The sequence below is a fragment of the Stegodyphus dumicola genome, chromosome X2 (genome assembly GCF_044657685.1).
Source record: "Stegodyphus dumicola isolate Sdum_Otavi_A_Nest chromosome X2, ASM4465768v1".
In the NCBI taxonomy this organism is placed as follows: Eukaryota; Metazoa; Arthropoda; class Arachnida; order Araneae; family Eresidae; genus Stegodyphus; species Stegodyphus dumicola.
Window position 1 is genome coordinate 41,179,265 of NC_140781.1, and position 1,140,625 is coordinate 42,319,889.

Here is a 1,140,625-nt window from a genome sequence, read left to right on the forward strand (position 1 = left end):
TCAATACCTTCTTAAGGTTGCCAGCTCTACGTAGCAACAGAAAGGACAAAAGACTTTTTCAGCAATTTTTTATCTATTTTTGAGTTATGCCTTTTTTTTTTTTTATTTCATAAAATGTATAAGAGAGCGCCAAAATTTGTTTCTTCTGGGGTGATTAAAGCTCTAGATGTTGGTAAATAAACTGTTTCCAATATTTATAGAACTAATATTAATTATTTAGATATAGTTAATAATTCAATATGAATAAAACTCTTATTATTTCAAACAGATTATACCAGATTACACAGGTGTTAAATACACACTTTTGGCTTGAAGGATTTCTTAAGGAAACGTTATATCACTTATCCAAAAAGAAGAAAAAAAGTAGTTGGTTTACTAAATAACCGCAAGATTATGAAGAAAAAATTTGTATTTGCAGCACAAGAACTATATCAAATATACTTTAATGTCAACCATTATAGTACAGTACACAGTCTTTATCCGGAATGATCTATAATCTGGACCTCAAAGCTGCAAACTTTCTGTGCATGCGTAAACACAATACCTTTACGCATGCTCATAATATGTTTATGCATGCACGTTTAACGTATAACGGACAGTATAAGCTAGGCTAAAATTATCTATTTCAGTTAATGTTGCAGATTGTGTTGTTCCTTAATCTTCTAATTGCATCCGGCTTATTAATTTTTGCAGACTGTTAGAGCAATTTTATAAAAAGTAAGCTTGAACTTTCCATTATGTCAAAAAGAGTTTCCGATTCTGGAGCTGCCAAAGGATCTACAAAGCGAAAGCATGTTTCGATGTCTATCAAACAAAAAGGGGAATTGCTTCAAAAAATGGATAAAGGCATATCTTTTGTTTCTCTAACCATTCCGAAATCTGTTTATCGATTTCACGCTGGCGTATTCACGTGGCGCGTAATGAACTGGAAGTTGATCTGTCAGCACTATCCTCATCTTCAGGGCAGATGTTTTTATTTTATTCAGCTTATAATTCCTTACTAAATGTAGTATTTCACCTCGATGTACTCCGTCTTTGATATGATTTAAATTAAATTCCTTGTCATTATAAATATCACGAATACACATCAAATAGTTTTCTAGTTGCAATTTTCTAATTTCGACTATGTGTAATGTATGCTTTACGTATGCGCGCATTGAAAGAAATGTTTAATAAAGTAAACAAATAAATATTAAATTTTTTTTGTAAATTTTGATACCCTTTAGATCATAATTGCTCTTTATTTCATAAATTATGGTTAATGCTCTTTATTTCATATTTTTAATTTTATAATTTCTGCATGTCATCTTACCAGATTTAAATTGATGATCTATAATCTGGAATCGCCAAAGTTCCGACGAGTCCGGATTAAAGACTTTGTACTGTATAACCAAGCTGCCAGTAGTCTATTTAGCCCTACAGTTAGGGTGGTTCAGTTTCTATAATGCTGTGGCGCTTCCAATTTTAGAAATTAAGCTCTGGGCAGGTGCATACCAAAGGGGAGGAGAGACTGTCTTGGGCCTTCGAAGAAACTTAAGCTTTTAAGTATATGTAGCTATATATAGGAATGCAAAAAGGTTGAAACTAAAAAGTGGCAGCATTGAAAATGTTAAAGTATATTGCGGAAATTGATTTCCAAAATCACTCTGTAACTTATATTTCACACTAAAGATGTTTCTGACGATATGTGTTTTATTTCCTTTTTGCAAAAGGCAGCTTTTCAAAGTTGAATAAAAGCTATCTTTAATCAAATGTTAGCCAAGTAAAACTTAACAGTTTGGCAGTCACTTCCATTGGAAATGCAGCAGCTAAAAGCATCAATTTCGATGCAGCTCTTTATATAAAAAGTAAAATAAAATAATAATTAAAAAAAACTCTGTTTTAGACTTTTTTTAATTGACAGAAATTTAAAAATACTTTTTAAATTATTAAAAATGGCAGATACTAAGCTGTTCTGAATATTGTTTCTCTGCTAGATTTAAGTTACTATTTCTTTAGTCTTAAGATTGTTTTACTTTCCAGATCATATTAACTATTTAAAAACTGATAAACTTTTATTGGGGTTAAATAAAATGGCCTTTTACACCTTTTGTACATTTCATCTATTTCAGTCTTTATCTGGTTTGCCCATATTCTGTTTATGAAAAATGATTTCTATTCCATTTTCTAATCAGAATGGAATTTTCCAACATTCTGACTATGAAATAATGATTTTGAAAGCTCTTTCTCTTCACCAACCACATATGTATTAATACTTATTTCACGATGTAATTAATTTTAAAATGTGATTTACAAAAATGCTTGGTTTGTTACACTTCAAAGAAGATACATCTGTATCATACTACCTAAAATTGCATAGAGAAACTTCTCTTAACTTAATGTCAACATGAAATAGAATTTTGTCTAATTTTAAAGCTCATATGTCCTCTACATCTGTTATTTTTTCTTATATATCTTAGAAGTTATCTATGGCTTAATAAAAATGAATTAACTTTGGAGGGATGCCATAAGACAAATATTCATCTTGGAGAATCGGTTATTAATATACGTTTGTTATTTCTTTAATTTTAGCAATGTAATTTTTTTTTTACTGTTAAGAGCATTATTGCAATGCAAACTGTTATTCAAACTGCAGATAATTTATTCAGCATGAATCATATAATGATATTTCATAACATGAAATTTAATTTATATATATGAATTACAGGACATGTGTATGAACCCCTCTCATACTCTTGATGGCATTAAGCCTATAATTTTAAACCAAAATTCACATGCATTTTCTTCTTTAAATGTAGCAATTGGGAAAAAGAAAAAAAAAAAAAAAAAAAAACTACTATTTAATTATATTTTCTTATACATCTGAATCCTTTCAAGGACTTTTTTAACTAAGTCAGGAATTGAAATTGAAATTTAATGGAATTTTATGCTTAGCAGAAAATATTTAAAAAAAAATGGTGAAGCGGACCTGAATGAAATTACATTATATCCCTTAACTATAGTAAATATAGTAAAAATGCAAAGTCTTAAAAAATGAAAGCAACGAAGACTAATGATTTAAAAATGCAAACAATAAAGCCTCATAAATTAGCGGATATTTTAATAATCTCTAGCTGACTGAATGAATTTCTGAATTTTAAACAATTTATTAGAAAGATGACAAATATTTTGACAAGTATTCCAGAAATATCTCATACATTTGATACATATACTAGAAAAATGACCTTATTTCACAAATATTTTTATACTTAACGTACTTGTCAATCGTGAAAATTGGCGGATATCTCACCAAAGTTATGGCAGTCATTCCTGTAGAATTTTGAAATAACTGATGCCTCTTTATTTCCACTGACTTTTCTAGAAGAGCATGAATTTTTGCTTTCTGCATTTCCCAGTATGGGCATCGGGCATTTTATTGCTATGGGAAGAGCTGCCGAGTTTTATGTTAAATCATTGCTAATCAGTTAAATTTATATTTTATATGATCTCAATGCATCCAAGTAAAAAAATGCTTTTGTAATTTTTATTTTTCAGAAATTTTTAAATTGCTCTATGCTTGGATATAATTTGGTGATGTGGGGAAGGGAGTGCCGGGCATCATCCTAACTACATGCCTGTGCAACTAACCTGTTCTTTGGTATGTCTTCAGGTCAAACTACCAATATTTAGCTATCTTAATCACACAGGCATTACTGAGGTGAAACACATTTTTTTTCAATATATACTTGCACGAAGGTTGCTCGAATATGAGCGAGACTCCGAAGTGAGTAAGCCTAATGGCGATGATGATTCACACATGGATGAGAGTGGCCCCGTAGCCACAGTTCCTCTGTATGAAAGCTGTGTTGGGTTAATTCTTCCTAAAGATGAATTACCAACAAAAATTTGAATATGGATGATTTACCAGAAAAACTCAGCAAATTGTACTTCAGAATTGACTACATGAAAGCCTCCATCCAAATTTCTCAGCAGATGCGTGCAGTTACGGATAATGACACATTTCACAAGATGCTGATTTATCATATGAAATTTAATTGAAGAAGAGCTGTTTCCATACTGGTCAGAATATTCAAAGGAGTCACAATGAGGTTTCAATAACTTCACATTCTTATTATGTTTTTAATACTCCATTGCAACATTTGAATAAAACATACAAATATTAATTAAATTATGACCACAGTAATATAAATAAGGAAGAATTCTTTCCTAAGAGAGAAATATTTCAGATTTAGGTAAGTCGGCAAAATAGTTATGAGGCAACCCATAATGTTGGTGAAAAGTATTTATATGGCAATCCAAGTATGCACATAGAAATGGTCTGTTTTGGCCAATGCACAGTGGTGAGTGTATGCAATTTTCTGACTTTTTATAAAAGTGAAAACACATCCTTTAGTGCATGGGGAACAAAAACAAAAGAAAGGATACTTAAAAATAGATAAACCAAATGTTCTATTATTGATGATTTTTCCTTTTTCAGTTTTATTGATTGATTGCTCTTGTATGAAATTCTCAGTGTACTGCCATTTTGAAACTAGCCACTGCCTTTTGTGCATTAACTTGAGGAAAAAAAAATTGGTCACCATAGAGTTCACAACTTTTTAATTGGGAAGGGGGACAATCATAAAGTACTAAGTTTTATTTCTGTTATTGCAAAGAGGTGGACTGACAATTGTTTCAATCTTCTGCAGGTTATTTTAAACACAGTTCTAAATATTGTAATACTACTGCAAATTTTCTCACAATAGCTGTAAGTGTTATTTACTATGGGAGGAAATTTTTCAATATACAGATCAATTAAGAAGCATCTGATGTCTAACAACGAGCATTTTGTGTTTCAGAAATCTTACTATACTGTTTATAGAGCAACAATTAGAGTAATGAAACAAACTTCTATATCATCAATGATTTTGCTATCAGAAAAACATAAAAATAGCACTTTAGAATGTTAAAGTTTATTTAACAAGTAAACACATAGCTTTTATTTATTTTTCTATGTCACTTTGACATTTTATAGACTTTCTGGTGTTTGCTGAGAGAATCAGTAAACAGATCACCCCTAGGTGGCACGAAGTCTGAAGTGATAAAACCTCACTGAACCACCCGCTCTTAAAATTATTAATAATTAGTGCATTCCTTCATATAACATAGATAGAGAGGAGGGAATAAACATTGAAATTCCAATAAACTGAGGTTTTCCCATAAATAATCTATTGCTACTCACTGCGTACATAAATTGAATACATTAACTCCTACCCACCAGCTGCCGAGCAGTAAAGTTGCTAAGCGCTGCTAGTTTGACCTGGGTTCAATTTCACACAAATGTGCTGGCTGCATGGACATTTTTATGGTTTCCCTCATGTGTAACATGGATACCTGAAATCTTAGAAAGTCCTCCACAAAGGTGTCCCTTCCTTTAGGCAGACTGCCCTTGAGTGCTTTGCCATAATTAAATAAATCAAACTATTAGCTGCTGTTCCATAAAGAATTTAGCAAAGAAATCATGATACTCAAAAAGTCAGTAGCTAATACTTAAAACATAAGTCTAAATGCAAATTTATTAGAAGCTTATTGAATTTTAAATAAAATCATATACATGAAATTAAAGCTACATATTGCCATATGTGAAAAGGAAGTAGTTTTCCAAAAGATTTCTTTGTAGTAATAATGTGACTATGATTAAAAACCTACTCATATTACTACCATACAGAAATGTTCTTAATTCCTAGAGCAAAAGCAAATATCAGCACATGTTCTCAGCTAAAAGCTACAATAAAATTTGATATATTGATTCATTTCCTCAGCTACTAAGTATACAAAATCCAATTTTAAACTAAAAGGTCAATGATATGAAATTTGAGTGCTTAAAACATATAACTGAATTTACTAGAAAAATTACACAAGAACTTCTTTGTCTTCAAAATTCTCTTCACTGTTTTCAGTCTGAGGAATAGAATCTTTACATGAAACAGTATTTGTGATATCAAGAGAATCAGAATCATTGCGTTTCATATTTAGCAACTGAAATGGTTTGATATGAAGGAGATCAGCTAAATGTTCAGCAATAAAAAGTGCACTTTGTAATTTCACTTTCTCATTTCCATTCGAAATTTCAACACAACGTTTCTTGAAGTCCATCAATAATTTAATTGCTTTATCTTTTTCTTCCATTTCATACATAAGAAGAGAATAATTTAAAGGAATAAAAGGATCAACGTGATCAAGCTTTAGAGCTTGTTCATAAGCCTGACATGAGTTTTTAACATCATGCAGATATTTTAAAGCAACAGCTAATAGCATAAATAATTGACCGCTATGAGAATTCAGGTTCATAGCAGCACTTAGAAAGTGGAAAGCAGATGCATACTGTTGCATTGTCAAATGTACTAATCCTAGATTCTGAAGTATTTGCCAGCTAAAAGGAGCAAGGTAAGTAGCACGCTTTAGACAACTAATGGCTGCAACATATTTCTTTTTACCAAAAAAACACATGCCGATATTATTCCATAGAGCAGGACTTTCAGGAATTTTAGCAACTGCAATACGGTATTTAGTAAGAGCAACATCAAAATCACTGTGATTTTGTATGATACTTCCTGCTGCTAATATAGCAGGAACACAAGATGAATCAAATGTCATTGCTGTACCTAATTTCTCAAATGCTTTTTGATACATTCCATGTTGTAGATAAAGAATACCTAACTTTGCTGCTAAATCTGGATTTTCAGGTGAATATTCTACTGCTTTACGAAATGTTGAAATAGCTGCCTTAATATCACCTTCTAGAATATGGAGTTCTCCTAAAGCGGTAAATGTTTCATCATGAGGCCTAATTTGAAGAGCTTGACGGAAATAATCAGATGCTTGTTTATAATTTTGCACTTGCATATAACATACACCCAAATTGTGACATAGTTCCCAATCTTTGCAATTCATTCTAGCAGCTTCTTCATATACATCAATTGCATTTTTATGCCGTCCTAACAGAAAAAGAGATCTAGCAACTTGTTTCAGATTTTCTGCTGATGTGTTCAAAATTGAACAAGTTTGAAACAACTCTAAAGATTCCTGAATTCGGCCTTCATGACGAAAAATAAGTGCTTGGACATACAATGCATATTCACACATACCTTGAGTTTCATCCAGTTGTTCTTTAATTATTGCTTTACATGTCTCATATTCTTTACGCGTGAAGTGCAAGTGTATCAGCCAATTACGCCGCTCTAAAGTAGGAAGATCCGGCGGCTTTCGAACTTGGCCTTTTTTGCTAGTATTAACAGGTTTAACAGTTTCAACCATTACTGATTTTGAGGGATTATCAGCTTCGGTTTTGGCACTGATGCTGGAATTTTCAACATCTCGTTTAATTCTAATGCTAGACTCTGTATCAGTCATTTTATATATTGAATGAAATCAGTTCCGTATTGGTTTTCATACGAAATATTCTCATAGCATCTATCAAATTTAAGATACAAATGTCAACGTGATTCAGCCATGTTACTTTCTGGAAGATAATAATCCGTTGTCATAGCAACAGAGAATGACTAGATACTATCACTATTGCCATGTCTTAATTTACAAAAATAGTGCCAATATAAAATGAAGTAACTTTTAGACAGATAACAAATAAAGTGCAATTTTAAAAAGAAAAAAAAAAAAAAAAAAAGGCACATGCCTTCAGAACAATATTCTAGTATATTCTAAGCCATTTATGCACTTTATTGCTTGATTAAAAAAAAAGGAAAACTGCAATACTGCTTGCCATTCTTGAACTATTACTTAAACTAAGCCATTCTTTTATATAAACTATAATTATATTTGAAATTTATACACAACGAATGTTTTCAGTAACTGTCTTACAACTATCGAAATTCCAGGGAGTTTCATTGCTTTTTAAATATGTCGCAATGATCATATGCAACTGATTGAACTAGCGAGTTAATTTTTTTTAAATACCTAAATAAATTTATATTTCCATTTCGAAACTTTAGTTTTTGTATTCTTTTAATTTCAAAGTTAAATATTGTCTTCTTTAATAACTGCTTCATATGAACGTAAGCGTTGAACATTATATCGTATTTATTAGAGCTAGTCAGAAATTGAGTTTTGTAAATAAAAGACTCATCATTTTTTCACTTTTTTTTTTCTTTTGTGAAAGTAAAATTCTACATTATTAACAGTGTTAATAAGTTTCGATATTTAAGAAACTGCAACCGAAGTCTTTAATCCGTTATTTCCAAAATGCAGCTACTGTTTACAAGTTCTTCCTTCAATATCATGTATATTAGCTTTATGTGTTCGATTTCTATGGAGAATGACAAACTGAGGCATTAAATTTTCGATCAGATTTAAGTACAAATATTGTGTTGTATGTTCTTCATACTTTATTTTAAAAGGGAAGCTAACGTCGGCTGTTACAGTGAGTTGAAAGTCCCCCCCTTAAATGTTTCTTCTTTAGTTATATGCTTGGGTATTGAAGTTTCATTTTATAAATGTTAATTAATGTTAAGTGAAGTGTGACTTTAATTTTTTATTTATCATTTGAGAATGCTCTAAATAAAGATTTAAATTTGGAAAATAACATTGTATTTCTCCGGTTTTTAAATTTGTTACATTTATCAGTACTGGACATGAAAAATTTACTGTCGGTAATTTCGAATATTTAACAAATGTGAAAGTTGAAAAATTTGTTAGTTGTAAATCGAATAAAATCTTGTTTAATTTGTTTTCATAAGGTATTGATGATTTTTTGTTTACTTCCAATCAAAAGATAATGCTGCCAAAGAGGGAAATAGTTTTCGTATAATTAAAAAGTCTATTAAAATGGAAATTGTAGTTTTTTAAAAAAGTTATAAAAATTATTTATATCTTTCTAGAATTTTAATCTAGTTTTTATTTTAATAGTATTTTAGTTTTCTATTTTAATCTAGTTTTTATTATTCTTTCCATACCTGGTCATAATTATACAGTTTTTAATGAATACAGATTTATTTTTAATTTTTGAATAAAACTGAAGCAAGTCTTTTGCTCATTTATTTTTCAGATTTTTGAATAATTACATTACATATGCATTATTTCAGGTCTCATATATTTAAAATGGTTACCTGTAATGATAAAGATGTAAAACTCTGGCCGTTGGTTTGCAGACTGAAGTAAGAAATGAAAATATTGTATGCTTTATTTTTGTTTGAAATTTTAGATTTATTATTTAAACCTAAAATGTTTGTTATAAATAATATAAGAATTTAAAATTAAGCAGAATTCAATTTTGGAAAGACTGATGTTGATCTGATTTTGTGTTTTGTTTTAATTTTGAATTTCATATTGGTGGTTTTCTTGCCTTATATATAAAAGTATGTATATTGGGAGAAAAGCTTTAAAACTTCCCCTTTTATATTGAATGAAATCATTCAATATAAAAGTTTAAACTATTCTTCCCCTAGGGCTGCACCTAAAGCAGTTCTAAAGCAGTTTAAACTATTCTTCCCCTAGGGAATAATTTTATATTAAAATATATGCTCTTGCAGCATTGCTAAAACCTTTTTTAATCTCTTACTCTTATTATCTTGATCTCAAAAAGAATTGGCAAACCTAAACATATGTTATTTAAATTTATTAAGGAGCCTTCTCTCATTTTTTGTTGTAGCAGTACATTTGTTGGGTATTATCTTGATCTCAAAAAGAATTGGCAAACCTAAACATATGTTATTTAAATTTATTAAGGAGCCTTCTCTCATTTTTTGTTGTAGCAGTACATTTGTTGGGTTATAAGTGATTATTAAGTTATTGTTGAAAATGTAAAGCATTTAAGACTGAACAATGTTTATTTTCTATATTTTTTACTAACACATTTATGATACTTATTTGTGTTTTGACTTTAAATCCTATCCATGTTTCTTAATAATTTTGAAAAACCTGCAGCTTTCACCTTACAATAATATACTTATACAGCAGAGTCTCATAAATTTTGGTTGATCTTTACATTATGGTAACTTGGCGTTTTTTTGGCGAAAATTTGGCGACCAACTCTCCTACAGCAACCCTCTATTTTTTTTTTCCTGCCACTATTTTGTCTTCACAAAGTAAAGACATGTTTCTTTTCTTTTTATCTACTGAACACTTCTTCCAACAATCTACTAGCCGAATTACACTTATGCTAGAAATTTTATCTAACAAAACTGCTTAATCATGACAAATATTCACTGCAAAATTGGGAAAAAGTGCACAATACCATACTTCTTACGTGTTTTTCAAAATAACACATACACATAAACCATGTACACACCGACTTATTTTTACTTAAAAAAACATCCAAGAATTACACAAAAATGGCACTGCGCACACTCTTCACTATATCCATGTACACTGCTTTTTTCTCATAAATTAGAAAAATTTCACGAAAATACATGACAATTTTCTGAATCTTTAAACCCGGTAAAAAGAACATATATGAAATTACCTGATCGAGAAAAAGTATATACCCTTTCCAAATATGAACATTTCCACATATAAAATAAATAAAATATCCAAAAACTTTTACCTCTAAATCATCTATTATATTATACACGTCACCAATGAATTCATACCGCAAGCATTACAAATACTTAGTGTCAAATATTTAAATTATTTTCATGCACGTTTACTTCAACTTAAACGTATACCAAATTCCTACAAACATAAAATTCACAAAATAACTATCATTTAATTAAAATATCACTAAACCATGTACACGTCGACTTATTTTTACTTAAAAAAACATCCCAGAATTGCACAAAAATGGCATTGCGCACACTCTTCACTATATCCATGTACACTGCTTTTTTCTCATAAATTAGAAAAATTTCACGAAAATGCATAACAATTTTCTGAATCTTTAAACCCGGTAAAAAGAACATATATGAAATTACCTGATCGCGAAAAAGTACATACCCTTTCTAAATATGAACATTTCCTCGTATAAAATAAATAAAATATCCAAAAACTTTTACCTCTACATTATCTATTATATTACAAACTCACTAACTAATTCATACCTTTACTTCATTACAAATGGTTACAAATACTTAGTGTCAAATATTTAAATTATTTCCATGCACGTTTACGCAAATTACTTTACTTCCACCTTACATTTAGAACAATGCATAAAAATAATATCCTCAAATAATTAAAAATACTAACTTACCTATTCTTCTTCAGAATCTTGATTACGTGTCCGATAAACTTTTCTTATTTCTGTTTCAGGATCTTCAAAATCATACTTATAGTTCACACCAAGGTACCAGGTAAAATAAATAACTTAATAAAACATATTTACTTCTATCTTGCACAACCTTAAAGAAACACTTATTACCCCTTTCAATCCCACTAAATACCCATTTCGAATTCACTTTAGTTAGGGCCATGGGATCCAATAATTAACGAACACTGTTTCACACAACACAGAATAAAGGCAAATACAGAATTTCCAGATTTTTTCCCGATTTCCCCCTTTTTCTGATTAAAGAACCGTAATTCGTCCATTAATATCACATGACATATCACATGATCTCTCATTTTCCTCACACAAAATAATGCGTAATCGGAACTGAGTACTGCTCACATTATTACCAAAGACCCAGGACCTTTATCGCCTCCAAAATGTTGCCAAACTACCAGTTACCATATTGTAAAGATCAGCCAGGAAAAAAATTGGTAAAATCCTAGTATACGGTGCAGCCTTGGCGCAATTTTTGAAAATTATCGTCAACACCAAAATAACCCGTTTAACTACTCATCGTATGTGTCCCGTTTACTGCTCATTATAAAGTAGCCAAATCCCTTGTGCACCGGATACTAGGATTAAACCAAGAAATCTGTTATCAGTATGGGTCCAGTTGAAAAAACTAATGAAATACTATAACTGAAATTTATTACTCTAAAACTTGTATAATGAGTAAACTTGTATAATGTTTGCAAGTTTGTAATTAATAACTAAATTTGTCTGTTATTCCAGTGTGACAGTGTTCATATTGTAGTATGCTTTCTGTGTTTGATAAGTGCATGTAGACACATACTACAGATAACATTTTAAGAATTAGCTGACATATGTATATAAAATAAGAACAGAATCTAGCTTAGTATTTATAAAGATTCTAGTATTAATTTGTTAGTGACAGAACTGCTGCTGAATTTATAGGTATGTAATAAATTCATACTAAGTAAGTTTTTTGAAAGATTTCTAAATTATTGACATTTATCATAAGATGGCAGATATTATCAACATATCAAAAGAAAACATTCTTTTGCAATTTAAAATGCAAATTTTAATTATTAAATACAGATTCTATGATGCATTAAATCAATAAAACACACTTTGCATGCCATATATTGAAATGGTTGTAATAATATGTAAGTATCCTTAATTTATATCCGATTAGTTAAAGTACACGTTACACATGATTTTACTAACATTAGCTAAATAGTATATGTAAAAATAATATTGTAGAATATAGTGCTAAGGAGTGTACCCTGACTTGTTAACTGAAATTATTGTTATAATCATAGATGCCTAATGAACAAAGTAAAAAAGTACATTTTTATAACAGTATATATTAGTGGGGGAAAATGTATTTCAGGGTACGCCTTGGCGAAAATTGCTGAATTTTTTGGCACTATTCCTGTTTATGTGCAATGCCCTCCCACGTAAAATGCCATCCAAAACATGAAAATATTATAATCTCAATAAACTACATTTTAAATTAAAACAAAATGATAACATAAAAAGGAAAATGCATATCTAATCTGTGCAGTACAAAAAGGAAATGTCAACTTACTTATTTAGAAATTTCTGTGTCTTCAGTGTGTAGCACACATAATTCCTTAACAACATCCAAAAAGTGTTGAAAATTATCTGAACTAGAATCTGTATACTGCCATCGGCACATAAATTCCTAAAAGTAAGAATAAAAAATATCCTCCATAGTGTTGGATTGATTGTCAGAGACATTTCTTTCAAAAATCCCTGTTTATTATGCTCCACATACATTGGATAATATTCATATGAGCTCCGGTTTCTGAATATCACTGTGTGTTCTTAAATATCACTGTGTAATTTACTTTGAGGTGAAACAAGCCATTTAAACCTTTATTTACATACCAGTCAATCAGTGTTTTACAATCTGCTGTATAATTTAAAAATCAAGAAAGCAAATATATATATAGGTAGATCTGATTTATAAAAATTACTCCTAAAAGAATCCTACTCACTACTGAAAAAAATGAGCTCTTAAATAATATTATATATTTGATAGTACTTCCATCTGTAACACCACAATTTTGACCACAAAGATTATTAAAATTGAGAAAGAGATTGACGCAGTAGTGTCAAATAGTCTTTGGATTAAAACAGCAGAAATAAATAAGGAACTGCAGAACAGAGATTACCTGGCACAATACTCATCATTTAAAAAGTAACTATAAGATTTAAAAGTATAAATGTAAAAAAATTGCTACATGTAGCCTGTGCAATATTAAAGGCATAATCACCACCACCTAAACAAGTTATAATCAGCTGTTAACAATTACAATAATCTGCATTTGTAATATTCTAAACTACAACTACTAAACAATGTCTACTCCTTTTAGAGTAACCTCTATCAAACCTACCGCTCAATTACTTTGAGTCTGAAGTTACTTTATTAGTAATCTGGCTAACTTTTTAAAATTTGTTACTTTTGATACGTTTTTTGACTATTACCTGTTGTAACAGGAGTGGCCAAATTTCATGTGAATAGGTGTTGTTAAAAAATTAGAGTCACAACTAGGTTATGTTATTTTAAAAGCAGCATGGCAGTTTTTGAATAGGGGGAAGTGAACTAATTAAGATATTGTATATAAATATGGCTATCTCATAAATATAAATAAATGAATTTTGTTGGTCTCTCTGTGTATTCAAGTATATAGTGTTCCTACGGTGCATAGATTTTTTAAACTTTTATGTGATGTACCGAGTACTTTTCTCTGACAGAAAAAACAAACATTTTCTTTTTTATTTTAATTTTTAACCTATATTGATGAGAGGAAACTAAAAAGGGAAGTAATCTTTACAATAATAGAGAAAGCTTTTCATTCAAGTGAAGAATAATCCCCGAAAATTAAATCAGATAGTTTCGTTTACTCATATGCATTCCTCTGGAAATAATAAAACAAAAGAGCAGGGCTAAAGCATGCTGCGTAGAAGCTGCCACTAAACATATGAAAGTTATTTTGGAATATGCTGTAAACTTACTAAGTTATTTTGTACAAAAATAATTTAAAATTTATGCAGCTACACAAGCGTTAACATGTGGAGACTAGACCTGTCTTCAGACCTATCTCATTTAACTAATTCATTAGATGCAAAATGGATGTTTTGCTGCTTCCAGTTCAAGTTATAATTATACATATGTATAGTGTTATTCTTTAATATATGATGTACATCATCACTGCCACACGTAACCAGTGTATTTATCTTTTCTGTTTTCTGACTGGATCTTATGTGTTCTGAAAGTAACATCACCTTGGTAAGTCATAGAAATTAAAAAATAGCACCCTTGGTTTCTTTTAAAATGATAATCATTTCTCAAAAGTAAAAGTGCTGTTTGTTTGAACATAAGCCACATTTAGGAGCCCAGTGGGCTGCAGTATGCCTGTTACATAACTTCACACTAAGGAAAAATGTTCATTCACTGTACTATTTATTACATCAGGTTTGATTTATTATCTCTTCGCATGTAACTTCATATCTTATTAATTGCACATTGGGAATCTGAAAGAAGATGGCTTGTTATCCCTCCCGTGCTGTGCTGCTGGTTGTGAAGAAAATGGTTACAGTCAGGAAGGCAGACATTTATTGGCAAGTTATGACCATTTTGGCATTGGTTAATCCAAATTTGCCAAATAAATTTAAAATAAGAATATATAAAAAAATCATCTTTAGCTGCTGTTTTTTTTTTTTTTTTTTTTTCTTTCATGATGTACTTTGTTATGTGGCTGAAGCAATGTATTTTAATGCATGTGTGCATCATACCTTAAACGAATGACATCTTTTCAGGCCATCTCATTAGAACAAGCTTTTGGCAGTGGGGATCAGAAAAGTTGGTAAAGAAGTGTGGAAAGTCATGATCGGAGGTGATAAATATAAACAAACAAAAGATAAAAAAAGGGGGGTCATTATGTTTTGTATTGGTCCTGAACTGTGGAAGAAACCAAGAGGTACTTAATTCATCAATAAGCAGTAGGAATGGGATTTTCAGAGTGGCATTGTAAATGTAGATACACATATTTTGTTAAATTTATCAGTATTCTTGAAGGAATTGGTGCTATATAAATGTCCATGGGTTATGATTCTGTTCAGATGGCCCTGCATCAGAGCATTATCTACACCATTTAAATCATAATAAACAATGGGACATGAACTCCACAAAAGTCTGATACCAGTTTCAGAATATTCATCTGCATGGTAAACTGTATCTACTATTATAAGTTTTCATCCTTAAGTTGAATTTAAGATTCCTTACAGCACTGATAAGCAGTAAATAATAGTAGAGGATCTCAGTATATCTCTAGCTATTTAGGTTTTCTTTTTAACCGCCTCCCTTACAAATTTTTTTGAAAAAAATTGCAAAAAATCATCAAATTTTTTAATTTTATTATTAAATACAAGAAAACGAAACAGAACAAAATATATAGGTTTTAAGTTGAATTTTTAATTTTTACAGGTGTAAAAGCATTTAGTTTTAATATTAGTTTGCTATAATGATTTATCACGGGCAAATAAAAAAAATAAATATTGGTCGTTGTATGATACTTTTTTAAACAAGGGACAACAACACAAAGTGATACCTTACATTCTGTACACTGGTATCTGGTCTCTTTTCTTACTGGCTTACCTCTGGAATCTATTCTACGGGAGCACAAAGGCACTGTCTCATTGGATTTGATTGATTTTTTTTTTCAGTAGCAGGAATAACATCTGGAAAATGCCTTGAGGTTATAATCACTATCTGAAAAATCATTGCTTTCGCTATCTTGCATCATCGCCATTATTTTACTTTTTTCAAAGCAAATATCATACTTTATACATTACTAATTCACAAGCCGACGTATACGAGACGATAGGGAAAACTTCCAATAAAAGCCGAATATTTCCTTTCATTTCTTCCGGGCTGAGTAAAACCGTAATAAAACTAATTGCACTGACAAATTTTCCTTCGCCCGAGTTTTCTCGGAATAACAATTAACTGCAATATATACGAACTCAGGATAATCAGGCAAGCGGTTAAACATGTTAATAGGCTATGTGTAAACTTTAAATAATATCATCAAGCCAATAATAGACTTGTTAACCCTCTCAGCGTTACGACTGGAAAATTCCATACCGAAGGTTGTCTTCCACATTCATTATACATGAAAATTTCTGCTAGCTTTTAATGTATCAGATTTCAGTTTGGATGTATATTGGAAGAAAAGGAATCAAGGTACAAAATGAAAGAGTCATTTTTTAATTAAAATCAAGAAAGTGTCACTTATTCATGACATTTTGAGGAACTTTGAAATTTCAGGGCTAAACCTGTAACGCTCGGAGGATTAAACAATTACGTATACAATATGTAGCCCAGCTGTTGTGTCCAAGTATTATAATTGCTGTAGTTTAAATGCATGTAACGGAACAATGAAAATGTACAATACGCTTAATTCAGTCATCTTTAAAACACTGTGCTAGTAGGCAGTCTTTTTTTTTTTTTTTTTTTTTTTTATGTGGGTGAAAAGGTTTTCACAAGCTTCCTTGTACAATTTCTAGCAGTTGGAAGAAAATAATTTTCTTATGCTGGTGATATAATCTTTAAGCATCATATGCTAACTAAGCATTACTTGATATTTTTGCATTGTTAACAATTGCCTGTATTTTAGAAGAACATAGCCTGAAATAAACTACTCTTGGGGCAACAACCAGTTCATGTCAACTGGAATTTCATTATAATTCTAGTACTTAAATTATCAGTTTAAATACTCTCAGCAATATTTACAAAGTAGAAAAAAACTAATATCAGTCTGTTATAAATCAGAACAAATCTCACTGTAAATGCTAGTCTATAGTGTGATTGGTTGATTTACCTATGATTATTTCTATATAAAAGTTAGTAACAGTTTTTGAATAGGCTAATATAGCTGAATTTGAATTAAATGTTTGCAATCTGAGAAAACTTTTTCCAAGGAGGGGAGATAAATCATTATCTCTTAAATATATTCAACTTCTTTATAAGAAATATTGCTCAACAAAGCTTGAATTTTGTCAACTACCAACCTTATTTGTAATTGAGATTTAAAAAATTATGAAATATTTTTCAGGTTATTCAGTAATCAAAAGAAAAAGTAACTTATCATTGGTGATGCATGCTAAAGGAATTGTAAGAGCTTTGAGTCATATAGATTTAATATGGAGAAATACATAAAAAACAATGTATATGCATGGCATCCACAGAAATCCTTACCCAACCATTATTTGGAGAGCTGTTGGTCATAGACATATGCTTCCCATTGCAAAAAAAGTTTCAAATGACACAAACAGTCATGTTTTGGCATTTTAAAATTAAAAATATATTTAGGAAAATTTTATACTCATTATAAAAACTAAATTACAAAATATTTGACTTGTATAAAAAAAATTTTTATAGTGGGCAAATGGAGCCACTGAATCAAGTAGTTCAGCCTGGTTTGAATTAAGGTCAATGGGCAGGCTACATGGTTGGTTTTCAGGGTGTTACCCTAGTGCAAGGTGAATATGAGCTAGTTTTCCTTTTAAAATCATCCACAAAGGCATCCTGTCTTTTAAGCATATAGCTTTCATGTGCTTTGCCATACTTGAATAACCTAACACAGCCTGAAACTGATTTTTTTTTTTTTTTTTAATTTGAAATGCCAGAGTAGGAGTATCTGCATCAAACAGTTTTGTAATTGGAAATATACTTCTACAACTTACAGTGATGAAAATAAAAACTGGGTAAGGACTTTTGTAGATGTGGTATATGTAGATTTTACAAGTTTGATAATTTATGTTGAAAAATTTGATATTTCTGCTTTATGTAAGTGAGCCATATCAACTGATACCTGTTTTTATTTGTTTATGTAAGTGAGTCATATGAACTGATTCTTGCTTTTATTTCTTTTTGTTACAAAACAATAATGTAAAAATATATTTTAAAATTTTATTTTTAAAAGAGAGGGGGTTTTTTCAGACATAAAGTGTATTATGTGAAAATACTTGTTTCATTATATAAAACATAGTAAAGGCATTTCAAAAATAAATTTTTTGCAGTTGTCTAAGTGGTAATGTGCTTTAACTGAAGAGAAAAAAATGTTTTCTCCATGTGCTGTGGAACTGAGCTAATATAGCATAATTAATTTCTAATAAATATATGTTTTAAAAGTTGTAGCTAATATGTTAGTGACACATGAAGTTCCTCACACACATATGTAGTGTGACAGTGATGCAAAACATACTACATGTGGGAGTGGCACTTGTATTATGTTTTGCCATAGTTAACTGATATACCTTTTGTTGAAGAATAAAAGTTAGTAATAAGTGCATTAATTCATTATCTAATACCATTTTTATTTAATTTTAGGTCTCAATAGATATTTTTCTGATTGTCCAGAGATCTTTTGTGCAGCATTTATCTGCCAATACTCTGAGAATACTTCTTTAAAATGGCAGATGTAAGAGCTGAAATACTGGCTGCTAGTCGATCTCGCACAGGGTGGCTTGATGGTACTGTGCAGACTACCGAGAGCCAACCTTTTGTGAGTAAAGTCAAATCAAATTTTGAGGAGAAAACTATAAATCAGGATAATAAATTATCTTCAAATGCTTGTAAATCTGAAGCTGTGCGTAGATTAGGAAGTAAAGTTAGTTCCATAGCAACTTTATTTCAGTCTTTTTCGCCTCATCGAAATGATTGTTCCAAATCATCTAATGTTGCACTTGTAAATAGAGGAGGATCTGAAAAGAATGTACAAAAGACTACTATTTCTGAGCAAGCTAATAAGATAGATTCTGATTCTGAATATAAATGTTTTACTCAAGGTGAAAATGAAAGTCACCAGAAACGGTTTAACAGTGCTCGTGCCATATTTGAACAACTTGGGGAAAAGAGTAAAGAAAATAGCAGACTGTCTGATTCTTCTAGAAATGATTCCCTTCATTTAGAGGATGCCAGTTCATCAAAATATTCCATGCAGGAGAAAGATAATGTATCATCTCAGTCAAATAGATACTCTAGTCAATCTTCTCCTGATGAAGAACTCTACAGCACACCATTTTGTCATAATTCTTTTGTTCATAGTGCAGGAGTACAATTTGAGGATGGAAGGAGTTCAAAAACTGTGTCTGAAACCTCATCTAGTCTACACAGTGAAAGACAAAATCATAAATTTTTGTCTGACTGTACAAGTAACTTCTCTTCACAATACTCACAGATTTATGAAGAAATTCCTCCCAAAGATAGTTCCAAAAATTCTAGGATTTTGACTCCAAAAACTTGTGATCATTTTGATAGTAATATGAAAGCAAAAGAAGATAAAAATGCCAATACAACTAATTCTTATAATGAATGCTTCGTCGCCCATTCTAATTCAAATTCTATCGAAGCTGATGTTGATTCATCATTTCCTATATATGCCAAAGTTGTAAAGAAGCGTTCTAAAGTAGTATCAAACTTTAACCATGATACAGAAGCAGAACAAAGCAGTGCTGCACCTGCTAATGTGGATGTCGTCAAAACTGCAGGCTATAAATCAGGTAAATTTTCATATGTTTATTTATACCTGCATGTGTATATAAAAATGCCAATTCTACTAACTGAGACTATATAGTCACTATTATTAGAAAATAGTAATTTTTTACTTTGTGAAGTTTGAAAAAATTTAGTAATTACTGAGTGTTCTTTTCAATGGTATTTGGATTTGAAAGAATTCTTTTTAATTCAGATATTGACTTAAAAAGATAAGAAAAATTACCAGATTAATGTTATGAAAAGTGTTCTTAAATGAAGCCCATATAGTTCAACACCTAAAGTTTATCTTCTGACCTTTCTGAATTAAAAAAATGCAACATTTACATGTGTTTTGCAGATCTGATATCAGAATTGTCTATCACACCCAGTGGCAGCTTTGTTAAACTCTCATATCCTCTTCTGAATTCATAAAGCTGATATTTCTTTTCTAATGTTTTTCTTTCTAATTCAGGCACCTTTTCATATTTCGTAATTAAATGCTTAGTTGGTAGGTTTTTCTCAATTTCTTCTAGTGGCACTTTCATTTAAAAAAAGTTTCAGAATTTCATAACTTAAATTCATTAAGGTTTTGAGAGTGATGTTAAGATCTGTATTTGCAAACCATCTGGTACAAAGTTTTAGCATACTTGGAAATTAAACATTAGATAATGTTTTCTTTTATATATTGAAATTGAAGAAAGAGATCACTACTTTTTTTAATAAATATGATGTGTTTTCTTAAAGTAATTGTTAACAAATACTGGGGTTGGCTATGGAGATTCATTCTTGCTTATTATTTTTATGTAATTTTTTCTTCTTGTAAATAATCTTGATTTTAGTTTGCTGTACTTGTAGTATTAAAGTACAATTACTTTTTTTGATGGCAGTAAAGAAGCAGTAATTGAAGTATTATATATTAAGAACATGACCTCTCCTGCTCTTCAACTTATTCATTTCACCTTTTCAAAATTTTATATAAATACGAGAGTCTACTTTTGGTATTTTAGTATATTTAAAAACTTTTTTGATTGGCTTTTTCTCATAAATGGAATCTCATTTTACTAAGTATTTTATTTTCTGTGGGTGCCTTCAGATCTGTGGTTTTTACATCTGTATTTTGTCTTTCAAATCTGTGGTTTATCAGGAACCTAATATAATTATGTTGCTGTCCCAGAAGCCTTTCAACTCTCCGTAGACTCATTTCATTGGTGAAGTATTTACTTCACACATATAGTGAATTGCACCAAGTGTAAACTATATGTGAGGCAACTCTGATAACCCTCTCTATTTAAATATTTGGGGAATTATATGATTGTATGTGGCTCGTGATTGTTGAATCTGCTAAGATGACTTCCTGAGGAAGACGAATTTTTATTTCCCATAAAGACTAAATAGAAAGAACAAGTTGTATAACCTGTAATTTCTTTGCTGGTGATGTAATAGAAGGGACAGCTTGGTAGTTTTGAAATAATAATCAAAAGTGTTATTGGCAAATGCAAAGAACTTTTGTCATTACGTATATTGCATATTCAGTAATATCTAATCCGCTAACTTAGTCACAATGAAAGGAGCATTTTCTGCAATTGATTTATCACAAAGCTGAAAATTGGCCTTGATGTTAAAACAGTATCTTGCGTTTTAACCCTCTAAGTGGAAAGGCCGTATATATGTGGCCTAGAATATTTCTTGTGATATCTGTAAGAACGTACATATACGTACATATTAAAATATGTCAAAGAAATTAAGGCAATATATCCAGGTATGAAATACCACCACAGTTTTTACATTAAAATCAAAAAAATAAATTGTTCTCATAGTAGTTTTGGGAAATTTGTGCTTTTTTAGTGAAGGCTTAAGATATTGTTTATTATGAAAGCCAAAATAATCTTCAGTTAGTTATTTAAATAGCAAATAAAAATATTTCTGTAGCATGAATTCCTTTAACAAATAAATAATTTTTATTGTGAAAAATAAACATTTTAAGTACTTTATTTTCTGTAAATTGTCTGGTACTGTTGTGTTATCAGACCAGAGTCATCGCCAGGTGGTTTACTAGACTCACCAAGAAATTGGGCCATACGAAATCGCTAATGTTTCCTTTTTTATAAAAAAGTAAAAGAATGCCTTTTTTCATAATGTGCAACTGGAATACAAATTCTAAAGATATAATGTTCACTGGTTTTCTTTCTGCCAAGCATCACTTGGAGAAAAGTTTGTATTCATTTCTTGAAACTCGGAGCTTTATAATTTCAATTTTACTACACTTGAATTGAAGAGAGCATTATTGGATATACATAGGTATATGGGGCATAGGTGGGCTGCCCATTTCACTCTTTATAATTGAATACGGAAGATCATACCTTTCCCAGCACATGGAAGAAAGCTATAGTCATTCCTGTAGCTAAACCAGGGAAAGACCCAAAGAATCCCTCTAATTATCGGCCCTTTGCACTTGCAAGTTGCATATGCGAATTACTGGAAAAAATAGTAAATCATCGAATAGTCTATTACTTGGAAAGATACAACGTGATTTCCGCATATCAAAGTGGTTTCTGTAAAGGTAGAACAACGGATATTATGATTCTTCTGGAAATTTGCATCCATGAAGCCTTTGTCAAGAGAAACCACCTCGTATCAGTTTTCTTTGACATTGAGAAGGCTTATGACAAGACATGGCAGTACGGTATTTTGTGAGATGTTCATGCCAGTTGCTTGCATGGCAACCTATCAATCTTTATTCAAAAATTTATTAGGGCTAGAACCTTTCAAGTTAGGATTGGCTCTGTTTTGTCAGACAATTTCAAACAGAAGGAAGGTGTGCCTCAAAGGTGCATTTTAAGTGTGACTTTATTCAGCTTGAAAATAAATTCTGTTTTAAAGGAACTTCCACATATAGTCTCGGTTTCTTTGTATGTTGCAGACTTGCAAGTGTTTGACTTAAAGATCAGTTGTCAGGGTGCAAATATGAGATATGTGGAGAGACAGATGCAAATCGCTCTGAACAGGATCCAGACATGGTCTAAGAAATTTGGATTTAGTTTTTCAAAACAGAAGACTGTATGAAAACGAAATCGCCATCCTGACTGAGCTTTAGCTTGAAGGCTCACTAATTCCAGTGGCATCTGAAGTGAAATTTTTAGGAGTAACGTTCGACCGAAAGAGTCTTTCGTGCCACATGTCGTATGTTTGAGGAGAAAGTGCTCCAAAACTCTTAATCTTCTAAAAGTCTCTTGGGGAACACCTTCTTATCTTCACCAACAAACCTCATGCCTTGCTAGATTTGTATGGACTTAAAGTTGTTAAATAGAAAGATTTGTGCTGTGGAAAAATCAGTAATTTAATAAATAAGCAGTATGTAAAAATATGAAAAGAACATTTTGACTGAGCATGTACTGTAAGGGGGGGAAATGTAATACACTGTTAAACTCAAAAGTAATTTTAAGAAATTGCCAGTCAAGGCATAAGAAGAAAGACTGCACGCCTGTTTGGAACGTAACTTAAGCTTATTGATGATGCAGCTATTTTTTTTTTTTTTTTTTTAAATAATAGTAAGAATTTAGAGGACATAAACTTACCCATTTTAAAAATACTATAAAAGTTATTGAAAATACTGTTGCCAAATTAATAGTTCCACATCGATTTGATTGCTGTATTATCTAAACAGGAAAATGAATGCATTGCAATTTAATTATAGGATAAAGAAACAGGAATATAGTATTGTATGAAGTTTAAAAGAATATTTATGCCATAATATAACTTAGCTTCCATAAGATATATTGAGGCTGAATTTATTATTGCATAATTTAAAAAAAGAAAAAAAAAACTGTTCCAAAATGATATTAATAAAACCTTTTTCATATGTATATTAAATGACTTAATATATCAGAGAAGTTACTTAAAATGAGAGATCCAGATGTGTGTTATGAATATTCAGAGTTAGAAGAATATTAAAAAAAAAAAGTATAACACATTTATAGTAAATATAGATTCGTATAAATTTACAACTTGCAAATACACTGATGATCTTTTAATTCCTTATTTGGATAATGATTTTCCAGTACAGATATTTAGTACAAATTTATGCAAGTTGTAGGGTTTACTTTAATTTTCTAATAGTTATTTTTATTTTAGAACAAGCCTTTCCTAAGCACTTCAAATTTCCACTTATGTTTCCCTGCCAGAACGAGTTTTCGTGTTTATGATTTATGCAAATGATGTAGAAACAAGTATTTAAGCTGAAATCTGTGTTACTTCAGTAGGAGAACATGTTCTGCCTTTCGGCACGTTATTGCTCTTAATATAAGTTTACTGTTCTATGGCCATACTTCTACGTGCCTGCTAATATACGCCGGTGATCTTTAAATAAGGGCCAACTCCATTAGTTGATTCTGTGCAGCTTCAACTGGTTTATGTTATTTAATATTAGATTATCATATTTTCAATTTTGAGTTAAAGCCCAAATGGAGGCTTATTGTACACCTAAGAAGGGGGCCACTGTTTATTTATTTTCTTAGTAGGAACCCTTCTTGGATTTGTTACTTACAAGAACTCGGCAAATAATCGCTATACAGGTCTTTAGTATTCTAACTTTCAAAAAACTTGAATTTATCTAGGATATTAAAAAATTTCATGGTAAGGTTTTAAAGCATGTCTTTCCCCCCCCCCCGTATATGACTCAGTATAAAATTGATACATATGTATAAATGTAACAACCTTTATGTAGTTTGATGTTTATTTAATGAATAAAGGAATGATTACTAATAAAATATTCATAACATGTCTACATAACATTATTGTATTTGTATCTTAGTTTTTATTAGGTATTTCTCATGAAAAGCAAACAATAAAGCTACTTAGAAGCTTTTTTTCTATTTTGTTTTCGTGGAAATAAATTCAGAATGATACTTGCCTTTAGTGATTTTAAAGCAAAATACTCTGTTCTTGCAAAATATTTGACATAGTTTTTTTTCATTGCAGGCAATAAAATTTGAGTGTAAGATAAACTATATCATGGTTTCTCTATAAAAACAATTGGAACTTGGAATGAAACAAAAAGAATCCATATGAAAATAGTGATGTTGCTTGTTAAAAACTGAAGAATTATTATGGGCATACTGGTCAAAGTTTAACATAGCCTTAAAATTTGGTGACATATATGAATGTGGTTGTGTTCATATGGAAGTACCATAAAATCATTAAAATTACACCTTCTTGCATGCAAAGTTATTTTTATAAATAATATTCCTTTAAATTTCATACAGTACTATACTCCTATATCTTCAGGCCTGTAACTAGACTGTAATGCATACATTTTCCTGTTTTTGAAATGAGGCAATCAAACCCCAATTTGGGAAGTTTATAGAGTCTCACCTTCTTGGGAAGCATGCACTAAGTCAAAATTCTGAAGAATTAAATGAATTATTGCTATGTCTTGTTAATCAACATAACACGGAGAACATAAGAAGGATGTAAAAGACCCTTTTATTAAAAATTGAAATAGTTTTACCAGAAGGCACTTCTTGTGCTTACAAAACCAGCCAGCATTTATGGCATAACTCAAAAGTAATGAATTTCAGTTTAACTGAATTAAATTTAAAGTTACTCCTAATGGCTATACAGAAAGGATTAGTATGCAGCTTGACTCAAATCTAACCATTGAGACAAGTACTTTGGGCAAAAATAAAGCAATGCTGAAAACAAACTGGTATCGTAGAATTTCAATTAGTAACATGGCCTTCAGCAAGCAGAACACACTCTGACTAAGCATCAGAAACCTCACTTTAAATATTATCTCTTTCTACTCCATATGAATGCACGCAAACTAAAATTAGCAATCTGGCAGGAAAGTGGAAAGGGAGATTGAAAATAAAGATACTTAACGTAATGTAACTGGTTAGATAAAATAAATAAATACTTTGCAAGTTATCATTAGGATATGAGGAACTAGGTATGTACGACCACATAAGATATTCTTTTTTTAGGAGTTTCTTTTATTTATTTGAAGTCTTTGTTTGGCATGTCTTATCTGTAAGCAATAATATAATTTTAGCAAATTTATGCAAATTTTCACTTCACTGAAACAGGTGATCACTGCAAATGGATTTTGTAAAGAAATGTGGAGAAGCAATAACAATTGAAGATGATACAACAGAAGTTTTTCATAGTGATAACAATGCCAAAATCATCAATCATTTAATGGACGACAAAATCTGTAGTATGGTTCTAGATCCGGAAAATACCGTTACCAATAGTGAAGAAAGTGACAGAGAGGTTATTGAAAATGAAAAAATTCCGATTGATGTTACTGGATTTAAAACAAAATGAAACTTTGTAACTGAACCAAAATTTAAGTCTGTCTATAGAATTAAAGAGAAAGTACAGTCAAAAGTCTTTAATCCGGACTCCTTGGGACTTCGGCGATTCCAGATTATCGGTTTTTCCGGATTATAGATCATTAGTTTAAACCTGGTAAGATGGCATGCAGAAATTATAAAATTAAAAATATGAAACCGTAATTTATGAAATAAAGAGCAATTATGATCTAAAAGGTATCAAAATTTACAAGAAAAAAGTTTAGTATTTATTTGTTTACTTTATTAAACATTTCTTTCAACGTGCGCATGCATAAAGCATACATTACACATAGTCAAAATTAGAAAATTGCAACCAGAAAACTATTTGATGTGATATTTATAATGACGAGGAATTTGATTTAAATCATATCAAAGACGGAATACATCGAGATGAAATACTACATTTAGTAAGGAATTATAAGCCGAATAAAATAAAAACATCTGCTCTGAAGATACGGATAGTGCTGACAGATCAACTTCCAGTTCATATCGCCCCGCAACGTCCCCCCCCTCTCCCCGCACAGCAATGTGAAATTGATAAACAGATTTCGGAATGGTTAGAGAAACAAAGGATATTCCTTTATCCATTTTTTGCAGCCACTTTTTGTTTGATGGACATCGAAACATGCTTTCGCTTTGTAGATCCTTTGACAGCTCCAGAATCAGAAATTCTTTTTGACATAATCGAAAGTTCAAGCTTACTTTTATAAAATTGCTCTAACAGTCTGCAAAAAATAATAAGCCGGATCCAATTAGAAGATTAAAGAACAACACAATCTGCAACAGTAACTGAAATAAATAATTAGGTAATTTTAGCTTAGCTTATGCCGTCCGTTATACTTTAAACGTGCATGCGTAAAGGTATTATGCACATGCCTAAACGCATATGCGCATGCGTAGAAAGTTTGTAACTTTGAGGTCCGGATTAAAGACTTTTGACTGTATTAGCACAAAAATCAAACCAACTTAAACAACTTACATTGAAAGAAATGTTTAATAAAGTAAATAAATAAATATTGAGCCTTTTTTTTTTTTCTAAATTTTGACACCCTTTGTATCATAAATCAAGATTTCATAGTTTTATTAATTTTTTAATTTCTACATACCATCTTACTAGATTTAAACTAATAGTCTAATGTCTGAAAAAATCCCAAATCCGGAATTGCCGAAGTCCTGACGAGTCCGGATCTTGGACTTTGTACTTTATCTTGGAATTATATTTAAAAAATAAAATAAAGCATTTTTATTTTTTGCTGTCATGTTATAAAGTTTCATTTTGGCAACTTATACAAGATTTTGAATGTGAAAAATAAACAAAGTATAATTCTATAAAGTACAATTAACAAAACAGTTCTTAGCAAAAACAAAATTAGCTATGTAATTAATTAAAAATGTTTTTTTTTTAATTTTTCATTGTAAGGGTTTTTCCTATGTAATTGTCGTAGAATATTCAGAATTCTCAGACTATGCATCAGTTTTCTCTATAAAATTAATTTTGCACTTTTTCCTCTTTTTTTTTTTTTTTTTTTTTTTCCCCCAAAATATTTCTGGCTGTTTGCTGTTACAGAATTGGTAGGGATAATATTTCTTTAGTATTTTAGACATTGCAGTTTGGAAAGTTTAGATAGATTTGAAGGCAAGATTTATAGACCCATGATTCCAGAACTATGTGACAAAATGAAAAATGTCTCCACGGTATTAACACGTAATGGATGTATTTTACAGAAAGTTTGCAATGGATTTCTTACTTTTTGGAGAAAATCTGGAAGAGCAATGAAAACATAATATTTGTATGTTTTGCTTCTGATACTAGAATCTTTATCTTAACATGTTTATCTTCCCTTTATTTTCTCTACTTTTCACTAGACAGAAGCATGGAAAACATCAAAAATGCTTCTAATTTTATCACATGGATAGGCTGTATAGAAAGGAATATTTTTTTTATTAGTGAAGAAATTGAAAACTTACAATTTAAAATATTCATCTAATATGTCTTAATGCATCAGACACATAGCTGGCGCTAGGCATTTTCCCACCTGATGTGATCTCTGTAGATCCTAAATTCTGCTGCTTAGTGCCTTTCTAAATTTTGCTTCCAATGCCTGATCTAATTTCTAAAAGTTTTACCATTTCTAGATTTTGTTGCTCGGTGTGTCATTAAATTCTAAAAATTCTGCCACACCAGCTCTGTAACTGGCCCTTACCATATCTATTTCATATTTCTTCTGAATGTTCATATTACTAAAGAAACAAAATTAGCAGCTTTTTTTTTTTATACATTCTAATTTTTTTTTTCGAATAACAGAAATTAATTAAATCCAAAAATTCTAAAATGAAAAGAAAACATGTTGAAGAAAGAAACTGAATACATGAATAAAATTATTCTTCAAAGATATGTACAGTTATTATTATGTAAATTATCCAGTTGTTTATGATTTCAGCCTTTACTATAATTTCCTATTTCTGTTTCCTGATATAATAGTTACTGAGCCAGTTTAAATTAAAATTAAATTGTGTAGTCTTTGACCACTAGTCCATATTTTTAGTTTGAATTTGACTGTTCTTGTTTAATTACATCACCATGAGCTGTAATTGACTTTGTTACCATCAGAACATGCTTTTATGTTCAAAGTTCTTTTTAAATAGGAGTCTTATTTAAACCTTTGTCTGACATTGTAATTACTTTCAGACACAGAGATAATTTGCTCACGTCTGTCAGGGAATTTAGGACTATTTAACTATTTTGGACCAGATCAAGTAAACCTTCATAGGTACATCGTGGAGAGGTTGACAAGTTAAGAGATAAAGCACACAGAAACTAGTGAGAACATTGGTTTGCATATTGAGACAAATTTCTGATTGTTAAAAAAGATGCTTAAAGAGAAGGAAATTGATATAAATTAGCCAAAATGTGTGAGAAGACTTCAAATTAAAAAGACTCATAAATAATTTGTTGAGTGTTGTTATTACAAAACATAAATGTTTTGTAGCTTTTAATGTGTAATTATCCTAAAATTGTTTAAGAATCAATGTTATAAATTACATGTATTTTAAACTGTGAAATTTTATTAGATTATGATTTTAATAGGTTTTTTTTAACAAATATTGTTAAAATATAAATAAAATTTAATAGTGGTCATGTAAATCCATAATGAGTAAGGTTACCTAACTACCTAATTTAATTATTAATAATTAACTGCTTAACCTTGATAATTATCTCTGCATATTAAAGTGAGTTATTGAATTTCATTAATCCATACTGCAGTCACAAGATAAAACACAAAAATGTAAAAATTTCCATACTGTAGTCGCAAGGTAAAAAACAAAAATGTAAAAATTCATGTAAAACTTATTCTTTGCATCTAATGAGACTGGTGCTTTAGTGGCTTATTGGAACCTTAAAGTTTATTAACTGGGTTACAATCCCTGGAACTCTACAGGAAGCTATGACATGAACTGCATCAAGCAGAGCCCAACTAACTTTCGAAACTTGTAATCAGGCTTTTCAGGTTTGTTCTAATCAGCAGGTTTCTCTCTAGATAAGCAACAGCAGTGACTACAACCAGTCTTTTGTTACGAATCATTCTGCTTATCATCTTACTTCTCATTTTAACCTATGCCGCTTGACATAAAATAATTGCTATTTACTAAACCTCTAGACTGAGGAAGTTTGTGACAAAATGAGACATTAAAAAAATAAATAAAGCTGTTAGTAAATAAAAAATATCACTTATCTTCTTTCAAATATGTCCAACTATTATGAGTGTAAAATATTTAATACTACTTGATAAATTCATAAAGTTTATTTTATTCTCAAACTTATTAATAATTAAGTTCATCTTTTATAATAATGTATCATACTTCCGGATCTATTTTGTTTTTAGGATGGCATTACAAAAGTGAAGTTCAGGCATAGATAATAATTTTAATTGAATTCATTCCATTCCCATTTGCTCATAGGTCCTTAATTTTTTTTTCACTAATGGTCCTTAAAAGTCCTTAAGGGGACATGTGACATATTGACTGGCGAAGTGCAACTATTTCGGAACAAAAGTTATTATGGTATAACTTTTCTCAGAATAAGCGTATACTCTAAATTCTTTATTTCATTTAAAATAGGCAGCTTGTAGATTATATAAAACATATGAGATGTAAATTTAAAGCTAATGGTTTTAAAAACCAGTTGTTTAATTTGTCTTATCTTTGACAAATCCTTTGTGACAGTGTGCTAGTTTGGTACACATTTTCTTAAAAAATACTGCATCAAACTCCTTCAGATGTTGCATGATGGTTAGAAACATATCATTTAAGAATAATAAGCAGTATTTTACATTTTACTTAAAAAGAAAAAAATATTAAAAATAAATTAGTAAAATATTTCCAAAATCATAGAAAAAAATGGTATTAAATTTTTAATATATCCAGAACTAATGATCATAAATTTTATATCCTGTGTAGTTTCAAAGAAATAATTAAAATAAATAACTGGAAAATTTAAACCTTCTAGGCTGAATAAAAAAGTGTACTGAAATTAAAAAAAAAAAAAAGTTTTGAGAAAAACTGAAGAAACCATTTAAACACTAATATTTTGTAAAAAAAATCATTTTAATATTTTCCTGTACCATAATCATCTTCAATGGCATTTCTGCATCTAGTTGTTTTTGTTTCGTTAACTTATGTTTCTTTCTGGCCATTTTAGAAAGCTTTTGGTAAGCGAGATGAGCCTCACAAATTCTATTGCAAGCTTTTTTGGTAAGCGAGATAGGCCTCACGAATTCCGTCGCATTCTATTTTCATAAAAACTTTATCGTATAAAATCCTGGTGGTATTCCTAATAATTCCATTATTTATTGAGGCTTTGTGCACCATCATTAAAACATATTACCACATCTAATGAACCTAATTTTAATGTGATGACACTCACAAAAACAGTTTTGGATATGCGTGTTCAGATGCAATTATTAACACTATAAAGACTGAAACGTAGTACGTACCTATATTGCCGAAAACCATTCAAAATGACTGCATTATGAAAGAATGACTAATTTGTAGATAAATTTGTTTAAAATTAATTTTTAATATTTTTATATTATTTACAGTTATTAGTAAATATTAACAATAAAAAAACTACTTCACTTGGAGAAAAAATAATTTATGCATTATTATTTGTACATTTTTTGCAAATGAAAGTGGAAATCTTTTTTTTTTTATGTGTACATTTTCCGCAAACATACTTTTGACATTTTTCACATATACGAGGGCCATCCAGGAAGTAGATTACGTTTCCGTCTGTGTCCGCTAGGGGCGGGGCTAGCGCGGCCATCTTGGGGTCAGAGCGTTGCGCAGCTCAGTCTGCATCTAGCCGTGCTAGTGAGAGGTTCGTGCTGTGCTGCGTTCAGATACTGTGACGGTTTGAAATGTCTGCGTTAATTGAAAATCCCGCGAGCTGCGAGGTGCGCTCAGTAATAAGGTTTCTGACTGCAAAAAACTGTAAACTGATAGAAATCTATCGGCAGCTTCGTGAAGTGTATGGGGACAACATTATCACTGAAGGTGGAGTGCGTCAGTGGGTCATAAGATTTCAAAATGGCCGAACCAATGTTCACGACGAAGATCGAAGTGGGAGACCCAGCATAGTGACCACCGAACTTCTCGAAAAAGTCGATGCTAAAGTCCGTGAAAATCGAAATTTCACAATAACGGAACTTTCTTTGAGTTTTCCACAAATTTCGCGAAGTTTGTTGCACGAAATCATCAGCGAAAAGCTTGGTTACCACAAGTTTTGTGCAAGATGGATTCCAAAAATCTTGACAGAGGACCACAAAAATCAGCGAATGGCTGCAGCGTTGAACTTTTTGGACGCTTACCATAAGGATGGTGACTCTTTACTCAATCGCATCGTTACTGGTGACGAAACATGGGTGAAACATGGGAACTGTGAAACGAAATTGCAATCAATGCAGTGGGGGCACACAAGTTCTCCCCAAAAACCCAAGAAATGCATGCAAACAATGTCGGCAAGGAAGATGATGGCGACTGTTTTTTGGGACAGAAAAGGTGTAATTTTGGTGGACTTCCTGGAAAGAGGCACTACAATAAACTCTCAAAGGTATTGCCAAACTCTCCAAAAACTCAGAAGAGCAATTCAAAACAAGCGCAGAGGAATGTTGAGCTCTAAGATCTTGTTGATTCACGACAACGCCCGGCCCCACACGGCAAATGTCACTCGTAAAGTTCTTGAATCTTTTAAGTGGGAGTTGTTTCCTCATCCGCCGTACAGTCCCGACCTGGCACCGAGCGACTTCCACCTATTCCCAGCAATGAAGAAGTGGCTGGCTATGCAGCGTTTTGATGACGACGCACAGCTGCAAGAAGAGGTAACGAAGTGGTTGAAGGCGCAGGCGGCCAAATTTTTCGACGAAGGAATTTCCAAGCTCGTACATCGCTACGATAAATGCCTTAATTTGTATGGTGACTATGTAGAAAAGTAGTATTTGAGTGTGGCTTTCATCTGTATATAATAAAATTTGTTTCCTATACTTTGTTTATTTTTTTATTCCAAAACGTAATCTACTTTCTGGATAGCCCTCGTATTATTTGTTTTGTTGCTGTGGCAAAGCCGTACTTGACAAATTTTGCGTTTGTTAAAATGGGTTGCAGTAGATCATTGTAAGTCTGCATGTTCTAATGACTTTTTCTGTCTTGTAGCTCTGTATTTGGTGCAAAGCTGTTCTGCTAATTGAAACAAGGGAACTACTCTTGTATGTGCCCTCAAGTCACCAAATTTCTCGCCAAACATTTTTGGTGAGAAACTCAATGGTGCCATATTACTATCCAAATTTTTTGTCTATATTTCGAATTTTTGGTGTAAATTTTTATATATTTAACATTTATACATTAAAATGTATAAAATTTTTTATACGTTTTGACATTTTAGGCTCTTTCCCAAAATGTGGTTTTCGCACACGCAAAAACCACGTTTTGAACACACAATTTAAGCTAAAAATCCGAAACAAAAACAAAAAATTTATATAGCAAAAATGTAAAATTTCTAACCAAAAATATTTGACAAGAATCCATGTACACAGTGATGTGTTTTAACTTTAAAAAAAATCTACAAATTGCACAATCTAGACAGCAAAAGAATCTACGAACTACGCACACCGCGCTTTAATAAATTAACATAACAACAATAAATTTCAAAGAATACTATGTACACAGCATTCTCTTTCAACTTTAAAAAACATCTACGAATTGCACAATCTACACAGTGAAAGAATCCAGGAACTATGCACATCTCTCTCTAATAAATTAACATAAAAATAAATTTCAAAGAATACCATGTACACAGCGTTCTGTTTCAACTTTAAAAAACATCTACAAATTTCACAATCTAGACACTACGCACTAATCAACAAAATAAACTAAAATAACTAAAGTAAATTTCAAACAATTCAACAAAACAACAATAATGACAGAAATTCATACTAAAAGAACAATGAACATAACATTCTACAAAATAAGAACAAGAATAAAATGCACTTACCACGAATGAATGCTTCTTCGAACAGCAGAAAGACCAATTTCATGCCTTCTTTAACATGCCGCCATGTAATCACTATCGTATTTATATGACAGCCAGACACAGTATTCTGAAAATTCATACTATGGTTCACAAATAAATGTTCAAAACCTTCTTATCCTAAATCCTTGTAAGATTTCCAGCCATCCGAAAAAATAGTTGTACAAGACTCGATCCACTCTTTAATACACTGCATCAGCGTTTCCTTACTTTTATCATGCACAGCCACTAAAAATAATCTCCCAAACCCTCTTGCAACAACATCTCTCATTGCAACATAGGCCACTTCAAAACATGCACGACACAAACCAACGAGCAATTAAAACACTCCAGGGAAAGAATATTCAACGTCAAAAGGATTGCCATACAACACGCAATCATTCCAAAAACCAGCACAGAATACATATCGCCACATTTGGTGATCTTAGGGCGCATATAAGAGTAGAGCCGAAACAAGAACTCTTTTTGTTGTATTTGTATTCCTGTCATTTCTTTGTAAAGGATCCAAGCATTTATAGCAGCCAAACCTAAAATATTTGGAGGGACCATCTACAAGAACTAGCTTTTACTGTATATTTTCTGGCTATTTGATCCGTCATATCAACTCCAAATTTTATGCTTTTATAAAATTGAATATATTCCAGTAACATTTTTTTATTACTTTTATCAATTTTCACAAATTTATGCTTAGAACGCTACTCTTTTATTTGGGTTGCTTCTATATATTGTAAGAGCACAATTCTCTGATTTATATAGCAGAGTGGAAAAACGAGGCATGTTATCCTTCATTTGTTTGGCTGATTTGGGTTGTTCTCTTTTGTTTACCGTAATAGTACCAACCAGAGTTGTTTTTTTTTTTGGCCAATAATTTTGTTGCGAGTGACGTACTAGTGGAAAAGTTATCAGTCATGATATTTCTTCCACCGCTTGTATATGGCTCGACAAGTTTCAGAACAATGTGCTCACTTAGATTCGAATAACAAGTACTACTTTAGCTTATTGCGAAACTGCAACTTATCAAGTATATGCCCAAATCGACAATTTATCATGTAGTTGACTGTTATCATGTGACGGTAATCGAAAAAAAAATGAAAACTGTTATTTCAATACAGAGCCGAACTGCTTATATAAGATATTTACTCAATTCAATAATAAAAGTCATTTGATTATTTAAAATTTCCCAAGCAGTCGAAAATGATTGCTTTTGGGCAATATAGGTATAACACACACATATAGTATATACATATATATATGTATTATATATACATATATATATGTATATATACCAGAAATGAAAGAAGGGGGTAACTACAGTTATTAATAAACGCATTTATATGTTATGCAAAAAGTCACAAAATTCTAAGAAATTGAGTCATTATATACATAATTGTTTTTCTAATTGAAATATCAGTCAAAATGACTTCCTTGGGCAATCTAGTGTTAAAACTTTCATTTGAGTTGTTGAGTTGTCTGACGTATAGCAGAGCAAGAAGCACCTGTTGTTGACAACAGCCTTGAGCATTTTGCAGGTGACAGTGCGATTTAGCTCAGTTCTGCCCCGATTTTGATGGAGAACACTCCAAAGTGGACAGCTCCGAAAGCCTCCCACCCTTCTTCCCCTACCATCCACCTCTCGAGAGGACTTTCGGCTCACCACATATTTCGAGTGCTTTCATGCCACATGGACTCTATATATTTAGAAACATCAATGACTTCTCCAGGATTCGAACCCGGTCCCTTCAGCATGGCAGTCAGCGATGCTAACCACTACACCGGTTGAGAAGCGGGTTTTGACTTCTTCCATGAATGCAATTTGACAGTAATTTTTTGTCAGAGAGACTTCTAAACACTCGACTAATAAAACAGGTTCTAACAAAGAATGTTTATGAACATACTTTTTACCAGTTGATATGACTTTATTGTTGCCACACCAGACATCTGTCCCTTCTCAACTGGTGGGCTTGCTAGTGCTTATTTAAATTTTTTAATGAACGATTTCGGTCTTAAAATTTTGAAACGTGCATAAATTATATATTTTTGTAATCATCTTAGGCTACTTTATTTTTTTAGACCAAAATAAAAAATTTGAAAATTTTAATGTCCCCTTAAAAGTACTTAATTTCTGTGTGCAGAAATGTGTATGAACCCTGACTACAGTATCTTTCACATAACATACTTAGTAATGGCTGGGCTCTAGCATGACAGTTTTCTCAGTGAAATCTCTGTCAATCAGTGTTTGAGTAAAGGTACATTTTTTAGGAACAAGAAGAGGTGAAATGAAGATAGGCTTATCTATGCCCTCAGTAATTTAAGTCTTAACTCAGACAATTCCGTTTACATTGTTGAAAAGATGCAAGTTTCAACTAGAGGTTTCATCAGGGAAAAACACAGCTTGCGCATTCTGAATGAGAAGAATCTGAGCATTTTCAACCTGCTACATTAAAAGCTGCTCTAGCATATACCTCTAGCTAACTGCTACCTCTAGCATCATAACCCAATCTTATGTTATTTATAAATCTCAGAATCCATGTAACCATTCTAACTATTAAATGGAAATTTGAGAATTTATTAATATACTAGGGAATTTTTTCTTCTGACAAATTAATATTACATAGCTTAACCTTTCTCCTTTCAGATGATATTTTGGGAGTTTCCATTATTAAGTATCCAGGTATCAGGCCAGTTGTCTGTTGTTTGTAACAACCATGTTGGGTCTTTATACAAAAGGGTCCTCCAAAGAGCATTTACCACTTTTTCATGTTGACACATCAAAGGTCTGGTCTGATTTTTGTAGTGATACTGTCCTCCTTAATTACTGATTGATGAGGCAAAAAATGTCTTCTATCAACATTATCAGTTACATTTTCAGTTATACTGAATTTTTCCCATTCCCTGTGTCAACATTATCAGTTACATTTTCAATTATACAGTCAAAAGTCGTTAATCCGGACTCGTCGGGACTTCAGCGATTCCGGATTATAGATCATCAGTTTAAATCTCGTAAGATGGCATGCAGAAATTCTAAAATTAAAAATATGAAACTGTAATTTATGAAATAAAGAACAATTATGATTTAAAGGGTATCCAAATTTACAAAAAAAAAAAAAAAAAAAAAAAGCTTAATATTTGTTTACTTTATTAAACATTTCTTTCAATGTAAGTTGTTTAAGTTGCTTCGTTTTATGTGATAATACTTTCTCTTTAATTCTATAAACAGACATAATTTCTTGTTCAGTTACAAAGTTCCGCTGTTCGAGTCCCGTAATTACTATGTCAAAAATGCCGACTAACTTGTCAATCGAAATTTTTTCGTTTTCACTAACCTCTTTGTCACCTTCTTCATGTCTTTATCCATTTTTTGCAGCAATTCCACTTTTTGTTTGATGGACATCGAAACATACTTTCGTTTTGTAGATCCTTTGGGAGCTCCAGCATCGGAAATTCTATTTGACATAATCGAAAGTTCAAGTTTACTTTTATAAAACTGCTCTTACAGTCTGCAAAAAATAATAAGCCGCATCCAGTTCAAAGATTAAGGAACAGCGCAATCATCAACATTAACTGAAATAGATAATTTTAGCTTATACCGTCAGTAATACATTAAACGCGCATGCAAAAACGTATTCTGCGCTTGCGCACACGCATATGCGCAGTCGTAAAGCTGTTACACGCACGCGTAAACGCCTATGCGCATGTGTCAAAGTGGCGCACGTGCAGAAAGTTTTTAGCTTTGAGGTCGGGATTATAGATCATTCCGGATTATGGGTGTCCGAATTAAGGACTTTTGACTGTACTGAATTTTTCGCATTCCCAGAAAATCTCAGTATATTCTAAAAATGCTTATCTTGTGTTTGCTGGCATATCCTTTTATGCCACTTCTAAGCTAAATCTTTATTTGTTGACAAGTCTGTCATATCAGATTAAAAAGGTAGAAAAAGTTCATACCTACATCCAAAAGAATTTTCACTTTATTTTTGAACTCTTCCAAAACTCTAGAATATTCTAAATTCTTTTTATTATTTTCTGTTGGGTCTAAAATCCTGATAGACTCTAAAGACCATAAATATTTTTCAAAGAATTGTATTCAATGAAATTACATTATATACAATGAAATTACATTCAAAATAGTATCATCATTGCTATTTCCAAATGACTTATTGGCCCCCGACTCCAAATTAATCTTTATAATTATAACGCCGTTTCTTTAAATAACTTTAATCTACATTTTAATTCAAAAATAATCTTTATTAAAGCTCTTAGCAACCATACACAATTTTTTTAGAACAACAAAAGTGAATAATCTTTTCGTTGCCATTCCAAAGCAACAAAAAACAAATAAAACAATATTAACTATTCTTTAAAATTTCTTGTAAAAGTTGAAGCCACAACAGTACTCCCTTCCTAGTAACTAAGTTACGGTAGAGCATATTTCTGCCTTCAAAACACACAAACACTTCAAAACAAATTTGCAAAAAATATTATAGATATGTAAATACTAACTCTGTAGTCGCACAGAGGTTTTTATTGGCTATCCTATATGGAACTGTTTTGCAGGAAGCTTTTTAATTTTAGGAGGTATGTCTGTTGGAGGTTGTCTTATTGACGTTGTTGTGTCATAGTAATTTCTGGTATTTTCAAGAAATATGCAGGCTTTAATTTATCAATAGACACTGTAACATCTTTGTGTTTGAGTTTTTACAGTAAAAAATTATCTTTTTTGTCAACCACTTGAAAAGGACCATTGTAAGGAGGTTCTAATTGCTTTTTAACTCTGTCTTTGCGAATAAACACATGATTTTTTTCAAGTCCTAAGGGACGAATATTTTTTGGACATACATATCAGATGCTGTTCTTGGTCTAATTTGTTCTTGAAAAAAATTCTCCTGGTAATTGTATATTTTGACCATAAACCATTTGAGCTATGGTTAATGCAGAGTCTTCTTGCATAGCTGTGCGTAGGCCAAGAAGAACGGTTGGAAGTGTTTCGTTCCAAGCCAAGCTATTGTGTGCCATAAGTGTGGTCTTGTTCATGGAAGTGCATTAGCTTGGGGATGGTAAGCCGTTGTATGTTGCAATTTTATTCCACACATTTTTTGATAGGTTGTTGAATAACTCTGAACTAAACTGCGCTCCACAATCTGTGACTATGCGACATGGCTTATCAGATCTTGAAATCCAGTTAGAATAAAATGCTTTGGCAACTGTGTCTGCTGAAATGTTGTTAAGCAAAATCCACTTCCATCCAGTTAGAGTACCGGTCAATGCAAGTGAGACAGTAAATATTCCCATTTGATGGCAGCAGGGGTACAATGAAATCAATATGCATGTCATGAAATCTTTCTGAAGGCAGTTGAAAATCACCGAAATTTGATTTTGTGTTCCAATTAATTTTACTTTTTTGGCAAGCCATGAAAAATCGAGTCTAAAGCTGCACATCTTTACAGATACTCGGGCAAATAAATATAGACGATAAGAGCTTTACAGATGACTTAATGCCGGGATGGTCTGCGTTATGCATTTGATGAAATATTTTCTTGCAATAACTGTCAGGAATATATGACCTGATATTATTTGTTAAAGTTTCACACCACAAAGACTTTCCAGAAGGTAGTAGATACTGCTTGAAGTTCAGAGAAATTGCTGCTGTCTTTAACTTTTTCAATTCTTTATCCATACTTTGCTCAACTGCGATTTTATCATAGTCGATCAAAGAAATTTTTTCAGTTCTAGATCTGCAAAGTATCTGTAAAGATGTTGTCTCAACCTTCTATGTGATGTATATCAGTTGAAAATTGAGAGATGTAAATGTCTAAGTTGACGAGGTGATGCTTTTTCTGGCTTTTGTTTAATTGGCAAAGTTTATGGGTTTATCGTCTGTGAATATTCTAAATGTTCTTCCTTCCAGTAAAAATTTGAAGTGTTTGATGGAGAGGTAAATTCCTATAACTCTCTATCGTAAGTACTGTAATGATTTTGTCCTTCTTTTAGTTTTTTGAAATAAAATGCAGTCGGTTTCCGTCCCTTACCTTCAAATTGTTTAAGTACCATTCCAATCGCCGAGTCTGAAGCATTTGTATGTAATGACCGAGGTAGTTCATGATTCGGAAATGATAAGAGTGTTGTATTGACTAAATCATCTTTGCATCACTGAAATTGTTCCTTAGCTTCATCTTTCCTCTGAATTTTTTGTTTATCTTTTTTCCATGCTTCTTTGAGGTAGTTGTGTAGGAAAGATTGTTTTTTGATACATTTTTTTATGCATTTTTAAATATCTCTGATAAAAATTAATAGTGCCTAAGAATGTTCTGAGTTCGTGAATAGTTGTTGGAAGTTTTTAATTAGCAGTAGTTTGGACTTTGTCAGGTAAAGGTCGTGATCCCTGTGGTGTAATTAAATAACCCAAGAATTCTATTTCTTGTGTGCCAAAGATTGATTTGGAAATGTTAATGTAGAGTCCATAGTCATTTAATATTTCAAACACTAGCTTTAAATAGATACTGTGTTGTTCCTCACGAATAGATACTATCAGAATGTCATCTAAGTAGGGAAAAACAAAATTTAAACCTAAAAGAACTGTATTTATATATCTTTGAAATGTTGCTGGTGCATTTCTGAAACCAAAGCTCATTACATTGAATTCATATAATTCAAAAGGAGTAATAATAGCAATTTTACATCTGTCTTCATCGGCAATGGGCACTTGAAAGAAAGGCTTTAAATAAATCTGTTTTGGAATAAATATTTGTACTTTTTAAAATATGATGAAAGTCCTCCATCCTAGGAATAGGATATCTATCAGAAACTGTTCTATCTTTTAACTGTCTGTTATCTCCACACGGGCAAAGAGCACCACCTTTTTTCAGCACCACATGAACAGGACTTGCTCATTGACAACTTGAGGGTTTTATTATGCTATTATCCAACATAAATTGGAACTCTTGCTTGACTACTGCAAGCTTTGGATGATTCAAATGTCTTGCTTTAGAATGCACAGGTTGACCATGTGTTATAATTTGATGTTGAACATTGTTTTAAATCTGGTAGAACAAATTTGGTTAGCATAAGTCTGGGTATTGTTTTAGAAGAGTATGAAATTTTGTCGAATAGTTTACTGTAATAATATCACTATTTTTGCTGATGAAATCAACTTCACCAGTTACCTTTAGTTGAGTTACACCAACAATCAATTTCTTGCCATGCAAATCAATTATTAATTTAAATTTGTTAAGGAAATAAGCTCCTAAAATACCTGTATTAATTTTGGCCACTATAAATGGAAATTGGAATTCACACCTAAGTCCCAAATCAAGTGATAAAATTTTTATACCATATGTTTCGGTACCATTCGCTACCAGCAACTTGAAATCCATGGATTGTTGTCTTGAGTTGATGACGTTTGCACCACTATCCACTAAGAATTGCACTTTTGACTTTTTGTCTATTATAAATAGGCGAAATTGTGACACTCTGGACCATTATCGACAGTAGAGCTTGCTGCCTCCTCTACTGCACATTGTTGTTTCCCTGATTTGACCTATCAGTTGACCAACTGCACAGCCAAGTACATGCTTCCTAATGACATTTGTTACCCAAATAAAAATAATGGAAACAATATTTTTTTTAGGATTAAATCTTCTCCTAGAAGTACTGCGAGATCATCTGCTGGACTGAGAGTTATTCCTGAATTGTGGTCCCGATATATGAAGAACAGTTATATGGGCAATTCGCTGTTCAAGGGATTGAATTGAAATTTTTTCGTTTTCAATAACCTCTGTCACTTTCTTCGCTATCGGAAGCGAATTATAATGATGAGGAATTTGATTTAAATCATATCAGAGTACATCGAGATGAAATACTACATTTAGTAAGAAATTATAAGCCAAATAAAATAAAAACACCTGCCCTGAAGATAGGGATAGTGCTGACAGATCAACTTCCAATTCATTGCGCGCCGCAGCGTTAAAGATAAACAAACGTTAAAGTTTAGATAAACAAAGGATATGCCTTTATCCATTTATTGCAGCAATTCCACTTTTTGTTTAAATGACTTCGAAACATACTTTCACTTTGTAGATCCTTTACATATTAGTAAATATATGTGGCGTTCCGACAGATACTTCAACTTCTATTCATGAGATGGCGCCACGTGTAAAATCCAGTTCTTAATCGGAGCAGCAAAGCGACATCATTACTCACTCAGACTTCTCGTCAGACAACTGTACGCGACAGTAGCATGAACTGTGTTCCGAGCTCTGCGTTGATCTCTGCAATGTAATTTAAATTGTAATTTATTACTTAATATATTCTTTTGTTATAGGAGATTGTCTACTCTTATTTTCTTTAATCATATCATGCATTAAGCACACGACCACCAAAAGTGGTGACCTTTTGACTGAGCACGCTACTGATAATGGATTTTCAACGACCCTAAGCCACGTGCATCCAAGGCATTCTGAAGAACTGACTAAAAATAACAACGAATATGGACATTAAACGTATGCTACAACGTACCCCTTCTATTATTTCTAGAAGTATTGATATATATTGCTTGTGTTTTTTTTCAAAGTCGTGCATATCATCGCAAGGAGCTTCAGCAAATCATCAATGTGATCTGTTCCGTTCCGCTGACTTCGCCAGTCGTGCAATAATTCTTCGATCATTCAACTTTTGTGACAAATGTGATACAATAGTGATTTTCGCTAAATGTGCTACATCAGTAATTTTTCTGCAACGTGCTACGGCAAAATTCTTCCCTCAGTGTTCGAAAGTAGTGAATTTTTTTCCCATGTGCTACAGGAGTGATTTCCTTTTTCCTTCGAAAGTGTCTTAGCAGTGTGAAGTGGTGATTTTGTGTGTGTGCGAAATACAAAATGAACGCATAATTTTTTTTCTCAAATAGGGGTTTCTTTTCAAATGCATTTTGGTAAAATGTTATTTGTGTGTGTAATTGCTGACCCTGTCTTATTTGTGTGTGTATCGTTACGTAAATTTTTTCTGCATGGTTAAAATATTTATTGTTATCATGGTAAAATATCAATAGTGTATCCTCATGCTACAATATTTGTGCTGTTAAGTGTTTATTAATTAAAGTGAAAATTATCTATCAGTATGCCCGACGATATTCCACCAGAGCCACAAATCAAACGTGTTGCGGTGAAGCCACTACCTTTCTGGAAAAATAATCCTTCATTGTGGTTCGCTCAGATCGAAGCACAATTTTCTATCGCTCGCATTAGTGAGGATTCTACAAAATTCAACCATGTAGTTGCAGCAATTGAGTCTGATATTCTGAATTCAGTGCATGACTTAATTCTCAAACCACCTGATTGTGATAAATACTCCAAACTGAAACAGCGACTCATTGAAATCTATTCAGAAAGTGAATCTTCAAAAATACGTACTTTACTACAAGGACTTGAACTTGGAGATCAGCGACCTTCATACTTGCTGTCACGAATGCGTGATCTGGCAGGAAGCCATTTTAGTGACGACTTGTTGAAGTCACTATGGCTTTCGCGTCTCCCTAATAACATACAAATAATTCTTGCTGCTTCCAATGAAGATCTAACCCGTTTAGCAGCAATGGCTGACAAAATTAATGAACTTGTTACTCCAGCTTATGTCAGTGCTGCTAATGCTGCACCTTCCAGTTCATCCCTCGAACAACAAGTGGCTGAGTTGACCAAAAAAGTATCTGAACTCTCTACAAGTCTTCATGCTTCACAGAGATACAATCGATCAAATCAGGGCTCACGTAATAAATTTTGTGGCCGAAGCAGGAGTCGATCTCGTCACAACACTCGAACGCAGTACAAAGAACCCACAAGTGGCATATGTTTTTATCATATGAATTTTGGCGCTCAAGCTCGCAGGTGTGCCCCTCCATGCACTTTTGAACAAGCGGGAAACTAAATGGGCGGTCTTCTGCTGGTCAACAGAATGTCCGCCACATCGACAGAATAGTACTGGCTGATCGTTCAACTCAGTTATGTTTTCTAGTAGATACTGGAGCTGACATATCAGTGCTCTCGAAAACTAAAACAAATGCTCACCAACTTAATAAACTTGTACTGTATGCAGCCAATGGTACCCAAATTGCAACCTACAGCACCAAACTATTGACACTTGATTTAAACTTGCGCCGGACTTTCAACTGGCCTTTTATTATTGCGGATGTAACTCAAGCAATTATTGGTGTCGACTTCTTGACACATTTCCACCTTCTAGTGGATGTCAAGAATAATTGCTTAATTGATGCTACAACTCAGCTGACATCACAGGGCCAAGCTTCTCACATATCGAACGTACCTACCAACATAAGTGTTGTATCGGGCAGCACACGGTTTCATCGGTTATTAGCAGAATTCCCTGACATTTTAAACCCATCCAAATCAGGGCAGCATACTCATCAGCCAGAAGTGTATCATCACATTGAAACACATGGCCCACCTGTATTTTCCAAGCCTCGTCGTCTTTCTTTAGAAATGCTAAAAGCTGCTCGCAAAGAATTTGAATTCATGCTAGCACAGGGAACCATTTGCCCATCTAAAAGTCCATGGGCCAGTCCACTTCACATGGTTAAAAAGTCTACTGGTGACTGGCGGCCTTGTGGAGATTATCGTTGACTTAATGCCGTCACAGTCCCTGACAGATATCCAGTCCCACATATCCAAGACTGTACCCATCTTTTTCATGGAACAAACACATTTTCTACCCTCGATCTTGCCAGAGCATATCATCAGATCCCAGTGCATGCTGAAGATGTGCCCAAGACCGCAGTGACTACACCATTTGGTCTCTTTGAGTACTTATATATGCCATTTGGCCTTCGCAATGCTGGCCAAACATTTCAGCGTTTCATACACCAAGTACTGTCTGGCCTCAATTTCTGCATCCCATATTTTGATGATATCCTGGTTGCATCTACAGATGCGGAAGAACATTTTCAACATCTGCGTCAGATTTTCACTCGCCTTAAAGATCATGGATTAAAACTAAATCCATCCAAATGTGTACTTGGTCAACCCTCAGTTTCCTTTCTTGGATGTCTTATCACCCAGAATGGTGTCAAACCTTTACCGGAAAGAGTCAAAGCAATTAACGACCTACCTCAGCCCAAAACCATCTCTGAACTGAAGCGTTTTCTAGCAATGTTAAATTTCTACCGACGCTTTCTGCCAAATGCCGCAAAAACACAAGCCTGCCTACATGAGTTTCTGAAGAATAGCAAAAAAAAAAACGATCAATGAGCTGTCCCTTGGACTGAATCTGCATCTGCAGCATTCGTGCAATGCAAACACGATCTGTCAAATGCAGCCACACTTTCTTATCACTCACCTAGTGATCAGCTCTCTATAATGGTAGATGCATCTGACACGGCCATAGGAGCAGTGCTTCAAGCCCATACCACTAAAGGACTTTCCCCAATGGCATTCTTCTCCAGAAAACTTACTACTGCAGAAAGGAAATACAGCACATATGACAGGGAGCTACTTGCTGTGTACTGTGCTGTTAAATACTTCCGGCACAACTCGGAAGGACACGACTTCATCCTTCATCATTTTCACCAATCATCGACCATTAACCTTCGCTTTTAGAAAAAACTTTGACTCATGTTCTCCTCGTCAGCTTCGACATCTGGATTTCATCGCCCAGTTTAGTACAGATATCAGATATGTCTCTGGTACTGATAATTGTGTCGCTGATGCCTTGTCTCGGGTAAACAATATCAACCTCACTACCCCAGATTTCTCTGAAATTGCAAAAGCTCAATTGCATGATGAGGAACTCAAGAACCTAATCTCAAATCCACAAACCTCCCTTCAGTTACAACCACTGCACATTGATCTAATGCTTAAAATTTACTGTGACATAGAGAACAATAGAATACGTCCCTATATTCCTGTCAATTTTAGACGGGAAGTGTTTAATGCCTTGCACAATTTGGCACATCCTGGAATCCGTGCCACCAAAAAGCTGATCGCAGACAGATTTGTCTGGCCAGCAATGAATCAAGACATCACAGAATGGACTCGTTCATGTATTAGATGTCAACGGTGTAAAGTATCCTATCACACTCACAGCCCCATTCAACAATTTAACCTTCCAGCAAGACGCTTTGATCATGTGCACTTAGACTTAGTTGGCCCATTACCTCCTTCAAATGGTTACACTTACCTCCTCACTTATATTGATCGGTACACAAGATGGCCTGAAGCCATTCCTAATGAAAATATATCCGCTGAAACTGTAGCTCGAGCATTCATCTCCCAGTGGCTTTCAAGATTTGGCATGCCTACCACCATCACTACTGACCAAGGCCGACAATTTCAATGTCACTTGTTCGCATCCCTCACCTCTCTTCTTGGCATTCGCCATATTCGCACAACACCATACCATCCATCTGGAAATGGGATGGTGGAACGCTTTCACCGATCTCTCAAACAGGGTCTGAAGTGCCACAGTAGCACACACTGGACAGAAGCCTTACCCCTAGTCTTGCTTGGTCTTCGTACAGCATTCAAAGAAGACATTGGTAGCACTTGTGCTGAAATGTTATATGGTGCAACCCTCCGTCTGCCAGGTGAATTCTTTCACCCAGAATCTACTCCAGTTATCGACCCTCCAACATTCCTTCAACGTTTACGTGAGACCATGAGCAATATCTCGCCAACCCCAGCATCTTCGCATAACCAGCCAAGCTATTTTGTACATCCTGCGCTTGAGAGATCTTCACACGTATTCGTGCGCAACGATGCAATTAAGCCAACTTTAACACCTTCATATGATGGTCCATTCAAAGTTGTCAAACGAACACCGAAACATTTCACCATCATCTGCAATGGCAAATAATCAGTGATTGGAATCGATCGTCTCAAACCAGCATTTCTAATGCAAGATCCAACAACTTCCTCATCCAACAACTCCCGGAAGAAAGCTTACATCCCGTTAAAGAGCAACCTAAAACTACCAGATCTGGAAGAAAGGTTAAATTTAACCCAAAGTACTTATAACGTACCGATGGTACTTGGGGGGGAGTACTGTGCCGTTCCGACAGATACTTCAACTTCTATTCATGAGATGGCGCCACGTGTAAAATCCAGTTCTTAATCGGAGCAGCAAAGCGACGTCATTACTCACTCAGACTTCTCGTCAGGCAACTGTACGCGACGGTAGCATGAACTGTGTTCCGAGCTCTGCGTTGATCTCTGCAATGTAATTTAAATTGTAATTTAGTACTTAATATATTCTTTTGTTATAGGAGATTGTCTACTCTTATTTTCTTTAATTATATCATGCATTAAGCACACGACCACCAAACATATATCAGAAATTCTATTTGACATAATCGAAAGTTCAAGCTTACTTTTATAAAATTACTCTAACAGTCTGCAAAAAATAATAAGCCGAATCCAATTCGAAGATTAAGGAACAACGCAATCTGCAACATTAACTGAATTAGGTAATTTTAGCTTAGCTTATACCGTCCGTTATACATTAAACGCGCATTCGTAAACGTATTTTGCGCACGTGCACACGCATATTCGCAGCCGTAAAGGTCTTACGTGCATGCGTCAACGCTACGCATGCGCAGAAAGTTTGTAGCATTGACTTCCGGATTATAGATCATTACGGATTATGGGTGTCCGAATTAACGACTTTTGACTGTATAAAATTAGCCATTGAATGTAATGCATTGCTGGTACCTAAATCTAAATAAATTTAAGGGGAAAATATTTGCCTCAATCAAATCTCGCCTTAAATAATTATAATGGTTGCAAAAATTGATTTAGTTATGAACTACGTTTTTTTCATGTGAGGTTTCGAAAGGTGATAAAGACGGAAAAGAATTTTTAGTAGTAGCATGTGATAAAAACTTGTTGCTATATGAGGTTTATCTGTATTGCAAAAGTTAAAACCTAGTGCAAAGGGTAGATGTGATAAATATGATAAATCCTGAATTAAGCAAAACCAAAATCTTTAAATTACTCAAGACTTATATAACAGAACTGGAAATTGAAATGGTTTTGTTTACTTTATTAAGTTAAAAAATAAGAACTGTAGCTACAATACAACTTTGTAAGAATATTTTACTTCAAATTTTAAATTTTTTTAAAAAAAGAGCTGATCAGACTGGGAGAAAAGGTACTAAAGATATTAACTAGTCTGCAGAATTTGTGTATTCATTAGTTGGAGCAAGGGGTTGGTGGTCAAAATGGAATGTAGAATCAGAATACTTTTAAATCCTCAATAGTTTAATCAACATTTCTTGAGAGAACATTATTGTATACCTATTTTGGTTGAAATTTCAACTTGGATGCCAAATAGAAAAGGTTTTAATGTTTTAGATATAAATTAAATATTTTGTGAAGCTGTTAGAATCATATTGTGAATCATTTAATGTTCTGTGAGATAGATATTTTTTAAGTTTGGCTTTTGGATTATGTTAATCACCAGCTTTTCATGCAAGTTTCACTAAAATTTTGGTCATATGAAAAAATTTCAGATATATATGGGTTATTTATTAGTTGGGAGTGAATAAAAAATAACATGTTAATGTTTGAGCAAGGTCTAGAATTATGAGTGCTAGTATCCTAATGGCAGTAGCAGTTAGAGACCTCAGCCTCATCATTGCTACCTTGGGAATTGCTAGAGATGACATTTAATCTTAAAGCATATACAGACTGTCTAGTCTTCTATATTCATAGTATTATTTGCAGAAGCCCTTCCTGTTGCTGGGATATGCACTGTCTTGCTGATACTGACAGGTCTGTTGAAGAATTTATAAGTTAAATGATGTGTACCAGACAGCTCCAGAAGTTACCAGAAACACATTTGGCTAGCTTTTTCATGAAGTTAGAGCTCTTTTGATCACCAGAAACGGACTGCGCGGATAGTGGCAGTGTACATGAAAACCTGCCTTGGAAAAAGATTTTGGTCACATCATTAAGCAAATTAAGAAAATTCAAACCAAGAAATGGAAGAAAAGAAGCTGGACATTGAACTGAGTGATGGTTCTTTTTGGAAATTTGTGGAGAACCTTAAAAACAAACTAAAGTGTGCTGAGCCATTCATAGAACCATCCAAGATTGTTTTTTCAGATGTTGAAAAAGCAGTAACTTTTGCTGACTATCTCAAAAAACAGTTTCTATTTCACAAGAGTTAAGTGGATCGAGTATTTATTGCAGATGTTGTCAACGTTTAGATTCAAACCCAGTAGCTAACTCATTTATTGAATTTACGTAGCCAAATGAAATGTAGGAAATCATTAAATGATGGAATATTAAAATAGCTCCTGGCACTGATGGAATAACTAATATATGCTGAGAAATCTGCCCAGATATGCAGTCATCAAATTCACTGGTATTTTGAATGCTCATTTGACTTAATAATTATTCAATTAATACAGTTTTGCTTATGAATATAAATGAATAATATAAATTCAAAATGCTTTATTGTTCAATTATAAACACGAATTAATTTATTCATCACCTTAAACAAGCAATCACATGGCTAAAGCTGCAAAATATTTGTTTTTTGTCTTCAAAACTACTTCTGGCTTTTGTTAGGCTGGTTGCATGATATCTTCATGATTTTCATTTAGTGCATTATAAATATGAGCCAGTTTTTCCCTCGTGCCAAGGGTTCATAAAATATTTAAATTTAGAAACACATAAATGAGAATAAAAATATATGTACCATCATGAAAGTGTTTTCATATTAAAAATTAATGCATCCTGAATGGAGTGTTTATAATCGAACAATAAAGCATTTTGCATTTATATTATTCATTTATATTCATAAGCGAAATTTTTACATAATAATAAATTATAAATATAATATATATTGCAGTAATGAATAATAGTACATAATAGCAAATTTGAAAATTTTGTATAGACGAGGATCAAAACAATAAAGGAGTCTCTTTTATTGTAACCACTTTCAGTATTAATTCAGAAGTCAAACAAAAATCAGCGTTATATTAAAGCCTGGACAAGAATAAGCAAGTGGTGCCATCTGTTGGTGAAACCAGAACTAAAACATAATTTCTTTAAAGGCCGAAGGCAAAGATGGATTGGAAATACGATCGTTAACTAGAACAGAAAGATTTTTTTTAATGTGAAATGCCTCTAGAAAATCCAGTTCTCCAATGGAAGATGTTTTTTGAATAATTTTGGCAGCAGAAAAATTGAAAGTGTGATTTTTGGACCAACAATGTTGAGCAACAGAAGACTTCCGTGTTTCCTTTTTTCTAACAGCGTCATGTTCCTTGACGTGAAACTTTAAGGCTCTCTTAGTTTGGCCAATGTAAATTAAACCACACTGGCAAGGAATCCTATAAATACCCCAGGAATTCATATCCGGAATGAGGTCCTTGAGTATGGAACTTGGAATTTTATTGGTGGGAGAATAAACAACCCGAAAGTTAAATTTCTGTAAAATATGTGCAACTTTATAGCTAATTGATGAAAAGAAGGGAATGACAACAGAATTTTTATAATCTCCTAAAACAAGAGTGTGTCTTTTAGTGTGTTGAGATGAGAATTTTTTAACTGCTTTATTAATAATGTTGGGTGAAACCCTCCTGTCAATAGCTATTGCTTTTAAATAATTTAGTTCTTCATCAAGGGCTAGTTTGGAGGAGCAAAGCTGAAGAGCACGGAAAACATAGGAATAAATTGAAGCTAACTTTTGTTTAGTTGGATGACACGATTTAAAGTGTGGTGGAAGGCGAACCGATGAAGGTTTACGGTAAACCGTAGTACTGAAGTTGGATGTGTTACGTGTGACCAGAATGTTGAGAAACGGAAGAGAATTGCAAGTCTCAAGTTCAAAAGTGAACTGAATAGCAGGATCAATAGAATTCATTGTTGAAAGAACTTTATTTAAATCATCTTTATTACCTTCAAACAGGGTAAAATTATCGTCTATGTAGCGGAACCATGCTGGGAAGTTTAAAGTTTCAAACAATTTTGATTCATAACAATGCATGTAGATATCAGCCAGGATGGGACAGGGGGCTTCCCATGGCTAATGCCTCAGTTTGCTAGTAATATTTATTTTGGGAAACAACATGTGTTTGTTTCAAACAGATTTGAGTGAGAGAAATTAACTCATCAATTTCGATGCAAGAGAAATGAAATTCATGAAGTCTGGTTTCTAGACATCTTAATGCACCCTCCACTGGAACATTGGTGATTAATGATTTTACATCAAAAGAAACCATGAGTAAATTTCTAGGAGAAATGTTTTTAATCTTTTTTACAAACTCTATTGAATTTTTTATGGTGTAAATGTTATTGTCTAATAGAGTTGAAAATCTAGAAACTAAATATTTAGCTAATGAATACGAGGCAGTACCTAAATTAATCTTGTCCAGGCTTTCTTATCTTATCTAATCATTATTTCCTGTCTTGTTCATTTGCGGTTTTGCAGCTGAGGATGGTGGTTCGGTAAAACCATCAAAACTAGTCCTGTGAAAATTTTGAAAATATAACGCTGATTTTTGTTGTTTGACTTCTGAATTAGTATTTATTCGGCATGTTATTGTGTCTTAATCACTTTTAGTATGTTGAATTTTATCTTCATCAATTTCAAGTGAGCTTCAAGTTGCAATCATGTCTTGTATTTATTTTTAATTAATAAAATGGCTGAAAATTCAGTTTTGTAAAGGTATGATAAGTTGAAAGGCATTAAAAATTTTATTGCTTTGTTAGAAGTATATGTACACTCATCTTTTCTTTTTAATCAAAAATTGCTAAGTTATCTTTCTTGAACTCATTTGGAAAATGTTTATCACATGGAATAGCTGAAAATTGATCACTTTCTTGAACTGAAATATTATCCAGCACAGTGTCAAACAGAAATTGGATTTCTGATCCAACTTTCATTTTCTAAGTTTTCAGGAAAATAGAAATGAAATTTAGTAATGAGTCCTGTTCAGTAAAAAAAAAAAAATAATAATAATATCATGTTTGTTGAGTTTGTGACATTATTTTCCAAGAGCAAATCTTCAAATGTTAGTAAAGAAACAACTTTCTTGCTTTCCATGTCCTTGATTAGGTATTCTAGTTTGTTTCACAACCTGATTTATTTTGTCATGTAGAGTAAAGATAGTTATGTTAGAAGCTTATTAACTAAAATTCAGTTAATTTGTTTTTACAAATTATTAAAAAAATATGGGATGAATCCTCTAAATAGCCAGAGTTCCAGAGTTCATCAGTATAACAATAATGGAGCTCAGATTTAGATTCTGTCAGAAATATTTGGACCCCTGACCATAATTCAAAGAATCTATTTAAAACTTTTCTACTTGACAACCACCACAGTTAAGTGTGTAAAAGGTGGTTAATGAGATTACTACACATTTCATTGAATAAAATTGTAAACAGTAATAAATTACCTGTCCAACTTTTAATAAAATTCAAAAAATCATTATATTCACAGATTCATCTAAAACAGCCTTTAGTCCTGTGAATATTAATTTGGTAGATAATGCTTTGTAATGTATGCTGCAGTGTGTGAACTGTGCATCTAGTGCACTTTCTGTGGCAAAAACTCCATCACAAACCTGCGATTGAGCGTTCACTATTAGCAATACTTTTATACATTTTTTCCAGTGTATTTCATTGCTGGTGATAAACTCATTAATTTTAATAAAAATTCCATCCTTTGTATTATGATTTTGAAGAGACAGAATAAGAATTCTTCATTTATGACTTGTTCTCATTCAAATCAAATGTAAGCCATCAACTGTGCAAAGTTGATTGCATCTGTCCTTTCATTGAACTTAATCGCAAAGCATTTGCTTTAGTTTCCCATTGTATTTTTGATTAGTGTTTGTTTGACCTTGAACTGTAATTTCATTTATTCTTCATAAAACACTGTCTTTCGACACAGAAACAACATTCAGCTTGTCTGCAGGAGTAGGGCCAGGAATAGATGTCACAGTGTCTTTGGCTGCAGGTAATATTAAAAATTCTTCAATAATATTTGATTTTGCACTTTGTGCAGTGGGATGGCGAATGTGATGGGCGGACTTTAGTGGACACTGAAACATGTAATGTTCAGGGAAAGCGGAAACCCTGAACATTACATGTTTCGGTGTCCTCTAACATCAGCCCAGCACATTTGCCATCCCTCCGATACTGGAATAGAATTTAGAAGATTCATCATTAAGCACCATAAAGTTTTCCAAAACATCAAAAATTATATTGATTTCCTATACTGCCAAGGACTGGACCTGTGTCATCCTTAGCTTACAACCCATAATAATCCTCTAAGTTCAGAAAATGCAACAATAAGAATATCCACTCTCACCCTCATATTATACAGGAGTGCCTTTAGAAAACACACTTAAATTACTCCATTTATTGAGACGACTGTGACTTTTCTCATACTACTCAAAAATGAACTATGAACTACTTCATACTGTGCAGTGTGTAACAGATACACCAGTACTACATACTATGTACCATGAAATGAATTCATAAACTATGCTGAACTATGAACAGTATCATGAATGAACTTATAAACTGTGAACCGTGTGAAACAAAACAAAACAAACAACGAACCACATTACCTTAATCACTCTCCCCCCCCCTGCCAACAAATCTCCAAACCGAAACACAAAAGAAATATATATATACATCTGTAAGTAACTTACCATATTTATCCATTGTAATTACTGTATTTATCCATGCAACTGCAAAGTATCCGTGTAAAGTATATCTTAGTCAATGTTGTCTGTAATGCAAATTACGCACCTTTAATATGTAACCATTATGAATGCTGCAATGTAAACAAATGCCCGAGCATGGCTTTAGCATGCCCCGTGAGAGTGCACTTCCATAGATGGTTAGTGCAGTGGGGCGATACCAGTTTTGCCCATGGCGATGTTTTAGTGATCCATGTACTTCTTTCTGTCTGTCTGCTCATCAATAGTAATTAAGGAATGAAGTAATTGCATGTTAGTTTTTATTTCGATTTTTTTTTTTTCATTTAAAAAGGCCAAGCACTTTACCTATTAAACTGGTATTGTTTTTTTGAAAATAACCATAACAGAAGCGGTGGTGTAGCGTTGAGTGATTTGAAATTGTTAACACACTTGAGCCTGGGGTCATTTTCATCCTTGTTCTAAAAAAGAAAATCTACATTCCAAATAATTTTCATTGTATTTTTTGTAGCAGTAGCATTTCATTTTCTGGATGCTTTTCAAGGTTCAAGAATGTCTTTGTTAGTTATGCTCTGTGTCATTGTCATTCTAGTTGTGCCAGTGTCTTCTGTCAGCTGTTTCCTCATTATTATTATTTTTTTTTATCCCCAACTATTTGTCCATTACAACAGTATTAGACCTTAAAAGTAAATAAATAAAATATATGAAAATTTGACATGGCCAACTCTGATTATTTTTTGCTGTGTGAGTGTGTAGTAGCCAAAGTTTGTGCACATGTGTTTAGCTATCGGTGTACAAAGTAAGAGAACAGACAAATTGGAGTAAAGTTATGATTCACCAAGTTAAATTCTTGGAAATGTCTACTGCTTATTTTAGTATTGGATCAGTGGGGAATAATCATTAGTAACTCGGGACATCGTCATAGACCATATAGATGCAAAATCTTGACCTACAGGGGTTGGACAAAAATATGGAAACACCTTTAAAAAAGACATGTTTCTTTGCTTAATAGGGTGTAGGAAACCCGTTGGCATCCAAAACAGCTTGCAGTCTTCTCGGAATGGATAAATATAGTTCCTGTATGTTTGCTAAGAGAATATTATACCATTCTTCCTGCAAAATGGTGGCAAGTTCAGATAACGATGTTGGCAGTGGATAACGAGAACGCACTTTCCGTTCCAATGTAGACCACAAAGGTTCGATAATATTCAGATCTAGAGACTGTGGTGGCCAGGGGAGATGGGACAACTCATCCTCGTGCTCAAACCAGTCCTGGACAATGTGAGCTGTGTGAACAGGGTCATTGTCGTCTTGGAAGACACCATCACCATCGGGGAACAAAGTTTGTACCATGGGATGAACTTGATCAGCCAAAATGTTCACATAAGTCTTGGCAGTCATGTGCCCTGACACAGTTATCATGGGGCTAGCAGAGAACCACGATATGGCTGCCCAAAACATAACAGAACCCCCGCCATGTTTCACTCTTGGCAACAAGCAGTCTGTATTATAGGCTTGAGATGGCGTTCTCCAGACGTAAACTCGGCCAGAAGTGGGAAACAATGTGAAAGAAGACTCGTCAGACCATATTACTCGCTTCCACTAGTCTATAGTCCAGGCTTTATGACTTAACCCTTTGCGACACGCATATTTAAAATATATTTTAATCTTTAAAAAAATGCCTTAGAATAAGTCAGATGAACTTACTTAAGTGCCTTTAAGGCTTGAAAAAAATTCTGCGCTTTTATTTTTTACGGGGGAAGGTGGGATACCGTTTGTCCCACCATGCAACTAGCACATGTCTTATAGCATATTGGTGTATAGCAGGAAAAAAAAAATCATATGGGGAATGAATAAACAAAATAAAGCGTGCATTCTAAAATATTCTTAATAAACACACTAAAATGCATTTCGTACTTATTGCATATATGCATGACTTGTAAAATTTTGCATATGCACATTTTGCATATATATATTTAATATTTTTAAATTTTAGGCACAAAAGAAAATATTTTCTTGAATATTATTTTAAGATTAAAATTTGATACACGTACATATGATACTAAATAAAATATTAATATTGGCACTTGATTCAAAAACATTTATATATGATTAAAATTGAAAAAAAGTCATTTTTCATGAAACTTTGAAGAACATGTTGTTTCATTCTTTTGTAAACATAGAGGCACTTCACATGTTTCACACATCCAAAATGTTCGTCGTTCTTCTTTCGATGTGCTGCAATATGCACATCTTCTCCTGCTCTTTCTCTTTGGCGTATGACTTACATTTTTTAGTCTCTTTTCTGGTTGTACGAAAGGGGGTTTTAGTTTTTATTTGAACTGGGGATTTCAGTTTTCTTTTCTGCTCTTTCTTGCCTGCAAGTGCCGTTAGACCTTCTATAACTGAGAGAAGAAAATCTTTCATTGTGTTTACATCATGATTGGGTTCGCGAACAAACTTAAATAGAATAAATGCGTTAAATATACTCGCATTTAAAAAGTAAAACAAAAAAATCATGTGCCACCATTTCTTGCTTTTGCGGTATATTTCATATAGTCCTTTCAGTTGATCAATCAGTCGACATATCCCATGTTCTTATTGTATGAAATAATGCTGTTTGGGCACAGTACTTTTTTTGGTCTTTCCATCTCGTTCTTTTCTATCAATTTCTTTTATTTCAGTTGACTTTTCCAAGCAAGACAGGATAGAAATGGATCTTTTATCCTTCCATTTTGTACAATAAATTAAATCATCGCTAATATTATATATTCTCTTGACATATATTTGTGGGTAGATACTTCCGATTCATATTTACAGTGCCACATGCATAGATGGGTCTGTGTCTTTTAAAAGTGAAACAAATTATAGCTACTTCCCTTTCTTCTTCAGCAATAACTTCAACCTCAGTTATTCTCTCTTGGATTTCAATTTCATAAGAATCAGAACTGACATCTGAAGCATTTGAGTCAAAATCGGATGGCAATTCAGCAAAAAGATTTAAAGCTTCTTGAGTTGTTAATTTTTTTCTAGACATTTTAGCACATCAGAGCAATACAACGGATGTAAAAGTGCGCGCAATCACGAAAAAAAATAGATGCAAAAAAGAAAAGAAAAAATAATCGTGAGTGCTGCCATCTATTGAGCGGAAATTCAAGTGTGTGGTGGGACAAATTTTAACCCACTTATTTCAACTGCAAAATTAATGTTATAAAATATTGAATCCAATTCAGATTTTTGAAAATAAAATACCTTTGAATATTAAAAAGAATCATACATATCATAAATTGTATACCAAAATTTTTTAAATATTGAAAAATGCGAGATACATGGATATCACTCTTGTGATCCTATTTTGAATATTTTTTGCTTATAAACTTAAGCCCTGGTATTGTAGTGACATCTACTGAGAAAAATAATAACTAAAATAGATTTTTTTTAAAAGATTAGAAAATTTCTAACGGAAATAGCTAACTGAGAAAATAAATATTAATTAGGTGGGACATATATTGACCCACCATGCCGCAAAGGGTTAAACACCACCTTTTCCTGTTACGGGCATTAGCATCACTGATGAGTGGCTTCTCAATTGCAACACGGCCAGCAATTCCTTGTTTATGAAGCTCCCTTCTAATTGTTTTGGTACTCACAGGGTTCGGTAACACAACATTCATTTCAGCAGTAACTTTTGCAGCTGTGGTCTTCTTATTTTTCGTCACAATTGCCCTTAATGATCGTCTGTCACGATCACTCAGGACACACTTTCGTCCGCGCTGTGATTTAGCAGATGATGTTTTTCCACTTTTCAAATATGCGGAATAAATCTTCGATACAGTACCTCTTGAAACACTAAACACCTCGGCTACCTTGCTTACGGAAGCACCTACCATACGTGCTCCAACAATTTGCCCACGTTCGAAGTCTGTTAACTCTGACATAATGCAATGACAACCTCACATAACAGTACTCCGACAACAACTGAACTGTTTAGCACATTTACGAAGTTGTATAGGTGGCGTCAGTAGTCAAAAACGCCAGCGCCACCTACATATTTCATTAAAATCAATCTTTCTTTTCAAACATGCATTTCACAAGGTGTTTCCATATTTTTGTCCATCCACTGTATGTCCTGATGTATAACATATCAGTTAAGAAAAGTTCATGACATGAGACTATAACTCAAAAATAAATTGAATGTGAGAAATGTTGAAAATATATTTACATTCATGAATATACTTATATTTACCCACTAAAGAAGTCCATATTTGTCATACTCATACTATATTATAAAAACTAGCATGTAACTAGCATATGCCAGGAAGGCTGTTGCTGTATGCAGTTTAGGGAAAGGGCACCAAAATTGGAAAACATGTATATGTATTCTGAATAATAGAGATTGGAATAAAATCTTAAAAGCGTGTCATTTTACTTTTTACCGTCAAAAATAATGTAATGTACCATAGTTTTAGAAACCTTGCCTTAGGCAAATACCCTTAATGTATTCTGCCATAATCAAATATTCCAGTTTAATTTTAGTAACTGCTTATAATACTTTCTTCTTTCAAGTTGTCATTTTCCTCCTCTTGTATTACATGTTGCATCTGTTCCTTGTCATTAACTGTTAATAACAAACACATGTATAGATTTAAAAACAAATGTATTTGTCATTATTATTGTGAGATCATCATTGTGACTAAACTAAGAATGATGGCTAAAGATGCAGGGCACATTTAATAAACAGCAAAATTTTACATTCATTTGGCATTTAAATATAATACAATAGAAAGTTGAATTTTCTTTTTAATTAAGGAAGTGTGCTATCAGAATTGAGAGCTAACAACATTAAATTAAAAATGTTGTATGGTAGTATTTATTTTAAATAAAATTTTTATTCAAAAACTGCTTGTTTGTAATTTTCAGCAGAGGCAGAAAAGTTTGAAGTACCTGATAGAAGATCTGAAGCTCATCAGAAGAGTTGGGAAAATCTTGGTATTTCTAGTTCTAATGTCTGGAAAAAGAAAGCCTCTGAAAATTCCAGTGATCAAGATGTAAGTATGAGTTGAGTTTAATGTAATACATAACCAATAATGTATTGAGTTATTTATTTTGTGTTGCATTTAAAGTATTTAAGTATATTTTCTATATAGTCAAACGTCTTGAGGCCCTTTGAAATTTTAGACATACTTTTGAATTTCCAGAGGAAAGCTTAAAAATTAGAAAGGCCAGATGAATTGAATGGAAGAAGAAATTTCAATCTAAAATTATGAAAACAGTCTATTTCTTATTAAAAGCATATACCATAATTTCCAGAAGAAAGGCCGCATCAGCGTAAACTCCGCACTCAAGAAAAATGGTGGAAAAAACTAAAATTACGCAGAAAGGATGCAATAGATTAAATCACGTGTGACATCGTCATGGACCATATAGATGCAAAATCTTGACGTATGTCCTGATATATGACATATCAGTTAAGAAAAATTCATGACGTGAAACTATAACTCAAAAATAAATTGAATGTGAGAAATGTTGAAAATATATTTATGTTCATGAATATACTTAATATATTCAACCCACTAAAGAAGTCCATATTTGTCATACTATATTATAAAAAATGTTGCAACAATGAGATATTAATTTTGGATGACAAAAGAAAATTTTAAATTTTACTTACAAAGGAATTATAGTAAACTGTACATCAAACGAAGCCATCCAAATCTGATTCTTCACTACAGTACAAAGTCCGAAATCTGGACGTCCATTATCCGGAGTGATCTAAAATCTGGACCTCAAAGCTAGAAACATTCTTTTTCATTAATGCTTTACACATGCGCATTTGATATTTTCTTCCATAATAAAACATGTGGAGATTTCCATTTAAAAATTCTGATTTTTAATTTCACTTAGGCACTAAATAAAATACCTCGTTACGGAAAAACAATCATATAAGCATAAATTTGTAAGATTAATAATTTGGCTCCTTAGCTGAGGATCTACTTGGCATACATCTCAAACTGAAAACTATTTTATATCCCTGATGCCGACCTGGCGAGTCATTATCTATTATATTTTACTTTCATCACCGCATGTTTATCAATACATTGCTTCAGTAATAACTCATGCTGTAATATCTAAACTTTTTTTTATAGTATTAATTGAATAACTAGAGTATGACAACCTTTTATGCTAACATTATGCTTGACAATGATTATAGATTTTTAAGTGCTCTAAGAAATGTTGAGGAGGAAAAATTCAACAAAAATTTCTTTTCATATGTTTTGTTCATGAAATTAATAGGCCAAAAGATTACACTTAGTGCTGTTTTAATTAAGAATAACCAATATGTTATTCACCATAAAACCAGAAGCGGCAGTAGAATATGTTTGCACCGGACAGCAGATTTAGGGAAGACGAAATTTTTGGAATTTGGGGAAGAACCGAGCGGCAAAAAAGTCATGAGAAGTTTTTATGATTTAGGGAAAGCACTGGGATCCAAAGTTTAGGAACGGTGAAAATTTAGAACTTAGGAAAGCACTTTGTAGCAGAATTTAGGACCTGTAGTGACTGCACCAAGCGGTATCGTACGCCAGCCCTAGATAAAGCCTTAAGTATATGGGGGAGTTTATTCAGGACTCGGATTAGTTTGAAGCATGTGCAAGAAATAAACATAGGTATAGTAAATAACTAAACTAATACAATTCAGGCTCAATTCAGTATGCAATAGGATGAAGACAAAATTTAGCGAAACAACTTGGCTTTCATTGCCAATCTTGTGATACACAGCAGATAATGTATAACTGATGCTTTTTAGCTAGGCTAAAATTATGTGTACTGATTCTAAGGCATTTCAATAAATGTAGCAGACTGCACTGCTCCCTAATCTTCTAATTTTATCCAGCTTATTATTTTTTGCAGACTGTTATTATTACAGCAATTTTATAAAAACTAAGGTTGAACTTTCGATTATGTCAAAAGGAGTTTCCAATTCTGGAGTTGCCAAAGGATCTACAAAGCGAAACCATGTTTTGATGTCCATTAAACAAAAAGTGGAATTGCTGCAAATGCCGCACTCGCTGAAAATTTAAGTTTTAAACACGTAAATGCCACAGTGTTTCTTCTGGAAATTATGGTATTTAAAATTATGTAAGATACTGAAAAATTGCATTTCACATATAAAAGCAGGTATATTTTTGTAGGCACTGAAATATGTAAAATACCTTAAACTGTTATGAAGTTCTTTCCGTCATGAAATTTACCAAAGACTCTACCAAACTTCTGCCAACCATACTGGCAGAAGTTTGAAAGAAGAAACTACTCTTTATTTAGTCAGATATCAACAGTTACAATTCATGGATATAACATATGAAAATCTTAAATTGCTTCTCATAATTTTTCATCTTGTATTGCTATTGTTTTATGTTCAAATAAGATGGCCATTAACTTATTTTGTTGCTAGAATCCTGTAACTGAAAATACTTCACAGAATGTTATTCCATAAAAAGGGGTCTCAGATCTTAATCAGTTTTTCAAAATGGAAAAGAAAAACAGATAAACAGCAATTAACTTAGTTATTCTTTATAAAAACTAAATCAAGAATTACAAAAAAAAATATAGCAGAAAACTAATAATATTTTCTGATATCACGCTTATCCATAGTTGGTGCTGAATTGTAGTGTGTGCCTGTGGTTTTTGTTTGCTGAAAATATTTCAGTAGTATTTCAATAAAAAACATTGCATGTAAGATTTTCATCATACATGCAATGTTTTTCTTTGGTAGAATGATGTAAACTGTAAATGATGTAGTTTCATTGATGCAGAATTCCCTTTGCTTATTGGTTATGATCAAATCTTTAAAAAGAAATTGTAGAAAATCTACTTTTGAATCATACATTATCCATAAGCTCTAAAACATGCCATCAAATAAATTCATGTTTAATTAATTTTAAAATTGGTGTGTTATAGTGGGCCCTACAGTTACCTGCCATTAGAATATATATTTCTGTCATTGCTTAGAAATATTAGAAAGTGCTTAGACTGTTATAATTGCTTAGACTATTAAAATGTGTGGTTCTTTTCTAAATTTCTGCTCCAAAACTTTTGGTTTCACATGGAATAGCCTTTTGTTCATTTCATATGGGATAGACATTAATTTGACATTCTTAAAGCAATGCCAACTTTCTGAATCACCAACAAGAAAATTTCTTAGAGCCTCAAAGAGATTTTTTTTTCCATTGTTGTAATGTAGCAATGCTTCTTCAGCTTTCCCCCCCTTAAATTATAATATATACTGTGACTGAAATCTGTAAATGCACTTGTTACTGGAGACAAAATTCGCTTTGCTTAATTATTTAGCAGTTTGTGTTGTTTTCCCCTTCAGAATAGGATTCAGTAGTAGGATATTTAGGCTTCTTTTATGTTTCCAAATATTAAAATATATTGGCTTTTAATTTTTTTTTCATTACTACCTGTAATGAAAGATTCTGATATAGAAATTTTATTCGAGGAAGTCCGTAAAATTCCAAAAGCTTTACAAATACTGCTTTTTGAGAAAGCTTTTTCTAAAATTTCTTTTATTTTCAAAACTTTTTTTTTTTTTTTTTTTTTTTTTTTTTTTTTGCATTGGGGAAGCCATTATGTAATAAAAACTTAAGCTGAAGTCAATATTGATTTTGCAAAAATCACTTGACAATGATTCAAAAGAATCACTTGCTCAGTCTTAATTCTGTGACAATATCAAAAGCGCACTTCATTATTTTATTGCTCATCTTCACTTCAGTTCAATAGTAAAAGGGCAGTGGAAAGGATAATAGTATATATAAAGGAAATAACGAAGCTCAGAAAAGAGCAGCAATTAACACTAGGAGGATTTCTGTTTCACTAAAAGGAAAATTTTGAACAAAATACTGAAATCTTTAATAGACGTGCCGTAGGCTTATAAATTGTTGTGACACTATAAACTATACTGATATTTGAAATCTCATACTGTATGCAGTAAGTACAAGCTTTACAACTGTATATACTTGTCTAAAGTTTAACATGTGTCTCAGGAAACAAAATGACTCTATATCTGAGTAACCTTAGAAAATTTGACCGTTTATAAATGTAAGAGAAAATTCCCTCTCTCGTTTCCTGCATTTCATTATATTCACTAGTTTCTGTGAATGTACTGGTGACTTTATATTCACTTTTCCATGGAATTCTGTTACTGCTGATTTTATAATCTGTGAATGTCATCAGGCTCTTTGTTATCAATTTTGTATTGATAATTTTCATGTTTAAAAAATGCCCATTCTAGTTTTTGCATTTGCATCTTTATTTCAGTATTTTGATAAAACTATAGCTATGTACCGATTCTACTTCTGTACCTCATTTCACATGTTTCATTCCATTTATTAAGTATCAGTTGCAATACCGGTGTATGCATTAAAACTGGTGAAGTTCTTAGGTTTTATTAATTCTCCTTACTGTTTATGTATTGACTAATTGTAGTTATTTGTTTAGTTCTTTATGTTTTTGGAGTTCTGTTTTCCCATTTGACACTGATTGCTTTAGATGCTTTTTTTTGGGGGGGGGGTAGATGGTAGAAAACTGTGATTTTTTTCCCCTCATATTATGTTTATTGCTTCATTAAAATTTTTTTGACTGTTTTTTACACTTTCACGTTTTATGATTGAATTAAAACTGACATCATCATACCTTTACTAATTTAGAGAATGTTAACAAACAAATGAAAATAACGTATTAGCATACACAAATAAAAGTGCATTCCGTCCCTTTACTCCCTATACAAAATACCATAATATCAACCTCTGTTATGGAAATAAACTTCAAGTAGAACTGATGTTACTACTTCTTTTGGTGTTCATCTGGACTCAAAACTGTACTAAGTAGCTTTGATAGGGACAAGTCAGATTTGGATTTCTGAAGCATATGAAATCACCTTGGGCTCGAATTAAGATTTTTTGTAAACAGCCTACAAAAATATTGTGCATATTGCTGTTGAATATGGCAGTGAGATCTTAGTAATGACCTTTGAATCAAATAAGACCTTACTTAATATTTTTCAAAACATTATGCTGTGCTTAGTTATCAGGGGTATAGTGTGGACTCACTTAGTTGCAGTGGAGCTAGAAGAATCCGTAAGTCTTGCAGAAAAGAAGCAACTACCTAACTAATTGTAGACCAGTTTGTGAAAGATTAACAACTTAAATTTCCTCTCTGTTAACACTTAAATAATTATGTGATGCCTGTGACATCTTTATTCCTGATACCTGATTTTCTCTAAAACATGGAATCACCTTGAAAAGCTGGTACTAGTTGAGAGTCACTTGGAACTAGTTTTGAGGATAATTAAACAGTACTTCATGCAATCTGATCTAAAGAATGCTGCTTTGACTGATATTACAACAGATTTCCCTATGACAGCTGGCTTCATGTGTATGTAAATGGCCATCCTGAAAATGCAACTAAAAATACTGGGGATGGTGTTTATTCAAATAGTTTCGGTATAACCTTGAACTTAACATTGTATTGTTTATAGATTCTGTGGCTGCCATTATATCTTGTATTACTCTTGGTTATAACGCTAATGTCATAATCCTTTTTTTTAATGAAATTCAATTATCTTTTGATGTCTAAAGAAATTTTATTTCTTAACCATTCAAAGATGATAAAGTTTGGAAAGGTTTCACTTAAAAAGACATAATAATGATTTTCCACTTCTTTTCAGCTGCCACTGCAAAAGGAAACTACTACTCTTTCAAAACATTTCCTTTCAGGGGTTGCCTTTGTTAATTTTCAGATAAGAAATTGGGGAATACAATGGAATTTTTTCACTTTTCTGCTGCCTCTCTTCCTTAAACTAGGGAAACAAAGATGCAATTTCGTAGCTGAAGTAATTGTCAAATAATGGAATATTAATTTATGTAAACACTGCATTATAATGAAAATAGACTTTGGTAGCAAATACCTTCTGGACATGCCTAAATAAGTACGTATACTGACCTGTTTTAGTTTGTTTTTCAAACTGAATATAGTTTATAATTACATGTTTTGATTAACAGTTTTAATTTTTACTCGAAATTAATGTTTGACCATCTGTTTCTTGCGTAAATCAGCAATTCACATTAATTTCTTAATAAATACTGTGTAGCAACTTATATTTATATATTAAACAAACCTCCTTGTATATTTGTAGTATTCACTTCTTTGCCCTTGTTTCATTAGTATTTTTATTAATTTTTTAAGGGAAAAATATATGAATCCCCCCAATGTATTGTAAGTGTTTTATCCAATTATATCACTGTTCATAGTCCCTTCTTGCATTTTGTGATAATAGCTTTTTTTTAAAATCTTTTAGCATGTTTTAATATTCTTCTTTAGTTTTTTTCTTTTTTTTTAATGGTTATGTTTTCATTGTGTTGCATCTTGTGTGTTTCAGACAGCAATATGAGATGTAAGAAATAGCAATAAAGATGGAAAATATAAAAAAAATACATCTTTGAAGAAACTGAAAAACTAGTGAAATTAATGCTAATATCATAAAATTTCAATTGGATTTACTAAACTTTCTTTCTTTATTGATGTAGACCCACCAAATGCTCACATGGTAAAACCGATGAACACAGGTAGTTGGATTTTATACACATTTTGATGAACAAACTGGCTGCATGTGGTCTCATGTGTGACATGAATACCAACCAGTTTCCCTTAACCCTTAAGTACAAACATTCATTTTCTGTTACATTAACACAGAGGAGGGGTCTCTTAGACCACACTCTATTTTATGCATTCTAAAAATATAAAATTTTAAAATAATGTACTATTGTTATTATATAAGCATTAATACACTTTGCTTGTTATATTGAAGTAATTAATTCTTTTTAAAACTCTAAAATTAATTTTTAAATCACATACGAAAAAGTACGAAACACTTAATCAAATAAATAAAATAAACACTACTTACTTGCAAATGCATACAAACTAAATTATTTAATAAAGTTTCCATCTACAGAATCTGGGTTGTATAAAATAATACAAAAAAGTATAATATATAAAGAATATTAAAAAACTGCAGCACAATATGTTAAGCATTTTCAACACAATTTTTGCAAATTCTCTTGGCACATTCATTACATATCGGATTCTTGAAACTGAAACATAGATAGGTAGTTTTTCTTCTCAGTGTAGGGAGGACAAAAAAGCATGTTTTATGCTTTTTAGGGGGTATCAGTTACACCTGAGCTAGAATAGATTCTGCTGGAAACTCCTAGCACTGTCTGAATGCACATTTTTATTTCTTGGTTCACAAGTTGGCTTTTCAAGCCTCTGTTCCATATGCGGTTTCACTAATTCTGATGATAACTCCATAAAAAATTTGATTTTTTTCAATATGTCATTCTCTCTTAATGATTGATGTATTACATTTGCATTAATTCCACTTACATCAAGTGACCTAAAGAATATCGCCTTGTAGAATGTTCAAAACATTTTTCATTCAGTGCATCTACATCTCCTTTAGTCACATTGTAAAATGTTATTATTTCTGGTTTCTCAGTTTCAAGGTCTTCTGATTTTGAATGATGCATTGAAGAAATGACAATAACACTTTTTAATTTTTGAGGCACATATGAAACAAGTCATTCTATCTGTGAATGCATAAAGATAATTCACTTTTCATTTTATTTGGAAAAAATTCACCTGGTATTTCTCTTGTACTTTTTCCATAGTATTGACATATGTCAAACCTCTAGAGTTAAGTTCTTGTACAAGTTCGATGCTGAAGTAGTAATAAAGCCATTTCCCCCTCGTGCCAGGAAAAAGTAACGTAAACGCAGAGCTGAGGTTTATATGACCAACGGCCCAATTAAAAAAATTATTTAAAAAAACTAATGGGTACAGTTTAATAAAAATTTAGGAATAGTTATATTTTATGTCAACTTGAAAGTACTGAAAAGTAGAAGAATAACTATATAACTTATAAGCAGTCTCTCGGTTTTAAAATACTGGCACGGTCATGTAGACTTCACCTCTGTGTTTAAGGGTTAAAAAGTCCTTTAGGAAGCCTCACCTCTCTTGAACAGATAGTCCTCTGTGACTTTTTTCATAATCCAATTTTTATTTATATATGCATATAAAGCTTGGAGTTTTCATGAACAGATAGGTATCCTGTCAAAATATAAATGCTGTTATGCACATCTCTTCTACTAAAATTTAGCTCACATTTTTGTTATGCATAGGGTTATATGTGAGAAATATTGAGCTTCCAAATGTTCAGGAAATAGTATTCCTCATTAATACTTCACCTCAGTGACAACAGTTTTGTTCTTAATTTAATAAGATCAAGAAAATTTTATTAAACTGGTATTCAGCCTCAAAGCAAAATATAAAATGAGATAAATTAGATAGTAGATTGGATAGTATAGATAAATTATATTGTGTAATTATGCAAAAGATGCATCTACATATATATCAGTTACCATATACACGTGATACTTACGCATACGTAGATGCATATGCCTTTATCTGCATGTGCATATAATATGCATATGTACAAAATTAACATATATACATATTACATATTCACATTTATGCTGTATATGCATGCATACCTTATATACCATATGCATATCTTTATTAGTATGGATAGTTACTTGAGCATGGCTAAACACAGAAAGAATGCCTTAACCCCTTAACTGCCGCGGGCGTATATATACGCCTTGCTCAGCCGATGCGTTAACTGTCCCAGGCGTATATATACGTCCTTCCAAACTGCTATCATTTGCTTTGCGCTGCTACACCTAAAATTATTCGCAAAGTTAACGCATCGGCTGCGCATCTGGGGCAGTTAACGCATCGGCTGAGCAAGGCGTATATATACGCCCGCAGCAGTTAAGGGGTTAATGGGGACTTTCGAAGGGAAACTGGCTCATATCCAGATTACAATGGAGGAATCCAGCCATGAAGCCAGCCCGATCAATGAATTTTTTGCTTGAGTCAAACTACCAGTGTTCAGTGGTCTTAACAACTTGGCCACTTGGTTATGCATTTGAGTGTTTGGCATATACACTTGCTGGTAATATGTACATTATATATGGGGGTGTGCATATAGGTTGGTTGATAAATATATATAAATCTTATTTTCAAATTTTAGCCCAAATTATGTGGTTTTTTGGGAAGGGTTATTTTCACATTTATGTATTTGACATGATAAGCTAAGTCTCCTGCACTTGAATTAAATTTGTATATCTGTCCCTCTTCTTGTGTGATAAATTTAAAAGCGATTTATACATAGTCCATTGAACACATTAAAAAAGTCTGGTGACAGTTTGATGTACGGAACATTTTTCTTCAGTGTCTAAAACGTTATCCTTTCCCAGATACATAGATATGTTGATGGTGTGTCCATTTTTACCTGCAAGTTCATATACCGTAATGCTGAAACATTAAAATTTTTTGGGGATGTAGTAGCAAAAGATCACTCAACCTTTTAAAGCAACAATAACTTCATTTAGCACAATTTCTTCTGTGGGATTATATACGTCATTGAAACAAGAATTTAATATTTCAAAGACATTCCGAATTTTCTGCACGCAGTCATACTCAGGATCAGTGTGATTTGGTGCTGTTTTATTATCAGAAAAATGATGAAATCGAAGAATGCTTAGATATGGCTTGCCATGGTTTTTCCAAAAAATTATATTTTGGGCAAATCATCAGTTGATCAGTAGTCTTTTAAACTTTCTTTATTAATGTACCCCATAAGCAAAGTTAAAGCTAAGAAATTCCTCATTTCCAATGCACTCACTTTTTTCCATTTAGAAGAATGAATGTTTTTAGAAATATTTTCACATAATCTGGGAAACTGCTTGTAAATATCTAATTGTAACAAAAGTTTTCTGCCAAAAAAACGTTCTTAATAAAATTAGAAAAAAAAAAAAAAAAACATGAAAGCAGTATTTTTACCACCCAAATGCAATTCGGACCCATATTTCTGCTGCCCTCTTCTAAGGGGGATTTGGGGCTGTTGTGAGACATCTGCATACAAGTTAACAGGCAGATAAAGCTTCATCTCAAATTCCTGAACCTTATCTTCCATTACCATTGCAAAACATAAGTGGCTTAGTATTTCTAAAGTCAAAGAAAGCAGACAATCAAGACACAATGTTTCGAGTATGGAATATACTAATGGACAAAACTAAGTGCATTCATAAGGGCTGCTGGGGTTACATGTTAATCTTTAAGCATCACTATTTACAAAAGCATTTAAACCACGAGTGAACAAAAGAAACTGTTTGTTCTCTATATGGGGGAGGAACATAGCTTAAAACCACACCAGAGACTGCCAGTTATCAAATTTATTTTTGATCATCCCTTAGAAGCTGACTTTGATTTTAACAACTTTCTATTGGACTGCTTGTTGTCTAATGCCAAAGATGCCGCTGATAGACATAGAAATAAAAAAAGAAGAAAGATATACAATTGAAACCAAAATAAAATTCTAAACTTTGTTATGAATTTTTGTTAAATTACCTTGCAATTTTCTGCTTTTATAATGGTGTTCTTGTAATTTTAATAATTTTGTACTTATAGGAATTGAGTGGATTATTTGCTTTTGCTTTGTTTAATTTTTATTCCTGCTATTCCCCCCCCAGCTGGAAATATTCTATTAGATATTCTACTTATTTATTTTTACTTTACTTGCAGCATTTGATTCTGATTAATTCATAATATTATCGCAGGATTAAGGTTTGTGTAATTTCAGTTTCTGTAAAAGTTCTGAAAATAGCTGAACAAGTTTCTTAAAAAATAATTTTGGGTGAAGCTTGTTATGCAAAATTTATAAGCATCTAAACTTTAAAAACTCCAGATTTAATAAATTGAACCAACAAGAATTATTGTTTTAAAAGTTAGACTGTAAAAATATAACTTTGTTCGGGTAAACTAATGTTCCCATTCATTCAGATGTTGTTATTCTTAAGCTTTAAGCTGCGATTTATAATAATTAACCCAAAATGTTTCATTTATTATGCTATTGAATTTCTTAATGGTATTTTTTAGGACAATGAAGCTGAAGGATTTTATGGAATATCTAGTGATTTACGAGATGCTGCTGGGGAAACATTAGCAGAATTTGAATCTAGAGAGCATGAACTATTCTTTGTTGAAGCTGTGTTAAGATCTCAGCATCAAGGCAATTTAGTGAGTGAACTTTTTTTTTTTTTCTTTTTTTTTTTTTGAAATGTTTTTATGGACTTTCAGAAAGCTTCTCATGTGGCTGTTGAAAAAGTAAATATGTTAGCCATGTGGTGACTCGATAACAGACATGTTTCATTATTTTGAAGCTCTGATCATAACTACATTTTATCCCTTTTCTATTTGCAAAAATTGCTGTTATGAAAATTATTATAGATCTATGCAATTTTATGAGGCGGTGTTCATAGTTTCATATATTTATATGAATTGAGCTTTTATTTTCACTGCAATGATTAGGCTGATTAATAAATTATAAAACACATGCTTTTAAGCTATTAAGCCAAAAGGAGGGATATTTTTGTGCATGGCACTGTGTAGGAAATTTGTTTATATTCGTATTACACAGAAGGCCAATTGCAGAGTCCTCAGTTTGTACAGTTTGATAACTTCAGGCACTAAGCTTTGTTCTGGTTATCTACTTTAAGTTCTAAACATTTGAAACATAATATTACTTATGGTTGTTTTTGCTTACTCAGTGTCTTGAGATTTTCTCTGTTTTACCAAGAGCTACTCTGTTTTTGAGTGAGTTAAGACATCCACATTACCCAGGCACAGTCTGCTGGTTTCTTCAAGTGCCAGGTTCTTGTATGCACACATAATAAAATTTATAGCTTTTTGCATTATTAAGATCTGTCTATAGTTGTTGTCACAACATGTGCTAAACAGATGTAAAGTTTTACTTTTAATGTATTTCCACTCATTAAATGTTATTAAGTTGATGTAATATCTCTCTCAGAAAAAAAAGTCCTAGGTATAATGATATTCAGCTCTCTTTTACAGCTTGTTGTACCAGTTTAATCACAATCTCTAGTAATGTTTTTAAAAATAAAGCAGAAATTGTTATGAAAACAATTTCAATATTGTGGTAGGAAGAGCGTAACTATAAAATATAACTCTCTGTATAGGCCCCTAGAACAAAAATTTTAATAAGTAAGGTAGTTATATTATGACTGCCATTTAGCAGCTAAATCTACAATTGTGTGATAGAGCTTGTATGAGTGCAAACTTGGAGAGGTTTTCTTATATGCTCCTAGGTGCCGTTTTTTTTTTTTTTTTTCCTGCATTTATTAAAATTACTGTTCTAGAGACTCAAAATCAGAGAGAGAATTATGAATAATTCTGTATTTTTGTGGTGTATTTAAATGTGAGTTGTAATAAAATATTAAAGAAAGATTTTCTATTTGAATAGCATTGGCATTTAAAAAAATTCATTGATCAAGTTGTTTTTTTTTTTAATTATAATCTTATCGTTAAAATCTTTTTGCAGGATGAACCATTTCCAAATCATAAACATAGCACTTCTTCTGACTCAAAAGTAGATTTCATGACACAGGAAGAAGCTGATCACTTTTTGAGCAGCAGGTATTGGTAAAATTCCTATAGATTGTTTTTGCATGTAAGATATTAAGTCGATTCATAAATAACAAAATTATATTAATTTATTTAAAATCTTTTTTACCTTTAAAAGGTCTTAATCAAAGTCAGAAGAATGTCCTGCCCTCAGTTCATCCTTTAAGTTTGTATCTCCAGAGCAAAATTTGACAAACTAATTTTTAACTGCTGAATTAATTATTAGTCCTTTGCTGTATACACTGCATATATTAAGCTGTCTCCATAGCACCATAGCCTTCTTTAAATTCCCAAAGCATCACATGATTAATATGCTCTTCTTCATTCTCCATGTTATGAGTTAGGAACAACAGTTTAGTGTTACACTTTAAGTGACGTATCTTGCTATACTGTTTTCAACGCAGCATTTGGAGTAATTAAAAAAAAAAAAAAAAAAAAAAAAAAACTCTTATAATGTTACTCACAATTTTGCTAATTAAAAAAAAATGAAAACAGCACTTTTTTTTTCAAAGTTCTTTTTTTCAAAAGAAGGTTTTTCTTCAAAAATTAAAAATGTTTGCATTTATATATGTCATTTTGGAAATTTTATAGATATTTTTGTTATCACTGAGATGGGCAGCAAATGTTTTGGCTATGTCACTGTTAATTTCTAATTCCATACGTAAATAAAGACAATTTGACTGTTTAATATTGTCCCACATAACTGTAAAACCAGTACGTCAGATATGGAAGTAACTATGGATTTTTTATTTTTACAACATGAGATGTTTTATTCTGTAGGACCAGTGGAAGACTATTTGGCAATATCTGAATTATAAATTTCATTGAATTTTCATTTCAGCAGCGAAAAATTGTGTTTGCTGAACTTGAATTCAAAATTTTGGCAGTTTCTACATAGTTTACTTATATATATATATATATATATATATTTGTGTGTGTATGTATAAAGTTTACATAGACTTGATAAAAATATATTTTATTTAATAACTTATTTATTTTAAAGGCATAACAAATATGAGGTAATATTTCTTATAAAAATATTGATGTGGTTATTTCAGTGGAATTGTGTGTTTCACAGTGAAATGAAACTCACTCTTGACAAATATCAGGTGAAGACACATTTAATTAGAATCTGAAATATTTTAATGCAGTTTTTTCGTCTGCAAATGGAAAAATACTTTATTATCACTGATGTATTTTTATGTGTACTACTACTTATACAAACTTGTTTCCACAAACAAAATAACAGATTTTAATTGCGCAAAAGTTTAATTTAATAAATGTGATAGTTGCACTTGATGAATTGATGCATTAAAAAAATTGGCATAGAATTGCTTAACCTAATTCTTAAATCCCCTTCAGATGTCCACCCTTCTTATATGTATTTTGTTTTGTTAAGCAGTAGTAGTTTTCTCAATGGATGTAGTAACATGGTGCAATGGTTTCTTCTTGTGCAGCAAAAAAAAGGGGGGGGGATGGTGGCTGCACCAGTTCTTTTTTAATGTAAAGCGTATACTTACATATTGGGGATGTAATTGCTATTTGACCAGAACTTAACAAATTTCAGTGGCTGGCATGAGTGAAAGAATAGGCAATGCTTTTTGTTTATGATGCATTTATTGCATAAAAAATTTACATATTTTTTAAAATATTTATTTTTAAAATAGTGAGTTTAAAATAAATGTAGTGTGTTTTCCCCCTTATATTTGTTTAATGTGATTTCTTTACTGCATGATATGTTATCTTTATTGAAATAAGTAATTAATTATCAATTTTACTAATTTTTTTTGTAATCAGTGGGATCTTCATTATGCTGATCAATTGCCCATGCATATTTGGCTGTCAACCTCAATTAGCACTTTGATCATCACTAATCCCAAATGAAATTTAATCGACCACATGGCATCACAATGCCACCTCATTGGCAATTTTTTTTTAATCATCTTCAGGATGGTCAGTGAAAGTCAAGGTGAAAACATTCGCAACAACAGCTTTGGCACACAGTGGCAGACATATTTAAAATCAATTGTTAGCTTCAGTAGGGCAGCCATAAATATTTTGGCACCACAATGAAGTACAGTTTTAATGTGCATTTCTAGTTAAGTTTGTAGTTAATATGTTAAAAGCAGAATAAATTAATATCTCAGCATCTTAATAGAAAATCACTTAATGTACATAATGGTGCAAATCTCTTATTATGTTACTCTTAAGTATAATCAGGTTTAATGGTTTATTATTATTATTCTAAAAGCGACACACTACTGTTAACAAACGTTAAAGTTCTGTGCTATTAATTTGAACCAGGGAACCAAAATCTGCATTAGTTCTATTGATATTTAATAAAAAATATATGTAACCTTTTTTTAACTTAGAACATGAATAATTGGCATTAAGTTCTTATTTTTGTAGGGTTATATATGCACTATGTATATTTTACATGAAAAGTTTTAAATAGCATTTTAAACAAAATAAAACAACAACAACAAAAAAAAAAACTTTGATGTTAAAAACATTAAGCATTTTTTTTTTTTTTTTTTTTTATCAGCCATTCACCAAAATTCAAAGAAAACACTTTCTGACGTGTGTATCAAAATATCAGTAATATGCCTTCACTATTTCCAACTTTTACATTGTATTTGCTAAGGTTTTGTCATGAATGCCTAATTTTCTCATAAGATATGATTTGTTTCATAAAACAAAAACAGATTGTACAAAAGAGATTATGTGTAAAAAGTGTGAGATGATTTCAGATTAACATTACAGCCCATTCCATATATATATATATATATATATATATATATATATATATATATATACATATACATGTGCGTGTGTGTATGTAAAACATAAAATATCTATCTTTCAAATTATAAGTTAATAATAGCTCCTTAACTTCCATTTTTATTCTAAATAACAGAGCAGTAATTTTTCTAATTAAACTCCCTGCAGTTCTGATGTGCACTTATTGATGAAATCTGAACCCAACATCTGTACATTAAACTGTCATGTGATCTGAAATGTATCCGGTATAAAAGGTCAGTTGCGTAACAACACTTTCTCTTTGCTCTTCACCTCTGCTTCTTTTTGCTGGTTCACCTTACTGCTAGTTTTACTTTTCGAATTGTCACCACGCGACCCTGTGCCTTGCACTGCAAGACCTTCTCTCCACCCATGCAAGATCATGCTCTGTATCTGGTGGACTAGTCGCCAAGTGGTCCACTATGAGCTCCTGCCAGTGGGCCCAACCATCACGGCAAACCTGTACTCGCAGCAGTTGTAATGTGTGCATTAAGCACTGATGCATAAAGAGCCAGCATTGGTCAATCGTAAGGGTGTACGTGTACTCCTCCTTCATGACAATGTGAAGCCGCATGTGGCTCGGGAGGCCAGGGACTGGGTGGGGAGACACTACCCCATCTGCCATACTCCCCAGATCTCGTGCCAACAGACTACCACCTTTTCCATTCCCTGGACAACCATCTTCATAGGAAATCCTTCAACAACCCACAACAAAAGGCCCTCCCGGACCTCTTTGGGTCCAAGACTCCCAAGTTTTACTGCAATGTCTCGCACAGCTAGCCACTTGTTGGCAAAAGGCACTGGATACCATTGGTGATTACTTTGAGGATTAGCGGTGATTGTTATTTGTTTTATGAATTTTTCTTTCTTACTGTCCAAAACGACTAGAATGTTTTTGGTTAACTTGTGGCATCTAACAATAGGTATTTTGACACCAACTCGTACTTTTTCTGAAATGACATGCCTATTTTGTTCCATATTTCGATTCTACGACTCAAATTATGCTTAAATATTAAATTTTGTAAAATTTGATACGAAATTTACGGAGAAATCAAATATTTAACTTGGTTAATTTTTTCAGTTTGTGCCAAGAATAATTCACTTGGCGAACTTCTTAATTTATAGCAACCTATTTTCCTTTCCATTTTTTCATTGCAGACGAGCAGAAAGAAAGTCATCGTTCATACTTTCAGATAATTTTAACAAACTGCGTAAGCCACATTGGCATTATTATCTTTTCTAACAAATATGTCAAATTTCAAAAGGCGCCAATATGTAAATTCCTGTATATCGTAGACAATTTTGAATTAGAATCTCTAATTTTTTGCAGTGTGCTCACATCTACTTTAAGATGATTTTAAAAATTTTGTAGGTTATAATTATAGATTTTTTCAAAAAATTTATAGAAATTATTTTAAAATACAAATTTTAAAAATAAATCATAAAAAATGGGCGAATTTTATTTGGAATAAACCTAAATTTCGAAATCTGAAGAAAGAATCAAATAAGTTTAATAAAAAAAAAGATGTTAACAAATAAAGGGTGTCCCAAAATTAATGCAAGATTTAAATTTGTCACCATTCGTGCAGTAAAGTATTGGCAACCCTATTAAAAAAGTATTTGACAGCTGATAGTTTAGGGTTAGTAGAAAAGAAACATCACACAATGGAACAACATGTTTCTATTGTTGAAAAATATTTCAAAAATAATGAAAGTCTTTCAGTCACAGTTCTAAAATTTCGATGAAGCTCATTTTCACCTTTATGGTTTTGTGAATTGTTAAAATTGCTGCATTTGTGCTTCAGAGAACCTATATGTGATTGTCTAAAAACAAATGGATCCTCAACATTCACTGTTTGGTGCGGAATTTGGGCAGAAGGCATCATTGGACCATTAAGCTGATCAAGCAGTGAGTGTTGCTGGTGCTTGCTATTGCAACATGATAACACAGTTCTTTTTGACTAAATTGCATGATAATGATGTGGACGACTTGTGGTTTCAACAAGATGGTGCCACATGCCATACAGCCCATGAAAGAATGAAGTTACAGCATAAAGACATTTCCTGGATGTGTACTCTCCTTTCAGTGATAAAAATAATTAGCGTCCCAAATCATGGGATTTATCACCATTGGATTTCTTTTTATGGGGTTATCTGAAGTCAAACGTCTATGCCAACAAGCCCACTGGCTCGTGTGAAGGAGGAAATTCAAGGCTGCATCAACGAAATTCAGCCACATTTATGCAAAACGGGCATGGAGAATTTCGACAAAAGAGTGCATGTGTGACAACAAAGCCATGGAGGCCATTTGCCCTATGTGTTATTCCATACATAATAACCCTGTCCTGTGTACTTGACGATTCAATAAAAAAATAACAATTTAAAGGGAAAAAACATCTTTTTTTTTTTTTTTTAATTTAAATCAGGTCTTCCATTAATTTTGGGACACCCTTTATGTATCAAATTCAGTTAACATTATGGAGCTAAAATTTTGAGTGCTAATTTTTTAAAAATTACTTGTGCGATTTGTACTAAACTTGGTAGTTTGGCATAATTTGAGTCGTAGAATTGAAATATGGAAAAAAAAAATAGGCATTTCATTTCAGAAAAAGTCCGATTTTGTATCAGAATACCTGTATTATATAATATGCTATATATAAATCTAATACATATCCTAAGTAGCACTTTTGAGGCATAAAAAGCGCAATTTGAATTTCGTCAATCGGACCAGTAGAACGGGAGATATTGAATTGTCCTCCCTTTTTTTTTCGCAGTGTACTTCCATGAAACATGCAGACTGCATGTGTGATGTATGCTAGGTGAAACATGAGCATGTATAAGCAGTGGATATTATTTTTATTGAAGTACTTAAAGCCCAAATTCAATTGTTTTTGGTATGTTATTTAGCTCATGGAAGCTGCTTTTCTAAAGATTGGAAATAACAGAAAACAACACACAAGTAAATCCTTTTGAACTTCAAACAGAACCCATGTTTTCAGTTATTTTACTCATTTGACTCATAATTCTGTAGAACTTAATAAGGTACATTTCATTTTTATAAATTGCAGACAAAATTAGAACTTCCCTAAGAACACTAGAATTTCATTGTTAGAATATCCGTTAGTGTATACATATAAAATACTGTCTGTACATAGTTCCGCTCATCTGTACATATAAAATAAATATCCACATAGAAAATTTCATCAGTTGTATTAAAATGTTTTAGTAGTTTAAAGATATTACTTTTTTCTCATAAAATATTTAGTTTTTTATGTATATATTTTCATTTTTATGTAGCTTGATATACAGAGAAAATAATGTAAGAATATTTAGAAAATATAACATTCAATCATTATTTTACTAAATTAGTAATAATATTAAGCAGTTATATGTGTTTAATTACTTTTTTAGTATTTAAGCACTGGTAGTGTTTTAGCATATAGATATGTAAACAAAATTTTAGGGACTTCGTAAAATTTGCTGCCAGGGGCCCAGCTCACTTGCACAACCAAATAATAAAGCAGCAGTTCAGTGAATTAATGTCTAACAGGGTGTAAAAATGACCATGGGCCATTTTTCTTTTGTTTTACGTTAGATGATTGATTTTATCAAATCCGGATTTAGTTCTTTTGGAATCACTAATCAAAGCTGGTTTTGTAGTTTGCATATTCTCAATTTCTCAATTCAAATTGACAGATTCCTGTAGTAACTAACTGTGGTTTTCGTGTGTTGTACCCAAAAGTTTCGTTTGCTTTGTAAGGTTATACTTGGTCTAGTGCTGCTACTTTAGTCATGTAACTATAACAGGCATATAGAGAATTATCACCATGTCTGAAATCGAACAACAATGTCTTGGGTTATGAAAGCGAACCTTGAACATTCAAACATAACTTTGAATATAAATGCACAATTTTGTGCTACAATGACCACAACTCCATGGCAGTGGAATTAAATAAAAGTAATCAGTTAAATTTAAACATTGATCAGTTGTCTAAGACTGTGCAGTTAAATACTAAGGTACAAGGTGGCTCAATATACTACCAGCTCATCAATTAAAGTAGTGGGTGCAAAAGAGCACAAAACGAAGATAAATTACAACTGCTAGAAAATAAGCACACTACACTTGTGCCAGGAACGTTTTCTCAAGATCCAAAAACCTGAGCTGAAATATAAAAAAAAACTAATTTGCATTCTAGCAAAGACTATGGAAAGAAGAATTTAAAAGTACATATCCAAATCATAACTGATTAGTTTAAAATAATAACCTTACACTTTTTCTTACCAGAATTTCAGTAATTGCAACAAAAGTCTAAAGACCTTGCTTTTAAATTATGAACTTAACAACATGAGCCATCCTTTACAATCATCAAGTTAAATGTCTAAAATTCTGTTGTTACAAAAGGTGGAATTTTCTTTGAACACATTTCATGCAATCACTATTCAGTTCAAATATCATCTCCTTCAAAGAATATGAAAGGAAAAATAGTTTAGTGAAGGAATGTTAACATTTACATTTTTCAACTGTCCACTTATAATATCATAAAACCTTTTAACATTTTGCTTTCTGTAGATTCAGTTTTCCCTCTTGATGTCCAGCATTGTAATCCATGACCATTTGTGTAACTTTGTGCAGAGTTTCAACAGCTACCTACTAACCAAAATCGTACATTGTTAATGGACACACTAGATCTCATAAACCCCTATTTCCAGACACTGTACCTAATGTTCTATGCTTAATTTTTATTAAATATGTAAGTGTTGGCTGAAGAGCTTAACATTTAAGTAAACTCAGTTACACTATGTTAGCTTTTACTTTAATTCAAGTCCTTATCATTTGCTAGCTTGTACTTTAAATTTACCTTACATGACATCAGAACACACTTTTACTAAACAATTAACAGAACATGCTTCATGGAAAACATTAAAATTCATTTATATGATATAATTCAGAAGATTACTCAGTTTGAGCTTTATATAAATATTTACAGAAGTTTGCTAATATTTATTTTGCAACTATGCCAAAATTTTAATATGCATAGTCTATTGGACTAAAATCGCAGCATCATATTTACACTAAAAATAAAAGTCCTTCAAGATAGATACATAGTTAAACTGAAAAAGCATCTTGATAAATAAAACTGAGATGTCTTGCTTAAAGCAAAACTCAACATTATGTAGCAACTGTTGCCCAAAGATATAAACTGAATATTTAATCTAAAGTATGTAAAGTAACTTTTTACTTAACTTTGTTTCTTTTAAAGTGTACCATCGTTTTCTGTAGAAATTCTTCCTGGGATGAGAGAGCACTTGTGTGATGAATATATATTTTCCTAATTCAGAAGTCAAACAACAAAAATCAGCATTATATTTTCAAATTTTTACAGTTTCTTCACACTGTGAAAATTTCAAAATACAACGCTGATTTTTGTTGTTTGACTTCTGAATTAGTATTTGTTCGGCGTGTTATTGTGTCTTAATTATATATTTTCCTGTTAGGCCAAAGATTTTCCTGTTCATCCACTAATCACTTACATTTTTGTGACTGTTTCCTATATATATATTTCTGTGTAGCAGGCCGTTTCGCTAATTTGGTTCTGCTGTAATGAAACTGCTTATGAATGTTAATGCACTTTCAGATCTAATATTTTATAAACTACTCGTGCGAAAATGCTTTCAGAATGCCAAATGCAGTAAAGTTATAAATTAAAGTTTTATGTGCTTTAATTTATCTAAGTAAATCTCAAAGGAACATCATTAAATGACATTAAATCAAAGGGAGAAATTGACCTGAAATTATTCTAGTGTATTTTTTATTCATCTCATCTAGGAAAATAAAAAAGGGGGGCAAAAATTCCCAGCTCTAAAAGCAATATTGTCAGTATTTGTCATATCGGAGTCAAAATATTTTATTTTTTATAATATGTATTAAATTTAATTAAATATAATTATAACAAACGATTGAAGAATCTTATAAAAAATTACATTTTGTAATAATGTTTCCTGTATATATATATATATATATATATATTTTAATTTACAAATTTCAATATATAAAAGTTGCATCAGTTAAAACAATTTTGTAATTGGAAGTGTATGTCTATGACCAATGGTTACAAAATTGAAGGCTGCATAAGGACTTTCATAGATGTGTATACTTAGGAATGCACTTAACCACTTGCGCTAAAAAGACATGCCACGCACGTCGAGATGCTTTTGTCTCAAACCGCGAGAGACGTGAATACCACGTCGATAGGCATTTATCACAAAAATGAAAATAACATGGTGCACACGTCGCCTAACAACGTGATTGTTTATTTCTCAAGTTACAGCTCTGGATTGCACTCGCAGACACAGAGTGGCGTAAATGAGGCACTTTACCACTTGTTTTATTGTAGCGCACGCCACCGCAACCGTGAAGTTTAGTCGTAGCGCAAGTGGTTAATTAGATCCATGGAAGAAGTTAATTTTTGTATATTTTTTCTTACTTAAGAAAACAAAAGCAAATTTCCTTGTGTTCAACAATGTGGTAAAAATAAGTAATTAACTCAGTAATACGAAGGAGATAATTCATAATATCTAGCTCTGGAGATAATAAGGGATATTACTATACTAAAATATACTATAAATAATAAAACTATGATAATACTTCTACAAAAAAAAATCAAAATAATAATAAAATACATAAAAATAATACCAGTAAAAGGGAGATAAGATGCAAAAATAATGCAGTACCTAAATACCTAATGTAATCATATATAGATAAAATACAATAACACATAAAAGGATAATAATGCAATAATGTATAAAAATAATAATAATAAAAGTTTAAATAAATTTGCACAAGGCAGCTAGAGCTTCAGAACTCCTGACAAGGTTCGAAAAAACAGGAGGCCTGCAAATATAGAGATGCCTTAAGCTCACTTTGAATGTAGTTCTGGCACTCGCATATAACCTGCAGTGCAATTAAGATACACTCTACATCTTCTACAGCATCACTGCAGGAACAAAGTCCACTGGTCACAATATTAAAATGAAATAAGTCATTTCTAAAATTCCCTTGACCAGTTAAAATCCAAGTTAGTGTATAATCAGGTTGAATGTGCTTACACTTAAAAATCTGAAAAACTGTTTATCTCTTATCTTTTATCTCTGGGCCTTCCAAGAAGAAAGGTATTAAACTTTCCAGTCAACCATAGTTTTATCCCAAGCAGCATGCTTCCAATAAGACTTGGGAAGAGATGATAAATCATTTGCTTAGCCAACTGGTTAGCCTTGTCATTACCAAGAATACTTTTGTAGCCTCAAACATAAGGAAAATCAGTATCTGCAATTTGTTTAAATTCACATAATATGGAGTGAATTTCCACCAACTATTTCTCTATTGATAGTATATCACATAGAAGAAAGTGAATCTGAACAAATAAGATATTTAAATGTCTCATTCTTATGATAAGAGTTTTGTATCCAAGGCAAGATTTAAGCTCAGAAGTTTTGCTTGAAAAACAGAGCATTCATCTGGTATTCTGTGTTGGATGTTACATTCTTTTTGCCTTCTTCATAGGTAAAAAACACAAGGCCAACCTTTCCATTTAACTTATATCATCCATAAAACAAAAAGTTCTACATTCTTAAAAAGCATTGTTATCATAGGTAACAACTATCACAGATTTTGTGTCTGAAGGTGAGGCAAATCTGAAAAGAAAGCATCCCATTCAAAGCATTGCAAGTGTTGTAACTTTAAAGTCAACCTCTAACATCAACATCATTGAATCTGTAGGTGGAAGACCAGAAGTAACGAATGCTGCCTCATAACTAATAGTCTTGCAACTCCAAATAATGTGAAAGAACCTCTTTTTGAACTCTTCTAAGATGTTTACAGTTTATTTTCTTTCTGAAAGAATTTCCAGAAGCTCTTGAGACATAGGAAATGCCTTACCCATGTATCAATTCAAGAATATCAGTTTAACCCCATAAGTGTTCTTTGAAATTTGTTGTAAACCAAGAACTTTTTCACTTTTACTGGGTATATAAGAAATATGCTGCTTCACCTGTAGTTTATTCTTCATAATATTTCCTAAATATCTCATCTATTGCACTTCTTCAATAGAGTGAAGCCAATATAATGAAAAGACACTGAATTTTTATATATCATTATAATTGTTAGATGTGACAGTAAATGTTCACCATTTTGTCCATTCATAAACTCGTTTCTGCCTAAATAATTTCTGTAAAAATTTTAAACACAACCAAACAAGTTTATTCTACCAAAATATAACATTTTACAAGTGTTGCCATTCAAAGCAAAACTAAAGGGAAGATAACACTGCACTGGTTGAATGTATATGAAACAATGCTATACTGTACATACTCCCACCTTTTGATAGCAGGATTTTTATCAAAACAAATATTTAATTAAACTAAAATTTAACCTAAAAGTCCATTTTAAAGTTCACTTAAAAGTCTATTTTCAAGTTCGAAGTCCTTGAATCTAGAAGGCACATTTATAGCTCGACCACATCATAATTTAATCTATAGCACTCATCTAAATAGTCATCAAATGTTTTGCCATCTGGATCAAAAAAATGGTTTAGGTTTAGAAATTATTTATCAAATAAGGATTTCTTTCTAACCTTTATTCTTCGTGTGAGTTGACTCAATCATTTCTTTCTCAAACTGTGATTTAGGATAACTTTTGGAATTTGTAATCTCAACACCTGATGTTTCAGATGCACTTTCTTCAAGCTGTTCTTCACCGCACTCATCACTTTTACTTGGTCCAATCCAGTGGTCCCAATCATTTTCTTGAATAGCATAATAATCATCATTAAAAAGCTCTTTCATTTTCTGGTCATGTTTTTCAGGGTCAAAATCGCTTTCAATATCATCATCATTAAGTTTCAATTCATCTTGATGAGGCACCTCTTCAATTTTAAAAACTTTTCTTCAAGTTCTTTTCTCTTTAAATGTTTCAAATATTTTAGATCTTCTCTTTTCTGCTCTTTCTTCCCCTTTTTTTCTTTTAACGTATTCTTCATGCTGCTTCTTTCTTTTATTATCAACACGTGTAAGAGAACCTTCAATCATTCTTGGATATCATTTAATGAATTTTGAATCTGGTTCTTCAAATCCGAACATATACTTACATTGAAACAATTCTTGCCTTTTCATATCATTATCATCATCATTTAGTACTGCAATATCTGTTTCTTCATAAGTTGGAATGTCATCATTTTTATATTTTTCTTTACACTTCTTGTCTAAAATAAAATCTCTTAATAATTTCTTATTCTCATCCAGGCGTGGATCATTCCTAAACATCATCAAAAAAAGACATTTCTCTCTTATCATCTTTTGGTACTTCTTTTTCTTGACCTTTTAAACATTTTAAATTGTCAGCCCCTTCATCTTCTCTTAAATTTGCCATAAAATGATCACGTACGACCTTATCAATTGCACTTTTAGATTTCAATTCAAAGGGATCTGTAATGCGAATGGCTTCTAACTCCCAGAGGTTTCTGATCTCTTGATTGTGAACTGAGAGAGAGGTAACTACAGCAGCAGTAGCACCTCCAGTTGTTGGCGATTTACCCATCAGAACCCATCCGAGCAGTGTTTCCATGGCAAAAATGCCTGTACTTAATTTCTGTATTTTTCCTGTATAAATATTTCCTACAAAGTCTGAACCTATGAAAAGATCAATTTGCGGATTGACACAATCAACATCTGTGATATGAATTCCCTTTCCAGCTAATTCTGATATCCGAGGTCCTTTCTGTGGACTAGGTATAGATCCACAAATTATAGGCTGATCTAAAACAGGAATCTTGCAACTATAACCCATTGTGCAGATTCACAACATTTATGATTCCATCAGATGTCCTTCCTCCGAAAAGAACGTGTGTTAATTTTTTATGAGCTTCTGATCTTATTCCTAAGGATTCTACTGTTGATTTTAAAACATAAAATATTCAGATCCAGTATCAATCAAAACTCGGAGATGAAGTTTCTTTCCTTCATGTTAAATGGCAACCATTAATGTTTGAAGCAAAACTCTTCCTGAAGTACATGTTGAAGAAAGAGCGCTAATTTCACAATTTTCTTGATTGCACTCAACAGAAACTTTTGATTTCTGCTTAAATTCTGGACAACAAATGATGTAATGCTTCCTATCGCAAAACATGCATACAACTTTGCTTTTACAATTATTAGCTCGATGGTTTGTTTAAACATGTAAAGCAAAATTTTTTCTCTTTCACAATTTTCAATTTTTCATCATGACTTAACTTTTGTGCTTTGTAGCAATCTTTACTTTCATGAGATTTTTCACAGAATAGACAATTTATTACATTATTGTTATTTATTTCTTTTGCTCCCGAAAACAAGTTGTTTGCAGTAGGTACAGTAATATCTTCCCTGTCCTTATGAATGTTTTCTGTAGGGATCATTGTGCTTCATACCTGACTTTGCTAGAGACATTCTTTCTTCCTCTTCGACTTCAGCCCTTAGAAAATTTAAAAGTTGGGTCAGTCTTGCACTATATAATTTCTCTTCATTTACTGAGTTTCTCAACTGAACTGTCAACATGTCTTCTGGAATACATGACTCCACAAGTGGGAAGAGCATTGCAGAATATTTGTCTGAGGTCATCCCAATGGATTCTAATGAGCTGAGGTGAGATTCAAGTTTATCATATAACAGAGTGATATCAAGCCTTGATTTGGTAGCATTTTTAACAACTAAAGTTAATAGTTCACGAACATAGTATTCCACTAACAATTCCTCATGGCCAAATCTTGCTTTGAGGCTTTCAATTGCTTTTGTATAATTTTCTGCCGTGGGTGGATAGCTACCGGTGATGTCTTTCCCTCTTGTACCTGGTGACATGCATTGTATTAAATATTGGAATTTGTCTTCCAACTCCATTTCTTTATGATTGTGAATTCGTTTAAACTGACTCCAGAAATGCAACCATTCTTTAACTTCACGGCTAAATTTCTTTAGTTCAAGTTTGGGAAGTTTTATTTTTGATTTCTCATTAATTAATATTCCTGTTTGGTTGTGATTTACTTTCTATAAATGAATTGATGCAAACTATAGCTTCATCAAATTTGACTATATTCTACAGATTCAAATTCGTTCTGCACTTAAAGCAAGTTTTCAAAATTTGTTGTCAAGAATCATTAAATCAGCATTAATGCATTCTTAAGTAGCTAATTTAATCTTAACATCACTAATTTCTATATTTTCATCATCAAGCAGAGACATTAAACTTTTATATGTCTTAGTAAACAATTTTCTTAAGAGCTATCGCTTCTTGCAAACCAAAACCAAAAATTCAATTAAGTATTTCTTAGATAAAGTACTCACCTCTTATATTTTAATCACATACTGAGGGTCATCAAATGTTAGATACGACAGTAAATGTTCACCATTTTGTCCATTCATATAAACTCATTTCTACCTAAATAATCTCTATAAAAATTTTAAACATAACTAAACATGTTTATTCTACCAAGATATAACGTTGTACAACTGTTGCTACTCAAAGCAAAACTAAAGGGAAAATAACACTGCACTGGTTGGATGTATATGAACAATGCTATACTTAATAATAATTTTCAATTTTAAACGATTAAATTCAAGCTCATAAAATTTTGACCATTCATAAATATAGTTTAAGATATTCTGAGAATGAACACTGGCATCATTTATGTTTTTATGTTATACATTAACAAGTAAATCATCTGTAAGAGCGATCAGGTGACTGTTCTTCATTGCAATGTATGTGCAAAGAAGATGCAGGCATAAGTGCAAAAATCTTAATTAATGGTTTAACAATGCATATTATGCTAATATAACATGCAACATCAGCCAATAAAACAAAACATGAGAGTGAACTTGCAGTGCTTAGAAGTTGATATTGAGTATGTTCAAAAAGGTTGCCATTGGCTGCAATGTACATTTGTATTTGAGGAACTATCATATGTCTGTATACACATTGATAAACATGAAAGTTATACTGTAGCATTTACTGCTGCTGAATAATTGCTTTGTGGCCAACAGTAGTTCAAACTAATAGTAGCATCTATGAGAAAATTTCTGGATGAATTCTATCAACAAGTAATATATTGTATGTATTTATATGTTTAAATTTATTATTAGTACTGAAATGTTCCGGTAATAATTTGTCGTGCATATAGGTTAGTTAAATACTACATTTGGGATTTTATACATGGTACATATGTTCCTGATAAATAATTTTTGCACATGGAAAATATCTGCTTGTAATGAAAGTTTTCTATCAAGAAACATTCTTAATAAAGTTAGAAAAGAAAACATAAGAAGCAGTACCTTTAGTGCAGGTAGTAATCACCATCTAAATCTTTGATTTTCTGCCAACATCTTGTTACTTTTTCAAAGCCTTCAGCACAGAAACTTGGTAGTCATAAAACAGATCAACTGCATTTCAGACATCCTGTGCAGAATGGAAGTTAGCACCAGCAAGATGTAGCTAGCTGCAGATATGAAAAAATGTAGAAGTCCGAAGGAGTGATGTTGTGTCTTATAATGATAGGTGTAGGAAATGATCCCATTTCGAGTCTGTTCAGATTCCAGCCGGTGAATGCAGACACATGTGGTCTTGCATTACCCTGATGGAACATTACCTTTTTGTGCCGGAACTGAGTTTGACATTTTTCCTTGATATCAGCGTCAACATGGACTAGCATCTCACTGTACAGCTTGCTGCTGAGGGTTTTACCTTTTTCAAGATATTCTTTGGGGATAATACCATGGCAAATCCCATCAGATGAAAAGCATGATCTTTTTGTAAGTCAAATTGATCTTCGCGATGCTGCCGACAGGCTGACCAGGCACAGTAGAACCCCCTTTTCAGCCTGTGTTGTTGGAGTAAATCCTTTTCATATCACAAGTGATAATCTGGTCCAGAATTTTGTCCTTACATTGATATTCAAGCAAATTAGTGCAGGCCCGAAAACATCTGTCCTTGTCTGCTTGACTCAGCTCGTGTGGCACCCAAAAATTGAACTTGTACATCAAGTTTATGCAATGCATCTAACATCTAACTTCTTAGCAAGCTCTTGATTGGTTGCATACTGATCTTCTTCCACAAGTTCTTGCGGGCGGGCCTTATCACCATCAATAGGCTGGCCAGAGTGCTTTGCTTGTTGAATGTCATAGTCCTTGTTTTTGAATTTTCGCTACCAAATATTCAGAATGTCATATGATACAATAAAGTACCAAAAGCTGTACATGTGATTTGGTAACATTCAGTGGCTGATGTTTTGCAACTGGAAGTAAATGATGGTTCTAATCTGGTAGTGCGATAGTTTCATTTCAGTAATGATAACAATATTTTTGTACAAATTTCACCATACAGTGTTCTAAAGCAAGTCTCTTTCTTTCAAATGCCAAAAGTCATTAGACAAAATATGACTAAGCATCCCAACATGAACTGTTTGAGGAGATAATATTTGTGGTGGCGAGAAGCTTTCGTTAAAACCCGACATTTTGTTCCACTTGTTAGTAACAAATAGGTTGATGAATTTCGTATATTTCGTTGATGATTTCTCGTATATAGATATTTTTTAGCCAATGTACTGAGTTAATAAAAAGTATATATTTAACAAGTTTTGCAGGATCTTCAAGTAATTTTACTCTGTTAGCATAATGTTATTCTAGTTGTGTCACACGAGATTGAATAAAGAGTTTTTTTTTTTTTTTTTTTTGTTTTTTGTTGTGTATGTGTGTGTATTGTTGTATAAGAAGTTAAAAAAACTCTTCTTTTCTGTGTAGGCCCAAGGATGTTAGCAAAGACAAGCATGATCTACAAAGTACTATAAACTCTCAAAATGTGGATAGTGATCAGTCTGAGACTTGGTCTGTTCCTAATTCTGTAACAGGTGAAATAGATGAAGATGACCTTGGAAGTGAAAATTGCTCACAAACAATTGCATTTCCTCCTGGTACTAATGTTTTATATGAAGATGTTAATTATCATATCTTACCTGATGGTCATTTTGTTACTGAATTGCCTGCTTTGGAGGAGGAAAGTGAAGATGAAGATATCTTTTGTCCTGTACCACCAAAAAAGAAGACAAAAGTCAGATTTAATTATGAGCCCATCAAGGTAATTGTTGTCCAAATCTTTTTATGTTATTTCTGTAGTCAGTATTATTTCATAGTTATTTCTCAGTTCTACTTTTTGATATTTTATCTCTTTTGAAGAAATGCTAAAGTGGTTTCTTACATGAATTTATTAAAACATTGAAAAATATGTAAATTATTTCTCATGTTAGTTTAACTAAACAAATTTTGTATATTTCACTAGGTATATAGTACATATTCTGTGGATGATTATGATCGTCACAATGATGATGTGGATCCAGTAGCTGCTTCAGCTGAATACGAGTTGGAGAAGCGTATTGAAAAAATGGATGTTTTCCCAGTTGATTTAGTGAAAGGTAGTAGCATACCTTTTGCTATCTGAGAAAAGATTTTCAGTTTATGATGCATAACAATTAAACAAAAAAGAAAATTTTTCTCAGAATATGTAAATAATTATTACTGTAATATTTATTTATTTTTAATATCTGTAATTTTTTTAAACTATTTTAAATTAGTTATTTTCTTTTAAGGAGGGTTTTATAAAGTTGAGATTTGATAACATTTATTAGCAAAGCATTTTAATTTCTGTTCCTCCATATGTCAGCAAAATTTTTTTCCCTCCTCTTTTTTTATATACTGAGCAATAATTATCGATAATTATTGTGTCCCCCCTTAGAATTTATCATTTGCATATGATGATTCATAACTATTTCTTAATACTGTAGTAGTGGTAATATCTGTATTCTTTGTTTACAATCCTCTGTGTATAAAATGCTGTCATATCTCTTGTTATTAATTTATGCCTTTTCTAAGGATCTGCTATAAAGTAATTTGCCATAGAGGCGAGACATTTGTAAATCTTGAAAATAAATTTATGCAGTTAACATTATTTAATCAGTGCTTAATCTTCTCTGACATAAATATAATTGATAATGTGGGGGGGGGAATATTTTTATTTTAAACAAATGTTCTTGGCTGCAGATTCATGGCTATCTCCTTAAATAATCACTCTGGATGTTGAAGAAGAAATTGAAAATATATTACAGATAATAATGTCTTTCAGCACAAAATAGCTGTAAGTAGTTCAAGGAGAGTGTGGATAAAGCAGTTTCTCCTTAGCATGCAAAAAATATCATTAACACGTTGAGCGCCATGTCAGCCATCTGTGGCTGACACTAGACTTTCCGTTTAGGCCGTTTCAGCCATCCGTGGCTGACACTAGAATTTCTGTTTAGGCCGCGTCGACCGCTGCTGGCTGACAGCGTGTGACATGATATATAACTATATTATTTACACTGTTTTATGGAATTACAGAAAAATTATTTAAAATTTACTTAATTGTGATTCATTACATGTCTAATGGATTTCATTGAAACACAGTTCTCCATTACAGCTATTACAAATTGTGACAACTGTCTTAGTCTTTTTTCTTTCCATTACTCTACCAGCTTCAGTTGCATTTTTATCATAGTGTACAATATTTCCGTACTTCAGAGGCTTTTTCCGGTTTTTTTTTAGTTTATGCTGTCGTTTTTTAGATGTTTTTGCATTTCTGTTCGATGGAATATCTTCATTTTCACAACTTGTAAGGGATAGTGCTAATTCTTTCCGGACTTCAGTAATGCTAATTATCTGCTTCGTAATATCTTTGCATAGAATGTAACTATTTACAAAACAGACTTGGAGCGTAATGTGTTGAATGAATACCTATAGGAATCATGTTCCAAACGTAAACTATCTTCTACTGCGATAAGAATCGCTGGCCCTACAATGCCAGCGCTTTTAAGTGGCACACATGGCCTGAACGGGATTGCCTAAGAAATACGCTTGGCGCTCAACGTGTTAAGTTCCCCAAATCACTAAAGATTAAACTCTTAAATGCGAGTCAGCTAAAATGGTGATCAGCTAAATCTCTTTTAACCATTAACTCTCATAGCTGTTTAATAACTAGTTCATTTTAACTTTCGGAGCCTTATAGTATATGCATAGTCTTCTGAAGCTTCAGAAAAAATAAGTTATAGGGCTAAAAAATCTGCTTTTCTAAATCTGAGAAAACTTCTTAAATGATAAAAAGCAACACCAATCATGAACAACCGTGATTTTCTCACAATGTATGTACACCTTCAGCAGAGACAATATGACCAAGATAGCTAATTTCTTAATGAAACAATTTGCATTTCAAATGATCAAGCTCTAAATTAGCCTGAGTTTTTGTAGCACTTTTCTGATAATTCCCAAGGGTTCTACAAAATTGCTTCTGACTATAATAATGAATGTGATGGATGTGAATCTTCAAAATGTGATGTTCGTATGAGGTTCCTTTCAGTTTTGTGTATTAGATGTTTACATGTTGCTGAATCATTACACAGTCCGAAAGGCATTCCTTTAAACTGCCAGAGTCCTTGACTGGTAGTAAGTGCAGTCTTCATTCAATCTTTAGGATCTATTTCCACTTAGCAGTTCTTCAAATCTGGATTGAAAATCCATTTATTCCCTGATAGCATGCATGCAGTGTCAACAGTTTTGGACAAAGGGTAACTTTTCTTTGTAATATCGTGTAGGTGTCTGTAGTCAACACAAAATCCCGTGGAGCCATCTATCTTTCCAAAATGATAGGTGATGCCCAAGCACTAGACGAAGACTCAGTAGTTGTTTTCTCCTGTATTTTCCTCAGAGGTTTCTCAACTTCCTTCTATTTTGTGAAGAGAAAAATCCGAAAATGTTACTAGATAGGCTATGACTTCTAGAGCTGTGTCACATCACTGTGCGGCCAACATCAATGGATGAAGCTGAGCTGTCATCTTTAACCCTTTGATGAGCGTCCCACCTTTTCTATCAGTTTTTATCTCCCAGATGAAAGCTGCAAAATTCCATTTAAAATACATACAATTACACCTTTTAGTTCTCTAAATGTATAACAGAGGGCAGCACTAGTATTCATTCATGGAAATAATGTAAAATAAAAATTCTTTGCAGGTCTAATTTTGAAGCAGTTTTTTTTTAAAGCAACTTTTGGTGTTAGAATGAATATTTTTATGTGAAAGTTTCCTTTTCTTAAAAAAAAATATTTAAATTCATATATATTAACTAAGAATGGTTGAAATTAAAAGGTGGGACCAAATACTTCCCACTGCGCATGTAGGAATTATTAATTGCTGCTACTAGATGGCAGCACCATTCAAGTATTTTTAAATTCAAGTATCATGTTCGTTTTATATGTTGATAATGCAAATTTATATTTTTTAAATAAATTGGAATAATGTTAAAACTTGAAAAATATTTAGTATTTTCTCCAAAAGAAATGAAAATATAACTCTGTAACATGAAATGTCATTGAATACTGAATGGATATGTAAGTGTGATTTACCATAGAAAAATATCCTAAGCAAAGGAAAGAGAGGTGAAATATAAATCATGACGGCCTTCTAAATACAGTAAACTCCCGATTATCCGCGCCTGCTGCACAAAGTTCCCTTTTTTTAACAAGCATAAAGCAAAGAAAATTAAAATGTTCACAAAACTGAGCGAACTGTTCAATTTGCTAACATCATGCTTTTTTATAGCAAAAATATCCCAGACCTTCTCGAAACCTTCCCCTCTGATGAGTAAGTGATTTCTTACTCACCCTTGCAGTGCCCGCTCCACCGCCCTCTCTCGTCTTACTGTCACGTCCACTTCCTCCCACTCGCCATTGTTAGTTTAAGCCTGATAGTGTTTGCGAACTGGTCAGAGTTAATTTCTTATCTTTTATTGTGTTCAGTGCTTGTGCTTTTTGGTTTTGTGTTTTTTGTTACTGATTTAAAATGTCAAGAAAACGAAAGAAGGTTGTGTTGATGATTGCGCAAAAACTAGAATTAATTTCCAAAGTAGCAAACGGCGCTACAAGGCAGCAGATGGAATTTGATTACAGAATATCGGAAATAACAGTGCTTAACATTCTAAAACAAGGCAAAAACCTTTTTTGAGTTGTTATGCCTGAAAGGAAATTTTGATGCGTCTTCTAGCTGGTTGACTCGTTTTAAGCAGCGACATGGAATTCGAGAAATTGGACGTCATGGGGAGAAACTTAGTGGTGACCGACAAGGAGCCGACGATTTCCACCATGAATTTGAAGAATTTGTTTTAAAAGAAGAGCTATCTTTTGAACAAATCGGGACTTTTGTGGAAATGTCTTCCTATTCGCACTTTAGCATTTGAAATTGAAAGTAAAGCGGCGAGTCATAAAAGCAGCAAGGAAAGGATCACTATCATATCTTGCAGTAATGCTACCGGTGGACATAAACTTAGATTTGTTGTCATTGGAAAGTAAAAAAAAAAACGAGATCTTTCAAAGGCACAAGGATAGAAAATTTGCCTGTTGATTACTTTAACCAAAAAAAAAAAAAGGATGGATGAACCGAAACATTTTTCAAGAAGGATTCAAAAAATCTTTGTTCTTCAAATGTGTAAACATCTTAAATCGAAAAACCTGCTTGAAAAAGCTGTGCTGTTGATTGAAAATGCATCTTCTCACCCAACAACAAGCGTGCTAAAGTTTCTGATGGACAAATTTTTGCAAAGTTTCTCCCTCCAAACATTACTGCGCTAATCCAACCCATGGACCAAGGAGTCATTGCAACAATGAAGAGAACATACCGAACCAAGCTGCTAATGACCAAAACTGAAGAAGGTTATGATCTGAAAGAGTTTTGGAAACACTGCACAATCTTGGCAGCATCTACGATATTGCATCTGCATGGGACTCGGTGAAACCGTCAACCCTCATAAAATCATTGAGAAAACTCATGCCTAATGTTTAAGCCAACAACAACCTAACCCCTTTGAGTTGTGAAGAAGAGAATGAAGATGTAGACACGCCCATGGCAACTCTTGCCAATATGGTGAAAACAGTTCCGGGTGGTGAGAACGCCGATGCTGAAAACATTAACGAGTTGTTGGAGTGTGACGTCAACGAACCTGGCTTTGAACGCTTGACAGATGACGAAATTGTGAAGAAAGCAAGGGGAGAGACCGAGAATGAAGGCGAAGAAGAGCCCACTATGCAGATGCGGAAGACTCATGAAGGGGCTTTGCAACAAGTTGACGGACTGCTGAGCTATTTGGAAGAACAAGATGACGCGGAGTTGGCCGAGAAAACTTATGCTACGAAAAATGCAATCTCGGATCAAGAGAAAATGCTTCCAAAGCAAGAAGCAAACACAAATGACTGATTTCATCAAAAAGGTGTAGTTTTACAGTTATGCTTTTGTAATTACATAATACATTACAGTATTAAAACAGTACATGCGTATTAATTTTTCTGTGTATCCTTGACGCCTCTCGTAAGTATGCAAAGCACTTTTCTGTTTTCATTAACAAAATGCGTTTTAGGTTAGTTTTGAGTGATATACAAAATATTAAATGTTAGTTAAACATTTCATGCTGTTTTTTTTTACGTTCTATTGTACATAAAACGATTTTTCAAAGTTGGTATGACCGTTTTCTCTTTTGCTATACCCGTTTTTAGCTTTTTTCGGATTATCCGCGATTTTTGTTATCCGCAGCGGCCCCGCCACCCAGTTCCGCGGATAATCGGGAGTGTACTGTATCTTCCTTTTCAAACCTGTAGCAAATAAAGTACTGGAGTGAAAATCATCTCTGTTTCAAAAATCTATTATGAAATCATTAAAAAATATCTAAAAAGTTGTACAGAGAGCGATTTTTTTTTTTTTGAATTATGCAAATTTGTTTCGAAAAAATTTTTTATTTTGCGCGTATATGATCAATATTTTCTAGATAATTATTCAAAAGCATTTTTTATATCTTGCATATTCATTTGGTTGCTAAAACTAGCACTTTAGATAAGCATGTTAGGAGAATTTACGCTGTGGCAAAGATACCATTTTACTGCTCTAGGTGCACGGTGGGACAAGCAGTATCCCACCATGTCATGAATTACCTTAAAAGTTTACCTGTTTTTCCCCCCCCCATGAAATAACATTGTATTAGGGGCTAGTTATTTATGTGTAAAGTTATTTTTTTCCCAAAAAAAATTTTTTTATGTACCAAAAATCAAAGGGTTAAATTTTTCTGGTAAAAAAACTTGCAGCTTTAATTTGATGAGCATTTAATTCTGTAGTTGCAAGTAAAGCTTTTAATTAAGGTAGACTCTGCTTCACACAACCTTTGTTCCAGGGATACTGCTAACTCTTGCAGCTGATTGATAACTAACTGTTCTTAGCTTTCAGAGCTGTATTTATATAGTGTTGTGCAGGCATGGGTAAGATTTAGAACAGGCTGGAAGCTTCAAGGAAAATGTGTCATTAGAGCTTTGAAAATGAAATTTCCTAAATCTTTCAGAATGTCACTATGTGAAAAGTTGCTATTTGTTGTGAAGCAACTTGAGAGTCATAAGCAAACATCATATTTGCCCACATGTTCCATTCTACTTGAGCTATTTTTTACAGTTTAAATGTTATACTCAGAATAGAAAAATCTGCAATTCTGTGTAGGAAATAAACATTTATACACAAAACATATGTCCACAAACTGAATTACACACAGAATAAACCCAAAAAATTATCGCCTTAAAACCAACATAGGAATAAATTACTTCTACTTATGCAAAACTTTTCTATAGCAGTCATAAATATAAAAGAACAAATATGTTTTAGTTGTAGGTAAACTTGTAAGTAAATAAGTTTGGAAAGAGTTCAGTTTCAACTTTTATGAATTATTATAAAGAATAAAGCTTATCTGAACAAATAAGAATCATTACTTGCTTTAATTTACACGAGTAAACTAATTGAGAAAAATTCAATATGAATAGTAACACAGATAAAGATGAAATTTGTTGAAATTCAGTTTAGCAATATGAAAGAATAATTGTTACACTGGTTCGGTTTTGGTTTATTTAACCTCTTAACTGCTGCGGAAAACGTAGAAGATTCACTTGACGGTGCCACCGTTTTTTACACAGGCACGTGTACTTATGTGATATATTAGGGGAAAAATAATTGCTCAAATTTTTCTGTCTAAGAACTGTTTACTTTCACAAATTAAAGAATGAAAGGGAAAATGAAAATACAAAATTTAATGCTTAGAGTAAAAGTATAATAAAAAAAGACGTAAGTATAATAAAAATGATGTCTGTATAATAAAAAACGTGTAATAAGAAAGTAATAAAAAAGATATCCAAAAATGGAGTTTTGATTAATTTATTTTTAGACAAGTAAAATCTAATATCAGATTTCAGTGTTATTGTAAAATTAGTATACCTAAAAAAATATGCTTTTTCTGAATTGGTTGGATGCCACAATTTTGTTCTTGATTTTTTTTCTTTTGCAGAATGTTGGTCTGCAAAACCGTTAGTTTCAGTGACAATAATGAAGCATGAGCAGTTCATCAAAAAAATAATTCAAAAAAGATAAGTGGATTTGAAACATCCATTATATATTTTATTCCTGGCACCTACTACAAACAGTGAACGAAAATGGAAGACACAGAATTAAAAAAATACGTTTTACTCAAATAGAAACACAAGCAATAATCGTGCAGTCATTACTTTCACCGTTTCAGAAACATCCCCCTCTCCAGTTCCTCCCCTCCTCTTCTCTGAAGTAGTATCATCCTTCGCATTCTCTATCAAAGTCATTGGGGTGTTGCATTCAAAAGCTTTGCAAATAATTTTACTTTTAGCTGCACGAAGCAAATGATAGTATTTCAGAAGGGTGTATATATATGCTCCGGGCAGTTGATGCATCAGCTGAGCAAGCCGTATATTTACACCTGTGGCAGTTAAGGGGTTAATCATGGCAAAGCACTAGAGAGTGTCTACCTAAGGGGGGATGCCTTTGTGGAGCACTTTCTAAGGAAAACTGGCTCACCCATTACACGTTACCCATGGGGAAAACCATGAAAACGCCATGCAGCCAACCCATTCGCTGGTATTCGAAACCTATAACAAACTATCGGTGTTCAATGACTTTAAAACTTGCTACAGCGAACACTTACAGTAGAAGTTGTCCTGTATGTGGAATTCAGAATGTTTGGTCAGAAAAGAGAGTGGTGGGGCTCAGAATAGGCTTTTATATGCTTCTGATTGCAAATTTTGCTGTAATGACACTGGTTTGATATTGGTCAACAGAATACCAAGCAATAAAATTTCGTGCTTCTTTGTGCTGATTCTTACTTTGAATTTTATTTTTTCCCTGGTAAACTGCACAAAGCAATTTTTTTCAATTGTAAATTACTTTGTTTCACATCAGTGTTAAAAATTTTTATTTTTATTTCTTGTAATGGTAAGCTTTTTCTTAAAAGATTGATGCTATAGTATAATTCTTCCAGCATGCAAAAATTTCCTATCTTGGGCATTTGAATGTATAATACATTAAAAATTAACTAAATGAATGAATTCTATTACTTTGCTTTTTCATAAAAAATATGAAGTAATTTTCTTTTAATGGAATTGATAGAATGCTTTTTTGTAAATAGGTTACACTTTGGTGTAAAATATAAATTTGCTTGAAATGATTTTTAAAAAACATTTATTTCTATTTATCAGGTCCAGAAGGTTTGGGACTCAGTATCATTGGCATGGGTGTTGGAGCAGATGCTGGATTAGAAAAGTTGGGCATTTTTGTGAAATCAATTACTGTTTCTGGAGCCGCATATAAAGATGGAAGGTAATATTTAAAAAGTTCTTTTCTGTCTGTTTTAGAATTAGATTGAGATCTAATTCATTCATTTAATTTTGTAGCAATGAAGCAATAAAAACTAATGCTAAAATTTCATAGGGATATTTTGTTAGTTTTCTAGTCTGTAAAATAAGTATGAGCTTATAGAAAACTTTTCATAAAGGCATTCTTTCTGAGCAGTTAGCTTGCATGCTTTTTCATAATTAATAACCAGATAGCTTTCTGAAGAAATAAAAACATTTCAAAAAATGATTAAAGCAGCAGAGAAAGCTAGATGTATATTTATACAAGATGTTTGTCAAAAGTGATCTCAGCCTTTGTTCTGTCAAATAGATTCTAGGCATGTACTTCCAATTATAATGTTTCTTAAAATTATTTAGAGAATTTTATGAAAGAAGAAAAAGTTTAGTAGGCTTTATGCACTAAGATAAATCTTATATTTTCAAAATTCTTATATACTCATTGCTGAAATAATTCTCATAAAATTTTCTACCTTTAGAGAAACTTTGTTATGGAACCAATCAAACCAGAAAAGGGTGTTCCAAAAATAAAATATGTAGCCATCTTTTACAAATATTGTTTTTATATTTGTATAAATTTAAATAAGAATTTTAAATATTGCAATTTGTAAAGTAGTATTACTCTGCAAAACTTGTCACAAATATTTCAGTCTGTAACATAAGGATTTGATTTGTTTAGTGTAGCTAAGACCTTAAATTTCTGAATTAAGTGCCATGCTTAAAATAGGTAAAACTCAGCAAATAATTACCCAGATAGAGCTACAGATTTGTCAGTTAAATTAAATTCTACAGTTTTTTATTAAAAAAATTATTTATGCTTTGCATTATTAATGGAATATTTCAAGAATTGATCTATTAATTCATTTCATTGAATGATTTTCAAAAAATTGGTAATCTTTTTATTTATATATCTCCATTTACCCTTCAAATTTTAAATTACGTTATAAGTAAAAATGTTTATTAAAAAATTTGTTTGATGCTCCATATCAGTGCCGTTTGTTGTATTGCTTTAATCATTAATCTGTGATACTAGGTGCTTTCATTCCTATATTCCAATTTTTTTTATTATTGCTGACACATAAGTTTTTTTTCCCCCGCCTTATTCTTGCTGTCAGCATTTGTTATCTCCTGGCATCTTCAGCAAGATCTAAAATTGTTAAACATTGGGAATACGTACATGTATGTGTTTTAATTAATTGCCAAAAGCTTCTGATGATGGGTTTATTTTAGAATGTATGGTCGTATTTATGATTACTGTTGTTATTAAAATGAAATATTAAAAAAATGTCATTAAGAAATTGGTAGTATTTTTGTAAGTTGTATATTTAAACCTTCTATAATATATTTCATGTATTGGTTGCCTATGAATTGTCTTATACATCTTTCCATGGCTTGTAACAGGACATAAAAGTCTGTTGGCAAGCATGAGATTTCATTCCTTAACGATTAAAAATGATTGCCATTTCCCTCCTCTTTCCAAATACAACATCAATGCTTTGTGCTTGAGGTGTTAAAAAAGCAGTATTACAAAAGGCACTTTTTTCTATAGATCAAGGTCCAGTAATAATTTTCCATTCATCAAAAAGTGTTCCTTGTATTTTTATTATTATTTTTTTTAATTGATAGCATAGTTTTTAGAGCTTACAGAAACTTTTGTGAATTCAATGTTTTGGAAGTAGTATTTTTTCAGCGCAGACTTTTTCCGCATTAATTTGCCTAGTAACGTGAGTTTCAGATTCATTTTACTCAGTAACTTTCAGCTTCTTTTATTTTACTGAAACCAGTTGCTGTAAATGCTTTTTTTTTTTTTTTTTTTTCCTTCAAATTCAAGTTCTGAATGGGGGAACAACTTAAATGTGTTCACAATATCTGAGTCTCTCGTTTGATGTAAAGACAGCTGAGCATTGGTAATTTGACATGGATCAAATCTTGGTGAACAGGTCGGTTATATGAACATTTTTGTAATTTTCTTCATGTGTTATGTAAATAAGAGTCAGTTTTCTTTAGACAGTCTGCCCCACCAGTGGACAAGTGGCTAAAACCACTGAATGCTGGTAGTTTCTCTTAGGCTCAAACCCAGGCAAACAGGCTGTTTCATGAACATGGCTTGTTTTCATGATTTTCATGTTTAATGTGAATATGAACCAATTTCCTTTAAATTCCTCCATAAAGGCTGCCTTAGGCAGACAGTCCTCATGAACCTTAAAGAAAGTTTTCTACAAAGACATCATTCCTCTTAGGCAGGTAGCTATTGTGTATTTAGCTGTGATTGATTAAACAAGTACACTTGCAGTCTAATGCTTGAAGTTTTGCTTTTGGAGCTAGAATTAAAAACTTAATTTCAAATTTTCAGCACTAAATTTTATAACAATAGCACTGTAATCCACAAAAAATATTACTTTTATCCTGTTTTCATTTCTTAAGTATACCAGATTTGAAATTGTATGAAATGCAGTGACTTGAAAAAAGAGAAAAAAAATCATATGAAGCAGGAAATTTTATTGATTAATGCTGCAAGTAACATCAAATTGTATAATGCTTTTGAAATAAGCAGCTTTGAGACCTAACAATTATTAAGCGCAATGCAGATATTATAAAAAGCAAGTATGTATATTAACCTCTGTAAAATGTTTGTGTCAGCATGATTATTTGCTATGAAAAATTTAAGCAATTTGAATTACCGCATTTGACGGCATATAAGATGCACCCTTATTTAGAAGGCCACACACATGTAGTTATGTGTGTCTAGATCTTTATCTAAGCTGAAAATAGCATTCAGTATTGAAAGTTAACCTGTGTTTTTCACGTATAAGACGCAGGTAACTTTTTTGAGACCAAATTTAGGAAAAAAAGTGCGTGTTATATGCCGTCAAAATACGGTATGTGATCTTGAATTACTTATTACTGTTTTTGTATTAAGTTACTTAAGGTTTATATTTTTTATTATGAACTATTATGTTATTGTTTGCTATAAATGACAGACTTATGAAGTGTTGTAAGTAGGAGGGGGGAAAAACTTTATATTTTAAAAAAATTTTTTAAATATGTTTTAGACAAAATAAAATCTTTTGATGAATGAAAATAGTTATATGAGGAACAATTAAACAATCACTGAGCTCAATTTGTTTCATTAAAAGTCTGAACTGTATACCAAATAGTTCATGAAATGCAAAATATTCTGAAAATAAATAAATCTTAGCCATTAAGTTGTTTAAAATCATAGTTAAATTAGCTGAGTTAATTTTTTTTTTTTTTTTTAATTTTTATAGAATTGCAGTAAATGACCAAATCATTGAAGTTGACCAGAAATCACTTGTTGGAGTTACACAAGCTTATGCTGCCTCAGTTCTGAGAAATACATCTGGTTTAGTGAGGTGAGTTTTATTGAATTTGTAGTTCAAGTCTCATTCTATTGACAGTAGAGTATTTAAACAGTTTGAAAAACATATGGCCAAAATTTTAAGACAGAAATTTGTTTTTCTGTGAAGATATATGTAATAGTGTGCAAATTAATTTGAGCACATCCAAGAAAAGCACAGTTTCAATGAAATGTTCCAAAATTTTCTCAGGAAATCCAATTTTCACCAGGCCATAAATTTGTCAGACGTGGAATACTTTTTTTTCTATGCAGTATCATTTGTTTTTTAATTCCTCATACCAGTAATGGGTACAAATGTCTCGTCACAATAGATAGAAGAAAAATGCAGAACTATTTTTTATTGAATGTTTCAGTGTGGTCTATGTGCTTTGTTGAAAACTTTTCTGTTTATTGTTTCCTACCATGAATGCAAGTACTGACCTATAGAACGAGTCTCATCAGGGCAAAACACATATTTTCATTTCTTAATGAATATTTTTTTTTTCAAAAATTTACCAATTTTTCTTCAGCTGGGTTGGTAACAGTTGCTTTTTCATAGGTTGGACAGCCTTATCGCTGATTTTTGAGAAGTTATTGTTAAACTGTAGAAGCTTCCGCATGGACTCCAGAATGAGCCAGTTCATATTATAGATCATAACTGTTAAGCCGAGTGGCTGAGTGTTTCCTATCGATTTCTATATCAAGATGCTGGATCTTGTTTGTAGTTGTGCACTTTCAGCAACATTTTCCAATGCTTTTCAGATTAAGTGTTTGAGTTGAGTTGTAAAATGAGATTTTTGAGATTGTATTTAGTAATCCCGCTTAATTGATGGAATGGGCTTGTACACCTGGGTACCTGGACTACAAGGTCCTGTCAAAGCCAAACAATATTTATTAGCTATTATGAATAATTTTTTCAAAGTAACTTAATTTTTATATCTAAATTGTGAAAGAAATTTCATAAAAAATTAAAATTTTCAAAAAAAGTATCAAGTTGCACCAAACTTGAGAATTAATGGATTGTGCAGAACTGTCAAGTAGGTGATTGAGACTAAAAGCAAAACATGAATTAAAAACAAGAGCTAAGTGCAGTCTTTGGGTGCATGTTATTTAAAATTTCTATGTATAAAAATAGTCCTCAATTTATTTTGATGTCTAAAGAAACAATAACCATATAATCGACAGCTTAAAAATGAAATAAAAGAGGTTAAAAAGGAAAATTATAATGTTTACGGGAATATGCAAATTTTGTTTGTGACGTCGGAAACTATACGTTTAGATAAGGTGTTAAAAGCAGCCTGCAGCATTCCTTCTGTAGCAGGAGATTAAAAACAACTGACATTCTTTGAACATTTTGTAATAGTGAATACAATTTCTCAGCAAGATGACATAGCTGAATTTGTAGCGTGGTGGTCATTAAGAATCAGGTCAAACACAATCCATTGTAGGGGAAAACGTTAGGAGTTTCTCCAAGTTTCATTTCCAGACTACGAAATCAGGTTTTGGAAACTCGAAATGTTCTGCAAAGATCAGGACAAGGTCATTCCCCTGCAGCAACACAAAATGATGATCGGTATTTAATGTTAATGGCCAGAAGAAACCACACTATGAATGTTACTTTCCTACAAAAGCACATTCAGAGGGCTACTGGTACCAGAGTTTTGACTTGGAACTGTTCGAAATTGACTCCACCATGTGGGTTTGAATGCTCAGAGACTTAAGGTTTGTGTTCCGTTGACACAAGACTGCTGCCCACAGAAAGTGAGCCCAAGAGAATCTCAGATAGGAATGAGATGAGTGGAGCAAAGTCTTCATAACGGACGAGTCCTACTTTAATGTACAACCTGACAATAGACAGGTTCTCACCTGGAGAGAGTGGACCTTTGAATATAATCTTCAGTTCTTTCAGAAGCATGATGATGTTGGCAAAGTATACATAGTTCAGAATCCCCTGACTGATTTCTGGTATTAACATGGTTATTTCATGATGCAGTTGTGTACTATACATCTGGTATAACTGTGGAGGGTTTACTTGTCAAAATTGATGCTATTGTCCTAAAGCAGCCTTGCATTCTCACTTTTGAGTGGGTTATTTAAAGGAAATTTGGGGCACCTATGGTAATTAGTGGTGTATCTTAATTGGAGGCAATTAGATAATTTAACAGTACTTAATTGCTTAGCACTGCAATCTGAGCTTCTGTGCAGTCTAATGCTCTTCATGCACCTAGGCTTCAAAGGACAAACTTCTGAAGAATGATTAAAGTGCGGGCAGTTGTTGCACTGCACACAGCCACTTTTTATTTTGTATACAGTTACAGAGGTATAAAAATGAAGAAAAAAAAATTAATTTCATAGACCCGTTCAACCCCACTTCATTTGCGAGCTGGCTTTAAAATAAGGCCGTGATTAATAATCCCAAATTTAGTCCACATAGTTTTGCTATATTGTTTTTAATCAAAGTATTCTGGTGACTTAAAATAACAGTCTTCTGTTTCTTAATGTGATATCTGTTGCAAAAACTGAAGCAGGTCCATCAATAAAATGTAAAAATTTGACTGTAAGGTAAACAAGCAAAAACACATGACTTTGCCAAAATATGACACTTAGAAACTTGAAACAGTGTTCAGAACTACTGCAACTATGAAATGACATAAATTGGAGAGAACCTTCAGATTTTAAATAGTTGCTTTTCGCAGAAAGTGAAGTAATTTGAAAATAACCTTGCATTCGTATAAAATTGCACACTACTTACATTCAAGTGTTGTTTTGGGTCATCCCAAAAATTATGCAATTTTTCAAATATAGTGCATTTTCTTCTAATTATTTTGTTACTGCTATTGAGGAGAGACCTTGATTGAAGCAAATGTGTGAATTTGCTCATTTCTGCTTATGTTGCATAATTTTAACTTGTAGCGTAATGTTTTTTCACCATAGTGCCAATAATTGAAAACTCAGAATTTCATTTTCAGCGTATTATACGCTTTTGTGTTAAAAAAAAAAAGAGAAAAATATTAGAATACTCATAAAATTTGGGCTATATGTGTACAAAGTGCTGTTTCTAGTAACAAAGTTTGAAGGTGGTTTCAGAAGCACAGAAATTTCAGTTTTGAAGATGATGCCCACTCTGGACAACCATGCTTTGTAAAGAAGGATTAATTAAAAAAAGCTGTCTCTGAAAATCTATGTTATACAGTTAAGCAACTGATAGACAAAATAAAGAAAAGTGCAATATATGATCATTTGAAGACTGATGTAAATAACTATGATGTATGGGTACTCATACAACAAAGCTGAATATGGTTACTTGAGTTTTGGCGTGTGATTCTTTGATGAAACAAAATAAGAAGCTCATTTTTTTTAATGTCTGATTATTAGAGGTGAGAAGTGGATACAATTCAGTAATGCTACCAGAAATGGTTACCTCCTTTAGTAACATCAAGAAGGGGGCTGCATTCCCCAGAAGTAATACTTTAGTATGGCGGGACAACAAATGAATAACATATTATGAATTGTTGCCACCAAATCAGACAATAAATTTGAAGAAATATTTTTCCAGAATTGTAATTTTGAAAGCAGAAGTCATAGCATAGCATCCAAAATTGGCCAAATGTAGAGATGTTGTCTTCCATTATGATAATGTTGGGCCCTTCATTTCAATGAATATGAAATAGACTTATTGAGTATGGCTGGGATGTTTTATGTCATCTCACATAGGTACTCACCTTGTCTACTCAGATTTTCATCTCTTTAGGTCATTTCAAAATTCTCTAACAGCATGGATTTCATTACTTTGGAGGCTGGCAAACAGCACCTCGACAATTTTACAAATAAAACCAATGACTTTTTTTTTTTTTTTAAATGAATTTTTTGGTTGCTGGATAAATGGCAAAAAGGTTGTAGAACAAAATCGTGCTTATCTGATTCAATTAAATTTTCTCATGTTTTTGTGCTGCTTCATTTCTATTTATCATCAAAAAATCACAGTTCTTTATAAATGATCCAATAATTAAATTAGTCCTATTTCTATTTATATTTCTATTTATCATCAAAAAATCACAGTTCTTTATAAATGATCCAATAATTAAATTAGTCCTATCCAGACCTATGCAAATCCTGCTCTGGATGATGACATATTTCTCATTTAAACTTGGTTATATGGAGCATGGGAACATTGTATGAGTCATGAGGAAAAGAAAACTGAGATTATTGATAGTACTTTAAATCACCAGATCGCACTTTTCATGCAATGTCAAAGTCCATTATTTAAATTAGAAGATCTTTAAAATGCCCTTAAAGAAGGAAAATCAATTGAAGTTGCTTTATCAGACATGCTATAAGTGAGTAGCTGCACTGCAAGAAAATCTATGTTTGAGAAACTTGCCAAAAAGGCCTATGAGTACTAGAATAGTTTAAAAAAGATAATTACCGAATTTGAGTTATGATTGACAAGAGCTAAGTGCTGGTTTAGTTTCACACGATTTGTCTATCTCTTGTTCAACAGTACAAAATGTTCTGCATTCTATTTTAAAATGATATCTGTATAAGATCCACATGATGCAAAAGCTACACCCGCAAGACTTGCATCAGTGTATTGATTTTGCTTGCAGGTTTTTGGTGCGATTAGCCATTAACAGTGCATGGTCTTAGAACATTTTGTGGTCAGATATGGTGCATCTTTGACAGAATAGAGCAATGAATACGTAGAAGTGTTGCATGTGGTATACTGCAAGTTTCAATATGTACATGAACAACTTTTGCAATCTGATTGTCACTGTGTGATATGGTTTTACTGCTCTTTTCATTTTTGACTGCTTTTACTTTAAGGAGAGTACTCATCAAGGCTATAAAAGTTGTATCATCAATAAGTGCCCATTATTGCAAAATTTTGCATCAGCAAGCCATTCTTATAGTGCAAGAACAAGAATATTTAGAGACTGCTATATATGCTTTCAAGGTGATTATGGGGATACCTGATAAATCATGTCTATAGAAAAAGCATATGGACTCAGCCTGAGTTGAAAGCAAGTACAGCCTGTACTTGAATTGAGTCTGAATAGTACTTAAATAGTTCTGAATAGAGTCGCTTTTAAACTACACTGTATTTGAAAATTTGTGTGTTGTGCATATAAATGCTGTTCTGAATTAATAATAATTAAGAATGTAATTGGATCATACAGAAATGATTCACACAACAGCTCTCACAATGAAACTATTGCACTATGTGACAGGAATACTAAGTGGGGGAAAGCTACTCAGAATACATAGATGGTGCTGGCCACAGGAAAGAACAATTTAAGTCAGCACCTGTCTCTTTTCCCATCATCATTGAGAGCGTGGACAGCAATGGTGGAAGGAGACTATCACGATCAGTGTTGAACAGGTTGGTTCCTTTGAAAGGAATGGGTACAAGGTAGTGAGATCCATCGTTGCATGGTGTTGGTTTGTGGGAACAAAGCACCCTCAAGGTGTACCATATCCCGTTGGTTGGCCAAGTTCAGCAGTGGAGTGGAGACTGCAGCCAAAGGTGTCAGCGCAGGGTGATCAGCAACATCGCATACAGCAGCAAATGTAGCAGTCGTGTTGGATTTGATCATGGCAAACAGGTGCTTAACATTTAATAAGATGCAGGAAGAGACAGGGCTTGTGCAAGGAACATTGTAGGCAGTTGTGCATGGTGATTTGGAGATGACAAAGGTGTGTGCAAAGGGGGTGCCTCATGCACTCACACCACAAAAAAAAAAAAAAAAGGCAAAGCACGTTAACATCTGCAGAGAACTTCTTGCACTACATTATGCCTATCCGAATGACTTCTTCTCCCGCCTAGTCATGGGGGATGAGTCTTTATTTTTGCACAACACTCCCGAAAAGAAACAGCTCCATGGAGTGGAAACATGCATCAAGCCCACTTCCCAAGAAGCCTAGGCTGTCATTGAACATGTGGAAACAAAGGGCAACCGTGTTCTAGGATGTCCAGGACATTCTCCTCGTGGACTGGCTGGAGCCTAGGTGCACCATCATCAGTGACCGGTACTGTGAGTTTGGCAGGATGCAGTCAAGGTCCATGTTGAATCTTCTTCTGAATTGCATGCAATTGTCCGTAGGTGGTGCACCAACACTCCCACAAGACTGGTTTAACAAAATCCTCCGGGACTTCCCAGCCAGATGGCAGAAGTGTATTAAATTGAGCGGGGATTATTTCTAACTTCGTACTATCAGTTTTTTGTTAATAAATTGTGTTCCGCTCTGTAGCAGCATATGTGTCATTCATTTCTGTACGACCTTAATATTTATGTTTCTACACATTTCAGAATTGCATGTATCAATTCTGAATCTTGTCAAAAATTACATATGCCTTTGGAAACATTATTTTTCAAATTTTAAGTAATTAAATATTATTTAAAGCTTCATATTTTATTGTAATATTAAAAATTAATTTTCAACTGAAATTGAATTTATTTTGAAATTTTGTTGCCATTAGGCAATACTTTTATACTAAAAAATATTGTTATATAATATTTGTTCTCTTTGCTCTTTTAGTTTTCTTATTGGTCGTGAAAACAATTCAGAGAATAGTGAAATAGCTCAGTTAATATCACAATCAATTCAAGCTGATAAGGAACAACAAAAGTCATGTAGCTATCAGGTAAATTTTAAGTACATAATTGTTGAAAGTTTATTGTACATGTCACGCAGTGACTAAATCTTAATGCAATATTGGCAGTTTTTCTTCTGTTCAGTTGGCGGTAGTGGCATGAACTCGCCATGATCTTCATATTAGTATATCCTGTGTGTACATAAATGCTAACCAGTTTCACTGAAAAGGAAGGGACTTGGCAGATAATATTCAAGTGCTATGCCATTATTTTGTAATAAGTCTAGTTGAAGTCTGTTATTTTAAAAGGAGCATTTCAAAGTTATTGCTTAGGTCCTTCAGTATACAACTATTGACATGATCATATGCACCACTCATTATTTTAATTTGCAGCCTGTCTTTAAGGCAACTCTGGGATATCATTTAATAATGTGTGATCAATTATGGGATTTCAGTGTTAGCTTCAATTAGAGTATAAATGATTATGAGCTTAAGAAAGATGATTGTTTTTGAAATTTTTGAGCAAAAACTAACTTACATTTCAGATCAATATACATTTCTTTTTGTTTTATATTAAGAAAAATTATATCAAAAATAACCCTGCAGTATATGAATGCTAATAAATATATTTTTCACTGAAACATTTTTTATATATTAATTATTTGTAAGTTTGTATTTGATATATTCATTTTATAATTTTCTTATGATCTGAAAAGGGTTATAGTATTGTATTTTATTTCCAAAAAATTTTTTTTTCTATAACCAGAAATAAATCTTACTTGGTAGAATACAGTACTAAGTGTGAAATTCAGAATTGTGAGGACTTTGATGATTCCAGATTTCTGAAAACTGTGGAATTTTAGATTATGATTTGAATCAAGTAAGATAAATAGTTTATAAAATAATGAAGCATTTAATGATATTAAGGGAATCAAAATTTAAAAAAAATATTTGCTTTGTTAAAACTTTCTTTGAATGTAAGCTGTTTAAGCTGTTTCCTTTATTGTGCTAACACTTTAATTTTATAAATCTAAATAAGGTTTTTTTTTTTTTTTTTTTTTTTTAGTTAAAAGTGTTCAAGTCCCATAACTGCTGTGTCAAGAACTCCCTTTAAACTGGCTGTCAAAAACTTAATTCTCAGACACTTATTTATCATTTTATTCACTATTGGTAGTGATGTTTTCTGAATTTAAAACCATAATATGAATTTTGCTGTCTATAAGATGTTTGGGGCCTTGTCATGGCAAAGAAAAACCTGCTATACCATCTTTCTTTGTTATTACTTCTCGTGATTTCTTCATTAATTCCATTAATTGGAAAATCTTGCCTTTTGCTTGTTATAACAAAAACCTTCCAAACTGCAGCTATCATCATCATCATCACCACCACTGTGAATTATGGTAGCTGACCTTAAATTATGTCAGATTTTTATTTAAATATCTGCAGACACATCCACATGATTTGCATTGCTTTCCACTGCAGATATTGAGTTAAAATATTTGAAAATTTTGGAATGATTCAGAAAATTAAGTGTGGATTATAAAAGGTACTTTATATCTACATTTCACCACACACAGCACTCTGATATCCATTAGCTGGAAGATGAATGTGCAATTTGAAGGAAAGAATAAAATGGAGACCTTATCATTTACAGAGTTGCCTACTCTCCCGATTTTCGACCGCTCTCCCGCCAACCCGATTTACAATATATTTCTCCCGACTTTTTCTTATTCTTAATATTTCTCACAATTTTTATGGAACTTGGCTTAATACTTCATTATATGAACAAAAAAAAGTGATTTTGGACGTCTCAAAGCAACTGAATTTTCTCTAGATTATATCTAAAATGAAACCTTGCGAATCAGATGAGAATTTCTGCTTTGTGATTGACAGCATACGTATCCAGAAACGTCCTTCTCCAGTTCTCCAATGGGCTCCACTGCGTGTCATCTGGCATATACACAGTCCAGTCATATTAATGTGACCACCTAACAAAAGCCAAAATAACCGCCTTTCGCAGAGTGGACTGCTGCAAGTCGTGCAGGAAGAGAGTAAATTAGGTTCTTGAAGGAGTTCACTGGATGTTGAGCCATGCAGACTCCAGTGCAGTGACCAGCTGCGCTAGGTTACACAGTTGAAAATCCATGGCACGAAAAACTCGATCGAGGTGGTCCCACAGATTCTCGATCGGGTTTAAGTCCGGGGAGTTTGCAGGCCAAGGGAGTACAGTAAACTCATCCTAGTGCTCATCGAAACACGCACGTACACTGCGAGCTGTATGACACTTCGAATTGTCCTGCTGCTGGATGCCGTCATTTTGCAGAAACGCAATAGGAGTGGACATGGTTCGCAAGGACATATGCGTATTTCCTTTGATCCATCGTGACTTCCTTAAGGTACATAATATTAAACTTGGAATTACCGCTAAAGCGGACAACACACAACGGCATACGAGGAATGTTACCGAACAGCCAAACTTCCTTAATGATGAGTTCACCCAGCGAATGCCACAGAAACAGCCTCCAGACCATAATGCTTCCTCCTTGGACCCTTCCAGAAATTGTTGCAGGGTGTTTACTTTCCGATGTTTCATGCCATATACATCAACATCTAACTGTCCAATGGAGCATAAAATGTGATTCATCAGAAAAAAACGCCTCAGTGGAAAAAAACGCCTGTCGCGCCACTCAGTGGACGTCCAGTTGCGGTACTGGCATGCAAATTCCAGCCTTCATTGTCGATGAACTACAGTCAGCATGGGTTTTCTAACCAGGCATCTGGTGCTGAGGCCCATACCCAGCAACGTTCGCTGAAGCGTCGTTGAGGAGACATTGTTGGAAGCCCCTTGATTCATCTGGGCGGTCCAGTTGCTCAACAGTTGCACGTCTATTCCCCTAAAAGCATCTCCGCAGCAGCCGTCATTTACCTCTGTGATCTATTGCCAGTAGTGCACCACATTTGCCACGTCGCTGATTTTGGATAATGCCATTTTGCCATGCACGGTATACTTTTACCATGGTGGTATGCAAACAGTTTACAAAATTAGTCGTTTTGAAATGCTTTCACCCTTGGTCTGAAAGCCAATGACCATGCCCTTTTGGACGTCAGATAAATCGCTGCGTTTCTACAGTACACCAACGACTACAATGTTTTATGATTGTTTCGGACCCCTTATATATATATATACGTCCACTGCAATGTGCCGCCACCTATCTTCTGTGATTACTTGTTTAACGTTAACGTCAAAAGTAGGTGGTGGTCATATTAATATGACTGGACTGTGTATTAGCCAATGAGCATAAAGCAAGCTCAAGGCCGTTGGCCGTTCTTTGGATGTTCTTTCGCTATTTCATTCATCTTGTCCTGAGTTGTGTGAGTACACGTGCCTTTAGGAAATAGTTTTAGAAATTATCGTCTTTTGATATGTCTGCGAGAAAGGTGAAATACTCGTGCACGTTTCAAAAATCGTACACAGTTGACTTTCCTTCCATTATTTCTTCAAGGAAATGTAATAAATTTGCGATGTGTACCATCTGTCGTTGCGATTTTTCGATTTCGCTTGGTGGAAGGGCAGATGTTCTCAAACATGTGCATACACATAAACACAAGGACAACATGAGTTGTTTTGAAAAAACAAAAAATTAAATTTTTCTTCGGAAACAAAAGACCAAAAAGTGATTAATGCAGAATGTCTGTTCTCTGCCTTTTTACTGGAGCACAACCTGCCACTGAATGCATCGGATCACGCTGCAGCTTTATTTAGAAAAATGTTTCCCGATAGTGAAATCACTAAGAAATACTCAAGTGCAAGGGCCAAAACAGGTGCAATTGTTAAAGAAATGGGTTTGAAAAATAAATCTTCAGTTATTGATTGCATTAAAACAGCTCCGTTCTGCCTCTCTACGGATGGAAGCAATAATACCAATTCAAAACTGTATCCAATTGTTGTTTCTTTTTTTAATCCAGAGTCTTCAGAAATTGAGTGCAGTTTACTTTCTGTCCCCACTTTAGAAGGACATTCGACAGGCTTTAATATAGCACAGCTAATTATTAAAACTTTAAAATAAAATGCAGTCCCTCTGGATAATTGCTTAGCGCTTGGTGCCGATAATGCACCAGTAATGGTAGGCTTGATGACTGGTGTTGCAGGCATCTTAAGAAAGGCAAATTCAGATTTGCAGATTATAAGGTGCACCTGTCACCTCTTAAATTTAGCAGCTGAAAAAAGGGCAGCTTCTTTACCATTAAATGTGGATGAACACATTGTTGATATTTATTATTATCTTGAAAGGAGTTCTAAAAGAAAGGAAAAATTGAAACAGTTCCAACAACTGCATAATACTGAAATGAGAAAAATTTTGAAACGTGTGTACACGCTGGTTGTCTTTAAAGAAATGCTTATCTAGAATCCTCGATCAATGGAACCCACTTCTTGCATTTTTTAAAGAAGAAGTAAATGCTTCGAGAGTTAAGATAAAAGGCTATATTGAAAGTTATAAAGTACCTAAAGTAAATGAAGATGTAGTTACTACTTCCATTGTTAAAAATGGGTTTGAGAAAAATAAAGTAATTTCTGCATCATTCAACAATTCAACTGGCAGTTCTCAAAATAATACTGCAAAATATAAGCGTAAAGCTAATACAAATTTCTCTCAAAATAAAAAAAAAATTGCTCAACACACGAAACATTTTCCGATTACTGTAAGTTTATCCTGTGAAGAACGAATATTTATGTTTTTTTCTTCGGACCTTAACAAAGCTTTTTGCTTTTTTTTACAATTCATTTTGCCAGCATTCGATGTTCTGAACACAATTCTACAAAGCAGAATTCCATTAATTCATGTTTTGAAATCAATGATTTATGATCTGTTTAAAGACATTTTATCAAAGTTTGTAAAACCAGTCTGTGTTTTGTCTTGAAATTCTATATATGATGTGATTTATGGTGAAACAGAAAATCAGAAGAAAGATGAAGATTTGGTAATAGGAGCTGCAACTACAAAAGTAGTGGAAGAACTTTCAGAAGAAAACAAAAGTAAGTTTTATCTTCATGTTAGAAGTTACTTCTTCGAGTATGTGATTACACACTACATAAATTTCCAGTCAACGATGAAGTGATTTTGCATGCTAAAGTTGCTGATATTTCTGCTCTAGCAAATGCATCTTTTTCTGATATAAGGTACTTTTTGAACAGATTTCCTGTGTTACTTCGTTTAGTCATGAAAGATGATGATATTGATGTTGCTACTGATATACTTCAGTCGCAATTTTGCAGTTTACAATTAGAAAACTTGGATGAAATTATAAAATCAGCTAGGATTGACACCCAGTGGAGGTTAATTGGAAAATTGAAAGGTGCTGATGGAATTTTAAAATATAGTGAACTCTCTAGAATTATGTTGGCCATCTTGACAGTTCCCCATAGTAATGCGGGGTGTGAGAGGATTTTCAGTGTTGTTGCGAAAACGAGAACTAAATTTAGATCTAATATTAGTGATGACACATTAGAAAAACTTTTATTAGCGAAAGCAGGCCTATGTGGCAATTGCTATGAACAAAATTATGAAGTTTCTTTCTTAATGAGAGCAAAATCTGCCACTGTCCATAGCATTTGTATGAAAACTGATTAAAGTGCCTTTTTATTTATTTATTTATTTATTTTTATTTATTTATTTATTTATTTTTTAACAATGAAAGTAATAAAAATGTTTTTTATGTCTAAGGTATTTTTGTTTTGCTTGCATTTAAGACTTAGTAACTATTTAAAGTTAATTCATTATTAAAAACTATATTTTTATCATTTAAAAAGTCTTTTTAACATTGTGAAAAATCTCCTGATTTTTGAGTGTCATAGGTTGGCAAGTATGCATTTAGTGATGCTCAAGGTGAAGCATGCATCAAACAGTTAATGTTTCAGTCATCCATGCTCTTTTACTTGAATGATAGATGATGAGGAAAATCTCACTAATTTAAATGCTTGCAGATGTGTATTTTCTCTGATTATGAAAGGTTTATATTTGTGCTCTTGGACAGCATTTGCTCATACCCAAAAGTATTAGTCCTGCTTTGAAATCTTTGACACCATTTGGAGCCTTTTCTGAAGAGGTCTCCGAGATATTTTTAGCCACATATTGCCACAAAGCCTTTTTATCAGCATAATAAATATGTTCTGGGGGTAACTTTTTGTCATTAATGAATTTATAAAGTTTTAGTTAATTTACATGTCTTCTATTCACTGGTCTTCTTACAACTCTTAATATAAATCTAAAAAAGAATTAAAATACCCCTTTATACACTCAAAGAAATAATACCTTTTGGGCTTACAGGATAGCCTCCCCTTGGGTTTTAACTTAAGAGAGAAAATAAGGAACTAAACTAATTCTAACTAGCTAAACATTCGGTGAAGCTGTGCAAAAATAACTGTCTGAGTTGGCCCATAATTAAACCTCACTAATGTATACTAATAGGCACATAAGACTACAGCCAAGCATTTAAGATACGCTTAAAGCAATGACGTGGCCCAAAGGCAGAACATGCTCTGCGAAGAACTTTTGAGCTCATCTGTGGAAGTGATAAAAGTTCCCGTTAAATACTGATTCTACTTCATTTACATGAAACGCAATGCAGAAATTTCACTCTGGCAGAGAGTTGTAGGCGAAAAACAAGAATTTTAAGGAAAAGGTTTCAAAATAAAAAATAACTATTGGAAAATTTAAATAATCCCTACAACTTCAATGAAATCAACTGCAAATAGTCAAGTACTTCAGTATCACTTGTAGCTTATTCGCCGGAAATTTTTCACTGCCTTTTGCCGTGGTGATTTTTAACCTTAAACTTTTTTTTTTTTTTTTTTTTTGTCTTAAGCCATTGTCATTCAACTTGACAATGGCATGCATGCCTTTACTCACATTCACTCGCGACATTTTCTCACCCATTCAGTCTGCACTCTGTCATGATCATCATTTTTAGCATTAATGTTTTCTTTTTAGGTTCTGTTCTGTTGATACCCAGTGTTGCAACCACCTGGATTGGTATTATCATAACCACATCACTAAGAATGAAACCATTTAATGTAGTGGGAGCTATGTTTCCAATAATCTCCAAGGCAATCAAAGTTTGGGCAATTATTAGGGGGATCATACTTAAAAAATAGGCAAAAGTGCTGGTCATTCTTTTAAATTTTTATGTTCGTAGCCTCTAGTATTTTCAGTCATTGTGTGTCTTATGCTTGCAAAAAAGTATTCCTGACATGGACAATAATGCAAGATGGGACCTGACGGGAATGTTTCAAATAAAACGTTTATAACCATGAACATGATATGAGTTATGCAGGGTTGCCACGCTACCTGGAAAACCGGGAGAACCGGGAAAAGTCAGGGAATTCGAAAATTGACCAATCAATTCAGGGAAAAGTCAGGGAATTTAAGTATTTTTGTCAAAATCTGGAAAAGTCAGGGAAGTTCATACAACGATCCTGCCAAAAAAAGCGATTTTTGCGCCGACGTCGGAAGAGATAACTTTTTTGGCGAATTATGTATCACGTGAGCGTCATTCGGGTAGCTGGCATAGAGCCAATTTTCGCAGCTCCAATTTGATTGTCTTTTAGAAAGGGAAAGCAACTTTCCCGCAACTTTTGGTTTCCAGTATTCTCGAGAATCGCATGTGCAGTGCATGAACTAAAGAAAGTACCTGTTCTCGTATAAAACAAAATGGGTTTAATCCTAGTATACGGTACCATGGAGGTTAGAATCAAATAATATGTATTGTAAAGAAGGAAAACCTCACTGCAACAGGCGTGGCTCCGTTCCATCATAGAGGGAAACAGCTGTGCATGTCATATCTGTTGCCAAAGCTCGAAGGTCACGTTATCAAGAGTTCATAAAATGAATATCGTTTAAAATTTCTTTAACGACTTGCGCTAAAAAGACGTGCCATGCACGTCGAGATGCTTTTGTCTCAAACCGTGAGCGATGTGAACACCACGTCGATAAGCATTTATTGCAAAAATGAAAATAACGTGGTGCACACGTCGCCTAACAACGAGATTGTTTATTTCTCGAGTTACAGCTCTGGATTGCACTCGCAGATGCGGAGCGGCGTAAATGAGACACTTTACCGCTTGTTATATTGTAGCGCACGGCACCGCAACCGTGAAGTTTAGTCTTAGCGCAAGTGGTTAAACTCTAGGGGAAAAAACTACGAAAATCCGTTTTTAAAATTATTGCGTGGAATTTTCTCAATAATTTTAAAAACGGATTTTCGTAGTTTTCTTTTTGTCAAAGAGCGTTTCTTCTTAACACGTGTTTCTCAATTTCCTGTACACATCGCGGAGAGGGAAATTCTGGCCGCCAGGTTCCGTCGCCATATCCCTTGGCAAATTTTTCCTCCGCATTCTAACGACGTAATAGCATTTTACTTGTATGGAACCTTTTCTTCTTTACATAGACGTTCTTTGGTTAGAATAATAATGAGATTTGGCGACATCATGATGCGCAGTAAACGGGTCATTTTGGTCTTGGCGACAATTTTCAAAACCGTGCCAAAGCCTTACCGTATACTAGAATTTTACCGCAAAATCTTTTTAAACCTTTTTTTTTTTTCTTTTTAATAAATACCTTGCCATTTTGCAGTAAAATAAAAAAATAGTAATCAGTCATCTAGGCTAGCCATGTAATATAACTATATTCGCTAAAATATCGTTGATTATTCTAATTCAATTTTTAAGTAATTATTTTTATGTTATTCATATAATTTAATGTTGCTTCTTCCCTCTAAATTTATTTATTATTAGTAAATAATATTTCCAAATTTCAGGAAATTTTCTCTGGCATAATCCATAAATTAATTATAGCAGTATGATGACATACCATCACGGAATTTAATGCACATATTTTTTCATTATGTATGCTGCGAAATAAATATAAAATACCTCAATTTATTAAAATAGATTTCTTTCTTCCGTTTAGCTGCAGAATGTCTGAAAGAAAAAAAAAAAAAGCCTTATTTTGTTCCAGATTGGGAAGATTCTAATCTCAATCTTCAGTGGAGAAAACAACAACTATTATAATTATATTTGTGTTTTCAAGTGTTAAGGTGCCTTTTAAGAACATACCTCACGCAAATTAAATTTACCTAAAATCTAACCTAACTATTTAGCATTGCGTTGTGATTTATAAGGACCGGATTAGCCTCGTGTTGAACTGCTGATGATCATGAGTAATAATTAAATAAAACATACATTTGTTATCCAATGTATATATCTTAAATTTTATTAAGTGGAAAACTAAACAAAATTATCAAACAAAGTATACCAAGAATAATTAAGAATAAATGTCCTCTGGGATTTATTGAATAATTAAGTGAATTTGCTACACAATACAAGTAATACCATAATTAATTTACCTCTTAGCACAGCCAACGTACATTACGCGGATAGACTGGAATTTTCTTGAAACACACCTGGAAAACCTGGAAAAGTCAGGGAATTTCATTCTCCTGTTTGAGTGGCAACCCTGGTTATGATTTTGTGTAGACTGCTCTTCACTATGCCCACTCCATATGCTAAAACTAGATTTTGTGTATGATACTTGTAGGCCAAAACATTACATTTAGTGTTCTTTGAATTAAGAATAATTGATTTATTTTTCATATAAACCCAGAACTGGCACCAGAGATTGTATGTTCTCATTTAGGGTAGACAAAATCTTTGGAATTTATAGAAGCATCGAGCAACAAAATGAAGGGATGACAAAATTTTTAGAATTTAGAGAATGCACTCGAACCCAAAATTTAGGGGTGGCAAAAATTCAGAACTTAGGGAGACATTTGGAAGCAGAATGTAGTACCCGTAGAGATTGCATCAGGAGGTCAGCTATCTAGCATCGGCCCTCGATAAGCTTTAAGTATATGTGAAAATTTATTTGTTCAGGACTCGGATAAGCCTGCAAAAAATAGAAAAAGATTCGGGTAAAAAAAGTTTCTGCTGATACTGAATCTGCTGAGCTATTTGCAGGTGAATTCATTGAACTCATTAACAGTGAAATGTTATCTCCAGAAGAGATTTATAACCCTGATGAAACTGGTACTGTGAAATACCTTGGCAATCTCTACAGAAAATGCTGTGGCTGGTGTCAAAGATGCCATGCTGCAGGCATAAGTGTAAACTTTTCATAATCGGAACAAATACATGACCTTGATCATTTAAAGGAGTAAAGATTTACCTTGTTATGTATTGTCCAAATAAAACAGCATGGATGACACAGGCGTTAACGAATGATGGCTTGAAAATCATTTCTCGGCAACATTTAAATTCAGTTGGTTTACCTAATGATGCGAAAATTTCCCGATTGTAGACAACTGTTCGGCTTACACTTCATTTGCTGTTTTAGTGAAAGAAAATGTATCCGTACTATTCTTTTCACCAAATTGTATGTCCATCATTCAGCCTATGGATATCAGAATAGTGCATGCATTGAAATGCAAATGTTAAGTAGCACTTTTAAAAATCCATGTTAAATTTCTTGAATAATGGCAAGACTATTCAAGAATTTTTGAAATATTTTAGCATAAAATCTGCTGTGGGGAGCATTGCAAGACTGCAGGAGGATGTCTCCAGTGCTTTAAAAATTGTTTGGCATAATTTATGGACTGCTACCATATTTTGTGGTGGATGATGAAGATGATAGTCATGAATGTGAAGATTTTTGCATATTGGAAATCAAAGGTGAAATTTTCCACTTGATGTATTTCACAAAGAATTGTGAAGGTGATATAACAATTTTTTTATTGCAATGACACCCCCAATCATCAGTCAAGGAACAGATGGCGAATAATTTTCCTATTAAGAAGTACTAATAAATGAAGATATAACAAAAGTTTTTCATTGCAGCGACAATGCCCCGATAGTCGGTCAACAAATGGATGGCAAAATCTCGAGTATGGTTCTAAATCCTGAAAATACCGCTACAGATACTGAAGAAAGTGACAGAGAGGTTACTGGAAACGAAAAAATTTCAATTGACAACTTAGTCGGAATGCTTGACACAGCAATTACAGGACTTGCACAATGGAACTTTGTAATTGAACAAGAAATTATATCTGTCTGTAGAATTAAAGAGAAAATATTAGCACAAAAAACGAAACAACTTACATTGAAAGAAATGTTTAATAAAGTAAACAAATAAACATTAAGCATTTATTTATTTATTGTAAATTTTAATACCCTTTAGATCATAAATGCTTCATTATTTCATAAATCACTCTTTCATATTTTTAATTTTAAATTTCTACATGCCATCATACTAGATTTAAACTAATAAACTCCCAAATCCGGAATTCCTGAAGTCCCAACGAGTCTGGATCTCAGACTTTGTACTGTATATCAGATAAATAAGGAAATATTTATTTTTCTTTTCATTTGATACCATTGATCATGCTGCTATTGGAGGGTTTTTTTTTTTTTTTTTTTTTTTTTTTGTGTGTGTGTGTGTGTGTGTGTTTGTTTTACATTCAGTCATTTCTTAAAAACATCTTAGAATCCCTTTACTTCTAATTACATCTTACATTTCTTCATTTGTCACAGCTGCCAATTCTCCGAGTTTTACCGAGAGGTCTCGCCTTTGTCAGCACATCTCCCAGTTTTTATATTTTCAGCCTTTACTGAGGAAAAGGTTTCCAAGTAATAAATTTGTTGAATTAATGAAACTTAAATAAGGCAAGTTCTACTCCCCCACCTCTAATAATTTTCTTATAAAATTTTATTTCATCGGAACTCTATTTTTTTTTCGTATAAAATTTCATTGATTTAATTAAAGTTTTTATCTTAAATTTTATTCGATCTGACATATCTTAATGTTGTGTAGACATTTGCAGATTTGTTTATGTAGGTTCAAGCAATCTTAAATCATTTAATTTAGTTTACTTCAATATATGATGCATTACTATATTTATCCATACAAACATTAATTATTAGTTTAATTTATATCATATTTAAAAGTTTTTTGATAAATAAAAGCTTTCCTTCATTACTCAGGATTCTCTTAACCCCTTTGCGCCGACTGTCACGTCTACGTGCCAGCAAGGAACACACTCACTTCCCGACCGACACGCAGCCGTGTCGGAGCATTTTCCCGTTCAGCCCCGACTGTCACATATTTGTGCCAGTGTAATGGAACGTTTTAAAAACTATAATTTCTGCCACAAGATGGCACTGTATGTCCATATGGTTTCAGATACATGTACATTAGACCTTCTACTCGAAATGAGAGAAGCATGACTCACATACACGTGTTTTTGATTATATAAACAAAAGGGGAAATAAATGTTTCCGAATGGCGTGATTTATGACGTCTCTTTAAGTCCGCATGTGGTAGTTTTTTATTGTAAGTAGAGAAGTTTTATTTTCGCTAAAGCGTTGGGTATTTCGGTTTGAGTTCAGTTTTTAGAAAATAATTAGATCTTGTTAGACGTGAATTCTTTCTGCTTTTACTGTTGCAATGTCAAAGCGTCGAAAATGTTTAACTGAGCATGAAATAGCAGAAATGATGCAAAATATTTAATCAGTATTCCTCTAAAAGCACCAATGTTAATATCACACCAAGATCAGCAGAATCATTAAATCCGCTCAGATTAACTGAAAGACATTTTCCAAAACTTTTTTCAGAAGAGACTGATAAGAAAATGAAACGACGATGCTTCGTTTGTTCACATTCCCGGAAAAATCCTCCAAAACGGCAAATGAGTTATTATGAGTGCAAGCAATGTAACGTAGGACTGTGTGTAGATCCCCGTTTTCAAATTTTTCATACGAAAAGAGAATTTTAAGTAGTATATTTAGTTTTCAGATGTAAAATGTTAAAAGTCATAAAATGGTGAGTAATGAAAATAAAATGTGTAAAATGTGCATTTAAACAAGAAATAAGGTAATTAAAGTATATATAAAAATATCTATAAAGCATAAACCGTTTAAATACTCTATAGAGCATTATTAAACGATGCGTTGATACTTCAGAAATTTCATGGATTTAGGCTTAATAGCAAAAAAGCCCCCGGCCCTGGACAGACGCTCGCGTAAGACACTGCCGGCCTCCGCGATATGCGCGCATTTGCGCTACTCGGCGCGAAGGGGTTAATATAAAAATGCTAATATATGTTATTTCAGAATTGAATTACAAATAGTTCAGTAACCTGAATGATACATTAGAAAGTGGATTAAAAGCAGTTTGGAGTTTCTGTTAAATGGTGTTGCCATGCAGTGTAAAAAATCCAAAAATCTTCCACTTTTTTTTTTTTTTTTTTTGAAATTTTATGAAGCAGTCTTACCAGCTGAAGAGCTTGTTTATTACAAAAACAAGCAATGTTTCCCATCCTGTTACTATTAAAGTAAGATTTTGATCAGTATTAAATGCTATTGAATTCGTTTTGACATCTGCTTCAATTCTGTTATCTTCCACGGTTAATCTAGCCGTTAAATATTGTCATGTTTAATCACCAGTTGGCACTGATTCCCACGCACTAGTAAGACATTTATCTTTGCGAAAATTTTAGAAATTAGTGTGGAAGACCAAAATTCCACCAGCACCTGGAATCAGCACAGTCTCTCAAGTGTTATCAATGGTATGCATATAGTTTTGGTGATACCTGATTGTATTTGAAAGTTATTGGGGAACTAATTTGAAAAACTAATTTGCACTATTTAAATGGAGTAGGATTATAGTAATTAGAATTTTGTCAGTCTTCCTCAGGAGCAGTTAAAATGTGCAAAATCTTGCATTGTAGAAATGATAAACCTAGTTTATTTAATAATAATAAATAACCTAGTTTATTTTGACCCAGGGATATTCTTCAGTCAGTATTTTGACAGGGGAACCGAAATGGATTCTTCTGTTTATCAGTTACTAAATGATGAAAAATCCACCATTGTTATTCAGGAAAATGAATTAAGAACATTTTCTAATAATTATAATTACCATAATTTCCGGAAGAAACACCACAACGTTTATGTGTTTAAAACTTTAATTTTCAGCGGGTGTGGCATTTCTACCCATGCGGCGCTTTGGTGCACTAAAAAAATATTTCTTATGATGTCATTGTGCATAGTTTGAATGACCTCGTTATTGTACATAGTTTAAATGACCTTGTCATTGTACATAGATTGGTGCTGTTCCCACACTAAAGACGACTCAGTTGCTTTCTGTGAACTTTATTTTGCTTACATTCTGTCTCTTGAACAGACCTACCTGCCTTATTCACCCTAAATGGGATATAAAAACAATAACATTGTTTCCTCTTTCAAATCAGCATTCTCATCAGTTTGAACAGTCTCTCTTCTCTGCCATTTGATGAATCTTCCAGGACCCGTCCTCTCCCCACCCCTGCCTTTTCCATTGTAAATCTACTGCAATTTTTTTCAAAGCAGACATCACCTGCATTGCAATAACAAATTCTGATGTATTTCCCCTTCAGCACGAATCGGTTTTTCTTGGCATTCTGCCAGATACAGATCCCATCAGTTTGGGTACAAGTACTTGTTACATAGTTTTTAAGTAAGACAGGAGTGAAAATTTTTTTAAAATGGCACCTAAACCGCGCAGAAGCTATACTGCTGGTTTTAAGCTTAATGTAATTTCACGTGCTGAACAAATTGGAAATAGAGCAGCAGCTCGAGAGTTTGAAGTGGATGAAAGATGCATTCGAGGTTGGAGAACAGAAAATTTGTACGATCAGTAATTTGGCTCCGTTGCTGCGTATTTGCTTGGCACGCATCTCAAACCGAAACATTCCACATAGATACATCGTTGATCTGACGTCAACCTGGAGAATCATTTTTTATTATACTTTCCTTTCATCATCGCATGTTTATCAAAACATGACAACTTAAGTAATGACTCATGTAGTGATGCCTAAACAATATTTTTATGTTAGTAATTGAATAATAGCAGTAATTGAATAATAGCATAACCTTTTATGTTGACATTATGCTTGGCAATGATTACAGATTTAAGTTAAATGCGCTAAAAAATGTTGACCAAGGAAAATTTTCTTTCCATATGCTGAAAATAGATTTTGTTGATGATACTCATAGAAAAATTTGTCGTTAGTCGCCAAGCTCATGATACAAGGATAGCTAAATTTGATGATGACAGTCGCTAATTTTAAAGGTTTTTGGACATAGCAAAACAAAGGTGAAATTTTCCAGTTAACGGATTTTGTAAAGAAATGTGGAGAAGCGATAATAAATGAAGATGATATAAAAGAAATTTTTCATTGTGATGACAATGCTTCTCAATCATCAATCAATTAATGAATGGAGAAATCTGTAGTATGGTTCTAGATCCAGAAAATTCTGCTACCGATAGTTAAGAAAGTGACAGAGAAGTTACTGAAAACGAGAAAATTTCGATTGAAAAGTTAGTCGGAATTCTCGAAACAGCAGTTACAGGATTTCAACCATGTATCTAAACAAGAGATTATGTCTGTCTACAGCATAGAACAGAAAGTATTAGCACAAAAAAAGAAGTAACTTTAAACAACTTACATCGAAAGGAATGTTTAATAAGGTAAACAAATAAATATTAAGCTTTTTTTTGTAAATTTTGATACCCTTTAGATCATAAATACTTCGTTATGTCATAAATCGTGATTTCATATTTTTAATTTTATAATTTCTACATGCCATCTTACTAGATTTAAACTGGTGATCTAGTATCTGGAAAAATCCGGAATCGGCGAAGTCGGGACGAGTCCGGATTTCGGACTTTGTACTGTATTTTGTGCCAATATTAATGCTTGGTAGTTATTGTTAGGGTCTGTGTAGTTTCACAAGTGGCAGAATTTAGGGGTATTAATTTTTTTAGAATTTACAAATGGATGGCAGAATTTCAAAATCACTCAGTTTGTAACAGGTGACAAAAAACACAGTGCCAGCCTTGATGACTGCTGCCGTCTTATTGGAAAGTACCAGAATTTTTTATATTTATTACCAGTAAAACTAAAAATAATACTTTTCTGTCATATCGGAATGGCACATTCTAAATAAACTTGCCGTTTTCTTTCAAATGCTACCAAAACGAATTACTTTAGAGCGTCAAAACCTTATGACTGATCATGAAATAATTACAGTTTGTAAATTGAGAGGAGGAATATTCAAACTTGAATATTCTGAAGTTTTGAAAACTGTAATAACATCTTTGTACGTATGTAAAAAATGATTTTTTGTATACTTTGTCTGTATTATTATTATGCATAAAATTATGTTTAGTATGTAAATATTTTTTTCCTTAAAAAGTCATTAAGAAATTGAGGGTTTTTGTGTGCTTTTAAAATTTATTATTATTTAAACTTCCCTTTTTTAATCTTAAATTTAATGATTTCTAATTTATAAACAGAAATCTGCACAGCCTCATTTTCCATGCAGTGTGAGTTTTTAATCTTCTGCTGTATCATTTTTTTCATCAGTTTATTGATTGAGTGCGTATAATTAATTTGCTGAGTGTTTTATGTCTGTAGGCAGTTACATTGTTTAATATTTGAAATATCTTGAAATAAAGTATATTTTTATCAATTAGACTACCCTCATGCAAAGTGTAGTTTATATGTGTATCATTGTGCCTTTATTTGTAAAAGAAATTGTATATATTTTGAACTGTGGTATCTTTTTGAATCCATTCTAATTTTTTATGTACATCTTTCATGTCACTTAAATTTTCGTCTTCTGTTGTTATGTTATACAAAATGGACAAATAGTGCATGGAAGTGTCACTGTATTAGAGATAGACTGCATTATGCAAATACAATGGCACTGCTGTATTATTTTTGTAAGTGTAAATACACTGCCATACGATACTTATAGCTGACTATGTAGCTCTTTCTAAGCAACTGTAAAAAATAACATGATATGTAAAATTGCAATTTAGATGCATTTGATTGAGAGCAAATAGTATCTCTATTACATCATCCAGTTTTTCAGAGCTCAAGAATTGGTGTCTTCTCATTCCACTGTATGAACAGTATGGTAAGTGTACACATTGCAGAAAAAGAAAGCGCAATCAGGCAAATTGCAAGGGACAAGCAATCTTTGAAAGATCCTGATCTTCAAAGATTCGTGGGTTGTGGGTTGCCAGTGATACCAAACATTAGCTCAGATGACCACCCAGCTAAATTATGGGTCCAGTTGGACAGTAAGTAGACATGCTGTGCACCACTTCTTTTGTTGTATTGGTTTTAGAAGCTAAAGACTCACAAGACTACTGATCTCACTATATGCAACCATGTTTAATGTCTTAATGAACCTTAGAACACTGTGGCTGGAGCATTGACAACTAGAAATGAGTAATGTGGAGCGAGTCTCAATTCTAACTGCATCATGCTGATGGTAGTCTAACCATAAAGCACCTAGTCCTATGAAACCATACATCCAGCATTCAAGGTTGAACTGTACCTGGTGATCCAGATGTTATCTGGGGTGTTTTTTCATGACAGTCTTTCTTTTGGCAGTTTACTTGTGTTAAGCACCCTCACCCCATGTAAATGCAAAGACATGCTCTCTGATCACTTGCATCTCTTCATGCATATCAGCTATCTGTATGGAAATGAAATGTACCATCAGGATAATTACTTCTGTCACAGATCCAAGTTGGCTGTCACCTAATCTGAGGAGCATTCCACAGGATTCTTCATGCTGAAATTGCCACTGAGAAGCTCAGCCTTAAATCCCATTGAACGCTTTTGTGTTACTCTGGAAAAAAATGTGCAAGTAAGTCATTCACCCCCAAGATCCTTAACTGATTTATAGGAAATTTTGAAAAAAGTTTTACAGGCCATATTTGTGGAGGAGTTCTGTAGACTTGTTCAATCCATGCCTCATCATGTAGCAGTCATTATGAAGGCAAAGGAGTAGCAACTCATTGTTAATCAGTTATCCCTAATTCAGGCGCATTTCAATATATTATTCAACTTTCATAGCTGGAATGAAGTAACATCTTTCAACCTCTCAATATAATTACTGTCATTTTTAATCTTCAATTTATTGCTCTTACTTATTCTAGAACATTTATGTCCAAATAAATTCTTCACAAATAACTTTCTTATAAACCAACTTTTATGTACATTTAAATCACCTTTCATCTAAATCATTTGAGCCCAAAATCCTCTTAATAATTTCAGCCAGTGGATGCATACATTTTTTTTCTTATATAGGGTACTTCAGCATAACAGGAAAACTACAACAAAAACATACAATTATGTTCGGGAGACGTCATTGATTTCATGTGCCATTGTAGACTTTGACATGTCCGAGACGTGAAGAACTGTCTTCGGCGAATACCGTGCAGTATATTATTATTGTTATATGGCAATGTAAATTTGAAAATTAAATGTTCTGTTTTTAAGCTTGCACATGAGTGTCCAAATTGAATGGTATTCTTCATCAGACGCATATTTTATTTGTGTGTCAAGGGGTTAAGCTTCTTTGTCACTAAAATGAAATGTGTAAAGTGAATGTAAAACTAGCTTTTCTAATGAAGAATTTGTGATTTTTAAAATTTATGTGTATATTTAGAGAGAAGAAGATCAAAGTGGAGATAGCTCTCACTTATCTCAGGGTTCTACTCCTGAAGAGGGAGAAGATGCGCCTACTGTAGAAGTTTTCGATTTGACAAGTGGAAGTAGTGGATCACTATCTCCAGACACAGATGTAGAAACTTTGCGTACCAAGCTAAAAGAGGTATGCATGTGAATTTGAGTTATAAAATTAGCTAATTATTAATTGTGAACATTTTTATGCAGTACAAAATGAAATTTTGTTCATTCAGATTTTGTGGTTTTTATGGTTTTGTAAATAATGAACATATTGTGCCCATAGTAAGAAAAAATTCAAACCTTTTCCTAATTTTATGAGCACTGCGAATTGCTGTTCATCGGAATAATTATTTTCTGTTTTTTATTTCTAATTATAAAAATTAAAATTCTTTGATTGTAAAAACTGAACAGCTAATTTAAGATGATATTTATAAGTAAAATATTGATAAAATATTTGTAGTTAATATCTAAGTAACAAAATATTCTGCTGAAATTGCTACTGATAACTTTTTTTTTTTTTTTTTTTTTTAATGCAGAAAATACGTAATCTTTTAAAATTGTAATTAATTGTTAGAATGGAGATTTAGTATAAAATAATAAACAGAAACACATGCAGAGAAGATAATTCATGCATGTTGCAACAACTTTAAGTATAACCTGTATGATGAAAAATGTACGGGCTGACAAGGACCATTAGCTAAGCCTGTAAATCTTACACAAGAAACATCTCCCAGAAACCCTTAAGGGCCATTCCCACTAGGGTTTATCTGAGCTAACGGAATCAGTTCCATGTGTCGCCTAGGTCCGCTATGCCTGCAGTTAAGATTTTTCAACTTGCTGCCCTATGGGGGGAAAACTGGTTTTGGAGATGGGTTAACTACGTCAGCTGTGTCCGTTAGCTCAGATAAACCCCAGTGGGAATGGTCCTTTAGAAATTAAGTACATCTTGCAATGTTAGAATTGTAGATGTCATCAACGGCTTTGCAATGCATACTATACAAATATCTTTATGCAAGCTTTAATGGTGGCAGCTGTTGCATTTGTTGAATATCCAGGATCACAATCTTTATTTTCGGTTCTATATTAATTTTCTAGAAAAGCTAGAGGAAGATGATATAGCTGAGAAAGGGATTTTTGTGTTGAGACTTTCTCCATGTATTTGGCTTACATCATAATTGTATGCATTTGAGGCATAAGAAGGATCTTGTAGTGATGCGACATACCTATGATTCCCCTAAAGTAAATGTGTATTGTATTGCTTCTTTTTAGAAAGTATATGGGTCATTTTTCTTTGTGCAGCAAACTGTTATGGCTGCATGTTGAAATGCTGCAACTGTAGCTAATGCCACACTTCCATAAAGATAGCGAGGACTTAAAGGAGTTCCCTCCCTCATTTTCATGAGGGTGTCTGCACTTAATTTCTGTGCTAAGATCCTGGACGTAGACTGGATTGCTCAAAATAATTTTCATCTTCTTACATGACCTCCATGCTCCCTGACTTTATCCCAAACTTTTTTTTCATCTGACATTATATCCTGAATTGTTGCCCTCTTTGCCATATGATTTAGTACAACTGTTAGGCTTATGCAGGCTGTCATTGGTATTAATTGTGGCATGGTAGGACATTGAAGGCATGAGCTTGAAATCAATATTGATGTCTATTGTGTCACCAGGGATGCATATATTGTGCACTTGTAAAGTACATATAAAACTTAGTTTTTTTTTTATATACTGATATGCACACCCCTGCTGTATTTTTTATAGTTATTGTATGATAAACTTTGAAAACTGGAGAAATATGAGTTACCCTGCAATCTCCTCTCAGCTATTTAGATAAGTTTATTTTCCTGTGAAATTCCCAATTAAATAATAAGTCCAAAATAAAGTTTTCCCAATTTATCATTCCTATTTCATAAAATTTCTGTCTGAGATTTGCTTTCTGTCATTTACAAACTTAACTTAGACCTTTTATAATTTCTGTTATGTTATTATATTGCTTTCAGTAAGTATACTTTAAAGCCGCTTCATTTGCAGTTTTGCTGATGAAAAAAATTAATATTAAAAGTTATGAAGAGATAAAAATACGTTATACAAATACATCATTAGTTAATCTACATTAATAAAAAAATTGTGCCAGATAAACAGATCACTGATGTATATATATTAGTTACAAAGCTCAAAATCCTGATGTCCAGTATCTGGACCTCCAGGCCACTAGCATTTTTTTTCACAAAATTTAGAAATGGGAAATATTCCAGAAAAGGGTGGGGTGATATAAAAGCAATTTTTCTCCTGTCTAAGATTCCTGTATATCATTTTCAAACATCTGCTGGTTAGGAAATCTTTGTAGCCAATAACAATGCATTAATTGATGTTAGCTGTGACCACACTCCGCCCCTTTAGTGGTTGTGGAGGGGCAGTAATATTTTTCTTTCTAGACCCAAAGGAGGCCACTAGGAGTTTAGTAAGTAAAACTCCAAGTGGGATGTTGCTAATACTGGTTTCCTTTTGTTGGTATAGCAGCCAGAAGAGAGAACTATATTTGGAAGAAATTAAATTCAATTAATATAATAAATTGGGTTATTCTTTAACTAAGATTCAGCATATTATTTTTTGCAGGTTGCTGTTATTACAGCTATGCTATAAAAATTAAAGCTGGAATTTTTAATTATGTTGGAAGGATTCTAATTCTGAAGCTGTAGCAGGATCTTGCAAAGTGACATGGTACTTGTCTTTTAAGTGGCCTTGGCGCAAGAAAATGGCATCAGCACAATTTGCGATTAAGAAATTACAATTTCAAAGCTTGGGAAGACAGCAACCTTGTTTTGGTGTAGATTTGGAGAAGTGATAATAAATGAAGCTGATGTAATAGAAGTTTTCCACTGTGATAATGATGTCTCAATCAATTAGAGGACAGAAAAATCTGTAATATGGTTTTAAATCCAGAAAATACCACTATGGATAGTGAGAAAAATGATAGAGAGGGTGTTGAGAATGAATAAGTTGCAACTGAAAATTTCATGGGAATTCTTAACACAGCAATTTCAAGACATGAAGAATGCAATTTGTAGTTGTATAAGAAATTATGTCTGTCAATAAAATTAATGAGAAAGTAGCATGGAAAACAGCTTAAAAACAATTTGCATTAAAGAAATATTTTATTAAACAAAGTAATAAATATTGAGGGTTTCTTATTTATTTATTTATTTATTTATTTATTTTTGGTACTTTTAAAATCATAAATCTTCCATTATTTCACAAAGAGCTATTTCACGTTTTTAATTGCATATTTTATACACGCCCTTTTACTAGATGTAGCAAAATCTCTGGTATGGCTCTTAAATCCAAAAAATATCTCTATGGATAGTGAAGAAAATGATAAAGAGGGTGCTGAGAATGAATAGGTTGTGATTGAAAATTTCATGAGAGTTCTTAAAGCAGCAGTTTCAGGTCTTGAAGAATGGAACTTTCTAGGTGAACAAGAAATTATGTCTGTCTATAAAATTAAAGAGAAAGTAGAGAGAAAAAAAAAGCTTAAACATTTTACTTATAAAAAGTTTCATGAAACAAACTAATAAATAGACTTTTTGTAAATTTTGGTTCCTTTAAAGTCATAAATCTTTCATTATTTCATAAACCATTATCTTACATTTTTAAATTCATATTTTGTACATATCTTCTTATTAGATTTAAACTGATAATCTAAAATTCAGGAATTTCTGGAAACAACAGTCCCAACAATTCCGGATCTCGGACTTTGTACTGTGCATGCGCTCATAAACATGTTCTTATATAAAAGTATTTTTTGTGCTTTTTAAAATTTTTATTAACATTTAATTGAAATTAAATACTTAGGTGCAATACCGCAGTGCAGTTGCTGAAGCTGATTTGCAACAGGCCAAAGAGAAGGTAATTATCCCCCCCTTTTTATACATGTTCAAGCTTTTTAAGTGTTACTCATAATGGTCTCGTCTTTCCAAAAACTTTTTTTAATATTTAGAATTTATAAAATGATTCTGTAATTTCATATATAAAAATTATATTTTTATGCATGTTAAAAGAATTAAAAATGTAAAAGCTAGTTCTCATATTAGCAGATATGAGAGCATTTCAGTCTGGCATTGGCTGATAAGTAATTTTATCAGTTATTTAACTTTTTGACTTTGTAAGTATAAGCATGCAAACATGTTTGATTGTTTTGTCTGCAGTTATGGCTCAAATGCCTTTTTCTTCTTTTGAGTTAATTCTTAAGGTGTCCACATGACTACACTGGCATTTTAAATTGGAGAATGAAATGCACATACCCAGCAAAATGTTATCCAAATAAAGATTTGAGTGAAGTTTTCTCTAAATATATATTACACATATAAATTAGAAGAAAACGTTTATCCAATAAAATTTGTTGCATATTTAAATTTAATATCTATGGAAAAAATTACACTCACAGCAAAAAGATTAAAATGAAGTAACTTTCATTTTAAAAAGAATTAAATATGCCTTTTTGTGTAAAAAAATGCAAATATGCTAAAGTATTACTTTTTGATTTATAGTGCTTCTAAGTCATTTCTTATTTTTATAAACTGAAATGCCACCAATTTTTGTATTAACTTTTCAAAATAATATTTCCGAATTAATATGCTTGAAATTACTGTAAAACACAACTCGATAAATATATATGCCCCTGTGAGTATCACATGAATAATAACTCTTTCATTTGCATTCATTCTATTAAAAGTTTTCTTAGGAAACGTGGTTATAATTATTTTGCTATTTTTCTTTTTGTTAAATATATAAGATATTCAAGGTATGATTAAAAATTTTAAGTAATATTAAAGTTTCTGATAATTCTAATAATAATATTCTTTATTCCAAATATTAAGTGATTAAATTCATTATTTGTCATTTTTTGTCTTAGCAGACTATTTTTTATGACACTTCACAGGCTTAAAGCAGAATATTTATTGTCAGTTGAAAGTCGATGGTTTTGATGTGGCCTAATTAATTTCATTATCTGTGTATATTTTGTATTTTTGATATTAGGATGAGGTTCAAACTTTGGACGCTTTATCTAAAATTATGTACAGAATAAAATATGCAACAAGGTAAAAATAAAGAGCTAATTTATACAAGAGGTGTAGCTATATCATTACATAATGTGTTACTAGTTTCTATGTACAGTGCACATAAACTAGAATTGGAAATAATAATAGGTAAAATAAGATTTATTTACTCATGATTAAATATAAGAAACATATTTCAAAAATTGAAAAAAGCTAGTGATTCACAGAAGTATAAAATAACTTTGAATTAGTGGTTAAGATTGAGGACCAAACTCACAACCTTTCCCCTTGCAAACCAGCACAATTACCGATCAGATAGCTGTAAAAAATAATGGAACAAGAAGTCACAGCAATGATAATTTAATTAATATTCAATAAATGAGTGTCATATGGCCCAGGTTATTACTCTCCTCGAAAATTTCATAGCCATATTTTATTGAATACTCTTTCACAGTTAACTACTTTATTTTAGAAATTCTTATTTTCTTAAAGTTAGTTTTTGATGTATTTGATATTGAGATACAGAACTTCTTGTTATGCTTGAAATTGCTGACATTTGTAATAATTAAGGAGAATTTTGTAAGGTAGAGAATTTGATTTCGTATAAAATGTAATTTATTTAGGCTTCTAATGCTTATGGTGTTCCATTTATATGGAACCATAAGCAATAGAAGCATGGTCATATGGATATATGGCCAGATCATTACTTTATAAATGTGCAGCTTCTTTTTAATGAGAACTTGAAATTTCTACAATTATATGGTTTGAAAGAACTGAGGAAGCCATAAACAATGCTGATGATTTTATTGATGTTGTGAACAATTACGTTCCCTTTAAATAAAAATTCACTGCTGTGTGGTTCCAATGCCATTTTAGAAAATGTAAGCAAGAAGTTTCTTCAGATTATGACAAAATAAGAACTTGATCAGCTGTTAGCTGTTCATTCATGTCACCGACCCCAAATGCTGAACACATACTAACTCTGGTTTATATCCTCTTATATCCTCTGCATAATGTGAATTTATGACGGTGAAAAAAATGGTGGCAACTACATCACAAGCGTACTCATGTGAACAGGTCTTTATTGTTAGATTGTTCAAAAAAGGCTCTCCGTTAGAAAGTCCTCCACGAAGGCATCCCTCCCCTTAGGCAGATAGCCCTAGTGTGCTTTGTGATAATTAAATAAACCAAACCAGAAAAGCTCTCTTATTTCATCACATTACACAAGAAGGGAGTGAGATAACACCATAGTTTGAGCTGCATTTTAGAAAATAGAAATGTAAATAATCAGCACTGCAAACCTGTGATATTCAAATTTAGGGTCTGTTTTCGTGTTTTTCTTTCAAATTTGCATTTAAGTATGAAGTAATTTTTATTACTTGCATATTGAATAGCAAATGTATGTCAGCTTGTCAATTTTCTTAAATCTTAATTTAAAAAAAGGCCTTGTAGCACAGTGGCTAGCGCATTGTGCAGCAGCACCACAGGTCTAGGATTCAATCCCCACCCTGGGAAAGGTCGACTCAGCCTTTCATCCCTTGATTTTCATCCTTTGGTTCGATAAAATGAGTACCAAGTTCACATGGGGACTAAACAATGGGAGTCCTGCGACATGCTGCCCACTAGTTCAGGGCATATGCTTATGCACTCCGGCACATTGAAGAAAGCAGATTTCAAGGCACTGCAGGCATTGGCCCATTAGGGCAGTTACGCCACTCAGTTTAGTTAATCTAAAAAAACCTTTTAAAATAAATTTTTTTGTAAAAAAATTTTTAAGAAGCACATAATCTGCATTGTTCATTACCACTTGATACTATTTAGAGTGTTATTTCTTTTTTCATAGAGCATCATTTTTATAAACAATTTCAATGCAGAGGGGTACAGAGAAAGACTTGGTTGCTAATAGTATAATTTTGTTGCTATATTTTTAACATTGCTTTCAGATTATGTTTGTTGTGAGTAAACATTTTTTATTTATGATTTTCTTTCCATTATTGATGCAGAATACTAATATTCTGTACATATGGTGGTTACCAGGTAGACCATTCATACAGAAATTTAAAAGCCACCATGTTAGAAGTGAAAATGCTCAGATTCAGAATTTTTTAATATTTCAATTTTTTTTTTTTTTTTTTTTTTTTTTTTTTTTTTTTTTTTTTTTTGTTTTAGGAAGATTTCTGGTTTGGGATGTGACCATGTGTCTTTAAACGATTATCACATCTATCACCTACTCTCAACCATGCGTCAAAAGAAACTTTTCCCAGAATTTTAACTTTTGGGTTATCTAATTGGTTGACTTGCATGGAAACCAGTTTATTCTTTGTGGGGAAGTTACAAAAGGCAAAATTTCAAGCAAAGCATTTTCATCTGTAATGCAAAAGGCTTCACATAGCTAGTCAGGGCATTGGTTCCAGTAAAACTGTATCAGCTAGGAACTCTCCAATGATACAAGGGGACACTTGTGTTTCTCAGAAAAATTTATGCTAGACTTAGTCAGCCTCATGCCCTATTAATAAACTTCACTGACTGACATTTTTATAAGGGTGGAAAAGACACGATTGGTTGTCAGAAAGAGGAAATGAAGATTCAGCTAGATCAGAAGAGGAAATGAAGATATATGAATTTAGAAAATTCATATAGCTGAGCACTGGATTCTAGTGCAAGCATAAAATGTTTCTGAAAAGTATTTCAGAAAGTTTTTTTTACTTCAAACTTGAAATGTGTGATTAATATTTTAAATCAAAATATCGGTCTACCTTCTGTGGTGCACTCTGGATATGTTCTAAGTGATGAGACTGCTAAATGAAGCTGTAAGCTAGCGTTCAGCCATCCTGCCCCAAAATAGCTTTAACTAAAGATTCGTAAGGGAGTAAATTTCACTGTTGCTTCATCTGTATGTGATTGTGCATTCATCTTGTGTGATATTTATTATTCAATACACAAGTGTTAGATAATGAGACAATAGTTTGTTCATGGCTTAATATAGAAATACTGAAAACTGGTTCAGGAAAAAAAAACAGCAATTTAGCTATTAATCTTCTGTCTGCAGGATCCATGAATAATGCATTCACCATATACTATAAATATATGCGAGCAACATTAAAATTTGCACATAAATTTTGATATCAGTTTTTCAAAGACTGGAATTAATATGCAGAAATTAATTTCAACTGCAATTAATTTTGCAGAAATAAAAAAAAGGATATGTATTTTTTATATTTTTATGAAATTTGCTTCCATCATCAGAGAGTTAAAGTAAAAAAAGCACCACACCAGTGCATATCTGTACAAAGTGAATCGTCAAATTAGCAATAATGAAGTTGTTTGCTTTGTTGCTGTTTACCATTCAGTTTTAGTTTATCAAAAGCATTTACAGAATAATTTTTTGGAGGAGGATATGAATTTTAATGTAATAAAAATGTTACTTTTCAATTATTTCATGTGTATATATTTCTTTACATATCAAGTACTATTACTATTTTTTCAGTTGCACTGTGTTGAAAAAATGGAAGCAGATCGTCAAAAAATGTTGAAGAAAATTGAAAGTTTACAGCATCAAGTAAATGAAAAAGAACTATCTGTACAAAGTGCTAAGCAGCAAATAGAAGAATACAAGTTTAAAGTTAGTAAAGCCCAACAACAACTGCATGATTTAGAACGCAAATACAGTAAAGCAAAGAAAATCATTAAGGAATTTCAGAAACGGTAATTACAGTTACTTTTAATTATTACAACTATGCTGTGTAGTGCAATGATATGTCAATAACCCATATTAGTTTTAAATATTCATAATTAAAATTTTAATTATTTAACTAAAGCATTGCAATAAATTTAGTATTGTGTTATTATTTTTATTTGTATTCAAAGAACTTTTTTTGAAGAATTTTTTTTGCATTATTTTGATTTGTGATTAGTAATGAATAGTGGTTTTCTTTCTATGTTAAGTAGCAATTATATTCTCTTTATTTCCATATTTATCTGTAACACCAATTGCTTTGTTTCTATTAAAATTATAGATTTTATAAATTATTAGAAATGTTGTAAAGAATAGCTCACCAGTGAGCGAGTGCTAAAACTGCTGAATACTGGTGGCTCAATCCAAGCTCAAATCTTGGCAAATAGCTTAACTGCATGAGAGTTTTCAGGACCTTCCCCTGGTGTAACATGAATACGAACCAATTTCTCTTAAAATCAGCTCTTCATGAAGGCTGTCATCTCTACCCTTAGGAAAGGTAGCCCTTCAGTGATTTGTCTTAATTCAGTTAATCCAATCCAGAATAAGACTGGTCTGTTAAAGAACTCTCAAGCTAATGTTTGTTTTTGATGCAGTCCATTTTTGAACATTAGTATCCCCTAGAATGCATGCCTGTGCTTCAGGTTGAATCAGTTTGAATTAATAAATAAAAAGTGTACAGTAGGTATTATTAGCACACAAACACTGATGGTTTGTGTCATGGCATTGAGAGTATGAAGAACAGTATTCAGTTTAAACAATTTAACACGTTGACTGCCGTAGGGGTCACCAATAACCGGCACTCAACTTGGCTACAGCGCCATTGGTGCCACCGGTGACACGACCAATAGTAAAATACATAATTATCGGTACTGATAAATTTTTAAATAGGACCGTTGTTACTACAGTACAGAGTCCATAATCCGAATGTCCATTATCTGGAATGATCTATAATCAGGACCCCAAAGCCACGACCTTTTTTTTTGTATGCTTTACGCATGTGTGTACGCATTTGTATGCTTTACGCATTTACGCATACGCATGCACATTGCGAGGATGTGTCCAGATATGATAAAAAATGTTTGGCACAATTTATGGCCAGCTACCATATTTCATGGTGAGGACGATAAAGATGATAGCCACGAATTTAAAGGTTGTCGGACATTGCAAACCAAAGGTGAAATTTACCAGTTATTGGATTTTGTAAAGAAATGTTGAGAAGCGGTAGTAAATGAAGATGATATAACAGAAGTTTTTCATTCCGACAATGCCCCAATCATCAATCAATTAACGGACAACAAAATCTGTGGTATGGTTCTAGATCCAGAAAATAATCGCTTCCGATAGTGAAGAAAGTGAGAGAGGTTATTGAAAACGAAAAAATTTCGATTGACAAGTTAGTCGGTATTCTCGACACAGTAATTACAGGACTTGAACAGTGGAACTTTGTAACGAACAAGAAATTATGTCTGTTTATAGAATTAAAGAGAAAGTATTAGCACAAAAAATGAAGCAACTTAAACAACTTACATTGAAAGAAATGTTTAATAAAGTAAACACATAAATATTAAGCCTTTTTTTTTTTTTTTTTAAATTCTGATACCCTTTAGATCATAATTGCTCTTTATTTCATAAATTACGGTTTCATATTTTTAATTGTATAATTTCTGCATGCCATCTTACCAGATTTAAATTGATAATCTATAATCCGGAAAAAACCCTAATTCGGAATCGCCGAAGCCCCGATGAGTCTGGATTACGGACTTTGTACTGTATAATGGTTTGAAGAATAATAAATTTTAATAATTTAAATTATAAATCGTAAAAATGGTCTACAGATGTTTGGGGGGTCACCGGGGATGCCCAGCACAAAAAATGCATTAAGCACAATTTTATAACTCACATTATCGTCTGCAGATAATATTTTAACATAATATACATTGCATAATAAAAAGTCCAAGTTAGCGTCATGGGCAAACCAAGTCAGATGCGTGCAGCAGTCAACGTATTAAACATGCCATTCCAAAACTGAAAATTAGATGATACAGTAACCTTACGTTAGTGTAGATTTTAAATATAACTTTGTTGATTTCAGTAAAATTTTACTAGAAAGCCTCTGATTATCTATTGAATCGAATAAGCGAATGTGTGAAACTCGCTACGTTATTAATTGCATGGGAATGAAAATGGGAGAATTAATAAGTTGAGAATAAATCCAACTTTAAAGTTGTATATACATTTTGAGACTTTGTAATTAAATTAATATGAAATTAATAAGTAAATGATGTTAATTAAAGATTAAATGAAGGTGGGCAAATTATTATATTTTTTTTGTTTTACAGAATAACCCAGATTTTGCTCTACCATAAGCAATAAAGTTACAAAATAAATTAACTCATGCAGTTAATTCAAAAACTTCCCAAGGTACAACATACTATTTTGGGTAAAACAAATGTTAAGAATTAATACTGATGCCTAAGATGTAATAATAGATTGTGCCATATTTAATGCTAAAGAACTTTTATGTTGGGGGAAGACAGGAGTGTTACTTTATAAGATAAATTGAGTGCATCCATACCACATACATTGTTTTCCTCTTAGCTTTTTCTGATATAAGATTAGAGTTATCAAATATTTTTGGCTACTTGAAAAGAGGGTCCTGTATCTGGTAACTCTCAAAATCAATCAAGTTTTATTTTTAATCTATGCTAAAATTAGGTTACTCGTACCTAATTTTTCATATTCAGTTCACCGGTTATTGTGATTGAAGGCAGTTGCAATTATCTGATGATATTTGTGTTCATGTGTAATACCAGCCTATAAAAAAACTAAATAAATTGGTTTTATATGGAAAATTCTGATGCTCATTATTGATATTTTAAAAATTTACTAACCTTCCTGTACATCTGAGACTTTGAACCCCTGTTTACTATATTAAAAACTGAAAGACAAGTTTTTGATGCATTTGTTCCTTCTTTTTCCCTACATTATTGACTTGTATCTTATTTCTCTCAGATGCCCCAGTCTTTTGCATATCACTCATAATTACAAAATTAATCTCTGTTCCCAAATGTTGCCATGATTAGGTTGGACATTGCAGCTTGAAGTTAGGTATTCGATTTAAACGATCCCTGACCTGAAGCAAAGGAACCAAATCCAAGCTAGGAAATCAATGCCAGATGTTATGCTGTTACTATTAAATTTAACCATTGTGTAGTTGTATTCACAGTGCATCTGCCAGAATTTCTGCAGTATTACTAATCATGTGTGCAATCATTGTACTATCTTCCCTTGATCCACAGTACAATGACAGCATTTTGCATCATTCCAAACAAAATTATGCATTTTCTTGTGTTTTGGATGCTTCATTTAATGTCTAGTGATCTTGTAATCGAGGGGATATAGTCAAACAAAAGGTGGAATCTTGATTGTAAGCTACCAAGTTTTATAAAACTATCCTATAACTATTGAATTAGATAGTTCACGGATTAGCTATTTAGCATGCCAAGAAATGACAGCTGAGGATTGCATTACCAGCTGTAGTGACTTTCAATCTTGATAAGCATGACAAGAAACATTGCTGTGTTAACATCAGGAGTTACAGTGGTAGTTTTATGATCATAGGTGTATTGTCAACGATTTTTCCGATTACATCACAACCAGAAAGATTTAACTATGAACCAGTGTGTAATTCTGTGTAAAACTGGGAATAATAGGTCAACTTATAAATAACTGATAAACATAATTTTGTTTGGCCTAGGTGCTCCAAAGGCAGAACATTCTTTAAGATGACTAGTGAGCTGGAATATTTTTCATGATTATCACCAACAAAAATGTGAAACAAATTGATAACTTTCGCATACAGAATATAAAAGGATATATCAACAACTTTATGTGCATTTTTGGTGTTACACAGGTTAATTTTAACATTTTGAACATACATTATGTACATTGGATTCTTTGTGACAATATTACACCCTGATACTGAGCAGCCTTTTTCCCGAGTTTTTTTGCCAATCACAGGATATTGTGGCTTCCACATTTCCTCTGCTTGCCAGATATAACTTCTGCTGGCTTCGCCCTCTTCCTAATGATGAAAAACGTCGCCATTTTCATACCATTGCCAAGATCCAGTGTGAATTGCATAAGCTTATTGATTTGTTTATGCCAAATGACTTTGAGGCTACATTCCAATGGTGGTAGGAATACTGGAATATATGCATTGCTGCATGACATGATTATTTTGAAGGACATTATGTTCAGTGGAAGTAATGTACTCTTGTCAAGAGGTTTTTCAGGAACTTTGATCCATCCGTGTACATCTGTGTATTTTTGCAAATCTAATTGTATCAGTTCTGTTTCAGTAACATATTCCTTCACTTTTAAAATTTAAATTTCTTTTCTTTTTTAGTACGTTTGGCATTACCTATTACATATACCTAGGAGTACATATTTTCCATATTTACAATTCAGATGCAAATAAATGTGAAAACGTTCAGTATTAAAGACAAAATGTTTTTACTGACTTTTTTTAAATGAAAAGTAGCTATCTATAGGTACAGTCAAAAGTCGTTAATTCGGAATGATCTATAATCCAGACCTCAAAACTAAAAACTTTCTGCGCATGCGCCGCATTGACACATGCGCATAGGCGTTTACGCGAGTGCGTAAGACCTTTTACGACTGCGCATATGAGTGTGCGCAAGTGCAGAATACGTTTTCGCGTGCGTGTTTTATGTATAATGGACATTTAAGCTAAAAATATCTAATTATCTATTTCAGTTAATGTTGATGATTGCATTATTCCTTAATTTTCGAATTGGATCCGGCTTATTATTTTTTGCAGACTGTAAGAGCAATTTTATAAAAGTAAGCTTAAACTTTTGATTATATCAAATAGAATTTCCGATATATATTTGTTAATATGTAAAGGATCTAAAGCGAAAGTATGTTTTGAAATCCGAAATCTGTTTATCAATTTCACGCTGCTCGGCGGGGGGAACGCCGCGGCGGGCGCGTAATGAATTGGAAGTTGATCTGTCAGCACTATCCTTATCTTCAGCGCAGATGTTTTTATTTTATTTGGCTTATAATTCCTTACCAAATGTAGTATTTCATCTCGATATGCTCCGTCTTTGATATGATTTAAAACAAGTTCCTCGTCATTATAATTCGCTTTCCGATAGCGAAGAAAAGTAACAGAGGTTATTGAAAACGAAAAAATTTCAATTGACAAATTAGTCGGTGTTCTTGACACAGCAATTATAGGACTTGAACAGCGGAACTTTGTAACTGAACAAGAAATTATGTCTGTTTAATAGAATTAAAGAGAATGTATTATCACATGAAACAAAGCAAAACTTAAACAACTTACATTGAAAGAAATTTTTAATAAAGTAAACAAATAAATATTAAGCTTTTTCTTTTTGCAAATTTTGATACCCTTTAGATCATAATTGTTCTTTATTTCATAAATTATGGTTTCATATTTTTAATTTTAGAATTTCTGCATGCCATCTTACGAGATTTAAACTGATGATCTATAATCCGGAAATGCCGAAGTCCCGACGAGTCCGGATTAACGACTTTTGACTGTATTTTAACTCATGTGTGCTTGTAGTCCAACAACCTGCTACATGTTTTTCAGAGACTTGACTCCTTTCTTATTGACACATCCGAGCACTTGCTTCTCTTCTGTGTATACCTACATGCTTGCCTTGAACCAGTTAGTTCAGTCATCTCAGAAACTGTAATAAGCATACATTTCTGGTTTTATCTTCGAAATACATAGTTGAATTTAGTAATCATGAATTTTTATCAGAATGGGTCATCATAAAAAGAAAATAATTGACAGAATAAAGGAATTTGTTTAAGAGGGTTTGTACTCAAGTGATGCACTTACGTATAAAAATTGTAAGCTAATTAGAAGGTCATAAAAAGAATATCCTAATGCAGTGGTACCCAACATTTTGACATGCAGAGCTCTTTCTATAATTAATTCATATGGTGGATCCCCTTTATACTTCACAGGTTAATAATGCTAAAGATAATGTTACAGGAGTAGAAAAGGGGATAGATGCTAAGAGAAAGTAAGGAAATATCTAAAAAATTGTGCAAGGTAAATAAAATAGTGAAGGAAATAAAATACAATGAAATAAAATTGTATTTTAAAATTTTTTAATTTGCTATCATATCTTAATGTATTTTTAAAAATGATACTGTCAGAAGTTAACTGCACATAAAATTTATTTCTTACAGAATTCAATAAGTAAAACCAATTTGTGTTATAATAAATATTTTGCATCGTGGCATAAAGCAACATTAAAGTCATAGCAATAAATTTGGCATCCACAGGTTAAATCTTTGCATGCAGTTTAGTTCAAATATATACTTGTTCATTACTTATTTGAAATTGCATATATATACACTTTGCCTAGTAAACCCATTAATTGCCTCAGGCATAAAAAATATGCCTATACCAAATACGATATTTTGTAATTTCCTACTAGCTATATATCTATTCAAACAAATTTGGAATGCAACCATTTGAGTTTGAACTAGTGTACCCAAGATGTGCTGATTTCATAAAAGAGAAGAGAAACCGTGCGTCTCCTTTTTCCCAAATGTTCCACACTTATCCGAACTACATCACTGAAAAAAATGGTGGCACTGGGGAGTGACTCACGGATTTCTTCAGCAGTTAAGGGGTTAGTGGTTGTATTTTTGTGCATGATTTCATGGTTAGGTTCATCTGATGGGGGCTTTAAGAAAAATGTCTTATTCTGCATTGAAGGAGCTGATATTGTTTCGATATCTATACAGGTGGAAAATCCTGTTTCACTGGATATGTAGTTGAGAAAGGCAGCAACAATAATTTTTCTTTCTCAAACAAAACTTAGAATTTATCTTGTATGCAGCTGAAACTTCAGTAGACTTTCGTTTTGAAACACGATTTTTAATTCACTTTGTTCACAATGAGGCCTCCTGTTCTGTTAAGCTTTTTCTTTCTTTTTTTTTCCCCCTCTGAAAAACTTCAGTATCCATTCAGAGTCATCAAGCACCTTCTCTTCAGTAGCTGAAAAACAAGGTGTTTCAGAGTTTCGAGATCTACCGAAATATTTTTACTGCTTCCCCCCCCCCTTGAATCTTCATGTTATTTCCTTTCAAGAGGGGCTTTGCAAGAGGTTTTGATGTCTTCCTTTTCTATGCACTATAACATAAATTTCTTCTTAAAAGAAAGAACATTAACATTCATATCAAAAGCTAGAATTTTTCCTTAGCAATCATAGATTCATTCTGTTCATTTCGGTAAAAATTTTGCCATTTCATTATTTTACACAGTGGCAGTGTTCCTAATTTTAAATCATCAATGCATCAATGTATGAAAAATGCCATTTCTTGTGCATTCTGCTTCATCAAGTATGTCAATGCTTTTCCTCAAGATAACCACCTTACTTCAATGTGCAACAAGAAATACTGGTGGTGGCTTCCCATATTCATCACAGATAAATATATATCTGCTTTTAAGAGGTCACAATTTTATGGCATTAATTATTATTCCTATTATTATCTTTGTTAGTGAACCATCAGCTACACAGCTAAAACTTACAAAGAAACCAAACACCAAAAAACTACCAGAAGAATTGCTTAGAATACACGATGTTATCGCTTTGACTATTCATTGTGAAGTAACTCTAAAGCAACTAGCCAACTGTGTTTTAAAGGGGCTAAGTTTTGAGAAGCTTTGTTCAGATTCCAGTAATGTTTGAGTGATCAAGAATGAGCAAAAGTCTTCTCCCATGTGCAGTTCCAAGGAATAGCCAATCATTGTCTACTAAAACAGATTCAGCTTGGCGAATTTCCATGTTCAAAATGTAAATTCCAGTTTTCTTGTTTTGTCTCTTAATCTTAAGTCTCATTCAATTTTTATTTGTTCCTGGGGCAGACAAGGAGGCCTTTTTGCAAGTGCTTATGGAGCCCTTAGACCTCTACAGAGCATAGATTGGATTGAAAACTGCTGCGCTGTTGAAATATATAACTAGTTTTAATTATTTAGAGAATAAAAATAACCCAACTCAGATACATACCAAATAAAGTAGCATACTACAATTATCAGTAGGATTCAAGTGTAAAAATATGAATAGGAGAGAGAGAATTATTGAGGATATGGTGAGATTTCACTGCTTAAAAAATGCCAGTATTCTGATGCATATATACTTTTATGTGCTTATTTAGTACTAAAGGTTTAAAGGAATACTTTGAGGCATAAATTTGTAATACTTTGTTCATGTTCTGAAAAAGAAGCAATAAAAGGACAACTGAAAGAGTATTTGTTTTGGCCAGTATGATGTCTTCCAAAAAAGTAAGGTGTGTACTTACAGTTTTGTTGAAAATGTGCTTCAGAAACAATACAGTAATGTTTTTGGGCAATATGTATTTTTTAGACAATATTACTTGTTCCTAAGCAGTTGTTGACACCTTAAAGGAATCTGAAATAGAATACTTCCACGTGAAATGCATAGTATAAGATTCTGCATTCTACCTGAATCCCTGATTAAAATTAGAGGAAATACTTGTTGGAGACTATTTTGCATTACGAATATGGAACACATAAAGTGAATTTTGTTGGTGATGCATTTGTGAATGAAATCAAATCCTTTCCTGGCCAAAACAAAATAGCTTTAGTCCCCAACTTAAAAAGGTGAAAAGTTGAAAATAAAAATTTTCAAGGTACTTAAAAGAAAAGGCCCCTTACTGGCAACAGAATTGTATCCCCCATTTGTTATTTGTGGAAAACCTGACTTTGCCATTTGTGTGAACATATTTAGTACATTGTTGCTTTTCTCAATGAATATGAAGATGACAACTCAAATATCAGTTGCTTAGAGATATGTTTTATAAAGAAATTTCTCCTTCGTTAGTTCAAATGGCTTTTTTCTGAATTTTGTGCAAAAACTATGAAACTAATTAAAACTTAAAAGAATGAAAATATGCATTCATTCACATCTTGTGGGTTTGTCAGATGATTTGATGTCTTCTCTAGAGTGCCAAAGTAATGGTTATTTTAAGGATAAGACAGAATGTATTTTGACTTGAGAAAAGTGAAATTGATCAAAAGTCCAAAGTGATATCAATAATGACAGCAGAGAAGAATTTAAATCAATTGACCCTATTCTTGTTATCCAATGCAACAAATGAATCTTATAAGCATATTTGTAGATTATTTTGTTCATCTGTAGCCACAGGTAAAATTTATTATTGGATAGATTCGCTAAAATATCATTTCTTAAAGGCTGACTAAAAGATCAGCTTGTTAATTCATACTATAATTTTCAAATTTTCATAAATAACTTCTCACAGTGGTCAATCAAAATACTGACATTAGTGTCATTGAGATTTTTAAAACAACATTGTCACAAAACTTCAGAAAGGCATCCAAAGCTCATTAATAGAATGGATGCTGAGGCGTATTTTAATATGGGTAATAATATAGTTATGAATGGAAGGTAAAAGCAAGAGAATAGTGAAACTGCAACAACATAAGCCTTTTTTTGAGGGGGGGTATGTGTTGTTCATTAGGTTTAAAAAACAGTTATTTGTATTTTTCTTTTTTCCTTTCTTTGGGTAAATAAATGCAGAATTTTAATTTTTGACTCTTTGTTTTACTGAAATTTCTATTTTTTTAATGTGAAAATTGTGTGTCTCTAATTAAATTTTATCCTCAATAATAGGAAATACATTACTGTTATCAATTCAGGTATTAGATATTTGTTTAATTGTGTAAGTACTTAAGGTGTTCAGGAATGTCAAAGAAATAAGTATGCCAAAAGATAATTTTACTGTTTTACAATTTTTCACTAAACTTTTTAAGCATTAGTGTTTTAGATTTAATTTTCAATTTAAAATTACGATCTAAAGGAGTAGCCATTCAACATTTACTGAAAGAAGGGGCACTGTGTAACAGTCCTTTCGCAATGGTTAAGATCAATGAATCACTCTCTAGGCAAGAATCTGTCAGGTGTAAGTTCTTTGTAATTGGCTGTTATAGTACTGCAGTGGGATGAGAGATGAACACAGTTCAATTCAATCATGACTTGCAACAAAGAAATCTTTAAACAACAATTATTGATTACTGATAATCAGTTGACATTCAACCGAAGCAAAATGTGAATACCAGTTAGTTTTCGCTATTGTTTTTCGAGAAACGGTTGGTATAATGCATTTGAGCTGTATAGTCAGATCATAACTAAATCTACATGCTGTAATCATTATGGAAGACACATATCAAATAATTTTAATTACAGCAGCATCTGCTGTTATACACTAGTTGGTCATGAGTGGTCTTGACTACGTCTAATTTAAGATAGTGCAAAATTTCACTTAATTTTAAGACTCTTATAGAAATGCAACAGCGTGGTTGAAAAGATTTGCTTTTTCTTCCTTATTTTATTTCCTTGATATTTTAATAATCGATTGCCACATTTACTGTTTTTGATGTTACTACATTGTAATGTAGTTATGTGTGTTATCACACATGCATTATTTGCCAAGCTTTTAAAAAAGAAATTCAGACATTTTTACCTTTAAAATGAAGTACTTCTTTACCATGGAATTTGTATGCTGTGAAAAATGTTAGTGTGGATGATAATAGAAACTTATTTGATAAATAAAATTTGTTTTAATGTGTATTAGATATTTGTGTTCAATTTACTCATACTAATCAGACAGAATTTTTTTTTACTTTTATTGCATGTATCTAATTAATGATTGTTTTATTACAAATTGCTCTTTCCTTGATAGTATATATAATGCTGCATTGTATATTTTGGAGACGTAAATTAGGATAATGATAAAAATCTTAAATTTATATTATATATTTTTAGAGAAAAAGACTATATCCAGCAAGAAGATTTCCACTTACAGCAAATGCAAGAAAAAGATCAGGAATACAATGCATTAGTGAAAATACTGAAGGATCGGGTTGGTTTTCAACTTTTGTTTTTTTTAAATACATTATTGTTGATAAATTTAAATTAAACTTTCCATATATTAGTAGTTGAGAAGTTAGTGAGCATAAAGTAAAATAACCTGAATTTTAAGCAGCTGCTAACCAAATCCTTTTCCGCAACCCATTGTACATATACAGTATGTGTTCATGAGAAAATTACATGCACAAAAAATGATACAGTTTTGTAATTAGTTTAATCTTTAGTGCATCCTGAAGTAAAGGAAAGGAAGTACAGGCCAGGAATCAACTATCTGTGCATGTAGTTAGTGTCTGTAATTCACATTTGATTGCCATTTTCCCTGAATCAAAGACTTTGTGTTACTTAAAATCATCCTTTTGTTCTGGGTTCACGAATGTTGTGTTTTTTTATATATTGTGTTCTAATTTCCGACACTGTTTTATCTGTGTCGTATTGAACATTGAAAATGCCGTGGTTTGAAAAACAAACATTTATTATCATGCAGAGATACAAGCAGAGAGTGAAAAAGTTTACAGAGGTTATACACATAACTTTACATCAGATCATGGTTTAACAAATCACAAACAAGATACAATAAACAACCACTCAAAAATAACAAAGAATGGGATTTTAGAGTCATTAGGTTAATTGGAAGCAGAAAAGATGAAAAATATGCAACCGCCTTCACCGGGAATCGAACCACGGACCTCTGAAATACCAGCCCAGCGTGCTACCGTTACACTATGAAGGCATGCTACAGATGTGGGAGAAATTTCTTATATACTCCCCTTTTTAAAGGGCGATTAGGGTTTTAGGCGACCTAGTCGCCAAATCCTGGGTGCGAAGAATCATCATCCACAGCAGTTTTAGTTAGGGCGCCACTTGTAGAGACATTAGGAATTTTTGGAAGCCAGAGAGATGAAAAATATGCAACTGCCTTCGCTGGGAATTGAACCACGGACCTCTGGAATACCGGCCCAGAGTGCTACCGTTACACCACAAAGGCACGCTAGGGAAGTGAGAGAAATATCTTATATACCCCCCTCTAAAAGGCGGCTAGGTTTTTAGGGTACCTAGTCGCCAAATCCTGATAGCGGAGAATCATCATCCACAACCCCCCTAGTTCGGGCACCATTTGTAGAGCCATTAGGTTAATTGGAAGCAGAAAAGATGAGAAATATGCAACCGCCTTCTCCGGGAATCAAACCACGGACCTCTGGAATACCGGCCCAGCGTGCTACCGTTACACCACGAAGGCATGCTAGGGAAGTGGAGAAATTTCTTATAGGATTAAATTTCAGAATATATCGTACCTGACAGAAAGCTATACTTTTTAACCAATAAGAATGTGATTACAAATATCTCAACACTCCCCCTTAATTGCACATTATAGAAAATATAAAAGAATTACACAATTTTTAAACATCTCAGTGATAACAGTTAATAGAATTTTGTTTGGGACAGAGTCTTAGTTAACATACTGCGATTTGTAAACTTGATTGTACATATTCAATTTTAATATTTTCTTTAACAGTCTTACGAGTGAACTTTAATTTTGATATCTATATGTTTCAACCCACCTGAAAAGTTTTCATTAACAACGCTTTTAATACATGACTGGTTATCTTCAAAAATATAGGCATTTTTAGAACTGGAAATTTCATTTACTACATTCTTTATCCATAAAATATCTTGAATACCTTTGCATAAAGCAATTATCAGCTTCTGGTGATGAAAGTGCGATACACTTTTGCTTGTTACAGCACCACATAATAGGACAGTTTGAAAACATTATAAAGTAAACAGTAATTCATTTCCTATCATGAGTATTCCCACCAATCTGCATCTACAAAGGCAAACATAAGTTTGCCCTTTCCAAATCATCCTTTTTGTATATCAATTTTAAATTTAAGGTGTTTTTCAAATACTTAAGAATTCTCTTTAGAGCACACCAGGCAACATCAGTAGGATGCTTCTGCAGTTGGCTTAAGCAATTCACTGCAAATAAAATGTCTGGCCTTGTAATATATGCTAAGTAAAGTAAAGATCAATTAATTATTTATAATGGCCATGAGTTGCATTTACTTTCTGAAAATCAGCTGCTGTAGATTTTGGTTCAATGGGAGTTTGGGCAGTTTTACAATCAGACATTTTAAATTTACCAAGTAATTTTTCAATATATGGTTTCTGATCTAAATATAAACAACGAGACTCAAACTTGAGTGTAATGCCTAAAAATTCTGAGACAGTTTCAGATTTTGACATTTGAAATTCTTTAGATAACAATGATATTATAATACTTGTTTCTTTTACATCCGAACCTGCAATTAATAAGTCGTCCACATAAAGAGCCATAATTACTTTTTTACAATTTAGCTTTCTGATGAAAATGCATGGTTCAGAGTCCAATTGCTTAAAATCTAATTTAATAACAAAATTAAGAAGTTTCTGATACCATTGTCGAGGAGACTGTTTAAGACCATACAAACTATTTTTAAATGTACATTTCTTACCACTCATATCATCATATTCTTTGCGCTGGTCCATGTAGATGGTTTTGTCTAACTTAGCGTTCAAGAAAGCTGTCTTGATATCTAAAGTAAAAGTTTGTAAACCTTCATTATTAATAATTACCAGGAATAAACGTAAAGAGCACATAGTAATTACTGGAGAAAATGTGTCTGTATAGTCTAGGCCTTCCTTTTGCATGAAGCCACGAGCAGCAAGCCTGGCTTTATAAGTTCTATCTTGTTTTTTACTTAGAACCCATTTGCAGGAAATAGCTCTTTTATCAGGGGGTAAACTTTGTAGATCCCAGACGTCGTTATCTTCCATAAATTTCAAGTCCTCGTCCATAGCTCTTTTCCATTGTTCTTGTTCTACTTATGGTAGATTTACAATATCTTCAAATGTCAGAGTGTCTTGTTGTGCAGACAAGTCTCAGGATTAGGATACCTAACTGGTTGTGTCTTTTCTCTTGTTAATTTCTTTGTTCCTCCTTCTCATTCACAGCATTTAATTCGCCGTTATCAGTGTCTGAAATTGATTTGTCTTCATTTTTAATGTCATCATTGTCATTTTCACTCAAATCAGAACTATCAGGAATGTATTTTTGCTTTTCTACTTTCTTCTTTTCTTCTTAACATTTCTGGAAACAATAATGTGTCTTGTTTCTGAAATCACTAAACTAACTATTGTGTAACCTATAAATATGATTCTGACAGATTTTTCATCTAGTTTCTTTCTTTGGGATGGTGGCACAAGAATATAAGCATTACAGCCAAATATGCGCATGTTTGTCAAATCAGGATTTTCACCATACTTCAGAAAATGAGGAACACAATTGTCAATTGAACTATTTGGGAGTTGATTATTTATATAAGCAGTCGTAAGTACTGCTTCACTTCAAAAGAATTTTGGTAAATTTGCCTCAAGTATCATTGCTCTAGCTTTTTCCAGTACAGTTCTATTTCCTCTTTCAGCAGCACCATTTAGAAAAGGTGTATAGGGAGTTGCAGGATCTATTTTTACACCTGCTCTTTTAGCAATATCATGCAATTCTCCACTGACATATTCTTTGGCATTGTCACAGCGCAGTTTTGTAACAGTGGGATTCAATTTAAAGAATAGCCTGAGTTAATCGGCAATGTCACTTTTTCTTTTGAGCAGTCTTATTTCCATAAATCATGAGTAGTCATCAATTATAGTCATGAAATACTTTTCCCCATGGAGTGTTTGACGTTCTATTGGACCACATATATCAATGTATATAGTTATAAACGGTTTGGATTCTTTTATGCGAGGACCCTTTCCTATAGATAATACACGAATTTGTTTGGCACGAACATATACTTCACAAAATGGTTTTTTTTTTTTTTTTTTTTTTTTTTGCAGGAAGATTCATTACTTTTAATTTTTGATCACAATTGTGTCCTAATCTTCTGATGTAAACTATTTCATTTTTAAAAATTACGCTCAAACCTGCTGCTTCAATATTTTTGACAGAAATCAATTGTCCGTTTAATTTCGGAACGTAAAGAACATCTTTTAACATTATTTCAACACCATTCTTAGTTTTGCCACAAATATCACCAACGCCTTGCATTTCTAAAACCGTCAATTTAGACGTGCATTTAACAGTTTCAGTCTTAGGCTTAATTGAGGTAAACCATTCCTTGTGAGAAGTTGCACCGGAATCGATAATAAATTGATCATGCACAAGATTTCCAGACATAAAGGATATTGCAGGTGATGCATACTTATTATTATTTGAATTTGCCTGCTTTAATTTAAGCTAGTTTTTATTTACATGGTAATTTCACTTTAAGTTGGCTTTTCCAGAGAACTGACACAATTGGGAAGAACAATTTGCAGAAAGGAATGTTAGTAAAGAACAAGCAATTATAATACTTATATTTACTATCCTTTTAAAACTGAGCTTTTGTGTGTTTAATTGTTTAATTCATCAGTTTAATGAATTTGCTGCAACCATTTTTAAGTCCGTTTAACCTTCAAGAAATAAATATAATAAAATTAATATATTTTTATTTTGTCCATATTCATTTGTGTCTTGTTGATGTTCGTTTGTAAAAGAGCTCGCATCCTCTATCTCTGAAAACATATTTCAACTTTCTAAATTGAGTCATCATTTAAAATTTAGAAGGCTATGAAATTAATTTTAAAACATGGAGATAAGGATAGTCCGACATGGAGATTAAAATAGCTTTGAACAGCACAAAAGTATCAATTTCTTTTCTTACTTGTTTTTCTTTGACCGTTCTTTTTTTGAGCAGCAGACAAAGCACTTCCTCTTTGATTTCAATTTCTTGTTGGTGGGAGCAATCACTTCTGTAAAGTGACTTTCGGTCATTTGTAAGGGTATAAGGTATTTCTCCCGCCTTCCTAGCATGCCTTCATGGTGTATGGTTCTGCACGCTGGGCCAGTATTCCAGAAGTTCATGGTTTGATTCCTGGCGAAAGCGATTGCTCATTTTTCATATTTCCTGCTTCCCCCCCAAAAAAAACCTAATGTGTCTACAGTGGCACCCGAGCTAAAAAGGATGTTAGGCGATGATTCTCCTCATCCAGGATTTGCCGATTGGGTCCCCTAAAAACCCCAGTCACCCTTTAAAAGGGGAAGTTTATAAGGTATTTCTCCCGCCTTCGTGGTGTAGTGGTTCTGCACGCTGGGTAGGTATTCCAGAGGTCTGTGGTTTGATTCCCGGCGAAGCCGACTGCTCATTTTTCATGTTTCCTGCTTCCAAAAAAATACCTAATGTCTCTACAAGGGAATGGGCAGAGCTCCTGTTGGTCCTTTTTTCTTATTCACTGTTCTATGTCTTTCAATCAATCAATCAACTAAGTCATGTCTAAAATTTCTATCAACACCTTCCATAATATTATTATGCTGCATTACTACTTTTGGTTTTTGGTTTCTTTCTGACCTCATCTTTCTGAGGCAACACTTCAATCACTTCAGGATTTGGTGTAGTAGGTAACAAAGGTACAATTTTTGTATCAATCCACTGGATGTTGCATACTTTTCTTCTTTGGTAAGCATGGATTTTGTATTTTGTGTGTTTTTATTGTAATTGTTTTGGAACATCTCTTCTACCAAGTTTGAGTGTTCCATGCATATTTGTATATTTGTGTGCTTTGTTAGAAGAATATCTGCCAATTGTAAAGATGTATATTAATTGTTCATCATTTTGGGCAATATCTATTCATTAGTGGCTGTATAAAAATCATCACTCGAGATACTTTGCACAGATACAGGTGATTACAATTGAATTGTGTGTCTTTTCCAATGTATCTAGTAAGTTGATATATGTAATCAGACTTCTATTTACCAAAAAATAAATTAATTAATTAAATAAATAAATAAATAAAACACCTTGTTCTATATCATGATCTTTTTAGAAGCATTTATTGTTTCCAGTGTAACCATCCTTTGAACAGCATCAAGCTGTCATCAATTGTTTCATCTTTTTCAAGTGTGATAATTTATTGTTAACTATGCTTGATTACCAGCTCTGGTTGATTATGAATAATTTTGGGCTGTAATTTTGGATATTTATGTGTTTGGAAATCAAATTTGGAGTTAAGGAAAATGTAAATACTAGTGAATGAGTTAATAATAAGACATAATTTTTGAAAAGAAATATGGTGTTGATATTGAATGTCTCTTTCTCCAGTGTTACTACACATAGGCTCATTTAAAGTTCCTAGTAAGGTATTTAAAATGAGAAAAACTTTAATTTCATTTTTCACTGTGGGTTCCAGTGTTATTGTTTATCATAGATTACTATTTCAAATGCTTTAATTTACATATTTATTAGTTTCAGAAAGTTTGATTTCAAGGAAGTAATCATCAAAGAATATGTAAAAAAGACTGTTGAGTTCTATTAATATAAATTTTTAAATGAACAATAGGATTTGCTATTATGAATATTGTGCAGTGATGAAGAAGTTTTACTAGTGTCAGTTTCACAAAAGCTCCAAAACTGAGTTAAGTCCTCTAAATGTTTTTCCTCACCACTAAAGAAGTCCAATAATGTTTTTGTACAGCATATTTTGTGCTTTCTCAGTGTAAAATATTTTTAGCTGTGCATCCCATAACATTGGGTTTACTCATATGTGATTTTTCAGTTGATGGTACTAGATGATTAGAGAAAAGGCTTATCATAAACTGCAAGTGAAATTTCAGTAAATCATAAGGCTAAATTTCTTATGTAATAATTTGAAGAGTGGATAACTTCTTACTCTTAATTTCTACTCAGCACTAATAATGAACCATTTCTAATTTGTTAATCATTCATCATATAGTATTTTAGCTTTAACCTTTGTTCCACATAAATGTTTGCTTTTCCCTGTTATCAGCAATCCTGTCATCAAGTGCTGCAAATGCATGGTAATATGAAACACTTTGTTTTTCTCGTATTTCTTTTCTGTTAGCCAAAAGTTCTGGTTTAATGGGATTTGGTAGTTTTCTCTTTAAATGATATTCTTTCTTTAAGCTTGTAGCTCAGTTGTCCATTAGTAACATTTGTTAGATTAATCAGCCTTATGATTAACTTTTACATTCTGACTCTAAAGCTGCGTTTATACAACTAGTGTTCTCTTTCTGAAGTTTGTTCATTTGTTTGTATGGTGATGATAAAATTTTTGCAGTAATTTCACTTTAGTCATGAATAAAAGTAGCATTAAATCTTTATGTGTTATGATTTTGCAGGGTTTGATTTTTTAGTTTCAGTTATCTTTCTGAAAGCATTTACAAATTTTCAGTGAGCAGTTGTATGAATTGTTTAATTCATCAGTTTAATGAATTTGATGCAACCATTTTTAAGTCTTTTTAACCTTCAAAAAATAAATATAATAAAATTAAGATGTTTTTATTTTGTCCATATTCATTCGTATCTTGTTGATGTTTGTAAAAGAGCTTGCATCCTTTATTTAGACTGAAAACATATTTCAACTTTCTGAATTGAGTCATCATTTAAAATTTAGAAGGCTATGAAATTAATTTTCTTTTTGTGATTAATTCCGATTGTGAAAATAATAAACATTCTTTAATAAGTGGCTAGATGTGCAGGTACAATGCAACCTATAAGTGTGTGTATATATTTAAGATAATACTATGTAAATGACATTGTCACAAACACATTTTCATTTTGGAAACAACGTTTTTGCATATTCTGCAAATAGTATATGTATTATTACAAATATAGCATTTTAGGAGGTATAATAGGATGAAAGTTAGATTTAGCTTTGCATCATTAATTTCATTTCTGTCATATGTGCTAACAGAAGAAAGATGAATAGTCATTGCATTGGCTGTTGAAGGCCTCTTCATGACAGAAGATTCTATTAGTTTTATTATTGTATGTTTTCATCTGTTCTGTTATATAATGGAAGGAAACCTCAAACAGAGCTCCAGAATAATTGGATATTTTAATTATAAAATATTAATATAAAGTAATAATTTTATACATTCTCATGAATGAAAAATTTTAGAGATAGGATTAATTGTAATAAATGCACAGTTTTTAGAAACATTTCCAAGCATGGGACAAACCTGTTAAAGCTAACATTTCCTAGTGTTAAAAAAAAAAAAAAAAAAAAAAAATCATACTCCAGTTAGCTTTTTAACTGATTGATTAATATTGCATTTTGTGAAATTCAATACTTAAATCCTATTGCAGGTAATCTTGTTAGAGCATACTTTATCTGAAGTACAGAAAGCTGCTGGCCTACCCATTGAACTGCCATATGATGTTCATCAACTTACCCCTGTTTTAAGGAAGAAAAATGGAGTTCAATCAGATTCAAAGCTTGGTATGTAATTTTGGTGCTCATTTGTTTGTTTTATGAATTATTATAAAATTGTTACTGTAAAGTTGTGGACCTCAGCAGGCAACATTCCACAGAACCTCAGAGAAATATTCAGGAGCCTTAATGCTGCAAATTAATAAAGGCTTACAGTAAAATATTTGAGTTGTTAATGACGCTTGTTGTTTCTTACAAAGAAGTCCATTATGTGATGGGATTAAAGTTAAAATCGCTTTCATTTCTGTTCTTTTATGCTATTAGTGCTGAAAAACACTTGCCACAAATAAACAGATGAAAATGTAACATCTGCTTTCCCTGCTATTTCTTTGTATAATTCAAAATATTAAAATTGGAAGTTCAGCATATTTGAATTGTAATTCTATTTTTTTAAGGAAATTTTGGTGTAGAAGTATTTAAATGTTGTTGCATATTGATATTAATGCATATCGATTTTAGCATTGGGTTTATTATTTTGTATGTATCCATAATAACGAGACATATTTTAACATAGAGAAAAATATTTCGTAAATAATTTGTCTAAACCTTTTAAGTTAGTAAAAGTATCTTGGTAAAATATAAAGTATTTAGTTTAGGATTGTACGAATTTTCTGTATTCATTCTCTTGAGGAGATACAACAAATTAATTGGCATCCATGATAAAAAATTTGAGTAACTGAAAAATAAGCAAGGTATTATTTGAATTTAAACTTTAAGCATTTGTGCTTTTAGTTTCTCCAGAGCTTTGATAATTTATTATGGATGCTTAACTTTACATACAATATTTTTGAATACAACAAAGACTATTACTGAAGAAATTACAAAACAAAAGTGAATGTTTTCAGACTTTACGAATTGAATTCTCTGTTACATTATAAATTCCAGTGCTTAGAAAGTATTCAACATGCAATTTCTGAATTATAACTTGGCAAGGCAACAAAAAACAATAAAGAGGATTCTTTAAGTATTTCAGTGAAATTGAAAATTTTAGAGTGCTTTGAAAATTTTAGAGTGCTTGGCAAGGGCAATAACCTAACCTGACCTTTCTAAAAGTCCACAGTCACTTTTTAAGTATAACTTCTGATGGTGTGAAAAATTGCTTTTTTTTTTTTAAATTTCATGTTGTGTATTCCTTGATCAGTCAGTGTCTAATTGATAGAATTTTATGTAAAATCTCTATGAATCTGAATTCCCCCCTTTAGAGATAGCATTTCATTTTATGTGTTGGAGAGCTTTTACTGCATGTTTAATAATCCTGCTATGGCTTTAGGTAGAAAATAAGCTCTGGTATTTCTCCATATTCACTTTCTTCATATCCACTCACCATATTCATAGTTTAGTGTTTCATGAATGTGATGGGAAGAAGTTTGCATTTATCATTATGAAAACAGAGGTACCTACTGTCAGTAGTTTTTCAGTTTATTTTCAAATCTTAATATTATTTATAATACTGATTGAAACTGTGCACTAACTTAGCAGCATGGAAAAAAACTATTTTTTTTTTTTTTTTTTTTTTTAAGTTTTTATTGTGTAAGCATCTTTGGAACTATATTCAAGCATTTTTTTATTTTTTAATATAGTATTTATGTACATTTCTCAAAAGTGAAATTGCAACGCCAAGAAAGAATGCATGTAGCTTCATGCAAATTGCAGTAGTGAGATTTGTGAGGTGACTCTCACTCTTGCAATAACAAAAGCAAATGACCTAAGCATTTGCCTGCATAAGCAAATGACAAAAGTTGTGCGTGCATTAGGTCACGTGATATGCATATGCAGGCTATAAAGGTCAGCCAGTTTCCCTTCTCATAAACAGCATCTGAGGGTTTACGCAGCATTGGAGATGTTAGAAGAAGCATAGGAAAAGCCCTCTGAGATGTTGGCGAGCTCATTCGGCTCAGTACCATCAGTTAAGGTATTATCGAACTTCATGAACTTGGTTTGTTGCTGCACACAATAGCCACTCATGTTGGGCACAACGTGAATACCACTCAACGTTGTGTTATACGATGGATTCTAGGAAGGTGTATGTGCTCATCAAAGAGGAAATGGTGCATACAGGTGCACTTCAGAGAGCACAGACTGGTGTATTTGACGTTCAACTATTGGAGACCATTTCTGCACGTCACATGACATCTGAAGCCGGGTTCCTGCAGAAGTAGGTGGATCTGTGTCCACTCAAACTATATGCAATAAATTGCATGAAGTACACTTATGTTTATGGGTACCATTGACTGCTCAACAAGACCAGATGCCTGGTATGGTGTCAGCGTCATAGTGCATGGACCATCAAATGTCATCAGGTTTTGTTCACGGATGAATCTCATTTCCATCTGTTGAGAAATGATGGCCGTCAACGGATACAGCAGCAACCTGGAGAGCGGTATGAAGCAGCCCATTCCACCGAGCGTCACACGGGTCCTGCACTGGACATTATGGTTTGGGGTGGTATCATGTTTGATCACAAGATGTTCCTGGTACACATTAACGGCAGCTTGACAGCAGACTGCTACATTATGCAAGTTGTGGAGCCTGTTGTTCTGCCCTAGTTGCAGAGCACACCCAACACGGTATTCCAGCAAGGCAATGCCAAGCCGCATGTCGCATGGTGTACTCTTAACAGCCTGACTGGGTTTGACATCCTACCCTGGCCGGCAGCCTCTCCAGATCTGAATCCCATCGAACACCTGTGGGATGTCATTGGATGTGACATTAAGTGAGGACCACAGCTGCAAACCCTGGATGAGCTGCATGCATCAGCGGATGTGGCTTGGCAAAGGCTACCTTGTAGAGACATTAGGTATTTTTTTGGAAGCAGGCAAGAGGAAGAATATACAACGCCTTCGCCAGGAATCGGAACACAGACCTCTGGAATAAGCGCCTAGCATGCAGACCACCATACTAGGAAGGCAGGAGAAATACCTTATATATTCCCCCTTTTTTAAAGGGTGACTGGTTTTTAGGGGACCCAATCGCCAGATTCTGGGTGTGGAGAATCATCTTCCACTACCCTCTTATTTCAAGTACCACCGTAGAGACATTAGGTATTTTGGAAGCTGTAAAGATGAAAAATATGCAACGCCTTCACCAGGAATCGAACCACGGACATCTGGAATACGCACCCAACGTGCAGACCCACCACACCAAGAAGGCAGGAGAAATACCTTATAACCTCAGGCAACCATCAACTCATTGATAGCATGCCTAGCCGGATTGCGACCTGTATCACTGCCCGAGGTGGGCACCACCCAGCATGCAGACCACCACACCACGAAGGCCTGCCAAGAAGGCAGGACAAATACCTTATAACCTCAGGCAACCATCAATGAACTCAATTATAGCATACCACGGCAGATTGAGACCTGTATCGCTGCCCGAGGTGGGCACATTAAATACTGAATAAATTGGTTTATAATTTATGTGTCTGTTTTTTTAATCATTTGCATGTCCATCTCAGAACTCTCGATCCTGCAATTTGCATGATGTTATGAGCATTCTTTCTTGGTGTTGCAGTTTCACTTTTGAATAGTGTATGTGCATAAATATGGAGAATGATAGAGGACAGATACATGCGAACCATTTTGATCATTTCTTTTGTAACTGTAGTATAAATGACACTGAAATATTTTCATGCTAATAGTAAAATTGCTTGTTAATTATGAGTTGTTAATAATATAACATTTTATCCTTCAGCAAGAATGCTTGCTTTCACTTAAATAATTATAATTTTAAAGAATGACATTAAACTTTGAATTACAATTTAAATTTTATGAGTTAGAAATGAGATAATTAACAAAATTTTTGCAAAACAGTCACCAATTCTTCTGAAATTTAAAATATGTCATTTTAGAAATTAAAAGGAATGCTTATGAATTCAGTTTTTGAAAAATTTGCACCTATTATTTTACTTGAATGACATACATTTTTTGAAGCAGTTAGACATGAATTATTGATTGAATGAATCATTGTTATTAATAAGCAATAAATAAAACAAAAATGCACATGATTAGAAGCAAATGATTTGAAACATCTTGTTAAAAAAATCTGTCTAATAATGAAAACTCTAAGGATGCACCCCTTTTCATTTCCATATCTAGCCATTTTACTGTTAGATATTGTTGATCATGTAAAAAACAGAATATTTTCTTATATGATAAAGTGAATGGATAAATAAATAGTGACCAATATAGTACCAATTTAATTACATTTACCCATTCAATTCACAGGAAACATTCTTAATCATATGTTTTGTTTTCAACAAAAATCACTAAAAAAGGAGGAATTCTAAAAATTTAGTTACTATTTAATAACTTTTCGTTTAATTGTCGTTGCACAATACAGCCTTCTCTATTCGTAAATGTGATTATATGAAGTATGGGACAAAAATGAAATAATAACATAGAATTGTATTGAAACAATACTTTGCTTTATAGATGTAGAAACTGTAAACAGTAATTTCTGTTGTATATGCATTTCTCAATCATGTATAGCACTTTTATGGAATACAAATTGAAGGCAATTTTGGCTGTATTTTTCAACCCTGTCCCATATGTTTAAGAGATGGAAAAAAAATTTCTTTCCTCTGTCCCTGGGAGCAAAACCATTTTGAGACACTCTGAATGTTGAGATGAGAGCATTTTAAGGCAAAAAGGTAAAAAAATTTGTGAGACATTTTTGTCTGTTTAATTAGTCAGGATCAAAACTGGCAATGAGTTACCTTCCATCAGAACTGGCCACTTTCATGTTACACAGTTACCTTCTAAAAGCCCAGAAAATTAATTTTCTTATACTGTAATGCTTCTTTATCAGTGTATCACATTTTAATAGAACACTCATATTTTAAGAAACTTCATTTAAAGTATTTTGGTAGCTGTGACTTACCTCTAGACTGTTTAGTTGGAAAAGAGGTCAGTTTCAATATATTTGAATATTTTAAAGAAATTGGTTGTTATTATTTTATCTGAAGTAGTTTAAAAGTAGCTTAATGTATTTTGTATATGAAGATTTCACCTAATTTTATATTTTAATTCATCTTGACTCATCAGCTCATTAATCAGCATCAAATAATATTTTAGAAATTTGCTGTGATTCTTTTTTTTTAATAGTCTGATTCATTAAAAAGTTGTCACAGTATAATTTTATATTATTATCCACACTTTGAATGAGAAAAAGTGGATTCATCGCATTTTTTCTGCATCGTAACAATTTAGAATATGTGCCATAAATGTACCAGTCAACTAACTTAAGTAGTGTAATTACACTCTCTCCTTAGTTCTTTACTAAGATTTTATTATTATGATATTAATATGTTATCAATTTAAGTCAGAAACCTGTAGCAGTATTCTGTACAAGAAAGTTACACTGTTCTAATGTCTATACTTAAAGGTCGTACCTATATTTAACAACACAACACGATAAAGAAATCAATAAAATTATTGCATGTTAAAATATAGAAATAGTATGTAAAAAAATTAATGGCAGAATATGGTTTTTCTGGACTTAATGAATAAATAAATTCTCTTTTTCATCTTGTCAAAGTGCTCCTGTCTTGAACATCTGCTTTATGGCTCATGCTTGTAGGGTAGAGTTATACAAAAGCAGTGAGGTAAGCAAATGGTCAATTAACTGAATTGAATAGACTTTTTGATGATCTTACAAGAAGGAGCCAAATAAAAGAATGGTCATTTTTAAGACAATTTCAGTTCTATCCAAAGGAAAATATCAGGAAGCACAGTTCTTTTTGCCAGATATTTTCAAATTGTAAAGAAAATAAAATGCTGGCCTTCAAGAAGGTTATGTGATCCTCATTTTTAAATTCATTTTGCTAAACACTGAATACTGTCCAGGCTTTATCTTATCTTTCATTATATCCTATCTCCTTCATTTGTGCTTTTGCAGCTGAGGATGGTGGTTCGGTATAACCATCGAAACTAGTCCTGTGAAAATTTGAAAATATAACGCTTGACTTCTGAATTAGTATTTGTTCGGCATGTTATTGTGTCTTAATTATTGAGTACTGTTTATGTGTATTTTAATTATGTGTCATGTTACTGTCAACATCATTTAAATTTACATTTTGCTAAATATCTGAAGTTTATTACTAAAGAAAAATGCAAGAATTTGTAAATCAAACTGTGTTCAGTGGTTTATTTCAAAATCTCAGATTTTTACCCCCATATTTTCTTGCAGCTTTTAAACAAATTGAGGTGGATATGTCTGATGGCTCTGATTCAGAGTTGGGAAGACGAACTCAAAGCCCGGATGCTGCAAGCGAAGATAGTGAGAAAAGGTCAACAGTTGAGCGTAAAATTGTAAAAGATGAACATTTAAGCCAATCACATCCCCTTCCAGACTTGCTTGAGGCTAGTTCAGCAAGGTCATTTGCTGAAAATGATGTAAAGAGTAATGCTTCTATGGTAAATAAATAATGAATATTCACTCTTTGTTCTCTCATTATGTGTAAAATTATGATTCAGGATATATGTAAATCCACATAGCTGTTTTCATTTTGATGTTATTAACAGTAGTAGTAATTAACGTAAGAGTAATAATTACATCCTTTTATTTGCATATTTATATATATTTTACAATTGTTGCGATTGAATTTGGTGCACAAGAGAAATTGGGTTATAGCTATTCTCTGATTTTGGAGTGAAACCAGATTCATGTGTATATTCTTGTTTGTTTCCATTAATGTTAAGGTGTACTGAACTTCATTTTCTTATCTATGTTACTGTAACCATAATGCCAGTATTTTAGTAGTTTATCTAATTAAAAGATTACATTTTCCATAATTTAAAAATGTTTTCATTTGTTTGTGGTGGGGTATTCTGGAAATTAATCTATTTAATATAAATATTAGTGGGTGTGCATTTTCATGTTTCACACTTAGTTTATATGCTGAAATCCTTTTTTAAATTTTTTACATTAATTTTGTAATTTAATTCGTCTGTTTTACTAAATTATGTTCTTTCTTAGGTTTTTTTTAAATGTGATGTCAGTTTATGTCCGTAGTCCGTAACATATTTCATCATATAAAAAGAAAGACATTGCTAGTTTAGAAATCCATATCAGTTTGCTCTTTTAACAAATGTATAAATTTAAGGCTAACTGTGATACTGTAACTTGAACCATAACTGATAAGTAGAACTAAATGTTCAAAATGCAAAATTTGAAATTATTGGTAACCCTTTAAAAAAATTACACATATATATACTTTTAACAGTTTTTGCTTTGAAAGCTCAGCTATATAAAGCAAAAGAAAATGTAAGACTAAACATTTGTCTCTGTGGTATTTAACATAGTTTTATATTTCTAAAAGTGATAAAAGGTGTAAGGGAGGCTGTTTAGAGTGATAAAATACTGAATACCTGAAATACTTTGAGCTGCCTTCTTTTTAATGAACAAAGGAAATTTCCTTTTTTATCAGTGACTAAAATATCTGCCAGTTTTAAAAATTGGATGTATGCTTCTTTTTCCAAACTCTTCTTGACTGTGAAAAATGTCTGCCAGTTTTAAAAATTGGATCTGTGCTTCTTTTTCCATTTTAAAATTTGCTAGGAGGCCTGTCATAAATTAAAATGGTATTTTATGCCTTTTTAAACTGGCCATCAAAATTTCGATAATTTTGTGAAAGCAGTATATCGGGGAAAACATCAAAAGATAAAAATTTCAGCGATAAAAAAAAGCTAGGTTTGGCATATTTTTGGTTACTGCATGATTATTATTACTTTGCATTTTAAAAATTTTAATACTTTCATAAATGTAAGCCTTTGATACTTTCTGAATTTTATAAAGTGAGTAATTGAGTTTTACCCCTGTATCCTTCTGGGTATTTTAAAGAAATTTCTGTAGTATTTTAACCATATTGCTCTTTCAGAATTTATGGAACAGAAAATATTAGAAGTATGCAAAAGTAGAACTTAAGGAAAACTACTTGGATTATGCTAGCATCCATTATTTCATTCTCTCATAGCAGAAGTTGTATGATGAGCAGATGTATGCTTTTTTGTTGCTTCATGAACAAATATCATTAATATTTCGATTGTTGCATTAATTTATTTTTATCTGCCATGGCAATGGGCAAAGAAATATAAGAATTAGAAATTGAAGAAGAATTATGTATCAAAATTATATGCTAAAACAAAGGCTTGTGAAATTTAAAAAAAAATTAAGAATGCAAAAGACTTGAGGAATTTATTTATACATTTGTATTTCATCCATAAAGGTAAATAATTAGTTTTGAAAATGTGTATTCAGTTTTTGATAGTATGAAAAATCATTAAATATATTTTACATGTGCAAAAATGTATTGTAAAATGAAAAGTACGCTTAAAATGCATGCATTTGAATTATTGCTCCTATTCTTTTAGTGATTTATTACTTTTTTCCCTGTTAATTTTAATTATTGTTATTCAAATAGTGTCTATATTTGGAGCCAAAATTTCCTGTTTGATATTGAGCCTGCACCAAAATTATTTAAATTTAACATTTCTATGTGATTCAAAATTTAGAAATAAATATTTAAAAGTTCATATTTATGCATTGCTAACATAAACTTGTATTAATAATACACTTCATTATATTTTTTACTTATTAAATAGGATAATAAAGCAGTAGAGAAAGGTGCTATTGCTGGTCTAGACAGTTCTAACTCTGATGCTTCATATTTAAAAGGGAAGATAGACAATGGGTTTTCTATGCCTCCTAGATCAATCTCATTTGCAGAAGAGATAAAAGTTGCTGTGTTAGAGTGGAACTCTAAAGGTAAATGTAGAATCATGTCTAATTAGTGACTATTTGAAATATTACATGGGAAAAATTTTTATCTCACATAAAAATGTGCCACCTAATCTTCAGAAGCTCAGCAATAGCCGCGTAAGCAAACGTTTCTAATGTTGATACAGTACAAAGTCCAAATTATGGGCCTCCAGAATTTCGTTAACCCAAAAGGGCTGTTGGTCTCGAAACAGCATTTTGCATTGAATCACTAAAAGTGTTTTATCACTTTTCAAATTATTGATACTGAATGTTATCATCCTGTGTTATAATGAAAGAAATTAAGTAATTAAGAGTCTGCATGACTGTATGTACGTTTCTAGTGTTGTGAAAAAACAACAGTATCTAGAGTTCTCAAATTTTGAATAATGTAGTCCTCTAGTAGTTAAAATATGTCATGACAATAATTTAGTTCTGTGAGTGCTTTTTTGCTTGGCATACATCTCAAAGCAAAACATTCTTCAATGAAACATGGTTGATTTTACAGGTATAGAATAATTTACTCTGGCGAATCATTGACTCATTGTTTGTTGCTTTCATCATTATATGACTATCAGCGCACTGCATCTTGAGAAATGACTCGCGCTACAATGATTAAACATTTTTTTTTTAATATTAGTAATTGAATACCAAAGAGTGTAATAACTCTTTACAGGGTGTTCGGGATAAATTTGACAATTTCGTAAGGAAAAAGAAAATCCGATTGTATGAGTAGTAGTGAAAGTCTTTATTGAGTACAAGCTTCATAGTAGAGGCTGCATCATTCATTTTGCACGACAAAGCCCGAATTCCAATGCCAGGGTTCTTCAACATCTGTTCCTGCAGATTTGCAAGGAATTCTGCTGTTCGAACGCAATCAGATCGTCTGCTAGGATCTTTCTTCTTGCTACATCCTCATAGTCACCATTGCAATTCTCTAGTTCATGCCTGATTGTTTTTACTGTGTTCAGGGAGCATTGGGCAGCAGTCATGATATCCTTATTTTGATGACCGGCATGAATCATCATGAAGCAAGTTATTCTCTTCCATGATTCAGGTGGGTTCCAGTCATTCATTCTTTCCGACATCTTGTATATGAATGAAGAAGGGTCCAAACTTTTAAATGGCAAGTAGTGTGTGTCAATAGCTCCAACCTACGGAAAAATATAATCAATTATATATATGTCAAATTTATCCCGAACACCCTGTATATGAGGGACACGCATAATAATCACTATCACATCCTACTTTAGAATCATCAATACAGAATAACATTTAAAACATGTTGTAAAAAACATTGTCTGGTTATAACGGAGCACTGGTAGAGTTGTACGTATACTGGATGATCCCAAAGTCCCGCACATCAAACTTTCGAAAATTCTGGAAATTCCAAAATGCAATTAATTAAAGGCAAGCTTTTCAGTGGGTGATATCCGTAGGCTTTCACAAGTAATATATCACTTGAGGTTTCACTTGCAAGTTTATGGTGTTAGCTTTAATACCGTCTGCTTGGCTAAGTTGACGGAGATGAGTTTTTCACTGGCAGAACGAATTTTTATAGAGCAGTACTTCGCAAGGAATAAAGATGCCATCTTTCATACGCTCCTTATTTGTGAGTGCAGTTGGGTATCATCCACTGAAACAATTTGCCACTGATATCCATTATGGAATTTCTACACACTTTTTGGAAGTTTGATGCGCTTGACTTTTTGATCTCCCTGTATATACACAACATCGAAAAATATGTAATGTTATCCATAATAAAATTTTCAAGGTATTGCTGTTGATTCTCGTTTTCCGATTAATCCATAACTAATATTCGAGTAAAATCTTTCAAAATTAGTAATTTAAAATAGTACCTCCAACCTATGGAAAAATATAATCAATTATAAATATGTCAAATTTATCCCGAACACCCTGTATATTACACTTGGCAATATTACAGACTTCAACTAACTGTGCTGCAGTGTTGAATGCCCTGATTAGGAGAAATTTAATGGGAATTTCTCATAAGAAATCTATTTGTAAAAAATGCATATAGGGCAAAAAATGACATTTAGTGATGTTTGAATTGAGAATAACTGATTATTTATTCAGTTAAAGCCCAAGACCAATGCCAGAGCTGATGCATCTGAACTGGGAAAATTAGGGAAGGCAAATTTTTTAGAATTTGAAGAAGGACCGAGCAGCAAAATTAAAGTATGGAAAAATCTTTACAATTTAGGTAAGGCACTGGGATCCAGAATTTAGGGGCAGCAAGATTTTAGGATTTAGGGATACTCTTGGTAGCAAAATTTAGGACTTTGCAGAGACTGGGCCAGACCTGGATAAGCCTCAAGTATATATGGGAATTAATTTATTTATTCACTACAAATATAAACCTTAAGCATTTGTGGAGAATAGGGGTAAGTATAATAAATAACTGAACTAATATAATTTTTAGGCTTAACTTTGTCAATGTGTGATATAAGCAAAAAAAAAAATTTACAAGAGCAACATTTCATTAGTCACCAGTCTCATGATACATCACCAATAATTTAGAGTGGATGCTAGCTAAACTTTATGATGATAGCTGCGAATTAGAGGGTTTTCAGATGTTGCAACAAAAAGCAGAATTTTCCTATTAAGAAGTACTCATAAATAAAGACGATGTAACAAAAGTTTTTCATTGCAGTGACAATGCCCCGATAATCAGTCAACAAATGGATGGCAAAATCTCGAGTATGGTTCTAAATTTAGAAACTATCCCTACCGATAGTAAAAAAAAGTTATGGAGAGGTTGCCGAGGAAAAAAATTTCGATTGATAATTTAGTAGGAGTTCTCAACACGTCAATTACAGGACTTGATTAGTGAAACTTCCCTAATTAAACAAGAAATTATATCTGCGTATAAAATTAGTATAGGTGAAAAAAGAAAGAATGAAAGAAAAAGAAACAACTTACATTAAAAGAAATGTTTAATAAAGCAAACAAATAAATAACTGAGCCCCTCTTTTTTTTTAAATCTTATTTGTAAATTCTGATTCCCTTAAGGTCCTAAATGCTTCATTATTTCATAGGCCACTATTTCATATTTTTAATTTTGTAATTTCTACATGTCATTTTATTAAGTTTAAACCGATGATGAATGTAAAGGAACAAAAGCCAGAAAAATCCCAAATCTGGAATCGTCAAAGTCCTGACGAGTCCAGATCTTGAACTTTGTACTGTATTTAGGAAAATTTGATATTCATTATGAAAAAGGAAAATTGAAAAGTATGCCTTTCATGTGACAAAAATTGACCAAGCTATTTAATTTAAAGATTTTGGATATTTGACTTAAGTTTCAACTTGCATTGAGGAAATAAATTAGGAAGTTATTAAATAAATTGGAATATCTTAAGGTTTGCTTTCCCACCTTAAATACCATTCAGTGATATTCTTTTAGGATTTACTAATGTTTAACATGCTTTAATTTATAATTTTATTACAACTGGTATGAAGAAAGAATTTTCACACAAATGATTTATGAATTTTCAAACACCATAAATTCATTATTAATATTCTTATTAAGTTTTGTTTCTTTAGAATCATAATATAATAATTACGTAAATTCAGTCAACTCATATTCATTACTTTTAATTTATGGCAGTAATGCTAAGAATTAGCTATGTGCCAATGTTGAAGCCTGCCATGTTTTATTCCCCCTAGAACATGAAATCTCTATGATTCTGTGAATAATATCTCCTTTTTGAAAAATGTATCTTGATGAATAATTTTCACTTTTACCTGCATAGAATTGCTTCTCACTTAATCTGTTATCATCAGGAATGTTTTTTGAATATTTTCGGTTATGTAAAATTGCAAACATTTTGCTTTTCAATTTGTGTACAACCCCTGAATATGATTTCCAACTTTAAAGTCAAATGCCTTGAGCACTTTTTTGGGTTGTATTTTATAATGATTGTGCAGAAATTAAGATGCTTTGATTGCAAAACATGTTGTAGGTCATTGAGATCTGACATTAGTTGTGAATCAATTAATTTAAAAAAATTTTAATGTTATTACTTCTTAAGTTATATTCTTCACACATCAGAGTGGCTTAATTTGGTGTTATCAGCTTGATGCGACTTAGGTGGCAAATGCGTGTAAAGATTCTTACCTTTTAATGGATCATGTAACTCATCTGGATATGCTACTTTCTAGTGAAATAGTAATATAACATGTAGAAAGAAAAGAGAATTGTTTCAAGGAAATTATTATTGTCCTGACAGTACAAAACAATCTTTGTACTGTCAGGACATTTATGAGACATTAAAGACTCATAAGAAGGCTAAAGTAGGGTAACATCAAATACACATATCCAGGTTAGAATCTGCCACTTCTCATTTATTTGGTTTATTGAAGCTATAAACTCTAAAACTAAGTTTTCCTTAAGAGCAGAACAGCTTTATCAACACATATCTGTTTTCCCAGGAAGAGATTTTGTGTAAAATTTTTAATCAAGACTGTGTACAAAATTTTTTATTTTCAAATATCTAATTCTCAACACCGTTAGTTTTCAAAGTCAAACAACGAAAATCAGCATTATATTTGCAAATTTTCACAGGATTAGTTTTGATGGAAACTAGTCCTGCAAAAATTTGCAAATATAACGCTGATTTTTGTTGTTTGGCTTCTAAATTAATATTTGTTGGGCATGTTACTTTATCATAATAACACGCTCAACAAATATTGTTTATTGTGTGGTCTTATTCTTTTTTTAGGTCTAAAATATTAAAATTTGCATAAAATAGAGTTATTAAATATCCCTTCATAATCTCAACAGTGACTTTGTAATGATTCAAGTCCACAGACATTTTGCAATCAACACATTTACTCTTGTTCTGTCTTATAACTTTCTATATGACATTTAAGCAGTGTGGTAGAGTTTCATGGGTATGTCCAGAGGTGACATATGACTGATAAGGTTTAACTATTTGCTTAAACTGAACTTATTGTTCATAATTATTTTCCGTCAGTTTGAATGTCTGTCTTATGTCAGTTACACCCTGACATGTGAATTTTTTAGCGTTTCAAAGAAATATTTTGTTTTTTCATTTCTTATAAATTCATGCCTTCTTTCTCTTTTATTTTTACTCTTTTTGGAATTTTACTTAATAATTGCACATGTACTGCCACAACTTCTTGTCTTCATGTCCCAATTTTTATATCATTATTTGTAAGAAATGCCCTTTGATTCTGGCTTTGTCAGTGAATTAATAGGATTATTCAAGTTTATTCTGTAGTATACTTACTGTATCACTAACTTCTACGGTAAGTAAACCATCAAATTTCAAATATTTTTGCAGACATGCGAAAGTTTCTCTCAACATTGTCAACAAGAATTTTCTATTCTGCTCCTCCAGGGCCTCAGAATTCTTTCACATTCAGATGAGTATTTGGCAGCTCATTCACATGAGACTAACTGTTTGAATGATGCAGAAGAAGTAGAAATAATTTCATTTGACTTAGCTCTGTACACTTTTCTAAAAGCTTCGTCAAATAGTTCCCTGAAATCTCCTGAATGTAAAGATTAGTGCGTTTGTTTCCTTACAGTCTGCAGTTGATAAGCCATTATTTATTGTAAATTGTTTCCAATGCACAAATTAGAAAAAGCATATAATCATAAGTGAGATTTTTATTTTAGTTTGTGAAATAGAGTAGCAAATCTCCCCAAAAATCTTTTCTGTGAGGGTGTTTGTGCCTGTTGTGTCAGACACCCAAGCACCTGTTGTAGCAGATATCACTGAATTAATTAATATTATTTAGGTAAAAGTTATAATGTAAACTATAAGCTATGCAAAATCTAAAATACATAAATTTATTTGTTTTGAAAAAGTTACATGTATGTAACTGTGGTGTCTTTTGAGGTATCAGCACTAAAGGGTTAATAAATTTAATTATGATTTACACTTTTCAAGAGTTGCTTCTTTAGTTATACAGTCAAAAATCGTTAATTCGGACACCCATAATCCAGAATGATCTATAATCCGGACCTCAAAGCTAAAAACTTTCTGCGCATGCACCGCGTTGGCACATGCGCACAGGCGTTTTACGCGTGTGCGTAAGACCTTGACTACTGCGCATATGCGTGTGCGCAAGTGCAGAATACGTTTTCGCCTGCGCGTTTAATGTATAATGGACGATGTAAGCTAAAATTATCTAATTATATATTTCAGTTAATGTTAATGATTGCGTTGTTCCTTAAACTTTGGAAAATTGGATCTCGCTTATTATTTTTTGCAGACTGTAAGAGCAATTTTATAAAAGTAAACTTGAACTTTCGATTATGTCAAATAGAATTTCCGATGCTGGAACTTCCAAAGGATCTACAAAACGAAAGTATGTTTCGATGTCCAACAAACAAAAAGTGGAATTGCTGCAAAAAATGGATAAAGACATGAAGAATGTGACAGAGAGGTTAGTGAAAACGAAAAAATTTCGATTGACAAGTTAGTCGGTATTCTCGGCACAGCAATTAACGGGACTTGAACAGCGGAACTTTGTAACTGAACAAGAAATTATGTCTGTTTATAGAATTAAAGAGAAAGTACTATCACATAAAACGAAGCAACTTAAACAACTTACATTGAAAGAAATGTTTAATAAAGTAAACAAATAAATATTAAACTTTTTTTTTCGTAAATTTTGATACCCTTTAGATCATAATTATTCTTTATTTCATAAATTATGGTTTCATATTTTTAATTTTAGAATTTCTGCATGCCATCTTACGAGATTTAAACTGATGATCTATAATCCGGAAAAATCGATAATCCGGAATCGTCGAAGTCTCGACGAGTCCGGATTAACGACTTTTGACTGTATATGTATATCAAGAGATTATAATTAAATCAAAAAAGGAGGTCAGCTGTCTGACAAGAAGTGTATGCATCAAAATTTAAACAAAAACAAAACAGTTTAATAAAATGTCTTAATTACATCAAACTGAAACAAAAACAAAACAATGAAATAATATGATAAAAACAATGTAACAAATTGTGAAAACTCTTTGGTCATTTTCAAGAATCAGCTGAAGAATTTTGAAGAACAGGGCCACATTTATATATTATATTTGTATAGTAATACATTCTTGAAATAATTCAAAAGAAAGTGCCAAATAAAAATTAAAAAATTAAAGGCCATTAGAAATGCAATAAACTATAAAATAAAATTAAAATTTTTTTTAATTAAAATTTTATCATCAAGGTATATATAATCTGCTCCTGTGCAAATCTAAAACAAGTAATACTGCAAAAATAAACAGTATAAAACCAAAGAAACCGCAAAACTGCTAAAAAAAAATTAAATCAGAAGCAACTATTGCAGAGTAAAAGTTTTTAAAGTCAAATTTTGAAAGACTGAACAAGTTTATTCTAGAAGGAAATTTACTTAAAAGTAAAATAAGAAGCTTTAAAGATAATTTATACACAAAAGTTTTGAAATTGAGAAGGAAACGGAAAAACCTTTCAAATGAAGTAGCATCCTCTATGTTTCCTCTTCATCTTACCTTTCATTTCTGTACATTTGAGTTTTCATAATATGGCAACATAGGATTGTCGCCCAGCAATAACTGGTAGATTATTTGATTTGTTTTGATGAAAAATAAATGAGTAGGGTTCTTTTTTCTTAAAAATCATCGTATGATCTAATTTTATTAATTTAAAGAGTTAAAAGTTTATTACAAGTATAAAAGATTAACATAAAATATCCACATCAGTAATTAAAAAAGGCAATATGCCTAAAATTTGGGGGGGGGGGAGAATGAATGAAATTTTAATTCATTGAAAAATGAATTTGAATGGTGTGTGAAATAGAAAAAGAACACCTGAATAAAGTAATTTAAAAGCACATAGGTAATTCTTCACCAGACTTTTGAGAATACTATTATGAAGTGTGGAGTCGAGTTTAATAAGAGGGAAGTTTGATAAAATAGAAATAATAAAAGTCAAGAGCTGAGTTGATTTGTAAAGGTGCAGCCTGTAAAACTGAAGAGTGAAAATACTGAAGATTATAAACCAAGTGATAAAATTCTGAGTTTTAATTACAGAAATGAAATAGTTTTAAAATGAAAAAATTGTTTAAAATTGGGAAAATGGTAAAAATTAAAAATGAAGGAAAAAAATTAAAATTAAGCAAAACTTGAAGAATAATTTTGTAATTTGGGGGAAAGAAGTTAAAAATTTATAAATTATTTAAATTAATGTTTTTTAAGTGTGTATAAAAAAGGAATTTTAAAAAGATTTATATATAGATAATGGGAAATAGAAACAGTTGTCAAAAGGAAAAAAGGGTGTAACAGTAAAAGGTCTCCACCTATTTGGCATGTATAGGACTAGGATAGAAGAAATGGCTATTTGTTACTAGCAGACAGAGGGACTAATTACATGTTTACATGGGTATTTACAATGGTAATGCATCCAGTAAATACTTCCAAATCTGATTTAAGTATTACCTGTCATAAGTGACAATAAAACTTAAAATGACCTATTGTGCAATTTTTGGAGAAATGAGTTAATAAAATTAGAAAGAATTTGATTATTAACCCTTTCGCCATCCTCTCCTGTCCACGAATATATTCTCCCCAGCGGCCCTATGTTTTTCGCAGCTTGTAATGTTGTTTTCTCTCTACATACATAACTTTCGTAGTGGAAGAATGTAAATGAATATTAAGTAAAATTATAAGGAAATAAAGCATAATGGGAAAGTAATAATATCTTTGGCTTATTTCTAACAGCAGGATTAATTTGATAACATCTGATCCAGGTGTTTTGTTGTTGTAATCTTTTACAATTATTGGTTTTTTTACAGTTCTTTTCCATGTTTCAATATCAATCATAGAGTTATTATGGACTGTACTCATCAAACGTATTTCCTTCTTGCCTTTCCAATTCACAACCTCATTTTTTTCTCTTTTTCTGCTGAATAGACGTTGCAGATCTCTCACTGTCTTGTATCTTATGTAAAATGGTGCAAATATTCATAAAACCCAGGGGGGGGAATTCAATTAGAAATAGAATGCCTGATTAGTACTGCCCTCTAGGAGGTATTAGAACAAACAAAAACAAAAACTCAAAGAAGTAAACATTTAGAAAGCGTTTTAAACGTTTAAAAGTTTTAAAATGTAGAAGAACACTTGAAGTGCATTACGGCCACCCTGCAGAAATTTCCCTTGAACGCACTAGACTACGGACGACGAAGAGTCCATAGTCTAGCGCGTTCAAGGTATTTAATAAGTATAATTTTGGGGTATTGAATTGCTTGATTAGTGCCTTGAATAGAAGTGCAGGTATTTTTCTCTCTTAGAATCTGATTGATTAGCAATTAATTTTTTATAAATATTGGAATGTATGATTTAAATGGTAGGACAGTTAAAAAGTTTTTTTTTTTTTTTTTTTTTTTTTTTTTTTTTTTTTTATCAAAGTGTTAAATTTCTTGAAGTTGAGAATTTTAAGGTCAAGGTAATCAATTTCATTATTATTGAACTGGTTTGAAATATTTACAGTAAATCCAGAATTACTGAAATAGGTAAGGTCATTTATGTATCTAAAAGTAAGATTAATTTTTTTTTTCTTTTTAATCACAATATGCATAAAATTGAACTCTGAAAAAGAAATAAATAGCAAATTGAGGTTGAATAAGTCATACAATTTATAATCTTAATTTGAAATTTTGAATATATAATTGTAATAAGATGTAATTAGGACTTTTAAAACAAAAATCAAATGCTAAAGCAGCTTAGATTAGGTATACATTGTAAATTGAGAAAATAAATCACTACTCACCAGGGCAACATTTAAAAAATTACTTAGGAATAGTTTTAAATTTAAGATCTTACTGCTGTAAATAAAAACAAACTTAATAAGAGAAAATGTGTGAAAATGATTGATTTGGTTTATTTGATCACGATAAAGCACATTAGGATTATCTGCCTAGGGAAATGCTTTTGTGGAGGACTTTCTAAGAGAAAGTGGCTCATATCCACATTACATATGGGGAAAACTACAAAGGCAGCCATACAGCTAGCCCATTTGTCAGGATCCGGACGTAGGTCTAATTGCCAGTATTCAACAACTTTACTGCTCAACTACTGGTGGGTAATGTATGAAAATGAGCCATGGGCTGAAAAATCTGTTAAATATATATAAATAGGCAAAATTGCTAGCAGTTGAAAGTAATTGTAACAAATAGAAACTCTAAATATACATCATGAGAGGGTAAATATTTTAAAGTCTTTTTTTCTCTTTGTTACATTTAGAAGTTTGATCCAAATTTATTGGACTTAAGTTTAATGAACATTATAAAGTTTATTGGTCCTCTAGATGTGTTTTTTCATTTAAAACAAAATTTGAGTACCATCATATGTTTTTGTACAAAACTTAAAGCATACCACTCACGAGTTTTTCCGTGTTTTGCACCCCATCTGTTAATGGTCACTTACAAGTTTTCTCATTTTTCCCATGTCATCTGTTAAGTACTACTCATGAGTTTTCTGTTATTTTCAACGCTATCTTTTAAAGACCACTCACAGGTTTTTCTCATTTTTCACAAATGAAGGGATCTCTTTGGTGGAAACCATGCAGGTCAATCTAAGAAAAACTATATAATTGTACTAGCCCATAAAGCATTGCAGTTACGCTGCATTTTGGTCATTCGAATAATCTTCAAGTTCCTGGCACTTTTAGAAATGCTTTCTCTCAGTAAAAGGAAGGAAACCAATGACTCTGGTACACTTTCTGAAGTATTTAATGACAATTTATCAGATATTCTTAGTGAGTTCGAAGATGTGGATGACTATTTTGATGATTTCGGAGACGATTCTGCTGACAGTAAAATTGTTAGACCTGTAATGAAGCGCAAGGTGGTGGTGCTTTTAAGTGATTCTGACACTGATGAAGCTACTGATAATTGTTGGTCTAAAATTGACACACCACCATGCTTGCAAATGGTTGAAGGTTATGATGGGGTCACTACATTTCCATCTCAGTGTGACTCTATATCCTCTGTAACCAGTCTCTTTTTTTGGTGATGAATTGTTTGAGATGTTGTGCAAAGAGCTGTATAACCATCATGATAAAACCATGATGAAATGTGAAACACCATCTAGAACACTAAAATGGTATCCAGTTATACAGAAGGACGTCAAGAAATTCCTTGGCCTAATTATTCTGATGGATGAAACAAGAAAATATAGCTTGAAAGACTATTGGTCAATGAATCCTTTGATGTGTACCCCTATATTTGCACAGACAGTGAGTTGCCATGGATTTGAGCAAATATGGACATTCTGGCATTTTAATGATAATGCCAAAATGGATAGTCGCTCGGGGAGACTTCAAGATCCATCTGTGTTGGATTACTTCCTGCATAAATTTCAAATAATATGCAAACCAAAACAGCAGTTGTCTGTGGATGAGGGACTGATTCCATGTTTTAAAATTTTGCATGTATAACTAGCAAAAATAGTAAAATACAGTTTACTTGTTTAGATGGTGTGCGAGAGTGACACTGGCTATATTTGCAATATGGAGATATACACTGCTGAAGTAAAGAAACTGCAGGAAAGTGCTCTTTCAGTCCTTGGTCTCTATCTTGCCATATAGTACCATATTTACCAGGATAATTATTACAGTGCTACATCTACTGCTAAATTTTTGCTACAGAACAAAACTAGAGTCTGTGGGACTACTAGGAAGAGTAGAGGTTTACCTCCATATTTGAAAATGAAAACATCAAGAATGAAGAAAGGTGACATTTTTTCTAGAAAAGGAGAAATTCTTCTCCTTGCATGGAAAGACAAGTGGATTGTGCAAATGATATCAACCATAAATGAAACTTGTCTCGACAACAGGGAAAACAAATAGAAAAGTTGGAGAGAATAGTGGTAAAATTTACCTGCATCAAGGAATACATTGTCCACATAAAAAGCATTAGCTGTGCAGATCCAATTCCTTTCATGTTTCATTCTAAGGAAAATGATGATATGAACAAAAATAAATAGTGCTGTACCTTATAAACTGAGGACTTTTCATTTCATTACAAGTTCCTCAATCCACAAGCAAAAATGAAGTATAACCAGTTCCTGCTATCAGTTCAGAGAGACTGGATAATGAATGACAATAATGAAGGCTCTCCAGCCAAAGATAAATATGTCCAGCCTTTCTCCTGGGGTTTGCAAGAAGAGCACCTCGTTGAGATCCATCCGAAAGGTTGCCAGTTGATGTGAAGGAGCATGACTCTACATCTATTCCAGTGAGTCGGGGGGAAAAAAATCCTACAAGAGCCTGCAGAGTTCGTGCCGCCCATGGAAAAAGGACTGATTCTAGATGCGATTGTAAATTTTATTTGGTCCCTTTTCATGAAGCAAAATGTTTTATGTAGTACTATACATTAAAAAAAGTACTAGGAACTTGAATTGCTTATTTTTTAAAATTTAATGGTTATTGAAAAACAACACCTAAAGTGCATTATGATTTGTAATTATGATGATTTGAAGAACTTGCAGTTTGCCCAAAAACGTGGAATGTCTTAGTGATTTCTATGCAGTATGCAATGTGTTAAAGAGCACAGATTGTTGCATATATTAATATGTATATGTCATTTTTATATTTTATTATATCATAGTGGCTATATGAATTGGAGTGTACTTACTTACTTCTCAAGATAATTTTAACTGTTGTCAAGCAAATTGTTTCAATTTTCCATTTTGAATAAAATTATTTTAAATTTAAACCAAGAGTAGGTTAATCTTTTTTATTTTTAAGCTATATATGTAGCAATCATTTTTTTAAGTACTAATCTTAAAAATATGTTTTTTGTCAGTTGGAGGATCGAGTGAATCTGATCTTACAAGAAGCCCTCAAAGTATGGATCAGGTTATGTCTAATGGCAGTTTGATGGAGAAATTCATTGATGACCAAGTTGTACCACCAAGTTATCAGCATGCTACTGGGGAGAATTTTGGTTATCCTAATTGCAATGCTCTTTCTCCTGTAGCTACAAAGGAAGATAGTTCATCATCTCACATTCCATGTACACCTCCAGTTGAAATTCCGCCTAAGAAAAGAAATATAATTCAGACAGACAATGCTAGATTATCTGCAAGTTTGGGTAATTATATGTTGGTATTTTTATTTTTAAAAGGCTAGTCATTCATAAAATGTATGACTTTGTTTTTACCATTTCAAATTTTTCTGATACATCTTTGAATTAATATTTTGTCCTTTCATGTAACTTGGATCTTGAAATCTATATATTTACAGATAATAAGCTTTTTTTTAAATAAATTCTTCACTAAAATGAAGGCCCTTCCTCAGTTGAATAAAGCATGTGTTTATAAGTTTATTTCCACACTAATTGTAATTTTGGAATACGTATATAATGAATTACTTTTTATGTTTCCTAGTTGAATATGTGCCTGCAAAAAGCAACTAAATATTTTATAGTCAAATACCTTACAGTCAATAAAATCAATAAGAGGGCCCTTTAATAAGTGATACAATTTTGGAAACATTTGTAATAATTTTCTATTGTTTATTGTCACAATCCTTACTCAAAATGAGAAAAGGAAAAAATTGGTAAAAGATAGTGATGAAAACTTAATAAAGTATCATTAGAGATCACTTGAAGTGACCATTCCGTGTCATTATAATGAAAACAAAAAAAAAGAAAAAAGAAAAAAAAGGTTTGTGGATAGTTTGTACATCCTGTCCTTCCTTTTGATGATGGATGATAATTTGCACTGTAACATGATTTCTATAGAAATTTTCTCTGAATACAAGGAAAACTCGTGTATAAAATATAATGAACTATTGCAGCAGTTTTTTTTTTGTCTTTGTGTGTGACTCTAATTTTGTTTCAGTTAACATTTGCAATGAAAGTAAATGCTGAAAATTAATGAATTAAACGATATTTTGAACCAACTTATCAGTAGTTGTAATTTTTGGGAATGATTAGTTCCAGCATGTCTGAGACAAATATAACTATATTTTCAGCATGTCTAATTCAACTATTAATTAAAATTAAGTCAATTTGGAATTACCACTGTGTTATATCTATTGCATATTTCTTTTTAAAAAAGACTGGATAGATTAAATGAGAAAGTAAAATCTGTTTAGGATATTAGATTAGAGCAGGGTTTCTTAAACGTTTTTCAATCGCAACCCCTTTTTATCACTGAGATTTTTTCGCAACCCCCAGGACCCCATAATATTTATAAAAATTTTGTGGAACCCCATAAATATTGCACAAATACAACACAAACGTGAGTGAAACTGTCAATTTTTTCACTTGTGCTGTAATCTACTATTGTAGTTTTAGGAGGTCATTAACTTTAATTTCTAATTTTAAGATGTAGAACAATGTGAAAATTTTAAATAAGTAACAGACGAAATGACAGCGTCATGTGCAAAGCAAAGAAAATGAATATTTATATTATAAAAAGAATGCATCAAAGCGTTTTCGTTTTTTTTTCCTTGTCTGTATTGTGTCTTATCTTTATCCATTTTCAGATACATTGTGTAAAAATATTTGGTAATTGTGAAATTATTATATATAATATATAGTTAAAGAAATATAAAAACTGCTAAAGTTTTTGGTGACCCACAGTTTAAAAAACCTTAGATTGGAGCATATCCAGCAAAATTGTTAAAGTCTGCTACTGCGAGTTAAATTTCTGTGATCATTACAAATGATACCTGAATATGAAATATGAAGCATATTTGAATTCTTTAAACAAAGAAATGAGAGTAAAGCTTGACTTTGAGAAAATTAAAGATGATTGTCATCGATTTTACTTTTAAAGAAGTGATTTCAGCAATTCAAGTACTATTACCTTCTTAGCTGAAATTAAATTAAAGGCAAGTACCATAAAGAAGATAAATTCAAGAATTTACAAGAATATGATAGTAGTTAACCATGGCACCCACTATAATGAAGTAACGAAAAAAGAGAAAACAAGTGGTGCCATCTAAGGATTGAAAATGGAATCAAAAATTACATTAGATAACTTAGAATAGTAATAAATTTTTAAATATAATATTCATGTTCCTTGATTTGAAATCTTTAAACTTGTTTTGTCCAGTGTTTGTTTATTGACAAGGAGTTATATAAAGAAACTAGGTTAGGAACCGGACATTTAAGGACAGAATAGCATATTTTATTGACAGGGAAAAAAATGATAAAATGAGAGTTGAGTTCTGTAAAATGTGCACTGTTTTGTAACTGACAGCAGAAAAGGAAAGGATTTGCAATCATAGTTGTTGTTAGGAGCAAAAGAAAGCGGTTTTTTAAATTAGAACTTAAAAGAAATTAACTGCTTGGTTGATAACTGAGACAAGAAGCCTTTTTCACTAAAGTGGCTCTCAAATAGTTCAGTTCCTGATCAAGGGCTGATTTAGTGGAGCCAATCATTAAGTGCATATAAAACAAAAGTGTAGAGAAAGGTTGACTTTGAATTAGTAGAGTGGCATTGTCTGGTATGCAGTGGGAAGCAAAGTGAGGAAGGTTTCTGATACATCGTAGCATCGAAACTAGAATTGTTTCATATGACTAAAATATATAGAAATCAGAGGGATCTGGACATTTCAATTTCAGAAATAAGCTGGCTAAGATCTTTGGAATTCATAATGGACGGTACTTCAAATAAATCATCTTTTTTGCCATTAAAGAGAGCGAATGTACTGTCGACATGATGAATCCAAAAGAAAGGTGTAATTTTTTTAATATTTTTGACTAAATTGTGACATTTTCTTGAAAATGCATCAATTTCTTCTGCTTGTAGTACTTGTCTTTTATTTAATTGCAGCTGAAGAAAGTGTTTGAATCACTGAAAATTAAAATCTGTAGCAAATGTTTGCTATAGATTTTGCAAATTGTGCTAACTTAAAATCTGCAGCAAATGTTGTTGGCTTTCTTAGTTTTACTTGGCGTGTTGTTCTTTTCCTTTGTGTAATTTCATTACTGCATTTCCTCACCTTTTTTCTATTTCACATGACAAACCCTAAAGAAAATAATCTTTCTTTCACCTTACAGATAATAATGAGTAATGGTGATGTGTTGAAAAGCAAATTTTCATAGTAATATTACTCAGGGGCACTCCTGCATTTTCGTGAAATGCATGCTGCTGAGCAGAATTAATGAATCGAAGTTTGAATTATATGTATTTGAAAGATGACTATAGTATTTGTTTACCAATATATTGTTAAATATTGGGTAAGGTAAACTAATGAATTGCACATATTCACAAAATTTAAGACCACATTTAAATTTTACTTGATTTATGCAGATTGCTTTTGTTTCCAAGTATAACACTACGGAAGAGCAGTTTCATTGTCTTAGATATGTCACTTGTTTTTGACTAACTTTTGACCTCTCTCTGCCAGGCTAACCTTTAACTTATATTACAATAATTTTTCTTCTTGTTTGGGTTGAGTCTGTCTTGAAGTTTCGATTCTTCTTCCTTGAGCTAGCTTTTAACCCGCGAGCACACGCACCGGGTATGTCATACCCATGTGCATTTTTCTTTTTGTATATTTCTCACCCATTCTTTCATAAAAGGACGAAACTTGGTGTAGCTGAGTTCAAGGTCACATACTTAAATGGGGGAAATTCCTGAGGTGACAGGTGCAACGGTTTTTTAGGAACAGCATTGTTCAGGCATGTCATACCCGCGCGTGTACTCTCATTTCTCAGCGAGTCTCTTTGCACTTCTCGTTTTCAAGCTTTTAGTATAGGTTTTTCTTGAGTTGTAAGCATAGTGCCGTATATTCCTTATGATGAAGATATGAAAAAGATTGAGAAATCTTGAAACAGTTTCTTCTGATGAGGATTCATTTAGTGAAGACGATGAAGATGTTGATGACGAAAAATATAATAGTAATCATGATTCATCCATCGAGAGTAGTGATTCAGATACAGAAACAGAAAATGAAACTTTGGAATGTAGCAATGAGTTTTATGTTGGAAAAAAGGGAGTAAAATGGAACAAAAATAAATTCCGGACTAATGTTAGAATTGGCACCAAAAATATTATAACTAAACTCCCTGGAAATACGAAGTGTTCTAAAGACGTCTCAACACCTTTAGATTCCTGGTCGCTGCTTATCGATGAAGATATGTTAAAACATGTAGTCGACAATACAAATATTTATATTGGTTCAGTACGTGGAAATTTCACTCGTGAACGGGATGTGAAAGCAACAAATGAGTTGGAAATCAAAGCTTTAATTGGATTGCTGTATTTATGTGGAGTTTATAAATCATCCCATGTGAACGTAAGAGATTTGTGGTCAACAGACGGAACGGGAATGAACATATTTCGTGGAAACAATGTCAGTGAACCGATTCCTCTTTGTTTTATGATGCCTCCGTTTTGATGACATTAGAGATCGTCCCAGTAGAAGAGACGTTAATAAATTAGCTCCGATCAGAGAATTTTTTGGAAATTCTGTCACAAATTGCCAAAAGGCTTATACTGTAGGAGAGTATGTGACCATTGATGAGAAGTTGGAATCATTCAGAGGTCGTTGTTCCTTCAAACAATATATGCCCAACAAGCCAGCAAAGTATGGCATAAAAATATTTGCTCTATTTGCTTCTATTCTAGTCTATTATTGCTCTTGTAGATGCAAGGGTATTTTATACCTGGAGTATGAAAAATTATGCTGGTAAACAACCAGATGGGTTATTTCAAGTTGAAAATGGTGCAAGAGAAAGTTGTCAAACGTTTAATAAGGCCCTTATACAACTCTGGTCGAAATTTAACAGCTGATAATTGGTACATGGGATATGAATTATCTCAAGATCTCCTAAAGAAGAAAATTACGATAGTAGGTACAATGCGTAAAAATAAGAGAGAAATCCCACCTGAGTTTCTGGCAAAAAAAAGAGAAGTATATTCTTCAATTTTCGGTTTTCGGAAAGAAGCAACACTTGTATCTTATGTGCTGAAAAAAAATAAGAGTGTGATCCTGTTATCCACAATGCATTCTGACGATCAAATCGATGAATCTACTGGGGAATCTAAAAAGTCTGAAATCATTACATTCTATAAAATGACAAAAGGAGCAGTCGATGTTGTAGATGAGATGGCAGCTGCGTATTCTACAGCAAGAGTAGCACGTCGATGGCCTCTGGTGATTTTCTTTTCAGTGTTAAACGTGGCTGCCATTAATGCAAGAATAATTCTACTATCAAAGAAGGAACCATCAAAGGAATACCATACCAGGCGTACTTTTCTCAAAGCCTTAGGGATGCAGCTAATAGAAAGTGTTCAAAATGAACGACGACGAGCATCTGTAGTTCCTGATTCTAGACAAACACTGACCACCGATGAACATGTTAACAATGAGCCACCTCCCAAAAAACCTAAAATTACTTACAAGAGGTGTACAGAGTGCCCAAGAAAAAAGATAGAAAGACTAGATGCATTTGTGAAAATTGTAGCAAAAGTATATGTATGGAATATATGACCTCATTTTGTAAGCAATGTTAAAAAAATTTTAAGTAAATAATGTTACCTCTCCTTATTCTTTCATATTTTGTCTAAAATGAAGTATTAACTTGGTTTTACATTTGAATTTCTTTTAAAAACCGATTAATTTTATTCGGCAAATTTTTAATTACAAACTTTTTATTCTTATTCGGGTATGACATACCCGGCACGTGTTCGTTGGATCTGTGCGTGTGCTCGTGGGTTAATGTACAAAACCTTATGTCATTTTTGAGCTTAACAAAGTTTTAAAAGTCACTAATTTTAATTAAATTTTTGCTATGTCGAAAAGACAGAATATGCTGGGGGAAAATGTGGGCAGGAAATCAATGATTTGCATGCTGCATGTTATTCTTTTTTTTTTTTTTCCCTTACCCTGACTGCTTTCCATAAAACTATGAAGTCCATTGTGCAAGTGTTTTCCAACAGATTGAATAAATCGCTATATTTTACAACATTCGTTTCTTTAATCGGAAACGGAAACGCCACGGCGCGCAATGAATTGGAAGTTGATCTGTCAGCACTATCCTTATCTTCAGGGCAGATGTTTTTATTTTATTTGGCTTATAATTCCTTACTAAATGTAGTATTTCATCTCGATGTACTCCGTCTTTGATATGATTTAAATCAAATTCCTCGTCATTATAATTCGCTTCCGATAGTGAAGAAAGTGACACAGAGGTTATTGAAAACGAAAAAATTTCGATTGACAAATTAGTCGGTATTCTCGACACAACAATTATAGGACTTGAACAGCGGAACTTTGTAACTGAACAAGAAATTAGAAAGTATTATCACATAAAACGAAGCAACTTAAACAACTTACATTGAAAGAAATGTTTAATAAAGTAAAAAAATAAATATTAAGCTTTTTTTTTTTTTTTTTTTTTGTAAATTTAGATACCCTTTAGATCATAATTGTTCTTTGTTTCATAAATTATGGTTTCATATTTTTAATTTTATAATTTCTGCATACCAGATTTAAATTGATGATCTATAATCCAGAGTCGCCGAAGTCCCGACGAGTCTGGATTAACGACTTTTGACTGTACTTTAAACATCCTCCTTCAGTTGACCAAGCTTTAAAAAATTCATAAACATAGCATAATGTAAAGATGATAGCCAGTTTTATATGCAGAGTTGGAAATATAGTGTTTTCTCTATCGACAAGTGACTAATGCAGAATGTTTGGTTCACTAGGTTTCAGGTCAGGTCTTGGCAGACAATTCAACTGCACCCAGTGCTTCTCATTAACTCTGCTGTCCCACATGAAGGGGGGAAGAAATATATATATATAGGGATACTTGGTATATCTGCACTACTGGCCAAGGAGGAAACAAACTATTTAAAGGTCTACAAAGATGCTGCGATGGTGCATGTGATATTGCAGCAAATCAGTGACTCTCGTTATGTCTTCATATTCTTCACACAAATAATCTGAATGGCCTAATGGGACTGCACCACATAAATTTCCATTGTGGAGTAAGACACACTTCAATCTCCCCTTTGAGCTATCAGTGAAGTCTTCATTGATTTGCTCTGTAGGCTGAATTTCCGAGCTCTTCCACTAACCATGTATGTTTTAGCAATACAATACACAAATCCATCAACACTTCAAAAGTATTGCAGAAACACACTTTCTCTTGGTCAAAAGTAAGATACCTTAGCTCCTTTTTCAAGCAAGTTTTTCTTTTGCAATCTTGATGCTAACAGCTCTGAAACTGTTTTGGACCGTCCCGAATATCATGCCAAATTATTCAATCTATGCTGGTCCATGCTCTTATGAACAAAATCTTTTTCACTTTCAAAATCTTCATTGTTGCAGTCAATTCGATGTTCACAAGAATCATTTTTTTATTTTCAAAGAGGGTAATTCTTTGAAAGCTGGTGCTGAGAGTTTAGCTGAGTGAGGCACTAGCCATATAGTTTTGATGGTAAACTAGGATACTCTGTTTAACATTTGTTTTTCTTGTTATATCCTGACATTTTCACTGTACAAAAGTGACAAATACTTGAATGATCTTTGTGCTCTCGTCAAGTCATTGGTACACAAAATGGAAATTTGGAGTGTGTTTCCTTCATCCACATCTGTAAATTCTTTACATGCTGCTTGCACACTTCCTGTGAGATCCGTGATTTATCTGGATTACCAATTTTCATTTTAAAATAGACTTGCCTGACAAATATACTATTGCTTGTCCTTTGACTGGGAATGATCAAACTGCCACATATATAAGAAAACGAATCAGGGCTGTTAAAGCATTTATTTGAACTAGTAGAGGCAAACCTCTGTACAAACAAGAATTTAGATTCCACGCCAGAATGTTTTCACTATATCAGAGTGACTGACACATGACATCTCACCACAGTATCTCAGATGTAACTGAACTAGTCTAAATGGGTATACACCTGCTGCTGGTTTCCTGTGGTGTCATTCACCTGATGCCAATTGGAGGGGTTATGTCAGCCAATAAGAGAGCAGTAGTACTCCTATGATCGAAACTCGATTCCACTGAGTGGTTGCAATCACAAAACTAACTTCATTTTTGAAACCAGCATGTCCATTTAACTCTAAAACAGCTCAAAAATCGAACTCAACACAAGTTGTGTTACAAATTGTTCCCCTGTGCGATTGGTGAATACATATTACAGTTTTATAACACAGGTAAACTGATTTCGCATTTTTCAATAAAATTTGGGGGCTTATGCATATATTTTCTTGAATATTGGCTTTTTGTGACTCAGGACTTATTTTTTGATGGAAATATATCGAAAAATTGCTATTTGCTTTATATGGTATTTATATGATTTTTAAAATGCACTTTATAAAATCATTGTGAGCAGTAAGAAAAACCCATGCTAAATTGTGCCTACAATTTTTCAATTTAGTTAAATTTATTACTTTTATGTAATTTTATCTAATTGTGGAATCAGTAGACTAATCAAGGCTCCTAAACAATCTCTTGTATTATGAAGGCATGTATATAATTTATAAATCAATTTAATATTTCATTACCTTTTTATCATATGTTTATGAAGTATAACAAGTGTTTTTAATTGCTAATTTTACTAAAGATGTATTTTCTAGTGTTCATATATAAAAATCTGTCAGGGTTCGTAGCGGTTCTTATAAGTCCTTATATTTGAAAATAAAATATAAAGGCCCTTATAGGTGCTTACTTTTTCTTTAAAGCCCCCCCCCTTTTTTTTTTTTTTTTTTTTTTTTTAAGTGCTTATTTTTTGCTTTTAGTGCTTTTTTTTTTTTTTTTTAATGAATGCGCTATTTTTCCCCGTACCAAAGCTGAAACTAAATAAACAACTTTTCTTTCTAATATGGAATGTCAGATGGTGAATCATACTCCCATAAATAGCTTTTCCCCCTTTCTCTGCATTAACATAACCTTTGGTGTGCACGAGGAGTACAGAATCGTTCTATTGGTCAAAGAATTGCGAAAGCAGTAAAAAATTCCGGTACATTCGGCATTCTTTTCCTCCCACCCAAATACTACACACGTGAATTTCTATCAAGATCTTAATAATTTGCATTCTCGTTCCACTTGGTCAGTTCATATTCATGTTTATTATGATCATTATGCTTATATTATGAGCATATGTATGAATGTTTATAATAACATAGTTGCCGTAACTGCTGAAATATAGTAAACTTCCAAAAATGGTTGTGTTTTAACACAGATTAGCTTTCTAAGGAATAATATTCGGAATGGGTTAAATAAAGTTAAAGTAATCGAATAGTCAAAATAATTTCAATTTTTTGGCCAATACATTATACAGTACGAAGATTGAGAGGTTCTCCCCTTTCTCCGCAAAATCTCGAATATTGAAACTGTTACAGTTCGCTGCAAAACAAGCAATAGGGCTAAAAGTTCTGCGGTCTACCAACCCAAGTGAAGAATGATTCTATTCCGGAAATTTAACGCCGCCTGTTGAAAATTAGAATGAAAAACACCCCAGTTATTTAGTTCTTTAGTCTCCCAATACCGGCAGCCGTTGATTCTGATTGCGTAATATCACGTAGGGAAGAATTACGGCGCACGTATTGCGCAATAACGTTTGCGATAATTCATTTTGATGTTCTGTCTGAGATTTGTTTATGAACACTTAAAAGAGTTTTACTGTGCTTGCTAAGCAGAATATTTTTCAGTTCCATTGGTTTATTTTTATATGATGCACATATCAAAATGTCAAAAGCATTTATTTAGCGGAAAAATCTAAAGAGCGGCTACAGTCTACCCCCCTTCCGCTCCTCTTTTCAAGTTAATCTCGACTGTCCAAATATTCGCCAATTTCCAAGTATGCGGGTTAGTTAAGCTTTTGCTGTTAAAGGATGGCTGCATGAAGCAAATTTCTGTCTTCTGATTTCAGAAATGTTCCTCTTTTTTACTTAAATTACTTTGCTTGCAATATCTGTTAAGGGAAAACTCATATGCAATGAAAATTTAGAAAATGTTCAGAATTTAGATTTAAATTATTTAAATATCAATATGAGTGGAAAAATAAATTGTATTATTAGGTTCCAAGCGAATACAATAAATATTCCTTATTATTATTTATTTTCTCTATTTTGAACTGAAATTTCATCATTAAATCTTGTAATATAGTTTAGTTCTGCATAGTTGTTTTTCCTCTCATTGTAAACTAGTTCTGTAAATTGAACTGTTATTTAAAATTTTAAAAAAAAAAAAAAAAGTAATTATTTTCCATGGTTGAGGTAATTCTTATTCTCTCTTAATAAATACTGCACTTCTCATTATTTTAAATTACAAGTCTAATTTTTAAGGTTATGCAGTTGTGTATAATGTAATTAGACAGGTGCTTATTTTTTTCTTAAAATGTGTTGAAAAGTGCTTATAGGTGCTTATTTTTTAAATGTGGCTATGAACCCTGTCTGTATGCTTCTCCTGATCTCAAACCAGGGCTTGATTTCTAAAAATGGAAGTTCTAGAGCTCTACAGAATGCCATTTGGAACAGGAACAAAAATATATAAATAAAATAAGGGATACAGTAATGAATAATGGGTAATTAAAAACATAAAGGGATAGAAATATTAATAAATAAAATCAATAATAATTAAGTAAGTAATGAGTTAAAATTTATGAATTAAATGAAAATAAATTAATAATAAAGTTAAACAATTAAGTAAAATATTTAAACAAAGGAACAGTAATTTTATAGCAAGAAGACATGATATAGAGTGGTTCTCAACATTATGCACCCATCTTACCATTGCTTAATCATTCCCCCTTTCTTTTCATTACTTGTAAAATACTTACATGCATTTATTTAGATTTAAATTATTTTCTAATGTATTTTATAAATTAAACAAAAAAATATCAAAATTATTGATAAATACCAAAACGCAGAGAAAACAATACAAGGGGAAAACGTCATGGTACAAAACATCCTGGGACAAAAGAAAGCCAAGAGAAAGCATTGTAGTACGAAATATCATCATCAAAAATAAAACAGTTAAAAAATTTTGCAGTTTAAAAACATCATCATCGAAAATATCATGGTACCAAAATAAAGCTCCTACAAATCGTAGCATGACAATAACATTGCAGATCATGTCTGTGATGACGTCATGCAATGATTCAGGCTTTAAAAGTTGTAAATGCGTACTCGCATAATGATTTTTGAGTGAAAAAGAAAAGAGGAATATATTTATAGTTTTCAATTAACTAATATATTTTTGCTGAAAAAGTGAGAAGGAAACCTGAGCATTAAAAAATTGAAAATGAGTAAAAAAATTAATGCAAATCACAGCACTTAATAGAAGTTTTAAACTTACATAGTTAACTAATAAAGATCATAAATAAATTAATCTTCTTTATAAAGTTTTACTGATAATTTTTCGTGGAAAATATATTCTAAAAAAGTTCAGAAAAAGGAAGATCAGTAACTGTATGAGATTACATCTGTAAAAATTGTTTAATTAATTGTGAAATTATTTACTTTCATATTTATTAATCTCATATACTTTTATTGAAAATTATATGTTTTGGTTCCATTTATTCTTAGAGTGCCGTTAACATTTTCATGTATAGCGTGTAGTCAATATTTGGATGTCAGTTTGTTAGTTATGATGAAAATCAGCTACATAATATTTCAGCAGGGAGTTTGGATTTATTGAATTATACAAAAACACATTAGGATTATCTGCTTAAAGAAAGAAATGCCTTTGTGGAGTACTTGCTGAGGAACTGGTTCATATCCACATTAAACACTAGGAAAATCCCGAGAATCTCATGCAACCAGCGTGTTCGCCATGTCCAAATATCAGTGTTCAACGACTCTACCGCTCAGGCATTGGTGCCAGTTCAGCAGCGGAATATTAGCAAAAACTAGTTTTTTTACATCAGTCATTGGTAAAAATTATACCAAGAAAATTTAAACCTATTTTTTTAAAAATTTTTTATTTATTTATTCATTTTTTAAGAAATAATATATAATTTAAGTGAACCCTGGTGGGAAAAAAGTTGAATTTTCTCCTTAAGACAACGAATGCTTCTGAGAACAGAAATAAATATAGGTTTTATTCATTATGCAAGATGACCACATCCATGCAAGATTGGAAAGATATGGTATCTTGAGTGGTTGCTTTGTAGAAGATTCTTTGTGCTTAACTTTATGTTTAGAGATTTCTTATAAGCACTTTAAAAGTGTTATTTAATTTTGAGGATATATTTTATTCAAACATTTTTTAGTTATTGAATGAACTGTTATAACATATGGAGAACCATTTTCTTAAGATGAACACCTCTGTAAGTGACCAGTGTAGTTTTGAAACTTTGGCATTTAATCTCCTCTTTCTAAGATGACCAGCTTCATAGAAGAGAAAATCACTTCGAACCGTAAATGGTCAGCTTAGAGAAGGTTAAATGAGCTTTCACATTTAGGTCTATTTATATCCTTTAGTAAACATTTAATTTTTTTATTCCTTTATGTGAAGAAGGTAGAATTATTTCATGTTCTTAAGACATAATTAATCATTTTGTAGCAAGTGACCAGTAATCAGTTTAAAGTGAAAAGATTAGTCTACGTCTTGATAGGTAAATATTTTATCATGGTTGCTGCTATACTGTTGTGGAGTTATCACTTAGGTTTTCTTTGGTTTATTTTATAATGGCAAAACACACTAGGGCTATATGCCCAAGAGGAAGAATGCTTTTGTGGAGGACTTTCTAAGAGAAACATGCCTGCACATTACACATTTTGCTATTTTCTGATGGTTTTAAATAGTTGCAATTTATTTCTGCCACTGGCAGGGCAAAAGTTTTTTCCTGACCATTCTATGAAAATAAAAGAATTTTTATAAAATGTATCTGTTAAACCAACTACTGAAAACTTATATTTAAATAATAATGTACACATTTGTGGATTTATTGGTACGCTGTGAGAATGATTTTATCTTTTATTTTTGTTCTGTCATCAGTATTGCTACTGTTAATTTTTCTCATATCTATTAAATTATATGACGTATTTATTCACTCATGTGTAAGTGATTTTACTTTTTTAAAACTGTTAATGATATAACAATGCTGATCACAATAATTTTACACTTCCATTTTTTCATCATATTATTAAGTTTAATGAAGACATTCTGTTTAAATTATTTTCCATCTTGAAATAAAACTGCGTAATTTTGGGTAAATATTGTAAATATTCTTAGTAAATATGCATACTGTTTTCATTGATAAGGATGCTTTTTTATCTGCATTTTCTTTATTTGTATTCAACTATTTAGATGGATCTCGAGAAGATTTGATGAAGGAAACAAAATCAGCTTTTCCTGCCAACATAAAATCTCAAAAACCATCCATTTTGCCACCTAGAGTTCCTGTAAGTTGTTAATAGCCTGGTTTTATTGCTGTAATAGCTTCCAAACTCTGATGATGTTTTATTAGACTTGATATTTATGTTTGAAAACGTTTGTTTAGAAACATCTTTGCAATTGTAAATTGTTAAGTGTAGTTTCTGTTTTCTAATTCTTAATAATAGAGCAATGAGCATTAAATTTAAAAGTACAAGGTATTAAATGTTTAAAATAAAATGTTCATCAAATAAGCAAATTAGATTTATTCCATATTGAATTGTATTGTGTGGTAATGCAAGAAATGATACACATGGGAAAACTGCAAGTCATTCATTAAATTTCAGTTTTGATTTAGATAATGTGTATTGAAGAATAAAAACTAATTTATATGCAATCTTTAGAGTTACAAATCTCAAAGCTTTTTTTCTACCCCCCCCCCATTTTTTTAGATAGTTTTCATAAAATGATATTTCAACATAAAAAATTATGAACTATCTCATGTGAAATTGTGATATATATAAGTATTAAAATTAATTAAATCAGGAGGGTTTTTATTTTTTGAAATGCAAAATAGGAATAAAAAAAATCTAAAAATGTAAGGCAAAATTAACATAGATGAATGAAAGTTGTAAATAAATGCATAGTTCTGTACCGGTAATTTTTGGGTTATTTTTGATAACACAGTGACCCTAAAATTACTTAACTTCACTAAACCAAAAAACCTATTCATGGCTAATTTTCTTTTCGAAATTATATCTGCTAGCAATGTAACTATTTTTTATGGAGGAAAAGAGAACTAAATATATATCCAGAAGACATGCAATGTATAATGTAAAAGTTCACCATATTGTTAATTATAATTAATAGCTAATCATTTAAATGATGATGATGATAGTAATATGCAAATCTGTAACAGCTGAACAAAAAACGTTAAATGGTGATTTATGCATTTCCAGTTATATTATTGAGCGATCAAAAATTGCCAGCTTGGTACTTATGTTAAAATGTAAGCAATGGTTTGAATGTTATATATTTCAAACAACTGTTTCAAAATCTGAAACTTCTGTTGATTTAAAATTTTATGCATGAAAATGTGGGATTAAATTTATTATGCATTTCAAAGAGGCATTTTTGATTTTAAAACTGTAGTTAAATTTTTAAAGCTATAAACTGTGTGGAATTCCGTAATTGAATAAGATTTTTTAGTGTGCTGAATGTATCTCTAATGCTCTTTTTTTCTTTTAAAATCTCACATAATTTAAATGTAGAAACATTTGATATTCAAGTTGTTAAGAAGTAAAGTCACTTTTTTAAATAATTTTAGAACAGAAATTGTTTCTTCCATTATTCATTTGGATTTTCTACTGTGAACTGCACTTTTTCATTTCTTGAGCTTTTACATCTTTTTAAGTGAAACCTTCCCAAACTTTACTCTCTTTTAAAGGTTAATTGTTCATGTTTAATCTTTTAAATAATTATCCTCTGACAAGTCTATTTGAAGCATTAAACTGTGAATAATTAATATGCATTTTTCAACTGCAGATTTTCATAGGTTTAATTTTTATTTTTTACTCCTTTTAAAGAAATCTTTAACTGCTTTAAAATGCTTTAGTAGTTGCTTACTGTTAACTTCATCTAAATTTACAGTTGAAATGTTTCTCAAACATTCCAAGATAAGTATAATTTTCACATAAATTTATATAAATTCAATCTTTAGAAACTTAAGTGCTTGATTTTATTATAATTTTTAGTGCTTATTTTATAACTTTTAAAATAATTATTTATATACGTATATTTCTGCTTGCTTCTATGTTTGCACGAGACATTTTCTCCTTTATTGAATACATAATATAATACTGCATTTCTGTACCTGTTCTTTTATTTCTTATGTGTATGATTTGGTTATTTTCCATGAGTAATTTATAGTAGTTAAGACACAATAACATGCCGAATAAATACCAATTCAGAAGTCAAACAACAAAAATCAGCGTTATATTTCACAGGACTAGTTTCGATGGTTTTACCGAAGCACCATCCTCAGCTGCAAAACTGCAAATGAACAAGATAGGAAATAATGATTAGATAAGATAAGAAAGCCTGGACAAGAATAAGCAAGTGGTGCCATCTGTTGGTGAAACCAAAACTAAAACATAATTTCTTTAAAGGCCGAAGGCAAATTTGGATTGAAATTAAGATCGTTAACTAGAACAGAAAGATTTTTATGAATGTGAAATGCCTCTAGAAAATCCAGTTCTCCAATGGAAGATGTTTTTTGAATAATTTTGGCAGCAGAAAAATTCAAAGTGTGATTTTCGGACCAACAATGTTGAGCAACAGAAGACTTCTGGGTTTCCTTTTTTCTAACATATGCCTCATGTTCCCTGATGTGAAATTTTAAGGCTCGCTTAGTTTGGCCAATGTAAATTAAACCACACTGGCAAGGAATCCTATAAATACCCCAGGAATTCATATCCGGAATGGGGTCCTTGAGTATGGAACTCGGAATTTTATTGATGGGAGAATAAACAACCCGAAAGTTAAATTTCTGCAAAATATGTGCAACTTTGTAGCTAATTGATGGAAAGAAGGGAATGACAACAGAATTTTTATAATCTCCTCTTTTATAATATATAACACATTTTGTTTTCCAAAATAAATATTACAAGCAAACTGAGGGATTAGCCATGGGAAGCCCCCTCAGTCCCATCCTGGCTGATATCTACTTGCATTATTATGAATCAAAATTGTTTGAAACTTTAAAATTCCCGGCATGGTTCCGCTACGTAGATGATACTTTTACCCTGTTTGAAAGCAATAAAGATGATTTAAATAAAGTTCTTTCAACAATGAATTCTATTGATCCTGCTATTCAGTTCACTTTTGAACTTGAGACTTGCAATTCTCTTCCGTTTCTCGACATTCTGGTCACACGTAACACATCCAACTTCAGTACTACGGTTTACCGTAAACCTTCATTGGTTTGCCTTCCACCACACTTTAAATCATGTCATCCAACTAAACAAAAGTTAGCGTCATTTTATTCCTATGTTTTCCGTGATCTTGAAGTTTGCTCCTCCAAATTAGCCTTTGATGAAGAACTAAATTATTTAAAAGCAATAGCTATTGACAGGGTCTTTTCACCCAACATTATTAATCAAGCAGTTAAAAAATTCTCATCTCAGCACTCTTGTTTTAGGAGATTATAAAAATTCTGTTGTCATTCCCTTCTTTCCATCAATTAGCTACAAAGTTGCACATATTTTGCAGAAATTTAACTTTCGGGTTGTTTATTCTCCCATCAATAAAATTCCGAGTTCCATACTTAAGGACCCCATTCCGGATATGAATTCCTGGGGGTATTTATAGGATTCCTTGCCAGTGTGGTTTAACTTACATTGGCCAAACTAAGAGAGCCTTAAAATTTCGCGTCAAGGAACATGAGGCATATGTTAGAAAAAAGGAAACCCAGAAGTCTTCTGTTGCTCAACATTGTTGATCCGAAAAGCACACTTTCAATTTTTCTGCTGCCAAAAAAAATTATTCAAAAAACATCTTCCATTGGAGAACTGGATTTTCTAGAAGCATTTCACATTCATAAAAATCTTTCTGTTCTAGTTAACGATCCTAATTTCAATCCAAATTTGCCTTCGGCCTTTAAAGAAATTATGTTTTAGTTTTGGTTTCACCAACAGATGGCACCACTTGCTTATTCTTGTCCAGGCTTTCTTATCTTATCTAATCATTATTTCCTATCTTGTTCATTTGCGGTTTTGCAGCTGAGGATGGTGGTTCGGTAAAACCATCGAAACTAGTCCTGTGAAAAATTTTGTAAATATAACACTGATTTTTGTTGTTTGACTTCTGAATTGGAATTTATAGTAGCTTATGTTTTTCCAGCACATTTCAGCCACTCAGTAATTGATACCTGCTTATCTTTAGCAATTAAATTCATAAATCTTCATTTTCAGAATAATTTATATTTCTGTTATTGATCGTTGTTGTTCAGCTTCATGACTGCTTATTTTTATAACTTGCAGTCACTTCTGCTTACAATTTTAAATGTGCTAAGTTAGTTTCATTTTGCTTATGAAAGTAAGCTTGGTAATTATTTATCAGCTATCTGTTGAATTATTAATTTTGTACTACTGTATTTTGTTTTTATTACATTTTTGATTGCATATGTTGACATGAGAGTTCAGACATTGTAAAAGATGTCTGGGATTATGAGGCATTTTAGTGATTAGTGAAGTGAGATAAGGATGAATAAGTGTATTAAGCTCATTAAAGCAAACTGGATGCAGACAAATAGCTAATCATTTGAATAGTAATTCGCAAATATCTTTAGTATGTGGTATAAAGAAATGTACATGATTATATGGAGAATAATATGTTTATTATTACAAAAACAAGAATAGTAAGAATTGTGCAGAGTTGCCTATTGACATTTTCATTCAATACATAACAAGCACAATTTCAAGTACTATTGAAGGTATCAATCTATCAGTGAGTCTATTTAACAGCTTATTAATCAGTATTTTTTAAAGCAGCTTTACATGTCCACATTAATAGAAAAATACGTTACTGTTTACTAAATTTAACTTAAGTGAAATATTTTGTGTATTTTATCAAAAATGAATTTTATGTAAATGAAGCATATAGTAATTTTCATTTTGACCACAGGATGAATATATATATTTTTTAAAAGAGGTTTATTTGGTTTATAGGTATCAGTGAAATGATTGTTGCCATGTAAAAACACTAACATTTTGCATTATAATTTCAGAGGGAAATTTTTCAAGTTATTTAGTGAAAACATATTGTAAAATTTGACAAGTTTGTCAGAAATATTAAATGTATATCACAAGAAAAATCTTTTGCAATAAAAGAAGTAAAAATATCCTAATAATTGTTGTGTAATATTTGAGTCATCATTCATTTTAATTTTATCTAGCAGCCTTTGCCCATCTGAATTAATAAATAAAATATGGCAAAATGTTGAACATTTTAAATAATATGTGTAGAATTATGTTCTGTAGCTATCTGAATTATTAATTCTAGTTTTACTATCTCATCTGCAGGAGCGAAGCAGCAGTCGGGATCGCCGTCCTAACAATTGGCAAGGTCGACCTGTACACTTGTGGACAGCAACGCAAGTGGGCCAGTGGCTGATGGTTCTGGGAATGGAGCAGTATATTAAAAGTTTCCAGGCACATGACATAACTGGCATTCACTTACTTAATCTTGATAGTGCTAAACTTAAGGTAGTTACCTTTTTTTGAATTTTGCTCATGAAACACAAGAATTCTTGTTTCCCTCTTTAACTATTAGCCTCACTTCTTTCATTCTAGCCTTTAGATATATATGTCTTATGATATACCTGCCTACAAGATTAGAAAAAATACCATGATCTAATAAGGAAAATTAATATATCTACTGTAGCCAAAAGAATGAATAAAAAATTGATCTGATAACTGTCTGCTAGTTTTTATAAGAATTGAACAAAAGCATTATATGAGATAATAACTGTTGGCTGTATTAAATAGAAATTAATTCATAATTTTCTTCACTTGATGCACTGCTCAACTTTTCACGTTCATGAGCATTATCCCAAATTAAATCTGAAATAAAGTCAACTGTAGCATTTAAAATTCTGATGTTCTTGAAACTATACATAGTTATTACGCAGGAAATTATCTCCCTGATTCATTCACACATCATTTTTATACTCAGTCATTTATTTAACCTTAGGGTATCAAATTGTTATTTTTAGCCATTCACTTTATGTAACCTTTGAATTTTATTTTTGAGTGGTTCATTAACTGAGACATTAGATGATTGTTAAGCTGAAGTTAAACATACAGGAATCACAACTCTAGGAATCAACTTCATTCGCCATGAACACTTTGTACTTCATTTTTCTTATTTGTCATTCTTCATTTTCCATGAGAAAAGTACTTAAAATTATTTCTGTCAAAAATATGACATGAAAATAAGGATGTGAAAAGATACATATATATATATATATAGGCTAGAATTTCTACTATGTGGAAATCCAGAACTCCAGTTATCCAAATTGTTTATTCTTCATTCTAGTTAAATAACAGTAAAGTATTCAAGTAAAATTAAGACTGTTACATTGCGATGAAAAATTTGAAGAAATAATACTTATTTTTTAAGAAGATATTAAATTAATCCTTTGGTCGTCATGAGTGAGCTCAGCTTACAAAAAGATTGTATGCTAAAATGGTTACAAGTTCCTCTTATGTTATGCATTCTGCCCAAATTTTTCCTTAATGCACACAACCAAACTGATGTCATCTTTGGAAAAAATTATTCTTCAATTTATAGATGAGTATGAATTGGAGAAACTATTTGATTTTACTATTTGAAAACAGATGGCATCATAGGTATTGCATAATTTCCTGAATGATGGGGGATTTCATCATGCATCCTTGAATTACTTATTTTGCATTTCAGCAAAAATATTGTTAATGAAATGTTGCCAAAAAGAAACTGTTTAATAGTATTTCTCTTTATTTATGATTACATTCAGATGAAGATGGAATTTTAAAAAGTGATCATGATAACATTTAATTATTCTATTGAAAATGTGGGTATTTGTTAGATGAAGAAGTTAAACTAAGAGAAAGAATAATATTGAAAGTGCAAGTAATCATGTATAATTAATGAAAGTTTGCTTATGCAAATTTGAATCACATTCACAAGTGCTATTGATGTGCAAGTATGAGTAATGAAGATAGAGTATTTTTGTTTATTTCATCATGAACATCTAAATTAAATTTTTTCTGAAATGCATCACTGTACAACTGAAAATGCAATTTATCCAAGAATAAATGGCATCCATATACTCGTCAACAATCTGTATCAAAATGGAGTTATTTAGCCCTCAGTATTAATAATGCAAGTGCTTTATTATTAATAATTTTATGTACTTTTCTCATGGAAAATGAAGAATGACAAATAAGAAAAATGAAGTACAAAGTGTTCATGGAGAATGAAGTTGATTCCTAGAGTTGTGATTCCTGTATGTTTAACTTCAGCTTAACAATCATCTAATGTCTCAGTTAATTTGTTAAAAATTTAATTTCAAAACTATGAAAGAAATAAAATTTTAAAGAAATATTCCCTAATGTTTCATAATGTTTAATATTATATGTGATAGAAATTTATTTTGTATGGTTACTCTTCAATTGCATCAAAGTATAATTGCTAAAATTCTTAAAATCATTTCAATAGTTAAAGTTCTGCTAATAATTTATAAATCTTCATCTTCCAAGAGATCTGTTTTACATTTTGCAGTGTTGCTGAAAATGAGAACCATTTAAAAATAAAAAACTGGGCGAAAAACGGGTTGCATTTTTGAATGCCACTGTAATGGAATATTGCATGTAAAAGGAAAGCAATCACTACTGATTCTGATAACCTCCAAAGCATTAAATTAAGTAAATGTACATTGCATGTACACTGGCATGAAATTTTCAAAGTGTAGCTTACAAATATCACTGAAAGAGCAATTATATACTGTAAATGAGTTGCACTGTATTTATTTTGTCATGTATTAGTTGACCATAACAAGTTCTTTTCTGAAAACCATCTAAGCACATTTAGTGATATGTAAATGTTGTCATTGCACAAGAAATTTTTATCTTATAAAATTCAGGTTAACTATAGTTACTTTGTGTTAATCTTTTGATGTGTATCATTTTGTTTATTATGTTTTATTTTTATTCTTATGGTAAAGAACCATGTTCTTTTACCACCAGAGCAGTAGACAAAAGAATAGAATTTCCCAGTTGTGTATCTAGACTGTAGTAAAGTATCTGGATTGTGGGAACAAAGACAACTCATTTGTCAGATTTTATAATTCCCTCCCTTTCTCTCTCTCTCTCTCTCTCTCTCTATATATATATATATATATATATATATATATATATAATATTGAAAAACACAACTGCTTTATCTGTGGGATAATCTGGTAGGTTATTGAGCAGTCTACTCTTTGTTCAAAATTTTTTTCATAGAGATGTTTTTTAGTTATTCACAATTCTGAGATATGCATTGAGAATGTAACTCTAAGCGAAACTATCAGTTATTTCACAATTTTGTGATATACATTGAGGAGTGTAATTCTGTGAGTGAAACTAACTATCAGTTATTGAGTTGTGCAGCATCTGTCATTTCATTACAGAGTTGCCAACTCTCCCAATTTATGAAGAAGACTCCCAATTTCCGACCGTTTTCCCATAACCCAATTTATAAGATATTTCTCCCGACTTTCTCTTGTTCTTAAAATTTCTCATATTATGTAGCTTAGCATAGTACTTTGTTATTTGCACCAAAAAAAGTAATTTGGGAGGTCTGAGAGCACTTGGTTTTTCTTTATATTACATATAAAATAAGACCAAAGTTGTTTCATCAGTGAGAAATTACAGCACACTTCTGCTTTGTGAATGAGAACATATGTGTCTGAAAACATTGCGTTCTGGTTCTCCAATAAGCATCGAAGCGCCACTGCATGTCATCTGGCATATATTAGCCCAGTGAACACAAAGCAAGATCAAGGTTGTTACTTCGTTCATCTTACCACTAAGTGGTGTAGTGCGCATGCTTTTGCAAAATAGTTTAAGAAATTACAATCTTTTGTTTATGTCTGCAGAAGAGGTAAAATACTCAAGTAGTTTTCAAAAATTGTTCACAGGTGATTTTCCTTCTATTATTTCCTCTAGGAAATGGAATACATATATGATGTGGACCGTTTATCATTGTGATTTTTCGATTTCGCACGGGGAAAGAGATGATGTTCTCAAACATATGTGTACACAAAAACATAAGGACAACATAAGTTCTGTTGGGGAGAAAAAAGAAAAATCAAATTTTCTGTGGAAACAAAGGACTACAAAGTTAATAATGCAGAATGTGTGAATGCGTGTTCTGTGCCTTTTTAGTGGAGCACAACCTGCCATTGAATGCATCAGATCATGCTGCAGCTTTATTTAGAAAGATGTTTCCGGATAGCGAAACCACTAAGAAATAAATACTTAAGTGCAATGACCAAAACGACCACAATTGTTAAAGAAATGGTTATGAAAAATAAATCTTCAGTTACTGAATGCATTAAAACAGTTCCATTTTGCCTCTTTACAGATGGAAGCAGTACTACCAGTTCAAAAATGTACCCAATTGTGGTTTCTTTTTTTAATCCAGTGTCTTCAGAAGTTAAGTGTAGTTTACTTTTGTCCCCACTTAATATATCACAGCTAATTATTAAAACTTTAAAATAAAAGGCAATTCCTCTGGATAATTGCGTAGCACTTGGTGCTGGTAATGCACCATTAATAGTAGACTTGAAGACAGGTGTTGCAGGCATCTTAAAAGAAGGAAAATTCAGATTTGAAAATTATGAGGTGCACCTGTACCTCTTAAATGAAAAATTGGCACCTTCTTTACCATTAAGTGTAGATGAACACATTGTTGATTATCTTGAAAGGTATCTGAACACATTATCTTGAAAGGAGTTGTAAAAGGAAGATTGAAACAGTTCCAGCAGCTGCATAATGCTGAAATAAGAAAAATTGTGAAACATGTATGTAACTGCTGGCTGTCTCTAAAGAAATGTTTATCTAGAATCCTCGACCAATGGAATGCAATTCTGACATTTTTTTTTTAAGTAAGAAGTAAATGCTTCTGGAGTTAAAATAAAAAGCTGTGTTGAAAGTTATAAAATACCTAAAGTAAATGGAGATGCATTTACTACTTCCACTATTAAAAATAGGTATGAGAAAAAGTAATTTCTGTGCCAGTGAACAATTTAAAGTTCTCAAAATAATGCTACAAGTTATAAGCATAAAGCTAATACAAATTTTTCTCAAAATTAAAAAAAAAAAATTGCTCAACAAGGGAAAAGTTTTATGGTTACTGTAAATTTATCTTGTGAAGAAAGAGTATTTATGTTTTTGTCACCTTAACAAAGCTTTTTGCTTTTTGTTTTGTACATTTCATTTTGTTATCATTCAATGTTCTTAACACAGTTCTGAAAAACAGAATTTCATTAATTAATGTTTTGCAATCATTGATTTATGATCTGTTTCTTTCTATGAAGACATTCTGTCAAAGTTTGTAAAACCAATCTTTGTTTTGCCTTCTAATTCTATATGTGATGTGATTTATGGTAAAACAGGAAATCAGAAGAAAGATTAAGATTTGGTAATAAAGCTGCAACTAACAAAGTAGTAGAAGAACTTTCAGAGGAAGACAAAATTATGTTTTATTTCTGCATTTTAGAAGCTACTTCTTCTAAGTATCTGATTACATACTACATAAACTTCCAGTCAACTATGAAGTGATTTTACATGCTAAAGTTGCAAATGTTTCTGATCTCTCAAATGCATCTTTTTTTGGTATAAGATTTCCAGTTTAACTTCATTTAGTCATGAAAAATGATGATATTGCTGCTGCAAATGTTAGATTACAATAGCAATTTTACAGTGTATAGGTAGAAATCTTAGATAAAGTTATAAAACCAACTAAGATTGACATCTACTGGAATTTAATTGGAAAACTAAGAGGTGCTGATGGAATTTGAAATTATAGTGAACTATCTAGAATGATGTTGGTCATCCTGACAATTCATCATATTAATACAGAGTATGAGAGGAATTTAAGTGTTGTGGCAAAAACAAGGACTAAAAATTTAGATCTAATATTAGTAATGACACACTAGGAAAACTTTATTAGCAAAAGCAAGCCTACAGGGCAATTGCTGTGAACAAAAATATGAAGTTTCTGAACAAAAGCAAATTCTGCCACTGTTCAGAGCATTTGTGCAAAAACTGATTATTTTTTATGTAAAGATGCAAGTAATATTTTTTAATGTTTATGTATTTTTGTACTATTTGCATTTAAGAATTAGTAACTGTTTAAAGATAATTTATTATTAAAAATATATTTCTATCATTTAAAAAACTTTTTTGTTGTTGAGAAAAATCTCCTGATCTTTGAATGTTGTTAGTTGGCAAGTTATGACATTACCACAGATTCCACACTTGGAAGGAATCTATTGAGTATATACTTTTACTCTGCTTAGGCAGTTCAAGAAAATCTGTTATTCTCAGCTTCCTCTCTAGTTGCTGGTTTGTGTTGATTTATAATAACCAGAATTAGACAAGATCCCAATCTTTGTAAGGAGCTCATCAAGATCAAGGAAGTACACATATATATAATGTGAAAGCAATGTACGTAGGTAAGTTGAAAAATAAGTTTCCCCTGTCGACTGTGGTCAGAGTTGTGTATGAAAGTCAAAAAATAGAATGAGACATTAAAGATATGACATACCTTTATTTTTCCACATAGGTACCAAGTACATTGAGACATTTGTCATATCGCTTGATAAGCTTCAAAAAGCCCTCCAGGAAAAAATCAGGGCTTTGCATATGGAAGCCATTTCATGCCAGAATCGAAGGCCGCATCTATGGAGTGGAAATATCCGTCGTCACCTGTCCGAAAGAAGTTCAAGACAACTCCCTCTGCAGGTAAAGTGCTCCTCACAGTTTTCTGGGATGCCCAAGGAGTTTTGTTGCTGGACTTTTTGGAGGTTGGAACCATCAATGCTACGCGCTACTGTGACACCCTGTCGAAATTGAAAGAGGCGATTCAGAAAAAGCGGCCTGGCCTTCTCACATCTGGCGTTCTGCTGTTGGATGACAATGCCAGACCACATTCGGCGACGGCAACGCAAAACCATATTGCAACTCTTGGTTGGGAGCGCCTACACCATCCGCCATACAGTCCTGATCTTGCACCAAGCGACTTCCATCTGTTTCCGGCTTTGAAGATCTCAGGGGAAGGTGCTTTGGAAGCAATACTGAAGTGAAACAAGCCGTTCAACGCTTCTTCCATATGCAAAGCCCTGATTTTTTCCTGGAGGGCTTTTTGAAGCTTATCAAGCGATATGACAAATGTCTCAATGTACTTGGTACCTATGTGGAAAAATGTCATATCTTTAATGTCTCATTCTATTTTTTGACTTTCATACACAACTCTGATCACAGTCAATAGGGGAAACTTATTTTTCAACTTACCCTCGTATATAGCCTTTACTTCATCATCAAAAGTAGTTTTGAGTTTACTAAGAGATAATTAGTGGGAGGTGGCCTTACAGATAATTCCAGCTTTACATCTTTTGACACTGTTAGCTTGAATCCTACCAGTATAAAGCCCAGTTCACACCAACGCATTGACCAATCAGAAGCGGTATTTTTCAAACGACGGGAGACCACGTTAGTTGGCGTAACTTCAACTTTTCACTGCTTGACGCATCAGTTTCAGGCATCTTTGTTTCAAATATCCAGTTTATGCTGCAGTTTTTAAATGATTGCACTTTCAAAAATTCTTCTTGGGGGGGGGAAATGTCAAATAGACTAATCTTAATAAAAATGTCAGATAATAATAAAAAATGCATATGCTAATAGAATAGCTTTATAAATTATTTAAAGTAAAATGCTCAAGTTTATTAGCAGTAATAAACCTTAATAACTAACCATAAATGATATATTCTTGGTAATTTTTACTGAATAGTCTAAAGCAATAGATTGTTATGAGAAAATAATGATATATTTTGAAATCCCAAATTTTGAATTTTTCTTAGAATCGATTTAAGGTTGCTCTTGTTGCCTAATTGATAAAACGTTAGCTTTTGGAGTTTTGATTCGAAAAGATTTTGGATTCGAACCTCACCAGTATTGGTGTTGTAATGAAGTTGGTATTTTTAACCCCTTAACTGCCGCTGGCATATATATACGCCTTGCTCAGCCGAGGCATTAACTGCCCTTCCAAACTACTATCATTTTCTTTGAGCTGTTACCCGTAAAATTATTCGCAAAGCTTTGGAATGTAACACCACAATGACCTTGACAAAGTATGCGAAGGAGGATATTATTTCAGAGAAGTGTGGGGAGAAATTGGAGAGAGAGATGTGTCTAAAGCGGTGAAAGTAATGACTGCGCGGTATTGGCTGGTGTTGTTTGAGTAAAACATATTTTTTTTATTCTGTGTCCTCCATTTTCATTTACTTTTTGTAGTAGGTTCCAGGAATAAAGAAAAATATAACGGATGTTTCAAACCCATTTATCTTTTTTGAATTATTTTTTTGATGAACTGCTCGTGCTTCATATTGTTACTGAAACTAACCATTTTGTAGACGCATATATGAACCAACACCTTGCAAACGAAAAATCAAGAACAAAATCATGGCATTCAACCAGTTCAGAAGAAATGTATGTTTTTTTAGGCATACTGACTTCACAAGGTATAACACTGAAAACTTGCTTTACACTTTACTGGTCTAAAAATGAACTGATCGATACTCCATTTTAGGAATCTTTTTTATTATACTTACATCTTTTTATTATACTTTTACTCAAAACATTAAAATTTTGTGCATTTATTTTTTTTCTTTTATTCTTTAATTTTTGAAAGTAAACAATTTTTAGAAAGTAAAACTTGCATTTATTTTCCCCGTAATACATCACATAACTATGCACACCTGTGTGAAAAACCGTGGCGCTGGGAAATGAATCTTGTATGTTTTCCGCTGCAATTAAGGGGTTAAAAAATATTTACCAAAAAATTTACCACTACTTTCAGAGTACCCCAAGCGGTTCTTCAATTTCTAAAGGTGAAGTATGAAAACATAGTTTCCCGCGAGACACCTTAGCGCAGAGGTAACATGCTCATTAGAAAATTCAACTGGTGCAAGGGGCTTGTATTGCGGGTTCAGGCCTTGCTTTCTCCCACCTTTCATGATGGTACAAATACACCAGTTTTTTTTTTTTTTTTTTAATCTACTGCGACTTTTTTTGGGGGGGGGACACAAGAAGCTTGCATTACATTTTCATTGACTTTAAACATAACTTTCACTTTGCGTTGTGTGCATTATCCTTCTTTTGACAATGAGCCTTTGGCATAATTCATAAGATGATCTGACTATTATGATCTGATTCTATTTCGCTGACATGAGAGTAACAAAAGCGATATTGGTATTACTATAAAGTTTCTGTTTTAACCTAATTTAAAAAAATTAGGCTTCTAGGCATACTTCTATACTAAAATACTTCTAAGCATTTTAATGGTTTCATGTTTGTTTTTCTGAACATGCATGATCATTTTTTGGAGAACTCGTACATGAACATAACCAGAAGTTTAATCTTGATGATAATTTTTCATAAATTTAAAGAACTTTTGCGGGAGCATTAGCAAACTTTCTAATTGTGGAATTCAGTTTTGAACACAGAAAAGAAGTATTATGTAAAATGCAGTTCCTTCAATATGGTTTATATAAAAGTGTTTTTATAAAATAAACCTGTAGGTAATGGCTCTTCATTAATACATAAATGACCAACTGGAATAATTACAGTTACATTTAAGGTAAAAAATATGTGCATGATATTAAGTTTAGTAATGCGGTAAATCCTACATATATTTAAACAAAATATTCTTTTTATTGCATTATTTAAACCAATTAAGGGAAGTTCATACATTATGCAGTTACAAATTTTTAATTATCATTCAACAAAATTCATAAATAGAATCTACCACGGGCATATAGAATTTTTCCGAAATTTCTAAGTAAAAGCTATTAATTAAATAAATAGGGAAACAAAAAGCATTTTACACAAATTAAAAATATATATATATAAACTAGGAAAATAAAAGAAGGAAGGAAGGAAATAAATAAATGTTAATTTAAACTTAAGGGAAAATAGTAAGCAAAAAACTTTCGAATGATTTTTTTTCCAGTCACTAAACAAAATACTGATTTGTTGAGAAATGGAAAAACTCATACAATCTAAAACTGTCAAATTATGTGATTTATTTTGCAAAACCTTTAGTTCATACCACATTGAACACTATAAGACCTGATAATACTCTATATGAAAGCATAGTTTTGTAAAACTGATGAAATCTTCTATGCATTATGGATCCTACCAGTATCCATTATGGATCCTACCAGTAAGTAAATTAGTTATATACAGCATTATATATATACAATGATCCTTTTTTGGGGGTATCCTTTTCCTATCTTCCAAATGATTCTTTTCTGTGATATTCTGACAAAAATTATTGTTCTGCTTTTGGATAAATGGTTCAATGAGGGGTAGAAATTCATTGAAATGATGAGGTGTCCTGCAAAAGTAATTAAAAGAAATTACAATGTGTTCAAGTGCATTTCTTCAATTAAATTATTTCCATCTCCTTGCTGCAATCATCTTTCATATATTAATATAAAACACTGCATTCTGCTTGTCTTACATAAAGCAAGAAGTAAAATAAGTTTTAATCTAGCAGAAATTAAATTAATTTTAATTAAGAAAAGGTAATTATAAAAAGTCAAAATACTACACGAAAATTCACGTTTTTTCCCCCAAATTTAGATGTCAAAAGCCATCTAGGGTGCACGTGTGACAACTTTTAAAGCAAAATTTTCCACCCTGGTGTGAATCGACATATGTGGAAAGCATTTTTTTCTAAGTTGCCACATTTTGCTTCAACGGCCCAATGTGAACTCAGCTTAAGAAAGGTAACCAAGTGTCAAGAGCATATCTGCTTCTGATTGTATTCATTGCCATAGAATGTAGAGCACCAAAAAACAGTTATTTTAAAGGAGCCCTAGTGGGTTTTAAGTATATGCGGTCCATTAGCATGCTGTTTCAAAAAATCACCAGAGGGGGGTGTTTCATCAGTTTTGCATAGTGTTTTAGCAGCTAAAGAGATTCCTTCCCTGTGCAAAATAAAATTTTCTGAACTGGAGTAATCCAGATGGCTCTCGTAAAGATCCTTAAATTCTGAATGGGTTGTATAGTCTCTTAATTTTTTGACTGAAGTAGTTGTGTTTAGTTTATAAAGGGGCCTTAACATTTTTTAACTGGTCTTCTCAGAGATAATAAGGATAGATCATACACAACCCCATCTAGCATCGACCAGTCTTTTAAGTAATGTTATTCAGTTAGAACGCCCATCTTTCAATCAAAAGTAACTGCTAGGTAACTGAAGCTCTGACAGTGTTGTACATACATATAATTATAAAAGATATCAAGCTGAATAGCCTTGTGTCACTTGTGGCTGAGGGGTTAAGACCGTTAAATACTGGTAGTTTGACTGAACACAGGCAATTTGAATGCAGGCCAACAGGCTGTCTGCATGGATGTTTGTCATAGCTTTTTTCTTACATGTAATGGGAATATGAGTTAGTGGCCATAGAAAATCCTCCATAAAGGTGTCCCTTCACTTAGGTAGATAGGCCGGGTTTGCTTTGCTATATCAAAATAATCATAGCCAATAAGCTGTTTGCAAAGCAAGAAAATATGGCATGCCATCCTGTCAATCTTGAGTGTCATATCAGTTTCGGTTGACTAAGAATGTATTCCTCAAGTACCTGATTAAATGCTCTCTCAAAACTCATCTACTAGCTCTTATTTTTAGACTGAAGTAGGCAAAACTAAATTGTCAGGATGTATGAGAGCTTCGATACTTTCAGATTTTAAAAGGTAATAAAATAATTTCTTACCTTTTAAATAAGTAAGTAGTAGCTGCTCTACTGTGTATGGTAGACCAATGTTAATTTAATTAAAATTATTAAATAAAAGACATGAAAAAATGCAATAAACATTTTTTAATTGTAATCATCAAGATATAATCTGCTGTGACATGATCGCAAAACAAAAATTTCTGCAAAATTAACATTATAAAAAGAATTCTCAAATAAGAAAACAAAATAACAATTCCGTAAATCGGAAGCAATGTACTAAATAAATGCTAATTAAGTTTCACCCAAAAAAAAGGGGGGAGAAGAATGCACGAAAAATTATTTGCAAATCAAAAGCAAATATATTTCAAGTTCAACCTTTTTTTATACATATAATGAAGTTTTTATTTTTTCCCCAATAGACCCTTGGTGTTAACAGCAGCAGTGATAGGTCAGTAATCAAGAAGAAACTGAAGGAAATGAAAGCACTACTGGAAAAAGAAAGGAAAGCTCATGAAAAAGAACAGAAAGCTCTTGAAAAGCTGCAAAAGAAAGCTGAAAAGGCTAGGAAAAAATAAGTCATTTTTTTATTTTCATATTGTGTGTAAAACTGAAACAAAATATTTTTACTTCGCTGCCACTTCCTGAAAAGTGCCAAAAATGTTCTCTTGAATTATTTGTACTCTCCTATGTGAATTGAATTGCTCATGAGGCTTTTACTTTACTGTTTTTATGAACCTGTAGAGCTATTTTAATTTTTTGTTACAACTTGCCCAATTAGTCATATTAGTTCTGTTGGAAATTTTATAAATTATTTATATTTTAGTATTTATAAAAAGTATTTGTTAGGTTTTTATCATTTGCTATCTCTTTATTTGTAAATAACAAAATGTGACGTGAATTACTGATATAAAAAATGACCATTTTATAACTCTTTTATATATTTATACGCCAATGCTTGTGTAGGATTATACACTGATATATATGTTTGTGGTTTGTATTTTTTTTAGTGATATTTATGCAGTCATTGGTCAGTTTTTAAGCAGTATAGTAATAGAACATTGGTAACTGCTGCCTGTTAGGCAAAGGAAGTTTCTTGAAAGTAATTTGCTGTTAAATTACACAGTGAAAAGACACCATATTTATGCATTCACTGCCATGGTACTCAAGTTTTGTAACTTAACTTTAAATGTTCCTGCTTGTGGGTGGGAAATTTTCTTTCCCCCCTTTTTTTCTGTATTTCATTAAAGTTTTCAGTTTTTATTTTAAATGTGCAATCAAATTTAAATTTCTTGTATTTTTGTATATTGAAATAGCTCAAAAGGACAAATTTATTTCCAGACAGATATTAAAGCTTAATAGATTTTTAGCACTTTCGTAGTAAGGAATTCAGAAGTTTGTGAGGAATGTGTTACTGTAGTCTTTCAAATTTAAAAGAAATGTGTTACCATGCTGTATGAGAATAAGCTGTTCTGCCAAAATCAAATACTTCATCTATTTGAAGAGAAACACATGAAAGTAAAATTTACAATTAGGCAAAAATGCAGCCTTAAATTGACCTAATTTTGAGTAAAACTTGATTGATATTGAGCGTAATAAAATATCATCTTCAGGAGCAAGAAGGATTTTTTAAATCTGTGATAATTTTTTTTGCCTAATTTTAAATCTGTCTGTTCATTTCATTGTATTTCTGCAAAATGGGAAAGGCAAAAGAAAACAAAGGAATCTAAGTTTATTATTTAATTGTGAAGACAGAAGTATGATTTACCTTAAAATATAAGTTTGAATTTTAGTTATAGATTTTTTTAATAAAATATACTTTTAAAACTTGTCAATCTAATTCACTGTTTGCTTTTCATGAATGATTGTAGAACTGCTTGTAATGTAATTTCATATCTATCATATATTATTTGCTCTTCTGAGCAAGAAGTTGCATTTTTTTTAAGTTTATTTTTTATAATTCGTATGTGTACATTAACAAAATGATTTTGTGCTGTACAATTCCTAATGTAAGGTAGTAATTACAATTACCTTTTTGAGAAATTAAATTTATTGCAATTGATATGATGCATATTAGATAAGACTGGCACATTTCTTCATTACTTATATTAGGTGTTGTATGGCAATTTTTGTTTCATATGAACTTTTACATCATTAATAGACTGCTCTGCTGAACAATTAAGGTTTCCTGGTTTCATCAGAATAAATTTTTACTAATTTATTGGAATTAGTGTGGAAAGGAAAATGGTTTAAATTTTTAGAGTGCTTTTCAAAAAATAGTAAATGAAATTATTTAGTGTATATGTAAATGCAGTATGAATTCTGCAATCCTTGTGTAGTCAGTTAGTTCAAGGGAAATGGGTGCTTTTTCTCTGTGTGCATGGATAAATTAATGTGGAAAACAGAGATAATATAAGGTGTTTTAGATCTTTTAGCTCTAAAGAATAGCTGTAGACATTGTCAATTATTTTATTTTTACAAGGTATTTACTGAAATCACATTGAAATAAGTCATCTTGTTAGAATTATGTGACATATAACTCCCCACATACAATATTTTAAAATTCATTTCTACTTTACACTTGTGAGTTTCATAGAAATATTATTATAACATTTCAGTTTAAATTGTGTACCTCTATATCTTGGTATGTATAGGGGGTATGTATATATACACTGAAGAGCCAAAACACTATAACCACTTACTTGAAAACGCATTTTGCATCCTTTCATGTGCATAACAACTGCGACTCGTCCCGGCATGGATGCCTTAAGTTCTTGGCAGATGACTGGAGATAGGTTGTACCAAATGTCTAAGCAGCAGTCACACAAAGTCTATATATTCCAATGGTGGTGTTTGAGCTCTGAGCTGCCAATCCATGACATCCCAAATGTGCTGTATTGGTTTAAGATCCAGCAAGTTAGCTGGCAAGGTATTTAATTGGAATTCATCGTCATGCTTCTCAAACCACTCCAACACAATCTGAGCTCTGTGACAAGGGACGTTGTCCTGCTGGAAGATTCCATTTATAGTTAGGAAAACAGATACAGTGCAAGGGTGGAGCTGATCCACAGTTATGTTGAGATAGTCTGCAGCTTCCATGGTCTGTTCTACCACAAGTAAGGGTCCCAGAATTGCCCATGAGAACATCCCCCAAATCATACCACCACCACCAGCAAACAGTGCATGACCTGCTGTACAGGGGAAAGCAACTGTTCACAGACATGACTGTTGACATGATGAATAAGAAATTGTGATTCATCCGACCAGGCAACTGTCTTCCACTTATCCATTGTCCAGTTTTGATGTTCCCGGGCCCATTGTAGATGTAGTTGACGAATGATGCTTGGTCAACAGAGGCACATGAGTGGGACCTGTGCTGCGCAGTCCTATATTCAACAGTGTCCAATGAACTGTGTGTTCCAAAACACGTGCACTTGGACCTGCATTGTATTGTGCTGTCAGCTGAGCCACTGTCTGGAGCCAATTTTGCTGTTCCAAGCACGACAATCTCAGACACCCTTTTTCTTTGATGACAGGTTAACATCTGACACTGACATCTGTGGCTGGTTTCACTGTCATGTATCCACTTTGCATAAATACTAATAATGGCAGATTGTGAACAAGCTACCAATCATGCAGTTTCATAGATGCACGTCCCGAGTCTTCCGGCAATTACAATCAATTACAATATCAAATTCGCTTAGATTAGCAGCCTTTCCCTTCACTCGCAAAAGTAAGTGCAAGAATAGTTCTTTACCTTCTGTAGCAGCAGTTTAGTACCATTCCTACTTAATAACAGGCCCTCCACATCAGCCAGACATGTTCATTGAAATATATGAGAGTAGTGATAATATTTTGACTCATCAGTGTGTATACATATATGTGTGTGTATAAATTGAAATTAAAAGCAAATTGAAGTCATATTTACAAACAAAATTTTGATATGAGTGAAAACATTTTTTAAATGTAAATAATTTTGTAGTAAAATTTAAAATAGATGACAAATTCAAAAAATATATTCAGATACAGCAAAGCTAAAATAAAATAAAAATCTGAAAGCTTTCAGATTTTATATTATGCCCAAAGGGACTTTTTTTAATATTTTGTGTATTACCCTTACTTGTTAAATATCATGTTCTTCGAACTTAAAGCATAAAATTCGACAGTAATATCACAAAATATTTAAAAGAGCATATTTTTAGAATATACGATCCACAGTTTCGTGCTCTGGAGATAAAAAAATTTTTCCGTACAGTGGGGCTTCCAAATGCCCATATTCGAATGGAGGACTAAATTATTCAGAATTGGATGTCTCTAAGTACTGTTGTTTCTTCACAGTGCGAGAAACATACATACATTCATGCAGATTCTTCATTATTTATTTTTTTAATATAATGCAGAGCTCTAATATTTGGTGGTAACAATTTGAAAAGTCAACTGACACTGACAGTTAACCGACGAAAAATGCCAAAATGAAATTAACAGCTCTTCTGGGCAAATTGCCCCTTTGGGCTTTAAAAAAAAATTGATCAAAATAATGTGAAGAACCCTTCTATAAACCTGATGAAAGAGTGAAACAAAATTTATAAAATATTAAACGATTTTACATTTCTTATGACATCTTCATCAGGGGGTTAGTTGCCCAAGGAATGTAATTTTTGAATTTCATATTATTTTTTTAATTATTGCCTCTAAATTGCAGCAGCTTTTGGTGCACAATTTGGCCACTGATTTATTATATTTTTCCTTTATTTTTATGTTATTGTAAATTTATATATATATTATATGTGTTTATATTAATTTTAAATTGTGTGCTTCTTCAATTGCCTTTTCATGGCAATTGTGTGCTGCTTCTTCAATTGCCACACCATCTTGTTTCATGTGAAGTGTAAAAGAGCATATGCTAATGAATTTTAGTCATGAGATGGACAAATTCTGTTTTTTATTTTAATCAATAATCTGCATGGTCTGTATCTGGATAATCACTTCAGAGCTTAATGTGCTTTATCTGTGTAATTATAAAATCAGTATTTGTTACAATCAACATGGTTTTTAAATTTACTGTATTGCAATTATGTATTATGCAACTATTTAACTTCTGGATATGTTTTAATAGTTTTTATTCTTTTTTACAAATGTAGTACAAATTAAAATAATCTTTATAAGAAAATGATTCTCAGCAGATGTATGTTTGATTTTTTAAAGAATTTTTTTAAAAAAGATTTTAGTGTTTTAAATGTTATGGTAATGTTAAATTTATTCATCTAATTCATGGACTCTGTATTCATAAACAAATGAATAGTGCATGGTGATTTGGGCTGAAAATTCCTGTCGGTCTCATATCTAATGCCAAGCAGGTGAAATATTGAATGTTTTGGATGTCTTTTCCTGTTTATTTTCAAATATTTAGATGAATCTTTTGCTTTTGTTTCCTAAAGTATAATTTAAGAAAAAAATTCTTAATTAAAAGTGATATAAAATATCATTCTTCAGTTTACGTATACAGTCAAAAGTCGTTAATTCGGACACCCATAATCCGGAAGCATAAGATGTTTACGGCTGCGAATATGCGTGTGCACATGCGCATAATACGTTTACGAATGCACGTTTAATGTATAACAGACGGTATAAGCTAAGCTAAAATTATTTAATTCAGTTAATGTTGCAGATTGCGTTGTTCCTTAATCTTCGAATTGGATTCAGCTTATTATTTTTTGCAGACTGTTAGAGCAATTTTATAAAAGTAAGCTTGAACTTTCGATTATGTCAAATAGAATTTCCGATATATATTTACTAATATGTAAAGGATCTACAAAGCAAAGGTATATTTCAAAGTCCATTAAACAAAAAGTGGAATTGCTGCAAAAAATGGATAAAGGCATATCCTTCGTTTCTCTAACCATTCCGAAATATGTTTATCAATTCCACGCTGCTCTGCGGCGGGGGGGAACGCCGCAGCGCACAAAGAATTGGAAGTTGATCTGTCAGCACTATCCTTATCTTCAGGGCAGATGTTTTTATTTTATTTTTTATTTTTTTGGATTATAATTCCTTACTAAATGTAGTATTTCATCTCGATGTACTCTGTCTTTGATATGATTTAAATCAAATTCCTCATCATTATAATTCGCTTCCGATACTGAAGAAAGTGACGCAGAGGTTATTGAAAACGAAAAAATTTCGATTGACAAATTAGTCGATATTCTCGACACAGCAATTATAGGACTTGAACAGCGGAACTTTGTAACTGAACAAGAAATTATGTCTGTTTATAGAATTAAAGAGAAAGTATTATCACATAAAACGAAGCAACTTAAACAACTTACATTGAAAGAAATGTTTAATAAAGTAAACAAATAAATATTAAGCTTTTTTTTTTTTGTAAATGTTGATACCGTTTAGATCATAATTGTTCTTTATTTCATAAATTACGGTTTCATATTTTTAATCTTATAATTTCTGCATGCCATCTTACCAGATTTAAACTGATGATCTGTAATCCGAAAAAATCAATAATCCGAAGTCCCGACGAGACCGGATTAACGACTTTTGACTGTATATTAATAATAATGGAGGTAATATTCAATAGTACTTTTATGTTAGTGTGATAACTTTTTTATTGTAAAAGAGGTGAATGAAAAGGTTGAGAATAATTACAGACTAATATTAAGTACTGCATTTTGTGTTTATTTGTATTTTACTCGTATGTGATTTCTTACTTGCTTTATTTATTAAGCAATGAAGTGATACAAATTTTTGAGTATATTCATTTTATTTATCCTTAAAGGATGTGTGATATCTTTGTTCAGTTTCTTGTTGAGCTTTAAGATAAATTTGTCTGTAAATGCTGTAGAATTTTTCAAGTGTAACTTATTATTGAAAAAATAAGTGTTGAATTATTTATGATTAAGTGCAATCAAGCAGCCTCAAACAAGAAAAAATTTTAAGATAATAATGTTAAATTTTTAATTGTGACTGTTATATTTTTCAAAATAACAGACATTTTCAAGGAATTAAAATGTGCCATTATGTTTGATCATTCTTATTGTAAAATTTTGCTGACTTTCAGTGACCTCATATTTTTTAAATGTGAATAATGTTAAATTTTATAGTCCCCCCTCTGTGATGTAACCTAATGTGTTCTTGTAAATAAATTTTAAAGCGGTTTTTGTCCTATATTTTAAATAACATGAGTATTTGGGCATTTATTTTAGTGCTGCTGTAAATTTTGATGTAAGATTGTAATTTAATATTTTATTTATTTATTTATTATTTTTTAAAGTTTTGTGTAATGCAAAATTTGAAAGATTGTCACAGTCATCAAAAATTGCATCTATAAATCTGAGGCTTTGAATGAGTTTTAAAGCATGGAATGAAACTTGATAAATTATAAAATTGTATCTTAAACATCTGACTTTTTAAAGATATCTTATGTTTTAATTGACTTATTTCTTTTTAAAAAAAAAATATGTTGAATTCTCCAAAATACTGCTTCTTTCATTTGTTTTAAATTCTAAATTATCATGAGCTGTCAACTTATGCTTTTTATTACTAAATCAATCTATAAAAATTGTGAACAAATATATATTAATATGTCAGCAAATCCAGCAGCTACCAGGGGCCTTCAAATTATAAGATCTCAAAATGGCTTTTTACTAATAATAATACTGTCAATATAAAAATTAATTTCAAGATGAAAAGATTTTATTGTGTACGTGTTAACTGCTGGCATTTTCATTTTCTTCAGTAAAAGGAATTTAAATCACTTTCTCAGTCATATCTGCCATGGTCATCCGACTCTTACATCATTTTTTATTGTTATTCTGTATATAGCATTAACTGCCACAATAGCTGCAGTGCATCCTGTCATTTGCTTTTTATTCCCCCATAATCTTTTTGACTTATATGTATTATTGTTATAACTAGCTCATTAATGCTGTTTGCTGTAAAAATAAGCTTATCAGCTTAATACTAGCTCATAAATTAATATCATAAGCTTTCAGATCAAAGAAAAAGTTTTACTTGAAATGCATGTTCTGGTAGACAATCAAATTTCATTTTATATTTATTTTATTAAAACTATCACATGCAGCAGTGAACAGTCACCAGGCTTCTGAATGCATCATGATTATATCAGTTCCATGGCTTAGGGATGCATGCTTGTATCTTCACATTTTTTATGTACGTATGCATGTTTGTATATATTGTATTACTACAGCTACTCTTATAGGGCTCAGAACTCGTAACCATTGGGGGCCCACATATTTCTTGATTTTTTTCTGATTGTAAATAAACTAAAATTTAGTCAGCTATTTCATAAAAATGTCATGTTTCAAATGTAATGAAAATAAGGTATAAAAAAATCATTTGTGGAAGTCCTTTTCAATAAAGTGACATCAGATATTTTTAGGCTTTTATTTTATTCAGTCTAGAAAACTAGTGTTGCATTTTGCCATCTTATCTTATTCACATTTTTTCTGTCTAAACCAAATGACAGCCCTTGTATGCTTTGCTTGAATTAAATAATGCAGTCCTAATACAAACATAGTTATTAAACTTTTTGCCTCCCATCTACTTAAAAAAAAAATTGACCTTAATCTGTAAACAAACTGAATATATATGCACTTGAGTGATGTAATATGCCAAGATCAGAATAAGCATTGTGCTCCTGTCTTTCTGTTGAAAAGCTCCATAGTTTGGTAGTGCTTCCTAAAGATGATCGTATATGGCATAGTTATGGAAAGGAGATTGCAGAACTTTGTTTCCTCATTGAACTGGTAGTTTAATCGAAGTTCAGATTATGGTCAACTGAAGGTATCCCTTCCTTAGGCATATAGCTCTTGTTTCCTTTATCCAAAGAAATGAACCAGTAGCTGAACTTGATTACAAACTATATAGATGTATGAATTATGTATAATGTGTCTACCACTTAAAGGTTAGCATTATACATTTACAACTTATAAATTTTCTGTGTTTACCACAAAGAATTAATGTAGTATGAATTCAGATAAAAAATAATCTGCTCTTATCATCACCATGAAGAAACAATCACAACACTGAATGTGTATACTATAGGATATTAAAAAAATTAGTATAGCCTTAAAGTTATAGGAATAAGAAAAGAAAGCCTGTCTTTAGACCATGCTGATAAATGGAATCCATGACTGTAGAGAAGTTGAATCAACAAAGCGGTGACATGGTGACACAGCCCTGGGTTACATGGGTTATTTGCTGGTTGAGTACTTATTTATCTATTGATAATGGAACTCTTAAGGGTCATTCACACTGAGACTTATCTGAGTTAATGGAGTCCAGTTCCATGTGTTTGCTTAACTGCACTACATGCAAAGTTCTGATTTTTCAACTCGCTCTGCTACGAGATTTTAGAGCTGTGTCGGCTATGCCAGATGTCTCCATTAACTCGGATAAACCACAGTGAGAATGGCTCTTTGGTCTTCATTGGCTTCATATAGGAACTTTTATCTAGGACAAATAATGACCTTTCAGTAGTTATAGTGCTCTTATAGCACAGGAAGTGTCTGCATATGCCACATTTACTTATTCCACCAAAAATTTGAAGAAATAGATTGCTCTTTAATTAGATATTCAGCATACATAAGTTGCGGCCATAACATATAAGAAACTTAAATCTCTTGTCATAATTTTTCATGTTGCACAATGTTTATCTTTTTTCACATAAGATGTATTTTTCTTGATCCTGCAACCTAGAAAATACTCTACTGCATGCTTTTCCATTGAAATTACGTCCTAAATTTTTGATAATTTTTTTTCGTCTGAGAAACAGATAACTAGCAGTTAACTTGCATCGCTTTCTACAAAAGTTAAACCTACATATCGAGAATTAATCAAGTTTGCATAAAACAAAGGCGAAGATTTATGAATGAATTGGGACGTCACACTTCCATTACTGGTGATAAATCTCACAGTTTGGTGATAGTTTCTGTTCAGTTCTATTCAAGTTGTAGTCCTATTCGTGATTTTGCTCAGGTTTTGGATGGCTATCTGTGACTGTTATTCTGTGCAAAGTGAATACATATCCACAACTTGACAGTTATAGCTGCATTTGATGACATATGAGCCAACCTTCTAGTAGTTTGTTGCATAACTGTTATAGTTAAATGTTAATTAGATGAATTTGAAAACACCCTCTTAAATGTAGTAGCCAAACGGTCTCAGTTCTCATTTCTAACGCTCAGTATCGAATTCCATATTTTTAAGGTGTTGGGATTTATCTCTGCGAATAGTGACTGATTGGGAAAGCATTTATTTGGGACCTGATGTTTTCATTTGAATAACAATATCAAAATTGAGCATACCATTGCTTCTTGGACTGACTTTTCATAAACATGTTGAACTAGATTTCGAAACAAGTAATCTACAGAGCAAAGAGGCGACACGAAAATGAACACTAAAATATATTGAAACATAACTTGACTAACAAGTTACGTAATTAGTCTTAACATTGAGTACGTAATTTTCCACTGCTTATACAAGCAATCATTCCTTCACATTTGGCGGTTTCAAAAGTCTAAGCTAAACCAAAACTTGCACCAGAAGAAAATTGAGGTGTTTCTCAAACATAATAATTATGCAGCAAGTTTTTAAGGCCCTGTTTTCAATAGTTTGGTTATGCAGCAGAAATGCATTATGACAGCTTAAATGTGAAGTTTACTTACAGCACACATAAAACAACCAATTTTGATCAATCATAACAGTATGATGCAGAAAGAGAGGGCTAGCCTCATCTTTGCGAAGAACATTGAGTTTTCCAGAATTTATGTGCTACTGTACAATGAGCTCATGTGTAACCCAGTTTTTTAACCTTATCTGATGCTTCAGGTATTTGGAGAATTTCGCTGTTGATATTAGCTCGGCGCTGAGTTTGCACACCATGGATGTTGGTTTGCTTCCCTTTTAGTTTCTGCGAAAATTCTTTATCTTTTTGGCTGTACTTTTATCATGCCACTGACAACCGGATGATTGGGTCGTGGCCTGTTGTCAGTATCAACATGATCAGCATGGAACTTTGAAAACAGTTCTTTATTGTTTTGGCCAAACTAGCAATTTTAAGATTTTAAATTTATATTTCATATTATAAAAATATATTTGGTATAGTGTGTAAAAGAAAAGATATGCAAACAATGTACGATTTTCTTAATTTCGTGTTTAATGGCGCACACACAGAACGTTTCTTGACCTTTAATGCTAATTTTTTCAACCAATCTGGGTAAAACTGCCAAATAATAACTAGTGGTAGTGAATACTAGCCCATCATAAGTTGCTTTCATTAAAATATCGTCCACTTGCAGAACTAAGTTTCAAAGGAACTGCTGATTCGACTTCATGCAAATATCATCTTCCATTACTAATTCAGTGAGTAAACAGCGAGACACAAGAAGTTTTTCTTCGATGTGTTTCATATGTAGCATATTTCAAACAGAATTTAGCTACTTTTTATCATCAACCTTACTCGTAAGATTTGGTACATACGAATTGCTTTCTGTAACTTGAAGGGAAATCTAACACTGAAGGACACGATTTTGAGAGCATTTCAGTATTTCAGAAAAATGTAATGGAAGTGTGTTCCAACAATTGAATTCTGTAAAAAATTCAGAAACTCTCCGAAAGTGTTAAAACTTATATAGCACCAGGAAGAATGAATGTACACAGAAGGTTAAATAGTTATGACTCAAAGAGATTTCAGCTTTTCATAAATTCAGCCTTAAAACTTCATAGCCGCAGTTTGTCTACTTCATGAAATTTATAATGCATCAAAATAATAATTTTTATTAAGCGCTTAGAATATCAGTGTAGTTAATAAAAAGATAATTCTAAAGTCATATGATATAAAATCGGCTGCAGAATGATAGTTTAATTATTCCCTAAATACTGTAAAATTTCATAAGAGTTTCATATATTTTATCTTTTAAACTCCTTCGCTCGGAGTGAAATATTCTGATTTTTGACTTTTGTACCGCGATATCTAGAACATTCTCCCTTTCTTCACTATTCCGTGAGCTGTAGCTAGAGTTTTCAGTGCCTAGGAGCAATTGAAAATTTTAGGCTCCCTCCTGTTTACCAAAAATGGAAAACATTTCATTTTTAAAATTCGCAACATCAATTTGGCGTACCCTGGATGCTGCGCCCTAGGACAGATATCTCTCTTTTCCCTCTCTGGCTATGCCCCTGTCCCTACCGAGAAGTCATTTTCGATGGGTATTTTGTTCCCAGCGCGAAGGCGACCAAATTTACATGATTATCGGACACCACTTTCTACTCTTGAATAGGTTGCTCAGTTTGCAAATTTTCCGACTTTTATTTTCTTTAATTTAAATTAACCTCAGCTGTTTATTTCGCTATTATTAATTATTTATTAAACAATGTTTCCTTTCTTTGGAGCTAATGTATACCTACGATTAGAGCTTTGCTGTGTATTTCAGAAGAAAATGATAAAAATTTTCCATATTAACTATAAATAGAATGACTCCAGAAGGGCAGAATTCCTTTACTCATAGTATTAAAAATGTCAAAAATTGTATATATCATTTGTCTGCAAAATTTGATCATGAGGGAGAGACATTAATTTAGGTACTTTCAAAATACACTATACTTTTAAGTTCATTTTTATTTATTTACTACCTGTTTGCCTATAACAGCTTTTACAAGTGTGTATCGAAAAAGAGATTCATAATCTTTTTTACTTTTCTCATTTCTTCATCTCTCTCTCTCTGTGCGTATGTAACTCTCCGTTTTGGTTTGTTTCTTTTCCATTTTGAAGGTGATAGCTGCTCGCTCTGAGACGCGTTATTTCAAAATTGGTCCATGTCCATATGTGTCTAGCGTGGCGCTCACGACGCGATATACTTTGCCAATAGTGGCTAAAAGACTGTGAACCAAAACTGATTATTGATTCAATGGGTATTTATCTAGGCTAAAGCCGATTCATTTTGGACAGGGCTTTCGCTTTCGGCATGTCGCATTCCTTCTCTTTCATGCTGTCCTGCTAAAACGTTGCTGCTCCTCTCTTTCATCAATGGTATCGTCATGATGGGTATAAATGTGATCAGAAACGGTAGTGCAGATTGCAGCCTTTACAAGGTGGTGTTGAATTTATGAATGTGCTTCTCAATAAATAAAATATGTTTAATCGGCCTAGACGACTGCTGTTATCAATATATGATGAAGACTCATCACTCCAGTGTATGAGAAGAAACAATAACTTCTCCAGAAGCAACTACATTCCATTCTTTCTTTTTTTTTTTTTTTTTTTTTTTTTTTGAAGTTTTAAAAATAATCAGAATCCCCCCAAACAAAAAGCACCGGGTCAGGATAGGATTGATAACTAACTCGTTAAGATCTTGCACAAGAACTTTCCTTATCTAATCTCTAATCTAATGAATAAATGTCTACAAACAAGCCCCTTCCCAAAAAGTTTTAAAATAGGCCAAGTAGTCCTTTTAATAAAAATGCCAGAATACATCGAACCCAAGTTCTTACCACCCAATAAAACTTTTTCCTGTAATAGAAAAAGTGCTGAACGAACCGCCTCAGGCATTATATAAGAAAGTCCAACACAGCAAGCCTGTACCAATTCTGGTTTTCCCCGAATAAGAGCACTGTACATGTAATCACTGAAGTTTTAGAGCAGATAAAAAGAAATAAAGTACAAAATCAGCATACAGCTCTATTGTACCTAGACTTCCAAAAAGTCCCCGATTTCTTCTGGTGGCTGTAGGTTCTATGCACACTGAAAGACATAAACTGTCCAAAAAAATCATCTATGGAATTTTTCATACTTCACCAACAGATGCAGCGTAGTTGTAACTAGCAACTTGAAAAAGTACAAGTCAGAAGCTCGTACCTAAGTGCAGACTTTTAGAACCTGACTTTAATAAAATCATAAAAAACAAAGGGCTCCCAACACTTTAAATGCATAGATTTCACTGATGATGCGGCTTTTGTTGTGAGAGGTAGCTCCAGAGACGAGTTACAAAGAAATATAAACAACACTCTATAAAGTTTCAGTTCTCTATGCAAACAGCAAAAGCTAATAATTTCTTAAGAAAAATCTCAAGCCCTAATTATGCACAAACCCTCACTAGAGATAACAAGACTTCCAAGATTCGAAATCGAAGGAAATAAAATAAAAATAAAAGTTATCTTCCTAAAATACGTGGGCGTCATCACTGATAAAAAGCTCAACTTTATAGACCATTTAGACTGTATTAAAAGCAAGACCTCCGAAATCACAACTAGCCAAAAACGAATGAACGGAATAGGATGGGAGATGGACAAAGCAACCCAAAAACTTAACTACCGTAATCGAAAAGATTGCACCATACGGAGTACCCATATAAGCAGAAATGAGACATATGACAAAAAGAGAGCAAATAACTTCATGCAGTCAAGCGGTTCTTCCTTCTCAGCTATACAGGAAGCTACAAAACAGCATCAAATGCAGCCTCTTTCAAATCGCTAAAAGCCGACCACTTTTTACACGGATAGAACAAGTCAACGGTACTGCAACTATGAAAGAATAGCCACTACAACTAGGTCATTAGCTAGGATCAAAATGCACAAAACTTATCGGTGCCATTGCCTGGCTCGCACCTCAGAAAACTCATTAACCAACGAATCTAAAGCTGAATGGTAGAACTGGTGGGATAACATCGAACAATTAAGAAGGACCTACACACTGTTTCCAAAAGTAGGCATTACAACCAGTTCAATTACAAGTGTAATAACTGGGTTCATATCGAAGAATGGCCCCTTTCACGCGTACTATTGTAGAGAAATATGACGTTATACGGCGATAGCAGCGCCCTCACCTGAAGTAAAAGTTAGATGCTAGACGGGAATGGCGCATTAAGCCATATCCTTTGATTTGTAGAATTTTCCATATGTTGATTAATTAACTGTATATGATGTAAATAAATATTTAACTTAACCTTTGGTTTGAGTCAATCATAGATATAGATATGATGTTCTTCATAACGAAACACAGATTTTAGATACGGTAGAAGTTTCGACTTAGAATAATAACCCCTTTCGCGACATGGTGCATTCTGGCCATAAACCTTTGGCCAATTTAAAAATTTGTGTTTTTAAATTTCGGATTAGCACTTTGAAGTGTGCGAAAACTGCCAAGGTAAGCCTCTGTTTTCTATTTTTGGTATAATGGAAGATCATATTGTTAAACTGAAATCGAAACGAAAGGTATTGAGGGCCGCAGTGTCCAAGATATTAAAGAAAATTGAAACTGAATTTAGTAAAGATGATAGTAGTATAAATGTACATGTATTAGAAGAAATTTTAGACTAGTTAAACGAAAAATCAGAAACCTTGAGTGATTTAGACGCTCAGATAGAACGAAATTTGAAAGTCGAAGCGGACGAATTTGAACTTGAAATCACATCCGTTTCGGAATATGAAGCGAAAATTCAAGTATGGAAATTTAGATGGGAGAAAAAGTTGAAGGAACTGAATAAGCTCGAAAATTCGGACAGTGCAAGTAGGGACATTTCTAATGAAACCGTTACAGATTCCAAAAACGAAAGTAATAAATTAACTCGTTTTCCAAAATTAACCATCTTTCCAAAATTAAAATTAACCATTCCAAAATCAAAATTAACCATTTCCATTATCAAAATTAACCATTTCCAAAATTAACCAACCAAATTTTATGGTGATCCTTCGGACTTCCTTCCGAGAGTTCGGTTATAGGTCAGTTCGAAAATGCGATTGATAAAAATCCGAATTTATCAAAAATAGAAAAATTAATTTACTTGAAAAGCTTTCTTGATGGCTCAGCCGCCAAAGCTATTTCTGGTTTCGCTCATATTGAAAATAATTACGAATCTGCTACGTTCTACGAAAACTGTTACGTTCCAGATTCGGGCAAACGAACATCTTAATTAATTCGCATTTAGGACAACTCTTAAGTATTTCACCTGTTAGAAATCCTAATGATGTAAACGGATTAAGAAAACTCCTCGATGACACCGAAGTACAGATAACAAATCCTGAAACATTAAAAATAAACTCTGATTCCTACAGAAATCTTTTAATTCCTTTAATTTTGAAATTACTTCCTAATAAATTCGTTCTTGATTATAGCCGAAAAATTAAAGACGAAAATTGGGATTTAAAATGTCTATTAGACTTTTTGAGGAACGAAGTATTCAGTAGAGAACGCTCGGCTTCTGTTAATTATAACTCTAAAGAGAAATTTTCGCTATTAGAAAAGCCACTGCCTTTCAAATCTGAACATTCTCCCGCCATAACAAGCAAGCCGTCTACAGTTGAATTATTAGCTGCGTCAGCCGAGTCACAGTGTCTGTTTTGCGGAAACGGAATTGCGAAATTTGAAGTGTGGAAAAGAAAAAAAAAGATTTTGAAAAAGCAAGGCATGTGTTTTTTATGTTGGATAAAAAGCATAGAATTAAAGACTGCAAACAAAAAAAATAAACCGTACCTTCTGCTATAATAAACACTCGAAAGCCATTTGTTATTCTTTCGATCAGAAAAAAGATAATGATAAACGTGAAAAGAAAACGTGGGATTCGAGCGTTATTTCCGCTGTTTCGTCATATAATTCCGATGAAAATAGATCTACTAAAATATTATTACAAACTGCTTCTGCATTCATTCGAAATAATGATAAATCTGAAAATGTGAGAATTCTTTTTGATAATGGCTCATGGGATCTTCCATAACTAAAGATATATCTAGTAAAATGGAGCTTCTGATTGTTAGAAAAGAATCACTTTCTGTTTATTCATTTGGAGATAAAACTGCGTTAGGAAAAAACCTTTAATGTTGTTAAAGCAAAACTAGATAATGTCAGCGATCCCAATCTTAGTATACATATTGAGCTTCTTAAAACCGAAAATATATCCAGTACTGTTACCCCCCCTCCAGATTTGAACTTTGCTAAGGAAAGTAAAGTTTTACAAAATTTACAATTAGCAGACTGTTGTAGACAAAGTGACAAAACTGATATTCTCATAGGGGTAGATTTATACTATTCTATAATTAGTGGTAAAATTAAAAGAATTTCAAGAAATGTAGTAGCCACAGAATCTTTATTTGGGTAGTGTTTACAAGGTAAAGTAAATAATGGTCTTAATGAATTATTAACTTTGAAAGTAATAGTAAATGAAAACTTGATATCAGATCGATTACAACAGTTTCGGAAGCTAGAAAACTTAGGCTTAGAAAGTGATACTCAAAACAACAAAACTGTTGATTTAAAAATTATGAAATTTTTCGAATCTGATATCAAGTATAAGAACGGCAGACACCAAGTAAAATTACCTTGGAAACCGAATTCAAAACATTTAATGGAAGATAATAGAGATATAGTACTTGAAAGATTTAAGAAATTAAGTAACAAATTTAAAATTGATAACCCTTTGTTTGTTCAATATACAGAGGTTTTAAAGGATTACGCGTTAACCCTTTCCGGCAGGCTACCTTTTAAAGTCGGAGTTTTGATTTTTAAAAAAAGGTAGGCAGTCTAATTAGGCCTAGAGGAGTACACAAGTAAAATTTTGTGAAGATAGCACTTATTGTTTTAATTATGTGGGTGTGCCCAAAGTGGCACACTGATTGAATAGAGCTTCGAAAAGAGTGCTGAAACGAGCATTTTTGTCAATGAACTGACCGATGAGATGCGGAGAAACAAAGAATACAGACTCTCAGTTGTCCTAGATTATCGGTGAGCCCGGTCTGGAAACACCTAGGCTTCGCTGTTTCATTTTAGGCAAGATTTCAAGGTAAAAATTTAAAACTAATATAGTATAAGGAGATTAGCTTACAGCCAAAAAAATAACATAGAAATTTCTTTTCAAACAATTCCTTTTACACCCTTAAAAAAATCTGGAAGATTTCTTTGAAAAATGAGGGTCTTAAAAAACTAAACATGGCTAAAATATATGGACTGGTTTGTGTTGAGCTGCCATCTGCTATAATAAAGAAGGTTTAGAGTAACCTATAGTAACCTATTAATCCTTTTTCATTCAATTTTTCTGTGGGTACAGAAGGAAATTTTTAGGTGTGTCCAGACTGGGCACACTGTGCCGCAAAGAATTAAAACATATTACTGAACCAGTTCAGGAAGACAATCGAAATGATATGACCCTATTTTATTTACCTCATAGGGCAGGCATAGAAATGATAGACCAACAAGCAGACTTAGAATAGTTTATAATGCTTCAGCCGACAAACCAAAGACACTTTCTCTAAACGACTATTTATATACTGGTCCGAACTTATATCCTGATATTTTTGATTTAGTAATAAAATTGAGACAAAATTAGATAGCCTTTAAGGCTGACATTACACAAGCATTTTTACAGATAGAGTTAAATGAAGAAGACAGGGACGGTACACGATTCTTTTGGAAAGATGATCCTGACGATAGCAATGAAAATTTAAAAACCTTTAAACCCTTATCACTTCTATTGACGCGCGCGGCTAGGCGGGACATTTCCGAGATACGAGATTCTAGTAGCACTGGTTTATACGGGAGGCTTCCGAGAAATGTCTCGTCTAGCTAGGTGCAACATGCCCCAGCTATGAGCAACCTTTTGAAACGTTCCCGAAAATGTTCCGTCTGGAGACGTGCTCCGCGTACGTTCAACCAATCAGACGAAAGTTCTGCTTCTAAAGGATCACAGGTAATTTTCAATATGGTGATGGCTCTCGTTGTCAAATCATGGACGGTGGAAATAGATGCTGATTTAATTGAAGAAATACGGAAAAAGCCGTATCTATATATATAGCTGTTTTGTTGTAGTATAACTGTCTAAGTCATTTTTAAATGTTTATATATTCATTAAATTTAAAATCGTAGAAATTTCAAAGTAGACAATATTTTGTGACGTGCTATTTCTGATGATTTGTTTACAAATTATTCGTCGCCAAAAGTTCGCCAAATTTGTCCTATTTCGGGCTGATCGTCTGAAAAGAATGTTATTGTTATATAATAGAATTCTTTTTATTAAGGGGAATAATTTTTTGATATACGTTTGTATATGCGCGACTTTACTTTTCTGCTAATTACTTTTAAATTGAATTTGCATGATCAGCGATTATGTATATTTATTAAAACATAGATTATTTAATAATGAGGATACACATTAAATTTGTATGCTATTATCTTCATGTTATTAATGAAATGCTTTTGGGATTATAAACGCATTAAGAACTATATTTTTATTATAAATGCTACATATTGAAACATTGGAAATTTATGAATTTATTATTATGAATGACATTTGTATATACATTCATTAAAAAAAATAGGCCCACAAGCGGCCGAGCGGTAAAATCGCTGAACACTGGTAGTTCGGTCCGAGGTTCGAATCCGCGAACGCGCTGGCTGCATGGGCGTTTTCGTGGTTTTCCCCATGTGTAACGTGTATACGAGCCAGTTTCCCTTAGAAAGTCCTCTACGAAGGCATCCCTCCTCTTAGGCAGATAGCCCTCGTGGCTTTGCCATAATCACATACACACACATTAATAAAAATCTTATTCATTATATTAATACTAATAAACATACATCAACAACTTCTAAACCATCGCATCTCTCTCGCTATGTGTAGGTAAATATATGACTTATTAGATGTGTGTGTATATATATATATATATATACACACACATCTAATATATATATATATATATAAATGGTATATATATATATATATATATATATATATAAATGAAAAAATGAACATTGCCAAAAAGTTTATTTGAAGTTACTTCTAATTCATATAACGATTATGTAATTGTCAGCAACTGTAGTCATCAGTTTTTTGCACATTATCATGGATATGGAATGCACAGTTGCAAAATAAATGAACTGCATTTTGTGCATTAGGCTAGTCATTAAAATTCACCCACTTACACACAACCTTTGCATTTGTAACTGTACTTGGGAATTTAAACAAAAAAATATTGAGCAAAAAGCCTTTATAAAATATTTAACATTTTTGGGATAAAATAAAAATTTTTGATTCATCACAAAAGAGATATCAGTAAATGGTATTATATCATGTACATAAAAGTTATTAAATAAATATATGAATACAAAAATAATTAATTACGATAATAAAATCAAATATATACAACAGATCATTACAAAGAATAGGACTTCTCTTTGCACGTTTTTTCTCTGTAGCTTTTAGAATCGCCAGAAACGAGATAAAAGTGATTTACTTAATAGCCATTACCTTTCTATTATTTCCCATAACTAAAAATAAAGTTTAAAACGAAAAGAGTGTGCAGGATACAAAATATAACACGGAAAAGCAATCGTCATATGAAAGGAAACGTCACTTTCACCAATCTGGGCGATAACCGATTCTTGTTTGGCTTCCAGCCTGTTTACTAAGTGAAGATGGTAACCCGATTTTGCGGAAGCTCACTTTCCAGAATTGTTCCTCCAAACGTTTTGTTCCGGCAACAAATACCATATATGATAACAGCATTAGATTTACAAGACTTTTGTTTGGAGTAAAATTTAGTCCCTTTCTGCTGGCTGCTACGATTAAGCATCACCTTAAAAAATATTTAGACATATATCCTAAAATAGTAGAACTCTTAAAGAACTGCCTGTATCTTGATGACATTAGTGGTGGTCAAGAAGATTTAGAACAAGCCCTGAAAACAAGTTTAGAATTTGTGAACATTTTTAATGAAGCTAGCATGTCCCTACATAAGTGGCATACTAATTCAAAAGAACTTAAAGACATTTGACATCACAAAGAATTTTCGATACAAGAATCTCCTGAAGTTGTCCCGATCAAAGTGTTAGGAATTAACTGGGATATGTATAATGATAGTTTTTATTTTGACACTCTGCACTTTACAAATTTCATTTCCTCGTTAATTAACTCAAAACGTTTTCTATTACAAACCGCAGGCCGTGTTTTTGATCCTGTCGGATTTTATGGCCCTTTCATCACAAGAATAAAGTGCGTGATTCAGGAAATCTGGTCTGCCAAAATTAATTGGGAAGATGAACTGCCACCTGATCTTAGTTATAAATGGAAAGCCTGGTACGAAGAAATTGAAGAACTGAAACACCTCAGGATTCCTCGTTACCATTTAGAGGGAATATTAGATGTAGATGTGAAACAAGTAGAGCTCCATAGCTTTTCTGATGCTAGTTTGAAAGCTTATGGATGCGTGGTATATCTAAGAATAGGTTTGAACAATGGAACTTTTCAAACAGTTTTTGTTGCTTCCAAGAGTAGAGTTGCACCTCTGAAATTACTTACACTTCCTAGATTGGAGCTGTTGGGCGTACTTTTATCCGCCAGATTGAGTGATAAAATGGCAAAATGTTTAAAATACGAAGTAATCCCCTTCCACTGGACTGATTCTCAAATAACTTATTTTTGGATTCATGGAACTCCCAAAAAAAATTTAAAACTTTCGTCAAACACAGAACTTATGAAATTCAGAAACTAACTGAAAGCAATAATTGGCATTATTGCCATGTTAAAGATAACCCTACAACCCAAGGAGATTAGAATACAAGGAGAGAGGGTTCGCAGTTTCGTTCACTATCGGAGAATGAAACTCCACCGAACAAGCGGCGTCCATGTTTGTAACTTCAAACATTGCATTACGGCAGTGAAACGTACGTGTTTCTAAGCTGTTCCGTGCATGTATTTTCCAGTAAAAATATGTTAAATTTATAATGAAATGCTTAGCTATTAATTGTTTGTTTTAAAGTTATAAAGATGATATCAGTAATTTACTACGCACAGAAAATCATTAAGAAACAGTTCGAAATCTAAATGTATGCAAATAACATTAAAACCTTTAAAAATGATGTTTCTGCATATTTCAAGAATTTGTTTAGGTTTTATTAGCAGCCTGTTGGGTTTACTTTCCAATTTTTTCTTTAAGAAGTGATATTTGTAATTTATTCACAATATTATCATTATTTATTAACGAATCATTTCATATACAAAATTTAAGAGATAGGAGAGAAAGTTATTTTAATATGCTAAAATACTTCAGCTTTAAGTTGTAATACACGAAAACAGAAATTCACATATTATTTTATTTTATTGGCTATAGGAGTTGTTGTAATAGCTAATTTCAGGAGAATAGTACTTGATGCAAATAGTATTTCATTTTTAAAGCATTTATTGGCTTACTTTAAAAATTTAAATAATTCCTAATTTCAATTAAAAAACACATTGTAACTTTTATCCATTTATCAATTTTTAGAAGTATTTTACGGGAGGGGAAGATTGTTTTTGTGGAAACCTGAGAAAAGTGTTAATTTTGATTAGCTACAGTAAATGAAATAACTTCATGGAATCAGAAAATCTAAAATACTAAACAAATTGAGATAACAATAAACAGCAAATAGATTTGCATTATACAAGTCAAAAGTGACAGCTTATTAAGGGATGGTGGATTTAGATGGTTGCTCAGCTCAAAGCATCTCCAAGTTAAAAAAATTAAAAGCTTATTTAAATTCTTTTCTGACTTATTTCTAATGCTTTTCTGATCAGAAAATTTCTACGCATAATGGGAAAATGTCTTTGCCTGATATTGAATAAAAAATGCAACAGTGAAAAAAATCTTGCCCATTTTTATTAAAATTATAACAGTACGCACAATACTACAGTACAGCTGTTCCTAATATATTGCATAGGTATCTAAAGATGTTTATAAAAAATAAATTATATTCAATTCTATATCCTTGGCTATTTAAGCGAAAAAATGATGTTTTAAAGAGAATTCAGAAGAAAACTATAAAAAGGGAATAAATATCCTAATAATTTTATATACAAAATAATAAGCCTTCAGAAAATACATGAATCAGTAAATTTATAGCAATCTGAAGCAAATTCCTTTCGTTGACTTTTCATGAAAATTATGAAAAGAGTTACCTAAAACGTTAACATTATACAGTTTAAATCCTAGCATATGTTATGTATTAATCGTTTTATTTTCAAGCTTAAGTTGTTTTGCTTAGTATTTCAGTTTTGATTTGTAATTGAAGTTCTATTTTCTGTTGTTGTTTAAAATTGGTTGTAAGTTTAAATTGTAACTTTTGTAAACTTTAAATTTTTGGTTAAGTTGCTTTAAAAGTTTTCTTGAGTTGAAGTTGTTTAATTTTAATTTGAGTTAGGAACTTAAGATTTTTGGTTTTTGTATCTTGTTTTGACCTTTAAGCTTTAAGGTTGTTTAACTTTTAACTTTAATTATTTTTAAAGACTTGCGGTTGCACTTTTGGTGTGTTAATTTTTTTTTCTTAACCTTAAGTAACTTAATTTGTATCCCTCTTTCTTTTAAAGTTAAACGAATACATATTTTCTGACTGGCGGTAGGATAAATTTATTGTATTTGTATTTCAATTTGGGTAATGTGTGTGTATACTTTAATTGTGGCTGAAGAAACAATTATTACAGTGCTGACATTTTTATTATGAATTATAATGTTGTGTAATTAGTAGTTTCATTTTTTTAAATTTCTCAAAGTCATTTCTGTATTAACTTGGTTCAGAGATTTTTCACCCCTTGCCTTCGGCTTGGATTTCATTCTCGGATTTCATTATCAGCGGTTTTACTGCACCTCAAAATTCCTTTTCCCAAGCGAAACACCATATGTGGGGGGTGAAGTGCTGGATGGATACACCATATGGTTTTTCACGAAAAGAGGACCATGTTTTGCTCGACAGGCGAGCATGGAGTTGTTCTACAGCATATTTTATGGTGGGGGAAAATATTCGTTGAGTTAGAAGACTTGCATTATCGACTGGGACCTCGAGCGAGGCTAGTTTCTTCCCCCCCTTGTTTTTCGTCTGCAGATCTGATGACACATTGGTGTGGCCTCGGAAGATGAATGATGGAATAGCGAGAAACGGCTTTTCTGGTAGTCGGGAAACCCCTTCCCGTGAAGATCGCTAGTGTTCAGGTTGCTGGTTTTGGCTTCCTGCTGATCAACATCTACGCCAAGTTTTCAGAAAACGCGCCAACTATTAAAGTGGCTGCGCAGTGTTTTCGAGAGGAGGAAGACGAGGAAACCATTTTTGAATAACACCATACTGGTCTAAAGGAGATTATTTTTGCTGTTTCCGATGACTTCCAAGATGCAGAGAGGGGACCAGCCGACGGCGTGCCATGGCAGTCTAAGAAATTAGACAACTTGCCCGACGGACGCAGTGGTAGCACCTGAATCGCAGAATGGCCAACATCTTGGTGAGTCCTGCCAGACGGAAGCGGCTGCGGGGCGGAGAGCCTGGCCTCCGAAGGGGTTGCACATTATTAATTCTCATATTGTCTTTTTTTACAGAAGTAATCTACAACGAAAAATTGTTATTACCTACTTCGTGAAAGTGTCCATCTGAGTTGTATCAAGTACCCAAAATTTTATTTGATGCCTCCCAAACGGGAAAGGTGAATTGTTAAATTTGTAAAGAAGGTATGTAAACTTCAGTTGTTTCTTCAGATATAGGGCTGACTAGTCGCCACCATTTTAAAATGTAACTATATATATACTACTTACTCCTTAATAAATGTTAGATTGATTTTACCTACCTAGCCTTGTAATTATTGTATTTAATTCCTTACACTGGACCTTAAACTAGAATGGGTTTTATTTTTCACAACGCAACTTCCTGAAAATTTAGAATTGTTTACATATTTTGTTCTTATGTTACACTATGATAACTGCTCACATACTTAGTATGTTATTGATACAATATTGGTTGAAATGTTCTGCTATGTTACATATAACACACAGTTACCTACCTCATAATCTAGTATGAACATTGACAAATGTTATTTCACAGAAATGATGTTCAGTAGTAAATATCACGTATGAATTTCTATTATGCTATAATGATATAACACATATATCATTGTATGTTAAGAAACGAAAATACCAGTTATAAACAGAAACATTAAAATGTTTTTAACATATTTTGATTATTATTAAGTTTTTTTTTCACATCTGGAAAGAAAACAACATGGCATTGTGATATTTTTTAACATATTTATCAAATTACATAAAAAAAGAAAACCTATACTTACACGTGAAAAGTAATCCCAGGAGTCTTTTTCGAAAATCTATTTGTGCATCCATATGCAACACAAGCAAACATGCTTCAAAAAGAAAATGGAAAAAAAAAAGTTGCAATTACAGACTTCTTTGCACAAGTCACAGCGATAATAGTAACATGGCTGGCAAGCTTCACCGTTTGACTCGAACCTTCCCTCCTTCTATTCTAACCTCCTTGCTACGACCTCATATCACAAGGAACTACTATCGCTAATTTAAGAAATTGCCAACTTTGGTGGCCGGCATGAACCACCCTAGCTTTTACAGTCTTCAGAATTTTGGCCCTCTGGTAATGTAGACGTTGTTGAAAAAGAAAATTTAGAATACAGAAAGAAGTTTGCTTGTGCCTAACTGTATAAATGTATCGTACAAGAGAAGGATGAATTATTTAATATTTCCAAGTACAGTAATTTTATGAAAATATTAAGAATGACAGCTTGGATTAAACACTTTACTTTGAAAACTAAGAAACTTGAAAACTTGACAGATGTTAATACAGTTGAAAAGCTTAAAGACGCAGAAGAATTCTGGATCCGTAGAATTCAAAGAGTAGCATATAATTCAGAAAAATTTCGGCATTAGAAACTGATAAAAGCATATATAAGAAGTCGTCCATATATTCCTTTTCCCCGTTTTTAGACGATAAAGGAATCTTACGGCTTGGAGGAAGATTACAATTCTCCGGTTTCAGCACCGAAGAAAAACATCCTATCCTCTTGCCTCGAAATTCAAAATTTACGGAACTAATTATTGAAAGATAACATAAGTTAATGCATAGTGGAGTTACAGCCATTTTGACCAGCCTTCGAAAAGAATACTGGATACCGAAAGGCCGACAGCTTGTGAAGAAGATGCTTAGAAACTGTCTTAGTTGTAGAAACTATGCAGCAAAACCTGCTCAACAGATGACCGCACAGCTGCCAAAAGACAGAAGAGTTCAGACTCAACCATTTTGTGTTTCTGGTTTGGACTTTTCGGGCCCTATTTGGGTTAGATCAGCAACCGGAACTGAGAAATCATACTTAGTTCGTTTCACCTGTGCCGTTACCAGAGCCCTTCATTTAGAGCTAGTCTCCAGTATGTCAACAAAAAAGTTTTTGATGGCTTTTAGATAATTCGTATCAAGACGAGGACATTGCGACATAATTTACTTGGATAATGCCAAAACCTTTCAAGAGGTAAACTGAAAATTCGAGCATTTTCTAAAATACTGAAGGATTCCAAATTTCAAGATTTTATTGCCTGTAAGAAGGAAAGCTGGAAATTTATTGCAGAACGTGCTGCATGGTGGGGAGCTTTTTACGAACGTTTAGTGAAGTCTGTGAAGGACTGTTTGAGAAAAATACTTGGATAAGCCCAATTAAATTTTCAAGAGTTGACTACTATTTTGACAGAAGTTGAATATGTCATAAATCAAAGACCTTTAACTTACAGTTACAATGACTTGGAAGAACCAGAGCCTCTCACACAAGCACACTTTCTCAACTTTGGTTGAAAAAAATCATAATTATCCACTTCATTTTATCGATATGATTGACAAGAATTCGAATAGAAGTTATCTGATGAAAAGACAAGTGTACCAAACTGCACTTTTAGAATGTCTCTGAAAAAGATAAAAAGAACAATATCTACTTGACTTGCGAACGGCTCACCATTCGGGTACTCCTAACCCAAGAACTAAAAATTGGAGATATTGTTCTTCTAACAATGTCCAAACTCTTATGGGAACTTAAACCCTTGGTGAGGTAGTGGAGGTATACAGAGAACGAGATCAACACATTCGTTCGTGTTTAATTAAGACGTCCAAAGGACAAATTAAGAGACCCATACAACTCTTATATCCTTTAGAAGTTGTAAACCAACCTGAAAAATATTGATTGAACTATTGACTTCTTCCAACATTTGATGAGAACTTTTTGAACTTATTGATTATTCAGTAATTTCTTATGTTTAATTGATTGATTTGCTTTATTTTATATTGTAGTAGATGTTCAAGATGATTTTTTAAAAATTTGTTACAGTAAGTAATTGTAAGTATTTTTATTTTATTTGGATTTAATTGTAATTCTGCTTAATTGTGTGAACTCTATGAGTTCAGGTGGGGAGTGTAGAGAAATATGACGTTATACGGCGATAGCAGCGCCCTCACCTGAAGTAAAAGTTAGTTAGATGTTAGATGCTAGATGGGAATGGCGTATTAAGCCATATCCTTTGATTTGTAGAATTTTTCATATGTTGATTAATTAACTAATTAACTGTATATAATGTAAATAAATATTTAACTTAACCTTTGCTTTGATTCAATCATAGATACAGATATAATGTTCTTCATAATGAAACATAGATTTTAGATATGGTAGAAGTTTCGACTTAGAATAATAACCTCTTTTGCGACAACTATTATACAAGTAACTTAATTACATCAGATCAGTGTATATGTAGAGAAAATGGCAGGCCTGAACACTACTTACATAATTCTCCCCTAACATTAAACATATCTAAAAGTTCCGAACTTAGAAAGTGAAATAAATCCTTTTATATTGTTGTTACTTACGCTCACTTGTCAGAAAGTAACGTCAGCCCAAAGCCCACGAAATTCCTCGTGGCAAGGAGCGCAAGATGCGTCGTTGGCAATATTCTTGAGCGCCTTACAGGTGAAAGTGCGATTTAGCTCAATTTTGGCCCCAATTTTGATGGAGAGCACTCCGGAGGAAAGGACGGTGTCCGAGGGCTCCAAGCCCTCTCTCCTTCCATCAAACTACATAAGAGGACTTTTGGCTCTCCGCATATTTAAAATGCCGCCATGCCGCGCGGGCACTATACATTTAGAAATATCCATGCCTTCTCCGGGATTCGAACACGGGCCCTTCGGCATGACAGACAGCGACGCTAACTACTATACAGATTGGGCTTCAAATCCCTTTATAAGATATACTATCAAGAACAATGATCTCGGGAAGGATATAAACATAATGAGCTTCCTGCCCACAAGAGGCACTGAGCTATGCAACCCACCGTAAAACAGCATAATGAAGATACTCCTTGAGCAAGAAGTGAAAATGAAAGAAATAACATCGCATTTTCAAAAGTGGTACAGGATTTACTGTAAGAGGAATTACATTTAACTACAAAAAAACAAGCGAGCAATATAGATAGCAATGAGACTCTTAACAATAGAAACCTAATTACAACCTTCTGACTTATCAAAATTCTAAAATTCTATCACAAGAACAGATGTGTATAAAAACATAATAATCTCATGCAAAACTGTAGAATGTAATCTCAAACATCGCACCTAAATTCATTTTTTTTTTCACTTTGGCAGCTAAGGAAGATGGTTCGGTAGTCAAACCATCGAAACTAGTCCTGGAAAATTTTCAAACATAACGTTGATTTTTGTTGTTTGACTTCTAAAATAATAGCACCTAACCTCAACAGAATAAAAATGCAAAGAGAACTAGATCTATAACTCCATAGCACGTGAGTGTGAGAGGCACCAACTGTGAAAGCATCAATGTAAAAAACTGTATTGTTTCTTTCCAGATCTGACAGGCACCTGGTCTATAGAGATCGGTAACCACCAGATCGGTAACGAGATCTAATACCCACCAGAAAGGGCAGAGTCCGCGGTGTGGAACGTACTAAATACAACGCATTGCACACAACGCCTGGCGGGGCCTATTGTGGGCTCTAAGGAGTGCAGTTATCTGGATAATTAGTGCGGTCGGACAATACCCAGATTACTAGTGATTAAACAATGGGCGCCCACCGCACTTCACCAAATCCATATCCATATTACCTATCTGTATGCATTGAAACTGGACGTCAAGCAACATCAATAGACTGTATAACCAACCCTGATAAGGTAAACATAAAAATAAAAAAAAATAAAAAAAAAATAAAAACATATATATATGCTCAATACATACAAATTTAATAAAATAGTTAGATATTTTTTTAATTTGAAGTTTCTTGTCACTCTCTTTCACGGAAGGGTAGAGGGCAAACCCAACAAACAATCAGCCAAATTCAGGTCACATTTCTGAGCTGTAAAACGAGTAGCCCGAATGAAACACCGATGGCCTAACAAATGAATACGTATGCATAGGAACAGTAAATAGTAAGCCAGGGTATAGGCAGCTGTTCCGCTGTGAGCTCTCAGCTGAAAGTAGATTTCGATTGGTACATATGGTATTGCTTCAGCTTCTTTTTTACCATTCATGTCCTGGTGCAGATAATGAAAAGGAATTACTCATCATATCCTCAATAATAAAAATGAATTTATATAGATAACTTCATTTCAGGTTGCGGTAATAACCAAGAAGAAAGCATAACTGCTAAGAAATTATCCGAAGTGCTGTATGTTAGAGGTTTTCATTTGAGAAAGTGGCGTTTAAACTCAGACTATCTATTCCGATTCTGCGTTAAGTCACCTGAAGTAAAGCAAATTGGAGATTCATCCTGATGAGAGCAAAAAAGCTGTAGACTTACTCTAGAACACTGGTACGTGATCTTTTATTATCCAAAGATGATAAAATGAATTAATTAATAGAAATTTCCTATCTCAATCAGCAAACCTGTTCGGTCCTCTTGGTTCGCTTTCTTCGTTTTTTATAACTATAAAAATATTTTATCAACAATTGCAGTTGCTTAAGTTAGACTGAAATAGTCCTCTTCCTGAAAGTGGAAACTGTTCCAAAACGAGATTAAACACTTGAATTTCGTGAAAACTTCCGGTTGGATTCATACAACAATAAAAACTGTGACAGTTCACTGTTTTTGCGATGTTTATCGTATGCCATACAAATTCAAGGGGATGTGTTTCTAAAGTAGAACATCTCGTGGCTAAAAGTAAAGTTTTGCCACTCAAACCTATTTCATTACCTCTATTGGAGTTTAACAGAACATTTTACTTGCTAGACTGTATGTTGTAGTATCTAGAATACTTTCGGAGTATCGACTAACTTTTCTTACTTGGACTGATTCTCAAGTAGTGTCGCCATAACTGCATCCCATTACCTGGAAAACTTTTGTTGCCAGTCGAACTGCAGAAAGCCTTGACTTAGTATCACCTAACAGTTGGGATCATGTTTTATCTAAAAGGAAATTCTGTTGATTTGCTTGAATTATCTCTCAAACTACTTTTGAATTGTGACCTGTAGTGGAAGAGAAAGAGCCTAGGTGTCAATGAATAAATCCAGCTGGCCCCCAAAAGGGCTGTGAGAGCTGACTATTCTAGTGACTTTAAAATTATTTGTGAAAAGAAGCAAAATATTCTGCTTCCTGTGACTTCATCGCATAATTAAGTTGTAAGGTATATTTTAATTTTATAACAGTTATTTTAATTTGAATAACCTTTCCCATCAATTGTTGTTTCCACTTACAATTCTTTACCAGAATGAGTTTTTAGAATCACATTGAATGCAAATGAGTTGGAAGAAGTACATAAGGAAGGTTCAACTTTCTTCGTGAGAGAGAGCTAAGAATCCTGAGTACCGCGTGTTTACCTTCGAGCTAAGTCTCTCTTGAAGCTGTTATGCTCAGCCGTTTTATTACGTGCTTTTTTATGTTCGCCGGCTAGTTTAAATAAAGGTCCAATTACGTTAGATACTTGTGTTTAGCTTTAGCTAAGTCTTTTTAGTTAGTTATAGTTTAGTTTATATTTCTTATTCTGAGTTTAAGCCCGAGTGGAAGCCCAAGAAAGGGGCCAACTATTATTCTTATTTGAGTGAAATAAAGGGTAGTTTAAGTCTTCTTGAGTCTACATCTTTAGTTATCTGAACTCAGCTATAAGTCACTAAATAGTTCACTAGGTTCCTCGACGTTTACTTTAGACAAAAAGAGGGAGGAACCCTACAAAGTCATTGACTTTTATTTAACATATTTTCATTATTATACAAAATTATTAATGCGGTAGCATATTGTGCTAGATTTGTTTTAAAATTTAAACCAAATATTGGTAACAATAAGGATCTGCCAAGCGGAGTTTGTAAATATGTCTCACTAAGTGCAGCACAGCGGAAAAGAGCGGGCAATGTAATTATACCTAATGTTCAAAACTTGTAGTTTTCTGAAAATTTGCAATGCTAAAAGATCTTAATAACCAGTTCATGGGTGCTATTCTAGAACCTAAAGTAATATATGAGAGACTATTTTTAAACAACCCACCAGCTACCGAGCGGTAGAGTCGCTAAATACTGGTAATCCGGGTTTCGAATCTCGGCGAAAGGGCGGTCTGCAAGGGCGTTTTCGGGGTTTTCCCCCATGTGTATAGAGCCAATTTCCTTAGAAAATTCTCCACAAATAAAACTCTTCCCTTACTCAGATATCCCTCGTATGCTTTACCTTAATAAATAAAATAATATACCAAACCCTTTTTAAATTATTGTTTAGATTATGCTGGTCCAGTCACTTTAAAATTTAATCAAGATCGTAGTATAAGCATTCCACATCGAAGGAGTGAGTAATATGATCTCAGAAATATTTATTGTTTCTCTGAGAAAGGTTTTTGCTAGAGGGAGGTGTACCCTCTAGCATATACTGAGGTATGGGCTCAAATTTTATAGCAGCCAACGGAAAATTTCAGAATTACGGAATATCTTAAGATTTAATTAAAGTAATGTAGATATTCTGAATTTTCTCTCAAAGACATCAGTTAACTGGGAAATTGTTTCCCCTCTATGCTTTGAAGGAATTTGGGAAGCCAAGGCACTTAAATTGCATTTAAGAAGGGTAATTGGAGAAAGAGTTTTAACTTTTGAGGAACTGTCAAGTTTGCTTAGCCGAATTGAAGCCGTATTAAATTCTCACCCTGAAAAGATTAATGATTCAGATGTAATTACCTTACACGTATTAACCCTGTCATGTATACCTAAGAGAGATGACATTACAAGTTTACCAGGTAAAGAGAGAATTCCACAAATTTAAATTTGTTTTTTTTCTTTAGATGGGAATTGTTCCAGCAAATAAGGATATTTTTGACAGAAATATCATTAAGAATATCCAAATACATTACAGTAACTGTCTAAATGGACTAAACAGCATTGTAATTTAATTATAGATGAATTATTACATTTTTGAGAAATTTCTTTGAGAATCTTTGAACATACCTCCTGGTATGTGGCCATTAGGTAGGGTTATAAAAGCCCACCCAAATCAGGATCGGTTAGTTGGAGTAGCCAAAGATTGCTTCACGTGATGTTGAAAGGCCTATTGTAAAAGTTGCACCCTTACTGCTATATTAATGAAATTCTTGAGGGTGGGAGTATATTCGAATACTCATTTTCTCTCTTTTTCACTTTCTTGCATATGCAGGGGTTGGAGCTCTGCCATAGCTAACAGTGCGAATAAATATATGGAACTTTAATTTCATAAATATGCTTGTTTGTTATGCAGCCGACTGCAGATTTATTATTTGCTTTGATATTATGTTATTTATGTTACTATATGATTTCGTCTATTAGTCGATGAAATAGTTACGAGTTGTTCTCCTTCATATGTTACTTAAACAGTTTAAAGTTTAAAGGCATAGAGCACGCTCAGTTGTGAATTCCTGAGGTTTTAATGTAACGTAAGTCTACCTCATTTTGTTGACTTCAGACCATTAAAATCAATGGACTGACATTGAGTTCGGGCATAGACTCGGAGTTCAGATGTACTACAGAACTGTCACAAAACTGTTTCCTTTTATACGTAAAAAATTGTGATTATTCGTGTTCTTGTTAACCTACTTGTATTGTATAAAGGTAGTCGCAAATATAATATATATTGGTATCTTTTTACCTTTACTTAGTGTTAATGAATATTTTCATCCGAATTTTTTGAATCGACTGCTATGTTCTACACAAATAAGATCTCTGTTTGTGTACAGCTCAAATCTCATGCTGTATTCTTGCGTAAGTATGGCCAGGAAAGTTCTTATACTTGTATTTAATTATATTTGTAACTGTATACAGTATATCATACCTTGTAAATTTGTGTTCTTATCGATTTAATAACTTTCAGAAACTGCACATATGAGTTTCGAACAACAGGCACCTGCAGGTCTTCTCCCTATTTTTATAAACTTTGAATTTTGAAATAAGCTATCTTTTTTTCTCTTCAGCAAAGAGTCTTGTACCAGTCGGAGCATTACTTTGCAACTTTCGTCTAACTTAACAGTATGAGAAACAAAAAAACAAAAAAAAAAAAAAAAAAAAAGCACTTTTTTGAAGATTTAGATAAATGATTGCCTTCTGACTGCAGGCGTATAGTGACATATTTAAACTTCGTGAGACTGACCAAGTCCTAGGGTTTCTGGTAGTGTCAGTGTTTGTGTATTTTATATATCATATTGTGAACTGGATATCAAAAGCGAAACCGCACTGTAAAAAAAAATCTGTAAGGTTACTAAGAAAACTCATGGAAACTGGGATGCCATGGGTTATTTGAGTAACAGCAACAGGTGTTTTCTTTGTAACTTTACAAGAGTTTTGCCTGTAATGGTTACAGATCTTTTTCTTGTAATATCACAGCATATAGTTATGTAAGTAGAACATATTTTTCTTATGTAAAATCCCAAACGATATATCTGTAATGGTTACAGATTATTTGCGTGTAATATTACATCAAATAATTATGTAAAAATAACATGTTTTTCTCATGTAAGATCTCAACAGATATATCTGTAACCGTTACAGGTTATTTGCTTGTATTATTACAGCACGTTATTATGTGAGTAGAAGATACTTTTCTTACGTAAAATTCCAATGGTTGTATCTGTAAAGGTTTCAGATTATTTCCTTCTAATATCTCATTAAGTAATTACATGTGTGTAGAATATATTTTTCATAGATGAAATATTAAAGGATATGTCTATAAAAGTAATAGATTTTTGGTCTAAAATAATGCTTATTATAATAAAATACATTGAAATGCATATAAAGCAATGATATCTGTAGGTATATATATCATTTTGATTAATAATTGATTTGAGCTTAATTTGATAATTAAGTTCAAATTGATATGCTACTCCTTACATTAAATTACATGTATATCCTTTACATAAAATAATGGAAAGTCATCTGGAATTTATATTTGGCCTGTAAAATAGCTGAAAAAAAAACAGTATGCTTTATTTGCGTGTTTTAGTGTCAATTATTAAGATATATTCTAGAACTTTCTTTTTAGTAATTTTAGTTAAAATAGACACATGTTCCTTTAGATTTAACTTATATGAGTAAACGTGTTGCATGTTGATATGATCATATTATTACAATAAAAGACATTTTGTGAAATATTTCTATGAAGAACTCAGAACAGCTGTTCTTTATGTTTCAAAAATATTATATTCTATCCTTCTAAAAAATGACATTTTCAGTAAATTAAAGAATTCAACACAGCAATGAACTTTATTTTGTGACTACAAGGAATTCAAAATTTTGTTCATAAGCTTGAATTACAACGTCCAACTAACCTTTTTATTCTTATCTGCACTCAGTGTTTGACAACAGTCTGCTATTGTTTGAAGTAATAGATGGCAACTGCATAACGTTTTTACCCTACCTTCAAATAATTTCCTTTGAATTAACAGATAGAAGTCTTTCATTAAAAACCTAATATCATGCTTTTTGAATAAGCATAAAACTTCACCAACTGACCTTAATTTTTAAAGCCTTGCTTACATTAAAATTCTTGATGCTTAATACAATTATGCCTTTAACAAATTTGTTTCAAAAATTAATACTTCAGTTTAACTTAAAATTTAATGCATTTTAATTTTACCTATAATTTTTTACAAACGTGATATGTAATAAAACTTTAAGCTTAATAGTTACCATTTAGAAAGTGATACTAAAAAGTATTCTTAGTTATTATAAATTTCGAGATTTGCATACAAAATTGTGAAATATACATGTGACAACAGAAAACAAACTTTATGCTCTCTCTCTCTATATATATTACAGCATGTTAATTATGAAGTTTATTGAATTCATAATTTTATTGTGAAACATTATGAAGCAAATAATATGCTAATTAAAATACAGAAGTAAAAATAATTTATTACTTAATTCATAAACTTTACATAAAACCTTAAAAAAAGAATTAATTAAAAAATAACACAATATAACATTTCATAAAAATTCGTTTCGACTGCTTGGAAAAAATGAATGGTTTTTCCTCTTCTTTGTAAACCATGTCTCCTAAATAAAGAAAAAAACATTTCTTTTAAAATCATAATCATGCTCTTAAAAAGCTTATAAAAATTATTTTAATAGATGTTTTAAACATGTGCTCATATAACACTTTTAATCATATTTCTTTATAATATCTTAAGTAATCAGGAACAGCTTAAATACTTTAAAAAATTGCATTACAGTGAACCGTCTCATTACTACAAGCTACCTCAGTCAATCACTTTTTAAATTTAACCAGCATTCCTCATAAAATAACTAATTAGTAAACATAACTTCTCTAAGATGCCCAATATCATTAAAGATCAAAATCTTCAGGAATCACGCATAGCTAGCTTAGAGAAGGTTCATTGTACAAAAACAGCCAATATGCAAATCTTTTCATAAATGAAGCCACCATAGTTATTAAATATAATATACAGTATACTTATATTCAGAATTCAGAACTTGAATAAATTTCTCGAACTGTTTTAGCATTCGAAAAATATTATATTTATTACCTTAAATTTCTAAAACAATATTACATATTGGTCCAAATGAATCACTGGGACTCGGACAACATTTTCCCCCAAGCTTTCTTTTAGCAACAGGATTCTGAAATTGTTTTAATGATTTAGGTAATGTTTGTCTCTCTTAAGGCGCTCACAAAACAAGTTACCCTAAATTTTTCGTCAAATTAGTCGGTATTCTCGACACAGCAATTATAGGACTTCAACAGCGGAACTTTGTAACTGAAGAAGAAATTATGGCTGTTTATAGAATTAAAGAGAAAGTATTATCACGTAAAACGAAGCAACTTAAACAACTTACATTGAAAGAAATGTTTAATAAAGTAAACAAATAAATATTAAGTTTCTTTTTTTTTTCTTTTTTTTTTTTTTTTTGTAAATTTTGATACCCTTTAGATCATAATTGTTCTTTATTTCATAAATTACGGTTTCATATTTTTAATTTTAAAATTTCTGCATGCCATCTTACCAGATTTAAACTCATGATCTGTAATCCGGAAAAATTGATAATCCGGAATCGCCGAAGTCCCGACGAGTCCGGATTAACGACTTTTGACTGTACTAACAAAACCAAACATCATATTCCCATTCTGCACAGTATAAAAATTCTTCTGCAAAACTGCAAAAATTACCAACACTTTGGCTTATTTGATAACTTTCAAATTCACTCCTTTGTTTGCATTTAGAATTTATAACTTTAATTTTCCACAGAAATTTGTTTTTGATTTTAAAAAATTTCACTGACATAATTTCATTCACTTCAGCATATATTAATAGATGCAGAAGGTTTTTGTACCTTACATAATTTTAAATCTTATGTAACCTAACGTAATTAATAACAAAATCAAAACGTAGATCAGAAACTGCATAAAATTTAATAAATAATTTCTACTAGTGTCACACGAAATGCTATGAAATTAATCAATAAAATGAGATAAAATATATAGAATTAATATTGCACATGTGTGAAGCTGGAAGTTTTACGTTAAATACTTTTTTTAATTAAGTATTTTTAAAAATGACCCCTTAGAGCATGGGACCTTTCGTAATCAGAACTTGCAAATCCACTTCGCTAGTCTTTCATAACATTGCTTTTCTTTTATTAACAAGAAATATTGCATTCAGTTATTTAATTTAAGATTTCCAAAAATAATGCTACTGAAAGGCATGAATACTTACTTAAATTTGAAATTAATTTAGTTGACTTAAAATAATATTTAAAAAATAAATCTTCATATATACGTCTAACAGTCAGACCTTATTAATTTTCTTTTATTTGAACAATATCTGAATTCTGCATTAGTTTGGACTAGTAAATCATTGGACAATTAAATACCAAGCTATAAGAGAACTAATGTAGTTTACAAATGCACTGAATTTTATTTCCTGCATTAACTTTCAAAGAAAGTAAAATTTTCTGCATATTTGCATCATTTGGATTGATAGAATATGGCAAAGCATGCAAAGGCTATCTATCAGTCTAAAGGGAAGTATATATTCATGGACGGCTTTGTAAGGAAAAGTAACTTGCATTTCCATTTATTCATGTGTGAGTATATATATATATTTACAGTTGTTAATCCTAAAATCAATGCTTCATTAAAAATTTATTATTATTTTATTTTTAATACTAACATATAAATACAGAATTGTGTTAAATTCCAATACACAATCATAATTTATTTTAAAAAAAACTTATTTTATGATTTATATATTATATTACATGAATAAGAGAAACATTTGTCAAGATATATATTAAACTTGTATTAGCAGATTCATGCTATCCTAGTAACAAGACTATCATACTTCAAAACTGTATTAAAATTGGGCAAAATAAAATCAACCTAAATTCTACATTAAATGTTTAAAAACTTATAAGTATGCAATGGTAGTTATATATACAATATAATAAATTTTGCAACTTATAAAATATTAATGGAATATTTTTGGAAATAATGTACAAAACTTTAGTTTTCTTTTATAACTAGTTTAACGAATTTTTAGAAAAATATTTTAGGTCATTTCCATCTTTTCCCTGTTGATATTGGTATATTAAAATATATGGAATAATTAAGTTGCATCTAGTTAGTAAACCAAAACATTACGAAAAGTATGATGCGACATATTTTTAATCAATATAATTACTTCATTTTGGAATTATAACATATTCGTAAGAAATTAATACCATTGAAAAAATAATATTATTACACTAAAGAATAAACGAGATTCTCGACCGCATTGTTCAAGTTTTTGTAATTTTACTTCATAACACACTCGTATATAAACATATTAGACTGAATTATAAACCAAGTATAATTAATTAGGTAATCCTAGAAAAAGAATAAACTAAACCTAGTAAGCAAAAAAAAATATATACATTACATTCAGAATTCTAAATGTTTACATAAACTTTTCTCGCAAGGCCTGCCGGGAAAAAGATGTCAAACGTTCTTTGGTCAGACGATTGCAAACGAACGCTAACATGATTAATTTTGTTTTCAACAACCACATTACCCTTTCAATTAAATACCACAACAGTGATTAAATTTTGGAATAATTAGTTATAAATAATAATACGGGCAATTTAAGGCGTAATTTATCGGATGCGCAATGACAAAATACTACTATTAGATCTGCATTTGGAATAAATATTCTGCACTCTTTCAACTCATTACGAACACTGATATTAATTAATCGCAAAGCTTAAACGTTTAAATACTTACTCACTACATATAACAGTGCAAAGTGCATGAGAATAATCTGCATAAAATGAACAAAAAATATTTCAAACGTAATTGTAAACATTTTCTTACTTACCTGCGCTATACAACCAACATGCATTCAGCCATGTTTTTTTCTGCAACTAGCTTTCAAACACTTTTCTTCTGATTGGATGATTTCCAGTCAGTCACGTGATTCTTCCGCGCGGCTACTGAAACATTATCTGTAATGTTACAGGCAAATTAGCTGTACCAGCCACAGTTTGCTTTCAACCTGTTACCATTACAGGAAATTCTTGTGTAACTTTTTGATTTCTGTAACTTTACAAAACTTTTGCCTGTAAAGAGCGAACTTTTTTTTTACAGTGCGGTGTGATTTTTTGGCTGAGATATTGGATTACACCGAATTTAACTAAAACGGTATATTTGGCGGAAATTTGACAAATTGATGCGAATATGAAAATAGGAAAGATGTTTGTGTGACATTAATACAAATTTGAAAAATACAAATTATTTGATCATGTTTTTATTGGATTTAATGACATTTAAACTAATAAGAATTTTGTCCGTTAAAATTTAAAAATAAAACACTGAAAATTATGCAGTAGAGTCCCGCTCATCCGATTACTCCAAAACATAACTTACCGGAAAATGATATCATTTGGGGGAAGTAACACTGGAAAATAAACTTTTATGTAAAAACTAATTTTTGAAGTTGTAGATTAAGGTTATCACTTCTTTTAGCATCCATCTGAATACATTTCTTCCTAGTACACGAGTTTTACACAATGCACTAAGCATAATAATCATAATACATTTACATTTCTTTGGGATTAGTTTACAATGTTGGACATAAAAGAGTAAAATTATGTACTGATTTCAGTGTGTACTATTTGTGTGTCTTTTGCTGTAAGTTTGCATTTACACTTGTTTTTTTTTGTTCAGAAGGTCTATTTTAATAACCGATTTTCGGTACTTCTAGTTATCCGGCATTCTTGGTTATCCAAAAAGCATTCACTCTCGTTTACGTCAGATACTTGGGACTCTACTGTATTTCATATCACATAGATGGACTAACGAAAACATCCAGAAATTAGAATAATGCCACGAAAGAAAGAAATGTTTTGAAGTAGGTTTTGGCGATATTAAAGTGTAATATACAAATTATATAATATTAAATTCTAGTTTGCTGAAATTAAAGTTAATAAATTCCAAAATTTTATTATTGACTTACAACCCTCAATCATCATTATCATTTGCAAATTAACAGCAGCTGGTTATTAATAATCGTATGATCGTATGATTATTTATTGGTAAAAGAGCGAAAAAGAATTGATTTGTATGAAAGAGGAAGAAAATTGTTTACAGAAAGATTTTTCATAGATATTGTTATTAGCTTCTAATTTTGTATATTATTTTACAGCTAGACAGTCACGAATAAAACATTAAATAAAACTAAGAATACAGACACTGAAGACTTTATGAATTTGTTCAAATATTTTATTAGCTACCAAGTCTTTTATTCTTATTATATAAATATGAATGTAAAAAGTAAATTTGCCAAATTTTTCTCTTTCTTTCGTGCATTATTCGATATTTATTAAAATTTAGATTTAGACACATTGAAATCTGTTCCGTGAGGAAAATTTGTAAAAAATTTGTAATAAATAGGAAATGTTAAAATATAAATTAAATATTTTATGACATGTTACATTTATATTTATTTATACAGTTAACTTCCTGTTTTTAAATAAGAAATCAGAGATAATAAAAGCCTAATTTAGTCTTCAGAAATTATGAAAAGCAAGCTCATTTCTGCCACTGCTTTAATATAACATATTGTTCTAACAAAACGTTGCCTGAAGGGAATTTCCGTATATTTTATAGCTCACAGCAAAAATTTTAAAAATGTGTGTTTCAGGTATCAGTTTTATAAATCAAAAAGACTGCACTTGCAGTGTTCTGCAAAAACAATAAATATATCCTTGTATATTCGGTATAATAATTATTTAAGAAAGTAAATTATGCATATAATTTTCGTATAAAAAGCTATTTGCTTTAATATATAAATTTGTAACTAAATATTCTTTCCTTAACAGTCATTAATTATATGTTATATTGTAAAATTTGTAATAAATAGGAAAATTTGTAATAAATAGGAAATGTTAAAATATAAATTAAATATTTTATGACATGTTACATTTATATTTATTTATACAGTTAACTTCCTGTTTTTAAATAAGAAATCAGAGATAATAAAAGCCTAATTTAGTCTTCAGAAATTATGAAAAGCAAGCTCATTTCTGCCACTGCTTTAATATAACATATTGTTCTAACAAAACGTTGCCTGAAGGGAATTTCCGTATATTTTATAGCTCACAGCAAAAATTTTAAAAATGTGTGTTTCAGGTATCAGTTTTATAAATCAAAAAGACTGCACTTGCAGTGTTCTGCAAAAACAATAAATATATCCTTGTATATTCGGTATAATAATTATTTAAGAAAGTAAATTATGCATATAATTTTCGTATAAAAAGCTATTTGCTTTAATATATAAATTTGTAACTAAATATTCTTTCCTTAACAGTCATTAATTATATGTTATATTGTTTTTGCGACGCAAATATTTCTTGTACATAACTGTAATAATTTCATAATAAAGAAAAACGTTTTCAATCTACTAAGTAAAATCATTGTAAATTTATGTAACATTAATATCCTAGAGAGAACATGTAAGCTAGTTTACTCTTCAGCTGCTCCCCACCGTTCTGCTGAACTTTTTTAATAATCATATAAATTACTTTACGTATAAAATATTTAAGCTATTTTGAATTAAAACCGTTTCTACATAATAAGTTTTCCTTCAAATTTAAAAATTAAATAAAACTCAAACTTATATTTGCGTGAATTTTCTGAGAAAGCTCTGAGCATTTTTAGAAAATCTGATGTAACTCATCCTTCTTCAAGAAGCAAAAGTTGCTTACGGAAGTATTAGTGTGGTCTCAGATGTGTAAACGAATTTTGATATTAAGAAAAGGAAATGCTGCTCAAAGATGCAGCATGTTTTTTGTACTTATTTCTAATACTTATATCACAAATTTTTACACATTAACATTAAACCACCATTAAATTACTCGGTTTTGAATAAAAACGATCATTTAACTAAAACTTGGAAAGTAAGATTTTCTTTTTGTCATTTCTCAGACCTGTACTAGTATTTTTCTCAAATATAGTCCTAAGAAATTATAATGTTTAAGTTGATTGTGTAATGATGTGTTAAAAATAATGTGGCAAAGCTTTAACATTTATGTTACAAGCGTGACTTTCATCTCTAAAATATTCATATAGGATATTTTAAATATCAGAACACATGAAAACTAAAATAATTTACAGCAGTGAAAGCTTTGGATGCACTGTTTCTTGCAACGCAACAACAATAAGGAATTCATACACACATTCTGTTACACGCCCCATCAAATTTTTACATGACACAACATTATTTACAAAAAGTTTTAAGAATTTTTTTCGTCTATTCAATCAATAAATGTCAAACAGAATTATTCGCAGACGTTATCGAATACTCACATAAAACACTTCACTTTTGAACACCTAAGAATAACACATATTTTATAAAATAAACATAGGATTTCAGACACACCGTAAGAACTTACAACTGACTGTTAAACACTTAGAAAAAATATAATTTTTTTAAAAAAGGAAAACATTAAACAGGTCCACAGGAATTTTTATGTAGGCTTCAGCATCATATAAGAGTACATGAGTTTATGAAAGAAGAAGAATGGAGGGAGATGGATCCATTAACGATGTTCTATTCCTTCATGTAGGATATCATGAAGAGGGCTGGAATCAAAACGGACTGCATGCTGTCCTCTGTAACGAGGAAGATGTATAAAGAATACAACAAGATCAAAATTGTTCTCATGCTTTTTCTTGAACCCTGAGGAAGATGTTGTGAACCTTAGCAAGCCCACTACCCACAACACTGCTTGTACTAGATGAAGTGGATGTAAGAGATGCACGAGCAGTGGACTCGGATTCCGTATTCACGGAAGCTAAGGAAGAAGTTCTTCTCGGAAGGCGTGACCTTGTATATGGCGAGGGCTTGATTGCATTCGTGTAGGGGCATACTTCAATGATTGGGTCATTCGTCCATAGCTCCTATGTTTGAAGAAAAATGTAATTTTATATTCACGAAGCAAAACATACAACATACATAGCAAAAAAGACAGTACAGTACCCCAGTCATCAATTTTATTAACAGAATAATATTAAGCTTCACGGACTTTACTAGTTCTTTATTTCTCGTTGCATTTCGTTTAAATAGGATTATATTCATGCAGCAAAGTGCTCTCATAAAGGCTGAACTTATGTCTTCCCACCCATATCTCTTTATTAGACTAAAGAACTAAACATTTGGCTGCGGAGAGGAAAACATCTTGTTTTGGTGTTAAGATAACTGACGTTAAAAATGCAGCAAATTTAAGCTCAAACTAGAAAACCGTATGAAATAGTGTTGCTCAAAATAAATGCTTGGACCTTGGAGAGGGGGGCACTGGGCATCAGGCGTTTGGCAGAGGATATGTTGGTAGCAATAATGGCAATAATTTATGATGATGCTTTTATAAGGTTAGCCATAAATTATAAAAAAAATTAGCGTATTACATGAAAAGTAGCATCGCATTTTATTCTTTTACCAAATTTTAATCCTAATATGCATTAGTTAACAACTCTTTACAACTCGTCCAGCGTACTGATTGAGTGTTAAAATATTATTATTACAATTATGATGCGTATTACTATTGTATAATTGTATGTCTATGCAGTTATATTACAAAGAAATTACAGCATAATGTTTCCTGTTGCTTTTACTGGTTTGTCTTCTTATACACATTCTTTCACATATGTATAAGGTTATCAGGACTTGTATTTCTCCTTATCTGCTTCGCGAACATGACGTGTCCTGATTAGACAGTAAGTTTGACTACAAGCTATGTCCTCTGGAGTGTAGAAGAGATGACAAGATGAGAAGGGTTTAATTACCCTTTATTTTCCACGATATTACAGGCGTTCCTGCACTTAGGGATACAACGACCAACCACTTGTGGTCTGAACGTAAAAATATAAAAACTACTAACTAACTAAATTTTAAATAAGTGTTAACTTTGAATACTTTACACAAATGACTAACACTAAGACTGGCCTTTAAAACTATTACGTATGTAGAACGCACTGCGGAAAACTACAATACGTCTTTAGCTTTCAAGAGGACTAAAACCTCTGGCTTTAAGACGGACAGCAACTGACTGCAAGCTCGCGTGGAGTATAGGGGCAAGAAGGCTCACTCTCTTCCCATCTAATTCTGCTCTTGGCAAAAAGCCACAACTTAAGTACTTAAGCGTTAGCAAGTACAATTTGCATAGACATATTCACGCGCTTATTCTGGCCGGAAGTGGAAAATAAGAGAGGACAGTACAGTTTCAAAATAAAATAAATGTTAGCAAAACTTAAGATCCTTACAAATTGACCAATCAAATACTTAACCTTTCCTGAAATTAAATGCAACTTAGGTGACACCCCTTGAACTACCTCCGTGTCAGGCTGGAAAGCAGGGTGATGCCCACAGAAATTCTCAAAAGAGGGATTATACAGGCCTGCTTGCTACGCTACGGACTCAATCTCGCAACGCAGACTTCTTAGAAGAACTCTCTCTTTCAACTCTCAAAGCTCAGCCGGGCGCTCATCAAACCTCGAGTGCTCGGAGACCAGCAAGGACAATCTATAGATTTCGTGTTTCTGGCATTAACCCACTCGGATGGCCAGAGCCACTACCGTCCGGCACAGCATAAGATGCCCTTTTTGGTAATAGAACGAGGTTCGTGTTATTGGCTCCTAGGGCCGCTGAGTCAAGGTATAATACAAAACAAGTGTATGCAACCTCAGGAGGTTTGTATAAGGTAAGCCGAGTTTCAAAAAATAGTTCGACAAGAGATCAATGGCTCAAAATGCTTTGAGAAAGACCAGTATAAAATCTTGATATTCTGTTATAACGGAGGAGGAAGTTACATTATCAGAGTTCTCGCTTAATACCTTACTGACTGGTTTGTGTACTTTTTTAATACGAGAACAGGCGATAAATTGTTACCATGCAACGAAGACAGTTACATAATTATTATTTTCTCTGTTGTCAAAATATAGAAGTTTGCAATTCGAGCAGCCTGAATCAATATTAAATCCTCCAAAGTTGTATTTGAAGCTCACTGGTAATAAGGTAAAATTTTATTTTCTATATTTAATACTGTGTGACAAAGAAACCCGAATGTTTATTTTTCACAAGTGTTTTTTAGCTTTACGTTTTTTTATTTATCTCCCAAAAGTGGTCTGTTTTATATTATTATTTATTTAATTTTTACTTTTTTATTTTGTAATTACTTTTATTTATTTTTTCCCTCATTACCTTGAATAAAAAATTTAAACCCAAGACTCTAGAAAATTTGGAAAGTGTTACTGCTCTCTGTTATTGTTTTGCGCTTTATTTTAGAAATTATATTAAACGAATTTATATTAAACAGCCTATCATTGTTATTCGGTAACATTCATTATTGTCTATATTACTTCTAACCTGCTTGCTGTGATATTCTAAATGTACGGATAATACAGCTGAAAGAAGCATTATTTAAGAAAACTTTTCTTCATAAAAATCTGAAACAAAGTTTCTTACTTTATAATCTTACGTTAGTAATTTTATTATTGCAAATGAAATGGCTACTGAGCGACGGCAGGTTGTATTGGCAATGAAAGAAAGCTAGAGCTGAGGTTCATGCAAATTTGTTATGCTGTGTGACAAAGTCACACCTGGGTGATGCAACTGTAGTATTAGTTTCTTTCAACAAGCATTTTACATTGAATATTATCGACATCAAATCAGTCACAGAAGCCAGTGCATTAAGAGTGTTATGCATTTACGAGTTCAAATTAAAAAATTTCTGCAGTTAAAAAAGTCATTAAAGCATTTGGTGGAGGAACAACTAATGAAAATTCCACTAGCTGTTGGCTTTCGAAATTTAACCTAGCAGATTTGAGAAAACAAAACAAATGATTTGGCTGTAGCCCTTCCTACATTGATCGGAATAAGTTAAATGATATAATCGAATCAGATCTACCACAAATTATGCGAAAGATCCCTCATACAATAAACGTCCACTTTTCAAGTATTTCACAGCACCTGACGTCGGCTTCCATAAAAAGGCTACACCGCATTATAAAATTATTACAATACAAAGGTAAATGTTTCAATTTCATGATCCAGTCTTTATGCAGTAACCATTCATAAAAGTGTCTTCTGTAGAAGCATTTATGGTACAGCAGCATCTGGCAATGTATACATCCTTTGACAGAAAATTTCCCGGACAGCAGTTATTGAAAGAAAGACAGTTATATAACTGTGCGTATGACATCAGAACTGAATTTGCATCGTGATGTGTGTCATAAGATTTTATGCGAAGATTTAGGAAAACGGAAACTAATGCAAGAATCGTCCCTCACTCACTAACACAGAAACAAAAAGAGGAAAGAAAAGGAACAGAAAGAGGCAAGACGAAGAATTTCTGCTGAACTATTGGATAAAGCCAGACGTGATCCCACATTTCTATCAAAGATTATTGTGATTTTTCTTGTTTACGTGAGTGAAAAGGTGACTGAAAGGAAAGCTTCATCAAGATTATTGCAGACATCCAACGGACTACGACAAATAAGCTTGCAAGCATCGCAGATCAAGATTTCCCTGCTTGCTTCCAAGATCTCCAGAAACGTTGTCAGTTGTGTATAGATAACATTTCCCTGCTTGCTTCCAAGATCTCCAGAAACGTTGTCAGTTGTGTATGGATAGCCAAGGAGATTACTTTGATATCACCTGGGATCATTACTTGGTAAACGCAATTTTCTATTTTTACGACCTTTGTCCTAGAACTTTTCTGACAAAGATTGTATTCATTTAAATATTTCGCGTCTTATTGATTTCTTCTGTACATACTAGATTTAATCTGCTGTCAAAATTTAGAAAAATGATGATTAGATATTTTTCAAGACGTATATAGTTCCCCTAGCATATGTCCGAATATGTGCGAATGTTACTTACTTCGTCTCCTACTTTGGTCCATTTAAGCACAGCTTCGTCATCTCCATAACAACCGGCGCAGCTTATGATGGTAGGTTCACCAGCACATCTACACAGTACGATAGAAAAATGTTAGATTTTATGCTTTCAGTTTATAAAATGAATATATCTAAGTTTCAAGAAGATTTTAAAATGTAAGTCTGTGAGATACAAACAATAAATATAGTACAAAACCTTATATCTTTTTTCATGTTTTATTTTATCTTTGCTCCTTACTTATCAAATAATTATTATTAGTCTTTGTAGCCAGAGCATTAGAAATGCCAATTTATATAACTAGCAAATTAGCGCAAAATTAAAATATGATAAAATGCGTATGTGTAAACGTAAGCTTATGAGTTTTCCCTTCCCCCTCATATATCGGTCAAGGTTTTAGTGAGTATTTTCTAATATTTTCTAGAGCTGTGCTTAAAAGTTGCGAATAGTTGGAACTGGGCTGTTAAACATTAAATATATTTCTTCTGTTGTGCATATTTAAACATTTGTGTTCTTCAGACATCGCAAGTAGTTGGAGATAAATTTTATTAAGTGTTAGGTGTACCTACAAGACGTAATGTTAATAAACTTTTAGATTAGATTTACCTCCTGTATATGTTCTTAAAATTTTAGATTTCTTATTAAGAGCGAAAATGATAAATCGTTTGAAGCACAAAATTAAGTAAGGAGTAGTTTAAAAAGTTAACCGAGCTTTAACGTTAGATACTTACTAATTCAGAAAATGAATACATTTAACTTAATAATACGCTATCAATTAAAGCTAAAGATCAGATGATAAAAATGTGAAAATGCAAATAAAATTAATCCCAGTTTCAAACAAAAATACTATTTTGTAAAAATTAAAGCAAAAGACCGAAATTCCATATAATAATAAACCAATATGAGATGCATAACCCAAAAATTTAAGTCTTCATCTCATGGAAAAATTACTAAAATAAAAGATAACATTTAGTGTATAATATAGGTACTATAATGAAACCTGGAGAAATCGCCAGCATGAAATACAAGTGATAAAAAATGAAACTGGACTTAACCTTGTTCTCTGGACAAGGATATGCACAATTTCATTTCTACGTTTTCTTGATTTTTCAGTTATTCATTAATTATGAAAGCATTTAAAAATATATTTAAATTTTAATTGTTTTTTATCTATTTTTTATATACATATACCCACACAACAACAAGTTTCTAGGTGTGCTAGGGTACTACGACTCGGAATCACATAGCAATACAGACTCGGAATCACATAGCAAAGCAGACTCGGAATCACAGACCAATGCAGATTCAAAAACACAGTCATAACGAGATAGAGGGTGAATGATCAGAGTTTTAAGTACTTGTTATGAAACTGAAAGTGTACATGTATTGTAAATTATCGCTAAATAAAGAGTTTTTCAACCCATTATTGGCTTATGATTCCTGTACCATTGTTTATCCTGCAGCTTATCAGAGGTAATAGGGAAAAAAATTTGCTGGAATTCATCCTGATTGCAAACCGACATTTACCCAAGTAGCACACGACGTTGCAAACTGGTCCGAGAGGTTGCAAAGTGGTCGTGGTAACTTTTACGATGTCTTTACAACGTTCCGAAGACGCAAAATTTTTTCCGTTGCATCTTGGCAATTTGTCGACGTCGCTGAAAACGTCATGATATGACCGCTTTTAGACGTGGTCGTTTTAGCATAATTTTCATAGTTCATCAGCTTTACATTTAGAATGAAAAGAGACTAAATCTGCCCTTTCAAGAATCTGAAGTCCACATAAGATTTATTTAGCAATGTTTCATTGCTTTATTTCATCTAAATATATTAATCTAAGATTCATCTAATGAAATATAAATTAATATAAATATTTTTGATTTATTAAATTTAATTAGTATTAAAATACGTGTAAATTATTGTTTAATTTTTTAAATAATTAATACTTGAAATATTTATTTATAAATATTATAGCAAAATATTTATAAATGAAACTAATCTATAAAGTAAGTTATTAAGTTATGCATTTTATATATTTTAAAAAATCATATTTCCGAAATCAATGCAAATTACATGTTAGCGATTATTTCACTACTGAAATATGACTTTATTTATTATTTTTGAAGTAAGGACGAACTTATTTGAACTAATATGGTGACATAATATGAAATACTATATCTATTTTACCGCTTAACTATTATTTTTATTTTTTATGATCTATTTTACCGCATACAGTGCAAAAAGTAAAGTTTTCGCGAAAATATGATAGTGCGTGATAAATTATTAATAAATGTTGACATCGAAATTAAAGAAACTGTGATCAAAAATACGAAATTCATTACCTATAAAAATTCTGATGAACTGTTTGTTATGTTTTCACGTTTTTGTCCATCTAAATGCATTCAAAAATGCGTGGTTTAATCCTAGTATACGGTACACTCGGGATTTGACGACATTGACATTACAAATATTTTAGCGAGCCCGATGAATATTTTTTTGTAAATATAATCTTGCGAACATTGTTCGTAATTCTATTAAGTTGAAATAATTCTTCTAGGCCATTTAAAAACGATTCTATTAAATTATCAGAAGAACCGTCGAAAGGTTTAATGCAATCGTATAAATCGCTGAAAAATTACACTGAAATGCTGTTCAACCGATTGACATTCCATGTATGTAATTTACTGGATGATTATATATACGAACATCTGAGCTCGAGGCTTGCGCGCTTTGGCTATCTGCCAAATTCGAACACGTTAGTTAACTGCGCAATAAATTTCAGACTCCATCTTATTTTCAGGAATGTTTTCTTCATGGTTTTGCAATTCACCGTCGGAATTAAATACTGGAGAGCTTTAATACAGAAAGAGAATGATGCACAATAATATAATGATGGCAGTTTATTTTGAATTGAGGAGAAATCCTCTTGGTAATGCCGAATTTCTGCTTATTTTGTTTGTGAATATCTGCTCTACAAGACCACACCAAAATTTTGAATTTTGGAGGCATCGTTTAAAGAAAATATCGGATGCAGCTTGCTAAAATCGTCCCATACAGTGAAATAATGTTCTGTTTTAGTGTTTTATATGTTACCAGTGATTAAAATTATATGGTGGCTCTCTCCAAACTTCAGTGGCCCTAGCGGTGCAAGATTTGGGTACACGGATTAGCGATTCAGTTATAACGTCCTAAGTGCTATATCGTATATCATTCATATTAATCGACTATTGTGTTGGTGCTTAGAATTAATTCATATAAAACCAAAAACAACATACAACGTTAAGGCATTTTCTGGTTTTGCTGAAAATGCAATCAATGCAGAAGCAACAACAATTCAAGCTGTTATGGTATGTTCATTAGTTTCAAAATACAAAGAAATTATTGGACTGATATCAGTACTTAATATGACTGCTGAAGATGAATTAGATATATGTAATAACATATTAGAAAAGCGCAAGGAATACATTAAAATTAATAATAATGCACATTCTATATTATGTTGTCTTTTGTATAGTATGAAGAAAAGGTTAATGAATTTAAAGTGTATGAAATGTATGATTGAAAAAATAGTGTTAAGGAAACATTAGCATTAGTATGAAATATTATAATCTATAATTATGTGATATTTAATTGTGTAATATTAACAAACACTAAATATTTTTTATTGATTGGAAATTGCAGTTCTATTACTACTTTTCGTTTGGTATCTATACTTCCAAACAATGTGTAATTCGCGTTTTTTTTAAATATTGCCGTTATGTATGTTTATTAGATTATCTCAATAAATGAATGTTGGAAATCAGGTTTTATTTTCTATTAAATTTAATTATATTCTATTTTCTTCGCTTACTTTTTATGTGCTTGTGATAACAAAGAAATTCATAATAAATAGAACAAAATGTTTCATCGTGTGCTAATTAACGAAGGACTATTTAACGTACTTAGCTTACTATCGTACTATACTATATTATTTAAATTATTTCTGTACAGTAACAAAAGGAAAGTTATTGATTATATAAAGTGCATGAAATAATCATTGTAGTCTTATCACTATTCTAAAATGTAGAAACTAAAAATAAGTAAATACATTAACATATGATCGAAAGAAATGGTGTTAAAAACATCATCATTATTAGTAAATACTGCAAACCATAATTATTGCACTTTTAATTGCTTACTATTTAAAAAACACAAATCATTTTTATTAATTGGAAATTTTAGTTCTGTTACCTTCCTTCTGCTTCTTTATACTTTCAAATACTGCTAGTTCATATTTTTTTCTTAAATAGTGCTGTCATGTATGTTGTTAGTGTTTCATTTGCATATTTTGGAGATATAGAAGTTAATGGTTATATTGTTTACTATAAAATGCGAATAAATTTATACTTGAGTTCAGGTAAAATACTGATTATGCTACCTTAAGAACCACTTCCTAATTTATCATGACGGGGCAATTTTCAATGTCTCAGATTTAACAGAAATAAATGTGATGATGCTGTTATAATCAAAAATGCTTTTTTTTTTACCCACCTATATATCTTTACTTTTATTCATGTCTGATTGAGTTTTATCTACTTAAAACCTACTATTAATGTTATATATTTATAATAACCACTTTCATAATTATTCTCACTTACATACTAAAGGATTAAGGGAAAAAAATTGCCCACCAGCGGCCGAGCGGTAAAAGCCGCTGAACACTGGTAGTTCGTTCCGGGGTTCGAGTCCCGGCGAACGGGCTGGCTGCATGGGCGTTTTCGTGGTTTTCCCCATGTGTAACGTGGATACAAGCCAGTTTCCCTTAAAAAGACCTCCACGGGGCATCCCTCCCTTTCCGTGTAGTGCCTAAGGGCAGAGCACGTAATAAATAAAAAAATAAAAAAAGGGGGGGAAATGATGAAATCTTAAATAATCGTGACTTGGAATTTAAGTTATTTAAAAATATAGTTTAAAGTACTGAAACAAAGTAAGGCTATTATTAATTATGCATATTTATTCTAAAGAGAAAAAATTATATTATCTTCTGGTTTTCAGGAAATAATAAAATATTTAAACTTTAGAAAAATACAAGGACTACAAAATTAAAAAAAAAAAAAAAAAAAAAAAAAAAAAAAAAACATTAATTATTAAGCTTATTTTTCTGCATAAATCAATATGTAACACAAGGACATAATAATGACGTTTTCACAACTGTTGCAAAAAGGTCGAATTCTGTGAACGTATGAAAGGCGTCGTTAAGACTCCGTGATACGATGCTTTCACAACCGAAATATAGTAACCTAATAAAGACGCAATAACGACGTCTGTGCGACAAAAACCTCATCTACAAAGACGTAATAAAGACGTCTTTGCAACGGTTGCAAAACAGTGGAATTTCGCGGATATCTGGGCGTTTTAAAGACGACATTTTGCAACGTTTTTGCAACGACATCCGCAACGAGTTTGCAACGTCGTCACGACGTTGCTGTGCTACTTGGGTTAATAACAATAAAAATAAATCCCGACTTTCTGATGAAGAAGGTCTCCGACATTTCATAACTTAGTATAAGGTATGGAATATCGGACGTTTTGAAATGAACTTGGGTGTTTCGAAATGGCGCCTCTTCGTGGCTGATGACCTGCGTATTTCAAAAATTCGAGATTCCATGCGAAGCTCAATTTGCGGAACTTCGGGCAACTTCATTACCAAGAAAGTCATGACTTATTTTAAGGGACTATAAATGTCAATTTAAGATCATGATGTATTCATGCTTTTTGTCCCAATACCTTTTCTGTCAACGGTTTTCCTGCGAGAGCAAGCTATTTCGTTAGGATTGCATTTCCGACCCTATATTTCTATGCGAGTCCGAGGCATTCTAAGCGTACCCTACAAGTTTGTTCCTCTAGTTTTGAATCACTTTGTATACACCATTTCCATAAAATCCCTTATGTTGCCTTTATTTTCACAATAGTTGGCTGTAGACATATACTAACAAAAATTTTTAAATAAGAAAAATATACATGTTATGGAATTTTTAAGTTTAAGATATAAATTTTATAAAAATTAGAAAATCAAATTTTCTACATGGCTTTACGCTCCTGAAGTTATATTTAGTAAAATTTTATACTTATTCTAAAAAACGTACAACGTTTGATTCCTGCTCGACAAAAAGAGACCGAGATATTTAAAGTCTGATATCATATTCAGAGGTCATACATATATGAAACACTCGAGTATTTAAATTTATGTGTAAATGAAAATGAATAACAGTTAGTTAATAGATTAAGCGACGAGTTTTGCTATGCAGGCTGTTATAAAATGTTTTAACCAATACAGATCTCCTCAACCCCCAAAAATATTTATTTTATTCATAGAGTTTTTATAAAATTTTCATGTTCCAAAAAACAATGACAGGCTTCAGAAATGGTCCTTAGCCAATCCAAACCGTTATATGCATATATTAAAGGGGAAGAATATTTCCAATCCAATGATTTTTTTTAATATGTCTGTTAGATCAGTCTCAAATTGGAGACTCGCGAGCCGCTTCGGCCCCCAAAACAATTTTACTCTACCCACAGGAATATTTCTATTATGTACTTGTTTCGAATACAGTGCTTATGGCTTTAGAGATATACAAAGCTGGACTGAACTTGGGTGCGTAATTGCTGCTGAAGGAAAAAGAGGTAGAATGATTAGGTTGGGGCTTTGTATTCTTGCACGCTAGGTGACATGTACCTGTATTGCATGCCTAAACCCGCAACTGGGGTAAGTTGAAAGAACTCCCCACATCAATGTAAATAATAAATTTAATTCTCCAGCTGACAAGTGACAGCGGTTCAGTATTCTGCTCTCTCTTCTTTTTTTGTTTAAGTTGGTACTTCTGATATATATTTTCGTTCAGTCAGTCACTAGTTTGCTAACTGAATGCACAGCTGCGCGATGAAAACAAGCAATCGTATAGCTTATGAAACATGTTTATTTGTGAAGAGAGAAGCGAAACAGGCCAAAGCAAAATTTAAAATTAGGTAAAAGAACAACCTTGTGTTTGGGGTAGATTTAAATGAAACTCTCGATTTAAAGGACGAACAGGTACAGGTCCCTCTTCGGCAGGACCCCCCCCCAAAAAAATGCCCAAGAATAAATTCCATACAAAAATGTTTTTGCTTCTGACGAAGAGGGACCTGTATATATTCGTCCTCGAAATCGATAGAGTTTCAGTTAAATCTACGCCCAGCGCAAGATTGTTCTTTTGCATAATTTTAAATGTTTATTTGTTTTTTCGTAAGATCTTCATTATATCAAAACCTACTGCAACTACTGAGTGTCGCTTTTATACGAAAACTCATTTTGTTAAGTTATAAGTAAAATGGGCTAAGCACTTACGTTGAATTCAAAGGCGTAAAGAATAATAAAGGTCAGATTCTAACATTATTTATGAAATTTAAATAAAAAAATAATCCTTGGAATTTTTGCAATACAATAAATAAGCATACTCAGTGAAAAGTTGCAAAATTTGCTGGTGTACTTTCACTGTAGTTTACTTTTCAGCACATCCGATCAGAAATAGATTTCTGAATATTGAAATATGAAAAGTAAAAACAACAGATCGCACAAAATCAAATAAAAACATATAAATCAAATAAAATAAATTACAAATGATGAAAAAACAAATTAAGAAGTTTGGTTGGTGTAATGAAGCAAAATAATAATAGTAGAGACATGATCTCAACTCAAAATTTTATTAGGAGATAGAATTTTCATTCTACCATTCTTATTAGTTGCTTTACTTTAATAGATTTTATTTTTACACATTTGCCTTGTAAAGTATCATTTAAGTTTCTAAGCAGTTACTTTATGTTAATATCCTTTCCTGTCGATCTCATTTCTATTTCCCTGCCGGAATGTAAATTTCTAGATCGCGCTAAATGAGGTAAAAAGTAGAGAGTCTTTAAAGGTAGGATTTTAGAGGATAAAATCAGAGTGTGTTCTGCCTGCTTGAAGACCACTTTGCTAAATTTGACTCTCTCGCGATTTATTCTGCGAGGTTGAGTTATTCTTGCCATTAGGCTTGTTTATGCCGACTTAGGTCAGAGTCAGCTTGCGCAGTACCTACTTTAATTCAACTAAGGGGAGCTAAAATAGCTTTGATTCGACAGACACTTTACTCAAGATAGACGTAACATGGATAGACTGAGAACTCTTCGTTTCAAAATAACAAGTGCATTGAGACTTTATTTGGCCTTCCCATTTTCAAGCATATTTAAACTATACCTTGGTCTATTTTCATTTATCATATGTCACTATTATCTACGGCAGAGCTACAGCGAGGAGGCCATCTGATGATCTCAGTAACTTGGTAAGTGTGTGTTAAAAACAATAGTACTAACCATTAACTCTAAAAGAATAATATATTTAAAAAATTTGAGATGAGACGAATCCTAAATTTTTCCCGAATCTGAGTCCGAAATGTTCTCGAATCTTAAAGCCTTCATGTAGTAATAAATAAAAGAAGAAAAAGAAATAGCGGTAACTTAATATTAGAATTTTTTAATTAAAACAAAATTCCAAATATTCCTTCAATGAAATGCAAATTTAAGTCTACAAGTGAAGATATAAATGAAGTACATAAGTGAAACTTTTGAATCTTGATGCTCTTTTTTTCAATGTAATGTTTTAAGAAATACTTGAATAACAGTTCAAATTTTAATTAAACGTTACAAATTCAGCAGCCGTAATTTTTAAGATATTTTCTCCCTCTTTACCGTAGTGTAATTAGAAGCACGTCTGGCTATCATTCGGAAGGTTCAGTTTTCGAATCCGGCGGGGGCATTGCTTCTTTTTCATGTTTTTTGCTCTGATAAAAATCCTAATGAATCTACAAGTTGAATAGTCCAACTAGTAGGCAAATGGAGTCATTTGGGCTAAACAGTCTTCACATACCAAAACATGAATTGCAAAAAGTATCCAGGACCTATGATGAATAGGTTATGCATGGGCAGAACTAGCGATACAATCGAGCACATATGATAAAGCACAAATACTTCAAAGTTTTGAGATTTCACTAGATAACATACTGAAAAAGTGTCGTCCTCAGGGTCGCCATGAGGTAATACTGTTGACAGCAGGTACCACTGAAATTCTAATAGTATCTTTGCTCCTCTCATCTTAAATAAATTATCTTATTGGACGTCAAAAAACTAATCTTTCCGAAGTTCTGAGTTCAAATGATTAACAGTATTTTTAGTAAAAGATGCAAATGATGAAAAAAAGGGAAAACTCGAAATTTTAAATTGCTAATCTTTTCCAAGATCTGTGGTATTAATTCGAAAGTTACATCTCTGTTAAAAACAATATTATCTTTTATTTTTCTTTAAACTCTGAAACATGGTAACAATAAATTTAACCACAGTAATCTACAATAATTACATTTTATGCTGCAATGATCCAAAGTTAGAAAAATAAAAGTCTGTAATAAAAAATACGAATACCTACTTTGTTTCTAGCAAGCATTTTATTGGTTTGTCCGATATTTTGATTTTCTCTTGCAAATTCAGTTCAAAAGCGTAAGGAACTTCAGTGGAACTAAAGGAAACATTGCTTGCAGTCTCACTGCTCTTGTGAGTACTCCAATCTCCAAGCTGAAGAATATCTCGATGAGTACCACTGACAGGTGAGTCCGTTACTGAATCCTCATAACTAAGGGAATTCAGGCGAGCTTCTGTAGTCTCACTTTCAGTCATCATATTGCACCAAGCTGGAAGCTGAGACCGAATATCCGTAAGACGCGGATATCTGCAGCCGGAGGATGAAGAAGCCGTATCCATCCATGGTGACCTTATATCGCTTAGCCATTGATCAGTTCTTTGAGATAAAGCAGAATTTGTACCAGAGTAGTCGAGCAGATTGGACGATCGACGCCTACTAAGAGCTCTAACCCGAATAGATTCTTTGACGCCATCTGTTTCTCGACTAGCTTTATTTCGATTGGAGGAATCATCTTCTGTGTAAGCAACGAAGACATCGTCGAAATCATAACTATCACTTGCAAGAGACGATGTTAAAGTCTCTTGAGATTTCACCCACTGAGTTACATCATCCGCACTTATAGCTCTTAAAAGGACATTATTCTTAACAGCTGTTACGTTTGGAGGCTCAATTTGTGAAGAGCCAGTTGAAAGTAATGGTTTCCGGATAGGCGCGTCATCTTGAGAACCATCATTAGATATACTTGGAGGTAATTCCACAGAACTGTCTGACCATGCACAATCTTCAGTGCCCCCTTCTAGTTTTGGAGTGCTTATGGCATTATTCACAGAAACCTAAAGTGAAAACAGAAATACATTTTATGCATGCTTAAGCGAAGCACAAATAAAGTGAATAATATTGTTGCATATAAATTATGAATTTGCCTCTTCACATTTCGTAATTGTACTACTCAAATTTCACGCAGCTCTATTTCGAAATGATAATAATTAAGACATTTTGTAGCTTTTGCATTTTTAAAATATATGATTTTCGTTATTTATTCAGCTATATAATATAACTCAATGCATTTAAACGTCTTTTTTCCATAGTTAATAAGTTCCCCCCCTCCAGTACTTACCAGATTTTTAAAAATTAAAATTTTGTAATGATGCAAACAAAGACAATATGTTTCTGCTATTTTCCTTGGTGCTTTTATCATATCATATATGCATGTAGTATACATCTCATAATTAATTAATAAATAATTTCATATCATCTTACTGTCATAACTCATTCTAAATAAGCTAAGATACTATAACGAAATGCCCAGCTGCAGTAAGATAGCTTCCCCGCAAGGCGGAATTAGGATTGCCAGCAAATAGCAAGGGAAGGCAGGATTGCCAGATTTGGCGTGAAATCGCCCATTTGGCGACAAAATTGGCGATATGCCATAGACGGATGGAGAACATTCTAGAACAAATTCTTACCGGTTTGGCCCAGAATGTTTGGCCCAGAAAGCAATGTAAACCCTGCCTGTACGCGGAGTAGAAGTCTAATGTCTCGTAGTTCATCGACAGTGTGCGTCGTTGAGGCTATCGAGTTCTATCTTGAGTATGCTGAGCTTCGACAACGACCACTGACGACAACGACTCCACTGTCATTGTCGAACCTCTCACGTATTCGAAAATCGGCATGCTGTTACACCGGGTTAGCGATCAAACGCGGGGGCCCATTTTTGCGAAACTCTTCGAGTTTGCCTGAGTCGACAACGACCAAACCCAGTCGGGAGCTGTACTCTAGTGCTTTGCCATGAAGCTGTCTTCACCGTTATAGCCTGATAGCCTGAAGGCTGTGCTGCTGATTGTTTCAGCTTGTTTGTCGTAGTTTTTCGACTACTGTAAACGTGTTTTGGGGGCTGTCTTGAGTAATATTGGGTAATAAATTGTGTTTTCATTCTTCATCAAGTGTTGTCGTTAATCACTCCAAAGTCCACGAACCCGTAGAAACACAACAATATTAAAGGTAGAAAGAGAATATATGATATATTATTAATATCAGGCTAATTTATATAATGGATAAAATTATATATATTTGGTTTAAAAGAAGTTCTGATCATGCTGTTCATGAATGGCAGCAGAACAGGTTGAATCACCAGACTGACGTATAAATTTGCAGTCAGGGTGCGTGAGATAACCACGAGAGTGCTCCTGCTGTCATACGATATTGCTCCCCAGACCATAACTCCAGGTGTCTAAGCCGCAGGCCGTAGACAAGTTTGTTGCAGGCGCTCACCTGGCTTCTTTCTAATCAACACACAGCCATCACTGGCACCAAGACAGAACCGACTTTCATCAGAAAACATAACAGATCTCCACTCCGTCCTCCGATGAGCTTTAGCTTGACTAAAGTCAGCTGAATACACGCTACGCTACAGAGCGTCTGGCTCGGAACTGGTCTTCAAGTAACCGATTTTAATAGTTCGTTGTATTACTGTGGTGCCAGCTGCAGCTTGAATTTCTGCTGCAGACGCAGTAGAGTGCGCCACAGCCATATGCCGAATGCGGTGGTCTCCCCTCTCAGTAATGCTACGTGGCCGCCCGGAACCCGGTCTTCTTGAACCAGTGCTGCCAACAATCATGCACACTGCTGGCCACTGCTGCCAACAATCATGCAAAATGGATACATTCCTGCCAAGTCTCTTTGCAGTATCGAGCAAAAAAAAATATCCACATTCTCGTAGCGCTATTACACAACTCTTTCAAACTCACTGCGCTGTTGATAAAAGCTTCTTCATCTTCTTTAAGGCATTCTTGACTAACATCAACTCACTACGTCAAATCTCAATGATAAATAATGCTCACGAACTTTACAGCGCGTATTTAAAGTGTTAAATTATTCTTCTGTGTATTTAAAGTAACAATTCATAGTGGAGCTATTAGCGTCATACTTATGCGCCTAGCGAAAAATTTGTATAAACGTCATCTTTCAGATGTATAAACACGCCCACCAAATTTCGTTTATCTAGCACAACCCCTTCTTGGTGTTGGGATGCGTTTTTCTGTCAGTGTAAATCTATTGGAAACATCCCCCTCATATACTTCTCCCATTTTGCAGTCCTGCACTTTAAGTAATTTTACAACCATTCAATTAAAAGTAATAGTTTTTCATTCACTAAAAATACTCTGAACTTTTTTCTTTTTTTCTGATGTGGAAAAATGTTTATAAACTTTATTGTTTTATTTTAACATTGCTAAATAGCTTTTGATATTTATATCTAATTAAGAATAAATTATATAAAACCACATTTCAAGCAATATAATAAACGTAATTCCAGCTTGTATCAATAACCACATATATTATTATCTTCCGTTTGAATTAAAAACTTGAGTTCGATTTACGGATTTCGTTTGCAATTGAGAGATTTCAGAGACTGCATCCCAATCATTAATAATAATAATAATAATAATAATAATAATTTGGAAATCTGATATATGGTACTTACGTCTTCCCCTTTATTTAAAGTTTTGTCAACATGTGCAGCTTTATTACGACTGTTATTTAAAAGATTCTGATAACGGGCTGTGTAGTCCACGTGATTTGTAGAATTGATGGTCAAACTGTACTTATCAAATAGCTTGCGAAGAGCTTCACTTGCTTCAAGGAGACAATGCCGGCATTTCACAGAACTGGAATTTAGATGATGACACGTGCATAGTTTCTTAGGAGGTGTGGTTTCAATCACTTTTCCTTGTGCAGAAGATGATGACTGGCCAGAGTCGTCTCGATCTGTGTCTATCTTCTTAGCGTTATCTTCTGTCTGTTCTTCAGAAAACTGTAATTCGGGGGAGGTAAGTGAAGATCTTTGTGTTTCTCCAGCTCTTTTCACGGTAGAATGGCTAGTTGCCTCGCTTCTGTCCTCAGGAGAACTGCTTTCTTGCTCTTCCTCCTGAGCTGTTAAAGGAGCTGCTGCTATGCCGCTGTCGCTGGCATGAACACTGCCGCTTCTACTCTGTGCTAATAATGGTGTTCTGCAAGGAGTTGAGTAACAACCGCTATCGAGTCGATTCCGAACGTCGGAATTTCCTTTATCATCGCGTTTTTTCTCCATCAGTAATTCCTAGGGGAAAAGTGATACACATTAAAAGAATATATTAAAGAACAGGAAATATATGCTCGACGAACTTATTTAAACCTAACTAAATATCACAACATAAAAAAAAGCTTAGTTTTGTGGAACTAATAAGAGATGGTTTTCTTTTTTAGAAAATAATTTTATGAAATGTGCATTGTTAAGCACACTGCTCAAAACAGTTAGGGGATGTTGTAGAGTTCGGTATGAAAGAATTTTAAATAAAAATAAAAGTAAAGTGATTAATTTCTTAACAAAAATAAAAGTAAAAGAATTAAAAGGAAAACTATTATATTTGCAAACTTTAGATTAAGCAGATTTTGAGATGTAAAAAATTACGCATTTTAGATAAAAAGAAAAAGCGACTTGTAGCATCCTTTATGTAGGTGGAGATTAGAAAAAAAAACTGACATGCGCTGAATGCTTTGTAACAGTTTATGCGATGTTTAAAAAATATGATTAGCCGAATACTTAGCCTGGAGGGCCATCTTCATTTAGAAGCAGGCCAAACTCAGCCTGTTGTAGCGCAAGGCCTTTGGAATGTCATAAAGCGGCGTTTTAATGCTATGGTATTGTTTACAGAAACTGGAACGCTAAGCGGAAATCCAGAGAAAATCGTAGGTGTGAAAAAACAGAAGATCGACTTCTTACACTAGCGGTCAGAAAAACTGCATTTATGATTGTAATTCTTTTGCAGTGGCAGGTTTTGAAGGTTACTGCAACCATTGTTTCAACTCGAACTGTTCGAAACCAACTCTACAGCGATGGCAATGTATGCTCGCAGACATATGGTTCGCGCTTTTTTTAACTGCGGACCACCGTGTTTTTAGCAGAAGATGGTCACAAGAGCACATCAGGTAAAGAAATGAACAGATCAATATCCCCTTCTCAGAGAAGTCCTGCTTTGTTAGCAACCTGACAATAGATGGTTTATGATTTGGAAACCAAACTCAGAATAATCTGATTTATGAATGAAACTGGATGATTTGGAGAAGCGGAGTGATGACCTGAGCTGGTATCTATTAACTGCCGTACCGACCTATAAATCCCAGAAATGGATTACTAAGGATTTGCAACATAGATAACAACATGAGATATCTAGACCTTTTATGGCCCTCACTAGGTAAAAATTTGGGATGAATTCATTCTCACGGATGATACCCTCGTGTCTTGTGCTCGTTTATTACGGCCACCTTTTCTTTCAGCCACCTTCTTACGGCTAGCTCTTTTCCTGGACGACTTTCTTTTCTACAAAAGATAATCGTTCTAGTGGATTAACCAGCGTGTTCGTAAGACATGAACTCAATTAAATATGTTTTTGACATTCTAGTGAGAACGGCCGGTCGCTTATCATATCTAAAAACAATTCAGCAGCTAGAAACTGTTCTTCTAGAGCTCTCCTAGAAAGTGGGAGAAAACACACTTCCTTAGTAAATTCATTCTTCACAGTGAAGCAATTCTACAGTTGTTCAAGGGAGATCATATCCTTTATTGAAACTCATTTTAAATTTATTTTGAGAAAATTTGAATTATTGAAATTTAGTTTAATAAATAAATTTCAATTTATTTATTATTTTTATTTCTTTATTGAAATAGTTTATAATTTTTGTTTTAATATTATTCTTTTATTTTAATATTATTATTTATTTTAATTAATTAAAATTATGAATTTTTTATTTAGAATTAAAATTTTTTTATTGAAATTTATTTTGAGAAAATATCTATCAGGATTTTTTCTCGTTTTTATGACATTTAAAAAAATGAGGCTTTTCTATTTTCAGAGAAAAAATAAAATGTAATTATTCCTTGTTCCCTATGTAATTCTTTTTCTTCCTAGCTTACAATACTTATGCTGTAGTTATTAAGAAACATCTGCAGTTATATATATGCAAAACGAAAATAAAATGTAATTACTCCTTGTTACGTACGTAATTTTCTTTCTTCGTAGCTTACTACATTTATGGATCATATATCACCTAACTAAACATTTCTTCGTCTGCAGTTAATATCCAAAGTAAAAATATCACCTAATTGTTTTGAGCGGTATATTAAAATCAATAGATCTTTGTAATCAAATTAGGATGAAACTTGGTTGTATCGTACTATAGAGGACTATAATTTTCTTTTTATACGTATTACTCATTATATCAAAGTTAAGTTTCGATAATTTCAGACGTATTATTGTACACACCCACGTACTATTCTCGGTAGAGAAATGATGTTATTATTAAATATAACAAAATTGGCCGCATGTATATATTTTAGCATTTTTATTAAAAAAGAATCGGGTGTTTCTGAATAGTAGTTTTATATATTCAAACCATGTCTATCTCACCATTACGAAAAAGAAATCGATGGGAAACTGTTGGATCATTCGGAATGTTCTTCTGTTTTTTTTTTTTTTTTTTTTTTTTTTTTTTTTTTTTTTTAAGCCATCTCTTAGACAGCTGGAAAAGTGGCATTGTCATGATGGAAGATAAACCTCGAAGACTGGTCAGTTCTGCCGCTTTGCTTCGATTTCTGCATTTAAAACTGCCTTTTGGGAACAGTATTTTTCAGAATTTATTGTCTGATTTGGTGGCAACAATTCGTAGTATATACAGTTCCTTTGCAGTCCCACCATACACAAAGCCTTACATTTTTATGATGCAGTCCCCCTCTCCATGTTACTAAAGGAGGTTTTTTTGGCTTATCTTATGATCTTTTTCTTGTAACATTATTGTATAGTTCAGGGGTTCTCAACCGGTGGTATGCAAAAAAAAACAAAGTATTTTTAACTATTAAATTCAAAAATTAAAACCCCAATATCCTGATTGATTTTTTTCTCAAATACTCGTAAACTTATGCGATCTGAGCTTTGTTCAAGAGTGGTGGTGGTGTAGTAGTACTTTGTAGTGGTGGTACTAGATGTTTGTAGTGGTGGTACTAGATGTTTTTATTTTTGTTTAGATAGTACGCGTTAGTCAAAAGGTTGAGAACCGCTGTACCACTTCTCATTTCCTATGATGAACCGTTTCAGAAAAGAGCTTCTTTATTTCTCTTTTAGCAAAAGGATCATGTGCCGAAACTCGAGCAAACATATCCTGCTCTGTTAAGGTATGGGGTACCCATACGGTGTAACAAATAACATTACCAGTCTCCTTCAAATGATAATTTTTTCTTTTTTCTTTTCTTTCTTTCTTTCTTTCTTTTTTTTTTTTTTTTTTTTTTTAATAAAAGAGCACAATATGACGAAACTAAATTTTGTGTTCACTTAACTAAATTTTTTTACCAAACTTAGCACTGCAGTGAAACAAAAATTATGTCACAAGATAATTACACAGCGTGAGCAGAAAAGGCATTTTTTAAACATCTGCCTTGATTAAGATCACTCCTTAATAGCAGTAAAAAAAATGCACTTCAATTTGAAAAACTACAGAACCTTTCGGATGACCCAATATTTCGAAACTAGGTTACTTCTAAAACCATCAAAGTATTTTAAAATGAATTTTTCAGCTTTACTGCTTTTACGTGTACATAATCATTCAAATTTCAACTTAAAAAATCTTAATAATAATAAGAAGAATAACTGTTTCAAAATAGTATATATGTAGAAAAATTAAACTAAAGGTATTGCCATCTGAATATAAAGAATGTACACATTGATTTATCACAGAAAAATTGTTTCTTACGAAGTTCAAATGGTGTCAAAAATTATGCTTGTCAAGGGCAAAAATGCTCTGTGTGTAGCACTGGATTAAGGGATTGGGGGGGAGGGGCTCTACTTGTGACTAACTATGGCGATTCAGCCCTAAATAGCCCTTGTATGCTTTGCCGTAACAAACATGGAGTGCATTTTTGTGCTTAATTTGAACGATTAAAAAAAATTAAACTCCTTTAATTTTCTCAAAATTACGATTTACTGTCTACGGACCCTCCGTTTCTCCTGCCTACCCCACAAAAAAAAAAAAAAAAAAAAAAAAAAAAAACAATGACATACCCCCTAAAGAAAAGGGGAAGAATTTCTCTGCGCAGGCGCAGGAAAACTCTACACCCGGGATGCGAAAATATCTTTACAGGACACATTCGAAAACTTGCCGTTCTTTTTAGAAAAATTTTCTCATTTATCAATTGTAGGATTATATCATTTTCCAATTAAAATACATATTTTACTAAGCCTTAGAAATATTTAAATAAATCAGTGAAAAGGTCCCACTGGAAAACTGCAGTTTTTCTGCGTCAACTGTTAACGAACGGTCTTTAAATGCAATATTCTTTCAAAACTGCTGTGTGCTGCCATCTACCGTCGCTTTCCTAAACATTTCGGTATTAACGAAAAACTAAGCTAAATTTAGGGCCTAAATTTAGTTGACTCCGTAACTTCGCAGAATTTTGGTGAAATTGCAATTCCATCCGGAGTCCCAGACATGATGAACGAAAGGAATTTAATTAATTATTTAACTATTTGTCATCATATCTAATTTATACAGTTTGTAACTTTTCTTTTTATATTTCGTTAACTTTAAATACTATTTATTTATTATTTTATTCAGAGCTTAAATTGCGCCGAAACCTACCGGAGTTCAGCTCCAGTACTTCTCAGTTTTCGGTATAAGTTATAATTTGATTCGGAGCGAACTGGAACCTTAAATAAAAGGGCTTCGGCACTTCTTTTCTTTTATGTGAATCATAATTTTAGCGGATAAATTTTGTTTTAATAGTAAACATCCGTTAAAAATCAATTCTAATTTCTGAATGCAGGCTTGTCTTTCCTTCGCACTCAGGCCTTGCACAGAGGTTGAAAGTTTTAAGAAAAGAAAAGCCCCCCAAATCATATGTAAAAAGTTTATTCTCCAGGATGTACAACGAACTTATGAAAGCATGCAAATTTTGTGTTCCTCAAAAGTACTCAAAGTAATACCCTGGTCACGCACGTTCCACGATAGTGACTTCTCTTGCAGAGCTCTTGTAGGATTTCTGAATGATGTAACCAAACGAGAGGACCACTGTTTTCACTTGTTACATTTATTCTCACGTTGTTACCGAATCGTATTCAGGAAAAATTTCTGCTTGACGGCTAGAAATACATCGACAGAGCATCGCGATCAGAAAGTCTTGAACTCTTTCCTCTTTATTTTCAAAGCTACATTTTTCTGTTAAAATTTCCTTCCGTATCCTCATACTGTTTCTAAGATTCTCCTAAGATTCTCTTTATTCTCCTTAGTGGAGCTGTAATCGTTTTATCTTTTTTCGTTGATGTGCTGCAAAAAAACAGTAGTACCTGTCATCCCTTGGAATAGTACATTATACGTATAATCAGGACTTAAACTTAGATGGAGATCAGCTGAGCTGCTTGTTAGCTTCTAAGAAGTAGCTCAGCCAATGCAATAAAACAAACTCCGATATATTTTTTTTCTATTTAATGATTTTAAACTAAATTAATAATTTATTAGATTTCTCTTTGTCTCTTTACATTTCTCTTAATTTAAATTTAATTATTTTAATTTTTGTTATTTTATTTATTTATTTTTCTTTCCTTCCTCGCAGTCTTGCATAGACACTTCTAATTTTAGAAATTAAGCCCTGATTTTATTGGTTAATTTTGGTCACCTTTGCGGACTTCCAATAAGGCTGAGGCGCTTCTAATTTTAGAACTTAAGTCCTGAATAAATCTATCTAATAACAAAACACATAAAAATTTTAGGCCTAATTTATGCCCCCCCTAATATTAAACAACTGAAGTGCAATATTATAATTCAGCTACAAATCACTGAATGATAACTGTTTAAAACTTACCATTTTATTCATTCGAAGCTCGGACAAAAAAGGCTTCAATGTTATTATTTGCTTCTTTCATTAGAGAGAAGGGGAATAAAGGATACGAAACGAAAGGGGTGTTTATAGGAACTTACGAGAAAACTTGGTATTCTCCAGTTGGTGCAAATAATCGTATTTTTTTATACTTCTATCAGAGAGTTTTCGATTTAAATAATTCACTTTGAGATTGCTAAATACTGCTTTTAGTCTGATGTCATAATCAAATGAAAATAACAAAGGATGTATGCCATTATTTAACATATGGCTTCTCTTGAAATTTGGTATGTATAAAAAATCTCAAATAAAGGAAGAATATATTATGAGAATAATAGGTATATATTTTTATTATTTTGTTCGTTTTACAATTTTTCCCCCATCTTGCATCCTCCGTTTTAGACCTTTCTGCTCCGACGAATCTTACATACGATCATGCGATTTCAGGTATACCCTGACTATTGTATACCTATTTACTGAAGTATTTTAAAATTCCTCTCTATGTATTTGTTCTTTCTAACGTACCTGTATCTTTTGTTGTATGTGGTCCACCGCTGGCTGCCGTCTGTTCAGTGATGAAGAAAATTCCGCAGAGCTTGGGCTTCGAGATAATTTTGTCACGACATCATAAATAATTAGAGATCCTTCTGCAGTGCCGACCAAGACACTGCCAGAGAAAGGAAGAAGGGCAGTTATTCGAGATCCTCCCATTTCATCCTCTCCTATCTGTTAGATAAAAATAATAAAATAAAATTTTAAAAATTTGTAATCCGTACATTTCAGATGACTGTCGAAACACTGTAGGGAGTAAACATAAATACCTACTATTTTGGTTCCGGTAAACTTTATGGTAAATCAAATTAAACTCATCTCAATTCAATCAAAAAAATAACTAATAATAATAATAATAATAATTAATAAATAAATAAATTTTCGACATTTATTTTTACACTTCGGTTTTAATTTATCTTAGTGAACAACAAGAAACTAAATGGTATCAATAGTAAACTATTACATTACTAAAAAGTACTATATCGTTTGAAACAGAAAATTGCTGTTTGGATAAATTCAAGAAACGAAATACGTACTGAGAGCTCTGCGATCTAAATGTTACTACAACATTTCAACGCTACTACTACATTTTACTTTCAATGCAGATGATAGTGTACATAAGAAGTAGATTTGCCGTAGACATGTGAGGTCAGAAACTGTTTTACTTGAATAGAAGAGAAATATGCAAATGTAAAATTTAAAATTAGATCCCCTCCCTAAATAATCAGCCTTATTGCGGGGCAGATTTTGAATAATATATTATCGATTTCGAGAACGATCAAATTTACATTCCTCTCCTTTAGAAGTAATTTTCTTTCTTTTTTTTTGGGGGGGGGACTTAGTTTTAAACTATTTTATTCATTATAGTAATAATGTAAAATAACACCTGTTACATACTATTGTTAGGAAAAGAAGGCAAAATTGCTTTTTAAACTATCTACCTTGCTTTGCTGAGGAGCAATGCAACTTTAAAGCCTAGAAAATAAATTTAAAATCTTGTAAATCCTAGAGGTAATGCTCGCAAAATCTTTTTTGACACTTCCCATGGACCTCGCGCTTAAAATTTTTAAAAAGAAAATAATTGAAACTAAGTTCTGTTGTCCTCAACAGAATTATAAATGGTCTTTTACTCGATAACGATATGTCAGATTAATATTAAATTAGTAACAGTAGAATTATTATTTTGAATGGGGAAGTTTTAATTTAGATCCAGATCAGTGGATAATTAATATCTGTCATTAAATTTAATTTACTGTGCAACTTTATTAATGGAATACATTTTCAATGAAAACATAAGACTTATATGAATAGCACTGAAATTCTGCTAAAAGGTAGCGAATTCAGAAAAATGTATAAAAATCTGTGAAAATTAAAGAATTTAATAAATACATATAATGAAAAGTCTTCAAATTAATAGGAAACCATTTTTTCTCCAGTCTCTGAAATATAAGCAATTTACGTCAGCAACGAGCATGCGAACTTTCTCTCTACATTTCTTATTTTTTTTCCTATCATAAAGAATTAACTTGAATATATGAGCCAAGTCTATTAGTGTCTTGGTTACATGAAAACATCTATCTTGTGATATAGAATTTGAATAAAAACTACTAATTAAAGATATAGATTTCTCAAATCTATGTTTTCATTCTCAGTTAATATTTCATATTATTTTCATAACGATTTGATATTAAAAACACTGAATAAACTTTATCACATGTCTGGTATTATAAATTTTCTAGTACCCGCGTATTACACTTATGGAGCAGTCGCGTTTTTCCAATTTATAAATGTCTTTAAGGATAATAATAATAATGCTCGTAAGAAATGGCAGGTAGAATGAACATTGGTCAATGATGACACAAATTTTTCATAACATGTAGTAATGCTAACTATATTTTTTAGCTGTCATAGAAACATAAATATAATTCTTTTATGTTGGGATATTTCACTGGAGTAATTACGTAGAAGCACTGAACGTCTGCGCGATGTTTCTCTATGCAGAAATTTGCAAGTTTTGAAGAGTTTATAACCTTGTAACGTCTGGTGTATTTTGCAATCCACCAAAGTATTCATATTCTTGGTAGACGTTAAGCAAATTATCGCTGAGTCTAAATTAACAACTGAAACTTGAGAAGGGTCTAAAACACCATTTATTTAAAGCTAAATAAGTACAAAAGGCGTGTTTTGTGCTTACAACTCAACCAACCGTTTATGGCGAGAAAAGATAGATACAGAAGTCAAATGCAAAATTTAAATTCAAATAAACTAGTAGCCAAAGGCTACACAGATCAATTAACACGAAGTTAACTCAGAAACTTGACCGTTATAGATATCAGTTATTGGCAGTTACAAATGCAAAACCGAAGAGTACAAATCTTATCTAAGACAGCAACCTAGTAACGTGGCCTCCGAGAGTCAGAACACGCTCTGTCTTACAATCTAAAAATCTCATCTTAAAAGCAAGAGAATGCATTCTGGTAGGAAGATAGAAGGAAGAAGTGATCCAAACCATAAAATAACTGGTTAGTTAACGTAAAGGAGCCTTACAATCTAAAAATAACTTTCGCGTCAAGATATAAATTTCTTCTCGTTTTCTAAATTCAACTCAGAAAAAGAATCATGTTTGCGTATTTTACTGGCTAAAGTATTCTTTCTGACAATTGTTTTCATTATTACGGATATTTATTAACAGATTAATATGTTTTCATCATGAAGTTCAACATATTTTTACATAATATAATAAAATGTAACCAATAAGACTTTTTGATCCAGTTAATTTTCCTAAATTTGATCTAAGTAATATTTCTGGAGAAGTTTCGCGCAGAAAATGCAGTATTAGAGAGTTTTATTTGCAAAATCTCCAATATGAGTGAGTGCAGTGGGAGTTTTATCTACAAGTAGATAAAGGTTATTATCTATTTCTTACCTTTGGTGAACGTGGGTACTTGTTATCTTTCACGTCAAAAAGGAGGCGACAGGTAAGGGTATTGGGGTCCCACAGCTGAAGAATAGAAGAACCCCTTATGGTTAACCAAACTCCTCTGTCATCCGACACGAGCATCGATATATAATCCAGGCAACTGGAGGACGTTTGGAATTGGTCAACAGCGTCAAGGGTCCTTGGAAGAAAGAAATAAGCTTAATAATCCACATTTTATTTCCGGTTTTAGAATAAATATTATACATTCAAATTTAATAAATGAATAAGCATAGGATGAATTGTTTAGTTGCTTTATGAATAAAAGTTTCTTCTGCAGAAGTAACAATTAACTAAAAAACTAATCTTTTGCAGTGTTTTATATGGCTGAAAACAGAAATATTTTCAAGTAAGATAGCCTCACTTTTTTGGAAGATAAAAGAAAAAAATATTTAAAAACTAAAAGGGGTATATTGCATTTGAATAGAGGAAATCTGTTAAGTGTTAGTTTGTGAGAACCACTTGCTTATTTTCTAAGTGACAGCTGTACGTGTAGTAAGTTCTTGTAGGAACTACACAGGAGAAGAGTTAAAAGTACCCTTTATTAAACTCTTTAAAATTCACAATGCGTCGACTTGACGCTAGCACACTACGCCTCACTTGGGCGGTAACTAAAATCATAAAAACTAAAATAAAAAGTCGAAGATATTCACAAGTAGTAGGAATCACGTTACAGGGCTCAGAAAACTTCTGCTACTTAAAACCGCATCGAAACTAGTGGCAGCAAAGTAAAAGCTGTTATGACACGTAAACTAGAAATAACTGCGGAAGTAGAAGCTCACGCTACAAAGGTAACAGCAATAGCCCACTCTCTCTAACTTTCCTTCTAAAACTCGGTATTTAAACGTTTTCTCCTCAAAACAAACCAGAAATAACTGCGGAAGTAGAAGCTCACGCTACAAAGGTAACAGCAATAGCTCACTCTCTCTAACTTTCCTTCTAAAACTCGGTATTTAAACGTTTTCTCCTTAAAACAAACCAGAAATAACTGCGGAAGTAGAAGCTCACGCTACAAAGGTAACAGCAATAGCCCACTCTCTCTAACTTTCCTTCTAAAACTCGGTATTTAAACGTTTTCTCCTCAAAACAAACCAGAAATAACTGCGGAAGTAGAAGCTCACGCTACAAAGGTAACAGCAATAGCCCACTCTCTCTAACTTTCTTTCTAAAACTCAGTATTTAAACGTTTTCTCCTCAACGTAGAATTTGCATTACTTCACGCGCGCTACCAAATTTAAATATTCTGGTATTCACAATTAGGGGGATGAAGGCTTATAGGAAAGAATTTAAAATTAAATAAACTTGGTTATTTAAAATAAATATAAATCCATACAAGTTATTCTGAGGAATCAGTGTACTGCTACTTCGAAAGTAAACCAATTAAGCCTGTATATTTTACAAGAAATAATGTTGCTTTAAGTATCGTAATTGAATTATTTTGATTATTGTAAAGCCTGCGAGGGCTATTTGCTTACGAGGAAGGATGCCTCCGTGGAGACTTTTTTAGGAAAACTGACTCGTACTCGCATTACAATTAGCGAAAATCTACAAAATTTCCATATAACCAGCCCGTTCGTTCACTGGGAAATTAGCCCAGTTGAGATAGATAGTGCAGCGCTCTTACCGTTCCACTTCTGGTGGGCTTCTGAATTTTAGCTACAAAGCATTCACAGTGTCGAACCTAGAAATTAACTAACTCAGGCTGAAACAGACTTAATGATTAGACTAAAAGTTTGGATAAAAATATTTCCTTGTCGTAACATTACCTTATATTATTCCACTCATTATAGTCATATTAAATATTCTCTTAATTTTAATAACTGGGAAAATGTTTCTTTACTTTGATTTAAATTCCAAAATAGTAGTTAAAAACCTTGGAATAATTTCTTCGAGCAATAGAACACATATCTCTTTCTGCGAAAACGTTTTTTTCGGTAAAATGGGACTAGAAGCATTATAGGTCCATTTCTTATGCGTTGAATTTCATTGGCCTTCTTTTTATTACCCTCAAAGCCACTCAAATACTGAATTTTGTCAGTTTATTACAGTTCGTTTTCATTCCTTTCATTTATACGCTTGAGTTATTTTTAAAATTATACCATTTCAATGCAGAGCAAAACTTTTAACCACTTGCTGAAGATAAAGTTTCATACTCTGTTACTAAGAAATTTTAATTAACTACTTTATATTTTTATCACATAAGTTTTTATTCGCTTTAGTTGAAACTAAACATTAAATATTTTAAGTATTTGGCTGTTATGGTATTTATTTAACTGCAGAAAAATATAATAAATACATAAGAAGGCACGGATATAAAGGTAAGTTGTTAATAAAAACACATTTCAGCCTACAAGAATTTGGAAAGACATTAGGTAATTTCGAGGCAGGAGGTATGAAAAATGAGTAGTCCTCTCGCCGGGTCTCGAACCACGGACCTCTCGAATACGTGTCGAGTGTGCTGACCACTACACCACGAAGGCATGCTAAGAAAGCAGGAGGAGCACCTTATATACTCCCCCCTTTTTTTTTAAAGACGACTGAGGTTTTAGGGGACCTAATCGCCAAATCCTAGTGGTGAAGATTCATCATTCACCACCTTTTAGTTCGGGTGCCACTGTAGTAGACATTAGGTAATTTCTAAGCAGAAGGGCTGAAAAATGAGCAATGCCCTCGCCGGAACTCGAACCATGGACCCCTCATATACACGTCGAGCGTGCTGACCACTACACCACGAAGGCATGCTAAGAAGGCGGGAGAAATACCTGATAAGGTCTCTAACAAATCATTCACATTCTACCAATCATTCCTAGTTTTATAGTTAAACATAAAAACATCATCAGAATTGACCCTAGTTTTAGCTTTAAGTATGAAAACATCATCAGAATCATCACTATTTTTATCTTTAAATATGAAAACATCATCATACGCTAATGACTTTGAAGCAATAGCTAGTAAATGAAACAAAAGTCAGTCAGTAGCTGCATAATATCAGAAACGTGATATTCTTCAAACAATAAAAAAAATAGTTAACATTTAAAAAATAAATATTTTTTAAACCTAGAGTTTCCTTTTTTAATTTCTACAATTTTTTTTTTTTTCTATTTACTTACAACTAATCTGCCAGTTGCAGAATGCAGCTTGCAGAATGCAGCTGTTCAATTTGCCTGAAGCACATATTTTCAGCGAAAAAATATCTTACTTTTCGTGATTAAATAAATAAATAAAAGCTTAGAATGATTGATTTACGGTAATTAAAGGTAGAATTTTTGAAGGTGATATCAAATTAAAGGTAGAATGGTATTTAATTCTCAGAACTTCGAAATCTGACAAGATAAAAATGAGATTCTATGTATATTGTTATACGCATCGAGAATTCTCTCCCAGAATACATATCCTGTGAGAATAAATGTCACACTATTAAATACACATGACACAGTTTATGAACCATATTTAAAAATTCTTAGATGAATTTTCTTATTTGTTTGAAAAGCATTTAGGGGAAAATGGCTATTTTTTTTTACAAAGTCTTGAAAATAATTCTTTTGAAGAATAAATGAATCAAATTACTAATACGCTGAAAAAAAATAAAAGATGGATAGCAAAAGACAAACAATAAGGAATATTTGGAATCCCCAAATAATAAAGGCTGGATGTTGAACGAATGACTTTATTAAACATGTGATTAAGTGAATTTTCAGAGTAAATCATTCAGTCATTTGTCCCAAATAAGCGTTTTCGATGTCATACATTAAGTATTAAACATCAAGTAATCAAGAAGCGTTTCAAGTCGTACTGACAAAAGGTCTCATTTCATCAATAACTGTCTTCATAACATCAAGTCTACCGTCCTGATTAGTAAAGGGGTTAACGTTGCTGGCTGCCGTATCAATGGGCTCGGATTCGAATCCTAAAGAAAGTTCTGATACTTGTAAGCGTATAGCATGGGGAGGAGGCACTTAAAATACACGGTAAACCGAAAGTCCTCTGTAGTCTTTTGGGGATAGGGTAAGAGGGGTAGAAGACCCTTGGTCACACACAGCAGTCCCCGCGGAGGATTTTCCATCGAAATTGGGATGAAGCTCAGTAAACTCTCGCTGTCATCTATAAGATGCCCGTTGCTCATGACAACGGCAGATGCAATCCTGCGCCCCTTGTTACGATGAAATTCGAGAACTTACTAATAAAACAGAGGACTAAATACTGTCAGACAATTGAAATAAGTCACAATAACAACAAGTCTATGTATATAAATTCACCTCATAAATCTTTGTAATTTTTGCGTTTGATTTCATTAATCTTCCCTGTAAATCGTTTCTTAAAACTGCATTACAATCTTTCATCTTATACAGCATCAAAAAAGATCTTTGCTTATAAAAGTTAAATGCAGTGTCAGTTTTTATTCTGCTTCCAAAAAATATCCTAATGACTCTACAGTGGCGCCCGAACTAAAAGGATAGTGGATCATGATCCTCCACACCCAGGATTTCGTGAATGGATCAACTAAAAAAAACCAATCGCCCTTTAAAATGGAGAGTATATAAAGTTTTTCTCCCGCCTTATTAGCGTGCCTTCGTGGCATAGTGGTCTGCAAGCTGGGCGCGTATTCCAGAGGTCCGTGGTTAGATTCCCAGCGAGGATGTTGCTCATTTTCAAGTCTCCTGGTTCAAAAAAATACCTAATGTCTCAACACCGTTTATGCCAGAATGTAGATTAGTTTGCGTGTATTTAAACTGAGGCTTTTAATATTGTAAAACAGAGCATGTTCTGCCTCTCAAGTCTACGTTATTATGTTGCTGCAAATTCAAGTAAGATTTGTAGTCTTCGGCCTTGCATTATACTAGCCTATATTTAAATAGCTATGCCAGTTTGGTTTGTGAGCCAACTTCGTCTTAAACTGATTTGTGTAGCCATCGGCTACTAGTTTACTTGAATTTAAATTTTTACATTTGACTGTTACTTTAAATTATCTCGCAATAAATGCCGGCTGAGCTAGCAACCACTAGATCTGGCTTCTGTTCTTCCGTAGTTTAAAATAAAGGGTCTTTTACATCCTTTTCAAGGCTCTGTTGTTATTTTAGACTTAGCAATAATTCGCTTAACGTCTACTAAGAGTTTGGACAGTAATTGAGGATTGCGAAGCATACGAAACTTTATAAAGGAACTGTGTGGAATCTGAAAAATTCTAATGCTTTCCAAGCGTTGAATTGTCGATTGTAGATTTACTTTCTAGTGCCTCAGTATTTGAAGTGTCATAACAATCTTCATAAGAAAGTCTTCATAAGAAAAAAAAAGTCTTCATAAGAAAGGAAGAATTCTGATGTGGTGTTCCGTATGAACTGTTCGAGAAGCTGTTAAACATTTAACAATGATAATAAAGTTGTCTTTAATATTTCTGTGTGGTACTAGGGAACTCAACAGCATAAAAAAGAACCGTGATTTAAGACCCATGCCTGGAAAGCCTCAACAGCTCTCTAATAACGCTTGACAAAAATGATGCACCACGCCATAAGGCTAAAATGTGTACCAAAACTTCATCAGGAAAATAAAATTAATGATTTTGCATTGCTGGGAAACAGTCCTTGCATGAATTCGTTAGGAAATGTATGTCCTATGATAAAGAAAAGTTTAAAAGATCGAGAGGGGGTAAAAGCATAATAACAAAGATACTAAAAAAAAATTATATGGCCTTAAAAGCCTTATGCTTATGAAGATTATAAAGAGTAAATGTATGTGTACGAAGAATCAGTTTGAATGTAAAATATAAAGATCATATTTATGCTAAAACAATAATTCGCAGACTTTTGTATGTATTTCAATGGTGGAAGAAATTCGCGTCCTCATCTACTGTATTAATTATTTAATAAATAAATAATTAATTAATAGATACTAATTCAGAAATCAAACAACAAAAATCAGCGTTAATTTGGTTCATCGAAACTAGTCCTGTGAAAATTTTGTAAATTAACGCTGATTTTTGTTGTTTGATTTCTGAATTAGTATTTATTCGGCGTGTTATTGTGTCTTAATTAATTAATAGATACTTGATATAATAGCTGACACACTGAATGCGCTTATGATGCTATTATCACATTTTAATCGTTATTAACATTTATTTTGAATAAATATCTTTTTCTTTATTAAATTAAAAATTTTCTGCGGTGATTGACTTGAGAATTTAACTTGCACTTAATGAATTTTATTCTATTGACAGTTTATTTATATATAGGATGCTTATTTTTAAACTGACACTACTCAAAGCCATCTGTTGCTCGATGTCTCGATCTATCAGCTGGAAGGCCACCAAATTTGATAGACGGACTAATGACGAAAAAAAAATAAATGGAAAAAAGGTTCTGAAAGTTACCTATAGGGGAAAATGTAGCGCTGTTCTAGTCTACACAGCTGAAACTAGACAGATCAATAACAAAGAATAAATTTCAGTGCAACATCGCTTTAATGCAGCAAATGAAGTGCCGAAAGGCTACAGAGACGCTAGTGCACTATAGCATTTTACCCTATTAAAACACTTTCTTAGCGAGGGACTAGACCTCTTGCAATGTGACCACCTTTCTAGTGGATCACATATTGCATCCTGTACACAACATCCGTGACGGCCAAACGTAAAGTGCCACCAGGAATGCTCAGTACAGCCAGTGATATGTTGTCCTTTAAAGTCGTCAAGGTCAGGATACCGCCAAGAGAGACCTTGAACTTCATATAACCCCAGAGAAAAAAGTCACATGGGGTTAGTTCCGGGGAACGAGGCGGCCATGCAAGTGGAAAAAAAACGACTTATGATCTCTTTCCTCTAAAGTGATAGCGCAAAAGCCGCTGTACCAATATACCAATGTGCGGTAGTACTTCATCCTGCATAAAAGTTACCTGACACAGCAAATGGCTCTGCTGAAGTTGCGAAGTGACAACGCTAGTCAGCATACCACGATATCTTTGCGTGGAAACGTAAAAGTCATTAAAGTAATGTTCACAAAAAAGAATGGTCCGCTGATGAAATCTGCTGTAAAGGTACACCTAATAGTGACTTGAATGCAGTGGGATTTCCTGAAATGTATGAAATTGTTCGGATGCCTAAATTCAAGAATTGTGAGCATTAACAGTCCCATTTAGCTGAATGGGGATGATCGCTCCACAAAATTCTCCCCAGCCAAGTAGCGTCAGCTTCCGTCCTGGCAAGAAATTTCATTGTAATTCGCTGCGTACGCGGCTTATTTTGTACGGGTCAAAGTGAAGAATTTTCTGAAAGAATTGCCATACCGTTGAAAGCTTCAAATATAACTGTCGCGCTAATCCCCGATAACTGCTACCATCAACAATGGTCCCTTGGGTGCCGTCAACAACTGCAGTCGCGATATCAGTAACTGTCTGTTCTGACATTGGTTTTTGCTCTCTGCCAAACCAAACTGATAAGGATTTTGTTTTTCAAATATCTGAATCATACCTTTCAATGCATTGATTGATAAAGCGCCTTTACGAAGGTTGTTATGACTTCTAAACTCACGAAGAGCCGCAGCTGCATTCAATTGATGAAGATAAAATCACTTCACAAGTAACGTATGCTGAAGTAAAGTGAGACGCATGTTATGTTGAATCCAACTAATATCTCGAATTTGTTTCGGTGTTTTTCTTTACCTTTATAGACTGAATTACTCATACTGCCGTCGCTTACATAACCGAACATTCGCAATTTCAAATTTTATCGCGTTTCATGTAAATTTTTAGTTGTGTGGACTAGAACAGCGCCACATTTTTCCCTATCGGTAGCTTTCGGAACTATTTTTTTCTCATAAAATCTTTTTTTTTTCCATGTCATCATTAGTCCCCCTTACTAAATTTGGTGGCATTCCAGCTGAGAGATTGAGCTACAGGGGGCTCTCCGGAGTGTCAGTAAAAAAAAAAAAAAACCTCTGCATATATACACTTGATGCACGTCTGTTTTTTTTTTTTTTTTTTTTTTTTTAAATAATATTGTGTAATATTTAACTGACTCAGAAAGTGAGCGGGGATAGGAATGTTTCACACTGTAGGAAATCGGATGATTCAAGCAAACTCTTCATTAGGAAGATGGCACAATGATCCTGAGGGCAGGGCAGACGCTCGCCCCATGAGAGCGAGACGCCTCGAGACCTTCACAACTAATCATTTCACTGTTTAGGCTGAATTTTAAGAAGAATATGGGAAAGACATTTCGCTAGTGCCATGGTATTTAGGATGTGTTTTATGAAGAATATATAAAATAATGTTCAACGGACTAATTAGATTTTTAATGTAAATATAGCTCTTTCCCTAGGCAGAGTTGATAAAACTTTTTAAATAACTTTATAAAAGAACTCATTTTGAAACTGATTCTTAAATTCTAAGTACAGAATGAAGTCTTGAAGTTGCATATTTATTTAATAGTTTTTTCTCAGATCATTTATATATAATTATCAATTATTGCGAAACAAAAAATTTGATTACACATACAGCTTCTTGGACAAAATGCTAGACTCCTGACCCGGAAAAAATGCTAGACTTAATGCTCCTGACTGTTTCAACATAAAAAGTGAAAGAGATGATTTAGAGATTTTTAAGACATAATAAGGAAGCCCGCTTAAATCACCAGCAAATTCATTTTAATGATTTGCGTAGACGCATTTCATGTGTTGTGAATGTAATTTTAAATTACTTCACAAAACGTCTGTTTTTTATTTGTTACGCATTTCATCAGACGTGCCTGAAAAATTTTATTATTAAAAAAAAATAGAAATAAAGGATAATTTTTATCTCTGTTGGAAATATTTTCCAGGTTAGGAAAAACAAATTCCTGCACGAAGGAGCTTAAAGGAACTTTTTTTCGCCTTCATAATTGAGGAACATGAAAAGAAGAAAAATGTTGCAGAACTGCGGTATTTAGAAATAGCTTTCGCGGAAATGAAAAGACTCGCAGTTGCTCAACTAGTGATAAGTTAATCAGTCCAATCTATTGGATTCCACGCCCGTAATTTTCAAAGGAAGATGAGGAAAGGGGGAAGTTAGGGGCAACTCTCTCTCACTTTTCTTTCTTAACTCCAGGATTTAATGAAGAGGGATTTTTCAGACTGCTGAGGTAAGATGCTTCAAATGTTGGTAGTTGATGCAGTCTTGGATAGCAGTTTTATATTTTGTGATCCGAATACTTGCAAGATATATGAGATATATTAAGGTGTTAGCCACTGTTTATACTTTGATAGCTTTGGAAACACTCGTTAACTATATATTAACGATCGTTTCAGGGCTTAATGTCTAAAGAGTAGAAGTGTCTGAGTCCTACGAAAGACCGTCAGGAAAGATGGAAAAGAATAAGTAAATAAAATCATTAGTAAAAATTTAAATAATTAATAACTAAAACAATTAAATAAGAAGTAAAATCAAAGAGGAAAAAAATTTATGATTTTGAGTAAATATTGAATGCTGAGAATGATGAGAACTTACATTTACAGACGCTATACATGATATGAAAAAAATAACTGATTATTAGCTGCAGTAAAGTATAAAAAAGAAATCTGAAAGCTTTCAGATTTTACATTACGCCCAAAGGGGCGTTTTTTTAACGTTTTGTGTGTTACCTTTATTTATTAAATATCATGCTCTTCGCACTTAAACCATAAAATTCAATTCAACAGTAATATCGCAAAATAATTTTAAAATGAGCATATCTTTAGAATTTCCGATATACAGTCTCGCGCGCTGGAGATAATTTTTTTTTCCTTTCGTACAATGTTGCCATTCCTCGCTTTGAAATCGTTGAGTTTGTTAATCAAAAATTCTTTAATGCCTGACAAAATATGAAATAGATAATAAAAACAAATTCCAAACTAGGGCTTCCAGATGCCCATATTCGGTGGAGGATTATGTTATTTAAAATTTGATGACTGTAGGTACTTTTGTTTTATCGCAATGCGAGAAACATACGTACATTTATGCAGATTCTTCATTATTTAATTTCATTAAATATAATACGGGACTGTAATATTTAGTGGCAACAGTTTGAAAACTGAATCAACGCAGAAAGTGAATCGACGCAAAATGCCAAAACGAAATTAATATCCCTTCTGGGCTAACAAATGATAATTAAAGTTATTAAATAATTAAAATTTATTAAAATGTAAAGAGATAAATTAATATTTAATAAGTGATTGTTAATATAATTTTATTACTAAAAATAAAATTTTTGAGATCAAAATTCTACTTAAATTGTTCAGTTACATAAAAAAGTGCCGGAGACTTCTTCTTATTTAGGGTTCCGATGTGCTCCGGCTAGAATTATGATTTATCCTCAGAACTAAGAAGTACCGGAGCCTGGCTCTGGCGCAATTTAAGCATGGATCGCTTTGGAAACGCTCACGCAATATTTCAAAACTGTCGCTGAGTCGTGTTTTTAACTGATTACAAGCTTCCTATTCTTATACAATTGCAGGTATTATTTTTTAAGTTTATAATTAAACACACACACACAAAATGGCTGAAAGATTTCAGATTTTAAATTGCGTCCAAAGGGGCGTTTTTTAAACATTTTAAGTGTTACCTTTATTTATTAAATATCATGTTCTTCGCACTTAAACCATAAAATTCAGTTCAACAGCAATATCGCAAAATAATTTTAACTTGAGTATATCTTTAGAATTTCCGATACACAGTCTCACGCGCAGGAGATAAAAGAGATTTTTCTGTACAACGTTGCCATTGCTCGCTTTGAAATCCTTGAGTTTGTTAATCAAAAATTCAAAACGTTTTACAAAATAAGAAATCGATAATAAAACAAATTCCAGATTTCAAATTTGGGCTTCCAGATTTCCATATTCGTAGTAAGATTACGTTATTCAAAATCTGATGGCTCTAGGTATCGTTGTTTTATTACAATGCGAGAAACATACTTACATTTATGCAGATTCTTCATTATTTAATTTCTTCAAATATAATACAGAGCGATAACATTTCGTGGCAACAGTTTGAAAAGTGAAACGGACATTCAGAGTGATTCGACGCAAAATCGCAAAACGAAAACAATAGTCCCACAGGGATAAAGCCCCTTTGGACTAATAAGCCGAAAGCAAATCATAGCAAAGCAGAAAATTTTATTTAACTTTAAACTCTGACAATGATCTTCCCTTTTCTTAGTAACAGAATTTTTAGGCGCCGATATTGTGTTTCTGTAATTAGTAGTTATGAGAAGATCTTCATGAATTATTACCTCGCATTAAGTATTACAACCCGATTCCCCGTTCCGCACCAAAGTCTCTTGTCAACAAGACGCAGGCTAGTAACAGGACTCGAACCAATCATGATGTAGAAAGTCTCTGGTTTCGGTGAAGAGCCTTCGATATTCTGAAAGAAAGTAATTGATATTTTGTAGATAATAATAATGGCTTTCAGTTCTTTTACACGATTGAGACATTTCAGCTGTGCTAAAACAGACGTTAAGACACATTAAGACACATTAAAACACTAAGATTTATTTTTTTCAAATTTTAAAATATAGATCATATGGTTTTATACACAAAAGATTTGAAATTGCAATTCATAATTTTTTTTTTTTTTTTTTAGAAATTCACGGTATATCGCTTATATAACTTATAGAAATGGCTATGTGCAAAGAAATTTCGAGGAAAAGAATCCTGAACGTATTGATTGGCAAGGTGTTATAAGAAATGTGAGTTTAGGATACCTTCCAGCTATTTCTATTAAACAGGCTATCAAGAAGCACCGCTGGTGGCCATGTCAGTTGCTGTTCTACAGCCCGTTGAAGACGAAGGGGGAGCCTGGGGAAGCACTGAAAATGCCCTCCCTCGAGCAGCCATTCCACACATTTTTGCTTTCGTCATTGCAAGTCATGTACGTAGTTCGATTATTAACTTTGCTTGAAATATGGTGTTTAAAAACATAAAGCAATGTATAAATGCAATTAATGCATAACAGAGTTTAAACTCGTGGGAGAATAAAGAGTATAATTACTAATATTTATATATAAATTAACTTAATTGATGTGGTAAGTAGAAGCTGTGCGCTTGTATGCATATGCTAAATATTTCTTTGTCTATTTCACAGAATGAAGAGAGGTACAGAAAAATAGTCTTTCTTAACTACGAGTATATTCGCTATTTTCGTACTATTATCTCTTCTCTGGAAATGCTTTTAATTATGTTCTGCCTTTCCATATTTTTTTTTTTTTTTGAAGTACATTCTCTCGTATTATAAGTAAAATAAAATTGTTGACCTAGTCGTCATTAACCAGTTAACTGTGGCGCTCTCGTTTAAAAGTGCGCACCGTTTTGTGATGCCAGAATCGAGCTATGACGAGTATATTCGTCAATCACAGAGTAAGTTGCGCTAGTAAGATATTTGATGAGAAAGATGGGTTTATTTTATAAAATTGACAATTTTTATTACTAATATTTACTTATTTGGTTAACATAAGCATATATTACGTATATATTAAACTAAAAACGCAATAAATTAAATTAAATATTATACATATAAAAGTAAGAATTTAAATTCCTGCTGTGGAGTGATATACAGCGAAACAGGGTACTATACACAATGGGACTTTGCAAATCGAACACCAGTAACGCGATTCCTTCCTGATCTTACGCTTGTAGCAATGCGAACACCTTCGCGTAGGGTTTTTTTTTTTTTTTTTTTTTTTTTTTTTTTTCGATGTTCCGGGTATATAATCCGGAACATGATTCCCTCCTAATTGGCTTAAATTACGTCTAAATGGCCGAGTTTGCGTCGATTTATTTCTTTCAACTGGATACGTCGGAAAAGTGTCTTCAATAAAATTGAGCAAAAAGTTGATACGCGATAATGTTCCATTATTTTTTTTTATATAATATGAATGCATTCAGACACATAATGTCTAAAAAACGGAGAAATATCTTTTTGTAGTACTTTTTGAGTCGTTTTCTTGCTGTGGAGTACGCTATGATGAATCCATCGCTCATATCCACTCCACCTAATTTTCTTTATTATAATCAATCACTAGCTCCGGTTTCTTTGTTATTATTTTTCTTTCCTCTGTTTTTATTACGTTGTCATTATGTACAGTGCTTACTAAATAAATCTCCCTCTTATCTTTCCATTTCATTATACGCATGACGAGTATACTCGTCAACACACAAAATCGTGCCGCTTCTCCATGACGAGTATACTCGTCAATCACAGTTAACTGGTTAAAAATTTTCAGCCGACGCAGAAATCAAGTGACAAGTCGATAGCGCCAACATTTCCAGGGGCGGGTTAATAAGTAAGTACGAAATATTTTTATAGAAAGTAAAGCTGTGAGTTGCCTTACTTGAAATATCGAAGCTTCATTAGCTCTTATATCTTCACAGGAAACTATGAATACCTTTTATAGCAGCATTTACTATTAACTCTTTTGTTGAATTTGTAAAAAAAATTATTGCAAGGTATGCATAGAGAATTATAATAGTTATATGAGCATTTACAAAAAATGACTTAAGATAGTGTAAGTAATGTTAGAATAAAAAGAATTATATTAATAAATCAACAAATAAGCTTATGCAGTTAGCGCGAAAAGAAATTAAAAGCTTTTGAAAAATATCTTGTTATAATTTATTATTTGTCTTTTCTTGGCAAGTGTTTATATCTAGAGTTTTCAGTAAAAAAAATTACCTTTATATAGTTTGTATTAAAAAAAATTAAATTCCATAAAAAATACCTTTTTATAGTTTTCTTTATAGTTTGACAGAAACATTACTAGCACGTGAATTATTTATAATGCCTTAAAATATTTATCTCATTATTAATACTTATTACAAATCTATTGTTCTCAGATTTATTAGAACTCAGTGAGCTTTAAGATTCTTTTAGAATGATTTTAAAATATACTTCAGGTTTATGCTGTATACCTAATATGACAGTTGTAAAGGAATTTAATTCCTATCTATCGGTTATCTATAGGACCTTTATCATATTCTTTCATCTATTAACATACGTTGGTTTAATCCATGAAAACTAAAACTATATGCTTAAAAAAGGTAACACAACCGCAAAACTAACCGAGATTTTAGATTAATTAATTAAGGTAAAGTGACTCCAAGACTGTCTGCCTAAGGAAGATACGCCTTTGCGGAGGCTTTTAAAAAGAAACCAGCTCATATCTACATTACACATCGGAAAATCCAGGAAAACTCCTTTCCCGACAGCCCGTGATTCGAATTAAAGGTGAACTACCAGCGTTTCGCGACTTTACCGCTCGGCCGCTGACGGGCCAACCAAGATCTAATGCAACTTTTTGTTAAATTCATATGTAACCCCTGAATATATTAGGCAGCTCTATAACAACTGAGTTTCTTCTTCAGATACGACCTCTTATGTAGGTCTTATTTGAAAGAGAAAATTGCAATTTCTGCATTAAAAATTGTTTTCCACGCTTATAGACATTTTAAAACTGCTCTTCTGTAGTTTCATGAAAAATTACTATACGCAATTAGCTTTTAATTACTTAATCTTTGCGAGAAATTATGATATTTGAGTTTTATCACTCCATATTTGTAGTTTGTAGCTAATATCTTTTTTTAACTTGAAACACGTCAAACTAAATAACAGACAATCACATGATGAACAATAATGTTAATATGAATCATAGTATGCAGAGCTTCTTTTCCGAAGATTTATTCTAAATGACCAAAGTAATAGGTTCCTGAGGTGTTTAAAACACGCTCTTGTTGAAGAAAATCTGGTATATACTTGTCTTCTTGATCCCTTACACATATAGATGATTCATTATAATTATTCAAAGCAGGAATTAAATACATTAATATTATTTAGAGCTATAAAAAGTTGCAACTTCCTTCAGATCTATCAGGTTTCTTAAGAAGTTTACCAGAAACAGTGAGGAAAAAAATCGCTTATATATTACAGTTATAGACTAATATTGCAGGAACTACTGAGTTTTCGAAGAAGGGAAATTTAAAAAATCAACCGTAGTCGCATCGGAAAACTAGCCATGGACCTTCCAGTTGCTTTCTGGAATGTGCTAACCGCTAGACATTAAATGTCATGTAGAAAGAATGCTTCTAATTCCTTATAACAGACGCTATTAATTATTTGTAATTATTTTATTTAAATTTCCGAATATTTATAATTATCTTAAATTTTAAAAGTTAACATTCAAAATATGATCCAACAGACCGATATCTTTAATTAATAGTTCACTCTCACTCCCACATGACAAAAATCATTTTCAAAAACGATCGTCTGTAATACACCAATGTTGCCGTTCCGGAAGGAATGCATTATTTAGTAAAGTCAAGTGCTATTTCGTTATGCTGGGGGTTTGAATATTTAAGAAGACGTGAATGTGTCTAAATTATAAAGCTACGCCCCAGAGTGTTTGCGGCATGAGATCGTTTACATGCATTAAGCCGAAGTGTCCTGTAAAGGTTGTCAGGGAAGAATGGTTCCAGGCCTTTACCAGAAGTATGGTTCTGGTAATCATATGTACCAAAAATATGGCCAGAACCATATTCTTGGCTGTCCTTGATCAAAAGTGGAGTCGAACTGGGCACAGCCATTCTGTCATCATAGGTGCCAAAGTCTCCCGTCAACAGGTGTTTTCGCCCATGATTCCTGAGTATATGACTAGGATAAGAGGAGCTGTTTAACAACAACATTAATCATAGCAGAACGCCTAGTTTGCAGGCTAAAAAATCTTGAAAATAGTATCTGCAGTTACATAAGAAATAATGATAATACATTATCAATAATTATCTGTGTGTAAACTAGCAACTATTTTGAGGAACTAAGACATTGAAGCCAAGTGCACTTTTAGATCACTATATCGATCCGGTACTTCAAAAAGACCCGACTTTGGTTTAAAGCAAGGGCATAGGGAATTTTCAGCGATTTCTGAATCTGTTATCATCATCAATGATTCCTCACATTTGAAACGGGGTTGGAATTAGAATAGCGGTTGCCATAAAATTGACAAATGATTGAATAAAGTACTATTTCTACTCATCTGAGTAGAAATAGTACTACATTCAACCATTTGTGAATTTTATAACTGTCCCTGACTTTTGATGACTTTGAAGGAAATGGCGGAAAATTTTAATTTTAACTGAAATTAAGATAAATTTAGGCGGCTAGTGCCTTTTTGATCAAAGGATTAGCATCTTACCTCAATAACAGCCACCGTACCATCAGCAAGACCCGCATAAACCTGCCTTATGCCGTCTTCCTCATGAGAAGCTAAGGTCAGTACTGAGTCATTGAGCCTGATTTCCCATAGCAGGCGTCTGGAATTAAGAGATTATAATTTTGATATTTATATTCAGTTAGATACAAGTTATGAACAATAACTTAATAGTTCAATCCAAAACAGTGTGCGAAATATCGAAGGCAAAATTATCGAGCATATGATGTTGCTTTTAATATTCTGTCACGTTAAAAAGTTGAAACACGGAATGTTAGAATTGAAATTCCTATTTTTTTACCACACTTTTAAACAACAAGAAACATGCATATTGTGCATAATGTAGCATACACATATACATAATCTCATAGTCATAGAACTAATATACTTCAAAAAAATCAAAATAGCGAAACATACTTCCTACTTTTATATATATTTATGTTCATGAAAAATTGTACAAAGTTTTTATACATATTTTGTCCTGTGTTCTTATAGTTAGATTCCTTACGCATCAAAATTACACAGAGATATATAACCTTTTATATAATTAATTTGTATCAAACTGCGAACAAAACTATGCATGGATTTAAAAACAGGAAGAAATAACTCTGAGAAATAACTTATTCCTTGCATTTGATGCGTTTTGTCAGCTTTTAACTGGTTATTATTTCACGAAACATTTAATAATGAATATTTTTCTTAATATAAATATTAAGCATTAATAAATAATTAATTAAATAGTAATTAAATTTCTTAATATAATATATATTATTTCTTAATATAATTATATCTTAATATATAAGAAAATAGCATTAGGATCATAAAAATGATATATTATAATTCACTGTTTAAATTTAATGCGCAAGGAACAACATAAACAGAAATCTAAAAACGTAAAAAAATGTATCATTATTTTATTTTCCTTGAAATAATAATTTTAAATTTTAAATTGTGACAACTTAAACTATATGAAGATCTTTTTTATTCTTATGTATTTGAGCTAGGAGACAAAAAGCTTAGAATTTAAAATGACTGCTTTATTGGTTAATGTAGGATTTCTAAATCATTTCTTACCTAGATTTAGTTGAATATGAATGTACAAAATGAGACAGAGTTCCCAGTAACATCGTATCATCATCCAATGCATGCATACACATGACTCGAGATTCCAGCTAAAATTAGAATATTTCGAAAAATGACAGTATTAATTCAATGTGCATTTCCTCAATAACGCACAGTAAAGTAAACGAATAATTCTACATCTTCTTTACACTTCAGTCATAAAAGTGATAATTCATAAAACTGATAATTCAGTCATAAAACTGATAATTAAACTGATAAAAATGGTTTAAAATTTTGATATTTGCTGATTTATTTAACGAATATCCTACTTACCTCAATATTAAGTCTGTACATAATATTTTCTTCACAATTCACTTTGGTAATGTGAGCTCCATTCTGATGTCCATGACAGAGCCACAATTTGTCTGCGAAATAAGAATTTCGGCTGTCAGTCTGTTGTGTAACATTTTTTTAAAGGGGAAGAGATGTAAATTATAAGTAAATAAAAGGGAATTTCCTTCACTTTCGTTTTAATAACATTTTAAATTTCATCCATTCCTACTGCGATGTATATTAATTCCTTCTTGTTCCTATCCTTCACAGATTTTCAGGGAATTTAGAATTTACTGCTAAATCCTAAATTCCTATTAAAACTTAGTAATTGGGCCTGAGTGAGAACAGGTTGTCTTATTCAGTTTTATCAGATTTCCCCCCGAAGAAGATAAAAAAGTTTAAGTATTGAAGGAAAACTGAAACTGGGGATTTGAAGTTATCTAATTTCACTGAAATTAATTTTGATAATACTTAATAACAGAGCAGATTTGTCTTTATAATAGTTTCGTAAACTAGAAAGAATTTAAACAACTTATATAGGCCTAATACAGGCATTAGGTAATTATAAGTACAATTAATTACACTGTATTATTTAAATTTCAATTCACAGACGCTCGTGTACTTTGCCACGTTTAAATGACTTAACCCAACCTAACCACTTCAGAAATAAATTCACAGAGAAACAAATAGTATGTATAGAAATTTAAGCGACTGGATATTTATAAATTGCACTGATAAGAAATTAATAGTTAAAACATTACTAGAGTTACGTATATTAATACATTAATACGCACATTAATAGTTAAAACTTCTTCTGTGTATTAAAAGTCTTTGTAAATTTGTAATTTACAGTAAGAAGACGTACCTAGAATATGACACAATTTAATACCTTGCATAAAATTTACATTTGAAAAATAGTTCCCACTTATAAGTTATGAAATATATATCTACCATAATCTTGAGAAGTAAAAAGACTCCATAAACCCAATACACTTCAATACCTTTGCACTATTATTTTGTAACTAATTAATAACTTTGCAGCCTCGCTTTCCCGTAAATAATTACTTGGAACTGTTGAATGAATTTGATCAAATCTTTATCGAACAAGACATTGAGTCCTGTTATTGTCAAAAAGTTCATTTAAAACGTCTTAGTTAGAAACTATTTTAAATCTCAATTCTTCATCAAGAAATTTCATATAAATATTCATTTGGATTGATGTGTCAAAATTGATAAGAAGACTTAAGAGGGTTAAATAATATCTATAGGCTATATGTTATGTGTCCATAGGCTATGTTTAAGGCTATATGCTTGGAGGTCATTATCTTGCGTAAAAACGCAATCAAAATCGAGGCCCATTTTCATCGCTCTATAAAGGAAATTAATTGGGATTAATTAATTATATTTATGATTTATCCTTCCAATAATTATGAATAAACTGGAAGTAACACTGGAAGTAGTTATACAAATCCGAACGAAAACAACGTCTTTCCCATGTTTTACTAAATGAAATTAAATTCTTCGGATATATCTCTCTGGGTTATGTTTCTTACTGAATTTACTCTATCTTTTCGTTAGGGGAATTGTTTTTTAAAAATCGGAAAATAGCATTTTCCACAAAAGCCCAAATGCAATTTCGAGTCTTTTCACTGATGACAGGACTAGCAAGACCTAATTTGAGTGCATGCATTTCGAACTGCAGTACTTACGAGCTCTGATTTTCAATTTTACTGCATTTAGAGAAGCATTTAATCTTGGATTTTGCTTTAAATCCTAAATTGGAAACGAAATGACTGTATAGTTACGAAGAAATGGTTTACAGCAGCGATGTTGATTAAGCAATGACAAAAGGTCATATTTACAATATTTAAAAAATTGTAAAATGGGATTTCCCATGCAAAATTGAAACCTACTAAAAGTTTTTTCATTCTCTTCGGGAGTCTTTAAAATTATGTTCTTTTCATAGAAATAAGTGTCTTTTGCTTTAAGATCAATTTCGAATAATTAAAAAGTTTCTGATTGAAATCTGAGATTTAAAAACAGAAATAATATATTACAATTTAAAATTAAATAGGAGAGGGGACTTATGGAATTAAAAGAAAACTCTCTATCTAAGCTGCATCGCAATATTGAGCGAATGCCCTCGTAGTACGGAATCCAAGCGTCTTGTAACCCTTTTTCCTCTGTCACCAACTGTCAACAACAAGAGTAAACAAAAAAGAATATATTAACTGATTTAAGCCAAAATTACCTTTATCATAAACAGCAGCACATTCAATGACTAGTTGGTTCACACTGAAGAATTCCATTTCGGACAACTGGAAAGACATAGAAACGTTCCTGTAAGTATTTCAAATCTTACAGACAGGAACACAATAATAATCGAAATTCGATGCCTACATTCAGAAAACTGAGTTAATTTTACAGATTTATGTAGTTTTCAATAAACTAGTATTAAAGTCTGCCTTTTATTTCTTTATTTCCCATTACAATTTATCTTGTTAAAAGTACATATTATGATCCAAAAATTTCAGATATTTGGTAAATTTAGATTACATAATGTGGTAGCGAAATTATTATGTCGAAATATAAGATATATTTGAGAATATTTAGATTTACCATTTTTTCTCTATCTTTCAGAGCAATCTTTTCCATATCCATTTTCTTAGCATGTTCTTTAAGTGTTTTATAATAACAGGCTTGCTTCGCAGCGATATCTTGACGTCTGGTGAAAGGTTTCAGAACTTCAAAAGCAGTCTGCCAAAAAATGGCAATAAAGTAAGTAAACAATGAAAGAAAAAGAGAATAAGACATCCTTTAATTGAATTCTAAACTAGGTAATAAAACTAGTTCTATCTTGATCTCAGATTTAACGAAACGCAAATTTTTAAGGGGACTCATACACCTTAAACCCCTTATGATCTTCGAATATGTGACTGTTGCAAGAATTTGGATAACTTATTTATTTTAAAAGCAACGACTTCCAACTTTTTACAGATGACTACATAATATAGCTGCTTTCTGAAATAGTAATCAGAAAGTTTGTGTTGCCATAAATATTTTTATAATTTAATCTGCTTAGTTACAAAATTTTTCGTCATGTTTCCACCTTGCGCGCACAGTTTAAAACATTCTGTCGCATAATTTAATTCCATATTTAATATGTAGCTTTTGTAACATTTGGAAACTACTGTGAACCAAAAATTCTGAGAATTTCATGTTAATTTTTTTATTTTATTTGGAGTTGAGTTTATAAAATGCATTTTATTAAAAAAATCAGTAATGTTTTCGTGCATAAAATTTTTGAATATTAAAATATTCGTCATATTTTGGTTCCGTTAGAAGATAGTGCCCATATAAAGAATTCTATCAAATTTGATGTACCATTGACTATTTTTAAAATATCATGCACGCAAGGTGGAAACATGGCGAAAATTTTTGTCACAAAGCAGATTAAATTACAAAAATATTTGTGGCAACACAAATTTTTTGGTTAGTAGTTCCTAAAGCAGCTATATTATGTAGTCAGTTGTAAAAGGTTGGAAGTAATTGCTTTTAAAATAAATAAAATATCCGAATTCTTGCAACAGTCACATATTCGAAAATCATAAAGGGTTTAAGCTGTATGAGCCCCCTTAAGCCTCATTCCCTGTTATAAAGCAAAATGCCCAAATAATTCAATATTTATGACAATAATCTTTAATCAGTTTAATGATGTTTTTCCTATTTGTCTAAAAACTTCATACCAGAGAATGAATTATAGTACCTACTACTTTACATAGCACACATTTTTTATGCCATCGACATCTTATAGTATGAGAAATAATGAATAAATGCATGATTATTGTGAGCCAGCTTGAGCTTAGTAATAATATTCAAAATGAGCTCAATGTAAATCAGTAATATTTGAAATCGCTGCACTGTGAAAAATGCAACATCAATGGTCAAGGGTATCACAAACCACTTATGGGCTGTTAATTTTGATAAGGTATCAATCATCACAAGTAATGAGCAAATTTAAGGGGACTCATACACCTTAAAACCCATAAGATGTTCGAATAGGTGACTGTTGCAAGAATTGGGATAACTTATTTATTTCAAAAACAATTACTGTCATTTTTTATAGCTGACTACATAATATAGGTGCTTTCTGAAATAGTCATCAGAAAGTTTGTGTTGCCACAAATATTTTTATAATTTAATCCGCTTTGTGACAACATTTTTCGTCATGTTTTCAACTTGCGCGCACAGTTTAAAACATTCTGTTTCATAATTTAATTCCATATTTAATATATAGCTTTTATAACATCTGGAAACTACCGTGAACCTAAAATTCTAAAAATTTCATGTTAAATTTTTATTTTATTTGGAGTTGAGTTTATAAAATGTATTTTATTAAAAAAATTTGTAATGTTTTCGTTCATAAAATTTTTCAATATTAAAATATTCATCAGATTGTTGGTTCAGTTAGAAAATAGTGCCCATATAAAGAATTCCATCAAATTTTAAGTATGTACCATTAGCCATTTTTAAAATATCATGCGCGCAAGGTGGAAACATGGCGAAATATTTTGTCACAAAGAGGATTAAATTACAAAAATATTTGTGGCAACACAAACTTTCTGGTTACTAATTTCCAAAGCAGCTATATCATGTAGTCAGTTGTAAAACGTTGGAAGTAATTGCTTTTAAAATAAATAAGATATCCCAATTCTTGCAATAGTCACATATTCGAAGATCATGAGGGGTTTAAGGTGTATGAGTCCCCTTAATACCAAAAGCTTATTTTATTTTTAAATACAAGATATTTAAAATGGAAATATATCCAAACCAATCCGCAAAGCAGGCTAATTTGATATTTGGTTGGTATTGTTAGGGATATCCTGTTTAGCGTATTATTTATTTTTTGTTAATTCTGAGAGTAGCAAAGTAAGGACCTGAGTTCGAATCCTGGCGAATGGGCTGACTGCATGGGCGTTTTCGTGGTTCTCCCCATGTGTAACTTGAGCCACTTTGCCTTAGAAAGTCCTCCGCGAAGGCATCCCTCTCCTTAGGCAGATAGCCATAATGTGCTTTGTCATAATATACTAAACCAAACGAAGTAGCATAATAAGAAATATTGTTAATAATTGTGCCTGTGTATGTTTTTCTCCGCCTTTGACATGAGGCAGTAAGGAAACATAAAATATAAGAAGATGATGATAATACTGAAGGCAAAGAATGTTTTTCGTATTGTCGTATGCAAAGTACATCTTGGTTATTTGTCAAGGTAAATTTTCAAGCTAAATTTTGTTAGCCTTTGTCTCTACAACAATCAATTTAGGATTACAGTCCGAGTTCTGAAGGAAATAGTTAATAATTTTAAATTAAGTATTTGCATTTTGAATTTAGAAACAAATGCCTGTATTTATTTTGAACAGAGAGAATGAAATTTTCTTCCAAAAATGTAAGGTAGGCCCACCAGCGGCCAAGAGGTAAATTCGCTGAACATTGGTAGTTCGGTCAGGGGTTCGAATCCCGGCGAATGGGCTGGTTCCACGAGCGTTTTCACAGTTTCTTCATGTGTAACGTGGATGCGAGCTAATTTCCCTTAAAAGTCCTCCACTGGTTATCCCTCCCTTTGGCGGATACCATTATGTGAGTCGTCTTAATCATTTAAAAAAAGTGTAAGATATAGTCGACGCCTGTTGTAACGACCGCTCTCTCTAATGACAGTTTCATTGCAACGGCCAGTGCAAAATTTCCATATCTAATAATAATTTATTAAATCCACTTTCGTTATAGTGACTATTCATTATACTATCATTTTTCGTTAGGATGCGAGTGATCTTTATAATGAGTTGTCGACTCCATAAGTCTTTTGCAATGCGTACTTTTAAATCTTTTTCTTCTAAGCAATCTGCATGATAAGGTGCACATTTTATGAAGAAAAATTCTAATGTTTGAAAGATGTGGCTAAAACCTTATGTTATCAATAATACTTGAAAAACCAATTTTACCTGAAAAAGATGATCGACATCAAAACATAGCTTGGCTGCTGCTTTTAGTTGCCTCATTATGGACACTGTGTCATTCTTTGCTAGCAGAGATCTTTCATTCATTTTCAGAACGGCCAGAGAAAAACGAAAAAGTACTTTAGGTCCTTCGAGCAAAAAGCAGTCCCAGATTCGAAGCAAAGTCTGCAACAGTACATACATAGTTTATTAACAAGAATATTCTAGTTGATAAAACTCGATTGAAATTGAGTAGTGGTACAGTGAATAATGGAAATAGATGCTAAGAATAAATTTCGAAATTTAAATGAAACAGCACATAGTTATATGATTTTGCAAAGAATTGAGATTTTGCCAGGGAAATGGCAGCAAAGATTTACGTGAAATATTTTTCAGTCCTATTATATGAAGGAAAATTACCCAAATAGGATGATATTCTGAGTATGAATATTAATAGCAGATCTTAATAACAATATTAGTGATTGTCATTTTCTATGTAGCCTTCATAAAAGTCTTGCACTACAGCAAAATTTATTAGAGGTTGCTCATTTTTAACGTATTGCTACAACAACTGAAATTTAGCAAATTCTATGCTTCAAATGGCCACTAAATTTAAAGATATTACTTTTAGCTCTCTTGATATTTTAAACGCAATATTAAAATGAGCTATATAAATAATATTAGCTGTTCTGTACCTGGTGAGCTCACTAGCGGTCGAGCGGTAAAATCCCTGAACACTGGTAATTCGGTCCAAGGTTCGAATCCCGCGAACGGGCTGGCCGCATGGGCGTTTTCGTGGATTTCCCCATATGTAAACATGCATATAAGCCAGTTTCCCTTAGAAAGTGCTCCATCCTTCTCTTTAGGCAGATAGCTCTCGAGTGCTTCTGCCATAATCAAATAAACCAAACCTATAACTGGCGATGTCAGTGCTTACAGTGTTTCGGAGAGATCGCCATACTTTATTTTACGAAGTAACGTATCTTATCAACGTACCTGAAACCAGAATAAAAATTAGCAACTGAGAGGATGCAAGCATTTATTAAAACTTTTCCTTTGGGTGACATCATTTTAGAATATTACATGTGCATAAATAAATCTAAATTTATAAGCTAATTTTTGTTAGCCCAAAGAGACAATTTGCCCAGAAGGGCTATAAATTTTGTTTTGACATTTTGCGTTGATTCACTATAAACGGCGAATCACTTTTTAAATTGTTGCGACTAAATATTAGAGCCAGAGCTTAAATTGCGCCGGAGCCCGGCTCCGGTACTTCTTAATTTTTGGAATAAATCATAATTGTAGGCGGAGCGCCCCGGAGCCCTAAATAAGAAGGCTCCGTCACTTCTTTTATGTAACTGAACAACAATTTCAGTAGAAATTCGGTCTCGAAAATTTTATTTTTTACAATAGTGGTGTATTTAATTACGGCAAAGCACACTAGGGCTATCTGCCTAAGGGAAGGGATGCATTCGTGGAGGACTTTCTAAGGGAAACTGGCGCGTATACACTATTTTTTACAATAAAATTATATTAAAAATCGCTTATTAAATTTTACTTTATCTCTTTACATTTTACATAATTTTAATTATTTAATTGCTTAAATCTTTAATAATTTAAATAAATAATAATTAATTGGTTTTTATTTAATTAAATAATAATATTAATTATTCATATAATAATATGAATAATTAATAAAAATATTAATTATTAGTATTGATTAAATAATTAATAATTACTTTGATGATAATTAACTATTTAATTTTTTAATTATTAATGATTTTAATAGTCATTTTATTTATTTATTTACTTTTGTTCCTCTTTGCTGACTGTCTTCCGGCTCCGGTACTTCTAATTTTAGAAATAAAACCCTGATTAGAGCCCTGTATTATACTTAAGGAAATTAAATAATGAAGAATCTGTATAAACGTATGAATGTTTCTCGCACTGTGACAAAACAACTGTACCTAGAGCCATCAAATTTTGAATAACGTACGTCTCCATCTGAATATGGGTATCTGGAAGCAAAAATTTGGAATTTGTTTTATTATCTATTTCATATATTGTAAGGCATTTATGAGTTTTTGATTAAGAAACTCAGCGATTTCAACGCGAGCTATTGCAGCACTGTACGGGAATGTTTTTTTTTTTTTTTTTTTTTTTTTTATCTGAATATCGGAAATTCTAAAGATATGCTCTTTTAAATATTTTTTGATGCTGCTGTTGAACTGAATTTTATGGTTTAAGCGCGAAAAACATAATATTTAATAAATAAAGGTAACACACAAAACGTTAAAAAAAAAGTCCTTCTGGGCGTAATATAAAATCTGAAATCTTTCATTTTTTTTTTTTTTTTTTTAAATTTAGCTGTTAAAGAAAAGATTGTTATTATACACTTTTGCTACCTAGATATTATACATTTGGAATCGTGGCCAGAATCACTGTTAATAATCCGAAAGACTAAAAATGTTACTTTGAGGTTAATGTGATTGCGTTGCCGCATACATCAGGTTTAGAGATACTTGGCTGAGAAGAATTAGGCAAAATGTTATAATTGTTTGTTTACAGATAACTTTCTGTGCTTATTCGCAATCGAATGCTGACAAAGTAATACAGGAGACAAAATGGAGCTGTGGCTCCTATTGTAAATGGAATTTATATTGAGAACCGAAGACTGCGCTTCCGCTTTTTGTTAGCTATCGATTTTCATTCTCTTTATATTAGACATCAAAATATCCAAAAATTCAAAACTCCCCAAGGAAGCACACTAGAAGACAGATCACCGTCCCTAATAGATAGAACTTGACTGAGATTGATGGATCCGTAACATGAGCTGCTAGTTGGGATCGGAATGACCCCCAACATACTCGGGTCGCGGTAACTGACTTGCAGCAGGCGCCATTTGTGATGACGTGAGTGTGAGGAACCGCAGACATAAATCGCAGGTCAAAAATGTTACGAACATATTTGACATTTGTGTGTGCAAATCTTCACACTCACTTTATTACTTTTCAAAAAAGTTGTCAGAATATTTATTAATTGTATTGAAACAGAACACACTACATTGCTATTATAACGTTAAGTCTAAATACGTATTCATCAAACAGAACACATTGGGACTAGATTTTATTTTTTATAGGAATACATTCATTAAAGTATATCAAAACTCCAACGGGAATAATCCTATAGCAAGAAATCATAGAAGAAAAAATACCACACCTTTCCTCGAATTGATTTGTCACAGAACTCGGCTCGTTCGCTTTTAGTAGATATTTGGTAATTAGTATATCAGTAGATCTTAAAGCTATACTCTAAATTTATAATTAATAATTAGAAAATTCGGCTTATGTTTGGTTTGATTTCAAATGAAAAAGCTCAATACAGAAAACAAGTGAGTACCAGCTGCACGAAATGTAAATAAAAAGCTTCTTGTATATGTGCTACCTATCTGCAAGAGACCAAGAAATAACAGCCAACTTTTCCATCCTTCATATTAATAAGCGAAGGTTAACCTCAACAAAGTAAACGAGAGAAAGACTGTGAACTCCGAGACTTTGCCTTTGCTTTCCCCTCTTTTAATAAGAGCACGAATTTTCAAGAATATGTTTGCTGGAAAAAGGTCATTTATTTTTATAAATGGCACAATTGCTTGAGACTGCAAATCGCTATTTTTATCTTTCAGATATTGTGGGAACAACTATGTGTACAAAACAAATAATAAATGAAAACTTGGTGTGCTCTAAAGTAGAGATCTATTAAACCAGCCCTCGTGTTATACTTTTATAATGTTTAAAAGAATCATAAGACAGAACTTGTTAGTGCTCTCCAGAGATTTAATACCTTCCTCCAAAATTTTAAAGTCGTAACTTTTAGATGCTGACATAACGTTGTAGAATCAATAGGTTATTTGTGAAACAGGAGATGTGAAAAACGTGCAATGTCCTAACCGACACTCGAACCTTGACCTCTCGAATACGCGCAGAGTGTGCTACCATTACACCACGAAGACATGCTGGAAGGGAAGAGAAAATACCATATAACGTATTTACTAGCGTATTTTCCCTAATTTTCCAACTAATTTTGCCGCTTGAAAACCAGGAGGGAGGAATAAATAGTTTAGTTACTACTTAAGAGTATAAACTATCATTTAAGACGAAGAGATGGTTGAAATGACAAACTTAGACAAACTTAGACCGTTGAATGACACATAAAGACACACTAATATTATTATTATACTGCGAATTTCAAAAGATTTACTAATTTCAATAACTCTTTACTTACACAAAACACTTTGCTGGTTTTGCTTACATTTTATAGTGTTACCATCTCTCAGAACTTTCTAAATCATATACTGAAAAAACTAGGGATGTAATAATAAAAAAAATCTGAAAGATTTCAGACTTTACATTACGCCCGAAGGGGCATTTTTTAACGTTTTGTGGGTTACTTTTTTAACATTAAATATCATGTTCTTCGCACTTAAGCCATAAAATTCAGTTCAACAGCAATATCGTACAATAATTTTAAAATGAGCATACCTTTAGAATTTAAAATACACAGGCTCGCGCGCTGGAGATAACTTTTTTCCCCGTACAGTGTTGCCATTGCTCGCTTTGAAATCGTTGAGTTTGTTAATCAAAAATTCGTTAAAGGTTTACAAAATATGAAACAGATAATAAAACAAATTCCAAATTTGGGCTTCCAGATGCTTATATTCGGCTAGAAACGTACGTTATTCAAAATTGGATGGCTCTAGGTACCGTCGTTTTATCACAATGCGAGAATCATACATACATTTATGCAGATTCTTCATTATTTAATTTCTTTAAATATAATACAGGGCTGTAATATTTGGTGGCAACAGTTTGAAAAGTGAACCGACATTTAAAGTTTTCAACGCAAAATGCCAAAATGAAATTAATAGCCCTTCTGGGTTAACGCCCTTTGGGCTAAAAATTACAGGAGGGAGAGAAATATGGGAATAAATATGGGACACATAATCAGTTTTGACATGCATAAAACTGATAGGTTACTTATTTATGTATATGCAATCAACATATCAATTACTGGATGTAAGAGAAGATGCTAATATTAATTTGTAGACTAGTTTATATAAGTTTTCTTTTCTAAATAGATATCAACTATTTTTGCTTAGATATAATGGTTTTAACTTATTTCATAACTATTTATATAAGTGGTTCTAATTTAATTTAAAAAATTCTCTTTAATAAATTTAAAATTTCGGTTTGTTAAACTGTTCTTAAATTTCACACCAATATTATTGCCATGTATTGTTATTGTTAAGCCCTTATTTACCTTTCCCTTTTTTAATCATTCAAATCATTTTTAAATTACTTAATTTTCTTACAGGTTCATTTTGATAATATTAGAGACGTTTAAAGATTTATTTATAATTTTAATTACTTCTCGATCTGATATAATTTGAAACACTTTTAATTTATAAAACATCGAGTTAAAGCATTTTCATAATTAATAAAAAAAATTTCTAACTTCGTATGTACGTATCTCGAGCTTTCTAATTTCCTTAAACCTATATCATATATTTGTTTTTCTGCATACATTATTGTGATTTAGAATTTGCATATTGCTGTTTTGTATTCATGTAAGATATATTTAAATAATAACTTTTATAAAGTTTTGCATCACAACCTCTGTTAGCAGATGGCCTTGGCACGGATTAATCTGTAGTATGCAACTTATTTTCAAGTGTAGTTTTAGATTTGAATGAAATTATTTGTAAAGAGAAATGGACGCTAAGTCATGCTAAGAGTATCTCTAAATGCTTCAACTTATAATACAACGAATTCGTACGATTTATAATATACCTCTTTTGAAATTTTTATAAAATTTTTCAGTAGCATTAGAATTAATAGAGGATGCTCCTAATGACTATATATTTAGATAACATTTTCTTCTTCATTAATAATTTTATGATACGATCATAATATTTCAGAATGGCATAGATGAATTTAACACATTTACAAAACATTCATAATTCAGCAATCGTTTTTGTTTACCAGTACCGTACCTTCTTTTTTCTTTGATCTAGTGTTCAACATATAGAATTTCATTAAACGAATTTCAAGAGCTCTTCCGTCGACCAACGACCAATGCACCAACCGACACTACTAGTGTTAAGCGAAGTCGCTTAACACTGGTAATTCGATTCGGGGTCGCACATAAGCATTCTGTAAGGCGCTGCAATGCACCGACCGACACTACTAGTGTTAAGCGAAGTCGCTTAGCACTGGTAATTCGATTCGGGGTCGCACATAAGCATTCTGTAAGGCGCTGCGAGCATAGGGAAAAGTCCGTGCTTCCTGCATATTTTCCGGTGACATTATTTTCTCTTGGCGTAGTGACGTTTAGGCGGGATTCTTAGAGTTTTGTTTTCGTTCAATGACGCGCATGAGTGATACGGAGGCGTGAAAATGATTTGTATTCTTTGAATAATAATGCCACACGAAAAAACTGACATGTAGCCTTCTGCAGATGGCATCCTGTTTATGGAATAATAACATTATAAAATTCTCCAAAGATGTTGTTAATATGAGAAGGAATCTTAAATGCTTAGATTATATAAATAACTGAGTTCATAAATTTAGTGGGAAAAAAAAAAAACACATTGGATTCTACGGCAATCTAAACTCAAATATAAAGGCATATGTTCTAGTAAGTATATTATTATTGAAATTTTGTTGCATTCTGTTCCTTTCACATTGCAGAAAATATTTAATTTACAATTGTAATATATGTTATTTCCATGTTAATATCCACGTCTTTCACTCTTCTTATATTCTGTTGCCTTAAATGAAAGAAAAAAGTACATTCAGCGTATTCGCTGAATACACGTGTATAAGAAATGAAACTTTTTTTCTCGGATCAACACTATTTTTATACAAAGGTACAAAAGAATTTACAGATTATACAAAACCTTTAATATGAAGGCTTTTAAATTAAGAATACATTTATTAAAACCTCTGCACCTAATACTAATACACATTTACGGAGTTAGCGCACTAGAAGAAATAGCGATTTTCCTCGCTATGAAAAAAGCACTACATGTTTTATATTAAATTCGCCATGCTACAGTGCCTGAATAAGTGTAATCGGCAACAAAAATACAACGCATGTCATAACCGGTAATAATCATTTCGGCACTGCTATCGAAATGTAAACAAACGACATGGAGGTGTACTTTCGAGCCCAAGCAATGTCAAGGCGTTTCTAAGCGTAGAGGAAATGATGTCATCGGAAACTGTATCCAATCACGAGGATAGATTTTGCCCTATGCATGTGGCGGTACAGAATGCTTATATGCATCCGGGTCCAAATCCCAGCGAATGGGATGGCTGAGAGAGTTTTCGTGATTTTCCTTATGTAATGTGAATGCGATCCAGATTCTCTTAAAAATTTCTGTCCGAAGCCCTCCCTGTTCATAGGTAATTCCGGCGAACATGATGGCTATATGTCGATTTTTCCGTGTGTGACATAGGTACTAGTTAACTTCCCTCAGAAATTCCTCCATGAAGGTATCCTTTCCCTTAGGCAGACAGCTCTCGCGTACTTTGCAATAATTAAACCAAACAAAACTATACCTTTCCTATAGGCAACCAAGTAAACCAAAGTATCGACAGCGTATGTGCTTTTTTGTGCGTGAGTGTGTGTGCTATCGTGAACTTTGCCATAATCCAAGTAAGCTCTTCCTTTTTCTGCACATATTTAATATGAAAATAATGCTTTTATTAAACATGGTAAAGAATTCACTATTGTGATAATTGATATTTTTTAAAATTTCTCCTTTAAAAATGCTACAAAATTTTATTCATTGGTAATTTTCACCTATTCCTTAGCATATCCTTGAATAATAGAATAATAAGCATATAAATTAACTCAGTCTATATGACTGATAACTCGAGGAAATCTATCTATAAGTTTTTCCAAAGAATATCGTTAGAATATAGATTAATTCCATTTAGTTTGTTTGCGGCATTAATTCCAGAATTTTCCTTCCATATTGCAAGCGTTTAACTTTATGTGTTATTCTATGCTTTATATGGTTTGAGCTACAAAGGATTTACCCTTTACGGAAAGCTGAAACATGTTTGGGGGGCAGAATCAATTTTTGTAAAATAAGAGCTCCCTTTTTTGTTTGGTAATAACTGATTTGGATAATCTTTCATTGAGTATTTAAAATTATTTTAGAGTTCAAATGTGCTGCGATTCCATGAAAATTTTTTACCTAAAATAGCTAATAATTTAACAGAAACGAATCGGCACTTAGCTGTCCGACAATATTCTTGTTTGATACCTAATCATTTGGACTGCACGTCGCGACTTAGGAGATACGCAATGGAAGTGGAAGAGAGAAAGCATTTCGGTTAACATACAAGCTTAGCGGTTAGTACACGAGCAAAAGCACATTCCTGCAAAATTTCGTTTTGCAAGAGGGAATTGTGAGATCCGGTACAGCTATAATTGTCAAGCCTTTTTCTGAGTGCGTGGCACTCATCATAAACGAGAGGGGAATTGATACTTTTTAGATAATAATACTGATTATGGCGTTGTGTATTAAGAAGAGCGTATGTGTTTACCTAGGTAACAGACATTTTTATTTGACGTTTTTCAATAATCTTTATGATTTATGCTTGCTCTTATTAGTACTCACACAATGTATTGCCTCTCTTGGCTCTTTAATTGTTCACCTGAAGGACTATACTACTACAGCTAAACATAAAACGTGAACAAGGCTGCAGAGTTGTACAAGGCGATTTTAAATTGTGAGCTCGATATAGCATTATCAAGTGAGAGAATGAAAATGTAACAGATCATGAGATTTGCTGGACTTCAGAGCACTAGATTAAAGAGATATTAACAGTAATAGTTAAGTTCCGGGTTTGAGTCTCGATGGGAAACGGCAGAATTTGATATAATTCTAATTTAAATCCATTATTTTAATTTATCTAATTTAAATGCTATCCATTAATCTAATTTAAATTATCATATTTATTCTCATTATATTATTCTAATTTAAATGCTATGAGTTAGTTCCTTTAACAAATCTATCGTACTCTTGAACAAACAACCTGAGGATGCTGCGTCATAATTAGTTTATAAGGTATTTCTTCCGCCTTCTTAGCATGCCTTCGTAGCGTAGTGTGTTCGAGAGGCCCGTTGTTCGAGTCCCGACGTTGCTCATTTTTCATCTCCCCTGCTTCCGCAATAATCTAATTTCTCTACAGTGGCACTCGAACTAAAAGGGTGGTGGATGATGATTCTCCACCCCTAGGATTTGGCGCTTGGGTCCCCTAATGTCCAGTCGCCCTTTAAAGGGTAGGTATATAAGGTATTCTCCCGCCTTCTTAGTATGCCTTCGTAGTGTAGTGTTCGGCACGTATTCCAGAGGCTCGTTGCTCGAGTCCCGGCGAAAGAGTTGCTAATTTTTCATCTCTTCTGCTTCCGCAATAACCTAATTTCTCTACAGTGGCACTCGAACTAAAAGGGTGGTGGATGATGATTCTCCACCCCTAGGATTTGGCGCTTGGGTCCCCTAATGTCCAGTCGCCCTTTAAAGGGGGAGCATATAAGGTAGTCTCCCGCTTTCTTAGTATGCCTTCGTAGTGTAGTGGTCAGCACGTTCGGCACGTATTCCAGAGGCTCGTTGCTCGAGTCCCGGCGAAGGAGTTGCTCATTTTTCATCTCTCCTGCTTTCGAAATAATCTAAAGTCTCTACAAGTTTACTAAATCTTACTGCTCTTCCAAGTATGTCTATCATAATATGAGAGGTAAAATTTTAAAAGAAAAAAAAAAAAAAAAAGGGAGGGGGGGGGGAAGAAAGAAAAGGAAAATTAAGACGACTTGTGGCAGCCACGCTTACTTATAACCAGTTGAGTTAATAATAGCTTAGTATATTTGGAATGCAACACAGTGATACCCAAGATTTTTATTCCAGTGCTTGCTCGAATGAAAATAATTTTAATAATACAACCACGTTATTTCAATAATGCTATGCAAATATATTGGTTATTATATGCATTAGTTCCAGTCTGCAAAAGGGTGTAATAAATTATTAATGCATTTCCGCTAACACATATTAAAATAAAACATTTAATTTTCTCCAACAGGAAGAAAAAATTGTTTTATGCAACTATAATGATGTTTTAAACGAAAATCTTATAGTCAAACAGTAGCGACATTATTTTGTAAACTGTAGTCCAAGATAAAAGTCAAGGGCATTAAACCTGGAACTGAAGTTAATTAGCGCAACGTGTCGGCGTGGAAAGAAATGAGTATTACTTTTCACCTGCTTTACACAAAAAATTACTGTGTAAAAAACTGAGTAATGCTATTCGTTGATTGGGGAATCAATGGCTTCCGCCCCTTTCATTTTTGTCTATTATCGGAATTTTTACTCTAATTATCTACGACTAAAAAAAATGGAACCGACTGGACTGACTATAATGAGTACGGCGGCGGCCTTCACGGATTTCTCAAACAGATGGCATCACCTGTCGTCCACGCGCTCCCTGCCGGCGGCGACAGTTAAACACTCTCAGGAATGCACACCGACCGAATTTGTATTCGCCATCATTTCCTTTAATGTTTCACGTAGACTCGAATGGTCTCAGCCACTCAGGGCACCCTTGGCGATTTTTGGCGCGCTTTACAGTGATATCATTCATTTTCTTCCTTGATAGATGTACTCCATTCAGGATTCAAAACTAGATGCAGAAAGTGGCGGAATATCCGTCGTTATTGCTTCAGGCCTGGCGGTAGTAAGGACATAGCCCAAAAACACAGCAAACAGAATTTTGGGGAAGATGACTATATTTAATATTTCTCAGAGAACCTGGGGAGCGTTAGGTTTCTGTTTCGTTTATTTGATTATGGCGAAACACTCGAGGGCTATCTGTTTAAGGGAAGGGATGCCTTCGCGGAGAATTTTTTAAGGAAAACTGGCTTGTATCCCGGCTACACATGGGGAAAACCACGAAAAGGCCTGACCATGCAACCATGCAGCAAACCCATTCATCGGGATTCGAACCTCAGACCAAACTACCAATGTTCAGCGACTTGGCTCGACCGCTGGTGGGCTGATTAAATGAATAGAAGGCATTGCTTGTCTGCTGTTAATTTAAATACCCTCAAGTTAAATACCGGAAATGTAATACATTTTAAATACCAGCAAGTGTTGCCTATGGTTATTTGAAATGTAGTCTGAGACTACACACAAAATTACCTACTTAAGCTGATTCAAAATAGCTAACGACGCATATTTTAAACATCGGCTAGCAAGATGCTAAAGCCGGAAGAAATTTTGTCTGAGCTGGAAATAATAAGAAACAAAAAGGCGAAGCTGCCAAAAGCTCGAATTCTTAGCATTCAAACCTCGGCTTAAATAACCAACAACTAATTTGCACTCCGGTGAGGATTGCGGAAAGAAGAAATTAAAGTAAAAGTTTAACTCATAATAACTGGTAAATTAACATTAAAATCATAAAAATGTTTTTATTTGAAATAGTTGAATTCTGAAACATAATTCGCACATAGATTTTTGACATGTTATAAAAATAAATGCTATGAAATAAATCAAATATTAATGATTTTAATTATTTTGATTTAAGTGTTTAATTCATTAAACTTATGTAAACTGCTTATTTGATTTAAGTGTTTAATTAATTAAACTTATGTAAACTAATAATAGAATAATAAGCATATAAATTAACTCAGTCTATATGACTGATAACTCGAGGAAATCTATGTATAACTTGTTCAAAAGAATATCGTTAGAATATGGATTAATTCCATTTAGTTTGTTTGCGGCATTAATTACAGAATTTTAAAATTATACTCGGTAATTAATAAGGTATCGCAAAATTACTAAAAAGTACGTATTAATTATTACCAATTTTTTTTTTGAAAAATGTGAAATAGTGCAAGAGGTAATGAACAATGTAATTCACCTTTTTAAATCACCTTTTTAATCACGGCGAATCACCTTTTTAAATTGTTTCCGCCAAGTATTAGAGCCCTGTATTAAATTTAAAAAAATTAAATAATGAAGAATCTGTATAAATGTATGCATGTTTCTCGCATTGTTATAAAACAATAGTAACTAGAGCCATCCAATTTTGAATAACGTACTTCTCCACCCGAATATGGGCATCTGGAAGCCCAAATTTGGAATTTATGTTATTATCTATTTCATATTTTGTAAAGCATTTATGAGTTATTGATTTAGAAACTCAATGATTTCAAAGCAAGCAATTGCAACACTGTACGGAAAAAAGAAAAAAAAAAAAAAAAAAAAAAACTACAGCACACGAGACTGTGTATCGGAAATTCTAAAGATATGCTGTTCTAAATATTTTGCGAGATTGCTGTTCCTTTGAATTTTATTGAAGTGCGAAGAACATGGTATTTAATAAATAAAGGTAACACGCAAAACGTTAAAAAAACGCTCCTTTGGGCATAATATGAAATCCGAAAGCTTTCAGATTTTTTTCTATAATTACTATTCAAAAGACGCAGAGATTTATTATAAGCATGTTACTATTTTTAGGATAGAAAGAGGAAATAACCAAATTCAAAAAGAGAGTTAAGGGGCTATTCTAAATTAAATACGTTATCTTACATATAAATATAAGATAAAAATTAAGCTATAATTTTTCATAGCCCTAAAGCATCTTTTTTAATTTGGTTATTTCCTTTTTCTATATTAGAAAAAAGAAATAAAAAATAATAATAATTAAACAAAAATTTTATAATCCAGCAAGAATAAGACGATATTATGTCCTTCTATCGACAAATAAAGTAAACTGATTTTACACCTAACTTCGTCCAAATGATGTATATTCTGCTGTCTCTCTGTATGTTTGTTTATAATACTCTGTAAAACCTATGCTTGTAATGGTTGAATAACCAGCGAGCCTCTTGCGCTAATTTAGCTAAACATATTTACTTCAAATGCCACGCTAAAAATAAAGAACCGATCAATCGGCCATAAGTGATCATAAACTATCTAAATCCATTATCCTTATCATCTTTTACATTAGACGCAAAATTTCACTGCATATATGAGTACAGTAAAATCCGTTTAAGAAGTTGCCGTTTTAAAAAAAAAAATTCTGTTAAGTTTGCTTCACAAACTCCTAACTATTTTTTTTTCTTATTTTCATAATGTTAAATTTTCCCGCATTAAAAACGTTTCACATTGAAAAAATCCCCCCGTGTAAAGAATTCGCTTTAATCTTTCAGAAAATGGATTTAAAAAAAAAAATCTTTTTAAAGCAAATTTTATTGAATGCATTTATTTCCCGAGTTTGAATTAGAATCGGAAATCATCATGCTTGTTTTTCTTAGACGAATGATGGTTTGTTTCTATTGTTGTCTCGACTGACTGCCTCTCGACTGACCGCATACCACTTGCCGCTACCATAACGGTTAGCAAGATTCCTAAGCGAATTTGTTATTTAAGGTAGGGAGGGATAAAGGCCGCTAAGTTTCGGTCAGTTACCGTTCATCTTTCATTTACCAACCATAACATGAAAAGGAAGATCCCTTAGAACAGGTAAAAAGGGCACCATTAGACTATCTTTTCTATTTCTTTTAAAACTGCATCGTCCATTTCGGAAACATTACATAATTTTCACTACAAAATTAATAAATAATTATTCTTTTAATTAATGAATAAAAATTTTATTTAATGAAAGATCTGAAAGAAAACTGTTTTAAAAAAATATCGCACGGCGTTTGTTTCATACGAACAACTGTTTCGGACAATTTTTCTGCCTGGTTTACTATTGAAAGAAAGACGTGCGACTTTTTCCTTCCTTTCGAAAAAAGTTGCAAGTTGTTCGTTTTCAACCAATCAGCTATCAGCGCTGAATGCTGTTAGCTTGTTTGTAATGGACAACCAGTTTCCCCTGTGTTAACCCCAAAGCGAGCTGTGGTGATTGGCTGTTGTGACAAAGCAGAAAAATTGTTCCAAACAGTTGTTCTTTCGAAACAAACCGACGTGTGATAGCAGCCTCGTGAACTACGAATCAGTCTCGATAATTATACTGCTTACTGATGTACTTGGTGCTTTATAATTAAAACATGTCCTCTATAATAACTCCTTTCTTTATTCCCATATTTATTGAGCAAAATGTATTACAGGAAAATATAAGTATAGTGTTTCAAAATGAAAATTCGTAGGATACCTTATTAATTTTTTCCGAAGCAAATCAGAAAATAATAGGGTCATAAATACCAGTTAAAAGCGAAATTTGCTAGCGGAATGGATTTTAACCTTGCTTTTGGGGACCATGTAAATCAACATAAAATCTAGCTTCTTAAACACTAACATAGAAATTAATAATAGAGATTTAAAAGAGTTTTCAAATAAATATTTGTAAAGTAATCATTAAGAAAATGTTTACTCATGAAGCGGTGAGATTTTCTACTAAATCATGTTTCACAGATTTCTCCTTTCATTCATTGTCAAAAATCGATCGCCTTTTCTTTCTGATAGCAATGACACGAGAAATTTCTTTATCGCTACCCGCATTTGATGTTAAAATTTTATTGATTCTCCGTGTGCAAGCATTATATCCATAGGCATAAATGAGAAAATGATTGCTACATGTGACAATCAGTGATTCCGCAAATTACTTGCCGGGAGCTGTGTAAAACATTCCACAAGTAAAATACTGTGATAAGTCGTAGCGAGCAGCAAGCTTTTTTATGACAAACTGATGTGTTAATCCACAATAAAGATGCGTTAATTAAGAATTCTTATTTATCAATTTCATTATGCATTTAGAATATGACATTTAAGTATTCATTTTCCATTCAGATTTATTCATTTAGGTTCTTCTTTCAAGCATGGCCTCAACAAGTACTCCTGTAGAAGAGTTTCGGCAGTGGGAGACAAGTAGTTAAGTCCATGAATGCTGTCTTCTTAGAACGAGAGGAAGGGCCCATAAAGGGGGAAATTGTTATGACGGCAAGTGATCAGAAGAGAACGTATAATATACGAGAAAAAATCCAGATCTCGAAGTAGCTTACCCCCAGGCGTTTGGATAAGACCAATTACTAGTTGGTGGGGCTCATTTAAGTGTATCTCGAAAAAGGAAATGTCCACAACACACACTCGCAGAAGGTAGAAACCGGGATGAGGAAATATGCGGATCTTGATTGAAAAATTCAGCAGCTTGCTCATCAAGACTTAGGGGTGCCTTGCTTTTGAAATATGACTTCAGCCTCAGAGCAGCTTGCTGATTTAACTCTTTAATATAATAAATTCCTTTCGTTACTTGAGATCTACTCGTAAAGGTGAAACTTCGATGTTGCGGAAGCTTTTAGATCATAACCGGATAATTTCTATAGGATACCACGAATATGAATAATACTGTTTATGTCTCTTTATTATCTTTAAGGAGGAGTAACAAATTATTTTATCCCTCATCACAGGTAGGTCAGAAAAGTAAATTATAAAGCTGAAAAGTACAATTAAAGTTTTTGTTGATCCTTCCGAAAATCTGGAGGAAAGTTATAACCCCCAAAAAGTTACGGATATCTTGAATATCTAAATATTGTTCTCCTTTATAAGGATCCAGAATGGCATACTACACGCTTTCATAAAATGGAAAACTTGCAGTTAAAGTTACAAAAATGTAAAATCAAATTATATCGAGAACTGCCTTCTCCAAAAGAAAAAATGTCCAATTAGATAAAAACAGCAATCGGTAGGCATAATTTATTAATCGCCTTCGAAAATGGGATGCATAACAGTTTAAGAACCAGAAACCAATCAAACATTGCCAAACAATAGGTATACGTTGCTTTTTAACAATCCAATAATAACACTTTTAATATATAACCAGAAACCCATATATATTCAACGTATAATTCATTTTGCCGTCCTATTTCTTCAAGTTCTGCAAATTTAAAGGGAAGCTTTTACACGTTCTTACGATTCTTTTGTACACATAAAATATGTTATTGAATTTTCACAAGAAAATAACGTAGTTTGCACTATTTAACTATTTATGTTTTTGTGCAAACAAAATACGCAGTTAACCTTTTAGTGGCGTCATTTTTTCTAAAAAAACAGCTTCTAAAAGTGACTAATATTTCTAACAGCATGAAAAAACATCGGTACTGAACATCTAAGACGACCATCTCCCCAGAAGACCGAAATCATGAGGAACTGCATGGGAAGACAGTGGCCTTTTGACAGTTTCCAGTTCTCGGTTCAACTGTAGTACCTAACCCGTCGAATAAGTTGGAAGATGCTTTATGATTATATTCTTAGCTACTTACAGTTTTTCGGTTTCTTGTATTGATGAGTTAAAATTTTTAATATGCCAATGTCATTTGAAAAACTTGGATATGTCATATCTCTCTACTAGAATCTAAAACTTTGACGAACTAAATTAGAACAGTATTCATACTAACTTACGGGCATCAGATGACATTATTTTCGCTTTCTGAGAAATAGTTCTCACAGTTTGGCTGTCACTGTTGCTAGTTATAGTTTGGGTAACAAATGACGTGAGGATCATTTTCTTTGAATTTGTTTTTCATATTTATTTTAACGAAACGATCTGTATTCATAACCGTGTTCAGATCTTCGATAAAACAAGTAAATCATAGCAGTATTTTATTAAGTTAATAACATGTTTATGTTAAAAAATATCCCAATTTCTGCTATTCGTGAATTGGGAATTTGATATTCGAAAAGAAGTAATAATTTCTGACTGGGAGTATAACATATGAAAATACTTAATCAGCATCTGAGAATACTTAACTAAGTTCGACTGAGGTCATCCGACACTGCAGTCAAAAATAATTTAACGCTTACCTGTATTAATTTTTAGGTTCAATTCATTTATTTGCTTTCAATTCATTTAATTGCTTAATTATATAATTCAATTCATTTATATAATTAAGTTACAAAAATTTATTTTTCTCATAGCATGTTAAACTAAGCTACAAATTGATCGTAAACTGTAAACGGAGGCTTCTAAGCCAAGAGCCGGTAAACGGAGCATGCCCGAGATGCAACGCGCAGCCACAACTAACTGATAAGGAGAACTGTAAAGTAAGCAGATAAATAAACATTTACCTGTTTGAGAGGATTCAACCTTATAACAAAAGAAGTTCAGAGAGTAGTTTTATAACAAGTTGCTTCAGAGTATTAACTCGATGTTTCTAGTGACTTACTGGTAATAAAATTAATGTGATAAAAATATTTTTTTTTAAAATCTGTTCCCACCTCCAACCGACTCAATCGTAGCACCTCGACAATCCCGGAAATTTAAACTTCCTGCATAGCTTTATATTAGCTTTCAGTAACTTTTTCAACAGGCCGCATAGGTAATACTATAATAAAAATAATTATACACAAATAAAATTAGGTACTTGCGTATTAGCGGAACCACCTTGGCTCAGTTAGGCGATTTTTTACAGAAGGTGTGTGTGTGAGATTATGGCAAAGCCTCGAGGGCTATCTGCCTAAGCGGAGGGATGCCTTCGTGGAGGACTTTCTAAGGGAAACTGGCTCGTATACACGTTACACATGGGGAAAACCACGAAAACGCCCATGCAGCCAGCCCGTTCGCGGGATTCGAGCCTCGGACCGAACTACCAGTGTTCAGCGACTTTACCGCTCGGCCGCTGGTGGGCCATTTGCAGTGAGAACTTAAAAATTAAGTTAACACTAAATTTAAAGGTAGAGATGTAGTACTAGCCTACACAATCGAATTTAATCTAAAAGGCTGACTCAAAAACCTACACTGGCGATACACTTACTAGACCACCATAACGCATAGCTACAACAAAGATTTAAAACCGTATAACAAAATAGCAAACATGCGCTTTACTAGCGAAATTACGCTCCGTCAAACCGTTTCATTAACAACGTCTAAATACTCTCTTTCGTTCACCTTCTTCATTGAATCCTGGCGAGGAAATGGAAGGGGAAATAAGAGAATCTAGGAAAGGTTTAAAGAAAAAGGTGACTCGGTGAATTTTCGGACTGCAACCTACAGTGGATATGGTTACCTAAAGAACTGCCATGCGCATGGTTGCCAGAGTTTGGCGACTTCTCAAAATTTGGCGATTTCTACTAAAGTAGATACGATAATACGTAATTTCCCAAAATTAAATATACCAAGCATCATGAAACGTAAAAATAAAAAGTCAGTCTCAAATGCAAAAGATTAAGAAACTCAGTTAATAAAAATAGTTATATATGTAGCTGAAATCAAATATAAGAAATTTCTTTAACATGACTAAATAGGAAAACCACTTAAAGTTAAATATGTATAAAATTCATTACACTTAAATGTAAAAAATAACAAAAAAAAAAAAAAAAAAAATTATACGCAACTGAAAATAAGTGCGCAGAATACATTAAATATAAAAATAAAAAGTCAGTTTCAAAACCAAAAGATTAAAAAAAAAACATATAATAAAAATTAAATACATAAAACATGAAAAGAGAAAATAAATACAATTTTAAATAGCATAATGCGCTTGGCGCTATCGAGAAGATAACGTTCATCACAAAAAGTGGACAGAGTCACTTTGTTAGCTTCAGCAGGGTACAATTTTTGTCTTTCATCTGGAATGCGAAATTACGTATCACGTGTACGTATTTCGTTGAAAAAGCATTCTTTATAATTTGAATATCTAACATATATACATCAACACTGTTTTTTTTGGCTCACGGCTGAATATCTTCAACACTGTTTGGCTCACGGCTTTAGCTGTACCTTCTTCCGCAGGGAGTGAGAAGCGATTGCATTTTTTGCTTTTAGTCCAGCGAACTCGCCAGCAGGAGCCCTATTCAGTTCGTTTTTGAAGCCTGCAATTCTTTGGAGTTTATTTGAGATTTTTAACGTAAATTTTAATCCTGGGCTCAAATCGCCGGATTTTTTGACCATTTGACGTAACAAAATTGCTGGAAGTAAAAGGGCGAATAATCGTTGTTGAAAAATGGTTTTGATTGATAAGGTGTGATTGAGACTACGAAGATGAAAATTCAAAAATTTTTTTTAAAAAAAAAGGGTTTTTAGAAGATAAGCTTTGATTTAAAACTCACAAAATAATTAAAGTACTAAAAGGAGAAAAATAATTTATTATATAGTTTACTAGGAACAAAAAGTTATATAATTCTCTATACAAAATTCCTTTGAAGTTATATATCACGAATAATAAAAGTATGGGAGCCTAAATAACGAAATCGAATAATTGAACCGCATCGTCGCTGACGATGCGGTTCAATTATTCGAGTGCAAGGCCATTACTTTTATCATTACCTTTTTACAAATTTATTAAGGACGCCCCACGTTTTTATTATTCGTGATGTATAACTGCAGATGAATTTTGTAAAGAGAATTATTTATCCTTTTGTTCCCATTTAATTGTATGATAAGTTATTTTTCTCCTTTTATTAATTTATTAATTATTTTATTTTTAGTTTATTAATTATTTTAGGAATTTTAAATTAAAGCATATTTCATAAAAAAAACTTTTCTAATTCTTTTTTTTTTCCCTCTCTTGGTTCTGCTCACTATAGAGGAGGTGCTTTTTACCGATAGTTTCTGTTTTATATAAATGTTCTCTTTTTATACGGAATGAACCAGAATACTTTTGTAAGATATTCTGACAGTTTAAAATCGTTCCTTCAGGGGAAACAAAATATTACTTTCAGTCAATATAATATAATTTTCGAAGTTTTCGAACTGCCAGTAAGAGAAAAAAAAATCAGTCATGAATATCGTACATAGCTTAAATGCAGTCATAGTGCTGTTTAATCGTCGACGAATTTAACAACTGTCCATTAACGCACTTAATATAGTGTAAGCTATGCTGTGACGACTGCAAAACCAAGAAAAGAAGAGAAACCCAAGAAACGATGCAATGCTATGCTACTCGGTATACATAAATAAGGTTTTATGACACTAAGAAAAAAAAAAAAAAAGACTCATTACAGCTTTTTATTTATGAACTGAATAAATTTGCTTTTTATAAACTGCTACTGCAGTTTAAAAATATTCAGATTACTTTTAAACCCTGAGAAACCAATTTCAGAAACCCTGAGAGGGAAATTTGTGTTAAGTCTGTGTTTAAAAAATATATTCTTTCCTCTCTAATGCTGTAGTTTAATAGTAAAGTCCTTTGCAACCCGTATTTAATATGAATAATCTCACTGTGACACGAAATCGTGACATGGGCGATAATAATTCTACAAGACTATCATTCTGCCATGCGACCTTCAGATTAGATAGGGGAAAACACCTGTGCAATTTGCTGAAAAATACCAGCTTAAGACGAAGCTGGAAAACCCAGATGGAAATACACTTTCACTACAACGCAAGCAGCTGTCTCACAAAGAAAAAGATGTCAACAAAAATATCATTCATTTTTCCTAACCACAACACACAGCAATAATGTTTGATATAGTCTGTTAATAAAATTAAGAAAACGAACAATGTGGTATATAACAAGAAACGTAGAGAATCAGTGAGAAATTTCACCGAAGAAAACGATAAGCGTGAAACTATATTATGAAATACAATAACAATATTTACAAAGCTTAAGAATTATACATTTAATTTAAACTTATGGTACAACTGCCAAATAAATAGAGAAGAGTTAAAAGTTTTTGATACTAAAAACTATCATATGAAAAAGAAAAGATATGATTCAAATGTACTATTGTAACCACAGCACACCTGAGAGGCATTAACAATTTTGGATCATTCAGGAGTTCTTGCCGTAGCCTTAACCACTTCTGCTGACCATTGCGCTCCAATTCAGCAAATATCTGTGAGAGTGGTACGGGGTTAGTAGTTCCTCGTCCTACGACGGCGTCAAACATGGCCAATCAAATTTAAATCTGATCAGTACGCAGGTCATTACGCTTGTTCCACGTCTTGAGTTTCTAGTACATCTGCAATCATTTGTGCTCTTTGTGGATGCGCAAGATGGAAATAATTTCTGAATGCTGTAGGATCGAAAGCCTCAATATTCCTTCTTCGTACCTTGCTGTCGTTAGTGAACTTTTCCTGATTAAATGAAGATCCCGCTCTAAGGTGAGTTTCAGTTCATCCGTCAAAAGAACAGATTTACATTCCTCAACAATCCAATCTCTAAGTTCTATCCACAAACCTACATAGATTTGTTAATATAGGGAGCAATAACAGTCTATAAGCTTGCAGCTAAACCCTATATGAAGATGACAACGAGACGTTAACCTCTGTTTACCTGCGAAGAAAACCTATCACAATTTTACGGTATTCGACGACTCTGTTGACAACTTTGCCGACGACTTATTGGAAAATAACAATCTTTCCTCAAGACTATTTTTAAGACCTCGCCTTGGTCATTTTATGCGGCGTTTCTTCATTTTTTTAAACTAATTCTACAGTTTGCTGAAGTCTGCAGAACTCCAACGTCTGCAGTAGTCTAATGGATTCGACCAGATTTCAGCACGCCTGTACTCCGGAAAGCTATTAAGTTTGGTAAATTATGCTAATGATATAATCTGAATACATCAAGGGAAAGAAATTCTTCGCTAGGTGATAGGGATACACAGCTGAGCCTTGAACTTAAAGGCAATTCCTATTAGTTATAATTGCACACATGAAACGTTTCATACGCATATCAGCAGTGGCTCAGTGTGTCGATTAAGCCCTTTCTCAAAACGTTTGTTCCCGTTTGAGCCTTTGAGGAGAGGACTCAATAATTTTGTTCCCTATTCAGCCCAATCGGGAAATATTCGTTCATTTTACTTGAAATGCAGCCTTTGGTTTTACACCCCCTTCTATAAATAAGAAAACGTTAAGTTAGTGTTTTCAATGGCACAATACTCCTTCATTTTGTAGTATTTTAGCAGCATCTTTTAACTTCGTTTTACACGTTTCCAAGATATACCATCAGGAAGCTTGTTACCCTTTCTCAAAATCTTAACCATTAAAAGTATTTTATCATAGTTTTGAAACTACAATATAACTTTGTTTAATTTTGTCTTGTCTTTGTTTACTTTGTTTGCTATTTTCAAAATTAAAATGTCGAGTTTCGAGAGCTTTTTCATATTAGAAGTCTAGAACATCAGAAAAGCATTAGAAGTTCAGTGCAAAAAACTGCTCCTAGAAATTGGTCTGAAAGGTGAAATCCGAAGATAGGCAAATGAAAATCACTTGATTGTTTTGGTATAACAAATTGAGGGGGAAGTGTCATAAACTCATCCTCCTTTCCAATTATACGAAGTAGTACTTGAAGTACAGCTTTTCATAGCAATAACCAATCGTTTAGCGCTTGCTTACATAATTTTCCTAAAGATTCTAAATTGACTAACCACGAGAGAAAATTTTCGGCCAATAGCAAGTGATCTCAAATAACTGAGTTCATTAGCAAACAAAGATTCTGAGGAATAAACTGTGACTACGCGAAATACATAATAGTAAAAAGGAGCCTTTTTTTTTTTTTTTTTTTGTATAGCTGGAATGCATGACTTAGCATGATGAGATAAACAAACAGAAAAGGGTTTACGGTAAACAGAAGTTCTGAAATCAGCTTCATTGCGGATTATAAGAATATTGAGGAAGGGAAGGGTATTGTCAAATTCTTCTTCAAAAGTCAACTGGATGGCCGGATCAATCAAATTTATAAAGATAAAATCTGGGATGCATCTTCTTTCATTACCATCAAAAAGCACGAAATTGTATTCTAAGCAGCGAATCCTGAGATGAAAAGATAGTTTCTCAAATAATTTGAACCCAAAATAATGCATGTAAATGTAAGCAAGTACAGCACTGAGGGGTTTACCTATAGCTAATCCTTCAATTTGGCAATTATATTCATTTTGGAAAGCAAAATGGGTTACTTAAAGAGACTTCAGTAAGAGAAATTAACCCTTCAATTTCAGTATTTGTGAAATGGAATTCCCGAAGCCTAGTTTCAAGACATTTTAGTGCGTTCTTTGCCTGAAACACTAGTAAACAGTAATTTAACATCAAAAGGAACCAGAATGGAGTGCAGGGAAGAAATATCTTTTAAGTTTATCGACGACTTCAAAAGAATTTTGAACAGTGTGAATATTGTTAAAACGTAAAGCAGAAAATATGAAAATTAAATATTTGACCAATTGATAGGATGCTTTTCTTAAATTGAAAACTATAGGTCGAAAAGGAATTTCAATTTTATGTACTTTGGGGAGAACATAAAACCCCTAGCACAGTTAACAATAAAAGGAATGAGTGATTTTTTTAAACTGTGTTGGGAATACTTGAGAAGATTTAACAGCTATTTTAACTTTATTGAGGTCATAAATTGGAGGATCTTTAGGAATCGAGAAATATGGGCCTTCGTTAGTCAGGTTCGTGATTTCATCAATGTATACGTGTTTGTCCATACCAATGATTTGTCCACCTTTATAAGCTTTGAAAGTTATAATAATGTAAGGTTTAAAATGAATTTCACGCAACGCCTTCCTTTAATATCGGTTAGGGTTCGAAATCAATTTGTTATTAAAATTCACGTTATGAATAATTAAGATATACGGTATTTTCTCCTTTCTTCCAGTATGCCTTCATGGTGTAACGGTCAGCACACTCGGCGCGTATTCGAGAGGTCTAGGTTCGAGTCCCAGCGAGGGCATTTCACATCTCCTGCTTCACAAATAACATAATGCCTGTACAAATGGCACCCGAGCTAAAAGGTGGTGGATGATGAATCTTCACCACCAGGGTTTGGCGACTAAAATACCCGAAATACAGAAAAACTAATTGTATAAAATCACTGCCGAAGTTAGCCAATCCTTCTCTGTTAACACGTAAATTCCAAATTGTTTTGCTCTTGAAGGGAAAAAAAAATCTATTCCAATAATTTTCGAAATCGATAAAATTTTATACAAAATCTAGTTACTTTAAGGACCATTACCTCTATTTGAGATGGTAATCTTGCTAAAGAAGGCTAAAAAAATACTGCATGAAAGATTATGAATAAACACAGGATAATTTACTTTTGACGAATGAATATAAAGGTATCACATATTGCGATGACTTTAAAATTATTTGAAATAATTACCCTTTAAATATAAAATTTCTTATAAAAATCCAGGTAAATGTAAATTTTATGATTGCCTCCAGGGCATTTAGCTACAGCTCAGACGTCAGGAGAATATATGTATAAAAAACGTTAGTATTTCCCTCGAAACCCTGCCTAAATTTTAAACAGTAATTTTTTTTTTTTTTTTTTTTTTTTTGTCTTTGTAAGGTAAAGTAAGGACAAAAATATTATAAACTCACGAAAACTGGAAACACGGGTTCTTAACTTATGCTGGGAGGTCATATCCCGAGTGATATCTCTTTAAAATGCATAAGATGAAAATTTGCGTTTAAAAAAGGGTAAAATGAAAACATATACATTTTAGTATTCTGGAGAACATGTACCCACATGCTACTGCAGTTTATCAAGAACATCGGAACGCTGTTTTTTGTTAAGGCGGACCACCAACCCGCATCTAATGCGGGTAAAAGCAGGTGTTAGACTTAGCAATAGAAAGAAAAAAGTTTTCTATTAAAACAATGCGGCACCTGTAGGCCTCCCGTCCTTCAGTAGCACCTGCTCTATCGAGCATGCGCACATCTTCTTCCGTGTCAACTGAAATTAGATATCAAGACTCTATTTAAAAAACATTGAATTGGGTTACAAGGAGAACAGGATTGAATAGCAGAATACTCCTTGCTTAGCTGGACAATGAAATTTCAAAGACACTTTTAATTTCTCGAAAGATATGGCCTCAACACAGTAAAGTTTGCATAAAGTTAGATTTATTTTGGTTGGGAATCCTTTTCTAGCAGCATAAATTTAAAAATTATGTTTAGTAGCTGAGTGCTGTCTCAATACTATCTTCGAAATGCACCAGGGTATAAGGGAGTTATTTTTAGATTACTATGTATTAATAGAAACAGTACTATCTTATTGTCAAATGACATTTCGTTTATGTTAAGTTATTTTTAGCAGTTAAAGTTATAATTAACATAATTAGCTCTTCATAAACCTATGATTGGATTTGGAGTTTTCAAACCAAAATTTACTATAGCCATTGATGCACAAATATGGACTGTAAACTTATCTTGATATAAAATATAATTCATTCAAATTTGGCAGTAGTAATTCATAGTCCATAAGAAATTTAATACATTCATTCATGAAACGTTTAACTAATAAGATTATTTATTATCTGGTAATAACAGGGATAATTCATTACATAGTCACTTTACAATAGTGTATAGTAGAATAAAATAAAAAATACCACTTCTTGAAACATTTATTTTACTCCATAGCGTTTCTAAAGAAAAAAAAAAAAAAAAAAAAGGCTGTTTCATAAATTAAAACTTGTTATAAATTCCATTTAACTTCAGTATTCTGTGGTGAAATGCATTGAGTGGTCTGGGAATTCTTAAGTTCACAAGGCTATGTGTATCATAATTATTCATTCAACTTTTAAATACAATTATTAGCAGCTGCAACTTCCTGCTTAAATTACATTCTCTTACCATAAATTTAAGGATTTACATTTAAAAGAACTATGGTTTCTTAAAAAAGGTGATTATTTCCATTTTGCAACTTTCTTGTCTTTTCCTTATTGTCCAGACTTTTAGGCAATAAAATTGTCAATTGAGCAGTTAAAGTTCTTAAATACTAATGCGTTTTTAAAAATGAAAGCATTTGAGCATTTTGTAAAAAAAAAAAAAAAAAAAAAAAAAAAAAAAAAAAAAAAAAGCGGTTAGTTGTCAAATTTATTTTGATAAAGTATCGATAGGTATGAGAAAAACATAAGCACTTTCAAGAAGCATGGTAGTTCCTAAAATCAAATATGCTGAATTATTTGGACATTGCATGCACTTTTGTGCAGTTCTTAATTACAATGGGTATAAATTTTGCATAATCCTTTTCAGTTCCTGAAATGAGAATCAGCTTACAGTAACGTTTAACAAAAGATCTTGTAGTCACGTGAAGAAATTCCACATTCATCAAAAGAATTCATCAAAAGAAAAGAAAACGCTTAACGAAAGAGATAAGAAAAAGAAATAGCCGACTTAACAGTTAATTAGAATTTAACTTCTTTTTCGGTATTTCTAAGCCATTTCTATAATTATGGGAAAACATGAATATTTTGACAGCAAAAAATTCTATACAAGATTTTTAGGATGCTTTCACCGAAAAACACCTGCGTTTCAGCTTACAGTACTCTTTTGCCAATGTTTTAATTTCTATTGTCCATTCATAAAGCTAATCTCTAGAATGTCATTTACCAAGTAATTAAACAATTACTTGTTAAATGAAATGAGTAATTTTTTAGTTACTTAGCAATTAACAAGCTATTATTAACGAATTTAAAGAAATTATTATTAATAATTATTTTGGTTTATTAGATTACGGCAAAGCACTCGACGGCTATCTGCCTTAAGGGAGGGATGCCTTCGTGGAGGACCTTTTTAAGGAAAACTGGCTCGTATATACGTTACACATGGGGAAAAACACGAAAACGCCCATGCAGCTAGCCCGTTCCCGGGATTCGAACCTCGGACCGAACAAATTCGAACCTCGGCCGCTGGTGGGCCAATAATTATTTTGAATCAAGTATTTATTTTGACTTTGAACGAAATTTACAGAATATTAGAGGTCCTAGAAATGAATATTTAGAATAAATAATGATGTACTAGTTTTCCTTGAAATAAAAATAAGCAATTTCACTCAAGCGCTAATTGCATAAAACTGCTTTTAGCTAGAAACCTAGATAATTATTAATTTTTTAACAAATGTTCTCGTTTGGGAGCATCCACAGGTAAAAGATGAATGTTTGTGAGTCCTCAGTTTCTGCGTAAATATTTACCGAAATCATTTGATAAAATCAAGAAATGCAAGCATTTTTTACCGGAGGGAGCTTAAAACTGCTAACGTTTACCGGCAAAGCCTAGGATTTATTCATTCTTCTCTTCTTTTTAGCCCAAAGAGCGTTAGCACAGAAGGGCTATTAATTTCGTTTTGGCATTTTGCGTCGATTCACTTTCTGCGATAATTAACTTTTCAGGCTGTTGCCACCAACTTTCACAGCTTCGTATTATATTTAAAGAAATTAAATAATGAAGAATCTACATAAATGTATGCATGTTTCTCACATTGTGATAAAACAACGGTACCTAGAGCCATCCAATTTTGAATAACGTAATTCTCCAGCGAACATGGGCATCTGGAAGTCCTAATTTGGAATTTGGAATTTGGTTTATTATCTATTTCATATTTTGTCAGACGTTAAAGAATTTTTTTATTAATAAACTGAAGGATTTCAAAGCGATGAATGGCAACACTATACGAAAAGAATGATCTCCAGCTCTGGAGACTGTGCATCTGAAATTCTAAAGATATGCTCATTTAAAAATTATTTTGCGATACTGCTGTTAAACTGAATTTTATGGTTCAAGTGCGAAGAACATGATATTTAATAAATAAAGGTAACACACAAAACGTTAAAGAAACGTTCCCTTTGGGCGTAATATAAAATCTGAAAGCTTTCAGATTTTTTAAATCTTTTTTTCTTGTTTTGGTTTTACAATAACATATATATTTTTCATTGCATTCAGACATGCATATTTGTTAGTAGTGCAAGGAATTCATTATATGAAAATCGTTACCGTGGGTAGGCCTAAACTAATATAAATGTAAAATTTCAGAAAGCATGTATTACCATCATTGATTGAAGCCAAAGAAAAGAAATTCCTAAGGAAATCTGCCTCATCGTATGCAGCTCACAAAGAAAAAAAATAAAAAAATTACAAACTCCTAATGCAATTAGACTTTTCAGCCTCAAAAATTACATCAGAATTTAATATTTATTGCATTAATCTTCTAAGTATTGCATGGTATTTTTCAAAATGTTTTCAAGTGTTTGTCTATATATCTTATATTTTACGTCACTAGAAAAATCTTAAATTACTTTGAAGTAGGCAGAAAGTATTACCTTTCTTTGAAGTGCCTCAAAGTAAATTGACTTTTCAGTTTTTCTTCTTACAATCTAATTATGCGCTCCTTTCCTCAAGCGCTTAGTTTAAGTAAAGATAAAATATTTTAACTTGCCAAAAGTAATCAGATAAATTTTTTGAGCAATCACATATCTCGTTTTATTAAAAACTATATCTATCCCAAGAGTTTCAGTTCATGAAACTTCAACTCTAATTAATAATAACTGACGCTTAACTTAATAATTAACAGACAACTGAAAAAAGTTGAGGTTTAATTAAAAAAAAAAAATGCGAATGCATTTTTAGATATCTATGACGGCGTTTTTAGTGTAAATCAAAATATATTAATAAAAAATAACGTATTTAAACAAAAGAATTAAAAAAATAAGATTTTTGAAAGATTTCAATTAGAAGTTAATGAACACTGAGATGAGTGAATTAAGATTTCTTTTATTTTTTTACAGCTTTAAATAATAAAATTTATTAATTTAAGACGGAAAAAAGGTATTTATTAATATTCGTGTTAAAGTCAGACGTTTTAAACTAGATTTTGAACTTGAAAACACTGAAAATAATATATATGATAATTTCTGACTAAAAGGATTAGGCAACCATCAGAGGATAGCTGTGATGGTAAATATACGTAAATGCTGTTTGTTTAAAAGCAACGACGCAACTTATGAGCTTAAAAATGAGCTTTTTCATTATCAGATAAAAACAAATTACTAAACTAAATTATTAAATAAAAAAAATTATTCAACTACAATACTATTAATTTTCATCATCGGATAATTTTTAAATCGGATAATTTCCTTTACGTAAAGCATATTAATTATTGTGTTTTCATTCTTTCAGAGAAAACAGAAATTCCTTCGGGTCAGAAGTGCGTTCTTACCCAAAATTACTCTCTTTTCTCAAAACACAAGAATAGCATTTTTGCGCACGTCTGCATTGAATACAACCCACCACCCTTTGCAGAATTATTTACTCCCTCAAGCATTTCCCCCACACATATATGGTTCCTAATATCGCTTGTCAGTTCAGTATTCCATTGTTCCAAAGACTGGGGAAAATCTTCCAATGAATGACTTTAAAAGATAACAGCATCGCAAATGGTATCTCTCGGATTTCTTCTTAAAGAAAAGGGTGCGCGTGATAAGGCGAATACCTATTAAAAATGTAGTTTGAAATTACAGGTGTTTATTATAAGCCGGAACATACGGTATATACTATCCTTAATACTTTTGTTTTATACTCTCATCTTCTAAGTAAATTTTACAGATGGTCATTCAGAACTTAAAAGCTTAATTTTTAGGTTGCGAAGGCACAATAGTTGTTGTTTTACTTAAATACCGCTTAAAAGCATTTTTCAGAGTTTTACCGGAAGGGGCTTAAAATTGCCAATGTTTACTGGCAAAACCTAGGATTTATTCATAATTCTTTTCGTTTCTTTATTCTTGTTTTGGTTTCCCAATAACATATCTATTTCTCAATGCATTCAAATATTCATATTAACTTAATTGTACAGAATAGTTGTCGTCCAGCCACTTAAATTTTGATCTTTTTCTTTAATATTTAATTATTTAATATATTCAGTATTAAAATGTTGTTAAGTAAATCTGTTTATTTAAAATCGCACTGCGTACTTAATTTTAAAAAAAGGCAGGAAGGGAAAGTAAAGATTGAAGCAACGCAAAGAAATACCTGTTATTCGGAATAAGTAATGAAGATATTTGTTAAAATTTATTTTAATCAGTTGTTTGAATGAAATATATTGGTTCTGAAATGAAATTCCCCTTTTTATCTCTCCCCAACCTACATACATAAGGTAAGGAAGGTAATGTTTCTTGTCCAAAAAAGTCAATATTGAGTTTTCATCAATAAGCTCGAATTACGGTCTCTGTTTACGTACCTCGTATTAGAATGGCGCCGACATGGATGACGCAGTTTCGACTTTGATTATACTTAATAAATTCAGTCACTCTCGGTCTGTTTCAACCAAACTGAATACATTTAATAATATAACATTCACAGGTAAACATTTAGTAATAATTCAGAAGTACAGATCAGCATAAAATAAGAATTACAACCATTACAGGCCAGCTACGCTTTTAGCGACCGAATCCTACGAACGACAAATCTCAAAAACTTGTTGCCAACGCAGGGCAACGAAAAGGTAGAAATTAATTCGACAGGCGTGGACGTGAACAGTCCCCACACCTTTTTGCTATAGTTACAATGATGTATGTTTGTCCATATGTCTACCTGTGTGTAAAGATTTTTTCGTCCATGATAACTCTTACATCAAACTTCCAAAACTTTCTATTTTCGGTATGTAAGCATTTTGTATTCATGTAAAGTGTTTATTAGATTATAAGGTATTTCTCCCGCCTTCTTAGCATGCCTTCGTGGTGTGATGGCCAGCTCACTCGACGCGTATTCGAGAGGTCCGTGATTCGAGTCCCGGCGAATGCACTGTTCATTTTTCATGACTCTTGCTTCAAAAAAATCCTAATGTCTCTACAGCGGCGCCCTAACGAAAAAGATGGTGGATGATGATTCTCCACCACCAGGATTTGACGACTGGGTCCCCTAATCTCCAGTCGTCCTTTAAAAAGAGGAAGTATATAATGTATTTCTTCAGCCTTCTTAGCATGCCTTCCTAGTGTAGTGGTTAGCACACTCGGCGCGTATTCGAGAGGTCTGTGGTTCGAGTTCCGGCGAGGGCATTGCTCATTTTTCATGTCTCCTGCTTCGTAGTAACCTAATGTCTATACAAGATTCTGGGTATAAGTGGACAACCGGAAGTAGTACTTAGCCTGAAGACAATAACAGTTTGGAATGGACAATAGGAAGTAGTACTTTACTTGAAGTTCATAACAGTTTTTAATGAAAAACTATATTAACACAGAGTCCAAAACTTTTCAGTTTTACTCTTTAAGACTTTTATATCAATGGACTAAAATTAATAAATCGGAAGTCGTACTTTGTATTTAAAACTCATTATATGCATATACAATCATGACTGAGAATAACATATTGAATTTTGACTATATGTGATAAACCGGAAGCGATATTTTACTTGGAGCTATTAAAAGATTTCCATGAAAAAATGTAGAATGATAGTAATAAGAGTTAGTCTGAAATAATACAGCGCATATTAAGGCTATGTCTATTATATCTAGATAAGATATTTATTTATATCAAGCCACAGAAAGGAATGATTTCTGTGACAGCGCTTCTTTCCTGAACATCAAACCTCTTGTAATGCAAGCATACCCAAAAATTCACTTGTTATTCTCTTTCACTTTTAATGATGACAGCAGCATATAGGCAAAGTCGAAAACACCTATCGTTTACTTCTTACTGATCCCGGAACTCACGGTTGCCACTTAGCTGTAATTTCAAAAACTAAACGGCATTGTTGACTGATAAATAAATATTGCAAGTATGTACGTGAAAATCAAACTGAATTTAGATTTGTTGATACTATTGAAATAAAACAGGAGAAAATTAAATTATAGTATTTGTTTCAAAGTAATTATTTTAAATATATTAAAAATACCTAACTTTCTTTAATTAGAAACCAATTAAATTGTATGTTATTCAACTGCTCAGTAAAATATAATTTCTAATTAAAAAAATAAAGCGACACACGTTTGATTATGTTGATATTAAATTTAGAAAAACCAGTTTTTACATTTAATAAACTGGTCTATTATACTTAATAAAATATTATCTAAAATTTCATATTACAAACCTCTCTATTTATTGGAACAACAAATTAGAATTTGTTTACAAACGATTGACCGGAAGTGAAACTTATAAAGTTCGTTTGCTATTTAAAACATGGAATTGGAGGAAGGTCATGTACAGGCTACAAAACATTTTTAGCCCAAATGAGCGTTAGCCCAGAATAGCTATTAGTCTTGAAACAGCATTTTGCATAGGTTCACTAATAAACGGAGTATCATTTTTAAGCTGTTGCCACCAAATATTATCGCCCAGCTTTATATTTAAAGAAATTGAATAATGAAGAATCTGCATGACTGTATGCGTTTCTCGCATGGTGAAAAAGAGCCATCAAATTTTGAATAACGCAACCCTTCACCCGAATATGGGCACCTGGAAGGTCGAATTTTGAATTTGTTTTATTACTTATTTCATATTTTGTAAAACTTTAACGAATTTTTGATTAACAAGCTCAACAATTTCAAAGCGAGCAATGGAAACACTGCACGAAAAAAAAAAAAAAAAAAAAAAAAAAAATTATCTCCACCTCCTCGCGGCAGTGTTTATCGGAAGCGCTAAAAATATTTTGCGCTTCCTGTTTTTAAATATTTTGCTCTATTGTCGTTGAAATGAATTTTATGCGGCTTATTTAAGTGCGAAGAACGAGATATTTAATAAATAAAGGTAACACACAAAACGTTAAAAAAACGCCCCTTTTGGGCATAATATAAAATCTGAAAGCTTTCAGATTTTGTTTTTGTTTTTTATTATTATTTTGGTGTGTATGTGCTATTTTCGAATGAAGGTGTTATTGATCCATGCGAAGATGGTTGGGACTTTAATTAATTCACACACCGGTTTGGTTCACAGTTACTCCTCGAACGATCATAATAAAAAGATTCTATACAACAATTCCGAAACGGGTGCTTTCTTATAAGAAACTGCAGGTTTTTAAATGGTGTTTTCGCTACGGGGTTCGGGGCAGAATACCTCTGTAGTTACTCCTCCAGTCCTCTTCACTTCAAAGCGGTGACGTAGGGAGACACCTGGCAATGACCCTGCTCTCCATTCTTCAAGAATCACTGTCACTAGTTTGAATTCGTGTCTTGTGCCAGCACGCGTATTTCCCCCCCCCCTCCAAGAGTTTATCCCCGCTTCTTTCGCGGACGGATGGCTGCGCGTGCCCGAGCCACCACCTGCTCATTTCTGGAAGAAAGATCAACCATCTGTCTGCAGATGCTTGGCAAAACAAGCCAACTTTTCCGCAATTTTTTTTATTTCATGCTGGTCGTGTCGCCGACTGTGGAGTAGGAAAAGCACTTCCTTTTTTCTCTCAACTTGGTACAAAGTGGAAGTTTGAAATCTGATAACATCTGCGGAATATGCTATTCAGACAGCCGTGGTATTACTGTTAGAATTTAACCCAAGTCCCTTCTTTCTTTCTGATTCCTGTAAAAAAAAGAGTTGTAAGAAGGAACCTGAAAGGGTAATATATGTATTATTAAAGTAATTTTTCTTGCATTCGCTAATACATTCTGCAGTCATCCTCTTACAGACTCGACATGATACGGTCCAAAATATGCTATTCAGAACTGTTAAAAGAACATGCATAGGTATAACATAGGTTAGTTTCACTAATCGCAACCAACTGCATTCTGGGTATAAACTGATCTACGGAGCTAAAATTCGATATTAATTAATCTGCGAATGACTGAATTATGTGAAGATAAACTAGGAAAAGGTCATTGGTTTGCTGTTATTTAGCCCACAGAAAATCAGGACATAAATTTTATTTCGACTTTTCTTCTAAAAGGGTAGTATTTTTAGTAAAATATTCTCGAATATAAGGGCATGGTTATGAATCAGCAGAGAAAAGGATACAGGTCTGTTCTCTACATGTAACATCATGTTCAACCAGGCGTGCGCTACCACTGAGGGCGCACCGACCGGCAGAATCTGGTCCCGGCAAAATTTTTAGAATTTAGGAAGGAACCAGAGGTAGAATTTCGGTGGCGCGGAGTTTTCACTGGGATGCAAATTGTCTAGCGCCCTCCCTGTCTTCATATGTCTTTTAAATAGCTTCACATGTAAATGCATGCATACGTATCATAACAATGCCAATGATGAACTGCGAACTTCTATATAGCCTATGTTACGAATATTCCGTACTTAAATGTAATGTCCCATATGAATATCAACATACGAGTTCCTCGGTTTACGAATAAGGTACACGCTTGATGACGTCTGTAAGTCGGATATAAGTGTAACGTGATTCAGGAAACAAACAGAATGAAGTCATTAACTTCTCCTTGTTTAATCATAACTCTTCAAAGTGTTGCATTGGAATGATAGTCTGGGAAACATCTCGTTTATGGCTGTGATGCTCTCTGATACGTATGTCACTTTTAGCAAGACAGTGTGCTTACTTACCGTGCACGATTGATCTCGAATTGGATTGAAAAGCATGACTCAGAGCTCAAATTGCATCCGTGGCTTGCTGAGTCTTCTGGTCTTCTGGTCCGTGGCCTCAGCATTCGGTGGCGAAGTGGAAAGATCACTTTGATAAGCCTGGAAATACCACGATCTAATCCTAGCGAAATTACAATCTGTCCTCAGACCAGAAATTCCAGATTTTCAGATGGAAACGAAATGGGCAATAAATATTGTTCGATTTTCATTACAGACACGTCAAACCATAGTAATTTTTACTCTCGGATAACCAAACAAATTACGGGTTCCCTCCGAAAAAAGTAGATGGACAGTGAATTATATTAATATTTCTAAGTTTGCAGTAAATTTATCTACCAAAACTCCTGAGGACCAAAGAAAAAATAAGATAGATGTACGCCTTTTAAAGTTCTGTCATACAATGGATACTGATTAATCATAACACAATACTTAACCAGTATGAATATATAGTATTATATTTAACATGTCTGCGGAATATTTCACAAAAACGAGTTAAGTTATAAATGAACAATAATCATGATACGTGATGTGTATCAGCACCAGTGCATTTAAAAAAATTTCATAGACTGTTATTATTAATTCATTCATTTTATTTCTCGAACTATTGTAAAGTGTGATTATAATAAGTGGTAAAGATTTTATAAAAACATACCCTGTTTTGACAGTCTATATCTGTCAAGTTTCTCATTTGAAAATATTTATTAAAAAAATCATTGGACTTGTTTTCCTTTTCAAATTTTATTCAATAATTCATTAATTTTAATTATTATTCTAGTGTATTGCATTTTTATGATAATTTTCTTCAGGAAAAATAAAAGTTTATTATTTATCATTCACAGATCTGTTGGAGAATCTTCTTTTCCTTTCCACAATTTCTAAATATCGAAGGGGGAAATGAAAGGCAAATTTATATAATAGTTAGTTACTGGCAATCTAGAGACTATATTTCAAAACAGGCAGTACATATAAATGCATTAGAGAAAGGATATCTGTAAGTTAGATATGGCTTAGAAACACTCTTCCTGTAATCCTTCCCAAATTGAAACATGGCAAAGAAAATGGAAAAAGATTTTTTCTGGATAATTACTACATTTTTTGTTTAAGTGTATGCTAATGAAAGAGCTGGCGGGAGAAGAAATAGTGAATTTTTGAAAGTTGGTAAACTTGGCATGTAAATATAAGTTTACCGAGAGTACAATTAAAAACTTTCCGTTGGAGAAAACAGTAAAGAGGTAATTTTCGCTTTTTATCAATTTGCAAATGCATTAGCTTAACTTTGGGAAAATTATTGATTATAATTCTTATGTACTTTTATTATTATTATATTTAGTTTTTACATTAATCAGAAACTTATTGCGAGAAACCGAAAAGGTCTGTTAAAATGAAAACATTGATCATTATTTAGAAACTAACAGTAAGAAATGTGAAAGAAAACACTATGTGCGTTCATTCACTAGTCTCTCTAAAAATGACGACACTTACTACGTGATCCCTAACCGGAAAGATCCAATTAACATGCTGATGAAATAAAAGCTTTCGCATAGCATACGACAGCACTTCAGTGCAAGGTGGATAGAATTTATGATCGAAATTTAACGCATTAATCTTTAGAAAAAGTCATCAACGCCTCTTCTTTCGATACACGAACATTTTATATCAGTTATTACGTAACAGAAAATGTCGTAATGATTCCTTGATCGCGTCTGATCTCGTATTTCGTTTCTCTTGGAATTCAGTAGAAAACAGGGTTGCCGATTCTGAAGCACATATATTGGCCCATTGGATGAGCGCGTAGAAAAAGAGTAGATTTCTTACGACGGACTGCTTCTTTGTTCGATAACTTGTTGCTTTGTTTGTTTCATTGCTTGCTCAGCTCATAAATCTCATTCATAAAATCAGAATTCTTCTATAGAAAATCATAATTTTTCTAATAAAACTTTTTATAACGTTTAATTCTAAAGAAAGTGGATAATGAAGAATTCCTTTTACAAGTTTATACAAGAACGAATATTAATAAGAAAAATTTCACAGCGGTCGGCTACTCAGAAGAAACTCACGGTTAGGAATAATAGTGAATTTCTGGAAAACTCTTAAAAAATTACAAATCGTATTTTTATCTGCACAAACATTTTAGCACCCATTATTTGACATAATAAATGGACTTTTCAGAAATGTTTAAATTAACATAATACAAAATAAAATTCAAAAGAATAATCATTATCCTTTTTTAATTTAATGGACTAATGAAATTTACAACTCCGCAGTTGTTAATTCTTCCACTTTTTGGATCATGCCTTTTTAAAAAATATATTAGGTATTATTGAATGTGCTATCCAGGCTGACAGAAAAATTCTGATGTGGTCAGTAAGGTAAATTTTTTATGTGATTTTACAAAAATAAGAATTTTAGAGCTCAGATTTTTTTTTCCGGTAATGAACCAATGCTGATTTTTCAGTGCAGTTGTAAGTAGAGAAATTGAATCTGCCCATAGAACAAAATGCATTCAAATTAATGTTAAAATTATAGGCTTGCATCTGATGTCAAAGATCTTAAAGAAACAAAAATAATACATTGTTTAACTTTGATGCATTATTTCTCTTTTTGCAAATCTTTACCATAAAAACATCCTCCACGGACTCTTGAGTGCTTTGTCGTGATTCCTAGAACTGTTTTTTGGAAGTTTTAGAACGTCCGTTCGTCTAGCTCTTTATTTCCGCCTTAAAAGTTCAAAAACGAGAATCCTCAAAATCTTCGTTGGACTTCCGTTTTGCCGTATTACGACTTAAAAGGTTTAGGTTATAAAAGAGAGAGAGATAGAGAGAGAGAGAGCGGGAGGAAAGAAAGAAAGAAAATACTCAATGGCTACTTTTGTTATAAGTAGTAGGGGATTAAAACGTATGCTGTACTGAAAATCTGATAAATAACTCTATTGAGATCTATTTAATGAAAATAATTTTGTGATAAATGCATAAATATGGAATCGAAGTCAATGCATTAAAATGCTTAAAAATATATGGACCGAAAGATTTATTTGATAATGAAACTACAAAGAACACAAAGTGTTAGTGATTGCTTAAAGGAGTATTAAAAAAGTTCATCACTGAGTGATTTTGAGAAAAAGGAATAACCTGGATGATGTTTGTGGATGAATCACCCCTGTAAGTAAGCTACCTATTTTAAGGCAGAAATGTTCAAAGTTGTGTACTACTGCTAAAACACCGGAATCACACATATAATTACTATAAATAATTGAATTCAGTCTTTCAGTTAGCTGGGCGAAGAAAACAGATTTCATGAAATTTATGAATAGTTTTATGACATTCATTCGTTTATAGAAAATATTACATTCGTAAAATGATCGAGAATACGAAATTTCTACTCGAAGCAGGGGCGAATTTTACGATGTCTCACCTCGCCTGAACTTTCGGAAGCCCCTTGAAATGCTGGGCCTCTTGCGATTGGAACTTTCATGACCCCATAAATCTATCTCTGACTTTGAAGTATATTTCATAGTATATCTTCTTTTTATCTTCGCGTCTTTTGCATATTATCAGAGGTTTAAAGGCTAAGATGGCAACATGAAATTTGCAATGGAATGAATCATGAACTAATAAGGAAAACAGAAAGAACAGCATGCAGTTGAAATGCTTATTAAATATAAGTAAGGTCTGAAAAATAGCCAATAAAAGTGATAAAAATAATGATATATATATATTATATATGTATGATATAATAAAAGCACAGGAAAAGACAGAAGCAGTGTTGATGCGTACTTAGATCCATATTGAAGAATTCTGATTGCGTAGTATGCTAATATGTTGACTTCGTAATAGCTAGGCAGTCGAGGCGGTTTAAGTTCCATTTTTATTTTCCAGTTGACGTTTGTGGCCACAATCACTTGGCACTATTCAAGAACATTTACATTTTTGATATTATAGCAATAGCAACCAAGACAGTGAAATTACATCGTAGCGGGGCAGAGATCGAAGCTGAAGTGCGTAATTATGCAAGAGGGAAGCACGTGAAGAGAAAGGTTTCGGTTTGAACTAAAAGTTTCAGTTCACAACTATTACGTCATCAGCGCTGCGCAGGCCATAGAATGATCTAGAAATGGCGCAATCCCGAGAAGTTACTATAATTTTTAAAACAGAGATGGAGAAGTAATGTTTTACAGTTAGTTTAAATTATAATTTTTATTTATATATATTTTTATCTTACACACATACATATATATATTATAATAAAGTTCGATGTAATAAGGTATTTCTACGATTAGGTGTATATGTCTTTTACAGCTTGTGCCATATTGTTATCGCTTTACTTGTTTGTCTAATCTTAGTCAAATACAGCAATGCATGACAGGATTTTGGTTTGGTTTATTTGATTTAGGCAAAGTTTTCGTGAAGAACATTCAACTGGCATCGAGCCCATGTGTATTCAGCGAATTTACCGCTCTGCCACTGGTGGGCCGAAGCATGACAGGACTATCTGCCTAAGGGCAGAGATAGCGTCGAGAATGAATTTTTGAAGTAAACTCGCTACAATTCACGTTACGCATCATAGCAACACTCAAATTGACTGCCCATTCACCGAGATTCGAGCATTAGTCAAATTACTATTGTTCAGCTATTTTAGCCCCTCGATCATTGATGGCCATTTTTGTCTTGAGAAATAAAGAGCCTTACACATTCATACATAAATAAAAGGAAATATATTTGAAGAATAAATAAGAAGTATAAGTAATGGGAAGAATAGGAGATATATATGTGTATGTGTATAACGCACATATTTTTGAATACATGTTATGCAAATATATATATGTACTGGAGAGAAGATAGAGAGAGAGATGCCCACATACATACACACATACATTAGTTTAAGTTTTCATAGAGAGAGAGAGATAGATGTTTACATACATACACACATACGTAAGTTTAAGTTTTCAGAGAGAGAGAGAGAGAGAGAGAGAGATGTCCACATACACACATACGTAAGTTTAAGTTTTCAGAGAGAGAAAGATGTCCACATACACACATACGTAATTTCAAGTTTGCTTTCAAAGCAGGAAAAATACCAGATTCGGTGTGAAAAATTATAAAAATGAGTTAGCGTCAGAATAAAATAAAAATAAATAATAATAATTAAAAAATAAAAAATGTGTCAGACTAGGAATAAAAATTGTAAAGAAACCGATTTATATGAAAGAGAAGGCAAAAAGCCAACACCACGCAATAATAAAACAATAAAAATCTACATATATTCAGTGTACGTATGGTGTATACACTTAATACATGCTCATTCAAATATATGCAAACCTCATAGTTAATGTGGTAAAATATGGCTCAGATAAAGTAAAGAGAGAGCGCAAGAGAGAAGTAAGGAGTTTATTTACTATAACTGTTTTTTTTTTCTTCTATTTCTTCGATAATTATTACTTTATTATACATTCAGTGCTTCTCCTTAATATAAGAAGAAAACTTCTTTTTAGCATGAAATTATCTGGAGGTAGAAAAAGATAATATCAAAAAAAAATTATAAAAACGGTGTCTTACTATTTATTTGTATTGGTTCTGCTATTGATGTACTACTTTACACTCATAATGAGAGTTCGTTGAACATTCAGAAGATATTCAAGTAAAGAGATGAGTGGCCAATTGTGGAACACCGCTCCAATTTGACTAAAGGCGCGTGTCTGAGCAGATGGTCTGAGGGGCAGGTATGTGTTGATAGCCCCAGGCCTTTCCATTCCAGCTGCCCCCTGTTAATCCAGTTCACTCTTTTCAACAGCTGCCAAGCCTTCCGCCTTGAAACAGCACCTTTAAATGCTTCTTTCCCCCCTGAAGTTATGCAATTTAACAATGTTCAAAATTTCTTATCAAACTAGCAAGAGTGTAATAATTTGAGAATAAAATTTGTATTTTTCATCGAATCTGACAGCAAAATTAGCATCTACAGAATAGTGGACTGAATTCATAAGTTCTGAATTCATGATTCGGCATTCAGCAGTCTAAATACCACCTGTTTCAGAATTATTCAAAGTGCATATATAGATTATTAAAGGACTTTTGTATTGAATTCCGAATATATGGAAGGCTACTCAACACTTATACGAAATCATTTATGACTGTCATTTCTAATTTTATCAGCTAAGGCAGTGAAGTTAATATCATAAGGGAAAATAATTCACCTAAACATCGTGCGTCCACTGAAAAAGAAAACAGAAATCTTTTGTTTTGAAAGAAAAGAGTACAGTATTAAAATTATTAAAAAAGCATTAAAGGGTATAGCCGATTAAGGACTTAAAAAACCTGCCTTTTATTCTAATTACGGAGAACAATAATATTCGATTAGTTAGTAAACGAATCAATGTCTTTCTGAGTGAAATCTTAGAACATCTAAAAAAATCGTGCCTTGGTTTCAAAGAATTACCATGTAGTTAATTTTTATGCTTTGAATCGGAAGCTTATGGGTTCATTCCCTTTGCATTTAACAGTGCAAAGAACTCCTATTTAATCATTTTAATAATAATTTTGTGAAGGTAGCACTTATCGTTTTAATTCTGTGGGTGTGCCCAAAGTGGCACACTGATTGAATAGAGCTTCGGAAAGAGTGCTGAAACGAGCATTGTTGTCAATGAACTGACCGATGAGATGCGGAGAAACAAAGAATACAGACTCTCAGTTGTCCTAGATTATCGGTGAGCCCGGTCTGGTCACACCTAGGGTTCGCCGTTTGATTTTAGGCAAGATTTCAAGGTAAAAATTTAAAACTAATATAGAATAAGGAGATTAGCATACAGCCAAAAAATAACATAGAAATTTCTTTTCAAACAATTCCTTTTATGCCCTAAAAAATCTCGAAGATTTCTTTGAAAAATGAGGGTCTTAAAAAACTAAACATGGCTAAAATATATGCACCGGTTTGTGTTGAGCTGCCATCTACTATAAATAAAGAAGGTTCAGAGTAACCTATAGTAACCTATAATTTTTCATTCAATTTTTCTGTGCGTACAGAAAGAAATTTTTAGGTGTGCCGCAAAGGGTTAACGCAATTACTTTGATTTGTTTATACACGCATTCATGGACAGGAAAATTCACAATTCTCTTTCCGATTTTGATATTTGAATTACTGTAAGTATTAATAAAGCTTTAATCAATATAATCATTCTAACTATCAATTGAATTTTTAATTAATTAATTAGATTAACATTCCTGATTATTCAATTATTGCAAAATATTATTTTCTTATGAACTAAATTATACTTATCCCTTTTTCTGTCTTTTCCATTTAAAGTGCGTTTTATGCAAATAACTTTTCTTTTCTTTAAAAATGCATTGTGAATTCAAATAACAGTTAACAAGTTAAGTTACTTATTATATATATTAACACTTTCAAGCAGGGCCAGCCACAGGAGATGCGCAATGAATGCAAAGGAACGGATTATGGACTGTATAAGAGCCAAAGGGAAAATGGGGCTGGAAAAAAAAATGGATTAAATTGATTCAAATAATTCCCTTTTTAAAACTCTATCTGAATTTCCAGTTCTGAAAACAAAACTAAGAATACTACGAACGTAGGAACTTTGAATCCATACGTTGTTACGAGAGTTGAATAATAATAATATGAATGAAGAATATAGCCCATATTTAAGACAGCTTTCCTCAGAAACGAATTTTGACTAACGTGAAACGAACCAAAAGTATTTTATGGCCTGCAAAAGTATTAAAAGATTGGGTAGAAGAAGATAGATTCAATACTTTTCAGTATAATACTAACCCCGGTAGGCCGCCCAGGCGGTATAGTGGTTAGGGAAGCCGACTGACATGCCAAAGGGCCAGGGTTCGAATCCTGGAGAAGGTGTGGTTGTAACTGTCCGTCCCTTCAAAGGAGGTAGAGGTGGCCAACCTATTAGGTGCCTCCATAATAAAGTGATCACCACTCCTGTCCTTAGTAGTGGCCAAGCCGAAGTCGGCTGAGGGCCCGCCATTGGTAAAAAAATAATTCCATTGTCATTATACAGTCACTGGTTAAGTAATTGAAAGTTTCAAAAGCGTTATTAAAATAGCTTTTAATTTCAAGTTACCAACTGATATAAAAAGTTTAAAATTTTCAATCAAAATTTATTATATTTCCGTGAAGAGCAAGAAGTTTCAACCAAACGTGATACCGAAATTAATACATATCATAACAGCCGTTAAATAAAATTTGTTACATCAATTAAACTAATTTTGCAATTAGTTCTGACAACCATTAGCTAAGTTTGTAAATCAGCTGTTCCCAGAATGTAGTTAGGAAATAGTTTATCGTGTTCGCGAAAATTTTTATACTATTTCAGGCTCATATTTTTATTGTAGTTACATATGTTTATTTACCTGTAATTGCGAATTAATTTGTAATTACCAATAAACTGTTAATCGATAGCAAACAGATATGCATATTTATTACTTATCATAATATTGTTTTCTTTCAGGAAACCCATCCTTTTCCTAAGTAATTATGCGCATGTGGATCGCGATAAATCTCAACTGTGTATGTCTGAGAGTCGCGAGAATAAAATTTTTCAGAAAAACTTGAGCTGCTTTAGAAATTAAAGAGGAAAGTGAGAAAAATGTTTTAAAGGAAAGTAAATTTTTCCCATGGACTTGTACAAAAGCAAATAACGAGTTTCAACATTTTCTTTCATGTATGAAGTGCCCCTTTACCATGCCTTTTCTGTTAACATTGATGCAGAACTGAAAGGAGGTGATCTGCATAGGAAGGAAGTCTTTTTCGCATGTGTGTGGGCTGAAAAGTGAAATGGACTTAGCTTCAAAGAATCCACGGTGGTGGGCCCAGATACAGAGTTGAAGATGTCATTCTAAACGGACATTTCTATAGGGGAGGGTCAACGGTGCTCAGACAATAGGTCATCTAGCACAGAACCCACTAATGCACATTACACTTCGCGAACACATTTGAGTGAGATGATGGATAATTTCTTTCCTAATGATATCTGTGGCGCCTCACAATGAAACCAGATGATGGTCACTTAGCTATGCAATTATTCCTGAGCAGCTTTCCTATTGTAGAACTGCCTACCTGAGATATGTCAAGAATAAACCTTTAACTAGAGGTTTAGTTTGCTTCCTGTAATGACCTGTAATTTTTCACCGACCGGAACTATGTTTGCATAATTATAACAATCGAATTTATAAAGAATCCATTATATGAGAATTTTATATTGCTGTCAAGTAGATAAAACTGCTTAGAGAGTCAGCTTTATGAAGGCTTCATGATCATCTCCGTTTGCAAGGTAAATTTGAGCATATTTCCTTAAAAAAGTTTACCAAGATATGCCATTTAGGCTTAAGATTACTGCATTTTGTGACCTATAATTCAAACCTCGCATTTCTGCTACTAAAGAAAGGTAAGAATTCTAATAATTTTCGTACTCTATTTATTTATGAATCTGTAACATCTCGATCATTCCTGAATTAATTATGAATGCGTGAACATATTTACATTCGTCTGTAACGAAGCCATAATGTTTTCTTGTAAAATTATGAAGCTTTATGCATAGTATATAATTATAGTTACTGCTCAAGGTAGTCTCTAAATACCAGACGAACTAAAATGCACCGAAAGTGTAAATAATTTAATTTACGAGTTCTGTTTATCTATAATTAAGTTAACCATTAAGTAGCTTAAGAAGCCTATGCAAGGATTATTTTATCGGTTACTGAATTAATACAAACACAATCGTCCAAGCACTTTTCATATGTTTCGACTTCATTGTAAACCTCTCCCCAAGTAACTGTACAGAAACTGCAACTTTGGATTTAAAATTAGTGACTGGAAATGGAAAAAAAAACTGTATTACACTCTCTATAAGCTTTAATTTTTATGTTAAAAATTTAAAAAATGGCAAGAGGAAGAAATGATTTGAGACATTTAAATCATTTTAAAATCATCAACTTTTTTAGGGGGGGATGGGTGAAAAAATGAAGCGCTTGTGGCCGATGAGCTGGCTTTTCAAAAGGCTTGTAGAGTCTACTTTAATTTTCTAATCGTTATTTTTATTTTGGAACAAGCCTTTCTCATAAATTTTCATTTCTCACCTATGTTTCCCTGCTAGAATGACTTGTCAGGGTTATGATTTATGCAAATGAGGTAGAAACGAGTATTTAAGCTGAAGTTTGGGTCATTTCAGTAGAAGAGCGTAGGACAACGTGTTTTGTCTTTCGGGCGCATTTTTCTGCTAGTCTGAGTATATTGTTTTACGGCCGCACTTCTGTGTGCCTGCTAGTATGCACCGGTGATCTTTAAAGAAGGGTCAGCTCCGTTAGTTGATTCTGTGCAGCCTCGGCTGGTTTATCTAATTAGCACTAGTCGCTAGGCGGCAGGCCTTGGTCTGGCTTTTAAATGTACCGGAAAAATGCCGAAAGAGAACACCAAACTTTAAATTTAAAAACTACATATATAAAAAAAACCAATAAAAATGTATTATATGTAAAAAAATTACAATGAAATAAGCAGTATTCCTTAATACAAACATTAACTATCTTGATAAATAAATTAACCAACCTCCCGTTGCAAATAAAATCATGCTAAACTTTTCAGTATCTTAAAAAAAGTAAAATAAGCAATAAATAACATGACAGAAACACACACACAAAAAAAAAAAAAAAAAAAAAAAAATTCTGGAAAGGAAAGTATAATTAGTAATTTTTTATCTCATATTTTCAACAGTCAGCAGTCCAGTATACAAAGCATTGAATGAAAAACTGTTGCCAAAACCACATTTCTAAAACAATGAAACTATTCAAAATGACGCGATTTCATCGAAAAAGATAGAATATTAAAAAAAATTCTGCTTCGAATTAAAAAAAAAATCACTTCAAGGTGCACTGGCTCTTGTTTAGATGCATCTATGTACCAAATTTCGTAGCCCTGGGTCTATTAGCTTAAGCGCAGCACGAACGAAAGACACACACACACAGACAAACAGACTGATTCTTTCTTTCATTATATGTAGAGATTAGATTAGTTTTGCATATTCTATCTTGAGTTAAACGTCCAGTGGAGGCTTATTGTAAGCCGCCCGAGAAGGGGCCATTTGTTCATTTACTTTGAGTTAGAATAAAGGTTGATTTAACCCTACTTTGGACTTGTTACTTACAAGAACTCAGCAAATAGTCAGTTCACGGGTTTTTTTTTTTTTTTTTTTTTTTTTTTAAGTATTCTAGTATTTAAGAAACTCTAATTTAGCTAAAATATTACAGGCTTATGAAAATGAATAAAAATTTAAACACAAATCCTTTAGTTTTGTAGTCTATAGAATTAAAAAAAAAAATTTAAACACAAATCCTTCAATTTTGTAGTCTATAGAATTTAAAACCAGACAGAAAGTTAACGTACAACAGCTTAACATTTGTATATAATTGTATAAGACATTTTTCTTCATTCGTAGATTTTTTTAAAGGATTCTAAATTCTTGTTTCTATTTTACGAGTTTAATAATGCAAGACCAAGATATGCGACACCTCTTAGCTATTCGCGCATTAGCTGTCCACACGAACTGACACTTGGCTGTTAATGCTCCACACGCACTAGCATTTGGTTATTAACATTCCTCACGCACTAGCATTTGGTTATTAACATTCCTCACGCACTAGCATTTGGTTATTAACATTCCTCACCCACTAGCTCTTGGTTACTAACATTCAGCAGTTCATAATGAACTCAAGTAGAAAGGAAACTGCGATTCTTGATTTAAAACGTGCTAGTAATAACCTGAACACGTTTAAAAATGGTACATGCCAGCTTTCAAAACGCATAAAAATAATGCTGAAAATAAGAGTTTTATTATTTCAGTTTTTTTTTTTTTTTTTAATTTTGTATCTTTATTTCAGAGATTATTTATTTTATATCTTTTCTGACATACGTTATCTATTTCCAATTATATTTTCGGTTACTTAATTCCCCCTGAGAATTCTGAATTAATTATTTAGAAACAATATTATAATCTTAAAGAAAAATGTCTTAACAATTTAGATATATGCATATCTTACATATGTTTGAATTTATCTCAGATTTTATATGCAATTAACTTTTATTAACGTCACTTATTTATTTCATGAAAATGTGTTGTTCATTAAGCATTTGCTGAGATCTGCCAAAAAAAAAAAAGTGTTCATATACTGCAATTATATTAATCTAACATCTAATTCACTTTCACTGTCACTGTTATAATCAGCAAGTACTATAATCTGCTGATTTCAGATAAACGAAACATTCAAAACGCGACGTAACGCACAGTTGAATCCGTGAAGTTCCTTTATCTAACAGGTTGACAATATTTCGACATGACAGAACATACTATCTTCAGTTAATTCTTGTAACAGACGTACAAACTGGCAGGGTATATCAGTGGCCCGGAAAGCACGCAGCTCTCGAAGCAATTTTATGCGGCCCACAATATAAGTTTAATTCTATCATCAGTTTATTCATCTTCAATTTATTCATCTTTCGTTTCTACATCTTCAGTTAATTCTTGTAATAGACATACAAACTCGCAGGGTACATCAGTTGTCGGGATAGCACGCGGCTCTCGAAGCAATTTTATGCGACTCACAACTTTAGTTTTAATTCTATCATCAGTTTATTCATCTTTAATTTATTCATCTTCCGTTTCTACTACATCAGTGGCCCGGATAACATGCGGATCTCGAAGAAATTTTATGCGCCCCATATCTTTAGTTTGATTCTATTATCCGTTTATTCATCTTCCGTTTATACATCTTGAGTTAATTCTCGTAACTTGAAGGTACATCAGTGGTCCGGTTAAGCACGCGGCTCTCGAAGCATTTTATGCGGCCCACATCATCAGTTAATTTTATCATCAGTTTATTCATGTTCAATTTATTTATCTTCAGTTAATTTTTGTAACAGACATACAAACTGGCACGATACATTAGTGTTCCGAGCAGCACGTGGTTCTCGAAGCAATTTTATGCGGCCGACGGGTACATTTTATTTATGTATTTGTTGCAACTACGATGTTGCAAAGATTTTAAGATGTTAGTTATTTGAAGTCCAAGTTTACATGATTTTCGTTACCAATAAAAGCGAACATGAATAATGCATTGAAAAACAAGGAAGGAAGTTAATTAATTTACAATGTAATGAAGATGTAGATTTTATTGATTTAAAGCTTCATCAAACTTATCGTACTTAACAAAAATTAAATAAGCTCAGTTACGAATGTTTGAACTAACAATAATCGCTTTGTTTGGAAGTACATTATATGCGAGCAGTATTATTCCACAGTTGAAAATGAATACGAAAGGACACGATTAACTGATGAGAATCTACAATCCGTGATGAAGATAATTTATAGTTTCATTTCTCTCCAAGCCTACAAATTTTATCAGAATCGAAACTCATCAAGTGTTAAGCTGTAGTTAGAAATAAAGAAGTTTATAATTATTTACATTAAAAAATGCGTATTGTTATCAATGCGTCGAACAAAAATTTAATAAATAAGAAAAATAAACTAGACTGCTATTATTTATTTTCAAGTTTGAGAGCACTTGGAAAATTTTCTCTGAAAGCATAGAACTTTTTCATAATTTTTTCTATTTTTAGCTTAAATTAAAGTCATTTACTTATTAATTAAACATATTAGAATTAATTAAGACACAATAACACGCCGAATAAATACTAATTCAGAAGTCAAACAACAAAAATCAGCGTTAATTTACAAAATTTTCACAGGACTAGTTTCGATGGTTTTACCGAACCATCATCTTCAGCTGCAAAACCGCCCAATTTTGTAAATTAACGCTGATTTTTGTTGTTTGACTTCTGAATTAGTATATTAGAATTACTTAAATCTCGGTCTGAAAGTTTAGTATTTAGCTGCATATATACAAAGTATTTGAATTACAACATGTAACCATTAAAAATGTCTTGCAGATGCCAAACTTAAGATTTCAGATAGGAAATAAATATAAAACTTTCCTATGATTGTTTCAAAAGAATAAATTGAATTTAAATACAAATTTAAATTAATTCTTTGCGCCATTGCTGCAAGGAATGAAATTTAAATTTTAAAAAACATGTATATACGTAAAAAAGCAAATTTAAAGTTAAATAATTAAAAAAAAAATGTGCAAACATATAAAAGATTTAATTTTCGAACTAATCTACAATATCATTTAAATTCAGTTAGCATAAGTAAATCAAGTGCAAAACCAAACCATGAAAATGGAATGACATTTATGGAAATTTATGTGATTGATACGAGCCATAATAAAAGTAAAGAGGGAGCTAACCTACAATAAAGTGAATTTTTAAAGTAAAAATTCTTAACTCAATTTTTGGACAGGAAAATTTTAAAAAACTGGGAATTTAAATGTTATTGCTAATTAATTCACTAAAATTAATTAAAATTGAACTATTGTATTAAACTATTTTAAACTAAATTATTTAGAGAGTTTAAAATTAGAATTAACTAAAAAGAAAACAAAAATATTAGAAATTGAAAGTTGTATTTAAAATTTATAATAAAAAGAGAATCAAACCAGGTAATTAACGCTAAAGCTGCTAAGTACAAACAAAATTGTTTCAAAAGAATAAATTGAATTTAAATACAAATTTAATTAATTCTTTGCGCCATTGCTGCAAGGAATGAAATTTAAATTTTAAAGAGATGTTTTGTTATTCTTTATGTATGTTTTGATAAATATTTAGTAAGTGACATTTAAAATTGGTTTAAAATATTTTTTTATTTTGTTAATAAAAAATTTTTGTTTTCTTTAAAAAAAGGAAGAAAAAAGAATATCTGGCCTGTCACCTGTTTTTAGGTTATGCAGACTGTACTACACCATATAAATTTCTACGCATTTTTTTTAATGGGCATGGTCATTGATAGTCTACAGCAACATTTTTACTAAAGCTATTTCCCATTATTATTAGCTATAGTACTTTTTAGAATAGCTTAATTTTAATTAACGGGGCAGACAGTACAATGAAACTTCACGCCATAGGAAATGCAGTTATTTGGTAATAATAATGCTTTGAAACAACATATGCAATTTACCCCAACGGATAATTTCAACATTTATAGTCGAAATTGAAAAATTTAAATAGCTTTACCGTAACACTCTTTTCAGTAAAATCTAAGTGGTTCTCGATATCAGTTTATTGTATCAAAAGGAAATTGAAACTTCGAAATGTTACCAGTTCATTAATATTAAATGATGACAATTTAAGAATGCGAAATTTTTACTTCTCATAAGCAAAGATGAAAGAAGTCATCAGTTAACCAAATAATACTGTGATCGATGCACCAGTCATGTAACTTCAAATCAATAAGTCAAATTATGTGAGTTTCATGGTTAAGTAGAATTTATTTATAAGTCTTCTGATGGTAGAAATTAGTAAAACGTCTGTCCGGTGCGAGTAGGTCCTGGTTCGATTACTAAACAGGTAAAGGCCTTTATTTGAAACACTGAGTTTCCTTCTCTCTGGAGAGAAAGCATTACCTTTCAATTCATGAATTCAAATGTAGGATATCACATACTTTTTATTTCTAGGAACGTGATTCAGTCAGACAGTCTTTAAAAACTATACGATCGAGATTGCACTTTCAACTTTTTAACTATCAGTATTCAATGGCATAAGATGGCTTTAGTGTAAATTGCCCTAAAATATCGATCCCAAAAGAGGTATGTTTTCCTTTTAAAAGACAGCATTATTACAGTTTAGATGCCGTTAATTTTTTTAAATAAAAAAGCAACGGTTATTGCGGAGTTCCGAGTCTCCCGAGAGCACAAAATGTTTTTCCAGCGAAATAATGAGCCTCAGCTATTTTGAAGCTTCACTAGGAGCAAGATATCTGTACTTGCAATTCCTTCCACGAGCAGATTTTGCAACAACAAAATAGCGGAAAAAATGACTAGTCTCTTTTGTGGATGACGTTGGTCTCTAGTTCGAAAAAAGTAAGAAAAAATGATGATGCCCTCGGATGTGGAATGTTGGTTCAACAAGAAATATTTCAAAATTCGAATAAATAACAGGACACGGAAATAAACATGACATACACAGCTTTAAAAAAAATATAGAAGCCAAGCGAACATTCTGCAGTTAACTTCTATAACCGGCGAGAAATGTCGCTTAAAAACAAGCGGCGATTGGCAACTATCGTGTAAAACCTGATTTTGTATAAAGATTAATTCTTATTTTCAGTATTTTCATAATTAAAAAATATGAATCTGAGCTAAGAAGTGTATACAGCACATTTAAAGAGTTTATGCTTGAATTCATTTAAAAACAATTTTGAAAAGCTCTCATGTTGTTATTTTCAGCTTTTGAGTTTTCAATTAAACGAGATTGCATTTTATTATTATAATTAAATTATTTAAGTCAACATACATTTTTTAAACCTCTTAATTAACAAATAATGGTTTTAAATGCAATTATTTTACTGCTTCACCGTCATGATTAATCCTTGAAAATCTCCACTTTTTAAAAAAAATATGAATTTTAAAGAGCAAAGGCAATAATGAAAAAAAGGGCAAATTTGAATTAAGAACATCTTAAGGATCAAGCACACAGCTAACTCAGGAAAAGCGTGTTTGTTAAAGAATTTTTTTTTCCAGTGAAAGATAAAAATAATCCGTTAAGTGCTAAAGAAGATTTTATCAAACTTTTTGTTTTAGAATAATATTTTTTCATTCCAGTTATTTATTTCATGATTCATTTACGTGAGAGAAATACATATGGACAGCGTATTGAAGTTTTTTTTCCCTTATTGGACGTTTCTGTTTGGGAGCATGTTAAAACTGCGGTTTACAGTTGAAAATTCGCTCGTTTTGGAGATTCGATTTTCTAATGCGATTAGTGCAGAACGCGCAGTTTTGAGTAGAAGACTTCGATTTCGCTTTACATCAACAAGAAAAGGGATGTCATTACAAGGAATTAAATGCAGTGACACCTGAATTTCTTCCTTTCATTTACAGTTTGCTAGCATTACAGAAATATCTGGCACATTAATTTTAGAGTATCAAGAAACAGGAGTTTTGGGCATTTTAGTGAACACAATTATTTTGCAATGATTTTATGTACTTAAAAAATGCAACTGAGTTTTATACTGAAATATTCATTCATTTTTCTTAAGCATTTGATCTGATTAAACGTATTATTAAATAAGGTTATAATTTTATTTCTCAACCATCTTCATAAGCCATGATATGTTGTAACCTGTAAATATCGTCCTAAATTTGTTGGTTGATAAATGCTTTTTACTGCTTTGTATTTCTAAAATGAATGCTTTCCACAAATTTCAATAAATACGCTTAAACAGTATTTGATTAATGTAAGGAAACGTCTTTCTTAAATCATGAAAGCTTACTTCATAAAGCAGAAAAAAAACGCAGCACTTGCTGCCGTGATAAGTATGTAATTAGTAAAAGAAGCAGTCCAAGGTGAGACAATTTCATGAAAATACGGGAATACTAAGTGGAACGCCATTTTGATGTAGTTTGCGGGAGCATATAATTAGTAAAAGCGGTTGTCCAAGGTGAGACAAGTTAAAGTAAATGCATGATTGCTCATATGTTATGTTAGAGCTGAATGCAGAGATTTCGGAGCAGTTTATGGGATTATAGTTGAAATGCATTCTAGAAATAGACGTAATTTTCTAAGCACAAAATCTAAAGCTGCGATATGCTTATTTTTTTACAATCCAGACGGAAATACCACAGAAGAGATAACGCCAAAATAAATATCGAACCCAAATAAAAATTCCTCACAAAACGTTGAAAAGAGTACATTTCAATTCCCCTAGTATTCGAGTGACATAAAGATAACAGTAATATAAAAATATGATAAGTGGATGTGATAAAAATAATAACTCTATTGTGCAGAATATATTTGATATTATATGTTATATAAATACGTGAGTAGCCTGAATAGTATGGATAGCGATGCAGTTTCATTCAGTATCAAAAAGTACCCGAATGGGCGATCATTTCCAAACATATTTCAAATTTTCTTTATATGTATGCTTCACACAAAGTGGTAAACGTGCTCCTTACTTACATCAATGGGATATTAAAAAAAGTGTGAGGCGACAGTTACTCGACTATTGCGATAAAATGAACACGAAGGTAGAATGTGAAGGGGGAAGAGAAAGAAATATGTATATATATAGATAGATAGATAGATTGGAAGATGTTGGTTCTAGAGTATCGTTTTGAACAACTGTTTCCTTTCAATTTTCTTTTACAATCCGTTGTCGAATCAATTATTTTGAGAGACCGGGCAAATGCCCCTTTTCCTCTCCTCAAATTGGGGATCCCTACGAAACAACTGGCGTTGGCATCTGCGACTTAATAATAAGAAACACGAAATGCAGAAGAAAAAATTGAAGGAAAGGAAAACCTGCACAGCGTCTTGGTATTGAAGAAACGTGTAGTAGGGGAGTGGGGGGGCTAACATCCTCCGGGTAGCAGCTGTCGGTTGGGGCGGGATAAAGGGGGACATCTGAGATGCTGCCGGCCACGTGGGGCATAGGCCGATTAGAAAGCGGCAGCTGCTCTACACGACCCACTTACTTTATTCTGGATCTTGAGACGGCGTTCTGAGCAGCGGCTCGCAAACGTACTCCTGTTTCAGATGTCAGTTGTATCTCCGAGGACAAGCTCTTCTTTTCATCTTGTGCTCAGAAGATGTTCTTCGCAATCGGAAACGTAGCCGTGGATACTTCGGTCAGTTGTGTGATTCAGTGAATGCTATATAGTTCGTGTATATCTGATTCTTTTTGAATTCTGCGTTTATAAAAGAAGGGAATTCACAATAATGGAATAAATCGTTAAGAGTTGAACATCGCGAATGTTTAAATCAATGGTTTTATTATTGTTCAGATTAGATATGAAACACTTTGCATTAACTATTTGCTTATAGAGATTTTAATTTAGTTTCATGACTTCTGTTTTTATGAAACAGCTCTTAAACGGAGAAGTCATTTATTGAACTCTTAGACAACGAATGTTTCAAAGTTATAACTTTTTCTGCAAAATGAAGAATTGTATAATTTATCATTCGACGATGCGCTGGATACTTGTAACTGTTATGGCTTTTATCTTAACTTCTGTTAGTTCTGAAAATTCTGAGTCTTTGAGCGTTGAAGATATTGTCAAAGGACTCCAAACAGAGTTGAAAGAATTACAGAAAGTTCGACAACAAGACAGTGAAACTATTCGGAGATTAGAAGAGAAAGTACAACATTACGCCCCGACATCTTCGCCAAATGAAGATTCAGCTTCTGAATTCGTGAGACTGACAGAGGCTTTCTCGGGAATGGCTGGGAAAGAAGCATGGAGGAATGTAAAGGCAATGAACCATGATGCGACTCAGGTGCAGGGTAGGGACTCGAAAGAGATGACTTCAGGCCGTCATCTCCGTACCCTTCTGTCATCTTTATTGACAGCCTCTGAAGCAGTTGAAGATCACGAACCGGAACTCAGAACCGATGCAATGTTTTTAAGTCAAGAATTGTTCCGGCTTCGGAAGCAGGTAGAAGAAAGTGAAGCTCGGCGGAAGAAGGAAGAGTTGGCATCATCCGGCAGAATTGCTGTCCGGTGGCTTCAGAGGACAGTCGAAAACTTACGTCATGAAATGAGGGAGATGGCGTCATCTCTTAATATGAGTGCTACTTTGGCAGAAAGAGAGAAGACCAAAACAAGCTTGACTCTTATGCGGTCAGATATGGTTGCTCTTGGACATCGCATGGATAGTGTCCGAGTGGATCGCGAAAGAAATGCTGCTCTTATACAGCAACTGAGGCAAGATATGGATGAACTGAGAACCAGACTTCAGGAGTCTGCTGCAGGACAGCAAAGAATTTTAGTTGAGGTGAGTAAATGATTTTTCACTTTTTTTCTTTGTTTTTGTTTTGTTGTTGTTGCATTGTATTTAAATATAGTTTACTTTGGAAGGAAATATTTAGAAATGATGGTATGGTGTAATTATGATTAGCTTCATTTTAAATGTATTAGGTGATATAAGAGAAATATCTAGTAACGCAATAAAACATTTATCAAAAATATCTGGAAAAAGGTTAGGCTAATAATTCCAGTGCATATATATTCGTGGAAGAATGCGAGCTAAGTTACCTTAAATGTAACCAAAGTAAAATTACTCTTTGCGAAAACAGGGATGTTAAAATCGTACTCCTTAACAGCTTGAAAGTTTAATCATATGACGGATTATCACAATCTGACTAAGCATCGACCTTTTTACTTTAAAATACATTCATTTCTTGATATGTTTAAAGTAATGGGCAAAAAAAGAAAATTTTCACTCTTCCTTTTATAAGTATTTAAACCAGCTAGTTATCTACAAAGTGTCCATTTTTTCAACGGAGACAAAACTTTTCTTACGCTTATAAAGCTTAAAAAATATACTTATAAATGTATTATTTAATGCGTCACCATTTCGGTGGAATATGAAATGAATATTTTTAATTGCAATGAATATTTTTAATTGTACATTAAAATGCAATGCAGAAAATATATTGTAGAGACATTAGGATTTTTTTCGAAGCCAGAGAGATGAAAAATTAGCAATCGCCTTCCCCGGGAATCGACCCACGGACCTCTGGAATACCGTCCCAGTGTGCAGAACCACTACACCACGAAGCGGGAGAAATACCTTATAATATATTAATGTGCAGAGGCGACATTAACTAATATTTACCAACAGATTTGTTATATATTGTTTTAATGTATAAATGTGTAATTCAATGAACAAGTATTATCTATTTTCATGTACAAGTACATATCTGACAATTAAATTTGATCTCTATTTAAAACAAAGCACATCCGATTTAAAGCACCTGCAATAGATATTTTTTTAACTATGCACTGAGACCATCGGCCGAGTGGTAAAGTCCCTGAACACTGGTAGTTCGGTCCAGGGTTCGAATCCCGGCGAAAGGGGCTGGCTTAATGGGTGTTTTCGTGGTTTTCCCCATGTGTAACGCATATGCGAGCCAGTTTCCCTTAGAAAGTCCTCCACGAAGGCTCCCTCTCCTTAGGGAGACAGCCCTCGAGTGCTTTGCCGTAATTAAACATACCAAAACATAACTATGCACTGAACTTATGAAATGCATACTTGCAGCCTTTTATGCTTTGTGATTAAAATTAATACCACTGAATATGCATTTTACTTACTAATACATAAAAAGTGTACTAAACCTGTTGCATTTTGTTGGTATCTCATTCAGTTTATCAAAGTTGCCTTTTGCTGATACAGATAATTTATAAAAACAATTAAAATAAATTTTAAAACCCTTCATAACGAGCGTTAATTAAGAATTTATCACTGTCTTATTCAAGTAAGCGTATAGATAACTAAAAAAACGTAAGCGTAAACGCAACTAAATAAATGTATGAGTACTGAAATATTTTAGTCCTTAACTGATAATGCTTTGATTTTAAGCCATATTTAGTAGAAAAAAAAAAGTTTTCACGACTTAAAAAATGATGTGTTCAATGTTTTCATCTCGTATGTGCAGATTAGTTTAAGGGAAATGAAACTCTTTACCCTTAACCGGAAAACCTCGAAGTTAATACTGATATTTACAAACATTAATAAGGATTCAGCTCTGAACTTGAACAGTTGCGATTTCTGACAGTATACTATTACTTATCAATTTAAATATTATGAATATAAAGAAATGGCATAATCATGCCTTTTCAGTAAGCTTGTAAAGAATTTAGTAAGCTTTTTAGCCTTCTTATGTACTATGTTGTGGTCAACACATCCAACTAGAAGGTGAAAAATGGGTTCATTTCTAAGCTGAATATATACTAATCGTTACACCACAAAAGCACATGAGAATATCTAATTTCTTTTAAGAATTTTAAAAACAAAAATTATTTTTATATGCTATGTATATAACATACGTATAAGATTGTCTGTATCTAATATAACTGAGTCCGCGTTTTAAAGTGCTGTATAATTGTTTTCAATGCTAAACTGTCTCTGAGTAATATTTCATCTGAAGTTAACGTTAAGAGTTAATTAGATTGAACAATACTGAACATCAAGCACAGCACATACAGTTTTGCTTTATATACCAATTCCCAACACTGGCTCAAGCTCTGTTTTCTCACTACGGGTTTAAACGTTGTTTACTGATGTTCGTTATATATGTATATATATATACAACGTATTTGCAACAAGGGGCTTTGCCGTATCACTGAAAATGATACAAATGTGGAAATGAAGTTTTCAAAAACATTTTGAGAGATAGGAATGGTGTAGTTATTTGCGAAAGAGCAAAAATGCCAACTTAATAATTAGAACCAGATTTCGAGGAAAAGCTGATCTCTTGTCTTCAGTTCCGCGAAGGCCACTCACCGTCGCTGGCCTTCAAGAACGCTTCCATTGGAAAGGTTAAAAATACCTTCCAGGATGAAAAAACCTATACTTTCCAGCAGCAAATTGCGCCAATATCATAAAAAAAGAAGGAAAAGAAAGGGGACACAAGTTCCTCAAGAAAGCGGGTTTCTTCTCTAGTCAATGAGACAAAGGCAGCACGAAAAGAATTCAATAATTATTGATCGGTAGAAAAGAGAGTGTTCATTTGTTCAATCCTTGCACAATTCCGCGTTTTTTTACTCCCTGAAAGCATATGATTTAAGTCTGATTTCATGGTTTGGTTCTTTATGTTGTACACGATGACATACCATAATTCATTCTTATGTTGAATTAGTAGAATTTATGATTATAGACACCAAAAACTTTTCTGAACAACTTGTAACGTATTTTAGGCAATTTGAAACAGTTATTAAATAGCAGTTTAATCAGCTAGCAAAATTTTCTCAAATTAGTCAATTGTTATTTCTCTGCTATTGATACGCGCATCAAGATGCTTAAAAATATATAAAGTTTGCTAGGAATGCAAATAAATTGACTTAATTAGAGTTTTTCCATTGCTATTTTTGTTCATACTAAAGTGTTAATTCATTCAGTTTTTTCATGAAAAAGTGAGTGTGCATCAGAAATTAATTAACACGAAAATATCATTTCAGGGATTAGAAGATTGTATACGCGATTATTTTTCTGCAACGTAAATAACTGTTAACAGTTATTTATCAATAAATAATGATTATTTTATTATTATTTGACACACTTTATTGCATTTCTTGCAGTAAGTACTAAATGAACCTTTGTTTTAGTCGTCGCACTGTTTGCTTGGTGATACGGGAATAGGTTGCTGTAGCAGCTTTGGGTCCGGGTTCGAATCCCGGAGAAGGCATTTATGTTTGTATAATGCCTTTGCGGCATCGAGGCACTTAAAATACTGACGAAGCGAAACTCCTCTGGAATGGTTGCTGGAAGGGGAAGAAAAGTGGGTGGGTGACCTTTGGATCTGTCAGTTGGGAGATTCTTCTTCAAAACTGAGCAAAGCTGGAGAAATTCCTACTGTCACCTACAAGATGCTAAAGGCTTAAGCCACCGACAGGCGCTAGCCTTGCCTTTCGGTCACAATAAAATTCATGGACTTGGTCTAACGTTACTGTCAGACACGAGAGATTAACTCACAACGTGAGATTTAGTACTTGTTGCACTTTAGTACTTATTGCAGTAAGTGCTAATCTTTGCCAAAGCATGCATGCGAGAAGTTTAGCAAACATTTTCTCATGTAAATAAATTACCTGTTGCTTAGTTAACACAATAAGTTGATAACTGATGTCAGAAAAGGTTTTTTTTTTATTTAAATGAAGTCCTTTTATATTTACTAAACATGAAATTTTTATGAGATTGTTTTCGCATTTATTTGGCATTCTTAAATGTATAGTATATTTTAAAACCGAATGCCTATCGTTATACTTTTTAACTTGTTCTGTGTTTCAGCTTTCTAGAAGTCATCAATATTTAAAGAGATGACTGCAATTTCAAATGTTTGTAACGTTTTACGCTGAGCTTGTAAAGTTATTTTTAAAGAAAGCCAATTAGTTTTGAGCAAGTATAAATGCTTGTTTTAGGCCAGACGACTAAACTCGGAAAATCTGTTCTTAAACACGAACATTTCCAGCCTATGAATAAAAAAATTTGCTCGCAATATTTTCAAAATAATGGGAAAAAACTGTTACAACAATTTTTAATAGACAGCTCTCTTCAGCATTTCGTCACTTCCTTGACATTAAGACTGAAATATTACCTGAGTAGGACGAAAGAAATTTTAAAAAAAATCAGACTTTAACACAGGCTTTAAAAGTTTTTTCATGACGGTTTTTGTGATGTTGAACGAATTAATAAAGTGTTAATAAAAAAGGCAAAATTTCTCAATTTCATATTCCGCTAATATCTAAATTTATTTATGAATAATGACTCATCTACCAATGCTGTTTAGCAGTATTTTTTTTTGGGGGGGCATTATCTATTATGACTGAATTATCTATTGCGTAACCTATGGCGATTCTTATCACGTAACGAGCAATTTAGTACACACATTCAAAAACTTGAAATACATTTAAAGATAAAACACAGGTATTGAAATGTTAATTTATCCTAGCTACATTTTAAGTTAAATAATTCTGCTGCCACCTCCAAGTTGAAGGTAACATTATTTCTTCAGTTAAAATACATATATTTTAATTACAAAAATTTTACATAAAATTTAAGATGCTGGAAATAATGATCGTAAGTTTAAGCGATTAATAAAAATTTTCTAGTTAATTTTTATTTGAAAATTTTTAAAGGAAAGCGTATTCTCTTGGGACTACATAAAATCTGAGCATTTCCTTAAATAGTATTTTCTAGAGCATTTAAATATTTTATGAATACATTTCTTGTTATTTATATTTTCTATGTGAATCAAAAATTGACAAAAATGAATATTAAAATTAACAAAAGTTCTTTTTCTCAACAGATGGATGCTTTGAAAGAAGAGTTTAAAGAACAGATTTTGCTTTCTCAGAAGAGGGTAAGTACACATGCAACTGATCAAACTTATAAATTACTACATTATGCACATAGTGTAAAAAAGATAAAAAAGAATTTTTTATATGCATCATCCTGAGCTTTCTTATGGGTATATAAAAGATTATATTTAAATTTCATTTGTTATAATTATATTTTTATAGATATACCTATTATAGACATACATTAAAGCACTTTTTATATTTATCTATAAGGGAAAGTAATTTAAAGGTTTACTTAACATCGAATTACGATTTTTTCAGAATTCTTTTACATGCATATCGTGTTTTCGAAAAGCCTAAAATTGAAAAACAAGTTGGAAACGTATTTAGGTGAAAACAGCAAAAGATGTAAATTCATCATTCTGACCACGTTCTTCTATTCTTGCATAGGAATACGTATGACGAAATGCATGAATTTTTAGAAAAACTATTAACATTTAGAAGATAATATACTAAAATAAATTAGAATAAACGCAACTGGACTGAAAATCGCTGAGCTTGTAAAGTGTGCATAGTATACAAAACAATAAACATTCATAATTTATGATTAACAAAACTATCGAATTTTTATTTCACAGTTTACGGTTTTTAGGTGACATGTATATGTGTACATATAGTATAACAGCATCACAATTTTTCTTCTATTTTATACTTAACAAACATATATGGATATGAATCCACCTATATATTTCGAAAAAGTTAACAATTAGAGTTTTCTCCACGTGTATTGTGATTTTATTGAATGTCTTCTTAAATTTTAATTTCTAAAAATGCCTTCATAAAGTCATTGTTTTAGAAACTTCTGTGAAAGGTTGAGTGAAAAATAATAAAGCAAAATGGTGACTCATTAAATTTACATTTTTAGGTATAATAAAAGTCTAAGTGATTACTTTAAACATAAAATATATATAATTAAAATAACAGGGAAAAGGAATTTATTTAAGATTCTAAATATTCCTTTTTATTTTTTATTTTTGAGGAGGATTATATTTTTTTCTACCGAATAAAAATTCTTGCTGAAAATACATATGGACGTTTTTGCTTAAACTGACACTTAATGGCGTTGAGTTCATTTAATCTTTGTGTTCTTTGTTTCCCTTTCTTTTAATGCTTTTGAAACTGAGACTTATATTAATGGCCCGGTTTAATTCCCGAGTTCTTGGTTTCTCTGCATTTTCTCTTACTTAATCGTATGAGAACACGTTAAGACTTGTCAGCATTTCGGTAATTACGAGGAGGAAAGAAATGAGACAGTAGAGAAGGAGAAAAGAAGTTATTTGTGGAAACCAAAAGTCAGCATTCTTGGGAAAACATTTTCTGCATCTCGGTATCACAATTAACGGGCTAATGCCCAAAAGTGCTTTATCTATTTTATTTCAAACATATTATGAGTTAGGTTGTGATCGTCATTTGTTGATAGATAGACAGTTTGTATTCTTCAAATTAATTATATCGGGATGAATTTTCCTTGTTTGTTTCACAAATATATTAACATCACCATTGGAAGAGATATATTTTTCTTCCATAGTTTACTTTTAGTAAGCGAAGTATTTAATCAAAAATTTGAGCTTTTTAATCTGCAAAATGCTCATAGGATATTGCGGATTTTTTGTTTTAAGAAAGACAATTTTTTCATAATTTGTACGAAGTTTAAACAAGACTTTCACTTTGTAAAGAGAGACATTACTGCCATCGTTACTTTGAGTAAAGAAATTTAAGATGGATTTGAGATTTATTTTATCTTTCTTTCTTGAGGATAAAGATAGAATATTTCATACTACAAATAGATTTATTAGGCTGATAAGTGACGTTAGAGAATGAATAGAAATGAATTAAAGATAAAAGCACGTCGGCAAACTGAAATGCTGGATTCTATACGAGCTTCGTTCAAAGGTGAGGCATGTTCACACGTCACAAATTAAAATGTAAGATATATTAGCTTAAGAAAATACATTTTTAGAGTTTAGAGAATAATCTGAAACAAAAGAAGTGTTCCTAAATGTGTTACCATTAATTCTTTGCTATGCAAGCTTAACAAATTCACCTTTTTCCGTTAAGTAAAGCTTTGCAAAATTTAACGATATGTTGTAATGTCAAACACGAGTTACTTTGTTTTATTATTGTATTTGAAGCTTACTATAAATTAGCAGAATGTGTCTTATTCGTTTCTGATTTCAATTATATATCAAATCGTGCAACCCCATCCTGCAGTAAAATAGAAAGCATTAAATAGGACGATCAAATAGGTCTTATTTAAGAACACAGGTAATTACAAAAGTAAAATGTTTATCACCCACTAAAATTATTTAACTTCTGTGTGATTTGTTTGTGTTCTGTTCATTATTCCCATACAGTAGTTTCTTGTTTAAAATATCATACTTTTTTTATTTCAGAGTTTAGAAATAGCAAATCATAGAGACTCTAGCCGAGAAAACAGAACAGGTAGGCAATTATGCTGTTATAATAATTTATCAACATTTTGATAGTCAGTAATCTCAAAAGAGTTGTAACATTTTAATATTTCTAAAGAGGTATTTAGTTTTTGGTCTAGTTTAATGCAGTTAATGTCTAATTGTACCAAAAACACATGTATGATTTTTATATAATTACTTTAACTCCATAGTTCTTACAACTTTAAATAGAGAATGAAGAACTTGTATTCTTCACAAATTAGAACTAGGTTGCTAGTATTTGATTAACATGAAAATTTTATGAAACAGAAAAATCTTCAATAATATTTTTTTTTACTGGAATAATACTTTGATTTCTTTTATGAAACTGTTTGAAAGTACAAATTGGGTATAAATTATTTCAGATGAAAATCATCACCCAAGACTTCGCCATGGACACTGGAAAGCAGAAGTAGATCATTTGCAAGACATCATAGATAATCTTGAAAACAGACAAATAGATCTTTTGGAGCAAGTGCAAGATATAAAGCAAAATCAGGCTTCTTTTATCTTGAAATTTAATTCTTTAGAGGAAATCTGTTTAAGATTTGCAAATAACTGCGATCCTTTGCTATCGGAGCAAAGAAAAACCAGTCAAAGGCTCGAAATTCTCGAAGGCATAGTAAATAAGACTGAGAGCCAAACAATGGACATACAATCTAGAGTAAATAATATCACTTCTTCGGGTATTAAAAAGCTTCATGGCTCAACAGTTCAACTTTTCAAGGCTCTGGAGCATTTAGAAAGTAATTATGATAAGACAACTGCTGACATACGAAGAGAAATGTCAAAATTGGACTATAATCTTTCGCAGACACAATCTGATTTGGAAGAATTGCGTGACAGACAAATAGTCTCTGAACAAACTATGTCAAACATGAAAAATGATATCTCAAGTGTTGAAACCGATTCAAAAAGAAATCATTTTCGAATACTCCTTGTGCAAAATGCTGTGCTAAATAGGACGCTAGTAGGTAATCAGAACAGTAATATGATGGCTATGCAAGACATTCGGATATCTTCTCTGGAATCTAAAATAAAATCCTTGTCAAACAGCGTCGACGCCGGCAGAACAGAACTCGAATCTCTGCATCGTCAAGTGATGGAAAAAGCTGATGATCGAGAGCTATCAAGGTGGGAGAGAACACAGCGAAAAGTCCGAGAAACGATTTTAGAGCTCAAAGAAGATTTACCAAAAATGAAACGACAGCAAGAAAAAATAGCAGAAGAGTTAGAATTGTTTGCTCAAGAACTACCTCAAGGTATGTAAAATTTTAATATCTAAAAATTTAAATAAGGATAGATTATGAATACTATAATATATTTACTACAAAAATATCACCATGAGCTATTTTAACTGCTCATTTGAGGATATTAGCATTCAACTGAGGATTCGCTGAAAAATAAAATAATTTCTTTGTTTACTTATATTAATTTCATCTCTTCTTATATTAAATAATCAAAGCAGAAGCTTTTGCTAATGAAAATAAAAGAATAAATTTTGTTTTAATTATAATTAAGTGAAATCAAATAAAATGCATACTTAATTCTTTCATGAAACCTTAAAACTTGTCTTCCTTGTGCGTAGCTGGTTTTTGTGATAAATATAACATGTCAAATATAAAAGAAGAGAGATATAAGTAAATTAAACCTGGCAGGAAGGAAGCATTATTGTGATTATAGATTTTGCTTAATGCTAAAATTTTGCCAAATTTATCGAATGTGAACTAATATACCTTCACCACAACGTTTGACAATTTATTTTTAGAAAACTCAATTTCAGCATGAAAACCCAGACCAAGGAAGGAGTATAAATATTATTTAAAACAAATTATGGTAAATTACCTTAAAAAAACCTTTAACGCCTACTATAGGAGAGTTAGAACTGAAATTAACCGTGGTTGAAACGTCTTTCGTTTCCTTTTGTAATTAGATTACTATACCATTTTAATCTAATTGGATTTATGTGATACTTATAAAATATGGCTGAGGGGAAAATTATAATCATTTTAATATTTAATTTTTGGCATTAAATACAAATAGCGTTATTTTGTGGCTGAGTAACTTCTTTATCTTTTTACATGCCTAGGTAAATATATTAAAATAGAATACAAAATTTATTCTGAATGAAAATTTATTTTAAAAAATTACTCACCATTAAATTAAAAAACTCTAAACTATGAAAAAATGCCATTATAATTGCAAAAATCTTTAATTTTGAAATTGTAAGGAATTCAAATGGAGTTTTACATAAACTTCCTATTTTTGAAAATTTATTTTTGTTTCAGACTGCTCTGGAAATTCGACCTTAGAGCATATTTTGGAGAATAAAAGTGGCACATACCTAATTCGACCTCCTGCTGAGCTTTCTCACGAATCTCCTGTGAAAGTTTACTGTGACATGGAGACGTCGGATGGCCAATGGACAGTTATACAGAGGAGAATGAAAGGGGATCAAAATTTCAACAAAGACTGGAGCTTCTACAAGAAAGGCTTTGGGGATGTTTCTGGTGGTGATTTTTGGATGGGAAATGACCTTCTTCACGATCTTACTTCTTCTGAGGATTATGCTCTACGTATTGATATTTGGGATTCTGCGGGACAATACAAGTACGCTGAATATAGTACGTTTCGTGTTCTTCATGAGTCGGACAGCTACAGGCTGGTGATCGCAGGATACCGAGGGAATGCTAGTGATGCTATGACGTACCACAATGGAATGGCGTTTAGCACACCAGACAGAGACAACGATGCTAGTGAAGCCACTCATTGTGCAGACTTCTATAATAGTGGATGGTGGTATAACCATTGTCAATATGTTAATATAAATGGCAGGTATAATACTGGCATCACGTGGTACGATATTGATGCACATGAATGGTCAGAATTAATGAGGGTAGAAATGAAAATTAAGCCTCGAAAATTAGTATATATATAAATGTGAACTAGAACCAAGAAAGATATTTTTATTTTAAATGTAAGCTTAACAATTCTAGTCTATATCACCTCTCGCTAACTGCGAAATATACGTATTAAGTACATTTCAATTTATCAACAGTGCTCAAAGTTTTATGATGAAGAACAAAGGAACGAGAACTCAGAAGGACAGATCGAAATGAAAGATTTCGAATAAATAATAAAACCACAGTCAAGAAGGAGTTAATATATTGGCTTTATTATTTTATTACCAAGGTATTAATTTATTTCTGAACATGTATATACGTAGAATTTTTTCATTGTTAAAATATTTGACATATTTTATGCTTCTTGCAGTAATAAATGTATATAGACTTTGACAATATTCAGAATGGATTATGTAAGGGAATAAATTTCCCAATAAATATATTTCCATAAAATCTATTTCATTTTTAAATCTCTTGGTCCTGTTGCTTTAAGCTATTTAAATCTAGTCATGAATTCTTGTATGTATTGTATATTTCTAAACTGAATTTGTATAACTAAATGCTAATATTAAATCATACACTCATTGAATTATTGCACAGATAATACATTTTTAAAGAGCAGAATAGCTATTAAGAAACGGTTTTGACGTTTATTTGAATGCACTTAGCTTGAAAAGTAATACATCAGCTGAAGAAAGATAATAATATAATAGTATTTTTTATAGAGATATTAATTGTAGATTATGTGATGAATCCCTTGTGAAGGTCTCGGAAATTAGAAGCATTATTATCAAAAGGATGTAGGAAATTTTTTTCTACTTTTGGTAAAGCACTTAGATTTTGTCTGTGTTCTTTTCATTATTACCATTATGGTGAGACTTTTTTTAATTATAAACCAATTTAATTTGTATTTAAACTACAGATGTTATCTTTTTTTTTTTTTTTTTTTACTGAGTCTTATGCTAAAATAAAACTGCTGGCAGCTTTATACATTGCTAAAGTTACTGATTTGTTTTTATTGGGACTAGTTCAAAGAACGTGAAAAAGACATGTAAAAACATTTACAAACAAACTATGTTAACTTTATGCATAAAGCGAGAAATGAATATTACATTTAGATGCAAGGACACTTTTAGTAAATGATTTCTTCAAAAGAATATTACATGTATACTATTATTTACAAATAAATCAAGAGAAAAGTTACGATACTATTTAAGTTGCATTAATGTTTTCTGTTGGCTTTATTATTTTTTTTTTATTTTAATATTAAGAACGTCTAGATTTTCTTATTTTCAATGCCGGTTTATAATTTAATAGACACTAGAACAAATTAAAGAGAAAATTCTTTAACGTAGATTTTTCTTGTTCTTTTTGGTGTGCATAATATAGTTTACTTCTAAGTAAGTAATAGTAATGGAAATGAAAGAAATATTTCATTAACTTTATGTAATATTTGAAGAATGATGTATTAAATGGAAATGTTAATTCATAATAAGAAGTAATTTATTTAACAGAACACTATCAAATCTAAGGCAAGCGAACTAAATAGTTAAAACTATTTAATCAGTCTTGGTTGCGTTGTCTAATGATTTTTACTTATGTTAATTATTCATCTTCAGTATTTGTGAAGAAAATTTTAAATAGTAATTTATTAAGTCTAATGTATGTGAGGCCCCGTAGTGATTTGTATAAATATCTGATAACTTGTAGTCGTGCCTTGTATAGGTAAAAGAGGATTTAAAAGTAACTTGCTAACTTTGAAACTAAGCAAATTTCAGCTTTTATTTAGTTTCAGATAAAAGGCTGTAGAGCACTAATGTTTTATTTAATTCTGATCAAAATATAAAAATGAATTTGCAGCATTCTATACAGCATACTGCTTCTTGATGAAGAGAGATCATTATAAAATCGACTCTCGAAATGCATAGAAATTTTTTTTTTTTTTTTTAAATCAATCTAACTTTTGTAGAGTCTGAGACTTTTCGAAGCAGGAAACACGAGACATCAGTTGCACCCTCGCCGGGATTCGAAGTCCAGATCTCTTGATTGCTAGCTGGGCATGCTGCCATTTATTTCACGAAGGCACACAATGAGGAAGGAGAAAATTCCTTACATTCTTCCTAACTTAAAAGGCGACTAGGAAAGGAAGATAATCTCCAAGTCCAGGTGACGAATTATCATACACCACATTTTAGTCAGATGCCACTGTAGAGATATTAGGAATATATATAGAACATGAAACATGAAAAATCTGCGATTCTCTTGCCGAGATTCTAACTCCAGACATAGCCATTGCTATCTGAACGTTTTTCAATTATTCCACGGAGAAAATTCCTTATAGGTTGTATTTTGCAATAACTTTTCAAAATACTGCTCTTTAACAAGGAAAATTTTGATTTCATTGTCTTAATGTGCAACTTTTTATGCCAAATAATCGTCAAATTACTTTTAGATTTCGTACAGGTTTAGGGTCGTATACATGTTATATATACTAAATGACTCGAAAGTAAGTGACCAGCATAAAAGTTTTCATAGCGGAAATTCTTATCCATTTGCGTTTCACGGAATGAAAAAATAATTATGAAGCTTGGGTATCTTAATATAGGATTCTTATACATTTTTCTTCATAAATCATTTTAAAACAAATTATGGTTACTGAACTTACCTTGGAAATTATTTTCATCTTTATGACTGTCTGTATCAGTAATAAAATTAAACAGAGACTAACTCTATCAGTAATAAAAGTAAGCAGTTTATGACTGACTCTATCAATAATAAAAGTATGCAGATAATTATTGGCATTTTTTAAATAGAAAATGTCAACATTTTATTATTTCCTTGCCCGCATTCAGTTCGCCATTGAAAAATCATTCTCACCTCATCGTTAAGTAGAAATTATCCATATTTGATTAATGGGTCCGGATATTTCATTTGGTGAGAACACCATCCGAACTATAGAAAGTCCTAGGTTAAATTTCCAGGTAGTGGCAGATGGTTAAAATGCTACCAGTTTTACTGGTATTACTTAAAATTATTCTTTATAAACTACTTGTTTAGAGCATTGACCATAAACTTAAAACTGTGTCATTGAGAGAAAACATATATTCGGAGATCCTGGAATAAATAATTGAGTTAGGAAAATATTAAAATAAATCTGCGTATGCATAAAGATACGAGATGTAGCAAACGTTTGGAAACAGTAAATTTGTAATGTTGTTGTATTAATATAGGGAATTATTGTTATGAGAATAAAAATTTTCATGCACTTCATGGACCTAAAAGCGCACTTTACCGTAACATTTTTAACCATCGTAACAAAAGCAGAAGTGCCTAGAAAAGGTATTGCAGGGAAAAAAAAAAAGTAAAGTGAACAATTTTGCAATAATCATTGGGATAATTGCGCAATTGTTCTCTTTCGAATGCAAATGTATTTAAAGCATAATATTTACGGCTTATAACTTATTTTTCACCAAATCGTAAATCTACTTAATATCCATTTAGAACATAGTATATAAGGTATTTTATACCGCCTTCTTAGCAAGCCTTCGTGGTGTAGTGGTCAGCACACTCAGCGCGCAAAATTGAGAGGTCCTCGGTTCGATTACCGGCGAAGGCGTTGCTAATTTTTCATCTCTTCTGCTTCCAAAAATTACCTATTGTCTCTACAATAGCGTCCGAACTAAAAAGTGTGTTGGATGATGATTCTCCTCACCCAGGATTTGGCGATTGGGTCATCTAAAAACCCCAGTCGCCCTTAAAAATGGGAAGTATATAAGTATTTCTCCCGCCTTCGTAGTGTAGTAGCCAGCACACTCAGAGCGTAAAATTGAGAGGTCCACGATTCGATTCCCGGCGATGGCATTGCTAATTTTTCATCTCTTCTGCTTCCAAAAATTATATAATGTCTCTACAAGTATTACTTCTTATAACTATTATAAGTATAAATAAATAAAATATATGCGAGTCCCCAAGCTATGTTATTAGACTCTGTTTAATTTTCTTCTTTAAAACACTTTTCGAAATTAATCCACCTAATTTAAATTTATATGACCTTCGTAACCAAATACTTTGTAATGTATATGCGAATAATCCAAAGAAAAACGCATAGTTTTGTACAATTTTCATAAAGTCCTGGTTTTGAATAACCTAAAATATTTTTGTCATATAAGATAATACTATAGTCGTTATAATTACAGTCCTTTATTTTACTTCATTTCCTTTACATTTCGCGTTGTTCATTATGGCAAGGCACTAGATCAATACATTTTAGCAAAGGTGCAACATAACTTTCATATAAAATGACATCAAATAAGCAGTCCTTTTTGACTTTAATTCTTTTCACCTATCACTTAATTTTATTAATATCTCATGTAGAAAAATTCTTTCATTATTACTCGTCAACATTAAAATAATTCTTTCAACGATGTGTCAAGGTAAAATGTTATTTTACTTTATTAAATGTCAGGAAAAATTTGCTGAATATTTTACCTTGTTACGTACATCGTCATGCTTGTCTTATATTTCAACATGCAGCTCGGATTTGCAATACATATAAATTTATATAATGAGCTGCAAGTATATGCTATTAGAGACAGAAAAAAAAAAAAAAAAGAATAACACCGTATCTATGTAAATCTCAAAAGGATAATGTACTTTTGCTGACGAGTGAGAAAAGGAGTTGCAAGACAACAGCAGTACACGAATCTTTTTTGATGAAGTTACCTGGGAGTTAAAAAAAACCGGTTATGCGTTTCGAATCAGGGGGAAAATTTATTCCTTTCTATATTTACTATTTTTCTTTTAATAAGGTAGCTTCAAAGAGGTCGTTGCAGTCCAACTTTTAAGAAAACTAAATTAATGACAATTCCCAGAGCAGCTACTTTAATATTTCTAGCGAAACCTTCCACTAAATATTTACTTAATATTGCTAAATAAACGAAGCTGTATACATGTACATAAATCATATTGCTATAGATTAGATTTCAGGTTTTCAACCTTTTCGATCCGCGGCCTCCCCTGACCAAGCACGTTTTTTCCACGGTCCTAGTAACTTGGCGGATATCACGAAAGAACTTGCACTGTATTAACAGTTTTAATAATTCTTGCATTAACTAGATAAATATTGCTTAAATTAGGGGACAAAAACATAACTGCAATCTTATATAGTAGCGTGGAAGGAAACATACAAATACAGTGCACTTAAAAAGGGCTTTTTACCAAGGAAATAACACTAGTAAATGTGCAATTTTGATATGTGCCCCAAAAGCGGTCACTGGTATACTACAGTGCTAACGTTGTATTCATATAGATATATACTATATAAATTATCGTTTACTTTTAGCAAAATTATCTTCACATTTTTTAATTAGTGTGAAATCGGAGATCGTTTCGTCTTACACATCTTGTTAATTAATATTTATACAGATGAGTGGTCGTTCATTTCTTTATCCAGATCAAGTTTCGATTAGTTCGGGTTAAGTTTCAGCCTCACACAGATATATTTAGGGCTTTCTCACAAAATATTAGGCATTTCTGTTGTACTGAATTGGGCAAAGACAAGTATAATCTTTACTAATGGCAAACAGTTCGATGCAAGATGTATCAGATTCTTGGTTTCTAAAGTACTAAAATGCGAGTAAATGTAAGAAATTTTAAATGAAATGCAGGAATGTAGTTGTCAAAATATACAATGAGCTTACTGCCACTGAATTACAGAAGCAATAGTTGAGGTAAACATTATTATTCTTTTCCTGTATTGAACTGCTGCAGAAGTAAGAGCAGGACTGGGTAAAGATTTTTATCCACAGATCAAAGAGCTCTTTTTCAGTCCACCGTGCAGGCAGGGCCGTCGCAAGAGGCGATGTTGCTTGTGTGATAATTTATTGCAGTGCCCTTACTGTTTGCTAGGATGACATGGGGCATTCTTTCTGGCATATCTAGTGTTCTCAATTTAGGCTGACCGCTAGTCTAGTCAGGCTTTTATACGCCCTTATACACTGTAACAACAGATGAGCACTTGCGCTGCTGATTTCGGCAGTTTGCGTAAAAATCGGATAGGAAAGATATGAAAATGTCGATGCATAAAATTACACAACGGGTCGGATTAAGCAATTAAAAGGGCAGAGACTTGAGAGAGAGTAAGTTAGTTTCTCCTTCATTGGTGTATGCAGTTTTTTGCGCCAGAAAGCATTTACTATTGATATGGATTCCGTTGTTAAGAGAAGTACAAAGTTCCTGCCCAAGTTCAAAAATACGAGATACAGGGGAAGACAACTGACTGTGCTGTGAAGTAAAAAACTCATATGTTCATCCCCGTACTTTGACACATTTTGCAGAAAAACACCTTGCTCATACCGGATTTTTATTAAATTTGCTATGTTTATCAGAAAGTGCAGGATGTTTTCAAATTAGCACTCAAATATTGAGATGATAGACGTCCCTGTGGATAATATAATGGTTAAGAGCATTCTCGAGGATAAATACTCTTAGGCCACTGTAACAGCCTAATAGCGAAAGAGTAACATGACGTTACTCAGTTAGTTCCTCTTATTTTATTTGTCACTATGAAGTTATCTAACATTTCAAAAAGATCTTTGCCTGCTGCTCTTCCGCTGCGCTTTTAAACTAAAGAGCTTAGAGTAGATTAACGACTGTCGAAGTTTCACGGAAAAATGCGCCGCCTAAGGCTAACAAACGGAGACTTAATGTATTTTTTGAATGTATAGTAATCATATTTGGTCGTAGCATCCTTCACCATCCTTTAAGATGCATCGGTTGGAGACCACGGGATTATTATAAAATAATAAGAGTTAACTTCATTTAGACTTTTAGCTTTGTCATGCAATTCAACGGATATTGTTATTGTTCACCTACTTCAAAACTACACATAAATGAAAAGTAATAAATAACTGCTTGAATAGGATATCCAAAAATGCCACTTTTCCTTCAGATCTTCCTTCAGATATATATATATATATATATATATATATATATATATATATATATATGAAGGATTTGTCTACAGTATTTACTTCATAAAAGCAGAGCTAGAGCTAGTCGCCGCTAGATTCTGCTATCCAGCTCCTTTTCTAAATTAAAAAAATTCTGCCATCTCTAAATTTTGTTGCACGTTACTTGCCTAAATTCTAAAAATTTGCCTAAATTCTAAAAATTTGCCACCCGGAGTGATGGCACCATCTGCACCAGCTCTGGCGCCTACCATGCAAAAGCAATTTTGCAATGCTTTCTGCTCTCCCCCTTATTAAAACTTGATTAAAGGAATTAAACATTTAAATGTTTCCGGATTTATCTGCAGCAAATACTCAACTTTAATAAATATTAAATTTAATTCCATTGTTATTTTGCATATATGTTTATAAATTTTTAGCATACAATGATTACAAATTTACAATTTACAAGACAAGTTTTAATAACAAAAAAAAAAAAAAAAAAAAATCATCTAACATTACGAAAAAATAAAGTACACAACAGTAGTTAATAAGCAAGCAATTAAGGAGATTAATTTCTTTTTTTATAATTTACAAACAGATGAAACATCAAATTTCTCTAATTGTTCAAAACAGTGCAAGCAACGCAGCGCAAATCTCGTACTAAGCAGGATTTAGAAAAAATAATAAATATAGCCAGGTTTAATGTCATAAACATTCTTTTTGCGAAAAATATTTAATATTTAAAAAAAAGTTTACTATCTTCTTCATAAAAATAAGAATTTTTTTTATTTATATACATTTTTTATTTATTTGATTGAACAACTGGATTAATATATAGCAGATTCATTTTTTCAAATACTAAATTTCTAAGTGATTTATGTGAGTAAGAAGTGTGCAACGTAAAAACTCGCAGAAAGTTTGCTTGATTCCAAGATGTAATCCCATGGAAGTGACTATGTCTAAGGTATAGTTTTTGAATAAACACAATATACGATATGTGCAGCTAACACTAGTTTTCCTCCTAAATTACTTGCTTTTTCATAGGCATTAGTAAAAATTTCTGTACATATTGAACAGCATAATACTTTTAGGATTTTACCTGTGAACGGCCCTATTTAGAAGGTATCTATGTGATACTGACTATCTGAGGTTACAGTAAAAATCTGCCTAAGGTAGCTGATACCTGAGCTGAGTAACCGAGCATCTGCCGCAAAAATTTTTTCTCTCGAGAAGGAAAGACCTATGTCTCACCGCCTTCAAAACCGATAGAGTTTATTCAAATCTACCACACCTAAAGTTGCTTTAATACCTAATTTTATATTTATATTAAATTTAGTATTAAGATAAATAACATGGTACTTGTTCGTAAACTTTCTCGCTGTGTGCCACAGGAGCCGTCTTGGTCGAATAATAAGATTTTACTAAAACATAGCTGCATGTTTTCATTTAATTGTTCGTGTCGGCTACTAAACGTGCTCTCTACTAAATATCCTGTCCGCTAAAAGGAGATGGTGACTAAATGTTTTGCCAGCTAAACAGACTTGTCGGGTAAATGCTCGTTCGGCTAACAGCTGTCGAATTAAGTATCCTCGACCTTTCTAGGAGATCTCTCATGCAGCAAAATTTTTGGAAAGCTACAATTTGTTGTTCTTGTAGCGAATGCTTTTAGCATTACCTGCTGTCAGCAATAATAGACTTTAATTCGGCTGGTCAGTTTTTGCCATATAAACAACCTCACTTTCTTTTAAAAACATTTCGGAAAAACTCTTTATCCTCCATGGAAGCAACGAAAGACTTTGTATATTTGCTATAGCTCAAACACCGAACAAAATTAATTAATGGGCTAATTTTATGCATTCGGTAAAGTTTGAACTTAAACGGTAATCGATAGATATTCAACTCCTTAAACATTTTCAACAGGAATTCTCTTTTTCATATGATTATCCGAATAAAAGTGAACTCGTAAAAGCTTTCGACTGGATTTGCGAACTTAGCCATCAGAAGTTTTATTGAATGGAGCGTCAAGGTGTTTGTTATTGCGCATTAGACTTCAATCTTGACCCTTCAGAAAGTTCCTTCTCAGGAAAAGCTTTAAATTCATTACTATAGCTTTGCTGAACCATCAGTATTCGTCTTCGTGATGATATTTGGTTCCGAGTGACAAGGTCATCACGTTTTTTCGAGTAGTGTGTGTATCCGCTGCTGTAGCATCAAATATCTTACCCTTCTCGTCTCAGCTGTTCCCTCTTCCTTCCAGCTGTTTTGTAATTCTATTACATGTATCTGAGTAAACGTTTCCTTTGCAGAATATCTCCAGTTTCCCCTTATCTTGGGTTTAAGAGGGAAAAGTGTTTTTTATTCTTAATACTATCTGCGGTTGCATTTTACACAATAGCCTAACCTCTGAAAAATACATTTAGTTTAGAATAAGAACATTCGAAAATGACATGGCTTTGAAGCATAAATTTACATCTTTATAATTGAACTATACTGCGATATTCACTCGGATTCTCACTGTTTTCAGCGAATTATATATAGCATATCAAATAACAGAAACTTAGTTTTAATCCTCACACAGCAGAAAGACTTAAATAAAGTAGAGAACGTTCATATATCAATGAAAATACACTTGGTGATTAGATTTTGCATTGCCTTGAAGCATACATGATCATACATTAATATATTAATTCCCATGAACTTTCATTTCCGAATTAGGTTACGAATTACTTATATATATATTTCTCTAAAATTTCTGGAACTACGTCAGCAGGTTAAGTAAATAGATGTGAATCCAAGAATTTTCACTAAAGATTAAATAAATAATGAGTTTTTAATTAATAATTAAAAATTAAACTATTTTAAATAAATAATTCTTATTATTGTTAAATAGTCATTCGATAAAAATATAAGAACTTGGGTACACTGCAATACAAAAGGAGAAACACACCAGTAAATGAGAACTATGGAGAGATTTTACCTATTATCGACTTTTAATTATTTTAAATTCTATAATTATTAAGTAAGTTTTAATTTCAATGACGGGAGGGAAGGAGAAACCCGATTTTTTCAAATGACAAGTTTTCTTCTGTCCATTAACTTAACAATTTATTCTTTACTTAAAAGGGTTAGGGTCCAGTTTAACTCTGAGCGCGATTAACTTGCTATAGGTAGCCGACCTTTCATGTGCATATATCTATCTCAAAGGTATAATTCTTCCGTTATTGCTTTATATAAAGAGGGGGCTGTCGTTGTATCGATAAACAGTTAAAGACATTTCAAAACACTATCATTACGCAAAAGAAAAGCTGGGATTGCAGTTTTGAAACGAGGAAATTATAAATCTAGAAGATGCAAATTAAGCTATGACATTAACCATTATGATAAATGATTTACCTAATACTTATAATGGCTATAACAAGAAACCAATGGCAAAAATGAAACAGAGCTTTAACTAGCTTCCCTCTTTTGCCCCCTTCCCCCTTCCACCCCCCAAAAAATAAAAAAAAGGAAAAAGGAACTTCAGGCCGATAATCTTTGTGTAATATGTTAGCTTTTTAAGGGACGGTTAAGAACATAAGTAGAAGAAAAAATAGAAATCTTTTCCATATTTTGCTGTAGCTTCATATGAAACTACATTGATGCATATGTTTGAGCAATATGATACCATTATTTTATTCCTGTGTTTGAAAATTTGGTAAAAATTAAAATCGACTTATCTGGCAATAAGATTCGTATTTTGACTACTATAAAACGTTCTGTGACAGATTATTGTATTATTTATGAATTCTATTAGCCTAGGACATTTTAAATACTTCTGATACGCATAAAATAGAGGCTTTCCCTCAGTTTCGACTATCACTTGCCCCCCCATTTTTGAAATTTAATTTTTTTATGAATTCTGATATATAATACGATAAGATCTATTAATAACAAAACATTGCGGAAATATACAGTTTATCCTAGACTTTTTAAAGAAAAGAAGTGTACTAATGGGATAAAAATATCTTGTAGAAACCATACGTGATTCAGAAGCTTTCTAAGAGTAGTACCAAGTGTTACTTGCACATACCACTAATATAGATACTTAATAATTGAACAAGGTACTTAACGATGATTTTCGATAAAAACTGTCGCCAACATTAAGATTCAGCAACAGTAATAGACAAGCGTGGCATCCCAGCAGACTCATGTGATCGTTGCCTTGATTTTATACGATTTCGATTAACCTTTGACATTTTAATTTTTGTAAAGAAGGATGTAATTTAACTCTTAACTGTCGCCAACATTAAGATTTAGCAACAGTAATAGACAAGCGTGACATCCCAGCAGACTCACGTGATCTTTGCCTTGATTTTATATGATTTCGATTAACCTTTGACATTTTAATTTTTGTAAAGAAGGATGTAATTTAACTCTTAATTCTCTGTTTCCCCTTCGCATTAAAAACCAAATGAAAAAGATTAAAATTTGAAACTTTCTTCTACGTAGCAGCATGCAGTAAAATAAATTGCTCGCCACCAAAAATGATACTCATGAAGGAAGCAACCAAACAGCATAAAACATATGTTATGTGTAAACCGCGACAGAATATGCAAATTATTACGATTTCAAAGCACTCGCAGATCACTGGCGACTGCAGCGATCCTTTACAATCCGCATATAAAGGGAGGAAAGACTGCCGTTTTGAATAATGTGAATTGCTCTCTCGAGAAGTTTTTTTTTTTCTTTGGGTGTGTGTGTGCAGCTTCAGTACGCCTCGTAGAAAAACACGAGCATCACTCGGGGACGTTTCTGAGTTTGACCAAGGCAGATTCGTTTGAGATAGAAATTGCGGAGTTTCCTTCCGGGAAATTGATCATCGTAGGACGTAGCCAAGCAACAGTCATGCATGCGAATATGGAATCAGTGGATGCAGGAGGGAACGACTGACGGACAGGAACAATTGCAATCGCCTTGTCGTACCACTCCATGGGAAGGCAGACGCATAACACTAATGAAGCGCACTTCGACGTCCGCAACCAATATCATAACGAATATAGTTTGTTATACAACAATCGGTGTCTGCACGAAAAATTCGACATCGTTTATATTGATTCCAATGCTGCCCGCTAGGCGTCCATTGCTTCGCTTACATTACACCGCAGGCGTTTGTGTTTGCAATGGTGTACTGAACGGCGAAGATAGACATCCGAATGGCCTGAAAGTGGGTTTTCGGAATCACGCTTCTGCCTGCAGTACCACAATTGTCGGATTAGAGCAATACCGCAACTGTCAGCACAATTGCCGGTTTGGAAACACTGTAGAGAGAGGCTGTTCGACTGTTGTGTTATGCATTGTCATAATGGACCTGCGCCCAGTGTTATAACCTGGAGGGGTATTGGATTCCCCTTAGTACGCATTATCGGAACACTTATCAGCCGACGCTATATCTCTGAGGTTTTGCAGCCTGTTCTTCTTCCTCACTTTCAGTGCTTACCTGCGACCATACTCCAACAGGACAATGGTCGATCACACATTGCACGCAACAATCAACCTTCATTCTTAACCCACTATATTGCATTGTTACCCTGGAATCCTGGTTTCCAGATCTATCGCCCATCGAACACATCTGGTCAATGATTGGAGAACGCCTAGCTCAGCATACCGCACGCGCGGATACACCGAATTAACTTTGGCTATGTGTGGAGGCAACATGGGCAGCCATTTCCCGACAACATATCCAAAGCCTCATTCAATCAGGGCCGCGGCGTGTAGCAGGGATTATTGCAAAAATGGAGAAAACACTCATTACTGATTTTCTTGTCTTCTTCACCTCAAAGGAGGCTGTATTTCAAACTAATTAACATTGATACTACGTGTAATCTCTGAAACAAATTTGGCTTTGATATCTCTTGTCCTTTTTCGTACTGCATTTTGGATGGCCAGCAGTATATTTTTAAAGTTACGGGATCCTGGTGCTTTGATTGGTATGATATAGGACGTTATTTGAAAAAGGTAAGCAATTGGCCTGAAACGTGAAAAAAATGTGACAAGAGAATACCCACTTGTAAAGGAGTGTAGGACAACTAAAATATCATATGCTTATATGCGCAACTTGTATTTGCTGAATATCTAACTAAATAATTGCTGAATATCTAACTAAATAAAGAGCAAATATTTCTTCAAACTTCCTTCGAAATGATGGGTACTAATTTGGCGACATCTCCGTCAAATTTTATAATTGATGTGAAAGCACATAACTCAGATAGTCATAATTTAAATCTGGCTTTATAGTGTGATTTCGTTTGCCTTATTCTTAAGATTATGGCTCACTGTATTTTTCTATCAAACATAAAGATAAATTACATTTAATTTACTGTTATTTAAAACTAAGTATGTATTGATTTGCGTGAATAATATTTGTAAAGTTCGAACAATGGTTAGTATTCTTATTTCCAGCATGAAAGATCATTGCAATAACTCTTGAATTTTCAAAGACTTCTTTGTAAGATCTGCAATAAAATTGCAAAGTATTTGATTTTGTTTTGAGTTCAAATGAGTAATATTACGAATTTGTGAAATTTTTGTATTTTTCTTCAGAATCTAATATGAAAAGCTTCAAAGAAACGATGTTTTGTCGAAAAAATCAAAATATAGGGGCAAGTCTATTTAACATTGTGTAAATGGCTACCTCACTGATTTGGCGAGATATCGGAAAGCTGGCAAAGTGTTTGGCGACTAATTTTCGTCACCAAATTTGGCGAGAAATCGCCTAAAGTTGTTAAATTTGGTGGCCATTTGGCGACATTTTGATCCGGTCCCTGGATAATTGTAATAGATATTGTAAATGAATAATTGTAATTGATTCCTATAATAGCTGCATCCGGCCCTCATGCTTTCCAGTAATTTCGAGAAACAGAAAGTACCAGAAATTTCTTGGCGGCGGAGGGGGGGAATTATGGAAGACTCGAGAAAGCATCAGTTTCTCATTTGTTATTTGTTAGTTCAGAACGACTTCGGAATATTGAGATATTTGCCTTTTAGATGAGCTTCGCATTTTGTTGTGTTTAACGTTTCTAATAGTCTGAAGTGCAACTATTGCTTGTTCTCTGTGATACTGTGAAGAGCTGTACAAGTTCTTTTGTGGAAAGTTCTAAAACTGTGAAGTGTTTCTTTGGATAAAATAAATTTTATCAAGCTATCATCGGTTCTGTGTGCATTCAATTTATTACGAATTCTTACGCACGCAACAGTGCATTATTCCTGATATTCTACAATAATGCGTTTAATCAATGAAGAAAAATATGTATTAGTTAACTGGAGAATATGCAGTAGTTTAATAGGAAATGAGCTAAAAACCAACGATTGTTTAAGTGCAATGATAGTCTAATATACACACAATTTTTGTAACCTTTATGAAAAGTTAATTTTGAGTAAATAATTCACTTACGATAAAATAAATTCAACGTAATGACTTTAATGCCTGCTTTTTATTAAAACTATATTAATGTTTCGTAAGTTGATTAGCTAACAAAGCTATGAGTTACGTTTTTAATCTGCTACAAAACTGCTCAGTCTGCTAGATTTGAGGACTTTCAGAAAGAGTGAAAGACTGGTACAAAAATGCATGTACAAATCTGCATTTTCATGCAAATTTTCATCGCGAAAATTGCATCACGAACTCGAATCAAAATTAAGAGCTTTAGAGACATCGGGATAAATATTGAGACAGAGATAAATATTATGCGATATTGTATCCACTGGTAGAATCAACCAACTAGATGAACAAGCAATTCAGTAAACTAAGCACATGATTAGGGTATTAAGGAAAGGGTGTTTAGGGACACAAGAAATGGGCACTACACAAATTTTCCTTTGCAAGGTTTCTTGTTTAGCTGCACCATACATCAGCTAAACAAGATTGAAAGAGAAGAAATTAAGGGGGGAATGGTGTAAATGCATGCGGGTGCACCAGAATTCTGTAAGTGCTTACGACCTCTGGAAGTCTTAATCAGGTCCTCGAAAGGATTTCGATCGAAGTATAAAAGGTCAGAAAATTCAACTGGTAAAAACATTGAATTAAAGGGCATAAATCTGACTTTGGGAAGCTTTTGAATTTGTTGCGGCGTGAAGTCGAAAGTGAGAAATGAATTTTTTGGCAGCAAATGTCTTGACTGATTAGCTTGTGGTATCAAAAAGAAAAATTCAAGTTCAAAGGCTAGAGAATCTCGTTTAATACTTTCGGCAGCAGAATTGATAATTTCTTTTCGTAAAAGTCGAAAAAGCTGCATGTTCTGCTCCAATATAAATCGCAATCCTGGGAGTACTGGCAAGCGCGCAACTTACCATTACCCAAGAGGCAAACTTTGGTCGAAAGGACATACTGCTGTTTCTTGTGTTTAAAATCCGGACATTAAAGCCATAAAATAAGTAAAATTAAAGTGCAAGTAACTTAACAGCAGGAATGAGAACCGATTTCTCTTAGAAAATCCCCGAGGAAGGCATTTCTTCCTTTAGTGAGGCAGCTTTAGCTTGCTCTGCCATAACTCAGTTCATCTCAAAGGGAAAACTTTCAACCCAAACTCACAAAGAATGTTATATGTCCTTTCTGTATTGCATTGTTATTCAGTAATACACTTCCGTATGTTACTTTTTTACATTCTTTCATGTTAATATATACTCTTTAATGCTAATAAATATTTTAAACACTGTTAACACTCTTTAATGCTTGCAGACTTTTCACAAACTTCAATCAATTCAATTACACAAATATGACCGAATAATGCAATTAAATTCTTTGTCAGTTTAATAATTAAGCGTATGACCATGCTTATGATAATCAAATGACTTTCATATCATGTGATGGCATATGCTTCTAAAGCGGGGATCAGACAATAGCAGATATTAGCTAACTTTAGTTTACAAATCAATGCACAACTAAACGACATCATTCGCCTATGAGTATGAATGAATGGCTCAGTGTCTGAAGTGCTATGAGTATGAATGGCTCAGTGTTTTGAAGAAAGACATAAATAAAAAGACCAAAATGTGAAATTAAAAATTTTGTTTTGCTTTCTAATTCAATATTTTTAAAAACCTTGAGCTGAAAAAAGTGTGTAAAATTTATATATTTTAAATATTATGAAAGGAGTTGGGAGGGGAGGTTTGGAGCACGTGTAATCTTTGTCCTTGCGGAAATCAGACTCTGTTACTTAGTCTCCATTTAATTTCTTCACTTTCGGAAGGAAATGATCGATTCCTGCAAATATTGTTGAACAGGAAACTGGAATGTGGAATCGATTCGTGTAGTTTATAGCAATGAACTTGTCTTCCGTCTTATGGTCGCCGAATCCACTTGATTATGCAATGCAGGCAACTAGCGCAGTCAACCAATATGTTGTTGTTAAACGACATACGCCCAAGTCTATTAATCTGTCAAGGTGTCGAAGATCATGCTACTTTTGAAGGCCCCATTATAGCTTGAAAAAAATTAGTTCTGCTGATTTATTATTCCCTCTCCCTCCCAGTCAAGTTTAAAAGAGATCAGTGGAAAGTTCGATCATAACTGTTTTTTTCAAATACAGCCGGACTCGGTTATAACAAGCATGAAGGGGTTGCGATAGTTGTTCGTTATAACCGAGTGCTCGTAAAAAACGGTTTCGTGAAAAAATCCTAAAAATTCACACAGATATATTACTTTATTTGTTGTTGTTGTCTTGTCCATATTACATGAAATAATGTTTGCCAGAGCCTACTACGAAGAGAGGTTGGACTTCTATTTTCCATCCCCAATTTTTAGAAAAAGCACTCTGGGGGGAAGATCCGAGGGTCTCCCACCCCTCTCCACTCCCACCAATCCACACGAGAGGGCATTTGGCTCGCCGCACATTTAGAGTGCCGCCATGTCGCACCGACACTATACATTTACAAACATCCATATCTTCTCCTGGATTCGAACCCGGGCCCTCCGGTACCATGGTAGGCTCTCCTAACCACTATACCGTCTGGGTGACATATATTTTATTTTTTATTTCTGTACAGTACAAAACAAGTTGGTTAATTTGCTTCGAACTGCCTTATTGTCTCTTTCTTGTGTTATTGTTCTTCGGAGAAGACTCGTGGCACGAGAAACATCGCAATTTGCACCCGTAGCTTCGAAAAATAGTTGGAAAAAGGTTTTTCTGTGCACTCAAATGCCACTGAGTACGTTGGGGGCGGTTCAACGTGAAGTTCTTCACATTCATTGATATCATCGTTGCTTTCATTATCTTTTTTCATCTGCTTTAGCTTGGATTTCAGCTACAATATTCTCAGGAGTAGTTATCTCGGAAGTGATAATATAGGCGTCAACAGATACATGATTTTAAAATTCTTCTCTACTCATTTCCAAAAATTTCTAAGACGTCTACTTCTTCTTCCATAGTGATTTGCCCCTAATGAGAAATGTCCAATTCATCTATAAGGTGTATGTTAATTTTGAAACCCTTTCCGTTCAATTCTTGTTTCCCACTTACAACTCCCTACCAGAATGAGTTTTTAGAATCGCGTTGAATGCAAATGAGTTAGTAGTAGTATTTAAAGGAAGTTCAACTTACTTCAAAAGAGAGTGCTTAGGAAGAAAGGATTAGCTGAGCTGGAGAGATGGAAGTCAATACAAATTTTATGAATCACAAAAATATTGCTCTCTATAACCGGGTTTACTCGTTAAAAGAGAATTATGTTCTTATTGTACTAACCAAGTATTTTCAATTTCCTCGTTAAATCAGGGCTCGTTATAAGTAATGTTACGAAATGTAAAGGGGTGGTGAGATAGCTTCCCCAGAAAGCAGTTTTAGGGTTGCTATAAAATGACAGGGAAGGCAGATTGCCACATTTGGCGAGAAATCGCTCACTTGGCGACAAAATTGGCGATATACCATGGACGGATGGAGAACCTTCTGAAACGAATTCTTACCGCAGAATGTTCTCGAACACAAGCCGAAAGCTATATAAACCCTGCTGGTCCGCAGTCAGTGAGTGTGTGCTTCATCGAGAGGGCGAGTGAATGTGCCTCGTCTAGTCAGTATCGAGTTGGTGTCTCGTCTAGCGAGTCAATTCCTGCGGAGTCGATCGAGTTGACAGCCGGGCAACGAATGCCGAGTGGGTCGTCGAGTGCACCGAAGGAGTCTCTTAGTCTATAGCGGTTAGTGCATCGTCGAGAGCGTGTTGAGCTCCGGAAACGACTGAACCGAAGAGTCGGGAGCCGTGCTCTGGTGCTTTGCGGTGAAACTGTCTCCATCGTGATAGCCTGATAACTTGAAGGCTGTGTCGCTGATTGTGTCAGCGTGTTTATAGTAGTTCTTCGACGACTGTAAAGTGATTTTGGAGCTGTCCTGACAATACTGGCCAATAAAGTGTGTTTCGATACTTCATCAAGTGTCGTCGTTATTCACTCCAAATCTACGAACCGCGTACGAACGTGAAGGAAGAAAATAACGTAACAGTAAGTTGTACTGTATGTAGTTGGGCAAAAGTCCTGGGATGAAGCACTTTTATCAAAAATGTATGAAAACAAATTCTTCTAACACTTTTATTTTCGCAACCATTTGTCATCTTCGATTATTGGCAGCGTTTTATACTGATTTTAATGCCTTTTCTTATATTCTATCCTTGTCTGAGTCTCAGACATACATTAATTAATATTTATCTTGTTTCACTTATAAACAGGGTGTCCGAAAAGATGATTATAAGCCTTCGCTCCCCCTTAAATAGTGATCTTAAACATATATTCCCAATTACATAATTTCTCAAAATAGGCCAGAGAATTAACTTTAGGGAATAGGATTTTGTAAAAATACAAACTTTAACTTTTTTATATGGTTCCCGTTGAGCAGAAAATCTGGTTAATAGAATGTCCATTGTACTTTTATAAGATAAGCACAAAAAGTTCCATACTTTTGCATGCAAAACTCACGAAATTGTAACAGAAAGAATTTGATGACTCAAGTCTCTTTTTAGCGATGTCGCCGAACAAATATGAATACATTTTTATCCAGATTTAGTGAGAAATAATCGAGCAAAAGCTGCTGGTTTTGGCAATTAATGGCTCCAAATTGGATGCAATAGCAAATGTTATTTTAGCTTGCTCCACGAAACTAATAATTATAAATTTTTCAGCAAATTTTACATGCAAATGCATAAAACTTTTTGCATTCAGTTTAGGAAAGCATTTTACTAATCAGTAATTTTATTCAAGATGACCATATAAAAAAATCAAATTTGTTTGCGCATATATATTATATAATGCTATTATTTGAAGAGTTTGTTGATTTTTAATATTGAAGACAACTCATATCCGAAAAGAATTACGCAAAAAATTTTTAGTTCAAGGACCTCCTTTTATTTCTTTTTTTAACGTGAAACGATACTGTTATGCGTACATTCTAACTTTTGACAAAGATACGACGACACAGCTTAATTTAAAGCCAAGAAGAATAAGTAAGTTTTCTGTTAAATTCAATTTCAGTTTTAATTAAGTTATATATTTTCCAGTAAAAGGAACTCTGCTAATATCAGTTTTATTGGTTTAAAACTAGGCTGTGAAACATTACTGTACAGAATATTCGCGCTATTTTTAAATTTTATATAAATAAGCCATATAAATGCGAAAGTTTTCAAAAGAAAACAATCAGGCAAGAAGTTACGTGTGAAGTAAATGACACAACAGAGCAGAAAAAGTACTATTTCCAAGGTGCTTAAGAGGGCAGAAAATTCTTAAAGAAGAATTAATGAATTATGTTTTAAGTGCTAGTAAAATTTTTATGTCTGGTTTATTTAAAGTAGACTGGAAAAACAAAAACCTAATACATATTTTAATCACTAGTAATTTTTCGGAAAAAAATCAATTTTAGAATTAAACATTAAATAAAAACCATATAAAAGTGCTTTTCGTTTTCTTATGGATAAAAGCAGGATTTCCTGGTTAGTTACGGTCATTAATTAGGTCGACGTTAAATATTGAATGAATGAGGAACAAGAGTATTAGATATAGTAAACTAGTATTTGAACTTTGAGCATTTTTTTTAAACACGAATATAAATTTTCCCGTTCAAATCGAATACTGGTTTTTACTTCCTTGTTTCTAAATACATATTCTTAGGGTAATTTAATTTCCATGGGGAGTGAACGAATTAGCGTGCAGAAATTTTCAGCACGTTTTTCAAGGTCTACGAAAGAAACTATAATTTTCTACAGAGAATAAAAATTACATTCCACCCATAATAAAATCTTAAAGAGTCATTCAAGCTTTACATATCCGTTAGCTTTCGTATCTAGCTTTTATATAAAAAAAAAAGAAATAAAAAAAAAGGAGGAAATTCATATTTAAACTTTCAAACAGTCTTGCATAGTAGCGCCATCTATTGGCATACAATATTACTAAATTGGATGATTAATATCGATTAAATTTTCTGAAACATACTTTGCAGAACCTTCATATCAAACCCTGTCATCGAAGAGCATTAGAAACAGAATTTCTATGCATAATCACACAGATAATAGGTTTTCGAACCTTTATAGTCCCAAATAAGATATTTGTTACTTATTAGCTAGGCATTAAAAGCGCGGTACTTGAAAGAGTATAAACAACTTGGTATGTCTAAATTTTGAAATCTGATATGCATTAAGAAGTCAGTGAACGGAGGTAAAATACTGTAACCCACATGAATAGTTTAGAAATTTCACTTTTCCTTACCTATATTTCCAAATAACTCATTGGTTCTCTGGCAAGAGCCTACACAGCAATTGCCCACAGGAAAAAAAGACCACAGAAGAAAATCCGCAATCATAATTTCCCACATGAAACACGGTCATACAAATAAAAGCCCACGAGAAAAAAATGCCTATTCAGAAAAACTACCTTTAGGGATTCTAAAAATTTTCCTATAATCATTAAAATAATTGATTACGCTTGAGATTTACTGATGTTAAACTATGTAAAAGCATAACAGTTACAAATTAACGAAGTTGCATAGGTTTCTGCTTAGGGCGAGGAGAGAAAGAGAGATTGATTCATATTGAAATGAGAGAGCGAAAATTTTTGGTAGCATATTTCATTTGATATTCAGAATTTCTACATAGTATTGCTTACTATCTGACATTTAAGAAGAAAATTTTCACATTACTAAGCTTTTATCTCAGAGTTTACATGTGAGATTTAAATAAGTTATGGACTTTTTTAGTTCGTAATTTTGAAGTTCAAACTGAAAATTACTTCGCCATGCTGTTTTGGTTTGCAACATTGTTTTGCAACAGCTATTCTATTTTGTCAAGAAAGACGATCGCCAATTATTTAGTAAATATATGTGAAAACCAGATGATACCAAACTGAGATATTTTTTAAACATACAAGTGGGAGTTGTTTCCTCATCCGCCGTACAGTCCCGACCTGGCACCGAGCGACTTCCACCTATTCCCAGCAATGAAGAAGTGGCTGGCTATGCAGCGTTTTGATGACGACGCACAGCTGCAAGAAGAGGTAACGAAGTGGTTGAAGGCGCAGGCGGCCGAATTTTTCGACGAAGGAATTTCCAAGCTCGTACATCGCTACGATAAATGCCTTAATTTGTATGGTGACTATGTAGAAAAGTAGTATTTGAGTGTGGCTTTCATCTGTATATAATAAAATTTGTTTCCTATACTTTGTTTATTTTTTTATTCCAAAACGTAATCTACTTTCTGGATAGCCCTCGTATTTCTTAGTACGTTACTTTTTAATTCTTTTCAATGACAGCGCAATCATTACAACTTTAAGTATTTCGTGAGCACACATAGTCTTGAGAGGAAACCATCAGTTAGTGACTAACGAGAGTGAATTTTCCTTCAAATTTTAAATGATCGCATTCTTGTATCGGAGTTTTGGATACTTCGCTACTTATTGAGAAAATATCATGAGATTGGTTTGAATATGAAAGCTCTTCGCTACAGCCTGATTAAAATAGTAGGCGAGGATCGTCATAAAGCGGCTTTTGAAGAAATATTTGCTAAATATTTTAACATGGGCGAATTTGCAAACAAATTATTATACAAAGAAAAAAATGCAGTGCAGTGAATTATCGTAAAAGTTCCCTGCAACGGAGTCTTAGATCCCTGGACTTTTGTGACGCTTTAGTGCTTTTACCTGCACCAAATCTTTCAGAACATAGCAAATTTTAAAAATGTGAGGTTGTAAATGTATATTTCTGCAATTCCGGGGCAGTGCCTATATGTTTAGATGGCAATTAACTCGGGTTTTAAGCACTTTTTTCAAGGCTTCCAAACACCGACTTTCTTCGCTTTTATAAGAGGAAAACAGGATTATGAGGAATTATAAGATGAATTTCGGTAGTGTCCGGGTAGGGTCATGCAGTTCATTTTGTCATCTCTGTCACTCGGTGCCTCCAAAAGTTTCCTGCAAAGTGCGGTCGCCTTGGTTGCATCCACTCTGCCGCGGCCTTCGGTCCTGATTTCGATATCTCGGAAGCATCAAGGTGACCTTACCTTAAGAAAAACTGCAAACAATGCGCATCTAGTTTTGTGGATAATTTGTGGAGCAGAATTATAAGTTTTTCGTTTGCTTAGCGTCACTTTGTTCACCTTAGAAATATTACGATACTTTGTTTCTTGGTCCAGTGCCTCCTTTTTTTGGCAATTAATCCTTATCCGCTCCCCAGCGACGTTTTTTTTTTCCTTCAGCAAGCCAAAGCTAAGCTTTGGCAACTTAAGCCGTTGCAATGATCGTAAAAGTAAGTTGATAGTCTAATAACTAGACTATTATTACAATACACTTGCGCTGTCCGCGCTGTACAAGTAATTAAACAATTAGAAGTAGTGTAATTACATGTGTTTTTGATTAATAAACTAGAAAATTGTAAAGATCTAATATCAAGGCAACAATTCAAAACAGACTTAGCTTTCATTACAAATATTTAGCAGATGAAAGCTATCCCAGAGAGCGATCCTGTATTTTTTAGAACAGCAGGATGAAGAAATCAGCATATTAGTTTTTAACAGGTAAATTAAAGCTCGAGGAATGCAAGTAACAGTGCAGATGCTTTTATAATTTTTCATAGTCCTGATTGGTATTAAGACTCGATGCACTAAAATACATCTCAAATTTTTTAAACCCGCTTGAAAGATTTGCTTCTCATGACGGAGCAGTGAACGAATATTCCTTCTAAATAGATCTCAAGATCTACATTACTCCTAGCGCCATCTAGTAGGAGAAAGAGGGAAACTATGAAATTAGTCATTTTCATAAGTAAAATGCAAAGGATGCGGAACGATAAAAATCTCCAAGAGAGTTCAACCACATCAGTAAGAGAGAGAAAGAGCAAGTGTTATTTTTTAGTTTAAAAATAATGTATCAAATATAATATGTAATTATTACTAACTGATGATTAATATGTAATTATAACTAACAAGTAATAAATACAGCAGACCGCGTCTTCATCAATCGAAATTTTCATTAACCGAGCCCTCAGTCAATTTAAAAAAGCTCCTGGGAAAATATAATAACATTAGAGAGTGTACAGCGAATGTTAGTAATATTCGTGAATTTTCTTATCAGAGTTGTCAGTTGGCCATTCTTATAACAATGACGGAACATTCACTGGCCTTCCTTTTTCGCGTTACGATGAATGATGTGGTATACAAATGTTTAAGACGTAAGCTATATTATAGTGCATTGGACAGTGCACTACTATATTACAGTGCACAGCTATATTACAGTGCATATTGGACATATATTACAGTGCATATTGAACATTATTTGCATTGGACAGTATCGATGTCCAATGCAAATTGACAATGAATTCCTAAGCATAGTTTAGAAGGATAAAAGGATACAAAGACATTGCCGAAGGTGACGTTTCGAAACGGATAAATAAAGAAAACAGCAAACCAAGTTTTCAAATTCTGAGTGATGAAGAAATCATATGTTCCTCAGATCAGCAGAGCAATAAAGTGATGAAATTAATGATTCTAAGGATGACGATGTAACGGAAATGGATAGAGTGAAAATCAGCAGACTCGAAATCAAGTATCTTTACATTTTAAAGCAACATTCCGATGCTTTTCCTATGACACATTTGTTGATAGAAATGCGGTGCGACAGTGCTGCAGCTAATTAGAATTATAGGACTATCACGGAAAAGGTAATCATTAATAGTTTAAAAGGTTAAAAAAATTTTTGAAGTCTTTCAGATTTTACATTACGTCCAAAGGGACGTTTTCTTAACGTTTTGTGTGCCACCTTATTAAAGATTATGTTCTTCGCACTTAAACCATAAAATTAAATTGAACAACAATATCGCAAAATAATTTAAAAACGAGCATACCTCTAGAATTTCCGATGCACAGACTAGCGCGTTGGAGATAAAAATGTCCCCCCCCCCGCGCACGGTAGTAATTGCTCGCTTTGAAATCGTTGAGTTTGTTAATCAAAAATTCGTTAAAGTGTTACAAAATATGAAATCGATAATAAAACAAATTCCAAATTTCAAATCTGGCTCTCCACATGCCCATTATTGGTAGGAGGATTACGTCATTCAAAATTCGATGGCTCTATGTACCGTTGTTTTATCACAATGCGAGAAATATACATACATTTATGCAGATTTTTCATTATTTAATTTCTTTAAATATAACACAGGGCGATAATATTTGGTGGCAACAATTTGAAAAGTGAAACGGACATTCAAAGTTTTTGACATAAAATGTCAAAACGAAATTAACGGCACTTCTAAGCTAATGCCCTTTGGGCAAAAAAAAGAGGGGGGGGGAAAGAAAAAAAAATTAATGCCTTATAAAATTTCATGTCAGAAATTTCACAAAATTTCCCAAGTGGTGAAAATTTTGATGCAGTTTGTAATTCCAATTTTTTCCTGACTATTTTGCCCGAAATTAAGTCTTATATTAATTATTGGTTAAATCAAAGTAAATAAATTGTATTCACTAATAAAATAGTTTATCAAAATATTAATTGTTAGAATTTCGAATAAATAATTTCAGAAATACCGTGTCGGGAAAAATAAAAATAAAAATAAAATAAAATAAAATAAAACTGGTATGATTTAATCACTATTAACCGACATTTCGATTTTCCGAGGTGGTTACGATTCTAGTTACTCAGATAATCGAGGATCTAATCCAGTTAATTTAATTACTGGACATAGCTTAAGTATTAGAAGTTTGTTTGAATAGTAATACGTAGCAATCATTAATGAAATAACGACTAACCCTCGAGCAGAGATTCTCTCAGCGGCTTTAAGTTAAGTATAATATTAAAATATTAATTTCATTTACGACGAAAACATATTATTACATACTTAAACCCATATTACACATCCACAGTCTAGAATTTTGTAACTCAAAAATTAAAGAAAAATTATAAATTTTATTTACCAACTTTCATTGTTAAATATTAATCGGTTTCATTTATAGAAAATGTGCAAAATTTTTTGCATTCTTTACAATGAATAAAGGGCGTTTGTATTTACATCAGGGCTTAAATTCAGCTACAACCTACTGGAACCACAAAAAAGAGAGCTTCCATAATTTCTTGTATACCGCATGTAAATCGTATGCATATACATATAGATGTATATACATATACATATACATGTATATACATATACCGCATGTATATACATATAAATCAATCTACAAACATAAAAAAATATCTGAAGTGTTTCATATTTTAAATTACGTCCATTACGTGTTAGATTTATTATTAAATATTACGATCTTCGCACTTAAACCATAAAATTCAATTCAACAGCAATATCGCAAAATAATTTTAAATTGAGCATATCTTTACGAATTTCCGATACAGAGACTCACGCTCTGGAAAATAAAAATGTTTTTTCTGTACAACGTTACCATTGCTCGCTTTGAAATTCTTGAGTTTGTTAATCAAAATTTCGTTAAAGTTTTACAAAATATGAAATCGATAATAAAACAAATTCCAAATTTCAAATCTGGTCTTCCACATGCCCATATTGATAGGAGGATTACGTCATTCAAAATTCGATGGCTCTATGTACCGTTGTTTTATCACAATGCGTGAAATATACATACATTTATGCAGATTTTTTATTATTTAATTTCTTTAAATCTAACACAGAGTGATAATACTTTGTGGCAACATTTGAAAAGTGATTTGCCGTTTGTAGTGAACGACGCAAAATCGCAAAACGGAAAGAATAGTCCTTCAGGGACAAAGGCTCTTTGGACTTAAAAAAAAAAAAAAAAAAAAAAAAAAAAAAGTTTTAAAAACAGGTATCTTGATTATGCAGTTGTTATTCGAATTACAACTACGAATGTAATATCAGAAAAAATACTAGCTTAAAAAATGATTAAAAATACTAGCTTAAAAAATAATTTTCATAAATAGACTTTATTTAAAAAACAAAAGTATAAATTTTATATTATCAAACATACGAAAAATAAGCTTTATTTTAGAAATCAAACAAAAAATTTCTTTAGGAAGTAAAAACAAAAATAATCTTAATTCGAAATTTATCATATTTAATCAACTTCCATTGCCGCTGAAACTTTATCGTTATCCTGATCACGTAGGCATAAAAATTAGCATAAAACTAGTTTTCGTGGCTCGATTTTTTCCTATTTGACTTATATGTCCGACGTCATAAAATTCCGCAAAATTTATTTACCTAAAATAAAGCCTCGACTTGTACGCAGGAGCACTGATACGGGAGCTTAGACTAACAGAACATACATATTAAAAGAAATGTTTGTTATAACTGCAAATACTTTATTTAGCAGGTGATAAAATTAATGTTCATAGAGATACTAAATTTATGTCTCACTTTTTGTGAAAAACAAAATACTCGAGAAATCTTGACCAGCTGAGGAATAAAATTCCGGTATCAAAATGCGATTCTTTAGGAAAGAGGGGTATTTATGAGTTCTACCCATTTGGTCAGGATAGCTGGGCTTTACTGTTGTACTCTCTAATTGAAGAAGGCTTTAAATGAGTTAGAAACCCAAATAAGACACTCGGCACCATGTTTTGTTACAATTAATTTACCCATATTTCGTTTGCTTTCCCTTAATTTTGATGATACTTTTTAAAAATTTATTACTAATATACTAATTTACATTTGCTTTATTTTATTTAATTTTTATGACATTTTAATTTATTTTACCCAAGTTTTTATCAATATAACTTAATTTATTAGAATCTTCATAAATCTTTTAACATTTTATTAAAATTTTTTGTAAATGTGCATTATTTTATTTATTTATTTATTTTTATTCAGCTATTCTGAAAGACCTACCACAGGGATCCGGCATTTCGAGTTTTAGAAATTAAGTCCTGGTTTGTTTGCATTACTTTTCTGTAGTGAATTTTAGGTTCATTGAAAAAATAAGCAATAATACAAATTCTGATTAATACTTCTCCATTCGCAACTGAATGGATATTAATTTAAGAAATAAGAGTTTGAAAATATTGAGCCACTCAGAAAGGGGGCATAATGAATTTCTGTTGGGATTCGGAACATTTGTACTAGCCTGTTCGCCACCCAAGAAGCATGTATTCTAAAACCGAAGTTTAATATGGAAGAGTATTCACTCAGCTTTTGACAGCACAGTTCTATCTTTATAATTTCTTGCTTTATAATGCGTTTTGTCTTTTTAAAAGAAATCTAAAGTAACTGTCAATGCATATTCAGATTGCATTAAACCTGACAGTTATTTCTTTTATGACAGCTTAGCACAATTTTTCATTCGTTCACTGCACAAATACAGTCCGTGACAATTTTTCCTGTTTCGGAAACTTCGAAAGTGTTTACGTTTCTGCTATGCAACATTTTTCCGCTTTGGAAACTCCAAACTCGTTGAAAATGTGGTACATGTTACTGACTTAAACACTTATCTATCGGATCTATCGAAGGGCAACTCAGAAAGAAACATTTCCGAGAAACTTGTTCTTCTCAGAAGCACAGAGGAAGACTTCTCAGAAGTATATAAGGTATTTCTCCCACTTCCTTAGCGTGCCTTCGTGGTGTAACGGTAGCACGCTGGGCCGGTATTCCAGAGGTCTGTGGTTCGATTCCCGGCGAAGGCGGTTGCATATTTTTCATCTTTTCTGCTTCCAATTAACCTAATGACTCTACAAGTATATCTGCAGAAACTAAGCCTTCGTCTGATTAGTTTCTCTCCTACGCAAAACAGAGCTGACGGTGCAGCCCCCTCCCTCCAGCATGGTACAATGTTGCGGTTACACACACGAAACAGATTGCTAAACACAACCCTTGAGGCTAGTAACCTCTCAATCAAATTAGTGCTGGAAGAAATAACTTTCTCACAAAAGTTTCTTATTCCACCGCCCTTCGCTAGATGTGATAAGGCCATTAGGCACATAGAAAAGAGTGCAAAAATGCAATTAATCATATATTAGGTTTATTGTTATACTATGCTAAATATAGTTTTATATGCATCAATACTCTTACACATATACCGGGTGATAAAAAAATGTAATAAAAAAAAGAAAAAACTTCAGTAATACAAAAAGTATAGATGACAGCAGGATGTAGTTTTTACAGAAATGCGCGCGCGGCGTTGGAGTTCTTTTTTTTTAATAATAAAATATTTATTGCTACACTAGTTATAAAATTTTCAACGACAGGTAATCCTTCAGCTGTGCCAGAAGCCCGTAGACTGTCGCAGTACATTTTGCAACGTAGCTAAGATTACTCATATTCATTGTGGTGATCAATATGATGGGAAAAGTCCATTCATTCATAAAAATGGCCTTTCGATGTGGCATGACTATCTGCGCAGCATCGAAGATTGCTCAGCTTTAATTCCTGTCGCATGATGTCCAATAGCTTCTTTATATGGTCAACAACGTTGACCAATCTGTGTACATTTGTGACAGAATTTAACTATTATGTTAGTAAAATCTTTCGACTATTGCCAAGAAACTTTCAGGGGGTGATCAAACAAGAGAATAAAACAGCAGGTGCATGTGTGGTATTTGGCATTCACTTGCAACTTCCAAAATAGAGCGTATAAAGTAGCACTCGCGTCTGCAATATTTGCAGCTACAAATTGGCAAGAGTCATTTTTACTGTCCATAATTTTTGACAAGACCTGATAGCTACAGTGATTGGCTACCATGCACTTTTTTCTGCACTCTATTCGATTTGTAACATTTTTCATGCAGAATAGAATTTTGTTCTGAATATTAATGAAACTAAACCGCAAATTAAATGAAAGAGATATCTGAAAAAGATTTTTTAAAAATTCCGAGATATAGTATTTTAACCTTAGAATTCAATCTAATCCGTCTGTTAATTATCTTATTGGAAATTAAACAAGCAAAAAAAGTTACAAGATAATCTAATACTTTAACTGTTATCCATTTTTAAAAAAGTCTGAACTCTTCATTCTGAACTACATTGAATTTTTATTTAGGTGATGTGAAGGTACTGGCTTTTTTGACCACTGACTCCATTAATTAATTCACCTTGGTCTAATGAGAAACTCGAAAGTTAATATAAGTAATAGGCATGAATACATTTGCACTGCATCTAATGTTTATATATGCTACCTAATAAAATTGATTTAGTAATCAAAAACGCTTAGCCAAATATTAATATTTTCTAATTTGTGGTGACTTTTATTAAGTTAGGAAACTCATCAACGAAATTAGATGAGTGCTTTTGTTAAACTATTTTATGCACAGCAGTAGAGCAAAATGTTATTGAACTGTTAAAAGATTCTTCGCCGTTACGAAAAGACTGATGCTGAAAGCAGTTCGAAATCCAGATTACCAAAAGTTAAAACCGACGTCGAGGCGAAAATTATATAAAAGTGGCTTTTTTCAGGTTTCCCCTATAAATTCACACACTGCTCTCTCGGGTTTGCATTTGCCTCACGTTAGTACGTCGAATTATTACAAAATGCCAAGAACTAATGCATGACGAGCCCTAGGAAGACTGAAAGTCCGTCGAAATTAATGAATCATGTCTGCTTCTGGAGTGAGACGAAGTATAATTGTTCGCTTGTGGATTTGTTTCCAAGAAATGGAAAAGTGTTAAGATTTTTCACTAGTTGTCACCTCAAATGATGACTATTATGTGTCACTAACAGTTTTTTGGAGGAACAGGTGCTAAAATGCCTTTCTGCTGCAAAGATGACTTTTAACAACTACTGAAAGAAGAACACAGACACAAAAGATTTGCAGGCGCCCTTACGCATGAGAATTGCGTGCACGTATAGGCCAATTGTTTATGTCCCAGTGACTTCCTATCAATATAGGGCTCGAAGAAACTAGGATGAAGTAATACTATGAGTGAGAATCTGCCGAATGGAGCTAAGTTGCGTTCTCTGAGGAGTCCAGATTCAGCCGAAAGCCAGGCAATCGGGGATTCTGATGTGTGGACAATGTGGCACTAGCCGAGTTCAGCGCATGCCGAAGAAAGATTGCGGTTGGTTTGGGCAGGTTGGGCCGCACTGAAACGTACATCATGTATGGGCGCCACTGATCTGCACATCATTCATAATGTGTCTCTGGTTATTCAAAGATATAGGGGAAAATATTTTAAGGCCCTTGGTCGGGACTTGTTGCTATCTGCGATTCAGCCGTTTTATGGATGAAAACACCCGACTTAATGCAGTGCGCCTTGTGAACAGATGCTTGAAAAAGAAACCGTAGAGCGTACGGTGTGATGGCATGTCTCCGAATTTGAATCTGATAGCATACGCTTGGGAATATTAGGAAGACACGTTGCTGTTACACCACAACCTCTATCGATGCACCTTCAGCAAAATGCCTTCAGTTGCAAAAGTACTGAATATCTGCGAAAGCCTCCTGGAATGCTTCATTAATTCAATTTCTTGGAGGTATAAAGGCCGCCTTGCACTTTTGATGTGGCCATACGCTTTGTTAGACAGTTGACAAAGTTTTTCAATGTTTAGTTTTCCTTTCCCAAAAGGTATGGATGATATGATTTTTTATCACAACAGGTAAGATCAAATAAAATGATCTTTTCACTAAAACATAATTTTTTAAGGGAAAAGAAATTTTGAAAGGATTCTGCTAAACTACTGGCTCCTCTAATTTTGTTACGCGGTGAACATACTAAAACTACACACCCAATGATTAACGTGCACCCATTTCTTCCTAGGAGAAAAAGACATCATTGTGATCTTTTCGGTAGTTCTAATTATAAAAGAGCTTGTTGAAAAAATATTTACCTCATATTATTTACTCAGCATGTACTCAATTAAAATTGAGCACTAGTGTGAACAACTACTGCATTCTTAGAATCGTTATAACAACAAATCTTTACTGATTTTTGGTACAACAAAATAAATACCAACTTTTAATAAAATATTTCTATTTTGATTAGTGAGAAATTTTTGGACAATACTTCCAAACAAAATTTTTATTGAGAAATAAAAATAAAGGAACTGTACCTCCAAAGGAACACAGTCGAAGAATATAGCTAGAAACCAGTTCAGCGTGACCGTACAAAGTTCTATATCTAATTGGGCAAAATGTTGCCACAATAACGGCATTTTCTCTCGAAGCAGATCCTTCAGAACTTCTTGATCGGCTTGAGCACCAATAAGGTTCTGGTCGAAGTAATTAGGTGTAAAGTAACGTTCAGTTACAGCAACTAGGCACCTGAAGCAATAAAAACAAATACAAAAGTTTGACATTAAAAATAATTTTAATTTCTTATAAAATTTCAGAACTAATCAAATAATTCATTTAAAGTAAAGAAATACATGTTCTTTTGCTATATCCATTTCTCTTTAGCCAGTGAAAATGCAATTTTTGAAGAACATTAGCTCTGACTATGACCGGGTACCACTTTGGGTCCGTGTGGATCCCTTAAACTTTCGACTGGAGTATTCTAGAGCTGCAGCTCTACATAGATTCATCTTGGCATAAAGTAGTAGTGGAGTGATAACGAGGTCTATCGATATTGGTGTAGTATTTAATTACGGAAGAACAAGACAGCCATATAACTATGTCAACATTGACTTCAAAGCCTGAGATTTAAAAAAAAAAAAAAAAAAAAAAAAAAAAAAAAAAAAAAATGCTCCTTTCGGATGCCATCTTCGGAGACAATGAAATCGTGTTTTCAAAAGGCGGTGTCACAAACAAACAAAATGCTTATAACAGTATTCTTCAGAATAACAGAATTTATAGAACAACAAACTAAGCAGAAAAATACGCTCTATTTTAAATTCTGCACTTTAAAGTTTTCTTTTATCTACTAGTTTCATTTTCACAGCAGAAATTTTAAATTATCCAATTCTTTTCTAAAGGAACTACAAACTTTCTTAACCGTCAGCGTACAATCGCTTTCCTATTTATAGACTCCCTAATCTAAAATGTTTCATGATCTCTAAAATGTTTCGTGATCTATAAAATGTTTCATGATCTCGAAAATGTTTCATGATCTCTAAAATGTATCATTCGGAAGTTAAAGCCCTAAATAAAGACGTAAGAAGGAACCCTGTATGCATATTTAATTAAATAACGCTGGTTTCAATTGCAGGACTTCCCTTACACACGGAGGTTTGCATTGAGTATATTAGTAAGTTTTTGGCAGTATACAATAGTTTGATAAAACCTAGCAAATTAGAAATGCAGAAAAAAAATTGGGAAAAATTTAGGTTTGTTATGAAGTATTAGACACAATAATTAATCTATTTTACCATTCGTTATCATAAAATATACACATACCTATAGCAAAAAGTTTTATTTGTGATGCCTACTTATAGCATATAGTGTTTCTTACAATGCAAGGTGATATAAAAACTGACAGAGAGACGTTTCATTTCGCAAATCTAGGATGAAATTCTAGGTATCGATAAGTTCTACAATGTAATACTGCAATTGCATTTCTTCTTTCTTATGATTTTTCGCATAATATTGCAGTGAATAAAGACAGTCTTCATATCTGCGCTTTTGGTGCCAGCGGTTAGAATACTGATCCAGCACTCCCAGGATCGTGCATTCACATTTAAGACATCATCATCGATGCTTAGATCGTAAACCTAAGCATCGATAAATGCAGTAAAATATTGCGGTTGCATTTCTTTTCCTTATGGGTTTCTGAGTAGTAGATTAGAACATGAAGGCAATCTCAAGAAACGTCTTTTGGTACAAGGGTTAGGTTATTGATTCAGCAACCCCAAGATTCCATACTCAGCGCCGAGTGACAGTTGGTTTACTTCAAATATTTCCCTTGCAATTCCTTTTCTCTAGCTTATTTTGGCAAGATTGTAGCATGTGATACGTATAATACATATAAAAGTACATTTTAATCGACTGTTTTATGTTATCGGTTAAGTTTATACTTGGTAATAATAATAAGAGTTTATAATTGGTAATAATAATAAGAGTTTATAGTGGATAATAATAATAAGACTTTATAGTTGGTAATAATAAGAGTTTATAGTTGGTAATAATAATAAGAGTTTATAGTTGGTAATAATAATCGGTTAGGTTTATAGTTGGTAATAATTCACAAGATTGGTAGCTATGCTTATAATGAATCAAAATTCATACGAGAATTTTCAGTGGCGTGTGTAGGAGGGCTTGATTTTCCTATTACACTCGGATATCAGAGATCAGTTGCATATATATATTTGAAAAACATAAAAAATGATCTATATTCTTTGAGAAATCAATTTCTCAAAGTTTCTTTTTAGTGCTATAATTTATACCATTATATGTAAAGTAAATTAATTAAAAACTGAAATTATTTAATTTCCATTTCAAGGATATTATTTTTCTTTATTAATACGCATCAATCATATACTGAACAGCTCTTATGAAATGCATTCTGACAAATATTTACTAGAAAGCGCAGTAGTTAACAAAACAGGAAGAAAGCAATATTGAGAAATGCATAGTTTGATATGTTCCAAATTTAGCTCCAGACATTTTATTAATGCACACAAATTGATATTCTGCTCTGTCAAAATTATAACAATAATATAAATGAAAATCATATAAAAAATTGACTAAATTCACAGCTGATTTTTTAAATCAGCTTATTACAGTATTTTTCATGCTACTTTCAGACTTTGCATATTGTTTTTAACTTTACACCTTTTTGAATGCGTTAGTATAAATTAATTCATAAGATGCAGTGCCACATGTTCGTTCTATAATTCACCTTTGTTATATAACGAATCAAAGATAATACTTTACTAAATAAATTTGGAATATATATATTCAAAAACAAAATATGAAAATAATTATATTAATTTATATGAAAAACATTTTGGTTATTAGATAATAAAATAATGAACCAGACGTGGATCTAGCAAATTTGTTTGCGAAAGATGTGAAACTTATCTCATCTGCAGTGTAAGAGCATTTAGTAATCATTTGCATTTAGTAGTCTAGCAACTCTTCTTGATCCACATCAGGTTATGTTTAGATAAGCTTAAATTTGTAGGGGAAATAACATTTACCAGAAGGCATCTTCTGGTTCTAGGAATAGCAAGCACATTCCAACAAGGAAGTTCATTCCTTGACAATAGCCTAAGGCTGGATTGTGTACGCAGAATGCTTGAAGAACCTCTTGCATTTTACGAACCTGGGGAAAAAAAAAATCCTACATAAGGACATGAAATTACTATCTGTTACCTCAATGAAAACAGTGAATTAATAAAGCTGATAAAATTCAGTTAGAATTCAACAATCAGATTGTCAAGTGATGGAGTGATGTGAATATCCTACAGTGGAGATACTTCTTTCAATGCGGGACACTTTATGCTCACTGAAAAATATCTGCTAAAAACTGATTATGCATCAATTATTTTGTGTCTGGTTTAGACACTGAAACAGTGTTATGGGAAAAGCAGATTTAAACGTCCAAAACAAACACATTAATGCTCTCAATACATGTAGCTCTAAAATTCTTCATGAAGTTTGAACTTGTAAAGCATCTCAGGGCGTAGCAGAAGCATTAAATACTGTTTTATGGAGAGAGCTTACAACTGCACAAATTTAAAAATACCCCAAAATGCCAATCTTAGTTTGACGTAGATTTTGAATAAAACTCAATCGATTTCGAGGGCCATCAGTCACAAGTCAATCTTCTTCAGGAGCGAAAACATTTTTGCTAAACTTTTCGCTCCTGAAGACTGTTGGACTTCCGAAATCAGCACAGTTTTATTCAAGATCCATATTTGCTTTTTTGCCTAGTTTTAAGCTTTATACCGCCGTGCTTCTCTTCCAATTTAAATTGCAAAAATGTCGACCTACGAGAAATCTTTATTGATAATTGTATGAAAATATTTCATCAAAATTACTTTATAATATATTTAAATGAAATATTTTTATACAATTAAGGAATATTTGCAATGAAAAGCAAACGCATAAGTTACTTTTGTATCCAATTCTCCCAAATTTCATGTATAAAGGTACTTAGTTTCTTTCTCTTCATCGCTCTTCTTCTTCCCCTTTCCTTAGGAAACAGTAACTCCTTTAATGTATCTTTTCAGAAATAAATGTTACATATTAAAAATGATTTAAAAACAACTGTAGCTGACAGTTAAAATTTGCGACAAATAATTCATTTTTAAAAATGTAATTAGTTTAATGCACTTATATATATATACAGTAACATTTGTCGTACCCGACAATTTCAAAATAGTGGCACTTTTGAAGGTCTAAATTTTAATTCGAAATTTAGGCCTATGAGATAAAGAAAAAATATGTAATTGGCTACAAATCTGGTAACACTCACCTCCGTAAAACAGTATTGCATGCCTATACGACTGGCATGCTCATGCAGCTTCTAGTCGTATTTTGGCATTTTTTAGTCATTTTAGTCACATTTTCTACTCATAATCATTTATAGTCTTCATTTTGTCTCATTACGCGTATTAGTCGCAATCGTCATATTTTAGCATATTAGTTAGTCATATTTTGGCATGCGCATGCTGCGGAGCATACCAAAATATTCGTAGGACGTTCTCTCTCACAATGTGTACCATTTTGAAGGTCGAATCCATTATTTTAGAAACGATTCATCTCATTGCTGGACGCCATATTTACTTAGTCTTTTGCCTGGAAAAATGGAAAGAACACTACTTCTTGTTATTACAATGTTACAAAGAACTACAATGTTGGCGTAATTTGTAGCCTGCAAATATATACGTAGAATGATAAGTCCAGTGACGAAGACCATCTTAGTTTTAAAACAGGTCTAGTGCCCGTGCCCGTCATCTTGGATTAAGTGTGTGTTCGGAGAAAGTTAGTGTTAATGAAGAGGAGGTGCAGTCTTGGGTGGATGTATAAAATTCAGTTCGCATCAAGTTTCCTCAAGAGGACTGCTAAATAATCAAACATATACTGGCGACATGAAAAAGATGTTGATAAAGAAAGGAAGGGGAAAGTGCAGTCAGCATGCGGAGCAAGAAAATTACGTGAAGGTAAGCTGATGCAGGCTTGTTTTGCCAAGCAGTATTAATCTATGTTAGCCTATGACGTTATGGCGCATTATTGTACGCACATCGAATTTTTATAAACTCCGAAAATAGTCTTGTAAACAGGCAACCGTTGGGAATTATATATCGTCACAATAAGAAATTCATAACTTTCATGAGGTAATAGATATGCCAATTTTAAAATGTTACTTAATTTTGTTTTTTGAAATGTAAAACTCCTGCGCATGCGTTTAAATTAAAAATAATCTATACGATTTTCGATGTTGTTTATTTAATCGTTTCCGATAAATAGAAAAACATATTGAAATTTCTACGAAACATCATCGGGTAAATTCTTGACATATAAGTAGTAGAAAAGCGTTGGATCAGCAACATGATTCAAATTCACAGGTGCAATGCACAGCTAAAGAGCCCGCAGGGGGTGCAGGTTGCATCATGCATGCCTTCATGGTGTGGTGGTCTGTACGCTGGGTGTGTATTCCAGAAGTTCGTGGTTCGACTGCCGGCGAAGGCGTTTCTCATTTTTCAAGTCTTGCTTCTAAACAACCTAATGACTCTACAATACAGTAAGTTAACTAATAAGGAGGTCGACTGAGATAAACGTCGCAATTTGATAAGAGATTACATTTTATTTATTTTCAGAAGTAATTTCCTTTGTTACATAAATTTTAGGATTTTTAGCCGTTGCATTTTTTTTTTATATATATGTTAACCTGCAATTTTTTATTCATATGTGCCCTTAATAATTTCCAATCTTATTTTCGACACTGCTTATCTACATGAACTCCGCTTAATTTTAGATGTAAAATTTTATAATTTTGTCCGTACATTTTAAACAATTATAGTTTCCTACGTACCTTAAATTATTTCTTATGGCTTCTGTTTAAAATGAAATAAAACAGTAAAAATTAGTAGCATTAAGTATTAAGATTACGAAAACATCATTATAAACAGAAGATATACGAAATAGATTAAAATTAAGAGTACATAGGAAACTAAAAATTTTCAAAATGCACGAAGAAATTAAAAATTTAAATCTAAAATTAAGTAAAGTTTACGCAAATATTCAATGTCGAAAATGAGATGGAAAATTCGTAAGGGTACATATGAATAAAGAAATTTCAAAATAAGATATCTAAAGAAAAATATAGCGGCCAAGAATCCTAAAACTTAAGTAACAAAGGAAATTACTGCTGAAAAATGAACAGATAATCTCTTATCAAATTGCGACGCTTATCTCGGCCTTTCCTCTTATCAGCTAACTCACTGTATATTGCACACCTGTACCCCCCAACGAGCTCTTTTGCATTGAGCCTGTGAGTTTGAGAGTCTGTCGCTGAACGAGTACTTCCCTAATATTCATATTGTTGCATTCTACGGTTTCGTGGATTTGGAGTAATTGATGATAACACTTGATGAAGAATCAAAACACAATTTATTCGGCAGTGTTACAGGACAGTTCGAAAGACACATTTACAGTAGTCGAAAATCTACGTTAAACACAGCCTTCTATAACAGTGAAGACAGCTTCACAGCAAAGCACTAAAGTACAGCTCCCGACTCGGTCGATCTCTCTCAAGCTAATTTCTAAACTCAACCCACTATTAGTGTCTCCCAAGACAAGCAGAATATATATATATATATATATATATATATATATGTATAATAATTAAAGAAAAGATAACAAATTAAAAGAAGACCTTTGTGGTCAAGAACTGTCCGCATTAAGCTGCAAAATTTAGAAAACAAGTTAAAAGAAAATTCTTAGTGCTTACTCTCAAAAGTGGCTTAGATACTGTGGTTCCGGTGATAATTTTAACATAAGTAAATTAAGTGCAATGAAAAGTGTAAACATTAAATAAACAATATTAACACTAGAATATTTACAAATGAAATTCAAAACTAATTGTAAGTAATATGCTGATCAAGGTAAGGCATACTTTTAATAAGAGAATAAAAGTGTGACATAAGACTTAAACAAAGATACAAAAACAAAAAAGCGGTAAATGGTAGATTAGCCCAATTCGAATCTCATTACCGACTCTTCCGGGGAAATTTTATAATGATTTTCGAATTCAGCTAATTCCATATCGCGTTTCGTCGAAACAGAAAATTGAAAATGAATACGAAACTCTTTTTGAATATTAATTGAAAAAAACTTAGTCATAAATTTTAGCCTCAATTTGCTGTTCCAGTTCCCGACGCGTCCGCTTGAAAAAACACATTAAATAGTAAGAAAAAACTATACATAATGGTCTTGTGATGCCAATGTACAAAATAAAATAAATAGCGATTTGCTATTAGTCAAGTTTACAAGATTTTAAGGGAGAACCTACTAGCTTATAGAGTTTAAACTTTGTTAACGTAGATAAAAAATTTTAATTTTAAAATTTTAATACAAAGCGAAGAAGACTAGAAAAATATTAAAATTATTTTTATTAAAAGGGCCTTGCTAGGACCAAAAATCATAACATGTGAAAAAAAATATTTTTTAAAACAGACCTGGAACGTCGATGTCTTCTTGCTGGGAGAGAGCTTTAACTTACCTTCGAGAATATTCCCGAGAAAACCGCTATGAATGCGTTTTAGAATGTTCTCGCTCCGTCTATGACATATCGCGCAAAATATGCAATCCTGCCTTTACCTGCCACTTTCTGGCACCCCTAACTCATCTTTGCGGGGAAGCTATCTCACAGCAGCTGGGCATTTTACAACAATATATATTCATATATCCGGAATCGAGGACATCTCGTTGCTACCGGTTAAGAGAGATTCGACTGTATCATGAAAGTGTTAAAGTTTAATTTTATTTAAAGAAAGAAATTCACCGTTCTTGAAACTTAACAACTAAGAATCTTAATTAAAACCGGCACAAGGTTGAAAAGGATTAATCAAAGAAAGTCTTGCTTGATAAGTCGCGAAATACTTGGTTTTCAGGGTATGAAATTAAAACCTCTATTGTTTGATATACAAAAATATCTTTAAAATATATAATTACATGAACTATTATTATACAGAAATGGTAGAAACTTACTATCAATAACTGAAAGTGGTTACTAAGTGCACGATAGAAAAAATAAATAGACATATCTCATTAATGTAATTAAGGAAACTTAGTTGACTTACCCCATCAGCATTGGAATCTGCAAACCGGATATTATCGGGCATTGTTCTAAGAAGGTCCAAAGCAATTTGTCTTTTATGTTGGGAAACTCTCTGTAAAATTAAAATTTCAGTGATACACAAGTACCCCAAAATGGTTGTCTCACATTTGAATAGAATTTTTTATCTCTTCGTAATATTTAAAATGCTTACACAAGCCCCATAATATAACCTGGATCTGCCATTTTAATTTCAGCGAATTTCTGTGCATGGCAGTAAGGGGAAAAAATGAACAAATCTAGTAAACAGTAATTAGAATATTTAGTACTTTTCTATTAAAAGGGTGCCACTTAGCGCCAAACATAAACATTGGCTCGAAATCTAACTGGATGGCGGCAACCTTAATTGTACATAAAGCTTCATGAAAAGATTAATTGTTTTATGTATAATAAGTGTAATATATATTCTTTTTAGTGTGCGTAATGCAAGGTTGTGGGTGATGACGATTTATGAAATTCTTTGACTTTTCTTTAGAAAAACCGATCGCTCTACACATGGGGATTGTTTTACCATAAAAAGCATGCTAAAGAACTGCACAAATTCCCATAACGCACAGCTCTGGCACTGCGCACATTATACATTCTGTGTGTTATCATTGCGCAGCTGCTCATGACGCAATCTAAATGGGCTACCATATTAAGCACTTTGGCGACTGCTGCCTTGTTAACAGAAAAGTATCAACATTTCTTATTGATAGAGGAAATATTACAATAAATGGCTGGGATCACTGCAATTGTTAATTAGTATTATAAAATGTTAAGGATTGTTTCAAATAATTAAACTATTGCACTTAAATGCTTCAAAGAAATGGAAATAAATAAGGTTCTGAATAAAAGTATATCAAAATCAAGGAGGAAAGCATGTTAATTTGACTTGTGTCGATACAGTTAGGGACACCTTTTTTATAGAAATATTACATATGCTGCAATGTTGTTCGATATATGTCCTCAAATATTTTACATGTATAAAAGAAATATTGTACTGAAATTCGATTAGGGTATACTTTTATTTAAGACAGCCCGTATAATCCAAATTCAAAAGCTTCAATAAGAAGTTTTCAAAGCTTTAAATTTTTATTCTTTTAAATAACAAGGTAAATAATTAAAAATTCTGTTCTTCTGTATTACAATATCCTATAATTTTAAGGCAAAAGATTCATAACCAATTAGGAAATATTCTTATTTAACTTGCGGCCAATGTTCCCTCTAATATTTTTATAGCCACGTAATGTTATAATGATCATTATGATACATTTTTGAATCGTGGTACATTATTTGAACAATTTACAGGCATTTACAATTATTTGGACACTCTGCAGTCCACGTGGGACTTGGAAGTTGAACCACCACCTCAGCTTCACAAAAATCAATGCTCGACCACACAGCATAGAAGGAACATTGCTTGTGAATCATGGCAAAGAAACAGTTTAGCAACCGAGAAGATGGAGAAATAAAATTTACCTCGTCATCTGGTGCAAGGCTGCATAGGTAGTTGTAGTAATGTGGGCCTTTACTCTCCATAATGTCACTGACCCGAGATCGATATAGAGTGGCCCAGACACGGCTACGTAAGTGGGCAGGGATTCCTTTTCGGACTAGATTCTTCAGCTCTTTCTATGAAAAAACAAATCTGGAATTGAAACAACATATATATGAATTCTGCAAAATAAGTAAAAGTTAGCACGTGGGCTTGAGAATATAACGCAAAGATATAAAAACAAAGTTGAAATTCATAATTAAGTTTAGTATCTATTTCACTGACGAAAGGAAAACCAGGGTCTAAGTTTTTCTGTTCCTTTTCCCTTCATCAGCATGTATAAAAGACGTACGTAAGAGAGATTTACACGAAAACTGATATCATAGGAAAGAATGTTGTATTTCTGATATTAAGCCAAAATGCTGACTGAAGTTACTTAACAATGACAAACTGAAATTTGGGCCATGCATTATTTTCCTTTGTGCATCATATATGTGTAATAGTTATGTAACTAGTACTATTCTAGTAGCAATTACCTATTGATATAAACAGTATGCTGAGCTAGTCTGCAATATTACTGCAATGCAGCACGTGATTAATGAACATCACTGGTTTGTAATTACGAATCTAGACAATGACTCGTGGACTGGACACATCTACTGCTGCCAGACATTGAGATAAAAGACTTTAAAGGATCAGTTGTCTGTCAAAGGAGTTGATAATGAATGAAATATGGAAATGCTATGGGCTCAGAAGAAGTTGGGCGAGACTTTGAAATTCTCTCATCACAGGTAGGAATGTTATATTTCTGATATTATGACAAAATATAGCATTAAGGCTCACAACCCAATGGCAAATGTATTGAATTCCAGGACTTCAGCATATTGAACGTTCATATTTCAGTCACAGAAGCGGAATATTGCATAGGCCGAAAACTGGTGAATTTTGAAGAGAAGCTTTAGGCTTACGAATCTACAAAAAGGGAAATTTGTGCCCTGTGAAAAGTAAAATTAATCTGTATATTAACAGATTATTGTTTCGATTGAATGGAAAAGCCTTAAATTCGAGAATATTGAATATATTCGGAAAAATCTGTAATGGTAGAATATCAGTATTGTATTCTAAATAAAATTTATAGATTAATTTTTACATATTAAAGCTTTTATAAATCTAACTTGTTTCCACTTTATAATTACATTTTTACAAAGATCTGAATAGGATGTTTACAAAGATCTGAATAGGATGCTTACAAATATCTGAATAGGATGTTTAAAGAGATCTGAATAGGATGTCTGAGAATATATGAAAGAGTTTCCTCTTTTAGCGGAACGCTCCAGTCTGTTTCGTTCTTTTGAAGAATGCACATATCCATCACTATTTCTCATTAAGTGTTTGAAGATGCAAACAGACAGCCATTTGAAAATGAACATACGTAATGAAGAAAACCAATCATTTAGGAGTAAATCAAATTTTTATGTAGATTAATGGGCAATACAAACAAATTAGATACTCGGAATCAGAGCAGGAGACATTACCATTTATTTTTTTTACATTGTTATTCTTTATATTGATATTAATTACATAGTGTTGCCGTCTTTAATTTTAGTGTTATCAATTGTTAGTTACATTGTGAAATTAATATAACTACGCAATCATATAAAGCTCTATAAAGGAATATTTCGATTTATGTACGCAAATAATTTAAGTAATGTAACTTCAAAAAACAGTTGATGCGAAAATTTCGCAAATGCACTGGTAATAATTGACGAGTAGCAATTTCCCGCTGTTTTTACCCTTTTCTAATTATGCAAATATCATGCTAATAATAAAGATGATTTGTAATTCGTTAATGTCCATTAACGTTCAATCTGTTTTACTGAAAATAAGATTACATTAAACCATAGTTTTACAAGCCCAGAATACATTATGAAGTAGCTAATAAATGCAAACTGCTCTAGTAGTTAGGCGCTTGTTCATTTTGCATCGTATGATAGTTATGCTCGATATTGCCTATAGCATGATTCAACTAATGTTACAGGTTTATGGCCTTTATATTGAAGTTATTATGATAAAAATCTTACTGACCGAAGTCGGCAATGTGGGATGATGCCGGAGGTATTTCTTCCATTGCTGTTGATGTTGTTCGTACTGCGGCCCTATGGCAGAATAATGTTGATGGAGCTGCCTACAAATATAATGCACGATGAGGCTTTCCTCAGCATAGCTACGACGGAATCCTAAGCCATCCACATGAACAAGTCCACGAGCTAAACTAAATGGAAAGATGAGAAAAGATTTTCTGTCATTGAAATCAGAGATGTAAACTAAATTTCTCAAGCAAATGAATCAAAACTTTTTAAGGAAATGAAAAATTTCTGCTTTATTTTTTCTATAACAAAGCATCCTTCTTCGAACATTCAAAATTTAATTTAGATAAATTAATTCTAAATTATTAATTTACGAAAACCGAATGCGATACAATTTATAAATAAATTTACATTTACCAATAAATATATGTTATTGTGAATTTTATTGCTTATCTATTATCAATTATATACATTCTACCGACCACAAGCTGTTTGATAAAGCAGAAGTTATTTGGTATAGATCAAATCCTCAAAGCACCTGTCCATATTAATTTTCATGTTATGATTTCTTGCACAGTCATGCTTCATTTTACGAGTTTCCGCTTTATAAAAACCTTGGAAAAACACGAATTCATTTTTTGGAAATGATAATAAAATAGAATAAATACATAAATGGCTAAAATAGAATAAATACATAAATAGTATAAATAAATAAATATAAAGAAAATTAAAAAAATAGTTCTGTGCACTTAAAATCTAGCAGTTTGGTTTTGACACGGCAGTGTTATCTCGGAGGCAAATCTGGGATTAATAATAATACTTTACTTTACGAATTACCCCCAGAAACGAAGCAATTCAAAAAACGAAATTTTCCTATATTTATATTTTTTTGAGTGAGTGGCGTAAACTGGGAAATAAACTATCATATCTAGATATATACGTGAAATCAATCAAATTTTGTCTTTTACCCGCCTCCCAAATTTCACCTGTTGTAGGTCACCCGATTTTTAAGAATTCCAGTCTTACCTTGGAAATACTGTCAGTAAATTAATGAGTTCTTTTGCCACATTTTTATTTCTTTCATGAGCAATTTTTTTGCAAGTTTCTGGGTTCCTTTTTGAAGCTGTAAATTCATTTATTGGAAGCAGTGAACAACTCAATCTAGTACGTTTGAAAAACAGATAAGACATGTCAGAGCCCGACGCCTTAAACATGTAGTAGTTATGGTTTTTATTTTCTACTGCTTTTAGTAAGTTTTTTTTTAGTAAATGTTCTCAACAAGGGGTAAAAATATTTTTCTTCTTCCCTCCTCTCTTTCGACTTAGTAGTTGCTTTAAATCAAATGACAAAAAAAATCTCTTCACCCCAAAACTCGATAAAATCAATATAATTTTGTTTTATTGACCATCATTCATCTTTTATATTTTATTTCTGAAGTCGACAGCATGTGATTCATGGCCGAAATATGATCCAGGTGCTGAAAATATTTTTAATGTTATTGCACTTAGTGAAATGTTTCTAAGTAAAATAATTTCTTTCTGTAAACAAGACGAAATTCTGACCAACATAACTGTTAACTGAAAAATTATCAATTAAATATTAATTTACTGATCTATTACTACAGTTACTACAGTTTAATTTTGTTTTATTGAACATCATTCATCTTTTATATTTTATTTCTGAAGTCGACAGTATGTGATTCATGGCCAAAATATGATCCAGGTGCTGAAAATATTTTTAATGTTATTGCACTTAGTGAAATGTTTCTAAGTAAAATAATTTTTTTCTGTAAACAAGACGAAATTCTGACCAACATAACTGTTAACTGAAAAGTTATCAATGAAATATTAATTTACTGATCTATTTACTACAGGCTGTTCTTCGACTCGACAACTAGCCTGCATCAATTTGATATTTCAGATTTCATAAAAATGTAAAATTTTTCGCTTAATTTACTTAAAGTAAAGTAAAAAAAATTTCATGGATAGTTTTATAAAAAAAAATTTATAACAAAAGAAAAAAAAAAAGAAAATTTAAGCAGAAGATTTGTTTTGTTTATTTATATTTTTTAAAATAATGAAGTAAGTTTACATAGTAGCATTAGCAAATTAATATTAGCTGTTTTTAATGTTGCGCGCATTTTGTGTACTAAACTACTTTTTATATACCAGGGTTTCTTAAATGTTTTAGAGTGGGTACCCCATAATAACTATGAAAATTTTGTGGGACCCCATAAGCATTGCGCAGACGCGTGACACACGCATGTGTAACGCTCACACTAGCGTGAGCGAAAATATCAGGTTCTTCATTTGTACTGTAATATACAATTACAGTTTTAGGTCATTAACTTTAATTTTTGAAGTAAAATGAACTTTTTTTGTTATAAAAAATGCGTCGAAACGTTTTCGTTTTTTTTTCTTTATATGTATTGTTTTAATCTGTTTTTAGAAACATTATATAAAAATATTTGGTAATTGTAAAATATTATAATAAGTTATAAAATTTTATCAAAGTTGTAAAATTTTTGGCGCCCCCCGATTGCAGGTCCCGAGATCCTTACTGTGGGTCGCGACCCACAATTTAAGAAACTCTGTTCTATACCATAGGATCACAATACCATGCAATTCTACAGCATAAAATCCAAATATAAAGCAACAGTTTTGTAAGCGATCAGTGATATACACATTATTGGAACATTAAAAGCAACTGAAAAAAATCATAATTTTAAAAATTTAAAAGTGTAAAGCAGCAGGACTTTTAAGTCTGCTTGCAGCAATCGAGCTTTCAAAGTATAATATGAATTTATGCTGAATTGTGCTCAGACCCAGTTATTTTTACCAGGTTCATCTACTGTTCAGATTACTGTCAATGATATCAATGACATTTCCTAATAAAGTCATTCTCTTCAGAAAGACAAACTGAGGTAACTCGAGATATATTTTATAACTGAAATTACTCTTGTTATAAGAAAAAAAATCTAAATGTTCCTCTGTCGTCTTTTCATTCCTTTTTTGTATTTTTACTAAGGATTATACTTTTTGCTTTCTCTGGCTATTTACTTCCCAGCTTATGTAAGGATTTCGGTAGATTATTTATGATCGGATGCAATCTGATTCTCTCTGTAGGGTTTTCCTTATATTGCATAACAAATTTATTTAACGTTTTTCTGTTCTAAACTTCTCAACTTCCCCTCACATTCTCTCGCCAGGATGTAAATTTAAAGTTAAGCGAAGTGCTTTTTAAATGTGTGAATATCTCAGTTTATTCAGAGTGTGTTTCGCTAGCCAAGTGCACGTTTCGTTGTTATTTCGCGGTCACGCTAGTAAGACTCTTGGCCTTATCAGTTTAGTATCACGCCGGTTAGATTCCTATGAGTCCACTTCTTAGGCGTAAATCGAAGTGCGTTCTTGCATTATTTATTTTCAGGTTCGACTTGTATTATAGTCTAAGTTTAGTTACCACCGCAAGTGAACGGTGTTTTTGTAACGCACGAAGTCCGTGCCTTTCTGTTAAATTAGTTTGAATTAATAAAGGGTTATTTTGCACCTTTCTTTTGTGCTGGTATTTAATTCACGCCTGTGCGAGAATTAGCAAGGATCATTGTAGGATTTAATTTAGTTTATGTGGAATAATAGAGATAGGTCTTACACCTTTAGAGAAAATTTCTAGTTTTTATGGCGTAGTTTTGTTTATTTCATTTTCTCTATAATGATAATTGTTATAATCAAATTGATTATAATGTAAATTCCTTGTAATAACGGAAACACATGACATGATTGGCCTTTAATGCAACCTAATTGCTATACTCTTATTTACAGACATTTCTGTTCCATGAGCCTTATCCTAAACCTTAGGTTTCAAGACTTTATATGGAATTTCTCCTTTCTCACTGTGTGTTTCTATGATGTAAGCGGTAGTATGTTCTACTGGCAATCGGGAAGTCCGTGGTTTGAATCCCAATGAGGGTGTATATGGTTTTCGTGTTTCATTTGTCGTGTTTCGTTTGTTGTTTAAAGCCTAATAGACGCCTAATAATATAAAGCCTAATAGACGCTTAGTAAAGCCTAATAGACGCTTAGTAAAGCCTAATAGACGCCAAAACGTTGTAAAAAAATTGTAACAAGTAGCATTTTTACATAATGTTATTAAATTATTTAAAAATAGAAAATATTTAAAAATAAAAGTGAAAAAAGGAATTCTTATAACCGAATTAAAAACACATATACAAAAAACAAATACATTAAGAGTAAAAATATATGAACTCCGTCCGACATGTCTATATTGGACAAGTGAGGTTTTGAAGCATATAATAATTAGGGTGCATTAATTGCTTTAAAAAACTAGGAACATCGTAAATCGTAATTTTGGCAGCCCTATATAAATTTATTTTATTAATCCTTTTTTGGAGGTCCACCATCATAAATTTACTTATGGAATTGCCGAATTAAATTACAGATATATGGGCATATTAAAAAAATATACCTTACACCAAAGATTAAATAAAAGTTGGATTTAGTAGTCTTACAGATTAAATGAACAGCACTGCGGTTTGAAATAACATCCAGAATTCTAATTCTTAAAATAAAAGTAACTTTTTGTTAAAGAAGTCTAAGAATTTTTTACAAGCAGTTAAATGTTTGCAAATCTGAGTACGTATATCGTAGCTATAGATGTTGAACGATTTTACATGCATTAAATTTATGAAACATAAGATTAATTTACACATATTAATCTATGATACATAAGCTGTTAAAAAAAACTTAAAAATTTATTTAAGAAGGAGTTAAGAAGTAAAATCCTGTGCTATTGCTGGAAAGATAAAATTTAATTTAATAGAGAATACATACATGAAAAAATATCTCCTATGAAATGTGAAGTGAAATTTAGATAGTAAATGTATACTATTGTAAAAATAAAAAATTTGAATTTGTAAGTAATTAAACTGGAATTGTTAATTAAAATGCAAACTAAAGAATAAAAAATAAGAGAATTATTGCTGATTCCATAGAATGATCTCGACTTATCAAGGAGAACTGGAATCTTTCCACACAACGACCAACAATACACAAGGAGCGCGTTTCGTTAGTTGCATTTCTGAACAAAATCCCATTCCAATTTAAAATTTTCTATTCAGATTTATAAAATCCGAATTTAAGTCTTAAAGAAGTTAAGAAATGTGAAATAATTCCCCAACGAGCGAATCGAAAATTGATTATAATTAATTTAAAAAATAAATATAGTATTCATATACAACAATACTTAAACTAAAAATAAGAATAAATGAAAAATATAAGAAAAAAATGAAGTAAAAATCAAGATGCCAACGAAATGAAAGAAATGTACAATATATATATATATATATGTGTGTGTGTGTGTTACACATAAAGTATGTTAATCAAAGAAATTAGATTAGAAATAATCCCCTAATTCTTCACTTTAATTTGTGTATCTGCTCTGTTCTAAAAGTAAAAATATATGTTTTATATAATTTATAATAACTATATTAATATGATATTTTATAATTTATAATAACTTTTCGGGACTGCGTCTTTTCACAATTAAACAGTTTCATGCTTTCTTATGTAATCCTGCAATGAGGACAGCTCTTCACCAAGTGAGATTAAAGTATCTTTTGATTACATACATCACGCTTTGTTGAAAGCGCACTATCTTTCCGCTTTGCTCGCTGCTTACTAACACGCGTGGCTCGCCTCTCTGCTTCGTCCATAATCTAAGATATAAACTGCAAAGAATGTTATGAAGATGTGGTGCATATCGCACCCATGATGATGTGTGAAGAAGAGTCTGTAAATCAAGAATTAGCTGTCCAGCAATAAATTACTGTATTCGCCCACGTCTGTCTGTAAAAGTAATCCTTGTACCTACGCTGAAAAGCCATCTACAAATTGTTACTACACCACCATCTTCAGTCTGTTTTAGCTATCGGTCAGTCATCAACATATTTACCGATTATATTATATATGTATAAAAGAGAAGTAATTTTTTAGAAGAAATAATTTTATATATCAGAAATATTAATTACAAATATATGATTGCATTAAAGTAGTTAAAAATTATATTTTACTCATAATGATAATAAAATTTTAATTCTAAATATAATAAAATTATGAGAGAATGTACTTCCTTACTTTTCGTAGACGGGAAGCGTAGGATTTATTTTTCTAGCTTCCTCTAATAAGGATAGAACCCGTTCTCTGTGCTGTAAACATGGGAAAAAAATTCTTAAAAATTTATTACAACAATTTCAATATTTATCTTCAAGTTATTATCAAATAACACATTAAGACCAAAGTTATGGGTACGCAGTCAACGTTTTAAAATTAAAATCTTATTAGTTTACTACTGAAAATATTGTATGTACGCCAGGAGCCCAGGGTCAGACCCACGCCGCGTTAGCAGTCCACACACTAGTTTCGCCTCTTCTCGGAAACCTTCCAAAGGGGCCGAAACCCCAGAGGACGACACTTTGCTAAATGAAACATATAGCGATACACGCAGCCTGAGTTCAGACTTCACATTAAAAGCTTTATTCTTATATAAAAGCGTGTTGTATGACTTCGAGCCATTTTAAAAGTGTTTCTAGCAATAATATATGTACGAGTTAAGAAAATTGCTTTAAGTACAAACGCCGGTATGAGGTAAACGTTGTTGCCGTGGTGTATAAAATACTAACTCATTTATTTTTACCATTATTAGTATGATCCATAAGTACATACATATTAATTACTAGATTAAAAGTTATCAACTAGTTTTGCCCATTTATTCCTCTCACTATGTATCAGAATGCTATATCTTCTAAGATCTTTCTTAAAGAGATGCATTTTGAAATGTAATTTAAAATGAAAACTAAAAGCATTTTATTTCAGTGTACAATAAAAGTACATATGAACATTAGTGCCCAAACTAAAGTACATATGTAGACTTATGTAAGGTTTTAATAGCATTATTGGAGGTGCTAAAGTAACAAGAATCAGCGTAATATTCATAAATTTGCAGGCCTAGTTTTAAACACAGAACTTTTTAAGTTGCAGAAGTGCAAATGACGAAAGAGAAGCCATTGCAAAGAACGTACCTAGAAGTTCTTTGGTCAGTGCTTAAGTACTTAGGCGATAAGAATGAGAGAAAGGGAGTCCAGCTACTAATGCCATCTAATGATGAAAAATGGAAAAAACTGTGAAATAACTTTCTTGAGGGTAAAGATGGATTGAAATTGGGGTCGTTGAAGAAGTTTCTTTATTTAACTCTTTGAAGAGCGGTGGTTACCTGTAGTAACCACCTTTTCTATTGAACGCCTTACTCACTCGTGTGAGTGATTTTCAAGACTGACCGTTTCTGAAGTTGCCTTGCAGCTCACTAGATGGCAATCAAGAAACATAAGCCAGTAGTTGATGCAGCAATTCGTCATCAAGAAAATAAGCATCAGCCATCGAAGACAACATCACAGCGATGTGCACTCTGCAGCAGCAGAAAAAGGCCTGTAAGAACAGTGTGGGAATGCAGCACATGCAAAGTTGCACACTGCTTGAAAAAGAAAAACTGTTTCCATGAGTACCATAGAGACTGATTTGTAGGGATGTGTTCTGTGGGCGGTGGTCACTGACACTAACCACCAGAAGTGGTCATTTTTTTCACGCGTCTTGGACAAAATATGTGCAATTGTCGCAAATAATTTCATTGTAACACCTGATATAGTAAATAAAACAAGTCTTTTGCTGAAAAAGTTAATTGCCTTTTCCTGCCACTCAAAGAGTTAAACCTTCGACACTAGGTCCTGCAAATTTATGAATATTACGCTAAGTCTTGTTGCTTTAACACCTCCAGTAATCCTTATTAAACTCAAATAAGGCTTTAATATGTTAATTATTGCATATTCCAATCGAGCTTTAAGGAGTCGAAACTGAAAACAGCAAAAAAAATAATTCGATGAATAAAAAAATTCGAGATATTTGAAAATAGTTCTGAAAAGTGCATAGGATGCTACACCGGATATACATACAAAATATATTTACCTTAGAAAGACAGAAATTACAGCGTGTATTATTGATAAAAATTATTTCGGTGAGCAAGAAATGTTGAAAAATAAATATAATTACGAAGTTTAATTTTTTAAAGTTATAGGCAAATGATATAAAAATATAATGGTTTTCATTAAGTAATTGACGACAAAGATTCACTTGAAAGTGGTGATAAAAGTTAATTAAATAAATGCTTTATCTACATTTTGTAATATTATTTTTCATTTCAATAGCAGAAGTATAGCTTAAGTGCTTTAATACAAATATGGTATAAGAAAAATACTTTAAAGAGGATACTTTTTTATTTTTTTAAAACATACACTGAATCAGAAAATAAGATGGGAAACGACTTCTCTTCTTTCTCACGTGCACCTAGTTTCATTTAGTTCCAAATAAAAATATGACATATTTGTAAAATAAATTAAAATTTTATGCATATTTTTAAATAATCACAAAACAGCATTTTATTTGCCTGGGAGTGTTAAACTAAAAATCTCAGAAAAGTTTGAATTCTGCGATTTCGGAATAATATTTCCGTTCTGCTTATGGAGAAAAAAAGCAAAGAAAATAATCTCAGCATCATTCTAAAATAATTCGTCTTATCGTACATTTGGAACTAAGGAAATTCGCTATATTGAGAAATGTCAGCATTAAGCTTTATAACTTTTTCTATCTAAGAAATGTTCAGATCGACTTATCGAAAATTCGAACTGCCGAATTTACTCGTACGTTTATTAATGCATGCATTATTATTATTACATTTAATAGGTATAAAAAAGAAACATTTTTACTGGTTCTAATATTGCCTAATTTTACCCTTTTTCAGCCCGTCACATGATTTCATTTGCATGATAGCCATCTTCACCCCTACCAGTTTAACGCCGAATAAATTCCTCTGTAGCCTTGAGATTCCCGCGTTTGCCAGAATGTTGTGCCTCTCACATGACAATAACTTTGTGTTAGGTAATCAAAAACGTCATTTAAATTGGTAACCATGTTACTTCATAGTCTTTACTTATGGAAACAGCCTTACATAGTTTACCTTCGTGCACCCTAGAACGCTCCCATATACTTGTATTATGACAAAGCGCCATGACGACACAGTTTGTATATGAATGAAATCCCTTTCTACGTACTTGATGTTGTTCACGCTTCGATGTTGCTACCAAATTTGTTCAACACTCCGAAGACACGTAACGAAGCTGTTCCATTAAATCAGTGTCCTTCAAAATACACCGACAACGGAAAAGCAATTAAGCGACTGTCTACCACCGCTAAATTGAATTGAAGTGCCTCGCATGCATTGAGTCATAGTTTTAGTTGCAAGACATCTTTAGAGTCCGGCTGATTACAATAGAGCAGAAATGAAGGACGGCCAACGAAGATTTCTATTGCTGATTTCCTAAACTGAATGCAATTTTTGGAATAAACGAAATCTTACATTTCCACAAGATAGATAGGTAACTTGTACTCTTTCTGACATTGTATTTCCTTCCATGTGTGAATGCGTTTCAAATGTGAATATGAAAATTTATTTGTAATACACTTTTAATCTTATAATAAAGCAAAACTGACAAACTCGTTTGCTTGTTGAAATTGCTGTATTACACGAAAAATTAACTCATACCAAAAAGAGAATTTTACACTAATTTTAGATATTTCAGAATCGCAAATCGAACTGAGGTTTCTGTTATTTTAATTATGTTTAGTTTCTATGAAAACGAGTTTAATTCCACTTGTTACTTTTCGTTGCTTCCTAAAATGACTATAACAGTTTACATCGCGGATTGAAAATACAGTAAACTCTTTCAATGATAACTTTCCTTTTGAAAAAAACCAGTATTTTTGAAAGTATACATCAATAACGGGAATGAATATCACTTATCTAAGACAACTACCTTCGCAGAATATCAGAATTGTCTGGAATTGTGCACGACCATCTTAAAGTCGGCTCACAGTATCTGTGTGTTCAGTTTACCATTATGTAAGGAATGAACGCATTCTGTATGTGATGTCCTTGTGGTCTTTTAAGCGAGAAAAACAGGATTATGAGGACTTATAGGATGATTTTGAGATTACATAAGACTGGGCCTGGGTGAAAATTAGGCTCTGCTTGTGCTAAAACAACGATTCGGCAATTCGGATTCCTCGATTTGAGTCCAGCTAAGTACACTGTCTATTTTAGTACGATAAATCACCTTAAGCCATTTGCTGTCTGAAACAACGTCTGATTCATACGAATCAGACCAAGGGATGGGATGTTTGCATATTTATTTTGCTGATTCCGAAGAACAGTGTTGTCTTCTGGAGTCTTGCTTGCATTACCAAGACATTTCACCCATTATTTTTCTGTTTAAATAAATATTTTTTAAAACACCGAAATGGTTGCATATCTTTAAATACAGCCGAATCCTGTTTGTAAAAAAAAAAAAAAAAAAAAAAAAAAAAAAAAAAAAAGACTGAATTAAAAATACTACCATCGATATGAAGATCCATCTTCATACAAATACCTATAGGTCCGAAGTCCCACGGTGACTGCCTACCAAAAATATTGCTCACCAATTTATGCAAGAAAAAATTTATTGCATATCTTTAAATACAGCCTAACAGCTATACAACCCTTGAACTAATTTATTGCATATCTTTAAATACAGCCGAATCCTGTTAGTAAAAAAAAGACTGAATTAAAAATACTACTATCGATATGAAGATCCATCTTCATACAAACACCTATAGGTCCGAAGTCCCACGGTGACTGCCTACCAAAAATATTGCTCACTAATTTATGCAAGAAAAAATTTATTGCATATCTTTAAATACAGCCTAACAGCTATACAACCCTTGAACTAATTTATTGCATATCTTTAAATACAGCCGAATCCTGTTAGTAAAAAAAAGACTGAATTAAAAATACTACCATCGATATGAAGATCCATCTTCATACAAATACCTATAGGTCCGAAGTCCCACGGTGACTGCCTACCAAAAATATTGCTCACCAATTTATGCAAGAAAAAATTTATTGCATATCTTTAAATACAGCCTAACAGCTATACAACCCTTGAACTAATTTATTGCATATCTTTAAATACAGCCGAATCCTGTTAGTAAAAAAAAGACTGAATTAAAAATACTACTATCGATATGAAGATCCATCTTCATACAAACACCTATAGGTCCGAAGTCCCACGGTGACTGCCTACCAAAAATATTGCTCACTAATTTATGCAAGAAAAAAGTGCTAAATCCCACGAAAAACTGCTAAATTTTTATTTAATTTTGTTTATCTCTGTTTGGGGTTATTTACAATACTATTATCTTAAATCGTAAACGAACTTATAATAAAACCGCTAAATTAACAAATACCAAAAGAGAAGATCAAAACCATTTAAACTCATCTCACTGTAGTAATCCATTAGACAACGAACTGCATTTGCTAATTATCATAATGGAAGACCCACTTTAACATTAACAATCCGTGTTAATTTACCATACAATTTTAGTTTCATTTTAGTACTAAAAAATAACAGAACATTAAATTTTCAGTTACTTAAAATGCTATTTGCATATATATAAGTGTTTATTAAATATAATGAAATCATTTTTGATGATGACATAGATGTTAACGAGGAAAGCCGACTTTTAAAGAAACAGCTGCAAACATTGCTAAACTCGTGCAGTCCATAAACCCAACCTTCAACAATTATATTTGTATCTTTATTTATTTTCATGACAGCTCTAAAGTAAGAAAAAGTAGTAGTTGAGAGCAAGCTAGCAGAAAAGAGAAGCGGAGATGGAATGCGTGGATTACAGTCTGAAGATTTTGTTAAGACTAACTCAGGTTTAATTAGACTTTATTTCGGCTGACTAATTTAGGTTTCAGTTTGCAGGTTGAAGCTTTATGCAAGTATCTGCATCACTGACGTTACATAAGAACCCCCGTGCAAGGATTAATTTTGGAATATCACAGTTCACAGAAATTTAATATAAGCCTGCTACTATGTTTAGGATAGAAAAGAGAAATAACCACATTAAAGAAAGAATTTAATTTATTTAGAAATAAAACTATTAAAAAACTATTGCAAATGAAAGCTAGAATTTTCATTTTACATTTTTTTACCTTATATACTGCTGCTGCCATCTTAATGCACCGTCACTCCGTTATCATAGTCCACGTACGGCATTCAATCGCTGAACGCTAGTACTTCGACCTCAGTTCAAATCCTAGTGAAAGGGATGGTTGCATGAGCGTTTCCGCAGTTTTTCCCGCTTTTTATGTAGATACCAGCCAGTTTCCCTTAGGAAATTTTCAAAGAAGGTATCCCTCTTTAATATGCAAATAGCATTAAAGGTTCTAATAAAACACACGAGGGCTAACCTCGTGTGTTTTACGATAATCAAATAAACCAAACTACCCGCACCATCGGATTAAAAATTCTTAAAATTTATTTTTAGAGCTTATCTTGTTAAATTAACCATTCAGAAATAGTAAAATATGCAGTCGATGAAAATTTTAATTTTAATTTTGTCAAAAGTAAAAGGTCCATTCATGAATGGGTATTGTAGTTGATTTCATTTTTTTATTATTATTTGTCGTAAATAAAAAATAATTGAAAATTTGAAATTTTTAAAATTATTGCATTATTTAAAAGTATTTTTGAATAGAGTTGAAGTATTTTTTCAGATGCTGTTAATGAATAAAGAAGGCATAAGGCAAATTTAACTAATGCCATTAAACACGGAAATATATAGCAGTTTGTTTTCCTTCAAAATACTTTATATCGCAGAAATGTATTCTTGATTATTTATCAGCACTTTAACAATCTTCAGAATTTGCAGTTTTTTATACACCTTCCATTACTACTTTATTCAATTACATTGGAAAATTTGCAGCATTACAGCCGCTGCAAAAACAGTCTAAACTAAACAAACAAACAGAAAACCTATTTTGTAAAACCGTGGCAGTTTAATTGCTGAAGTTTGAAATATTTTAAGCAACAATCGCATGATTATCGGTTATCCTGATAGCTCTACAAAAAATGCAATTGCCATAATAAATTACAAAGAGGGAATTTCGTAAGGAACGTAAATAATTTCAAATTACGGTATGCCTCGATAAAAGGTGATTAGTGATATTAAAACATTTACTTTTTTCATCGAATTTCATTACTGTAATCATCTTCAATACGTGCTAACTCTTAAAGAAATGTAAACAATTTATTTTTTTATATGAGAACGGGATTCGGGGAAAAAGCTAGAGAATGGTGAAGAAAAAAATTAAATCATGTTTATGTTACTGAATTCGACAAGCAGGGAATTGAGAGAAGAGAAAAGTATTATTAAACTTGCTGTTTAATTTTCGTGGTTTTGAGGTTATCAGTATTATGGTAAAAGAAGGCAATAATACATTTGTTCTTCAACATTCACTAAAAATTAAAAAAAGAATTGCACTAGATCAATTACGAAAGTACGATAAGAGGTCACCCTGGTGCCAACCGATTTTACATAAGCCTAATTTACATTTCCTACAGCGATCATTTAACACAGCGTTTTTTTCGTCGGTCCCTAGATGGTCATAATTACACAAAACGACTGTATTTTGTTAAATAAAGAATATTACTTACTCTATTTCCTCCATAAAGGTAGACTTCCATGGTTTCTGGGCCATCAGAGTTATTAATTCTGAGAGATGACTGCATGAGGAAAACATAGTCTCTCTTCAGTTGGTCTACCTCTGCTTCTAGCTGACGCATTTGCCTAGAAAAGATAATAAACAATATTTGCTTTTATTAGTTAGATGCACGTTGGTCATTAATTAGAGTAATGAATTGAATAATCTCAAATAGAAAGTGAAGTATATTTCCAAGCTTGAGAAATTTATTCCTTATATCTCGCGAACGGACTGGCTGCATGGGCGTTTTCGTGGTTTTTCCCATGTGTAACGTGTATACGAGCCAGTTCCCCTTAGAAAGTCCTCCACGAAGGCATTCCTCCCCTTAGGCAGATATCCCTAGTGTGCTTTGCCATAATTAAATACACACCAACACCTATTCCTTATACTTTTCACTGAGCTTTAAACGAATAGATAAGTTCAAAACACGGAGAAATTGGTAATGTGAATGTTAATTTCCAGTAAAATCAGGCAGCTTTTTTTTTTTTTTTTTGCTTCCGAGCAGGAAATATGACAAATCAGGTAAGCCTTCGATTGGGATTCGAACCATGAATCTTTCAACTGCTAGCTGCATGCACTACCGCTTACTGCTTGTACTGAGGAAAGTGATAATTCTTTATAGTTTATTATATTCATTGTTATTTTTATACTGAAATTTTTTATCCATATTTTCATAATAATTCATTACTATCAGTATCATTGTATTGACATATTTTTATTACCGTATCATGCATAATTCAGAAAATATGCATTTATTATACGTATTTGATTTCTTCAGCTACCATAATCTTGGTATTATACTTTACATTATTGATTTCAAGAATACACTTCAGTTTAGTCTTTATTCAAAAGTTTAACAATTCTTCATTCAACGTGCTAAGTTAATTTCAACTAAAATTACATTTAACGTTTTATATAATATTATTGGGTAATATATTACTTTTCCTGCCATTTGTATAATTTTAATCAGTAGGTAAATCAGTAAGTTTGCCTGTGGTTCAGCTGGCAACTGAATACAGTTCAGCCCAGTTACGAGTGTATATTAGCTGACAGTTTATCGGTTCCTAGCATCATCGCCAGTACGACTATAGTAGACCCATAAGTATCGTACAACAATAGAAAAAATTGTTGGCCAGTTGGAGAAATCACGATTTATTTTACACTCCGTCGAATGGCCACGTCAGAATTTCCCGTCTTTCGGGTAAATATTTGACAGACGCAAACAAGGAGGAGGTGGATGTATTATGCTTTGGGGGATGTTCCCATGGGCGTTACAGTGACCAATGATTGTTGTAAAACACACCAAGAAAGACGAGAACACCGTCGCTGATTAGATCCATCCTATCATGGCTTCTGTCTTTACCCCTGGAAATGGACTTTTTCAGCAGGGCAGCGTTATCTCACCGGATATTAATTCTGCTGAACACATTTAAGATGTCACTGAGCATCAGCTCAGAGCTTATCAACTACTTCTTTGAAATATACAATAGTTACGTGACCTCTGCTTGCAAACCTGGTACAACCTTTCTTTACACACTTACCATGGATTTGTGGAATCCATGTCATGGCGAGATGAAGCTGTTTTGCAGAAGCAATACGGTATTAGGAGGGTGGCCGTAATGTTTAGGCTGATTAGAGTAAATGGTCAATTTAAAAAAGTATTCACTGCAAATATGCATTCCTACATTATGAACTAAAAAAAAAAGGCATTTTTGATTTAGGTAAAATCTTGCTAGTTTAACAGCCACATATATCGCATCATTTTAGTTACACTCAACATGAAAATATTGCTTATTGTGTAAAAAAGGAAAGAAATATACATAAAATAATATATGGAATATACATGAAAGAGCATTTATTCCTGCAACAATCCAACAGACATGGATCGTAGGAGAAAAAGCGACGCCTGCAGCTAAGCAAGAAGAAATATTTTCTCGACAGGATAAGCTGCAATAACAAAGGAAAAAGACTAAATTCATAACGCTTTTCCTTTAAATCATATAAGAATACTAGTTAGTATACTTATTTTAGCAACAGTTTGAGAACACCACTTCCAGAGTAAGGATAAAAAAAGTGGTGCTTGAAGATGATTTTAAAAAGATGAACGTCATTTCGCATTCAAACATAGAAGTGAAATGTGCTCGAAGCTTGAAAATTCCGTCGGTGATTTGAGAAAATGAAAAGTCTCAAGATATACAAAAGAAAAAAAATATCATCTCTTGATACCTGAAAATTTTGTTCTTTACATTTTGGGATTCCATATTCACGCGCAAAAATTCTTTCCGCTAACTGGAAAATTATGATTTTTAAACTTTGAACTTCCCCCCCCCTTACTAAACCGTGCAAATGAACTGTAATTTCTTAACACAGAAATAAACCAAATGAAACATCAGATGATTGGCTTGAATTATTTTATTAAGCACTATTATTTTATTAAGCACTTTTATTTTACTAAGCACTTATTTTATTAAGCTTGAATTATTTTATTATTTTATTATTATTTTATTAAGAATTATTTTATTATAATTAGGGCTATCTGCCTAGAGTAAGGGAGGCTTTCGTGAAAGATTTAAATATAAAAGAATATTGAATGATTTGAAAAGAAAAGCCGAATTCAGACATTTGAGCTTAAAGATCCGAATCCTTAATAAGAATATTATTTCAAACGCAAGTGATTCTACTAATGTCTTGAAAAAATTTGGTGAAATGATTTCTATTCGTGAACAGATTTGCTACACTACTAAAAGCATGTTATTCATCTTGCGATAATGCAAGCAGCTTACGAGAGCGGGGAAACTTCAGTTTACAGTCTATGCCCTCACAGAAGAATTTATCACCAAACATTTCAAGAACATTCAAAAATATAAAAATTCACTAAAAAGGTGGTTTATATTCAGACTCGAGATAATTTTAAGCTAAATGGTGACAACAAAATTACTAATTTAAAAATGAGCCCATCAGAATTCAAGATACAGGTATAAAAACCGTCTATATGAGAAAAACTTATAATAAATTATCGCTTTTCTCTAAGAATTCTGTAGTGGTGTAATTGGTAGTACGCCCGGCTAGCAACTGGAAATCCTTGGTTTTTGTACCGGGGAAACACAGCAAATTTTTTTTTAATTTAAGGAATAATCGCCTTTCCCGCAGTGGCAGGACTGGCAGGACATTCGGTTAGCAGATAGTTCGAATCCCAGCGAAGGCATAACTGATTTAGCACTTTTGATGCTCTAGTTAATTAATGTCTCTGAAAACAATACCACACTGTAGGAAATATTATCTAGTCTCATAATGTATATAGACAGATAATACGGATAAAACAGTGAAAATGTTCACGTAGGGAATTTTTTTGCCAATATATGCATTTTGAAATGGATTGTGAAATATAAAATATAACATAAATACGGAACTTTGTAGAGTTCACGTTTAAGTTTCCAACTCTTCGAACTCTATAACTTGATTATCGGTGATAACTATGCATCTTAACTAATATTAGCGAATTATTAGCGAACTATCGATAATGATTATACATTTTAATTTTTAATCTTCCTTTTGAATTTAAATGATATTGTAGATTAGTTCGAGAATTAAATCTTTTACATGTTTGCATATTTTAAAATTATTTTAAATTATTTTGGCTTTTTTCCTTTTTTTTGAATTTAAATTTGCTTTTTTACTTTTTTACTTTTACACGTATTTGTTAAGAATTTAAATTTGTTTAAATTTAAATTTCATTCCTTGCAGCAATGGCGCAAAGAATATTTAATTAAATATGTATTTAAATTTAATTTTTTAATTAAACTCAATTTATTCTTATGAAACAATTTTCTGTAATAAGGATATACTACTTAAGTTCGCTATTATGAATTGGACAAGATAAAGTTTACCTTCATTATCGATTCTTTACTGACGTTTCAACTTGAGTAGTAATTTGCAAATATAATGCTGATTTTTTGGTGTTTGACTTCTAAATTAATAGTTGTATATGGAAATTAAAAATAATTCCTAACTTTACATTAGAGTTACGATCTCTTATATCAGTGTTCCCAATATAATATGATGGGAAAATCCAGCCAGCTTCAGCAGCAAAAACTGTGAAATCCTGAATTTTGAATTAGAATTTTTGCTTTTAATGAGCAATTGAGTTAAAAAAAAAGGGAACAGTTTAACGAATTATAAATGGGAGAATTATGCTTTATTTAAATGCTAATAATAAATTAGCAGCATTTAAATAAAGCATAAATGCAGAAAAGCCATAAAGACAATTTTATATTTAAAATCCGCACGTGCGGTTTTTAGCGATAAAAGAGCAGTTAATTTATATCTCTTGTTAACGCTTTCAGAATTTTATTTCATTTGTAAAATAGTAATATTGTCTCGCTATTTTACATAAATTTGAAGAAAATTAACGATTTTCCGTTTAACCTGTCTGATATTAAATCGATTAAGTTTTTATATCAAAAAGTTGATAGTTCGACAGCTTACGGTTGTTTAATAAATCCAAAATTCAAAAACTGATAATTTTCATATGTTTTGGAGAAAAAATTTATTATCCATTGCGTTTAAATATCGACGCTGTCCATATTTTTTTGCATGCTTAAACCCGCTTTTGATTTTTTTTTTTTTGAAAAGAATTCAGACTTTCTAATATGAGCAACTCAGTCCTTTTAGACTCAACTCAGTCTGGAATTAGCTACATAAGGAAGGAGAGGAGCGACAGGAATAATATTAAATTCGAAATATATTTTTTTAAATTTCCTACGAAATGCGGTTTGAGGATGATTCGTTTACTGCACCTCACAGATTTGAATTGCAACAAATGACTTATTTTTTCAACTCAAATTTGTGATACAGTAAATGAATCATAATAATTTATAAAGCCATTTAAGCAAATAAAAAATACATACAAAATGCAGATACCAAATAAGAAACATTACGAACTTTTGGCTATTTCTTTCTTGTTGCGGAAGAGGATATTTCAAATAAAAATTCCTTTTATAGTCTATCTTCATTTCTGTGGCTGCCCAGGGATTTTTATTTGAATTATTTCTCAGACGTAAGTGACAAGAATAACACCCCTGTTGTTTCCTTAGGCTAGGTACTTGCATTTAGACACATTATTTTGAGATTTTTCAAAATTAGTCCTTACAGCTAAAAACAGATGAGTCGAAAATAACAGACTGTCATGAAGCAAATCGTCGGAAATTATAGGAAAGGATAATAGTGAAGCGAATCTACATATACGGCATTAAATCTTTGATGATTACAGTAAAGTAGTTATGTAAATTCTCATTCTCATACTCCGTCATTAAAGGCAAAATAAAGTATGAAGAAAGTCTTCGTAAATATTCTCGAAGCATCCACATATCTTACACTTTACACAGAAAATTGCATCTGCATAGCTTAAATGCAAATTTGTAGAAAACGCTGATTTAAGCACTTTCGATTATTATAACACACTGTTATTTAAAAATCAGAGTTAAAACTTTTTTGTGGAGGTTGTGGGAATTCCTTTAATTCATCTAACAGTTATTTTATTTTAAAGCAACTTTCCTTTTATTCTCGTTTTCAACCCAAACTTTCTTGCCAGAATGTTAATAAGCTAGCGCGCGTGTATTGTATTCAAATGAGGTAGAAAGCAGCAGCGGTTAAGGGTATAAGGTATTTCTCCCGCCTTCCTTGGCATGCCTTCGTGGTGCATTGGTCTGCAGGTTGGACGCGTATTCCAGAGGTCCGCAGTTCGATTCCTGGCGAAGGCGATTGTTCATTTTTCATCTTTCCGGTTTTTCCAATTAACCTAATGGCTCTACAGTGGCTCCCGAACTATAAGGGAGGTGGATGATGATTCTTCCCACCTAGGATTTGAAGATTGGGTCCCCTAAAAAAAACCTAGTCGCACTTTAAAAGGTGGAGTATATAAGGTATTTCTCCCGAATTCCTTGGCATACCTTCGTGGTGTGGCGGTCTGCACGCTGGGCGCGTATTCCAGAGGTCCGTGGTTGGATTCTCGGCGAAGGCGTTTGCTCATTTTTCATTTCTCCGATTTTCCCAATTAACATAATGTCTCTTACAAGGGAAGGTTTTGGAAAGTGTTTTTAAAGTGCGTTATACCTGCTTGATGCCACATTAGTACCGCTGATTTACTAGCAATTAGATTTCTGTGGTTTTGAGTGCTTCTAGCCATTTAGCTTGTTTACGCCGACTTTTACGAGTCAGAGCCTACCTGCGCGTTAAATAACCTGTGAAAGGCCTTTAGGCTAATTTAAATCTACTTTATTTTATGTTCCTTGTTACTTTTTGAGTTAAGCCAATAAGCTTTAATGGCCTCTGTAAGCACGAGTCGGTGCTATCAGTGAAAGTTACATTGAGTTAACAAAGAGTGCTTTACGCTCTTTTCTGGACTTTGTCGTACTTCAGGATAATGCCTCACACAGTTTTCTAACATCTCGTTAGTTTATACTTGCAAATAAAAGACGGTTTAAGACAGAAAAGACGGGAGAGACGCTATAAGGTTTAAATTTCGTGACATTTCTCCGCATAAATGTGTAATACTCTTATATTACTTCTCATACGAAAAAAAGTAGGAAACGCTACGTTTTGAATTTTGCCAGGTGCAGCGTATTATATTATACCAATCTATAGTTGCTGTTTTATATGTTACATTGTCCACAGACTCCTTACAAACTTTCCTATTAAATCATTTGCAGTATTGAGTATCAAAGATAACGTAATTAATCATGCACGAACTTAACATTGACTTGGATTCGAACATTTCTCAGCTCAAACATCTGTAGTTCATCTAAGATAGTTGCCATCTTCGGATAATTTCTGTTGTTTCATAAACATTCATGGAACTTTGTTGTTTCACTCATGGAATCCTATTGTTTCACGAGTTTATGAAAAACAAGTGTCATTAAGAAGTCTGCTAGAGGAACATTATTGGTGAACAAAAAAAAAAAAAAAAAAAAAAAAAAAAGCGATCTGACCAGTGTTACTTTCACAGTTAACAGTGTGTTTTTAATATTTTTATAACTAACTAGTTCACGGCCCTGAAATTCTGTGTACTCATTACGATAACTTTGGTGAGGTATTTGATCTATTACTTTATGTTTCAGATTACTTCGTCACCAGTATAAAATTGTAATATATACTGCGCAAAGCATTATGGGTAAAGAAATCACTATGTTTAGCTGATTTTTTTTTTTCAGATTAGAATGGAATTTCAGATTAGAATCTGTAGTTAAAATTACCTACCTTAAAAATAATTTTACTATATGTTTTTGAAATATTTTATTTTTGAGATCCTCAAATAGTTCATTTTTTAACAGAAAATTAAAGGTAATTCTTTTGTGCGAAATGCACAATAGTTGGGCATTTTATAATCATGTAAGAATTTTACAATTGATCAAAATATTTTGAAATGACAACAAACGGTTTGGAGAAATCATGCGCACAAGCAGGAAAACTATAGATTTGAAAAATCTTAACTTAGAGATATAATAACCTCCAAATACATATTATTTTTTTAATATTGATAAGAAATGGTAAAATATATAATGATAAGTCTGTAAGTATGAATAATTATATATTAAGACAGTATTGTTTAGACAATTACTATAATTTTAATTGAAGCAATGAAAAGTGAGGAGTTGAAATTTTCAGGGAAAAAAAAAAAAAAAAAACAGAAAAATCACATTTTTACGAAATCTTAATTGAAAAAGAAATTACTTTAGATTCTTGTTAATACATTATTTTCTTAAAATTAGTAAATATATAGGTTTATGTTCGTATAAAATTGCACACAGATGTATTTAAAATTTATTTCAAAGAATTCAGTATCGAGAATTTGTTGAACCAGCTGGCTCTTTAAACAGAAAACGCTTAGAAATATTTTTTACCATCACTTTGGCTCTAAAGTGAATTTTTTTCATGGGATTTTTTTAAAATGCTTGTAAAATAGCTAACTTTAATATAAAAGCACAAACCATTGCAATATATTTGAGTCATTTAAAGGTACTCGACCCTTTAAAAGATATTAAAAACACTTACTGATGTTTATGTTCCGTGTTCTTTTTTTCTTGCTGCAGCATCTTCGACAACTTTAGCACTTCTTCATTGAGAAATCTGTTGTGGTTCTGTAAGATGCGACACTTCTCCTGAAGACTTGAACTGTTTCCTTTATGTACAGGTGATTTCCTGTTCGAAAGCAGAAGTACTCAGTTCTCTCTGCCCCGAGAGGCAGTTACTAGACGCAGTTACAACAAAAGCCAAGAATTCATTCAATGCGAATACAAATATTACGCAATAATAATTCACTATTTTTGCGCTTATTTGAAAAGTAGCTTAAATGCATTAAAAAAATATATATTATTTAGCTAAATAAAAGACAAATTTACAGTATAGCAATGATTTATTCGTTCTTTCTTAAGTTTAAAATTAATGCATCATCTGTTGCCTTAATTCGGCAGAATTTAATTGCATTTAAACAAATGTTTACATAAAAAAAGCAAATCATTCAAATAGCAAATAATTCAAATGTTATTCTGAATTACATGGTGTATTTTACAAAGTTTAATATTACATAAGGCTTGATAAGAAAATATCGTATTACAAAATATTAATTAGAATAATCTTCTTAAAAAGTCACCTTCTTCTATTTAGTTAGTATTCATTCACATTAGTTTTGTAATAATATTTTGATTAACAACATTTCCGAGGACCTGGGTTCAGATCTTAGACACAGTACGAAAGTCTGTGGTGTTCATGCCTTACCGGTACTGTTTCGTTGGGAAAGGGCATTTAAAGTCTGTTGTTATGAAAGCTCTCAAGAGAGACTGCTAGTAAGGGAAAAGGAGTGCGAGACCCTCAGACTCCATGCCCGATCAACGTTGCTTTCTATATGAACAAAAACGTACCGTTGTCACTAGAGCTGAAGGTCTGTGACCAACTACAAACACAAAAGCACTCACTCAGGGATAGTGCGTGCCCGAGTAACAACAGCATTTTGACATGAACCTTCGAATTTCTGTTATTTTTCTAATCGTTTGAAAATAGAGTCGATTTAAAGAAGTTCTGCATTTTAATGCGAAAAGTTATACGGGTGAGTAATGTTAAAAGTCGGGTAAATATGGTAACATTGGAATAACTGTGACTTTAAAAACGAGAAGGAAAGTTTGTATTTTGGCATTATCATGATAAAGCGTCTACGCTTGTTTTCCTAAAACTTCTCTATTCTCAATGGCTCCCCCTCAAAAGCTTTATTAGCCACTTCAAAATAAAAAAAATGGATTTACTTTTTTTCCCCTTCTATTCACAACGACCAAGTCACTGATAATTAAAAAATGGGAAAATCACCACTTTCGTATTCAATTTTATTCACTGTCATCTTTGTTTGAGATTCTGCCATACTCAAAGCACTTGAAATATTTAAAAACCGCAAACCAACTTGAAGCATCACTTCCCTCCTTCGCCCCCCCCCTCCTTGTCATGGGAGGAGCGGAGGGACTGAAATCGAAAACTGAAGGAGACTATCTTGATTTAATTAAAAAAAAATATATATCCCTGAAGAATTTATCCATTAGTAAATCAATTAATAAGACGTTTATTAGAGGGATTTTTATTTGTTCAAAAATTTATTTTGGACAACTAGCAATTGTTATTTTCTTTATTCCACGAAAAGCATTATTTATTCTAAAAAAACTCTGTAAAACAATGCACATTCGCCTGTATTTCACGCCAATAACAACAACAAAATTCTAGTTAGTAGAAAGAAATCTAATCTAAATCTTTATTATAATGGAAGCAACCGTCAATTTTTGGTTAAATGCCAGTGGTCAAAAGAAGTTATTACAGACGCACACAATTGCTAAAATGACTAACGTATTTTACCTTCTCGAAGCTAGATTTCTAGCTATAAATTTAGTCTAAATTTAGCTTGCTATAGATATTTTGCTATAGAGTTTTGATGCGGGTTTGATGGGTAAAGGTATAAAATAAAAATTATATAAAGTGCGCATTTCTGCTTAAATTTTAATTTTTAAATTTTTAAATAATTATAAATATCTCTATCACATACAGATGAAATATAGTTTACATGAATAATTTCTCTTCAGTTAGAAGATTAAATTCGTATTCTACGTGTATCATTAATAATTGGAAGAGCTCAAAGCGCCGACAGCAATTCTTATTAACTATCTCTACATGAATTGGCTACTTCGCACCTGCGACCTCTTTTTGAAATCGAATTCACTCACCAGATGGCGTCCCCATCTGGGTTTTCGGCTGATCGAAGCCTATCCTCCAGCTCATTGACTAGTAAAATTTTCTCTTCTATGATGCTCTTGTAGGCGGACTCACGGTTCAGGGCCTTCGCTAAGTCGCACTTCGTGCACCTGTGAAGATTCAAGCGTTAGCAATAAAGATATATGGGATGAAAGAGAATTTGATGACAAAAATCTGGTTACTTTTAGCCAAAGTAAAATAAATAGTTGGCACGGCACAACATCAAGCCAAATTTATTTACATTCGTGAAACCATAAATATCTGCATAAGTAATAAAATCCTAATATCCGGCAAAAAATACGCTTTTAGAGTGGAAAAACCTGATGGTACAGTTTTATAATTTCTTTATAATAACCGGCGTGAGCTCAAAAATGCCGTTAGCATTAACAGTAAATTAGTCATCATATTTTTTTAGAAGATTTTCTGCATAATAGAGAAATTTGAAAATGCGCAAATAGACATTCACGGTTTCTTACTGGATAAAAAACGGGTCACATTCATAAAAATTCAAAGAAAATATTAAATATTTAAATTTCGCTTCGTGATCTAAAATGCAAATTATGTAGCTATCGTTTCAGATTGTCACGGACCTTTGGCGAATAATTTTGACTGAGACAGATATTTTTGAGTTTCAATTCATTTACTTTTCAATTGAAATAGTACACAAGAGCATGAAACGGAGAAAGAGAGGAGAATAACTCAATTTTTTATTGAAATAAAACTGCATTGTGAGAATAATTTCTCATTGAAAGAAAACTCATATTGTGCACAAGATTTTAGAAGGAACAATAATGCTACAGGAACTGTACTGAATAATTACTTATTTTAAACGAGAACGCCAGGAAAACTAAATTTGAAAGCTTCTACGGTTTTGTATTTTTGTGCAACTAATTAATTATCCTGGAGAATTTATAACATTACTTCAAGTCCATTTTGAAAATTATGCGTTCAGTTCCTAAGTTCTATTGTTAAGACAATCAGTTAAGTTTTCAATTCCAAAAACTCTAAATACTTAGTTTTTCAGGTACCTAAACTTTATATTTATTTTTGAAGTTATTACGGGGCTTTACAATTTTTGCAAATTATTCTTTCAGTATGGAAGAAAGCTTGAAATAATTTTTTTTGTGAATTAGCAGTTATTAACCATTTTAAATTAAAAACAAATTTTGAAATTGGCGTTTTTACATTATGAAAGGTATACCTCTAATTACTTTTATGAATTTACTAAAGAAATAATATAAAATAATGATACTTCTATCCCATTTGCAAACGGTTAGGGGGGGAATAAGCTATTTAAACAATATTCCTACATTCTTTGGTGAATATCAATTTGTATTAATTTATTAAAATATTAGAATCAGCAGAAATTTATCAGTGCTTTCCAATTCATTAATTTGAATGATAAAAGATCTGAAATATATTCCTAAAATAATAGCATTAACAACATTTTCATGTTATACAGTCAAAATCTTTAAATAGGTGTCAAAAGTTTTGACTAATTACAAAAGTATTGAAGCAATTAATATTTTAACACGTATTAATGACAAACAAAACTCAAAACAGTTACTGTTCTCATTCGTCCGTTTTACTCCTTTAACCCTTTTTTTAAACATGACATTAAGTTACTAACATGAGTTCTGCCTCCAGTTCTTGCAAACGGACCGAAGCGGAGCAGTCACTTGTTCCAACGGCTGAATCACTGGAGACACTCGTTCCAGACAAAGAGCTGAAAATAGTTTTAGAGTAATTCAGAATATGAATGAGAAGGATATTAATGAAAACACAAGTTACACAATAATTAGATAAATTGGCCATGGAAAATATCTACTATGGTTTCAAGTCTTCAACCGGATTTAAGGAAACTGGAAAAATGAAAATTATAATGCATATATCTTTCATATAAGTTATTGTTAAAGTAAAATTTATGACGAAAGGAATAATTTTGAAGTTACATGTGGATTGACTTTCTGATGTTATGTTTTGAAGCAATTTAGAGTTTAATAGCATACATTTTGTAATAGTATAACAAGATGAAGTAAAGCTTGAGGGCGTTAGATAAAATACTGTCTATATACTTGGTATGATTTACAACTAAATATGAGGGAAATAGAGAGAATGAAGAATAAAAAATGTATATCTAATATTCAATAAACAATCGATCAGTAAATATGTGGGCTGAGTTGTGGAAGATTTGAGTTCTTTAAAAATGATACTAATTTAAAAGTTTTTTTTGGGATAAGAATTACAGGCTTCGTGCTTATATCTAGGTATCAACGAAACCTGTGTTCATATTGATAAAGTTATAAAGTTTCCAGATCTAATTTTTTTTAAAGTTTTATGCTTTAGGGACGTTTGAGTATTTTATTAGTTTTGATTTCGTTTGTAGTTTATGGACAAACTGAGAAAATTCTTCGAAAATTTTACACTTCTATCATTTATTGCCACTATAAGATACTTTAGTCCTAGCAGGTTAAAAATGTCCTAGCAGGATACTTTAGTTCTAGCAGGTTAAAAATCTGTGGTTAAAAATAAAAGAAAAAGGAGCAGTGTATCATTTTTTTTAAAAAATGAAAAAGATTAAAATAAATTAACAGGTGTTATTTTAAGTGAAAGGATATTCGATGATTTGGTTTAGTTTATTATGGCAAAGCACACTAGGGCTATCCGCCTAAGAGAAGGGGGACTTTCTGAAGGGAAAATGGCTCGCATACATATAAGGAAAACCACGAAAATGCCCATGCAGACAGCCGTTCGCCTGGATTCGAAGCTAGATCGAAACTAGTAGGGTTCAGCGATTTTACCGCTCGGCCGCAGGTGGGCGAACGAGAGCTCGAAGTCGTCATTTATAACGCAGAAAAATAGTGCATGCAGACTATTTATGTTATAGAAATATATCAGAAATTCGCATTCATTTTTTTAATGCTCTGTCTTACTTATGGTGGTTTTATATTTCTATCAAGTCACTCATTCTTGGTGCTGCAGGAAATTTTTTAATTCAAATGGTCTTTCATAGATTATACCAAAAACACATACGCTGTTCTTCTTGCCTCAAGGTGATTCCTACATTTGAAAACTTTCATCAGCTTCAGAATATTCAAACTAGGATTTGAGATAATAACATTGAATTATCTGTACAAGTCAATACAACGGTATAGCCAAACTGCGCGAATCAAGTTTCCCCCTTCGTCTTCCCGGAGAATTTATCGACCTCATAATGCGAAAGACGTTTTAGTCTCTCCCCAACCTTCTGAGTGGCACGGGGTTTTGGAACTGTCATGAAGATTTGTATTTAAACAGCCTTTATTAGCTAAATTTATATATTTACTTATTTTAGTCTCTATTTGCATAAACTTACATTCATTAAGATGAAATTTATATTATTAAAGAAAGTAAGCAAAATATCTTAAATTATAAGCTAATATAGACCAAGTGACAAAAAATCTCATAACCAGAAACAGCCTTTATTAGCCTTTATTAGCTCCGGTAATGGCGAGGGTTAAAGGCTCAATTTCAATGTTTACAGTTCTACGAATATTTTCCCACCAGCGACCGAGGGGTAAAATCGTTGCACACTGGTAGTTCGGTACGAGGTTTAAATCCCGGCGAAAGGGATGACTGCATGAGCATTTTCGTGTTTTTCCCCATGTGTAACGTGTATACGAGCCCGTTCCGCTTAGAGACTCCTCCATGATGGCAACCCTACTCTTAAGGAGATAACTCTCGAATGCTTTCTTTGTTTGCTATTGAGTCCATATTTCATGGAAGAACCGTTGCCAGATTCTCAAGGTGGTTGGTCTTCTAATTCCATCCCAATTTTCAGGGAAAATACCCCGGGGACGGGTGGTCCGAGGATCTCCCAATTCTCTCCTTTGCCACTAAACCACACAAGGTTCCCATATATTTTCGGTGCATCCATGCCGCAAAGGCACTATACATTTACAAACTCCACTTCATTCATACATTTACAAACTCCACTTCATTCATACATTTACAAACTCCACGTCATTCATACATTTACAAACTCCTTCTTCGGTATACGAACCTGGGCCCTTCGGTACAGCAATCCGTTTTACTAACCACTGTTAAGTCTAGGCGGCCTCGAGTGCTCTGCTATAATCAAATAAAACCAATTTACGAATATTTGTCTTTGGTAGACATTTACATCTGTTTTATAGTGCTATGGTGACAAAATATTATAAATGTACCCATTTTTTCAGTTACGATGATTCGATAGAGCAAATCATTCAAAAACAGATGTTTTATTCAAAATCTCCTCTCAGGTGCTATTAAAAATGTGTGAAAATAAATTATGTTTTTCATATTCAAATATTGCGATATGTTAAGAAATTATTTACGTAGATATACACGAATTTTTACTCATAAAACTCTTTATTTACATGCATGATTAAGTATTTTTTATTTACAAATGGTTTTAGAAGGGAAGGGAAAAATGCGAATAACTTACCGAATTAACCGTAAAATAATGCCGATTTACTGGGAAAACCTTTAGTCTATTGTTTGGAGTATTACAATTTTTTTCTTTTACAAACTATCTACAAATTGCATCAAGCTAGCTTTTCACAATTATTTAAATTGAAGCAGTGAAGCGATAAAGTTCTCTGGAAATACGGTACTTCATTCAATGAAAATTATTCAACAGAATTCTTTAATGTTTCTAACTCGGCAAATTCGAAACATCTAACAATTTAATCACGAATACAGTAGGACAAGGACACTAATTTGCATCTAAATCTTTTAGATCTCAGAACTAAACCGAATTAGCTATCTTTGCTCAGAAAGATTGTTTCCTAAGTTAAATTAAAACGAAGTCTTTACTTTCTTGAAATTGAACTTTATATAAGCGTTATGGGACCACTGTTATTTCAAAGAGGTTAAATTTTGTATCAAAACATTAACTAATGCATACAATTACTTTGTAGTTTCCATTTCAGTTGTAGGAAGCCATTTTGGGTATTACTAGAGCTGAGACTCGACGTATGTTCTTTCTATTATGATAAGACCTCATTTATGGATTTTTGGCTTTGTACTAACAGATATATTTTGCAAGCATCTCAGATTATATACATTTACCAAAATTTTATAAATTCGTAAGTGAATCTGAAAATAAGGAATCCAAATAAATATGCAAAATTTCAAAAGCAGAAGTAATAGGTGGTTAGAAATGATTGACCCACTTTCAGATGAGCGCAATTCTATATTTCTTATCCAAGTATTAATTTGATACATATTAAATAAAAAAAAAAGAGATCTAGGAATTTTAGAATAGCATCAAAATATTGTACATGTTTTCCTAATGTAGTACTTTTGCTGTTTTGAATCAATGCCAGTATTTTTCTTTTTGTTTCATATGTAATAAGCCCCTCCATTTTCATAAATTTCAGAAAAAAATCCTGAGTGAAAGCAGAAGCAAAGTTTCGTTTTTGCTCTACGTAGTACCTTAAATTCGTATCATTGTTAGTACTGCAGATTAAAAGGAAAGGAAAATAGGTTAGAATAAATTAAGAATTATGCCAAGTGAATTATTCTTAGTGCAAATTGAAAAAAGTGCTCCAAGATAAAGTTTCAGATTTCTCGTTACGTTTCTCACCGAATTTTATAAAATTTAATATTTAAGGTTAATTTCAGATAATGCAGAATCAAAACATGGAAAAAATAAGTATGTCGTTTCAAAAAAAGTCTGATTTTTTTTCAAAATACCTATGTTAAAACAAGGTTGCGTGTAAATCTAATATGCATCTTATGTCCAGCTTTCGAGACATGAAAAACTGAAATTAAACTTCGTCAATCGGGCCAGTAGAAAGGGAGATATAGAACTGCCCTCTCTTTTTTTTCCCTCTGTGTGTGCAGAGTGTACATATTTTTTCCCCTGCGATCTTACACGAGACTGTCAAATTCCTGGTATGTAAAACTATCGAACTTATTCTCTGAAAGACCTAAGATTGGAAAACAGTGGATGAAAAGTAAAAATCAAGATTGACAATTCAATCAATCAGTAATTTTTAACTTTTAATTAATGAATTAATTAATTTTTAATAAAACATAAAACGTTTCCCCACTCGAAGCTTTAGATGATTTAAAGATTTTTTAGAACAAACATTAGGTAAAGAGTGATATTAAACAAATTTGTAAGTTAAAACTTTTTTTCAGGAAGTAAAAGCTTATAAAGGTGTAGGTCATAATAAAAACTACTGCCTCGTTAAAAATAAATCTCTTGTTAATTAGAAAAAGGGTAAAAATTGTGTTCTAATGCATTGCGTTTGATCGATCATTATACATTTCACTTTGGCGACCTATCCTTTGTAATACGAGCTCATTATATGAGTGAAAAAACTCGTTAGGAAGTTCTTATGATGAATGGAAAAATCATTATGCACTGTACTGAACAGTAGGTGCCCTGAATAATGAATGAATTCAGAAAGAAGTTTAATACTTAAGTATTAGATTTATTAAGATCTATTTTGTGTTTTAAATTTTGATCATATTCTCATCTTTTATAAAATTAATGATCATAGTAATGCTTTTTAGAAGTATTAAGGTGAAGGTACCTCTCACTGATATCTAAAATACCTGTACGTATAATACAAGAATTTTTACAGAGATTTAAAAAAAAAAATTGCAAAATTTTTACAGAGCTTTAAAATTAATTGTAGTCTAGGAATGCATAAGATTTCTCTAATTTAAATTTCTAACTTCCACCTGCACTTGCAGATTTTTGACCTTATCTGTCCTATAATGAATCTATTAGAAAAGCGAGATCATACACAAAGATATGTAAACCAAACCTTTATTTAAGAACTAATCTAGTGTTAAGTCAAAATATAAAGCTAACAGAAATGCTGCCATTGGAACGTAATAACTCAAACACAAACGCAAACACATCTGAAAGGAAAATAGTAACTTACGTATAAATACAATTGGTTAATTTTAATGCACATAAAAGTGCATGTTAATAAGAAAGAGGAATGCTGTTAGGTCTGTAGCGTCTCTTTTCCTGCTTCAGGCGTTTTGCATGGATTTCTGGAACTAGCGCAGTGTATTTTAATAATTTGAAGGGATGTGGGAATTTATTTAATTTACTTAACAGCTAATTTATATTAAAGCAACTTTTCCTGTCGCTCTTGCTTTCAACTCACACTTTCTTGCCAGATTAAAATGATGTAGAAAAAAAGGTCAGTATTTAAGAGAAGGTTCGGGAAGGTGAACTCAAAGCGTGTTCTGCCTGCCTGAAGGCCATGCTGCTATCTTTGAATTCCTAGCGATTAGATTTCTGTGGCATTGAACTTTCTTGCCATTAAGCTTGTTTACGCCGACGTTTTCAAGTCAGAGCCAGCTTGCGCGATAGTTAGCCTGTGAAGCCGTTATGCTGAACTTAACTTCATCTAATTTTAAGTTATTCATTAATTTTGGAGTTAAGCCGAAAGTGTTTGCTTTTGTAAGCAAGAGTTTGTGCTATCTGTGCACTTTATTTGAGTTAATAAAGCGTTCTTTACACCCATATCCTGACTTTTGTCGTATCTTAAGTCTTAGGGATAATTATATAAACAATCCAGCTTAGTTTATGATAGCAAAGCATATGTGACATATAGGGATATGATAGAGTGGAACTTAAAAAAAATAATAAGTAACATAAAAGAAGAGAAATAAAATAACTCAGAGGACAGTTTGGCAGTTTGAAAATTCAACAGGTTAGTTAAAAGAAAGTGCAGAAAACTGTATCTTCGAATTTATTTACGCTAAAATAAAAGCTACGCCTGGAAATTTAATCATTTCCTGAAACAAGATATAAATGCTAAGAAATATTTACTTGAGCAATGCACAATGTGATATTGAATAATAGAAAGCTAGATAGCTTTCGAAAGAATACGAATTTTCTCCATCCTAGAAAAACACTCTTTTAAGGGAAATATCGATTGACGAAGGAATTTCTCGTATCTGGAATGAATGTATGTGTGTCCATTCGAAGTAAAATCATCAGCTTAGTGAAAGGGAAAGTGATTCGGGTTGAATGCAACAGGAATATCTACAGGGAATTTTGCAGAGCCGTCTTATTTTAAGCCGAATAAAAATGCTAAAAACTTTCTGCTAAAGCTCCTGTTAAAGGTTTTTGAACATAATTGAAAAATAGATCCCATCTAATATATTCTTGCTTGAAAAATTTTATCAATATACAATTTTAAAAATTTGGCTAATTTATTTTATAATGAAGATGTAACATAGTATTATGCATGATATAAATTTAATTTTACACTTGATTTAATTAAAACTTTGAATATTTCTCTGCTTAATTGTAAAGTTCATTTTAATTTACACGTTATTTCGTATGTTGAACCTTTACTGCACTTCTATTCTTTCGCCTATTCCACCAGAAAAATGCAAATTAACTTGAGAAACGAACAAATATTTAAGTTAAGGATTGAAATTAGGATGACTTGGCTTACGGTAACGCGATGTCTTCGGTAAGACACTAGCGTTTAGTGGATAATGTTTCAAGGGGATCTGGCTCATATTTACGTAACATATAGGAAAACCATGAAAACTGCCATGCGGCCATCTCTCTTGCAAGAATTTAAGTCAAACTACTAGTATTCTGCGATTTTGCAGCTTGCTGGCCAAAACTAAGTTTAGATATGTCGCGGAGCTTTAAAACTTAGGTCTGGAGCGCTTTAATACTGATTCAACAAACTGCAGTTGATGTACTGATTGTTGTTGTTGGCCGCCCAAACAGGACAGTGGTTAGCACCTTTGGCTGCCGTAGCGACTGGCCCAGGTTTAAATACGGGAGAAAGCATTGATAGTGTATAAGAGTATATTTTTCAAATTAGTGAAACAGATCTATGTGACTGTGGCAAGTTGGGAAACTCAGAACATTTTAACTTTGAATGTCCGGAAACTGAAAAATTTCACCTCAATAAACTAGCTGACGCAAATTGGTCAGCCTGGCTCAGTGCCGCCCTGGAAAACAGAATTATACTAGCAAAGTTGGCAATAAGACCCTCATGCTCTGCCATGAGCGTTACCGTGCGGTGTCACAATAGCATAATGTTCGGTAGTTGCTAGTTACAGATATAAATCTAACTTATAATGAACAAATAAATACTAGAATCTGTGAATTATACAATAACTGCGATAAATCTCGTAACAACACGCAACAATCAGAGACGCATGTAACAAATACAATCGTAGCACATCGTTACAAGAGTAATCGTAACAATCGTAAATGTTACAATCGTAACAAATGCAATCGTAATAAAAGTAATCGTAACAATCGTAAATGCACGAATCGTAACAATCAATAGTAAATGCAACAATCATAGGCACATGGCTCATTATAGATACTACTAAAAAACGTTAAGTACTAAGCAGTAGCGAATTTATTTGAGGACTTACCTCTCAAGGTCTTATATATATATTTTCTCACTCTCTTCTTATTGTTTTTTGCTTTTAATATATTATTTAATCAAGCTTCCTCTTTCATAATTTTTTCTTCTTCTTCTTCCCAATTTTTTGTTTATTTTAATGTATATATACATGTATACTCCCTTCAGACATTAAATGTTGTAATATGCTAAACGCACAGCGTAACATAAAAAAACCATTGTGAATAATGTAAAAACCTAAAGAAGCCAGAATTTGTGCATCGTGTATTGTTGTATATAACATAATTGTGAGTAATCTGCAATGCTAGAAATTATCACTGCGAATAATTAATGTAACAGTCTAACGAGACACGTACTTCTGCACCATGTAGTATTTTATGTAATTTAACAGTATATAACATGCAACGCTTGAGTCAGAAAATGTATGTCTGCCGGTAGCCTTTTTTTCGTCGGGATGACATTAATCTGTTAGGCACCACAGCCTTAGGCCGGATATCATCTCGACGATGAGAAATGTATAGTGTCTGTGCGGTAAGGGGCATTCAAAATACTCGACAAGCCGAAATCCTTTCGATATTTTATATTGGCAGGAGGAAAGGGGGAAATTATCGGAATGCATCACGTAGTGTTCTTCCTCGGAATTCCATCCGCGTCAGAACCTTAGAAGTTAGCAAGGCCGGGAGATAGCTGATATGCCTACTTTGATGCACAGGTGCCGGCCTTGCTTCAGCCTGTACCTGTACTGATTGCTGGAGTAAGATTTCACTTGCAGTTACAAGAGAATATGCATAAGCATAGAAGCTAGAGTCAGGTTCTTAGGCTTTTATTATTTGATTTGTATTTAACCGAACTACTATTTGTTATCAGCTGAAAACTCGGAAATGAAGCAGATTGTAAATTACGGAGCAGCTACTTGGGTTCGTCCAATGAACGGAAGGAAGAAAAAGCAGTTGCTAGCTATACAAACACCTTGCCTTCTCCAAGTTGCAAAGGCCTACTATGCTATTTTTAATCACGCTCTGTATTTTTTTTATCAGGGATCACTTTATTCTAGATCAAATCAGAAAAAAAATCAAACAGGACAGCAGTTACTACAGCTGAAGCGTAAAACTAGCATGGAAGATAAAATCTTTGATCCGCAAAATTATGAATTTAAGTGCTCTCCACAAATGAGATACCCTGAGCATCGACTGAGCTGTGTAAGAAGCAAGCTGAATTAGTGTCAATTAAATATTCAATTATTTATGAAACAACACAAGAATTTTCAAAACTAACAATAACGTCCATCACTATTTATGCACTTTCTAATATGAAGTACTTTTCTCCAATAATTCCAGATATTTTTTCAATAATCGACCTCAATTTTACAATTGCTTGAGCGAAAGCTCACGTAGCGTCTCCGTAACGAATTCGCAGATCAACTCGCGACAGAAGCGGCTCCGATCCTAGATACAAAATGGCCACGATCATATCTTTCCAATCAGCTGAATAATACAGAGGGCGAACAATGGCAAACTAATTGAGATAATGTCCCAAACGACAGAAGACTACACGAATTTCCGCCACAAATAAAACACGATACGGAGAATACGTATTTCCACCTAAATCAATATTTGACTGAGCACGGTCCCTTTCCGACATATTTTTATGAAAGGAATCTCTCTCTTAATGATAACGGCTTATAAGGGGAAAGAAGGAATTCTGACGTTATATTTTCAAATATCCGTTAACGGCTGCATACCATAGGAAGCTCCCAGCGAAATATTTATAAGCTTTCAAGAGGTATCTGCTAATGAACACCAAGTGAAAAATAATTAAAATAATGACTCTTCTCCAGTCCTGTGGTACTGAACTGTGGAACCCTTAGTCATTAACCAAACAGCTCTTCAAAATTTTTACGCGGTCTTTAGAGTTTATTTATTGTAATATTGTAACGGCATAAAATGTAAATAATTAATTTGAAAGTAACTCGCAAATATTATAATAATTATAAATGTTCACTTTGCATATTATTATATTAGTTTTTTGTAGCAAAAGTTTTCATACTAGATTTCTTCTTACAATCCAGTCTCTTGTTCTAAGAGAAAATTAGTTTTACTACTAGAGTTGAAAAATTAAGGATTTTGGGATAATGTGGTAATATTATTTGTAGTTCAATAAAGTACTGCTAAGTTAGTAATTTTTTATCTGAATGTTATTAGATTGACTCAACTAAGAACCAACAACTGGTGGCTTTTTTTAACATCATAGTTTGACTATAATAACCGTAATTTGACGATGAAATTAGTTTTTGATAGGATTCAAGAATATGGATAGGAAATCAGTATTTTTAATCTGTTTCGGAGTTCATGAATTGGAATTTTTAAGCTTTTTAACTACACTTGAAACGTCAAAACCTCTTTCTGAAAAGGTTAAAGCAATTCTTAATATTAAATTGTCTGACACTGTTGGTCAACGTCGAACCATTCTCGAAAATGATTATTGAAAATCGATCGAACTTTATTACAGGAAGCGTAACGTCGCACTGCAAAATTACAGTACATATAATCGTGAACTTTCATTTTCGAAATTTATCTTTCCATTAAATATTTCAAGCATTTGTTAGAAGGACGAAGAAACACAGAGTATACTAACCTTAATCTATGCATTTCCCTCAAAGGCGAAAGAGCATCTCCAAAGCAATTTCAGTAACTTCAATATATTTCAGAATTTACAACAGGTGTTAAGTACATTACAGTAAAGAATAATGTAGTAGGAGAAAAATTACCCAGAATCGAAGAAATCGCTTTAATCGATAAAATTGCCGAAGCACAAGAGCGATGTAATGAATTTGAGACATTGCAGAAATCTACAAATTTGACTTTTAAACAGTTTTCCCCCTTTAGCTTGGAAAAACCTATGGTGCGATACTTCAACATTGCATATTAGACCTTGTAAATCTAAGAGTTATCGTATGAAAACGTTTCACCTGTTTCACGGAATATACCATCTTGGAATAAGCTCAACAAGAAAATTAATCTCTCCAAAATTTATTTGGGCAAATACCAAGAAAGATGTTCAACACCGAGCGAAACCTTGCATTCCATGTCAAAAATCTAAAATATCCCACCATACGAAATCAAATTTGGCAAATATCAGAAGCCATCAGAAAGATTTCGAGAAGCACATATTAATCTCGTTGGTCCATTACCTCTATCAAATGGTAACACCTCCTGTCTAAAATGTATAAATAGATATACAAATTGGATGGAAGCTATTTCGCTCGGAAACTTCTCCGCAGAAAACTGTAGCGAAAGCTTTTTCAGCAGTTGGATAGCAAGGTTTGAAACAACCCTACATCTAATTACTGATTGAGGAGCTCAATTTTCATCTGAAGTATTTCAAACTCTATCAAGAATCTGCTGCATTAAGCTTTCACATACTACAGCCTATCATTTGCACTGTAATGGCAAGGTAGAACGGCTCCACAGATCAATAAAGACATGTTTAAAAGCCCATAATGTAATTTGGAGTGAAGCTTTATCAACGATTCTCTTAGGCCTACGAAGAGCAATCCATGACGATACTAACTATGCAATAGCAGAGATGATATGTGGAGAAAATATTAAACTTCCTGGAGAGAATTCTTTGAAGCAAAAATAAATCATACACTTCCTGGAACTTTTATAAGTAAACTACAAAAGCATATGGAATTAATATAGCCGAATATCCCTAAAATATTTGTACATAAAGATTTAGGTTCAATCTCATATTTTTTTCTTCCTATTGACAGAGTTCGGAAGGAACTCAAGCCACTATATGCGGGCCGTATTTTGTTATCAATCGTTCATCAAAACATTCTACTCTCAGGATAAAGAATAAACTTATCGATATACAAATTGCCGCTAGCATATATTCTATCGCAATAAATTCTTGAACAAGAGAAATCTACAACTCCAAATTGTGTAAAAATACACCAATGACAATTAAGATTCAAACCAGAACAACTGTGGCTTAACCTACAATCAAATCAGCTTTAAGACAATTCCGAACTGGTAGAATTCTTAAGACACCGTTGCGATTCAAAAACTGATATTTTATGTTTATAGATTACTTTTTTTATTATTTTCAGAATAGGCACCATTACTTGGTTCCAACATTTCTAACGTAACATTTGTTACTGATAGGAGAGTAAATGTAACGGCATAATATGCAAATAATTAATTTAAAAGTAACTCACAAATATTTTAATAATTATAAATGCCCACTTTGCGTATTATTGTACTACCTTTTTGTAGCAACAGTTTTCATATTGGAATTCGTTTTAGAATCCAATATTTTGTTTAAAAAAATAGTTTTACTACTAGAGGATTTAGGGGTAATATGGTAGTATTATTTGTAGTTCAACAAAATACCGTTAAGGTAGTAAGTCTTTATCTACATGTTATTACGTTATCTCAGCGAAGAACCAAGAAGACTTAGTAAAATAAACAGAAGATGTCATAATAGCAAATGTTGCTGTGAGTGGGAAAATTTGCATAACACATAATAAACGAAGAACGTTCGCCACTCATTATCAAAATACAGCTTCCAAAGTGAATTACAACATTATTAGATTTAGAATTAAAATATATAAACGTAATGAATAGTAAGGATGCAAGAGTAAGTACCATAATAGAAATGTAACCCATCAGTTAGTTATTTGTCCTAGAGAAATATTAGTACGGAGAGATGATGCCTGTTTACTTACGTGTGGATTTTAGATATCCTCCACACTTCATTTAACTGTCTGTTCTCCCATGTCGTAACCTCAAGCTGAACGAAGAAATAAATAATAATTTTGTCTTTATCAGCTTCTTTCTTTCTCTTTTATTTTCTTTATTTTGTACGACAGTTTAAGAAGAAAGTAAAAATCATCCGGCTGTAAGGTTACGTTGTAGTTAGACAAAAGGTAATTAGAGTGCAAACTTATACGATTGTCCTGAATTATAAACAATGATCACTAAAGGGCAAATAAGGTAATGAATTCCCTCTAGCTTGAATATTAAAAATTATTAAAATTAAAATTTTGTTCGGTAATGATTTCTAATGGAAAGATTCAGTGTATCTTGGGAGAAATATGATGCAATCTTTCGAAATACTATGAGATTTTGCATTTTACATCAGAGTCAAATATATGCTGAACTTCGAAAATGATACAAAAAGGTTATTAGTCTTTATTTAATTTCGTATAAGTTAAGTAATTATAAAGCACGTAACAGCCAGAAGTCTTTTTTTATTAAAGTGATAAATGAACCAATGAACACTTCAATTCCCCCCCTTCCGCTTATAGTTTTAAAAGACTAAAAAATACACCAATAGAAAAAAAAAAAAAAAAAAATGAGACTTTAAAAATTGTATATGAAAAGTAGTACGTCTGTTTAAGCAAGGTAAATGCAAATACGTTTAACAAACTGAAAAATAAATCAATGAAGTTGCTAAATTGGTCACAGCAATTTTTTTTATCTCCCCATGAATACTTAACAGACACCTGTACTTGAAATTTTACAGCAAAGAGACAGTGTGTTATCGCTTTAATCCGTGGGAATGAAGCCAGTCGTCAAACATTAAAAACATCACAGAAGATCAAATTTTATGTGAACAGGATCATGGGAGTCGCAGTGGGAAAAATAGTCAAGAAGAGATTATCTCTTATCATTTTCCATCAGCTGAAACATTTTAATTAATATTTTCAACGTTTTTGAGAGGAAACTTGCAGGTCTGCTCTTCTTTATTATCGTGAATTACGACTGAGGTTTTAGCTTTAGTTAACCTGAATTTTTTTACTAAATTGTTAAAAAAACATTCATAATCAAATCAAAAAGTCTGATAATTCACGCAAAAGAGTGAGAATGTTTCCAGCAACATTATTATTAGAATACAACACTGTCAAAATTATTAATAAGTTATTTAACATTGACAGTTTGTAAGGATCTTAAGTTTTACTAACGTTTATTTTATTTTAAATCTTTACTATCACTTCTTATTTTCTACTTCCGACCAGAATTATAAGCGTTAACGTATTTATGCAAAGTTTGTCTGGCGAGCGCCAAGTATTTAAGTTGTGGCTTTTTGCCAAGCGAAAGAGAGGAAGCAGTTAGTCGAAGCAGGCCGCTTACCTTAGAAGTTTTACTCAGTTGCTGGTTGCCTTCCAGGCCAGAGGTTTAATCCTCTTGATAACTTTAAACGTATTGTAGTGTTCACAGTTCTCTGTACTACATACGGCTTCCTGTTAATATAAGGCCAATCTTTCACGTTTATTATTTCAAAGTTAAGAGTTTAGTTTTATTTTTATATTTTTACGTTTAGACCACAAGTAGTGGGTCTTTGTATTCCGAAGTACGGAAGTTATTGTAAATATAGAAAAATAAAGGGTTTTGTATACCCTTCTTGTGTATCCTGTCTACTTCCCACAGTTATTGAACATAGCTTTAGTAAACTCTCTGTTCCGAGTCAGGTCCTTGCATGTTCCCGAAGAAAGTAAGACGGAACATTGAACCTGATAGTGGCGCACAACGAAGAAGAATAACCATGGCCGAGTTTCAAGAAGAACCTGTGCTGCCTGCAGAAGCGGCTCAGAATCCAGAAATGCCAGCTGCCGCCCTGGAAGGATTTGGTTACATCGTCCAGACCATGCGCGCTTCGATGAAACCAGAAGCAACATTTAATGGAAACTCACCGGTAACGAGTTTTTTGGAAATATTGGATGACCACTTCATGCTCTACCCCGTGCACGAATTTCAAAAAGTTTCCTTAGCTACCAGCGCTTTGAGGGGCCAAGCGCTAAACTGGTTCAAGTGTATAGGCAGAAGTCTCTTGTGTCAAGCAGGAAGTCCCACCTATACTTACGAGAATTTCAAGACTGCCCTACTAAAAGCCTTCCCTGTTGTAAGGGATCGTGCGAAATTAGAAACGGAACTTTTTAGTATATATCAGCAAAGAATCGAAAATCTCTCAAGCTTTATTTTAAGAAAAATTCACGTCTTCAAACTCTTGTATGGAAACCGTCCGGATCCTGAGATAATTCAAGTGATTTTGCCGAGGTTACTGCCCCAAGTGCAAGACTTTATTGAATTAAGAAATCCGACTACACTGGAAAAGTTATTTGAGCTAGCAATCCAGTTTGAAAGTAGAAGAACGGCGGATATTGAAAGAAGACGCCAATATCAACAGCGAAACCAATTTGGTGCGCGAAGACTACAGCAAACTCAAGCACACGGCTACGGAAGCAAAGCGAATCAGTGGGCAAGGAAACCCGAGCATTCAAAAACAGCCAGCGAACGTCGACAGTTCAATAGCAATCCAGGAAAAAAGTCTCAAGGCCAGTGGAAAAAGAAGGAAAGCACGGAAATGAAAAATAATTTAAACTGAAACGGATTTCTGCTGACGAGAGGGTGCGGAAAACCGAAGGCCACGAAAACCCCTCTTCCTTCAAGTTAAATACAGTAATGGTGAAAAATTTGACTCTTCCGAAGATTGAAGTGTTGGTGAATAATATCCCAGCCACCGCACTCCTGGATACAGGCGCGCAGTGTTCCTGTGTGGCAGAAGATTTTTTTAGGAAGTATTTTCGGAAATACCGCATATATAATTCGGATAATACGACAGTGTTAGCGGCGCAAGGAGAAAAATGTAAGTGTATAAGTAAATTACCGCTGTATGTCCGTATCAAGGACGATCAAGTAAAGGTGATGTTTTTTATAGTAAAGAATCTGCAAGCACATATTATTTTAGGAATAGATTTTCTTTCAGAGGCACAAGCAACGCTAGATTTTAATGAAGCGTCCCTTAAGCTGACAATGAAACCAGTTCGCGGAGAAAAGGCTGAACCGCCGATGTTAAATCTTGACCACCTGCCTAATGACGAGCAAGGAAGAATCCGACAAGTGGTAAGTGAATTTGCTTCGTTATTTAGTGATATTCCAGGATTTACTCAGGTTACTAACCATAGTATTGACACCGGAGATTCAATGCCAGTTCGCCACAAAGCATACCGGTAAGATAAGAGTAAGGAAAAAATTATAGAATGGCATATCACCGATATGCTACGTAAAAAGATCATAACGCCCATCTCAAGTAGTTATGCTAGCCCGGTAGTTTTATGTAAGAAAAATAATGACTATCCTTTGAGACATCCAAAAAGGTGGAGATTCGCAATTGACTACCGTAAATTAAACTAATATCCTAACTAAGTAAATATCCGGTATATCCGTTACCTATTATTGAAGAAATTCTAAGGAACATAACATCCACCAAATATATGACGACTTTAGACTTAACGACTGGTTATTTTCAAATAGGGGTTAGGCCTGAGGACGTGCCTAAGACTGCTTTTATAACCAAGTCTGGCACTTATGTATTTTTGCGTATGCCGTTTGGCCTTTCAGGGGCGCCGGCAACATTTCAGCGATGTATGGACATTGTGTTAAGACCTGTTCTTGGAAAGTCCACATTTATCTATTTAGACGATATCATTATTACTAGTGATAATCTCGACCAACATGTACAGGATTTAAGACAAGTGTTTGCTTTATTAAATGAGGCCGGTCTAAAAGTTAATCTCGAAAAGTGCAAATTTGCAGCCCCTGAATTAAAATATTTAGGTTACAAAATATCTCAGAAATGAATCGAGACAGACGAATCAAAAATAATCGCTGTACAAAAGTATCCGACTCCGAACACGGCAAAGAAGCTCTCTTCTTTTCTAGGACTTTGCTCATATTATAGGTCCTTTATAAAAGACTTTGCAGCTATTGCTGAACCATTGTTAAAATTAAAAAGGAAAAAGGCAAGATTCTCGTGGACGGCCGAAGCCAATAGTGCTTTTGAAAAATTAAAACAAGCATTAACGCAAGCCCCTGTGTTGAAATTTCCTGAAAAGGATGAGAATTTAGAAATTTCAGCGGATGCTTCGGATTATGCGGTAGGAGCGGTACTTTCGCAAAATCAACAGCCCGTGGCATTTTTTAGCCGAACTTTAAATCAAACACAAAGAAACTATTCCGCGACCGAGAGAGAGTCTGTTAGCAGTGCAAAAGTTCCGAGTCTATTTTGGAAAGGCGCCAATAACAGTGTACTCTGATCATGCGGCGGTAACTAGATTGTACTCAGGGAAAAACTTATCCCCAAGGTTAATAAGATGGGCACTCAAGCTACAAGAATATAATCTGGTAATCAAGCATACCCCCGGAAAGGAAAATATCGTAGCAGATGCCCTATCCAGAATTAAAATAGATGAAGAAGGTAATACCGTAAAGGTGGCAATGCTCACAGCCTGTACAATAAATTCCCGAGAAACTGTAATAACCGAACTGGGTAAGGATCCTGAGTTTGGAAGCATTTATGAGTATTTAAAGGATCCTGAAAATTTTAGCCACCAAGATATTATGGCGATAAGAAATAGGGCGGCCCATTACGAACTAATAGATGGTCTATTATTCTATACAAAAACTACGAATTCCAACAACGAATTTCGACCTGTTATCCCAGCTAGTCTTAGATTAAATATCCTGCAGGAGCTCCATGACAGCCCTTTAGCTTCTCATGCTGGTATTCGAAAAACTATCCAACGCGTACGCAAGGCAGTCTATTTTCCTGAACTGCAAAAGTTAACAAGGGCGTATGTCCAGTCCTGCCCAACATGTCAAGCAGTTAATTATATTAATTTCCGCCCGGCCGGGTTTCTAAATAGTATTAAATCCGAATTTCCAAATGAAATAATTGGCATCGATTTATTGGGCCCTTTCCCAAAAAGTCAGTTAAATAAATTCGCTATCTCCTTGTTATATTTGATCATTTTAGTAAATGGACCGAAATTGTTCCCTTAAAACGAGCCTCCGCGAAATTACTTACTGATTCTATTTTAAATAAATATATTTTAAAATACGGGGCGCCCCTAAAAGTTATTCGGATAATGGTCCTCAATTTGTAAGTAATGTACGAGTATTTGAAGACATGTGCAGAAAAATTGGCATTCGTCATTTAAAAATGGTCCTGTATCGGCCGCAATCAAATATAGCGGAACGGGTCAATAGAAATATAGTGAAAATTATCCGTAGTTATGTTAAAAATTTTCATAAAAGCTGGGATAACTATGTCAATGAATTTGCTTTCGCCCTTAGGACCACAAAACATGATACAACGGGCAAAACTCCTGCTGAATTATTTTTAGGCAGAAAGATTATAACGCCGTTAGATAAATTATTTTATGTGCAACAAAGAGCCCCAGAATTTAAAATGAGTGATATAGAAAAACTAATTAAAGAAGCAAAAAAGAATACTGAAGTAGCACAGAGAAAACAAAAGCTATATTATGACTTGAAACGACGGGGAGTGACTTATAAAGTTGGGGATGAAGTATTAAAAATTAAGCATTCACTTTCTTCAGCACCAGAAGATAAAACTGCCAAATTTTTTCCACGATTTGAAGGACCATATGTCATAGAAAAATAACTCACGCTGTAGTGGTGTTAAAAGATAGAAATGGTGAAACCTGCTCCGCAAACATTGATCAAATCAAACCCTACTATGATCGTAAAAAAATGCAAATATTTACAGATCTTTTGCAGGATCCGGCACGGCAGACACAGCAGGCACAAGCTCCAGAGGTGGAACAACGACAAGCACAAGGGCAAGCCATTAAGAGGCAGGAGCAAGTGAAAAGAAAGTTTCCCCGCGGGAAAATTGAAGGTAAAAAGAAAAAGAAGCCGTTCCACAGTCCAGAAAAGAGAGCTCACGAACACCCCCAGAATGAAGAAGGGAGAAGGACGACGAATGCAAAGAGAGCCAGGAGAAATGACGGCAACTATAACCCGGCTCTAAAACGGAAGATCTACTCATCTGACAGGACTCTCCGCAGCAAATGTCGCCGAACTGCGGAAGGGCCACCAGCGGCGGAGGAAAAGTTACAAGGAAAATTTGAAGGGCCAGCAACGAGGTCCAAGCAGGAACACGAAAGAAGTTTCCCGGTTCCGCCAAGACCAGCTGCCATCAAACGGCCAAGACCACAGGCAGAGGCGAAAAAGAAGGTATTCAAGGGTGACCGAACTGAAAAAAAAAAGAAAGCTTCTAGAGGAAGGCACTGAAGGGCGAGCCCGCACACGAAGGAGGATAAATCAAACAACAATCTACGCTACTTTCCAGGCTTGGTCTCAGAAAAGAATGTCCGAATATCACAAAGATAAGTAAAATTTTATGTTACTTTGCAATCTTAAGTTAATCTTTCATTCTTACTGCAAGTGGCAGATTTCAAGAAGTTTTACCTCATGCGAGGTCTACCTTTATCGCCAAAAGGGCGAGAAATGAGTTGTTACCGATTTTCGTATTATGTTTTTCAATTACTCGCGCGTAAAACTAAAGTTGATGTATAATAGCGATGTGTAAATACTTAAATATTGTACAAGTTATTGTATAAATTTTATTTAAAACATTCTGGCAAGAAAGAAGTTTTAGTCTGAAAGACTTTTTGAAATGTAGTATTTCAATGTAGAAAAAATTGGCACTTGCTTTGAAAAGAATAGAAGTTAACAATGTACTACTAATGTATGTTTTCAAATGTGTAAAATTAACGGCAGGTTAATATGTTCTTATATACAATGTGAACTGTTATTTTAAATGTTAAGAAATACCGTGATATGGTAAAAGTGAATGTAATGTTAAAAATTTTTTTTTATTCGTGTGACTGTAAAAAGACTAAATCATGGTGAATATGTGTTAAAGGTTGAATGATGTAGTTAGGCTCACTGACGCTACACTTCAGAGTTAGCCACTTTCAGAATAGTACCTCAGGGTTTAGAGTTGAAATTAGGGTGTGTTACGAGGTCTTGGTATGTTGAATTTTAACACGTTAGTGTTTTGATTGTAGGAGGAAGTGTTGAACACGTACACAGAAACACATTCGTGTTTGGTGTTCTTTTACAACACATGTCAGAGAGCACGGGGAGAGATAATTAAAATAGTCATGAATGAAATAAGAATGTTAAGAGAAATATAATTATACATGTTACTTGCCATTTCATTGTGTAACATTTCATTAAACTAGTTTTCCTTCCAGATCTCTGAAAAGAACCAGATTTGAATAAAAGCTCCTGTTTAGATGCAGTACAGATGAAAAAATTGCGTATCCTGGGAGCTGCTATTGTAAAAACAAATTTCTTTCTTTTAAATTTCTAGTTTCTAGCGAAAAATGTTTGTAAAAGATTGGCCTCGCGTTAGATTCTAGAGCTAAAAGTTTTCAACAAGGTCGTTTTAGACCTCAGTTTCAAACTAATTAACTCTGGCGGGAAGTATGTAAGGATCTTAAGTTTTACGAACGTTTATTTTATTTTAAATCTTTACTATCACTTCTTATTTTCTACTTCCGGCCAGAATTATAAGCGTTAACGTATTTATGCAAAGTTTGTCTGGCGAGCGCCAAGTATTTAAGTTGTGGCTTTTTGTCAAGCGAAAGAGAGGAAGCAATTAGTCGAAGCAGGCCGCTTACCTTAGAAGTTTTACTCAGTTGCTGGTTGCCTTCCAGGCCAGAGGTTTAATCCTCTTGATAACTTTAAACGTATTGTAGTATTCACAGTTCTCTGTACTACATACGGCTTCCTGTTAATATAAGGCCAATCTTCCACGTTTATTATTTCAAAGTTAAGAGTTTAGTTTTATTTTTATATTTTTACGTTTAGACCACAAGTAGTGGGTCTTTGTATTCCGAAGTACGGAAGTTATTGCAAATAGAGAAAAATAAAGGGTTTTGTATACCCTTCTTGTGTATCCTGTCTACTTCCCACAGTTATTGAACATAGCTTTAGTAAGCTCTCTGTTCCGAGTCAGGTCCTTGCATGTTCCCGAAGAAAGTAAGACGGAACATTGAACCTGATAAGTTAAATTGATTTTATAATAGCCATTTTTATAAGATCTGACGATCGCCTACACAGACGGCTCTTCCGATTCCAATCTGAACAGAGGAGTAGCGGGATTTTTTTTCATCGGACCAGACGGAGTGCAGAAATGCCACAGTATTCCTGTTTGGAAAATCGCCTCCAACTATACATGCGAGCTCGTCGCCATCAAAGGTGCTCTGAAGATTTATCTCTCTAAAGAAGACCAGAGTTCCAAGGGTATCATCATCTTCTCTGACTGCAGATCAGCATTGCAAGCGATCCAGAAGGACAAATGTCAACTCAGTCATCAGATCGTTGAGTTCACTAACAAAATCATTGCTGCCCAAAGATCCTGCATCTTACAATGGATACCGGCTCATGTAAATATATTTGGTAATGAGAAGGCCGATGAGCTTGCAAAGGCATCCCGTGATTCTCCTCAGCCATCCAACTGCCTAACCCTCGTTGATGCCAATGCAGTTGCCAGCCAAAGACTAATCGGTCAACTTAAAGGAAACTCCATCCCGGAATTGAATTGTGACAGAGCCATATCGACTATCATAACCAGACTTAGGACAAATCATTTAAAAGGGATGAGAATTTCTGCAGACGGACAGCGTAGTTACACCAACATTTGTCCTCATTGCCCAGATGACATCCCACTGTCTCGTCATCACATCTTCAGCTGCCCAGCAATCCAGGCCAGAATGTTTAACATCGGAATTGAAGACCCAGTGGACCTACTTTATACTGATAGAGCTGCCGAGGTTGCAAAAGTTGTCTTTGACAGCTTCGTAGCTATATAACTGCACTTTGTCATAGACATGACATCATCAATAGCCGTTTTTATCTCCGTGGTTTCTTCTATTTTAGTTAACTATCCGCCCAGACAAGAAAGTGGTTACTAACTCTGACTGCCGCACTTAAGGGTAGGGTTCTAATGCCGGAGAAGGCATGGATGTAAGTTATCTGTTCTTTCATAGGAGGCAACGGTGGTCCAAATATTATGTGCCTCCATAATAAAGTGACCACCGGTCCCGGCCTTGATAGTGGCTAACGTTTTTAAAGTCTAGTGTCCGCCACTGGAAAACAAAGTTAACTATGCATGCGCAAATATTTAAATCACAGACACTTTTCGTCTCTGTTATTCTGAGGGCGTCATAAAACACCCCGCAAAATACTTAAAATTTGTAAATAAAGTTAAAAAATCCCTAAAACATGTAGAGACATTAGGTATTTTTGGGAAGCAAGAAAGATGAAAAATTAGCAACGCCTTCGCCGGGAATCGAACCCCGAACCTCTGGAATACGCGCCCAGTGTACAGACCATCTCACCACGAAGGCATGCCAAGAAAGAGGGAGAAATACCTTATAAACTGTTTTATCTTTTTACCTCTACTTATGTATAAAAAATGTGCTTATTACGTGTCTTCTCTTTCAGGTTATGATAAAGTACGGAATTATAAAATTGTAATGTAAAATGGGATTCTCACTAGCATGAAAAAACTACAGTTCAAAATGTATTTATTATTTCAGTGTCACTAAATGTAAATGACTCCAGTAACATCTAATAAATTATTATTCTTTTTCCCAGATTTTGAATATTTTATTTTTGCCTTTCAGACCTAAAAAATTATAAATATATCTAGAAAAGGAATCGTTTTAGGCAACTTTATGCGACGAGAAAGAAAAATTAATATGCTAGTCATTAGTACTTTAAAAGAAGAATCTAAAACGTTTATAGATTATGCCACTTTTTCAGATTAATGCTTTGGGGAAATTTAATAATTTATAAAGCGAACAGCTTATTACCAAACTATTATCCTTATTATTATTATTATTATTATTATTATTATTAATAGAAAAATATTAATCTATTTTTTGGAACGAAAATCGATTGCCAAGCAACATAAGAGATCGGATGAAATAAATCTCTTAGTAAAATATCGAAATATCAAAATATATAAACGAGTTAAACTATAAATGCTAAGCGTAACAGAAGAAAATTGGCTATCGATGGCAGTTGATTAAACAAAAACATGTGCTTTTACTGAATCGTTTTAGTTTACTGTATTCCCAAGAGCACTACCTAAGTTTGTCCTTGAGATTCCTTTTTTACTTTTGTTAACGATTACTGCATGGCATGCTTTAAGTATTCTGCTTTTTATTGAAAATATACTATAGAGCAATTTGATTACCTTTACATCATATATTTAAAAAAAAACCAAATTACAAAATTCCTTTCAAGGAGTATGAATAAAATGTTTAAAACCTTTATCACGCATTAAGCCCTTTTTTTAAATCTTAATTTATTTAATGCAAAGCTATAGAATTGCATTTTTCTCAAAAAAATTGCAAAACTACGAAGTTTTTTTTATTTAATTTCCTTAAGAGTTGAGTTTTTCGTTGCTCATGTATAACGCCTTGTATGCTTGTCTATCATAAACTGATTAATGACGTTAGAAGACTGATTAGTGAATAATCACCAAGTCTTAAACATAATCAGGAAGAGGGAGTAAAAATGTCGAATAAAGTTTGCAGATGGCACCAACTTGTGCTTACAAAAGCTAATACATTTTGCCTTAACTCGAAAGTTGATGAATAACTAAAAATTAAATGAAGTTAAGTTAAGCTAACAGCTTTACAGGTTAACTATCGTGCAAACTGGCTGTGACTCGAAAAAGGTCAGCGTAAACAAGCCTAATGCCAAGAAAGCTCAACACCAGACAAATCTAATCGCTAAGAATTCAAAGATAGCAACGTGGCAGGAAAAACACTCTCTAATTTCACCTTCTTAAAACCTTCCCTTAAATACCAACTTCTTTCTACCTCACTTCAATGTACGCGCTCTAGACAATTTGCAGTTTGGCAAGGAAATGTGAGTTGAAAGCAAGAACGATAGGAAAGGTTGCTTTAAGATAAATTAATTGTTAAGTAAATTAAATAAATCCCCACACATTTTCCTGCCATTTTCGTGTCTTCAAAGCCGTCATTCACTTCTGTAATATGCAAATTTGCTCATTGATAACAAGAAACAGCAGAACGTGTACGGTTATGATTTGACTTAATTTGTCGAGATTTCTCATAATTTCCAAACTATGAGCTTACTTAATATTGCGATTCACTGTACCAAGGACAACAGAGTTGCTGAAGCTAAATGACAGTAATCGTCAAATTTAATTTAAGCTTTGAGATATAGGCTAAGCGTGTTTGGTAGAACCATAGCTTGGATCCCATGTGCGTCCTCTCTATGTCATTTGAGAAGAATTTGTGATTATAAATATACAATTCATCTTGAGCTGGGGGTGGGAAAGTACCTTTAGCCGTTGGCCCAAAAGTTCTTTTTTATGGTATCAAGAGGAAAGGGTGCAACGAACTTTTGCTCTGCCCCTGTTGTCTGCAGGACGCGATTGGGGGGGGGACACTTCTTCTTCGCAGGAATTTTTTAAAAAATTACATGTACATAAAAACGGTATCTTTTATATTGGTCATCAAATAATTGACATGTCCACTGTTTCATTCTGAAATAAAATTTAGAGGTGAAATATCCTAAGCTTCCTTTTCTGATCAGTCTTTTCACCTCAACAGTATCAATGTTTAATTTCTATACTAAAGGTACTAGAAATGCTAGGAGTATATTCTTCGGGGGATTCGCGTGTTTTCTAAGCATATCTAAGGTTCTCATGTTGACCGTTAATATAGTTACGCGTATATATGCCCATATAAACTATAACAACAGATGTGCACTCGTCCTCGTGATTTCAGTAGTTTGCGTTAAAATTCGGATAGTAAACACACAAAAATGTCGTTGCATAAGATTTCACAACGGGTTGGATTAAGCAAATAGAAGGGTCGCATTCGGCCCGTCGCCCGGCTTTTGTCCACCTGGGATCTTGAGCGTAATAATAAAGCTCTTTTTTATTAGAACACTGGGCTATATTGTATTCAAATTAGAACTTAATAAATTTTACTTTTCTATAAACTGGTGTTAACTTGCAGTTTGAATATTTGAACTGTAAGTGCTCAAACGTCACTAATTGCGTGACGCCAAGTAATTTGAAGTTTAGCTAAAGAACTGTGTTACACTTTAGAAGTAAAATGCTGGATTTCAATGCTTTCTAGTCTAAGTTTCTTTGCAGAACAGAAACTATGGCTGTGTATGTTGTAATTTGTGCTATTAGAGCCCTTTTGATACCACATAAAAGGTTATTAAAAAGGAAATTATTATTCTTAAACTTAAAGCGCTATTCATTTAACCTTACATACAATCAAATATTTGCAGAATGGAAAATGTTAACTATCTAAGAGGTAAATGTTTTGAACCGCGTAGAAATGTTCGACATTAAGTAGCTCTGAAACCTTACATACGCAGTTCATTAGTTATTTCTTGATTTCAAAAAACGCCGCGCCTTTTGTGCCTAGTTTCAAAAGACCTTGGCAGCTGAACTGAGAAGTTTTTCTTCATTGACGATGCAGGATTTCATTTACACGGATGAGAAAATTCGCAGAACAAACAAAGAACATGATGCAAGGCGATATGCTCTTTTGTACGAAAAAAGAAAATGCTTTGTTTGATGTAAAATTTCAAGAAGCCGTGCAACTGGAGAAGCCTTTCTTAAACTTTCCTGAAGCTGCTTTTCTCAGAAATGTACTTTTTTCTTAATGAGAAGGAACAGTGCAGGTTTCATAAAATAAATAGAGCTTATATTTACTAGTACTTCAAATGTGATGTTGGGAAATTATAACGGATATTTTGACAGTGATGAAGTTAACCAAATCACCTGACACTTTAAGATTTTGTTTGGAAAAACTGTCAAAGGAATAACTTTCCTCAAAATATTCAAAGATTATTTCGATGTTTAATTACAAAACATTAGGGAAACTAGTACGCCATATATAAGCATATTGCACAAATCAGTTAATCAAAATACGGACTTTTAGTGTAATGAGGTCTATAGAAGGCTCTATCAGTGATAACACTGTAAATAATTTGGCATTTCAATTTTTGTATCAGAATTATCTGATATTCTGTTTGATTAAAATAGTGAAGCATACTAAGTAAAATCCTAAGTAATACTAATTGTAAGTACTTAAATGTAATTGACTGTAAAATCCATTAACGCAAATTTTTATTCACAATTGTGCGAAAGGAAGTAGACATGAAAGACCATAATAATCCTTTTAAATGTAAATTTCAATATATATAGAATAATTTAATAGTATATGATTTTTGAGGCATTATAGAAATATTTACTTGGTGAAAGGAGACGCTGAAGAGATTTATTAGATTTTTCAAAACTTAATAAATCGTTGTGATTTGAACCATGGATTTTTCACTTACAAGACAGATGTACTATCACAAGAGAACTTACAGACACTGAGATAATTCCTTACAAAATGACTGAATATTTCTCGTGGCAGTTTGCTTATGAGACAATTCTAATGAATAAAATGACAGTTTCTTCACGCAGTATCTCATACTGACGATCAATACGCAAAAGATATCAGAGACCATAACACTTTTATTTAATGTTCTTCCGAAAGAAACACAATGATCTATTTGCATAAAATTTTGTCGATACTCTAGATATGTTTATTCAAATGAAAGAGGAATTGATTAAAACGTTTCGTTAGTAGCTACCCGAAGAGAAAATCTTGCTAAGACTAAGGATAGATTTTCAGATATGGCATAGCATTTAATGAAGCCGAATTATAAAGGCTAGAATTGCCTTGTAATTTTAGCAGGGAAAAAAGCTAATTCCATGTTTTTGAGTGTATTTTATAATGAAAAGAGTAATTATCAAGAAATGTAACAATGGATTTATTTTAAGCTGCCACTTTTCTGTGAACTGAAAACAACCGTTAAAAAAATTTCAACGTTATTTTCTCCTCAAACTATGAATATTTTACTGAGAACACTTTTAGTCCTTTTGAATGCTTTACGTTTTTGCGGTTGTCCAACCACACATAAAGACTCTAATTTCTCAGTTTCATCAGGATTACAGGGGCCATTTATTCTTCGTTTAAACATGTTGCTTCCATCATAGCTTAAAGAAGCTTTTTTTCACGGAAGAAGGTTACCAAAGGCTCTAGCTTTACCTGCTACGTAAACTAACTCACAAAAAATTCATTTAAACATTGTACAGAGATTAGAAGATACACATATTTTACCAACAAGTTCCTGTAATATGTCTATGTATGCCATAAAAATTGGGGATTTAAATTTTATGATATCTTTGACAGGGAAATTTTTATTAGTGTGTATTAAAAGGAACTGGGTTCAGATAGTTTAAACATGAATCACGAGAAAACTTAAAACGTTGTAGTTTAAAATCCGGATTGCCTGATAACACCAAAACAAGTAAGAATGAGACGTTAAACTAAATAAGCATTCCTCTGTTAATTTTACAGCATAAACATTAGTTGCCTCAATTAATTTTCGCAGGTACAGATTAGTAAGAATTTAAAAGAGAAAAGATAATTTTTAACAGGATACAGTATATATTTATTAAGTATAGTTCAACAATGTTTGAATATATTCACATTACAAATTTTCGTTTTTAAATTTCAAGATTTCCTCAGCTCTATTATAATTAATAAATACTCAATAACAGTATATTCACCTCGTTCTGTCTTTAAGTGGTGTCATGTCTTGAGGCGTCATACCTTCAGAGTTCATCTTCCTCAGTAATTTTACTCTGTCACTCCCTTCGTCTGGCGTATCTGATGGATCGGAATCGTCACAGGATTCGGTGTCTGAGGACCTGTCGGTTGAGGGCTCCTTGACCAATGTCCCCCTGCCTTGGCCTCGATCGTTGTTATTTGTGTCTGTTGACCACGCCATCGCTCCAGCAGGGGGAGAAAGCGGACTGGTATCCTTTGAAGATTCTTCTACGACAGAAGGTCTTTTGCAAGGAGTGGCTGTTCAGAATAAAATAAAATTCTACCTAATTATTCCATCATAATCAGTAAAAAATTTCGGAAAAGTAACGGTGTTATCATTCATAACATCCTCATCGTACTGTTATGATCTTCTAAATTCTGAAATGAATTCTCTAAAATTTTGAAAATCAAATGCAGTATCAAGTTAACTACATTTAAGAATTACATTTATTGAAACGTGACAAATTAGTTCGCATTTTTGTTAGCTTTCAGTACTCTTCAGGCAGGGCATTAAGTCAATCAACAGCTACAAAAATTAAAACAGTTAGTCATTGTCAAGAAACAGCGGCTAAAGAATTTCTATACGATTTTTTTGCTTATCCTTGATATGAAGCTTTACAGTTAATCAATTTGACATTTCATTACGAAAGAAATGAGAAGCGGGGAAATCATTTGTTACCATACCACTTTGTTTCATCTTCATTAAAATACTCTTATTTTCCAGAGAAAATTATTTTGCGGCAGGTATATCACAGTTGAAACTAAACTGCTCAGAAGGAGTTCTAAAGAATTGTTATACCCTATCTGAGCAGAGCACAGCTTCGGTGTATGTCAGAAGTCTAGAATGTTAACCTCCTGCTATCAAGTTATACAAAGACTCCTCAGTCAATAAAAGCTACTAAATTTACAAGTTTCAATACGGTTTAGTTAGAATTGATCAATGCCTCCAAACGATTCAATTGGTAAAGAATTTTCTCGTGCATCAGGCTGTGCTTTCTTCTATCCCTAGTTGAAGATCATTTATTTTTAAAGTAAAGTGTATTTATACAAGGAAGTGATTTTGAAGAGAGCAAATGAATACATTTACATGAAACCTCCTTAGTAGAAATCTAGGATTCTAATCTAGGATATTCTTGCTTTATAAGTAAATACTATACCACTGAGCTTCCACAGCTGGCAACCAATGTCGAGTAACTTCTGCTTTAAATGACGATTTTATCAGTATGATTACTGGTCAAGCTTTCTATCAAACGACTAATATTTGACCTCCCGTCTTCATATCTTTGTATTGTAAAAGGTTTAAAATAGCTTCAAAGAAAAGAAGAAAGTTGACATTAACTCGCTTCTAAGGCGAGTTAAATTTGATTCTTAAACGCGAGTTAATAGTTAACGAAGAAAGCTTAAGGACACCGTCTTTTCTTAGAATAAATTATCATCAAAACATATGAAATTAGATTAATTGTTGCCCTTTTTCGAGGATAATTAGATTATCTGTCAGTCTGTCAGTCTATGATTGTTTAGTATTGATCGAAATATAATTCAAGAATAGAACGATAGAAGCAAACAAATAATGAATTAAATTAATATAAATAAACGAATAATGAATCAATTGAATTAAAGTAAAGAAGAGCTATAGACTAAAACACACATATCTCTGGGAAAAGAAAGAAAAATACATTTCCTACGAAATACGTTAAATTTAAGCTTTAGATAGATATACTAAAATTTTTGCGACACCTTGCGAAATCTAATTTTTGATGCCTTCCAACCACCCATTAAATAGTGGCTGAGAATTAATGGGTTTTCTGAAGCTCTTACTCTTTCCTTCGCATTCCGAGTCTGTATGTAATCAGATTATTAGGAAATATCTCGCTTAAACAGCAAATTCCTCATTAATGCTGAAAGGCCAAATATGCACAGCTCTCTTGTTCCATTTTAAGAAGCTTAAGATGCAAACCTATGCTTGAAGTATAAAACTGGCTGAATACATCTTAAATTCTATTTATTAATTTTGCATTTACATTACCAACTTTAATGTACCATGAATATAATTACAAATATCTAACTAAGGAGATTAAAAATGCGTATAAAAGTCCATTTGTCAGTTTCCCTTAAGCCTAAATTCCGAATATTTTCCGAAGTAATAACTTTGCAAGGTTAATTTGAATTTAAATCTTTCCTGCATTTCGTATACTAGACACGAATATGTAAATAAAACAAGTTTTAAATAACGAGCGAGAATCAAAATGTAACAAATGGACTGGGCAGTTTATCTTTGTTAAAACTCTGCTATTGCTGGCTATTTTAGCACTGTGCTATGAAAGAGATGAGTTTGTCTCTGAATAAAATTGACTTGGAATTTGCAAGGTAGCAGAGCCAGGTTATTGGTCTTTAAAACTAAATTTGACTTTGTAGAGTTCCTCACTTTGTAATTCTAAGTTAATGTTGGAAGTGAAGAATCTTAAGAACTGATAAGCGAATAATCGCTTAAGTTCGGGTGACAAGAAACAACAATATAGAAGGGTAACTAGCCCTTTATTATTCCAATAAGATTTAACAAAACTCCGCCTGGGAGTGTACAAACAAAGCCGACACTTGGGCTTGAACTTAAGAGACTAAGAATTAAACTAAAACTAAGATTAGTTAAAGAAATATAGCCGAAGCTATCAAGATTCAAATCGAGTTGGCCCCTTAACTTATTGGACTACGAAGCTTAGCAAGGGCCTGAGTACGGCCGAGCGTAATAACAGCTTTGAGAGAGAGAGTGGCCAAAAAGTCAGACGCGCGTAAATCAGAAACTCTGATTCTCTCTCACTCTGTAACTTCGTGGTTTAAATACCGCTCCTCCTCATTAAATATTCAGCAAGATTCCAAAACTACGTTCTGGCCGGAAGTAGTAAGTTGAAGTTAAGAATTTGACAGGAAAGGAGCTTTAACTTAAAATTTAACTGTTAATAAAATTAACATAATACTTACAACTTCATTTTGTGTATATTTTGAATCATTGATGTTTTGTGCAGCTTACAAAAAGCAAATGTTAATTTTTTTATGTTTCAGTTTCTGTGACTTCAGGCTGTTCCTGTTCTGGGATTAGAAGGCAAAGTCGGTGCAAAAATTCATCCGGTAGACAAAGAAGGTTACACTAGTGTTTAAACCAGGGATGGGCAAACGATTTCAGTCGCGGGCCAAAAATCGGAAAGAAAAAGTTTGGCGGGCCAAGATAATTTTTTCTAAAATTTTTACGAGTATTACAATTTAAATATGTTAATGAGATGAATGAAATTGCGATTTCATTTTTAAAAGTTCCTTATATTGAGTTCGAAGTGAGATGTACTGATTCTAAGGAACGAGGCTAAATGCTCATCTGTCACTCTACTTCTGAAATAATTCTTCCTAAGGTTCATAGTTGAAGACGCTTGTCCACATATATAAGCTGAAGCAAACATAGCACTGATTTCTGGGCGTGAAATATTAAATTTGGGGAACTTACTTTCGATAATGATTCATAAAACTCTAACTTTGGCATATTTAGAAAAAAACTGCTCGAGATGATTGTTATATTGCAACTCAATTAATTCAAGCTGCAAATTTTACTTAACTGCTTCACAATTTATGTTGAAAGGCATCGTAAAATTATCCAGTTCTGTTTGAATGGCACTGAAATCTTGAAATCTTCGTTAGAACTCAAATTGCAGTTTTTTCAAGCCATCTTCATAATTCTTAAGCTTCTCTTCGTTTACTGAGGGTACTGAATTTAACCTCGGGAAATGACATAAGACAAGTCGTTTTTAACTAGCTTCCCAGCAAACAAGTTAAGTTTTCTTATTAAGTTTTAAGTTAAGATTAAGTTTTTTCTAAGATGTCTAATTCACCTGTATAGGATTCCCATATGTCTGCTCCCAGAGAAAGAGATAACGCTTGTTGGTGCCAATTTACAGCTATAACTAACAAAGAACTTCCACTTTTGAAACTTCAAGCAGAGATAGCAATCGAAAGCTATCTCTGCTTGCTATTACCGTCAATTTACGTTTTTAGAACAAAAATAGAGAAAGTAAGAAGATCATCAGCCCTTTGAAAAAAAGGGAAGCAAAAAATAATATTTAAACAAAGTAGAAAAGGAGATGGTATATAATATATAAATACATATTTTTTTTAATTTGCATCCGACCGGCAAATTATAATTCTATCCACGGGCCGGATATAACCTTCCGGCGGGCCGTAGTTTGCCCATCCTTGGTTTAAACTAAGTCTAATAGAATTTAAACGTACAATTTAGTTTCCTTGTTCTACTAATTGAGTTCTACGCAAAGAAAACAACTATGGAAATTGTTACATATTTTTTTTTTAGTCTTTTAGTTAGTAAATTACAACTCAGTTTCACTTGAAAACTCCTAGCAGAAAATATACCTCCCAAAAGCATATATAATTTTCCCGTATTATCATAAACCCATACTATTCCATACTATCCTATAGTTGACTGGTAATAAATTAAGCGTAACAAAAGATTCAAGGGCTCACTTATTACGGAAATAAATTATCAGCAATCTAGAAATTACTTAGTATCGGCTATCTGTGCTCCCCAAATGTTAGCTTTTACGAAAATCTTTGTGGAAGATTTCTTAAAGCAAATGAACTCTTCACATATTATATTTGATACCCAGAATAAGGAATTTATTCGAGCTGCAGTAAATATAAAGACATAATAATATCTAAACGTAGATGCAGATAGTATAAGATATGATATTTTTATTGGTATTCTGTAATTATCTTATTCAGCAATTTTGAATGCCTTTTTACATTGCTCTTTTGGCACAGGAGTAGGGAGATCGGCTGCCATAGACTTAGTCTCCGATTTGAATTCTGGAAAAGGCATGGATATTAGTAAGTCTGTAATATCTTTGCGGCATGGGGGCACTTAAAGCACTGCCGAAGTGAACATTCTCAGGAAGGGATGTTGGTTGTTTGGCTTAATGATCCGGCTGATCCGTTACCTGAGGTGTTCGCATTCAAAACTGGGAAGCAGTTTCTCCTTTCTAGAGGGGTGTATAACCTGTTCTCCTAGTGGTGCTTCCTGGACATCGTTGCCGGTGATGAGATGGCTAATTGACAATAATTTCTGATGAATGCATAAACAGCATCTGCTGGCCTTAGAGAATTATATCTTTATACATTGCTTCATTATAATACCATGAAGCAATATAATAAGGTATGCAATTAAAAATGGGAGATATATATCTTTATTTTCATTTGCGGATGATGAAATCATAATTAACTGCTGTTATTACGAGGTAAAATGATATTTGTTATTCTTGCAAAGGTATGGTATTCAATCAATTATAGTGTATTAATTTAATAGAACTGTTATGTAATTCTTTTAGTTATGATTCAGTAACGTACAAGCTATCCATTAGAATATATTCCCAAATGAAAAATGTAAGGAATGCCATAATAGGAATAGCTGAAAATAAGCGATGTTTTCTCTCTTACCAATTAACTTATACGCGTAGGAGAGGGTAAGATTTCCTGAGATTAATATTCTCATAAAACTGGCGGATAATTAGTCGGAATAAAAACAACCGAAATGAAAATAGCTTTTAATATCCACCATATTAAAGAAATGTTATTTTGCATAGTTGAACAGATATTTATTTTGAAAGGAAGGTAATATGATCTGCTATGACAACTTCTGTTGTTTCATGGCAGACAAAATTTGATTATTTTGCAATAATAGGGAGAAAATTTTGTAGGGAAATAATAGGAAAAAACCGCTGATTTTGTATTTCGAAATACAATGATTTTTTATCAACAGAAATTAAAGATAAACATATAAGGTATTTCTCTCACTTTCCAGCATGCCTTCGTGGTGTAACGGCAGCACGCTGGGCCGGTATTTCAGAGGTCCGTGGTTCGATTCCCGACGAAGCTATTTTTCATCTTTTCTGCCTCTAAAAAAATCCTAATGACTCTACAAGTGGCGCCCGAACTAAAAGGGTTGTGGATGATGATTCTCCGCACCCAGGATTTGGCGACTAGGTCCCCTAAAACCCTAGTCGCCCTTTAAAAAGTGGAGTATATAAGGTATTTCTCCCACTTCGTGGTGTAACGGCAGCACGCTGGGCCGGTATTCCAGAGTTCCGTGGTTGGATTCCCGGCGAAGGCGTTTGTTATTTTTCATCTTTTCTGTCGCTAAAAAATCCTAATGACTTTACAAACAAAGGTTGAAGTTCACTATTTATTAATGTTCCAGCCGAACTTCTGTTCTTGTAGCTATTACAACCATTGTCGTTTTGACTACTATATATGGTTTAAAACATGGAATTATTTATTTTGAAGGAATATTGCCCGACTGAAATTTTTATAAAATTTTAGATTTTCTATAGAAGAGAAAATATTATCTATATACGTAAGTGAAATGGGAATTTATATGGTAGCACTTATTTTTAATTACATTTATTTATCCTTTCAATCACTTACATTGAATTTGGGAGTTTATTAACTGATGTGAATAAACTTGAATCAGACAGTATTTTTTCATCTCTTTAAATAGTCACGTACTCGCTTGCTTCAGAGCATTATATATATTTGAGTAGCGAGGAGTTTAGTATCTAGTTAGAAAAAGAATTCATAACCATATGAGTGTATTAGATGTATGTCTGGCTTTATACCCATCACGCTTCTCTGTCGCTTAGCGAATGCCGGTGCTTGAGAGAATTACAATTTACAGACGATCAGCTTTATTGGTAAGTTAAGGGCCGTGTTCTAGAGCACTGTGGTTCTAGCATTTAGTTAAGCTATCAGTGACAACGCATATCATAGTTTATGGGAACAAGTGGGGGGGAGTAAGAGTTGTAGAGGCATTCGGTTATTTTGCAGCAGGGAACTTGAGAAATGTGCAGTGCCCTCGCCAGGATTCGAACCCTGGACCTGTCGAGTGTGCGTAAACGTGTGTTACCTTTACCGTGCTCAAATACGTGTGTTACCTTTACCGTGCTCAAATACGTGTGCTACCGTTACATCACGAAGATATGCTGGAAGGAGGGAAAAATACCTTATAGAGTTATATTTGAAATAGTAGTTAGTATTTCGCCCCTACAACTGTTACAATAGAACTGACTATATATCATATATATGTAGAAACCCCAGATCTCAAACGCCTCTCGTCATATGTTATCAGAGAAAAAGACATCTCGGAAGATGAGCGGTATCTGGAGTTACGAGCACTCAAGTCGACAACAAATAACTTCGAAAGATATATTGAACTAACTTCTGACTCATTTAACACACAGGGATTTCTAGAAAAATCATTTTAATATTTTTCAGTCTCGTTAAAAAGTTTGGAAGAGAACGACTGACAGCAGTATGAATTCTCTCTGCCCAAACTGCGTTACAAACAGAAATTTTGCAGGCTTAAGAGTAAACATTTTGGTTATCCGTGATATTGTGTCTCTAGGTAAAGTCATGGGCTCGAAAGTGTATAGTGAAGACGGGAAGGAGTTACTACAAGACGCAAAAATGAGCTCAACAATAAATTCAAACCAATGGTCGAAGGAAAACCTGAACAACTTCAGAAGCAGAAACAAAGGACACTCTGGAGGAAGAGTTTTCAGGCAAAGCGGAAGGAAGACAGGATAAACCTAGTTTTTTCAGCGCAAGTTTTCAAATCTTTCTGAATATATTTATAAATTTTATGCAAAATTGAATAAGGTACAAAATTTCGATATTTATACGATAAAACAGTAGTAAGATACAGCATAAGCACTTTAAATGACACTGCAAGTTTCACCTTAGAAGCAATTTAAAACGCAGACAAGAACAAATCACAGTAGACAAATTCTGAGCGAAACAGAAGCCTAACACGAGAGAGAATCCATCTTGATTCATTCAAACTGGTCTAATTTTCCATTTTTATAAGTTCTCATTTTGTATTTTTACTGGGGAAGTTAACTTTTTTTTAAAAAAAAGATTCATTTTAAAGATTATGAGCTCTGAACGCTTCGCTTGATATTTGTGTTTTATCTATCTTTCATAAATTAAAAAAATAGTACTTCGTATCTTATCATTATTATTATACATACATATACGTTGAAATTTAAATAATGTAGCGTAGCGTTTAATAAGCAGAACTACGGACAGGTATTCTGTAGCTTTAAAGCATTGCCATGTACTAAACTTTAGTTAGCTTACCATCTGATTACAGCGAAAGTATGCATTTTCCCATTCCTGACGATTTATATAGTACGCATGAAGAATTGTCTAACAAAACAATACAACAGAAATAAATTAAAGAATTAAATGAACTAAGTAGAATTGTGCAAAAGATTCTGCTGCAAGAACAAGATTCAACGAGTAGAAACCCAATTACAAATTCAGTAATAGAAGTTCAGAGGATAAATTTAACGCGATTGGAAGTTAATGAAATATCTACTAAAAGAAAGTTTCATTAACTTATGTGATTCGCTATATAGCTATATTCTAAATTAATACTAAATTTCCATATTGGGAATCAGAACTGGTTTGGAAGGCTGGGAAAAACTGCAAACAAATACTGATTAATGAGCTTAAATCTTATAAGCCAAATAAAAACAGTCACTACTTTATTATGCGCGTTAAGTCCCTCAAAAAACTCAAAAATTGAAAACAAAAATTCTAGAGAGATGCTGAAATTCAATAAAAAACCTCAGCATTTGAAGAAGAACTAGCATTTTATTAAGGAAAAATCCATCTGCATTTCTTAGCTTTGTTAAAGTAATTCCCAAATTTTAAGAAGAAAAACAAATTAAAGGCATCAAATCTCAACTCACTTAACTTGAATTATTCCTTATTCTAAAACAGAGGTTTAATTAACAATCGCTTTCAACAAAGTCAAACCTGAGGTGAATGCCAACGTAGATACTACAGGAAAGCAGCTTTAACAAAAAGCTCACGCCTACGCACCAAAATATTGGCAAAGGGCTTTCCATTTCAACGATGAAATGCAGAGAGATTAATCGAGCTTGAAAAGGAAGAGAGGTAACGCCGTTATGGAGAGGAGGAAATAATATTTTTGATTATTCGCTATTTTAATAAGGAAAAGTAACTTCATGCTCTCATGTATGCAATGAATTCACTCCAGGAAGTTCGTTTGATTGAGTGTTATATCGGCAACTGCTGCATTTGAAGAGCCAGAGTTTTGTATTTCATGCAAAAGAGAGAAAAGTATTTCAATAATGACAATTTTTGCTGCAAGTAATCACTACACTTACATATTGCCTTTCAAATGTTCTCATTTTTAGAAATACAGTACTAGGTGGGATGAAGATAGTTTCGGATTTGAATGATTAATTTTATTCATATTAAAAATGACTGTTTCAGGTTAACTATTTATTCTAGATCCACATGTTATTTCTTTTAACTAATTGCATATTTGTTTTCAATCATTAAGCCTTTTTATTTGAACACAAAATTCTCTCATCCTTATAATGCTGGTTAGATTTTTTTTCTAACCGGATAACAATAAACTTAAAAGCACAAAAAATTAGCAAAATTTAAAGCACAATTGAATTCATGAATTCTAAATGATTAAATGTGGCTTATAGTTTTGGTCAAATACATGAAAAAAGTATATATGGTTTTAAAAATTATAATTTACTCGTTAAAAATATTTAAGCAAGCAAAGTTATTTAGAAGCTAAGATAACTAGTAAAGATTAAATTTAAGACTGGCATTCTAGTAACAGAAAAGTTTTAAAAATTAATACATAAACTTTCTTTTATTAGTGTGTTAACATTAATAGAAAAGAGACACATTAATTTCATAGGAACATGCATAGACTAAATTACATGAAGATGCAAAATACGAAGTTAATACAATTAAATTCAACTGTTTAGGGGTTTTGAGTAATTATTTGACTGGATTCAATTAAAAATCCAGTCAAACGACTAGTCCTGTGAAAATTTGAAAATATAACGCTGATTTTTGTTGTTTGACTTCTCAATTTATATTTGTTCAGCGTGTTATTGTATCTTAATTAAAAATTCCATGTCATCTACAATAAGTTTGGTTTTGCAGAGAATGTTATGAATTTTCCCCCTCTCTTCCTTCTTCAAATTTTAATTAGCATTTATTTCTAACATTTCTGAATTTCTCTCAGCAATACTTGAATATACATTCATTCACTAATAACTCATATTCATTACCAATATGTTACAGAATGAACAAACAAACAATACAACAATCAAGTTATCAAATTTTGAAACAGGCTGCCTAAGAATTTAGAAACCTTTCTCTTTCCCATCAACACCTCTCAGTAGAAATCTTTGATGTAAGATTCATCCCTTTCAGTGTCACACCCATATGAAAAAGAATCATTGAATAGCTAAGATTTGTCACATATACAAATATTCGGCAAAGGTCTCTGTCTCTAATCGGAGGGTTGCAATAGCTTGCCATCTTAAAAAACTTCAATAACTGTATTTCTCCAAAATATAGCTTGCTATCTTCTTTGGGATGTATAGCAGTGAGCCTCCTTGTAATGATGTTTAGAGAAGCTAGTATATCTACTACAGTTACTAATACACATTTAAGACATGGAATATAATTTTCTAATATTAAAATTTTAATACAAAGAACAAAATCCTTTTTCGCTTAATTTTCCTCTAGAGACTTTATGACATTTCATAATGTTTTTGCATCTGTCATTATTTTGTATCCGCCGGAAGAAGGTCAGTTAGGAGAGGTATAACTGAGTTATATTACATAAAAATTTGCGAATTTTAGCATTTCTATAAGTGGTTTGCTTGACATTTGTACGATTTGTATTCGAAAACTTACTAGCATATCCATCTTGAAAAATATCTGTCTTCGAAAACGTAGCTGTTTTGAAAAATATCTATATACAGCCCCAAAGCTTTTAGTTAACAAAAGTTTAGTAGCTGTGATGTGAGATTTAGTATCTTTTCAAATCATGAAATGGTAACTGGATCTTCTTGAGTGTTAGCCCTTGCGAGTTTTCACACAAGCGTGAAAATAAACATAACAGGGAAAGGGTGTAAAAGATCCTTTTATTTATCACAAACTGCACAACAGAAGGCACGGACTTACCTGCTTAAACAAAACACCGACCATTTGCAGTGAGATGTGGTGTGTGGTGTATTTAATTATGGCAAAGCACACTAGGGCTATCTGCCTAAGGGGAGGGATGCCTTCGTGGAGGACTTTCTAAGGGAAACTGGCTCGTATACACGTTACACATGGGGGAAACCTCCGAAAACACCCATGCAGCCAGCCCGTTCGCGGGATTCGAACCTCGGACCGAACTCCCAGTGTTCAGCGACTTTACCGCTCGGCCGCTGGTGGGCCATTTGCAGTGAGAACTTAAAAATTAAGTTAACACTAAATTTAAAGGTAGAGATGTAGTACTAGCCTACACAATCGAATTTAATCTAAAAGGCTGACTCAAAAACCTACACTGGCGATACACTTACTAGACCACCATAACGCATAGCTACAACAAAGATTTAAAACCGTATAACAAAATAGCAAACATGCGCTTTACTAGCGAAATTACGCTCCGTCAAACCGTTTCATTAACAACGTCTAAATACTCTCTTTCGTTCACCTTCTTCATTGAATCCTGGCGAGGAAATGGAAGGGGAAATAAGAGAATCTAGGAAAGGTTTAAAAATTAAAATAACTATTAATAAAACTAAATAGGATGCTAGAGTGATATCACACGTATAGTGTATTTTCTCTCTTCTTTCCGCATGCTTTCGTGCTGTAAATGGAAGCATACTCAACGCGTATTTGAAAGGTCCAGGGTTCGAGTCTCGGTGAGAGCACTGCGCATTTTTTACGTCTCCTGCTTAAAAAAAACTAATGACTCTACACAAGAACGTATTTTTACTCTTGTGCTTTAATTACTTTAATTCACTTGTGCGAAACATTTTTATATGGACATTTGTTTTCCATACTGAGACGACTATACCAAACTTTATGTTTTTGTATGTATTTGTTGAAATATATCCTACGAACTACGATCTAAAAGAACTCGAAGGAAGGACATCATAGGACCTGAAAGCCTTTAAGATTTATATTTACGACTAATATATTACAACTAAACATGTATACGCCGACATGTTTCTAGTATGACTACCTTCAAAATACACCGAGTACAGTGTATTTCGCATTAGATTCAGAATCACGTCCTTAACATAATTTGCGACAGAATTGCTTAGGTTCCTCCATTTGAATTTTCAAAGCAATGAAACTGTAAGAGAACCAGAAAGATCTTAAAATGATAGCTTTTAGAGTTTCTCACAACTATACCAATTTATCGTAACAGTTAAACAGTAAGATCACCTTCGTAATGTAAGCGAATTGAGCAGCAGATTGAATGTCTAACCACTTGAATTAGCAATAAATTTTATTTGAAAGATATACTAATTATAGCAAAGGAAAATTAGATTTAACCACTCTTTCACTTAAACAGCCAAAGTTATTAGCAATAAAACTTGTATAGTAATGAAATGAGATGTTTCGCAGAAGATGCAAATTTTACTTTTGTGTTTTACAGTATAATGACTTTTCAGAATTAGCTAAAGTTCATTAGAATAACTAAACAATTTGTGGCTTCTACTCAGACTCAAATCCAGGATCATACACGTAGACACGCTTTCGAAGCTTCTTATAATTTATATTTGAGTGATTACGATCCGAGCGAATTCGCTTTGAACTTAACTTCAACATCATAGCTACCATGCGCACATTTGCACCGTTTCTTTTTTTTTTAAAGAAAACATTTGTTAGGTTTTATGCTAATAAAACCAGTTATCTTATTATTTGGCCTATAATATCACTTGTACTAACATCCATTTCAATCAGAATGCAAATTAGTTAATGAATATAAGCATAAAGGTTTTAAGTTTATGAAAAAGCTCTTGAAAGCTATCCTTGACTTTATTAATACTGACCTGATTAGTCGGCTTTAGCTTAGCTAACAGCATTTGCATATAAATTTAGCCTCGAAAAAGGCTTAGTTAGGCGCTCGTTACTTTATTTAATATTTTAATTTGAAAGGAATAGTTCTATGTTTTCTGAAAGTAGCGGCCTTTTAAGTTATTCCATATTTGCGTTATTCTTCAGGCTGACGTGCTTATAAACAGGTTCATTTTTAAGTCTTCACCTGAGTTTGCATTATTGTACTTAGAAGGTACGAAGGGACGATCAGTCGTTTGTCTGTTTTTATGATTCTAGGTTTAGTTGATAATGGCAAAACCCACTAGAGCTATCAGCCTAAGGGTAGGGATGCCTTCGTTTAGGATTTCCTAAGGGAAACTGGGTCGTATACACGTTACACATGGCGAGGACCACGAAAAACCCATGCAGTCAGCCCGTTCGCCTGAAATCGAACCCAGGTCGGAACTACCAGAGTTCAGCGCTTTCACCGCTCGGGCATTTACAGTTCTAGGATTTGAAAATTAAAGTAGAGTATACAGTAGAACTATCCCAGCCAAGTGTAATTTCGGCAGGAAGAGCTGTTGGCCTCTCTGTGTTTCAGCAGCGATTTAAACACTATCGCTTTATTAGAAGAATTAAAGCAACAAAAATAATCATAATATTCATAAATTTTTAGGACTAGTTTCGAACATTTAAATATAGGGCCTTCCTTTTCAGCTGTAGAAGTACAAATGACGAATGAGAAGCTGGTGATAAAATAAGATAAGGTGATAAGAATAAGCTCTGCTGATGACCTCATGTATGGGTGACAAATTGTAAACTTGTTTAAGACACAATAACACGCCGAATAAATACTGATTCAGAAGTCAAACAACAAAAATCAGCGTTAATTCACAAAATTTTCACAGGACTAGTTTCGATGGTTTTACCGAACCATCGAAACTAGTCCTGTGAAAATTTTGTGAATTAACGCTGATTTTTGTTGTTTGACTTCTGAATTGTAAACTTGTATTAACTAAATGAAAGAAAAATTTGGATCTTCTGCAATTAAAGAAAGCAATGGTGTTTGAATCGCTGAAAGCACTTTTGCTAAGAAAAGTCCTCCCACCAGTGCTGAACACTAGTAGTTCGGACCTGAGTTCGATTCCAGGCAAACGGGATGGCTGCATGAGCGTTTTCGCGGTTTTCCCCATGTGTAACATGCATACGAGCCAGATTGCCTTAGAAAGTTTTCCACAAAGGCATCTCTACCCTTAGGAAGGTAGCCATAGTGTGCTTTGCCATAATAAACTAAGCCAAACCAAACTAAGGAAAATCCTTGTCTACTGTCGTGGCTTTTCTTAATTAGTAAAAATGGTTAGACATAGTATTTGCATAAAAGTATGCATAGACTTTATACAGCTTAAAAATTATTCAAAAATTCATATGCTAGATTAAGCTTGCAAAAATGTGCATAGAATTCATTCAATTAAAAAAATTATTCAAGGGCAAATTAAATACTGTAATAATTTAATTAAATAGCACAACTAATACCGTAATAATTTAATTAAATAGCACAAATTAAATACCGTAATAGTTTAATAACTGATTTATGCTAGTTTTCACTTTAGGTTACAACTCTAAGAAAGATATTGGATTTGTTTAACTAAAAATTCGTTATAATTAACGCAAGGAAAACATTTCCTCTAAAACAAGAAAAAATTTATTTCATTTTTGTCTCTTATTATTAATTCCCTTGAACAGACTTCGTAAAATTGTAAACAACTCGTTAGATACTTAAAAATCTACTTTTAGTTTTGGTTTACAACCAGGCTTCCTTACTTTCGACGTCCAGCAAGTTTTATAAAAGACTCATGTTATCCTTTTCAACTAGGAAAATATGGTAAGTTGAAACTATGTAGCGTAGGAGATATTCAGCATTTTTAAAAGTATAATTATCTGTTCTTTTCAGTGTAACTCAATACTTGTTGCACGAAAATCTTTAATAAATTCGCGCAATAAAGCTTGGACTTCCGTAATTATCTTGTTAGCTTTCTTTATAACTCCGTCAACATTTATCCACGCTAAAGATAAAGGACTAATGATATGCTGGGGGGGGATTCATACTTGTGGTTTCCGTGACAGCGAATATTGACATACGGTAAAATAAATTACGACTTGTCTTCTTAATTATATCTTCATTCAGCTTTTATTTTTTATCGTCATTCTGAAGGCTCATTTTAGTTTGAATGCTTTCCACGCATATTCTTAATCTTCGGTTTTGAATAAGTTCTCTGATCCTACAGAACTTCAGAAATTCCTCAATAATTAGACATTAATATAATTTTGTAAAAACATTACTTTTCATTATTTGTTACTTTTCTCACTTTTCAAATTAATCTTAGTTTTAATTTAAGTATAGTCTCAGTATTTAACTGTAATTGGTTGATGTTTAATAATTATCTTTTAAAAGTTATTCAAGTTGTGACAATATTTTCACTTTTATTAATGATTAAAATTATATAAAATGGTATCCATAATTAGAGATGTGGAAATACCGACCAATATCTTCATATTATTCACTGTTTTATAGCGTAATATATTATCCATTATATTATAAGATATTTCTCCCGCCTTCCTAGCGTACTTTCGTGGTGTAGTGGTTTTGCATGCTGGGCCGGTATTCCAGAGATCCGTGGTTCGATTTCCGGCGAAGGCGTTTCCTATTTTTCATCTTGCCTGTTCCCAAAAATCCTAATGTCTCTACAGTGGCGCCCGAACTAAAATTGTTGTGGATGATGACTCTCCACACCCAGGATTTGGCGATTGGATCCCCTAAAATCCTCAGTCGTCCTTTAAAAGGGCGAGTTTATAAGGTATTTCTCCCGCTTTCCTAGCGTGCCTTCGTGGTGCAGTGGTTCTGCACGCTGGGCCGGTATTCCAGAGGTCTGTGGTTCGATTCCCGGCGAAGGCGTTTGCAATTTTTCATCTTGCCTGCTCCCAAAAATCCTAATGTCTCTACAATATAATATATATAAAATATACATACACAATATTTTATAACATATCATTCAGAATTCAGTAATCCTTATAACTTTTATGGGCCCACCAGCGGCCGAGCGGTAAAGTCGCTGAACACTCGTAGTTCTGTCCGAGGTTCGAATCCCGCTAACGGGCTGGCTGCATGAGTGTTTTCGTGGTTTTCCTCATGTGTAACGTGTATACGAAACAGTTTTCCTTAGAAAGTCCTCCACGAAGGCATCCCTCCTCTTAGGCAGATAGCCCTCGAGGCTTCGCCGTATTTAAATAACCTAACCTAACCTATAACTTTTATGAAGGTAATCTTTTCTAAAATATTTAAAATATTTATCTTTTAAATATCATTTAGAAATTAGTCATAAACAACGTAAGTACGTGAAACGCTAAAATGTCCTTAGGTTGAAAATTTCCATTCAGTATGTAATTAATTTCAGAAGAGTATTTCTTAGCACAAATTAAATAATGTAATAATTTAATAACTGATTTTAATTAAAGTGACTAATACATGTATAATCATGAAATAAAATTTGAAGGTTTTAAGGAAGTTATGCAAAATTATTGTACAGGTATATTAATAGATATGTATTTTCCGACCGTAACACTTACATTCAATTCATTTTTTAAGATCTCGAAGGAAAGTGAATAGAATGTAGAAAGTAAATTTGTTAAAGACCTCTGTAAGAAAGCAACATATATTATGTAAAAGTGATTCACATGTCACTAACTTGCAACTGGTGAATAATACGAAGCAGGAATATAAAATCCAGTTTGTTAAAACCCTCTGCGCAAAAATTAATACCTATGTAAAGATATGTGATTTTGATATATCGCTGCGATATATATCTGATGAATAATACGAAGAAGAGATATAAAAAGTAAGTTTCTGAAAACCTGTACGCAAAAAACTAACACGTATTAAAGGCACATGATTTGTTTAGTGGCTGACAGAAAAATGCGATGAAAAGCAAGAACTAGTCTTTACAATTATGTTAATTTAAATACACAGCATTTAAATACTTGGCATTATAATGTCTCTATATATGGAAAAATTAACACTCAATAACATTAAAAGATGAGCGACTTCCGAATTTCCAGTTCTCAACCCATTTGATTTTTATTTGTGAGAAATCTTAAAGGCCATGATATACCAGACAGAGATACATAACACGGTAATTTAAATGAGCATATCATAAATATAATTATGTGCATAACAGCATATGTGTTAATAGTAGTTTACCATGAATGGGACAGACAGCTATCCATGTGTTTACAAAGAAACTGCAATCCCACACATAATGCTTTGTAAATAAAGTTATTTTTGCAATATATCCGTTTTCCCTGTATCTGACGTCTTTTACAGTATCTGACGTCTTTTACAGTATCTGACGTCTTTTTGAGATAATTACATACGTTTTGCTACATACAGACATTCCAAATGGTCTAAATGGTTCATAAATTTTACTCTACGGTTAAAGCAACTTATTAGCAAATGATATAAAAGTAAAAGTAATTACTGGGTTTTCTGATTTGGAATATAGTATTTTATTTAACCATAATGTGCATATGTAATTTTCTTGCAAAACATGAAGATGTCATTTGGAAGCGGTTATATCATTTAGAATGCTGAGTGCTAAAACCTGATTTTAGTTTATGTTACTGAACTTGAACTTGCAGATTCTTAACAAATATTTTATTTTGGTCTAGATTTTCTATAATTCAAAGTAAATTTTTCTTTTGCCGTCTGGTATAGTTTTGAAGAAGGTAACAAATTTAATATTTGCTTTTGATAAAGAATGAAAAAAATTGTTTAGTTTCAAAACTTGCAATAATTAAAAGAGCAGACTTTTTCCTTTAAAAGTGGTGGCTAAATAGAATATTAACAGGAAATCATTTACAACGTATTTGAAAGCCACTACAGACTAAATAGCTTTTGAATGGAAGATTGTCTTTATTAAAGAAATACACGTAAAGGTAGACTTTCAAACTATACGCTTTTTAAAGTAAATATAAAAAAATAAAGAAAAAAAAATAAAGAAAATAAAGAAAGCCGCCAAACACTGAAACTAAATTTTGCCCAGCACTGATGGACTGCCTGCATGGGAATTTCATAGTTTTCCGAGCGTTGAGTGAAGATACGAGCCATTAGCCATTTTTCACTCAGAAAGATTTTCACGGAAGCATCTTTCTTTTTAGAAAGACAGTAATCAAACGCTTTGCTTTAATTAACTAACGCAGCTATGGTATTCCTCACGGACTTCAAATTCTGTCTTATTTATTTCCTCTTAGAAAAGAATACGTTTTGATGACTGATTGTCTACGGCACAGAAAATGGTGTAGTCGAGACTGATTCTGTCTGGAAACACTGAAAACATTTCCGTAACGTTCGAGAGTTTATGCCTTGAAAGACACTGCAATTGCAACATTGCCTATCAATTACCTCCACCGATCAAAATAGTGGTAAAAGACTAACAGTCTAATCGTATAGACGTTTTATTATTTCCCCCATGTATAATGTGAATACTAGAGAGTTTCCCTTACAAGTTCCTCGACGAAAACATCGCCTACCATCATCTTTCTTTGCCATTACAAATTCAACTTACGATGATTCTTTTTGCTTTAGTACCTCCAACATAATAACATTTTATTAACTATAGCGCAATAAGGCAATACATTTTGCATTTATTACTAAATTCATTTCAAAAGGTCAGATGAATGAATTTTTTAAAAATTTCTTTGAATATTAAGAATCCGATTGAATTCTTTAAATTTTATCTTAATTTTTTAAGTTTAATTTCAGTGTTATTTCATTCTTGAAATGTAAAATGTTATTTTATAAATTCCTTGAGATTATATTTCCTTCTTGAAAATTGAAATGCAGTTTTTTGAAATTTAATGTTCATTGTAAGACGAAAATTTATTTCACCGCTCGTCAAGTTGCTACTACTCAGATTTTTTTTAGCTTTGAAATAGTATTAATCTGAAATTTATATTCTAATTTCGGGGAAGTATGTTTCCGGAAGTTTCCTTTTTCTTCTCAAAATGCAATATGGCAAGACAGCTGCCATATTTCACCTCATCGTGTTGTTAGCACATAAATATTCCTTCTTTCATCAGAAAATATTACTGAAGCGAAATTTATTCCTGCATGTTATTTAGATTAACCATCAGCCTGTTCAAAATTTGATTCTAGCTGTGAATTATTACTTGGTAGAAATTTATATATGTCTACCGAAGTGCATATTATGGAGAGTAAATACTGATCTCTTTAAATTCTTTTTACGTAATTCTTTTCCATGTGGTTCCAAGTTAATGCTATTAGAATTATTACGCTTCAGGCGAACAATTTTATAATGGAAAACATTTTCTTTTCATATCAAGTAAATACACTCTAAATAAAGAATTTTCAACACTTAAATCTTACCAAAAAGCAGTTCTTCAGCTTACTATCAGTTTATAAATTCCAGCCTTACAAATAAAATAACATAGCAGTTTTTTTTCTAATATGTACCCCAGACCCATATTTTACGAGAGCAAAATTATTAAGCAATCAAACACTAGTTTTCTAACTATACTGAACCAAACGTTTAACTATATATAACCAAAATATTGGTCTTTTAATTAACTTTCAGTGGTGCAGGTTTGATGGCATATTATTTTAGTAAATACATAAATAAAACTCATAATTGAGAAAACTGACTATTACGATAAGTTATTGTTAGAGAAAAACTCATTTAGCCCTAATTTGACCCATTACACGCCTTTCATTTGTTCAGCATTAGAGAACTCAATACATATTACGTGACAAATGGATTCAATAAAACAAGGCTTAATGTACATTTCCTTAACTAGAATATTAATGCCTTCAAATAAGTTAAAATATCACAATCATTGGAAATGAGAAACCTTTGAGAAAATGATGTAGTGTATAGCTCTGAAAAAGTATCGTTATTTACTTAAAATAATTACAGTATTTACATTTTAAGGCTAGTAGGGTAGAATAATTCTATAATGGCTATTATGGTAGAAAAATTCAACGATACACATACCTAGACGCCTTGAATAAATAAAGTACAAATGAGGTAGATGCTATTTCACCACGTACTAGAGTAAAAAAATTTATGGATTTAATACTGTTTTGTCACATTAGATAATTATAGCAGAACAATATGCTTTGCCACAGAAATTATTTCAACGAAAGTTATTTCATTAATGTTTTTCTATTGCAGTCCTCGATTGCCAACATAGTTATACCTCAAAATAAAATAATATTCTGACCTGAACATATTAAGCATCTGATTTAATTTTAGCTGCTGATATATGGAATCCAACTGAAAAGTTTTAGTTTAATTATATTAAGCGCCTAACTTAATTTTAGGAATTAAAGTATGGAATTCGGAGTTAAATAACCAGTCTATGGCTTTTCTTTCAGTTTTCTTGCTTCCACTGAGCCCTTTCAGAAGATGTAAATTATTCAGAAGAATACTTAAACAAGACGGGGATGCGTAAAATACTGAGAGCTGGCTCTTGTTGTTTACCACAGCTCGATCACCTGAGTATGAGTACTTAGTAACGGGATCTAGATATTTGGAGAATAGGATTACGTTCTTTTTAGAGCTCGATTGCCAAGCTGATTTTAGATTTTGGTGATAAGTCTTAATTTTGGAAGCCCTTCCAGCTTAGTTACGTTTTGCAGTTTACGAGCTTAATTCCGTAATTTTAATTTAGTTTTAGTTACTTTTCCGTGTGAAAGAATGAATATTTGTGGTAGTTTTGTAAACCTATAAAGCAGATTAGTTCTATTGAATGCTTTAGTTTAGTTATAAGTCTGAATAATTATTATTCATTGTTCTGCACGGTTTAATTTTTAATACTTTTAAGTGGTGCTAAGATTCGCCTAATAATTTACACAAGTTAAAAAGTTAAGCTTAGCTATGCTTTCGATAGAAATTTATAAATATTAATATTTTATACTGAATTTATTTAAATTTCATACCAGGCAGTACTTAAGGACTATTACGATTCGTTTACGCATTAAAAATTTTAATTTCCTAATTTAAGAACTGAAAACTGAATTTAATTTTTGTCACAAATAGTAGAGACATTCCAGCGTGCTAGGTGATTGAAAAAAATCTAAAAATGAAACCATTCCCTGTACAGTTAAAAATGTGATACATTGTATCTTAAAGCCACACTTGGGAAAGGGAAGGTATTTATTACATATAATGCGATATTAAAGAAAATCAAATGGCATAAATTAATGATAATAATAATTGCTCATAAATTTTAAATTAGCAATTCTGTAGAAACGATGTTTACCAATGAAATTTTTGCGAGGTAATACGCATCAAAAGAAAACGATGACCTCATTATTGTCATATAAATTTTTATTACTCCTGAATTACTTAGCAGTTTTCATAGTTTCGTAATTATATGGTGTCCCCAATAAAATATTCTTTTAATCATCATTAATCATCATTAATTAAGAGTTTAACCGTGAGTTAGATCAATAAATTTCATCAGATCTTCTTGAATTTTTATCTGAAGTAACAATTTTTCCCTTCGTAGTTACAATTTTATTAACAAAACTACTTTAAGTATCGTTAATGCTGTAAATATGACATCAGTCAAGGACTCGATGAATGGTACATTGGCTGATGAGACACCATCGATGAATGTTGCATCGACAAATGAGTACATCAGCTAATGATACATCGGAAATCACAGCTAATGAGATTCAGAGTTTGGAATTCAGTTTTTATAATGAAAAAGGGATTTTCATATTCCATACTATCGGTTGCAATATTTTATAAATTTTGTATATTGTATTCGTTAAAAATCTAGTATTCGTTAAAAGTTTACATGTTTAAAATTTTCTAAAATAAAGGCTCTTCTATTAAAATTCTGAAAGATTTTTCCTTATTAATTCCGATAATTATTTAATAAATACTAAAATAAATTATGTGTGCATGTAAGGTAATTTATAATAGTTAATAATTTATAATACTGTATAATTCGTTCTAATAAAAACAAATAAAATTCATAATTAATCAAAAAATTATGTTTCATTTATAATTCTAAACATCTTGAAAGTAATGTAGAGAACAATCCTTTTGTGTAATTGCTAATGCTAATCAGCTTTTAATCTCGATGTTTCACAATTTTTTGGAGGGCTTGTGGTATACTACGTTTGATACACTTTATGTTTCATGACCTGCCATTTTATATTTCCTCTTTCCCTCACAATTATATTTTAATTTTTCTCGTGGCACAGCTATAGACTAGTTTTGAGGTACGTTCATCGAGAACCGCTGTTGCAAGTTAACCCACTCTGAAGTTGATTACAGGTGCAAGTTTAGATTTAAGGTCAAGCTGCTTTAGTAGGTAGAACTAAATTAACAGCTGAACAGAAGACAATAAGCTTGATCTGTTGTTATTGCAAATAAGAATGTGAATCTTGTATAGACTGGATGCGAGAGGCAATATTAAGTTATCTTCCGATTTTGTGAAACAAGTTAAAGCGAGGCTATGTTAAATTTAAGCTATTGGTTTAAAAAGGTTTTTAAGATCATTTTTATTAACTAGATTTGTATTTCATCACGATAAGCTAGAAAATGAAGTAGAGAAATACTCGACTAGCAGCCACACCATAACATAAAATTTTCTCTCCTTTCCTTTTCTTTTATGAAAACTTTCACTATTTCGTACCCTGGATGCTGGATAATGAATATTATTTTGAAATGAGAATTACGCCGACAGCTGTGAAATTTCTCAGTTTACTAAATATTATATCCATGTACAGTTATTGTAAATACATATCAAGTAACTTGAGGGGCAATTTAATGACATTTTTATGGGAGTATAAATATAATTTTGCAACAGCTTTTAAATTTGCTTAAAAAATGTAAGTCTAAGAGGCAAATTATTGGTGCAATATAGCTTCAGAATACGAATTTAATATCCTAAATTTAATACCTTTTCCTTCGAAATTCTCCCACCAATTAACGCCGATATAATCCATAACTAATATAATAAATAAGCTATCAAAAGAATTTCTCCAAAGAATTATTCAACGAAGTCAATGGAAATCGCAAGCCGTGATAAAAATAGTCACTTTTTTAAATGTTCTAGCAGAATTCTTTCTTTTGTTTTAATCAAAACACTATTCGGCGCATTTTACCGAAGTCTGCGTTTAATAAAGACGTTTCTTGCTTTAAATGTGCACAGATTGAAGCTTTCAGCAATTGATGTTTTCATACATGAGAATCATAAAACAATAATTAGCAATAAACGTTGTTTGCATGTGAGAAGTTTTTTTACAGTTTTGCATCAATTGTTCTAAGCTGGGAATTAATTTCTGTGTGAGATTTGCTTACGGAAATTTCCGACAGTAGTTTTAAAATACCAATCGATTTTTGATTAAAGAGTAACGCAACATACAGAATAATTTTGGTAATAAAAATTACCAAAGTCTTGATGTTAAACTAAAATGGAAAAATTTGCTAAAACTCTTAAAGATTCATTATCTTTTGAATTCTTTTGACTCCCAGCTATATTCATCATCAACTTCAGCGAATCGTTTCTTCCGGAAGTTATCTGCATAATTTCCCAATAATCTCATTTAATGCAGATATAATTAAATTATTGTTAAACAGGGAGTATCATTTAAAAATTTCTGTTTAACTACAATATGAAATTTATTATTTATTTAAAAGGTTTCTATTTCAAATATGCTGCAACCTTTTTTTTTGTCTGTGTTTGTTAAAAATGAGACATTTAAAATTTTTTTTCGATGTTTATTAAAAAGGAAACATTTTGTGAACTCAGAAACAAAATTTTAAACTGAACATGTTTTATTATGGACAACTCGATCTTAACGTAGCTAGTCATTTTGAAATAAAAATAAAGAAATCTGCGCATGCATTACATGTTATTATTACAAAAACGCAAATATTCAGTTCATTATTTATCATAATGATAAAAAGAACTATTATTTTTATCAATAACTTTAGTATAAATTAACGTTGCCCCCAAACTATGCGGCGGAAGAAAAATGACTGAATTACAAACACAAGCACAGTAGAAAATATGATTAAAAAGCTTCTACGATTTATAATATAGGAAAGACAAGTATTGAATCCTTTATACACCTACCTGATAATTAATATAAAAGCTACTTTTCCTAATTAGAATAACAACACATACGAGCCAAAGAATACAAATAATCTAGAGATGAAAATGGAAGAGCGGACTCTAAAAACCGCGGACACTATTTTTTCCACGTCCACTGCTGAAACACCACTAGCACCGAATGACGTCAAAAGAAGGAATACATCATCATGACATCGTGCCACACGCGTTCTTTCTAAAGATCTTTCAATGGCACGTCTTTCTTACTAGTTGAAATCGTTATTTATGGAAGTCGTTAGTTTAAGCTTTATTTAATATCGACCATATTTTCGGAATCAGTATAAATGCGACTGTTTTAATAACTTTTTTTTTGTAGCGCAGGAACTGTTGCCACATGGGTTTAAGTTAAAACTTTCGAAGCTACAAATATTTTTCTCATTTTGCAGCTGGTGAACTTACAAATTTATAATAGTTATTCGTTGTGAAATAAACTGTTGTACACAGTTTTTGTGTGGCTTCTTCCTAAAAGTTAGGTTTAACTCAATAAATATTTCTCTTACTTTGCAACTTCCAGAATCTGTAGAGGCTATTCTTTGCGATATAAACGCTTATTTTACGTAGACTTTCTTGTGGCTTCTGGCTAAACATCGAGTTTAAATGAACCACCAGCTTAAAGAAATGAAAGAATCTAAAGTGGTTTTTTTTTAAGAAAGGGGAAACAACTTTCTGTCTCAGGTTTCTTTTAGAGTATAATATATTCAAGTATTTATTTAGCATTTTATCTCATCGTAACTTGAATGCAAAGACTCCGAGCAATTTAGGAGTAATGATAATTATTTTGTTATCCCCCAAAACGTTTTTTTTTTCTGTCTTCTATCTAATATAATTAAAAATAATTTAATGAAAAAGTGTACTTTTAACTATAAAAACTTTGATCAAAGTTAAAAATTTCAACCCCAAATTGCAAAGGGCAGTCATATAAACAAAGATATCAAGTTCATAATTAAAAGACATAATTAATATATTTATTCTTATTCATAGTCAACATTTTTAATAAAGGAAAATGTTGGCCAGTTTATAACTTGTATATTATACCAAGAAAAGCGGATTTTACAAAGCAATCTGTAAAGTCTAATCTAAAATTTTATAATTAGCTATACTAGTAATTAGTTATACTAGTTTTGTTTTAGTTTTTAGTTCCACTTGTTTCCTCTCTTCTTTTCACATATTAATACTAAAGAATTGAAATGCTTATCGCTGGCTGTACAGGTAAATATATTTTCGCTACGAAACCTTGTAGAAAACAGTAGACTAGATATCTAGGTTAATTAATGCATCGGAAACAATAAATAGTATAAACCAGATAAAAACCTGCAAATCAGTATAGAATATTTAAATCATTTAAACTTTAAAAGAACTTCTTTTAAAGTTTCTCTGTCTTTCATCTGTCACATACATCGATAGCTGAAAGATATTTACAGACGCACAAAATCCTTTTTCAATTTTTAGTGTTGGTTATATACTTAACTTTCAAATATTATGTGTAACTACATTTTATGGAACCAGATGGGAAATTATTGCGTACATTCACCATAATAACGATTTTGTCTCAAAATATCGAAAAATAATAAAAATAGAGAAATTAATTATTACAAATTTTGATGATTGTAGTGTAACAAGTAATTCTTTCTGTTATTACATTATTGCAACAAACGGTGAAAGTAGCTCCGCAGAAAGTGGCACAACTATAGGACGTATGTTATACTGAAAAAGGCAATAAGAGTTTAATAAAATGTTTTCTTTCATCTGATTAATATGTTTTTTCTTTAAAAAAACAGTAATATTTCATTAAAATCTTATACGTAAACAGCGTCACAAAACACACTATTTCAAAATTGTTTTAGTAGTTTCTTGAAGGAAATATTATATTAAATGTTTCAGAGCATAGAATCAAGATATAACAGGAAAAACAACTCAGGTTCCTTGAAATATGAATATAGGCTGTATTTGTAAAATATAAATATAGGTTGTAATTGTAAAATATAGGTTGTATTTGTAAAATATAGGTTGTATTTGTAAAATATAGGTTGTATTTGTAAAATACATAAGCTCAATTTTAAACACTGACAAAAACAAGTGTGCGGTTTTATATGGGGCTGCCAAGTGACCCACAACTTAATGAATTAGTAGATTACTTTGTAATTAAAGATCTCGCAAATGCGATACGGGGCAGGGCCTCAACGATTTGGGGATAATAATTCACTTATCAAGAACAAAAAGTGTTAAAAATAACTTTAATGTCACCCGAAAGAAATCGGACTTACCGGATTAGAAATTCAACGCATTAATAAAAAGTAGCATTAATATTTAGCATACGTTCTATTGAGCAAAATGTATTTAATATTAATGTTCGATGTAACTAAAATTAAATTTTTTGAATTTATTGTAAAGGGAGAAACCTTTTATTTATTAATTGAGAATCAAGAATTTGAGTAATTAAATTATTTAAATTGATGAACTATTTAAGTAAACCAGTTTAGTTATCAAGATTCAAATTGTTATTCAATTCGATATGCATTTAAAATTCAAATTATCGAAATTCAACTAATCGGCATTCGTAGAATCAAAGCTACAGGAGTTCAAAGCGAACTTGAATATTTTGTTGCCATTTTGTTTCTTGTTAACATATATTTTCAAAATGTTCATATTATTTCAAAAGTCGAAAAGGAGATTTTTTTCTGACTCATCAACTTTTCTGCGTTGACAGCAATTATTTTAAAATAAAATGTATGGTACAGAAATAAGTTTTTTCTACATTTTCATGAATAATGTAGTCTTATACCTACATAATGTTAAGTTAAAAAATAATCTAAGTTTGATGTATTAGATTGTTAATTATGCAGTATAATCAAGGAGATATACTGCTACATTAATTAAAATAACTCTTCGAAACTAAACTAAATTTATTTGAATCTTATGCATAAATTTTCAATCAAAGCGATGCAAACAACTTTCTGAGCCCCCAAAAATCTATATCGAAAGAAGAGAAACCATTCGTTTATCTCTTAAAATGTTGAATTCTGCTAACTGATAATATGAAGAACCAACTAAACGAACTGCACATCAGAATGTGAACTCTGATGTATCATTCCAAGTTTTATGTAAATGATCTATTTAAATAACACTTTTAAAACCACTGTGCAGTTCTAAAAGAAGTCACAATGCAAGTTCGTAACAGTAAATTTTTTAGATATTGCAAGAGATATCTCAGAGCTCAAAATCATTCACCCTGCTGAAATATATTTTATTAATTTTAACAGAGCATTCTTAAGAAGTTGGATTTACATGTGCTTTAGTAAATTTCATTTGTTTTACAAAAGCACCGCAGATACACCAAAACTGTTTTCTGCAATTTAATGAATTAGGTTGTAAGGATTATGTTAATTTTATTAACAGTTAAAGTTAATTTCCTGTCAAATTCTTAACTTCAACTTACTACTTCTGGTCAGAACGCAGTTTGAATAATAAAGGGTTATTTTACCTTTCCATTTTGTTGTTTCCTGTCACACGAACTCAAGCGATTATTCGCTTATCAGTTCTTAAGATTCTTCACTTCCAACATTAACTTAGAATTACAAAGTGAGGAACTCTACAAGGTAGTTCAATTTCTGAGTAATTTAAGATTTAAAATTGATTAAATTTTATTACGCACTGGATATTAATAAAAAAATATAATATACATTAAAAGAAATGCTAAAAGTTAAAGTAAGATAAAGTTAAAAAATTAAATAAGTACTACTTAAGTTTAATAACTTTATTTATTCAAGCAAAATACAAGCGAATAATAAAAGAAAAATAATTTTTACTCAGCTTTAAAATATCCTGGGAATAGAACCTACATCATAAAATTTTAGGTATGAATTATTAAATATTTGGTAACATATACCGAAGGCGGGTTTTTTAAATCATGTAATCAACATGCGTATTACCAATAATCGTTTTAAAATAAAATAAAAAAACCTCACTTTTCAACAAGTAACTTTTGATCACTTTTTGAATACATAAAAATCTCAAACTCGCAATTTACATTTATTTTTGGAAAGAAAATAAAAGCCACAAAATTGTCTATCTTATGCGCTGCTTTAAATTTACGAAGACCATATTAATGACTTACACTTTCATAAAAATTCAAAGACAGTTCTTACCTTTACCATTAGGGATAAGGTCTGAATCCTGCGAAGTTGTTGTCCAAAGACTGTGCATCCTTTTCAGCGCATCGTGTCTTTTCTCGGGGCTGAGTTGAAGAGAATGAGTCCTTTGAAGTACCTTGCTTTTTACTGAAGCAGCAACCTATAATTTAGATAAAAAATGCACTAATTTGTTTTTACTTTATTCATATTACTATATAATTGGCAAGGAAAATATAAACTGCATTTAAAATCAATATATCGAAGAAGTAGAATATATAATATGTATTGTCACACGAGGCAAACAAAACATAGATATCAGCCCGAAGGCCTCGAAGTAGCTCTTCGCATATTAACCTATTCTATATTACTACTTATTTTTATTGGATTTCTGCTATATATATGGATTAGGTTTAATTTATACTATTTATCACAAACTTAATTATCACAAAAATATTTGTCTGATGCATCAGTTCAGCCATCCCAATGGCAAAAAAGGAATTATAAAACATAATTCGTTTCTTGTTTAAGCGCAGAGTTGCCATAGTTTAGTTTTCAACTAAATTATTTTATGCATTGTACAAAAGATGTTTACACATTTTAGAACATATTTCATACATTTTAATTAAAGTTATTAAAGTTCTGAATAAAAATACTTGTTGTTAAATTTTTTTGTCTGGCTGGTTATGTCTGGACTGTGGCCAAAATAAAACTCGTCCGGAAACGTGTTTTCGGAGTTTCGTGAAAATGTACTCTAAACTGCAAAGAGATCATTCCAAGCCAGTTTTATTTTAACCACTCTGTACAACATTTTGATTCCCAATACTAAAAGAGAATTTATTGCACTTAGTTGTCCTTTTCCAATTAGTTGTCCTTTTCCGTAGTCCAATTAGTGTTTTAGATTTCCCGAAAGCTGCCTTTTTTGCAATTCAGAGGCATAATAATTCGTGGATGAAAGCTGAGGGTACTTTGAGGAAATACGAAAAGAAAACTTTTAAAACTTTTACTAGAAAATAAAACTATCTCTTTTAGAACTTTTACTAGAAATTTACAAGAGGATTTATATGTAATGAACAATAATTTCATCGTATCGAATCGCATTCTTTGGCGTGTAAAGATCTGACAGTGAAGATAGCTTGGCAGCAAGTCATTTTTGGTTCTTGCGCTTTCGGTAGCTCCGATGCTTTACTTCATAGTACGATTAACCTTTTAACTGTCATGCCCGAGATAATCTCGGGCACAGCACTAGTGCTCGAAAATGTCACGAAATTACCCGAGTATTACTCGGGTATTACCCGAGTATTACCCGAGTATTACTAATTTTTTTTTGAGTGCATCGTATTGTTATACCCGAATATATATCGGGAGACGTTTATTTCGGCTTCATCTCTTTGTCAAACCCGACTGTATCTCGGGAAAAGTTAATGTGCGCTCAGTTCAATAGATGACAGCACTTTACTGAAGATTTCAAAGGTTAGAGGTTATTTGGTTCAAGCTGCATGGGATCTTTTTGTTGTAAAATAGCGTCCAGTTCTTTGAAACGTTATATAGATGATTTAGATTCTTCAACCGAAGATGAAGGATGTGTGTTTGATGAGCAGTATTCATGATACTTCCATGGTTAGCCTCAAAAATAAAAAATGGAGATATACTCAAGTCGAAGATTGTTTCTAATTACGGTCTAACTATGGGTGGTGTAGATCGCTGTGATCAGGAAATATCCTTTCATCCAACAATCCGAAAACGCCAGATAAAATATTATAAAAAGATACTTTTACATTTACTAGACAAGGTACTCTGGAACTCATATTTGCTCTATAAAAATGTAGTTGGGAAACGTATTACATTTTTAGAATTTCGAATCCAAGTTGTAGAAGAGCTTTTACATAAATATGATGATGCAGCTTCTGGACAAAAGAATGTTGGCAGACCACCTACAATAGATAACCCTGCCCGTCTTACTGAACGACATTTTATATCCCATTTTCCTCCTATTCCTGCGAAACGTGAGCCTACAAGACAGTGCAAAGTGTGTTGTTCGAAAAAGGATAAAAATGGGGAAAAGATAAGGAAGGAATCACGATTCTGGTGTAGTGATTGTGGAGTTGGTTTGTGCTTGGAAAAGTGTTTCCAGTTGTACCACATAAGACTGAATTACTGAACTACTAATAGGTATTCACTTATATTTATTTATGTTTTAGAAAATAGTTAATTTTTTTAATTTTTAGAAAATAATGCTCCACTAGAAGCGAACTTTGCAACTGCCATGTTGAGTGACAGCTGCCTCAAAGAAAATATGCAGTGGCTACAAAACTTTAAAAATTTTACCCATGTACGTCAAAATATCAATTTTTAACTACTTAAGTATATTTTATTTTGTACTAAACATTTGGCTTTTGCAATAAAAAAATTTGACAATTTGTGTACCCAAATCATCAAAATAACTTGACAGTTAAAGGGTTAAAATGTGTTTCAACAGTCATTCTTCCGCTTTTGATAAACTCCACAGGTTTGCTGCTAATGGCCATGAACTTTTTAAATGACACTGGAATTTCAATTAGTTACAGATAAAAACTATTTTTTCATATATGACCTAGACATTAAACTTAATTTGTTAGCTACCTTAGAACAGCCTTTTTTATTTCCAGTAGGCAAACCATATTTCAGTTTTGTGTTGCAATTAATTTAAAGTTTGTAAAACGACTCATGGTAACAAAGTAAATCTTTAGTTTTCATTTATTCATTCTATAAGTAATTGTAATCTTGCTGGTGATAATTCATTGTGACTTGGAGTGTAATCGAAGGCAGGGCATTAGGTTATAATTAGACTGACGCATGCATTTTAAGTCAGAGCCACAAAAGACAGACTTCCTTATTTAAACATATGAATCATATACATAAAACATTATTTTGAGAATAAGAAAGTTTGAATTCAATAGTTTTGGATACTTTTGTTATTAACTTAAAATAACCTCTACATGAAAACTCAGCAAAAAAAAAAAAAAAAAAAAAAAAAAAAAAAAACTCACACTAAACCTTTCTTTTCTTCTTTGGTTCTTGGAACCAGGCTTATAGATTTTCACCATTTAAGGCAATAAAAAAGATTGGTTTTCATTGCAATTATTTAATTAAATCATTGCCTCATCAAAAGAAGTAACATAGATTAATTTCATCACAGATTAATTTTATAGCGGATATGCTTTTTATTTGTTTTGAGACTTTTATTTATATAATTTATTATTTTATTTACTGCTGACAGAGAAGTATTGAAACATGCCATATTCGTTTTGGAATTAGTGGATTTCATTCACAAACCATAAACTTTATTTTTGGAACAATAGGTGAAAGTGCACACTTTCTTCGCACATTGCTTTCTATTGATTTTGTATATAAAAGCAATGCCAAGCAGTAACTTTGTTAATGAATAATAGCACATCTGTACTGCATTTATAAATGTTAAGTACATGATGTATACACTTTTCTGATTACTAAACAAGTACAATTATTTTTAGAGAAAATAAAAGCATTACAGTAATATCCAATATTTGTTTATACATACCGTATTTAAAACAGATCAAATTTAAATACATCGGAAGGCAATTCAATTTTATAATGATAAGCACATAATGTAGAGATCCAAAATTTATAATGGAACATTTAAATACATCGGAAGGCAGTTCGTTTTCATAATGATAAGCACATAATGTAGAGATACAAAAAATACTGGAACATTTAAATACATCGGAAGGCAGTTCATTTTCATAATGATAAGCACATAATGTAGAGTTCCAAAAACTGCTGGAACATTTAAATATAATGGAAGGCATTTCATTTTCGTAATTATAAGCACATAATGTAGAGATCCAAAACTTATACTGGAACGTTTCAGAGCTTATTTTATTCATCAAGATACAAAAGCAGGTTCTGTGAGTTCTTATTATTCAGATGCATTAATTTTCAAACTATTTAGAACACTTGGAGCTTCAAAGATGAGAATATGGGCTATGCCGTCCCCGGAATTCGAATTCCGATCAACCGATTGCGAGCTGGACGTGCATCCAATTACACTATGAGGGCAAATCGAACGAAGTGAGAAAATTCCTTACAAATTTAATGCTCCATCAGTGGCCGAGTGGTTGAGATCGCTGAATACTGGTAGTTCGACCTGGCTTGGGTTCGAGACCGTGCGTAGGGGCTGCCTGCATGGTTAGTTTTCGTAGTTTTTCCCATGTGTAACGTGAACACAAGTCAGTTTCAATCATGAGTCCTCCATGAAGCCATTCATCCTCTTAGGCTGATAGCCCTAATAGCTTTGTCATATTCAAATACCCTAACCCTAATTTAAAAATGGATTAGCCTATTTTAAAGAAAATTTCTTTCTTGTTATTACACGAGAATATACTAGTTATATGAAAATAAAATTTGGGGCTTTTTTATTATTACTTTTAAACAGGTCAGAAATATTTTCCATACGTATTTAGCTTGCATATATCTCTCAATCTCTTCATATTTTTGTGATTTATTTACCAATCTGCAAGCTGAAATTAAAACATAATGAATATTTCACATTTAAGAGATAAAAGTTCCGCCAAATTTAGATACATTTTGGATTTCACTTAATTTTTATTTTTTTTAAAACACTTTTGTAAGTAGAGAATATGAACTGCTTTTTATACTATTTTTAATGTTACTTTTGAGAACTATTTTGATGTAACGGATCTGAGACGGCAGTTAAAATGAAGTTTGAATGAAGCATTGATGTTGACATCCTTATTAGCAATATCTAATAATCAGGAACAAAATAATAACCTATCTGCAAAATAATCGTTACTTCAAGTATCCATTACAAATCACTAGCTGTCTATTTCAAAATTCTGAGTAAAGTACTGATATTGACACCACCCTCGTTTACCTAATAGTGATAAAATAATATAGTGCAATAAAGATAGTAATAAAATGATAACCTGTCCACGAGTTGAAATAATGGTTAGCTCAGGTATTCATTGCAAGTGAGTTTATGGTGTTTTTATGGAGGTAATTATATACTGTCGTTAAACGCGAAGGAATAAATTGCAGGAATCATAATCTGTAACCGAAGAAAAATCAACAACCATTATCGCGACTATTATTTCTTTATGTTATTATTTAGTTAGGTTACTATGAATATCATTTCTTTATTCTACTATAACTACTATTTCAGTTTTCATTACTGAATAAATTACTTTTCCTTTTCAATCTCATCGAGAATAGAATAAATTTATATATACCGAAACATCTTGAGTATATATACATATTTTCCCTTTAACAAATAAATAATTTTTACAGAACACTTCATTTTACTCATATATTATTGAAGAAATTCCATATCTACGTAACATAGTCACATTTTCAATGTTTAAAATCCAGTTATCTATTTCCTATAAGAATAGAAGGTACGTTTTTAGTCTCTCCCTAAGGACTGCGATATAAATCTTCAAATTACGTCCAGACCCACAAAATACTAAGTAAAGTGTTCCTTTCTGTCATCTGCGTTTATAAATTATATTTAAAATGTTATGCGGTAATAAATTTCTTTTCTTTAAAACTATTAGAATTGATTTATCTACATAAGCAGATTATATACGTTATGAAAATTTAAAGATTACTCGCAGTATCGTAAATTAAACATATAATGTAAATGGGCATACTTTGATTATAAAAGGTAAACGAAAATTAATTCAGTGGTTTTAAAAGCTATCAAAGCCTCATGAGAGTTTTAAGCAAACACAGAACAGTTATTATGCCAGTGGAACAGGAAAAATTAAACTGTAGAATAGAGCACAAATTTCAAGTAATTTAATACTCGTATAGGAGTACGAGAATATTGAAGAGAAGATTAAAAGCAAGTGATACTGAGAAGATTTTGAAATTTCCATATAGGCTGAAATCGCCGATTTTAATCAGAAAAAGACCATAATTTTTAATGATAAAGATGATTTCTTCAGGGGAAAGGGAAAAATAAAGTACTATAAATTTACATAACTTTTTATCTAAAAGCCTACAAGAAAGGAATCTGATAGCAGTACAGCCCAAACTAAAATATGATAGACCACCTGAATTCGTCACCACCTGAATCTGTTTGACTGGGTTTCGTGCCTCTCCCCACTCGCCGTTATTTAAGTGGAAGATATTGTAAGTAATTATCGCATCCCCCGTGCATACTCATTTATTTTCAGTTTTCTTCATAGAAAATCTTCAATTTCTCTGTCACTATTATGTGACACAACAGCTTATTCGCTAATTAGCTTATTATGATCCATAGGGCCAGATAAGTATAAGTATAGCGTATCAACGTATCATCCAGAGCATATTCTTGTAGTGTGAGTAGTTAACAAATCCAGCTAGGAAGTGAGAGGTTCGGGTTTCGAATTCAGCAGAGGACATTGTTTATTTCTCATGTTTCCTGCTTCGAGAAACCCAAGAGCCTCTACAAGATGCTCAAAATAACTGAAGAGAAAACCTGAGGTTTCAAAATTAGAGTCTCACTAAGACAACCTAGAGGATATTTGAAGGCAAGAGCAATACTATATTAGCCGAGTTTTAAGTATCCAGTGCTTTGTCTGAATTTTGTCTCCGTCTACAATAAAATGAAGACAAGAAACTGTTCCGTGACATGTGATTAAAGAAAGTGTCTGTTTACTTCAAGGAAGCATTTATTGACAAGGCGTATTCTGAATACCAGCTGCTGAGCATACTTTAAATATCTTTAGTTAAGGGCTGTTGTATCTCTTTTAATTATTCACGGCGTTGAATTTGCTTAATTTGACAGCAAAAAAATTATTAAGTAATCATTCTGGTTTTTTAGAGGATTAATAATATGTTATTCTGGGAAGGTGTTTCATTGAATTGAGGCAGTTAGTTCTAAATTAGTTATTGGTTTATGAAAGTTTTTTAAAACTTTTAGTTTTTAATTTAAATTAGCATGAAACTTAAATGCTTTAACTGTTCAGTAATTTGAAATTTTATGCTCTTTAATTACTCAAACTAAACCTACTTTAATCTGCAAATGCATACCGAAGAGACGTTTATACATTGAGCAATAATTTTACGAATTAGCGCCCAATTGTTTGACGTTTATAAGTAATGCAATACTTCACAATTCCTGAATTTCAAATAATTTTCAATTACCTAATGATTTAATCTAGGGATATTAAATTCAATAGCTTCAGATACTAAGATAACTAAAAATTCGACTCTATTTTTATATAATAATTAAGGTTTTGAAACGTTAAGTTACCTTAAGGTGATTATTGAGTTAGCTATTCTAAATTTTTAATCGTAACAAAAGATGGTACATTTCCTTTACCCTTGGAATTTTTCTGTTTGACATATTAGGAGAAGAGTTATTAAATTTTCTATGTGTATTTCCACTGTTTTGATCAAGAAATTCCGAATTCATTTATAACTTTAAAAAATAATATTTAGCACAGGCAAGATCAAAATTTTTGTTTTCTGAACTCTGGAGGCAAGAAGGAAAGGACAGACCCTAAAGGGTTTTTCGCGAACACTAGCTTGAAGCAACGAGACACATGTTCCTTAATACTGAAAAAAGCATTTAATCATTTACCTTTTTGAGCAATATACTATTAGGTCATTTGGAGGTAAAAAAAATTAATTGCTGAGTAAAATTTTAATTATAATGTGCTCAGAACAATTTAATACGAAATAAAATGTTTTCGCAAATTTTCGTTAGTTACATAAAAATAAAATTTTTAAAAGTAATCTGATTTTATCTGCTTGACAATTAACAAAATCTAAAAATATGTTTTTTTGCATTATTAATATTAAAATCATGTATTACTTATTTTCTGTTCAGAGAAGATTGTTTTGAAATATATTCAGAGAAGATTGTTTTGAAATATATTCTGAAACAAAAGAATCTTTGTTAGCTATTCCAAGATAATTTCCGAATCAAAAATCACATTCACACTATAATTAATGTTTTGTTTTTTAAATTTATTTTAAAATAGAAAAACGTTTTTATTTTTATAATTCGATACTAAAAATCAAAAGTGTTAATTTCCATACAGTTTACCTTTATATGCAAGTTGAGAGGGGAGAAAAATGTGAATTAAAAAATTTTTAAAAATATTTTACAATAACTGCATCTAAATTAGTGGCAATACAATTTTATTAATAACATAATTTCAACAAAAAAATTGGGCAAAGCAACAGTCTTGTGTTTGTGTTAGATTTTAATTAAGATCCTAAATGAAATATGACTCTAATCCAACTCAACTAAAATCCAATAAATCTAGTCTAACTCTACTGAAATCCACTGACTCTTATATAAAATTTAGTCTTAATTAAAATCTACAACAAACAAGAGCTTGCTGCTTTGCCTAATTTTGTTTTACTTCGACGTGTTTCCTCTTCTCATTTAATATAATTTTAGTTCAGTTTGTAAATATGCTTTTTCATTTAACTAAACACAACGAAGCACCCAAGAGTTATCTGTCTCAGCGGAATGATGTCTTGAGAGAGAACTAGAAAATTGAATCGTGAGTTTCATCATACATCTTTAAATTTGCGAAGATACCCAAATGGGCAGCCTGTTCGCTTATGATCTGACACCGATTCGAAATAACCGTGTTCATTGGTCTCATCCAGTCAGTCCTGGTGGGCTTTATAATTCTATAAAATAATTGTAGCTGTCACTTTAAATGTATGGATGCCAGTAATAAGTATAATTTTAAATACTCGAAGGTATTTTCGCAAGACATGTGCAACAAACTTGTATACTTTTTTGAGAAACAATTTTAAGTATCAAATATTATTATAAAAAAGAGAAGAATAAAGAAAATTTCACTAAGTAAAGCATTTTAAAATTGTCAACAGAACGTACAGTGAATGTAAACAAAGGTGCCATACCTTATTAGAACTGTAAAAATGCTGTTTCAACTAGAGAAGAAGGGGGGCTTCTCCTTGTATTCCTATCTCATGTCTTGATTACCACCTTTCGAAAGGGTCTTTTGTGCATCAAGAAAGGATCATGTATCATTCGAGATATACATTTCTCTTGCAGAAAAGCATTTGGAGAAACACTGCTAGAAGTTTAGTAGGGTGATTTTGCAGTTAGCGAAGCGAACAGAATCCTAACTCCGGGAGAAGGAAAATATACACTCTTAGACGGGAAAAAAAAAAAAAAAAAAAAAAAAAAAAAAAGGACGCACAGAGAAAATATAAAGCAAATTGGACACAACTTGATATGCAAACAGGTTTCGACGTAAAATGCAACATTTTACATTTTAGCTGCCAATGAATGAAAGGTTGTCGCTACAGCGCATCTGATCTGCGCAACTGGCAGGATATTTAATAGGAGAAATTACGATTCTAGGTCATAAATTCTTCACGAATTTCATTTCGTGTACTCTGGTAGACAGTAACTATACCTCGCATACAGGTGCTCGAACGATATGCGCAGATGTCAGAATTTGAGAGAGGTCGTGTAGTTGGGCGAAACCGGTTGTCTTATCGGCGAATAGCTAGACATTTGAGCAGGAGCGATGCCACTATTAGACGATGTTGGCGGAATGGGCGAACCATGGCCTCACACAGCGTCAAGAAGGAAGCGGTAGGCCTAGAGAAACGACAGAACGTGATGACCGAGCAATCGTCAGAGCGGCACTCACAGCCCCAGATGCATCATTATCATGGATTGTACGTACAACTAGTGCTTAAGTGATCGCAAGGACATTCATAGACGGCTCACAGAAAGGCGGCTGAGGTCACGACGCCCCTTGCGCCGACTTCCATTAACCTCTGTACAACGTCAAGCCCGTTTGCAGTGGTGTCAGACTCATTTGCCCTGGAATGTCATTGAATGGAGTAGAATAGTCTTCAGTGATGAGTCCCGTTTCTAACTGAGCCCCGATGACCAGCGAAGGCGAGTCTAGAGACGCCCCGGACAGCGGTCTTGACCGGACAGCGCCCCGGACCGGACAACTTGACTGTCTTCCGGGAGACAGGCCGACAACTAGGAGTGATGGTCTGGGGTGCCATTTCATTTCATAGTAGGACCCCTTTGGTTGTCATCCGTCGCAACCTTATAGCACAGCGGTACGTCGACGAAGTTCTAAGGCCCGTTGTGTTGCCCTTCATGTCAGGCCACCCTGGGCTTACATTTCAGCAACATAATGCCCGCCCCCACACTGCATATGTTTCTACAGCTTGCCTTAGTGCTTGCCGAACATTACCTTCGCGAGCAAGGTCACCGGATCTCTCTCCTATTGAGCACGTTTGGAGCATTATGGGCAGCGCCCTCCAAGCAGCTCGGGATGTTGACGATTTAATGCGCCAGTTGGACAGAATTTGTCACGATATCCCTCAGGAGGACATCTGCAACCTCTGTCATTCGATGCCAAGCCGAATAACTGCTTGCATAAGAGCCAGAGGTGGACAAACGCGTTACTGACTTTTTCACTTTGTGAAGCTCTATCACGTCAATAAATCATCCAATTTTTCTCAAACTGTATGTTTTTTTTTTTTTTTTTTGTACATGTACATCACTTCTACCGATTTTCGTCCCATTTGGATAACTCCTTCTTGGTGCGTCGTTTTTTTGTCTAAGAGTGTAGTTCCGTGGTGGTATGATACGGTTGAGTTTGTTTGCTTTTAAAGACTTTTGTATTCTTTGAATTTTTGATTTCCTTGCTATCTATGGTGGGCCAGTTCCACCTCCCTCTTTTTTCACCCATTTAGCATTGGACCGAAGAGTTTTCTTATAATAGGAATTTGCTTGCTTACCTTGCTACAATACAGCTCATTGCTATGCGTTTATTTTTGTTCCCAATAGTGGTCGTACTATGGTTTCAGCAGCCAGTTGTTTTTAATCTGGCCCTAATGGCATGTCATAACTGAATTCATCTAATACCAAACTCAGGCAGTTTCTTCACATAATTTCTATTTAAAGTTTGGATTAGAGCGTCATAATTTTCGTAGTAGCCTTATTATGCAGTTGAAGAAATGATGAACGAGTTGAACAGTCACTTCCTCATTTTCGCTCTGCGGATCTTACCTGAGGACAGCCCATAGATAAGTGAGTGGAAAGACATGTTATACCTTTTAATTTGCTTCAATATATTGCAAATCTAATTTTAGACTCTAATATGTGGGTGTCTCTAAAGTAGACCAAATATCTTAACCATCTCTGTGCATTATTTACTAAAAAGGAATAAATTAAATTTAAGTTTGTAGGGAGTTTTCTCCTTACTTATCGCATGCTTTTGGAGTGTAATTAGAATCACATCCGGGTAGCATTGGGAGGTACGGAGTTCGAATCCTGGCGAAAGCAAAGCTGATTTATTATATTTCCCGGCTTTAAAAAGCCAAATGGACTCTACAAGTGGCGCCTGAACTAAAATTTGGTGGATAATAATTCGTCACCACTTGGATATGACGACCTGGTCCTCTCCACGGGAGTCGCGTTTTAAGTGGGACAGAATGTATGAAATTTTGACATTCTTTATCGCGTCCCTTCGTGGTATGCTTGGAAGCGCGTCCATTGGGCAACAAGGAGGTCCGGATTTCAAAGCCCTGCGAATGTACAGCTGAATTTTTATATTTTTCTTTCCGAAACAAAATCTAATAGACTCTACAAGTCCACTGAAAAAAATATGACTTCCCGTAAGTTAGCGATCAAAATACTGCAGGACTAGTTTTCAAAGTTTCACATTAAACAGACAGAGTTCTGTTCGACTAGTGTGCAATTACTTAATGTAAATCTGTTTGAAAATTTATTATATACTGCTGAACGTACGAAAACTTTGCCTTCACTCTGATAAATTTTTAATGTATTCCTTATTTAGTAAATTTTTGCCTCCGTCTCTAATCAATTATATAATATGGTATTAAAAAGGTCTTTGACACTCGTCATCAAATAAAAGTAATTTAGTTAGTTATTTAGAATAGAATGCGTTTTATTTTGAGTATCCTTGAATTTCTTCTGCTTGGTGATTCCATGTCTGAAGTATTAGTAATTTGCGTACAACACAACGTAAATTCTAGTTTTTATTCAGTTAAATTATTAATAAAATAACAAGTACTGAAAAAGCAATACAAGAGAGTATATTAGGACCATATATATATAAAGGATGTTTAAGAACTTCAAATTGCAACATTACTTTTTTTCTGAATTTTTATGCCTCGCAAAAAGATACTGCTGAGACGTTCTCAAAGCTCTATATTAAATTTTTACTTGATTCTAGTAATAAGAAACTTGTAGAGTTATTAGGTTACACCCATGTAGGAACGTAAAAATGTGCAATACCATAACCGAGATTCGAACTCCGAACCTCCCCAGTAAGCATCCAGCGTGCTTCCAGTTACACCACGAAGGCACGCGGAAGGGAGGGAGAAAATACCTTATCATTTTATATACAGGATTTTCTTCAGCACGAAACTTGTGATGTTTTTGAACATTTTCCACCTTAAATGGCAAAACAATTCACAATTTATTTTACTTTAAAATTCACCTGCATAATATTTTACCAGAGATAAAGTGACTTTCCTTTGTAATTAGGCCAGTCTAAATGGGATGTCAAATAGAAACCTCACGTTCCTGAGAGTATCAAACAACGCGTTTTTACTAATTGATTTAGTAGCATATGAGGTGATATTCTAATGGTGCTTATACTCATATAAAATAAATGTTAAACAGAAAATCATGCCCCTCAGAATGTTAAAGAATAAGCTTTAGATAACTGATTTAGTAACGTATGAAGTGATATTCAAATGGCAATAAGACATATCTAAACGAGATGTCAAATAGAAGCTTTAATTCCAGGAAATATTAAAGAACACGTTTTAGATAGTTGATTTAGTAAGGCTCGAGGTGATATTCTAATGGAGAATTTTTATGTACCTGCCATCGAACAACACTTATTTATATTAGAACATAAAGAGAAAAATGAAATTATAAAAAGAATCTGCATCATAGACTACTTACGTTTGTCCACTCCATTAACAGAAATGAATAGTCCAGATTGCAAGTGCACTTCATACGTTACTAAATCAACTAGTTGAAACGTATTCTTTGATACTTTCGGGGACTTGAGTTTTCTGTTTGACATCCCATTTAAACTGGCCTAAGTATCAAGGGAAGTGCTGGTGGTTGCGAATGTCTTGATATTCCAAATCAGTAATGGGGACTTCAAGGGTTGGGAAAGAACTTCTTGAAATAGGAAAGGTTTGCAGAATTCTTAAGAAATAACTTTTAATTTGAATATTAACTATTTGGGATTAGGAAATATTTAACTATTTGGGATTAAAGCGTGTGTTGTTAAGCAAAAATAAGAAGGGTAAACGCTTAGATATTTTTGAGCATATCTAGTACAACAAGCCCGTTTTGTTTCCAGGAAGAAATTACCAGTTATTATCTCGGATAAGAAGTTTCTTCTGAAGTGACAGATTTAAATGCTATTTAATGTGACGGTTATATAATTTATTAGTCAGGTAGGTCATTTACATAAAAGGTATGTTTGACCTGCGTTTGGTGTCCTTCTACTCTTCATTAAAGCACCTACAGAAGATTTGTAATTGAATGGTCAAGTCAGGATAGTGGGAAAGTCAGTCCATTGATTTTGAATTCTGAAAATATTTCAGACTGAATTTCAAACCTGGTACTTGCTAGTTCTCAAAAATGATGAAACTGTTTGATAGCTCTATATTATACGCATCATTTAATATAATGCGAAACAAAAGAGTTTCATTAATGCATTATATCTGATAGAATTAAATACCAGGGTAATTGTTTTCTTTACACTAATATTAACATAAACATAGCTTTCATTAAAATGAAAATAGCTGAAATAATAATTAAATAATTCAGATTCACTGCAGATATTCAATAGAGAATGCGCATTTCTCAGCTAAATGTCAATGAAATAACCATATTTTTATTACGGTAGTCATTTGTTTACCTTGAAAAAGCGAAGCTGCAATACAAGGCAGAAAGACGTCTCTATACCTGGTTACAGATGTACAGAAGTACTGCTGCTGAAGTAAGGCATTTTAGGTGGCTACAAACATCAGATTAGGTCTAATCCTTTTCAGTGTAATGGAGATGTCGATTTAGGACGTCAGAAATGCTCACCGAATTGCAGCACACCAGCCTTATTCAGCGTACCAAACGGATGTATACCAGCCTCTTTCTTAAAGCCTCAAGAGCTTAAATTCTTCTCGAAAAGTATTTTAATTTTACACCAGAGTCTTCAGTGGAAATATGCTGCAATGCACAGTTCGTATCTGTTCGTAACTGCCATACAGGCATTGCAGCTCTTGAGGCATTCTGTCATACATGCATTGTAGATCTACATTCTAAGCTTGTCTCTTGTCATACAGGCATTGCAGTCTTACAAATTTTTATTTTGCGGCTCTGCGGCATCTAATTACCATAGTACGTATGTACTAAAATTTTTAAAGAAATATAGAATATTTTGCAATGAGTGTTGGTTTTTCTTAAGTGTTTTCTATTTCAGTGCATATATGGATGTAGATAAAAATTTAAAAATAAATGTGTAATAAAATTCAGCATAAAATGGAACTTTATTGTACATCAGATTTGCAAAGTGAAGATGCAAAATTAACATTTATATTGAGGAGAATAGGGAAAAAAGAGAAAATTAAATCTCAAGATAAGTACTAAAGATTACCTATGCTGTGAATTTTAAAGAAATGTAAAATATGAAAAATTCCTCATAAGATTTTGGATAATGCGATTAAACAGCCTGCAGCTGCTTAAATTTTAATTTTATTTCAGCTGTAGGGATTGAAAATGTGCATTTTAAGTATCGGAAAGTAAGGAAGCAAAGAAAAATGTTACCTTTAAAACTGACATAAATATTTCGTATTTAAAAAAGCATATGGCAGACCTGATTTGTATTTAGTTTACGTAATTTCTCAACCAAATTTCCTTTGAACTATTCCACAATTGGAAGAACCAAAAATCAATTGTGGCCAAAAAGATTCCACAAATACCAATTTGTACAAAATTCTTAGCTTTCATTATATCCATATACGTACACATATTTAAGAAAAAATAATTTCAAACGAACATAGTTTTTGTAGAAAACTGTTCTTTTCAAACTGAATTTGTCTTCACTTCTTGACCATTGGATAAATGTAATTAAATTCTCATAACATCAAGCGAAGTGTTCCTTTTCGAGTCTGTTTTGGTATTTTGTTTTTATAGAATTCGTAACAGAAAATCTGCGTTCGCAGTGTGCGCTGGATGCTTAAACAGTTCCCCTAATGTTTATAGAAAGAAAATATTAGAAAATTCAGGGTTAGTTTGAACAAAGATTATGTTATCGTTAAATGTCTTGAACTATCCTTGTTTAGTTCTCTCTAAAATTGTAAATTTCAGTTCTGAATATTCGTTCCATAGTTCGTTCCATTTTACTTACCATAAAATACGAATATTTTTTGGAAAGCTGTATTATATTAAGTTTGTTTTCCGAAATCAAAATTGCTTCCTGAATTCATAATAATTTCATTAGTAAATGCTTGCCAATCTTAATTCTTCGTCTGGAAATTTGCTCTGTAAGTGCAAACATACACGTTCAATAAATTGAATTATAGCTGATGTATTAATATGGAGAGTACCTTGTCATGTTCATGTGCTTCGCATATTCATAACAACAGACTGCAAGAGCGTAGGAAATGAATTTTTCTTTGTAATCATGGCGCGGAGCTGCATCCATGCAGTATAGAGGAACTACATTCTCAGCTACAGAATTTTCAAGAGGTTATATTCTAGAGAAAAATGTATTTTATTTAAATTCCTTAGGTGTTTATTATTTTAATATAATTCAAGTTATAAAAAAGTAAATTTATTATTTGCGACCTATTTTATATTTACCATGTTCAACTCCTCAAATTCAGAGTTTTAAGATAACGCTGTGCAAAAGCAAAATTAAGAAACGATTTTCATTTTCACGTCACCGAAACTTGAGAAAGACTTTATTAAAGATTTAATATTTCTATATGATTCAATCTAATAAAATTCGAAGTTATTTATGACATTCCATATATTTGTTGTCACAGCTCCTGCCAAGCGCACTACAGAACTGAGACTTCCTGGGCATAACAGAGAGAGATAAAAATCATTTCGAAGTATCTTTTTTCATTTTTCATTTCTTTACATTCGTTCGTGTTTTTCATGTGACGAATTCGAAGAATTTGAGATTATGTAGCTATAGCAGCGAGAAATTTATACTTGCTTATTTCTTAAAAAGAGATTCATTGCTCTGACGCACGCAATAAGATATTTGGAAATTGTTTTTCTACAGAAGATAAATGTGATTTTGAAAGAGACGCTTTAAATCAAAGAATAAAAAACACACCACAAATTATTGTGAAATTTACATTACATAATCTTTAATGTCAAATACAGGAATCAGAGTCATAATTTCAACTAGACTTTGGTTGCATTAGATTGCAAAATGGCTGCATTAAATTACACTATGTTTGCTCAGTAAACCACAGTTTTATAAATTTCGCATAAAGGAAGAAATCGATATTAAAATTTTAATTGCGCATGTTTCATAAGAATAGCATATACATTATGTTAATTTGATTAGAACAGTTCTTATCATAGCATTTAATCAAACACTTTTAATTAGCGTATAATGTATTTTCTCCCTCCTTCCAGAATGCCTATGTAGTGTAACGGTAGACTACTTTGCGCATATTCGAAAGGGACGGGTTCAAGTCCCGGCAAGCACATTTTTCATGTCTCCTGCATTTTTGTGCCTCTTTAAAAAAAAAAAAAAAAAAAAAAAAAAGAAAACTCTACTCTACTTTACAAAAAATATTTTTACAAGTATCGCCCGAACTAAAAGGCGGTGGATAATAATTCGTCACCACCAAGATTTGGCGACTGGGTTCCCTAATTCCCATTCGCCCTTTAAAGGGGGGAACTATATAAAGTTTTTCCTCCCTCCTTGTCCCTCCTTGTAGCATGCCTCCGTGGTGTAACGGTAGCACACTCGGGGCGTATTCGAGAGATCCAGGTTTGAGTCCTGGGGAAGGCATTGCTCATTTTTCATGTCATGCTTCAAAACAACCTAATGACTCTACAAGCTTATTAAGAAATTTTCCAGTTGTGTATATTTCAGTCTCATTAGATTAGCCATAATATGAGTTGATCTCAAACAGCAAGAGTCAGAGTCAATACAACAGATAAATCTCGCATACATATTTTCTAGCATTGACTCTCTTATTTACGTTCATTTTTTAATCCAGTTTTGTGCTTGACAATATCTCGGTATGAAGATAAGCTGTCATCAGAATAACTGACTAATTAGTCATAGCGGAAAATACTTTAGGAAGTTACTGAGTCTTCATTTTACCAGCCGGCGATATACGACTGTTTCTATGTGCTGCTTAGAGTCACATAGAAACACTCGTAAGCTAGGGCATAGCTAAATTTTAGCTAATGGTTTCTAACATCGTGTCTTAATAATCTAAAGGTAAAATAGCTGTTTCTGCGTACTTGAGACTGCACTTTTGCTTTCAATTGCATGTGACTGCATTTCATGTTGTTATATCTCTTCCGAATTAAAAACTTAAAAATTCCTCTGAATAAGTAACTTATTAAACTTAGAGAATTAAAAACTATTAATATAGTATGAAACTAAATAACATCAACTTACGCTCGTTGAATGGAGGTTCGACAGCGTATTGTTCGTAGAAGGTTGTGGCTTTCTTTTGGAAACAGGAACGGTGTTTCCTGTTGTAGAATCCGGAGCCCGATCCTGACGAGCCTAAGAGAATAATAAAAAAAGAAGTAAATGACTTTTGTGGAATTAAATAAATTACCACTGAAAAAAATGAAGCTTTATATGCTTACAAATGAAGCTTTACAAGCTTTTACTTTAAAATGAAGCTTTACAAGCTTTTACTTTAAAATGAAGCTTTACAAGCTTTTACTTTAAAATGAAGCTTTACAAGCTTTTACTTTAAAATGAAGCTTTACAAGCTTTTACTTTAAAATGAAGCTTTACAAGCTTTTACTTTAAAAGGGAGCTTTACAAGCTTTTACTTTAAAATGAAGCTTTACAAGCTTTTACTTTAAAATGAAGCTTTACGACTACATGTGTCATGATGATATAATTCTGAATTCGTAATGAGTTATATTTCCGCTGTTATAGTTATATATAGGTTTTTCAGGTTTGACTTTTTCTGTCGCAGTTATTTTTGGATTAAACGGCACACTGTTCAGTATGACTGTAGAAGTGTCTGCTACCCTGCAATCAGACCCGGGATTGAATCCAGAGTCCCCCTTCTTATTCATCTTTCTAATTCTTGCTGTGCACCCTAGGCAAAGTTCTCAGTGAGAAGGTGGCAAATGACCATTAGGTTTGGCCATTCTCGTTTTGTGCTGAAGGAGCAAGTGTATGGCCATTGGAAGGGACATTTTGAACTAAATTTTCTATTATTTTCAAGATCTCAATGTAAGTGCATAATAATGCTTAAGAATGCGAAAATTAACACACGTCTCATTTGACATCGGTACCTAAATACTTCAAATTCTGCATCAAGATATACCGTAATAGATTGAATGGAGAAGCATGGAACTAGACAGAAACAAATATAAAAAACAAAAATCATGTTAGATAAGCGATTATGGCAAAGCACTCGAGAGCATAGTGCTTCAAAAAATTGTTTTCGTTGATGACGGTCTAAAAAATTGCTTAATATTTAAATTGCACAGATTTAATACTGTAAAACTAGCCTCTCGATGGCATATAATTCGCGGAAAATCTTATTAATGCTTAACAGTTTTATATGCTCGTGGGCATTATGTAACAAATATACAAACATAAATGCAAAATAACTGATATTGATAGATTTTGTATCGTTTGAATTTAATCGAATAAAAGATTTACTACTTTGAGTTTTATAGACAAAGTTTTGTTTTGCTTTAGGGAATTCGTTTCTAGATTTAATGTTTTTTAATTTAATAATGAATTACGCTTTTATTTATTTATTTCATCAGTTTACATGTTTGACTTTGTGCTTATCAAATGCATGACAAATGTTTTAAATAAGAACTCTCTAACTTTGAGAGGATGAGTAATAGAGTGAAATAAACCATAAGAGTAAAATCCAATGAATGTTGGAAATGTCTTCATTTATTATACCATTCATTTGAAAGGAACTACTTTAATCCTATAAAACAATTTACCACCTATATATGCATGGAAAAGTTCTTTCCATCAAACTACATTATTCCCACAAAATATTTTTACCCTATTCTGTAGATGTTTCACTTCACAAAATAGTAGCTAAAGGCTAAAATCGATTTCAAACGTGGTTTCAGATGTGGAAAGGGAACACGTAACACTCTTTATTTTTCAATAGTTTTTCTCTCCTTTTTAAGCGCGAAAAGGAAATGTATTTTCTCCAAACACTTTTAAATGGAATGAAAGTTTATTTTATTGACCGTTTTCTAAATCTTTTATTTTAGCAAGGTATTTTCTATATTTTTTTGGACTTCCTCTACTATAAAGCCTGGATTTATTGGTCTTTACCTTAATACACTTAAGGTATGAGAACTGCTTCTGTAATTTTTCCAAACAGTTATGAGAATCATGAGAGATAAACGTTTATATGTCTATGTATGGTAAAACAAAAACTGCGTGCGAATTCATTCTATCTGCCCAACACACATGATTATTATTTCAGAGCTCAGAACAGTTTGATATTCTGATATATGAGTCTGCCTTCCTTAGTTTTATGTTTAGGGAAAAGTAAAATAAATGAATATAGTACAGAACAGTAGGTTTGAATTATAAATCTTTATTCCCCAAGTCATAGTTTGATCTGACTGTGCGTGTAAAGTAACATTTTTTTCTTTTTGGCATAAAATGAAAATTTTTTATCATCATCAACATTATTATTATTAGGTTAATAGTTATTTTATAATGAAAAATGTGATCAGTATCTATGTATACAATAATAGTGAAACCTTATCTCTATGAAACTATGAAATCTGACCTCAAGAACGCTGGGGCGCACTATTGTTTTAATAGCATTCACGTATATAGCTCATCAAACATTGGAGAGACATAACGGTCCGCAGACTTTGCGAGTAAAAAATTCAAAGGCGATTGGTTATATTTCAAAGAATATAAATAAGTGCAACAAATATGCCTCGTAACACATACTTTTGCTTAACAGTATCTCTAAGTTTCTGAAGCTAATTATCATGGCATTAATAAAAAATTTTATTAGAAATTTGACTCCTTTCCCATTAGCTTGGATAAAAGGGATTTTACTACATCAATTAATCATAATAAAAGCTTAATTTTAACTCAGTCCTTTCTTCCTGGCCCCCATTTCCTTACCATTTAAAACTCCCAACCGGCTTTCTTAGTGTTAGTGTGATTTTATCTTTTAATAATAATTTTGAGAAAATGAAATTTTAAATTAGATATTTCTGCCTGCCAGTATTACTGCGATCTTTTTTCCCGTTTCGATGCTAATGGTTCTTTTTCAATGAAGAGTCATATTTGCGATTTGGGTTTAGACGAGAAGATGAATTAGGTATGAGATAACTTAATCTTATCTTAGTAAGGATATAAGATTTTAATTCAATCAGGAGAGTTTGATGGGAATTTTTTTTTTACTTAATATAATCTTTTACTTTGTTCAAGAAATTTTGATCACTTACTGTGAAGTAAATATTGATGCACTATTCGTAGTCATATATTATTTAAACTGAATATTTAAAAACTCTTAATTTTGAATTTTGAATTGGAAAGTCACGACGTTGGATAATGTAACTTAGCAACGAATATAATAGTACCTTCCAGATTTCAAGCCAGCGTGTTACTTCTGTTAAGAATCCTAGACTTCGAATTTTAGCAGCAGACTTTGAAGTTTAAATCTTCAACGGTATTAAAGACATTGACTTTAAGCAATGAAATTGTTAAAAAAAAATTAGGTACATGGTCGAAGTCCATAAGTCCATCCATGTCTGATCTATCGTTTATAATGTTCCTTAGTGCTTTGTCTACGCTGGAACCTAGTGAACTGGATAGCATTTTATCGCTGAGTTCGACTATTTAACGATGGAGTCCAGAGAATAGTTAAAATACCCTTTTATTCACTTGAAGAAATAATCACAGATAACCCCTTATTGGGCTTACAGCAAAGCCCCCACTCGGGCTTTTAATGCAAGATAAGAAAATAAGAAATTAATCTAATAATAAACTAAACAGACTTAGCCGAAGCTTGACACAAATACCTGTCGTAGTTAGCCCTTATTTTAACCGGGCCGGCGATTAACAACAGGCACAAACAATATGGCCGAGCGCAGTAGTTTTAAGAACGAAGTAACCTGATGGCAAACACATGCCACTAAGGACTCCTAAGCTTTCTCTCTCTCGAAGTAACCCGAACCTTCCTTAAATACCTTTTAAGGAATTGATTTCGTTTCTCATTTCTACCAGAATGAGTATCGCGTTGTATGATTTACATACAACGCGATACTCATTCGCGTTGTATTAAGGACGATGGATTAAGGACACAACCTCTAGGCTATGGCCTCTATAGAAGTATACAGACAGTGCCTGTATACCTTGAAAAGAGAATAACTTCGTCTAATCAGAATAATTACCTAGGTAAAAGGAAATTATTTGTAAAAGATGTTAAAATGTGGGAAAGAATTGCTGACAAATGCAGAGAAACAGTGATTACTCAAACTACAACCATTTCAACAAAAAATTTCCTATCGCTAGCTTCGCACTGTTGATATTCAGGGTCAGGTAGTTGTAGAAATGCCAATAATAACCAACGCCCATACTAAAAACTGGTTTCAAAGGCATCAGAAGCACAAAAGATAGTTTTAGACAAGCACGCAGTATGTGTGTGTGTTATTCAGCAATGAGTCTACCTTTATTATCTTTATACGTCTGGGAGAAACTTTGTGTGGACAGTTTCTTCAGAGGCATATGATCCAGACAGCTTTCTGCCCAGAGTGAAGTTTGCAGGTGAATTGGTGTTGGTTTGAGGAGAAATATCATGGAAGTTCTTGGGAAAAAAGATTGCTTATCAGTCACACCAAGGGAATATCAAAGGACGTACAATGCATCAAGGAAGAAATCACCAGTCTGCCCCACAAATCTATTGACAGAGGAGTTTTAAAAAACGAGTTAGTCATTTTTCAAATCCTGCAAAGTTCTCAGACCTCAAACATTAAGCCTCGCTTGGATATGCTACAGAAGAGCTACTGGAAAATGTCTCTGCTGTAATATGCTACGAAATGTTTCCTTTTTCTCCCTCATGAAGTAAATAGCTAGTGTTTTGCAAAATGAATCCCTAAAAATACTTTAAACGGCTGAATAAGACTGCCATTTAAAAGAAGAACCACGGCAGTATTTGTATTCAAAGAGCGCCTACGCCCTATTAATAAAATATTACTCTCCAGCTGCAAATTCAGTTTCATTTTCCATCTCCTCTAATTAATAATTTTATTCATGACCATACTTGAAAACAGAAGAAGTATGAAATACAATTTAATTGTTCATGAAAAAAGAATGCACGATTAGCCGAGACCAATCCTGAATTACCAGTTATATTCAAAATTTAGATCTGTAATACATTTAAAACAAGGAAAATTGAAGACTATATAACTTTGTTTGTTGCAGTTCTGTAGCTATACAACGTTAATAAGTGGCAAGGTATTTTACGAGATTTAAGGAATAACTTAATAAAAACAAAGCTGTCTACGAGGGTATATATCTTATGCCAGTAAGGTCTATGGAGAAGATAAACTGAGAAAATATTGTATAACTTCTTGTTATATATCGAAAGCATTATTTCTTGCTTTTGTAATTCTTGCCTATAGATTTACACCTTATTGACATGCTTGAAACATTTATCAATAAATGTCTGCACATCTAAGTTTGTCTTATTTTTACGTAGGACAGCTATTTTTGAAGTGATGGTTGCAATTCAGGAAGGCCCGGAGGTTTTTGACTTTAGTTGTTGTTTCGTTACAAAATTATAAATGTTTATTTTCAATTATTAATTAATTTAACAACTGTCAATTTAATTCTTAATAATTTCATGTATTTTTTATTATTACTTTACAATTACATTATTTTTAGGACTTTTGCCTCTAATTCCTCTCTCAGAAAACTTATATATAAAGACTGCGAGCTATTGCACCTATATGTAAATGAGTAGCGATATTAAAATATTTAGGAACCTTTGCAGTTGGACATAATGTGATTTGCATATAGTTTACTCATTAATCTTTATATTGGAAAGCTTGAGCGAGTTTGCAAGAGATTTTTCTCCTTCTTTATCGAGTGATTTCATGGTGTTATTGGAAACACAGCCGCTTAGCAATCGGGAGGTTCGGAGTTCGAATCATGACAAAGGATTTGTTTATTTTATTTTTTTCCTTGTTCTAACAAATACCTAATCACTCTAAGTGACTCCTGAACTAAGAAAATATGGTGGACGATAATTCATCACCAGGTAGATTCAGCAACTGAGTACCCCGCCTCTCCAGTCGCCATTTTGTAAGAAAGAATGTAAGGAATTTTCTTTTTCTTTATCGCATGCCTTCGTGGTGTAACTGCAATACCTGATTGGTAATAACGTCCAATACCAATCAGGAGGTCTGGAGTTCGAATTTCGACAAAAAGATATTGGTATTTCTTGCTCCAAAATTAACCTAATGATTCTGCAAGCTTTAGATGTCTAGAGATGTTTGCTTTAATCAGTTATAGCAAAGCAAGTGAGACTAAAAGCCTAAGAAATCTGAGATAAAAGACTAACAGAATAAACAAGAGACATGTTAACTTACAAATACGACAACTAGCCTAAAACTGCTAGCAATTGGCAGTTTTAACTGCCTGACCAGCTGGCCAATTGGAAGCATTCTATTTCTCTAATTTTGAGTTATCAAAATGACTCTTAGTTCATTGTGCAACGAGCAGTGTAGGCCAATCTCCAAACCAAAGAGCACTTTCTGATGCGGGAGTTAATTTTACCGGGTTCGCTTGGTTATTTGTATACGATAAAGTACACAAGGGTTATCTGTCTAAGGAGAGGGATGCCTACCGCCTTCCTGGAGGAAATTGCCTTCACGTTACATACGGTGAAAACTACGAAAATTCTCATGTACCCTACTCGTTTGCTCGACCCGTATAGAATTACTGGTGTTCAGCAATCTAGTCCAGTTGTCAACTGGCGGGTCTCTAAATTTCTGGACTTCTGCTTTTTCAGAAACGTTTGTAGTATGAAAGTTCGTAAATAAGAATAACAGTACCGTAGTATGAATAATAGCACCCCTATATAGGAATAATAGCGTTATATTCAAGTCAACTGATTCGCCCTTTTAAGATTATTCGAATCTAATTCTTGATAGATTTAGTCAATTACGTTTCTCGATTTCACAAAACAGCAGAGATATATCTTCAAAAGTGAAATAATTTAACAGAATGTAGTACATATATTTAATGTATAATGCCGCCCTTTTGGCATGGTATTAGGGAAGCCGGCTGCTGTAACTCTGGGCCACGTTCGAATCCTTGAGAAGGCATGTAAGTTTGCAATGATGCATTTATTATGTTTTCGAGTATTTATAGTATTGTTGAATCAAAAGTCCTCTCGAAACGTTGGTGAAAGAGTAAAAGAGTCAGGAAACGCTCGGATCCATATCCGGAGGATTTTCGTTCAAAATTGGGACCGAGCTAGATGAAGTTGCTCTATCATCCACTACCCAAGTCAGCGACAGGCGCAGCCTTTCCCTCTTTGCCACAATAAAATTCATAGGATAATGTTAATGCCAGACAAGTGATATAAGACATAATAACAACAATAATACATATGTGATGACTTCTTTTTAGTTTGTCACTTACAAAATGACGACGATGATGATGGATGGATGTTACATTAAGAAGTCATTCGTGCACACTTGAACACTTCTTAATTTTTGGCAAAAAATTCTTTAAATATACATTGCATTAATATGCTTTAAATATTATATGTAATTTAAATATACTTTAAATAAATTAGTGTAAGACGCGCTCTCACTGTTACCTAATTATTAGTAACTTTTCACTGTTACTAGCGATAGAAAAAAAAGCGGCAAAAGCATGGAAGACTACTCAGCTTGCAGTATGGATACTTGATTAAGATTAATAAAGTCATGATTCTGTTTTGTTTCCATTAGTTGGTTAAAGTTTCAGTTTGAAAAAGATTCATTACTATTGCATGGAAGACCTCAGTTCCACTTTTGCCGTTATGACAGTGCATGCAGCATTAGCATTATATAAGAATCATACTTTATGTCAGGGATTAATTCGGAAATGACACATACAGTATTAGCATTATATAAGAATCATACGTTAGGTCAAGGATTAATTTATAAATGCTGCATGCGTCACACGTTAGGTCAAGGATTAATTTAGAAATGACGCATGCAGCATTAGCATTATGTAAGAATCATACATTAGGCCAAGGATTAATTTAGAAATGACGCATGCAGCATTGGCATTATATAAGAATCATACGTTTACCTCAGGGATTAATTTAAAAATAATGCATGCTGCATTAGAATTATATAAGTATCATCATAATGATATAATTATCAAATGCATTAATCATTATAATTATCAATAATATCATAATTATCAAATACATTAATTTTGAATCATAATTATCAAATGCATATTCATAATCATATCATAAATTATCAAATGCATATCATCATAATTATTATTATTAATTATTATCATTATCAAATGCACGATCATCATAATTATCAAATGCATTAATTTTGAAATGATGCATTTGAGAAACATTTATTAGCAGCCTAATTACTATTTTTAAAACAGAAAGGGAAAAGAGCCAGATTTATAATTTGATCTTATGCATATATTTATATACACAACCAAAAACTCTTTGATGTCTTTAAAAAAGATAAAATATGTTTTGATCAACAGTTTAATTTATATTAAAGTAATAATTATTTCAATTAAGTTTCTAAGCGCAGACTAATGAAATATAAGAAGACAAGAACTTCAACATGTGATAAAGAAATCTTGCACATAAATTAAGGGCATTATTCGCAGTTGAAATGTGAAAGAACTTTTCGCTCATAAAAAAAAAAAAAAAAAAAAAAAAAAAAAGAAGAAAAAAAAATCTGAGAAACCTACCAATTTAGAATCTAACTAAAACATTTTTTTTTTAAAGTAGGAAATAATGTCAATTTCCTAGCTACTTTTCTTATGCTATATTGTTTTTAACATCTGGAAGGAAATTTGCCAAATAGACATGCTTCTACTTTAAATGTGTTTTTTTATTTATGTTTAGTACTGAACACAGACGCAAATAATGCAATAATTCAGTACCACAGCGATCAATAGTATTTAAATTAATAGCATCTACGTGCTAATTTAAATAGCATCTACATGCATTTAAATTAAAAGGTCCTTTCCTTTGCATTTCTTCCTTTTGGAGCAACTCGAGAAAGGATTTAGTCCATTGATTGAAAGCTAAAATGTGTTCATATACGTTCCAGCTGAATCCATTAAAAAAGACGTGGCGAAATAGTGGAATCGATTTTTCACGTTGCAAATACACGTGAAGAGTTTCACTAGGCCGTAATGCTTTCTTTCCTTTTGTGAGTGTAAATGCTGCCTTTAACGACAATGTAGATGCATAGAAAGAGAAGCATTTTCAGATTTATGAACATAAAAGTTTACAAGCATGGAAAAAATCCTGAGAGATTTTATTCAAATGTTACCAACTTTAATGTGCCGCTAGTCTATTATTTGAAACTTTCCAGTCTAATTAAAGGATTAGATATTTAAAGCGCTTTAAATAAAGCATGAAAAAATTTTGTTTCTAATTCTAGTTTGTTTTTGAGCAGCAAGTAAAAGACTTCAATTCAAGCAAACGATACCTGCTATTTTTAAGGCATTTGCTTATCTGCTGATTAAATTGAAACTGGATACTCAATTAAAAACAAGGCCACTTTATAGAAACATTTAGCAGCTGTTTATTTAAAGAAATCGATGCGTTTAAAATAACTACCTTCTTTTCCTTTCAGTGGCCCTAGATTCATCAAGAAAGAATTTAAACGACGAACGCGTGTAAAATATTTCTTTAGAATAAAGAATTAAGGATACATTTTAAACGAGAATGCATATTCATGAGCTAATTGATCTAACTCCTGAAATCCTACTACACTTCTCTTTGCTACCCTTTAAAGCATTCTGTACGTGGCCTGAATATGATTAAAGAAGCTCCTGTATTTTGTATTATGATATGCGGCAGAGGAATTTTTCTATATATAAGAGGGATATAATAGCAGTATAAAAACAAATTAGAATATAAAAGAGAAAAATATATTAAAAGGTGCACCATTCTAGTAAACTTTATTAAAATTTTATTTTTGTAAAATGAAAGAATTCGAGAGATTTAATGTTAGCATTAAATTTAATAGAATATTGTGTTTAAAAATAGATTTTTGTTTTTTAACTGAAGTTCGCTAATGGACTACGAACTGAATTTAAATAGTATTTGTATAGCAGATGTTTTGCTCAAGTTTTGGAATACCCACATAAAATCAATTTCAGTTAGGAGATTTGAAAACAAATGCATGAGTATTCTTTGAATTTCCAACATTAAAAGCTATACGAAAAAGATTGTAAGGATCCATTTAGTTGTATTAACCAGTTATTTTATGCTAATTTGCTTTCTTGTCCTTCTAGTTTTCCATTTTCCTCCCAGAATGTAAATTTCTATCTCCCGTGTATAAGGTGGAAAGGTGATAATATTTAAAGGAAGGTTTCGAAGGGTAGAATCAGAGCGTGTTCTGTCTGCTGAACGCAACACTGTTAATTTAATTCTCTTAAGGGTGGTATTCTGCAGCTTTGCGTTATTTTTGCCATTAAGCTTGTCACGCTGACTTTAGGTCACAGCTGACTTGCGCATTACTCTATTTGTGTAGCCGTTAGGCTAACTTACAGTCACTTAGTTAAATCAAATTCATTATCTTTGATTTAAGCCATAAATGCTGGCTTCTGTAAGCGCGAGTGATGTTAAACGTTTAACTGAATTAAATAAAAGGGTTCTTTACAGCTTTTTCCAGTCACTGTGATACCTTACCAGACATAGCGATAATTCAGTTAAAGCCTTTAGAGATTTAGTACATTTGATGTTACCAAAGAAAATGAGACTTCATAGGATATTAAATTACGGCTTTTATTTTTTAAATTATACATCTGGAAGTACATGTTTAACTTGAGTAAAACTGCATAATAGAAAATTTTATAATTTTTAGAGAATTCAATTTTTTTTATGTATAACACTATTTTAAAATAATATTTCATGAAGTATATGAACTTCAGCAAAAGTTCTTAACTTCAAAACATTTTAAGTGCGCATCGGTGGTTTTGAGGTTCAGTGGTAATCCAAGTTTGTCGAAAGTGTGGTGGTTTAGCAAAACATATCATATTTCATATCAATAAATCAAATTCAATGATCACCAATCAATAAAATATAAATTTATTTAATTAAATATAATATATCTCAATCTCAGAATCTCACAACTGCATCACACCTTCCATCGAGCAACTGCATCGACTCTCAGCACGCACTCAATGGCGCTCTCAACCCCCTCTAGCGTTAGGCGGGTCTTACCATTCTCCCCGCTTACACTCCCATGGAGTTTACATTTCAATTTCCAGATATTAAAATAAATTTAAAGTCACTAAAATTACACTAAACTAAATATTAAATTGGTAAACTAGATGCACCAAATGCGCATCGGTGGTTTTGAGGTTCAGTGGTAATCCAAGTTTGTCGAAAGGGTGGTGGTTCAGCAAAACATATCATATCTCATATCAATAAATCAAATTCAATAATCACCAATCAATAAAATATAAATCGATTTAATTAAATATAATATATCTCAATCTCAGAATCTCACAACTGCGTCACACCTTCCATCGAGCAACTGCATCGACTCTCAGCAGGCACTCAATGGCGCTCTCAGCGCCCTCTAGCGTTAGGCGGGTCTTACCATTAACTATAAATATCAACACTTCGGTGTGCAGAATTTTAATTTAAATTACGCATTTGATTTAATTAATTCAAGCAAACGATATTGGTAAGCAATTTTTATATTAAATTACGCATTTGATTTCATACCTATTCCTTACTTAGAAGTTTGGAGTAAAGGATTTTAAAATCTAGTTTTTTAAGGGAGTATACACTATAGACTTTAAAAAGACTCTAGAAGAATGATCTTCTGGTCTTGTGAATACAGGAACACAAAGTGAGAAGAAGGGTGTATAAGACCCTTTTAAAGAAATAACAATGATCCAACTTGGGTTTGCACAAGCCAACACTTCTGGTTTAATTTACATACGAAATGTTGAACTAATTCAAATGTAATAGATTAGCCTAGCGGCTCACAGGATAAAGTAACACGCAGGAAAGGCTTTGATTTGTAGAAAACCAGCGAGGCAAGCTAAATGGCTAGAAGCAGTCAACACCACAGAATCAAATCTCTAATAAGTCATGGTACAAAAAGGCCTGAATTAGGCAGAACACGCTCTAAAATTAACTTGCGAAACCTTCGCTTAAATAGTACTTCTTTCTCCCTCAATCTAAATAAACACTCGCTATCTCATTTACATTCTGGCATTAAACGCGTGAGTGAAAAGAGAGTGACAGAAAAGTAATTGAACTTAAAATTAACTATTAGTTAAAAATAAATACGTAAAACCCTCACAAATTCACAGTTGTTTTGCGTATAAATTAGTTACAGCGTACTTTGAATGGGCTTAAAAAGATTGCACAATAGATTATCAGTTATCCGACATACCAAGAAAATTGAATTTTTACTAGGAATTATTCATACTATAAATATTATTGCTGTATTGTGTGTGTATCTTTCAAAAATTAAATTGTCTGCACTGCTTTCAAGTGAGTCACAGTTTTCAAAAGAGAAGCCGTGTTTGAGTACACAGTTATATTATTATTTTGGCATCCTATATTTTTGATTTCGTCAGATGCCATCAGAAAGCAAATTAGTTTAAAGTACAAATAAAATATAGTTTCCAAATTTATCATAGAGCGATTAGCAATTAGGGTGCCTGTTAGTATTTCTGCTGTTTACATTAGTATGTCGGGAAAAACTTTCTTGCTGTTATCCTTCGCGTGTGATTAATAAGGAGGAAACAAGGTTTAATTATGGCTTAATTACTTTAATTACTGTGATTTTGAATCACCTTCAATTTACTTTAAATTTTTGTTGAGAATTTGTTACTATAACAGCATGCCAAAACGTTTGTTTCTGTTTGTGTAACCGTCGTGTCAACGTGTTAATAAATATATATTCTTTTAGATTTTACGTTGGCTTTTAATATTTATAGCTATGGAGTTAGGCGGAAAATTCCTTCGACAATCTTTTGTATAACTGAGTAATTGCTTGATACTTTAAATCTAATATTGTATCCGTACGTGGCTTTTTTTAAAGGAAGTAGTTGAACTTTACGCAATGCATGCTTTTAAATATCCGACACAATATATCTCTTTGTTGCCTTACAATCTTTACACGACACACTGTGTTGTGCATAGTGCACCGTATAAAAGTTATAGTTTAACGGAGCGTATTCTGAAATAGTTTTACTGTTGTAATATAAAAATTCAAAAGCTTATACTGCTGCGACTATCAAAAGGCTATAAAATGGCTTTCCAAGTTATTACAGGTCTATTACCTGTAGACATATAACTTGATTTAGTGAAAAAGATAGTGACATCATAAACAGACGCAGTACTCATGAATTATGTACAGTACAATTTAAAAGTGAAGATGTTGAAAAATAGATTCCTAAATGGTTCGAATATCGACATACAATACAAACTTGCTACTATAAACTGGATTTACCCTCCAATAATGGAAAGGAAATATGCACTGATATCGGAGTAGCAGTAGGCTCGGCATTCTATGCTTACAGAAACAGAGAACTGGTGATAAGATTTAATGGAAGTTGATTCTAGAATCTAGATGTTTAGTATATCAGGCGGAATTAAGAGCGATAAGAGAGGCATTAACTTGCAAAGAAGAAAATTATCGTGGATACTATAAACTGTATTCTGACGGTCAAGCAGTATTAAAATCTTTGGAGAGGTTGTTAACTGAAATTTCTCAAGTGGTAGATTTGAAAAATATAGTTTTTAGTGTTCAAGTGGACTTACAAGGGATTAAAGAACATGGTAGATATACTGGAAATGAGAAGGCTGATGTATACGCCAAACAGGGAATTCAGAATAGAACTCCTCTGGAAATGAAGATCCCGAAAAGTTATGCAAAATCTTCAGTAATGTCGGAAGTTCCGAATGACAGAAATGAAGAGAAAACCAATACATTAGTAGGATAACCCAAATCAGTTACTTCATAAAGTTTAATTGTTTCGACTTACAAGTGAAATTTTCTTGAAGCAAGTATTGACTGGGGCTTTCCCGATCTATCTGAATATGCTCAGCATTAAGCAAGCACACTGTCTGTGTGCTTTAAGAACAGCTAATATATGTATGACTGCATGTATGACTGAGTGTGAAGACTTAGACGACATTCGAAAACGATGCTTCAAAAAGAAACTTTTCTCGGAGCGCTTTAAGAGTTATCTTCATTATGGAGATGACCGTAAATGTGTAATGAATTTGCATATATGAAAGTGAAAATGCAGTGTACGTTTCATGAATTTTATATTTCTCTGTATTATGAAATATCATATATTGTTAATTGATAATTCTATGACTGAAACTGTATAATTTCTTTATAACTGAATCTTGGTAATTTTGTGTATTTTGTTTGAATTATTAAAGGGTCTGGACAAGCCAATAAACCTATCCAGAATTGTGAATAATTAATGTTGGCCAATTAATTAGAAATATTTATTCCAAATTAACTTGGCCAATATTAATTATTCAAAATTCTAAGCTTTCTTTCTTCTTTAACCTCTATTGATGACGTCTATGATAACTTCTATTAAGAGGTGAAGAACGTTTCTTCCATTTCATGTTGTAATCATGATGCGCATGTGGACCAACTGTTCTGTCGATAGACGGATGTGAAATGTCGAAACATGGAAAAATTAAATTGATAAAGTTTGTAACAAATATCTTTTTTTATTCAGGAGGTCAACTTTAACAATTGATCTTCGATAATCCGATCATCATTATATTTAGTTTGCGTTAGATAATCGAAATTCTAGTGTAATTAAAAAAACCTTGTTCTACGCTATTCAACGCGCAAATTAATTTTTAAAGCCATTCTAATTTACCGTGTGTGCAACTAAAACAAATAATAGCCATGGCTCGCTTTTGGAACGAGAAAAATAATCACGCTTGACTGTGTCTAATTAATTTTCTACTTTCTCTCGGTTAATCAACTCCTTCCGTCATTTTAAAATACGGTGAAAGGAATATATGCCTAATTTGCTCTAGTTACGACATGAGCACTCTTTTTCAACGTAAAATTTTCTTAATAAATTATGATGCCAAAAAATTAAGAAAAGCTGTTGTTAGCTTGATGAAAAGCAAGTTATATAAGAAGTAATCATCCAACTGCTTAGAATACATAGAAAGATAAATGTTCCAGTTTAATGTATACAGAAAATAAGTTGCTATTTCCTGATATATAAAGAAACCATAGCTTGTAATGTGTATCTTAATGCATATTTAAGGAATATTTTGGTATGTGTAATTAGTATAATTGGCAGCTCAACACTATCTAAAAAGAGTAGAAGAAAATTATAGAGTAAATTAAAACAAAAAGCTATAGGAAGGATTGCTTAGACTACAAATTCTGTTCAAATTTATGTTAAACGTAAATACCCAATGTTGGCGATATGTGTAGTTTAATATTGTGATGACTTGGATATTCGTTTTCAGTGCAATAATTTTAAATTAGTATGAACAGATATGAACATTTTATTACTTTTTTAAAAAACGTTAATAAACAGTTTACACGAGGCAGTAACGAAGCACCTTTAATAATTAAAAGATTTAAAATAAATAACCATATACTGGCTTAAATAGATGAATCTATTTTTTTAAAAAATCAGATGAAAGAATATAGATTTAAAGCGGCCTCACATAAATTAATAATTAAGCAATATAAATACAATACGTTGAAGTAAAACTAAGTGAATTTCTTTTTCTTCAAGTAAAAATCAAGAATAACTATATATCTTTTATGTACAGCCTTATCTCATTACATTTTTAAATGTTAGCTGCACACGTAGGATATATAGTTTAAAAAAATTTAAAGAAAGATTTAAAGAAAATGCTTGAAAAATACACATGTTTAGGGAAGCAAATAATGCGCATTGTTATAAAGAAACCGTTATGTAAATGGAAAATGCATCTCTGAGATATTATTCTTTTAAAAAAATGAATAAATTTAATACCTTCAATGAACTTTTCAAGGGCATTATCTTAAGATAATCCATTTGCTATTGCATAACGACTTGTGTTATGCAATGTAAAGTAATCTCACATTGTTTACCGTTTTCTTGTAAAGTTAATTGATTAATCCCTCACGAAATGCAGCTTTCAAAGTCCCTAACAAACTTTTAAATGAGATTTGAGTTATTCTGACAATTTCAAAATGCTAATATAATCAATTGAATTAAAGAGGATGCTAATTTTCTTTGTTCCCTATTTTTGTAGACAGCAACACCTTTCTTGTTTGCTTTCCATTGATGTTCTGTTTTCCATTGATGTTCTGAAAGTATTCAGGTATAGAATTGGCAGCTGTCTTAAATAATTACCTTAGATATTACTTAGTTGCTCTTTTTTTAACTGTATTTTAAAGTTAAATTAATAAAGCGTTTGTAAAGATACTTTGTAGAGGTTTTATATATAGACATCGCTGAGGTTTTATATACAGACGAAACATTAGATTTGCAAAATTATTTTTTGTAAGCTTGATGCTTTCTCTAATGAATATTTTTTAGATAAAAAGAAAAGTAATTCTAGGAATAACAGTAAACAATTTGTAACTGTAAATAACAAAAAAAAAAAAAAAAAAAAAAAAAAAAAAGCTAAAACAGTAAACAATTTATAATTTTTAATTATATATAATTGTTAACAGTAAACAATTATATATAATTTTTAACGTCAGCACACATTACCATATAATACAGATTTGCAGGTTAAATATTGGCACAAATTCCCTAAAACTCACATCTGGAGTAAAAAATGTTTAAAAGGATATAAATTAAATATAAAAAAAGGATAATACAATCTTTTTTAAACATTAAAGAGTATGATTTCCAAACATTAGTTAATATAAATATTACATATTTAAACCACATTTGATTTTAAATTTATGTAAATATTTATTTAGCTCCATTTGCAGTTTATTGTAGATTTGATTTTATTTAGTTTATACTGATGTGTTTTTTTTTATTTATTTATTTCTACTTTGCATTTTCTTTTATCGTAAATTTGCATGTTGTTTCTTGATACAATTAAACTTTGTTATTGAAGAAATGTTTTGACACTTTAGGAAAAGAAAAAAATGTTTTAGATAAAAATTAGTAAGGAAATAAGAAGTTTAAATGAAGAAAAAGGAAGTTAGAAATTTGTAAGAATTATTAGTAATACTTTAGGTGGCAAAAAATGTTCTAGTTCTTGGTACATGATAGCAAATGGCGATGAATTTGAAAGGACTGCTGTCACGAATTTACATTCCATGAAAAATGTTATGTGTCATTAATTATAAAAATGGAATTTAAATACTGAACATTGATAATATTTTCATCTATCGCAAATTTCGAATGAATAATTTTTTTGAATGAAGGACACTTGAATGAATTTGTTTGATGAATGAATGAACACATGAATAAGTTTATTTGACTCTTTCATGGAAGGTTTTCATTAATTAAATTTCCTATTAGGAATAAGTCTTTAATTGGTGATGTAATTATACAAATTTTTAAAATATTCATTAATTTTAATTAATATTTACTTCAAAATTCAAAGTTTTAATAAATATTTTGAATTCTGGGGAAAGTTTTAAGACTATTCTGTACTTTCAAGAGCATTGATTTAAAAATGCATTTTAACGTTTAATTTTGTAAGTAAAGATTGTGTTATTTCATGTGAGTTTAACGAGTAGCTAAAAGCTTAAACGCAAAACTTGTAGTACAAAGATGTATGACTGTGTAACGGTTGCCGCGCTTGCCTCGCATCCTGTGAGCCGCTGCTCTAGGAAGATCAGATTATCGGATATTGGTCCAGGTTAATAAAAGCCTTGATTTAGATTAGTTTCACCGACCTATGTGTTTACAGTTCCTGGGAAATTTATACAATTTAAAAGCAGTATACCTAACATTAATAGCTGCTTTGAAAATACCAAATGAATACTTTTAGCTCTAATTTATCGAAACTAGTCACCCACTTTATCAGTGTCGGCAATATATGTTACCTAATTTCCTATGGGCAGCCTCCCAGACGAAAAAGTGGTTAGTGACCCTGACTGCCGCACCGAAGGGCCCGGGTTCGAATCGCGGAGAAGGCATGGGTGTAAATTGTCTGTCCCTTCATAAGAGGCAACGGTGGCTTGCCTATTAGGTGACTCCATGAATAAAGTGACCACCGTTTCCAGCTTAGTAGTGGTTAAAGCCTCTAATGGCCAGTGTGACGTTACAGCTACTAGAACCCCCGCGGGCACAGGCGCTGAATTATAACTTCCTGTTTTGTTCGCGGACGAAATGGACCATACCTGCAAAAAGCAGGACTGCAGATAAAACCCCCTGGGAGTTTCCGGATACAAGGAACTAATTATGTTTCTCTTCGCAGATAACAAAACGAGTGAAATCTTTGTGTCAGAGTTCTTCATGTGATTTTGAGGTGACAGGACGCATCTTTTACGTTCTAAACCACGCCAGTGGTTTCTGTAGAACAATAGTTTTTTATGCTGTAACTACAGTAAAAAGGACGCTTTTTTGCGTCCAATCTGCGTTAGCAGATATTGTATGATTTAGGGCTGTAATGATCAGTTTATTTTTATGTTTTAATCAAGAAATCTATTTTAGTTTATCAAATAAATAATTTAAAAGACAACCTGTCTTTCTTTCACCCGACACGGGTGTCCTGACGTTGCACCAGTGTTTGTCTTTGGGAAAAAATGTGTCTTATACGGATAGTAAAAAACTGTTCTTGCAACAATAACAACACACACACAAATTCTTAAAATTTAAACTTTGAACTTGCAACTGTTGCATTATTAAAAGCCTTCTCACACAACAGCTGCCCACGAGTGACCGAGCGGTAAAGTCTCTAAACACTGGTAGTTCGGTTCGACTTCGAATCCCGGCGAAGCAAGAGAGGACTACCTGCTCCAAGAGAAGGAAAGTCCTTACGGAGGACTTTCTCAGTGAAACTGGTTCATATCCACCTTACACATGAAAAAAAACCCATGCAGTCTCCCATTTTCCTGAAATCGAGCAGAGATCGAATTATCAGTGTTCAGCGTCTTCACCGCTCGGCGGCTGGTGATTCAGAAAACAAAATAAATTAAGTAATCTGGATGTATATTAAAATTTTTGCCTTTGATTTTCTTGTTTGCTCACAAAAACAAGGACGCCATCTGCCTTGTAACTCTCTAAAAAATTTCACTGAGATAGCTTATAATACTGCATTTAAAATTCCTAACAGAGGAAAGTTCTAATATTCTAGCAGAATATTGAGAATCAAATTATGTATTGATATTAATCATGAATTTTTACATAAAAGAAATCTATTAATACTTTCGAAATAGATCTGTTTCATTGCACCACACTGGATATGGATCTCAGTAAGATCATGTGATCTTCTCAGGTTCTAAGAATGCAATGAATATCATAACAAAGTATGCTGTTCAAACATGCCAAGAACTGAAAAAGTAAGCTGTTGCAGGTGGCACGATCTTTTTTTACATATTCTATGTAAACTGCTCTTCATTACGAAAACGTCTAAACCTCAGTACCTTGAATGGTTGAGATTTTCTAAACAAACGCTGCTCTAATAATAATAATTCATTCTTAATTCCTTAAATTTCAGAAAGTTGGTCGATCAGCTAGGATGTCTGATTAATCGGAGTGCATTATTAACCCTTTTCTTAAAATTTTACAATAATTGTTATTTCGACTTACACTATTTAATATATTTGTTTAACATGGCAATGTAGAAACTCTTTCAGATGACAAACGACAGAACTTTTCAAAATAAAGTTTAAAGGCATTTGAGGGAAAATATACTGCAATCTATTTCTACAACTTACGAAGTAAAAATTTGAAAGGCGGATTTTGCTTTTTGGCTTTACAATTTTTATGAAAAAAATAGCAAGAAAATAGCTTTTGAACAATGTTAAGTTGTTTTTCTCTTTATGGTTTCAGAGTTACCCTGGAAATAATAAAGACGATCAAAAGTAAATCTAAAACCATTTCAAATTTCAGTGAGTATAGAATCTTAAGCATCAATATCAAATAGCACAATGACAATGAAGACAATGAAGGTATTTATTTAATATAATCAGTTATTTTATGTTCAGAATCTGTCTTGTCATTTCTCCCTTTCCGCGTTCCTGCCAGAATGCTAATTTTAGTTCGCTAGTATTCAAATGAGATAGAAAGAGATATTATTTAAAGGGAGGTTTTACATTGCTTAGACATGCAGAGCGTGTTACGTCTGCTGAAGGCACGGTTATTAGTTGAAACTCAGTGATAGCAGCCTGTTTTGGGCGCTGCTTTGTTCGCGTGTTAATAATTTCTGTTTGGCTAATTTACGACTCAGTTTTAAATTGAAATTCATTATTTTTGTGTTACGCTATAAATGCTGACTGGTTTTATAAGCACAAGAAACGCCTTCTGTCCAATTAATAGAGGTCTTAATAAAAGGGTCTTTTACACCCTCCTTACACTATCTGTTTGTTTCCTAGACGTAGCGATAAGTCACTAGGCCCCATTCCAAAGTCTCGACTTTGTATCCTTCTGAAGAGACTGAGACTCTGTAACATTATCCGAAATATTAATCGAAATATGAAGACAACAAGTTGGATAAAGGAGGTGGTTGTTAAAGCTTTTCATCTTGAACAAGTAGTAGCAGTTGCATATTAGTTCAGAATATACTTTTTGAGGAATGACAGAAAAGAAGTTTACTGTTCTGCATTGAGCGTCTGCCAGATTTTTACTCATATTGACATGAAAACAAGCAATAGAGTACGATACGCACGTTCTTCCACCAGTAACTCATGCGACAATCTTGAAAAATAGTTCATACATATTTTAACTTATGAATGCTTAAATATGAAACATCTTCAAAACTGATTTTAATTTTCTTTAATAAGATTTGATTGACGTATTTCATAGGCAACAAGCGTATTTGAGAAGTAAATGTCATATTTTATTCCTAATGAGATGAAAGGGAAGTAAAAACGTTTTAATAAATATTTTAAATGCTTATTTAACTCATTATCGCGTCGTTAATTTTAATAAATTTAGTATGAATTAGTTTTAATAGAGTTTGAATTTCTTTGGTAGCATAAACTAGCATAAAACCCTAATAGACTTGGAGCGAACTATCGCTTGGTCTGAAGTTAACTACAGAGACTTGAGAAGTCTAAAATAGCATTTTTATCAAATCAGAATTTGAACTTGAAATGCATGTCTCGTACTTTACAAGATCAACCACCATTTGTAGCAATGTAGTAACAGTCAAATTCAAATTAAAACTTAACCTAGTAGCCAAAGACAACACAATTTAAGTTAAAACTAATATGGCTCAGCGTAACAATTAAATGTCAGCAGCAGTAACGCAAAGCCGAATAATTACAATCTTAAAAAAAGCTGGCGAACGTAGTAACGTGGCCTCGAGAGGCAGAAACACGTTCTGTCTTACAATCCCAAAACCTCAGTTTATACACTCTGTAATTGATTTACATTTCTGGTGAGGAAAAGGAGAAGTTACAGCAAAGGTCTAAATCATAACTGAGTAATTAAAATAATAGAAACCGTACAAAGTAATATGGAGTTTTGTAAAATATTAACTCGACATTTTGCTTTTCCTTAAATTTTTAAGACCAACTTCTGATATTGGAGGCAGATTTAATTGGGCCAATGGAAAACTCTGACGTATCTAAATATAACCGTAATTCAATGTATTTATCAAATAATTTTTTAAAATTTTGAATTAAAATTATTTACCAAATAAATATTGCTAACTTAAATCTTGGCTGTAAATAGCCTAATAAATAGCTGTTTAATTAATTTCTTTAACATCAAAGAATTCAATGGAATATCCAATCACAAAATGAATAAATCGTTGCTTGGGGATAATTGAAGATTCCTTCTTAAAGTATATAGGTGTAAAGTGTAAAGACAGTTTTCATTTTCTTGATTAGCTACATTTTCGTGATTACATAGGCACGATTTTTTTAAAATCTTCTAAGCAACATTTTTACTGAATTCAATAAACTGTATTCCCTTCAGTAACGTTAATGAAACTGATTTACATTTATTCAACTAAAAATTACTATGCATCAAGCAAAATATTAAAAAAGCTTTCAGATAACTAAATTTAAGAAGAGATGGGCGTTAAATGTTTGGTATAGTCATCCACAGAGCGAAAGTGGGTAGAATTATTAATTTACTACATATCGTATAATTACATTGAATATTTCGTCGCTGGCTATTGTATCAAGCAAATATTTGCTGCATACAGTAAAGCATTTAGTTTCTTTTGCATTGCGAATTAATCCCTTTTAAATTCAATGGATTAAATATTTAGGTATTCGAATAATACTTGAATATTTGCAAATTTTAGCTTGCCTGAACTTAATACACTAGTTCCATATCTTGCGCGACTAGTTGGTTCGTCAATCTTTAGCCTTATTCAGAAACTGCATATGATAAAAATCCTTGCTTATGTAACTTACGAATAACTTGGTTCTATCCTTCGGTACTTTAAGTCACACCTGTTATGCAGAACCAAATATAGAGTAAATGTTATATAGAAACAACGGCGAGGTGAATCCTGCAAATAAATAATAAGACAGTATTGAGACGCTTCGAGACGCTTTGACTATAATTCCGAGCTTGGATGTTTTCAATCGAACAGTGTATAGTCTCTGTAGCCTTGCTTCAAAATGTCAGGAGAGACAAGCCAAACATGGCATCAAACTCATAAAGTTTTTATGTGGGAGATCGTGGCCGATGATACGCCAGCCAATCAGAGATGAGACGATTACATGTGCGCAAGCCACGAATCAAGACAAAACGAAGTGAACTCACTCTAAATGCAAGAAAATTTGACAGTTTGCAAAATTTTCTTCCAGCTGTGTGATAGGCTCGATTATTTGATTGCAAATGTTATTTGGCTAAATGAGACTTTACTTATTACCCTGTTACATGAACTAAACTACAGATATTAGGAATTTCTTATTGTCTTAGCTTTGGATAGTCCCGATGTGTCTGATCTGATGTATGATTCGAGAAATCACATTTCTTCTGCAGAAGATTTTTAATTTATTGAAAGATATCATATTAACTTCGGTCTTTTGACTAAGCATCAGGTGTTTCGTGTTTTGAAGATATTTTGCTTGTAAGATCCAGAGCAATGCAGGGTTCACTGAAAATTGCTAGATGAGGGTTTTCAAGTATAGAACAACTTCACAGTTGTGGGGTTTTGTCAATAAATGTAAGGAAGCTGCTACTTCTTTCTCTTGGCTATGCTAACATCAGTAAATCATGTTTGATCACATGGATCATATTAAGGCTTCATTCCTTCAAATGATTATGATCTCTGATTACACCGTTCTTTATTAGCATAGACTGCTTAATTATAGGCATGTTTTCTAGCTTTAAATTTATCATTATCTCTTATCTTAAGTTTTGCAATCATAACCTGTACTGTTTTACTTGTATAGAAGCTTAAACCAATCCCCTGCAGAATCTACTAGATTGGAAGTAAATTACCGCTTCTGAATTCACTATTGACTCCTATCAAAGTCTGAATTAAGATGATAAAGTTCAGCGAAGGTTAAAATAACTTTTTATTAAATCTTTAGTTAAACAGCAGGCACAGATTGAGAGCACAAATAAACTCCGGCACTTGCAGGTATTTAGAAAAACATAAGCTGAAATAAAGTTTCAAGTACCTTAGTCAGAAAATTGTCTATTTAATCTAGCTCAGATATTTTAAATGGTGAGTTTTTAACGTCGCCTAGTAAAATGGCTAAAGCCACAATAAACTTTGTCAGAGCTTTCGATAAGACGTAAACTGTAAGCGTGGCTGCCAAAAGCTCTAACACTAAAACATTCAAAACTCTTAATTTAAATACTCTAACAACTAATTTTCATTCTGGTCAGGACTACGAAAAGAAGAAGTTACAATAAAGGTTTAAATCATAATAATTGGTAAATTAACTTAAAATACTTTCCACTCTCATAAAATATAAGCAATTTATCACGCTGGATGTCTCTGTATGCAGGGAGTATATTTCTACACGATGTGCTGTATCTAGCATTTAAAGTTTTGGTCTTTTCAAGCAATTCGTAATGAGCCCATGCAAAGTACTGGCATGTCAGTTTGATGAATTAACACGAACTTATTGTTTTCTTCGATTTAACATACGGTTTTTTCTTATTTCTTTCCTTCGACTGATGTCGTAGTTTTCGATATAGAACCTCAGCTGTGCATTTTATACAAAAAGGTAACACAAATTGTTTTTGGTGACATTCCTTCCAATAAGGTTTAATTTTAGGTAAAAATTCAATTTATAATTCAATACAGACAATATGAGAACAACTACGAAGAAGATCTTGATTTTAAATCTTTTTTACCTGTAAAGCAAGGATCCATAACATCATGGATTCATGATCTTCTGCCACCAGTGCATGTTCTCGGCCGTTGGAGCTGTGAAAGAATGAAAATTAGAGCTAACTACAAGAATTGATATCTAAATAGCTAGAGGGAATTATAATTAAACTCATTTAATAACTTAGAAATGCACCTGGTACTGACAACACTCACATCAGACATGGGGAACGATTTATGTTGAGTTAATATGAAGCGAATTAATTTGTAATCATGTTTCCCCTCTGATCATGTAATTTCTCAAACAAATGACAGAGCTTTATCCATCTCTTGAAATGAAAATATGAAACGTATATTACTCGCATTTGTTATCTGAATTTACAGTAACACGCGACAGAAATAATTATGAGGTTAAAGCATTACAAGTATCTAAATTACTTAGAGAAGATTTATGTTGAATACTTTTATAGATAAGACTAGACCTTGAAGCAGACAGGGTTGATACAAGGAAATTAAATGCCAATTAATAAAATAACAGGCATATTACGGCAACTAAATCTTTCATGAATCATGTCAAAACTATGGATCGTGTCAAAGCTTTAATTCCAGAAATGTTGTTTTCACCTTGAAAGTTTTTTTTACCCCTCCAAAATAAGTCTTGTCGATGTTAGAGCTTTCATATATTTATCTAATGCCATTAATTATAAGTAGAACGGGCACGTCACAATATTTATTATTAACCGCTAAAGCAAATGCAGTAAGTTATAATGCCTATGATAATACTTTGTAATTCTCATCTTCTTATATCTATTTCAGTGTGCTAATATTTCTGCTTGTCATGCCTTTATTGGATTTCTTATTTTTAAAAGGATATTGAAACTAATATCTAACTCAGGGATTCCCAAACATTTAAACTTTTATCACACTGAAAAACGTTTAAACTTTTAAAAATACATATACTATTTTCATTAATAAAGCTATACATAATGTACCATTAAAAGTTGTTTAATCACATAAAAGTGTATGGAAGAGAATTTGTTATTAAAATTAAATAAGCCCAACGTTTCATAACTCGCTTTGTTAATGCAAAACGTATAGCTGATGGTCTGTATTGGTGCAGATCTGACAGTTTAGCTCCAACCCTCATTTGGGTCCACTAGCGGTCGAGCGGTAAAGTCGCTGAATATTGGTAGTTTGGTCAGGAGTTTCCCGGCGAACGGGGCGACCGCATGAATGTTTTCGTGGGTTTTCCCATGTATAGCGTATATACAAGCCGGTTTCCCTTATAAAGTCCTCCACGAAGGCATTCCTCCCCCTAGGCAGACAATCATTGAGAGTTTCACCATAATTAAATAAACCAAATCAAAAAAACAAACCAAAGCCTCATTCACTTCTACGTTTAATTTGCTTCTCTGCTTTGTCATAAATGAATTATAGCTAAAATAGCATAGAGCACTGTAAGTCTCACTGGCAGAATGATCTTACATTCATAAAAGCTACACCACACAGAATTGACAGTGCATAGGATCCGCAATGCGTAGGATCGACACGACATACAAGCACAGGATCTATATCGAATAGAACTAAATACTTAGTTACTCGCACACGACTCACTCGACAAAAAAATATTTTTTTGATATAATCTAATCATGAGCTAGAGGATTGATGCACATTTGCCACTTTCACAGAATTGTCATTAACATACGATTAACTTTGCATACGGCATTACCGGCAGAGCACGAGACGGCGTAGGTCGACATGCATGTTAGTTAAATGTCAGTAGCATGTTAGTTAAATGCAGTGTCTATTGTATGGTCCAGCATACAATCGACACTGCGTTTAACTAACATGCTGTTTTTATGATAATACTTTCCTGTCTTTTCTACTTTTTCCATCACTCTCACTAGAATATAAATTAGATAGGATTTTAGCAGCAGCTAGCAATGGTGTAAATTTAGGGAAAAGCTTTTGGCAGTGCTACCAGAAAAAAAAACTGTCTGCTTTCGTTAATCTCCCATCTGCCTTCCAATATCGTTTTTGGAGTATTTTTGGTAATTGTTAGATTTATGTCAAATGGTCAATAATAAATAAAGCGGGGTTGAGTAGTTAGTTAACCAGTTTATTGTGCTTAATATATTAAAGGTTTTGTTCTCCAAGACCGCTCAAGAAGCGGTGAACAAGTTTTGTTAAAATTTAGTTGTACCTAAAAGTCGTAAAGTGAACAAACTTTTAATTTTAGTTTTACCTCTTGAGTGTATTTTTTAAGAGCTCTAGACTCTTCGCTCAGAGCGAGGCTGATCAGTCGTCTGTAGCACAAGAATGTTAAACTAGAAGTAATAACAGAAAGTTAAGTTTAACAATAGAAAGGAATCAGATCTGCAGTTTAATATCACAAAATGTTTTAATTATGCCATTTAATTAGGCTACAGTAATTTGAACAAAATAAGAAAAACTACGTCTTCCTAAAGCTAAATAAATTTCCACTATTAGATTCATTTAATCATTTTTATAAATCATAAAATTTTAAAATAGTTATAAGGCTGAGAGGCTTCATTCGCTTAATAATTTCAGCATGGCATAATGTCCTTTTAGATGCAGTCCTGCCTCTTAAACTCAGTACAAAAAAGATCTGACTCTAAAGAAATGAGTTGCTTTTAGACCATTATAAAGCTTCACGCTAAGTAACTTTATCCAATTAAAATTTTTATATTGGGAATGGAATCGCACTTAGGATGTCTTAGTTATCAGACTAGAGAGTATGTTATGCTTTCTGCTTATGCGTTTTCGAAAAATTGAAAAATTAATTTAACCCCAGTGAAATACGTGATGCATTATCTGAAGCATTTCGAAGATAATGAATGTTAAAGGAGATATATTTCATTACCATTAATTATTTTCTTTCGTTCATATGATTACCTGAAACTAAAAAGAAGTAACGAGTGTGCTAAGCCGTGCGTACAAACAATATATTCTAATTAATTCTCTTTGTTGAAGTAAGGAGATCGGAAATGATGTTTCATAATTGGATTTATAAAACGTCGTGAAGGATGTTTCTCAACTGGATTCCTAAAGCGTTGATACCTGAAGAAAGCAAATTTTCCATTGTTTAGCTTTTTACATTATATTCTTTGGTACATTTCAAACCAATTTCGATGGGGGCAATCAGAGTTGCAGCTGAATAAATTATGATTAGAACAAACCAACTCATTATTTTTTCAGACTCCCTTTCAGCCATTCAAGTGGTGTCTGCACATAATATTGTGGAATAAAAAATTATTGAACCTTAGAAAAGAACTCTTTATATCCTAGCTTCAGAAGGGATGACAGTTGTCTTACAAGAGATCCCGGTTCATGATGGAATGGGCTGATAAACTAGATAAAAAGCAACTGAAATTTTGCAATCAAATAATAGTGGGATACTATTTACATCAATAAAAAGGATAGTAAAATATCCCGAAGGAAAATTTTTAAGTTAAATTATTTGAAGAAATTAAGACTAAGAAGCGGAGGGATTCAATTTGTCTTATCCCAGACTTTCCCAGATCCATCGCAGTTGCGGCGTTTCGTTTGGAGACCGGATCTAATTGTCTCTCTAAAACATCTGCACCGCATTGGTATATATGACAGTACCTTGCGTATTTTGTGCAACCAGAAATTTGAGGTGAACTTGTAAGGATCTTAAGTTTTACTAACGTTTATTTTATTTTAAATCTTTACTATCACTTCTTATTTTCTACTTCCGGCCAGAATTATAAGCGTGAAGGAGTTTATGCAAAGTTGTCTGGCGAACGCAAAGTATTTAAGTGTGGCCTTTTTTGCCAAGAAAAAGAGAGGAAGCAGTGAGTTCGAAGCAGGCCGCTTACCTTAGAAGTTACGCAGTTGCTATTTGCCTTCCAGGCCAGAGGTATTAATCCTCTTGATAAATTAAACGTATTGTAGTGTTCACAGTCTCTGTGCTACTTACGCTTCCTGTTATTATAAGGCCAATCTTATTCTAAAGTTAAATTTGAGTTTAGTTTTATTTTAATATCTTTTACGTTAGACCCCGAGTGGAGGGTCATTGTATTCCGAAGTACGGAAGTCATTGTATATAAAGAAAAAATAAAGGCTTTTGTATACCCTTCGTCTGTATCCTGTCTACTTACTACAATTAGTGAACATAGCTTTAGTAAGCTCTCTGTTCTAGTCAGGTCATTGTATGATTCCGAAGAAGGTTAGAAGAAACATTGAACCTGATAGTGGCGCCCGACGAAGAATAACCATGGCCGAGTTTCAGGAAGAACCTGTGCTGCCTGCAGAAACGACTCAGAATCCAGAAATGCCAGCTGCCGCCCTGGAAGGATTTGGGTACATCGTCCAGACCATGCGCGCTTCGATGAAACCAGAAGCAACATTTAATGGAAACTCACCGGTAACAGTTTTTTGGAAAAATTGGATGACCACTTCATGCTCTACCCCGTGCACGAGTTTCAAAAAGTTACCTTAGCTACCAGCGCTTTGAGGGGCCAAGCGCTTAACTGGTTCAAATGTATCGGCAGAAGTCTCTTGGGTCAAGCAGGAAGTCCCACCTATACTTACGAAAATTTCAAGACTGCCCTACTAAAAGCCTTCCCTGTTGTAAGGGATCGTGCGAAATTAGAAACAGAACTTTTCAGTATATATCAACAAAGAATGGAAAACCTCTCGAGCTTTATTTTAAGAAAAATTCACGTTTTCAAGCTCTTGTATGGAAACCGTCCGGATCCTGAAATAATTCAAGTAATTTTGCCGAGGTTACTACCCCAAGTGCAAGACTTTATTGAATTGAGAAATCCGACTACACTGGAAAAATTATTTGAGCTAGCAATCCAGTTTGAAAGTAGAAGAACGGCGGACGTCGAAAGAAGACGCCAATATCAACAGCGAAACCAATTTGGTACGCCAAGACTACAGCAAACTCAAGCACATGGCTACGGAGAAAAAGCGAATCAGTGGGCAAGGAAACCCGAGCATTCAAAAACAGCCGGCGAACGTCGACAGTTCAATAGCAACCCAGGAAAAAAGTCTCAAGGCCAGTGGAGAAAGAAGGAAAGCACCGAAAGAAAAAATAATTTAAACTAAAACGGATTTCTGCTGACGAGAGGGTGCGGAAATCGGAAGGCCACGAAAATCCCTCTTCCTACAAGTTAAATACAGTAATGGTGAAAAATTTAACTCTTCCGAAGATTGAAGTCTTGGTAAATAATATCCCGGCCACCGCACTCCTGGATACCGGCGCGCAGTGTTCCTCTGTGGCAGAAGTCTTTTTTAGAAAGTATTTTCGCAAATACCGCATATATAATGCGGATAATACAATAGTATTAGCGGCGCAAGGAGAACAATGTAAGTGCGTAGGTAAAGTACCTTTGTACATCCGTATCAAGGACGAACAAGTAAAGGTGATGTTTTTTATAGTAAAGAATTTGCAAGCAAATTTAATCCTAGGAATAGACTTTCTTTCAGACGCACAAGCTACACTGGATTTTAATGAAGCGTCCCTTAAGCTGACGATGAAACCAGTGCGTGTAGAAAAGGTTGAACCGCCAAGATTAAATCTTGACCACCTGCCTAATGACGAGCAAGATAGAATCCGACAAGTGGTAAGTGAATTTGCTTCCTTATTTAGTGATATTCCAGGATTTACTCAGGTTACTAACCATAGTATTGACACCGGAGATGCATTGCCGGTTCGTCAAAAACCATACCGGTAGGATAAGAATAAGGAAAAAATTATAGAATGGCATATTACCGATATGCTACGTAAAAAGATCATAACGCCCATCTCAAGTAGTTATGCTAGCCCGGTGGTTTTATGTAAGAAAAATAATGATTATCCTTTGGAGCATCCAAAAAGGTGGAGATTCGCTATTGATTACCGTAAATTAAATTCCATAACGAAATATCCGGTATATCCGTTACCGATCATAGAAGAAATTTTAAGGAACATAAAATCAACCAAATTTATGACGACTTTAGACTTAACGAATGGTTATTTTCAAATAGGGGTCAGGCCTGAGGACGTGCCTAAGACTGCTTTTATAACCAAGTCTGGCACTTACGCATTTTTGCGTATGCCGTTTGGCCTTTCAGGCGCCCCAGCAACATTTCAGCGATGCATGGACATTGTGTTAAGACCTGTTCTTGGAAAGTCCACATTTATCTATTTAGATGATATCATTATTACTAGTGATAATCTCGACCAACATATACAGGATTCAAGACAGGTGTTTTCTTTATTAAATGAGGCCGGTCTAAAAGTTAATGTCGAAAAGTGCAAATTTGCAGCCCCTGAATTAAAATATTTAGGTTACAAAATATCGCAAAAAGGGATCGAGACAGATGAATCAAAAATAATCGCTGTACAAAAGTATCCGACTCCAAACACGGCAAAGAAGCTCTCTTCTTTTCTAGGACTTTGTTCATATTATAGGTCCTTTATAAAAGATTTTGCGGCTATCGCTGAGCCATTGTTAAAATTAAGAAGGAAAAAGGCAAGATTCTCGTGGACGGCTGAAGCCAATAGTGCTTTCGAAAAATTAAAACAAGCATTAACGCAAGCCCCTGTGTTGAAATTTCCTGAAAAGGATGAAAATTTAGAAATTTCAGCGGATGCTTCGGATTATGCGGTAGGAGCGGTACTTTCGCAAAATCAGGAGCCCGTGGCATTTTTTAGCCGAACTTTAAATCAAACACAAAGAAACTATTCCGCGACCGAGAGAGAGGCACTTGCAGTTCTGTTAGCAGTGCAAAAGTTCCGAGTCTATTTTGGAAAGGCGCCGATAACAGTATATTCTGATCATGCGGCGGTAACTAGATTGTACTCAGGAAAAAATTTATCCCCAAGGTTAATAAGATGGGCACTCAAGCTGCAAGAATATAATCTGGTAATCAAGCATATCCCCGGAAAGGAAAATATCGTAGCAGATGCCCTATCACGAATTAAATTAGACGAACAGGGTAATACCGTAAAAGTTGCAATGCTGACAGCGTGTACAATAAATTCCCGAGAAACTGTAATAACCGAACTGGGTCAGGATCCTGAGTTTGGAAGTATTTATGAGTATTTGAAGGATCCTGAAAATTTTAACCACCAAGATATTGTGGCGATAAGAAATAGGGCGGCCCATTACGAACTAATAGATGGTCTATTATTCTACACAAAAACTACGAATTCCAACAACGAATTTCGACCTGTTATCCCAGCTAGTCTTAGATTAAATATCCTGCAGGAGCTCCATGACAGCCCTTTAGCTTCTCATGCTGGTATTCGAAAAACTATCCAACGCGTACGCGAGGCAGTCTACTTTCCTGAACTGCAAAAGTTAACAAACAAGGGCGTATGTCCAGTCCTGCCCAACATGTCAAGCAGTTAATTATATTAATTTCCGCCCGGCCGGGTTTCTAAATAGTATTAAATCCAAATTTCCAAATGAAATAATTGGCATCGATTTATTGGGCCCTTTCCCAAAAAGTCAGTTAAATAAAAGTCGCTATCTCCTTGTTATGGTTGATCATTTTAGTAAGTGGACCGAAATTGTTCCCTTAAAACGAGCCTCCGCGAAATTAGTTACTGATTCTATTTTAAATAAATATATTTTAAAATACGGGGCGCCCCTAAAAGTTATATCGGATAATGGTCCTCAATTTGTAAGTAATATATTTGAAGACATGTGCCAAAAACTGGACATACGTCATTTAAAAATGGTCCCGTATCGGCCGCAATCAAATATAGCGGAACGGGTCAACAGAAATATAGTGAAAATTATCCGTAGTTATGTTAAAAATTTTCATAAAAGCTGGAATAACTATGTCAATGAATTTGCTTTCGCCCTTAGGACCGCAAAACATGATACAACGGGCAAAACTCCTGCTGAGTTATTTCTAGGCAGAAAGGTTATAACACCGTTAGATAAACTATTTTATGTGCAACAAAGAGCCCCAGAATTTAAAATGGGTGATATAGAAAAACTAATAAAAGAAGCAAAAAAGAATACGGAAGTAGCACAAAGAAAACAGAAGTTATACTATGATCTGAAACGACGGGGAGTAACTTATAAAGTAGGGGATGAAGTTTTAAAAATTAAGCATTCACTTTCTTCAGCACCAGAAGATAAAACTGCCAAATTTTTTCCACGCTTTGAAGGACCATATGTTATAGAAAAAATAACTCACGCTGTTGTAGTGTTAAAGGCAAGAAATGGTGAAACCTGTTCCGCAAATATTGATCAAATTAAACCCTACTTCGATCGTAATAAAATGCAAATCTTTTCAGATCTTTTGCAGGATCCGGTACGGCAGACACCGCAGGTACAAGTTCCAGAGGTGGGAAAACGACAAGTACAAGGGCAAGCCAATGAGAGACAGAAGCAAGTGAAAAGAAAATTGCCCCGCGGAAAAATTGAAGGTAAAAAGAAAAAGAAGCCGTTCCACCGTCCAGAAAACAGAGTTCACGAACACCCCCAGAATGAAGAAGGGAGAAGGACGACGTATGTGGAAAGGACCGGGAGAAAGGACGGCAACTATAACCCCACTTTAAAACGGAAGATCGACTCATCCGACAGAACTCTCCGCAGCAAAAGTCGCCGAACTGCGGAAGGGCCATCAGCGGCGGAGGAAAAAGTACAAGAAAAAGTTGAACGGCCAACAACGAGGTCCAAGCAGGATCACGACAGAAGTTTCCCGGTTCCACCAAGACCAGCTGCCTTCAAACGGCCAAGACCACAAGCAGAGGACAAAAGGAAGATGTTCAAGGGTGGCCGTAGTGGTGAAAAACGGAAGCTTCCAGAGGAAAGCACTGAAGGGCGAGCCCGTACAAGAAGGAGGATCAACCAAGCTACTATCTGCTATACCTTTAAAGACTGGGCCCAGAAAAGGATGTCTGAATATTACAAAGATAAGTAAAATTTTATGTTACTTTGCAAACTTGAGTTAATCTTTCATTCTTACTGCAAGTGGCAGATTTCAAGAAGTTTTACCTCATGCGAGGTCTACCTTTATCGCCGAAAGGGCGAGAAATGAGTTGTGACCGATTTTCTTATTATGTTTTTCAATTACTCGCGCGTAAAACTAAAGTTGATGTATAATAGCGTTGTGTAAGAACTTAAATATTGTAAAAAAAAAGTTATTGTATAAATTTTATTTAAAACATTCTAGCAAGAGAGAAGTTTTAGTCTGAAAGACTTTTTGAAATGTAGTATTATTTCAATGTAGAAAGAATTGGCACTTGCTTTGAAAAGAATAGAAGTTAACAATGTACTACTAATGTATGTTTTCAAATGTGTAAAATTAACGGCATGTTGATATGTTCTTATATACATGTGAACTGTTATTTTAAATGTTAAGAAATACCGTGATATGGTAAAAGTGAAAGTAATGTTAAAAATTTGTTATTCGTGTGACTGTAAAGATTAAATCATGACGAATATATGTTAAAGGTTGAATGATGTAGTTAGGCTCTCTGACGCTACACTTTAGAGTTGGCCACTTTTAGAATAGTACCTCAGGGTTTAGAGTTGAAAAGTAGGGTGTGTTAAGAGGTCTCGTATGTTGAATTTTAACACGTTAGTGTTTTGATTGTAGGAGGAAGTGTGGCACACGTAGACAGAAACACATACGTGTTTGGTGTTCTTTTACAACACATGTCAGAGAGCACGGGGAGAGATAATTAAAATAGTCATGAATGAAATAAGAATGTTAAGAGAAGTATATTCTATATGTTATTTGCAATGTCATTCTGTAACATTTCATTAAACTAGTTTTCCTTCCAGATCTCTGGAAGGAACCAGAATTGAATAAAGCTCCTGTTTAGATGCAGTACAGATGAAAAAAAAAAGATTGTTGTATATCCCGGGAGCTGCTATTGTAACAAATTTCTTTCTTTTAAATTTTCTAGTTTCTAGCTAAGTTATGATTGTAAAAGGTTGGCCTCGCGTTAGTTTCTAGAGCTAAAAGTTTTCAACAAGGTCGTTTTAGACCTCAGTTTCAAACTAATTAACTCTGGCGGGAAGTATGTAAGGATCTTAAGTTTTACTAACGTTTATTTTATTTTAAATCTTTACTATCACTTCTTATTTTCTACTTCCGGCCAGAATTATAAGCGTGAAGGAGATTATGCAAAGTTGTCTGGCGAACGCCAAGTATTTAAGTGTGGCCTTTTTTGCCAAGAAAAAGAGAGGAAGCAGTGAGTTCGAAGCAGGCCGCTTACCTTAGAAGTTACGCAGTTGCTATTTGCCTTCCAGGCCAGAGGTATTAATCCTCTTGATAAATTAAACGTATTGTAGTGTTCACAGTCTCTGTGCTACTTACGCTTCCTGTTATTATAAGGCCAATCTTATTCTAAAGTTAAATTTGAGTTTAGTTTTATTTTAATATCTTTTACGTTAGACCCCGAGTGGAGGGTCATTGTATTCCGAAGTACGGAAGTCATTGTATATAAAGAAAAAATAAAGGCTTTTGTATACCCTTCGTCTGTATCCTGTCTACTTACTACAATTAGTGAACATAGCTTTAGTAAGCTCTCTGTTCTAGTCAGGTCATTGTATGTTTCCGAAGAAGGTTAGAAGAAACATTGAACCTGATAAACTGAGATTATGAGATTATTTACTAAAATGTTCCTCGTTGGAGAAAGAAAACCTATACACTCGATACTGACGGGCTAGAACGTTGATGTAATTGACAGCCAGAGACTAATTTATTATTTTCAATGCTTAATGTAGCCATTTGTTGTTCCATTTCCCAATTTTGATGTACTTATTGTTATTGTAATGAGGTTAATTTATCAGGTTCAATGTTCCGTCTTACTTTCTTTGGGAACATGCAAGGACCTGACTCGGAACAGAGAGCTTACTAAAGCTATGTTCAATAACTGTGGGAAGTAGACAGGATACACAAGAAGGGTATACAAAACCCTTTATTTTTCTCTATTTACAATAATTTCCGTACTTCGGAATACAAAGACCCACTACTTGTGGTCTAAACGTAAGAATATAAAAATAGAACTAAACTCTAACTTAACTTTGAAATAATAAACGTGGAAGATTGGCCTTATATTAACAGGAAGCCGTATGTAGTACAGAGAACTGTTAACACTACAATACGTTTAAAATTATCAAGAGGATTAAACGTCTGGCCTGGAAGGCAACCAGCAACTGAGTAAAACTTCTAAGGTAAGCGGCCTGCTTCGTCTAACTCCTTCCTCTCTCTCGCTTGGCAAAAAGCCACAACTTAAGCACTTGGCGTTCGCCAGACAAATTTTGCATAAATAAGTTAACGCTTTTAATTCTGGCCGGAAGTAGAAAATAAGAAGTGATAGTAAAGATTTAAAATAAAAATAAACGTTAGTAGAACTTAAGATCCTTACAAATTATTGTTTTGTCTTTTTGCATTTCTATTTTTGTACTTTTTTCGTGCGCCAATCTCATGCATCTCTGATGCATGGGGGACCAGTGATGTGTAACCAAGTGCCTTTGTAATAAATAAAAAAAACATATACGCTTTTTCATACAATTTTTAACACTTGCATAGAGCTTTTGGATTACTGCTCAGAAGTTAATCATGTAATATTCTTTTACACTATCGCTTTGGTTTTTCTGAAAGGCTTTCAAAATGGTGCCTTTTAAAAAGATTTCACTCAAAGAAACAAAAGACAGAGAGCAGAGACCATTCTAAAGCTTATGACGAAGGATTAGAAACAGTTACACTTATGCTTGCAAGACAGGTTCTATACATATTACTTAATCAATATTAATAAAACATTTATGTAGGAGATAGTTTTACATATATATATATATATAGATAGATAGATATACATATATATATATATATATATATATATATATATATATATATAGATAGATAGATAGATAGATATACATACATATATGTATATGTATGTATATATATATATATATATATATATATATATGTGATATACCAGCTTTAGTCGTAGCTTAAATTATCAGACGATAAGTTTAAAAAAAAAAAACAGGACCCATTTATTATTTTTCCGTAGAAATAGCAGTTACAAAAATTGTATCTCCGGAGTAAATAAAAATAATTACTAATAACTTTTTGTATGAAGTTAACTGTATCGTGACATTTAAGAAAAAGCCTCGATATTCTTTTGCGAGTCCTTTTATAGCCTCTGGAAAGGCGGAGCTTCAAAGAAATGACGTCAGCCTCGTCAGACAATCCAGTTCGCTTTAAATATCTCCAGAACATTCTAAAACTGTATGTGTAAAAAAGGCGGGAAAAACAACTTGACTACGGGGCTGTGGATTTAATTCCACGTACTTTCAAATAAGAGAACGTCGCCATTAAAAAAGGAAACGAACATACAGTTAGAATTTTAAGTGTATTCTTGACTATGGAATTTTATTATTACAAACATATATATATATATATATATATATATATATATAGATAGATAGATAGATAGATGTAGATATAGTGTTATATAGACACTATCATGTTTTTCGTAAGTCGGGAAAGGTGAGAAATTAAGTATGCCCTTTCAGAGATTCGAACCATGGATCCTCCATTTATTAACTACACATACTATCCACTTATACTAGGAAAGAATGAACAGAAAATGTGATAACGTCCAAAGTTTATATCGACAGGAAAACGAAGCGTCAAATCCTATCAAAAATTAATGCGTTAATTTATTTTTGGAGAAAGAAAAATTACGGATAGGTAAATAAAGTCACACTTCAAATATAAAACTGTTTTGCGAAAAGTCTCAGTTCAGAATGGTAAAGATTTAACCGCATCTGAAACATATTCCAAATTGCAATGGTTATGAATTTCAAACCTCAGTTTTTAAAATAACCCATCAGCGGGTATGGGCCAAAATCACTGAACCCTAAAGCTTTGCTCTCTGCTCTATATCAGGCGAATCCCTTGACTGATCCTGCAGAGGTATAAAAAGAGTCAAGCCTGCATTAAGCAGGAATCCTCCCTTAGAGCAAAAAGCTCTCGTGCATTTAACATAAACACCTAACATTAAAGAAAAACACTTGTGTTCTTGAAATTTAAATTTAATGTTATATATCTCTGCAACAAGCTTTATGGGTGAAACAATATTTTTGAGGGAAGTATTGCTTTATATTTTCGAAGAAAGTATTGCTTTATATTTCCCTTTAGAAAACAGAATTCTTGCTTTTCTATCCTTTATGGAAGTTTTATAGCTTTGATAAAAAATACAGTATTCTGACAGAAATGGTTATCTCGGATGTAATGTGATACTATAGAAAAGTTTTAGTCAATAGAGAAAAGCTAAGGTAATATTTTTACATCCTACTGTCTTTATGACAGTTACTCTCGTTATTTTTTATGTGTTGGATATATAAACTACATTCTGGAATGTGACAATTACCCTTTCAATTTAATTATCAAGTCAGTTTTTCAAACATTATTCAATGGATTTTGTTTCATACGAATTACCCAACGCTTATTTAAACAAATGACAGCTAAAATTTATCTAACAGATCTAAAGCTGCAGACTTTTAATAATAGTTTTACATGCGATTAAAAATTAAGATAAAACAAGTTTAGTGCTTTAAAATATTTATAAAATTTGTAGTCGGCTGAATACCATTCATATTTTTCCTTTGTTGTTTCGAGAGATATTCCTATTTCAAATTCGAATTCGTGCGTTGAGTTTTCGCTGATCGATAAAATCCGAGAATTACTACGATCTATTTTCTAACTCGAAACACAATCATTTTCAATGACGTCCGATGACTGACAGAATATTCACTCTCTGTCTTATTTACGGTGACCCAAACAAAATTCTGGGAATATTCACTCGCTGTCTTATTTGCGGTGACCACACAAAATTCTGGGAATCATTCTCAAATTTACTGCTAAATACAAATGTTTCTAATCACTACTGATTTGCTTTTGTCTTTGTTGATTACGAGCATGGGGTTTTATTATTTTTATGAGCTCGTAATTTTCATTTAAAAATTTTTTTATTTAGAAGGTATTTTCTTCCTCATTCCAGCATGCCTTCGGGGTGTTACGGTAGTCCACTCAGCGTGTATTCGAGAGTTCCAGGTTCGAGTCCCGGTGAGGGAACATTTTTCACATCTCCACCTTCAAAATAATTATGACCCCAAAAGTTATTTATTTTGTTTCTAATCTATATATTTTTGAAATGTTTAAAGGCAGCATATAAAAATGGATTTTAATTTATTGTTCAATTTAAAAAATGGGGTAAATACGAAATTCATCAGTGATGAATTCTATTTAATTAATCATTAATAGGTGAAAAAATGCTGAATTTTACTCTTTGGCATGTACTGGGCAAATATGTCTCATATATCGGATTTATCACTGTGTGTTTTATGTCCTTCAGACGGTTTAAGATGTTAAATGCTATGGCGGTAAGCGTAGAAAAAATAATTATTATTCAGGTGCTGATTCCAATCATTGCATTTTAGTGTACCATGTTCTTCCGACCAAAGGGTGAAAGGTTAATTTGCTAAACACTGGTAGTTCGATACGGAATCGAATCTTTGTGAACAGACTGACCGGAATGAGAGTTTTCTTGGTTTTCCTCATGTATAACATAAATACTATTCAATTTCCAATAATAAGTCTTCCAATAGACAAATAGCGCTCGAATTGCTTTGTCCTTATTAGTTAACCTAACCCAATCACATCTGGAAGTACAGCTGACCTGTAACATGATTTAACCCGAGCTGTAGAGCAAATGAATTTATCAAACAAATATAGTAAAGCAGACAGTGTTCATAGTAAGCAAAAGACAAAACACACTTTTATGAAGGAGAAACAATAATACGCTATAACAGAACAAATAATATTAATGAGGATGTTGCTAAAATATTAAGATAAGGAAGGAAAATTACAGTTAAGAGATATTTAAAATAACTGGGCATACTTTAGCAGAACGATACTGATATGGCATAATCACAATATTTATAGGATGGTAAAGAAATTCTGTAGTGAATCTAATTTCGAGCGAAAAAAGTCTCGTATTTAAGTTATACACGGAAAGTTAATGAAAGCTGTCTTTTAGTCTTTTCTCTAGAATCTAACACTTCGGATAAAATTATCCATCAGCCTAGTGAGTTGACATATATAAATGAAACAGAATCAACACAGTCGTAAGATGTATTAAATTAAAACCGTTATTTTTCCCTGAAACATCGTATAGAAAAATCATAATTTATGCATGAGTGGTTTTATTCCTAAATTTTAATATTTTCTTGAGTATTGTTTTAACCGCATTTTATTGCGTTTCTCAATTTCAAAATAAACTAATAATGTAGTAATGATAAAATTGAAGTACTGTAGTTATTATTATTATCTTTTTATTCGTTTGTGTACTTACGTTAAATGTACGTAAAACATTTTCGTGTTTAGATATGTTCCTGGAACAATGATTTAAGCAGAATTAACATGAGTTATCATAAACACATCGGAAACGTACATTTTTCAACTTAATTAACTTTCGTTTATAAGGTATTTCTCCCCCTTCTAGCGTGACTTCGTGGTGTAGTGGTTCTGCACGCTGGGCCGGTATTCCAGAGGCCCGTGGCTCGATTCCCGGCGAAGGCGGTTGCAAATTTTTCATCTCTCCGGCTTTTCCAATTAACCTAATGTCTCTACACGTTTTTAAAGAATCAAATGGCCAGTAAGTATTTTTTTACATGGCAAATTAAAAAAATGGCGTAATTTAATTATTTTGTTTTGCTTTGTTTTCAGTTCAAGCAATTCCTTTTCTTTTTAGTTCGTCACGTAATGTGTAAGGTTTTCCTCCCCTTTACAGCGTGCCTTCGTGGTATAACATCAGAAAGGCCTGATCTCGAGTCCCCACTAGTTCATTGCATATTTTTCATCTTTACTGTTCCGAAATAAACCTAATGACTCTACAAGTGTAGGGTGAGAAACGATGAGTTTATCCAAGTGAGACAAAATCTTGAAACAAAACTGTAGAACAATAGCAGTATTATTTCCTGGAGCTCGACAAAACTTTATGCTGAAACAGGGAATAAGCTGTATCTGTGAAGCCGTCTAGCAACTGCTACTAGATTAAATAAAGACTTTTGTTAAATGCTGAATTTGTTAACTCAAATGATGGTTGCAGATGCGAACAATTAACACTGAAAGCTATGAATTTTAAACAAATTTCCTCTAAAACTGCACGTGAATGTAATAAGCATGTCTAAGAGAGCATGAAGATCATGAAGGCCGTTTTAAAAGAAACTGACTTATATTCATATTATACAAGTGGAAAACCAGAAAACTTCAATCCATCCAGTTCGGTGGGATTTAAACTCAAGTCGAGCTACCAGTGCTTAGCACTTTTTACCGCGCCGCTGCTGGTGGAGCAACATTTCTGTAAAATGTAAAGTAGAAATTTTTGTTCTTCTACAGTGATTATGCTTCTATAAACTGTAAGACTAACTCTTTAACTACAAACAAATAAGTAAATAAATTTAATTATTTTTACCGAAACATTGAGGACGTTAAGTAAGTACTCATCCATTATAAGATTTCCATATTTACTTAAAAGCTTGGTTCGTAGTAAGTTGATCTTCATAAAAAAAGCACTCTTAACTTACTATATCTGTTATTGTTGTTGAATGCTGTACTAGAAAAATGCGATTAAGTTAATTAATTATAATATAAAAGCACTCGAGGGCTATTTGCCTAGTGTGAAGATTTCCTATAAAAATGATTCGCATTTCTAACACACGGTGAATTTCAGAGACACAAATTTGCAGCAGCTCCATCGACTTTAGCATTCAAAGAAAAAGATGATGCATGAAATGAAGCTTGCTATTTTTTATTTTTATCCTACTTCTTTCATAAAAAACTTATAGATGTTTTGTACCCGTTAGGAAATTAATATATAGGTCATAAGTTAAAATTACAGTAAATGAGACATAATAATAAATGTATAGAATCATCTCTATTTAAATCAAAATCTAGCTTTTAAAAATTACATACTGCTAACTGAACAACATTAATAAACATAATGCATGCTTTCCCCTTGGTTTTAAAAGGTTTTCTAATTATTTACTAGACACGTAATTAGTTTAAATTAGCGTTCTACATCAATTACGGCCTAATGATATGTCTTTCTCGAGTTCTGCTCTCAAGGTGAAACTAAGCCGTGAAAAGTTTTACATTTTTACGATTCTTCTTTCTAAAACTTTGTAGTGGCGGTTCTTGTTATAAAGGTCTTTAAGGTAGAAAATCGTAGCGAAATTTAATTGAAGAATTTAATTTCTAACCGTTGCTGACATCTAATTAGAAATAATTAAGGGAATGTGTTTCAGTTAAGTCAGTCAACGAAAATTAATTAAGGAAACTACTCAAACTTTTTCGTCATTTGACTACAGCAGCTTTCTGTCTCGCTTCTGGGTCCTAATGAAAGAGATACCTTCGTGGGTGCTTTCTGGGAAAAGTTGGTTCGTTTTCACATTACACATGTGAAAATATACCAAAGCGCTCATGCAGGCTTGTTTGTTTAAATCTGAAGCCAGGCGAAACTAATATGAGCGGCCTTATGCACTTGGCCTCTGAAGGGTCTTAAACAATTGTTAAATGTGTACAATTGTTTTTTAGAGGCAAAAAGAAATTAGAAGAGATATTAGCCAAGCAATTTACCGGCAGTAAATGATACAGTAATAATACTGTAATCTGTCTGCATAACGGGAAAGGATTAAGCTTATTAAAAATAATATATCACAACGAAAAAAGGACATATTTATCTGACGTACGATTTGACAAAAAATTATTTTCACACTTTATGCAGCTTGGTTTAAAGTATAGGTTAAGAAATATTGCATTTCAAATGTATTACATTCCAGTTAGAACAAGACATTAGGATCGTAATTAAATTTACAACTCCGTAGCTAGATAAATACGTCTCTTTTCAGAAATGTACGAATCTATTTATTGTTGATATAGATAATTAAATCAGGTTCTTTGTCTCTTTTAAATTCTCACTAAAACATGTTTTGTTTAAATTGCTTTATTATTTTCTCTCCGTTACCGCAAAAGACAAAAAGGCATTTGCTCATTTAATTTATCTTTTGCATTTTTTTAAAAGCTGGAAGCGTCTTAGTTGCTTTGGGATTTTCTTTCTTTTTTTTTTCAAAGAGGAGTTTTGGTTTTTAATGGAGTAATTTAGTTCAAAAATAGGCCATTTCACGCTTCTTACTACTTTAAGGAAAGGATTGGGAATTTAATGTCTCGGGAAAAAGAAAACGTGAAGATACGTATTTAAGACTGTCAAGTCTATTTACTCTTTACTGAGCGAGAGAAGAGGATAAATTGGTGTGTCACCTTAATAGAGCGATAAGCTACAGCTCTTTTAGAATGTTATTCTTCAATTTAATTTGACCATTGTTCCTTTAAAAAAATTAAATAACGTGCACATATTAAATGAGAAAATCTGTAAGAATTCTTGTTTAGCTCTTACGGCTGAGGTACCTAGAAAACAAAAGGATTAGAACCTAATCCCATTTAAATCAGTGAGGAAACAAAATTAAAGAAAGATGTTGAGGGGTTAAGAAAGACTAAAATCTTTAGCAGGGGCAAAAGGCAGTTTTAACATAATCTATTACTTTTCCAAATTAATTACTGAATGAAGTTTATAACTTTGAGTATAAATCTTGAGGATTCTAAAACCTAGACAAAATTTTTATATCATAATTAGAAACAAGTCTGCTCTCTTTTAAATTGGTAATTAATAATTTACAAAAATTAAAATTCTTAACCATGAACTAACCTGTTTACATAATTTTTATGAATTATGAAATATTAGTTTAAAACATTTCACAGAATTTTAGAAGTTTCAGATTTAAAACTCAAAGTTAAACATTTTATTCAGAAATGAGTTCAGAAAAGTGGTAGTTTGGTGTACGAATGGTATTCTGATCCCTGATGAAGATCTGCAGTTTTTCTTAATGGCTACATCTATTTTTTTAATTTGCATTTCTCATTGATTTGATGGTGTTTCTTTCCATGCTTTTGCTTCCTGGGCTAGCCAGTCATGAGAGGTTTACAAGAATTCTTATAAATTTGTTTATATAATTACATTTTGTTTTGTAACAACAGTCGGCGCACAATCAATGGTTTCAAAAATTTTTGGTGTTCTTTTCCATTTTTCTATTTAATATTATATATACAGCATGTTTCAAAGCTACAGCACAAATAAACATCTCTTGCAGAACTATCACATTTTAGGAAATGAATAGCATGATGTAAGATTTCAGGTTATAATTTTCGTAACATAATATTTTACGGAACTGAACTACTTTAAATGTTAATCTCTGGCTCCGTGAAGACAGTAAGGGGACTTATCGTTCCGACTTAATCTGTCAGCAAACTTAGCTTAAACGCAGAGGAAGGTTTACAATCAAACTTTTTATTAGTTCTTCAGCCTAATAATGTAGAGATAGGTAGGTAGGTAGGTTACGGAGGACTGGAACGCCTGGTGTCTAACAGAGGTAAACAGGCATGTGTTCCACGCCCTCCTCTAACTACGGCAAAAGCCTCCTGGAGCCACACGAGGTGCACCAGGAGATTATTGAGGTTGTCAAAGGGAAGTACATGGCCTTACAAGGGCATTAGTATATTAGGATATTTTTGGAAGCCGAAGGGATGAAAAAATTAGCAATCGCCTTTTCCGGGAATCGAACCACGGACCTCTGGAATATCGGCCCAGCGTGCAGAACCATTACACCACGAAGGCACGCCAAGAAGGTACGAGAAATACCTTATATATCCCTCTTTTAAAGGGCGACTTGGGTTTTAGGGGACCCAATCGCCAAATCCTGGGCGTGGAGAAACCTCATCCAACACCCTTTTAGTTCGGGCGCCACTGTAGTGACATTAGGTACTTTTTGGTAGCAGGCAAGTGTAAAAATGAGCAAACGCCTTTTCCGGGAATCGAAACACGGATCTCTGGAATACCGACCCAGCGTGCAGAACCACTACACCACGAAGGCCCGCTAAGAAGACGGGAGAAATTCCTTATAATAATGCACAGCATGTGTAGTAACAGAAATTTACATTCGCAGCTTGAATTAATAAAATAAAGCTTAAATCAAAATTTATAGTATTATGAGATTTTTAAGACAAAGGGAATCTACAAATTTTGACTCCGGGCCTCCATTTACGCGGGTAATTGGGGCTAGCAAGGGTAAAGTCGATTCAAGTAATTCAGACTCGGCGAAATAGTAGCATTGAGCGATCAGCGATAACTGGTACGAGCATGTCTTAAATTCGAGAACTCTGTCCTTAAATACATTTAATTTGCGTCACAGTGACAAGAAAGCCAAAAACAGTAAGCCACTGGTTAATAAGCATAAAGAATTCTATTGTAAGTTTTAGGTTAATAAACCTACATTTTACATAAGATAGGAGTAGCTTTTATAGTTTAAGTTTTTTTAGAGAGTTTTTTAGACTTTAAGTTTATAAGGTATTTCTCTCCCCCTCTTCCTAGCATGTTTTCGTGGTGTAATGGTCAGTACACGCGTATTCGAGAGATCCGAGGTTCGAGTCCCGGCGAGGGCATTGCTCATTTTTCATGTTTCCTGCTTCGAAACAACCTAATGTCTCTACAAATTTAAGTTTTTTTTATTTTTAGAATTATGCATTCAGAAACTTTGATGCGTAGCTTGTCTTGACAAATATTTTCACACGATCTCGCAAAATTTTAACTCATGGTATCTCGAGTAATTTTGATGGTAAGATACGGATTAATTTGGCTCTAATTGACAGAAACATTTTACTTATTCATACGTTTTCCTTTGATAGGTACCAAGCACCAGGATAAATTTCAGTTTTGTAGTTTTACTAAAAACAAAAATATTTATATAACAAAAATATTTAGACTGAGAGTCTCTTTTATGTGATTAATTTCTTTAACTGTAGCCATGGACCTAAGGCTAATCTACAGAGATATATTTAAACCTGCAAAATTTTTTGAGACATCATACAGCGAATTGCTACGGTTAACACACCAACAGATAAAATTAAATCAAATAAATTAACGACAAGTTTATAGTAGGAGAAAATGTTTAGTGCGTTAAAGATGATCTCCTTCGTGAGTCGGATACCTTTCACTTCCTTTTGAAATGGTAGGTTTCAGCAAATTCTTCAGTTATCTACCAGCTGCGGAAGAAAGAGAACACTGTTTACTTGTGAAACGGGTCTCTCACTGATTTCGCAATAAATATGTTGCTAATGCATTTAATTTCCCTGCACATATAGAATGCATAATCTCTGACAATTTTCTCACATACAGGGTTTACAGTTACATTACATTACATTACATATTACAGTGTATTGCTAAAGTGTTTCATTTAATTCTAAACATTAATTCCAAAATATGAAAAAACGCTTTATTAATGTCGCTAATTACTTCTTAGCTTGCTATGAGAACCTCTCTACTGGATGTAATGATTTGTTAATTTATGCATTTAGACCTTGCTACTGGATTCAGGAATGAAAAATCACCAGAAAAACAGACTAGAAAAGAGTAACAATCCTAGTTTCACATATTTGCATTGCAAATTATGCTATGATTGTTCTGTAAATTATCACTAATCTTTGTATCAGTGTATCAGTGAGAAAAATTAATGGTCAAGATTCCGCTGTTGAGTTTTCAAACTTAAATTTTATTTGTTTCTTAGTTTTATTATGAAAACATTATTAAAATAACATGAAAATTAATCATTAAGAGTAAAGAACTTGAAATCATAAAGATCAAGAGTTTCTGCTTAACCTAAGGGAATTCAGCTAAACATGTATAAACTTATAAAAGGGGTAGGCTTCCCGAAGATAAAGCAGAATCATACAATAAGGATAGATGAGAAATGTCGTTTTCAGGTGTTGGTCATCACGTAAATATGACATCTGGACGTCAATGGATCGGACGTTGCCGTGCCGTTCATGGGCCTGCAAGATGGGCAGACTTAACATACTTTGAGTACGTCTTCTGAGTTTACATTAAAAAGAACTGATATAAGACATCCAGGTTAAAAGCGGTGAAGGACTCGCAGTATGGATCTCTATTGCTGCTTCGGAAATCTAAGATACACCAGGATGTTTTCAAAATCATACGTAATTCTGTGCGCCGACGATGTCACGCATGCTTCATCGTGGCAACTTTTAACACCTTTTACAACCTCTATGTATTTAAAATATGCTTTGGAAATAAGAAAAGCCTTTTGTTCTGTTCCGTGATGCTCTTTTCTTTCTCGTCCTCTTTGTACACTAACATATAAAGATGACATTACTAGTTGTGCTTTGCTATATGATTCCGATTTCTCTTTGTGCAATTATCCCTACCAGAAGTTTGCATACCCATAGCTGAATTCCCTGTATGTTTATGATGGAGTAGATAAAGAGTAAAAATGATTGACTACGGTTTGATATCTGATTGTTTCTTAAATGCTTAGGCGTCACGTAATTTAGTAGAATAAGTAAGTACGTCCTAGTTCTTTCAGAAGCAACTGATACTGAGAAGCATTTCAAGCTATATTATCCTAAACAGATAATACAAAATTGCAGCCTGAAATGTGATTCTAGAAACCAATGCCTATAATTTCATTTTGAATATTTTCATCTGTGTTTTCTGTCTTATAACTCATAAATTTCAGACATTTCGTGGAGGATATTTATGTAATCTACTGAATGTGATATTCAAAGGGATAAGCAATTTTTTTATCCTCTGACTTGCAGATGGAAATTTCTCACCCCCCAGCATGTAAGATTTCCATACTCCGTTTGATCACGTCTCATGGTCAAGCTCATTACACTGAAGATTACACATGAGCTTAGATCTATTCAAGGAGGGATACGAAACACATGATGAGGATTAAATTCGGAGCATGGGAAAATGCAGATGCGTTTGAGATAAATCTGTCCTTGGCCTCACTGACGCCAAGAATGAGAAATAGATAAATCTAAATTTTATCGTCTGAATATTGAAAAATGATTTATTCAAAAGATTAAGATTTCTTATACATTTCCGAAGACACGCGCGCGATTTTACTTTTCATCCATTTTAAAACCTTTTTTACAATGATTACGTCCTAATAATTTCAATCAGGAAAAATTAGAATTTTCAGAAATTAAAATAAACATGTCGTTTTGGAATTAAAATTTAAAATATTCCTAATGAACATCTAAATATTATAATTATTTTTATCATACGCTGTTTGAGATTTTCTCTAAAATTGCTATTAATCAAATGAATCATGTAAATGCATTATTTTTGTTAAATGTTCAATTAAAGTATGGTACTGACTGCTATTCTTTCGTGTTCAAGAGGAACCTTAAAATACAAATATACTTTTACCGTAATATTAGGCTTTAATTGTATCTCAATTAAAAGGCAGGTTAATTGCTACAAACGTATGAGGAGAATTAGAAGATTGTAAACATTAATGAGGTAGTTTAAAACATCAGAAGTATGATCGAGCATGTTGAGATATTGCTGGAAAAGCGTTACTGTTAGTAAATACAATCAAACTTTTCTCTTGTGTGCGTACAGATGATGCATGTGAATAAAACACAGTTTTATGTATTCTAAGAATTTTATTGTTGTAATTTTCTTGCATGGCTTATGTAAAATTTTAAAACCTGAATAGTGCACGAGTTGAAATTAGGTAAAAAGCTTCCTTATATTGGCGTAGATTTTAAATAAAACTCTATCGATTACGAAGGCAACCTAATACACACACACACCTTTTACTTCAAGAAAAAAATACTTTTTGATGTCCGTGAAAGCTGATAAAGTGTGATCCAAACTTTACGCTAGTCTGAAGCTGATTTTTTTGACTAATTTGAATTTTTACATTAGCATACGTCTTACTTATTCAAGGTTTTTGCTATAAATTGGTAGTTTCGGGAATTGTTTTACTGTTTCGTTGTTTCCTTCCTTTTCTGCAAGATATTTCACGCTTGAAGAGGAAAAACGTATGTTAGATTATCCCCGAAATTAATAGAGATTCAAGATGCATTGCAACTTTAAGTTGCCTTTTCTCTCGAATTTTAATTTTTGTAGTTTAATATTTCTCTTCCAATGAAATTACGTTAGTATTAATGATATTACATCTCGTATATATGTTCAAGCAAAGCGTTATTGAAAAGAAGATACATTTTCCTTAGTGAAAGAAAGAATTATTTTAGTTCTCCCCGAAATTATTTAAGGACTGTATTCGAAATAAGCTAAATTGATTCCTTTTCATGGGAATAATATTACAGTAATTTATCTTAAATGTGTTTTTTTATTATTTTAATTGTTTTGCAATAACTATTACTTTAAGACAAGGCACACTCTTGTTTTAGGAGATTATAAAAATTCTGATGTCATTCCCTTCTTTCCATCAATTAGCTATAAAGTTGCACATATTTTGCAGAAATTTAACTTCCGGGTCGTTTATTCTCCCATCAATAAAATTCCGAGTTCCATACTCAAGGACCCCATTCCGGATATGAATTTCTGGGGTATTTATAGGATTCCTTGCCAGTGCGGTTTAATTTACATTGGCCAAACTAAGAGAGCCTTGAAATTTCGCGTCAAGGAACATGAGGCATATGTTAGAAAAAAGGAAACACTTCTGTTGCTCAACATTGCTGGTCCGAAAATCACACTTTCAATTTTTCTGCTGCCAAAATTAATCAAAAAACATCTTCCATTGGAGAACTGGATTTTCTAGAGGCATTTCACATTAAAAAAATTGTTCTGTTCTAGTTAACGATCCTAATTCCAATCCAACTTTGCCTTCGGTCTTTAAAGAAATTATGTTTTAGTTCTGGTTTCATCAACAGATGGCGCCGCTTGCTTATTCTTGTCCAGGCTTTCTTATCTTATCTAATCATTATTTCCTATCTTGTTCATTTGCGGTTTTGCAGCTGAGGTTGGTGGTTCGGTAAAACCATCGAAACTAGCCCTGTGAAAATTTTGAAAATATAACGCTAATTTTTGTTGTTTGACTTCTGAATAACTATTACTTTGTCTAAATGGATGCGATATATTCCAATAAAAATGTTAAAATATTAGATTGGAGTACATTTTAAATAAAACTATCGGTTTCGAGGGTAACCGACAGAAGATAAAAAATTATCTTTTAAAAATATGTGCAATATAAGGTAGTTTGTTTGCCTAATTTTACATTATTTTTTTTTCTATTCACCAGAGTGATCACTTTTCTCCCGAAAAGGCTTTTTGCCTTTCCATGACTGTAATCTCAATCAACCTTTTCTTTAATGCTAGGAAATTACAAGCATAAAATCAAGGGACGTTAATAAGAAAATTATTTCTTTCGCTTAAAACTCAAAAAACCAAATTAAAATGCAAATCGCACAAAATTTCCCCTGCAGACCTGTGGTAGCAAGATGGCGAAGTTGTAACACCTGTGGTAGCAAGATGGCGAAGTGGAACCGGAGAAAAAAGCATTATAAACTTTCAAAGAGTATTAAGGAAAACTTAATATTTTCTTCTGAAATACAAGCAATTGTTTTAGGGCGATTATGTTATTCAATGTGTAACATTTATTGCAAAGAAAACTTAAGACTTTAGGAAAAAAAGGAGTTTGCAAATACGCTCTCTGTGCTTAGGAATAAAATTTCTGGCTATATTGTAGCGAACATTCCATAAAAAATTACATAGCATAGAATATTAGCATCTCATATAATTTATACGGTTTTTGTTTCAAGAAAGCTTATTCTGGTAGCAAACCACGCAAGTAGTTTGGATAATTAAGGCGTAGGAACTGAAATAAATAAACCTCGCTTCAAAATTTTATTTACATATCTAGCTTCCCAAAATGATTTATGAATAAGAAATTTCTTGATCTGGTAAAAGGAAAAAAGCAAAAGGAAATCTCAGTTTTTAGAAATAAAGAAAACTCTGTCTTGTGTTCAAAATAATACTTTTTTTTCAGAAACTTAGTTTATTTTATACAGTCATTAAGTTTATTGAAGCAAGAGACATGAAAAATGAGCAATGTCCTCCCCAGAATTTGAACCTGGACCTCTCGCCGAGTGTGTTACCTTTACACCACGAAGGAATGCTAGGAGGAGGGAAAAATACCTTAGATACTCCCCCTTTTAAAGGGCGACTGGGGATTACAGAACTCAATCGCCAAATCCTGGTGAAGACAAATTATCGTCCACCGCCTTTTAGTTTGGGCGCCACTGTAGAGTTATTAGATTATTTGGAAGCAGGAGACCTAAAAACATGCAATGCCCTCGCCGGGATTCGAACCAGGACCTTTCGAATACGCGCTGAGTATGCTACCGTTACACCACTAAGGCATGCTGGAAGAAGGGATAAAATACCTTATATTCTCCCCCTTGTAAAGGGCGACCGGGGATTCGGGGACCAAATCGCCAAATCCTGGTGGTGACGAATTATTGAGCACCACCTTTTAGTTCGGACGCCATTGTAGAGTCATTAAGTTATTTTGAAGCAGGAGACGTGAAAAATGTGCAGCGCGCTCGCCGGGACTCGAACCTGGATCTCTCGAATACGCACTGAGTGGGCTACCGTTACACCACGAAGGCGTTCTGGAAGGAGAGAGAAAATACCTTATAAACTAACAGAACGACGATACATGTAAACTATGTGATCTGTTTGGTGATGCTAAGCATTTCCTCGAGGTCTGTCCCTACTTTGATGGTCTTAAGAAACAATAAAAATATTGATTTTGAAAATCCCTTTTTATGCTATAAAGATTTCGCACAATTATGTAAATCTGTGATGAAATTTATTGACGGTGAGCGCCGAGCAGTGGGAATCAGTGTATGATATTTGCATTTTATTGCCATCACTAATTGGTATATTTTAATAATTTCTTGTTACCATTGTTTGTGTTTGTTATTCGCTTTTTTGTTTTTGTCTTTAGTGTATGCTCTTGTCTAAATGTTTGTATTTGTTCCTTTTCTTCACTTTTATGCTTATAATTATTATTTACACATGATTATTCTCATTTAGATATTTTATGTTTCATTTTTTTCATTTGTTGAAATGGGCATGGCCTGTCATGACCATAAGACCAACTTATTTGGTTAGGCGGGTTGGGCTGCGCCCGCTACTGATACCTTATAAACTAAAAATTTACAAAATGAAAATTAAGGGGTCATAAGAGTAATAAAATCCCATGTGACTCATAAAAAATAATAAAACCCCATGTGACTCATAAAAATAATAAAACTCCATGTGCGTAATCAAGGAAGACAAAAGCAAGTCAGTAGGGATTAAAAACATTTCTAGTGTCTTCATTATTTTCTAGTGTCTTCATATCGGTTAAGATTAAAAACTACTGTCCATTTGAAGCTAAGCTTAATCTCTTACCCTTGTTGAACTGATATAAATTATTTTCTCTTAGACTGTGTTCTACACCTTTAGCATTTCACCAGCTCACCAGTAGCCTAATTTATTAGACAACTGCTTGTTTCGCTTTGGGTTGGACTCCCTGAAAGGGAAAAGGTCATCCTCATAAGCGTTATTGTGCTTTCTTCCCTAAAAATAGCTAGTGACCTCCGTGGTATAATGTAATATTAATTCAGTTTCTATCAGAAAGTGTTACACCATAGTATCCCTGGGCAGAAAACCTTTGAGGCAAATATTTAATAAGCTTCCAACTAAAATTAAAACAGCCTGTCATTCCCAGGTGTTGCTGCGGCCCAGCAACTGAAAAGCAGTATAATCGTTGAAAAGTAGCTCGACCTGGCTACAAATCCCAGAAGAGAGGGTGACCAATGAAAAGTTTCGTTGTTTTCTCCATGTTTTCCCTTAAGAAGTCCTTCACAAAGGCATTTCTCGACTTCGACAGATAGTCCATGAGTGTTTTGTCATATTCAAGTAACCTAACCTAGCATTCTGTTTGCTGCAGACGATTCGCGCCAAACACCTTTCATCTCTTTTGTTCACCATTATTTACCGACTAGAATTTTATTGATTACCTGAAACTATTTTGCTCACCTGGCACTTTCAAAGTCCCCGAGATACTGTTGCTCACGTAAAGTATAAAACATTGCCATTTCAGAGATGCTGAAACCGAATCCTTTATAACACTCGATCGTGAATCTTTCAAAGTCACTCTAATCTAGAAAGGGGTGTTTATAGGTATACAGTGTCTGTGCGGCAGGGAGGCGCACTTAAAACTGCCGACAAGCCAAAAATCCTCTAAAGTGGCTTAGTGGTGGAGAAGAGAGGTAAGAGACTCTCCGAGCTTTCTTCCATCGAACCAAGTTTGGGATATCTCCAACCAAGTTTGGGACGGAATTTCCCTATTCATGTGGATGTAAAACTGAATCGTCTTCTGTGATGCATCTCGGGCAACCTTCGCGTTGATGAGACGGCTAAATAACCGAAGTTTTTTGGCCGCCCTTCTGTACCTCCCAAAATTAAACATAGGCGTTCATTATGTATGAACATTTATACATGTGAGCTTAAATCAGCTTGGTGCATATGTGTCGTGCTGTTGTATTCTCCATATAAGCACTCTTTTCCAAATTAAGGCGAATTTAAAAAGTAATAGAGATAGATTCCAAACGTAATAAAAAGTGCATCCCTTTAGGACAATATTGTAAAAAAGGACAAATAAAGTTGAACATCTTTCAGCTTAATATGTTGTAGCACTACCTGACCACTTATTTCCGTGAATATAAATCCCCTGAGCTTTTTGTTCAGCAGTTGAGAGCTGTAAAAGTAATCTGTGCAACACTTATGAGTTTTTGTTTCTCGTAAAAGTTATAAGTTGCCATAAAATCGCTTTATAAATACTACGCAACAAGATAAAGAAAATACTCCTTCGTCAAAATGCAGTACATTGTGGCTGTTATCACTCTAGATTGGTAGATGCGTCTGTGTGGATTGCAGTGACTTAGTTGATTATGGCAAAACACGCAGAGCGAGGGCTGTCTCCTTAGAAAGAGGAATGCCATCGTGAAAGACTTTCTAACAGAAATATAGATAGGTACATACATAGGTATATACATAGGTAAGCTATAAAAGATCCATGCATCTAATATTATTCTTAACCGCCGAGGATCGAAAGCGTGGCGAATTATTCAGGGCTTGTTTTTAGGCTTTTGCTACAGGGCCCTCTAGTGAACTAGTTCAATATCAATACCAGATTGGAAAAATTGGAACAAAAAAGAAAAAGTCACTTAAAAACTTTAGTACGAAATGACCACAGTATTGGTAGATTCAGACTAACAGACCGCTTTGAGTTCTGCAAGAAAATGAAAAGTAAGGGGCAGTTCAGTAACTGTTTGTTCCCTGGTGAACTATAAATAGCAGACCAGTTGCCTAAAGTAATTCGGAACGACGAAATGGTCTCGTTGACACCAAGTAAATGAACGATATTTACACAGCGCCGACAAAATGAGAGATTGAAACCCTACGGCTGTATCCAGAGCGTAAAGCAACTTACTGCCACGATCTGGGACTGCGTCACTACTTTTATAGCAGGTAGACCGCATACCGTTAGAGATAAAATGAAGACTCTTCAATATATCCCTGGTAGAGATTGCTTCCCTCACTTATTCACACATTTGGAAAGACCGATTTCATCTTCCAGGAAAGCAATTCGGTCTTATCCTGCGTAAGTCAAAAACAGAAATGTTCATATCTAAGTTGGTATAAAGATTAAAGTAGTCTGTACAATCACCGTACCCGAACACGAAAGAAAACATTTAGCTAAATGAGTGCACAGAATCCAAGAGATGAAGTACAATTAATTGAAGCTGTAATTATATGCTACCAATACCATCAATTAATGAGCACCAGGAGCTTTGAATGGTAAGACTTGTAAATGTTACTTAGCAAATAAAAATAGGATTTCTCTACTTCATGTTAATTACCTATTTCTTTTCGAACATACCAAACGTTCATTAACTATACGTAAATAAAAGTTATAATGAGCTTCAGACTTCTTATTACTATTGAATCGAGCAGTTATTTATAATTTGTAAAAAACTGAAAAACAGTTTTTGTTATTTTTTAGTTCTTTATACCTTTTCATTTGTAAAACATCTAGAACAATGCTGGTACTTTAAAACTATAAAAAAGTTCTAAGCTCTTTTTTGTAAAATAGTACTCAAAATATGCAACAAATCACAAACAACTGATAGTAAAATAAATTTGAAAAAACTGCTGATTTATTACCGAAGATTTTTGCAATGGTAACTGAATTACAAATAGTGATAGACTAGCATGTCAATGCAAACATGATTTTGTTGCGGTCTAGTCTAGTTTCTTCGCTTAAGAGCGAAGACCTCTGCGAAGTAAAAAAATAATTCTCGATTTCGACCAGGAAACGAAATCTCGGTTTGGGGATTACAATGTATATTACTGTTAATGAAAACGTTTTCTTCTTTTTAATTTCCAATTCTCAACAACTCTACTGCAACCTAACTATTTAAAACCTAACTTTTAATACTTACATCGAGGTTTTTGGAGACTCCCTAGAACCAATTGCGGTATAAATAAAACAGTAATAGGTTATTTTCAATAAAAATGATTTTATTATAGAGGGAGAAAAACGCGTGTAATTTTGCGAACCTAGCAATATTTTTAAGAACTAGTAAACTTATCTTTGAATAAATGGCGCATGTTGTACATCATTTTTGAAAGAAGAAATCAATTCAATGGGTTTTATTTAAAGATGTTACACAGCATTTTAATAAATTGTGTACGTACATGAGTTTTACTTTTCTAAGGATTGCTTTATATAGCACATACAGAAATCAAGGTAGTTTTCTATATGTAACTTAATTTTGCGTCTTTGGTTAAAATGCAGTTATGATTTCTTCCCTTAATGTTCTTGTTGAAAGGGAAAAAAAATCTGAATGTTATTATAACAAAATGCACTTATAAATTTTTCTTCAAAAAACATTCCAGTTTTCTTTCTATGCTTCCTAACACTTAATATTTAGCCTACTTTAGTGGTGTTTCGCTATATTTTTTGCAGTAACACAAGAGGATAAAAATGCATAACATATTTTAAATGCCTTATTAAATTTTGCGCTGGGACAAAATTACTTTCGGAGATTTAATTTCAAAATTTTAATCTAACATTTCGTCATCTTGTCACAAGCTGCATACAAGCCCCTTGCTTAAAATATTTCTTTTGCTCTCAGAATTACTTTAGAAAAGCCTTATTTACTTTTATTAAATTAATATACAGTTTAGCGTATGTTTATCATTTCCTTTATTCATATATATATATGCATCCCTTAAATTTAAAACATAGGCCACTTAATTTACTGAAATGTGCTATTTTTACATCTGTATTTTTAATGTATTAATAAATCGCTAGATGATTGTTTCAAATGTGTACTCTTTTGTATTGCGTATGTAGCCACATCTGCACTAAAATTAGATTTACTCAAGACAAATTTTACTCAAATATTGAGATGCTTTAATTTGAAATTCAAAACCCAGGCCTCAAATTTCTTTCTCGATTGAACACGCAGATGTTTGCTTTCTTTTCCAGTTTCGTATGTAAATGTCAATTTTTGGTTATTTCCCGAGTTCAAAAAGTATAGTTTATTAAAATCATTTATCTAATTTGGATAAGTTTTATAGAAAGTTTTGGCTAGCATAAAATAATATTATTTCGAATATAATGATAGAAAAACACATAAAAGTTCACTTACTGTACAACAAACTGGTTGTCCTCCTCCAAAGCCAGTGAAATGGCAGAACCTCTAATGTCGATAACCCCAAGGGGGTCTTTGGACCGGGCATCACCTTCGCTTTTATAGTACAGAAGTCTGCATTTGTTTTCATCCAATACGAACCACATACGTTTTCGGCCCTTTAGACGACTGAGCGCTGGAAAAGAAAAATTATTTTAGAACACATTATTTCGAAAAACAAAACATAATTCTTTTACAGCCCTCCCCAAAGAATGAAAGAAATGCTTATATATTGTGTTTGGAAGACATACATATGTTACGCTGAAACACCGAAATCTGGAGAATGTCGACTTTTACCGGTGAAAGTCAACATTCACATAGTCTCTTGGTGTATGTCCGAAATATTTTCCAAATACTCTTATTTCTGACTTACACCGGTCAATATCCACATTCACCATGTACTAATGGTGAATGTTGAACATATAACAATATTATATTTTCTTCTCCGTAATTCAGTCGCGAATAAACGCACTTGAGACTTGAAATAAGAACTTAAGAACATGAGAACCTAAAACACACAATACATTCAAAATGAGAAAGGAAAATAATGGAAGTTAAAAACTTACTTAATTATACAGTACGTTCTAAACGAGAAAATAAAATAACAGTAATAAAAAACTTACTAAATTATGTGATTCAAATCTTATTTATTGCAACAACTTAAACTATTATGGCACTTATGACCTCTCTTTTCGACTTTCACCAGAGCATATCTGTGATTGTCGACATACACCGGTGAGGGTCCGAATGTACAAGAATGTAATGAAATATTCGGTCTTTCACCGACGTATTTGGTGAATGTTGATATTCTCCGGTGAAAGTCGACATTCTCCAATTTCGGTCTTTCACGGTAACACATATATGTTTAGGCAGTCTCTTGCAGAGAAGAACACTTCTTCATACTATATCAAGTTACATATACAGTTTTTCAGAGAAAACCCTGAAAAAAGTTATTAATATTTTTTCCTGGTAGGAGAAGATACGTGATTTAGTAAAGAAGAAATATCATACAATTAAAGTGCTAATATTTTTTGCTAAGTGTTACGTATTAAAAGTAATTAGTTTCGTTCTTATTAATCATTTTTCCACTCGCACTAACCAATACAGAAGGCTGACGGCTGTTTGAAAAGGCACATTAAAAGTAGATCTACGACTCAGTCTGAATGTCAGTCACATAAGTTTACTGTTGTGAATTATAAGTTACTGCTAAGAGTAGTGTTTAAAATACTGATTTAGGACGAAGACACTAACCTCGTATTTAACAAAAGTTAATGGATGTTTCGCAATTATTGTACGAACAGAGAAGTAAAATACATATGCTCTGTATGCATCTGATTTTATTATTTTCAGGTAGATATAATTAAATTTAAGCAGACTTAAGCTATTACATATAAATTCAACCATATGCGAATATAAATGTATTATTGCTGCTACCTAATAAAAATAACACAAAAATAATTTTTCTAAAAGAATCATAATTTGATTAAAGCAAAATAATTTTAACAAAAACGTTATGTGAGTTAAGATAAAAAATATATTAAAAACGAACCATGTAGTTGTTACCAGATATACTAATTACCAACCGGGATAGTGGTTAGTGATACTAACTGCCGTACCAAAGGGCAGGGGTTCGAATCGCGGAGAAGGCATGGATGTTTGTAAATGTATAGTGCGACATGAGGACACTCTAATTATGCGGAAAGCCGAAAGTCCTCTCGAAAGTTTAGTGGTAGGGAAAGAGGGGTGGGAGAACCTCGGACCCTTTCTCCAGGGGTGCTCTCCTTCAAAATTGGGGGTGGAACTGAGCGAAGTCGTATTGTCACCTGGATGGTGCCCAAGGATCTTCCCAACGACAGGCACAATCTTGCCTCCTTGCCACGATGAATTGATGAATTTTGTGGACTTACTCTGATATCAGAAAAGCGAGATTAGTCACAACAGCATATAGATGGTAGCGTAAAAACTTATATGCCACTTTTAAATGATAACTGGTATTGTTCAAATTACAAAATAAATTTTTAAAACTATTTCTCTTATAAGGAATTACGGTAAACTGAAATAACTGATTCCACAGTAAGAAAGAGAATTGTTTCTCTATATTATAGCAGAAAAAATATGATCGGGAAATTCTCAGCAATATACAGTTAATTTCAAACTCAAGTTTTCTGGATCTTTAGCCTTTTTAGAAAGAAGAAAACAATGCATTACTTTTCAGTCAAATATAAATTCAAGGTAAATAATCATCATCAGTATATAACAAAAATCATCAGTCTACAGGATGATTCAGAACGCATGGCTTAAACCAAAGAACTTCTAAGGAATCCATCAACAATAATACATACTTGGCAACGTCAAGGGAGATTTTATTGACTTAGACTTTATGTGACTGGGAGTTTATTTTTTTTTGGAAGCTATTTTGATGCTATAAACAGTACTAAATACAATGTAATTAAGAATTAGAATGAAAAGAGAATTTTCTTTTCGAGTTTTATTTCTTGAGCCTGTGCTTTAACGCGCCACTTTCATCCATACATTCCTATGCAAAAACTGCTTGCACTCTTTCTCTTCTTAAACTTTTTTTCCATTACTTTTGAATCACCCTGTATAAATAAATCGTCCAACTTCCTTCTTACATTTAAAAGACGCTAAACACTGGTAGTTCGGTCCGAGCTTCGAATCTCACGAACGGGCTGACTGCATGGGCGGTTTCGTGGTTTTCCCCATGTGTAACGTGTATACGAGCAAGTTTCCCTTAGAAGGTCCTCCACGAAGACATTCCTCCCTTTAGGCAGATAACCCTCGTGTGCTTTGCCCTTATTGAATAATACCAATCCCAATCCCCTTCTCACATTTCGAAAGTTACGATAAATTTCATTATTTTGCTTTATTAATAAGTTTCTTATGATTTTCTCTAAAAGTTGGAAAATCCTCATTTTGTAAAGAAATGAGAAAAAATGTGACTATAAAATTGTAGATAAGAAGTATAGATATATCATTTCCTTAAACTAGAGAAATAAAGCTAGAGTTACAAAAATATCCAATAAAAAAGTATATCAATCAGTTTGGTGGATTAAAATTTATTTAGTTAAAGTACTCAGCAGTTTTCTACCCAAACGCCAGTTTTGACCGAGTGCACCTTGGAGGTTGGAATCCAAGGCTGCCGTAAAAATCGTTCCCTACTACCAACATATTGAGACATTATAGAGTTAATCAAGAATATTTGTTATCAGTCTAAAAAGATAAAAAACGAGCCATCAGTCCAAGAAAGATGAAAAATATATGCTAGTACATATGATTCGAATTATAATTTTAGAAACAACTCTTAAGTTTTTTTATCTTTCAATCACAAATTTATTTATATATTTTTTAACATTTTTAAACACTATTATTAAAGAAATAATAAAAAATAATTAAATAAAGTTAATTATTATGCCTGGATTATACCTTCTGTTACCAGTAAACTGAAGTCCGATATGTGTAATTAACAAATAAAGAGTTTATAGTAATTAAACAAGAGTTTAAAATACCATAACCTTTTCGTCCGTTGAAAGGAATATAATCTTAACACATAAAATAAATTTTAAGACAAATTATAGAAAAACAAACGGAAGCTATAACTTGTTAAAGCATATATATGTCAAAATATGCTTAATGTTTTAAGAAAATTTTGAAGTGTAGTTTATGGGAGATTGCTGAAAGCACACGTCCCTTCAAAAAGAGGTGAAATAAGTTTATGACAATAAATACATTTTCACATTTAAGCCAAAAGTAATTTTCTTTGATATGAAAGTTATGTAGCAAAAAATATTACTTACCAAAATTATTTACATTTCAGCATACTTTTCGTATAAAATGTACTAATGATCAGTTAACATTTTTAAACTAATTACAGACACTACAGAAGCTTCAATGCAATAGAGCAGGATATATCAATCTGTGATCCATGGATATAAAAGTGGTTCTCGAAGCCTGTCCTTGAGTCCCCCCCCCCCAATTTTTTAAAAATTTACTGCGCATACCAAAGTATAGTTGAAAATCTCAGAGTCTGGAAAATACACATGAAAAATGTTTATCATTTTTTCTTCCAAGTGAAGCATTTTATAAAATTTAGCTTTAGCAATAGAACAGAGATTTAAAGCACTATGACCGTGGTGCAGCTTACCAGCATATATTCAAACATAAAACAGCTATGCGAGAATCAGCAAGTTCATCTATCTCATTAATGTGAGTACCGAAATTTACCTAACTTTTAGTTAATAAGATAAATATTATCCAACGCTAATACCCATGAACTATTAAAAACAAATATAATTTTTTTCTATCAACTTGTTGATTTAATACCAATACAAATGAATTCTGATGACCTGTATGTTTTTTTTAAAATACAAGTCTATTGGTGGTAGCATACGCTAAAAACATTATTTTTGCAAAGAACAAGAGTAAGGTAGTTTGTAGAATATTTTAAGTGATAAAAGGACGCTTGGAAAAACTTTGAAACCCCACTTGAAAAACATTTGAGAAGCACTGTAGTAGAGATTTAGAGAACAATATTAAGTGTTTACTGCTGCATCATTTTGTACTAGCTCTTTAATACGAAGAATATAAAATTCTCAATGAAGCATTTAAACCTCAAACAGTTAAAAATAAGAAAAGGGAAATATAAAAACAGATAAGTGTTGGAGAAAAAGGGAAAAAAATCTGGTTATGATATTACCTGAACATTTATTACAACACTCGAAAGAAACTGCTTTTTCAGAATTCAGATTAAACGGTTTAGCAGACAAAACATCGACAACTTACATATCTAGCAAAAAATTTCTCAGCCAAGCATTACCCGCTGCAGCGGACAAAACATTGTTGTCCTCAAGGTCTTCTGACAATTTTTTCTGGTTCTTTATTTGTTGGGGCAAATTAAATGTGTCATTTGAGCAGAAGAAACCGAAGCTATGTCAACATGTTTACGATGTATATCGATCGAGGGTTAGAACGGCAGGGACACTGAAGAATACGTAGTTATACTTTTGTGCAGAAGAGAGCGCTTTAAATTTTTCTGAACAAATTCTTAGAAATGCAAAAACCAACCATACTGAATGAAATTCTGAGTGATTTTCATTTTGTTAGAGACCTTTCAGAAATATAACTTTTTCGACTTTACTTTCGTAAGGACTTTTCTTTTATTCTAACATACATCTCAATTGTCTCTTTGAATTTACAGACTGAGGAGCAAGCCGCTGAGAATTATCCTCTCTCTCTCTATATATATACATGTATATTTATATATATATATATGTATGTATATATATACATGTATATATATATATATATATATATATATATATAGAAATATAGCTTTTTCGACTTTACTTTCGTAAGGACTTTTCTTTTACTCTAACATACATCTCAATTGTCTCTTTGAATTTACAGACTGAGGAGCAAGCCGCTGAGAATTATCCTCTCTCTTTATATATATATATACATGTATATATATATATATATATATATATATATATGTATATATATACATGTATATTTTTGCATGCTAAATATATTTTGTATAACATATTCCTTTTTCCTAACTATTGTTGTACTATAGGGATTGAATGCGTATCGAGATCAAATTATATTGTACGCTACCTACTTCTTCTGTATCACATCACTACCTGCGGTATTGTAACATGACTTTGTCATAGCGAATATCTAGTTTATTACACTGACTTTCAATATGTTCCTTTGTCAAATATATGTACTTGGCTATGCAATGTATCCCGATCCAGTTGTTAGTCTTCTGAATTAAGTCGAATTCTGAATGCTATACGCATTTCCCATGTATCAGTACTTCCAGTCACACACTGATGGCTATTGTATTCTTTTATTTTTATTTCTTTTGGTATATCCTCTGTGTATTGCTGTAATTTACATTCATTATTTCACTATGTTCTCTATTTTTATGTTATATTGTCATTAAGTCTAATTCTACTGTCTATATTTTACTCATTGTATATTATTGGGCTGCCCAACATCAGACTGTACTTTAGCTTATGTATATTCTATATCTGTGTGTATTACACCTTTGTAAAAATTTTGCTTATTGTCAAAACTCGCCCTTTTTGGCCCTGCATGCTTTTGTTATTTTATTTAATAAATGTGGGGCCTGGGCGGTTGTTGGGACTGTCTTTCGTGGGCATTTGATCTGTTGGACTGCCCCCGTGTTGAATTTGGCTCTGGGTTTGGGCGCACGGTGCGTGGCGTCTGTGATTCCTCTTTAGGCTCTAGATATAGGTGGACGTGGTGCTATACAGATTAACCTTTTGGTAAAGGGACAGTGCCCACGTCCTCCGTTGCTTATCGCTTATATATATATATATATGTATTTTACTTTCGTAAGGACTTTTCTTTTACTCTAACATACATCTCAATTGTCTCTTTGAATTTACAGACTGAGGAGCAAGCCGAGGAGAATTATCCCCCCTCTCTCTCTCACTCTCTCTCTCTCTATATATATATATGTATATATGTATGTATGTATGTATATATATATATATATATATATATATGCCTGAACTTTGAATTGTTTGAAACCATGCCTGAACTTTGATGCCGAAATATTTTGATATTTCGGCATCAAAGTTCAGGCATGGTTTTTGCAGAGTGGTAAGGCTAATTCAAATGAAGATGCAAGTTGATTTAGCTTTTAATGGTACATCTTTATTCCATAGCTTTAATTCAATTCTTACCGTAGATCATGCTTTACTTCATATGAAATTCTCTAATTCACATATTCAATAGTAGTTTAAAACAAGTACGACTAAAGTTAAACTTATGCGTCATTACTATTTCTAACAAAGGAAAGATAGATCAAGCAGCAGCAAGATGTATAGCACAGGAGGAGAGGCGAGCTTCTTCTGACGCAAAATGGCGCGGATTCGTTATTTATAGTAGCGGTTACGTAATAGGCTAGCAAATTCTAGAAGGTCCTGGTCTAGGGGAAAGATCTTGAATTGCAGAAAGTTAATTAAAGGTTGCGTGCTCGCGAAAAGCAAAGCCATCGTATTTTTTACATTTTACATATATATATACGTACGTCTGCGGTAAATTTATCTAAAATGGTTCTCGTTATCTGTATATACAATATTATTTAATTTAAGGTTTATCCTCTGTACATTTCAAAAAATCAGCAGGGAATTTAGCCTTTAGATGTGTAAAATAGAATTATATAATACTAAATGGCGACATTAACTCCGTTTGGAAATGCCTTTGATATAAAACATGTGACATGTTCATAGACATTTATTATAAATTCGGGGCTATATAATTCCGTGTAAATTTTTACTTATTTATTCTATCTATTATGGCTATCTTTTTTAAAACAATCCATCATACCGACGTTATATCAGACAAGAATGGAATAAAAACTGAATCTAAACAAACACATAGCGTGAACAAAAACTGACTCCAACTTTTGTCTGACTGACTCAAACTTACTGACTTTTGTCTTCACTGTATTGCTTACAATAATGCAAGAAATTCATAGCATTGGTATTGCGACTGGATATACAATACTTGTATGCAGTACACGATTAACGGAACTAATGTTGCTGGTCTTCGTCCAAGACTGTAAAATTTAAATCGATTATAAGGTTAATTTAACTGGATTATTTCATAAGTATGGTACGCTATAAATATTGGTACAAACGTTAAGCGCAGATAGAGCACATCAAAAGGCTTGAGAATTGCATTGAAACCAATGACCGGAAAAATCGTGGGAAAGTGGTATCAGAGGTACAAGACATGAAGGGATACAAGACAGATATTACTAGAACTATTTATTGCTCATGAATATTGCACAATATAGTAGTAAATGATATCATTTTTAAATGCTACCAAACCTGTTCAACGTTTCACCCTTACAAGCGCGGATACCCTTACAAGCGGATTTACATGGATTGGAGGACACGGTCCAGAACACCTGGATTTGCTTGTATATCTGCAGCATATCAGACAGTTCTTGCAACCAGATCAATTTCAGACTCCACAGGTGTTTCATACACAACAGCTTGAAGTGCTCTCCAGAGAAGGACATCCAGGTTGCTCAAATCCGGAGAGCTTGGGAGGCCAGACACCCGGTCAACCACGTCCAATCCATCTTTGACCAAAGGACACACTCAAATGTCTCCGAATACATCTTTCATAAGGGGAAGGCGCCCCATCATGTTAAAAACCACATCTTCCGTCTCACATTTTACGCCACAGGGAAAAGTAAGCCTGATTGAACCTGCTTCAAAAAGCTAAAATAATTTGCTGATGCCATAGACAACAGGTAAGGCCCGACCAAGCAGTCGCCAACCAAACCAGCCCAAATATTGAGAAAAGCACCACCTAGCGGCGTATGATGACACTTGCGGTCATATGTTATTATGCAATTCTCAATCCTTTTGACGTGCCCTACCTACCCTTAAAGTTTGAAGCAAAATTAATGGAACTTCCTGTATAGGGAACTAATATAGCTTGATGGTTGGTTGGTTGATTTTGTTAAGGGAAAGCACAAGAGAGCTATCTACCAAAGGAGAAATGCTTCGTGGAGAATGTTTGAAGGAAACGGGCTAGTATTCATGCTACACATGGGGCAGAACTGCAGCAATACATGTCTAGCCAGCCCGTACGCCGAAATTCGAGCCAAAGTCGAACTACTAAGGTTTAAAAATTTGAACTAATTTGCCGCTCGTTAGCATGAAATCCACAAGTATAGTGAATTTATATTGACAAATAGTAAAAGAAAAATTTTAGGAGTGCCTTCTGCCAAGTAATATTATATAAATAAAAATATCACATAAGTACGATGTAATTAAATATACAAACCGTTAGTTTAAGTATTATACAAATTTTTGTTAGAGAATAAAACTACTTAAAAAAACGTGTTTGGAAAACCTATTGAACGACAAATGCAAAATGCAATTTAGGAAATAATTACTTATATATTTAAATTTTTCAAATAGCTTACAAAAAATATGGAATCCGATTTTAAGGTGTTCGCATTCTAAATTCATAAGCGAAGAAAAAAATTGGTCTAAGGAATCTGTCAATATATTTCACTCTAAACGAAATTAATGTCTCTTAAATATTTATTGCATTTTGATACCACAATAAATGAACTTTCTATATAGTTTTTTTCCTTTTTATTTATAATAAAAAGAAATGTTTAAATTTTTTAGATGAAAACTTCAAGCGAAACTGAAAAACCCTTCTACTTCTGCTCATACCACTAATAACTATAAATATACGGTTTCGAAAAATAGAAGAAATAATATTGGGTATGAATGTTTACTAAAATAGTATTATATTTCTTTCAGTTTTTGAGAAAAATGCGAAATACATTAACTAACAACTATTTTCAATTGAAGATGTCTACTTCGCTTGTAAACATCAACTGCAGTCAAAGTCTTGTTAATCCGAATTAAGAAACAAATAAACAGATAAAAAATATTTAGCGATGAATTTTACACCAATTAAAATTGCTTTCATTTTAGAGAAATTAATAAATTATTTTTGGTAATGAAAGTGAAATTCAATACCTGTGCTTATTGGTTTCCCAGTAGTTTTTAGAATTTAGACTTTTCTGTTGGGAGTTCATTCTCTGAATCCGTCCTTTGTTCTTTCTACATAAGCTTGATATTTAACTATTTTCCTAAAATTCTGCACCAGATTTTAAGGAAATTTCTGTCTGGAAGTAAATGCATAGGATTTATGTTCAGAGAAATAAAGCCTGTAGCCATCTTTTTTAATATTCTCGCTCATCAAAGCGATTGATGGACAGAAATGAAACAAGCATTTTTGACCTGCATGAATATAATGAGACTGATAGAATTCAAGCAGTTTTATTTGGTATATGCAGGTGAGTGTGTCTACTTATCTAAAAATCACAGAAGCCACACTGAAAAACTGCAGTATAATTACCAATAAGGATCTTACTAACAAAACTGATAATTTATTAAGGATAAACTTTTTTAGGCCTTACTGTACTAATTAAACAATGGTTTCTAGAGTGTAATTTACTTCCACATGGTCAAAGACTCTGCCATTAATTGCTCTTAAAATCGCAAAGACATAAAAAGGGATCTGACACCCAATAAATTGTTGTTGTGATTTATCTCATTCCCCTGACGTTAATATCAAAACAAGCCCATGAAATTCAGCGTGACAAGGAGTGCAAGATTGCGTCTGCCGTTGGCAAGAGCCGAGTACACAGAAGTGAGAGTACGAATTTATTCAATTCCGCCTCCAATTTTGATGAAGTGCATTCCGAGGGAACGGGTCCGAGAGCCCCCTACCCCTCTTCCCTTACTAGCAAACTCTATAAAGGGATTCTGTCTTGCCGCATATTTAGAGTGACCCATGCCGCACAGACACTGTACATTTACAAACATCTATATTTTCTCTGGGATTTAAACCCGAGCCCTTCGATAGGGCGGTCAGCGTCGCTAACCACTATCTCTGTTGGGCGGCAAATTTTACTTTTTCATGATACATATATGTGATGTACCAGCTTTAGTCGTAGCTTAAATTATCAGACGATAAGTTTTAAAAAAATGCAGGATCCATTTATTATTATTCAGGAGAAATAGCAGTTACAAAATCAGATATCCGGAGTAAATAAAAGAATTACTAATAACTTTTTCTATGAAGTTAACTGCATCGTGACATTTAAGAAAAAGCCCCGATATTCCTTTGCGAGTCCTTTTATAGCCTCTGGAAAGGCGGAGCTTCCAAGAAATGAAGTCAGCCTCGTCAGCCAATCCAGTTCGCTTTAAATATTTCCAGAACATTCTATAACTGTACGTGTAGAAAAGGCGGAAAAAACAACTTGACTACGGGGCTGTGGATTTAATTCCACGTACTTTCAAATAAGAGAACGTCGCCATTAAAAATGAAAAGAACATACAGTTAGAATTTTAAGTGTATTCTTGACTATGGAATTTTATTATTACATATATATACAAATATATAAACAACATTTTCTAAAAATTATACATTTGAACATTTTCTACCTAGAAGACTATTAAAATGACGTACATTACAGGAAAATATGTGGGCTGATAATATAACTCGAGAAGACCCTCTTCATCATAAATTAACTCCTTTATCTAAATACTTCATTATGATAGAAGTCCTTTTAAAATTTAATTGTCGTCTCTCCTTCCACTTGCATTTTAACAAGTTGAAAAATATCATCATGTCATTTATATTGCCATTTGCCGTATATATAGTCACGCGATATATATTGCCAAGCCATTTGCCTTAAGCATACATTAAACTATGTGCACACTTGAACATAAATTGTAGCAGTTGACAAAATTACAAAATGTTCATCGATGTCATTAATTATTATCGAGCAGGAACTTCTGACTCATCAAAATCATATGATACTAGCAGCATGAAATTTAAATACTCTTTACCAAATTTAGTTTGTGACACAAGATGTGCTAACTGTCAATTATTTTTAATAGGTAGTGTGACAGACACAGTAATTTAGTTAATTTAGCTTTTGACACAAGATTTATAAACTGTGTAGGACTTATAACTTGCACTGTTGTAAGGTTTTTCTCTCCCCTTAACGCGTGCCTTCATGGTGTAAGCGGAAAGCACTTTCAGCTAGCAGTCAGAAGATCCGGAGTTTAAGTTTCGGCGAGGGCATTGCTGATTTCTCATATTTCATGGATTCAAAAGAATTCTACATTACTCTACAAAGTAAAATCTTCTGAGGCGGTGATACTGGGAAATAGGTAGTTAAATAATCCTTGAGCCAAAAATATCTTACTACTAACTAATTATAATGATACGAGTAATCAAATGCTTTCGTTAAGGTACCGTATTATCTACATTTAGACAAAATCGTATGGGTTTAAAAAAAAACTTGCAGTAGTTTTATTCTTGAAAGTATCATATTCTTCATTAAGCAATGCAACTTCATTAATCTTGTTAGTCACGGAAGCTTTAACAAGACAGACAAAATTAATTAGACGGATTTCATTTATATGCGTATTTTGAAAACATAGATGAATTGAATTAAATATGAAATGAATCGGAATATTTAACGAAATAAATTAAATGTAATAATTTAGGAAGAGCAATTACAGACAGCTTTAGTAAAATATTTTTAACAAACGATGATTAGAAGGAGTTATTTTAAAAACAGGAGTCTCTGATTACGTGTAATGTTCTGTCCGACCTTCCTGTTTTATTTGCAGCATTACTACGACATTTTATGAATTATTTATGCAGTGATACCTTGTATAATTAGCTTTAATAATATGCAGGATTAGAGTAATAGAGAGCACGATAATCTCGAGCCAGGGATATGAAGTGGTTAGCAAGTTTATGCATAAACATCAGGATCTGCATTAATATTTATGCACTAAGCGTACAGATAACAAGCTTCTCAGATTAGAGAATTATTAAAAAAGGAATGTGTTTTCATTTTTTTAACCTTTAAACTACTTCACTAAAAATAGAAAAACGTTCTGTAAGATGTGAAATAAAGTTTAATGAGATAGTTACTAATTATGTCAACAAAAAATAATAAAATAATCGAACCTAGTTAGATTAGATGAGAAAAGAAAAAGAATAATCAAAGCAGCAAAAATATTTGCTTTGTAATATCACTATGCGTATATATTGCTAATATAAAGAGAATTACTTTAACTAGTCATTGTATAGCGCCGCATTCTTTTATTTTTTTTATCTTTTTGCTTAGATGAACAGATAAAATTTTAAAGTACAGTGGATGGACAAAAATATGGAAACACCTTGTGAAATGCATGTTTGAAAAGAAAGATTGATTTTAATGAAATATGTAGGTAGCGCTGGCGTTTTTGACTACTGACGCCACCTATACAACTTCGTAAATGTGCTAAACATTTCAGTTGTTGTCGGAGTACTGTTATGTGAGGTTGTCATTGCATTATGTCAGAGTTAACAGACTTCGAACGTGGGCGAATTGTTGGAGCACGTATGGTAGGTGCTTCCGTAAGCAAGGTAGCCGAGGTGTTTAGTGTTTCAAGAGGTACTGTATCGAAGATTTATTCCGCATATTTGAAAAGCGGAAAAACATCATCTGCTAAATCACAGCGCGGACGAAAGTGTGTCCTGAGTGATCATGACAGACGACCATTAAGGGCAATTGTGACGAAAAATAAGAAGACCACAGCTGCAAAAGTTACTGCTGAAATGAATGTTGTGTTACCGAACCCTGTGAGTACCAAAACAATTAGAAGGGAGCTTCATAAACAGGGAATTGCTGGCCGTGCTGCAATTGAGAAGCCACTCATCAGTGATGCTAATGCCCGTAACAGGAAGAGGTGGTGTTTAAGTCATAAAGCCTGGACTATAGAGCAGTGGAAGCGAGTAATATGGTCTGACGAGTCTTCTTTCACATTGTTTCCCACTTCTGGCCGAGTTTACGTCTGGAGAACGCCATCTCAAGCCTATAATACAGACGGCTTGTTGCCAAGAGTGAAACATGGCGGGGGTTCTGTTATGGTTTGGGCAGCCATATTGTGGTTCTCTGCTAGCCCCATGATAACTGTGTCAGGGCACATGACTACCAAGACTTATGTGAACATTTTGGCCGATCAAGTTCATCCCATGGTACAAACTTTGTTCCCCGATGGTGCTGGTGTCTTCCAAGACGACAAAGCCCCTGTTCACGCAGCTCACATTGTCCAGGACTGGTTTTCTGAGCACGAGGATGAGTTGTCCCATCTTTCCTGGCCACCACAGACCTGAATATTATCGAACCTTTGTGGTCTACATTGGAACGGAAAGTGCGTTCTCGTTATCCACCGCCAACATCGTTATCTGAACTTGCCACCGTTTTGCAGGAAGAATGGTATGATATTCCCTTGGCAAACATACAGGAACTGTATTTATCCATTCCGAGAAGACTGCAAGCTGTTTTGGATGCCAACGGGTTTCCTACACCATATTAAGCAAAGAAACATTTTTTTAAAGGTGTTTCTATATTTTGTCCAACCCCTGTATATTAACGTGATATGCATACATGTTGAACTGTATCAAATATTAATATATATTAGTATAATTCTAGTATTAATATATATATATATCGCAGTAAATTATTTTGTAGTTAAGATTTACATGTTCATGAATAATAATTAATTATTATTGTTAATTATCCTCTAGTTTAGAATTAAGCGATACTTTATGAATGTAAATATTTTGTAGCTTATAAAAACACTGTTACTTAAAATCATTACAATAATTTTCTCACAAGGACAAATTAAGTACCACGTTCAAAGATAAAAATATAAGTTAAGATAATTTGCAAAATTTTATCTTCAAGAAGTATTAAATGGACAAATATAAGTTTTACTGCTCTATTTAGCTACTAGTTTCGTTTCCAAGCAACAAAATGTATGAGAGCTTGGCTGCTGCCAAGTTGTCAAGATAATGCTTTTTATCTCGTATTAATAATTCCGAAATAAAAATTTCAGTTGACCTAGTTATGAGAACATTTGTTTCCGTCTTCATGTTATACAATTAGTGATTTCCATCTTCCTATGAAAGTTTACTGGTTTAAATGAAATCTAAGTATTAAGGGTCAATCTAACTATTTAACGCATGGTTCCGGTCAAAGATAACTTACTTTATTTTCTGAATTTTTGAAGTATTGTGAAATTTTGGCTAATCATGTGCAACCGATGCTGAAATCATTCTCTGAAATGAGATAGGAAACGAGAACACATTAAATCCGTACAAGCTTAAGCATATATATATATATATATATATATATATATATATATATATATCAGAAGAGCTCAAGGAAAATTTTACTTAAAGAAACCTCATCTGTTTCAGGGAGGTATCTAGCTTGTTTTAAGGAAATCACATCATTTTGATTTTTTTATCGCTAGTGATCGGGTACAATATACTTACTTATTCATGTCAATAAATGAATTCAAATGGATGGCATTATAAATTTACAAATGAAACTCTCTGCATTATTAAAAAATCCAGGTAAATAGATTCGGAAAAAAGCTATTAAAAAGTAAATAAACTGATTATATGTTTAGGGAAACCTCTCAGACAGGAAAGTGGTTAGTAGCTCTGACTGTAGTAGCGAAGAGCCCGGTTTCAAATCCCAGAGAAAGCATCGATGTAAATTGTTTGTCCCTTCATAGAATGCAACGATAGCCTACCATAATAAAGTAATGAACTACTACTTCCACTACTAAGGCCGCTTTCGACCTTATTAGTGGCCAACGCCTATACTGGCTAGAGCCCACCAATGAGAACAAGAGAGAAATTGCTTAGAGGTTGGTTATATATTTAGGGTGTATTGAATTCACTGACATCAAATGTAGAAATTTAAAAAAGCAGTTTTCTTTTGGAACAGAGATGAGCGTAATATACAAGATCTCGCATTAGAGTTTTTCTTACTTGTATTCTATTTGGCTATGAAAAATTACTTAATTTTGAAAATTGTTACTATACAAAATATATTACATAAACCTGCATATAATATAATTTCTAAATAAAAATATTAGTGATAATAACTTACACGCTATCTAAAAATGCAATTTTAAAGGTAGCACGTTAGACGGCCCCCATGTTCCACCTAGAATTACTTAAACCGGCCCTGATCTTAAGACATATAGAATTTAAGTCTTCTCTACATTCAGTTATTCTACCTTTACTTCGAGTATAACACATCTTTAATCATTTCTCATTGATCTACTATTTTACAAGTAGCTATAATCGACTTCAGTTATCACTTAAATTGATGTAAGATTTAGATCTTGTTTGAACGTTCTGCGTTGTAAGAAAGCGAATGCAAAATAATTTCGTAACTTCTTTTAGTTCGTTTTATTTAAAATATTTTCATATACTTTGTTTTTAATTTGTGTTTAAAATCGTTCAAAATTTCAAAATCTGAAGCAGTTTTTACGAGGTAAAACTTGAAGTTGGCGAGAGTTTACAAAATACTAAAAATCAAAAATTATAAAAGTAGTAAATAAAAAAGACACAAATTACAGTAATTATGAATTTGTATCTCGATTTATATTAGAAATATTGCTTAAACTAAAGGAAAAAATATATTTTATTCCCTGTTATATTCACGCGGAGTTGCGTTACCTATGATTGCAAACACTCTTTATTTTACTTTGTTTGATTTTCTTCCTCACCCCCACATATGTAATTTGATAAGTTCATTGAACCTATTATCACATTTATTTGTTATGGTAAATGACAGCATTGACAGCAGGTGGTCGACAGCATTGACAGCAGGTTGGTTGACAGCAAGACTATTCGTGGGAAATTACACAGTTATTGCTCAAAATTTGTAATTTGTATTAAACAAATTCGCCACTTTCTGAAATCAACCCTGCTTACGACTTCCAATTTTTTCTTCAGTTCTTTTGCAAAATGTCTTAAATTAAAAATAATCTATCAAGATGTAACCCCATTCAATGTAATTAAAAACAAACTTGCATTCTGCTCTCTAGTATTCAGCTTAAAGCTTAATTAAAGGTGTTAAAAACTGATATCATTTCAATTTAAAAAGCAGAAGTCCACAAAAAATTCAAAATTTATGTTTCAGACATGAGAAATATTTATTCACATATACGTCGAATATACTATAAAGAGTGTAAAAATTCACCATTTAAAAATTGAATTTTGCTGAAACACAAATCAAGAAGAAATCTTATACATTTTTTTCCTCTTATTAAGCAAAACTAATACAGCTATTTATTTTGCCATTTAAAGAAAAAAATGCTTGTTGTTTATCTGAAAGTGAAAAAGATAAAAAAGAATAAACAGTTTCGGCATATACATTGCAACATATTTTATCATTATTGTTTAGCTTTATTAAATGCAGAATACAGAGATATTAGGAGAGTTGCAGATAAATTTTGCAGTCGAGGTACTACATAATTTTCGATGTAAGAAAAGTCTTTTATTAATGTATGCAAACGGTACATATATTTGTAAAGCAAATTATCTTTACTGAAATTAAATTAACTTAATTTTTGGAAAACAAATGAGACTTTTGAATGGAATCAACGATTCAAACAAATACACCATTAACAATCTTATTTGACTCTGAATTAAATTTTACTAAGAACTGTACCGGTTTGAAATGTTCCGCCTTTCACTTTTATAAGCAGAGTTTTGTTGCTATTGAAAAAGTATACTTTGTTTTTAATTTGTGTTTAAAATCGTTCAAAATTTCAAAATCTGAAGCAGTTTTTACGAGGTAAAACTTGAAGTTGGCGAGAGTTTACAAAATACTAAAAATCAAAAATTATAAAAGTAGTAAATAAAAAAGGCACAAATTACAGTAATTATGAATTTGTATCTCGATTTATATTAGAAATATTGCTTAAACTAAAGGAAAAATTATATTTTATTCCCTGTTATATTCACGCGGAGTTGCGTTACCTATGATTGCAAACACTCTTTATTTTACTTTGTTTGATTTTCTTCCTCACCCCCACATATGTAATTTGATAAGTTCATTGAACCTATTATCACATTTATTTGTTATGGTAAATGACAGCATTGACAGCAGTAACAATTTGAGTCTACAGATAAAGTAAAATTTCTGCAAAAGCTACGTAAGAGCATTGGGAAATTTTTTTATTAATTACAACTGTTAAGAAAGACATTTCTTACTTTTAAATCGCTTAATTTATTTAGCAGCTGCAAATTAATTAAATCCTAAAAACAAAATGGTAAACACTGTTCCGGGAACATAAATTAAACATCTTATGTTTGCGCCGAGGAAACATTTACCAAAGTGTGGGGATGTTATGTCGATAGCAGCATAATGTAGCGTAATGCAGCGGTTTTAAAGTTTTGGGAAGACTTTACTCAGAGCTTTTCTAATTTGAAAATATATGTCGCATAGCTTAGTTACAACATTTGCGTTTGGCAAAATGCAAGTTTCTCCACAAGCTGAACCATTCAGGTTTCAACAGCATCCTCCGCTGTTAACAATGAAGAAATAGCTTAAGTAGTAGAGTGTAATTGAAAATTGCTGTTGAAAGAACGATAAAAATAATTCATGACAATTGATTTTTGCCTGTAATGATTATTAAGTTTTATACAAATTTCCTATGTTTCATAATTTATGCTAACATTTAAGACGGGACTGCAAGGCAAGCCTTTTTGTTTTTCAAAATATTTTCAAAAGATATTTCAGATAGTTGTGATTCTTGCTGATTTATAATCTGCATTGGCTGCTGTTGGTTTTTATTTTTTAAATAAGGTTTTATAGAAGGTTGGATGAAGAAACAATACATTGCGAATTAAAGCTGATAATTTGCCTTACCTTTTTAGATAACAAATCACAAAAAATTAAAAAAATTGGTAAATCAAAATGAAATTTTAGATGACTTCACATTTATTTTTGCATAAATGCTGTTTCAGAAGCCGTTTATAAAATGGCATTTATGCATCACGCGTGATGTTAATGATGCTAAAGTAAAGCTTCGCCAGACATCTAAACCTCTCACGATGAGCAACGAAAACAAGGTACGTAAAGTAAAGGGAGTGTAATTTTAAGCTTTCATTCTTAATAAATAGCAATAATAAAGACCAAAAATTTATTTGAAAAATAGAAACTTTATTTTTTTTTTTTGCATTGTATATACAAGTTAATCAATATAAGTATAAAATTGCAGGGTAATAAAGTAAGATAAAGAAATCCAAATAAATGTAGCAACCACACGCAGATCAAAGAAACCACAAATGTATATCAATGTGAAACAGTCAAAGAGATATTCAAACAATCAATGTCTTTGTTTACTGAAAAATTCAGACGAGAAAATTTATTCCTTCTTTCACATTTACTCATCTGCATTGCAAGTAGTGCCAAAGAAGCAAGCTTGATTGCAGGATCTTCAGACGACTTTCTCTCAACCTGAAATAGGAATAACTTAATGACATAAATGGAAAAAAGAATAATAACAAAATTCAGTTGCTGGATCAAATAATAAAGTAATAACAAGGAATTAACTTATTCAGAGATGAAAGTCTAAATATTTTGTTTCCTTTATAATAATTTATCTACAGACATATATATAAATATTTATGTAAAACAGTTATAAATTCAGAAATCTGAAACTTACCTTTAAAATGCTTTATGCAGTATCCTGAACTCTTCTTGTCTGAGCTAGAAATCGAAATAAGCAATCTTTAAACTTGGGTACAAAGAGCTCGGACTTACCTGCAATGAGATAAAATATGGAAAACCGATAGTATACTAGGAGATTTGTGCTGACGCTAAAACAGAGAAATTCAAAGATCATTTGTAATTTTCAACATATTTTTCAAAACATTTCTATCCACCAGAATCTCATTCATCTTTATGAATATGAGCGGGATCTCATCATTAGATGTATTACGAACATCCATGAATCTTTTTTGAAACTTTCACTGTTTTTAGAATTGACGCCCTTGGCTTCACCTTCATAAGAAGCTTATAGAGAGAAATAAGAGAGCTACATAACCATAAGAGAGATAGATAACCACAAAGTGGTAAACTTTTATTTAAAACTATATAAATAATTCCTTTTATCTTGTTCTATCCTAAAGCGTTAAACCAAACAATTATTTCGTTCCACAGTATTAAATGTACACGATTAAAAATATCGCCTATTATACATCTCTGTTGTTAAGGGGTGAAAATTAATAGAGAAATATTTATATCCTACAAACTCATATAGTAGAAAATCTGTCTTTCCGATTCATCGTAATCGGGCTTCTTTTTCTAATGTATTTCCGCTTCATTTGGGTTGGTTTTAAAAAATTCGAAGCATTTTATCTTTACATGATGAGAAATCACGGTTTGGCGGGAGAACAAAGAAGAAGACAGTTTTACAGCACTTGAAGTTTAAATAAATTGATGAATAAATCGATGAATAAAATTTTGAAAGCAAACTTACCTTGAAAACAAAAATAATACCTTACTTACGCGATTTTCAAAGCTTCATTTTGTAAATTTAAATACCTGCCAAGTCGGAATTATACTGGAAAGTTATATTGGATATTCAAGGAGAATAATAAATGTAGACTTCTGATATACATACGTGAAATGAATATTGGCATATCACTTACTGATTTGTAACATGATTATACAATTTTATTAGATATTTTAGCATAAATAAAACATAGTTATCATTTAATTCCCTCCAAATTCATTTAATTATATTAAGCATATACATGTAATAATAATTATTTCCATAATAGCAACATGCTGAGTGACTTTCCAGGAAATGGTGAATTTCAGAATTATGGCGTCACATTACGTCTGTACTGCCGACTAGTGATATTTTCAAACAGAGCATTTAAGAAACTGTAAAACATGCTTTTTGTTCTTCAAAATATTTCCAGAAAATATTTCAGAGACTTGTGATTCTTGTTGATTTGTAATATGTATTGGCTGCCGTCAGTCAATCTAATGATGTTTAAAAAAAAGGCTGGGCAGAAAAACGGACATTATTGTCTAAAATGGAATTAATTTTGCAATCGTGAAAATAAGGAAATAAATTATCTTTAAAATGAAATTTTTACAATAACCAAACTATTAAAAGTGTATCCATAACGTATTTTTATACAACTTTATTTAAATATGCATTTATATGCATTTCCCACAAAATAGGCCTGACATATGGGGTTTCTTACATTTTACCCTATTTCTCACCTCGATTACAAGGGATTCTTGTTTTATAAATGTTCTCACAAAAGTAACATGTTGTTATTTCCATATTCGTAAATGATGTGATAACGTTCCGTATTTCCATACTAGCTGAAAATAGTAATGCATAGTTATCTCTAGAGTGGTCATTAAATTTCCTATTTCGATGAATGAAATCAAGGTTATTTCCATTTTAATAAAACCAAATTTTTTAATAATTTATAACTATCTATTATGTTAATTACTAAAACGTTCCACTTCTTATTTGTCCGTCTTGTAAGATGAAAAAAATTTAAACTCAAAAGTACTAATTTAAATTTTCTAAGGCCCGCTTTCTGTCTAAAAAATACTAATATAAGAATCTAAAGTGCATCATCTGAAAATGAGTTCGTTTTGTGTTTATGTAATCAATGCTGCAATGCTGCAAACGCTCAGTCAATCAGATCAAAGAAATTTTTGTCTATAAACATCACTGCTACTATTGCGCAAGACCTTTTTTTTACTGCTGTTGGTAACATCTGTGTTCTCATCGCTCTGCTTTGTCTCCATTGTAGGAGAATGTAAGTTTTCAAAATTGTGCGGTTGTATATCGCCCCCGCGATTATATGTGAACCCCTTTAATTATGAAATAAAATTATGCGTTCAAAGGGCACATCTGTCTTCAGAGTGTGATCTTCTTATCTATTCAGCTGTTTAATTCAAATCCTCAAGTTATCTACACCAAAATGTCATATATTATAAATAAATACAAAACAAATGGGTAAGTTCTAATCCAATTATGCACTGTAAGCCGCAACAACTTGTGCAATTTAATAAATTAAATAATTAATTATTTAAACTCAATAATATTTAACTTGGAGTTAGGAGCTGGCAAAAGAAATGAAATAAAAAATGAGAAATATATCAGATATAAAACAAACGTCTCCAGCGTTGTAAATCATTAATTGCATAAATGTAAAATGTGCAAAGATAGAATGTACACTGCGAAAAAAACAAAAAATGGGACAGTTCTATATCTCCCGTTCATTGACGAAAATCAAACTTGCGTTTTCATGTCTCGAAAGCGCGACTTGAAAGCACGTCTCGAAAGCGGATATGTATTAGATTTATATATAGCATTGTTCTAATATAGGTATTTTGACACAAAATCGGACTTTTTCTGAAATAACATACCAATTGTTTTCCATATTTCGATTCTACGACTAAAATGACGCCAAACTACCAAGTTTTGTAAAAATCGCACGAGTAGTTTTTAAAAAATTAGCTCTCAAAATTTTAGCTCCTCAATGTTAATTGAGTTTGGTATATATTAATTAATCCTCTTTTTTATTAAACTTATTTGGATTCTTCCTTTCACATTTCGAAATTTAGGTTCATTCCAAATAAAATTCATCCATTTTTTGTGATTTATTTTTAAAATTTTTATTTTTAAATAATTTTTATAAATTTTTCAAAAACATTTTGACTTAAATCTATAAACGTTTTACCAGCATCTTAAAGTAGACGTATTTCTAAGCATACCTGCAAAAAATTACAGTTTTTTTATTGAAAGTTTCCGAAGATATAAGTAAATTTATATATTGGTGCGTTTTGAAATTTGGCATATTTGTTGAAAGCGATAAAACATCAAATGTGGTTTAGACACTTTGCTAAAATTATTTGGAAGTATAAACGCAGTGTCTTTTTCCGCTCATGCAAATAATGTGAAAAGATAGGAACGAGGTGGCGTTCTTTCCGCTGTGGTATAATAGAAGGGAAAGGAAAATTGGTTGCTATAATATTAAGAAGTTCTCCAAGTGAATTATTTTTGGCGCTAACTGAAAAACATTGCGCCAAAATAAATTTTTGAATTTCTTCGTAAATTTCGCACCAAATTTCACAAAATGTAATATCAAGGCATAATTTGAGTCGTAGAATCGAAATATGGAAAAAAAAATTGGTATGTTATCTCAGAAAAAATCCGATTTTGGGCCAAAATACCTATGTTAGAGCAATGCTATGTATAAATCTAATATATATCCTAAGTCGCGCTTTCGAGACATGAAAAATGCAATTTGAAGTTTGTCAATCGGCCCAATAGAACGGGAGATATAGAACTGGCCCCCTTGATACAATGGATTTAAGAAGATGTATTTATTATTTGTAGAGGCTCTACTTTATTTTTATTACCTTATTTAATTTATTTGAACTTAATTTCTAATTATTTGGCAAAATGTTTTCATTCCACATTAGCCTATTTCTACTGGGCTGAGCAATTTTATAATACGAATAACGACTGCTACAGGATAAAAGTATTTTTGCGATTTCTGCCGCGTATACTACTATTGTGTGTATATTTGTTTAAAGAATTACCTGCTCTAACTGATTGTGTTTATCTAAATCAAATGGAAGGCTTCCATGCTTTTTTTTTTAAATTATCTGGATCTCAGTGCATTTTTTGGTGGGGATTAGTAAGAATTTGGCAAAAATGCCCTTCTTCTTCTATCTTGTATGGGTTGAACTGATGAGGCCAAAAATTGGTTTTTAATTTATCGAAGTTTCAAAATTTAGAATAATTGTGTCGTTATCAGCTCAGAAACAGGCTGTTTCATCTACTTCTCACGTTACACCAACCTCTGAAGACGATGTACCAACAGATATGAATTCTTTCTACGTTTTTTGGTAGTAGCTTTATGATTTTTATATTTACATTTCTTTTGGCATATAACTAATAATTTACAAGGTTGAACACTCAATTTTACATTTTATATTTCTTCACAGTGGTTTATTAATTTTTTTTACTAGCTTCGTACTCCAAGTTGAATATGGAATGGGTAAATAAATATACAGTAATACGGAATGGGTAAATAATGGAATGGGTAAATAAATATACAGTACAGCTTACAGTAAAAATTTACTATGAACCCATTCCTGTAAATAATTATTTATTTAATTTGTTCATATATATGCATATATATGAAACTCAAAGAAGCTAGTAGAAATGTTTCAGGGAATTCTGTTTACGCATCTATCTTCAACTGACTCTAATCCACCAACTACCAAGCGGTAAGATCTCTAAACACTTGTAGTTTGATTCAAGCACAAATCCCTGCGAATGTTCTGGCCTCATGAAAGTTTTCTCGAATTTTTTCCATGTGCAACATGACTATCAGCCAGATTTCCTTAAAACGTTCGTGCAAGTATTCATTCCCTTAGGAAGATAGCTGTCGTGTGCTCTCACCTTAATCAAATAATCTTACCTAACCAACGCATGTCTAGGGATGCCAGGAAGATCTCTGTTACCTCTTGCACTGGCAAGGGAGAACTCTGGTCATCCTTTGGTTTGTTTCTCCTTCATTTCTCCCTCCTTGAGCGATATTTTGGATCTTAAAAAATGTTTCGTGAATCCATCAGACTAGCTTTTCAATACCTCATTTTTAAAAAACGTTACAGGAAGCCTGGATCTGCTGATGTGACACGCCCTACGTTTTATCACATTTGCAATTTCTCGTGCAACCAAATGCCAGGGAGAAGTTTTCAGGTTTGTTTCCCTGCCACAAAGAGCTCTCAGGGTTCAAATGATAGCTTCCTCCCCCCAACACTAGAATTGGATCATAACACCTTATTGCGCATTGTTCCAGCAGTTAGATCCAGTAAAATTAGAGCCAACATAGGTAGTGAATTTAATTTTGTGGATTAGAACCTGAATGGCGAAATTGAAGAAAACAACGAATTTGAATGTGATGCATCAGTTTGAGAAATAGGAATTTCTTAAAGCACCTATAATGAAAAAAAAAAATACTTTGAACTTACAATCAAAATGGCTTGAACTTCTGGCATCTTAACATAGTATGGAAGCAACTACTGGCTTTTGTTTAAAATCTTTATTAAGCAACAACTGTGTTTGCGCGGACATTATTTATATGCATACACATATATATATGTATATATCAAAAATTGAATTAGTTAATTGAAATACATTGATCGAAATAGATTTCATAATATTTCCTAATACTAGCTGCAAAGTAATATAATAATAATTTATTTACTAATGGAACATTGAATATTTAAGGAGATAATATACTCATATTCCATTAGTAAATAAATTATATATATTATATCTATTTCACTTTCTCTTTCATATACTAATTACTAAATATTGATACAAAAATAGAATCGGTATCTTTGGAAGTTTCTTTTAACTAATAAAGTAAATTAAGCAGGGAAAACTAAAAATTGCTACATCAGCCAGCATTTTTCACTTTTGACAAGCCATTTGCTACTTTTATTTTTTCCCAAGAATAAATGCTACATTTTCGTAAACAAAAACGTAAATTTTTGCGTTTAGAATATTCTCCTTCTCTTTTGTTGTGTATTTAATCTGAACATACGACTACCGATTAATCTGAAACGAGAAATATGAGCCTCATAAACGCTGAAACGAGCTCCATTAATCTAAAAATTCTGAATGTAGGAACTTCAGTAAATTCCAGAGAGTAATAAGGTGTCCATATTATATCCAGTGACGATAAACCTGCTCATTTTCTGAAATAATTCTTACTTTTATTCGTAGGCATCAAATAAATTTTTATTCTCGTCAGAGACAAAAATTTATATTTTCATGCTTTCACCATTCAGCAGTGATAATAGACTAACTCTGAAGACGTTTTGCACTAGTATAAACGAAGTCTCAATTACTGAAAAACATGCAAATGAAGAGAACACCCAGGGAAGACGTGTTTTCCCCTACCACCAGCCTCTCATGAGGACTTTCGTCTCGCCGTCCATTTAGCCCATTGGGTGCCCCTGCCGCACATATACTCTACATTGACAAACAACCATGCATTCTCCGGGATTCGAACTCGGCCCCTTCGGTACAGTAGTCAGAGTCATTAACCACTATCTCGGTAAGGCGGCGTTGGTTTATTTAATTATGGCAAAGCACTCAAGGCCTATATAACTTAAGGCAAGGGATGCCTTTGTGGAGAATTTTTCTAAGAAAAATTGGCTCGCATACATGTTACGCATGGGGAAAGCCACAAAAACATCCATGCAGCCAGCCCGTTCGCCAGGATTACCAGTGATTGACAACTTCACGGCCCGGCCACTGAGTTAAAAAGGTGCATTAAAATTGTATATAGCTCTTCGTTCTGTAAACAATAACTATTTTTTAAGGTTTCCGTTGTTAAAAACTTGAGCGCGTGTGTATACGCCACATGTTAATTTTTCGTATTACAATGATATAAAATTACAACAAAATATTATGTTCAGGATCTTCAGAGACGATCAGGTTGTAAGGATCTTAAGTTTTACTAACGTTTATTTTATTTTAAATCTTTACTATCACTTCTTATTTTCTACTTCCAGCCAGAATTATAAGCGTAAGGTTTTTATGCAAAGTTTGTCTGGCGAACGCCAAGTATTTAAGTTGTGGCTTTTTGCCAAGCGAGAGAGAGGAAGCAGTGAATCGAAGCAGGCCGCTTACCTTAGAAGTTAAGCAGTTGCTGGTTGCCTTCCAGGCCAGAGGTTTTAATCCTCTTGATAATTTTTAAACGTATTGTAGTGTTCACAGTTCTCTGTACTACATACGCTTCCTGTTAATATAAGGCCAATCTTCCACGTTTATTATTTTAAAGTTAAATTAGAGTTTAGTTTTATTTTTATACTTTTACGTTTTGACCCCAAGTAGCGGGTCGGTGTATTCCGAAGTAAGGAAGTCATTGTAAATAGAGAAAAAAGAGGGTTTTGTATACCCTTCTTGTGCATCCTCTTTACTTCCCGGAGTTTTGAACATAGCTTTAGTAAGCTCTCTGTTCCGAGTCAGGTCCTTGCATGTTTCCGAAGAAGGTTAGAAGGAACATTGACCCTGATAGTGGCGCCCAACGAAGAAGAATAACCATGGCCGAGTTTCAAGAAGAACCTGTGCTGCCTGCAGAAACGGCTCAGAATCCAGAAATGCCAGCTGCCGCCCTGGAAGGATTTGGTTACATCGTCCAGACCATGCGCGCTTCGATGAAACCAGAAGCAACATTTAATGGAAACTCACCGGTAACCAGTTTTTTGGAAAAATTGGATGACCACTTCATGCTCTACCCCGTGCACGAGTTTCAAAAAGTTACCTTAGCTACCAGCGCTTTGAGGGGCCAAGCGCTTAACTGGTTCAAATCTATAGGCAGAAGTCTCTTGGGTCAAGCAGGAAGTCCCACCTATACTTACGAAAATTTCAAGACTGCCCCACTAAAAGCCTTCCCTGTTGTAAGGGATCGTGCGAAATTAGAAACGGAACTTTTTAGTATATATCAACAAAGAATCGAAAACCTCTCAATCTTTATTTTAAGAAAAATTCACGTCTTCAAACTCTTGTATGGAAACCGTCCGGATCCTGAAATAATTCAAGTGATTTTGCCGAGGTTACTGCCCCAAGTACAAGACTTTATTGAATTAAGAAATCCGACTACACTGGAAAAGTTATTTGAGCTAGCAATCCAGTTTGAAAGTAGAAGAACGGCGGACGTCGAAAGAAGACGCCAATATCAACAGCGAAACCAATTTGGTGCGCCAAGACTACAGCAAACTCAAACACACGGCTACGGAAGCAAAGCGAATCAGTGGGCAAGGAAACCCGAACATTCAAAAACAGCCGGCGAACGTCGACAGTTCAATAGCAATCCAGGAAAAAAGTCTCAAGGCCAGGGGAAAAAGAAGGAAAGCACGGAAATGAAAAATAATTTAAACTAAAACGGATTTCTGCTGACGGGAGGGTGCGGAAATCCGAAGGCCAAGAAAACCCCTCTTCCTACAAGTTAAATACAGTAATGGTGAAAAATTTGACTCTTCCGAAGATTGAAGTGTTGGTGAATAATATCCCAGCCACCGCACTCCTGGATACAGGCGCGCAGTGTTCCTGTGTGGCAGAAGATTTTTTTAGGAAGTATTTTCGTAAATATCGCATATATAATTCGGATAATGTAATTCGGATAATAATAATGAAGGACAGTGTTAGCTGCGCAAGGAGAAAAATGTAAGTGCATAGGTAAAGTACCGTTGTATATCCGTATCAAGGACGAACAAGTAAAGGTGATGTTTTTTATAGTAAAGAATCTGCAAGCACATATAATCTTAGGGATAGATTTTCCTTCAGACGCACAAGCAACACTGGATTTTAATGAAGCGTCCCTTAAGCTGACAATGAAACCAGTTCAGGCAGAAAAGGCTGAACCGCCGATGTTAAAACTTGACCACCTCCCTAATGACGAGCAAGGAAGAATCCGACAAGTGGTAAGTGAATTTGCTTCATTATTTAGTGATATTCCAGGATTTACTCAGGTTACTAACCATAGTATTGACACCGGAGATGCAATGCCAGTTCGCCAAAAACCATACCGGTATGATAAGAATAAGGAAAAAATTATAGAATGGCATATTACCGATATGCTACGTAAAAAGATCATAACGCCCATCTCAAGTAGTTATGCTAGCCCGGTGGTTTTATGTAAGAAAAATAATGACTATCCTTTGACGCATCTAAAAAGGTGGAGATTCGCTATTGATTACCGTAAATTAAACTCCATAACTAAATATCCGGTATATCCGTTACCGATCTTTGAAGAAATTCTAAGGAACATAAAATCAACCAAATTTATGACGACTTTAGACTTAACGACTGGTTATTTTTAAATAGGGGTTAGGCCTGAGGACGTGCCTAAGACTGCTTTTATAACCAAGTCTGGCACTTATGCATTTTTGCGTATGCCGTTTGGCCTTTCAGGGGCCCCGGCAACATTTCAGCGATGTATGGACATTGGGCTAAGGCCTGTTCTTGGAAAGTCCGCATTTATCTATTTAGACGATATCATTATTACTAGTGATAATCTGGACCAACATGTACAGGATTTAAGACAGGTGTTTTCATTATTAAATGAGGCCGGTCTAAAAGTTAATGTCGAAAAGTGCAAATTTGCAGCCCCTGAATTAAAATACTTAGGTTACAAAGTATCTCAGAAAGGAATCGAGACAGACGAATCAAAAATAATCGCTGTGCAAAAGTATCCGCCGCCAAATACGGCGAAGAAGCTCTCTTCTTTTCTAGGACTTTGTTCATATTATAGGTCCTTTATAAAAGATTTTGCAGCTATTGCTGAAACATTGTTAAAATTAAAAAGGAAAAAGGCAAGATTCTCGTGGACGGCCGAAGCCAATAGTGCTTTCGAAAAATTAAAGCAAGCATTAACGCAAGCCCCTGTTTTGAAATTTCCTGAGAACGATGAGAATTTAGAAAGCTCAGCGAATGCTTCGGATTATGCGGTAGGAGCGGTACTTTCGCAAAATCAGCAGCCCGTGGCATTTTTTAGCCGAACTTTAAATCAAACACAAAGAAACTATTCCGCGACCTAGAGAGAGGCACTTGCAGTTCTGTTAGCAGTGCGAAAGTTCCGAGTCTATTTTGGAAAGGCGCCGATAACAGTGTACTCTGATCATGCGGCGGTAACTAGATTGTACTCAGGGAAAAATTTATCCCCAAGGTTAATAAGATGGGCACTCAAGCTGCAAGAATATAATCTGGTAATCAAGCATACCCCCGGAAAGGAAAATATCGTAGCAGATGCCCTATCAAGAATTAAAATAGATGAACAAGGTAATACCGTAAAGGTGGCAATGCTCACAGCATGTACAATAAATTCCCGAGAAACTGTAATAACCGAACTGGGTAAGGATCCTGAGTTTGAAAGCATTTATGAGTATTTAAAGGATCCTGAAAATTTTAGCCACCAAGATATTGTGGCGATAAGAAATAGGGCGGCCCATTACGAACTAATAGATGGTCTATTATTCTATACAAAAACTACGAATTCCAACAACGAATTTCGACCTGTTATCCCAGCTAGTCTTAGATTAAATATCCTGCAGGAGCTCCATGACAGCCCTTTAGCTTCTCATGCTGGTATTCGAAAAACTATCCAACGCGTACGCGAGGCAGTCTACTTTCCTGAACTGCAAAAGTTAACAAACAAGGGCGTATGTCCAGTCCTGCCCAACATGTCAAGCAGTTAATTATATTAATTTCCGCCCGGCCGGGTATCTAAATAGTATTAAATCCAAATTTCCAAATGAAATAATTGGCATCGATTTATTGGGCCCTTTCCCAAAAAGTCAGTTAAATAAAAGTCGCTATCTCCTTGTTATGGTTGATCATTTTAGTAAATGGACCGAAATTGTTCCCTTAAAACGAGCCTCCGCGAAATTAGTTACTGATTCTATTTTAAATAAATATATTTTAAAATACGGGGCGCCCCTAAAAGTTATATCGGATAATGGTCCTCAATTTGTAAGTAATGTATTTGAAGACATGTGCCAAAAACTGGACATACGTCATTTAAAAATGGTCCCGTTTCGGCCGCAATCAAATATAGCGGAACGGGTCAATATAAATATAGTGAAAAGTATCCGTAGTTATGTTAAGAATTTTCATAAAAGCTGGGATAACTATGTCAATGAATTTGCTTCCGCCCTTAGGACCGCAAAACATGATACAACGGGCAAAACTCCTGCTGAGTTATTTCTAAGCAGAAAGATTATGACGCCGTTAGATAAATTATTTTATGTGCAACAAAGAGCCCCAGAATTTAAAATGGGTGATATAGAAAAACTAATTAAGGAAGCAAAGAAGAATACGGAAGTAGCACAAAGAAAACAGAAGGTCTATTATGATTTGAAACGACGGGAAGTAACTTATAAAGTAGGGGATGAAGTTTTAAAAATTAAGCATTCACTTTCTTCAGCACCAGAAGATAAGACTGCCAAATTTTTTCCACGATTTGAAGGACCATATGTTATAGTAAAAATAACTCACGCTGTAGTAGTGTTAAAAGCCAGAAATGGTGAAACCTGCTCCGCAAACATTGATCAAATCAAACCCTACTTCGATCGTAATAAAATGCAAATATTTTCAGATCTTTTGCAGGATCCGGTACGGCAGACACTGCAGGCACAAGCTGCAGAGGTGGAAAAACGACAAGTACAAGGGCAAGCCATTAAGAGGCAGGAGCAAGTGAAAAGAAAATTTCCCCGCGGAAAAATTGAAGGTTGCAAGAAAAAGAAGACGTTCCACCGTCCAGAAAAGAGAGTTCACGAACACCCCCAGAATGAAGAAGGGAGAAGGACGACGTATGTGAAGAGAAGCAGGAGAAATGACGGCAACTATAACCCGGCTCTAAAACGGAAGATCTACTCATCCGACAGGACTCTCCGCAGCAAATGCCGCCGAACTGCGGAAGGGCCATCAACGGCGGAGGAAAAGTTACAAGGAAAATTTGAACGGCCAGCAACGAGGTCCAAGCAGGAACACGAAAGAAGGTTCCCGGTTCCGCCAAGACCAGCTGCCATCAAACGGCCAAGACCACAAGCAGAGGAGAAAAAGAAGGTATTCAAGGGTGACCGAACTGGTGAAAAAAGGAAGCTTCCAGAGGAAGGCACTGAAGGGCGAGCCCGTACAAGAAGGAGGATAAATCAAACTACTATCTGCAATACCTTTAAGGACTGGGCCCAGAAAAGGATGTCCGAATATCACAAAGATAAGTAAAATTTTATGTTACTTTGCAAACTTAAGTTAATCTTTCATTCTTACTGCAAGTGGCAGATTTCAAGAAGTTTTACCTCATGCGAGGTCTACCTTTATCGCCAAAAGGGCGAGAAATGAGTTGTTACCGATTTTGGTATTATGTTTTTCAATTACTCGCGCGTAAAACTAAAGTTGATGTATAATAGCGTTGTGGAAAGACTTAAATATTGTAAAAAGTTATTGTATAAATTTTATTTAAAACATTCTAGCAAGAACAAAGTTTTAGTCTGAAAGACTTTTTGAAATGTAGTATTTCAATGTAGAAAGAATTGGCACTTGCTTTGAAAAGAACAGAAGTTAACAATGTACTACTAATGTATGTTTTCAAATGTGTAAAATTAACGGCATGTTAATATGTTCTTATATACAATGTGAACTGTTATTTTAAATGTTAAGAAATACCGTGATATGGTAAAAGTGAAAGTAATGTTAAAATTTTTTTATTCGTGTGATTGTAAACAGATTAAATCATGGTGAATATGTGTTAAAGGTTGAATGATGTAGTTAGGCTCTCTGACGCTACACTTCAGAGTTAGACACTTTCAGAATAGTACCTCAGGGTGTAGAGTTGAAATTAGGGTGTGTTACGAGGTCTTGGCATGTTGAATTTTAACACGTTAGTGTTTTGATTGTAGGAGGAAGTGTGGAACACGTAGACAGAAACACATTCGTGTTTGGTGTTCTTTTACAACACATGTCAGAGAGCACGGGGAGAGATAACTAAAATAGTCATGAATGAAATAAGAATGTTAAGAGAAATATAATTATACATGTTACTTGCCATTTCATTGTGTAACATTTCATTAAACTAGTTTTCCTTCCAGATCTCTGGAAGGAACCAGAATTGAATAAAAGCTCCTGTTTAGATGCAGTACAGATGAAAAAAAATTGTGTATCCTGGGAGCTGCTATTGTAAAAAACAAATTTCTTTCTTTTAAATTTCTAGTTTCTAGCGAAGTATATTTGTAAAAGATTGGCCTCGCGTTAGATTCTAGAGCTAAAAGTTTTCAACAAGGTCGTTTTAGACCTCAGTTTCAAACTAATTAACTCTGGCGGGAAGTATGTAAGGGTCTTAAGTTTTACTAACGTTTATTTTATTTTAAATCTTTACTATCACTTCTTATTTTCTACTTCCGGCCAGAATTATAAGCGTTAAGGTTTTTATGCAAAGTTTGTCTGGCAAACGCCAAGTATTTAAGTTGTGGCTTTTTGCCAAGCGAGAGAGAGGAAGCAGTGAATCGAAGCAGGCCGCTTACCTTAGAAGTTAAGCAGTTGCTGGTTGCCTTCCAGGCCAGAGGTTTTAATCCTCTTGATAATTTTTAAACGTATTGTAGTGTTCACAGTTCTCTGTACTACATACGCTTCCTGTTAATATAAGGCCAATCTTCCACGTTTATTATTTTAAAGTTAAATTAGAGTTTAGTTTTATTTTTATACTTTTACGTTTTGACCCCAAGTAGCGGGTCGGTGTATTCTGAAGTACGGAAGTCATTGTAAATAGAGAAAAATAAAGGGTTTTATATACCCTTCTTGTGTATCCTGTTTACTTCCCACAGTTTTGAACATAGCTTTAATAAGCTCTCTGTTCCGAGTCAGGTCCTTGCATGTTCCCGAAGAAGGTTAGAAGGAACATTGAACCTGATAAGGTAAGATGTGACACGTATAGTTAAACTTCATTAGGTAACGCCAAAATTTTCGCAGACACCGAAATCTTAAGCAAATTTAAAAGCATGCTGTGAAATTTAAAAATAGACCCTCAACCTCTACTGTGGCCCATTAAGACCCTTTTTACATCATCTTTAACTTAACTGAAAGCCAGTTACTGCTGAATCTGTAGAAAGCCAGGAATTTGAAAGTGGCTGTGCTGTTGGTAAGGTGAGGTAGATTTTTAGCTGTAATATAGACCGACCAAGTGCTTAGGTTTGATTAGAAATTTGTTTCGTAAATACTTAAAATTTAGGTCCAGGACAAAGAGCCTCATCTTTATAATATTTTTATACGATCTGTCAGTTTGTTAGTTTATGTTGTAATTTCTGTTATTCAGGAGTAACTTTATAAGATATTTCTCACGCCTTCCTAGCGTGCCTTTGTGGTGTAGTGGTCAGCACACTGAGCAGGTATTTCAGAAGTCCGTGGTTCGATTCCCGGCGAAGGCGATTGCTAACTGTTCATCTCTATGGCTTTTCCAATTAACCCAATATCTCTACAACTTAATAAACTTCATTTCGATCTTAATTTGACATTTTGTGTTTTGCCGCCCTAATCAATATAGTAGTTAGCGAAAATGGCTGCAGTATCAGTGGGCCAGAGTTCGAATCCAAGAGAAGTCTTGGATGTTTGCAAGCGTATATTGTGTGTGCTGCAATAGGGCATTTAAAATACTGGCGAACCGAAATTTCTCTCGAAGGGTTTGGTATTAGGGGAAGAGAATGAAAACCTTCCGATTCATCTTTCGGAGTATTTTTCATCAAAACTGAGAGGTAACTTCTCCTTTCTCTCGAGTATAATTCTTTCGACCCTTTCAGTGTACATTGGGTGATGTCCTCGGGGATGAGACGGCTAAATGACCAATGGGTATAATGCATTAAGTTGAAACTGTCCGGTCATTTAGGACAAAAACAAATTTTTGTGTTTTAGGGTATTTAGTTATAAAAGAGCGATTATTTGCCTATACATTAAGATAACTCTGGGTGTGAGCTTTTAAGTTGTGCTTTAACTATAAATTAGTTTCGCAGCATAGATCACAGATTTATAACGTTAGCAATATTATACGACTTTCAAGTGTTGCCTGACTGTAAGTGTTTCTTCTTTTTAAATATTCTTCAGTTATTTTCTATATCTGCGTGCAGTTCTGTCTCTCTACCAATGTACTTTCAGATTAGGGGAGAAAAATATTAGCTTTTAAAGATTATCTGCAGAAGTATTTTACATTTGAAAGCGTTATTTTGTTTACATTATTACTTCAAACATCAAAATTCAACACATGCTTTGCTAAGCAAGTCATTCACGTGTTAAAAGTCTAATTAATTTTGCTTCATGCCTTTCTGTAGTTTGGGTTTTCTCAAGCAAACGATAATAATCATTGTATGTTTCAGGAACAGAGTAATTGAGAACGAATGCTCAAATTCTGCAACAGACGTTTGCTCCCATTAGGAGCAGCATTTCTCGAATGTTGTTTATGAGGCTTGCGTTTGCATTTTCATAATTATGTAACGTTTCGTATACCTATGAAAGAACAGATGTTCAGGCGAATTTTTTCTTCCCTTCTCGATTGTTAAAAAGTTACGAACGTATAGTGTATGTTTTTGTGTTTCCTTTTTCCTATTACTACCCAAAAACTATGGCGACATTAATCTTCACTAGGCGAATTTTTCACAACGTCATATAAAAGCGTAGTAGAACTCAGATTATGCGAATTAACAGGCAAAATTCACGTAAATATACTAAAAATTTGAAAGTTCTCAAATTTTCTCAAAACTGAAATTTCTCATAATTGCTTATAAGATCGACGCTGATTTTTTTTTTAGATTTCGATTCTGCGACTCAAATTATGCCGAAGTGCCAAGTTTTGTAAAAATCGCACAAGTAGTTTTTAAACATTTAGCTATCAAAATTTTAGTTTTTCAGTGTTAATTGAAACTGGTACACATTTATTAATATCTCTTTCCATATTAAAATTATTAAGATCCTTCTTTCACAGTTCAAAATTTAGTTTCAGTCCAAAAATATTCATAGATACTTTCTGATTTATTTTTAAAATTTGTACTTTTAGTAATTTTCATAGATTTTTCGAAAACATTTTTGAATTATAACCCATAAAACTTTTATCGTCGCCTTAAGTAGATGTATTTCTAGGCATATCTGGAAAAAAATTAGAGCTTTTTATTCAAAATTTCCCAAGATATACTTGAATTTATATAATATATATAATTATATAATATATTATATATATATTAATAATATATATAATTATATAACTCCAGCTGTGGTTTACGCACTTTGTTAAAATATTATTTCAAAGAATGAACAGTGCACCCTGTTTTCCGCTCTTGCGGAATGAAAGAGAAAGGAAAATAGGTTACCATTAATTAAGAATTTCGCGAAGTGAATTATTCTTAGTGAAAACTGAAAAAGTGTGCCAAGATAAATTTTTTAATTTTTCGATAAGTTTCTCTCCAAATTTTACGAAATGTAATAAAGAATAACTTGAGATGTAGAATCGAAATATGAAACAAAAAATCGGTTTGCCATTCCAGAAAAAGGTCCAATTTTGTGTCGAAATATGTATGTTAGAACAGTGCTATATATAAATCTAATATATATCCTAAGTCACGCTTTCGAAATATGAAAAACTCAAATTAAATTTCGTCAATTTGCCCAGTAGAACAGGAGCTATAGAACTGTTCCATTTTGTTTTGTTTTGTTTTTTGTTTTCGCAGTGTGTATTTTAAACTCATACACATACAACTTTATACATACACGGGGAAAGAAGTGACGTAATGGTAAAAAACGAATAGATGAAAATTCATTGTGAGGAAAAGAAACTGACATACCTCACCACATTTACTTAATTTAGAATATTAACACCTTTTGCAGCTAAGCAATGACTCATGTAGAAAGTAAAGATACGTAGGGTATTGCACAGTGCGTAACAGCTTCTCAGTTGCTTTTGGAGAGGATCGACGAGCAATTAGTTTTCCCAGCAGAAAACAGATCCTAATGTAGGCACCTTTTACAGCTAAGCAATGACTGATGTAGAAAGTAAAGATATGTAGGGTATTGCACAGTGCGTAACAGCTTCTCAGTTGCTTTTGGAGAGGATCGACGAGCAATTAGTTTTCCCAGCAGAAAACAGATCCAAATGTCGGCACCTTTTACAGCTAAGCAATGACTGATGTAGAAAGTAAAGATATGTAGGGTATTGCCCCGTAACAGCTTCTCAGTTGCTGTTGTAGAAGGTCAACGAGCAATTAGTTTTCGCAGCAGAAAACAGATCCAAATGTTGGCTTCAGAGGCCACAGTGCGCGTTTGACTTTGTGGTAAAATATTTGGTTTCTATAACGCAAACCTTGGTAAACACCGAAGGTGATTTACCATGTTCAAAGACAGCGAAGCAGCAGTGGCATGATTACTGTTATCATTAAGGCATGGTACCATTAGACAGCAGAAACAAAGCGAGCTGACCCTAAGTTACCCACAATGCTTATAGGCTTATATATTTCCTGAACCTTCTACACCAACTACCGTGTCATGCACATCTGCATAAATAATTTTGATAGCTTCTTACAAAAATATACTGTAATATATTATCTTTATTTTTATTTAAATTAACGGATAAATAAAAGCAGTAAAATAAATTATTTACAAGCTTGATTTCGCTCGGCATATATTAAGGAAGCGATCCACATAATTACAAATGACTCCGAATGGAATTCTAGGTAGAGTCCAGATAACTGTAGTTATAGTGTATCTAGTACTAAATAAAACAATAGTGTATTTAGTACTAAATAAAATAATGTGAATACTAAAAATCAAGGCTTTTTGCTTTTTAAGACAAAATTACACAAGTTATTCACCCACAGCACAAATCGTTAAAAAAAGCGTCTTCCTATATAATTAGCATCATGTTATGATAGCAAACAAACTCTCTTTTGTCCCCCTCATTCCGCTTGTCGAAAATATTATACGGTGAATAAAGAACCAGCAAATTTCTTCACTATATCAACTAGCAGCAAAATTTCAATCATGCTACCTGTTGCTTTCAAGTTACATTAAATATTACTGAGTTCTAATTTCGCATTATAACTTCGTAGAAAACTTCTAATTTAATCCAACAGAAAACTGCTATAACTAAGTCTTAGTTTTATAGTAGTACAGTGTTTAAGAAATAAATATGCGATCTTTCCTAGTAGTTGCTTGCACAAAAGCTAGCACTTCAATCAATAACGAAAAGCTGAATATTTATTTTTATATACAATAATATTCACAACTTATGATTGGAGCAAACACAGAATATTTTCTTTCTAAAATTTGGGAGGGGGAGTGATTTATTTTTAATTTGGTTTCGTATTTAAATAGAAAATTGTTCTAAACCTAGAACGTCATTCGGATACTAGCAACGCAAAAATTATTCACAACTTATTATTCACAACAATTATATTCACAAAAATTATTCACAACAATAATATTCACAACTTATTATTGGATCAAACACAGAATATTTTCTTTCTAAAATTTGGGAGGGGCAGTGATTTATTTTTAAGTTGGTTTCGTATTTAAATAGAAAATTGTTTTAAACCTAGAACGTCATTCGGATACTAGCAACGCAAATTTCAATTCATTGATTATATTTATTTTGCTTATCAGTGACATTTTGCAAAGGATGATCAGGCATTCAAAGTCAGAGAGCAATCATGGCGTCATGATTGCCTTCCAAATTAAGTGGAACTTTCAAAAGTATGGATAGGTTTTGGCGTTTATTTAAATGGATTAACTGGACTAGTTTTAAGTTTATGCTTGGAATACTTCTTTACGATGAAAATGTCACAAAATGCAAATTTAATTCGGCATGTAACGTTTATCAAAGCTGTCTTTTCATTTGACGATCTAAATGCGAACCGCAGTTTCCATTAGCTATAGTTTAGTTTTCGTTCGTCATCTTTTTCACTGCTACATGAATTCATCCTTCTCCTTTTTTCTGTTGCTGTTTGAAAAGTTTCTTATCTTTGATATCAGTCTACGAGAATCCCCTTAGAAATCAAAATGCTTTCCACTCATTGTTATTTTACACGTCTGAATGCATGCTATACTTTTTGTAAAGATTATTTGCATTCATTTTTAGGTAGCAAGGAATTTTAAACTGAAATCCCCAATATAATGCGACACAGAGCTAACTTATTTTTGACTATCTCTGCGACTTATATTTGCATAAACTAGCTTTCTCCCTATAATAATATTTTTGAATTAGCTATATCGCGAAAACCCTTTCAAAAAGCTTGAAATAATTTATCCCGCTTATTCAAGACTTAGTTCATAACTTTATGACGTCGAAATCTATCAATGATGTTTTTATTTTTGAATTCTCCGCGTGCTTTTGATTCTTTTTGTACGTGGTAGCTCTTATTTGTAATTTGATTCAGATTTCACAAGAAAAAAATTCAATATTCATCTCCAAACCTAAATTTATACTTTTCTACCAAAGCAATGAAATACAAAATCTTCCATGTGAATTCTTTTCAGTAACTTTAAGTAATAAAATATTTAGAGAGTTATTTAACGTTTTTCGATAATATTCAAAATTTTATATTCGTGTAAATCCTTCATGTGAATTTAACATGAATCCTTAAAAATTTCGCTTGATATAGAGCATTCGCAAGATATTCTATCTGATTCGTTCCATTTTACTTTATAAATCTGACGTAATCAAATGAAGAATATGCGAGTATGAAGCATCAGTTTAAAATGCTCCAATGCATATATTATTTTTGACAACGTTTTAGCTTTTCTTTTAAGTCCAAAATAAAACGCATACTGTTTCTGATAAAAATTCTAGTTATTATTGTTTGAAATGATTTGGACTAAATATTCTTATTAATGAAGACGGGATTTTTGATTTTCAATTTTAAGCTAGAATATTGCTTCATAACGATATTTGAATCTCGCAAAACTAACGTTTATTAAAACTGTCTTCAAGTCTACTCATGGAAAAAGTTTTTAACTTATTCTAACATTTTTTGTAACTTTTTTGTGCGAAATCACAAATCTTATTAACCTTATTATTTTATTAATTTTTCTTATTACTTTAAATATAGTTTCATACAAGTTAGTGCTAACTTCATTTTGTATGATCATGAAATACTTTCACTCAACAATTTCCAAAAGACAAAGATTACAGCGGATTCTCTCGACGTCTAGACTATTGATTAAAATAAAACAAGTTTTTGATAATTATCAAAATGTATAATTTAAGTAATAATTAATTAATGACATCTAATTATAACTGAATACTAATTAATTAGGATTATAATTAAATTTTTAAGCAAGTGTAATTTCTTGATATTAGGACAGTGAGCTATTATTCCATATATTAAATTAATTTTTCTTTTAAATGATAATTTTGCTTTGAAAAAAGAAGTGCGTAAATAAACAGAATTTAAATTTGAAGAATTACATTGAACATAATTCGGGAACTTTAAATTAAATATAGCTTATAAGAAAACAAATAAAACAGTTGAGATTCCTATTCTAATTTTGCATTAAAATTGATGATAATCAAACTTTATAGAGATTTCCTTTTAACAGTATTAAACATTTTTTTGTATATATATGCATAAGTCAAGACTACAATAATTATTGAAATAATATTCGTCAGAAATGGGAAAAACAAATAGACAGATAAATGTGTAAAGAAAAAATGCTTTAATTGCAGTATAAAACCTAAAAGGAAACAAAGCTGAAAAAAGAAAACTGTATAATTATTACGTGAAAGGCTGTAAATGTCTAAACAGTATAGTTATTACGTGAAAAGGCTGTAAATCTCTAACTGCTTAAAAAACTTTCTGAAGAGTAAAATGTAAATTAATTTATAAAATTCAACATAATAAATTAGCAAGAAACTAATAAAGGATTATATTAAACGAGTAAAAAGCAAAGATTACGAATGACTAAAAGCGCTTCAATAAAACCATTACAGAAAGAGGATAGCAGGTAATTCATAAAAGCATAGTAAAAGAATTAAGATCCAAGGGGATTTAATGGGAAAAGTTGTTGACTGTTCAAATTTCATTTTCCAGAAAACAGAACTAAAGCAAAAAAATCATTTATTTACACCAGACAAGCTCCTTTTTTCATGTATTAACCATCTCTTATCTAACTCAATCAAATTTATATTAACTAGTTAAATATTATCTTCTTGCTTTATATATTCAGTCCTTTTATCACAGCACCTTATCATTTTTTAAATTCTATCTATCTATCTGTCTATCTCTCTATATAAAACTCAGTTCTGGCTATTAATTACTTCTTTTTTATTACACTACCACATACACCTCAACTCAACAATATTCTTAGCAGTTGCAAAGATCACCGTGTGGAAGTGATACTTCATTTAGATTTTAATTTCTTTTTAATTTTCCTTTCAAATTAGTTTACTGGAATTACCTGATACGGTTTTATTTTAATTTTCCTAAAGTTTCGGCATATTGCTTTTTTAAATTTAATTTAATCAGTTTTCCATTTTAGGCTATAAGATTTTCATTTATGTATGGATTTTTCGTTTTTCCTGAATTTGGAAAATTTTCTGCACTTTTTATTACAAAAATTTCTTTTGATAAATTTTTTTTCAATAAGTAATTTCCTTACAATTTTTTTATTTGAAATATTTTTCTTTTGGTTTACCGTACAAGATTTGGTTTATAAAGTTATTTAGTTCTGCTTATTCTTTAGCTCGAAATTTATTAGCATATTAATTTTACTTACCCAATACTATTTCTGATTTCTTACTCAAAGATATTTCTTATGTTTATTTTTCAATTATTTATTTTAGGGCTCCGTCAAAACACGTTATATCTTGATGATAATTTATATTAAAACCTTTTTTTAATTTACTTTGCTGCACTTATAAATCATTTTAATTATCTTAATTTGCACTTTCTTTTAATTTTTATTTTGAAATGTTTCAAGAATTCAAAATTCTCTCAATATTTTTCAGGAATGTGGTTATGTTGAAAATTCTTCAGATGCTCCTTGAAAAAGGCCAAAGAATTTTCAACAGTTTTATATATTTTATATTAAATTTATCATGTTTTGTTAATTTTCTTGAATTATTTTTGTTTTTGAATTGTTTTGTTTAACTTTTAATATGTGTATTTCCTGTAAGAATCCTGCTTCTTTTCATGATCTAACTATCGATAATCTAATTATACTTTTATGATCGATACAGGGAGAGAGAGAGGAAGAAAGTTTTACAGCAGCAAAACAGTTAAAGCATTTTGTCACAAATGTAGACGAAACATAAAACATTATAACCCATACACTACTTTCGGCATTCGTGTAAAGAACAACTTTCCTCATACTTTCCGATACATCAACTTCGCCGTAAAGATTACTCTAATGCGATATAAACAGTTATTCGCTTCTTCCTTTACATATTAAATGTCAAGAAAATCTTGCCTTTTCTCTCAAAAAAGTGCTGATCGGAAAATGTATTCCGTTCGAAACAAATAAAAATAGAAGTAGAATGAATTTGCTATCACATTTACGGCAATCATAAAATTCCATTTTTATTGTTACTCCAGCGCTTTGTTTGTGAGCCGCTGCAGAGGAAATATTTGTGCGAAATCGCTTCGACGGAGAACAGCTGAATAATTTTTCCACACAGAAAGAGGAGGAAATAATTTATGAGCAATATTTATTCCAGAAAATAGTAATCTGGGTATTTTAGCTTACCACAAAAATACCATTTTGAATGTTGAAATTTCAGCGCATGGCAACTAGGTTCATCTACACAGCTCGTATTATGAAAGAATAGAATATTATCAATAAATTTTGCAACAAAATTCATTTCGTAAGAAAACAGGAGTGAACTATTTTAATGTTTCAGCAAATATGTATGTATTATATTTCTTCATACCTTCTAAATGTGTTTGGTGGATGAATTTTCCCTCAAGAACTTAGGAATATCTGTCGTAGGAAATGCGTTAGGTTTAATGAAAACTTACTTAGGATTCTTACTTTTGAACATTTGTTTGATTTTATATTCATATTAAGTGAAATGTTTAGAAATAAAAAATTGTGTTACAAAACGCTACATTTTCAATCAAAATATGAGAAACAAACTTCAGAAAAGGAAACACGTACGGGTACTTGATACACATTACTTGAAGGGTCAGGTAAAAAAGCAGTACCGAGAACAGAAAGTCATCAAAATGCGAGTCATGTTCCTTTCCTGGCATATAAGTGCAATGGGATCACAAAAAGAAAAAAAAAATAAATAAAACTAATGGTATACGTTATTTAATTTTCCCAGGTGAACAGTAAGTAATAGTAACGAGTGCATATACAATACACAGTAATATGAACAAAGTTTTGTTTCTGAAGATATACATTAGAATGAAAAAATCAGTAGAATGAATGCACTGTGAATCGACTACCCAGGTTACGATTATAATGTAAAGTGTCGGAAGAGCGAGTCGTTTGAAAAGGGGAATGTTAAAATACAGAAATTTGTTTTATTGTACTATTTGAATTCTATACATTGTTGCTTAATTCATTTTCCACATTTTTCAATTATTGCAACCAACAGAACTAGAATAACATTTTACAAATATTTTAATTATTCAAACAAAATGTAAGGTAGGCATCTTACAAAAGGCATAACGAAAGAGAAATTTAAATTTTGGAGTAAAAAATGAGAGACTCATGCATATTGTAAATTATGGCAGAGTAACATACTGCTCAAGGCCATATGCAGGAAATGAAATTCAAAGAATCACGGGCTATTATTTTAAACAGCTGCGGCTTCGTTTGTATTGATTAAGCATTTTCTTCTCCAGCCGTTTTCTACTAACCCAGTACTTATAAAAATGTTTGAATTCTTTACCTAATAAAATTTTTTACTTCTTTTACATTTTTTATTTATAAAACTTTCAACTATATCACTGAGTAAAATAGTCTGTCCAGTTTTTCGAGAAAATTTATTTCGTTAGTTTTACTTCCATACATATTCAATATTTTTATCTCAGTGAATAAAGACATATCAGAATTCAAATACTTTTAATCGAAATCTATTCAAATATGTTTAACTTAGTCGATCAGGAAGCATCAGTAATAAAATAGAGAATATCTCTTTTTTTTTATCAAAAAAAAAAAAAAAAAAAAAAAAAAACTTTTTTGAAAGTTTAAATTCATTTTGTAATATCAAAATTTCATTAAAATAAAAATTTTATTATTTTTAAAAGTAATTTTTAGAGTGATTTTCACAAAAAATTTGAAAGAGAACGTCCTTTTTCTGAAATACATAGTAGGTATTAAAATCTGATCCACACAGAAGCTAAAATACGTACAAGAGGGACATATAGTTAGTATTTAAAGGTACCCCTCACAGTAGCTGAGAAAAAAGACGTATTAGATTATTAATAACAGTATATGGATAGGATATTTTTCCCGAAGGACCTTTCTCATGGAAATTAATATACGATTTCCTTCAAAATGTATAAGACACAAGCTATCCTAGATAAATGATTATTTTGCCGCCAAGACAGTATAATGGTTAGGGAAGCCCGACTGCTATACTGAAGGGCCCAGGTTCGAATCCCGGCAGAAGACATCGATGCCTATCTCTGCGTAGGTGGCAACGGTGTGGCCTCCTGTTAGGTGCCTCTACGATAAAATGGCCACTCCTTCTGGCCTTAGGAGTGGCCAATGCCGTTATAGGCAAGTGCCCGCCATTGCAAAAGAAACAATGATTACTTTTCACAGAATTTTTAACGGAGTTTCCGATTTTCACAGCGCATTTTTCGCAATAAACAGTAAGGATCTTGTTCTTTTTTTTGTTTGATTTGCCAATGACTAAATACGATGTTTTTGAGAATACACAACAACATGCGTTTTCCTCTTGCCTGCTGTTTATATTATTGATAGTTTACCCAAAACCTATAATGGATACTTTAATGGAAAACCTTTCTAAGGAACACCGGTCCGTATTTTCGTTTTAAATGGAGAAAACCATAAAACACACATGCGGCAACCAATTTAGTTTCAAGGAATGGAATGAGATTAATATAATTTAGTAGTCTTATTCAGTTAGCCAGTAGAGAACGTTTCTTAAGATATACAAAAGGTTTTTAAATTATGGAAGGATTAAATAATTAAAAAAATAGTAACGAATAAAGAGAAAAATTATTGGATGACCACGGAGTAGGAGATATAATATACAATAAACTAAGCTTATGTTGCTCTTTGGTAATCTTTTAAAAATTTAAGTCCTTTGAAAATATAATAATAGGATTAAAAGTATGATTTTGATAATCGTATAATTATAATTCACAAGACTACAGTGACGAAAATTATAATCTTCCTCTGATTCATAATTGAAATGTATTACTTACTCGGTAGATATTCATTTTGCTATGTGATATATAAAATAATTCTGAGTTAAATAATTTTTTATCCTCATTTTGGGAAGCAGGTTAATTCTAACTTTCTGCTTTAAGGTTACTAAAATATGGGCGTCTTTATCCTAGTGTTATGACATTTACCATGGAGACGCCCCAGAGTCTAGAAACCTCTGGCTTAATCCCTGTTTTCCATTCTGTGATTCCCCCCCCTAGCGAGTCAGCAAATGTCATTATGAAATATGTCCTCATCCACAAACTCTCCGGCAGAAGTGATCCTCAACTATAAATCAGTTACGTCTTTCTGCAGCACGTCTTCGAACACATTTATTTGCACATTCCAAGTCCTTACATCGGAAGACTAATTAACAGATGTCTAAAAAAGCAATGTGATATCTGAAATGACTGTTGCAGACATTTATACCTGACGTTATCTGCAAACTTTAGCGATAAATGTGGTACCCTAAATAGAGTTAACGAGTAAAGCAAGGAAATGGTAAAAAAGCAAATATTTTATCATTACTCAACCTTATTAAACTACTTAAATTCTAAATATAGTCTAGGATAAGATAGCGCGCTGTCTTTTTTCAACATGACAAGCAAGTGTCTAACGTATCTCCATTTTCAGTACGAAACTCAAATGTGACATTTAATTTGCCTGCTTGACGTGATTGAAAGAGAAATAATTTAACTTTAACGGCGATGTTAACGAATTTGTAAATACTTTGTAGAAAAGTCATTTACTCGTAGAAGTAGAAAAACTACTAGATAATCCTCTTAAATGACTGATTAAATTTTCATTAAGTTCTCTTGTCCGCAATAGCTTTCTAAGAAGGAAAAATTCTCTGATAAAGCGTACAGAAGCGTCGTATTAGTTTCCGGAAATTAAATCACTGAAAGCTCGAATAAAGGTAAGCTCTAAATCAAGTCGCATTTAAACCTAATGAAAAATGCCGAAAGGATTTAGTGTTAGCAGCTTTGTCGCAATGAAGTTTAAAGTTTCTAAACGAATGACGGAAGAAAACTTTAAAAATTAACGGGAACATGACAAATATTTTATATGTGTATATGGACACACAAACACCCATATAAGATATAAGCATATATATATATATATATATATAGGAAAATATCCAGAAAATATAAAAGAGAATTTATAAATATAAAAATAAAGGAAAAAATAGTAAATATGAAAAAAGGTAAAAATAGACCTTCAAACCTAAAATCCAGAGCAAGAGCAGGCTAAGATTATAAATTGTAATTTTATTATTAATATCGATTATCTCCTTGGAAATGAAAAGTAAAAACTGTTATAATTTTGAAACTTATTACAAGTAAATCTTCTAGGACAATAAGTTTAAACTATGGAAAGGATATTACTTAGCAATCAATATATTTAAATATTAAAATATTTAAATATTTAAAATGTTAAAATGTATTTTCTTAAAGGACTCACTTTTAATAAGTTTCATAATTACAATGGCTTTTATTTTTCATTTCCAAGGGTATAATCGATATTAATAATAAGTAAGTATATAAGGGGCCCACGAGCGGTAAAGTCGCTGAACACTGGTAGCTCAGTCCTAGGTTCGAATCCCGCGAACGGGCTGGCTGCATGGGCATTTTCCTGGTTTTCCCCATATGTAACGTGTATACGAGCCAGTTTCGCTTAGAAAGTCCTCCACGAAGGCATCCCAGCCCTTAAGTAGATAGCCCTCGAGTGCTTTGCCGTAATCTAATAAGCCAAACCAAGTAAGTATATAAGATGTAATAATTATTAATGTAAGATATAATAAAATACGATGGCTATGTTAATAACTGGCGGCCTCAGAATTAACTATTCTAAATTTGGTGTTCTTCCCTTGAGTTTATCCTTTCTCCAAATTCGAGATCCGTCCACGTTACATAACAACCTAAAATTAACCAATCACGGCTTAGCTTTACATATCCGCCTACGTAGTATAAATACTGCTTGCGAACAATTACGCCTTTCTTTCTTCCTGACTTCTGTCATGCAAACAACTCTGCGCCGCTTATGCTTTCTTGTATAAGATGCTTACGTCGTACTTTTGAAACCAGTGTACATAAAAATTATTATATTCAACGATGGTCGAAAATTATATTGTTTACAAAGAAATAGTTTTTGATGTGCTTAAAAATAAAAATGGTGATTCTTAAAATTCAGTTTTGTTGCTTCATCTGTATGCCTTCACCCTTAGCCATGACGACTACGCAATAAAATATGACATCATAAAAAAATCAACTACGATGTGTACCTGCTGCCTCAACCTTTCCGAAGGAAAATGTGTTTCAGTTCAAAGTGATTAGTGCAAATTCTTCTCGTGATTAAAAAGTGTGCCGTTGGAAAGGATTTCCATCAGCAAAATCATTGTGCCTAGTCACATTTCCTTTCATCGAACAGCGGTTCGACTTCAAAACGAAAAAAAAAATCAAAACAAGTGTAAATATTTGAAGTGAAAAGAAATCCATTTTTAAAAATTAATCTAGCATAATGAAAGTGAATTAATGTGTACGAAGATTGAGTTTATTTCAACAATGCAATCTAGTGATTATCGAGGTCATCGTTTTTCTGTGAATAATTTATTACTAAAGCTATTTATAATTTACGCGTCAGCAATCTCCTCCATTAAAAGTTAGTTGAAATTTGTTTTCTTGTCAAAACTGAATTGAAAAAGGGGAATGATTTCTCTTGCACGATTTATTCATCGAATCTGATTCCTAAGTTTTGTGATATGGATTATTTTTAAAAGGTTTTATTTAGCGCAACTAAAAATATATATTGAAATTGCTAATCATTATTATTATAATGAAAATCTGAATACATATTGCTGTTTATTCTTGTATGGGATTAAAAGTATAGCATTGTTTTATGAAAAATGGTATTAGAAATTCGAATTCTAATAATTTGGTTAAGTAAAAGAACATCCGAAACAAAGACTTGTACAGTTGTTCCTTTTACCCTCTGTACAGTTGTTCCTTTTACCCTTTTGATGTCTCATTTTATGAGTGAGTGTAATTATTGTTATACTTTTTTTATTATGGAATGTATTAGTGCAGTTCACAAAGGCCAGTTACCTTATGCAAGGAACGGAAGCCTTTTCAAGTAACTGCCTTAGCATACCTGAACCACTAGTGCAGAGAACACTGATTAGCTCAAGAGGATAGCCCTACTGTTGGAAATGTTTGTTTAGAAGTACTACGATGTCTTCAGTTTAGTAAAATCAGGAATTTCAAATAACAGTGATACGATAATTTCTGAAAATGTTATTCCTATTATATTTATGGTGTTAAAATATAATTTATCAATATGGAAATTAGTATCATTAGTATTTATATGTGTTATATTTAATTAATTAGTAATGATTATGTAAAAGTTTTCATTTCTGATACTCTGTGATAACAAGACCCTTGCCGGATGAATTATGATTATATGAACTCTCAAACAAAAAGACTTTTGGACTAAAATGCTGAAAAGTTTAAACGTACTTTACAGTTATTTAATCAATTATGTTGATCAGAATTTTATGATTTACGTGTTTCTTCATTTGCTAGTGCTTTAACGCTTTTTCTAAAAAGACTTCTCTGTTGCTACGCCTTTTTCTTCTTGAAGGGGAGGATATGTAAGATATAATAAAATACGATGGGTATGTCAAGAAATAATTCGCGACTACAAAATTAACTATTCTAGATTTGGTGTTCTGCCCATCCCAAGCTTATCCTTTCTCCCAAATTCGAGATCTTTTCACGTTACATAACAACCTAAAATTAACCAATCGCGGCTTTAGCTTTACATATGCACCTAAAAGTAGTATAAATATTGCTTCGCGAGTAATTACGTTTTTCCTTTTCCCTCACTTTTGTCATGGAAACAACTCTGCGCCGCTCATGCTTTCCTGTCTTATATAGTTATATCGTACTTTTGAAACCAGTGTGCGTAAAAATTGTTCTTCACAAGTGGTTGATGGTAGAGGAAAAGGGGCGGGAGATCCTCGGACACCTCCAGTGGTGTTCTCCCTCAAAATTGGAGTGGGAAGCTTAACAGTTAACTAGGTTTAGCAATACCTCAATTACCTGTGGTACTATGAAGGTGCTGGCGTACCTTCTACCTGTACCTGTATTTAACTATGATTGGATAAAAACAGCTTGTCTACCAAAATGATCTGATGTGAGTTATCATGGAATAAAATTATATTTCGAAACGGCCACGTCTGGAAGTTAGTTTATGCATCTATCTCTTTAACTACGCACCTAAAACATCGCATATTAAAAAGAAATTAATTTACGTCGCTAGTTTAAATTATAATTTATTTTTTACATATTTAAAAAAAATTCTTACACACACACATATATATACGTGGTATCCGTAAGTGCAACACAGCCACCAGAGGGCCTCACCTATGCGCCAGCAGCGAAAGCGAGGTGAAAGAGGAGTATGACATATAGACAGACAGTCTTCTATCCCACGCGAAGGTGGTGAGATGTCTCTACGAGAAGGTGGTTAAATAATGAACTGTATGTTTCCACGAGGAAGTGGTAACTTGACTGCATATACGACAGCTAGTGCGAATAGGCGCTAAGCTGCTATCTAAATTCTAAAAGTTATAAAGAACGGTGTTATATATCTAACAAGCGCAAGAAGGCGCAGCAGCACTTGTATTTAATTCAATCCGTACCTTTTCTGTTATTTTTATTACATGTTTTGTGGTGTGGAAAACGTTGGACTTGTTAATGAACCCTAGACTAGCATCCTCAACTTCCCTACCACATATATATGCGTGTGTGTCTAAATTATAATTGACATATTTAATTATTGTTACTAACAACTATTCAAATTTTCGGGTGCTGAAATGTTTTAGACATCTAAAGTGCCAATTTCATCTGGACTTTCACCACGTTGGTTTTACTTGGCATTACTGCTTTGGGATACATTAGTTTCGGGTTATGAAGTTTTGCAAATTATTAGTCATTGGCTTTAATTTTTTCGAAAGATTTTGTTTTTTCAGAATACGAAATTCAATAAAATTAGTCCAGAAAGGAAGTTAGGAAACCAGTGAGCTTATGATCGTTGTTCTCAGCTGCCTGATGAAGAGTTACAATTTATCATAAACATTCCTACTTATTCTTTCTGTATCTCCCAGTCAATTCATTTTTAGCCATCAGTTCTAGCTTTCAGCGAGGAAAAATAAATCAGAAAAACTTTACGAGTTTTGCTTATTTATTAATTTATTTGCAGCAACAAGTGGTGTGCAATAAACGGATTAAAAAAAAATTTGAATATCGTATATACATATAAACTCAAAAAAAACTTTTTTAGTTTAAAAACTGGTATCTAAACAACTCGTTGAAAACTGATATAAGTTAGCAGTAAGATAAAACTAATAATAATAAATATCAAATTTAAATTCACACTCTATTGGAACATCAGCAGAATACTAATAAAAACGAGCCTTGTAGTACATATACAGCATTGTAGAACACTGAATAATTAAAAGGAAAAAGTAATTTTAAACCAAAACATGAAGAACTTTTTATATTTCTGGTGATGTATTCATCTAGGGAGTAGTCGATAGAGAAAAGTGAAAAAATACAGTCTGTTTCTGAGTTAACCATTTGAACAATTTGGCAACGTTGAATAACTAACAATTTAAATAAACTAAATTTCTTATTAGATTAAGTTGCTTATTAAACTGTTAATCAATAGATTAAATTACTCATTAGTTGCAGAACACAATAGAGTAGAAGTTTCGATTTTGGGGGACTTGGTTAGTATTTATGTTTATGTTTTTGTCAATTTAACTGCTTCGTTTTGTCTTTCTTGCTTAATGAGAATTTAATGAAAGTTTTTAATTATTAAACCTATTTGACCTAATTAAATTATTCACTGGTTTATGCAGAAACAGACTTTTTTTTACATTTCTTGGGACACCAATTCCTTGATGAAGAGATTGCGAGAAATTTAAAACTGTTTATAACTTTTTCGAACCTTTTCGGATTTTTTATAAAATATGTTCATGTTTGTATTTTACTTATTTAGTACACTACAGTAGTTGTATTAACTTCAATGTTTGTTTTAATTATTTTTCTATTGCTGTTCAAGCTCTAGAAGACGACACAGACAACAGTTCCAGCAGCATTTAAATGATTTGAGGCCTAAGAAGTAGGCGTGGACAATAGTAAAGATGGGCAAGCGTCAGGACACAGAGAAGTAGAAATGAAAACGTCCTTATTAGATATTTTAATATTAATATTACTGTATATTCTTACTGGAATGTGAGTTTCTTTTAAATAAATAACATTGTAAGAGTTACTGGTAGTGTTATCCAGGAATACATTTCATTTGTTATGTTCTTACGGTAATCGTGTCTTTCGGACACTAAATTATTCGCATAATTTTCTCCTTTCAATTTTCGGTCGACTAGGTTAGTAAAAAAAGGGGGAAATACGTGTGTAAATACTATAATAAACTGCGGACAGTAAGATATTGCCACCATTCAACAAAATAATAATAAAATGTATAATACGCGTTGTATCACACATTTAGATCGTATTTTATTCTCTGGTATATAACGTAAAGGATTCTCTTAATTTGATCCTGAAGAGATCTGTACAGTTTTGAGGTATGGTAGAACAATAAAAATCACGCGTTTTTAATATCAATGCACTACATTAGCAATGAAATTTTACTTACTCGTGCTCCTGGTCAAAATTAATTGTGGGAAGGGGCATTGGAGATGCTGCATTTCACTACATTGTTATCGGTTCTCAATTCGCGCATGTTTTTAAACTTATGACCTGTTTATTTCTTCAATTAAAAATGCGTTTTGGACATGAACTATTTATTTCTTCAATTAAAAATACGCTTTGGCCATGGACTGTTTATTTCTTCCATTCAAAATACGTTTTGGCCAAAACAAACCACAAAGTAAACTGAAATATAACTTGGAATGGTTTATCTCTCGAACACTTTAACGAATTCCTGAAAGATTTGACTACCCAGAATGTTTAAAAAAATAATATAGTTTTAAAATTTTCTGGCGTAAAATTATTTTATGCGTAGCAGAACATCGACTTCGATTACACAGAGACTCGTAGTTTCCTCAAACAATTTCAGAACAAGTAAGAATGTACACGTGAAAGTATAAAGTGGTGGATAATAAAAACAGGAAAAGATCAACAAAGCTCCTTTTTCTTGATAAAAATTCTTTCATATCAACTAATGTACACATGCAGTTAGCCTCCACTGTAAGGAACTGAGAAAAGTCTAGATTTCTTTTCAAAAAGCTGATTGGATCTTCTGCATTTTTAAAACACTGTAACTGGAATTTTTTCAATTTAAAAATATATAAATTCGTTCAAGACCTTTTTTTACTGAGCTTCAGATAATTCATGTATAGATTACATGCTTTATGAAAATCTGTGCATTCTCATTTCAAAAATTTCAGTAAAAAACCTGAAGAAGCTGAATAAGTTTTTACTTGTATAAGAAAGTCAAGACGTTTAATGCACTGAATCATATTTATAAGACTTGGAATAAAAGCTTCATGATGATTCTTGGATGAAAAGATTCATCTCTTATATCATAAAATAATAAACTTACGACAATACAGAGGGTCTGTTTGAAATCAATGCTGATAGTCAAATATTTAAAAATATAAGCTTAGAAAATGATGAAAATTTTACTTTTTTTTATTACGTCACATGCAGTCGCAGTGTAAGGGGCAGTGTTTCGCTAGCAAATTTGAAGTTTTAATTCCGGCACGGGTACATTTAATATTTCTAGTTTTTACTTTGAAAAGTCCCGTCTCTTCAGTGATGCTCGAACTAAAATGTGATGGATAATAGTTTGTTAACACATGAATTTGATCGGCTGAGTTCTGTGCTTTTTCCAAGTAGAGCTTTAAAAAGGCGTTATGGTGTTCTGCTATGAATGAATATTCTCGAGATATAAGTGGTAAACACGTTTATATATCATTGGGAGATCCGGAATTCGAATACCGGAGAGACCGCAATTTATTTCTCACGTTACTTGGCTGAAAAAAAAATGGGAAAAGGAAAACAACTCAACAGAAGAATACGAAGAACAGACAAAGATGAAGATGGTATAGCAAGAGTAACCATGATGAAACACTAGAATGTGGGCCTGATGTGGTGAATGACATCACAGTTGCGTGCAGTGTTTGTTATGTTACAAAGAAAACAATATCAACATAAACATCTGAAATAAGAGACGTTTACCGGAAGTTTGAAAATTCTGCTTAATTTTTGTTATAATTTTAGTTATTGCTTACGTAATTTGCATATCGTGTTTTACTCATTTAAAACTCTGATGAGTTATTTTTTACAATACTATTGCCCTAATTACAATTTTAGTGATTTAATTTCAGATTATATGTGTTTTCTGACTATTTGCGTGCACTAATTACAATGGATAATCAGGAGCTCAGTGTGCTAGCAAACAAAGGGTAAACAAGCAAACAAGTTCTTATTCAAAACTAGTGTTTAAATGTAACTTTAAGGTACATTTAATTTATGAGAAAATTCTAACAAGTTCTATGTTGTCTAAAAGTAAACCAAATGGGCATTCCATAATTCAAGCTTTAATACTTATTATTTACTTTACTACCAGCTGTATTTATTCTCTTTAAAAGCCTTTGACCGGCTGCCACGAACGCTTGTTTCTATGGCTTCTCAAAAGGGTACAACCTGAGCATTTGGGAATATATCTGCTTCTTTTCACTCTTATGTGTAATCTTTGGGGAATAATTATTACAACTGCGACTTACATCTTTATTATACTTCTTTATTCTTATCGATAGCGTTTTTATCAGGCCCGATCTGAAAAATATATAATTACTCAAAATGACATCAAGTATTTGTTTTACCAAGTCAAATTTATTTGGAAATTTTACGTCGTAAAAATACTAATTCCTATTCTAAATGTCTCAAACCACTGAATGATTTCCTTGAAGAGCTTTATAAAACATACCAAAGCATTGCTCTGGCATAACTCATTGCAATGTTTGTAAATGACAGGTAGTGATTTATAGCCTCATCGCATTCCGACGGCTGTTAGGCTTATAAGGTATTAGAATATAAGAAAAGGAAAATAAAGCAAATTATCAATGAAAACGTTTATCGCTTTATCATCAAAAAGAAGCATGTGTGCTGAACTATAGAACGAGTTTGAAAAGCGAATATTTCTTCAGATGTGGAGTTGTTCCTCTTATTTCTATTATTGCAGATTTCTATTATCTGAGATATAAGGGATACCTTGACATGAAATTTGTAGTAAATTTAAGCATTGATGTTACAATCAGAAAAAATTGCAAAATCCTCAAGTTACTAGTCAGACTTGCCGCCAAAGTTCGGGCGCAGTAAAAATTGCCAATGTTCCGTATTTCATCCATTTCATTACTGGTGGCGTTTTATTGGATTTAAATTGTTATAATTTGCTTGAAAGTCCTGCCAAAGCTACATCTAGGAGAAGATCTATAAAAATATTTGTCATTAAGCTAGCCAACAGCCTTTAGCAGCTCTATCATCTTTACTGACACATGTGTTTTTGTGACTGACAAATATTAACTTTTAAGCGCTTTTAAGTGAGAGCGCCGAGTTCCCTTAATGTTTGATAGCTGTGTGAATTAATATCATTACCTATAACCCATTTAAGTTTTTACGATTAAATAACTTTACGATATATCTAGTTAATATGCAAGTTGTTTTGCTGTGCTCTGAAGGACAATGTGTCATACGTGTTTGTAGCTCCCGTTGTTGTTGGCTATCATTGAATGTAACTAGATCTACTTAAGTGCTAATCTTTGCGACTTCTCACAAACATTTGAAGAGGAACATAACAAGAGAAGGGTATAAAAGACCCTTTTATTGAACAAAATATTTTACAGATGGACTTGCGTGCTTACAGACACCGAACATTTGCGGTGAGAAACTCAAATGATACGTAATACTAAATTTAAAAGTAAAACTAGCACAAGACTATATAATTCAGTTTAATCTAACAGGTTGACACAGAATCACACCGGCATGATTATAATCCGGCAAGGATGCGAAGCCGATAATGAAGGTTAACAGCAGGAAGAAATAACAACGTGCGCTCACAATAGTGAAACTCCACTGTGATTAAACGTTTTAGCTCCATCAGTTTAAATACACTCATTCACCCTAGCTAATTTATATCCTGGCGAAAAAACGTGAGGGGAATGGAAGAAGACAGAAATGTCTAACAAATTAAAACCCTACATTTATTTTTACTGATAATTTAACTATTAGTAAAAATAAATGAAACCCTACAACCTTTGAAAAATTTAGTCTCTATTAGTCTATTTGTGGAAGACATAAAAAAACTTTTTTTCATCTCGAGTATATTTTACAGATTAACAATTTTTCTTTTCAAGAATCACTTGAACCTCTCCAAATTGTAATAAATGAAGAGAAAAACGTGTGGAACCCGGATGACAGGGAGCAAGCGGTCACTGTTAAGGAAAAGAAAATAGGAACGTCAAAAGCGGCGAAGAGTATCAATGCATTCTGCAGTACATTGCAATGATTTTGCCAAGAGAAATATATAATACCTACTCAAAGTATACTCGTATTAAACTGGGTGGAAAAGCCATATTTAGAAGAGAAGACATTTAAAAAAAACTATTTTTTTCTTTTGATCACGGAAAATATATTTTAGGGCTGCCTTAATCGCGACTTGAATCAAGCGTAATTAACAAGAGTTAACATGTCTCAGATTTTAAGGAAAGTTCAGTAGGATTTATCTGCTGAACTCACCCACATAGTTGTGTTAGAAGAACCATTTTTCGTGAATAGTTTACACACTTTATTGAAAAGTTTTCTCCAACCGAGGAATTTACAGTTCTTGTTTATTACAGACGAGCATGTGCGTAATCTTGATTTAATTGATATAAGTAAAGAAAACTAAGTAATTATAAGTTCCTTTTCACCTCATTCTACTCATAAACTGTAAATTCTTGATACGACTCATGAGTCCTTTCGAAGCACTGTACCGTGAGGAAATGAGGCAATGCCTAAGACATTCAGAATGGACTATAATAACGAATGATAAGGTAGAAAGCTTTGGAAAATCTTAAACTCGAGTACAAACGAGTAAATTTCCTCAAAACTGCTAGAATGTATCTCTTGAAAAATAATATTTTGATTATGACGATTATGACTTTACAGCTTCTGAGACTAAATTAAAAAAACTTGCGATACAACTCTTTGAACCATAAAGATTTCCCTGTGGCTTCATTGCAATCCTCTCTTCACTTGTTTCTTCCAGGTCCATTCATGCAAGTGAATCCATATGATATTTCTTCAGTACCAGTGAAAGAAAAAATAGCAAGACCGAAAAGAAGGAGAGGCTTGTATGAGGATACCAGCTGATCATATAAAATTGGCTTAAGAGCCAGTTTTCGAATAAAGCTTGAAGTGTTAAAAGACAGTCACAAAGTGAGCAAGCCTCCAAACTCTGAGAAATCTGAGGGTAAAATTTCTAAATGGCTATGGCTGAAGTAGACAAAACGTTCAGATACAGGAAATGAAAGCTGTGCTCATACAAGTTCCATCACCGGATAGTAAAGTAGACCTTGAGTTATTTCATGAAGGTCACAAGATACTGCGTGCATGTATATTTTGTCAAAATTCATTTTTATTAGTAACCATGGAAGAGCTTTAGATAACTATTTTCAGTCCTCTGGGCGAATGTGACTGTACCGGAGCTGAAATACGCGCTTATACTTCCAGTGTTTTAAAACGATTTAGTTACTTTCTGTATTTTTTAATTATTTATTATATTGCAACAATTAAGTCGTTAGCCCATATTTAGACCACATGGAATTTTTTTAAACTTTTTATTGCATTTTGCAAAAAAAAAAAAAAAAAAGGATACTTTATAAAAACTGTATTTTATATCATGAAAATATTAAACTATATGTGAAAAGTTTTAATTAATAAAAAATGAATAATTAACTTCTCACCGCTTCGAGAAAAACACTAATTTGAAAGCGATAACGCTAATTTAGACCTTTCCCACTACTATTTGCTTATATTACTCCTTTATTCGGAAGGCCCACCAGCGGCCGAGCGGTAACGTCGCTGAACACTGGTAGTTCGGTCCGAGGTTCGAATCCCGCGAACGGGCTGGCTGCATGGGTGTTTTCGTGGTTTTCCCCATGTGTAACGTGTATACGAGCCAGTTTCCCTTAAAAAGTCCTCCACGAAGGCATCCCTCCCTTAAGGCAGATAGCCCTCGAGTGCTTTGCTGTAATCTAATACACCACCTTTATTCGGTACTGCAAATAATAGGCAATATTTCATAATGAGCTGAAAATGAATGTATGCATGTTTGGATATTTGATATGATTTTTCGTGTGATAGGTGAAAAATATAAAGTCCTAATTAACATAAACACCTGAAATTTGTTGCTATCTTCTCGTAATTGTTTTTGATAAAGGACAAATTAAGTGATTGTATTTTTAATCACAATGCTGTTAAAGTTAAATTTGATTTTAACATATTTTTCAACTTAACAGTAAGTTATCTTATTCAAAAAGCAGGTTGATAAGAAAGGGAAGGCAAAATATAGCGAATATATGACGAATCTTCTACATAGCTGCGCTCTGTTCTTTATATGATCCTGCATACGACATATTAAGTTGTACAATGATTTGCATACGCAAAATGTAAGTAAATGTTTTCTATCCAACGATTTTCAAATAGAAATTAAGGATTTTGAAAATAACATATGAAATTCCTTTTTTATAACCTTTCTTCTCGGATTGCAAACTGTTTTCTTTATTAATTGCACAACGGGCGCGTATTCCAGAGGTCCGCGGTTCGATTCCTGCTGAAGGAGGTTGCTCATTTTTTATCTTTCCTGCTTCCAAATGACCTAACGTCTCTACTACAGTGGCGCCCGAACTAAAAGGGTGACGGATGATGATTCTTATCACCCAGGATTTGGCTATTGGGTCACCTAAAAACCCCAGTCGCCCTTTAAAAGGAGTATATAAAGTATTTCTCCTCCCTTCTTGGCATGTCTTCGTGGTGTGGTGGTCTGCACACTGGGCGCGTATTCCAGAGGTCCGCGTTCGAGGCGGTTGCTCATTTTTCATCTTTCCTGCTTCCAAATTACCTAATGTCTCTACAAATTACTGACAATGATATGCTTCTTTCATTTTTGATGATATTAACATTAGTAAAAATGATTATCAGCTGCATTTTTAATGAGTTAATTGTAGTGTAATGATTATTAATTTATATGTATTGAATCGGCAATAGCCTGTGGTAAATAAACTGCTAAATCAAACATAGCATAAAAATGATCTTGAGAAATAAAACTATATTAAAAGTATATGTATTTAATTATTCTATACCATCAAGCCACGAAACAGAATATTAAATAGTTAAAAGACTTCGTTCATAAATTTTAATGCCAGTTTCAATGTTTTCTTAAGTGCAGTGTAAGCATGTCAGTTTTTTAGATACGTTTCCATTTAATCTTTGAAGCTTTAGCCCAAAAGGAATACCTTTGCAAGGATTACAAAACCAGAATTTTGGCATTCTCTCTTGTAAAGTCTAGAATATTCTGCATAAGAATTATTCTACGTAAGAATGTCGCAATAACTTCTGGAAGTTGAAAAACATCTTATACTGTGAAACGTTTTCTTTTCAAAAGTTTTCCATTTTATATCGTCAAGAAGAGATTTGCATTACCTTTCTTTATGATGTTAAGTTAGAAATCTCAGGAAACAAGACATAATTTTGAGATAAATTGAAACAGATACTTACTTTACATATATTAGCAAGACTTTTCCCAGATGGTCGAGGAAAAATATTGAATTTCCATTAGCTTTCTTCAATTACTTGAAATTCTTAATACTAATAAAGAACTACACAATTTTAAATGCTACTTATTTGTTGGGTTCTGAGCTTTGCATAAAGAAAGCATAATAATTTCATATCTAACGCTTATATGTGCAATAAAATTTAAAAGCGATTCGATGATTACCCTATAAGAGGCCGAACAGATAAAAAAGAATGAACCATGGAAATTCAGAATGGGTTTGAATCGCAGTGAACGGGTTGGCTGTATGGGTGTTTTCGGATTTTACTCATAGATAATTCAAATAATAGTAATTTTTTCATAGAGAGTCCTCAAGGAAAGCATCCCTCCCTCTAGGCAGATAACCCTCGTGTGTTTTCCTTTCCCATAGCCAGTTAAGCAAACTAATCCTTAAATCCCTCCATGTCCTTTAATTCTTTATAAAAATTTATATCTAATTATAATAAAAATCCTACTTTGATTATATCTAATTATAAAAGTAAAGTTTCCTACTTGCGTATTAACTGAACCAAGCTAAATTACTCAATTATTTGTCAAAAATACACCTTAATCAAACAAGCAGATATTCTTTTGTTTTGGTTTCGTTTATCGTCATCACACATTGAAGCCGTTTTTAAAACTGCAATTGTTTATTTCTTCTACATTGCTCTTAACATGAAAAATGAGGTCATTGCGTGTTTTGTGAATGAATGAGTAGATAGATATATCGGAAGCGAGATGATAGCTTAATAAAAAAATCTGATGTGTACACCACATGACGTAGTTGTGCAGCCTATTTATTAAATTATACACATATTTTGCTGCATTTCATTTAAACGTATTTCCTCGAATTTCATTAGAGATATATTTATCATTCAATTAATTCAGTTCTCACTTCGTGGCATACATAAAACTCAAAACATCGTCATGAAAAACTGTAAGATACAGAAAAAACATAAAACTCCGAATACAGTTAAAAAAACAGTTTAATTTTTTTTTGCAATTAAAATTAGAGTTTTTAAGCAAAAACAAGAAATTTTGCCAGAGGGCAGGATGACAGATTTTTTGGTGCACAGAATTAAATGTTTACTTTGGTCCCACTCGGCAGAAAGACACTGATTTGGTACATAAGCTGACTTAATCCACTATTCTACTAAGAGTTTCAAATGTAAACAAATGTCGGCTTCATTAGGCTTAGTATCATATAAACAACTTTTAAAATTGTTGATAATTCTACAGCTATTGCATGCAGATTAACTAAATGCATAAAAACCTTTATCGGAACAGCATAATTTAATCACTTTTAAAGCAAAATATGCACAATTTACCAATATAAAAGAATAAAAAGAAACTGAGCTCACCGAGGCGGCTAACAGAGTGGGTATATATCGGTGAGCTCAGTTATATATATATATATATATACGTCGATTGCAACCAAATAGGGAGGTCCACAACTAACTACATGTTATTAAAGTCCCATATACAATTTTCAGCGTTCTGAGGCAAATCGTTTTTCAGTTTGTCAGATAGGTACGTCGTACGCATGTATCTTGCATAACAGATTTCACGGAAAAAAACTCTCCTGAATCCATTTTACAATTCGTTTTGAAAAAAAAGAGTTCTTTACTCTCTCCGTACGTTCAGATGTCACTCAAAAACATTGTTTAAATGGATTTGAGAACGGTCAAAATAAATATTTTTGTTTATATATGATACTCAAAATTTTTCCCGATTACTATACTTCCTTAATTCATACAAGGAAATAAAAATGGAACTCAAATTATTATAAACCCGAACAAGATAAAAGAAATGAAAGCAGAAAATTATTAAAAGATTGTGTTAAATCCCTCTACATTAACCTTCCCTTAAAAATTCGTTTTCAAAATAATGCTTACGAACAAGAAAAACTTATATTTCTCCGATAACAATACAATTACTGCCTCAGTGATTCATTAAAGTAAAACATATGGAATATTACAAGCAAACTGTTCTCATAATTAGCAATAATTTCCCAAAAGAAAAATTATCGAATTTGGATAGTGTCTGTTTCGTATGTTAATGCAAGCAGACAGAAAGAGAAAGTTAAGGAAATCATGTTCTTTGCGCGCTTGAATGGATTATTTCATCGAATCCCCGTTGTCATATATGAATAAAAATATCTCATTATGAAGTGGGAACTTTCTTTCACTTTCGGAGGATTATACGAATAATAATCTCTTCATCCGCTTATGGTGCTGATGTGATGTCAATATGAATTAGTGCTACAAAAACATGAATATTTGCGACTTGAGCAAAGAAGCAGAAAATTTCCTTTGTTCCTACAAAAAAAAAAAAAAAAGAAGACAGTTTTAATCTTTACATATTTATGTCTGTAATTTTTGCTTAGCAACAAGAAATGACGGACCAAGTTTACTCGAAATCTTAAAATTTTCCGGGGAAGGTATTTGAGTTTATCGATTAATCGTTGAAATTTTGTAGCTCCGTCTCTTATATGCGAGCATACATTCACACATGTATGTTGCTAAATTTTGGAAAGAACAGTGTTAAGTTCCAACCTGTTTGCAGTGTTTTAATGACACTATGAAAAATTTATATGCCACTACGAAAATGAAAATGAAAACTTTTAATGGCTCTACTAATGCTTTGAATGACACTATGAAAAACGTAAATGGAACTACGAAAGTATTAATGTGATGATAAGTAATTCATGGTTTTAAATCTCTGATAAATGCATTGGTATATTTACATTATGCAATGCAATGTTGTTACATATACTTATACAGTAGCATCCCAGTTACCCGAATCGAAACGAGCGAGGCAATTCGGATAATACTTTTCCGGATAATTCCCAGGAACAATTTTAAAATAGTTAATGGTATAAATTAATACGTATAAACTGTTAAGTAAAAGTGTGTATTAGAGTAAGTTTACCTATGTTATTTTAAACGTAATAAAACATGTTCTATGCTATTTAAAATCATAAGCAATGCTTAATTTATGTAACACTTACTAATAGCACCACCGTTTGATGTCGTATATCAATTTTTTAGAATTATCTCTTTATTTAATAAACTGTGAGACAACTCGGAGAACAACAGTATAACTTCTTATGTTGCTTATCTGCAACACTACAGAAAAATATTTCCATTTATTATTACGCAAGTGTTTTATGGATAAACTTAGAAAAACACATAACGAAAGCTAATATAATACCCCAGTTTAAACTCATAATTTTGAGTTGTGCAAGGAAAAAAGTGAAACTTATTAAAGCATGACATTCAAGAAAACCTATAATATACCATAAACAATTAAGAAAACTTGGAATGTCCCATAAAGTAAAACTGTGCAAGCACAAAACAGGAAGTTTTAAAAGCATAGAGTTCAAGAAAACCTATAACAAACAATAAAAAAGACTTATAATATCCCATAAAGAAAAGTTTTCAATTTCAAGAAGTCTCTTCTGGAAAAATGTCGACATCAACGAGACGCCACTGAAATATTTCCTCAGACAATGGGAAATGTTCCCTGAAGAATATATTTCTAACAATTTATTGCAATCTTTGATGTATAAATTTCCGTTTTCTGTAGTTAAGCCTCTTTCAGGGAGTCCTTTTAATGAAATGCAAATTTTAAGCGACACAATCCGTCAATAAATGAATGTACAAATGGGCTGTGAATAGTTGTTTACCAAGTAATGGCTTTGACTTACCGCAAAGTCCTACTCAGATATTAATAGTTCTGTTTATAATAATGTATTGTTCTATATTCATATAATAAGATTATTTCAAAGAATACGGTAGTTTTCTTAAGAAAGACCTATACTTCTAACTGGCTTCATTTCTATTTCTATCGCGATAGTTTGTAAATGGCAGAGACTGCTATTACAATAAATTCTATTAAGTTGGGAAATACTCCTTGTCAACTGTGGGAAGCTCCTAGAAATACTGTAGGAAGCTCCTAGTAGAATTCTTCTAATCAATTAGAGCTTCCAGCCAAAACTTTTTAAAAGGAATTCGGAGAATTTGTGTTTGTATAAAATAACTTGAATTAAGCTATGGATAAAAGCTATTCGTTTGGGGAATTTCACTTATTACAGTTTGCAGTGAAGTCGCTAATTAATGTTATGTGAAATAATGTTATATGAAGGATTTTAAAATGTGAATTTGATTAAAGGTTAAAATTATCGCTTAAGTTTAAGGCTTTTATTCTTAATAGGCAAAGCGATTTTAATATACAGCATACGTGACAGACCATGAATATTCATCTGTGACCGTTGCGGTTTTTTACAGTTCATTTTTACATAAAAATAATAATAAATAATAATTTACCATGAGACTTACATTATATTATAATTATTATTCATTATTATCTTTATATATCATTACGCTTATATAAAAAATAAGCAAACAGCAGCATTCGAGCAATACTGATTGGATACTCAGTGGCGGCCAAAGCATCACATTGTAAGAAAGTATCATATTTTCCACCACATGGTGTAAGTGGTTATCATGTCCAGCTAACCAGTTGGACAGTACCATTCACCTTTTAAATGGGAAAGAAGTTAAGAATTATTGCATTCCGCCACGCGTGCTCTCCGAATGTATGTGGTAACGCGTCCAATTGGTAATTGGAAGACCTGTGGTTCGGATCCCGTGCAAGGCACTATTGTTTTTTCACGTTTCCTAATGAATAACTAAAACACTCTACCAAAATGACAAGCATTACTTACATGCTTTGAAGTGGCTATAGAAACACCTGAGTGACACTAGTTCAGCACTTACGAAATAACTAAAACTCAAAATCAGCTATTCTGAGCATTTCGCTTTGCTTTATCAAATCTGAAAGTGCGAAATGGAGATAAATCTGTGCATTCGCCTTTTCACAAGAATAACAAAGAATAAACTGCCAAGACACGTGTAATGGTTGCATATTTGTTGACAGTCTTATTAGCAATTTCTAGGAAATGAATGCGTGTCATTATCGCATTTGTTCACATCCCTGTAAATCTAGGTTAGTTTGCAAAAACCCATCTGCTGATGATGACCCCGTTGAAACACTTCTGTGTTTCTCTTCTTGCCTTTCTCTGTGCATATTGTCGACCTGTACCTTTATGATAAAAGGCTGCGATAACACTGCTGACGCAAACTATGTTTAGCAACAAAAACATTCATATCTCCCCTGCTGCGCTCGTCGGAAGAGATTTATTCGTATCTAAAGGAAAACCCCCAAAGAAGGTGACGAAAAGTTAATCTCATATGAAAAAAATTAATACACATTTACTTTAGCCTGAAATATAGTAGTATTAAAAGTGAATTGAATTAAGTGAAGCATAGATCTTATTAAATTGATATATTATACGAATTAGCTAGGAGTTTCGTATTTGTAAAATAAAAAGCTTGTTAAAATTTTTAACTAAAATATTAAAAGGACAATTTCATTAAAATATTTTGGAAAAATTCCTCCATTAAAATGCAGCGAAAACAAAATGTCCTCTTCTAAAATTCGTCTCATAAATTACTTTTTTTTTTTTTTGTAGGGTGCCGGGTCCAAAAATATTCTTTGAAAAATTCAGTGGATGCTTAATAATTCCGTATTAAGAATTTGAACGAATAATTAATAATAAATACTATACATAACAGTTTTGGTTTATGTATAGCAAATATAATACATGAGTTATAAAATATTCAAGAAATTGCTAAATATCTTTTAATTTATGGATTAAAGCAACTATTATAAATAAAATGAGAATATATCTTCTTTTTTTTACATTCTTTCTTTGAAAAATCCAAAAATCTCATGTTTAATTGATAAAAAAATTGTGTAAAATGCGTTGTAAAGCACAGACTTACAGAGAAGGTGATGACTACTGATTGCAGTAGATCTATATCTACAAGAGTTAACATAAACTTTTCGCATAACCTGGAAGAACAATAATGATAACTTTTATTATAGTTATTTCAATTGGTAATTTTCATATTTGATTAAATCTATATTTGCTCATTTGCTTAAGCATGTGATTCACTTGGAAAGGAGACCAGCTTTAGGCACAGAAACGAAAGCTAACTATGTTAAATGAATCTGAATATGCACTAACAGTGCGAAGAAAACGCAGCTAGTAAGAGATCAAAGAACTCAATAGTTACACACCTGCCTCAAAGCTGTGATTTGATAAATGCCCGAAGCTTCCTAGGATGATAGAGTGTGCAAAAACATATGCTCCGGAAGTGACAATTAGATGTTCATTAGAACTTTTAGATCAGTTACGTAGATGTAAAAGTACTTTAAATCAATTTCCTTTGTTTTTTAGTTTGTAGAGTTATTAGGTTAATTGGAAGCAGAAAAGGTGAAAAATATGCAACCGCCTTCGCCGGGAATCGAACCACGGATCTCTGGAATACCGGCCCAGTGTGCTGAACCACTATACCACGAAGGCACGCTAGGGAAGTGGGAGAAATACCTTATAAGTTACTTTACTCATTATGTTAGTTTGAATTTACATACTTTTTAAGATTGTTTGAAACCTGGATTATGTTTAGTTTATAACAAAATCAAGTATATTATTATAAAACTACAAGGAAAAAAATATAGTCACAAAAAAAGGAAGATAAAAATTATGAAAGCTTTCAGATTTTATATTACTCCCAAAGGGGCGTTTATTTATTAAATGTCATGTTCTTCGCACTTAAACCATAAAATTAAATTCAATAGCAATATCACAAAATAATTTCAAAAGAACATATCTTTAGAATTTCCGATATACAGTCTCGAGCGCTGGAGATAAGAATGTTTTTTTTTCGTACCACTGCTCGCTGCTCGTGTTGCCACTGCTCGCTTTGAAACTGTTGAGTTTCTTAATTAAAAAGTCATAAATGCTTTACAAAAATGAAGCACATAATACAACAAATTCCAAATTCCAAATTTGGCCTTCCAAATGCCCATATTCGGTTGGAGATGTATGTTATTCGTAATTTGTTGGCTCAAAATTTGATGAAACATACATATATTTATGCAGATTCTTCATGACTTAATTTATTTGAATATAATACAGGGCAATAATATTTGGTGGCAACGATTTGAAAAGTGATTTAGACTTTTAAAGTTTCCGACGCAAAATACCAAAACGAAATTTATAGCTCTTCTGGGCTAATGCACTTTGGGCTAATACTGGTAGTACTTCTTCTCATACAGAAGATTGCATGGTTTAGCGATATTAGAGTTTACCTTTATAAAGCAAAGACTGCGGAGTACCTGGATTACACTAGGGTTTACTTTCAGATTAAATAATTAAGATATTTACATAAATAGAGAAAAAGGGGGCAGAAAATAACTTAGTATAATAGAAAATAGCTGGAAAATATGAGAGAAAATAACTGGAAAATATTGTTTTGATTTTACGAGATTTTATTTTATTAGTTTTTGATTAACTTCAGAAAATAAGCAAACACATAGCAGAGAGCCTTAAGAATAATTGGTACTAAAAAGAGAATTAATTTGCAAATAACTTCAAATTATGTCAGTGTCTTCCAGTGCCCCTTTGAAAAGAAATGAAATTTAACGAATTACAAAAAAATAGATTTTCGGAAAGAAGAATTCAGACAAACAGAATTACCAACATATTTCGTTTTCATTCTTACAATTTTCTTTATGTCATCTTACTGTAAAAAGTCACATTACACAATTTCCCAAGAAACAGAAATGCAATTTGTCGGCAGGATGTCTTGCTATCAGCAGAACACGGCGCAATGCAGCGAGTTCAAGGTTACTTGCCGTCGTCAATGTAACATAATATGACATCTTCCTTGCTGATGTCAAATAAAATAAATAAGTTTACATTTACATTCAAGAGGCAAAATTATGCTCTTTTGGATGGAGGGAAAAAATCTTTTATTTTAATTTTTTAAACAAGCATTAATTTTAGTTTCTTCTCGGAAACTACATTTTAACATTTTTAATTAAAATTAAGATTGCAGTTTGCTGCTAATTTATGCTCTCATTCCTTTTTAAGTGCAAATGAAAAATGTATTTTTATAAGGATAATGTACAGTTACTTTAAGATCATATTGAATTTTAAAAGAAAAAGGTTTTTAATATGAAGCTGGGAAAGCATCTTGTGTCATTTACCCATTTATACATAGCTGCAATTTTAAATTGATTAATTAATTTATTTATTTATCTTGCTTTTATTATCCGTGACATAAAATTGTAGATTGTTTTGTAGAAAATTAAGCATTCCCATTAAAATAGACCATAAATTATTTTACCCCTTTTAGTTAGTTTATCATTTTATGAGTTTCAAGTAGAAGTTTATTTTATGAAAACTTAAGTTATGAAAACGTAAGTTGTTAAGTTATGAAAACTTAACATGTTAACAACCGTTTTGCGTAAACCTGATGCTGTTATAGTTGCAAGATTAGTTGAAATTCCATTTAAGAACAGACATTAATTTTTTTTTGCACTGTATTGCTATTTTGAAGCAAGAGACATGAAAATTTCATGTGCAATTAAATAAATTTAAGAGCATTAAGCTTCTTAATTTGCGGCCAACAACTCCAATTTTTTTCTGTTTTCTGAGAAAACCGTGTTATTAAAAGCAAAGTTACAGAGAAATAAATTGGGAAAACTTCATTATGACGTTTTTTAAGCATTTGCACCGCATCTTAAGAATAATGTTTCCCCATACTTGTTCTCAAACATCTTTTTTTAATGTATGTAAAGAGAAAGAACACACTCTTCGCTTATTCTTTTTGCTTTATCTTAACGCGAATATGATAATATTTGATTACGCAATGTACATCAGTGTGTTTCTCTGTCTTTTAAGATATGCTTTCGCTTTGCGAAAAGATAATACATGCAATACGTTTGTTGATATTTTTATGCTGAAGTTTCTGCTTTGCCTTTTTATAAATTGATTTTAGAGTAGATATGAAGGGGGAAATCTTATAACTCGATTTTAGCTTTCGACAAATGAGCATTACCGATGTAAATGGAACATGCGAAAAAGTAAATTTTGATTGTATTTTGTTCTTATGTCGATAACGTTCAAATTTATCGATGTTTATTATTATCTTATTTATTATCATCCCTTACTTATCGGTAAAGTTTAAATTTTGCTTTTATACTTTTATAATAAATGTCACTTGGTTTCTTTACGGACAACACAAAAACAGATTTCGGTTTGCGTGTAGAAGATCAAATCCTAATTTCAGTTTAGTATGATGCATTATAAACAGTTTTTTTCCAAAATTAAAATAAGTCACTAGAAACTGAAATTGCAGAAAAATGTTAATTGCTGAAAAGAAACTGAAATTGCAGAAAAATGATAATTAATGCTATGTGAATCTCTCAATAATTAGAAATATACATTATTTTGGGTAGTAAGGGTAATTCATACAAAACAATGATTGTGACTACCTGTTTTCATACACTGTTGGGAAGAGTTAAAAGGTAGTGACAGAAATAAAACTTAACTGAGTTTAAAGTCAAATTTATGGAAATTAAAAAATGATGGAAAACATTATCTTGCATGCTATGCGAAAACTTTTCCTTAAATATGTTGTGTGGTCACCTCTGATAGAAAAGCAAAACTTCACATCTTGATTATATAGAAGTAATCAAACTGCTTATGAAGACTTGTGGAACTCCGCAACAGTCTTCTGAGAGTACATATTTTTTATCCTGAAATAACTTCGTAGGCATTTAGCGAGCTATAATTCGGAGACCTTTGACCTCTCACACATGCTAAATTGGGTCCAACTCTGGGAAATGGCTGGCTGATCCATTTGAGTGGTATTTCTAAGTACTCTAACACCAAAGATGTGCGATACTGACGAGTATTGTCATCCATTATCACAACATCTGGATCTACAGCTTCAATAAGCACTCTTTCTTATATGGTATTCCTAGACCTCATCATCATACTGTGACAAATCATGGAACTTCCGAAGAGATTATGTAGTTCGATGCAGCCATTTTTGATGATTCTAGGTCCAAGCAAAGAAACCGCTTCCGCATTTCTACGGAAAAACAATTTATTTCTCTGTGGTAAGTTTATTTTAAATTGCTATTGCTTTTCTTTTTCAGCTACATGCGCTTTGTTAAAACGCGAACTATGCAAAGATTATGCTATTGATGAGTTCCATATGCAAAAATATATGAAATATACTGCGACTGGCCCCTCAGTGTCCAGAAACCCACTCGTGATATTGCTTTAACCTCAAACATTAGTATCTTCCTCAGATTAATAAAAATAGATAATAAAAACTTCAATTTTACATTAATCACCGTACATAAGCAAGACCATCATGTATAGCCACTGATAAAATGATTTTAAGAAATCCTTTTCAGAATACATTGCTATATGCCCGTACGATTACACAGTAGAACGCCAGTTATTGAAATGGAGTCTCCAGTTAATGGAGACGTAGACCCACGACAGAACAGGGATATTATTTTTTTTTTCTGTTGACTATACATGCATTTATCGTAATGCAAGTGAGGCAGTTGTTTTTTACGTGCTAACATTTATATAAATAAATATGAAAAGAATACTACAGTTAAAAATTTGGAATTAAAAAGAAGTAAGAGAAATTGAAACCTCCTTAAGACGACCAGCCACAGTTTCAGAAAACTTTATTCGTCTGGGAAAACGGTCGCTTTATAGAAGTGATGTTTAATATATACTACTTACATTCTACGAATTACTAGCCATTTTCAACGGCACTGGCTATGAGACGTGGCGGCCATGAAAGGTTTCAGTTTACTTTTTCGGCTAAATAAAATGTAAACACTAATTCCGACAATACTAAATTTAATTTTTTGTATTTGGCTAAACGCCGCTCTGGACGGTATGATGACAAGCGGGGGATGATTTGCATGCTTAAATGGAAGGCCTAGGTTTGATCTCGCATAAGGTTTGGCATTATGTACCATGTTCCCTCTTACTTGCAGACCTAATATCAGTCCCCCCTTATGAAGCATGAAGGATAACGTTCGCAGTGATGAGACGGCCAACTGGCTTATGAGTGTTGCCATAATTTCTGACGTTTCTGAAGAAGACTAAACCAGGAACCCTTTCTAAAACTCTAAATTTTTTAGAACAGTAGTGTCTAAATTACAACAGTGGCAACACTGCATATTTAAATCACTATGAAATTCAATGCTTGGAACACTGAGAATGTTTGTTACTTCCACGGAAGTAAAAAATATTTTAATGTGCCGAAAAAATAATCAATAAATGAATTTTCTTTCTGATGTATAAATTGAAGAGAAACTGGATTTTGCTCTAAAGACTATTTTACAGATGAAATAGTATGTTAGTTTCACTTCCAAATCGTTATCAGGTATCAAAGAATGTTTGATCAGAACGTTAAATTGTAACTTCCTCTGGAGGTTTTGTGAACTTAATAGCTTTATTTAAAATTTAATTTTAAAATTATAAAGATGTGAGGATAAACTTTATAATTTTTTATCGACAAATGCAGTTGAGAAGCAGTTTAAGGAAAATATAAGAGGTAGAGTTAATGCAGACATTTAATATATATTTTTTCATTTTAAGAATGTAACAGACATCATTGATTTTAGCAAAGAAATGTAAATTCCGTTCTTACACAGAGCTTTCCTAATTTTTCGAATTAAAAATACGAAACGATACCAAAAAGTAATTTCACAAACTGTTTAACATCTAGAAAAATCTTAAAGTTTATTAATTTTATTCTATTAGATCAAAAGCTAATTATTTTTTGAAGAAATGAGATGTTAAAGAAGACAGACAGTTACTCTTTTGATAAAGTTCTTGAAATTTAATTTAATTTCTTTTATCTCGTTTATTTATTTCATACAATTTCTGTGATTATATGCCCCAATCTATTTGAAGATTATTTTTTACTAATTTAGTGCTGATTTCCTGATTTATGAAATTAATGTTTCCTTTCGAAAAATTCATTGATTATGCTATTATTGCTAGACATCCTTATTCTAATCTATATGCAGATTACCTTTTACTAATTCAATGCTGATTTCCTGATTTATGGAATTAATGTTTCCTTTCCAAATATTCACTGATTATGATGTTATTGCTAGAAATCATTTTCTGAGAATTGCCCCCCCCGTAAGCGCAATATGAAAGCCGCAGTCTAGAAAACATTTTTGATATTTCAACAGTAGATTGCCATGCCGGTTTGATTGCTATGTTAATATTAAGGTAGAACCTTAGTTTTTAAACAATCATTAAAGCTATGATATAGATTGATAAGCGTTCTGAATTGATTTGAAAATAGCAGAACTTACCCCTTTGCAAAACATTTCCTTGAGACTTATTGGAAGCAAATGTTGGAGTAATAGTCGTTAGTGGTCCGCTCATTGCTTGTTGCAAGTTCGATGGAGAGTCTGACCTTGAACGGCCACGGAACATAGTCATCGCTGATCACACACTTAATTAGTTAAGTTAGTAATCATGTAACATAGTCTCTGATTTAAGTAAAAGAGAAATTTTCGCAGACTGCGAAAGAGAGAACTGTGTAATTATTCCAAAGATATATGTAATTTTCCATTATAATCATCAGTACAACATACAATACTTCTTTTCCTATTTTTCCTGATTTTCCAAAACTGGAATAACAAGCAAAATTACATGTAAACATAGGCTAGCATAAGAAAGTAAATCGAAGCCAATAATGGTTAGCTATGTAGAAATAAAGCATTTACGCTAATGTTAATTATTTTTTTTATTGAATACAATTTAATGCTTCCAGTTCAGATCACACTTTCTGATTATGTTTTGAAAGCACTCAGAAGAGAACAGTTTATATTACACCACATTAATACACGGTGAGAAAAAGAACCTGTGCGCACTTGTATTGCAACTGCTTTCGATGAAATATTTTAAAATGAATTTTTTTCTTTTGTGAAATAAATTGTTTACTTGGAAAATTATTTGGGTCATACACAATATGCATTTGCATATGATTTCAATCAAAAGTTTTATAAAATCTGAAGCATTGTCATTTAGTTTAGGAAACCAATTTGAACTTGCCTTTCTAAAGGTTATCTTCCAAACGTCAAAGTCGTGCACCCACTTGCTACTGAGTTTCAGAATTAGTTAACAATGATAGTCGGAGATGTGTTTTTCTTGAGCAGTTGAACCTCCCATACAATCGCCATCGGTTAGAGAAGAGTGGTTTTAGAAACATTAAATTTATTTCCTTTAGAGGCGAGTGGTGAGTATCTGCAGTGATATATAAAACACCTGCTGCACGAGCTTCCCAAAGGTGCGCGCACACACATCTGATCGAAGAATAGAGAATCTTCTGTTAGGAAGAGAAAGAAACCTTGTGTTGGTGATTCAGCCTGCATGGCCAGAGTAACAGGTGGCCATGACGTAACGAATCTGAGATTGTTGCCATGGTATACCTCTTTTCTGACACCGAATTCTCGAACATCGATGCCGGTAATGCTGATTAAGAAGTTTTAGTATACGGGCAGGGAGTATGTTTCTGTTGTTAAAAATCTCAATGCATTTATTCCGTATTTTCTACTGAAACAACACAAATCGTACTGATGAAATTCCAGAGAAACTGTTTTGGGTCAATCGGAATAGAATATTGCAATGTCTTTGGTTTCATTGCATGCGGGTATCTCGTAACGGAAGGAATATTCAAATACAAATAATTATTATCTGCTGGGAAAAAAGCTAAAATTTAAAGCGACAATATGTTGCTAATCCTAATAATTAAATGTTGTTTCTTTCCAAGTATTTCGAGAACAATAACCTAAATATTAATAATCGAGCAAATTTTTTTAAATTAGATGAATTGAAAGGAAATTGTCACAGTTTTATTGTGGTTTAATTAAGCGCAAATGAATTTAATTGAGGTATAAATATTGTCCTAATTTAAACAAATAGGTTTTCAGCATTTCCTTAGTTAGCTGCCCATTTTAACTATACATTATGTAGACATTAGGAATTTTTCTGAAAGCAGAAGAGATGAAATATGAACAATGCCTTTGCCGGGACTCGAACCTCTCAAATACGAGCCGAGTGTGTTCGCCATAACACCACGAAAACATGCTAAGAAGGTGGAAGACCTTATACACTCCGCCTTTTAAAGAGCGACTGGGGATTACAGTACACAATCGTCAAATCCTGGTGGTGACGAATTATCGTCCACCACCTTTTAGTTCGGACGCCACTGTAGATTTATTAGATTATTTGGAAGCAGGAGGCCTAAAACATGCAATGCCCTCGCCGGGACTGGAATCAGGACCTCTCGAATACGCGCTGAGTGGGCTGGCCTTTACACCACGAAGGCATACTAAGAAGTCGGGAGAAATATTTTATAACATGTAGTCACGCTTATAGCTCCTCATTGATTCATGTTTATGTATAATCTACACTTATTAGCAATGCGGGCTACTTTAGCTTTGGTGATAGAAGTTATTGTATCTCTAATGGCACAGAATGCTTTAGCTTTAATGTTAGTAATTAGATTATTTTAAAATATTCAGATATTCCTTGTAATTCTTGTTATTAAAACAATAACTACTTAATTTAGTAAGGAATTTAAATAACAATGTTTAGTAGGTAGTTTGTAAAACCCGCAATTTCAACAATTTGATTATACTTTAGACATTTGTTAATTTCGTTTGACACAATATACTCTTTAAACCTCATTCCCCTATAACAACAACCCACTTCGAAGGATTTATCTAATCATGATGTAAATTAATATATGAAATGTTCCAAAATAAGAATCAAAATATTTTAGGACCATTTAGTTGAATAAAGAAACTACAAAAGTGAAGAAAATCACTACATTATAACTCCTCCTCTAAATCGGAAGAAAGCATTTCTCCGGAGTGAAATATAGATAGTATATAAAGGTATGACGAGCCAGATATGGGCCAACCATTTCGCCAGTTTATTGACATTCTAGGACGGATATAGGTGCGTCTGATCAAGAGCCAAGCATACTCGATCCAAGAGAAGCCAGGTGATCAGGCTGGCAATGGGACATCATTTGCATTAACGAAGGCAACTCTGAAATGCCATGCTATATGTGGGAGGGCATGCCTCAGAAATAAAGGCCTCAAAATGCTGTGAGAAGAATGGTAACAAAACTGGTCTCATTTGTTGATCTAAGAAACGGTTTTCAGGCCAACGTCTTCCCGTGTGCGAAATGTGTGGCGTTCCGAAATAAAGGTAAAATTCAAATGCTGGTGAACCTATGCCGAGATATGAATGCAGGAGCTATTGACGTCCAATGCAAAAGAACCTCTTCACTGAAAGTCACAACACTAGCTGCACATTTATCACATTGGTGAGCCAAACATTAATTGAACATTACATGAATAGAACATTACATGAATATTACATGAATAGAAACATGTTGAGTTTAAGAAAGAAATGTGACTACAATTTTAGTTACATTTCTTTCTTAAATCAGAAAAAATGTTAAATGTCCTTATGTAACTTTCTTTATAAATGAGGGCAATTTCAAGAACTTATATGTTTTATGTCTTATCTACCTTTTGAAATTAACTAATTAATAAATTAAAAGGTTCGTAATTAAACATCATACCATTTCCCGAAAGTGATTTCTTTTATCTGCTTGACTAAAGAAACTCGGTGTGAAATGAAAGTAGATAAATATTGGTAAACAAGGCAATAAAGTGTTAATTTAATAATAATGAAAAAAAAACTTGACATATACACAATTAAAATAGTCAATGAATTACTTTCATTTATTTCCCAAATAATATAATTTAAGTGTCCAAGATATCTGACACCTAAATATATTTGCAAAAATTTGAGCTATTTACTTATTGCTGTGCTAGTAGAATTTCTTTCGAGCTTCAGAAAAGTAGATGCGTCTGAAACTGCGGTTCTGGTCTTTCATTCCGAAGATTCTAATAAGCATCGTATTATTAAATTAATATTCCAAGCACTTCATTCTTGTGCTATTATAGGTGACACTTAAGAACTTTTTTAATGCAGCGGAACAGGGCGAAAGTTTGGTTCGAGTTGTGAATGCAGTGGAGCTTCCATCGTCTAATTACTGCTGCAGGAAGTTTAGAACATCTGTGCATACTGGTAAGCGTGACTGATTCATCGATACTTTTCGTTGTAATGTACGAAGCGAAAGTTATTGTGATGGAACGGAACTGAGCTGGATAATTTTAGCTTAATTTTCATCCATGTTTACAAGTTGTTTCTATAGCAACACATATGTACTTCTTGCTTCTAAACTTGCTTTATTCTTTCCAATATGATTTTCGGTAATAGCAATGATTTGCAATGAATCTTTTGAATATCTGACACTTACAAAAGTTTAATGTAACCTCATTGAGAAAATAACCTTCACGAGATGGTAAGTCTCTCATCTTAATTGCGACTTGAATTACAGACCTCAATAATGACTGAAAATAAGTACTGTAATCATTTAGTTCAAAAACATTCGAGATGTTCCTGCAAAATAAAATTTTGATACTTGGTACCACTCTTATAAGTATCTTATTTATAAGGTACTAACACACATCGGATATTTTAAAATGTGTTATAATTGCCTCTATCGCCCTAAATTATTTAAAAATGTTTTCTTTGTGACTTTCAGCTTTTACAAACATTTAAACTTCCATTTGAAGTGGAGTAGTATTATTCATAACACATAAATACATAAGTACAGTTTTCACACTTTGTATATTTCACAATTTTATAAAGAATTTTCCATTTATAATAAAAGAAAAATGAATTCTTATTACGAAAGAAGAACGTTAAGGGAATACCACATAGAGAATGGAAAAAGACCTTCATGCATATTCTTACGTATCCCAAAGGGCGGAAAAACCTAGACGTCTTTAAGCTTGTCGCTGGGCGCAAGTGCTAAAAATGGCTACAGAGACTAATGTCTATAAAAGTCAAAACTTCAGCTTCTGTTATGAAGAACTTCCTAAAGATGCATGGAGTCTATCATTTTGTGCTTGCGTTTCTATGTAAATGTATTTCTGGCAGCCTGCAGAACTGATGAAAAATACTGGACAGAAAGACTAATGCCTTACTTAAAAGAATCGTGATTTATCTTTATAAGGTTTTCTTTTGTTTCATAACATTTAGGGATGGATAGATATATTTTGCCTAAGTGTCATTGCTTTAAATAAATAAATAATACTTTACGAAAATGAATGCCCAGCAATATTTACTTTAAATGCATGCATTTTAAAGGCATTCCAGTACATCACCAAAACAAACAATTCATATTTAGCTTCTTAAAAAATCCGAAAAGATGATATGAACTGCTGCTGAAAACCGATTTATTACAGAAGTTCTAAAGGAAGGTAAAGAAAAAACAGTTAAATAAGGACATTTTAATAGTTTAATTTTTTAAGTTGTTCCTCTTACAAGGATCTTTTTGATGTATTCGAAATTAAAATCTCCCTTCAAAGAACTAAGTAAACAAAGAAATGCTAAAAGAATGCAGTTAGGTTTTCGCGACATATGCATACATTTGTAAGCAGTTTAAATTTGATTTAAAGAGTATAGTGCATTTTCACGAGACATTTTATAAATTTTAACCCTATTCTCGACCCGAGGCATAATTTTCAATTGGAAGGAATTCCACATAATCTCGCACCAGCATCCGTTTTTACTCCTTTCTGTATATCAGTATCACTTTCTTGTGAGTTTGATTACGAAGGACCTTCATATATGATATTAGATTTTTTTCATCAATAATAATGAAAATTGCTGGTGTATAAATATAGTCTCGGATTTAGTGACATTATTGACGATTCCTGCTCACTGTACAAAGTAATTACTTTTAATTTGTTCATGCTTGACGTTTTATTTCCTTTGTACGACGTAAAGGAAATATTATAATTGTGGATTGGATTAGATTGGATTATTTACTTATGGCAAAGCACACGAGGGCTATCTGCCTAAAGGGAGGGATGCCTTCGTGGAGGGCTTTCTAAGGGAAACTGGCTCGTATACACGTTACACATATATTGTAATTGTGAAAAATTTCGGTAGTCAAATTTCAATGGAAATATATATTTTGACCATTCCATATATGTATTTATGTGTTATGAATAATACTACTCCACTTCAAATGGAAGTTTAAATGTTTGTAAAAGCTGAAAGTCACAAAGAAAAAATTTTTAAATAATTGAGGGCGATAGAGGCAATTATAAAACATTTTGACTATTTTTTCGCATAATGTTCTGTATGGACGGACAGAATAAAGTGCTCTTTATTCCAAAATGTATGTATGTATGTATGTATGTATGTACGTATGTATGTCGCATAACCCAAGAATGATTAGCCTTGGAACGTTGAAATTTTTTATGTGGGACTGCTATGACATCTAATTGTGAACCTCCCTTTTTATTACAATCGGCAGAACCAAATGTATATATATACACTCCCCTCTTACCCGGCTTAAAAGTCCTAACCTGGCCTTTATTTTCGCAATCGTTGGTCGTAGTCACATACTTACAATTACAGAAGTGTTTTAAATGACGAAAATATTCATCGTTTGGCAATGCAAAATTAATAGAAATAATTTTGGATAAATAACGAAATTTAACTTTTAATGTAGTTTCCCGGCTCTTATATTACGAGCGTTTTATACTCGTTAATGAAAAAATAACGATACAAGAAGTGTGACTTCCGTGCGACAAAAATTGACCCAGGATATTTAATTTCAAATTTTACTATTTTTGACGTCATTTTCAACTTACCTTGAAGGATCGGCTGACGAAAATATTCATCGTTTGGCAATGTAAAATTAAAAGAAATAATTTTGGATAAATAACGAAATTTAACTTTTAATGTGGTTTCCCGGCTCTTATGTTACGAGCGTTTTATACTCGTTATGAAAAAATAACGATACAAGAAGTGTGACTTCCGTGCGACAAAAATTGACACAGGATATTTAATTTCAAATTTTACTATTTTTGACGTCATTTTCAACTTACTTTGAAGGATCGGCTGACGAAAATATTCATCGTTTGGCAATGTAAAATTAAAAGAAATAATTTTGGATAAATAACGAAATTTAACTTTTAATGTGGTTTCCCGGCTCTTATGTTACGAGCGTTTTATACTCGTTATGAAAAAATAACGATACAAGAAGTGTGACTTCCGTGCGACAAAAATTGACACAGGATATTTAATTTCAAATTTTACTATTTTTGACGTCATTTTCAACTTACTTTGAAGGATCGGCTGACGAAAATATTCATCGTTTGGCAATGTAAAATTAAAAGAAATAATTTTGGATAAATAACGAAATTTAACTTTTAATGTGGTTTCCCGGCTCTTATGTTACGAGCGTTTTATACTCGTTATGAAAAAATAACGATACAAGAAGTGTGACTTCCGTGCGACAAAAATTGACACAGGATATTTAATTTCAAATTTTACTATTTTTGACGTCATTTTCAACTTACCTTGAAGAATCGGATAATTAAATTAGTGTAATTCGAGGAAATAAATTTAAATCAAGTGTAGCAAAAAATGTACTTAATTTTATTAGGCCGGACAAGGAAGTCATGTGGTGGCCACATTAGATTTTTTTGTACATAAGCACTCGAAGACTGACTAGTTAAAATTCTGTTACACGAGAAATAATTTAGTATAGTAAAATGTCATTACCTGGCGCTTTGTTTTACCAAATCATTTACTGGACAATATTATGTACTATTTTACAAAACCATGCATGTACATATTTTACAAATCCATGCATGTACATATTTTACTGTATAACAGCCATACATATATATCAATGTCAACCGGCATTTGTATGTATGTATATTTTTAATACAAGTAAAGGTGGATATCTGACTACACCAATTAACTATATGGTAGCGAGATGGTGCCCGCGGTCTTCCGTCTCGCTCTCATACTCATAAATATTCATATCAAGGTTTTGTTTCTCTTTTTATCTGAATAATTTGAATTAATTTTACATTAATGTTAAATTGTTAATCATGTATCCCATCTTGTATATCAGAAAAAAATACTCCCCTGAAACCAGAGACGTAAAAATCTGAAGTAATTTTTCAAGTAACGGTTTACTACTAAAAATCCGTAGAAAGAGATTTTCAAAGTTATAACTTTTCACGGTTTACAATGAAGTTTCCGGGTTAGAAACAAACTCTGTGAATATTACGCTTAGTACTTCTGTCAGCGTATCTTAACACTTGTTTAGTTCAACGACTGCTTCGTTAAAACGGTATTAAGAGCAAAGAAAGGTGGGAGAGCACGACAGGTGCTGCTATCGGGAAGGGATCAGGTCATTGCTCTGCGTCATTTCCACGAGGATATGCCGGAAATGTTGGAAGACGAAGGCATTTCACGGACACGTTATTCTGTTGCATTTTTCGAAAAGCTTTCCAAGCAAGAAAAGAAAAGGAAATCCTTCACTCTCAGAAATAAGAGTGTCATTAATTAGAAGTACGTATAGTTAGAATTCAAATACTTGAATTAAATGAGACTGAAGTCTATGCGAATATTCATTCGGATAATAAAGTTGTCATTTCTCTGTAAGCCATATATGTAGTCTTATAATATGTAGTGATAATGTAATGTAATACACGAGTGTGCTAGACAATAAAGGGAAGAATTTTATTTATTCGTTGAATTTAATTAAAAAAAAATTTTATCAATTTTATTCAGACGAAGAAATTATTCAGTTAAAAGACAAAATGTTTCTATTTTCGTGAAGCTAAACATAAACCTAACTATTTCTGATGAAATTAAACAAACCTTTTCTTTTTTAATGACGCAGCTCATTTCTATTTCAACTACAATAAAAAAATTGTAGAGACATTAGGATATTTTGAACCAGGAGTCATTTAAAATAAGCAGTGCCCTCGCCGGGACTCCAACCTGGATCTCTCAAAAACTACACGCCGCGTGTGCTAACCGTTATACCACGAAGGCATGCCGGAAGGAGGGAGAAAATGCATACTCCCCCTTTTAAAGGGTGACTGGGAAGTAGGGGCCCCAATCGCCAAATCCTGGTTGTGAGAACATTAGATTTATTTTAAAGCAGGAGACATGTAAAACGAGCAATGCCCTCGCAGGGAATCGAACCTGGACCTCTCGAATACGCGCCGAGTGTGCTAACAGTTACACTACAAGGGCATGCCGGAAGAAGGGAGAAAATACCTTACTTCAAAATCAAAAAGTATAGCCACCAATCGAAGAAGCTAGAAAAATTGCCCAAAAAAGATCTGACCTTTATCATAATGTAAATAAAGAAACCATTATAAACCCAATAATTTTAAAATAGGCGACCTAGTAAATGTGTGAAAGAAATTTAATATCCTAATACCCATAAACTTCCTCCTCCTTTTTTCAGGTCCTTATAAACTTTTAAGACAATATTCTGAAGTTACTTTTGAAACAGGTAAGCCTAATCTTCTAACTAAAAAGAAATCAGAAATTGTTCATTCAGTGAGACTCACACCTTTTAATCCAGCTAGAGAATTTAAATTAACTGTTAGAAATAGTAGAATTCCTGTTTCTGTGCAAAATTAATTTATTTTTAATTTTCCAAAATTCTGCATTCAATGTTTTTCCTGATCATGACATTTAATACCTGATCGGGACTTTAAAAAAATCCAACTATGACCTTACAAAATGAAACTGACTATTTTATTTACGGTGACTCATAATCTTGCTCAGCTAAAATTAAAAGCATTTTTATTAGTTTTTCAAAGTAAAACAATAAAATAACAAAACTGACATTATAATAAAATTGACTAAAAATTTTCACGATTACAGTTTAGGTATGGTCTTAAAGGAAATGCAAGCACAACTATAAAACTCGTAAATAAGCTAGCAACAAATTGCATTTTATTTATCCTAGAAAGAACAACAAACGGTTTTGGACTGCTCAAAAGTTCCAAGTATCTGGAGGCCTGATAACTGGAGATCGTTTTGTTATGAATTATCAAATTTCCCCGTATGTGCTCTCGTGTTGCAAGTGGTTAACCCTCCCAACTAGTAAACGGAATATTCATGATTCGAATCCAATCTTGAAAAAAAAATGTTTCCATGTTTCTTGTTTAGAAAAATCGGATAGCCTCTAAATGCTGTGCAATAGAAATCACAAAATTCCCTCTCTATTGTGTTAATGAATCAAGAAGTGGAGACGCGTCAAAGAACACTTCATTAATGTTTTATCATTGAAAAAATATAAATATTCAAAATTTAAAATTCTTTTCTAGCAGCAACATATTTATCTTAATTCTGTGCAATAGAAATCACAAAATTCCCTTTCTATTGTGTTAATGAATCAAGAATTTCTGGCAGCAACATATTTATTCTAAATGCTGTGCAATAAAAATCACGAAATTCCCTCTTTATTGTGTTAATGAATCAAGAAGTGGAGACGCGTCAAAGAACACTCCATTAATGTTTTATCATTGAAAAACTATAAATATTCAAAATTTAAGATTCTTTTCTGGCAGCAACATATTTATCTAAATTCTGTGCGATAGAAATCACAAAATTCCCTCTCTATTGTGTTAATGAATCAAGAATTTCTGGCAGCAACATATTTATTCTAAATGCTGTGCAACAGAAATCACAAAATTCCCTCTCTATTGTGTTAATGTATCAAGAAGTGGAGACGCGTCAAAGAACACTTCATTAATGTTTTATCATTGAAAAAACTATAACTATTCAAAATTTAAGATTCTTTTCTGGCAGCAACATATTTATCTATGATATTGGCTAAATATGTTCCTTTGCTTCGGTTACGATTTAGCTATAAAAATTTTGCCAGTTTATGTTAACATCTCGCAATAAAAATTAAATTAGTTTGGCTAAGATTTTGACGAAGAACTGAGATTTGAAAACAACACTTGAGGGATATAAACTAAGAAAATGTAGCTTTTCAAGGCTACCCAAATACTTAAATCCTTTCCAAGAAGATCCGCCAATAACTGAGTGACCACTTTCTATAGTGGTAAGTCGTCTTAAGTTCGATTTAGGTGAAAGGGGTGACTAGTCGGGATTTTCACTTCGGGAATAGAAGCCAGAATCCTTCAGAAAAGATTTTCCTTCAGAAAATCCTGCATGACAGGGATTTTGCCTCAGGCGGATAACGCTTTCGCGTTTTTCTATAATCAGCTAACAAGCCAGCCAGCGTTTTCAAGGAAGATGGAGTATATTTTTGTGTTGAATCCTTTTTTCTAAATTCCGCAGGAAGAAAATAAAAGGTCTCAAATTCGATTTCAGGACAGTATCTAAATGCAACGCTAAGAATACGTTTTTTGTCAACAAAATGATTAAAATAGCTGATTATGACTTAAAATAACAAGAAGACCACCTATAACAACTTATATGCCCAGGTGTATAGAAAGGAATTCATTTTTATTCATTCAAATTTTTATTCAAAAAATTATTAAAATTAGTAACATTATTAAATTTTAATTCATGATTACTTCAGCTATGATAAAACACCGCGTACTTAATTCTTGACATAAGCAGTACTTTATTAAAAATGTAAAGACAAAAAATTTCACTTTCTATTATTTATATTTGATATAAAATAATTTTATAGTTTTAAATATGAAAATATATAAAGTATTTTCTTCCTCCTTTCCGCATGCCATCGTAGTGTAACGGTAGCACACTTGGCGCGTATTCGAGAGATCCAAGTTCAAGTCCTGGAGAGGACATGCTAATTTTTCGCATTTCCTACTTTAAAAAAATTCCTAATGACTCTACAGTGGCGCCCAAACTAAAAGGTGTGGCTGATGATTCTTCGCCACCAGGATTTGGCAACTGGGTCCCCAAATGCCCAATCGCCCTTTAAAAGGGGGAGTATATAAGGTATTTTCTGAACCCACTTTGTAGAGTCATTATGCTAATTGGAAGCAGGAAAGATGAAAAATATGCAACCGCGTTCGCCAGGAATCGAACCACGGACCTCTGGAATACCAGCCCAGCGTGCTACCGTTACACCACGAAAACACGCTAGGGAAGTGGGAGAAATACCTTATACCTTTTCTGCATACCTTCGTGGTGTAACGGTAGCTTTTCCTTTAGCCCTGAGCACACTCGGGACTTATTCGAGAGGTCCAGTTTGGAGTCCTGGCAAGGACATTGCTAATTTTTCACATCTCCAGCTTTAAAAAAAAATCCTAATGTCTCTTTAAGAATTCTTCTTGATCATTACAAGTAATTCAATTTTCAGAGTCTTCGAAGAAGAAACTGTAGATACGCAGACGCATTTAGTAATTACCATCTGGTTATTCACAGAGAAGGTATATTTATTTAAAATGATACACATAAAATGCATACTGATTAAAATTCTGATCACGAGAATTTGATGAGTTGTTTACAGTTATTAGAGTTTGCAATAATTTACTCACTATGCAAATGCTTCGGTGATAGTATCATTTCTATCTATAGATAATGTTTTTTCAAGAAAAAGACGGCTGTGAATTTTAGAAATCACAACAGTAAATTCAATTTGAGCAATTTGTAAAAAAATCGCAATAATTTTGTTATGGTTTCACTTTTTATTTCAGTAAACTATATCTTGTGATCATCATTAATTCTTGAGAAGATGTGGAGACTGCAAGAATAAGCGCTTTTTTATCGCTGTACATTTAGTTTGACAGAAATAAAATCGAATTGCTTTATTGCCCTCTTAGGAATAATTTTACTCTCATACTCGCAACAAAATATCTCCATTTACATAATAAGCAGGTTAGCTATTCATCATTCACGATTGTGCTTCAGTTTTTCGCTTGTTCTGGTGTTTTTATAATCTTTTTCCAGTTTCTGTTTGCGTTTCTTGTATCAGCTATTTTGTATAAACGAAATACATTTTATCCGGAATGGACAAGCGGATACTAAGAGACTTAAAAGCAAAAGGTAATCTTCCAAATGCTTTGTTTGCACTTCAGTATTTTCTAATAGAAATAATAATGAAATTTTTCTTCTTTTTGACTTATGATTATTTAAGAAACTTAAAGTCGCTTTTTAAAGACACTAAAATCGTATAATGTCGAGAATGAAGGTATTCGAATGCATAACAAATAGATTCTAGTAAAAAATTAGCAGTTCTGTTTTAGAAACAAAGTACGTTTCGAAAAGCCATTTCTAGTTGAAAGTTACGATTATTGTTACATCTACATAAAATTTATCTCTATAAATATCTGGCCCTATTGATAAAATTTAGCTTGTGAATTTCACGTCTCGAAAGCTCGACTTAGGATAGGTATTAGATTATATATAGCATTGTTCAAGTGTAGGTTTTTTTGACACAAAAATTAGTTTTTTTCGAACTTATATACCAATTTCTGTTCTTTTCTTCGATTCTACCACTCAAATTAACCAAAATCCCCAAGTTTTGTAAAAATCGCACGAGTAGCGTTTAAAATCATAGATCTCAAAATTTTAGCTCCTGAATGTTAATTGAATTTCGCATATATTCATTAATATCTCTTTTTTTATTAAACTTACTTCATTCCTTTTTTCACAATTCGAAATTTTGGTTTAATAAAAAAATCGCAGGTATTTTCTAATTTTTTAGTAATTTTTATAATTTTTTCGAAAAAAGTTTGAATTACAAAATTTTTACCGTCACCTTAAAGTAGATGCATTTCTAGGCATACCTGCAAAAAATTAGAGTTTTTATTCAAAATTTTCCAATTTACACGTGAATTTATATATTTGCGCGTTTTGAAATTTGGCGCATTCGTTATAAGTTAATAACGCCATCTGTTGTTTACGCACTTTGTTAAAATTATTTGAAAGAATGAATGATAGGCCTTTTTTATCTGGTCGTGCACAATAAAAGGGAAAGGAAAATAATTAACCAAAATTTAAGAATTTCGCCAAACAAATTATTTTTGGCGCAAACTGAAAAAAGTTCGGAAATATATACGAGTAGTTTGAAATTTCTCCGTAAGTTTCTCACCAAATTTTACAAAATTTAATATTATGACATAATTTGAGTCGTTGAATCAAAATATGGAAAGAAAAATCGGTATACATCTTCAGAAGAATTAATTAGATTCTGCTTTCCCTTTAAAGCTTCATTTACGATAAGTGCGTCGAAATTAATTCATACCATGGAAATCTATGAATTTTTTCTGCCCTGTTCCCCATTCTGACATACTCTGAGGTTCACCTTTTGAACGTCAACCTCAAGAAGGAAGGAGCCCTTACAAGTGAAACTATTGACAGCCTCGTAGTACAGAATCGCTTTTTTGGCCATTTCCCTTTTCCGATGTGTCAAAACTTAAGAGTGATATCAGTAGAAAAGAATATATATCTCGTTTAAATTTCTACTGAAAAGAAAGTAACAGTAAAAAAGAATGTACGTAACTTTTTCTATTGAAAATCACGTACGTTTCTTTAGTTTTATCTCCAAGGTTCAAATATTTCACTCACGAAATATAGCTAGCTGTTTTTTGACTCGCAGAAAATATAGCATCGATGGTATCTCGACAGTCAAAAGTTCTTTTTTCTTGAAGAATTGTGTGTCTGGAGTTCTTTTTTTTTCTCTTTAAACTCTTTACTTGAATTATCGGTTTGGTATTCTTTAAGGCTAAACTTTTACGTTTTTCCTTTTCTTCATTTCTACTTTAGTTTCATCTTCTTTGAGTATTTTATCCAAGTGAGCACGCGCATATTTTCTGTGGTTTTCTAACAGTAAAATCAATAAAAGTTAGAAGGAAATTCAGATATCTGTAACATTTCATTGCTTTAGACCTCCAGTATAATACATACGCTTCCGCAGTGTCCTTGAAATACATAAGTTTTAAATTCTTATAGGTATTATTAGACACTTCACTAATTGTGTTATTGAAGAGGATATGATGTAGTACATTGCACAGGTATTATATTTAAAAAAATATTTGATTCAAAAGATGCAAAAAAAAAAAAAAAAAAAAATGACAAACGTATAAAAGCCACCAAAATTGGGTAGTTTTATTAATTAGGGCAAGCAAATCACGTAAGAGCTCTTTATCTGCCCGAGAAAAAAGTGCCTTAGGGGAAATCTTTTTAAGAGAATCTGGCTCTTATTTACGTTACATGCCGGGAATTATATTAAATTACCCATGCAACTAACCACCGATTTGATTAGCAGGCAAGTGAAGAATGAATTGTTGAACTCTAATGTAACGTGCGAGCAATGGCTTATTAAATATTATGGAATATAGAATTATTTTGGATTACGGCAAAGCGCTTCATAAAAAGAAGAGAGAGGGAAGAGAAGGAATGCCTTTCTAGACAACATTTTAAAGGGAAACCGATTCATAATCACATTATACACGGAGAGAATCACAGAAACACTTACGGAGACAGTCTCTATTAATGATTATTTCAAAAACACCTTCAGGCCCACCAGCGGCCGAGCGGTAACGTCGCTGAACACTGGTAGTTCGGTCCGAGGTTCGAATGCCGCGAACGGGCTGGCTGCATGCGTGGTTTTCTCCATGTGTAACGTGTATACGAGCCAGTTTCCCTTAAAAAGTCCTCCACGAAAGCATCCCTCCCTTAAGGCAGATAGCCCTCGAGTGCTTTGCCGTAATCTAATAAACCAAAGCAAAACCAAACCAAAAACACCTTCCCTACGAACAGGCTGGCTGCACGAGCGATATCATGACATTCTCCAAGTATTATATGAAGGAGAGTTAGGTTTTCTTAGAAAGTCGGCGGGCTGGACAATGGCCGAGTGGGTACGTAAGACTGCCGAGCAGCGGTAGTTGGGGCAGGGTTCAAATGGATTGGATTGGATTATTTAATTATGGCAAAGCACACGAGGGCTATCTGCCTAAAGGGAGGGATGCCTTCGTGGAGGCCTTTGTACGGGAAACTGGCTCGTATACACGTTACACATGGGGAAAACCACGAAAACGCCCATGCAGCCAACCCGTTCGCGGGATTCGAACCTCGGACCGAACTACCAGTGTTCAGCGTTTTTACCGCTCGGCCGCTGGTGGGCGGCAGAGTTCAAAAGTTGACGAGCGGGCTGCTGTAAAAGAATTTTCACGATTTTGTTCCACATGCGGCGTGAATACGCGTCAGTTTCTTTTAGAAGTTCTTTAATAAAGGCATCACTTCCTTTAGCTAGACAGCTCTAGTGTGCTTTACTGCTGTTATGTGACATATATACACAGTTACCTACCTCATAATCTAGTATGAACTTTGACAACAGTTACTTCACAGTAATGATGTTCAGTAGTAAATATTAAATATGAATTTCTATAATGTTTTTACATAACAATATTTAGAAAAAAAACTAAAATTAAATTTTACTTTTTTTTCTACGTAACACTGCAAGTATAATCCAAGTATTTGGTTATTTGATTATGGCACAGCGAAGGCTGCCTGACTAAGGAGGGATGCCTTCGTGGAGGACTTTCTAAGGGAAACTGGTTAGTGTCCATGTTACACATAGGGAAAAACCATGAAAACCCCTATGCAGCCAGACCGTTCGCCTGGAAGCGAATACATGTCGGAACCACCAATGTTCAACGACTTTACCGTTCAGCTGCTGCTGAGCTCTCCATGAACGCATTTCGTCTTTATGCAAACAGAGCTTGAGTGCTGTGACGTAATCTAATAAATTAAAATAAATCAAAAAATCTTCCGCGAAATCTCGATTAGTAATTTCTATTTGTAGAGAATAATATTCTAATTGCCGTCTGCCCGCATGAGATTTAAATGAAAAACATCTAAGAAAATGAGATTTATTTTAGAAACAAAGTTTTAATTACAGATTTTGCATTAAAAAGCACAAGTCCCTAATGACCTCAGATCTTTTATTCTAATGCAATTTTAGCCTGTTTGCTCACATTAGGTATACTTTAATAGCTGCCGTCCTGAGAAAATTCGTAAATGTAACTGCCACTTTGCTAATGCTTGAAACGTTGGTTTCAAATGCCAACAATTATTCTACGTTTAGCAGACGTCAAGCTCCATCTATCTTTTACGCATTACTTCATCAGTAATGCACTTCACTGTTGGCTGCATGCCTTTGCTTTTCCGTTCTTATACAAATGTAGATGTTATATACTATCAGACTCATTCGCGAAGCTTCTAATTTGTGTAAATTCGTCTAATGGTATCATAATTTTGTTTCTCAGTTAATGTACGCATAAACCTAATCTGAAATAACTGCATTAGCTGCAGTAAATATGAAAGAAATTACACATATATAATTTAGTTTCATAGCTCACGACTTTTATGTGGTACATATTTTCGAGATTTAGATTTTATAAACTATACGTACATATTATATATGTGGGAGAAAACATAATTTAAAGGCGTGCAGTATTTGAACATATAATTCGGAGTCACGCGGAAATAGAAGTTTAAAATAAATATATCACCTGTAAAATCACTACTCACATCTTCAAGAATCATATGCAAATTTCAGGAAGTAACCAGATGACACCGATGGTACGTCACAATGACGAGAGTGTAAGAGAGTGATATCTAAGGAATACAGGCAACGAAGTAAAATTGTTCGCAGACGCTTTATAAGCATTTCAGTGCAATAACGGAATAGTTATGACACAAAGGACGCATTTGGATGATTTTTTACGTGGTAGAATTATCGGCCGTTTGGAATGTGGGCGTACCCAACTGGAAGTATCAGGCGAACTTGGAATTGCCCAGAGTGTCATCTCCAGGCTTTGGCAGCGATTCCAAGATGATGGTAATGTGAGTAGACGTTACAGCACGGGTCGCACCAGAGTTACAACGCCGAATGAGGGCCGGTATTTGGCAGTTACTGCCAAAAGAAACAGGCGGAGCACAGCCTCAGACCTGTCTCGTCAGCTCTCTTCAGCCACGGGTACAACAATTTCAAGGCAGACCGTGTACAGACGCTTAGGGCAGATTAGTCTATATGCTCGTAGACCTGTCAGATGCGTTCCACTTACTGCAACTTACTGTCGCCTGCGGTTAGCCTGGAGTAGAGAGCATGCATTGTGGGCACCGCAACAGTGGGCTTGTGTGATGTTTTCCAACGAGTTCAGGTTTAGCTTGCAGTCTAATTCTCGCCGGACTTTCATATGGAGAGCTCCAGGTACCCGTAACCACCAAGAAAACATCATTGAACGACACCGTTCCGGTGGTGCAGGAGTGCTCGTTTGGGGTGGAATTATTCTGGGTTCCAGACCTGACCTGCATGTTTAAATTGGAACCATGACAAGCCAAATCTATCGGAACGTCATTCTGGAACAACATGTACGTTTTTTCGGGGCGCCATGGGTGCACAATTTGTGTTTATGGATGACAACGCCCGTCCTCACCGTGCAAACATCGTAAGCGAATGCCTTCAATCGGAGGATATCTCTTGTATGGACCGGCCAGCATACTCACCGGACTTGAATCCAGTAGAGCACGTGTGGGACATGCTTGGCCGCTGAGTTGCAGCCCATCAACCTCGTCCTACATGTCTACCGGAACTTCGGAGAGCATTACTTTATGAGTGGTGTAATATCCACCAAGATCAGATTAATAATTTGATACTCAGCATGCCTAGGCGTTGTACGGACTGTATTGCATCGTCTGGGAGACATACAATGCATTAACAATCATACCAACCATGTAATATTGGTTTTTTGTAAATAGGTTTTTTTTTTTTTTGTAATTTACTCCAGGGAGAAAAAATCGCTATTTTGTTAATAATATCAAACATATAGCATCTTTTTTTTTTTTTTTTTTTTGCTCTTTACCTTTTGTTTAATAAATAAGCTTTACATATAAGTCAAATTTGTTTTGATTCTAACTCTTCCTTTGCCTGATTTTGCATTACCTTTAATTTATGGACATGAGTGTATTAAGCAACTGGTTGAAAAAATATTTTTGTTCGTGTGGTGTAAAAATCTTCAGCTGCAAACTAATTGTTCACGTTTATCAGAAGTGGAAGATGTTCTCTTTTACTAACAGCACATTAGCATACAAAACATTTCAGTATGCAAATTAAGAATAAATTATAACTATAAGAGATGGTGTGTCATACACGGTGTGTCTACAAAGTTAGTATTAGTTTTAGTATTGAACCCACACGTATATTTTATATAATCTTTGAGATGTAAAGAAAACAATTTTGTCATGCCCCGTTTAATCTTGTACCTATATTCTTTTTTAATTCTAGAGTGGGCATATTAACGACCAAACAGAAAAGACGTTGAGCATCATTATCAAGAACACAAGTGTAAGAGTGGTACAACAACTTTAAATGTGTGCACGAAAGCGTTGAAGATGAACTAAAGGCGGGGGGGGGGCCTTCAACTTCAAAGAATGAGCAGATTGTAAAGGAAATTCGTTCTTTGGCTAAACGCTGATAGATGTGTAAAAACTCAGCAAATTTCAGACATGTTTCGGATAAGCAAAGAGAGCTTTGGGTTACTTTTAATTGAAAACCTGAAAATGAGGAGAGTTTGTGCTCGATTTTTGCCTCGAATTTCGACAGAACAGCAAAACGAAGTCAGAAAAACTTGCAGTGAAGATCTGCTGTCTACTGCGAGACAAGACCATAAATTCTTTCAGTATGTCATAGTAAAAGATGAGACCTGGTGTTTACAGTACGACCCAGAAGCCAAAAGACACATTGCACAGTGAAAAAAAAACGTCTTTTACCATTAAAAGGAATAAAATAAAAAAGCGCATGTCAAAATCAAAGATGATGCTGATTGCATTTTTTTAATACAAAGGACTAATTCACTATGAATTTGTCCCTGAAAGTCAATCAAATAATCAGTATTTTTACATGCAGGAGCTTTTTCGATTAAGTAACAGGATAAGGCGAGTTAGGAAAGAATATTTTTATTCTGGGCAATGATTCCTTTTACAGATAATGCCAGGCCCCCATACACAGTTCCCTGTGCAACAGTATCTTCCTGAGCATTCAATTGCGGTGATAAATCACCTACCATATTCTACCAATTTATTTCCAGCTGATGTTTTACTTTTTCTGTAAATTCAGATGAATGCAGATGGCCATGAAATACAGTCTTCGTAGTTTAAGATGGCCAGTAAAAGATAAAGATTTGAAACGTCTCGGATATTAAATCAAATGTTACGCGTATTTTGCGAACGGTTAGTTCCAAAGCCTATGAACAATGTTTCGATGAATGGAAGAGAAGTTGGAAAACTGTACAGACTCTTCTGGCGATAATTTAGAAGGAGATAAATTTATTTGAAGATTAATAATCTTTTTTTTTTATTTATAAGAAATTGTCCGGTTACTTTCTGGGCGCGACTTGAATTTACTCAGTAATTTATTTTTAATAGTGGAAAGTTGCATTGAAACTCAATAGCTTTTGTAATTCAAATTCAAATTTTGCATATTCTATTATGCTCTAGAAGTTCTATGACATATACCATGATAGGTACCATGATTAGCAAACATAACAATAAAATTACACTCTTCAAGATCATTTATTACTGCTCTGTTTCTTACAGTCTGCTTCAACTTTATTTATAGTCATTTATAAGAGTGCCACTCACAATATTATACGTTGTCCCACAATTGTTATATTATACGTTGTTGTTTCTTTAAATTAGAGCAGCAAATTAAGTATTGCTACAGTAATAAATTAACTGCCTCATTACTTTGATAGTTGAAAAAGTTTTCATTTTGTGGCAACAGGACAGAAGATTTGTATGCAGCCTTAATTAATTCACACAAATGTCCAAATGCCTCTAAGTTGCACGAAGGTACGCATTAAAACCATAGATCAGAATGTCTCCTCTTGTAGATGATTTGTAGCAAGGTATATCGGAATCCCACATTGTTGAATAAAATACTATATCTTAAGTTTACAATTTAGAGATAGCAATATCGCTGAAATATAAAGAGACCACTCTATGTCACATATAAACGACGCAAATGTATATCAGGCTTCTAAACCTTTCAATCAAGCTTTCATAGGGTAGATACTAATTTACAAAATGTCTGAATTACAGTGTCTTGCCTGGAATGTACGAAATACCTGCTTTCTAAAAGCGATTACTTCCCTGAAGTTATATAGAATGTATACTGTGCATCTAAAATGAAAAATAAAATCTACCTGACATACAAGTTGGTTTTATACGTTCCACATTGTATTATAAATTAGAAGCCAAATTACAAGATGTTCTACCAATACAAAACACATATTTATGTAAAACGACACACGGAATGTCTCTTGAGCAGACGACTGCTTTTACAACTTTGTTATATTTATACTGTAACTTGAATTTTAAACTTATGTATATATAAATACGTTACCTAAATTTTGTTTGTATACATTTTACTTTAAAATATCAATATCTAAGCTAATACAAACTTATACTTGCACAATTTCATTTTGCTTTAAAAGAGAGGTTTACAAATCCGGAACTAAAGATCTGCTAAAAACATTTAAAAATTTTATCACCACCGCTGTTTTAACAGAAATCAAAAACTTCTCGATTTATCGAAAGGCAATTTTAGATACTTGGTCAGATCTTAACGAAATGCAAATAAATAATATTTATGAAATACTTTAGAAGAACATTTGATTCTGCTAAAAATCAGAAGATTTATTTCTAAAGCTAGTTAATTATTTCTAGAAACTTATGAGAGTTATTATTCATTTTCATATACTAACATAAAGCGACGAAAGGAAGTTGTTTTGAAGAGTATATTTAATAACCTTTATATTTTACGAGTATTAAGAGAGCTGACTAATAATTATCCAACGAGCCCAATGTGTACATCTGGTATTTAACCCACTTAAGTAACTGAATATTCCGAATCAGTCTCACTTCCGTTCAAGAGCTCCCTTCAAAACCTTAAAAGCTAATTACACTGTATGTATATGTCATGAAAATCTCTTCACTTATGTACGCAATCATACATGAGACATATTAAATTGCAGCACCTTCTGTGAACCCGGAAACAGACTTCATTAGCCTCAAACATAAACTGTAAATGAAGGCCATTTTAAAACACAGCCTATTTCTTTCCAAGATACCAAAGAGCTATAAAGAGCTATAAAAGATGGCATGCCTTTTTTTTCATATTTCAGTTTTACGCCTCAAATTATGGCAAACTACCAAATTTTGTAAAAATCGCACGAGTAGTTTTTAAAAAATAAATTAGCTCTCAAAATTTTAACTCCTCAATGTTAATTGAATTTGGTATATATTTATTATTCTGTCTTTTTTATGAAACTTATTTTATTCTCCCTTACACAATTCTAAATTTAGGTTCATTCCAAATAAAATTTGCCCATTTTTTATGATTTATTTTTAAAATTTGTATTTTAAAATAATTTTTGTAAATTTTTCGAAAAACATTTTGAATTATAACCTATAACATTTTTACCATCATCTTAAAGTAGATGTATTTCTAAGCATATCTGCAAAAAATTACAGTTTTTATTCAAATTTTCCGAAGATATACACGGATTTATATATCGGTGCGTTTTGAAATTTGGCATATTTCTTGAAAGCGATAATGCACTTACATTGCATATACTGTGGGTGCAGTTAACTTGGTCAAACTGGACAAGACATTGGAACTTGGTTAAATATCACAAAATCACGTTATTGACCTTAGTTGTAAATAACGTTATTGTAATTATTGCCCTTAAGCTGGCCAGTAGAATAGGTGCTATCATCTTGTTCCATGACGTTATGAAATCGCACGCGGCGCGAATGACCTAGCATAAGATTTAAGAATCACTTCCACCTTATTCATGAGACATTTCTTCAACGGATTATCATCTGATCCGATATACAGAACAGTTTCTGCAATTAAGGGCGCATCGATCGAAAACACAAAACAACTTAAAATAGGGCTCACAGGTATTTTGCCATACATACCACCTTTCTATTACAAAGAAGTTTTAGAACGCATGGTTCCAAAATGGTGAGCCATTATTGATAATGATGTCAATTTTTGTAAATGATCAAGGGATTATACGTTTTCTTTTACTACCGTTTTTCGTCTATAATTCCAAAACGACATCACCTTTTCATCAATTTCAGTTCTTAAAATGCTGTGATTTAAAGTTCCATAATTTTTTTATCTTTGGAATTATAACTGTAATTGTCTAAAAAAGCGTTGGGATTAAAAATATAAACTCACTTCGTAACAATTTATACCTTTATTTCAGTTCTTAGATAATTCTTGCGAAAATTTTCAGCATTATTATAAGCAATAAAATATACTTCTGCGTCATATATTTAGAATCTTGGTGCAGAATATATTAGTTTATTCATTTGTTTAGTGTTTTGTTAAATATTGTATACTTTTATGTTTGATAACTCTTATGTACATACATAAAATGAATTTCGCAAATTTAATTCTGCGACTAAGTTTATGAAAAATGTGTTTTAAATAGCACATTCCAATAGTTTGCAGGAAGTAATATAACAGTACTATTAGAATAAATGCATATGAAGCATATAATACTGACTGACGTTTATGTGAATAATAATCACTACGCTTAATCGAAGTAAGTCACAAGCATTTCTTTTTTTAATTTATGTAATCTTTCCGCGTTGTTATGTAACAGGTGTATTTATTGATACACCTTAAATTTTAGTAAGTACATATCCTTGATAAAGGTGAAAGAGAAAAGGTCTTTGTATAAAACTAGGAAAGAAACTGTTTGTATAGTACTTCAAACGCTCACCGGCTAAAATGGTACACAGAAACCTTAAGTGATTCTTATCATTCATCTGCGTTGATAACATTATCGCTTTGCTTTCAACGTATTTTGATCGATATACGTATTGATAAATAGGTCAGTGCTCCTGTGTATTTTTTTTTTTTTTTTTTTTTTTTTGACATTTGAAAATTGATTTAGTTTTACAGATTACACTATCTATTTAATTTGTTTTAAGATTATAATGTTAAAAATATTCATTCAAATATGTCAATAGTTTGAAGAAAGGCGTAAAGGAAAAATACCATCCATCATTTATAAGCTACATCTGTTTATGAGATCTTTCCTTCCGTCCATTTCAGCGATTAATATATACGTAACCCCCTTGAAGCAGAAACCTAATTTTTTAAATATTTATTAATTTATTTTATGTTGCAAATATTATGTAAAGGGAGGAAGTTTTAAAAATTGCCTTTAATCCAATACAATTATTTCCTTCCTAGCTTAGAATTTTGTTGTCCCAAGCAGTTATAGAGCAAGAAAAAGTATTTAAAAAGTCTAAATGATTAAAAAATGTAGATGAAGGAGACACGTGGTACCGTAAAATGCAAAATTAAATGTTCAGTTGTTGATTTAGATTTTCAAGAAGCTTTCTGCAATCATCAACATCCATAAACTCTAATCAGTGATTTTAAACCAAACCGAGTTTTCCAAAAGTTTTTAAAAGCATTTTTGGAATAAAAATATTTTTTATGTAAAAAGCATTTTTTATTTACAAATAATTTTTTTACAGAATATGCATTTTATATAACTTCCTGATTAGTTCACTTTGTCAAAAAATGTTTCTTTACTTTAATGAAACTTTAGCTGTTAAAAGAGCCAAATTTTAACCTTTCTTCATTTTTGCTACTTTCTAAGGTCCCTTCAATTCAGTTTAAAAGCTTGTGTGAGATGAGAGAAAAATATTGGTCCTCGTTTTTAAGCCATATACTTATTTAGATTATTCTTACAACAGAAAAACATTTGTAAATATTACAGATCTGACAAGCATAACAAAAAACGGATAAGGTATAAACAGAAAAGCCAGTTTGCATAATTTCATAAAAATGGGCTTCAAAGCTGACAAGAAAAACACAAAAGATTCATGAGAGCTGTCTTTTATGAAATGTTATGCATACGAAATATTTTATGTCACACAGGATATATAATCTAAGATATATTTTACTAAAAAGGACATTTTAGAATTCTCCATAAAAGAAGTTTACTGTCCATTGAAACGTATATACATTACTTTATGAAAATTCATCCGCATGTTATACTATATGCCTTAAATGAGTTTCAAACTGTTATTTTACTTCCTTTAATACTGAATGTAAAAAAATAAGAATTTGTTAGTAGACTGCAATTTAAGAAGTTATGCTGCTAACAGCACCATTTATACACTTTAAACAAATATAAATGGTAGAAGTGATACGTAGACAAGAATTCTGTTATATATCTGGCATAATGCTTAGAGGAATTTTTACTGGGAGCTTGATAAGGAGATGATAATAAAGAAATAAATCTATTCTAATAAAAATAAAAGAGATCGTGAAGAATTCAGTAATGAGTTTTTATCAGTAATGAGTTGAGAAATTATTTGTAAACTTAATATAGAAAAAAATTATTTTAATTAAATTAAGATGTATGTTCTACTCAGTTATACATTGTTGACTAATGATTAAAATCTAATTTTTGATAAAATTATAATGTAGAACAGCTATATATATTTCCAGCAAATGGAAAATAATTTTTGTGGAATTTACTTAGTAGGAAGAAATTATCAAAATGTCTATGGTGTTTGAATCGAGACCTCGAAATATTACTTTTTTCCCAATTAAAAACATTCTCCGTTTTTTGATAGAACGGGAATTACAGCAATATCAAAAATATATAAAAAAACATCGGTACACTAAATTTAGTCTTTTAATAGCTTGTTTGGCAGTTGAATGCATCAATATATCTTAAAAGCTAAGTAAAAAGATTCATGTGTTCAAAAGCAAAACAAAATTAAAATTAAAATAAACGGTTAAACAAATCAAAAAATTACGCATTGAGAATATGAGTTTTCATCATGAATGAAAAGGGAAGGAAAAACTCATTAAAAAGTGTGGGACGCTTCTTTAAGTTCACGGCAAGCAGTTTATGCGTCATCTAGTGAAAACCTAGTTGTATTTACGGAGAAGCGATAATGTAAATAGTCGGTAAATCAGGTACCGAAAAACCTGGTAAATTGATTTAGCTGCGCTGTTGCACTGTACAGACGCATTCCAATGAAAAATACAAGTTATTTGACACTAACCTCCACCTGGTTTCAACACCAGATAACCCGCAATGCTTCGTCTGGCTGCCATCAGAAACGTGGCTACCTTCCACGCTCCCTGGGACCTGTTAGCCACTGCTTCTGCATCTTCCTCACCAGAGTACCACCTAGGAAAGAAAATAATGATTTTCAATCTTAATAAATGAAAAACATTCAACAAAGTAATTGAATATCGGGCTACAAAATCTGTCATTACAATAAGTGATGACAACATGACTTTATTCAAAATGATTTACTCAATTTCAAATACCTTTATTTTGAAATTTGCAATTACAAAGTGAGAAGTAATGCATGAAATGAAAGGTAAAGGGCATAAACTTTGCTTAAAAAAGTTTTTGTGACTTCCCGTACAACGTCAAACAGTAATCAAATTCTTGTTGTACTTATATTAGCATATTTTAACTTTAATAGTTATATTTTCTGCAACAATAACAATGTTTTTATTGAGACATTCACCATATACAAGGGATGGTGATAGCTACGTCCTTCACCAAAACGTCTGAAAGAAAAATATCGTGTGACGTAAGATCTGGAGACTTTGGAAAGCCAGCTAGAAAATAGTTTTGTCATCCGGTTTATTTTCAACACATCTAGTACCGATAAAGCCACTAACGAAAACAAGCATTGTGTATTAAAAAAATATTCTAACTTTCTGAAACTCGAAGATTTCCTTTTATTTAATCTGATCTACAGAATAGTAATAAATTATAGACGACATTTCAGCGACGAATGACAGGTGAACTATGAAACGTATCCATTCCCATCATATATATCATATATATCAAATTACACAGTAATTCAAGCATCATATATATCAAATTACACAGTAATTCAAGCATCATACATATCAAATTACACAGTAATTCAAGCGTCATATATATGTAAGATAAAATTATATGAATCAAAATTATAGTTTAAACTATAAACATGAATTCTTCCTCTTTATTCTAAAATCGTAATAACTTCTCTGCATTGCATCATTTCTACATCACTCTATGGCCCGCGCAGCTCTGATGACGTAATAATTGGGAACTGAAACTGCCATTGTAAACCAAAACTTTTCTCTTCGCCATGCTTCCATCTTTCATAACAACGCACTTCATCTTTGCTCTCTACGATGATAAGATGTAATTTCGCTGGCTTGCTTTCTATCTCAACAATATCAAAGATGTAAATCTTCTGTGGAAAGGCACGACTAGAGTGCCAAGTGATTGTGGCCACAAATATCAGTTGAAAATAAAAATTGAATTAAAACTGCCTCGACTGACAAGTTCTTTAGATATTACCAAGTTAGCATTACTAGCATACTACGCAATCAAAATCTTCTTCAATATGGGTCTAATCACGCATCTACAGTGTTAAGTCTTTTCCTTGTGCTTTTAATATTTCATATATATATCAAATTACACAGTAATTCAAGCATCATATATATCAAATTACACAGCAATTCAAGCAATGACTGAAAATAACACTATCAAATGTTTAAACACTTCAACGAGGGCTTCTTTTGTGTTGCGTAAGCTATTGCAGTCGATTTTAAAACTCTCGTGATAGGTTTTCAAGTGTGTTAACGTTCTAGAAAGTTCCAGAGTTCAAAAGTGTATAAAGTATTTTCTGTTTTCGCGCGCCTTCGTGGCATAACTGGAAGCATGTCCGACTGCTTGTAAACGAGAGGTTCGAAGTTCGAAACCCAGGGACAGAATTGCACATTTCTTACGCTCCTACATCGATATAACCTAATGACTCTACATGTGTCACGTAATTTAGTTATGAAAACATGGTCTTTTATGAAACCTCATATAAAGAACTCTAGAAATATTATATCAGCAGATCGAGCTTATCATGAGATCATTCATATAATAAATACTCTATACTCCTAAGTTTCTTTAAGAGAGAAATTTGCTAAATATCAAGTTCAAAATGTTTTTTATATTTAAAATATCATGATTTATTTATGAATCAGTGTTGAATTTAAACAACGTATTGCGAAAGTCATTAAAGCAGAAATGTCCAAAATGTTGGAAAGTGTATTGCGAAATACTGACTATTGATTAAAATATTGTCTTTAGCACTAAACGAATCCGCACTAACTTGCTGTTCTAACGCGTAATATAGTAATATAAATAGGCATTTTGTTTTCAGATTAGAGACTATTCATCACTGAAATGCAATTAGACATTCATAAACACTCTGTATATCATATTAATGTATTCACAAGAGTTATGAGATTATACTGATCTGAAATCGAGTAGCCCATTTTAAATAATATTATGTGTTTAATATTAGTAAGGAACCGATTAAATTATAGTTTCGAAACTCGTTTCAATTCAAATATATAGCTAGACATCAAATATTCGTGCAAACATACATAAGCTTCTCTTCTAGTCTATCTACTTAGGAACTCTCTGAAGGAAGTGAAAGAGTACAAAGTACAAAAAATCTATAAATACAGGATTTACGTTTAAAAATCTTTTTAACGATTTTTTGCTAACAGTATTTATATCATGATAAAGCATAGTTTCTTAGAATCTGTTGTATTTATAATGATAAATAAATCTCATTCTTCTTCTTAAGGTCTTCGTGGTGTAATGGCTAGCACGCTCGGCGCGTATTCGAGAGGTCCGTAGTTCGATTCCCGGCGAGGGCATTGCTCATTTTTCATCTCTTCTGCTTTCAAAAAATACCTAATGTCTCTACAGTGGCGCCCGAACTAAAAAAGGTTGGTAAACTGCCAGGATTTGACGATTGGGTCCCCTAATTCCCAGTCACCCTATAAAAGGGGAGTATATCAGGTATTTTCTCTCCCCCCTTTTCTGCATACCTACGTGGTGTAATATCCAGCACGCTCGGAGCGTATTCGAGTCCCGGCGAGGGTATTGCTGATTTTTCATCTTTTCTGATATAAAAAAATACCTAACCTCTCTACAAGGTAACAGATATAATTAGAAAAATTATTTTTTTAAGTCAGATTGTTTAAAATTTTGAGGTCATTATCTTGAAATAAAAGTTCAAGGATTTTGAATTTAAGTGTATCGAAACTAATGATACAGCATACTCATATGATGTAATATTTTTATACCCAGTTTTTAAAGCAACCATTGAAGACATGCGTCGAATACACGAATACTAATTGTTTGACTTTGAAATGACTGGCACGAAAATTTTGTGTTATGCGATGAGTTAAGTTGTAGGGTTTATATTTATTTTAACTAACATTTATTTTAAGTTTAAGCTATCTTTCCTGTCAAGCCTTTACTTTGCCCTGGACTTGCCAATGCCAGAGTATGTAAATTTTAGTAGAACGCGCAGAGTATTCAAATTTATTAGCGGAATTTATTCAAATTTATTATTCAAATTTATTAGTTAAATAGAAGGGAAACGAGTTTGTAGGTGTGCTTTCTTGATTCATGAGCGTGAAGGTTTCTAGGTAGAAATTTAAGAATCGCTCGTTTCGGCCTGTGTGCTTGCTTCGGCAGTTAGTTGAATCTTTCAACTTATTCAGAAAGTTTGCTGAAATCTCAGCTGTATCTTAGAACGCGGTTAAATTAGTCACGTTTATAGAGCCTCGTAGGTAGTGACTTGTTATTTATTCATTTTTAGTTGTACTTTCTTTTTTTTACTTAAGCGCCGGATCGGCGTATTTTGTGAGAGTCAAGTGAACGCATCTGTAATTTCTAAAGTGGAATAAAAAGGGAGTTAAACCCTTCTTAAGAGTTTGTGTAATTTCCAGTTCTTAGCAGTCACTACTCCTGTTGCGGGCAAGTTGGGGCCACGCAACACCACAAAGTATTACGTGATTTTGTGTTGTGTGAGAGTTCAAAGTATGTAAGTGAGTATTTAAGATTATTTGAGAGATTAAAGTATTTAAATATGGGAATTTCTTTCGAACATGTTGGTACGAAATTGTTTCAAATGCAATACTGAGTAACAGTAAAAACTTCAAAGGAACGTAACTTAATGATTACATGTTTGTACTTTAATGCTAGAACATGAAGAAAAAACGGAATGAAAGGCTATGACGGACATTTAAATAAGCTACATGACACAAAATTTTTACTTAAGCTTTCGCCCAAAAATGTGGCATTATATGAGCATGCAATTCCATTAAAGATTATTAAAATTATTTCAAGCTTGTGTAAATCTAAAACTTTTATTATAATATAATTTTATTGTTCCAGTTTCTTCTGTTATTATTTGCAAAATGATTCATTAACTTGGATTTTAGTAATATTACTTTATTTTGTTATCCTTTAAAATAAAGCATATTCTAGCTTTTTTTATTTTAAAGGCATGGAAAGAATAGATAACAGCATAATATTCAATGAAAAAATTCCACGAAATAAATAAAGTTTACGATGTTTTCTTCTTTGTGAAATCATCTGTGTAAGCTACTTTTTCATGATGACAACTATATTTTATTTAAAATTTTCATTGACTACAGTTTATATTAGTTATGAGCATTAAATTACTTTAACAGAACCTTATCTGTTATAATAAAGACCGCAGTTTTAGATTTGCTCTAGTTACATATATTTCAATTTATATAACTACAAAGGAAATAGTCTTACAGGTACACTCAAATATAATTTTGGTGATGATTTCGCGCCTGGAACTATATAAGGTTTTATGTTAATTAATCTATTATTTTATCAGTTTACCTATACAGTCATTTCTACTTTCGCCAGCTCTTACCATGATATAAATTAGATACTTTTATATAAGAAGAAAGTTCTTGAAAGTTAGAAAGAGAGAGACAAACAGGGCTTTGGGAGTAACACTGACCGTCGTGCTATTTTCCCGTCCAGCTCTGAGCATTACTTTCGACAGGCATTAGCCTTTTTGCTAACCCAGTTGTTCATGCAAATTAAAACAGGCTGAGCGAAAGCTTCATAGGCTTTTATATATGTAAATCTACAGAATTACATTACATTCAGTTTTAACTTACATTTTTAGATTTTATGCGAATTGAATCCCGCAAGCGCGAGATTATTCCCTAATCACAAGTCGTGCATTTTTTAAGTTCAAAGTTTTAAATAAAAAGGTTTATTAAGAATTTCTTTTGGATTTGTAATTGCTTATGCAGATAGGGGACAAGTTGCCTGAAGGGCTAAGCAGGAACTATGTTAGTTAAATGACGTAGTGGCACCCTACAATTATTATTAAGGGAAGTGTTGCGCCATTCTCTGAATTTAATGTAATAACAAACTAACTAATAATAATGGGTTTTTTTTATATTCTCAAGTATGCGAGAGCTTCAGTCATCGCTCTCTGCTGATCTCCGATCACTTTGCTCTCGGTCGAACATGGACCAATGTACTTCGATCGTGATCGAATGAAGAAAATTTAACAAAATAATACTTCCATAAAGCAGTTTGTATAGTGACATGGTATAGAAAGCAGGAGAGTTTATCGTTATTTTTAAAAGAATCCGAAAAATTTAATAAATTTGTTTTTTTTGTACTCTTTGCGTAAAAAAATTATGCAATGGGATTTATATAGAAATATATCAACAGGTTAACTTGTACATTTCAGTCCTCAAAGAGCAGTCATATCAATTTCCAAACGCAAAAATACATTTTCTCAAGAATATCTTCCCAAATATATGAGTATTAACGCTCGAATTATCTCTAAGTATTTACTTTGTGCAGGGTTTGTTTTGTTATAGTTTATTATGACAAAACACGCTTCGCCTATCTGTCTTCTTGGATGCTTTTGTGGAGAACGTCCTAAGACAAACTGGCTGGTATACACGTTGCATATGGGAAAAACCACGAAAATACTCATGCAACCAGTCCGTTCGCCTGGATTCGAGCTCGTGTCGAAACTACCTGTGTTCAGCGGTTTTGCCGCTCGGTCACTGCTGGGCTTCGTGCTGGATAAAACAGCCTTTAGCTTTCAGCCTTTAGCCTTTAGCAAAGAGCAGCTATTTTAGTTGTAACTTTATTTGAATTTTGAAGGGTTTGGTTTGGTTTGGTTTATTTAATTATGGAAAAGCACACTAGGGCTATCTGCCTATGGGAGGGATACTTTCGTGGAGGACTTTCTAAGGGAAGCTGGCTCGTATACACGTGAATTTTGAAGGGGTTGACGTTTTTGCAAATTTACGTTTTTTCATGTAATGCCGGTTTCTTTCTCACATAGATATATGTTTGTGTGTGCGTGCTTCGGAAAATTAATAGTGCGGGCAGAGAATGTGTGTGCGTGCTCCGGAAAAAACGTTAATAGTTTTCTTAAAGTTTTATGATAGTATTTAGGATAAAAAATGTATTAATTACCCCTACTCCATAAAGTTAAAGTTCAATGCCTTTCGCACTGAAATATTAAAAGTTGTAACAGAGAATAAACTTTTTACAATATAATTAAGACACAACAATACGCCGAATAAATACTAATTCAGTTCTGAATTAGTTTTTACAATATGTTAGTATTGTAGAGATATTATGTATTTTTGCCGTAGGCAAGATGAAAAATGAGCAAACGCCTTCACCGGGAATCGAACCACGGAGCTCTGGAACACCCGCCCAGCGTGCAGAACCACTACACCACGAAGGCACGCTAGAAAGGCGAGAGAAATTCCTTATATGCTCCCCCCTTTTAAAAGGCGACTGGGGTTTTTAGGGGACCCAATCGCCAAATCCCGAGTGAGGAGAATCATCGTCCATCACCCTTTTAGTTCGGGCGCCACTTTAGAAACATTAGGTATTTTTGCCGTAGGCAAGATGAAAATAAGCAAAAGCCTTCGCCGGGAATCGAACCACGAACCTCTGGAATACTTGCCCAGCGTGCAGAACCGCTACACCACGAAGGAACGCTAGGAAGGCGGGAGAAATACCTTATAGTGTAACAAAAGTATAAATTTACAGGCTATTATAGAACACTGCGAGAACAGTTATAATTAAATTTGAGACTAAAACTTATTTCCACCGTTTCTGAAACATTCAAGTAAAAAATTAAAAAAAAAAAAAAATTCCGAATATTCTTCAAATCTATTAACACATAAAGAAATTAATAGTGTAGCTTATTACATACGTCTATTTTTAAGACCTTAGTAATGTTTCAAACGAGGACAGTGGTCAAGGACAGGCAGAATTAACGAAGTATGCAGACGTATGAAACTCACGGCTGTGCTCTAGATTTTCTCTCGTAAGGACGATTTCAGGACGCAGGTGCAAATTCGATATTATGCATAATTTCCTAGTCGCATGAACTCAGGTAAGAAAAACAAGTGGAAAACTGAAAGAAACTTTGCCCACTCTCATTTCTGATACGAAATATTCCCTACTGATTTCATTTTCGAAGTAATGTAATGAAATATTCAAAGTTGTCTGCAAATGAAATAAATTTCACTTATCTATTTATCTAATCAGCTCCCACGTACGTGAAAGAAAAATTTGCAACGTTCCTCAAAATTCTGTAAATTCAATTAAAATAACCTTCCGCATTTAAATTCTTCGTTTAACACGTAAACTGACTGGAATTCTAAAGCCGCTCAGAAACACATTGGTAAACCAAGTTGCAGGTAAATATGTATTTACTAAATCAATTATTTGATTTCGAAACTGGATTTCTAAAATAAATTAATATATGAAGTAAACAGCTATAATTACAACAAAACGGATTATATACCACACATTCTTGAGTTTAAAATGCCGTACATGCTACCGCTAAAAGGCAAAAAGTAAAATATTTTGCGTCGATTATTAATCATCTTTTATTGTATTCCATGTATTTATTGTGCTTAATGCAAATTCAGATGCTTAAAAGACTTTTCAATTCGTTTCTCAATCCACAATTTTTCTTTCTTAAAGAATTAACAGTAAATAGAATAATAAATTTTTGTCTTGCTAAAGTAAATTAAAATGCATGGCTAATAAGAATAATGCGAGCAGGCAGAAGCATTTAATTTGAAAGTCTAAAAAAAATCGTTATGTAAGATTATTTTTCAAGTCTCTAGTCAAGAAATATCCTATTATCATCTACGTTTCTTTGTGAAAATTGTTAAACCAAAATTATATATATTTTTGTTATAGGAAAGAAGAAAAGTAACTGATAGTAAATTGTTGCATAACAGTGTACTCAATCCCTTTATTGATATTCAATTAAAAAAACAGAATTACCATCAAATATTCTAGAAAAACTAGTTATCTTAGTTACGGAATTTATGCCACTTCTGTGGAGTATGGCGGACACAAAAATGGCTTTTTTGAGGAAATTAATTTCTTGATTGGGTAGCGTGTTTGGGAATTAGTCTGAGAGGAAGACATGAAATATGAGCAATGCCTTTAACAAGATTCGAACTTCCTGATTACTAGTTGAACATGCTTCCAATCATGCCACAAAGCCACGCGGTAAGGAGGGCGAAAATACCTTACATTCTCCTCCTCCTAAAAGCTCACCAGCGGCCGAGCGGTAAAATCGCTGAACACTGGTAGTTCGGTCCGAGGTTCGAATCCCGCGAACGGGCTGGCTGCATGGGCGTTTTCGTGGTTTTCCCCATGTGTAACGTGTATACGAGCCAGTTCCCTTAGAAAATCCTCCACGAAGGCATCCCTCAGACAGATAGCCCTAGTGTGCTTTGCCGTATTCTCAATACACCAATACACCGCCTCCTCCTAAAAGGCAACTGGGAAGGCGAGGACCCAATTGCCAAATCCTGGTATGTGAGAAAGTCAAAGATGTCCTTGACAGGATTCGAAATCCTGACCTCTTGTTGCTAGCTGGATGCATTTTCAGCTGCACCACAAATGCAAGTAATAAGAAAAGAAAAAATGCCTTAGACGTGCTTTAGCAGTATTATTGTAAGTCGAAATCTAGCTTTAAACTTTTCTTGCGAAGCATCAGTATTCTCGTTCATTGTTCTCAAACATCAGATTCGTTTTAATGACAACAGATGTTAGATGACATATGTATTTAAAATACATTTAATGCCATATCTTTTAAATCTAACATGAGTACCAGTGGATGTTTTAAACCTGCGCTAAGAAAAAGCAGGAAATAAAAGAAGACAAGCATCAGAAAACATTTATATTTCTTAATAAAGAAGGAAGCTTTTAAAGTAATAGCGAAATTCAGCGAACATGAATGAAATATAGATATACCTAGCAAACTTCATTCAGTTAATATTAGACATTAGATATATTTTCACTCAACTGAATTTGAGTTTCCTGGGAATGTTCTTTATGCCTTGCAGATAATTTAATGTCATCTATAAACACAGAAAAGAATAGGTGCCACCAAAAAACCTCCGCGAAACACCAGGGACTCATACGGAGGATGATAGGAACAGCTGGGGCAGCAGCCCTGGGCCTCTGGGGGGATTATATTGTCTGATCAAATTTTTCTTGAGATACCAAAGTAGATAAGATTGCCTTTTAGGACGGTAAGAAAACCGTAGGGACTTAGACATTAGCTTCTTCTCGATAGTCAATGGCTTTAAGAACCAAAACATTCAGTTCCAGAATAACAAAACATGAATGATGATATTAGTAAACTGAATCTTGTGCCAGTGCCCGTTGTCCAGATAATGATTTCATGAATGGTAAAAGCCACGTAATGGGTGACGGCATAGCAGTCAGTAGTTGATATACAGTAGAAGACTATGTTTTGGAGATTAAAATTTGAAGTAATTCACCGACGTGTATTTAGTATTATTAGATACCTGAGAATTTTATTATTTAATCTTGGAGAGACTTAGTGGCCGATTATCAATTAATGATCTATAGAGAAGGCAATTTAACAGCTTGCTTGCTAATGACGACTTTATTTACATTAAGCTCTATTGTTTGGATGACGTTGTGATCGTTTCAGACTTTAAGGCCGTATTTCGAAATTTACGGTATTCAAAAACAGATTTAAACGCACAGATGAACGCAATGGAAATGGTATTACTATTACTGGTTCTACTGCATAAATCTTCAACCATTTTTATTGATGACATTGATTCTGTGCTGATATTTTGGATGAATGCTGTAATATAGCTTTCTTAAAGAGACCAATTGTCACATAAAGCGCATACCAAATTTTTAGTTTCATCTTGTTAGTACTGTCCTTAAATTTTAGTCAATGTATTTTCTTCCAAAAAACGTCGCTATCCTGAAGAGTTTCTGTAGATATGCTTTCATTAAAACATTATTACCATTATTACAAGATTGCATAATTTACATAATCTCACCGCTTAAAAAATGGTGAGTGTTACTGTTACTAATCCTTCTGAACATAATCTAGATCAGGTGAACGAAATTCATAATGGCTAAAGGGAAGATACAAGTGTTTGTCGTGGGCTGATTCTCTGGACACCTTTACAGAAGAAAGAACAATTTTGCTTAGCTCCGTCTTAATTTTAATGGAAAGCAGGACGGAGAAGGAACGCGATAACACGACGGAAAAGAAGAATAAAGGTCCCTTATCCTTCTTTTCCAGCTACCAACTTCATGCCTTCTCTGCGATTCGAACTTGGGCCTACACATACGGCAGCAAATGACACTAACCGCCATAATGATCAAGGCGACAATGTTGAATGTAATGGCTGGAACATAGAAGAATGAAATAACAAATGAGTAGACGTTTCTGATTATGACAAACAGAATAAAGCACCAACAGGCTACTAGATCAAAATTTTAAAAATGTGCACTGCGCGTTTTTTTCATTCCATATCTTAATTTTATTTTCAGAAGCTTTCTTTGAAGAAAAAGATCTTTGCTCTGCTAATTAAGAAACATTTGTATGCAAAGCGTGATTTTTGTGAAAGGTTTTGTAAATACTGTCTTTAGTCTGCTCGATATGATTTTTGAAATATCATTTTTATTTATTTGATTGTTGCTAAATTGTCTGGAAAATGGCCGAGTGATGTAAATACACGTAACATATCGTAAATACGATCCTTATAAAATCTTACCCGAAAGCATCCTTTCTCTAAAACAGATATCTCTTGAGCACTTTGCCGAAATTTAATGACCGAATCAAGTTTAATTTATTTATAAAAATGAGAAAAAATTTAATTAATTTTATAAAAATGAGAAGGTTGTTGGATGGCCTTGGAGACTAATATGCATTCAATCGCTTGAAGGGTTACTACGCGTATATCTTTCATTTCAGATTTAAAAATTAAACAGTGTTAAATGAAAACTATATTTTTTTTTTTAATTTTGGTTTAAATATCATCTGCTGTTTATCCTCCTTCATACTAATTGTAACTGTGTTAAATAAAATATAAATGAATATTTATCCAGACTATCACCAGATAGGAAGGATATAAAGAGTTATCTCGTTTTTCCTTGCATTTTCTTTTGATGTAAGTGGTTAGCATGTAAAACTACAAGGGCGGAATAAAATGAAATTAATCTCATTGATAGTTCTGAAAAGGCGTTATTACCATAGATATAAACAGTTGCAGTTCGTCAGTGTTATTGGCCTGCCATGTCTACCACCTCCTTTTGAATTACTGAAAGGCGTCATACACCACCAGTGCTCCTACAACTATTCCTTACAGTTGTTCTTCCATTTTTGGTAAAAAGATATTATAGTCAGACGGACTCTCGTCCAGTAAGTATGGCATGTGAGCATGTGATCTAATACCTACAGTAGTCACCATCGCAGAAGATCCCTGATAGGACTGCATTTATTATACACCTCACATTGTCACGTAAGATCATGGGATATGTCTCCTGATACATCATCTATGCCCAGCCATACAGGATAAAGTGACGACACTTGTTGGTGACGATTCCTTTCATTTTCCATGATAATGCGAGGTATCACATAGTGTCAGTGCTATCATTCAATTCCGGTGACTTTCACAATGGGAGATGCTGAAATATCCGTTCATAGTCCGTGTGACTATGATCTCTTCGCCAAAATGAAAAAACCATAGCAAGGAATCTATTAGAAAAATAGAGAGAAGGTTATCCGCCCTATGGGTCATCAACAGAAGTGGACGAGCTGATAGTTCATTATTTCCACGTTTCGCTGACGATACAATCCGTAGAAATGATCTGAAATTTTATTTGTCAAAGCATTTCCAAAATGTAAATGCTATGCTGAAGTAAAATTTACACCTTGGACGTTAAAATGTCATATACATAGAACCGTTGAAAATAATATGCCTTAAGCAAAATGTTAAAAAAATCAGTTTCAGTATAAATATCCTATCAATTAAAACGTTAAAAAAATAAATAAAAGTGTTTCACAATGATTATTTGATTAAATAATTGGAAAGAAAGCTACTTTTGAAGAATAACATATCTTTGTGTAATACTATAATATTGCTAATTCAAAAGTAACTCATTACTTCATTATCATTACTTCATCGCTAGCATTCACGCTGTTTTCACAGAATTAACCCAGACAACGCTGACTGTGATGAATAAACATTTTCACGAGTAGAGAGAATAAGGTTAATTACATGATAATTACGTTGTTGTCTCCCATAAAATTCATTTCGTTTGAACACGAGCTCTATTAAATCTGTTTAACATACTCATAAATACTAAATTATCCTTGCATTTTCTAACAATTTATTCAAAGGTAAAGTTTTACTAAAAAGCAAAACAAACAAAAATTTATATTCATCTAAAATACAAATTCTACAAGGAATCATTCAATCTATAAATATTAATTATACATCCCACAATTTCACGCCAATAAACTGTTAAAATTTCCATAATAAATAAGGTGATTTATTTTATTATTTTTGCGAGAGAAATAAATTCAAACTTGCAGGATATTAGCATGATATTTTTTACCCGTGCAATTTGCGATATTTCTGATCTATTTCACGCTTCTGCTCCAGCAGAAAGCCCTACGTATTACCACCGTACAATGTTTCGCTAAAATTATGAAACCCAGCGGGTTTTTATAACTACTAGCCTGGCCTAGTTCTCCTGGTGAATGAGCCCCTTATACTAAGAATGATTTAAAATTTTAAGTAAATAAAGAGATATAAAATTAAAACAAAATTAAATTTCCAACTTTTGATTAGTAATTTGTATTAATAGTAAAGTATACATGCTACTTTTAGACTATTAAAACAAGAAGAAATGTTTAACTTAACTATGTGTATCAAATACAGAAGTTGACTACTCTAGTTTACAGTCCTACCATTAAATCGTGCATCCTACGAGAGGTAAACTAAATAACTAAAGAACGGCTAGACTGGAGAACTCATAAACCAGTATTAGTGTCTGCACGCAGATCGATTTTACGCTATATTTATTACAACGTAAAATTTTATATATAATATTATTTATTATATATACATTTCACGCTCTGATACTATATAGTGTCGGTCTAGTCGAATCAATCGGTCAATCGCAGAAACTTTTGAATCTTCTTGAAGATCCTTAAATTTAATCTCTCAATTATATAATTTTAGAATGAGTGAAACGAAACGAGCACACATACCATAAAAAGGGGGACGGAGGTGGCAAAATACTTTATCTAAGTAAATTTTGAAGAACATCCCAACATAGGATTCACAAAGTTTATGATTCCTACAAAAAATGTAGTTTGACTGTAGCACAAGATACGCCTGTCGTTGGCAACAGCCTTGAGCACCTTACGGGTGACAGCGCGATTTAGCTCAGTTCCTCGCACCCAGGGGGGGGAGGGTCTGAAGGTCTCCCACCCCTCTTCCCCTACCACTTACCTCTCGAGAGGACTTTCGGCTCGCCACATATTTAGAGTGCTTCCATGCTGCACGGGCACAATACATTTACAAACATCCATGCCTTCTCCATTATTCGAACCCCCCCGGTCCTTTGGCACGGTATGCAGCGACATTAACTACTATACCGGTTGGGCGGCTGGACATCTTATTTCTCCATATAGTCGCTATTTCTATCAAGGCATTAATAAAAAAATCAAAACATGGTTTATGAACCACCAAGACATTATCAATTGTCCTCGTCATTCTGCTGCCGCTAAAATTTTCTTAGAGAGTTAGGAAGACATGGAAAATATTTCGATAGACCGAAATACGATTACTTCCACTGAACACTTTGCAAGCATTCGAAAATAGAAGTGGAAGTGTTGAGTCGAGTATTATCATGGTAATATTTTCTCGCATACTTTTTGCCAGTAGTCCAGGACGTTGGCAGCTCGTAAATGTTTCAGTGTAACACCGTACGCTGCTTTATTAATTGCTTCTTCCTTTTCCAGAAAAGTGACCACTAACACACCTTTCTCATCCTAAAATACGAAAGCCTTCATTTTACCAGCCATTGTCTTCGGAGGCTGAAACAAGGTTGTGCATTCCAAGCCCACCCCAGCCACGACAATTAATGGCGCGCTTAGACGGTGGTTTAGCTATCCCACTTGTCATAGATGTAAGGGGTAAAAGTCATTAGCTGCATTCACATTTGCGTGCACACTAGCTAATCAGGGATGCCTATGCGTGAATATGCAGCTGAATCAGCGAAATCTTCCACCCGATTACCGGTTCATGTATGCTTCTCTGTGTTTGGTCAGTTCTTATTTCCTTTGAGCTATGGGGACACTCGTCTCCAGGTGGGCTGAAGGGATTCTTACAATTCTTACACTTCTTACCATCTTGCTATCAAGTGGAATAATTAGAATATTTAGGCAAAATCCTTAACCAATTTCCGTGATGTAACAATGGCTGGTTGCCTAGCGACGGAAATTATGCTTACACGAATTGTGATAGCTATACCATCGTCTTAACGCTTTCGAAAATCGCGCAGTATTTTGGGTGGGAGACGGTGGATGATCTATCATAAAACTTAAATACGACGAACGAGAGCTTATCAGCTCTCAAACAGTATGTTGAAGGCCACAGATTTCCTTATGACGATAAAGTCAAACAACGGTGATACCCTATCTCAGTATCCAAGAAGCTATTTTACGAGATGGGCATCGAACACAATATTCAGACTATGTCTGGATCCCTCACATCCAAGAACTAAAGAACAAAACATCAGCTATAGCCAGAAAGGCACGTGCCTTCCAAGGTAAAAACTGGGGTCAGAATCATCATATTCAGAAGATCCTCTACCATGTGGTAGCTGAAAAGATAGTCTTGTATGCTGCTACCGTATGGGCCCAACCGATGGAAGGACGAAAGATCAAACATCTTACATCTCTTCAACGACCATTTGCCCTGAATCTCTGTAAAGCGTACCGCACCACAGCCACCAGCTCAGCGACAGTCCTTGCAGAGCTCATTCCACTCCACATACGAGCAGAACAAGAGGCAGTCTACACCACCCTCATATACCTCCGCAAAGATGCAACATTTGGCAACATAACATACAGCCCTCTGCAATTTCAAAGCCCAGGTAACACTCTTCACACTCATCCTGCACGTAAAGGCACAGGAATAAAAATTAACATCTCACGGATACAGCCACTGTCAATGACGCGAGTTTCAAGGGATACGCAAATATACACCGACGGCTCTAAGCAGGAAGACGGAGTAGGCAGCGCCTTTGCACACTATGACAAAGGAAGAATCATCCATGTATGGAAAGGACGCCTTGACTTAAACAACAGTGTGTTCCAGGCGGAGGTGCAAGCAATTATAACCGCGGTAGATTACATTTTCAATAATAATATAGAACGGGCGAAAATTTTCACTGACAGTATGTCAACGCTTCTAGCACTAGATAATCACAACCACACCTCGCCCTTGATCATTAAATTACAACAACTTTTACAGCGCAACCCGCAGAAACATCTCTCCTTAACATGGATCAAGGCACATGCAGAAAATGAGGGGAATAAAGCAGCTGATGGCCTGGCCAAGCAAGCAGCCACTGATCCAGAAGCTGAAAAAATCACAATCCCAGCCCCTCCTTCCTACCTGAAAGAGCTATTACGGGGTCAAGGCCTAAATCTTTGGCAGGAAGACTGGACGCACTGCACAACTGGAAGACGTACATACAGCTACCTCCCGAAAGTCAGCACTGAACGCAACATTGCAATAGCTCCTCTTACGGCTTATATTACGGGACACGGCCCATTCCCGACCTACTTCAATAGACATGGCATAACAACCACGGACATATGCGCCTGCGGAGCGGAAGGCTCCCCAGACCACTATGTTTTTGAATGCCATCTGACAGCAGGAAATCACCTCCCTCTTCCTATCAACAATAGTGAAGCTTATCACCGCTTCCTTATAAAGCACAAACCGGCAGTAAATACAATTTGCAAAGTTGTTAACAAGCTCAAGAGAATGGGCCAAGATTTGTGCTCTCCTCATTAACCAAAACTCTCAAGGCATGATACACTAACTAAGTCAGCATGCAGTTCCACATTCTCAGACACATAAGTCTACTCCTAAAATTTACATAAGTCCCTATTACAGACACCTTTCAAATAATGTACAATCAAATGTATTTAACATTTCCTCTTCTGTATACGCATAATACTTAATTTTTTATTTTTATTTATTTTATTTTATTTTATTTTATTTTTATTTTTTTTCCTATGAGCCTGTATTTTGATCCTATTATTTTGTAACTGTAATTTTGTATCTGTATATTTAATTTGTAAATACAAATTTGAATAAAATTCAAATAAAAATTTATTTGAATTTTATTGTGAATGTGCAAAATTACCATAGCAAATTGCAACAACAAATGTCAAAACGGTAAAACGAATGCAATCTGCCCTTGTATGGCCATGTAAATGCTCTTGTTAACATCCTTAAAAGCTCCCGAGGCGGCCTCTTGAGGCCACAGGGAGTTGTTCCTGGTTAGTGGAGGGCGCGGGACACATGCCTGTTTACCTCTGTTAGACATCAGGCGTCCCCGTCCTCCGTTACCAACCAACCAACCAACACAATATTTAGTGTATTATGCTCAAGTAAATTTTGCAACTTCTAAAATTTGTAAAGTTACTTTTTGGTCGCTGATTTTAATAAAAACATATGGCAGCCCTATCATTATTTCAACTCTTTGTCCTGTTTTTCTCACGTAAGAGTCGTTTTTACCTTTCATTATAATAATACAATATACATAAACTTTTGATAGTTATGTATATTGTATTATTATACTTAATGTAATAAGAACTGTATTAAAAGCTGTAACTGCAAGAATTCAAAACAGATAAAATTAGTCTATATAGCTTCTTTAAAATTTTAAAGTTTATTTTAAATATATGTTTAACCGAACCATATTCCTAATACTTAAAAACACAGATATAGTCTCCGAAGAAAACAAGAGCAAAGCTCTTTATAGTTTGGATGCGTAGAATAAAATATTCATATAATATATTATATTGCAGCCAAGCACACATCTTGGTTTGTAATTTGAATTAACGATGTCGTAGTTAGTAATTTATGCTAAAAATTTCAAGTAAACTGCATAATAAGATTACAGGCTCTCAAAAAACCAGCGATTAATTGGCGTAGTTTATTCTTTCTCAAGGCTGTGAGTAGCTTGAAGATTATATGCTAAAGGGTTTGGGATCTTGGAGGCCTTCCTGAAGGTACTTATTTCTAAATCGAGGTAGATATTTGAAAACGCCTCGGAAAATTTCTTGCAGGAGTTCTTTAATTCTTTTCGAAACTGAACCGAAACGAAATTGCTAAGTTTCATGGTTTCAGCTACTCAGCTTCTAGTTACAGCAGATATCAGCAGCTCTTCAGAAGAAATCACAAGTGTAAATCAGTACACTGGCTCATAGAGATCTCATGGAGTTAACTTCTCATGACTTATGACTGTGATTCTTAGCGACAAAACAACAGATCGTAATCTCTGGATCATTATCGTTGATGAAAAACGCAATTCAGAATTTTTATTGCTGTTTGCTCGATCCATTGCATTTGCTGTTTACACTGGAATTAATCACAATAGCATCAAACTCTCTGTGTCAGATTCGTAAACGCTACCTATCACAAAAGCAACTTTAATCAAAACCTGGGACAACCAGAATGAATTCACCTTTTGCGAGGATCACGTGCGTAGATGCTTTACGTCTACGTAATTCTGTTCTGTTTCAAAAATAGTTGCATTTAAAAATTTGTAGAACAAGAAATGGCGTGAAAAATAAATTTTGGTTTTTTAAAAAGTATCGTCTTAATTTTATGGACCTGGTAATATTTTACTAAGCAACATATTTGTTTCATGTCCATATTTTTACACAAATCAACTTTCAGACTTCCTTGCATGTTTTGAGGTATATAGCATACGAAACGCTTGCAAATATACCTGCACTTAATGGATCACCAGGAAAAATATGTGACAAAAATGGTATTTACACCTTTATTTCATTTCATTTTTGTTTGAGCCGTGCTCCAAATAAAAGTTTAGTTTCAAACAAATTTTTCACTTTTCTTGCATCCCTCTGTTATGCTTTCAAATTTTATGGAGTAAACGCTATCTTACTGTATAACATAATGACAATTACATTATCGACTGAATTCAAAGATACAACTAACCAATGCATCAGAAGTTTGTTAGGAATATTGTGTCCTTCAGAGACGCATTTTAAATAAGTTGTTAGGAAATGATTGCGGAGTAACGCATTTTAAACAAGCTGTTGGAAAGTGACTGCAAGTCAACGTTCTTAAAATAGAAGGGAATAATTTCAGCCTAATTTTACACAATGAAGTTCGTCTTAGCTGAGCGAGGCGCACTTTTACTCTGCCTCACGAATGAAAATGAATTGCTTATTAATAATTAATGATCTCTCAACGGGATCAAAAGGTGGCTAGCGTTGGAAACCATTAACAACTTACGTCTTTATTTTGCATACTTCCAGCAATGTGCTTCATTTATTACTTTTTAGCTAAGTATCTGAACTACTGAAAAGACTTGAACACGAATATAAAAAAAAGAGGCGAAAAGTTCCAGCATGTTGATAACTGACGGATGTTTTACATAATAAGTTATTGAAATACATAAAATGAATATTTATATATTTCTGACACATTTAATTTCTTCTTTTATATTTTAGAAAGATTCGCTAGCATTATTTTCTTGCGGGAAATTCTCAGGCAATACAGCATTTTATTGAATGATATTTAACTGTATTACCTTCCGGCAGGCTTACTTACAGTTAGAAACTTATTAATTGTTATTTATTTTATATTTGTTAGTAGTTTAACTTATGCCTAAGTGGAAAAACGCCTTCATAGAAGGTCTTGTAAGGGAAACTGGTTCCTAGCCACAATACACATGCGAAAACGTCTACATACTCAGTCCCTTTGTAAGAGTTCGAACCCGGGCTGAACTCTGACATTTTATTTAAGTAATAATTAAAGCTTTTATTTGCCTCTTCTCTTTGTGCCTCGTTTCATCACATACACACTCAGTCCAGAGCATTACGCACATTTGATTGGCAAGCGGTTTAATAGTATAAAGTGATGAAAAGAATTCGTAACCGTATGAGTTCTTATAGCTAAACTTATGGTTATGTGTACTTCTGTCGCGCTTATCCGTCATTCAGAGAACGTAGCTGTTCGAGTGCAGCGATTCTTAACCTGTGGTACGAGTACCACTGGTGGTACCAAGAGAAATGTAGGTGGTACGCAAAGAAATAAAGTATTTTAACTACTAAATTAAAAAATGAAGTACCCCCCAAATCCCGTTTAAGTTTTTTCTATACCCGTAAATTTATGCGATCTGAGTTTGTTCAAAGTCAATAGCCGCTCATAGACTTTAGCAAAAATAATCCGCTTTTATTTTCACAAATATTCTTTTAACCATAGACATAAACAAATGTGTCGTAAAATGTGATGGTTTTAAAAGGAGTATTGGAAATGGATGTTGTATTTAATAGGATGTAGGGTCTAACAGTCTAACTTCTAAGTGCCATCTGCACTTGTAGTAAATGCATAAGAAAGGGTTAAAAGTACCCTTTATTAACTCTTTAATGCGTCAACTCGACGCATTAAAGCTATATCGCATCGAGGTATAATGCGTCAACTCGACGCTAACAAACTACGCCTCCCTTGGGCGGTAACTGAAATCACAGATTTAAACTAAAAATTCGAAGATATGCACAAGTAGTAGAACTAAGCTACAGGGCTTAAATATTCCTGTTTCTTAAACCCGCGTCGAAAGTAGTGGCAGAAAGTAAATGCAGTTAAACCACGTAAACCAGCAATAACTCCGGGAGTACAAGCTCACGTAATGGACGGCAATAGCCTAACTCTCTTTACCGTTCCTACTGAACCCTCGGTTTTTAAACTCTTTATTCACAAGGTAGAATTTGCATCCTTTCACGTTCGCTACCTAATTTAAATATTCTGGCATTGACAATTAGGGGAATGAAGACTTATAGGAAAGTTTAAAATTAAACTTTAACTTGTTAGTTAAAATAAATATTAATCCCTACAAGGAAATAAAAATAAGTTTCCATAAAAAGATAATAGTATCTCAAAAATTCTTTTAGAGATGATCGATTTATTGGCATGTCTACATTTTATGGCGTCACCATTTCCGGGCTTATAGTGCTCTTTTTCAATAAAATAATTTTTTACATTGATTCGCTGTCTCTGAAAACAGGTATTTTGTCTTCTTGTTGCATTATATTCCTTACTTTTCTACGCGATTTGAGAATATTGTCGTTTGTCTTGGAAAAACTCTTAATATATTGTTCATTTAAATATTTGTGAAAAAATAATAAAACAACGTACATTTTCAAAATTCAAAACTCGCTAGGATTGACAAAGCGGAAAAGTGACGATTCACAGGTGATGGATCCAGGACAATCTACTAGCACTAAAAACACTGAGAAGAAAAAACATATTGTTTAAAGAAAATATAATGAAAGTTATTTATCATTTGGGTTGACTCGAAATGGAAATTAAATGGTCCCTCAGCCTCAATGTATTGTTTTAGATGACCATTATCCAATCAAAGTATGAAACTACCGTTTCTTAAAATATACCTTGAATCTAAGCATGCCACTTTAAGGGAATAAATCTGAAGAATACTTTAAGAGGAAATTTTTGGAGTTCAAAAATAGTAAACAAGTAAGGAAAGGTTTTGCTACTTCGAGTGAAAAAGTTTAAAAGCTAGTTACCTAGTAAGCCTAAGAATTGCCAAGACTGGCATGCTCACACTTTATATTACCGGCAGCTAAAGACATTGTTCTGACATTATTCAACGGAAAAGTGGCTAATGAACTTAATAATATTCCGTTATCAAATGATGCAGTAAGTCGACGAACTCATGAAATGGCAAATTCCATAAAAGAGACATTTATTCAAAAAATGAAACACAGTGAATCTTTCGCATTGCATTTAGATGAAAGTACTGACATAACGAACTTTACTCAATTATTAGTTTACATACGTTTCGAAGAAGACAAACGAATTGCCAAAGAGTATTTATTTTGTGAATCCCTTCATGACAGAGCAACTGCAAACGAAATTTTCAAAGTAATTGAGAGTTTTATGTCTAAGAATGATATTCCCTTGAATACGTTCATTGCCATGTGCAGTGACTCGGTCTGAGAGGATCACTGCCATACGGCAATACATTTATTCCAAGCTCGGATTTTAACAGTAAAACATTCCGGTGTTATTTCTCAAATAAAGAAAGTCGCACCTGAAACTAAATTTACTCACTGCTCCATTCATCGCGAAGCTTTAGTAGCCAAAACAATCCCCGAAAACTGAAAATCATTTTGAATCAAACTGTGAAATTTGTTAATTTTATTAAAAGCCGAGCTTTAAATTCAAGAACAGTTACGATTTTATGCGAATAGACGGGCATGAACATAAAACGTTTTTTTAGATTCCGGAGTAGGGTGGTTATTCAGAAGCAAAGTTTTAAATCGTCTTTTTGACCTTCGATCATAAATTCAAATTTCCCTCTGCGATTAAAATTTGAATTGCAAAATGTTTATTTAGTAAATTATGATTGGCGCTTTTAGCATATTTAGCTGATATTTTTTGAAACGTTAAATGAATTAAATTTAGAATTACAAGGACGAAAAGTCAATTTGTTTACCATCAAAGATAAAATAAATACAATGGCGAAAAAGAACTCGAACTAATAGTCGAAGAATTGGATAATAATAGTTTAAGCTTTTAAGCACTTTTATATTTATTAAAATAAACTAAAACTTTTACTTATTACTTATTTTTCTAACCGAAACAGCCTTTTACTTTTTTTCTAACCGAAAATAATTTGAAAATAAAAGAAGAAATAGGATCAGACATTAAAAAACATTGTTTTTCATTGATAAATAATTTCAACACGTATTTTCCCGACGATTATGTAAAAAAAAATTGGATTAGAAATCCATTTTGTTCAAATGCACCTGAAATTTTATCTCGTGAAGGAAACGAACAATTGATAGAAATTTCCTGCGATCGAACTCTTTCTGAAGATTTCAAAAATAACACACATGTTAACGTTTGGCTGAACCGAAAACAAGAATTTAAGGGTATATCAAATAAAGCTATTAAAATTTATTGGCATTTTGCACAATTTATTTGTGTGAACAATGACTTTCTTCCATGTTATATTTGGAAACTAAATACAGAACAAAATTAAAACTAAGTAATACCAGACATAAAGAAATAAGTAAGACAAGACATAAAGAAATTGATCTAAGTAAGACCAGACATAAAGAAATTGATCTAAGTAAGACCAGACATAAAGAAATTGATCTAAGTAAGACCAGACATAAAGAAATTGATCTAAGTAAGACCAGACATAAAGAAATTGATCTCTCTTAAGCAAGGCCAAATTTCGTACTAAATTTCAGAATTAAAGTATTATGACTTAAATTTTGTTTATTAAAATGGCAAACAAATTTTAATCTATTATTTTTATGTGTGCATATTTAATACAAATAGCCAATAGGTTGTGCAAAGGCAAAATATACTTTTTTACTATTTTTATGTGTGCATATTCAATACAAATAGCCAATAGGTTGTGCAAAGGCAAAATATACTTTTTTAATATTTCTATTGAGAAATTATAAAATAATAGTTTTAAAATGTTGTAGGATTCTCCACTGTGTAATTCTAAGTTACCGTTGAAAGTGAAGAATCTTAGGAACTGATAAGCGAATAATCGCTTGAGTTCGTGAGACAGGAAACAGCAAGATAGAAGGGTAAAATAACCCTTTATTATTCAAGTAAGGTTTAACAGAACTCCGTCTTGGAGTTGTACAATAAAGCCGACACTCGGGCTTCAACTTAAGAGACTAAGAAATAAACTACATTAATCTTAACTTAAAAAAATATATAGCCGAAGATATCAAAATTCTACCAGAGTTGGCCCCTTAACGCTAATTGACTGCGAAGTTATCAAGGGCCTACAGTACGGCCGAGCGTAATAATAGCTTACGAGAGAGGAGCCTAAAAAGGCGGACGCGTGCAGCCAGAATATCTTGTATCTCTCTCACTAAGACAGAAGAACTTCGTGGTTAAATACCGCTCTTCCTCATTATGTATTCAGACGTGATTCTAAAACTACGTTCTGGCCGGAAGTAGCAAGTTGAAATTAAGAATCGATAGGAAAGGAAGTTAACTCAAAATTAAAATAAGCCTTACAATGTAATGATGGTATTAAAGATTTTTAGTTTTTGTTTAGATGGTACTCATTAATCAAAAGGATGAGAACCACTTGTCTTTCATATGTATTACTAATGAACATTTTACATAATAAATTACTGAAATACATAAAAATAAATATTCATATATTTCCGAAAAATTTAATTTCTTCATCAACATTTTAGAAAGATTCATTAGCATTACCCTCTTGCGGAAAATGCTCAGGGAATTCAACATTTTATTGAATGATATTTAACTGTATTACCTCCCGGCAGGCGTATTTACAGGTAGAAACTTATTAATTGTTACTTATTTTATGTTTGTTTGCAGTTTAATTTTTCCCAAGTGGAAAGATGCTTTCATAGAGGGGTATAGTAAAGTAAACTGGCTCGTAGTCACATAACACATGCGAAAAATAACGAAAACGTCTACATACTCATTCCCTTCGTCAGAATTCGAACCCGGACGAAACTCTGACATTTTATTTAACTCTTTCGCATCGAGAGAGGGCAAAATCTCTTTTCCCCAAACATCGAAAACGCCCGTGTCTAAGAATTTCTCCTGGAATGCTTTTCCTTCCCCCATGACAAATTGAATACTACAGCGCTAAAAATAACCTACTAAAGTAAAGCGAGAACTTCTTTCACTCTGTGTGAAGTTCCCCCTTGGGACGAGATTGCAATTTCGTGCATCAAAAGATAAACACTGACAGTAAACAAAGAAAAGAGAAGGGGCATTAAAATAATAGAACTACTTTTAGTAGCTTCAAAAGAATGATTGACATGCCATTTAACAACAACTGAAAGCAATGAGTAATGCAGTAACGTGATGGGGGAAAGCACTAGGTAGGAAATTATTCAGACGTTTCGGGCGTCCAGACGATGTCTGAATGCTCGGGCGTTTGGGGCGACTTCGATGCGAAAGAGTTAAGTAATAATTAAAGCTTTTATTTGCTTCTTTTCCTTATGCCTCGTTTCATAATGTACACGCTCAGTCCAGAGAAATATGCACATTCGATTGGCAAGCGGTTTAGTATAAAGTGAGAGAAAGAATTTGTAACTGTATGATTTCTTATAAATAAGTGTATGGTTACGTGAGCGGCTGTCCTGTCGCGCTTACCCGTTCTTTGGAGAACGCAGCTGCTCTAGTGAATTAGATTTACTAGACATTAACCTAGGCTTGCCTAGGTAGACAAGTTGGTTGAGATTTTAGGTTGTTTGACATAAAGTGTTGTGGCTTTGATAAGAATGACTTATATTGCAGACAAGTGAATCTGTATGTTCCAGCTATTCTGTACAAAAGTCGAGGATACTATTTTGGTTTTGTATAACTTAGATTTACTTAAATTTTCACCCACAAATGATGAGTTAGAATAAAGTTCAGTTCAGTTTTACTTGCTTGTTTAGTTGTGTTTCCACAGATAGATTAAACTACCGGCGATAACCTGCATGAAAGATTTAAGGTAACATTAAGGGATTAGAATTGGCTTTTAGTAGTTAGTTAGCTAAAAATAACCCCTTTGCTGTTATAAAACTATGATTGTTCTGCAGATTTATCCTCTCGGGCTGTGGTGAGCATTTTTAATTATGTATTTCATTGTTGCTAACTAATTGGTATTTAAGATTATTTAGGTGGGAAAATTTCTCTGTAATGTTTTCGGCATATTTTTATTTATAAACATTCACATCTGTTCTTCCCTAAGCTTTTACAACTGAATTTATTTACGGGCGCCAAACTGTCTAGCCGCATTAAATAATGTACTCTATTTTAAAAATTGGTTCCAGCCAAATAGCAATCCAAATAAACTGAATTATTGCATAAACATGGCCATTGAACAATTCAAATAACGTTTTTAACGAATGTTCGTGCCTGAGAATACTGACGAGTAAATAATTAAGCAACTGGATTAATTTACAATTTCTCCTTTAAGTGTTCTTTTCCTTTCAGAAAATCAATTCCACCGAAACGATACATTGTTCACATTACTTTTGTACATTTTTCGTATTACTGCTATTTGCACGTTAGTATCAGAACGAATGTTTCAATTGCAGCCATCGAAACAGATTCAGACTTAATCAATATTTACACTAGGATTCCGGAAGTGGAATATATTGTGTAGCGAATGCAACACATTTGGCAGTGTATTTTCCTCCCACGCTGTTGGATTTGTTGCTTCACTCATATATAAAAACCACCGAAAGGAAGACGCATAACAGGATTTCGAAACTGAATTCGGCTCATGACTAGTAATCTAATTTCAGAATAGGGGAACTCGTTTCACTGGAGTGTAGCAGCGTGAGGTGAAAATTGATGGAGACATAAAAGAAGAGCTCCCGAAGCTCATGAAATCCGAGCGAGGTGGGTGGAAAAAAGCTTGCAAAAAATATGTCCTATTACAGGCGGTAACACTTTTATGACCTGCGAACACAGGCGATATATTTTGAGCCCCTAGCTTAAAAAGAACTCTGTTAGAAAAATTATCAGCATCTTAGATCATTTCTAATTTTATTGGCAGGTATTTTTTGGCTCAGAAAGAGAGGAAGGTTGCTAATTTAATATTTAACGTTGGCTCAATAAGTTTCTTTAAAAATCTGCCATACTTTAGTTCAGAGAAACTTGAAAGAGTTGTTTACATGTTCCGTATTTTTAGGAAGGTACTGGTAAATAACTCCTCTGTACTTTATTTTCATAAGTAAGGCTTTAAAACTGACAGAGCAGAATAATATTTATTCAACAAAAGTTTATTTACTATAAGGAGTAATTCCAAGAAATTCACAAAAGTACATAATTTCCTAAATTAAAGTAATAAAAAGTTCCTAAATTTGTGAATTTATACAATAGTTTCCCTAAACTATAGAAATATCAGAAAATTTCGATAGTTAGAAAATGTAGGTGAATATTCTTCAGATCTGCTAAGCAATCTAGTAACAGCGAATTGAAAATTAATCAAGGTAACAAATATACGACTTTTTAAATTCTTTTTTGAATAAATATTAAAAATACAGATAGTATCAGTTGGTTTTAACCTTATTCAGATGTATCTGATGACTATTTTATTTATAATTTGAAATAATACAAATTAAATTTACAAATTTACAAAAATTAATATGAACAGTAAAATTTGTCAGAATTTCTCACAATAGATTTCATTTAAGATGTACCAAAGGACATAGACGCAATTGTATGGCACAAATTAGACTCTTTTCTCATTTCGATTAAATAATCTTAATGGTAGTATAAGGTAATTCTCCCGCCTTCCTAGCATGTCTTCGTGGTGTAGTGGTTCTGCACGTTGAGTTAGTATTCCAGAGGTCCGTGGTTCGATTCCCGGAGAAGGCGATTCCATATTTTTCGTCTTGCTTGCTTCCGAAACTACGTAATGTCTCTACAGTAGAAAGGGTTTTACGCAAAACTAATTTGTGGTATGGTCATATTCTCAAAAGTAGGTATACAGTTTTTTCTGATGTAATTTCCACAAATCATTTTGTATGTTGTGTTAAGTGATGGTTTACAGTGAAGTTTCCGTAACTCGAAATGATGTTCTTCTGTCTAGTACTTTCCTTTGCACTTGCAGTGGGCTATTGTGAGGTTCCATTTGTAGACAAAAATTTAAATCTACAATAAATTTTGAAATTAGAAACAGAAAATAGAAATATATTATAGATTATAATTCAAAGAAGATAGAAACCCTAGAAATCTACATTTAATTTTGAAATCAGCTCTCAGATATTATATGCATCATATTTCAAAACAATCTGACTACTTTTTGCCATTAAAAATCTTAAAAAGTCAGCCACGTTTCGTCGAGAAGCGAAACTGACATCTTTTAGGCTAACGCACCACAAGGACACATACTAGAAGAAGTCTGTTTCCTTACTTAGACCCCCCTCCGCTGTTTAAAGAAGTCATGGAAAAGAAGCAAAGCATGTGTGTGACCACTATCATTCACCATATTTTAGTTTCAGCATCGCTTTGTAGAATCATCAGGGACATGCCATAGGTAAGGAGAATTACATACTTCGCCATATAAAGGGCGACTCCAGAGCATCGGGCCCGCTCGCTAAATCGTTGTAGTTACGAATCCACCACGTTTTTGCTTTGGTGCCACATATAAAATCATTAAGTTTATCTCGGAGCAGTGTACACGAAAAATCAGCAATGCCTTCGTGGGGATTTTAATTCCGAACCTTCCAATTGCACTTTGAACGCATGCAGCAAGGAAAGAGACAATTCCTTACAACTCTAGTGTCTAACTGTGTTTTAAATCACAGATCTTTAAAAATCAACTATGACTTCGTTCGTGATCGAATCCAAGGTACTCTAATACTACGCAAATGCGCTGGCCACTGTAACACAAGAACAGATATAAGGAATATCTTTAATAAACGCTATATGGATATTTGATTCCTTAAAATATAGTCTCTTTCGTAGGAAACGTTTACCAGTAAGAAAACTAAGACAATCATTCTTATTCAAATTCTATTTAAAAAAGATTCTTTTCCTTCCAGAAGCTTTGCATTCCCAGAAATACGAAAGATAAAATTAATTTAATCAAGAAGGCGCTGGCCATAGTAAAAAGACAATTGTATACGGTCGACATGACACTATTTGACAATCATTGGTACAACTAGGACACTAATGCCAAGTCATTATATCGTATAAAAGTTATTTTGGGTTGTAAAAATTTGTATAATCGGACAGTATTAAAAGATCATCACAGTTGGTCTATATTTCCTGTTTCATACGTAATTAAAGAAATTCGGAATAGCACTTTCATAGAAATAATGAGACACCATTCGCCAAATGTATGGTGGTCCGCTAGAACAGATTAGAGCCCGTCAAATGCTGCAGCACAGCTGAATATAAACCCTTCTTTTGTTATAGAATGAAGAATTAATTTCCAAATCAAAATTCCTCTTTCTGATTATCAGTCAACGGATAGTTAAAGTTCCGACTGCTGGCCGGTCCTAATCCGAAGTTATCTGCACAAAGACGCAAGGTATTTCCTTTATGATCCTCTCTTGCAGCAATCTTGATAGCGTCGCACCGCCTTCTATTGCAGGTAGGAGATGTCATGAATGTCTCTAAGCTAAGCGGCAAGCGATTTGCGTATGCCTCACATCTCATCATAAAACACAGTTGAACAGAACTGCATAAAACAGAGGGCTGAAAATCTTATAATGAAACAGACAGCAATAGTTTGAGCAGGATGCAGACCAATAGAAATCCGTGCTGTTAAAGATAAGTTCCGATTTTTGCTTATAAACTGACTTCAGACTTTCTATTCGACGGGAAGATCCACATTCTCTCAACCATTTCAATGTCATTGGTTAAAAAAAAAAGTATCTGTGCATTTGGGGTTTGGAATTTCTATAGGCAGTTACACAAACCACAGTATACATCTAAACAGAAAATTCAGTGGTTACATATATATATACATATTAAGTACGCGCATCCTTGCAAAGGTGCGATAGGCAAAGTCTTCGTATTATCAGATGATCACATGTACACCGAGTTTGAGTAGTGCAACAGTACCTTCGAAGGAAATTATGCATATAGACTGGCCAAGTCGACCCATTTCTAACTATTCCATAGCTTCTTTTAACCCTTCAACTAGCATAAAAAAGGAGTTTATAGCAGATTTAAAGAAACATTAGCTTTAACTATTCACTAATACGACTAAACTATCGACTATTTTTTTTCTCTGAAATATATATTTGTAAAGAGTAATCGTGTATCGCTCCAAAATTGAAAAGGCAATTTTATAAACTTTCACAAAGTTTCATCAAAATTCTTCATGCAGTTTCTATAACGATACTTTTCTATATTATTTTCTTAATTTTTTGTTGTTGTGACTAATCTCACTTGTCTGATATCAGAGTAAGTCCACGAAATTCATCGCGGTAAGGAGTACAAGATTATGCCAGTCGTTGGTAAAAGCCTTGGATACCATATAGGTGACAGCACGATTTGTCCAGTTCCATCCCAATTTTGAGTGGCAACCCCCCCCGAGGTGTCCGAGGGTCTCCCACTCCTCTTCCCTTACCACTAATCCACACCAGAGGACTTTCGGCCTGCCACATATTTAGAGTGCTCCCATGCCGCAAAGACACTATACAAACATCCATGCCTTCTTCGGGAATCAGATCCGGGCCCTTCGGTATAGCAGTCAGAGTTACTAACCACTATCGTGTTTGGGAGGCGTTTTCTTAATTTACGTGTATTAACAATCAGTTTATTATTTTTTGACATGCTGAAACCATTAAATGCTGTGATCATATAAACTGAGCTGTAGGATTCCAGCATTCGGTTCATAAATGCCAGGTGATAGAATATTATTTCCTTAATATATTCTGTTCCATAAATTATAGTTTATATCAAACATTTACAGGGAACTGCAAATCTCTTACGAGTACTGGTATGGTTTCATATACCAAGTTGCGTAATCATGTCAGGACAGTCTGGGCACATCGAATTTTAATACTTGAACGTTATTTCTGGATTTAATGGTTTTGCGTCACAAGGATTTGGCCTACTTCTTTAGAAGGTTAAGATGAAAACATTGTGAATCATGGACGTATGACGTATTAATTTAAACAGAAGTAGTTTCATGTCAAGTGTTTTCAGTTTGCTATTTACTGCTAACATTTATTAGTTACTATAGATAGTGCAGATGATAAAAATTTAACAAAAACATAATAAGTTATCTGCATTTGATCTTCAGCAAGTTCACAAAATTCAAAGAAAGGCGAAATTTTGTGATTTTGATCCCTCGGATATTTAATTGTTAGCGCGAATAATATTGTCTTATTAAAGAATATTTTTTACTCCTAAGACAGCCAGAAGTACACTTACGGAATTCTTCATAGATTACTGCATAGTGGGAGATTTAATAAGAGTATAAAGAGAACAAAGGTATAAAATGTAAACAAATTTAAACACTACATAATTAAATTTAGTGTTGGACAAGTGAAGCTTGAACTCAATTTTAAATGCAGAGAAGAACAATGTACTATATAAGCAACACACGTGGTACCGTTTCCATAGAATACATTGTTGCATATTTAGTTAATGGCTTTTAACTATAAAACTGATTTCTCAACCGTTGCCTTTTAGTTAAAAATTTATGTGTATATGAATATAAAACTGCTATGACTGTGTTTGTTATAAACACTAGCCCAAGAGAAGTCGCTTATCATTTCAGAGAGCATGAAAAGAAAATAAGTCAAAAGAATAAATGCCGTACAAGTTTACAGAAATACCTCTACAACGTTTGTGAAAAGCTTCTGAATGTTTGATTAATTCAAACTTACTGAATATAAAGAATATGAAAATACTGTTGCAACTTTCAGCCGTATGTGATGAGTCACGTTCAGATTTCTAATTTAAAAGCTTCTCATTTAATCAAAAGTTAACCCTTGCAGAATGTTAACAACCAAGCTGAATGAAACTCATCTGAATTTTGGAGCACGTGCACGCAAATGATGTGGGTTACGTGCTTTAAAAGACATTTTGGACCAATTCCAGCTGCCTTTACTCGTTGTGTGCTGTTATCTATTACCCACATAGCAACGTAGGTGAGGACACGCAGGTCATACAAAGATCTGTCCTTTAGCTTAGGTAACTCAACAACACGCACTAAAGAGGAAGGACTGCAGTTAGTAAATACATGTATTTGGGTAGGATAGACAGGAAATTCCGCAACAGGTGTCCAGCAGTACTTATGGAAACTGCTTTCCGTCTGTTTATTGTTTTGTGAAGAATCAAACTTGTCTGAAAAGGCTATTTTCTAGCTATGATATGCCGCTAGTTTTACTCAATTTCTTTACTGTCGCATAGGTTATATAATTTATCGCGTGGGTTATAAATCAGTACAAAAGACTAAATAAAGTTATGCATTTGGATTTCGTTAAACTTTTAATTTCGGAAATACGAGTTTAAGTTTCAAATTAATAACTTTGTTTCGAGAGAAATAAGCTACAGTTTTCTAGGATGTGTAAGACGGTCAGATTTGGATGGGACGATAATGTCAGAATTTGACGCTGAAAATTTAATAATTTTTTTTTTTTTTTTTTTTTTTTCAGATTTGTTTTTTTTTACAACTCGCCTTTTTCCTTGTAAACTGAATTGCAAAATGCTTCAGAATAATTTTCAAAAATTTTGATTATGTTAGATATGGGAGAAGGAATTTAGTTGACTATGGAATAAACTCATTATTTTCAGAATACAAGCATGAAATTTTATAAGAAAAAGTGACTGAGTCTTCAATAAAAAACTTGACTACATTTAAAACACGCAAGGAGTTCAGTCTTAAGGAAAGCTTTTTGATATAACTTTCTAACGAGAAATACTAGTACACACAGATATTTCACTTGAAGGAAACATGAAAATTCTTATGCAATTAACTGGTTTCATAATGTATAGCTGTAAGCATTCGATAGTTTTAAACATTCTATGACATCCAATTTAATTTAGAAATTAAATATTTTATTGTGCATTTTTCTAACATTTGATTTCTGTAATTATACATTTTCTATCGGTAATTTTTCTTCTTGCTAGCTTTATATTTAGGATAATCAGAGGCTAATGAAAAGAATACAAAAGCCTTTTGATGTCAGGGTATTTATTTGTGTTTCGAATTGAGTATGAGAAGTTAAGTTTATTAAATTTGAGTTAGATAAAAGCTTTGAGAAAGACCTTTCTCGATAGATGGTTAGTTGTCTCGTTGTAAACATTTGTAAACTTGTAGGGTTTATATTTATTTTAACTAACATTTATTTTAAGTTTAAGCTATTTTTCCTGTCAAGCCTTTACTTTCCCCTAGAATTGCCAATGCCAGAGTATGTAAATTGTAGTAGAACGCGCAGTATATTCAAATTTTAGCAGAAGTAAGTTGAGTTTAAATAGAAGGGAAACGAGATTGTATGTGTGCTTCTTGAATCGCGAAAGTGAAGGTTGCTAGGTAGAAATTTAAGAATCGCGCGTTTCGGCCTGTGTGCCTATTTCGGCAGTTCGCTGAATTTTTCAACTGCTTAATCAGTAAGCTCGCTGAATCTCAGCTGTATCTTAGAACGCGGTTAAGTTAGTTACGATTTCAGAGCCTCGAAGGTAGTGATCTCGTTATTTATTCATCCTGTCATTAATATTTAGTTTCACATTTCTGTTTTTCTTAAACCGCCGGGTCGGCGTAGTTTGTGAGCGTCAAGGTAACGCAGCTGTTATTTCTAAATTGGAATAAAAAGGGCTTTAAAACACTTCCTACGTGTTTGTGTAACTTTACAGTTCATAGCAGTCACTACCATAGTTGCTGACAAGTTGGGGCCATCACAACACTATAAACTCAGAGTCAACTTTTAGGATTTAGTTAGTTTTGCTGCAAACATTATTATAAATAAATTCATATATTAATAATTTAAATTTAAAATATTATATTTTATAATTTTCACAGTTGATTTTACAGTTAAATTTTGGAACTCATTTTAGTTAGCTGGCGGAGGTGAAAAGAAGGCAAAGATAATGCTGTTTAGGCAATTAATTAGCTGTAAGTAATAAGTATCTAAAACCAAGACCATCAAGAATAAATATTAAGTCAACGCATTGTTGTGCCATCAATTTAATTTTATGAGGACTTTAAAGTTAAACGTTAAGGCAAACGTTAAAGTAAAACGTGTACAAAATTGCATTACGCAAGGTTAAGGAACAGTGATATATCTTTTTGCACGTGCATAAATGTTAACTCGCTGACAAAGTTGTGGAGTAAGTAAATCATTGTACATAGCTAACATCCAGAAACTAATCTAAGAAATGTTGAATGCCTCAATTAAGAGTCCCAACGCTGTGAATTTTTAACACATTAAGGCTAGAATATTAACAAAACTGAAATAAAAGGAAGTTCTGGACAATGTTAGATAAAATGTAATTGCCAATAAACTAAGAATAACTAGGTCTTAACATATTTTAAGCTATTGTGTTTTACTTTAACACTTTTTATACAGAGTATTCTATAATAGCAAATATTTTATACCTATGGCAGTTTACTGCTTAAATCACTTTTTGGTTTTTTTGTTGTGGTTATGACCTTGGAGTTTGAACTAATGATCCGTACCTTACCCATGGAGAAGCCACCCAAACAAAATGATGACAATTTAATATTTTTTACTTATATAGGATATAAAGAATGACTTAAACACAAACTATAACTCCTAGAAAATAACTTTTGTCTAAAACCTAATGCGTATGCAAAAGGTTTCAGTCTAAAAATGAGTTTCTCGTGCTTGCAGAACATCTAGATTTCCAACGAAATACTAGCCCACCAGCGGCCGAGCGGTAAAGACGCTGAACACTGGTAGTTCGATCCGAGGTTTGAATCCCGCGAACGGGCTGACTGCATGGGCGTTTTCGTGGTTTTCCTCATGTGTAACGTGTATACTAGCCAGTTTCCCTTAGAAAGTCCTTCAGGAAGGCATCCCTCTTTTTAGGCAGATAGCCCTCGTGTGCTTTTGCCATAACTAAATGATCCAATCCAATCCAACGAAAGCTCACAACTGCTGATTTTTCCCGTGGGTTTGCTCGAGGATAGAGTCTATAGGAATAAGATAAGAAAAACTGCTTTACTTAATGGTGTGGTTTATGCGATTACAACAAAGCCTAGAGGGATATCTGCCTAAGAGGAGGGATGCCTTCGTGGAGGACTTTCTTAAAGGAAACTGGCTCGTATACACGTTGAACATAGGGAAAACCCCGAAAACTCTATACTTAAGGGATTCACATAATATTATGGTTCTGATTATCATTAAGTTCGCAAGGCCATGGCCTATCGTCTCGTATTTTAGACAGTCCCCAAATAATCCTACTAGTTCCCCCTGTTTTTAATTCATGAAAACTGAGAAATGGTAGTCGAAAGCTTTTAAAAGAACGCAGTGCTTTAATATCTTAATCGGGTCATACGCAGTGATTTGTAAACCGCCACAAGCGAAACTATTATACAGAATGGTGCGTTTCAACTTCTTCATCGTTGAGTTGTCAGTGTTATTTTTCCCAAAAAACTCCAAGCTAAGGCTTCTAATACAAACTTAACATAAATTGTATTATAATTCATAATGTTTTTCAGTAATACACAATTCAAATGGGTTTATCTTTTTTGGGGATACGTTGCATTCTAGTAGATATATGAAATGTAATAGAGCAGTGTATGCTTTATTAACAGCATAGTCAGTTGTTATAATTTATAATTACTAAGCTGCTTTCAGCAGATCTCAATTAATTGGAAATTTTCAACAGAAAGCACACTTTATATATTTTGCTAGTAACAACCATGTACTTCTTAGGCCATAAAATACTATGAAAGAGTTATTAATTTTTATATATCATTAAAATTAGAAATTGCTGCCAACATGTTTTATGAAGTAATTTATGAAAAAATGTAAAAATTAAAATTAACTAGCTCAATTGTATTTTGAATGAAGATGTTAGTTATTCGTTAATATCTTCAACCGAAATTAAACTGTAGAATCTGTAGCAAAGAAAGGGAAACTTTATTTTAATTCATGTCCATTAAAAATCTAAATCTGAGAGTTTATTTACATACATATTCTTTAACGAAAAATACGTAAGACTAGTTAAACTTCGCTACGAATAAACTTCACAGAAGCTAATTCCTTAACAAATATTTTGAATGAAGACATATAAAAGCTTAGAAACATAATCAGCTCTATTTTGTTTCTATTCATTAAAGTTTCATTGACATCGTATAAAAGAAACATGCACTCTCTGACCTCTCCTTTAGAATAGCAGTAAGAGGAAATTATTTCACTGTCCCTCTCCCTGATTGTTATTTTAAAAGACTATAAAGTATTTTTCCCCTCCTTCTAGCAGGCCTTCGTGGTGTAAAGATTAGCACACTTGGCGCGTATTTGAGAGGTCCAGGTTCGAGTGCCAGCGAAGACATTGCATATTTTTCACCTCTTCGCCTTCAAAACACCTAATGACGCTACAGTAGCGCCCGAACTAAAACGTTGTGGTTGCTGCAAAGGAAGTAATTGCAATTGTACTATGTTTTTAAAAGTCAAAATTATCGTCTGTAGCTTGAAAGTTTTGTTTTATTCAAAATGGCGAATTTAACAAAGCAGTGGTTCGCAGGCTATATTTACGCTCTTTCCGAAGAGAAATATGCATACTCCGTTGCCCCAAAACGATGTGAGAGTCATGGTTTTGTGATATCTAAAGCGTCGACAGGTAATATCATCCACAAGAAAGGAAAAAAACGTCAAATTGGAGCCTCAAGTGGGACAAAAATTCCAAACAAGTATCCAAGGAAAAAACGGACATATTCGTCTATTGCAAAGGTACGTTGTTTACTGTTAAAAGAAAATCCCCCTAGTCAAAGGGCAGTTGCAAAATCATTAAAATGCTCGGTGTCCACTGTAAACAAAATGATAAACGTTGATTTAAATCTTAAGAAAGCGAAAAAACGCAATGTGCATCGTCTTCTTCGGAAGCATATCGCTCAACGCAGGACACGCTGCAGAATTCTATATGGGGAAACACTTATCCAAAGAAAAATGGAAAACAATTGTCACAATAGATGAAGCATGGGTGTATTTAAATGATTGTAACAAAAAAAGAGCCATTTATTATCATAAAAGGGGAGAAAAAATTGAAGTACATAGTTCAAAGAATCGAAAGAAAGTTTTTTTAAAGGATTCATGATTGTTGCTGGTTTTTCTATAATGGCAAGTTAAAAATAAAGAGAATGCAAAAAAAAAAAAAAAAAAAAAATGTCAAGATTAACGCCAAATACTATCAGGAACATATTTTATCGCCAATTTTTCTGAATGAAATACCATCGCTTTACCCACAGTGCCATCAATCTGTGAGACTCCATCAGGACAAAGCTAAAAGTCACACATCAAAATCCACTGTAAATTTCCTAAAAGAAATGGAACGAAAAACTGGTATCAAGGCCATACCCTTCACTGATGACCCTACTAAATCTCCCGATGTGTCACGTATGGATTTTTGTGCTTTCGGACTTTTAAAAACTGCATTATCCAAACGTTGTCCCTAAACCCTAACAGGACTCTAGAAAGCTGTTCGGGAGGAATGGGATAGAATACTTCTTCTGCCACTTCAAAAGGCATTATTATCCTGGAAATTGCGGTGTCGAAAGATAGTTCAGAATAAGGGATGTCAAATAGAACATTTAAAACACAAAAATTTTATGTAATTTACTTTTGTGAATACAATATACATCGTCTAAAAAAATGTGTGAACAGCCTCTGTATTGTTTTTTACAGCAAATAATAAAAAAAATCTTTCAAATGAAATTTTTTTAGAAGCTCTGAATTAATATATCAAACTTTGGCATTCGATCGAAATTTTTATCTATTCAGCAGTTGCTAATAATGGCTTATTTCTTAATTTAATTCATCGTTGATAGCCTCGTAATAAAATATCAGATTTCTATATAAAACAGAAATTTAAATGTTGAATGTAAGCATTTTTCATGGAATAAATCGGCAGGCCTTAGAAATAACAATTTTTCTGTATTCAAAAGGAGTGATTTTCTTCGCATTCGGTGGACTAACAATATAAAATGAAAGGTATACAATTTTATTTTCAATTTCACAGTTGTTTATCGGTGTTGTAATTTTTAGTGTTGTTGTATGTTGCTGTGACTTTATCTCACTTGTTTGACAGCAAAATCAGAAAAAGCCCACGAAATTCATCGTGGCAAAGAGTGCAAGACTGAGCCTGTCGCTAGCAAAGCCTTGAACACCATACAAGTGACACTACGATGTTGCTCAGTTCCATCCCCAATTTGGATTAAGAGCCAGGGGGGATCGGTCCAAGGGTCTCTCTCTCCTATTTCTGTACCGTCAACCTCTCGAGAAGACTTTTGAATCGTCGCATAATTAGCGTGTCCCTATGCCTCACAGACATTATATATTCACAAACATCCTTGATTCCTCCATGATCTATAAAGATATTGTTGCGTTTTTTTCTGACATCAGTTGTTACGTTATATTTTCTCTCTTCTTCTCGTGTGGATTTGGAGTGAATAACGACCACAGCACTTGATGGAATATCGAAACACACTTTATTTAGCTAATATTAATCAGGACAGCTCCAAAGTCACTTTTACAGTGGTTGAAGATCTACCATAAACACGCTGGAACAATCAGCGACACAGCCTTCACACTGTCAGGCAATAACGGTGAAGACAGCTTCACTGCAAAGCACCAGAGTACAGCTCCCGACTCTACTCGGTCGTTCTTGGGACTCCACGTACTCTCGAGACTCCTCTCCACACTACAACTCGCGATGCACTCGACGACACACAGAGCACAGCTCCCGACTCTTCGGTTCAGTCGTTTCCGAAGCTTAACACACTCTCTCGACGATGCACTAACCGCGATACACTAAGAGACTCTTTCGATGCACTCGACGACCCACTCGGCACTCGCTGTCCGGCTGTCAGCTCGATCGACTCCGCACGGACTGACTAACTCGAAACTATCTCGCACTCTGACTCTGCGCCTACCAGCAGGGTTTATATAGATTTTGACTTGTGTTCGAGAACATTCTGGGCCAAACCGGTAAAAATCCGTTCCAGAAAGTTCTCCATCCGTCCATAACATATAGCCAATTTTGTCGCCGAATGTCGCCAATTTGGCGAGTTCTCGCCAAATGTGGCAACCCTGCCTTCCCTTGCAATTTTAGGGCAACCCTAAAACTTCTTTGCGGAGAAGCTATCTTACCGCGCCTGGACATTTCGTAACAATATATATTAGGCTTTCGCAGCTGCTTAATTCACAACTTCCTTCAACATTTTATTCAATAAACCAATTACGTTGTCTTCAAAAAGTGCATGTAAGTTTTTTTTATTTGACATTATTACTCAGGAGAAACAAATGTAAAAAGTACTGCGTATAAATATCACTGGTGCTACTTGACAGGTCAGATATGATTTGCATCATTTACGTTGTGACCGATCAAGAGAATGGATTTTCCTGTATTTCATTGGTTCTGCAGGGATTCTTAATCTCGGCATTCGGTACGATATCTTTAAATGCGGCCTTAATCTTTTCGCAATTAACAGGCTTTTCAAAATGTTTTTAAAATTAGTCAGAGCTACTTGTATTTAATTTAGAGTTCATTTTAGATCATTAATAATGCAGGTGAAAATACGTCAAAAACAACATTGTCACTAATACGCTTTCAGTAATTATGAAAAATCTATTGCTTGCTACAAATCTCGATTATTTGCACTTTTATGAAAGCAAGTATGTCGTCCATCCCATCGCGCTAATAAATCATTTCTCTTCAGTATGATACTTGGGAACGACCAGCGAGGAATTAATCTTCCTCCCCCCCCTTTAGTGACATTTAAATATCTCACCAAATAATATAGAAAAGTTATTGTTTCAGTGTATGTTACATATTTCCATTATTATTCCTATAGTTACCGTTAACTTTTCTGTAACAATAGCTGTTACATTTCCAGATTTGGCTTGAATTAATTACTAGATACAGAAGAGTTTCCTTGCTTCTCCAAATCTTTTTGACTATTTCGTTATTAAAGCCGACGTAAAAAAAAAATTAGTTTTTAACCTGATTAATTTTGCAGCAGAAATCATAGAGTGCTCTTATATGTAAATTATAAGTGTCAGCTCTTATATGTAAATTATAAGTGTAACATATGTCAACAGAATGTTCATGTGTCTAAAATACCGTTAATACGAAAATGATTTTAAAGTTTAGAGAGAAATCAATGAATATTTCGTGTGCTATTTTGTAACCCTTATTAATGCGAATATTTCTAATAGTATTTGTTATACAATATACCACCTCTAAACAGGAGTTTCACGTAGTTGTTACTTTATATTCTATAATTACTAAATAATAGTTATTTCTTTGTTACCTTTTATTCAGAACATCTGAATTTATGTTTCCCAAAATTAGTTTAGGTCAAAGCCTAGCATTCTCTTTTAGGAATCCTCTAAATTCGTAGCGAATGAAATACTAAAGTGAGCAACTATTTAAACATGAGTTTCACGTAGTTGTTACTTTATATTCTATAATTACTAAATAATAGTTATTTCTTTGTTACTTTTTATTCAGAACATTTGAATTTATGTTTCCCAAAATTAGTTTAGGTCAAAGCCTAGCATTCTTTTTTAGGAATCCTCTAAATTCGTAGCGAATGAAATACTAAAGTGAGCAAATATTTAAAATTTATATAGGGCTTAGCTTATGCCGTTGCTTACTTTGAACTATTAAGGAAGCAGGTTTTATAGAACTGCTGTTATTAAGTCAAATTAAAAGTGTTGATTCTTTTATGTAAACATTTAAATTTTGGTTTATGTATTTTATGTTGATATACTTTATTTTACTATTACCTAATTTGTTAAAGAATTAAATTGAATTTTTGCAATTTTATCCTAATGTTGAATTTGCTGTTTTAGGTTTTTATTCTAAATACATTCTGCTTCTTAACTTAAAAATACATCAATATTAGAATTTCTAACATTCTGCATGCTTCTTTCTGATTCAGCATTTGAATTAGCATCGGTTTGAAATAAAACATACATATAATTTATCGATATTTTTTTTTATTTCTTGCTATGTTACTCTGACGTTTTCAGTGGTTAACAATTTACCAGCCGCTCAACCATCAAGCACACATGTAGAAATCCCATACAGTCTGATAGCGAGTTTTTCTTGACTCCCTCTTTTTTATTTTTTAAATTCTATGGAAAAAGTGTGTGGTCTTATACATAAAAATATCAGTTTTACATAAAATTGTAAAGTCTCATTTACTATACCTGCTGAGAATATTATTTTAGGTTAATAATACTGTAAAATTGCAACTAAAAAAAGTGAACGTTTTTATTTTAAAAATTTAAAGAACTTAGAAATGATATTCGTCTAACATCCACTTCATATTATTTCATATTCTCTTATCTAATAATGACACTTATTCAATTGTTTAATCATATTTTCCAGAAGGCTCTTTCATTAATAAAGCTGTGATACCTGCTTCGCATTCCTGAGATTTTAGTATACTATAACTGATATATCGGAATTCCTTTCAAAAACTTCCAAATCAGGTTATCAACCCTGGGCAAAAACCACTAAAACATATTTCAGCGTTTTCTTCATCACCACTTTTTGGATTATCGCAATGACTGTCCTGAGAACTATTAATGGATTCAGAGAAGTTCAAAATTCGTTATTTCCGTGAAGAACATTCTTATGGGGTAACAATTCCAACATCTGGCTCCAAAGATTAAAGGTTAGTCGACGTTCATAAACAGCAAAATAACAGCTAGTGCTAATTCTGTCATTTAACAATATTAGGAAATTCAGTAATAAACAGTTAAGATAAAAAGAAAAGAACTATTACAAAAGGTGCATTTAGTTATTTAATTCTTTTGAATAATTAACAATTTTCAAAAGCCTATTTAATTTTTTTCATTGGACTGTCTTTTCCGCTGCCATCATCTAACTGAGAAGCAAGTCCATTCTCTTATTTAAATACGTTAGTCATATACGAGCATTCTAATCGGATTTGTAGCAAGGAAAAAAATAGCGGTTTCTCTTGGATGAATAATATTCATTACTTTCGAGAAGCACAGTCTATTAGCCTAAGATTCCCGAGTTGCTTCTCGCTTCGAAAAGTTTGCTCTTTCACAGCTGCATCTACGTTTTCCACGACTCATTCTGATAGCTGAGCTGGGCAAGCTGAAATTGCACAATTCGCAGACTCGTGTCTGCCTTCGGTTTTTTTTTTTTAATCTTCAAAGATATCTGTATTTCTCAACATGCAAAGTCAGGTGAAAATAAAGCTCAACCATAAATGCGGGTAAACATTAATGAATCACATTATTAGATTTTGGTAAGTGTATGAAAGACAGACATCGCAGGTAAATAAATCTCGGTAGTAGACGGGTTGATATGGCAATCTCGCTTTCATTTGTCTGAAATTTACTTATAGCTTTGCACATAGTGTACTACTTAAAAGAGGCTTGCAGCAAGAAAGGAATCATGCATTAAAGCTGAATTTACATAAATAATTAGTATTTCTTATTTTCTTTCTTTTAATCTCATTTTTAATCTACAAATTTTCTATGTAAATTTTCCATTATTTTCTACCTTGCCAATTTTTTTAATAAAGGATTTTGAAGCTATTATTATTTACATATATATGTGTTAGGTATATAGCAATGTACCGGTACATATAACACTTAATAAACTAGAAAGTAAAGAGAAATTGATAAATCAGTTTAACATCAATAAACTTTTTTATTTAAGTTTCAATTTCCCATGCATTGCAATTTTGTTATGTAACAACTATTTGGTGCTATCTTAGGTTTGCAGACATTAGTGAAAGAGTTTCTCTAGAGCAGATAATTTTACATATATAATATACTGATGATTAATATGTGGGATTGAAAAAATATGCTTTTCAATTCATTGAAAACAATTTTGTCTATTTTGACTGTAATCACCAGGTGAAACCAAAACTAATATTATCCAATTCACCCTCGAATCCCCTGATTTAACTTGTTCTGTGTTGAATAACCAGCCTGAATTAAGAAAGGAAATTATATATGTCTTGTCTATCGAAATTAATAATTTTTTTTTTTGCCCTGGCTATAATCAATCTGAATCAAGAAATGTCGTTTTATCCTTCTTGAATATAATCTTTTGTCCATTAGAAAATTAAAATTACCCAGCTCAAAAAGGAATTATTTACATAAATACTTTTAATGTCTTAAATCAGAATGAAAAATGAGCGATAGTTTCCTGAGTAAAGGAGAAAATTAAATCCTGCTATGAATTAACTTCGTCCAGGATTAAAAACTGCGTCTTTCAACATAACAAACAGGAATTGTATCTGAAAAATGTTAATTAAAAATCTTTAGATTTTTTCACTGCAGACAAAGTACACAGTATAACAACCCATGGTTAAATGTAAGCATTTCCTCCATTTTCTACTGAAAGAAGCGAATTGTATTTAAATTTTGATCTAGCCATTCATAGATTAAAAGTTCTCTTCCCTCCCTTTCAAAAACCATAAATTTTACTTACCGGCATAAGCATTTCTCATGACCTAAAGCAATGAATTTGCTGAGGCTTGCCCACATGAACACAGTTCCTTACATACTTGAGGACCTATTCTGTGTGCAAGACCAGTTTCTTTCCTTTTTTTAACATGTTATCTGTAAAAAAGGCTTCAAGGCTTCCCTTTCTCAAGAAAAACACACCCTGTTATCTTCAAGTTCAAGAGTACGAAGAACATAATTTTCTCTTATTGTACTTATCAGAATAAGATGGCATGTTTTATTGTCACAGTTAAAAATCTAAAATTAATCAGTGTCTGTCTACCAGATTTTGAAGTTTATATTGTGCTAAGAAAAGAAATTATATTTATTGTCGTATGTTCTAGAAATTTGTGTTTGTATTTGCAGATAATAAATTCTTCTTCAGGTTTTAAAGTTAAGCATTTGTATTAAGTTAATCAGCGAGTATGGAAACCAATTACTTTCATGAAAACTAATTTTATAGCACCACCCAAAATTTATTTTTTGAAATATCGGACAAGAACACATGCGTAATAATTTTTCTTTCGAATTCAAATATATTTTTCAATTAAAATGTCCGTCATATTGATATAAATATGATGTAGATGTGTCCATCAGTGTTTTTACTTAAATCAGTTAAAGACTCCATGGATGAAATTGGAAATATGCGTGGCGAAAATAAATCTACTATAGTTTAAACGCCTAAATAGTCACAAAACAGTGTAACCTGAATTAAATGAAATTAAAATAATAACTAATAAATAAATCTAAATTTATTCCCTAATTTACCCTAACAGATCCTCATTGGGACGTCATCAAACAACTTTAATAGTAGGTCACTGATAAATTTACTAAGAGAATTAGCAAAATTATACTGGAAATATATTGCGAAACAATGCTTTTAATTTTAATGTACTTAACTTAATATTGAAGAATGATTCATTTGTTTCGATAACATTGAATTTATTTAAATTTCATTAGTTATTTATTGAGTTATTGGAATCTTGAATGAATATGTTTCTGTTATAAGTAAAGTGCATATTTCTAATTTATATATTAACAAAAGTAGGTAATTTGGGAAAGTTCAGGGGATCATTATCGCCGGTTGATCAAATTCAATGGTTGTCGACAGGCGAGCAGCGACGCTTCCAAAGCATTGTGATTCTACTGAGTATTAACTTTGAAAACCGAACATGAAAAAATATTCAAAAGAGATGAAACTTGATAACGTTATAGACCATTTAGTAACTTAAAATAAAATTTTAGTTATTAATCAGAAACTTGAGCTTTCCGTTTCTTGCTCAAAAATTGAATAGCAGCGGAAATGAAAACAAGCATTTCTTGTTCAACTAAAAGAAATTTCCAGTGTTTCTCGTCTTTCATGCTCGTTAGTGCCAAACAACTCAGCCTTACACAAGCACTAAGTTTTTGAGGAATAATTGCTTCCAGCTTTACTTCCAGGTACTCTTCTTTCGCAAGTGTCCAAAGTTTAAAAATTTCCTGGTCTTCGTATTTCAGTTAAAGAAAGCACTCCTATTTCTTCAGAGAGGGGATAGATTCCGAACACGCAGAATAAATATTGCTCCCGTCATGCTTGATGAAAGTGATGGAAGGAAAATATTTTATCATGGCTACTTTTAAAAACTAGCAGGTGATTTAAAATCAGTTCGGACGTCACGTTCTTGAGAAGATCTGCCATAAAAGTCCGAAGAAACATCTCAAGACTTTTGTTTACTTATTATTTAAAAAAAGTGTTTCTTAAAAATTTAGAAGCTATTGCTTGAAGACAGCCCATTTTCTTCTTTTGTTCCTATGGTCTCGTTTAAGTTGTATAACTGTCTTTGCCGTTTAACAGTGTTTAGTTTCCAATACCAAGTACTTCGAGATACAATACTTGAGTCATTTATTTCTGAAGGTAAATTATACGCGCTGAAGGCCGTAACTTAACTTTTGCGTTTTTGCCAAATCATACGCTAGCGTACTATTGGGACTGGGACTCAATTGCAAAGGATACCTCTGGGTGAACAAAAAATAGTTAACGACCTCTGATTTAAATTACAGCCGTCCTGTGTCTACAGCTAGAATTCATAAAGGGTAAATATTACTTTGGCCTGAAATTGCTGAGCAATTATAGTACCTGTTTCAAACACTTCGCAGGATACATTGATCACACAGTTATTTATGAATCTGGATGTTCCCTTTAGCTTAAAAGAAAATACTTCAAAATACAGTTTCGTCTCTATGTAACCAACAGAAAATGGCTCACATGTGCATTGGTAGCCTTTAGAAAGAACTCCTGTTCTTAAGTCTTGTGAAAAATACCCGTTTTAGAGATTTCCTTTTCTAATGACACATAAAGTTCTCGACTGAACTAAAGGAGACCATTTCTCCTAGACGTCTGGCTTTATAGGTCTAGAGATGCGCTATTTAGTTCGCAGTCCTTGAACTTTCATAGCTATTTATGGTGCCTATGGTACCTTGATTTGTTTCCAAGGCATACAGTCTACCATTTGAGAGATATTTAAGCTCTACGATTTCCGCTTAAAATTATCCAGTTTGAATATATTACCTTCAGCCTAATGAATAAAGTAAACGCAGTTTGACCAAAAACAATCTGGAATTGTTCAATTCTCTAAGTAATTTTTGATAATTGTTTGAAAACAATGGAACTGGGCTAACACAGTCTTACATTTCACTGGTTTTTGTTTACTTATACAAAATACAGTAAAATGACAGATCAATTATTAATTTATATTTCACATCGGTAAGCAGTTGCTTCTGAAAAATAACCTAAAATTTACTTTTTACGCTAGAAATTTTTCCTCATACCCTTCTAATGACTTTAATTAATTTTTTTAATTTTAGATATAAATAATTAAAAACATTATATTGCTGCATCAGAGATTTAAAAATTAAAATGCGTTCCAACAACAGCTAAATGGCTGCGATTTCACAAACCTCAAAGTATATAGATAGATTCATACCATAGGTCATCATTCCAGAAACGTAACTGGAGGAAATCTCTTAATGATCCTACATTTTCTAACAGAAATTATTATTTACGGAAGCAGCTGTGAATTAATTTTTATAATCGTGTTTATATAAAATAATTTCATTCTGCTTGGCTTAACATTAATTGGCCTACCAGCGGCAGATCGGGTGAGATCGCTGAACACTGATAGTTGAACGCGGTTCTAATCCCGTCGATCAGGCTCGCTACATGGATATCTTCCTGGTTCTCCGACTTGTTTATTACGAATACGAGCCAGTTTCACTTAGAAAGTCATTCACAAAAGCATCCCTTTCTTTAGACACGCAGCCCTCACATAGCTTTGCCTTATCCTAATTGATTTGCCAGTTATCTTAATCTTCAAATTAATCGCGAAAGTTGAGTCTTCTCCTGTAGTAACAATCAATCTTTTATATACTTCTGTGTTAAAGAAATGCATGTAGCATTAACCCACTTGCAAAATAAATAGCATAAGATCCCTTTCATAAACCTCTTGCTCGACAAAGTTTGTCTGCAAGCTCTTAACAACAAAACTTTTAACCCAAATTTGTTCCGACTTGAAATGTGTCTCTTAAACATGTAGTGCATGTAAAAAAAAAATGGAGTAAATTTTATCGAGAGCATGCAAGTAAAAACCGATCGATAAAATCTCGCTTATTCACTGTCTCAATTTTCTTTCTGAAATAATAATTTCTTATTCGATGGGTAACACTGAAACACGAAAAAAAAAAAGAAATTCGTAGTTTGAACTGGCTTTTGTAATTTTTGAGCTTCGATTTACTTTTAATGTCATCTTTTTATAGTGAATATGATATTCAGCTCTTTTATGTGTTATTAAAACTTTCGAAGCTCCTACTGTAAAAACCTATGGACTTTTTTTTACTGTGTAAAGTAGAAGCTCGAATATCTCTCAAAAATTAGAAACTCTCCAAATAGAAAACTGTAATTTGCTACATACTGAGAACGATATATGAAATATGGTACTTTTTCAGCTTTCGTACAACGATTTATTTAATACTTTTTAATTTCTATTTTAAGCTAAAATTTCTTTTTTTATTATTATTTTTTATTTTAAATGTACAAAAAGATATAGCTAATATATAAAAAAAATCAGTAATCCTTTTTTTAAAATACCTACTTAATATATAATAAATAATTTTACTTTTACTTTTACACAGTACATCTACAGCCGTTATAGTTCTCTATAGGGCGTTTATAGCCCTTATACTCCCTTTATAAATCCCCTTGCAATTTTTTTTAATTCATTCACTCGCTTTCCCTTATAAAGACAGACTTTGGGAAGCTTGATCTCAGGTTCTAAAAAATAACTATAGTCATCATCGGGACTTAAACAGGTCGACAAGCACCTTTCCTAGCCGAACCGGTTGTCCAGCTGGCGGAAAAAAGGAAAGAAAAAGAAAGTAAGTCTCTTTAGTATTAAATTTTATAAAAGTATACTCTTTAGTCTACTCTTTAGTATTAAATGTTATAAAAGTATACTCTTTAGTCTACTCTTTAGTATTAAATGTTATAAAAGTATACTCTTTAGTCTACTCTTTAGTATTAAATGTTATAAAAGTATACTCTTTAGTATTAAAATTTTATAAAAGTATACTCTTTAGTATTAAATTTTATAAAAGTATAATCTTTAGTATTAAATTTTATAAAAGCATACTCTTTAGTATTAAATTTTATAAAAGTATACTCTTTAGTATTAAATTTTATAAAAGCATACTCTTTAGTATTCAATTTTATAAAAGTATACTCTTTAGTCTACTCTTTAGTATTAAAATTTTATAAAAGTGTACTCTTTAGTCTACTCTTTAGTATTAAATTTCTTTACTATTAAATACTCTTTAGTATTAAATTTTATAAAAGCCTTTGAAAGAAAAAGTTCTTTTTATTTTAAAATTTTAGTTCTTAATTTTAACAACCACTATTTAAACTACTACATACATTCTTTTTATTGCTATACACAATCTTGGCATAGAGGTTTCTGAATTGCTTCGTTATTCAGCTCTAGAAATATACTTTCATCTCATCTTTACGGTTTCCTGAATTGCTGAAATGCTCTCAGAATCATGACATTTCACAGAAGTTTCACTTTAGGAAACAGAAAGTAGTGACCAAGTCTGGAGCATGAAATAACGAATGAGCCAAGTCTGGAGCGTATGGGATATTAAGAACTATTGCACTTTTCTCGTTCTAAGTTAATCATAATTGCATTATGAAAAGAAAATTTCAGTGTTCCTGGTTTTCAGGCATTGAATCCCTAACGACAGTTGCTGGCTGTATAAAATCGAATAAAAAAGTCGTGGTTGGGATGAAGATAGAAGAAATGTATCTCGCACACTAGTAAGATGAGTGAATGAAGATAGCTTGAAACTGCTGCTTGTAAGATGACTGGAACTTTATTTAAAAAAGAACAACCAGCTTGATATTTAAGCATCATTTTATCCTAGACGACTAATTTCATAACGCATATCTTCTTGACTGAGATAGCACAATGGGTACGATCTATCCCAGAATATTATATAAAACATATTACATTTTTAGGACATAGTTGAAAGACAGCCAAGCTGTTAATTATGTGCTTGCGTAGCGACAGCAGGAAGAAAAGTGAGTGAGAACTACAGCAGGTCCTATAAATAAGCTCGGAATGCTTTGTTTGAATTCGGACAATGGTTAGGCAAGAGGTCATTGCAATGCGTATTACTGAAGAAGACTTAAAGACGCAAAATGGTGCATCACAAATTCTTTGAAGGGGGTTGTGCATTGTGCATCTAAATTAAAATTAGGAATCAACAAGTCTATTATCAATTAAGTAAGCAATAATTGTTTTTCATATATTATATTTTACAAGCTCACACACACATATGTATACATATTTATATAGTACACTCCTCATTAACTCAGTTAACCGAGGTAATATCGGGAACGACTTCTACGAGTAACTCAAAAACACTGCTAATACGACAGCAGTTAAAGAGCACAGGAAAAGGAAAAAAAGCCCATATTATAAATAATATAAAATACTGTTAACACTTTAATTGCATTTTTAAGCAGTTAGGTCTGAAAAATAAATTCATTTGATTATATTAATTTAATCAGCATATAGAGTCATTAGGTTTCTTTTCTTATGCTGGAAAAGTGAAAAATGTACAATGCCCTCGCCGGGACTCGAGCCCTGGCCCTCTCGAATACGCATCGAGTATGCTTCCAATTACATTACGAAGGCATGCGGAAAAGAGGGAGAAAGTACCTTATAAGTATTCAAAATAAGAAGAATAATGTTTTTACTTACATTATTCTTGTATTTACACACTCTTACTTTATATTTTTAATTTAGCAGATTATTTTTAATCGGTGATTTAGCAGTTTTTATATTCTAGATTATGTGCAGTTAAATTATTTATTATTCTAGAGGAAACTGATTCCTTAATACAGCGATATCATTTGCTATCGCAGCTGTTATCCCACCATTTCTTCCTCTTTTCGTATTTTAAGTAGAAATTTTGCTTTATTCTGATGGTTTATGACAGTAATATTTGCATCATTTCGAAAAAAATAAGTTTATTGTTTTGAGACAACGCCCAGGTAATCCACCTCCTTTTGAATGAGAGTTCGTCAGAAGCTTTTTAACGTTAATGTTAATACGTTAATGTAATGTGTGCAATGGCATATATATATATATATATATATATGTTACCGGCAAAGTAATCATATTCGGTATTCCATAGAACACCTAGGCATTTTATACAATTCCAAAAACTAGTCGGCAGTGGGCGAAATGATTAAACATTTCACACATTGCCTAGACTTTCGACAGAATGCAAAATGACAAACTGCCAGAGTATAAAATATATCTACATAGTATTATATACAATGCCTGGGAAAAGTACATAATAATTCGTGCAATACATTAGCAGTTATAATGAGGGTGACAGAGGATAGTTTCTACCGAATTTGAACTTCTGAATGAATTTTCAAACAATTGCATACCAGATCAGAGTTCATCTTAATAATTAAAACTTGCTTTGGATTAAAAATTTTCCTGACTACGAAATTCCTATCAGGCTATTTGCAGTTGCTCAGTCCAATGGAAGTAGCCAAGGATTTGTTATATGTAAAAAAAAGTGACGAAATGTGAAATGTCTTTGTGTGAGAAAAGTAATGAAGTGAATTCAAAATGTCATTCAAGGCTGCCATGTTGAAACAAATAGGTTAATTTTAATTTCTTATTTTTATATGATTTTTTTAATAAGAATCCACAAATTGTTTCATTATTTTTCTATATGTATTTTGAATAAAAAGCATTTTAATGGTACTTTTTAGTTATTTTTTCAAAATAACATTTTTATTTTTGAGTAATGAACGTCTTTTAAATAATAACCATATCAAGACCCTTTTCTTCCTTTTTTGCCTAAAGAGCATTCATTTATCATACAATAGAATGCCTTTCTGTAGGTATTATATATTAACAAAGCCTAAGTGTATAATAATTCTCATATTTCATATTTTGCCTGAAAACTCTAGGCGTTCTATAAAATACCTAGGTATTCTATAAAATGCCGGCCTTTCATAATTTGGCGGTAACAATAAAATTGAAAATGAACGAAGAAACTAAAAGAAAACGAGAAGCGCTATAAGTAGCAATCACAAAAAAACCCCTTTAATTTAGATCAAAATGATGCATATGAATGTGAGTAACGTAAAATCTCGAAATTTTAGTGTTGCGATATGTATGTACATATACACACGTTTATGTTCAATACGTTATTATCAAATGAAAAAAACTGCCGTATTAAATCTAATATTTCTTATTAAAACAGATTGCGTGTGGGGGTTTAATATATAGCGCTAATTCCAAATATGGAAAAGAAATTTGGCATAAATAATAGTTCCGCATTCGAAAAAGCGACTTGAAGAGACAAAGTCTTGCTCTTACGATCATGAATCTCGAGTATCACATCAAATATGAGATAGATATTCTGTAAACAAGGAACTAATAGAACAAACTGGACAGTGAAGTGACCTTTCAAGGTTGTAGGAATGCTTTATATTGATCTAAGAGAAGCTGCTGTGGTGAGAAGGTACGCAGCATAGCTTCATACCCAGATTGTGAAATCATTGGAATCGGAAGACATGAATCTGGATGTCCAAGGCATGTCATCTTCCGCCGACAACGGCATTATTTGTCATAATACAAACTTCGGATGTCATAAACAGAACGTCATTGCTCTGGACTTTACTGTTTTCACGGAAAGACCAGAATCTCGGAAAACTGTGTCTTTTTGGTTTCACGGAAGCAGACTGTATGCAGTGGCGCCAGGTGTGCTGGTATCATTGCCATTCCAAGGGAATTTCAGAGCCTAACTGAACCAAGGGCTATGAAAATCGCTAATGGGAACCGAAATCCGTAGCGTTTCTTTCTTTACTGATAAGCCAGGATGTGTTTTGGAAAATAATTCTTTCTAAATGACTTTCACTAAATACCAAACGTAAGTCCCAGTAAAGCCATGATAAAAATAGCCTAGAAATCGACCATTTCAGGAAAAGTCATTTGCAAGTCCAGCTGGGATAGCAACTGGTACCAGAAATTGAGAAAAAATCTTTTCCTGTTTATCATCGCAATGGAACCAGAATTTATTTTGGGGTTATAAATATGATATGTCTTCTCTGTTTATGGGTTATAAATTGTAATCTATTACTTATTATATGGATACAAATAGAAACTGTAGTAAAATTCTGTGAGAGCTATTAGACAGAAAAAGGTTAGCTCGTTAGGATAATATATGCCTGATAATTACTTGCTTGACTTATAAGATGAATACGGTAAATCGTTTTTAATCTATAGATCAGAATTATCAAGTTTTTAGATTCATTTAACTTTTTAAAAAATATATATTATCCTCTTAGATTTCACATGAATACTTTGGAAAATATTTAGATTAAATACTTCGAAAATATTTAGATAAAATTAAACGTCATAAAGGCAAAGAGTTTTGCATCTGACGTGAGTAACCAACCTAAGAATACAAAATTAAAAATACTTATAAAGACTTCTTATGTGGTCTTAAAAATGGGAAGAATGCCATCGAAGATCTAATCTAGAAATAGCAGAAGCAATTTTAGCAATATTCTGATGTTGCAAGAGCTTCAGAAAGGATGCTGATAGGCATACCTCCCACACAGATAACTACTGAAAGGTTGAGTTCGTCTCTAAAAATAATCGGGTCATATTTTATGGATTCTATAAAAGATCTGGTTGAATCAGTCCTGTTTCTAAGGCAACAGTTTCTAAGGCCGTACCTTTGTAAATGTAGCAGACATGACTATTTTCAATTCTTTATCTTTGTATTTTTAAATGTAATTATCAAAGAAATGTTGTTCCTTAATTTTGAGAATTAAAATTTAATTTCATATATGATAGTTGTTTCAGCTATTAAAAAATAACAAAACTAAAACGATGATAATAATTACGAAATAAGAATGCATAACTTTAAGCAAACAAAGAAATGAAGCTTCTAATATCAGGATCGGAAATTATTCCCCTTGGTCCTTCCTCAATTGTGGTATTAAAAGCAGTTTAGAAATAATAAAAACGTGCACAATTATCCCAGTTACCGCGTGGCATTCCCGCGTGGAGGCTCTCTTGATCTAAATGGAAATCGGCTTGGAAATCGAATGATCCGTGATTCGAATCGCGGCGAGAACATAACGAATTTTTCACATTTCTTGGCTCCAGAAAACCTAATGTCCCTACAACGGTGACTGGGCTAAAATAATATTGGTAATCATTCCCCACCACCTAACTATGGTCGACTGAGGTTCATGCTTTTTCCCTTTCATCCTTTAAGTGACGAAGAATATAAGGAATTACCCCATCCCCCCTGTGTGTTGTTATGTTGTAAGTGATAAGAAATCCAACTGGCAGTTCGAATATCCGGTATTTAAATTCACGTTTCTTTCGGAAAAAACTAATATTTTACATGATTACTAAACTATTTAAACGAGATTAAATCCCATTACTCTGAGTACTATATTGAGACAAGAAAATTAAATGCTATATCTGCTCTTGCATTTAATGGGACTGGATTTTCTTTATGTAATTATCAAGACTATGATTAATAGCAGATCCACGGATGAGATTTTAGTGTAGGGATTAGGATATAACAGTAAAGAGTACAACATGTTCTTTTTATTCTCAGCCTGCTGGGATCGAACTAAGATTGTAACAATAACACAAATCAGGTCATTATATGATGATTCCTAACACAGATACTAAACAAAAGACCAATAGCATATTAAAAATTTAATTGATACTAAACAAACGAGCAATAGTATATTAACTCTTTAATTGCTACTAAACAAACGAGCAATAGCATATTAATGCTTTAATTGATATTAAACAAAAGAACAATAGCATATTAATGCTTTAATTTTAGCAAGAAGAGATAAGTTTTTGTTGAGTAATAATTAGAAAAATCCATCCTCCCAAAGCAAATTATTCTAGTGCATTTATTGGACTTGTCAGCTTTCAACTTAGCTGAAAATATTGAAGGAAAACAAGAGAAGTCCCTGATTATGCTAATGAACTTTTTGCGTTCAATTATTCAATTGTTTTTGGGAGTGGCGACATGCTGGCATAGGTGCGTATATTAACAAACTGAATATTAGTGAGAAAGACTGAAATTTATTTTATGGTGTTGTATCTATTAAAACACGAATTTTAACATCAACTAGAGGTAAACACACTGCAGACTGGTTAATCCAGCTGACTTGATGGCGAAAGGCGTTGGGTTCAATTCTGGAGATAAAAAAGAAATTGACAAAACATGATGTTATACACAGAATTTGAAAACTTCAACCGTAAAACGAATGAAATGCTTTAATTTAAGAAATTTATAGCGATTATTAGGTTTTTCTTTGGAGCAAGAGACACGAAAAATTAACTTTACCATTGCTGAGATTTGAACTGCGAACCTTTCGGTTGCCAACTAGATATGTTACCCACTTACTTCACGAGAATATGCACAGGAAAATACGATAATTCCCCTCATATTTTCTGCAATTAAAAGGGGTAGAGGCCCGAAGCCCAGTCGACCAAATCCAGATGGTGGCGAGTATCGGCCACCATACTTTGTTTCGGGTGCCGCTGAGAAGATTATTATAGTTATCGTGACAGCAGATATGAAAAGCTCTCTGCGTCTTGGCTGGGATTCGAGCCGTGCCGTTTCCAGCTGTTAAGTGGATATGTTAACCATTTACACCGACATCGCGAGCAGGTGGAATGTAAAAATTGCTTTTGAGTTAACCGGTATGTACTAGTCACGATGTTCACAGCTTTCTCTAAAAGCTCTGCAATGAAGCTAATTATGAAAAACTCAGGATTTCTTATCATGTACAGTACCAATAAACTAAAAATTGGAACAACAGCGAAAGGCTGTATAGGAAACAATTTTTGCTTAGAGTAAATTAGCATATTTGTCTAAGCTGTTGAGCTTTATTAATTCCTAATAAAAATGAAAATACTCGCCGTAGTTTGCACGGTGTAGATTATGATTATTTTACAAAATCTCGTGTCTTAAAATAAATCTAAGCTCTGTTTAAGCGTTAAAAACATCCTCTATACACTTTATTTCCTCACAAAGCGATAGTAGATATCTACTTCCAGAAATGCAGTTTCTAGAAATATTTAAAAACCTTTATAAAAACAGTTTCAATATTTCGGAAGGGATGTTTCTGATAATACAAAATTAGACTTTTTGTAGGATCCTCAAAGAGCAAATATTTTATTAAATTAAACATTCACTATACTTTAATAAGTTAAATGAAAAATTCTTTCGTTCTAAGTTAAAAATTTGCGAAGATACGGAAAAATGTATTCAGTTAAGTCTTTTTTAAAGTCTATTTTCAACACAATGTCAATATTTTGCGACAAAATGTAAGGAACAATTTTTAAAAATATTCACTTTGAAGATTATTCTTCCCTCGGTAGGTTAAACAGCATTTGATATTAAACCTGCAACTCATATATGAAAATATAAATTTCGCAAATCTACGTCATAATATATGCTATATGAGAAATAATATATTGTATTTGCAAAACTCATAATACTAAAATTGTCTTCATATAATTATCTACCCAATTTTTAGAAACTTAATTAGAATTACGTGTTTTCCTTCAATATTTAAGAAAATACAGCCCATAGTCATCTTTTTATGAACACCTTATATTCGCAAAACTGGAAAAAAATTGCAAATTAGTTTAGTTTGAAATACTTTAGTTAATTTATGCGAGTTTAGGGAAAGTTTTATTTCGGAATAAACTACATTAAACGCTATGGCTTTTAAATTTGAAGAAATGACAATCCTAAGCAGATTAGCATTTCAGTTTCATTTGTTCATTTTATTAACTACACTATTTACTGCTTTCAAAAGACTTAACTTAGTTAACTTTGAGAAAAATGAAGTTTACTTAAGACTAAGCATATATGCTTTTAAGTAAATTCTTTTTATCATAAACTTGTTATACTAAAATTGATTTTGTTCGTTCCATGGGAGATGTATTCTATAGTTTTTATCTCCATTTCAATTCATAAATTATTTATTTAATCATAGGATAAGCTTCGAAACAATCGCTTTCGTATGTAACATATTTACTCTGCTAAAATTTGCATCCGAGCCCGATTTTTTTTTCGATGATGATATCCATTCCTTATGCATTGTATACAAGCACTTAACAGTGTTATATTAGAATAATTAAAATACTTATCCAGTTTTCTATGGAACAGAGGCAAGTTCCGGAGCATGAAAAAGATGAAAAATTTTTAATATTACTTCCAAGCAAGGATGGAAATATATCATCTCTATTTAATATAAGCTCGCTTAAAAGTAATTACTTTCGAGAATAAAGAACACATACTTTTTTTTTCAAAATCGACATTTATTTGTTTTAATGACAAGAAAGCGCATTTTTTGGGGGATAAAATATTCTGAATGCAATATTTTGAAGTGCATGTACTGTTCTTTCTATGAATAAATATATCGTAACCAATTTAGATGAGTGCTTTGCTTGTAAATGTTTACTTTGAGATTCAAGTGACACTGATAAAAATAAAAATAAAAATAAAAATAAGGCGTTTACGGTATTACGATGTGTTGTGTGTAAAACGCATTTTATTAAATTAATCTGTCTTCTAGTTTTTGCAATGATTTTAAAAGCTTTGTTTAAAGATTCCTTTAGAAAAGTATCATAAACACTAAACATATTTTTAATCTTTTGGGGATAATAGAACACTGCAAAGCTCAAATTAGCAGTGTCTGAAAAGGACTCGAATTTTCATCGCAGTTCGAAAGCTGTGACCATCTATGAAAATATATTTTGTTTGTTTTGTTCATGTGATCGCGGCAAAGCTCAAGGCTACCTGCCTAAGGGGAGGGATGCCATCGTGGAGGACTTTCTAAGGGAAGCTGGCTCGTATACGCGTTACAAATGGGGAAAATCACGGAAACGCTCCTGCAACCACCTCGTTCGCTCCTGCAACCTCCTGCAAGCAGCTTACCAGTGTTCAGCGACTTTCCTTCTCGGCCGTTGGTGGGCGAAAATATATTTATTTCTGCTTTTAGAATATACTATACAATAAATAGCATGTCTTTTGCAACTGTATGTTAAAAGATAATAAACTTAATAGTTTCCTACAGATTGCTATGAGATATTTCTGGCGTAAATTGAGATAAAATGTACTCCGTTAACAAATATGAAGGCGATTACCAAATTTAATCAGTTAATAGATTCGAAGGATATTATGCTGCCCGGTAAAATGGTTAGAGCCCCTGGCTGCTGTATCCTTCACTGCGCTTGAGTTCGAATCCTGGATAAGGCGCGAATCTTGTAAATGTATGTTGTCCGTGCAGGCCCTCAAAATACAAAGCGAGTCGAAAGTCCTCTCGAGTGGTTTGGTGGTAGGAAAAGAGGAGCGGGAAACTCAGATTTGTGGTGATGACGGTAAGCTGCATTGATGGCACCTATATGGAGTTCATGCCAGTTACGCAAGTGCCCATTCCAATCACAGACGCTATCTTACACTCTTTGCTACGATAAAATTCGTGGACTTGTTCTGATTAGGTCAGAAGAGGGCGAAAAACTACAATAGCAACAAAGGATGTAATTTCTATTATCCCTCTTTTTTCTTCATTAGTATTCAAAATGTAACATGCATATTGTTAACTTTTATATAAATGTGCATAAGAAATCACACGTTAAAGACATGAGATTTTTAAAACGCTAAAAGAGCGCATCTTTATAATATTTCTTCTCTCATCTGTACAGTGCAACAGAATGGTATAACCATTATTTTGCCATAAGAAAAAGTAGGCTCAAAAGGTGTAACACAAGTTGTAAATTAATTGAAGTTCTAAACTATTACATTAATTAATAGAATCAAAAATATATTTTAAAATTTTAGATGATGGAGTAGAATATTTTTTTCGTTCTAATTACTCAAATATGATGTTTATATAAATATAAATTCCCTTGAACAGCAAATTAAAGTTAATGCGGCATTCGATAGCTAAATGTTACTGCAAAGTTTAGATTAATATAATCGTAAATAACAATATTGTGATGTAATAAAGTCCGAAATTTTGATATCGTTCTATGTATGTGTTGTTCACTTTCATCTTGCTCCTTACAGTGGTTAGCACTGCTGACTGTCAAATCTTTAGGTCTGGGCCCGAATCCTGGTGAGGAAATGGATATTTGTGGCTATTTATTCTCACATCTCTTATCAGGTTCAATGTTCCTTCTAACTTTCTTCGGAAACATGCAAGGACCTGACTCGGAACAGAGAGCTTACTAAAGCTATGTTCAAAACTGTGGGAAGTAAACAGGATGCACAAGAAGGGTATACAAAACCCTTTATTTTTCTCTATTTACAATGACTTCCGTACTTCGGAATACACCGACCCGCTACTTGGGGTCAAAACGTAAAAGTATAAAAATAAAACTAAACTCTAATTTAACTTTAGAATAATCAACGTGGAAGATTGGCCTTATATTAACAGGAAGTGTATGTAGTACAGAGAACTGTGAACACTACAATACGTTTAAATTTATCAAGAGGATTAAAACCTCTGGCCTGGAAGGCAACAAGCAACTGCGTAACTTCTAAGGTAAGCGGCCTGCTTCGACTCACTGCCTCCTCTCTCTCGCTTGGCAAAAAGCCACAACTTAAATACTTGGCGTTCGCCAGACAAACTTTGCATAAAAACCTTAACGCTTATAATTCTGGCCGGAAGTAGAAAATAAGAAGTGATAGTAAAGATTTAAAATAAAATAAACGTTAGTAAAACTTAAGATCCTTACATACTTCCAGCCAGAGTTAATTAGTTTGAAACTCAGGTCTAAAACGACCTTGTTGAAAACTTTTAGCTCTAGAATCTAACGCGAGGCCAATCTTTTACAAATATTTTTCGCTAGAAACTAGAAATTTAAAAGAAAGAAATTTGTTTTTACAATAGTAGCTCCAAGGATACACAATTTTTTCATCTGTACTGCATCTAAACAGGAGCTCTTATTCAAATCTGGTTCCTTCCAGAGATCTGGAAGGAAAACTAGTTTAATGAAATGTTACACAATGAAAATGGCAAGTAACATGTATAATTATACTTCTCTTAACATTCTTATTTCATTCATGACTATTTTAATTATCTCTCCCCGTGCTCTCTGACATGTGTTGTAAAAGAACACCAAACACGAATGTGTTTCTGTCTACGTGTTCCACACTTCCTCCTACAATCAAAACACTAACGTGTTAAAATTCAACATGCCAAGACCTCGTAACACACCCTAATTTCAACTCTACACCCTGAGGTACTATTCTGAAAGTGTCTAACTCTGAAGTGTAGCGTCAGAGAGCCTAACTACATCATTCAACCTTTAACACATATTCACCCTGATTTAGTCGTTTTACAGTCACACGAATAAAAAAACTTTTAACATTACTTTCACTTTCACCATATCACGGTATTTCTTAACATTTAAAATAACAGTTCACATTGTATATAAGAACATATTAACATGCCGTTAATTTTACACATTTGAAAACATACATTAGTAGTACATTGTTAACTTCTATTCTTTTCAAAGCAAGTGCCAATTCTTTCTACATTGAAATACTACATTTCAAAAAGTCTTTCAGACTAAAACTTTGTTCTTGCTAGAATGTTTTAAATAAAATTTATACAATAACTTTTTACAATATTTAAGTCTTTACACAACGCTATTATACATCCACTTTAGTTTCACGCGCGAGTAATTGAAAAACATAATACCAAAATCGGTAACAACTCATTTCTCGCCCTTTTGGCGATAAAGGTAGACCTCGCATGAGGTAAAACTTCTTGAAATCTGCCACTTGCAGTAAGAATGAAAGATTAACTTAAGTTTGCAAAGTAACATAAAATTTTACTTATCTTTGTGATATTCAGACATCCTTTTCTGGGCCCAGTCCTTAAAGGTATTGCAGATAGTTGTTTGATTTATCCTCCTTCTTGTACGGGCTCGCCCTTCAGTGCCTTCCTCTGGAAGCTTCCTTTTTTCACCAGTACGGTCACACTTGAATACCTTCTTTTTCTCCTCTGCCTGTGGTCTTGGCCGTTTGATGGCAGCTGGTCTTGGCGGAACAGGGAAACTTCTTTGGTGTGCCTGCTTGGACCTCGTTGCTGGCCGTTCAAATTTTCCTTGTAACTTTTCCTCCGCCGCTGATGGCCCTTCCGCAGTTCGGCGACATTTGCTGCGGAGAGTCCTGTCGGATGAGTAGATCTTCCGTTTTAGAGCCGGGTTATAGTTGCCGTCATTTCTCCTGGTTCTCTTCACATACGTCGTCCTTCTCCCTTCTTCATTCTGGGGGTGTTCGTGAACTCTGTTTTCTGGACGGTGGAACGGCTTCTTTTTCTTTCTACCTTCAATTTTTCCGCGGGAAAATTTTCTTTTCACTTGCTCCTGCCTCTTAATGGCTTGCCCTTGTACTTCTCGTTTTTCCACCTCTGGAGCTTGTGCCTGCGGTGTCTGCCGTGCCGGATCCTGCAAAAGATCTGAAAATATTTGCATTTTATTACGATCAAAGTAAGGTTTGATTTGATCAATGTTTGCGGAGCAGGTTTCACCATTTCTGGCTTTTAACACTACTACAGCGTGAGTTATTTTTTCTATAACATATGGTCCTTCAAATCGTGGAAAAAATTTGGTAGTCTTATCTTCTGGTGCTGAAGAAAGTAAATGCTTAATTTTTAAAACTTCATCCCCTACTTTATAAGTTACTCCCCGTCGTTTCAAATCATAATAGAGCTTCTGTTTTCTTTGTGCTACTTCAGTATTTTTCTTTGCTTCCTTAATTAGTTTTTCTATATCACCCATTTTAAATTCTGGGGCTCTTTGTTGCACATAAAATAATTTATCTAACGGCGTTATAATCTTTCTGCCTAGAAATAACTCAGCAGGAGTTTTGCCCGTTGTATCATGTTTTGCGGTCCTAAGGGCGAAAGCAAATTCATTGACATAGTTATCCCAGCTTTTATGAAAATTTTTAACATAACTACGGATAATTTTCACTATATTTCTATTGACCCGTTCCGCTATATTTGATTGCGGCCGATACGGGACCATTTTTAAATGACGTATGCCCAGTTTTTGGCACATGTCTTCAAATATATTATTTACAAATTGAGGACCATTATCCGATATAACTTTTAGCGGCGCCCCGTATTTTAAAATATATTTATTTAAAATAGAATCAGTAACTAATTTCGCGGAGGCTCGTTTTAAGGGAACAATTTCGGTCCATTTACTAAAATGATCAACCATAACAAGGAGATAGCGACATTTATTTAACTGACTTTTTGGGAAAGGACCCAATAAATCGATGCCAATTATTTCATTTGGAAATTCGGATTTAATACTATTTAGAAACCCGGCCGTGCGGAAATTAATATAACTAACTGCTTGACATGTTGGGCAGGACTGGACATACGCCCTTGTTAACTTTTGCAGTTCAGGAAAGTAGACTGCCTCGCGTACGCGTTGGATAGTTTTTCGAATACCAGCATGAGAAGCTAAAGGGCTGTCATGGAGCTCCTGCAGGATATTTAATCTAAGACTAGCTGGGATAACAGGTCGAAATTCGTTGTTGGAATTCGTAGTTTTTGTATAGAATAATAGACCATCTATTAGTTCGTAATGGGCCGCCCTATTTCTTATCGCCACAATATCTTGGTGGCTAAAATTTTCAGGATCCTTTAAATACTCATAAATGCTTCCAAACTCAGGATCCTTACCCAGTTCGGTTATTACAGTTTCTCGGGAATTTATTGTACATGCTGTGAGCATTGCCACCTTTACGGTATTACCTTGTTCATCTATTTTAATTCTTGATAGGGCATCTGCTACGATATTTTCCTTTCCGGGGGTATGCTTGATTACCAGATTATATTCTTGCAGCTTGAGTGCCCATCTTATTAACCTTGGGGATAAGTTTTTCCCTGAGTACAATCTAGTTACCGCCGCATGATCAGAGTACACTGTTATTGGCGCCTTTCCAAAATAGACTCGGAACTTTTGCACTGCTAACAGAACTGCAAGTGCCTCTCTCTCTGTCGCGGAATAGTTTCTTTGTGTTTGATTTAAAGTTCGGCTAAAAAATGCCACGGGCTGCTGATTTTGCGAAAGTACCGCTCCTACCGCATAATCCGAAGCATCCGTTGAAATTTCTAAATTCTCATCCTTTTCAGGAAATTTCAACACAGGGGCTTGCGTTAATGCTTGTTTTAATTTTTCGAAAGCACTATTGGCTTCGGCCGTCCACGAGAATCTTGCCTTTTTTCTTTTTAATTTTAACAATGGCTCAGCGATAGCCGCAAAATCTTTTATAAAGGACCTATAATATGAACAAAGTCCTAGAAAAGAAGAGAGCTTCTTTGCCGTGTTTGGAGTCGGATACTTTTGAACAGCGATTATTTTTGATTGGTCTGTCTCGATTCCTTTTTGAGATATTTTGTAACCTAAATATTTTAATTCAGGGGCTGCAAATTTGCACTTTTCGACATTAACTTTTAGACCGGCCTCATTTAATAAAGAAAACACCTGTCTTAAATCCTGTACATGTTGGTCGAGATTATCACTAGTAATAATGATATCGTCTAAATAGATAAATGTGGACTTTCCAAGAACAGGTCTTAACACAATGTCCATGCATCGCTGAAATGTTGCCGTGGCCCCTGAAAGGCCAAACGGGATACGCAAAAATGCATAAGTGCCAGACTTGGTTATAAAAGCAGTCTTAGGCACGTCCTCAGGCCTATCCCCTATTTGAAAATAACCAGTCGTTAAGTCTAAAGTCGTCATAAATTTGGTTGATTTTATGTTCCTTAGAATTTCTTCAATGATCGGTAACGGATATACCGGATATTTAGTTATGGAGTTTAATTTACGGTAATCAATAGCGAATCTCCACCTTTTTGGATGCGTCAAAGGATAGTCATTATTTTTCTTACATAAAACCACCGGGCTAGCATAACTACTTGAGATGAGCGTTATGATCTTTTTACGTAGCATATCGGTAATATGCCATTCTATAATTTTTTCCTTATTCTTATCATACCGGTATGGTTTTTGACGAACTGGCAATGCATCTCCGGTGTCAATACTATGGTTAGTAACCTGAGTAAATCCTGGAATATCACTAAATAACGAAGCAAATTCACTTACCACTTGTCGGATTCTTTCTTGCTCGTCATTAGGCAGGTGGTCAAGATTTAACCTTGACGGTTCAACCTTTTCTACACGCACTGGTTTCATTGTCAGCTTAAGGGACGCTTCATTAAAATCCAGTGTTGCTTGTGCGTCTGAAAGAAAATCTATTCCTAAGATTATATGTGCTTGCAGATTCTTTACTATAAAAAACATCACCTTTTCTTGTTCGTCCTTGATACGGATATACAACGGTACTTTACCTATGCACTTACATTTTTCTCCTTGCGCCGCTAACACTGTCGTATTATCCGAATTATATATGCGGTATTTGCGAAAATACTTCCTAAAAAAATCTTCTACCACACAGGAACACTGCGCGCCTGTATCCAGGAGTGCGGTGGCTGGGATATTATTCACCAACACTTCAATCTTCGGAAGAGTCAAATTTTTCACCATTACTGCATTTAACTTGAAGGAAGAGGGGTTTTCGTGTCCTTCGGATTTCCGCACCCTCCCGTCAGCAGAAATCCGTTTTAGTTTAAATCCTTTTTTGTTTCCATGCTTTCCTTCTTTTTCCACTGGCCTTGAGACTTTTTTCCTGGGTTGCTATTGAACTGTCGACGTTCGCCGGCTGTTTTTGAATGCTCGGGTTTCCTTGCCCACTGATTCGCTTTGCCTCCGTAGCCGTGTGCTTGAGTTTGCTGTAGTCTTGGCGTACCAAATTGGTTTCGCTGTTGATATTGGCGTCTTCTTTCAATGTCCGCCGTTCTTCTACTTTCAAACTGGATTGCTAGCTCAAATAACTTTTCCAGTGTAGTCGGATTTCTTAATTCAATAAAGTCTTGCACTTGGGGCAGTAACCTCGGCAAAATCACTTGAATTATTTCAGGATCCGGACGGTTTCCATACAAGAGTTTGAAGACGTGAATTTTTCTTAAAATAAAGCTTGAGAGGTTTTCGATTCTTCGTTGATATATACTAAAAAGTTCCGTTTCTAATTTCGCACGATCCCTTACCACAGGGAAGGCTTTTAGTAGGGCAGTCTTGAAATTTTCGCAATTATAGGTGGGACTTCCTGCTTGACCCAAGAGACTTCTGCCTATACATTTGAACCAGTTAAGCGCTTGTCCCCTCAAAGCGCTGGTAGCTAAGGTAACTTTTTGAAACTCGTGCACGGGGTAGAGCATGAAGTGGTCATCCAATTTTTCCAAAAAACTGGTTACCGGTGAGTTTCCATTAAATGTTGCTTCTGGTTTCATCGAAGCGCGCATGGTCTGGACGATGTAACCAAATCCTTCCAGGGCGGCAGCTAGCATTTCTGGATTCTGAGCCGTTTCTGCAGGCAGCACAGGTTCTTCTTGAAACTCGTGCACGGGGTAGAGCATGAAGTGGTCATCCAATTTTTCCAAAAAACTGGTTACCGGTGAGTTTCCATTAAATGTTGCTTCTGGTTTCATCGAAGCGCGCATGGTCTGGACGATGTAACCAAATCCTTCCAGGGCGGCAGCTAGCATTTCTGGATTCTGAGCCGTTTCTGCAGGCAGCACAGGTTCTTCTTGAAACTCGGCCATGGTTATTCTTCTTCGTTGGGTGCCACTATCAGGTTCAATGTTCCATCTAACCTTCTTCGGAAACATGCAAGGACCTGACTCGGAACAGAGAGCTTACTAAAGCTATGTTCAGAACTGTGGGAAGTAAACAGGATGCACAAGAAGGGTATACAAAACCCTCTTTTTTTCTCTATTTACAATGACTTCCGTACTTCGGAATACACCGACCCGCTACTTGGGGTCAAAACGTAAAAGTATAAAAATAAAACTAAACTCTAATTTAACTTTAGAATAATAAACGTGGAAGATTGGCCTTATATTAACAGGAAGCGTATATAGTACAGAGAACTGTGAACACTACAATACGTTTAAATTCATCAAGAGGATTAAAACCTCTGGCCTGGAAGGCAACAAGCAACTGCGTAACTTCTAAGGTAAGCGGCCTGCTTCGACTCACTGCTTCCTCTCTCTCGCTTGGCAAAAAGCCACAACTTAAATACTTGGCGTTCGCCAGACAAATTTTGCATAAAAACCTTAACGCTTATAATTCTGGCCGGAAGTAGAAAATAAGAAGTGATAGTAAAGATTTAAAATAAAATAAACGTTAGTAAAACTTAAGATCCTTACACTCTTACGTGCAATATTTGTCTACCTCTTGTCATGCACTCAATGACGCTCTCAATGGCAAGCTCTCGATGACGAGACTACTAAATGACCTATTGGGTTCGCCCATATTCGACTTATTGTTTGAGAAATTCTCTATGCTTAATGAGAAATATCCGGCCCTTAGCAGGGATATTCACTTTCACTTTCATGAAAATCTCCTTTTAGGAAACACTTTTGAGTAAATTTTATTAAATTCCACTAAAAAACTATCAGAGTATTCAACGTTCCTTTTCCCGGATTTTCAGTATGAAGATTTAGGTTATTTATAACATTTTTAACGAGCGAAGTATAAAGGCATAAAATTTGCTTCAAATGATGCATTTTGCATCACTTAAATCAAATTTGCATTTTGCATCATTTAAAGCAAATCTGCAATTCGCATCATTATTTAAATGAGGCATTTAATATGCCTTATTACGAATTAGAAAGGCATAGCACTTTTTGAAAAATGTTCATTCAAATATTCACATACCTGAAATGGTACTATATAACATATATTTATGAAAACGTACTGCATTAACACGTGACAAATCAGCAATCTCTGAATTATAAACGTACCCTTATGAAATACATTTTTCTAAAGTCAAGCAACACAAGCTCTGGGATTTGACATAATTCAACTTTCAAATGCATTGCATTCTGAATATATTTTAGCTTAATATTGTGTTTAGCACTTCTTAATAATAACAGTTTCCAATATAGACGTTCCTATTTCCGAAGAAAGAAGAAGAATGATTAACTATCACCAGCTGAAGTACTAATGATCAAAAGCAATTTATCTAATACTCAGTGTCAAAGATAAATTATCCATGACGGATACAAGAATGCTTGCGTCGAAAAGATTTGATTTACTTATTATCCCACTTAGAGAAAACGTATGTATACTCTCCTTAACCTTGTTAATAACACAAAGCTGATCTATTATAACTCCTTTATTTCAATTTCTTTTTACTTTGTTCGAGAGTATGCACACCTATTAACAATTGAATTTATCGCTTTGAAATGCAGCAGCTACAGTTACTAATAAAATGAAAGAACTTGTAGAAATACAAAAACAGTTCTTGGTAACTCGAAAAAAGGAGCTATTTTGGAATAATTGAAAGGACCTCGGAAATATTTTTGAAATAAGTCTTCTGAAGCGCTTTGAACGTAAGTACTCGAAACTACAGAAGAAAAAGGAGCTGTTTATACACTATAAGAATTGTCCGAAAGTTGGGCTTTCTCTTCTGAAAAAACTTAAGTTTTATCTTATTCCAGTTCTCAAAATCTCATTGAAGCAAATAGTGTCTTTTACTTTGTAACCATAGAAAGCTTTGAAAGAATGAACTGAGAATAAAATACCAGTTTGAAGGGTTTAGAGTTTTATCTTGTCTTAACGCTCAGTACTTCAGCCAAACGTAAAGTTGTTTTTTGAGGAAACTGACTGAATTTCTTTTTAGAAGTTCTTCACTCTAAAAGTAAATTCTTCTTATCTTTAGTTACAAAGGAACCTTAAGTTACGAACAACACGCTTTGAGAGTGATAATGTTCGTTTACAGTTAATTTGTCTTATGCTGAATAGAAATTACAAAGTAGTGAGTGAAAATTGAGTCTGAAATTTTTGTTTTGTTCACTAAACTCAGTATGAAGCTCTTTGCAATCGAGAAAGCACAATTTCGACTCATATTCATATTATACGTTCCTCCACAGTTTTTCTGTTTCATTTCCTATTTGGAATACCTTTATAATATTTTTTCAGGGAAATATTTTCTATCGAAAGTTGGTATTTGAAAACCCAATGTTGCAAGATTTCTCTTTCAATATTGTGGAGTCATTAGCTTTTTCTTTTTTTTTTTTTTTTTCAGTAAGGAATAATTATAAGAAATCAACCGTACTTTCGCCGAGAACCGAACGTAAGATCTTCCAGTTCTTTTTATTTTTCCCGTTTATAATAGATCAAGTCAAAATGCTAAAAGTCATCGCCTCCCACATTTCATTTCGAGCGCTGTTGTGTAGTCGTTAGGTTTTTTACAAGCATAAATCTAGGAAAATTAATCATATCTTGGAAGAGAATCTAACCAGATACCTTTCAGTTGCTAACTGAGTGCATAACGAATTGTCACGCCCCCCAACCGGTATAGTGGTTAACATCGCTGACTGCCGTGTCGAAGGGTCCGTGTTCGAATCCCGGGAGAAGGCATGGATGTTTGTAAATGTATAGTGTCGGTACGGCAGGGCGGCACTCTAAGTATGTAGCGAACCGAAAGTCCCCTTGTGTGGTTTGATGAAAGGGGAGAACAGTGGGAGACCCTCGAACCCGTCCCCCCTGGCTCCATCAAAACTGGGAGCGGAACTGAGAAAAATCGCACTGTCACCTGTATGGTGCTCAAAGCTGTTGCCAACGGCAGGCGAAAACTTTCCCTCCTTGCCAGGAGGTATTTCGTGGGCTTGGGCTGACTAGGGGTCAGACAAGTGAGCATTAGTAACAACAACACGAATTGTAGCATTTCCCCTAGGGGCTCTCGTGATGTAAGTGATTATTAGAATCCCGTCCAGAGAACTGTTAATACTTCATATTTCTTGCTCCTCCATCAGTTGGCAACCATCCATGCACTTTGCGTTCCGGTTACCTCTCTATTGTTATTGAGCGCAAGCAGTTGACTCACGACGGGGCGCTAAACGCCTTCAATTGTCAGGAACGCTTGTTCTCTCCTCCTGTGTCCAAACAAGAGGACTCTCAACGATTCTTGAATTTTAGCTTATCTGCTTTTTTCATCAACTTTCGCGACTGCTTCTCTCTTAATTATTTCATTTCTCTGAACGATGATGTGGAGGTTATTGCAATTATTTGCAAAGGTACTCCGTAATTCAAACGCCTTGGTCCTTGGTCCATCAGTGGCCAAGGGGTTTAAGTCTCTTTAATAATGGTAGTTAGTCCCGGGTTCGAATTCAGGCAAACGGGCTGACTGCATAGTCAGTTTTCGTGGCTTCCTGCGTGTGTAACATAATACAGCCTGTTTCCTTTAAAATGTCCTCCATGAAGGCCCACCTACCCTTAGACAGATATTCCTGTATTCTTTGCCATACTCAAACAAGCAATATGATAAATGTCGATAGTGGCTCTCGAACTAAAATGTAGAGGCCAATAAATCACCATCTGAAATTGATTGGCCAAGTCACATGCCGCCCTTTACGTGAAGAAGAACATGAGGAATTACTGCATTTCCTGGCGTGTGCTGTCGTTGTATAAAAGAACACATCCAGCTAACAACTGTAAGGTACACGGTTCGAATCCTGGCTACGGTACTTTTTTTCGTGATCATTGCCACTAAAAGTCCAATAGGGTCTCTACAGATGTTGTTTCCAATGGCCAAACATTTGCAACTTAATCCATTCGTCCGCAGTGGTAAAACCTATCGATCATTTAGCCGCCTCATCACAGAGATCGTAGCCTAGGGTGCACCATCAACTCCTCGACATGACCTTTGATTCGACAGTCTTTTAACTGTGCCCACGACACAAAGACATTACTAACTTACAAACATCTATGCCTTCGCCAAAATTTGAAACCGGTCCCAAAGATATGGCAGCCGGCTTCCTCAGCACCATGCCGACAAGGCGGCGTCTATAGATGTACTGCCAACAAAGAAGACATAAGAAGAATACATTAATTTCCTTACAAATTAGTGTATACGAGCCAGTTCCCCTTAGAAAGTACTCCACGAAGACATCCCTCCCCTTAGGCAGATAGCCCTAGTGTGCTTTGCCGTATTCTCAGTACACACACCTTACAAATTAAACCTACTATCACAATAGGAAACCTTATTTATCGTTCTGTTTTCTTGAAGTTTGGAAAAAGGATTTTTAGCAGACTTTTATTTCACGTTATGGCCCTATTTGCATTCATCAATCTAGAATGACATAATAAACCCTCACATGAGGGCAATTTACAGTTTCACCGTATTTTAAAAGGAAGTTGTTTCTATTCTAGATAACTTAAAAAAGAAATGAATTGAATGCACAAATTTGAGTGGTAATCTTTTAATGAATTAAGATCCCCACAATGTTTTTCCAAGGTTTCTAATCTTAAAAATGAAAAAGTGCCAAAATATTCCTGAATTTTTCTGTTCCAGTAACAATTATATTTCAGTTTTTCACTTCGAAAGAAAGGAAATGCAAATTCGAATTCGAATTAAACTATGAGCAAAGTGCCTAAGGTATTTTTCTTCTGCAGTAAATGAATTCTACAAAGGAATAATAGAAAAAAACTCGGTTACACTGAAATGAAATTTGTTAACGTTCTATTGTTTAACTCTTATTTTCCCTAAGGGTTCCTCTGGCATCTGACGTTCGATGTCCAATTTTTTTTATTAAAAGAAAACATTCGCTACAAATTTTCTTCATTATTTATTACTTAACAATTTAATCAAATGATGTGAATCTACTAGTTATCATCTTAGAGTATTATTTATTTTGTACATCAATACTGCAAAATCTTTTCATGAAACATTTCTCAGAAATTTAAAGTAAGAGAAAAAATTTTATTGCGATTAGGGGCATCAAACAGAAATAGTAAATTAAATTTTGAATACATGATGTTATAATGAATTACGAAATTTCTTAAGCTTCCTTATAATTTTTTTTAATGTTCTCCGTGGGAAAAAATATATGAAGAGAATAAGAAATAAATAACCTTTACAGATTAGAATTCTGTTTTTCCATTAAGAAAAGTCTTAGTAGCTTTCGCGGAATAAATAATAGGTTTTATTCGGAATAAATAACGTATAAGAAATACGAAGGTTATTAAAGCAGTTGCTCTGAGAAATGAATCAAATTAATATAAAATAACATTAAGAAGTTTCCGGTTTCTTTGCGTTTTATTTATTTATGCAAGAACATCAACTTGTTCTTTGAACATAATAAAGTTACTCGAAAGCCGACAAGCAACAGCAAATTGCCTGGTGAAAATTGTCTGTGCGTTGCTAGGAGTGATGAACAAAGGTGGAAGGGTAAGGAATGGGAAATGAAAGAACTGTGTCTTTTTCATTCCTACTTGTAGCGAATGAAAAAATACTATATTTCTTCAAGCTCAGGAATTTGGAATAAATTTATCATTTCAGTCTAGAACTTCGGTCGGTCATCATTTCTTTTACTTATTCAAAGTAGTGTTAGTGATACTCTCGAAATCTACTATAACGAACTTCAGGAAATCGGAAGTGTGGTTCGCTATATCGGATTCAATAAGAAACGTAGATTATTTCTCAAAAATATACGTTTTTATATTTTGTAGGGAAACGAATAAAAAAAAATTGACGAGTTTATCTTGTAGAGACATTAGGTTATTTCGAAACAGAAGACATGAAAAAAATGCAATGCTTTCGCTGAGACTCAAAAAACGGATCTCTCGAATACGCGCCAAGCTTCCTGACCACTACACCACGAAGGCGGGAGAAATACCTTATATACTCCCCCCTTTAAAGGGCGACTGGGGATTAGGGTACATAAGCGCCAAATCCTGGTGGTCAAGAATTATTATCCACCACCTTTTTTAGTTCGGGCGCCACTGTAGAGATAGATATTATGTTATTTCGAACAGGAAACTTGACAAATGTGCCATGCAATCGCCGGGACTCGAATCTCGGACCTCTCGAATACGCGCCGAGTGTGCTGACCACTACACCACAAAGGCATGCCAAGAAGGCGGGCGAAACACCTTATAATCTTCAACCTTTACTTAAGACATGTATGGTTGCAAAGGAAAGATTAAAGAATATCCTATGTCTGTGGTCTCAGATTCAGATTTCATGATCTTGAAACAGCAGTTGACGGTATCAAAACATATACAGTATCAAAATATACACAAAAAGTATTAATAATATCGCGCAGGTAAATTCAAATTTATATAAATTTTCTATCCGAAATCTAAAGTTTGTAACTTAGATAACTTTGTTTGTTTCTGTAAGTCACGTTTGTTAGTTACACTTTGTCATTCATTCAGAAAGTATTAAATATCAAACTGATATACGAGTATATTACAAATATTAAATTAATTAAAAAACACGAAAAATTTCGAAATTTTTAAAGAAAATTTTCCATCGGAGAAAAAGTGCGACAAAACGTGAGAAACAAATTATGGCAACTTGGTGTATTTCTCTTATTTATTAAATTTTCCTTCCACACATAAAAAAATACATATGTTTGCATGTAAATAGTTATAAACATCTTTATTTCTTTCTTGTCACTTGTGCTGTTTCGATTCTGATAAAGTTTGTAGGCTTGAAGAGAAATTACTAGAAATCATCTTTCGGTCAGTTCATTTATTATTAGTTTTCCGCTCTGGACAAAAAGCTGTTCACGTATAAATGTAATCTCACAGAAAGCGATTATTCTTAATGCAAACATTCATAACTAAGCTTATTTATTTGTTGACACGTATGAAAAGTTAATAAAATCTGTATTTTCAAATCTCTAAATAAGATTCACATCATTTTCTAACTTAATTACGTTCATTTATAAATTTTCTGATGCGTTCTTCATGTTTGCTTTTAATCGCAATGAAAGTAACTTGAACTCGGACTTCAAATAACTTATATCTTGAAATATTTCGAATACCGTAGTTGCAACAAATATCTAACAGAAATGCAAACACGGTCAGCTCGAAATTACTTCGAGGGCCTCCACGGCCGCCAACTTGAGATAACTACCCTTCAGAAGACTTAAACAATGGAAAACGGCCTTTCGCAGATAATAAGATAATAAGATATAAGATTCACTACTTCCTCTTTCTACTGCCATACCGAAAAGCCGGGTTTGAATCTCGGATAAGGCATGGGTGTTTGTAAGTGTATAGTGTCTTTGCGGCATGGGGGAGCTCTAAATTGGGGAGGAACTGAGCGAAGTCCTACTGTCACCTGTATGGTGCTCAAGGCTCTAGCCAACGACAGACGTAGTCTTTCTCTCCTTGCCATGATCAATTGTTCTGATGTGACTATCAGACAAGTGAGATAAGTCACAACACCAACTTCCTTTTTTCCTGACTAGCGAAAATTTTAAAATTTTCATCATAGCATGAGCCTTTCTGACGACTTAAAGAATTTAAAGGGACTGAAAGAACCCTCTTTTACGTTCCTTCGTTTAATGGTTACATACACCTTATACGAAGAACGTCATGTGGTGTCCTAAGATATGCTTGTTGTGTTCTCGTTGTTCTAGATTGAGTGTCACACCTGTTTTGTGTAGACTTTGTTTAGAACTCAGAGAAAAGTGGGACTGAGCATAAAAGAAAAGCAATGTAAAGGTGTTTCCCTTTATGGATGAAGTGTGGAATGTGAATCCGAATATCCTAAATGTGGATTATTTTAAAGATAAGTGCTTTATTCTTTAAAAGGGCAGAAGTTCCGGAAAAAATATGAAAAAGTTTAGATCGAAAATATCGGTATATTCCTTTCTATCCGATTTTTATACCTGTAGAAATTATCTACAACAATATAAATTAAAGTTAAGTGGGCAGCACCAAAACATTTGCTCATTATATTTAGAAGTTCCTTACAATCCGGGTTCATTATAGCAGGGCTCGACTGTGTCTTAAACTTTTATGCATCTAGCACTTATTACTTTTACTACTAACTTGCTAAAACCTACTAAGTTTTTCTACTAATTATTGTCGGGTTTAATCTTAAAATCTAAGTCCTGTTTAACTGCTGGGACTAGCATAGAATTCGTGGAATTGTTTAGGATGAATTATCGCCTTTAAATATATTAAATCAAAACTTACATCTAAGAAATCAAAGAGGGAATGAAACAATAACATTTAATGGTAGCTACAAATCATAAACCCAAAATAAAAATTAAATTCCTGTTTTATGCTGCTTCTGGCAATGAAAACCCGCTATCGGAAATTTGAATCTTTTGGAGGAATCGAGCATTAACTTAATCATTTTCATGCAAAATATACAGTTTTAAAATATCATGTGTTTTTTACTCCAGTAAGTGTTAGGCTGCGTTCATACTGTAGCTTAATATCACCATTTTCACAAGCAACGTTAAAAGCATTCACATTAGTATAGCTGCTGGGAGAATTGCGGTGTAAGCTACAGCCAATTTCGGAAGGATAACCTAGCGCTTGCGTTATCCCTGCCGCAATCACAAGGCGAACTCTAAATCCCGGTGAACGTACTATCGCCAGAATGGTCTCAAATGCCCTTTTTTCTTTATTTTCAGTATTTTCGGTGAAAAATGCGCTGTTGTCTCAGTAAAACGTTTCTTATCTCATATTTTTACACAATAAAAAGAAAACAAAACTAAAACTTAAGCATCTGCCAAATGAAACTGTTTAAACCAGTGTTAAAAATAATGCTATGTATTTCGACGTGATTGGTCCAATGACTCCTTTGAGATTGATGGTTTAAGGATGTCCTGCTGTGAGTTGTCTTTGTATCTTTATATATATATATATATATATATATATATATCTTAGCTTATTTAATTAGTTGAAATGGAATTTTTAATTTTATTTAAGGAAAAATGGATTGTGCTTAAGTAATTTTAAAATTAATGTGTAATGAAAGATAATTCAATTAGTTATAATTTCTTACAGGAATTGATAATGATGAGAAACTCTTAGGCTAAGTATTGAAATGCTTCAGAAACAAGTGAGTATGTGAGATTTTAAGGGCTCCAAAATAAAATTCAATTAAAGAAAGGAAAGCTAATATCTACATTTAAGAATGAAAGAAAATGCTCTACATTAATTTAAAATAATCATAAATTAAGAGGGTAATGAATGTTTGATAAATTACCCTTGTAAATAGACATGATTTGGAATATTATTTAACCACTGGAGTTAGAGCTAGTCTGGCCAGCTATTCTACGCTAACAGAGTATTAATAAATGTGTTTTAATTGTAAATGCTTGCTTTTTTTAATAGTGATCGATCATATCCCGATGTCATCCTTAGGGAACTGTGAATTCTTTTAAAGAGGCTGAGTAGCTTACTACGGTTTAATTGTGGAATTAATTAATTATGTATATCTGAAATTAAGATCTGATTTATTATCATTTTATTTGAATTAGTGAGTGAATTATTTCATGCGTGAGTTTTGCTTCTTTTTTCCTGGTGTCTTGAGGTGTTTTGTATCTGTGTTTCAATGAAATGAGATTGTCGATATCTTTAGAGTTTAGATAACATTATGTATTGGCATTTGTATGAGATTTATATGTTTTCAGAAAAGTTTGAAAGCATTTTAAAGAGAGATAAAGCTTTTTTGAATTTTGAAAATGAATTGAATTTTTATTGAAAAATGCATGTTTTGATTTATACCAAGACACCAGAGAAGAATTTATTTGACTTAAAGAATTTTAATTTTAATTGAATTGAATTTACTATACAACTTCCCAAACGAGATAGTAGTTAGTGATTCTGACTGTCGCACCGAAGGGCCCGAGCTCGAATCCATGAGAAGGCATAGATGTTTGTAAATGGATGGTATCTTCGCGGCATGGGGGCACTCTAAATATATGGAGATCGAAAAGTCATCTCATGTATTTTAATGGTAGGAGAGACGGATGGGAGGCCGTCGGGCCAACTCTCGAGGTGCTCTCTTTCAAAATGTGAGTAGAAAGTAGAAGTCCAACCTCTCTGAGGCTCTAACAACCATTCTTCTATGAAATGTGGAATCGAAAACAACATCAAACAACTATATTTACTTTACAAAGATGATACTGTAACTGCAATCACAAGTTTCTAGATTTTAGATCTTAAGTAAAGTTATTTTAATATTCACTCCAGCTCCAGTTGTTAGAAAATCAACATAAAGTTCTGATTATTATATTCGAAATTTGTTTAAAGTTATAAATTTTTCCTGTATAACAAAGTAAAAACCAACCAATCACAGAGAAGCAAACACAAACTGACAATAAATCTGCGATTTCGCTAAGTCAGGTGCACGTTCATCTTCTGCATTTATTTATGGATGATTTAAGGCCTAAGGAGTATCTAAGAGAACATTTAAAACGGGCGAGATTCAAGTTAGAGGGAGATTAGAAATGAAGATATCTTATTAGATATTGTAATGCTAATATTACTATGTATTCTTATAGGAATATAAATTTCTTTCTAAAGAAATAATATTGTATTGTTGGGTCCTGTAGTTTATTCATGATTACTTTTCATTGGTAAACTTCTTATTGTAACTGCGCCTTTCGGAAATTAAATTATTCGTTTAATTACTCCCTCTCGATTTTCAGACGATAAAATCAGTAAAAAAAATGGAGGGGGAATATGATACATAAAATTAAAAATTTGGCTACCTTTTTAGCCTAATTAACCAGTTTTATTTTACGTTTTCCTATCTTTAGCTTCTCTTTTGCATCTCTATCCTGTTCAGATGTTTTTAAATTTAACTAGTATGTAAAAAGATGTAAGGAGCGGTAAGAAGCAAATCGTATAGTAGTAGCTTTGCGGAGCTCTCTCAAACATACGCTGCTTGTGCTTATCTGTCAATGGACTTGGTAAACAGCCACGAAGCGGTACTGGTACCATCACTGCAGTGATAATTAACTAGCTAAATTCTAATTTGAAGTTTTACCGAGATTTTTAGCTGGCTGTTCTTTTAGTTAGTTATCCTAGTTTGTCTGCAAGTGCTAAAGCTAACTATTGAGTTTTTGCTCGGAATATGAAACTTCAGAAAGTATAATATAAAAACTCAAAACTATTCTGAGTGAATTAATGTTCTTTTCCCAAGCTTCACAGTAACCTTTATAGACACGAAAGGAACAATTGAATCCCGTGCCTATCTACACATATAAATAATAGATTCCGATATATATTATACTTTGGTTTCATTTGCTTTTTCAGGTTTTCCGTTAGTTAATCTATGTTTGCATTAAAAATAACAGCAGCAAACTTTCTGCTTGTTGCTTCATATGATCATGAGTTCTTTAAAAATGGTAACACACAGCACTCTGAAAAGTAACTGCTATTCTCCTATCCATAGCAAAAACAAAAATTTCAGTATCTTGGGAAAAGCAGAGAAATTGTCATTTAAATATTTAAATGATATTTAATTTTGGATTTAAACACGTATCCAAGTTCAATAGTCTGCGAACTTTTGCCCTGAATAAAACTCGAAATAAAAGAAACCAAAACTATGCTTTGCACCTCTAAGTGTCTGCCCACATACTGCCACTGTTATGCAGGCAGCATAACAGTGGATGCAAACATTAATCATTCTACGGAATAACTTTGCAATTTGTTGTACGAGAAGATGTATGGCAATGGTTCAAATACAGCTGAAAAGTTTATTCAGCATTTCCCTAAAGTTCAGAATTATCTCTTAATTTTTAGTTTCAGGTATAAATTAGCTGATTGTCACGCAGCTTGTGTTCTATATGGATTAGCCATTCATTTGACGGTGCTTGTATTGACATCTGTAAAGTTGGTGGATAAAAAAATGTAGTATTACTTCAAAAATGTACATGACTATTATCGGTTTTTCCTACGAAGAATGGGGAGAATTTTCAGGTGAGCATAATAGTTAAGTGTAGCTATATTTTGAAAAGAAATAAATTATTAGAGGATGAAATACTGTTTCCAAATAAAATAAAGTAGATAAAAGAAAAAAATAGACATTTAATCCGAAATTTACCAACGACTAACTGAAAGGATTAAGAATAGTTAGCTGCTGAAGCTGCTTAATTCAAACGGAAAGGTTTGGCTTGGTTTGGTTTATTTAATTATGGCAAAGCACGCGAGGGCTAGCTTCCTAGAGGATGGATGACTTCGTGGAGTACTTTCTAAGAGAACCTGCCTCGTATACACGTTACACAAAGGGTAACCACGAAAGCGCCCATGCAGCCGGGCTTTCGTCTGGAATCGAACCCAGGTCGGAACTAGCAGCGTTCAGCGACTTAACCTGTCGGCCACTGGTGTGCCCATAAACGAGAAGGATATAGTTAATTAATTGCATGTAGTACATTAATCTGACACTGTAATTAAAATATTAAGTATAATTAGCAGAAGTAAATGAGAATTAACAATAATTGGCATAAACTCTTGGCATGTACGAAATATATTGGTTTCTAAAGAATTCAATAGCTTTATAATGATGGATAGATTAGGTTAGGGTATTAATTACGGCAAAGCCTCGAGGGCTATCTATCTAAGGGGAGGGATGCCTTCATGGAGGACTTTTTAAGGGAAACTGGCTCGTATACACGTTCACATGGGGAAACCCACGAAAACACCCATGCAGCCAACCCGTTCGCTGGATTCGAACCTCGGACCGAACTACCAGTGTTCAGCGACTTTACCGCTCGGCCGCTGGTAAGCCCGCTTTATAATGATGGAAAACATGGGAACTGTTTCTTAGAGACTAATCACTACTACTTCGACATCACCGACATAAATCACATTATTAAGAATGGCCAGACATCAAGATCCAGCTATTTTTTGTAAACAGTTCTAAATTAAGTATGAACAGGCCAAGAATTTTAGCTGTATCCGAGGATGACACAAGTGAAGACTATAATAAGAGTTACTGTATCACTCCAGAGTTATAAAGAAAAAAATTTAAACCGAAACTAAACCGGAGATGGTATTCGGAACTCACGCTGAGCTAACAGCTAACAACAACAACTGAGAGCAGATGTTCTCTCCGGCCTTTTATAGTTTTCATCCGGCCACCGAGATATTTTTAGTACTTTCTGCTTCTTGATATTACTGAAAGGCAATATGAGGGTCGAATTACGTTTACAGCTAATATAGGATCATTCGCATTTAATAAATTGCAATACCTATTACGGTGATACATGGACCGGACCGAAATGTCGCCAAATGGATGCCAAGTTTGGCGAAATTTCGCGTTTTCTCGCCAAATTACCAAGATACTCATTTACTCAATATTAAATGGACTTGTTCCTGTATTCTTACTTTTCCGGTATAGTTCTTCCCTCTATATTTTTCATGTTACGTTACACAGAAAAATACAACAATTTCGCATATAAGTGCACTAAAAATCATCTATCTATGTTAAAAATTCGTAACACTATTTATAATATAGAGGAGGGAATACTAAATTGAGCATTAAGAGGCTATTGCTAACTGAAATTATGATTTATATATTTTTATGTTACATACATATTTTTAAAATCTTTACGAAAGAGTATTTTACGACGCATAATGTACGACATAGCCAGTCAGATAGTTCTAAACACATAGCAGTAAATTTTCTCGCAGTTTCCTCCGTTATATGCAGATAACATTATACCAGCTAGAAGTATTAAAGTAGATAGAAGAAACTGCTAGATGGTTGCTAGATGATAACTGCTGCTCGCAGCTACTGATGCGAAGCTTAGATCAAACTAAATTAATTTGTTTGAAAATTTTTTTCATTTTGACAGTTATTGACATTTCATTCTGATTAGACTACAATTCATAATAATGCCACTAAATCAAACTATAAAACTCATTAGAAGCGCAGATTTTATTTAAGGCTCAGATGATGGTTTGATATTTCGCAATAAATCTCATTTGGAGATGACGATTTTAAGTGAAACTCTTACAAATGACTTAGCGCAATTTAAATTTTATCACATAAAGAAAATACTCATGAAATGCTTATTTATAACTAGCTAATAATCTTCCAAAACTAATTCTAATATGTATAAAGTCACCTAAAAGTTTTTTAATATTTTATATTTTGCTTTTAAAATATTAGGAACTAAATTTTCTTCGCAAGAACTCATTATAACTTTTTTTATTTACAGCGAAAAACGTATCAAAAACTGCGTTTTTAACTTATATAATATCACTTTCACGATTCTCTGTCGTAAAACGCATTTCTAAATCTTACGAATTTTGTAAGTATCCATAAAAACGCAGTTATGACTTTCAGCGGAGTGGAAAGGAAATAAATATTAAAGAAGCTGTCAAAAAAGAGAGAAGAGTGATTATAACTTGATACAGATATCTTTAAATTTTTAATGATATATACAAGAACAGTTCATCTTAAATCACAAAAGAATTAAGGAAAAAGAGGTTTACGACATTATATATATTTCTTAAGTTTGTCGCACTAAAAAAGTTATTAGAGCGCATAAAAATTGTTTAATATTCGGCATCATATATGCACACCCGAAAACACAAATGTTTCTGCTCTTTACACTAAAAAGCAAATTTAATAGTATATTTTGAACGTAATGGTGTAGAGACATTAGGTATTTTGTTTGGAAGCAGGCAAGAGGAAAAATGAGCAAACGCCTTCGCCTGGAATCGAACCACGGACCTCTGAAATACCAGCCTAATGTACAGAACCACTACACCACGAAGGCACGCCAGGAAGGCGGGAGAAATACCTTATAATGGTAATCAGAAAGGAAACAGAATTAATAAAAAAATAAGTTAAATTTTTGAAACAATATAAAATTTAATACATATATTAAAATGAAATTAGATCAATTAAATTAAGGAAAAGAGCATATTTAAAAAGCAAATAATTACAAAAAAGAAAGAAACGGTAAAGCTCATCAGTAATTGACTAAATGACTTATTTACAATAAAAAAGAATATAATATGGCGTGAGTAATCCTTTTCAAGATCACGGTAAGACCCTAATAATGAAAAAACGAATGCCTTAAATGCCCTTTACAACAAAAATCCTTTCTCTGTAGAACATACAGATATTATGTAGCTATACAAAGACACGCATGTATATATACATACATATGTATATATGTATATACGAAACATTGATGAAGTTTCGAAATGCAAAAGTTTTGAAACTTATTAACTTCATAGCTTTGATTATCAAAAAACATATACCTAATTTCATCTGAAAAATAACGAGAAAAACAATATTATGACGACAATTAATATAATGTCGTAGAAGACATCATCATAAGTCAGTAGGGATAAAAAGATTAAAAGAAAACTAAGGAAAGCATTAGTGATAAAAACACTTCTAGTGAAATGACCTTGGGACTGCACTGAGGCAGCGACTCCATGTAAGGATTGGTAGCTGACTCCATGTAAGGATTCGGTTACATTGCGTATGTTTAGATTGCGTATTACTTACTATAGAACTAAAACATATTTATTACAAACCTATGAGAAGCTGTATCAAAATACGTACCGACAATGACAATTAATACTGAAAGCATAGAAACAATTATTCTCATTACTGATAAAAATCTTCTTGTGAAATGACCTTGGCGCAGGGCTGATGCAGCGACTACATGTGAGGATTGGTGCTGACTCCCTGTCAGGATTCAGTTAGACTACCCATGTTATGATTCAATAAGACTGCGTTTGCAGTTAGACATTGCTTACTACTTACTGCACATAAAACTAAAACACATTTATTATAAACCTATGAGAAGCTCTATTAACAATACATAACGACATTGACAATTAATACTGAAGACATAGAAACAGTTATGCCTCATTGTATGAGGATCTGGCTAGCAGCAAGGCTCTCTAGTCGTGTGGTTTAAAGTGTTTCAATTTTTGGCTCTTCTTGAGATAAACTGCAGGCTGAATTAGTCACGCTGTCTTCATTTTTCGGTTGTATTTTACGTCCGATGATTTATTTTAGTTGAAAAAGGTAGGTATCAAAAGAGCAATATGACGGTTGGTTAATCGGACGTCTGACTTCGAGATGCCTTGATGATAGACACAAAGCGAGTTGTTATGCCTTACACCCCGTAACAACTCGAAGACTACGTGGGCGACCGCGTATATGAATTTCTTATCTTCGTGTGGGCCTCCGCAATTTAACATCATTTGTCTGGCTTCCCTCCCCATCAAATCTGTATTACTGACAAAATCCCAACATAGTTTATTAATTTTGCTTATAATTATTTTATATTTTTATGGTATTATAATTATTTTATAGCACATAAGCTGCAATAAAAAATAACACTTTAAAAGACATTTTCATGCATAAGTTTGTCAGGACTCGTATGTCTTTTGACTTGTTTAGGGAATGTGATGTGTCCTGAATAGGAACAGGGAGCTTACTCAAGCTATGTTCAAGTATGTGTGAAATGGACGACACAAGCAGTAAGGGTTTACTTTACCCTTTATTATCTATAAGATTACGCCCACCAGTGGCCGAGCGGTTAAGTCGCTGAACACTGGTAGTTCGGTCCGAGGTTCGAATCCCGCGAACGGGCTGGCTGCATGGGCGTTTTCGTGGTTTTCCCCATGTGTAACGTGTATACGAGCCAGTTTCCCTTAGAAAGTCCTCCACGAAAGGCATCCGTCCCTTTAGGCAGATAGCCCTCGAGGCTTTGCCATAATCACACACACACTCTTACAGATGTTTCCGCACTTCGGGACACAGACACCAACCACTTGTGGTTTGAACGTAAGAATGTAAAACTACTAACTAAAATTCTAAATAAGACTTAATTTTGAATTAGTTTACAAATGCCTAACACTAAGACTGGCCTTTTAAAAGATTACGTATGTAGTACGCAAACTGCCGAAACTACAATACGTTTTAAATATCAAGAGTGTGTATTTGGTGTTGGTGTATTTAATTATGGCAAAGCACACGAGGGCTATCTGCCTAAGGGGAGGGATGCCTTTCGTGGAGGACTTTCTAAGGGAAACTGGTTCGTATACACGTTACACATGGGGAAAACCACGAAAACGCCCATGCAGCCAGCCCGTTCGCGGGATTCGAACCTCGGACCGAACTACCAGTGTTCAGCGACTTTACCGCTCGGCCGCTGGTGGGCCCATCAAGAGGATTAAACCTCTGGCCTCAAAGGCAAGCAGCAACTGATTGAAAACTCGTACAAAATGCAGTGGCAAGGCGGCTGACTCTCCTTCTCTCTCTCTCACCCTTGGTAAAAAGCCACAACTTAAATACTTGGACGTTAGCAAGTACAATTTGCATAAACAAGTTAACACATTTAATTCTGGCCGGAAGTGGAAAATAAGAAGTGATAGTACAGTTTTAAAATAAAATAAACGTTAGTAAAACTTAAGATCCTTACAAGTTTTATTAAGAAACTTAAAAATATTATAGTAATGTTTTAAACAAAACCACGGAATGTTCTTATAAAATAAATATATAAAAGCTCTCTATGAATTCGGTTTTAAAATTTATACTTGAGGAACACTTCATTTTAGATTTCAATAATACGCGGCATTTCTTTTAGAAAGATGCTTCTGAGCTCCATATATAAAACTAAATCTTTGAAAATATAAGAAATGTTTTCTAAATAAATTATTCAAACCGCTTGAATTTTTTATATTTCGAGTTTCCTTTGAAGATCAAAGTAGGAATCGTTTTCAGCGTTGGATTAAAATTTATGTATTATTTTATCTTAAGCTAACAAAGCTGTAGCAAAATAACAAACGCCCCTCCCCAATAGAGATATCCGGCTGAAAAAGGAAAGTCCAGAAAATCGGTAGCTTAAAATGAATAATTCTAAAGAAGAAAAAAGTGAAATTCTATATGTTCGTATTTTTCTAGAAGGAAGTTTTTAAAAAATGAAATTTTCTTCTCAAAACAAGCATTATAATATCGTGAAATTTTCCGAGATTTCCCAAGTAAATAAACCAAGTAAAAACGAAGTAATACCAACAAATTGGTTACAACCAATGTAACAAAGTAAGTAAAAATAAACAACATCCTATATGCTGCATTTCATCTTCATTTTCATCATTTAATCTATAACTTCCTATATTCCAACAAAATGTTTTTCACTTCTTTAAATGTGAAATAAAAAAACATGCCCATATTTATTCTTTTGGGGCCCATTCCAGGTTAATGCACCTGTTCTTATATCAACCCGTTAATTGCCCGTTTAGAACTGAAACTGTTGCATAGGTACCACAGAATAAAAAACTTATCCGAGGCTTAATAGCTATTTTTACCACTTCATATGTGAGAAATATTTGTTGAAAACCATATGCACAAGCTATCAACTGAAGAAAAATATATATAGATACGTTTTTAATAATTAAGTCCGCCGTTTGTTAAGTAAGTGCAAAAATCTTCACTTGGCATTAAATTATGATGAAGTTACAGCACAGAAAACCTCTTCTCTTTTTCTTTCTACTATTCGGCATAAATGTTTTGAACCTCTCATTTTAAAAACGAGATTTTACAGTTTTGCATATTCAATTTCTGGTAATTAATAATTAAAAGAGTAGACCTATTTTTGTAACTATTCAGTTAGTTACGGGAACTGTTTCAGGTATTAAGCTGGGATGATATGGATACAAAGATCAAGTTACCAGCTTTGGAGAACGATGCACAGGTTATCCACAAAATGAGTAATCTGCATAAGGATAATCAAGAGTTCATTGTAAATTCTGTAATAAATAAGAAGCCCTCTTAATACACTATGACATAGGTTTAGTGATGCATTTTTGTAGCCTTTTCCCAATCAGTTTAAAATCACATCGCTTACTTAATAAAAGAACCTTCAAAACGGTTAAAAGTTAAATATAATTAATTTTAAATAAAAATATTTAAAATAATATTACATAGTTTCCATTTTCGAGAAATTAGAATATATACTTATCTGAGACACAGAAAATAACTTTTCACTTTTATATGTCAATGGGCTAAACTTTTGGACTAACATAGGACAAATGTTAAAATGTATACATAATTATTGAAAGATAACTATAAGATTTGATGAAAATGACTCTGTTCTAAAACGTTTGCACGACACTCTTCATACAATGCACGCGTTTAATTCTAAGTCACCAGATTTAACAAGACCACAATACGCATTCTGTAAATAAGTCTCATGATGTGGTAATTGCAGCTTATTTGGAAAGCAGAAGAATTTGAGAAAATGAAAGAGGCGAATTTAATTAAAACCCCCTTCTTTCATTAAGGAAGTCTTAATTATGTGACAACTTCCAAAGCTTAAGTGGATTAAAAGTAACTGATAAAGAATCTTGCTTGATTTCAAACTATCTGGCAGATCTCTCAATCTTCCGACCAGGCGCTTAAATGCCCGAAACTTAATTAAAACAGTAAAATAAAATTACCATATTTTTGAAATTGCATGCTACGCATTTGAAATGCTTTGTTAAGAATTTAAGCGGTCTGATACACACGCTCAGAAACACGCATGACAGCGTGTGGTTAAATTGTCACACGACCAAAATGTAAGTCACTTGTATATATCCGTGTTCTCCTGTTTGTTATACATAAACTTGCCTATACGCATAGAGTGGAAGGATATTTTCTTTTATTTAGTTTAGTTGATTATGGCAAAGCTCACTAGAGCTATCTGCCTAAGGGAAGGGATGCCTTCGTGGAAGACTTTCCAAGGGAACCTAGATCGTATACATGTTACACATGGGCCGAAAGCACGAAAACGCCCATGTAGCCACCCTATTCGCCTTAAATCGAACCCCTATCGGAACTACCAGTGTTCAGAGATTTTTACCGCTTGGCCGCTGGTGGGTAGTATGGAAGGAAAACGTTGAAGGGGGAGGTAGAGTTCAATTAGTCAAAAGTCATTTAGTCAAAAATTAGTAGCAATGAGTGCCTTGCTCCCCAGTAACGATTAAAAACATTTTTCACTGCAAAACAGAACCCGATAAAATAATAGAAACTTTGGATTTGATTTAATTGGACTATTTAAATAGTGGCAAATCTCATGAACGTAATCTGCTTGAAGGGAGGGATGCCTTCAGGGTTGATTCGTTAAGTACTGGCTTGTATTCAATTTACACATTAAGAAAATCACGAAACTTTCCACGCAACTAACCCGTTTACCCAGAAATTGAACGCGGGTCGAACTACCAGTGTTCAGCAATTTCATCAATCGGACATTAGTGGGCAAATAATGACTGACATCTACATTTGCTAAAATTTGCTAATTAGAATGCTTCCTCTATTAAATAAAATATGGGAATGTGTTGCGAAAGAAATTTTAAAAACTAAAAAGGGCAAATTAGTATTTCGCTTTATTTTTATAATAATTCAATGTAAATCATTATATTTAAAATAATTTTGTTTTATTAAATTTTATGAGTACACTATCGTGATGTTTTAAGGAATTTATTCATATAAATTTAAATACATTTTACTCATATTTTTATCAGCCTTAGTTATTATTTGTAAATCACCACTTTAAAAGAGTATAATACTATTCGTTAAATTCGAAATGAAGGAAAAAGAACAGGAAGAAAATAAAGAGTTTTTCTTTCAAAATAAAAGCTCAACGTTTTGGTATTTGTATTCAGGGGGTTCTTTATTTTCTATTCTTTGCATTCCAGAGACAAAATTTTAGATTTTAGAAAAGGATCCGCGCTGTAATTTATTGCCATGTATTTCACCAAAGTATAAAATGTCTTCGAATAAAAACTCAGTGTGTTCTTTAGATTAATCATTTAATCAAACGCAATACTAGTTCCATTATATTATTCTAATTCTACCAAATCGATTATACTTTTCCATAAAGACTTTTGTGGAGCTTATGGCAAAAATCTTAATTTTATGTACGCTTTTACAGCTGCGTGAAAATAATTTATAAGAAGAAATCTGACCATTCATTTCGGAATAAAAAACAAAAGTAGAAATATTAATTTATATTTTTATAGAGGATTTAAGTAAAGATGTAATAGCTGAGATGTAATTAAGAGGAAGAAAAGCGACTCGGGGTATTCGTTCAACAGGTTATTCTTCGCAGAGAGCAATGGGAACACTTGCCGCTTTGAAAGTTCATTTAATTATTGATTTTATATCTTTCACTCTCTTTTTCACATTTCTCCCGGCTACATATTTTCTAACTTTTACATAGCAGATAACCCTTGAGTGTTTAGCCATAATCATATAAACCAAACCAAATTTAACTTTAACAATGTTATAGTTTGCTTCAAACATGAAAGCTAATTATAGAATCTTAAATGCGTTAAGGAAAAATAAGGTATTATAAAATCTACATTAGAGAGAACATAAGGAGTTTATTTTTATGTTCAGTCTTATCCGATATAACATGTTTACTATATAATATATGTAGCTGAAATCTAAGACTTTTTTTTTCCAGTAGTAAAAGTGTGTTTCAAAAAGCTGTTTCTTTCGCATTTTAGATTTCACGAAAAATTGCTTTTTAAGCTACTCCACCTTCAGTAACTTGGGTAATTGAAAGCATGATAAAACGCTTGACTTTACAATGCATCGCATAACTTAGTTACTTGGTTCATAAATTTCGTCGATGATGAATCATGACAAATTAAGATGTCTGTGTTAGTCGAAAAAGCTGGCATTTAGGGGGAAAATGATCGATGGCACTTTGAGTAATAAAGAGTTCGTAGCCTCTTTTTTAGTAAAAAATGTAACATACCTAATAGACTTACGCCCCATCTCCGTCCCCCCCTAGAAAATTAGATGTAAGAAAGTAAACGGATGCATCACTTGCTTCTAATTCAAAATCTAAGCTACTCAAATTAAAAATGAAATTCTTGACTCTGAAGTCTTTCACTAAAATATAAAACAGGTATTTTTTTAAAGTCTGGCAAACTGCTTTATTTACACAACCTTAATTTTGTATAACTAATACTTCACTTCTGCACTCATTACATCATGAAAATTTTGCAATGATTTTGTAAAGAACATATGTATCATGTTAAAAGTGTAAAATTTTAAATCAACAGCTTTTATAATATTAGCATATCACTTTTGCTGTGAGCAATTTAATATTACGAAATATATGTATGTAACATTCGGTAAACCAAATCAATGCGCAAATACACTCATGTCCATAAATTAAGGCTAATTCGGAGTCACGCGGAAATCGAACTCTAAAATAAATACGTCACCTGTAAAATCACTATTCACATCTTCAAGAATCATATGCAAATTTCAGGAAGTAACCAGATGACACCGATGATACGTCACAATGACGAGAGTGTAAGAGAGTGATATATAAGGAATACAGGCAAAGAAGTAAAATTGTTCGCAGGCGCTTTATAAGCATTTCAGTGCAATAACCGAATAGTTATGACACAAAGGACGCATTTGGATGATTTTTTTTACGTGGTAGAATTATCGGCCGTCTGGAATGTGGGCGTATCCAACTGGAAGTATCAGACGAACTTGGAATTGCCCAGAGTGTCATCTCCAGGCTTTGGCAACGATTCCAAGATGATGGTAATGTGAGTAGACGTTACAGCACAGGTCGCCACAGAGTTACAACGCCGAATGAGGACTGGTATTTGGTAGTTACTGCCAAAAGAAACAGGCGGAGCACAGTCTCAGACCTGTCTCGTCAGCTCTCTTCAGCCACGGGTACAACAATTTCAAGGCAGACCGTGTACAGACGCTTAGGGCAGATTGGTCTATATGCTCGTAGACCTGTCAGATGCGTTCCACTTACTGGAACTCACTGTCACCTGCGGTTAGCCTGGAGTAGAGAGCATGCATTGTGGACACCGCAACAGTGGGCTTGTGTGATGTTTTCCAACGAGTCCAGGTTTAGCTTGCAGTCTGATTCTCGCCGGACTTTCATATGGAGAGCTCCAGGTACCCGTTACCACCAAGAAAACATCATTGAACGACACCGTTACGGTGGTGCAGGAGTGCTCGTTTGGGGTGGAATTATTCTGGGTTCCAGAACTGACCTGCATGTTCAAATTGGAACCATGACAAGCCAAATCTATCGGGACGTTATTCTGGAACAACAGGTACGTTTGTTTCGGGGCGCCATGGGCGCACAATTTGTGTTTATGGATGGCAACGCCCGTCCTCACCGTGCAAACATCGTAAGCGAATGCCTTCAATCGGAGGATATCACCAGTATGGACTGGCCAACATTCTCACCGGACTTGAATCCAGTAGAGCACGTGTGGGATATGCTTGGCAGACGAGTTGCAGCCCGTCAACCTCCTCCTACATGTCTACCGGAACTTCGGAGAGCATTGCATTTTGAGTGGTGTAATATCCCCCAAGATCAGATCGATAATTTGATACTCAGCATGCCTAGGCGTTGTACGGATTGTATTGCATCGTCTGGGAGACTTACAATGTATTAACAATCATACCAAACATGTAATATTGGTTTTTTGTAAATAGGTTTTTTTTTTTTTTTTTTTTTTTTTTTTTTTTTTTTTTTTTTATAATTTGCTCCAGGGAGAAAAAAATCGCTAATTTTTTTAATAATATCAAACATATAGCATCTTTTTTTGCTCTTTACCTTTTGTTTAATAAATAAGCTTTACAAAAAGTCAAATTTGTTTTGCTTCTAACTCTTCCTTTGCCTGATTTTGCATTATCCTTAATTTATGGACATGAGTGTAATTTTGAAGCAGGCTACTGTTCACTGTTATAGTACAAGACACAAATTTAAATCTTGTGTTATACAAAATATAATACCTAATTTTGTGTTACAGAAGACGTACTAAGATTCAATTCTTAGTCTCATAAAGGTCGGAAGGTGGCATTGTCTAATATCGGTATTTATTTACTACATTTGTCTAAATGTAAGATAGCTTCACCTATACTAAGACAATGAAATGTTTAAGACATTTTGAAAAGTAAAAATGGCTCAGTTTCAGATTACCTCTAAAATACGAACTGTTAAAGGTATAAGACCTATTAAAATGTCCTGCAGAAAGGATGATCAAATATTAAAAGTACCTCTAAATAACACATTCTGAGATAAAACTATCCATATATAGCTTTTCTTTTAATGTTACGGTTAAGTAATATGTAATAAATCATGTCACTATATAGTTTTAATGTTAGGTTGTTCATATAAGTCGAATATTGTTTTCAAACGGCAATTTTAAGCAAAAATGCTATTTCATAATCAAGCTAATAAGGTATTTACTTTAATGCCTTTAAGATATAAAGTATGGTTTAGTTGTTACTCTAACATTAAATAAGCAAAATTATAAAATAAAGTTTTGATGTTTATTATAAATAACCTTAAAAATGTGATAAGTTGGATTTCTTTTCGAAGCAAAAACAATAACACGTATTTTTCGCTAATGATTACATTCTGTGGTTTTTAAATCTTTAAGATGAGGTTACAGTAAATATTTCAATACTAGGAATAAAAATACCACAGCAAATTGACTTGAATACGCAAATGATTGAGACAATATAAGAGTAGTGAAATTGTTGTTCTCAAAATGAGTGATAACACACGGTATGAATTCGCAAAGAATAATTATTTCGCGCGCGCTAAATATGCATTATCTTTTCATATATGTATGCGTATACGTTTATTCATGTACTAACATGAATGTTTATAAAGTTTGGCCAAATTCTGCCTTGTTATTGCAACCTTAATTTCATATAACTTATCCTTCACTTTTGTACGCATGAAACGTCTGAAATGATTTTGCATTTTCTTATTAGATATGTATATAAATATAGTTTTAGATATAAAAACGTATATTCATGTATTAATATGAATGCATGTAATGTCAAAATTTAGATTCAAATGATCAAAAGGCGAGTCAAAATCTTGAAATCATAACTTTCTGTGAATGAAAAACTCATTGCTGTTAGAGGTCTAACAAGTGTCTCTGGGTTTGACTCCAAGTGAAGTTTGGCTTATTTTCCTTTATGTGTAACGCAAACATGAACAAACTGTTTTTAAAAGTCCTCTACAAAGACATCATTTTAAACAACTCTCCAGTGCTTTATTCTAATAATTTAACAAAACGACTTTTTGTTGAAGGAAACAAACTTGCTGAGACTACCTAGCTGAGGAACATTGAAAATGAAGAATGGAATGCTCTTTCAAAATCATTTAATATACTACCACGTTTTCGTAGAGATGTTTTGCCTTAGAATATATTTTCGCATATTTATTTTTGTGAGATGCATTTGACAATAAAGTACTTTTTGCGTATTTTTCCGCGAAAAATACAAGTTAGATACATAGATCGCAAAATCTAAACGGAGAAGTAAAGAAGCTTAGCTAACTAACACAACAGTACATAACCGTAGATTCTCCTCACTCTAACAACCTCATCATGATTAAGTCTGAAATAGACGCCTCAGTGTAGCATGGAAACATGGGCATTAATTTCACGGACAAGTAACTGAAAAGGAGTTTGAAGGAAACTGGATGAATAGTTGTGATTGTGATTTAATCTGTCAAAATAATAATATTGATAACGTCTATGAATCAGCGGAGATGGGCAGGAATAGTGATGCAGAGGACCAAGAAAGTTAAAAAATTTTAATATTTTGATTTAATATAATGAACAGCAGAATTAAATGTCCCATTCATTGGTTTCTGTTCGAGTCTTATAGATTGCTTTAATCAGCCGTTGAATAGTATTTCATTTTAATTTCTGGGTACTTATAATTAGCAATAATGGAATACTGTATGCAAAGAAAAAAATCAGATTGTTGAGAATATGTAGGAGGAATTTTAAACTACTATATCTGTTTTATAAAATTAAGAGTTTTTTGTTCATTAAGGTAACTTGAAGGAATATATATCGATATAGGCCTACCTTAAAAAATATTCGTGTTTTTTTTTACACCTTGATTTTTGATTAGTTAGAAAAGGCAAAAAGGATGCGAAATATCATGATAAAATTTTGGAAGTTTGGAAAGTCTGCTGATAGGTACGTTTACATAAAAAAGTTACTGCCAGATTCTTACCCATTCCTCGCATTTTTATTCTCTTATTTTTCTATTTTTAAAAAGGAATTATATTCTTCTAGTCACTCAAACGAAAATAATTGCATTCATATGAAAATAATTATTTGCTTTCGAAGCATGACATGAAACTTTACCTTTAGCTCATCTTACCTTTAAATTTGGTTAACTAGTTAATTGACTAAGGCAAAACATGCTATGTCTAACTGCATTTGTTAATTGATTAAAATAAATAGCATGAGAAGTATCTGTTTACTGCAAGGGATGCCTATGTGGAGTGCTTACTAAAGAAAACCAGCTCGTACTTACACTAATATTGAAAAAAAAATTCTTAAAAACCCCGTACATCCAACTCATTTCTCCGCATCAAACTACCAGTGTTCAGAACCACTGGTCCGCTGGTGTGTTTACATTTAAGCAGTATAAAAATCTATAGCAATTTTTTGAAAAACCTCGTTAAAATATGTATTATATCTATATATATATATATAACGGGCACCAGCCATTTTAAACTTTCGCCATTACTAAGATCAGAAGCGATGAGCATTTTATCATGGAAGCACCTAATAGGTGGCAACTGTTACCTCTTATGGTGGGACAGACAACTTACATCTATGCTTACTCCGGGATTAGAACCCGGGGCCTTCTGTACGGCAGTCAGAGACACTAAGCGCTTTCTTGTCTGAGCGGCAAACTTATTGTTATAGTTTTCATTTGAATAATACTATTACTTTTTATACCTCTTGAATTATAATGTGGTACAGCTTCAAAGGACTTTCTACATCCTATCTTACGAGCTAGTGTATTTGAATAATAAGAACTTCCTTTGTAATAGTTGAATGACATCCTTCTGCATTTCCTTGTGCACATGCGACGTATTTGCGCAATCATGTAATAAGAGTCAGTTTTGCAATAGCTATATATTTTGGTGCTTTGTTGTGCGTGTGTAATTCACTGAATAAGGTTTTCGGGTTTTGAGGCTGCTGGTTGAAATTGATACAGCTAGGAGAAATACACGAAAAGGGTCCGTACTAAACAATTTACCCGCATAGTAAATTAGGCTAATGAGAAGTTGATAAGCTTTCTTTCAGTGAACAAAGTTTATAACGGGAATTGACGAACTTTCGAAGTATGAGCTTAATGGAAATACAACAGAGTTTGGTGTAGTGTGTAATACACTGCAACACATAATAATACACTACAACTGTATTGTGCAAGACACATGCAACAAACTGCAAAGAATTATACCAGTAACATATTTAATAGTTTTGAAATAGAGTAATCTATTGAACTCTAATGTTTCAAATATTTAAGCTGTTAATATCTACATATATTTAAGAGAAAGTAAAAACAAAAATATAGGAAAACCTAATGACCAACCTTCAACGCTAATTCAACAAGTGTCTGGAGACCATTCTACTCATGTAAATCTCCTCGCTCATTCTCACAGTATTAGTTATTCTATCGATGGCAGTATCATTGCAGCATAGAAAACTAAGTGGCTTTCTTCTAATGGCACAAGACATAATCGTAATATTAAGCTTCCGAGGATTTTGCGATGTTAACTAATAAGAGGCCTTTCCGACAAGAAAGTATTTTGAGTTTCTTCATTTGCTGTTGTCTTTTTTTTTTTTCTTTGAAAGATGTCACAGAGTGGATTTCCGCATTTATTTCTTTGTTTCTTTCAGGACAAACTATTTGTTTGAACTACGATATCTCTTCGTGACCTGCTTTTACTTTCTTCCGTTGTTTAGTAGTCCATTAAAAGAAAGTTTCAGGCGGAAGAAGGTACGTGAGCATTTCTGCAAAATGTTTTATGAAAGGAAAACGTAAATTATGTTGATGCTTCAAAGCACATACGCGTTTATAACGAACTGAAATTAACCATTATCTAATGAATTTTCTGGGACTGTCTTTCCCAGAATTTACTTAGCAGCATTTTCGAAGATTTTAAATTACTCCTATCTTTGCAATTTACTTTGTTTAATCACACCTCTAAGGTTTTTTTTTTTTTTTTTTTTTTCTTTTTTTCTTTTGAAAAGCTTGATTAAATAATTTATTAATTTTATTTTAAGTTTTAATGATAAAAGTGATACCAAAAATTTAAAAGGAAATATTATTTAAAATTATCTGAAATTCGAAAATAACTGATTGAAGTTAATTAGCCAAAGAGAAAAACTTTTAGTATTTAAATAAGATTTTTTAAGTATTGGAATTAGCTGGTTTTTCATTTAGTGTAATTTAAGTTAACCTTTTTCATAAACAATTATTTAAATATTTTACAAATTTACAGTCTTTAAAATTTACGTTTTTAAGACATCCTTTTATGCTGTAAAATTTATCGTCACTAACCCGTAGATTGTAATATGCCACTGAATATGATAGATTCATTGGATCACCACAATTTTTATGGTACGAGATTAATTAAGTAGAATTATTTGAATCAGCATCATTGTGCAGAATATCTACCTGCTAAAATAATGACCACACGTTTAGACTTATAGTAACCTGAAAAAAAATTATCGTTAAAGACAAGGCGTTGTTTCAGCAAAGAATATTTATACTTCAAATACATCTATTTTTATCTTTCTAACCCCGTAAGGTTTTCTCCTCTTCCTTCCTTACCATGTGTTTTCGTGGTGTAATTCGAAAGTACGTCCGGCTAGCAATCAGAAAATCTGGAGTTCGAGTCTGCACATTTTTCACATCCAGTGTTCCAAAATAAAATACCTAATGGTCTTTAAAGTGGCGCCTGAACCAACAGGTGGTGGACGTTAATTCGTCTCCACCAGAATTTGGCAAAATTTGACTGAGTTCCTGCTTCCTCAATCGTCCTTTAAGTTGGGAAGAATGTAAAGTATTTCCTCCCTCCTTACTGCCCATCTTCGTGGTGTCATTGGAAGCACGTCTGGCTTGTTCAGGAGTTCAAATACCGGCGAGAGCATTGCACATGTTTCACGTCTCCTGAGCAGAAATTAAACGCGTAATGGTAACCACCAACCGTACTTACTTTATAATAAATATTTGACCATTTTACTTGATAACTCTAGATTTTATTGTAGAATATTTGCGCTAATCTTATACGATAAGATTAGCCTGAGATAAAACTTTTGAAGTTCTCTTGCTGAATTTCATTTGAGTGTTTAATGTATTTTATGAAAACTTTAAAGTTCAGCTGAAGACAATAATATAATTAGTTAGTTACAATAAATGTTAACAAAGAGTTACAGTAAATTTCAGAATATGTTTTATATTACACAAATTATAATATTTATTATATAACTAACTCAGAGAGGCAAATTCTATACATACTCAGGGAAATTTGAAATGTATATTAGTACAATGGACCGTACCATGTTTTACTTGCTTACATTTAGGAGTACGTTCTAGAATAACAAACGAAGATTATTTCAGTAAATATCATATGATAGAGAGAGTACTGACTATTGAACAATAGTCTACTTTTCTTTTGCCGAAATAATAAAAAACTTAAATCTAAATAGACGTACCTGAAAAACAGACCGGATTAAGAAACATTTTTGCACGTTATTTATTGAACTTTCGTCACTTCTCAGCATACCTTTTCTCATTATACTGTTTTTATATAATGTACTGTAACTGCCTTTTATGAATATGTCATTCACATGTAAATACTGAATACGATTTGAATATGAATGCCATTGAAATAATTTTACTATTGTAAGCATATAAAAGTAAATTTCAATGCACGTTATTTAGGCGTGTCTTTTATTGTGTTAAGTTTGTTGTTGTTTTTTCCAACGAGTATATTTTAATAACTAGGCCTTCGGTAATTTCGTGTTAAGTGACATGTTCTATTAATCAACAGGTATGTCGAATAATCGGAGGTCTACTGCATTCCATAATTCGTGATTCACAATATACCAGATAGAACAATAATAAAACAAAATATAATTACACAGGTAAGAAATTTCAAAAATGCGATTTAGAAATTATTTTTTCCCATAAAATATTTATTTCCTTAAGTTTAAAAATTTTCACAACTTAATGAGATCCTTGTGGACGCTCATTCAAAGTTGACCAAAATCATTCTTCATTTGTAAAGTTGATATTTTCAACAAATCATTAAAATGGTCCTAAGCCGTCAAAATCGGCAAGAAATCAGCAGTTAATAATAAATTATGTTAACTTCGTCGAAAGCAAGGGAAAATAAACCTCAAAGGCCGCAAACTGCTTGCAGACTGCTTTTGGGTCATCTCTTATTTAGCCAATTACAAAATTAATAAGTTTTGAAACATTAGTTAGGCCAAAACATTGCAACCATTTTTCCTGAAATGAAGATAAATATTACTGAATTTATGTTCACTGAATGACTGAGGACGTTGAAAAACATTATAAATTGTGCATGAATAATTTTATAAGAATAGCATTTAATTCTGCAACGATAACACTTACTATTCTGAATACTTTTGACATGAAAAAAAACAAAATCGTTAATGAATGCTGAAATTTTTGGAAATATACGAGTTTAAATATGGCCATGAATCAAACACTAAACGTGTTTATCTATTATCTAGGTTATGATCATGAACCAAAGACAAAATATGTTTATTATCTATGTGAATGGAAAATGAACCTGAAAACATTATTTTTCGTTTTCTGTCGTATTCTTCAAGTTATACTGAACAGTGATGTCAAATCCTTTAATTAAATAAAAAGGATAATATTTTATGCTATTTTAAGGGGGCTCATACACCTTAAACCCCTTATGTGCAAACTGTTGCAAGAATTGAGAATTGTGACTGTTGCAAGAATTGAGATATTTTATTTATTTTAAAAGTAATTACCTCTAACTTTTTACAGCTGACTACACAACATAGCTGCTTTGGAAACTAGTAACCAGAAAGTTTGTGTTGCCACAAATATTTTTTTAATTTAATCAGCTTTGTGACAAAATTTTTTGTCATGTTTCCACCTTCCGCGCATGATATTTTAAAAATGGCTAATGGTACATACTTGAAATTTGATGGAATTCTTTATATGGGCACTATTTTTTAACTGAATCAAAAATCTGACGAATATTTTAATATTAAAAATTTTATGCACGAAAACATTACAGATTTTTTTAATAAAATACATTTTATAAACTCAACTCCAAAAAAAAAAATAAAAATTTAACATGAAATTCTCAGTTTTTTTTTTTGGTTTACAGTAGTTTCCAAATGTTATAAAAGCTATATATAAACTATTAAATTAAATAATGCAACAGATAATTTTAAACTGTGCGCGCAAGGTGGAAACATGACGAAAATTTTTGTCACAAAGCGGATTAAATTATAAAAATATTTGTGGCAACACAAACGTTTTGATTACGATTTCAGAAAGCAGCTATATTATGTAGTCAGCCATAAAAAGTTGGAAGTAATTGCTTTTAAAATAAATAAGTTATCCCAATTCTTGCGACAGTCACATATTCGAAGATTGTAAGGGGTTTAAGGTGTATGAGCCCCCTTAATACCCTAAAAGTGGAACCATGTAATTTTAGATAACATCACAGTTTGTTTTCGATTCTCTAAGACTTCCTTTCACAAAATTAAAGGAATGAATCTTATGAACACCGCCTGAATTGTAATACCCTACACTGTACGCAGAATATCCTACTTATGTACGATAGAAAGTTTTCCTTTTCCATCTTTAAAGTTGTGGGTGTGTAATTTGATTTCTTAAGATCATTAGTCTTTTACGAAAAAGGAAAACCGTATTTTTAAATAAAAATCTAATTTCATAACTTTCTCTCATGCTGTATTTAATAACAATGTTTTTTATATGTTATGTAAAATTAACCTTGTTGACATCCGTTGGGTTAGTAAATGGAGGACTTCAGTAATTTTTTTTTTTTGCGCACAAAAACATCCGGTGCCTAACTTTCCCAATAAAAAGTAATATTATAGCACCTCGCACAATTTTCGTAGTGAAATGTTAACCGGCGTTGCACGTGCCATATGGTTCCGCGAGGTTCTATTTACTATAAGTCACTAACAGCTGACATTCCCGCAAATAAATGCAAACAACTGACACAGAAAAGCCCAAACAATCAGCCCGGCCTCTTTGCATTTTATTGTTCTCTTCGCAATTTCGTAAGTCGTGAGCACTTACCGAGAAAACAGCTGTCATCCGCGCACGCTTTCCAAAATCCTGGAGTTGAGCCTGCCGAGATGACCGCGGACAGTGTCCCTTTACTCGGGCTGTGCCCACTTTTCCTGGAGCCCTGGTGTCCGGGTTCAGGAAGGAATTTTATGGAAATATTATCTGAGGCAGAGAGCAGAGTAGCGTCGTCTGATCAAACACCCGCATCGGGGATGAGTCGGCGTCATTTCCGATCCCGCACACGTGACTTTGAGGTCACTTCCGTTATGCACCCTGGCGGTGGTTTGAGGTTGATAACGGCAGAGAAATTTTTTAGATTCTCCGTGACGAATTGTTTTGCTTTGCGAGCTAAGAAAACAAAATGAAAAACTTGACAGCAGATTAAAGAAATCCCCCCCCCAATATTCTTTAGTACAAAGGCAGACTGTGGTCTAAAAAATACATTAATATATTTCACTGATGTTTAAGAAAATCTCGGAAAAAACAAAACAAAAACGTTAAGCTTTCTTAAAATAAACTTTCATTTTAAACTCATAAAATAATTTTATTAAATAATCTTTTATTTAAAGCTCATGAAATAATTAATGGACTAAAGAGAAAAATAATTTATTATATAATTTGGTTGGAACGTAAAATTAAATAATTCTGTTTCCTTATTTAGGCGCTCATACTTTTATTATTCGTCATATGAAATTGTAGATGAATTTTGTAAAGAGAATTATTGAATCTCCTGTTCGCGTTAAACTATACGATAAATTACTTTTTTTTCCTTTAGTTTATTAATTATTTCATGAATTAGAAAGAAAATCTTATTTTATAAAATCTTTTTAAAATTTTTATTTATTTATTTATTTTTCAATTTTATAATCTTAATGAACGTTATCAATGAAATTATTCAATTGAAAGATCACTTTTCAACAATGCATAATCGCTCTTTTACTTCCAACAGTTATGTTACGTCAAATAGTGGAAAAATTCCAGAGTTAAAATCTCATATAAACTTTATAAAAAAAAATTGTTTTGACCGCTATGTACGTTGTTGCAAACAGCGATGTTCTGAGAGTTTTAATTTATTCATTGAAAGAATATATGGGCGAAAAATCTAACTTTATAATTTTAATTAAAGCTCCATAGCTTATCAGCAATTAGTTTAAAAATCGATAAAAAGTTTTCGACCGTGTGACAAATACCATGAGCGATTTAAATAAAATATTATGAAAACGAGGCTAACTAAAAAAAAATCCAGAAAGTCGCCTAATTAATATCCTTTGTCATTCTTGTTTTAAAAAAGAGTGAAGTGTTTTATAGCGGCTATATTATACATGAAAAATGTTCGTAAGTAAAGGAAAATTCCATAGTTTTCAGACTGGATTAATTCCAATTGCCGAAACTGTTATTAATTTTTATTATAATATTTTATTACATTTACATGATTTTAGACAGTGAGCAATGCGTTCTTATTCATTCTCTGTGGTGAATAAATAACAACTGCTTGAATTTTTATTTATTTTTTATTTATTTATTTATCTTAGCAGTTTCTAATACATAGTTTGTAAGGATCCTAAGTTTTACTAGCGTTTATTTTATTTTAAAACTGTACTATCACTTCTTATTTTCTACTTCCGGCCAGAATTAAATGCTTTAACTTATTTATGCAAATTGTCTTGCTAACGCCAAGTACTTAAGTTGTGGCTTTTTGCCAAGCAAGAGAGAGGAAGGAGTTATTGGAAGCAAGCCGCTTGCCACTGTAGTTTTACGAGTTTTCACTCTGTTGCTGGTTGCCTTTAAGGCCAGAGGTTTAGCCTCTTGATAATTGCAGACGTATCGTAGTTTTAGCAGCTCGGCGTACTACATACGTATCTTTCTTTAAATAAAGGCCAATCTTAGTGCTAGGCACTTGTATACTAATTCAAAGTTAGTTTTTAGTTATAGTTAGTAGTTTTTATATTCTTAAGTTCAGACCACAAGTGGTTGGTCTCTGTATTCCGAAGTTTCGGAAATTCCTTTTAAAGTATAGAAAATAAAGGGTTAGTATACCCTTCCTGCTTGTATTGTCTACTTCACACATTCTTGAACATAGCTTGAGTAAGCTCCCTCTTCCTATTCAGGACCATTCATGTTTCCAAAGCAAGTCAAAAGAAACACTAGTCCTGATAAGTTGACATGCATGAAAAGCAAAGTACTTTAAGCTTAAATAGTTTGCTGTTTAAGCTAAAAATTCTCACAAAACTATATGACAGAATCAAAGCCAGTTAGACTTGATAAGGCCCTAAGCTATTTGAGGTAGGGGGCCCTTTACTGTATTTTAATTTTTTGGGAGCCCCCAAGGAAGTGGGGGCCCTAAGCTATAGCTTTTGTAGCGTATACGCAAATCCGGCCCTGGAGAGAACCCATTTCAAGATAAAAATTGCTCAATAATTATATGACAACATAAAAGGATATTGAACTAAGTATTTAAATATTAAACTTGCCAAAATGGAATGTATTCTTTCATACCACAACGTTTACAATAAAGATCGTTAAAGTGGTTATGTACCATTTATAACGTACGTAACTGAGAGTGGATAAACGTTGTTTCGGGAAATTCAATAAACCCATGAGGCCTTCCAAATAGAACTCATTACAAAATTTCTCATTCATATTGCCTCTGACCTTGTACCGAGACATTATTGAAACTGATAACGGGTTGGCAACTGTTTAAGCCGTGTATGAATTGATATCAATAAATTTAATGATAGGGTATTAACTGCTTGTCTTTGCTAATTGTACCTTAAGCAATTGTAGAAAGTTAAGCTGCAATAAAATTGAATGGTTTAAAATACTCATATACAAGTTCTGTGTTCGATGAAGTGGAACACAGAAGTTTTAAGTTTGAAAATTAAATATATATTGTCAAGTAAAATCATAAATTACATTTTAAACGTAAAAAAAAAAACGACTAATGTTGATGTTGTGAAAACACGATAAGGAGATTAAGGTTTAGAAATTAATTTCAAAAGAAGAAAAGTAGTGAACAACGTAGGATAGTTACATTCTTCAGATACAAACAAAATAAAAAAAGTAAATATCTGTGTGATTAGCTAAATGCCTCAGTTATTAAAACATGAGTCAGAATAGCATTTGATGTAAACTAAATATTAATTCCAAATGAAAAGAAATAGTGAGCAACGCAGAATATTTACTCTCGTCAGATATGAACACAATTTAAAACAAAAAAACTGTATAAAAAGCTAAATACCTCAGTAATTAAAACATTAGTCAGAATAACATCTGATGTAGACTAAATCTTACTTTCAAAAGAAGGGTAATAGTAAGCAACGCACTCTTACAGAATATTACACTCTTCAGATATTAAAAAACTGCGTAATTTGCATTCAAAATTTTAAAAAAATCTTCATAAATAGCTAAATGCCTCAGTGATTAAAATAATATTCTTCAGATATGAACAAAATTAAAAAAGAAAAAAAAACTGTAATTAGCTAAATGCCTCAGTGATTAAAACATTAGTCAGAATAACATTTGATGTAAACTAAATATTAATTCCAAAAGAAAAGAAATAGTGAGCAATGCAGAACATTTACGTTCATCATATATGAACAACATTTAAAAAGTATAAAAAGCTAAATGCCTCAGTGATTAAAATATTAGTCAGAATAACATCTGATAAAGACTAAATATTAATTTCAAAAGAAGGGCAATAGTGAGCAATGCATAATATTTACATTCTTCAGATATTAAAAAACTGCGTAATTTACATTCAAAATTTAAAGAAAAATCTCTATAAATAGTTAAATGCCTCAGTGATTAAAATATTAGTCAGAATAACATTTGATGTAGACTAAATATTAACTTCAAAAGAAAAGAAATAGTGAGCAAGGCAGAATATTTGCGTTCTTCAGATATGAACAAATTTTTTAAAAAAATGTCTAAAATGTTAAATATCTCAGTTATTAAAACATTAGTCAGAATGACATTTGATGTAGACTAAATATTAATTTCAAAAGAAGAGCAATAGTAAGCAATGCAAAATATTTACGTCCTTCAGATATTACAAATAATGTTTAATTAACATTCAAAATTTAAAAAAACTGTGTAAATATCTAAATGCCTCGGTAATTAAAACACTAGTCAGATTAATATCTGATGCAGACTGAATATGAATTTCAAAGAAGAGCAATAGTGAGCAACGCAGAATATTTCCTTCTTCAGATATAAACAAAATTTAAAAACTGTAAATAGCGAAATGCCTCACTGATTAAAACATTGATACAGCGTAAATGTCAGAATAACATTTGATATAGCCTAAATGTTAATTTCAAAAGAAGAGATATAGTGAGCAACGCAGAATATTTACATTCTTCAGATAGGAACAAAATTTTAAAAACAAATAAAACTGCATAAATAGCTAAATGTGTCGGTGGTTAAAGCATCAATCAGAATAATTTTATATGGAGTTAATATTATTAAAGAATGAAATAGACTTATTTATACTAAAATGAAAAAAAAAAAATGTTCAAATTGAGAGAAATATTAAGTGAAAGATAAATTGTTTTCTTTTACAAAAGATAAAAGCCGTTCTTCCTTGTTTTCAAAAAAACTTTTCGGTAGCTGCTTACACTAGAGGTTTAGTAAGCTTCCATTTTTTACATTACATGTTTTTCATTACATGTTACATGTTGTTAAAAAATTTACTTGTAGAGAGTGAGGAGCTTTTGTTTCACAGTTTTCACGCATACTGTGTTTTGAGTCTTCGTTTTTCAATATTTCTTGTTAGACTCGTGAATACTAACAGGGATAGGAACAAAGTTATTTGGGGAGCCATATTTTCTCATAGGATTTCTTGACACATCGAGCCAAGGTGTTGACGATTTGAATCAAATTAGATAAAAAGTTCAGCAAAGACGCAAGTTAAAATATTCCATAAAAATAAAGACAAGAAATCTGATAATTTGCAAATTAAAATAAATGTGACAGAGGAAGCAAAGCAGAAAATCAATAAGATTCTTCATCTTAAAGGAAAAAATGTCTTTAATAACACAGACATGTGAATATAGTGTTACGGAATTTCTATTTAGCTAGTTATTTTTACTAGGATTATAATTAAAATTGGTTTATTTCCCCGTGCAATGTAGCGCGTGACGAGTTTTAAGAGATAGCTACACTGAAAAATAAAAATACAGGAGCACGCGCATTTAATAAATAGATCTTGTAATTTATATTTAAACTGGATAAATGTAATTGACTACTACGTTAGCTGTAACCGTAATTCTACTCTTTTCTGCTTTCCAGAAATTGCTAAAACTGTCTCGCGTGCCGATTTAAAAAGCTATAAAAGCCGGAGAGGCATCTCAGCTGAGTTGTTATCTCAGCTGAGCTGTGGTTGCTGATTGTAGCGAATTCTCGGTGAGATAGTATTAGCTTTCTCTGCACTTTGGATTGCGTTGTCTTTAATGTTTTAGTAGTTTAAAATATAGCTACTGAGTATATTGTGTGATATTGTACGAATAGCTTTATGGAGAAACATAGCGTTTTGTTACATTTCTTGTGATAAGAATAAATTTTATTAACTTTTTATCGAACTTGTGCATTCAATCTATTAAGAACTCGTACGCAACATTAGTTTTGTTTGCAACCAAGAAAATTTTGCAGAAGAATTTAAAGATCTTATAGAATATACAAAGTTAATTCGTAAAAATCTCATGCCGGACGTTAAAAACACTGGTAGCATAATGAACAAAGCAAGCATTAAGGTTATTGATATGTTTAGCGAATGATGATCAACGTTTCTCCCTTACACATATGATTCTACTATAAAACATAATACAGTGCTTATGCTAATTTTAAGATATAAATGTATTAAATTGTAGATGCTCTCGAAGTTGATCCTAGATCCCAACATTAACAGTTTTCCTTAATGAAGAGAAGTTGCCATAAAATTTTAAAAGTGTCAACTTTCAAACTTTCAGGAAAGACAGGTTGGAATAATGACAGTAATTACAGTGACAATTCTAATTAAAATCTGTCCTTTTCTCCACCACTGTCATGTGAACGACACGTACTGAAACCTGCGCAATTTAGTTAGAAACAGTAATTCCCGCCATCGTTTATAATTGAAGCTTATCGACCACGTAATTCATCGCATTTATTAATGCGAAGCCACTAAGAGAGTACTAATTACAGTAGACTTATATAATGTTTTTATTCTGTGCTACTCCATATTCTAATGTATGATTTAAACTGTGAACTCCCGGCTTAGAATTCCTAGCACTCTAAAACTAGCGAAACTGCTTTGTACAATTGTATATTCAATATTCTAATAGGAATTCATGGACCGGAAAATCCTACTCTCTTTCCATTTAATGTTCCTAGTCCATATGTGCTGGGTAATATTACAAGTAACATTAACCGTCAATGTGAATCTCATTTGACGGTAACTAAAGGCTTACCACTTTTGCATCTCCCCGTGGTATTTACTCTATGGGACTTCACTATCCTTTTCTTACATTTTGACAACGTTGTAAATTGAATCATCTTTACACAGAGGAGGAATAAAAGCATCCAGTCAGATGGCTCTTGATTTCACTGAGAATATCAAAAGGGTAATTAATCAACTAAATGTAAATATTCATAAAAAAAACTACCGTTCTTCCTACATCACCAAGACAAACCGAAGTAGGAAAATCCCTCATAAAATTAAACTAAAATAACTTCAAAAACCATGGAAACGTCGCACCCGTAATTTGGAAAGGGGGGGGGTTGATCCGTTTTTCAAAGTAAAAGAAAGTATGAGTATAAAAAAATCAAAGAAGTAAGAACAGAAATTATCTTTATCAAAAGGCTCAGGAAGATTTTTGTTCCTCGCATTAGTAACCAAAGTATGTGTTTAATAATCTTTATATAAAAAGGGTGTAAATCTTTTATTGCATAGTGCTTAAATTCTGCATAGGAAGGCTTACATTACAGCAATGTATAACTTATCAACTAACTTGAAATAGAACTTTCATTGGCAATGCTTGTTAATTTCTAGCAGAATAAAATACTCGGTAAATAAATAAATAAAAAAAATCAAAAATGATAAATTTGTTTGTTTGTTGTGAACGAAATCTAGCTGAATTTTAAAAATTTCTAAATGAACAGAGCTCCGCATATTTGACTTGCTTAAATATATTGATTTTATTAATTGATGATTGATATTGATTGTATTTTAAAATAAATACAAAACGTTCAACGCAAAGAAAAATTGATTTTTATTTAACGAAAAGAGCTGTTAAGGATAAACAAATAAACTTAGACGAAGACAAATGCAGTATCTACAATTTATAAACATGGCAATTTTACATTTTTCCAGCTGTACATCAATAAAATGGATCCCGCTCACTTTCTTAAATAATCTCAAAACTTCTCCCTAGATGCAAATTTCTCAACCTTCTTATCCTTGCAGAACCCTTGAAATAATATTCACATATTTCTTTAAAACTGAATAGTACTTACATATTAACGCATCCACTTTATTAGAAGTCGCTAAGTTTTCAGTATGTGCCAAAGTCAGGCAACATGCGTATAACATTTATTCAGTTTCACTAAACAATTTCTTATTTCTTTTAACTGTCTTTAAGTACCAATGGTTTTCACAGAAAAAAAAAAAAAAGTGTTTTATTTTTGTTTGTTTGTTTAAAAACAACAAGGTATAACTCGTGCTTTACATACAACTTGTGTGTTTTAACTGCAATGGAAGTATTTGTAGTAAAAATTCCTCAGCAATACAGTACTTTGCGAAAAATAGCTAAAGAGAATTGTTGCTTTGAATCTATTCGTAAAGCGATAGACACAAAATTTACAACAGAACAAGAAACAAAAATTAAGACTCTATTGATTTCTAGGGCAAACAGGTACAAGTCCCTCTTCATCAGAAGCAAAGAAATATGCAATAAAATGAAAGCCACCGTTGTATTCATATCCAATAGAAGTAAATCAAACGAGAAGGTAGCACCATCTGCCGGCAAAAAAAGCAACTGAAATTTAAAAATTAAGTTAATAGAATTTTAAAAGCTTTAGGAAGGACTGGATTAAAATTAAAGCCATTAACTAAACAAGATAAATCTATGTGAATGTGAAACACTTCAAGAAAATACAATTCACTGATGGAAGAAGGCTTTCTGATAATTTTTGCAGTCCTAAAGTCAAAATTACGATTAAATTTCCAACTATAATTGTCTATCAAAGACGTGTTAATTTCGCCTTTTCGGATATATGATCAGTGTTCCTTGATGCGAAACTTTAATACTCTTTCAGTTTGGCCGATATATCTCAAACCACACTGACAAGATATACTATAAATTCCTCAAGTTACACCTGTTGAGTATAAATGCAACCGAGGCTCTCCCTTGGTTGCATATTTCTTTGCTCCTGGTGAAGGGAGACCTATACTTGTTTGCACTCGAAATCAAACGAGTCTTGACTAAAATCTACGCCAAACGCAAGGTTGTTGCTTTGCTAATTTTTAGTATTATACGTATGTTCTACTAACTTAACTACTTTTAAACAAGAAAATAACTTAGCATTTTTATAGGCTTATTGAAAAATTTTAAAAACTATAAACACGCCAAAAAATAAATATAAAAATCAGTGTAACAAATATACACAAAGCGAAATTAGATAAATAACTGCTATTAAAAACTCGATCGTTTATTCACAATGTTGTAAAGATAAATCAAAGTAAATTAAAGCAATTTAGTAGAATTTAGTAGTTAGAGGAATGCAATAAATCAAGCTAAAGAAAATAATTTCAAAGAAAAGTTGATAAAACGTTAAAAATTATGAAGTTACAAATATATCGCTTTCCTTCTTAAATAAAAATAACATTTACAGTTCTATAGCTATTCATAAAAGTAAAGTAACTGTTGAATGAAATTCAAATTTTACTCATAAAGAATTTCAGTTTTAAAAGATCCAGCGATTATTTCTACATTAGTCTGTTTTTTCCGGTTTTTAACGTAAAATAAAATTCACAAAAAAATGTCAAAATACTAAAAACGTGTGTTATCGTTTGATAAAATAGAAAAAAAAATCAGATAAAGGTATGTAATCCATCTGTTACTACGAAATTTTATACAAACTATTACAATTTACATTTAATGCTAACATCAGTGACCACAAGAAATATATGATAGTGTGAAATTTTGCAATCAACTTATAACACTTTTTATTACACTTATTAATTAACCACAAATATCAGAATAGTCAGTTAATGATTCTGCATCCAATTTTTACTAATTAACAATAAATGTTATACATATTTTTATATATTTATATTATATATTCTTTGCAGTATTATTACATACAGCTGAGTGTCATTAAGCATGCTGTATCTTTAAGAAAGCCCCACCAGCGGCCGAGAGGTAAAATACACTGGTAGGGGTGTAACACTGGTAAGTACACGGGCTGGCTGCATGGACGTTTTCGTGACTTTCTGCATGTGTAAAGCGTATACGAGCCAGTTTCCCTTAGAAAGTCCTCCACGAAGGCATCCCTCCCCTTAAGCAAATAGCCCTTGAGGCTTTGCCGTAATCACATAAATAAAAATCTTTAGTAAAGCGTTTATGCTTTTCTCCACCGGGTGCTTTAAGGGAAAACTGGCTCGTATTTACGTTACATATGGGTAAACCGCGAAAATATTATGCATCCTGTCTGTTCAAGGGCACTTGCGTCCGAGTCCAAAGAATGTATCTTTCGACCGCTGGGTAGGCCCATTGTTTTATTTTGTCATCCCGTGTCCCAGCTTGGTTAGTTCGTTAACCGATTACGATAAAGCACCACGAAGGTTATGTGCCAAAGCAAAGAAACGCCTTCGTGAAGGCTGTTCTATGGGAAAATGTTTCGTACTTACATTACACATGAGGAAAAGCACGAAAATCTCATGCAGATAATCAATCTACTTCCCGAGAATTTAACACATGTGAAACTAATATTATTTAGCGGTGTAATCCACTCAGAATTGTCAGGCAATGTCTAGATCGACAAGTCAGAGAAAAAGCCCTTTTTTGATGGAAAAAAAGGGATATAATGTAGATGTTAAAATACCTTAGTCACCTCTTAGCTTATAATATGACTTTTCCGTGAACACCATCTCAGCTTAGTCTCTGAACATTGGTAGTTCGACTTGGGTCCGATAAAAGACAAACGGGCTGACTGTATGAGCGTTTGCGGGGTTTTTCTTATAAGTAACGTGGTAGGTTCGCCAGTTTTCCTTAGAAAGTCCTTCATGAAAGTATCCCTCCTCTTAGGCAAATAGCCCTAGCGTCCTTTGCTATAATTATATACACTCATGTCCATAAATTAAGGATAATGCAAAATCTGGCAAAGGAAGAGTTAGAAGCAAAACAAATTTGACTTATTTGTAAAGCTTATTTATTAAACAAAAGGTAAAGAGCAAAAAAAGATGCTATATGTTTGATATTATTAAAAAAATTAGAGATTTTCTCTCCCTGGAGTAAATTACAAAAAACACCTATTTACAAAAAAACCAATATTACATGGTTGGTATAATTGTTAATACATTGTAAGTCTCCCAGACGATGCAATACAGTCCGTACAACGCCTAGGCATGCTGAGTATCAAATTATCGATCTGATCTTAGGGGATATTACACCACTCAAAAAGCAATGCTCTCTGAAGTTCCGGTAGACATGTAGGAGGAGATTGACGGGCTGCAACTCGTCGGCCAAGCATATCCCACACGTTCTCTACTGGATTCTCTACTGGATACACTCTCGTAATTGTGACGTACCATCGGTGTCATCTGGTTGCTTCCTGAAATTTGCAAATGATTCTTGAAGATGTGTGTAGTGATTTTAAAGGTGTTATATTTATTTTAGAATTCGATTTCCGCGTGACTCCGGATTATCCTTAATTTATGGACATGAGTGTAAATCAAACCCAAACATTTAAGTTTCAGTGGGAGAATTCCATTAACTGATACCTGATAGTCTTTTATGACACGAAAAATACTTTCGTATCGAAGCATTTCATTTGCTCTTATCCCAGCAAGTAAACAAGAATCACAAGTGTCGACAAAATTCGAACTCTGATAAAAGGCATATCAGTTGTGAAATTTTAATTTAAACACCAGATTTTTTTTAAAAACCTTCGGTATGACTTATCGTCAAGTGTTTTTATTTCAATGAGAGAGAGGATTCAGATTTAATTTAAAAAGATTGATAATTTCAACTATCTTATCACAGATGAGAGAGAGAGGGATTATGGTAAAAATTCACTACATTTCTTACTCGTAAATTTTACAAGTCTAAAATTTAACATTTTTATAAAGCTTGTAGATGCACATTCTGTATGAAATGAGAGTTTTATTGTTTTCTCTGCAAAAGAAAATTTTACCCTTAACTGGGCTACAGCTAAAAATTTCGCAGACGCGTGTTCATCTCTTTGCTATAAGGCCCACCAGCGGCCGAGGGGTAAAGTCGCTGAATACTGGTAGTTCGGTCCGAGGTTCGAATCCCGCGAACGGGCTGGCTACATGGGCGTTTTCGTGGTTTTTCCCATGTGTAATGTGTATACGAGCCAGTTTCCCTTAGAACGTCCTCCACGAAGACATCCCTGCTCTTAGGCAGATAGCGCTAGTGTGCTTTGCCGTAATGAAATAAACCAAACCAAACCAACCATCTCTTTGCTATAAGCTCCGATATTCTCCTTTGGACAATATTAATATGGATATCTAAATTTGACATTTCAATATCGTAGATAAAGGTTTAGTTTGATTTATTAGAGTACGGCAAAGCACGCTAAGGCTATCTGCCTAAGAGGAGGGGTACCTTCGTGGAGCACTTTCTAAGGGAAACTGGCTCGTATAAACACTACACGTGAGGAAAACCGCGAAAACGACCATGCCGCTACCCTGTTTGCCAGGATTCGAACCCCGGACCGTACTACCAGCGTTAAGCGATTTTTACCTTGTAGGGATTTATATTTATTTTAACTAATAAGTTAAAATTTAATTTTAAAAACTTTCCTATAAGCCTTCATTCCCCTAATTGTCAGTGCCAGAATAGTTGAATTTTGTAGCGCGTGTGAAGGAATGCAAATTTCTACTTTGCAGGAAGTATTTAAAAGCAGAGTTTCGGTAGGAAAAACGAGGGAGGCTATAACCGCTACCTCTGCCGTAGACACGTTTGCTTATTGCTGGTTCAAGTGGCTTAGTTGCATTAACTTGCTGCCACTGGTTTCAAAAGGGTTTGAAGTTATGGGATCTGGCTAACCCCTGTAGTCTAGTTCTATCATTTGCTAATATCTTCAAATTTTAGTTTCGTTATTTGATTTTCATTTACCGCCCAAGCAGAGGCGAAGTTTGTTAGCGTCGCGTTGACCCATTGTAAATTTTAAAGAGCAAATAAAGGGTTACTTTAACCCTTCTATTGTGTAGTTCCTACTACTCCAGTTTTCATACAGAAGTTTATCTACTGGACGTTACAACCTCTCGGCGACTGATGGGCTTGTGTATATATATATAAAAAAAAGTTTAATAATTAAACGATTACTACAAGTTCATCATAAAAATATGCGTTGTTATTTTTCATAATTAAATAAGTAGACAGCTCTCGCTTGCTTTTCCATATTCGATTGAGCTAAACCGCGAATAAATGATTTTAAAATAAAAAGCTATTTTAAACAAAAATAATTGCATTGTAGGTTGAGTGTTACTAATGTTTGTTCATCTTGTTTTACTAAAACAAAATTGGTGTATCTATTTAAAGTGTTTAAGAAGATTAGTTAAACCCGTAATAAATTTAAATTAGAAGTTTTGATAAAACCGGAAAAGAAAATATGCGCGTATATCTTTAAACAAGAAGTTTCATTCTGTGTTTAACTACCTATTCAAAAAACTGGCCAGTGCAAACTGTCACTGTGTTAACGACGAAGATAACTTAGAAATTATTGCACTTGCGATAAAAGCACTTTTCAGATTAGAAACAAAAAAAATTATTTATTACATTCACTACTACATATGTCGAAAGCATTTCTAGCCATACTGTTGAACTCTTTTTTTTTACTTAAACGAACTTTACTGTTAATCTGTTCACACTCGTCAGATGATGTTATTTCATCTGAGTATTAATTCCTATAATCCTTCCTGAAGGTTTGAGTGAAGTTAATGGAATCAATTTTTAAAGTGACAAAAAATGACAGAAACTGCTAAAAGATTCCATTCAACAACAAAGAAGAAAACGTTGGTTCTCTGAAAAATAAAGCAACAACACAAAACTTTGTCCAGGTCTCCGGAAGAAATATAGTGGCTTCAAGGAAGAGTTTGTGGCTAATCTCCACTTACTTTATGTAGCTCATCTTTTAGACCAAAAACGCAATATCTGCCTTGAACAGCGTTATATATGAAGGCGCTGCATAGTATCTTGGGATGCATTTTTACGTGGTGGCTGAGCATAAGTTCCGCTTTAAGCTAAAATGTAAAATACCCGACTCTTTCTGCATATACAGAAGAAAATTATCTGTGAAATCAGTTCAGAAGCTTAGATATAAATATTTTTTTCTTAAGATAGTCATTACTTTAAAAGTTATAATCTTAAATGATAATTTTTATTTTGATAAATAACATCTTTATGAGATATCCAGCAATACAACTGAATATGTTCTACTACGAATATTTTAAAGCCATATATTAATTTTAAAAGTAATTTCATAATGATGAAATCTTTTCTGTCAAGTGACAACTTAAACCAATCAAGTTTCTCTAAAAAGATAAATTCGTTAACTTATTGGTTCCAGCGAGAAAACCGGCTTTCGTTATCGACTCATTTTGAATGTGACAAACGTTTTCTTAACAAAAGAATACTTTTGTTTAGAAAGCTGTAATATATCTCTTAATTATTTAATGATAAAGAATGAAATAGTATGACACACTTTAAAAAAAAACTTTTATTTTTATTTTAAAATTTTAAATTAAGAACATTGCTACAAGAGGTATGAGAGTGCATTTAATTTAACGTAGTCAATAGGTCTGCGAGCAGTTAAACCGATGAACGCTGGTAGTTCAACCCGCATTTATTTGGCTTGGTTTATTTCATTATGCCAAAGCACATTAAGGCTATATGCCTAAGGGGAGGATTGCCTTGTGGAGGACGTTATGAGGCAAACTGGCTCTTATCCATGTTACACATGGCGAAAACCACGAAAACTTCCATGTAATCAACCTGTTTGAGAAGATCAGAACCCTAGACCATGGAGGTAGGAAAGGGAGGAGGGGCCAACCCGCGCTAAAAGTGAAGCACTGCTTTGAAGCTTGGGTCACCAGATGGGGTATTCTTTGTTTACATTCAGAAGCTCGCTTTACAAGATTCTGATAGTATTTCGACACACGACAGTTCCATAGAAATAGAAAAAGGGACACTTTCGCATGAAAGAAACATTCATAGTGTGATGGATAATAGCAGTTTGTATAGTTTAGTGACATTTACGCAAAAATCACATCTTGGTTATTTTTCGATAACTAACAACAGCGATTTTGATTATGAATTTGTTTTATAAAATTATAAGCTGTTGCACTACAAAAATATACATTTTAAGAAAACTGCTATGCTTAAAGAATGAAAAATACCTTACGGTACATTTAAAATTGTATACGTCTTTCGATACCCTTGATAGAGTATTCGCTACTTTTATTTTATTTTCCAAACGTCAAAATGTTTTAAATAAAACAAATTTTTTTCACATCCATATATTATTGTAACATGTACCTTTTAAAATTTTTTAGAGGAGAGGCTTTACTGCTGCTCATTTTAAACCCATCGTTTTAATTTTATATATCTGAAAAATAATCACTTTGGGCTTACACGTTTTATAAATATAAAATTATGTATGTTAAAATATTTGTAATTGGGCACATAGGTCAGATTAAGTTTTTCTTAAATAGAGTAACGCATGCAAGGGTTATCTGCCTAAAGAGAGAGATGCCATCGTGGAGGAATTTTGAAGAAAAACTTACCTTTGAGGGGGTATTGAAAATAATACTTATAATTTTCATTCACATTATATTCATATATATTTTTTATGCAAAACTTTCGGGTGTATGCTAAATTAGTGTAAATTACTTTACATGAAAAATATAGTGAATGCACAGAAATTAAAGATTTGCACATGCCGGAAATGAAAAATAGGAAATATGTATGGATATTTATGCATGTGCTTGCAAAAAGCATGTATCTGCCTTTGACAAAATACTTAAATATTCATTAAATTATTTATAAATGTATTTGAAATGAAGAATTTATTCACTTATAAACAACTGTGAAAGTACTGTGAAGAAATCTAATTATTAAATGTATCTAATTTATAATGATTATAAATGTTATCTAAATACATAATAACCTTAATATTGAATTGTAAACATAAATTGAAAACATGTTGACAAATACATTATAAAACTATTTAAGCAAGAATTGTTCGTATTGGAAAGCAATCTGTTAAAAGGTATTGTAAAGCAAATGCTACGAGATGCGCACTTAAGAACGTAATAAAGAGTTTTGGAATATGTATTGTTGAAATGAAGGGTAAAAAAAATCTGATAAGTATAATTAAAAGATTTATTCCCCTTACATTTTATAATAACTCAGTTACAAGTTTTAAATAATACTTTAAAAAAAAACTTATTTTATTCCCTTTCAGAAATGTTCAGAGAAAGTCAAGTACTATTTAATACCTATTTAATTATTAGGAATTAGCGAAATACTTATTTAAAGTATTTCGCTAATTCCTAATAATTCTCTAATTTAAAATGAACCGAATAGAGCATTAATTATAAATTGACTTACATTTTTCGATTTAAAATATGCCTCAGAAGCCAAAAAATCATGTCATATTTAAGAAAGTATTTTAGGAAGAAGCTCTATAAACAGAAAAGAAATAATGCATAATTTTAATATTAATAATACAATAAACTTTGATCTTAATTTTTGCACCTTAACCGAATAAAATCGAATTACCTTAATTTTTTTTCTAATGTAATTAACGAAAACTTGTGAAAATATTTCATTCAAATTAAACCATTCTGAGAAATCTGTCCTGTGAAAAGTATAGCATTTAATTCCGTTCAGAATGAAATGTTGTTTAAAAATATGTTGTTTTCACATACTTAGGACTCTACTCTGAAGTGTTGTAGAAAAAGAAAATATATACATTTATATGTATATTTACGACGTAATTACAAAATATTTACATCCGCACGCGTCAAATCCCATAGAACTCAATGGTAAATGACCCAATGTTTTGGTCACCACGTAGGGATCGCCGGTGCTTCAGAGCAGGGTACGGGAGAAACTTGTTTAGGGCGACTCCATCTTACTTCCTACCTCCATTCCCTAGACCAAACAACCAGTGTTCAGGGACTTTTCCCCTCGGCCGCTGGCAGGCTTGAATAGAGTTCGAATTCACGTGAATGGGCTGGCTGCATAGAAGTTCTGATGGTTTTCCTCTGTTTAACATGAATATGAGCTAGTTTCTCTTAGAAAGTCTTCCACGAAGACATCTCTGTATCTCAATCCTGCAAGTTAATGCAAACTTGTCAGACTTGCAGCAATCATTCCGACGGAAGATTGCTGCAATTCCTTATAGAACTGATAGCTACCTTTTAGTTATCAGATAGTTCAACAGACAGAAGTTACGGATATAGTATATGAAAACTTAAATTTAAATAATTATGTGATCCAAATTATTCCAGTCGTTGCGGCGGAAGCTTAGAAGGAACAAATGCTCCGTATTTACTGGTAGTTAAATAATTAACAGATGAAGTGGCTCATCGAGGATTTATCAGTGTTACATGAAGCCAAGGAAAAATCTCAGTATGTTTTGATGTCAGGCTTATCTATCATTGGCGTTAAATCACAGGCGGCAATTTTTGATTTCCGAAAATGGTAGAAGGGAAAATACGTATCGGCATCTCTCCCTTAGGAGACGCCCCTCAAGTACTTTGCCATAATTTAAATAATCTAATTAATATGACCAATAGAAAAAGTTGCGCATGTTTCGTTTTACAGAAACTGCTTGGCGAGTATTATCCTGCAACGGAAAATATCGTTTTTCTGCATCATAACTTCGAAACAAATAATGTATTTCTGTATGTACTTGTAGTTTATTTCATAAAATAACTAACTGAAGCAGTTATTTGAATTTATGCTGAAAGACTGGTGCTCAGAATTCTGAAAAGTAATCTCAAAAAGCTTAGATATTGCTAAGATAAAAATGGCAATAATTTCCTTTAAAATAACTTATAACAATGTCTTGTTGGGATCTTTTCTGTTATAATGCAACTCGTGCTGAACAGTGTTATCTAAAATGATACTTGCACCATATTTCAGCTTCTAGCAAGAAAATATACTTTTAAGATCGACTGATTTCTACTGTGGCAAAATTTGTGGACACGTACTATGAAATACTTTTCCTAGTTTAGTTCGTGGAAGTAAGAATATATTCATTACGTCTTCCATAGCTTTGTTACTTCAATAAACGCAAAACGAATTAGAATGTCTCATTTTTAAAATTTTATTGACAATACGTAATTTGAAAGTAAGAATAACACAATTAATTTAACAGTGAACAGGAGATAAAGTTGGCACACACATCTTTCTGTAGAAAATTGTTTGCCGCGTTTTTGTCTTATGACGGAAAAAAATACCTTTATTGCATAGCTATTAATACATGTATTGGAGTTATAGTAGAAAAAACAGTGCCATGGTCAGTTGGTTGGTTGGATGGTTAATTGATTGTGATAGGGTACACGTGGGCTGTCTGCCTAAAGAAGAGATGCGTTCGTGGAGAACATTTTAGGTGAAACTGACTCTTTTCATGTCGTAGATCAGAAAAACCGCAAAAAAGCACTTTTGCTGTGGTTCGAACTCCGATTTAACTTCTAGTGTTCAGCTGCTTTATCTATTGAGTCCCAGACTGATATGCACTATTTAGTTCTGCAAATAATTTGCTTATCTTCCATAGAAACAATGCTGTATTTTAAAATAAAAAGAAAATTCTTTTTCGTTGTAACACAACACGCGTCAAACAAGTTTCTGGGGCTCATCAGCGCCCTTAAAGTCGATGAACACTGGCAGTTCGGCCTGGATTCGATTCCAGGAAACGGGCTGGTTGCATGGGCGTTTTCGTAGTTTTCGCCATACGTAACGAGGATATCAGCCAGTTTCCCTTAAAAAGCCCTTCACGATGGCATCGCTACCTTTAGATAGACATCCTTAGTGTGCTTTGCCATAGTCAAATAAACCAAACCAAGCAATTTTCTACTAAAAAGTATGTGCGCCACCGTCGCCTAATAGCCCCTGTTAAAAGTCCCATTAAAGTCTTAGTTCTTAGAGTCATTAAACTTCGAGTGAAAGTCATTAAACTCTGGCATTTAGACCCAGATTCAAATCCTAGCAAACGGGCTGACTGCATGGGAATTTGCTTGCTTTTGCTCGTGTATAACGTGCATATAAACTAGTTTCCCTTAAAACATTTTTTTGCAATGTCTTCAAATTGTTTTGCCTTAATCAGTTTATTTATTCCTGTCTCTTATGCTGCTGTTTTTCAAATTAATATCAATAAAAACTTTTTTATTTATTGAAATAACTAAACTCAAAGCTGCATTTGCTACGTTTAGAAAATTTTGACCGCATTCGAAATGACCTGATGATGAGAATATACAGTGTGATCTCACATTTGTTTATGGAAAGTCCACTGCATGCTCTGAAACTTGGTGTCTGGTGTGCCGAGATCGTCAATGCCGCATAAGCCTTGTATTCTTCCACGAGACTGCAAATTCGACTCATTACATCAATAATATATTCAATGTGTTTGCTAAGCAACTAACTCAGAATGAGTGAAATAACTCTTACTTTCAGCAGGATGGAGCTTCTTACTTTCAGCACAACGCATACAGCACGTGCAACGACCACTCGCATTGAGTTAGTATTTTCACCTGATTGCGTCATCAGCCGTGACACAAGCCAAACTTCGGCCACCTCGTTCTCCAGATTTATCCCCCTGTGATTTCTTCTTGTGGGACAGGTAGAGAGATGGAAACATCCTTCAGACAGTAAGACAGTAGAAAAATTCCAGAACAACACCATCCAACTATCCAAGACATTCTGCAGAATGTCCTTGTCTGTGCTTTTCAGAACATGTGGCTTCGTCTTTACACGTGCCTCGAAGTCAACGAAGGGCAATTCCAATACCTCGTCTACGTAAGCGCTTATCACACTGTATTGTATTTTATTTAATGGCTCATTCTTTTCACACATATTCCAATGGACCTCTTTTAAAAGACTCGCTCTTTATTTCCTGGCTTGAAGTACTAAGTTGACTTATATCTCTTTCTAGAGGAACCTGTTTGGTTCATGTTGTCCTGCAACGAGAAAAGACTTTAAGATGCTTAAAGAAAGTAAAGTTTCGTTAGTAGAAAAATAGTTAACTAAATTGTTACCTATTTATGCCCTATGGATTAAAATACAGAAAACATAGAAAACATCCTTATAGGTGACTGCAAATCATAAAAGTGGCTGTTCACAATCTTAAAATGTCATTCTTTAATTTTCAATTCCCCATAAAAGTTAAAAGAAAAGATCTTCCGAAATAAAAGTGAGCGCATTATATTTAAGATCTCAAATAATTTTAAATCCGAAAAGCATTCTTTATAAGTTCCGATAAATCCCTTTTCCAGTTGTATTTCTCTTCGCTCGGAAACACTTATTTTTATTAGAATAAAATGAATTCGCTAACAAAAGCGTATTTTAATTCAACTTTATCTCTGGCTAATAAAAGAGAGTGCTTTAGAAGTATTATTTTAATGTGAGAAAAAGTTTTCGAGGTTGCTATTCTATATATGTAGCTTCCAATTTCTCTTTCTCAAAACCTAAGAATAGATTTATCTTTAGAATGCACTCTGTTGGATTTTGATAGGCTTTATAACACTTCTTTTGGAGTATATACATTTAGATTGCAGTTTAATCCCAATAGTAGATGCCTTTCATTTCATTCACGTAATGTGAACTTCTTGATTTTCTATCAAGTTATTTGAGAGATATTTTCTTAAAACCCTATTTACTTTTAAGCTGTACAATATATATGATCTAAGGGCGTAGCATAATAGTTACCGTGAATTATTAGAACTAATGGCTAATCTTTGGAATATGGTAACAGGTAGTTTGGCGACATTTTGGTAAGGCGATAAAGGTTACTAGCTAGGACTTTAGCAGTGTACATGGATATAGTCAAGAGTGTGCGCAATGCCATTTTTGTACAATTCTGGGATGTTTTTTTAAGTGAAAATAGGTCGACGTATACATGGATGATACCGTGTATGTGCAATTCGTAAAAACGTGGCAAGCAGTGGGCGATTCTGCACTTTGCCCCAATTTCGCACCTAATTTTCGTCATGATTAAACACTTTTGTTCCATAAAAGTTCTAGCATAAGCGTAATTCGGCTAGCAGATTGTTGGAAAAAAAAAAAAAAAAAAAAAAAAAAAAAACATGCCTTTACTTCGTGGAAACAAAATGGCGTCCAAACAAAAACTAGCAGGTTGCTGTAGCAGGGTTGGTCGCCAAATTTTCGCCAAAAAATCGGTAAGTTACCATAATCCAAAGATTAACCGAACTAATTTTTCGATGAGAAAATTAAGGATTTTAGTGGAGCTAGCATATGCGTTCACAATAATTCACCGAGTCGAGCATCTGAATTAATATCAGTCCGGTTCTTGGCTCTGACAGATGTTTCAATTGTATTATTACTTTTTCGCTCATAACTTTTTTTAACAAGTAATGAATGCTTTATGCATTACATTTAATACTTCGCTGATTATACCTGTTCTTGTGCTTTTATTTTGCTACTGTTACCTGTTTTTGCGTTTTTACTTTGCTGCTGTTTCCTGATTTGTACACATTCAACAAAATACTTCGTAACTTGGCATATTCTGCTTTTTCTGTATCCCTTAAAGCACTGATTCTCAACGGGGGCGGTACCGCTCCCCCAGGAGGCAGTAGGTGGATGCTGACAGGCGATGAACCTTTTTTGTGCGGCAGGGGGTGGCGAGCATGTTTTGGGCGGTAGCAGGCGATTAGTATGTTTTGGCATTCGAACTTAATTTTTAAGAACTCCCCAAAAAGTTTATTAAATCGATTATCCAGTTTACATCATTTGTACCAGCAATAAAACGAACTTACGCGATGACTCCCTTCACGCAGTTCTAAGAATGGTGAGACGAATCTACAAAAAATTCCGCCTGGCAAACAAAATAAAGATTTGTCGTTTTTCACGAACGTCCGAAACAAATTTCTGAAGGCACCGTCTGTCTCAGTCTTTATAGCAACCTCATCAAGAAAAAAAATTGCGACGATGGTTTGATAGCCTCTTATAACATATCAAAATTAATTGTTAAATCGAGGAAAGCTCATACCATGGGAGAAGAGTTGATAATACCGGCTGTCAAGGAAGTTTTAGAAACAGTTTTACACCGTATAGACGATTCAGTGTTATATAAAAATGTTCTATTAAGTAATGATGCAGTGAGACGACGAATGGATGAGACGGCTGAAGATGTTGAAGCTTCGTTATGAAATATTTTGATACCCACCGAATTTTCTCTTCTGGTTGATGAATCAACGTTGCCAAGTACTAATGAGGCTTTACTGTTAGCGTACGTCCAGTTTGTGAAAGAAGGAAAAATTATTCAGAAGATGCTTTTTGCAAAAAATACTTGATTGCAGATACTAAAGGTGAATCTGTTTTTAATATTGTCAAAGATTTTTTTTAATGAGGAAAATATTCCTCTTGCGAACATTATATCTGTTGTCACTGATGGAGATCCTACAATGGTGGGTCGTCATCGTGAGTTCATAGCCTTTTTGAAGAAGGAGGCACCAAGTACTTTAGCTGTTAATTGCGTGATTCATAAACAGCATTTAGTTGCAATAGTTGTGCTTTGCCGTAATCAGATAACCAAACCTACCATTTCTTTGCTTCAAACGCCATGTGTTAAAGGGAATATGAGGGTATAGGAACTTTTCGAACGCACTGTATTAATAAATAAAAACCAATTTATAATAAAGCAAAATTCAAATGGAATAATATATAACTTTAATTCCTGTATATTTCACATATCAGTAAATTTCTATGTTGACTGATAGTATTTAAATTTTTTGAAGAAATATTTCTTTCTTTCGAGTAAGGGATACTTTGTTTACTCTTTTTAGAATTACAAAACCAATTTTTATTTACTGACGGCTGGGAAAAGTAAAAGAACTTACTCTGGGCAAAAAGTAGTTGAGTGTTACTTATTCCCATTGTCTATTCAAATTTTTTAACATTCACATCAGCGAGTTACCGTTTGAGATATGTACTCAGTCAAATAAACTGGAAGGAAAAGAAACACTTATTTTAATGTCAACCTTATTTTAAGTTTTAAATTAAAAGCTCAAAATGTAAAGTTAAACATTTATAAAATGCAGACAGATTCTAATAATCATTGACAAACTTAATAAGCTATCTACAGTTGTTTTACGGATTACATATAATTTTTACATACGACTATCATTTGCCCGCGCAAGTAGATCTTAGCCTACACTGCAACTAAGCCGATGCTTTTACAATTGAAGTCTTATTCTGTCTCAGGTTTATTTTGCGAAGCATGGATACCTTATTGGAAGCCGCTATATTTTGGCATCTCCAAATGCTTCATTTGCCTTTTGTAAATACAGTATCTACATTTAATTTAAAACTTACTGGAAAGGTTGGTTTGGTTTGGGTTTGTAAATTTACGATGTTGAGAAATTTCTGTATAGGTTCATTCTGTGTTCACTTTAGTTCTTTTTAGTTTTACCTGAATAAAATTCCTCGAATAGAAGTGAACAATTATTTGTAATTTTAGTTTGCACAAGTTGTAGAATAAATATTTAATTTCTTGCTGACTACAGTATAGTCAGGTAGAAGCAATGGCGATAATTCGCCTGTGCTAGATACGATTCAGAAAAGTTAGATTTAGGATTTACAGATTTAACTTTAAGAACTTACTTTGTGTAAAATCTTACATTTACTGTTACAAATACAATATGCCTGCTTGAGGTCAGTGAAGATCTTCCTATGAATCTTGTTAAGTACATCACAGATAGCATAATGTTTATTTGATTATGGAAAAGCACTCGTGAGCTATCTGCCTAAAGGAATTGACGCCTTCGTAGAGGAGTTTCTAAAGGAAACTGGCTCGTTTACACGGTACACATGCAGACATCCCGTTCGCAGGATTCGGGCATGGAACCGAACTACCAGTATTCAGCGAGAACTACCAGTAACCGCTCGGCTGTTTGTGGGCTGCACAGATATAGCACAAGAAAATCTATACTAAATTTATTTAATTTGAAAGTGGTAATTATTTAATACGCTTAGTAGCTGGAAATCTCTGCTTACCCAAAGGGTGACAGACATTTAGCAGAAGTTCAATTAAACAGTATCACTACTACAATGATAGTTTTCAGATAATTATTGCAAAAACAAAAACAAAACAGAAAAAATTCTTCTTAATTTTGATAAAAAAATCAAGGGACTTACTTCTATTAGAAACTTCATCTCCCCCCTTTTTAGGAGCAAAACTAAAATAAAAATGACAAATTCGTATACATTATCTGTTTTTTCTCTCTCTTTCTTTTTCCCCGATGAGTAAAGGAATGCCCAGCAACAAACTAATACACGAATTAAATTTTTTTCGGCAAAATATTTCGTTAATTAAATTCTGAATTTAGCTACATAGGGCAGAAAAAACACGAAAATACTTTTCAATCGATAATCAAAAAATAATCCAATGCCAGAATTAATCCCCCTCGTCAGAAAAAAGTTTATCTAATCTTCCTCAAATTTTGTATTCCTCAATATTTCCCTGAGAAGTTTACAAATGGTATCATTAGCAAGTTTCTTTCGAAAAAGATATGCGGACAAAATACAAACCCTCTATTTTTAACGTGGTACAACATAACTGTTTGAATGAGTTTTAAACTCAGACTAAGACTTAAGTTTGCAGTGAGAAGGACATGTAACAAAATCTGAAAGCTTTCAGATTTTACATTATGCCCAAAGGGACACTTTTTGTAAACTTTTGTGTGTTACCTTTATTTAATAATTGTTCTTTATACTTAAACCATTAAATTTAATTCAACAGCAATATCACAAAATAATTTTTAAATGAGCATATCTTTAAAATTTCCGATACACAGTTCCGCGCGCTAGGGATAAAAATGTTTTTTCCCCGCGTACAGTTTTGCCATTGCTTGCTTTGAAATCGTTTTGTTAATCAAAAATTCTTTGGAGTGTTACAAAATATGAAATGGATAATAAAACAAATTCCAAATTAGAGCTTCCAGATACCCATACTTGGTGGAAGATTACGTTATTCAGGATTTGATGGCTCTAGGTACCGTTGTTTTATCACAATGCAAGAAATATACATATATTTATGCAGATTCTTCATTATTTAATTTCTTTAAATATAACGCAGGGCGATAAAATTAGGTGGCTACAATTTGAAAAGTGAATCAACATTTAGTTTTCAACGCAATACCAAAACGAAACCCAAAACGCAATAGCAAAACGAAATTAATAGCCTTTCTGGACTAACGCTTTTTGGGCTAATAATTTGTGGTATTTCTAAGCTTAAGTTTTAGAAAAACTTTTTCTCAACATATTACATAAAGCTTTATTTTCCTAAAAACAGAAACTAAACCAAAGCAATTAGTATTCTCTCTGTGTAATTTCAACCAACTTCGCTACTTCATCATTAACAGAAAAATTCCCTAAAAAGTTTTTCTTAAAAATAATTATATTTCGACAGTATAATATGCCTTTTATTTTGATAAAACTTCCTTCTCTTCCTTTCTTATTACGTTTCCTTCTACCATCTTTTCACTATCTACAAATATATTTTCCTCTGCTTTTTTATTTTTATTAAATTTTGAAATTTTCACTTTCTTGAAATTCAGAATAAATTGGCTTTGTACTTTAAAGTTTCTCTCTAGTAACTGTAGCCCGTACCATATTTTTCCAATAGGGATGCTGGTTTTGCTTATTTATTTTATAGATCAAAGAACGTTCTTCAAAATCACAAAAATCGCTCTTCCGAGTGATTACTTTTTGTTTCATTTTTTCTCATTGGCTCAATAAAATCAGGGAAATCCTCTACCTTTTCGGAATTTTTCTTTCCCTAATAGTTCAAACAAATGATTCAAATTAACTTGACCTGTCAAAAAATAGGAAAGTTCAGGGAGGTTATAATTAAAGTTCCACTTTGAAATGGTCATAAAAGAAAAACTATTGTATCAAATGTTATCAAACTTGGTAATCGTGTAAAGAAGGTCATGGGAATTAATTTTCCGCTACAAAAAGAAAGAGGTTCAAAAACTCACCACCAGGGGGAGATGGCGCTGTATGCAGTATTGTTAAACGAAATTAGGGTGGGAATCTAACTTAACCTTTTGTTACACAGGTTTAACACGTTGTTTACCCTTCAGAAACATTGACCTAAACAAAATTACCATTTACAGATGTTAAAGGTGGTAAACGTCGAGTGCGCCATCCGTGTAACAGAGATATCCGTCCATAAAAACCACAAATTAGAGATTAGAAAATGTGAGATCGCAAATCACTCGCAAAAGTGGGCACATTCCAGAAATCGTTTTCTTACAGATCGCTAATTTGGGATTTTTGAAGCCTCAATTCAGCCCTAAAACATATATCGGTATAAAACGTTTTTAATCGTTTCTAAAACGAAACTGTTTGTGGGGTTATGCAAAAGCGCAGTGGCTTGTAATTGGCTTACGGCAGGAAAAAGCAAATCATTTATGCAGATAATCTAAACAATTTGGCTTACTTGAAAAATTCGATACACCGACATGTCCGTAACATTTCTCCTGATGTGTTAAGAGCTGCTACTGATTATGCAGTAATACGATTTAACTTGCTTTCGGAAAATGATGGACGCCACATTGAACATGCATTGTAACACGTTTCAGAAACAATTAAACACATTTTAAACCGATGTCTTCATGTCTTATTTCATTTAACAGTATTGCATACAACACCATTTTCCCTCTGGTGGTGAGTTTTTGAACATTTTTTTTTCGCGGAAAATAAATTTCCATGACTTCCTTCACAGTATTACCAAGTTTGATAACATTTGTCCAGTAGTTTTCCTTTTATGACCATTTTGAAGTGGAGCTTTAATTATAACCACCCTGTATAATAGAACTCCAAATATCCGGAATAATTTGGATAATTGTTCATGTGGTTAATCTTTAAATTCGAATTATATGACTCTATCTTTCTTTACACCAAATGGGTAGTTACTATAATGCAAGTAAGGAAATTTTATTTATTCGTCTGTCGTATTTTATTAAAATACAAATTATGCAATTAAAAACATTTTTTTTATTTCCAGAAAGCATTCCTTTTTCGGTAAAATCAAACAATGAAATGTTTCATTACTGTCTTAACTTACGACTCATCTTCAACCCCCTCCTAAAGAAAAAAAAATATATGCATTAAAATTTACTTATTTAGGCTCGAAGTTCAGGATACTATATTTATTTTTACTACTTTTACTACTTTTATTCTTTGTGCAAAAAGGAAACAGGCAAAGCGACATCACGTTGGCTTTGCCTAATATTTTTGGGAAAGGAACACTTATTATGGCTGAGCAAAGATTTATAGAGTAACTACAGAACAGTAGCCATACATATAGTGCGTGCTAGATTTTTTTATTACTTATTACGGGCTAGTTATCTGCAGAATATTATAGTCAGTCTACGTACTGTGTATGGTCACGTAAGTAATTTTAACTTCATTTTCAAAGAAAATACATTGTTTCGTTAAAAAATTGTGATTCGAAATACGTACTGTTCATCAGAATCATTGTTCGTTACCAAACCCGCAGTTGCAGATTCCAGCCAATACCGGAATTTACATTACATAAATCTTACGTAGAACTTTAGTCTCGATTATCTTTCTTATTATTGAAATGTCTATTTAGCAGTAAGTTTTGAAACTCTGTATAATTTTTGGCAGATTTGGGGCAAACAGGTAAATCCAGGATAAGGAGCTTTGCCTGTCAGAAAATTCATTACGAAAATGGTTTTTTTAATAAAATGGGAAGTAGTATTTAGAGATAAAATTCCAGAACAAACACGATAAAGAAAATTAAGGTTACCGTACATTTCTGAATATAAGCTGATCTGCGGATAACTCTAGACGTAATATTTTGTTGCGAGCGGTAAAATTCGCTGAACACTGGTATTTCGACCCCTGTTAACTTGCCTACAAACTGCCTGACTGCTTAAGCGTTTTCGTAGCTTTCCCCATGCGTAACGGGAATACCAACCAGTTTCCCTATAAATTCCTCCACGAAGGCATCCATCCCCTTAGGCAACTAGCCCTCCATTGCTTTGCTATTATCAAATCAGCCAAACAAAACAAATATTTTTCTGCAGAAATGCAGCCAAATTTGTAAACCCATGTATAAGCTGAATTAAAAATCGGTTTATAAATCAGGCAATCTATATCGCTAAAAGCGTGAATAACAAATCATTTAATGTAGCTTGCCTTATCATATGATTTGAGTCTAATAAGAGTTCAGCTTCAGCTTGCATTTTAAAAAAAATAGAAAAAGAATTCAAACTTTTGGACATACAGTGCACACCATTTCCGCTTTAGCATCAGCATGGCAAATTTTACTTTATTTTTAGCTGTGGTAAACTTTCTTACGCAGTAATAAGATTTTTTTTTCTTCTCAATTCTGCTTATCGCCTTTATGAGAAAATTACTATTCTTCATTTCTGCTATATGACGGAAGATGCCCAGACGAAGACTGCATATTCTGTTAATTTTAAAGTAAAAGTTATTGTTTCCGGGGAACAATGCTATGGATGCAACAGAAGATGATATTACCTATGCGGTAAAAGAAAATTATGTTTATGGTGATATGGAAAACGGTAACATTCACCTGGATTTGCCTCAATTAAAATTCGGACCATTCCTGGAAAACTCAGTGCCGAATACCATAATTAAGAAATTTTATTGATTTAGCCATTTTTGTGATAAAATTATTTATAAATCATTTTGAACTCTTAATAGGAGCCGACCTTCAGACTTCAATAGACTTCTTCAGACTTCAGACTTCAAAATATATGGTATTTTATTTTCTCAAACCAAAAGAAAAACCTTCATTGAAACGCAAAATTTCCAGCTGGAGGAAAGTCTGATATATTAAAGACGAAAGACGATGGCGAGTTTCATATATATATATATATATATATATATATATATATTAATATGTATAATATATATTATGCGTAGAATTTTAATGCCCTGAATTTTGCGCTCCATACATTTCTACATGGAAGGAAGTAAATAGCAACGGATCGAAACAACAATGGTTTCTAATAGGATTTGTAAACTTTACTTAATTAGAATCCATATTTTTTAGGCTCATATTATCGTTATTAGCCCAAAGGGACAATTACCCAGAAGTGCTATTGGTTTTGTTTTTGCGTTTTGCGTCGTCCACTATAAAACGGCGTTTCATTTTTCAAATTGTTGCCACCAAATATTAGATCCCTCCGTTATATTTAAAGAAATTAAATAATGAAGAGTCTGCATGAATGTACGTACGTTTCTCGCGTTGTGAAAAAAACAACGAAACCTAGAGACATTAAATTTTGAATAACGTAGTCCTCTACTTGAATATGAGCACCTGGAAGCCCAAATTTTGATTTTTGAATTTGTTTTATTATCTATTTCATATTTTTTAAAATTTTAACGAATTTTTGATCAACAAACTTAACGATTTCAAGGCACGCAATGGCAGCACTGTATGGGGGAACATATTTTTATCTCTAGACTGTGTACCTGGAATTACTGTGTGTCGGAAGAGGCCTGTGTATCGAGACAGTGTATCGGAAATTCTAAAGACATGCTCTTTTTAAATATTTTGTGATACTGCTGTTGAATTGAATTTTATGGTTTAAGTGCGAAAAACATGATATTTAATAAATAAAGGTAACACACAAAAAGTTAAAAAAAACGCCCTTTTGGGAGTAACTTAAAATCTGAAAGCTCCCAGATTTTATTTTTTTAAGTTATGTTGTACAAATATTTACGTTTTGAACATTATTCTATTAATTTATTAGTTATTTTATTTTTTTACTTTTTCCTTCTTCCTGACGGTCTTCCATAAGGCTCCGACCCTTTGGATGTAATATAAAATCTGAAAGCTTTCATATATTTATTATATTTTATTTATGATTATGGTGATAAAACTGTATTTTAACGGTAATTTGAAATACAGAACTCTTAAAGATGTGCAGTTTCTTTTTGATTCTTTAGTGGTTCTACTAATCCTGTTTTATTGCTTCTAGTTTGGATAGTAATTTTTGTTGATGCAGACAATCTACCTCCATTGTTTTCCCATTGGAAAATGTGTATGAAGTAAATCTTTCTTCTTGCAGTACATATATTGCTTTACTCAGAAAATTAGTATATTATACCTGCATTAGTACCTTTCCCGAATAGAATAAGGAGATAACATCTTGTTTATTTGTCTGTATCCTAACTGGTTAGTTGTTCTAAATTAGTGGCGGCGGTTTTTTATCTGTTTATTAGAAGAACGGCGCAATTACGCCTTTAATTACGAACAGAGAAAACGGAAGATACGTAATAGCATTACAGGAAGGATAATTTACGAAACTTCTTCCGAAATTAGAAACGATTTCTTCATGATCACTCTTAAAAGAAGTAAATGCTATATAACTAAATGAATTTAGAAAAAGGCAAGATGGTTTTTTTTTTTTTTTCTCCCGTTTTTAATTTTGGATTTTACATTTGATTCTGAAAGGTTTCTTTTGGGGAACAATACTTACATTTTAGACAATGAAGGAAAAGGTAAGCGAGAGACGTGGTTTATTTAGGCAAAAGCATGCGAAGAAATGCAATGCGTACTCAGTCCTGTTTATAGCCAGAAAGTTATTTTGTTAACCCTTTCTGGCACTCTACCGTTTAAAGTTGGAGTTTTGATAAAAAAAAAAATATTAAAAAAAAAAAAAAAAAAAAGATAAGCAGTCTAATTAGGCCTAGAGGAGTACACAAGTAAAATTTTGTAAAGCTAGCACTTATCTTTTAATTCTGTGGGTGTGCCCAAAGTGGGCACACTGATTGAATAGAGCTTCGAAAAGAGTGCTGAAACGAGCATCGATGTCAATGAACTGACCGATGAGATGCGGAGAAACAAAGAATACAGAATCTCAGTTGTCCTAAATTATCGGTGAGCCTGGTCTGGAAACACCTAGGGTTCGCCGTTTGATTTTACGCAAGATTTCAAGGTAAAAATTTAAAACTAATATAAAATAAGGAGATTAGCATGCAGCCAAAAACATAACATAGAAATTTCTTTTCAAACAATTCCTTTTATACCCTAAAAAAATCTGGAAGTTTTCTTTGAAAAATGACGGTCTTAAAAAACTAAACATAGCTAAAATATATGGACTGGTTTGCTTTGAGCTGCCATCTACTATAAATAAAGAAGGTTCAGAGTAACCTATAGTAACCTATAAATCCTTTTTCATTCAATTTTTCTGTGTGTACAGAAGGAAATTTGTAGGTGTGTCCAGACCAAACACACTGTGCCGCAAAGGATTAATCCTGAGCGGCGATTGGACTACAGATGTCGCAGTGCAGAGATATTGCAGGGAAAGAGTGATGTAACACGCGGCAGAGTGACGCAGCAATGCGTATCCTTTAAAGCGTGGATGCGTTTAATCTCTGATCCAAATGATAAAAAATAATCAATTTATACATAATATGCATAATAATACTGGATACAAATGTCATTGTTTAATACAGCGATTACCTGTCTAAAACCATAAAATGAAGATACTAAGTATCCTATTTAAATATAACTATATTTTAATATTATTAAAAAATTCCTTGCATTTGTTTCATTGAAAGATTTTTCTTGCTATTGCTAAACTTTTATACAGCTCTATTGTCAAGTAATTTTTAATTGCTAACAATAATTCCAGGCATCAACCCCCCCCCGAATAAAAAGCATAAAACTCCAACGATTTCAAAGGCTATTTGACATAGATTTCAGTACTTATTCTGTACACAAACAATTCTTTCAGTTTGACGTGTTGTTATTTTTTAATACTTGAAAGTTGTAAACGGAATGATGACCTGTTTAAGAATGTATTTATAAGAGTACAGTTTGTTTCTAGAAAGTTAAGTTCTTAAATAAGCTCTGTTTATGATCAGTTAAATAATTTTTAATCCTTGATGATATGTTCCCTTAATTTAACAAAATTACTTTATTAAAATAATTTGTATGATTGCGGGTATACTTTTGAATTGGATTTATTTCTCCATGAACAGCAATATTCCATTGTTTTCAAGTAACATTTTAACTTAGAATGATAAGCCGCGAAGTTAGCGAAAAACATTTGACTACTTTTCAATGCTTGTCAGCTAAGCATTTCCTAGATCTGGCGCTAGTGAGATAGTACCCCATCATTATCAAAAGATCTTCCGTGTTTTCCAAGCGCATCCTTTACTTTCGAACCATTCAATTGTTCATAAAATAATAATTACACACTTCCGTAGACATCTCCCTCGTAGTATCGCCCAGTGTTTCTCTTCTTCATTCTTCTACCGGAATGTTTACTAAATCCTGTCTCTCACGTACAATAGTCTGCGGCGCTTATGTCACTGTGAAAAGTAGTCAAACAAGCTAATCTAAAATTTTTAAGAAACCGTCTTTTCAACCTGTTAGTTTCAATACAGGTAAATTATTGGCTCTTGTTTTGAACTTCATAGCAGAACCTCAAAAGATTTTACTAGAATTAGTGCTTCCATATTTAAATATATGTTATCCCATCATTATTACAATATTAATAAAAATATGCATAAAATTACAAGAAATCTTTTAAAATATAGTCTTAAAAATTCATAAATCTAAAATCTATCAATGTGAAACGAAAATAAAATGACCCCTAAAATATTGGCATTTCCATATTACACAGGTGAATGGTTTTACCCTCTAGTGACAGACTAGTTAGAGTTGGCAGAGCACTGCTAATTTGTATCTTGTTCTCTCGCACTCCAGTGGTTAGTGGTGCCATTTGCCATGTTATTGGGATAGGGTTCGAATCCAGTGAAGTTTTTTATATTTGTAGATGTATTTGAGAGAAGCCTCTTAAAATACTGTCGAGCTGAAAGCACCATCAGGAGATTGGTGGTATGAAAAGATGGAGCAGTTTATTTTAGGATGCATTCCCCGGTGTATTTTGCATCATACCTGGGAGGGAATTGCGCAGCTTGATAATGTGATCTTGGAAGGTGCCTAAGACCAATGGCAAGCGCAACCCATTGTCTCGTAGCCAAGGTAAACTCGTGAACTTGATAAGGATTATACATAAATAAGGAGGGTTAGTTTCCCATAAAAGCGTCGTGTGCTTTTCCTGGATATTGAATGGACTGACTGCATAAAATTTTCGTGGTCTTCTTATGGCGTAACATGAATGTACTTTCAGAGAGATGCACGCGAATACATTGTTTCTCTTAGGTAGACAACCCATGTGTGCTTTGTCATAATCAGAGTGTTGCTAGACATTTTTATTATGCATCATTCATATCATTGACTATTAGTATCTATCGGTTGCGTACATAAATATATTAAAAATGTTGCATGAAAATATGTTTATTTTAATATAGCAGAATTTTAGATATAAAAGGCCCTCCATTATATCTAGAATTAGAAAATGCTTTGTTGCTTTGAAATTCTAAATGAGAATCTCTGTCCAATGAAATTTACATTAGGTTATGGCATGCATTTATAAATCTCATTATTAGAAACTCATCATTGCGTATATTAATTAAAACAAGCTTATGCCATGTTTAGAAGCGTCAGAAACGAATAATCACTAAGACAATATTATGCTCATGTGAAATGCTAATTATTTCATCGAACGTTGCTGTTGTTTGGGAAGCCTAATCGATATCTAGATAGAAGTAATGAGTAATATTTGTTCTGGAAAGTTTCTTAAAATTTTTTGTTGTCAAGTGTGTTTTGATTTTGAAAGAAACAATGCTTAAAACTCATCTTTTATATATAAAATACACAATTTTTTTTAACTTTTAGTTCATTTTTAGAATTTTAAATAAGAGCACAAATTTAATCTTGGATTTTAAATCATATCAAAATAATTTATTTAATAGTGTATATAGGATTTTCTCTTTTTCTTGAAACATCGCTACTGTTTTCTCAGTTTAATGACTCAGTTTATAGGCATTAAGTTTATTATATGTAATACGTCAAATTTTCTGTTGGATTGGATATTCATGACGCCTTCATAACAATGATAAATATACTGCAGGCTGAGTCATATTTTATCTCAAGTTCAAGGAAAGAAGGTCTCGCAATTATCTAAATGTTTGAAATTGTACATCATTCTTAATCCCAATGAAATATTTTATTTAGAGTAACTATTTTTCCACAACGTAACTTAACTTTTCCAGATACATTGGAAAATATGCTAGATTTAATAAATATTTTTGGTACTGGTTTATTTTCCCATGCGTTAATAGCAAACATCTCTTTTTTTATCTCTGAAATTTCTCAACCAATTCTTATTCACGCTTGTATCCAGATGTTTGTTTGTTTGTTTTATTTGGTTACACAAACTCGAGGGCTACCTGCCCAAGAGGAGGAATTCCTTCATGGATGGCCTTTTAAGGGAAACTGGCTAGTATATTCGTTTCACACGGGGAAAGACAGGAAAGCGCCCATGCAGCCAGACCGGTCGCCAGAATTCGAAACCCGAATTGAACTAAGTTCAGCGACTTTACCGCTTGGTCGTTGGTGCACCCTTTTGTATTCAGAAATGTCTAGAAATATGGTTTTTCATCTTGGTGACTATGATATATATATATAAAGCAAAAGTTTTATAAGGTATTTCTCCCGCCTTCCTAGCGTGCCTTCGTGATGTAGTGGTCCTGAAGGCTGGGCCGATATTCCAGAGGTTCGTGGTTCGATTCCCAGCGAAGGCGGTTGCTAATTTTTCATCTTGCCTTCTTCCAAAAAATACCTAATGTCTGTACAGTGGCACCCGAACTAAAAGGATGTTGGATGATGATTCTTCTCACCCAGAACTTGGCGACTGGGTCCCTTAAAACCCCAGTCGCCCGGGGAGTATATAAGGTATTTCTCCCGCCTTCCTAGCGTGTCTTCGTGGTGTAGTGGATCTGCACACTGGGCCGGTATTCCAGAGGTCCGTGGTCGATTCCCTGCGAATGGTTTGCTCATTTTTCATCTCTTCTGCTTCCAAAAAATACCTAATGTCTCTACAGTTTAATGTTTTTCTATGTATTTAAAAGTTGTCAAATTGTCTGTATCAAATACAAAAGTATTTCAAATAAGCAAAACATATTATTTTTCCACTTTGTTAAACTCAAATAAATCTGCTTCAACTTTATACTAAGGTAAATTAGGAACTCCATGTGGTATCATAGGTTCCCTTGCGTTTTTGTTCTGATTTTCATTACACATAGGATATTTTGAAATTTTATCTTTCCTTTGCTTTTTTATAAGTGGCCAAAACAAAACATCTCTAGCTCTGTTCTTACATTTCTCTATACCCAAGTCTATACCAAGTCTTAAAAATTAGTATGTTCAGTTTAAATTGCTTTATATTTCATAAAATATGACTTTGATCATTATAGAAAACGTTACTGAATGTGTTGCATTTTTTATCTTTAGAAAATTATGTATGCCATAAGAGCAAATCTAGTACTAAAACGCTTTTGAATTTTATTTTATCTTGTTTTCTTGTTATATGTATTTCTGTATGTTTAGCAACAGCCGCATAGTTTATTTGTACAGTCTTTTGAGAATTTTTGAAGTCAAGAACGGGATAAATCAACTGTGACTTTAGAGTCAACTGCACGAAATCTGGTGTAAATCAACTATACAAATTCCAGATCTTCCAACTGCCAGTTAGTTGTGCTATTGCTCGCATCACGAAAGCACAAAGTGAGGAAGGCGAATACCTTTTATATACTCAGTATGAAAGTACGTTTTCTGAAGGGGTTGTGAAACTTGGCAGTAAATATATAACCTTTTGAAACCATAAAATGAGATTTTTATTTCATCGTTTTAAAAATCAAAAGTTAACATGAAATATACATAAGTATGGTAATTATTAAATGGCTATATTTATGTGGTTTTAGTTTCTGATATATAAAAAAACAAATAGATCTATTTCATTAAACTGTAAGAAATATTAACTCTCATTAATAAAAATAATTACCGTAGATTTAGAGGAAGACATATTTTGCCTTCTTTAGTTAAAATGGAACAAAATCAAATGATATGTAACCAAATTCCAAACGTCTTACTATGTCATACAGACTGAACGGAATTCATAAAATTTTATATAACTTTAGAATTTGTCCAAATATTTAACATTCGTGTTCTATGTTCTCTGGAAAATATTTACTTAAATTGTTTTCATTAAGATATCCTTGAAATTGCTGTTTGCAAAGATGCATGCATTTTACTTTTAGTTAATTTGTTCATATACTAGCGATTAGTAATAAATTTTAAATTTAAAATACCATATTTCCTTACACTCAGAATGTATTTTCTTCCACTCGGTTTGCCTATGGTTCCAAGACATGAATTAAATAAGGTACATTTTGAGATGATGATTATTTTCGTCACATGACACCTTTTAGAAAAAAATGTACGAAGTTTAAATTTTCATATGCTCCCGCTAGGTAGAAAGTTTTAGTTAGAGACTTCTTCCTTAGCCTTTCAAAGACAAATTAGTAGATGAAAAGGAACTGATCCTTTAAATGGCTTTGAAAAGAATTGCTAAAGCTGTACTACTTAAAGCATTTTTACCCGATGTGGTTTAGTAAAACTGAATTTCATTACATACATAGTTGCGAGTTTTATTATTTATACGATTGTGAAGTTAAAATCCTATCTAAATATTTATCTGACATAAACTGTTTCTTTAAGAAATCAGCGATTGGAAACTCGACACGAAAAACTGTCTTTAGCAATAAATGAATTTCTTTCCGCAAAAACTTTAAATAATATAACTCAGTTTTTATCAAGAGAGATTTTATTAGTATCATTTGAGTTGACATTTTTTCCCTACGAGAATTCACAAAATAACTTTTAACTTGGTAAATTTTTACTAAAATGTATCAGGTGGCCCAAATAACCACAGCCTGAAAGCCTACAAGTGGCAGCATGTGTGGATCTATGACCAATCAGGTAAACAATATTTAACCATACACCTTATTGAAACATATCTTGTAATCATGTACCGCATGCACTTAAAAATGTTTCATTGTAAAATTTAAATAAAGTAAATTTTCCTGATATGTGGTAGCTTTTGATTTTGTCTCATACAGCTAACACCATTAAGAATTAAACGCTACTTTTACAGTTATAATAAACTATGGGATTCTAAGATTAGGTTTATTTGACTTTTAACTTGTTAAATGTAAAATCATTGTTTTGTGTTTTATTTTTAGAAAATCCTAAAAATGGTTCCCACTATGGGGTGGCTACATTACGATTATGGGGTACCACTTTTCTTATAATTTTCAGTTAGAAATATAAAACTGGCGCTGCAGTGTACTTGACGACGGTGTAAAAGCAAGGATGTAATCAACAGAGATCTAGAATATGAAATCCAAATTCCAAACGCTAGGGTATGGGTGGAGTTCCGGGTTCTGTTTGGACATTTCGTATTTAAGATCATATATTGCAGACATGGCCAAACTGACCCGACACCTTAACTGCGGCTCGCGAGCTACTTGCGATCCTTTGCTATCTACTAAAAATAGTTTAACACAGTTTCCATAAATAGATAATGTACTTTTTATGTTCTTCAGTCACAAAAAGGAAACACTTACATGAAAATTCTTTTCTTGCTTTACATCAAATAAAGTAAATGAAACGAAACCAACTAAAATAATCACATATTATTCAATTATTTGCACTTCAAACACATGAAATTATTTTGAATTTACTTGCACAAACTGCTGGCGCAATGGGAGCCCATTTCAAGCATTTTTGCCAATGGATGCACTGTTCACCTTATAAGGTATTTCTCCCGCCTTTTTAGCATGCCTTCGTGGTGTAGTGTTACACACATTCGAAGCGTATTCGAGAGGTCCATGGTTCGAGTTCCGGCGAAGGCATTGCTCACTTTTCAACTCTTCTGCTTTTAAAAAATACTTAATGTCTCTACAGTGGGGCCCGAACTAACAAAAAGGGTGGTGCATGATGATTCTCCAGCACCAGGATTTGGCAATTGAGTCCTCTAATCCCCAGTCGCACTTTAAAAGAGAGAGTATATAAGGTATTTCTCCCGCGTTCTTAGCATACCTTCGTGATGTAGTGGTCAGCACGCTCAGCGCATATTCGAGAGGTCCGTGGTTCGAGTCCCGGCGAAGGCATTGCTCATTTTTCATCCTTCTTGCTTCTAAATAACCTAATGGCTCTACAATCTGACTGGTCATCTGAAAACAGCCCTGCACCCATTCAGCATCAGCTACATCTTCGCTTTCATCTTCCCAATCATCTTCTGAGAGAGAAGAAAATTCTGAATCTTCTGAAGAAGAGATGGAGGTTCTAGAGATTTTCTTCCTCTTTTCCCCATTTGTTTAGCAGGCTTATTGATGTTCTTTGCGCATAGAAATCCTTTTTCGTAATCTTATGGGACCCTTTCGTCTGTGTAGGCCTTGCAGTATTTTTATTATCACCTCTGGCGATTGTTTTCTTTTGACTACTTGCCAGTTGTTGTTTATTTGGCTATGAAGTTATGACTTTCTCAGAACTTTCTCTTGAACATCTTTGGGCAGCGACATTAGAAATAGATGGCATAGGATTCAAGTCTTCAGATAGCATCAAGCAATTTGGCGAATGAATTTCTGATCTCGAAGAGGGTGAATTTTGTTCAGAATAGCCTGTCACGTCTTCAACAGTGGCATTAGAATTGGAAGTGAAGGAACACACCCATGCAGCACGCACAAACTCTTTTGTTGAAGCTGTAGCATCAGCTGTTTGAAGTTCATTGACTTCAAACTACGGGCGTTACTCCACACTAGACGTACGGTCGTCATTGAGTTGGGAAGGGAAAATGGGGTTTAAGTTGTACTCCTTCCACCTCACAGCTCTCATAAAATGCAACCCCTAGAATCTGGCATTTATGAAACTATTAAGACTTCCTACAGCCAAACAACTTCTTCAAACTGACTTTCCAATTCTAATGCCAATGTTGAAGACTTGGCAGGTTATTCTGAACAAAACTCACCTTCTTCGAGATCAGAAATTCATTCGCCGAATTGTTTGATGCTATCTGAAGATTTGAGTCCTATGGCATCTATTTCTAATGATCTGTTGATCTTGGTGCTCGGTATGTGCTTCATTTCCAAAGTGTACAGCAAGGTCATGAATTTTGAACACATTTAGGTTCAGCGGATAGATTCCGCTTTTTCTAAAACCATTAACTGCCATTCAACTGTTGCAGTGCGGAGATATGCACGGCCAAATAATTTTCCCACCTGGAGTATTGTAAATGGGCGAGGGAAATTATTTTTTATCCACGACTTAGTTTCCTGGCTGTAGGAAGTCTTAATAGTTTCATAAATGCCAGATTCTAGGGGTTGCATTTTATGAGAGCTGTGAGGTGGAAGGAGTACAACTTAAACCCCATTTTCCCTTCCCAACTCAATGACGACCCTACGTCTAGTGTGGAGTAACGCCCGTCAAGTATGACGATGACAGGGTCTGACTCTGTCAACTGCAATAAAATATCTTAACCATTGTGTAAAAATATCTGCCTGTATCCACCCTGAAGTATGATAGGCGTGGATTGACCATGGTGGCGTTACATGCATGAGCTCTACTTGTGTGTTTTTACCTGAAAATACAATTAACGGTGTATCCAGAAGCATGCGTACAAGCTACAACAGTAATAAGGCAGCCACACTCTTCAGATGGCAATGACGCCATTGCTCGTTTGCGTTTTAAGCAATCACTTTAGCACTTTACTGTTTGCAATCACTTTAGTGTTTTTGTGTTGCACTACACTGATCCCTGCTTCATCACAGTTATATATCCGATTGGCTAAAGGATAAGTTGGGAGTTGAAATTAACTTTCCCATTTCCGGTTCCAATATATTGAAAAACATATTCATGTTCTCCTCAGAAAAGAATTTCACATGAGCCATCGAAATTCCATGTGGCATTCTAATGGACAGTGTTGATGAATGTCGTTTTAGAAGTCCCTGCAACCACTTTTTATCAGCAGATTCAGTTTTGCATTGAACTTATTTGTGATATTAGTATTTGACAAGGGTAAGCTGTAAGCCAGTTGTCATAAATCAGTCCTAATTACCCCAAAAAATCGCTCTTCCAGTAATAAGTAATGTCTTACTCAGTCATATTCAAGATCCGGTAGAAATATAAGCTTTCTTTCTAAATTTGTAGTAGCATCTTCATCAACAGATTCTCGCCATTGCTTTACGTACTTTTCTAAAGTTGTTTGTGGTAAACAGAAATGCCTAGCTGCCTTTATATAGCCCATATCCTTTCTTAAAAGGGCTTCCCCAGCTCCGTTTATTTGGTCTTTATCCCAAGCCTTTATTTTCTTCAGTGAGGTCATCTAATAAGAAAAAAATATATAACATAATTTAATACATCATAATATAGTAATATAACATAATATACTATATTATAATATGATATAATATATCTTCTTCATTTCAAAAATATTATAGAGAACGTATTCGACCATAAAAATAAATTTTTAAATAAGCTTCTCCAAATATAAACCATATTACATATCACTAATTACCCCCATATTTAGCTCCTCGCCTTCTTCCCTTTCCTTCATAGCCACATGCTATACAGATATATGAAAGCGAATAACTACAGAAAAAAAGTGTACTTATCATTAAAACGAAAAAATAAAGCACTTATGAAGTCCAAAATCCACAGCTTCCAACAACGATACAGCCTGATTTCCGTAGCCTGACTACAAAAATTTATCAGATGGCAGATACAAACAAACGCGTGCATCCATTACAAACTACTGCTTCTGGTCATAAGATGGCGTAGTAGTGCATATAGAACAAGTTCTGATATTAGCCAGTAGATGTCAGGTGCCTACAGAAAAAATAACTATGTATCTCTCATTAGGCGGTACCGTAATATTACGAGCCTTTACTCTACTTCATGCGTTTTGTTAAATAAATAAAATTTTCTTTTCACGTTTTTCCAGTTTTATACTGCAAAGATATTGCGAGTGGATTGCTCGTGTTATGACAAAGCTTGAAAGGGTATTCTATCTGAGGAAAGCGGTACCTTCGTGGAGGGCTTTTTAAGAGACATTTCTTTGCCTTTACCTTACACAGGTATAGATAGAAGTGGGCGGAGCACCATAATTTCACCATTGGTAGTTCCACCGCACTACCTGTACAGCATCGCCCCAATTTTGATGTAGAGCACTTCAGGGGACGGATGCGACGGTTTCCCACCCCACATCTTCCCTTCCCCCACCATACCACCCTAGAGGAGATCCGGCTTGCTATTATTTTAAATGCCTACATGCCACACAGACATTAATACACTTACAAAAATACATGCCTTTATCGGTATTCAAACTCGGGAGCAATGATGTTGCAAGCCAGTATCGCTAACTACTATAACGACGAAGGCAGCTGTTCATTTTATACATAGGAAAATATGAAAAGTTAGAATAGCGGATGTGCTTGGAAGAATAATGACTCTATCTAATATAATAATCTCAGAATGCCAAGAAGGCTGGAGAAATACCTTATATACTCCCCCTTTTAAAGGGCGACTGGGGTTTTTAGGGAAACCAATCGCCAAATCCTGGGTGAGGAGAATCATCATCCAACACTCTTTTTAGTTCGGACGCCACTGTACATTTATTTGACATTAGGTATTTTTTGGAAGCAGGCAAAAGGAAAAATTAGCAACGCCTTCGCCGGGAATCGAACCATGGATCTCTGGAATACGCGCCCAGCGTGCAGACCACCACACCACGAAGGCATGCCAAGAAAGCGAGAGAAATACCTTATACCTTTATCTAAATTGTATACAGTCTGTCCCGTGGCTATAAAGGCACAGCGGGAAAGTCGCTGAACACTGGAAGTTCAGTCCGGGATCCGAATCCCGGTAAACAGGCTGGTTGCATGGACGCTTTCGTGCTTTTCCCCGTATGTAATGTGTATACAAGTTAGTTTCCCTCAGGAATTCCTCCACGAAAATATTTCTTCCCTTAGATAGATAGCCTTTGATTACTTCACCATAATTAAAGAAACCAAACTCTTGGCTATGTACTTATGATTGGGAATTAGAAATTACGTTATAACGCTGTATTTCTGTCCAGCTAATATTGATTATACAGTTTTGTTTATGAGCACTTTGTACAGTAAAATGTAGCAGTCTGTTAGTCTGATAATGTCCTAGACGTTGCTGTTAATCATTTTTTAGTTTAGCTCCGTTTATTATGGAAGCACCTAACAGGCGGCCACCGTTACCTCCTATGAAGGCACACACAATTTCCAAGCAGAATATAGTGCAGCTTTACTAAGCTAATATTTTAATCATTGTCTTAAACAGCAGTTTGACAGCCTGCTCAATGATAATATTTTTTACAGAACTTCGTGTAATATAATACAAGAGTGTTTTCTCAACAATCACTGGTACTGTACTGCAGTTTAAAAGATTATAGTTTGAATGATCTGGGCTAATTGATTGATTGCTAAATGCTACTTTGGAACTTTTAGGACTTGCAATTTTGCTGATAAAATGTAAATTCCAAGCTATTTCTCAACATTAGTTTTGTATCATTGTAGAAGTACTTCTGCTTTGTTTAACAAGTTAAACTCTCTATGACAAATTTCAGAATTTCATACTCGTATATTGTGTTAATATATAGTCTTATATTTTTATCTTATTTTGTTTTGCAATTCATCTTTTCGTACTCAAACATTAATACAGGCGTTTTGCACAAACACTGTAAAAGCAATACCTTGTACAAAGTGTTTTCCTTTTTAGCTCTGAAAATCAACAACCAATTGTACTAATATTTATTATAATACTGTATCGTTAGGGATTTTCTACATATATATAAATAGTTTAAGGAAATACGTGTGATATTCTAGTATCTTTTGTATAATATAACATAAAATGCTTGAAAATGCGAAGCTCTGCCGGAAAAATTAAGCTACAGGGGTAGGTCTATTTAACATTGAGGTAAATTGGCTATCGCCCTAAATCGGTACGATATCTCCAAGCTAGCGATGGTTTTGATGACTAATTTTTGTCTCCAAATTTGGCGAGAAATCGACAAACTTAGTGACCCTTTGGTTCGCTCCCTGTATAACCGCAACTGCATAACGGCAATTGATAACTATATGTAACTGCAACCGCATCCGTCCCTTAGATATGTGCCTTCCATTAATTTCGAGAAACTGAAAGTACTAGAGATTTCTCTGCGGCCTATATAAGCTCGGAGAGAGCAACAGTTCTCAGTTTTTCGTTCAGAGTTAGATCTCCGTGCGAACTTCGCTCTTTACATGCGTTCTGAGTAATTGAAAGTGGTAACTATCGATTTTGCTCAGTCATACTGAAAAGAGCTATACAAGGACTTTGGTGGAAAGTTCTAGAACTTTAAAATGTTTATTTTGTGAAAATAAATTTTATCAAGCTGTCATCAGTTCTCTGTGCATTCAATCCATTACGAACCCGTAAGCATGCAACAGTGTATTCTCCACAGCATTTTTCTCATTAATTGTATTACCGTCTTTGTAAATACGTTTTTTCTTTTAACAAATGCTGTTTAATCTATTCAACTTGCTGTTAGTAAATCTTCTCCTAGTGGCTATCACATTAGTAAATTATGAGAATAAAATTCCATTATAGGCCTTCCCAAGCAGGAAGAAGACAGCCCTATACCTAAATACATCTGTATAAAGCGTAATAACATGCTCAATGTAGTTAAGCTATAATGTAAGTGCAAAATTTCTTTTTATATGTTAAACTACAGCTGCCATACTTAAAAATATTTTATCTGGTATTGTAGTGAGACAAGACTTTACCTGTATACTTAACAAAGAAGTACCAGTGTCTTGCCCATTTATTTCTGTTTCAACCCCCTTCCCACTGCATCAAAAATTACTGGGGAGGAAACGACCCTCAGTCAATCAGTTCAACTTGATGGTGAGTTAATTGTCCGCCACTTTTTAGTTTTGGCATTACTGTACAAACATTAGTAAATTATGAGAATAAAATTTTAAAACACAATCTGTTCCTTCACTGGAAATTAAACCCGTCTCCTTGGTATGTTGATAATTACTTCATAAACATGATACGAGAAGGATATCTTTAATTTATTTCAATTTATACAAGGATAGTTTAATGGAATGAAAGATGTTGCTTTGCACGCAATTTTGATTTTATCCGAAATGGGTATTCTGCCTTATGAGAAGAAAGTTGCGTAAAATTGCTGAAGTATATATTTCAAAACATTTATATAAAAAATAACAAAATGTTTTGAAATATATCACTATATTATTTATATAGTGATATATTTCAAAACATTTTGTGTTTATTTCTATTAATCTCAAATTTATGAGCTTTCAAAACATGTATTCAATATCTCATTGTACATAAAAAATGACGCCTTAATATCTCCAAGGAATTAATGATGGTGATAATGAAGTGAGTATACAGGCATAAGAAAGATGATGCTTTTGACTTCTAAATGCCATATTCTGTGCAACAATGTTATAGAAAATAGGAATGGTTTAAACTGTGAAAAGTGTTAATGCGAAATTTTAATACCAGCACTGACAGAACCTACTACTCAAATTTTTGTTTCCAAGTTTCATGATAGAGTTATCAGTTCAATAACAGTTTTTTAAGCGTCATTTAAAATCACGAGAATATTTTCTGACATATTTAAAAATTCTATAATGCTTAATTCAAAAAAATTTCAGCTACATTTTATACACCAGAGCATTATTAGTATGTCATAAGAATATCACTAGGATGCCACAAGTAGTACCTTGAAGTGCTCTTTCGAATACTAAGTATGTCTTCATTTGACCATTTGAGGATACCGTGAGGACATCTGAAAATGGGATTTTTCTTGAAATAGTATTCGGAGGATATTGTTGGAACATACAATCATGAATGCATACACTGACATTATATTTCACAATGTTATCAGTACATGCGCTGCTAACTTAAAATTGTACGGAAACCAAAGTCGGGAGACTTATCGCTCCGTTTTAGCGAAACAGCTATGACTCATATGAAGGTTTAAATAAAATCTTTTATTAAAACTTGAATTTCACACATAGCACGTGCTTTATAAATTTATTCAATGTTAGTTAGGTTTAAACTAGCATAAAATGTTAAAGTAAGCAACTCCATAAATTTACAAAGCAACGTCATAAATAAGCTTTCACTCAGGAAAGCGATCAACACGACTAATAACTCAATACACCGCGGGACTAGCAAAAGGCTACATCAAATCCTCCTAAAGTTCCTATCTTTAGAAGGCTTTGGCCAACTACGTGATTCTAAGGGAACTGGGCAAACGACATCTCGAAGGTCACCATCGCTACCAAAAAATCTTCAGTCTTATAGATACGTTAATTCACTTGCTTTCTGGTGGGACAGCACAGTAGAATTGGCAGTACAGATTTTAAAAAAAAAAAAAAAAAAAAAAAAAAAAAAAAAGATAATTCACATAAAAGCTTACAAAATAACATGAAGATGTGTACATGTTGTGTGGGTTTTTGCAATACAAATGAAACAACATAAAGCAATGTTCCTATTTTTAATTTTTATTAATATTTACCTTTACATTTATATACTTATATTAACATTTAGCATTAATGAACATAACATGAAGCATTAATTTAATGTTATTAATGATAATCACTAATTATTAATTATTTTCAAATTTAAATCTGTAAAATGTCTATAATGGGATAAAATTCCCCTAAATCCACGAGTATGCTGATGAGTAGACAAAAGTATTTCTAAAACTTGTTGGTTTTAACTGTTTAAAAGTCAAAGTTCATAAAAGCATAAGTCTAAAGTTCATAAAAATATTGTCTAATTTAAATCCGAAAATGTCTGTTCAATAATATTTCATCGCTAGGATGCAATTCATGTATTTAGTCCATATCCATAATTGTCTGATCTAGGTCATCCTCTTTGTTATCATTTGGCTGATCATCATCCTCATCATGTTGATCATCGATGTATATATAAATTTCCTCGTCTTCATCAACATCAACATCAGCAGCAGGTGTGGATTCCATTTCAGCTTCTAGGATATTTTGCAGTTCACAAAAATATGATTGGGGTAGTTCAATGTCTAAAGTTCCCATTGAAAAGTAAGCAGACAAGTATTTTTTGATAGTTTTGATAAAAGTCTTACTGTTTATCAGTGACGTGCGGAATCTCATACCGTGTGAAGAAGCACCTGAAAAAAAGAGAATGAATATATTATACTAATAATATTTATCTTTATGCAAGCAAATGTTTAAAAAGTTCATGCTATGTTACATGAATACTACATACACAGCTGCCCAAAATTAAGATAAAAACACAAATTGCTTAAGATCTAAGAAAATGCTAGGTGAATTTGAATAAAAATTCGCAGATTTTAAACATATGCAGCATATTTATGTAGGTTACTAAATTCTGACTACATTTTAATACAAGAGGTCTCAGTTTAATTAGCCATTCCGTTTCCCTTTCAAGGGATAACTTTCGCTTGCATTGCCTTAGTCAATTATCTTAGTAACCATATACTTTGAAGGACGAATATAAAAATAGTTCTGTTATCAATAACTTAAATAATTATAAAGGTTTTTTGGAAAATAAATATAGTATTAATAGAGTTTAATATTATAATATATATTAACTTATAATTTTATTCAGTTTTAAAAATCTTTCCAATAGGAAAAAATTTAGATAATTAACGTCATCAACAATTAAGAATTAAAACATTTTTTTACGTTACATAGCTTTTAAATTAAAATCGTCAGCTGTTAAATAATGATACGAAAAGACATCAATATGCTACTACTACAGTAAGCAATAAATGTTACAATAAATACAAATTTCTCCCTGAGGTAGGTGAAATAAGCGAAACGATATTGTAATTACATATGCTTGCAATCCGCTGAAATGGTCGAAGCATTGTTACTCTTTCACACACACATAAAAAAAGTTGTTGATGCATATTTACTTCTTAAATAATTAGAATTTTATACCTTAAATTAATATTAATCCTATTTTACCGTCAGGGAATATCGGCTGTATCACATTCGCCAACCTTTTGCGCAGCACAAAGTTAGCAGCTACAACATTTCTCTGGTCTAATTCTTAGATTAATTGGAACTAAACTTTTAGATTGAAAGCGTTGTTTCTAGTCTTGACTTCAGAGTATTTCCATTTATAAAAATCGTACAGAAGTAGAAAAATCATTAAAGCGTGTCAGTACACCCATTACCCTTTACTGTTTTCATGTCATGAAGATGAATGCGTGTCAATTGGAAGAATACCAGTTAGACCATCATACCGTATGAAACATTTTGAATTTGTAAAGTGGAAGATTAATTCCTGAAAAAAACATCGTACGTCTTTAGAAGTGAAGCATGCAAATTATGCGATGAAACCATTGCAATGGAATCGCATAATGAAGTAACTGTGAACATACAATATTTGACCACCTGATATCCATTATTCAGTAAAAAATCCTGAAGGTTCATTTTATTTTATGTAGCATACAGATAGTACTGATAATCAATATATATACATATTCACACGGAACTAATGTATATATTCCATTTCGTCAGATACCAAGGTGATCGCCATATTCGAAAAAAGACATGCAGGCACAAATTTATTAAATTTAATATTCGAATTAATAACTTATTTACCGTTTGACATGATGTTAGCTGCTAATGCGTTGGTGGCGTATTTATAGTACACTTTCAATGTGGATTCTTCTCGTATGATTTCATGTATCTGCCCAAACGCACGGAGTTTTCCAACAATTTCTGCTAAGGCGTTCACCTTCAACTGTGGAGTGGCTTTAATTTCCAGATAAATTGCCGAGCTCGATAAGACCAGTTCAGCAAGGGCAGCCAAATACAGCACGTTCATCAACGAGAGGGCATGAACATTGGGCAGATTATCTTCCATTTCCATCTCAGCCTTCTTAACAGAGTCCTTTGATTTATACGTAACCACTTGAAATGCAGTTATCCACTCCTCGCCTAGACAACGCCACCTACAAAGAGTTCCCACATTATAATCACTAAATATTATCAACGTATTAATGTTTTTGCATAAATGTTAGGAAAAGTATTTATTTCCGTTTGAAGTGTTTAAGAAAGTATAATTTAAGAAAATAATGTGAAGAAAGAAATAAAAATATTAAGCATACACTGACAGTAACAAAAAATCTGACACTAGTCACGGTCAGAAACGCTCAAATTTTACAGCATGTCAGGCTGGCTTTGCTCAAAAATAAAGAAACATTACTGCACCACAGACAATTCATAAATGCCTGAAAACATTTGTTTATACGTAGGTGTGCAATTGTTGCGTCGTCTCGCAGTGTAGAAAGTATTATACGTACTATCACTTTTTCCTTGCATAAATAAACACTAAACTGCTTGTATGCGTTTTCTACCAATTTTTATAAGGCATCATCAAGTTGTCTTCTTTCACTGTCATCTGATATAAGCAATTGTAGCACGAATAAATTAGTTTAGTAAGTTCAACGAGTCTCAATGCGCTATCTTCATGATAATTGTTTTGAACCCGCGTTGTATTTTTAAACTAAATATTGTTACGAATTTTGTAGATATGTTGATAATTGTACTACAATTATGCGTAAAACTAGTATCTTTTGTATAATGTAGCATGAAAAGTCTGAAAAGATAAACTACTGCCAGAAAAATAAGCTTATAGGGCCAAGTGCATTTAGCATTGAGTTAAATGGCTCTCTCGCTAAACTGGCGAGGTATCGCCAAGCTAGCGATGGTTTTGGTGATTAATTTTTGCCTCCAAATTTGATAAGATATTGCGAATAGTCGCTAAATTTGGCAACTATAACCCCGGCAAGAGCATCACTTCTCAATTTTTGTTCAAAATTAACTTTGGAGTATTGAGAACACTGCGAGCTTTGCCTTTTTAGATGCGCTTTGCATTACGCTGTGTCAAGGCCAACTTATACAACTGAGTTTAAGTTGGCTTTGGCTGCGTTTGACATTCTTAGTAGTCTGAGGTGTAACCAGAGCTTAATTTCTAAAATTAGAAGACTGTCAGCAAAGAGGAGCAAAAGTAAATAATTAAATAAAAAGACTATTAAAATCATAATTAATTAAAAAATTAAATAGTTAATTATTACGAAATTAATTATTATTTTTCAATTATTATTTATTAACCATTGTTATTTAATTAAATAATGTTAATTAATTATTATTATTAAAATAGTTAAATAATTAAAGTTTAAAATTATAAGGTATTTCTACCGCCTTCTTGGCGTGCCTTCATGGTGTAGTGGCCTGCACGCTGGGCGCATATTCCAAAAGGTCCGTGTTTCGATTCCAGGCGAGGGCATTGCTCATTTTTCATCTTTCCTGCTTTAAAAAAAACACCTAATGTCTCTACAGTGGCGCCCGAACTAAAAGGGTTGTGGATGATGATTCTCCATTCCCAGGATTTGGCGATTGGGTGCCCTAAAGAACTACAGCCGTCCTTTAAAAGAGTGAGTATATAAAGTATTTCTCCCGCCTTCTTCTTATGCCTTCGTGGTGTGGTGGTCTGCAAGCTGGGCACGTATTTCAGAGGTCCGTGGTTCGATTTTTCATCTCTCCTGCTTTAAAAAATCTGATGTGTACACCACATGACTTCCTTGTACGGAATATTAAATTATACGCATTTTTTCTTGCATTTTATTTAAACTTATTAGATTGATTTAAACCTACTTCGCCGACAGCGCATAAACCACAATAGAATAAATGCATTCTTTAAAAACCACTTTGTTTACCATAGCGACATTCTGGCGCTAGGTTTTCTTAACAGTATTATATTTCATTCATATTATAACTCAGAATGCACAAAATGTATATCATTTAAAGATTTATCTAATCGTTGCCACATGTTCTATTCAAATACTGTAATAAAGCTAGAACTATGTATAAAAGAAATTAAGCAAACAAAACAAAACAGAAACAGTTTTTCACAGACGATTGAGTATTTCTCATTTAATTAATTCAGTTCTCACTTAGCGAGAAGGCAAAAATACATAAAAACTCAAAATATCTATATTAAAAATTACGAAGTAAATCTCAAACGCTTATTTCCTAGAAAAAATTCCAGAAAGAATTAAGCATGATTTAATTGGCAAAATAAATGAATGGTTGGAAGGTTGGTTGGTTGGTAACGGAGGACGGGGACGCCTGATGTCTAACAGAGGTAAACAGGCATGTGTCCCGCGCCCTCCACTAACCAAGAACAACTCCCTGGGGCCTCAAGAGGCCGCCTCGGGAGCTTTTTAGGATGTTAACAAGATCATTTACATGGCCATACAAGGGCAGATTGCATTCGTTTTACCGTTTTGACATTTGTTGTTGCAATTTGCTATGGTAATTTTGCACATTCACAATAAAATTCTAATAAAAATACAAATTAAATATACAGATACAAAAATACAGTTACAAAATAATAGGATCAAAATACAGGCTCATAGGGAGAAAAAAAAAAAATAAATAAATAAATAAATAAAAATAAAATTAAATAAAATAAAATAAATAAAAATTTAAAAAAAATTAAGTATTATGCATATACAGAAGAGGAAATGTTAAATACATTTGATTGTACATTATTTGAAAGGTGTCTGTAATAGGGACTTATGTAAATTTTAGGAGTAGACTTATGTGTCTGAGAATGTGGAACTGCATGCTGACTTAGTTAGTGTATCATGTCTTGAGAGTTTTGGTTAATGAGGAGAGCACAAATCTTGGCCCATTCTCTTGAGCTTGTTAACAACTTTGCAAATTGTATTTACTGCCGGTTTGTGCTTTATAAGGAAGCGGTGATAAGCTTCACTATTGTTGATAGGAAGAGGGAGGTGATTTCCTGCTGTCAGATGGCATTCAAAAACATAGTGGTCTGGGGAGCCTTCCGCTCCGCAGGCGCATATGTCCGTGGTTGTTATGCCATGTCTATTGAAGTAGGTCGGGAATGGGCCGTGTCCCGTAATATAAGCCGTAAGAGGAGCTATTGCAATGGTGCGTTCAGTGCTGACTTTCGGGAGGTAGCTGTATGTACGTCTTCCAGTTGTGCAGTGCGTCCAGTCTTCCTGCCAAAGATTTAGGCCTTGACCCCGTAATAGCCCTTTGAGGTAGGAAGGAGGGGATGGGATTGTGATTTTTTCAGCTTCTGGATCAGTGGCTGCTTGCTTGGCCAGGCCATCAGCTGCTTCATTCCCCTCATTTTCTGCATGTGCCTTGATCCATGTTAAGGAGAGATGTTTCTGCGGGTTGCGCTGTAAAAGTTGTTGTAATTTGATGATCAAGGGCGAGGTGTGGTTGTGATTATCTAGTGCTAGAAGCGTTGACATACTGTCAGTGAAAATTTTCGCCCGTTCTATATTATTATTGAAAATGTAATCTACCGCGGTTATAATTGCTTGCACCTCCGCCTGGAACACACTGTTGTTTAAGTCAAGGCGTCCTTTCCATACATGGATGATTCTTCCTTTGTCATAGTGTGCAAAGGCGCTGCCTACTCCATCTTCCTGCTTAGAGCCGTCGGTGTATATTTGCGTATCCCTTGAAACTCGCGTCATTGACAGTGGCTGTATCCGTGAGATGTTAATTCTTATTCCTGTGCCTTTACGTGCAGGATGAGTGTGAAGAGTGTTACCTGGGCTTTGAAATTGCAGAGGGCTGTATGCTATGTTGCCAAATGTTGCATCTTTGCGGAGGTATATGAGGGTGGTGTACACTGCCTCTTGTTCTGCCCGTATGTGGAGTGGAATGAGCCTTGCAAGGACTGTCGCTGAGCTGGTGGCTGTGGTGCGGTACGCTTTACAGAGATTCAGGGCAAATGGTCGTTGAAGAGATGTAAGATGTTTGATCTTTCGTCCTCCCATCGGTTGGGCCCATACGGCAGCAGCATGCAAGACTATTTTTTCAGCTACCACATGGTAGAGGATCTTCTGAATATGATGATTCTGACCCCAGTTTTTACCTTGGAAGGCGCGGGCCTTTCTGGCTATAGCTGACGTTTTGTTTTTTAGTTCTTGGATGTGAGGGATCCAGGTTAGTTTTTTATCCCAGATTACACCTAGGTATTTTAGCGTTTGGACAATCTTTATGTTGGCTCCTTGTAGTTTGATGCAGGGGCGGCGCGTTGGATTCGTGCCTGCTTTGGGTATTATTATTGCTGATGACTTTGCGGTAGATATTGTAAGCTTTAAGTTGCTGCAGATATTGGCGAGGAGGGAGCAGACTTCGGTGCCGTTTTTCTCGAGCTCCGCACGAGTGCGACCTTTGACAAGAAGAGCTGCGTCGTCTGCGTAGGCGATGACACTTGTATGTCGTGGCCAGTTTGCATCCAGTACAGAGTTGAATGTTAAATTCCAGAGAATCGGTCCAGCACAAAAGCCTTGGGGACATCCTCTTTCTTGCACTTTGAAGGTAGTGTCATTGTTGATGGCTATGAGAAGACTACGATTCTCTAGATAACTACTAAAAACGCTGAAGAGGTTGGATGGACACTGTGCGTCTCGGAGGGCCTGTCTTATCGCTGGCCACTAGAGTGTGTCAAACGCACTCTGGAGGTCAATGGATATGAAAGCTGTATGGAAACCTGTGGTGCTATTGCGTTGAATTGTTTCACGAATTTTGCAGAGGGCATGCGTAGTGGACAGACCAGTGCGAAAGCCATACTGCCTGGGGCTGAGATGATTGTTGCTATGGAGATGATATTTTAGTCTGTTAACAATTAATTTCTCGTAAATTTTGCCCAGGGTTGGCAAAAGGCATATCGGGCGAAAAGAGCGCGGGTCTTGCGGGCTTTCATTCTTTTTCAGGAATAGGACAACTTGTCCTTTCTTGAATGCCTGCGGGAATATTTGGTTGTCAAACAGTTGGTTAAAGAATTTGTAGAAGAAGGAGGGACGTGCTTTGTAGGCAACTTTGATGATGCTATAGTCCAAGCCGTCTGGACCGGGGGCCTTTTTCAGGGGTAGGTGTTGGAAAATTTGCTTGACTTCCTTGTCACTAAATGGTATATCATGTGGAGTCGGTGGGATGGTGGTTGCGTTATCTTTGTTATTGCGAAGCTAAGTTTCTCTAGATTGGCAACAAATCCACTAGTCTCCTGTTTCAAATGTAAACATCAATGGCCGCCATTAAAAACAGGCTTAGCGGCAATTAAACAACTTTAAAATTGCTGATAATTCTAAAAATATTGCACACAGATTTACTAAAGGCATAAAATCCTTAACCGGAAGATAAAACAACATAATTCAATCATTTTTAAAGCAAAAAATGTACAATTTACAAACATATAAGAGTAAAGAAACTGAGATCACTGAGCCGGGTAATAGAGTGGATATATATATAAATATATTTATATACTTTTGGTGCTGCCGATTGCAACCAAAATACGAGGTGCACATTTACATGTTATAGCAGTCCTATATACAAAATTTCAACGTTCTGAGGCTACTCGTTTTTGAGTTATGCGAGATACGTACGTACATACGTTCGTACAGACGCCACGAAAAATTCTCTTCAGAATTAATTTTAAAGCAGTTTTATAATTTTTTGAAGGAAAAGAGTATTTTATTCTGTCCTTACGTACAGATATGACGCAAAAACATCGTTAAATTGCATTCGATAGCGGTCAAAATGGATATTTTCGTTGAAATATGCTGCCTGAAACTTTTCGCGATTACAGTACTTCCTTTTTACTTCGTACAAGGAAGTAAAAAATACCTAATGTCTCTACAAAGTAATTAAATAATTCAAATTAAATAAAATGTAAAGCGATAAATTAAAATTTAATAAACGATTAGTAATATAATTTTATTGCAAAAAGTAAAATTTTCGAGATCAGATTTCTACTGAAATTGTTGTTCAGTTACATAAAAGAAGCGAATGAGCCTTCTGATTTAGGGCTTCGGTGCGCTCGGCTAGAATTATGATTTATCCCCAAAACTAAGAAGTAACGGAGCTGTACTCAGGTGAGCTCCGATGCAATTTAAGCACTGGGTGTAACTACTGAATGTACTATGTAATACTCAGAAGAACTCATAAGCACTGGGTGTAACTACTGAATGTACTATGTAATACTCATAAGAACTATACGAGTACTTTTGTAGAAAGTTCCAGAACTGAAAAGTTTTTCTTTCGGTAAAATAAATTTTATCAAGCTGTCAGCGGTTCTGTGTACGTTCAATCTATTACGAACACGTACGCACGCAGTAGTATGTTTCCCTTGTATACCTTTCGAGTCCTAAATATTTAGAACAGGTTTAGAATAGATTTAAAACATGAATTCAAAACACAGAACCTTTTGCTTTCAAAAGGTTAGCGATAACAGATCAGTCTCTTACCTTTGCAAGAATTAAAACAATTTTCCCAAATGAAAAATATGAAATGCGTATGAATTTTCCCACAGATTTCGTTCGAATTCTGCATAATTGTAAGACATTATAAAGAGAATGTATGTGTAAAGAGAAGTGAGAGTGTATTACTGAAAAATAAGAGAGAAAAGTCCAAGTTAAAATATTAAGCAATATTCGTACCATTTAAATTAATCTCATTTTGTCCAGTGTCTCGATGGTATTTCATCGAATAACAAATACGAAGCTCTAGGCATGAATCCTGTTGTCGGTACAATTTTTTTATTACCGGAGTTATTAATACTTTATTGTTAGTTTGTTTGAATGAAAATTTATGCGTGAAAAATTACTTTATAGGAATAACGTAAGAAGTGAATGAACTACAAAAATTTAGTACAAAAAGAAGTTTTTCATTTATTTTTTTTTTCCAATTTATTTTACTTTTCATAAAATTTTCTTACAGCTGATTTATCGCCATAAATAAATTTTCTTTTAAAATAAAATAACAGTGAAGGAGAAAAATACTTGATTTAAAAAAATGAAACTTGCTGCAGCGAAATTCGAAGTAAGACCTTCGCCTTAAAATCTTTAAGATTACCGGTGCTCGTTCATAAAAGCGGGAGATGAGGCTTAATTCCTATGAATGTGGTTTAAACATCTTCCAAAATGTACCTCAGTCACTTCATCAATGTTGTGATACACGTACGTTGATTCATGTTGGTGGTTGTTCATTCGAATAGTTCTTGTAAAGATCCGTAATTAAAAGCAGGGCTCTTTCTTTAGCCCTGGATTAAAAGGACGTTTACAAGAACTGTTCGAATGAACAAGCATCAACATGCATCAACGTACGTGTATCACAATATTGATGAAGTGACTGAGGTACATTTTGGAAGATGTTTAAGGAGTGTTGGAACCCCAAAATCTTCAAAAAATTGTGATTTCGGATTTTTGCATTTTCAAATTCTCTACACTTTTATCTTTCTAAAAATAATATTCTTTAATCTCTATGAAAGTTAGAACTGTAAACAAATCTAGTTTTAATTTGTCATCTACTGCTTTGATCAATGAGGATTTTTACATAAAAACGCGTTTTTCTCCAAACGTGATTTTTTTTTACTCGATGTACCTTTTCTCAGGGACTACTGCTCACAGGCATCTAAACTTTTTATGGCTTATTTATTAGGTTCCCTAATGTTTACTGAAATGAGCTTTTTGTAATAAAGTTAGAAAAAAAATTTTTGAATTTTTTTTGTGTGAGAAAAGTGCTATACTTTACTATGCCTAACAAAATATTCTGTAATTTACTCTAAAATTCAAAATGTTTCAAAAGCTCATTTCAGTATAATCAGATAGGTATACTTTAATTACAGAAAAAACTTCAAGCTTGTATCTACAGCAGACTTTGAAAAAAGGTACATCGAAATTGGCCAATTTAACATTGTTGGTATAGGGGTTTCGAATGTGGTTTAAGGGGTTTCTGATACCCCTTAAACCACATTCATAGCAATTAATCCTCATCTCCCGCTTATATGAGCGAGCTCCGGTAATCTTAAAGATCTTAAGGCGAAGGCCTTACTTCGCTTTTCGCTGCAGCAAGCTTCATTTTTTAAATCAAGTATTTTTAAGGACGTTTAATCATGGAATGTGCCCCCATGTTCTTAGTGCTTATTTATGTTTCCAGGTTCACATTTCACATACCACCGCACATTGTATTATGAAAACTGTTATTTTTGCCAAGTTTCATGACCTTCTAAAGCTGTGACCATCAATTACGTTGCATTTGGTATATCTTTTAGCTTCTTTTGCAAATAATTTCATCCAGGAAAAGAATTACCTTTTCGTAGTTAGTTACCAGTATGTACATTGTGTTATCCAGTGATTTTAAAGCTATCACGAAAGAAATTTCTCTTTGATATATATATATATATATATTATTTTAGAAATGAAAAAAGGCTGCCCTGCTGCAGCGAAAGAACCGGAGCAATAAAATGCTTCGGTATTATTACTAAATACTGGATGTAAAGCAGAGAAAAGTTACACAGTAAACCTTTGCGGAATATGGGGTTCGCGTCACTAATATATTGTGCGTACGTCAAAATCGTGTTTCTCCCATAGGATATTAGCTTTCTATGGGAATAATATGTTACCTCTAATACCGATTTAAAAAGTATGTATAATTTAAAAAAACTTTAATTTTGTTGTAATTGAAAGGAAAATATGAAACAAATGTTGGTTGAAAGGATCGTTATCGCTTAGTAAGTACGCGATGCAATAATTTTTAAAAAAAGCTAGTTATTTTTGCTTGGGACAATGCTTACGCTACTCTTTAAAATTTTTTCGGTAAGGATCGCAGCATTTTCCAATGCTTCTCATAAAATGTCCTCTGCTTTCTTCTTTTGGGTTAATCTCCATTTCAAAATCAGACAGATCCTGTGCCTTTCTTAGAATTTTTTTTTAAATTCTTGTAAATTAAAAAGGAGTTTTACCGTCTTTCTCATTCTCACTGCTTTTACTGTCCGCTTGTGTTATACACATTATTCAACTTTTCATTCATCGTTTTTAGATCGTAATTTCTCGGTTAATTATTTGATTTCCTCTTCTTCCATAGCTGAGAATTCTTCGCCGCCAGTTGCTTTTGCAGTTTGTACGATTTCTTTGGCTTCATTTTAAGTCGACTGAAATTATTTAAAACTGTTGATAGTGTTATGAATTTGGTATTTAAAAAGCTAATGTTAGTTCAATTATAAATTAAATGGTTTTATTTCCCGCGCAGTGCAGCGCGCGACGAATATTAAAAGAAGAAAGCTCAGCCGGAAAATTAAAAATACAAGAGCACGTGCATTTAACAAATAAATATGTCTTTTTGATTTCGAGAAAGTACCAGAAAATTCTCGCACGCGATTTAAAAATCTTATAAAAGGAGGAAAACCTCTCAGTTTGTAGTAGTTGCTTAGTTTGTTGTTGTTTAGAAAACTGCTCTTGTTGATTGTAGCGAATTCGCGGATTAGCTTTCTTTAGCTGTTTTGAATTACGTTCTATTGGACATTTGAGTAGTTAAAAGATAACTACTGTGAGATATTGTAATACTGCATGATAATTTGAGAAAATTTAAGCATTTTTGTTGTGATAATAATAAATTTTTGTTCATTTTTCATCGGACTTGTGCATTCATTTCATAACGAACCCGTACAACAATAGCTTCTGACCAGACCTGATGCCAGCAAGGATTCAGTATTAATGAATGAACTTCGAATTTTGTATAAATGAAATTCTAACGTTAAACAGATTAAATGTAAAATAATTAAGATGACGCGTATATGCGAAATAGCGTTCCGGAAATCCACGTTCGGCAAGGGTTTACTGTAGTTTTTAGCGGTTTCAAGTAATACTGAGACGGTTAATACAACTAAACTTGCTATTCATTGTATATGTAATCCCATTTTCCCTTATCGTCTTTCTTGGGCACAGATAGCATATGCATACCTTAGTATTGATGCAGATGGTATCATGTCCACAATGCTTTCATCAATTAGTTCTGAATTTTTTCCTTCAATACATACAGCAAATTTCGGATTTCAACTGTTATTTGAAAACTATATACTACAATCGTAAGTAAAATCTTTCTGAAAATCTAAAATATTTTCCCCCTTACTTTTCAAAAGTACTTTTAGTAATGTAAATTGCAACATTAGATCTCAAAATTAAATTAAAACTTTTTTATAATTTAATCTTTGGTGGTCGTGTGTGCTTAATGCATGATATAACTAAAGGAAATAAGAGTAGACAATCTCCTATAACAAAAGAATATATTAAATACTAAATTACAATTTAAATTACATTGCAGAGATCAACACAGAGCTCGGAACACAGTTCGTGCTAGCGTCGCGTACACTTGTCCGACGAGAAGTCTGAGTGAGTAAAGATGTCGCTTTGCTGCTCCGATTAAGAACTGGATTTTACACGTGGCGCCATCTCATGAATAGAAGTTGAAGTATCTGTCGGAACGCCACAGTACTCCCCCCCCCAAGTACCATCGGTACGTTATAAGTACTTTGGGTTAAATTTAACCTTTCTTCCAGATCTGGTAGTTTTAGGTTGCTCTTTAACGGGATGTAAGCTTTCTTCCGGGAGTGATGTTGATGAGGAAGTTGTTGGATCTTGCATTAGAAATGCTGGTTTGAGACGATCGATTCCAATCACTGATTGTTTACCATTGCAGATGATGGTGAAATGTTTCTGTGTTCGTTTGACAACTTTGAATGGACCATCATATGAAGGTGTTAAAGTTGGCTTAATTGCATCGTTGCGCACGAATACGTGCGAAGATGTCTCAAGCGCAGGATGTACAAAATAGCTTGGCTGGTTATGCGAAGATGCTGGGGTTGGCGAGATATTGCTCATGGTCTCACGTAAACGTTGAAGGAATGTTGGAGGGTCGATAACTGGAGTAGATTCCGGGTGAAAGAATTCACCTGGCAGACGGAGGGTTGCACCATATAACATTTCAGCACAAGTGCTACCAATGTCTTCTTTGAATGCTGCGCGAAGACCAAGCAAGACTAGGGGTAAGGCATCTGTCCAGTGTGTGCTACTGTGGCACTTCAGACCTTGTTTGAGAGATCGGTGAAAGCGTTCCACCATCCCATTTCCAGATGGATGGTATGGTGTTATGCGAATATGGCGAATGCCAAGAAGAGAGGTGAGGGATGTGAAAAAGTGACATTGAAATTGTCGGCCTTGGTCAGTAGTGATGGTGGTAGGCATGCCAAATCTTGAAAGCCACTGGGAGATGAATGCTCGAGCTACAATTTCAGCGGATATATTTTCAATAGGAATGGCTTCAGGCCATCTTGTGTACCGATCAATACAAGTGAGGAGGTAAGTGTAACCATTTGAAGGAGGCAATGGGCCAACCAAGTCCAAGTGCACATGATCAAAGCGTCTTGCTGGAAGGTTAAATTGTTGAATGGGACTGTGAGTGTGACGGGATACTTTACACCGTTGACATCTAATACATGAACGAGTCCATTCTGTGATGTCTTGATTCATTGCTGGCCAGACAAATCTGTCTGCGATCAGCTTTTTGGTGGCACGGATTCCAGGATGTGCCAAATTGTGCAAGGCATTAAACACTTCACGTCTAAAATTGACAGGAATATAGGGACGTATTCTATTGTTCTCTATGTCACAGTAAATTTTAAGCGTTGGATCAATGTGCAGCGGTTGTAACTGGAGGGAGGTTTGTGGATTTGAGATTAGGTTCTTGAGTTCCTCATCATGCAATTGAGCTTTTGCAATTTCAGAGAAATCTGGGGTAGTAATGTTGATATTGTTTACCCGAGACAAGGCATCAGCGACACAATTATCAGTACCAGAGACATATCTGATATCTGTACTAAACTGGGCGATGAAATCCAGATGTCGAAGCTGACGAGGAGAACATGAGTCAGAGTTTTTTCTAAAAGCGAAGGTTAATGGTCGATGATCGGTGAAAATGATGAAGTCGTGTCCTTCCAAGTTGTGCCGGAAGTATTTAACAGCACAGTACACAGCAAGTAGCTCCCTGTCATATGTGCTGTATTTCCTTTCTGCAGTAGTAAGTTTTCTGGAGAAGAATGCCATTGGGGAAAGTCCTTTAGTGGTATGGGCTTGAAGCACTGCTCCTATGGCCGTGTCAGATGCATCTACCATTATAGAGAGCTGATCACTAGGTGAGTGATAAGAAAGTGTGGCTGCATTTGCCAGATCGTGTTTGCATTGCACGAATGCTGCAGATGCAGATTCAATCCAAGGGACAGCTCGTTGATCGTTTTTTTTTTTGCTATTCTTCAGAAACTCATGTAGGCAGGCTTGTGTTTTGCGGCATTTGGCAGAAAGCGTCGGTAGAAATTTAACATTGCTAGAAAACGCTTCAGTTCAGAGATGGTTTTGGGCTGGGGTAGGTCGTTAATTGCTTTGACTCTTTCCGGTAAAGGTTTGACTCCATTCTGTGTAATAAGACATCCAAGAAAGGAAACTGAGGGTTGACCAAGTACACATTTGGATGGATTTAGTTTTAATCCATGATCTTTAAGGCGAGTGAAAATCTGACGCAGATGTTGAAAATGTTCTTCCGCATCTGTAGATGCAACCAGGATATCATCAAAATATGGAATGCAGAAATCGAGGCCAGACAGTACTTGGTGTATGAAACGCTGAAATGTTTGGCCAGCATTGCGAAGGCCAAATGGCATATATAAGTACTCAAAGAGACCAAATGGTGTAGTCACTGCGGTCTTAGGCACATCTTCAGCATGCACTGGGATCTGATGATATGCTCTGGCAAGATCGAGGGTAGAAAATATGTTTGTTCCATGAAAAAGATGGGTACAGTCTTGGATATGTGGGACTGGATATCTGTCAGGGACTGTGATGGCATTAAGTCGACGATAATCTCCACAAGGCCGCCAGTCACCATTAGACTTTTTAACCATGTGAAGTGGACTGGCCCATGGACTTTTAGATGGGCGAATGGTTCCCTGTGCTAACATGAATTCAAATTCTTTGAGAGCAGCTTTTAGCATCTCCGGAGAAAGACGACGAGGCTTGGAAAATACAGAGGGGCCATGTGTTTCAATGTGATGATACACTTCTGGCTGATGAGTATGCTGCCCTGATTTGGATGGGTTTAAAATGTCAGGGAATTCTGCTAATAACCGATGAAACCGTGTGCTGCCCGATAAAACACTTATGTTGGTAGGTACATTCGATATGTGAGAAGCTTGGCCCTGTGATGTCAGCTGAGTTGTAGCATCAATTAAGCAATTATTCTTGACATCCACTAGAAGGTGGAAATGTGTCAAGAAGTCGACACCAATAATTGCTTGAGTTACATCCGCAATAATAAAAGGCCAGTTGAAAGTCCGGCGCAAGTTTAAATCAAGTGTCAATAGTTTGGTGCCGTAGGTTGCAATTTGGATACCATTGGCTGCATACAGTACAAGTTTATTAAGTTGGTGAGCATTTGTTTTAGTTCTCGGGAGCACTGATATGTCAGCTCCAGTATCTACTAGAAAACATAACTGAGTTGAACGATCAGCCAGTACTATTCTGTCGATGTGGCGGACATTCTGTTGGCCAGCAGAAGACCGCCCATTTAGTTTCCCGCTTGTATAAAAGTGCATGGAGGGGCACACTTGCGAGCTTGAGAGAGCCGAAATTCATATGATAAAAACATATGCCACTTGTGGGTTCTTTGTACTGCGTTCGAGTATTGTCACGAGATCGATTCCTGCTTCGAGCACGAAATTTATTAGGTGGGCCCTGATTTGATCGATTGTATCTCCGTGAAGCATGAAGACTTGCAGAGAGTTCAGATACTTTTTTGGTCAATTCAGCCACTTTTTGTTCGAGGGATGAACTGGAAGGTGCAGCATTAGCAGCACTGACATAAGCTGGAGTAACAAGTTCATTAATTTTGTCAGCCATTGCTGCTAAACGGGTTAGATCTTCATTGGAAGCAGCAAGAATTATTTGTATGTTATTAGGGAGACGCGAAAGCCATAGTGACTTCAACAAGTCGTCACTAAAATGGCTTCCTGCCAGATCACGCATTCGTGACAGCAAGTATGAAGGTCGCTGATCTCCAAGTTCAAGTCCTTGTAGTAAAGTACGTATTTTTGAAGAATCACTTTCTGAATAGATTTCAATGAGCCGCTGTTTCAGTTTGGAGTATTTATCACAATCAGGTGGTTTGAGAATTAAGTCATGCGCTGAATTCAGAATATCAGACTCAATTGCTGCAACTACATGGTTGAATTTTGTAGAATCCTCACTAATGCGAGCGATAGAAAATTGTGCTTCGATCTAAGCGAACCACAATGAAGGATTATTTTTCCAGAAAGGCGGTGGCTTCACCGCAACGCGTGTGATTTGTGGCTCTGGTGGAATATCGTCGGGCATACTGATAGATAATTTTCACTTTAATTAATAAACACTTAACAGCACAAATATTGTAGCAAGATGATACACTATTGATATTTTGCCATAACAATAAATATTTTAACCATGCATAAAAAATTTACGTAACGATACACACAAATAATACAGGGTCAGCAATTACACACACAAATAATATTTTACCGAAATGCATTTGAAAAGAAACCCTTATTTGAGGAAAAAAAAATGATGCGTTCATTTTGTATTGCGCACGCACAATATCATCACTTCACAATGAAAGGCACTTTCGAAGGAAAAATGAAATCACTCCTGTAGCACATGGGAAAAAAATTCACTACTTTCAAAAACTGAGGGAAGAATTTTGCCGTAGCACGTTGCAGAAAAATTACTGATGTAGCACATTTAGCGAAAATCACTATTGTATCACATTTGTCACAAAAGTTGAATGATCGAAGAATTATTGCACGACTGGCGAAGTCAGCGGAACGGAACAGATCACATTGATGATTTGCTGAAGCTCCTTGCGATGATATGCACGACTTTGAAAAAAATACACAAGCAATATATATCAATACATCTAGAAATAATTGAAGGGGTACGTTGTAGCATACGTTTAATGTCCATATTCGTTGTTATTTTTAGTCAGTTCTTCAGAATGCCTTGGATGCACGTGGCTTAGGGTCGTTGAAAATCCATTGTCAGTAGCGTGCTCAGTCAAAAGGTCACCACTTTTGGTGGTCGTGTGTGCTTAATGCATGATATAACTAAAGGAAATAAGAGTAGAAAATCTCCTATAACAAAAGAATATATTAAATACTAAATTACAATTTAAATTACATTGCAGAGATCAACACAGAGCTCGGAACACAGTTCGTGCTAGCGTCGCGTACACTTGTCCGACGAGAAGTCTGAGTGAGTAAAGATGTCGCTTTGCTGCTCCGATTAAGAACTGGATTTTACACGTGGCGCTATCTCATGAATAGAAGTTGAAGTATCTGTCGGAACGCCACAAATCCATGAGCTTAAATGTTATTAGGGTATTTCTCCCACCTTCTTAGCATGCCTCTGTAATGATCAGCACGCTCGGCGCGTATTCGAGAGGTCCGAGGTTCAAGTCCCGGCGAGGCCACTGCACATTTTCATGTCTTCTGCTTCGAAATAAACTAATGACACTACAGTGGCTCCTGAACTAAAAAAGGGGATAGATGATGATTCTCTACCAACAGGATTTGACGATTGGTTCTCCTAATCCCCAGCCGCCTTTTAAAAGGGGGAGTATATAAGGTATTTCTCCCGTCTACCTGGTGTAATGGTCAGCATACGCGGAGCGTATTCGAGAGTTCCGAGATTCTAGTCCCGGCGAGGGCACTCCTCATTTTTCATGACTCCTGCTTCAAAAAAATCCTAACGACTCTACAATGTAAGCTCTTCAAGAAAAAACCTTTTTCTTAAGATAGCATAGGTGACTCCAAACTAAATTTTATTAGATTTATTTAAGATAATACAAAGTAGAACTGGTCCGTAGTATGATAATGTTGCTATTGCTAATAGTGTTTAGAAATAATCATTAAATTACTATTCTTACCATTTTAATGAGATTAAAACAAAATTTGGATGATAAGAAGTTTCACTCGGGATGGTCTTCAAAAGTTAAAGTGAAATTTTTATTTTGATATCATAAAATTACCTTTGTGGAAAAATAAATTTTTAGATAGGACGCACTTGTAAAGGTTGACAATAAAATTCCAGATCTGCTGTTGTTATTCTGTTAATGTTACAAAACACGTTGTTCGCGTCAAACTGTAACCGTGTCTTTCCTCTTTTGCAGGGCATCTGAAAATTTCGGAAAGAAGATATTTTTCGCTTCTGAAGGCACCATAATTCTCTTTGATATCGATTTCTGCTGGGAACAAAGAACAAACATAAAGTTTTTCTACATGTTAAAGAAATCAAAAGACTTTAGAAATAATTAAATTTGTTCATACAAAGTGCTATTTTATGATTGTGGGTTTGACGAATTTCTCGAAAAAAGCGAAGACGTTAGAGATGCAGTTAGATCGTGATATAAATTTTCAGATGAGTGAATATAACTGCATATGATCCATAGAACAAAACGTGCCCAGTTCTGAAGGAAGACCTGGGTAGGAGAAAGATATGCGAAGACTTTGTGCCGCAGAGACCGATTGGTTTATTGTTTATTTGATTACGGCAAAGCACTTGACGGCTGTTTGTCTAAGGGGAAGTATAACGTTAGACAGGGGCAAAACCTCAATGCAGTCAGCCCGTTCGCCGGGATTCGAACCCCGGACTGAATTACCAGTATTCAGCAACTTTACTGAGGTATGCTGGTGGGCCACCGCACAGATTGACAGAAGATTAGAAAGCTTATACTGTTGACGACAATAAGAGCTTCATTGAGATAAACGCGAAGCTTCATTATGATTGAGGGCATCCTTAAGCTACCAAACTTAACATTATGCTGCTGACTTTGTAATATGTTTTAGACGCCTGACAAAGTGATCAGATTTGTTCATTCAGAAGAAAGGGAGATTAATTTCATTAACCATGATCGCAGTTTACTACAGCGTTTTAAATTTCATTGATTCCAGCATCAGCTCTGAAATTTTACTGTCAAATCTTGTATATTTAAAAAAGCAATTAACAGTTTAAAATATTTTTCTTACCAGTCTTTAATATTCACCACTTTTCCATATCTATTAAAGTGAGTGGCCATTTCATCTGGCCTGAGTTTTTCATAGGGCTGCCAAACTGCCAGCATATAATCTGCGCCTTCATAATTAGGGCCGAACATGTGCGCCGTAATCCTTTCTGAAAAATAAAAATTACGATTTTATTTGTAATAAAATTCATACCACTCCACTCATAGCCTAATAAAAACTATTCTAAGCAAATATTTTTCTGAAAATACTACACACGAATAGCAACAAAATTTTTATGATTTTAATAATTCAGAAATCTATTACGTTACAACAAAACGTGCTTTCTACAAAATTTCTTGTCATAATTACAGGTAATTTTTAAATTTGTATTGTTAGTTAAATACATATTATTACCAGGTACGAAGAAAAAAATGAGTGGAAAAAAAGACGAACCACTGTTATGTACGATAAATTTTACTATTAGCTAATTACATACCATTACCAGATACCATGAGGAAAATGAAAGAGGACACGAACCTCAGCCCATGCAATGAAAAGAAGATGTTCACTGAGAAAAACTCACTGAAATACCCTTTCAGGAATAAAAAATAAATAAATAAAAAGTGGTAACAACGTTCACTGCGGATTTTGTTTTCTAATTAATTTGAATCTCTTTGAAAACAAGACCGTAAAACTTTAACATATTTTATGATAGAAAACCAAAAGAAAGTCTAACAAAAACACTAAAATACTTGAAAACCTTTTTATTGCATAAAATATAATATATATGTATATATATATATATATATATATATATATATATATAATTGTTTCATAAGAATAAATTGAATTTAATTTAAAAAATTAAATATAAATATAAATATAAATACATATTTAATTATATATTCTTTGCGCCATTGCTGCAAGGAATGAAATTTAAATTTAAACAAATTTAAATTCTTAACAAATACGTATAAAAATAAAAAAGCAAATTTAAATTCTTAACAAATACGTATAAAAATAAAAAAGCAAATTTAAATTCTAAAAAAAAAAAAAAAGGAAAAAAGCCAAAATAATTTTACACAAAGGAAAAAAGCCGAAATAATTTAAAATAATAATAAAAAAAAAGTCTGTCTCCTGCCTACTCTACGGTCATTCACATATGCATTTTTTTAAAATTGTTTAATTTAATTTTCATTTAATTTTATTAAATTAGTAGATTTATTTTCATGGATAGATTTTGCACTTGATTTGCTTATGCTTCTGAATTTAAATGATATTGTAAATTAGTTCGAGAATTAAATCTTTTACATTTTTTTTAATTATTTTAAATTATTTCGGCTTTTTTCCTTTTTTTTAGAATTTAAATTTGCTTTTTTACTTTTATACGTATTTGCTAAGAATTTAAATTTGCTTTTTTACTTTTATACTTATTTGTTAAGAATTTAAATTTGTTTAAATTTAAATATATATATATATATATATGTATATGTATATATGCAATGAAAAAGGCATTCTGCGCCATTTATATTGCCGCGTCTTTTTCCTTATATATATATGTGTGTGTGTGTGTGTGTGCATGTAATGAAAAAGACGAATATTAATGGAGTAGAACGTCGATCCAAAATAAGGAGCAAACTTAGCAGCCGAGGCAGATTAAATACTCATCTTTGTTTCCACTGATTTTGCAGCCACAATTTAGTTGGCACACTACACGTACCTGCTTCAAAACAGTCACATTTTAAATAATGTTACATTCAAGCATAAAGCACCATCTACAGGCAAGACAGCTAGAAGCAAAAGTGTGCAGTTATCCAATAAGCTCACCAAGAGAAGGTTTCAGTTCAAGTCGCTTATTAAGAGAAAGTTTCGATTTAAATTCCGAATTAGTTACATCATGAATGTTTTATGTCATAGGTATGGATAGATCTAGAAATGATGCAGTCGAGAGAAATTTTGATGCATTGCAGATGCTAGGAGGGGGGACATACAAAAGTCCGAAGAAGAAATTTAAGGAGCTACTACGAATTAAGTTAGTAATTTATTAGAGATTTATTATCTTATTAGAATATTTTCGATGTCAGGAAACTGAAGAAATATACAAAACCCACACCGGGACTCGAACACTGGACCTCTCGAATAAGCTTCGAGTATGCTTCCAATTACATCACAAAGGCATGCAGAAAGAAGGCATTATATACTTCCCCTTTTAAAGGGAGACTGTGGATTAGGGGACTCAGTCGCCAAATCCTGGTAGTGACGAATTATTTTCCACCACCTTTTAGTTCGGGCGACATTTGTAGAGTCATTAAGGTTTTTTAATCAGCAGACATGAAAATGTGCAACACCCTCGCCGAGACTCAAACCTTGGACCTCTCGAATATGTCGAGTATGCTACCAATTACACTTCGAAGGCATGGGGAAAGAAGGGAGAAAATACCTTATAATATACATACATTCGCTACCGCGTGTAGGGGTAGGTTACTCAACGACGAATGAAAATAAGATAGTAATGCAGGATCAGAAACACAATCGGAAAGCGAGAGGAAGTTGTTTGGGAAACGATAAAACATTCGTGCAGAAAAACCGTTAATCGCCAACCACCCGCAGATGTAGCAGGATGGATGACTTTATAGCAGATATGCATCCTGCACGTGAAGCTGTTGTGTGCAAGCTAATGTGTATCTGTACCAGAAGCAATAACCGATGAAGCGTTTCTCGAATCACGAGATCCGATCAAGGATTATGTGAAACAGGCTCCATCAAGAAACCTGCCCTGAATCGAGGAACAATAGCATGGACCCCTGAAATGGAAGAGATGGTTCTTCATCATATGCAGAAGATACTCCACGAGCCAGTAGAAGAGCGGTAGCTGTTCATTTCGGTCTTCCACAAAGTACCATATGGAGAAAAGTTATTATACTACAAAATTTGCACCTTCCGACTAGGAATCTTTGAGCGTGTTACATCACTAGCTCAACGTCTGTTCCAAAGCTGTGTCTTCGTTTCTGTCACTTCTGTAAGAGAAATGACGTCACTGAAAGACCTTGGCTGTCTACTGACCTTGGTTTTGAAAATCCTGAACTCGAACCAACTACACCCATGCCACGAGCAGCACACAAGTTGGAAAATGCTTAAATGTTACATTTGGACAACAGTGGTGTGTGTGTGTATGGCAAAGCCTCGAGGGCTATCTGCCTAAGAGGAGGGATGCCTTCGTGGAGGACTTTCTAAGGGAAACTGGCTCGTATACACGTTACACATGGGGAAAACCACGAAAACGCTTATGCAGCCAGCCCGTTCGCGGGATTTGGACAACAGTGGAACGGGTGTGGTGATCCCATTTATTGGCCTGTACGATCATCGAGCCTACCAACCCTGGATTTTTCCCCTGGGTTTACATGAAAGGTGGTTGTACAGTTACACCCATAGACGGTGAGAAGCGTCTTATCTCATCCGATCTACTTAATTACCACGGCCGTCCGAGGGATATTCGGAATTATTCTAGTCAGGCTTCTGTTCCGAAACTTCAAACTGTGACCTCTTCTAATAACGCAACTATGTTACATTTTAATGAATAAAACAACGTTCTCAACTTATATATTACTTTTTTCCCTCATCTTCTCTGCACACTTGCACATGAGGATAGCATTTCCGACTCTGGATTGCTTTATGATCCCTTTTCGTTTCTGAGTAATCTACTCTTCTCAGAAGTTTCTACACTTGTAACGAATAATCTTGATATATATATATATATAAAGTAGTAATAATAATAGATAAAAATATGTAAATCAAAATTATAATTAAACTAGGAGCAACACATTAATTCACCCACTCTATTCTAATAATCGTAATAACTTTTCTGGACTACGTCATTTCTAGATCAATCCATCTTGCATAGCTAGCGTAACGTTCATGACGTAGTTAATTAGGAACTTAACTCAAAATTTCGAGAAACCAAACCTAATCTAAACGCAAACCTTTCCTTTCTAATCTAAACACAAATCTTCTCTTGGTGAGCCTCCATACTGGATAACTACGCACTTTAGCTTCTGCTCTCTTGCAGTCAAGATGCTACTTTCCTCACTTTGCTTTGTCGTGCTGCTGACTACGCCGTTGTATAAAATGTAATACTCTGCATAAAACTGTGGAGTGCGTATTGCGCACATGATCATGTGTGACGAAAAATATGCTTTCGATAATAAGTTTGTACCGAGCAATAAAAATTATATTCAGTTCGGCCACGTCTGTCTACAAGTCTCTCCTTTGAGTTTCATCTCTCTAAGCTGTAAAATCTCCCCAGGATTAAACGCAGAAAAAACGGCAACACATGCAAATCTGTCTAACTTTTAAGATCTTCGTTTATGTTAAGGTATTTGGTTTACAGGAATTCTATTTGATAATTTTTCTTCCCTTAATTTTTCTCTTATTAAGTATCAATTGGATTATTTTTATTTTAATCATTGCAGAGTTTTTTGTTGACTTTCTCTGCATGAGGAAGAGATACTAAATTAATTTTATTCTTTCTCCATTGAAATTTTTCTTTGCTGTATATCAATTATTGTAGCTGTTCTGGGCACGCGTTTTGTGTGTATTTTGTGGTTTATTATTCCTTTCTGTTAGCGTAATTTATACATATATAAACTTGAAATTTAACTAAACGTTATAAATTCCAGCAAACATTAAACTAAATTTAATAGCAATAATGATTTGAACATAAATTTAAGGAACAAATTTATACTCTTTTCTTTTCAACAAGATATTAATGCTCTGAATTAATAAGACAGGAACAACAGTAAAAGAATAAACTAAAATAAATTTAAAAGAAAAAGTCGAAACACAACATATCTCGTAACATGTCTTTAGGGGGCTGATGACATGAGATAACGTAACAAGACAGCCATGTTTCTGAACAATTTTATAAAGTAAAAAAAAACACTGATAACGTGTTTACCTATAAATTTCTAGTTACGTTCGGTTTGAACATGTTTGATGAGATTAACATTTGCTAGTTTTGATAATGTTTTTCTAACGCATCTGTTGTGTTGTGCAGTAACCACTCTTCAACAGAGAAAATCTCAAAATCACAGTTCTCCTTCAAAAATTAGACCTAGGAATGTAACGAATTATCGCATTCCTTCATGCGTACCAGCGGCCGAGCGGTAATGTCGCTGAACACTGGTAGTTCGGTCTGAGGTTCGAATCCCGCGAACGGGCTGGCTGCATGGGCGTTTTCGTGGTTTTCCCCATGTGTAACGTGTATACGAGCCAGTTTCCCTTAGAAAGTCCTCCACGAAGGCATCCCTCCCCTTAGGCAGATAGCCCCCGTGTGCTTTGCCATAATTAAATACACCGAAGCACCTTCATGCGTACTCTTGCGGTGTTAGGAGTTAGCATGTCCAGCATAACCACAAAAAGGTCAATTCCGTAGATGGAACGCATAATTTTTAGCGCTAAAGCTGCTGTTAGCCTCAAACCTCACTTTTCTGTCCGTCTCTCTTTTCGAATGTTATCCCCATGTACTATTTTTAAAGAGATAATATAATGAATAAAAAAAATGTATGGCAACACAGATAAAAGGTGTTGTCACCAAATGTTATCGCCCTTTATTATCTTTAATGAAATAACATAGTGAATATATAAAAAAAAATATGTATGGCAACATTTAATGCTTTATCAGGAATTCTAAAGGCATAAAATATAAAATATTTTTAACTTCCACGCACCAGTTTATTGCCATTTGGAGAAGCATAAACGATTTAATTTTTATTTTAATCCGCCTACCATTAATTAACAAACTAAACGATTTAAGAGAAATAAACGCAGTTCTTTACATGGACCCGAGAAATTACACTAGCTGTATTTATTAACAATACTATATGTCAAAAAAATGTTATGACGATCGACAAAATTAGCATATATACTAGACCACCATGAAACAATTATTACTATTTCATTAACCTTGCTATTATAAATCACCCATATTACTGAAGCTTTGTTATCAGTGTTTACATATTTGAATATGTAGATAAAAATATAACTTATACTGTAAGAATATACCAAATAATATATACTACATGAGAAATATGCGTTAGGTTAATGAATTATTGATGTTATCCATTATATTTCTGATGCGTTAGGTTAAGGAATTATTGATGTTATCCATTATTTTCTGGTTAACAGTAGGTTATTAACAGTAAAGTTTATGCAAAGATATAATTTATATGCGATTGGCAAATATGCGGTGCGCTGATGCTCGTAAACCCCATATAATTCTACGATCAACTGATATTGAAAGAGAATAAATAGTTTTCTATACTTTTGATAGATGGCACCACTAACTACTCGCTCATTTGTAAAAGATCACCACTTAGTTTCCTGGAAAGTAGATATTAATATCGCCCTTACTCAAAACCAAATATTATTCCATTGCAATCAACAACACCAGCCTCACTAATAACTTTATTGAATTCTTTCAGGTAATAAGGGAGCTCGAAAACATCTTCGAAAGTACTCAATTATCCTAATTATCAGTAACTTATTATCCAATCAATAATCTCTTACCAGTAACTTATTACAACTAAGACGTGTTGAAACCCTAGTAGAGAAATATACTTAGTATTTATATCTAATTTTTGAGGAAATGAATACACTCAAATAATATTTAAACCAGAACCTTATTGTTTTTCCGCCCTGACTACCTCTGATATAAACTCGTTGCTTCGCTCCTCTCTATTAGCTAGATTTTACATATTTTAATATTTTTAATTTTACATTACTTTCTTCGTTTCTTTGATTGCATTTATTATCTTCAAAATAGCCTAAATTCCCCATCTAAATTCAGTTTTTGATATTGTAAGTTCCTTTTATTACCAATTCCCCTTTCCTGTTTTTAATTTTTGGCTATTCCTTCTAAATTGTACAGGGCTGAAAACAGCCTTGTCCCTATCATTACTGCTTGCTTTAGTAATTTCTATTCAGTGGCTTAGCTAGGGTGGGGCAAGGGGGGACATCTGTCCTCGGGCGCAGCATCCAAGGGGCGCCAAATTGATGCTACGAAATTTTTTAATGAAATGTTTTCCATTCTTGGTACACAGAAGGGGCGCAAATTCTTCAGTTGTACTCGGGCGCTGGAAACTCTAGCTACGCCCCTGTTTCTATTAATCCATTCTTATGTCCATTCTTATGTGTGGCCCCTGTTTCTATTAATCCATTCTAGGTACGCGTGACTTCAGCTGATATTAACTGCTAAGGATTAATTATTTTTTGAAAAAGAGGACTCTATCATATTTATGGTACCTATCGAAAAGTTACCTATCAGCTGTACTGGGATAGGCCATTCAGCCATGGTGCCACCAACCGAACTAGTTCAAAGGTCAGAAACAGAGCTGAGTTGTCCTACATCAAATCTGAATTTGCTATAATTATTATCTAAAATTTCAAACTTTATTTTGGCTCATTTTGCAGACATTACATATATTCGGTCACATACCATATAATCCACCTAATGTAATAATCTTAATCTTATACCATCTAATGTAATAATCTAAATTGCAAAAAATGAGTGCACTATCCCAGCTCTCAGTGGTTATTAAAGAAATGTAGAATTTTTTAGCTGTTTTGTGAAATATTTAATATAATTTGCTTTAGAGATATATGCTGGGTTGAAAAATCTTAGAGATGTAGCTCTACGTAAGAAGTTTTGCATTTGCTTTCCAGTTTTCTAATTCTGTCGATGTTCCTGATTTTTGCAGTTAAAAAATTACAGTTAAAAATTTCATCATTCCATACGGATTTTCATTACTGTACTATGCATGGATATTATCCAAGCACTGTTAGAAACTTTAGTTTCGTTATCCTCCCTAATCTTTTTTGAGGAACGAATTTTCTCCCCCTCTTTGCTATACTGTTAACGATTCTGTATTCGTAAATATCCCAAATATATTTTTTGAACTTGCTATTTTTAGTCCATTTTTTTACGTTTTCCAGAAATAAAAATTTTCGAAGAGCAGATTAGATTTATGAAATCTTTGATATGAGCAAAAACGCATATTTAACAAAATAAAGAATTTATGAAAATCGACTTTGAAGGGATCTCAGAAATTATCTAACCCAAGAACTCCCAAACATTTTCTTCAATCGATTTCTACCTACCAACGGCCGAGCGGTAAAGACGCGGAACACTGGTAGTTCGGTCTGAGGTTCGAATCCCACGAACGGGCTGCATGGGCGTTTTCGTGGTTTTCCCCATGTGTAACGTGTATAAGAGCCAGTTTCCCTTAGAAAGTCCTCCACGAAGGCATCCCTCCCTTTAGGCAGATAGCCCTCGTGTGCTTTGCCATAATTAAATAATCCAATCCAATTCATCGATTTCTTTTAAAAGAACGGTTTTCGTCATCAACCTCTTTTACATTTTTCTCTGTAACTTAAAACGTGCAACGTAACCATAATACAATAATTGCGCATAAATAAATTAAAGATAACTATTAGAACAGACTAAGAATATAAAAAACAAAAATTTTGAAAACGTGATTCATAAGATTTATATTTTATTATATTTTGTATTATTATTAATTATAATTTTTCAAATTAAAAAAGTTTCCAGAAACAAAATCAAAGATTCTAATTGCCTCTAATTTTTCCTTAAAGATATTCGTATAATATCGCAATATCACGCAATATAATCTGTAGCTATATTTTAAACTACTAAAACGTTAAATAGAAATCAATCTAAAGCGGAGAGAACGCTAATCCAATCAAAATTTACAGCAGCTAAGTAAACAACAGCTCACTAAAACAACTGAGCTGAGATGTTCTCTCTCTGGCTTTTATAGCTTTTTAAATCGGCCGCCCGAGAGAGTTGTAGCAATTTCTGGAAAGGAAAAAGCGTAGAATTACGATTACAGTTAACATTGTAGTCAATAAGATTTATTCAGATTAAAAATCAATTACGGGGATAAACTTTTATTCAATGTTAGATGCACGTGCTCTTGTATTTTTACTTTTCCGGCGTAGCTTTCTCTTAAAATTTGTCACGCGCTGCATTGCACGGGGAAATAAAATAATTTTAATTATAATTCTACTAAAAATATCCAACTAAATACAAAATCTGTAACAATATATTAGTTGATAGAACCAATAGCGTACTAAGATTTAAGAGGAAAGGTAAGAATGTTATTCTGTGGTGGACACTGGAACTGCAGAGATTAAAACGACAGGTTCGCACATTTAGAAAACTGTATCAGATTAAAAATATTGATGAAAATGTTCGTATAGAAAGTAAGATCCCATATAAAAATGAACTAGCTGCATATAAGAAAATTATAAACATAGTAAAACGCCAAAGTAAAACAGGATTCTTTGTTGAGGGTGCAAAATATTATACAGGATTTCTTCGTGCGGCTAGTGGTAAGACAAGTGTCTTGGAAATGATTATCAGAGAAAAAGGTAATACTGACGTGAATAATTTTGAGGTTATTAAGGTTATTTTAATAGGACCTTTAGCTGTGTCTCTGTTGAAGATGGATTTTTGGATGCGGATTTATTGCAGGATGATGGATGCGCTTCGGATGATCTGCCGTTTAGTTCGGAGGAAATTAGCAAAGTGGCTAAGAAACTGTGTAATCGTAGTGCCCCGGGACCGGATGGAATCACGCTTAGTATGTACAGTTCTTATTTTGGAAATATTCTGATTTCTCTGTGTTATTATATAATAAATGCCCTGATTTATGCTGTTTTCCTAAAGAACGGGAAGCTTCTGAAGTTTTGTTTATTCCAAAGTTTAGTGGGGGCTATCAGACCTCCATGTTTGTTAGAATTTTGTGCAAGAGTTTTGGATAAGTTATTTAAAAGTAGACTGCACTCCTTCTTATTAGAGAAGGGTTTTGTTTCATCAAAACAATACAGATTTAAGCCAGGCCGCTTTACGAAAAACGCTATTTATTACCTTATCAATGTTATTAGCTCACAAAAATCTGAATTCCATGTGGCTGTGGTCTCCTTCGATGTCTCGGTAGCCTTTGATTCTATTAGCTTGACATCTCTGCTCTCGCACCTTAGACTTCCAAAATATTTACAGAATCTTTCTTAGTTATTTTAACGAAAGGAAAGTTATTTACAGATTAAATAAGGATATTTGTATTGAAGAAATGGTTTACAAAGGATGCTCACAGGGTTCCTGCAGTGCTCCGCTATTCCGTAATGTGTTCCGGAGATTGTTAAAGAAAGAGTGCCCAAATGATGTAAGAATGTTACCTTATGCTGATGATATTTTAAATGTGATTCGTGAAAATTCTTTGGAGAAATTAGAAAAAATGTGTTCATTTGCTGTAGAAGATATAAGAATGTGGATTGAAAACGAAAAGCTGAGATTAAATTTAAAAAACTAATTTCTTGATATTTACCCAAAAGGTGGAGAAAAAAAATAAACCACCACATCTAAAATATGAAGGCGTTAGAATTAAATGTGTTGAAAACTTAAATATCTTGGTGTGTTTTTTAATTGTAAATTGAATTTTGAACGACATTTTGGTTATATTTATAAAAGAGCTATCTCTATTCTGATGTGTTACAAAAGGCATTTCTCAGCTGAATCATTACCTCTGAAAACTAACATTATTAACATTATTAAATTAATTTACGAAAAAGGTATTACTCCTATTATATTATATGGTTTTGGGGCTTGAGATTCCAAAGCCGCGGATCTGCAGCGAATCAGAAATAAATTAAATACAATACAACGACCTTGGCTGCTGCTTCTGACCAGATGCTTTAAAACAGTCTCGATGGACATGGGCTTGCTTATTGGCCGGTATACCGCCCCTCTCGATATTTGTCCTTTTTATTATGATAAATTTAAACTACTTTTACAAAATGCTGATTTTATTATTTACGGAGGTTTTCCTGCATATGTTTTTCTATTTTTAATATTAACCGTACATATCCTGCATTAAGAAAAGCAGTGGGATACTAAAGATTAAACGTTTGCGTGTAGGAGAATTGGATATATTTACTGACGGTTCGGGTTATGACAATGGAATTCGTGCAGCATTGTTGGTTTATATATTTGGTATAGAAACTGGCTATCGCAAAATTAAACTTGAACCTTGCAGTTCGCTTTTTCAAGCCGAATTGGCTGCTATCATATTTGCTCTTAAATGGAATGATGAAAGCCTAACTGTAAAAACATATATTATTATACAAGTATATACAAGCTTACTATCTGGTTTCGAAACACTAGCAGATGCTGATAACACTAACATTTTGGTCTCATATACAGGGTGATTCTAAATTGTTTTTACAAATTAAGAGGGGTGACAGTACTCATCCAGATGAGCAATAATTACCATAGAGTATAGTGTCGCATTCCACTCTGAGAGGCAGAAAAGAGGAGTATTAGAATTTCAACCTGAACCTAAATAGTGTTGGGAGAGCGAATGAACGAGACCAAAAGTAGCGCAATCAGTTTAGTGAAAAACTCACAGAGAATGCACAAAACGGGTAAAACCGAAAACTTGGCTTTCGAGTGTTAATTCGATCTCAAAGACTTTGATGGCAAACACTCAAATGCGTATCTTTAGTTGGCAAAATATCAACCTCGCAAACGATTGGAACAAATTAATAATATAAATTGTCAGGGGGAAATTATCTATTAGGAAGAAAAAACTGCTACCTTGATATCAAGTATTTAAAGGTAGCATTTTTTTCCCCCTTCGCCATCTTCTATCCTGTCCTCCTGGACTTACTGTCCTGCGCTCATTCTACTTGAAGCGCCGTTCTATTGGACACGAAATGAAACATTTCGGAAAAAAAGAAAGACTATTTATTGAACTTTGAAGCTTCTAAAAATATGAGAATGGTGTGTTAGTTTGATTACAATCAAATAATTACTGGACGCGGGTGCTTCCCAGCGTATTAAAAGATTTAATATGCAAAATAATAGTCGTATTTTTTGAAGTGATGAAGGCAATGCGCAACGTTTTTTCGAAGACTGCATATTATTGCAACATGTTAGGGAAAAAGATGGCACATAAAGGAATTCTATTGCCACAGGAAGAAGTTTAGAATTGCAAAAGATTTGATGAACTTTATAAATGGCAATAGAAAAATATTGGAAATTTTTATTTGATGTTTTCAACAGTATTTTTGTTTTAATCTGTGCTAAGTATGCCTCGTTAACCATGAGTCCTATCATTATCGGCCAGGAGGGTTGCAGCACGCCTCGTATATTACATTACGTTACCTATGTAAGCATAAGTAATTCATTTTCAAATAGCTAGTAAATAGTAAAGTTTCTTTATTTTACGCAAAGCAATTAATAATGCACTTTAATAATTTTGTTTAGGTCCGAAATTCAACTAAATCATTGGCTTTGCGGAAAGTTTTCTTAAAATACGTATGTGTTACATCATGTTACGTGCCGTCACATAACATCACATAGCTTATTCTCTAACCCATTTATCTTATCTTAAACCACTTGACAGTTTCATATTTTCCCCGAATTCGATCAAAAAAAGGTCCCATTTTTTATTCCTCTTTTTTTATTCATTTTACACTTCCATGTAGGAAAATGATATTAAAATTAACACTTATATTATTTTTAAGCATTTAGAACAACTTTTTACTGCAAATAAAATAATAATGTTTTCCTTGGAAGTTGTCTTATTTCCCTACATGAATGTCTACCAGGAAAGTTATATTAAGGTTGCATACATAAAAAAATAACAGTCACTTTATAATTATGTTCTATTGCAATTACTACAATTACATTTTACTTAGCCCTTCATCCTTTAAAGACCTAATTTAGTGCGATACGTCTTTAAACCAAGGCGCGAGGCACAGTCCAAATACACAGTCCAAATAAAAATACCGAGTCCCTTTTCTAATTCCTTTGGCCGTTGTTATTTTACTTCAGTGAATACACATCACACTATCTTGCTGATCTATTTTTCCCCTTTTTTCTGCACGTAAAATCACCTCTAAAATGCCTCTGAGCTAGTAAACATCCAAGACCTTTCCTTCATCGTCTACTTTTACATGTCTTTCAATCAGTCAAATATCCATCCGAATAATATCCAACCGAAACTAAATTTGTATTTTTACCGCCATGTTTTTTTATACTAGTATCGAAGTCATCTAGAGACACTTTCACTACTCCCAGACTCATTTACAAACATTTCAGATTCTGATACTGAATCGCAAGAAATTACCTGCATACATTCTCAATCAGCCATTATTTTATATCGTATTATTAAATCGTATTAACTATTTCTACCTCAATAATGTTATCAAATAAACAGTAAAATACGCGTGAAACTTTAACCACTGAAAGATAAAAAATTCTCCAAGTAAATGCAAATAACGTGAAATAAGCCCATTGCTACCATACCTATTGGCCACAGCCGTTTCCTTCTCGTTATAAATACCTTCATTTTATTTTATTTATTTACTTTTTTACGGATTGTCCCCACAATTCTGTTGCATAAAATAGCACCTTCAATCCGATGGATTTAAAATTAAAAAAATTGTGCATACTTTGCAAAGAATAAAAATGAACAAAGTGAAATAAAGATAAAAAGTATGCACACTTTTTGAATGAATTAGTTAAAAATATATATGTATATAGCTAGTTAGAAAATTTTAGAAAATTGTTAAAGCAAAATCAATCAACACCCAGAATTTTGTGTGGGGGGGGGGGAATGAAAACCATGAATAATAAGAAACAGAAAAAACATTCAAGAAACATAACATAGCTTTAATTTCTAATTATCAGTTAGTTTCTATTAGTTGTATATATATATATATATATATACTATAGTGGTTTATTAAGACTTTATTATTTTGTTATTCTCGTCCAGGAATTTAATTTTTCCCCATTTTCTATCCCTACCATAGAGCAAATATATAAATAATAAATGTAAGGTGCGAGGTTAAAAGTTTGGAAAATGCTGCTATAAACGAATAATCCCATCAAATTTTACTTTAGCAGCACTCATTAGCGCTGGAATTATTTGTGAAAATATTTGTCGCTTTGTTTTAAGCATGATTCTACAATATAAGCTACTTTTCAAAAAAAAAGAGTTCGCATCATCTGAAAAGAAATTAATTACTTAGCCCTGGAAGAAAAAAAAGAGGATTTTGTTTAATTAATTGCCTACGACAAATCATGTTATGGGTACCTTATAGAAAGGACACAAACTTTCGTGGAGAACTTTCTAACGAAACCTGGCTTCTTTTTACATGATACTTGAGAAAACCTGCAAAAATACTTACGCAATCAGCTCATTTGCCGAGTTTCGAACCCACCAATTTGTAATAGGTTATGCATGTAAAAACAGTGATTTTTTTAAAGTGAATTTTAAAGGCATATAGTTACTCAAAGCAATTCTTAATAAAAAAAATTTGATAATCGAAATCGAAATTAATATGAACAAAATTCGGTATTGAAGACCTATGTAATGAAAGAAAAGTTAAAGTTTGCTGTTTGTGAACGGGATGCAAACATTGGATCGGTGCTGACATAGAGATTCATAAATTGCCTTTCTAGTATGATATAATAAAGTGAGAGCTGTATATGACTGTTCTCCCTGCTCGCCTCTTTTTTTTCGGGGGGGGGATCGATCTCGCAACTTGTAACCTCTTTTTTAGACCTTCCCGAGCCGATAAGTCTTCCGCACGAAATCACGTGTGCATATGATGTCTTTTTTATGGTATATTTTTGTCAACTTACGTCTATACTATATTTCATTAAAATCTATCTACTAGCTTTGGATAATCAATCAAATGTGAAAATTCTCTTCATTTTGATCACCAGTCTACATACAAATACGGCCTTACACAAGTTTACGAATGCTGCATATTTATGCGCAGATACTAGCTTAGGTATCAAGCTGAAAACATAGTCTTAACCATTTTTGGATATCAGAATTTTACATTCTTTTAAACACGCTAATACCTCTGATAAAGCTCATGATGCAAGCCCCCCCCCGAAAAAAAATCTATCCGAAACAGCGTAGAAAGAGTCATTTCAGAAATATCAAAAGCAAATAGCCACCACATTGGCAATCACAACTAATTACAACTAATTATATTAGTAATAGCAAAATTTGTAGTCCGAAAACTTCATATTACTTCATTGCAGTCAAATAACTCAGAACGACTTTACCATAATAATTTTAATTAAAAAAATTGAAAAATAAAAAAATCATGCAAGTACTTTTCTTCTTAATTATAAATCAGGTTTACTCTTGCCGACTCATAAGATTAAATTTTTACTGATGAAGCTAGATGTCAACTCAAGATGAAGTTCATTTTTAAAATACTGATACTTATTTCTGCACTTCGCTTTCAAACATAAAATTATATAAACTAAAGAATATCAAAATATTTAAAAAGTATGTTACAGTACAACTAAAATAAAAAAAAAGGTTCCAGCGAGGTAGATATTAACCCCCCATGGGGATCGATGAAATGTTAAAGAGTGTCAGTGATGATCAAGGGTAAAAAGCCGAATATACACTCACAATTTATCGGCATAATTAAGATCCGATTTGTTGCAAAAAATAATTATTAATAAAATTGATAATCAGTTGTGAATTTAAAAAAAGGCTGTATCACGTAATAAGGAAGAAATCATACAAAATAAATATAAGAGAAAAATTACACTATTATTTAACATAATTTTAAAAACAATAATACCTTTTTTAAATACACAACATTTTGAGTAAGAGCAATATAAATAAGTAAAACGCATGAACAGTAGAAAACAGAATAAAAAAATTCAAATTGATATTTTATTTTCTATCTGAAATTTATAGTTTGTTACCTGTACAACAATTTTGTTGGTTATACGTTGTAATTCAAATATACGAACAGCTAAATCTTAAATGCTTAGACTGACATTGCTAAATGTGAATCTCATCCTTGTTAAATTTATCTTTAACGCATAATTAAAGATGCATAAATTGATGCATAGAAAAAAACCTGAAAGGTTTCAGATTTTAAATTACGTCCAAAGGGGCGTTTTTTTTTAACATTTTGTGCGTTAATTTATTTATTAAATATCATGTTCCACGTACTCAAACCATAAAATTCAGTTCAAAAGCCATATCGCAAAATAATTTTAAAATGAGCATATCTTTAAAATTTCCGATACAGAATCTCGCACGCTGGAGATAAAATTTTTTTTTTTCCCCCTTTCTTTCTTTTTCCGTACAGTGTTGCCATTCCTCGCTTTGAAATCGTTTAGTTTTTTAATCGAGCATTCGTTCGAGTGTTACAAAATATGAAATCAATAAAAAAAATTCCAAATTCAAATTAGGATTTCCACATGCTCATAATCTATGGAAGATTACGTTATTCAAATTTTGATAGCTGTAGGTACCGTTGCTTTATCAAATGCGAGAAACACACATACATTTATGCAGATTCTTCATTATTTAATTTTTTCAAATATAATACAGGGTTCTAATATTTGGTGGCAACAATTTGAAAAGTGATTCGCCGTTTATAGTTTTCAACGCAAAATGCCAAAACGAAATTAATAGTCCTTCAGGGCAAATTGCGCCTTTGGACCAACAAATACAAAGAACGTAAAATATAATGGAGAACAAGAATCTGGGTTGGATATTTTTGAACCACGCAATAAAAAATACTAAATTGAACAATATCATACTAAATTTTTAAAAAATTGCATCAATACGTCAAGCGCGGCCATCACATTAATTTAGAATCTGTGACTTTTATCTGAAAAATTATTTAGAGTTTGTCAAATAAAAAATAATGCAAAAAATTATTAAACATAAATCGAGTAAAACCTTTTTTTTTTTAATCTTAACTTTTGCTCATATTATTAAACTGGATTTTAAAAGATCCAGAGTTATCGGAATTTGGATTAGTATTACTTGCTATTAATAGATGGTACGATAAGTTCCAGCAAATAATTTAATCGTAATGGAATTACAAAATATGGTTCATGGTCAAAAAGCTTGGATTTTCACCGTGGGCTTGTTTCTCATCACATCTCCCGATAGCTTTTATGAAGTAAAATGTTTCCCACCAATAAATAAAGTTTATTCAATAAATAAAATTTAAATTAAGAAAATTGCGTTTAACAATTCTAGTGATCTTCAGAGCAATTCTTCTCATAAAATTTTATTTCACTTGAATTGTATTTTTATTACATTTTATTGATCTTATTTAATTTTTCTCACTTAATAACATTTGGTCTGAGTTGTCTTAACTTCCAGCAGATATTTATGGACATTTCTATGAAGATTCAAGCAGTTATTAATACTTAATATTTATGTTACTAAAGAGGGAAAAGCCCTTTCATTTCGGACCAAGCATCTAAAAGCATAATGTTAAAAGAAAATAATTATTAAGAAAAAAATTAAGCTGGAGTATTTTATTTTAAGATTTACTAGTTATTATCTAAATATTGCACAAAAGAGGAAAGGAAACACAATAAAATAATTACGAGTGATTGTTTTTTACATTAATTTCGAATTTCAGTTAAGTCAATCAATACAGCAAAAGTATATATATATATATATATATATATTTGGAATAATATAGAGAGCATGTTAACATCGACGTTTTCGATGCAATGAATTTTATTTTCATAGTCATCTAGCAATTTAAATTCTTGTTATTTAAAATTATTTAATAGGGCAGTTGTTAAACATGAAAATAGTTAATTCACTGCGAAGCATTTTATTTTATTTTATTTATTTTGTATTCGTCTGTGTTTGAAACAAATACTCAGATAATTACCGATTAAAAGGAGGTATAAAACAAGATAATTTAATGGAATGAAAAAAGTATATAGCCCATTAGTTGGCAAAATGAATAAGACTGGTGAGACGTAGGTTAGAATATCAGCGAACGCTCAGAACGAGCTTTTATGGTCTTCTTTATGTATAAGATAAATATAAGCCAGTTTCCCTTAGAAAGTCCTCCACAAATGTGATGGTATCCCTTCCCTAGGCATGTCAATGGGAAGGTTGAATTCCCATAGAGAGATAACTTTTGTATTCTTTGCCGTGCTGAATTAAACAAACATAGCAAGTATATATGAAATACTAATTATAATGGTAAAAATTTAATGTAATTGTAAAATCATATACATCGTCGACATCAAGCCAAAACCACATCTCTTTCCATCATCAACAACATCTCTTTCCGAGGAAAGTAATTTTATTGACATAAACTTCATTTTCTAAAAATCGATGTTTTACACTATATTTCTAATATGCTTACCAAAAGCGTCAATCAAATCAAAAAATTACTTTTTGATCATAATGCAAAACAGAAAAATAACAGAAAAATAATTCAATATTAAGGGGTTTCAAAAATGTAGTATTATATAATTAAAGGGTATCACCGTTGTCCTCGGACGGGAATGTTAAACTATTGTTCATTTACATCAAGATTCATGGCTTTCAGCTTTTAGGGATAAACTATTAAGGTTCGGCCAATGACCAATTTGATCATGAGAAAGTGAAAAGTTAACAGATTGTATCTAACATCTTCAAAGTTACTTATGTTTCTCTACAAAGTTTGCTGTCTGTTTATGTTATTAGAAATAATGCTTTAATTTGTGTTGAGTTGATATAAATTGCTTAATATGGGACGCCCTGGGAAAAAAAAAAAAAAAGAAAAAAAAAAAAAGAAAGAAAGAAAGCATGATTTGGAAAAAAAAAAAAAGTGTAAAAAAAATGTAATTTTTTTCTTTTCTGCAAAAACTTCTAGATTTTCTAGCGAAGTGAACTCTAGCGGAAGCATTTCTGTTTTGGAAAAAGATAAGCAATCTTCCCCCCATCCGAAAATTCTGTCTATCATATAGCTATTTTAATAATAGATATAATTATAATAAATGAATAACTTTTTATGCCATTCAAAATTCATGCAGTATATGCAATTGTGTATTTAAACTTATTTATCTAAATTGAAAATTTTTGTAAGTGGTAAATTTGTTTAATTATTAATTACCTGCGGTTATGACTTGTACTCGAAACATTAGCTTCATTTGCAGTAATCTTAATTTTATTTAACTATACTACTCAGAGATATTATCATACAGATAGTTAATGCTTCTATGTTGCGCAGTTAGAGGAAATAATTTCCTTAACAAAATTATTTCTTCAATGTAGGATATTAATGAGGGGACAGTTATATTACTCTTATTTGAAGTTTTTTTTCGAAGAGCAACACTAATCACAAAGGAATGACTAAATTAAAATTTGCTAATAATTTCTTAACTTCACCGATTTTTTACGTCCAAAGGGGCGTTTTTTAACATTTTGTGTATTACCTTTATTTATTAAATATCACGTTCTTCGCACTTAAACATAAAATAACCAGGCTAAGGTTACGCTGTAGCTAACCAGGTCATGTTCTTCCAGTTGGCCGTGTCTGACCGCGGTTTTACAGCCCGAGGGGCATGTTTTCCCACTAACAATAGCACCCCTGTCCTAACACTCATAAAACAGTGTATATAGAAATACGTTTCAATCTATCTTGGTTAACATCTTCGTGGGCAAATTGTCTAAGAAACTCAATTCAGTCAAAGAACGTCTATACAATACATATTCATGTGTAACGTGTATACGGGCCAGTTTCCCTTAGAAAGTCCTCCACGAAGGCATTATTCCCTTAAGGCAGATAGCACTCGAGTGCTTTGCCGTAATCTAATAAAACCAAAACCAAACAATACATATTGGTTTAGTATACATTTTTAACTGCATTTAGTTAAAGCGATATTTTCTGTAGAAACGAGCTGTTTATCTAGACTAAATGTCTTCAACCAGTGGCCGCTGAAGCCCCCCTTTTATTTGAAGAAAAATTGAAGAATTTAAAAAAATTTTGATTTCAAGAAAAATTGCCTTGTCAGCTTTTTTTGTCGTTTAAAAAAAAAAAAAAAGAAATTTCTCTTATTCTTGATATTTAAAACATTTTATTGACATGCCTGATTTTATTTGAGATAAAATTTTCTGAAAATGAAGTATTTTTCAAAAATTTCACTTTATCTTTTGTAATTTTAAAAATAAAAAATCTGATGTGTACACCACATGACTTCCTTGTACGGAATATTAAATTATACGCATTTGTTTCTTGAATTTCATTTAAATCTACTTCGTCGACAGCGCATAAACCACAATAGAATAAATGCACTCTTTAAAATTCACTATTATTGTTTACTATAACGACACTCTGAATGCACAACATTTATATCAGTTGAAGAATTATCTTATCGTTGCCACATGTTCTATTCAAATACTATAATAAAGCTAGAACGATGTATGAAAGAAATTAAGCAAAAACACAGAAAAGAAACAGTTTTTCACAGACGATTTAGTATTTCTCATTCAATTAATTCAGCTCTCACTTCGCGACAAGGCAAAAATACATAAAAACTCAAAATATCTGTATTAAAAATGACGAAGTAAATCTTAAACACTTGTTTCGTCGAAAAAATTCCAGAAAGGATTAAGCATGATTTAATTCGCAATAATAAATGAAGGCGTTATTTTTGTTGTTGCGAATCTTAGTCTCTCTAGATTGACAACAAATCTACAATTCTGCTGTTTCAAATGTAAACAAATATGTCTGCCATGTTATTTAAAACTTAACCGCACTTAAACAGCTTTTAAATTGTTGATAATTGTACAAATATTGCTTCCAGAATTACGAAAGGCATAAAAACCTTAACCGGAAGATAAGAACAACATAATTCAATCATTTTTAAAGCAAAAAATGTACAATTTATAAACATATAAGAGTAAAGAAACTGAGATCACTGTGCCGAGTAACAGAGTGGATATATATATAAATATAGTATTTATATACGTTTGGTGCGGCCGATTGCAACCAAAATACGAGGTGCACATCTACATGTTAGAGCAGCCCTATATACAAAATTTCAACGTTCTGAGGCTGCTCGTTTTCGAGTTATGCGAGATACGTACGTACGTACGAACGTACGCATGTACGTACATACGTTCGTACAGACGCCACGAAAAATTCTCTTCAGAATTAATTTTAAAGCAGTTTTATAATTTTTTTGGAGGAAACGAGTCTTTTATTCTGTCCTTACGTACAGATATCACGCAAAAACATCGTTAAATTGCATTCGATAGCGGTCAAAATGGATATTTTCGTTGAAATATTCTGCCTGAAACTTTTCGCGATTACAATACTTCCTTTTTACTTCGTACAAGGAAGTAAAAATACAATTAAAATCTCAATTCCATAAAAAGGATAGATCCTTATCTCTAACAGGTTTGCAACAGATGTCAATCTTTCGTCAATACTTCGCCAAAGGTGACCTTGAGCGTGCCGCTACTATAAAGGGGAATAAATTAACACAATTATATTTCTCCTAATGTTGCAATCAGTTGTCAAACGGAACGGTGATCGTCAACATCCTGGCTGATTTGGTGATAAGCAGATTTTCTACAGTTGATTTTAAGCTAGGTTACTCACTCTTATTCCACATTTTAAAATTCAGAAACGTTTATGGTATTTGTATGAGTGCACAGTGGCAAGCCGTGATGACCAAAAAAAAAGAAAAGTTGAAGGAAAAGTGCGATTTTTTTCAAGAAAAGTGGTCAGATCTTTATTTTTTGTTGTACCTAAGGGTAAGACAATTTGCCTTATTTGCAACGACAATGTAGCTGTGACGAAGTGATACAACATTAAGAGACAGACATTATGATACTAAGCACAGTGAGAAATATTCTGCATTGGAAGGCCATTTTCGAAGTGATAAAGTGAGTGAATTAAAATCAAAACTAAATTTCAAGCAGTCTTTCTTCACCACAGCGAATAAAGAATCTGAAAATAGTGTTCGTGTTAGTTACATGATTGCAGAAAAAATTGCTAAGCGTGGAAAACCCTTCGCTGATGGAGAATTTGTAAAAGAATGCCTTCAGAGTGCAGCTGATGTGCTTTGTCCATCACAGGCTCAAGTCACATCGAATATTAGCTTGTCTGGTGTGACAGTAGAGAGACGCATAGAGCATTCTCGCAACAGATATATTCAGTAAATTAAAATCCAAATGTAAAAAATCTGAATTTTATTCTGTAGACATGGATGAATCAACAGATGCTGCACAAGTAGCCATTTTTATTCGTGGCGTTGATAGAGGCTTCACAATTATACAGGAATAAGCCAGTATCGTTGCACTTAAGGGTACAACACGAGGAACAGATTTGTATTCGAGTCTGACACAGACTTTGGATAAATGTGAGTTAGATTTCAGTAATATATCTGCTATATCTACGGATGGTGCTAAATCTATGACTGGAGGGAAAATAGGAGTAACAATATTACTCAAATCTGATGTGAAGGCGAGTGGAAATAATACTATGACTTTCCACTGCATCATCCATCAACAAAATTTTTACAAGAAGTCCTTCTCAAACTTTGAATATGTGATGAATGTTGTAAAAGTGGTTAATTTCATTTGGTCTAAAGGACTTAATCACAGGCAATTTCAACAGTTCTTGAGTGATTTGGAAGCTGAAATATGGTGATGTTGTTACTACGCGGAAGTACGTTGGTTGAGCAGAGGAAAGATGCTTCAACGCTTGTTTTCTTTGAAGCGCAAAGTTCAACAATTCATGGAATCTAAAGGAAAATCTATTCACGAGTTCAGTGATCAGAAATGTTTGAGAGACATTGCATTTCTTGTCGATATTACAGGTCATCTCAATGATTTGAACTACCGCTTACTGGGAAAAGATCTACTTGTTCATAATCTTTATTACTTTGTGAAAGCTTTTGAGAAAAAATTAATCCTTTGGGAAAGTCAGTTGCTAAATAAGAACTCCACTCTCTTTCCAAAATTGATGGAGTGTGCGAAGAACTCTACAACATGGAATTCAAATAATTATGTACAATGCATTTCAAACTTTAAAGAGGAATTCAAAAGCAGATTTTCGGTTTTTGTGAAAATGAAATTTTTATAAGAATGTTGTTCTCCTCGCCATTTTCAGCAGACGTTAGACGTGTTCCATTTGAACTTCAATTAGAATTTATAGATTTACAGTGTGACTCTGCAGTAAAATGCAAGTTTCTTGAAAATTCAACATTAATTGATTTTTATTCGAAGTACGTGACCGAAGACAAGTATCCAGGAATTCATAAATATGCACTTTTCATGTCTTCTATCTTTGGCAGTACCTACATATGTGAACAGCTTTTTGGTAAAACAAAAATCCTAAAATCAAAAACAAGAACACGGCTGGCAGACATTTGGAAGAAACTACGAATTGCAACAACACAGATTAAACCGGCTATTGAAGCTTTAATTAAGCATAAACAATGTCAGATTTCACACTAAAACTAAAATAGCTACCCTCTCCCGCCAGTAATGTAAGTTTTTGTTTTTTCTTTTTATTGTAAATGCATTTTGTAACTTCGTTCTGTTCTGTTTGTAACTTCGTTGTAAATAAAATCTTTAAACTTTTTTTCATAGTTAAAAAAAGTTGCAAAACATTTTAAATCGATTTCCATTTCAATTTCTGGAACCAATGTGTATATATATATATACAAATCTGTAACACTAACCCTTCCCTTAGAATCAACTGTAGTCTCGCAAAACAAACCTCCCTTTTTTATATAAATTTTCTGACTACACTATATTTTTGGCAGACAAGTGGCCCGCGGATCTTTGTGAATTTATTGATTTCGCCCTCGGGCGTGAAAGGTTGATACTCTAGACTATACTTGAACTGAATACGAATTAATTTAATCGTGAACCCTCAAATTTGTATCGCGAGTTGCAGTTATACCTTAAGGATGGTACGATAAGCTTGCCTAAAATTTGTGGTATATTCAGCAGATCTAAATGTTATTGAAACGACTTTTTTCAGATATTTTATTTAGTCCAAAGGCTAGAATTTGAGTTTTTGGAAATCATAAAATATCAAAAACTTCATTGTTACTTGTCAGTTGTTCAATGCCCAAAATAATAAAAAATAGTTTGAATGGCGAAAAATTAAAATAAAGATCTTTAAAATTTTATGGAACGTAAATCTCAATAGTATATACAATTTTGATTGAAATTTTGTTTGAGACAGTGAGCTTTGATTGATACATAAAATGCAGATTGAAAATTTTAAAGCCGGCACCGATTCCGCACGAGAAAATAAAATGCAGCAACTACATTATTGATATTTAAATGAAATAATAACAATAATAATATATATAATTAAATAACGTATTTTTAAAGATGCAGCTACTTAGTAAAATTTACGGTTGGATGCCGATGAGAAAACAGCCAAGGGAGAAAAAAAAAAAAAAAAAAAAAAAAAAGCATCTACGCTTATAACTAGGGCTGTAATGAATATAAATAATATAAGTTCCGTTTACTGCTCTTCGCCGCGCTTAGCCAGAGTGTGAGAAATAAATAATACATTAGGGAAGTTAGAAATAAATATGCTGTGAACATATTCGTAATTTGTGTTTGAACATATGAACTTTCTGTTTTTCTTTTTAAAGTTTGAAGAGCTAAGTGAATTATTTGATAAGCTGTTGTCTTGGCCATCACATTGACTTTAGTATGACCTTCATGTGCTGTCTGCAGAGTCGTAGCTAGGGTTTTCAGCGCCCAGGGACAACTGAAGATTTCGCGCCCCTACTGCTTGCCAAGGATGGAAAACATTTAATTCTAAAATAATACAAAATATTCCGGCGAGTCTGACTCTTAAGGCCATTTAAGGATTTTGATAATTGCGCTTGATTCCATGTTATTGGTATCAAGTGCAAGTATCAAAATCCACGAATAAATATATAATTCCAAAAATTTATTTATCCTATTATTCACTTATGCATTTTTATAAATTTAAAATTAAAAAACTTGCACTTGATTTGCATATGCTCTCAGAATTTAAATGATATTGTAGATTAGTTCGCAGCAATAATTAATCATTTATTTGATAGCATTAAGTTTCGTTTAAATTTAATTAACTTTAAATTTTCGTTTTACGAATAGAGAATGTTTGTTAAATTGAAATATACAGGGTATGCTTTAAATTCGTATTATATAATTTTCAAAATTTTTTGCGGGGAAAATTTAAATAAATAAAACATTATATTTAATGCATATAATAATAGAAATAAATTATAAAACATGAATATATAGATCAAATTGGAACCAAGAGCTAAGAAAGTTGCATACAGGGTGGAAAAAGCGTATAGGTTTCAAACTCACGACACCATATATGTTAAACCTCGCCACCGTCAGCTTTACCACTAAGCTAGCATCACACAGGGATAGTTTGGTTTATATACATCATCAAGTAAATCAATTCTTAAAACTAAATTTTTTAGTCCTATTTCAGTGTGCTATCGTCTAAAAAATTCACCAGAATTTTTTTCTTCAGCTTCTAGGACATTTCTTACAAAAAATGTTATCTTTTAACCCTTCGCGACACGTATATTTAAAATATATTTTAATCTTTAAAAAAATGCCTTAGAATAAGTCAGATGGACTTACTTAAGTGCCTTTAAGGCTTGAAAAAAATTCTGCGCTTTTATTTTTACGGGGGAAGGTGGGATACCGTGTGTCCCACCATGCAACTAGCACATGTCTTATAGCATATTGGTGTATAGCAGGGTAAAAAATCATATGTGCAATGAATAAACAAAATAAAACGTGCATTCTAAAATATTCATAATAACCACACTAAAATGCATTTTGTACTTATTGCATAAATGCGTGACTTGTAAAATTTTGCATATGCACATTTTGCATATATATATTTAATATTTTTAAATTTTAGGAACAAAAGAAAATATTTTCTTGAATATTATTTTAAGATTAAACGTACATATGATACTAAATAAAATATTAAAATTGGCACTTAATTCAAAACCATTTATATATGATTAAAATTGAAAAAAAGTTATTTTTCATGAAGCTTTGAAAAACATGTTGTTTCATTCTTTTGTAAGCATAGAAGCACTTCACATGTTTCACACATCCAAAATGTTCGTCGTTCTTCTTTCGATGTGCTGCAATATGCACATCTTTTCCTGCTCGTTCTCTTTGGCGTGACTTACATTTTTTAGTCTCTTTTCTGGTTGTACGAACGGGGTTTTAGTTTTTATTTGAACTGGGGATTTCAGTTTTCTTTTCAGCTCTTTCTTGCCTGCAAGTGCCATTAGACCTTCTATAACTGAGAGAAGAAAATCTTTCATTGTTTTTAACATCATGATCGGGTTCGCGAACAAACTTAAATAGAATAAATGCGTTTACTATACTCGCATCTAAAAAGTAAAAAAAAAAATCATGTGCCACCATTTCTTGCTTTTGCGGTCTATTTCATATAGTCCTTTCAGTTGATCAATCAGTCGACATATCCCATATTCTTATTGTATGAAATAATGCTGTTTGGGCACAGCACTTTCTTTGTCTTTCCATCTCATTCTTTTCTATTAATTTCTTTCATTTCAGTTGCACTTTTCCAAGCAAGACAGGATATTCTTCCATTTTATGCAATAAATTGAATCATTGCTAACTGAAAAGTCTATATATTCTCTTGACATAAATTTGTCTTTTAAATTTTTGGGTAGATACTTCCGATTCATATTTACAGTGTCACATGCATAGATAGGTATGTGTCTTTAAAAAGCGAAACAAATTATAACTACTTCCCTTTCTTCTTCAGCAATAACTTCAACCTCAGTTATTCTCTCCTGGATTTCAATTTCATCTGAATCAGAACTGACATCTGAAGCATTTGAGTCGCAATCGGATGGCAATTCAGCAAAAAGATCCAAAGCTTCCTGAGTTGTTAATTTTTTTCTAGACATTTTAGCACATCAGAGCATACAACAGATGTAAAAGCGCGCGCAATCACGAAAAAAGTAGATGCAAAAAAGAAAAGAAAAATAATCGTGAGTGCTGCCATTTATTGAGCGGAAATTCAAGTGTGTGGTGAGACAAATTTTAACCCACTTATTTCAACTGCAAAATAAATGTTATAAAATATTGAATCCAATTAAGATTTTTGAAAATAAAATACCTTTGAATATTAAAAAGAATCATATATGTCATAAATTGTATACCAAAATTTTTAAAATATTGAAAAATGCGAGATACATGGATATCACTCTTGTGATCCTATTTTGAATATTTTTTGCTTATAAACTTAAGCCCTGGTATAGCAGTGACATCTACTGAGAAAAATAATAACTAAAATAGATTATTTTTAAAAGATTAGAAAATATCTAACGGAAATTGCTAACTGAGAAAATAAATATTAATTAGGTGGGACATATATTGACCCACCATGCCGCAAAGGGTGCCGTTTCGATTGAAGTTAAACGGGATGCTAAAAATATATTCTATGTGCTTACAAATATATGTTATGTTAGACCAAAAAGGTATATTTATAAACAGAGAAATACAAACAAATTTAACATACTCTTTAACGCAGTGGAATATTTAAAAGGCTATCAAATTTAATTTATAATTAACGTTTTTAGTTTTTATTTGTTTCAAAAGAGAAAATAACAACTCTTTTAATGTCATATTTGATTTGCTCCAGCAGTTTGATATAGTCAGACGTTCAGTTTCATTAAAGGTAAATGTGTATGCAGAACTAGGAAATAATTGTCAGGACAAATTTTGCTATTTCATGGACTTGAAATTATATTTTTTGCGCCTGATTTTTTTGAACTGAATTTCTTGACCGCCTGATTTTCTATGCGAACTAGTACTATAGTTTGCAGTTATCTTCTTTTTCTTTTTTAACTTTCAGCTGGTTGCTGTCTTTTTCATTTTCCAGATTTCTCGCTATAACGTTAATTCAGAAATAAGTATTTTTTAGCAAAACATTCTTTCCTTAAGCCAGCGTTCATCGCTACCTCTGCCGCCATTAATTTTTTGTGACAACACCTGATTGCTCTTTTTTTACCACGTGACCCCAACGCATCCGCAAACATAATACGGATAGAAGTTGAACATTGTTGAACTCTATCCGAACGTCATCCGTCATCGCACATCGGCCGTATTGCAGATGTCAATCAAAGTGAATTCGCTCGCTGATTGGAGAAACGCATAGATACCGCAAAGCATACGCAGCAGTGGAAACGGGCCTTAATTATCTTGTTTTATTGTGGGTGGGATACTTAGATAAACGGCACTTGGTGAGGTTCCTGAAATCGCGTTCGCCAACTTGGGCGATAGGCGCTAAACAGTGGTTATGTTGCTAACTAAGATAGGGAAAAGGAAAGGGATATTTTCTTTCTATATGGTTGATACTTCGCGTTGGGTGTCGTGACTTTGCAGATAAATCTTTGTGCTGATGATCTATTGACTTTGTCAGTAGACATTTTGAATTCGCTGTTTACTTATTTTCTAAATAAATTAATTTTACTTGTAATTAGAATAAGATAATTTTATTTTTATACAAGAAAATTACAAAATATGCTCCTTTTCCCTACTTATGGCTCACATCCCCTGTGTATTTACATATAATTAATTTTTAAATAAAATAATTATACTTCTAATCAGAATAAAATGATTTCATTTTTATAGAATAAAATATGCTCTTTTTCTAACTTATTGCTCGTATTTCCAGATAATTTCTAATTAGAATGAATTTTTTAAAATTATCTACTTAATATTTAAATATATGGGAGTTTAGCCATAACAAACAGGAAATAATTTCTAAATAAATTAATTGTACTTCTAATACGAATATATATATATTCCGGAAGCACAGTGAAATAATAAAACAGAAATAGAATTCCACCGCCATCACATTGAGTACCCTCAGTGGATGTATATATATTTTTAATTTATGGAAGTCATTTGTTTAATCTAACCAAATGCTTTTTTTCTAATTATGTCCATGTATAAATAAGATTAGAATTATTTAAAATATCAAAAGCACTCCCGGGCTATTTACTTAAGGAGAGGGAAGTCTGTTAGCCATGGCTAGACTTCGAGACGAATTACCAGTGTGCAATAGTTTTACCCTTCAGCCGCTGAAAGACACCCTGTATCATAAAAGCAGTTTTTTTAACCCATCATAGATTACACTTACATTTAAATATAATTAGTTAAATTTTATATAAATTTATATAAAGTTAGTATAAAGTATTAAACAAACATTATTCTGCTGTTTTTCTACATCAAGCATATTTCACTGATTTCTTTGACTCATTTCGTGGATTAAAAGTTGGATATGTCAGTAAAAAATCTAAACCATTAGCCAAAACAAGAGAATTTCTTTATTTTTTCACAAAAAATTGAATAAAAGTTAATTAAATTTGTATCTTCAAATCGTTGAATAAGATTTATATTTATATTTTTCTGACATGTTACTCATGTTTATGTTTAACTTCAAATAAGTAAAAGATAGAAATCTTTACATCACTATATTTGCAACAAGTGCATAACTACATTCGCCGACCACATAAAATTGCTTCGGAGGCCGCCAGTTTGAAACCACTGTTATATAGACAATCTTCAGATTGCACAAAAATAATATTTTAGTTACACCAAAATAATATTTTAGGATTTAACTTTTCATGGAATAAATACAGACAACTTCAAATAACCTTATCCTATTCTATTTGATTGGTCTTTCTCTGAAATTTAAACAATTTCATAACGTCGTGAAAAGCCATAGAAGCGCTTGTTATAAATCTTGTTTCCCTGCAGTTATGCAATTCAGGATTACATTTCTTTGGATACCTACATGAAAACTATTTTCGCACTTAAACAAGAAAAAGAGAATAAAAATAACCCTCTTAACCTTAGTAATCGAAATTATATGCATAAAAGAACCCGGAATGTAAAATATAAACCTGACAGGATGATTGAATAGCCTGGAATATATTTCGACGATGCAATATAATATTATTGTGGAATTACGTGCATATTTTATTATCGTGATTATTACTGCATTTATATAAAGAACATGTTTTCAAACATATGTAACCATTTTTACGGATAATTGTTCAAATTAATGGCAAGAATTAAAAAAGAGAAGTATAAAAGTTAATAATGCTGGAGTTATATATATCATAATATTAAATACCAAGATGAAAAAAAGTACGTAGATTTACTTAATCACAACAATAACTAATCGTATACGATTTGTTCTATGTAAATGGTTTATCATCTCAATGCAAACGCTACACTTTTCGTTACGCGATTTTTGCCCAGCAGAGCTTTTACCCCGATATTGGATTGAAGAGGGAATTTTCGGAAAGCGCTTTTTGATGCTATTTTTCCCTTTTGGCGTCAAAAAATTCCTCCCGAGGATCCCGGGATTCTTTGGCCGTGGCTCCTCGATATAGCGGCGCAGAGGCGAAACAAGTTTACATTGCGTCTATGGAAGCTTTCATTCTTTTCCTTACAGATTCTTTGTCTGAGTTTTCCCAGTACCCTCAGTGGAAGTAAAGAAAGTTCTTTGGTGGAAGTGCAACGGTAAGCGATTTGTTATTTTGCCTGTTCCTTTTCTGCAACTGTGTTTTCCCAGCACCCTCAGTGGAAGAGCAACGGTAAGCGATTTGTTATTCTGCCTGTTCCTTTTCTGCAACTGTAAGAAATTGAAAATTTTACTTACTGTGTTTTCTATGTGTGATTCTGCACTTTCCCCGTTTTTAATATCACTTGCATTTCTAAGATTAATATTTAAGACTAAGCATATTGTATCATAAAATGAAATTATTTCCTCAAATCAGTGTAGAAAATGCATCGTTATTAACCCTTTGTTGCATCATGTCCACTCTAGTAGACAAAAGTTTAAATTTGTTTATTCTTCTGTAAATGCCTTAACAGATTCCATTCCTGTGTTTATTCATTCTATATTATTAAAACTTTCAACTGTCGATCGTAGATGACTGTATAGCATCATTAAGTAAAGCATTGCTATTTGGAAAATGGCTGCTAATTCTGTTTACAAGTTAGTACAATTTCTCATAGTAAACATTACATAATATTGCTTACATTTTCTTATACTGCCATTTTTTATTCATAATTAGTAATTTTAGACATTTTCTTTTAAATGTCAGTTTGAGAAAATTGTGGAGTGGGTAGATAAAGATCTACCGAAAAGAGTGAATTGAAACCCAAATGTACTGCTTATCAAGCCAAAACACCACTGGAAATGTTTGTTTGGCAAGGAATTTCTAGTACATTTGAATCCAATAGGTACAGGTTACAAAATCGTAGCAAAATGAATTCAATCACAATCGACGAAATGAAGGTATTTTAGGAGATTTGTATGTACATGTCAGTTGTAGATTTACCATTTAGAAGATGGTAATGACACTGCAAACAAGGCAGGAAATGATTTCAAATGCAATGACTGTAAATCATTGGGAAGAGATTTGTATGCATGTACGTATATGCATGCTGTCCACTTTAGTGAAGAAACTGTAGCAATTATAACGAAATTTGAATTAAATTAATTTTTTAAAATTATTACTAAGGTTATTTTAAGTAAAAAAAATACCAAAATTTTCGTTTAACTTTTCTAGATTATTTGTATGCAACAAAGGGTTAAAGACGTACTTTTTTAGTGCATTGATTTTTTTTAACTACAGCTCTCAAGTTCTGTAGAAGAAAAAAGAAAGTGCATTAAAATAATAATGTATAAGAAATATACTCTATTACGATATTTGTACTTAATAAAATTTTGAAACATAATTTCCATAATAATTTTAAACATAATTTGAGTGAGTTGTAAAAGAAGTTGGAAATTTTGAACTGTTTCTGTTGTGTAGTTCAGTGGTGGAAATAGCTATACAGGATTGCTCTTTCCTTTCCCAGTACTTGAGGTTTCTTTTATGTTTAAGGAAAGTAAGGTATACTATTTATTTACTAGTATGCTATAAAAAAGTTCTAAAAGGAATGTTGCATAGGTGATCTGATAATATGGCTTTTTTACGCGAAACTTGCATGATCAGCAAATTTGTAAAAATTTTGTTCATACATTTGTATATTATGCTCTGAAATATCACTTGAATCTAAAAACTTGTTCTTAACCCTTAAACACAGAGGTGTGGGGTCTTTATGACCACACCAATATTTTAGAACTCCAAAACTGTTTAGTTACTGTATAGTTATTCTATTTCCTTTCAGTACTTTCAAGTTGACATAAAATATAACTATTTCTAAATTTTTATTAAACTCTATCGATTAGTTTTTTTTTTTTTTTTTTTTTTTAATTGGGCTGCGGTCATATAGACCTCACCCCTGCATTCATGTTACTTTTCACTCACATGAGGGGGAATGCCTTTATCACTACTTGAGTGTTGAACTTGTGAAAGAATTTTAACTCTAGAGATTTGACGTATGTCGGCGCTATGAAAAAAATAAGAGAGAAATATTAAGCGAATTTTTTCCAAATAAAACGAAAAGTGAAGGAACTTTCCTTTGCAATCACAGATAGAATAACTCTCGTTTTATTTGTGCCTCAAAAAAAATTAAAAAGTGTTTTTCTCATTTCTTCAATGCATCATTCGAAATCAAGATCTTGAAACTGGGAAATGAGAAATAATAACATTTTACAATTTGACTAAAGGAGGTGTAAATGCATTGGATAAAAAATTTTCCAAACGTTCTACAAATCGAAGAACAAGGCAATGGCCAGTGGCCATATTCTTTAGGTTACTTGATGTAAGTGGAATTAATGCACATGTAACACATCAATGGGGGGGGAAAAAAAAAAACTGATTCTTTGATGGAGTTATCATAAGAATTAGTGAAACGACATATGGAACAGAGGCTTCAAAACTTAACTGTGAATCGAGAAATAAAAATGTGCATTCAGAGAGTTCTAGGAGTTTCCAGCGGAATTGTTCTAGCCCACATGTTACTAATATCCTTAAAAGCGTAAAATATGCTTTCTTTGTCTCCCTAGACTAAGAAGAAAAACTACCTATCTATGTTTCAGCTGCAAAAATCCAATATATAATGAATGTGCCAAGACAAATTTGCTAAAAATTGTCCTGAAAATGCTTTAAAATAATATGCTGCAGTTTTTTAATATTCTTTATATATTATACCTTTTTGTATTATTTAATATAAATCCAGATTCTGTAGATTTACAATTTATTAAATTGTTTATTCACATTTGCAAGTAAGTAGTGTTTATTTTATTTATTTGATTAAATGTTTCATACTTTTTATATGATTTAAAAATTAATTTTGAATGCATTATTAATTTTAGAGTTTTAAAAAGAACTAATTACTTCAATATAACAAGCAAAGTGTATTAATGCTTATGTAATAACAATAGTACATTATTTAAAAATTTTATAATTTTTAAATGCATAAAATGCAGCACGGTCTGAGAGACCCCACCTCTGTGTTTACGTAACAGAAAATGAAAAGGGTTAAAAAAATAATAAAGCACCATTTAATGTAAAATAGCCTGCATAACTGATCTCTATATATTTTCATATTGTCTAAAAACGCCTTGGCATATTTTCAACTTAAAAGGTTATATCAGATTAAAAAGCTTCTAGAAGTCTAATGCAAATTTGATCTTTTTGCTGAGGAGAATTACAGTATGACTGTGCAAATCCCTACTTTTAGGATTATTTAAGATAATTCTTTGTTATAGGCTTCCTTTTTTAATCTAAAAGTTTACCAAAAAAGCAATTGGAATTTTTTACTTTGTGTGCTATTTGATTATTTATTAAATTGGAATTTTTTCAGAATTTTTTTTTTTGGGGGGGGGGCTTTTAGTTAAATTTTTGTAATACAATTTTGCTTTGATGCTTACATGCTTTATAAGGATGTTCGTGACTCGGGTAGTTTTAATTTTTTAAAAATAAAGTTTAAAGTTTTGATTAAGGTGAGTCTGATAAAGTCTGCAGCTGTGAGAGTGAATTGGCTGTTAAGGCAATTTTTCTTTCTGTAGGCTGTGTGCCTGGGGAGGTTCTAGCAAAATTTGAAAGCAAGACCCAGGATTATTGGCTAAAAATCTAGAAATGGTGTGGGACAAAATAAAAATGTGTCTATGAGATTAACACAGAACAGACATGTTTTGCAAAGAATTTCTGGTACTGTTTGGAGATCTTTCACAAAAAGCTGTGAAACCATAATTTAAATTTTCTATTTTTAGTCTCAGAAGTCTTGATATGTTTCCCTTTTCATTATTTTCTCTCTCTCTCTCTCTTTTTTTTTTTTTTTTTTTTTTTTAAATTTCATTGTTTTCAAAACAGGGATAGTTACAAAAATGATTTTAATCTGGTCTCATGGTAGGCATGACAGAAAAGGAATTTCTATGTTAATAAAGATATCAGTAATTTGTAATATTTACATTATATATTTCAGTGTGCTGTATATAATTTCAGAAAGTTTTCTAGAGTTATATCGAATACAAGAAGATAAAAAATTAGAAACATCTTACCAAATCTTAAATATATGCAGATTTGGTTAGAGTAGATTGAAGAATGCCCCTTGTATTATCGCCAAGTTGTTTGATTTATGGTAATCTGAGTAGTTGAATGTTATGGAAACCCTATTCTGACGTAATTGGTTGCGTGATTGCTGTAAATTTTGAATTATAGGAAAAGATTTGTAAGGGCTTGTGGTGTGTATTGATTAGGTGTAGTGCATTGCTCGTTTTGTGGTTTAAATGGTAGAATGCCTGAATGTGAGTTTCTGTATGATTTAGAGCAAAAGTGGAAAAGAGCATTAATTGAGTGGTGTGTAAATGAAGGTTTACAATGAAGCCAATATAAGTGTCCTGTTTGTAGGAAGGAAATGCACGTGTTTGAATGGTTGGAGGATACTGACACTACGGAGGATATTTTTTACTCTTATATTTGTGAATTTATGTGTCGTCGCCAGTATACAGATTCTAATTCAGTTAATTTTAGGAAGTTTTTGGATGCTGTTAAGGAATTTTGTTTGATTGAAGAAAGGGGAATTTCTGAATAAGGTAAGTGGATATTTCCTTTGTGTAGTGCTAAGATTAATTTCCTTTTTAATGTTATTTGATAGCTTGATTTAAAATGTAATTTATCAAGATTATATATTTTTTGTTGGCTGCTCCCTTGACTTTTTATGTGAATATAGATCAATGTATACATGAACAAAATCAAGGGAGTGCACAATGCCAAGTTTTTGCAATTCTCTGATGTTTTTTAAGTGAAAATAGGTCAATGTGTACATTGATACCGAGTTTGTGCAATTCTTAGACTTATTATATTGTCCTTGTGTAGTAGCGATTTTTGGCGCAAAAATGGGTGCTACACGAAGGCAAAATAACAAGTAAATAATTGCACAAACTCAGTATCCATGTGCTGCCATAAAACACCAATTTTTGCCAAGGGGCACCCGTAAATATATTTTTACTGCAGTTTTTTAGAAGAATTAGTCTTTTAACTAAATCTGAAATTTTAAAGGCAGAAAGAAAGATTATTGAGGGGGAGAGTGCCATATAAATCAAACAAAAATAATTGTTTTTTAAATGGTTGTTCAGGGTTCGTACGCATTTCTGCAGACGGAAATTAAGTACTTTTAAGGACCATTAATGAAAAAAATTAAGGACCTATGAGCAAATAGGAACTGAATAAATTCAATTAAAAATATTATCTATGCCTGAATTTCACTTTTGTAATGCCATCCTAAAAATAAAATAGATTCCTAAGTAGTATGCATTATTACTAAACATGAATTAATTAATTAAGACACAATAACACGCCGAATAAATACTTATTCAGAAGTCAAACAACAAAAATCAGCATTTAAATTTTGAAAATATAACGCTGATTTTTATTGTTTGACTTCTGAATTATGAATTAATTAACATAATTATTAATAAGTTTGATAATAAAATAAACTTTATGGAATTTATCACGTAGCATTAAATATTTTCCATTTATAATAGTTGTACATATTTGAAACCAGATAAGTGACATTTATGTTTTACTAACAGTTAGCTTTACGTTGATTTTTTTTTATGTCTCATTTTGTCACCATATTTGATCAGTCTCATTTTGTCACATGTTTGGTGTAGAGGTTTAGTAAATAGCAGGTAGATTTTATGTCAGACTGTTATAATAAGAAGTACTAAGTTAAAATAAGAAGTATAGTCATAATCAGCATGATTCATAATTAAAAGATTGAATGTTGTCACTGCTGCTGCTTGTCTAGAGAGAGACCTGCTGATTCGAACAAACGTGAAAGGCTTGATGTACACACGGTTGACAAGTGTTGAAAGTCGGGCTCTGTTTCATGCAGTTAGTGTCATAGCTTTGTGTTGAGTTCCAGGGGTTGTAACCCAGTCAATATACTTTAAGGTTCCAATAAGCCGTTAAAGCACCATAGGTTGTTTTGTATTATTTTAAGTCTCACTAAATGCAAAGAATAAGTTTTACTTGAATTTTTACATTTTTGTATTTTATCTTGTGACCACAGTGAGTATTAATGAAAGGCAATAACTCGCTTTAATATGTAGAGATAATTTTTAAGGGTAAACAGTTATTAATAATTAAATTAGGTAGTTTAATAACATTAGTCACTATGGATTTACATGGACACTATTAAATTTTATTTTTTAACAATATTTGTTAAAAAAAGCCCTATTAAAATCATAATCTAATAAAATTTCACAGTTTAAAATACATGTAATTTATGATACTGATTCTTAAACGATATTAGGATAATTACACATTAAAAGCTACAAAACATGTATGTTTTGTAGAATTTCTTTGTGAAACATTTATGTTTTGTAACAACAACACTCAACAAAATATTTATATGTCATTTTAATTTGAAGCCTTCCCAGACATTTTGGCTAGTTTATATCAATTTCCTTCTCTTTAAGCATCTTGTCTCAATATGCCAACCAATGATCTTGCTAGTTTTTGCGTGCTTTATCTCCTAACTTGTCAACCTCTCCATAATGTGCCTATGAGGGCTTACTTGATCTGGTAAAAGTTAAATAGTCCAAGCTGCAGTGTCTAAAATCCTAAAGAAAAATTATCCTACCAATTCTGTAATAGCAAAAGGCCAGAAATATTTTGGGAAAAAAAGGGGAGGGAAAAAGGATAAAATTAATTTTATAGAGAAAAATTCTGAGAATTCTAAATATTCTGAGACAATTACATGGGAAAAATTCTTACTATGAAAAAATTACAAAGAAGACATTTTTAATTAATTACATAGGTAATTTAGCTTTTGCTAAGAGCTGTTTTGTAACTTGTCCTTTATAGAATTATAAATTGTTTATTTTTCAGATTCAAAATATTGTATAATAAGTTGCCAAAATGAAACTTTATAATTTGACAGTGAAAAATAAAAATGTTTTATCTTAATGTTATTTTTTAAATATAATTTCAATGTTATTTTAATGAAATTTATCAACGTTACGATGTTTTAAAAAAAAATCGTCGAAAAATTCTCAGATCTCTGAATTAAAAATTTTGTATAGAAACTGATCTTAAAATCGCCAAATTTACAACCGTTTAATAAAAGAATTCACATCCCCAAAAGCGAAAGTTGTTTAAGAGCTCTTTATTAGAAAAAATTAATTTCGCTATGCTTATCTTTCACTTCTTGCTTAGAGCCTCGAGTATCTCATCATTTATGTTAGAAATAGAAACAAATTATAACCCATGAACCCATTCAAAAGGTAACCATACACGTCAGTAAATTGCCAAAAATATTCCTCCAAAATGCTAATTCACACTCAAAATGGCAGTTGTAAAAACAGATAGAAATTTCAGATGATTAAAATTAAGGACCTTCTGCTGATTTTGGCCAAAATTAAGGCTTTTAAGGACCAAAAATCGATTAAAAAAATTTAAGGACCATACAAACCCTGTTATTGTTGTTGTTGATGATGATAAACAAATGTTAGCTAAGGTGTTAATAAAATTAATATAAATTAGCTAAACCATTTAAAAAAATTTCAAATTAAAAAGTCACAAATAGTTTAGAATTATGAACATTTTGTATATTCTAATGGTATAACTGCTCTTATATATTTCTAAAACTATTGTAATAAATTATATATTTAATAATCAGTTACTCTGAATGACGTAATTTCCTTAGATTATAATTTTAATGGTGCTTTTTTAAGGAATATTTTTTAAAAATAAATACCATGTAAGTGATAACGTAAATATCCGGCTAGACTGGAGATTAAAGGCCAGTCGCTAAGTTAAGTGAAATTGTGCCAAATCTAGTAACCCCCATTTTTTTGTTGTAATGAAAATCATTAGGGTTTAGGTTTGCAGTTTATATTATTTAACCGGGCTTTTCAAATATTCGTACTTGAAACTTCATTTCACTATTTGTGGTTTTACATGCATTGTTTCCTTTAACCAAGGTATTTGAGGTGCTGGTAAGAGCGTGAGAATATTCGCACTGACATCAGCAAATATCAAAGCATCAGTATTCATCATTTCACTGTGCTTCTTGTGTGAGCAAAAGAGCTGGCGTCAAAAGAATTGAAAGTGTGGGTTTTGTTTATTTGACTCAGTTGCAAGATAAGGACGAAAAATGTGTGTGAGAGTGGTGCATGAATTATGGTTTGATTTTGAATGTCTCAAATGTCCTAAGTGTAAAAATAGTATGAAACTAGTTAATGTGAGAAAGGGCTCTTGGTTTTCCTAGGGATGAATACAGTCTGATCCTTCAACTAACATATTTGTGGGGTCAGAAATGCACGAATTAGTTTATTATGGATGATTGATTGGTATAAGTATATATTTACGAGGGTTCCCAGACAAAAGCCCACTATGATAATTGCCCAAACGACAAATACCCACAGCGATGAAAGCGCACATTGATAAAAGCCCACATAGATATAAGCCCACACTGACCAAAACCCACACCGATATATATGCTACATTAAAATTAATATTTTTTTCCCTTTTTTCTTCAGCTTCACAAAGCAGATTCATGAATAAAGATAAAATAAAAAATAAATTAATAACAAATAATTGAACAATAAATTTAAGTAGCGGAACACATTTCATTTTAGGCTCCGGCTGAATTAAAATCCTATATGTATATAGAACAGAGAGTCAATCAAAATGATATAATTATGAGGGTAAGTTGAAAAATAAGTTCCCCTGTCGACTGTGGTCAGAGTTGTGTATGAAAGTCAAAAAATAGAATGAGATATTAAAGATATGACATAACTTTATTTTTCCACATAGGTACCAAGTACATTGAGACATTTGTCATATCGCTTGATAAGCTTCAAAAAGCCCTCCAGGAAAAAATCAGGGCTTTGCATATGGAAGAAGCATTGAACGGCTTGTTTCACTTCAGTATTGCTTCCAAAGCGCCTTCCCCCGTGGCATTGTCATCCAACAGCAGAACGCCAGATGTGAGAAGGCCAGGCCGCTTTTTCCGAATTGCCTCTTTCAATTTCGACAGGGTGTCACAGTAGCGCGTAGCATTGATGGTTCCAACCTCCAAAAAGTCCAGCAACAAAACTCCTTGGGCGTCCCAGAAAACTGTGAGGAGCACTTTACCTGCAGAGGGAGTTGTCTTGAACTTCTTTCGGACAGGTGATGACGGATGATTCCACTCCATAGATGCGGCCTTCGATTCTGGCGTGAAATGGTAGACCCACGTTTCATCCTCCGTCACAATCCGAAACAGAAAGTCATTGCCATCTTCATGGTAATGCACGAGATGTTCCAGGCTGACCCCCATGTGTTGTTCCTTGTGTGTCGAGGTCAATTGTCGGGGCACCCATCGTGCTGACACTTTTCTGTATCGAAGAATGTCGTGGATGATGTTTTGAGCTCGCTCATGTGAGATTCCAAGTTCTTCCGCTACTTCATCGATGGTGATACGCCGGTTCGCTCTAATCATGTCATCCACCTTCCTGACATTTGCATCTGTAGTGGCCGTGCGTGTCTGTCCAGCTCTCGGTATGTCCTCCACTTGCTGACGTCCATCACTGAATGTGCGACACCATCTCCGCACCATTTGCTTCGACATCACACCTGGCCCATAGACTTCCACGAGGCGGTTATGAATTTCTGTTCCTGATACTCCACGTGCCCATTCATAGCGGATAACCACTCTCACTTCCTCCTTTGACCACGAATTCAAAAGGCACCTTCTCTCTATACCTACCGGGGCTCAAATGAGAGGCTGGTCTCCGCTTTGCGCAGGCACTGCAACAGCGCCATCTGCTTGATTTGCAGCGACCTCTACCCAATGGTGTATCGGTGACTTGCACGTTTTCCTGCTGTGTCGCCTTTCGCCCATAGCCGTTCAACGCTTCTTCCATATGCAAAGCGTGAATTTTTCTTGGAGGATTTTTTGAAGCTTATCAAGCGATATGACAAATGTCTCAACGTACTCGTACGAGAATAATAAAATAAAGGTATGTCATATCTTTAATGTCTCATTCTATTTTTTGACTTTCATACATAACTCTGACCGCAGTCGACAGGGGAAACTTATTTTTCAACTTACCCTCGTAAAACATATACATGTATGTGTGACTTTGTTTTTATATTTACGCGACAAATGGAAGTGCCCTCATATAAGTACGACAAAGGAAGGTGAAAGGAAATACTGGCTATACTGCTTCTTTTAATTCTACAAAATTATAAGGAGTATAAAATGTATGTAAATTTTCATCATATACAGAGAATAATTTATGAATAATTTAACACTGCAGAAAATTTTGCATATAATGAATTTAATATGGAGAATTAAAGCCGAACTTTCATTTCAACGAAAAAATAAAAGTACCATATTCTATTATGATTAAGAAAATATTTGTGTGCACTATCACAAACACTGTTTTAATAGTGAATTAAAAGCACGGTTTCATATAATCTAGTTAAATTTTGACGGCTTGGATTTTACTTAAATGGCACTAAGCCAAGGGAAGGCATGCCTTCGTGGAGGACGTTTTAAAGGCAATTCGCACGTATACATGCTGTGCAAGGGAAAAACCACGAAAGTGCCCATGCAGTCAGCCTTTCCATCAGGATTAGAACCCCGGACCGAGCTACCAATGTTCAGCGTTTTTACAGCTTGGCCGCTGGTGAGTCTTGTGCCTACATGAAAAGCTTAAGAACGGGATGACTGACGTTTTCTTAATGTACAGCTTTTACTCCATTTTTTATTCATCTAACTAATTATTTATTTTTTCTGATATTTAAACTTTTTCTCAGATTTATTTTCAAGGGAACAATGTCTAGAAAGTTTTGCGAATCGAAAATAAATGATTAAGTCTTATATGAGATACGTTCTACCAATCAAAAAAGTGTTTTCACGTTTACAATGTAATATATGTAAGTTGTTATGCATACTGCGTATCTCAACAAATGCTCAAAATTTTTTTCTCTTTTGTAATCAATAGAAATTTTTTTATGAAACTAACCCCAGTAAAACTTAGAATTTTATTGAATTTTATGTTTGAATGTTAGCTTCAAGAATGGAGCTAACAAACAAGTTATAAGGTCTAATCGTTCACGGTAGCATGCAAATTGTCAATGACCTTCTGTAAGATTCCTAGTGACTTCTCACTAGTCAACAGAGTCCATCGAGCAGTAAAGTCACGGAACACTGGTAGTTCAGTCCGAGTTTCTAATCCTGCGGACGGGCTGGCTGCATGGGCGTTTTCGTAGTTTTCCTCATATATGATTTGTATACGAGCCAGTTTCTCTTAGAAAGTCTTCCATGAAAGCAACCCTCTCCTCAGGCAGATAGCCCTCGAGGCTTTGCTGTGCTCATATACTCCAAACCAAACCAAACTCACTAATCAACTTGATGTTCAGTAGCAACAGAGTAAGGATAAAGGTTGAAACCTTTTATCCAAGAGAACTGTTTACAAGAGTACACCTTGTGTTTAGCATATAGACCACCGCTTGTGGTGTTATGTTACGTAGAAGTGAAGGGGCCACCTAACATTTACCTGAAGTAAGAAGACATTAGCTCTATACATTGACTAGAAAAACAACAACCGGGGTCTTCGAGTCATGATGAAATTGTGACTCGAGCTAACACTGCAAGTTCTGCCACTGCCGGGCGTTAAATTAGATCAAGTAAAATGCATTACATTACATGATATACAGTGGATGGACAAAAATATGGAAACACCTTGTGAAATGCATGTTTGAAAAGAAAGATTGATTTTAATGAAATATGTAGGTGGCGCTGGCATTTTTGACACCACCTATACAACTTCGTAAATGTGCTAAACATTTCAGTTGTTGTCGGAGTACTGTTATGTGAGGTTGTCATTGCATTATGTCAGAGTTAACAGACTTCGAACATGGGCAAATTGTTGGAGCACGTATGGTAGGTGCTTCCATAAGCAAGGTAGCCGAGGTGTTTAGTGTTTCAAGAGGTACTGTATCGAAGATTTATTCCGCATATTTGAAAAGCGGAAAAACATCATCTGCTAAATCACAGCGCGGACGAAAGTGTGTCCTGAGTGATCGTGACAGACGATCATTAAGGGCAATTGTGACGAAAAATAAGAAGACCACAGCTGCAAAAGTTACTGCTGAAATGAATGTTGTGTTACCGAACCCTGTGAGTACCAAAACAATTAGAAGGGAGCTTCATAAACAGGGAATTGCTGGCCATGCTGCAATTGAGAAGCCACTCATCAGTGATGCTAATGCCCGTAACAGGAAGAGGTGGTGTTTAAGTCATAAAGCCTGGACTATAGAGCAGTGGAAGCGAGTAATATGGTCTGACGAGTCTTCTTTCACATTGTTTCCCACTTCTGGCCGAGTTTACGTCTGGAGAACGTCATCTCAAGCCTATAATACAGACTGCTTGTTGCCAAGAGTGAAACATGGCGGGGGTTCTGTTATGGTTTGGGCAGCTATATCATGGTTCTCTGCTAGCCCCATGATAACTGTGTCAGGGCACATGACTGCCAAGACTTATGTGAACATTTTGGCCGATCAAGTTCATCCCATGGTACAAACTTTGTTCCCCAATGGTGATGGTGTCTTCCAAGACGACAAAGCCCCTATTCACACAGCTCACATTGTCCAGGACGGGTTTTCTGAGCACGAGGATGAGTTGTCCCATCTCCCCTGGCCACCACAGTCACCAGACCTGAATATTATCGAACCTTTGTGGTCTACATTGGAACGGAAAGTGCGTTCTCATTATCCACCGCCAACATCGTTATCTGAACTTGCCACCGTTTTGCAGGAAGAATGGTATAATATTCCCTTGGCAAACATACAGGAACTGTATTTATCCATTCCGAGAAGACTGCAAGCTGTTTTGGATGCCAACGGGTTTCCTACACCATATTAAGCAAAGAAACATTTTTTTTTAAAGGTGTTTCCATATTTTTGTCCAACCCCTGTATATAGCGATACATAGCTATACAGGTGCATGTTTTATGGCGTTATTTATTGTAATGGCTACAGGCATCATGTTTCAGGACATTACATATTGCAGTAGATAAAGGTGTGAAGATGACAAGGTAGATGATGTTCTTTTAGAACGTGTTTGCAAACATGATCTGTTTACATCAGTGTTTACTATCAAAATTAAGTTAGAACTATAAAATTGTTTACAAAGCTTACTTCATTCTGCGTATTTATGCTTACTGTTTATATTTAAATATTGTTGTATAGATGTGCTGATACTTTAGCTACTCAGTATTGATGAATGAGTTGCTAAAGTATCAGTATAACCATAACAACAATGCTTAAATTGTTGTGTTGATATTTTAATAACTCAATCGACAAAATATTGAGTTGCTAAAGTATCAGCACAACTAATAAACTTAACATTTCATGGTAATCAATTAAATAGAGGAATTCAAGATTAGCCTAACAGGCTTTCTCAGACAAATAACTTACTGGCGCACTTAATGCAACGGCCGCAAATGGCTAAACTCTGACAGCAGAAATCGATGTAGCCAAATCTCGCATTCCCTTTCAATTGCAAAAGCTTCGCCTTAAATCATTTGCATCCTAAACATGTTTACTTGCTAACTTAATTACATTCGAGTGAGGAAAAGGAAAGTTGAATTGACAGAGGATGTGGGCACCATGCCTTTACCGTTATGGTTAATTGGTATTGCTCCACCATTGTTTAGGGAGTCCCCAGATGGTAAATATAAAACAACGAGAACACATACAGTCAAAAGTCATTAATCCGGACTCGTCGGGACTTCGGCGATTCCGGATTATAGATCATCAAATTAAATCTGGTAAGATGGCATGCAGAAATTATAAAATTAAAAATATGAAACCGTAATTTATGAAATAAAGAACAATTATGATCTAAAGGGTATCAAAATTTACAAACAAAAAGCTTAATATTTATTTGTTTACTTTATTAAACATTTCTTTCAATGTAAGTTGTTTAAGTTGCTTCGTTTTTTATGTGATAATACTTTCTCTTTAATTCTATAAACAGACATAATTTCTTGTTCAGTTACAAAGTTCCGCTGTTCAAGTCCTATAATTGCTGTGTCGAGAATACCGACTAATTTGTCAATCGAAATTTTTTCGTTTTCAATAACCTCTGGGTCACTTTCTTCACTATCGGAAGCGAATTATAATGACGAGGAACTTGATTTAAATCATATCAAAGACGGACTACATAGAGATGAAATACTACACTTAGTAAGGAATTATAAGCAAAATAAAATAAAAACATCTGCCCTGAAGATAAGGATAGTACTGACAGATCAACTTTCAATCCGCAGAGTGAAATTGATAAACAGATTTCGGGTTTCAAAACATACTTTCGCTTTGTAGATACAAATTACATATTAGTAAATATATATCGGAAATTCTATTTGACATAATCGAAAGTTCAAGCTTACTTTTATGAAATTGCTCTAACAGTCTGCAAAAAATAATAAGTCGGATCCAATTCGAAGATTAAGGAACAACGCAATCTGCAACATTAACTGAATTAGATAATTTTAGCTCAGCTTATACCTCCGTTACACATTAAACGCGCATGCACACAAACATATTAGCAGCCGTAAAGGTCTTACGCGCTCTCGTAAACGCCTGTGCGCAGGCGTGAACGCGACACATGCGCAGAAAGTTTGTAGCTTTGAGGTCCGGATTATGGGTGTCCGAATTAACGACTTTTTGACTGTATATACAATAGTATGGTATGTTTAAATTTACAAGAGAATTTTGACAATTTTCCTGGTTTCAATACACCTTATGGTAAAGTAATAAACATAGTATAACAATATAACATAAATATAATAAATATATGTATACATAATTTAACTAAATATTAATTTTGACATTTTTTCTAATTTTTATATATATTTTAAATATAGTGTATAAAGTTCGTAAATTTCATGAGTTCATAGTTCATGAGTATGGGGTCAGATATTTCATAAATTCATATAGTAAATCAAGTTCCTTATGATGATCACACAAAAGTTCATTTTGGCTGAAGTTCGTATTCATAAAGTTCATAACGATGAGTAAATCTAAAGTTTGTACTGATGAGTAGGGCTTTATATACTTCATGGTAGACTATATAAAGTTCAAGATTCTTGATAGACTTTATAGAAATCATAAATTTCGTAGTGACGCTGTTTAGATTCATTTGCATTTCAGAGGTAAATATACTGTTAAAGTGGTATCACTTTGTGGATATGCATTTAATAATTTGGAGTGACTAGGTTGTTTGGCATAGCTCAGTTCCCAGATCAAACAATTTTTCCATGATTTTTAGTACAGGCTGAAATAATACAGTATTTTCTCCCTCCTTCCAGCATGCCTTTGTAGTTTAACGGTTAGCACACTCGGCGCATATTCGAGAGGTTCAAGTCAGAGTCCCGGCGAGCGCATTGATTTTTTTCACGTCTCCAGCATGACGCTTGAACTAAAAAAAAAGGTGGTGGATGATGATTCTTCTCCACTGAGATTTGAAGACTGGGTGCCCTAATACCCACTTGTCTTTAAAAGGGGGAGTATATACGGTATTTTCACCCTCCTTCCAGAATGCCTTCGGGGTGTAATGGTTAGTACAATCGGCTCCTATTCGAAAGATCTAGGCTCAAGTCTCGAAGAGAACATTGCTTATTTTTCATGTATCCCACATAAAAAAAAAAAAAAAACTAATGACTCTGGAGTAAGAACTAAAGATCCGCAGGGGTGTTTGTGCTCCGGGGATCGTCGTTCAAAAGGAAGTAGGAATAATAATGAATTATTTATTTTGATCTGGGTAATTTTGTTTGCTTTGAAAGCAGAAAACGCAAGGTCAGTGTGTGTTGTGAGAACTTTTCCTTTCTGTCTCCAAAGGCAGTGATAATGCGTGAAAAGGGGGAAAAAACTTCTTTTTTGTTCTTTCCTTATTGTGAGTTATGACTCATTTCCCCGGTTCTCGGACATTCTCTACTGGATTCTTTTCGGCTAGTAGGCGCGGCAGAAAAAAAAGGGAGAGACTTCGTTCGACCAGATGTGCGATCACATGACTCTGGGTTCAAAGGTCTTATCTCTCCTGGCGTGGTGCCAATAAGTAGAGAAGGGGGATTTTTCCCCTTATTAGCTATTTGTCATTGATTGCTTCTCAATTTTTTTTCTCCGCTGTGTAAAATTTTCGTTTCATTTATTGATGCACATGTAAATTTTTCGTTTCGTTTATTGAAATATTTTTTATTTATGTACGCAAAAGAATTTAAATATGAAATTTCTCGATATAAATAGTGATATTATACAATTAGAAGAAGGTGTCTGAAATGCATTTAGGTGGAATTGGATTGAACGGAGAGATGGTAATGGGGATACCATCGGCACATGGTGCAAGAAAATAAATGTTGCTGGACAAGCATATTGTGTTTTTTGTAACTCACTGCTGAAGTATGGTGGGGAAGGATTCAAGGCTTTCACAAATCATTCTAAAACTGTGACGCACCTAAAATATTCAAAGTGCATTAGACATTCAATGACTTTAACCCACGAGCACACGCACCGATCCGACGAACACGAGAACACGCGCCGGGTATGTCATACCCGAATAAAAAAATTGTAAATAAAAATTTGCCGAAAAAAATTAATCGGTTTTTTAAAAGAAATTAAAATGTAAAACCAAGTTAATACTTCATTTTAGACAAAATAGGAAACAATAAGGTGAGGAAAAGTTATTTACTTACAATTTTTTTGAACATTGTTTACAAAATGAGGTTATATGTTCCATACATATACTTTTGCTACAATTTTCACAAATGAATCTAGTCTTTCTATCTTTTTTCTTGAAGCACTCTGTACACCTCTTGTAAGTCATTTTAGGTTTTTTGGAGGGTGGTCCATTGTTAACGTGTTCATCGGTGGTCAGTGTTTGTCCAAAATCAGGAACCACAGATGCTCGTCGTCGTTCATTTCGAACATTTTCTATTAGCTGCATCCCTAAGGCTTTGAGAAAAGTACTCTTCCCGTTCACATGTGAAATTTTCTCGTATTGAATAAATATAAATATTTGTATTGTCAACTACATGTTTTAACATATCTTCATCAATAAGCAATGACAAGGACTCTAAAGGTGTTGAGACGTCTTTAGAATGTATTTCCAGAGAATTTAGTTATAATATTTTGGCGCCAATTCTAACATTAGTCCGGAATTTATTTTTGTTCCATTTTACTCCATTTTTTCCCAACATAGAACTCATTGCTACATTTTAGAGTTTCATTTTCTGTTTCTGTATCTGAATCACTACTCTATATGGATGGATCATGATTACTAATTATATTCTTCGTCATCAACATCTTCCTCTTCTTCACTAAATGAATCCTCATCAGAAGAAACTGTTTCAAGAAGATTTCTCAATCTTTTCATCTCTTCATAGTAAGGAATATACGACAAAAACTTATACTAAAAGCTCGAAAACGAGAAGTGCGAAGTGACTCACTGAGAAACGCCAGTACACGCGCGGGTATGACATGCCCGAACAATGCTGGTCCTAAAAAACCATTACACTTGCCACCTCACGAATTTCCCCCATTTAAGTACGTGACCTTGAACTCAGCTACACTAACTTTCGTCCTTTTATGAAAGAATGGGCGAGAAATATACAAAAAGAAAAATGTACATGGGTATGACATACCCGCCGCGTGTGCTCTCGGGTTAAGTAATTATGCTAATTCAAAAAATACTGATGACTTACTGGAGACTGATGCTCGGCCATTGGATATAGTGACAAGAAAAGCATGCCAAGAGGTATTAATAACTTCGTTTATCGCCGAGAATTCTCTTTCTTTCAATGTAGCTCTCAATTTAATTGAACTCTGCAAACAGTTGAGCCGTGATCAGACGGCACTAAACTTGTTGGAAATGTCCAGGACTACTGCATGTTATAAGATGAAATATGGGCTCGCATAAACTATTAAGGAAAATATCATTAAAACTTTAAAGGAGACTCCATTTTCTGTAAATTTGGATGAAAGTACTAGCAATGCTCAAGAAAGTATACTGGCAATATTGGTGCAGTTTTATGACAACAATCAAAATGAAGTTGTAGTTCATCATTTTGCATCTTTTAAAGATGGAATCTTGTAATTCAGAAGCTGTTTTGAAAGCTGTTGTTAATACTGTTGAAGATAATAATATTCCATGGGCAAACTTACTTAGTGTATTAATGAACACATGTAACACCATGCGTGGAAAAAAAAGGGTGTTGAAACCAGACTATGATCAAACAAAGCACCCCACTTATTAGATATTGATGGTGACACATGTCACACAGCTAATAACTGTGCAAAAAAATTTGCTTCATGTTTTGATAGATACTTTGAAGATTTGTTTGATGACGTCTATTTTGATATGAAAAGCTGCAGTAAAAGAAAATTTTTTTTTAAATTTGTGAATCCCTTGCCATTAAAAAACTTAAGCCCTTGAAGAGACCAGACCATAGATGGGTGTACATTTTATGTGTTTTAGAAAGAATCAAAGATCTGTGGGATGCTCTTATTGCATTTTATTTTCACTACTTGGATAAAACTGATAAAGGGGATTATTTTTCTTATGTTGAAACTGTATACAATAAAAGAAATTTTTCTGCAGCTCAGAAAAAAATTGTTGAAGGGGTGTATTCTTGCTTGCATTCCCAACAACTCACAAAGGATGCTTTAGCTCGGAAAAAAAGAATACTAAATGGGTTATTTGTTATGCAAAACAAAACTTTATTGCATATGGCATTATATTCATCATTATTACCAGAGTTCAACACATATATTAAATTATTTGAAACAAAAAAACCAATGCTTCATTTAATGCATTCCAGTATTTATAAATTGATGGCAAAATTTTTCTCTTTTTTTATGAAGCCAGAAAATATAGAATGCACATCTTATAATGATTTATTAAAGGTTGATGTCACAAATCCAGAATTCCATCTACCTAGCAAAGTAATATTTACTGGTGCAGAAGCTTCCACTCTCCTGAAGAAATTATCAAAAAATCATCAAATAGCAAAAGAATTCCAAATTTCTCTGATGAAAGATACTAATACAGCACAGCATATGAAACAGAAATTACCCCTTAAAAATTCATATCTAATTAGTTTTACAACATTAGATCCAGAGCTAAGAGGTAAAACCAGTAAAATATTAGCTTTAAAAAGCTTGAAAAATTATCATCTTTTATGTCCCATATTTTTAGTGATAATGAAAAGTCAAAAGTAGAAGCTGAAATAAAGTTATACCAGAGTGATATTGATATCACCAAAGAAATGCTCTACACATCTGATGAAAGTGGAAATCAAGTCAAGTGTACAATTGATAAATATTGGTCTAAAGTTTTTAATTTTAAAAATGATTTCACAAATGATTATAAGTATCCTGCATTGGCTAAATTTGGTCAAAGCCTGCCTTAGCTGCTTCAATGGCCCATTAGTGGAAAGTGCATTCAACTTAATGGATACACTTGTCACTGACTATAGAACCTCTCTTAAGATTGATTCCCTAGATGTAGTGCAGACTATTAAATATGATTTAATGGCTTCTAAAGAAACCTCATGAGAAAAATATGGCTCAAAAAATCCAATGACTGATCCAGTTCACAAAGATCTCTTACTGAATATGAACAGAAGTTGGAAAACATATCAAGAGGACTTAAAAACATGTATTTCAGATGAGTCACCTATAAAAGTCTGAAAAACCTTCTACATTAGCAGAAAAGCAAACTGCTTCTACCTCTGCATGTGCAGTTCTCGAGGAAATTTCTTCAACTGTAAATGAGGAAAATAAAAGTCAACCTTCCTGCAATTATGAAGTTCACCACAAAAGAAAGACAAGCCCACAAACATCAGAAAATAAAAAAAAGCAGAAGAAATTAGATAATCTTTTTTTAAAGAATTAATTCAGGTAATTTAAAATATTTACATAAAATGTGGTAGTTTATATGTTTGAAAATTTATGGTTATTAATTTTGCAAAAAAAGTAATTCATTGAACTTTTATAGTTAGGGCATTCAATACTTCATAATTGTAATTTTTCATTTCTCTCCCCCCCCCTCTCAAAACTCCAAAATGTCCGTAGTAAGTCTGTAAAAGTTTCAGGGGATTTTTTGGGGTCCCACAAACACCCCTGGATCCGTAAAGTATAAAATTGTATATTTAATTCTAGTTGGCTCAGTCTAGACGAGTGATTCTCAACAGTTTTTCCCTCATGTGCCTTTTTAACCATTGCTAAACGATCATTCCCAAAACTTGAAAAGAACATATGCGTTTGTTTAAATATGGGTTATTTTTAATGTAAACAAGTACAAAACATATTGGTAAATACCAAAATTTGAATAAAAGTGCTTTTTTATGGTCATAAACTAAATTTAAATACTTTATACGTAAAAAAAAAAGTTGACTAAATTACTCTCTGAAACTGTGAAATTCCCCTTAGGGGTATTCCTCCTGATTGAGGACCCATAGTCTAGACAGAATTAGTTTTTAATAGTGACTAAATGTACAGATAATTTAATTTGTCTCACTTCTCTTATACTAACTTTTGTTATAAAAAACTTGGGATTACATGCATGTTTTTTGAAAATGAAAGTTAAGACACAAATTTAAAAAAAAAAAAGTTATGTTTAAAATTTGATGTTGAATTCAAAAACGTTTATTTGGTAACCAGACTTAATAAACATAAGAAATCAAATTTGAAGTATACCTTACTTGTTCTTACTAACTTCTGCTTAATGAATTATTCTTACGAAAGAACCTTAAAATCAGGTGAAACATTTCATGCTAGAAAACAAAATATTAGAAACTTTTGAACTCATTTAATAAGGGAAAAAATTATTCATAATGTAGCTCCATAATTAAGCATTTTTTCTACTTGATCGCCAACACACAAGGTTTATAAGAAATATCCCCTCACGTTATGTGGCTACTATTTCTGTGTTGTCAGCATATGAAATTCGTATAGGGAAAACAATGCATTTCGAGGTGAAGAAAATGACCTTAATTTGATAGTTTTTCTAAATAATAAATTTTTACATGTTATGCGTTTCTTTTTCTTAATCTAGGTGAAATAATATTCAACATGTAATAACTGCATAAAACCCACAAAAGAAGTGTTCCAGTGAAATTCAGTTTCTAAATGCTGTTTAAATGCGCTTCATTGAAAGTTTTTATATATAAACAATTATGGTAAATTAAAATGAACTGTTTTTTAAGCGTTTACAGTTAATCAAGTAACATAATATTTTTTATTGAAATAAAAATTATTTTTAATGTGCAAGATTACTTTTCTTACAATAGTCCATGGTTCTTAAATCCTCTTGTTCTTGAGTTCAGAAACCTTCGTTATTAAAATTATTTAAATATTTTAGCTTTTACATGGTTTCTTATTTTTCATTTTAACTTTCATGTGGTTGCGTTTTCAACCATATGAAAGTTAAAATAAAAAATATTACTTTTACATAAATTTTAATACATGTAATAATTTAATTTTTTTAGAAATAGTTCAGAAATAAGTAGTTTTACTTTTAAACAATGGCTTTACTTCAATATAACAAACAAGTTTAATTAGTTCATCAAAAATTTGTTAGAGAAACTATTGAATCAGGAGCTAGCATATTTTTCCACTCTGCAGTTTTACTGGAAAAACAGTGAATTATCCCTTTAAAAATGGTTAAGAAATATTTAATTCCTTTCGTTTTCCAGTTATTGAACTTCTTAAAATAATTGAAATTCTAACTAAATCCTTATATAAAAAGTTATTCAAGAACTAGACTAAAGAAATGCAAGGAAAGGGGTTAACTTCAGTTACAAGCGGGATTTCAAATATTGTTATTTTCTAGTAACTAAAACCATTTAGTATCCTCTTTAATTTATTCCTGACCACCCTTTAATTGCTCTTCTGCCACCCTATCCCTTCTCAGACCATTCTTTGGCACCCCAGGTTCGATAGGGGATAAAGCAATTAAGCAAGGCTCTCCTCTCTTTAACTGCTTTTTCACACAGCTGGGGGCAAAAGAAAAGGAATGCAATGGTATCCCGCCTGAAGCCAGCGGCCAGTTAAAAAACTGCAAGACAAAAGCCCACAAGGCGAATGCCCACTTAAAAACAACACACATTTTCAGGAAATCCAAAATAGCTATGACTTCCTGAAAAATTTTACGAGTAATAATTATTATGATTAAAAATGAAATTTCAAGTGGGAATGAAATTAATTTATGTAAAATCCAAGCTGTCAGAATTTAACTAGATTATTTAAAACTGTGCTTTTAATTCACTATTAAAACAGTGTTTGTGATAGCGCACACAAATATTTTCTTAATCATAATAGAATATGGTACTTTTATTTTTTTCGTTGAAATGAAAGTTCGGCTTTAATTCTCCATATTAAATTCATTATATGCAACATTTTCTGCAGTGTTAAATTATTCATAAATTATTCTCTGTATATGATGAAAAGTTATATACATTTTATACTCCTTATAATTTTGTAGAATTAAAAGAAGCAGTGTGGCCAGTATTCCCTTTCACCTCTCTTTGTCGGACTTATACGAGAGCACTTCCATTTGTCACATAAATATAAAAACAAAGTTACACATACATGTATATGTTTTTAATTATATTATTTTGATTGACTTTCTGTTCTACATACATATAGGATTTTAATTCAGCGGGAGCCCAAAATGAAATGTCTTCCGCTACTTAAATTTATTGTTCAATTATTTGTTATTAATTTTATTTATTTTTTATTTTATCTTTATTCATGAATCTGCTTTGTGAAGCTGAAGAGAAAAGGGAAAAGTATTAATTTTAACGTAGCATATATATCGGTATGGGTTTTTGTTTGTGTGGGCTTTTATCAATGTGCACTTTCATCTGGTCACCACCATTTACGGGTACCCCTTGGCAAAAATTGACGATTTTTGGCAGCACATGGATACCAAGTTTGTGCGATTCTTTGACTTGTAATTTTGGCTTTGTGTACTGCCGATTGTAGTACCAAAAATTGAAGCTACACAAAGACAAAACAACAAGTCAAAGAATTGCACAAACTCAGTATCCATGTACACATTGACCTATTTTCACTTCAAAAAATATCGCAGAATTGCACAAACTTGGCATAGTGGACTCCCTTGACTTTGTCCATGTACATATTGATATATTTTCACAAGTCAAAGGAGCACCCAGTTCTACAGTAGAGACAAACAAAAAATATGTAATCTCAATAACCTACATTTTAAACCAAACAATGAAATAACATAAAAAAGGAAAAACCTCTTATGCATCTAAGCACTACACAAAGCAAATGTCCATTTAGCTTATTTAGAAATTTCTTAGTCTTCAGTTTGTGGCACAAAAAATTCCTTAACAGCATCCAAAAACTTTCTAAAATTATCTGAACTCGAATTTGTACATCCTCAAATATATACTTGAATGTACTTGAATCCATGAAACTCCAAACAGCATGTGGAGAAGTAGGCCTATACAGTGTGTCTACCCACTGGAAATTGCAACTTCTGAAGCTAACAAAGTAGTTTCAAAGCATCCTCCAACAAATACAAAGGTATCTCAATGACAGAAGATAACCCCTGTAGTACCCATGACAGGAATTCAGAAAACCTGATACTGACAAACTATAAATGTGCCTGAAAGATTAGACTTGTAACATTTAATTTATTGAATTGTGTCTCCTTCCAAACTCAAGATGGGAGGATGCTAGGTGTTGTGAAACTGATTAGTTGTATCTAACAAATATTAAAAACAAATCTCTTCATTTTGATGTACGAGACACAGATGGCGTTGGCTGTCATTGAAGTAGGAAGAAAAAAAGGGTTTTTCCCCTTTCGACCTCGTGACGTGAACTGATTAAGATGTGTAATAACTTTCGGCCCGACAATTGTTAAAAAATGTATATATTTTGTAGTGTAGAGAGAATATAATTAGATAAATCAACTTCTTAGAGTTTTTATTCAGATTCAACATCACACTACCCAGGTAAGTGAGCAAGTTTTGTCTTTAGTTTTTCTGGATTGCTCGGTATCTGGGATGAGTGAAAGAAATATTTTTATTTTAATGATATTTAATTATAAGACTATGTTTTAGTAATAACATAAAGTGGCATCTGCGACAGGACTCTAAGAAATAAACTTTAAAAAAGAATTATTTTAATGGTTATAGATAGTTTTTGATGTATTAAAGTATAATTAAGTTTAAATTCGAAACTATTTTTTGTAAAGCAGTTTGTTTTATTTAGAAAGTTAACTATGGAAGCTTTAAAGGCTCTGAAACTTAAACGGGCAGGTTTACGCACTTCTTTTGCAAAAACTGCTAATGTTTTAAAAACGGAGTTAGTAAAAGAAGATTTTTCTGTAGATTTAGTACGAGATAAACTTACTAAACTACAAAATGTATATTCAGATATAAAAAATGTAGATGATAAAATTCTTGATTTGTTAGCTGAAGACGGGAAAACTTTAGAGGATGATGTTACTAAAGAAATCGAAAGTCGCGAGGTGTATTCTGATGATTTCATAACACTAACTCGGCAAGTTAATGAAAAATTACAATTTTCAGATGAAATCAATTTAGAAACAAGACCAAATGATGGTGCTGGTATTTGTTGTAGTAAGATTAAACTGTATAGACTTCCGAAAATCGAACTTAAGAAGTTTGATGGGGAATTGATAAATTGGCTACCGTTTTGGTCGCAGTTTGAGAAAATTCACATTGACCCTGATTTATATGAAAGTGACAAATTTTCCTATTTGATTCAGTGTATGAGGCCTGGATCACGTGCTAAAGAATTCATTGAAAGCTGTCCGGTGACTTCGGAAAATTATGATAAAGCTGTTTTAGCATTGAAGGAACGTTTTGGGAAACCTGAATTATTAGTAGAAGTGTATGTTAGGGAACTAATTAAATTAATTGTTTCTAATGTGAAGGCAGATCAAAAGGATAAATTACCTCTTGATAAACTGTATGATAAAATTGAAGCTCAGTTGAGAGCCTTAGAGTCTTTAGGTCTTAAATCGAGCGAAAACACATCGTGGTTATTTTCGATGGTGGAAGCGTGTCTCACAGAGGATGTTTTAAAGGCGTGGCAAAGGAGTTCGCTCTTTAACCAGCCTGAAGGAACTGATCTTTCTCGCCTTACCAACTTAATGAAATTTTTAAAGTCTGAAGTGGAGGGTGAGGAGAGATTAAAATTGGCGCGTAATGGACTCGATGGTGTTAGTCGTAAAGAAGGATATCATGATAAATCAAAGAGGGAAACAAAAGGTAAATTTAAATTTAAGAAACAGGGAAATGTTCCCACTGTCACAGGTTTTCTTACAACCAGAGAACATGCATGTATTTTTTGTGGTAAAATGCATGCTAGTAAAAATTGTTACGATGCGCGTTCATTATCTCTTAATGAAAGGATTTCTAAAGTTAAGGAGAAAAAATGCTGTTTAAAATGCTTGGAACCAAATCATATGGCAAAGTTCTGTAAACAGTTTGTTAGGTGTTTTGCTTGTGGTAAATCACACTCAGTTATTTTGTGTCCGGACATTAATAATGAAACTGAACCTCCTACAGAAAAATCAGAAATAGACAACATACATACGGCTACAGCCAGGCAAACTTGTACCACTGACGTAGCTTTAATGACTTTATGCGTAAGAGTAGCTGGTGTCAAAAAGCATAAAGATGTTAGAGTACTCTTAGATTGTGGTTCCCAGAAATCGTATATTTTGAAATCATTAGCCACTGAATTGGGATTACCAATTATTTCCAAAGAAAATGTTGCTCTTACTTTATTTGGAGGTGCCAGAACAGAGGCAAAAATGCATAACAAATATTTGGTAAAATTATGTTCAGCCAGTCCGCGTAAGTATTCAGATCTAGAATTTGAATTTTTAGATCAAGACATAATATGTGGGGATATACCTCGGGTACCCAAAGGTCCGATATTAAAAGAATTAAAACGAAACAACATTTGGTTGTCGGATCTGGGAGCAGATTGTCCAAAAATAGAAATGCTCATCGGTAGTGATATTTATGGAAAAATTCTCACGGGATCAGTAAAACAATTAAAAGGAGGACTAACAGCAGTTTGTACGAAACTTGGTTGGACAGTTTGTGGTGTATCGGAGGAATTTGTTAATCACAAAGATAAAGATGCTTCCATTTTGTGTGCAAGTTTAGTGGGTCACGACTTTAAAATCTCCGATCTTTGGAGTTTAGAAACGATCGGAATATTAGATGCTCACCAGAATTCAACTAACGCTGCTGAGGAAGAAATTGCCCACGAACAATTTTTAAACTCTTTCCAGAAACGAAGATGGTCGTTATTGTGTCGGATTACCTTGCTTAGTATATAACGCAGAATTGACATCAAATCGTCATGTAGCAGAAAAAAGATTGTTCAGTGTCACCCGAAAACTCAAGTCTTTACATAAATATAAAGAATATGATCGAATTTTTAATGAATGGATGGAGGAGGGTGTAATTGAAATAGTACCAGACAATGAACTGAATTATAAAGGGCACTACTTACCGCATCACCCAGTATTTAAACCAGACAGTGTCTCCACTAAGATAAGACCTGTTTTTGACGCATCATGTAAAGTTAATAGATCGCCCTCCCTTAATGATTATTTAGTAAAAGGACCAAATTTAATAGAAGAAATCTCTTCAATTTTGTTAAGATTTAGAGAAAAATGCTTTCGCATAACCTCTGATATCCGGCGTGCATTTTTACAGATTGAATTACGGAAAGAAGATAGGGACTTTTTAAGATTTTTATGGTGGGAGAAAGATAATGTACTGAAGGTTTTCCGCCATACGAGGGTAGTTTTTGGAGTAAAGTCTAGCCCTTTTCTATTAGGAGCGGTTATTTCAGTTCATTTGGCACAAGTACCAAAGGAACAAAGTTCTATTGCTCAGAAATTAAATAAATCCTTTTATATTGATAATTGTGTGACTTCTGTTGATAACAAAAAGGAGCTTGTGAATTTTGTGAAATATTCTACTAAAATATTAGCTGAAGCAAAAATGGACTTACGTATGTGGACCTATGGCCCAATAGAAAAAGATGTGGAACTAACCCAAAGTACTTTGTGCACTGACTCCACAATGGAGAATTCTGTACCAGTTTAAAGGAATTATGTGGGACAGAATAGAAGATAACCTTTGTATTGAAATTAAGACTGTATTGGTTTCGGATAATTTGTCTAAAAGAGAGGTTTTGTCAGTAACGCAGACAATGTTTGATCCTTTGGGTTTCTTGACACCTGTTTTATTGCCTGCAAAGTTACTGCTACAGGAAATTTGGGCGATAAAAGCAGACTGGGATACTCCATTACCAGATAGTATCAAAAGTAAATTTTCGAGGTGGTATAATAAATTACAAATTTTGAATAAGTTGAGAATACCACAACGTATAGGTTTTGGAGATAGAAGTTCCTGGACACTTCATGTATTTTGTGATGCAAGCCAGCATGCTTATGCCACGGTAATATTTTTGAGATGTGAAACTAAAGAAGAAACATTAGTCAGTTTTGTAATGGCTAAGTCAAGAGTCGCACCCTTAAAAGAACTTACTATTCCCCGTCTAGAACTTATGGCCTGTCTTTTGGGCGTGCGTCTTTCCAAATATGTGACAGAAGCTCTTACATTAGATGACATCCCGAAATATTTTTGTACCGATTCCACCACGGCCATATCTTGGATTCAAAGAAATAATGCGTGGGGGACTTTTGTGGGCAATCGCATGAAGGAAATTTGCGCTTTCACTAAAGCAAATCAGTGGTCATATGTACAGGGTCATTCTAACCCAGCTGATTTACCTTCTCGTGGTTGTTCCCCTCTTCAGTTTTCCGAATTAAATTGGTGGAGAGGGCCTGTTTGGCTCAAAGACCCTAGAGATAGCTGGCCAAAATTAGAGGTTAAGCCAAAGGAAACTTTAGTTTTTTCAGAGTGCAGGAAAGGCATAAATTTAAATGTAAATCTTAGTATAACTACAAAAGCGGATAAAGTTAAGTAGTGTGAGATGTTCTCTAAATTTTCAAAAATGTTAAGAGTTTTAGGTTGGATAAAGAGACTTATCAAAAATTGTCGAAAGAAAATTGTAAATAAAGAGCCTTTTCTGTCTGCTTCCGAGATAAAGGAATCTAAAATTATACTTCTTTCACTTGTTCAGGGGGAGAGTTTTCCAGAGACTGGAGACTCCATCAATGGTCTTTTGACCGTACGAGATCAGAATGGCTTAAGAAGAGTAAAAACGAAAATCACCGAACGATTCTTATGCATTCCGGTACCCGATTTTATTACCTTCTAAGCATTATATTATTGACTGTTTAATTAGAGATTACCATTTAAAGCATTCTCATGCCGGCGTACAAGCATTAACTGTTATAATTAGAGAAGAATTCTGGATCATTGGTGCAAGACGCCGAATTAGATCGGTGGTGAAACAGTGCGTCCGTTGTAAATGATTTTCAGCAAAACCTCCAACTACTGCACCCATTCAATTACCATTAGACAGAGTTCGAGATGCTTTCGCATTTGAAGTTACCGGCATAGATTTATGTGGCCCTCTGATTCTCAAAAATAAAAACAAAACATGGGTAGTACTGTTTACGCGTGCTGTATATAGATGTGTACATTTGGAACTAGTGACATCCGTAAGTACCGAATGCTTCATTCAAGCGTTTCGTCGGTTCATAGCCAGAAGAGGTCGGCCATCTACAGTTTATTCAGACAATTCAGACATCTACAGTTTATTTGTCGGTACATCTGCATTGCTGAAAAAGGTTGACTGGGTAAAGTTAATTGCTCAGGAAACTTTGCATCCTATCACTTGGAAGTTCATTCCGCCCACTGCTGCTTGGTGGGGCGGATGGTGGGAGCGTCTAATCCGCACAGCCAAGAATTTGATTGTGAGAGTCTTAGGACAAGCTGCAGTCAATTACGAAGAGTTACTCACCGTCATCTGTGATGTGGAAGCCGTAAGAAACTGTCGACCACTTACTTATGTGTCAAATGACTCTGAGGATCTTCTACCATTAACGCCTTCCATGTTCTTACAGGACATTAAGGTTTCAGGTACAGCAGATTTGGATGCTTTAGATCGAAATAAACTCTTGGCTCGTCAGCGTTTCTGCCAGAAACTTCGAGAACAATTTCGTAGCCGTTTCCGCAAGGAGTACCTTAAACAGTTAATACAAAAGCATGGACAGACGGACTGTGAATTAAAAGTAGGAGACATCGTGCTAATAGGTTGTGAGAACCTTAAAAGAGTGAACTGGCCAATTGCTCGTGTCCAAGAACTTTGTACAAGCAGAGATGGATGTGTAAGAGTTGTAAAAGTGAAAACTAGAAATGGCATACTGATTCGTCCTGTACGTAAACTGTACCCTCTAGAAGTGTGTTCCTGTGCTAAGGATACCATTATTTGATTTTTGATTTTCCTTCTGAAAATCAAAAAGGTGGGAGTGTTGTGAAACTGATTAGTTGTATCTAACAAATATTAAAAACAAATCTCTTCATTTTGATGTACGAGACACAGATGGCGTTGGCTGTCATTGAAGTAGGAAGAAAAAAAGGGTTTTTCCCTTTCGACCTCGTGACGTGAACTGATTAAGATGTGTAATAACTTTCGGGGCCAGAAAAATTTCCCGACAATTGTTAAAAAATGTATATATTTTGTAGTGTAGAGAGAATATAATTAGATAAATCAACTTCTTAGAGTTTTTATTCAGATTCAACATCACACTACCCAGATAAGTGAGCAAGTTTTGTCTTTAGTTTTTCTGGATTGCTCGGTATCTGGGATGAGTGAAAGAAGTATTTTTATTTTAATGATATTTAATGATAAGACTATGTTTTAGTAATAACACTAGGAAATGACTGTTTTACTTTTTATTTCATATTTTTGTTTCATAAATGTTTGTATAAATCACGTGATATAGTAAAATCCTTTTCTTTTATGAAGGAAATAAATCAGCCTTTTTTACTGAGAATAACTTGCTATTCAGAATATGGCAGCAGTTTTTTTTTTTTTTTTTTTTTTTTTTTTTAAATCTAATGTTCCAGATAATTAAATATGGTGCTAACACAAGCTAGTTTTATGACATTCTTTTAAGTTTCATGCAATACGTCTTACAAATGTGATGAGTTTTATTAATTTAAATCTTGAATATTAAGTATATTTTATATTCTACCTGCATTTAGAATTTTGAAACGTACATCTTTAATTCCATAGCAGAATTCAGCAGAATTGCTTGTGAGGTTTTATGTAACTTTGTACAGTGTTTCGTATAGAAGTTAAAATTTAAATCTTGCAAAAGGATAAGATCTCAAAATTATTTAATCAAGGTTCATAAGTGCATTTGCACAAGGAAGTTAAGAACTTTCTAAACAGCACCAATGAAAGAATTAAAAGACCTGTCATCAAATGAAAACTGAATAAATCAATGCAATTATCTTTGCAACCAATAATATTCACTCGTATAACAGCATTTTAATAATAAATATATGTAAAAATTATAGTTCTGAACCATAATCTAATATTTAACATAATTGTAAAACAAATTTGAGAATAAAATTCTCTTCCTATAATTTAATTACTATATATTTCTGAATATAAGTTGATTTGTCCATAAGCTGAGAGTGTGTTTTTTCCTTCAAAAATTTATCTAAAATTCAAAACCCATTTATAAATTTAAATGGGGGAAGAAAAAATAATGTAATGTTCAAGTATATTGCCAAGCAGCTAAAAGAGATGGAATATTTTCCAGGGATGCTATTATAAAGTAAAATGCGTAGTGCTAACAGTGATAGTTTTAACTCTGGCACCTCTATATATTTCCTCCACTCATTTATTCTCTTAAGATATGATCTATAGTATCTGTGCTAGTGTTATTTCTGTTTTGATAAATGTTATTTTGTTTTCATGCCGATGCAACAAACCAGCAATATAAAAAAACTCCTTTTCATAAAAGAAACAACTCATTTTATTTAAAATTAGTTATATATAAACTTAAGTACTAGAAACTAAAGAAATAAAGAAGTGCTATATTTGGCAATTTATCGCTTGCGTCCGACTAACGGTAAAATATCTACGTTTTTAGGAAGATTAGCAGATCCGTATACCAGCAGACTCTATAAGTTAGCTTTAGAAAAAGTTTCTAAAATTCTTGACTTATACACGGATATGTTTTACACTTATAATACACACACATAGATAACCAGATTTGTCTGATATTTCTATATTTTGGAGGTAATGTTCCTAAAATTTTCATAATTATAGTTGGATCGTTGATGATTTCACTTTTTGGCAATACTCTTATGTTTTTGTGTTTATATTCTGTAGATTCGTTTCTGTGTTTTTTGTTGTTACTTTTATTCCACTTTAGGCCTTTTTTTTTTTAAATTTGAACGGGTTAATGCATGTAACGATATTTGAACGCAAGCCAATCCATTATACTCTCAGTTTAGAATTCAGAAAACAGAGGTAAGGATGTTCAATATAGATGTGTCACTTATAAACAAATTTAACAGACAAAATTATTCAGAATGGAAATTTCAAATTATTTGTGCCCTCAAGACAAAAGGAGTATTTTCTGTCACCAACAGAACTAAGTCAGGAAATTATGAAGCAGCAATAGCAAAAAGGGAAAAAGATGCAATGCCAATGTTTATAATATCATCTATGATGGAATTTTCACAAGTAAGTTCTGTAAATTGCAAATATAGAAAATCTTGCTCATCAAATCAAAGAGTCTAGTGAAAGCATCAGCAATCCAACTATAATTACGAAAATTTTAGGATCATTGCCTCTAAAATATGGAAATTTCAGACAAACCTGGTTATCTGTTCATGATAATAAATAAAACTTTTCGAATCTGATCGCAAGACTTATCGATGAAGAAATGTCTTTTATTGCAATCTGAGAATGGTGAGTCTTCATTTTTTGCCTTTAATTGCAATAAATTTAAGCAAACAAGGTAATCTATACGAGAATCGGGAAGTGAGAACAAATTTTAAAATATAACAGAAACTTAGATAAAACCAAAATAATGTGTTATATCTGTCTTATGAAAGGACGTTATGCTCGAGAGTTAATTCCAAGCTGTGTGGAGAAGAAACTAGTGTTCCGAAAAGAATTACACCAAATTACAGTGCATTTAGCTAGGAAATAGAGAAAGTGTAAAAAAAAGTGTTGGAAAGTGGTGTATCTGTTCCTATGACCTACAATCTCAGCTACTTTGACAGCTTCATTGAGACAAGTGAAAATGAAACTATCCCTCTAGGTAAAATTGTAGAATTACCCATTAAAGGAAAAGGAAATTAAAAAGTCCAGAAGTTTATTCATGGTAAATGGCAAGAAGAAGAAATATGTAATGTTCTCTGTGTTCCAGATTTAAAGAAAAATCTTCTCTCTGAAGGGATTATAGAGGTAAAAGACTGAAGATATTAAAAATGCAAAATCTCGCTGATATATACAACTGTGAAAATGAGTTAGTTGGCTCAGCATTCCATGCTTAAAAATATAGTTTCTTCTGAAGCAAATATTTATCACAAGAATAATTGAAGAATATGGTGTGAAAGAACAGGGTAAGGATGGACAGTATAGATGTGTCACCTATAAACAAATTTAACAGACAAAATTATTCAGAACAGAAATTTCAAATTATTTGTGCCCTCAAGACAAAAGGAGTATTTTCTGTCACCAACAGAACTAAGTCAGGAAATTATGCAGCAGCAATAGCAAAAAGGGAAAAAGATGCAATGCCAATGTTTATAATATCATCTATGATGAAATTTTCACAAGTAAGTGAAAGTAGCTTAAAAACTCTTTGTGACCAGAGAGATAAAGGACTAATTGAAAAGCTAGATGTCTCAAAGAAAGATGAATTCTTTTGCAAAGATAACTTGGTGTAATCAAAAGCAATCAATTGTTTGTACGTCTACCACTGAAGCTGAATATATTGCACGTTCAACTGCGGTGAAAGACGTATTGTGGCTGCACCAGCTTCTGAAAGATGTGGGTCAAAGTGAAATGTGTAAAGAAGGGAATTGTTATTTCCAGTCATAACCAGAGTGCCCTTAAGCTGATCAAAAACCCTTTATTTCACAAATGCACATAACATATTGTGTGCACAAACATATTAATTGTGCAAAATGTGAAGACAAATCTGCTATTATGAAGTATGTGAAAGCTGAACAGTTAGCAGATATCTTTACAAAAGTTTTTCCCAAAACAATATTTAAAAGGTTAACAGAACTGTTTAACACAAAAGATAAGACCCTCTTGTGAACTTTTAAAAGATTTGTATTAGATGACATTTTTAAAATTTAAATTTTTGCTTTTCATTCAGTAATTGAGTTATGTCATAGATCATACTTTTGTTCTTGTGATAACAGAACTGGAGGGAGTGTTAAATGTGTAATTCAGCTGTCACACTTAATAACAATGAGTTTTGCCTCTTTCCACATAATTGGCAGTTGAATCTCCAAACCTTAACTCCACATATTAAAAGAATGCACCATAAAACTAGCTTGTGATAACACCACAATATTTTATTATTTGGAATATAACTTAAAAAAAAGTTTAAAAAAAACTGCTGCCAGATTCTGAACAGCAAGTTACACTCAATAACAAGGAGGTAAAAAAATGTTAGTTTATATCTTAGTAAAATAAAATTTTGCAACATCATGTTACATATATAAGCATTTATGTGACAAAAATATGAAATATAAAATAAAAACAGTCATTTCCTAGCAAATTCTGCTCAAAAACATTAAGCTGTAAGAAAAACAGCGAAATTTCCACTGAAAAATAATTCAGTACTAATGAATAAAAAGTGTTTAATTTTGCTTTTCTGTATCCTATATAGTGCATCAAAAATTTTAAATGTGCTTAAAGTTTTGGAAGTTTGTAGATTTCTATAGAATTACTCTATTCGTTTCCCTTTTGATGGAAGAAACATGGAAACTGGCATTGTTGTTGTTCGCTCCCCAAAATTTCCACCATAGAAGCAAAGGTCATGTGTTCCCTTTTTATAGCAGTTAGTGCATTAATTTAACCTGCTATGGTATATGAATGCCAAAAATTGCATTTAAAAGATTCAAACTTTAAAAAATTTAGATTAAATCGCTGACTTGCTTAGTTGTGATACCTGAAGTTCCAAACAAGTTGTAGCAGATTCAGTTGACTCGGGGGTCGTGATAGTTTTGCATTAAGAGTGAGATGCAAGCTCAATAAACTTACTGATGACCGTAGCCAATTTTCTCAAATCAACTTCTCTGAGAGTAGCTAAAATAAATTGTGTATCAGTAGGAAGCCCCACAAGCCACAAAGACCTTAAGGGTTCACCTGCAGTGGGGGTCTTCAACCTTTAATGCCCGAGAGCCACATCAATAAATTCACAAAGATCCGCAGGCCACATGTCTGTCAAAAAATAGTGTAGTCAGAAAATTTATATAAAAATGGGAGGTTTGTTTTGCAAGATTACAGTTGATTCTAAGCGAAGAGTTAGTGTTACAGATTTGTATATAGTATATATATACATTGGTTCCAGAAAGTAAAATGGAAATTGATTTAAAATGTTTTGCAACTTTTTTTAACTATGAAAAAAAGAATAAAGATGATCGTACAGAACGAAGTTACAAAATGCATTTACAATAAAAAAAATTTTTTTTTTAAACTTACATTACTGGCGGGAGAGAGTAGCTGTTTTAGTTTTAGTGTGAAATCTGAATTGTTTTTGCTTGATTAAAGCTTCAATATCCGGTTTAATCTGTGTTGTTGCAATTCGTAGTTTCCTCCAAATGTCTGTAGCCGTGTTCTTGTTTTTGATTTTAGGATTTTCGTTTTACTAAAATTGTTGTTCGCATATGTAGGTACCGCCAAAGAGAGAAGACATGAAGAGTGCATGTTTACGAATTCCTGTATACTTGTCTTCGGTCATGTACTTCGAATAAAAATCAATTAATGTAGGATTTTCAAGAAACTTGCATTTTACTGCAGAGTCACACTGTTAATCTATAAATTCTAATTGAAGTTCAGTTGGAACACATATTACATAAGATAAAGTGAAATTTTTGCAAAATTCATCATTTTCAGAAAATCTTATCTCAAATAATATCAGGCATGTCAATAAAATGTTTTATATATCAAGAATAAGAGAAAAAAAGTTTTTTGCGACAAAAAAGCTGACAAGGCAATTTTTCTTAAAATCAGAATTTTTTTAAATTCTTCAATTTTTCTTCAAATTCAAATGTGGGGCCACTACACTGACTACCAATAAGTATTTGGACACCTATGCAAATGACAATATCTGCGGTCCCAAGGTACGCCACGGATTCCGCCGGTATATATTGTGTAGGAAACAGTATCGGCTTTAGTCGCATGCAAGATGCCTCGCAGTTCGGAGCTCTCTGATTTTGAGAAAGGTGTAATTATCGGGTATCACAAATGTGGCCGATTCTTAAAGGACATATCTAGCGATACCCAATATCGACAGTGGCCTATGTGATTAAGAAGTGGAAGGTGAGCGGTAATTGTCGGAATGTGCCCTGAGTCGGCAGACCAACAAAACTGGGGAATAGAGACCGACGAGTGCTGTTCAGAGAAATTCAGAAAAACCGCACCCAACCGATAGCCCTCATCTGCAAGGAGTTTCAACAGGCATCCGGGAGTATTGTTTTAATGAATACCATCCGTAAGGAAGCACATCTGCTTGGTTTTCATGGTCGTGCTGCTGCCCATAAGCCTTTGATCACAAAGTCCAACTGTGCTGCTTGGTTAATGTGGTGCAAAGCACATCGAAATTGGACCGTAGATCAGTGAAGAAGGGTTCTTTGGAGTGACTAATCAAGGTTCACCCTTTACCGTTCGGATGGCAGGGTCTGGGTTTGGCGTCTACCTGGAGAACGTCTCCTTCCCGAATGCATTGTGCCAACAGTCAAGTTCGGCGGAGGTGGAATTATGGTATGGGCTAGACCCTTGGTCTCCATTCATGGTAAGCTCAACTCTGATGCCTACTGCACTATTTTGGATGACAATGTGTTTCCTACGTTGTGGCAGTTTTACGGGTTGGACCCCTGTTACTTTCAGGACGACAATGCCAGTTGTCATGTTTCGACGTTAACCAAGGCTTGGTATGGTGCCAATGGAGTTCATCGAATGTACTGGCCTGCCCAGAGCCCAGACCTGAACCCTATCGAGAATCTCTGGGACGAGTTGCATCGCCGAATTCAGGGGTGCACTACCCGTGCAAAATCGGTGAAGGAACTTCTATGTCTTCTCCAAGCTGAGTGGAAGAAAATACTACTAGCTGTCATACAAAGACTTGTGGAACGTATGCCCCGGAAGGTCCATGCTGTAATTACCTCTTGTGGAGGCTCTACCAACTATTGATTTTGAATAAAGTTATTTTTTCTCTTCTATCACAGGTGTCCAAATACTTATTGGTAGTCAGTGTATAATGCCTTCAGCGGGCCACGGTTTGAAGACCCCTTACCTACAGTATCATCTACTACATCGTGCATATGAGTCAACAACTGAGATAGGCGCTGGTTGCCTAGCTTGAAACATAACAACAGAGTACAAATTTTTGATGCTTCACTTTCAGAATGTATTGCAATGGATCTTTGTTTTAAGATATCATATTTTCCAGTTATGGGGTTTTTTTTAAATGATATTGCTAACAGAATTAAGTGTATGAGAATCCACAGGAACCACAGTATGGTTAAATTTCATGTTATATTGGAAAGGGAAAAGTGGAATTCTGATCTAACAAACTGTAATGCAGGGTTTGTTTTCCAAAAAGGCGGTAATTTTACTTAAATGTGCGATGCATATGTAGCTGCTACATTTTCAGTTCTAAAATGATCAGTATAATTTTCATGATGTGACATGACAATTTAAATTAAGAGAAGACATATTGTTCTAATTGCAAGAACTTAAAAGAAATTCAGAATAGACAAAGTATAAAAACAATTTTGTTCAATTACTTATTATAAATACTATAAGTGAAAAATATTCACAGAAAATAAAAAATATTTTTCACAAATATTAATACTAAAGCATGATGTAAAAGGATAGAAGACATGTCATGTGCTTATACCCATTAGGGATGCACATGAGAATGAAAAATGCATGTATATTAACAAAAATATTAAACATATAAAATATACTGTATACATTATTAGTAAGGAAAAAACTGACTTTAAGAACGTGCAGAAAAACATTTTCTTTCAAAAATACACTTTATGAATATTCTAAAAAATATGTTTTAAAAATCCATTAAGATTATCAGTTTAAAAAAAATTTTTTTTTTTTTGAAAACACTCACTATTAAAATTCCAGAGAGCGTCATACAAAAAAATAATTTAATTTTATCTAATTCCAAAAGACGACACACAAAGTTATGAATGCTTTCATTAAAATATCCCTGACTTATATCTTCATAAAAGAATCATTTGCATTGGCATAAATACTGCCATGGAATCCCAAATTTTATCCAGCTTGTTCAAAAGCACTTCACTCCAGCTGCATGTAAAACTGCAGCATAACCTTATTCTTCACATTTAGTAACCAATTATGATGACGATTTAACACCATTATACTCCAGACTCATCATTTCAAAAAAGGCCACAACTTTAAATTCAAATCAATTTTGACAGCAGTATTCAAAAACAATTTTATTTATCATTTAAAAAATGAAAATGCATCTTGCAAGAGGCTAAATATTTAAAATGAACACAATCATGGCCAATGTCAGATATTGACTGTGAACAGGAAAGAAGCGAGTCAGCGCTCACACATATTGTGCAGCTAAAATTGGTGTTACCACTCATTGCAGTGGCAATGTTTCACCAAAATTTCATTGCAAATAATTTTAACCCTTTCCTTGATTCGCCCAGGTGACCTCGGAATGAGAACATTATAATGCAATAATTCACCAGAGTTTCTTTAAAGTAGTGATGAGGTGCAACATGAAAAACCTCCTGTTTTTCTCACAGAAATTGGTTGGATAGGCTTACGATGCAGAACAGGAAAACTTGGAGAGTTTGAGTATTTCCAAGTTACTTCAAGAAATAAGAGAAAAAGTGATTGAAATAATGTCTCTCGTCGATACAAAGGAAAGCACATTTTCAACGCCCATAAAGCTTGGTTGCTATGCAAGAGGATTCCAAACCTAACATCAGAATTTAAAAGGATCAAAGATGCATTGGTGAAAAATTGTCAAAAGTACAAATCATGATTTTTTTGCGGGTGCCAATATGATTGACATTTAGCATAGTAGTAATTTGGGGATTGGAAAACCCTTAGAAGACTTATAAATATTTATTGATATGAATTGTTGAACTAAAAATGAGTGTTAATTTTCTTTTACAAAAATATACACAAAGTTTTACTACAATATATTCATGCTAGCATAGAATTATAGATTATTTTTGTACTCAGAAGTTAAATAAGCATTACAGCTAAACTTTATATTTTTCATTCATTTTGAATGTTTTCATTTTTAGAGATAAAATTAATATTCATAGTTATAAATATGTATTTTAGATTGAGATGTGTAATTAGAGAGAGGGTTAAACCATGACTTTTATAATAAATGTATCATGTAAAATTAACAACACATGGAACAGTGAAAAAAATTAGTAATTGCATATAATAATTGCTATTGAACTTTAATATGTTTTTAAATTAGAATTATTGATATACTTTTATACTGGAGACATCCCAAGGAAAGAAAAATTATATATTTGCATGATAAATGTTATAATTACTTACGAACTGGCACAGGAATTCTATCCATCGTTTTTACAAGATAGGTTTCTGAAATAAAATTATGTTTCATGTTATAAAGTATAATTTCAGAAATATTAAATAATGTGCATTTTTACTTCAAGCAGTTTTAAAACAATAACTAACTTTGTTAAATCTCTTTCTCTTCTCTTTTAATAACTAACTGCAGTGTGTTCTGTATATATACTCTTGCGAACAGTATAAAGTCAGGCTTATGAGTAAAATACAGTAAAATTGCTGTTTTAAAAATTGTTTATTATTATATAAATTAAATTAAAATACTTTAATAATTATTGCATTATTTAATATCATTCTATAATAAAGCATTGAAAAAAACTAATTAAATTCACTATGATTTGTTTACGTGTATTTGATTGCTTAAAACTAACAGTTTGGAATTACTAAAAGCTGTTATTATTTTTAATTTGTTTAACTGAGTAGAGAATGCAATTTGTAAATTCCTACGCAATGAAATTCGACTACATTGTTTGTTCCGTGAAAGCCTTTTGGGGGGGGATTGAGTTTCTCATTTCAAATTAGCGAGTAAAATAAAATTGCACCATTAATTGAGAATAAGTGTGTCATTTGATTACATGTAAAAACGTCGTTATATCTAAATTCAAGTCGGCTTGTAATAGCGAAAATGAAGTCACATTTTCGATTTACGAATCGGTTAAAACAGTATATAAAAAATAAAGCATATTATTCTAATTAAACTTACTAATTAATTCATCAAGTATTTATATAGTGCTGGCATGACAAATTTAGTAGTCATTTCAATGAACAATACAAAATTAATGTAAAAACGTGATATCTAATCTTATTCAAATCGGCTTGTTATAGCGAAAATTGAAGCAACATTTGCGATTTACGAATCAGTTGAAAGAAACATAACAAATAATATGTATCAAATTAAACATATTAATTAACTTGTAATTATTTCAATGAACAATAAATAATGTAAAAACATTATATCTAATTGTATTCAAGTTCGGCTTGCAATAGCGAGAATCGTGCTACAATTTCGATTTACGAACCAGTATAAAGAAACAGAAAGTAAAGCTTAATATTTAAATTAAACGTATTAACTAACTTATAAGGTAATTATTTTAATTAACAGTACAAAATTGGGAAATAATTTTAATTGTTTTAAAGAATAATTGGTCTAAAATTACCGTTTTACAAGAATGGCTACCTCTCAGACAAAGAGACGCTTAAAGACAATGGGAAGTGATTATTAGTTGCCATATTATAAAATATTAATATTTTGCTTGAAGAGTAATAATTCAGCCGTTAGAGGATCTTAAAAGGTGCCATTTTACGTTTTTGTTCAGTAAATTCATGTATTTGGGTAGATTTAATCACTTTAAAAAACCGAATATAAATGAACATTTTTAAGGAACACTTTTTTAAACTTGTTCAAGTATTTTAAGGCTTTTTGACTCGCATATTGAAACTACATAAGGTGCTTGCTTAGGTCGAGCTATGAAAAAAAAAATGGGAACTATTTCGTTTTATCCCAAGATAGAAGCTTGGTTCGACGATTTTACCACTTTAGGCCTCCTTAAAGAGCCCAAAATCATCCTAAAATTCTTGATAAAAAATGAGCCCCCTCCCAACAGAACGCCTTTAACTGGAACTGTTTTAATGGTAATTTTCAGGGTACTCTCCATCAAAGACAATTGATTAAATTATTTAATTGCAGCAGTACATTAAAATTAATTAAAGAGGAATTTACAGTCATTATTATTATTATTATTATTATTATTATTTTCATTATTTATCAGAGATCAAACAAATGTTACAAGTCGGTATTTCCCGAAACGCGGAATGCATATTTCTTTTTCTTGTACACTTTCATGGAGGTATTGAACAAGCTATCCGATCACTGTTGCAGTAAAAGAAGGAATGATTTTTATTCATAAATCATGTAGGTTTATATAACTTCCTTCCATTCACGAATATATTTTGTACTTTTTCGCTAAGCGTTTTTCTTGAGTAATAACATTGTGGAGATACTTTCAGTATATCTGTTTTCTATTCTTGAATTTTTTTCGCTCTCTGCTGCGGACTATGTATTTAGTAATGTTAAATAAATTTGTGTTTATTGCTTATTGTATTATATAAACACGCGCGAAGAAGCATTTGAAAATAAATATTGTTTTTCAGGTTTTTTTTTTTTTTTAATTTTCTCGTAGAACTGAAAGAATAATGTAAAGGAAAGTCTGAAATGATTTCGCTCGCCCTCTGCATTGCTTCCAAATAAAGTACTACAGTTTTACAGAAATTGGAACAAGTTAAAAAGTTATTTATTACGACAATGGTCTGGAGCTTTTGCCTCAAAAATGGATTCTTGCGAGTCTTTCAAAACTAAACACTGCAATATATACGTAATACGAATAAAAAATAAAATGCCAATGATCCGAACTGGACCAAGCTTGTCTTGAGCGATTTTATTATTGCTAGGCTTGGAATAATAGTGGAAATCTGTTTAAAAAAATGCAGGCTGTCCTATTTTGAGTCTGTGTTCGAATACCAGACAGGCTTGATGTTTGTAAGTGTTTGGAGTAAGAGGGCACGTTTTTTTTGTTTCCAACCTCTCTGATTATGACTAGTGCACCAATGGCCGAATGGATAAGACTGCTGGATTCGAATAGTTCGACTGGGTCTCAGTTCCTGGTAACTGAATGGGCCTGCTACATAGGAATTTTATGATTCATGTACTACACGATGAAATAAGACTAATATATAACTATGCAATGAAGAATACGTATCATAGATAAAGTAAATCAAATATGAAATGTACAGAACATATTTTGTTTTTCTAGAACATAATAACTGTTGTCTACTTACGCTGGGAAAATGAATGTGATAAAGATGCGTAATTTATAGCCTCGAAATTTCACAACAAATTTATAAAAGTTAGAAAGCAAAATGATTCCTCTTACCTTGTATCAAGCGAGATCATACCTTATTAGCTTGTAATTCAAAAAAAGTTGTAGACTGAAATTATAAGATAACAAATCACATTTTTATTATACAATGAAAATAGATTAAGATTCGTTAGTATTCAAATATATATGTTGAAAGGGAGAAGAAAAAAGCAAGTGTCTTTTCCTGAAGGAGTGAGAAAAGTAAAAGTAACGAACAAGTGAGTTACAAAATTAACTCCTTTGTAGGGTTTCCACTTCATAACGTTTATCGCGCTATTGGCGACAGTCCATCACTATTTGCATACCAACACCCCTACTTGATGGGCAGCATCGCCATTTGCAACGATTTTCGAAGTTTCTCGAACACAGGCTTGCCTAGTGGTTTGATGAATAGATCTGCGATCATGTCGGAACTTCTGCTGTAGTCTAGGCTCAGGATCCCGTTTTGTTAAAGTTTACGCAAGTAGTGATACTTGACGTCTATATGTTTTGTTCTGAAGCTATTTGTCTCCGTTTGTGATAGTTTGATGCATGATTTGTTATCTTCATATAGTTTAATCGATGGATTTTGTTTTAGTCAAGCAAATTTAACAGGCATTGTGCTTCTTGGTCTGTATTAGCTGCTGCAATATATTCTGCTTCAGTTGAAGATAGTGCAATGAAGTTTTGCCTTTTGCTGGTCCATGAAATGCAGTTTTTTCCTAATTTGAATATGTATCCGCTAATGGATTTTCTTGTTGTTCTGTCATTTGCCCAATCTGCATCTGAATAGGCAGTCAGTATAAGTTCTTGGATTTGGTTAAAGACCAACTTAAAGTCTTTGGTTGTATACAAGTATCGAATGACTTTCTTGACAGCATTCCAATCTGTGTTCCTAGGTTTTTCATTTCTTCTACGCAGTAGATTGACAGCGTATGCTATATCTAGTCTGCTGATTGTTGCAATATATAAAAATGCCCCTATTGATTGTCTATAATTGCATGTATTATCCTTTAGAAGTACATGAAACATTTTTAACAATTTACATTCAAGTTACTTAAAAACATCTTTCGAAATAGAACTTACTAAGTATGGATTCACTCTTTTCAGGTAATTCTACTATAATGAATCTTAGGAGATAATAGGCCCACCAGCGGCCGAGCGGTAACGTCGCTGAACACTGGTAGTTCGGTCCGAGGTTCGAATCCCGCGAACGGGCTGGCTGCATGGGTGTTTTCGTGGTTTTCCCCATGTGTAACGTGTATACGAGCCAGTTTCCCTTAAAAAGTCCTCCACGAAGGCATCCCTCCCTTAAGGCAGATAGCCCTCGAGTGCTTTGCCGTAATCTAATAAACCAAACCAAACTTAGGAGATAATATAATCAATATTATTTAGTAAATAAATTATTATCCTTTAGAAGATCATCTTCAGTTTCTAGTTTGTTTCCATTGGCGCATATGTTGGTTTTTCGTTTTGAAGTCCAAATTTTTGAACTATTTCACCTATTTTATTCCTTTGATTTATGGCAAAGGTTCCATCTTTAGTTCTTTCGATGTTTATGCCAAGGTAGTAGGTGACTTCTCCTAGGTTTTTGATTTCCAATTTAGCGTTTAGTTGTTGGGTTGTTTCCATTACATCTTCTTCTCTTTCACTTCCTATAAGCATATCATCTACATATAATATTATATACGTGAATTTTTCATTGATGCTTTTGAAAAACAAGCATGGGTCTCCTTTACTTTGTTTAAATGACATGTTTAGAAGTATTTTTCCAATTTTTAGATTCCAAGCTCTAGCGGCTTGTTTTAAACCATATATAGATTTCTTCAGCTTGCAAACTTCATTTTCATTTCCAGCTTTTGAGTATCTTTCGGGTTGAGTCCTGTAAATTTCTTCTAGTTCTCCATGATGTTTATATACGAAGCTGCACATAGGAAAGCTCGTAGAGTTGTGTATTTTACTACAGGAGCAAAGGTTTCGTCATAGTCAGATTCAAACTTCTGGCTAAATCCTTTTGCGACTAATCTGGCTTTGTATCTTTCAATTTTTCCTTTTGCATTGAACTTGGTTTTGAAAGACCATTTACACCCTATTGGTAAATCAACTAATTTCCCAAGTGTTATTTTCTTGTAGTGAATTAATTTCTTCTCGAACAGCTGTCAGCCATTTTTTCATTTTCTTCCAAAGTTTGAATTTCCTTCCTTTGGGTTCGGAGGAAATTGGATGTTTGACATGGAATCCGTAGCGATCAGGTTTACCTTTTGTGACTCTGTTCGACCTTGTGACTTCCAAAGGTTCTTCGGATCCTGATATTTCTTCCTTTCCAGGTTCTTCAATTTTTATTTCTTCTTGTTCTGAGCTTTCATCTTTAGGATTTTCTTCATCCTGGTTTAAAGAGATGCTTACAGGCTCGTCAGTTCCAGTGTCTTCAATAAATCGTACAGATGGACTTATTATGATTTTGTCTCCAGGAATTAAAATTCTGTAGGCCATTCTTCTGCTGTCGTAGCCGATGAGTATTCCTTCTATGGCAGTATTATCCAGTTTACCCCTTTTAGATTTATGGATGTAAGCAAAAGCCTTGCACCCGAAAGTCCTCAGATGAGAGGTTGGGTTTCTTGTTATTCAATAATTCGTGTGGCGTTTTAGCATTTGGTTTTGTAGGCATACGATTCTGTAAATAATTTGCAGTCAGCACTGTTTCTGCCCAGTATTTGTGAGGTTGACCTGAGTCACCTAAAAGACATCTTGTCATCTCCATCAAAGACCTATTTTTGCGTTCACAGACTGCATTTTGTGCTGGATAATATGGTACAGTAAACTGGTGATTTATACCATGTTTTGAAAGATATTCAAGTTCCTTACTTGTGTATTCGCCACCGTTATCACTTCTCAGCGTTTTTACCTTTCTCCGGAATTTATTGTTTGTAAAGAGTAATAAATTGTTTTAGTTTAGAAATTACTTCATTTTTCTTTTTCATTTGGTAAATCATTGTGAACCTGCTGTAATCATCAATAAAAGTTACGAAGTACAGGTATCCACTGACAGACGGTGTTTGTACTGGTCCTAAAACATGTGTGAACGAGTTCGAGCAGTTTAGATGCTCTGAATTTCGATTCTTTGGGATACGGGAAATCAGTTAGTTTACATTTTATGCACTGAATGCATTTGGTGTCATGTTTACAATTATCTAGTTTAATTTCTTCAGCGAGTTCTTTGTTTACAAGTTGTTTGATCGCATCATCGTTTCTGTGACCAAGGTGTCTATGCCAAAGCTGAATACAGTTCTCATTTTTGCACTGAAATGCTACATGAACTGATGGTTTATTATTCCTGTCGATTGGTTTAATTTGGTAAAGATTATTAGTTGCATGACATTCTAGAATAACCTGATCTTTCATGATCATACATTTTTTTCCTTCATATAGAACCGAAAGTCCTTTTTCCGTTATTTTCTTAATTGAGTTTAAATTCGTTTCTAATTCAGGAGCGTATAAAACTTCCGATAAGAGAACTTCAGTTATTTTTTGTTTTAGCATTTAACGTTTTAAAACAGACAGATCCTATCGCCGTTGATTTAATACATTGCTCATTCGCAGTTATAATATCTGATGGATTTATGGGTTTACATTCCGTGAAATATTTCTTATTATTTACCAGGTGATTACTTGCTCCGCTATCGAAAATAAAACTCTCGGTTGATTGATGTATGATTTTGCCAGCAGACAGAGCGACGGCTTTCCATCTGGATTCGATTTTGGTGTTTAATTTTTGTTTCTTGTTGATTTATCGCGAGGTTACACGTATTCTTTGCTTGGTATGTTTTCTTCGAGTTTTGGCGCGATTAATTTTTTTTGTTTCGATTTTATATGATAACACCCTGATCTAAAATGATTATTTTTATGACAATATGAGAAAAACTTTTCTCTTTGTCTTTGTTTTGAAATGAGGCTTTAGATGCCGTTTAATCTGATGAATTGTTTTCAACTCTGTTGTTGAATTCGTCAATTAATTTCCCTTTTAAGAATTCTGGATTCATTTCCGATTCTGCTCTGGCTTCAAGAGCCGTAATGAGCGTATCGTAAGAACTAGGCATTGAACAAAGCAAAAGTGCCGAAAACGTGTTCATCTTTTATGTTCTCACCTATTGATTTGAGTTTATCGACTAACTCCAGTAACGTATTTATATGTGTTTGAATATTTCCGTGTTCTTCAAGCTTCAAACTGTAAAGCTTTCACAAAAGAAATAGTTTACTTAAAAGATTGGACTTTTCATGTAGCTGCCTGAGTTTTTCCTAGGTGGCTTTAGCAGTAGTTTCATGTTTAATGTGAATTATTTGCCTGTCTTCGATAAATAAATTTATCGTCGCGCGACATTGCCGATCCCGTTTACTCCATTGTTCTGTAATAGGGCTTGGAGGAACATCTTCGATTACATCGTAAATATCCTCCTTTATTAGTAGCATTTGCATTTTGAATTTCCATGTTGAGTAATTGCTGGAATTCAGTTTTCCAATTTGCATTTGATTTGAATTTTGTATCGTCGTAAAAATTTGTTTTCGGTTTTGACATGAAATTACACTTTAGCTTTTACAGTTTTTTCTTTCTGTATTATTATTTAATTAAGCTATGATTTTTCTTTTAGTCTCATAATCATTTGTTGTAAAACATTTTTATAGCCTCGAAATTTCACAACAAATTAATAAAAGTAGAGAGCAAAATGATTCCTCTTACCTTGTATCCAGCGCAGCATCAAGCGAGATCATACCTAGTTAACTTGTAATCTAAAAAAGGTTGTAGACGGAAATTGTAACATCACAAAACACATTTTTATTTATACAATGAAAATAGATTAAGATTCGTTAGTATTCGAATATATATATTGAAAGGAAGTTATATAAAAGGAGTGTCATATCACTGTCCTTTCCTTTCCTTTGTAGGGTTTTCAGTTCGTAACGTTTATCGGTCCATCACTATTTGCATACAAACAGGTATTAACTTCAATGTGTATGCAGTAAGAAAGAACGAAATTCTGTGTTTGCAGTAGTGGAGAGAAACAAAAACGGGAAATGGGCGAAAGATAAAAAAAGGTGGCATTAAATTTAAAAAAAAAAAAAAATGGAGAGCAGCTGTGGGTAAAATGAATTATCATAGATTTAGCTCTGTGATTCTCAGTGATAGCAGAGCCCACCAGCGACCGAGCGGTAAAGTCGCTGTGAACACTGGTAGTTCGGTTCGAATCCCGCGAATGGGCTGTCTGCATGGGTGTTTTCGTGGTTTTCCCCATGTGTAACGTGTATATGAGTCAGTTTCCCTTAGAAAGACCTCCACGAAGGCATCCCTTCCCTTAGGCAAATAGCCCTCGGGGCTTTGCCATAATCATATAAACCAAGATATCGACAAAATGTTTCTTAATGTATTTATGTATTCATTGTATAAAGCCCACAACAAGTCATTTGTATAATGCGTATAAGTGTCACTGTTATCAATCATATTAGTCCTGTAAGAGAAATACTGAAAATTAAAGAAGCAGTTTTAGCAGCTTCCTCGTAAAACCTTCTGTAAAATGGAAAAAAAGGAACCAATAAATATGGGATCAATATCTTTAGCAGTAATTGCTGAAAAACAACAGAAGTAATCGAAATAATGTGTCATTACAGTTACAAAAACAAACGCATTGTAATAATGAGTTATGAGTGCAATAATAAGCATGCGATCAGTTGATGTTCCTTCAAAAATTACGGGTTTCTTTGCAGATTTTACAGCAAAAGCCTGTCAAAGGTTAAAAATGCTGAATACTGACAGTTGGTCGTGTTCGATTATCAGTAAACTTGCTTGCAGAATTTAGTTTTCATGCGTTTCCACCATGCGCAACGGGAGTACAAACTAGTTTCCATTGGGAAGTTCTCCATGAAGGCATCAGTTCCGGGGGCAGAGAGCCCACACAATCTCTGCCCCCCAATCGATTAGATAAATAGCAGTCAATCAGTTTATTGTTAAAACTTGTGCAGAGCATATTGACTAAAACTGTGGACTGCAAGGTTACGGAAATTCAGAGTTTGAACGAATGGCATACTTAATTTCTAAATTGATTAATACAGAAGCGTTTTCCCTCTTTCAGTTAACCGTAATCTTAACAGTAATAATTTGGATCCTCCCGTTTCCTCTTTCCCGGCTATAAATTTTATGCAATCTTTTTTTTTTTTTTTACCCTTAGATAACCCCAGTTTGAATCTAAAAAGACTCCATTTATTCCCAGATTTCCCACTCCTTATAGTGAACACAACTGAACGCTGGCAGTTTGACCTGGCTCCAGATCACGGTAAACAGTGTAGGTGTATGAAGTTAAGTTTTCATGATTTTTTCGGTGTGTTACAATAAGAGCCAATCTCTTTTCTGATGTACACCACGAGAGCATCCTCCTTTTTTTTCGGGGGGGGAAGGCAGAAAGCCTTCATGCTTCACCATGTTCATCTAACCACACTTTTAAGGACTGATTAAAAATTCTAATAATATATGGAATAACCGTTTATACTGTTGTGTACTAGACATCAAGAGCTAAATTTAGAATGACATATGATTGAAACAAAATGGCATTTAATGCTTTTTCATCATTCCAAAATTAATTAGTAATTAGCGTATTCTTGCTATTGGTCTGCGTGATAAGCTAATAGGCAATCATAACGGCCTATTTGCCTTCTCCCATCGGTGATAACAAACGATCGAGGGGTATAGGAAGGTCTTTGCCAAAGCCCTCTCCAACACCCAGTACACTTTACCCACGATACACAAGGGGAGTGACATTGATAGTTTGGTCAAGGACCTCACTGAAAATATACAAAATGTTTATGCAAAAGCACAAGTTGAAGTTAAACCTGGTATGAAACACAAGCCTCAAGAGCTCAGATTATTGATTAAAGAGAGAAATGCTGCAAGACGAGCGTATCAACGTACAAGACACCGTGATGATAAAAGGAACTTCAATCGCCTGTGCAAAGCGGTCAAGTTTCTTACAAATAAACTCTCACAAGATCGCTGGACTAACTACCTCAGATCTCTTTCTGCAGAGGATAACTCCTTATGGAAAGCAGTGAAGAGGTACAAAAAATGCTATAACGCCATTCCGCCCCTTCACGGCCCTCAACGGATCCATTACACCGGAACTGAGAAAGCAGAACTTTTAGCTCAGCATCTGGAATCTCAGTTCTGCATTAACAACATTTCAGACTCAGACACTGAACAGCTTATTGTTGACTTCCACTCCAAATTTACAACACAGCCATGCACAGACAACATTATCTCAGCCATGCCATCGGAGGTCTGTCTCTATATCATGCGAATTGCGAAAAGGAAGAGCCCTGGAGTAGACGGGGTCACAAATGAGATGATCAAGCACTTCCCTGTCAAGATAATACTCTACTTCACCAAGTTAGTGAATATCATACTACGATGGCAGTACTTCCCAACTTGTTGGAAAACTGCCAAGATTGTCCCTCTGCTTAAGCCCAACAAGCCTGCGACTGCTCCCGAGAGTTACCGACCAATCAGTTTGCTAAGCTCAATTAGCAAAATCGTGGAAGCAGTTATCCCACATAGACTAAACATCTTCCTGGATGAGCAGAAGATCCTCATACCCTATCAGTTTGGGTTCAGGCGTAAGCACTCGACAACGCATCAACTCTACAGAGTTGTTGAGTTAATAAGCAGTGGGATGCAACAACATCGTGTCACTGGTGGACTTTTCTTAGATGTCGCCAAAGCCTTCGATAGAGTATGGCTGGATGCCCTCATATACAAATTACACAACCTGGGACTCCCAGGCTACATCACAAACATAATTAAATCCTACCTAACCGGTAGACACTTTGTCGTTCATGTTTCTGGTTCATTATCCACAAACCGGCCTATACGGGCTGGTGTTCCACAGGGATCCCTTCTGGGCCCTACCCTATTCAATATTTACGTGAAAGACATCCCCAGTACACACAACACAACACTAGCCATGTATGCAGACGACACAGCGATCCTAACTCAAAGTGCATTTGTTAGTTCAGCAATACAACAGCTGCAACACCACATCCATTCGCTAGAGACTTGGCTAACCAAATGGAAAGTCAAAATGAATGTTGACAAGACACATGCCATACTGTTTACTACTAAGAAGAATTTCCCGACTCACCTGCAAATCTATGGTGTGGACATTCCCTGGGTCAAGCAGGTCCCTTATCTTGGGGTGATCCTCAGTAAATCTCTTACATGGAACCCACACGTTACACATATTCTCAGGAAGTTTCGAGCTAGTAAAGCTTCACTCTTCCCCTTAATTGCTCGAAACAGTGTTCTATCTATTGATAATAAGTTGCTCATTTACAAAACCATGTTGCGTCCAATTCTTAGTTATGCATGCCCCGTCTGGGCATACTCGTGCAAAAGTTTGAGAAGGCAGTTACAAGCTGCCCAAAACGGGGTATTGCGTATGATATGTAATGCCCCCTGGTACATTCGGAATAGCCAAATTCGTAAAGAGTTAAGAATAGAGGATCTTTTTGATTTTTATTGCCGCCTATCTAGGGCATTTTGTGATAAACAGGAACTTCTGGACAATCCTGTGGTTGTTAACTATTGCTATGATACTAGGGACCCCAATTTCAGTAAACGCCCAAGGGCGATCCTAAATGTTAGTAATGTGTAATTTTGTATATGTGTTATGCAAATTGTTGCTCAGATTCTTTATTATATATTGTTCTTTTTTCTTGCTTTTTGTTTTTACTAGTGGCACTAAGGCGTCGCACTTCGTATTTTGTTTCTCTTGTGTGTACATGTATTCTTCTGTGAAATAGTTGTTAAAAAAATAGTTAATTATGTATGGATTAGTAAATAGGTACTTGAGGAAAAAAATTTGTATTTAACTATTAGCAATTATGAATTTAAACTCTTGCTCATTTAATTATTTAGCACATTCAGTTATATTTCTCATAATTCGAAACTTTTATCATGTTATTCGATGAGGAGTAGGGCTATGGCGCCCAGGCACCCTGGTGGTTAAGCACCACAGTTCAACATAGGAAGGGGTATAGGAAGATAACAGCAAAAAGCAGGTTTGCTAATGCGAATTTTTAACGGTGAAAACGGGGGGAAGGCAGAAAGCCCTCATGCTTCACCATGTTCATCTAACCACACTTTTAAGGACTGATTAAAAATTCTAATAATATATGGAATAACCGTTTATACTGTTGTGTACTAGACATCAAGAGCTAAATTTAGAATGACATATGATTGAAACAAAATGGTATTTAATGCTTTTTCATCGTTCCAAAATTAATTAGTAATTAGCGTATTCTTGTGATTGGTCTACGTGATAAGCTAATAGGCAATCATAACGGCCTATTTGCCTTCTCCCATCCATGATAACAAACGATCTAGGGGTATAGGAAGATAACAGCAAAAAGCAGGTTTGCTAATGCGAATTTTTTACGGTGAAAATGGATGTTAACCCTTTAAAAAAGATAACTAGTCATTTGTTAGTCTTGTGTAAGAAGTTAATTGAAAACAGTTTGTTACGGAATTTCTAATCATAACCACTGTTCAACACATGAAGTAAAGTTTTTGAGCAGATTTATGGAACGTGAAAGACCATGTCTGTAGGAATTACTAGTAAGGGGGGAGGAGAGGCCGAAGCGCGAAAATATTAATTGGGATATCGCCTATCAATAACAGTTCACATCGCTTTTCGCTAGGATAACGACCATGGAGGTAGGAAAGGGAGGAGGGGCCAACCCACGCTAAAAGTGAAGCACTGCTTTGAAGCTTGGGTCACCAAATGGGGTATTCTTTGTTTACATTCAGAAGCTCGCTTTACAAGATTCTGATAGTATTTCGACACACGACAGTTCCATAGAAATCGAAAAAGGGACACTTTCGCATGAAAGAAACATTCATAGTGTGATGGATAATAGCAGTTTGTATAGTTTAGTGACATTTACGCAAAAATCACATCTTGGTTATTTTTCGATAACTAACAACAGCGATTTTGATTATGAATTTGTTTTATAAAATTATAAGCTGTTGCACTACAAAAATATACATTTTAAGAAAACTGCTATGCTTAAAGAATGAAAAATACCTTACGGTACATTTAAAATTGTATACGTCTTTCGATACCCTTGATAGAGTATTCGCTACTTTTATTTTATTTTCCAAATGTCAAATTTTTTTAAATAAAACAAATTTTTTTCACATCCATATATTGTAACATGTACCTTTTAAAATTTTTTAGAGAAGAGGCTTTACTGCTGCTCGTTTTAAACCCATCGTTTTAATTTTATATATCTGAAAAATAATTACTTTGGGCTTACATGTTTTATAAATATAAAATTTGTAATTAGGCACATAGGTCAAATTAAGTTTTTATTAAATAGAGTAACGCATACAAGGCCTATCTGCCTAAAGAGAGAGATGCCATCGTGGATTAATTTTGAAGAAAAACTGACCTTTGAGTGGGTATTAAAAATAATACTTATAATTTTCATTCAAATTATATTCAGATATATTTTTTATGTAAAACTTTCGGATTTTTTTTTTACCCTTCATTTCAACAATACATATTCCAAAACTCTTTATTACGTTCTTAAGTGCACATCTCATAGCATTTGCTTTACAATACCTTTTAACAGGTTGCTTTCCAATACGAACAATTCTTGCTTCTTTATATCGTATTTGTCAACAGGATTTCAATTTATGTTTACAATTCAATATTAAGGTTATTATATATTTAGATAACATTTATAATCATTATAAATTAGATACATTTAATAATTAGATTTCTTCACAGTACTTTCACAATTGTTTATAAGTGAATAAATTCTTCATTTCAAATACATTTATAAATAATTTAATGAAAGTATTTTGTCAAAGGCAGATACATGCTTTTTGCAAGCACATGCATAAATACCCATACATATTTCCTATTTTTCATTTCCGGCATGTGCAAATCTTTAATTTCTGTGCATTCACTATATTTTTCGTGTAAAGTAATTTACACTAATTTAGCATACACCCGAAAGTTTTACATAAAAAATATATATGAATATAATTTGAATGAAAATTATAAGTATTATTTTTAATACCCACTCAAAGGTCAGTTTTTCTTCAAAATTCCTAAACGATGGCATCTTTCTCTTTAGGCAGATAGCCCTTGCATGCATTACTCTATTTAATGAAAACTTAATCTGACCTATGTGCCTAATTACAAATATTTTAACATACATAATTTTATATTTATAAAACGTGTAAGCCCAAAGTGATTATTTTTCAGATATATAAAATTAAAACGATGGGTTTAAAATGAGCAGCAGTAAAGCCTCTCCTCTAAAAAATTTTAAAAGGTACATGTTACAATAATATATGGATGTGAAAAAAATTTGTTTTATTTAAAACATTTTGACGTTTGGAAAATAAAATAAAAGTAGCGAATACTCTATCAAGGGTATCGAAAGACATATACAATTTTAAATGTACCGTAAGGTATCTTTCATTCTTTAAGCATAATAGTTTTCTTAAAATGTATATTTTTGTAGTGCAACAGCTTATAATTTTATAAAACAAATTCATAATCAAAATCGCTGTTGTTAGTTATCGAAAAATAACCAAGATGTGATTTTTGCGTAAATGTCACTAAACTATACAAACTACTATTATCCATCACACTATGAATGTTTCTTTCATGCGAAAGTGTCTCTTTTTCGATTTCTATGGAACTGTCGTGTGTTGAAATACTATCAGAATCTTGTCAAGCGAGCTTCTGAATGTAAACAAAGAACACCCCATCTGGTGACCCAAGCTTCAAAGCAGTGCTTCACTTTTAGCGCGGGTTGGCCCCTCCTCCCTTTCTTACCTTTATGATAACGGCGCAGGGAAAGGGGGCAATGGGTTGGCCATTTTTCCCTCTCCGTTTACCCGGAGGCGTTTCTTCACTTTCAGTTCCACCCTCTTCTTCCTTTTTAAGTGGGATACCCTTCGATTCCAACTTTAGCGATTTTTTTCGCGTTTATTTATCAGACTTCACTTTTTGCTGAATAGGTTGAATTTTTCTCCCTTAAATTGTGAATTTTTACTAGCTCGTTTTTTTTTTTTTTTTTTTTTCATGACAAATCTTTTTTCAGATTTTCCACCCAGTCCAAACTTTGCAAATTCTGCTTTTAAGTGTGAGATTTAATCTTTTGCTGTAATAGACATTTATGAATGTATCCAACCCCTTTTCTAAATTTTAATGTCTCATTTTTATTTTTTCGCAACTTAAATCTTACTTTTTTCTGAAGATTTTTCCTAAAAGGGAATTGAAGACACGACACCAACTGCTGTGTCATGTAGCTTTCGTGAGTTCTAATTGGTACTCTTAATTTAAAAATGATGCCACCACCTTAGGGCCCATTTTCAAATGTTTTAAAGCAACGTTGCTGTATGCCTGTTGCACTTTTACATTCTACGTTAATTTTAGATGTACCTGTTAGTTATCCTTCATACTCATGTCCCTGTTAGGCAAAAATTGAAGAGGCAGAAGTTGACTTTCCTGGCAAAAGTTCATTTTAGAAATTTTGTCATTTTCTTGACCAATTGTCCATAGTTACGTAGGTCTTTTTATCCAGTTCTGTTCATCTATTACCATGTCGCTATTAACTCCATACTGGAGAACAAATGGTGTAACACCAAGGTGCCTGGGTGAAAAATACCCTACCCCTTGTCGAACAGATAAGCAGTTGTGAATTATGGCAGAGCAATAACTTGTTAAAAACATGTTCATATTTACATAATTTTTTTTTCTTTTTAAATTTTTTTAGGTTATATGACTTGATACTAAGATTAAACGAATGATTCTAACAATCTAAAATGTACAAATGTGTATTCAACTAGGTAGCAAGTAGTTTGATAGAAATGGGAAGTGGTAAAGAGCTATATGTTTGAGTAATTTGTCAGGTGTTTTAGAAGGTGCTAGCATAATGGCTGTGGAACAAGACTATGCAGCTAACTTATTCAAAAGGAAGTAAAGAAGAGAATTGGAACCTGGGAGTAAACAACGAGAGAGAGTATGATTCTGTAGTTCACTGAACTTCTTGGAACATTTTCTCCTGCTGTGCCCAAGATTATAAATGCTGTTATTTCCGTAATATTATCAAATTCTGTAGATACTTATCATTTTGCCATTAAGTCTAAATGTTAAGTTCTTAAATTAATTAACCGAAATCTTAGGTGCTTACAATCATACACTTTTTAATTACTTTGAAAAGCGTAGCTAGTGAATGCAAGCTTTCCACAGAGATAGAAAGCATAAAGACAAATGTGTTTTTATCTAGTTATGCATAAAAAAGCAAAGGAAGTTGTCTTTAAAATAATTTTGAGGCTTTTCTAATGAATAAAGTTTTATATATTCTGTGATCATCCGACAGGCTTTCATTTCACCGGACTTTGGACTTTTTTTTTTTTTCAAAATTTTTTAATTTCCTTGTTTACAGATTCAAAACCAGTGTCAACAAACAATGCAATAAAACAGTTAAACCTCTACATTCTTATCATCTAACTAAAAATTCTGTGTTAAAGTAAATTAATGAAGTTTAAAATTTTTAAGTACTTTGCCATATTTAAGTAAGTTATTTGATACTGGCAAGTGTTATTGCATGTTTTAAAATTTATAAATTTTTAAACTGTAAAATATCCATGTGTATTCATTTTTCAAATTCTTATATGCCTTAAGGTGATTTTTATGAAGAAGTTTTTGAAATTAATTAAGCATTCAAATTCTTTTGATGTTAATTGAATTTACTTTTATTAATGAGTTCTATCATTTCTAAACCATTGCTGGCAGATTTAGGTAATCAAGAGACATAACATTTTCTTCATTGGTTTCCCAATGTATTTTTTTTGGGGGGGGTGGGGAGAGGTTAAAAAGGTGGTGTAGATGCATTCCATTTATACCCATATGGGTATTCATTTCAGGAAAGGTCATTTTGCTCTAATGAAAGACATTTTTACCTGCTTAGAAGTAACACTGTTTTTATTCTTCAGTGACTGCTGGAAGGTATGATTGCAAAAGAAAATATTCGTTTGAAGCAGATATGCAACACATTTGAGGTGCATGTACCCATTTTTATTCGCAAAGAACTGATTGCGAATAAAAATGGGGTAAATCTAATTAGTCAGAGTATGCTGTTTCATGCTCGAAGCCACCTGTAAGCTTTATAGCAATCTTTATGTACTAGCTATAGCAGAGAAGAAACTTCAGTCCTCTGAACAGCAACAGGCAAACTGAAGTTACAGGCATCGAGAAAAGCATTGTGTAAATGCATTTCTCGATACATATTCTCTGATAGTTCAGGTGCAGATGGGTGGGACACCAAAATTTCACGATGAGTCATACAAGTATAGTCCCACTGCACTAGTAGTGCAGCAGCGTGCCAAATATTATATACAGGTGTGTACATTTATATCCTCCAGGATTCGAACCAGGGCTTATTGGGATGGCACCAGTGTCACTAGCCATTATACTGATCAGAGTGGCAGTAGTATAATTTTTGTTTATATAATTTATATCTTTATCATTTCTTTCTGATTTTTACTGCATTTTAGTGTTATTTTCTCAGCTCAAGTAGGCTAACGAATTTTTGTCATATAAATGAATAACTGCAGCTTTTCCTTAAGCTATTTTTGCTTACAAAAAGTTCTATAGGACTGTTATTCTTTAATAAAGTGGGAGAATCTGTTAAAATTAAGGTTTAGTTGTTACACACAATACTATAGATAAATTTTAATATTATGACTAATTATCTTCTAATCTAACTATCTAATTATCTATCTTAAAGTTTAAGCTTTGCGAAAAAGGAAAAAAATTACCTACTTGAAGTAACTTCCTCTTATTTGTTGGAAAAATCTAATGAACTTTTAGAAGCATATAATGCTGATAAATTTTTAAGGGAATTGTATGTAATTATATTGAAAACTAATGGTATTATATTGTTTATGTTTTTCATTATGGATATATTTTCATGTATTCTCCTAAAAGACTTCAACTGATCATAATGACAGTTTTAGTGCAGATTGGTCAGAATTTTATTATTTGTTGTGACTTTCTATATCATCAAGGTGTCTTAACAGCATATATTTATCAGCTACATTTTTATGCTTTACTTTTGTTTTCGCAATCATCCATTTATAATGATGATATTTCAATCATTAAAGGGAATTGGAATATATAGCATTTAAATATTAAAAATGCTGTGGCATCAGTCCAATAAAATATTCTCGAGGACTTCTTTTGATCACCCAACTCCTGATCTGAAATGCAGGTGCATATACATGCTGTATATTTCAATTTCCTTTAATGATTAATTTAAATTCCTTATTAATTTATAATAAGGTGATATAAAGAAGGTCATAACAAATCTTATGACCAAATTAAAGCAGTCATTCTGTTGGGAGGTTAAAACATTTGATGAAGATTTTAGTAAATCTGTAGTCTCAATTATTCTGATTACATAGATATGAATGTTTTAAATAAATTCTTTTTATGTATAAGTAATGCTGATCTTAATATACTTTATAGCAGGGGTTCCCAACCCTATGCCTGCGGGCACAATGGTGCCCACCGATTGTTTAACATGTGCCCACCACTGTCCAATCACAATAAAAATGTTTTAGTTTTCAGTAAAACTGTATGTGAAAGTTTTTTCATTTTTAATGAAATAGAAATTGCATCTAACACAGATACCATCACAAAGCGAAATGCGACTGATCTCTTTTTTTATGTGCATGTATTATTAACTCTATCCAACCATAAATTCACCTTGAAAATTAAAGTGTGCCTGCTGTCCAGCAGATATTCTAGAATGTGTTCTTAGGGACAAAAAAGATTGGGGACCTCTGCTTTATAGTATGCTTTTAGGTAAATGTAACCAATTTAGATTGCATGAGTGGACAAGTATAAGATTGCCGAAGACTGGTAATGGGATAGATTTAAATTCTGGCAGAAAGTCTGGCTTCATGGGTGTTTTCGTATTTCCAATATAAATATGTACCAGCTTTTTCTTAGCGGAATTTTTCTTTTCATCCTTTCCCTTATTATCTTGTGGTTAAAATCATATTACTTTATCGCTGTTGTCTCCTATCCCCTCATCAGTAATCCCTCCTGACAAAAATGTTTCCTGTTTCATCAGCTGCTCTTCCCCATCCTTATCATCCATACCCCTACTGAGGGAAGACTGAATTTTCCCTTATTCATCCCGTTAAAAAAAAAAAAAAAAAAGTCATTGTTGAGAGGATTATTTATTGAGATAATGAACATTACGTGATAAACGCCAGTTGACTTGTTATACTGAACTCTCTGATCAGTACACCAACTGCTGTGAAGTAATTTCAGAGCTGTGCATAGACATGGAATGCAATTCTATTTTCAGTTATGTAATTATTCTGAATTTGCCTCTTTATATTTATGTTCATCTCTCTTTAAAACATGATTATGATATTGTGAGAACTTGAATTTATTGAAGCCAGATGTGGTCATCCTGCTGTGATATTCAAGGGTGGAGCATATACATTAAAAAGAAGTTTAAAAAATGACAATAAATAGTGGATTTGTTGAGAGACTGGTTTCAGCGGAACTTGATTGACAAATTTTGGAAGATGATTTATTGCAAGTAGGAAACTGTACCTGCAATCCTAATATAGCTAACATCAAAATAGAGAATTTATCAATAAGGGCAAAAAAAGGAGTTTGTGACTAACTTATTCCAATTTAAAAAATTTGTAATGATACTTTATCAGCTGCATGTGGTTTGGGTTTAGATTTTATCATAGAAATCTATAAATTTGAATCTGTGAAATCTTCAGTGCATAAACACCAGCAGAGTGAATTAGGCTTAACTTCTATAGCTTGAAATCTTTAGTGTATAAACACCAGCAGAGTGAATTAGGCTTAACTTCCGTAGCTTGGACTTGTGATGATTTATTTATGTCAAAAAATTTCTTAATTATTGATGGTGTTACATCTGAAAGAATGTTCTTTATATTGTATATGGGATTTATTATTATTATTGCATGTCTGTGTATAAACATCCTATCGATTATGAAAATTGGCAGATATCCCACCAGAATTGGGCCAGTCCTTCCTGTGGAATTCTGAAGGAACTGATACCTCTTTATTTATTAAACAATCAGTATTCAACCACCTTTGTTTTTGTGCTTCTTAAAAGTATTTTCATCGATTTTTCTATTATTTTTCAGGTTCTCAAATTTTGCCAGAAGCTCTGTTTAGAATACTAAGACTACAAACTCCCTGCATGTAATTCTTCCAATCTGTTACTGTTTTGTCACCCATATTCAGCTAACATACTTTTTTTGATGGCAGGCATATGTAATTTTGAAAACAATCCACTGCTTGTTGTTCCACTGATTGTTGAAGGCAGATCCCAAATTTTAAAATTTCTTTCAAAACGCTAGAAGAAAATACAGCAATGACAATTTATATCCTTATTCATAAAAGCAAAAGATGGTGTATCGAGAATCGGTCACCGTTAGATCTATAAGCATGATCGTAAATTATTTGTTGTTATTAGATAGAATATCTGCTGAGAAATGGCAGCAGCTAATTCTGGATGTAATTCTATTTTACATCGAAAAAGATGTACAGTCAATGCATATAAGTTCAGTGCAGTAAGAACATCTCTTTTGATCAGTAAGAACATCTGTCTGTTTAAGAATAAGTTACATATAGGCGTATTAAGTTATGGGTAAGGTTAATCTTTTAATAACTATTTATTGGTCTTAGACTGCATTCATTCAATTGTTCTAATAAATCATCTAATTTAGGTAGTTGGAAATTTATCATTTATAGTTTGACTACTGAGAGACATCTAATCAACAGCTAATTTGTATTCGGTAGTCTTTTTCTTTACTAATATGACAGGACTAGTATATGGGGACCAGTTTTTTTGTTACGATTCCATTTTCTTTCCATTCTTGAACAATCTCTCTGATTGCAGCTCTTTCAGAGGCATTTGGTTTATAAGGTTTCATACATATTAGTTTTGAATTGGTCCATTTTTATGAGATCAGTGCACCCCAATTCGAAAATATTTAATGCAGAGCAATCTCTGTATTCATTAAAAAGTGGCAATAATACTTGCTTGTGATCAACATTAAGATCTGTGCCAATTTTAACTTCTCTTTAATGTATAGGAATTTTTATGTTGTTAATATTTTCTCTTTTTGCTGGATTCAAGCTCAATTCAGCAGTTTCAGTATTTAAACATAGTTCAACTTCTGCTCTCACAGTGCATTGATCTTTTTGGAGCATTACACTTTTATCACCAATGTTAATCATTGGTAGACAGGTTTTGCCATTTTTATTTTACAGTAAATGGCCAATACCTTCAGAAGGATTTTGTCATAATTAATCCGTTATTGACAAACTCTGCTTGAGAATTGACAAAACTGACTGTATTTTTTTTTAATTCATTTGGTTCAAGAGCCTTAAGACAGACCTTGGTTTATTTTTTCATCAATTAGGAGGTTACTAAATAGTTTATCCTCCCGAATCCGAAGTGGTATCTTTCATCTATTCTGACACGTGCAATGTGTGGGAGATCAAGTGGCTGTGCATTATCAGGAACAAGGTATATATTTATATGCCTTAACTCATTAAATTATCAACTTCAATATTGGCTTTAATTCTTCTTATAGAGGTCACTGCAGGCACCCTTTGATTTCCAAAACCATACAGTGAATTTACAGTACATTCTGGTTTCAGTTTAAGTTTCTGTGCAAATGAAATCCTTAAGGGACAATGGGAACTCCTTGTATCAATTAAAGTCTGTACTTCCTCAGAATTATTGAGTGCTGCTTTCTTCAGGTATGAAATATTTTCTTTTGACTTTTCATCAACACAGCGGAATAATTTTCTATATTTGAATAATTATTTTCAATTTTTAGATGTATGCTCTGTTTTATTACATTTTTTTCATGTTACAACTAGTTTTGGCAGCAGGTAGTCCTTTAAAATGTGCCTAAAATTATAACAGCTGAAGCATTTATAAGACCCTTCCTTATGTGGTTGTTTATTCTTGAAAGTTGTCTTCAAGATATCATAATCATCTAGTTTTTCTACTAAGTCAACTTAGACCAGTCATCAATAAAATGATCTTTTATTTCTTGAGACACTGTATGTTTTATCTGATCTATCATAATATGGTTACTCAGTTTCTCAAAAGTATATGCTTTAACTCAATTACCTATTCATTAAAAAAACTTAATTCATTTGTAAAATTCTTCCACATGTTTCCTACGCTTCTTGTTAAGAATAAAAAATTGTTGCCAAAATTTTTCTGGTTCATCTTGCACCATTTCAATAAGTTCTTTTTAATTTCTTTATGAATGTTTGCAATTTCATCCATTTCTCTGGCAATTAACTGAGTGATTCATATAGCAACAAGCCAAGCAAATGAGTAACCTGCATATTTTCTGGGGTTTCAACTTGTTTGGCCAAACACTCAAATATAATTAAATATAAACTTATGTCAATTTCTTCAGGATTACATTCTTGTATCAAATGGTTCTAGCTTTGTGTTCATTTGTATACTGCTAACATATTGATTGGTGACAAAATTTGTAGACCTACTTTCTGCTTCAAAACATAATTTTTGCAATTCAAATTCCCTTTCGTACTTTTGTTTTCATTACTCGTATTCTTTTTGCTTATGCACTTCAGTTTCTTCTTGATGCTTTCCTCCTCCTTCTTAGCGCTTTTGTTCTTCAATTTCTTCTTTTCTTTCATTTTTTATAGTATTCAACCATTCTCTGATACATTCTTCATCGTGCTCTTTGCTCTCCAGAACTATCTTTTTCAAATCGTTCATTTTATGTCTGTTACTCACATCTTCTGTCAGTTCTTCATCTAATATTTTTAAATCACATTTCTTTGCATTACTGAAAATAGACATTTTGATACTTATTAAAATGTAAATACCTGTATATAAGAATGGAAGCCATGTGTCAAGGCTATACACCTCATCCTTCTTACAGATTTAGAATGGATCATCGAAGGTTCACATCCTGGAGCCCAGATCCTTGGAAGCCATCATTTCCAGAAATGCAGAAAAAATGAAGAACTTGAAAAGGAACATCCCAAGCGAAACTTACCACATAAAGTCGCAATAATGCAGTGGTACATAAACCACTGCATTATTGCGACTTTATGTGGGACTTATAGAAGTTTTTTTTTTTTTTTTTAATTATATTTCATTTTATTTTTTCTTACTTATTATTATTTTTTTTGTGTTTGTTGTTGTTGTAATGCATGCTAAGGTTTGGTTTAGTTGAGGACAGTTGAAAGTCAGGATAGTGTAATGTAGACATGATTGTAAATTATTTATTCTTATAGACAAAATATCCATTGAGAAATGGCAACAGCTAATTCTAGATGTTCTATTTTAAGAAAAGATATGATTATATATATATAGGTATGATGCAGTAAGAACATCAGTTATATGTGTTTAAGAGTACATATTGGCCTATTAAGAGTAAAATTTATCTTTTAATAAATGTTTGCCTTTTAAAAATGTCTTGTGAGTAATTAATATAAATACAGAAGCCAACACATCAGATGAAAGCACAGATGTTATGAGTGTGTGCTTTTTGGCAACATATTTACAGTCAATGGGATAATATGTGTGTACATAAACTATAAGTTTTAATATTTTTTATGTAACATTTGAAGAGTCAGACTTGGTCTTGGAGAGAATGAATGAATTCTATTTTTTCTATTATTTTGCTAAATAAATCTTTTAGATTGCTCCAAAGACAGCAAACTGTGACAGTAGCTAACAGAGGAGGAGATATGACTTCACATTAATTAATCTGACAAGAAACAAAGGATCTCTTTTCTTCTTTAGTCCTACAGAAAAAAAGTCATTAAAATATTCCGATTCTTAACACTTCCCAGACAGAAATGAGTAACAAAGTTATTCAGTAACAAAAAACAAAACAAAAACTGCTTATATGATGCCTCTCTCAATAGGATGAAATTTGCTTAAATTGCATTCTTGTATTTGGGAAACTTCAGTATATGCTGTAAGGAACATTAAAATATATTTGTAAGAATGTAAAATGTGCTTTTTTGGTTCATGGTGGAATACAGTAATAAATATGCATCATGTTGTTACAGTTTTTAAACATTACAAATTATTATACATAATAGACTTCTAATAAAAAATTTTAGCTGTGTGACTATATAATTATATGAGTCATAAAATTCAGAGTTCAAGTGTTTTAGATTCTAAATATATACTAGGAGGACTGGGAAGTAATGTCGTTTCTGCACATGTCAACAACACCATGCTAAGGGTAGAAGTGGAAGCAAATCCACGTCAAACACTCTTAACCAACCATGGTCGACCATCCAGGAACATTTAAAGCAGAATGGAAAAATAAGCAAAGCAGGTGTTTCAGTCCCCCATAATCTGTCCAAAAAGAACAAAGCCAACCTATCCATCACGGGCAAAGTATTGCTTCAATGGCACCATAAAGAACCATTTTTTAATCATTTGATTAGTGGAGACAAAAACAATAAGTCGTATATGATAATTCAAAACTCAAAAGGCAGTTTTAATAGAGGTTACAAAGGGTTTACATTCCAAAAAGGCGCTTCTGGGTGTTTGATGGAGTATTCGCAGAATTGTACATTTTGAATTGCTGAAACCTGGACAAACTGTTAATGCAGACCTTTATTGTGAACAATTGGATAGAGTGAACCAATCTTTAATCGAAAAATATCAATTGTCAACAGAAAAGGTGTCATTCTGCAACACAAAAATGCAAGACCACACTGTGCAAGACGAACACTGGAAAAAATTAATGAATTGGGGCGGGAGGTACTGCCATACTCAGCCGATATTGCAGCATTGGATTTCCATTTATTTGGATCCCTACAACATTTTCTTAGTGGCAAAAAATTTGAAAATTTGGAGGATGTCCAAAATGTCCTTTCAAAATATTTTACTCAAAACCCAATTGATTTTTATCGGTCCGGGATTGAAAATCTGCACATTAGATGGCAAAAGGTTGTTGATAACGAAGGTGATTATATTATTGATTAAAAATAAACCTTGTTAAAAATGTATTTGTTTGAATTTAATGTAAGAAAGCAACATTACTTTCCAGTCCCCCTATTATAATATTATGTAAATTCATCATTCATGAATAGTATTATTTCCTTGTTTCCTTTGGCATTGGTCATTCAGTAATTTCTTGAATGGGGAAACATTTCCAAACAAGTCAAATGGTTGTTATGACACTTGTGCCTGCTTGACCAATGGTTACCTCCCCTTCTGAAGATTGATATATTGGTACAATAACTAAATGGAATCGGCCAGTGACTGTGACTACTGTTACATCCAGTGATTGCACCAATATCTGCCAGTACTTGTATGGATACTTCACATAAAGGAACCATACTATGTTCGACTATCTGCCCAATCCAGAGGGGCAATTTTGTCACCAACATCTTATTTGGATCTCTCAGGTTGGCACAAGATCCTGTTCATCGATGAGTCCAAATTTGCTTTGGAAATCAAATGATGAGGTACACAAGATAAGGCCCCAGAATATCATTGCATTCAGAGGTAGCAGCATCATGGTATATGTTGGAATTTCAGAAGAATATGGTATTCACCTGTACATCGTGTGATGGCTGCACGGTATCAGGCTCGTAACTTAAGAGTAACTATAAGTTCAAATCTAAAATTTAAATTCAAATAAACTAGTAGTCAAAGGCTACACAGATCAGTTGATACAAACTACCACAGATATCAACTGTCAGCAATTATAATGCAAGTCAAAGACTGCAAATGTTATCTTATCTAGCAACATAGTAATATGAACTCAAGAGGCAAAATGCTCTGTCTTATAATTTAAAGCCTCACTATAAATACTCACAAAACAATTTGCATTGTGGCAGGAAAACTGAAGGAGGAAACGACAGTAAAGATCTAAAATATAAAATAACTGGTTTATTAGGTAAAAAAACTTTTATATCTTTCCCTGCCAAAATTTAAGTAATTGCAACGAAGGTCTTTAGCGATCTTGGTAAGATCTTAAATTTTAAACTGACCAAGAGCTAATGTTTCCAATAAAAAATTTACAATCTGAACTATTTCACTTTATCAGAATCTTTCGTATAGCTTAGAGTAATTGTACAATTAATTTTTCATCTTCTCTGCTCTCCAGCTGAATGATACTAAATGGAAGAGCATGTGTTATTGTGCAAGGATTTCAACACAAATCCTTCATTTTAATAATGTTAACTGGTATTCTCAACCTTTTACTATCACGTACCATCTAAACAGAAACTGAAAAACTTTAGTATTACCACTACATTTTACATTAGAAGAAGGATTAGCTCAGTAGAAATATTAAATATATATATACAGTACAAAGTCCGTAATTCGGACGCCCATTACCCGATATGATCTATAATCCGGACCTCAAAGCCATTAACTTTACGCATGCACGTAAAGAATGTGCACGCGTGTAATGCATGCTTTATGCATGCGAAAGAAATGTTTACTAAAGTAAGCAAATAAATATTAAGCTTCTTTTTTTGTACCCTTTAGATCATAATTGCTCTTTATTTCATAAATTACTGCTTCATATTTTTAATTGTATTATTTCTGCATGCTATCTTACCAGATTTAAATTGATCTATAATCCGGAAAAACCCCTAATCTGGAATCGCCTAAGTCCAGACTAGTCTGGATTACGAACTTTGTACCGTATACATATATTGCGGTTAGAAACTTTCTAAAAACTAAAAAGCTTAAAATATTATTATCCAATCCTTTGATTATTAGCTCAGAAGTTTTTCTTATCATTTCATTTATTTTTTCTTTAATGATAAACAAATTAACATTCTGTCCTTGTAATCCTAAATTTAATTCATTTAACTTTCCAAAAATGATCAGCTAAATATGCTAAACATGCCAATCATAATTCACCTAAATAAACTATTTTGCAGTTCAAATTTTGAATAGCAGAGGAAAATTTGAATTTCTGATTGACGTTCAAAAGGATGATTTAAAACTTTGCCTCTATTTAACCTTACTTCAGAATGTTACAGAAACATTTCATCTCTTGGCATAAAATCACAAATATTCTTGAAATTAAAGCTCGGCTATTAATAAAAGTAACAATTTTCACAGCTGGATTCAAAATGATTTTCAGGTTTTTCAGTGATTGTTTTGGCAACTAAAGCATTGAGATGAATGGAGAACTGATTAAATTTAGTTTCGGATGCAAATTCTTTTATTTCAGAAATAAAACTGGAATGTTTTCCTTTTAAAGCTTGAGCTCCATCACTGTATATGGCAGTGCATTTATTCCAAGAAATATTCATTCTCAGACATAAAATTGTCAGTTACTTTGAAAATTTCATTTGCAGTTGCTCTATCAAGAAGAGATTCACAAAATAAATACTTCTCAGGAATTTGTTTATGTTCTTTGAAATGCATGTAAAAACTAGTAATTGAACAAGGTTCATCATATCAGTACTTTCATTCAACTACAATGTGAAATACTTGCTGTGTTTTATTTTTTGACTAAGTGTCTTTTATGGAATTTGCCATTTCATGAATTTGTTGACTTACTCCTTATTGATAACAGGGTATTATTAAGTTCATTAGCCACTTTTTCCATGAATAATGTTAAAATGATATCTTTAGCTGCTGGTAATACAAGGTTTTCTCCAATAGTATGAGCCTGCTTTGTCTTGGCAATTCTTAGGCTTACTAAGTAACTAGCTTCCAAAGCTTTTTCACTTGAAGTGACAAAACCTTTCATTATTTGTTTATTATTTTTGAACTCTGATAAAATAATCTTCAGATTTATCCTTTAAATTGGCATGCTTAGATTTAAGATGTCTTTTAAGAATGGAGGTTTCATACTTTGATTGGATAGTTCACCGCAAACAGCAAGCATTTCTAAAATAACTTAAAAATGAATGCTGTATTCGATAGGAAATAAAAATAAGTTCCTATAAAAGGATAATAGTATTTCATTAATTTTTTTAAAGTTGATCAATTTATTAGCGTGTCCACACTTTATGTCGCAACAATATCTGGGTTCATATTGCTCTATTTTCAATAAGAATCATTTTTTACATCAATTTACTGTCTCTAACAGCAGGTATTTTGACTTCTTGTTGCTTTGTATTCCTTACCTTCTTACATGATTTGAGAATATCGTCATTTGCTTTTGAAGAACTCGATTACTCCTCTAAAAACATCATTTCTGTCAAATTTTTTTTATGTCTAAAGGAGTATTTGTGAAAATTAAAACAGATTATTTTGCTAAAGTCTGTGAGCAGCTATTCACCTTGAACAAACCTCAGATTGCATAAATTTACGAGTATTAGAGAAAAAACTTAAGCAGGATGTTGGGGTATTAATTTTGGAATCTATAGTTAAAAATACTTGATTTCATTGTGTACCACCTGTTTTTCTCTTGTGTACCACCGGTTGAGAATTGCTGACGTAGATTCACTAGACCTCAAGAACAATTTAACCCTCTGAGCGGCCCAGGTTTTTGGATCTGGCTTAAAGACCTGTGTTTAAAGAGCCTTTATTAGCTAAATTTGTGTATTTACCTATTTTGGTCTCTATTTTCATAAATTTACATTCATTTAGATGAGATTTATATTATTAATGGAAGTAAGAAAGCAACATATCTTAAATTATAAGCTAGTATATACCAAGTAACAAAAAATCTCATGACCGGATAAAGCTGGCCATGGCGCTCAGAGAGTTAAGATAACTAACACACTAGACCTGAAGAACAAAACTATACATCATGTGATAAGCAAAATGGTTCATTAAACTTAAGTATTGGCTGAAGAGCGTAACTCTTAATTATATGCACACTGCTAGCTTTAAATTTTCTTGGTGTCCACCACTCACAGTTGAAAATTTTTACTTTCAAAGTGTTTATTACTGTCAAACCATGGCCTTCCTTTCACTAAAGGCATGTAAAACTGTCCGTTATGCCTCTGGTCATATCCTGATGTATGCATACTTTCTGAAACCCTCCTGCTTTTGAATTTTACTGCAAGCTCATGAGCATCCCCGGGATTTTAAATTGGAAAAAATCCTGGATTTTCAGCAATAATCTAATTTAAATGACTTCTGCTTCGGGCTTTTTCAAATACAGTAAGTTTACCAGTTGCATTTCCCTCAATATAAATTCTGTTAATTCTTTGAACTTAAGCTGGTATGTGCTAAACAATTCTGCTTTCAATTTCACTGTCTTTCACCATGAAAAATGCTTTAATCATGGTGGTTTTAAATAATTTTAGTTTTATAATTCTCGCTGCCTTGTGCTAATAAAAATTTTACGATGCATTCATACCAGATTAGTGCCTGTCCTCAAAGTCAGCAGTTGTTGTGGTGACGTTTTATATTTCCCTAACTGGATAAAGCAAAAAATGCCAATTTAGTTGTTCAAACAATCTTATTATGAAACTTCTGCCATCAAAAGACACTGCGAGTGTCATCAACCCTCTGATTGTGTCTACGATGTATCCAAATACTGGTGGAGCCTGCGATATTGAGAAGGCCAGACTAAGCATTGAATTTTCTTGAAACAGTCCTTTAGTTCAGGCACCATAGTGTTGCCTGGTGTATTTTCTGCATTGTTCAGACTCTTCATAGACATTAAGGAAATGATCGCTAAGTCTTGTTATTTTAAAAAGACTGTATTACGTTTCAAATTGACATTACAAGAATTGTAAATATTGCTCATATTTAATGTCCAGCATATGTTTTGAATTAACATGTAATCAACAGCATCTTAACTATAAAGTAACTATAAATCATGAACTCATATAGTATGTCCTAAACAGTTTTGTCCCATAACAAAAGTCTAATTCGATTTTAATGATTAATTTTTAACACAAATGCAGTTACATGAGTTTTTAGTGAAGTTTTGTGCTTTATTTATGAAGTCTCAATGGCTCTTATTTCCAAGATTGTCTGTTTTTGAATAGCTTTCTGGAAATAAGTGCTTTTAAGATGTTTACAGAACACTTTTTTTTTTTTTTTTTTTTTTTTGTGAAAATTAGAAAACTGGAAACCTTATGTCCAAGTTTAGGTTCAGAATTTTTGTAATTACCTTTATTTATTTGAAGTTTTATTAAATTTTCCCACATTTATATAGTAAGTCTATAATTTTGATCGTACTATTAACTTTACTTAAGCTAGTTCATGCAAAACTGAACCTTCTGCACATGTTTATTATTTGTGACAATTTGCTGCAGAGTTTGAAGGATGCTTTGACTGTATTACCATGATTGCCATGCATTACTATGAAAGAGAATTTCTACTTTACGAATTATTGGTGGCTGACCTTGAACAAAGTTTTTCTAAAACATGCTTGCCTTTATTGTATGGCGACTTAATGTCTCCAGGATCAGAGATGTTTTTTCTAATCTTAATATTTCTAGATCAAATCTCTTTGAACTAGAAATGCATTAAAGGGCTTTTCGGTAACCTCCCATTTAATGACTAGAACTTTGTTAAAGAATGAAAAAGTTTACAAATTTGAAACATCACACCTGTAATTTTGTTTATATGAATGATCATGTGTCAAAATTTCAGGCCAACTGTAGTCATGTAGTCTGATAACTTTCCTTGCAAATGGTAAGATAAGGGTTATAACAAATAATGCTAAGCTTTCCAGACAGTTGTCTGCTGAATACTGATTTGTATTTACTTTGCATATAGGGTAAAATAATGTTATAGACAGAATAATTGTGAAGTTAATACTTTTTCCCTCAAAATACATATGTTCAGTAAAAGTAGCATGCCAGTTTTTGTTCAAGTACTTACTTGTTGAATTCAACTTGGATGGCTGGTATCTCACATCCATCTTGACTACACATAACCTTTTTGATCATGCTGTCTACAAGCATGTAATCAGCAAATCCGTTGCTATGCAATTTATTCTGTATGAAGGAACTGTGTGTGTAGCAATAAGCAAACACAATTCTAATCTTCTTTGTCAGGCAAAACATTGAGTATATTTCTTAACATTCATTTATCGTGATGATAGGTTGCCAAAAAAGCATTTTCAGTTCTAATATACTTGGCTGATGATAGGATAATTTATCTTTTGTGCTAAGAGAAAAAATTTATTGGAAAAGTCTAGAAAATATTAGTTTGTAAAGGAAATCTTATTTCTGATGTCTCCCAATGGAGACAACAAAATCTTGTTACTGTATGCATATACTAAAGGTTTGGGTAAGAAAGCAGAATACAGAAATTTTTTACCCGACAAAGGGAAGCAAAAGCTGTTTTAGTAATTCATCCAAAATTCTGATTTTCACATGTAGATATCTATAGGCAACGCAATATAGTGGAAGCTGTTATGATCGCTGTAGGATAAACTTGAATTTGTGGGGATTATGCATTTTTACAGCTTTATACAAAAAAGGAGAAAAATAAAGAAAAGTTTTTAATAAAACAAGTTTCTTAAACTAATTAGAAGCCTATGTATGTAGTAGAATGCTCGATTAGAATGGATGGAATGCTGGAAGTTAGGTAATACTTTCCAGATGTAACCGGGCCCCTCAGGGGCTCACTCTTTGTGAGTACAGGTGTTGCAGTCTCGAAGTATCCTAGCACTTGAAGTGATTTTTCTTCTTGGTAATATGGGGGTCACAATCCTGGAAGCCTAGTGATCTTTCCTCCTTTCTTTTTCATATCTTCCTACCTGTGTTATTTCTATTTCTTCCACCCATGTGGTTTTCTTTTTCGAGGTTGTGGCTCAAAGTAATATTATGTTACTTTTTTTTTTTTTTTCTAGTTTCTCATCGAGAAAAAAACCACCTACATTTTTACAGTGCGTTGTGACTATAAGGCTGAAAAGGAGTGTTCTGGTAGATGAAGGGTGAGGTACTGTTGCCTTCCCAACACATTGCTTTGGCCTCTGCTTCATACTGAAATTGGTATTGAATAAGCTGTGTCCGCTTATTGTGTGTGAATATAAATCAGCTGGTCACTTTCCTTTAGGGTAAATGTCTTAAGGATAAGCTTTTGCAAGTTCCTGTTTTCAAAAAAAGCTGACTGAGGGTCTTCATATTGCATACAGATCTGGTTAACCCTTGTCAGGAATATGCGTTCCCTTGTTGGACTACGTATTAGGTGGGGCTTTTGGGTCCAGATCTTTTTCTTTCTCAAACGTAACTTCAATTAATTCAACAACTTAAAGAAATAGGTGTCTCAAATCAAAAAGAAAACAAATGTAGATGACTGTTCTGAAAAAAATCTTCATTTCCTTCGAATAAGCATTTTCCTACGAATTACCTATAAAAATGCCAGCCTTCTTCATCCAAGAGTTTATCCAATTCTCTCGGTAGGGGAACCAAAAATATTAAACGTCTATTATCTAGAAATCTTTATTTGAAACTGCCTTGTTAATACTATCTGCTCAAATTCCTTGCATTAAAAATTCTGCTTGAATTTCTTGCATTACTCTTGCATTGAAAAAACTTGGGCAAGTCAACCTCAGTGTATCAGCATATAAAACCGTAAATTATTGTCATGGTGTTGTGTCAGAGGTCAACTGCTTCTCATTTCACAAGAGGAAATAATCTATGAGTTGTCTGACCAGGATGCCTGTGTAGTAAGACAGATCAAGATGTACAGAGAAGGTAAGTTGATCAATACTAAACATATAGTCCTGACCTTCAGTTTGCCTGATCTTTCAAAAAATATTAAGGCAGGTACTCACACTGCTCTGTAAGACTTACCAAACTGTTTACGATGCTTTCAGTGACAACGCTTTAGTCATGTCCTGTCTAGGGAAAATCACACGTGCACATTGCTCTGTGGGAGGCCACAACAGTGATAATTGCAGTGATGATCCATTATGCACAAACTACAGAGGGGAGCACATAGTGTTCTCAGGACAATGCCCTAAATGGAAATAAGAAAAGGAGGTACAGACAACAAAAGTAACTGAAATATTTCACATCTAGAAGCAAGAAAATTCAGAATATGCAACCGCGAAAAAATCTATCTTATGCCGGTGCTTTAAAATCCTTCAAATCAGTAGGCATATTAAGTAAACCGCGAATGCAAAATGTACGACAAAACAGAGAAAGCAGTATTTTTAATAATGAAAAACACAGAAAGCAGTATTTTTTTTAATAATGAAAAACAAAAGAAATGGGTGAAAAAAATGAGAATAGTAAAGGAGATAAAATGTATTATAATAATTTTTTTTAAAAATCCGAAAAGTTTCAGATTTTATACTACGCCCAAAGGTGCGTTTTTTAACGTTTTTTATTACCTTATTAAATATCATGTTCTTCGCGCTTAAACCATAAAATTCAATTCAACAGCAATATCAAAATATTTAAAAGAGCATATCTTTAGAATTTCTGATACACAATCTCGCGTGCTGGAGATAAAAATGTTTTATCCCTCATCCAGTGTTGCCATTGCTCGCTTTGGCAAATACTAGCGTTGAAAAATTGGCTTTGGCAAACTGCTTCGGCAAATACCACCGCTGAAAATTTTCAATGCCTCCTAGGAATCAAAATGTGAGCTCATTTGTGAACACTAATTTTGAAGATTTAAATTATGATATGGATGCGGAAGAGGGAGTGGACATCAGAACGGCCTACTTCCACATAAAGCAAAAGCAGAGCACCAGAAAAGTAAACATCAGTCATAATATCCACCCTCTTCTGGAACTATCGCATCTTCCACCGAAATCTCATTAACATAAAAACTTTATCGATAAACATCGTCCCATGTGTTTGGCTGTGCCGGAAACTATCCTGAAATGAGACAAAGAAACTAAGCTTCAAAGGTTCTCATCCATCAGGAAAGACAATCTTGTAGGTGAGCGTGCGAGTGGAGGTGTAAATCTCCTCGCCTCACTTGACTATCCCTCCAGTTCATTTCCTTTAACAACAAGCATTCAAGCTGTTCATTCAAATAAATATAAGGAGTCTGGTTTCAGTTTGTTGTGTCTGCCTCCAAATCGCCTCAATCAGCGAGATTTGGATAATTTAATAGAACAACTGCCTGAATCTTTTATCATAATTGGGGGGGGGGCTTTAACGCTCATAGTCCACTGTGGGGAACTAACGAGGCAATTCCTCACAGCAGACAAACTGAGGAAAGAATTGAAGATTATTGCCTTTGTCTCCTCAGTAATGGACAGGATACTTACTTCCACAAGCATATAAGGACCTTTCACACACTAGAGCTTTCTGTCTGTTCACCATCACTTTTGCCCCTTTGGCACATTTAGTGTAGGGAGTGGACTTTATGATAGCAATCATTTTCCCAATTTTTATATCTGTTGCTCACGAAGAAGTAAATCTTTTATCAAGATCCCCTCTATTTATATCTAATAGTGCAGACTGGGAACTTTTATGTCTTACAGAGATCACTGAAGAATTAGTAAAAGATGTGCTTATCGATGGTGCAGTGAGAGTCATTACAAATATTCAGACAGCTAACTATCTCTATACCTGACATCAACAAGGTTATCGAAATTTTCGAAATCATGGTGGAACTGTGACTACCAAGAAGCCCTCAGAACAAAAAGGAAACCTTGGGTGTGTCTTTCGTAGGTATCCTACTTTGTCAAACCTTATAGCCTTCAAAAAAGCAGTGTAGAACGATCATGTGTTTGTTTCATCATAACCTTTTAGGTTATGCACCATGAATCACACCATCCATCCAAATGTAACCGGAAACTATTATGAATGTACACATATGTACGTAATATGCACTCTTTTGCAAAAAAATCGAAGCACCATGAAGGAAGTGGTTGTGTTTGATGAAACTGGAATATGTGTATAGCTCATACACAGATAATGAAGTGATTAAAAAATCAAGGTCATAGTACCTGTTCACAGTTCACAATCATCCATTGAGTGTTCAAATTAGTAATTTGGCGAACCGGCAATGCATGCTTGAAATTCGTCGAGGCAAGGAGTGGTAGAGGTTCCTAATGTGATCCTGTGACACATTCTGCCAGGCATTCATCAGTTGTCGCTCCAGATCTGCGATATTTTGTGGTGCCCGAATCTGGCGGCCTACCATGTTCCAGGCATGCTCGATTGGTGAACTTGCTGGCCAAGGAAGAGTATCAACCGCACTGAGACAGTCAAGAGATAGGCGAGCGGTATGTTACCTAACATTATCTTGTTGGAAAATGGCCCCAGGATGATGTGCCATGAAGGATAATGCAACCGCCCGCAGGATGGTATCAGCATATCGTTGAGCTGTTAAAGATGTGCGGAGGATGACTAAAGATGACCTGCTGTCGTAAGAAATAGCGCTCCACACCATCACACCAGGGGCTCAGACTGTATGCCTTTGTAAAACAAAGGCTGATTGGGACCACTGGCCCCGTCCTCTCCAGACACGAACACGGTAGTCATCTGCTTCAAGAGTGAAGCGGGATTCATCGCTGAACACTATGCGATGCCAGTCTGAAAACAACCATGATGATCGGCTGCGACACCATTCCAGACGACTCCGTCAATGTTGTGGGGTCAAAGGCAAACGTCTTAAAAGGCCTGTGTGAGCGTAACCCCGCCTCAGACAAGCGCCGTGAGATGGAGGACTGTACTACGGGAGGCATAGACGTGACTGTAGTGCGTTGAATAGTCGACAATGATACCATTGGGGCGGTTCGGGCGTGGCGAAGAATCATCCTATCTTGCTTCGCATTTGTGCTCCTTGGCCTTCCAGAGCCTTCATTTCGTCGGGAATTTCTTTGTAGCAACCATTGCTGCCAACATCTTTGCACAACAGTGTCTGTACGCGGCAGGTGGCAGCCTGTTGCTTCGTATGACCACCCAGCGTCACGCAAACCTACAATGCGACCACGTTCGAAGTCGTTTAGTTGTCTCTTCGATATCGTCGTAATGGCATCTTTAGTTGCTTCTTTACGGAATTACAATGGAAGCAACAAAAAAAGATAAATTTTCCGCCTCTGTTACTGGTTTTATACTTTGCGAAATGTGCACTATGATCGCAATTCCTGTTCATTTGCCTTGAAACTTTGATCATTTGCATGTTGATCAAGATGTTTTTGCATACCAAATATCGTCATGATCGCAAAAGTCATTCTTGGTGTTTCGATTTTCTTTTGCGAAAGAGTGTAATTCATAATTTTAATTCTAAAAATACAGTATCTTCCTTCCAATCTAGAATTACTTTCGTGTAAAATCGGTAGAGAAACTTGTTAAAAGAAGACATCAGGTTAATTTGAAAATTTTGTTAGAACTTGATTTCGAAATGGAAATAGGCAAGGCAAAGCGAACGATGCGTAGATCTCTTACAAGAAGATTAATTTCTAAAATTGAAATAAAAATTTTAGAAAAAGAGGTAGAAGCAGGAGAACTGAAAGAGCTATTAAAACAAAGAAGCTTGAAATTTAAAGTGATCATTTCACATGTAAGTTGAAAGCAGGTAGTGGTAAACGCAAACCAGATATATGGAGGACACCGTAACAACATATGAGTCAGTTAAAACTGAAAAAAATAATTTGTCAAATTATCTTTGTTAATAATAAGAAAATTTGATGGCTATCCTACTGATTGACAGAGTTGGGACCAGTTTTGAATCTACGGTAAGCCGAAATGAAGATTTATCTACCGTAGACAGACTTAATTACTTACACTCATACATAACTGGAGCAGCCGCGAATGCAATGAAAATATTTACGCTGATAAAGAAAAATTACGCAGCAGCAATAGAAACTTTGAAGGATAGATTTGGGAAAAGAATTTTGTCCTTTATTCTCATTTAAATAAGGTTCTGAATCTAACACTTGTTAGAAAATGTTCGGACGTTCCTCTCCTTAGAAATTTATTAGATATCTATCAAACGGAAATTTTCAATTTAGATGCGCTAGATATAAATTCGGAAACTTAATTGATCTCTGTTATGTCCCATACTGAGCAAATTAATACCTGAAGATATTGTTCTAGAAGTCATTAGAAAATATGAATCGGAGGAAGATTGAAAAGTTCCGAAAATAATGAATATTCTAAAAACGGAAGTCAAAAGGAGCGCGTAAACGCTATTTTTGATACAGAATAATCATCCAAATATGAAACAAAAATCTAAACCCCATCAGGAATAGAAACTATTTCTGGAAGATAAACGCACAGATAAGAAAAGTCCTTCGACTTAGCCGCGGTTGAAGGATATTTTGTCAGAAGTCGAAACATGTCTCCGGAAACTGCAATAAAGATGTACACTGGTTTCCAAAAATTTAGGGAAAATCACAAAAATAGCGATATCTCGTTCAAAAATAAATCAATCCGTATAAAATTTTAATATGTTGTCAAATAAGAATTGCTGAGTAAAACTGCAGTATGCAAATTAGTGGCGCTGCAATCGAATCGAAATACTTAATCTGCGAGAAGCATAAAACTGCATTATTTCAAAGCAAGGCTGCAAATTTCGCTGTGATACTGAGATAAGAAACCTGGAATAGCCAATTTGTAACAATTACTTCTAGTCATCATTTGCTTGAAGAACTGCGACAGAGAGCTGTTGAGGGACTACAGGTAGGACAAAGTCATGCAGAACTGGCTAGATGGCTAAATGTGAGTCCTTGTGTGGTTCACAGGTTTTGGCAGCAATTTCTAACCACAGATTCGGCATCCAGAAGGTTCAGCCAAGAACGACCAACCGCTACGACGAGCACTGATGACCGATATTTGCTGTTATGGCACGAAGGAGCAGAACTTCAGCTCGAACTCAACTCAGATCCTCCCTTGCTGCAGCCACCGAAAGGTTCGTGCCAACGTCAGCCGTGAGCAGAAGGTTTCAGGAAGGAGGTCTGTACGCGAGACGACCAGCTATTTGCGTGCTGCTCACGTCACGTCATAGAAGGTAACGTTTGAGGTGAGCACGTCCACATATCCACTTGACAGCTGATCAATGGAGGACTATTCTCTTCACGGATGAGTCCAGGTTTAGCCTCCAAAGCGATAGTAAACGTTATTTTATTTCGAGAGGACCTGGAACCCGTTATCATCCATCAAACATCCGTGAAAGACATGCATATGGAGAAGGCAGTGTCTGTGTTCGAGGTGCTATCTTTTTGGGTGGACGCACAGACCTCCATGTCTTTCCACGTGGAACCATGTATGCTCAGGCTTATAGAGATGACATGTTTGAGGCTTATCTGCGCTATTATGCTGGGGCAACAGGTGATAATTTCCTGCTACAGGACGACAACGCTAGACCGCAAAAAGATCGCATCGTGGATGATTATCTTCAGCAGCAAAAAAATTCAGCGCTTGGAGTAGTCAACTCGATAACTTATCGAACAAGTTTGGGATGCTTTAGCAAGACATATACGTGCTCTCAAACCTCTTCAGACCTCGCTTTCAATTGCTTTGCAAGAGCAATAGTTCTCACTTCCTGCGGAAATGGTAGACTGCATAATTGACAGCATCGCACTATGCGTTCTATTGCTTCTGGGAAAGATCATACTCCATACTGAAGGTAATTTTCCTATTCCAGACTGACAAATCCGATTTGTTCATTTTATACATATGCTAATTTCTATAACACCATAATTATCTGATAATTTCTTTTATGCTATTTTATACCTTACTACGTGTTGTATATTGTGGGTGAGTTCTATTAAATTCTACATGTAACTTTTTTGAATAATCGTCATTTTTTGATTTTTCCTTAATTATTTGATAACCATTGTATGTGAGAGAGAAAGGAAAATACTGCGGCGCCCACGGAAAGTGCTTCATTTTCCTAAAAGAAGGTAATTTAGACATATCATGCAAGAATAAAAGTAACTGTTTGTCGTTCAAGAGTATAGTATAGACCAGGGTTGGCCAAACTTCATGTCAGTAAGAGCCTCACGTTTGAATTCAGGAATGTTCGAGAGTCGCATTTAGATTTTCTAAAAGCCACAAGTTCATATTTACATCATTATAGAAGTAGTGTAGGAGGTTTTAAACAGAAAGAAATCCCTGATAACTTTGTAAAAAGAGTCTAAACTAATTAATTACTTCTTTTTGGACACTGAATAGTTTTAGTTTACCATATTTCATACATATATTTTATATGCACCAGCCGCACAAATTGCCTGCAAGAGCCATATCAAGCTCGCGAGCCGCACTTTGGCCACCCCTGGTATAAACCAAGGGTCCCCAAACTTCAAGACGATGGGAGCCGTATGGTAGATTTCATGAACATTCGAGAGCCGCAAATCCAAATTTATATAGTTTCCAAAATAATAAAGCATATTTTTAATATTCAAAAATGTTTGAAGTAAATTTATGCGATTTTCGCCATTTATATCTGATTACCATAGTTGCATATAAATATGAATAAATAATTCTCATATTTCCTGCTCTGTGGTCCGTAAATTTAATTCCAATAAAATTTCAATTTGTAACTTTTGTACCGTGCAACTCAGCGTTCCTCCTTCAGGTAGAAAAACCAACCTATTTTCTTCTAATTTCCGTAGAGTCGTGTATGTCTCTTCTTTAAACTCATAAGCAGTCTTTTCGAAAGAATAAATTAAATAATACAGGTCAATGCGTATTGCAGAGAAACTGTTATTTGAGAAAGAAAAATTGTTTAAAATTAAGTTATTATTATTTTTTTAGGTTTTTGCATAAAACTAATTTTGCTTTTCCCCACAATTTATAGGAGGATCAACATACTGAGATCAAATCTACCTTTAAGTAACTGAATTAACTCATCAGACCAAAAATAGATTATAAATTGCGCTTTTTCTGTCTGATGTTGATACATTCGAATCATCAGATCTCGAGAATGTTCAGAAAAATTTTAAGTTCCAAACATCGGATTTTAGAGCTTTCTTCATCTTTCAAATCTTTTGAATCATAACCTAAGAAATCGTTAAACATTTTATTCCCAAACTTTGAAAGAACATGATTATAATTTCAGTGGTATCTGAATCATCACTATCACTCTTGACAGCCCTCAGTGCTACACAATTTCAGTGTGGTATCCAATGAAATTTGCCAAACTTTTTAAGTAATTAGTGCACTGCGAGTCATTAAAATTTCTCGAAATTATGTCTCTAATCATCCCGATAACTCTGGACATAGATAACCTATTACTAATAAATCTAGCAGTTCATGCCGGTTGATATAAAAGCTTCGTCGTGCACGTATTCCAACTGTCTACTAGTCGAACTTTTAGCCATAGCTGTTGAATTTTGAGCTATTTTTTAAGTACAAGGTAAATAAAAACTAATGGTACGGAAAGAAACACATACTACGTAGAACTCTCCATGTTTCTATGCACATGCACAGATGTTTGATGTGAATGGCTTTTGTGATAAGGCAGACGTCTGCTTCACACTTTTTGTTCGGGAGATCTCGCCGGTCAGATCCACTTTATTCTGTTACCTATTGGACTCATAAAGGCGGTCAAATGATTTAAATTTTTAAGTAAAATAACTCGGAATAAAATTTTAAATAAACATTTCCTTATTTTATTGTGAGCCTAATGTTTACACAACCTGTGTACAAGTTTGAAATGGAGTCTGTAGACATATGAGGATGCTTTAGAAAATAAAAGATGACTTAAAAAATAAACGTTTACGGGGCTAAATTCCAGCAAAATTTTACATTATTGCGTGAAATTTATAGTGATCAGGCAGTGAAACATGTACAACTTTCCGTTGATTACTAGACATCCGTGAAATAGTATCAGACGTACGTGATGATCGTAAATTAGGTACACAAAACTTATTAAAAAATTAAAGAAGTGCAATGCTGGCATCAGAGCCGCAGCTGTACTAAGGGGTTAAAGAATTTAGAAATACCGAGCAGCAAAAAAGCCCAGCCCCGGCTCTGACCTGCAGCGACATTTGTATCGAACTTAGAAAGAAATAAGGGCATCAACTAATGTACGATAAAAATATCACAAGTTAAAACTATTTCATTAGCATCAATATGCCGTATTTGACAAAAGCATTGGAGAAGAGAGATGTTTGTGTTTAGTTGATTCCTCATCGCTTAATGCAATGTTATTGATATGAAGATTTGATGATGAAGGTGAAAGAGTTCCATCTTTAATAACATTAATTAATAAAATGTAAATTAAAAATTTTCACTGGAACTAAAATTGCTGTCAATCCAGTGATTTCCCTCTTGACCCCAAATACTATTTCAGCTTGCACAACCATTTTTGAAATAAATTATGATCTCTACCTAAGATTACCAAGGGATTATTATGAAAGAGTTTTATCTGGGAAAAGTGTTCATTGCAGCATATTACCGTACGTGGTTGCAAAAACTATGAAGGAATTGCATTAAAATGACATGAATTGCTTAGGGATAGGAAGTTTATTCTGAAGGATACCCGTAGAAAGTTGAGACAAGTCTCCTAACCAAGTTCGAGAAACAGGGTTCATCTTACCAAAAATAAAATCCTCGGATTTAAAACTCTTACCCAAATTGAAACACTGGGTTACTGGTTGAAAGAGATTTCTTTATTCAGCAGTTATTCAAGCCATTTAAAGATCGAACAAAAGTGGTACCCAAGAACGAATAAATCTTCCAAGTCGATCACAACTGTTGTGTGTGAACAATTTGATTACACAGAAGGAATGTAGGCGAACTATCATGAAATAAAATTAACTTGAGAGAAAAAATATTACCGAGCGTTACTTTTTAGATCAACCTCGTATTTGTATATTTTGTGCTATTCCAACGGCCATTACCTTTTCAAAAAGTAACTGAAAGAAATGAAATTATTTGCAGTTTTATTTGTTACTCTGAGGATAAGCCTGCGTGGACAGTTGGAAATCAGTCAAATTATTACATACATAATATAAGAAATTAAATTAGTGATTAATAAAGAAACGTGTCATTGCATGATTTCAGTTTCAATTTCCAGTCATATTTCAAAAGATGTAACTAGGGTTTATTGAAAACAAGTCGCATTTCAGAGGACAAAGGGCCGCAAGTAGCTCGCCAGCCGCAGTTAATGGCAGGGCTAAGTTAATGTACCAAAAAGTCGCAGTTTGGCTATGCCTGGATAGATATAACGTCATTCTCGGCGATAAATCAGTCACAGAATTTCGTTCCCGTCCAGCGGTAGTTAATAGCTCAGTAAGTGGAGATTCTTCCCTCTTCAAATGCCAACGGTCTTCTTTAGACGAAATGCGCGACGATTAAAAAAAAAAAAAAAAATCAAAGAATTACTGGACTATTCTTGACTCCTTTTATCATCGAGACTTTTTGCTGACCTTATATGTTAAATGTAAAATAAAGACATAAAAATAAACATTTTCCTCGAAATAATTTATTGCTTTGGTAAATAACCTACATATAAAAGTAGTAGTTTTATGATTGGTTTCAAGTATATAAAAATTAATGAAAAAAATTAATGAGATAGACGGGCTTATTGTTTTATGCATAGCAAATTAAATCCTAGTGCAATATTTGACACTGCTGGGTGCAAAACATCTTCAGTGTTTTTCAGCATTGGACGATATTTTGCTTTGATAAGCACTGAAGCTGGAAAAAAAAAGTTTCACGTAAGTATGTGGTGCTGAATGTCAGAAGATAATTTAATGAAATTCCAGAAATTGTGTAAAATTCATTTCTCCGATCCTGGATTCAGTCAAGGAATTTTGTGGAAACGTGTTTTGAGTTTTTCGATTACTCAGCTAATTCATCTTGGGCTTTATATGACAGGTGATTAGTTTCATTAATGCCAATCAAAAGTAGTTTTGAATGCAAGGCAACGTTTGAAATCAAAATTTGATAAAAAGTATTTGCAAAACTATGCTTCTAGTTCTTTTAAGTGAACTATAACAGTTTGTGCAATTAAAGTGTTACAAATATTTTCTGTTATAAAACTGTCGATATACGAAAATATTTCAAACGAACCATTTTCTATCGTATTCTTCAAAATGTTGATTTTTTTAATAAAAGGTTCAGTTTTATGATTCAAATTAATATAATTTTATTTTTGACTTGAGCACACAAGTTGAGATCGTTTAGTTTCTCAGAAATATCTGACACACAACACAGCTTTGATAACCATAAGTCATATTGAAAAAGGGCAGGAAGATTAGAGTTTTGTTCACTTAAAATATAATTTCCTCTTTTAATAACAATAATGTTAAACTTTGCCTTCATAATGTCCATCTAACTTCTGTACGTGATAATAATTTTTTGTATTCGGAGCACATACCTTTACAAAAATTTGAAGACAAGCGGCTGTTATGGGCACGGCTTTATTAATTGTGACAGCATCTTAAAACACAGCTTCAATTCCTTTGCTAATATATTTACTTAAAGCGGCCCTCCCCGGCTCGATAGATCAGGCAGTATGTAAAAGCTGCACTGTCATTATCGGCAGCTTTAACGAATGATTTAAAACCAATATTTTCGTCCGCTATTGCTTCTGAACGATCTGCACATATAGTTCAAACCAATTTTTTCATTGTAAACCTCCCGTTTGATAAAATTCGTCAGCTTTACGTCTTCTCATATTGTACGTTCGTACAAAGGATTACAAGCTAACAATTCTTCATTGATGTTTTCTTTATAAATGTATCTGACATGTACTAACAACTGAGTTATTTTTGAAACGTCGATTGTTTCGTTCAAACTTAATTGTAAATGTTGGTCTTTATTTAAGCCTAACCCTGAAGTAATTCTTCCATTTCAAAGGTAGCAGGTAATATAAGATCTTCTCCAAAGATATATGGCTTTTTATTTTTAGCAATCAAATATGAAACCTTTCCTGTCGCGAGTAAATATTTTTCTCTAACAGTCATAATTTTCTCTATGCATCGTGTTTCTTTATTTAAAGAATTTAAAAGTTTTTCGAAATATTCTTCTGGTTTATTGGCGTAAATGTTTAATTCACAGATGCCTTTTTAATGTTAACATAGTCAAAAGTTTCCGTAATGGCGCCTGTGGCTTGGCAACTGATGTAGGTAAATAGCCCGCACTTGCGGGATGCAGACCACAGCGCCGCCGCACCGGAATTTCAAAACAGTACTTGCTTTAAACAACATGCCTGGTATATAATATATATTTATACATATTGCATTTTGCGTTGTTGTATGTTAATTGTATATATTATCATTTTTAAATAAATATATTTTCTGTTTATATAAAATATTTTCCGCTTATAGAACATTTTATCTATGTATCTATTTATGTAAAATCTATATATGTATCTATGTAGGTTTTACATAAATAAATACCTATAATATTGTTACGGATTTGACATTTAAATAGCTAATGTTGGTAGAATTATAAATTAAATTGTTTTATTCTCCGTGCAGTGTAGCGCGTGACGAATATTAGGAGAAAGCTAAGCTGGAAAATTAAAAATACAAAGAGCACGTGCATTTAACATTTAATAAATAAATATCTAAGATACAATAACACGCCGAACAAATATTAATTTAGAAGTCAAACAACAAAAATCAGCATTATATTTTCAATTTTTTTAAAAAATATAACGCTGATTTTTGTTGTTTCACATCTAAAATAAATATCTCTTTTTAATTTCAAGAAAATACCAGAAAATTTTCACACATTTAGAAAGCTTATATAAGCGGCATGAAAACATCTCAGTTCGTTATTTTAGTTGTTGTTTTAAGAGTTTGTTTAGAAAACTGCTCTTGTTGACTGTAGCGAATTTGCGGATTAGCGTTCTCTAGCTGTTTTCAATTACGTTCTCTTGAATGTTTGAGAAGTTAAAAGATAACTACTGTGAGATATTGTAATACTGCACGAATATCTGAGGAAATTTAAGCATTTTTTTGTGATAATAATAAATTTTGTTCATTTTTCATCGGACTTGTGCATTCAATTCATAACGAACCCGTACGCACGCAACAAAGTTTGGTGTCAGAAGTGGGATTTGAATGCCAATAACAAGAGCAATTGAAGAACACTTAAGGGAGTTGATATCAGCATTTGCCTCTTTAAAGAAGAAATCAAAGAGAAGATGGATGCTGGTCAAGAAGAGATGAAATTGGGCCAAGTATCCTTTAAGGAAGAGATAAAGTTGTGTCAAAAATCCGTTAAGGAAGAGATGAAAGCCGTTAAAGACGAGATGAAAACAGGTCAAGAGGAAATGAAAAGAGAAATTACCTGCGCAATAGAAAAAAAAATCGACGCTATAGAAGGTAGAATAGACTTGGCCGAAAGTAAGGTTGGAGAAATTAACGAAAGAGTTTCTTCTGTCAAAGAACAAATAGAAGGGAGAGTTTCTGCTGTGGAGGCACGAATTGACGGAAGAGTTTCTGCCGTCCAACACCAAATCGAACAACAAATTGATGATAGGGTTTCTGCGGTCGCCAAAGAAGTTGATGCCCTGAAGAAATTCGTAGCGACGGCAGAAAGCAATACAGATGGTTTTAAATTTCTGCCTATGCCTACTCGTTCCTCTCTGAAACTAGTTACATATGATGGGAAGACCTCCTGGCAAGTGTATAAGACACAACTTTCTATAGTTGCGGAGGCGAATGGATGGTATTCCCAAGCTAAGGCCTGTTGTCTCGCCGCTTCTCTGAGAGGAGACGCAACGGATATCCTGCAGACTCTTCCCGAGAACCAGAAAAAGTCTTCGAAGCTTTGTCGGGCGCATTGGAGCTGCGCTTTGGAGAAAAGTGTTTGAAAGGTTACAGTAGGCTTCAGTTAAAACCCCGTCAACAGAAGCCCACGGAAACACTCCAGGAACTCACCGCGGATGTTGGAAGGCTATCTCACCTCGCCTTTTCGGAGTGCCCGACAGAAACAAGGGAAATCCTGTCACTGCAATATTTCATCAACGGCATCCGTGGTCCTGAAATACAAAAAGCTCTACGAATAGCGGATGTGAAGGACATAAAAAGCGCTCTGCTGTACGCCGTGAAATCTGAGGCAGAGCTGTGCGAGTCCACGAGCCAGTGGATCAACTGATGGCTCGTTTCGATGATTTATCCAGAAAGTCGACGCTTTGATACGGAGTAGGAGTGAGAACAAAGTGACTCTAAGGTGTTGAAGATGTAGTAGTGAAGGTCACCTAAGACGGAATTGCAGAACACCCCAGGGTACGGAAAATAAAACAGATGATTTTACCAGGCAAGTCAGTTGTTGAGGCGGAACAGAAATGAAAAGAAACCAGTTCTAAAGTGCTGGAACTGCGGTGTTGAAGGCCACGTGCGAAGGAACTGCAGAACACCCCAGAGCATAGAAAATAAGACAGACGAGTTGAACAGACAATTAAATGCCATCGGACGAAAAGGGAGTGACAAGAAACCAAAGTTCTGGAACTGTGGAGCTGAAGGCCACGTGCGAAGGAACTGCAGAACACCCCAGAGCACGGAAATTGAGACCATTTCTCAGCAACGACGCAAGAAACAAATTAATGACCATATCGAGGAACGGAGTTTGCCAGATAATGAAAAACCTTGTTTTAAAGAGCTCATGATTTCTACACTGAGTGGCAACAGTAACGGACTATCCATCAATGGGCATATCGATGGAGTTTTTTGCAATATGATCCTTGATACAGGAGCTAATGTTACCATCATTCGGAGAGATTTAGCTCAACAGTTTAAAGATAAACTTATTTGGACGCCATCCTGTGTTACCCTTCAGACTGCATCTGGTGATAAGATTGACACAGCTGGGAAGTTAAACGTAAACATCACGTTTGGAAGTGCCGCCTACCATCACACGGCATATGTGGCGAATATTACAGATCCATGCATAATCGGATTGGACTTTTTAAGGAAATACAATTTTCCCTTAGACTTCAAAAACAACAAGCTGTTCTCAGCATCTGAGGACATGACTATACATCCTCAAAAGGGATCATCGTCTGGAAACGCCGACGTCTCTTGTGAAAGACCCTACTCAGAAAGCTGCCGAAATCATACTAGGGTCGAAGAGGAACACCAGACTACCGGCTATTCTCCATCCCAGATGCTCTTCGGTCGAGACCTTCGTCTGCCTTGTGAGCAGCTGTTTCGTAGCCCTACGGATGCGCCTTCATCGCCTGAGGAATACATGCAAGATGTCCAGGCCCGGTTTGAAGGGATGCGCCGTTCTGCACGAGAACGAGTCAACTTGGCGACGGAGAAAGTGAAGACCCGATGCGACACACGAGCTACTAAACATCAATTCGACGGAGGAGACAAGGTGTGGTTGTGAACCCGATTCGACGAAAAGGAATCAGGCCTAAATTGCAGTCACCTTGGGATGGTCCGCACACAGTTTAAACAGGCTGAATGACGTTGTAGTTCGGATCCGTAAGTCTTCGAACTCTAAACCTAAAGTCGTTCATTACGACAGGTTAGCTCATTACTATGTCCATAGTACGTAATGTGAATAATTGTAAATAGTGTAAGACCATGGTCCTTTTTGTTTCGAAATATGTATTTGATTTTATTGTATTTAGTATTTGATTTGTATTTAGTATTTGATTTGCATTTTGTACTTGATAGCATTTGATTTGTTTAAGTTAGTTATTGCATTTATTGTTCATGTTGTTTGTTATTGTAACGTAATGTTTATTATTGCATTTATGCCTTAATTGTAAGTTTGGTTTCCTGTCCAGGAATTGTACTGCCCGGGACGTGCTGTCCTTGGGAAGGGAGCAGTGTTACGGATTTGACATTAAAATAGCTAATGTTGGTAGAATTATAAAGTAAATTGTTTTATTCCACGTGCAGGGCAGCGCGTGACGAATATTAGGAGAAAGCTAAGCTGCAAAATTAAAAATACAAGAGCACGTGCAATTAACATTTAAATAAATAAATATCTCTTTTGATTTCGAGAAAATACCAGAAAATTCTCGCGCATTTAGAAAGCTTATATAAGTGGAATGAAAACTTCTCAGTTCGTTATTTTAATTGTTGTTTGAAGAGCTTGTTTAGAAAACTGCTCTTGTTGACTGTAGCGAATTCGCGGATTAGCTTTCTCTAGCTGCTTTGAATTAAGTTCTCTTGAACATTTGAGTAGTTAAAAGATAACTACTGTGAGATATTGTAATACTGCACGAATATCTGAGGAAATTTAAGCATTTTTGTTACGATAATAATAAATTTTGTTCACTTTTCATCGGACTTGTGCATTGAATTCATAAGGAACTCGTATGCACGCAACAATTTTTTCTATGAAAGTATATTTAGTGTTTTCAACTTACATATTTTTTGTTGAAGTCTAAATAGTATTTTCTACTACTATTAAGTCCAAAGGGGCAATTTGCCCAGAAGGACTTTTATTTTCGTTTTGGCATTTTGCTTTGGTTCATTATTCAAATTGTGGCCAACAAATATTAGAGCCCTGTATTATATTTAAAGAAATTAAATAATGAATCTGCATAAATGTATGTATGTTTCTCACATTGTGATAAAACAGCGGTACCTAGAGCCATCAAATTTTGAATAACGTACGTTTCCACCCGAATATGGGCATTTGGAAAACCAAATTTGGGAATTTGGAATTTGTTTTAACGAATTTTTGATTAACAAACTTAACGATTTCAAAGCGGGCAATGGCAACACTGTACGGGAAAAAAAGAAATTTATCTCTAGAGCGCGAGACTGTGTATCGGAAATTCTAGAGATATGCTCATTTTAAAATTATTTTGCGATATTGCTGTTGAACTGAATTTTATGGTTTAGGTGCGAAGAACATGATACTTAATAAATAAAGTTAACACACAAAACGTTAAATAAAGGACCCGTTGGGCGTAATGTAAAATCTGAAAGCTTTCAGTTTAAAAAAAAAAATTATTTTTCGTTAATCGTTTCAACAAAATAATGAAAATGTAAACATCAGTCAAATAAAGTTTGCCATAGACTGCGATAAAACCATGCATGATGGAGAAGACATAGGTCGTTTCAGCCTGTATCTCTTAGGAGGGGGATACTGAAACGGAGATGGGGGGGAAACAACTTAAATTTTGCAGGTCTGAGAAATTAAAACTATTATTTGGTTACCTAGCTTAATGCTTTTATTTTCTTTCGTTCATTTCTTTGCACCCCGTAATTAATCTTAAACCAGTGCTTGGATGCTCTAACTGTAATGCTCAATTCAGTTCCGAGATGGCAGCACTGATCTTCATGATTTCCGTTTACTGAAATAACTACAGGTGCTTACTGGAAATATGATTTGTATTCAATCCGTAATTCCATTATTTGAAATTTTTTTACATACTGCTTCTGCTGCATTAAGTAACACAAAAGCGTCCGGTTTACAGTTCACAAATTCCATTTTTGCGAGTTAAATTTTAAGTTCCTTTTGCCACCAAGTGTAACCACCTCCCTCAGCGTTTTTTTATCAGCTAGTATTCGATTATTTTTAGTCAAATAATGGATGCCAATTATATATTTACTTCTCTTCTCGCTTTTAAAGTATATTCGAAGCTAGTTTTTTAAATGTGACATTCTACGCGCGAAATTCCAGTGAGCAAGAGAAGGTATGATCTGTGCTGAAGTGAGCCTTAAATTACATGTTAATAATGAGATACATTCCGGTGACCTCAAAGGTCACGTTACGTATGTATAAACTAATGTAAAGTAACGAGCTGTTTTTGATGAGTTATATTTGTTAAATATTCGAAAATTTGGTTTATTTTCAATTATTTATGAAACTTGCATTTCACATTTAATCATTATTTCATCCTTTAATCTAATTTAAATTTATCAAAAATCAGTATAATTTTGATAAATGTTGTATTTTATAGTTATTTTCATGATACCGATTTTTCTCTGCTTCACCTTGTTTTTATTGCTAATATTTATGTATGAATTCTTTCTTTGAATTGACAGTTTATCATTTTTCTATTATAGTTTTATTGATTTTTCTTTGTAAATTGCTGTTTACATTTTCAGTTTCTGAAGTGCTGTTGTGCGTACGGGTCGTTTAATTATATAATTGGTCGATTGCAACCAAAATACGAGGTGCACATCTACATGTTATAGCACTCCTATATACAAAGTCCACCAGCGGCCGAGAGGTAAAGTCGCTGAACACTGGTAGTTCGGTCCAAAGTTCGAATCCCGCGAACGGGCTAGCTGCATGGGCGTTTTCGTGGTTTTCCCCATGTATAACGTATATACAAGCAAGTTTCCCTTAGAAAGTCCTCCACGAAGGCATCCCTCCCCTTAGGCAGATAGCCCTCGAGGCTTTGCCATAATCACAGACACACACCTATATACAAAATTTCAACGTTCTGAGGCTACTTGTTTTTGAGTTATGCGACGTACGTACAGACGCCTTCAGAATTCATTTTAAAGCAGTTTTATATATATATATATTTGGAGGAAAAGAGTCTTTTATTCTGTCCTTAAGTACAGATGTCACGCAAAAACATCGTTAAATTGCATTCGATAGCGATCAAAATGGATATTTTCGTTGAAATATACTGCCTGAAACTTTTCGCGATTACAATACTTCCTTTTTACTTCGTACAAGGAAGGAAAAAACAACAGTTTAATAAAAAATTGAAAATTTACACAAAATGACCAGCAAGTTATTAATGTTAATATCAGGGAGTGTATTTGTAATAACTAAGTCATATGTCATACACATTAGTAATTATTTTATCAAGATTTGTAGATTTTATAGTAAAATCGAAAGTATCACAATCAAGAAGATTTGCACATATAAATATTGACTACAGCAGTTGGAACATGTCAAGGCAGGTTTGAGAAATTCTGATGATATCTAAATCGTGCGAGGTAAAAAAGTAGCCATATCCATACTAAAATTGTATAATCCTCCACTTTATTGGAATTCTGGATTTCATATACCTGTTTAATATGATTCACTAAATTTAAATTTTATCAACTTAGTTTAATTTCATCGTTTATATTTTCTTATATACTGTAATAATTATTATGCATTTGGTACCATCCGATTCTCTTAATTTTTAACAATGACATGCTACTATGTATTTTCTTTAAGACTGAATAGTGATTTCCTCCCCATGTTCTTTTTTTAATAACTTTTAAGTTTTAAAGGATGTTATTATAGTGCCAAATCTAAATAATTCTTTTCAAATTCTATGCATCCAGGTCCGCGCTAGATATTTTGCTGCCCTGTGCAATATTTGCTGATCCTAAATTCTGCTACTATGTGCTTCCATATATTCTAAACATTTTGCCACTCCTAAATACTGCTGGCCATTGAATACCCTAAATTCTGAAAAAAATTGCTGTCTCGTAATTTTGTTGTTAGGTGCTTCATTTAATTCTAAAAGTTTTGCCACCCACTGCAGTCGCACCAGCTGTAGCAATGTTATAACCAAAGTCTGAAATTTGGCCACTAAATGGCTTTGACTTCTAACATGGGCCATATTGCACTACTCAAATACGAAAATATGCATTAGTTTGCCAGTGCTTTGAAAGGCCCAGTAAAGAATCTGCTGGAATATTTTTTACTAGATGCATATGATATTAATATTTAAAAACCTAAATACGAAAATTCTATATATTAAATATTTAAACAACTCATCGAAAGAATGCCAGATAAATGAGGGTACTTTTCAGTAATGCACCTGCCACACAATTTGGCATTTTTTTGTGTGTGTATATGTGGTATGCGTGTGCATACAGCAGTACTTTTCTGTTATGCACACACACGCACTTTAAAATGCATGGCAAGTGCATAATGAAAAAATGCCTAAATGAGTTAATACCTTTTTAGCTAAGAGAATGCATTTTTTTATTGAGTTGTTGCCCTGTAATTAGAAAAGAAATTAAAAAAATGTATTTTTTGTAATAATATGTTATGTATACTTATATTCGGAATTCTTAAATTCATAAATTATTTTATTATTTTATCTAGATGCCAGCGATATATTATATGTTTTCAGCTTATGATATTATTTCTCATTAAAACAATTGTTTCTTTTTTGTAATTTAAATTCAGTAAGTGAAAGTCATTTCATTTTCCTTACTGATGCTGGTGTTTCAGTTCTATACGAAGGGATAGCATGGTGCAGTATCACCAAAATGGGACGAGGCAGAATTTCTATTCATGACAATTACATCCGCCTAAAGTAAGTACTTTTATTCTGTACACATTCCCAATCTGCTAAAAGAAGCTTTTTCTTTTCATTTACATTTATGCATTTATTATTGGCAATAAATGCTTTATTGTCAATAATAAATGCTTTGTGACATTGACTGCAGCCCATCCTCAATTACGCAGCAGTTGAAGATCTCATGTAAAATATTCAGGTACTTTATTGTCTTCTCCAAAAAATAGCAGTAATATGACTATGTGTGTTTGCCTGTCTGTTGCAAATAAAAAAAAAAAGAAAAGAAAAAAAGGCGCATATTGCTTGATTAATAGCTGAATGTTCTATAGTGTTGGAGCGCCAGTTTATGTTTTAAAACTTGAGACATTACTTTATTATTGAAGAAAAGTTATAAGTTATTTCTCCCGCCTTCTTAGAGAGCCTTCGTGATGTAGTGGTCTGCACTCTCAGCGCGCAATTGAGAGGTCCGCTGTTCGATTCCCGGCGAAGGCGTTGTTAATTTTTCATCTTGCCTGCTTCCAAAAAATCTAATGTCTCTACAGTGGCGCCTGAACTAAAAGGGTGTTGTATAATGATTTGCCTCACTCAGGATTTGGCGACTGGGTCCCCTAAAAAACCCCAGTCGCCCTTTAAAAGGGGGGAGTATATAGGGTATTTCTGCCGCCTTCTTAGTGACCCTTCGTGGTGTAGTGGTCTGCACGCTCAGCACAATATTATATGCATCGCTAAAGCAAAACTCAGAACTGGAATTACTTGTTCTATACCAACGCCAAGAACCAAAATCCGTATATACTATGCCAAATAACGAAAAGTGTGGTCTTTATGGTCATTATTTACACTTTCTCAATTCGACTATTGACCATTGCGTTACAGCAGGTAATTTGATTTACATTTCATTTCTTTCATGTAGAAAACCATATTAGCGTGTGTGCCGGCCGAAATTCGCCTACTTCCGTTTTAGAGAATTATTTTATTGGTAAGATTTGTTGAGTGCGACATCAGATTTTAATAAATGTTAAAATTCCTATTTGCAGTGATTTTTAATATTATCTAAAGTTGAAAAAATTTAGCTAGTTTTCAGTCACATCAAACATGTTAAGGAAATTTAATCTGATGCTGATCCCGATATACATTTAAGCTTTGAATGAATGAAGTCCACCAAAATTGTGAAGAAGTTATCATCAGTTATTGATGTTTATTTAAAGTAATTACAACCTTAATGTAAAATGGTATGCAAGTTTCCCCAAAACAAATTTTGTATTATCTACTGTGGGGTGTCACTGCTACCAACAATTCATTGTTGCCTGCTTTTCTATATAAAAGCAGGTTACATATTTATGTAATTTTTATTATAGCCAGAACACATCATTAATAATATATTCCTCACCTACAATGTATAACGAAATTTCAGATACATTACCTGTATAAATTTAACACCCTAAATAGAATTTAATATAAATATTAAATTTTAAATTCTTAAGCTGCTGTTTTAAATAATTTCAAAATATAGGATCAAAATGCATTATGTTTGTGCGGATGTGATTTGAATATTTGTAATAAAAAGTAAACTGTCATTTTGTTAAATTATTTATGGCTAACTGCTCTTGAATTTAATAATAATAGGCATGACTTGTTTTAAGTTTCCAGATTCTAACCAAATTATCTTGGCAAGTTCAATCAGTTCAGCATTCTTTGGATTGTAACAGCATTATATTTCAAACAGTTGAGCATTTTCCGTACTAAAAGGTAAGCCACCAGGGATTACACACAGAAATGGAATATTTAGATTAATAACAATCCAACTTTTCCTAAAATGTAAGATTTAGTTTGGCTTCTAATGAAATTTCGAATTAAACTTTCGTGCCTAGAATCAAATGAGACTGCTGGTAATTTGTTCAGGTCTTTTTTTGTGATTGTTGTACCTGTATATATTTGCTGCCAGTGCATTAAAGTCAGCTATTCTGTGAGAAGTACTGTGAAAGGCAGAAAATGTTTGACGATGACGATTTGACGATGATGATTTGACGATGATGATTTGACGATGCTTCTTCCACAAATTGTGTCTACTTTGCTCTGTAGTTTGTAGCTCTGTATCGCAAGCTTCTTCTATGCTAATTTTTATAATCTAATGAAAATAAAGCACCTCTTCTATATTTTAAATGTTAGGCATTTCAAAATTAAGTCTAGTGCATACCAATACTGGCAAAGGAATTGTTCTGAATTTAAAAAGCTGGTCTGTAGATTCCAATACAGAGAATTTTTGGAAACTGAGTTTTCTTCGAAAAGTGCTAAATAGTTAACTGAATTTATTGTTTGAGTAAGTGGAGGCAGGTGGCTTAAATATATCTGAATTCTATTTCAGTAATATGAGTTTTGGCTTTGTCTAGTGCCATTTTTGTAGTTGCTCAGTGGGAGCTGTATGTAATTTTTTGTCTATAATCGACCAATGCTCAGAACGCTGCAAAAACATACTTGCAACTTGCAGGATTAGATCCACCAGCGCACTCACAAGTGGCAGTCTGAAGCTGCAATAAAAGATATAAAAAATTAATGAAATTCTGAGACCAAATGTACAAAGTTATTGCAAATGATTCCAATAATTTTCAAGTTATGAATCACACACGTATTTATGTAACTATAGAAAATATTTGAAATGTTTAAATCTGCATGTGCAGACATTACTGTACTCATATCCAGTAGCAAATAAATGTTCACTATTTAGAATGGTGAGGAAATATTTCGTGTTTTGGGAATATGCGACATTTTTATTTTCGTTACTGTGTACAGTGATTTCAGAGTACTACAATGCAGCAATACAATCCACCAAACCACCAAAGTATTCTGAGTCGATATTGTCAATTTAAGAATACTACTTGCTGTACAAAGGCAAAAGTTCCAGATGGCCAACCATTTCTAATGAAACAGTGTAGAAAGACTTCCAGTATACCGCTGGTAGAATTAGAATATTCATTTGGATATATGTTATCCAAATGGAACCAGAACAACACGTATCGAACAGTCTGTAGAGACATTAGGGTTTTTTTTTAATTCAGGAGTGATGGAAAATTAGCGAATGCCTTCGCCGCGAATCGAACCACGGACGTCTGGAATACCGGCTCAGCGTGCAGAACCACTACATGACCAAGGAATGCCAAGATGGCGGGAGAAATACCTTATATACTCCCCCTTTTAAAGGGCGACTGGGGATCTTAGGACCCAATCGCCAAATCCTGGGTGCGTGGAATCATCATCCAACATCCTTTTAGTTCGGGTGCCACTGTAGAGACATTAGGTTAGTTGGAAAAGCCGGATAGATGAAAAATTAGCAAACCCCTTCGCCGGGAATCGAACCACCGATCCCTGGAATACCGGCCCAGCGTGCAGAACCAATACACCACGAAGGCAGACCAAGAGGACGGGAGAAACACCTTATAAGTCTTATGAGTAAAATTTGAAAGTTTTATGCTTGATTTCACATAGTATTAACTAACTTTATTATTAAAATTATTTCCAATACTTTTTTGAAAATCTCATGAATCATTTGCAATAATAACTCTGTATACTTCAAGAGTGAATACATAAAATCATGTTTTACACTGATTGCTCTTATAAAGTTAAAAGAAAAATAAAATTACTATATATATTTTTAAGTCACAATTTTACCAGCCTAACAAGCAGAAAAGTAAATGTAAATAGTTAGTTTTCGAAAACGGTAAACTAAATTTACCGAACATTATTAATACAGTTGACCCTTAAATGAATGTGATGGTATTTGAGCAGTTTAAAATTAAAATATAATTTTGTACTCCTTAAAACTTAACTTTTAGTAACTGACTATTCACTTTCTGACTTCACGGATAACATGAACTGCAGATTAACACATATTTGATACATTATAATATAAATGTCAAAAGAAATTTTATACATTTGCACAACTGTGTTCACTGTAGCAGTGAAATTAATAATTTTCCATAACAAATATTTCTTTATTTTATAATAGTAAATGATAAAAAGTGCTGTCTATATATATTTTATCCATTATTTTATATACATTACAGTACATATTTAATAACCATTGTAAATTATTTTTTAATTTTATAAGTTACGTAATTTGTCTGTAGAATTTCTTTTTTAATTATATAGCTGAAAATGCTTTTCAAGTGTGTTTATTGAAAAAAAAATCTACCATACGCAAGAGATCGGTATTATTCTAATGCACATACTAATGTACTATCTTAGACAATGAAGTAACACAGCCATTGGTTTTCAAAGACTAAATATACATGATAATTTAATATTTAAACTAAAAAACGCAGCAATCTCCTATGAAAATTTATAATTAAATACACATTCTCACAAAAGCATCCTGTTATATTAAAATATTGTTTCAGCATTGCTGACGCTTGTAATACGCTGTTCGTATATACAGGTGAGATAAGTCCATCAAAATTGACTACATTTGATAAAAAACGTGAGGACATCCATGTCTTCCTTACATTCATCCAGATAAAATCTACAATAGAAGATATTAAAAAATTAACTTTCCGATATCTATGTGTATTGATTAAAAACTTGATTATAACATAAAGTGACCAGATTTTAACATTGGTAAAGCGAGACACCATTTACCAGGGGGGGGTATTCTTGATTAAAAATCTGGTCTATATGGAACAACACAACTTTCAAAGAACGCAAAAATACTATTGTAATATATATTTTTTAATTTTAACATAAGTACAAATTACAAATATAATACATTAAAAAATTACGTATAGTATTATTTTATTCTTTGGCATATTTCTCATTTGAGTGTATTCTTTTAGTAGATTGCTGTCGTTTTTTGTTGAATAACTTTTGGACAACTTATGATGTACAAGATCTGAACGAATGATTGTGATTATTAGCATGAAAAGACATAAGTCCTTCTGCTGATGCTAATTTCTTTTCTTCGTCTCCATCAATTGTTTACCGAAAGAATTCCTGCATTTTGGAGTAAGATGCAGTAGTATTTAAATATTTTTGATGTTTCTGTGTCCCCGAGTGCTTTGAAATATCATTCTTCCAGGTGGGCGAAATAGAAAATTCACCATTACATTTCTCACATTTTACCATGTAATTGCTTTTCGTTTTTTTAAGAAAAGGAAATTCACTTCTTAGATCATCTTTGAATTGGCATCCTCTGTTCTTACTCATTATGTTAAAAATCTAAAGAAGTAATTTATTATAAATTTATAATTTATATTATAAATTTTTATCTATATATATTGCTTAAGAACATAGTAAGTAGGTACATAATTACATGAACATATTTTTATTTTTAGTTTAAAAATTAAATTAATTTGTTTGATTTAAAGTAACTATATTTTAAAAATTATTTTAATTTTAATCCTATATTTCTTTCTAAATAAAAGCAGTACTAACTTGTATTATTTTCCCTCTGAATCTGCCTTAACGTAAGTCGTAAGCGTCACTTTCAAGGCCGAAGCTAGACCTTTTGCAGCCACTATAAAATATAAATAACAAGAATACTGTCTACTAAATTCAAGAAAATTTATGTGTTTATGAAATAAATAAATTACTTACCTAAATTATCTGAATAGCTGATTTGTTGACATCATTTGTTTAACATTAACTAGCACTAGCACGCAGTATGATGTGTATCGTCTGAGAGACAGTTACAAAATGTTTTCGTCATTGCAAATGCCAAAAAATGCCAATAAGTCCAAACAATAGTGGTCGAATTCTAACAACTGATCAACAATGCGAACTTTAAAAAGCAGTTCTCGATATGTTGCAGTTGTCAACAATAGATTGTTATTATTAAAATTTAACATTATAAAATAACAAAAATAATATAAGACTCATAGCCTGGCGAAGTATCCACATGGCCGCTGAAAACCGTATGCTTTCGCCGTTCCCTAGCTTGTTGTGCATTCATTCCAAAAAATCGGGACTTTTTTAAAACGCCGCGGGACAAATTGTTAAAAATCGGGACGTCTGGTCACCTTATTATAACAGCAAAATATTAAAACACACTGATGATATTAATAAAAATTTAATGGCAAAAAAGGCTCCTTAACACTGTAATTCATATTCACTGGAGAAAATTGGCTTTGTATTTATGTTTTTGAAGATAAGCAGATCTTTCCTTAATTCAACTATATCAATAACTTTGAACAACTATCCATGAACTATGAGTATACAATTCTATATTGTTTACATTTAAAAGTTTGGAAAACGTTATTGAAGGCCTCGGGTCTCGTGTATAGCGGAACAACTCCTACACACTCCATTCTAAATTCAGCACATGTGGAGGTTGTTGTTCATAACACACGTGATCACGTTTTCCCTCTTCTCTTGCGGAAATTATCTCATTTAAACAGGATAAATTATCTTTTAATCATAACTCAATTCCCTGAACTAATTATTAAAACAAATACTTAAAATCGCAATAAATGTAAAATAGAGACTACTTCAAAAAGACTGCATGTCTCAACACCTTTTGAGCTATTTGACTATAGGTCCATGGTTTCGGTGTGAAAAATGAATAAAATATGGTAGGCTTTCAGCCTGAGATAATTTTATTTCTAAAAAGTCATGCATTTTGCTATATTCAGCCTTTTAATAAAATAATAGGAAATTAAAAATTTCCTGTTTTCAACTTATGTAAAAAATGTTCTAATTAGTAAATTTTCCTTTATCGCTGTAAACATTTTTTATAATTAAAATCGCTAGTATTATGCATAAAACTGACCTGAAAAAAATTATCTGAATTACAAGACTCAACCCATTTTGCCCAAAGAAAGGGCTGTGTATGGCTATTTTAGTGTTCGCTCAAAAGCTAAATTTCCTTGCTTAAAATTTTGCGAAAATCAACTTCAGATTGGCATTGGTTTTATAGTGATTTGTAGTTTGAATTTTTAAAGTAAAGTTATTATTATATATTAATTACTTATGATTAATCGCTGAAAAGTATTTAGTCGTTTGAAAACCTCTGTAATAATGACTGAATATAAAGTAAATAAATCTAGAAGTGAATGCTATATCTTCTAATTTCGAAATATCAAAGTACGGTAAACTGGTATAAATAAAATGGAAATATTATAGTAATCCAGCGAAATTGGGTTATCTCGACACCTAGCATAATTACCAAAGATGATTCTAGTAGAAAGTGCTTCAAAAATACTCATAGTATTTTGGATATTTTTGTATTATTTATCTATTTTTTAATACATCAGATTTTTTTTTATATCAGTAAATATAGCTCTGTCAAATTTTTGAGGTTTATTTAAATATTTTCTCTTCAATTACAGTCACTTGATTCGATTTATTTGTGAACAGCGTTTTGCGAGAAATTTAAACATGGAAACCCTGACCATTCAATGGTGTCATTCTGTGTGTTCCGTATGTGTCGGTATATACAGCAGTTTGTTCATTTTTGACATATATGCAGCTAATTTATCTGCATTTGCTTTGAGCTCTTTTGTAAAATATTTTATTACACAACACATAACTGAATTCCTTAGTTATGGATGTATGGATGTCAGATGGCCTAAAATGAAAGTACATTTTTCACACTATATGTTGTTTTGGCTTATGTGTAATCTTGTTCACTGTAACATGGATTCTATTCACCGTATTCATTCATTCTGTTATAAGGTATTTTCTCCCTTCTTCCAGCATGTCTTCATGGTGAAACGGTAGCACACTCGGAGCGTATTGTAGAGGTCCAGGTTCGAATCCCGGCGAGGGCATTGTATATTTTCACTTTTCTGCTTCAAAAAAGAGTCTAATATTTCTACAAGTGGTGCCCGAAGTAAAAGATGGTGGACAATAATTCGGCGCCGCCAAGATTTGGGTCCCCTAATACCCAGTCTCCCTTTAAAAGGGGAGGTATATCAGGTATTTTCTCCCTCCTTCCAGCATGCCTTCGTGGTGTAGTGGTAATACAATCGACACATATTCGAGAGGTCCAGTTTCGAGCCCCAGAGAGGGCATTGCTCATTTTTCATGTACTCCTGCTTCAAAAAAAAAAAAAAAAAAAAAAAAAAAAAAAAACTTAATGACTCTATACTGTTGTTTCGCATTTACTGTAATCTTCATAAGCAGATTATTTACATATAAATTTCAGCAATAAGAACAGTCAACTGAAAACTCTTACTTTCGATTCGATCTTTGAAATGATATATGAATAAAACTTGTTTCTTTATAATTTATGCTATTTCCTAAAATGACCGTATATCATAAACGCTTTTAAAATGTTTGAAAAAATTATCCCGTACATTCCCGATTTAATTTGCGTCTTTACAAAAACACAATTGGAGAAGACTTGTTCGCAGAAGACTAATTTTTTGGGGAGTTAAATGCTTTTGGCTCTCCGTATTTGCTATACTTCGAAATCTTATCTTATATTTGCTTGAATTTAATCTCATAAATTCTGTTCCTTTCAACTCAGAAAACTTAGGATAAACTCCTCAGAACAACGATGCAAAGATCAAGCGAGCTTGTGACGTCAAAAAAACTGCAAAAAAAAGTGTTGATTTACTTTTTTTCACTCTATTCCTTCTTTAATACAGAGTGCATGGCGATAACCTGAAATGGGAGTTCAGGTATTTGATCCATGTCAGTCTGATGGCAACATTGTATCGCAACATTAGGAAAGTTTAGAAGGTTTGCAATACCTTTATCTTAACCAAAGATATATAAAAGGCCAGATTTAGAAAAGAACGATTCAGATTGCTTCTCAAGAGCCAGTATATTTACTGCAGAAGGCAGGTATGTGTTTTCAATTTTTTCAAGTTTTTATATTAATCCCCTCTATCTTTTTAAAAACAATTAAATTAATCTTATTTAATATTCTGGAATTAAATTCTGAGAGCTTTTTGTAATTATTCATTCTGAATAATTAAGGAATAGCAATTTTACTTTCGTATCGTTCTACTTAAGGCCTGATTGCCCAGGGCTCTCAAAATCATCCTGTAATTCCTCATAATATTGATTCTTGCATACTTAAGCATGGCAAACACGCAAGTGCTATGCACCTAAGAATGAGGGATGCATCTGTGAAGAAGGATTTTCTGAAGTGGATCGTACTCACGTTACACATGTGAAATCCATGAAAATTCTCATGCAGCAAGCCCCTTTGCTGGTATTTGAGCTCCCGAGTCGAATTAGTCCAGTGTTCAGTGCTTTTGCCGCTTCGTCTTTGGTGGGCTCATTTTCGCCCCATGAAAAGCAAGGAAAAGAAACACTAGGGAGGGGGGCTTGGAAGTATGCTACTTCAAGGGCTTCAGGTTGTTATAATCGAGCCTTGATTCTATGACAGAAGTTACCCCTGGTCCCAATTATTTGACACAGGAAACAGGAAAAAATAATCCGGCATTTTAGGGAAACATATTGAAGTAAAACGTAAGATAAGCCGTTCGAAGCATTATAAATGTAATAATGCCTTATCATAAAACTTTTATTTATTTATTTATATATTTATTTTTGATTAATCTTCAAATATTGAGCAGAAACGTCAAATCTGAGGTTTTAATCTAGTTTCCCCCCCTTTCTTTTTCTTTTTCCTTTTTTTTTTGGGGGGGGGGCGCTTAAGGCGGGAAAGAGCACTAGCATTTTGAACTATCATTTTACAACAGGCTTGCAGTTAATCTTACCGAATTACCTTTGTCGCTGCGACTGAAGTACTGTTTGCTTATTAAAATTAACATTTACACATAAAACTGAAGCAAAATAAAAGCAATACTTCGATGCATTCTGGAAAAAAAAATTTTTTTTCCTTAAAGTTTTATTTTAATTAAGTTTTAATTTAATATTTTGTAATGTTAGCTTACCACCAGTGATGAAATCTTAACTTTCTATGCTAAACTTGGATTTCGTCTAATCTACATAATACAAACACGCACACACACACACACACACACACAAAAAAAAAAAAAAAAAAAAAAACCTGTCATTAGAGCTGCGATAAACTTACTTTACAAAGAGAGCTAGATATTATGCAAGCCATTTGTAACAGTTTGGGGGACTAGTGGAGGCCGAGCGGTAAAGTCGCTAAACACCGCTGATTCGATACGAGTTCAACTCCAGGCGAAAGGGCTAGCTGCGTGGACGTTTTCATGGTTTTACCCATGTGTAACGTGGATATAAGCCAGTTTTCCTTAAAAAGTCCTCCATGAAGGCTTCGCTTGCTTTGCCATAATCAAATAAACCAGTAACCAGTAACAGTTTGGGTTCAACGCTAAAGCATCTAACTCACTAAAATATCAGTTTTACTTTCTGATGGAAATTTTGAGTGTATGGTAGTCATAGTCATTTCTAGTTCTGAGTAAAACTGCTAAGCTTAATTATTATCTAAAGAAACAAGGAAATAATATAACGTATCTGATATACTACGTTAACGCACTTTTTACGAATTCTATTCGTTTGTTCAGACTTTAGACATTGGACACTTTTTTTAAATCATAATCCTAGAAATTAGTCAACAACATTATAACAATTTGTTTGGTTTTCCCCCTATTTCTATTGCATAACTTGATGAGTCTCTTCTTATTAATCTATCGTACAGTACTTGAAATTAATAACAGGTAATAAAATTCAAAGCGAAAATTAACATTTACACATAAAATTGGAATTAATATTTACACATATTAATTTCAAGTACTGTACGATAGATTAATAAGAGGTAATGAAATTCAAATCAGAAATAATGCCAGCTATTTCAGTTTACCTATGAGGTGCAACGCTAATTATTATGCTAGATAAAATTTTAGCAAAGAACTTTCAAATCGTTATATTGTACATATCTCTTTGGTTAAGCCAAGGAAGGGCACTGATAAAGGGTTTACAAACTGCAGTTTAGTTACTGTTCATGTAGCTAAAATTGAATCTTTTCTCAGAATTTACTTTGTCATGTATTAGTATGCTTTGTAGGGAATTATCTCATTCTCCCTTGCGTGCCCTAGAGGTGAAAATGTTTTTTAAATGGTAGCGCTCAATTATCAATTAAAAATTTGTAGTTAGGATCTCGGCAAGGGCATTTATGCTTTCTCAAGTTTTCTGTCATACAAAAGATTAAGATAGAAAATATGTATACAATAATTAAATGCGGTATTTTGTTTAACTGTATTTGAAAAGAAGGTTTCCAAGATGTTCCTAAAGAAGATATTATCGTGCTTCATGAGAATGTCTAAAAAATGTATAATAAATTAAATACAACTTACAGATTATACTTTTCATGAAAAATTACCAGTAAAAACTTTATAAAAAATTATTTATTAATGGCATTTGTTAGTTAACTATGTCGGTTTAAAATTAAGTGCTATAAGTTGCATTAATTTTCTATGCTTAAGTTTCCTTCTTATTTTCACAGCAAAACTTTATTAGTTAATAAAAAATATGAAAGTAAAAATTATACTTCTTTCCATCTTGCGCTTACAAATCATTATGGGAATATCCATTAACAGTTATTAAAGCCTGAAAAAAGCATGTCTGCGATGTTATCGTCATGCGATGATTTGTAGATATTTTTATTTTTTACCACGATATTTTCGACGACGATGTTTTTAAATAGCGAAGTTTTTGAACCTCTTTATTTTCGACGTCGATGTTTTGTACCACGATGTTTTAGAACTCTTTGCGATGTTTTCTCTCACGATGTTTCGTAGCACGACGTTTTCACCTTGCGTTGTTTTCTCCGCGACGTTTTCATCCGCGATGTTTGTTTTCTGCTGTAACCGCTTAAAGATGGTCTCAAACTCAAACTGCATGCGGGCTAAATGCACGATCTGAATTATCTATTACCTAAATAACTTACTTGAACTAAAAATAAACAAATTACGAAGACTTTCGAACTGGAATAAATAATGACAACCTTTTCCTTCATTTTTATTTATTAAATGTTTCTTCGATGTATACGGGAAACAAACAGACATTTGTGCGTAAATAATTATAAACTTTTTTATTTCTTGTAGAGCTCTAAGCTACAACGCCTAATGTCGTTTCGATTATCATAATGTTTGTAGCCTTGGAGTAAAAGTACTAGAAACTATCTTCATCGCGAATTACAGATGCTCATTGGTCAAACTCGCTCGTTTCTTAGATTTATTAATTTTTAACTGAGGGAAAGACTATTCACATATAATGTAATCCCGAAAAAAGCAGTTATTCTTACTGCAAAAATTCGAAACTGAGCATATTTATGTTTAGACAAGTGCTATAGAAAGATTATCAAGTGTGTATCTTCAAATTATTTGGGTAAGATTTATATTGTAGGGTAAATTCATTAGTTCTGTTGGTAGATTGTCTGGGATGTTATTCGCGTTTATTTTAAGTCTTTCAATAATAGCTGAAAGAAAAGAATTTCCTTCTGCAATAGTAAGCAGTCATTAAAAACCGGTCTGAAAAATTTTGTCCGTCAGCTTGAAGTATAGTTATTTTCTGTACCTGACCCAGCATCGCTCCCCCCTGCAAAGTAAAGAGTCTGTTTGGACCAAGGACCAAGGCGTTTGGTTATGGAGTACCTTTGCAGATTAATTGCAATTACCTCCACATCATAATTAAGGAAAACGAATAAAATAAGAGTTAGCATTATCTAAATAAAAAAGAAGGACCGTTAAGAGTTTAACACTGAAGTTTAGACACTGAAGTAACTTCTAAAGCATCGCAAGCATCCGAAGGAGAGAGCGGCAGTATTTTTCTTCAATAGCTGAAATCGAAATATCCCTGAAGTTGAAATTTCTGTGATGCTTACTTCTTTTGTAGCGCTGATTGCTAGCTGTCACTTTGATGGAATTAAAGAAAATACGTTTTGCTGTGAAAACTGTAAGTATTTATTTCTAGCACTCGAATTAATCATATATTTACGCGTTTAAGAGCACCGAGTATACTCGGGCAAATCACTGCATGATGGCCTTCTCATCCCGAGGTAATTCGAGCGAATTAGGGAAAGGCTTAATGGTAGTAAAACCAATGCACAATTTAATTGCAAATTATTAAAATCGTAAGCTTTTTCTACAACTTCTTTGCGTAATAATTAATGTCATATTAATGCTATAATTTACAAGAAGTGTACTTTCTGGTAATGTAGAACTGCTTTGGGGGCCATATGCGGCTAAAGTTTGAGACTACTGCCTTAAAGGTTTCCTAAATGCGCACAAGTAGGAAATTTAATTAAATATTTTATTTCTTTTATTAAATTTTCTTATTTCTTTTCTCGATTTAGTTTAAAGTAAATTTTCTACATAAAAAAAATTATTCCTTTTCAGTATATGTCTTACGACATATCTTGAACTTGCATTTTAGTGTACTTTACGTCTGTCTTAAGTCTTATCTTGAACTGTTTCCTGGGGATTCAGTCAATGAATATTAAAAAAGTATTCAGTAAATAAACAAAATGTCCTTTTTGCTTACTATGTGATTTCTTAACATTGTTACCTTATTTGTGCTGGCCGAAACTTTGCGCAGTTATTCCTAAACAGAGATAAAAGCATCTAATTTTAATGCGTTGAGGAGACCCAAGAGTTGATTTTATTTCATATTATGTCAGTGAATGATGTATAGAATGGATGAAGCGGAAATACAAATCATCATTTGCTATCTATATTGTCACACTACCCATTAGAAAAAAAGCTAATTTCATGCATTAAAATATTACATGCATTGAACAATAAATTTATTAAGACATGTGGGACCCCTTTATCGAAATGTATCAAATTCATAAATATTGCCCGCATAATTTCCTAGTTCTAAACAGTTTGAAGCCTAAATTATATATAGTTAAACCTTCCTAAGACAATCACGCCACCGTACTTGTAGGTTTTTGTTCTTCTGTAAAAGTAGTCGTTCTAGAGAATCTGACTGTTCATTGATATAACATCACTAATACTTAATTGTATTCTCAGAAGCAGAAATCATTCTTAGAAGTAATCACGTGAGACATTCAATTTTTAATTAGTTTTTATTAGAATTCCCTCCCTCCTCTTACTCATTTGGTTTCCCTAGAGGTTACTTCACTTGACTAGAAATTTTAAAACCCTTTGAACGCGGAGCCTTTCGGTTGTTGACCTACCAGCAACTCGAAGGCACTTGTTCGTGATAAGAGAGGGTAAGAATTACGAAATCGCAGAATTATATTTTCCAAATAAATAAAAATAAAAGATAAAAATCTGAAAGATTTAGGATTTTAAATTACGTCCAAAGGGGCGTTTTTTAACATTTGTCTATTATCTTTATTTATTAAATATCACGTTCTTCGCAGTTAACCATAAAATTAAGTTCAAGAGAAATATCGCAAATTAGTTCTAAATTGAGCATATCTTTAGAATTTCCGATATGCAGTCTCGCGCGCTGGAGATAAAAAATTTTTTCTGTACAACGTTGCCATTGCTCGCTTTGAAATCCTTGAGTTTGTTAATCAAAAATTTGTTAAAGAGTTACAAAATAGGAAATCGATAATAAAGCAAATTCCAAATTTCAAATTTGGGCTTACACATGCCCATATTCGCAGTAGGATTGTGAAACGGAAAAAAGAAACGGACATTTATAGTGCACCAACGCAAAACGAAAACAATAGTTCCTTCAGAGACAATGATCCTTTGGACTAATAAAAATAAAAATGCAGGTCTCGATTTATACCGTTCAATACAAAGATCTTCAAGGCAATATATCTTCAACACAAGCTACTTTGATGTTGAATATCTACTTCTTTTAGGTTATAACCATCTGCTTAGCTATCTTTTTAAACTACGCAGTGTCCGACGGCGACGCATAAACAAATTTACTTAACCCTTTGCGGCACAATGTGTGCGGTCTGGACACACCTAAAAACTTCCTTCTGTACGCACAGAAAAATTGAATGAAAAAGGATTTATAGGTTACTCTGAACCTTCTTTATTTATAGTAGATGGCAGCTCAACCCAAACCAGTCCATATATTTTAGCCTTGTTTAGTTTTTTAAGACCCTCATTTTTCAAAGAAATCTTCCAGATTTTTTTAGGGTATAAAAGGAATTGTTTAAAAAGAAATTTCTGTTATTTTTTGGCTGCATGCTAATCTCCTTATTCTGTCTTAGTTTTAAATTTTTACCCTGAAATCTTGCCTAAAATCAAACGGCGAACCCTAGGTGTGCCCATACCGGGCTCACCGATAATCTAGGACAACTGAGATTCTGTATTCTTTGTTTCTCCGCATCTCATCGGTCAGTTCATTGAAAACAATGCTCGTTTCAGTACTCTTTTCGAAGCTCTATTCAATCAGTGGGCCACTTTGGGCACACCCACAGAATTAAAACGAAAAGTGCTATCATCACAAAATTTTACTTGTATACTCCTCTAGGCCTAATTAGACTGCCTACCTTTTCTTTAAATCAAAACTTCGACTTTAAAAGGTAGTGTGCCGGAAAGTGTTAACATGTACAAAGGCTCTTTATTCCTTTCTTTGGAATGAAGGTTATGCTGCATCGAGAATGAACTTCACACGTTTTCTTCCGACGTGACATAGCCTAAAATTTTAAATAAAAATCACTGTTAAATATTACTATATTCTGATTTGATTTTTTAAGCCATTTTAACAAAAATCTTTAAGCCAAAAAATGCATGTTGTAAAACTTCGTGTTAGACTAGTTTATACGGCGTTATCACTAATGAACTTCAAGTGTCCTGCGGAAATATGCTCATATGCGGTCAGGTCGTAAATTTAGAACCCCTTTTTTCACAGGGGGGCTGAAAAGTAGGGGATAATCTTGCTCATGGTCTTCAGAAAATGTGGGGGTCGTTTAAACATCTAACTTTTCTACATTCAGTTTTATACAGAGGAAAAAACAAATTGAATTCTTCGAATGAATGCAATTTTGTACAATGAAAATGTATTACTTAACGATAAACTGTAAGATAAATAACATCTTTTTTTAAAGCCATAGGTGTAGAAAGACAGATATTTGTTACACGAATGAATTTGTAGTAAATATTTTTTCATTTCGAATGCTATGTTCCATGTATGCGAAGTAACTGAGTATGTGAGATAATAGTCATAACCGAATGGCTTTCAACCTTTTCACGGCTAAGAACTGTTTCTCAATTACATTGTGGTCGCTGCTTTTTGGTTAATTTTCTAATAACATATAAACAATAGTTGTTTTTATTTGAGACTTATGAATAAAATAACGCAAACTAGATTGCAGAAAATTCTTAAGAATGAAGTTAAATAATACTGAAAAATACATTATTGATGCACTTTTGTGTTTTATATGTAGTAGTATTAACTACTACTATAATCCTTAAACGGAATCCTTAAATTATATATATCTATGTATAGGTATATATAAATGGAACCAAATATAGAACAAGGTATAAAATATATTTATTATTCAATGTTCATTACCATACGTATATTTACGTATAAATAGTTAGTTAGGTTTCGTACATATATAATTTATTTTTATATTTTGTATTTTTTGTATTAGATTCAGTATTGTATACGTATCTGACGTTTAATTTGTTCTCTTTTTGGGTTACGACTTTAAGTGAGAGAGAATTAATCATTATATACTATATTGAAATACTACTTGATAAGTATACATAAAATATAGCAGTTTTTTAAGCTACTTATTTATATATGTATTGTTTGGTCTGGTTTGTTTAATTATAGCAAAGCATTCGACGGTTATTTGCCTAAGGGTAAGGGTTCCTCGTGGAGAACTTTCTAAGCAAAACTGTCTCTTATGTACGTTACACGTAGGGAAAACCTCGAAAACGCCAATACAGCCATCCCCGTCGATCCGGATTCGAACCCCGGATCGACCTGCCAGGGTTCAACGACTTTACAGCTCAGCCGCTAGTGAGCCACACACACACATCCACACATATACATTAAATAATATTTACATGTCGTTTATAAAGTATAATTGAGTGCAATTTAATCATAAAGAGTTAGAAAATATTCTACGGAATTACTTCACTTCGTAGACTTTTTGTTAAACTTCACCATATTTCTTAAAGAGAATCTCAATGCTAGTTCCATTTCCAAGCTGTTTATGTACCTTATTTTTCCTGGTTTGAATTATATTTAGAAAATTATTTCACTTGGTTATAGCTGAAAATGCAGTTTTTTTATTGAAGAATTTAAGGGTAAGAAGAGAATTATGCCCTTTTCTAATTATTCTTGAAGCATTTAAATTTTTTAAAAAAAAGCGCATATTAATACGGATCACTGAACTAAAGTGCTCGATACAGGACAGATTAATTAGCTACTAAATTTTGATTTTCGTTGAGTAAAAATGAATTCATCTGCATTCTATAAGAAAGTAAATATTCAAGAAATGTTTTTTTTTCCTATTCTCGTAGTCATAATATTTTTCTTAAATATTCAGCTAATTCATATTCAAATATTCCAATCCATTACAATAAGTAATAAATCGATACAGTAAATAAATAATTAAAATCAATTAAATGGAATTTTAATTGATTTTAATTGCCATTTTCCCTCTGATAAACCCCTCTTTAGATTTCAATAGCAGTCGATCAGCTTTTGTTGGGGGTTCATTTTTCTTTATGGTATGCTTACGTTATATATGTATGTATTATGCATTGCTCATACTCGTCAATTGCAGCTTTTAATATTTTTTTGGAAAAAAATCAATATGAGAATCCAGAAAATGATTCTTAGCGACTCTAAAACTATTATTACTAGGCACTCTCATGCCACAGTGTTTAAAAAAAAATCCCATTGTTTAAAGGTAGATTCTATGCTCATATTTTAGTCTAAAATTAAAAGCTGCGAGTCAAAATTAAGGGGTTGCTCTTAGAAAGCCTCAATTAGAAGTAGTTATAGGAAATGTTAATCAATACTTATAATCTTACGGATTAAACACTTATTCCCAATTTGATCACGTGTATGGCAAACAGATATTCGTCATTCATAAAGAAAAGAAAGGTGAATCAAAATGAGTTATATTCTTGTTTTTCCAACTGCAAAAACATCTTAAGATACTATCGGATTTAATCTTTAAATTATTCCAGTAATAATCAGAACAATGGGGGGCCATTATTCTTAACTATAATTTACTAATGCAAATCCTATTTTGGTTTCAAATGGCTTTCATTAATCACGTTAATGATATACTGATATACTGATACTGAATGAGACCTAAAAACACTTTTTTTTTTTAAAAATATATCTCCTCTTATGTTCCCTGACACAGCCACTTACTTTCCTTTTCCGTAATTAACGTCAGTCTCCTGCTCTTGACCGCATTTGCCAAGCCACCGTCCTGCGAGGGCATTGGTCCCCTCAGAGTAGGAAACCAAGCGCAAAAGAGATTAAACATTTCCTTTCCATCCTTTATATAGTGATACTTGATAGACAGTATGTTCCTGTGCTTCTCAATTAATTTTTTCATTTTCTTTCCTAGTTCGTAATATATATATATATAGAGAGAGAGAGAGAGCTTGTTCACTTTTAATTATTAATATTTTTTCCTAAGCGAAGTGCGTGCTTTCTGTATAATCCCCCCCCCTAATTTTTTTTTTCTTAATTTAATACATTGGGTATCTGAATTACTATATTTTGACAAATCCATCGTCATTATAGATTAAAAGTTTCATCCTTTTTTTAACACTTTATGAGTTGATTGCCGTAGAAATGTTTAAATTGAAACGTTTTCATGAAAAGAAAGCACAATGAAAGAAGAAAATTTAGTAACATTAAGAAAATTTCCTGTACGCGCAAATTCCCCTGTAAGGGAAACTAAATACACTGAAAAGTTCATAGAATGAAGTGAATTTTATGTTAAAAAATGAATAAATTGCCCTCAGTTTCAAGTTATGCTTTTACTTAAAAAGAAATTTTACAATTAAAGGACTTTATTATTATCCTTTATGTATACAAATATTTCTTGTTGACTTAATTTTGATCTGGTGAAGGATGACGCCTTTTATCCTAACCCTTGTTCAGATACTGTAGATTCTTTGTAATTTAATTTGTATTTAAAATTTTATTTACATTTGCATTTAGGCTTAGATCAGCTTCTATCAATCTTAGTTACCTAAAATGATTTTGCTTTTAATTTAATCTGAAAATTTTTTTTTATATAATTTTTAACATCGTCGGATAACTCGTTTTCCCTTTTTATTTTTGCTGCTATTGTATTCTTCTTAAACAGCATTTCGTACTTTAGGGATTTTCCATAAACCAAATGTGGATGAACTCATATGAAGAGGGAAAAAGGCGCTTTAACAGAAAAAATAAATAAATAAAAGGAAGTTGCATAAGCGAAAACGCAGACAGTAGTTGTTGCAGCAGAATAATGAAATCTCCATTGTACAGGTAGGTTTTACATAAACTTCATTCAACATGGTCAAACTTTCTGATATTTTTACTAAGTGAAGTCTTTAAAAAGTTCTTGAAGATAAATTATGTTGTAAGTAACATAACCTCGTGTTTTGCTATTAGTATATTACTGATCAGATATTACCTACACAGTTGAATTCCTGTGGAAGTAAAGGAAACCTCATGAGTTAACAAACAGCCAATTCTGTAGAAAATCTTATTGATAGTTTATATCTGCGCATTAAAATGTAAAAGATGCGAAGCAAGTGTTGTAGCTTAAGCAAATATAGAAAACTTTTCTTGAGTTGTACAATTCTGACAGTCACTGACATATAAGTTTTCATCCTTTCTCTGATACTTAGGTTCAGATGATGCACTAATTGTTTGATAAATATTTTATGCTTCAAATGAACGTGCTTTCTTATTATATAACACCTATACGCTGTATTGTAGTTTCTATTAAATATACTTGATTTGTATTGTAATATCTTATAAACATAATTGATTTATATACATTTTTGATTTTAGTATCCTCAGATCGAGCAGAAAATGTTACTAAAATTAGCATCAGAAGTGTAACTTTTTTAAGTGATCCCAATTTTAATTTGAAGCTGCTGAAGCTTAGGTTCTAAATAAGGTTTTTAAATGGTAAACTTCTAAATGAAGTCTTTTGTTGATAAGTGCCGGTTGATCCCAAGGCCGCATCCATCAGACATTAAAAAAATTGTGTAATCACAAATTTTCTTAATTGATGCCACCTCTATACGCTTACAAGTAATATATCATTTGAAATTTCAGTTGCAGTTTGGGTCGTTATCTTTAAAACGCATTTGTTAGGTGCAAACTGGAGATGAGTTTTTCTGAGCGGAACGAATTTTTGTGATTGAGCATTACTTAACAACGCATAATTTGGTTGCGATACCACCTTTCTTCACTCTTTGTTGGTGACTGCAATTTTTTATTCCTGATTTCATCCGAGCTCAAAAAGAATGGACGGCCGTTTTATATCTTAAAGTGAATGCTTCCATTTTTCTCGAGATCAAGTTACTCAGCAGAAAATCATTATCTTCTTAGGTTTATTAGCATTTGGGAAGTTCAAAAGTTTCAAAAGTTTTTGAATTTTGTTGTGCGCTACTTTTGGAACACCCTGTATAATAATTCAAAACTTCACATTAAAATTTATAACCCTTTTACCAAATTAAAGGTTATTTATCCATTTTATCGCGTCGCAGCACTCTTACATTATTGTAAACAATGTTATTCAAGTACTGTGCTCGCTAATTGTAAGAAGAAATTAAGCAATTAGTTGTTAGAGAGTTCAAAGTCATCAGCTAAGGAATAAGATATACCTCCAAGTGTGATTTTTCTATAGATGTACGAAAATGAGATTAAATTCCTTTATTATTATTGCTAGTTAAAGGTACAGCAAATACTGAGTAACGAAAATTCTTTCCGCTTGTATACTCTTTTGAAGTATGCGGATAAAAATTACTTTATGATAAAAATTACGTTATATAAACATTCGAAACATTTTTAATAAAATCTTTATAAATTGCATTTGATTTGAAGTTTGTATTGAGTTCCACTGACATGTATTGTTTTAATTCATGAGCGATATTTTCGCAGAAATTTCATTTCAAAATAGCTCTAATGAAATAATTTAAATAAACTAATTTGTATGCATACGCGACTATGACGAATATATTTGTATTTTTTGAAATTTTGAGATAGTCTTATTTAGATCTGTTATATAAAAGTTTTTGTTTATGATTAATAATAATTCAGTTTCATGTAATTAGTGCTATGTGCAACTAAAGAACACAAATTATATATTTTTAGCTCATATATTCAACTACATTTTCACGTGTAACCTCAGCCGTGAGGAATACTCTATTTAGGTTTTTTTTTTAAATCTACCATCACATTATGATGCATCATAAAAATATTACTTATTTTCAGATTTAAGCAACATTTTCCCAAAAATGTCATTTCAAAATAGGTATAATAATACAATAACTTAGAACAAACTAATTTGTATGCATATGCAACTATAAAGAATGTATTCATATTGTCTGAATTTGTGAAATAAACTCATTTATATCAATAATGTAAAATATTTTATTTATGATTAATAATAATTCATTTTCATGCAATTAGTGATATACGCAACTGAAGAATTCAAATTCTATATTTTAACTCAAATTCTATATTCAACAGCATTTTCATGTGTAACCTCAGCCATGAGGAACCATCACATTATGATGCATCATCAAAATGTTACTTATCGTACGCAGTTATTATTTTCAGATTTAGCATTATTTGCTAATGATCATTGATATCTAATTAGCACACTGGCATTTAATGATTTAATTAAGAATTTTCGTGAAATTTACTTTTCATAAAAAGGAAGAGTGAATTATATTGAAGTTTCTTCAAAGTTAAAAAAAATTTAGGATTACAGGATGTTTAGCTATAAATTCAAGACTTTGTTGATGCTTTATCAATAACAGGCTAGGCAATAAGTAAGGTTCAACGATTCGAATGCATTATAGACTAACAAGGCTTGTGGGTGAAAAACAGTTGTATGAGCTATACATTTAAAATTATAACGAAGTGAGCACATGCCAGTCACACATTATATGCTGCAGACAATGGTGTATCTTCAGCATAAGTTGATATAATAATGTTACGACGTATAGTTATTTGCATTAAAGTAATGCATCTAACGTTAAATCTATTATGTATATCTACTCATTCCGTCAAATTCACCTTGAAAATTTCCATATTATGGTTGTTTCAATAATATAAATCAATGATGAAAAATGTAACATTTTTCACTAATAAGTGAAAAGTGTTACATAAAGTGAATATCTGACGGTTATACAACTTCAGGAATTGAACAGAAACAGAACTCCGCTAGCTTGTGGGTAATTAAACTGGTGTGCAAAACTTAAGCAACAATGTAAAAATTTAGCAGATAGCCATGAAATTGCAGAAAAGGAGGTCCAGAGATCAGTACAATGAACATGTAAGTCTGTAGAAACGTCATGCGTATGCAAATATCAGGAACGAAACGTCAGAGGCGACATGAGCGCACACAAAACGCGTGATGTCGGCGAGTGCAGCTCAACAGTAGAATAAAAAGGAAGGACGGAGACGCTATTCAACATATTCGCTGCAAGTGCCAGTGAGTCAGTTCGTGAAATATGGCTAGAAGAAATCACCTGGACGACTTCACACGTGGGAGAATGATCGGAAAGCTGGAGGAGGGGCGTACTGTCACCAGTGTAGCTGCAGAGTTCTGAATCAACAAAAGTGTCGTTTCGCGCACTTGGAAAGCGTTCCAAACCACAGGTACAGCTGTTAGAAAAGTTGGTGGTGGCCACTCGAGGACGACAACTGCAGGGGATGACCAAGATATCGTCTTGCAGGCGAAAAGAAGCCGACAGCAGTCAGCAAGCGCCATTGCTCAGCAACTCTGTACAGCAACGGGACGACAAGTGTCGCGGTTTACTGTAGCCAGACGCCCTCACAAAGGGAGCCTATTTGCCCGCCGCCCTGAACGCTGCCTCCCGTTGAAAGTTGGCCACCGACGCCACCGTTTACAGTGGTGCAGAGAGCACAAAAACTGGACAACTGATCAATGGAGTCGTGTCCTCTTTACGGATGAGAGTCGGTTCAGTACCAGAAGCGATTCTCAACGCGTTTTGATTTGGAAAGAGGTCGGGACCTGGTTTTATCCCAGTAACATCAAGGAAAGACACCGTAAAGGTGGTCCTGGAGTTCTTGTCTGGGGAGGCATTATGCTGAACGGGCGAACTGAGCTTCCCGTTTTGACAGAGGGTCTGTAACCGGTGATCGCTATTGTGAGGAGGTACTCCTTCCCGATGTGCGTCTGTTCCGAGGTGCCATTGGCCCAGACTTAATTTTCATGGATGACAATGCACGGTCACATCGGACTCCTGCTGTTGAGGAGCTACTGGAAAGTGAAGATATCACTCGAATGGAATGGTAAGCGTACTCCACAGATTTAAATCCCATCAAACATGTGCGGGATGCTTTTGGGAGACGCATTGCAGCACGCTTACAACCTCCGGAGAACACCCAACAACTCAAACAGATGCTGATTGAGGAATGAGCACTCCTACCGCAAGAAATGTTGCACCAGCTGGTTCTGAGTATGCGGAGACGGTGCGAAGCAACCATTTCAGTGAGGGGAAGGCATATCCCAGATTAAGGAACATCTGCTTGTTGTTCTTCCTCTTGGATAGACAATCATGAGTCAATACTATGCATTCAATAAAGCTTGTTTTTGTTTGATTCCATACCGTATCCATTGTATTCGTTTTTCAGCTCCGATGCTTTCGTCATCCTTTACGTACATAATACTCTTCTTCATTTCTGCATTTCATGTCTCTCGGTTGATTTCTCGTGGAGTTATGGCAAAAAACAGTGCTGTTGCTTAAGTTTTGCACACCAGTGTAGAAAACACGTCCAAATTTAACAGAATGCTAAGTACAAAATCAGCACTTCTAACAAAATCTTGGCTTACTCCTAAGCGCTCGCGAAGCAAACGCGGATAGCAGAAGCTTACACCAGCACATCTTGTTGTAAACAAAAGATAAACTGAAACATAGTGTTCTATGGACGGGATCCAACAGGCTGATGAGCTCTTAACCCATGAACCAGCTGTTCTGTCGAATGTGAAAAGAAAAAAAGAGTCACGATGAACCTACGCTGTAAGCGGTGTCTTAGGAGCTTATTTACATTTTAACTAATTTGCATTCTGGTGAAAGTTCATAAAACAGAAGTTAAATTAAATCCAAAGTAAGAAGATAATTGGGATAATTAACAAATGAAACCTTAGAAATTTTAGTTGTAATGTTTATTGTTTTAGTTTCAGCTAAATTAACTGTTATTCTTTGAATGTTCAAGCTGTTAAAAAGCGGTTATCAGTGTTTTGACTAATCAAATAAGGTAGGCTTTCGTGACATTTTTGGTTATGCGATAATTTTATGTAAAAGTGGGCAAAATTTAAATGTTTATACATGCCTTAGGTCGAGAAAGCATCAGCTAGTAAATTATTGCTTATCTGAGTAAAATTTCTATACAAAACAGCCCAGTTTCGTGATATACGAAACTGGCCCGAAGTTATACTACCTAAATAACATTGTTGATGGAAAAAAAGCAATGAAATTCGTCGATTTTAGGGGGTGGGGAAAAAACTGAATATTAATCAAACATGTAAAATTAAATATTAAAAAGCATCAAGTAATTTTAATAAATAGTATCAAATTTTAGCATTTCTACTAATGGGAATTCAAAACCCATATTTATATATTCATATTTGTTTGACTTTGATATTTTAAGGAATAGGGTGAATTTAGAAATTAGAAATATTTAGAATTACACCACGCCCTCTCTCGGAATCGAATACCAGATCTTCAAATGACTGGCTAACCGTTCAGGAATTCTATTAATTCTTTAACACTTGATTCCAACTAAAAGTGAGGTCGAAACACCTCATATCAGCAAATTTTAATTCTTATTTCAGAGATGAATTTCGCGCATCTTTTTAGGTCTCGGACTTCACAGTGATAAGTGAACTTAGCGAGGATTCTGAACACTTTTACATCTAGTGCAATCATCTAATAACCATCGAAATCATGTAAGAGAATATTTTTAAAATTGAAGACATTTCGTCTACTGGTACGGAATAGAAAATAAAAAATTAACTAGAACAAGTCTAAACCGCTGGTTATCAAACATCAAAGAAAGAAAAAAAAATTACACAGGCAAAAAGCAACTCTTCTTGTTTAGTTTTTGGACTTCAAGACCGAAAAAGACAAATTACTTTACAGTAATCTCAAATGAAAAACTTACCTGGATAGTTCACGTTTGTGTGATTAATTGTGAAACTGACTTTATACTTGTGACACTCATGGTATAAAATTACCCTTGTGTCGAAACGTTACTAAAAGTGGGAATAAAATCTCTTTTTGAAGAAATCAGTAAATTTTTTGGTAACTTTGAAGAAATCAGTAAATTTCCGACGAAGACATAAATGATTATGCCTTCGCCGGAAACCGAACCACTGACGCTCTAGTGTTAGCTGGACATGCTACCCACTTACACAAAGAGATCAAGCACGGGGAAATTATTTACTCCCCCCCTTAAAAGGCAACTGGCATGAGATATGAATTCTGGGATATGAATCATGAGATATGAAACCAAATACTGGAAGTGTAGAATTTTCGTTCTCTGGAATTTAGTTTAAGAACCTCTGTAGTGTGTTTTTTGGCATTTTTTGGAGCCAGAGAAAAATGATAATTCAGCCGTGCCATCGTCAGATTTCGAACCACGAATCTTCCAATTCTATCTAGGCTTGTTAACTGCGTGCATCTCGACAGCATGCACAGGGGAATACGATAATTCCTTATAACTTAAGCTGTACTGTGCAATCTAATTTTATTACTTCGAAGGAAAATGAAATATTTTATACGTTGTTGACTAGTATCGTACATGTTGACTAGTAGTACATCGTAAACTCACAACGTGAGTTTACGATGGAGAAACTGTTTTTCACAATATAAATAATACTCCTCTTAGGAACAATAATACTCATTTTAGAAACAGTAATTCTTTTTATAGATGTTAAAATACTGCTTGTCTTCCGTTCTGGAAAGTTTGATAGAGTATACAGATAAAAATGAAAAGCAAAGCAAACACTGTGATAACAAGAATGGCAATAAGTAATAATCAGAAATCCTTTTGCTTTGTCAGATTCGCTCACTAAAAGAATGAAATTAATTCTTACAGATCATTTAGCTCCTATCAAATTTCTGTTAAGATGATATAATTAATTATGATCGTATCTTTTTATTAACATTATTACTTAATCTGGTTCCACTGACACTTAAGTTTAGTGTTTTAATATTATTTCTATCACAGATATATTATCGATTCTTTTTTCAGGTGTTTCTGAGATTTTGCTCTCTACTGCGATTTTACCTTTCGTCATTCCATATAAACGGGAAGTTTATGCCTCTTTTGAGAAATAAACAGGACTGTCTGCTTATTAAAGGTTTGTGCTTTGTTTATTTTTGAATATGGATTTTATTTATGTTTTTTTCTTAGTTTCTTTTATAGTTTCACTTGATATTTAGACTACCAGTAACATTATTCGACGTTAAAAACAAGCAGGTTAAATACCAAACTTTATTCTGAAATTGTGTTTTAATTTTAAGGCATAATACATCAAATAGTAATTACTCTTACTAGGTAATCTGCTCAACTGTTTAGATAACATACTCTAAAAAATTGAAATTGACATTTACATGTTTATTTTAACTTTTAAGCAGATGCTTCAAATTTGAAATGTATGAGCATAATTAATCTGAAGAGTGCAAAAGTGCTTGCCAATTTATGAATAATTCCTCGAGTCCAATTTAAAAAGCACTTGATTTCAATTTTGTGCATTGTACGTTGCAATGTCTAATGAGGCGAAACATTCTTTAGACGATATCCTCGGTTCCAGATGATTCTGATATTTCGTAGAGGGGGTTCCCTAAGAACAAGTAATCATCGGAGGTATCCAATATGACATTTATTTATATTTTCAAAAATACTGGTTACTTTTAGACATGTTCGTCTATGGGAGATGGTTGTTACGAGAGTTTTCTTTAAACATCGAGGCAGTTTTTTGTGGACACAATACGAATTCCGATTATAGCATAAATTAATTAATGATTATTATTTACAGCATTATATTTGAATTTAAGACTACTTTGAATAAAAGAGTGCTATGTTTTAAATGAATGAATTTAAGCTATGGATTGATAATTTAGAAAAATGTACAACACTACTCTTTCGTACTACATTACAAACTATTGTTTACAAAATTATTTACATAACGAACTATTATATACATTACTTATTTACTATTATTTACAGAAATTCTCTATTTACGCATTTTTGCTTAGCTAAACTACGAGATTTCACCAGTACAAACACAAGCTCAAGCTTCAGTTTTTAAGTTTAATAGATGGGTACTACGTTACACATAAATTCCAAAAAAACTGAAGAAAAGGTTTGCTTTATGGAGGAATTTCGCACGCCGGTTGCAAATTTAAATGTGCAAAATTTAATGCACAATTAACTCTACTGAAAAGCACAGATGATAGTTTGAGATTAAAAGATCTGCATGATTAAAAGATAATTAATTTAAAAGATTAAAAGATAATCAGAGGAATTTCTTAATGTTTGATATAAATTGCACGTACAAAACAAAGCAAAAATTACTTGCTACCTTTGGCAACGACAATGCAATCTGTTTCTCAATATATATCAAACATACCTGTCTTGATCTACTACATTTGCTATGAACTTTCAAAATTACATACTGCAATGCTAACGAGAGATTCAGCTATGCTCCATAAAAAATGGATTTCATTGTTGTATGTAATACAGGTTCCAAAGCGCTTTTTTAAGCCCTAGAATTTCTCTGTTAGCTTTGCTGCATAAGCATACGATAAAAGTGAAAATTTCATGAGGAAGACGAACCAAAAGTAATATGCAGGTAGGTTTAAGTATCGGAGTTCGAATAGAATCTTGGTTACCTGTAAATGGCTGGTTTGGTTTCGTTTTGGTTTATTTGATTGTGGCAAAGCACTCGAGGAATATCTGCCGAGGGAGAGGAATGCTTTCGTGGAGGAATTTCTAAGGGAAACTGGTTCATATGCACGTTATACATATTTGTAAATGGCATAGCCGAAATTAATTACCTAGTAATTTGTTATCTGTCAAAGGAAATCATATCGTAAAATTTATTGATACATCTATTCGGCTTTGCCAAGATTAGCAATTTCTAAGCTGGATTTATTAGATTAGGACAAAGCATACTAGGGATGGCCTAGCCAAAGATTTTCTGAAGGAAACCGGTTCGTATTCACGTTAGGAAAACCGCAAAACTACGCAGGTTGAGGAAAACTACGAAAACACCCATGCAGTTAGCCCGTTCGCTAAAATGGATGCCATGTCAAAACTACTAAGTGCCCTAACCAGTGGACGAATGGTCAAGACCGCCTAATGCTGGGATTTTGACCCAAGTTCAGTCCCAAGTCGAACGGACTGCTTGCATTTTTGGGTTGCCGTATGTGTAACGTGAATATAATCAGTTTCCTTTAGAAATTCCTCCACGAAGGCATCCCTTTCTAGGCCGATAATTCTCCTGCTCCTTGCTATGCTCAAATAACGTAACATAATCTACCAGCGATGTTATTCGCTCATGGACCACCAGCGACCGAGAGGTAAAATCGCTGAACACTGGTAGTTCCGACCTGGGTTGGATTCCAGGCGAACGAGCTGGCTGCATATGCATTTTCATAGTTTTACCCATATGTAACATGTGTACAATCCAATTTCCCTTAGAAAGTCCTCCACGAAGGCATACCTTCCCTTAGGCAGATAGCTCTAGTGTGCTTTGTCATAATCAACGAAACCTAAAGCCTTATTCGTTCGGCCACTGATGGACCTTAACTTTTTTTAATCAGAAACAAAAATGCTCGAGAGAAGGTTCTAAGGAGCAATGGCTTTAGCTAAGAAGTGATCAGTCCTCGTAAAATATTCAGTTAATAAACATTTTACTTATGCTTCTGCTGCTACTTATACAGAATCTTATCCGGACTCAGAGAAACGGGATTATATAGAGTCACAGTTATAGAATCTTAATCCATCAATAAACACTACATTGCTTGTTAATTATATGTAAAAACATACCTCTTTCCATATCACTGACAAGAAAGAAGTCACCAGGAAAAAAAAATGTAGCAGAAAATAATCAAAATGTCAAATAATGGTTTTTGATTGTTTTATCAACTTCCGACTGCGTTTTCCTCTCAGCAAAAATTTTAATTAGAGATGTTTAGAGATTTTTGAAGAATATCGAATTATTTATTGAACATACAGGTGTTTATTTGTTTAACTATTTACAAGAAAGCACGCAAGGGCTATTTGCCTAGGGGGAAGAATATCTTTGTGGAAACCATTTCAAGGGAAACTGGCTCATAATTTTGTTCAAGTAATTATGCGAAAGCTAGACAAAATAGGATTCTTAGAGTAATTGTACAAGCCTTCAAAGAGTACAGTAGGATTTTTACATCAAACCTTGTCTTTTCCATCAATTAGTTTTATCGTAATGTTCAATGAGTGTAGCATTGATACGAAGTGCGTAAGCTTAAAACAACGTGTACAATGTAATGTGTAGCTTAAAACGAGTGAAGACACATCAAAATGATAAGTTAATTTGTACATCAAAGATGATTTGCGCATCTTAAGTGAAATCAATTTAAATATTAATTCAGAAATCTTGAAAGAAACCTAAAATTTTTGGAAATATTTAATAAAAAGATCTTTAAGAAATTTTAAAGTTATTCTCAAATTTGTATAACTCCTCAAATTTTGATATGCACTTTCGAAACTGTTTAAAACAACATGGCTATATGATTGGGAAATTATATAGCTTCTCAACTAAAAAATTTAAATGAAAAAAAGATATCGTTTCAGGGGTTAATGTGTATTTTAAATGATATTTGTTGAATATAAGGGAAATTTAATTATAGTTGGTTTGGTTTGGTTTATTTAATTATGGCAAAGCACACAAGGGCTATCTGCCTAAGAGGAGGGATGCATTCGTGGAGGACTTTCTAAGGGAAACTGGCTCGTATACACGTTACACATGGGGAAAACCACGAAAACGCCCATGCAGCCAGCCCGTTCGTGGGATTCGAACCTCGGACCGAACTACCAGCGTTCAGCGACTTTACCGCTCGGCCGCTGGTGGGCCAAATTTAATTATAGAAATTTAATTATAGAAATAGTAGTGTAAGATTTCAAAGACATGTAAGGCTCCAGATTATTTTATCGCTATATTTGCTAGTTAAAATATCCGCTTTAAATAACTAGCAATGGGAACTCGGATTAATGTTTTTCCTTTTTTTTTTTCTTTCAGGATGAAGTTCTTGGATTTCTTCACTGTATTTATCGCTACGAATATGCTTCTTACGCTTACTTGTCTGTCAAAGTTTATTCTACCCGCTGATTTAGATGTGGAAGGCATCAATGATAATCAAACGACATGGCAGAAAATTTCTAATAAAACAGAAAAATATGTTACGGATGAGTTACCAATTGAAAGGACATTTATCACTATAGTTGGTAACGAAAGCTTATTTAATTCAAGCGCAAAATCATTTTACTCTAATGACAATCATAAAGTACCCGAAGAAAGTGAAAAAAATAATATAACTCAAGAACAAAATAAAATTTCGCATGCTGATCTGAGTACAATACCTACAGTGCCAACGATATCTGACTCATGGTATGACATCTTAGTGCAAAATTTTACTTGTTCCATTCAGCAACATGAAGGGCTAAGTATTTCCTGCTCTAATGTCTCCATAAATGAAATATCACAATTTCTGCCTGCTGATAGTGTGACAGTAGATATATCTAACTGTTTACAAGTTGTGTTATCAAACTCATGGTTTGTTCATTTAAAAAAATTAAAGACACTTACATTATCCAACAATCATCACAAATACATCACAAAAGCAGCTTTTAAGGGTCTCGAAACTTTAGAAAATTTGGATTTGAGTAAAAATGATATAATGGTTGTAAAATATGTCTTTAACTATACTCCTATGCTGAAAACTTTAAACTTATCTCAGAACAATATAATAAGAATTGGCACTATTGCATCAGCCTTGAAAAACTTAATACTTTTTGAGAATTTAACTTTGAATGAAAACACGCGTATCCGCCGTATTTCCAGTACGGAATTGGAACCTTTAAGAAACACCAAACTCACATATCTTAGCATATTTAATACTACAATACAAATAATCGAAAAAAAGGCATTCGATTATTTAACTTCGCTAAAGACTTTGGACTTATCTGTAAATTATGTTAATGAAGTTGCTATGGGTAATCTTACAAGTAGTTTAAATAACACATCAATAAAATTTTTATTTATGAGAGAGTTAGTTCTTTTAAACAGCTTTCCTTATGAAGCGTTAAAATTTCTACAGAATACAGCTATATTCCGTCTTGACTTAGGCTATAATCATTTTCCATTTGTGGAAATATTTCCTTCTATTCCATCTCTGGAGTCTTTGTGGTTGCCACACTGCTCTATAAGATTAATCAAAACCAACGCTTTTAAACATCTTCGGAACTTGCGAGAGTTGATACTTAATGATAATGAATTAACAACTATTCCTTTCGATATAGGAAATCTTAGGAACCTAAAAGTGTTATTTCTACATAACCAGATCTTGCGTCCAAGAATTCAGTTTACTATGAAAGAGTTTAGTTTTGTAAATATGACGCATTTAACATATCTATCATTATCAAAAATCCCAGTACATGATAAATTGTCAAGATACGTACTTTCTGGTTTGCGCAATCTGAAGGTTTTGACTCTAGCAGCCATGGAACTGACAGATATCGAAGAATTTGCATTTGAGACCCTTACATCTTTGGAGACCCTTGATATTCAGGCCAACTCTCTGCTTTATTTAAGAAATCACACATTTTTTGGACTTAAGAGCCTGAAAATACTTTTTCTAAGACGAAATAGTTTGAAATTTTTTGTGGGATATCTTCCTTTTCTTCACCTACCTTTACTTAAGGAGCTTTATATTGAATACAATAAGATAGACACATTGCCGGGTCAAATATTTTCATCCCTTACTAACTTAAAGCGCTTGTTTCTATCGAAAAACAACATTGTCCCTTGGAAGAGCAGAATTTTCCATCCTAATTTAACAGTAACAGAACTGGAGCTGTCAGAAAACCAAATAACATATGTTAACCCTATTATGTTAACTGAATTTAGTCAAGTTTCCGAATATCTGGATTTAAGCAGAAATCCGTTCAACTGCAGTACCTGTGGAATGAAGGAACTTCAGGCTTTTTTCAGGCATTCAAATCTGACTTTCAGTTCACATTCTAAGGCTGAAATGGATCCTTTAACGTATACTTGCGAGCAACCTGTCTTTTTGCAAAATTATTCTTTTAAAGACGTTGAATTACCAGTAGTTAATTGCGAAATAGAGGAAGCCGCTGTAGTAAGTTTGTTTGCAGTAGCTTTAATTTGTTTCATAACAATCTTTATTTCATTAATTTCTTTTCTATGCTATTTTTTCCGCTGGTACATTCGATACTGGATATTTCACATACAAGCCAGAATGAAAGAGAGAAAATATAGCAATTCGTACAAATTCCATTATGTTTATGACGCATTTGTATCTTATAATTCCGAAAATACCCCCTGGGTTCTATCTTATTTACTACCTGCGCTTGAAGCTCAGGAGCCCACATTTAAGCTCTGCGTACACGAAAGAGATTTTCAAATTGGTGCACTTATTACAGAAAATATTTTGGAAGCTATTGATGCTAGCAGAAAAGTTATTTTAGTTCTGTCTGAGAGTTTCATAAAGAGCGAATGGTGCATGTTTGAACTACACATGGCTCAGCATAAACTTTTTGACGATATTAGAGATGCTCTTATTCTAGTTAAGTTGGAAAATATAGATAAAAAGCTGTATACGAAGAATTTATTATACTTAGAGAAAACAAGATTGTGTTTAGAATGGACAGAGAATAATCTTGGCCAAAAACTGTTTTGGGAGAAAATGAGAAAGGCTTTGGGACTTCCCATGAGCAAAAAGAATTTGAAATATGAAGTCGTCAGTGCTGAAAAGAAAGGTAAAGACTATGTTTAAGGCCAATTACGAGAAATGTTTTGCATTTATGAAAGAAGTAGTAAAAGTTCAGACTAGCAAATCTCTGAGTGAAATGATATGTATGAAGATTCTAATTCATTTATACATATTATTGCTTATGTAAACGCACCCATCTAGCCAAAACATTATAAAGCACGAACTTATTATAATGTAGATTCTATTCTTGCAATAAATAAGTTCTTATCTAATGAGGTGTAGTTTCGATGAGATGTAGGCTTTCGGTATTTAACTGTACAACTAGCAGCAGATATCGGTATTTAACTGTACAACTAGGAGCAAAAAGAAGCCACCGACAGAAGGGAAATAATGTTAGCAATGGTCATAGGTGTGGTGCTATGATGTTTCTTCTTGAATAATATTCTGCAACGTCTAGTCCACTAAACTTTATTTAATGGCCTCTGTGCATCCGACAGTGCGTTCATATGATAGAAATCATTGAGCAAAATTCGCATACAAGCGTGTCTGACTACATAGTGTAATAAAAAAAGGGGTTCACCTAACTATGTTTCTTTTTTTCTCTGTCATCGATGGTCCAGTGTCGATGACTACATCTCGGTGCGAACGTTAAGTGCAATAAATGTCTACGAGCATATGAATGGATGTGAAGCTATAAAAACTATATATTCAAGAAAATGAAATGAGCTGTATATTCAGAAACACTTGGCCCATCATCATGACTGAAATCCGGAGTACTCCAGAAAAAGTATACCTGCTGATACTACCCGAGAACAGACAGAAAATACCTTTTTTTGGCATTAGACAGGCGTGACGTTTTAGCCCTCCTTGTCGACAACATGAAGTGTAACCTATCTGGGACAGATTTTGATAGGTATTAACTACTGCATAATCATACCTTCATCGAAGATGCTGTTACTGAGGTTTCATATTATAACAGTTTGGTCTCAGTCAAAGTTGGAATAACTGTTTTATGCTTGTATAATGTCGAGATGAAACAAAATATTGATCGAGAGAGCTGTAATCCAGATATAACGTACAGAGCTTAATTTTAGGCAGGGATTTGACTTTGGAATTTTGAGCATTGGCCGCAAGAAACAAAACTTGCATACTACAGAATTGTTTTTAATGTTTTGTTGATCTATGCACATGTACACATCACAAAAAAATGTTGGGAAGCTACTTTAATTTTTTTCTTTTCACCCTAAATCCTTTTATCTTTTTACTTTGAAAAGAGCACATGGCATGTATATAATGTCTGAAACAAAGCTGTAATAAATAGTAATACCTATAATGTGTACTTTTTGTATTTCTTCTTCTCATTACTATGCATTAAATACTTTGGACGCAGTTAATGCTAACAGAAAGTTATTTTAGTTCTGTCTGAAAGTTTCATCAAGAGCGAATGGTGCGTGCTTAAACTATTTATGCTTCAGCATAAACTTTGTTAAGGAAAAGATAAGTATTTGTTGTTAGGATCTTTAGTTGAATATGGTACAACAAGACCTATTATTAACGAAAAGAAAATGTTCTCATACCTTTGTTTAAGATAAGCTACTAATTGTTCAGCAAAATAATAATTTGGATTAGCTTAAGATATTTTTATGTCACTGGATTTAAGTTATTCTGAATAGAATGCATAAATTAAACACCTATTATTACATTTATTCTTAGATTTAACAATATTAAAAAAATATAACCATAAAACTAAATTTATATAGCCTCAGAAAGAAAACTACAGAAGGCACTGTTGTGCATATGCCAACATCAGACAAAGAAGACCTCCCAATCCTAAACTCTTAATTTTTCCCTAAATTTATATACATACATGAATCTATTCATCAAGAGATACATAAAAGCTTTAGAAATTAGATACTAAAGCTGCATAGGAAATTGAAAATGCTAAATATGGGATTTTTGATAACCAATTGCGTACGTTTTACGAATTCGATTGCCAATAACAAATTTTCTTACGAAATTTTAAAATATCGTCAAATGTCTAAAATAGCCTCTTATCGCCATATATAGTTAGATTCATATGTTTTTCATTTCCTATTTAAATTGGTTTATCAGTCAAATGTTTTAACTGCTGTGTACTTTAAAGGTAGAAGCCTGTGTAACTGTTTCGCGTGTTGCTTTTTTTCCAATAATTGTAATGTTTTCGAAAATGCTTCTTCAGCTTTTTAGGAAAATTGCAGTCTGCACTTGCTTGAAAATTAAATGGATATGAGAAAAGAAAATGGTGGATTCTACACATTCAGTTAAAATTGTCAAATAAATTACTATAGATGAAACCAAATAAACTGTGAGTATCTTGCGGCAGGTGACTGTGGGTATCTTCTAACTACATATAATGATTAGTACATTTGTGAGGTTACGTAATACTGCATTTCTGAACTCAAAAACATATTTATTACAAATACTGGAATCTTTTTAAATATATATGTAATTCATGGATAGCAGAAAATAATTATGGTAGTGTAGTATAGTGTTAGTGACGTCAGGAACCTGCTAACGAGGGTCTCTCTAGTCGAGAGTTCAAGAGCATTCTGGCGTGCGCTCCAATGGAAACAATCTGCTGAGTGAATTATCCACGCCTGATTAATTTTTCAGTAGTATTTTTCATCCTCTGATTCGTTATATCTTGTACGATATCAGAGGTAAAACAAGCTCATTGGATCGTCAGCCGTCCTGGTTTCGGGAGTATTTGACGACAGACACAGTGCAGAACGCTTAAATAGAATTAGACCTAAATTAGTATCCAGGGAAGTTGTTAAAATAAAAATACTAAGAAAAAACTCACCTGTATTTAAAAAAAACAGGTGCAAATATCTTCTTCACCCACCTCAGATAGGAGTCATAGCAGGCTTATTATCATGACACAAATACAAAAATAGTCACAAGAATATTACATCAGTACTACAAGTATACATCAATCAAGTATACATCAGTATGTTACTTTATATAAACATAATTAAAGAAATCAGTGATTATGCAAGTTATTATGCACATCGGTAGAATATTCGAAGTATGAGAATCATAAATAAAATGATGCAAAAAGGCATTTCAGTAAATCCTTAGAAATTTCAAAGGAAATGTATTCAAAGGTATGTAATTGAGAGGGAATGCATAATTCAAAAGGTAATGTATTAATTACTTATTCGAATGATTTAAAACCATGCAATATATCATACAAATATGCTAATTAATAGAATGAAGGTGTTATTAGGAGTATATGATGCGAGTAATATAAATGTATATAATATGCATTAAGAAATATTTGTAACCCAAGTTACAGCAATACTATCAAATAGGGAACTGCATAAGAAATGAATGAACGTACGTGGTTACTGTGAAGCAATATTTACTGAGTATGATATTAGTATACTCCTACTGAAGAGACTTAGGGTTATTCCCTTTTCATAGTTAATCTTTGTTTTTACTGTGTTGGAAATAAACAATTTAAGAAATTTTATTTCCTGACAGATTATGATATTTTTTAATTGGCAGCATATAATAGCAAGTTGACAATTGGCAGCATATAATAGCAAGTTGACAATTGGCAACATATAATAGCAAGTTGACAATTGGCAGTATATAATATCTTGGCAGTATAAAGGGTGTTTCAGCAAATCGGATACAAAATTTCAAGATACAGTACACCTAGACGATAGAAAAACACATTGTCGGAAGTCCTGGTCGGAAACGCTTTCCTGGGCGGTAGTAATGACACTAAACACAGAAAAGGTAGGACACGATGCTTAGTGCAGGAAAAACCAGAAAATAAGAACAAAAGCATGAGATTATTATCAAAGAAGGTGTTCGAAGTTAGTATTTATCGCACTTCTAAATTCTTAAAATATTTTTTCATTTCCTGTGAGCCTAATTTTCAAAATATAAGAAACTAGTGTCCAAATGGGTTCAAGGCAGCCCATTCCTTTTTTCAATGCTATAATCTGCCATCACTGTTATTAAAAATGTGTAGTGTAATGGCCGAAACTTCTACACGAAACCCCTGGTTATAATACAGGGTTGAAATGAACTTCTAACTCAAGTGATAACAATAATAGGAATTTTAATAAAATAAAAACATTAACAAGTGCATATCCAGACGATGTAGGACTCGAAAACATTCAATCCCGTAATTTCAGAATTTTGTTAACAGGAAAAATGCTCTATCACTACTAACATTATACAGGAGGAGTGATAGTTCTAGCCGGCCAATATGCCCATAGCCCCAGCAGGAAAGTGTCTTGGCTATTCTCAGGAAACCACCTTTTATATATCACTGTCATTACCGAGCCCACCAGCGGCCGAGCGGTAAAGTCGCTGAACACTGGTAGTTCGGTCTGAGGTTCGAATCCCGCAAACGGGCTGGCTGCATGGGCGTTTTCGTGGTTTTCCCCATGTGTAACGTGTATACGAGCCAGTTTCCCTTAGAAAGTCCTCCACGATGGCATCCCTTCCCTTAGGTAGATAGCCCTCGTGTGCTTTGTCATAATTAAATTAAATACACACTGTCATTACCTGCGCTGAACTCCCGCGGGGGGGAGGAGATTCGTTCACTTGTACATAACAAATGTGTTCCTGACCCTGATGAAAAGACTTCCTTTATCTCTTTGTCCCTTGGAGTTGAACTTCGAGGCTTCAACCGGATTTATTAACAAAGGCACCTCATTGCAGCAGGATTACAGCTATGGACTAGAAAAGGTACTATTGCATTCTGAAATCATTCATCATAGAAAAGAACCTCTATCCGACCTTATCTCAAATGCGTGTTTGCTCGTGATTTTTAATTTAAATCTCGTAAATCATAAATAATAAATCTTAGAAAAGTGTTTTAATAACTTAAGACTAAAATGTCTGCAAAGTAAAAAATAAAAGCCTTAAATTTAGAAACACATAAAGGTTTCTGAAGAAGCTATTGGTGATTTCTCGCAAAAAAAGGTGGCAAAAACAGAATGAATTTAGTTAAATGGAGCGGTTACAAAATAATAATACACACAAAAAAAATAATAATAATAATAATAATAATAATTTTAGGCATATAAATGAAAGTATTTCTGCTTGGTCTAAATGTACTTGTGCACGAAAGGTGTCATTTAAAGGAGTAATTCTCCGAGAAAATTAAATGAAAGCAAAGGTTGTTAAGAAAAACTGTGCCGTTGATATAATACCGTTGTAAAAAGAAAAAAAAAAGAAAAAAGAAAAAAAAAAAAACTTTTGCAATGAATATGAATTCATCTCTCTGATAGAATGGTTGCAGCAGTTTTCATTTTAATAAAAGGTTATGACTCTTGGAATATTTACAACATAAGGTAGTCTTCGTCATTATCCAGAAAACCCGTTCGCCAGGGTTCGAACCCGAGTCTGAACTACCAGCGTTCAACGACTTTATTATTCGGCTGCTTTTTGGCTGCCTAAATGATAAAGCAAATAATAATAATGCTTTAGGTGAAAAGGAACACAATTCTATCATGGCAACAATAACAACATTTTTAATAATAAACAATTCATTATGATTAAAATTTTAAAAAATTGTCAGCATATAAGAGCTCGAAATGAAATGGTAGGCAAATCGAAAATTTTGGATGACGAGCACTATTTTCACAAATTTTCATCGAAAAATTTAATTAAAATTTTGAGATAGGATTCTAGGTAATGCTTCATGCCACATTAAGATATCATTAAGCACGGGTGTCTCTCTTATAACACAGTAGATAGGTTCCTAGAAAATACCTTGTTGTGCATATGAAACTAACAACAAATACAAAATAGAGGGATGCTTTCCAAAACATTCAAAGACAAAATATTTTTTTAATCTTTCTCTTTACTTCCTCATTTATTTCGTAGAGACATTAAAATTTTTTGGAAGCAAGAGAGATGAAAAATTAGCAAACGCCTTCATCGGGATTCGAACCACGGACCTCTAGAATACCGGCCCAGCGTGCAAAACCACTACAGCACGAAGGGACACCAAGAAGGTGGGAGAAATACCTTAAAATTTAAGTTTAAAGTTTTTGCAACGTGAGACGCCTTTTCCTTTTTAATAAACGATTCAAAATTTGCATTTTCATCACCAAAGAAATAAATTTTCTTTTAAAAATTGTTTTAATACTTTCACACATAGTTTGGGACTGAAATATAATTACTCCTAAAAACGACAAAGCTATAGTAAAACATGCACCTTTTTTTTCGGGAGGGGGGGGGGTGCTTCGAAAATCACAATTACGCTGTGAGTAAATGGCTATCTCGCTAGTTATGCGAGATGTCCACAAGCTGGTGACTAATTTTTGTTGCCAAATATGGTTAGAAATCGCCAAAATCTACGCCAAATTGTATCTTTTACGTTGCTCTTTTGTTATCTTTTCTTTTGTAGCTAAATATAGCATGATTTCCGAAAATTTTTACCCCCTGTGGCAAGTTTTATTTCTGAAAATTGTCGAAGCGGAAAATGCGTATTCCGTATAAACGGAATACATATTTATATGAGTATTTTTAACGATCGTAATTGTCTGAAATTCTTGAAGAAGTCTTAAAATTATTGCCCTGACCGAAAATATAAATTGCATATATTTTAGAGTACCAGCCTGAGAGAGTTGAAGAAACTTTATGATTTGTTCCTCTTCTAAGCATAAGAGTAACTTATTATAGAATGCAATTGATACATATTAATTGAATGAAAGGAGATTAAGCGGCACTGTCTCGCAGTAAATAAATGGTTCGAATTACATGTATACTCATTAATTGCCAAGCATCCGAGAAAATAAACTGTCTTATTACTCGTAAGCTTTGGCCAGGTTCACTTCCTTGCAGGGAAATGGACGGCAGCATATATTTTTCTGGCTTCCTTCATGTTATATTGTTAATTTATAAGTCTTTGTTAATAAATAAATTATTCCTCTACATGCCGGTTGTTTCCAGTACTTTGCTCTAAATACATAATTAGCCACTTTTAGTATTATACAAATGTAAGCTCATTTCCAGGTATCACGCCTTAAAATGGGAGCTCATTTATTCCTGTGAGGAAAAAAACAAAAGGGCTGGCTTTTCTGTTTGCATAAAGGTTCGGAGTAATAACCAGTCGCGTCGTGAAGGCGCTATTCTCTCTCCTAATGTTTCTCTTTTTATTTTTTCAGAATATTTTCATTAATTTTAGCAACAACATTTCTCTTTCTGTACCAACAAGCTACAGTGAAATGAAACTGATTACTTAATTTTGTAAATGTTTTTGCTCTTCGAAGGAGTTTAACTATGCCACAAAATGCAGTAAAGATTTACTGCAGTTTTTCAAATAAAGTATGTTATTACGTCATTGGCAATCTCCATTTTGTTGCATATCTAACAGAAATTTTCTTAGCTTCTTTTTAACCGCAATTCTTTAGCTTAATAATTTAATTTTCAATTGATTGTTGTAGAAATTAACATATCAATGGAGAGTTATTTTTACAAACAATTTTATCCTTACATTTCTGTTTTAAAAATATTTTGGACACTAATCTTACTTGAAACTAACCCCTTGTTATATTAACTGACAAACAGTAATCGAAAAGTTTATCGAAAAACAATCACAAAATTGTAATGAATTCCTTTAAATGATTTTCAGTCGCCTGAAAAATCCCTACTGGAAGCTTTTGTTTTTAATTCTGAAATCGATAGAGGTAATATTCGAAAACTGTTGATCAAATCTGCGAGATTTATGACTTTTTAATGTAGGTTATTCGAAGAACATGTGCTACTCTATGAAATTTTATCGGAATGTTAGTCAAATTATATAACACATCTCCATAACGATGCTAAGAAAATTATTGCAGTTCTCACCCACTCACAGGATCCGGGAAAAATATGAAAGAAGAAATCCAGGGTGTGTGTTGCCTTAACTCGTATGACTTCTTTATGTACATGAAAACAAGTTCTTTGCAATGTTTTATCTATGAGAATTAAGAGATGAAAACATCTACAAAACATCGAAATATTGATAAGAATGTTTTTATTAAATAGCTGAGTTTTTTATGATGAATTTATTACAGGGATATGTAAAGTGGATTGTTCTCAGCCTCTCTGCCGAACAACAGCGGGTCGAATATGGAGCCAGCAGTCTGATGAAAGATTTATGAAACTTTATAAAGGAACTTGGGCAAGTAGATTAACGTGTCAATCACCTCATCTACAGCCACAAAGGAGCAGTTTCATTACATACAGCTATGAACAATTTTCAGGGAAAGATATGGATATTCTGACATGAGTTTTAAATGGATTGAGATTAAGTTATTATGAAGTAGCGCATGAAATATTTCTGCCTTCATGGAGAATAGTTTAAGCAAAACCGGCTTTCAGTGTAATTATCACACATGAGCAGAGCTGAAATTGTACCCCAGCCCGGCTCCGGTACTTCTCATTTCTGAGGAAAATCGTAATTCTAACTGGAGGACACCAAAGCCTCAAATAAAAGGGCTCCGGCACTTGTTTTATAGAAGTGAAACACAGTTTTAGCAGACAAGTTTTACTTTAAAAATAAATATGCCTTAAAAATTATTATTACTTCCAAATGCATGCCTATCTTTTTTCTGGGCAAGAAGCACTTAGACTAAGTTTAAGACTTTTAAGGAAAGAAAAGTACCCCCCCCCCGCAATCCACATGTCAAAGGCTTATTCACCAGCTAGTGCAACGAATTTGTGAGAGAATAAAATGTTCCCGAAAGTACTAAAACTGCTTACCTTGTTCCTGAACATACATCGATAGTGACCTCTCACTGCAGAGCTCTTGCAAACTTGAACTATGAACCAAACACGATGCACAAAAATTGTCACTTTTGCAGACCTTGCGTTTAAAACTTAAGTCCAGCCGGAGCCCCAAATAAGACAAGGTCCGACTTTTATTTCTTTTATTTAACTATTTATCATTAATTCAATAACTTACTAAATTTTCCTTTAAAGCTTTATATTGTCTTGAAGTTGAATTTTTATTTAAATATTTAATTATTTTAATTGTGACTTGAGTGTTAAGATGAATTCGCGGCATTCATGTCATCTGTGATAACAGTTCGGTAAACTGTTGGGAGATTGTCCATACAGTTGCGTTGAGTTTGTTATTTGGAGGGTTTTATACATAGGTTTACAAGATCGATACTTCAGTAATATATATTGATATAATATATATCCTTCACTAATATAACTGTGACATCAGAATCATTAGTTTGTATTAGAGGATCTCGAATGGAACAAATTTGGTTAGTAGTGTAGAGACATTAGGTTAATTGGAGGTAGGAGAGATGAAAAATGAGCAATTCCTTGCTGGGAATCGAACCACGGACCTGTGGAATACGCGCCAAGCTTGCAGACCACTACACTACGAAGTCATGCTAAGAAGGCGAGAGAAATACCTTACATACTCCCCCTTTTAAAGGGCGACTGGGGTTTTTAAGAGACCCAGTCGCCAAATCCTGGGTGTGGAGAATCATCATCCACCACCCTTTTAGTTCGGACGCCACTGTAGAGACATTCGTTTAGTTGGAGGCAGAAGAGATGAAAAATGAGCAATGCCCTCGCCGAGAATCGAACCATGGAATCGATCATGAACGCGCCCAGCGTGCAGGCCACTACACTACGAAGACATGATAAGAAGGCGGGACGAAGACATGGTAAGAAATACCTTATAGTAGTACCTAAGTCTTTTTATCGGTAGGATTAAACCAATGACCTCTTCTTAGGTTCTGTAAACCTGGTCTTTAGTTTGTCAATGTGGCGTAACTATGTTTCATAAATGAGATAATAAGATAATCTTTTGGTAAGATAACTTCTGGTTTTGTAATCTGACACTATTCACAGTAAAATATGCACTTTTGGTGTAGAAGTTCCTTATTAAACTATTGTTTCCACTATGACTAGAAGACTTTATCCTAGTCTTGGCTGATAAACAATAAAAAAGTTTTATTTACATTTCATTGGTGATAGAAGCAGATGTTTATCAAAGACTTTCTTTACTCTCCTTTGTACCTACGGAAAAAATTGTTCTATTTTCTTATCTTGTCTTTGGAATCTATTACCGGTAGCGTCTAAGTTCTCTTAAGTGGTGTCTCTTTTAGTAGGTATATGATTAATGAACATTTTGCTTTAGCCTCTGAATTAGCGTTATCTTCCTTTGTGGCTTTAAGCTCTTTTTTGGAAACTGTTGTTTGATTCGAGGGTATTGTCTGTATCTTTTTGCCTCAGCTCTTGTTTTTGTTCACTTTAGGATGTTTGAGATACCTAAGCAAGAGAGTAGCTCCGTTGACCTTTGGAACATTTTACCTCACTGTCTTTTACTTCATAATTGCAGGCTTCCGTATCTTGAAACCCACGCATATTTGATATGCTCTCCTTTTTTGTGGTAGGAAGTTTGGTTATGACTAGACTATAGGCATCTGCAACAATCTAGATTTCGATCGATATGAACATTACTCGGTGCTCTTAAATAGAGAAAACTGATTATGGTTATAGATTTCCTTTTCTCCTCATTTCTCTCAGTTTCGACCATAAAAATTAATTGAATAATTACCCGACTATTTTGATATTTCATAATCTGTAGCACAGAAGCTACCTCCTTAATTGTTTTTTCAAAATTTAGTAAATATTTAAGAAACTTTCTCATCTGGGAATTTCTTAGTTACCTTCATACGGTCTCCGAACGAGTACAGATGGCACTGACTTGGTCGCAAGCGCAAAGTAATACCATTTTGTAAGAGACTATCAATCACAGTAATTAAACGGCCAATCAGAGCAAGGCTAACAAAGCCGTACAAAGAGAGGAAACATAATATCTTAGCAAGCCAAAACTTCTGCAAGAGTGAAACTTAAAGAAGCAGATAAAAGAACTTTCATGTCGCACTCGTTAACAAATCTGTTCACCACAATCCATTTTAATACTATGAGTAATAGATAAAATGAAAAAGAAAAAGTTGTCATAAAATAAACTTTTATTTAAAATGCATAAAATAATTTATGAACTAAAAGGAGAAAAATAATTTATTACTTAGTTTAATGCGAACATGATACTTAATAATTTTCTTCACAAAATTCATCTATAATTTCATGAATAATAAAAGCATGGAGCGTCCTTGATAAACTTATGAAAAGAATGGCTTATACCTTGACAATGCAATTCTATTTCATTAAATAACGAAGCGTCCACGCTTTCGTATTCGTGATATAAAATTGTAGATGAATTTTGCAAAGAAGATTATTTAATCTCTTGTTTCCATTAAACTATATGATGAATTATTTTAAAAATGTTAAATAAAAGTTAATTTTATAATTTTTTCTAAATTTTCACTTTTTTAGTCTCAATGACAGGTTATCAATCTAATTCAATTCAAAAATCCTTTTTTCAACAATGAGCAATCACTCTTTTATTTCCAACAATTCTGTCACGTCAAACGGTCGGGAAATAAAACCCAGTAAATCTACTAAAAAGATCAGAAATTACATTAGTATAAACTTCATGTAAAAGATTTTTTTTACTCTATCTAATAGTGTGAGTAAACAGTGAAATTCTGAGAGAGTTTTAGTTTGTTGAACAAATGAAGATAAGAGCAAAAAATCGATTCAAAATTAATTCTTTTAAATCTAATACAAATTTTTAAAAAAATCGTTTCACCACTTTGTTTTGCCATCCACAATAAGGGTCTGTGCAAAACGTGAGCTTGATAGCTTATCAGGAAATAGACAGATCATAGTAACAAACAGTTTCAATCGTAGTAACAGATACCATGAGCGAGTTAAGTAAAAATTTATAAAACGGAGATAGCTTCAAAAAATTCCATAAAGTTGCCTTATTAATATTTCTCCCCATTCCTTTTTAAAAGAGTGTGAGAAATTTCATTCAGAACCTGTGAAAATTTCCAGTTTTTAACTCAGATACATTTTGGAATGTTACAGTTTTGAAGTCCCATAAAGAAATACAATATTATATATCAGAATAACCAGTGCAGGATTTACAGGATTATAAGCTACACAAGCTATAACTTAGGGCCCACCATTTTTTCGGGGGCACCCCAAAAATTAAAATATTGTATAAATATAATATTAAAATATAGTATAATAGACTTATAAAGACTCATATCTCATATATTTTAGGGACTTATCAAGTCTAAACCCGGCTCTGAGGATAACCTTAAGAAAACCCTCTCTTAAAATAAAATATTGAGAAATATGCATGTAAACCCGTAAACCCATGACATAGAGAAAATTAATTAGATTTCATTATGGCTCATCAAGATCATAATCTTGAAACTATGCTTCCTAGCAATGCCGAAGGAAGAAGGCCTTCAGCTTTACATTGTATCATATTTTTCCAAAACGTAGGAAAACGGCCAGTTAGTATTTTTAATCATTCTTCTTTTAAAACAGAGCGAAGAGTTTCTAATCTGTGAAAAGTTCAAAGTGTTACAACTAATATATTTTTAGATGCTGGAAATTTAAAATCAAAACGTCAAATAGTCGAAACAAATCGAGCGGGTTTCGAAAATTTTTCAAAAAAAAAAAAAAATCAGAAATAATTAAAAACATTTCATACAAATTTAATTTCAAAGGTTTCTCCCGCTCTATCCGATGGCAGAAACAACCAATATCTGAGATTTTTAGTTTGTTCGATACACAAAGGTATGTGTTGAAAAAAATCCTTTGAACATTAAATTTTTAAAAAATATAAATCCAATTTTGAAATATTCGTTTCACACATTGCATTATCATCCACGTGCTGTGTGCATACAAAATCCGAACTCGATAGCTTATCAGGGAATCGAACTTATATCAATGAATCGAACTTATATATTATATTATATATTTCCATTTTGAAAATCTAGGTTCACTTAATTATATTTTTACAAATACTTAAATGCACAACATATTACAAGTTCTTCAAAAACAATAATATACAATATTCGGTTAATAATAATATATACGGTTGAAAATATTCTCAAATTGGGTAGAAAAATAAGGAACGCAAAACAACAAGAAGACAAAATATCTGCTATTAGAGACAGCAAATCGACGTAAAAAATTATTCTAATTCAAAATAGAGCGATATGAGACCGGAAATGGTGACATAAAGTGTGATGGTGGCGACATAAATCGGTCAACTCTAAAGGAATTAATGAAATAACTATTATCTTTCCACAGGAACTTAATTTTATTTCCTATTAAATACAGCATCCATTTCTATTACTGCTTTTAAAAAATCATATATGACAAATTTTGTTATGTCTATGACTAAAAGAATATTCCCGAAAATCAAAACGAATTATTTTACTTAAGTCTATGAGCTGCTATACAAAGCCTTGAATACTATGCCTTGAACAAAGTTCAGATCGCATACATTTACGAGTGTTAGAGAAAAAACTTAAACAGGATGTCGGGGTATTTAATTTTTCAATTTAATAGTTAAAAATACTTTGTTTATTTGCGTACCTATTTGTGTCTTGCGTACCACCGGTTGAGAATCGCTGATCTACACTCATGTCCATAAATTAAGGATAATGCAAAATCAGGCAAAGGAAGAGTTAGAAGCAAAACAAATTTGACTTATTTGTAAAGCTTATTTATTAAACAAAAGGTAAAGAGAAAAAAAAAAAAAAAAAAAAAAAGAAGAAGCTATATGTTTGATATTATTTAAAAAAGTTAGCGACTTTTTCTCCCTGGAGCAAATTACAAAAAAAAAACCTATTTACAAAAAACCAATATTACATGGTTGGTATGATTGTTAATACATTGTATGTCTCCCACACGATGCAATACAGTCCGTACAACGCCTAGGCATGCTGAGTATCAAATTATCGATCTGATCTTGGGGGATATTACACCACTCAAAAAGCAATGCTCTCCGAAGTTCCGGTAGACATGTAGGAGGAGATTGACAGGTTGCAACTCGTCGGCCAAGCATGTCCCACACGTGCTCTACTGGATTCAAGTCCAGTGAGAATGCTGGCCAGTCCATACGGGTGATATCCTCCGATTGAAGGCATTCGCTTACGATGTTTGCACGGTGAGGACGGGCGTTGTCATCCATATACACAAATTGTGTGCCCATGGAGCCCCGAAACAAGCGTACATGTTGTTCCAGAATGACGTCCCGATAGATTTGGCTTGTCATGGTTCCAATTTGAACATGCAGGTCAGTTCTGGAACCCAGAATAATTCCACCCCAAACGAGCACTCCTGCACCACCGTAACGGTGTCGTTCAATGATGTTTTCTTGGTGGTAACGGTTACCTGGAGCTCTCCATATGAATGTCCGGCGAGAATCAGACTGCAAGCTAAACCTGGACTCGTCGGAAAACATCACACAAGCCCACTGTTGCGGTGTCCACAATGCATGCTCTCTACTCCAGACTAACCGCAGGCGACAGTGAGTTGCAGTAAGTGGAACGCATCTGACAGGTCTACGAGCATATAGACAATCTCCCCTAAGCGTCTGTACACGGTCTGCCTTGAAATTGTCGTACCAGTGGCTGAAGAGAGCTGACGAGACAGGTCTGAGACTGTGCTCCGCCTGTTTCTTTTGGCAGTAACTACCAAATACCAGTCCTCATTCCGCGTTGTAACTCTGGGGCGACCTGTGCTGTAACTTCTACTCACATTACCATCATCTTGGAATCGTTGCCAAAGCCTGGAGATGACACTCTGGGCAATTCCAAGTTCGTCTGATACTTCCAGTTGGGTACGCCCACATTCCAGACGGCCGATAATTCTACCACGTAAAAAATCATCCAAATGCGTCCTTTGTGTCATAACTATTCGGTTATTGCACTGAAATGCTTATAAAGCGCCTGGGAACAATTTTACTTCTTTGCCTGTATTCCTTATATATCACTCTCTTACACTCTCGTCATTGTGACGTACCATCGGTGTCATCTGGTTACTTCCTGAAATTTGCACATGATTGTTGAAGATGTGTGTAGTGATTTTACAGGTGATATATTTATTTTAGAGTTCGATTTCCGCGTGACTCCGAATTATCCTTAATTTATGGACATGAGAGTAGTATTTCTACTAGTTTGACATGGAAACTGGATATTTCTGTATCTGCCTTGATATATATTTAATGATCTCAGTCAGATTACAGAATGCTGTTCTTAGAAAATATTATATTTGTCAACAGTTAAATTTATGTTTTAAGAAGTGTTCTTAAAGTTCAGAGATGATTATCTGTGAACGGTAGTTGCCATGATAGAATTGTACTGAGAGGATGCGTGCATTGTTACTTCACTGAGGAGGGGTGTTGATGCATGTTGAGCATAAACCGCAGCAAAAATTTTCTGCTTTCTTACTGGTACTAAAATTTATTTTTAACGCCAATATTTCATTCTATCAGTAACTTGTATTTTGCACCAGCAGTATGTAATGCATTTTTATTGTGTTTTATATAATTGTTTCAGTATAATCCAAGATTTAAAAAGGTACTTGAATCGAGCATTTAATATTAACAACAACAAATCAGCAGTTGGTAAACTTAACACACTCAAAAATAGAGTAGTTCTTGGTAAAATAGAGAAAATCTCATGAGACGGCTTGAGTAGAAACCACCATGAATAACATTACGTTTGAAATGACCCAAATTTAAAGCAGAGAATCAGGAGTCTGCAATTATCAAGCAAAACAATCCCCGAACTACTGGTAAGTTTATCTTAGAATAGTAATGCTTGTTTTAATTTAGCAAGAAGTATAAATCTGAGCCATTGTTTCAGGTACTCAGAACTAGCTAATTTTGAACAAGAAAGACTTTGTTAAAATATAAAAACTGCAACTAGTACATATACATTGTAACTTTGGAGATTTCCCTGCTGTGATAGTATATAATTCCGTTTGGTTCTTCTCCGTGATCGGAAGCCATCTTACCCATCCAATCACTAACAGTGGTACATGCAAAATAGCTGAAAAATTATTCAACAGTTCACATGCACTAGAAACTGCTATCAAAAATATAAAGTGAAACAGAGTTCTATAAATCATTGACCTCTATCACCAAGCTAAAAATAAGATTTGCCATTATAACTTTTAGAGAGATAAAAATAAAGCCTACGCTTCTTATCTCGGAAACAGTGAAGTAAATTTTCAGAAACATTTTCTTATTTGTTTTTAAGTTCCGAAAGTGCTATTAAATGGGATGGCCTTGCGTAATCATTATTTATCTTTGATAAGATCGGATACCAAATTTTTGATGATTCGTAGTGGATTCAAACTACATATCAGATAGTTCATGTCGCAATGACATTGACATTTGGCTTACTAGAATTTCAACTTACGAAAGCTAATCTAAGAGTCTAAGAGGGCTGGGGAAAAACACACTAAACTAATGTTTAATTTATTTTACTTATCAATAACTCTGGAAAGTAATATAATAAAAGAAAGATGAAGGCTGCTCCCAATAAAGAATGAATACACATTCCGCACTTTACAACATCAGCATAGCAAAAATTAAAGTGCTTTAAAAAGCAGAATTTCTCTTAATAGGTTACTATCTTCGATGTGTAATTTATTTTAAAGTTGGTATTGCTCTTTTATTTATCGAATAGAAATACATTTACTTCTGAAATCTATATCGAAAAAAAAAAAAAAAAAAAAAAAAAAGAAAAAAGAAACCGAACACCGTACTTGTATATTAACCCTACTTGTACCCTTGCTTGTATATTAACGAAACACTTGTATGAAAATTCGTAATTATTGATATTAAAAACGTCCTTCACAAAGTGTTCCCAATATTTTTTAACTTATGCGTTACGTTGTATTACAGTGAATATATATATATATATATATATATATATATATCATCCCCTCCCTTGGTAAGTACTGCTTCTGCGGAAAATATATGGTGTGTGTGTGTGTGTGTATTTAATTATGGCAAAACACACTAGGGCTATCTGCCTAAGGGAAGGGATGCCTTCGTGGAGGACTTTCTAAGCGAAACTGGCTCGTATACACGTTACACATGGGGGAAAACCACGAAAACGCCCATGCAGCCAGCCCAGCCCGTTCGCGGGATTCGGACCTTGGACCGAACTACCAGCGTTCAGCGACTTTACCGCTCGGCCGCTGGTGGGCGGAAAATATATAGTATTTAATAGTGCTAGTCGACGTAACATACCATGTTTAGTTAATTTTTGGAATTTCTAATCTACTTGCAATTGCTTAGCGAACTGAGTGATATAGATATGTGTGCATTTAAACTTTAGACACAGTGCTAAGGCGTTTGAGTAAGTAATCTTCTAGCACAGATACGGAAGAATCACAAGTTATAATACCCATATATTTTTTATTTAAGAAGAAGGAAACATTATTCATAAGTTGAAAACTTCAAAAACCTTTAAAATAAATTAATAATTTAAAATGTTAAAAAAGACATTTACATAAACTAATTCAGCCCCTTTAAAATGTAATACCAGTTTTACCCTTTAGTGAATTGGTTTCATCTCCCGCAAAAACTACATCATATATACATACTCGTGCTAAAAAAATGAGCAACAAACGCTAAAAGAAAATGTATTAACGTAAAAAGGGGAATTAAAACACACAATTTATATATGAAGTAAGTGGTGAATAGGCAACTGAAATTAGCATAACACGCAGTTCCGCACATACACTAGAACGCTTAAAATAGGGCATGCTGGATATATGTGTCATTTCGCAAAGAGTGAAAATTCCGTGTAATCTGAGATAGGCAAAGCGGAAAGTATGAGCAGAAGACACTATATGCACGCTGAAATACGTTGGAGGACTGTCGGAATGTTGCAAGCTGGTTCTAGTCAATCCGCTGTTGCGAGAGAGCTGAATAAGAATCGTAGTGTCATCAATAGGCTGTGGAATCGCTTTCAAAGGGATTAAATCCTCTAAAAGACGTGGGTCTAAAAGCCGGAGGATTATCATAACGCAAAACGATCGCTTTCTGTTGCTATGTGCAAGACACCGTAAATCACTAATAGCACGACAACTGGCGTCGCATCTCTCTGCCGCTGCAGGATGGCCCATATCCCGCCAAACTGTGTCGCGTCGACTGCATGGAAGGAGACTGTATGCCCGAAGATGGTTTGTGTTTCTTTGCCCTCATCGCATGTCAGAGCGCGGTTTAATTGGGCCCACGAGAATTGCAGTTGGACATTAGAGCAATAGGGCCACATACTCTTTACGGATGGATCATGATTTAACATCCAGAGCGAGTCCCGAAGCGCAATGATATGGCGAGAGCCAGGAAGACGCTATTGGGCGCCAAATATCGTCGAAATAGACTATTACAGAGGAGAAGGCTTACTTGTATGAGGATTTGCTGGGATAAGAAAGAACGGCCGCGTCGACCTCTACCTAATTCCTGGTGGTTTCGTCACAGTCGTCCGATATCGTAACGAACGCCCCCCCCCTTTTGTGTGTCCTTGTGTCGCTGCAGTTGGTACGTAATTTTGGGACCGGATCATAACCATATAATATATCGACTTCATTTTTTAGATTCAGATCAATATGTCCTTTACAGTCTTCATAATTTTAAAATGTTTGAAAAGTTTAAAAGTGAAATACAAGTGATAAAAAATGATAAAATGACTGAACAGAATAAAAAATACTTCTATCAAGAACTGAACATTCATCAAACTCTAAAGTTGAAAAAACAATTTTTTTGGCACATTAAGGAAAGATAATTTAAACTTACAACTGCATTAGCTTAGTTAATCCAGTAGATTTTTGTAAAACGTGGTAAACGGGGTCTTTTATACATGCTTGACCTAAATAAAAAATTAAGCTATTTGGCAACTGAATCCCTTACTCTGCGACATTTCTTTGTTATTTGGCAACTGAATCCCTTACTCTGTGACATTTCTTTGTTATTTGGCAATTTATATCAAAGAATTTATAACTGAAGTTCTTTGTTTCTATACTTTGTTTTAACTTTATTTGGTGACTCTAATTCGGTTAGAAAACTTCTATAGCCAATATTTTGATGATAGCAACCAATTTGTTGCACAGGAAAAGCGATGCACTTTTCATGTTTTCGCATACAAACGGGGGAGGGGGACTTCGACAATTCAGTAACAATATCCGATTAACAGCAATAACTGAGATCACATTACGCGAACTTACTGTAACTTTGATGTTGGTAAGTGCTCTAAGTGTCTAGCTGTAATGTAAACTAGAGATCTCCAAATTTTTTCGTAGCATCTCCCTAAGACATAAATAGTTATAATTTGTTACACATGCAATATTCTATTCTATTCTATTATATTATATGCGCTTTAAAGCTCGTGTATTTACGATGTTGAACGATGTTTGCGAAACACAAAAAACGAAGCAGGTCGAATGCTGATTGTTTATTAAATAAAAAGGCATCAGTTCCTTCAGGATGCTGCAGGAGCGATTGGTGCAAATTTGTCAAGTTCTCTGCCAACTTTTATGGTTCGATAGTAGCGCGGTTGGCTGGTTAATACGTAAGTACCGTTAAGAGCGAGAACTCGTCAACATGTTAATATAACTATGTGTGTGTTAAGCTCGATAGCTTATCAGGGAATCGAACTTATATCAATGAATCGAACTTATATATTATATTATATATTTCCATTTTGAAAATCTAGGTTCACTTAATTATATTTTTACAAATACTTAAATGCACAACATATTACAAGTTCTTCAAAAACAATAATATACAATATTCGGTTAATAATAATATATACGGTTGAAAATATTCTCAAATTGGGTAGAAAAATAAGGAACGCAAAACAACAAGAAGACAAAATATCTGCTATTAGAGACAGCAAATCGACGTAAAAAATTATTCTAATTCAAAATAGAGCGATATGAGACCGGAAATGGTGACATAAAGTGTGATGGTGGCGACATAAATCGGTCAACTCTAAAGGAATTAATGAAATAACTATTATCTTTCCACAGGAACTTAATTTTATTTCCTATTAAATACAGCATCCATTTCTATTACTGCTTTTAAAAAATCATATATGACAAATTTTGTTATGTCTATGACTAAAAGAATATTCCCGAAAATCAAAACGAATTATTTTACTTAAGTCTATGAGCTGCTATACAAAGCCTTGAATACTATGCCTTGAACAAAGTTCAGATCGCATACATTTACGAGTGTTAGAGAAAAAACTTAAACAGGATGTCGGGGTATTTAATTTTTCAATTTAATAGTTAAAAATACTTTGTTTATTTGCGTACCTATTTGTGTCTTGCGTACCACCGGTTGAGAATCGCTGATCTACACTCATGTCCATAAATTAAGGATAATGCAAAATCAGGCAAAGGAAGAGTTAGAAGCAAAACAAATTTGACTTATTTGTAAAGCTTATTTATTAAACAAAAGGTAAAGAGAAAAAAAAAAAAAAAAAAAAAAGAAGAAGCTATATGTTTGATATTATTTAAAAAAGTTAGCGACTTTTTCTCCCTGGAGCAAATTACAAAAAAAAAACCTATTTACAAAAAACCAATATTACATGGTTGGTATGATTGTTAATACATTGTATGTCTCCCACACGATGCAATACAGTCCGTACAACGCCTAGGCATGCTGAGTATCAAATTATCGATCTGATCTTGGGGGATATTACACCACTCAAAAAGCAATGCTCTCCGAAGTTCCGGTAGACATGTAGGAGGAGATTGACAGGTTGCAACTCGTCGGCCAAGCATGTCCCACACGTGCTCTACTGGATTCAAGTCCAGTGAGAATGCTGGCCAGTCCATACGGGTGATATCCTCCGATTGAAGGCATTCGCTTACGATGTTTGCACGGTGAGGACGGGCGTTGTCATCCATATACACAAATTGTGTGCCCATGGAGCCCCGAAACAAGCGTACATGTTGTTCCAGAATGACGTCCCGATAGATTTGGCTTGTCATGGTTCCAATTTGAACATGCAGGTCAGTTCTGGAACCCAGAATAATTCCACCCCAAACGAGCACTCCTGCACCACCGTAACGGTGTCGTTCAATGATGTTTTCTTGGTGGTAACGGTTACCTGGAGCTCTCCATATGAATGTCCGGCGAGAATCAGACTGCAAGCTAAACCTGGACTCGTCGGAAAACATCACACAAGCCCACTGTTGCGGTGTCCACAATGCATGCTCTCTACTCCAGACTAACCGCAGGCGACAGTGAGTTGCAGTAAGTGGAACGCATCTGACAGGTCTACGAGCATATAGACAATCTCCCCTAAGCGTCTGTACACGGTCTGCCTTGAAATTGTCGTACCAGTGGCTGAAGAGAGCTGACGAGACAGGTCTGAGACTGTGCTCCGCCTGTTTCTTTTGGCAGTAACTACCAAATACCAGTCCTCATTCCGCGTTGTAACTCTGGGGCGACCTGTGCTGTAACTTCTACTCACATTACCATCATCTTGGAATCGTTGCCAAAGCCTGGAGATGACACTCTGGGCAATTCCAAGTTCGTCTGATACTTCCAGTTGGGTACGCCCACATTCCAGACGGCCGATAATTCTACCACGTAAAAAATCATCCAAATGCGTCCTTTGTGTCATAACTATTCGGTTATTGCACTGAAATGCTTATAAAGCGCCTGGGAACAATTTTACTTCTTTGCCTGTATTCCTTATATATCACTCTCTTACACTCTCGTCATTGTGACGTACCATCGGTGTCATCTGGTTACTTCCTGAAATTTGCACATGATTGTTGAAGATGTGTGTAGTGATTTTACAGGTGATATATTTATTTTAGAGTTCGATTTCCGCGTGACTCCGAATTATCCTTAATTTATGGACATGAGAGTAGTATTTCTACTAGTTTGACATGGAAACTGGATATTTCTGTATCTGCCTTGATATATATTTAATGATCTCAGTCAGATTACAGAATGCTGTTCTTAGAAAATATTATATTTGTCAACAGTTAAATTTATGTTTTAAGAAGTGTTCTTAAAGTTCAGAGATGATTATCTGTGAACGGTAGTTGCCATGATAGAATTGTACTGAGAGGATGCGTGCATTGTTACTTCACTGAGGAGGGGTGTTGATGCATGTTGAGCATAAACCGCAGCAAAAATTTTCTGCTTTCTTACTGGTACTAAAATTTATTTTTAACGCCAATATTTCATTCTATCAGTAACTTGTATTTTGCACCAGCAGTATGTAATGCATTTTTATTGTGTTTTATATAATTGTTTCAGTATAATCCAAGATTTAAAAAGGTACTTGAATCGAGCATTTAATATTAACAACAACAAATCAGCAGTTGGTAAACTTAACACACTCAAAAATAGAGTAGTTCTTGGTAAAATAGAGAAAATCTCATGAGACGGCTTGAGTAGAAACCACCATGAATAACATTACGTTTGAAATGACCCAAATTTAAAGCAGAGAATCAGGAGTCTGCAATTATCAAGCAAAACAATCCCCGAACTACTGGTAAGTTTATCTTAGAATAGTAATGCTTGTTTTAATTTAGCAAGAAGTATAAATCTGAGCCATTGTTTCAGGTACTCAGAACTAGCTAATTTTGAACAAGAAAGACTTTGTTAAAATATAAAAACTGCAACTAGTACATATACATTGTAACTTTGGAGATTTCCCTGCTGTGATAGTATATAATTCCGTTTGGTTCTTCTCCGTGATCGGAAGCCATCTTACCCATCCAATCACTAACAGTGGTACATGCAAAATAGCTGAAAAATTATTCAACAGTTCACATGCACTAGAAACTGCTATCAAAAATATAAAGTGAAACAGAGTTCTATAAATCATTGACCTCTATCACCAAGCTAAAAATAAGATTTGCCATTATAACTTTTAGAGAGATAAAAATAAAGCCTACGCTTCTTATCTCGGAAACAGTGAAGTAAATTTTCAGAAACATTTTCTTATTTGTTTTTAAGTTCCGAAAGTGCTATTAAATGGGATGGCCTTGCGTAATCATTATTTATCTTTGATAAGATCGGATACCAAATTTTTGATGATTCGTAGTGGATTCAAACTACATATCAGATAGTTCATGTCGCAATGACATTGACATTTGGCTTACTAGAATTTCAACTTACGAAAGCTAATCTAAGAGTCTAAGAGGGCTGGGGAAAAACACACTAAACTAATGTTTAATTTATTTTACTTATCAATAACTCTGGAAAGTAATATAATAAAAGAAAGATGAAGGCTGCTCCCAATAAAGAATGAATACACATTCCGCACTTTACAACATCAGCATAGCAAAAATTAAAGTGCTTTAAAAAGCAGAATTTCTCTTAATAGGTTACTATCTTCGATGTGTAATTTATTTTAAAGTTGGTATTGCTCTTTTATTTATCGAATAGAAATACATTTACTTCTGAAATCTATATCGAAAAAAAAAAAAAAAAAAAAAAAAAAGAAAAAAGAAACCGAACACCGTACTTGTATATTAACCCTACTTGTACCCTTGCTTGTATATTAACGAAACACTTGTATGAAAATTCGTAATTATTGATATTAAAAACGTCCTTCACAAAGTGTTCCCAATATTTTTTAACTTATGCGTTACGTTGTATTACAGTGAATATATATATATATATATATATATATATATATCATCCCCTCCCTTGGTAAGTACTGCTTCTGCGGAAAATATATGGTGTGTGTGTGTGTGTGTATTTAATTATGGCAAAACACACTAGGGCTATCTGCCTAAGGGAAGGGATGCCTTCGTGGAGGACTTTCTAAGCGAAACTGGCTCGTATACACGTTACACATGGGGGAAAACCACGAAAACGCCCATGCAGCCAGCCCAGCCCGTTCGCGGGATTCGGACCTTGGACCGAACTACCAGCGTTCAGCGACTTTACCGCTCGGCCGCTGGTGGGCGGAAAATATATAGTATTTAATAGTGCTAGTCGACGTAACATACCATGTTTAGTTAATTTTTGGAATTTCTAATCTACTTGCAATTGCTTAGCGAACTGAGTGATATAGATATGTGTGCATTTAAACTTTAGACACAGTGCTAAGGCGTTTGAGTAAGTAATCTTCTAGCACAGATACGGAAGAATCACAAGTTATAATACCCATATATTTTTTATTTAAGAAGAAGGAAACATTATTCATAAGTTGAAAACTTCAAAAACCTTTAAAATAAATTAATAATTTAAAATGTTAAAAAAGACATTTACATAAACTAATTCAGCCCCTTTAAAATGTAATACCAGTTTTACCCTTTAGTGAATTGGTTTCATCTCCCGCAAAAACTACATCATATATACATACTCGTGCTAAAAAAATGAGCAACAAACGCTAAAAGAAAATGTATTAACGTAAAAAGGGGAATTAAAACACACAATTTATATATGAAGTAAGTGGTGAATAGGCAACTGAAATTAGCATAACACGCAGTTCCGCACATACACTAGAACGCTTAAAATAGGGCATGCTGGATATATGTGTCATTTCGCAAAGAGTGAAAATTCCGTGTAATCTGAGATAGGCAAAGCGGAAAGTATGAGCAGAAGACACTATATGCACGCTGAAATACGTTGGAGGACTGTCGGAATGTTGCAAGCTGGTTCTAGTCAATCCGCTGTTGCGAGAGAGCTGAATAAGAATCGTAGTGTCATCAATAGGCTGTGGAATCGCTTTCAAAGGGATTAAATCCTCTAAAAGACGTGGGTCTAAAAGCCGGAGGATTATCATAACGCAAAACGATCGCTTTCTGTTGCTATGTGCAAGACACCGTAAATCACTAATAGCACGACAACTGGCGTCGCATCTCTCTGCCGCTGCAGGATGGCCCATATCCCGCCAAACTGTGTCGCGTCGACTGCATGGAAGGAGACTGTATGCCCGAAGATGGTTTGTGTTTCTTTGCCCTCATCGCATGTCAGAGCGCGGTTTAATTGGGCCCACGAGAATTGCAGTTGGACATTAGAGCAATAGGGCCACATACTCTTTACGGATGGATCATGATTTAACATCCAGAGCGAGTCCCGAAGCGCAATGATATGGCGAGAGCCAGGAAGACGCTATTGGGCGCCAAATATCGTCGAAATAGACTATTACAGAGGAGAAGGCTTACTTGTATGAGGATTTGCTGGGATAAGAAAGAACGGCCGCGTCGACCTCTACCTAATTCCTGGTGGTTTCGTCACAGTCGTCCGATATCGTAACGAACGCCCCCCCCCTTTTGTGTGTCCTTGTGTCGCTGCAGTTGGTACGTAATTTTGGGACCGGATCATAACCATATAATATATCGACTTCATTTTTTAGATTCAGATCAATATGTCCTTTACAGTCTTCATAATTTTAAAATGTTTGAAAAGTTTAAAAGTGAAATACAAGTGATAAAAAATGATAAAATGACTGAACAGAATAAAAAATACTTCTATCAAGAACTGAACATTCATCAAACTCTAAAGTTGAAAAAACAATTTTTTTGGCACATTAAGGAAAGATAATTTAAACTTACAACTGCATTAGCTTAGTTAATCCAGTAGATTTTTGTAAAACGTGGTAAACGGGGTCTTTTATACATGCTTGACCTAAATAAAAAATTAAGCTATTTGGCAACTGAATCCCTTACTCTGCGACATTTCTTTGTTATTTGGCAACTGAATCCCTTACTCTGTGACATTTCTTTGTTATTTGGCAATTTATATCAAAGAATTTATAACTGAAGTTCTTTGTTTCTATACTTTGTTTTAACTTTATTTGGTGACTCTAATTCGGTTAGAAAACTTCTATAGCCAATATTTTGATGATAGCAACCAATTTGTTGCACAGGAAAAGCGATGCACTTTTCATGTTTTCGCATACAAACGGGGGAGGGGGACTTCGACAATTCAGTAACAATATCCGATTAACAGCAATAACTGAGATCACATTACGCGAACTTACTGTAACTTTGATGTTGGTAAGTGCTCTAAGTGTCTAGCTGTAATGTAAACTAGAGATCTCCAAATTTTTTCGTAGCATCTCCCTAAGACATAAATAGTTATAATTTGTTACACATGCAATATTCTATTCTATTCTATTATATTATATGCGCTTTAAAGCTCGTGTATTTACGATGTTGAACGATGTTTGCGAAACACAAAAAACGAAGCAGGTCGAATGCTGATTGTTTATTAAATAAAAAGGCATCAGTTCCTTCAGGATGCTGCAGGAGCGATTGGTGCAAATTTGTCAAGTTCTCTGCCAACTTTTATGGTTCGATAGTAGCGCGGTTGGCTGGTTAATACGTAAGTACCGTTAAGAGCGAGAACTCGTCAACATGTTAATATAACTATGTGTGTGTTAAGCGTTAAGCGCTCACTTCAATTTAATTCAGCATAGTAATATTACTATTTGTTATTCTGAGCTTGTTGCCATTTGTTTTAACCACTAGTTACACGGCTTCTGTTGGGATTTTTCTAATCTTCTTAGTTTCACAATCAGTTTAAGGACAACGTCTGAGGTTTCCGATTTTTTTCTATTCACGTTTATTTGACACATTTAAATGTTTATTATAATCTTTGGAAACAGCTAACATTTATGGCTGAAATTCTATAAATAGGAGGTTTAAACAAAATTCACCTGAAAAGTCTGGCTTAGTAAGAAATATAAACTAGAACTTTCAGTTGACTTTGAACGTAACTGTTTATTGTTTAAATTAGAGTATTTCCTACTTTTGTTTTATAGTGTGACATTTTATTTTTATAATTATTTCACAATTCACTACTTTCTTTCCTTGTGAAACTTATTCCTTGAAATATATTATAACCTGCTAAACGTTTTAGAGCTTTACAAATAATTTCTTCCACACATTTAGTGTTTAATATGTGCTATTACAGAATAAAACTTTAGCACAAGAAAATTATTTTTTTTTTTCCGCCTAGCTGCTTTCTTTAAAAGTGAAAGTGAGATAACTTGCATCTAAGATCTTTTCCAAGATATTTACTATCTGATTAGAGACAAATCTAATAAAAACATTGTATTGCATCGCTATAAAATAATATTTATATAGATTTACGGCACTTTTATCTAAATCAAGCATGTTTAAAAAAAAGGCAAAATTCGGAATACATTTTCAAACTTCTAAAAGGTCTTATATATGCAGTCGATGTCAGGTATGTATTTCGCTTTGCTGATATTAATTTTCCTTATTAAAGGATATTTATTAAATATGTTGATAAGAATTAAGTTTCAGTATGTTTTTTTTTAATTAGCTGAAGTAATTGTATTAGTAACAATTTAGTCTGAATGATTTGTTGGTTCAATTATTGTGATGCTTAATATATATAGATGAAATGATACACATAATTTGCAGTGAGTAAAATTAATCTTTAACCTTCCCCTTGAATCACTGAAACGATTGCGTCAGTAATAATTTAGTTTGAATAATTTCTGATTTAATTATAGTCAATCACAAGCTCACTTGGCATATTAAAGGCAAGATCATAAACGTTAAATTTTGTTATGTTTCTGATTGTTCCAACAAAGGCAGCATATTTATTCAGCACAAAAAAATAGTAAGCTTTCGCAGAATTATTAAGCAATATATATAAAATAATTTTACCAAAGAAAATTTTTATTATAAAGATTATACTATCTTGGAAAGTTTAAGAAACATTTTTGTCAACTGTAAATTTATAGAAAGAAAACTAAGTAAGTGTAACAAATAAAGCAATTTGAACTAGGTTTTAAGCAAACTAAGTACACTCGTCTCCAGAATTAAGAGAGCATCCCTATTATGTTTTTGTTTTACGTTTTTTTTTTTTCGGCGGGATAGTACAAAAGTACTATGCCGCCGAAGTATTACGCAAATATTCAGAAGCGAATACGAAAGTGTACACTTGGCGTGTTTGTGGAGCTAGTTATTGCCATGGATGTAGGAAAGGGAGGAAGGGCCAACCCGCGCTAAAAGTGAAGCACTGCTTTGAAGCTTGGGTCACCAGATGGGCTGTTCTTTGTTTACATTCAGAAGCTCGCTTGACAAGATTCTGATAGTATTTCGACACACGACAGTTCCATAGAAATAGAAAAAGGGACACTTTCGCATGAAAGAAACATTTATAGTGTGATGGATAATAGCAATTTGTATAGTTTAGTGACATTTACGCAAAAATCACATCTTGGTTATTTTTCGATAACTAACAACAGCGATTTTGATTATGAATTTGTTTTATAAAATTCTAAGCTGTTGCACTACAAAAATATAGATTTTAAGAAAAATGTTATGCTTAAAGAATATACTTATAATTTAAAAATAATACTTATAATTTTCATTCAAATTATATTCATATATATTTTTTATGTAAAACTTTCGGGTGTATGCTAAATTAGTGTAAATTACTTTACACAAAAAATATAGTGAATGCACAGAAATTAAAGATTTGCACATGCCGGAAATGAAAAATAGGAAATATGTATGGGTATTTATGCATGTGCTTGCAAAAAGCATGTATCTGCCTTTGACAAAATACTTAAATATTCATTAAATTATTTATAAATGTATTTGAAATGAAGAATTTATTCACTTATAAACAACTGTGAAAGTACTGTGAAGAAATCTAATCATTAAATGTATCTAATTTATAATGATTATAAATGTTATCTAAATATATAATAATCTTAATATTGAATTGTAAACATAAATTGAAATCCTGTTGACAAATACGTTATAAAACTACTTAAGCAAGAATTGTTCGTATTGGAAAGCAATCTGTTAAAAGGTATTGTAAAGCAAATGCTATGAGATGCGCACTTAAGAACGTAATAAAGAGTTTTGGAATATGTATTGTTGAAATGAAGGTTAAAAAAAATCTGATAAGTATAATTAAAAGAATTATTCCCCTTACATTTTATAATAACTCAGTTACAAGTTTTAAATAATACTTAAAAAAAAAAATAAAAAAAAAAAAAAAAAAAAAAAACTTATTTTATTCCCTTTCAGAAATGTTCAGAGAAAGTCAAGTGCTATTTAAAGTATTTCGTTAATTCCTAATAATTCTCTAATTTAAAATGAACCGAATAGAGCATTACTTATAAATTGACTTACATTTTTCGATTTAAAAGATGCCTCAGAAGCCAAAAAATCATGTCATATTTAAGAAAGTATTTTAGGAAGAAGCTCTATAAATAGAAAAGAAATAATGCATAATTTTAATATTAATAATACAATAAACTTTGATCTTAATTTTTGTACCTTAACCGAATAAAATGGAATTACCTTAATTTTTTTTTCTAATGTAATTAACGAAAACTTGTGAAAATATTTCATTCAAATTAAACCATTCTGAGAAAACTTGTGAAAAGTATAGCATTTAATTCCGTTCAGAATGAAATGTTGTTTAAAAATATGTTGTTTTCACATACTTAGGACTCTGAAGTGTTGTAGAAAAAGAAAATATATACATTTATATGTATATTTACGACGTAATTACAAAATATTTACATCCGAACGCGTCAAATCCCATAGAACTCAATAGTAATTGACCCAATGTTTTGGTCACCACGTAGTGATCGTCGGTGCTTCAGAGCAGGGTACGGGAGAAACTTGTTTAGGGCGACTCCATCTTACTCCTTACCTCCATGGTTATTGCGAAGGGAATATAAGCGCACGAGGGGTTTTTGGCGATTTATGCGCTCGTACTCCTTCAAGACGTGTTTAGTCGTGTTTCTCCCAAAAGGTGGGTAAATTTTATTTAGGTATCAGATAAAATGAGTAGCCACGGGCTAAGGATGCCAGAATGAGATGGTGACACAGGTGATACAGATGTCTATGCAACATTCGGTGTCGTCTGCAATTTGTAGAAACAGTTTCAGAAACACTGGATTCATATCAAGAAGACCTGGACAAGGTAGATTAATATCTGCAACGACAAATGAGGATTGTTATTTGGCACTTTTAGCTAGGCGATATAAGACTACTACAGTTTCACAGCTCTCACTTCAACTATATGCTGCCAGTGGAACCCGCGTTTCAAAGTCTATAGTTACTCGAAGTCTTTATGAGATAGGGCTGTATGCTAGAAGACCGGCTGTTTTCGTCCCGCTCCCCCACTGCAGTATACAAGGAAGCGCGTTTAGCATGGTGTGGATAACATGCGTCTTGAACCAGACATCAATGAAGCGTTGAGCGTTTTATAGATGAGTCGAGATTCAGCTTGGACAATGATTCTTGGAGTACCTGTATCTGGGAGGAGCCTGGAATACGATACCATCAATTCCATATTACGGTGGAGGAAGACTAATTGTTTTAGCAGGCATTATGTTGGAACTACATGTAATTGATAAAGGTTTCCCTGACTGTTATGAAGGATAAAGAGGAGATCTTAGATGGACTTTAATGGACAGCAATGCTCGTCCGCATAGGGCTCAGCAGGTTGACGATTACTTGGAAAATGAGAATATTTGCCGCATGCATTGACCAGCCAGTTATCCTGATCTTGAGTCTTTAAAGCATGTCTGGGACGCACTTGGAAGATTAATTTCATCGCACCATTCCCTTTTGAAAACCATCCCGGAGTTGAAAACTACTTTGCTGCGGAGTGAAATTGACTGCCTCAGGGAATCATCCTGTCCAGCATGCTGTCATTTCTGCCGACCTGTCTAGCTGTGAGAAGGGACCATATCCCATATTAGACTGATTTCCAGTTCGATGTAACAACGTGGATTTTAAACATCCCTGCGTTATAAACTTTAAAGATAATCCTGTGCACTTAAGAGGACTTTTGAACGGTACACTAGAATCACTATTGACTCCACAAGAAGACCACGACTTTTCAAGGGGAACTGGAATCTCTCTATACAATTACCAACAATTCATAAGGAGAGCATTTCTTTTTTTCGCATTTGTGAACAAAATCCCTGTTCCTGTTTCAAATTTTCTAACCAATTTTATAAGATTTGAATTTAAATCCTAAATAAGCTCAAAAATGTAAAATAATTCCCCGACTCGACGATAGACAATTAATCATAATTAATTAAAAAACTAAATAAAAATAATGTTAGTATTCATATCGAAAAATACTTAAAAATAAAAAAATGAAAAGATATGCGAAAAAAATTAAAATTAAGAAGCAAAGGAAATGAAAGAAATATAAAAATAAAAGTCAAATAAACAGTTGGTTTTTTACTTATTAATAGGCCAAAATTAGTTGTAAATTTTACACGCATTTTACTCTAATTAAAGGTGATTTCAAAACTGTGCGTTCACAGCAACATTCTTGAAGCGGCTGAGTGATTACAAAAATTTTATAGCCTTCATTTTTGGTAAAGATAGGCTCAATGATGATTGCATTTCCAAGCATTTTCTTTTTCGTTATATGAGTTTAATTAAAAAATTAAATTTGATTACATATTTAATTAAATATAAACAAATTTAAATTCTTAACAAATACGTATAAAAGTAAAAAAGTAAAAAAGCAAATTTAAATTCTAAAAAAAGGATTTTTAGAGACAACTCCATATACTGAATATAATTATAACTAAAATATATAACTTTCTAAACACAGGTTCCTAAAACAATTCCGTTTAATGCGTTTCTACTCTAACTACAGTATTATTGATTGCAAATCTATCTGTATGTAAATTCCTTCAAAGTTTAGTGACTTTAAGTCACACTGCTTTACTTCGAACTATCACATAAAGTTTCCTCTCTTTCTCTTTCTATATATAATGCATAGTTAAAGTATTGAAGACACCAGGTAATAACGCATTGCTACCCCTTTAGGTTTGATCACCGTCGATATTCTTCTAGCGAGATGGACTATTCATGGATTCATAGCCACGACAAGGTGTTGATATCGTTTCCAAAGAATATTAACTCATGCTAACTTAAAGACAGTTCCAATTTCATTCAGACTGTCTAGTGGCATTTCCAAAAAATGTAAATAATTTTCTACATCGTTCTACAAATGCTAAATAGGACTGACGCCAGACGATTGAGCTGTCCATGAAACCAATTTGAACTCCGAAGCCTCTTCAAATCTGTTTGCGATCTATCGTGCATGGTGATAGGGATCATTGGCCTGCGGAAAGTGACAATTTGCATCAGAGAACTCGCAGCCACAAATGAGTGAAAGTGATTTGGTACCGATATTGAGGTAAGCTGTCATGCTGACTGCTACTGGCTGTCACTACAGCTTTTCGTTGCAGTCGGTCCCTTGCTATGAGCAGAAATACTAACTACTGTCTACTGGCTAGTAAAACTACTGGCTGCTCATAACAAGGGACCCTCTGCAACGAAAATATTCCAAGGACCATAATTCCAGGGCCACTAGTCTGAAGAGTTGTCATTAGGCAAGAGGTGCTCGTAAACACAATGTTTGCGCCATATTATGATGCATGCATATCTGCATGATGGCAAAGAAAACGAGATGAGATTTATTGGACTAAGAAACTTTTTTAAATCGTTAGTGGTCCAGTTTTGGTGCTCCTGGGTCCACAGCAATGGTTATTTCCTATTTATCAGTGATAGCATAAGCATCCGTAACGGTCTCTCGCTATTAAAAGCATTCCGTTGCAAATTTCATTGCGCTGTGCATTTGGATATGCTGTTTGATGCACCTGTATTGCACTGAGCTGCAACGCTATAGCATTACTGGTCTTCTGTTGAGGGCGACTCGTTACAGCTTTCTTTCACCTCTTTTGTTCACCAAGATTTTCCGACTGCAGTTGTTCTTACTAACTGAAGTTCTAAGGTATTTCTACCACCTTCTTGGCGAGCCTTCGGGGTGTGGTGGTCTGCACACTGGGCCAGTATTCCAGAGGTCCCTGGTTCGATTCCCGGCGAAGGTGATTGCTCATTTTTCATCTTACCTGCTTTAAAAAAATCCTAATGTCTCTACAGTGGCACCCGAACTAAAAGAGTGGTGGATGATGATTTCTCCAAACCCAGGATTTTGCGATTGGGTCCCCTAAAAACCCAAGTCGCCCTTTAAAAAGGGAAGTATGTAAGGTATTTATCCCACCTTTTTGGCGAGCCTTCGGGGTGTGGTGGTCAGCACACTGGGCCGGTATTCCACAGGTCCGCGGTTAGATTCCCTGCGAAGGCTTTGTTAATTTTTCATCTTTCCTGCTTCCAAAAATACCTAATGTCTCTACAAAGTTCTTTTGTTCTACCGCCACTCTTTAAGGCTCTAGATACTGTTGCACAAGAAAACACCTACAGTGTTACGATTATGTCTCATTCAATGCCACTCAGATCTTTCGACTTATCCATTTTCATACTAACTGCTACAACTCTATAACGTTACTAACAGACAAGCCCACGTTTAAAAAAGTGTATCTCTAGCAACTTACCCACTCACTGTATATGTATATATATGCAAACTTCCAATCATCGTTTTAGATTCCAAATTTGGGTATTTCTATATATATATAGGTATACATAAGTACATATATAATATTTATTTAAGTTTATAATATAATGCATTTAATTTTCAGTAGTTTTGTCTCGTCGATACTTAATTAAAAACCAATGTGTATAAGAAATTATCGTAATTGCTGTTATTAAACTGTATATTGTTTATAAAGAATTATTCTAGTGTGCTTGAAAATTTGCAAATAAAGATGTTAATTGGCTAAATCTAATTTAGTATCAACTTCTTCCTTTCGCCCTACCACTCAGGCATCGCGATTGTGCTTCGTATTATGACATAAGTAAAAGGTCGACAGGATATCTACTTGCTGCCGCAACCCCAGTATGTTTCAGTTCAAAGTATCAAGTGACTGCGAAAAAAAAAAAAAAAAAAAAAATTAAAAAGTGATTTAATACCGGATTCAAAAGTGCTTCCAATCGAAGGAGTGAGTGTTATGTTTGCTTTCTTAGTACATTACGCAACGTGAAACGGATAACACTGCTGCCTCAAAAGTTCAAAATCTAAAAGAGAAGAAAAAGCATTTCGTATCAAGGCCATTTGATGAGTGAAATATGCTTAATGATTCTTGTTCGCTTGCAATATTCGCAATGTTTTCATCTCGTAAAAAGAAAATTAAACATCCAGAGTGCTAAGTTCAACAACCCTTATCAGTGAAATGGAGAAATACGAAATAGTCTTTTGTGCTTTATTCGGCAAATTCTTCAAACATTTCAGTGCTTTTTTCATTCAAACATTGGAATATTATCATATGTGATAGAGAAGTGGTATTAAGTTCCAAAGCCGAAGTTTTTAAGTGAGGAAATTACGTTTTACAATGATTTTGCATTATAAATAATTGTCTTGTTTTATGATTTATTGATGGCAATATTTTAAATCATTATAAGATTAAAATGAATAATTTAAAAATTTTATGATTTATTTAAAATGTAGTTTTGTATTTTTGAACTTGAAAAAAAATTATTGAATTTGATAAAAAATTAGGTAAAGAATATTTGAAGATTTTACTTAGGGAAGGTTCCTAATACGAGTAATATTTTTGTACTATTGTTTAAATTTCTTTGAATTTATAGTTTTGAATTTTTGCTGTATCTTAAGAATGAAATTATTGTTTGAAAATTTTAAAGTGTAGGTATTTCTTTAATATTTTCAAGGTAAACGTTGAATGCTCTGACCTTATGAAAAAATAAATTTTTTAATTAGATTAAAACAATTTATGAAGGATGACATTAAGCTTAATAGCTAGTGATATTAAGCTTAGTAGCTAGAGGGAAAGTGGGATCAGATACGGAGGACTATTCAAAGCTGTAAAAGAATAAAAGCTTTACGATTTGAAAGCGTCAGATAACCTCTGAAGTATTTTCCCGCCGCTTGTTTGCTGGGGAAGGGTGAATTTTCCGGAAGCTGGAAAGCAATGTTTTAAAAACTTAAGGCCGTTGAACATCATTTAGCACTTTTTTTTTTTTTTAAATCATAGGCAGTGATGAAGCGGGTTTCTCTTGGCTACGAACCTGGGAATTGTTACTGAAAGCAAAAATTGTGCTGTAGTAGAGCTCGTTAACTGTGAAAGCCGATATTAAATTCAAAGTTTGTGCAAAGAAATAACGTAAAATGCTTTAAAAAACCGTGTATTTATAAACATTTGTTGTATGTTGGGGTTGGAAAAACACCTGTCTCCTCCTGCATTTTAAGGTATATACTGCTATTGTACCTTTATACGCAGAAAGCGCTGTTTTCGCAGATGATGGAGAAATTCATTCCGGCATTGCTTAATGCAGTAAGACCCCACTTAACGCTGTTTCGTTTAGCGCTATTTCGGTTTAGCGCTCTTTTATTTCAACCCGGGGATTCCACGAAATCGCTCGCAGCATACGGGAATTCCCCGAAATATTATGCAGCGATAGGTTTCAAATACATATCCGAAAGAGTGTACTTGTATTTCTTGTTTGGTGCAGTATTGTACAGACATATTTTGAAGGGGTAAATGTGGAAGATGTCGAAGAAATAATTCAAGAAGCAGCGGCTAGTCTTTCTAATGATGAGCTCAAGGAATTAACAGAACAAGAAGAAATCAAAAATGTTGACAGCAGTGATTCAGAAGAAGAGCAAAAAGAACTTTCAATGGCGTTTGTAAAAAGGAGTTTGTCTACCATAACTGAAATAATGGATCAATTCATTGAAAATGATCCGAATTTTGACAGGAGCTCAAAAGTAAGGCGTGGTGTTAGAGATGCTCTATCCGTTTATGAAGAACTTTTAAGAGAACAACGCAAAAGAAAAAGGCAAACAACATTAGATGCTTTTGTCACAAAAAGGCAGAACACTGAAAACGCGGAAGGCTAACTAAATATGACTGACTTATAATTTTATTTGTTTTTTTTTTTAAGAATATTCGTTTTGTTATGTATATTTTGTTTTTATTTTTGCAAGAAATAATAATGTGGTATTAATTTGGGCTTTAAGAAATAAATGTTTGGTTTTATTTTTATTAAAAAAACATACTTTTTAAATTTAATACCTAACCAATTTCCTAGCCATCTTCCCCTAACCCCAATATTTACATGTAAAGATAGCCTCGTTTAGCGCTGTTTCGCATTACGTTCTACTTTGATGGAACGTATCCTCCGCGTTAAGCGGGGTCTTACTGTATTTCTTTACTAAAGGAAAGTGCTCGTGCCATCTATTATCAATAAATGTAAATACTATTGACCCTCAATGTAGTTAAGCACGTTGTTGAATTAAAATTAGAATCCTTGATTTTAAGCCACGGTCTGGTTAAGCCAGCGATAAAATTTTTGGCGCTCCTAAAGGCAGTACTTACGTATCTTGAAACCCAATTAGTGCCGAAGTGTAATACAATAACTGATGTATTACACTTCAACGTATTAAAAATATTATAATAAATTATATATTAATATATAATTATGTACATTTCAATAAAATTATATTTTAATATTTTTATTTCTTTCACACTCTACATATCAAGATTAAAATATATGGAAATTAAAATTATATAAAAAATTAAATATTCTGTGAGAAACAAACATGTAAAATCAAGCAGCTAAAACATTTTATGAATTTTTTTTTAATTAAAATAATTATTTATTACTTGAAAGAAAATAGTAAAGATTTTCTTTGACTTCATTCTAACAAATCCATTAAATCTTTTCGAAGCATCAATGTTATTTAACATTCTTGTTCCATGTATAATAAGGTTATATCATTCATCTGACAAATCTACTTCTTAAGCAGTTTTTCACTCTTCTTAAATTAGATAACTATCTTTCTACATATGCATCGGAAACTGGAGTCGTAAAAAAATTGTTTTTAATATTTTCTACGATAGGAAACGTTGATCTCCTTTTACTGGCAGCATGATATAGCTGTAAAGCAGAAATAAATTTGTCTTAAATTTTTAAAAAAGTAAATAAATAAATAAAGAGTTCCACTTCATCAAAATGCATAATATTCATATCACCTTTCGAAATCACTTCGAATTCATTTACATAGATATTTCTATCAAAATTTTGTAAATTTAAATTAAATAATATTTTAAAATTTTCTGTTTTATTTTTACATGCTTCATTTTAATGAGCAGGTTCTGGTTATGTTGTAACAAATGCTGTTAAGAGAACTAAAAATAAAATTTTCGAGTGAAGTAATTTAAATTCTTCATTATTTTCATAAAAAATTTCTTTTTTTTTTTTTGTGGTCTGCGGTTTTATTCTTCAAATGCCAAAGACGTCATGGTCCGTTTGCATCCTCAAAAATTCAGGACGGAATCGTGAGTTAAAATTCTTCTCAGGTTTTAATAAATCAATTCCTTTAAACAGTTTCAAGTGGCACTCATTGCCTGCAAAACCGTGTTCCATATTAATGTCGTTGAGTAACAGGATATTTTTTTTTAAATAAAGATGTCTCCACTACAGTTACTTTCTTTTCAAATCTGAAGCACAGAAATGAGATAAGGCTTCTTTTATATGATTGCAACCAATTTTAATGCCAGCATGGCATTTGTTATAGACGACAATCTAGCATTCGACAATTTTTTTATCGTTCAATTAATTTCATACTTTTCTCGATTCCTACTCAAAATTTGCTAACGACGAAAGCATGCAAAAAGAAAAGAAATGACTTTTGCACAAATTTAAATTACTGAGCGGTGGTGCTACAATTTTTTGCAGCAAAACTTCACCTTAAATTTAAAGAATAATAATTAGCGCAAAGTATGTAGATCGCGCTCGAACGAGAACAATTAACACAGGCCTGCAATCTTAATATTTTCCTGATAGCTCTGCTTCATTCTCAAATATCTGCCCACGGTAAATTTTATATTATACATAATTTTGCTAAAGCAGACAATAAATGCCGTTAAAAATAAGATATTGTTCAATCGATATACCTTTGGTTTATAACCTTCTTACCATCATGTGCCCATTTCAACATTGCTAGACGATCATGATTGCTAGACGATCATAGCTTTAGATATTTATAAAATAAACAAGGAAAAGTATTAAAAGTGTTGATCCAAGCCAAAACTTCAATAAAAACTAATTTTAATATTTATAAATTAAAACTAAATACTTAATATATAAATAAAAGAATGACTTCATTCCGCATTGAAACTATGAAATTCTCTAATTCCTCACCTGATTAAGAAACCCTGTTTAACCAAACCCTGATTAATTAACCTTAACCCTGATAAAACCAAACCCTGATTGAGAAACCCTTAGAAACGTTTCTCTTAAATCAGACATTGGCAATATGTACCTTATAACTAACGTCAGTTGATCAGTATGTAAAACATCAGACGGATATAAGGTGGTAGTAAATTTATGATTTAATTTCTTCCGTTCTAACGTCAGTTGATCAGTATGTAAAACATCAGACGAATATAAGGTGGTAGTAAATTTATGATTTAATTTCTTCCGTTCTAACGTCAGTTGATCAGTATGTAAAACATCAGACGGATATAAGGTGGTAGTAAATTTATGATTTAATTTCTTCCGTTACATATGCTATAAAATATTTGTAAATGATGCTGAAGAAGTCCACACAAATATCATGTGGCAAATAATTTACAATTCCTCGTCCTAGATTAACATATTTTTCTAAATGTGGTTTCAAAAAAATGTCATATTCACTGAGATATCTCCAAGCATGTTGAACGTTTTCCTTTTATGCTTGAACTCTTTAACCATGACAAATAAATGCTAACCTTAACTGTCTCAATAATTTTATAGAGTATGTAATTATTTTTAACACTTTTTTCGGATAATTTTCTTCCTGTTCTGCTCGTTGCAACAAATCAAAATTTATATTGTATAAAGCAGATCTTTTTCACAAAGTATATGTTAAAACGTTATATGCAAAATTAAGGAAGGGCCGAATATATTTGCGAAACTTCCAATTCAATGCTGGGCAACCTATTTCGAAATGGTGGTATCCTTCTGAAAGCGCCTCTAGTGACTTCCTTCTCAACGATTTAGCGCCTTTCTTCTATTAGTAAGGCTGATGGCCTTACTAACAGAAGAAAATAAAGATTAACGTATTTTCAGCATGTATGTTTAGATCAATAACCGTAATAAATCAATTTATACGATACAAGAATAACTTTCATAAATGAATACACCTGCAAAGAATAATGGCTTTTTTCATCTGCAGCGGAGGAAATGACAATCTAATATTTCGCATTGGCCCACCAGCGGTCGAGCGGTAAAAGCCACTGAACACTGGTAGTTCGGTTCGGCGTTCGAGTCCCTTGCGAACGGGCTGGCTGCATGGGCGTTTTCGTGGTTTTCCCCATGTGTAAAATGGATACGAGCCAGTTTCCCTTAAAAAGACCTCCACGGGGCATGCCTCCCTTTCAGTGTAGTCCCTAAGAGCGGAGCACGTAATAAGGGGAAAAAAATATTTCGCATTTTACTTCATGTTCTATATCTGATATTTGTTATTATTTTTGCACTGAAATGTGTGATTCTGTCAAAATATACAAATTGATATTGTGATAGTTAGAAGTGCTAACTTATATTTATATTCGCACAAAATAAATGCGTAAATTAATATTAGTAAAAATATAACTTTAAATGAGGAATGCATATTAAACTGGTACATATACATAGTATGTTAAGTAAGCAGGTTCCGCTAATAGTCCTACTTCTTAGCAATTAAATCTATTAAAATGCAAAGCTGATAGGAAAATCACACAAATAGTTTTCTTCTATTTAAAAATATTACAATCGGTCTTCCCATGCAATAAAATAAAACTTCTATTGTAAAATGCAATTAAAAATAAAGAAACACATAAACGGTGAAAACCTATTTGTAAAACACATAAACGGTGAGAACCTATTTGTAAAACACATAAACTAGTTATTGTCAAATAGTGTTTCATCGATAAAGATCACAGATTTTTAAAAACACTTGCATGCATTAAAATAAAAATATTTACAATTATTTTCATATCTGATAAATACCATAATCGACTTATTTTCACTATATGTATGCCATGGGTACTGAAATATCTTTATATTCCAGAACTAACATATCGTATATTCCAACTACACATAAACTTTCTTGTCTCTCCAAAATGGCTAGGAATAATCCTCAGAAGTGATTCATTAAGATTTTATCAGGGAAGGGGGCTTATTAAAATATATGTTAGTATTTTTTGTACTTTTAACATTTCAATTAATAAGGAAATGATCAGCTCTTAATTTCTAAAATTAGAAAATACGGAATCCTACGGAAAGCCACCAGGAAAGATGGACGAAAATAAAATAAAAAATAATTAATAAGAAATTAATAATAAAAAATAATATAACGATCGAATGAAATTCAATAAAATTTGAACAGATAAACAAATATGTAACAAATTAAGCTGAAGTAATGACTCCGGCTGCACTTGCAAATTCACTGAAAAACTAAGAAATAGCGTAACTATATTCCGTTTGAATCTTAAGCACTGAATGTACAGTATAATGTACTGTTTCGAGGGACGATAGAAACGAAGATTATATGTAAAATTTTAAAAGGTGAAAGAAGTGCAGCAATGGTTTATCACCATTAGGCTGTGTTCAGACGGCGGCGTAAAGGGCATAGAGGCGTAGTCATAAGGGCATAAAATACGGGAATTCCGTTCACACTTGCAAGAACGAGGAGTAAGCCGTGGCCAATGAGAGAAGCTAAATTTGCTCATGCGTGGATGTGTCTACATCTTTCCCGCGCTGTTCTCCTGCTCGATTGATTTGCCGTGTTCCCTCTGCTTGTTTTGTGACAGCGAAATCTTCTGTAGAACGCCGCTTCGTTTTAGCTTCGCTCTGATTGGTCGACGCTTATCCCAAACTCGGCTTTAAGTTGAAAACTTTGAACCCTTTGCCGCGAGCCCTAAACCAGATTTTGTGACGTTGCGCAGACTGGTCGCCTTGGCAACGGAGCTCGGCTTTAACCACTTATGCCCTTTACGCCTCCGTCTGAACGAAGCTTTAGACTCCATCAGAAGGTCAGCAGAAAGGCCTAAAAGTCACAAGAACTTCAGCTAACAGCTGAAACCAATTTATTTAACACTTAAAAAAAGGAAATCACATCTCACAAGAGGTTAAACCCTTAAACATTAACATACGCGAAATGACGGCAGATATCAGCAATGAACAGGCAGAATAAGGTGAGAAAACAATAGTAAGGTAAATCTCGGGGAAAAGTTTAAGTTTTTATCCTTGCGCTACGACAAGTACATATGCATATTGCGCAGCAAAAATGAACGAGTTTCCACTCACTACAATGAAGATTTCCGCCATATAAACAAAGATTATTCTTTCCCAGACATCTCTATAAAGAATAAAATGGTTAAAGTGCTGCTAGTGAGAACAGAGAAAATGGTAGAAACAGTATGAGAGCATGGGGAAGATTATTTTAATGAAGAAATCTAAATACGAAAACAAAAAGAGAAAAGACCAGAACTTACTATTCACGAATCCCTACCGATATAATTCTAGCTTTGGGACATAACGGGACAGAGTAAACCTATAATTCAGTACAAGTGACCATTTTAATCCTACATATTTGATTTTAATGTTATGAAAGAACTGCATGTGTTCTTTATCATTGCAATAGTCATTAGCTGTCAATAGCATTAGAGATGTTAAGCACACTGCGACTTGGAGCATATTTAGGAACATGAATAGGGGTTATCTTTCTCCGATCTATTGTAAATCGCCAGTAACTAAAACCACTGATAATGAATTACCAAAGGCATGACAAGGGTGATCATTTATAAAACTTTTAAGACTGAAAAATTACCCTCTCTCAAACAAGCTCTCATATAATTAAGACATATGTTTACTGTACCTTCTGAAAAATAAAATTTTGACATGTGGGCGAGTGCTTTTCTTTAATTCAAAGTCTCACGCTCCGCATATTTTTACATTAAGTAAAAAATGCTGGAACTGTGGTTCAGGTTTAGAAAATAATTACTGAAACCCCTCTTATTTAGGTGCTACGGTGCGCTTCGACTAGAATTACAATAGCTCTCAAAATGAGAAGTACTGGAGCCGTACACCGGCCCAGTTTAAGCCTTGAATTCCATCACTATAAGTTAATAAGATTAAAATTACATTATTGAGTTTCGTATGCAACTCGATTGGATTTGCAAATATGGCGTGCAGAAGATTAAAATGGTCCGTAAATAACTTTAGTTTTGAAACACTGATATAGACAACGGTTGTTTTTTATTGCTATCGTTAAATTTTACATTCAATGCAAGCAATAGCGTACATTCAGGAGACAAAGTTTTAGCAAAGGTATGTAATACAACTTTTCGAGGCATTGCTTATTAACCTAACTATTAGTATGAATGTTAACAAACTTGTTGCAAAGTGTTATGATGAAACGGATATTGCTTTCTATGTGCCACTTTGGCAAGGATTATTCTGTTGTAAAATGAAAAATGCCTGAAAGATGGTATGGAAGATAACTAGGCAACAGTATAATTTGTTTATTACGAATTGCATTTTACCCAAAAATGAAAATATTAATACTAGAAACAATTTTCAACGTTCGTATTCGATTTTTTAGTGCATTTAATCTAAACTGAAAGAATGTTAAATCTGAGAATTGAGAAATATTTATTTTCTTGAAAAATATGGTAATTTTCAAATTGCCATTAATCTTCATAAAGGGGCAATTTCTAAAATTTGTGGGAGGTATTTAATTTCTTAACAGAATTTTACGTTCAAGCAACCTTTCCTATCGCTCTTGCTTTCAACACACACTTTCTTGCCCGAATGCAAATATACCCGCGTGTGTTCAGATGAGGTAGAAAGATGTTAGTATTTAACGGAAGGTTTTGGAAGGTGAAAGGAGAGCGTGTTCTGCCTGCTTGTAGGCCACGTTGATATCTTTGATACTCTAGCGATTATATTTCTGTGGCGTTGAGGTATTCTTGCCTTTAGACTTGTTTATGGCGACTTTCGGGTCAAAGCCAACTTGCGCGATAGTTACCCGTGAAACCGTTAGATTGTACTTAACTTCATTTCTTTTAAGTTATTCATTACCTTTTGAGTTAAGCCAAAAGTGCTGGCTTTTGAAAGCTCGAGATGGTGTAGTCTGTGAAACCTAATTTTGCGTTAATAAAGGCTCCTTTACGCCATTCTCCTGACTTTGTAGTATCTTAGTGATTATTCACTAAACAGTCTTCTAACGTCGAGGTCAGTTTATGATAGCCAAACATACAAGTCGTCATACTAGAGGCCAAACAATAAAGAGAACCATGTAACAGGAAACTTCACCGTTTAGTATGATCCCCTCAACGTCGCAAGTTTCGTCGGCCGCTGTCAATCTCATGGAGGGATTTGGACTTATCGTCAACACTCTAAGGCCTGCTATGAAGATGGCAGTCACTTTTGATGGGGAAACCTCAATTCGCAATTTTATTGAATATTTAAATTCCCATTTTCTATTGCATACAGTGCCATAGGTATAAAAAGTCGCCACTGCATTTTATAAAACTTTTGAGACATGCACTTACAGCCCAGGCTTCTATGTGGTACAAGTGCATTGGAAAATTCGTGTCGCGTGAGTTCAAAGGAAGAACGATAGGAAAGCTGCTTAAACATAAATAACTGTTAAAAGTAAATTAAATAAATCCCCACACTACTCATCGACAGAGAAATTTGTTTGAAGACTTGTGTTTACTTAGACTTTCTGATAACCCTTGCAGTCCGAAGTAAAAAAATAGAATTTTAAAATTAAACTATTTCTGTTTTATTATAGACATATTTAAAATCATTTTGAAAACTTCAAAGACCGCCCTTTTTCTCTTTTCTGGTAAATTTTGAGGCAATGTATTTCAGTCATGAAGAAGATTCATATATCTTAAGCTACTAGGCTTTCTTTATACAGTGAAACTTTTCCTATTTACTGAATTTTGTTACCGAATCATTAATTCTATGGAATTTACAACTGTTTCTTCCACTTCAGTGTTTTCTTGATTTTTTTCAGTGTTTCTTGACAACCTTATTTTTGTTAATTAACTACATAACCCACAAGCTTAATACGAGACAAATATCATAAAGTACTTGCGAATTGATTATAATGTAGTTTCATGTTCCAGTCCATTACGCTCTTTGTTCCAGCTATATCATCGAAAGTGGTAATCTTTTCTTTCTTCATATCGAAAGTTAAAGTCTCTTATTAATTAAGTCTGAAGTATGACACTTCTGTTTATTACTTCCACAAGAAAAGCTTTCCAATATCTTTGTTTTCCAATACCTCTGAAGACAAAAAACATAACAAAATTGCTTTGGTTTGGTTTATTAAGCTAAGCAAAACCTCGAGGGCTATCTGCCTAAGGGAAGGGATGTCTTCGTGGAGGCCTTTCTAAGGGATGTGACATCTATACACGTCACACATGGGAAAAACACGAAAACACCCAGGCAGCCAGCTCGTTCGCGGGATTCGAAACCGTCTTTAGTGACTTTAACGCTCGGCCGCTGGTGCTCCATCAAAATTGGAACATATATTCCTATAAGGCCAGATCATCGTTTAGAATGTATACGCTTATTAGGTGTGAAACTTATAAGGTTTCTGCTGCTGTTATAAACTCATCTAGTTTGTATTTGTATTTGCTGAGGTTATATATTCGTCGTTATAAATTCCTCTTACAATTCTGCTTATTTTCAAAATATTTAAAAATCTGTTTATGTTCTTATGTATATTATTTATATTTAAAATTTCCAACTATTCCATTTATGTTCCAAGTTTTCAGGGCATCAATAATCATAAATGTTGCAATTTCATTAAACAACACCGTAATTCTGACAGTTAGAGATTTTACTGAGAAATCTTGAAGCATTTACACTTGGGAAAAGCAATTAATCAATTTCGGAATAAAATAAAATTATAAGACTAAATATATTTTGGACTAAACCCTTAAGGGAAAGGAATTTATCCTTATAAATGGTGACTTGGGAGTTCTATCTTAAAATTTTAATAATGTCTCATATAGCTTACCTAAAATAAGTGAAAGTAATTAACACGTCAAATAAAATAACATTTAAATTAAATTGACAAAATTTTCTAATTCTTAAATGAGTTAAGAAAAAAATTTATTGCTACAAAACAAAATGTTCGGCAACATGTAAATCATACCCTAAATTTATTCCATATCAAAAACTTCTATATAATATGTTATCAAAACATAACTATTGTTTTGACACTTTAATGATACTTGTTCTTCAAAGAAAAGAGAAGGCCATATGTAGTATGCTGATCCTACTGCAAGTGCTTATGAAAACAAAGATTATAGCTATAGATTATATTGGTCAGGTTATTCGTGCTAGCCAGTTGTGTAATGTAAATAAACCGCAGGTGAGAAACTTCGGTTAAGGGTTTCCTTTCCTTTCAGGATGAAATTCTTCGCATTCGTTAGTGTATGCATCACAACTGATACCATTCTTATGTGTCTCTCGGGTAACATCTCACACTCTGAAGTTGAATTCCTGAAAAATAACCCAAAACAGGGAAAGGAAGCTAAACATTTCAGTGGACAAGGCAAATCTGGTACGGATCCAGAGAACATAGGTATGATCTTTGCTGATATTATCAGGTTCAATGTTTCTTCTAACCTTCTTCGGAAACATACAATGACCTGACTAGAACAGAGAGCTTACTAAAGCTATGTTCACTAATTGTAGTAAGTAGACAGGATACAGACGAAGGGTATACAAAACCCTTTATTTTTTTCTTTATATACAATGACTTCCGTACTTCGGAATACAATGACCCTCCACTCGGGGTCTAACTTAAAAGATATCAAAATAAAACTAAACTCTAATTTAACTTTAGAATAAGATTGGCCTTATAATAACAGGAAGCGTATGTAGCACAGAGACTGTGAACACTACAATACGTTTAATTTATCAAGAGGATTAAAACCTCTGGCCTGGAAGGCAAAGTAGCAACTGCGTAACTTCTAAGGTAAGCGGCCTGCTTCGAACTCACGGCTTCCTCTCTTCTGCTTGGCAAAAAGGCCACACTTAAATACTTGGCGTTCGCCAGACAACTTTGCATAAACTCCTTCACGCTTATAATTCTGGCCGGAAGTAGAAAATAAGAAGTGATAGTAAAGATTTAAAATAAAATAAACGTTAGTAAAACTTAAGATCCTTACATACTTCCCGCCAGAGTTAATTAGTTTGAAACTGAGGTCTAAAACGACCTTGTTGAAAACTTTTAGCTCTAGAAACTAACGCGAGGCCAACCTTTTACAATCATAACTTAGCTAGAAACTAGAAAATTTTAAAAGAAAGAAATTTGTTACAATAGCAGCTCCCGGAATATACAACAATCTTTTTTCTTTTTCATCTGTACTGCATCAAAACAGGAGCTTTATTCAATTCTGGTTCCTTCCAGAGATCTGGAAGGAAAACTAGTTTAATGAAATGTTACAGAATGACATTGCAAATAACATATAGAATATACTTTTCTTAACATTCTTATTTCATTCATGACTATTTTAATTATCTCTCCCCGTGCTCTCTGACATGTGTTGTAAAAACACCAAACACGAATGTGTTTCTGTCTATGTGTTCAACACTTCCTCCTACAATCGAAACACTAACGTGTTAAAATTCAACATACGAGACCTCTTAACACACCCTAATTTCAACTCTAGACCCTGAGGTACTATTCTGAAAGTGGCTAACTCTAAAGTGTAGCGTCAGAGAGCCTAACTACATCATTCAACCTTTAACACATATTCACCATGATTTAATCTTTACAGTCACACGAATAACAAATTTTTTAACATTACTTTCACTTTTACCATATCACGGTATTTCTAAACATTCAAAATAACAGTTCACATGTATACAAGAACATATCAAGATGCCGTTAATTTTACACATTTGAAAACATACATTAGTAGTACATTGTTAACTTCTATTCTTTTCAAAGCAAGTGCCAATTCTTTCTACATTGAAATAATACTACATTTCAAAAAGTCTTTCAGACTAAAACTTCTTTCTTGTTAGAATGTTTTAAATAAAATTTATACAATAACTTTTTACAATATTTAAGTCTTTATACAACGCTATTATACATCAACTTTAGTTTTACGCGCGAGTAATTGAAAAACATAATAAGAAAATCTGTCACAACTCATTTCTCGCCCTTTTGGCGATAAAGGTAGACCTCGCATGAGGTAAAACTTCTTGAAATCTGCCACTTGCAGTAAGAATGAAAGATTAACTTAAGTTTGTAAAGTAACATAAAATTTTACTTATCTTTGTAATATTCAGACATCCTTTTCTGGGCCCAGTCTTTAAAGGTGCTGCAGACCGTAGCTTGGTTGATCCTCCTTCTTGTACGGGCTCGCCCTTCAGTGCTTTCCTCTGGAAGCTTCCGTTTTTCACCACTACGGCCACCCTTGAACATCTTCCTTCTGTCCTCTGCTTGTGGTCTTGGCCGTTTGAAGACAGCTGGTCTTGGTGGAACCGGGAAACTTCTGTCGTGATCCTGCTTGGACCTCGTTGTTGGCCGTTCAACTTTTTCTTGTACTTTTTCCTCCGCCGCTGATGGCCCTTCCGCAGTTCGGCGACTTTTGCTGCGGAGAGTTCTGTCGGATGAGTCAATCTTCCGTTTCACAGCCGGGTTATAGTTGCCGTCCTTTCTCCCGGTCTTTTCCACATACGTCGTCCTTCTCCCTTCTTCATTCTGGGGGTGTTCGTGAACTCTGTTTTTTGGACGGTGGAACGGCTTCTTTTTCTTTGTACCTTCAATTTTTCCGCGGGGCAATTTTCTTTTCACTTGCTTCTGTCTCTCATTGGCTTGCCCTTGTACTTGTCGTTTTCCCACCTCTGGAACTTGTACCTGCGGTGTCTGCCGTACCGGATCCTGCAAAAGATCTGAAAAGATTTGCATTTTATTACGATCGAAGTAGGGCTTGATTTGATCAATGTTTGCGGAACAGGTTTCACCATTTCTTGCCTTTAACACTACAACAGCGTGAGTTATTTTTTCTATAACATATGGTCCTTCAAAGCGTGGAAAAAATTTGGCAGTTTTATCTTCTGGTGCTGAAGAAAGTGAATGCTTAATTTTTAGTACTTCATCCCCTACTTTATAAGTTACTCCCCGTCGTTTCAAGTCATAATACAATTTTTGTTTTCTTTGTGCTACTTCCGTATTCTTTTTTGCTTCTTTTATTAGTTTTTCTATATCACCCATTTTAAATTCTGGGGCTCTTTGTTGCACATAAAATAGTTTATCTAACGGTGTTATAACCTTTCTGCCTAGAAATAACTCAGCAGGAGTTTTGCCCGTTGTATCATGTTTTGCGGTCCTAAGGGCGAAAGCAAATTCATTGACATAGTTATCCCAGCTTTTATGAAAATTTTTAACATAACTACGGATAATTTTCACTATATTTCTGTTGACCCGTTCCGCTATATTTGATTGCGGCCGATACAGGACCATTTTTAAATGACGTATGCCCAGTTTTTGGCACATGTCTTCAAATATATTACTTACAAATTGAGGACCATTATCCGATATAACTTTTAGGGGCGCCCCGTATTTTAAAATATATTTATTTAAAATAGAATCGGTAACTAATTTCGCGGAGGCTCGTTTTAAGGGAACAATTTCGGTCCATTTACTAAAATGATCAACTATAACAAGGAGATAGCGACTTTTGTTTAACTGACTTTTTGGGAAAGGGCCCAATAAATCGATGCCGATTATTTCATTTGGAAATTCGGATTTAATACTATTTAGAAACCCAGCCGGGCGGAAATTAATATAATTAACGGCTTGACATGTTGGGCAGGACTGGACATACGCCCTTGTTAACTTTTGCAGTTCAGGAAAGTAGACTGCCTCGCGTACGCGTTGGATAGTTTTTCGAATACCAGCATGAGAAGCTAAAGGGCTGTCATGGAGCTCTTGCAGGATATTTAATCTAAGACTAGCTGGGATAACAGGTCGAAATTCGTTGTTGGAATTCGTAGTTTTTGTGTAGAATAATAGACCATCTATTAGTTCGTAATGGGCCGCCCTATTTCTTATCGCCACAATATCTTGGTGGCTAAAATTTTCAGGATCCTTCAGATACTCATAAATACTTCCAAACTCAGGATCCTTACCCAGTTCGGTTATTACAGTTTCTCGGGAATTTATTGTACACGCTGTCAGCATTGCAACTTTTACGGTATTACCCTGTTCGTCTAATTTAATTCGTGACAGGGCATCTGCTACGATATTTTCCTTTCCGGGGGTATGCTTGATTACCAGATTATATTCTTGCAGCTTGAGTGCCCATCTTATTAACCTTGGGGATAAATTTTTTCCAGAGTACAATCTAGTTACCGCCGCATGATCAGAATATACTGTTATCGGTGCCTTTCCAAAATAGACTCGGAACTTTTGCACTGCTAACAGAACTGCAAGTGCCTCTCTCTCGGTCGCGGAATAGTTTCTTTGTGTTTGATTTAAAGTTTTGCTAAAAAATGCCACTGGCTGCTGATTTTGCGAAAGTACCGCTCCTACCGCATAATCCGAAGCATCCGCTGAAATTTCTAAATTCTCATCCTTTTCAGGAAATTTCAACACAGGGGCTTGCGTTAATGCTTGTTTTAATTTTTCGAAAGCACTATTGGCTTCGGCCGTCCACGAGAATCTTGCCTTTTTCCTTTTTAATTTTAACAATGGCTCAGCGATAGCCGCAAAATCTTTTATAAAGGACCTATAATATGAACAAAGTCCTAGAAAAGAAGAGAGCTTCTTTGCCGTGTTTGGAGTCGGATACTTTTGTACAGCGATTATTTTTGATTCATCTGTCTCGATCCCTTTTTGCGATATTTTGTAACCTAAATATTTTAATTCAGGGGCTGCAAATTTGCATTTTTCGACATTAACTTTTAGACCGGCCTCATTTAATAAAGAAAACACCTGTCTTAAATCCTGTACATGTTGGTCTAGATTATCGCTAGTAATAATGATATCGTCTAAATAGATAAATGTGGACTTTCCGAGAACAGGTCTTAACACAATGTCCATGCATCGCTGAAATGTTGCTGGGGCGCCTGAAAGGCCAAACGGCATTCGCAAAAATGCATAAGTGCCAGACTTGGTTATAAAAGCAGTCTTAGGCACGTCCTCAGGCCTGATCCCTATTTGAAAATAACCATTCGTTAAGTCTAAAGTTGTCATAAATTTGGTTGATTTTATGTTCCTTAAAATTTCTTCTATAATCGGTAACGGATATACCGGATATTTCGTTATGGAATTTAATTTACGGTAATCAATAGCGAATCTCCACCTTTTTGGATGCTCCAAAGGATAATCATTATTTTTCTTACATAAAACCACCGGACTAGCATAACTACTTGAGATAGGCGTTACGATCTTTTTACGTAGCATATCGGTAATATGCCATTCTATAATTTTTTCCTTATTCTTATCATACCGGTATGGTTTTTGACGAACCGGCAATGCATCTCCGGTGTCAATACTATGGTTAGTAACCTGGGTAAATCCTGGAATATCACTAAATAAGGAAGCAAATTCACTTACCACTTGTCGGATTCTATCTTGCTCGTCATTAGGCAGGTGGTCAAGATTTAACCTCGGCGGTTCAACCTTTTCTACACGCACTGGTTTCATCGTCAGCTTAAGAGACGCTTCATTAAAATCCAGTGTAGCTTGTGCGTCTGAAAGAAAGTCTATTCCTAGTATTAAGTGTGCTTGCAAATTCTTTACTATAAAAAACATCACCTTTACTTGTTCGTCCTTGATACGGATGTACAAAGGTACTTTACCTACGCACTTACATTGTTCTCCTTGCGCCGCTAATACTGTTGTATTATCCGCATTATATATGCGGTATTTGCGAAAATACTTTCTAAAAAAGACTTCTGCCACACAGGAACACTGCGCGCCGGTATCCAGGAGTGCGGTGGCCGGGATATTATTTACCAAGACTTCAATCTTCGGAAGAGTTAAATTTTTCACCATTACTGTATTTAACTTGTAGGAAGAGGGGTTTTCGTGGCCTTCGGATTTCCGCACCCTCTCGTCAGCAGAAATCCGTTTTAGTTTAAATTATTTTTTCTTTCGGTGCTTTCCTTCTTTCTCCACTGGCCTTGAGACTTTTTTCCTGGGTTGCTATTGAACTGTCGACGTTCGCCGGCTGTTTTTGAATGCTCGGGTTTCCTTGCCCACTGATTCGCTTTTTCTCCGTAGCCATGTGCTTGAGTTTGCTGTAGTCTTGGCGTACCAAATTGGTTTCGCTGTTGATATTGGCGTCTTCTTTCGACGTCCGCCGTTCTTCTACTTTCAAACTGGATTGCTAGCTCAAATAATTTTTCCAGTGTAGTCGGATTTCTCAATTCAATAAAGTCTTGCACTTGGGGTAGTAACCTCGGCAAAATCACTTGAATTATTTCAGGATCCGGACGGTTTCCATACAAGAGCTTGAAAACGTGAATTTTTCTTAAAATAAAACTCGAGAGGTTTTCCATTCTTTGTTGATATATACTGAAAAGTTCTGTTTCTAATTTCGCACGATCCCTTACAACAGGGAAGGCTTTTAGTAGGGCAGTCTTGAAATTTTCGTAGGTATAGGTGGGACTTCCTGCTTGACCCAAGAGACTTCTGCCGATACATTTGAACCAGTTAAGCGCTTGGCCCCTCAAAGCGCTGGTAGCTAAGGTAACTTTTTGAAACTCGTGCACGGGGTAGAGCATGAAGTGGTCATCCAATTTTTTCAAAAAACTGGTTACCTGTGAGTTTCCATTAAACGTTGCTTCTGGTTTCATCGAAGCGCGCATGGTCTGGACAATATACCCAAATCCTTCCAGGGCGGCAGCTGGCATTTCTGGATTCTGAGCTGTTTCTGCAGGCAGCACAGGTTCTTCTTGAAACTCGGCCATGGTTATTCTTCGTCGGGCGCCACTATCAGGTTCAATGTTTCTTCTAACCTTCTTCGGAAACATACAATGACCTGACTAGAACAGAGAGCTTACTAAAGCTATGTTCACTAATTGTAGTAAGTAGACAGGATACAGACGAAGGGTATACAAAACCCTTTATTTTTTTTCTTTATATACAATGACTTCCGTACTTCGGAATACAATGACCCTCCACTCGGGGTCTAACTTAAAAGATATCAAAATAAAACTAAACTCTAATTTAACTTTAGAATAAGATTGGCCTTATAATAACAGGAAGCGTATGTAGCACAGAGACTGTGAACACTACAATACGTTTAATTTATCAAGAGGATTAAAACCTCTGGCCTGGAAGGCAAAGTAGCAACTGCTTAACTTCTAAGGTAAGCGGCCTGCTTCGAACTCACGGCTTCCTCTCTTCTGCTTGGCAAAAAGGCCACACTTAAATACTTGGCGTTCGCCAGACAACTTTGCATAAACTCCTTCACGCTTATAATTCTGGCCGGAAGTAGAAAATAAGAAGTGATAGTAAAGATTTAAAATAAAATAAACGTTAGTAAAACTTAAGATCCTTACAATATAACCAGTGGGAAAAGCTCAACTTCTGTAGTTAATTCAAACGTAACGTCCTTTTATTTCAGCGAGAAACAAAACATACGTAAAGCCAATGAAGGAAGTAAATCTGTCACAAAAAGTTCGTACTCTACAAATATCCTCTTGAATTTTAGCAGCAACAGAAATTTGAAACCTTCAGCTTCCACTCACAGCGATATTAACAACTCGGGTACAACATATGAATCTTCAGTATCTAATGCATCACCCACAATGAAAGTAGAAAGCAAAATTAAAAATGCATATTTTGAACCTAAATTTTTAGGAATCACTGAACGTCAAGAACGAAGCATATCCTTGGATACGCATTTTAGTGGAGAAACTATACTGCATTCTATATCTGAAATTTGGTATGATGTATTAACACAAAATTTTAATTGTTCCATTCAGCAATCTGAAGAACTTAGTATTTCCTGCAGTAATATCTCCATGTATCAAATATCAGTTCTTTTACCAACTAATACTGTGTCGGCAGATATGTCCAATTGTCAAGAGATGATTTTACTGAAGCCTTTGTTTCCTCAATTAAAGCATTTAAGGTCACTTAAGCTAACCAATAATCATCACAGGTTCATTATAAGAGCTTTCGTGGGTCTTGAAGCCTTAGAAGATTTGGATTTAAGTAGAAATAACATAATGATTTTATATCGTCCTTTTACCTCTACTCCTATGCTGAAATCTTTGAATTTAACGCATAATTTTGTAATACAAATTGGTTTTATTGCATCAGCCTTGGAAAACTTAACACATTTTGAGAATTTAACTCTGGATCAAACGGACATTAACATTATATCAAAAAGTGATCTTGAACCTTTGAAGAGCACAAAGCTGATGTATCTTAGTCTATATAACACCACTATAGAAATAATTGAGAAAAATGCATTCGACTGCTTACCATATCTAAGGATATTAGACTTAACAGTAAACTACGTAAATGAGATTGCACTGGCTAATCTTACCAGCAGTTTAATCAACACATCAATACAGTTCTTGTACGTGAGATATGCACTTTCTTTAAATAGCTTTCCTTATGAAGCTTTAACTTTCCTGCAAAATACAAGTCTATTCAATCTCGACTTGAGCTATAATTATTTTCCAACCGTGGAAATATTTCCTTATATTCCATCTCTAGAGTCTCTGGTATTAACTAATTGTTTGATAGGAGATATTAGAGACGACGCATTTAAAGGACTTCCGAATCTTCAGGAACTGAGGCTTGTTAATCACGAAATATTAAAATTTCCCTACGCAATAGCGAGTGCTGTAAATTTGAAAATATTATATATAAGTCATCAGATCTCCGTACCAGATGTGAGTTTTATTATAAACGATTTCGTTTTCGAAAACTTGACACAGTTACAGATATTACACTTAGAATATGTGTCATTAAGTAATACACTTTCCAGATATGCACTTTTTGGTTTGCTTAACTTGAAGCATTTGTTTCTAGAAAAAACAATGTTGGGTGATATCGAAGAATTTGCATTTGAGACTCTTTCATCTTTGTTACTTCTTGACCTGCAGGGAAACAATTTACGCTTTTTAAACAACTATATATTTTTTGGTTTACAAAACTTGAGACATCTTTACCTAAGTGGAAATAATTTGATTTTTATTGAAGGATATCTTCCTTTTCATCAATTACCATTACTTAGTACGCTTCTCCTTCAAGATAATAAAATAGAACATTTCCCAAATAAAATATTTTCATCGCTTAGCAATTTATATATTTTGACTTTAACGGGAAACAAAATTGTACCTTGGAACAGCAAATTATTCCACCCTAATCTTACCATAAGGATTTTGGGGTTATCAAGAAATCAGATAACGCATATTACCCCAACTATGGTAGCAGAATTTGGTCAAGTTTCGGAATACTTAGATTTAAGAAAAAATCCTTTCAACTGTAGTGCCTGCGGTATGAAAGATTTTCAGGCTTTCTTTAAAGATCTAACATTTACTCTACCATCCGAACAAATAGATAATTTATCTTACATTTGCGTGGAACCTGTCTTTCTGCAAAACCAACCTTTTGAAAGTGTCGATTTACCTGTAGTTAACTGTGAAACAGAGGAGGCTGCTCTAATAGGTTTATTTGCAATAGCTTTAATTTGTTTCGTAGTACTGTTCGCTACGGTAGTTTCACTCCTATGCTTCTTTTTCCGGTGGTACATTCGATACTGGTTTTTTCACTTTCGAGCCAAAATGAATGAGTGGGAACGCAGCACTTCGTACGAGTCCCGATATAAATACGATGCCTTTCTATCTTATAATTCTGCAAATACACCATGGGTTATAACCTACTTAATTCCTGCGCTCGAAGATCAGGAACCAAAATTTAAACTTTGTGTGCACAAGAGGGATTTTCAAGTGGGTTCTCTTATCACAGAAAACATACTGGAAGCAATTGACGCTAGCAGAAAAGTTATTTTGATTCTTTCAAAGAGCTTCATTAAGAGTGAGTGGTGCATGTTTGAATTGCATATGGCTCAGCATAAACTTTTCTACGATACTAGAGACGGCCTTATTCTAGTTAAGTTGGAAGAAATAAGCAAAAAACTGTACTCTAAGAACTTGTTATACTTAGAAAAAACGAGACTGTGTTTAGAATGGAAGGAAGATACCCGTAGCCAGAAGCTATTTTGGGAGCGTTTGCAAATGGCGTTAGGTCCTCCAATAAGCAATAAAATTTTGGCGTCTGAACATATTAACGCTTAAAAACAAGAGAAAAATTTTAAGAGAATGTGATGAAAAAAGAACACAAAAGATGTCTAGGAATGGGAGGAAGGTATTCAAATATTTTGTGCGAAATAATGCACTGAAAATTTTTGATTTCGCTCAGCAGTGTTTGTTATTGCCTACGTAATAATTGTACTTATCATATTCTTTGTTTTAATAATGTCTTAAAATGCTATCATGAATAATGCGCATGATATCTGTGTAATATCTGAAATAAAAATAACTTGCTGTATTTTCACAGTTTCACTCTTTAATTAACTTATCTTCTTGAACCGTACTAACCTTCTCAGACGATTTCTTAACCCGTCTCTAAAGGCAACTCCAGAGTCATAAGAAGGTTTAAGCAATATTTGTTTTTTAATTTTAATCTTAACAGATGCTTACAATTTAAATCATTTCAACCTTTCGATCTTTTCCGTTGCATGTGCTCCACTGCTTGCGGGATTACAAATACGTAACATAAGAAATATAGTTAAATTCTGAAGAAGAAAAAGTAAACTTTATATTGGAGGTTCACAGTGCGGAGTCTAACAAGCTTTGGTTCAGTTATAAGGTACTCACGCCTTCTTAGCATGCCTTCGTGGTGTAGTGATCAGCACACTCAGCGCGTATTCGATAGGTCCGTGGTTCGAGTCCCGGCGAGGGCATTGCTCATCTTTCACGTTTCTTGCTTCAAAAGTTCTATTGTCTCTACACAGTTTTATCTAAAGCGCAAGTGATTTGGATAGCAAAACAGCTAACTCCAAGCAAGGCTTTCTTAGGGACCCGCAACACCCGCACATGTGGGAGCCTCCGAGCTTGACAAGGACCACCGCCATTGGTAAATATTAATGAAAGTGGGTGGAACTTCTCGCTGAAACAGTAGTTATGTACCTTAAATTTCTGAAATCTTTCATGCATTGAAATTTCAGTTCAGCAAGTCAAAAATAAGACCACAAAAATTGCAGCTGTAATTCCTTTTTCAGAAGCGTTAGAATTTTACAAACGAGTCGACACTGCTCCATTGCCTTCGGGCCAAAAGATATGAAACTCACTTTCCGTTTTTTTGCTTCAGATGGAATAATCCGATAGCGGTATAAATTACTTTTATTGCCATGGAAAATCACCAAAAATCCGATGGATATTTTTACTGCAGTATCTGAATAAAAAATCTAAACAAGTTATCCGTACACATTAGACAACCTTAAATGTCTGCTTTAAGTTTGCTTACTGGGGATGGGTCATTTTGACATTTTCCTGCTTTTTGATATAAACATTTTCTATTTTTCCTATTTATACTAATTTACGTTAAGAAAAGAAGTAGCGTTTTTCAAAATTGTTTTTTAATTGAGTTTTTATTCTTTTTGATAGTAGAGATATACTGTTTTCAGTTGGTAGAAAGAGATATTAATTTTGTTTAAGAGAAGATTATAAATATTTTTATAATATTTCTGCTGCTATTGAGTGTAAAATGACACGATAAGAAAGAATGAAAATACCTCCTTCCGAAGATAAAAGATTAAAATCTTATGTTAAGCGGTGAAATATTTCTACCAATTTTCATGTTAATTTATATTTTTTGAGCTTTTAAGATAATTTTTAAGTGTTATAGGCTGTTTTCAAATTAATTATTATTATTTAATAATTAGTTAACAACTGCAATTTTTGCTTCTTACGTCATCATTTCCTGTGTGATTCCTGTGTAAGAGTACCAGGCTTTGATTGTTTTAAAACCGTAATTCTTGCATAAACTTTACATGCTTTCTAAATTAACTAATCACAATATCTTGTAATCGGATATATCCCAATGGATTAATTATTATCATTTGCTTTTTTCATTCATTTTTAAAATAAAAGATTTACTATAATTACACAAATAAAAATTTACTTGTCTTCTGAGCACTTTGGAGTTTTATAATTATTAGAAAAGTCCATAGAGTAAAGCATTCCTAATTTGGATTTACACAACACATAAAGAAAAAATCCAGACTTTCCACGATATGTAAACAGTAGTATCGAGATACTTGCCATTTAGAAATAGAATTAAAATGGTGTAAATTTGTAAAATTTTTAACATACAATCAACATTTAATGATATAAATAAAGCACGGCAAATGAAAAAGGAAGAAAATATGGGGGCATTTCATGCATGATTTAGAAAGCAAATCAAAATTGACCACTTCAGAAAGAGTGTCAAAGTTTTTAGCAGATTTACTATTGCCGTCGTTTCTGTTTTGTTATTCCAGGAGACTGTGAATGAAGTTAAGGAGCATTCACCATTTTTTTTTAACCTTGCAATATCAAAAATGTCAAAAAGACAGAATATATATATATATATTTTTAAGTACACTGGTGTGCAAAAATTAAGGACGAGACGGTTTTTTCAATATAACTTTGTACAAAAGCTTTCCAAATCAACACATTTAATACCGTAAGATCCTCAATACGTAAGGACAAGAGTAATGTAAGCACCACTTACTAAAAGAGAAATCAGAGGGATAAAAAGAAGCTTTATTGAAAAAGTAGCATGGAGCGCAATGCGACTGAAGGCCGAAACATCCCTGTGATGGGTGTCCAGCAAGAAACATCCGGTCTTTAATAGGGGATATGATCTTCCCTGACTGCTAGGCAGGTTTCACAGCGTCTGCCCATGCTGAGAATGAGGGTGTCAATGAGTTGTTGAGGCATTGCTGCCCATTGGTCTTGCAGCGCCAATCGAAGCTCCGAAATCGTTGCTGGTGGTAAGGTACGAGCTGCCAAGCGTCTGCCTAGAAAATCCCATACATGCTCGATGGGATTGAGATCCGGAGATCGTGCCGGCCAATCCATACGTTCAATATCCTCACTCTCTAAGAGCTATTCGGCAGCTACTGTGCGATGACATGGTGCATTGTAGTCCATGAAAAGGAACTGCGGACCCATAGCGCCTCTAAAAAGACGCACATATGGAAGAAGAATCTCGTTACAATAACGGGTCCCGTTGACTGAACCTGCGTCGAAGATGTGAAGGTCTGTACGACTACCAAGCATGATGCCTCCCCAAACGAGAACACCGCCACCTCCATACCTGTCCCTTTCAATGATGTTCGAGGGATGATTGCGGCTTTCCCGCTCTCTCCAGATGAGTATGCGATGAGAATCGCTACTCAGACTGAATCTGCTCTCATCTGTAAAGAGTACTCGTCCCCATTCATTGTCTCTCCAATTCCGGTGTTTCCGGCACCACAGAGAACGCCTTCTCCGACGGGCAGGCGTTAGAGGTACACACCGTACAGGGCGTCGTGCAAACAGACCTCCACCGTGCAGTTTTCTGGCCACGGTAAAACGCGATATCGGTCGTCCAGTCGCCTGTGTCGTGTGTCTAGCGATTTCTCCCGCTGTCTGCCGCCTGTTTCTTCTGGCCTGTAAGGCAATATACCTTTCATCTGCGGCTGTGGTTCCTCGTGGACGACCACTACTGAACCCCCGGATAGCTGTTCCTGTAGTTTGAAATTGTCTCCAAAGTCGTGAAACGATGCTGTGAGCAATTCCGAACTCTGCAGCCACACTTGTCACACTGCGGCCTTCCTCCAACTTCCCAATGATTCGACCTCGGGTAAAAGCATCCAGATGTCGTCTAACAGATTGATTATTCTCCATTTCTCGCTGAGGCAGCAACTCGGTGTGATTTTAACTGCTATACGGCGTGCAATCTCTTTGCCAGAAATACTGATCTTACACAGACAACATGATTTATACTACTCAGACACTCCCCCATTACGTCTACCTGCATATCTGCGCATGTGCTACCGTACATCACCTTACTTAATCTCCTGATTGGACTTTCTGTCCGCTCTGCCTCTTCGTTCAGCTGATATGCTAATTTTTCGACTTCGTCCTTAATTTTTGCACACCAGTGTATATTGTCAATGCTGGCCCTGTGACTCGGTGTCTTCTTTGCTTTTTTGTACAACTATATTCTTTGCTTAATATAAGTATTATTACTCACTATTTACCACAATTGTTATATACATAAAGAAACTTAATAAGCGGCAAAAATAAAAAGCAAATTTTTTAAACCGGTCTTGCGCTATAGCTGCTGAATTGAAGTAAAATAAACTTAAAGCATCTAAAGATAAAAGTAAATTAGACTCAAAAGCACGGCGATTCCTCAAAAATATTAATAATTGCATCTTTGTAAAAGGATTAAACATAAATCAAAACCTTTCAAAATAAAAATGGTCATAGTAGTACAAACCGAAAGCTAAAAATGCAAAAAGGAAAAATATATACAAGATAATAAAAATATAAAAATTAATCTCCCTTTATTCAAACTTTAATTCAGAACTCATCAGGGGAAAATGAATTAAAGCTTCATAAAGGTTAATTAATATGCTTCGAAAACATGTTTCGTTCTCCCGGTAAATTTGAGATCAAAACCCGAAAAACGAATCAACTATATATTACTTAAAAACTCACATAAACCGAAAAACGTTTGTCTCAAATGTACCAGGATTTTTCCTATATGCCTTCGAAACACTTTTAAAAAGAATAAAATATAACATTGTTTCAAACTGACTAAAAAAAAAATATTACATACTGTAAAATGACCATTCGAAAAAACCAAATTGGTCTAAAAACATTATATGCAAATCCAAAATTGAAATATAAAGATAGATCGCAATATACGAGTAAGTATACTTTAACCAAATAGTCATTTAAACAATATTCTAAAAATGGGCGGTCCCCGATTATGTTTAACTAAACTTTTAATTCCAAGAAAACGAATAACCTTTCATAGAGCTTGCATAAATAATAAAATCAAAACAAAGCCGATTTCGGCAAAACGTGAATGTCTAATAAATACAAAATTGAAAAAATGCAAACTTACCGAAATCATATGACGTACTTCAAGCGAAAATTTACTTAATTCTTCAGATGATCAAGCTGAGTTTTTGTCATTTTGTTTCACAGTGGTTCTGAAGAAGCCGAAGATGGTAGTTCTTGGATAAAGTATGCAATAAAGTCCAAATTGTCCAATAGTAGACAAAGTATTTAAACATGTGTTAAAAAAATCCTATCCTGTTAAACTTTGTGTGCGGGGGTGTTATATGTGAATGCGGTCGTAAAAATTACGGAGAAGGGTGATCTACGAAGTTCAAAATGGCGGCGTTAAGAAACTCTAAAAGATGCTGCTGTCTTCTGTAAAATCTTAAAACATGAAAGTAGCACTGGCTCAAAGTTGAGGAAAAGGAAAAATGTGTTAAACAAGATAAAAGATTTCACGTAATCGGAGTACAAAACGTCTTTGAAACAAAAAAGCCCTATTTTTTTTTAGTAAAAACAAGAAAATTTGCCTGTAATAAATTAATAAAATAGTAGAAAGAAATATTAATAATGGAAAGGGGAGAAGATATAAAATTCTTTGTACATATTTACATTAAATTTCTTATCGTAACCATCCAACTATTCCCTCCGATTAAGATTTAAGTAATAATTATCATATAATTATCATATCACTACAGATGATAAATTTTAAAAAGGTAGTTAATACCAGCTTTCTTCAGAGTTTTAGAGATTTTGAATAGAGGTGGTTTATTCCCTAAAAGAATTTTGATTAAATAATTAATTTCTTCTTGTAAATATTCGATTTTGTTGCAAATATTTTTTATTTTAAGGAGCTGAGTATGTATGGTATTTAGAATTACTCTTTTGGAAGTATTTGTGTGCCAATGGATGTTTAATAGTAGAGAAATCAAAATCTCTTCTTTTGTCGTAAATTTTGATATCTTTAAAATTGATATGTTAGAGTAATATGAATGTTGTACTTGAGATAACTGTTGTTGAAAATGAAATTTCTTGGTAAAAAGGTAGACATTACAGATCGCTGAATTAGAGCTGGTCCCCATCGGGATACCGTTAATTTGTTTTAAAAATCATTAGAAAAAGCAATGTAATTATTATAAAGAAAACTTTTTAAATACAGTTGCCATTCTTCTTTGGAAATAACCGGAATAATTTATGGAAATAAATCTGGTAGAGTTAAAACACTGTCAAAGACTTTTTGTATCAAAAGAGCCTTGTATAAATTTTTAAAGTCATAACAGAAAATATTTTCAATTTTAATAGTGCGAAGAGCTTCTAGTATCGGTGTGTTGTTACTTATTATTCAGTTGAAATTTTGGTCTTGCATCTGTGCATTTTTAATAAAGTACAGAACTTTTTTAAGTATTTTAGCAAAACGGTAGTCTATTTCTTTCACGCAATTTCTGGTCCCGTTAGCTATAAATCGAAATTTGATTACCGTGTAGTATGGTATGGCCCCAACTTGTCAGCAACTGTGGTAGTGACTGTTACGAAATGTAAATTTACATAAACACGTAAAAAGGGTTTAAAGCCCTTTTTATTCCACTTTAAAAAATAACAGCTGCGTTCACTTGACGCTCACAAACTACGCCGACCCGGGGGTTTAACAGAAACAGAAATATGAAACTAAAAAAATAATGACTGGATGAATGAATAGCTAGATCACTACCTACGAGGCTCTGAGATCTTAACTAACCTAACCGCGTTCTACAATACAGCTGAGATTCAGCGAGCTTACTAATTAAGCAGTTGAAAGATTCAGCAAACTGCGGTTCTTAAATTTCTACCTAGCAACCTTCACGTTCGCGATTCAAGAAGCACACTTACAAACTCGTTTCCCTTCTATTTAAACTCAACTTACTTCTGCTAAATTTGAATACGCTGCGCGCTCTACTACAATTTACATACTCTAGCATTGGCATTTCTAGGGGAAAGTAAAGGCTTGACAGGAAAGATAACTTAAAATAAATATAAACCCTACAACCGTTTTATGAAATTTATGCAAAACATAAAGTTTGGAGAATCTGTTGTAAAATATATTTGTAGTTATTTTAAGTCATCGATAAATTGCAGTGATATTCGCCGTAGTTGTATACCGGTCTTAAAATCGTACTAATCTTTTAATTATCAGTTCTGACTAAAATGCAGTAAATATATAAGATTCAGCATGTGTACGTCATATATTTGGCGATTTTGAATTTTTTTATTCCCCTGCAATGGAATTAATGAATCGTCAAACAGAGCCTTAGAGCGAGGTATATTAATTTCATACCAGCAAAATATTGAGCATTAATAGGGTAGTGCTGCTATTTAAAACCAAATGGAAACATTAGAAACTTACGGCTTTTGGTGTAGAAAAATAAACATTTTAGGAGGTTAAAAAAACTGACAAACAACCGGTACATTTTATATATCGGTGCCCTTTAAAGGAATAAATCACAGCAAAGAAGAAGCTTTAATTAAAGTTCTTTATTTTTTTCTTTCAGGATGAAATTGTTGGATATTGTCACGATATTTTTCACCATGGACATCTTTTTTATGTGTGTCTCGGATAATATTTTGACCACTGAGCTGCATATAATAAATAATAAACTAAAGCAAAAAAATGAGTCTAAATATTTCAGCGAGCAAAATGCAAATGATATGGATCAAGTGAGAACAGATATAAGCAATGGAGAAATCAGCAGTCCTACAGTTAAATCAAGCATAACATCTATTCAGTTCAACGAGAAGCAAAACGTACCCGAAGCTAATGAAGAAAGTCATATTTTAACAAAAGGTTCCAATACTTCAGAGATTTCTTCCAATTTTAGAAGCAACAGCAATTCCAAGAATTCCAATTTCAGTCACAGCCATATTGACGACAAGAGTTTAACATATGAGTCTTCAGAAAATAATTCTTTCCCTAGAATGGAAGTAGAAAGTAAGTTTAGAAATAATTATGTTGAAACTAAATTGTTTGGAATGACGAAACATCAAGAACGAAATAAACCCTTGTATAAAGATTTGAATACAATAACGACTGAGACAGCTTTACCTGATATTTGGTATGATACTTTAAAAGAAAATTTTAGTTGCTCCATTCAACTGTATGAAGATGTCAGTATTTCCTGCAGTAACATCTCCATGTATGAAATATCAGTTTTTTTACCAACTGATATAGTGACACTAGATATATCTAATTGTCTACAGATTATTTTATTGAAGCCATTGTTTCCCCATTTAAAAAAATTAAGGTCGCTTAAGCTGATCAATAATCATCACAGATACATTACAAGAGCTTTCATGGGTCTTGAAAGTTTAGAAGAATTAGACTTAAGTAGAAATAATATAATGGTTGTAAAAGATGCTTTCACTTATATTCCTTTGCTGAAATCCCTGAATTTAACGCACAATTCAATAATCAGAATTGGGACTATTGCATCAGCATTGAAAACCTTAACACATTTTGAGAATTTAACTTTGGATGGAAACACGGACATTAGAAGTATATTAAAAAACGATCTTGTACCTTTAAAGAGCACAAAACTCATGTATCTTAGTCTGTTTAATACTACTATTGAAATAATCGAGAAAAATGCATTCGATTGCTTACCTTATCTGAAGATTTTAGATTTATCTGTGAACTATGTTAATGAATTTGCAATGGCTAATGTTACCAGTAGTTTAAACAATACATCAATAAAATTTTTGTTTTTGAGAAATTTAGTTCTTTTAAACAGCTTTCCTTACGATGCATTAAAATTTCTACAAAATACAACTATATTCCGTCTTGATCTAGGCTATAATTATTTTCCGGCTGTGGAAATATTTCCCTATATTCCGTCTTTGGTGTCTCTGTGGTTACCGCGTTGTTCTATACAAGACATTAAAAGTGGAGCATTCAAAGATCTTCCTAATCTAAAAGAGCTGGTGCTTAATAACCACGAATTAATAGGATTTCCTTCTGAAATAGCGAGGTCTATAAACTTGGAAGTATTAGATTTCCATCATCAGATCATCATTTTTCCATATCTGATTTTTAATATAAAAGATTTCATTTTTGAAAATATGACGCAGTTAGAGCAATTAAATTTAGCCCATGTGCCACTAGATCCTATACTTTCAAGATATGCATTTTTTGGTTTGTATAAATTGAAGCTGCTCAGTCTAGGAGCCACGATGTTGGAGACTATTCACGAATACGCATTTGAGACTCTTAAGTCTTTGTTAATTCTTGATCTGAGAGGAAATAATTTACGTTATTTAAAAAACTACACATTTTTTGGGATGCGAAATTTGAGACAACTTTACCTAAGCCGAAATAATTTGATTTTTGTTGAAAAATACCTTCCTTTTCACCCCGTGCCATTACTCAATGTTCTTTATATTGACGAGAATAAGATAGATAGTTTTCCAAGTCAAATATTTTCATCTCTTACTGATTTAAAAAGCTTGTTTTTGTCGAAAAACAAAATCGTTCCTTGGAACAGCAAAATATTCCACCCTAATTTGACCATAATGATTTTGGGGTTGTCAGAAAATCAAATAACATATATTACCCCAACAATGTTAACTGAATTCGGTCAAGTTTCAGAATACTTAGATTTAAGAAGAAATCCTTTCAACTGTAGCGCATGTGGAATGGAGGATTTTCAGGCTTTCTTTAGAGATTCAAACCTGACATTTAGTCTACCAGAAGAAGAAATAGATGATTTAGTGTATACTTGTGTGGAACCTGTCTTTTTGCAAAACCAACCTTTAGGAAACGTCGAATTACCGGTAGTTAACTGCGAAGTAGAAGAAGCTGCTCTGATAGGTTTGCTTGCAATAGTTATAATTTGTTTCGTAACATTGTTCATTATGGTAATTTTACTTGTGTGCTTCTATTTTCGGTGGTATGTTCGATACTGGGTTTTCCACGTCCAAGCTAAGATGAAAGAGAAGAAATACAGCTGTGCTTACGAGCCTCGATATGATTACGATGCTTTTCTCTCTTACAATTCTGCAAATACACCATGGGTTGTAACCTACTTAATACCTGCACTCGAAGTTCAGGAGCCAAAATTTAAACTTTGTGTGCACGAAAGGGACTTTCAGGTGGGTTCTCTTATCACAGAAAATATATTGGAAGCAATTGAGGCTAGCAGAAAAGTTATCTTGATTCTTTCAGAGAGCTTCATCAAGAGTGAATGGTGCATGTTTGAACTGCATATGGCTCAGCATAAACTTTTCGACGACACCAGAGATGGTCTTATTTTAGTTCAGTTGGAAAATATAAACAAGAAATTGTACACTAAAAACTTGCTATACTTGGAGAAAACTAGACTGTGTTTAGAATGGACAGAGAATACGCTTGGTCAAAAATTATTTTGGGAGCGAATGCGAAAAGCTTTAGGTCCTCCCATAAGCAATAAATGTTCTGCATTTGACGCTGTCATTGTTTAAAAAGAGCGAAAATTGCATGCTATAATTAAGAAGCAGAATATAATATTAAACCTGGACGTTAAGAAAATATGCAAGCTCTTCGTGGGAAATTAATCACGGAAAAGTTTTGAGTTGGAGGATTTGTGTTTGTTATTACTTTTATAATGTATATGCATATAAATAAATTTTTGAGACAGTTTTAAAATCCTATCGCGGAAAATGCGCATAACAAGTTTGTTATATCTCAAATAAAAATACTTTCTATATTGTCTCTTGTTATCTTCTATCAACAACAAATTCTTCGAATACTCTTCAAAATTTCAAAATAGAATTTTTTTATTTTCTTAAAAAAAAAAAAAAAAAAAAAAAAAAAAAAAAAAAAAAAAAAAATTCCAAAATCATTGCCTGTGTTATCAGTAAGTCAGCGACCAGTTTAGTTTGATAGAAAATAAAAATATCTATAAATTAAAATTTTACTTCTGCTTTTCAGAGTTATACTGTGTGTAGTAGTTTTTGTGGTAGGATTTGGGGGAACTAAAAAAATTTTGTGGTGGAATTAGAAAACGTATTTTTTTTACGTTTCTCATATGTTTCCATATTACGCTTCATATTTTTTAATCTTTCTTTTGCCCTTTCGCGTTACAAAATTTCAATCATGGTTTAGTTGTTCTTTGCCTTTCGCTTTGTTACAGTTTGAGTCTTCCAGTGTGAAGTCAAATAATTCCCTCTGGAATCGTAAAATTTCCTCCTTAAAACTGGGAATTCTCTCTGGTCGAGACCCTGTATTATACAAATTAGTTTGCAAAATTTAAGAACAAATTCACTTTTAAACGTACAACCATGAAAGTAATGAAAAAGGCCTTTTACTATCAGTACATTGAAAACCCAACTCAGCAGAAAGGTGATGCGCGTTCAAATATCAGCATCATGACGTCAAAGAGTACGTCAAAGCACGCAAAACATGGACCTTATAAGAAAAAGACTAACCCAGTGGGCGGGGCGCGCGTCACCGACATGTCCGCAAGAAAGAGTAGGGACGATATGGTTTACTTTAACACTGAAACCTATGGCATTTGTATCACATAACTATTTTTAATTATTAAATGTGATACGTTGTATAGTGATGAGATTAGGAAAGTCGCAGTTTTTTTAAATAGAATTTAATACATCTCATTGAAGCACTTTTTACTGCATTTCGCGCATTTTTTTCACGCGTAATTCTTGTACAAACATCTTTACTTTGGTAAAACGGTAAAAACTCTAAGCACAAAATTTATGAACTTAATTTTGCGTAAAAGTAAGATAAAATTAAATAAGATTGATAGTACGTGATGCTTTGAAATAAATAAGGTAAAATTAAACAAGATCTGATAATTTTTTTTTAAAATTTAATGAACATTTTCAGGCAGTGATTTTCAAAACTATAATAACATTACAAAACGATCATTTCTTTGATTATATCATCATTAAATTATTAACATTAAAGTGGATTATTTATTTTAGTAATTTATAAAATTCGGAGCATAGAATTTTCTGAGTGTAATGAAGGAGAAAAAAAGATAAAATAAAATCTAGAAGCACTCAAATTTTGTATTACGCCCGAAAGGAACCTTTTTTTTAACGTTTTGTGTGTTACCTATATTTATTGAATATCATGTTCTTCGTCCGTAAACCACATACATTTCAAAAGAGCATATCTTTAGAATTTCCGCACTGGAGATAAAAATGTTATTTTCCGTACAGTGTTACTATTGCTCGCTTTGAACTCGTTGAGTTTGTTAATCAAAAATTTGTTAAATTTTTACAAAATATGAAATAGATTAAAACAAATTCGAAATTCGGCCGTCCAGATGCCCATGTTCGGGTGGAGGATTACATTATTCAAAATTTGATAGCTCTAGATACCGTCGTTTTTGTCACAGTGCGAAAAACATACATGTATTCATGCAGATGCAGATTCTTCATTATTTAATTTCTTTAAATATAATACAGATCGATAATATTTGGTAACAACAATTTGGAAGGAGAAACGGACATTTATAGTGAAACAGCGCAAAATGCCGCTTCGAGCTGATAAATTAAATTAACAGTAAATAAAAAAAATCTAATGCAGAACTAAAAATAAATTTAAAAAATAATCACTATAAAATACAAGCAAAGTTAATTATTACGGTTAAATACGATTTTAATATTAGAATTAAATGTATAAAAATTAAGATGTCAAAAGTACTTATCACTATGATGTATTATGAAATATAATTGAAATAAAATTGCTTTATAGAAATTGTGCTATAACACTCATCTTTAATTTAAAAAAAGCAGCACAATTTAGAATTTTAAACAAAACTTTGAAAAATTCGTTTTTAAATATTTTAGTATTTTTTACTTATTTACACCAATAAAAACATAAAAACTGCAAGAGGAAAATGCTTGTTTGAAATTTTCTATTAGTTGAGATTTAAAATACTATTTTCTAAAAGAAGTAGTTACAAATTTCCCTACAGCATAGAAAAATCTAAAAAAATATGAAGCCCTGAAAGCATGCAATAGCTTTATAATTATTTGGAACGCTAATTATGCTTGATAAATATGCTAAATTTTTAAAAATCAATCTCGATTTCAAAAGTAAAAATATGGAGAAATTCTAATTCGTGAAATGAGGCGCTACAACCAGCTTTTTTTTGACAATTATACACGCTGCAATAGGCAACCACTGTTAAATTTCTGCAAGTCGTCCCTACTCCTCCGGATGTGATCGAGGTGACAGCCGGGAGCGCGTCAGACGAGGGAGAAAACCCATTTGTGTTGGTCTATTTTCTATAAGGTCCATGACGCAAAACGTGAGGAGTCAGCGGGAGGAGTGGAAAGCGACTTAAAAAGAAGAAAGGAAGGCGCATTTCTTCTGGAAGTGAAGGTGAGGTTGTACGTGCAGTATGGTAGAAGAAAACATCAGGGTGCCTTTTACATGTGGTAGCAAAAATGGGAAATTTGAGGAGAGGCGCAGTTCGACGTCGGTCGCCCAAGAGTTTGTAATTAATAAAAACGTTATTCCGCGAGCTTGGAAAGCTTTCCAAACGACAGTTAGAGCTGAAAGAAAGGGTTATGGTTGTCGGCCAATGAAAACAGCGCTGACTGAGCCGGCATATCACCCTGCATGCGAAAAAAAATGGAAATCAGACACCGGGCAACAACCGGAGGTGTCCGCCGAAGACTTCGCGGCTAAAATATCGCCGACGAAACCATCGTGAAGAAAACAACGCAGAACGAAAACTTCGTGCTATAAAACATCCTGAGAGAAAATAAAGCAAAAGGGAAACATCGCAGTTTTGAAACATTGTGGTACAAAATATTGTCGTCGAAAATAAAGCAGTTCAATAACTTCGCAGTTTAAAAACATCGTCGTCGAAAATTTCACTGTAAAAAATAAAGCTCCTACAAATCATCGCATAACAATAACATCGCTTGAGTACAATAATTGAATAACAGTGTTTGACTGCATAACAATAATTTACTGCAAGCTGTACATGGAAGTGTTAACCGCCCTTTTAGAATAAACGGAAACAAACATATAATTTTCGCTTAAAGAATATCAGATTAATAAAACGTGCAAGAAAATAGTTTGACAATTAATCAAACAATTTTTATAGAGGTAATGTCATGCAGTTACATAGCTTCCCTTTTCTAAACCTTTTTAGAACAGATTTTTCATGAAAAATTATCAGTAAAACTTTATAAAAGAAGATTAATTTGTTTATGGCTTTTATTTTGTAAGTATGAAAATTTGAAACTCTATTAAGCGCTATAAGTATCACTCAGTTTTTAAATTCTTAAGTTTCCTTCTCACTTTTTCTGCAAGAATGCTTTAGGTACTTCAAAATTCTAAATTAAAAAGTAAAAATATTTCTTTGCTTCTTTCGCTCACAAATTATTATGCAAATCTGAATTTACAACTTTTAAAGCCTGAAAAACGCATGTCTGCGATGTTATCGCCATGCGATCATTTGTAGGAGCTTTATTTTTCCCCACGATATTTTTGACAACGGTGTTTTTAAACTGCGAAGTTATTGAACTAGTTTATTTTTGTCGACCATATTTTGCATCACGATGTTTTAGAATTGCGATGTTTTCTCTTTGCTTTCTTTTCTCCCCCGATATTTTTGTATCACGATGTTTTCGCCTTACGTTGTTTTCTCCGCGACGTTTTCGTCCGCGATGTTTTTGCCGCGTTATTTTCGGCTGTAACCGCAATTGGACGAATGGAGGTTAGAACAGTAGTCAGTAGCTGTAAGCATGTAGGCCTATTCTAACCTCCTTGGTTGCAAGTGAATACAATTTTTCTTTTCAGAGTTCTACTCAGTTCATCAGACTATCGGTATTACAATAGTGAAATAACGTTCAATATTCCCCTGCTGAAATGTTTTAAGAGAGTTATTGAACTTTTTCTTTGAATGGCGTCCTGTAAATTAGCTGCATAAGAAACTGCTTGAGGGAAAAAATTAAATTGAACTTAATCCTTAGAGATTTCACTCTGCTTTCTGAAGAAAATATTAGTAAGATATGTTACTGATGAAATGAAATGTGAACGTAAAATAATGCCAACTTATATACATGGTTTACATATAGTATGCTACATTCAAAATTTTAGGATGTTAAAATTTCGAAGTGTAACTAAATATAAGCAGAAACGTAAGGAACAGGTGAGGATTGGTTTGGATGCGATGGTTTAGTTTTATTTACAGCACTGCATTTCGCAGAAGTATTCACTCCAGTACTATGGTTTAGATGCATAAAAATACTATGCTCTATTTTCACCATTAAAAAAATGTTACAGGTATAGTTTTAATTCTGCTAAATTAAATGTTACTGGGAAGCCCCATCTCAAGGATACTCGAGATTTGCATTAAAATCTGGAGTCTCAAATTTCGAGAATTTTTGTTGTTTAAACGTCAGGATTATCAATTTTCAAGAATTTTTGCTTTTAGGAAAAAAGCAATTTAAGAAGAAAAAATTGCAATCTGATACCTTAAGATTAAAGGCCTTTTAAAGTAACCATTTAAAAACATTAAAATTTTTTTTAAATCTTAAAAAAAAACTGAAATATGATCTGTTAAAATAAAAGGCTTACTATTTTAAAAATTAATAACCGTACATTCAAAGTACAGAATATAATACATCAGCTAAAAGAGCTGTTCATAACAGAAATGGAAACGATAGGAAGGAAAAACTTGCTGTTAAATTTTATTCTGTCATAATTTAACTCTGGGTGGTGTCTTTTACACTTATTTATTAAAACAGGGTTTAAATATTCAAGTCATAGCTATGCATATTTTTCACCAATCATTTGAACACGAGTCTTGAAAAAAATATTTCTTGTAAGTGAAGTGATAAAATATCGTTTTTGCCAAGATGGAAAAATTTACGTGGTGGAAAGAATAATACAATCGCGAAGTATTGAAAAAGGCTATGCGTATATATATGTGATATTTTAGCAGTCGTGATGAAGCTTGGCATTGTTTTGCAGAGTGGTAAAGCGGCAATCCAAATGACGAGACAAGGTGATTTAGCTTTTACCTGCACATTTTTATTTAATCCAATTAGCAGATCATGTTCCTTTTAGAGGAAACTCTCTAAATTACATATCCATAGTGAATTTAACTAAGTATGATTGAATTTAAACTTTATGCGTCATTACTATTTCTAACAAAGGAAAGAAAGATGGAGAGAGCAGCGCAGAGTCTTGTAGCAGCGATATTAGGAAGCAGTCTGATTAAAAAATGGAGCGTACTCAGTATTTAGAGTAGCGGTTACGTAATAGGCTAGCATATTCTAGAAGGTACTGGTCAAGGGGAAAGAGCCTAAATTGCAGAAAGTTAATTAAAGGTTGCGTGTTCGCGTAGAACAAAGCCATCGTATTTTTTTTAATTTTTTTTTTTTTTATTTTGAGATTTTATCCCGAACATTACGCACTTGCTTTCTATGCTTTGGCCTAGCCGCACTGCAGTCTGTCTGCTCTTTCTTTCTTATTGCAAATTTATCTAAAATGTAAAACTCTTGGAATAGGCACAATTAATGTGCCAAGTTAATTGTCGCCGCAACACGTTTGCTAAAATTTAAAAAAATAAAGATTTATCCAAATTCCTGCTCCTGAATTTATTACAACTGAGTCAACAGGACACATGTCCTATGCGTTAGAATTCGAGTGGAAATGTCATCGCAGTGTCTGCAATAACCAACCATCTCTTCAAATTTCCATGTGCAACGGAAATTCATAATGGACATCGAGTACCTGCAAGTCCAAAAGTGCTAACGTCAGTAAAAACGAAGTGTAAGGCCATCTGTTATATAATTAGAAATAAAAGAAGTGTGCCTGTGCTTCACAGACGTGTTATCATCGAAATTGTCGCCTCAATTGTGAAAGCGAATTAGTTAATTAATGTCTTCATTTTATAATCTTCAAGATATCTTCGGCTCCGTCAATCTATATGTGCGCAACCTGGAATCAACAAGTCGGGTTAAAAGTTTTAAATGTTTTAAGTCAAAATCCATTCTTCGAAATTTAATCTAGCATATACGGTGATTTAATAAGTGCAACGTCGTAATTCAACAGCAATATGAAAATGTGAAACAGAAAATCGAATCATACATCTGCTGTGAGTGTTTTGAAATCTAGTGCGAGTCTTCCAAAATTAATCCAGCGTTTGTTAATAGTAAAATGACGAATGTTTTCCGAGTACTAACGTTTCAAATCATTCCAGTGCTTTCAAGGTCATCAAACTGCATATCTTAATATGGCCCTTATACGAATAAATTCGCAGTTATGCGATTAAATTTACACTTAAAGTATTTGCCAGAAATTTATTTTCACTTCTGCTTTTATGTCTACAATGGGAACTGATATTTTTTCCCTTGATAAATTGGATATTAAAAAATGTAACACTGTGATATGAAAAAATATAATTTAATGATATTAAAAATTTGAATTCCAGTAATTTAGAATAGTAAATAAGTAGTTTTGGATTTTTAGTTATTTTTAGAGAAGGCTATTAAGATAAATAATTATATTTTGAATTTTTGTTGAAAATTTTGAATACGGATTTTATAATTATTCTAAACATGAAGCAGATGTAAAAAATAAGTGAAATTACTACAAATAAGTAATATGAAATTATGGTAAATACATGTTCAAATTTATGGGTGATTGTATGTTAAGTATAGAGTGTGTCGAGGGAGTACTGGGTTCCTAAAACAGGGGCCTGTAATTATCTCTGTACAGTTGTTCCTTTTACCCTCTTCATGTAAGGAAATGTTGGAGGCTCTCATTTTGTGAGTGTGTGTAATTTTTTTTATATTATCATACTTTTTTTAATTGGGGAATGTTTTAGTGCAGTTCTCCAATGCCAGTTACCTTATGCAAGTAACTGCCTAGGCACCCTGGGCCACCAGTGCAGACAACACACTGGTTAGCTCAAGAGGACAGCCCTACTGATGATATGCTTGTTTAGAAGTATTGCGAGGCCTTCCAATTTGGTAAAATCAGGACTTGTAAGCGCCCACCAGCGGCCGAGCGGTAAAGACGCTGAACACTGGTAGTTCGGTCCGAGGTTCGAATCTCGCGAACGGGCTGGCTGCATGGGCGTTTTCGTGGTTTTCCCCATGTGTAACGTGTATACGAGCCAGTTTTCCTTAGAAAGTCCTCCACGAAGGCATCCCTCCCTTTAGGCAGATAGCCCTCGTGTGCTTTGCCATAATCGAATGATCCAATCCAATCCAGGAATTGTAAATGAAAGATAATAACGGTGAAACCATAATTTCTGAAACTGTTACTCCTGTTATATTTATGGTGTTAAAATATAATTTATCAGTATGGAAATTGGTATCATAAATATTTATGTGCCTTACATTTAATTATAAGTAATGATTATGTACACGTTTGTTTTGTGATATTCTGTCATAACAAGAACCTACCCTGAAGAATTATGATTACGTGAACTCTTAAAAAAAAAAAAGAAAAAGAAAAAAAAAAAAAGAAAGAAAAGACTTTCGGACTGAAATGCTGAAAAATTCAATAGGACTCTAAAATTTAAGAATTTATTTCTACAAATTTATATTTATGAATTATACTTTAGAGGATCAAAATTTTATGATTTGTGTTTTTTTTTTTTTTTTTTTTTTTTTTTTTTTTCATTTGCTAGTGCTTTAACGCTTTTTCATTAAAAAAGCTTATCTGTCGCTACGCCTTTTTCTTCTTGAAGGGAGGGGAAAATCCTAAATTGCAGAAAGTTAATTAAAAGTTGTGTATTCGCGTAGAGCAAAGCCATCGTATTTTTTTATATTTTACATTATTATTATTTCAGTTTAAGAACAACGTCTGAGGTTTACGATTTTTCTATTAAAGTTTATTTGACACTTCTAAATGTTTATTATAATCTTTGGAAACAGCTAACATTTATGGCTGAATTTCTATAAATAGGAGGTTTAAACAAAATTCACCTGAAAAGTCTGGCTTAGTAAGGAATATAAACTAGAACTTTCAGTTGACCTTGAACGAAACTGTTTATTGTTTAAATTCGAGTATTTCCTACTTTTGTTTTATAGTGTGACATATTATTTTTATGATTATTTCACAATTCACTGCTTTCTTTTCTTGTGAAACTTATTCCTTGAATATAACCTGCTAAACGTTTTAGAGCTCTACAAATAATTTCTTCCACACATTTGGAGTTTAATATGTGATATTACAGAATAAAACTGTAACAAAAGAAAATTATTTTTTTTTCTGCTAGCTGCTTTCTTTAAAAGTGAAAGTGAGATAACTTGCATCTAAGATTTTTTCCAAGATATTTACTATCTGATTAGAGGCAAATCTAATAAAAACATTGTATGGCATCGCTATAAAATAATATTTATATAGATTTACGGCACTTTTATCTAAATCAAGCATATTTAAAAAAGGGCAAAATTCGGAATACATTTTTAGACTTCTAAAATGTCTTACATATGCAGTAGATATCAGGTATGTATTTCGCTTTGCTGATATTAATCTTCCTTATTAAAATATACTTATTAAATATGCTGATAAGAATTAAGTCTTAGTATTTTTTTTTTTTTTTTTTTTTTGAATTAGTTGAAGTAATTGTATTAGTAACCATTCATTCTGAATGATTTCTGGTTCAGTTATTGTGATACTTAATAAATATAAATGAAATGATACACATCATTTGCAGTGAGTAAAATTAATCTTTAACCTTCTCCTTGAACTCATTGAAACGATTGTATCAGTAATAATTTAGTTTGAATAATTTCTGATTTAATTGTAGTCAATCATAAGCTCACTTGGCATATTAAAGGCAAGATCATAAACGTTAAATTTAATAAAATAATCACATTATATATAGGGGATATAAGCGCGCGAGCGGTTTTTGGGAATTTGTGCATTCGTACTCCTTTACGATTTCGCCGTTTTTCAAGCAACAGTTGCGTAAACTTTATTAAGTATCAGATAACATGAGTAGCCACGGACTAATGGATGACAAAATGAGATGGAGAACTGTCAGTACATCACCCCTATACTTGTCAAGCCAATCACAAGCACATTGTTCTACAGGGCCTATGCAACACTCGGTGTCGTTTGTAATTTGTAGAAACAGTTTCAGGACACTGGATTCATATCAAGAAGACCTAGACAACGTAGATTAATATCTGCAACGACAAATGGCTCTATTTGGCACTTTCAGCTCGGCGACATAAGACTATTACAACTTCACAGCTCTCGCTTCAGTTATATGCTGCCACTGGAATCCGTGTTTCAAGATCTAGAGCTGCTTTAAGTCTTTATGAGATAGAGCTGTACGCCAGAAAACCGGCTGTTTGCGTCTTGCTCACTGCAGAACACAAGATAGCGCATTTAACATGGTCCGGATAACATGCGCGTTGAACCAGACACCACTGTAGCGCTGTGCGTTTAACAAATGAGTCGAGATTCAGCTCTCACACTGATTCTTGGAGTACCTGTATATGGAAGGAGCCTGGAACACGATATTATCCCTTTCTCATTAGAGAAAAGGATGACTACGGTGGTGGAAGTGTAATGGTTTGAGCAGGCATTATGTTGGGCCTATATGTGATTGATAAAGACAAGAATTAAAACTTCCGGCCAGAATTAAAAGCTTTAACTTATTTATGCAAATTTGTCTTGCTAGCGCCAAGTACTTAAGTTGTGGCTTTTTGCCAAGCAAGAGAGAGGAAGGAGCTATTAGAAGCAGGCCGCTTACCATAGTAGTTTTACTTGGTTGCTGGTTGCCTTCAAGGCCAGAGGTTTAATCCTCTTGATAATTTTAAACGTATCGTAGTGTTAGCAGTTCTCTGTACTACATACGGCTTTTTGTTAATATACGGCCAATCTTGGAGTTAGGCACTTGTTTATTAATCCAAGGTTAGTTTAGTTACATTTTTAGTTAATATTTTTTATATTCTTACGTTCAGACCACAAGTGGTTGGTCTCTGTATTCCGAAGTTCCGGAAATCATTGTAAAGAGAGAAAAATAAAGGGTTTCGTATACCCTTCCTGTGTGTATTGTCTACTTCCCAAATTTATTGAACATAGCTTTAGTAAGCTTCCTGTTCCGAGTCAGGACAGTTAATGTTCCCAAAGCAAGTAAGGAGGAACACAGAACCTGATAGTGGCGCCCGACGAAGAAGAATAACCATGGCCGAGTTTCAAGAAGAACCTGTGCTGCCTGCAGAAGCGGCTCAGAATCCAGAAATGCCAGCTGCCGCCCTGGAAGGATTTGGTTACATCGTCCAGACCATGCGCGCATAAATGAAACCAGAAGCAACATTTAATGGAAACTCACCGGTAACCAGTTTTTTGGAAAAACTGGATGACCACTTTATGCTGTATCCAGTACATGAGTTCCAGAAAGTCACCTTAGCTACCAGCGCTTTGAGGGGCCAAGCGCTTAATTGGTTCAAATGTATAGGCAGAAGACTCTTGGGTCAAGCGGGAAGTCCCACCTATACTTACAAAAATTTTAAGACTGCCTTAGTAAAAGTCTTCCCTGTCGTAAGAGATCGTGCAAGATTAGAAACGGAACTCTTCAGCATATATCAGCAACGAATCGAAAATCTTTCCACCTTTATTTTAAGAAAAATTCACGTCTTTAAACTCTTGTATGGAAACCCTCCGGATCCTGAGATAATCCAAGTGATTTTGCCGAGGTTACTTCCCCAAGTACAAGACTTTATTGAATTAAGGAATCCGACTACACTGGAAAAGTTATTTGAGCTAGCAATCCAGTTTGAAAGTAGAAGAACGGCGGACATTGAAAGAAGACGCCAGTATGAGCAACGAAGCCAATTTGGTGCGCCAAGACCACAGCAAAGTCAAGAACACGGCTACGGAAGCAAAGCGAATCAGTGGGCAAGGAAACCCGAGTATCCAAAAACAACCGGCGAACGTCGATAGTTCAATAGTAAGCCAGGAAAAAAGTCTGAAGGCCAGCGGAAAAAGAAGGAAGGCATGGAAAGGAAGAAACAAAATTTAAACTAGAACGGATTTCTGCTGACGGGAGGGTGCGGAAATCCGAAGGCCAAGAAAACCCCTCTTCCTTCAAATTAAATACAGTTATGGTGAAAAATTTGATTCTTCCAAAGATTGAAGTTTTGGTGAATAACATCCCAGCCACCGCACTCCTGGATACAGGCGCGCAGTGTTCCTGTGTGGCAGATGATTTTTTTAGGAAGTATTTCCGTAAATACCGCATATATAATTCGGATAATACGACAGTGTTAGCGGCGCAGGGAGAAAGATGCAAGTGCATAGGTAAATTACCATTATACATTCGTATCAAGGACGAGCAAGTAAAGATTATGTTTTTTATCGTAAAAAATTTACAAGCACATGTCATTTTAGGGATAGATTTTCTTTCAGAGGCAGAAGCAACGCTGGATTTTAACGAAGCGTCCCTTAAGCTGACGATGAAACCAGTTCGAGAAGAAAAAACAGAACCACCGACGTTAAACCTCGACCACCTGCCTAAGGAAGAGCAACAAAAAATTCGACAAGTGGTAAGTGAATTTGCTTCGTTATTTAGTGATATTCCAGGATTTACTCAAGTTACTAACCATAGTATCGACACCGGAGATTCACTGCCAGTTCGCCACAAACCATACCGATATGATAAGAATAAAAAAAAATTATAGAGTGGCACATTAGAGATAAGTTACGTAAAAAGATCATAACGCCCATCTCGAGTAGTTATGCTAGCCCAGTTGTGTTATGTAAGAAAAATAATGACTATCCGGTAACACATCCGAAAAGGTGTGCGTTTTGCAATTGACTATCGTAAATTAAACTCCATGACTAAATATCCGGTATATCCGTTACCTATTATCGAAGACATTCTAAGAAACATAACTTCTACCAAATATATGACTACTTTAGACTTAACGACTGGTTATTTTCAAATAGGGGTTAGACCGGAAGATGTGCCTAAGACTGCTTTTATAACCAAGTCTGGCACTTATGCATTTTTGCGTATGCCGTTTGGCCTTTCAGGGGCCCCGGCAACATTTCAGCGATGTATGGACATTGGGCTAAGGCCTGTTCTTGGAAAGTCCGCATTTATCTATTTAGACGATATCATTATTACTAGTGATAATCTGGACCAACATGTACAGGATTTAAGACAGGTGTTATCATTATTAAATGAGGCCGGTCTAAAAGTTAATGTCGAAAAGTGCAAATTTGCAGCCCCTGAATTAAAATACTTAGGTTACAAAGTATCTCAGAAAGGAATCGAGACAGACGAATCAAAAATAATCGCTGTGCAAAAGTATCCGCCGCCAAATACGGCGAAGAAGCTCTCTTCTTTTCTAGGACTTTGTTCATATTATAGGTCCTTTATAAAAGATTTTGCAGCTATTGCTGAAACATTGTTAAAATTAAAAAGCAAAAAGGCAAGATTCTCGTGGACGGCCGAAGCCAATAGTGCTTTCGAAAAATTAAAGCAAGCATTAACGCAAGCCCCTGTTTTGAAATTTCCTGAGAACGATGAGAATTTAGAAAGCTCAGCGAATGCTTCGGATTATGCGGTAGGAGCGGTACTTTCGCAAAATCAGCAGCCCGTGGCATTTTTTAGTCGAACTTTAAATCAAACACAAAGAAATTATTCCGCGACTGAGAGAGAGGCACTTGCAGTTCTGTTAGCAGTGCAAAAGTTCCGAGTCTATTTTGGAAGGGCGCCAATAACAGTGTATTCTGATCATGCGGCGGTAACTAGATTGTACTCAGGGAAAAACTTATCCCCGAGGTTAATAAGATGGGCACTCAAGTTACAAGAGTATAATCTGGTAATCAAGCACACCCCCGGAAAGGAAAACATTGTAACAGATGCCCTATCCAGAATAAAAATAGATGAAGAAGGTAATACTGTAAAGGTGGCAATGCTCACAGCATGTACGATAGATACATTCAAGAGAATCTGTAATAACCGAACTGGGTAAAGTTCCTGAGTGGACCGAAATTGTTCCCTTAAAACGAGCCTCCGCGAAATTAGTTACTGATTATATTTTAAATAAATATATTTTAAAATACGGGGCGCCCCTAAAAGTTATATCGCATAATGGTCCTCAATTTGTAAGTAATATATTTGAAGACATGTGCCAAAAACTGGGCATACGTCATTTAAAAATGGTCCCGTATCGGCCGCAATCAAATATAGCGGAACGGGTCAATAGAAATATAGTGAAAATTATCCGTAGTTATGTTAAAAATTTTCATAAAAGCTGGGATAACTATGTCAATGAATTAGCTTTTGCCCTTAGGACCGCAAAACATGATACGACGGGCAAAACTCCTGCTGAGTTATTTTTAGGCAGAAAGATTATAACGCCGTTAGATAAATTATTTTATGTTCAACAAAGAGCCTAAGAATTTAAAATGGGCGATATAGAAAAACTAATTAAAGAAGCAAAAAAGAACACTGAAGTAGCACAAAGAAAACAGAAGCTTTATTACGATATGAAACGACGGGGAGTAACTTATAAAGTAGGAGATGGAGTATTAAAAATTAAGCATTCACTTTCTTCAGCACCAGAAGATAAAACTGCCAAATTTTATCCACGATTTGAAGGACCATATATCATAGAAAAAATAACTCAGGCTGTAGTGGTGTTAAAAGCCAGGAATGGTGAAACATGCTCCGCAAACATTGACCAGATAAAACCATTCTATAATCGTAATAAAATGCCAATATTTAAAGATCTTTTGCAGGATCCGGCACGGCAGGCACTGCAGGCACAAGCTCCAGAGGTGGAACAACGACAATCACAAGGGCAAGCCATTGGGAGGCAGGAGCAATTGAAAAGAAAGTTTCCCCGTTGGAAAATTGAAGGTAAGAAGAAAAAGAAGCCGTTCCACCGACCAGAAAAGAGAGAGCACGACCACCACCAGAATGAAGAAGGGAGAAGTACGACGAATGCAAAGAGAGCCAGGAGAAATCACGCCAACTATAACCCGGCTCCAAAACGGAAGATCTACCCATAGGATAGGAGTCTACGCAGCAAATGTCGACGAATTGATGAAGGAACACCAGCTGCGGAGGCAAAGAAACAAGGAACATTTGAACAGCCAGCAACGAGATCCAGGCAAGAACGAGAGACAGTTGTCCCGGTTCTGCCAAGACCAGCTGCCATCAAACGGCCGAGACCACAGGCAGAGGCTAAAAAGAAGGTCTTCAAGGGTGACCGCACTGGAAGAAAAAGAAAGCTCATCGAGGAAGGAACCGAAGGGCGAACCCGCACAAGAAGGAAGATAAACCAAACCGTAGTCTTCGCTAACTTCCAGGACTGGGCAGAAAAAAGGATGTCCGAATATCACAAAGATAAGTAAAACTTTATGTTACTTTGAAACCTTAAGTTAATTTTTCATTCTTACTGCAAGTGGCAGAATTCAAGACGTTTTACCTCATGTGAGGTCTACCTTTATCGCCAAAATGGCGAGAAATGAGTTGTTACCTATTTTGGTATTATGTTTTTTCAATTACTCGCGAGTAAAACTAAAATTAACATATAATAGGAATGTGTAAATACTTGAATATTTTAAAAGCATTGATAATCTTTGAGAAAGGTACCTTAAGAAAATTGTAAAAGTTATTGTATAAAATTTTATTTAAAAGATTCTGGCAAGACAGAAGTTTTAGTCTGAAAGACTTTTGAAATGTAGTATTTCAATGTAGAAGAATTGGCACTTGCTTGGAAAAGAATAGAAGTTAACAATGTACTACTAATGTATGTTTTAAAATGCGTAAAATTAACGGCATGTTAATATGTCCTTATATATAATGTGAACTATTATTTTAAACGTTAAGAAATACTGTGATACGTTAAAAGTGAAAGTAATGAAAAAAATTTTAACTTATTCGTGTGACTGTAAAAAGACCAAATTATTGTGAATATGTGTTAAAGGTTGAATGAATGTAGTTAGGCTCTCTGACGCTAGACTTTGTAAGGATCTTAAGTTTTACTAACGTTTATTTTATTTTAAATCTTTACTATCACTTCTTATTTTCTACTTCCGGCCAGAATTATAAGCGTGAAGGAGTTTATGCAAAGTTGTCTGGCGAACGCCAAGTATTTAAGTGTGGCCTTTTTGCCAAGCAGGAGAGAGGAAGCCGTGAGTTCGAAGCAGGCCGCTTACCTTAGAAGTTACGCAATTGCTACTTTGCCTTCCAGGCCAGAGGTTTTAATCCTCTTGATAAATTAAACGTATTGTAGTGTTCACAGTCTCTGTGCTACATACGCTTTCTGTTATTATAAGGCCAATCTTATTCTAAAGTTAAATTAGAGTTTAGTTTTATTTTGATATCTTTTAAGTTAGACCCCGAGTGGAGGGTCATTGTATTCCGAAGTACGGAAGTCATTGTATATAAAGAAAAAATAAAGGGTTTTGTATACCCTTCGTCTGTATCCTGTCTACTTACTACAATTAGTGAACATAGCTTTAGTAAGCTCTCTGTTCTAGTCAGGTCATTGTATGTTTCCGAAGAAGGTAAGAAGAAACATTGAACCTGATAACTTCAGAGTTAGCCACTTTTCAGAATAGTACCTCGGTTTAGAGATGAATATAAGGTGTGTTCTGAGGTCTTGTTATGTTGAATTTTAACACGTTAGTGTTTTGATTGCAGGCGGTAGTGTTGAACACTTGTACATAGACACGTTCGTGTTTGGTGTTTTCCTTTACAACATACGTCAGAGAGCACGGGGAGATAATTAAATAACGTCATGAATGAAATAAGAATGTTAAAACAGAAATTAAAGTATTCAGGTTACTTGCCATTTAATTGTGTAACATTTCATTAAACTAGTTTCTCTGGAAGGAACCAGATTTCAACTAAGAACTCCTGTTTAGATGCAGTACAGATGAAAATCTTGTCCAAGGAGTTGATAATGTACAAACGACTTTTTTTAATTTCTAGTTTCTAGTGAGAAATGTTTGTAAAACATTGGCCTCGCGTTAGATTCTAGAGCTAAAAGTTTTCAACAAGGTCGTTTTAGACCTCAGTTTCAAACTAATTAACTCTGGCGGGAAGTATTTAAGGATCCTAAGTTTTACTAACGTTTATTTTATTTTAAATCTTTACTATCACTTCTTATTTTCTACTTCCGGCCAGAATTAAAAGCTTTAACTTATTTTGTAAGGATCTTTACTAACGTTTATTTTATTTTAAATCTTTACTATCACTTCTTATTTTCTACTTCCGGCCAGAATTAAAAGCGTTAACTTATTTATGCAAAATTTGTCTGGCGAACGCCAAGTACTTAAGTTGTGGCTTTTTGCCAAGCGAAAGAGAGGAAGGAGTTAGTCGAAGCAGGCCGCTTGCCTTAGAAGTTTTACTCAGTTGCTGTTTGCCTTCCAGGCCAGAGGTTTAATCCTCGTGCTAATTTTAAACGTATTGTAGTGTTAACAGTTCTCTGTACTACATACGGCTTCCTGTTAATATCCGGCCAATCTTACACGCAGGCACTTGTTGATTATTCCAAATTTAAGTTAGAGTTTAGTTATATTTTTATTCTTACGTTCAGACCACAAGTAGTTGGTCTCTGTATTCCGAAGTACGGAAATTATTGTAAAGAGTGAAAAATAAAGGGTTTGTATACCCTTCCTGTGTATCTTGTCTACTTCCCACAGTTATTGAACATAGCTTTAGTAAGCTCCCTGTTCCGAGTCAGGTCCTTGCATGTTTCCAAAGAAAGTAAGACGGAACATTGAACCTGATAGTGGCGCCCAACGAAGAAGAATAACCATGGCCGAGTTTCAAGAAGAACCTGTGCTGCCTGCAGAAGCGGCTCAGAATCCAGAAATGCCAGCTGCCGTCCTGGAAGGATTTGGTTACATCGTCCAGACCATGCGCGCTTCGATGAAACCAGAAGCAACATTTAATGGAAACTCACCGGTAACCAGTTTTTTGGAAAAATTGGATGACCACTTCATGCTCTACCCCGTGCACGAATTTCAAAAAGTTACCTTAGCTACCAGCGCTTTGAGGGGCCAAGCGCTTAACTGGTTCAAATGTATAGGCAGAAGTCTCTTGGGTCAAGCGGGAAGTCCCACCTATACTTACGAGAATTTCAAGACTGTCCTAGTAAAAGCCTTCCCTGTCGTAAGGGATCGTGCGAAATTAGAAACGGAACTTTTCAGCATATATCAGCAAAGAATCGAAAATCTCTCAAGCTTTATTTTAAGAAAAATTCACGTCTTCAAACTCTTGTATGGAAACCGTCCGGATCCTGAGATAATTCAAGTGATTTTGCCGAGGTTATGAAGAAATAAATGAGCCTAAATAGATTGTAATATCAATGAACATTTTTAATGACAGAGATTAACTTAAACATAGTTGCGTACAGCAGAGAAAAAAAAGGGCGAAGAAGTAAGAATGGTATACATATACATACATACGTAATAAACAGTTACGTCATCATTCATCACCGCGCGGATAAACGCGAACGGCGCATGCGTCAGGAGAAGCTCTCTTAAGCTAAACGTCGTATTATAATTTATGATACAACAATCCCCCTTTCGACGTTTGGCGGCTGAAAAAAAATAATAAACATTAATCATTTACAGTTATTCCAATTAATTTACAGCACTTAGAATGTTTCGAAGCAGTCAATGTTTTTGTCAGTACATCAGCAGGCATTTTTTCTGTTGGCACATATTTAACGTCTATTTCATTTCTTTCATAAATTTCACGAATGAAATGATGTCTAATATCTATGTGTTTAGTGCGTGAGTGATAAACAGCATTTTTCATAAGCTTCTGTGCACCTTGATTATCACAATATATAATGGTTGGATAATCAGCAGTAAAATTTAATTCTTTAAGAAAACGACGTAAATAAACTGCTTCTTTGGCACTTTCTGAAAGACTGATGTACTCTGTTTCAGTACTTGATAATGCAACAGTTTGTTGCTTTCGTGATTCCCATGTTATCGGATTTACAGCTAGCTTGAATAGGTAACCTGTATACGATTTTCTGGTATTAACATCAGACGCCCAGTCGGCATCGGTACATCCAATAAGTGCTTTTCCAGTCTTTCGAAATTTTAAACAATAATTTTTAGTTCCTTTTAAGTATCGAAGAACGCGCTTTGCAGCCAACCAGTGTAATTTTCCAGGATTGTTATTAAATTGGCTCAGGTGACTGACGGCATATGTAATATCCGGCCTACTAAACACAGAAAGATACATAAGCGAACCAATTAGACGGCGATAAGGTACATTGTTCATTTCTTCCTTTTCAGTTTCAGAAGGACACATTTCTTTACTTAATTTTACACTAGGATCTAAAGGAGTTGCTACTGGTTTTGCATCTTGCATATTAAACCTTCGTAGAATATTATCAACATATTTCTGCTGAGATAAACTAATAGAATTATTATTTACATCTTGATTAAATTCTATTCCAAGACAATAATGAAGTTTGCCTAAATCTTTAACATGAAATTCTTTAGAAAGATAACCTTTTAGTTTAGCATATAAATCACAGCTATTTGTTGCTATTATTAAGTCATCAACATATAAAATTAGAATTAACTCACCTTGAGATGTTTTCATCCTGTATACACACTTATCTGATTGTAATGGTTGTAATCCAAAGTTTTTGAGTTTTTTGTCTAATTTTTCATACCACTGTCTTCCACTTTGTTTCAAACCATAAAGAGACTTTTGCAAAGCATAAACATAATCAGGATTATTTTGGTCTTCAAAACCTTTAGCTTGTTCCATGAAAATTTCTTCTTTTAAATCTCCGTTAACATAAGCCATAACAAAATCTAATTGATATAACATAAGGTCTTGTTCAGCACTGTATGCAATTACAGTTCTTATAGAGCTTGCTCTGGCTACTGGAGCAAAGGTTTCATTAAAATCAATTCCAGGTTCCTGTGCAAATCCTCTAGCAACCAATCGAGCTTTTCTCTTTTGAACTGTTCCATCTGCATTATATTTCGTTCTAAGAACCCAGCGACATCCTATTACCTTTTTGTTCTGTGGTCGCTTTACCAATTTCCATGCACCATTTTTAACAAGTGCTTCATACTCACTTTGCATAACCTTATGCCATTCTTCAGCATAACTTCCATTTAATGCTTCTTCTAATGTCGGATTTGTATCTTCTTCAGCAATTTGTGCTTCTTTCTTTTCTATGTTTATATTGTAGTACTCCTTTTTCGGTCTTCCTGGCTTCCCAGTCTTGACTTTCTTTGGACGACCTGGCCCCCTTTTAATCTGCATTTCAGGTAGTGCTTCGGAATCAGAATCTTCATTATCAGATGATTCAGCAGATGATTCTGCCACATTTGAGGGGTTTTCTGTTATTTCATCAGCCGATATTTGCTTTACATTCAGAGGTTCTTCCTTCTTTTTATCAGGAATATTTTCGAGAAATAAAACTTCTAAATCTTTATCATAATTAGTACAGTTTTCAAATTCATCAATGAATCTAACATCTCGGCTTATAACGATTTTTCTGGAATTTTTATTCCACAGCCTGTATGCTTTCGATTCATTTGAGTATCCTACAAATATATGTTCTTCTGAAAGAGGATCGAATTTCCCTTTAGACCTTTTATTAAGTACAAAACATTTCTGTCCGAATACTTTGAAGTGAGATACAGTTGGCTTGATGCCAAAAAATAATTCATAAGGTGTTTTGTTTACTCCCAGGCTTCGATTTGGGCAACGATTACGAATATAAACAGCACAGTTCAAGGCTTCAGCCCAAAAGGATTGGGGTAGATTACTTTGTAGTAACAAACATCTGGCCATTTCAGTTAAAGTGCGGTTCATGCGTTCAGCTCTCGAATTCTGCTGAGGAGTCATTGGTGCAGAGAATTCTCGTTTAATCCCGAATTCTTGAATATATTTATTAAATTCTTCTCCGCGATATTCGAGACCGTTATCAGTCCGAAGGATTTTTATTTTCTTTCCTAGACGATTTTCGACCGCAGCTTTGTATTTAATGAATGCATTTTTCACTTCATCTTTAGTTTTAAAAAACCTGACTTCGACATAACGCGATTTGTCGTCTATGAAAGTAACAAAATAACGCGAACCAGCATGGGATGGGACTCTCATAGGTCCACACAAATCTGAGTGAATCAAGTTCAGTAATTCATTACTTTGAAATTTTTATTCTTTTTGAAAAGGTTGCACAGTTTGTTTACCTCGGATACAGACTTTGCAGTCTTTTAGAGATTCAGTGTTATTAAAATTTAAATTTCTAACCATGTTTTCAGACTTAAGTCTTTTCAAATCAGACTCATTTAAATGACCTAATTTAAGATGCCACTTTACAAAATCACTTACCTGTGCTATTGCAGCTGTTTCAGTGCTTGGATGTATGTAATAAAGATCACCATGACGAATAGCCTGCACTAGTATAGATCCATTTGGTTCTATTATTCTAGCATGTCGTTCTGTAAAAATCACTGAACGATTATTTGCAGTAGCTTTAGATGTTGACAGCAAATTACATTTTAATTCCGGAACACATAACACATTTTTGAGCGTAAGTTTAATTGTCTTATTTCCGTTAGGTACTGTTATAAGGACAGTTCCAATTCCTGTAATTTTTGCTGTTTTGTTAACTGCTAACTTTATGGTTGAATTCGATCGAGGGTGAAATTCTGAAAATAACCTTCTGTCATTGCACATGTGAGATGTACAGCCACTATCTAAGCACCATGAGGAGGTCTTCTGATAAGCATTGTTTACTGCTAAACTAATCTGCTCTTCATAATTAGAAGCCATCATAGAACCTTGCTTTCCCTTATTTGATTGCGCATATTTTCTATCAGCTATTTTCTTTCTGCATTCAGATGCCTTGTGCCCAATTTTCGAGCAGTAATTACACTTCAAATTTCGAAAATTTCTTTCAGCTGGAAAATTTTTGTTTGAATTTACCTTCCATTTTTCATTTTTCTTCTGTTCTTGATTTCTTCTTTTATAATCAGTATAGTATGCATTCTGTGAATCTTGAGACGTTTTCCCTTTTCTTGCTTCCCATTCTTCTAACATTTTGATTTTCAAAGATTCGGGACTAGGTAACTGATCTCTTGATTCGATGGCGCATCTAAAATTTTCAAAATTTTCTGGAATACTATAGAGCAGAAGAATCGATAATAAATCATCAGCTATGTCAATTTCCATTTGTTTAAGCTTATCAACTATTTCGAAGAAATTATTCAAATGTTCAGACATCGTTTCGCTTTCCACCAATTTTCTAAATAAAAGCTGTTTTAATAATGTAGCCTTCTTCGCAGGTCCTTTCGATTCATATACGGCTTTGAGTTTATTCCACACAGCATTTGATGTCACACAATGCTTTATATGACACAGTTCACTAGGATTAATTGCAAGAATTATATCTGCGCGAGCTTTTTGATCAGCTTGGAGCCATTTCTTTTCCTCTTCGATTCCTTCAGCAGGTTTTAGCACTTTACCGGTAACATAATCCCAATGGTCGTTTTTAATCAATACTGCTTCTATTTGTAATTTCCAACTGTCAAAATTATCTTTTCCGAGCTTTTCTATAGTAGTCAAATGCGACATAATGTAATACAGTCTCTCACAGCCAAAAGCCAAGATTGAGCGCTATAAAAATAGGCTTAACTGAACGCTGATCAGTTCTTACCGTTGATTAGACGTAACGGTTCTTGCACTGAATTAGGCTTAAGAGTTCAATGCTCGAAAATTTCAAAATGTTCATTTTAAAATAGGTATTTTGCTAATTAAGCACAGTTGAAACGTTCCTGGCCCCATAACCATTGAAGAAATAAATGAGCCTAAATAGATTGTAATATCAATTAACATTTTTAATGACAGAGATTAACTTAAACATAGTTGCGTACAGCAGAGAAAAAAAAAGGGCGAAGAAGTAAGAATGGTATACATATACATACATACGTAATAAACAGTTACGTCATCATTCATCACCGCGCGGATAAACGCGAACGGCGCATGCGTCAGGAGAAGCTCTCTTAAGCTAAACGTCGTATTATAATTTATGATACAACAGGTTACTTCCCCAAGTGCAAGACTTTATTGAATTAAGAAATCCGACTACACTGGAAAAATTATTTGAGCTAGCAATCCAGTTTGAAAGTAGAAGAACGGCGGACATTCAAAGAAGACGCCAATATCAACAACGAAACCAATTTGGTGCGCCAAGACCACAGCAAAGTCAAGCACACGGCTACGGAAGCAAAGCGAATCAATGGGCAAGGAAACCCGAGCATTCAAAAACAGCCGGCGAACGTCCACAGTTCAATAGCAACCCAGGAAAAAAGTCTCAAGGCCAGTGGAAAAAGAAGGAAAGCATGGAAACGAAAAAGGATTTAAACTAAAACGGATTTCTGCTGACGGGAGGGTGCGGAAATCCGAAGGCCAAGAAAACCCCTCTTCCTACAAGTTAAATACAGTAATGGTGAAAAATTTGACTCTTCCGTAGATTGAAGTGTTGGTGAATAATATCCCAGCCACCGCGCGCAGTGTTCCTGTGTGGCAGAAGACTTTTTTAGGAAGTATTTTCGGAAATACCGCATATATAATTCGGATAATACGACAGTGTTAGCGGCGCAAGGAGAAAGATGTAAGTGCATAGGTAAATTACCACTATACATCCGTATCAAGGACGAACAAGTAAAGGTTATGTTTTTTATAGTAAAGAATCTGCAAGCACATATTATCTTAGGAATAGATTTTCTTACAGAGGCACAAGCAACGCTGGATTTTAATGAAGCGTCCCTTAAGCTGACGATGAAACCAGTTCGAGAGGAAAAGGCTGAACCGCCGATGTTAAACCTTGACCACCTGCCTAATGAAGAGCAACGAAGAATCCGACAAGTGGTAAGTGAATTTGCTTCGTTATTTAGTGATATTCCAGGATTTACTCAGGTTACTAACTATAGTATTGACACCGAAGATTCAATGCCAGTTCGCCACAAAGCATACCGGTATGATAAGAATAAGGAAAAAATTATAGAATGGCATATCACCGATATGCTACGTAAAAAGATCATAACGCCCATCTCAAGTAGTTATGCTAGCCCGGTGGTTTTATGTAAGAAAAATAATGACTATCCATTGACACATCCAAAAAGGTGGCGATTCGCTATTGACTACCGTAAATTAAACTCCATAACTAAATATCCGGTATATCCGTTACCTATGATTGAAGAAATTCTAAGGAACATAACATCGACCAGATATATGACGACTTTAGACTTAACGACTGGTTATTTTCAGATAGGGGTTAGGCCTGAGGACGTGCCTAAGACTGCTTTTATAACCAAGTCTGGCACTTATGCATTTCTGCGTATGCCGTTTGGCCTTTCAGGGGCACTGGCAACATTTCAGCGATGTATGGACATTGGGCTAAGGCCTGTTCTTGGAAAGTCCACATTTATCTATTTAGACGATATCATTATTACTAGTGATAATCTCGACTAACATGTACATGATTTAAGACAGGTGTTTTCTTTATTAAATGAGGCCGGTCTAAAAGTTAATGTCGAAAAGTGCAAATTTGCAGCCCCTGAATTAAAATATTTAGGTTACAAAATATCTCAGAAAGGAATCGAGACAGACGAATCAATAATAATCGCTGTACAAAAGTATCCGACTCCAAACACCGCGAAGAAGCTCTCTTCTTTTCTAGGACTTTGTTCATATTATAGGTCCTTTATAAAAGATTTTGCAGCTATTGCTGAACCATTGTTAAAATTAAAAAGGAAAAAGGCAAGATTCTCGTGGACGGCCGAACCCAATAGTGCGTTCGAAAAATTAAAGCAAGCATTAACGCAAGCCCCTGTGTTGAAATTTCCTAAAAAGGATGAGAATTTAGAAATTTCAGCGGATGCTTCGGATTATGCGGTAAGAGCGGTACTTTCACAAAATCAGAAGCCCGTGGCATTTTTTAGCCGAACTTTAAATCAAACACAAAGAAACTATTCCGCGACCGAGAGAGAGGCACTTGCAGTTCTGTTAGCAGTCCAAAAGTTCCGAGTCTATTTTGGAAAGGCGCCAATAACAGTGTACTCTGATCATGCGGCAGTAACTAGATTGTACTCAGGGAAAAACTTATCCCCAAGGTTAATAAGATGGGCACTCAAGCTACAAGAATGTAATCTGGTAATCAAGCATACCCCCGGAAAGGAAAATATCGTAGCAGATGCCCTATCCAGAATTAAAATAGATGAAGAAGGTAATACTGTAAAGGTGGCAATGCTCACAGCATGTACAATAAATTCCCGAGAAACTGTAATAACCGAACTGGGTAAGGATCCTGAGTTTGGAAGCATTTATGAGTATTTAAAGGATCCTGAAAATTTTAGCCACCAAGATATTGTGGCGATAAGAAATAGGGCGGCCCATTACGAACTAATAGATGGTCTATTATTTTATACAAAAACTACGAATTCCAACAACGAATTTCGACCTGTTATCCCAGCTAGTCTTAGATTAAATATCCTGCAGGAGTTGCAAGACAGCCCTTTAGCTTCTCATGCTGGTATTCGAAAAACTATACAACGCGTACGCGAGGCAGTCTATTTTCCTGAACTGCAAAAGTTAACAAGGGCGTATGTCCAGTCCTTCCCAACATGTCAAGCAGTTAATTATATTAATTTCCGCCCGGCCGGGTTTCTAAATAGTATTAAATCCGAATTTCCAAATGAAATAATCGGCATCGATTTATTGGGCCCTTTCCCAAAAAGTCAGTTAAATAAAAGTCGCTATCTCCTTGTTATGGTTGATCATTTTAGTAAGTGGACCGAAATTGTTCCCTTAAAACGAGCCTCCGCGAAATTAGTTACTGATTCTATTTTAAATAAATATATTTTAAAATACGGGGCGCCCCTAAAAGTTATATCGGATAATGGTCCTCAATTTGTAAGTAATGTATTTGAAGACATGTGCCAAAAACTGGGCATACGTCATTTAAAAATGGTCCCGTATCGGCCGCAATCAAATATAGCGGAACGGGTCAATAGAAATATAGTGAAAATTATCCGTAGTTATGTTAAGAATTTTCATAAAAGCTGGGATAACTATGTCAATGAATTTGCTTTCGCTATTAGGACCGCAAAACATGATACAACGGGCAAAACTCCTGCTGAGTTATTTTTAGGCAGAAAGATTATAACGCCGTTAGATAAATTATTTTATGTGCAACAAAGAGCCCCAGAATTTAAAATGGGTGATATAGAAAAATTAATTAAAGAAGCAAAAAAGAATACTGAAGTAGCACAGAGAAAACAGAAGCTGTATTATGATATCAAACGACGGGGAGTAACTTATAAAGTAGGGGATGAAGTGTTAAAAATTAAGCATTCACTTTCTTCAGCACCAGAAGATAAAACTGCCAAATTTTTTCCACGATTTGAAGGACCATATGTCATAGAAAAAATAACTCACGCTGTAGTGGTGTTAAAAGCCAGAAATGGTGAAACGTGCTCCGCAAACATTGATCAAATAAAACCCTACTGTGATCGTAATAAAATGGAAATTTTCAAAGATCTTTTGCAGGATCCGGCACGGCAGACACGGCAGGCACAAGCTCCAGAGGTGGAACAACGTCAGGCACAAGGACAAGCCATTAGGAGGCAGAAGCAATTGAAAAGAAAGTTTCCCCGTTGGAAAATTAAAGGTAACAAGAAAAAGAAGCCGTTCCACCGTCCAGAAAAGAGAGCTCACGAACACCCCCAGAATGAAGAAGGGAGAAGTAAGACGAATGCAAAGAAGGCCAGGAGAAATAACGGCAACTATAACCCGGCTCCCAAGCGGAAGATCAACTCATCGGACAGGACTCTCCGCAGCAAATGTCGCCGAACTGCGGAAGGGCCACCAGCGGCGGTGGAAAAGTTACAAGGAAAATTTGAACGGCCAGCAACGAGGTCCAAGCAGGAACGCGAAAGAAGTGTTGCGGTTCCGCCAAGACCAGCTGCCATCAAACGGCCAAGACCACAGGCAGAGGCGAAAAAGAAGGTATTCAAGGGTGACCGAACTGGAGGAAAAAGAAAGCTTCTAGAGGAAGAAACTGAAGGGCGAGCCCGCACAAGAAGGAAGAGAATAAATCAAACGAGAATCTGCGCTACCTTCTAGGATTGGGCTCAGAAAAGAATGTCCGAATATCACAAAGATAAGTAAAATTTTATGTTACTTTGCAAACTTCAGTTAATCTTTCATTCTTACTGCAAGTGGCAGATTTCAAGAAGTTTTACCTCATGTGAGGTCTACCTTTATTGCCAAAAAGGCGAGAAATGAGTTGTTACCGATTTTGGTATTATGTTTTTCAATTACTCGCGCGTAAAACTAAAGTTGATGTATAATAGGAATGTGTAAATACTTAAATATTGTAAAAGGTATTGTATAAATTTTATTTAAAACATTCTGGCAAGAAAGAAGTTTTAGTCTGAAAGACTTTTTGAAATGTAGTATTTCAATGTAGAAGAATTGGCACTTGCTTAGAAAAGAATAGAAGTTAACAATGTACTACTAATGTATGTCTTAAAATGCGTAAAATTAGCGGCATGTTAATATGTTCTTATATACAATGTGAACTGTTATTTTAAGTGTTAAGAAATACTATGATATGGTAAAAGTGAATGTAATGCCAAAAATTTTAAAACTTATTCGTGTGACTGAAAAAAGACCAAATTATGGTGAATATGTGTTAAAGGTTGAATGAATGTAGTTAGGCTCTCTGACGCTACACTTCAGAGTTAGCCACTTTCAGAATAGTACCTCAGGGTTTAGAGATGAAGATAGGGTGTGTTAAGAGGTCTTGTCATGTTGAATTTTAACACGTTAGTGTTTTGATTGTAGGAGGCAGTGTTGAACACGTATACATAAACACATTCGTGTTTGGTGTTCTTTTACAACACATGTCAGAGAGCACGGGGAGAGATAATTAAAATAGTCATGAATGAAATAAAAATGTTAAGAGAAATATAAATATGCATGTTACTTGCCATTTCATTGTGTAACATTTCATTAATCTAGTTTTCCTTCCAGATCTCTGGAAGGAACCAGATTTGAATAAAAGCTCCTGTTTAGATGCAGTACAGATGAAAAGTAATTGTCCAAGGAGCTGATAATGTAAAAACAATTTTTTTTAAATTTCTAGTTTCTAGTGAGAATTGTTTGTAAAAGATTGGCCTCGCGTTAGATTCTAGAGCTAAAAGTTTTCAACAAGGTCGTTTTAGACCTCAGTTTCAAACTAATTAACTCTGGCGGGAAGTATGTAAGGATCTCAAGTTTTACTAACGTTTATTTTATTTTAAATCTTTACTATCACTTCTTATTTTCTACTTCCGGCCAGAATTAAAAGCGTTAACTTATTTATGCAAAATTTGTCTGGCGAACGCCAAGTACTTAAGTTGTGGCTTTTTGCCAAGGGAGAGAGAGGAAGGAGTTAGTCGAAGCAGGCCGCTTGCCTTAGAAGTTTTACTCAGTTGCTGTTTGCCTTCCAGGCCAGAGGTTTAATCCTCGTGCTAATTTTAAACGTATTGTAGTGTTAACAGTTCTCTGTACTACATACGGCTTCCTGTTAATATCCGGCCAATCTTACACGCAGGCACTTGTTGATTATTCCAAATTTAAGTTAGAGTTTAGTTATATTTTTATTCTTACGTTCAGACCACAAGTAGTTGGTCTCTGTATTCCGAAGTACGGAAATTATTGTAAAGAGTGAAAAATAAAGGGTTTGTATACCCTTCCTGTGTATCTTGTCTACTTCCCACAGTTATTGAACATAGCTTTAGTAAGCTCCCTGTTCCGAGTCAGGTCCTTGCATGTTTCCAAAGAAAGTAAGACGGAACATTGAACCTGATAATTTATGCAAATTTGTCTTGCTAACGCCAAGTACTTAAGTTGTGTCTTTTTGCCAAGCAAGAGAGAGGAAGGAGCTATTAGAAGCAGGCCGCTTGCCGTAGTAGTTTTACTCGGTTGCTGGTTGCCTTCAAGGCCAGAGGTTTAATCCTCTTGATAATTTTAAACGTATCGTAGTGTTAGCAGTTCTCTGTCTTACATACGGCTTTTTGTTAATATACGGCCAATCTTGGAGTTAGGCACTTGTTTATTAATCCAAGGTTAGTTTAGTTAGATTTTTAGTTAATATTTTTTATATTCTTACGTTCAGACCACAAGTGGTTGGTCTCTGTATTCCGAAGTTCCGGAAATCATTGTAAAGAGAGAAAAATAAAGGGTTTCGTATACCCTTCCTGTGTGTATTGTCTACTTCCCAAATTTATTGAACATAGCTTTAGTAAGCTCCCTGTTCCGAGTCAGGACAGTTAATGTTCCAAAGCAAGTAAGGAGGAACACAGAACCTGATAACTTCACAAGAAAACCACGACTTTTCAAGGGGAACTGGAATCTCTCTATACAATTACCAACAATTCATAAGGAGAGCATTTCGTTTTTTCGTATTTCTGAACAAAATCTCTGTTCCAGTTTCAAATTTTCTAACCAATTTTATAATATCTGGATTTAAATCATAAATAAGCTGAAAAATGTAAAATAATTCCCAGACTCGACGATAGACAATTAATTATAATTAATTTAAAAACTAAATAAAAATAATGTTAGCATTCATATCGAACAATACTTAAAAATAAAAAAAGGAAAAGATATACGAAAAAAATTAAATAAAATTTAAGAAGCAAAGGAAATAAAAGAAGTATAAAAATAAAAGTCAAATAAACAGTTGGCTTTTTACTTATTAACAGGCCAAAATTAGTTGTAAATTTTACACACATTTTACTCTAATCAACGGTGAATTCAAATTGCGCGTTCCTAGCGACATTTTTTAAGCGGCTGAGGGATACATGATTAAAGTTTGGGAGAGTTCTGTGTGTGTGTGTTTGTAATTCAATGATAAGAGTTGTAACCTTCTCAATGAGAATAAATCACTTTTAAAAATTTTATAGCCTTCATTTTTGGTAAAGATAGGCTCAATGATGATTGCATTTCCAAGTATTTTTTTTTGTTACATATATATATATATATATACATATATATATATATATATGTAAGAAAAATAAAGAATATGCAAAAGATAAAATTTAAATTAGCAGCGTAAATTAATTTCCTTTCTCTACTCTAAATGAAGTAATCTTTCTTTGCAATGCGTCATTTCGAGATTAATCCATGTCATATGACTCTTTCATAATTCTGATGACGTAAATGGAACTAAAACTCAAACAGCCAATAATAATTTTCCAGCATGATTTATTAGCAAATCAAAGTACATTGAGAACCAAAACTAACTCGGTCTGAATTAAGATTTCACCCTGAATATAACACACTCTCGCCCTAATCTTCGGCCTAGCTATAGTGCTGTCTGCTGCTTCATCTTACTGCAAAGTATAGAAAATGTAAACCTCTTGAAATATACACAAAAAATGTGCTAAGTTGTTTGTGAGCGGAATATGTTGGCTGAAATAAAAGAAAAGATTTTATCTGCCTCGGCTGCCAGTTGTGGATCGGCATTTGACTCTCGTTATATACAATATATGTAACCCATATATATATTTAAATATTTAATTGACTCATATATATATATATATATATATATATATATATATATGGGTATATATATGAAATGTAGAATCTCATACATTATTTGTGTTGTGCAGCTGGGGCAACAGGAATGAGACAAATTTTGGAATATAAAAGAGATACGTTTATTTTAGCATCCATCTCACAAACGTTCCTCCTGTACCTTGAGGAGAAGCCCTATTTATACATATGTGTGCCTTATGGTGCTCATCCAATCAATGATATTAATTGAAATCACGAGGTGACGCTATCTTCTCATCAGGAGTGTTCTTAAGGATTTTATGTAATATGACAGATTTATGAGTTTGGCGATTTGGCGGGCGCCAACAGGTTAATATAATTTATAATAATAAAGAAATAATTTCGCCAAAATTTAGGAACAGGGATGCAATTTAGGTGGAGAATCACCAACACATTATTAAGGAATATGATTAAAATTTAATTGAATCAATTGATTTAAAAATATCATTATATATATATATATATATATACAGGGTGATTCTAAATTGTTTTTACAAATTACGAGGGGCGATCGTCGCTTTCCATTCTGAGAGGCAGAAATGAGGAAACTAGAAACGCATCGAGAAAGAACAATGGGGCTATGTACTAAGGGCTATCAAGAATTAACCGTATGTAAACATGAAGAAGCAGTATTTTGATCTTAATTGGTACCGGAGAAAGCCAATCAGAGCAAACGGTGATCTTGAAAACAGCACAACATTATCTCTTCAAACATCGCCCTTAGTAGCTTCAAACATTGCCCTTAGCAAGATCGACGTCCCCTCCAGCAATACAACTTCGTCGACCCCTTCAGCAATACAACTTCGTCGACCCCTTCAGCAATACAACTTCACCTTTTTTAAGATTCCTTTCATGAGATGGATTCAGAAAACTGCGCAGACCACAGTAGTTCTAGGAGATAATTCCACTTTTCCCAAATTTGTTTCAAAGGGTTAGTCTGATGTAGATTTATCCTGGTTAAAGTCTTCCTGTTAGATTGTACATTCTTGAAAAGGTCGGCGAAATGTATAGGATAAGAAATGTTTTCCAACAATGGAAACAAAAAATGGGCAGGTGTGAGAGCTTGTGGCTTTTTTGTCCATTGTGGACCTATTGAATATGTCAATGCTTCAGAAGTAACTCATTTCCTGAAAGAATAGTCATCATTTCCTCCAAAATCACGAAGACCCCTTCCAAGAATTTTTCTTATAGGTTCTATGGTTATTTTCATGAGCCTTTCATATAACCCAGCCCACCAAGGCACCAGCCAACCACCTTTTAAGTTTGGAGTTCTTTTAATCTTTTTCAAATTCTTTCGAAAGGACATTCGTGGTTCTGAAGCTCTTAGTGTTGTTGGAAATGATATACCATTGCAATTTTCTCTCTTAAAGTGAATTCTCCTCAATTTTAAAAATAAAATTTTTTGTTGATATATTTGTGATTAATTCCATGTGCAGAGCTCTCGTCACGCTGCATGTGAACAATGCTATGTAAGCCTTTTAGGCCGTATCCTTTCCTGATTTTATTAAAATGGGGTTAGTAAAATCACTAGCATTGGTGGTTAAGAGGCGGAATTTCAGTAGTTGTATTTTGGGTCAATTGGCTAGTTACTTGTTTAGATGGCTTCAAACTATATTTTTGAGTAATTAAGCATTTCCGTAATACTATTTGGACTATTTGTCTATCTGCTGGAATCCAAAATCTAGATATAATTTTGACGGGCGTAAATGTCACTCCACCATGATAAATTTCAGTTGGCTTAACCATACTGGATCGCAACACCAAAGCTGGTGAATATCTAAATTTGCTGTGGAGCTCCTCTGTACAGGATGTCTGCAGAATTATCTTTCCTTGGCAATGAACCCAAATATTGATATCTGACGAAGACTAAATTTTTTCTATACCATTTTTTACGAAAGTATTGATGTCTACGAAGATTGATGTTACGAAGTATTTACGAAAGTCTACTAGATAGTGTTTTAACCTAAATTAACGTAATCATTGGTTTAGTCCAAAAATAACTAGATGTATTAAATTTAAAGATATATACGTATTTGATGGGCTGATCTTGTAGGTAATAAAGCTCTTATTAGTTCAAGTAAACTAAGGCCTTTTAGAGGAGCTACACGACTTTTAGAACAAAAGAAACTAGTATTCATACTCCAATCTTCTGATATTGCTCTCAAATATAGCACTGTTCCATAGGCTAAAAGGAGACAAATCTGGAAAAGAATGAATTTTAAATGAAATAAATTTCGAATTCAAATTTAAAAAATAACATCTCGGAATCATGAGATCTGAGTGTTCAAGCTCACACCACAATTGTAATTTGCGATTCAGTGAGGATGGAAGTTTGTCGTACAAGTCTAGATCATGAGTTCATAAATCTTGGAGAATGCATTTCAGCTTTATGATGAAAGGTCCCAGAAATCCGTTAGGATCATGAATATGACCCACTGCTCAAATGAATCTTTTAGAAGCAGTTCCATTCTTTACAAAATCCGATAGTTCTTTCACGTTGAAAGAAATACTGTCCGCATCTCTCCCTCAAACCAGACCAGCACTTTCGATTATGAGTCAATTCCTGTACTCAGGCTTCTTTTCTCATCGATGTTGATCTCAGCATCTTTCCACAGTTCTCGAAATTTCATCGAATTGGTTTTCCATTTCCGAAATATCATATTGCTTCTTTTAAGAATTTCCACACTTTCTGTTGTCATGTTCAAAGCCATTTGCAAGTCTTCTTCGCTTCCAATTAAATCGTCTACATAAAATCATTCTGACAATAACCTGAAAGTATCGGGAAATTCCACATTACATTTATCAAAATGATATTTCAGAGCTTCAACTGATAAATATGGACTTGGTTTTAGACCAATTAAAACCTTACTAAAGTCCGTTTCTTGATATAAAATAGAACAGATATTATCAGTCCAGAAGAATATGGTAAAATTTCTATCACTAGGATCGATCAAAATTTGTAGATATACTTGTTTTATATCGGCTACAAAGGTGATTGCATTCTTCCGAAACTTTAAAATCCTTTCAAATAAATTCGGGTATAAATTTACATAATCGCTAATTAATCGAAAGCTGTCCTCCTTTCTGAAAAGATCCGTCAAATACAATTCTAAGTCGACTTGTAGATTTGTTCTTACGAATGACCGAATAGTGAAGTAAATAGAATGAAAGACTGCTCAGAACATGACAACTCACCATCGACTGGAGTCCTGGCTTCTGACGTGGAAAATCAAAATCAACGTGGAGAAGTCGGATGCGATACTCTTCACAAGGAAAAATAATATCGACTACAGCATCCATATCAACATGCTCAATACCCCAATCCCATGGACCAAGCAGGCCCGATATATTGGTATTACTCTCGATCATTGTCTTTCATGGACCCCAGATGTCACACAGCTGATTGCTAAGTTCAGAGTGCGTAAACGTACACTCGCCCTCTTAATTGCTCGGAACAGCGTTCTTTCTATTGACAACAAATTACTCATTTACAAAGCCATGCTACGATCCATTATTACTTATGCCTGTCCTGCCTGGGGGTATGCAAGTGATACATCTATTAAAAATCTTCCATCTACGAACCACAAAGTCTTTAAATTCCTCTATTTCCTGTTCAAATTGAAATTCTCCGTATCTGTTTATAATACCTAAACTTCCCATTCCCCAGAGCGACTGATCTCAGCTGACAAAGAGCTTTGATCACCGAAAACAAATTTTACAGAAGTAATTTTACTCAAATCACCGCATTTCCATTGCAGAGACAGCATCCAAATTCAGTGTTTACAACTACCAATGATGAATTTAACCTTTCAAAAACCTTTTCTCAAATTTCACTAAAAATCTGAAACTTCTAAGAAGGAATGGTCATTATCACCGTGTACTTGACTATATCCACACGATAAAGTGAATCCCCTAGCCTAGAATTTAATGTAGCCATTAAAAATTTCATATTTCAAACGCTTGTTTCATCTGTTTCCAACACCATTATCATTTCGCATTCTCTCCTCTACACTGCGACAAGTTTGCAACCAAGGATCCTTTGCTCCAAATGAATAAATCTGTGATGTTTCTGACCCTAGACGTTTTAATCTCAATTTTATCGGTACACTTCTTTTCATAATACCTTTTTTTATTCCCGTTATCAAACATTGCAGTAACTATATGACGATTTACGACCAAAAGTTTATGTCCTTAACACAGTGGAAGAAGATCACTTTCCTATCATTTCTTCGAAATAGTAGGCTGAATTTCCATTTCCTTAGGTTTATCTTCCTCCGGATTCAAATTAGTTTTACGTTTGCTTTTGAATTTACGTTTGTTTTTGAATTTTCAAATTTTGAAACAAATAGCCTACCAGCAGGAACTCTGTTTTTTGTTCCATTTTTTTTTCACAAAACAGTTTATGTTACGACACAACAGACATCTCTTTTTCCTGAATTAGTAGTTTATCCCTTTTTTACTGCGCAGTCATACTTTCACATTCAGTCCTAGAGTGACCCTGACCTCAGAATAAATAAACTTCGAACTTTTCGCCGCCAGCTTCATTGCTGACACGTGCTGATTGCTAGACTCGACGTTCCTGCTTTCGAAAACTATTTTGTTTTTTGTTGGCTACATGAAGATAAACACTGAACGTTTTTTTCCTTTTCAGCTCATTATACCTTAATGTCATCAGTTCCTGTAAATCATAGCAAATATTTATGTTTTGCTTAGAAAATGCAAGAGTCAATTCTCCTGGCAGATGATTTTTTTAATATTAATAATTAAACTAATGAGTATTGTTGTGATGATTTTTTTAATATTAATAATTAAACTAATGAGTATTGTTGTGTATGTATCGTATTTGACATTCAGTTCCTCCAAGCCTCTAATATGGGCTTCAAAATGCGCAATTTTTTGGCAACCTTTTTGCACGCTTTTTTCTAATTGCATTTTTCCGCATTTTTGTATCTTTGACGAAGATTGCGATACCGGTAAGTTTTCTTTCTTTTTCGACATTGTTTTCCTGCATTTAATTTTTTAAATCGTTTTACTGTCTTGTAGTTTCACATAGTTTTTCACAAAAAGTTCAGTTCACTTCAAGTAATTGAGACCACCCTGTTTTATACCTTTGTAATTCGACCGTTGACAATATTGTCATCTGTTTAGTTACGATTCCTTGATTTTGAGGCTTTTTGATTAATTAATCTTTGTCGTTTTAATCTAGTTTTACAATTTGTTTTATAAATTAGTTTCAGTTATCAGTAGTTTATACTACTCAATATATATGCTTTATTTTATCAGTAGTTTATACTACTATTTTACATTCGTGTTTACTTAATGCTTGTTCTTTTGTATGTATTTTTATTTTTATTTATTTATTTATTTATTTGAGCACGAATGCATGTCGGGAAAATATCCGAACTCATTTAAGATATCATTTTAATTTCATGATTCAAATATAACAAAAGCAGCTTTTTAAGTTTCAAATGGTTCAGAGGAACGAAACATGTATTTGGAACTCATTAATCAACTGAGTTTAAGTCTTCAAAACACTGTTTCCTTGACAAGTTCTGTTTGAAGTGTTAAACAAAGGAGATTAATTCTTGTTTCGTGCATTTGTATTAGCACATGGCAACGTTTTTAAAGAAATTTTCAAGTATCTTACAAAGTAGTTTTTTAGATTTTCTTTGGATTCTTTTTGTTTTTACTTCCCTGTACGAAGTAAAAAGGAAGTATTGTAATCTCGAAAAGTTTCAGGCAGCATATTTCAACGAAAATAATCATTTTGACCGCTATCGAATGCAATTTAACGATGTTTTTGCGTGATATCTGTACGTAAGGACAGAATAAGACTCGTTTCCTCCAAAAAAATTATAAAACTGCTTTAAAATTAATTCTGAAAAGAATTTTTCGTGACGTCTGTACGGACGTATGTACGTACGTACGTATCTCGCATAACTCGAAAACGAGTAGCCTCAGAACGTTGAAATTTTGTATATAGGACTGCTATAACATGTAGATGTGCACCTCGTATTTTAGTTGCAATCGGCCGCACCAAACGTATATAAATACTATATTTATATATATATTCACTCTGTTACTCGGCACAGTGATCTCAGTTTCTTTACTCTTATATGTTTGTAAATTGTACATTTTTTGCTTTAAAAATGATTGAATTATGTTGTTCTTATCTTCCGGTTAAGGTTTTTATGCCTTTCGTAATTCTGGAAGCAATATTTGTACAATTATCAACAATTTAAAAGCTGTTTAAGTGCGGTTAAGTTTTAAATAACATGGCGGACATATTTGTTTACATTTGAAACAGCAGAATTGAAGATTTGTTGCCAATCTAGAGAGACTAAGCTTCGCAAGAACAAAAATAACGCCTTCATTTATTATTGCGAATTAAATCATGCTTAATCCTTTCCGGAATTTTTTCGAGGAAATAAGTATTTAAGATGTACTTCGTAATTTTTAATACAGCTATTTTGAGTTTTTATGTAATTTTGCCTTGTCGCGAAGTGAGAACTGAATTAATTGAATGAGAAATACTAAATCGTCTGAGAAAAAGTGTTTCTTTTCTTTTTTTTTTTTTTTTCTTAATTTTTTTCATACATCGTTCTAGCTTTATTATAGTATTTGAATAGAACATGGGGCAACGATAAGATAATTCTTCAAATGATATAAATTTTGTGCATTCAGAGTGTCGTTATAGTAAACAAATATAGTGAATTTTAAAGAGTGCATTTATTCTATTGTGGTTTATGCGCTGTCGACGAAGTAGATTTTATCCAATCCAATCAATTTAAATGAAATTCAAGAAAAAAAATGCGCATAATTTAATATTCCGTACAGGGAAGTCATGTGGTGTAGACATCAGATTTTGTTTAACTATTTACCATTCAATAACTGTATTTCGGTATATGTTACCAGTTTCGCGTAGATAGGAACATAGGTTTTTGCCTTTATATTTTTTGGCATTAAATTTGCATTTAATTTACGTTCCGTCTTTTTACTTCATTTTGATATTGATTATAGTCGTGCTTGATTGATAGAATTTTACAGAGAAGATGAAGCCAATCACTTTTTAGACATAGCCAAGAAGAACTACTGCGTTGATCTGACTGGAGTGAAAAACTACAACTGGCCTGATCGCTAAATTTTTATTTTGAACACGAAATTCTTTAGAGATAAATTTTTGCTTAAACTGGTACAATGTAATGGATGCTTAAGAAGTCCCACAATTTCTATATGAGCAGCTTATATTTTAGATAATAGAGGGAGAAATTTAGAGAAGAGCCGTGACTTTCCCAGACAGAGCAAGCAGGCGAAAAAGTGATACGTAATAATTGCGGTCTTATTTAGTAAGCTAGAAAAGTCTGTGCTTTAATCCTGAGTAGTGACTAGGCTTAAGTTTTCACAGTGCAGAGAAACTGCAGGGAAAGAGTGACGTAATATGCTGCAGAGTGACACAAAATGGTGCAAAGCTTATCCTTGAACCTGGGATGTGTTTAATTAAAAATTATGAATTTAAAATTCTATTGTCAGTTGCTTTCAATTAGATTTAATAATTTTGTTTCATATTTGATATATTACATACGTATATAGAAGAAAGAATAGAAATTCAATAATTAAATTTAATAACTGATTTTATACATATATACTGAATGATCTAATTCATTGAATTCGAAAACAAGTTTTTCTAATACTTGCGCATTTTCGGAATTAAACTTCCTACACATGGGTTCCCTCTTTTTGATACATTCTACTAAATTTATATTAGAAGATAATATAATCAATATTTCTTTAGTAAATAAATAAATATATAATGTTACGATAATGCCTATTTTTTGAACAAATTATGTTATTAGACATCACTTTTAAAAGTAGATTAGAAAAACCAACACTGAGTATTAATGCTAAGGTGTTTTCGTTGATGTGACACTTTCATCAAATCGCTTACGCCTGATTAACTTTTGATTTCCGGTGTGGTAAAAGACTGCTGCCATTGACGTAATCAAAACACCGGTTTCTTCCTGTAGCAGAATAGCTGCTCGAAATCTCGGCAGCAGATTAAAATTAAAAATACCACACATAAACACTTTTAATCGCGGACCCAAGAAGGCTTTCTACTGGATCATGTGGGCAGAGTGATGACGTTCTTTTGCTAGGCTTCTATTATTTACCGGGCGAGATGGGAAGCAGAAGAAAAACTCCTCTTCCCAGTAGAAATTTTAAAAAAATTGCAATTACAATTAAAAATTTACAATTTAAAAAAGTTACAAATACGACAAAAATGTTTTCTGTTGGTCGACAAACGTATATTATTTCATTTCGAAATAAAAATTTAGAAGTGACATGTTCTTCCCCTACGCTCATTTTTCCAATCAGTGTCTAATTTCATTTCATAACACTGTAATTTCATTGTTTCATTGATTCATTGTTTTCTTTGTTTGTGGTCAGTCTCAATTTCTAATTTCATTGTTTAATTTCTAATTTATTGCTGCTAGAAATGATAAAGCAATATTCTTCGGTGGTTGCAGATGCTTTGTAGTATATGTAGTGTTTCTTAGCTTAAGTTGATCTCTAGTATATTCATGGCGGTTGGGTATATGTGCCCATGGAGGTTGAGTATATCTCTAGTATAGTTCCCCCAAGGGGTTGGGTATATGCGCATACTCAACCCCTTGGAGACTTCAAAAACTCTCCTTTAAAATTGGGACAGCACTAAGCAGTTATACTTTCATCCATAAGGTGACTACCGTGACACATAGATGCCTATAAGGTGCTCCTATGAGACACAATTGTGCGCTCATCGCCAGGATAAAATTCTTAGGCTTGTTCTGATTTTACTGTCAGACAAATGAGATATGGCGGAATATAATCTCCCTTTTAACTTATTGTAATAATGATTATTTTATGGTGGTGGGCGTGATAACCCAGAAATACTGGATAACGTGCAGGATAAAATGTGTGATCTGAAAAAAAAATATGGAATTAAAGCAGTGTTTCTTAACCTTTCTAGCGAGTCGCACCCCCATTGAATCTGAAAATATATCTCTGCACCCCATTGATAAATGTGTTTTAATTTTTTTAGTCTAGAAAAATACATTTTTTGCGAAACTTATTGTTTATTGAAAAACATTGTACATTTTATATAAATACAAAACACTATTTTTATTAATGACTAGTCTGTTGTTTGTTCGTTATTATACTGGCGAAGCGAGGTTCCTTTCTTGAAAGACATACACGTAAGTAATCACTTGCATTTAAGCGATTTCTCGCTTTAGTTTTTATATGCAAAAGGGATGAAAATCCAATTTCGCACAATAGGTAGTAGCAAAGGGTAAGAGTAACTGCAGTGCTCCGTTCGCCAACTCTGGATAACGTTGTAACTGTGAACACCAGAATTGTTGCAATTCTAATCGTTCGAATTCCATTTGAACATGTCCGCTTGCTCGCATTTCAATAAGTTGATCTTTTTTTAGATCACTATCATCCATCAAATTTAAGTCAAATAGAAATGGATCCAGTATTCATCTCTAAATTTTGGTAATATTTCCGGTAGAAAAATATCCATTGAATAATTCGCTCAATCGTCTCAAATGTATTACAATGTCGGGTATAACTGTATTCTTTTCATTTTTCGCAATAACAGAATCAAGCAAGGCAAAGTTTGCAAAATTCCCCTTTTCTACTCGACGTATCCAACTTTCTAATTTTTCGATAAATGAAGATAATTTTTCACTAGATATTATTATATTTATACATAATCCTTGCATTGATAAATTCAATTCATTTAAATGACTAAATATGTCTGCCTGCCTCAGCCTGCCTCAGCATTGCATCATTACTCTCAAGATCTTTTACTAAATAACAGTTTTGACTAGTAGACAGTAATTGAATAATTTCCTCACGCAATTCAAAAACTCTGTTAAGCATGCGAGCCTTTAGATAACCATCGTACTTCGGTGTGATATAGAAGCACGGTATGACCAGCACCGATTTCTTCGCAAAATGCACGAAAAATGCGATGATTAAGCGCTCGCCCTCGGATGTATTTTACTACATTTACTGCTGTAGTTAGATGTTGTTTTAAACTTTCTGGCAATGCTTTCGACGCAAGTGCATGACGATACAACATGCAATGCGTTATTATAACTTCCGGTAATTCTCTTTTCATGTGTGAAAAAAATCCTGAATTTTTTCTTAACATTGCTGGGGCTCTATCAGTGCATATTGAACCAATCACATTCATTGGTAATTGATATTTAGTTAAAAAAATCTTTGATGCGATTGAAAACATCAATTCCTCTTGTATTCACCTCCAGTGGCTCACGAAATAGAAATTCTTCTATCACCTTTTTCCTTCACATACCTGACAAATACCAAAAGTTGGCTACAATTATAAACATCAGTTGACTCATCCAGTTGCATGCTTATTTTTAGTGGACTGATTATTATGTCTTCAATTACTTGCATTAAAATATCTTCACTGAGATCTTGTACTCACGATCGTATAATATCATTCGATAATGGAATCTGTTCGATTTCTTTATGTGCTTCCGAATCTAAAACTGTTTTAGCAATAATTAAAGCAGAAGGTTTAATCAACTCTTCAGCGATCGTATGAGATTTCTTTTTTTTTTTTCACATAAATATGCCACTTGATATGACGCTTCTAATAAAGGTTTCTGAATTGCTGGTCCGCACAATTTTAGGATAGTTCCCCTGGTATCAAACCAAGCCTTCTTTGACTTCAAGCTGTTCATGCTATGCACTTTTTCGCCACCATGCAGATTGTTGAAATGCGCTAATAACCTTGATGGTTTGAGATTGCTGTTTGAAAATATTTTGGAACACAAAATGCATTGCGGTCATTGCGTGCCATCTTTTTCGGTTGTGCAGGTAAATGCATAACCGGCATACTTATCGTTCCATTGTTTTTTTTTTTTTTTTTTGACATAGTGGGGTTCACTATAATCGATTTAATTATTTAGAAATAATGTAATATAATATATATAATGTTCTTACGTTTGTAATATCAGTGAATCCTACTCGGCTTGAACGGGCAATTAAGAATGTTAGTCTCAAGAGATTTCTGGACAAGTCAGAATACACAATACACATGTCGCAGACTTAATAGTTGACTCAACTTGACTCAACACAGGCACAGTAGATGCAGATACAAATCTGTGAATCCATAGATTCCATTGGAGTAGCACATATTGAACTCAGCGCATGCGCAAGCTGGGATAACGTTCTCCGCTTGTATTCCCACAAAGTTTTTTCTTTTCTCCATCACCTAGCTGCCTGTTCGCAATCGTTTGTAGCATTTCATGCCTTTTCGTAGCGTAGTGTATACGCCCATCGGCACGGGCTCTTTCCTGTGTCTTTTGCCGATAAGGGAGCTAGGTGCTACCAATTTTTATGAGCTTCAATATTGGGGGACACTATTGCAGATTTCAAATATTTTATTATAAGAAATTTAATAAATGATATTTAATAATTTTTATAGTTAGGTAGGGGCTTCTCCCGCACCCCCAAAAATACATTCTTGCACCCCAAGCGGGCGGACACCCCCGGTTAAGAACCACTGAATTAAAGTAACTTACCCCCAAAGGATGACACTTCAAATAATGTGAATAACGAGAAATTTATTATATCCTGACATCGTGAAATTTTAAATTAATACTAGTATAAATCAAAAAAAACATATCCAGACAGAAGACAATAGACGGCAAACTACTGCAGCAGTAAGAATCAGTCCTACCATTTTGAGTCCTAACCTTTCGTGCACAAAATGCGTAAAGTTCCAATCTAAAAGGTCTCAGTTCATCTTCGTTACACAAAGTTACATGATAACAAAATTCAGTTTTTATAGCGAAGGACTTTGACTTGAATTATTATTCCAGTATATTTTTGTGGAAATACAAGGCCAATTCTAGCATCAAGACGCAACACGTGCACGGGAATTCCTTTCGAGAACGTCTCAAGTCGTAAAACATCATTCATTTACCGCAGAAGTCAGCATCTAGATCAATTTTAGTTGAATCTTCATATCACTTACTTTTTTTTTTTTTTTTTTGACAAAATGCATTTACTTGAAACTATATGGAGATGGTCGTCAGAAAGGCACAAAAAAGAACAAATTGCAGACACGCATCATCCGCGATGAGGACGGACAGAAGCACGTCCTACCCTTTCGGAGTCGGTCGTCGCTTTTTCGGATGGCCCAAGCTTTCCTTTCCCCATCGATGACGAATAGCTGATAGCTTTGCACTTTGTAATCGATTACGATGTCTCGATACTTTGTTTACGTTTTATGCGGAATTGTGGTAAGGTTGCATATGGAAAATCTTGCCGAACTGAATAAGGGCCGCTCTTCATATGTAATTTTTTTTTTCCTTGCTGTATACGAGAGTGGACGCAGTACGAATAAATCTCTATGCTACAGTCAATTATTTCCATTATTCGAATTAATTCATCGTGAGAACTTTAAAAGTCTTAATAAACAAAAACTTACTCATATTGCTGATACGAAAGTATTGATGTGCTTTTTTCAATTCTCTTGTTAATAAAAAAACAGCAATTGTGCATGTAATGACAGTAAAAAATAGGGAAAATTTATTATATGTCTGTATTGTTGCCTAAGTAGTAATAATGCATGATTATAAAATAAATATTAGAATCTACTGAAGTAATAATTACATATGTTAGAACACAAGAAAAGAATCTGAATTTTTATTTATTTCAATAACCGTATTTTTTTTTTTATTATGTTCACAGAGTTCTTTTTTAAGTTTCCTCCAAACAGCAGAGATGCGTGTCCTAAATTTTGTACTGAACAACACAAAATTATGTTCAAAGAAAAGAAATTCGTAAATTCTGCATTACCGAGGATTGCTAGTCAAAAAAATCATGTTTTCCATTTCCCCACATCGAAAAATTATACTGGGGGGGGGGGAGAAACCACTTCATTTGGCATTTGATGTTTTATATCAAAAAAATCCCATGGTTTTAACCATTGATTCTAATTTTAATCCATCTTCATTGTTAGCTTTTAAGGAAATTTGCTTCTTATTTGCATTTTGGTCTCTTTCTGTCAATAGTGGTATTAAGGATTTGATTTTTATCATTTAACCATACTCTCCAGTTTCTTTCTGTTGCTTCTCTTTCCCACCAAGTGTGCATGCCGTGCTGAATGCATTATTTCAGATTCAAAATATATAGACAGAGTACCAGGACGACAAAAGTGGTAATTTAACAACATAAATAACATTGGTATCAATTATCCCCTCCCTAAGACAACCACTTCCATAGAAAAATTTTTATAGCAGCTGTGTCTGGCTGTCTTACAGACAGTTCATTGTATTTTGTGATTTAAAATTTATTAGCTCGTTATAATACTGATGCAATTTAAAGTTTTTTCTTAGTTAGTTCAAACAACCCATGTTACTGATCAAAAAGTAGTATCTTATGATTTATGGTCATATTATTAAAAATTTCAAAATGGCTTTTGGAAATTTTCCTCCTTACACAATGATTTGCAGTTCGGCAAAAAATCTTTCGCAAGTTGGTCTTACTATGGGCAAGTATTGAATTTTGTTTCCGAAACGATAACCAGTAATTTTGTTTAGAGTTAAAAATCATTTTTATGGTATATGTACACTGCTCAAAAAAAAAAAAATGGGACAGTCCTATATCTCCCGATCTACTGGGCCGATTGACAAAATTCAAATTGCGTTCTTCATGTCTCGAAAGCGCGACTTAGGATATATATTAGATTTATATATAGCACTATTCTAACATAGGTATTTTGACACAAAATCGGACTTTTTCTGAAATAACATACCAATTGTTTTCCATATTTCGATTCTACGGCTCAAATTATGCCAGAATACCAAGTTTTGTAAAAATCGTACGAGTAGTTTTTAAATTATTAGCTCTCAAAATTTTAGCTCCTCAATGTTAATTGAATTTGGCAAATATTTATTAATATCTCTTTTTTTACTAAACTTTTTTTATTTTTTCTCTCACATTTCGAAATTTAGGTTCATTCCAAATAAAATTTACCCATTTTTTGTGTTTTTTTTTTAAATTTCTATTTTTAAATAATTTTTATAAATTTTTCAAAAATAATTTTGAATTATAACCTATAAAATTTTTACCATCATCATAAAGTAGGTGTATATTTAAGCATATCTGCAAAAAATTAGACTTTTTTATTCACAATTTTCTAAGATATACACGAATTTACATATTTTCGCGTTTTGAAATTTGGCATCTTTTTTTTGAGCGATAATAACGCCAAATGTGGTCTATGGATTTTTGTTACACTGAATTGCCACAGCTATTTTTAACCTTAAATTTCAAGTAAAATTTTATGGAGAATTAATTATATGAAATTTTTTCCCACAATAAGGCGTAATAAATATTTATTAATACTATATAAAAATCTATTTTTTAAATTATAGATGATATTATTCAAATTTTTAACAATTTTTTTAAATTTCTCTCTTTCTTCCTTTTTCTAAAAAAATAAGAGTACGTTTTTCTAAGAGTAAATTTTTACCTTCGGCGTTTTATCGTCTGCTACTTTACTTCGTTTAAATCGAATTGTCTAAAACTGAGAATTTTCGTTTATTGTGTATTTGAATTTAATGAAAATATTTTATGACATTAACTGCATAATTTATTTCTAAACAAACTGTTGCTTTTGAAGTGGCTGAAAGAGCGGCAGATACTATCATCCATATTTTTAAAGCACAGTATATTTTTATAGAAATATAAGATTTAGAATAATCATTTTTATAAAAGTCAAATTATGATATAAACATACAACCCTGTAGAGACTGAATTAATGGAAGTTCAATGGTTATGTAGAAATGATCTGCAGCTACTTAATGGCTGGATAAGTCAGCAGATTCTGTGGACAAGCAAGAATAATTATATAAACGACACCCAACATTCTGTATTTTTGTATTTAATGTCAATTTAATCTGTAAAAATGTATTTTTGTGCGTAGCTTATTTTCATTATATCCTTAAAATTCTAATTTAGAATGTAATTGTCAAGAACTGAATCCTAATCATCAGTAATATAATAAGTAATTATTACGGTTATTAATAAATCCTTCTTATAAAGTAATTGCAAATATTTCAAAAAACTTTCTGTCTGAATGCAAATATTTTTCTATGCAAAATTTTTAATTTATATTAATCAAGATTGCACACGATATTATTTATTTGCACTTCAATTTTTACCGTCAGCTCTAGTAGAAGTTACAAATCAATTATATTTAATTAAGGATTGGATTGGATTATTTAATTATGGCAAAGCACACGAGGGCTATCTGCCTAAAGGGAGGAATGCCTTCGTGGAGGACTTTCTAAGGTAAACTGGCTCGTATACACGTTACACATAGGGAAAACCACTAAAACGCCCATGCAGCCAGCCCGTTCGCGGGATTCGAACTTCCGACCGAACTACCAGTGCTCAGCGTCTTTACCGCTCGGCCGCTGGTGGGCTATTTAATTAAGGAAGACCATCTAAATTTAGAAACAGCGTACCGTAACAGCAATTCAAATATTGGCGCCGTATCTTTCATGTTACTCCCGATTGGCAAGCTACATGATTTTTAATGAGTATTCGGGTTTTGCTAGTGACTTCATTTGGAAATCGCGCTTAAACTAGGTTAGTTGGTTATTTGAACATAGAAAGAATATGGGAGCTATTTGGTTAAGATGCTTTCCTAGAGAACCTTTGTAAAGAGAACCTAGAAAACTACGAAAACCAACCATGCAAAACCCTGGGTTAGACTTCGCAACAAACAATTAGTATTTAACAATCTTCAAATGCTAGGCAACTGGTGAGGCTCCAATTAAATCTCCAATTTAATATTTTATTTGTAAATATTTAAAATATTGTTGTATACTTAGACACAAAAAGCAGAACTACCAAGCCGTAGTGCAAATGAATGTTCATTTTCTTTTGCAATAATTGTATTCACTTAATATTCTTGGAATATGAGCTAAAGAAGGAACGTTCTCGGAAGATTAAAGAAGTGTTTAAATCCAGTGATATAAGGTTTGTCTTAGAAGCTCAGGATCAAAACGATTCTGCAATTGCCCCAGTAGTTGACTTGTAAATGGTTGTGAATTAAGCAGATGACTTTTAATTTTACGTTTTCAGTCAGACAACGTATTCCAAATGTTTTGCATTGCATGACAATGCATCTTTTCATTATTCAATAACCAGTCGGAGAACCGCTTGTGTTCCGAAAATAAGTATGTGTACTCAATCGTCCTGCATGTTTTTCAAATTTGTCTTCTTGTGATTTTTTTTCTTTCCCAAAAACTAAAGTTGCCTCTCAAAGGAAAGTTTTTTGATATTGAAGAGACAAAAGGAGTATGACATCTACTTTTAGAGGCATGTCAAAAACAGATCTCTACAAGCCTTCTCTTCCATTACATGTTGTGCAGTCAGACAAAAAGTTGCATCAGCGTAAATTTTATAATCTATTTTTATTACACTCTGATTACTTTACTAACATACAGTGAATATATACTAAATCTTTTACATCAGCTTAAGTAATTCGGAATTTTTGACGGAATTGTTGTCGGAACTAGGACTTAGAAGATAGGTCATATTGAATATTTCGATAATCCAATAAATTCAAGGTCGAAGTTTCAATATTTTATTTTCGGAGGGAGGAGAATTTTTTTCAGTTTTGTTCCATTATCCTAAGTATATTTGCTTCGATTCTTTATTTTTCTATAAAAGCGGAAATCTTACGCATGGTATACATATAACGCATAGCTTCAATTAAAATTTAATAATATACAGGGTGTTTATAATTAAAGTTCCACATTGAAACGGTCATAAAACAAAAACTACTGGACCAAATGTTATCAAACCTGGTAATCGTATAAAAGAGACCATAGGAATTTATTTTCCGCGAAAAAAGGGAAGTTCCAAACCTCACCACCAGGGGGAAAATGGCGCTGTATGCAATATTTTTAAACGAAATATGGGTCAGAATCTAGGGAAAATGGCGCTGTATGCAATATTTTTAAACGAAATATGGGTCAGAATCTAACTTAACCTTGTGTTACACGGGTTTAATATGTTGCATACCCTTAAGAAATTTTGAAGTAAGAAAATTGCCATTTAAAAGCGTTAAATTCGGTACACGTCGAGTGTAAGTGAGAAATTCGTCCGTGAAAACCACGAATTAGCGATTAGAAAATTTGAGATCGCAAATCACTCGCACAAGTGCGTACAATCTGGAAATCGTTTTCTTACAGATCGCTAATTTGTAATTTTTGAAGCCTGAATTCGGCCCTAAAAGATGAAGATACTGATTCAAAACGCTTTTAATCGATTTGGGCCAAAAAAATCCCTCATGCTATCTATCTAGTTCCATTGCATTCTCCTACTGCATTCGATTGCATAGCAGTCATTCCACACCAAACGGTGTGGAATGACAGCTAGTTTTATAACTGAATCATTTTTCTCTGAAGAACAGTCGACAGCTGGACTACTGTGATTTCAGCTCACTTAGAGTCAATGTTAAAATGTTTCGTGATACATGAACTGCAGTAACGTGGCATTTTAGATACTACGATTTTTATGCATGGCTGGGCCCCACCTCACGTGTGTCGCACACTTACTTAGGCAACATTTCACGAATGAACGTCTTATAGGCCAACACTTCCCCTCTTCCCACCAGACCTCAACCTCTGTGACTTTTAGCTATGGGGTTTTCTCAAAAGCACTGTTTATGGTGATAATCTAAACAGTTTGGCAGAAATGAAAAATGTTAAACACTGACATGTCCGTAACATTCCTCCCGATATGCTAAGAGCTGCTGTTGAGAATGCAGTAACAGGATTTAACTTGCTTTCGGAAAATGCTAGACGCTACATTGAACATGCTTTGTAACACGTTTCGGAAAATATTAAACACATTTTAAGCAGATGTTTTCGAGTCTTATTTCATTTAAGAATCTTGTATACAGCGTCATTTTCCCCCTGGTGATGAGTTTTTTTAACTATTTTTTCCTCGCTGAAAATAAATTCCCATAACCTCCTTTACACGATTCCCAAGTTTGATAACATTTGGTTCGGTAGTTTTCCTTTTATGACCATTTCAAATCGGAACTTTAATTATAACCACCATGTAAATTAAACTTTAAAAATTTTACAGTTTGGTTCAAGTCCCAGCTTTAAAAATATATATATAAATATAATCTTTTATATTAATTCTCTTAGAAAGAATGTTTTAAGAAGCTAATTTTTCTCTCGCGTTATAGATTGTATAAAAAAACATGACCTTTAATATGATTTAGATTGTTTCAGCCGATATAAGAATAGGGTTACTCGGTGGTACAGAATTAACCCTGCTGGACTGTTTTATTTCTTTGTTATTTAGCAAAAATCTTTTAATTAAAATATTTATCCTTTGGACTTCGCTTTTTTTTATTTATAGTTAAAATGACTAGAAAATGAAAAGCTGTCTTCAGCTGAAACGCAATTCATGTAATTGATATTTTAAAAAATTGACAAGAAAGCAAAATTTATGGAAGTCTAGCAATCGAAAAATCTTAATTTTCTTGTATGTGCACTGAAAATAACTGTAGAAGGAAAGAAGAAAATTAGGGAGAAAAGTAAGCAAACATTTGCAGGGAAATATGGCTGTCAGACATACCAAGATGTTTCAAAAAGTTGGACGCTTTTGAAGATACTTTCAGGATACTTCAATGAATTTAGGTATTCAAAGAAAAAACACTTGGACGTGTACACCAGCAAATACCATCAATTGAGCTTTGTGGTTAACAGAAAAGACAATATGGTTTAGACTATATGGTTGTATAAATTTAAATTACGTTATAGAACATCATATCGTATCATAAATGGAGAATCCCATGATTTTCTCATTCGAATTATTTGAAGATGCAGGAGTTTATCCAGTGATGTATGTGGATGTCACCTAAAGATGTTTTTTTTTTTCTTTCTTTCTGATGAAACAGCGGCCGAGAGATAAAGTCACTGAACGCTGGTCCGAGGTCCGAATCCCGCGAACGGGCTGGGCATTTTCGTGGTTTTTCCCATGTGTAACGTGTATGCGAGCCAGTTTCCCTTACAAAGTCCTCCACGAAGGCATCCCTCCCCTTAGGCAGATAGCCCTAGTGTGCTTTGTCATAATTAAATAAACCAAAACCTCTTGATGAAACCAGTCTTTCCTTTCATCTCATACCTTCAAAATGTTTAGCCTCTAAAGACTGATAAAGGCTCTGACCAAATATTGATGAAATGAATTGAATTGAATTATTAAGTTACGTCAAAGCAGGGCTATCTGCCTAAAAGGAAGGATGCCTTTGTGAAGAACTTTCTAAGGGAAATCAGCTGGCATACACGGTACACATGAGAAAATCCACGAAAACGCCCATGCAACCAGCCTGTTTACCGGGATTCGAACCCCGGAGTGAACTATCAGTGTTCAGCGACTTTACCGCTCGGCCGTTTGTGGGCCTTTATGAAATGGAAGGCGATAACTTTATTTAAAATGATTGTCAGAAACATCAAGATATTTCGAAAATTTGGATGCTTTTTAATATACTTGCGGAATGCCTAAAGAAAAAGAGCAAGAATAAAGTAGAATGCCTGAAGAAAAAGAGAAGAAAAAATACATTTTACGGTAAATAATACGGTAAATTTACGGTAAATTTACGGTAAAAAATACAAAATTTAGTATTTGTATTTTTTTTTAAATTTAAAACTTTTTAATTTTATGATATTTGATTTTTACGATTTCAAAAAAAAATATTTGACTAAAATATGAATAACATTTAAGAAGCCAAATGTAGGATAAAATTGTGTAAAGCAATGGGCACAATGATAAAACTGTTTAAAGCAGTGTATGCAAGTCATCCTAAGTTAAAATGTCGCAATCCTAAGTTAAATGTCTCTCTTATTTATATATATTTTTTCTGAACGGAACATTGAAAGGCGTGTTAACTGTGCTTTACTGTATTTTCTCTTTTAATATACGCAGTTTTCAAACGCATCGTAGTCTGGGTAACAAAGTATTCCTCCGAAAGAAACGCAATTCAAATAAATAAAATCAAATTCTGGAAAATTTATATTAATAAATATATTTAAAATGCTCAATTCGAAGGAATAAATAGAAAATTTTAAAACAATTATCTGAAGAGACAATGCAACACAAACAATTAAAATAAAAGTTAAGAATTTAAAATTTACCTAAAATAATAACTATGAAAAAAAATATATATAAAGAAAACTATTTGAAAAAAAATAAATGCTGCACCTTTATTTACGCAGTTCGAATAGGTAAGTAGAAAATTTTAAAACAGTTATTCGAAAAAAAAAAACCATGCAACTTAAACAATTAAAATGAAATTCGAAAAAGAAAAAATTACTTAAAATAATAAGTTATAATTAAAAATATAATATAAAGAATATTATTTGGAAAAAAGGAACGATGGTGACTTTTTTTCCGCTCACGGGAAAGGAAACTAGGTTGCCATATATTAAGAATTTCGCCAAGTGAACTATTCTTGGTGCAAACTGACAAAAAAGACAAAAAACTGACAAAAAAACATAAATTTGTGAATTTCTCCGTAAATTTCGCTCCAAATTTTACAAAATTTCATATTTAGGCGTAATTTGAGTCGTAGAATCGAAATATGTAAAAACATTGGTATGTTATTTCAGAAAAAGTCCGATTTTGTGTCAAAATACCTATGTTAGAATAGTGATAAATATAAATCTAATATATATCCTAAGTCGCGCTTTCGAGACATGAAGAACGCAATTTGAATTTTGTCAATCGGCCCAGTAGATCGGGAGATATAGGACTGTCCCATTTTTTTTTTTTTTTTTTTTTTTTTTTTTTCTGAGCAGTGTACATCTTTTTAGTTTTTAATATACTTCAGAAGTTCCTTTTCTCATGCCATAAGGCATGTGTAAAATAAGCTTATTTCCATGTATTATTATTATTAAGCCATCCAGAAGAAGCCTTTCTGACAACTGATCACTGAAACTCATGCCGTACCTTTCTGTTAATTAGAAAATAATTTTGGATAATAAAATAAGTATATTTTAAAAATATATATTAAATTAATGTATTAGAAAACTCTGTAATTTAAAGTAAGCTTTCGTTCTTCAACTACACGTCCATTTCCGATACCCAAAGCCTAATTCCATCATAATAACTTATCTTTTACCCAGTCATTATTCAGCGAAACCTTTCTATTTGAAAATTCTGTATCAGCTTTGTAATAAAGGCCCAAGATACAACCTCCACCACCTGTGAAATGCATAGCTTTGTACAGGATCTCTGTGGCTGTTACTGGAAGGCACTAAATAGGCTTCCTTATTCTCTGTTTGTTATTTAGTGTGTAACATATTTTTGTGTATGTGTATTTGATAGTGTGTACATATATATATAATTTTGTCTACCATTGGAAATAAAAATATATGCATTACAAATCTGAGTTATTAAGCACATTAAGGCTGTTTACACCTTTCGTTCCAAAACAGATATTCAAATTAAATACATTAGGCAATTTGTGTTTATCTACATTTGTTTCAATAATAATGTTTTTCTCGGCATTAATTTCTCTAAGTAATTTAAACGTGAGGTTGTTTAAGGCCATTTTTTATCCATTCATTTATTGAAATATTTACATTTACTTTTTTTTCCCATTAGATAATCCAAGAATTTTATATATGTTACAATATATGGTATAGGCTTGTATATATGCAATATGAATTTTTTTTTTTTTAATTTTCCAAAAGAAAACAAAATTTTTATCTTCTATTTATGATCTCATTATCGGATTGTGTTATAAGGCCTTCGTAGCATGTCTACATGATCAGCACACTCGGCACATATTTGAGAGGTCCATGCTTCGAGTCGTGAAGAGGGCATTGCTCGTTTTTCACGTTTCTCAGCTTCCAAAAAAATCCTAATGTCTCTACAGTGTCTTCTTGAAACTAAACAAATAATCTGATGGAATTAAAATATTTTGGTCATTAAAACTTTTTAATCACTGCTGTTTACATTTACATTTCTTTTTTTCACATAATTTGAAGTTTTCAAGTAGTTTGAAGGTTTTCAAACTATGTTTCAGAAAAATTTTAGATCTCATGCAACTCCTCTGCAGCATCTTCAAGTCAAAATCAAAATTTAAAACTATTTTTAATATCACTGAACATACTTAAAATAAAGAAATATTTTTTATTCTTTTGTTATTGTTACCTTAAAAAACAATATTAAGCAGATCTGTTTTTATGATTAAAATTATAATAAAATAATGATTTTCTTTTCACTTTCTGCATAAAATGCACAAATTTTATATTTCAATTCTTTTTTAACATTTATTTTTCTGAGGATGGAAATGCTTCTCTCTAAAAAATTACAATTTTAGAGTTTTTTCTGAATTCACAGATTTGAAGACAGTTGGATAGAAAAGCCACAATTTTTTAAATGGATGAATAAATACAGCCCTGGCTTTTGTTATGTTTTATGCATTTAATAAATTTCCGCCCAACCATTTATTCTTTAATTCTACCTAACACAATTAATGGATACTTGTTTCTAATATAGAATTTTAGCATCAGTTCTACATAATAACATTAGTAATCATTTTTTAATTGAATTTTATCATTATTAACAAAATGCTTTGGCACTATGAACTGAGAATTTTTTCCTTGACTTTTATCTTTCAATACTTTAGGAACTGGTTATTAATTTACATCTATAATAAAAGAAATAAATGCTTGTATGAGTTTTAACATATTGTTAAAAATGCAATAAACCTCAGCTCCTTTGTTGCATGAATAATGTGAAACTCCCTGTTAAGTATTTTTTTAACATCTTCTATGGAACAGTATAGACTCCATGATTATTCCTTAAAATTGGAAGTATCAGAAATAGATGTAAATATGTATTGTATTCTGCATTAACTTACTAAAATAATAGTGTGAATATCTGAATGGAATTATATGAAAGAGCTACAGGACACTATGTTTTCACGATGGTCACTATACTGGAAATATTAAATCAAACAATAAGTGCACGAAAAGATTCAGTAAGAGGATATACTCTCTTCTGTAACAATACATTTGACTGCAGTTGTTCCATATGATATTTCTATACAACATCCCAAAATCTTGGTAAATAACTTTCTAAACCAAGTTTACAGTGGAAAAAAAGTAGTGGAAAAATGTCGTAGTCATGTAACTGGGCTACCATACATAAAATTTAAGCAGTGTTACAAGTGTTTTTATCTTAACTGCCTGTTACAACCAAATAACTAGATATGAGAAAGGACATGCAGTGTCAGTACAGCTGGATGATCCCTTTTACAGAGTTCCTAATTTGAAAACAAATTAACCTGTAAAACTACCCTTCATACTGGTTTGCTTTAGATTCATTTGGTAAAAAATATGCTATTAAAGTCTGTACCAATCAATCAATAAACCTTGTTACAAGCAAGTTTTTGTTTGCAGGATGCTGTTCATAATTGGTTTTCTTTTGGTGGTATAGCAACAGCGAAGGGAGAAAGATTCCGGGTTATTTAAATTCAACTAACATAGCAAATTCCATTCTTCTGTAACTTTATAATTTGACACAGCTTTATTTTTTAGAATTTTATTCATACTACTATTTCATCCATTGCAGACAAATTCCACAATTGCATATTTTAAAATTAATTTCACATTTAAAAAAGCATGATTTGTTTATAAATGATTTGTTATAAAAATAAAAATTAGTTATAAAAATCATTGTAACTTAGACAAATACATACAAAAAAGGGAAAATAAAAACATAAAAATGGGGATGCTGCTTATTAAAAACTGAAGAATTGTTATATGCACATACACATGGTTGACACAGTTTGGTGCATCCTGCGAAATTTTTTGTGGTAATATGGTAGCAAAAAAAAAAAAAAAAAAAAAAAAAAAAAAAATTGTATTAAAATTATTAAGGTGTTGATGGCTATGCTAAGTTACACAAAACAAGGTAACGTACAATAAGAGCTATGTACCTTAGGTAAAGGGATGCCTTTGAGAAGGTATTTCTATGAGAAATTGACTTGTATTCACATAATACATGAGGAGAAACAGGAAAATTCCCATGCAGCTATCTTATCTGCTAGTCTACTGGCGCCAGTCAAAATAGACAGTAATGTAATATTATACAAGCTAAGTAGCATTGACTTATACATCACTAAAGAAATAAATACACTTCAGAAAACTTTCCTGTTTTCCGAAAGTGTCAATATCTTCATTATTATAACTTCCTGATATTTCAATGCATGTAATTTTATGGTGAACTATTAACTTAAACAGAATATTTTTTTGTATTGGTTGTGTTTAATTATAAGATTATTTTGAAAATTGTTATTCGTGATAAAACTAAAGAATGAATTTTCTTTACACACTGACTGTTAAATTATTATATTTTTAATCAACAGATTGCAATTATACAATAAGACAAAATGAAAAATACAGTAGTCATTGAGGCAATTGTTCAGTTTCTGAAGAAACAATAACAATTTTCAAATCTAACACAGTATACCCTGTTTAATGTGTAATATAGTATGTTTAATATAATATAGTTTTGTAAAGCATCAGCTATTAAAAAAACGTATGCAATAGCTGACAATGAAACCAAATAAAAATCAAACAGAACTCTATTACACGTTATGCAACAAAATTAATGAATATGAACGCCTATAAACTTTTTTTTACTTGGACCAGATCTCGAACCATCAACTAGATATTAGGCAATAAAATTAATAAAAATTTATGTTGATAAGTACTTAAGAACAAATAGAACAAAATCGCCAAAATTTTAACTAGATAACCAAATAAAGCGTTTACGTTCTAGACGATTTTATTTACTTCACATACATTATCTGTACATTTACTTTTATAACTTGTATCATACATAACATATTCTTATCATCGAATGATTTTCTATAGTAAGCAAATTCTTTTAACAGTTTCTACTTCGTGTCTGCAATGTATTCCTTTAAATTGCAAGGTTTCGCGTTATTCATTTTCCTTCTGACAAAGTTCATACACGAATACAAAACATTAAAACCTTCGTAATCGATAAACAACGGCTATTTCATTATCGATGACATACGTCTGCCGATCGATAGTAAAAGGAAAGTTTAGGCCATCCGAAAAAGCGGCGACCATTATCGAGGGGGGTCGGAACACTCGGAAAAACGTGAAAAGATTTCAAAAATGGCGCCTGACATGTAGTTGGAAGGAAAAAAATTGTGACTGAAAGTGAAAATGGCTAATTCAGCTAAAACTACAAAAACTTGGCCATAAAAAAAGCAAGAGTAAAAGGAAAAAACAGTCATTTGTTAAAAAAGTCGTAATTCTTCAAGCTAGCGGACGATCAAGCTACTATGAAAAACAAAAAGGCCCGATTTGTTAATAAAAGCAGTAAAATTGGCCATTATAGAAATTTAAAACTATTTACACAGTAGTATTTAAAAGTAAAGTGCCAAAATTTTGGAGGAAAGAGAATGAATAAACAAGAATTATCTGTACATTTTTACATTAGATTCTCTGAATCAGTCATCCATCTTAAACCGTCCTTCGGGCTTTAGGCATAAAATATCATTATCTAATTCAAAAAATCTAAAAATAGGTAAGGCTAATGCCAGCTTTTGTTAGGGTATTTTTAATTATTTTATGAGGAATTAGGTTACTTTTCAAAATAGTAACGAAGTATAGTATTTTTTCTTGTAAGTGTTTCGCAGTATTGCAGATTCTTTTCATTCTAAGTAGCTGTGAATAAATTGTGTTGAGTATGACTCTTTTGGAAATATTTGATAATGTATTTAAAAATTTTTTGTTGAGTGTGACTCTTTTGGAAATAATGCAATATATTTGTATGTATATAGAGTAAAATAATAGTAAATTCTACATAAGTACATTATTATTCTAAGATAATGTATTTAAAAATATTCAGTTTAATGCAAATATGTGAATCAATTTATACATATAAATTTTAAGTGTATGACTTCTGTTGGATGTTTTAAGTAAACAATAAAAAAAATTAACCTTTTTATCAACTTATCTTGCACATATATACATTATTACTTTTTTTTCCTATAAGAATAAACTTAATCTAATATAATAATCTAAAAATAAATAATACACAACATCTATTAAGGCAGACCATTTTTAGTACAGTAACAAATAATGCAAGCAATATAATTTAATACTTTCAGTCGTCAGAGAATGAAGTGAGTTTTGTGAAGCTATTTAATGAACAAATCTGAAAACAATTTTTGATGGTTCTAAAATACAAGTTCTAAAAGAATTAAAATATGTACATGAGATAAATGCCGCTTTTTTCTTAGACAGAACTATCTGTCTAAGAGAAGATATGCCTTTTCAAAGGACTAATATAAGGGAAACTGGCTCTGATTCACTTTATACATGAGGAAAACAGCAAAATCTGATCTGCAGCCAGCCTATTCGTCAAGATAAAACTCTGAGCGAATTACTAGCATTCAGCGGATTTACCTCTCGGCCGCTAATGGGCCTAGTAAAAGTTGAGTCAACGGGTTAGCGTAATAAACACCTTTTATCATGATATTATGTGACCTATAATCTATAAGCAATGCTCTTCATAAAAAATGTTAATTCTGTTTGCTTTCTGGATTCTGAACTTAGCTAGTATATGTGATCTATGCTCTATTCTCTTGTTTTGAGATCTGCTCATCAAAACAGAGCAACAGCTCAATTAAAGAAGGATATGCATGCAGTGCAATCATCTTCAGTACGATCTTAAGTCATAGTCATGTCTTTAATTCACCTAAAATCCATTCCTAGTACTTTTCACTCTTTGAGCAAAAGTATAATTCCAGTTGGAGTCTAAATTAAGATGAGTTCCGGTATTTTAATTTTCTACTGAACTATTTTCATTAATTAAATTGAATTATCTAATTTTATTTATTAATTTACATTTTTTTTTATTATTATTTTTATCTTTGTTGACAACCTTTCATAGTCCTTCTTTTAGAAATTAAGTACTGACCACAATGCATTGAGGCATAAATTGAACAGGCACTCGTATAATCCTATGGCAAACATTCCACACTTGCTAGATAATGTGTTTCACATTGAGGACATCGAAGCACTGAGCCTACGCAGGCCAGATAGAGCTTAAGTCACATTATTTTGATCACGGCAAAGCACGCAAGGGCTTTCTGCCTAAGAACAGGGATGCTTTTGTGGAGCACTTTTTAAAGGTTTGATTTGGTTTGTTTGATTTTAGAAAAGCACTTGAGGGCTATTTGTCTAAGAAGAGCAAAGATTCTTGATGGCTTCATGATGGACTTTTCGAAGAAAACTAGCTGGCATTCACATTGCACAAGTGAAAACATCAAAAACTCCCATGCGACCAGCCCGTTCGCTGGAATTTCAAACCAGTCGAACTAATAGTATTCACCAAACCAATTTTACTGGTAGGTTTATGCTCAATAGGGGACATATTTGTGGATCAGGTACGTCGTGTAAGTGTCAGTAAATAACGTAGCCAGTCTTGGGCAATAAACTATGAGTGGCGTTCATTATCCTACTGAAATATCGTACTTGGATTCTTTGTCAGGTATTGGTGTATATTGGTAGAGACAGACAGATTTTCACATGTTAAGTCTCATGTGAAAGCAGTAATTAGAATGGTGCAAAGCATAGTATAACATCGTCAACGTATTAGACAATGAGAAATGTGACAACACTGACTAAGAAAGGAATGCAAAGGATACAAAAGCAGATTCGAAGTACATCTGTATTCTGCTCAAATCAGAAGGTGAAGGCTCATATGATAAGGGTAACACAAATGCAATTATCACTAGGGGATATAATCCTACTTAATTGTGATGCAGTCTCTCTACTGTATATTCATGCTCTGTACGAGATCGTCCACGAATTTCTGAGAAATTATGTTCAATTCTTCTTGCAGGGCTGATTACAGCTATGAAAGAATTGAAAGACACTGGCGACGGGCTGTCAAAAGTCCCTAGACCATACACCATATATTAAGCTGGAGCATACGACAGCCTTCAGAATGCCTACGCTAAGACAGGTGCTATATCTTCACTCCTTAACAAGCTAGCGACAGTTTGTATATCATGAGGTGTAGCACTATTGTTCGCAAAGAATCTTGGAAAAGATGCACGTGAGGAGAAGAACATTAGCACAACCGCAGTCAGTATAAATTAATCTTCTTCAGATGTATGGAGCTTCATATAGCGACCAAGCATTTCACTTCCACAAACGAAAATTTGAGCACTTGCAAACTGTTTCCTTTCGATGATGTTAGAGGGACGACTGCGTAATCTCTGCTTTATCTAGATATTTAGACGTCCAGAATGGCTAGCTAAGCTAAATATCGGAAGATTAACGCTAATTGTAAGATTAAAGCTGTTATCTTATTCTTGAACCTGGATGATAATCCCTGATATAATATTGCAGCGGCTGCTCTATTGTACTAGAAACTGGATGACACCCTAAGCCCCTGTTTAGTCTTGCCAGTGACTGCTGCTATCATCATTAAAACTCAACTCCATTGCTGAGCTACTCAGTGGCGTAGCAAGGGGGGCTAGGGGGTGTAGGATGCCCTGAGCGCCGCCAAATGGTCTCCAAACAAGATTTTCATTATAGCACTGTGTTCTGTTCGGGGAAAGGGGGGCGCCAAAAAGGTATTTTGCCCTGGGCGCCAGTTATGCTCGCTACTCCACTGGAGCTACTCAGATCTTTTGTTTGCAACACTACAGAAGACACTGCCTCCGACGAGAAGGCATCAAGGTCCGCAAAGCGATCAAAACACCATCAGAGTGTTTCGTAGTGATATTAGTGGTATAGCTAGAGACGGTCAAGGGTGGACATCTATCCCTGGGCGTAATATCAAGGAAATACCAAACTGACGAAGTTTTAGAATGAAACAGTTTCCATACTTAGAAAACAGAAGGGTGTACGAAATCTGCAGTTGTCTTTAGGCGCTGAAAACTCTAGCCAAGTCTTTAGCCATATTGGATGTCCAATAATAGAGTGCGTGCATCTTAGGATTTCACCCACTGTCACCACCACCAGATGATGGGGGTCATTAGCATAGATCTCCCATCATCTAAAGATAGCTCTCCAGTGGCCGAGCGGTAAAGCCGATGAAATCGGGCCGGGGTTCGAATCCCGGCGAGCAGACTGGCTGCTAACTAAGCGTTTTCATGGTTTCCATATGTGTAGCCTATATACAGTCCAATTTCCCTTAGAAAGTCTTTCACGAAGGCATCCCTTCCCTTAGAGAGGTAACCCTCGAATGCTTTGCCATAACTAAATAAACTGAACCCAACTCATCATCTGTAAGAGAAGATATCAGTTCTTCACATCCTGTCGTGGTTGTTTGTGGGAAAACACTACCAGAGTTGGATTAGCCATTAAGGAAAGTAAGCACGTGCTTAGGGCATCAGGTAAAGGCGGCGTTACAAAAAGGTGCTTAAAGATTCAAAGAAAGAGTGCAAAGGCACCACAAAAATTAAACTCTCACTGCAGGTTTTAGAAAGGAATACATAGTGCAGTTAATCCAAGGCCGAGAAAGAGGGAATGATGAGAAAGAGGCGTTATACTATAGATGTATATGGAGGCACCAAAATCTTTGAAGAGCTTAGGGCATATAAAAGTCTAATTTGGCAATGAGCATTACTAAACCTTCAGATAGCTGCACCCTTTGTTAGAAATGTGATCCAAACTGCTGACATTATGTGTATGGTCGCACTTTGGCCTTCTTTCAAACTTCCAGACAAAGTCGTCCAGATATTGTCTGTAGAACTGTCACACTGAGATTACAAATCGATGTTGTTAAAACCGAATGTACCGTGCAGTAGCTTCCGTTCATGTTTTGAGAATATACCATTATCAAGCTTTATATCCTCTTCTGCACCCCATAGATGTCATGCTACGTATATGTACAAGCTGTACAATACCGGAAGTGATCTCCTAATTGATCTTTTTGTTGCATCTTCTTGTTTGTACTAACGTTACATTAATTTCTCCATTTCATTCTTAATTTTTATTATTTATGTAATTGTAGAACTGATCAGCTATCGTGGATGACTTCTTAAATCGCAATATTTTACAGGAGCGGAAGCACGCTGTCCACTAGGAAGGTTAGGATTTATGCTACTGACCGGGAAATTCGCCTAGCCACAGATGGGAACTGTGTGCAGCCAAAATTAAATAAGATACTAAGTCACTAATTTTTCTCTTTCCTTACCGCTTGCCTTCGTGTTCTAATTAGAAGCACGTTCGGCTGGCAATCGGGAAGTCCAGAATGCAAATCCTGGGGCGGTCATTCGCTGATATTTCCTGTTCCAAATAAATACCTAAAGGCTAAGCCAACTAACCAAGTTATTCCCAAACTAAAATGTGGTACACGATAATTCTTCACCACCAGCAGGTGATGATTAGGTTACCACCTCCCCAACTGCCCTTTAAATGGGGAAGAATGTATGGAATTTTCTTTTTTCTCACCGCATGCTTTCATGATGTAATTGGAAGCACTTCTGGATGGCAGTATTTAAGCCCAGATTTCGAATCCGGGATAGGCCATTTCTAATATTTTTTTTCGCTCCTAAATAAACCTAATACTATACATAACCATTCTAGCACAATCGCAAATAAAGCTACCAGTGCTTTAATATCGAGATTAGCGTACATAGTGACTCTGCAATTGCAGTTTCGATGGTTAATGGTTCAGAGGCACATGCTCTACTGTCGTGTGGATTAGGTCAACATAATCTATATACAATTGGCTCCCAATCCTATAAATTTTAGAGATGTCTTTCTGGAGCTGTTTCCAAAGCTGAAGGGTGCTGACCATTCTACAGATTTAAGGCGAATGATAAGGCCTTTACCGAAGCTTATAAGGTGGGTAAATCCAATGTCTACATGATATTTTTTCTGATTACATACTTTTTGTTTTGTGTCTTATGGGGATAAACTGTATACTAGTTTTTATGCCTGCTTTGAATCAGAAAATAATTTATATTTGCAGCACCACTATAGGGTTTGCAGTCATACACGACACTTGAACACACTTGAACCATCAGCATCTATGTTCACATATTGCTCAATTGTTTTATTAGTTACAGTTTATGTGCATCCATTTCTTTGTCATACATGTATGTATTTTAATAAGAATCTTTTGTAAAAATAAAATTAGACTTGCATATATGCTTAGGCAAGCTAGTTTGCTATACGAAAAGAAAATAAAATTAAAAACCCCGTTCCTTAGAACATTTCAACTTGCTGTTTACCCAAGTCACATATTTTGCTATTGCACCAGAGGTGAAATTTAAATCGACCACTTCATTTGAAAGTTATAAATGGACATTAGTATACTATGTTATCTTTTAGTACATGCTCAGCTGTTGAATTTTTAAGGCAAAGGTCCTGAGGGCTATCTGCTTAAAGGAAAAGATGCCATTCTTTGAGCACTTTTTGAATGAAACTGACTTGTATTCATATTAAACATAGGAAAAACTGTAAAAACAGAGATGTAGTTAACCCATTCGATAGAATTCAAACTTAAATTGTATCACCAGTATTCTGTAGTCTTATCTATTCGAGAACCGAAACCGGTAGAATTCTTCTAAAGCAAGATTTTGGTTTATGTTTGTATATAGATATTACTTATGCAGTAGATCATTATCAGACATATAAAAACAGTGATATCAGTGAATGAAATTTAAAAAAAAAATAATAATTCCATTTTGCTACAACGTTCATACGCAGAAAACAAGAGAAATAATGCTTTGAATTTTGCTCATCAGAAAAAGCATTAAATAATACAGCACTTTTGATGAGCACAGTTAATTAGTATGTATATGTGTTTTAATCAGTGAGCTGTTGTAAGAGATTTTTCATGGAATGGTCAGACTTTCTTAATTTCTCAACCAGATTAGCAGCATTGTTCATCTGACATGAGACAAACTTAAATTAAGCTATACATAATTTTTAAAACAGGGCACATAAATTTCTATATAATGGCTAACATAAATTATATTTTACGTTAGCCATTATATAGAAAACTGGCTAAATAAACAGAAAATCTGTAAAACATACAGCCTCCTATTCCACAAACAAAAAAAGGACAAATAAAATAAACTCAATGATTGCAGACTATAGTAATAACAATTTATTCAAAATGAATGTAGATGCAATATTTTACTTTCAAATATGTCAAGAAACTCGTAGTGATCATCCAGCTAATTAAGTTTGCTTTTAAAAAAGTGTGCATTGAAATAAAAAAAAAATAAAAAAAACCAAGATCTTTTCATTATTATTAAAAACTGTTATGACCTAGAAGAAATCTAATCTCATCCTTTCACATTACCATCCATGCACACCAATCACATAATCATCCAGCTAGTTGGAGAAAAATGGTTTGAGGTGATGAATGTATTTTCTTTCATTAATTCTCCTGATATGAAACTCAGCCAGATCAGATTCGTGAATTTAATTGTAAAATATGGGTATTCAGAAGAAACTGTCATTGGTGAAGGGCTTGGGCATATTGTAGATGACAGTAGGAATCTGCCAGGAGCTGGCCCATAGTTACGGATGGCTAGAGGACTAATGTCAATTTCAAAAATATGTCTATTAATTAATTAATCATGTGAGGTTTGTTTGTTGCATTATGAAAAATGAGCACTATTTATGAACAACTTAAGATACTTAACAGTAATTTATCATCACACACATCACAAAAAATAAATGCATCTCTTTGAGTGTGCATATAGTAGCCTTGGATATTTAAAAAAAAAAAAAAAAAAAAAGACAAAGTATACTTTATTTAGCATTATAATATATTATTCTTTTTCTTATTTTTATGTTAAATGATAATTCTTAAATAGATAAGAATGAATGCATTTATAAAAACAGTCATCTCAATCTTCATAATAAATGACACCTAAAGGTTTTTCTCAAAATTTAATACAGTTATTCCCATACATGTTGATTTGGCATTCATAATTGTTATGGCCAAACTATTATAATGCAAATAACTGAAGAAAAAAAAATCAAAATACAAAATGCATTTTAAGTGAGAACAGGCCACATCATATCAAAATAATTTGTACTAAAATTCCAATCATAAGCACAAATATACAAGCATAAAATTTTTAAAAAATATTGTTCCGACATCAAATATAATACTGCTTAGTTTGCTTATAGTACTTAACATTTTATTCAGGGTTAAATTAAAACATCAAAATTCTCAACATTAGAGATACAGAAAATATATTAAAAATGTATATGATATAGTGCTCAAACCCAGCATGCATAATTTATCAATTAAATTTGACTTCATTTATATGTATTTTTCAAATCATGAGTAACAGTTTTTGACTGATTTTTGTGATGAGACACTAGAAGATATTTTCCAAGAAGGGATGCTTTGAGGCAAACTGGCTTGCATTCATATTACACATGGAAAAATCAAGACAATGCCTATGCAGGCAGTCCATTCACCAGGATTCAAGCTATTAGTTTTCAGCTTCTCATCAGCTTGTCCACTGGCACACAACAGCCTCTTGTAATAGTTTATCTGCAGACATGAAATCCTTCTGTATTTATATGCAAAGAAAAAGTTATACATTCAATATTAATTACAAAACCCAATTTCCTACATGCCTACTGACAAATTATAAGTAATCCTCATCTCATGATGAGTATTATTCCAATAGTCCCATCATAAGTTCATACTGATGTAACTCAGGGTCTTAATAAAATTAGACCTTGGTATGTTTGATTATATTGTTATGAATAAGGCTTCTGTTTCACATGAAAATGATTTAAGGAGGTATAAACTTATGTGACATTTATAAACAATTTATTTGCATACATTCACATGAATTTTATAAAATTAATACATATATATACCTTTCATTAGTTGATAAGAACAAAAATATATACAAAATTCTTTTAATTAAAATAATGAATGAGTAATTGTTACTCATTTGAAAGAATTATTGTAAATTACAACTTAGTGAAAAATTATTATTCAGGTATGATCAGAATCCTATAAAAACAATGCATGATGCATAAGCTGTTTATATTTTTCTATAAAATAAACATTTGATCTGGAAAAATGCATACTTTTATTTCATGATGCTTTTTTTAGTTAGGACTACCTAATATACAATAATGTTTGTAAAAATCACAACCATGAAGGAATTATGCACTTTGAACCAAACTTACATGAAATGTAAAGTGAGGTAAGACATACAAATGATTAGAATTACAAAGGGATAATGCATGCATGAAATGAGAACTGGCAGTTGTAAAGGACTGTAAAGTTGTGCTGAAATCTGTTTATCATCCTCTGTCTGCAGTGAACATTTAATTTGTGCTCAGTATTCCTCGTGAACAGTGGAGGATGCCATACCAACAAGTTTGAACGAGGCCGTATGGTCTGTATTCAAGAGGGTGGACTTTCATATCAAACAATCGCAGCCCGCATGCAACACAATGCCACAACAGTGATGCATGTTTCGAAGAAATGGACAGAGAGAACCAAACAAGGTGAAATCCTGGCAATGGGGCACACAAGAGCACAGGACGACAACATTTCATCTGCATGGCTGTGGTGGATCGCAGAGCATCCTCTCGTATGTTAGCACAATATTGGAGCACGGTGACAAGTGTTCGTCGCTGTCTGCTGCAACATGAACTGCATGCAAGGGTTCCTCTACACAGGATTGCCCTGTAGCTGAGTAACAGATGCCTCCGACTTCAGTGAGCACGGCAACGCAGTGTGTGGCGTGCTCTGTGGCAACAAGCTGTTTTCTCAGACAAATCTCGCTACAATCTTTAGTATCTGGCTGTCGGGACTCGTCGGGACTTCGGCGATTCCGGATTATCGATTTTTCCGGATTATAGATCATCAGTTTAAATCTGGTAAGATGGCATGCAGAAATTATAAAATTAAAAATATGAAACCGTAATTTATGAAATAAAGAACAATTATGATCTAAAGGGTATCAAAATTTACAAACAAAAAGCTTAATATTTATTTGTTTACTTTATTAAACATTTCTTTCAATGTAAGTTGTTTAAGTTGCTTCGATTTTTATGTGATAATACTTTCTCTTTAATTATATAAACAGACATAATTTCTTGTTCAGTTACAAAGTTCCGCTGTTCAAGTCCTATAATTGCTGTGTTGAGAATACCGACTAATTTGTCAATCGAAATTTTTTCGTTTTCAATAACCTCTGTCACTTTCTTCGCTATCGGAAGCGAATTATAATGACGAGGAATTTGATTTAAATCATATCAAACACGGAGTACATCGAGATGAAATACTACATTTAGTAATAAATTATAAGCCAAATAAAATAAAAACATCTGCCCTGAAGATAAGGATAGTGCTGACAGATCAACTTCCAATTCATTGCGTGCCGCGGCTATAAAGATAAACAAAGTTTAGATAAACAAAAGATATGCCTTTATCCATTTTTTGCAGCAATTCCACTTTTTGTTTAATGGACTTCGAAACATACTTTCGCTTTGTAGATCCTTTACATATTAGTAAATATATATCAGAAATTCTATTTGACATAATCGAAAGTTCAAGCTTACTTTTATAAAATTGCTCTAACACTCTGCAAAAAATAATAAGCCGGATCCAATTCGAAGATTAAGGAACAAAGCAATCTGCAACATTAACTGAATTAGATAATTTTAGCTTAGCTTATACCGTCCGTTATACATTAAACGCGCATTCGTAAACATATTTTGCGCGTGCGCACGCGCATATTCGAAGCCGTAAAGGTCTTACGCGCATGCGTCAACTCGACGCATGCGCAGAAAGTTTGTAGCTTTGAGGTCCGGATTATGGGTGTCCGAATTAACGACTTTTGACTGTATATACAGCCTACCATGGAATCTGGTGTGTAAGACTGCTGAACATTGATAGTTAGACAAAGTCCAAATTATGGTGAACAAATTCGCTCCATGGATGCTTCCGTGGTTTTCCCTATATATAACATGAACAGAGGCAGTTCTTCGTAGAAAGTTATCAGGAAGGCATCTTTTTTCCTTCACAGCCCAGCAGGTAAGACAGCTGAGCACTGATAGTTCAGTCCAAGTTCAATTCTCAGGAAACAGATTGGCTGCATTCACCTTTTCATAGATTCTCCCTTGCATAACATGAGTGCAAGACAGTTTCCGTCAGAAAGCCCTCCTTAACAGCATTATTCCATCAAGAAATATACACTAGCATACTTTTCCATAACTTAATAAATCCAAATCTCTTTAGGCAGACAGTTTGTGTCTGAAATCTGAACTATAGATATTATGTTATGAACTATAGATATAAGTCTTTTTCCGCATATATATTTAAAAAATACCTCAGAAAATAGAATATTAATTTTTTAATGTTTCTTGTATATTGTTAACCGTATATCTAGAGATTGATAGATAAAAACTATGTAAATCAAAATTCTAATTTAAATTTGTTTTGCCCTTAACTCATCCTTTTAATTTAGGTATTTTCAGTTTCTGTAATAAAAATAGTAACTGCTTATAATAAACCTCGCTGGACTGCGTCATTCCGCTATTAATCCATGTCAAGTGACTTCCTACATACACATTTCTAGTAATGTCTGTCTACATAATGCTGGTGATGTTTTGTAATCCGAAACTTAACCAGCCAATATAATTTTAGAGCGCTATTTATCAATCAGTCAAATAACGTCGAAACTAATTCACTCTGAATTAAGATTTTGTACTGACCACAAAAAAAACTATATAAATCATTTTGGATTCTTACACCCCCCCCACTGTACATTTATTTATGTTGCTCTTAATTTTTAGCTTTGAAAACTTCCTGTACTAACAGCATTTATAAGAATTTTCGGGAATACAGGAGAGGTTGTAAATAAATTTAGGTATATCTCACTATGTTTCCGTTAATAACCATTTTTAATATTATTTGAGGACTATTAAGTTTAAAAACACTCTTTAATTTTATGGAAATAAATCTTTTCACATATTCTATCATATAGAAGTTTCATTCATAACATCCCAACTGGAAAAGGCAGTTGTAGGTTAAGTTAATTGGTAAGCACCCGTCCATTCCCGAAAGTACATTGTGTATTGCTGAGTCTTGTTAACTAGTAAGCTGCATCTCAGATTTTAATGGAAGATGGCCCTGCGGGTGTTCCGAGGGTCTTCCAACTTCTCTGGCAGCAGCAACATTTGTAATCCGGCTGGGCATCTAATCGAACTAAGCTCGAGTGGCAAACACAGGTACTTCATTCCATGCAGCTTCAATTCTATTTTCTGGCCAGTGATGGCATGGCAATCTCCCGGCAACCCATGATAGGATGAGTGAGAGATTTAGACCTAGAGAATATGTTGATCAGGACAACACTCGAACACATTCTGTCTCAAGGAACTTCAGGACAGCACAGGCAACATAAGGTTGTGTATCATCTTGTTGAAAGATGGCGTCACGCAGGCCTTGAAGACAGGGCACAGCTACGGGCATTAACACAACAAATGTAAAGCCGTTTGCCCACATTGCCGGTTATGGGAACAAGACGTAACTAGGATGAAGGCGGAATGGCACCTCATACCAGCAAGGCTCATGTGATTTTCACGAATGCAAGTTGGCAACGTCATTATCCTCTGTGCCTCGCACACGAATGCGTTCGTATCATGCTGTACGCAGAATAGGTTTCGTGTGAATCACGACATGGTGCACTCCTGTGCCCAGTGTCGTAGCCCTTTATTTTTGCCCTTCCTTTCATGGATCTCTGGGCTTACATTTCAGCAGGGTAATGCTCGGACGCACACGGCATGCCTTTCTACTATTGTTTTCGTGAGTCTCCAACACTTGCCTGGCCGGCGCGATCGTCAGATCTCTCCCCAACTGAGCACGTTTATGCTCTGAGGAGCCATGTCCGACCCTCCCTGGATGACGCCGATCTAACTTGCCGGTTTGAAAGTATATGCCAAGGAATCCTCCAGGAGCACATCCGCAAACTCTACGAGTCATTGCCTAACCGGATTAGAGCTTGCATTAGGGCTAAAGGTGGGCCATTGCGTTGTTTATTTTGCTTTTGTAGCTGTATTTCCTAAATAAAAAAATTACCACATGGTCAAAATTCAGTGTAAAACTTCTCATCCTTTTGTAGAACATTTTTCAATACTGATATGTAAAGTTGAAAGCTTTGTGAACTTTCTTCTTCTTGTTGCTTTATTTATACAAGATAATATATACTGTACAATGATTCTATCTATAACGCATTTTATTTTAGAATTCCATTCCCTTCTCTATATAACATTGTAATTTGTAATTTATTACTCTTGGTATTCTGAATAACTATTTACAAGAAATTACTCTTGGTATTATAAAAATTTCTAAAACTATTAATCTCAATGTTTTTGAAAGAGATAGTTTTTCCCCCCTCCTTGAATTTTGCATTTACGGCAAAAGAATTTTAAATACGAGTTTAATGCAAGACATACAAAAGTGTCATCAATTACGATAAAGCCGAATTTATTTTACTCAGTGTAAATGAGAGCACATGTCTTATAACTCACAGGTAACCAGTGGCTGAGTGGTAAAAAGTCACTGAATACGGGCAGTTCCTATTCCATTTCAGAAGAATTGGGTTGGCTCCATGGGTGTTTTCATGGTTTTCCCTACCTGTACCATGTATATGAGCTAGTTTCCCCGAGAAAGTCCTCCACGATGGCATCCTCCCCTTAGAAAGAGAACCCTAGTTTGCTTTGCTATAATCAACTAAACCCAACCAATTATGACTCACAGTTCAAAATACCTCTAATATATTAAAAATATACCAAGTTTATGAAATGAATTTAGTTACATAATGTGAATGTGCTAATTTCTTATTAACAGTTTCAGATATATACATGCCTTAAAATTTTTGATATACTGAGATTTATAATAGCCTGAGATATATCTATAATTACTTTTGTAAAAATTAAATAAGTTTAATTAATAAACTGATCACTAAAATTTTGAAATTCTGTAATAAATACAATTTTTAAAAATAATAAATGATAATTAAGTAATAAGTAAGTAATAAATGAAGGTCCCATTTTGACAAACGTGCTCTGAAATGAAAATATATTTGAAAGCATAAGATTGTGTATGTAAAATAAAGTGCAACTCATTAGCCAATGGTCTTGTATTTATCTTTTTCTATCATCGGCTGCTCTAGGAAACTTTTTCTTCAGCAGAATTCAAATGCCTACATGCCAGAAAGAATATGACATTCACGCCTTCTGTGACATTTGATGTATGAAACTGAACTAGGTTGAAGTGACAAATTCTGTTTGACTATTAGGATTATCTGGGCTACTTGTAGAAGGCTGACTGCTATCTTGGGGTTTAGATGAATCAAGATGACAACCTTTTTTTACTATTTACATATTTAGTAGCATTTCTTGGAAGTTTTCTTCTGGCAGTTTTAGAAAACCTTTAGGAATACCTTCAGATTTTCTTCATTACTACCAGAAAAAGTATCTGGTTTCCTTTTAAGATGCAAGATTTCATTACTTTGTGTACTTAATTTATCTATTGTCAGGAAGTGTGCTATAGAAGCCTGCTATAGAAATAAAAACCCATTCCTTTCATTGCATAACATTAAGAGTTCTCCCCCTTTTTTTGTTAAATATTTTTGGCAGTTTTCAAAGGTGAATTTATGCAAAGATCAATCTATGGAGTAGATTTGTTGAGCCATACATAGTATCCCTTGATTAATGATTCCATACTCTGATCCAATTCTTGTACTACCACTTTGATAGTTTCAATATCTATATAATTCAGTAGTATTCTTCAGTAAATGAAGTATCTATCTTGTTATGAAGTATTCACGCACAGGCTCATTCCAATCAATCTTTCCAAATGGAACAACATCACTCGCTGGCCTTCTAAGGCTGAAACCTGAATGTATATACAAGGTATGTCTTATGAATGTGTACAATTATGATTTTTATGAAGGGTACATTTTTAAACTGAATACTTTGCATAATAAGCATTGAGCAAGTTTTTAATTACACACATTATTGGGGGCACATGTATGAATACAAGTCATTTGCAAAATGACACCACAGTAGTCTCAATATCACAGCTCAAAGCTGGTAGTTTGACCTAACTGCAATTCTAGGTAAACAGATTGGCTGCATGTGTAATGAGGATACGAGTGAATGTCTTTTAGAAAGTCCTCTATGAAAGCATGCTTCTGCTTTTGCAAAAAGCTCTCACATACTTTGCTATAAACAAATCATGCAGACCAAGCCAAATCAAATTAAAATAAAAATGAAAATCACAATAAAATAAGTCAAACTATTACTAAATAAGTAAATTAAAAAGTATGTAATTTGAGTTTAGCTGTAATTCTTTAAAATGCTCTATGCATTATATGTTTTTTTTTTTCAAGAAGGGGAGCAATTAGCTAATCTAGAATCAATATTATTGTTAAACATATTAGTTGAATAACTGTATTGCTCTTACATGAGTAACAGATTTTACATGTTTCCTTATTTACATGCCTTACAGATTTTTTATGCCTCATTATTTACATAGCTTACAGGTGTTAAATGCCTCATTTTGTTTTTATTTAGTAAAAAGGGGGATAATAAATTTCATTGCAAAACATTTTGATAAGTAGTTATGTATATGACTTATGAACTCTATATTCAACTATCATATAAATGCTATTCCTAATATACATAAAATTTAATTTTTATTTGCCTCTATAGTCAACTCTCTAAGGTATAATATAGCATGGCTTAAGTAATAATTTTTGCAATACAATGTATTGTGGAATGTGAAACATGAATATAGAAACATATTAAGTGAAAAGAACATAGAGAATAAAATGCCATTTTAATCATAGATATTTACAAGAAATAATGATTGATATTTATGAGAATTGTTCAGATGAACTTTTACTAACTGCAATACATGCATCACCAGGACTTAGAAGAGAAGGGCTAGCTCATAGAGCTTTTCCCCCTGAAGCAGAAAGTGAGAAGTGATGACGTAGCCATGATGACACTGAGCGCGCCAATATAATTCACAGCTTGGAAATTAGCGTTTTTGAACCAGGGTTTAAAATGAGCTGTGTGTGAAAGATAGCTATAATTTGGAAGAGGCAATATTACTGCTTTATGCATTTTAGACTGAACCATTAAAAATTTAATAATGCTTACTCAATTTAAAAATAATAGATAAAATGTGCTACTCTTTTAACATAAAGTTCCGTGGTTTTTTTAAATTTTTATTTGCATGTTTTTTTATTTAATGCACGTTTATTTCTAATCATTTCTTTAGTTGCATGCTAACTGAGAGAATTTTTATACTGCTTCTAAGATAACTATAATAGCAGCTATTTAAATTTACTCAAAAAACAACTTTACATTGACATAAGTTTAAACATATATGACATATATGGCAAAATTTCTGCTAACCTACGTTTGATTTTTTGCCTAATTGTAAATTTTACATTGTTATAATTCTCTTAATAGATATTTTTTAAATAATTTTGTAATTTATACTTATATCTATATTACAATTAAATAAATGTATGTAAGATTGTTACCTTAATTTTGACAAAATAGCTTTATTCAGAGTACCTAAAACAGTTATTTAATTTTTCAAAAGTGTGAGTAAAGGAAGCAGGTGTTTTTATGCCAATTACTTTGATGTTTTATACTATTATATTTTATCTAGAATGCTAATCTAGCACAAAATCTAATCAATAATTAGTTACGAAGGATACAATAAGAATAACTTTAACAAGTACTTAACAAAATTAGTTTGTTAAATACTGTTATTCTTGTTGGTACTATTCATAATACCGAAGATATTATCGATTAACTCATAGAAGTCAGATGCTTTCTGATTTCCTGTGGGGTAGAGTATACCTTTTGCGGAACTTTTTGAAAATAATATTATCAGGTTCAGTGTTCCGCCTTACTTGCTTTGGGAACATTCAAGAACCTGACTCAGAACAGGGAGCTTACTAAAGCTATGTTCAATAAATGTGGGAAGTAGACAAGATACACAGGAAGGGTATACGAAACCCTTTATTTTTCACTCTTTACAATAATTTCCAGACTTCGGAATACAGAGACCAACCACTTGTGGTCTGAACGTAAGAATATAAAAATATTAACTAAACTCTAACTTAACTTTGGAATAATAAACAAGGGCCTACGTGGAAGATTGGCCGTATATTAACAGGAAGCAGTATGTAGTACAGAGAACTGTTAACACTACAATACGTTTAAAATTGTCAAGAGGATTAAACCTCTGGCCTGGAAGGTAACCAGCAACCGAGTAAAAACTGCTAAGGCAAGCGGCCTGCTTCGACTAACTCCTTCCTCTCTCTCGCTTGGCAAAAGGCCACAACTTAAGTACTTGGCGTTCGCCAGACAAATTTGCATAAATAAGTTAAAGCTTTTAATTCTGGCCGGAAGTAGAAAATAAGAAGTGATAGTAAAGATTTAAAATAAAATAAACGTTAGTAAAACTTAAGATCCTTACATACTTCCCGCCAGAGTTAATTAGTTTGAAACTGAGGTCTAAAACGACCTTGTTGAAAACTTTTAGCTCTAGAATCTAACGCGAGGCCAATCTTTTACAAACATTTCTCACTAGAAACTAGAAATTTAAAAAAATTTGTTTTTACATTATCAGCTCCATGGACAATTACTTTTCATCTGTACTGCATCTAAACAGGAGCTTTCAGTTGAAATCTGGTTCCTTCCAGAGATCTGGAAGGAAAACTAGTTTAATGAAATGTTACACAATTAAATTGCAAGTCACATGAATATTTATATTTCTCTTAACATTCTTATTTCATTCATAACTTTATTTTAATTATCTCTCCCCGTGCTCTCTGACATGTGTTGTAAAAGAAAACACCGAACACGAATGTGTTTATGTATTAGTGTTCAACACTGCCTCCTACAATCAAAACACTAACGTGTTAAAATTCAACATAACAAGACCTCGTAACACACCTTAACTTCATCTCTAAACCCTGAGGTACTATTCTGAAAGTGGCTAACTCTGAAGTGTAGCGTCAGAGAGCTTAACTACATTCATTCAACCTTTAACACATATTCACAATACTTTTCTCTTTTTTTTTTTTTTTTTTTTCAGTCACACGAATAAGTTTAAAATTTTTGGCATTACTTTCACTTTTACCATATCACAGTATTTCTTAACATTTAACATAACAGTTCACATTGTATATAAGGACATATTAACATGCCGTTAATTTTACGCAATTTAAAACATACATTAGTAGTACATTGTTAACTTCTATTCTTTTCCAAGCAAGTGCCAATTCTTCTACATTGAAATACTACATTTCAAAAGTCTTTCAGACTAAAACTTCTTTCTTGCCAGAATACGTTTAAAATTGTCAAGAGGATTAAACCTCTGGCCTGAAAGGCAACCAGCAACCGAGTAAAAACTGCTAAGGCAAGCGGCCTGCTTCGACTAACTCCTTCCTCTCTCTCGCTTGGCAAAAGGCCACAACTTAAGTACTTGGCGTTCGCCAGACAAATTTGCATAAATAAGTTAAAGCTTTTAATTCTGGCCGGAAGTAGAAAATAAGAAGTGATAATTCTTCTACATTGAAATACTACATTTCAAAAGTCTTTCAGACTAAAACTTCTTTCTTGCCAGAATACGTTTAAAATTGTCAAGAGGATTAAACCTCTGGCCTGGAAGGCAACCAGCAACCGAGTAAAAACTGCTAAGGCAAGCGGCCTTAAAATCTTTTAAATAAAATTTTATACAAAAACTTTTACAATATTCAAGTATTTACACATTCCTATTATACATCAACTTTAGTTTTACTGGCGAGTAATTGAAAAACATAATACCAAAATAGGTAACAACTCATTTCTCGCCTTTTTGGCGATAAAGGTAGACCTCACATGAGGTAAAACGTCTTGAAATCTGCCACTTGCAGTAAGAATGAAAGATTAACTTAAGTTTGCAAAGTAACATAAAATTTTACTTATCTTTGTGATATTCGGACATTCTTTTCTGAGCCCAATCCTAGAAGGTAGCGCAGATTCTCGTTTGATTTATTCTCTTCCTTCTTGTGCGGGCTCGCCCGTCAGTTTCTTCCTCTAGAAGCTTTCTTTTTCCTCCAGTTCGGTCACCCTTGAATACCTTCTTTTTCGCCTCTGCCTGTGGTCTTGGCCGTTTGATGGCAGCTGGTCTTGGCGGAACCGCAACACTTCTTTCGCGTTCCTGCTTGGACCTCGTTGCTGGCCGTTCAAATTTTCCTTGTAACTTTTCCACCGCCGCTGGTGGCCCTTCCGCAGTTCGGCGACATTTGCTGCGGAGAGTCCTGTCCGATGAGTTGATCTTCCGCTTGGGAGCCGGGTTATAGTTGCCGTTATTTCTCCTGGCCTTCTTTGCATTCGTCTTACTTCTCCCTTCTTCATTCTGGGGGTGTTCGTGAGCTCTCTTTTCTGGACGGTGGAACGGCTTCTTTTTCTTGTTACCTTTAATTTTCCAACGGGGAAACTTTCTTTTCAATTGCTCCTGCCTCCTAATGGCTTGCCCTTGTGCTTGTCGTTGTTCCACCTCTGGAGCTTGTGCCTGCCGTGCCGGATCCTGCAAAAGATCTTTGAATATTTGCATTTTATTACGGTCATAGTATGGTTTTATTTCGTCAATGTTTGCGGAGCATGTTTCACCATTCCTGGCTTTTAACACCACTACAGCGTGAGTTATTTTTTCTATGACATATGGTCCTTCAAATCGTGGAAAAAAGTTGGCGGTTTTATCTTCTGGTGCTGAAGAAAGTGAATGCTTAATTTTTAATACTCCATCTCCTACTTTATAAGTTACTCCCCGTCGTTGCATATCATAATAGAGCTTCTGTTTTCTTTGTGCTACTTCAGTGTTCTTTTTTGCTTCTTTAATTAATTTTTCTATATCACCCATTTTAAATTCTGGGGCTCTTTGTTGAACATAAAATAATTTATCTAACGGCGTTATAATCTTTCTGCCTAAAAATAACTCAGCAGGAGTTTTACCCGTTGTATCATGTTTTGCGGTCCTAAGGGCGAAAGCAAATTCATTGACATAGTTATCCCAGCTTTTATGAAAATTTTTAACATAACTACGGATAATTTTCACTATATTTCTATTGACCCGTTTCGCTATATTTGATTGCGGCCGATACGGGACCATTTTTAAATGACGTATGCCCAGTTTTTGGCACATGTCTTCACATATATTACTTACAAATTGAGGACCATTATGCGATATAACTTTTAGGGGCGCCCCGTATTTTAAAATATATTTATTTAAAATAGAATCAGTAACTAATTTCGCGGAGGCTCGTTTTAAGGGAACAATTTCGGTCCACTTACTAAAATGATCAACCATAACAAGGAGATAGCGACTTTTATTTAACTGACTTTTTGGGAAAGGGCCCAATAAATCGATGCCTATTATTTCATTTGGAAAATCGGATTTAATACTATTTAGAAACCCGGCCATGGTTATTCTTCTTCGTCGGGCGCCACTATCAGGTTCAGTGTTCCGCCTTACTTGCTTTGGGAACATTCAAGAATCTGACTCAGAACAGGGAGCTTTCTAAAGCTATGTTCAATAAATGTGGGAAGTAGACAAGATACACAGAAAGGGTATACGAAACCCTTTATTTTTCACTCTTTACAATAATTTCCGGACTTCGGAATACAGAGACCAACCACTTGTGGTCTGAACGTATAAAATAAAAATATTAACTAAACTCTAACTTAACTTTGGAATAATAAACAAGGGCCTACGTGGAAGATTGGCGGTATATTAACAGGAAGCCGTATGTAGTACAGAGAACTGTTAACACTACGATACGTTTAAAATTATCAAGAGGATTAAACCTCTGGCCTGGAAGGCAACCAGCAACCGAGTAAAAACTGCTAAGGCAAGCGGCCTGCTTCGACTAACTCCTTCCTCTCTCTCGCTTGGCAAAAAGCCACAACTTAAGTACTTGGCGTTCGCCAGACAAATTTGCATAAATAAGATAAAGCTTTTAATTCTGGCCGGAAGTAGAAAATAAGAAGTGATAGTAAAGATTTAAAATAAAATAAACGTTAGTAAAACTTAAGATCCTTACAATATCTTCTCTGGAGCGACTTTTTGTCTCTCGTTTCCCTTGACCATTAAATAATTTGGTTTTAGTTTGTGACACAATTTGATTTCTTCTCAATCTCTATTTAAAACCTCTTTAATAATATCAAAATTTAAAACAGTTACATCTTCTAAAACAAATCCTTTATCTAAAACGCGGTTTCTCAGTAATTTGAGGCAGAGCGCGAAATGAGACCTCTGATTAAAACAAACTGCACATTTTTTAAAAAGAACCAACTTAGTCCAATTTAGAGTCATAGCAGAGTTTTCAATCTATATGCATTTCGTCGAAACTGAGAACGCATATTTTTTATACAGAATACAAATATTCGCCTCTTTCCTTCTTTAGAGTAAGAACATTACTTTGAATTCTTGGACTACACTAAGATTTAGAAAACACTAAAAAATAAAATAAACAACATTTCTTTAATTTCATAATACTAGGTAAAGATATTCCAATTTTTTTATTAATTTTTTTTTTCTTTCCAAAAATCATAGCTTTAAGATGACAGAGCTCTTATGACAATGCAACGTGAAATATTTTCACTAGTCCACCTGATTTTTTTCTTCTTTTTCAGTAATGCATTAATCTAAGTCTTTATAAAAATAGGCTTTAAAAATTTTTCCAAATTCTCCAATTTGTGCTCCCCCCCCCCAAATTTCGCTATTTGATATTTTAATTTCTGATACCAATTTCTGTCTAGATGTCGTCCACCTTCTTTGTCGCTGAACAAACATTCTAAAATTTTTCTTTTCTCTATTTTTCAATACTTTAATACAATTTAATACAATTTTCTAAGGATATTATTTTGTTCTTCAAATTATCAATGCATTCTTGTTTATCCTTAAACATTCAGGATGATCTACATTTTCATTTGTGAGTTTTATTTCAAAATCATTAAAATTTGATTTATTATTGTCATCATCAATTTCGATTTATTATTGTCATCATAATTTACTTTTGGCACAGCATTCCATTTCAACAGTTTCTTTTTGTGGCTATCCAAACAAGCGATTTTTCATATCATCTTCATAAACATTGCATAGAAAATGTTCGCTGCAGACTTTTCCGCTCTTCACATTAATAGAATCTTCTCTTGGACATTTGTGTATCCATTCTTTCGTCAAAAGTAAACTGTCATTTGGATCCTTTGGTCCCATGAAATAAAATATCTCATCCTTTCATACTTCTGTAAGTGCTACGGCACGTTACTGCAGCGTAAAAAGCCATATTACGTAAACGATATTTTACAATATAGAATTTAAAATAAAAACTGACTAAAATTGCATATATATAAATTATTTTAAATATATATATTATTAGAAAACAGATATATATATTATTAAAATTAATTTGGGATGTGTAACCTCTAGAAAATCGTCTCGCAGCTCAATGAAACTACTGTTTTAAACGCGGGAAATCAGGACAGGTGGCATCACAGTGACGTCAGATTATTGCCTGTTATGTCCCCCCATTAGGCTCGCGTCGGCGAGGAGTCGAACAAAGAAATGAGCTAGCCCTTCTATTTATCCCTGATGCATCACAATGACAAAGAAGTGATTGGCATATACTTTGAAAGCTATTCAGCAAGTCTCTGCTGCAGTGATGCTAATTGGCTGACAAGGTCTGCAGTAGAATCAATCTCTGTTTTGTAAACAAGATCCACTGTCATTGTAATGCAGGAAGTTTGCATTATCTATTTGTACAATTCATTTATAATAATTCTCAAATATCTTGCTATAATCATAAACAATTACCAAGGACTTCAGTTTACTTAATTAAATTAAATAAATCATGAAGAAAATGCTGCAAAATTTTCACTATCACATTCTGCAAGTTGGAGATGATTTATATTTATGACAATTAAAATAAAAAATGAAACAAACTATTTTTAGTTTATTCTTATAGCATTTAAAGCCACTTTTATTAACTGCATACAGCTTTATTTTATGACATCAGGAAATATTAATTTATTAAAATTTATTGAGACTTCTCAGTTTATAATGCATTATATATATATAAAATACTATAAAGATGAGGAAATGTTTAATGCAAATTACTCTTTCCATTACATAATGCATGTAATTAAATATGTGTTTAAATACTACAAAATATGTATCCTTCTAGCAGGTTTAATGAAATTTTTATATTTATACTGCAGTTAAAAAATGAAATACAATACCATTGCATTTTGTCGAATTTTGAACAATTAAGACTTGAGAGCATTACCATGTCTAACAGCACACAAATTTATCGCATACATATTTCTAAAAAGTCATTATTATTTCTAATTCGTACAATAAATACTAAAAATATTAAATGTGCTATAAACTAAATATCAGACTGAGGCTACAAATGTCCCAGAACAAATATACTGCAAATATGTTTAGTCTGCGAACTTAGGTCTGTTTAAGCCAGATATTTCTAGCAATTGTGAAGTAAAACTGCCACTCTATAGGCAAATTTAAAGTTCCTCTGAATTCAGATTACTGTACATAACTATGAATATGATATGAAACCACACATTGACTTATTTTATTGCACTACGATATGAAAGCACACATTGCAAGAAAGAAAGTACAATAAAATGTTTATAGATTACTTGCAATCAATGCACATAAAATAAATACTAAAAAGCTATAGAATAAACCATGTTTGAACATCGATGAGTACAGGGAAGCATAACAAAGCAAATAAAAACAGAAAATAAAGCATTAAATAAATATTTACAGGTGCAACACACTTATTTTTACATATATTATAAATATTTTATATTTTATTCAATTATGTGCTATTTCTAATTTAATACTCTTTGCTTGATAAGCAAACAGCAAACATAATAATATTTTCCGAATACGTGTCCCAGTCTGCTGCTACGAATAATCCCTTAGCAGGGAAAAAGTATCACGCTGTCCTCCTAGAAGAAGTACGTCATCGGATGACAACCATAACGTGGTCTACCATAATAAGCTGTTTCTCCCTGTTTTGGCATTAAGGCTGTTCTCCGAACCTTATCCATAAACTTGTAATAAATTATGATAAACATATTACTAAATACCACGGATCTATGTTTATTGTCTTTAGTTATTATAGTTAAAGTAATACAGTCAAAAGTCTTTAATCCGGAATGATCTATAATCCAGACCTCAAAGCTACAAACCTTCTGCGAATGCGTCAAGACATAATGCGTTAACGCATGCACATAATACCTTTACGCATGTGCATACTACATTGACACATGCACGTTAAATGTATAACGGACGGTATAAGCTAAGCTAAAATTATCTAATTATCTATTTCAGTTAATGTTGCAGATTGCATTGTTCCTTAATCTTCTATTTGAATCCGGCTATTTTTTTGCAGACTGTTAGCACAACTTTATAAAAGTAAGCTTGAACTTTGGATTATGTCAAAAAGAATTTCTGATTCTGGAGCTACTAAAAGATCTACAAAGCGAAAGCATGTTTTGCCATCAAACAAAAAGTGGAATTGCTGCAAAAAACGGATAAAGGCATATCCTTTGATTCTCTAACCATTCCGAAATATGTTTATCAATTTCACGCTGCTCTGAGGGGGGGGGCAAAGTCCTGACGAGTCCGGATTAAAGACTCGTTAATTCGGACACCCATAATCCGGACCTCAAAGCTACAAACTTTCTGCGCATGCGTCGCGTTGACGCATGCGCGTAAGACCTTTACGGCTGCGAATTTGCGTGTGTGCGTGCGCAAAATACGTTTACGAATGCGCGTTTAATGTATAACGGAAGGGATAAGCTAAGCTAAAATTATCTAATTATCTATTTCAGTTAATGTTGCAGATTGCGTTGTTTCTTAATCTTCGAATTGGATCCGGTGTATTATTTTTTTAAGACTGTTAGAGCAATTTTATAAAACTAAGCTTGAACTTTCGATTATGTCAAATAGAATTTCCGATATATATTTACTAATATGTAAAGGATATATTCAAAGCGAAAGTATCTTTCGGAGTCCATTCAACAAAAAGTGGAATTGCTGCAAAAATGGATAAAGGTTAAAACCTTTGTTTATCTAAACTTTAACGTTTGTTTATCTATCTAAACTTTGTTTATCTTTAACGCTGCGGCGCCGCGCAATGAATTGGAAGTTGATCTGTCAGCACTATCCTTATCTTAAGAGCAGATGTTTTTATTTATTTGGCTTATAATTGCTTATTAAATGTAGTACTCCGTCTTTGATATGATTTAAATCAAATGCCTCGTCATTATAATTCGCTTCCGATAGCGAAGAAAGTGACAGAGGTTATTGAAAACGAAAAAATTTCGATTGACAAATTAGTCGGTATTCTCGACACAGCAATTATAGGACTTGAACAGCGGAACTTTGTAACTGAATAAGAAATTATGTCTGTTTATAGAATTAAAGAGAATGTATTATCACATAAAAAACGAAGCAACTTAAACAACTTACATTGAAAGAAATGTTTAATAAAGTAAACAAATAAATATTAAGTTTTTTTTTGTAAATTTTGATACCCTTTAGATCATAATTGTTCTTTATTTTGTAAATTACGGTTTCATATTTTTAATTTTATAATTTCTGCATGCCATTTTACCAGATTTAAACTGATGATCCATAATCCGGAAAAATCGATAATCCGGAATCGCCGAAGTCCCGACGAGTCCGGAGTAACGACTTTTGACTGTACATATTTTTGTCTGATGTTATAGGTCTTTTGCTGTGTGTCTTAGGATGAAAGCATACATATTGCCTTGTATTCTATGCTAAATACCTTGAATATGAAGCATCTCAACACTATCCATTTCCCCCCCCTCATCATCACATCTATTCAGCCTTACCAAACATACTCACTACATGCAACTGTGAGACACTATTTATTGTAAATGATCACAGCTTCCTCTCCTTTTGACTACACCCATGGACACAATAATATTTTTAGGATATTTTCTACTACTTTTCCTTTTCTTTCTATCCGCGATTTAATTCACATATAGATGGCACTTTCACACATTACTATGTGGGATAAAAACCGGTATTTTGGTTTGTGATCTGATTTCGCCCATCTAAAAATGGAGTTGCTTAGCTTTCCCGAAAGGTTTGATTTGTTCAAGGAGGCGTAAATTCTCGCTGTATTACTGAAGCAGAGAGAATTTTAAAAAGCACATCATTTGGTAAAGCACGGAATTTTACATGAAAAACCCAGTGCACAAATTTTGGCTTCCTATTGAAGGATAAGTTCTATAGCGTAATAATCGCATGAAATCGAAGGACATTTCATTGTTGAAAAAGGAGAAATAAATTTTTTTTAAAAACATTTCTTGTTCATGAAAAGGAGGAACTGCTGGCTGTTGTAAGTATTGTGTCGCTGTTTTGATTTTAACGTTCACTGATTGTAAACAAATGATTTCATATGTGTTTAACTTGGGATTTCCAAAAAAACTTTGCTATCAAAAGTGTCTTTTTTTTTCCATAAAAATTATTTTGAATCATTATATACTAAAAATATATTGATCTATATATGCGTTTATTGTATTTATAAATAATAGCACACATAATACATAGCATTATATGTATTAGCATTATATTTTAATTTATACATAATATATATGTATTTATTATATACATAATAGCAGTAATTATCAGATGCAATTTTGAGAATATCAACAAGCAAAGCACTTAAAAATGAAAAAAGACACTTGTAATAGAAATATTAGTATTCTATATGTATTATAGAAAATACATGCAATGAATAATACCATTACCAAACAATTAAAAGAAAAAAAAAAAGAGCAGATTAAGTATTCCCTACCTCAGTACTTGAGAAAGCAATCCTGCCATATAACATGTAGTCAACTTTTGATTACATAATATTACAAGCATTTTGCTTAGATTTGTCCTACGAGTGGTTAAAAGTGGTAGTTCAATCTCAGCTCAAATCCGGGTAAACAAGCAGTGCAGTTTTTTTTTTTTTTTTTTTTTTTTAATACGAACTAGTTTCCCCTATAAAATTCTTCATAAAGACATTCTTCTTCAGGCTGATAACCAATGTGCTTAGTCATATTCAAAGACCCTAATCTAACCTTACCTTTCCTTTAGATTCTATATTCACATATTATATCTTTATCTGTTAAGATTTGTTCATAACAGGACCACCAAGCTCCTACCATTCCAGCAGGAGCATACTCAAATCATGTCAAAACCATGTGATTTATAACAAAATCGATTATGTTTTCACCTTGCAAACCTTTATAAATTTTCCAAATTTTCTTAAGGATTCTTAATACCTTATTATTTAGAAATGTGTTTATTGTTGTTTTTATATTAACAAAAGCATTTAAATATAAAATATCAATTTAAAAAATAACTGAAGTTTTCTTTTAACCAGTTTTGCTTTTCTAATGCTGTTTTTAATTATTAACTTTATGTCTGAACCAAAAATTTAAGAATGAGTCTATTAAAAATATCTGTGTGATAAGTCTATTAATTAATTACATTGTATGAACTTCATCATCTTTGAATATGAAACACTGAACTAACTCTTTGAATATGAAACATCCTAAATGAAAACACCGAGTCCATTCCAATCTAATACAAGAATAAATTATACATATCAAAATTCACAGTACGAGCTTCTCCATATTATATTACACAAAGATTAGAAACCAAGTCTCCACTTAGGAAATCTTACACTGATATGATGCTCTTGCATTGAAACGGAATTGTAGCAACATAGATGATATAAATTACATTATGCCAAAGAATTATTTAAATTTCCTAAATAAATTATAGCATTTAGAGTAACCAAAGACACACAAAAAAAATTTCAGATTTGTTGTAAAATGTGTGCCATGTCTTTCCCTATGCTATAGTAACTTCACACATTATCTACACACTTTCCTGTCAGTCAAGAAGTTTGATGGAAATATTGTCCTTACAAAAATTATTCTGACATATATTTGGAGAAACAAATATTTCTTTTTGAGTTACATGATCAACAGGAACTATACTTATATAGCATATAAAATACTTTGAAAAATTATATGTTGAAACTTGTGGAAATTTGGGAGGAACTATTTATTTGGTTCGATAATCAACAGATAAAAGTGGTTTATTAAAGATTTCTCAGTGTTGTCGCGCCACTATCGAACTCCATGAGAGGTAACTTTCTCTGTTACGGAATGGCAACGAGAGAGATTGTTATTCTAAAGTAGTGCTGTAGAAGTAACGAGAAATTGTGTACCCGTATGTATTCGTTACTCGGTGAACCAGTACTCGTTACTATCGTATCGTTACTCGTTACTTTCGGTAAAATCGATCAGTTATCCGTATCCTGAGCCTATTTTATCGGTCTACGGCCCTAAAAAGGGCTTTGAAACCTCGCATTGCATTGAATCACGTGAGCTATTCTACCCCGCGGGAACTGGGTAATGCTGCGATAAGGAGTTTTGCGTCGCATTTTTGGGGTAGAAATAATTCACTTTATTTTGGCTATTATTTTTTGGTGCACTGGATTCATTATTAATTTTTCTATTGCTGTCAGGGCTTAGTTTCTAAAGTCAGAAGGGCCTACGGAAGGCCGTCAGGAAAACAGGAAAAAATTAAATAAAAAATAAAGAAAGAAAGGAAATAAATATTACAATAATAACATTAATTAGTAATTAAAATAACAAAAAAATTACTTATTAAAAAACTTAATAATTAAAATAATAAAAAATAGTGATTAAAATAATGAATAATTAAAGTAACATAATAATTAGCAACTGAAATATAAAATTTAATAAAAATGTAAAAACAAATAAAAATTAAAATAATTTTTAAATTTATGATGACTAATTAAATAATAAAGTAAAATACCAGATCTTGTCTTATTGGCTTAGTATCGTTTCGTCCTTTCTCATTTCATCCCCAGCTCGAAAAAGTGTTATTTCGTTCGCTGCCTTCCCCCCACCAATTCCCTCTTTTCCGTTTCATCCGCTGTTTGAAAAATAGGTGTTTACTTTACGATAAGGCAAACGTCTGTTTACTTCAATTAAAATGGTTTAGAAGAGATGACTGTTTCTACTTCGACTTAGCTTTTGATTTTTTAATAATATTTAATATTTTATGCAGACACATTATGTTTAGCAGAATAATGAATTTCAGACGTGTTCAAAAGGTGTGTATCTGAATATAATAACATTTTTGTTATATAGTATCCATTTTTTTAATTTCACACATTTCTAAAGCAACAGAAGTACGTTATCACTATTTTGGCACACACATCAGAAACATGTATAATTAAGATTAATGTTACATTCCTTATTAAAAGTAATGGGTCCTCATTAAATGCAACCATTCATGCTTTTAGAGGATTTTACATGTGGTGGTCTTAAAAAGATGATGTTCACTACCAATGTTTGTTTATGATCCCAAAAATAGAGATCTCTTAAAAGGTGACCTCTTAGAGATGTGGTAAATAGATGATTTGCTATAATTATTTTCCGATAGATAATGGAATTAATGTAATTTAATGTCAATAACTCGAGGAAGCAAGTTTAAATACGGTGCAACAAAAATACAGAATTTTAAATGACGAAAATATTCATATTTTGTCAATGTCAAATTTAAAAAAGAATTAACTTTGGACAAATTATGAAATCTAACTGTGATGTCGTCTTCTGGTTTCTATATTTATATCTGGCAAAATTTTATACTTGTTATGAAAAAATAAAAATACAAGAAGTTTGAGTCTCGTAGGACAAAGATTGACCAGGAAATTTAGTTTCAAAATTTGCAATGTTTGATGCCATTTGTAACGTGCCTTCGGGTATCGCTTAATTGAGTTAGAATAATTCGAGGAAATAAGTTTAAATGAAGTGCAGAAAAAATAAGCATAATTTAAATAGTCGTAGAAGGAAGTCATGCGGAATCCATATCAAATTTTCACTTTTTCATAATGACCATAAAACTTTCCCAAATACAAATACAGAAACTGGGAGACCGCATTAAAGATTAGCTTTCGTTATTTGTCCGTTATTCGTTATTTCGTTTGCTGCTTCCCCCATTCCCTTCATCAGAACCGCTAATGACGAAAGGGTGAAATTTCCCCGATTCATCCCCTCTCCAAAAACTCCTTGTTGAGACTGTTATTTGTTGAGACAAGGAATGCTATATTATAAATGTCAACTTGCTTTTTACACTTAACAATAAAATCGATAAAAACATTCGCAAATGTATAGGTTAAGTACGAATAAGAACTTAAAAGAAATTTAGAAATCCATAAAAGGTAAGGAAAGTTTTATGTTACTTTATTAGAGATAATAGTGAAGCACTAAATATTTCAATCAGTGTTATTTCATAATGCTATGAGTATACCTTTATTCATTTAAGAAATGGCCCACCAGCGGTCGAGCGGTAAAATCGCTGAACACTGGTAGTTCCGACCTGAGTTCGATCTCAGGCAAACGGGTTGGCTTCATAAGCGTTTCGTGGTTTTTTTCCCTTACCAGCTTACAAGCCAGCTTACCACGTACCATACGAGCCAGCTTTCCTAAGAAAGTGCTCTACGAAAGCATTTTTCCTTTTAGGCACATAGCCCCAGTGTGTTTTGTCATAATCAACTAAACCAAATCATTTAAGAAATATATCAGTTGATCACTGCTCAGTGTACATCTGCTGTTTGCTTATAAAAACACTTTGTAAAGACGTTTCCACTATTTTGCTAATAATTCTGGAAGGCTCATAGAATCCGAAATTATGTTACACTAACATCCGAAATTATGTTACACTAGCTAACAGAGAACTTAAGTCTGCTTAATACAACAAAAATCTGCTTGACTTGCTTTCGTGTCTTTGGGAAACGTAAGTATATGCAGAAATAAATATTAAAATCTATCACGTATATTTGTAAGGATGTAAAGCATACTGTTTTGGTTCACGATAATGATAAATATGCATCATGTTACGACAGTTTTAAAAGATCACAAATAACTATACATATGCTAGACTTCTAACAAAATTTCTGTTACAATATGAATATGCGTTTATTATTATATGAGTCGTAAAACGGCCCACCAGCGGCCGAGCGGTAAAGTCGCTGAACACTGGTAGTTCGGTCCGAGGTTCGAATCCCGCGAACGGTCCGGCTACATGGGTGTTTTTCCTCATGTGTAACGTGTATACGAGCCAGTTTCCCTTAGAAAGTCCTCCACGAAGGCATCCCCCTTTAGGCAGATAGCCATAGTGTGCCTTGCCATAATTAAATACACCTATACACATGAGTCGTAAAATTCAGTATTCGTCATTTTTAGATTCTAGGTATATGAAAAATTTTTTTTTTTAATTTTCGTTTTGTTTTTAAAAATTAATTCACTTTATAGCTTTTCTTCAATTTATTATAAAGGAATAGGAGTTTAAATTTTGATTTATATATAATATGATATAAATTCATCATTCATTAATAATATTTTATGTATAACAAAAAATTATCATTAATGTTCCAAATTTTAATTTTTTTAATGATTTGTCTTACATTTGTTGTATATTTGTTGAATGCATAGCTAAATATTTCAATTATACACAATAAAGGTTATGCAGAAAACAATTCAGCTGGCATGATAGCTAATTGCGAAAGAAAAATTAGAGTCTTATTGCTCTTAACTCTTAGTACAAGCAGCCATTTTTAAATTGATCTTAAAATAAATTTATTCTATGGTCTATTAGAAAATAACTATACTGAATCATTTATTGACGACTTCTAAGAGGTCGCTTTCTGAAAGAAACCTGTATTTTTGAGAACATAAACATACGTTGATATTGAACATCATTTTTTTAAGATGCCAGAGCAAATGCACAGAGCTTCAAAAATCCTCTAAAAGCATAGACGGTCACGTTTTAAAAGGCTGACTACTTTTAATAAAGGCTGTATATTAATGTTCATTATACATTTCTCACATTTTTACTTTCTTTCAAAACAGCGATGCTGTGGTTCAATTGCTTTAGAACTATGTAAAACTAATAAAATGTGCCCTATGTTATAAAAACCTAATTATATTCAGATACACAACTTTTGAACATGTTTGAAATCTATTATTCTAATCAGAATACTTTGTCTACAGAAAACATTGAATCAATATTAGAAATCAAAAGCTAAGTGAGATTAAAGTAGGAAGAGTCATATCGTCTAACCCATTTTAATTGAAGTAAACAGGTGCTTACTTTATCGTAAAGTGAACACCCGTTTTTCAAACAGCGAATGAAAAGAAAAAAAGAGCCCACCAGAGCTCGAGCGGTAAAGTCGCTGAGCACTAATAGTACGGTTCGGGGTTCAATTCCCGGCTAGCTGCACGGGCGTTTTCATTATTATTCCCGTGTGTAACTTGCATATGAGTCAGTTCCCTTTAAAAAATCCTACACGTAGGCCTCCCTCCCCGTAGGCAATAGCCTAGTGTGCTTTGCTGTAACCAAATAAACCGAAACTGGAAAAAAAAAAAAAAAAAAAAAAAGGGGGGGAATTGGTGGTGGAAGGCAGCTACGGAACGTCGTTTTAGAAGAATGGGCTACATAACCAAATTTCTATCTATACTCTGGTAAACAGTACATTATTTGCTCATCAAAAGCCTAAATTTATCTAATACTCGGCTTAGTTCTTAAATTGTAATTTTAGCCACAGCCTCCAAACAAGACGATGTCTGGTATTTTATTTCATTACTTATTTCATCATTAATTTAAGAATTAATTAAATTTTCATTTGTCTGTAAATTTTTATTGAATTATAATAATAATCATTTAATATTCTAGTTGCTAATTATTTTATTATTGTAATAGTTATTTTATTTATTTATTTATTTATTCATCTTTCCTGATGGCCTTCCATAGAGCTCCAGCACTTCTAATTTTAAAAATTAAGTCCTGACTACAACCAATGATTGCGAAAATAAAAGTCAAGTAACTTATTTAGTGATAATTAAATAAAATAAAAGCCAAGGCTTTTATTTTCGCCTTACTTGGCTTTTATTTTATATTTATATATATGTGTGTGTACTTTACATTTAATTATAAGGACATATATATATATGTACTTTACATTTAATTATAATTTATTTGATATATATATATATATATATATATATATACATATTTACGTTTGGTAGTATTACCGATTGCAATAAAAAGGGAGGTGCACATCTAGATGTTATAACGGACCCATATACAAAATTTCAACGTTCTATAACTAACCGTTTTTGAGTTATGCAAAATGCATACATACGTACTTACACATCACGAAAAAAATCCCTTTCAGGTATTAACTTAAAGTCCTAATCAATAGTCATAAGTATCAGCTTAGAGTAAATGGGATTACATTTAACAATAAGTTTTTTGAAAAAAAAAAAAAAAGAGAGAGAGAGAGAGAGAGAGAGGGAAAGAGAGAGAGTCCTTCATTGTGTTCGTACGTACAGGCGTCAGCCCAAAAAATAATTCACATGGATTTCGTAATCATCAAAAACGGATATTTCCGTTAAAATATGATACCCAAAAGTTTTCTCGATTACAATAATTACTACCATTTTATTTGATACAAGGAAGTAAAGAACCTATATTAACCTACATATTCTTATATAAACAATACCTAAGTGCAGTATATAAATATTTCAAATCAATAAAATCTGACTATGGCACGCTCAAGGAAAAAAAAAAAAAAAAAAAGATGAATCATCTAAATTTTCAAATTACAAACATAAATAGCAGTAGTAAAAAGCAAATACAAAATAACGCTTCACGCTATCAAAATTGCTCATTTTCTTAAATATCAACAACTAAATAGTATTTCAACGAAAACACATAATGTAAACAAGAGTTTGCCCGATGTCCAAAAAAATTCAAAATTATCTATGAAAAATATGAGCGCATTGTGACGCAACCGTATCATTCGTATTCGAACAGCAACCGCATCATTCGTATTCGCATAGATACCGCATCTCGAACAAACCGCATCGTATGACAGATGCGAGTAACGAAATGAATTTGTGAGTACCGAATCGGTACTTCGAGTCAACCGATGTAACCGTTACTCAGTAACGAATACATGCGGTTTGCTCCAGCTCTAATTTAGTCCATTACCACCGCCATTTTAGTTTTTGACAGTATTGTATGCCAGCCGTTGCTCTTGCATAATATTCTAGTATTGTGTACAAAGTTATTTCATTCTGGATAGATTAATTCTTAAAAATGAAATTTGCTTTTTTTGAGAAAAGATATTTTTAATTTCGTTGTAATTTATTTCGCCATTTATGTAATGTGCATGATGTACATCCTGAATCAGTAGGAAGTAGTTTAATTGGTTCATCTTACGGCAGAAATTCATTAACCTAATCAACAATTAAGAGAGCATATTGGGGATATGCACGATATTGTACTTGAATGTGATGAACTTACATTTTCGAACCGCGAAGGTAAGAAAATCTGTAGTTTATTAAAATTTCTATCGTTTCTTTGAAAGTGACCTTATAATATTTCAGAATAAATCCTCGTAACACTAATAAATGTAGATAGATTTTTTAATGTTTATATAATACGTGTTTGGTTCTTACAATATTTCGAGCTATTATATTACTAATTCTGTATGTAAATAACACAGTTTAATATAGAACACCTGCTTCAAGGCTAAAAGTAAAGTACTTGAATAATGTTTTACCTTTCGTCTGTTTTCAGACGCAGGTTCTATTCTACAATTTACGGAATTTCTCGGTATTGGACATCTCACATAGCTGACAAAATTTCATTCCTATGTTTAGGTTTCATAGTACAATAGGTTGAGCATCCCTACATTAGTATGTGACTGATTTCTTCGAAAGAAAAAGAAATATCTTAGTTTTCTTGAATTTTTGCTCAAAATTTTAGTATGTAGGTAATTGCAATAACTCTTCCACGAAATTGCATTTAAATTTTTTGTAACATTTCAAAATGCTGTATCATTCAATGGCATTTGATGTGTTTTGGCTTGCTATATTAAAGCTGGGCTCGAACCCGGGCAGCTAGACAATATGTTCTTTTCCTGAGTGAAATATTGCTATCATTTCATTAAAGTCACCTGGTAATATTTCAGGATAATTTCTGGTATATCGGACTAAGCTGTCCTCTCTCATGGTTGACAGTACCTAAGTAAAGAACTTAAAATTAGAAACGGTTTTTACGTTAAAATTCTGAATGAAATATTTCTTTTATGGTATATGACTTTTGTTTCCAAGATGGTCTTCGAAATCTGTTTGATTTAAAATTGCCTGCTTATTATCTTTTGGTGCCATCTTTCTACCAGCACTGAAATTATTTACTCTTCTCGAAGATCATTATCCCTTTTATTCTGTGTATCCGTAATAACTGTCTAATTTTTTTTTTTTTTTTCATTATTGATCTTGTACCCATATATTGAAAACCTCTTTCGCTTACTGTACTTCTGTCGTATTAGGAAAATCATTTGCTTTTCTATTGACTGCAGTCATGATTTTAGTAGCAATGTAGCACATTGCTGGGGTTTAAAATAAAGGCTACTTTTGAAGTTTTATATATTAAGAAACAATATTAGATATTTCTCTTTGTGTATAATTATTCTTTAATATCAAAGTAGTTAAAATGTAATGATTTCTTTTTTCCCCTTTTGGCCTCTTCTAGTGTAATTTGTGATCATTTTTGTGCACTCTTGGAATGCAGAACATGATATCGTGAAAGAAAAAGAATGGATGAATAATACAGAGCAAAAAGACATCTGTGGCTGGTAATTCTTGTTTTATATCAACATTATTTCCACTAGAAATGCTTGAATGTTATAATTTGTACGTCTCTTTTCACATGTTGCTTTATATTGGAGCTTTACTAGTTATTTATTTTACATGAACGCACATTATATTTTAATGTTTAGGGTAGCATTTATGCATTAATTTTGTAGATTTTGAATTCCATATTGAAGTGTCTGAATTGGTGCTTTCTTTATATTGTATTGTAATATTCGAAGTGAGGTTGAACTGTTAATCACACTATAATTATCAGAAGTCTGAGATTTGTTAGAGTTCTGTTGCTTCGTAATGGTTTCAAAAGTACTGCTGTGGTGTAATTTTTTTCCCAAGTGGCCTCGTTTCGCATTACGAGGAGGAGGCCAAACATTTTCCTCTCTGTATTCTTCTCCCATTTTGTGATATCAAAGTGTTGGGCGATGCATATACGCTATTACAAGTGAAACAATCTTATGGGTGCTAAATTCCTCATGGAATATCGCATGCTAGATGTATCAGCATTGTGCAGATATGAAGGAAATTTAATAACTAATAGAGAGAGGTTAAGACTCCCTTCAAGTTTAGTTGAGGAAGAATATCCTAAGAAAACAAAGGAAAGTAATTTCTCAACCAGTAAAGAACACGAATCCGGATGGTGTAAATCACTTACCAAGATTCATGGATAACAAAAATGCATCTAAACGTAGAATGCCAGAGTGTACATAAAGAACAAAAATATTCTGTATCAAATGCAAAATGTATTTATGTGTATTCAAAACAATTATTTTGAAAAGTTTCATACAAAATAATGCGTTGATAAAGATAAAATATTAGTTAAAGTTACTTAAAATTATTAAAACAATCATACATTAGGATGTTATTGTGAAGTTCTATTGTGTTCATGTTTTATTTTACATTTTAAACTAATGGCGACTTTAAATATTAAAATTTATAAGTGTTAAAATATGAGATTATTTACTTATGTGTACCTAAATTTTTTGGTCCCCAAATATACATGTATAAAAAAAAATCTTTCTTCCCATCTATAGACAGAAAGCAAGCATATAAACTTCATGAATTATTTTTAAATTAAATATTTTAACTTTGGGTGTGAAGAGGTTAACATATTGTCTAGCTGCCCGGGTTGAGCCCAGCTTTAATATTGCAAGCCAAAACACATCAAATGTCATTGAATGATACAGCATTTTGAAATGTTACAAAAAATTTGGTGAATCTTCGGGTTATGGTAACTTGGCGAAAATTTGGCGACCAACCCTGCTACAGCAACCTGCTAGTTTTTTTTTTTTTTCCTTTTTTGGACGCCATTTTGTTTTCACGAAGAAAAGGCATTTTTTTTTTCCTTAACTCAATATTTTTTCCAACAATCTGCTAGCCGAATTACGCATATTCTAGAACTTTTATGGAACAAAAGTGCTTCATCATGACGAAGATTAGGTGCGAAATTTGGAGAAAGGGCAGAATCGCCCTCTGCTTCGCGTCTTTTTAAGAATTGCATATACGCGATATCCATTTACACGTTGATTTATTTTCACTTAAAAAAACATCCCAGAATCGCGCAAAAATGGCATTGCGCATACGCTTGACTTTATCCATGTACACATCGACCTATTTTCACTTAAAATGTCAAAGAAAATTGACAAAAATCCAATTCTTCTTACTGTTATAAAAAGTGCCAAACAAATAAGTGAGCGAATCTGCACTTTAGCAGTGAAATTGTTTCTAAGTGCTTATTAGCTAAAATCACAATCGGAATTTTCCGGAAAATGTTACATGACATGTTTCGTGATCTGTCATTTCTCTGAGACAAAATAACGTGATTCGAACTGTGTACTTCTCAGATTATTGCTAAAGTCCTCCTAGTAACCTTTATCGCCTTACCAAAATGTTGCCAAACTACCTGTTACCATATTCCAAAGATTAGCCAAAAATTTAAATGCGATTTCGTGGAAGAGCTATTGCAATTATCTACATATTAAAATTTTGACCAAAAATTCAAGAAAACTAAGATACTCCTTTTTCTTTCGAAGGAATCAAAGCCATATACTAATGTAGGGATGTTCAACCTATTGTACTATGAAACCTAAACATAGGAATGAAATTTTGTCAACTATGTGAGATGTCCAATACCGAGAAATTCCGTAAATTGTAGAATAGAACCTGCGTCTGAAAACAGACGAAAGGTAAAACATTATTCAAATACTTAACTTTTAGCCTTGAAGCAGGTGTTCTATATTAAACTGAGTTAATTCACATACAGAATTAGTAATATAATAGCTCAGAATTTTGTAAGAGACCCAAACACGCATTAAATAAACATTAAAAAATCTATATACATTTATTAGTATTACAATGGTTTATTCTGAAATATTATAAGGTCACTTTCAAAGAAATGATAGAACTTTTCACTCAGGAAAGGGACATTCTGTCTGCCTGCCCGGGTTCCATCCCAGCATCAGTTGCAAAAGTTTCATAGAAGAATTTTAAAAATCCAGAAACAAAACTTATGAAGAAATTATTGAACATACCTGGTTCTATGATTTAGCCATTCTTACAGGCATAGTAACTAAATCTTAAACTTGAGGGGGGGGAGAGAACTAAACTACTCTCAGAATTAACAGGTATTATACATTCATTTTAAATCAAAATTAATTTTGTGAAAATATTACACAAATATAAAGAATATACATTTTTACCATAATGTGATGTACATTTTGCCCCTTTGAAAATCTGGAGAGCTAAAGCATGAAATATTGGAAAACTGAAACAATCATTTGGAAAATCTCATCGAGCTTAAATTAGTTTCTAAATTAGATGTTTTGAGTGTATTTAAAATTAGGCCAACTACTTCATTCACTTCAAACCCATTACATAATACTAGTATTTAAGAAACATGGTGAAAGATTGCAAATATTTTAAATAACAATTCTATTGATCTAGAAATGGAAATAACTGATTTTCATCCTAATTAAGATCAAGAATATCACAAAAAGCCATTTGAATAGTCCTAGAACAGAAAAATCCTGAACAGTTAAACTTTTAAAAAGATAAATTCCTGCTTCCGATCTACTTAAAAATGTGAAAGAGGATTTTCAACAATGAACTTGTTAAACTCAATGTTTAGATACAGGATAACAAATCAACATCCCAACGACTGCAAGGATTTAGCCATAACATTGCATGTATCAAAGGGGGACAAAAAAAAAACTCTCAGAAGGAATGCAGTGTTAAATTTCACATTAAAATATGATTTCCCTGAACTTTCATCTTGCTGAATTTTTTGTAAATAATACAAAGAGTATACCTTTCTTTAACATATTATACCATACATTTTTAGGCCCATGAGCGGCAGAGCGGTAAAGTCGCTGAACACTGGTAGTTCGGTCCGAGGTTCGAATCCCGTGAACGGGCAGGCTGCATGGGCGTTTTCGTGGTTTTCCCCATGTGTAACGTGTATACGAGCCAGTTTCCCGTAGAAAGTCCTCCACGAAGGCATCCTTCCTCTTAGGCAGATAGCCCTCGAGGCTTTGCCATACTCACACATACACACCATACATTTTTATACATTGTGTAATGCATTTATAACTGAAATATTAAAAGTGCACTAGATACTTGTAGCTCGCCAAAATTTTATAAACTCAAAATTGGCTCCCTTTAAGTTAAAGTTCCACATAACTGCACTGAGGGAAGGAATGCAATTTTTATTTCTTTGTATTTGGTTTCATTTTCATATAAAAAAAGAGTTAAAAGTAGGGTTATCTAATTTTGTTATCTAGGTAACAGAATTTAAACACACATTTTCAGTAAAAAATTACAGAATAAAAGATTTTGTTTCCCTGAAGACGCAACACCTCGCTATTCCAGCTTTGATACAGACTGCATACTGTCAGAGAGAAATTCCTCTTCTTAAACAGGGAATCCATATACTTTAATCTGTTTTTACACAACTACTGTTTATGACTAATCCATGGTCCAGGAGTAAAATACTTTATAGTTAATCCATCTAAATTTTTATTATTTTCGGTCATTTGTATAGACTGTTTATTTATCACGACTGAACTCCCAATCTTCATTCTACATACCTCATATGATTCTTCAAGTCGCGTTTGGTAGCTTATCATTTCTAATACAGCAGGTACTTGCTGAGCGCAGACTTGTAAAGCGTGATTTCGCGTATAGCAGTACCTTAAAGGATTCCATTTAATTTGTCCACTGCTAGAATTTCATTCATACATGGTTCAACATTCATCCATCAACAGCAGAAAGAATTTATCTGCTACTTTAAACAATTTCCATCAACTGAAAATGAAGTCCAAAAAAATCTTAAAAATCTCAAATGCAAAGCATTCCGAAGAATTTTCACATATGGAAAATAGAGAAGTCAAACAATGAATCAGAAAATTACAAAAGAAGGATTGGGTGCTTATAAAACCCCTTGCTAATAAAAGCGCTCGTTACGAGAAACAGCTTTTAACTGAAGATAAGATGAAGGAATCGTTAAATAACAGAGAAGCAATGTCTGATCTTCTAGCGGAGATTGACACAATTAAAGAAAAAAACGGACACTTTAAAAGAGCTACCGGGAAAGATGTGCTATTTACAGCGACACGGTTACAGTTGTATCAGTCATTCTTATAAGCAAAAGACATCGGCTTTTTAAAAAAATAATTCTGTCATGTATTTGTCAAGAGAACGAAAACAAGTCCAAAAGAAACTTTCAGAGTGCTTTTCGAAACCAAGTTGAAAGTTAGTCTGCAGAATTTTACTTCGATAATAATAAAACATCTCTGATTTTATTTCAAAATGAATTTTTATTTATTGAATCAATTTTAAAGAGATCTTCGCAAGTTGTTTCGTAAAACTTCACAATATGCCAAAAGTGTTCAGATTAGGGAAAAAATATAATAAAGTATGCTTAAAACAACTAAGAGAAAGCACATTTTGAGCATCCAAAACATTTTCCTCTCTGTGTGGCCTAATATTTTCCCTGTCCAACAGGGTCTTCTCTTCCCAACAGTCCAATGTAATTGCACTGCCTGGGTATAAACCAATTTTTAAGTTTTTTCCGAATTTAGAGTATCTCTATTAAGTGCTGTTTCTCTTAAAACAATTGAAAGTTAAGTGTTGAATAAAAAAGAAATGTAAATAAAAATTTAATGTATACTCATAAAGAAAGTTGCTGGAGCCAAATTGTCTTCTGTTAAGGATGCTCAAAATGTGCTTTGTCTTAGTTGTTTTAAGCATACTTTGTTATATTTTTTCCCTAATCTGAACAATTTTGGCATATTGTGAAGTTTTATGAACCAATTTGCGAAGATCTCTTTAAAATTGATTCGATGAATAAAAATTCATTTTGAAATAAAATCAGAGCTGTTTTATTATTATCGAAGTAAAATTCTGGAGACTAACTTTCAGCTTGGTTTTGAAAAGCACTCTGAAAGTTTCTTTTGGACTTGTTTTCGTTCTCTTGGCAAATACATGACAGAATTATTTTTTGAAAAACTGATGTCTTTTGCTTATAAGAATGACTGATGCAACTGTAACCGTGTCGCCGTAAAGAGCACGTTTCCCTTTAGCTCTTTAAAGTGTCATTTTTTTCTTCAATTGTGTCAATCTCAACTAGAAGATCAGACATTGCTTTTTTGTTATTTAACGATTCCTTCATTTTATCTTCAGTTAAAAGCTATTTCTCGTAATGAGTGCTTTTTTCATCAAGGGGTTTTATAAGCACCCAATTCTTCTTTTGTAATTTTCTGATTCATTCTTTGACTTCTCTATCTTTCATATGTGAAAATTCTTTGGAATGCTTTGCATTTGAGATTTGTAAGATTTTTTTGGACTTCATTTTCATTTGAAGGAAATTGTTTAAAATTGCAGATAAATTCTTTCCGGTGTTGATGGATGAATGTTGAACCACGTATAAATGAAATTCTAGCAGTGGACAAATTAAATGGAATCCTGTAAGGTACTGCTATACGCGAAATCACGTTTTACAAGTCTGCGCTCAGCAAGTACCTGCTGTATTAGAAATGATAGGCTACGAAACGTGACTTGAAGAATCATATGAGGTATGTAGAATGCAGATTGGTAGTTTAGTGGTGATAAATAAACAGTCGATACAGATGACCGGAAATAATAAAAATTTAGATGGATTAACTATAAAGTATTTTACTCCTGGACCATGGATTAGTCATAAACAGTAATTGTGTAAAAGAAGATTGAAGTATATGGATTCCCTGTTTAAGAAAGGAATTTCTCTCTGACAGTATGCAGTCTGTACCATACCTGGAATAGCGAGGTGTTGCGTCTTCAGGGAAACAAAATCTTTTATTCTGTAATTTTTTACTGAAAATGTGTGTTTAATTTTTGTTACCTAGATAACAAAATTAGATAACCCTATTTTTAACTCTTTTTTTATATGAAAATGAAACCAAATACAGACAAAGAAATAAAAATTGCATTCCTTCCCTTAGTGCAGTTGTGTGCAACTTTAACTTAAAGGGAGCCAATTTTGAGTTTATAAAATTTTGGCGAGCTACAAGTATCTAGTGCTCTTTTAATATTTCAGTTATAAATATACATGACACAAAGTATAAAAATGTGTGGTATAATATGTTAAAAAAAGGTATACTCTTTGTATTATTTACAAAAAATTAAGCAAGATGAAAGTTAAGTACAGGGAAATCATATTTTAATGTGAAATTTAACACTGCATTTTTTCTGCGAGTTTTTTTTTTTTCCCTCTGGTACATGCGATGATATGGCTAAATCCTTGCAGTCGTTGGGAAGTTGATTTGTTATCCTGTATCTAAATATTGATTTTAACAAGTTCAGTGTTGAAAATCCTCTTTCTCATTTTTAAGTAGATCAGAAGCAGGAATTTATCTTTTTAAAAGTTTAACTGTTCATGATTTTTCTGTTCTAGGACTATCCAAATGGTCAGTGTTGAAAATCCTCTTTCTCATTTTTAATTAGAGCAGAAGCAGGAATTTATCTTTTTAAAAGTTTAACTGTTCATGATTTTTCTGTTCTAGGACTATCCAAATGGCTTTTTGTGATATTCTTGATCTTAATAAGGATGAAAATCTGTTATTTCCATTTCTAGATCAATAGAATTGTTATTTAACATATTTGCAATCGTTTACCATTTTTCTTAAATACTAGTGTTATGTAATTGGTTTTAAGTGAATGAAGTAGTTAGCCTAATTTTAAATACACTCAAAACATCTAATTTAGAAACTAATTTAAGCTCGATGAGAATTTCCAAATGATTGTTTCAGTTTTCTTATATTTCATGCTTAAGTTCTCCAGATTTTCAAAGGGGCAAAACGTACATCACATTATGGTAAAAATGTATATTCTTTATATTTGTGTAATATTTTCACAAAATTAATTTTGATTTAAAATGAATGTATAATACCTGTTAATTCTGAGAGTAGTTTAGTTCTCTCCCCCCCCCCCTCAAGTTTAAGATTTAGTTACTATGCCTGTAAGAATGGCTAAATCATAGAACCAGGTATGTTCAATAATTTCTTCATAAGTTTTGTTTCTGGATTTTTAAAATTCTTCTATGAAACTTTTGTAACAGAAGCTGGGATGGAACCCGGGCAGCCAGACAGAATGTCCCTTCCCTGAGTGAAAAGTTCTATCATTTCTTTGAAAGTGACCTTATAATATTTCAGAATAAACCCTCGTAACACTAATAAATGTATATAGATTTTTTAATGTTTATTTAATGCGTGTTTGGGTCTCTTACAAAATGCTCAGCTATTATATTACTAATTCTGTATGTGAATTAACACAGTTTAATATAGAACACCTGCTTCAAGGCTAAAAGTTAAGTATTTGAATAATGTTTTACCTTTCGTCTATTTTCAGACGCAGGTTCTATTCTACAATTTACGGAATTTCTCGGTATTGGACATCTCACATAGGTGACAAAATTTCATTCCTATGTTTAGGTTTCATAGTACAATAGGTTGAGCATCCCTACATTAGTATATGACTGATTCCTTCGAAAGAAAAAAAGAGTATCTTAGTTTTGTTGAATTTTTGGTCAAAATTTTAGTATATAGGTAATTGCAATAGCTCTTCCACGAAATTGCATTTAAATTTTTTGTAACATTTCAAAATGCTGTATCATTCAATGGCATTTGATGTGTTTTGGCTTGCTGTATTAAAGCTGGGCTCGAACCCGGGCAGCTAGACAATATGTTCTTTTCCTGAGTGAAATATTGCTATCATTTCATTAAAGTGACGTGGTAATATTTCAAGATAATTTCTCTTACATTGGACTAAGCCGTCCTCTCTCGTGGTTGAGTGTATCTAAGTAAAGAACTTAAAATTAGAAATGGTTCTTACGTTAAAATTCTCAATGAAATATTTCTTTTATGGTTTATGACTTTTGTTTCCAAGATGTTCTTCGAAATCTGTGTTTAGAATGGTGTTTTTGAGCTTTTTTTTAAAAAAAAATCTTTAAAAGTGCTTTAAAAGTGTATATGTATAGCTCTTTTAATGTTAATATATTGCGAGTTTGATTCTTACTCTTTTTTGATCTGTTATGTCACTAATTCTGTGTGTGAATTAAGATAGTTTAATATATAACACCTGCTTCAAAGCTAACAGTAAAGTTTATTTTGTTTATTTGTCATTTAAAATTACCTGCTTATTGTCTCTTGGTGCCGTCTTTCTACCAGTGCTGAAATTATTTACTCTTCTCGAAGATCATTATCTGTAATAACTGTCTAAATATTTTTCCTTTCATTGTTCATGTTGTACCCATACATTAAAACCCCTTTTGCTTACTGTACTTCTGTCGTATTAGGGAAATCATTTGCTTTTCTCTCGACTGCAGTCATCATTTTAGTAGCAATGTAGCACATTGCTGGAATTTAAAACAAAGAAGCTACTTTTGAAGTTTTATATATTAAGAAACAATACTAGATATTTCTCTTTGTGTATAATTTTTCTTAAATTTCAAAGTAGTTAAAATCTAATGATTCCTTTCCCCCCCCCATGGCTTCTTCTAGTGTAATTTGGCATCATTTTTGTACACTCTTGGATTGCAGATCGTGAAAGAAAAAGAATGGAGAAGCAGTGCAGACAAAAAGACATCTGTGGCTGGTAATTCTTCTTTTATATTAACTTTATTTTCACTAGAAATGCTTGAATGTTATAATTTGTACATCCCTTTTCACATGTTGCTTTATATTGGAGTTTTACTAGTTATTTATTTTACTTGAAAGCTTCATACTACGTTTTAATGTTTAGGGTAGCATTTATGCATTGATTTTTTTGGTTTTGAATTTTGTACCGAAGTGTCTGAATTGGTGCTTTCTTTATATTGTATTCTAATATTCGAAGTGAGGTAGAACTGTTAATCACACTATAATTATCAGAAGTCTGAGATTTTTTAGAGTTCCGTGGCTTTGTAGTGGTTTCAAAATTACTGCTGTAGTGTATTTTTTTCTGAATTGGCCTCCTTTTGCATTAAGAGGAGGAGGCTAAACATTTTCCTCTCTGTGTGGCCTAATATTTTCCCTGTCCAACGGGATCTTCTCTTCCCAACAGGTCAGTGTAATTGAACTGCCTGTGTATAAACCAATTTTGTTTTAGTTTTTCCAGAATTTAGAATCTCTCTATCAAGTGCTGTTTCTCTTAAAACCATTGAAAGTTAAATGTTGAACAAAAAAGAAATGTAAATAAAAATTTAATGAGTACTTATAAAGAAAGTTAGTAGAGCCAAATTGTCTTCTGTTAAGGCTGCTCAAAATGTGCTTTTTCTTAGTTGTTTTAAGCATACTTTATTATATTTTTTCCCTTAATCTGAACTATTTTAGCATATTGTGAAGATTTCTGAACCAATTTGCGAAGATCTATTTAAAATTGATTCAATAAATAAAAATTAATTTTGAAATCGAATCACTGATGTTTTATTATTATCCAAGTTGCATGACAGAATTATTTTTTGAAAAAGCTGATGTCTTTTGCTTATAAAAATGACTGATGCAACTGTAATCGTGTCGTTCTAAAAAGCACGTTTCCCAGCAGCTCTTTTATAGTGTCCAGTTTTTTCTTTAATTGGGTCAATCTTCGCTAGAAGATCAGACATTGCTTTTGTGTTATTTAAGAATTCCTTCATCTTATCTTCTGTTAAAATCTTTTCTTAGTAATGAGCGCTTTTATTATCAAGGGTATTATAAGCACCCAATTCTTCTTTTGTAATTTTCTGATTCATTGTTTGACTTCTCTGTCTTCCATATGTAGAAATTCTTCGGCATCCTTTGCTTTTGAGATTTGTTAGATTTTTTGGACTTCATTTTCAGTCGATGGAAATTGTTTAAAGTAGCAGATAAATTCTCTCCTGTGTTGATGGATGAATGTTGCACCCTGTATGAATGAAATTCTAGCAGTGGACAAATTAAATGGGATCCTTTAAAGTACTGCTATACGCGAAATCACGCTTTACGAGTTTGCGCTCAGCAAGTACCTGCCGTATTAAAAATGATAGACTACGAAACATCACTTGAAGAATCGTATGAGTTATGTGGAATGCAGGTTGGGAGTTTAGTCGTGATAGGTAAACAGACTATACAGATGACCCGAAGTAATAAAAATTTAGATGGGTGTACTATAAATTATTTTACTCCTGGACCATGGACTAGTCGTAAACAGTACTTGTGTAAAAACAGATTAAAGTATATGAATTTCCTGTTTAAGAAAGGAATTTCTCTATGACAGTATGCAGTCTGTATCATAGCTGGAATAGCGAGGTGTTGCGTCTTCAGGGAAACAAAATCTGTTATTCTGTAATTTTTACTGAAAATGTGTGTTTAAATTTTGTTACCTAGATAACCTATTTTTAACTCTTTCTACATAAAAATGAAACCAAATACAGACAAAGAAATAAAATTGCATTCCTTTCCTTGATGCAGTTATTCGCAACTTTAACTTATTGGGAGCCAATATTAAGTTTATAGAATTTTGGCTAGCTGCAATTATATATTGCAATTTTAATATTTCAGTTGTTAGTGCATTACACAAAGTATAAAAATGTGTGGTATAAAATGTTAAAGAAAAGGTATACTCTTTGTATTATTTACAAAAAATTCAGCAAGATGAAAATTAAATACAGGGAAAACATATTTTAATGTGAAATTTAACACTGCATTTCTTCTGCGAGTTATTTTCCCTCTCTAGTACATGCGATGTTATGGCTAAATCCATGCAGTCGTTCGGATGTTTGTTTGTTATCCTGTATCTGAACATTGATTTTTAACAAGTTCATTCTTGAAAATCCTCTTTCACCTTTTCACGTAAATCGAAAGCAGGAATTTATCTTTTTAAAAGTTTAACAGTTCATGATTTTTCTGATCTAGGACTATTCAAATGGGCTTTTTGTGGTATTCTTGATATTAATTACAATGAAAATTAGTTATTTCCATTTCTAGATCAATAGAATTGTTATTTAAAATATTTGCAATCTTTTACCATTTTTCTTAAATACTAGTATTATGTAATGGGTTTGAAGTGAAGGAAGTAGTTGGCCTAATTTTAAATACACTCAAAACATCTAATTTGAAAACTAACTTAAGCTCGATGAGACTTTCCAAATGTTTGTTTCAGTTTTCTTATATTTCACACTTTAGTTCTCCAGATTTTCCAAAGTGGCAAAACGTACATTACATTATGGTATATTATGTATATTCCTTATATTTGTGTAATATTTTCACAAAATTAATTTTCATTTAAAATGAATATATAATAGCCTTTAATTCAAAGACTTTGGTTTAGTTCTCTTCCCCCCCCCCTCAAGTTTAAGATTTTAGTTATTATGTCTGTAAGAATGACTAAATCATAGAACCAGGTATGTTCAGTAATTTCTTCGTAAGTTTCATTTCTGGATTTTTAAAATTCTTCTATGAAACTTTTGTAACAGAAGCTGGGATGGAACCCAGGCAGACAGACAGAATGTCCCTTCCCTGAGTGAAAATTTCTATCATTTCGCTGAAAGTGACATTATACTATTTCATAATGAACCCTCGTAACACTAATAAATGTATATACACTTTTTTATAATGTTTGTATAATGCGTGTTTGGTTCTTACAATATTTTGAGGTATTATATTACTAATTCTGTATGTGCATTAAGACAGTTTAATATAGAATACCTGCTTCAAGGCTAAAAGTAAAGTATTTGAATTAAGTTTTACGTTTCGTCTGTTTTCAGACGCAAGATCTATTCTACAATTTACAGAATTTCTCGGTATTGGACATCTCACATAGCTGACAAAATTTCATTCCTGTGTTTAGGTTTTATGTTATAGTACAATAAGTTGAGCATCCCTGCATTAGTATATGACTTTGGTTC

The 1,140,625-nt window shown here is 33.2% G+C and overlaps 7 protein-coding genes, 2 long non-coding RNA genes and 1 pseudogene across 16 annotated transcripts; 5 read left to right on the plus strand and 5 right to left on the minus strand.

Moving 5' to 3' along the window:
* Positions 1 to 5,537: 5,537 nt before the first annotated feature.
* Positions 5,538 to 7,531, minus strand: LOC118188313 (BBSome complex member BBS4-like). Its single transcript, XM_035358726.2, has one exon. The coding sequence runs from the start codon at positions 7,390 to 7,392 to the stop codon at positions 5,893 to 5,895; it is 1,500 nt and encodes a 499-aa protein (XP_035214617.1). The 5' UTR covers positions 7,393 to 7,531; the 3' UTR covers positions 5,538 to 5,892.
* Positions 7,532 to 8,121: 590 nt separating this feature from the next.
* Positions 8,122 to 213,275, plus strand: LOC118201535 (uncharacterized). Its single transcript, XM_085809493.1, has 22 exons — positions 8,122 to 8,416; positions 9,078 to 9,149; positions 18,642 to 19,813; positions 58,318 to 58,445; positions 69,454 to 69,594; positions 70,916 to 71,010; positions 87,613 to 87,946; positions 88,148 to 88,280; positions 96,467 to 96,587; positions 99,889 to 99,993; positions 106,515 to 106,620; positions 125,126 to 125,290; positions 129,001 to 129,054; positions 133,693 to 133,910; positions 144,822 to 144,918; positions 153,107 to 153,239; positions 159,417 to 159,643; positions 161,831 to 161,993; positions 174,828 to 175,115; positions 188,262 to 188,356; positions 193,409 to 193,591; positions 205,293 to 213,275. Exons 3-22 carry the CDS (start codon positions 18,724 to 18,726, stop codon positions 205,446 to 205,448), a joined length of 4,032 nt encoding a protein of 1,343 aa, XP_085665619.1. The 5' UTR covers positions 8,122 to 8,416; positions 9,078 to 9,149; positions 18,642 to 18,723; the 3' UTR covers positions 205,449 to 213,275.
* Positions 82,611 to 82,688, minus strand: LOC146992736 (small nucleolar RNA SNORD36; annotated as a pseudogene).
* Positions 213,276 to 243,894: 30,619 nt separating the features above from the next.
* LOC118183197 (uncharacterized) lies at positions 243,895 to 753,278 on the minus strand. 7 transcript variants are annotated; one of them, XM_085809465.1, is made up of 30 exons: positions 753,082 to 753,278; positions 656,803 to 656,930; positions 560,503 to 560,680; positions 528,846 to 528,918; positions 504,630 to 504,740; positions 486,955 to 487,099; positions 458,632 to 458,929; positions 431,355 to 431,450; positions 429,697 to 429,834; positions 427,493 to 427,639; positions 419,397 to 419,529; positions 411,886 to 411,956; positions 405,735 to 405,921; positions 403,634 to 403,786; positions 402,138 to 402,227; positions 397,029 to 397,153; positions 394,005 to 394,215; positions 298,034 to 298,213; positions 294,654 to 294,791; positions 294,286 to 294,352; positions 292,035 to 292,126; positions 291,714 to 291,811; positions 290,625 to 290,742; positions 285,675 to 285,808; positions 274,397 to 274,589; positions 271,444 to 271,644; positions 264,502 to 265,116; positions 261,027 to 261,853; positions 251,540 to 251,627; positions 243,895 to 247,563 (listed from the first exon to the last, which is right to left on the minus strand). In XM_085809465.1, the coding sequence occupies exons 2-30, from the start codon at positions 656,852 to 656,854 to the stop codon at positions 247,324 to 247,326; spliced, it is 5,199 nt and encodes a 1,732-aa protein (XP_085665591.1). In that variant the 5' UTR covers positions 656,855 to 656,930; positions 753,082 to 753,278; the 3' UTR covers positions 243,895 to 247,323. The 7 variants fall into 7 exon arrangements, with proteins under 7 accessions (XP_085665591.1, XP_085665592.1, XP_085665589.1 ...); XM_085809466.1 differs by lacking the exon at positions 753,082 to 753,278 and adding an exon at positions 748,327 to 748,506; XM_085809463.1 differs by lacking the exon at positions 753,082 to 753,278 and adding an exon at positions 699,395 to 699,552.
* Positions 350,841 to 363,060, plus strand: LOC118200902 (uncharacterized). The gene is made up of 5 exons (XM_035372893.2): positions 350,841 to 352,173; positions 357,203 to 357,256; positions 359,648 to 359,696; positions 360,070 to 360,966; positions 361,993 to 363,060. Exons 1-5 carry the CDS (start codon positions 351,307 to 351,309, stop codon positions 362,640 to 362,642), a joined length of 2,517 nt encoding a protein of 838 aa, XP_035228784.1. The 5' UTR covers positions 350,841 to 351,306; the 3' UTR covers positions 362,643 to 363,060.
* Positions 579,164 to 623,804, minus strand: LOC118183196 (uncharacterized). Its single transcript, XR_015039070.1, has 2 exons — positions 623,566 to 623,804; positions 579,164 to 579,481 (listed from the first exon to the last, which is right to left on the minus strand). It is a non-coding gene; the product is annotated as an uncharacterized LOC118183196 (long non-coding RNA).
* A 45,123-nt stretch (positions 753,279 to 798,401) lies between the features above and the next one.
* Positions 798,402 to 889,784, minus strand: LOC118183198 (uncharacterized). 2 transcript variants are annotated; one of them, XM_085809077.1, is made up of 5 exons: positions 889,621 to 889,784; positions 886,658 to 886,702; positions 817,510 to 817,654; positions 800,178 to 800,530; positions 798,402 to 798,712 (listed from the first exon to the last, which is right to left on the minus strand). In XM_085809077.1, the coding sequence occupies exons 2-5, from the start codon at positions 886,680 to 886,682 to the stop codon at positions 798,402 to 798,404; spliced, it is 834 nt and encodes a 277-aa protein (XP_085665203.1). In that variant the 5' UTR covers positions 886,683 to 886,702; positions 889,621 to 889,784. The 2 variants fall into 2 exon arrangements, with proteins under 2 accessions (XP_085665203.1, XP_085665204.1); XM_085809078.1 differs by lacking the exon at positions 889,621 to 889,784 and adding an exon at positions 887,848 to 887,898.
* LOC146992737 (uncharacterized) lies at positions 847,782 to 910,185 on the plus strand. The gene is made up of 2 exons (XR_015038896.1): positions 847,782 to 848,011; positions 909,650 to 910,185. It is a non-coding gene; the product is annotated as an uncharacterized LOC146992737 (long non-coding RNA).
* Positions 910,186 to 947,178: 36,993 nt separating this feature from the next.
* Positions 947,179 to 973,053, plus strand: LOC146992738 (toll-like receptor 2). The gene is made up of 4 exons (XM_085809969.1): positions 947,179 to 947,448; positions 957,848 to 957,996; positions 964,975 to 965,083; positions 969,008 to 973,053. The coding sequence occupies exon 4, from the start codon at positions 969,009 to 969,011 to the stop codon at positions 971,781 to 971,783; it is 2,775 nt and encodes a 924-aa protein (XP_085666095.1). The 5' UTR covers positions 947,179 to 947,448; positions 957,848 to 957,996; positions 964,975 to 965,083; position 969,008; the 3' UTR covers positions 971,784 to 973,053.
* A 25,677-nt stretch (positions 973,054 to 998,730) lies between these two features.
* LOC118202958 (uncharacterized) lies at positions 998,731 to 1,037,364 on the plus strand. The gene is made up of 2 exons (XM_085809968.1): positions 998,731 to 998,811; positions 1,034,174 to 1,037,364. The coding sequence occupies exon 2, from the start codon at positions 1,034,175 to 1,034,177 to the stop codon at positions 1,037,112 to 1,037,114; it is 2,940 nt and encodes a 979-aa protein (XP_085666094.1). The 5' UTR covers positions 998,731 to 998,811; position 1,034,174; the 3' UTR covers positions 1,037,115 to 1,037,364.
* The last annotated feature ends 103,261 nt before the right edge of the window (positions 1,037,365 to 1,140,625 follow it).

Excerpts from the sequence above, each read along its gene's own strand:
- LOC146992738 (XM_085809969.1), top strand. The coding sequence starts at position 969,009 with ATGAAGTTCTTGGATTTCTTCACTGTATTTATCGCTACGAATATGCTT.
- LOC118201535 (XM_085809493.1), top strand. The coding sequence starts at position 18,724 with ATGGCAGATGTAAGAGCTGAAATACTGGCTGCTAGTCGATCTCGCACA. Across the intron at positions 88,281-96,466 it reads CCCAGTTGATTTAGTGAAAG|GTCCAGAAGGTTTGGGACTC; the intron begins GTAGTAGCATAC and ends TCTATTTATCAG. Across the intron at positions 175,116-188,261 it reads TAGATTATCTGCAAGTTTGG|ATGGATCTCGAGAAGATTTG; the intron begins GTAATTATATGT and ends TCAACTATTTAG.
- LOC118183197 (XM_085809463.1), bottom strand. The coding sequence starts at position 699,450 with ATGTGGGCAAGCCTCAGCAAATTCATTGCTTTAGGTCATGAGAAATGC. Across the intron at positions 504,741-528,845 it reads TATGGATCCTTGCTTTACAG|GCTCGTCAGGATCGGGCTCC; the intron begins GTAAAAAAGATT and ends TTATTCTCTTAG. Across the intron at positions 261,854-264,501 it reads CTTTAAATAAAGGGGAAGAC|GTTTCTGTGAATAATGCCAT; the intron begins GTAAGTACCATA and ends TTTTCACTTTAG.
- LOC118202958 (XM_085809968.1), top strand. The coding sequence starts at position 1,034,175 with ATGAAATTGTTGGATATTGTCACGATATTTTTCACCATGGACATCTTT.
- LOC118183198 (XM_085809077.1), bottom strand. The coding sequence starts at position 886,682 with ATGGATAGAATTCCTGTGCCAGTTC. Across the intron at positions 800,531-817,509 it reads GTGGTGAATATTAAAGACTG|GTGGCGTTGTCTAGGCGAGG; the intron begins GTAAGAAAAATA and ends AACTCTTTGTAG. Across the intron at positions 798,713-800,177 it reads AGCTAACATCATGTCAAACG|GTGCTTCTTCACACGGTATG; the intron begins GTAAATAAGTTA and ends TCTTTTTTTCAG.
- LOC118200902 (XM_035372893.2), top strand. The coding sequence starts at position 351,307 with ATGTTTCAAAGTTATAACTTTTTCTGCAAAATGAAGAATTGTATAATT. Across the intron at positions 352,174-357,202 it reads AGCAAAGAATTTTAGTTGAG|ATGGATGCTTTGAAAGAAGA; the intron begins GTGAGTAAATGA and ends TTTTCTCAACAG. Across the intron at positions 357,257-359,647 it reads TTTTGCTTTCTCAGAAGAGG|AGTTTAGAAATAGCAAATCA; the intron begins GTAAGTACACAT and ends TTTTTATTTCAG.
- LOC118188313 (XM_035358726.2), bottom strand. The coding sequence starts at position 7,392 with ATGACTGATACAGAGTCTAGCATTAGAATTAAACGAGATGTTGAAAAT.